Source organism: Lissotriton vulgaris, chromosome 2_1 (assembly GCF_964263255.1).
Source record: "Lissotriton vulgaris chromosome 2_1, aLisVul1.2, whole genome shotgun sequence".
Classification (NCBI taxonomy): domain Eukaryota; kingdom Metazoa; phylum Chordata; class Amphibia; order Caudata; family Salamandridae; genus Lissotriton; species Lissotriton vulgaris.
In genome coordinates this window covers 1866391325-1867410075 of record NC_141687.1, presented here as the reverse complement: position 1 = coordinate 1867410075, position 1018751 = coordinate 1866391325, and the positions used below count along the sequence as shown (strand labels likewise).

The 1018751-nt window shown below is 44.9% G+C and overlaps 1 protein-coding gene across 1 annotated transcript; it reads left to right on the top strand.

Annotated features, from left to right (window-relative positions):
• The first annotated feature begins 145470 nt into the window (after positions 1 to 145470).
• LRRK1 (leucine rich repeat kinase 1) lies at positions 145471 to 903884 on the top strand. The gene is made up of 34 exons (XM_086958057.1): positions 145471 to 145570; positions 364803 to 364994; positions 441166 to 441329; positions 478351 to 478522; positions 480321 to 480500; positions 493815 to 493963; positions 513007 to 513233; positions 529285 to 529412; positions 529517 to 529680; positions 542795 to 542932; positions 564050 to 564162; positions 628339 to 628415; positions 646496 to 646625; positions 648234 to 648346; positions 649628 to 649842; positions 666966 to 667130; positions 673285 to 673457; positions 685165 to 685285; positions 689568 to 689727; positions 691999 to 692275; positions 699622 to 699793; positions 724792 to 724955; positions 727974 to 728113; positions 756798 to 757047; positions 775322 to 775488; positions 781426 to 781623; positions 783010 to 783287; positions 787548 to 787742; positions 798430 to 798581; positions 803201 to 803318; positions 810790 to 810906; positions 828893 to 829740; positions 832638 to 832739; positions 903138 to 903884. Exons 2-34 carry the CDS (start codon positions 364928 to 364930, stop codon positions 903307 to 903309), a joined length of 6006 nt encoding a protein of 2001 aa, XP_086814183.1. The 5' UTR covers positions 145471 to 145570; positions 364803 to 364927; the 3' UTR covers positions 903310 to 903884.
• Positions 903885 to 1018751: the final 114867 nt, after the last annotated feature.

Sequence of the window (1018751 nt, the reverse complement as noted above, 5' to 3'; positions counted from 1 at the left end):
TGTTGAGTAAGACCCTCTGCCTGCAGCAAGAAAGAGGATGATTAAAATCTGGAATAGCCAGAAGGTGAAGAGCGGTATTGCTGTTAGGACATTCCACGCCCATGAGGTTAGAATGTTCTAAATAAAACAGTAAGTGAGAGTAAGACCAGCATTGAGCATCCGTAGAGAATCACTTATCATACTCTGTGACTGTGGGCAGTAGTGTAAAGGCACATTCTGTGCATTTTAGGGACAGAATGGAAACATATAGAGTAACACAGCTATAGCCATCAAACATCCTGTTTGACAGGGCTTTCTTTCCACTCAACACGGGATCACCCCCCACAATGAAATTAAAAAACGTATTGAGGGAATAGAAGATGGCATATCCTTTGTAGTGGAATTAGCTACCAGGGAATAAAGCCAATGTTGGCATCTCACTTTCAAATGCACAGATGGCACCAGCCCTCCTGCACATCCTGTTGTCAAGTTGCACCTAATGCTGCGGAGCTATGACACAATAAAAGACAAGTGTGCATGCAGTTTTTTGATAAAGGATACAGCCATGCACGCTTTTCCGATTTAAAATTAGTAACATCATGCTCTGGTGTGGGAAATTAGAAGAGCATTCTTTAGAAAACGATATGGCATTCCCAAACAACTGAGATGATTAGACCACCCGTCTGTGGGGACACTAAAATGAATTCCAAGTATCGAAAAGAATATTACAATGAAATATTAGTCCAGTGGCTGAATAAACATAGCATTGGGACATTAACATGTGAAAGCACCTATATAACACATTCAGTAAATGCCATGTCCACCCATAATGGATGAATGGCGAGTATTAGGGGCATGAGTGTCTCTGACTTTGAAAATGTTCAAAATGTTAAGAATGCCACCACTAATAATATACATATGTAGATTAACGTTATTTGATTCAGAACAGGAGTGCCCTCCCATGCCACCACTATCAGACACAGAACAGCGCATTTGGGTTGCAATTGGCTAGCAGCCCATATTCCACAAAGCCCAACGGATGTCTTTTAAATTATCTTACCAATAAAGTGTCCCCTCAAGATGTCTGAAGCACTACCTGTGACCAGGGGGCACTTTATTTCTGGATAATTCCTTGCTTTAAGTGTCAAGTAACCTGAAAGTCGATTATCCATATGAAAATGTCCATTACTGAGTTAAAGTAAATGTTATTGGACCATGTAACTTTCTGTAGAGCGGTCCTATGGCTGTATCTCAGTTAAGCTTCTTACTGGAAGAACCATATTGTCCTTTCAACAAATCACTGAAATGTGATATTTTAACTCAATTAGCTGAGCTGACATAAACCAAGCCTACGCCTTCCAGGTAACAGTAGTTAAAGGAGACCATCCAGGAGCAACATGTGTGACATGTAATCATGTGTGTGCACATAACTCACGAATACATGGTTCTTGAAAACACATGAATCCACTCTCCAGCTTTAATGGGGGAAACGAAGGGAACACTGGGAACCAAAAGTGCCGGAGGCCCTGAGGCAATCACTGTGCTGCAAGCTCAGCACTGGTCCTACGGACTCCTGCAGCCAGAGCCAAGTGACCTTTGGTGCATGGGTCTGCTGGCTTTTCCTGTGCATGTTTGTGCAATGTTGATGAAAGTTTAAAATGATCAATGTACCCGTGCAGGGCCACAAAGGAACAAACAGCGAAGTTGGATGCATTTCAACCACACTCAGACAGTATGCTTTCATATGAAAGTATTTGATTCTGCTGCGAAGGCAATCTTTATTAACGCATATTTATATTTACACTATTGTAAACAGATCTAGAAAGTAGACTGTAACATGTTTGGTAAAAACAAATGAACATTATTCTGAAAGTGACAGGATCCATTGTGATAGCTGAAAGGGGCATTTTCTTTGAACATCTTGATGTATATGTGTAAGAAAACAACACACTCCTTAACCTGTGAGAAGAGTTATTAAAACAAGCTCTGGAGAGCAAATAGTCCATTGCACACTATTTCCGTTTTATATGAAATACAATGTAATTTGTTAAACTATTTATTAATTAGAATACACTTAATCTAATGTATTTTTGTAACTGAAAGTATACGAAAATATTTGTTTTAACATGTATATAGTTAGATCGAGAATCTTTTGATAGCCTAGCTATTAATATTATGAATTTCCAATAAAACCTTTTAACATAACCAACATTATTTGTCCTTTGTTCCAACGTTAGTGTTTTGTCACTGAACCACCAAACCAGCGATAGAAAAAAGTCCCACAGCATCTACCCCGAAACTTTTATAGACCAATTATGAAAATCTGAAAATGTCGCCTGTATATGAGCCTAGTATCTAGGACTGGTTTCTTAAAAGCAGGTCTGAACTCTGTGGGAAGTCAAAACAAGAATATAATGTTGGAGTAATATGAGCCAAACTACCTCAGCCTGAAATGTGGCAACTCACAGCTATGTGGCTGGAATAAGTGTTGAAATCTCACAGCCTTTTTCCCCGCAGGGAATCACAACGCAGTCGTTACAACGACCGCGTTGTGATTCCACATACCATTACTCTGCAAGTTGGAACAACGACTTGCGGAGGGGGGGCGCTGGATGTTGGAATAGTATAATTTACTATTTCAACTCCAGTCTGTGCGGACACTAGGGAAGGTGTTGGATTTTAAAATCAACACCTCCCCCCCCCCCCCCCCCCCCCCCCCTCCGCAAGTCGTTGTTCCGACTTGCGGAGTAATGGTATGCGGAATCACAACGGGGTCGTTGTAACGACTGCGTTGTGAATCCCTGCGGGGAAAAATTTTCAGGGTAAACCATGTTTACCTCGTGGCTGCCCTCCATCTCTTCTGGCGAGGGTTCGTGAATTTTACAGTGTGACTGACATGGTGAGGAGATCACTTTGATTAAAGACATGATTGAGGAGCGCCAGAAAAGAGACAGCCAGGGACAAGAGTAAAGCTCTGTTAGAAAAGGCTTTTGGAAAGTGGAACATTCAGTATCATGCACATGACATTTGTTGGTGTGAGATAACGCGAGCCGTCTGTGAACAAAAGAAAGAAAAGTGGGATAACTAAAATACGTTTTGAAGCCCAAAGTGGAAATTCTAGCTTGGGATTATTTCAGACATTAGCAAATGCCTTTCGATCAGCCTTTAACTCAAGTCAAGATGAGAAAATATAATTTGACACTGACTCCAATGCAAGTTCAGGAAAGAGCTATGTGTTCTCAATGTATAGATGTAAACAATCTCACAGTGAAATGAAGAAAAAGCAACTGTCTACAAACACAAAGGTAAACATACACAAATTCAGGGAAATATGAAGCAATTCTCCAGTTGTACAGGTGACTCTGTGATGACCACTATACGTGGTATCTATGGCTTCACTAGGCCTCTTCAGTGTATCACGGTGTGTTTTCCAATTTGCGTAATCTACTTTAGATTATCCCATTCACCTCAGAGGCTGAGAAAAATGACCTGGTTGAAATGATTCTGATTTCAAATATCCCATTTTGGGCTCTATTATTAACTAACGTGTTTAGAGACAAAGGGCCAGATGTAGGTAGCCTAATACCGGTCGGTAACGGCCGAAATTACCGAATTTCTGCCGTTACCGACCGGTATTAGGCTTTTCAGATATAGGAGGCCAAATTGAAGGATTCGGTAATTTACCGAATCGGTAATTCAAGGAATCGGTAAATTACCGAATTCTTAAAATACTGATTCGGTAAATTACCGAATCCTTAATGTAGGGAGCACTCAAATGAGTGCTTTTCTCATTTCAGGATTCGTTATTTACCACCAACTACAAGTTGGTGGTAAATATCGAAAACCGTTAAAAAAGCAATTTTTTGCAATTTTTAACAGTGCCATGTGGCAGACATACATGCCCCAGGGCATGTATGCCCCTAGGGCATGTATGTCTGCCACATGTGCACCCATGCACTATTCAGGGGTGCAACAGGGTGTCAATGTGACATCCTGCCTCCCTTGTGAGTCTTCCCCCTATTACAGATTCAGTATTTACTGAATCGGTAATTCTCATTCATTCCTATGGGCCTCCAGGCATGAATGAATGGGAATTACTGAATCGGTAAATACTGAATCAGTAATTACCGAATTTTCCTGCATAGCATTTACCGATTCTAAAATACCGAATCGGTAAAATTCGGTATTTTAGAATCGGTAAATTTAGATTACCTACATATGGCCCTATATTGCATGTGACCCACAAAGGACATGGTCTAAAGCCCCACATTTCAACAAGCATTTGCAATGCAATAGGTCTTGCATTTACGTGCATTAGAGCTATTGGCGTTGTAAAGGACAATGCCTTTTATTTATGTTTTGGTTTTTAAAACATAAATGAAAGGCATTGTCAGTTACAATGCCAGTAGCTTAAACTCGCGTAAATACGAGACTTATTGCACTGCAAATGCTTGTTTACTATATGGAATCGCACTAACTTTCACAAATTTACACACATTAAGGCACAAAGAGATTAAGTGATATGCTTATAATCACATGATCTTTATATTTCACAGGCTCAGTGGGGAAAAACGTGTGTATACAACCAAACATTATGAAAACGTGCTGTCTCATGGAGAGGCAGCAATCAGTATTCAGTCGCCAAAAACTTTGCAAATTCAACCAGTCTGAATGAACAGTTTTTCTAAGTTTCAAGTGGATTACAGAAGAAAAGAATTTTTTGTAGGTTCCCTAACAGACAACCAGGTGCAATAGAAGGGCGGAGTGGCATATTTCTACATTTCAAGTATAGAACTCACCAGGATGGTTTTAAAAGTCGGAACGGGTTGCAGAAACTTGACCAAAGAAAATTATATTGAGTCCATCCGAAGTGAGAATGTAAGTACAGAACAGACATTAGCAACCTTTCTCTCTATTGCTAGATTTCCCAATAAAACTGAGCCAACCATAACCCCTGCAGAAACTCCTAATCCCAGAAGTGAACAAGCAGCATGAATCTATCTCAGTGTGGCATTAATGTCTGGATAGGTGGCAACTGTTACCTGATCCCTTAACTTCTAGTACCCTATTTTTCCTACTACAATGTTTTATGCTACTAGAAAAGATGGCAAAAATTACAAAAAACAATATGATGGACAGAATGTAGATCAATGTCTTACATTCACCCCAGTACAAGGATCTGGGCCTAAATCCATTGTTTTTTGCACTCCACACCACCCTGGGTCAGATAATGGCTTTATGCAAATCAGCTCTGACCCTGTACCCATTGGGAACAGTCCAGTCCGAACTACAACAGCCATATTTTTCCCAGACCGGAATCAAGCATCCGAGGACCTGACCGGTTTCGAGGTAACACCTCTCATCAGCCCGGCTAGCTTGACTCCAGTGGTGTGGAGGCTCTGGGACCCACGTCTGAGCTACCCCAGTACACTCAGGGAGAAAATTACAAAAAACAATATGATGGACAGAATGTAGATCAATGTCTTACATTCACCCCAGTACAAGGATCTGGGCCTAAATCCATCGTTTTTTGCACTCCACACCACCCTGGGTCAGATAATGGCTTTATGCAAATCAGCTCTGACCCTGTGCCCATTGGGAACAGTCCAGTCCGAACTACAACAGCCATATCTTTCCCAGACCGGAATCAAGCATCCGAGGACCGGACCGGTTTCGAGGTAACACCTCTCATCAGCCCGGCTAGCTTGACTCCAGTGGTGTGGAGGCTCTGGGACCCACGTCTGAGCTACCCCAGTACACTCAGGGAGAAAATTACAAAAAACAATATGATGGACAGAATGTAGATCAATGTCTTACTGGGGGAGTGTGTGACATTGATCCACATTCAGTCCATCACTTGTTGTTTTTGCAATTGCCGCCCTAAGTGCGCTGGGGATGCCCAGACGTGGGTCCCAGGCACTCCACACCACTTGGAGTCAAGCTAGCCGGGCTGATGAGAGGTGTTACCTCGAAACCGGTCCGGTCCTCGGATGCTTGATTCCGTTCTGGGAAGGACATGGCTTTTGTAGTTCGGACTGGACTGTTCCCATGGGGCAACAGGGTCAGATCTGATTTGCATATCGCCATTGTCTAACCCAGGGTGGTGTGGAGTGCAAAAAAACGATGGATTTGGGCCCAGATCTTTTGACTGGGGGAGTGTGTGACATTGATCCACATTCAGTCCATCACTTGTTGTTTTTGCAATTGCCGCCCTAAGTGCGCTGGGGACGCCCAGACGTGGGTCCCAGGCACTCCACACCACTTGGAGTCAAGCTAGCCGGGCTGATGAGAGGTGTTACCTCGAAACCGGTCCGGTCCTTGGATGCTTGATTCCGTTCTGGGAAGGACATGGCTTTTGTAGTTCGGACTGGACTGTTCCCATGGGGCAACAGGGTCAGATCTGATTTGCATATCGCCATTGTCTAACCCAGGGTGGTGTGGAGTGCAAAAAAACGATGGATTTGGGCCCAGATCTTTTGACTGGGGGAGTGTGTGACATTGATCCACATTCAGTCCATCACTTGTTGTTTTTGCAATTGCCGCCCTAAGTGCGCTGGGGATGCCCAGACGTGGGTCCCAGGCACTCCACACCACTTGGAGTCAAGCTAGCCGGGCTGATGAGAGGTGTTACCTCGAAACCGGTCCGGTCCTCGGATGCTTGATTCCGTTCTGGGAAGGACATGGCTTTTGTAGTTCGGACTGGACTGTTCCCATGGGGCAACAGGGTCAGATCTGATTTGCATATCGCCATTGTCTAACCCAGGGTGGTGTGGAGTGCAAAAAAACTATGGATTTGGGCCCAGATCTTTTGACTGGGGGAGTGTGTGACATTGATCCACATTCAGTCCATCACTTGTTGTTTTTGCAATTGCCGCCCTAAGTGCGCTGGGGATGCCCAGACGTGGGTCCCAGGCACTCCACACCACTTGGAGTCAAGCTAGCCGGGCGATGAGAGGTGTTACCTCGAAACCGGTCCGGTCCTCGGATGCTTGATTTCGTTCTGGGAAGGACATGGCTTTTGTAGTTCGGACTGGACTGTTCCCATGGGGCAACAGGGTCAGATCTGATTTGCATATCGCCATTGTCTAACCCAGGGTGGTGTGGAGTGCAAAAAAACGATGGATTTGGGCCCAGATCTTTTGACTGGGGGAGTGTGTGACATTGATCCACATTCAGTCCATCACTTGTTGTTTTTGCAATTGCCGCCCTAAGTGTGCTGGGGATGCCCAGACGTGGGTCCCAGGCACTCCACACCACTTGGAGTCAAGGTAGCCGGGCTGATGAGAGGTGTTACCTCGAAACCGGTCCGGTCCTCGGATGCTTGATTCCGTTCTGGGAAGGACATGGCTTTTGTAGTTCGGACTGGACTGTTCCCATGGGGCAACAGGGTCAGATCTGATTTGCATATTGCCATTGTCTAACCCAGGGTGGTGTGGAGTGCAAAAAAACGATGGATTTGGGCCCAGATCTTTTGACTGGGGGAGTGTGTGACATTGATCCACATTCAGTCCATCACTTGTTGTTTTTACTAGAAAAGATGGCGGCCGCTTGGCCCTTCCCCACATGTAAACTGCAAACAATCTGAACACAGTTACAATTGTCAAACCCCACATCAATAACACGTGCATAACGAGTGCATCTCGTGTTCATCCCCGGGTTTTGGTTTCCCAGGGCTTTTGCATAGCAACATTCTTAGTTATGCTTAGATCAATAACATCTGATCAACTTTAAGAGGGGCTTATTTGTTAGAAAAGCTCCATGATGTAATATGTTGCTCCAGTTCCAAGGGGTACCAGCAGCTGAAATAGTGTGAGCACATTAATAACAAAACCAGAGTGTTTAACTGGATTCCATAAAATGCTTTTAACTGGATTCCCTAAAAATGCATAGTAGTGCAACTCACCCCCTACCATGGCACCAGAGCTCTAAATCCCACTTGCCTAACGAATGCAGAAACATGGGCCAACATGCTGGCTGAGATGAAACTTCAAAGACAGGCCCGGCAACTACATAAACAGGAGGATAATCGTTATGTACGCGTCAATTGCAATTGGGAATATCTGCTCCCAGCGTTGCCATTGAACGGTCAGTGACGTGACATATTAGCAGGATGGTTTTGTTTCCTTTCAAACCTAGAAGCTGCCTCATAGATTAGTGGACTAATCTCCTGATGGTCGCATCTGTGAATATAACAGGGATGACCGAGCTTTTCAGCATACCAATACCAATCACCAGTGTTACCTGAGAATAATACACATTTAACAAGAGCATAGAAATGATGCAGTCTGATCATTTGTAGACCTAAAATAAAAGTATTTGTTATCGTTATTAATAGTAAATACATATAGCAGGCCCGTCTCTCAAAAGCTTTGCGTATACAGTTAGAACACTTTAGATTACTCTAAAATGTATGGCAGCAGAGTTTCACCCTTTAATATCCGTTTTGTACACTGTAAAATCCCCCAAAAACTTGGATATATTGCCTTTATTAGAGCACAGCGACTCTGATACATGTAGCTATTAACTCCTACTCTTAACTGACTATTATCCCTTGGAAACCTTCCACCCTTCTCTAATGGAACCTCTGCCCTTACTATTCCAAGTGACATCGCAATATCACCACATCATTACATTCTCCCCCTTCCCTCTAAAAAACTATTAAAAAAAACAATTCAACAATGTTCAATAAGTCGTTCTGGTTTTTTCAAAATTCTTTCAGCTTTTCGGTGCATCCACTCATTTTGCAGGCTATTTGATTGTACATCTTCTAGTTCAATGCTTAGTCTGATTACCGTAACTTTTTTTTAGATTTCTTATTATCATTCTGCTGTCATTTCCAGCAGCTACTGCCGTTCCTTGAATCTTTGTTACTTCCATAGGTATAGGGTAGAACTGACTTTGTGACTTTCTCACTTGCCGTTGCCGAACTAGCACAAGATCACCAATTTGGTATTCCTTATTTTGACATTTTATTCCATTTTCTGCATAATATTTCATGTTTTCTTTTGCTTCCTTATCCTTTTCCATTATTCTCTTATGATCTTTTGGTGGAATCGCTGGAAGATGTGGCAGACGAGTTTGTCTTGACTGACCAAACATTAAATCCGAAGAGCATTTTCCAGTTGATATATTTGAGTATTTCTGTGAATTTGCAAAACTTGACATAAAGCTTGTGAAAATGTTGCTCTTTGCACAGCTTTTTTAATAGTAGCATTAGTCTTTCCTCCATTCTATTAGCTTGAGGCCACATTGGAGTTATCCTTCTGTTCATAATACCTAGATTATTCATAAACTTTGGCAATTCATCTCCATTGAATGGTGGCCCATTATCTGTTTTTAAAATGTTAGATATTCCCCAAGTTGAGAATATTTAATCTAGTATTGGAAGTACTGCTGATGTAGATGTTGAGGATACCAATTTCACAATTGGAAAATGAGAATATTTGTCTATTATTGTTAGTAAATAGTGTCCATAGTCCAATGGTCCATAAAAGTCTGTTGCTACATTGCAGTATACAGCATCCGGCAATTCAGACATATGCAACTCTTCCATCCCTTTTTCCTTAGATGTACATTGGCATATGTAACAAGACTGAACAACCTCTTCCACTTGTTTGTCTATCTTTGGAAACCACAATCTCTCTCTCAAAATATTTTTTGTTGCAGAAATGCCCCGATGACTCTCATGTGCCAAATCAATCACACGACGTAGCAGACTTGTTGCAATCATTTTTTTCCTCTGAGCAATATTCCAGACGAAGTTACAGATAATTCAAAATGTATGTTCTTAAGTGCATATTATGTTTTTTTACATTTTACTGAAATCGACTTCCATTATTTATTAATCTCCATTTGTTTTCATGTATCATTCTTTTCACTTCCAGAAGAGTATCATCTTTTTGTGTTACTTTAATTAATTAAATCTCTTTGACAATTCCTGGAACTATTGATCTGACTATGAAGCATATTAACTCTTCGGATTCTAATTGTTGCTCAAATTCTGCTTTAGATGGATATCTAGATGAATAATCTGCTGGATTATATTTGTTTCCTGGTTTATGAATGATTCTAAAGTCATAATCCATCATCCTCATTCCCCATCTTTCAATTCTTAGGGCATCTTTGTTTTAAGGTTCCCAAAAATAGAAATCAGAGCTTGATGGTCAGTGATTATTACAAACTAGTTTCCACATATAAAGTCATGGAAATGTTCACAGGCCCAAACAACAGCCAAACTTTCTTTCTCAGGTTGAGAGTATCTTTGTTCTACTTCACATAGGTTTTTGCTAGCATGAGAGACCACATACCTAAGAGTTTCCCTCCCAGGTTTATGCTGCACCAAAATTGCACCCAGCCCTACAGTACTGGCATCTACTACTAGCTCTGTGCATTGGCGTGGATCAAAATATTTTAAGTTTGCTGCGTTTGATATTTTTGACTTTATTTTTTTAATTACTCCACTGAAATTTCTGTCCTTTCCTTGTTAATTCTCTAAGTGGTACGCTTACAGTTGCAAAATCTTTCGCATGTCGAGCACAATAACAAGCCATTCCCTGAAATGACCGTATTTCTGTTATATCTTTCGGCCTTCTTATTGCATTCAGAGTTGTTTATTTTAATAGGGTCGGGTCTCATTCCTTTGGCCGAAAATATATGTCCCAAAAACTTTAGCTCATTTTTATTTATTTCAAATGTTTTAAGATTTAGTGTCAGCCCAGCTTTTTGAAGTTGTTGACAAACTCCATCTAATGCCTGATCATGCTCTTCCTGTGTTTTTCCAAACACTAAAATATCATCACTGTAGTTCATACTGTTTTGCACTGGCCTTATAACCTTCTTTATGATCTCTTGAAAGATCTCAGCGGCTGAGCATATCCCAAAATGTAATCATTTATATCTAAATAATCCCAAATGCATGGAAAACATTGTGATATACCTGATTGGTTATCAATTTCCAATTGATGATATTCTTTGCATAGATTTAGTTTTGAGAAAACTGCAGCCCCATTTAGAGTACTAATCATATCATTTAAATGAGGGCCTATATACCGCTCTCTTTCAATGGCTGTGTTGGGAATTCTCATGTCCACACATATCCTGATGTCATCAGTATTCTTTTTCGTAACGATTACAATGGGTGATACCTAAGGAGTTGGCCCTGTTACTTCCTCAATTATATCTTGTTCAAGCAATGACTTAATCTCTTTCTCTACCTTTGCTTGCATGTGAACTGGGACTCTTCTATGTGTTTGCGCCACAGGTTTTAATGTTTCATTATATGCAAAGTAATCCTTTTGTCTTTAAATTTACCTAGTCCATCAAATAACTTAGGATACTTTCTCAGAACTGGGTGACCTGATAACATGTTACAATTCATTAATATTAGACCCATAAATTGAGCAGAAACATTGCTTAACAAACATGGTCCTGGAACCTCGCCTTTAAATACATGCATGTCTTCTCTACTTGTTACATCTCTATATTGCAGTGTCTCTTCAAATTTTCCTAAGCATAAAACTAGATGTTTTGCCCCCCTCTGAAAAACCCTCAATGTGGTTTGTTCTTTCATTTTAGTGTATTCAATTATGCACATTATATTGTACGTTGTTCCACTATCTAAAATAAATGGAACTTTTTGAAGACCAACCATCAAATCCCCAGATGTATTTTTTTTAATGTTTTCTCTCTTGATCATGTTAAGTTGTTGAACTTCACTAGCCTCTTGCATCATGTCAAGTTTTTCTGACTGCTCAACTTCTTCCTCAAAGTCTTCTTCCAAACCTTCCATTTGTCTTATATATCTTGTGTTTCCAATTTTTCTTGTGTCTGGGCTGATTTGATTCCAGTTTTCCTTTTTCATCCAAACCTCTTTTTTTTCTTTTTTAAACCAGCATACAGCCTGCAAAATGATTGCATCTTCCACATTCCTTACATTGTTGTCCCATTGCTGGACATGTGTGCTGATGTGGGAACTGGAACTAACCCTGTAGCACAATCTTTTCCCTCTGCTCTCTGTTTCTACTTTGCTCCTATATTAATTTTCTTTGATATTTGCCTACCTTGTTCAATTGCTTTGATTCTTCCTTCTTCAATATTTGTAGCATGTTTCTGAGCTTGCATTTCTGTTCTTGCCATGCATAAATTTTCTTGTAGGTCATACATTTTTTCTAAAAGTTTTTTCCTGAACTTTATTAAGTTACAACCTTGTATCATTCCTATTCTTATTCCCTCTTCATTACTAAATTTATTAAATACATCAACTTTTTTGGTCTAGTGACATAGTCATCCATTGTCTCATTTTCACGTTGACAGGCCATATTGAAATTGTATCTTTCAAAATCTGAATTTCTTTGAGGGTCAAATTTTCTATTTCATAAGTCCTTCATATGTGTTCCTTTCATTTTCTGGAAATATCATTATTGAATCTTCAACATCATCTCCTACAAGATTGAGTAGCCAATCTTTTGCCTGTTCAACAGTATATTTTTGGCATGTCGCTTTTAAAAAATGCTCAAAACTCCTCATCCACTTCTCCCATCACTGAGCGACATTTTCCCATTCAAATAAATAAAAGGGTTATGGCCTTCTACAAATTGTGTATGAAACATTTCCACTAACATCCTCTTCATTAAACATTTCTGAACTCATGTTTACAGTAACCTCACTACTTGTGCCTTCCACAGTCATGACTATTATTATATGTATGTTTATATTGTCCCTCTTTCTAGCCTTTTCTTCTTTAACTTGAATTTCTTCTTATTTACTATCTTTTTTTAAGCCTGACTCAAAAATGGCTGCCACCATTTGCTTATAACTGATCTTTCATCATTTTGTTATTTCTATTATTTATATAGATTTTTAAAAAAATCTGTTTTCTCCTTTCTTTTTTTAATGTAGATATTGTTTGTTTTTCCTTTATTTCTTTTTCTAGTTTCTTTAATGCATTACATGCTTAACACCTGATTCGAAGATGGCGTTTGTGTTTATCCTGTTCTCTTTCCTTGTTTCGCTATGTACTTTTTCTTTTTGCCTGACTTTAAGATGGTACATAACGTTTTGTTATCATGCACTTTGCCATTATGTTCATGCCCTGCCTGACTCTAAAATGGCACTCGTGTTTGCCTTTTGAGCGCATGCGCACTACACAGCTCTCTCACCACTTGGCTCTAAGATGATGCTCACGTTTGCCTTCCGAGCGCATGCGCACTACACAGCTCTCTCGCCATTTATCGATCACTGGTGTCTTTTTCTTGTTGCGTTCTGTCTCCCGAGAGCTACACCTCACCTCAGCTACGCGAGTGCTCACCACTTGAACAGCTACCTGCGGCTCCTCTCACTGCTCAAAGAGCTACCTGTGGGTGTTCTGCACAAACTGCTTGGTCCAGCTTTTCGTTGCTCCTTCGAGATCAGCAGCTAGTTAGTAAGTCTTCTTTGCATGGTTCTTCCACTCGTCGCAATTATGAGGAACTGACTTTCAAAAATACTTGGATATATTATTAGAGCACAGCGACTCTGATACATGTAGCTATTAACTCCTACTCTTAACTGACTATTATCCCTTGAAAACCTTCCACCCTTCTCTGATAGAACCTCTGCTCTTACTGTTCCAAGTGACATCACAGTGTCACCACATCATTACAATACAGTTAGAACTCTTTAGGTTACCCTAAAATGTATAGCAGTAGAGTTTCATCCTTTTATATCCATTTTGTACACTGTAAAATTTACTTCAATTTGAAATTACAAGCCACTGAATGTGTATGTCATAAAAGTAAGATGGCACCGGCGTGGTGCCTCAGAAAATCGTAAAACACGGAGGAGACCGATCTTCAAAATGGACTTGATGTGACTGTCATTCCAAACTAAGGGGCGTCCAAAACTGCTTCCCAAATACCGCACCCTTACCAGGTATTTACAGTAGCCATATACAGTGGATCTAAAGGAGAAATGTTTCCCCAGACAACTGTTAAAGTAATAAATTGTGAGATTTTGAGCTATTGGCATTGTAAATGGCAATGCCGTTTCTAATAGTAAAAAGCATTGTAATTTACAATACCAATAGGTCAAACCTTGGCAATAACAAGACCTATTGTATTATAGAGCGTGTCGTCCATGAAGCTGGTGCCATGCTCACCAATAAAGTAAAACAAGCATGGAGCTAGAACTGGATGCTGCTCTCAGAGGGAGAGGTTGTGGTTCAGTGGTCAGAGCTGCCGACCCGGGAGCTGGGGACCAGTGTTCAAGCCTTGGCATCAGCTTAACAAATGTAATTATTAGCAAATCTGGATCTAGAACTTTAAATTAAAAATAAATAAACAGCATTTCAAAAGGGCAGGGGTCGGAGAAAGCTAAAACGAGTTAGGTGACATGCACTAGTTAAAAAAACAAGTTGCAGGCTGCTTGGAAAGTAAAAGCATGCATGGCACGCTGAATGTTGCAGAAAAGTATGTGGTGCCTACAGTAGGAAAAACGAATTGAAGAAAGTAGCGCTTACAGACTAAATAGCATGTAACATGTAACAACAGAAGTAAAAGGGTCAGTAGCCATGAAAGGTTACAAACAATGTTCCCTCTAATTATTCTTCCTCATGTGCAGCAAACTAATGATTGTGTGCACACTTTTCTTGTTAGTGTGGCAACTGAGTGATGAGATGTGCAACTAGACAAATCGACCAGCTACCACTTAAATGTTGAAAACAAGCATTAAAGTTACTCCTTAGAAACTGATTGGTCATCATACATGCACTCGGTCACTCATCCTTGTACTTGTGCATCCATTTAATCACTTATTCATTCTTGCATTCACCCACTTACACAACCACAATACAACATATACACAGATTCTGCCACGTATACAAGATAAAAGTACAAAACATGTTTTTGGCTAAAAGTGGCAGATGTGTGCTTGCAATAACACAAACAACGCAGCTGATCGACATCTTGCAATGGTATTGTAAATGGTGGGGACATCTTGCAGTGGTATTGTACATAGTATAGTTACAATAGTTACAGCTGACTGCCACGTTAGAATTTTGTAGACCATCTTGCAATGGTAAAACAATGATGCAGTGTGGATAATAGCATTGCATGGTGGTCAGCAAGTTTAGAGGCAACAGTTGGGCAGGTTGCAGTGCACTGTGGATGAAGTAAGCGTCAAGAAAGTAGTCAATAAGCCACATATTTGGAGCTGTAGCATGCTTTAAAAATGAAAATAAAAATAAGTAAATGAAAGCACTTGTAAGCAGAAAAGGGAAAACTAAAAGACTGGCCTACTAGCTTTGACACTGAGGGCACTCATTTTCAGATGGATGTGCACATGTGATCAGACAAATGTCACTTACAGTGTAAGAACACCAAGAAATGAAGTGGACTGACCGATTTCCCTACGCTCTATGATGTCAATGACGGAAGGAAAGTGTAAATGACACCCATACAGCCCAGTGGCAGAACATGGCTGACCATAAGCCTCTCTCTATATCTATATGGATGTATATGTATATATATATATTTTTATATATGTATATATATATATACATATACATATATATATATATATATATATATATATATATATATATATATATATATATATATATATATATATATATATATATATATATATATATATGCCACCAATCCTCAAACCTCCACGCCGACGGCGTGGCGAAAGAAGAAGCAGGACCCCACGTTTTAGGCAAGATGGAAAGTTTTATTGCAACCTTTCAATGACGCGTTTCGAGTACGATGTTCTCTTGTTCACACACATCAGCTGCAGTCTCTCAACACGCCGAACGGACGACAGAGAAAACCACTCAAGTCCAGCGTTTCTTTTGGCACAGAGTTTTATTTAGGTATGAGTATCCAAATCAATATATATATATATATATATATATATATATATATATATATATATATATATATATATATATATATATATATATATATATATATATATATATCCTGTACATAAGATCTCCCTCCGTTTGGATTTAGAAAAGCATCCGGCACTCCGTGGTAGGGTAAAAAACAGTCCTTTTTATTTTCAAATAAAGTACATCTACGCGTTTCGGGAGTAGCGCTCCCTTGTTCACGATGCTGCACCATTACACATACCAAGTTAAAATACGTTTTTGCAGGGGTAGTAGCAACAGATGATGGACTTAGCGTTACAAACAACAACCATTTCTATTTGGAGTACGGCGGCCATCTTATCACATGTTTGTTTCAAACCAGGTAAACGCTCACAAATTCAATCTTGTAGCAGTGCTACACGTTTACATTTCAATAAAGGTGAATTTTCATTTTCTTTTTTTATGTACATTTTTTGGGAAATCCTCCACAATTATATACAAGAAATTAAGTTTTCTTTCCACCATTACTCATTAAAAACAAAACATAATTAAAGTGCAAGTGCTTTAAATGACCTATTCACTTAAGGTCTTTACCTTCCAAGGTGGATGGCCAGTGCCTATGCCAATGATTGCCTAATATAGAGAGAGTAATTCCTTTTCTTTTTCTTATCCATGCATAACATCAACCTCAACTCTATTCAATTCATTGTATGAAAGACAAATTATATGCACCATTTCAAGAAAAAGTGATTGTGCTTATGTTAACTTTGATACTTCTCAATGTAAACATTTCACTCTTTTTGCAATACAGCACCTATAGAATAGAAATATATATGTGGTTTTCTTAACGTTTTTTTTTTACAAGATCTTTTTTTTTTACAAGATCCTGGTATACAAATAAACCTATCAGGCCTTCCATACAGATTCTAGCAAGAATTATTACAGTGAGAATTTTGCACCCCTAAGGTTTGTTGAAGGGAGTATTCAACACCAAACTCCTTGCCTAAAAACTGTAATCTGTGAGATTCCATGTAAACAAATACATCTGTCAACTTTAAGAGGGTCCAGTAGGGATCTATCTATAAATGCCTATTGACTTTAACAGATGTTTCATAGTGAATAAATCATGTCTACTGCTTTTGTCAGAACTTTCCATATGAGACAGATCCAAACTATTGCATCAGACATAACCCTCCCAGTGAACCAATCAGGTGTATAGCTTTTGTCATTGGCTTGTCACTGTAATCAAGTCAGGCCAATCGTATTGAGAATACGCTTTCCTACAAGGCAACCATCATGTATCCTGCAATAAAATGACAAACGTACAAAATTATAGTTCTCTAAAGAACTACCGGATTGCATTTTGCATAAATAAGCATTAGCTTTGCATAATTTTCCCCAAATTTTTGGGAGCTCCATGAATTATCTACACCCCTAAATCTTATTCTTTTATTGAATTATGTTTTAGTATGCCATGTTTTGTATTTTGTTTTTGGGGTGGCTGGGGAATTTGCTACAGAATGTATTAGCCAAAAGTTCCCAATCCAACACATGGTGTCAAATAATGAGTAAAGGGATAGTGTTTCTAGACAAATATTTTGTATTCTTTTCCGAAGAATAGGCTAAGCCAGATTTTGTGTTAGGGGGAGAGGTAAAGGCAGCGTGGCTAATGGACTGTGTTACACCACTTAGGCTCCCTTCAGCAAAATGCTTTATTTTCACTCACTGATTGTATTAATCACTCAAAAACCTCTGCACTAACTCACTTAGCTTGCTGGCTGTCACGCTAATTTTTTCTGTCTAAATACAAGAGAAGCTTCAAATTCTTGGTCGCCATTTGTTCCTTCAGTCACTTCCTGGTTCACTCACTCACTTGCTCATTCGCTGACTTGCAAACTCAAACTCAGTAAGTCACTATTATGTGCTCAGTCACTCACTCATTTGCACTCTTCTTCACTCACCTCAATCACTTGCATATATCATTCAGTCACTTATTGACTTGCACACTCTTTTGTTTGCTTTCTCACACACTTACTTGCCGCTCACTGTTTCACTGATTTTTCACTTTCTTATTAATTCATTAATTTGCACACTTGCAATCCAAACACTTACTGATTCATTCACATATGCACTCATTCTCATATTAAACTGCTCACTCACTCAATTGTACAATACCTTGGACATTCACTCCACTCATTGACTCACTCACCCACTGTTTCACTTATCTACTCACTTGTTCATTCTCCTACTTGCTTGGACAGTCACATACTCATTCAAACCCCCATAAATTCACTTGCCCATTCACTTATTCTTTCATTCCATTTATCTTTCTTTCTCTCACTCACTGTTTACTTGCATAATCACCAATCCATTCATTAAAATCAAGTTACTGCATAAAGTTAGGATTATTTCAATTACTTTGATTTGCAAAGAAAGAATACAGTTTGTGTCTATCTTTAGCTCTTAATCTCCATTTTAGACTTGCCTGAGAAGGTTGTAAGAGGGTGGAGAATCTGCATCCGCCTGGCGGAACGCACTGTGGGGCATCTGCTTTCTAAAAGGACTATTTGATCCCACGGTGGCTCATCTGAAAGGCCCCAGGAGATGACAATGTCTCTTGTCAAGAGTGAACTGGGAGAAGGCACAGAAGTCTGGTGCATCTGGCATGTCCTTCAGGTTTCCAGGGTGGCTCTCTGGAGCTGACTGGAGGTGGGTGTGAGTCCTCAGGGACCTGGCTTGTATGTAAGGGCCTGTGATTGGGACGACCTCCGTGAACCCTTGCTTTCTGGATCCCTAACCTTACAAAGTATGTGCAGTCTTGTTTTTATAATGACATAAGCAGGGCTTTAAGTGGGATGAAAAAACTGGGGGGTCTGTCAAAGGGGCGTGGCCGATGCAATTAAGAGTGTGGCTTAAAGTCACGTAAACTAAAAATCTATGCTTAGCATAGTGCGCCGCCCAACTTGTATTCTGCAGTTTTTGTCATTGAATCCAGATATAGGATACAACAAGTAACATCATACCCACAACAAGTCAGAACTGTGGCTTTGTCAATGGTTGTTAGTTGCATAGGATAAATAGGCAGCAACTATGGCTTGTATATAGAATTGAAAAAGCTTCCACTTAAAGCCCTGGGGACCCCACAACAATATTGCTGCTCCTGAGTTTAAGAAGAGAAGGGAAATCCAGAGAGAAAATGACTCTCTTTAAAGGTTTTCCCTTTCCTACAATGCTCACCTTGCATGACGCCATGCCGTACCTTCTCCACTACAGAAAAGTGAGCAGTGTGAGCACGCGCACATCGATGTGCCTGCTGTCACTGCAGTCCAGAAAAAACGGACCGCCAGGACACAAAACAGAGCCCAATTGGGACCCATTTCGAGCCCCCCTATATCAAACTGACCCTGCCCACTTAAAGCCTTGGACATAAGTACTAATGTGCAATCACTCTCTGAATTCCCCTGAACGGTTGATGACCTTTCAAAGACTAAGATCCTGGACATGTATTTTCAGTCATCTAAAATGCACTCAGTCACCATCACTAGAAGTACCAGCTGTGGGAGAGGGTAATCAGCAACATGAAATTACCTGGATGCCTGAGCAGCATAGACACAACAGCTGTGCTCAACCTCGTCAAATTAGAAACTCAGAAATCTCCTGCCTCACTTTATTGTGGCACACAGGAGAATGTGGAAACTCATTTACAAGTAGCTTGTAAGGCTCTGCTGTATTGTCCCAAACTTGGACCTTAAACACCCAACACTCCTAGAAGAAAGCATCCAGCGGACCGGGCCAATTTCTCCTCGTGGTTGTCTGAGGGTGGGCAGAGGGACGTGCAGACTGGAATCAGGCTGCAGGGAAAGATTTAAAGTAGTCTCCTGCTGCTTCAGGGCGCCCTGCAGGTATTTATATGCCCGCTATTAGGATTTATAAAGACGTTTTTAAACAGCATTCAGAAGCGCAGCTTCATAACTATCAGCGCAATTCAAAGGCTCCAGTAAAGCATTTCATGAATGCCGTGGAATCCTTTGTAGAGTGCTTTGACTGTACATCTCTGCGCAGAGGGAAGCCAAGGTGTGCGCGCCCTACTAAGGAGGGACTAACAAAACAATTACTGAATCAGAAGCCAGCATTTACGAAGCACAAAGACACAAGGCAATGAAAAATATGGGGGGAGAGTGGGCAGTGGCTTCTCTTCCATACACCAGTACAGCAAGTCTTGCAGAGCAGTGCATGCGCTGACTCTTGTCTAGACCTAAAAGGGATCCAGGTTATAGCCCAATTTCACTTCTGGATTTTACAGTTGAAATCGTAGGGGAGGGTGTTGCTGGAAAGGTTGGGCACTTTGAAACAAGCAGTGAATCTGTATCTTCCCAAGTATACAGTTGTGAATAAGTCACCCATTTATCTAGCATTCATTAACCGACCACTGCTATTGTGACAATGTAGACAACAACAAGGGTTTGGCTTGAGCGCAGTAAGGCTACGCCAATTATATAGTCAACAAAATAGATGCCAGGACTGCCCAATAATTCAAAAACTTAATAGATGAATGAGTAACTAATCGCTCATTTCTAAAGACCACTCTTTCAGTCTAGGAATAAATCTCATGAAATCTTTTTTATTTTGATTACACCATTGGTTAGTTTTTTCTTATTTGTTGTATTACAAAAAGGATTAGAGATATTTGGCTTATTCACTCAGTCCAAAATATCTTACATTAATATATAGGAGAGGGAGAAGGGCTCCTAATGCTAAAATCTAGAAGTGAGTATTTAAGGGGTGAGAGAAGGAAGTTTTGCGAATAAAGGAAAGTAATGTGATATTATTCAAAAAATCAATCAGTTACTGCATACAAAAAACATTCAAACATACAAAAGTGAAGGAACTCAAAAGAAGAAAACAGAGACAAAGGGGTGTGTTGAAATGCAGTGGCCCTGCACTAGTCCTAGTTGTAAATAGCAGGTGAAACTGAGACAACTAAATTGAAGGGTGTCTTTTGATACAATCAGCAGTTAGGCCATCAGAAAATTTCTAATTTCAACAATAATACAAATGATTGGCCTAAACATTAAAGGTCAAAAAGGTCGACGCGTTTCGAATCCCCAAGAGTAGTGGGATTCTCCTCAGGACCGTGTGACAGTAAATCTGAAAAACATAAATTTAAAACCATTCTATCAGTCATAATCTCGGGCAACTCTCGACTTAAGCATTCAGTCCAGAACACACTCAGATCATACCTGAACTGCTACTGAAGTATTTGTCTGACAGGGAACTGTGGGGAAAGGGAAAACAAGCTATCAGCTTATAATGATCATAAATGATGACTTATAAGAAATGAAAGGGCTTGGTACTCACTAAATCGCTTCTTGACTGGCCTCAGCGGGCAGCTGTATTGTAATCTCGCAGTGCAATTTCCGGCGTTTGTTGCCACTTTTTTATCATTTCTGCAAAATTAACAAGGGGCATATATTGATTTAGAAAGTTAACGCGAAAAGCGTCACAAATGGTGCTTCCAACATCTGAGGTCTTCATTTTAAATGTTAAAAGAAAGCTGCAATTGCATTCGCATGACCTCACTAACTGAAAAATAGGCATATTATGATTTCGAAAAATAACACAGGGAGCGTTGCGAGTGGGGCTTCTGGGATGGCAGGTCTTTAGTTTTAAAGAAGCAGGTCCTCGTTTTAAAAGGACGCTGCAGTTGCATTCGCATAGCTTCACTGACTGCTACATTTTGATTTTGAAAGGTAACGCGGGGAGCGTCGCGAGTGGAGCTTGGCAGGTCCTCGTGTAGACAAAACAACAATTACCTTTTGTCATGGACATTGAATCTCCCTGTGGCATTGCTTCTTTCGAAAAGACGCCGTGAGGTTTTTCCGGGTCCGCAGGTTTAAAAAGGGGACTGTGTGACTATTTTGTTGGCTATTTCAAGCCTGCTAAATTTGGGGCATGGTCGTCGTAGCCACGGGGACATTTGAGAGCCGGGCCAGCCCATAAGAATCTTTAGCCTCCCCAAACGACTGAGGCACCTGGCACAGCATTTAGGTGAGGGAATTCACAAGGTGAATGAGTAATGCAAATGCATTAAAATTTGTTTTTTTCTTGTTATATTTGCTGTGTGTCCCATGGCAGGTTAAATAAAGGTCAGACTGTCTTCTGACAAATTGAGGCTTATTCTTCTGTTGTGGAGATGTTGTTTACTTTTTTTCCTTTGACTGCAAAGTGAGCGGATTTTGTAAAGTGAACTATGGTACAATCTCTCTGTGGTACAGACAGGGACACTAGCATTAGGCAGCAGTGAAGGCCTAAATTATGCTGCAATGTTGACAAAATTATATGCCAAGAAAAGACAAATGATTTTGATTAATGCAGCACATTTTTCAATAGTATAATTTCATATTATTGTCATTTGTGCCCGTTAACACTGTCTGGGTAAATGTTTCACTTTATTAGTACCAATTCCACATCCAAATACTACTTGCTGTAAGCAACTGAAAGGTGACCATCAACCTTAGTGAAGGGCCTTCCACTGCAGAGCAGCACGTTTTGGAGCAGTTAAATTAACATTTGATCTGTTTGAGCTAGAAACAAAATATGTTTTTTGTTAAAAATCTGCTGATTATGCAGCAGATGGTGGATTATGTGGCAAATGATGTAAATTCATAATTATGCGGTAAACGCTGCAGCTGCAGAATCGCATAATTCCAGTGGCCTTGTGTACAGGGAGTGTGAAAAGAAAAACTGTAGGATGTCAATTTATTTCCAATTCACAAAAATTGTACATACCTGTAAATTAATTGTACAAATATTTCAACATATACCAGCAGTTACAAAAGCACAAATGAAGGACATTTTATTTTATAATTCTGAAGTGTAATGGAAACAAAGATTTCAACAGGATCAAAAGAAATCTTGGTGATGCACAAGTGATACATATTGTATTGTATTGCACATTTGTATTGCACTTACTACTCATATGTGTGGCATTGAAGTGCTTACTTACGTGGGCAGCAAGCTACACAAGATAGTGTGGTTAGAAGGGCGTTGTCTTTGTTTTGTGATCCAATGTGGGAAGTGTTACCATGTTATACGTGATGACCTACAACTCGCAGTTATCATGTTATGAGACTCAGTGCGTAGCAGTGTGGTGGATAATGATGTGTGAGAAAGACAGACGCTCAAAGTATGTTTTTTCAGTATCCTGGCAGCTTTGAAAAGCTGTGTGTGTGTGTCTCATTATGGTAATTCCTATGAATATTCTCTACATAGCTGGTTACTGCACTCGGTTGTTCAATCAGAAATGTTGGGGCAGATTTACTTACATTTCACATAATGCAGCATGGCGAAACAACTTGCTGCTCTGTGCTGCGTGAAAGGCAGCCAGTTTTTACAAAGATATGCTGCATTTCTGTTGCCTCCTAGCATTGGTGCATTGTCTGCTGCCTAGTGCCAATGCAGGCACCCTGGCACCATGATGCAAGGGTGCCTGTATTGCAGGCAGGATCGTTTTTGTGCAGGAAGGGCCAACTTCCTTCACAAAAACTATCCATAGATGAATATTCCTCTTTCTATGTATGCTGCACAATGCAGCAAACATAGAATGAGGAAGTAACAATAATAATAATAATAATAATCTACATTTGTAGAGTGCACAATCACCCGTTAGAGTCTCAAGGCACTGGGGGCCATCAGGAAGATTAAGCAAGCTATTGCCCAGAGTCACATGGTGCTGGGCTAATCTGCCGCCGGTGCCAGGGATCGAACCGTGATCCCCAGATTCCAGGGTCAGACCCCCCTAGCCGCGGCACCACACCCCTTCTAAGAAAAAATAAAACTTTTCTCCTTGTTATGAGTCACTAGGAAGGAGTGCCATTTTAATGTATTTCCAAGTTTACTAGGTTTAGTAAATCTGGGAATGCACCAAATTTCCTAGATGGGTATATAAGAACAAAGGGATCAACCCTTATGGGAAAGTATAGAAGTGTTCCTCCAGACTACATGTGTCTCCTACAATGGTGGAAAGCACACAGCTTTGTTTAAATACCCTGAACGACGACATCCCCTGGGGACAATTTAGCTGATTTTGTCTCCCCGTGACTTTTATCACTATCTCTGGGAAGAGAAAACTACTGGAAATACGCAGCATAGAAACTCTTGAAATGACTGGGCAGAACCCTTATGTTAGCCAACCTTTTATTAAATAGTTGGGGCCAGCAGAAACCCCCCCCCTGAAATAAAGTGGCCTGCACATTACCCTGTGGAATTTAATGTCCTGCCACATGTTTTTCCACTCCTATTCACTTTTGCCATCTTGAGCTCACCCTTCTGTAGAGAGGTGTCATTAGCACTATATGTCCTCTACATAAAAATCTTTTGAAGCAACTTTTTGTCGTGCATATTATGAAACATGAAAAAAACACTTCAGAGTAACCCGCATGTCTCGCTGCACACTCCGTTGGTACAATGTCTACCAAAAACGTGATGAATTGTACCATTAGTAAATACTTGCCTAGACCTGGTTTACTTTATTTTGAATATTATTATTATTTTTTTCATTATCCGGCTGGTCCACATATTACACTCGGATAGTTTAAAGAGTTTGGAAGAGGTAGTGCCTTTTAGTTAGCTCACTAGTCTTTTTCGCTCCTAAGGCTATACAAAAGGTACCCTTGAGCAACAGGAAGTGAGGAACAAACACCCTCAAGCAACAGGAAGTGAGGAACAAACACCCTCGTGCAACAGGAAATGAGGAACAAACACATTCAGCCAGAGGTGCCATTCTAGGTCACCATCCTGGATTTTCTGACGGTCTAGTGTTTGTACCATTTAGTGCAGTGTTTCGGCTGCAAAACTACCAATTATGCTCAGTATTTAAGGACACTGCCCACACTGGCTTAATGTTCCACAGAGCCGCGGTGAGGCAGTGTCCTGGTGAGGAGGTAACCTTGATATTGTAAGCACGGCACAGCCAATTTGCAACAGTGAAACACTGCTCAATTAGGAAGGATCTTAAAGCCAACAGTTTTTCTTTTTCTTTTTCAATTTCTTTTAACAGTGTGTGACTATAGGTACCCCTTCCCTCCTGTTTTGAAGGCTCATGGTGGGGCATTATATGGGTGATATAAGAGTATGTGAAGAGCCTAAACTTTGGAGGCTTCTTTATCTGTCACTAAACTGATTTTTGAAGGGGGGGTATATTTAACAGATACTCTCAGTTATACTTATCGTATGGATATGCAAACTACGTGGTCCTTAGATATAGAGTGTGTGTTTTATGTTTTGTGTGTGTATGTTTTTGTATTGTGTTACTGGGGTAAATAAGAAGGCTAATTGTCCACCCATGGAACTCCATCCCAAAGCAAGGTAACTCAAGGAAGCAGTAAGTACTGCATTGCGTTACTCTGTATTTATTAAACTACACAAAGTCATGCGATTCGGCTTTGCATGGCTTAGTAAATACAACAAAAATATTTTGTGCCTGGCTGAATCACAAGTGACGCAAGCCAAATGTAAAATCTTAGTAAATCTGTCCACTAATGTATAGGTCTGGGCCAAAGCTGGCGTTGTTGCAGGGAGAGAGAAGTGGAGAGAGATGCTGGGATGTGTATTGTTACAATCATCACATATCTGAAAGCCATGTGAGATGTAAGAAAGCAGCCTTAGTGTATAGATATTTGGGATCTGCAGTCATGGACTAGGTTAAAATCCTTCAACTGACCCACAGTGTGTGACAGATCTCTTGAGTTATTCCATGCCTGTTCATTTATGTGATGCCTGCTTTATTGGCTGCACAGTACTGGTGATGGACAACCCTCGTAGCAGATATGTCTTATGTGAATGTAAGAGGTGTAAGTTACAGTTGGCTGCCGACTGCTAAGTGTTATGGAATAAGTTTTAGTGTGGGCCATAAATGGTATGTATGAACTTACATAACCATATAATACCCCAGTGAAGCATAAGTCAGCTCTCCATAACTTACTTACCTGAAACTAATTTGCTGGTTGGGTTGTTTCCTATCTGTGGATAGTAAGCTGAATATTGAGTTTGAGGGTGCGATTGTCTTTCCAGGTTCTGTTGCAGGGATGTGTGGTGGTGTAGTTGTCTTGGAAAATGCCATGTTTCCTACTGACTTCTGAAGTGTATAGGCTCCTCAATGCTTCAAATGCTGGCTGAGTGTTCCAGAGCTTTGTGGCTTGTACTGAGAAAGCAGTGCCTCCTACGAATTTCTTATGGTAAGGTGGTATGAAAAGTGGTACAAGCCTGGAGTGCAGTGTCCTGATTGGTTTATATTGCTTGAGTTTTGCTTGTTCAACCTGCGATTTACAAGAATGGGCCCCAACCACACACATAATGCTTCTTCTAGGCAATAGTTTTTTACCATTGTTTTTTAAACAAAATCACAATAATCAATGTCAATGTAATCAGTTGTTACGTTCAGTCAATAATGTGAGTTTTTAGATTAGTTTCAAAAACCTTTTTTCGCTTGAAGAGCTTAGTAATATTTTATTCAATTAGTAAGTCCGATAAAATCCATTTACGGAAATATATCAAGAAAAATATGGTTAGAGTCAATAATGAAAAATAACAAGCGTGCTTCATAAAGGAATTAATCCCTATTCTAAATAAAGATTCAGAATTAAAAGCTAATAGAAACCATAGAGAGTTTGGGAAAAGAGTGAGATAAAAGGAGCATAAAGTTCAAAATCAACTTAAGTAGTCGTACTCCCATAAAGAGTAATTCATGAAACTCACCCGAGTCTCAATATCCTAAGAGCATTAACATACAGTTGAAGTAGCAATCAGCACAAATAAAGCCCCAACAGGGGCAACAGATGTAGCAGGAGCTACAACTGTAAGGGATAAATGTGAATAAAAAGGATGAAAGGAAAGTCTCTGAGAGAGAGTCTAGGACAGTGATACTCAAAGTGTGTCCCTCTTGATCTTCACATGCTTCCCTCCTGACCTTCACAACCGGCCCCCAGCTGACCGACCACACTGCGCAGCTGAGAGCACTACCATTCATAAAGTTCTTAATTAAACAGGCAAGCGTTTATGTACATTAACTGAAATAAAATTAAAAAAGCCAATAAGGTGTCCTGCACCATTTAACTTTTGAAACACATTCATTTTTAAGACCTCTTTCAACAAACATTTAAAAATAAAGTATGTTCAAAATTTTAAAAAGTGTATTTCATTAACATGCGTTTCACCCTAGTATGTCAGATTATATCAGTGCTTTGAAATTTTTTAAAAGAGGCTGCTTTTAAAATGTATATAGGAACAGTTGTGCCTTTTAACAACCAGCCAACAATTCAATACTGAACTAAGAGGCAAGTCATTGATCCCTATGTACCTTCTGGGTGACCTGGGATGTTATTATAGATGGACAACGTTATAGTTTAATAAATCAAACACAAAAGACAGTTTTATACAGTGCATGACTTGACCACATGTTTTTCAAATTGCTCTTATATGTCAAAATGAAGGTAGACATTAGACATTTGCCTAGGATCATACAATTTGGTCAAGTGGGGAAGCCATGATTAATCCCAGGTTTTATGGTTTCACATTTTGCAATTCTATTTCATTCCAATTCAATAATTAAGTTACTTCCTTGTTACACTTGACTCACCCAAAGTAGTGATAGCAAGCAGAGAAGGCTTACCTCAAGGTGCAGTAGAGAGACTGCGACTCAGATACAGCATAACAAAAAAGCCCCATTGCCGCCAAGCTGGCATCAATGCATTCCTTGAAGCCACAGATCTTACTTTGTGGACCCTGGAAAAATGTATGTAAGTCCCCATGGTCTAGGAGCATCTCTTCAAAAAGTGTTTTTTTAATAACTAGAAACACACAAATATAAAAGACAAGAACACATGTAAACAACATTGTTGCAGGTTAGATCACTCCAGTCCAATGGACAGACATCCTTTGACGGTGAGCAAACTTCATTCTTCCCCCCCCCCCCCCCCCATGAAAAACACATGAAGTTGACAGTCTACTATAAAAAGGGTAACAAATATCACTAAACATTTGTGTTCCTTGAAACCATTGACCTTGGCTCCCAAGGAAGCTTAATGCAGATTCTATTCTATCATTTATTCAATGTTTCACTGATTGAAAATGAACTACACTAAAGACAGAAATATTTACTTGAAGATTTCTAGTTAGGAAACGGTTTTTGTATTTCAGGTAAGTGAAAGTTGTTTTTAAAATATGCAATTCTCTATTCCGTTTTATATGAACACAAGATAGACGGGAAGTTCAAGCTTTGTGCAAATGAGATAATGTAGCTTAAGGAAGATAATACATTTATAAACCAGAATATTTTGCAGTTATGACAAAAAATGAAACCAAGTCACATTCAGGTCAAGCTACCAAATACACTTATGCATAGTTCAGCAATTTCTAAAGCTTCTAACAATTAAAGAGCAATTTGACAACAGTCTACAAGTGAATATGACTGCCTAATGCATTTTGCCCATTTTTACTACATGTCATTTTACTGTGTGTTTTCACACTAATATCCAAGGTAAAATATAAGCTTTGTACGTTTGTTTTTATTTAAAATTTCAGCTTTTTCATAAGTATAGTGATCCTTTTCCTTGGAGGCTCTATGAACAATGAACTAAGGCATAGATGCATCAAGCTAAAAACCGGTCGCAAACGGGCAGATTCTCAGGATCTGCCCCTTTGCGACCGGTATTTTTGCATTTGGGATGCATCACTCCAAATGCAAAAATCGCAATTTAAGAAATCGCAAAATTGCGATTACTTAAATTGCAATTGCATTTAAGAAATCTCAAATTGAGATTCCTTAAATGAAATACATTAAAGTAAAAAAAAATGCGAATTCGATAATAGGGGGAGCAAATTACCATGAGGTTGAACTTCATGGTAATTTGCAAAAACTTTGAAAAATGCACTAAAAAGCATTTTTCAAAGTTCCATTTTACACACAAACATGCCCTTAGGGCATGTGCGTGTAAGTAATGTAATGTAAATGCCATTTGTAAAGCGCACAGCTACCTCCAAAGGAGGTGTCCCGGCGCTGTCCGTATTCCGCTTAGGAACCCTTCCTGGTTTTTCCCTGTGGAATGTCCACTCCTGGGCACCCCCAACATGAAGCCAGGCATCCCAGCGCTGTTGGCGCCGTTGATTAAGCAAGCTATTGCCCAGAGTTGCAGAATGGGACCCATGATTAGAATAAGCACTGAGGCGAGAATTATCAGGTCCGAGGAAATTGAGGCCAAGACCTGCCGAGGCGGGTATTGAACCCTGGTCCGGACCAGAACTCTGCATCAGGGTCTGCCGCTCTAACCATTTGAGCCACACTTCTCCACAAGTGTGCAAGATGTACCCATATGCAGATTTCAGGGGTGCTACAGGGTGTCCTTTTGACACCCTGATTCAGAAAAGGGGGTGGTGATGAACAGAGTGTCTGAATTAAGCAGACCACTCTTACCCAGTCCAAAGATCAGGGCTTGATCCATCACCGTTTTTTAGCTCACTGCACCATCCCAGCTCAGAACTTGGCTATATGCAAATTAGTCTGACCCTGGCCCAGTGCATCATGGGAACAGGGCAGACCAAACTACCAAGCCAATTCTTATACTGGGAAGGAAACAAGCTACCGGGGACCGGTTTCTGGCATTTCAGCCGTCTTCGGCCCGGCTTGCTTGAATCCTGATGGTGCAATCAGCTAGGGACTCACATCTGAGTATACCCTTCCACGCTTATGGTGGACAAAAATGATTCAGAAAAGGGGGTGGTGATGAACAGAGTGTCTGAATTAAGCAGACCACTCTTACCCAGTCCAAAGATCAGGGCTTGATCCATCACCGTTTTTTAGCTCACTGCACCATCCCAGCTCAGAACTTGGCTATATGCAAATTAGTCTGACCCTGGCCCAGTGCATCATGGGAACAGGGCAGACCAAACTACCAAGCCAATTCTTATACTGGGAAGGAAACAAGCTACCGGGGACCGGTTTCTGGCATTTCAGCCGTCTTCGGCCCGGCTTGCTTGAATCCTGATGGTGCAATGAGCTAGGGACTCACATCTGAGTATACCCTTCCCTGCTTATGGTGGACAAAAATGATTCAGAAAAGGGGGTGGTGATGAACAGAGTGTCTGAATTAAGCAGACCACTCTTACCCAGTCCAAAGAGCCAGGTTCTGAGCTGGGATGGTGCAGTGAGATAAATAACGGTGATGGATCAAGCCCTGATCTTTGGACTGGGTAAGAGTGGTCTGCTTAATTCAGACACTCTGTTCATCACCACCCCCTTTTCTGAATCGTTTTTGGCCACTATAGGTGTGGCAGGGTATACTCAGACATGAGTCCCTTTCTCACTGCACCATCAGGATTCAAGCAAGCCGGGCCGAAGACGGCTGAAATGCCAGAAACCGGTCCCCGGTAGCTTGTCTCCTTTCTGGTGAAGAATTGGCTTGGTAGTTTAGTCTGCCCTGTTCCCATGATGCACTGGGCCAGGGACAGACTGATTTGCATATAGCCAGGTTCTGAGCTGGGATGGTGCAGTGAGTTAAATAACGGTGATGGATCAAGCCCTGATCTTTGGACTGGGTAAGAGTGGTCTGCTTAATTCAGACACTCTGTTCATCACCACCCCCTTTTCTGAATCGCTTTTGACACCCTGGCACCTTTGAAATTACAATCTCAATTTGTTAATCTCTAATTGAGAATCGCACATTGAGAATGTCTTCCCATCATTTCTATGGGCCTCTTGGCCCATAGGAATGAATGGGGAGGTATTCCTTAATTGCGACTCGCAATTTGCGACTCGCAATTAAGGAATGTTAAGAAATCACTATTTTTTAAACGAGTTCTTCATGCATTGCCTTTTGCTATTCCTTATTAGCGAATCCTTATTTTTCGCTAATAAGGAACCGCAGAATGGATGCTTGATGAATCTATAGGTAAGTGCCTTGAACACTGCTCAGTTCAGTTCAATCACTTTATTCGGTTTTCGTGAATTTGAAAAACTATAAAAGTACATTTATAAAACGAAAATGTTGCCATAAAATATGCTTAAAAATGGTACCACACACAAGATAAAACCAATTGATGAATACATTTTTACATCTTATAAGATAAAAAAAGACAGTCATCAATTATAAAAGTCTGGGACTAAAGCATAAAATAGAGAGAGGGTAAACATATTCAAAATATATATTTCACTGGCGAATTTTGCGAATTCGCAATGCGCGAATTTGCGGATTTGCGTATTCACGATCCGCAAAATTCGCGAATTTGTGCAAATTTGCGGATTTTTTTTTTGGGTATTCGCGGGGTTTTTTGAGTGTTCGCAGGATTTTTTGCGTGTTCGCGGGGCTTTTAGCGAAGTTACCCATGCAGTCGTTTATGGGAGAGGGAGAGAGAGATAGATAGATAGATAGATAGAAAGAGAGAGAAAGAGAAGGAAAGAGAGAGGGAGAGAGAGAACGAGAGAAAGAAAGAGAGGCCGGATCGCTGAAGGGCCAGATTCCTGAGTTGCCCCTACAGAACATACAGCTTTTTATTTTTAGCAAAATGCATATGAAAATTGTGCTGTAAAGGTCTCTTTTAGTTTAAACCCTCCTGACAACTCAAAATGGGTGTATATGCCATCCTCTCCCTTCTTCCTGTTTTTAGGTCTCGCCTGTCGATGCGCATGCGCATCGAGCAAGCGGGACTATGGGGGCTTATCCACTCTTTATCCACTGCAAGGAATCGTGGCGATTCCTTGCAGTGCCCGTGACTTTTAAGCTCAATGCGCATGCGCATTGAGCTTAAAAGCGCGTGCACGTCCGTCTTGTTTTACCCGCTCCGCCCCCGCCACCTTCCCGCCGTTTCACATTTCTCCTCCCCCCTCCCCTCTCCTCCGTCCGTCTTGTTTGTTTAATTTAACCCGCTCCGCCCCCTCCCCTTCCCGCCGTGTCGCATTTCTCCTCCCCCCTCCCCTCTCTTCCCTCCGTCTCGTTTGTTTATTTTACCCGCTCCGCCCCCTCCCCTGCCCGCCGTGTCGCATTTTTTTTTATTCGAAGCCTAGTGTTTGAGCTGCTTCTCCTCCTCACCGGACTGGAGTCCAAGAGCACTTGCTGCTGGTCCGGGCTGGCCATCGGCCCTCTTTAAGGGGACGGAGAGGGCAAGGATGTGTTTTATAAAACCATGGCAGCCTCTACAATGACGTGTAAGGCAACCCCCTATTTACATACCCATATAATAAAAGGCAATCTATTAAACCAGCTGTGTTTGTTTAATTTAACCCGCTCCGCCCCCTCCCCTTCCCGCCGTGTCGCATTTCTCCTCCCCCCTCCCCTCTCTTCCCTCCGTCTCGTTTGTTTATTTTACCCGCTCTGCCCCCTCCCCTGCCCGCCGTGTCGCATTTTTTTTTATTCGAAGCCTAGTGTTTGAGCTGCTTCTCCTCCTCACCGGACTGGAGTCCAAGAGCACTTGCTGCTGGTCCGGGCTGGTCATCGGCCCTCTTTAAGGGGACGGAGAGGGCAAGGATGTGTTTTATAAAACCATGGCAGCCTCTACAATGACGTGTAAGGCAACCCCCTATTTACATACCCATATAATAAAAGGCAATCTATTAAACCAGCTGCTGTGTCTGCAACGTCATTTCAATGAGTAGTAATAACATGGCACTGCCGTGTCTATTGCTGTCTGGTTTGCTGTGAGAAACAATGCGCTGTGTTCTCGAATACAAGAACGTCCGTGGACGAACTAAATAAAATGTACGTATGTGAGAGGTAGCATACACTTCCAGAGCCCTGTATACCCTTTTATGTTTCACGCTGTGGGCGACTCTTCCTTACGGATGTCTGTTTTTAGCGCTGTGAGGGCTTTTATTCATTTAAATTCAGGCGCAGCCTTATTTTTCCATGCTCTATTGTACGAGCCCCACAGAAAAAAATATTTGTTTTTACCCTAGAAAAGTGAAGAATTTGTTTTTGTATCAATATTCATTGGCTGCAACTGCTAGAATCTGTCACACGCTTGTAAACGCAACCTAAACGTAAGTTCGATTTTAAAATATTAATTTGAAGTGCACTTTACCAAGTAGACTTATAACTCGCAAAGATATGGGTAGCAAAGAACTCGCACAGTGCAGTTCGTTCAGCTGTTTTGTAACTGAACAATTCTTGCCCCCTTTTGTTTGGAAAAAAAAAGTTTAGAATACAGTTATCTCGCACCGTCTTTAACTGAGTTCTTGCATTGCCTTACTTCTGGGGCACTTTAAAATAGAATTAATGGATGACTCCCAGGGTAGAAACTATATTCATTTTGCCTTCTGGTTTGATGAGCATTCTTTGCAGAGATGGCGTACTTACTCCTGCCTAGCGCCAATGCGACATGTCTGGGAGCACTATTTCGAATTACTGATTCGATTCCCTCTGTTCCAACCCAGCCTCACCTCCTTCGGAGGGCCCAACAAGTAGGGTTGAGTTTGACATAGTAAGGGGCCTTGTAAAGCTCCAGTACGCTTTATAGAAATATAATCTTCGCAGGGCCTGATACACTTTCTCTGACTGTCGCAACTATTCACCCATTTATCTACGCCCGCTGCATACTTCCTGTAAGACAACTGGAGTTCAGTTTTCGAGTGAATGCTGGGCTCACATTGGCAGGTGATCTTCCTCACTCTCACTCATCCTCACTCACCCTCAACCCCTCACCCTCACTCACCCTCACTCACCCTCACCCTCACCCTCACTCACCCTCAACCCCTCACCCTCACTCACTCACCCTCAACCCCTCACTCACCCTCACTCTCACTCATCCTCACTCAACCACCCTCAACCTCACTCACCCTCAACCCCTCACACTCACTCACCCTCAACCCCTCACCCTCACTCACTCACCCTCAACCCCTCACCCTCAAACCCTCACCCTCACTCACCCACCCTCAACCCCTCACCCTCACTCACCCTCAACCCCTCACCCTCACTCACTCACCCTCAACCCCTCCCCCTCGACCCCTCCCCCTCAACCCCTCACCCTCACCCTCACTCACCCTCCCTCACCCTCAACCCCTCACCCTCAAACCCTCACTCACCCTCAACCCCTCACCCTCAACCCCTCACTCACCCTCAACCCCTCACCCTCACCCTCACTCACCCTCAACCCCTCACCCTCACTCACTCACCCTCAACCCCTCACCCTCAACCCCTCACTCACCCTCACTCTCACTCACCCTCACTCAGCCTCAACTACTCCCCCTCACCCTCACTCACCCAAAACCCCTCACCCTCACTCACCCTCACTCACCCTCAACACCTCACTCACCCTCACCCTCACCCTCACTCACCTTCACTCACCCTCAACACCTCACCCTCAACCCCTCACCCTCACTCACCCTCACTCACCCTCACTCACCCTCACTCACCCTCACTCACCCTCAACCCCTCACCCTCACTCACCCTCACTCACCCTCACCCTCACTCACCCTCACTCACCCTCACCCTCACTCACCCCCTCACTCACCCTCACCCTCACACAGTGCAATAGTTCTCAGACCATTTCAGTTAGAGCTTTTAGAAATGTTTATGGCTTTTTTTATTTGTAATACTTTAGCATTGGCTACAGGAAACAAAAATGCTAAACATTTACAAAAAAAAACCATAAACAATTCTAAAAGCACTAACTCTAATGGTGCGAGACCTATTGCATTTCCAATGCTTGTTTATATCTGTAAGTGCTTCCTGATGAGGTTTAATTCCTTGGACAGGTGCCTCGTTGCCTACTTGTAACTATTCTCTGACCCTGCTTCAAGGGTCAGAGCAGGGTCAGAGAATAGTTGCAAGTAGGCAACGAGGCGCCAGGAAGCAATTAGCAGCAGGTGTCCAAGTTGAAGTTAATGTGTTTGTAACGCTTTTGTAAAAGGTTACAAAGAAATTAGGTTCAACTTTTGCACCTTGCTGCTGTAACACTTGCTTGGCTGAAAATTCGTCCCCGCTGATTCGAGGATTTTACAGCGATATCGCGAGATTCGCGGATTGCGAAATCGCGGAAAATCCGCAAATTCGCCCGCGAAACGGATTTTACGCCCACCCTTACTACTGATTTAACCTATGTCTTACTAGAAACTTCAGAAATCTGCCAACCTCTTTTGCAGTATGTTCTTCCTCTAAAAATTGGAGATGAAGATATGCGGGATGACATCTTCGGAGACTCATAGTTTTTAAGATGGGAATATTCCAGCGCTTTCTTGGTTCAGTAAAAAACTTACAAAACAAAACAGGGTGCATTGTGGATTGACTGGAAAGTTCATCAAAGGGGCAAAATGATAAAGATTTTGCCCAATCATTAGTTTGGGGGAAGGTGACAAAACGGTGAAAGGTATTCATCCTAAACTTTGTTAGTAGAAATCTTTCATAACTAGTTAGGTTAAAAGTTAGATATGGTTGAATGGTCAGGGTTGTTTGACCTGTTAACATGTGTTGCACAGTTATTTTGGTGACCTCCTCACTCAACCGCAACTGGTCTAGAAGTGTCATGCAAATTGTTTTAAACGCTTTTCTTCATAATTCTGCAATTGCTGTGGGTGTATAAAAATATTCTGCCATTCCCAGATCAAATAGGACATTTTTAATGTAGGCGATCCACCCTATCTTATGAGCGTTTTCGAACAGGAGACAGTCCTGGATAAGGTCTTGACACAGAATTATTTTGGGAGATGACCATATGCGGTGCCATAAAAGAAGTGGTTGGATTTTGACTATGTATGTCAAGTATGACAGACCCAGTTCTATATGGCACGAATAGGTCGAACAACCCTGCGGTTAGGCAAGAAGGTACCTTAAAAAAGAATTTTCCACGTTTTGGATGGAATCCACCTTTCCGTAACCCCACACCGCGGCCCCATAGATCGCAGTGCTTATACATTTAGCCTGGTAAATGTGAATAAGTTCAGTGGGGGGCCGTTTTCCTAGTTTACGTGAGAAACTGAATAATGCTGCTGTTGCCCTCATAAAAAGCAGTTTTCGGGACTCAATTGCTTGTTCCCACGTATACCTATGATCTATTACGACTCCTAAGTACGAATACGTTTTTGTGCTTTTAAGCTTCGTATTGTCTATGAAGATAGCCTTTGATCTATTTGTTTTAGGACCTCTCGTCATAACATAAGTTTTTAAATATTAATTTTCAGGTCTAGATTGGCCATAAAGGTGTGGTATCTTAAGAGAGCATGCTGCAATTCTAGGGGGGTACGAGCTACAAACACTGCATCATCAGTGTAGAGCAGGGCAGGTATAGGGCGGTTGGTAATTACTGGTAGGTCCTGACACCCTGTTAGCATACCCTGTTCAAGGCCATTGGTGTAAAGTGTGAAAAGGAAGGGTGCCAGGACGCAGCCCTGCCTTACTCCCCGCTGTACGCTGAATGGCGCCGTTAATTGCCCCCCAAGACCATACCTCACTCGTGCTTTTGCATCGGAATATAATTCCCGTAGGAAGTTTTCTAAAGGTAACTCTACCCCCATCGCTAGTAAAATGGACCATAACTTAGAATGACTGACGTTGTCAAAGGCTGGTCCGATAGGATCTTGTTATCATCCACCCAGAGCTGGAGATGCTCGAGGATGATTCGTCCCGCTACCTTGCCCAGGGAGTCCAGCAGCGATATTGGTTGGTAACACGAAGGAGATTGGCGATCCCCCTTTTTAAAGATTGGAAACCAAAATGGATTCGGACCATGAGTCTACCAACCCTACGGCACAGGACGCTTCCAGGACTCGGGTTAAAATAGTGGTCCACAGTTCCGGATTGTACTTATAAAAATCAACTGGGACCCCGTTGGGGCCTGGAGTCTTTCCACTCTTACTGGCTAGGAAAGTTAGCTCTACTTCCACAAGTGTGATATCGAGATCGATGGGAAGGTAGGTTGTCCTTGTTACCATGAGGAAATAGAAATTTTTAGGTAGCCAATGTGTCCCCCACTCGCACCCCATCCATGCACCCATGTTCCTTGTATGTCATGTAACTTCCTTCCCGTGCATGCTAGAGAGACGCATATGCATTTGCGTCCAACGTTAACATGTCAGTTATATCGTTCTCCAAGAAAATCACGTTAATTAGGCTTCTAGGCCTATGGTGCCAACGTCTTTACATGGTACACTTTTGGATCTCACACACGTTTTCTCCATGTTTCCTGGCTCCGTCGAGCTAGGCCCTTAATTGAGGCTCCGAGTCTCTTCTGTCTCCGAAAACTGTATGCATCCCTGACCTCTGCCTTACTTCCTGCCCAGCGAAGCGGTGCCCGGCTCAGCCTGGCCTGCCTGCCAAAACAGTATTTTGCCTACAAGTTATCTGCTCAGCCCCCTCGAAAACACATTCCAGTCTAGTGAAATAGGTAAACATATTCCCGGCTGCAGAGCAAAGGGCCCGGCCTTCCCGTCCTCCTTGCAAGTGATTTACAGAACCCGTTACCATGGTAGGCCCATGGCCCCGCGCATTGCACCAAGACACGTATGCACGCACTAGCATTCAGTATTGAGCGGCCTCTGTCCGAGAAACCTTTTACTTCAGACGCTACATCCTCCAAACATGAGATACCAGATACGCTATAGGTACAGATCGTTCTGACATCCCAGACACCAGTCTCCTCTACTAGTGCTAAAGTCAAAGCCCCCAGTTCTCCCCAGTTACACGTCATGCTCAGTTGCGCGCGCATCTAGGTCAAATGTTTCTGCTGATCCTGCAAACTTTCTCTATGCATCCACCCACTTGTGACGTTTCTTGTGACGTTTCTCTGACATGTCAAGTGCACGCCCACGTGTACGCCTTTTTACACGCCTCCTGTTACGCACATGTGTTCTTATCTCTCTCTTTTCACCTGTTACGCCTACTGCATTCATTTCAATTACACTGTTTTACTACATATAATGTGTGATGTTAATAAAATGTTGAATATCCCTTCCTGAACCTTAGTGGTGATGGAACATGATGTCCTGTTCCTCGAGGAGCATAATTAAAGCCCGTATGACTCAGATACCACAGACTCTGCCTCTCATTTGATTGAGCTGTCCTTATTGATATTTAATGTATGGAAAAATAGTTCGGTAATATTATTTACCACAACCACACGCTTGTCCCCTCCTTCTCACTGATCACTTGGGGATCGTCAGGTGGCAGACCAAATATCTGTGCAAAGTGACCGATCCATGTTTGCTCGTCAATGGCCACGTCAATTTTAGGTTTATCATTAGTGTCCACTAAAAAGGGGGATTTAATTATTGCCCAAAAAACGGTATTGTCTTTTGTAGCACAGCTTTTGTGAAGTTGGGCCCATAGTTCGTTTTTCAAATTACCATGAAGTTGAACTTCATGGTAATTTGCAAAAACTTTGAAAAATGCACTAAAGTGCATTTTTCAAAGTTCCATTTTACACACAAACATGCCTTTAGGGCATGTGTGTGTGCAAGATGTACCCATATGCAGATTTTAGGGGTGCAACAAGGTGTCCTTTTGACACCCTGGCACCCTTGAAATTGCAATCTCAATTTGTGAATCTCTAATTGAGAATCGCAAATTGAGAATGTCTTCCCATCATTCCTATGGGCCTCTTGGCCCATAGGAATGAATGGGGAGGTATTCCTTAATTGCGAGTCGCAATTAAGGAATGTTAAGAAATCACAATTTTTTAAGCGAGTTCTTCATGCATTGCCTTTTGCTATTCCTTATTAGTGAATCCTTATTTTTCGCTAATAAGGAATCGCAGAATGGATGCTTGATCAATCTATAGGTAAGTGCCTTGAACACTGACTTTTGAGCTATAGTCAGTGAAGTGATTGCATGACTACAATCATATGTTTTCTTGGGTAAAGGCAGGGAAGAAATATTGCAGCAGTATTTTGGATGACTTGTATATTGCGTATGATGAATGCGGATGCACAAAAGTATAGGATGTTGGCATAATTAAGCTTGGAGATTATGAGTGTGAGGATGGCTTGCAGTTTTCGTTGGCATCCAAGGTATGGGAGGATGCAATGTAGCATTGACATTGTGTAGAAGGCTCTCTGTTTTACGTTGTTAACATGTGGAATCAAATATGGGTTGAGGTGGATATTGGGGTGGCCGCACTTTTCGGTATCAGCTGCTAAACTGTGCAACACACTGCCGAACTACATTGCCACTTTTACCTCTTACATGGCCTTCTGTAAGAAATTGAAGGCATGGTTATTCTCTCTTCTGTTATTGTTCCTTCTGTGGATAGCTTCTTTTTCCGTTGATGGTGTTTTGATGCCTTAAGGCATAGTGTGCTTTATGAATCTAAAGTCTAAATCTATTGTTGGAGGGGCCTCATGTTCCTTAGGATATATGGCGGTAGGCTGGTAGTTTTTCACTGTCTGCAGGTAATATGATCTATCTTTGCGGTATTTAGCTTTTGATAGTTATTCATCATCCTTGTGTTTATGTCCTGAAGGTATCCATCGAGTGTTAAATTGTAGAGGTCTTTCAGACCATCCATTTTTGTAAATGATTTGGGTGTCACCCACATTGTTGAAACAGGTGAAGTTAAATTATTTAACCAGGTTGGGTAAGGATTTTAGGTAGTTCTTGAATAGTAGAGGGGATATGAGGGACCTTTGTGGGACACTACAGTACTGTATGTGAGGAGCTGATAGGAAACTCAAACCTACCAGTCATTCAGAAGCAATATCCAATCAATCAAGAAACTCCAGATTCCAATATGGATTGGTGCTTTGATTAGCCTATTGTGCTGAGGCAGAGTTATCACAAGTCAGGTACGACTTATATAGGACTGACATTGCTCCAGCTTACACTGGCCTGTTGTGAAATATAGCCTGATGAGGTTACGTATCTGCTCTACAGATTGGTATTTTGTTTGTTGGAGCCATATATTTTGTTGGGTTAATGTGCCTGCTGGAAAGGGGTGAAAATACCCTACCTAGTAGTAGTATGAATCTGAAATGACCTAACATAGCCTGCCATGTCACAAGGCTGCTAAAGCAGACTATCTTTCACAACTGGTTTAATATCTAGATATCAGTGGCAGACTTAACTCACTGAGGATTCATACCCTTGAACCAAATAATGTGGAAACCATAATCAGGGTATCTGAGGCTGTAAGCATTTGAATTATAGTTGACCTCTCTAGACATCTCTGCAGACCATAAGCTCACATGTCTGATTTTGAATAATGTATTTTAAAATCTTTGTAGTCAGTCAGAAAATGCATCACAATAAATAAGCACAACCATATGTCATAATACAAACAAATTAAAATGATTATATAAAAGCATCATAAAACAAGAATTAAAACAATCAGGGAATGCCATAAATTAGGATTAAAAAAATCTAGGGCCTAGTAATTTATAGTCCAATATTTAAAGCTTTTTTAAGTCTCTTTGTACTACTTCACAGGGGACCTATACTAATCATTTTCACAGGTCACACTTTATTGACTCCCATGAATTTCTGCTTTATCTTTATCTAATTTATGACGATAGCAGATAAATTGCTGTTATGAGGTCCAATGTATTAATCTACTAAATGCAAAATATTTGGTGAACATTTGGAGTAGTGTTTCTATTGGGGGAAATGTGGGAACTCGAGTGGTATAAATTTTATGAATTATCACAGATTCTGGAATTTTCCTTCACAGAAATATGAGGAAAGTCAGTGATTTAGCCAAAGTTGGAAGTTTGTAGGGCATTCTGGGTAGGAAAAAGTATTGGAACCCACGCAAGCGACACCACCCGAGACATCCCTAGGTCCCTTGTTTTCAAAACTGTTTGGGCCTGGAAGGTTTCTATGGGTTTGATTTTGGAAAATAAACAATTTCTGATGTTTTTACCTGAAGCATTTTCTTTTTCAGTACTGTGGATGACCCATTGAAGTGCTCTGCGCTGTGAAAGTAGTGTTGGGGACGTCAACGGGTTATCTGCCCTAAAACAGTAAAAACCCACCAAATTCATGCAGCCTGATGTCCTGTCCAACAAGAATTGACATCAAATGGCGGGGATATGATGGACACATTACATTAAATTATTTGTTCCATGATATTAGGGGGCTTCTCCAGTTCCAGGAGACTCACAGGATGGTAAGCTTCTGGGACTGGGGAACAGCTAAAATTACAGTGGTCAAAGAAAGGTGTTGGGTGTTGCTAAATGCCATGCACAGCCAAAAGAAAGTCTCAGTTGCCATACATGGTCTATAGACAAGAGGACTAGAGAGAGAATACAAAATATTGAGAAGTACAAAGAAGGCATTAAAGAAAATGAGAGGAGAAGTTCTAGAAAAGGAGAGAAGGTTAAGAGAAAGAAACGAGAATAAATAGAAAAAGGAAGAGAGAGCAGGAGAGATAGGGATGGGAAGATAGATGCAGCAGCAAGCAGAAAAGGATAGTGGGGAAAATGTTGAGAGAGGCAGTAGGGGCAGAGATTGGGACTGAATAGAGAAAGTAAGAGAGATCTACAGGATGATAGCTAGGTACATGTAGACAAATGAAGATTGACTATTTTAAGTGGAATTTATCGCTTATCATGTTTTGACCAAGCACAATTATGCACTTTATTTTCTAAAAGGGATCTTAGTGCAAGATCCACAAATCACCTTGAACAGTGGTCCTTATATTTCTAATAAGCTCTAGCCATTGCTACTTACTTAATCCACATTACTTTTTCAGCCTCGGTAGTCAGTAGGAGTTCCTGCAGGGCGGTGACGTGGGGAGGGGCAGGGTGGAGGTAGTAATGTATGGATTACGGAGTTTAACAGGTAAGTAAACATATAAATAAATAAAACAGCTTTTGTTGTGCGCACTGCATCGCATTTGGTGATGCAGTGCACGCAACGAAAATCGTTTGATTTATTTATATGTTTACTTACCTGTTAAACTCCGTAATCCATACATCACTACCCCCCCCTTTCCCCTCCCCCTGCCCACGTCACCGCCCTGCAGGAACTCCTACTGCCGACCGCGGCTGTACTTTTTGCAAAGTGCTTAACAGTGGCACCTCCTTTTTATTTGTTACTACATGCTCTTTGTGACACCTTCTCTTTTAATGCATATGAGCAATGCCTACATTTGCTGGTATAATTGCTGAAATGTACAAGGAGTTGGAGGTGATTTGGCTTTCTACTGTACATTTAAATATGGCAGTCTATTAATCAATCAATCAATCAGGGATTTTAGAGCGCACTACTCACCCGTGAGTGTCTCAAGGCACTGAGGGGGGCGTGGTGTGGGCAGCTCCACACTCATCCAAAGAACCAGGTTTTGAGGTCCTTTCTGAATAGGTGCAATGTCGGGCTTCATTTCATGGTGATGGGGAGTTTGTTTTAGGTATTTGCCACAATGTAGGGGAAGGACCTGCCACCTGTTCTGGCCCTGTGGATGCAGGGGACCGAGGCTAAGGCTAGGTCAGCGGAGCAGAGGTTTCTCTCGGGGGTGGAAAGAGATTCTTTCGTTGAGGTATTGTGGCCTGGTGTTATGTAGGGCTTTGTAGGCGTGTGTGAACAGTTTAAAGGTTATTCTTTTTTTCAACAGGGAGCCAGTGAAGGTTTGCTGAGGACGAGTCTGGCTGCGACGTTCTGGACAGCCTAGGGTTTGCAAAGGAGTGTTTTGTTGATACACGCTTGGAGCGCGTTTCCATAGTTCAGTCTGCTGCTGATGGTCTTCCTGGAGCCGGGGGATCCATTTGAAGGTCTTGCAGAGTATGCAGGGGTGTTGAAATGTGTGGAGGACACAGTGTTGATCTGGCGGTTCATGGTGAGTGAGGAGTCGAGTATGATGCCAAAGTTGCGGGCGTGGTCCACATGGGTGGGAGGGTTTCCGAGGGTGGGGGGCCAACTGGTGTTGTCCAATGCAGAGGGTGTGGATCCGAGCATGAGGACTTCCGGTTTCTCCAAGTTGAGCTTCAGGCAGCTGCTGCTCAACCAGGATGCGACGTCTTTCATTCCTTCTTGGAAACTGTGACTGGTGATGTCAGGTCCCTTGGTGAGGGAGAGGATGAGCTGGGTGTCTTTGGCATATGATACTATGTTGAGTCTGTGTTTTCTAACAATGGTTGTGAGGGGGGCCATGTAGACATTGAAGACCATTGGGCTGAGGAAGTAACTTTGGGGTACTCTGCATCTGATCTCTGTGGGTTCGGAGAGGAAGAGTAGGAGTCCTATTCTTTGTGTTCTGACTGAGAGAAAAGATCAGATCCAGTCTAAAGCAGTACCCTGGATACAGGCGTCGTGGATTCTGGTGGCTAGTGTGCGGTGGGAGACGGTGTTGAAGGCTGCTGAGAGGTCTAGCAGTATGAGGGCTGAAGTGTAGCCTTGGTCGAGGAGGGTGCGGATGTCGTCAGTGGTGGCTATGAGGGCGGACTTGGTGCTGTGGTTGCTGCGGAATCCGGATTGGGAGGAGTCAAGGATGTTGTTGGTTTCTATGCAGTGCATTAGCTGGTGCTGGCGACTTTATCGATGACGTTGGCGGTGAAGGGTAGAAGGGAGATGGGCCTGTACTGTGGGCCTTTACTGTTTCCTTTTGTAAGTAAATATTTTCCATTTCTAGTAGACTTGACATGCTTCCATTTTTTCTACATTTTCCACTCAGAAAAGTGCATTTGAGTCCATTTAATGATAGCCACATATTGGTTGTTGCTTTGAGGGTCTTATGCAAAGAGTCTACTGCATGTGAATGAGTAGAGAATGTCCATAGTTCTGGAATGGAAGTGGAGGACTCTGTAACATCCAAATGCAAGCACCATCAAGAATAGAAGTTAATATAGATAAGGAGCCTAGATGACAACTGTGTAAACCACCACTCAGAGCATTAGAGGCAGTGCTGATGCTCGTGACCTTAGCAAGGCCACAGGCTTCAAGTGGACCCATGACAGGCTCACACAATCATCTATACTTTATCCTGCCCACCTGTCTTGTTGGCCGATATCTAACAAAGGTCTACTTTTGTACAAAACATTACGCACAATCTGCCTGCAGCTATGAGGGGTGAATGCCATTGTCAGAGCCTGCTTCAAGTCCACGCAGTTTATATTGGTGCTTTTGATTAAATGTAATTGAACTATCCATCTTTTGCCGCACCTTTACAGTGAAATTAACTCAAGGGCCTGCCCAACTTATTCAATTTAGTTTTGACCATTGTTGCATCCCTAAACTATTTAAAACACAATCTGTTCTTGTACTCCAATATGTTTTTGATGGATATGTTGATCTTAATGGATATACTCCAAGGTCTCTGTAACATTATTTTAAATTAGTGGCAAGTTAAATAAAAACTTTACTTTAAAAGTTGGTCGGAATTAGGAGGCTTTATGAAGCAGATTAATTTCCTAACTTTACTTGATGTGAGGATTACCCTTTCGGGCCTTCCAGGTGTGATGATTTTCTGATGCAAATTGTCAAAGGTAAGATATCCTCCAGCAAAAAAAATGTACGTGTTTTGGTTGTACATCCAGCACCTCAGATATGAGGGCTCTGAGTTGAGGCCAACTTATTAAAAAAAAAAGTTGATAAGCATTACGCAAAACTTGAGCAGTTTAGAAAATACACAAAGCTGCTAGTCAGCCTACTTTAAAACTTTACATCCTTCTACTTTAACATCTAACTGATAGGATTTAATGTTGGATTGTGAAAAGCTAGTTGAGTGTGCTTTAATATGTACCTAAAAAAATCCACATATTCCTTCGTATAGAATCACACTGTGTACACCTTGAATATCAAAAACAGATATCAAAAACAGAACATTGATGGCAGAATATCGAATCGACAATATTGACAGGTAAGTAAGCATTGTTTTTCTAATCCTTACGCCAATATATATACATCTTCATGGTATGTAGATGTGGAGTTATGAATAGTTATTATATACTTTCCTTATATGTCCTTACTTTTCAATATTCTGTCCTCGATATACTTATGTCACAATATTCTGGGGGTAGTTCTTTAGTAGACAACCAGCTTTTGGGAAAGAATGCACCTGTAGAGCACAGCTTTAATGTTTAGTCATAGCTGTGGGCCATGTCCCTCTAAACAATCCGCCGAGGCATTTTCCGCTTTCTATGTGTGCTGCAGAAACACATAGAAGAGCAGTAACCGAGGAGGAATAAAGATATTGCTTAATGTTACGCCTTACCTGGGGAAGAGTAGCATTTTGACGCATTCCCAGATCTACCAGTAAAATCCATGAGTGGATGCATGGGAACACCCACATTCCATCGACGGTACACCTCCCTTGGGTAGAGTAAATCATTGCAGTGATGTGCACTGCATTGCGGTACTCTAGATTTATCAAGACACACAGGGCGACGCAAGGTGCCCTTCTGTGGCTTGATAAATCTTACTTAGTTTTGCCATCACCTTTGGGCCGTATTACATGGCGCTATGGCTATGCGCCTGCATAATAAATATGGCCCTAAACCTCTATAATTATGGGAAGTTGCCAGTTCAGAGTTGGACAGAGGTTGTGTTGTGGAATGTTTCATTAGCTTTGATCCAAGATTGGGCAGTCGATTTTCACTTGTGAAAAGTGTGTTTGAAATAAACATTCACATGTAGAAATGGGAATAAGAGATAGGCCCTGACTATTTTTCTTTTACTAAATAGAACAATTTGATTTTGAAAATATTTTTATGGGTGAGTTTTAGTATGCAAAGGCACAGAAAAGGTAGTTTGGTTTAGAAATTATTCCAAAGTATTCCAAACCCTCGTGAACATTGCTGGCTGCACTTATGAGAGAAATCATTTTTTTCCGAAACTCAAAGCTGACCACCCCCATTTCACTTTTAGTTAATTTAAAAAATAATTGTTGTAAATTAAAGTAAACATTCTTTAGAAATATAGACTTACAGAATGTTTAGTAAGATATGCATATATGTCTCTTACTAAACATTCTCTAATGCAGTATTTACATTAACGTTTATATTGATCTTAAGAATCTATTTAAAGTGTGTGTCTGTGTGTATGATTGTGTGTGCTTCTGCTTTGTTTTAAATTTCTGGATCCTTGGAGGATCAACAAATCCTAAACATCAAAAATATATAAATACATGTTAACCATTTAAAACCCACATGGTAACGTTTTAAAATGCTTATATCTCATATACTACTGAATGGATTTCCACCAAACAATGCGTGAACGCCAAACTTTACCCAGAAAGAGTCCTTTTGTTGGTTTGGTTTAAATCCATTCAGTGCAATTCGACAGCAGATGCAAGCAAAATTTCCTATGTCACCTAAGATGGCAAAACACATTTTTTCATCTCTTAACTTTTTCCCACTGTACAGAAATTGGCATCCGGATCTTAACTGTCTCCGCCAACTAATTGACAGTTTAGTAAAAATACATTTACGGGGTCAGAAGGTACATGCAGAATAAAAATTGCCTTTCAATTGAAACTGGAGCTAAATCTTAACTGTACAGTGAGACCACGACTGTGTTGTATAAACAGAATACAAGGCAGGGAGCTGCATAATTTGGTTGCAGAAAGTTGGCTCTCTATATAGTGTAATAAAAAGAAGTACACTGCAGAGAGTCCAGTGGGTCCCCAATTGGTTTACAGAGTAGATAATACTAACACTCTCTTTTGAAGTAGTTTGGAAGAGCAGTTAGGCTTATCAGAGGGTAGTGCTAAGCATTTGTTGTACTAACAGAGGCAATAAATGAGACACACACTCAAAAGAATAAATCTGAGACCAATTTAGGAAAATAGCAACTCCTTTTTTATATATTTTTGAACCAAGAACTATGTTCAGGGGTAAGTACTGTATTTTTTATGAATTTTCAAATATAAGCAAATAGTTTAAAGTCATGCACAATTACACACCATACAATTCTGTGGGAGGAAAAAGCAGGTAGGTAATAGACACAGCAAGAAAAGTTGTAGGGGTTCACCTTCCGGGTTTAGGGTAGTAGGAAGCGAAGGTCCAATGCTCTACTGACAGTTCATCAGGTGCGTCCTAAATTCCACTGAGAGCAGGGAGTTGATGAAGTTGGTAGTTGGCGCGCCACAGGGAAGGAGAGCTCTCTAAAGATAGGCTGCACAGGGGGACTTGCAGGCAAGTCCGATAGCTCCCAAGTAGGGGCTAGGGTCGCAAGGGCCTTAGGAACAAGGGAGCACAGCCGGTTCATCATTACCCAGGCCAGGCGGACTGGGTGCAGAGCAGGTAGGTTGGCCGATCCCAGTGCGTAATGGTGTTCCTAGCGTGCAGGGGCCAACAGCAGGCAGGGGGAAATTCAGGACGGCTGGGCCACTATCAAAGTGGATCTCAGGGGTCTTGATGTTCCTCGGTAGCTGCTGGGCTCTGGTACAGTTGGAGTCCCGACTGACCTCTTTAATGTCGGTCTTGGGTGCAGGGCGTTTTGTACCCCGGGGATTGGTACTGCACGGCTCTGGTTGGTTCCGGTACCTCCACATTTGATGTGGAGACAGATCTGACCTTCCACAGCATGAGTACTTTTTCCTGGTGGGCTGCTACATTGGTCTGACCGGTGAGCTGCAAATCAGTAGACTGGACTCTGCAGTTTCGGTGCCTGTGTACTCCTTTACTCCAAGGCAGCTCTTGGACAGTTTGTGAAGGCTGACAGCACTCTGGGGTTCTTAGAGGCCACAGAGCAGCTGTACAAAATAATTCCCCTTGAATGTTGAGTCTTTAAGCAACAGGCAGGGGTTTGTGCACTTAGTTCTCGGATTCAAATGCTCTTCTTTGTCCTCCTCGTCCTTAGGTCTGTTGAATCTGAAGTTCAGGTTCGAGAGGTGCCATACTTATTTTAGGGGTGTTAAGGGGAGTACCAGGTAGTAGCCAATGGGCTACATACCTTTAGGGTGACTACACCCTCTGTATGACCACTTCCTGTGAGAAGTGGGCATAACCCTGACCTTAATAATCTAATTCTCGGCAACACAAGATGAAGGATTCTGGAAAGTGGGGTCCACATCAGCTGCGCCACTTTGGAGGTGGTGCTGGCTAGGTGTGGGCACACCTCCTAATCTAGGTGTGGGCACACCTCCTAATCTAACTAATTTTCTCACCAGTCTTTCTACATAAAGCGGAGTCAGGACAGGAGAGTAGACATCTTCCACTAATGGGAATGGCTGGGTCTCATTTCAAAGGTGGCAGGGCCTTTGAAGCTACCCTCAATGGAAAGCCTGCCCTGCTTCGATGATGGGTGAACGCTTCAGCCCAGAGCAGGATTTGTTCCTTTCCTCCGAGAGCGAGGGTTCTCACCTCAGGGTCAGAAACTTGGCTAGGGTAGCTGGCTGGTTGAGACCGGTCAGTTAACACACTAGAAGTCGGTAGAAGTTTTCAGGGGCCACCTCTAAGGTGCTCTCTGGGTGGGTTTATTCAGACAAAGTGTTTGGTACCAAACCTCTTGGGGTACAGTGAAGCGATCATGTAGATGGTGTCATGTAGGAACTGCACGTTTGTGGACTGCGTAACCCTTGGGATGGCATCAGACTGATTCTATGCGTCCCCTCAGGATAGGTTGTCCTATAGGCCAGCTTGCTTACAGTGTCACCATGAGACCCCTAAATCTAGACATGTAGCAAATGGCTCTGGCATCCACTGAACATGACAACCCTGGTCCCCCAGGGATCATGGTAACAGATCTAAAACCCTTTTTCTCAGTCACTCGAGCTCTCTTATTCTCAGAGAAATATACAAGTAATACACAGTGGGGCGTTTTCAATGTTTATTAAACCAACGTTATTTTTGTATAGAGTATATGTGCTGCAATGATCAGTCAATAGAAGCAGATAAAAGTTATTAGAAGTACCAGGACAGTGAACAGAATAAAAAGTTCTGCCATCATGCTATGACAATGTATATATGCAGGCATATAAAACAATATAGAACATCTGACGTACTCCTACTATGCTGCCCCTAACCTAAGTGTCAAGGGTGTGTGTGTGTGTTCTGCCAAGAATCCCCATTCTGGATGATCCAACCCAGGTTACCTGAAGGGAAATAATGTAAGTCTCTGCCTTGGTCACCAGCTGGGCAACCTTTGCAAACATATCAGCAAGCTGCTGGGTCAAAGCTTCAGCGTGTAGAGACCTTGCCAATGACAGCAAAGCAAATGACAGCTTCTCAAACTAAACCCAGAGATGCTTGTTTATTTATAATGAAAAGCATCCTTCTGAGTCTTGGGTAAGCCAGGATTTATATGTCCAGGTCTTGTACATGGTATTAAAGGAGTCATGATAATGGTCTCACAAAGTGGAGCCTGTATGCCAGGCAGTTTCAGAGAAACTAATCCAGTATTGCCACGCATGCAAATGTGTGTAAAAGGTTATTGTGTGAAAGGGAAAAGCAATGTAAAAAATTTATATATGGAGGAAAATGGCAGCGTTCTTTCATTGTCCTCAATAAGACACGACACCCATTCCAAGAATGGCCAATCAGCTATCTAAAAATAGAAAACCTATATAAAAGCAGTGGCATATAAAAGGTTAAGATATAAAATTAATCTTAAACTAATGTGAAAAAGGTAATCATGCAATTTGAAAGTCAAAGCACACAGAAATCCATTTGCTCAAAAGTATAAAACGTATAACAGTTAATAAAATCAGGTTTAAAATCACTTTTTAAAAAAAAGGCCAAATTAAGAATGCTCACCAAACGGAATAGCCAATTGTTTATGTGTTCCCAATGATAGACAAAACATTTCTGGTTCCAGCAACAGTAGACGATGTTCCCAGAGGCGTATCTCGAAGCAGGTTTATGGAGAAAATGTGTTCCCATCCATCCCCCACAGCAGCCACTGAGTTAATGACCATAGCCTGTAGAAGGTTTTCTGAAGCATTCCAGGACGGCTTTAAAAATGTATTCAGCAGCAATGGAATACGCTGGGTACAACTATACAAATGAGCCTTTAACGGGTCCACCGGTACATCAATGTTCAACAGCTCAACCAATTGTGATCCAAGGCACATTAGAAAGTGCACAGCAGACAGTGGAATGCAATTTGCATGCAGTGCAGCCAGACAGGCCGACTTAACAAGCACCAATGCTCATTCAATTCCTGAAGCAGAGGTGTACTGAAGCAATGCACCATGCTCTCACAGCACATGTGGTAGTGTTCGTTCCATTTTGATTTGAACTGGGACATACATTGTGGAGCAAAAATTTAAAATAACAGTCCCAGCAAGCAATTGTAGGACAAGTGGAAGACCTCCAAAATATTTCAGAGTATGGAGTGTATAAAAGATGGAATTTCTCAGAAAACTGCGTGGAAGGTAGTGACCAACCCAGAGCCTATAGACTTAAAAAGTGTGCTATGGCCTTGGTATCAGACATGTTAAAGAAATGATGAACCAACGTCCTAAAATGCAGTGGGAAGTTAGTAAGAAGTAGCGCCTGCATCTCCAAAGAGGACAATACAACCTGGAGGCCAAATGTCTGTTTAGAGGATGTTAAGGCCAGATCACGTTATAACAGCATGGATGTTAGTTTGCTGAGAGCATCAAAGCGTATGTTTGAAAAAAGATTTTGAAGGCCACAACGTTGCTTCCCTAACTGTGCGCACAGGTGGAAGCAGAACTTGAGTACAACAAGTTACTATGGAATTTACCATCGCCTGATAGGCGATGCCTGGTTTCATTCCACAACAGGCTTGATTGCTAAGCATCAAAGAGCTCCCATTAGAGAGCAATCTGAAAGCTGGTTTAATCCCGCCACCAGGGAACCCTTCAAGTAGAAGGACAGATTCATCACAGATGAATTGCAAGCCCCGTGCAGCTAAATATCCTTGAAGACTAAGGACCCACTTTAACCACTTGGACTCTAAGGGAATTAGGCCCATATAATGAGATTTCCATTGAAATGAATGGGCAGTGCATGACAAGTTACCCTTGTCATTAGCATCCAAGTGGTTAAGTGTTCTAGCAGTCAAAATCACTGAGAAAGACTTCAATTTCCCTATTTCTACATCAAAACTTGAAAGGTAGCTCCCAATACTTGTGCACAAACCCTTACCCCAATGCTTCATATCTGCCTACTTGGTGTTGCTGTAGACAATTTTTGAAATGCAATGGCATAGCAATATACACATGGATTATCCAATCGCAAAATGGGTTTTACACCATGGTGAAAGGTCACTTCTCTAATGTTTCAATGTGTAACATGGTGTATTTTGTATTTTTACGAGCTATGAGTATCTGCTATTCTACCAAGTGATATTTGAAAAACAGACTAGTGGCATTCATGTGTCGCCATGTTATGTTGCCAGATCGTAGTGTTTCAAGTGTCCAATTTATTAGCATAATAGACCTAAGTTGTGACTGCCCATGTTGTAACGCGGACATGCCTCGTTATATAATGTTTATTGCAGATGACACTATGTTGCCCAAAGAATATATTCTAGAGTTTAAGGTGATCATACCGTTGTCAGCCACTGCCTTTTCTAAATGAACTCTGTAAATCTTGTGCAGTGTTTCAGCAGCATCCTGCTGAGAAACATTCCACAATTTGTTGTATATGGCATACAAGAAGTGATTTTGACATGGCTTCTGAGGAGCTAATAAAAAGTCCCTGAGTTCCAGGTCATCAGGCAAAGAGACAAGTGCTGCTTCACCTTAATTTTGAGGCCCTCAATGTTGCCCAGGAATTGTGTCTGACACCAGTTAGTGTCCTGTGACTAAACTAATCATCCCTTACAATTGGGGGTCAGATTAATTTTATGTGCCATTATGCAGGATGGTATCTAATGTATCTTCACTGTAAAGTGTAAATTGTTGCCAGTTCTCAAAATGTGTGAATATGGGAATTCATGGTGTGTTCAAATCTTTCATCTTGACTATTCCAAGACATGATGTTTAATGCACAGTTTTGTTCAGGGAAGTCTTTGTTGTGGTATCAGGCATGCTAGAAACAAAGCCTCAGTTACTTGAACCCCCCACTTTATAGCCTACCAAATAGACTTTACATCTATAGTGTCCTTCCAAGAATCGAAACACTGTACAGACACCTGTACAGACACCTGGGAATGAAAAGAAGCAGAATATATCAGCGTGGTGTCAGCTAGCATATTTACCTTTGCAGGTGATGGTGTAAGCCTATAATGATATGAGGCCGGGTCAGATATATCATAAGCAGAAAAATAAGCAATCAAAGGTCATTTGTAGAGCACACGACTACCTCAGCAAAGCTAGAGAGATTTAAAGCAGAAGCTGCTTTTCCGTCTGCTTGAAGAGCCAGGTTTTTAACGTCTTTCTAAACTCGTGCTCTGAATACAGCATGCATAAATGATAAGGCAAGGCATTCCAAAGCGAGGGACATTAAGGAAGCGTTGTTGATTAAATCTTAATGTCCGCTCCTGGCGGAATAGGCTAGGCTTCTGCCTGAGGTAGCCAGTGCCCTTTTGAAAATATCTTTCCCAAGTAACTCTACATAAGCATAAATCATAAATGAGACTGTCAAACAAGTAGAAGAGTTCAAGAAAGTTAAAAATGTATACAAAAAAATGTATTAATAAAAATTCATTATAATTCAAAAACACATTGCAATATTAAAAAACATTTCATTTACATTCAAAATGACATAAGTGGCAATAAGTAAATCGACGCGCGTTTCGACACACAACGGTGTCTTCTTCAGGAAAAGCCAACAGATTTCCTAAAAATTCAAATTTACAAAACATTAAAAACAATTGAACTCATTCTTGAAATCTTTTTACAGTCTCACTTGGGAAAGATATTTTCAACTGTGCTATTATCCCTGTCCCAAGAACTAATTCAGTTTTCAGGGGGTCCTTGCTGTTTACATGGTAGCCAGTGCCCTTGCCAGGGATGGCCCGAAAGGCAAAGGTAAGGGCCTTGAATCTGATTCTTCTGGCTAATGGGGAGCTGTTTAAGGTGGGGGAGAAGTGCTGGTGCATAGGGACCTTGCAGATGAGCCTTGCCACCGCATTCTGCACTGTCTGAAGCCTGCGGATCAGGTAACCAGGCAATCCCAGGTAGAGGCAGTTGGCATAGTCAGGTTGGGATGTCACTAAAGCGCGAACCGTGATTCTGCAGCAGAAATGTCTGTGCATATGTTTTTTGGAACTGCCTTGTGGTGGTGTAGGGCACTGTTCCCATTAAGTGAAATCATAAACAGCAGGTTGAACACTGGCTTTATGTAGAAAATTATGACTGTAAAGTTGAAAAAAGAACATGTTGTCATGATTATATATACCATCATGCAATTCATCAAAGGAAAATACAGTTGGCATGTTTTTGAGTGCCTTTTGGACCACATATAGGTGATGGACCCAACTGCGCCTGAGCCTTGTATCATCATTGTTAAAGACTGCTTTAAGTCACAGATTCTCTTCTCCACTACTGAATTTCCCTCAGGATGATAGGGGGAGGGGTAACGCAAAGTAACACCCAAAATTCCCATGGCCTCTTTGTGAGCCCAAGAGCTAAACACCAGACCCTGGTTGGAATGTAATGTGCCAAATGCTTATGTCCCGATAAAGACTCGAGATACTTTATAAGAGTTTGAGCGTAAGCTGACCGCTTTGGCCATACTCCCTGGAATCATGAGCAGGAATCTACTGCTACCAAGATGTACTTGTAAGCCCCATCTGATTGTAGAGGGCCGCAGTGATCAAAATAGATACAAGCCAGAGGCTAGTTTGAAATCAGTAGAGGCGTCTGTGGTGATAATGCTATAGTAGAACCCTTTATCTGCTGGCAGATGTCGCTTTTAAGGACGAAGTCCTTGGTCTGTTTGTAATGATCAGGCCACCAATAGCGCTGCTGTAATAAATATATTGTCACCCCCGCATGTGCCTAAGCCAGACCCTCATGTCCAGATAGTATCAACACCAGTCTACGTATTTGGTATTACTCTATCCCCTCACTCCAGGAATGTGAGCATATGGTATTTTGCTCATCTAACTTGTAGGAGTACTTGAGTGGAAAGCCTTTAGTTAGGTGGGTGCTGTTGTGTTCAGCGTTTACAGACCCCATGATGTCTTTGTTTATCCTCACGCTAGAACTAGTGATTGCAGCAACTGCAGCAGTGTGTTTTGCTGCTTTAGCAGCTCCATCAACTATGGAATGCCTACAACATGAACACCAATATGTTGATCAATCAATGTGTGTAATACATGAGTCCATGGCAAGGATTGCCAGCTTTTCCCAAAGCATCTTGTGCTTTATTGTGCAACTCTTTAAATCTCTGAACCAATTTTGGTTCCATTAGAGTAGGTATTCATTATAGGACTGGACACAATAATATGAATCAAACACTATAAGTGTGGGGAATCTGTGATCGGTATTCTTTAGTGCCAGAATTATAGCATTTTAGTTATACCAGCTGTGCTGTGCAGTCACCAAGTAGGTGTGCATAGTTTTTCTGAGGATGGAATTCTCCATTGTGTATGTACCCTTTACAATTATACACAAAGCTGAGTATTGGTGCTTAGTCCCTACCATAGGCTGGGCAGACCCATCACAATCTATCAATCAATCAATCAATCAATCAGGGGCTTATATAGTGCACTTCTCACAGTTGAGGGTCTCAAGGCGCTGGGGGGAACGCGGCTCCAGATCAGTCGAAGAGCCAGGTCATGAGGTCCTTCCTGAACGTAGAGTCGGCGAGCATATGATGTTGGCAGGGAGTAATTCCAGGTCTTGGTTGCGATGTAGGAGAAAGTTCTCCCCCCGGTTCTGCTTCTGCAGATGTGTGGGATCTCTGCCAGGACGAGGTCAGTGGAGCGGAGGTTCCTCTTGGCTGCGTAGAAGGATACTCTCTTGTTGAGGTCTTTGGGTTCAATGTTGTTGAGGGATTAGTAGGCATGGGTGAGGAGTTTGAATGCGACCCTCTTCTTGACGGGGAGCCAGTAGAGGCCGCATAGGTGTTGGGTCATGTGGTTGTGATGCGGTGTCCCGAGGATGAGTGTGGCTGCGGCGTTCTGTATTGTTTGGAGTTTGTGTAGAAGAGTTCTGTTGAATCCGTCATAGAGGGAGTTGCTGTAGTCCAGTCTGCTGGTTATGAGTGTGTGGGTGATGGTCCTTCGGCAGTCGGGGAGATCCATTTGAAGGAATTACGGAGGATGCAAAGGCAGTTGAAACTAGTGGAAGCAACGGCATTCATCTGGCGGTTCATGGAGAGGGAGGAGTCAAGGATGATGCCGAGGTTCCGGGCGTGGTCTGTAGGGGTGGGTGGGCTTCCGAGGGCAGAGGGCCACCAGGTGCTGTCCCAGGCAGAGTTGCAGGGTCCGCGGATGAGGACTTTGGTCTTGTCTGAGTTGAGCTTCAAACAGCTGTTTTTCATCCATGCTGCCATGTTCTTCATTCCTTCCTGGAAGCATAGTTGGGTATCTTTGGGATTCTTCATGAGTGAGAGGATGAGCTGGGTGTCATCGGCGAAAGAAACAATGCTGAGCCCATGCTATCTGACGATGGCAGTGAGGGGGCCATGTAGATGTTGAAGAGTGTCTGCCTGAGTGATGATCCCTGGGGTACTCCGCAGTTGATTTCTGTGGGTTCGGAGATGAAGGGAGGGAGTTGAATCCTCTGGGTTCTGCCGGAGAGGAAGGATTGAATCCTGTCAACGGCAGCTCCTTGTACTCCTGCGCCGTGAAGTCTGGCTCCGAGCGTGCGATGTGAAACGGCGTCGAAAGATGGGCGTTAACGAGTCTCTCTGTGACTTTGGCCGCAAAGGGGAGGAGAAAGATGGGGCGTTTTTTTTTTCAGGTCCGTTGGGTCGATTGTTGATTTCTTGAGGAGGGGTTTCACTTTTGCCCGTTTCCAGTCATCAGGGCAGATGCCGGATCTGAGGGAGGCGTTGATGGTACGTCCTAGTTAGGTGTGATGACAGCGGCGGCTCTGTGGAATATGTGCGGTGGCCAGGGATCCGTTGGGGCTCCTGAGTGTGTCTTCTTCATGGTCGGGGTGATGAGTTCGACTGTAGCGGGATCCCAGGACGTGATGGTCGGCTTATCGTCGAGGGTGGGTAGGGGGGTGATGTCTAACACTGGTTCGCTGAAGTTGTCGTAGAGGCCCTTGATCTTCAGATAGAAGTAGGAGCTGAGCGTGTCGCAGAGTTCCTGGGAAGGTGTGACATCTGTGGCTTCGCAGGTGGGTTTTGCAAACTGCTGTATGACATTGAACAGTTACTTGGAGTTGGTCGCATTGGTCTGAACTTTGTCTCCTATAAAGGTCCGTTTGGTGACTATTATGCGCTGGTGGTTGATTCGTGTTTTTTGGGCTTTCTGGTTTCGCCAGGTCTTCACTAGGCGTCTGCAGGAGCATCTGATTTCTTGAGGTTCTGTGTGAACCAGGCGGCCTTCAAAGGGCATTCTAAGGTGGTGTGGCGGAGGGGAGCAAGCTTGTCGGTGCAGCAGGAGACCCAGCGGTGAAATTCCCTGGCTGTGGAGTTGGTGTCGGTCGTGGCGCTGAGAGGGCTTTGACGGAGGGTGGTGTTGAGGTGGTCCTCAGTGACCTTGCTCCATTTCCGTCGAGATGGGTGGGGCGCGGGTTTGAGTGTGGTGGTGGTGTTGAATGTGAAGTGGGTGCAATGGTGGTATGTCCAGAGGGGCTGGGTGTTGTGGCAGAAGCAGATGTTTTTTCCTCTCGAGAAGAAGGGGTCGAAGGTGTGACCCAATCTGTGGGTGGCCGTGTTGACGAGCTGCTTCAGGCCTAGGTTGTCGAGGTTGTCGAGAAGAGTGGTGGAGTCGGGGTCGGTGCAGTTGTTGAGGTGGAAGTTGAGGTCGCCGAGTAGAATGTAGTTCGTGGAGGTGGTGGCTTGGGGGCGGCGAGCTCGGCGATGGTGGTTGCGGGCTGGGTGCGAGGTCCTGGTGGTCTGTAGATGAGGGTGCCACGGAGCGGGGTCCTGGGACTGGTCTGGATCTGGAAGTGGAGGTGTTCTGTGTTGGAGATGGGGACACTCGTGTGGGATTTGGAAAGTCAGAGGGTGGTCTTGTGAGCGATGGCAATTCCCCCTCCTGGGCGGTTCAGTCGGTCCTTTCTCTGGATCTTGTAGCCATCAGGGATGGCAGTGGCTATGTCGTGGCCAGAGGTAGCGTTGGTCCAGGTTTCCGTGAAGAAGGCAACGTTGGGCAAGAGGGTGTAAATCAGGTCCCAGATTTCTATGGAGTGTCGGTGCAGGGAGCGCATGTTGAGAAGGATGCAAGTCAGGGTTTCGGTGGTGCATGCATCAGGCGAGCTTACGGCGGTTGTTGGAGCTTTGCCTATGGTGAAGGATTTGCTGCAGGGTCTGCACGAGAACTGCCCATGGGTGGTGTTTGGCGAGGATCTTGCGAAGTCTGCATGTCTTCTGGCATTGAGTGCGTGGAGGACTGTTGAGTCATATCGGAGAGTCTGGGAGAGCCAGGGTTCCTGGTTCTGGTCGCGGTCGGGTCGCGGACGGGCGCAGACAGGGTTGCCTTAGGTGTGCCTTTGACCCACCTTTAGCGTGACCGTGCAGCAGACACCATTAAGTAAGGGAGGAAGGCAGGAGTGCAGGTATGGAGGTGGGAGCGGGGGCTGTGATGGTGGCAGGGGCCGCGTAGCAGCAGCGGCGGGCACAAAGGCAGAAACAAATGCTAAAGGATGCTAAGGAAAACAGAAAACACAATACAGGAATACATGTTGAAACAATAATTATGAGACAATAATTATGAGCCTTGGACCGCTGAGGAGGTCATGTGAAACACCAAGAGGAATACCGGAGCAGCAAGAGCAGAAGCTGCCGGCGCGAACCCTGGAGTCAGGAGGAGAGCTCGGAATGCAGCGCTTTCACGTGGAGCTGCTGGGGAGAGGGCTGGCCTGGACCAAGGTCTAGGTGGTCACCTAGATGTAATCATAGCGATCTAGAGGTATTATTTCATTTGGCAGAGGATATTCTGCTTCATACCATAGAAATGCTCTTTTGTAGTGTAGAATCAAATCTGTAGTCTATAACTGGGGCAGTGAGTTTGCCCATGTATCCATCATGGATGCGAACCCTCAGAGTTCGGAGCACTTGCTTTGGTGACTGCTCTAAGGTCGGCACCGGGGTCATGATAATTATGCGTTTACCAGAGCCAGGGCTCACTCTCAATACAGCAATCTGGATTCCTGTTAGGATTTTTTCAGTAGGTGCAAAACGCATTTCAGCATTGGTGTATAAATACGATTTATATGCAATTGGTACTTTTTCACCTTTGTGAAACGTGATGCAAAAGTGTACTCTGATGATGCATGTGTAAATATTTGGAAGTTACCATGTCAGCTTGTGCAGAACATATATAACATGTTTGTGTGTTCCTGTGTCCAATGTGTGCTTAAGAAGTCTGGACGTATTAAGTCATAGAATGGTTTAACTCGTTATGCGTAATCTGGAATGTATGTTCTGCCAACATTTTGGAAACTCAATATGGATGGTAGTCTTTTCAATGTTGTTGGTGGTTGAAGCAGTGCACGTTTGTCTAGGAAGTGTGTTGCAAGGCTTTTTCCCTCACTTGCCAGCTCATATCCCTAAAAAGGGCATTGAAGTGGGTAATTTTTGATTTCTTTTAAATTGAATTTGTAGCCCATATGAGCAAATCCCAAGATTATGCGATCCACTCTTGTCAAGTGTTCCATAAAGTCATCATTTGTCAGATATATGTCATCAAAAAATTTGAGTAGCTCTGTTACCCATGGCTAAAAACAGCACGGGCTATTCTTATACCCCTGGGGTAATCAACAGAATTGTTTTTGAGATATCTACTTTCAAGTGCCATATTCTGGTAGAAGAACCATTTGAGATATCAAGTGTTGCTTTGTATTTTTTCCACACAATATTGTTCATTAGTGTGCCACTGTGCGCATTGTGTACTGCAAATGAGTGAGTAGCTGTATGTAAGTGTCTGTAGTCTAATACTAGATGATTTGAATGGTCCGGTTTCATTACTGGAAACAAAGGATTATTCATGGATAAGGTGCCACTTTCTCTTACAACTTAGTACTCAAGTTGTTCTAGGATTTCTTTAACTTGTTTTTTAGCTTCATGTTTAATTGGATAGTGTCATTTAGGTTGTGAGGTCGTCCTTAATGGAATCTCACAATGAAGGAAACAGTCATCCCACCCCACATGGATGAGGTATAACGCCAGAGCTAGCGCCCACTCCTTGGGATATGAAAGTTTTACTGATGCTAGAATGAGCTCAGAGAAAACAGGTAAAATTACTGTTTACCCGTTTGGTCTCTCCATTACAAAAATCAGGTGGCGAATCCTTTTCAGCCAAAAGAATATCATAACCGTAAGTTAAGTCCTCCCAAAAGAGAACATTGATGTATCTAGATATGTCCCCCTCCAACTGGGGTTGTATTTCATATAAACAATGGGTAACACTTACCCTAGTATCAGGTGTTTCAACCAGGATATGCTCACTCAGTGCTACTCCCACCAGGCAATCCATCAGGTTCCGGCGAACGATAGTGACTTCACTTCTGCCGCACTGTCTAGCATTGTCACTGCCCATTCTTCACTAAAAAGCTGAGTCCTCAATATCCGAGGCATGCCTGACTTTTAGTCCGACTATCTTCTTTATGAATTGAGGCTTGGAAAGGTTTGGTTTGTCTTCCTGTTTTATTATGAAGTCAGTTGAGCGTTTTGAGTCGTTCTTCAGTTTCATGTGCTCCCCGGATCTGCGCTCTTATCGTCCACCTCTCTCTGAACGTGAAAGGAATGAGACAAACTTGTAACAGTATCCTGATACCCGTCAGGCCATCTAATATTATCACGGTTTCGAAGATTATATTGTTTTTCAGATACTTCCTGTTGAGGAGACCACACAGTGATTTTGGTCTTGTTTTTATGGGGGTTTTTTATTGTCCCACTTCTTTTTCGAAGAGTCTAGTGCTTGCTTACAGTTATCTGTTTCAGAATTGCTCTTCAATTGTGGTTTACCAGGTCTGGCTCCCAGATTATCTCTACCTAGCGTAGCATAGGTTTCTTCGATAATTTTAGGTAATTTGCACTGCTTTTGTGGAGGAGTCAGATCCCTTTGGCGCTGACATATGTCCAACGCTGCTGCTTCTCTCATTATGTTACTTAACATAATGGCGGATACTGTGGCAAAATTGCCCTTCACTTTCATCCCCAAGTCCAGGGCAGGTGCTGCCCCATATTCATTGTACAGCTGTTTCAACCCTTCCAGCAAAAAGCCAGGGAAGGGGTACCATGCGTTCTGGTGTGTATTGCAGCAAAGACTGTACCCCAGGTGGTGCTGTCTTCCACAGGGGGAACCATCCCCATCAGCAAGCAAATAGTTAGTATTCTATGTATTTCCTGCGGGTCCATATGGGGAAACACTGCTTAAAGCTGGCTTGTTTGTTGTGCAATCTGGAACGGAATTTCCTACCGTATGATGGGAACTTTTCTCATGACTGCATTTAGTGTGTGTGGGCTGATGTCCGGGTTAACCAACTGTGGTTGTGCAGCTTGAGCAATCCACACAGGGTTGAATGTCAATGTTTGCATAACGAACTGTATAAGACTTCTATATATTGGTACTAAATCATTGTATAGTCTTTGCACCATCGCTGCTGGTAAATTATCAACATTAAGATGTGGTGTGTAACCGAGTAAGACTGGTCATGTCGCTTCTTCATTACTGAGTGGCTGAGTCTAACAATTGCTGTTGTGTGTGGGTGTGCACCTTTAAGCCAATTTATGTATTCTTGGTAAGTGAGAGGAACTTCTATTTCTTCATATAGTATTTCATCCTCAGAGTAGGTGTGAAATAATTGTGTAAAGTTGTCTGGTGCCGCAAATGTAACCCAATAATAGAACACCTCTGAGGTAAATGCTTTGTGTTCTTCAACCATAAAGATAAAATACCCACCCTTGGACATGAGACCATGGTGTAATATTTCAGAGTAACTGCATGTCTGCCCGATCATTGCATTGTCAGACATAATTCTTAAAACATTTCAGAGTGGGTATACACAGTGGGAAGTAGATCCTGTAAGAGTTCAAGCTTAAACAGCCTACAGCCAATACAGGGGTTACCTACTCAGCTGAGGAGGAATTTCACTACCACTACAGACGTCTCCAGTTTGGAGGTAAGTAGTGGTCTCTGAGAAGGCACAATTGAACTACTCAGGTGATCAATTAAAATAAGTACCTAACCAACGTTTGCTGCTTGTACTTTACACCCTATGGTACAATCTGCATGTTTGTGGACAACATAATCATTTGGATGGTGCCAGACTGAATCTATGTACCTCCTCATGGATATGTTGTCCTACAGGTCAGCTAGCACATAGTGTCACAACGAGTACCCCTTAACCTAGACAGGTAGCAAATGTTTTTGGCATCCACTGAACATGACAACCCTGATCCCCCAGGGATTGTGATAACAGATCTAGAACCCTTTTGCACAGTCACTCGTGCTCTCTTAATATGCAAGGAATACACAGTAGGGCATTTTCAATGTTTATAGAACAAATGTGAGTTTTGTATAGAGTATATGTTCTGCAATGATCAATAGTCAGAAGCCGATAAAAGGTATTAGATATACCAGGACAGTGAACAGAATAAAAAAGTTCCACCATCGTGCTAAGACAACGTATATATGCAAGCATATAAAACAATATGGAAAATATGACATACTCCTACTAAGCAGTCCTTACCCTAAGTGTCAAGAGCATGTGTGGGCGTGTTCTGCCAAGAATACTCATACTGGATGATCCAACCCCAGTTACCTAAACGGAAAGAATGTATCTCTCCGTCTTCGTCACAATTTGGACACCCTTAGTATAGATATCAGCAAGCTGCTGGACTGAAGCTTCAACTTGTAGAGACATTGCCAATTACAGCAAAGCAGTCCTCTAACTAAACCCGGGAATGCATGTTTATTTATAATGAAAAGCATCCTTGCGAGTCTTGGGCAAGCCAGCATTGTCATGGTCCATAAATAGCCGTGTCTCTTTGTGAATGAAAAACAGAATGACATTTGCAGAATGTGAGTCAAGGCCTTGTACATGGTGTTCAAGGAGTCGTGATAATGGTCTTGTGAATTGAAATCTGTAAGCAAAGCAGTTTCAGATAAATTACTTCAGTATATTAAAGGCAATGTAAGAAACGTGCACATGGAGGAAAATGGTAGCGTTCCTTCATGGGCCTAACTAACACACATGGCACTGGGGAACGCATTATGACCGGTGTCCAGCCCAGGTACCAGTTATAACTTCCCTGAGCACTTGTAGTACTGAACCAGCGGAAAGGCCAAGGTGAATATTTCACAATCAACAAGTCTTCAAAATGGGCCAATATACACATTCACATTTTTCCGGGCCGACTTTCGCTGGGTGGTCAAGTTTTATATTCACTTTGATCTTAATTAGTCAATGCCTAACTAATCTTCACAGATCAACACTCTTTCCATTAGTTGAGTAGTTGATGGTGATATTAACAAATGTAACTAATTTATCTTCTAACTCTCAATAAAATTACCACAGATTCCGGGTAAGATTCAATGAATTTTATCTAATAACTCAATCAAAATGAACGCTAATTTTACAGTTACACTGTGCAAACTCCATCAACATTCAAGGGAGAGAAAAATTAATTTAGCAAATACAAATAATTCTCAGACTGATTCAACAATTCAATGGATTAGGAGTGGATAGATGAAGAGACAAAAGAGATAATAAATCATACATTTGCAAAAGATATGAAAATTTAAGACAGAATAATATTTACCAAATGGTGAAACGGGAACCCCAACCCTCTGGCCAAAGGACTGGTGAAGGTCACCTGATATAGAGTCAGGAGACCAAGACTATAGGCAGGATCAGGACAGGGAAATACTTACTACACTTCTCTAGAACCCCGACGCACTGGAACGCATCCCTCTCTTACACTCGCTCCCTTCTCAATATTCTTCTGTATTCTTCATTCTAATCAGGCTGTCTTTCAGGAACGAATCTTCCCAGTCTGTTCTCTTCTTTCCAGAAGAAGCTCTAGCCTTCAACTCACTCAGATTCGACGTCGTGTATCAGCTTGCATTGCCCGCTTAATCTTTCTTGTCACACCAGTTATACTTTAGAAACAAAAGGACCCACCTCTAAGAGGTCGAAAGGGAAGTATGTCCAGAGACTTGGTAGGGCATACGCTGTGTTTGTTAAAATACCCCATACACACCAAAAGGGCCCTTGGTGTCATGCTTCATCATATGGGTCTTCCCGCCTCGCTGCGGACGGGCGTGCTACGACTAGCGACTACGCTGGAGCACTGTTATTGTAGTGCTATGTGTGGTGTATATGTAGTGAGAGAAAGGGTCAGGGGTGGATGAGGTGTGTGGCTTTAAAAAGTACCTGGCCTTACAGACTAAAGAAATTTTATTTGGTCATAGGCTAGTACTGTTAAAAAGGTGGTGAGGAGATATCACTCCTTTAATGTGCTGATACTCCTAGGTATGTCAACATGTTTAGAAGCATCAAGGCTTCGTCATCAGGACTGAAGATGATCCCTTAGGTGCTCACTATGTTGCTATCAATTGGTGAAAAAATAAGTGTTTATATACAATGAGTGACGTTAAAATACAGTACCCAGTTGGTATTGTTAACATGTAAGCTCTGTCAGTATTTCTGAAAATAAGTCTGAAAAGGAGAACATAGTTACTTCACTTGCGCTTCCCAATGCGCAAACACAGATCACCTAGATGGAGAGAAAAAGGTGATGCATAGTGAAAATAGTGTATTTTAAATTTATAATTAACCATAAGTGCTGCGACCTGTTCAGGAAAGAAAGGGGGGGGAGAACAAACAGAAAACACACAAACACAAAGCAGAAAACACACGCTCTATACTGTGGATTTTGCAATGGTTGTAGATCTCAAGAAAATAGATTAGTACATACTAGAAATGGTAGGAGTCAATGCTCCATGAGCCTTCTTTTCGGGTGGGGAGGAATTGGCCACTGTATTCTACTTGTGGGAAAGAAAATTGGGATAAATGGCCTTCCTCTATTGTATTCACAAAGTAAAACAATTGTGGGAGAACACAAGGTTCCCTGGGCGTATTGCTGCCAGCGTGAAAAGCACAGTCAGTGCTAATATCTTACTCCCCCTGTGGGTATGCCGTACTCACTCAGTGTTTTTTTAAGTCCTCGCCTCCTCTCTCGCCATCCCGCGGCTCCGTGGTGTGACAGAGCGCGGTGGGGAGAGTATTTATGCAGTTGTTAATTGGTTAGGTGGTTACACCTGATAGTGTGGCCGTAAGTGTTGTTTTTTCCGAGGATGTTTAAACACTAGAATGATGGTGTACATATGCCGGGTTGAGCGGAAGTTGTGCCTTGAGCTCGCTTCCCGGTGCATATGCCAAGCGTTAAACACTAGAGTGCTAATGCACGTTTGCCGTAGTGAGCGGAAGTTATGCATTTTGCTCTCTTCCTAGTACGGCGAATGTCAATACAATAGAGTTCTGATGCATATGAACTGGGGTGGCAGAGTGGGCTAAAAAACGGTGATGGATTAAACCCAGATCTTTTGACTGGGTGTGAGTGTTTGATTGATTCAGATGCTCCGTCCATCACCACCCCCTTTTGTACCGCTTTTGGCCGCCATAAGTGTGGCAGGGTATGCTCAGACGTGAGTCCCTTGCTCACTTTGCCACTGGATTCAAGCAAGCCGGGCTGAAGACGGCTGGAATGCCAGAAACCGGTCCTCGGAAGCTTGTTTCCGGTCCAGGGAAGACATGGCTTGGTAGTTCGGGCTGGACTGTTCCCATGAGGCACAGGGTCAGACTGATTTGCATATAGCCATGTCTGAACTGGGGTGGCAGAGTGGGCTAAAGAACGGTGATGAATTAAACCCAGATCTTTTGACTGGGTGTGAGTGTTTGAGTGATTCAGATGCTCCGTCCATCACCACCCCCTTTTGTACCGCTATCTGCCAAGGAGGGCGGTAGTTGCGCTTTGTGCTTGCTTCCTGAGGCGTCTGCCGAATGTCAGTTTTACAGCTAACTCACGCGGATGTGTCCCGCACGTGAGACGCGTATCTTTCTAAAAGTGGGAGGCAGAGATCTGTTACTGTTAAGCCATAATGTCCCATAGTAAAAAACCTATTAAAAAACAACAGTAATACATACAGTCGAATCCGAACAAAAACGCCCCTAAAGTATCTTATCGATGTAGGTGCATCATTTTTACAGCACATTATAGGTCATGTGCCTCAGGCAAAAATCTATTGTTCAAAGTCGCCCGCTTTTGCAGGAGGTTTAGTTATTTTCAAGGAAGGGGGTGTATTATGAGAAAAGTCTTTAGTTGTGGTACATGAAGTGATGGGCTTTGTTACTGAAGTATAACCGGATCATAAAGTTACACTTCATTCAGCACTGTCCAAATCGGGTGGGCCAGTAGTGTGTAGAGATACATTTTAATGGTGAATATACCCTTTTGCACACTGGGTGAACCTTAATATGGTGGTGTTACATTTGGTAAAGTATAGTTGAAGGGTGCTGTTTAATGAGAGCTCAGCTGGGCCCACGTAATTTCATCGTTCAACCCTGTCAAATGTGTCCCTAAGCGGAACACCCAACGTTGTTTCTTTTCTAGTAGGCCCCTCTCGTTCTGGATTTGCTCAATCACAGTCCATTATAAATCACTAATGTTGTGTCCCATGGTTAGGTAGTGGCCTGCCATCTTAGTGGTTCTCTTTTTACATCGCACATTATTCTTGTGCTAACCGATCCGTATCTTTACTGGTCTAGATGTCATGCCAATGTATTCTTTCCGGCAGGGGCAGGTGATCATATAGATCACGTTTCTGCTGTTGCAGTTCGTGAAAGCCCTTTGTTCCATACTGAGCCATTACTGAAGGTGATCTTTTTGCTCCTCTTTGTTAGTTCACATGTACTACATGAGCCACACGGGTAGTGGCCCTGGATTCGTTGTAGGCTAGTGGTATGGGGATTAGCTTCTTGTATGTCCCTTGGTCTGGTGTGGACCAGAAAGTCCTTTAAGTTCCTTCCTCTTTTGTGGGAGAACATAGGTTTGGGGAAATCAAGACCACCACAATTTAAGATTCCCCAGTTCTTGTTCACTATTTTGGATACTCTGTTTGAATTGGTATTGTAGGTTGTGACACATATAGGGCGTGTTTCAGGTTCCCTTGATGTGCAGTTCTCCAATAGCGCATCCCTGTTATTATTCCTTGCCCTTTTCAAAACCTTTTGTACAATTGTTTCATTTCAGGAGTTTGACTTCTAAGTCGGATGTTTGTTTTTTTAACTCTGAGACGTCAGAACAGGTTCTCCGGAGATGGAGAAACTGTCCATAAGGGAGATTGTCCCGCAGGTGCCTCGGGTGGAAGCTATTGTACATAAGGAGGCAATTCTTTGCAGTACGTTTAAAATGAGTGGTGGTCTATAGTCCTCCGCCTTCCGGGTAGATGTTTAAATCAAGAAATACTGAGTTCTCATTCGAGAGTGTTTGGGTAAATTTCAAAAACACATCCTGTTGGTTGAGCCATGTCATAAAACTCTCAACTGATTCTGTGTCACCCTTCCATACTACAAGACATCATCAATGTACCGTTTCCAGACCACTATGTGGTTATGGAACAGGTTCTGATGGTGTAATATTTTGGTTGTCTCTAGATGGTGTACAGAACGACCAGCCAGGCTGGGAGCATAAGTGCTCCCCATGCTGGTCCCATGCTTCTGTAGGTAGTGCACCCCCTCATAGAGGAAAAAATGATTCTTTAGTGCCAAATTGATTCCTGGGTGTTTGATAGTCCCAAGGTGCTGAGAAAAGAACCTCCTCCATTATGTTGAGTGTCTCATTGTGGGGTAAACTCGTATAAAGGCTTTCGACATCGAGTCCCAATAGTAAGTTATGGTCGGGGTTGAAAGGGAGATCCTCAATTAGTTGTAGTACAGCCTTGGTATCTTTCAGGTAGGTGTTGGTTTTTTGGACAAGGGGTCTTAGAAAAGCATCCGCAAATTTTGGAAGGGGTTTCAATATTGAACCTATGCCAGATACAATCAGGCGGCCAGGAGGGTAGGCCACATTCTTGTGGATTTTGGGGATGGTGTAGAAATACAGCGTTTTCGGGTATTTTTGTATTAGGAAATCAGCTTATTTTTTAGAGACCCAATAATGAGCCGTTGCTTCTTCTACCATCACCATGATTCGTATCCGGATCTTCTCTGTTGGATCATCTTGAAGGATCTCATAGTTCCTGCAATCATCAAGGAGTTTCCTACATTCTGTGTCGTAGTTGTTCTTGGTTTGAATCACGATGGCACCTCCCTCCGGTTTGATAACCAAATTGATGTTGTTTGCCAGTTCTTGTAGGATACTTCCTTCTCAATCCTGGTGGTATTCTGGAAGGTCTCAGTGTCCCTATTAGGTAGGTCTGCTAATTCCTCCATGACCGCTTTTCCAAAAAACTAATAGCTCGACTGGTAGTGTTGAGTCTAAAGTGGTGAAAGTTGTAGTCCTGTGTTGGTTTTTTGTTCCTCTGTGGTTTCTGTTTCTTTTTGTTTTGCGAAGAAGGCAGGTAGTTTTAGTTTGTGCATAAATTCTTTCATATCTAGACACAATTTGAACGTATCCATTTTTTTGGTGGGGACGAAGCCCAAGCCTTTCTCCAAGATGTGCCTCTGTTGGTCTGTGAGGATAAGATCTGTCAGGTTAACCACTAATTGCCCCTCCTGCTGGTTGAGGGCTGGTTTGTTGTTGCTGTCATGCTCCGTATTGATACTCGAGCTGCTTCATCTAGGTTCTGGTTCCAATGCACCTGGTTGCCTTTCCGGTTCCTGCCTCTTGGTGGTCCTGGGGGTGAACCTAAAAAAGAAGGTGGACCATAGTAGTTGTACTCTTGTGGTGGTTGGTTCCATTGTTGAAAAGGGCCTCCCATTGGTGGCGAGCCTGGGGGATAGTATATGTAGCCCGGCGGACCTTGGTAATGGTCTCAGCCTCTTCCTCTTGGTCTGGTAGGGCGCTCCTCCTCTCTGGATCCTTGAGTTGCTACCTCTGCTGGAACTCGAATCGTTGGAGCTCGCATCAGAAAAGTCGTTATTTAATCCCTGTTCGTTGAGGTTCCTTTTAGTCACATAATCGTCTCTTGTGTATGGGTAGACACGATCATGGCTGAAGGCTGCAGTGTCTTTTTTCAGTTTCTTGTATTTGCTTTGCTTGAGTGATATCTCATACGCGGTCATTTCTTGGTTGAGTTCTTCCAATCTCTTTTTCAATACAGTAGTGGACTGGTAACTCTTGAGTTGTACCTCCAGCTTCTGTATGTCGATTTTGAGTTCTTGCGTTAGTCTGGTTGCTGTCTTAATGATAAGGACTAGCCAGTCCCTCGTACAATGCCAGGATATCAAAGACCAGTCTTTTTTGAAAGCCGCATCATGCATGAATATAAAGGGTTTATTTTGGACTCTCAAACCCCGAGGTTCTGCCTTAGCCCTGAGGTATTCTGTCATCAGTAGGCCATGCACAGCCGTCTTTATCTGTGTCCTTCTAAGACTGGCTAACTCATCCCAATCCGCATTGCTTGGACTTGGATCAGTATTGCTTAATCCCTCAAAAGGGTTGAGGGCGGCCAAAATTCTGTCAACTTCTTCCTCATCGAATGTTAGACCTGCCATTTCAGCCATTATGCTTCAGAGGTTGGGTTATTGGAGTGTGTGTTTCCTGAGAAGAGTGTGTAATGTGGATGTGGATTTAAGATAAACAAAAGGGTGACGTAACTGTGTACTAGTCACTGTCACCGTCTAACCAGAAATACTGGGTAATTTCTCCCACTGCTGTGCGCTGTCAAAGTAGTTTACAAGAGAACAGACTTCGAACAATAGATCTTTGCATGAGGCACATGACCTCTAATGTGCTGTAAAAATAATGCACCTACAAAGATACTTTAGGGGCATTTTTGTTTGGATGCGACTGTATGTATTGCTGTTGTTTTTTAATAGGTTTTTTACTATGGGTTATTATGGCTTAACAGTAACAGATCGCCGCCTCTCACTTTTAGAAAGATACGCGTCTCGCGTGTGGGACACATCCGCATTAGTTAGCTATAAAACTGACATTCCGCAGAAGCCTCAGGAAGCAAGCACAAAGCGCAACTACCGACCTCCTCGGCAGATATGCATCAGCACTCTATTGTATTGACATTCGTCATACTAGGAAGAGAGCAAAATGCATAACCTCTGCTCACTACGTCAAACATGCATTAGCACTCTAGTGTTTAATGGCTCGGCATATGCACCAGGAAGGGAGCTCAAGGCACAGGTTCAGCTCAACCCGGCATATGTACTCCATCATTCTAGTGTTTTAAACATCCTCAGAAAAAAACACACTTCCGGCTACACTATCATGTGTACCACCTAACCAAGCAGCCGTCTGCATAAATACTTCCCCCACCGCGCTCTCTGTCACACCAAGGAGCCGCGTGAAGGCGAGAGAGGAGGGGAGGACTTCAAAAAAACTGAGTGAGTACGGCATAGCCGCAGGGGGACTAAGATATTAGCACTGATTGTGCTTTTCACGCTGGCAGCAAGGACGCCCAGGGAACCTTGTGTTCTCACACGATTGTTTTACTTTGTGAATACAATAGAGGAAGGCCATTTATCCCATTTTTCTTTCCCACAAACAGAATACAGTGACCATTTCCTCCCCACCTGAAAAGAAGGCTCATGGAGCATGGACTCCTACCGTTTCTAGTATGTACTAACCTATTTTCTTGGGATCTACAACCATTGCAAAATCCACAATATAGAGAGTGAGTTTTCTGTTTTCTGTTTGTGTGTTTTGTGTTTGCTCTCCCCCTCTTTCTTTCCTGAACAGGTCACAGCACTTGTAGTTAATTATAAATTTAAAAGACACTATTTTCACTATGCATCACCTTTTTCTCTCCATCTAGGTGATCTGTGTTTGCGCATTGGGAAGCACACGTGAAGTAACTGTGTTCTCTTTTTCAGGCTTATTTTCAGAAATACTGACAGAGCTTACATGATAACAATACCAACTGGGTACTGTATTTTAACGTCACTCTTTGTGTATAAACACTTATTTTTTCACCAATTGATAGCACCATAGTGAGCACCTAAGGGATCATCTTCAGTCCTGATGAGGAAGTCTTGATGCTTCGGAACACGTTGACATACCTAGGAGTATCAGCACATTAAAGGAGTGATATCTCCTCACCACCTTTTTAACAGTACCAGCCTGTGACCAAATAACATTTCTTTAGTCTGTAAGGCCAGGTACTTTTTAAAGCCACACACCTCATCCACTCCTGACCCTTTCTCTCACTACATATACACCACACATAGTACTACAATAACAGTGCTCCAGCGTAGTCACTAGTAAATGTAAATGTAAATGTGTTGTATTTGTATAGCGCGAACAGTCACCCGTAAGTATCCCGGCGCTTGTACTCCTACCACAAGGGAACCCCTCCTGGCTTTTCCTTGTGGGATGTCCACTCCTGGGCATCCCATGGTGAAACCAGGCATCCCTTGTGCATCGGGGGCCGTTGTGGAGACTAAGCAAGCTATTGCCCAGAGTTGCAGCGTGGGGCCCATGCTTAGATTCGGCACTGAGGCGAGAATATCCGGTCAGAGGAATTTAAGCCCAATCCCGCCGATGCGGGAATCGAACCCTGGTCCCTGGCCAGCGTTCTGCATCAAGGTCTGCCGCTCTAACCATTGAGCCACACTTCTCCTAGTCGTAGCACGCCCCGTCCCGCAGCGAGGCGGGAAGACCCCCATGATGAAGCATGACACCAAAGGCCCTTTTGGTGTGTGAGGGGTATTTTAACAAACACAGCGTATGCCCTACCAAGTTTCTGAACATACTTCCCTTTCGACCTCTTAGAGGTGGATCCTTTTGTTTCTAAAATAATCGCACTGAGGAGGACGCATCCACCCTAGAGCCCTTGGGGTCGCGCAACCTCTTCACTCCCTAATTCAGTTCTTTTGCACCCTAGTTATACTCCTTAATTCTGCATGTCCCACCCACAAAAGTTGCAAATATCAATGGATCATGGACTGTGATTGGACAGGGACTGGGGAGTTGTCATCACCTCATGCTGTCATATTCAGTTTCCTAATTAACCCTTTTGTTTAACAAACATCTTCCCATTTATTTTTCTATTCCGTATCCTTTCACACACATTCAAAGTAACAGTTTAAGTACAAATTCATATGTAATTCCGCAGTTGAACACAATTTCTCATGGATTCTGTCCTTGGCACTTGGCAGTCTGTCAACAGTCCGGTCAGCGGGTCACACCATAACTTTAGTGCGTAGACTCAGTTTGTTTACATTTTCCACCGCCATCTTTTTCAGTGGCTTAGCACATTAGGCTCAAACATACACTATTAATAAAGGAAACATAAATAGATTTTAATTTCTGCAATATATGAATGTCACTGTTCACCACCCACTTCTACTCTATCACATCTTACATTCGCTTTCTTTAAGCAAGAGCATTAGGAGCAACAGCCTCTTTTAAAATTCGTGCAAACATATGCCAGGCACGCAATGCCTCAAGACCTAGGGTTAGTAATCCTGGTGCATGCGTGAGATTTTTCCCTCTCAAACGAGTTAGTCACATGGTTATTTACGTAGATTCTGGTTTGCACATGCGCAGAAGCATTTTTCCGTTTCAGGCGGGATTTGGCCTGCAAAGCTCTCTTCCCCATATGTAAGTGTTGTGCGCATGTTATTTTTCATTTCTTTTCTATTCTAGTACTTGTTAATGAGGAATTGCTCCGAGCAAGTTTAATTTTCTTGAATCCTTGCTCCATCAATCCTCCCCTCTGATGGCATTTTAGAGCCCTCATAAAATACCCATCATTACCAAGTGTCAACTTAATTTTTTTGTCTTGGTATCTACATTGTTCTCTACCCTTTCTTTATTACTCTCTTTTATGTTCATTTCTTTCATTGGGCCATACAGATTGTCTTTCATTTCCTCCAATTCAATTTCCTCCCATTTTCCCTTTCTTCCCATCCTTCTATTCTTGATTTCAATCACTGATTCAGTTCTCAATGTTCCCTTGCAAAATTTATACCTCATTATTATCATTAATATCACCCTTGCTATTGTAATTACGGGATTAATATTTTCCCTAATAAACTACTTCCAAATGTGGAAAACCAGTTATATATAGTGGAAAGACTTTTACTAAGTTTTTCCCAAACACCGTCAACCTCCAGTTGGGTCAAATCTGTGTGAATGTTTGTAATATTCTTAATATATCCCTCACTACTCTTACTTTTGTCTGGGATAATTGTACAGCAGTGTTGAACTTTCATCATGCCACAGACTCCACCCTCTTTAGCCAATACTATATCAAGGGTGAATCTATTTTGCAAAACCATAGATCTGACCGCAACCATTTCAGTATTGATCATTAAGAACCCTCCAGCAGAATCTGTTGATAAACTATCAACTACTGTGGACAATTGATGTATTTTATGTGAATTCAATACGACTCCAACTAATGGTATCAGTGCACCAAATATATCACCTACTATTTCTGAAAAACGTGCTCTTTTATTTCGTGTTAGTCCTTTACTTATGTCACTCATTTCATTATTCTTTGTAATGTGGTATACCTTCGGAAATACAATGGCAATGTAACAGCTGCCGTATCATCGTGCTGGTAACCTATAATAGGCATTTTTACCGCACATATAATATATTCCTAGGAATACAGGATCATTTCCTCCTTTTAGCCCCCATCCCTCCATAATTAGGAAGGTATGTTCACATTCACTAGTACCAATGAAGACACTATTATATTCAGTTTTTAACCTATATAGGTGGATTTCCCCAATTTTAACAAGTCTAGGAACATTGCAGTATGGGTCTCGCCTTTCTTATAGTCCCCTTCTAAAGAAGCCCATGGAGGTACATGTGACTTTTGCTCAATAGCTTTCTTTTGGAAATCCTGCCTTCTTTCTTCTACTAAGTTCAAGAAGTATTTTTCACGCAAAAGACATTTTAGGTTATTTTTATGAGCGCGTGTTATATCTATGAGATTTGTTGTTAGGAAAAATTCACCCATAAATTCTGCTTTCTTACTACTAAGATTAGGATTTAAATTTCTACAGATAGGGATTTCTGAAAAGACTAAATCCAAGTTACTATAATAGTCCTGCAACTTACCAGTAACATAAAACAAACTAGCCATAACACTATAAGTTAATGGAAGATGATGATAGGTTGCACCTTCTGAGACAGAAGTAGGTAGCTTCATGCAAACATAACAATCACTCACATCCATTGTATCTACGTAATGGTAGAGGAGTTTAGTAAATACATTTAATGACAAATCAGTACTTGATTTGTCATTAAAGCTCTTATTTAGCTCTTATCAATTTGTTCTAAATCTGTAGTGGTAGTTGTTCTTTTAGTAACCACACTCACTCTTCCACTAGTAATTGTGTTATTCTGAGTATTACTTACCATTAAGACAGGTATCACAACTGTTAACAATAACCACATCAAGATTAGTATTGTAAAACTACATAAGCTTAAAACTAGATTTTGGATGTTCAGTCACTCTTACTTCCGCCATTTTATTATCTAAAAATGTATTTCTACATTTATTTTCGAAAAAAAATTGTCTAAAAATAAAATCTTTGTGTGATCCCACACTTCAAAGGCTTTCAACTTTAATTAGTTCCTCCTCTTTTTCAATCTTTTCTTGATAATTTCTCAATAGATCCATCCTTGGTGCAAAAGTCTTTTTTCTTTAAAGTGGTCTCAATTCTCTTTCATAAGATCCTTCAGCAATGTTATTCTCTGGTTCCCCATTTAGATCAAGATTTTTAAAATCTTCCAAGATGGTTTAGGTCCACTCTGGAGCCTTATATTTTCTACTTCATACTCTCCCTCTTTCTGATAATCTCAATGATCTTCTTGTTTGTTCTTGTTCTACCTGACTTGACACCTCATTCACCTTCAGAATGTATCTCAGTCTTTTCACTCCACTGGGCCAGTGATCACCCTCTCTGACCCTCTTTGATTGTACTGCTTTTTCACCTTCTTCATCCATTTCAAGTGTCCTTTTATTTTCTCTTTCTTTTGGTTGGGTTTGTTCTAAATTCCCTACTTTTTCTTCTTCTGTTGTTTGTTTCTTTTCTGGACTTTTTGCTCTTTTTTTTCCTTCTTCTGACTTGCTTTGATTTAAATTTTCTGCAACTGATTCTTTCCCTTTTGCTAAATTAGCTGGATCTGAACTTTCTGCAATTAATTCCTTTTCCTTTTCTTCTTGCAATTGAATTTGATTTAAGTTTTCTGCAATGAGTTCTTCTATTTCTGACTGAACTGAATCTGGGTTTTCTTCAATGAGTTATTTTTCTTTTTGCTTGCTTCGTTCTGGCCTTTTAAGTTCAAGCTCTCCCTTGGTCTTTACAGCAGTCTCTTCAGTCCCAGTAGCTGATGCCCACTTGACTTGTACTTGGTTGTTCAAAGTCAATGGGCTCTTCAGAGTCTATTTCTCTGGTTTCTTTGACTTCACAACTCTCAGCTTCTGGCTCTTTTGTTTGTTCTACCAGTTGCTGCTTCTGTCGTTCAGGTGGACTTGGGACTCTTTGGGTATGACTGGCATGGATCCAATTTGGCAAGCCAGCACACTTTACTGCTGTTGTCGTAACCAATATGAATTGATGTGGTCCTTTCCGCCTGGGTTCTAAACACAATTTCCTTGTGTGCTTCTTCACCACGACCCAATCTCCAGGACACAAATCATGAGCTTGGTTTGGCTGTGCTGTGATTGCATCTTCTCCAACTCGGTGAGACACAGAATATACCAGATCAGCTTGTCCCTTACAATAGTCCAACACTAGATCATCATTTTGTTTCCAGGTACAAATGCGTGTCTAATTGCTCTTTCCATGAGGATTTGATGTGGACTTGATACTGTTTTTTGATCAGGAATGCTTCAAAGGCTCATCAATACAAGAAACAAAGCATCAGGCCATTTTAGTGTAGTGGATGTACACACTTTCCCTAACCTTATGGTGTCATTTAGCTGCTCAGCCACTCCCAAAGCTTCTGGTCGATAGGCACAATATAATTTTTGCTCAATTTTGAAAGCTTCACAAATTAACTTTATTATCTCATAATTAAAATTAGTTCCTCTATTTAATTCCAAAGTGACTGGAAATCTGAATCTTGGTATGAGCTCTCTCAACAGTAGTTTGGCAACTGTGAGACTGTCATTCCTCCTCGTGGGATAGGCTTCTACCCATCGAGAGAACAGACATACAATGACAAGGACATACTTCAAACCGTTGCACTGTGGCAACTGAACTCTAATAGCAATCTTGTGAATGGTCCTTCTACTTTTCCAATTGTTCCCTAACTGACCACTGTCTTTCTCCCTGGGTTTTGCAGTTGGCAGGTCAAACATCTTTGGCAGAGACTCTCGACAACTACCCTAAACCCTGGGATTAAACCAGGTCTGTCTGAAATGTCTAATAATGGTATCCGTCCCACTGTGTGTTGTTCCATGATGTACCCTAGTTGTTTGTGACACCAAGCTATCTGGCATTATTTTTCTACCATCTGGACACACTCATACTTCATTGTTAGCTCTTCTCGTGCAACCCACTTTGATCCAGCATTTTTTCTCTTTTGTGTCTGCCTCATCCTGTAACTGTCTAACTTCATCCCATGTTTCGAAAGCAGAGAAAAACATTAGTTGGCAATTGGTAACTTCTTTTCCCATCCCTCTGGTCAAAGACATTGTATTTCTTGCACAAAAGTGTGCCACTTGGTCTGCGTACCCATTTCCCCCAGTGTCACATAGTAATTTCTTGACTTATGTCCAGTACATTTGATCACTGAAATTTCTTTTGGCAACTGAAATGCTTCCAATAGTTCTTTAACATCTTTTCCATTCCTGATTGCAGATCCTGAAGAAGTCAGAAATCCCCTATGTAGCCACAATTGGCCAAAGTCATGCACAACCCCAAAACCATATTGACTGTCTGTAAATATGGTTACTCTCAATTTCTTCCCCACTTTACAGGCTTTTGTTAAACCGAACAATTCGGCTATTTGTGCAGCCTTGACTCCTTTTAGACAGGAAGCTTCTATGACACCTGATACAGTACATACAGCATAACCAGACATCAATTCTCCATTCTCCCTTCTCAAACATGAACCATCAACAAACAGTACAAAGAGTGACTGTTCCAGAGGAACGTCAAGGAGGTCAAGTCTAGGCTTTGTACACATTTCTGTCAGATCTAAACAATCATGATCAATTTCCTGTTTCACTTCTTCACAATAGTAGTCGGGCAACAAAGTTGCTGGATTCATCATTGTGCATCTGATCACACTTACATTTGTAGCACCCTAAATTACTCTTTCATACTTAGTCAGCCGACTAGGGGTCCAATGTTGAGTATGAGTCCTTGTTAAAAGGATTTCAACTGAATGTGGCACAAGCACCTTGATAGGGTTTCCCATCACAAATGATTCACTCTGTTCTAGACTCAGACAAGTAGCAGCTACTGCTTTTAAGCAGCCAGGTAATGCTGCAGCAACTGGATCCAGAATAGCAGAAAAGTATGCTACTGGACGTCGTGACAATCCATGTCTCTGGGTTAATATTGAATGTGCACAACCCTCCCTATCACAACAGAACAAGGCAAATCTTTTGTATTATCTGGCATTTCCCAATGCTGGTGTTTGACACAAACAACTTCTCAATTTTATGAATGCTTCTTCACTTTCATCATCCCATTCAATCTGAGCGTCATATCTTTTTGTGTCAACCTTAAAGGTTTTGCAAAACGACTTATTTATTGATGACAGTATCCAACCACTCCCAAAAATATTCTCACTTCCTTTTAAGTTTTAGGCATGCTCATTTGTCAAATCACTTTTTTTCTTTCCGGTGTCACCTTTCGTACTCCTCGTATGTCCGAGATATTGAACTTCTTGTTTGCAAAACTGTAATTTTCTGGGGACACCTTGCGTCCTCCCTCTGCCAAATGGTTTAGTAAAGCTATGGCGTCAGTGACACAAGCTTCTCGTGTTTTTATGCCACCAATAGGTCATCAATGTACTGAACCAAGACCAAATTTCCGGGCTTAACCACATTTTCTAAAAAAAAAAAAAACAGAATCTGGTTGAAAATTGAGGGACTCTCTGTATACCCTTGAGGAACTCGGCACCATGCCAAAACACGGTCTCCAAACTGGAAAGCAAAAAGATATTGACTATCCAGATGCAGTGGAATCGAAAAGAATGCTTGGCACAAATCAATCACAGTATACCAATGAGCATCCCACTGTATCTGATAAAGAACCACTGCAGGGTTTGGTACTACAGGACAACAGGGTACTACTATTTTATACATTTTCCTCAAATCTAGCACTATTCTATTTTTCCCACTAGGCGTTTTAAGTCCCATGACTGGCGAATTACAAGGACTGCCCAATATTTCTTTTGGAATACCCTGTTCAATCATTTGATCAATTACTGGGGCAACACCTGCTTTTACTTCAGGCCTCATTCTGTATTGTGGTGTGTTTGGATATATTGCACCTTCTTTTACCACAATTTTAACTGGGTCAACCTTTGCCATTAGACCAATCGCCTTTCCTGTAAAATCCCACACATCTGACCTCATTGTATTTCTCAATGCATCAGGTAATTCACTCTCGTTAAGAAGTGAAAACATCTCATCTACCTCTGTTCCCTGTTTCGCTAGCATTATTTTGAAAGTCAAGTCTTCATCCGGTGTTTGAAAGGCCACACCATCAGGAGTGCAAAAGATAGTGCAGTTCATCCTGCACAGTAGGTCCCTACCCAGTAGGTTTACTAGACTTGAGTCGCATACCATAAACCGATGCAAGTATATGAAATTCCCAATATTCACTTCTATTGGTTTCGTGACTGGGGTCCTAACCTGTTTATTTGGGACTCCTACAACTTGGATAGTTCCTCCCGAGAGGAGTAGGTTTGGGATTTCTGCTGTTCTCACAGAGAAACGGGTAGCGCCAGTATCCACTATGAAAGCGATTTTATTTATCTTCAACCTTTCCATCACCAAAAGGACCTGACTGATCTACCGCCAAGGATGCGCCAAACACGCACCGCTCATCCCCCTTCAGGCACCGTCATTGTGACATCTCTGAATCACTTGCATCACCTTGCATTCAATATTGTTGAACAGTCTGTGTATTCTTACCACTTTCTCCACAGAATCCGGTGTTCACACTGTATCTCTGCACCTGAGAGTTCACATTGATGGGCAACGGGGCTTGTGGCACCTGCAATTGAGGAGTAACTACCTGTTGCTGTTGTTGCTGGTTCACAACCACCTCATTCTGCATCTGTGGATTTAAATTTTGATTTTCCCATTACGCTGTTGTATATCATTTCCGCATCCATGACAAGGATATTTATTTTTCACTTCATCTCTATTCATTCAACCTCTTCCTTTATTTCCATTCATTACTTGACTACTCTGATTCTGCACATTCATCTAGTTGTCATTTTGAGAACCAGAAGCTGCCTCTTGATGTTCTGCCAATTTCACTTGTACCCACATCATTTTCTCTTTTAACTTTTTGTGTTTTGCATCAATGTCATCACTACAGTACTTTGCGTACTTTAGAATCTCATTGATTGGCTTGCTTTGCCATCAAAGCATATGCTGTTGAGTCATCTGACTAATTTCTGATCTTAGGCCATACACAAATCTATACACAAAATGTCCCATATCTTTAAAACCAATGTTCTCAAATCCACTATTCTGCTTAAATACCTGCAACAACCTTTCATAGTATGCATGCACTGACTCCTTAGGTTCTGTTGTTCTGTCTATTTTAACCCAATCGGTTTCTTTAGGGGGGACTTTCCCTTTCAAGAAAGTAATCACTTGATTATATTTCTTCATTACATCCTATGAAGGTGTACCTATCTTTGCATCTCTAGGATACTCTTCAGCTAGGTAACACTATATCAAACAAGCCATCCAAATTTTTCAACAAAACCTTTGAAACCTTAACAAATTTCTCTACCTGCTTGTACCATTCAATTGGTTTATCTCTCAATCTAGGGAAGACATTTGTAGAGGACAAAATATCCTGTCTACTCTATGGAACATGAACATATCCACCACCAGGGACTTCTCTCATCGGATACATCTTTTCAACCTTTTCTACCTCCCTCAACGGAAATATAGATACTTCCTTTGTAGCTGCTTCATCTTTCTTCCTTGTCCATCTACTTCTCTATTTATCTACGTCTCCCCATTTCTTCAAAATGTGTATTAATTCCTTTATTTGTAATCTTCTTCCGGATGCATTCAAACTGTCTAAGTCCTTCTCAGTAAATTCTGATCTAAAGGGTTTTTGTAGTATTTTTGACTTTTCTGTATCTATTCCAAATTCTAAAGCTGCTTCTGCTATCTTCTCATTAAGATTCTTTGTCCTCCAAGTTATACTTTTGCACAGAAACAATAATTCTTCATCTCCATATGAACTTAATCTGTCAAGACTTATCGTACCAATAATCCTTTCTTCCAAATACAGTCTCAATTTGCTTACATCTATAGTTTTGGGGGGTGTTTTCTGTTTTTCTAATCCTTTTACCCATTCCTCCAGATAGATCTTCAGATGGAAATCCAGTAGAACTTCCTGCTACTGGAGTGACAGTTGATACTTTCCTCCTTATATAAATGGGTGATATTCTTTTTGGAGTTTCGGTGACAGTCTCAATATTTGTGAGATCTAAGAATAAAACATTTGAATCACTCACACTAGTTTGATCTTCTAACCTGTCTATCTCCTTTCTAGTGCTATTCTGTGTGACTACTATATTTTGTGATTTTGGTGTACCTCGTTTATCACCATACAATGCAGGGGTGGCTCTAGGCTCATGGTGGCCCTGGGCAGGGACCATAGGTAGGGGGCCCCGGAAGAGGGGGTCCAGGCGGGGCGGAGCCCCCTAGAGCAAAGGAAGGTGTTTTAATAAAATGTTGAAGTGGAACAAAGCCGCCAAATCCCTGCCAGGGGCCACCACGCAAATATGTATCCATCCTCCATTATTATATTAAGGATATATATGGGCGTGGCGGCCCCTGGGGTTTGGCGGCCCTGTGCAGGTGCAGAGCTTGCACACGCCTAAGGCCGCCCCTGTACAATGAAATAACAGGACTAAAGTTACTGGGACTTTCAATGCTTCAGCATTTAAACCTAACTGATTTATTTTCTGAATTATCTCTTCTTTCGTTTTATTCAATGCATCCCTTTCTTTTTCTTGTGAGGCTCGAATGATTGTTGGTTCATAAAGAACTTGTGTAATCAATGGAGTTCCCATCATAGGGGCACTTGGAGTTGTATCTCTAGCCCTTTCTTGATAAGGCAGGGGTTGTTTTACTAGAATATCTTCTAAAAACTCATCATCAGATTCATCAGACCCTATTCCTGTCACACGCATGTGTTTCAGGTTTTCCTTACTTTTACTACCTTCTTTGTCTTCAACCACTAATACTGGATACAAACCCTCGATACTACAGACCTTCTCCATCTTTTCATCTGATCCACCCAGGTGTCAAGTGGATATCTGTGTATAAATCCACTATTGATTCTTCTACCTCCTCTGTACTTCTCCCGTTCGTATGCCTCAGTTTTCTATTCTTCCAAAGGCTCATACTTTGTTAACCTAGGTTTCAGTTCCAATGAATTCATCCTTACTCTCAAAAGAATCCTCCCATGTTCCAGAAAAGCTAGAATACCATCACCTTTTATACTCCACCCAATTCTCCAACCATACACAAGTATGATATCCACTTTCCATCATCATAAAGGAAGCAGGAGTATTAGGAGGTGGCATAAGAACTCCATCCCTAGCCACCACTATTTTGTCCTTCTTAAAGAAACTCTTAATTTTATTAATCAGTTTCATTCTTCTGATTCTTGCAATTTATTAATTCAGTCTGCAAAATCCAAAAAGCTCTTCCATATTTTCACAGACCCTGTTGGTTAACACTCGACCTATACCAGCGCGACTCACACCAACAGTCCAATCAGGATTCACTACGTATTCCTTTCTTCTACCAATACCAGCACACTATCTGTCTTCGAACTAATCAGAGTTTACAACACACCAACTCAGCTGACCAATGCCAGCGCGGCTCTAGTGACGTCAGTATTACTCCTACTACTGACCCTCCCTTTACAATCTGCAGTTTCTCACGCCTGCTGCTTCAACTAATACCAGCATGGCTCTCTGTGACATCCATATTGCTCCTGCTACTGACCTTCCCTTTACAAGGTAATACGAAAATGTCTTTTCTAAATTTTCTTTATAAAAATGTTGTTAGTAACAACATAAAAACAGCGCTACTCTGTCTGCTACACTTAACCAAAGATAGTTTCTTCACTCTCTTCAAAGAGAAATTCCTTCCAGTCACTACGAGTAAAACCACTGTTTACCCTTCACTTAAGCTTGGGGAGGACCTGTTACTTCTCTAGGGATACTCCTCTTCTGGGTAAGGCCTAAGTTTCACAGGCGAGCTCTCCGTTGTCACTCACCATCTACTCTTATACGATATAGTCCCTAATATAATACTGCCAGCCCTGCATAGCTTCTCAGTATTATGACAACAGACGAGTAACCTTCTGCAGTGTGGTTTCCTTACCAGACTCTTCCAAATTCCGTTCCCGGGATTCCCAGGCATCTCTGTACCTGTGCTTCCAGAGAACATAAAACGCGACACTAACTTTTAATGTTAAACATATACTTAATAATCAAAAACATAATCAATAATCCATAATCACCAAACTAATCGATAATAACCATTGCTCTGCTACCAGAAAAACTAATCCACCGGAAAGGCCAGGATGAATATTTCACAATCAGCAAATCTTCAAAATGGGCCCATATACACATTTACATTTTTCCTGGCCGACTTTCGCTGGGTGGTCAAGTTTTATATGCACTTTGATCTTAATTAGTCAATGCCTAACTAATCTTCACTGGTCAACACTCTTCTTATGCTCAGTGGACCAGTAGTCGAGTAGTTGATGGGGATATTAACAAATTTAACGAATTTATCTTATAACTCTCAATAAAATAACCACAGTGGAAGTCACCTGATTTAGAGTCAGGAGACAAAGACTATAGGACAGGATCAGGACAGGGAAATACTTACTACACTTCTCTAGAACCAAAACGCACCAGAACACATCCCTCTCTTACACACTCTCGTCCTCGATATGCTTCCGTATTCTTCAATATAATCAGGCTGTCTTTCAGGAATGAATCGTCCCAGTCTGTTTTCTTCTTTCCAGTAGCAGCTGTAGCCTACACCTCATTCAGCATCAATGTTGTGTATCAGCTTGCATTGCCCCTTAATTTTTCTAGTCCCAAAGTTATACTCTTTAATTCTGCATGTCCCACCCTCAAAAGTCGCAAATATCAGTGAATCATGGACTGTGATTGGGCAGGGGAGTTGTCATCACCTCATTCTGTCATATTCAATTTCTTAATAAACCCTTTTGTTTAACAAACCCTTTCCATTTACCTTTTATATGTGTCTATTCCGTATCCTTTCACACACATTAAAAGTAACAGATTAAGTACAAATTCATATGTAACGCCACAGTTGAAAAAAAGTTCACATGGTTTCTGTCCTTGGCTCTTGGCAGTCTTTCAACAGTCCGGTCAGTGGGTCACACCATAACTCTAGTGCGCAGACTCAGCTTGTTTACGTTTTCCACCACCATCTTTTCATTTGCTTAGCACATTAGGCCAAAACATACACTATTAATAAATGAAACATAAACAGATTTTAATTTCTATAATATGTGATTGTCCCTGTGCACCACCCACTTCTACTCTATCACATCTTAAATTCTCTTTCTTTAAGAAAGAGCATTAGCAGTAACAGCCTCTTTTAAAATTCAGGCAAACATATGCCAGGCATGCGATGCTCAAGACCTAGGGTTAGTAATCCTTGCGCATGTGTAAGATTTTTCCCTCTCAAACGAGTTAGTCACATGGTTATTTACGTGGATTCTGGTTTGCAAATGCGCAGGCGCGTTTTTCCATTTCAGGTGGGATTTGGTCGCGTTGCAAATTATTGTTTGTTATTCAAGCCTCCATAAAGCTCTCTTCCCCATATGTAAGTGTTGTGCGCATCAAGGAGACACAGCCCTGCGGATGGATATGACCACACATGGGTATAGTGCACCCTGCCTTAGGGTTGTTCAGCCATTAATAGGGGTACCTTACCTATGCCACTTGTAGTGTTGGCAGGCATGGCACACAGGGATGTGTGCCATATTTCAGTTTTTTCTGAAAGAAGACATGCAGCTGCAATGGCAGTTTGCCTGAGCTTGGTGAAGGGTCCCTTAGGATGGCACAAGTTGTGCTGCAGCCCTTAGGGATGATTCAGAAAAGGGGGTGGTGATGAACAGAGTGTCTGAATTAAGCAGACCACTCTTACCCAGTCCAAAGATCAGGGCTTGATCCATCACCGTTTTTTAGCTCACTGCACCATCCCAGCTCAGAACCTGGCTATATGCAAATTAGTCTGTCCCTGGCCCAGTGCATCATGGGAACAGGGCAGACCAAACTACCAAGCCAATTCTTATACTGGGAAGGAAACAAGCTACCGGGGACCGGTTTCTGGCATTTCAGCCGTCTTCGGCCCGGCTTGCTTGAATCCTGATGGTGCAATGAGCAAGGGACTCACATCTGAGTATACCCTTCCACGCTTATGGTGGACAAAAACGATTCAGAAAAGGGGGTGGTGATGAACAGAGTGTCTGAATTAAGCAGACCACTCTTACCCAGTCCAAAGATCAGGGCTTGATCCATCACCGTTTTTTAGCTCACTGCACCATCCCAGCTCAGAACCTGGCTATATGCAAATTAGTCTGTCCCTGGCCCAGTGCATCATGGGAACAGGGCAGACCAAACTACCAAGCCAATTCTTATACTGGGAAGGAAACAAGCTACCGGGGACCGGTTTCTGGCATTTCAGCCGTCTTCGGCCCGGCTTGCTTGAATCCTGATGGTGCAATGAGCAAGGGACTCACATCTGAGTATACCCTTCCACGCTTATGGTGGACAAAAACGATTCAGAAAAGGGGGTGGTGATGAACAGAGTGTCTGAATTAAGCAGACCACTCTTACCCAGTCCAAAGATCAGGGCTTGATACATCACCGTTTTTTAGCTCACTGCACCATCCCAGCTCAGAACCTGGCTATATGCAAATTAGTCTGTCCCTGGCCCAGTGCATCATGGGAACAGGGCAGACCAAACTACCAAGCCAATTCTTATACTGGGAAGGAAACAAGCTACCGGAGACCGGTTTCTGGCATTTCAGCCGTCTTCGGCCCGGCTTGCTTGAATCCTGATGGTGCAATGAGCAAGGGACTCCCATCTGAGTATACCCTTCCACGCTTATGGTGGACAAAAACGATTCAGAAAAGGGGGTGGTGATGAACAGAGTGTCTGAATTAAGCAGACCACTCTTACCCAGTCCAAAGATCAGGGCTTGATCCATCACCGTTTTTTAGCTCACTGCACCATCCCAGCTCAGAACCTGGCTATATGCAAATTAGTCTGTCCCTGGCCCAGTGCATCATGGGAACAGGGCAGACCAAACTACCAAGCCAATTCTTATACTGGGAAGGAAACAAGCTACCGGGGACCGGTTTCTGGCATTTCAGCCGTCTTCGGCCCGGCTTGCTTGAATCCTGATGGTGCAATGAGCAAGGGACTCACATCCGAGTATACCCTTCCACGCTTATGGTGGACAAAAACGATTCAGAAAAGGGGGTGGTGATGAACAGAGTGTCTGAATTAAGCAGACCACTCTTACCCAGTCCAAAGATCAGGGCTTGATCCATCACCGTTTTTTAGCTCACTGCACCATCCCAGCTCAGAACCTGGCTATATGCAAATTAGTCTGTCCCTGGCCCAGTGCATCATGGGAACAGGGCAGACCAAACTACCAAGCCAATTCTTATACTGGGAAGGAAACAAGCTACCGGGGACCGGTTTCTGGCATTTCAGCCGTCTTCGGCCCGGCTTGCTTGAATCCTGATGGTGCAATGAGCAAGGGACTCACATCTGAGTATACCCTTCCACGCTTATGGTGGACAAAAACGATTCAGAAAAGGGGGTAGTGATGAACAGAGTGTCTGAATTAAGCAGACCACTCTTACCCAGTCCAAAGATCAGGGCTTGATCCATCACCGTTTTTTAGCTCACTGCACCATCCCAGCTCAGAACCTGGCTATATGCAAATTAGTCTGTCCCTGGCCCAGTGCATCATGGGAACAGGGCAGACCAAACTACCAAGCCAATTCTTATACGGGGAAGGAAACAAGCTACCGGGGACCGGTTTCTGGCATTTCAGCCGTCTTCGGCCCGGCTTGCTTGAATCCTGATGGTGCAATGAGCAAGGGACTCACATCTGAGAATACCCTTCCACGCTTATGGTGGACAAAAACGATTCAGAAAAGGGGGTGGTGATGAACAGAGTGTATGAATTAAGCAGACCACTCTTACCCAGTCCAGAGATCAGGGCTTGATCCATCACCGTTTTTTAGCTCACTGCACCATCCCAGCTCAGAACCTGGCTATATGCAAATTAGTCTGTCCCTGGCCCAGTGCATCATGGGAACAGGGCAGACCAAACTACCAAGCCAATTCTTATACTGGGAAGGAAACAAGCTACCGGGGACCGGTTTCTGGCATTTCAGCCGTCTTCGGCCCGGCTTGCTTGAATCCTGATGGTGCAATGAGCAAGGGACTCACATCTGAGTATACCCTTCCACGCTTATGGTGGACAAAAACGATTCAGAAAAGGGGGTGGTGATGAACAGAGTGTCTGAATTAAGCAGACCACTCTTACCCAGTCCAAAGATCAGGGCTTGATCCATCACTGTTTTTTAGCTCACTGCACCATCCCAGCTCAGAACCTGGCTATATGCAAATTAGTCTGTCCCTGGCCCAGTGCATCATGGGAACAGGGCAGACCAAACTACCAAGCCAATTCTTATACTGGGAAGGAAACAAGCTACCGGGGACCGGTTTCTGGCATTTCAGCCGTCTTCGGCCCGGCTTGCTTGAATCCTGATGGTGCAATGAGCAAGGGACTCACATCCGAGTATACCCTTCCACGCTTATGGTGGACAAAAACGATTCAGAAAAGGGGGTGGTGATGAACAGAGTGTCTGAATTAAGCAGACCACTCTTACCCAGTCCAAAGATCAGGGCTTGATCCATCACCGTTTTTTAGCTCACTGCACCATCCCAGCTCAGAACCTGGCTATATGCAAATTAGTCTGTACCTGGCCCAGTGCATCATGGGAACAGGGCAGACCAAACTACCAAGCCAATTCTTATACTGGGAAGGAAACAAGCTACCGGGGACCGGTTTCTGGCATTTCAGCCGTCTTCGGCCCGGCTTGCTTGAATCCTGATGGTGCAATGAGCAAGGGACTCACATCTGAGTATACCCTTCCACGCTTATGGTGGACAAAAACGATTCAGAAAAGGGGGTAGTGATGAACAGAGTGTCTGAATTAAGCAGACCACTCTTACCCAGTCCAAAGATCAGGGCTTGATCCATCACCGTTTTTTAGCTCACTGCACCATCCCAGCTCAGAACCTGGCTATATGCAAATTAGTTTGTCCCTGGCCCAGTGCATCATGGGAACAGGGCAGACCAAACTACCAAGCCAATTCTTATACGGGGAAGGAAACAAGCTACCGGGGACCGGTTTCTGGCATTTCAGCCGTCTTCGGCCCGGCTTGCTTGAATCCTGATGGTGCAATGAGCAAGGGACTCACATCTGAGAATACCCTTCCACGCTTATGGTGGACAAAAACGATTCAGAAAAGGGGGTGGTGATGAACAGAGTGTCTGAATTAAGCAGACCACTCTTACCCAGTCCAGAGATCAGGGCTTGATCCATCACCGTTTTTTAGCTCACTGCACCATCCCAGCTCAGAACCTGGCTATATGCAAATTAGTCTGTCCCTGGCCCAGTGCATCATGGGAACAGGGCAGACCAAACTACCAAGCCAATTCTTATACTGGGAAGGAAACAAGCTACCGGGGACCGGTTTCTGGCATTTCAGCCGTCTTCGGCCCGGCTTGCTTGAATCCTGATGGTGCAATGAGCAAGGGACTCACATCTGAGTATACCCTTCCACGTCTATGGTGCACAAAAACGATTCAGAAAAGGAGGTGGTGATGAACAGAGTGTCTGAATTAAGCAGACCACTCTTTCCCAGTCCAAAGATCAGGGCTTGATCCATCACCGTTTTTTAGCTCACTGCACCATCCCAGCTCAGAACCTGGCTATATGCAAATTAGTCTGTCCCTGGCCCAGTGCATCATGGGAACAGGGCAGACCAAACTACCAAGCCAATTCTTATACTGGGAAGGAAACAAGCTACCGGGGACCGGTTTCTGGCATTTCAGCCGTCTTCGACCCGGCTTGCTTGAATCCTGATGGTGCAATGAGCAAGGGACTCACATCTGAGTATACCCTTCCACGCTTATGGTGGACAAAAACGATTCAGAAAAGGGGGTGGTGATGAACAGAGTGTCTGAATTAAGCAGACCACTCTTACCCAGTCCAAAGATCAGGGCTTGATCCATCACCGTTTTTTAGCTCACTGCACCATCCCAGCTCAGAACCTGGCTATATGCAAATTAGTCTGTCCCTGGCCCAGTGCATCATGGGAACAGGGCAGACCAAACTACCAAGCCAATTCTTATACTGGGAAGGAAACAAGCTACCGGGGACCGGTTTCTGGCATTTCAGCCGTCTTCGGCCCGGCTTGCTTGAATCCTGATGGTGCAATGAGCAAGGGACTCACATCTGAGTATACCCTTCCACGCTTATGGTGGACAAAAACGATTCAGAAAAGGGGGTGGTGATGAACAGCCCTTAGGGAACCTCTTCAGGTCAGAAGGCCCTAGGTAGCAGGAGTACCAACTACTAGGGACTCACAAGGGATCCCAAAGGGTTTGCCAATTGTGGAACAATCGTACAGTTTAGGGAAAGAACACTGATCCTGGGTACATGATTAGCAGAAACCTAGCATACTTTCAGGCAAAGTTGCAACAGATACCAGGAAAAACGTGAGGAGTATACTGCAACAAAAAACGAGTTTCCTACAGTCTGTCACACTGTTTTTCCTTGAAACACAGCTTCCTGCTGTCACAGCACATAAACAGTTTGATTGTTAATTGATGAGCAGGAGCACATGAAGGCACGCCTACTCTGTGCCTTACATTAACTCAAAGCAGACAATGAGTTCTTTCACTACTCTTGGAAGTATAACCAAACAAACTATATTCCATGCATAACTGTCGTGGCACTAAAACGGCACTGCACCATAACCCACTGTCTTGCAGAGGCAAATAACTTTTCAAAGGTCTTGGAAATATTTAGCAAGGTATTTACTTGGCTCTGGAACTTGGAGAAGACACTAAAAGAAATAGCACTGGAAAAAGTTAACATGTAATTTTATTGCCTATAATAAATATACAGGCCAGAGGGAGGCCTTTTGCTGTTGACAAATAAAAAGTGAACAAGGCTCACAGCCCAAGTGGTGCCCTTCTCTGAACTGTAAAATGTCATTTGTTCTCTCCTTTCACTCTCTCCACTGTCAGCTAATAGTCTGTTCTCCTCGTACATAAACTACTACAATATACCTGTCTCAGTATACCCAAAATACTTCACTCAACTTCATCTCTCTCCGCCTCTCTCCCATGACCTTACTCCACTCTATATCACCCACTGTGCCTACATTCATATCTATCAGTGTAGATACTTTCCATATACCTAAACACCCTCTAACCGATTTTTTGTTTTTTTTAAAACGTATTTTTATTCACACTTAGTAAATAAACATATTAGATGGCAGTAAACAGAGCAGTACATGACTGTCTGCATCTTTCACATGAGTTATAACAACTAGGTCACCTCCGTATCTCTTCCCCATGTAGTTGTGTGTATGCGTTACTGTTGTGTTGGGTCGATCTGGGGCTACCTGCCAGTTGTACATGGTTCTGTATAGGAAAAGACTATGCATGATTAATCTCATGGCGTCCTTTATAGGTCTCGACCTGCGTAGGCGGCGCTAGCGCAGTCTCGCTGGCGATATTTTATGTCTTCTAGTATGGGGCTTAAACAAGCCATCTCTTCTCCATTGGCTGGCTTCCTAAACGGCGGCCAGCCATTGGAGAAGAGCTTTGTCTGTCACTTTAAGCCCCGTCCGTTTCGGATTGAGGGGCGTGTTTTTTCCTGTCCTTTCTCTCTGTGACGTCATCAGGAAAAAACACGACCCCCAGTCTGAAAAGGACAGGGCTTAGTTCGTTCGTGTTTACGCTTGCCTTATCCGAGTCCTGTTGGAACATTTTCCTACTGGTGGCACTTTCCAGCTGTTTCTTAGGCGGTTCGAACAGTTCATGAAACCAGGGACAAAACACCTCGAAACTAGCTACCAGAAGCGACAGGAAGTGGTTGATGCAAAAACCATAGGTTTTTGCAGGAAGTGGTTGAGGCATTCTACATTGGGGACTGGACATGCGCACGATGCAAAACCACCAGTTGTCATCCCACACGCAGGAGCAAGATGCGGTTCACTCACACCTGCAGCACTCGAGATGCTCTCTGTCTTCGCAAGTGTAGCAAAGAGGACACAGCTCCCTCGAATACGCATGTTAAAGAGAATAGCTGTTTAGATGCCGATCAAATTAAATTCATAGCGTGGACAAGTCTGTATCTGTTCAGTATGGAATTTACGTGGGGAATGTTAATGAGTGGGTCATAAACGAGGGACGTGGAGTCAATGCCTGTTGTCGGAATGTGGTATTTTACCTCTGTTTGCTTTGGTCTGCATTACCCCTCTGAGCGTGCTTTGTTGAATAGTGTTCACACTCTGGGCACTGTTGATAACTCTTTACAGACACTTTGCGTGTGTTCCCGGAGAGAGCCCTGTCCGTCAGTTGTTTTTGAATGGATTATTTTGTGCTTTCTGCGCATGGTTTGCAGAGTAGTGTGTACTCTCTGAGCATGCTCTGTCGCCTGCTTACCCCCTTCGCATGCTTGCTTGTGGAAGCCTTTTGCTTCGAATCTGACGGTACTGCGAAAAGTTTGCCCATTTTCACCCAGGTGCAGATGTCCTTGGTTTGTTTATGTGGAACTGGTTCTGTTTGTGTTCGGACCCCTCTTTACTGTTTCCTGGAAAGCGACGTTGAGAAGTCCACATTCTCAATTGGAAAACACAGTTGGCAACTAACTGTTTCCCCCCAAAAAAAATTATATCAGGTGAGTAACTATTGGGCGATTGCTTAATCTGATGGCGCACTGTTCGCTCCTTTGTTGGGTGCTGTGTTTTTTTAAAGCTCTCAACAGAGACCACGCTGTTGAGAGATTTTAAGAGCCCATGATTTACTTACTCTTGTTATTTTATTAGAATAACTGATAGGTTCATTGTTTAATATTCTGTGGCTTCGTGTCCCATTTGCCGTATTCCTGGAAGAGTGGCAAAGGCTCCAAATGACATCTATGTTAATGTTAGCAGAAATGTGATAACTTCTTTCTTGTTTTAATAGGCTTTCGTGTTTTTCATTTTGCCATTAGCAAAATACTTTTACCCTATACTCTCAACGGTCTGCACACATGCCTTCCAGCACTTATCACTGCACCGACAGTGTTACAATAATCTTCTAACAGAGCATTACCCCACTGGGTATCGTACTATCCATTTGCTAATACCCTTCTGCAACTTTAATTTGCTCATGATAAATAATTTTGCCTTGTTTAAACTACCAAACCGGGGAACTGAGGAACAATTTTCTGGCTAGCATTGGGGCACATTGCGCTTTTGTCACAGCTCAGAGTTAAGTCAAGGGAGCCTCTCTGATGGCTTTTGCGCCGCGCTGTCCTGCTAATGTTGTTTTACTGGAGCCATGGTTTATTAATATGGGGAGGAGTTGTTTTAAGATAATTATAGTAAAAATGGGAGTGCTTAGTTGAAATGCTTGGAATGCATCACAATTAACGGCACTGTTTTATTGTAATCTCTTGTTAAAATAGTGATGTAATGATAAGCACAGCTGACCTGCTTAATCTGCTGAAACCTACCTTGCTATTATTAATCGCAGACTGCGGTTTTCTGGATCAGGGACATCATGTTAAAAGGAGTAAAAGGCTCTATGTAAGATAAACCACGTGATTGTTAATTTTGATCATGAAACACTGGGTCACCTCAGAATGTCAAGGCACTCACACTGACAAGGCCCAGTCCCCAGCCCCTGACATTTATTTCCTCAGTCCCACTGTGAGTCTCATGCTGCTCCACTTCCATCATTCTACACATTAGCTGATGTACGAACCTGACTAATTGTAGTATGTTGGAATTCAAAGTCAAGGCAGTGTTCCGTTGATATAAACAAAACAAAAAAAAACACAACCGAAAATCAGTATTGAATATTTAACAGTTTTCCAATATGACCTCGTTCAAGATGGTGGACGGACTTACAGTGAGCTGTGGAATAACCGTCCCAGTAGGAGTTACTTGTGAGTGGAGGTGGGATAGGCGTACATTATTCCGTCATTCTCTCCTAGAGCCCAGCGGGCCACCACCCATGTAGTCCTCCCCATTGTCACGCACTGTTCAGAGCTGTAGGGGACTTTGAATGAAAAAAGGGTTGAGAAAGACTCATACATTGACCATTAGTTACAGTCTTCGGGCCATGAGAGGAGCGAGGTTCTTCCAGGGGTTACAAGTACTGGAGTTATTTAGATCTTAGTGAAGGACACTTTGTGGGAGGGGATAGAAAATAAAACACCTGCACTTATTAGCTTGGCAGACAGTTGGAGCACCCTACTGTCAGCTGTTCAACATTTTTGCACTTTTTGTGTTGCACATTGTTGTACATCCTCTTCCAGTATTGACAGCAGGCCTGTGCTCCAGGCAGCAATATAAACATCAGGTCTCCTTTATTTACCAAGCATATTTCCCAACAGTTCTAGGAGGAGGGCGACTAACAGCTCGCAAACTTGTGGATGACAGAGTTTGCCCACATGAATTCCACGCACGCACCCTCCACAGAATTCACAATGTGGCACCTATTGCGGTGATGAAGTAGGAGATGGGGCTATGTCCCCCTCCTGTGCGCATGAGCTCCTTCTGCATATGAACCCTCATGCGCATAGGAGCACCTCCTGTGCAGATGAGGCCATTTTTGTGCGTGTGCTGCCCCTCCTGTGCGTGTGACGCCCCTCCGGTAAGTATGGGCCTGTCCTGTGCTTGTGAGCCCCTGTGTGTATCTCTACTACACTCTACTCCACTCTTCTCACTCTACTACTCTCTACTACTCACTCTCTACTATTCACTCTCTGCTAATCTCTCTACTACTCTCTACTACTCACTCTTTAATCACTACTACTCTCTACTACTCACTCTCTACTACTCACTCTACTACTCTCTTCTTTTCTCTACTACTCACTCTACTACTCTCTACTCATTCTCTACTACTCACTCTCACTACTCACTCTACTACTCCCTACTACTCACTCTCTACCACTCTCTATTACTCTACTCTCTACTACTCACTCTCTACTACTCCTATCTACTACTCACTCTCTACTACTCACTCTCTATTACTCACTGTCTACTACTCACTTTCTACTATTCTCAACTACTCACCCTCTACTACTCTCTACTACTCACTCTTCTACAACTCTCTACTACTCTCTACTGCTCACTCTCTACTACTCTCTACTAATCACTCTCTACTACTCTTTACTACTCACTCTCTGCTACTCTCTACTCATTCTCTACTACTCTCTACTCATTCTCTACTGCTCTCTACTCATTCTCTATTACTCACTACTACTCTCTCTATTACTTACTCTCTAATAATCTCTACTTCTCATTCTACTACTCTCTACTACTCACTGTACTACTCTCTCCTCACTCTCTATTTCTCTTGCACTACCCATCGCTCTACCTCTTGCTCTACCTCTCTCTCTGCCTCTCTCTCTACTACTCTTTACTCTCTACGTCTCTACCCACACACATATGCACACACACATATATATATATAAATATATATATGCATTTATATATATATATGTATGTGTATATATATATATATACACTTTACGGGTCCCTGCGGCAAACTACAATGTCCAGCATGCAGTGGGGCAGCAGGAACAGCACAAGGAGCTTCGCACCTGTGAGGCAGAGGAGGGGCGTGACCACGTGGCTGGCAGTGGTCACAGCTGATATAACACCACAGCAATGAACCGTAACAAGGATACAACTGGAACAGGCACTGATGAATCCATTTTAAGGAAGAAACGCGTCTGCCTAGCGTTTCAGGAAACCCTTTTTATGCTTGTGCAGCTACAACAAATAAAGCCGCTTTTGAAGTCCCCCGGAGCATGGGCACACTTTTTTCTGGTGGAGGGAAAAGATTGGAAGCTATGTTAAGCCAGACTGCAGGCTCTGGCTCTGTGACCGCCCTCTTGGTTTGGTGCTACGCGACTTCCCTGCAAAACTCTTTGGTACTTGTTGGCTACAGCAATTCGCGTCGCCCCCCCGGTGCTGACCTAGCACATGGGGAGAGAGGAGGCAGTGCACAGCTGCCTGATAAGGGGGACCCAGGAGGACTTTGTTACCTGTTTTCCGTGCTGCAGGGGCGGTGGAATGTCGACCAACTCAGTTGGCAGCATCACTTGGTGTGGAAAGGGGCCCTTCACTTTACAGGTACCTGCGGCAAACTACAATGTCCAGCATGCAGTGGGGCAGCAGGAACAGCACAAGGAGCTTCGCACCTGTGAGGCAGTGGAGGGGCGTGGCCACGTGACTGGGAGTGGTCACAGCTGATATACCACCACAGCAATGAACCCGTGACAAGGATACAACTGGAACAGGCACTGATGAATCCATTTTAAGGAAGAAACGCGTCTGCCTAGCGTTTCAGGAAACCTTTTTTATGTTTGTGCAGCTACAACAAATAAAGTCGCTTTTGAAGTCCCCCGGAGCATGGTCACACTTTTTCCTGGTGGAGGGAAAAGATTGGAAGAGCTCTATATATATATATATATATATATATGTTCACAGAAAAAACCATAGGTTATAGTGGATATATAGTTAGGAATTTGCATTTACAAAACCTTGAAAATTCAATGAAAAAACCATTAGTTTTAGGCCATATATAGTTAGGGATTTGCATTTACAAAACCTTATTTTGCTCGCATAAAACCATTGAAATTCCATATATAGTTATAAGCGCTAACTATATATCGCGCACCCGCAATCCACTGCTGATGATGTCACATATTACATCATTCATGACATGGTTAGTGACATCACTGATGACATCACTGATGACATCTCAAATGACATCACTGATGACATCTCAAATGACATCACTGATGACATCACTGATGACAACATCCAGTGACTGTATGTTTCTGTAAAGTTAAAATATCTCTTACATATTGAAGAATGAGTGGATATATAAGTGTCTGGATGAAGGATTTAGTAGGTGCATGACTGACTGTATGAGTGAGTGATTAAATGTGTCTCACTGAGTGCATGGGTTAGTGACTAAACTGTCTTAATTTGTGCATCATTATGTCTGTTGTTCTGTAAACTGTTGCATGTGTTGATAAGTAGCTATATGAAAACTATATGGGTTATTGATTGGTTGCCCAAGTATTTGTATGGGATACTGAGTGTGTGTGTGGGTGGCTGGGAGGTGTGTGACTCTGTGCATAGATGTGTGAGCAGTTGATTCACTAGATGTATGGTTTCAAAAGTGCATGTGGAAACAGCTGTATGGGCGGTTGACTGTGTGCATGAGTGTATTGGTGAGTGAATGGATATCTCAGTGCTACATGTCAAAGTAAGTACATATGTAAAACACAGTACATGTGAGAGTTGACATATATAAATAACTGTGCATAAGAGCCAGTGAATGTGTGAGTGGCTGTATGGATCATTGTGAACTTGTATCAGGGAGTGTATAATAGAGTAAATATGTGTTAGTATATGTTTGAATAAGTAAAGTTTGTATAACTGTATAGTTGAGGAAATGGAGGTGTGATTGATTCTTTGCATGACTGACTAGGTGTGTGAGTAACTCCATGGATGAGTGACAGTCTGTGAGTGTCTGTTTACACTGATTGTATCTAAGGTTATATTAGAGTCTGAAGAGGTTCATCGTATTATCACATGAATGATATCATCAGTGATGTTATCAGTCATGTCAAATGAGATGTTTTCAGTGATGTCATCAGTGATGTCATTTGAGATGTCATCAGTGATGTCATCAGTGATGTCACTAACCATGTCATGAATGATGTAATATGTGACATCATCAGCAGTGGATTGCGGGTGCGCGATATATAGTTAGCGCTTATAACTATATATGGAATTTCAATGGTTTTATGCGAGTAAAATAAGGTTTTGTAAATGCAAATCCCTAACTATATATGGCCTAAAACTAATGGTTTTTTCATTGAATTTTCAAGGTTTTGTAAATGCAAATTCCTAACTATATATCCACTATAACCTATGGTTTTTTCTGTGAATTTCATTGGTTTTTTAATAGCAAATATGAAAAGCTTTAAAATGTCAAGTACGTGATAGATAAAAACATTTTCGTATTTATGCATGCTGATGTGCTTTGAACGCTGCACCCCCCCCCTCCCCTCTTTTGTCTTAGTAGTACTCTCTCTTTGCAGATACTGAAGGGTAGTTAACGCAGGCCTTTACCCCCGTTGTAATCCGTCGTGCCTGCTTGTCTCTCCATTTGATTGATTGTTGTCCAAGCATTTACTGTTTTAGAATTGGTTCTCTTTCGATCATTCTCTATTTACAAACAAGCACAAAGTCGCAATACTCTGTTTAGTCTTTGCAGATAGTGAAAAATCGTGTAAAAAAATAAAAGTAATCGAGCAAAATCAGTAGGCCACTAATTGGATCTCTTTTTGACCTCGCTAAAATAGAAATATTAGGAACAACCCTTCATGAGAAATACGAAAATAGTGAGATGAACTGAGCTCCACACCATGAGGGCTGCAAGACAGCTCGGCTCCATCACCCATCCCGCACAAAATAACGACAAACCCTATGCAAATATTAAAAATATAGACAACACACCAGCAAAGAAACAGGGTAAAACATTTTATTAAAAAACTATTTACATAACGTTGGTTTATAAGATGATGTCAGTAGTGGACCGATGTGTGAATAGGTCGAAAGCAGCACAAGGCTCCAAGATCCGGATGGCAACCTCCTGGATGTTGGGTGCCATAGTTCAGAGTTCTGAGTTTGAGCCTTTTTCAATGCCTGTGCTTTGTTGAATCAAAATGGCGGCTTGACACAAAGCTGACTCAAGCGTTGCTACTGATGCTATGCAGACCAAAACTGGTTTTCAGTTTGTACATTTTTCTAGATTTTTCAATCCAAGTTTGGTTGACTTTGTAGAACGATGGCTTCAAATTTTCAACATACGGTGTGGTGGCGCTGACTGGGAGGGGGCGCTTCGCTCCTGCCCCCTCCCCAAGTAAGATTTTCATACGTGAAAGTACGTTAATGGTTTTGGTCCCTGAGTTGCTTCGATGTCACTGCCATTCTCAAATGGCATAAGTTCTGGATGTTGGGTGCCATAGTTAAGAGTTCTGAGCAGTGCTTGTAACACTGTCTGAAGCTTATTTCCACCTACTGCAGCTTCACTATTCTCAAAGTAAGTGAGTGTCGTTTGTGGACCTGACTGCATTAGAAAACAATGTGATATGTTACCTTCCTAAACAGCTTGACGGAGGCCCCTGAGGGGCGGTGTGATGGCCATGGACTCGGAGAAGACGCTTGGCTCCGACACCCTCCCCAAGTCTTATAGCACTGGTGTAGCCTGAGATCGCCCCCGACATAGGCGGCCGGCTCCCGGGGTCCGGCAGAACTTTTTGCCTTTTGATGACTCTTCAATTCTGAACCTTGTCCCACAATCCGTTTGACCTGAAGACACGCTGTAGTGGGGCGCCCCTTTACCGTTTCAGTTGCCATTCCGCCCGCTTTTGCTACACTGTGCCTCTTCCGCCATTCAGCTGTTTACCGCCCGCTCTTGCGACTACAGCGTCTCGCTCATCATGTAGTTGAGTTGCTCCCGCTCTTGCGGTGCAGCGATAGGCGGCTGCCACAGGACTCTCAAAATGGCGGCCGGCTCTTCGGTTTTGGGCCTGGTCCACTAAAATGGCCCTGGGTCACCTTTGAACTCGGACGCTTCCCTGATAGGGCTTGGGTCCCATTCTCGAAAAGCGTCCCCTCAGCCGTGAAGATTCTACAAAAGTCTTGGGGGCCTCCGACTCCCGCAGGCTTCTGGTGGGGAGCGGCTGCCATGATTGCTCGTGGAATGGCCACGACGGAGCTACGAGATGGTAGTGGTCTCATGCTGACGCCAGCTTTAGTCTGAAACATCCAGAAACACTGTAGACTACCAATTCGATCAGTTCCGGTAGCGCCCCAACATGACCCGGAAGAGAAGAACTTGCCCTCCCCTCTTTGACTGATGGTTCTTGTTGCCTGTCCCCTCTGTTGTCATTTAACAGAACTTTTTGGACTGCTGAAAGGGGTTGTGTTCCGAACGCTGGTTGGTGGAGACATTTTGACTATATTCTTGACCTACGTTGTCGCGTAATGCGTTATATGACACGCCGCGTTAGCGCACCCGGAAGTGATCCGAGGCGCGGCGCGCAGCGCGTAACGTAAGCATAACAGGTCATGTGACTTGTTAATAAAACTTTTCATTGGTTCATTTTACTTTTGTTAATTTAATGATGTAAAGCTTGATCATATGACCTAAAAATTACGCTTTTTATTGTTTTCGAACAATATTTTTTTTTCAAACATATGTTATAATATTCCAGGCTAATGTACTTTCCCGGAAAATTTACAACTGTCTTGCAAGTAAAATATATTCCTTTTTCGAGAAAAAGGGCGTTTCTTCCTTCCATGACGGAGCCGTTGAGTAAAAGAGATTTGGCCTGCTGTCTTAGTCGCCGATACGCCTGATTATCAGATTCTTATCGATCACTTTATGTTGCAGACATGAAAAACACAACTGCCCTTGACCATTTATCTTTACTGCGTTCCTACATATTATACCTTTTATCCGTCATGTAATTGGACAGCTTTATTTCACTTGCCTTTTACTGATTCGAAAACAGTGACTAAAAGTAAAAACTTTACCAATGTAAATACTACTACCGTGTTTTGTTTTAAAAACCTTTATTGTGAAAATGTCAATATACAAATACGGGCCTATAACCACGTGGGGCGGCCACGGAGCAAACTGAAATCGTATATGATGAGGAGACATTTACACTGTAGAAGAACGTAACGAGCGGGCCATTAGGTTGCAAGAACAAAGGTGTCTAACAGTTGCGGAATCGGTGGACGTACATTTTGTAATTAAAATACGACAGGGCCACTTACAATAACATTTTCTAGATATACATTTGCGGGCAAGGAGTTACGAGTCCCATTTATACCGGCGCCATTTTGGGCAAGGCCGGGCAGGTCCAAGATATAGTCAAAATGTCTCCACCAACCATCGGCCAGACCAGAACCCCTTTCGGCCCTTTATGCTACAGATGGTGTCTTCCATTCAGAAAATATTGTTGGCAGCATTTTGAAAGGAAACAGAAACAGCCGTTCTCCTAGTGAGTTTCACATTGTTACATTTAGGAAGAATGTTGAAGAGTAGTATGTGGAAAATCTGAAGCCATTTTTCTACAAACTCTCAATCAGACTTGGATGGAAAAAAAAAACCTGAAGAATGTACAAACTGAAAACCAATTTTTGTCTATATAGCATCAACAGTAACGCTTGAGTCAGCTTTGTGTCAAGCCGCCATTTTCATTCAATCAATAACGTCCCCCTGCACACATTCAGGGACCTGGTCGTGTCTTCAGATGAAACGGATTGTAGGAAAAGAAGCAGAAAGGAAAAGGAAAAAAGTTCCGCCGGACCTCGGGAGCCGGCCGCCTATGTCATGTGCGACCTTTGGCCACACCAGGGCAATAGTGAAGCTGCAGCAGGTGCAAATAAGCTTCAGACAGTCTTACAAGCACTGCTCAGAACTCTCAACTGAGGCACTCAACATCCAGGACTTGCCATTCGGATCTTGGCGCCTTGTGCTGGTTCCGACCTATTCACACATCGGTCCACTACTGACATCACCTCATAAGCCAACGGGGCACCCCACGCCGACTTTCGGTGCAGCATTGTAGGATGGCCACACCAGTGCGGCAACTTGCTGGACACAACATCGGGGCCATCCAGATCTCGGCGCGTTCGACTCACTGTACCGCAAGAGTGACCGCAACTCAGCTGGACACGCCATCTTTCGGCGCAGCATTGTAGGATGGCCACACCAGTGCGGCAATTTGCTGGACACCACCTCGGTGCCATCCGGATCTCGGCGCGTTCGAGTCACTGTACCGCAACAGTGACCGCAACTCAGCTGGACACGCCGTCTTTCGGCGCAGCTTGTAGGATGGCCACACCAGTGCGGCAATTTGCTGGACACCACCTCGGTGCCATCCGGATCTCGGCGCGTTCGAGTCACTGTACCGCAACAGTGACCGCAACTCAGCTGGACACGCCGTCTTTCGGCGCAGCATTGTAGGATGGCCACACCAGTGCGGCAATTTGCTGGACACCACCTCGGTGCCATCCGGATCTCGGCGCGTTGTGCTGCCTTCGGCCTATTCGCACATCGGTCCGCTACTGACGCCGCCTCACGTTCCAACGGATTTTCTACGCTTTTTGTAGCCCTATGCCGCATAACAGGTCATGTGACTTGTTTATAAAACTTTTCATTGGTTCATTTTACTTTTGGTTTCCTAAAGATGGAAGTCTTGTTCATATGACCTAAAAATAACACTTTTCATTGGTTTAGAACATTTTTTTTTCCCAAACGATGAAAGCCCCACCTTGTTTCTGGATCATTCAGACTGAAGCTGGCGTCAGCATGAGAGCACCACCATCTCGTGGCTCCGTCGTGGTCATTCCGCGAGCAATCATGGCAGCCGCTCCCCACCGGAAGCCTGCGGGAGTCGGGGGCCCCCAAGACTTTTGTAGAATCTTCACGGCTGAGGGGACGCTTTTCGAGAATGGAGCCCAAGCCCTAGCAGGCAAGCGTCCGAGTTCCAAGGTGTCCCAGGGCCATTTCAGTGGACCAGGCCCAAAACCGAGGAGCCGTCCGCCATTTTAAGAGCCATGTGGCAGCCGCCTATCGCTGCACTGCAAGAGTGGGAGCAACTCAACAACATGGTGAGCGAGACGCTGTAGCCGCAAGAGCGGGCGCAACTCAGCTAGATGGCCGCCACCTGGGGAGGCCCGTTCACGCCGCCTCCCCCACGCCCCCCCCCCGCCCCCGGGCCGCCGCACGCCAATTTTCGGAGCAGCATTGTAGGATACCAAAACCAGTGCGGCAGTTTACTGGACATCACCTGGGTGCCTGTCGTACATGTTGTGTCAGCCATGGGACACTGGACACAGTCCCATCAACATCTCAACGCGTTCTGCTGCCTTGGGACTATTCGCACAACAGACCGCTACTGACGAGGCCTCCCCCCGCACCACCCCGGACGCCCCACGCTGTTTTTCTGTGCTGCATTGTAGGATCCCAAAACCAGTGCGGCACCCAGGCGACATCACCTGGGTGCCGTCCAGAACTCTGCACGTTGTGCTGCCTTGGGACTATTCGCACAAAAGACAGCTTCTAACCATTGTTGCTTTTTGAGTTGAAAAATGTTTAAATGTTTTTAGTTTTTGTTCCGTTCATTATAGTTAAAAGTTAATAAAGTTTTATAATCTTACTTTGTTGGAGTGTTATCTATTTTTTTTAAAACGGGTGAATAGGGCCTTGAATCGGGTTATTGTCATGTGTGGGCTTTGGAAGTGTGCTGCTGCAGGATCGGACATTTCAAACTCAAATGCACGTTCTTTTTCTTACCTTTCCGAAGCATGGAGCGCAATAGCAGGCAGAGAAAGGGTGATGCACGTGTTGAACACTACCTGACCTGGCAAGTTGCTGGCAGTGCCCCCCCCGCCCGCTCCTGAAAGAGGGCACACACACACCGCCGCCCCGAGTACTTCACAAATCTTTAAAAGACCATGCGCTTGTTCATGAGGCTTAAATGGTTTATCACCTCTTCTAGAACCCCTGCATCGACCCTCTGACGTTTCCTGGAAAAATTACCATGTAACACAATACCAAGCCCTGTCAGCTGAAACCCCCAAGGAATCGTGGGGCATATTATCAAATGGGTTTATCTCCTCTTTTTTGGCTTTAAAAGCCATGAAAGCGGAGATAAAATTATCTCCCTATTACCAAGCTGTCGCTAACACCAGTTAGTGACAGCTAAAAGGAGATAGCGACCATCTTGGGCCCCGCTTTGCATGTCAGTGATACTTATCACTAATAACATGCAAAGTGGCGTGCCAAGATGTTAGCGACTGGAAACAGTCCCTAACATCGCTTTCTCCTATTACCAACTTTTGGAGATATTCGCGCTAAGCGCGAATATCTCCAAAATCTAACACCTGCCCTGAGCAGTTCTTAGCCATGTTATCCAATGGGAGGTGGATAATATGGCTAAGAGCATTTGCTCGATAATACATGAATATCGCTGACTTTTCTGCGATAATAGCAAGGTTTATCTGCGATAAAAATCGCCGATGTGCGGCGATAATTTTTGTCTCTAAACAAGTTAGAGACAAAAATTATCGCTAGTTGTTCGTAATATGCCCCCGGGTTTTTGCTTGCAGAAATCTGGAGGCGGGAGACTAGCACTGAAATCAGTAGTCACACGCCTGAATCGGGAGGGTTGGCATGTCTGAATTCTCTACAGCTGGGGCCATAAACTACATCCGCAGGGGTAGGTGATAGCCTGGGACCAGCCTGGCATCTAAAATGGCTGCCGTGCACGACAAAATTGTGGCATTGGAAAAAAGGCAAGATGGCGCAGCCGCTGGAAGAGATGTATCAACATATATCAGCCTCCTCAGCCACCCTCAGGAAACATAGGGGATTAGGATACGTCTCCCGCACCCCCTTATACCTAGTAATTTAATTAACGAAGCACAAAATGGCGAATTCCCGTTTCGCTACCAGTTTGCGGCCCAGTTCGCGGCCCGTGAAGCGCTTCTACCGTGAAAAATCATTTTTTTTTTCTTTTCCCCACGGGACCCTTTAATAACCCCAACAACATTCCTAGGGGGTCAAGCGGGGGATACCTTGCCCCCTTTCATTAAATTCCCCCTTCGTTTTTCACCTCTTCTTCTCTCTCGATCCTACCGAGAGACAAGATGGCGGCCGCTCCGGACTGTCACGCAGCAAAAAAAAAAAAAGCTCACGCACAGCCGCTGGAAGAGATGTATCAACATATATCAGCCTCCTCAGCCACCCTCAGGAAACATAGGGGATTAGGATACGTCTCCCGCACCCCCTTATACCTAGTAATTTAATTAACGAAGCACAAAATGGCGAATTCCCGTTTCGCTACCAGTTTGCGGCCCAGTTCGCGGCCCGTGAAGCGCTTCTACCGTGAAAAATCATTATTTTTTTCTTTTCCCCACGGGACCCTTTAATAACCCCAACAACATTCCTAGGGGGTCAAGAGGGGGATACCTTGCCCCCTTTCATTAAATTCCCCCTTCGTTTTTCACCTCTTCTTCTCTCTCGATCCTACCGAGAGACAAGATGGCGGCCGCTCCGGACTGTTTAGAATGTTGACAGACACCGGAGAGCCAATCAGCTTTCTGCGCGCAAAGTTCCGAAACGCGAAAAGTAAGCGGACCGGATCGCTGCCCGGAGAGCTGTTACAGATATATATCTTGATTTAAACGTTAATTTCTCAAAATCCACTGAAGCACATATATTGAGACCTAGCAAAGGCACATCGGGCTAACAGTCCCTACAATTTTGCCAAGTTTCGTGCAAATCCATTCAGCCGTTCGAGCTAAAAGTGAGTCCAACCGCCCTATGGAAAACTCAATGTAAAAAACGCGTTTTGGGACCCCCCTTTTTTCTCAGCCCCCCCTTGACGAAACCCCACCAAATTTTCAGGAGCTGCTCAGAAACAAAATGTGCCATTTTCCTGACAATTTCAGCCGATTTCGTCCACAAACGCCAAAGTTATTAGACATAGAATTTTCAAAAATCCCATAGGGAAAAAATCCTAACTATATATACCTACTGGCGATAGCCAGTAGGTAATATATATATATATATATATATATATATAAATACAAATATAAATGCATGCATGCATACATATACATATATGCATATGCAATAGGTCTCGCATTTGCGAGAGATTAAGCTATTGGCATTGTAAATGACAATGCCATTTATTTATCTGTTTTCAAAACCAACAAATAAATAAAGAATGTGTCATTTAGAATGCCAATAGCTCTAACTTTTGCAAAGGCGAGACCGTTGCATTGTAAATGCTTGTTGTGTCTGTGGCGGAGTTCCCTATGTGTGCAATGCTGCTGGTATGGGCGTCTATCTCCTCCATATGTACTACATAATAAGATTCGCTGATATTGCCCTCAATAATATCCCTAAACAAAGCCATAACCCTCTAATGTCATCTCGCAGGAATTCCTTCCTCTGCGGAGGCTACTGGGGTTAGTGCCTGAAGTCCTCCCACTCTCCACATGCAGGGGGAGTATGGGGAACACAGGAGGGGGAGAGGAAGAGGGGCTCCTCCAGTCCATCTCTCTCTCTCCGGGGCCCAGTGATCATCACCTCCTCTTCCTCCATCTGGCACATCAGGTGGGGAACAACCTCCCCAGGCCTTTCTTCATCTGCCATAGGTCAGTCCCCCACCCGCCCCCGAATTCCCCCTCATCCGTCAGGGGCGGCCTTAGGCATGTGCAAGCTGTGCACCTGCACAGGGCCACCAAACCCCAGGGGCCACCACGCCAATATATATCCTTAATATAATAATCCTCTGAGGATGGATACATATTTGTGTTGCGGCCCCTGGCAGGGATTTGGTGGCCTCTAGCTCTATTCCACTTCCAAATACCCTGACCCCCCCCCCTCTTCACTGGCCTCCACGCTCCGCACGGACCCCCTCTTCTGGGGCCCCCTACCTACGCTCCCTGCCCAGGGCCGCCATGAGCCTAGAGCCGCCCCTGCATCCGTGGCCTACTCAGTCAGTCACTGCCCCACCGTCACAAGCTGGAAGTCCGGATCTAGTATCGAGCAGCAGGGTCAAAGCCTAGGATAGCCACTGCAGATTGCCCTAATTCTACCTGGCTTCAAATTAGGGATGTGTGTCTAGTTGTACTACATATACTTAAGTTGGGTATTACAGGAAACTTTCCGTGGGTACGCCAGCAGTCTTCTCCATTCAGTAGTATCCGGTATGTGGCAGCCCAACTAGTTGGCCCAGCATCTCCACAAGGCCTCAATAGGTTTTTCAGCCATTTTATTTCGTGCCTCAGAGAAACATGTAATCAGGTACCTCCCAGTCCCAATTGTCTGTAACAGCTGTAGAACTAAGTGGGTCGCGGTTCTGTGTCCACCTGTCCCCAAAGATCATGGAAAGTGCACGAAAGTGCCCAATTGGTAACAGTCGTTCACTGTTACTATCCCTGCCTGTGTCAAAGCATTTATCTGTCCTGCCCTAAGTATGTGAGAGGGTTCCTGTGTGGCAGCCCCACCAGCGGTTGCTCAAGGACATAGAGCACTTCGCCGCCCATTCGTTTAAGACAGCAACATCAACAGTTCAGGCCTGTTGCCAGGAGGAGTCCCAGTCACAGGATCCTCAGCGTGGGCCGGAGCAGCTTCACTAGTAGTGTCCCCTGGCTTGGTACAGAGCCAATTGGGCCTGGTTTCTGTAGTTTTGCTCCATCTAGCCGCCATGCGATCCACTGGAGCTGTGCTGCCAAGTGGTAAATTCCAAGTTCCCCCTCCAAAGGTGGGTGGGGAAAGGTTGCTAGCGAGAGCCTTTGTCGGCCTCCATCCCAGATCAACTCCCGTGGGAGGGAATCCAGGAGGTAAAACTACGGGACTGGAACCCTTACTGGCAAGTTCACAAAATAATAAAGCAGCCATGGAAGCATGACCACTTTTCAGATCTCTATGCACACCATTACAGGCAGTTTGAGCGAGCACCAGAAGTGGACACAGGACTTAAGGGATCGCATCGCCCTTCCCAGATTACCTTCCCTCAGGTCATTGGCAGGGCCGGACTGGCCATAGTGGGCACCGGGCAAGCCCCCGGTGCGCCGCAAGGGTGGGGGCCGGTTTTGGGCCCCAGGGCCGTTTTTGAAGCATAGCTGCAAAATCGGCCGAAAACCGGCCCTGGCAAAGAGCTCGGAGGCACTTCCAACCCCCCGAGTGGGGAGGGGGGCAGGACAAGCACTCTGCCAGGGCCGGTTGTGGTTCCCAGTCCGGCCCTGGTCATTGGCATTGTGATAACTCTAAATACCTAGGCATCTAATAGTATGTGGCACCCAGAGAATATTTTGAATAGAGAATGTGGTCACACGATCACAAAGGGCGCGCTCTTTTGACTTGAAACCGGAATGGTTTCTCCTTACATTAAACCATTTAAATCTTATTCTCAAAAAAAGGCTTTTTCAGAGCGTTAGTTTCATGATGGTTGTTTTTATTCATTGAAAATTTCGTTTTCAGTTGAAATCAATTCCATTAAGTTATTCATTTTATTCATGAATACTTCACAACGTTACGTTATGCCCAATGCATTTCGGGTTACAAACAAAACCCTTTGTCAGGGGTCTGTTGAAAATGAAAATCATACAAGACCTTAGCATTCAAAAGCGATACTGTTCATAACGTCCTGACAAAAATAACAGAATACCATATTTTGCTAAGCCATAAACTGTTTCAAATGACTTCCGTTATTAAATGATGCAAAATTTGTGATGACTCGAAGTTAGTGTGAGAACAAATGAATGTGGTTTTACTAAAGAATGCAGTCAGATTAATAAACTTAAAAAACGAAAAAATGCAGCATGGAAACGTTTCTGTGTGAGACATATATAGCGTGCAGGACAGATAACTTACTGTAGGTAACGAGCGTGAGGTGTAGTGCAGGCGATCCGAATGCGTAAGTGATGGGATGGTTAGTAAGCCTATCGAGTGAGTTCATATAGGATAGTGACAATTGTAATACGCTCGAAATCGGTAACGTGTTCTAAGATGAAATTCAAATAGCATGCTTGAAAATACTATTTGAAGAAACAATAAGGTGAACCATATATATAGTGTTAACTGAAAAAGTCAACTACGAGTGAAGGGATTGATAGTTTAAAGTTCCGATCACGTGGTGAGGTGTAGCGGGATACTGATTGGTTAGTAGTTCCGATCACATGGTGCGGATAGAGAGAAGAGGATAGGTCCAGAGGTACAATCACATAGGTGGAAATGGAAGTTTTATATAAAGCGTGAAAACACGAAAAACAGACTATATGTGTTATGTACAACAACTGGGGGAACGAAACAATAAAGGGGAGAAGTAAATATTGAATTATGCCAAGTTTAATGGTAAAACTAATTACGAAGAGTCCTGGATCAGTGAAAAACATATAAAGGTGACATTTTTCATAGTTCAATCGAGGGTAGGATCAGCTACATAAACCTGGTGCTGTGTAATGTCCATTACAGTCTATAAAAAACATGACATTTCTATTCTGTCATTACTTCCAGTTGGTTGAAGAGTATTAAGTTTTTTAATCCCAAAAAATTCTGCTTGCAGGCGTTGTTTTATTGGATCCATGTCACAGCGTTGCGGTAGTATCTCCAGTATAGTGAATTTCAGTTGAGCGATTTGATAATTACAGTCCAGCCAATGGGTGGTTACTGCTGATTTCATGTTCTGAGTGCGTATGTTGCTTTTGTGTTCTGATATTCTTATTTTAATTTTGCGTTCAGTTTGCGCAACATATATTTTTCCACATGGGCATTTCATGGCGTAGATGAAATTTTTCGAATCACAAGTACCTGTGTATAGTAAGTTGATTTTGTACCCTTGAGTTGGACGCATAAAGGTTTTTCCAGTCATTACATTATTGCAATGTATGCAATTTCGGCATTTGACCATCCCTTTATGTTGTAAGTTAGTTGATTTTTTAGTGCTCAAAATTTCTTTTAGGTTTTGCGATCTTCTGTATGCAAAAGTTATGTGATCACTGTATAGATTTTGTAAATCCGGTTCTGATTTGATTAACGACCAGTGTCGATTAATGATTTTTTGATCTTCTTGGTGTCTGTAGAAAATTTCAGCACACATACTGTTTTCTGCTCAACAGTTTTTTGGGTTGTTGTCAGTAAGTTTTCCCTAGGTAGTTTGGCCACTTTTTTGATCGATTCATTGAGGATTTCTTTGGGATAGCTTCTTGTGAGGTATTGCTGTTGTTGTTCAATTAGTGAATTCTCAAGTATCTGAGCGTCAGAAGTAATTCGTTTTATTTATTTATTTATTTATTTAGAAGTTTTCTATAGCGCTAACAAGACCCGAAGGTAGCAGAGCGCTTTACAGTAAAGGCATGAAAAGGTGGACAAAAAGACAAGTAACAAATAAAGGTGATCATCAAATGACAGTTCGTACAGTAGGACTTCTTGGCAATAGGATACTGAGTTCTCACATAGTTCTGGGGGTGGATGTTGATCCTAGTTACCCAGGACCTAGGGAACGGATGAGGAACAAGGATTTGAGTTGGCTCTTGAATTCCGCATAGGACGGTATGGTTCTGATATGCGGGGGGATAGAGTTCCATATTTTGGGGGCATTTCCTGAGAAGGAGCAGTCCGCAGTTTTCTTCTTTCTGGTTTTTGGTAGGATGAGCAGCAGGGAGTTAGAGCTTCTCAGGATTCTACTTTGGCCAGCTTTTGTGAGTTTGTTAGCCAGGTATTCTGGCTTTCCGGTGTGAAGGGCCTTGTGGGTTAGACAGGCCGTTCTGAAGGTGCTACGCATATCCATCGGGAGCCATTCAAGTTCTTTGAGTGCAGGGGAGATGTGGTCGGATTTTTTGCATCCTGTGATCATTCTTGCTGCCGCATGCAATGTTGTTTTTAATGGGGCCAGGTGTGATTTGGGGATGCCTGTTAGGATTGAGTTCCCATAGTCCAGTCTAGATAAAACTAGTGATTGCGTGGCTAGTTTGAGGTCCTTGTTGGGAATGAAAGGTTTGATTTTGTTCAGCAGTCTGAGGTTAAAGAATGCGCTTTTTGCCGAGTTCTTAATGTGGTTTGTCAAGGTTAGTTTGGGGTCTAAGGTGAAGCCCAGAGATTTTACGGAATCAGCTAGCGTGAGAGAACCTTTAAGAGCATCGATCGACTTCAGCCACTCGATGATTTGAGGGTTGTCTTCTTTGTTTGAGATGAGAAGAGTTTCGGTCTTGTCGGGATTGAGTTTCAGGTGGTTCTTTGTCAGCCAATCTTGAACATCATTTAAGACGGCGTTTACTCGGTGGATGTCGTTAATAGAAGAGGTTTCCAGGTAGATCTGTGTGTCATCCGCGTAGAGGTGGAAGTGGATATTGGCATTCCTGAGTAGTTTGGCGAGCGGTTCCATATAGATGTTGAAGAGCTGAGGAGAAAGTACTGATCCTTGGGGGACACCCCTGTTGACTTGTGTTGCGGTCTGTGCTTTTTTGTACACTTGAGTTTGTATTTGGTGATTGGTGATCGTGATTTGTACATCCAAAAATGTTATGGCATTTTTGTCGATGGTATGAGTGAATTTGATTCTGGGATTCAGTTGGTTCAGAGTGTAAATGTTAGTTACAAGTTGTTCTTTGTCCCCCTTCCATATAAAGAATAGGTCATCGATGTATCTTTTGAATGTTATCAGATTTGCAGACCAATTAGTGTTGTTCAAGATGTGGTCATGTTCAAGTTTTGTCATGAACAGGTTTGCATATGAGGGGGCCCCCTCAAAGCCCTTTGAAGTACCATTGCATTGGTTATAGAAAGTATTTTGCCATTCGAAGTAGCTGTGGTACAGTGCAACATGCATTAGTTCAAGCAAAAAGATTTGCCCAGAGAATATTTGGCAGAAAGCCGGCAGGGGAGGGAGCATCTCATGTCACCGGAAAGACAAACATTTTGGCTCTATTAATCTGCAGGCCCAAGAAAATCCTGTATTGCTGGAGAAGGTGCGAAGCAAGGGCTATGTCCTCCTCCCCATTCTGCAAACAGATCCGCAGGTCATTAGCACAGAGGAAGATTCCTTAGGGAAGCACTCGCCAGTGGTTCGATAGCGATGGCAACAAGCATTGGCATAGCCAATAGGTCTCGCCTTTGGGAACTTATAAGTGTTTAGCCAGAGATATTCACTTAACCTATGTCTTTCAGATGTGCTGTACAGAGGTTTGCAGCATGCTGAAAAGTTATAATAAAGAAGTGTCAGATGCATTTTTGTTACCTTAGATATGACCAATTAAATAACCATAATAAAAAAGTATTAAAAATAATGTTGAGTTCTTTTTGTCTTTTCAATGCTGGTAACTTGTATCTGCCTGTCCCAATGGTTGCTTAATTTGTTTTTTTGTTATGGGGGAATAAATAACAGGAGGGTGAAGGTCAGTCAGTCAGTTAGTGAGAGTGAGTGAGCGTCAGTCAGTCAGTGAGAGTGAGAGAGTCAGCCAGTGAGAGAGAGAGTGAGAGTCAGTGAGAGAGTCAGTCAGTAAGAGAGAGAGAATCAGTCAGTGAGTGAATGAGAGTGAGAGAGTGAGTCAGTTAGTCAGTGAGTGAAAGAGAGTGAGTCAGTGAGATAGTAGTCAGTGAGAGTGAGTCAGTCATTAATGAGAGTCAGTTTTTTAGCGAGAGTCAGTTTTTTAGAGAGAGTCAGTCTTTTAGCGAGAGTCAGTCTTTTAGCGAGAGTCAGTCTTTTAGCGAGAGTCAGTCTTTTAGCGAGAGTCAGTCAGTCAGTGAGAGAGTCAGTCAGTGAGAGAGAGCTATATGAGGCTTCTGAAACCTAAGAACGAGCTCCACTGTCAATAATCTAACTCTTGTGAGATTTGTATAATCTGATGGATAGCGCTGCTGTTTAAAGCTCACACCAGTAAAGCTTGAATAAACTGAGCTTCATGTAGACTAAACCTTGTGGGTTCTGTGATTCCAGAGGACCATCTCTACTGGTGCTCTGATGGTCAGTATGCTATCCTGTTGAATGTGTTTGATAGTTCTTCTCCATGGGTCATGAACTGTTTAATTCTATTACTTTATTGAAGAAACTGCTGGAAGTTTCCTGGGGTTACCTGAGTCTTTCCTTAATGTTTGGTGCTAATCCTTTGCAATTAGATCCCTCAACTTTAAAAATCGGTGGTTTGCATCCAACTTCTTTCCCTTTCACCTCCCACAACACCATTGCCTGCCTTAAGACAGCTGGTGCGATACCTAACGAATAGGCAACAATCTCAAATACTTTGAGAAATATGACTAGTGTATCAAACAAAGCCCTCTAAAAATCCACCTTATTGGATCTGCCTGTAGTGGAAGGGGTGTTTTCCCCGACCGGCCTGTGCATCTGAAAGAGGGATAGGGTTGGGGGCAGAGTAAGACATACATTAGGATAGGTGATGTTGTAGTACAATAATTTTGCCTAATTTGTTTCAGGTACACTGTAACTGTTAGACATTCCCAGGCACTGCCCCCACCTATCTGTTTGGTAGCCTATAGAATAGCTCCTCCAAATTAAGATCCTGAAGGAATCCAAAGCGGTTGACAAACGTTGAGAGTCTTATCCTATATTTTAATTTTCGCTCATATTTCATGCTACACTTGTTCTTAGGATAGCGCGGTGTGGCCTACTGGAAACTCTTTGGCTTGTCTAGAAGGACGATGCTGCTGGAAGACTGGAAGAGGTGCGCCTGAGTGTGTTGCCATATCAGCCTCTCGGAGGCCCCACTCTGTTGAGTAGTATCCAGATTTTGCTGCATATCCCTCTCCGGCTGCTACGGTGACAGAAGCGCTTTGCACTACTAGCCCTCTGGAAAAGCTCGTTTTGACATACCCTTAGTCACCCTTGAAATCTTTCTCCCTCTGGAGGAGCCATCAGTGGACACTGACTTTCATGCTAAAATGGGCATCCGTGTTCACCTAAGAACATGAACATGCACAGAACATTCTATGATCATATGTATTGCCACAGGGCTGTCTGACAATGCTCACTGGAAGCTGATGGTTCTATGACCCTCCAGACACTTCCCACTTCTACTTCACGGTGCTTCAGCAGAGCATATGGCTGCCTCTCAAGGCCCTACATATGTTCTTACTAGTGATATAAAGCGCCAACGTGTCATCGAGGAGTAAATTCTCTTCTCTTGAGATTTGACTCTCAGCACATCTTTGATTTACAGAAGGCCTTTGTTATTACAATTTCCAAAGCAAGAAAGAACCCACATTGAGTGAATTACGGGGAAGAATGTGTACCCCTCAACATTGTATATTGATGGTACTTCCATCAATATCATGGTTTGGAGCACTTTACAAAAATGCCCAAATGTTAATAATGGAAGCTGACAGTACACTGCACGGCTTTCATGATGGGGCAATGTAAGCCTTGGCATCTTAGAGGTGCCTGTCACCCAATGGATAGCTTGAGAGTCAGAGTCCCAAGCCTGTCTAAAAGATATATTGCATCTTCCCTGGCACAAGGAGAACCAACCTGGCATTATCTGCTTCTGAGCTGACTCTGGTCTCAGTGAACACCACTGGCTTTGTTGAGGACCAGTATCACCATTGAATGCCTGGTATGTTTGTATTTACAGCAGTGTACTTTAACTGCTCCCTGGGCAGTGTGGCATTCTTAGAGGGGTAACAGCACAGAAAGTTTTGATGGACGTTTTGAGCGGCATGGGAACAGTTGTGGACAAGGCGATGGCGAGATAGGAATGTTATCTAACTGGGGCAGAAACTAAAAGTCTTTATCATCCCTCTGCATCCCATGCATGCTCCACAGGTACGGGTAGCGTGCAACCCATCCACTAAAAGTGCTTTGCTGCCTCGTTAAGGGCACGAAGCGCTATAGAAAAGCAAAATCAGATAGTTGCGAATCAACGCAATAAGCCCTAGCACCCTTTGAAACAGGGACCTTTTCTTTGCATACGCATTTATTTTGTATCACAGAAACACTGCTCCAGAAATGCCGTCCAGTTTTATGGACATGGGGTGCACTTGTGAGATCACCAACAGTATGAACTCTCACTGAGTCACAAAGTTTTGATGGAGATTTTCAGTGGCATGGGAACAGTTGTGGACAAGGCGATGGCAAGATAGGAATGTTATCTAACTGGGGGAGGGGGGGGATTGGGGGCGGCCTGCGCAATTCCCTTGCGGAAGCGTGCGACCATATGGCGCCACGCACTCCCGCAAGGAAATCGCCAGACGTGAATGCGTTGCCATTGACGGCAATGGAACGCGCGCACGTGTTTGGCTGAAAAGCCGAAGCAATAGGAATAGGTCATTTTGCCTATGCAGCGCATGTGTGCTGCGTAGGCGAGACCAGAAAAGGAGTTGATGCAGAGGGCATCCGGTCTCATGCCCCTGAAGATGAAATTCTGTCTCGTTTTTACCCTTGCTGTAGGCTCCACATACAAAAGCCGTACCCATAAAGTTTATCCTTCGCCAAGCCCCTTGCTGAACATAACTGATTTGAGAAAGTCCCAGTGCAAGGTGTCAAAGGCCCCTTCTAGGTCTACTCACGAGAATGGTATGCGGGTGTTTCAGCCAATCACGACCATGGACGATGTAATACATCCTTCAGAATTTGCGGGAGGTACTGCAGGGGAAAAGAACCCATTCAATCAGCATGGATCAATTCTGTCATTCTGACCACAACCTGGAGGACAGTGTCTTACTTAGGACTTTGAAATCAGTATTAAGCACAGAAAAGGGTCTGAAGTCCGAGGTCTCGGGGCAGTGGTCTGGGTAACGGTACCACCAGTGCCTCCCTAGTCTACTCCAGTAGTTTTGCCAGCGATTCCCTTAGAGGGCCTCTAGTCTCAGAGCCAGCACCCCCGCATAAGTTGCGCAGAAATCTCTGTTCTGTATTCAGTGTGCGTCACATATTGGCAGAGCCCCATCGAGTAAATAAAAGAGCCTTATCTAGTGTGTACTTTATACACGCTAGCATAATAAGAGTAGTCTCTTTCTAAGGCATGTTGATTACACTACTCATCTTCTAAGTCCCAGTGTTTCATCCACTCCCTCCTGCACCCTGCCGCCCTATGGGTCAGTGCCCTAGGCAGTGGGGTGGTCAAGCGGTCAAAAGTCTAGAACGAAATTGAAATCTCCCCCAAGCAGCAGGGCCTCCTCTGCCAGGTGGCCTGACTGTGTCCAAAGGGAGCTCAGGAAAGAGGCGTGATCCTGGTTCAGCACATACACGCTCCTCAACATCACCTGCCACACAGCCGACGTTCAACCAGGACATACCTACCCTCTTTGTCTATTTTGACCGCTGTTGCCTCAAATGATACACCCGTCCTCACTCATATCAATTCTCCCCAAGCAAATGCTGAGTATGTGGTGGCATGAACCTGCCCACACCAGTGGCATTGGAGTCTGTCCACCCCTACTCGATGCGTTTCTTGTAACATGGCAATGTGACCTCCATGCCTCTTAAGGTACACATGGATTTTGTGGTGCTTAGCCACTGCTCCCATCCCTTTAATATGCCATATCATATTTTTAAATGATTATAGTGCAGGTGTCATGGCAGCTGCCGTGGTGCGCCTCCAATCACCCTCCACCGCTCCCTCAATGCCCCTCTCTTCTGTGTCCACCCCCAAAGACTGAAACCCAAGAGCAAATGAATTTCCCAAATCCGTAGCCCTAGAGCAGCCCAGCTTCCCACCCAAACAATGGTTTTCAAAAGTGCAGTAATAACATGTCCTCCATTCCAACTCTGTGGAAGCGGAGGTGGGGATAGGCTCCAAGTCCAAACAAGCTCACTGTCTCTGGCTTAACGCACTGGTCTCTGTGTTGACAGCAGCATAGCCACTTGGGCCTCTGGGAAAACCATGAAAGAGGTCTCCCCCCCACCACCTCACGAAGCCCCAGCAGCCCTCCAGGCTCTGGGCTGATCCCACTACTCTACTACAGGATCTTGTCAGCCATCTGGGAAGTGACGTTTGAACGGAGTCAACAGCCGGCTCCAACCCCTCGGTGTCTGAGGCTCGAGTTCTGCGATCCAAGACACAGCCCTCGTAGGTGTCTGTTGCCTTGGCCTCGGAGATGTCCACTGCCACCTTTAGGGCCGCTGCCTTGTCCCTATCTGCCTACATTCTGGTGGGCTTCGTTGGTATGCCTTGGCGTTTGCCCCCCGTAAGCGGCACCTTTTCCTCTGCCTCTCTCCTTGTTCCGCAAGGGATCTGCGGCATCCTCTTCTCTCCTGCTTGATACACTTCAATTCAGACCATGCTTCCTCTGGGTCTTGGCAGAAGTAGGAGGTGCCATCTTTCATGATTTTCGGTTTCACTGGAAATAGGAATGGAAGGGCTTCCTCATGCACCGGGGTCCTGACCTCTAGGGAAGAGGTCCATTTGGCTGAACAGCTGCAGTATAATCTGTGAAGAGAGTCACCTGATGATTGTCCACTTAGAATGGGCAATTTCTTGTGCACCTTGCAAAAGAGTGTCCAAGTTTTATAGTGTAGCGATTTGGCAACCACTGGTCTGGGCAGGCATCCTGGGTGCTCTCTCAAGCACTAATAAGGGAGTTCAGGTGAGTTGGGGCCATGTCAGTCCGCAGCCATATCTCCAGATAGGTCACCAGGTCCAGACCCTCTGTGCCTTCAGGGAGACCCACTACTCACACATTATTCCACCAATTGCGTCCTTCTGCATCTTCTGCCCAATGCTCAAGCTTACGCACCCGGTCTCCCAACAGTTGTGTATTGATAGCTTTTTGTACTGGATGCAGCTTGGCTATTGGAACTCCGATTCCTTGACTCAACTGGCCAATTTACGATGGTCCACCCACAATAGGCCAAGTTCGGCTTAGACAACTCCAAACTCCCTCTGGAGCATGGTCTTTGCATCTACAGTGGTGGCAAGGACCGTGTCCAAAGTATACTGAAGACGTTGGGGAAGTGATTCCAGGGTCATCTCTGAATCCTCTGTGTCAGTCTGTCTTTCTCACAGCTGCTGGGGGGACCTTGGGTGTTGGCTCTCGCTTTGCCTATCTCCGCATCTCTTCGACAGATCCAGCACACATATCACAATCTTATTCAAAGAGGACCTTCTAGCTGTGTCATCCTGTACTACCCACCCCCCACTCAATTAGGGCCACAACCGATGATGGGCCCCTCCGTCTGTTCACCTAGTGGCCACCAATTCTCAGCAACACCTCCCCCAGGCAGCCCCTATGGCAGTTGTGGCTGTGGGCAACCCAAATTAGATTTGTATCCCCTGTAGGGCCAGGGGAGGTGGGGCCAACTGTCTGCCCTGTCCGATCCTCCTGGCCATCCCAGCTGTTTCCACCAGACTCACTCTGCAGGTACATTGGAGTCAGGATAGTAGGGGATGGTTCTATGAAGTTTTAGACCTGTGAGATTGGAACCCTCAGGCAAAAGCCCCTATGACCCTTGTTCGCCCAGCATTGCCAGGCCAAATGTCTCTCTGCTGGCCCCTAGCTGGTGTTGTGTGCCGATATGTGCAACACAAAGGAGGCCAAGAAGGCGTAGGAGTGAGGGGACAACGGAGTCACTGTGGCAGCCGTCACTACTCCCGGCCAGTCACAAGGCCGTTACAGGATTGACGTACCTCTGTTAGGTCTAGGTCCATACAATTCTGTGGGGTCCCATGTCCCCGCGCTGCAAGCGTGATCCCACCGTTCAACTACCCAATGCCCCGCTGACGTCCTGCTCACCCCCAGCAGTCAATCCAGTCTCACTGACTCCCTGCTCACCTCTAACGGTCAATTTAGCCTCTGCAGCCTAGGGCCCAATCCCCCCAGCACAGCATGTGCGTAGTTGCAAACCAAAAAGAAGGGGGATTGAGTGGAACCTCATCCACCACCACTCACATTGGCCATTGCAGATTGTCAGCAAGGGCGGTGGCCCCCTTGCAAATTCAGGTCTCTAGGCAGCCATTCTGGGCCCCCAGCATAGGTTCCACAGTGCCACCAATCACAAGCGGAGAGGCACAAAGAGAGACCCACGGTCACCCCGTCTGAGCTTTACTCAGTTCACCATGCCAGGGGGCCCCTTAGGGGCCGATTATCACCGCTCTCGCCCCGCCATCACTCCTCACATGACATCAGGTATTTGGGGTGGCAGTTCCCACCCCTCAAGGGTCTCGCCAAACGTAGCTGCTAAGGCCATGTTTCTGCTGCCGATGGGGCCATTGATGCTGGCCGTATGGCCAGAGCGTTGAATGCCCTGCTGCACCCCCCAACACCCTCCCCACAGGCAACTCCACTGCAGGGAAAATGGGTTCCCCTATCACTGCCGCTCCACGGGTCTGTGTACAGATTTCCAACTCTGTTGCCAGGGGGAGGTGTCCCACTGCGAGGCAGCCAGCCTGACAGGTCCTGCTTTAATGCTGCAGCTGCGGTTTGTCGTACCTCCACGGCAGTTTGCTGAAATCAGGGCACTGTTTCAGCCATGGGACCCTGCAAGGGGCAGCCCGGGCTCACATGATCATCCTAAGGGACCGCTGAGTCTCTGATGGCCCCAGCAGTACTTGAATAAATCAGGACAATGTAGGTCCGGTGCAGAGCAATGGTGTTAGGCGACTGTCATCTTGGCTTGTTTAGCCATGCCCCTCTAACACACTGTACCTCATTCATCTCGCTCTGTCCCTCATTGCTCTTTTTCCATCTGACTTCCCTGTATCTTCCCTCCATTTACTTCACCTCTATCTACTCCACATCTCACATAACCACATTTCTATCTTTACCTCACCTATCTCCATGCCTCGACTCACTTACCTCTTTCAGCCCTTTCTATACCGCATCCCTCCACCTCAACCATCTCTCTATTTCTCTCACTACTACATCACTCTCTCTACCCCACATCTGTCTCTCTCACGGCCTAATCTCTTAATTTATCTCAACATTAGTTCACTACCTCACCACCTCCCCTTAATCAAGTTCTACCTCTGTAACCTTTTCTTCACATCTCCAACTACCGTATTCCTTTCTACCTAGTGCAGCGATATATTTGTGATTTCAAATATTCAGCAACAAAAGCTACATTTTCAAATGCTATGTGCATATTTCTTTTTTTACATGAATCCACTACACATTTAACAAGTCAAGCTTAGCATGCTTTCCCTACATTTGGATTAATAATATGGTTAGACACTAAAGTCGAAATGAAATGTAGTTGTTGCAAGTAACAAATCTAGATCTAAACTAAAACAGCAATGGCTTTATCAATGGTTGCTGAAGGTTTCTCGTAGTATTGGTTAGATGTTGGACATTGGGCAGGTTGAGCTTTCGGCTAATTTTGCATGTCTCATTTCGGAAGGTTTAACGTATAATTTAATATTGTTTGGCTTCACAATGGTTTGAATGAGCCAAAAAGGGGTAATAAATTCAAAGTCTTACTCCTCTGCCTGTTTCCAAGAGCGGGACGGTGGGAGAAGAGGCAGAGGACCAGGTGTGTGTCTGCATTTAGAAAGGTTTTGCTTTTGTATGTGTAGTAGTGTATGTCGTCTATAGGTTTAACCCAATTTAAACATGGCTATATCAAGCACTGGCAAAGCCAATAGGTCTGGCTTTCTTTAGCAAAAGAACATTTAAACTTATGGCCATGTGTATATGTGCTTCTACACCAGGTTTTTTTGATGGGTCAATCGGGGAGTTAGATGAGCAAGTGTGACTAGATGTCAGTGAATGGATCATGTAAGTGAGTAGGTGAATGAATGATTTAAGTTGAGTGTGAGAGTGGTTGCTTAAATTCTGTGTGAGTCCCACACAAAATTATAACCTCCATTACAGGATTGGACTATAAACTTCATGGTCAATGGCATAAGGCAGAGAGCTGTGTACAGAAAGGGAGATATTGGATTTTGGTTCATACTTATACTATGACACACATGGGTGCCACCTTGTATGCTGCCACCTTTCCATCACAATTCTTTTGCTGTATGGCAATTCCTCTGTTAGGAAGAAAACAAAAACGGGGGTTGGAGGGTCTAAGGGAAGTTTATAGATAGACCCAGGTTGTTATCCCCTATTATACCATATATAAATACACAAGAACCTGGGTGTCTGATATGAAACAAAATGTTTCAAAAAAGCCATATATTCTAAGTCAACAGGATTGTCTGACTATATAACCAGAAAGAGTCTAAATAGAATTATGGCAATCCAACGCATGTGACCACCAGGAAAAAAGTAGGTGAGATCCAAGTTCCAGGGATGGATTACCATCAAAATCGTGTTGGTGATCTGATTTTTCTCATCTGGTCATCCACAGGGCTAGGCTGGTGTGTCTCCAGATCAGCGAGACTACTTCCAGACCCGCCTGGTAGGACTAGGGTCAAACCCACAATCGCCTGTTTGACCATGCGTGAAATCACAAAATGGAGCATAGAGCAGTGCAAAAAAGTGAAGGTGTAAAAAGAATAGAGTTAAAAAGAATAGAAATCTCACAGCAATGGAAACTTTAATAACAGTGGGTTTCTTTCTATTTAAAAACCAGAACAGCGCAAAATAGCAGTGTACACAAATAACTGCTTAGGGGCCAACATGTTTCTGCCGTACAGGGGAAAACTCCCTAGGCTTTCATCAGGGCCTCTGTTCTTAAAGGATTATTGCTACTGCTAGTGAAATTCACACTTTTGAGAAATAATAATAACAGTGACTACTTAAAAGGATATAACTCTTATTCCTCCTAGTCAACTAGTGTATGTATCACCTACAAACAAAAGAAGAAGAAAAGGTGGTGTAAATGCGTTGGATATTAACAGTGATAAACATGTGGAAGGGAACATAATAGTTCCTTACTCACCCATCTTGACAGGGGAGAAAACCTCACCTCACCTGGACCAAAACTCAGAGTAAGGGAGGCCACGCTCTAGGAGTAAGAACAGGAAAACCAGATTTAAGAAACATCTAGAATGCTAGACTTTGTTACCCATCTGGAAAACCTATCAATATCTTGTCCAGAGCTATATTAACTTTCAACCAAACAGTAGTTTGGCTCACTCAAAAAGGTCCCTAAGCTGCATCAGCTGGATGGACAACTCACAGACATGGTTTATAAAAGGGCTCTCAAAGTTCCCAAGATGTATTGTCTAGCAACCAAGAGATATACCCTAAACTTCAACAGCTAAATAAGCAAACCCCAAAGGTGATATAATTTAGGGCTCCCAGAATTTCATATTAAATAATCACAAGTGACTCTCACCTCTCCGTCATTGCCCCGAGTGAATTCCTCTGTTAGCACAGCGTAGAAGAAAGCAAAAAGGAAATGTGATGTCATGTTGAGTTTTCTGTTGAGGATGAGCCCCAGGATCTTGGTGGTGGGGTGGGTGTTGGCAATAGTCCTGCTGGCCATCCGGTGGAGTCCCACAGTGATGTACTGTTCCCAAACTTCACGATTTTGGTTTTGTGTGTGTTCAGCTTCAGACAGTTGGTCTGAATCCAGTGGTCAGTTTTAGTCATGCAGGTGTAGGAGCTGGGCCACAATATTCAACTTGTTTTACATTTTTTACATTTTTAGATCACCCACAAATTGCATTTACCTCAAGTGATTCAGCTCAGGCACACCCTTGCTCTTATGATAAGAGAAACCACCCTCCTCAACATCAGCCCAAACAAATTAGTGGATTAAACAGTAACTGGGCCCACTCAATAACTGAGTTTGAGGTCAGGTAAAAGTTAAAGGGCTTTATTATAAAATTTCAAAAACAAGCGGTACAGAAAAATAGTTAAGTGCCATGAAGATATAAATGCAGAATAAATCATTAGTATAATTCTAAAATCTAAGAATTCAGCAAAATCAATAGAGAAATGGAAAAAGTCTCCTAAAACCTAATAGTCAGAAAGTAACCCAACAACATCTACAGTGGAAATGGAAACTTTTCTAGTAAATCGGGCAGCATCCCTGGAGGAGCTCGGAAAGTCTCTAGCTCACCCCCAAACCAAGGGTTTTATACACATTTCTAACATAAGTAAAGAGAAAATTGCAAAGTCCCAGCGTCTGACCCGTGATGACACATTTTAAAACAATTGATAAGTCATTTATAATTCACATTAAAACGAACCCACCTCTACTGAAGTTTCCAGCAGCTTCTACGCTGTTACTGCACAACACATTATGATACATTAGTCAAACAGTACCCCATACACCGTATTTTTAACTAGGCCCACACCAAGAAGCAAAAGCAGAAAGCCTTCTAATTGTTATATACATCATAGATGAAAGTTTCATTCACAGTACATTGCACTCAAAAGAAAATAACTAGTTATGTCACAGTGTTCTGCGCTCTAAAATTGTGTTCAGAAACTAAAGGGAGAGAAGACATGCAGGGGGCACTGATTGGGAGAGGGAATGTGCAAGAGCAGTTTGAACAGATCATAAGAAACAACATCCATGTTGATAAAAACGGTGCTTCACGAAAATTTTGCCCAACTTATTCATGTTAATAAAAAATACTTCAAACTTTTTGGGCAAAAGAATTTCAAGCGCATTATTAATTCATCAGTTACGACTATAAGTCATCATGACAATCATTATTCATTTAAATAATTATTCATGCAAAATTGTACATAAAAAAAAACTGACACAGGTTTTGAACTTGATCTGTGTACTGTTCATCTTATCCACCAGGGAGAGGATGAGTTGTATGTTGTCGGTGTAGGGGACGATGTTAATTTTGTGAGGGCGAAAGATGGTGGCTAGAGGGATCATGTATGTGTTGAAGAAGGTCAGACTCAAGTAGGATACTTGCAGAACTCCCTAAATGGAGTTGTGGGAAACTGAGGTGTGCAGTGCAAGGCCGAGTGACTCGGTCCATCCAGTCAGGAATTAGCAGATCTATCAGAGTGCAAGTCCTTCGGTTCTGATATCATGTAAGCGCTGGGTGAGGATAGAGTGAAAGACTGTGTCAAACACTGTGGAAAAGTTTCGTGAAGATGAAGGCTGCTGTGTCTCCTCCATCCAGAGTCACACATATGTCATATATGGCAGCAATGAGGGTCGTTTCCCTGCTGTGGTTGGGTCTGAAACCAGACTGAGTAGTATTGAGAAGTTGATAGTCTTTGAGGTCTTCGGTGAGACATCAGGATGCAGTCCTCTGGCATAGGTATGTTGGGGACAGTGGTCTGATGTGTCCCCTGAGTGGATGGACTTCATGTTGTTGGCGACTTCTTCTGGGGTGATAATGGACCATGAGGTTAGCACTGGTTCTTTGGATAAGATTGGGAGGTGTTTGGTGAGGCTGTTCGGGTTCTGGTGCGGACCGAAGTTGCTGTAAATTGCACTCATCCTGTGGCTGAAGAACTGAGAGGGGTTGCTGCAGAGGTTTTGAGGGGTCATTTAGTTGGAGACAGCCTCTGGTTAGGTGAAATCTTTCACAGCGGTGAATATCCTTTGCTTCTGTTAGAGATAGCATCAATGCCGTCCACCAGAGCAGCACGTTTTGTAGTTTACACAGTGGCAGCGTCTCAGGGCAGATTTTAACATGTTTCTGTCTGCAGTGTCCTAGCTCATTCTGCATCTGTACTGCAGGTGTTTGCAGTGGCGTTTCATCAGTCTGATTGCTCCCGTGTACCAACAGGTCCGGGGTCTAGATCTTGTTGTATTGCTGTGTTTTGAGGAGGGGGGATTATTGTTATTGACATTTATAGAGCGCTAACTGTTAACCGAAGGTGTCCTGGCGCTATGTGAAGTCCTTCCGGGGACTAATATGGTGGGAGTATTATCGAAATTAATTAATAAAAAGCCATGTTTTTAATGTCTTGCAGAGGTGATACAACTGTTGAAATTCTTTATGGATCTGGGGAAGCTGTTGCTGTATTCGATTCGGTGGGTGTTGAGAGCAGTGTTCCAGTCCTTGTTACTGATGCTCTTCTAGTTTCAGCAGGCTGGTGTACCAGTGGTGTATGTGCGTTGGCCTCTGATGGGGATGCTGATCTTGAGACTGGTATGGGCTCCTTGACCTGGATGTTGTCAAAGGTGATAAAACTAGAGTCTAGAAGGTGTCCGGCAACATTACTTATTCGGTGCAGCTAGGCTTCTAAAGTCTTTGATGAGTGCTTTTGACTTGGGGTCAGCATGGTCTTCAGGTGGAAATGAAGGTCTAGTAAGATGCAATTAATAGCATCGAGAGCAAGTGGTGGGCACTGGCGGTGCGACAAAGTCCATGGTGGTGAAGGTGGTGTGGTTCTTGTGATCTGTAAATGAGAGAGCCACTTAGGAGGGAGGTGGTGCAGGTGTGCAGCTTAAATGACAGGTGCTCCATATTAGAGTAGAATGTGTCCCTAGAGGTGGTGCCCTTCTTTTAATTGATGGTAATTCTGCCTCCAGGCTTGTGAAGTCGGTCTTGCTTAAAGATAAATGCTACTTTCATTTTCATTCCATGTGCAAGGGAGAAATTGGTGTTCTGTGTATCATGCACTGCTTAAGATGCACACAGCACGTTTAAGAGACTGTTGTTTGCTGCAGCAATATAGTGGCAGCCAAGTACTATTTTACTATAAATTGAGAAATGTAACACCTGCAAAATACGAATTAATGGCTGAAGTGCTCTCTCCCAAACATTCTATTCTTGTGTGTATGTTTGTCTGTGTGTGTTTTGTGTTGTGCATCATTTAAAAAAACAAGGTCTTGCCAGACAGCTAAATCTGCATGTTGCAAGAAATTAAAACATCCAAGAATTGATTTCTGTAGCTAATTAAAGAATGTAAAAAAAGATTCCATTGAATCTTAACTGATGCAATACTTAAACAAACGGCGGAGCTGGTAATGAATTGGGAGACAGGGTGAGTGTGGGGAGCAGGCTGGAAAAGGAGGTGGTAGAGTGATTCCTGTAGACCAAAAAGGGCCATACATACAATGTGTTATTAATGGAAAGTCAACTTGTTGTGCCTTAAATATACTGGGGCTAGTCCATCAGTACTAAAAATCCTCTGAATTTCATACTCTTTCTCTCCCAGGTGATGCAAGTGATACAGTCAGTATTTCTAACAAGTGATCCTCCATCGCCTTAAGTTTGATCTCGACTCTGTACAGTATTATGTACAAATGATGGTGTCAATCTGAAGGTGGCAATCGAAAATTCTTTTTAACTGTGCTATGGAAAAATGGCAGTTCCACTCATGCTTGTGATACGGTAAATACCCCACTTCAAACCATGTCCGATATCTTGGATCAAGTTCTATTTTCCTCTTGGACTTAATAAGCCAATATTGCAGACTAACAACTCAACCAGTCAAAATCACGTTGAGCCCAAAGAAGAAACTACCTCGCATAACTCAGTGTCTAGTCCACCTTAAAGCAGAAGCAATAATCTGCCCATGTATTGCTGCTGTGCTGTAACAAAACGTTTTAGTACCCAATGTAAGAATCTATAACACCCCCATCCTATCTATCAAAAGCCTGATAAAAGGTGCTCACTGATTTCTAAAAGGTCTATGTGCCATAAATGCTATGGCCATTGAGCGACAAGTAGTTGCTGCAAAATTCTTATGGGATTTTCATGATCTGCTTTGCCTTAAACACAATCTGGGCAGATTTGAACATTATCTTGGATGTCTAAATTTAATGAGACCCACCGAAAAGATCTAAGAACCAAATCTAGAGTAAACAGAATTCCCTATTTTCCAGATACTGCTGAATCCCGATATATTTTAGCACATCTTGTAGATTGTTAGTTTGAATATATAAGGCTTGTTACTGAAAGGCCATGATATCTTTCTGTTCCATCTAAAGTGTCTTACTTGGTGGATCCGAGAAAGGCCGTTTCTTACTCTTTGTAAAAAACTTTGTGCAACATTAAGATTGGATCTTGGGTCTCATCTTCCATAAAATGGTGGCATGAGACGGCCTTAGCTAAATCATTTTGAGATACAGGAATATGTCAAAAGAACATTATAATGATGAAAGAAATATGCCAAAAGGTCTTGACAGATATTTTGTGGCTGCATATTTTGTAAGAATGTTAGATTCCTATGATCTGCAAATAGTTGACGAGAAACAGTCAAAGTAAATAAAATAATAAAAAAGATCCATTCTTCAAAAGCATATTTTATTGCCAGAAGCTCCTTCCTTAAGACTTAATATTTTCGCTCACCATAAGTCAGAGCATTTGACAGATCAAATAAATTGAGGCAGCATCCAAGATGTCTCAAATAAAAGGAAGTGGCCAATATTTAACGGTCACTTGGTTTGATCTACGAAAATCAACATAAGGTCTCAATTTTTGATTCATCCTGACAGCCAAAAACTCACTGACAGGTGAGTTTGAACATTCAACAGGCCATTTTGAAGGTTTTCCTGCAAATGCTTTAGCAAGACCTCTTTATCAGCTTCTGTTAGACAGTACGTTCTTCCATAAAGGATCACTGTGCCAGGAAAAGTAGGAACAGCACAATCAAACGCACTACTTGATGTAAAAAAATAAAGATGTTGGGCTTATCATTAGTATGTTAAAGAACTGCCTCTAATTAAAATTAAAGAAAAGACTTGGCAATTACTTAAAATAATTTCCACAGTAGATCAATAGCTTTGTTTAACAAAACAATTTTCTTGACAACATAATTATGGCAAAGTCAAGGTATGGGTAACCCAGTTTATATCTTGATTGATGTTTTGAAGCCATAGCATGTCCAAAAGGAAGTAATCCAGCTCGTAAAGCATGTTCATACTCAGCGAGGGACATCACAGAACGAAGGATCTTATGTTGTGGAGTAGCTTAAATTGGAGTCTGGCGGTCTTAGTAATGTACACGCCAAGACTGAGATATCTATCCAGCATCAAAGCAAGCGATTTAGCTAATTTGACAATCGTAGGCAATATGATTAGGATCTGCAATGTATTGATCAAGTCTTGTGGAAGGGACTTGGAGTTGTTATGTGCAGAAAGAGGAAATTCATTATTTCGTTCATTGTTTACACTTCATCTGGGCCTCACATGAGTTGATGTATGAGAGCCTCAAATGTATTTGTGTTATCAATTTTTAGATACATTATTGTTACTCTATAGGTGGAACTCAACACCCAACTTGTACATTAAACAGTAAGAGAGCAAAAATGGAAACCTGCAGAATATCAAAGCGGACAGCCAAAGGGGCTGATATTCCACTGTTTTAGTGCAGGAAGTGCTCACTGAGAGGTAAGACTTGACCAGTTCTGTGCTGTGCTGTCAATGCCCATTCTGCTTTGTAGAGAATAAAGCCACTAGTTATTGTAAACAGAACTGAAGGTAGTCAACAGGTCAAGTAATATGGCATTCACTGTTTTCCTTCATTAAAAAATCTAAGGGATCCATAATTTAAGCGCAGTGTGTCATATGAAAATTCTTGCAGGATAAGATAATAGGTTGTCTCACAAATCAAACAAGATTACACCATCTGTAATGAAGAAACAAGAAGTAGCATATCAGTATCTGTGAAGTTGGAGTTCTCATTGCAAAGACTTGGAAGTCTCATGCAGCACTTTTGGTGAAGTACTACAGGCCTTACCAGTTTCTGCTGGATGCAGGTAATTTCCATGCTTGCTATTTTGTCTATTTGCTTGACCTTACTGGATGGTAAGTTATTTGATAACCCTTCATGATTCTTCAAGATGTTAAATGGAGTCTGAACCGTCTGACACTATTTTCCTGAACACCCTGGGAACTCTGCAGATGATTTGTTTCTTAGCCATTTGGAGTTTTAATCAGGAAGAAAGATTTGCCTGGCAAAATATCCTTTTTACAGTTACTATTGGTATCATTTGGGATAACTACGTTTTCTTTTACAGGCAATTGTCAACTAAGAGAAAACTGAGTATACACTAAGAAAATTAAATAAGCCTAAAGAAAACTATGGTTTTTCCTTTATAAAGGATAGAGAGTCGAATAAGAGTGTGCTACATTATTGGTAAGCATAGGTTTGTTATGTTGAGTGTAAACCGAAGATCTGAAGAAACACTAATGATATCTTTATATGTATTTGCAGGCAGGAAGATTTCAGTTTCACTTGACTGACTTCTGTTCTCTTATCCCATTCCCCTTTTCCTCTTTGAGTTCAAGCAGAGAGAGATTAATTGAGAGTCTATCTGTGCAAGCTTTTTAAGGAGGAGTGGATCGATATGCCATGTCATTGTTGTAATAAAGAAATTCTCAGACGGATTGGGTAGTCCATTTTGGCGTACTGTCCGAGTGATATGGGGGTGTCTGAAAAAAGGAAGGAGTAGAAATAGTCATAGTTTATGATGTGGCTTTAGTATTCATTTGGTAAAGAACTGTCCAAAGAGACCTCAAAACTAGAAGAGAAGAATAGGGCAGATCAATATTGACAAGAATCCAGTTTTGGCAAAGAGACGAGAAGCCAAATGAAGAAAGTGGGAATAACATGAAAAAGAGACATGATAAGTATGTAATCAGGACCGTACCCTTACAAGACACAGGTCTAAGGTGTTAGTTTTTAAAACGGGAGCCACTGGATTATATGCAAGTTGGTGTGTTATAAGAACATTTCATTGGCCATTCATTGAAAAGAGAGCACCCTATGCATTTAGGGGGATTGATTGTACCTTATTAATATCAGGTACTATTGCACATCACACTCCAAGCTATTTAATTAATTGTTTTAGTTGACAACAAGAAAAGGTAAGTTCTAACGTTACTGACACACCACAATATCAACTAATATTATGGTTTCCTTGGTTACACTAACATAATTCCAATATCACTAGAAACCAAAGATCTATTTTTAATATTTGTACTGCCTGAACAACTGTTTCAAGGAAGAAGTTGTGTTGTCATTTATTTATTTATAAAGTGCCCGAATCACCCCATCAGGGTATCTCCGCGCTGAGACTGCCATAATCAACCAAGGAGGGCAAATCAAAACTGTGTATTCAACTATTTATTTATAAAGGGCCCGATGTAACAACCATCAATGCCTGCCAATAAAATCACTCAAGTGAAGACAGAGGAGGTTGATTAAAATTAATCTTATACTGAAATTACAGATGTATTTAGTAAAAAGGCAGCACTTACACTTCCATCTCATTGACCGTACACGTCAGGATTTTGAGTTGGGAACCAGCTAAAAGTTCCCTCAAATATCTTAGCTACTATACAGGTGAACAGAGTGCTAAGTATCTCCAGACACAGCGGCTGTGGAGGTAACAGGGAAACTGGAAATAGGGGTAAGAAAGAAATACAGGACTAGAATTCACTGTCTGAGACTTTTTATGTTTCAAGGGACAGCATCACTTTCACCCAATGGTAATGAGTCGTGGTTTGACCAGCTGAAAAACACAAGGCAAAGGTATGGATACCAGTTGGAATGTAACAAACAAGTTACGAGTGAAACAAAGATTACTGGTCACAGCAGTGGGCGATGCAATGATGAGCCAGGAGCCTCCCAGGATATTTGCAAAGGCCTGAGGATGCTGCTGGAAGCACACAAGATGACTTTTATGTAACTGTTTTTATTTTAAAGAAATCAACTGTACAGACAAATACACATGTATTATTGACATCGATGGCGAAGCAAGCATGTGTTACCGTATACAAGTATTGCAGAAATGGTCTTCATAGTAGCACCAAAGTGCGGCATTGTATTAAAATAAATCATGAAGCAAGAGTACAAAGATCAGTAATACAGAGCAATGGAAATGTTGATAATAGATACAGTGTAGTCCATGTATGCCACACAATTACCATAAATGAATGAACGTAAACGAAGAAGCATTCAATAAATCCTGCCAGGCACACAAGAGAGATTTTATGATAAATGTCAGATAAAAGACAACAACCAAGACAACAAAGTGTGGAATGCCAAAGAGGCTGCCAACTATATAGAGGGTTGGAAAAGCCAATGCAACCACATATCATGTTGCCATGCACAGAGCTGAGGTCTCAGGAAATATTAGTAAGTTGCGACCCCTTCTTACCAGGATGTGAATGAGCATGTATCACCAAGAGTTAAGGGTCCAGTAGTCCCATATATTTAAACTTCCACAGATTAATTCTCCATTATTGACAGTATGATTGTGGTATAGAGTTAATCTCAGAGGCATCTTTACCTTGCACTGGTATTTATACCATGACAGAAACAAACCATTCATGTAAGACAATATTTCTGGCTTATATACTCATCCATCCATCTCCTTCCCAAATAGCATCTCTTCTCTTTTCAATTCCAAAGAAGACTGGTGGCCTAAAAGCTTACATTGATTATAAAGCCCTGAATAATATAACCATCAAGAACAGATACCCTAAATTCCAATCCTGCTAGATTAGTTCCATCACTGGGAGGGCTTCATGAAAATAAAAGAGGGGGACAGTTGTAACATTAATTTCTTTAATCAATTTGGGTTATTAGAGTACACTGTAATGCCATTAGGTTATGCAATATCCCTGCTGCATTTTAATTTGTAAATTAACATGTATATCAATTTGCAATTGTTTTCTGGGTGATATTCTTATTTTTTCTACAATTCCAGAAGTGCATATAACTCATGTTAAGAAGGTATTGGAATCCTGAAGGAAACAATCAATTATTCTCTAAACTAGAAAATGTCTCTTTTCATAGGGTAACAATAAAATACTTGGGATTTATAATTTCTCCTTAAGGGATCTAAATGGATTCCAAGAAGATGAGAGCGATTTTGAACTGATCTCTCCTAAAAATGTAAAAGAGATTCATAAGACTATTCACAAAGGTAAACTTAAATGTTTGTAAATCCACACATGTACCCTTAACTTTTAAGTAACTTTACTACTTTTAGCAATTCACCATTAAGAAGTGTAAAGTTACTCAAACGTGTAGCCTTATTTGTCCCACCATCTGAATTTAGGGGATGGGGCATAATTTATGAGGGTAAAGTTACTACTTACAACTTTTCAAAATGAAGTAGAGGTCTCTGCCACTAGGACGGAGATCTCCCAATGCTAGGGGCAAAGTTTTAGGGAAAAGTGTAAAAGTTTATTACACTTACAAAAAAAATTGTAAAACTATGTTAATGTTAAATATTAATATAAATGTATCTAAATATTTAATCGAAGAACAAAATTTTAAAAAAAGCAACGCAGTATTACATTAATTTTTATTTAAATAATTAAATATTTTAGTATATAAATTAAATCTAAATGGTTTTTCTTAAGATTTGAAATGAATTGTTAAAACTCCCACCTAAGGTATTATATTTTTGGATGTAGTAACAATTATATAAAGGTATGTATGGGAATAATGTAAATCTAATTCATTTAAAAAAAGTTACATTATAAAATTAAATTAAAAGTATTCTAATGTTTAAAACACTTAAAATAAGTGAACTTAATTTAACAATATTACCTATGTACTTTTATTTTAAGTCCCTACCTCCATTTTTTCTATGGGCAATTGTTACAGTACTGGTAATTGGCCACGTGTAGTCATTTTTGTGGGGCCAAAATGTGCTTCATGTTATTAAAGTGTATTCACTGCTGTTTTAGCCTCTGTTGGAATTAAGGGTTGGATGTACATACCTTTGTGTTTGCAATTACCTAATAGCGAATGTTTGTGATGTGCTATTAGGTAGGTGTAAATAGCGATGTAGGAAAGTGTATGCTACACTGTTTGCAATTCCTAGTGGGACCACTGTCTGCTCTTAGAAAACATTTTTACAACCATTCACAAAGATGAAGGGGTCCCTTGAGGATCACTTCCCATTTAGGAATGGGTTACCACCTACTTGAAGTAAGAGGTAAAACGCGAATGTTTCTCAACCACATTTCGGTAACAAAACATTTACACATACCACTGCGAGTCACTATTAGGAAGGGACAGCCTTAACACACCCCTTCCTAATTCTGAATCACTAACCCATTTTGCAATTCAGTAACGGGTTACAGAATGACAAAATAGGGTTTTGTACATCCAAAAAGGAATCAGGCTGTTTGCGACCTCAAAAAGCTATGTACATCTGGCCCCTGAGGCACATCTGCTAGAGTGCAGCTTATAATTGAGTTTGCACCAGAGTGGCAGACAACCAGCTCTGAAAGCTTTGATGTAGGCAGCGCTCTACCCATTTATTTTACCCTATATATTTATAAGCTAATCCACCTTCTGTCCCAGGATGGAGCGCATTTATTAGCGGGTCTCAGGGGAAGGTACTGTGATTGCAATGATCCACACTTTACACATACAACTACCTGGGAGAGCAGTTCAGCTGTTCAGTCCTGCAAAGTACCACAAATCAGGCATTAGACTAACACATTTCAGTGTGGTACTCCGCATTACCGCACTGAAATGCATTGTCACGCATATGTATGCGTTTCGGAGGTCATTGAAAGCGCTGCCTAAAACTGATAAGTGTGGCAGTTGGCAGCGCAGGCATGCACGCGCTGCTCCAGCAGACTTGGGATTCGCAGCTGAGCTAAGGCTGCAGGCAGGATCCCTCAACTGCTACAATATATCACAATTAATTATTGTGATTTTGCGCGGCATGGCGTTCACTGACTGTCAGCCTGACGTCACTGAGGTAGCGTGTGTTGTTAGACTACTACAGAGACAGCCAGGCCCAGGCAGGCTGTGTGCTCCATGCCAGCGCCGCAGGAGGACTCACATCCTGCTGTCGAAGTGCGGGTAGTTTGTTGTGGGAGGAAGGCAGCTGGCTACTGGTTTGCAGGCAGCACAGCAAATTTAATCATGATGGTGCCACTCGCAGCGCTGCCTGCTGCAGCTCACACCAAAACATGCTGTTAGCTGTTATTAAACATATTCAATATATTGCCGCAGCTACCTCGAGGGAGACAGAGAGGAGTCTGTTTCCCGGGTTGCAGCGGGCACCAGGACAGTCTGTCACTGGATGGCCCTGCCCGGGATTCATAGGAGTCAGGAGAGCCTAGACGACTATCACTGGAGGCGGTCCAGGGCCGCTCAGTAAACGCTGGTTCGCGGCCTGGGCTTGCCTCCTGCAATCAGCCTTTTTAGACCAGAGACGCTGCCTGAAATTATGGAGCGACACCAGCCACAGCCATCCGGACTCACTTGCATCTGCAGCTGCGGCCCAAGTAAGTACCAGCCTGTGTTTGTTAATATAATAACACAAATGCCAGAGTCACATTCTGGCAGCAGTGAATTGCGACTTTCTCCGGAAAACTAGCATTGCCACATTTTCTGAATCAGCCTGCAATGACTGGGAGAGAAGAAAATATTCAATTTGACCCACTTCTCGCTTCTGAGGTCATTACTATTATCAATAGTAGATGTATGTCAATGTCGCCCATGATAACAATAAGGACCTAAAATCCCCTAGAAAGTGGCGGGGGTTGATGGTAACATTGACTTAAGGTTAGACACTGGAGAACCTTCTCTATGGCAGTGAAGAATGCCAAAAAGGGAAGGAGGAATCATACAGCTAGCAAGAGAGTAATTGCCAATAAGCTCCTCAAAACAATTCCAGGACTTTATCTACGGAAGACGTCTAATTTGGGAATGTTTTTATGTCCCTCCAAAACAAAATGGAGCCAACAACTCTCAGGGGCAGAGATAGACGGGTCATTACCTATCGCCAGCTGCTGCATTTCAGTATATTAGCAACTCCAGAAGGTTTCGGGATTCACGTCTCCAAAACCAAGAAGACCTAAAGAACTGCTTTCCTTCCCGAAAGGCATCACAACATATACACAGTTTTTTCCCATGAATGGGTCCTGTTATTTCCAGGGACACCACCTGAAATTAACCCTGATATTCTCGGTCTACAATGAAACTACAAATAGTTGCACTGAAAAGGTTACTAATGCTTATGGCTGAAATTATTGCTAGCTGATACAAATATTTCCAAAAACTATTCAGGTATAGAGGGGGAAACTATATATACCTAACAACGATCAACATGCATTAAAAATACAGACAATGGAAATAGGTATTTGGAGGACCCAAAGAGCAAACTTAATTTTCCCCTTTCGATTTCGACTCGTGTTTTACTGCTAAAGGAAGGAGAATTTGTAGTTCAGCTGTGTCTTTCCCCTAATGAAAAACACAGCGAAAAAGGAAAAATAAAAACTCACTTCAATTTAGCAACAAATCCAACAATATATTTTAAACAATGCACACTTGGCAAAGGGCCCACAGTTTGCGGGTGTCATGCTAGATTAGGTGTAAACAAAAGCAATATGTGCATCTCATCCGCGGATGCACTGTCAGGCCTGCCTGTCATTTTAAGTCCATGAGAAACCCTTCTTTCATGGTTGTGAGAGAAGAATTCTTCCTTTCACAGCAGTATGAGTTAATGAAGTGTCATTTTATTTGTAGCAGCACCATCAAGTGGCATGCTTACATAGTGCCCACGCCACAGCGCCCCAGTACAGTGAGTAGGTTTGTGTAGTAGTGTTGCACTTGCATGCTACAGCACAAGCCCTGATACATAGCTCACTCAGTTGGCTCACTTCGAGGCCCTACATGCTGCTTTGTAGACCAGAGTTTGAAACTGTGGTTGACATCCTAGTGTCTTTGCCAAGATAGCTCAAGGGAAGTATACAAGGAGGAAAACATGTTTTCAGGAGTACCAAAGACACTGACGTTTCTGCACAAATCTCACGCAGAGTATGACTTTCAACGTATTGCCTAATTTGAAGTATACAAACATCTTTCCCCTAGAGTGCACTGCTACCCCTTATATATCAGATGTTTTCTGGCATTTTGTTTAATCTTTTCTTTGCATAGTCTAAGAGTAGTGGCAGTTGGTGTTGCTTTTCAAGCCAGGTGGACACTCTCTATACCGTGGCTACCGGTGTTCTTTTTTAAGGAAGTATATATAGTCCTGTATTCGTTTAAGGAGTTCCGACCTACACTGTCTCTTGAAGTTTATCCTGCTAAGGAACAGGTAGCCGGGCTTCTGGCTGTGACGGGTCCTGCCTGTTGCATGGGCTCCAGCTCACAAAAATAGTAAGTGCCCGAGACTGAGTGATATATAGTCTCCTAGTTGCAGTTGCTATGCTATAGCATTTGATTTTTAGTCTAGCACGCGGTCATGAACGCGCTGATCAATTAGATTATCTTCTGAGCAGCTGCAATGCCTGCCTGCCTACCTACCTACCTACCTGCCCTCGGTTACTGAGAACTGCAGTCAACTACTGTCTCCAGTCAATGCCCTTCTATTTCTGGTGAAGTTTAAGATCTTCTTAGAGTTTCTCATAGCTCAAATTATGTAAATGTCTGATATTTATGGCTCGATCTATTCATTCCTTTTTTTGTTATTTGAAGAGAGCGGCGACAAAGATAACAAGCATTACGGTTTGATATATATTATACATCGATTTCATAAAAAATTCCATATAAATACATGGGCAAGCAAACAGATTATTAAGATAAAATATAATAAGACTAGCAGCCCGCCCCAGCGTTGCCTGGGACAGAAAGGGGTTGGGGGCAGTACACCCGCTCCCGCCCTGCCCCCCTCCCGCACCGACTATCTCCCGCCCCGACTCACTCCCACCGACTCACTCGCGCCCCCCTCCCGCCCCGACTCAGTCGCGCCCCCCTCCCACCCCGACTCACTCGCGCTCCGACATTTTCCTTTACTGCTGCCTCCTTCTTGCCTCCCCCTGCATCACACAGTCTCGCACTGAACTTTCCCTTTCCTTACCTGTGCCGCCGCTCCTCACTGCACAGCCGCTCGTTACTGCACCGCCGCTCCTCCTTTGTCGTCATCACGCACGTCGCGTCACGGTCATCACGCACGTCGCGTCGCGGCCAGCGCTAGGTCCCGGCCGGCGCTACTTTCAGGGGACTACTTTGTTTACAAACTTAATTTTTTTTATTTACTTTTTTTTTTAATTTATATAGCCTATGTCCATCTACACACCCTGACGTTTTCATAGATGTATCGGGTGTGTAGATTGGTGCTGTGGTTCCCGAGTTTACCTGGCCAAAAGGTGCAAGTTCTCTCTTTATAATAGTAGTATAGATAGTAGTATAGATAGGGAGTCAAAATAAATTAAGCTGGATTTAAGACCTGCCAAAGAAGAGGGCATTAGTGTGCTGGGTGATGAAAAAAGCTCTTGCAACATTATTCGCTGAGATGGTAAAGAGCTACAGACTCGTCCAGCCACTCCCCCGGGCATCCAGGGCTAGCCAACCACTACTCCCTCTCTATACTTAGTAAGCCACTTTATCATTGGGGGCCAGATCTTGCGGCCTTTATTGCTGGGGCGCCCATTCCTGCAGTTATACAAAGCTCTTTCAAGGTTGTATATGCCAAGTAGGCTGCCCAACCAGGCTTGATAGGGGGAGGGGCTCTGTATCCTTCCACCCCGTGATTATAAGGAGCCGAGCTACAGCAACCACAATAAAAGTGAAGTTACTCTGGGTTATATTGGATATCTCTTTATTGTCAAAGCCCAGAAGCATCAAGAGTGGAGTTATGCAGACCCTTCTCCCCAAAACGTCTTGCAGGAAGGCCTCCATATCTTCTTTTAAACATTGCAATTTCCCACAACTAAAAAACATATGCATCAGATCAGCTGGACTTTGGGCACACCTGGGCCATTTAATCATCTCCCCTTTTGCCCCAAATGAAAAGCTTTGCCGGAGTCTAATAGAGGTTAAAGATAGTTTTATAGTGCTGGGCTTTCTAATTAGCTGACAAGAAAATCTCGCTACCTAGTGCGTTTGACCTATATAAATCTGTGTTGCAATCCTCCAGCTTTCTTGCCCAATTGGCTTCTACATTCTCCAGGTCGTAAGAAAGTGTATCCACTAGAATTTTATAGGTTTGCTTTATCCTAGTCTGGGGGTGGGTAATTACTCCCAGGAGAGGAATATTGTCTAAAGAGAACAATTCGATCTTGAGTTGATTTAAGAACTTTTTTATCTGTATGTTCTTAAAATAAGATCCCCCAGTTACTCCATACCCATGCTGCAAGTCTATAAATGAGTGCATTTGGTTAGCCAGATATAAATCTCCTATCCTGATTATACCATGTTGCTCCCATTGCCTGCCTATCACATCTTAAGCATCGCAGGGAACAATGGAGATCGCCACAGAGGTGTATATCTATTATACATAGGTATCTTCAAAAGTTGGATCATTTTACCCCACACCTTCCAGGTCGCTATTACACAATTAGGGCCTGATTACGATGTAGGTCGTAAAGCTTTCCGACCATCTTCTTGTCAGAAACTGTTCCGACCGACTGGCGGTCACAGGTTGCGACCGAGCGATTATGATGCTTCTGAACGCCGTTCAGCAAGTCTACCTTTGACTTCAATGGGAGCCTGTGTTGCAACCGACAACATAGGCTCCCATTGATAAAAAAGTGGTTTCAGTAAACCTTGCACCCTATGGCGGGCACCCCATGGTGCCTGTCACACTGTGCAGGGTTCTACAAGGGGCCCCCAAATGGAGACCTCTGGATAAAGTGGTGCCTGCTAGGGGCCCCCAAAGTTGGTTTCCGACAGCCTTTTCGTGTAAGACAGAATGAGTCAGAAAGGCTGTCGGAATCCAACATCGTAATCGGTCGGTCGGAAACGCTGTCCATTCAGCTGTACGAATCGGCTCCAACCGACTCCGAGTTTTCTAATGCCAGTCAGAACCGAGTCGGAATGACCAAACGGTTACCTTTCCATCATAATTGGTCAGTCGGAAAGGTTTCTGACTTAGACGGAAACATAGGTTCTGATGCGGTTTAGGAAAATCCGAATACCGTTTGAAGCCTTTCTGACCTACATCGTAATCAGGCCCTTAAAGCGCAGCTTTTGTAGTAATTGGCCTCGAGCAGTCGGAGAAGCAAATAAAATAACAGAGAAAGATGGTTGGGTACTTAATGCGCTGAGTTGTGGATAGTGTACTTCACAATATCAGGATGCTCACAGGTATATAGGTAGGATATAGATCCAACTATCACCAGATGTGTATAATATCCCAAGCAATAATTGTCCATAGTATCATAATAAATGTATCCACAAGTATTCTTTTTCTTATTCTTTATTTCTCAAAAAACTTCCAACATTGACTACGGCATTACCGATGAAGCTGCGGCGATCCCGATTGCCATTACGTATGCCGATGCTTGAGGATCAATTTGATCTCCCTTACAATGTTTTGTGCCTGATATTCTTAATGTGTGTGCTATTGTAAAGTCGTTCACATCAACACTGCGATTCTCCTCAGTGCTGAGCCTAACCTTAAGATGGCGCCCGTGTTTTAGAACTTGGCGTACTTAATGAGTGATATGCTCGTCTGTAACTATTTCATGTCTGTCACTACTCTATTGCTAATGCTATATCTGTTGATAAGAAGGTGTGCTACATAGTAATAGCTGACTTCTTCACCAGGACAATCTTTTTTAAAGTAGTGCCTGTTCCTAAAATGGCACCCAACACTCAGTTTTTAGCACATTCAATCAGGGATATGGCTATGAATCGTTGACTGGAGTCTGTTTACCCTGCGCGCCGAGTGAGCTTCGACCAGCTGAGGAGAGATGGGGTTTGAGGTGGTCAGCGACTCCCAGTAACACCGGAACTGGTGCAGCAGATGGATCTTTGAGGATGCCCCCTGGGAGGAATCCTTATATTTTATACTGACTGCGGTGACCATGCAACATGGCCGAGGCCCGGTTTATGCAGCTATAGGGGAGATTGGCTTTGGTTTCACCCCCTTGACCGTCACCTACCCAGCCAGACACTGGACATTGTTTTTTCCTCGTCTCACCGCTGTATCTTCTTTCCCCCCCAAACTCCTCCTTCCATGATCCTGTAGCTGCCTCCCCTTTCAGCCCTGCCTGGCTTTATCTGTTTTTTTTCCTACACCCTTCTACCAAACCCTCTGACCCCACCCACCCCCATGCTCCAAGTGTCTCACATATTATGCTATGGTAACTGATGTAACTCTGTAGAACTGTTCTCATGTAAAGCGCGCTGACACCTCCGGGTCTAGACAGCACTATATAAAACGCATCAAATAAATAAACAAATAAATTGGATCCTAGCCAACACGTGTTTAGTCTTAACTCTTAAAGCGAAGTACGCCAAAGACTTCTTCAGGGCAAAGATCACATGATGTACTCCATAAACCATAACATAATTACCATACTGCACAACTCAGTATGTCATCCAGAGTGTCAGGTAAAGGTCAACAACAAAAAAAGCAAGAGAAAAAACGCAAGAATAGTAACAGCGAAAATCCACAAAGTCCTGTGAAACGCGTATTCACAGAGACCTCCTTATATTCGTGAACTGACTTCACACTCATGAGACCGATACTGCTTCTTTGACTGGAATAGAGAGTACTCTCAAACGCGGCGTCTAGCATACCACATGCTGGTCTTACTGTTGCCAGCTCATATATAATGGGAATAGCAGGCCCAGAGTCCTTGTCCCGAGCACTTATGCTAATATTTTCTGGTGTAAGCAAAACGCCACCTGTTATAAAAAGACAGCTAGAGATGTGGAATTCCTAAAGCAGACACCCAGGACATATTGTTTGGTGTAAAGGGCAATAGGTTTTCATGCGTATATTGTCCTTGGGATAAGTAGGCCCAACCCTTTGTAGCACAAACCCTTAGGCTGCCAGTTTGCAGTACCACATTGAGGATCAGGAAAGGGCACTGTCCGAAGTTAAGGTAATATTTCTGTCCATATGTTAATGGTGTTCAAACCTGTATTTATGGTTCATTAATTGGAAGCCTTTATTATTAGGACGAGCGCTCTAAGTAAATGTTTTAAGCTTCAACTGCACTGCTGACATTGGTTCCAATATAAATATTTGTATACACGTTTTCAAATTCAGTAATATGAGGCTATGTATAATGCTCCCAAGATGCTCTCTGATTTGATGCAAATATTTGCAGAAGTTTGAAAGCTGATGATTCTTTGCTTTCAAAATAAAATGTTCATTAAAAAAATGGTTTGCTTAACTACTGTCAAATTTCAGGTACCATTTCTTTGCAGCATCATTTAGTAACATGAGTTGATGCATACTAGTATGTCCCAAAAATATTCATAATGTAAAATCAGTGTAACCAGTTTCAATAAGATTATGGGAAACCCAAATAAAGAAGCATTGGCAAAGCCAGTAGGTCTGAAATTGGTGGTCAGCTTTTTAGTTTTGTCAATGTGTGCCTTGTTTTGGCATGTTTTTTGCAAAACCTTATTGGTGTGGGAGCTAACGGGTCCTCACCATTATAACACATATTGGCAAAAGCAAAAATAGTTTTTAGGTCTCAAAAAGCACACACTGCCACGGTAGTCACTGGCACTGAACAAAACTACTTTGTGTGCCGATATGCTCCTTGTGAGAGAACAGAATGGTGCCCCTCACAGTGAAGCCAGCCGATAGCGAGAGAGACAGGATTTTAATAAACACAAAACGTCACGGTCAACGCCAGACCAAATTAGGGGCCCAATTATTAAAGAAAGTCTCAAAAGTGCTTCCATGGTATATGTCTTTTCATTAAGTGCAGCTATGCTACTTTCATGAATTACAAGCATTTACAGAAGTAGGACAAGAAATAGTACTCCTAGAAAATATTTGTGAACTGCATTATAGCATGAGAAAATATGCGTAAATTTACTTATGCAAAAGCCTGCGTGTTTGCAAGTTCACTTTCCCTCCAACCACTTTTTTTTCCAACCCTCGAAGAAGATTTATGTCCGCCATTGTCAGGAGTACATTTCCAACATTTCTCAGAATGGGAAAAGATTAGAGAAGCGTTGTTGAAAATCCTCAAAACATGCAAGTTAGTAGGTTTGCACAGATCCAAAAGGGCATTCTAACCCTGGAACTATTGCTTACCACTACCTTCAGCCCCAGTATGTAGATTTGCGAAAACGTGGTAAAATAAGGGGATTGCAAGTATTCAAACACTATTATGGTCTGAGCCCCGGCATAATCAGAGAAGCTACACCAGAGCTCTTATATAATGTGATTGCTGCCATAATGTGTTGCTGTACTACATGGCACCAAAGGGGCAAGTGGATTTTGTCACAGGACAAGTAGATTTATGAAGCAACCTGCCCCATGGACAAGTAGATATTTTATTAAATTCCACACCTCTGGACAGCATATTAATATCCCAGATTGGGAGCCGCCCACCCTCTACGTTCTTGCAGTAGGATTAATAGTTTTAAAGATAGTCAGGTTTTCCTATATTGCCAGAAAAAATTAATAAATATAGAGTCTAAGGGCCAGATGTAGGTAAATTTTATTTTCCGACCTCTTAAATACCGAGTCATACCGACTCGGTATTTCAGAGGTCGGAAAATAAAAGTACCGAGATGTAGGTAAATGCAGATGTGCAATTACCGAATCGGAAACAGTCGGTATTTTCCGATGCGGGAAATACCGACCAGTTAATGCCCATTCATTCCTATGGGCTTTGAAGCCCATAGGATTGATTGGGCATTTACCGGTCGGTATTTACCACATCGGAAAATACCGACTGTCACAAGGGTGCAGGGGGTGTCACTTTGACACCCTCTGGCACCCCCAAAAGAGGCTCGGGTGCCATGTGGCAGGCATACCTGCCCTAAGGGCAGGTCTGCCTGTCATATGGCATAGGTGTGCATGCACACATGTGCATGCACACCAGAAACGGTATTTTACCATCAAGTAGTATTTGATGGTAAAATACCGATTTTGTACTGCTTGTGGGACTCAGAAGAGTCCCACCTACATACCAATTTACCGGAATCCGTAATGATACCGACTCGGTATTTTACATACTCGGTAAATTTACCTATCGGTAAATTTACCGAGTCTGTAAAATACAGGGACCTACATGTCAAATTGCTCTAACCGGTCGGTAACGGCCGAATTCGGCCGTTACCACCCGGTAAACGCCTACCTACATCTGGCCCTAAGTTCTTTAGAAAAAACCCTTCAATCTCAAGGGAGATGGATCAAAATAAATAGAGAATCTTGAGGAGAATAACAATTTTAATGATATTACATCTTCCGATTATTGATAGATAAAGCCTATCCATGCGTCTTAGAACTGTACTGATCTTATTTAACAATGGGTTCAGATTTATCAGCCATATAGTACTAACCCTGCTACTTATCATGGCCCCAAGATTGATCACTGCATCCTACCTGTGGGGATCTGAATAGGGAGTGTTGGAATTACAAACAATCTGTGTTTTCCCTTTATTTAGAAGATAGCCTGATTTCCGGCCATATTCCCCGGCCAAGCTTTCTATTTCTGCTGTTGCTGCTTTTGGGTCCGAAGTCAATATGGCGATGTCATCGGAGTGGCATTACTTTGGTGTCAAATCTATTAACATACACTGGCTTTATTATCTGATTTTGGAGGATTTACTGAATAAATGGATCAATATATAGGGCAAATAAAATTGGGGAGCAGGGACACACCTGCCTTGTCCCCCTGGCACCTTAATACTACCCGATTCCTTGCCCATTATTCTTAGCCTGGCATAAGGTTTGAAATACACTGCACATATGGCCATTATAAAGCTTGGGCCAAACCCCTTTTGAGCCAAATTTTCCCATAAGTACTGCCATGACGCCCAGTCAAAGGCCATTTCTGTGTCCACGAGGATCATAGCCATCTTTTCTCCTGTTTCATCTGCTATATCAAATAAAGCTATGGCACACCTGATATGGTCGGTCATGCCCCCTAAAAGGTATAAAGCCATGTTGCTACAGAGAGACTAGATGAGATACGATCCTACCTAAATGGGTTGCAAAGATTTTCGAATATAGCTTGGCATCTGAATTTATTAGGGATAGGGGCCAATAGGACGGGGGATTATCTGGGCGTTTATCTTTCTTTAAAATTATAACCATTTCTGTTTCTTGCCAGGATTCCAGGGGGACCCCACTTTGCTGTACATCTAAGAACAGATCCAGAAGTAAAGGGGCTATCTCAGCCTGTAATGCTTTATATATCTCGATGGGGAATTCTATCTGGCCCTGCCGCTATTCCTGAGACCATCCAATGTAGAGCATTTAGAACTACCTCAAGTGTAATACTTGCTTCCATCTCCTGTCTTATCGCATCATCAACCCCTTGTTGGACACTTGTAGCTTTTCATATCTCATTAATAAAGGTGGAGCTAAGGTTGTCCTGATGATATAAATCCTGATAAAAAATTCTAAGACATTGATGATATCCTTTAAATCTGTGACATACCGTCTATCATTCCCTTTAATGCCAGAGATGTTATTCATGACTAGCTTCTGCCTTGTGCGCAGCTCTAACAACTTTCCCACAGATTCTCTATATTCATAACTTACATTTTTATGCGCCTGAAATTATTCGGTGATCCTCTTGCTATAATAGGTACCAATTTCAGCTTTTGCCACCACTATTTCTTGTCACAGCATCAATTCAGTCTCTTCCTGTCTATGGCTTATTGCTAGAGTGTGATCTTTTTCTAGGGAAGCTAGCCTTCCGATCAGGCAATTAATTTCATCCTTTTGCCATTTCCTGCTCCTTCCCACACAGCTGATGACCTCCCCCCTTAAGCCAGCTTTAAAGCGGTCCCAAACCATTCCACAAGAGGTGCTATAGCGGTTTGTGTCAAAGTAGTGTACCGCCCTATGCCTAATGTGTTGGACAAATTAATTATTGGAGAACAGTTTTCTATCAAATGTCTACTTGGACTGGGTCTGAGCAGCCACTTTGATTACCATTTGGATGATTAAGGGGTTATGGTCAGACAGAGATGTAGGTAACTTCTTAATTCCCACTTTAGTGAGCATAGAGGAAGAGACCAGGAAATAGTCTAGTCTAGCAAACTTCTAATGCAGACATGAAAAATATGTGTACCCTGGATCAGTAGGATTCTTAGCTGCCCAAACATCAATCAAATCGTAACTGGCTTTTAAAGCAGCCAAGGCCTTGCCTTGTGTACTTGTGGTTTCATACCATAATATTTCCAGGTTTTGACCCACTCGCCTCCTGATTTATATTCAGATCCCCACATATTACTGGCAGATCTGGCCAGGATGCCAGTTCGACCTCCATATCATTAAAAACATTCGGGTCATCCTGGTTGACCCATAAATGGTGCAAACTGTCAGCACCATGGGTAACAGAACAACCGCCCACCTGCCCCACTTATCCTCCAGTACTGGTTTTACAGGTCCAATACTGTTTCTAATATGGAGAGCAACCCCCTTATAGTAGAGGTTTGAGTGGAGCAAGCCGCTGAGGTGTAGCCTTTAATCATCAGGATATCCTGCTTACCCCATGGGATATGTGTCTCCTGTTGACAAATTATGTTGGCACCTTGGGATCTTAGAACCTCAACCACTCTTACTCATTTGGTCTTTTCATTTAGGCCCCCCACAATAATTGAACATATATCTTACCCATTACCAAAATAAAAAAGGTATTGCCATTCTTTGTACTCCCAATTGCATGCCCGATTGAATCCTTTCACAAGACTTATTTTGCTCTCTCTCAAGATTCTCCATCCCTTTTGGTGCCCTACACCCTATGAACCCCTCTTTCGCAACCACCCCCAACCCAGCAGCTCCCTACTCTTGCCCTTCCCTCTAAACAGTGAACCTACCTAGCCACCCAATACAGATAAGCTTCCAGACCAACGATCAGTCTGTGGTTGATGAAAGCAGACTCCCTGACTAGCCCTCCAACCATTACTAATCTGTCTAAGACAGTGACCATGACAACCAAAAAAGAAAGGAGAAGAGAGGAGAAAACCCCAAAGGGGAATAAAGAAAAGAATATATCCCTCAGATATTAATACCAGATCCCGCACAGGCCCCTTTCCCCTGATATTTCTATTAACATTTGAACACCAGCCCCTCTAGAAATTCTGGTGCCTTAATCTCTGAGGTAAAGCACTGGGTTTGACCCCCTTGAATCACTTTGAGGAGCGCCGGATTTAACAAAAAGGCTTGGGCCCCCTTATCCTGAAATGGTTTAATCAACTGTCACAGATGACAGCGTCTCTCAACTGTAAAATGGCAATGGTCTGGCTTGACGAAGAAAGAGAAATCTCCCCCATTTCATTTAGCATCATGTCTGGCCTTCTCCTAGATGGGTTGTTGCAAAAGAAAGTTACCAACATAGATTAGGATAGCACGGGGCTTAATATCTGGTCTAACTGGTTGTTTCAGATTAAATGGCACCCAAAGGGCTCTCTGTACTTACAGAGACCAGTTACAGCCTTCAAAATCTGGAAATGCTTTAGCCAACATGTCCGCCACATATGTACGAGTGTCAGATCCTTCCTTGCCCTCCAGGACACCAAGGACCTGTAAATTATTGTGGCGTTGGCGGTTTTCTTGATCCTCCAGTTTCCACTGTATATCGACCAATTGTGCCTCATGAGCCGGCGTCTGCTCTCGGGTATCAGCCAGGTCGCTTTCAAGAACCTCTGCTCTGGTTTCGAGGTTAGACAACCACTCTCCAATGGCACTACATGTCGCTGCAATTTTTCTAACTGATCCATGAAGCTTTCGCATAGCTGCCTGTGATCGACGACTGTCCCGTTGGGTTCCTCATGGTAGGAGAATGGTTTCCAAGGTCGGAGGTATTAAGGTAGGTGTATCTTGGGGGGAGGGGGTTATTGAGGTACCAAGCAGTTGCTCCGTGGGTAGGTAGTCCCACTTAAGATCTTTCTTGTCTGGATCAGATTGCCCTGGATTCCTAGCTTCTTTACAGGCTGTAACCACCTGGTCAGCTTTACTTATATCAGATATACTTTCATTCTCACTAGATTCAGTTAGTGAGTCCATCTCAGACCTGTCTGCCGACCATGCCTCATCCAACAAAGAAAAAAACAGTCATTGGTCTCAATGTCTTGCTCATTTAGTTTGAGGGTTAGACCAGTAGGGTGTACCATCGACTGCTGCATTTTCTGGGGATTCTTCTGTACATTAGCCTCATTGTGAGAGTCGTCGTCCCCCACCTGCCCAAAAGGCTGAGCCCCTGCCAAGCTAGACAAGTCTGCGCCTTCACCTGCCAGCCCCATCTCCTGACTCTGCAAATCAGGCTGAGAATAACTCCCTCCATTATTCACTTTAGTAAAGTTAGGTATAGGTGCAATTACCTTTTTGCTTTCAGCCTCCTTGCTTTGCTCGTTCTGGGCTGGAGTCTCATTTGAATCACTGACACCTCTTGTGCACCGTGAATTCCACTCTTCCCGTAAAGCTGCCTGAGAAGCGTTGAGGGATTCCTCATGATGGTGGCGGTTTGAGGGAGTGACACTCTCCCCCTGTAGAAGCATGCAACAGCTCAAGAACTGATGAGCTGAGCAGGCGTTGCTGAGGCGCAGCACCGCCTTTGCGCTTCCTCTCTCCCGCAGTTTTCATCTGGGTCCCAGAGACATCAGAGGCAAACTTCCGACCATTCTTCTGTGTCTGGCCCAACATATTTGCTCTGGCCTTAGCACTGAGATGGGACTCCACTGGTGACCTACACTTCGGGGGGCAGCTGATGCTGCAGCATGAGCCTTCTCTCTTGCGTTGCCCCCATCGGTAATCCTAGGGCCCATTTCTTGGGGCAAGGGAAGCAGCAGGCACCCTTAGCAGTCTCGACAGTCTCTACAACCTCGAACAGCAGCTGCCGCAGTGCACGAAGCAATTCATCCCTGCATGAGGCGATCCTTCAGTGATTTGAACAAAGATGTGAGTGAGGTACTGTGAGAATTGGAGATATGGTGGCTTCCGATAACATCTCTGGGGTATGAAATATAAAAAGGGGTCCCTCAATCTCAGTTCATGTTGCTACCATTCTTCATTAGGTCAGGGAGTTGCCACACGGCTGACTCAAGCAGCCGCCATCTTACCTATCCCTCACAGACAGCCTATGCCCTCTCTTCATTCCTTGATTTTGCTTGCGAGAAAGTGTCACTCATAGTCGTTGAAATGTCACTCATAATTACACTGAAATTATGAAAATGCCACACAGTCTGAAATATTGGCAGCTATGGTTGTTATGTTTGCAATGTCCGTTTCCATTAGTTTAAATGGTGGAAATTCTCTGCCATCTAAGAAGACGCCCTAATAAACCGAAAGTAATCTGTGCTATTTAATTGGTGGCGGACACCGCGAAAAACCGTACACAGCCTACTCTATTTGTCAAGAAGCTCTAAGAGATATACGTTGGTTTCCTATGAAATAAAAATGTCAGTCGCTCTTATTTTTCAAGAGAGCAGCACTACGCATTGTGGGACCTGTAGTTTCACGTGTCGTACTAAAAGTCTACAAATTCCGACGTGACTAGTACTGTTGGTCAACAAACACTACGGACTGAGAACCAAGTGACAGCAGTGCCTAAACGCGACAAAACGTGCAATTTCATAACATGTCCATGTATGCGGCCGCTGCATTCCGATAGCTTTCATGTCGGAGGGGGTGTGTGCTGCGCGAGCAGCCCTGGCCTGGCAGACTGAGGGTTTCTGGATTGAGGAAGTGAAGGATCCGCCTTCATGTGCTGCTTCTAATTTCTTTTCCTCTTGCCTGTGAGGAGGGGAAACCTGCCGCTCCGAAGAAACAAGGGTCCGACGAGAAGGTCCTTAACCAAGAAAGAAGCAGACCACAGGCCGCTGCAGAGACCCGCTCCCCCGACAAGAGAGACACCGGCGACAGCTGAACGCGCAGCACCTCAACTCGGCACCAACCAGTCTCTGACGCCGGCCGCGAGCAGTCAGACATGAGGTAAGTTGTTTTCAGTTCTCCTCGCCGTCTCTTCGCGGCCTCTCGTGGGGGGTTTCCCGTCCCGTGTCTCCTGCAAGTGCTGCAGAACAAGAGCGTTTACTCGCTGCACTTCCGACCCACCGTCTTTATCTTTCTCCGCCTGCGGCGCAGTAATCTCAGCCAGTGGCGCCCCCTTCCTATTCCCGCTCGAAACTACGTTTCGGGGGTACCGTGTATCTTCCATATTCAATAACTTCAAGCGTACTTGCCACGCTGTGTGCAACCTGATTTCAGTGTAAAGCCCCGTCCGTTATCACCCTGTCTCTAACACGGTAGGATAAGAACACTCTCTTAACTAACACATTTGTTGATAGCGGCCTCTCTCTTTCATAATTGCCTGACTCGACACCGGTGCAAACAGCAGCTTTTCCTTACAGCTATTTCCTCTCCCCAAGTACGGCCAAAGGTTCCACAGTTGCTGAACTCGCAAATTTCCCTATGCCACCTTTCCATGACTGAGTAGCTCGCGCTGAGTCAAGCTCTTTTTCCACTTTGCATTCTGGTTGTTTTAGTTCAGTGTATCCTATTATACTACAGAGAAGCCAGGGATCCTTGTATTAAAGTCTGTCTCAAATGTCCTTATTACATGCGACTTGCTACATCTCTATACGCGTTTAATAGACAAATGCCGGAGCTGCTCAACAGAAATAGCTTCTTCAAGCGGTTTGTGGGAAGGATGATGGTGAGACATTGCAGTACTTTATATTGGATATTTGTTTAGGGATTGGTGCAACCTCTAGACCCCTCTTCGATTATGGGTACAATCTTGACACTTCAGGCCAGAGTTACTAATGTGCTGATTGCAAAAACCGCTTGCAAATTGCAAACGGCCTTTTTGAAGCCAGTAAACTATTTTGCAAACCGACCCACATACTAATAGCCGGTTCATAAAATAAAGATTCAGAGATAGTTGCATAACCACAGACGCACATTGCAATTCCCTCCAATTGGCCACCTTCACGTGAATGGTAGCCTGCAAAGAACAACAGACCACGATTTCTGTTAATGTATTTCAACATGTAAACATTTTTTTTTTTTTATGCAGCCAGTGTTTCTGATGGGAAACTGGTCTGCTTTATATATATAAAAAAGATTTTGCAGTTTGTAAAACTTGAGTGAGAGTAGTCAGTGGTTCTCTGAACCACTACCTACTTCCCAAACCTGGGAGTCAGTAACTTTTCAGTGTTTTGCAACGTAAACAGTTGACACACATAGGGTTACCTTTGTCCAAGAAAAAATACCAGCAATTTGTTTACGTTTCGGTGTTTGAAAACAGCTACCAGCTGATAAGTTAAAAAGAATTCATGAATAACCGTCAATATTATTTTGTAATATTGCAGTTGTCCCTTTGTTTCCTCTAATAATCATTTTGAAATTTAGACAGCTCTCAAATACTTTTTAACTGTTTTTTTAGGTCTGGCGTTAGACTAGACATTTAACGTTTACTAAAAATCATTTGTATAATACACTTAATCAAAGGGGCTTTCAACTTGCTCTCCTCATCCATTGGTCTGTTGTGTCGGGAAACCACCATCACAACGCAACTTTTACAACGCACTACCATCACAACGCAACTTTTACAACGCAAGATCCATTACAACGCATGCCATTACAATGCATGCCATTACAACGCAGATGCTATTACAACGCATGCCATTACAACGTAAGTATGGGTAAGTATTTAATTTAAATATTATTAGTTTATTTTTAAATTAATTTTCTTAAAATATTTATAATTTAATGTTTTATAATAAATTTGAATAAGTAAATTTAATTTTATTTAAATTAATTAATTAAAATTAAATGTATTTTAATTAAACCCCCTGGAGTTAGAATAGTAATTTTTACCCCTACACTATCCAGCATTTACCCTACTATTACACCCTCCTGGAGTTAGAATAGTAATTTTTACCCCTACACTATCCAACACTTACCCTACTATTACACCCCCCTGGAGTTAGAATAGTAATTTTAATCCCTACACTATCCACCACTTACCCTACTTTTACACCCCCTTGGATTTAGAAAAGTAAATTTAAATTTTATTAAATACAAATAAAAATTAATTTAAATAAATTATTTAAAAGATTGTAATTAAAATTAAATTAATGTTAATAAAATTATATACTTACCTATACTTGCGTTGTAATGGCATGGGTTGTAATATCTGCGTTGTAATGGCATGCGTTGTAATGGATCCTGCGTTGTAAAAGTTGCGTCGTGATGGTATGCATTGTGAATGTATGCGTTGTAACGTTATACATTCGTTGTCATTCACATATTGCTTCCGCCCACTACAGCATACAGTATGGGCAATGGGTAAACATACTTCAGCCATTGGCTAACTTCAGTTTGAGTGACTGCATTTTGCTCTTTCACAAGAAGCACAGCACACAAGGTTATTTCCTTCAGTGCCAGTGTTCATATTTTCACTTTAATATTACTTTAATCTTGCATTTGTGTTTGGAGCCATGCGATAGCAAAACACTTTCTACCAGCTCTTCACACAGAGGGCACTTTCAGCATTAGTGGGAGATAAGAACTGATAATGCTGTAGTAAATTCTTTTCAGAGTAGCCTATGTTTATCTAACTTTTTCTATTTCACAGCATGCCAGAAAGTGAACCATTTCAAACTGTACTTTATAAAAGTATCCTCTTCTTAGTTTGCATGCAATGCACTGCATTTCTAACTACACACCTGCATGTCATGCTTGTATGTATTTCATTGAGGACTTGTTATACTTGTAACACAATTGAGTCTGTATATCCTGCTTGTATGGCTTTGTAGTTTCCTTTCAGTGCACTTGTATGCCATGCTTAAATACATATTTAGCTACTAGATTACAAATCGAAGCTGTGCTGTTTATTCTATCTGTTATCTTCAACCCTCTCCATCTATTGATAATAAAGATTTACAAAGACATTACAAAAAAGGATTTGCAAAGGCAAAAGGCTGGTGTTAGCTACGACCTTTTTGTTTTTACTAAAATTATGCGTGTAAGTTAGATACATAAAGGGTTTTCGACCAGACTTCATCCATTAGTGTGTTGTCATTCATGTTTCTTTCATCCACTCCAGCATGTATCATGGGGCAATGGGTCAGCCCACTTCCGCCATTGCCTGACTTCACTGTGGGTTACAGCATGTTGCCCTTTCACAGGGAGCTTATCCACACACACAAAACAGCTCCTGTCAGTGCTTGTGAGTACTATGATAATGTGTGCTTTTTTGTGACAAAAAGATTATTTTGGCCTTTGGCAATGTTCTTTTAGATTGACGTGGACATGCATCTCCCCAACAATAAAGACTTGCAAAAACCATGACACAACAAAACAAGATCTGGTAAAGCCAAAAAGGGTGATGACCAATGGCAGAAATATTAGATTTGCCAATGCTTGTTTTATGTAGTTGCTGTTTTTATGTCTAATCATCAAAAGGGAAAAATCAGGTCTACATTTCTCAACCAAGACAGATTTTCATTCCCTTCAGGCCTGTAGTGGTCTGATTCATGGACTTTTGATATAATCTTACTGAATAACAAACATCGGGGATTTATTTGACTCCATAGTGTGAGATTGCGGAATCTTGTGTTGACTAGGGACAGGGCATATTCGATCCAGTACAAAAGTCGGTTTTTGTCCATGAGAAAAACAAGCGATCACTCACAAAAGAGAACACGCCTCCGAGTCCCGCCTTCCAACCCTGCTCCAGGCGGGAGAGGTGGGTGGGTAATTTGATCTAAGTTCCTTTCATTTCTTTTTACAGTCACGAACACACCCACTCTGCCTTCCTTTCCTGTGTCTAGCTCCTGCTTTCGGTTTCCTTTTGCTGGCCGCAGCTGCATCTACTGCCCAGGCCTGCCCGCCTCTGCATGCTACACTTCTGTCCCACTACAAGCTGACTTATCCAAGTGCTTTCACTGTATTTCTCCGCAAAGAAAGGCATTGCAGACTGAGCAGATTGAATATTTTTAGCAAAAGGCGAGTAATATTGGAGCGAAGGAGGCTCACCCTGCTTCCATCGGTCCGACCGGGAGAGCAGCACGCATGGCTCTGAACGGAAGGTAATTTTAAAGTCTAAATATGACTGTCCTCTAACAGATTTATTGATTTACGTAACTGTAGATCTGCAAACCCCAAACAATGCCCTCACTCGCGGCCGGACCGGCCAGACGGGCAAGCTGGCAATTCACCACGGTGGCTGGAGCCCGTGGAGGCCGGGTTTGACAGGCAGTTAAGCGATCCGGGCGGAGCAGTCGGGGAGCCTGCAGATAGGGCCTGTGTGGTCCTGCTACAGATGGAAAAATAGCACCTGTGAGTGCCGCACAAAGGGAGCGGGTTTTGCGCCCCCTAAACACACAAGTAAGATTGACTGAGCAACATTTGGGAAGAAATATCGGCACCTCGGGATGGGGGGTGGAGGGGCGGGAGAGGGTGATAGTGATCATTGCAGGCATGGTAATACTGGACGGAGAAATGGCCGTGGTATAACTTGGCGCTCCCCAAAAAAGGAAACCGAATTCTGTTAGTATGACAAAATAAAACCTGTTAAGAACACAAATAATAAGAGGAAATCCCTAGCCACATAATACTTCAAAAGAAGATAGAAATACTAGCAAGATGTAGGTGTTTTTGCCCGAGACACCCTGCGTGGAGTGCGGGGGAGGAAGTGAACCGTCTGCCACCACACCCGAGAAGCTAATAAAAGCCCAGTTGTTGAGAGAAGCGATATTGCGGTTAACAGACGCCGCTAGCAACAGAGGGATGGCACTTAAGCACTTGTGCAAATGATAAAGATGGCACTGTGTGGTGGACCAGAGGCCACAGTGCAAAGTTGCTGCTGAACAGAGTTGGGTACTCTGCAGGCGCATTGAAAATAAATTCATAGCTAGGCTATCAGTTATGCAAAGTTAGTATTTTTCCTGTTATATTTAGCCTCTCTGGAAACATGTGGCATAAGCAACGCTGATCAGTTGTAGAGTCCTTCAGAGGGAATAGGTTGGGCATGACTCCAACACCCAATGGGCAAAATTAAATTAGATTGAGGCAAGAGAAAGAGGATTGTGGTGCACCACTTCCTAAAGCTGGTGATGTATTCAATAAACGTCCAGCGTTTGGCCGGCCAAGTTAGAACACATTGTATTTTTTTGTTTCCCTTCATAGTGTGGCACTGCAAAAAGAAAACCGCCCTTTTAATAACCCCAAATGATCCAGCTTGCTATTGTTAATCACTAGGGTGCAGTGATATTGGCGAACTATTGTGATGGAGCACAGTCAAAAGCTAACAAAACTTTTGGAAAACTTATTTGGACGACTCCAGTGTTTTATTTTTATTACAGCTTTAAGAATAATGAACAATACAGATATATGGGCAAGATGTGCTTTCCAAAGAAAGGCGTATTTTAACCGTGGCAAAGCAAATATTGCCCATAAGGTTATAGATTGTATCTTTGCCCTGATAGCTTTCATTGTTTTCTTTAAAAGTTCAGCTGTTGAATTTGAAAGGGAAGATAGTGTTTTTCTCACCTGGATGAGAGGACTAAAGTTTAAACGTGTATTGACGTCAGTCTAATGCTTGGAGACCAGGCCAGGTCAGAGGAGCTCAGTCTTTCCTCTTCTTCCTCCCACGCAATTTGTAAACCTCATACTCGTGACCATGCCCCTTTACCCCCCCCCCCCCCCCCACACTAAAGTAAACTAGGATGAGGCTTTTCATTGGTCTAAGGTCACCAGATCATTAGGTGTATACTTCTCACTGAACCTAGGGAGTGGGCCTGTAATTGGATCAGGGTTAACTGTCCATAAAGCATATCCGCGTAAAACAAAGAATTACATTCTTCCAGCCCGGGGGCCCAGGTAAAGAGCATCAGGTTGTGGTTGTGTAATGTATGGGCCTTGCTCAATGAATACGCTGCGGCCTGGTGTGAGTTGCGTATATGTAATTATTTATTATCGGCCCTAAAGAGCGCCGAGCGCCACGTCTGTAGCCTAAGCTTTCGCGCCTCACAATGCGTGATGCGCGCGCAGCCTAAACATGGCCGCCGGCACGTCGCGTAACTACGCGACGTGCAAACACTAGAACGCGCCACCACATATCTCCCCTTTTTTCCCAACAATGAAACTGTTAAGTCACAGTCCGTCGTTCATAACAAAGTCTCTGAACATCGCTGACTTGACCACCTCTTTACCCCTCCGAGTCAATCTTACCGGGGTAGGTGGGGTATTCCTCTCCTGAGTCCTCTCGTTCATCTCTCCACCTCCAAGCGCAGCCGCGCTTCCTTCTGGACTCAGTGGCGTCACTAGGGTTGTTGTCACCCGGTGCGGGTAACTCATGGTGTCACCACCTCACAACTTACCGCATGGACCATCTCACTCTCTGCCTGCACCATATCCCCTCTGCCTGCACCATCTCTCCCTCTGCCTGCACCATCTCTCCCTCTGCCTGCACCATCTCTCCCTCTGTCCGCACCATATCCCCTCTGTCCGCACCATCTCCCCTCTGCCTGCACCATCTCTCCCTCTGCCTGCACCATCTCTCCCTCTGCTTGCACCATCTCTCCCTCCGCCTGCACCATCTCCCTTCTGCCATCTCCCCCTCCGCCTGCACCATCTCTCCCTCTGCCTGCATCATCTACTCCTATGCCTGCACCATCTCCCCTCCGCCAACTCCCCCTCTGTCTGCACCATCTCTCCCTCTGCCTGCACCATCTCTCCCTCTGCCTGCACCATCTCTCCCTCTGCCTGCACCATCTCTCCCTCTGCATGCACCATCTCCCTTCTGCCTGCATCATCTCCCCTCTGCCATCTCCCCATCCGCCTGCACTATCTCTCCCTCTGCCTGCACCATCTCTCCCTCTGCTTGCACCATCTCTCCCTCTGCCTGCACCATTTCCCCTCCGCCTGCACCATTTCCCCTCCGCCTGCACCATTTCCCCTCCGCCTGCACCATTTCCCCTCCGCCTGCACCATTTCCCCTCCGCCTGCACCATTTCCCCTCCGCCTGCACCATCTCTCCCTCTGTCCGCACCATCTCCCCTCCGCCTGCACCATCTCACCCCATGCATGCACCATCTCACCCCCTGCCTGCACCATCTCACCCCCTGCCTGCACCATCTCACCCCCTGTCTGCACATTGTAGGCAGGGGTTGAGAGGGGGCAGGCAGATTCCTAAAGATTGTCACTCAAATGGGTACGAAGAAAACTCCATGATCTATCGATGCGCACAGCAACTAGTCCCTAAGGTTTCAACACAATAATTATTCACTTAAACACGAATTCAACAAAGACTTTGGGAATCAGATTAGTAAATACATGTTTTGAATATATTCACAATTAAATCTTTGCGACAACAAAACAGTACATGATTGAAGAATCAAATCAGATTGTACAATATTATCAAAACATGATATAACGAATCATTGATTCGTTATATCATGTTTTGATAATATTGTACAATCTGATTGGATTTGTCAATGCCCATGGCCCTAACGTTCGTGGCTTAAAGTCGAGCAGCTCTTATAAGAGACGGAAAAGAGAGGGGTGAAGATTGCAAACATGATTCTGGTGGCGGCCAGTGAGTTCCTATGACGTTTGTCAGTTACAAGGATCAGTAAAAGAATGTTAACAGTTAACTAGCTTTGCCCAGAGGTTGTCTGCAGGGCTTTAAGTGGGTCAGGTTCTGCAAGTGCTCAGCACCGGCAGTTCTAAAAATCACATGCTGCAACAGGTCTCTATCGGGCTCTCCATTTTTGCCCTCAGCCCTGGTTAAAAAAAAAAAATCTTAACTCAACAGCAGTACCGCCCTTCACTGCCTCTGTTGTAACTTCAAAGAGGCTCGCTATAGTACTTCCAGTCTCATCATTTCAAAACTGAAGCATTTTCAATATTATATGCAACTGAGCCATAGTTGCTGCTTTTTTTTAATCTTATGCAACTACCAGCCATTGACAAAGTCAAAAGTCCTGGCTTGCTGTAGGTGGAATGTTACTTGGGTTTGATTGTGTGTACGTGCATGTGTGGTTTTGATTCAGTGCTGGCCTTCATAGCGAAGAAGAGCGGTCACATGCCTGAGCCCGTGTATGGGAGGGGTTTCCATGCTCTCTGTGAATTTTTGTCCCAAAGAACTCAACATCAGATATTGTTATATTAGTGCCTCCTCCTGGTTGTTCTTTATAGCTATAAAATAAAAGCTCCGATACACTTTACTATGTCCCATGAACAGATATTCATTATTAACAGGTCCATGGAATCAATCAATGTTTTCAGTTGCGTATTTTTCAGTGACCAAAATGCAAAGAGCTATATCAAACGAGGATATCCTCTGGAAAAACTAGATTCTGCCAAGGACTGCACAACTCAGAAAGCCCGGCCACAAATATTTTGTATCATCGACATAACGATCCAGAAGCAAAAGAGAGACGTTATCGTGTAGAAGTTCTCTCACCAGGCTGCCAAATTAGAAAAAAATAATTTCACGCAAATGGGAAGTCTTGGACCAAGAAGCCTATTTCAAAACTGTTTTCACACACAAACCCTTATTCGTGCACACACGGTATAAGAATATCGGAGAAATTCTGAAGATAAGTTTCTGTGGCACCACGTATTTATACCTGCATTAAAAAATGCTGGTATTGCAGCCAATGTGGGAACGTGATACTTGGCAACACATTTTTACATCCACACGCAGGCAGTCCGTGTGGACTCACTCACGATGCACATCACGTACAGAGAGAATCAGAATTACTGACCATAAGTGTCAACGTTTTATTAGGCCCAGGGTTCATTATAAAGCAAAGCAGAGCAGATGTGAGGTGAGGCTGCAGCGTAACCGTGTCACCCCATGAGATGGTGTCACCCGGTGCGGTCCGCACCCCCCGCACCCTCCTAGTGACGCCACTGTCTGGACTCGTCGTGTCTCTAGCACTCACAGTCCTTTGGTTGCTGTCCTCCGTTCTCTCTTCTCGCTGTTCTCCTCTCCTGACTTCTTGCTCTTCGTTTCCTTCTCCCATGTCTTCTAGGTCTGCTCCACCTTGGTCCCATCTTACAACTCTGTTGCACCTCGCCATGCGATCCTGTGACCACACGTTTCCATCGCTTAACAGGGCCGCTCTGCCTAGCACCTCCTTGACCTGCATGGGCTTGCTGTATTTACTGTCTCCTTTCCTTTGTAGGGTGGCCAACTTTACTCGCACCCATTCACCCTTTTTCCAGTTCTGCCTCTTTCACATTTTTCCGGTTATTATAATGTCTCGAGTAAATGGCTTGTGCTTTTTCCAAATTGGCTCGCACCACAGCAGGAGACCACTCACTCGTTATGATTTTTTCTTTCCATACCCGATTGTCTCGGGTGAATGGTTCGCGGCCCCTCAATATCTGGAAGGGGCTATATCCAGTCCCTGCGGGGGTGATCCTGTACGCCCACACCATGTGCCATATCTCCCTTTCCCAGTCCTTGTTGTTGGAGATAGCCGCTTGGACCGAGCTCATCACCACTCTGTTAAATCGCTCCACTAGTCCATTTCTCTGCATGAAGTCACTCCATTTTTCCGATCTGAACTGGGGGCCATTGTCACTCAAAATGGATTTTGGGATGCCTTCCCTCACAAAGGTGTCTGACAAGAACTTTATGATGGTGTCTGTGTCCATCGCTTTCCCTACCTTCAACTCCGGCCACTTTGAGTACCTATCCATTAGGACGCACACATACTTTTGGACTCCGTGTACATCTAGAATCGGACCCAGGATGTCCACTGACAAGTCCTCCCATGGATTCAGCGGAGGGTCAAACATGCCTATGGCCGGGTGTAGAGGCTTGAGTGTTTTATCTGCTCCTTGGCACTGTGAGCAGTCCCTAACATGTCTCTCGGCCCTCACGTCCATTCCAGGCCACCAGTAGTTCTGCTTGGTCCTTGATTTCTATTTTTGCTATCCCCAAATGTCCTTCATGGAGCATGCTTAATAACTTGGGGATGATGCCTGCTGGGGGAATGACCTTCTCCCCTCTGTACACAAACACTCTTTGGTCGTCCATCGATAACTCATCCCTGATTTCGTAGAATGGCTTGAGATCCTCACCGGTTTGTCTTTTGTCTGGCCATCCTTTTGTAATGTACGTTTTCACCTATTCTAAGGCTTGGTCTTCGTCGTACGCTTTCTTCCATTCTTGGGTTCCTATCACTCTTTCCAGATCTTCCGTGAGCGCTACCAGCTCTTCTGCCCCTGCTTGATCTTCCCCGCCTTGCTCCATGGCCGCTGCTCTACTCAGGTAGTCTGCCACTCTGTTCCTACTGCCTCGGACGTACTCCACATCGTATCGGAATTCCAACAGTTTTATGGTCATTTTGGAGATCCTGGGCGTTGCATTGGCATGGCCGCTGGACGTTAGCACATTCAGTAAGCGCTTATGATCCGTTCTCCATCTGAATCGCGTGCCCCATAAGAACTGCCTAAACCTGGTCGTTGCCCACACAACGCCAAGCATTTCTTTTTCTATCACACTGTACTTCTTTTCTGTCTCGCTCAGTGTGCGGGACGCGAAGCTGAGTGTCTCCATTCTTCCTTGTCCCCTATCTTATATCAATACCGCCCCAGACCTTTGTCACTGGCATCGGTGGTGAGTACCGTCTAGCCTTGGGGGTCATATCCTTGGAGGGGTACTGCTCCCGCCACTTCTTTCTTGACGACTTCGAATTCCCCTTGTGCTTCCTCTGACCAACGGAACTCCGTACTGTCTCTCGTCAACTGTCTCATGTGATGGGTCTTGGAAGCAAAGTGCTGCACAAACTTGCTATAATATTCCGCCATGCCCAAAAATGACCTGACTTCTTCTTTGTTGGTAGGCGGTGGTGCTTCACAAATTGCCTTTACGTTCTCTGCTTTTGGGGTCACCCCTCGTACCCCTATTTCGTGTCCCAAGTAGGTCACCGACTCCATTCCTATCCGATACTTGGACCATTCTGCTGTGAGGCCCTTCCCTTCTAGGATCTTCAGTACCTTGCTGAGTTTCCCATCGTGGTCAGGTTTGTCTCGCCCCATCACCAGGATGTCTTCCTGGAAGTATTGGACGCCGTCGGTGTCTTTAAACAATTGGTGCATCAGCTTCTGGAACACCGCAGCCGCCGAGGCCAGTCCGAACGGCATGCGGCAGAACTGATAGCACCCAAATGGGGTGATGAATGATGTTAGTTTACGACTCTCTGGGTGCAGTGCAATCTGGTGGTAGGCTGAGGTCAAGTCTATAGTGGAGTACCACTGGATTCCCCTCGTCCTGGCCAGCATTTCCTCGATTCTGGGCAAGGGGAACTTCTCCACCACAATGTTCTCGTTCAATTCGCGCAGGTCGACACACAACCTGACCTTTCCGTTTGGTTTCATAACTACCACCAAGGGCGCCAGCCATTCCGCGCATGTGATGGGTTCGATGAGGTGCGCAACGTTTACAACGCACGCGTTACCACGACCTACTATTACCACGCGGTTGTAACAACGAAAGTTGTTACAACGCATTGCGCTAGGGGGTGCTCGAGGATAGTAAATCATTTAATTTACTATCCCAACACCTTCCCTGCTATCCACGGGGACTGGTGTTGGAATAGTAATTTAAATGTTTTAAATTTGCGCCCCCCCAACGCAAGTCGTTGTAACGACTTGCGTTGTTACAACCGCGTTGTAATGGTAGGTCGTTGTAACGCGCGCGTTGTAACGACATATATCCGTTCGATGATCCCTTTCCTTTCTAAGTCCTGCAGTTCTTCCTGTACTGCTTCTCTCACCGCCAGAGGTACATTCCTCACCTTGTGGGCGACTGGTGTGGCATCCTCCTTCAGGATTATCTTGTGGGAGAACTTCTCCATCCTTCCCCCCGTGCCCCCGAATACTTTGGGGTACTCGCTTCTCCATTTCTCTAAGTTGGGCCATTCTTCTAGTTCAGTAAGCAGTATTTGTTCCTTTCCGCCTGGATCTAGCTTGATGCCTAGGTCGCCTTGGTCCAGCCAACCTAGGGCTGAGGGTCCTCTCTCTGATATGTAGAGCTTGCAGAACGCCGAACGCCTCTAAACTCAAATTTTAATAGTCTGAATCCTGCAATTGGAATGCGGTCCCCATTGTACGTGACTGGGTGGATGTCCAGCTTCTCCAGTTCCGGGCCGAGATGCGGGGCGAAACTCTCCTCCCACACCGCTCTCTGGACAATGGTGTAGGGCGACCCTGTGTCGGCCACCACTTTTATCAGTACACCCCCGATCGACATTTCTAAGATGGGTTTCATCGTTCTTCTGCCGTTCACACTCATCACTTGTCCATCTACACTCAGCACTTGGTCATAAATGCAGAGTACCGTTACAACGTCCTCTTCTGTGTCTTTGCCTTGTTCTTCATTTTCTTGTCCGACGTATTTCACCATGCCCTTCGAAGCCTTCCTCCGACATACTTTCTCATAGTGGCCCACAATGCCGAAGTACATACATTTGGCGCGGAATGCCGGGCACTTCCTGTTGTGCGCCTCGTAGGACCAACTCCCACATCTGTAGCATGATTTCTTGCTGCCCCCTGTTTGTTTTCCTGGGGGGCCTGGGTTGCCTTGCCATCTATTGGGTCCCTTCGCCGATGACCCTTTGTACTTGTAGTCTCTGCGGGGCTCCTCTTCATCTACTTTGTTCACCATGGTGCTGGGCGCCGTCTCCTTCTTCGTTGCTTCCGCGCACCTGCGCGCTAGTTCTGCTCTCTTGACGATCACCATCACCTCTTTTAGTGTTGTGTCCCCGCTGGCCCATAGCTTGTCCTGCACGCCCGTGCTTGTGGTGTGCATCACTACCTGATCCTTGATAAATTCCTCTTCCCAGTTGTCGTATCTGCACGTGGATGCTAGTCTCTTCAGGGCCGCCATGTATTCCTCTACCGTCTCACCTTGACGTTGTTTCCTTTGTTGAAAATTAAACCTGTCCACAGAAACGCACACCGCCGGCCTGTAGTGTTCGTTCAGGTCCTCAATGGCGTGGGCATATACATCAACGTCAGTGCTTCCTCTTTGTTTTGGTACCAGGCTCTTATAGATTCTCAGACCTTCTGGGCCTAGGTTGAGCAATAGGATGCGTTTTTTCCTCTTGGGGTTGAACTGTTCCTCGTTCTCGTCTTCCAAATACCCCTATGAAGTTATCAATATACTCTCGCCAGTCCTCCCACTTCATTAGTGGTTCACCTGGCCTGGGCAGAAATTGCACTGGCGCCATCGCGTATCCTGCCTGTGCACTCATCTTCTCACTCTTGACCGTGGATTGTGTGCTTTCTTGGCCTCTGGGGCTGCCGGGTGTCTGGTCTTGTTCCTCTTTCTCTGCGTGGGACCGGGGACTACCTGCGTCGGCCCCCTCGCTCTTTTGTGGGGTAGCCAGCGCGGTTATCCCTGTATGTAGTCCGTTGAGTGGCTTGGTGCGCTTTGTTCTGTTCCCTGGGGATTAGTTCACTCCCCCCTTAGCTTAATTATGCTACCCTCTGGGTGATAGTGGGCTCTGCCACGCTCTTTAGGGCAGGGTACCTGTTGGTGGCTTGTTGGTCCCCTCTTGACCGTGCGCCTCCTTTGGTCCCTCTGGCTTCGCGATCCTGCTTGCTGCTGGGGTTCTGCTGTGCACCGGTTTGGTGATGTCTCCCTCGGTGACCTTTGCTGCAGTGTTCTTCCTCTGTGGCATGCCAGGGATAGCATCCCACCCTCGTCGCCATTGTAATGTATGGGCCTTGCCCAATGAAGACGCTGCAGCCTGGTGTGATTTGCGTATATGTAATTATTTATTATCGCCTCTAAAGAGCGCCGAGCGCCACGTCTGTAGTCTAATCTTTCGCGCCACACAATGCGCGATGCGCGCGCAGCCTAAACATGGCCGCCGGCACGTCGCGTAACTACGCGACGTGCAAACACTAGAACGCGCCACCACAGGTTGCTGCCTGTTTGGATCTCTAAAGGGTCTTGGTCCAGAAACTCTACATCTCTTTTCCAATAATGAAGCCTTTATAGATGCAATATCAGACCTTCCATCTCCCACTCCAGCCTCTGCGATCTTGGTGACGTTAATGTCTGGTTGGACAAATTTAGAATGCCATATTATTGGAGTGTGCGGAATTAGGTGAATTTTCGACAAAATGATACGCAATTATGCACCGTGCAGATCTGTTATTTAGCACTATATTTTAGCACAGAATGTGTCCTTGCATAGCTTTGTGCTAAAAAATAGTGCAAAAAAAGCACAGTACACAGCTGCTCATGTTTTGTTCCCATGCATTTAGGGTGAATTTTTACAGGAAAGTGGTGCACTCTCAGTACATTTTGAAAACAAATGGTACATAAATATGCATAGTGGTGTAATTTCAGGAAGTTCATACAACAAACATAACAGAAAACCCAGAAATTTTGCAAATTACGCTGGCGTAATTTAAATTTCACCCAGGCCTAATCTTATCAAGCTTGCCACACAAACCTACGCCAGATTGCACCGGGTTAAGCCAGAGAGCAGGCCATACATTAGACTCAATATTCTGCAACACAGACCTTATAACAATCCAGGAAAATGGTCAATCAAGTTGGCCTGATCATCTCCTTCTCACTTGAGATCCCTACAAGACTCTCCGCTACCATATCCGATTTGACGTCAATCCTAGAGATGCTGGAATAAGCTGAATATGGATGACTTTGAAATGCATCTATCCACAAACACAATGCTTTTGATAATAAACTAGGTAAAGAAACTAATGACTATGTTACCAGCCTCTGATAAAACAATACCCACTAAAACATCTCAACATACCAAAAAAAAGCCTCTTGAATGAATGTAGACATAAAAAAGATAAAAGGACAAATGTCAATACTTCAATACACCTAGGAGAAATCGGAGATCCCGCTGGAAAAAAGATGTCTATGCAGGCACAAACTAATAGGTGAATCCTATCAAAAATGAAAAGAACATTCACTAAGAGGCAGGATCTATAAAGTAAAAAGCCTAGTGAAGGAACTCTTAAAAAAAAAAAAATAATAATAATAATAATAAATACAATCAGAATTCTAGTACCGTGAACACACACAATCAACTATCCCTCACTCTGGAGACTGCTGCAACAAACTAGTGTCTTATTACACAACCAATGCAGACACCTTACACTCGTGTAGGAAACAAGAGAAACAGCTGTCATCCAGAGCTACCTCCTAAAATATAAGGGCTCCAGAACACATATTCCATCTGTGTGGTCCTACCAAGAAATAACAGAATTTCTGGACCTTTTGATAGCCACGCCCGCTGTCTACCCTTCAGACCCATACCCTCCACAAACAATCAAGAAAATTCTATTAACGCCAGAAGCTAGACTAGCATTGAGCATAATCAATAATTATGGATCGGAATCTTTTCACAGGAATCAAAGCTAGCATAAATCTGACTACTAATCAAGAAGAACAACCTGGCCTCAAAAGACTTACAAATATAAATCCATTTCTATGGGACCATTCCTTGGCATACTCCATAAAAGAGTAGATTTTTACAAATCTCTCACATACTAGAAGGCAACCACGTACTATCAAACAGTATTCCACCTGGGAAGAGGCACCAAATATACTCTAATCATTATATAGGATGACATAAAAACATTATTGATAAAAACGACGGTAGAGAAGCATAGTTTTTCCTGGATCTCTATGTGGCTTTTGACACAGTTCATGATCAAACTTTAATTCTCAGACTCAAAGAAATCAGTATTGATGGTAGAAGTCTTGCTTGGATCGCATTTTTCCTTAATGATAGTTCCAACATGATATATATTTGACTCCCTTCTCCTCGACCCTTTAGAAAATAAAAACAGGAGTTCCCAAACTATCTATTCTCCCTCCTCTTTAATGTATAAATGAAAATATTACCAGAGCCAATCAATAATTTTGACTTTATCCTCTACAATTATATGAGCAGCACACAATTAATATACTCGAACCGGAAAATGCTAAAGACATACAAAAACCTCTGAACTCAAAAACTGCCTCAAAGATATAGACCAATGGATGACATGTAACGATCTAAAACTAAATACACCAAAAAACGAACTACTCACTTTTGGAGATTAGAAAAGTTACCAGTGCGCTGGCCAGCTGATATAGAACCACTGCCAGAAATATTGAAAGACATTCAAAACCATGGCCTTCTCATGAACTCTGCACTCTAAATAAATGCCCAAAGGGACAAACTAACCAAATCGGCTTTCTACTCTTTGAAGATAATCTGTTGCATTTGGCAATTATCTTGGATTTTCACAATAGTTTTAAGCCACAATATCCATTATCCTCACAAAAATTGATTATGCAAATGGACTGTATTACAGGATTCCCATCTCTACCATGAAATGTCCCCAGAGAATCCAGAACTCTGCCGGAAGATTACTTTTACATATAAAGACATGCAAACACGTTTCTTTCCTTGAAGGCTGTTCACTGGTTACCGGTCGAAAGAAGATTTGCATTCAGACAATTCTATATGACCAACATGGCACTACATGATAAAGATGTGGAATTCCTTCAGCTGAAAATTATCGAGTACTTGACTAGTCATGTGACTAATTATTTCACCTTACAAAAAGAAAATATTTGGCCACACTACTTTCTCAGTACAGGCTGGAAAAGTTTAGAATTCCTTCACAGCAAAATTATAAGCCACTGACAACCATCAGGAATTTAGAATAACGGTTAAGAACTTTCTAGTTCCAACCAGATCACCATAGATTCTCTGATGTATGATCTTCTACAAAACTGGACACACAAGAAGACTAAAGTCTGCTCTGGCCACAATCAGAAGCTCTTGCTAACTTGTCAAGATATTAGGCAAGAACTCAATCTAGCCTACTCACCGCTAGATCCTCTTCTCACCCAGTCGCTGTATAATGGCATCTAAAATATTGTACTAACAAACATGCAGATACTCAGGTTTTTGCTACGTTTGGCTGCTTACGATTGCATAAAGTCCATAAATCTCTCTCCTCTGTATTGCATAACCTCTGCACAAAACAAACTTTGATTTATGACCATTGAATATCTACAATCCTCTGTATGCCTGCTCCTCTTAGTCTTCTCCTATTGCAAACTGCATGTCCCTATTCACCTCCTACTGAAAGCCACACACCCTCTGGCTCACCTTTCTACTTCTACTTGTACATGTACATGTGTGAATTGCCCTGTAACAACCCATAACCCTTCCTTCCCACAAATCTATAATCACTTGCCTACAGTTTATCAATTTTGTTTTAGCTTCCTCTGCACTATCTATTTACTCCACCAATCATTAACACAAATTAACATACCCCCAAGCCCATCGCTAGAATTGACATCTAACTTGTGGGAATTTGTTCCTCTATATTATCTTCTCACCTCATCGATCATTCACATGAATTAACATCCCACACCTTCCCTAAATAGAAGATCTTATTTGACCACAACCTGTAAGTTATTTTTTGTTGAGAAAAGAAGACTAGACCCATTAACCCAAAAACACATACATATCCTCTAACCAGCTACCTGTAGTAAAGGGCTTCAATGTCTCATCTAGGGTAATAAGGCATATAGAAATGCAATTACTATACAATAACTATGAGAACAGTCCCCTTAGGAAGTCCAGAGCTGCAAGTGGACGGTTAAGTCCTGCGAAATAAGCAGGAAGTTTGATCTGAAAGGAGATGATATGAGAGCAACTAAAACAACAAAAAAGTAAAAAACAACAACTTGCCAACGAAAGCAAGCAAGATGGGTAAGGAGAGAAGCATTGGATCCTTCCAACATAAGAAAATAGATCAATGCAAAAAGATGCACTGAGCTGACAAGAAATAAAAGGAGCAGGACAAAGGGAACTGGCTGCATTCTCTGCATGAGCTCCCTTGACACAAATCCTAGAGGTGATTGAGAGCTCCATATGTGCTCTAGAAAATAAAATTGACACTTTTCACTGGAGGTTAATCGACTGGAAGCAGATCTGCGTAAGGTGTTAACTAGTGCACAAGAGATTAAATCCGCGGTGAGCGAGATGAGATCAGAGCTATCAGAACTACAAAAAAAGTGAGAAGACTTTCGGGGCTCCCTTAAGTGCTCGAAAACAGAACAGAGGATAAAGAGGGGCGATCACAGAGAAAAAACTCAGATTTCATGGGTTTACAGTACATGCGGAGGCTCCATTGAATTTGTTTTGAGAAGCGAATCTTGAAAGAACTTGAGCTGAAGCATAGTGAGGGCACTAAGAGCGCTGGTATGACCGTTGCCACCTGCGATGCCACTGTAGGCTATCCCAAGACTGCAGAGTGACTGTAATGTCTTAATACAATGTAAAAAAAACAGAGACCTAGTATGAAGAGTGAACAATTAGGAATTTTCCAGGCTTTACCAAGCCAAGCCTCGAGTCATCCATGATTGAAATCACACCTCTAAGAATGAGATAAGATCTGGAATTGGCATGGGATGTGGTATCAGACAGAATTTTCATTACACAGAGGAGAAACTTGGACTTGGAGGTGCACCCGAGGAGATGCAAAAATCCTGTGAAACAGCTACAAGTGCAGGACAACCAAATGTAGACTGTGCTGTCCAAAAATAGTAGTAAGAGGAGATGGAACATTCAACACAGAAGATGTGCTGATGATGGATATGCTACATACTAAAGCTTGCAGTGATCTCAAGGGAAAACAAAATGATACTCAATTTACCATGACCTAACGGATACGTTCTGTTGTTGTTGCCAACTTCATTCTGTTTCAGAGGCAATGAGCTGCAAACTGGTAATTGGAGATGGGGTAGTGAGGCATATCGTTATGAACACTGAAGGGACGAGAAAACAAAAAGATTTTATACATGATCAACACTAGCTCACAGATCGTCTTTTCAACATGGAATCTTGTGTGTAAGTGAAAGATAGGCAAGCACAGTATGCATTGGTGGGAAGTGAGCATACGCAACATGCTGAGGATACTGTACCCATGGGTTGTCATGGGCTGTTCGTCCATTCAGGGTGCTAGTCAGCACAGACTTGCAGAGAATACATGCCATAAATTGGTAATAATTATCTAAATACAATTTTTTTTTTACAAGTTTATTGAGGATAATCCCTCGGAAAAAATGGGAAGTGAGATTAAGAAACGTATCTCAAACATGTGAAGCCTAAACAGTTGTACCAAATGACACAGGATGTTGAGTTATTTTAGAAGGTCATAGACTGGCATTGCACTATTGCAGGAAACACACCTGAATGATAAAGAGGAAGAGAAGGTTTGTAAAAAATGGAGGGCCACATTTTTTGGGCCGTGTACTCAAAATATGCAAAAGGGGTCACAACCTAGAAGGGAGATCTATATTGACTTATGGACTACTGGATGGGAAAACATTATTCATAGCAAATATATATGCACTAAATGTTGATGACCAAGATTTATATTAGTAGATAGTGGTGCCTGTCACACTGTTTATTTATATCACCACATTCTGGGGGGGGGGGGGGACCTGAACTGTGTTTTGGATGGATAGAATGATGGACAGAATGACAGACATCCCACAAAACAAAGCTTAAACCAGGTACGTGGAATTGGAAGATTTCTGTAGGACTCTGAATCCCACTGCCTGGAAGTACACTTGTTACAATGTAGAAATCATGACACCTATAGTATACTTTACTGCATTTTAGTGATGCTGAGGGATATGGTTAAATGAAAGAGAGCTCATTTCCCATTTCAGACATCTTAAGTCAGAGGATACAACTGGACAAGAATACCAATTTGTGACTATATTGCCAGATGCGCTATGTGGCAATACCTTCCTGGTTAGCGTTAAAGAGGTGATCATGTTTTATTTTAAACATAACGGAGATATTGACTGATGGCTAAGTAGCGGAAAAGGTGGCATCAAAGGTGGTAATAGGGGAATGCATAATCAAAGCATACAAAAACCACCTTCAATTAGAGCAAACCTCAAACAGAAAACACATGTTACTGCACTTCAAAAAATATACTAATTGTAGACTCCAAAAAGAAAAATGAACTGATTGCAGTTAGAAGACAATTGACCGACACCTGTGTTTCACTACATACATTTACCCACGCAACATATAAGCGAACATTGCGCAGTCAAGCAGATAATAAAAAAGGGCTATTAATATCCTCGTTGCTCGAGAGAGCACCGACCACTTGATCCTTGGGATTAGAAAAAAGGAAAAGACGAGGGGGCGAGGCATTTAATAAAAGTGTACAGCCAGCTGCAATAAGTGCATGAAGAAGTGATAGTGGCCAAGCAAGATGTGATTGATTTATCAAGACTTCATGAATAAATGAATACATTTGGAAATCCCACTAACAAATTGAGAATGACTAAAAATCACAAAAGATTTACAGGCTGGAAAGGCACAGGAAGCAATGACTTCTCTGTAGATCTACATAAAATATTTCCTGGTATGATGTTGGAAAAGTTCTTGTAGAGTTTCACACAGCTGCAGATTATTAATAAAAAAAGGCCAAATACTATTAAGCAGGCCCTAATCATAATCATCCCAGAAGGAGACCGGGATTATGATTGTTCGGCATATTATCCATTCTCAACGCTTATCTTAATCAGACCACTATCTAAAGGGTTGATGTAGACAGCATAAACACCACAGGGAGAAAAAGGGTCATAGGGATATTTAAAGACCTGCCTAGGTTCACATCCCCTACCACTCAATTATATTAACAAGAAAAAACCGGGGGTCTCAAAAGCCACTAAAGTAGCTCGCTGGCTTTGACTCCTTGCTGAGTGAGTCAGGACACAAGTTACCTGCAAGCCTACAAAGACAAGAAAAAAGCAGAAGAAAAGAGCAAAAGACAAGTGATTACCAGTGAGATCCACATACAGCTAAATGGATTCCAATCAATGTATCGCAATGATCAATCTTCTCATTTGGTCATCTATCTGTCGGGATGGTATGTCTCTTGATCATAGAGACTTGTTGCCATACCTACAATATTAGGCTGAATTGGATCCACAATCACTTTAGACCATAAGTGATGGATCATATGAGAATTCAGTGCAGTGCAAGAACACAAAAAAGTGGTGAATAAAATAGGGTAAAGAGGTGAAAAAAAGCCCTTTTTATTAGAATATCGGCTCAACCCCTAGTTAAAAACAAGAACAGTGCAAAAAAGCAGTTTCAACAAATAACTGCAAACGGGCCAACATGTTTCAGCCAGTAGGGAAACAAATCCCACGGCTTTCTTCAGGGCCTCTGCTCTCTAACTTTGCTACTGCAAAAGAGGAGTGTATAAAAGTGAAAACTTATATAAACTGGATATTAGTGAACATACAGGGAAACGTTAAGAGGCTGGAACAGTTGCAACCTGCTTGTACTAATCCTCCGCGGCAAGGAATGTGAATAACATCTAAAAAGCAAGTAAGTTAAATAACAAATTACTGTAAATCCGCTCTCTTCTTTACTATATTCCTGTAAAAATATATGCAAATTCAAAAACAATTTATTTGTGGTCACACAGCTTGACCGGGGATTGGACTTCACCTCACCTGGACCAAGCTCAGGAAATCGAAGCCAGCGAGCTACTTTAGTGGTTTTTGAGACCCCTGTTTTTTCTTGTTATTATAAATGATGTAGACCGCAACCATACTAGTACCTATTTATTGATCAATGCAGTTTCAGACCATGTAGAAGCACCATGAGAGACACACATATCCTACTGTCAGTGAATGGCATAGACTAGTAACATAACATATAACATAACACTCTGTTGATGTTATATGTAGAAAAAACATTTAACGTGATAGGGTGCATTTATATGTTAAAAGTGATGAAATGATAGTGATTCGGACCAAATCGTTTGATCGGAATACAACTGTTATACACACATCTAACAGCACCACTGAAGATCTGATGGGTGGTGTTGGAGAGTTCGGTGAAACTCGGTAGGGATGCCCACTCTTAACATTGTTCTTTGGATATTGCCGCAGGAATGGGGAATCAATGCTTCTAAAAAATAACACTTCTCAGTTATTTAAGTAAAGACAATGTGAAAGGGTCTGAGGCGTTAGGATTTTTGGGATAATGGTATAAGGTATAAAAGTTAAGAGTACAGGGATTGGTTTAAGGGCATAGACCTTAGGGTGTACAGTTGAAAGGTTTAGGTTAAGAGTGATTTATAGAGGCTAGACATTATGGGGCTAGGTTAAGGTGTCATGAATTAGGATTTAATGGTTTGGGTATATAGTTAAAAGTATAGGGTTAGAGGTTAAAAACTGATATAGCCGTATGGTTTTGAAGTATAGGGGTAACTGTTTGGAGTCTAGTGGTAAGGGTGGCGTTTTGAGGTCAGGGGTATAAGATTAAGTTTAAAGGGAATAGGGCTCCAGAGCGTTGAGGTAGGGGTAAAGGTATAAGGTAAAGAGTTGTGGGTATAGGAATTATCAATTTGCTTTGAGATTAAGGTTTAGAGATTTAGCATTACGGGAATAGAGGTCATAAGCATGGGGCTTCGGGTTGTAAATAATGGTAGAGGGGTAAAGTATGGGGTATAGTTTAAATGTTCCGGGATATTCGGTAAAAGGGTTAACACTATGGGGTTAAAGGTGATGTGTATAAGAATTCTGTGACATTTTTGAATACTTTGCCAGTGTTTGGTGTGGGAAGAGTATCCATTGCTAGAATGATTTTCCTGCCAAGTTGTTTATATAGAATGGAGAACCCATTGTGTCCACTTCCAACTGAACTATTTTGGGAACTCTGCAAATTATTTGTCTTACTCTCATTGACTTGGAAGCACAGCAGATTACAGTTGGATACACTGAGCTAATAAAAAGCTAGGCTTGTTGAACCTTATGTTCTATTATAAGGCCATTCAGTACTCTCACAGTGAATTGGATGTGTGAGGAAGACAAATGGTAGAAAAGTTTGTGTGTGGACACATGAGAGGACCCCATTGCAGGAATTGCTTACAATGGGAGGCAGCATTCCACCTTGGTATCTGTACATAAGACATGTTGGAAACGTTGGTAAAGAGTGGCAAGTAGGGTTATAAGGAGACGTGAATCCTATGCGTCTGTAGCCATCCAAACATATTAGCTGTGGCATGACGAGGCCAGAGGCAGGAAGAAGTGTATGGGACAATAAGAATCTTGAGCCCCACAAACAGTTTTTTGACATTATGTTACCTGTGCACATCAGAATTACCACAGGCAGTGGCTTGTTCGCTGTGCCTTCTAAACATGAAGGAGTTAGCACATTTCTGGCCTCTGTACGGGCATGACTTCTTCTCCTGCACCACTCATCGGTGTTAGCCTTTCTGAGACCATAGCCAGTTGGAAGACTGTTTGCAGGCTGTGTAAAGAGATGGCCCAGGAGGGTGGTGGGCATAGTGTGCCTGTGTAACAAGGGTAAGAATGTCAAAGGTGCTATCATGAATGTGTTAAGGACTGGAAGCTGCCACGGTCTCTTAGGTTTCCTTCTTTGTTGCCCGATAAACAGATAAACAGGCAACTCCTCTCAGTAGCCACCTTGCATCAAATATACAAGTAAAAAGGTTTCACGTGCCTCCTTAAGAGAGTCAAGTTAGGATGAAAAGACCACAAGGACAACCCTTTGCACCCCAGTTATCTTGGAGCTTCTGGAGTGCACATGATGGACTATGCAAAGGTTGATAAATAAGGCCCAAACCTACCTTGAACTACATATGGGGGGTGCAAACCACATACATTGTACCTTCATACATTTTGTAAATGGTTTCCAGTAAAAGCCCCACATATGTGCTTTTACAAAAGTCGAGACCAAACCCAGTAAAACTCTCTGTGGGTGAAGTAAGAGTTGCAGGATTACATAGAAGGGAAAATAGCTGGTAGAATGAGCTCTTCTCCAAAGTGTTCCACTGATGAAGAAGGAAGATCTTCATTAGACATGCTTTACATGTTGGAACCCTTTGATATAAATGTGCATAGGAAGGCTAATGAAAGAAGGTCAGTGAAAATGGAGGAGGGTATTCTCTCTTCCTATGTCTTCCTGCTAGTTATTTTCTGGCAAGATTGTCAAAAGCAGTGGACAAAACTTATTTAGCTTTTTCCATTTGATGAAAGTAGACTATGAAGGTAGCTGGAAAATTGATTTACAGAGAGGATACTAGCAGAGAAGTGCTTTACTCTGCACTGCAAACAGCCTCACCTTTTGCAAAGTGACGTATTCACAGATCGCACATTGTAAAATGGCTTTGCACAATGAAGCAATTCTTCCTTCACTAACATCAACGAGGCAGAAATTGAAGCTCATTATGCACAGCTGTGAACTTTGCCTCTGCATATGCATTTTCTATAACCTGTCTTTGTGATTCCTTCTCCTTCAAGAGCCAAGGAATCGCAACGCGGCCCTTTATCTTGGAGACTTCAGGGTGAGCATGCACTGGCAATGGGGGCTGCTGTTGTCTGCTGCTGCCCATTGCGAGGAGCAGAGTGAACGTTGTCCGAAATTAACAGTTTGTGATTTGAAAGGAATGACGACTAAAGCGGTGATGGACTAGCCAATATTTTATGCAGACACTAACTTGTAAGCATCTATCACTAGAGCAAATGTTAGGAAATTACTGAAGGAATTTACAGGAAAAAGGAGACAATCTACAAATCCTGGATAGTAATGGAAACTCGTACTAAATAAATATGTTTTTGGAGTTTGGTGTCTTAAGGAAAAAACAAGAAGTTTTCTCTAACACAATTAAAGTAGAACTTGGTGTTGGTTTCCTTTGGTAGATTCCCAGATCACTGTGGAGGAGCCTTTCAGGTGCATGCTTAACCTGAAATTAATAATAGTAAAAACATAAATGTTACTAAGGGGTTAAAATCAAATCGAGCAGCTGGACCTAATGGTATATCAGTGGCTAGTTACAACAAAATCTAGTGGTTTGGACTGAGTTGTTGTGTCTGTATTTTAATGTGAGATATCCAAAAAGCGGCTTGTTGGAGACGCACACCAGTGCAAAATGTTACCTGAATGTCCATTCAGTTAGGTGGAGCCCGTGAAGTAGCACCCCCTGTACTTGGGGTGAGAAATACGTGTGATAGCACGGTTTCACTCGCGAACAGTGTCCCTTAAGGGCACTCAAAAAAATGTTTCCTTAATTTGTTCGAAGAAAAATTTTAGTCAGAGTCCTCTTCTTTTATGTTTGAACATATTCTTCTTTATTTTAAATTCATTATAGTTGCAAATTCATCACATTATTGATTCCATAATGTTCATGCCAGTGGCCCAGTGGCCCAATGCATTTCGGGCATTGCCCTTCCTCAGGGGCCGTATGATATCTGAAAGTGACCAAGTGCAGTGTTCATTTAATTTCTGATTCAAGGTACATATGGTACAGGAACATAGAAATTCTGTTAATCAGGTATAACTCTTTTGTCAACAAGCACAAAGGAGATGGGGAGATTACAGTGTAGGTCAAAGGTGACCGATTACGTGAACGGATTGTGCAAAAATAGTGTTTTAAATAGTATTTTAAAAGGTGACAGTTCTAATGTGCACGCGGTACGTGACGGGTCTAGTGAAGGAGTGTGCTCGCAATTTAAATGTGAAAAATCTAAAAAGTGCGTAGCATGCGGTACTTAAAGTTTTACGAATCTGACCTGATTACGAGGTAGGGTCTGTTTCTTTAGCGGGTTCACAAAATGTGAACTAAACCTGTGGTTAAAGAATGGGAAATGTCATATGAGCGTCCCAATACTATCACCTACTTGCTATCATGTAGGATAGGACACAATATGTCCAAGTAAAGTCGGGTGGCTTACCGCGAAGTGAATGTCGAGTGTCTTTCGGTGCTCCACGCTCCGATGATTGAATTTCCCGGTAATGTCCGAACGCTGTTTACTGAGCTCTAAATGGGTGTACGTGATCATGTGATTCGGCGATTGTAAACCGAACCCCGATTGGCTGGATTAAGGTCACATGCTTTCACGATGGTATGGGAAATTCGCGATTCCTGTATGTATAGCGAAACTAGAGATAATGTAATTTATAATAAATGACTAATAAGAATGCTGGATAATTACGGCGCTATTTTGACCTTTCAAATTGGTCTACACGACCGTGTGACTCGGCGAAATGTTACCTAAGCGGTGATAGGCTGGATGGTGATCACATGTTACCGCAATGGTGTAAAAGATAGGAAAACTTTATGTGTTCTGAACAGGTCAACAATGGGTGACAAGTGAATAATAAGGATAAAAAATAACAATTGGTATACACATAGTGTGTACAAACATGTGCATTACTGTGTTCATGTAAAGTCGCTGATTTAGAAGTAGAAAATGTATATAAAAATATACAAAATGTTCCATGATTAATTCCAGTTCAGTAGATAATAATGTTATAAATAACAGCTAAATTCAAGCCGTTCATTCAATCCTCTTGGCCTGGTTGATGATAGCCTGTGTATCCAATAAAGTTCTCTTCTCAGAAGATGTTGATCATTGTCTCTTTCTGGCAATACAGGTACCAACTCCAGTATGCAGTATCTTAGTTGACTTGGGTTGTGCTGATGTACTGCGACTGTTGATTTGACAGATTTTAATCTGATGTTGCTTTTATGTTCTGTCAGTCGAGTTTTAATTTTTCTTGAGGTTTTACCCACATACAGAAGTCCACATGGGCATTTCAACATGTAAATCAAATTTGTGCTGTCACAGGTGCCATTAACTTGTAATTTGATTTTAACTCCACTTGATGAATGGGCGATTTCATTCCCTTTAATAATTGAGTTGCAATTCCCACAATTGTGGCATGTTAGGGTACCTTTGTATATTTTTGTGGATGAGGTTGGTTTTTGTTTCAACAATTCTTTGAGATTTTTGGTTCTTTCATATGCAAACCGTGGATTGAGGGTGAAAATTCCATGGAAATCTTCTTCAAGAGCTAGTATATGGCCAATGTTTTAGAATAATCCTTTTAATATTTTGGCTCCTTGTGGAATATTTGGAGACAAAGGGAGAACAGGCATCCTTGCCTGGTACCTCTGCCCAGAGAGTACTCTTTGGAAAAGGTTCAGTTCACTTTGATCCTGGCCACTGGGTCTTTGCCCCACCCTCTTACCAGTTCCCATTCTATGGAGGATAGCCAACAGATATGGCCATTCCATGGAATCGAATGACTTCTCAGCATCTAAGGAGAGAAGGCGTGTTGGCTCTGCAATCTGGTTGCATCGCGCCAGGCAGCCCACCAGCCTATTGAGGTTGTGCCTAGTTTCCATATAGTAATGTCATGCTGTGGGGAGCGCAAATCTGCACTCCACTCCAAGTCGCACTGCTGATTGGATACAGAGATGACAATCGGTGAACAAACCTTTGGACTAAAAACGAGGACTAATTTTGAAATAAGGTTAAACGTGAAAAAGTTTAAAGATCTAGTATCCAATCAGCAGTGTGACTGGGAGTGGAGTGCAGATTTGCGCTCCCCACAGCATGACATTACTTATGGTGCAACTAAGGCAAAATACACGGCCCGGTTCAGCAAGCAATGTGTTAAGTTGATAAAAATATGGACCATATGCATACCACCTCTTGTGATGTTTAAAAGTTTTTTGCCCATGTTGGTTTTGCACCCGAAAGAAAAGTTGAACAAATAAGGAAGGAATTTTTCACGTCTAAAAATCCACATTTAGTTGAGCAGCAAATTCTTCAGTAACGTGAAAATGTCCTGGACATTGGCATCGATGGATAATGTTTTATACTTTTGCAATGTTTGACGTATGATGTATGTGTGAAACTGTAGATATATATGAATTTGTTCTGTTTGATTTCCTTAATGCAATGAAGTTTGTGACTCTATGAGCAGACAAAGTGCTTTTTGGGTAAGGTAGTTCACTGAAAATGAATTAGTCAGGTGATTAATTAACTCACGGAGGGGGAGGAGTACACAGGTTTAAATTGGAGGGTCCGTCATGAAAAACAGAAAGCGATGTTTTGCGCACGTCGTGCGGAAAGATTATGTGAAATGAGCAGGTATGGGGTAAAAGGAGTCTTGCAATTATCGGGGAACATGTAGAAGTACACGTTTGAAAATAACAGGAATGTTAAGAGACGCGGGAGGATAGCATTGTGATTGGGATCGGAGTTTTGCTACGGCGGAGTGACAAAAAAACCGCGTAATGATGCAGTAGACGGGCGGGGAAGGTAGGGAGATGGCACGCATTATTCAGTCTGATATTTGAGTAAAAGTGGGATTGCACATAATATATTTTGTCTAGTTGTAGGGAAGGGACTTAGTGACGGGACCTTTCATATGTGTTTTAGTAGAATTTAAAAAGATTAAGTTACTTAACACAAATTTACGTGTATAGTGGTAACTATGTGAACTAGAGGATTTAATGGTAATGATGTTTTTTGCAATTGTCATTTAACAGTTACCCCTGACGAAGGGCAGGAAATATGACCGAAATGCATTGGGTCTTAATAAAGAATGGCTGCTCAGAACTACTTTGGGTATTTTGTGATTGTTTTCTCGAAGAGGCTCGGATGGGCACACGTGATTATGTGAAGCAGAATAAAATGCACCTTACGATACTTGTGGATTGAAAACAAATGGTTTAAACAGAGATGACAATCCCTGAACAAACGTGTTGACTAAAAAATAGGACTAATTTTGAAATAAGGTTAAACGTGAAAAAGTTTAAGGATCTAGTATCCAATCAGCAGTGTGACTGGGAGTGGAGTGTAGATTTGCGCTCCCCACAGCATGACACTACTTATGGTGCAACTAGGGCAAAATGCACAGCCCGGTTCAGCACACAATTTGTTAAGTTGATAAAAATATGGACCATATTATGATGAACATGGTGTGCATACCACCTCTTGTGATGTTTAGTTGCCATATAGGGCATGAAGCCAGACTGGTCAGGGGCCACCAGTGTGTCAATCACCCATAAGCGGTGATTAGCGAGGACTCGCGATAGGATTTTCGGCTTGAAATTCAGAAGGGATACGGGTTGATATGAGTCACATTCCTCTCTGGGTTTCCCTCATTTATAGATTACCACAATGTTTGCTCTACGAAGCTCTCTGGGTAGAGTCCCCTCCCTCAGGGCTCTGGTGTACAGAGTGGGCCTGTTATGTGCGCTTTTGCACACTTAAACAATTCCAGGGGGAAACCGTTTGGCCCAGAGACTTTCTACTTTTCCTTTGATTGATTGCCTTGGCCAATTCCCTCTTGGACAGTTCTGCATCTAGAAATTAATTCAGGTCTCCCCCGTAACGTGGTCACCAGCACCTCAGCCACAATGTCTGTGGAGGTCTGATTTAAGTTCTGCAAATGTGGTGCAAAGGCTTGTGCAATGTCCCCTGGGGTCACTGCTCTTGTCCCAGATTCCCCCTGAATTTCTGCTCTCCATCTTTTGTCCTCTTCCTTTTGGCAAGCCCAGCCAGAAGCCTGCAAGCCGTATTCCTCACTTCATATAGCTTGCATTGCTTTGCCTTGTAGATTGCACTTGCTTCTTGATGAAGCAGGCACCGTAGCCCCTCCCTCCCTGTCACAATCTGGCCTGCTATGTCTCGGGTGGGGTTGTGCTCATAATCTACCTCCCAATGAGGCCACTCCGAATCAAGTGCCATCCCTCACTTTTCATTTACCAGTGATGTGTGTCATAAGGCATCCACTCAGGACTGTCTTGTATGCCTCCCATAATGTGACCCTGATTCTACAGTTCTTTAATTCTCCATATTAATATTGGGTTGTGGTCTCTGCCACCAGTTTTCTGGTGTCCCAGGCCGTTAAGTCTCAAGGGTTCAACTTCTGCTCCCCCCTTGACCTCTGAGTATCCATCTGCAAAAGTACAGTCAATGGTGAATGGTCAGATATGCCGCGAGCATGTATCTCCAAGTGTCGAAAGGAACCTAATTGGTGTCGTGGAATGAGAAAGTAGTCCAATTGAGACATGGACCTCATCAGGTTAGAATTGTAGGTGCAATGCTTGGTCTCCAGGTGTTCCTCTCGCCAAATGTCTAACAGACCCATGGCCTCCAGGAAGGTCTCTAGACATGGATCCCGTCTCGGTCTTTTCCCCGAATTCATTATTTTGTCCCTGTCGCAATGAGTCAAATGAAGGTCCCCCTCTCCCCCCAATGAATGCCGGAGGCACTGTGCCCCATGCCGGTGCGGCTCGATTGGCCTATTCCCCAGCGACCGTGAGTCACTCGTGCTGATCCTGTTTCAGGGTTCCTTTTGCCCATTGGCGGCCCAACTGCTTTACTGACCGCATCCCCGCTGCCCTGGGGTTATGTGGAGTGCGGGGGATGGTGAATGTAAGATGACGGGCCAGGTCATAAATGGAGCTCCTCAAGACATGTCCGTCCCGGCTGCCATCTTGGCCACGCCCCTCACTTAAGATTTCGTTTTGGTGTGCTGGGTTTAGATGATCAAGTTACCTCGTGGATTGAAAAGTGTGCTGTTGGCAGAGAGGTGGACAAAAGACTGAAGGTTGGTGTACACATTACTAATTCTGGCAAACCGTGGCAGTGTGTGTGCATGGATTTTATTGGCCCGATGTTTAAACTTCCTGTGTGAGCGAAAATATGCTTTGGTAATTGTGGATGTGTATTCCAAACGCATGTGTGTTAAATGTTTGAGAAAAATTACTCCAGGTGTCACTTTGTGGTATGAGCAAGATTTGTTTTTTGGAAGAGTGTACACCGTCAGTAATAATAACTGACAATGACACTAAACTTATCTTGCAAGAGATGCAATTTGTTTTGTCTGGTTTGGTATCGCGCACCATTGCACCTCACTTTATAATCCACAGGGCAATAGTATTGTGGCGAGAACAAAGCATTTGGTGAAAGGCATTATCCAGATGGTGAGTGTGAGTGGACAGGATGTGGAAAAGTGAATGGAGAACATGCGTTGGGCATATCACTCCATAGTACAAGAAGCTACTTACAAGTCTCCATGTGAAGTAATGAGGAGGAGAGTAAAAGATTTGTTGTTGCAAGGTGGTGAAAAGGGGGAACCCCTTGGCCGGTAATACTGAGTGGATGTGGTACAGTCAAGGTTGGTGATTGGGTCAAGGCTGGTAGAATTTAATAAAAGGCTTGTCTAAATTTAGAGGTCTGTTCAAAGTCAAACTTATACATCAATATTATCGTCAGTTGGAGAGAGATGGAATCCTCGTAAAGTTGCTGTGTATCAAAAAGGAGGTGAGTGTACTGTAGGAAAGTAAGATCTACTTCTTATGGTAACCCCCGCTTTTTTGCTTGATGTTACACTGTTTTGACTACTCTAACTGGGATCCTGCTAATCAGGACCACAGTCTATCTGCTGTCTCCTGATTGCATATTAGGGTACCCTTATAAGTCCCTAGTATATGGAACCCATGTACCTAGGGCATAGGTACCACAGAGGCCTCCCATGGGCTGAAGCATGCATTATGCCACCCATGAGAGGCCATGCAAAATGGAACTACAGGTCTGCTACTGCAGCCTGTGTAAACTGTTGCTTGCACCACTTTCTTCAGATATAAGTTCACTATATCTATAGGTCACTACACTTAAAACTTATAAGTCACTCTTATAGCAGGCCTTAACAAACCTGAAAGCAGGGTGCTGGGTTTTACTTGAGAGGGTGCCCCTGCATGAGCAGAGACCCTCTGCAGCCTTCAGAGACCATTCTCCCTGGTTGTCTGTGACTCAGCCAGACATATAGGTAGAGGTGCATTATTACCTCGCTGTAAATGCAGTCTCAAACGGCTGAAATAAAACATGTTGTGTTTGGAATCAAACACCTTAGAATCATACCTTCACACCGTGAACCGGTGTGTAGGTATGAAATCCTCCCTTCTGAAGCGAGCTTCGTGGGGACACTGGTCTGTCCAGTGCCACCCTTCTCGACCCGGTCAGCACAAAATGGATGCTGACGTCCAGAGATACATTTTTGCCGCCCTCCTGCTGAACCAAGCTCGAGCCGAGGAAGGCAGCACAATAGGCATCCTGTCACAGGGAGGTGTGACCGCCTCCCAGACAGGATTTAGTGTATTGGGGCTGGGTGGGTGCACTTCCAAAGTGCCTGAAAGTCTGTACCTGGGGCACATTTGGTGTCCCTGTGCATAATCCAGATAAAAGCAGTGCTGGGAGCCGTTGGCTTCTGCTCTGATTCGAAACTGGACAAAGGACATGGGAGTAACCTCCCCTCTGTCCTTACCCTCCCCTAGGAGGATCCCGTGAATCTGTCCAGCCCTCTCCCGTGGGTACCAAAGGGCTTACCTGGCTGTAAGACTTTAGATTTGACGTGGACAAGATTCTACAAGAAATAACCACTGACCTTCGACCGTCTGGACACTCAGTGCTTCAACTGGGCCCGACTTCGTCTCCCTCTCCGTCCAAAGCTTTGTCTTTGCCCTTGCTCCATACAGGACCTGTGGTGCACTAAAGACAACTGAAGAATCTCCCTTGGGGTGAAGGAGTCATTCCACTGCATTCGCAGGCACCATAATGCAATTGACCAGTCTGCTGATCCTGAGCTCCTGCAGACTCCGAAGATTCCAGCAACACAGGAGGTGGGTTCCGAAGTTCCTTGAGGTCGAGCTGCCCTCTCACCGAGTTTGAGGACAGTATCTCTTGTGGGGACTGCATAACCCGAACCCCTGTGCACTGTGTACTTTTGCATGTGCATATGCTTGTTAGCAATTCTCGAGCGTGTGCCCATATAGTCCTGACCCTGTGCAGTATTTCCACCAAAGAATTCTGGCCTCCTCGCACCGAGTGCTCTGTGGGCTGGCACTTTGTGATCTTGCTCGAGGTGCCTTCGCAACTCCTGGTCATTCGGCCTGTGGGTCCTCCTGAGGGTCATCTTGAATTCTGTTAGGCTTTCCTGGTTGCTCCAGGCATGCCCTTGCTCCTCATTGCTTGATGACTTCCCTGAAACTTACTGGTCCACAGCGTAACGTGCTTGACCTTCCTGCGTGGGTGGCTTTTGCCAAAGCTTGTTGGTGCTCCCGCCGGACACCAACCCCTCAGTACTCGACATCCTTTGTGGGACAGCTTGCATCTGGCTCCTGGTTGTCGTCGACGTCTCCTGGTCCTCGTGGCTGCAGAGTTAAGCATCCCTTCTTTGCACTTGAAGCACCCGACATCAGTGTGCATCTTTTCACTGAGCCCCTGATCACCCTGAAGTGACCCAGAATCTGTCCCCTCTGTTTTCAGGTAAGACTAGTGATCAATGCGAAAAATTAAGATGTAATGTCACACTCAGACCCGAAACATAAGTGATAATGTGCAGTCCCTACTTTATCCTTCACTACTGCCAAATTCAGCAATAATGATATGCTTTAAATCAGAGGTAAATAAACATATTGTATGCTCTTTCAAACTGGTCTTATATATAAATATATGAGCAGCAACAACTAATTGGTTCTGAAGGTATACCTCATATTTTGCACACGTCTTCCAACCTGTGCTTTGACTTCCCGATTGTAGGCTGCCTAATCATTCATAGGGCCTTGAAACTCAATGCTGCTACCGAGTTTACTTTAGGGTTGGTTAAAGATATAATAAAACGTAAGTAGTATATTATGGCTAGATGATTCATAAAGCAAATTATACACTCTGGGCTTACCCCAAAAGCACGGGGTAAGCCCATAGTCGTTGCAAATTTAGTATTCATGAAAAATCACACCTAAATATTTATATGAAAATACCTTCTCCAATCTTACAGCATACAGGAATCAACAGTAGGACTTCAACTTCTTCGCAAAGTGGATGAACTGCATCTTCCAGGTAGTTATTGTTCACCTATTTAGAATATTGATTAAGAACATTTAATGCCTCTTCAGCCCAGTTGTGGAACGATCTAATAACATCTGGATGTCTGCACAAATAAGTGCATTCATTTGGCAAACATTCTCTTAAAAGGTTTCTGTGGTAAAGGACAATATCAGGTACGAGTTAAACGTCAACTTTATTCGAGCTACAACCAAGAGTGGTCGCTACCTTGCTGGCCAGGATCAAAGGACCAGCTCGGAACATGGAACCTAAAAGGGATTCCAATCTAATCACACACAACAAAGCACAACCCAATCCGTTCCCTTCCATAAACACAAGCAGAATAATAATTAACACGCTATAGAACAAATCTAACAACTCACTATAAAAAGTTCACAACCACCCAGAAATGCAAAAACAAAATAAATAATACAAAACAAATATGTATGTCCCATAATAAACATAATCCTGCAAATACCCAGGAGGCCTCTGATCTCTTACACTTCTCTCTCCCCCATTTTTAGGTCGAGGACTATCGGTTCTGCCGTAAGGCAGAAACCGGAAGTCGGAGATTTAATGATTCTTAGAGTGCTGCATTTTCCCTCCCTCTTTTTGCTCTTTCTCCATTGGCTGGCTTCCTAAATGGAGGCCAGCCATTGGAGGAGAGAGCTGTCTCTCAGAATAGGCTCCGTCTTTTTCGGATTTGGGGGTGTGTTCCTTGCTGTTCTTTCCACTTTTTTCCACGCCTCCTTGAACAGCAAGAACACGCCCCCAAATCCGAAAAAAACTTGAAGCTTTTATCCGCCATTTTGCAGCTCGCTTCCCGACATCGGTCGTCTCATCCTGCCTCCCCGAGGTCAATGGCGGCAGATAGCGGCATTGTTACAGTGGTTGTGGCTCCCGAGCGAGTGGCCACCTCGCTTTACAGTTTAATTGAAGCCGGTGCCCACCCGGCATTTGCCCCGCAAAGTGCGCGAAATTGTCCCCGCTGCCGCCCGGCCGCGACCAGGAAGTCAGGCAGGCCGGGGGCGGGACTGCGGGACACCCCGTGAACTCATTTCCCGGGCCGCGCTCTCATTGGCTGCCGGCCCGGGATTCCCTAGTGACGTCACTCCCCGGGCCACGCTGGGATTGGCTGCCGGCCCGAGGAGATTGCGAGGCGCCGCCTGAGGAGAGGAGCCGGCAGAGAAGATGGCCGGATGCTGCCCGGGGCTCCCGTGAGCTGCTGGGAGCCCCGGTGGTCCAGCGGGGAGCAGGAGTCCCCGAGAGGAGGAGAGGACCCCGCCGCTGGAGCCGCCGCCTGGGAGAGAGCCGCCGCCGGAAGCTGGCAGACCACGTTTGTGGTATTCGGTGTAAGCTGCTTTGTTGAAAGATTAATGTTCTTGCATCAGCCTGCACACGTGTCCACAGCGTCGCACTTTTCAGTGCCATCCTTTCCGTTTTCTTAGAGCCATTGCTCATCTGCTAGAACCAAGGTAATTGGCATTGAAGCTAGCATACTCCGAGTTTATTTCCTGTGTAAATATTGAATACGATTTCTCAGTCGGCTATAAAGATTTTAATTCCTGATCAGGTGACTGTTAAATGTAGAGCTTCCACCCTAAAAATGTAGAGCCTCCACCCTGAAAATGTAGAGCCTCCACCCTGAATATTCGCTCCATTATGGTAATTTGCTTGCCCTTCTGAGCTGCTTCCTAGTTGCTTTCCTTTTTTGAACTTCAAGAATAGACGTCTAGATTCCTCACTCAGTGTGTAGGCTGCTCTACCTTAAGTAGGTAGTATCTGGATATTAATGGTGTATGATTCTATAGGGCAGCTCGCGTCCAATACATTCCTGACATGCGACCGACCCTGCCCAAGCCCAATCCGTCTTTCAGAAGCACGTTTTAAAGATGAACTCAGATTAGGCTGTTCTTCCTCAGTGTTGCCAGTCCAGATGTGCAAACACACGCCCACCAAAGCTCCAGCGCACAACCGCCTACATTATTACAAAAATAACTACCGCCTACATTATTTCAAAAATAACTAGCAAAATGAGAATTATTTTCATTAAAAATTACAATAATAATGAAGATCTTTCGAACAGCGGTGATGGAAACATGAAAATAATAGCATTATCTTCTAGCAGTGGTAGTGGTGTTAATAGTAACAGTCATTATAGTGGTGTGGTGGGTGAAGGGGAGTGTGCTTAAAGATCAGAGGTCAAATGTTTTAGCTTAATGGAGCGTGCCTGCAGCAGAAATGCCGCTGGGCGTACAAGGGGCATTAAAATACAAATACATACAAAATAATTATGAAACATACATATAGACAATCATTTTGCTGATAAATAGCGTGCTGACGTATAATGACAGTGAAATTAAATCACATATATTGTCTATGGAGAAGATATGTAAATTATATTTTTATTGCAACGAATATTTGAAGTTTCGTACATTTTGGGATACAGAGAAGCATCACTGGTTGCGTAAAATAAATTAAAAATAAAATAAAAAGATGAGGAAATACCGTGGATTTTGTGTGATACCTGTGGCAGAGAGTCCCCTATTCACTAACCCCATATGGACAGTTGTTGACTTTCCTGCCACGTGTTTAAAGGCAGCCTCACAAACAGCCCACAAAATGCATGCTTTCAGTGACGTGTACAGGCGCATTGAGGCCTTCATGTCTGTTGGCATATTGTTTCCTGGCACTTGGCGAGAGTGACAGTGAGTGCAGTGAGTGCAAGAGTGACAGTGAGTGCTGAGTGACAGTGAGTGCAGAGTGAGTGCGAGAGCGGCAGTGAGTGCGAGTGTAGAGTGAGAGTGACAGTGAGTGCAGAGTGAGTGCGAGAGTGACAGTGAGTGCGAGAGTGACAGTGAGTGCAGAGTGAGTGCAAAGTGAGTGTAGAGTGACAGTGAGTGCAGAGTGACAGTGACTTCAGAGTGACAGTGACTTCAGAGTGACAGTGACTGCAGAGTGACAGTGACTGCAGAGTGACAGTGACTGCAGAGTGACAGTGACTGCAGAGTGACTGCAGTGTGTGAGTGTGCAGGGTGAACAGTGTGAGTGTGCAGGGTGAGCAGTGTGTGAATGTGTAGGGGCAGTGTGTGAGTGTGCAGGAAACGAACACTCAAACTAAGTCCACCACACACATACATAACACCACACACATAAGACCACACACACACACACCACACACACATACACCACACACACATACACCACACACACACTGTAGAGTGCTGTGTGCTGTAGAGTGCTGTGTGCTGTGTGCTGTAGAGTGCTGTGTGCTGTAGAGTGCTGTAGAGTGCAGAGTGTTGTTGTGTGCTGTAGAGTGCTGTGTGCTGTAGAGTGCTGTGTGCTGCAGAGTGCTGTGTAATTTTGAGTGCAGAGTGCTGTGTAATTTTGAGTGCAGAGTGCTGTGTAATTTTGAGTGCAGAGTGCTGTGTGCTGTAGAGTGCTGTGTGCTGTAGAGTTCTTTGTGCTGTCGAGTGCTGTGTGCTGTAGAGTGCTGTGTGCTGTCGAGCGCAGTGTTGTGTGCTGTAGAGTGCTGTGTGCTGTCGAGCGCAGAGTGTTGTGTGCTGTAGAGTGCTGTGTGCTGTCGAGCGCAGAGTGTTGTGTGCTGTAGAGTGTTGTGTGCTGTAGAGTGTTGTGTGCTGTAGAGTGTTGTGTGCTGTAGAGTGCTGCGTGCTGTAGAGTGCTGCGTGCTGTAGAGTGCTGCGTGCTGTAGAGTGCTGCGTGCTGTAGAGTGCTGCGTGCTGTAGAGTGCTGCGTGCTGTAGAGTGCTGCGTGCTGTAGAGTGCTGCGTGCTGTAGAGTGCTGCGAGCTGTAGAGTGCTGCGAGCTGTAGAGTGCAGAGTGCTGTTGAGTGTGTCTGTGTGAGGGTGGCTCTGTGTAGGGTGTAGCTATTGGCATTGTAAATGACAATTCCATTTGTTTAACTATTAAGCTATTGGCAATGTAAATGACAATGCCATTGATGATTTAAAAAAAAAAAGAAATGTCATGAGCAATGCCAATAGCTCTACCGTTAATGATGCAGAGACCATTGCATTGTAAATGCTTGTTTAATAACATTTACAGAACGTGCGCAAAATATGAGGTATACCTTCAGAACCAATTAGTTGTTGCTGCTCATATATTTATATATAAGACTATTTTGAAAGAGCATATGATATGTTTATTTACCTCCGCTTTAAAGCATATCATTATTGCGGAATTTGGCAGTAGTGAAGGATAAAGTAGGGACTGCACATTATCACTTATGTTTCGGGTCTGAGTGTGACATTACATCTTAATTTTTCGCATTGATCACTAGTTTTACATCTATGGCCTTAAGAAAGCCCTTGGTTTTCACGAGTTTAACTGTACTAAAAAACACCAAATGAACTATTTCATCAATTTATTCTGTATCCAGTTACCCTGGTTCGAATAAAGTATTTAAAGCAATTGATTAGAGCTGTCAGTCCTCGTACAGGCTTTTAAAGTCTTGTTTAAGCTAATTTCTGATGACGTCCCCTATTAAGTCATTTTGTTTCTTAACCAAATCTGAAAGTAACTGATTATTCAGAGTACATTTTCTTAATAAAATAGTAAAACTACATTTTATTCTAGTTTAATTAGTTAATTTAATAATTTTATACCGAAACTATGTGCGAATATATGTATAAACAGAAATAAATTAAAAAGTAACAGAATCAAAACTTCGCAAATGGTTAACATTTGATCTTGGCAGTCTGGAGCTAGTCAATAGTTATGTGAACCAGTCCTTTTATAGTTTGATGATTAAAACTTTGAATATGAAAAAAAATATTCCATAAACTCTTTCCTTTTGACTAATCAGGTAGTATGGAAACGCAGTATTGTTGCATGTCATTAGGCCTCTCTAATGCCCAAATCTTAAAAATCGTATCTTTAACATTATACGAAGAATATGTGCCTTTACTTTTTTGGGCTATGTTGTTTTTTAATGCGATCGGTGTCATTATTATTCTGCACACTTGTGCAATGCTGTGTACTAGTAGAAGTAGACTTCAAATCTCTCTTTATAAAGCCTTCCATGTTGTGCATTTTATTGCACGGTCCGCTCCTCACCTCCAAAAATCCAAAGTTTTTGCCTGCCTATTCAATTCAGCTACTTTCTTTGGTTAATCTTCATGGGACATTTAAGAAAATATTGTGTTAATACAGAACGTCAACTCTTCATGGATTTATCCCATGTACCTCCAGGATAAGAGGCTACATTGACTCACCTAGTGTTTTAGGGCGGGTGACTCTGGAGTTTGTCCGGTAGCAAAAAGTACCTTGTGGAAAGTACCAGAGAGAAAATGATGCAAGCAAAAATATAAATGAAAATGTGACTACGTTTATTGCAATGTTGAATAACACTAGGGCTACCCTGCCTTTTTTAGGTCGAGGTTTTCTAAATACATCTTGGGGCACATTCAGAAAACTGACCTAGGAATGCATTCTGCTTGTTTCCTACTATTGGCGTTTGTAACTCACTTTTTCTGGATTTCTGTTTGCTGGCTTTATTTGCTTTAGACTGTCCAGCTTGAGTTTGTCCCTCTTGTTGTCCAAACCTTGTTTGTTATATTTTTCCACAAACTTGCTTTCTGTAAGCAGACCTTTGAATTTTTTTCTTATCTTGTCACATTTGCTGTGTGCTCAAATACAGAGTTCAAATGTCAAGCTCTTTCTGCCAAGGGAGCTTGGTTTTTACTTTTCTTTCCGTGTCTTCAAAGTGTGAGAATGTATGTGAAAATCCTACAGAGTATCCATGTAAGAGAAGAGGGTGTAGGGTGTTTATTTTGTAGCACACAACAAAAAAACAAAATGAACTGTGCAGATGTTCCCGAATGTATCACAATTAGTACAAATGGGGCACACTATTTGTAATTCTAAAGTGTGGTGGAAACAAATATTTTAATACAATCAAAATACATCAATCAATACAATAGGTGATGACATTTGCACGCCATCGTTTGTGTGCAGTAATACTGTATTTAGGTGCAAATATAATGATCATTTCAATTGAAAATGTGTTGCCTGTAATAGCAGTGCGCTACCTCACCATGCATACTTCACACTACGACACTCTACTCTATGCCCTTCTTCTCTATGCCACCACTCCTTTCTACAACACTCCGCTGCACTCTGCGACATGCCGCTCTACCCTATGCCCCTCCAGTCTCACACACACTACAACACGCCATGCCACTCAACACCACGCTACTCCAATCTTTGTGAACTCCCTCCACGACTCAACTCTCAACTCTCCACTCCACACATCGCACTCCCATCTACCCCACTCCATTCTGCTCCACCCCACTCAAATCTATCCCACCCCAATGCACCCCAATTTATACCGTCCCACTCTACTTTGCTGCAATCACCTCAATCCACTCTACTACAATCTACCCTAATCCACCTACTCCAGTTTACCCCCTCCAGTCTACACCACTCCTTTTTTTTTAAATAATTTTTTTATTGAGGTTTGTCAGCAGACAGACAAATCACAAATCATACAAAAGAGACCAAGAACTAGCGTACATCATCTTCAGCGCGCTGTACGATCTAAATACAGCAATCACTTTTACACTGATAAATAACACTGTAAACATACATTTATAAACAAAAAGAAAAAATACGTTCAATCATGACCACAAGCTAATACATCCTACAATCCTATCCAATTAGCAATAGGATACCAAAGTTTAATCCCTTGAATTTTCCTTCTAATACCCTTAGTTTTATACAACGCAGTCTCAAGATGATATATAGACAACAATCTAGATTGCCAATTGATGAAAGTTGGTGGTTCGGTATCTAACCATTGAGACGTAATACTTAAACGAAAAACAGACATACAAATAAATATAAATCCCTCCTCGGCCGCTGACCACCCATGGGACAGATTTTCTTGGCATCCAAAAATAACCAGCGGTGCCGACAGTTGCAATCGTATACCCAAACTGTCTGTCATAGAAAACTCAACGTCCTTGATAAATTGAGATAGCTTGGAACAAAAGAAAAACATATGAGAAGCATCGGCTGCATATTGACCGTGATCCAGCGCTCCTAATGAAAAACTGTCTCACCAACTCTACTTATCTCCACAATACTCACCATTAATCATAAATCACTTACCAAGGCCCATAAACTAACGAGACAATCTTTGAGCGACTGACTCATGTGACCTAATTAATCAGAACTATTCACAAACTGTTTACATAATTATATACAACTGCAGTTTATCATTTCTTACCATGAAATTAAACATATGACATTTAAATAAGTCACTAAGGCGAATGGATTAACTGATGGTAACTAGACCATGAATAAACAAGACCAGCTTGTCGTTTCAAAATCTAATTTTTATTAGCTTTATTATTCAAAGAAAGAGCATTTTAATTAAGAATCTTTATTTTATTAGCAAAATGAAAGCAACATTTTATTAAGGAAAATATTTATTAGACTGACACTTCAAAAGCAAATCAAAAGCAAATCAATCAGCATGAATTAAAGCAAAATAAAGTTTCCATTCCCTAAATTCTAACACCTGTCTAAAACTTGCTTCACCTAGAAAGAATAATCTTTAAAGACTGCTGTCCTTACCTGCGCCAAAGAGTCCAACAGCACGTCACACCCTTCAGGAATCAGGAAACAAGAAGATTTCCTCCTGCCCATGGGGCCAAGTTTTATACCTTTCTAACTAGCTAATCTTCTCAATATTGTACGTATTTCTTTGTCATCCAGAGTTCCCATTGGCTGTCTTATTTCAGACCATATTGTGTCATCACCATTTTCAAACCGAGAACGGGCTCTTCTTTAGCCCTATTGTCCTTTGCTTTCGTGTCATTTCGCTTCCTCGAAAATGTAACATTTCACTCGAGCTATAGTTCATGACTTCCTTGCCTTGGCAATCTTGCCGCTTCCTGTCCTTGAGTCCTTCTCTCCAAGAGCACGTTTAGCACAACCTATTAAACTGTATTTTTCTGACAAAATTGTCGACATGGTAAATGTATCCACTTCTGTGCAAGGCTCCTTTCTGGACAGGATTCGAAACACCATCTTTTTGCAGGCCTAAGGCCTCTCTCTGAAACTATTATTTAAACAAACACAAAACATTAATTAATTAGAGAATGGAGACCTATTCTGTTACCCACCCCCTTTGCTAATTATTAACCCATTAATTTATGTTACCTAGCTGAGCACACAAAGCAGCATTCATATCTACCTTCTTCTTTTAGGCCACAAGGATTCTCCACGAGCTTTTGCCACAGAAAAGACATAACATAACATAAGCACACAAATAAGCACGTCATTAATTAAACAGCCGCATTTAATACTGACAAAAACAATAGACAAGGTTAGTTTATTATTTTTCACACACTTGCAATTGCAACATAGAGCATATAAATCAGTCCCACATGTTTTCTGAATGAATGTATGCATTTTAAAACTAAGTTGATTAATAAATTCAACACAAGCTTATTAATACAGTTACATTTGTTATGGAAGTTTAATTTTGCGAGTTTGAACAAAATGTTATTCATCACCTCGCTCAATCAGTCGCAACGACTACAGTTAATCCCCCGCGCAGAATTCCATTTAGCAAATTTCCCAGGCGTATGATATAACCCAAAAGTCGACATAAAATGTTGACTCTTTAGGGGGCCATTAAGTCAAACATTTGTGGCCATCTCTATACTTTTCTCAAGACTGACTCGCTCACTCCCTAATTTATTTTGCCATTTTAACTCTCAAGCCGCTAAATCGTCCTTTTCCATAAACAACTAATAGAGGGGCCCCTTTTAATACTTTAATTTAAGTGCTTCCATAATCTCGATTTTTTTCAAATATAATCATATTTTTAGTTAATTTCTGCTCGCAGAAGCTATGCAACTGGAGATATTTAAAAAAATCAGTTCGGACTAGCTTATATTTCTTCTGCAAGAACTCAAAAGAAGCAAAATGATTCCCCTGAAGCAGATCGCCAAGTTTTCAAATTCCCAAACTATGCCACCTTAACATGAACTGCTCGTTAAAAATCTCTGGCAATAAAGGACAATTTTTAAAAGGGGTATATAGATTCAAGTTAGGGCCTATACCTAATTTCTTTTTTGTTTTCCTCCATATTACATATGCGGCGATGACAGCCTTGAATTTTGTTTTCTTATAATAGCTTGGCTCTATTATACGATTTAAACATTGTTTCGCTTCACCACCCAAAAGCATCTCATAAATAGAAGGGGCAGCAAAGTCCTCCCATTGGATTTTCCGGCAGTATTAACACACCCATTTGTTGTAAAATAGCTATCCAGTGGTATAATTGAAAATCAGGAACACCCCAGCCTCCTCCCACTCTAGGCAGCATACATCTTTTAAATGCTCTCCGGGCACGATGATAGCCCCAGAGAAATCTAGAGCACATTCTCTCAATTCGAGAACAATACGAGACGGGTATAAGAAAGGGGATAGCACGAAATAAATACAAAAATTTAGGGAAAATAAGCATTTTTAAGACATTACTCCGACCAAAAAGAGATAAGTGTAAATTATTAATCCTTCCTAAGGTTTTATTAGAGGAGGCAATAATAGGGTCCAGATTTAGAGAAATAATGTCCTCAACTTTAGGTGTGATCTTGATACCTAAATAGGTTGCCTCAGTCTTGAAATTAATATTCTCTGGGCGGCCAATCTCCGAATGAATCAATAGCGTCTTAGCAACATTTAATTTATAACCAGAGAACCTCCCGAAAACCTGAGCGGTCTCAATAATCCTTGGTAGGGCATTGAAAATATCCGACGTAGCCACAGCGATATCATCTGCATACGCAAATACTTTATATACCGCATTATTTATCTGCACGGGTTTAATTGCCCTATTATTATCCAATGTAGCTATAAAAGGATCAATATATAAAGCGAACAGCAAGGGGGAACAAGGGCAACCTTGTCTTGTCCCCCTTGCTATCGACCCGTTCCCTGACACCTCCTCGGATACCCGTATAACAGCCGATGGGTGAGAATACAATGTCTGTACAGCTGTAATGAATTCCACCGGAAATCCCTTTCATGCCAAGACTGACCACATAAACCTCCACAAGACCCTGTTGAATGCTTTTTTAGCATCCAACAGGGACACGCTGACGGGGGATTTGATACCCTGCGAAGGCAGCATTATCTCTGTCTACACCACTCCAATCTACCCCTCTCCAATGTACTCAACTCTAATCTACTCCTCTCTAATCTACCCCACTCCAGTCTCTTCCACTCCAATCTACCCCACTCCAAACTACCCCACTCCAATCATCCCTCTTCAGTCTACCCCACTCCACCCCAATAATAATCTGCCCCCTACACTCTTCCCCAATCCATCTCCCTCCACTCCAATTTCCTCTTCAATCTATCCAACTCCACTCAAACTACCACACTACAATCATCCATCTTCAATCTAACCCACTCCAATCTACTCCATTCCAATCTACCCTATCCTAATCCACTCAATCTACCCCACTCCACCCCACCATAATTTACCCCACTACACTATTCCTCAATCTATCTCCCTGCACTCCAGTCTCGACTCCACTCCAATCTATACAACTCCACTCCACCCTTCTCCAATCCATCACATGCCACCCAAATCTACCCCACTCCAATCTAGCCCAATCTGCATCACATCACCCCACTCCAATTTTCCAAACCCCACTCCACCCCAACCTTCCCTACTCCAATCTACCCCAGACAATCCGCCCCACTCTAATCTACCCCATACCAACCTAGTGCAGTAATCTACCCCAATATATCACATTCCACTCTACCCCAATCTACCCCACTCCACCCCAATCTACTCCACTTTACTGCCTCCACCCAAATTCAATCTACCCCACTCCAATCTACCCACCCCATCCCAATCTATCTCACATCACGCCAATCTATACCAAACTACCCCACTCCTAACTACCCCCACTCAATTCAATTTTACCCTACTCTAATCCATCTAATCTGCACACTACAATCTACCCCCAATCCACTCCAATCTACATGACTCAACTCCAGACTCAACTCCAGTCTACTCCACTCTGGCCCAATCCACCCCACATTTACCCAATCTACCCTCACTTCACCCAATCCACCCCAATATATCCCACTCCACTCTCCCACAATCTACCCTACTCCTATCCACCCACCCCAATCTACCCCAATCTAATCTACCCTAATACACCCTAGTCCAATTTTCCTCACTCAATTCTATTTTACCCCACTCCACTCCAAACTCCAATGCAATCTATTCATTCCCTCTCCACTCTAGTCTGCCTCACTCCACTCACATACCCTGCTCCACCGCAATCTACTGCACTCCATCACAATCTACCCTACACTAATCTACCCCACTCCACCCATTCTACCCCACTCCACTCCACCCAAATCTACCCTACTCCACTTCATCCAATCTACTCCACTCAAATCTAACTCTCTCCACCCCAATTCCCCCAACTCCAGTCTACTAAACTAAGCATGAGCGTGAAATCCGTTACGCTCGCGGATTTTGCGGATTTTCGGGAAATCCGCAATCCGCGAATTTTGCGGATTTCCCGCAAAATCCGCAAAAAAAATCCGCGAACGTAACGGGTTCAAAAGTTGAACCCACACTCATGTAACTACTTTACTATGGCGCCAGCAAGCTGCCAGCGCCGTTGTAAAATAGTTACAAAGTTAGCTTGCACAGGAACCACTAGATAAAACGAAGCAGGTGCTGCTTTATTTTATCTAAGTGCTTCCTGTGCAAGCTAACTTTGTAACTATTTTACAACGGCGCTGGCAGCTTGCTGGCGCCATTGTAAAATAGTTACAGCCAGCACAGCCAGGTCACTCAAGGGACCCCTGCGCCCTTCAGGGCGATTGCATAGTAAGTAACACACACATGGTCACTCGAACTAGTTGATGCTCAAATTCAGTGACTCATTCATTAGCCCAAAAACAATCATGAGCGTCTTCGAGGCTGGACAGGTGTGCCTCTTCCCAAATCTACCGTGGAAAATCAGCTGTGATGCTGGGTAGAGGGCGGCCTTTGCATGGTCGCTCGAACTAGTTGATGCTCAATATCAGTGACTCATTCATTAGCCCAAAAACAATCATGAGCGTCTTCGAGGCTGGACAGGTGTGCCTCTTCCCAAATCTACCGTGGAAAATCAGCTGTGATGCTGGGTAGAGGCCTTTGCATCCTTGACTTTCATGAGCGCAATCCCCGTGCTGTTCCTGTGACCAGGAGCTTCTTTCTCTTTGTGTTCGCACGGGTTGCTGCAAGTTCGCACGCGTTTTGTACAATTTCGCAATTTGCGAAATTGTACAAAACGCGTGCGAACTTGCAGAAACCCGTGCGAACATAAAAAAAAAAAAAATCCGCGCAGATTCGCGGATTTTGCGGATTTTGGCAATCCGCAAATCCGCAAATTCGCGGATTGCCAATCCGCAAAATCCGCTCATACCTATACTAAACCCCAATCTACCCCACTCCAATCTACTGCTATATACTCCACTGTAATGTACTATACTCCATTGTACTCCACTCCAGTCTAACCCAATCCACCCCACCCCACTCCATTCCAATCTCTCCCACTCCAATCTCTCCCCCTCCAATCACAACTCTTCAGTCTACCCCACTCCAATCTACCCCACTCCATTCCAATCTACCCTACTCTAATCCACCCAATCCTCCCACCATAATCTAACTAACCCATTACATTCTTCCCCAATCTATTTCACTCCACTCCAATCTTGACTCCACTCCAATCTATCCATCTCCACTCCACTCCACTTAACCCACTCCAGTCCACCCAATCTACCCCACTCCACTTCACTCCAGTCTACCACATTCCACCCAAATCTACCCCACTCCAGTCCAATCTAACCCAATCCGCCCCAGGCCATCCCACTTCAATTTACCTGACCCCAGTCTACCTCAAACGTCCTACTCCAATTTACCCCATACAATCCACCTCACTCCAATCTATCCCACCCCATCCAGTGCCCCAATCTATCCAAATTCAATCTACCCAACTCATTCTAATCTACCCCATTAACACAATCTGTACCAAACTACCCCCTATCCATTCCATTTTACCCTACTATAATCCACCTGATCTACCCACTCCAATATACCCCCAATCCACTCCTATCTACCTGACTCTACTCCACTCTACCCCAATCCACCACCTCTTCCCCAGTCTACCATCACGCCACTCGGTCCACCCTAATATATCCCACTCCACTCTACCACAATCTACACTATTCGTATCTACCCCACTCCAATCTACCATACTCTAATCTTCTCTTTTACAGCTCAGCCTACCCCAATTCAATCTACCACACGCCACACTAATCTCCCCTAGTCTCCCCCAGTCCACACTATTCTCCCCCACTCCAGTCTTCCCCACTCCCATCTACCCCACTGTAATATACTCCACCCCAGAACAATCTACCCCACTCCAACAAACCACTAACTTTTAGCCATGCTGAACAGCAGCCACACTGGTGTACATAATGGCTAGAACTCATTGCCAAAACCAGTAGCTCTTGTATAGGTGAGACCGTTTGGCTTTACCAATGGTTGCTACATATTCTTTCTGTTTTGCTTTTCTCTCAGAAATATCTAACACAGACAGATGTGCAAAACAAAGAGACACAAACACACAGGCTCTCTCTCTCTCACACACACTTGTTCTCACGCTTAACTAGACTAACTACATGTACTGGTGGAAGAAAGGATCCTGGTATGGGGGCTGGATGGACTAAACAGAGCATCTACCTAAACAAGCATTGGCATAGCCAATAGGTCTCGCCTTTGGGGCCTTATAAGTGTTTAGCCATGCAACAGTTGATGATGTTGCTCCAAGAATATTGGCCCTCTCCACTGACCATACATGGGGAATCAAGAAAGGTAAAGAAAATCCTGAAGCAAAAGCTATTGGAAGCTAGATAGTGAAAATAATATTCAAATTACTAAGCTGGGTTTATTTATACCTTGCAATAGTTCACCAGGAATGGTCTCAGAATTTACCGATGTATGCCCAGAATACAAAGGTGACAATTAAGACAAAAACATATATGAAAACCTACACAGTTGCTTTTGCCAGACTCCGGTAAATGTGTTATGTAAGAATTCCACGATTTAGGCTGGGCTGTCTTATAATCACAACAAAGTATTAGTGTATTGCACAATTTTAGTAAAACATGAAAATCACATCTACATATTTCCGATTATATTTGCTTTATTAAAACAGGACATATCCCAGACAAAAAACATGCATCAAAGGACAGGGCAACGGGGTAAAGAAGATAAACATTAATAGAATTAGTAAAATGCTGTCAGTTCTTCTGGCACAGAGTGGGTAGATAGGCTAGCAGTGACGGGATAAGATGTCACCCAATTAGTCATCTCTCATCGAAATGAGGCGTGGGGCATGCAGTCAATAAACGGGATCCCATGGGCAGCCAGCGTTCGTATACATTCAGACTCAATAACTGTTGCACTTGTAAGCTCATTTCATCCAACGTCCACATGGTGGCAATAACACGTCGCATAATTGATTAGGATGATTCCTGCGTAGCTTGTTGCATGAAAACGAGTTTTTACTGTCTGACTTCCATCACACCAGACGTGTACTAAGGGACTGCCTTCTTTATTATAATCCTGACATGCAATCAATGCTTAGGTACGTGACGTGAGACCGTAATAAAATACACAACGCAAAATATCAAATTAGAAACCTGACGTAACACAATAACAAAATAAACAACGCAAACATTTGAAAAAAGCATTGGCCGCACGTGAGGAGCCGTGAGAAGCGATCTGTGGTGGGGGAAGGGGAGAAGCGGGAGTTGTGTGTGTGCAAAAGTGAAACTGGTCGCGATCGCGATCAGACGCTGAAAGCTGGCGGTGCGCGCGTGCTCTCTCGCGTAACCGCAAGCTGGTGGCCGGCAAAAGCCTCTGGTGGCACTTTTAAAAGCCACTCACTAAATGTCTCGCCAGTTTAGCGCATGCGCTGGCTCTAGCGAGACCTAATAAGGAATAGCTAAAGAAAGGCATGCACCTCTAGTCCATAATAACCTGCTAGTTTCCCATTACCTGAAATCGGGTGGCAGTAGCAACCCTGGTTTATGTATGGGGGGTACACATTTGGCATGCTCCCTAGCCAGTATTACTTTGTGCTCTGCTGGTGAATATCAGCTAAAAACATATGTGGTGATATTTCTGAGGGAAATGTAGCACAGAAAGAGAATGGGACCCTACTGTGTAGTTTTGCATTGCACTAGAACCTGCCCTGACAGTACGGCAAGTCATTGAACACTCTTGACTCTTGGTGTGTAATATGTGCCTGAAATAAGTAAATATTACTGTTGGCTTTTTAGAATAAAAAAATGTCTTCATAAAAATTATGACATGGAGCAAGAGAGAAACATTTACGTGTTTTGATTTGAGTATATTTACATTGACTCCACTTTAATTTCTTTTTCTCAGTTAGTTTGTACTAAATGTGCTATTTTTCTGTATAGCTGTAATACATTTATTAGGGACAACTTTTGGTATAAAAGTAGAATGGGGATTGAAATTAGGGTAGTGAGACCCAAACCCAGTTCAGTCATTTACACCCTGGCGGTGGACCGTCCAACATATTTAGGGATCTCGGGATAGAGGTAGCAAAGTCGGGAACACCCATTTGCTAATTATGATTTTTTGAGTTTCATTAGCGATTGGTAGTGGGTCGCAAATAGACCTACCTCATTAATATTAGAACCACTACGATTTGCTGCCATCACAGGGATGGTGGCCTCTAGGGGTCAGCAGACCACCATGTCTGTGACTACTTTTAAATAAAGCAATCATTTATTTTATTAATGCAACCCGTTTTCCTTAAAGGAAAATGGGCTGCGTTTAATAAAAAAATGGAACTTTGAGGTTTCATTTTTTAAGAGTAGGGTGGGCCTACTCATGAGAAAGGTCACATATTAGATATGGTGTGTTCTTCCTGCCCACTGATTGGCCCCATAGTTATCTCTCCGTGCTCCTGGTCAGACCACTATCTAATTGCTGGCCAGTACCCTCGCTCTACAAAAAAGATCAAGGCCATACCTGAGTGGAAAACACTGTGTAGCTGGAAGCAGGTCAACTCGACCGACCTGACAGCTATCTTACTGCACGCAGATAATCATTCATCCGGGAAGGATAGTTTGGAGTTTGAGTGCGCCACCCTACTGTCCAAACTCGGGAAAGCCATTGAGGTTGTGGCACCGGCACGTAAGATTAGATTGGTAGACAAGGGCAAGGGGTCACCCTGGTTCAACCAAACACAAAGGGAATTAAAACAAGCACTACGTTAGTGTGAGAAGGCATGGCGCAACTCTCATGACCCCTGTGCCCACTCTGCATATGTATTGAAGTTTGCCGCTTATAGAAAAGCCATCAATTACGGAAGGCTGAATTTTATGAGGCTGCCATCACACAGGCGGCCAACCCCCAGAAAGAGGTCTTCAGGATCCTAAATGAGTTAAGGAAGGTTAAGATGCAAGAAGCCACCTTCAGTCAAAACGTTTTTCAATTCTTTTTTCTGGGTAAGATTAAAGATCTGATGACAGAAATCCAGCATATCCCGACCCTGCATTGTTCAATGGAGCCCCCTCACCCCTTCTCTAGGCCGACAAATGTATTGACTACCCTACCCTTGCTCACTAAGGACCTTCTGTCTATCTTAGTGGGACGTGTGAAATCTGGCTCCCCAGCTGACCCTTGGCCCCCTAAAATCTTCAAAATAGCTTGGCCGGGCATTGAGGACAAAGTGCTCTCCCTCCTGAATCGCTCCTTGGAAACAGGGCTTGTCCCCTCCAATTTCAAGGAAGCTCGGGGGATCTCACTTCTAAAGAAACCTGGTGCCGATCCTAAAAACTTTAAGTACTTCAGGCCAATCTCTCAGCTACGTTTCCTGGCAAAAATTATCGAACAACATATATTACAATCTTTTACTCACCACCTGGAGTCTAATCAGCTTCTTGAGCCTAATCAGGCGGGGTTCAGAGCCCATCACAGCACGGAATTGGTCATGCTTTCCGTACTGGACGATCTGAGACTTAGGGCAGACAAAAAAGTGCCTTGTGCTCTGGTACTACTAGACCTATCCGCGGCGTTTGATACTGTTGATCATCGCCAACTACTATTGCGGATTAGTGATCTAGGGATCTAGGGCATGGCTCTGGCCTGGTTGACCTAATTTCTTAGGGACTGATCCCAGCGAGTACAATTAGGAGATCTGGTGTCACATCCAGCTAGGCTGGTTTGTGGAGTACCCCAGGGTTCAGCCTTATCTCTGCTGCTTTTCAATGCCTATCTGCAGCCTTTAATTGCTGCACTGAATCAGATGGGTTGCAGGGTTTATAACTATGCCGACGACACCCACATTTTGATCCAGATCGACCACTCATCTAGGGCCTACCTGAGAATGCAAGATATTCTCAAGTTCACCACCAACTGGATGTCGGCAAACTCGCTAAAAATCAACCCCGATAAAACTGAGGTTTTAGCGGTCACTACAACTTCAAACCCTTGGAATGACCTGTTTTGGCCTGCAGAACTGGGGCCCTTCCCAAATCGGCCATGGCCGTAAAAAGCCTTGGTATCAAGATTGATGCCTTGCTATCTATGACACAGCAAGTGTCGGCGGTGGTTGGATCCGCTGTGGGCCTAATGCGTCAGCTTCGGAAACTGTCCCCTCTGTTGTCCTTCGGCACCCTTAGACTGTCAGTTTCTGCTTTGATCCTGTCGCATCTCGAATATGGTAACGCTCTATATCATGGTCTACCAAAAAATCTTTTGGCCAGGCTTCAGGTGGTAATAAACGACGCGGCGAGATTAATCTTTAAAAACCCCAGACATACACCAGCCATGCCCTTATTGCAGAACGTACATTGCCTCCCGATCTTACAGAGAACTAAATGTAAAAGTCTTTGTATCGTGCATAAGGCTGTTCATGGCTCAGCCCCTAGTTACATTAAGGATCGATTGACTAATTATTGCCCGAGTAGGGCCCTCCGGTCGGCTGATGCCTGTAGCTTGGCCTGCCCCTGGTACAACCGTTCGTCCTTGGGTGGGCGAGCCTTCTCGACCATAGCCCCTCAGGCATGGAACCGCCTCCCCATCGAACTTTGTAAGGAAACTAATCTCCTCAGCTTTAGGAAGAGTTTGAAAACTGTACTGTTCTTAGAGGCATGGGGATCACTCTAAACAGCTCACTTCGTTCTCAACTAGTACTGGACGTCCATTGATAGCGCTTAGAGACCTCTGGGTGATAGCGCGCTTTATAAATCCATATTAACATAACATAACATAACATAACACTACCTGCTATTAGAAATATTTTTTGCAACCATTCTCAAAGGGGAATGGGTCCCTTGGGGAACCCCTTCCTATTTACGAATGGCTTACTACCCACTTTCACTCAGTTCAATGACCAGTCAGTCCTTTGATACTCCCAGGGGAAAGCCCACTTAATTTAACTAAGGTCATACTGAAGAGGGTGTAAATTACACATGCATTCTTGCACAGCAGTCCGTACCTGGACTCCCGCTATGGGCGTGCTTTTATGGGTATTTCATGTGGATTCTGGGCAAATCACTTAATCTTCCCGTACCTAAAAATTAATGTGTCCATCTGTAACACAACTGGTGCTCATGTAAAAGCGCTCTGATACATTAGGGTCGAGTTTGCGCTATATAAAACTGCAACAACAAAAAAAGTAAAAAACGCCAGCGCAAGCGCAAGTTTTTTGACAAGAGTTTTATGTAGCGCAAACTTGTCCGGTACCGGATATCAGAGCGCTTTACATAGCACCTGTTGCGTTACATGAGGACACATTCATTTTTGTTAGGCACGGGGCGATTAAGTGATTTGCCCAGAATCACAGGATGTTCAGCGTCATTGCCGAGACTCGAACCCGGTTCCCCAGATTTGAGGTCGACAACCCTAGCCGTTATGCCAACTCCTTTAAGTTGAAACTTTTTCGAGGTACAAGCCTGACTTACACCGAAAATATTTAATCAGCACCATCAAGGAAGAATCCACGCCTGTTAACCAACGGGGAGACTTACTTTGCTGTGGTGAGCTTTCCTTTCCTATTGTAATTTGTACTCTCACTGAATACACTTGTAACATGCGGAGGCTAAAACAGTAACACAGTAAAAAGTGTACTCTAGCCAAACTTCAAAGTCTCTCCCAGAGTAGACCACCCTGACCCTCTTTCCAGTTAAAGCCTCATCTAAAACCATTGCAAATATGTATTCTTTGTAACTCGCCACATCCCGCCTGGTGTGTTCTGATCTGCAGTCACACAAGTCTATCACTATTGCAGCAAATTCAAAGGCACCCTTCCCAGGGGGTGCGGGGCCTTCTGCAGCTGCTCCGTTGCAGCTCTTTCAATAACCAACCAAAAGGTGGGGGACATTTTCCTTGCTGGTGTTGGGGCCACTAGTGTCCTTGCTAAGCCAGCAGGTGTGGGGCATGAATGGACATGGTCACGATAGAGGAAGCATGCAACCCTCCACAAAACTCTCAAGAGATGTTCCTAAGGGAAAATGTCTTCTTCATGAGCGGATCAAAAGGTATGCCTCAGTGTGCCCTCTGCCCTCGTTCCATGGTGAATATTCGGCCAACCCTAGATCTAGGGCTTAACCGGTCTTGATAAAGGCAGGTGCACAATGTAGGTAAGCAATCAATAGTTTTTGTTTTTCAATCTGAAAAATAATTATAAAATATATATTTCGGTGTAATTATTTTTGTCACCAAACACCGCGATTTTGGGCCACTCCACAGATACAATTATATTTGCCGTTGAGAACATACAGAACTCTGATTTGAAAGCCACTTATTTTCAAATGAATATAGGGACTTTAATGAACATTAATGTCTAGGGAGGGGTCCTCGGGCTCAGCAAAACAGTGGAGGCCTAGGTCTCCCCTCCCCTGGTTGAGGATCGCTCACCATAGTTGGAAAGTCATGTCAGGGCGGTGGGCATCTTTCTGCCTTCAGTTGAGCCGCTGCTATAGAGCTCCATGAAAGACATTGGCAATTTGCAGAATAAGTGCCATGTTTGATGAGCAGCTTAGGAAATATCTTTTACGGTAAAGATACTCCAAAAATCGGAGTTCCTTTGCATAAAACAAAAAATCAATGCCCATGATTCTCAGAGCAGTTTCTACCTAAGGGTGTGAGCAGTTGTGCATTTTCTGTACCTTGAGCTGTAATGCCCCTCTAGTGATGGTAACTTTGCCCGAGCACTGTAGCGCTCTAGTGTTTCGCGGGTCTCGGCTGAGACCCGGAAGCACCCACATACTTTGTAGCACCTTCTGGCCAGGCGTGGCCAGAAGGATATAAATAAACGGCCGGAGGTCGCTCGTGGCTTCCGGTCCAAGAGACTGTTCCCAGAGTGTGGTGTCATTATTTAGCTGCTCAGCATAGGCCATCCCTGTGTGTTACCCCTCACTCCCTTACAAGCACCACTGTAGCCTGGTGGCGCGAGACTGAGGGTTGTATGCGATTGCACTGAAAAGCAGGCATTGGCAAAGCCAGTAGGTCTCGCCTATGCGAGAGCTATTGCTTTGTCAGTGTCTTTCAGCGTGTTTTACTGCTGTGCGGCTGCTGTGCAGCATGGCTGAATGTAAAGAAAAACGTGCGCCATGATGTGGTCAACGCTACCCTCCTCTTAGATTCTTTTTTCCCTTTACTTTACTTTTAGCCATGCTGCACAACAGCCTACCTGCTATGCAACACTGCTAAATAAAACATTGGTAAAGCAAATAGCTTAGGCGAAACCTCTTGGCTATGCCAGTGTTTGTTACTGTATGGTAAGCTTGTCAAGAACTTGTATGCATTGGAGGTCAACAGCCGCAAATTAGAAAATATGAACGCATTTTGATAAAAAATGTTACTGTCCGCTGTGGTGGCTGTCCAAATCTTTCAGTGCAACTCCATACAAAAACTACTCATGAGAAACTAATTGTAACCTGCTTGGCTTCCCATCGCCCTGGTTGTGTTGCATGTTTCTGTATGACCAAATGTGTATGTACGGTTGGCTGCTAGATGGCACAGAGAGATGCCTTTACTTGGCTCTAAAAGAATTAACATGGCATTGTTATGAGGATAATTGGTGAGAGCATCCAACCAGTCAACACGGAAGCTGGAAGGTCTGGGCCTGTAATGGGTGCAGCCCTGCCCTCAGCAAGTGTTCGATCCCAGAAGCCTTTGCCTCCTGCCCAATTTCAACACCGGGCAGTCTGGGTTTTATTCCTTCCCTAATACATTGCTTCTTGCCGAGACTCACATCTTGGAGGCAACATTTACCGTATGTGGTACACATGACTGATGACCTCTGCTCGTTCCATTTATCAGAAAGAAGGCTTACCTTTCTCTAAATTTGGACTTCTATCCATGGTTCCTTGAAATGACGGATCCCTTTGTAATTTAAGCATACACCTGTGAATCTTACCCCAAACTGTGCTCAGTAAAGCTGTGGGGGTTCTTGGAAGCAGAAGATGCTCAAAGACTAACCGAGAGGGAGCGGAAACTCAATCAATGACTTATCAGGTGGGACAATCCACACTCAAAGAATGTTGACTCTTTTCCTGCATTTCCTGGAGCAGGACCATGTCTTCGAACAACAATTTGACCTGCAACTTTAGATGGTCTGCCCTTCAGCAGATGAAAATCCCACCTCGACCCAACCACCCCTCCACCCCTGACAAAGTGCTCCGCCACACAAGCTGTCAATCTGTATCTCACTGGGGGACCATTTGGTAGATCAACAATCATAGAAAAGAAGCATCATACTTTTTTTTTTCTTTAAATCTTTATTTTCAGTTTTTGCGTAGTAAAGAAGATTGATCATTATAGTGCAGTTTGCAGCATTATTGACAACAAATCATGTACATAGAGGTTGTCTTGTAGCATAGTTACATATAACATTGTGAATAGAAGATGCAATACGATTACATGTCAAGGGTATACAAGTCATGAAGTGCAATAAAAAGGTTCAGCAATATGGAGAGACAATAATCACAACGGCAATCGAACGTCATCGATGAGAACACATTTACATCAACAATATGCAAAGCAGCAGTACATTGACTCAACACCCCTCCTTTAACTGACGCCTAGCCAATACCCTAAGGAGTAATGCCACTCGAGGTTGGCGATTCTCGCTCTGACCGTTGTTTGGCTTTGTAGGCTCTGTATGGGCCCCAGATATCTACAGGGGGGGAGACACTGGGAATCGGGGTGGAATATTCTTCGCTATTAACATTGCAAAAAGCTAAACTACGGAGCCATGCCTGCAGAGAAGGTGTGCTTTTGCTTCCCCATAATAGAGCAATTTAACGCTTGGCCAGCAGAAAGCCCAGAGCTGCCTGCTTCCTGATCTTCTTGGGGAAGTTTGCAACATATCCCAACAGCGCGATCTCAGGGGTGGGCAGTAGCTGTGAAGGACTGGGTTCTTTAAGACCCAGCGGTGCCAGGGCACAACACCTGAAACCTTCGTGGGTAACCTGCTCCGGCGTACAAGTCACAGAGACACGGGACACTTCCTTCGGCGTCAAAGATTCAAGGTTTATTTGCTGCAGGGAACACAGAAATCACAGGAAGTACATCGAGTGTAGTTCGGGGAGACTGCTTCGAATTGGTTCTGTGGATCGCTCCTTTTATACAGTTTTTACCCATAGGATAACATTGAACACAAAAGTTTACAACCCGGTTCCCACAATTAGCCCCAGAGGGGTCGCTTTGGTCACTTTGAAACACACAAGGTCCGGAACATAAGTGCGGAAACATTTGGCGGTTCCCAACTGTAAAAACCATCTTCCCACCATTAGCAAATTCCAATCAGCAGTAAAAATAGGAACGAAGACAGGTGTAGAGGAAGACGGAGACAGTGGGGAGATCGGAAAGGGTGTAAAAGGGGAGGTAACGGGAAACACGAGATACAGGCATCAAAGGGACGTGCCTAATGAGATGCACGGCTGAGACAATGAGCCCGTGCGGCAAGATGAGCCTCGAGCGGCGCCATCTGCCTTACAGCAGCAACCCCCTCGTCATAAAGACACTTACAAAGAACATGTGTCTTCCGCAAATATCTTGGGAGTCCCAGGGTCGCGAAGCGGACAACGTCCGTTCGCTGGCTACTTGAGGGCAAGAGACAAAATGGATGCCGTATCTAAGATGGAACCCGTGGGTACAGATGAAAAACCCACGTAACAAACGAACGGTTTAAGTTAGCACAGCGAAACTGCGCACACTTACTAAACTCGTTATTTGCGGTTCATAGATACCAGACTCGACTATATTCGTACGAGTCAAAAACACCACTTACAATTGTCACGGAACCTCAGACGCTCCTTTTGCCCTCATGTAGGCAAGCACTAGTCAGAATCATACTCGATATTCATCAGACCATCGAGATGTTGCTGTAGCATAGCTCTGTCCAACCGAGTCCCCTTGGTAACAGATGGTTGTCTCATACACGTTGTAGCACAGAGGCCACATACGGCAGGACCACACTGCACACAAAGGCAACACGTGAACAGGAACACTACCACAACTCCGATGATCATCAGAATTTTCCAACCCCAAGTCGACATCAGGCCCCAAAACCATCCAAGTAGCGTCCAATCCCCTACATCCACGTGTATGGAGTCGGAGATCTTATGCAACCTCGAGATGGCTTGATAGACAGTAGGAGCATTATCTGGAATAAAAATGCAGCAGCTCGAATGGATCACCTTACATACCCCACCACGATCTGCTAAGATGACATCTAAAACCATACGGTTTTGTAACGTCATAAGTCTCTCCGCCTGAAGTTCTGTGGTGATATTACCAAGGGCACTGGCAGTAATATTAGCTGTCGATTCTACTACTCGAGTCAACTGTCTCAGGTTTCTACTGTTAACCATAGGTCCCCAAAACGGGAGGAGACCCTTAAAGTCTCCTGCCTCTTGACCGGCAGTGTCTTCTTCGCTAATTACGCCTCGTACAACTCTAGTCTTATGATAATCGGCATCTACAGTGAACGTCGGAGGCAACAGATTTGCAATGAAACATGTGCCCATGAAGTCTGCGGGCAACCATGTGTATGCACGATCATAACAGATAAAGTATGTACCCTTGGCAGCCAGAAACACAGGGGACGAGAACATCGGCAGAATGTAATTTTCAGTGCAAGCACTTGCTCCAAGTAGGGCTTGCGATCGTCGGCCACGACCCATAAGACAAAAATTACCAGTGTGGGGTACGACCCATATAGGAGGCGAGCTTTTAAGCTGCTTTTCACTAGTGAACGCACTATATTCACCTCTACTTAGGACCTTATAGGCTTGTACCTCTTCTTCAGGGATAAGAAAAGGGTCATGGATCTCACTATCCATGTCCTCTATTGCTATCGATAAAGGCTTCTGATACGAGGTAGGGCCAGAGTAGGGGGAACGTGGTTCTCGAATGGGGTGGAAACCCAGTGCGCTTCGAAACATTGTCTGAAATGCTCGAGCTGACCCTTGGGAACTGTACGGTAACACCAGATATGGAATTCCCTTATCCGTAGTGTGTGGCATCAACCCACACACCCAACAATTAGTAGTGTTAACCACTAACTGATGCTGATGGAGGAGCTGAATAAAGGAATTGTTGCGGAATTCTACACGTCTAGCCTGCTCGTGTTCCGGTAACATGTGAAAGGAATGGGGAGAAGCAGTGGAGGTAAGATTAGGGTAAGGAGTAGGAGTAGGGGTAGCAGGTAAGAAATAAGACATCGTGTAATACACCCCACCCGCCAATAATGCAGAAGCAGTCAAAAACAATACAAACAATTGGAATATAAAACATTTGGTACGACTGAGTTGCTGCAGCTTGAATCTATAGTCTTGAGCTCCCTCCAAATCATTCAGCTTCGAGAATGCCATTCCCTACGACCGTCCGCAACGTTTCTTGACGCACTTCGTTCTGTGCAGCAATAGTCAATCCCTAGGAGTTCCCAGGAACCGACGGCCTTTAACCTAGCGTCAGGACCTACTGTCCAGAAGGAAGTACGCGCGCGGCCCTACGGCCTTCAATACACAATATGTATGTACAAGCACAATGTCTCTCAGGCTGTGGAAGTAAAAAGATACAAGGAAGGAAACTCAATATATGTATATATATGTACACAAATCACAGTGATACGAATGTTCAAAACTGATCACGGGAAACGAGGATATTACAGTTGTCAACTTCAGCAAAGCAAGAAAATTTTATTTGTCCTTAGTGCGAGATCGCAGAGAATATCTGTGTTTCCCGGGACGTGTCTGGTCGTCGAACAAAGAATCCGTTGAAGAGACAGCGTCCTGCTGATCAGTTGATTGTTCTGGTCTTGAGTCTTTTGCTGACAATGTTTCAACAGTGGCTTTCTGCTGCGCTGAGGATTCTCCAACAAGCTGTGCGTCGCTGAAAGGTACAAACACCGGCAATGTTTCTGTTTCTGTTGACGCGATGCCTTTCCTTACCCACGGGTCTGCCGGCAAAGGAATAGGTACTCGTTTACAATGGGTAGCATGTACCCAATTTTTCCGCCCCTCAAGACGAACGGCAGTCCTCGTGGCCAGGAGCACCTGGTAAGGTCCGGTAAATCTAGGGTCCAGATTGTTCTTTCGTGAAAAGTTGCGTGTAACCACCCAGTCTCCGGGCTGGAGCTGGTGGCCTGGACCCTCCGTCTGCGTCGGCAATGCGTCGTAAACCTGTTGGTGAATTAACCTCAGTTTAGCAGTCAAGTCATGTAAATAGTCAATCAACATTGGATACTCAAGATCAGAGAATATTCCTGGCCTAGGAACCCCCCACACATTCGCAGGACGGCCGAACACTATTTCATAGGGACTAAGCCCTATTCGGGAGTGTACAGTCGCCCTTGTTGACAGTAATGCTAAGGGTAAAGCGTCAGGCCACGAAAGACCAGTCGTAGCCTGAATCTTTGCTAACTTTAGTTTAAGGGTACCATTGTACCCCTCAACTAATCCAGCTGACTGGGGATGATTGGCGCTGTGGAATTTTTGATTAATTCCAAGGCCCTTACACACACTCTTCATCACACTTCCAACAAACTCACTTCCGTTATCTGACCACACGACTCTAGGCATTCCATACCGAGGAAAGTATTCCTTCAGTAGGATTTTCGCAGTAGACAAAGCAGTATTGTCTTTGAGGGGATAGGCCTCGATCCATCGGGAGAATGCGCAAACCACGACTAAAACGTATTTCAGGTTATTGCATCTCTCCATATGGATGAAGTCCAATTGAATCACCTCAAAGGGATACGAAGGAGGAGCAAAACTGCCAGGGGGAGTTGGGGTTCCTTTGCCAGGATTGTACATTATACACACCATACAATTCTTCACCAGACGTTCAGCACATTTCGTAATTCCATCATTCTTCCACACAGGCGACAACAACTTACAGATACCTTTCGCGCTAATATGTGCTAACCCATGTGCCATTGTCACAACAGCCAGCACATACGCATCAGGCAACAACCATCTTTTCTGATCCGACAAATCAATCCAACAACCACTCGCATCCAACTTTCCCGTACTTTCTTTCCACTTCGTCTTTTCAGTGTCGGTGGCCTCATTCTGAATTGCTTTCACGCTCTCAACAGTATCTTCACACATACTTGATTCTGTAGGCCACCTAACCGAACTCGTCACATACATTCGAGTGCTAAGGTTCCGGGCAGTCTCCTTAGCAATCTCGTCCGCAAACGCATTACCACGACCAACATCATCCGTCACTTTACGATGCGCACTACACTTAACAATTGCAACTTGCTTAGGCAAAGTCAGTGCATCCAAGAGATCGTTCACAAGCTGACCATGCTGTATCTTCGTACCGTGCGACGTCAAGAAACCACGCTCTCGCCACAATCGTCCAAAACTATGCGCTACACCGAAAGCGTACTGGCTATCGGTGTACACATTCACACGTTTCCCTTTTGCTAACACACATGCTCTAGTGAGAGCGATCAGTTCTGCAGCTTGGGCAGAATTCTGATTCAATCTTGCAGTCTCAACAACAGTATTCAACGTTACAACAGCATAAGCAGTAGTCACATCGCCATTCGGCAACTTAAAACATGACCCATCCACATACAGAGTGCCATCCGGATCTTCCAGTGGAGTGTTTTTAAGGTCCACTCGACCTTTTGTTTCCTCTTCCGTCCTCAAGTAACAGTCATGTTCTGCTACTTCATCTGACTCTGCACTAATTGGTAACAAAGTTGCCGGATTTAGGACATTACAACGTTTTATCTGAATATGGCTTGCCAAGAGCGTCAATTCGTACCCAGACAGCCTCGCACTCGTCAAGTGCTGAGTTTTCGTACGATTCAGCAGAGTATCGACTGCATGCGGAACCATTACCGTAAGCATATTATCCATGACCAATCCTGCTGATTGTCGGATGGAGACCGCAGCTGCCGCTGTTGCTCGTAAACAACTCGGCAATGCTCTAGCTACTGGGTCCAAGGTCGAGGAAAAATATGCACATGGACGTTGCTTACCACCGAAAGGTTGCGTTAAGACACTCAAAGCACAACCTTCCCTCTCGTGAACATATAGCGTAAACGGCTTACTGTAATCAGGGGTACCTAACACAGGAGCCGAACACAATGAATCACGTAATTCAGAAAAACTTTTCTGACATTCTTCCGTCCATGGTAAAGGAGTTGAAACATCCTTGCACGTAAGAGCCACCAATGGTTTCGCTAGCAATGAAAAATTAGGAATCCACTGCCTGCAGTACGACGTGATACCTAGAAAGGCACGCACATCTCTTTGGGTGTTTGGCACAGCCATCCGCGCAATCGCTGCAATTCTCTCTGGGGTCAATCTCCTTCCCTCCTTTGACAATAAGTGACCTAGATAGGTTACTTCTTGACAACAATATTGGAGTTTAGAAGGTGACACCTTGTGATTTAACTCACAGAGATGTTGCAGCAACGACACTGTAGCAATTTTGCAAATGTCCTGAGTATCAGCAGCCACCAATAAGTCGTCGACGTATTGGATTAAAGCCGCACCAACCGGCAACCGAAATGCATCCAGTTGACCCTTCAAGGCTTGACTGTAAATCGATGGACTTTCACAGTAGCCCTGAGGAGCGCGTTTGAACCGGAAGCTACGTCCACCGAGAGAGAAACCGAAAAGGTCCCTGCTCTCTTCGGCAATCGGGATGCTGAAAAACGCATTTTTCAAGTCAATCACCGAAAACCATGATGCAGTAGCTGGAATCAGAGTCAGTAGCGCCGTGATGTCAGGCACAACAGGAAATTGAGGAACCACAATTTTATTTACCTCCCGTAAATCGATAACAAAACGATAAACAGGCGGTTTTGTAGGATCAGTACGTTTAAGAATGGGCAGTACAGGGCTGTTGCACACGTTTCCCCGAGTCTCCTCAATAACATCTTTCTCGATCAAGTCATAGATGATCGCTAACAGTGCTCATTCACCATCAAGGGAGATACGATATTGGGGAATACGTGGCAATCGCACATTAGCTTTCAACTGAACGACATAGGGAGAGATATCAAGTAGGCCCACGTCATTTGGACCCGTCGCCCACAAAGACGCAGGAAGAGAACTCAATTCCGGTGGAAGCTTATCGAGGGACAAATACATGGGAGAGACTACCCTCTCTCCTAACGTAAGCTTTACACCCGCAGGAGAACAGTACAAAGTTGCATACAAACGTTTAAGCAAATCCAGGCCCAAAAGATTTTCGCCACAACCTGTGGTTAAAATCAACGGAGCTTCTAGCTCACGTGGCCCAATTTGAAGGGGCAAAGGGCGTGAAACAGGATTGCTAACGGGGGCGCCAGAGAATCCAACGGAAACATTTGTTAAGCCAGACAAAGGTGCGCCAGGGAGTTTCGAATGCATAATAGAACTTTTCGCTGCACCAGTGTCCAACAGAAAAGGCTCAACGACGCCCGATGTAGCAACTGCGACGTAAGGCCCTCTCTGATCAACCGGAACTGATACCACTCCCTCTCCTTGTCTTCGGCTGTCCTAGTAATTACTGTCGTCAGTTCCCTGATCGACGTAATAATCATCTACATTGTACTGCGCAGATCGTCCTTGCGATGATCCACGTTGATCGAAACAGTTATTAGAATTAGATGAGTTATCTGAGCGATCGTTTTGAGCACCACGACCTCTACCACGCGATGCCTGCTGTGAACCACCACGGCCTCCTTTAGACGAATTACCACTATTACGTTCATTTAAAACAGGACAATCAAATTTAATGTGTCCTTCCTGTCTACAATAAGCACATTGATTGTATCCTAACGAGGATCTTTGAAAGGAGGAATCATTACGCGGCTGTGATCTATTCGATTGCGACTGCGATCTATTCTGTTGAGGCGCATTCTGATTAGAACGTGGCGGATACGCTTGTTGCAACAACACTTTAGTTTTTAGGTCTTTCGTCTTTTTGTCAGCACGGTCATTTTCTTCTTTCTCCCGATTTTCATAATATTGTGCCGTAGCCAATATCTGAGCTGAGGTAGAAACGGCCCATGCACTTTCCGAATTCTTCAATTTATTGCTCAAGTCGGGCAACAAGTTCGACACAAATTTATCCACAAACAACCTTTGTCCACCCTCAGTACTCATATCCTGCCCACTATGATCAATGAATGCTTCCTCAAACCTCGTAAAGAAGTCTGATACACTCTCATCTTTCTTCTGCTTACAGGCTGACAACTTGTCCCAATTGACTCTCATGGCTGGCATAAGCGTTTTCATTAACGTTATTATTCGCTGTGGAAGGGCAGTAATCAACTGCTCAGGCTTTGCACCACCAACTTGCAACCCATCTGCCGCTAGAATGGCAGCCCAATCACCACCTAATTCATTTGTGTGATCTTGTTGTCGAATCTTCGCCCATACCGGTTGCGGTACGACATTACCAAACAACATGTCGATATCGGCAAGATTCATTACCGTAGCATCTACGAGCTGCGATAATTCCTTGTAATACCCTGCAGGATTTTTGCAAGGGTCAGGCAAAGATTGCTTCACTTGTAACACTTCCGAACGTTTCCATGGGAGATGTATCCACACTCTCTGGAAATGCGGCAGAACCGGAGGGGCAGCATTAGGATCGCCTGGCATCCAAACCGGCGGGACTTCACGCATGGGGTATTGGCCAGATTCGTCTTGTTGTTTTTCAATATCCTCAACAAATAGTGCATGAGGGATGGGAGCGGGACGAAGAGATAGCAACCGCTCAATAGCACGTCGGACATTAGTATCTACTATCAGTCCAGTTGCGAACTGAAGTCGAAGCTCAGACAGGGCGGTTAGCACCTCGTCAGGCGCAACGGCCGCTATCTGATCATGAAGGAACTTGCACATTTCGTCAAACACGTATCTCTGGGTTGGTATATTAAATTGACAAAACGTTTCGAGAACAACACGAGGTGGATTTCTAAGGGGGTTTACCATCCAACCCATCGCCATATTATACAACGCAACACGTTCTCTGTTTCCAGGCAGCTGACTACGTCTCTGAGGACCATCGGAACCAGCAGACCCATGAGCAGGTCCGAGCGACTGAAAGAAGCTTGTCGCAAGGGGAGAATTACGATTACGAGTAGAGGGAGAAGAGTAGGACACAGGACTAACAAGAGAAGGAGTAGAAACAGTAGCAGCAACAGGGGTTAACAACACGGGAGCAGTAACAGGAACAGTAGCGGGAACAGGAGTATGTGGAAGCGGAGGAGCAGTAGGAATAGAAACAGACAAGGGAGCAGGAACAGTCGGAAAAACGGGTGCAGGTTGAGGAACAGGCGGAGGAACAATAGGTGGAAGAATAGGTACGGCAGGGACCACAGGAGCTGCGGTACCCTGTACGTACGGAGGTGGCGACTTCATAAGATAGGACATTAACGGATCCTCAACTGCCTCGTCCTTCTTATCCAACTCCGTAGGCAAAGCAGGATAACATTTATCTATGGTCATACGTTGTAATCTCTCAAACACTTCCTTATCCTTATCCTCCTTATCACGCTGGAACTGCTCAGCTTTCTTCACTATGGTAGCAACATTATCTCGCTGACTACGTTTATTTTGTCTGATTTCTTTCTGTCGGGCTTCTTTGCGCCACAACCGAAAGGCATCAAACATGGCCGGCCTTGATTTACGTTCGAACAACTTCATTTCTAGATTATCTAAGATCGACGCTTCGAAGCTACCGTGAGGTGGCCAACGAAGGTCGCCGTCTTTCTTTGTATATTTAATCCAATAATCGTTAAAGGTAATCGGGCCTAGCCCATGTTTGCTATATAAGTCATAAGTAGGAGTTCCAACCGGAGGTATCGGACACGAGTCCTCCAGCAGGGAATCCGCACCACAAGGTCTAAAACAGCTAAACAAAGTACTACGACCAGGCATCTTGCACGCTAGCCGAGTTTCACAAACTTCAAGGGTTACGGGATTTACCAAGTCCCAGCAAAGAACAAAACCCTCGGTTTTTGGCGGCTGCAGTCGTCAAACAACACAACAAAGTACCAAGAACCACAAATGCAATGGAACCATGCAACCACTAAGTAACCACAACCAAGAACTCTGGGAGCGACCCACAAATACTTAACTCAAAGATCGATGGCGTCACCAGGAAGGCCCGTCAATCGTCTCGCTATACCAAGGTCTACGCCAGGCGCCAAAACAGGTCTACAGTCAGGGCAGCAGTCCGTCGCAGCCGTCCGGAGGCGGGAATCTTCGCGGGAAAAGTCTTCGGGCCACTTATTTCGACAACAGGATCGATGAAGCGGGGTGCACCTTCCCTTGGAGATTTCACACGAAGTTCCTCACGATCGTCGGGCTTGGACCGGTACCACTGATGCAGCCCCACGTTGGGCGCCAACTGAAGGACTGGGTTCTTTAAGACCCAGCGGTGCCAGGGCACAACACCTGAAACCTTCGTGGGTAACCTGCTCCGGCGTACAAGTCACAGAGACACGGGACACTTCCTTCGGCGTCAAAGATTCAAGGTTTATTTGCTGCAGGGAACACAGAAATCACAGGAAGTACATCGAGTGTAGTTCGGGGAGACTGCTTCGAATTGGTTCTGTGGATCGCTCCTTTTATACAGGTTTTACCCATAGGATAACATTGAACACAAAAGTTTACAACCCGGTTCCCACAATTAGCCCCAGAGGGGTCGCTTTGGTCACTTTGAAACACACAAGGTCCGGAACATAAGTGCGGAAACATTTGGCGGTTCCCAACTGTAAAAACCATCTTCCCACCATTAGCAAATTCCAATCAGCAGTAAAAATAGGAACGAAGACAGGTGTAGAGGAAGACGGAGACAGTGGGGAGATCGGAAAGGGTGTAAAAGGGGAGGTAACGGGAAACACGAGATACAGGCATCAAAGGGACGTGCCTAATGAGATGCACGGCTGAGACAATGAGCCCGTGCGGCAAGATGAGCCTCGAGCGGCGCCATCTGCCTTACAGCAGCAACCCCCTCGTCATAAAGACACTTACAAAGAACATGTGTCTTCCGCAAATATCTTGGGAGTCCCAGGGTCGCGAAGCGGACAACGTCCGTTCGCTGGCTACTTGAGGGCAAGAGACAAAATGGATGCCGTATCTAAGATGGAACCCGTGGGTACAGATGAAAAACCCACGTAACAAACGAACGGTTTAAGTTAGCACAGCGAAACTGCGCACACTTACTAAACTCGTTATTTGCGGTTCATAGATACCAGACTCGACTATATTCGTACGAGTCAAAAACACCACTTACAATTGTCACGGAACCTCAGCTGCATGGACAGCATGTCCCTCAGTGTAGAATGTACTAGGGACCAGTACTGGTGTATCTTGGGGCAGGTCCAAGCAAGGTGGGTAAAATCAGCAAATGGGGCCAAGCATTTCGGGCAATGATGAGGTCTATTATGGTCAATTCTATGAGAGGGACGGGCGTGTGATACATCCTACGAAGGAATTTGAAATGAAGTAACTTGTGTCTACTGTGTAACAAAATCTCCTTGGTAGCGCTACAGCACCATTCCCATTGGTCATCAGTAATGGGCCCGCCCAAGTCCGCCTCCCAGGCCGCACGCACCTTAGCTTCAGACAGAGGTCTGGTCACCCCACATTGTTTATATAGTTTGGATACTAAGTGTGCGCCAGTAGGGCTCTGTATTACTAATGTCAGTGGAGGAGTAGGTTCAGGGGCCGCAGGAAATGAAGGGAAAGTGGCGTGGAGCATTGAGTGCATACGCTTCATTACAAAAGTGTCCCTAAAGGAACGATCCGCGAATCGGGCCTCCTCAGACACAGAGAAAATGTGTCCACTAGGAAACAGATCGCCCATTGTACGAATGTCCAACTTTTCCAGCGTACGCTGGACCAAAACTTCGCCAGTAATTGGAAGCAAGGAAGGGTTAGGCAGTGGTAGTGCAGGAGAATAGAGCATCCCTAGCCCAAGCAATCTGCGCATCTTGCCCCACACCCAGCATATGGTAGAGACTATTTGAATATCCCGGGGGTCCCGAGGGAATCCCGTAGGCAGGACAGTAGACAGGGTACGTGGGAGTACCACAGAGCTTTCCAAACGGTGTGTCCCAACACAGTACTGTGTCGCCTGCAAATGGTGGGTGTGTCGCGGGAAGCTGTGGTGAGGGGTGAGGTGAGAGAGAGAGAGAGAGGGAGGGAGGGAGGGAGGCAGCGAGGGAGGGAGGGAGGGATGTGTGTATACCAGGTTATGGTAGCTCAGAGGACGAAGGTATCCGCTGCAGGGGCCTGTGTTCAACCTCATCGTCACCGTTTTTTTCTCTACCCCTGCCCCCTCCCTCACTGAACCTGCCCCCGCCGGTGAAGCCCTTGGCCACAAACCACACTGTACGCTCGCTACACTGCCTTACTGTGTCCCAAAATTATGCATCTCCAAAAAGTGTGTCACCAACATGAAAAGTTTGGAAAGCTGTGAAGTACCATATTGGCCTCCAGTTTAGAATATGGGACGCGAGCGTCAGGGTGGAACCAGACGTGTGCATAACAACATTGTGCTAATAGGTAGTACAAATGCAAATCAGGAACCTCGAAGCCGCCCCTCTCATACAGCAAGATCAAGGTCTGCCACTGAACCTGAGGCGTCTTGTCTGCCAAGGCAAGGCACAGTAACAATGAACGCAATTGAGCAAAAAAAAAAGTTTTAGTAAGGGGAATGGGGATATTAAAATGGTACAAAAACCGAGGGAGAACGACCATCTTAATTATGGCAACTCTACCAGCCATTGATAGAGGCAGACTCAGCCATTTCGTGATTTGTGATTCCAGGGATCCAACAGCCCTGCCGTAGTTCAGTCTGATGATGGTGTCAGTATCAAGATGGACATAGACCCCAAGATACTTAACCGCGCCTTTACACCATTCAAGTGGAAACTCACAAGGCCAGGTGGTAGTGCCACCCGTGAGCGGAAAGATGACTGACTTATGCCAGTTAATGCTGAGCCCGGAAAATTTGCCAAACCGTACAATTTCTAATATCAAGGGTTCCAAATTCACTTGGGGCATTCTAACATATAAAATAGTATTGTCCGCATAAAGCAAAACCAGAAGTGGGCCTGTGCAAAACTGGAGACCGCGATGTAAATGCTTTTCCTGGAAATGGAGAACTAAAGGATCCATACCTAAAATAAATAGCACTGGAGACAAAGGGCACCCCTGTCTAGTACCGCGGGATAGGGGGAAGGGCTCGGAGAGGTTACCGTTGAGGCGTAATCTGGCGGTGGGTTTAGTGTATAAAAGTGCCACCGTAGAGACAAAGCATTCTGGCATACCCATGTGCTACATCACCGACAAAGAAAAAGGCCACTCAAGGGAGTCAAATGCTTTTTCAGCATCCAACAGGATAGCGGAAGCTGGATTGGCAGGGTGAATTCTATGTAATACCGTGAATAAGGTACGAAGATTTAGGGAGGTAGACCTATGAGGGACAAAGCCAGATTGTGCAGGAGCAAAAATGGATTCCATCAGTAATGACAGTCGTATAGCAATGACCTTAGCCAGTATTTTATAATCCGAGTTTAACAATGATAACGGCTTGTAGGAGCTGCACAGTGTGGGGTCTTTTCCGGGTTTGGGAAGGAGAATAATTACTGCTTCTCTAAACGTTGGGGGAAGTGTGCCTGCTTCAAGCGACTTCGCATATACTTCAACCAGTCTCAGGACTAAAATGTCCTTGTATGCCTTATGGAAATCGGCCGAAAAGCCATCTAGTCCAGGTGCAGAGGAGCCCCGAAGTGCATCAATGGCTTCAATGATGCTGTCCTGTGAAATGGGGACAGATAAAAAGTCCTCCATATATCTTTCTAGATATAACAGTGCTATTTCGGATAACTATTCCCCCTGTTCACGCAAATCTCCAGAGATCTTGGAAGAATATAACGTTTTGTAGTAGGAAAGGAAATGATCGCGGATTTCAGGGGTGGAGTGTAGTAGGTCATCCTGCGGTCCGGCAATCGCCGTGATGTAGGCAAAATCACGTTGGGGGCGCAAGGTGTGAGACAGTATCCGCCCAGGCCTCTTGCCATATCATCGCGCTGAGTACTGCTTGTTAAGGAATAGCAGCTCACGTTCAGCCGTTTCTCTAAATTCAAGCAGCAGGGCTACGCGTTTTGCCTCCCCCGAATCGGAGGCCGAGATAAGTAGTTGTCGGTCCAAGGCGGCTATGTCCCTCTCAATACGACTTAGCGTCGAGCGGAGATCCCGCAGAACCCCTGCATGTTTGGTAATACAAACTCCTCTGATTTAGGCCTTAAATCCCTCCCAGAGGACCGCCCAAGTGTCGTTCGTCCTGGTGTTAAGGTCAAAATAGTCTTCAATTGCAAGTCTAATCTCCTCACAGAAAACTTGATCCAATAATGCGCTTCCAGGGAATCGCCATTGTCGCTCGTAACCACCCGGTCTAGGGATGTTCAGTCGGAGTATGACAGGAGAATGATCCGAGAGTGTGCGGGGAAGGGTGTGCATGTTGTCCAACCAGCCCGCCACCACAGGGATACCAACCAATAGTGTATCCTGGTCCACGTGTCGTGAAACCCTGAGTAGTGTGTAAAATTTGGGAGGGGGGAGTGGAGTCGACTCTCGACATCTATTAAAGAAAAGTGGGTGCATATGTCTCTGAGGGCCTGCCGGGCACGGGTTTGGTGTCGGGAGAAAGGGAAGTACTGTCTCTGGATGGGTCTAATATTAAATTGAAATCCCCCCCAAGTATCAAGAGTCCGGGGTCCAGCGATAGGAGTCGGACCTGGAGGCCGTGAAAGAAGGATTGGGAATCCGTGTTAGGGCCGTAAACCCCTACAAACGTAATCTTGTGCCCCATCAGTGATCCAGTGACGATCAATATACGTCCATCGGTATCAACTATAGTTTTGTGCAGTGAAAATGGGATTCGCTTGTGTATTAAAATTGCCACCCCGTGGCGTAACGACTAAAATTAGAGAAGTATCTATGAGATCCCCAGCTCGACGTCACAGGAGTGCTATCTGCACCAGATAGGTGTGTTTCCTTAAGAAACACTATATTGACTCGGTGCCTGGCGACATAGTTGAGGACCTGTCTACATTTCCTAGTGTTATTCAATCTCCTGACATTCCATGACATCAAAGAAAGCCGGAAGGACCGGGCTGCTGTCCTAGCTTAACCATGGAGGAGTTAGTGCCTTACTTGCACTGTGATGCATGTCTATCACTCGCTGCCAACCAGCACCTTGATCAACAATACAGCAAAAACCATTAAAACTAAACACAAAATCCCCCTCCCCCCTTCACCCTCACCCAGCCTCCTAATAAACCGTAAGAGGCAATCCCCGTCCTCAAGAACAAAATGCTTGTGCGGCAAACAAAATACATTCATTTTCGGAACCAAAGCAGCACATAGCAGAAAGAGCATATCAGAAAAATACATTGTGATATACACCATAGGGCGTGACAACGCCACGCCGGCCAGGCAATATAAAGAACCATAATTGCATGTAAGAGAGCTAACCAGAAGGAGCAAATGAACATGAATAGAGTGCAGCAGAATGAAGCATGCCACATATAGGATCTATTAACGAGTCCCGGGTTGGGAGAATAGCTCAACACTGTCCTGTGAGCCACCCTGCGATGGAGAGGCTGGGTGCGGCACGACGGGGGATCAAGAGTGGTTTCTCTTGTAGTTCTGGCAAAACTCCTGAGCCTCCATCGGTGTGTCAAAGATGCGAGGCCTTCCATCCACGTCCACCCTCCGTCTCGCCGGATATAACATGCCGTACCTAAGTCCCAAATTCCTCAGGGTCGCTGTGACTCCCTGATATTTACGCCTCGCCTCCTGGATGACGCATCATACTTAGTATGGGTGATTTGTTCCCTTGGAATAGTGTTGCTGCCTACATTAAACCGCATCGCCTAGGAGTGCACAGGGCTTAGCTAACGTTTGGAAGGCCAATGCTTGACAAGTATGGAATACTGCTACATAGGTGCACCTTATTGCCAGAGCCTAGTGTCTGAAATGTTGATTTTAAACTGCTTAGACCTGCACTAAAGGAGGCACTTTTACAAGGTGGAGAAGCCCTTCATCCCGTGCACTGTATTGCAGCACCAAAAGATAAATCTTGATAGCCAACACTGTAGGAGCCCTTTCAGGACCCTACCACTGTAGCTCAACCTTTCAAATTAGACACGATCTAAAAGTTTTCAATAATAAGAACGCTATGATGCAGTCAAGGTTGGCCACCCAATGGTGTTTTTATTTTTTAAATTACTGGAGGGAGGCTAGTAAGTCAATATATCTTTATTCGGCCTATAGCCATAAAGGTACATAAAACAAATAAATGCATCACATTTTTAAGATAAAAGAGCAGAACATTTGCAAATGTCATACAGTTCGCTTAATAAACTGATTTTCTCAACAGATGCAAAATATATCATATCACCTCTAAACAATCCAGCATATACCACCGGAGACTAGTGACCTCCCCTCTAGAGCAATAGGGTGTAAAGCCACATGCTTCTAATCTAAACATTTAAAACTACATTTAAAAATTCATATTTTTTCCTATTTGCTACAGCTCCTCCTTCTAATTTATTAGTGCATGGCAAGTAGCTTTTGACTTAACCTCTGTAAAAATATCAGACCTGCCTTATAGTTTCTAATATTTACAGTTCGAAGAATCAGAAGCAGAAATAGAGTGCATAGAGTTCTGTATAGAGTTCAAAATAAAATAAAGTGCATAGTGCCCTGTGCAGATATATTCTCACAGGCATATTTTTGTAGGTTAGCAAACCATATTCCTTGTTGTGGGAAAATTAAAGGAAGTGCACTGTGCTTAGGTGGAGGCGGGTAGAATAAAATCTATCCTGTGGAGTACAAATCAAAGACCAATATGGCTCCATAGTTGCAGTAGCAACAGGGCCGCTGCTTAGGCAATGGACGTAACGCGCTGGGCGCGCGGACACAATAGCGAGACTTAAGATTTCCTTAAACTTCTCACATACCCAAACGCCTTAAGGCAGCCTTTCCACGATACGGTTTTTAATGTAATGATGGACTGATGGGATTATAGCCCTTACGTGACCTTAAAGCCTTCTCATGGTTGCCCACCTCACTAGGCAATTTTGATACCCCCCTGTCCCCGTCCTGATGAAGACCCGTAGCAGAGGATCTCATCATCCCTTTTGCGTTAGGGTCGAATCGTCGACAATCCCCCGAATAGGCCTACACCCTACCTCTGATTCCCCATCCTGGAATCACAGATGTGGCTACACTGTGAAAAATGAAAATTATTGCTGTATAAAGTATATTGTCCTGACATTTTAGGGGTAGGCCGGAAATTCTTGAAGGGAGACCATTTTGTGTAATACTAATTGCTGGATCCCTTGTGTATTATTTGATTTGAATTATACTCATATGAAATGCAGTTCCTTCTTTTTTCAATCTTCTCACACGAGCGCAACCTTCTCACACCCTCTTTCCCTTTCTTGATGATAACCGTCTAGTACGTGTAAAACTTAGTATCATGCACTATAACTTTTTTCGATGTGCTTTGGGTTTTTACTGTGACTAAATAAACTGCATACAATCTATTACGTTGAAGTGGCCTATAGCCTTTTCCTCCCTCATGTGTGCATTTCTCAAATGTCTGTATACGCATTAATTGATGGAGAGTAACACGTTTAAAATAAGAGTTGTCTAGGACCACTGTTGCTCTTTACTGATCGATACCCAGGTCCTCCGACATATACTGGGTCACCCCATTGACTATAATGGAAGTCATTAATATTAGGGCTGCCATCATCCTCTGTCGCAAAGGAGGCTTCAAGAACAGGACCGCCATCTGTCAATCATACCAATGTTGTATATTTGATTATGCTGGATTGACTTATATAAATTACTGAGGAAGGATATTATATTGTTGAGTGGAGCATCGACAATTGGAAATTAAAAATTACTTTTTAGAAATAAATTATCAAGACTGGTATTTCCTGTGAGTAGCCATATTGAGACTAAGATAAAGTGATATGTTTACTGTCTAAGAATAGAGAAAAGGATATTAAGAGTGCCGAGGTACTTCGTTTTTCTTTAATAGGACACAGGAGTTTGGATGAATTACCGTGTAGTGACATCCTTGGTGGTGGGATGTTTTCTTGTGACCTTGAGGGGCACCAATACTGTTAATTTTTCACTTTTTACTACCAATACAGGTGTTCTGTAGGATTGATGTGCTATTGTTACCACCACTACCCCGTTTGCTTGTTTGTGAAAAATTAGGGGTGTGTTAGTCTGAGATTTCCCAACAAGGGTTGATGTGTACCCAACTAAAAATGCATGTATGTAGTGGACTAGGACATGAATTGTTGACTTAAGGAATTTACTTCGATGTTTGGAAAATAAAGGAATATACTTGAAAGCATTAATTTATAAATGAAACCATCCCCAGACAAAACAACTTCACACACCCCTAAGCAACCACACGCCCCAAAGCCCAGTTAAAAAAATAAACAAATGCTAGACAGTACAATGAGCCAAGTATATGACATTGTGATGGGATTACAAAGAGGCACAATGTAATGTCATGTTCACATGGAATACAATAGTAGGAATGTACTCAAGGCATGGCATTCTGCCACTTATGCACTATGTGGTGTGCTTGGCTTAAGTTATTGTGCTGTGCATGTTTTTTCAACTGGGTTCTTGAAATCAGGTCTAGTTTAAACATTACAGGGCATTTATGGGATCCAGTAGTGTAGTGAATCAAACTTAAATACATTCTCCAAGTGCAAATAGCACTTATCTCCGATTCCTTCACCCTACCACCACCACCACCACCACCTCCTCTACAGTAGTTAGGGATAGAATTATGCATTCAGTGCTAACTGGTATTCACCATGCTTGTATTTGCAGACAAGACCGAGGACTGTTCTCTTGCCTGGACTGTTTATGGACAAGCAGCAATTCAAGATCACAGTTTGATGATGGACAGCCAGTCAGCAAAGGGAGACTGTGAAATAGTAGATGATATTGGTTAATGGTGGATGCTATTGTCCACACCAGTCTCATTCTTCAACAGAGAAATCTAGTGCGTGGAATACAAGGAAAGCATACTTAACCCTGGTCTACCAACAGTAGAGGGGGACTAAGGTGTGGGGGAAAGGTGGGGCAGCGACAGCAGGCTTATTTCCAACCCAAAGCCCAGCAGCAGACTAAGCCTGGGGAGGGGGGGGCAGGGGGTTCAGAGAGACCAGGCCGAGCAACAAGCTCAGACTACGCAGTGGGTATTCGGCAAAAGCTTTCTGAGGCTAACTAATGATTATGCATTATAAATTATGCGTGTTGAAAACCGTGAAATGACAGGTAAAGTTTCAAAATACCTAGCAGAATGTAATAAGATAAGACACTCAAAACTCCAGGGATAATATGGGAAAGTTTAACACTATTGCAATTTGCTAAAAAAAAAAGCCATAGGCTCTTAAAAGTTGCTTGTGATATTTTGCAATACTTTTAAGGCATACCAAGCGAGGGTGACCCTCCCTTGATTCACTAGTTTGGTGTTACATTGGTGCCATTTTCAGCACAATTTATTTAATAAAAGCCTTAAGTAATAGAGTGAGTGCATAAAATGCAATGTCAAGTGGGCTACCATTTACCTTGGCATCTAGCTACATGCATACAATTTGCTTTCTTTCCCGCCCCTTCCAGTTAGATTCGCAATCATGTGAAGGATCCGAGAATCTTCTTGGAAGGTGCGGCTTGCAAAAAAAAGATTCACAATCTGCCAGTCTCGGGCAATAAAGGAGGACCAGAAAGCTCTTGCAGGCTTATACAGCAGACTGGTTAAACTAATCTTACAATTATGGTTTCAAACCGCATTAATGCAATCATTTGGGTCTTGCATCAAACGAGGTTAATGGCTGGCGCATAAAAGGAGTGCAAACTGCAGGTAGCCTGTCCCCTTGTTTTAGAAGATAGTGTGCATGCTACATAGAACTCTGAATTTCACCCTGTGTTTTATATTGTTGGTTATTGAAGCCCAACCACAGTAGCGGTTGTTGAAAAACATTGTTAGAATAAATAGTCATAGCTGAACAATTATTTGACTATAGCTCTGTATGGACACAGAGCGACCTTCTGAAAACGTTCAGTATAATCCAATGCAAATGAACCTCGACCTACTAGCAGAGAATTTGGCATCTCTTGATCAGGGCTCACAGGTGACTGAAAGTGTCACACTTAACCCGTCTCTTTACATCTGTTGCTCTACAGTCCGAGAAACTTCTCGCCATTTGACTCATTAGACACTCAAATATCACTTGAATCTCTTTTATTAACAGTAGTTTGAGTGCAAAATCAGTGACGGTACCCGATATGGTGATGTAGCAAAGCATAAGCACTCAGCATGTATTATTACCCATTGAATTTGTCAATCTTTGTAAATATGGTTGTTTCATCGATGATGTGCACATTGACCCAACTGACCGGAACATGATGCCTAGAGAACATTTGGGACTCATGCCTTGTTTAATATTTCATCCAGCCTTCCTTTTTAGCAGAGGCAGCCCCCAACGGGGGCATAGGAGGGTGGCGCCATAACCAACGCCGGGCCCCTGCACCACCCAGGACTGGTTTTTCTCTTGGCGCCAAAAGCGCCTCCAGAGCGGGATAGCACCCGCCCTCCCCGCAGCAGCCAAGAACGGCGCCAACCCCCTAACCAATGGGGCCCCCCGCGCCTTACGAATGGCCCAATGGGGAACAACCTCCTACAAGGCCGGCGCCATAGCCAACGTGAAGAGCGTGAAAGGGGGATATAAGCAGGACTCCCCCCAGGTAGTCACCTATCTTTCAGGAGCGGGAGGAGCCCACAAGGCTGGACGGAGAATCTTGAGGAGAAGCTGAAGAGACTACCGAGGAGAGAGGATAATCCCTGCCAGAACATACACCGGATCGTCAGCAAAAGATTCCGGCGGGCTGGACAGAGAGTTGGGAAAGCCGGTCACCACAGCCGACGGGTCTGCCGCAACAACTAGGGCAAAGAAGCGGCAAACTGCACAACAAAGCCGGGGCCAGCAGCCAGCAACTTCCCCTCCCCCCCTCTGAGACCGGGAGAACCTGTATGGGGTATCGGATAGGCAGCATCGCTCACCGTGATCCCACCACGAATTCAGCGACGGCTGAGTAGGCATCACCCGGATAACAGGACTCCAGCAAACAACAGTCGGCTCCCCTGGTCGGCGAGGAACCTCGCAGGCAGACCGGAGCGAGCCAGCGCTGCAGGAACCAGGAAGCGCTTCCGCCCCACGGGGCGGGCAAGCCGGAAACAGCAGGCTCTGGCAGAGTCATCCCCCGGTGGAAAGTAAGTCGGGCTGTTGCCTGGCAACGAGAGCAGTGCGACCACAGTCGCGGAGCCGGTCGTAGCGCTAGCGGGCAGCGGTGGCAACGAGAGCAGTGCAACCACAGTCGGCCGAGCCGGTCGCAGCGCTAATTGGCAGTGGCGGCACCTGCACAACGCAGAGGACACCGCCAGCATACTGCCCCCCGTATTTCGAGCGGCAAAGGAGCCCAGCGAGAGGCTACGGGACAGCAGTCCACCATGAGCCTCCGTGCTACTGCGGGTAGGCAAACAAGCACGCCACTAAGGGACGCTCATTAGGGCGCAAGAACGGGCCCACATTTACAGCCTGGTGCATAGCCGCGGATGTGAGCCCTGGAGAGGGGGCGTTGTGAAAACCAGCACGAATCAAGACAGCAAGGCACTGTCTTGGCACGGAGCAATCGGCAAGTGTTTGAACCCTCTTGGTGCAATGGAACACGGTGGCAGCACCATACCCAGTGACAGGATAGTGAATGAGAGTACAATTGGGCCACAGTAAGCCCAGCAAACTCCCGGACGATTTGGTGTATAATAAAGCGCAGCTTGTGCAGAGGGGGGCCTGGGCTTTGAAGCAAACAGCACACAAGATGCAGAGGGGCAGGAAGCACCAGCAAGAAGACCTGGGGGAACTGCTGCGTAGAATCCGGGCGGCGGCGCGGGAACATGGGAGCAACTGGATGGATCGCTATCCACTGGACGATCTTAGCAGCGAAGGGACAAGTGGCCAGCTGCGAAATTGCGCCGACCCCCAGCCCCCCCTCCCCCCCCAGGCGGCCAAGCGGGCAAGGAGAGTGCCAGCCAAACTAACAGAGGAAGCTCCCACGAGGAAGATCGCACGGAAAAAGGTCCAACCACCTGGAGCCAGCACAGCGGCGGAGGGACCACGCGCAGGGACTGGAGACATATCAGCAACTGGTGAGCATATCAGCGCAATAGTGCAAGAATGCATTAAATCTATGACACCGTTATTGTTGCAAAGCCTAGGCGCTGGGGTAGCGGGTACGCAGGCGCAAGGAGAGCAAGGGGCCACAGCACCTAAGGCGGCAGCTGAGGAGGAAGAAGCAGCAGGGCAACCATGGCACCTTACAGACCCAGGGATGGCACGGACACAAGCGCTTGGGGCGCAGGACACTGCAGGGCCCAGTGGGGACAATGGTGCACCACGGGGGCGTGGAGGGACGTGGGCGGGCGAGGCAGCACCGCCGCGGCACCAACCACAACCGAGCACGCACCCGTCACCAGGCCCCGCTTCGATGATTACAAGGGCAACAGGGTTCGCAAGCCTCATACCAATAGCGGTGAAGGAGAAGATATGGAGAAAAGAGTTTATCGATATCTTTTCACTACTGGAAATACAGCTAGAGGGGCTTAACTTAACAACATGTGACAGGAAGGACGACGAGAGGCGGGAAAGGTGCAGAGAGCGGAAGGAAAGAAGTTTTGATAATTGGTTAGACGCTTTCCGCATTATGGCATGCATCATAGTGGAGAAATTCCTGCGATGCGCAGCAGATTTATGGCTATACGAAGCTAACCTACATAGAGCTCAGAGGCAGTTCCCAGGCGGCGCATGGCTAGAGTATGATAAAGGTTTTAGGCTAAAAATGCAGACACACCCTGAAATGGAGTGGAACGAGGAAGACGTGTCGGGCTTCATACACAAGATGATGATAGCCAAGGAGACCAACTCTTGGGCAGGAAGGAACGAGCAGCCCTTTCGGACTCCCTTCCAAAAGGGAAGGGGGAGGACTTTTCAGAGAGCCAGGCAGACAAAGCTGTGAAAGACCCCCCACAACAATGGTACCCCAGCCATATGCTGGAAGTTTGAGGCAAATGAGTGCACCTACGGGGCAGCATGCAAGTTTCAACACATATGCTCATCTTGCAAGGGGGGCACCCAGCATCAGCGTGCAGGCATAAGAAGGATCGCAAGGGAGACAGGAAGGACACAAAGAAACAATGAGGAGCAGACGGGGGCAGCAGGGGGTCGGGTTGAGTAGGTGTCCCTTGGGCTAGCATGGTCACCAGTCAACAACACCAGTTACGCAGATGGGCAAACCGAGAAGGATGCAGAAGTACTAATGCATGGGTTCGAGGAGGGCTTCCCCATCCCGTTCTATGGTCCCCGCCCACCAGGCAGCACCAGGAACTTAAAATCAGCATTACTACACCCGCGGGTGGTTGCTAAGAAACTGGAGATGGAAAAATGCCTGAGTAGGATTGAGGGCCCTCTCGCACCGGAGTGGTCCAAGGAAGTAGTGATTTCACCACTAGGGGTGTTGCCTAAAAAGGAGAAGGGACAGTATTGCTTGATTCACCACCTGTCTTTTCCCGACGGTAGGTCGGTAAATGAGGGGATTTGCACGGACGTGTGCTCGGTGAATTACTCGTCCATAGATGATGCCATTGACTTAGTGAGGGCAACAGGAAGAGGGACACTCATGGCGAAGGCGGACATCGAGGCCGCTATTCGCCTCCTCCCAGGGCACCCCAAAAGTTTCCCCTTGCTGGGTTTCCAATGGGAAGGGGAAGTGTATGTGGACAAAGCAATGCCAATGGGCTGCTCAGTTTCATGTGCATACTTCGAGAGATATTCAGCACCTTCATAGAATGGGCACTGCACGACAAGCACCCAGCAGGGGGGAAGCTCCATTATCTGGATGACTTCCTCTTCACAGGCCCGGCTGGGTCACCAGAATGCAGGGACACATTGGCAGCATTCACAGAACTGACAGAGGAGCTGGGAATTCCCTTGTCTGCGGCCAAAAGAGCAGGCCCAGCAACAACCATAACCTTCCTAGGGATAGAAATAGATTTAATCGCCGGGACTTCCAGGCTCCCCCCAGAGAAGGTAGAGGACTTCAGGGCTGAGGTTAAGGGACTATGCGGTTGGGAGAAACCCACACTGAAGGAAGTACAGAGGCTATTAGGCAAACTGAACTGTGCGGCCCGAGTCATCCCAGCAGGTACGGCATTTGCCAGGCGATTGACGAAGCTGACATTCGATTTGACACAGAAGCACCACCATGTGAGACTGGGGGCGTAACCAGAAATATCACCTTCTTAGAGCTCTTCCCAATAGTAGTCGCACTCACGGCATGGCAGCAGGAGTTAAAAGACATGAAACTGACGCTTTGGTCAGACAACAAGGGAGTGGTGCAAGCAATTAACAAGGGGACAGCTAGATGCCCAGATACTCTACGACTAATGCGCCGACTGATTAAATTACAGTTGGAAGGCAACATAGACCTGAAAGCACGCCACGTACCAGGAATAGAAAACGAGGTGGCAGACGCCCTGTCCAGACCAAGACCAAGAATGACGAAGTTCAGGGAATTGGCTCCCAGCGCAGAGCAGAACATGACACCCTTTCCGGATCGGCTATGGGACCTGAGGGGGTTGACCTATCAGAACTGATTGGCCAAGCACTCACACCCGAGGCAGCAAGGAGATATAGAAAGCACGCCTCCACAGGCAAATAGTAGGCATACAGACGGCCGGGGTTTTCATACAATGGGCCTTTAACACCAACAAATCCAGGTCTTGGGCACAGGCGCACCTTACCGCATTGTCACACAACAGCAAGATCGCAATAGGGCACCATCCGACAGCGTCGCACTACATCAGAGCAGCAATGAAGGGTTGGAGACGCGCGGAGGGTTCAAGGAAAGATACCAGGTGCCCCATAGACTATGTAAAACTCGGCGGGCTCCTGAGAGCTCTACAGGGTGCCATAAAGGACAGTTTTGAGCTCCTACTATTCAGGGCAGCATTCGCGACTGCTTTCTTTGGGGCTTTCTGGATAAGCAAGCTTGTAGCACCAGCAAAGGCAGGAACAGCCGAATACTGCTTACAGGCAGGGGATGTCACACCCAAAGCGGGAGAAGTAGATATATGGCTCAGAAAATCAGAAACAGATCAAGCCGGAAAGGGGGCATTAGTGACTCTGTGATGCATCAAGGACCGTGACTGCTGCACAGTGTGTTGCTTGATGGCGTTCATGGCCGTGCCCCCGGCCGGTGAGGGTACCTTGTTCAAACACAGAGATGGCACACACCTTCGCAAGTTCCAGTTCAGGGCTATCCTGTGCTGCGCGCTCAGTTTGGCAGGGTTGCCCCGGCGGGTTTCGGATCCCACTCATTCAGGATAGGTGCAGCCACAACCGCCGCACAGCAAGGGATGAGCGAGGCCGGAATACAGGTGATGGGGAGATGGCGATCAAGAGCATACCGCACCTATGTGAGGCCACAACTACTGTGAGAGTCGGGGGCGGCGGGGGAGATGGTGGGACACCCCCCCAACGGACTGGCCTTGTGACAATGTCATGTGCTGTCCTTCCATCAACAGGGCAGAGACCGTGACTGGTATGGGTGGTGGGCCACTCATACGTAAACCGAATGCAGACCTGGTGGCGACAGGGTGGCCACAAGCGGGAGGGGCGGCCAGTGAGCACCTGCGTGCGATGGCACGGCCGGCCGGGGATGAGATGGGACCAGCTGCCAGCAACCTTGGCAGGCAAAAAAGAAAACCCAACCAAACGAACTGTATAGACAACTTGCAGCGACCAGTATTATGACAATATGTGATGTATTAATGTACTCAGTAGATTTACGTGTATTCCTGAATAAAACTGCGGCCAAAAAATGACCACCACAAGAAGTGTGTACGTTGGCTTTATTACAAAGGGGATGCAGTGCAATACATGCAAAAAGGGGGCGAATGGGGCAGAGTTCGGTGGTTAAGTCATAGTGGTTTGCATTCTGGTACATGCAGTTTTAATTTTAACATGTATGCACTTTTCCAATAATCGTAGTCTGTACTGTGTTGCTAGCAATGTCGGGGCTTGCTAAAGGTGTGAGACCTGACATGGAGCAACTTGTAATGTTCAGAGGATTAAACCATACCATTTGTGCGCATTGCATTTTTTTCAAGTAAGCTTAGCAACTAGGATGGAGAAATAGCAGAGGCAAAGGTCAAGCAATGTTAGTTTTTCTAAATTGCATTTGTTAATCGTAAATACATATCTATAAATCACCTCTAATGACATCTGAGGTGCCGTCTTAGGCAACATTAGCTTTTTAGCCGAAACACTTCCCCCATGCCATTACTGATGCATCCTAAACAATTTTGGAGAACTACAAGGCACAGGATGCCATCTGTTTTATGCAGAATAACCAACAATATGATGACATTACACATGATCTGAGCCACCTAGTACCTTTTGAAGATGTGTAAAATTATTTCTGATTCCAATAAGTGGATACACATATACATGTTCAAATGTTATGAGAGTGGGTAGGTAAATAAAGGGAAATAATAATAGAGTCCCTTATCTGTACAGGTATTGGTGAATATATATTTTAATATAAATTAGGCTCTACTGGGTATTCGGAACACTCATTGTTCAAGCTTTAAGGCATGTTACTATAAAAACGACCGATTATGTGATATAATATGAGGATTCCTAAAACAGTATCTGTTTGTGGGGGTGATGGCAGCTTTCAAATGTTGTGAATAGCGCTGTTGCAGTTGCACTGGGGAAGAGGTGGCAGATGCACCACCCATGCAGGCCAGTGGTGAATACTTTGGGTGTAAAAATGGCAGTACTACAAGAACTGAGAAAGAAGGCCCCCGCTGTTTGAAAGTTGTAGACATGACTAGTCAGTAGTGGCCGAAACTGATCTGGAATGGCGGGCGGGAGGAGGTGGGGGGGAATATAAAAAATAAAATAAAAAAAAAGCCTACCATATCGCCCGGTCTCTCCTCCGCGTCAGACTCGGGCTGGAACAGCAAGCTGGAAGGACCCAGGCTCCCCAGAGCCAATAACAATGCTGCAATGCAGTGTTGTGATTGGTCTGAGCACTGTAGTTCGGCGCTCAGATGGGGACTGGGGGCCTGGGAATGTACATCACCCAAGCTGTAATGCAGCCTTGCTGGAGAACATGCAAAGTGTGCATGAATGTTTTGTCGGCCCAAGAGGGCCAGTCAAACATTCATGCACACAAGAAGTGGGCAAACCACTCCTCCTCTGAGAGTCGAGCAGCCCCACCCTCACCCTCACCGGCCGCAAAGCAGCAGGACCAAATAAAATTATAATAACATTGGGTTATTATCATTGTATTTTTCCTTTATTAGGTCGAGCGTAGCGACGGACCTCAAGTATACTTTAGTATACCTATATGCTTGAATATGTGGACACGAGTCTAGAGCGCGCATTTTCCATCTCGGATTTGGCCTCGTGAGCGCGCGTTTGCTGCTGGCATGAGCTGTGAGCGTGTACTGCGGCGTCAGCAGCGTCTGTTCTCGCGCTCCTGCTTTCACTTTTGCGACGCCACATGAGCCTCTCGCAGGCACCTTCACTGCCGCCGACCTCTCCCCCACAATGCTTGTTACACTTATTTTCCAATGTATTTTTCACTTTGCGATAAGACGTGCGGTTCTGCTGGGAAAAGTTTCTGAATGTGCGTGTAGCTTGCATTTTTTACAATTAAACAGCGCACATCATCAAACACATAAGATATTTACACAAACATTAAATTATTGCCGGAAATGCAGCGTGCGGGACGCTCGAGTTGCACTCTGCAGATGTTAACAGCAGCATCTGCTGAATAATAAATGACCATACAGGTTTCAGGATAAATTAGAGCACGAGCATAGCAGCAAGTATAAGAATGGAACAAACGGGCGAGTTTGAGAGCGCATTTTAAGAACAGTATTTTAAGTCTCTGAACTGAATAAGAGAAGCCTAGTGCTCGTAGTACTGAATTAAAGGTACACGGAGCAACAAAAAAAAATGCACATGTTGAGCTTGACCGTTATTATGTCTAAGCATACCGTGCCAATGACTCGTGGATACACGGGAACGGAAGATAATGTTTGTGTGTACACAAGCAGCATGTATACTGTTATTGTCTGGTATCTGGATCACGTGGTTTGTAATCAAACTGTGCTTGAGCCATCGCCATCACTACAATAATCTCAAAGGAACGCTTATGGGGCTGGAGCAAGCCCCCTGACTGGGTTCTCCGGATATTTGTCTGGGCGGAGAAGAAGAGAAGGGGCATGTTGTGTGTGTTTGCCTGGTTATTCCCCACTAGAAGAGGGAAGTGCGTTGCATGTGCTTGAACATTTTAACAGCAAAAGCTAAGACCGGCCCGAGTGGAAGACCCTTTCTGCAAAGAGGTGGATGATAAGTTGTGTGTACCCTCGCTGCAAACATACTTTCATATCGGTGATTAAACCGGGTGCTTTAGGCAGCCTCTGCAAAGCAGATGAATGGATGAGGTGTTGTGAGACATCTTCAAGGGCATGATGGTGCAAGTCCTGAAAACAATATCAACTAACTAGCAGATACATTCCAGGATGAAGGCGCATAAACTGACTGACAACTATAGCACCAACCCCGCCCCGACTTTAATAGGGTTGTTTTGCTCACCAGTCTATACAGCCTAATCTATGTATTTAATTGCGGAGCGCTCTGCATAGACACCTATACAGCAGTATGTTTACGCATCCCATGTCATATTTTTTCTTGTACCTCTTAATTTTTAGAACTTGGGCTGCACCCTGTGCAAAGATCTGTGATTTAAGCAGTCACTGCTGCTCAGAGCTTCATTTCTTAACAAGGGCAACTGCACTGTTAACATTTCAAAATGTTTGTTGCACCATAACATGTTAGCTTAAAGGCTCTGTTTTTTTGAGTGTTCTCTCCAACTAGATTTTCTACAGTTTTAAACTAACTCGCACGTTCTGAAATCTGTTCCAGAAAAAAATACATTGTGTAGATGAGTTTAGAATGTATACATATTGTGTAGCTCTCCACACACTCTGAAGGCTTTCCTGTAATTGCATATCTAGATATTGACTAGAAAGAAAACAAACCACCTCTGGGCATACTTCCGGGTGCTGGTTGCAATTTCAATGGAATGCTGGAGCGACATCAGCCAGTCACATTTCAGAGACTGTTCACGCTAACATTAGCTAAAGATAACTTTGTCTACCGTGACTGTTGAGCCTTACTTGGGCAGTTTAGCTTTCCTCTTGCCAGTAATGTGGTGATGTGGGGTGTCCGTGAAAGTTAGTGGTGTCTTTATCCAACCTCTGTTATTAAGAGCCACTGCATTTAGGGCATACGTCATAATCTATATATATCCTCTCTGAGCACTTGAATATTGGGTGGTGACAGTGAACTTTGAAGGATGTACGGCTAAAATGGAGTTGGAAGTCCATGAGCATCTTGTTAGGTATCTTTAATTTTAGGTATACGAGAAATGCAAACATTTTATTGGTACCTCAACTGCCAGAGGACACCGCCTCCTTCCACACTACCTCATCATGAAATTGGCACCAGAGCAATACAGCCCACTCATTCACATCTGGGGTACCACAGTGTCCGAACAGACACCTTCGCAGCTCTGCCAGTGCACCTGTTTTTAAAATGTTTTTCCTACGTCATTATGATAATCGCTGGCCCAGGTTTTGTGACATGTGGGTGGCTTGTTTATTGCAGTCCCAATAGTGTCCATTATGCATATTGTTACGATGCATCTCTTCTTACTAATCTAATCCCTTATATCTCAGCTCACCTCTTCTTAATTCTCTACTCCTTGCAGTGTTTGCTTCCACTCACACCTGAAGTCTTCGGTTTTTTCCTTTTCTATTCCCTTTCCTCTGTCACTAAACTTCAACTTAAGCAACCTTTGCTTTTCATCCAGGGTCTATTTTCCCACAGTTGGCGCTTGAAATTTCCGTTTATTAGATTCTTTGGGCATTGGACTATAGCATATGTCTTGAAGAAAAAAGAATAAGGGGTACAATAATGGGTAAAACAAGTACTTACTGAAGCCACAGGTAATATTCTACCCCAATTTCCACTTAAAAAAAGCAAATGCAGGTCAGTGCATATAAATAGTTTCAGCCTCCGCCCTCCTACAATGCAGCAGCTGGAGCTAGGAGAAACCATTTGTTGCTGGCCAACTGATATTTCCACCACATGCGAGTTAGATCTTACAAGAAATTCACAAATCACATTGTTGGACTGACAGTGTCTTTTTTGTAAAGTGAATACAAAACTCCTTATACTGATTTTTTTAAATAACACGAAGAATTGTTGTAGCACTTCATATCGGAAGGGTGGCCATGGCCTATCAAAAGCAAAAGTCACAATTTTACTAGATATCTATAGGCAAATGCTTGTTAGTCACTGTAGGTCACGGAAGCACCTCTTGTGATAAGTCCAGTGCTTTCACTGGGACGTTGTTCTAGGCACCTAGAAGACCTGGCACATGTTACTTGAGGCACACTGGTGTGGTGGTGTTAAAGACAGAGGCACTGCTTTCATCGTCTTTGGCTCCCAAGGGGGACCCCAATCACCTGCTAGCACACTTTCAACAGTCACACACAACACCAGCCATCCCTGCACGCTTTCACCAGTAACACACACACACCACCAGTCGTCAGTGCACGCTTTCACCAGGCACCCACACCACCAGCCGTCAGTGCACGCTTTCACCAGGTACGCACACCACCAGCCGTCTGTGCACGCTTTCACCAGGCAAACACCACCAGTTATCAGTGCACGCTTCCACCAGGCACACACACCTCCAGCCGGCAGTGCACGCTTACACCAGGCACACACACCACCAGCCATCAGTGCACAATTTCCACAGGCACACACACACCTCCAGCCGGCAGTGCACACATCCATTGTTAACGCATCCACAATTAATTATTGTAGCAATCGCAGTATGGCACACTTTACTTTTAAACATATTCATCTAAAGCGCAGCATGCCACCATTGCTACAATTCCAATCCAACCCACATAATTCCACTACACACCACATGCATACACTCCATAACACATGGCTAAAAGACATTGCCACTTACAATGCCATTAGCTCAAACTCAAATAAATCCGAGACCTATTGCATTTCCAATGCTTGGTTACACTGCTTAAAAGTAGTGGGGCGATGCTCCTCCGCCTTAGTGGAGGAGCCGCCACTGTGACTAGTGTCAGTCCAGAATACCAAAAAGTGTCTCAACTGCAAACCCGACTCTGAGTCTCTCCCAAGTAGCGCATCCCACTTAGTGCAAAGAAGAAGGCTGTGAGTGACACAGGTTGGCTCAATGTGACCGAGCGCACGCTGGTATCCAATTTTATATCAGACGTATCCTGCCTTCGGTCCTGCTTGCTCATCACAAGCACACTCTTTAGGGCAGGGGTCTTCAAACTGTGGGGCGCGGCCCCCAGGTGGGCCGTGGAGCGATGCAAAGGGGGTCGCGCCTTCACAGTGCCTCCAGGGCTTCAGCTCCCCTCCTCTCCCCATCCTGTGTCTCAGCCCGGGCTGCTGTAGTGCAGCTCGCGCTCCTGGGGCCTCGGCTGGGCAGTGTCTGGAGTCTTATCTCCGGCCAGTTTTTCACAGGTCTTTAAAGACCATTAGCATATTTACATGCCTTTGTTAACTGATTACCAAAGCTTAGTTTTTTTATGGTTCCAGTACCCCCTGGGCCCCCACTCTGCCTATTCTTTGCATTTGTATTTTTACACTTACTGCTGTAGTGTGAGAATGCATTTAATGAAAAGTTAAAGATCCTGCAGAGACCTGCTCTTGACACTAAATTGAGTTATAAAAAAGTATGTATTAATTAGTGATGTGACTTTTCTGTCTTTATTTTCTTTAATTATTAGTCATGGATCATTGAGCCATCCCTAGAACACAATTAAAAGTGCTTTCTATTTATATTTGCTGTTCTAAGTATTCACAGATAAGTGCAAAAAATACAGCTGTAGGTGACTGCTCATTTCTGGGCCATCAAAATAATGAGCTGGTAACCCTAGTCATTAGTCTGGACATTTGTTGCAGGATCAGCACATTATTTATTTCCTCCACCCTGGAACCCTGATTAATGCCATTATAGTAATAGTTTAACTTATATCTCAAACCCTACGCTTCAAGTTTCTGGGAATGCACCCTACTTTCAAACTACTCACTTCTCATTCTCGCCTTCACTTTCACGTTCACCCTGCACTCCCAGCGATCACAATGCACTCACACTGATCACAATGCACTCACACTGATCACAATGCACTCATAGCGATCACCCTGCACTCACAGCGATCACAATGCACTCACACTGATCACCATGCACTCACACTATTCACCCGCTCACCCTGCACTCACACTGATCACCATGCACTCACAACATTCACCCGCTCACCCTGCTCTCACAGTGATCACTCTGCACTAAAAATTTGCTTGCATTGTTCACTCTGTACCTCACCCTGCAGTCACACGAGCACACTTCTTACCCTGCACTCATGTGACACTCCACTCACCTGTCCCCCCTTAATGCTCAACCTGTAGCTCACTCAAACAAGGCCATCACAAAACCATGCACTAATTCGTCCCAATCTGCACTTACAGCCGAACACAAATTCATATGGTCATCTCACTTACCCTGCAGTCACTCCTTTTACCATACTCTCACACTGTTGCATTGCTCACCGTGCAGTCACATGGGCACTCTTGTCACCCACACAGTGCAGAAGGTTAAAGTGCCTGGTACAAAGAAGATGTACCATGCACATCACAGAACTGAGTGTGAGTAAACTATGAGTAGCGCTATAAAAAAATGAAATGTTTGTCCGACAGGTGCTATAGAGAGAAGAGGTGTATTGTTGGTGAGTGGTAGTAAGGGAATTCATGGAGAAGGTGGAAAGACTGTTGCACTGTGTGCGACCAGTGCTTGGACAAGCCCTGGCTGGGAGTGTTAACCCCCCACCCCCCGAAGTTCGGGTCTAGTGGATCCCCTGCTTCTGCCTATTATTTCATTTGTAGTGCGCTACTGTTACCAAAAGGTGTCCTGAGACTAATAACCATCTGCCTGCAGTGTGAGAGAGGGATCCATGGTTGGGAGAGGAGAGAAGAGAGGGACGGAAGGAAGCGGGTGAGAGGAAAGGGGCTTGGGTAAACTGCTTAACTCTGCACAAGACCACCACGGTTTGAATGCACCCTTGCTGCTCCCGGCCATGGCCAGGTGAGCTTCTTATGTGGCAGCGCGTATTCCTGCGGATTGGGAGGCCCTTCACAGAGGTTGACTAGACATCTTTCTGGTGTTAATTGCTGTATTTTGGTTATAAACTGGTACTGATGGGGTGAAATCTTTCCTCAGTGTTACTGTGTTTAAAAAATTCTAAATAATAAAGCAATGCTATCCCAAAATACGCAGCATCACAGCACATTATTTAATTTTTTTACTCACACAATTTAGTGAAGCCTGTCGCATAATTTGGTCCTCACCTTCCTCATAACCTAGAGGTTTAGAAATTTATGTCAGGAGGGGGTCCTTACGCTTGAAAATGTTGACAAGGGGGTCTCAGCATCCAAAAGTTTGAAGACCTCTGCTTTAGGGTGACCAGCCGTCCCGGTGTTCCGGGGACATTCCCGGGGTTAGTCCCGGGTTTTGTGCATCTGTCCTGGCAAATTTAACTGATTTCAACTCATGTCCCGGTTTTTAAGGAGTGTCAAGTGAACAAAGAGGGAGCCATGCTTTTATGTTTTCCAATGCACAATTGGTGTCAAGCCTTTTCAGGAATCAATTTAATTAACACATCTGTGTAAAGATTGCATTTCATGTATACTCTTTGTAGCTCTTTTTTTTTCTATGTCCATGAGCTTTATCTGAAGTCATTCTGTGGCCCTCGGTCAGTTCAAAAGTTGTAGTCCAACTTCTATATTTATTAAATGTCCCAGTTTTAGGCTTTATAAAATCTGCTCACCCGAACAGTCCGCCCAGTGTGAGCACCGTCTGTCACCCAGAACACCCAATGAGGTAATGATGGGACCCAACCAGCTGCTCCGAGATACGACTTGTAAAAATATTAAGAGGTGTTCCACGCCATACGGAAGCCACGCCATCGGGTAGTAATTGTTGAGGTATAGAGAGCATCGTCTGCATAGATTGCACATGTGATAGCCGTTCCTTACCTCTATTGTTAAAAAAAACAAATACAAAAAAAAAGTTTCAGATATAATCCCATGAATTTAGATCATTTACCAAATCAGTATGTTATTACGTCATTTTTCGTACAGAAGCGGTCCACCTTATACTTCAAGACTGCATGGTCTTCTTGCTTGTCATTTGCAAGAAGTGGGACAAGAGCGGCAACTTCCAGAACAATAACCCATGGTGTGCCACACTGTAGCAGCTGTAAATGTACTTCACATTTCGAACTTTCTTCTATGCAATGAAGTTAAATCAGGTTGGGTTCCCTAGCCTGGCACTACATGCTCGCCTCTGTTAGTGGAGGCTGTCGATGGCTCACCCAGGATATACAGTACATCCAGAGTATTAGGTATTCCTGAGGAATTGTCAATTGCTGGAGTGTGACTTGTAGGTTTCGTTGTGCAAGTGGAACAGGCTGGCATACATTGGACTCTAATTAACGTAACATGTTGTCATCAAACTTTTTGAGTTGCCTATGAACATCTTTATGAAACCCATTCAGCAAACCCTCCAATTTATTAAAAAAGTCTTGACTATAACGAATTAGTTTCGTTTGAATTACATTCGGGCCCATTGTATCAGCATCCCCTAATGTAGCTTCACATGAAGATTATTTACTGGTACTGGAATCCTGTGGTAATTTAATTACCTGCGTTTCTGTTAAGTTTGGCAAAACTTGTGGCTTCAGCTCTTCTCGCTTTCTGTTTAATGGTCGGGGGACTTGCTGAATTAGCAGTACCTTCTATAGTGTTTTATGGAAAGAGTATGAAATGAGGCATGGTTTGCATACCGCCACTTCTGACACGATTTTGTAAAACCTCGCTTGGAGACTTCGCTCTTTTATCCCCCAGTCTGTGCTGTCTTAGAAGTTGGTGCTACTGCTATGATAGCAGGGTAATTTATTATTTTTTGCACTGCATCGATTATCTCTTCATCAATACCAGTTTCTGTGTTTATTGCTATCTTGGCTGTTGTAAGATCATTTTTCATTACTGAGGAGGTAGACTCTGCCGAAACCCTCCTTTGTTTTGACGAGTTTGCTTTCCTCCTATCCATACTGTGTTTAAAAGTAAGGGATCCACAGCCTACCTCAAAATTGTTTACAGCAGGTACTGGGGGTTAAGATTCAAGTATGAGGGCCAAGAGAAGGGGGCCCAACCCAGCCTAGTCCAGGCGTGGATGTGTGCAGATGGACCACTCTTGGCCCAGTCTTCGCCCGGGCAAGCCCTGCATAGTGGGCTTCCCCACTGCTTTAGAAGCACTCAACACTGGAGCCCCTCCTCCCGGTCTCGTGAAGTGAACTTTGGTGGATGGAGTTTCTTTGTGCCAGCTGTGGTGCTGGTGGGAGGCATATTGGTGTGCGGTAGGTCAACACTGGTGTGGATGCCTCTTGTCCTCGCCCTCCCACCAGCATTTTGTTGTTGTTTTAAAAGCTCTAGATGTGGCCAGTTCTGAGCTCGTCATGCGTTTTTTTTCCCTTTACGTTCACGTCTCCCAACATATCTTACTATAACTTCACTTTAACCTTTCTTTTTTCAGTGAATTTCTAGGTTTAAAAACCAAAAGTAAATTAAGATTTTATTATCATACTTAACTATGCCAACCTCCTGCCCTTCACGTCCTTTGGCTTTGTGTGGTGGGGGGCTGGCCGCATACCATGAACCTACTGCGACTCGCCAACCACAATTGACACCACCCCCTCAGGTTTTTCAAAAACTGTTTTCCTGATCTAGCTCTGTGCCAAATTTGGTGTAATTTTGGTCAGCCATTAAGGTTGTAGCCCTGCTCAAACTTCCCTATGGAAATGGCATGGGGAAATTGCATTTTGCAGCCCCCTATTTTCTCGGCTCCCACTTGACCAATCACTCCAAAACTATCCAGGAAGGAGATAAGAAGGATAAGCAAGTTTTTTTTAGGTTTTTCTTTTTTTTGGAACGTTTCGTGAAGATGCTGCAAACCGCGCCATTGTTATTAGTAAAAAAAAAATAGGAATTTCCCATGGTAACTAGGTCCTATCTATAACTACACAGAAAAGCATTACTGAGAAATCATGCATTTTAATAATTGGAGTAAAAGCTGTTACTTTGAAATTCTGAAAACTTTATTCCTAGTTTCTATTTGTTACTATACAATTTCAGATTGAACGTACCTCCCTATTTCTATGTGCCATAAAGTAATATTGTTTCATTATTATAGTTTTTTAATGTTAATATAAGTTTTGATTTAGTTGTATTTTCTTAAAATTTACCTTCCTTACAATGGATTTTCCATGATTTGGTTTTGTCCAATGTGGTTTCGCAGTATTTAATTTACCTTTAATTTACATACATCGACGGCTCAGAGGCCAAACATTTTGCACCATAGGTTCCAGCAGAGGCTCCACTGTCAAAACCCAGTGTTTCTTCTTAATTTAAATAGAGTAGGATAATTGCTAGTTGGGGGGTTTGTGCAGTAGCACCGCCGATTCATGGTGATTCCTGTGCTCTGTCAAACTCTAACTGGCACCTGTATTTCTGACTCGCCGCCAAAATTGTGTCCATTCTGCACAGCATGTTGTTCCTTTGACAGACACTCTTTTTAATAATCTGTTGCCACTATGTCACCTAAATGTTGGCTCCAAATACCACTGGTGTGCTGTGATTTACCTTTAACATAACATTTAGCAAAACGGGGCTACTCAATGCAGCGTTAATGAAGTAGCAAAAAATTAAATGGCAGAGTCCCAAAACACAATTGCAAAACTAACGTGGAGTTTAAACGAAACAGAAAATAGACAAAAATAAAGGGGCAGACCAGAAAATAAGGATAAATCACAGTTTCCCTACTTAAATTGTGTGCTCTTGGGCTACATAGCTAAAATACATTAACATTGACAAAGCCAATAGATCTCCAGTCGCCGAGACAGTTTGGCTTTGCCAAAGCTCGTTTAATCCTGGGTCCACTGCAAATAAAAAAAACATGTTTCTCTAGTTTTCACTCCCTCCCCCTCCCAGCCCCAGCACTTTTGGTATGGTGTCGGGTTAAAAAAGGCCGAGTGCAGGCTGATGAGTTTAATTCAATGAACGTGTTTGGATAGTCCATGGCTGGTAGTAGCCATCAATCCTGTAGTGGCTGACGTCACTGGCTGCAGCACATATCCTAATAGCAGTTGAACTGGGCCTGCCCCCTAAATGTACCTGGTTAATGGTAAGGGTGTGTGCTTGTATGAGTGTTTTCGGTGTGTTTATCAGAATGAAAAGCACAATGCAGACAAAGGGCTCGAGCTCTGGAATGACCATGCAGTATGCTGGTAGAACCACATGTCTGCCCTCAGGCAAATGACAATAAAAAGCGAATCGAAAAGCCAGTAGGCGTGGCTTTCGATATCCGGCAAAGGGTTTTGTGTGTTGAGAAGGAAGGTGTGTCCCAGCAGCTGCAGGATGAGGCCTTTCCAAGCATGCAGCACATGGTGCTCGGTGCGACTATAAAACAAAACAAACACATCGATGTGAGATACGGCAAATGTATCCTGAAAGCGCCCAGCTCAAGGGCAGATTAAAACATTATTTTGTTATCTGCGTTTCTGCAGTGCTTTCTGTTATGTATGAGAATGCAGCGCCTTCTTGATCTGGTGGCCCTTTAATAAATATCGTAGCACATTTGCACAGTATGACGAAGTTTCCCGCCCAAAATATTTCAACTGTAATAAAAAGTGCTCAAGTTCATATCACCAACTTCATTGGACCGTGTTGGACAGCCAATAAGAAATCCTAAAATCTAACCTGTAAATGCAGGGTTCTTCTTTTTTTTTTAAAACATTTTACTGTAACCAAGAACCCTGCTCATTCCATGTTCTGGTATTAGGCAGAGGATTCCCTGCTATCGGAGACTGCTAATAAACTCCACACCATGTTATTAGTCAACAGCACTAGTTGTTGCCCCCTTACATTACATATTTCTATATTTGCAGCTCTAACTCAATAAGTGGTTCAGTAATCCCTAACGCTGAAATAATAGTATAGCAGCCACGTTTACGAAGTACTGGGGCAGTCCTGTTAAAAGTATTATTTGGGTACAGTATGATTAAATGTTCACTCTGGCCCAATGACAATACCACAACCCTCCTAAGAAGTAGAAAGCTAGTTCGGTTTAGCAGAGATGTGCACCGTAAGTGTAAATCCCAGCAAACAGCACAAGCGGTGCCACTGGAATTATGTGGCAGGGGAGGGCCAAATTATTACAACGTAATGCAGCACATTTTGTGATACGATGGAATGACATCAGGCAATGTAAAGTACAGATTACAGATCACCACATATTACTTGATTATTTTGTCATTTTTACACTGTCTGGATATTGGTTGCACCTCATTGGTATCTGTTTAACACACTGTTGCATGATCTGGAAATATGGATTAGTGAGTCCTTGCAGGCTTTGACAGCCATTGTCCCAGGCCCAGGTTGCATACCCTGCGATTTATGCACTGCGGAACCATTAATTTGGAGCCCATATCTAAATCTTTTAACTAACTATATTTTGAAAGGGAGGCCTTTATTCAAATCATGGAACCATGCAGAGACCGTACCCTTATATTAGAAGGGCAGTCGGGATGATTGTTAGAAATAAGGGTCTCTGTTTGGCAGTGGCTTGTGCCCTGTTCAAGTAGGGACTCTTTCTTATTCTAGTCCGGGTAAAGGGATTACTCAACTAAATTAACCCCTGCTCACCCCCTATGTAGCTTGGCACGTGCAGTCAGGCTTATCTCAGCGGCAATGTATAAAGCATTTGTACATAAACACACAGTAACACAGCGAAAACACTACAAATGGACCAGTTCAGATATAACTAATCTTTATCTGAATAAAACAAGACCAAAACGACAAAAAATCCTACATACACTAGCAAAGATAACTCTTTTGAATGGTTCAAAATAATTCAGTCCATAGGAAATTATGGATGTGTCACTTTTATCACCTAGTACCTGGATGCGTCAACATTAAAGACAAAAATGGACACAGGGGAGATGAGGGACCGGAAAAGCAAAGAAGTACATCGATTCCTTACTCCCAGGGGAGATGATGCGTTGATTTCCTTACTGTGAAGGAAGGTGATGTGTCAATTCTTTGCTGCAGTGAAGAGAAGGTGATGAGTCAGGATACACCGGCACTGAAGGTCGATGTGTGAATTTTCTCAGTCCTTTGCAGCAAAAGCCACTTCCAGGGTCCCAGAACTGGAATTGGCACCACTCTGCAGATCAGAACTCCCAGGAGAGGAGTTCAGGGGCTGCAGGTGAAGTCTTTGATGACCATGAGACTTCTTAACAGGAAGCAAGCACACACAAGCCTTTGGAGAACCTTGGCCAGGAGGATACAGAAAGAAAGTCCAGTCCTTTCCCTCTACAAGACAAAAGCAGCAGGCCAGTCCAACAGAGCAACAAGCAGAGTGGCAGTTGCTATCCTACAGCTTCTTGAGCTCTTCTTCAATGCAGAATCTCCTTTTAGTCCAGAAGTTGTCTGAAGTTATGGTGTCACAGCTCCAGTACTTATACCAGTTTCTGCCTTTGCAGTAAGCAAACTTCGAAGGAAAGTCTTTGTAGTGCACAAGACCTTGCCTTTCCCTGACCTAACTCCAGACATAATACAGGGGGTAGAGTCTGCTTTATGTGAGGACATGCACAGCCCTATTCAGGTGTGGGTGACAACTCCTCCCACCATTTTAGCTCAGGAAGATGCATGAGCCTGGTGATAGGCCATTAGGTTATACGGGGAACACCTGAGCTCCCTTTGTGTGACTGTCTAGAGTTAATGCACAAAAAGCCCAATTGTCAACCAAACCCAGATGTGGATTCCGCAGGCAGGCAGAGGCACTGATTGGCAAAGCAAGAAAAGGCCCACTTTCTAAAAGTGGCATTCTCTAACATGCAATTTAAAAAACAACTTCACTAAAAGATGCATTTTTAAATTGAGAGTTCAGGGACCCCAAACTCCAAATCACTATCTTTTCCCAGTTGGAAGTTACACTTGTAAGAGGTTACAAGGCAACTCCAATGATCACCTACGGGATAGCTAGTCCATGCAATGGTGAAAAACGAAATTAGCAGTATTTCACTATCAGGACGTGTAGAACACACCAGTACATGTGCTACCTTTTGAATACACGCACCCTGCCCATGGGGATACCTTGGGCCTACCTCAGGGGTGCCTTACATGCAATAAAAGGGAAGGTTTGGGCCTGGAAAGTGGGTGTACTGGCCATTTCGACATGGCAGTTTAAAACTGCACTCACAGATACTGCAGTGGCAGGACTGAAGCCTGATTTCAGGGTTACTCATGTGGGTGGCACAATCAGTGCTGCAGGTGAACTAGTAGCATTTGATTTACAATGCCTGAGCACATGCAGTGCACTTTACTAAGGACTTAACAGTAAATCAAATATGCCAATTGTGGATAAACTAGTCACCATAACAATTTAAACAGTGAGCATATGTATGTTGGCACTGGTTAGCAGTGATAAAGTGCCCAGAGTGCTAAAGCGAACAAAAACGGATCTGAAAAAATAGGAGGAAGAATGAAAAGGTTAGGTGAGAACCCTACTAAAAGGGCCAGATCCAAGATTGACCCACTTAATTATAGGCCAATTAGCTTGCTTGATGGGCTACAAGAACTTTTTTGCCACCAAATTCTGGAGTAGCTGGTGATGTGGGTCCAAGAGAATAATATACTTTCTGATTTCCAAGTGGGTTTTCGCCACAACATAAGCACTATGGGTCAAACTTTTCATCTGTGCACCATCTACTGGAAACCAGAGATAAAAGAGAACGCCCAATTACACGGGCTCTTTGTAGATCTGAAATCGGCTTTCGATTCAATCTCCAGACACAAGCTATGGGTGGTTTTGGAAAATATATTGGGACCTGATGGGATTTTATCAATCATTATAAGACTGCATGAGGTTTACAACTCCTGAGTTAGATGTGGCAGGAATGGTGAACGGACAAATTCTATTCGTATCCAGAAGGGAGTGCCGTGGTCTGTGAATTGGCACCCACTCTTATCTCTCTTTATATAAATGATCTTGTGAGTTTCTGGACGTTCCGGGTAACGATGCACCAAAATCGGGGAAGTAAAAGTCCTGACATTGTTATTCTCAGGCGATACCTTGCTCATTTCTAAAAACCCCTTCAGGTTTTCAAGTCTTGATGGACCGTTTTTTGCAATTTTGTGCTGTGAGGGTTAAGAACCAAATATTCTCAAGACAAAAGTAATGTCCTTTAATCTCTACCCCTCTAGGAGGTGTAGTGTCCAGGCCCAAAATGAGGTGCTAGAAAAATCAAAGACTTTTAATATCTGGCAAAAAGTTAGCCTGGCCTCTTCATATAGAGAAGAGAGTCCCCGTAAGTTATAGCAAGAGTCGAAGGTGATCCTTAAAATAATTAACAAGACCAAAACTAGATCACTCTACCCTGCATTTGAGATATATAAAGCCAAGGGTAAGGGATCAGCTCTGTATGGCACTGGGCTTTGGGGACATGAGTCAGCAAGAAGCCTTTCAGTAGCAGAAAACACATTTAAAAGAGTACTGCTGAATCTACAGCAAAGTACTCCTCGTCTTCTACAGTTGATAGCTGTGGGTATATTTCCAATTGCTTTAGTCTACAAACTTCGACCCCTGCTCCATTGACATAGACTGTGGTCCAAAGAAGAACTGGAACCATTCATGGTCCTCCTTGCAGATCTTATGTGCTCAAACACTTATCAGAAAATCCCTTGGCTAAGATTTTTATGGGAATGCTCTTCAAGCTGAATCTACCTGGCTGTTCTCTGGGATACTCCTGATGCCACGGCCTCTATCTTTAGATTTATGTGAAAAGGCAAATTAAAATCATTTCTTGGGGGAGGAGATAAGGAAGAATAATCGAGGTAGTAGCACAAACTTTTTTTTAGATATCAAAATTGTCCTATTTTATAAACCTTTTTAATATAAGATTTCTCCTTCTTTAGCCAAGCAGCTGTTTTTCTGATTTCGATATGGCACCCTCCCTATTAACCGCTTTTGCATATGTTGGGGTCCTTACTATTACAGCAGCACTTTATGACCTACTTGCAAACTTGAAGAGGAATCTATACATGATTTCTTCTGCCAAGCTTATACCTCCACTCGTAAAAAGGGGATCAAACTCATGTGCCTTCTGTTAGGCGTGCTGAGAATAGACCATGCATTGACATTAATGAGATCTGACACTGATGAAACGATCTATATCAGTGATGCAAAATTCTTATTCTCTGCATGGTCAATCTACAAAAAAGCCTTTGCACTTAGGTTGATTTAGCTTGCTTTATCAGAGTGTCCCTCTAAGCACTTTAAGGAATTGTTCCATTGCACTTGTCTAAGATATGGGTTTACAAATAAGGTATGTGTGATTTAATTGTTCAGCTGGTTGGGGGTTGTTGTCAAGTCCTCGCACTTTGAGAGTATAGAATGAGGAAAGTATGCTTCAGTTGTCGGCACGATTGTCGACCTTTCGCAAAGTACTTGCACTTTAGGAGATTACCAGATAGCACTTTCAATATCATGCAGTTATTCATGTATTTGCCCAGTCTGTTAAGAAGGCTTAGGCTTCTGTAACTGCTGATGCAATAATGAGCTGTTGCTTATCATCTGTATTTTAGAAGGTGTTTGTGCTATTTTTATTTCTTTAATGTGTTTTCATTGTGCACTGTTTAATGTTATTTTTTATACTGCTTTTGGATTTTAATGCCAATGTTTTTTGTGATCGTACCTGTATGTGGTTTTTAAGGATTTTTGAATCCGAAATAAACTTTAATGAAGTTGAAATTTACAAGTAAATTGAACAAGAATGTATGCAAATAAGAGGATTCATTTTCTACCATAGTAAACATACTGCAAACGGATGAATCAGTCATAATAAAGTACATTTCAGTGTAAGCACCACTCTTGTACTGTATGCAAAGAAAGCGGATATTAATAACACTTATATACTTGACGGAGAATGAGGGAACAATTGAGCAAGCAACTTTTCGATCTTTTGATCTGCTCTGCCTCACCATCCCCAGCTGGGAGTGAATCGGGCACTTTGGTTTTTCTGATCAATTTGCAAGAATCCTAAACACTGCTGTTTTTTTCACAAAACTGTTTTGTCTGAAAAGACTGGCCATTCGTTAAACCCTGGCATACAGACTGATGATCTGCAGGGGGTGTAGGCAAAGGTCTCCGCCACACTGTCGCCGGACAATTTGCCTACCTGGCAGGGATCTCTGTGTTTCTAATGGAGCCACCATGGCAACTTTGACAACACTTTGTTTGCAGAGCAGGCACTATGTTTAACGTGTTTGCGTGGCATAACATTTTTGTTCAGAGACAGCAAACAACGTGGATAAGTGTTGTGTTGATCACCGTGTCCTCAATAGAGCAGGACAACGGTCGTTATGACCTGGCAGCCCCTTGATAGATGGGCTGCCAGGTCAGAGATTTACACTGGTGGTGCAAGTGGAGGCTCTGCAGGTGTAAACCACCTCCTCCCCTATCTTGAAATAGTGCAGGATACAACGAGTATGGTGGAGCGGGAACACTATCGATTTTGAGCAGTGCACCCTCCCCACCAAACTCTAAATGAGGACCTCTGTTTTCCTTTGGCTTGTTTGCGTTCATTTGAAATCGGTAGACAACATCGTTGTTTTTTCAACTTTTTCCATGGTAGGAAAATTTCTTTGCTGGTGTTAGTGAATCTGCTAGTATCCTCAAATTTTACATCAGTCACCATGCCTACATGTTTTGACAGTTTCCTTCCTTTGCTGGGAGCATGCCAACAAGGATGATCTTGAATGTGTATGCAGTCTACTCTGCAGACTCACACCCTTAATGGTTGTGGAATCTATCAAGAGTTGTCTCTCAGGGTACAGTGAGGGAGGTTAGCTCCTCAAACATGGAGAATTTGAGAAATGCAAATATTTAGCACGTGCTGGGAACATTTAATCAGAAAGAGCCGTGGGGGGGGGGGGGGGGCAATTTCCTACCTCTTCGCAACTGAAAAGGCCAGGTCTGATGCTCTTGTGGTTACGACTAAAAAATCTCATATCACTGTCTAACTTTTGCAGATGTTGTTGCATTGCTTCATTGTCTTCATGTTGAGAGTCTTAGGTTACAAAGTCAAGATAGCCTCTCTCCCGACATCAACGTTCTCACCATCATGCATTGTTAACTAATAGTGCTTGAATTTGACATTGTCACACCCTTCCAAGAACTTGCCAATGAGCCTAGAAGAGGTCTATGGCAATTTCTCTGGACCATGAAGATCCAGAGATGAAGAGATCATTCCAGTTCTTGCATCCAAAGATAACGTCACAGCTCTTTTCCAGCCAGGTGCCTCTACTGGTACAATGTGTTATTGTACAACATGTGCAAAGTAAAAGAGACGTATTGTGTGTGTAGTTAGGCTAACATAAGGGAAAACTACATTGGGCCCTAGAGGGGAGTTCCAAAACTGACACTCCTCTTTTCACTGGATTTCTTGGGCTCAATATGGAAACTTTGCTGACTTTCTTTTTAGGTTGATCTGGGGAAAAGAGGCAAGAGACCTATTCAGTGTTGCGAAATGGATCCAAGAATTCTCAGCAAATCTAGCTCCATTTACTGGCTGCAGCATAAGAAAGTATTCCATTCTGGGATCCCTTTCTATAATTCCACCAAAAAAAGGAAAGCAGAAGAAGGGCACGGCTGATCTTTTGACCGTGAATTTATTTAGTATTTAGCTGTCGCCTACAACCTTAACACCATAAGCAAGGACCTGGTCGGTCATCTCTTTGGATCAAACAAGGATGATGAGTTTCAGATGATGAAAATGAAAACTGAAAGCAGAACCTGAAACTCTCAAGTTTATGGACCCCGAGAAGAGGTAGAATGTTCCCAAATCCAATATAAAGATTTTGGTAAGAGTCAGCTACAGAGACTTCCTGCACCCTACTGGAAAATACAGCTTACAGGAGCAGGAAAAAGAGTAACAATTCTACCAACATAAGCGGCTATAAAGAGGATGAACTTTCCAGCAAGCCTCAACCAGTGCTGGAAAGGCTGTCTACCTGGAAACATTGACTGTAATCCTAGTGCCACCACTAAGCGTCCCCGGTGAAAAGGATCCAATACAATCATCTCCCAATGGGTAGATGATAGTCCATGACAGGTAGATTTTAGTTATTGGCCTGAACAGGGGCTACTCCAGTGGACTCAAAACGCCGTGGCTAAGCTGTTTTTCTCTCTTCTGAAATTCTGTCCTGATTCCAGCCTTCTTCGCAAACTGTACTGCCTCCCTGTGGAGAAGCGGGTGCACTACAAGACCTTGTGTATCCACACACAGACACACACCCTCTACTTGTACAGCAAAATTAAATGCTTATTGGTGTGTGCACTAAATGTTTTTTACCATTATTGTAACTCATTATGCACTTTTTTATTGATGAGACCTGTCGAACTTTTTCTAAAAAGCTGTATGAATTAACAATCAGCAACCGGAAGAGAGAAAGTTAATGGTGTTGGAAAATGCTGGTACAGTGCTTTTTAAAGGGTAATCCAGGTTTTTTTAAAACCTGTTGAGAATTGTACATAGTTATATGCCCTCTCTTCTGAGACTGACAAGGGCCAGTACCCTTATAGCACGTTCATGCAAGATTATGCATATTACTGTTTTCATATTCGAAACATAAAATATTTGTTATGGAAGCTTGCTTGTCTTTGGGACAGTGATGGACAATGGGCATTGCCCCAGTCTCTTTTTCACTGGGCTTTGTCTCTGTCTCCATTTAGAGGTACCTTGAGGACTGTGTAGATGTTGCTTCTACAATTCTTTCCAGACTAAGGTGTGCCCTGAATACTGTCCAGACAAAGGTGTTCCCTGCTCGCATTATTTGAGGACTTTTTAAGTGTGTTGATGATTACAAGTAACTTAAAATATATAGCTGTTTCTTAGAAAAGGCCTTGGGACCCATCACCTCAGAACCCAAGAGCACTATCTGCGGCATACCTCAAGATTCATCCCTCAGTCCCACCCTCTTCAATACCTACATGACCCTCTAGCTGACTTTGTCAGAACCAACAATATCAACATCATATCCTATGCCGACAACGCTCAGCTCATCCTCTCACACGGAAGAATGTCGCAGCCTGGATGAAGGACAACTGTTTGAAGCGCGACACGGACAAGACCGAAATGCTGATCTTTGACTATTTATTTATTTATATGTTTGTATAGCGCCTGAATCACCCCCAAAGGGATATCCCTGCGCTTTGAACAGAGCTGCAAGAAGGTTGACAGGGCGGTCTTGAGAAACTTTCTAAATTGGAGATAGTTGGAACATTGTCTAAGATGGATGGGGAGCTGGTTCCAATAAAGCGGAGCGAGATATGAAAAAGCCTTCCCACCCAACCTTGTTTTCCTCACCCGGGGGACCGAGAAGGGATTTGGCCCCTGAGCGGAGAGTCCTGGAGGGGACATAGTGATTGAATCTCTCCACGAGATAGGAAGGGCCATTGTTGTACATGGCCTTGTGAACTGTACAGCAGGTTTTTAATTTAATCCGCTTACACAAAGGAAGCCAATGAAGCTGTTGAAGGAGAGGAAGGGAAGCAGTTTTTGGGAGGGCATTCAAGACCAGGCGTTCTGCTGTGTTCTGAACCACCTGCAGTCTGCTTAATGAGGACTTATTGGCTGAGACCAGGGGAGCTTTACAATAGTCGAAACGGCTTTAAGACCATTGACTGAATAAGGGTTGTACATGTGGAATCTGGTAGGAGAGGAAAGACTCGCCGCAGCAGACCCAAAACGTGGAAGCAGGAGCCAGAAGTATAAGCTGTATGCTCCTTCAAAGTTAGTGCCTGATCAAGGCGGATACCCAAGTTCTTAAAAAGGGTCTTGGGAGCAAGAGGGGCACCCAGGTCCACCAGTCCTCCACAGTAAATTATCCTCTCCGGAAAGCATTATCTCCGTCTCCCCTACGTTGAATTGGAGAAAATTACTTCTCATCAAATTGCAGATGGTTCTCCTTCCAGAAGAAAAAGTAGCCTGAACAGAGGAAGTGGATTTGTTAAATAAGAAAAGAAGCCGAGTGTCGTCAGCGTATGAAATAGGGGTAAAGCCACAGGTCCTAAGGAGATTAGCCAGGGGAGCCACATAAATATTGAACAAGGTAGGACTCAAACAAGAGCCCTGAGGTACTCCCTTGGTCAATTCCATTGTTTTTGACAGATAAGGACCTAAGTTAATGGTCTGAGAACGGGAGGAGAGAAATCTTGTCATCCACTTCAGAGCTGGTCCTCTAAGTCCAACTTCCTCCAATCTCCTGAGCAGGATCTGGTGAGAAACCGTGTTGAATGCGGCAGAGAGGTTCCATAGCACAAGAATGTTAGATTGACCGCTATCTAAGGTCATCCTGATGTTATCCGTGACCGCCACCAGGGCAGACTCTGTTCTATATTTGGGCCTATAACCGGATTGAGAGGGATCCAAACTGCTAGTAAATTCGACAGGGTTGGACAGATGTTTATTGATGTATTTTTCCAGTAGCTTGCTCAGGAGAGGAAGTCAAGAAATGAGACGGAGATTTGAAAGGTCGTTCATAGGGACCTTGGTGTTCTTACGAATAGGGATGACCTGTGCTGCCTTCCAATCTGGAGGAAGGCGGCCCTCTCTCATAGAGAGACTGAGAAGAGTACCTATGGATGAAGACGATTGATTAGCTAAGGAAGGAGAGATTTAAGCCGGTATAATGTCAAGAGACAATCACACCTCTCCCTAGAGTGACATCTGGTGGCCCGCTGACCTCTGTCCCACACCAAAAAAACACACCAACAACCTCTGCATCATCCTGCACAGCAAACTCACCATGAAGCAACAAATCAACAAAGTCTCCTCTGCCTGCTTTCACACCGTCTGCATCCTCAGAAGAATCTTCAAATGGCTACCCACAAGCACCAGAAAAACAGTCACACAAGCGCTAATCACCAGCTGTCTGGACTATGGCAAAGCACTGTACCCATTAACAGCCACCAACCTAATGAGAAGGCTTCAGATGTTACAGAATGCAACAAGACTGATTCTCAACCTGCCCAAACAGACCCACATCACCCACTACTTGAGGAACCTCCACTGGCTTCCCATCAGAAAAGATGCCACTTAAAGATGCCACAGCTCTGTTCCTTTTTTTAAATAAACTGAGGAACGAAGGGCTCATTTAGACAAAGGCCTGGCAGAAGTGAATCTTAAAGTGGGAAAGCTCTAGTCTTGTGGATACACACCCACATGATGGTTTGGAAGTTCCACTTCCTGAGGCTCACTCATGCAAAGATGCAGCTTCTCAGTGTCTGATGCAGCGCCTTGGGCTGGTCAGAATGTGCTAATGCCAAAAACTGGGGCAAATAGTGCTTTGTATTCCACCAGGAACAGTGTAGTACAGATTATGAACGTTACATGGCTAGGTACTGTCTTATTTAATGTATGTAGTGTTGGCCTTTAACCAAAAACAAAACCCCTAGTGTGGGATTACGTCGGGGAATGTGACTGCAGGTTAATATATGTATTGGGAAGTCCATCTTTGGGTAGTCTGCTATTGATTACAATAGAAAATTCAATGCGTCTTTCTCTTCCTCAATCTTCTGATTCCCTGACAGGCCTGTAGCCAGGAATATTTGTTCTGAGGGGATGGTCCCCCAGTAATGATGACATGAATGGCATTGGCTGTGTGTACAGGGTAGTGAAATTATAGTACCAGAATATCATGGCCTAAACATCATGTGTTCAACATAAATTGTCCTAAATGTTGTTTATGGAAATATCGCAGCATTAGAGTTAACAATATAAAACAAATATTTTTTATTTAATAGGGCCTATATGGAATGCATGGATTATTGTGAACTGATAGATAATCAATATGTGATCATGGATACACACCAACCCTTATCCTAAAGTTGATAGTTCAACAAACATGAATGCAGTGTCTAATGCTGGGATGATGCAGTTTTTCTGGTTACACAATGTGCAATTTAGATGCTGGATTGAGATCGTCTTCTGTATTTTGTTTAACACAAAAGAGCAGTGCTTATGGTTAATTCTACCAAAAGTTAAATAGTGCAGTGTTTAATTGAAACTCAGGTCAAATGATAAATTTATCAGACACAAGACATATTTTTTAAATCCAAAAGTACAATGTAAAAGGCAGTCAGGAGCCGATGCCCGTCTCACTGTGCAGGTGATGCTGACAGTCACAGCAGTGTTAAGGGGCCCTGGATGGAATGCCCATACACTTTCTGCTGCCAGAAGCTAGAGAGGAAGGAAGCGGCGCAGTTCGGTGCATTAGAAACATTAACACCGGCATGACCATCCTGTGTGGTGACATTTCCAAAGTAATTTGACTAAGATCACATGATTTGGTCAAGGCGACAGGCTGGGACCTGAATACCAGGTTTCCTGGTAATACATTACGCAAGTTAAGCATTAGATTGCAGGCGTCATCTTCCATAACACATTTAACACCAAATGACAGCAGTTCTTGTTGATGATTTCATCACAAACAAAGACGAGCAAGGACGTGCACATGCTTCTCCAGGACTTGGTTCAGCAACTTCAGCCCTTACTTTCATTTTCTATTTTTGAGGTGAAAGAGCTTAGAAATGTATTTCCAATCAGTTCCTTCTCATCTAAACTCATGACCAAAACATGGAATGCCCAGGATGGAGGCTTGACTGTGCACAGGCCTGCCTGAAGAGAGCAGTGGTGTAGTAAGGTTGACACAGGCCCTAATGCAACAACTAACAAGCATTTACAATGCAATAGGTCTCGCAGCATTAAAGTTTGAGTTATTCGCATTGTGTATGACAATGCGTTGCATAACATTTTTAGCAAACTTTGAATTGGTGAGCAGTGAGAGTGTGTGCTAGAGTATGCTGTTGCTCACAGCTGTTATTATTCACACAGCTCTGATGATGCACCTCACGCACGGGACTGACACAGTTATTATTCGCACAGCTCTGATGATGCACCTCAGGCATGGGCTCACAGCTGTTATTAGTCACACAGCAATGATGATGCACCTCACGCACAGGGCTGACGCAGTTATTATTCACACTGCTCTGATGATGCACCTCAGGCACGGGCTCACAGCTGTTTTTATTCACACAGCTCTGATGATGCACCTCAGGCACTGGCTCACAGCTGTTATACATTTGCTTTTGTAATTTGCACACTTGTAATTTTCTCCTCCTGTATCTGTACTGTTCCTATTGTGAAGCGCTCTGACGCCTTCGGGTAAAGTCCGCGCTATATAAAAACACTTGCATCAAAGTAAGCCTGTGGCGCCAAGCCTTAAGGTATCCACGAGCTCACTTATTCTGATTTGGAACCCGGATTCTTGATGTGCTCCAAGGAGTCCAAATGCCTGCAGTTTCAGACCAGCCACTATGGGGGCCAGTCCAGTTGTCAAGCTTAGGGCTGGTGGTGCTGCGTGGCATGTTCACAGTGATCTCAGGGCCCGGGATGACCCCAGCCCACTCAATTCAAAGCCTGGTCTGCCCGGCCCGCTCTTTCACCGCTACACAGATACCCCTCTCCTCCGCTTCGGCGCCGGTGCAGCCGCTACCGCGCAATGTACCAGGCTTGGCCCCCTCTATGCCTGTGATCGTACCAGTCTCCTCCATAGCACTGGTGCGGGGCCTATGTCTATGTTACCAGTATGTTACTGCCCGCCTCTCAGTCATGGTTTCTGGTGCCCTCACAGCATTGCGCGACACGCGTGTCAGCGCAGCGCAGGACAGGTCCCGGTTTCGACACCCTCGGGCAGCACTGCTTCACGCCACACTCCCACTCCAACCAGACACCCTTTGGGGATCGAAACTGCTGCGCTCCTCACCTCCGCTTAGGTGTGATGTGGGCTATAATCCCCGAGTTATTCACTACTGGCAGTGGCACCGTTTGAAGGCCTGTCACAACTACTAATTCTTACAGTAGCAGCACACAGTCGCACGCACTCCCCTGCGCTGCCGAGTCTCCTCCCACAGACGTGGTGCTGGCGCGCGACTGCCGTGTCGCGTCAGAGGAGCGCGGCGTGGGGGCTGTCCCAGGGCCGTCATTGATAGCGCTAATGATTGATGGCCCTGGGACCCACTGTGAGGCTGAGGCTGAGGCTGCACTGTGCGATGCAGAGCGAGCCTGCCAGCCAGCGTAACCAGATTGGTGTCACCCCCATAATGGGGTGACACCCGGTGCGGTGCGCACCCCCCATACGCCCCTAGTGACGCCACGGTGCCTGTATCGCCCCCGTGATGCCCCTCCCCTGGATAGGAAATGCCAGTGTGACCAGCAGTCTCCGCGGAAGAAGCCGGACTAACGCCGGTGGGGCGCCGGGAAGAGTGGTGCCGATGCGGTGAGTGGGGCTTAGTTGGAGGGGGGCAGCGGGGGGGGTCTCTGTGCACTTGTGTGTGTGTGTGGGGGTGTATTGGGGGGGTGGTGTGTGTGTGTCTCTGTATGCGTAGGCGCGTGTATGTGCACGTGTGTGTGTGTGTGTGTCTCTGTGTGCGCATGCATTTTTGAAAGCAGGGAGAGGTGTGGCTGTGTGTGTTGGAGCTTCCCAGGAGACAGGAGTTGGCCACAGCGAGCGCGTTCGCGCGGCCCGCTCCGATCCGATTCTTCAAAATGCGCGTGGCCATCTCTTGTCTCCAGGGAAGCTGAGCCGCTGACAATAGGTCTCTGGCGAGACCGTGCTTTTGCGCGGTAAACGCCACGAGACCTAAAAATGGGCCCCATCCTGCTTCTCCTTGGACAACAGCCCCAAAATCTCGAGCACTGCCATCTGTATCACTCCCCCATCTCCACTGCCTTAACTGCACCTGACACCCCACAACCCATCACCTCTCTGTCAAACATCCTTATGTATTGGTATAATTGATTTGTCTACACTAACATTTATGCATGAGTGACAATAGTTTAGGCTGAAAATGACCTGAACACATCAGAAAACAGCTATTTGCTTAATATGTGCTGCAGTGGGACCTGTATCATTATAGAAGTGATTTACTCAACACTGCGACTGGGCCTTCATCACTATAGCAGCACTCCGGTTGCTACGTATTTTGCATATGTGACAGGGCCAGTATATGCCTGGCTGGTGCCTTCACACAGTGAGAGCTCAATAGTGACTTTAACACTGTGACATGACCTGTTAAATGCAGTATTAATAGATAGTACAACTTAAAAGGGCTTTTCATTAACTGCGGTGTCAATCAGAGGAATGATGGGACCTGCTAGCACGCACCCAGTTACTGTTACTTCTGTCAGAAGTTGCAGCCGCCTTTAAAACTCTTCTTTGGAGGAGTAGGTAAGGCACTCAGTGACTTACCGAGTGAAGACATCAAGAGCATGGTCTTGTATTGGATGTTTACTGAGACCTTTTCTCTGCTCAGTCTGGATTTTGTAGTCTTGCATTTAAAGTATACAAAGGAAAAAGCAGGAGAGAAGGAGCCACTCACACATGACATAGGGCAACTATAGCTCTCCATGTGAATAAGCAACACGATACCTAAGGCATAGTTTACAGAGAATAGTCTTGAGGCAGGTGCTAAGGTCAGCGTGGGGAATATAGCTGATAGTTATTTGTGGGGTCTGTGGGTGCAGAAAAGAACATGATGGGGATTGTTGGACTTGGCCCTTTTGGCAGGTCATCCCTAAATTTTTAGCTTTTAAATATGACCTGATGTTAGTTATTTTGGGCTTCTGCGCACTTTAGCACTGAGGGTGGTGGATCTGAGGGGAGCCCTGAAGAGGAGGAAGAAAATGACAGGAAATGGACGCCAGTAGATAGTGAGGACCCCATAGATAGGGAGTCCCTTGCTGGGTCCAGTGTCGGGAGCAGCGCCCCATCCCTTTCCCTGTCTCCAGAGGAGTGGGTAGATAGGAGGGAAGAAAGGCTTTAGAGAAACTCCAGAAGGAGGGCTATGAGTATATGGAAGCTCAGAAATTGGAGTTGGAGAATAGGAAGTTAGCCTTAGAGGAGAAAAAAGCATTATAGGCTCAGGAGTTGAGTCTTAAGGCGTTGGGCCTTGAAGAGCAAAATCGAGAGACTGAGAGGGTCTTAGCCCAGGAGAGGATGGAGGAGGCTGCGAAGGACTTCACCAGTGAGAAATTAGCTCTGAAGGGTAGATTATACCCTGAGCGCAGTTGTAGTTTTCTGGATTCCCCAGTGAGGGTGGAGTCCAGTTATGGCAGCATTATGGAATCCAGTGCAGGAAATCCCATTCCCAGTTCCCAGCGTATGGTACCTTTTACCAAGAGGAGGAGTACAGGTTGAAGTTCAGGGACAGTAGAAAACTGTCTCACCAGTCTTGGGGGAATTTTGTGGATGACTGTTCGGATGCACTGGTTGATTGGCTGGCGGTTAACCCGGAGCAGGATGTGGAGGGAGTAGTGAATATGTTTCTCAAAGAGCAGATGCTCAGTCGTTGTTGGCCGGGGTTGTGCCAGCACCTGTTCAGGTGTGACTCCTTTTGTCCTTGGGAGCTTGCACAGGAAGCAGACTGCTGGGAAAGTGCCAGAGGTTCTGAAGAGGCATTGGTGAGTGATCCCAAAAGTAGTGGTTCAGGTATCTTCCAGCCCAGAGTGGTGGAAGAGGTTCAGAGTAGCCCAGCTAGGTCCCAGTGTAGCGAGAGGGGTGTAGGGGCTCACGTCTGGTCTCAGTGGAGTGGGAGTGAGTGTGGGACTGAGTGTTCCCAGGTGCTCGAAACCCAGTCTCGGAACCTGGATGTTTTTTTCAGGGAACACCAGGTTGGGGGCCTAGGCTGTCCCGTTTAATCCATTTGAGGAGGATCTCCTAGTGTCTAGATGACCTGGAGCATATGTAAATAGAGCTCCAGTGTTTCTAGTGACTGGGAGGGCATAGAAGTCCGAAGTGAGGGGTGAATGGGGATGTGTTCCCCAGTGGAAGAACCAGTGGGTCAAGGACCAGCCAGTTGGGCTGAGTCCCCTTGGAGTGACCATGGTGACACCACTTCAGTTCTGGGGATCTTTGCGCACTGTCAGGTGGACAGGGGACGGGAGATCTGCGCCAGGCAGACGGTCACACAACATATGAGTCATTTGTTACCCTTGGGGGGATAGTGTGTGAGTCCCCAGAAATCCTGGAGTGCCAGGCAAGTATTCCGCCAAAGGTTTTAGACCCAAGGGTAGGAGGCCAGGTTCAGGATCTGCCTGACCTGGAGGGAAGGACATCTGTAACTAGTGTCCTGACCAGTTCATCTTCCAGGGTTACCACTCCAGTTGGGAGGGTGCAGAACTCTGGAAGGGGGTGTAGAGGGAGGGAGTCCTCACCTCTGACCCCGGCGCAACCTGAGGGGTTAAACCCTAGGTTGGGAGACCAGTTATGGGCAAGAGGTCCTTCACTGGTGGGAGAATGGGTTCTGTTGGTACCTCTCAAAGGATGAGAGGGCGGATCCCTAGAAGGAGAGGTAGAGGGAGGAGAGCCTCACCCGTGACTTCTGGTCAGCCTGAGGGTGCAGATCCTAGGTAGGAGCATCAGTGGCAGTCTAGAACTGTCCTGAGGAGAGAGAGTGGAGAATAGCTACTATGTGCCAGGGGTTACTACTCCCCACTCTGTGAATGGGGAAGGACCAGTGGCATCTGGATGGCCTAGGGCCTGGTCTTTGTTCTATCGCCAAAAGCAGGGAAGCCCATCACAGCGGTGATTGGTCTACCCTGCTTTTTGGCTGGATAGGGGTTGTGTTGGACGTGGCTCTTTTGGCAGGTTCACCCCTAAACTTTTTGCTTTTAAATATGACCTGATGTTAGTTGTTTTGGGCTTCTGCGCACCTTAGCACTGTTTCCCAGTGTAAAGTGCGTGCGCCGTCTGAATGCCCGTGGTGAGATTGGCCTGCCCTCCCATAGGAGTGCATGGAGGAGATGAGTGTCCATGGTAGTTCCTTATGTGAGAGGAGTGCACGGGCGAGTTTGGAATGTGCGAACTTGTGAGATTAAATGCTGCGCAACGCTGTGCGATGAGCTCTATGATCTATTCCAGGATCTGCCTGACACTGGGGACAGTGGTGACTACGACAAAGCTATACAGGCCCTGAATCGGTACTTTGATCCGCAAGTTAACCCGGATTATGAACATTTCAAACGAAACAACAAAGGGAGGAGTCGATCGATATGTGCTATGCGAGAATACAGAAGCTGGCCAGTACCTCTACTGGGGTCGACCGAGCATTTGAGACCAGGGCCCAGCTGATTGTGGGGTGTAAATCCTTCAAACTCCGCAAGCTAATCCTGCGTCAGCCGGGAATCACGTTGGACGAAATACTGATTCTGGGGAGATCGCATGAGCTGGCAGATGCACGAGCTGGCGAGATGGAATGGCGCTGGCGAAGCATTCGGCGGGAGGCCAGTCGGTGTTTCCCGCTCCCATCAAAGAGGAAAGGGTCGAGGGGATCAAGAAGACGTATGGCCGAAGGGGCGGTGACGGTACCAGGCAGGAAGACTGGCGTCAGAGGCGAAAATGCCAGAACTGTGGCATGGGGGCACATGCCCAGAGAGTATGCCCAGCCCAGGGGAGGCTGTGCCTGAAATGTAACAAGTACGGACACTTCGCAAAGGTGTGCCAGAATGGGTGACAACCAGGCGGAAGCAGGCCCCCAGGACAGAGGCTCACGAAGGTGGCCAAGATGTTGCAGAAGGAAGAAGAGGTGAGCGACAGGGGGCAACAGTCGCCAGCCACCGAGGAGGAAGAGGATAATGTATTTCTAATCTCACACATCGGGGGGGGGGGGTGAAAACTACCAAAAGGCAGCTGCCTACTTCCTAGTGTGGATCGGGGAGTCGTGTACACGGGCACTGATTGACAACGGGCATCCTTCAACATATTGGATGCTGATCAGAACAGGAGACTCAGCCCAAGACCCCGTCTGATGCTGACGGTGGCGAAAATTCTCACGTATGGAGGGGCGACTCCGATTCCACTACAGCGGCTCATCGATGCTGAGGTGAAGTACAAGGACAGAGTCACTGCAGCCAGGTTCAATGTTACTTGTGATCAAACAGGCTCGTTGCTCAGTTGCTACACGGCCGAAGATCTAGGATTGGTGATCTTTGCAAAACATAACATCAGTCACAGGCGGACCGGATTCTTAAAGAATTACCTTAGCTGTTTCAGGAACTGGGATGCCTTTAAGGAGTGGAGGTCCAGGTGCATATTGATGAATCGGTCCAGCCTGTCGCGCTTCGCCAATGAAGGGTACCCTTTCATCTGAGACCATTGGTGGAAGCGGAACTGGACCGTCTGGAACGAAATGGGATTATTGAGAAGGTGTCGGGCCCCACGCCATGGGTCCCCCCCCTGGTCAAAGCCCCCAAGCCAAAGCAGCCAGGGGCACTCCTTCTGTGCGAGGACAAGAGGCTCCCGAACAAGGCAATCCGGCGGGAAAGACACATCACCCCGACCATGGATGAGATTGTGACAGACTTGAATGGGGCACAGTGGTTCTCGAAAGCTGACTTAAACTCTGGCTATCATCAACTTAGGTTGGCGGAAGAAAGTAGGTACATCACCACATTCTCCACCCTTGTAGGGTTACGCCGTTTCAAAAGACTGAGCTTTGGGGGGTCCTCTGCGGCCGAGGTGTTTCAAGAGGCTGTGTGGGAGGCATTACCTGGCCTGGTGGGAGTCATCAATGTCATCTATGATATTCTCATCTTCTCAAAGTCGCTAGAGGAACACCATGTGAGGTTGAGGGCGACTCTCCAGCGACTGGTGGAACAAGGCCTGACCCTTCATCAAACAAAATGTGATTTTTATGCCACGGATGTTGAGTTCTTCGGGTATCGTTTCTCCGCCGAGGGCTGCAGGTGGATCCAGCCAAGGTGGAGGCTATCAGGACAGCAGCAATTCCTCAAGCACCATCCAAAGTGAGGAGCTTTCTGGGAATGGCAAACTATTGTGGCCAATTCATTCCGCGGTTAGCCACCATCTCGGAGCCCTTACGACAGCTCACCAAAAATGACACCGGGTGGCAGTGGACGGACAAGGAGGCACAGGCATTTGCTGACATCAAGAAAGCCCTGCTAACAGGGGCAACTGTAGCGTACTTTCAGCCGGGAGCGGCCACGGAGCTGATAGTGGATGCTAGGAGCCGTGCTCCTATAGAGGTTTGACCAGGATGAGTGGGTGCCCATTGCCTATGCCAGCCGGGCGCTCACAGAGGACGAAACCCAATATGCACAGATTGAGATAGAAGCCCTGGCCATCCGTTGGGCATGTCAACATTTTCACATCTATTTGTGCGGACACACGTTCACTGTTGTGACAGACCACAAGCCACTGGTAGCCCTCTTTGCGGACACGGCCCGGAATGGGACCTGCGAATTGAGAGGTGGGCTTTCCAGATCCAGCAGTACCGGTTTGAGGTGGTGTACTGTTCAGGAGAAAGTAACCCGGCTGATTATCTGTCACAATACCCTCTGGCTCCGACGGGGGTCTAAGGGCCAGAAGAGGAGGAAGAGGCAAAATTTCACGAGTCAGCTGCTGGAAGAAGCCCGCCCCCAAGCCTTGCGGATGGAAGACATCAGGAAGGCGTTGCAAGAAGATTCATGTTTGCAGGCAGTTGCCCGCACGCTTCGTGATCACCAGTGGAAGTGGTTTGTCAGTGGGAATGACGGAAGGTCTGCCGAAGACCAGGAGTACTGGGAAAGCATTTGGAGGTGGCGAGGATAACTGAGCTCGGCGGGGGATGGCATAATTCTGCGGGGATCGAGGATAGTAATAACTGCCACACTCCGTGAGCGCACGATTGTCTTGGTGCACCAGGGCATACAGAAGACCAGAGCCCGCCTGCGAACGAAAGTATGGTTCCCAAGGGTGGACAGGCTTGTGGAAAACAAAATATGGAGGTGCCATGCATGCCTCATAACCGGAGCTGACCCACCAGAAGCAGCAATCACTGAAGGTCCCAGCATGTCACCATGGGAACGAGTGAGTTTGGATTTTGGGAGTTTCCCGGATGGCAGGCAAATGGCGGTGTTGGTGGACAGCCATTCGAAATTCCCCGTAGTGTAGTTAGTACCCTCGACTGCTTTTGAACACCTTCAGCCAGCACTGGGGAAGACCTTTGCCTAGCTGGGACTGCCGGTGGAACTCCGAACGGACAATGGGCCACCATTCCAAGGGCAAGAGTTTCATGACTTTCTCGAGCAGTATGGCATAAAGCATCGGAAAATAACGCTCCAGTGGGCGCAAGCTAATGGCGATGTCGAGCGCATTATGAAGACATTGATTAAGGCCTTGAGGATTTGGGTGGCTCAGAGCGTCAATTTGGAAACCTGCCTACACCAGTTTCTGAGGGCACACCGTCAGACGCCTCATTACACGACCAAATGTGCACCACGCGATCTGCTAAAACGAGCTGTGCGGGACAGCATACCAAGCAGCGAAACATGGGCCCCTGCTGTTCTGGATGTGTAGCAGTCTCTGGCCCGCCAACAAAGGAACAAATGACCGAGCTAGCAAGAAAAGAGGGGCACGGCTGACTGATATCCAGGTAGGAGACTATGTGGTTGGAAAAAACAGACACTCAGGGTCCAAGTTTTGCACACTGTTTGAGCCTGATCTGTGGAAGGTAGTGCGAATCCAGGGGACTCTCGTAGTGGCTGGGAAAGGGAATCCGCGCATTGCCAGCAACATGTCCTGGTTTAAGAAGTTTCCAAGACCTAGCGAGGCCACACCGTAGCCCGAGGTGGACATGTAGGAAGAAGTGGAAGCAGATGTGGCTGGGGAAGGAAGCCAGACAGCGGGGCTGACCCCGGAAGGAGAAAGGCCGAGTGGGGTGGCCGAGCACTGTGGGCCTGTCCCCAGTCCCCAGTCGCCATAGTAACCAACCGGGTGCCGAGAGTGGAGAAGACCGGGGCCGACCCAACACTATTAGCTACGCACCAACCCGGCACGCAGCACTCTGCTGAGGGTCTTTGTGCGCTAAGGTATCCCGGATGAAGCCTGACCAGAGAGGTGCCCAACAGCAGGTACCCGAGCTGTTCTAGGGAATTTGTGGGACTGATGACTTTATATTTGTTTTGAACATTATTGTTTAAAATCCCGAGGTTGGATGGGATGTGGTGAGCCACCCGGGCCACTGCAATACATTGTTTGCACGCAACTCCCTGGGCCGGGTGCGGGCCGGGGGAGTATGTAATAAAGGGTGACATTGGTGCACGTGACCGACGGCACGAACGGAGTACACGAGTAGTTATGTAGCATTGCTGCTCTTATGACAGCGGTTAGGCCCCCTCCCCTAGCCGTTGCACCCCAGCAGTAAGTTGTGGCCTTATCTGCATGCCTTCGGGTGTACTCTGCTACCCAGCTAACACGGAGTACCTCTCTGACAGTGGGGTACCACAGGAGGGACCATCTGGCCTCTGAGCCACAGTGCCACTGCAGTGTCTGCATCATTTATAACTACACCCCTGGCACTCAGCAGATTGAGATGGCTCTATAATTGTAGAGCAGAAGACTGAACATTTTAGGGGGGCCATGTTAAAATATAGACTGGATTGGCCCCGTGGCCCCCTGTGGCTACGGCCCTGTTCTCTGATACGTGAATGCCAGTCAGTGCTTTTATGGTGCCTGGGTCACAAACATAATGCAGGGCTCCACTGCCCTTTTCATAAAAGTAACATTGGGGAATGGCTTCGAAGAAAGTGTACTTTCACATTTTTGTGCTTGTATTAATGATGAAAGCAACACGTTATATCAAAACAGTGTCACATAGGACTTTAAAGTTGTTACACTAAATAAGTTGGATAATGTTAATCAGCGCATTTTAACAGACATCGACTGCGTGACATTACAACGTGCAAAGTAGAAGTGTCACTAACATATACAAAAGAGTTTCAGCAAGGCAACAGCAGTGTCGCAAACATAACGGGTACAGTCTCATAACAACAGTGTATCTGCCCCATCAAGAACAATCAGACCTGCCACCTATGCTGGAGCAGGTATTCTTGAATTTCAATCTCTTAGCAAAGTCATCAAAAAGGTTCCCCCACTGGTCATATGGACATTTGATTGTTGACTTGAAGCATAAGCAAGGCGCTATCATCAGCAATATATTTCAGTTACTGTGAAACCAATGTGGTTCCACAGAAACAATAGCGAGGCTGGTGTACAAACTAAGGGTTTTGTTAACAAGTTAGTCAAATCACATTTCAAATCAGTTAGTGAGATTTAGTAAATATATCATCAAAGCATATATGTCAAATTGATCAAGCAATTGGAATCTGTATATGATGAGGAAAAAAAGCAAAATGCGTCACTATTCTAAATAAAGCATCAAAACTGGCAAGAGGATTTCTATGAGGAAGAAGGTGTCCGCGTCAGATAAACTAAGTCCAAGGTTCAGGGGAGAAGCAAGAGTATTCCAGCATGGAACTCAAAAATCAGGGGAAATCCGCAGAGCAGAGAAGTCTTTTCTCAGTGAAGTCTGGACAGGAACTGCTAAATTAGACTGAGGACCACTTAATTAAAGTAAAGAAAAATATTCCAGAAGGTGCTTCACATTAGTTCCCACCAAGCGAACCAATCCAATATCATTGTTCCCTGGGAGCAGGTGAACTCCCTAGTTTCCCAACACTGGATCCTTTGGGCGACCTTGGATGTAATATCAGTCTGGTCTGCCTGGTACAAAAGGGTTTTTCCCAACATCACATTCTCCATGTCCTAAGCCAACTTCTCATTGGGCGGCAGTTAGCTATTAGTCCAACACAACAAACAATAGGCCTATTTTAACATGAATGAACTCGGTGATAAGACACATGCAGAGAAGAGTAAAACAAGACAATTCAAAGTATTTATGAAAATGCAACGTGTGCTACTTTGGTCTGGTTACCACTTAGGCTAACATTAGATTTAAAATGGGCTCCACACGAATGCAGTTAACTTGAGTAAAACATTGAGTACATTTAAAGAAGGTATACCATTTCTAATTAAGGTGAGTACATGGTTATAATTCAGCTCGATAGGTGTGTGGCTCTCATTAAAGTGAATATTAAAGCACTTACTACATTTGAATAATAAAATGCACACAGAATAATATGTTTAAACACTTGTTGAATATGTATGTTGCATATAAAGAGGTGGAGCTCTAAATTGTGGTGCTCCGCCTGTTACTGTGCAGCCAGTTGTGACGTGGATTTCAAGTGGCAGGGTCATAGAGCGTGGGCATAACTCTATGCTGAGCAAGGACTCCAAAAAACACAAAATGTCTGAAGCTGCCGTCCAATTCCTGGGGAGGCTGCAAAACCCCCAGTAGACATCCGCTGTGCAGAGCCTCCTTACATGAGCTGGAACCCACCTCTATGTAGGGGTTTCTAGCTAACATTGGGCAATATGTACTAATGCATTTTCGTGTCCCAAGCCATGCAATTCGGTAAATCACATGGGTTGCGACAAGGAAATGTGACTTTCAAATGTACTAAACCCATTAAGCAATTCGATAACTTGTTATTGAATTACTAAGTGGGTTTGGGAAATCATCCTAAGGAATTGCTATATGGATGGGGGGTGATTAGGGCGCCCCTTCCAAATAGTGAATCCTTATAGTATGTATTAACTTTTTGGGACCGAAATGCAGTTCAAAATATTAATATTTTACTGACTCCTCAAAGGAGGTGGTAAACTGTTTGCAAACAGGCGACCCCCTCCCACTTCCCCTCTGTTAATGGTCCAAAAACTAGTTTTACAAACGTATTTTTTTTTAAAAAAACACTTTATTTAAAAGCAATTGCATTGTGGTTTGCTGACCCCAGCAGGCCACCATCCCTATGATGGCAGCGAATCGTAGTGGATTGCACTTTGCAACCTACCTCATTGATATTCATGAGGTAGGTCCAAATGCGGCCCACTGTGATTTGGTAATTTGAAAACCAACCTACTAGTACATAAGCTGGTTTGCAAAATACCATTGAATTCACTAAATGTTAGTGCGACCACTTTTTGCTAACCCAGTGTACGTACAGCTGAAACTGTTGTACCATGTGATTTCGACTCTTCACCAGGAGATTGTGAAGAGAGACACACACTAGGACCATGTGTGTTGGCAGGTTTCAACTGTGCAAGATTATTTCATGCACGGCGCAATGGGGGTGCAATGTGTCAGCCCCATTGACAACTGCATTTGAAGCTTTTTTTCGCGCACAGAACACATACAGTATCATAACATCCTATCTGCCCCGTGGATAACAGCAGTAGAAGCTTCTGTTATGTGTAACGCATGTACAGCATCACAACATCCTATCTGCCACATGGACATCTTGAGTGCAACTTCTTCACATATAGAATGGTAGTAAATGGCTCGAAGTGAGCGGGGGAAGGTCTGGAGCTGAAGTGAGGGAGTAGGTGGGGACTGTAAATCAGAAATCCCTGGAAAAACCGCAGTTTACAGGCAGCAAATCTCTGACAACCAAATCAGGTAGGGAGAAAAGGGTCGCTCTGAGGCGCTAGCTCACAGACAACCAGCTAAAGAGGAGCACTGACTGGAAGGAACAGAGAAGCTCATGATGCTAATGCCTTACCCACGACAGCGCTCCTGATGGTGAAACCATAGCAGTAAATGTCGGTGCAAGGTGGCGAGGGTGATTAGAGAAGTACAGGCATTTCAGGACATTGTCGGATTGGCTGGGCAATTGCTGAGCAGAACGGCCCATAATTGCACAGAGACAGGCTCCATTCCATACCCCGCGGAGCCCCGAGCCGCCAATCCAATGCTGGAGTGTGGCCCAGGGATTGTGGCTTATTTGACGGGCCACTGACCAACATTACTGAAATCAGCACAGCACAGTTGGTTTGTGTGCTTCACACTACAGATCAGTGAGGGTAACAGTGAGATAAACCCCATCTGAATGCCTGACAGGCAGTGCTTAATTTGAGCTGGTGGTTTCTGGTGCTCAGCACCCGCACTTAATCATCAACACCTGCGCTTTTCATGAGCACCAGTTAAGGACACATTTGTTTATAGTAGGAATGAGGAGATTAAGTGATTTTCCCAAAATCAAAGGATGTCGAGCCGACCCTGAGACTGAAACCTGGTTCTCCAGCTACGAATTCGGAAGCTCTGGCAATTATGCCACCTCCTCTCCCCACTTTCATGGTTAGTAGTTGGTTCTGTTTTAGGCTGCGCCAATAGGCGCAATGGGCTGGTGCAAGCTGCCTCCTGATGAGAGCCCCAACACTTTTTTTTATTTTTACAAATTTACCACTGCTGACAGGCGACATACCACGTAGCAGATACTTATCGGGTTAGAAAGCAACAACTACAACCTACATGTGCCTTTAAAAACAACGGGGTGATTACGTGCCTGCCCCACCAATGCTGGGGTGAAACCACTGCGGGTATATTTAACTGCAATAGATCCTGAAATATTTGTAGACAAGCCCTTCACCCCACCTTCCCCCTCTGAATTGAAAAATGCACCTTCTAAAGTCGTCCTCATTTTTAAAACGCACAACTTTACCTTAATCAGAAGGGCTCATCACAGACACACCCTCCAATCATTAAAATAGAAAGGGGACTACCGGACAAACTCTCCCCATGGTAACAGAAAGAAAAGAGGACTACTGGATAATGACCCACCTCCACTGTGGAGAAGTGTGGCTCAATGGTTAGAGCGGCAGACCCTGATGCAGAGGTCTGGCCCGGTACCAGGGTTCAAATCCCGCCTCGGTGGGTCTTGGGCTTAATTTCTTCGGACCTGATAATTCTCGCCTCGGTGTCTATTCTAATCATGGGTCCCACTCTGGGCAATAGCTTGCTTAATCTCCACAACGGCCCCAACAGCGCTGGGATGACTGGCTTCACCTTGGGGGTGCCCAGGAGTGGACATTTCACAGGGAAAAGCCAGGAAGGGTTCCACAGCGGTATGAGTTACAGCACCAGGACACCCCAGTTGGGGTATAAGTGCGCTTTACAAGTAAAAATTTCATTTCATTTCTCGGTAACCAAAACTAAACAAGGACTATATGCTTAAGCCACCCTATTAAAACAGAAACAAACAAAGGACAGACTTTCATCAGGGCACTTTTTCTAAAATTAAGAGGACACCTTACCAAAAGAAGCCCAATTGCAAAGGGCTCCTGTTCTCAAATGTAATAATAAGTAGAGTACTCAGTCAAAAGTCGCCCAAAACAAACGGATACCCTTCCCAAAGAAGCCTAACCCAACACCAGCTTAATCCTTACTCCCCTGCCCCACACATCCACCGCCAAACACCCCAGCAGAAGCCAGAAGCCTACCCTACACCCAGGACCTTCAACACAAGTCCGCACACCCTCCTACCAGTCATGCAAAACACAACCTCTCCACACCTCCCTCAATTCACTCGCTGAGAACGCCCCAGGCCATTAACTTGTCCCCCCCCCCGCTCATTATCACACCCAACGGGCCAGTAGCAATCACCTTCTGAAACAGTCTCACCTTATCTCTCCAATTCTCCAATTCCAACCACTCCACTCCACCTCCACCTGACTTCTCTGGACCCCAGATCCATCCCAGTGCCTACCAGGTAAGTAAAACAAAGGCCTCAGCCCTCCCTTGTAAAGCACTGCCCCTCCTTTTCTGCACTCCTGTCTTCTATATCTTAGCACACAAATAAAATAGACATCCTTACCCAGGTCTTCTCTCATTTAACAAATGCTACTCACCACATCCAGTGCTGCTCAACAGCCCCTTTCCAAACATAAACTCTAGGGATAATAATATCCCTAGATCCAAATGGGCATACTCGGCATCAAAGAAACCGAAATACACAACCGTCTAAAAAGCTATGAAAACACCAATGACTCTGACTCTTAGATTCCCAGTCAAACACAAAACAGCCTTTATACCCCACCATTATCAAGAACCCTTCTCGAAATCCATTCCTCATGCCCACCCAACATTGTGATTCATTTTCCAACCTGATCCATATCACCACTCTTCCTCTTGGTCAAAATTAACTCAAAGTGCCAGTTTCTCCCTTACTTACTTGCTGCTCAACTGCCTCTCTGCAGTCAAACACTGCCTTGAGATCTCAGACATAATCATTAACCACAACATCATGGTCCTCACTCAAACCAGGTCGGATGATACTGCAGTATTCTTCTGCTTGTGTTTCTCCACTCTACCTCATTCTGAGAATGATAGGCAAACAAGACAAGGACCTAGCTGTCATAATCCCAATACTTCTTTCAGTCCTTTCAGTGTTTATCACTGGACCTCATCTCACAAGCTAACGCTAACATCAGATTGAACACGATTTACCAAAAGGCAAACTAACACTTTAATCGAAGAGGAATTTTTCACAGCACAGTTAATCAGCTATGACCGCATTATCTTACTTGTCACTTCAACCTCCTCTAGGGTTCCAAAGGAAATAAACCTCTGAACAACTTTACTGATTTTTGTAGAAGACAACGACCTCCGCCAACACAGCCAGAAAATCACACACTTCAAAGGCACTACTCTAGACCTGATCATCTCCAGAACACCTCACCTATAAACCTGTAACCCCAGTACGGTTGAGTGGTCTGATAACCTGCAGATTCCCTTCTCAGTCTCTTTTTCAAATAAGAAACCCTTTGACAACCGAAGAAATGGAAAATCTGGCCAGAGACAGCGGTAACATTAATACTGAAGACATGACCAACTTAGTCCTAACAAACCTCTTCTCGACACTTCTTCAACTCAACATCACCGAGGCCAAAGACAGCTTCCATTCCTGCATTAACTCTCTGATGCTGTAACTCACACCCATCAAAATCAAATACAGTACACCCAAACCTGCTTGCCCCTGGTACCCTAAACTCTCTACAAAGAAGGAAAAATATCAGAAATTTGGAGAAAGACTGGCAACGATCACCCTCTCCAATAAGTCTAACAAAGCTTTGTGCTGTGAGACAAAACTACAAAGGCCACATCTTTAAAGCCAAGGCAGCACATATCCAAAACGTCCTGCAAACAGCCAAGAAGAGACTGAAACAACAATGGGAAGTAACTCATCAAGCCAACAGCTCTCCTTCCAACCCCCATTTAAGGTATCTGAGGCCCTTTGTGTTGGACTTGGCTCTCTCTACAAGGTCACCCCCAAACATTTTGGCTTCACCCCTCCTGTTTTCTGAATCAGTTTTTGTCAGCTTTAACAACTCGCAGCACTTTACCACTATTAAATGGTGCTAATGCGCTTGCACTCTCCCACTAAAACATGGTACAATTGGCTAACACCTGATTAATACATTTAATTTACTTGTAAGTCTCTCGTATATGATACCATGGATTCCCAGGGCCTGCAAATGAAAAGCTACTGGTGGGCCTGCAGCACTTATTGTGCCACCCACTGCAAAAACATCCGACAAATGGTAAAAATTGGGAATTCTGTCTCAGATTCATCAGCCTGCAACAAGGAGCTCCCCAAGGTACGATTATCTCCCCAATCTTTTTCACCCTATACCAGTAACCCCTCTGCATGATCCTCAGGAACTCATGAGTCCTCTTTTACCTGCATGCCTACCTGTATGGCAAACAACTACCTTAAACTAAACCCACCGAAAATGAAATTCATTCCTGTTCCTCCAAAGAAAACAAACTCTTTGTTCCAAGAGAGGTTCAGTGTTTGCTGCAGTATATATCAGAATTCACAGTACACTCTCATTAGCTGTGTTACAAGAAGTGCTTAAACAGATCCAAAATGAGTACAGGGCTGACCCTGGCCTGGATTTGGGGTTGAAACTGATGGTCAATTTTGCCGCAGTATCTGCAATTCTGTTGCGTAACATTAAAGGGGAAGCATTAGACACCATGCTTCACACCGGCTCATTCAATTCTTCAGGGACCAATCAGAGGGATGGTTAGTGGGGCAGTTAAATGCTAAAGGATGTCGGGCATATTTCCTGGGTGAGTGCTGAAGGCTTTAGAATTAGCAGGCCCAAACCACATTACTCGCAGACACAGCACTCTGGGGTGGTAGCAACTTGCAGTGTTGGGAAGCTGTGCCTTGATTTTCTAAAAACCTCAACATTGTCTCATGTGAAACAACACTTGTCACTTCTCTCTGATGACATGGGATTATACGCCTTTTCATTAGGTCCCTGAAAACCACTTCTTGTACGCAATATACAACAGAGTGTGGAATGTTTCACAGAAGGACGCTGCTGAGAGACTGCACAAAATTGACAGGGCAGATTTGGAAAAGGCTTTAGCAGTAATTGATGATCGTATGACTACATTGTCCACTAAGATATACTCTCTGGGTAACATTATATCATCTGCAATAGACATCATACAGAATAGGTCAATTATGTTACTGAGCTGGAGTCTTCGGACACTTCATGCCGGTCGCGTACCATGGAGGCACCTTAATGTCACTAGCTTGTTTTTATCTTACAATTTAACTAAACAGCAAACCATCATGGCAGGAAAAGTCGCAATGTACACTATGTTCCTTATAGAGAAGTTGCCATTCACTGTGGCAGAAATACCTTCAGCGGATTGGATAATCCACTGGTTTATTTATCTTCCAATTTCGACATTTCACTTCCAAAGCTATTTACACTACCATCAAGTAGGCAGATCAGAAGTGCTAGAAGAAGGATATGTGCACGAGACATGGATCTTACCTTTTAGATATCACTGTAGGAATGGCAAGACTGAATTCTTTTTTAGCAGGACTGACTGCGAGAATACTTTAGGGCATTCCATGGTATGTTGGGAGGTTTCACTTCATGGTGCATGCAAGGCATTCATTTCAAATTTCGCCTGCTATGTGAAGGGTCCTCTAGCTGCTTAGATCCGTCCGGCCTTCAGATTGTTCAACATCAAATAACTCCCATTTCAGAGCAATCAGAGCTGCTGTGACATGAAACAGGGCATCACCTATCTGGTGACGGTTTCTGCAGTTGTGACCTGTTGTACACTACTACTGTTTCCACCTGCCCACATAGTTAGGGAGGTGATGCTTTGGCCTTCGATAAAGCTTTTGCATGTGCACTTTGATACTTTGAGCAAACTGAAATTCTTATTGTTCTGGAAGGATGTGGCCTTAACCTCTGCAAAGGAGACGTTTGATCTTCAAGTTACAATGTCTTCTTCGAAGGTACAGTCACCACTTTGCACTAGTTTCTCACTAAATTGTGGGTAATTTGTGCATCGATATTCTAACATCTCTAGTACCGCTGCAGTAGTGCACTTTTTTGAGAAATCAGGCTCTGGCTTGGTTAGTACCTTCTAGACAATCTTCAGAGTTATTCCATCATTCATACACTCGGTGCGGGGAAGCATTTTTGGAGGTCTTCCTCTGGCCCTGTTCCTGATTGTCTCGACTTTACTTTTACTTTTTCTGTTCCGCGATGGCTGTCCTAGCAAGAAGCCAGATGGAACTGGCACTTCCACATGTGCTCCTGTGTCATGTATGCGTGGTAGTGTTTTGGCTCACACTTGCTTCTGGAACTAAATGAACACTGGTTCTTGTCTTTTCGGCCTGTTGTGTGGCTACACTGCATGTAGCCCGTATTCCCCTGTCTTCTGTGGACTTTTGAGTGTGCCCTGGACATATGCCTAGGAACGCAACTGGTTCTGTCTCCGGACATTGACATACTGGTGAGCATTCAACAGCCCACTTTAACTGTTGTCCCTTGCACTTGCCGTTGCTTCTGAACGCATTCTACGAGCTTCTGCTCCTAGTGATCTGGATCTTGGCTCCACTTCTGCAGATCCCGCACTGGCTGCTCCTCCTTTGGTGGCTGCTGAGGGGTATGGATGGGAACATGTTTACTCTATGGATCTGATCCAATTGGTGTCTCTGGGAACATCATCTGCGGTTGCTGGGAACAGCAATGTTTTGTCTGCCTCTCGGAACACACAAATAATCTCGAGTCATAGGACGCTTTTTAATTCGACTTTCTTTTAATGCAAAATTGCTTGTAAATTTGTTTTACTACAGCGTTTATATTTATAATGATCATTAAGAGACATTCACTATGCTCTTTACAAATAAAGAAGCTTGATGCTTTTTTTAGATTTTAGTAAGTTTTCTATACTTATGGACCCTTATATATTAGCATTTGTCTAAGGATAACTTTTATCGACTCATGTCCAAGGAGTGTGTGTCATGCTGTTAGAGTAGGCCTGGTAAGGAACATATGCTCATGTTTCTTAAATTGCCTTCTCTTTTACACATGATGACTTTTAACATACATTTGCGTGCATGACAATACAGAACAATATTCTCCGAATCAGCATTGCTTACTCTTTTACTTTGTAGGCAAACTATAATGGCACCTACAAAATTCAGTACAAGGGATGAAATTCTCTGTGGAAATGTAATTATTGTTATTGTCTGGTAGGCTACAAAGCTATCAAACTAGAATAAGCAATTGTGGTCTGACATGGGTTGCGACATGGGTGCTGTTTATTATATATACAGAACCACTTCCTTGTTGATGGGAGAGGAGCACTCATGCCGGGGTCACTGTGATGTCACTGCATGTCAGAATTCCAGCTCAGCTGATTTTTGTTTACCAGCACAAGGGATTTCCAGCTCTAAACCAAGTGTAACTGCAACCATGATGAACGGAATGCTGAATTATTCAAACATTCTCCCCCAGTCAAGAGATCTGGGTTAAATCCATTGATCTTTTGCCCACTACGCCACCCCAGTTTGGAGCCAACCATATGCAAATCAGTCTTGACTTTGTGGCTCATGGAAACAGTCCAGACCGTACTGCCAAGCCAGGTCGTCCCTGGACCGGAAACCCGCTTCCTGGGACCGGTTTCGGGGTATGTCACCCTTCATCATCCAGGCTAGCTTGAATCCAATGGCACAGTGAGCAAGGGACCGACGTCTTGGTATACCCTTCCCACATTTATACAAGAATCACAGTTCTTCAATAAATATTGAAATGCATTGCTGAGCATTTCATGTGTATTTGTTTGGGTAGTTTAGAAAAAAAGGAGTCCCTGGCTACAAGATAACGTGCCCAAGGCAGGGATAATATCAATAAATTGCAAAGAAGGTCTTGGGCAATGAATTACTAACCATTGGATGCAATTTATTGGAATTTCTTTAGTTATGCATGAGAGTCCAAACTAAATGATTTGAAATGTTTTGAGTTGCACACACATTTGTTAGAGGTGCAGATGATGGGTGTGGGGCTAGCAGGGATGCTGGCCAACATATCCTGATGGTGTGCGCAGAATCAATCTGGCACAATTCTACTGTTTATGTTGTCCAACAAATGAACAGTTTTAAGGGCCTCTGTATTGCACACAAAACCCTCTATGGCCGAGCACCTAACTACATCAAGGACCGCCTCACCAAATATACACCCAGTAGGGCACTCCGGTCCTCGGATGCTAGCCTCCTGGTCTGCCCTAGATTTAACCTGTCCACGAAAGGTGGCAGAGCATTCTCTTCATCTATCCCCCCTATCTGGAACAACTTGCCGGAGAGCCTTCGGAAGGAACACGATCTCCTTCCATTTAGGAAACAATTAAAAACAGTCCTTTTTACAGAAGCCTGGATATAATACACTCCCTGACTAGGTTGAGACCTTTCTGACAGTGCTTAGAGACCTGTAGGTGATAATGCGCTTAATAAATACCAAATAACATAACATAACATAACAAGTCGTATGACTCTATGGCTAACAGTGCCCAGTTTCAGCTGAGGCTACTTTAGGAAGTCGGGAACCTCACTCCAGCAAAAGACCTTAAATATGTTGTCCAGGCACTGTGCTCTTTAGACTCGACTATGAAATTGCACTCATTTCTGGCGTTCCCAAAGTCCACCTCGGTCTACTCCGGGTAGTCCTACATGTGGCAGCACGCCCTGTGAAAGGACACAAGAAATTTGTTTACATTTACCCCATTTTTTGCTACCTTCAGTGGCCTCTCATAGAGGCGAGATCTCAATTTAAAAATGTCTGCACTACTCCTAAAGCTCTTCACTACCCTCGTAATTCTCAGAAAAACGAAAAGTCAAGTGCTAATCGAGATTCAAGAGACACTCAATTGCTCCTTCTAGAAACCCCTCCACCCTTCACCCCACCCACCTTTAGGCATGAGCGATTCATGAACCAGTCCTTCTCTGGAGGCACCACAAGAATTTTGACCTCCCTCCCTCCAAGCCTCCACCCCAGCAATGTCATGTCACCTTAAATAAATTTTAAAAAAGACCTCAAAGTTCTTCTCTTTAAATGACACATGGCCTAAATCGTTACCACCTTCTCACTCTCCCAATCGCCTACCACCGTCAGCCTACACAAACTTTTAATGATCCTCACATGGTCCTTACCACCTGCTTTTCATTGCTATGTTTTGCCATGAATAAGTGCGAAGTGCTTTCCCTGCAGGGAGAGGCTACCCCCCATCAATACACCTTTAATGTTTATTTGTTATTGATCTGTTCTGGCTTTATTGTGAAGTGCTCTGTTGCCTCTGGGCCATGTCCACGCGATATACAATCACAAAAACAAATATTACAGAAGGATTAGTGCATGGGCGGTAGTGGTGCAAATTTAGACTGTAACAATGAGGACATGCAGTTCGGGTAGCAACAGCACAAGTGACTCTGGTTCCCAAGAAACATTCCAAAGGCAGCATAAGCACAAACGTCGTCAGACACAGAAGAGCTAAGGAAAACATGGGAAGTAGCATTGCAAGATTCACTCTCACTGCAACACAAATATTTGAACACAATCTCTCTTTCTCAATGCACACCCATTACAGGCTCCCACTTTTCTTGATGTACGTGCACCAACTGGTGCTGGAGGTCAGCAGTTGTAGGGGTACAGAGTTCCAAGTAATATGTAGCTGACACAACAAGCAAGAATGGCCCAGGACAGGAGGGTTATGCCTGAGTGACTCATCGGTTATAGCTTGTGCCTGATTGACTATTGCATTGTATTGTATTGTAATTGCATTAATATATATAGAGCTTACTACCCCTGACGAGGCGTCGAAGTATGGTGCTTCTAGTCCTACAGACTAGTCACTAGGCCCACAGATCCCTAGGCATATTATGTTCATTCTTGGTCTTCCCTCTCACTGCACTCCATGTAAGGCACTCGCTTTATGTTGCTTTCCCTAATTGCAGTACCGCAAGCTCCTTGTTCATCGCAGAACAAAGTCCAATGAAAAAGAATACTTGGTGCAACTTTTGTCACATGTACTGCAAATAGTGTCAACAAGCGGTCAGTCTTCTCTCAGCAGCTCTACCATGAATGACCTTCCTTACCCCTAAAATGCATCAGTGTATTTTGCAGTAGCAACACGGAACCCTAAACAGCATGAGCCTTTTCTCCTCCTCCCCTAAGCACCCACTTGTCACCGCACTGGCTACCTCTGTCTGCAAATCACCGTGCCCGCGAGGTATGCTTGGAACCACATTTCCCTATCGGGTGAGGCAGCGCTCAGGTGGATAGAGTTGCAGCAGCGCGTGCTCGCACATGCTGTGATCTCATGTCTGTGCATTTTACGGACATCATCCTGCTGCACGAGGCTCCTGCCTTTTCCCAAGTCATTGTGGCTCCTGAAAACCATGTCGTAGTGGCCAGTGAGGTAGGCATGCTTATAATCTCACTTCAGCCTGCTGATGATTGCCCGGGCTCTTACTGGGGATCTTCAATCCTCTTAACCTAGGACTTCCTCGTCACAGTCTTTAACGCGCGTGCAAACGCTTCTGTGAGCCAATGTTCGGACTTTGGTTTGGAACATAATGGGGGTGTTTGTACAGCGCACAGCACAAATCGAATCCACTGACAATGCGTGTTAGCGTCCTTAAACAAGAAAAGAGGAAAAGAGGAGCACTCGAGCGTTAAATTTAATCTAAATTTATCTGTCTTAACAAGGGTGCTACACTACAGAAATGTGTTGGCTAACACAAAAGTTATAAAGGAATGACTAAGAAGGAAACAACCTGCTTGTAGTGTGCACTGTTCCTGTAGGAAAAGAATCCCTTTTCCAAAATGATCTAAATCATTAAACCAATAGTTCAAAACACTAGACAGTGTAAGATTTCACGTTGTATTATTTAATTCTCACTGAAAAAATTATAATCTAACATTTCATAGAGACACAAGCATCACTATTGTGAATCTATAACAAGCATTTAACATAAAAGTCAACAATAATTATGTTTTTCGAACTAAAGTTGTTTGTGACACTCTTGTTCTATTTACACATTTCTTATTGAATAGAAAACCGTAGTTGATGGTTGCTCAAAAATCAAACTGCTGAATTTTCTGAGAACATGGTGCCCAATGCATTTCGGGACCTGAAGGTACCCTTCGTCAGAGGCAAAATCCTCTGTTCTAATGCACGGTGTGTAAATGAAGACCTGTGTTCAGTTTGAAAGTAATTAAACCACGCGTATTCTGTATTACGATCCCGAAAACGTGAGCTATAAACAACTAAATAATTGAGCACCTATGGAATGAGGCGGCCTGCCTGGTATGCAACTTTTCAATTGTAAACCCTGCTTGCAGTGCCGAGTATTTCCGCCTGCGGAAAACTGAAACAATGCTGCTGATAAAGCAAACTGGATCTGCGGTAGTAACGCGATGGACAAAACCGTCAATATGAAATTAAACGCCAGTATAGGTGGTCCCAACGGATCTCTCCAAGATGTGAGGCAAAGACGTGGAAGTCTATAAGTTTTCGTGATCCCCGTACTGCTCGGAACGTTGAGAAATATAAAGGCGGTTGTTCTCTTCGTGGCTGATCGTACCGTTGCTACGATTCCAGTGGGTCGTATAGGTCCTATCGCCTATCCGATAGGACCTATACGACCCACTGGAATCGTAGCAACTGTACGATCAGCCACGAAGAGAACCATTTCATATTGACGGTTTTGTCCATCGCGTTAATACTGCAGATCCAGTTTGCTTTATCAGCAACATTGTTTCAGTTTTCCGCAGGCGGAAATACTCGGCACTGCAAGCAGGGTTTACGATTGAAAAGTTGCATACCAGGCAGCCCACCTCATTCCATAAGTGCTCAATTATTTAGTTGTTTATAGCTCACGTTTCCGGGATCGTAATACAGAATACGCATGGTTTAAATACTTTCAAACTGAACACAGGTCTTAATTTACACACCGTGCATTAGAACAGAGGATTTTTTTTTTCCCCTGACGAAGGGTACCTTTAGGTCCCGAAATGCATTGGGCACCATGTTCTCAGAAAATTCAGCAGTTTGATTTTTGAGCAACCATCAACTACGGTTTTCTATTCAATAAGAAATGTGTAAATAGAACAAGAGTGTCACAAACAACTTTAGTTCGAAAAACATAATGATTGTTGACTTTTTTGTTAAATGTTTGTTATAGATTCACAATAATGATGCTTGTGTCTCTATGAAATGTTAGATTATAATTTTTTCAGTGAGAATTAAATAATACAACGTGAAATCTTACACTGTCTAGTGTTTTGAACTATTGGTTTTATGACTTGTATCATTTTGGAAAAGGGATTATTTTCCTACAGGAACAGTGCACACTACAAGCAGGTTGTTTCCTTCTTAGTCATTCCGCCCTTAAACAAGGACACTTTCAGAACTTGAAAGAATGAAAGGCCGTGTCGTCCCCACAAGGGGTTAAGGCACTGAAACCCTCTTGAGTTCGTCCTTTTATCTGCGGCTGGGGCACTAATAGTGATAGTTGGAGTCACAGCCTTCACTATGACTAGTCAGTGAGTGACATCAGCACAGGCCTAGTGGTTGACCTCAGAAGGAGGAAACGGGAAGGGCCTCATATGTAATGTGAGTGAAGAAGACGAATGGTGAAATAAAGGAAGGGTTGATAGGAAGAAACAAGGCAGCTAGGAAGGGAGATAATTAAGAAATCTGAGATAATGAGGAAGGTGGAAAAGGGAGAGCGAAGGGAGAAGTGAGAGTAAGAAAGGAAAGGTATAAAATAAGGCAGCAATTGGATGGAGGTGAAGGGTGAAGGAAGGAGAAGGGTGCATATAGAGCACAAAGAAGGACTCCTAGGACGGAAGGGATTAGTTCAATGAAGACAATAATTGAGATGGTGGCGACAACTTATATCTGAGTTCGAATCCTGTCTTCTTGAGAGTTAGCTAACTGTGGTTAAACACTGACTCTGATTGCCAATGCCTCCATTCTGCTAATATAGGTGCTTAGAATAATGCTGAATACCAGCATTAAATATAATATTAAACCATTTTCCCTGGAGAAATAAGGAGAAACCTTTCGATACATAATTTACATTATATTCATGCTAGTTATGTGTTCCTGTGAACTTTTGTTCTGATCACTGCAAACGAACCATTGAAGGTTTTTTTTTCTCACACTAAGCACTGTCAGGAGAGCAGACAGTGCACACTAACCATCTTTAAACACTTCATTACCCCCTGGATGTCCTCCATAGTCGGAACCACATAGTCCACTATCAAAGCGATCTGATTAATCATCCTTATGACCTAAAAGAGAACCAGATGAGCTCTCAGAGTGTTCCATTGTAGTGGGCAATGACCATCTCATCCAGATGTATTTATTTATGCAGTTTTTATTAATGTACAGAGCCTCCTGCCACTGCTTTGCCACAATAGGAAGTAAAGTGTTACCAGACCGCCATTTGAGGCATGTGGCCAGGCGTTCAGGAGTTTGTGGTTTTTCTGGTGAGGAGTGTGTAGTAACGAGGTCCGCAGCCAGGATGAAGTTTCAGGTAGATTTATTGAGGCCAGTTACATGTAGATAAGTATTAGAGATACGGCCCCACCAGGAGCAGTCTGCCTGCTGCTCAGCCCATACTCCAACTGACACACTCAAGCATCCAGACACCCAAACATTCAATTAAAGACTCACACCAACATTCAATGCATCACATTCACACTGGCTGAGCAACTAGGGAGTAAGTAACCAGATATATACAACATAGTTTACTTAAGAGTGATTACCCACACTGGCTGAGGTAGGGAGTAACATAGTGTTGCACCCAGAACCTGCAAGGATCTTCCACCCCTGCAATGCAGTTTATATTTTGGAATTGTAAACGTGAGGTGGTAGTGGGAAGTAGGGTTTGGTATCTGCAATAGTTATGAGTGACATGTAGAAGAGTTCTAATTCACTGAAAGAGTAGTCTTTCCTTGAGACTAGTTTGGCCCATACTGCAAAGTCAGTTACTCATAAGGCATCCATCTTTGAAGTTAATGTTGTCCTTCCTCAGTAGTCAGTTGAAGAGTCTCATGCAGATGGAAATTAGTTTCCAGTGACTTTTCACTGGCTTCCAAATGGCCTGCTCCACTGTGTTGTCCTTTGTTACCATGTGATACATTTTTTAAGGAAGCGTAGGGATTAAAATATGGCAAGCCCCTTTTAAAGATGGGGTTCATCACTTTATCTTTGTGCTTAAGCGTGATAAATTGATCTGCCCATATTTTATATGTGCTTGTCCAGTGTGATGACTTCACATGAGGTGATTCTCAGGTTCTTTGTGTAACCCGCTGATGGGTAGTAAATCTTTACTATAAGAGTCTTCTGCACTCAATATTAAAGGCTCAGGTCTTCTTTACTTCAAGAAATATTCGTCTGTTGACTCGGTTATTTGCTGAATGCCCTCTGTGATTTATTGGAAGCTGTATTTTAAGACTTTGATGTATATGTGAATGTCAGTAACAAAACAAATATAGACGGCGCCTTTGCTTTTGAACAGTGTCGTAAAATGTCTTCTATTGAGTTACATGGGATAAGAGTGGGAGCTCCGGCTGACACCAGAGTAAAGAGAGGGCAGGTTTTATAAGATAACAGGTATGTTAATGGGGATGAGTGTAGCCAATAGATGTGTCCTTTCCTCTTCGGGAAGTTGTCTTCTTGTTATTGAGGTGATGGAGGGCGTGCCAATCACTGCAGACAAGAACACTGGAATTTTACGACGATGGGAGACCTATTTAAGAAGAAGTTTTGACTAAATTATATGTCGGGGGAGCAAATTAGTCAAATGTTACATTAATACCTAGCTACTTTGACATTTGTAACTTTTCTAGTTACTAATGCGATCCCAGTGCTGAAAGAAATAATTAACCTTCTTAATGGCGAACACTACGCGCATTCAGCAGACGTTCTCCCCATTCTTATTCAGCAATTAAAATGTGTTACACATGGGAGCACAGAACGCATTTTTACTTTCACTGCCCTATTTGTCCCATAGTTAAATTAAGCGCATAGAGCCTATGCAGTGTTGCACTCAGCAGAAAAGAGGCCTACATGGGCACACTTACAGTGAAAGGTGCGCCTCGTTTGATATTGCCCAGTTATTTCCAGTAAAGCTTGCCTTTAGTTTTTGGTTTACCCTGTGTTTAAACTATAGAGCTTCTGGAAGTAATCACTAGTTTCTCACTAGAAGGCACTGTATCCTAAAAAGAAGTGTACTGTTTTGAGAAGCCTGCATGTCCTCTTAAAATAATTGCTGCCTCGAGAACATTGACTGTTATATAAACGTCCCTTTATGTAAATTGAGAAGGAAAACCTTTTCGTGGCAAAAGATCCATTCTTTCCATCCTAATTGAATAACCATAAAGCTCATGCTGCGTGAGCAGAATTGTCACCCTTCAATTGCTTGAATAATTCAATCATCAGCTAAAAGGTAACCAGGAAAGTTTTCCAGCGTCGGTCACGGTGTTGCACTTAATGTGGAGCGATTTGAAGAACTTCTTACCCATTTGAGCTTGAAATGTGCAGATTATGTAGCAGATGGTGAATTACATAGAAAACCCCACAGCTGTGGAACCTCTTTCCTGTGGCTCTGCAAATTGGTTCTTAGTAGAAGAGCTGTCTGGCATGCAGTCTCCAGCCGCAGGTAGTTCACGCTAAAGATATTTGCCTACCTCTAAAGAGGGTCTTGCAGTGAATCAAGTCTCCTGGAGGTGATATGCTCAAACTGACTAGATTTTAGGTTGCAAAAGCGCCTATGTAGCAGGTGTAGAACTTGTCTTGCTTGTATGTGTTTGAGTGCCACGAAAGTCCAATTCACTGGAGGTCTATGGCCCTGTGAATCCTCAAGACTTTTCTCTATTAATTCCTTTTATTAGAGCATTCAGTGGGCCTCGTCCAGAACGTCTAAACTGGGTTGCCATCTTGGAATGGTATTTTCCATAATGTATGATTGTTTTAAAGTTCCAACATAGCTGCAACATTTAGAAGCAACACGCTAGCCATCTCTGAACAGTAAAACAATTTAGCACTATGCATAATACCATTTCACATGGCAGTCTGCCACTGCCTTGTTTAATTTTATTTCTTGTTGTAAGCATATGTGTGCCACTTTTAGGTCTTATTCTTTAATTTGTCTTGCATATTCTTGGCGAGTTAGATGTGTTTTTTTTATTGTGGATGGGTTAGTGGGTTAATGCAAGAATGACTCATTATGTAAGTGAATAGATCTATGAGTGGAAGGATGAGTGAAAAAGTGCATGTATGATGAGGTCTTGCACCCCCAAAGTCACCAGTGAGTTGAGGCACTTTCAGTTATAAGCCAGACCTATCGGCATTGTCAAAGCTTGTTTTTATGTATTGATGTCTAGTAGCACATCTACTAGGTGAGAATCTATGCAGTGATGATTCAAGAAGAGTGAGCAGGTGTAGGGAAGTGACAAACCAAAGCACTGTATCCACCGCTTCCCGCCCTACAAAAGAGCACTTTCATTGCTGTGCAGGAAGGAGCAGTGCCCCCCAAGGATGCTTCTTGCAAATCGATGCAACGCATGCTGCATTTTTATGCCAGGCAGTAGTTTACTCCAAACAATACCATGCGGATAGCACCATGTACAGCTGCCCTTTCCCTCGCTGCCCGGAAGCTCTCTTCTGTATTTCAAAATAGGGTCCCGTAGCGACACTAATTAAACCATTTCGAAGTAATCCAATAAATATGATTGCATTTTGTACCAACAATATTATGTTTTATGAGTCATTTGCCAAAAACTTCAAAAATAAAAAAGAAACCCGGGGTTGTGGGTTCCTCTGTGACGTACTGATACTGTTAGATGCTTAGCAGCCCATTAACGTGTTACAGCTCTGCTGGGGTTGTTGGCAGTGTCTACTACAAGAACAGTATCCCTGCAGAAAAATGCTGAGTGGCAAATGACTTCCGAGAGCGCCTGCTACTATTCATTTCTTTAAAGAGCAGCGCTGCAGAGAAAGACTGGTACAGTAAAATAAATATAGCGGCCCAAGTCAGAATTGTTGGTACCGTTTGATTAAGTAATGCAGCAGGTCCACTGAGAAGTGCAGGCAATTTCCAATACAAGATATAGCACGTTTTATTGCTGTCTCATTAAATGCATGGCTGCTGTGCTCAGAAGTGATGTGAGCTTCCCACACTTCTCTACAGGTTGCATTGCACCTTCGTAAACTAACATTGGAAAAGCTAATAGTTATGGGTTTAATGTGCTAATGCTTGCAGTGTGAGAACATGCGATCGTGCCCAAGTGGAGGGAGTGAACAGAGGAGGATTAAGAGAGCTACTACTGAAAAGAAGTCCTACATGCAGTTCAGTGCAAGCACTCAGTGATGGCAAAAGCATACACACAACCAGCCAATAGCATTGGGTGAGATATGAATACTACACTGGGCTGAGCCAAGACATAATTGAAAAGTATCAAGCTAATGCCTGAAAGAGGCTGGTCGAGGAAAAGCAGTGGTTGAAAGGGCCAACTAAAGACCACTCTATGAACTTTGTTGGCAGTAGGTCTTTTTGTCAGCTTTCCAATCCAGACCTAAACAGGAGGAGTTTACTCAATAGCTGGTCCATCTTTGCCACCTCCGCAGAGTCACCCAACAGTTGCAAGCCTCATTAACCTACACCGATTTGCAAAACTATACACAAAATACATATTTGAACTCAAGACATTCCCACTGAGAAACCTGAAATGATTTTGTTTACTTGGTGGAGTTGTTACAGGTGGATACTTTGTTGACAAGTTTCGCCAACTTTATTGTTTAAATGAGAAATTTGTGTCAAACAAATTTATAACCCACCACTTGATTATCCCCACATTCTAGCTATTTGATATGGTGAATGCATAAGTCTCCGTTTTTAGGTCACGCATGCGAATGCAGCGCAGCTGCTTCACTAGCGAGACTCTATAGTCGGTGCTTTCCTTAGCGAAGGGAGACAGGAGGTGGCACGCACGGACAGATGTGCACTCCGTACGCGTGCACATCTCCTGTCTCCGCAGGCTGGCAGCGTGCGCATGGCGCGCTTAGTTTCCCTCCTCCGGTCGGCTCCACGGAGCCAGCTTGTTTTCTTTCTTTAAGTAATGTGTGGTTTTACGTGTTTTTCTTTATGTAAACTTTACATTTGAAAACATTTTCACAATTCTAACTATTTTGCATTTGACATTGAGTTGAGTCACAGTGTTAAGCATAAGTTTAGATGACCTGCCACCCCCCCACCCAGCCCCCCTATCCCGAGATGCTCGCTTCCTGTTTAAATCAAGGGGAGTGAGAGTGTGTGTGCGTGCCTCAAATGAAATTCAACTCCGCTTGACAGCTTTGTTCTTATGTTAAGACCGTTGGCCAATAAAATTCACCAGGCATACAGTCACGTAATTTAATATCTGCATATGCACGCCCCATTTGGGACCAGCTGCAGACGTTTTCACGGTAGTTACAGTGGCCGCAACATCCATGACGAAACATCTGACACCGTTGAAATTCACATCTTCACCTACTAAAAGGGAAAACCCATTTTTCCTTTTGCTTGATTTATTGGTCGCATGTGTTCCCGAAACATTTAATTTTGATTTTTCAATTCGGAAATGTACATGCTGGTGTCAGCAAAAGATAAAAACATACATCAAAACGGGGGAGCGCTGATCTCTGGTCCTTCCTAGCCCCAGGAGGCAGCTGCCCACGTCATTTGGCAAAACTATGCAAGTCTACGTCCCTCTCCACAGCCTGCCAGGAGGACTTGTATAGACAATATACACTTGTGCTAATAAAGTGTGTTCTCATTAAGCCATTGAAATTGTGCTCATAGTTCTACACCTCGCCAGGGGGTACTACGAAGCGCTACATAAATAAAATTACTTGATTTTGGTAAAATATTAGCTCTAAAGGTATCACTCTGTCACGAAAACTAGGGCCTTTTGGGGAAATTACGTGTCATTGTGAGAAATGTCCCTGTCATGAGTCTTCTTTAGCTGGCTAGGTTGGAAGCCGCTTGCATTACCATGCAATATATGTTGCTTTGTGTTTACTATTTCCCATACTATCTGCTATTTAGATAGTGAGCACTATTCTAACACCGGCTTTGTAATACTAATTTGGTAATCAAGGCTGGTGGTAGAAATGTGGCACCATGCCACATAAATGTTTAACCACTTGCCAGCAGATGGCCCTGTTGATCACTGGTGTACTTCTGTAAAGAGTGGAGCTCACCACCCAGTTTAAATATCGCTCAGGTATGCACAAAGGGCTCTAGAGCTTGTTAGAGACATCAGTCACCCTACGTAGGTAACTGTGTAGCTGGAAAACGTAGGAGGGAAACGTCAGGCCCTTGTGAAAAAATGCTATCCTTGTAAATGAAGGGTAAACATGACTTTTAACAGATCAACTGTGTAACTATCAATCAGATCTGATGTGGAAGTATTCGTAACCAGCATTTGCAATGCAATAGGTTTCGCATTTACGCGATTTTGAGCTATTGACATTGTAAATGACAATGCCTTTTATTTATTTTTCTGTTTTTAAAACATAAATAAAAGGCATTGCCATTTACAATGCCAATAACTTAAATTCGCGTAAATGCGAGACCTGTTGCATTGCAAATGCTTGTTCCTGTGTGTGATCTGCCTGAAGTCAAAGGAAGTGACTAGCATGATTTGGCTGGGATTTGTTTGTCTCAGCAAAGGAAAGAGCATTTCTTGAAGGGATCTTTGGGGTGGTGAATAAAACTTCACGTTTGATTAATTTTTCTTTGTAATGGATCTGTAGAAAGCATATTCAAATATTAGCGAGCTGTCAGTGAAGTTATGTAAAAGCACTCCATGAACAGACAAGTCAACGCCGTTTCATCATCCTGCCTCAACATTCTTCGCATGCTCAAAAAAACATTTCGTTGGATCCCCACCGAAACCAGAAAAACGGTCACCCATGCACTGGTTACAAGCCGCCTGGACTATGGAAACACCCTATACGCTGGTATCACCGCAAAACTCCAGAAAAAACTCCAACGCATCCAGAACGCATCAGCCAGACTCATACTAGACATCCCACGTAAAGACCACATCTCTAGTCACCTGAAAAACCTCCACTGGCTCCCCGTCAACAAGAGGATTACTTTCCGCCTCCTAACCCACGCACACAAAGCACTGTACGAACTTGGACCCGAATGCCTCAACACACGACTTTCCTTCTACACCTCCTCTCGCCAGCTACGATCCTCCAACCAAGCCCTTGCTACCGTACCCCGCATTAACAAAACCACCATGGGAGGTAGATCCTTCTCCTACCTCGCAGCTAAAACCTGGAACTCACTCCCCACTCACCTTCGTCTCACTCAGAACCACCTAGCATTCAGAAAGCAACTCAAAACTTGGATCTTCGACAAGTAATTCCCCACCCTTCTACAAGCGCCTTGAGACCCTCCGGGTATGTAGCGCCCTATATAAATCCTTTGACTTGACTTGAATCCAGTGATATAACTCTTGTGGTGCCAAAAGTGGTTATTTTCTTTTATTTAACTATGTATGTGCTATCTAGCAGTAACCTTGCTAAGATATCACACTGACCATCCAAACCCAGGTAGTCCCAGATATGCTATGAATGTTCACTTAATCCAAGTGGCGGTTTGGATGGTGGAAAACACTTGGCAAATACTCATGCCATGAAAAAAAAGTGTAGACTTTGATCTGGTGAGCAAGAAACACTGGTGCATGTTTTACTGTACTTCCACTTATTCACTACTTAAGAGCATCCCCTTCTTTGAGGGTCAAGGTGTTATGAATGATGTGGACATAATAAGGCCCGTGATGAGGGATAATAATAATGTTATTGCATTTAAGGAAAAATAATTTTGCTGAATATTTTGAGGCTTAAACTAACGGTCTAATGCATCAATTCAATAGAAACTGCCATCTTCTATACGAGAATGCATTATATGTGTGGTTATGACTAAACCAAAAATAACCTTAAATAAAGAAACAAAACATTTGGATGGGAAAGTTTTCTTGTTTTGACCTGAATGGCAAACTGTACAATTGTCTGGATCCCTAATGCTACGGGTTGGTTGTCATTAGCAAATACAGTTCAAGACATGAGGAGGTAGAGGAATCCTTCCCCTCCCCCAGACAGATTTGTGTATTGCTGAATTCCTGTGAGCTGGGTGGGACACACTGGAGAAGGGAGAGGGGATCCCTCTGTACACTTCAAAGGGTGTTCTTGATTCAGTGAGAGAACACAAGGAAGGGGCCTGGACACATCTCAGGAAAGAGATGGGGATGATCAGGGAATCATAAATAGTAGGACTGGTAGCCCAATATTAACCTTTTGATGCACGTCTCACTGTGGCTGTCATCCAAGTGTGAACTCTAGTCACTCCCATGACATGCATTGTGGGATTATTAGCTTCTGAGTCTCTCCTGCTGTGGCCAATGGCCTTTCAAGAGATAGAAAAGAAGAATGGACTTCAAAGAAGTAGAATCCCAACATAACGCATCAAAGGCCCACACTAAATTGAATTTGTTGTCTGGAAATATATAAGAAGTGGAGATTGGGACCCCAAAAGTTGTCTTTTGCCAAGCAGCCGGATGGCCTGTGTGAGGAGGGGAAGCTCTGCAAGACTTCTGCCTGTCACCTGGACTGAGAGCCAAGGCCTGCAAGTCTCCCTACTGGGTGAGGGTACATCATCCAGGGAAGCCAAGACCACTTGCTCTGGAGCCTGAAGCATCAGTGCCTGCTTGCTTGCCAAGACCAGTGTGCCCTGTGAGTCAAGTCAAGTCAAGTCAGAGAATTTGTATAGCGCACTACATACCCAGAGGGTCTCAAGGCGCTAAGGAGGGGGAGGAGGATTACTTGTCAAATATCCACGTTTTAAGTTGCTTTCTGAAAGCTAGGTGGTTCTGGGTAAGGCGAAGGTGAGTAGGGAGTGAGTTCCATGTTTTAGCAGCCAGGTAAGAGAAGGATCTACCTCCCATTGTGGTCTTGTTGATGCGGGGTACAGTGGCGAGGGCTTGGCTGGAGGAGCGTAGCTGGCGGGAGGGGGTGTAGAAGGACAGTCTTGAGTTGAGGCATTCTGGTCCGATGTCGTAGAGTGATTTGTGTGCGTGGGTTAGTAGTCGGAAAGTGATTCTCTTCTTGACGGGTAGCCAGTGAAGGTCTTTCAGGTGACCAGAGATGTGTTCGTTGCGTGGGATGTCTAATATGATTCTGGCTGAGGCGTTTTGGATTCGTTGGAGTTTCTTTTGGAGTTTAGCGGTAGTGCCTGCGTAGAGGGTGTTTCCGTAGTCCAGTCGGCTCGTGACCAGAGCATGGGTGACTGTTTTCCTGGTTTCGGTGGGGATCCAGCGAAATGTTTTTTTGAGCATCCGAAGAATGTTGAAGCAGGATGAGGATACGGCGCTGACTTGTCTGTTCATTGAAAGTGAAGAATCCAGGATAACGCCTAGGTTCCGTGCGTGGTCTGTCGGGATGGGTGCTTTTCCAAGGGCTTCCGGCCACCAAGAGTCGTCCCATGCAGAGGGGGATGTACCTAGGATGAGGACTTCTGTTTTATCTGAGTTCAGTTTCAGACGGCTGAGTTTCATCCATTCAGCAACTTCTTTCATTCCTTCGTGTAGGTTAGTTTTGGCGGTGCTGGGGTCCTTGGTGAGAGAAAGGATCAGTTGAGTGTCATCCGCGTAAGAGATGATGTTGAGGTTGTGTTGGCGGGCGATGGTCGCGAGGGGGCTCATGTATACGTTGAAGAGGGTGGGGCTGAGAGAGGAACCTTGTGGTACGCCACAGATGACTTCGGTGGCTTCGGACTTGAATGGTGGAAGGCGGACTCTCTGGGTTCTTCCGGTGAGGAACGAGGTGATCCATTCAAGTGCTTTTCCATGTATTCCGATGTTGCTGAGGCGTTGTAAAAGGGTGCTGTGGCAGACTGTGTCGAATGCTGCAGAGAGGTCGAGGAGGATGAGGGCGACTGTGTCTCCATTGTCCAGTAGAGTTCGAATGTCGTCTGTTGCTGCGATGAGGGCGGTCTCAGTGCTGTGTTTTGCTCGGAAGCCAGATTGTGAGGAGTCGAGGGATTTGTTGGCTTCGAGGAAAGCAGCGAGCTGGTTGTTGACAGCTTTCTCGATTACTTTGGCCGGGAATGGAAGGAGCGAGATGGGGCGGTAATTTTTGAGTTCGGTGGGGTCCGCTGTGGGTTTTTTCAGAAGGGCGGTGAGTTCAGCGTGTTTCCAGTTTTCCGGAAAGGTGGCGGAGTTGAAGGAGCAATTGATGACGTCTCGGAGGTGCGGTGCTATGACGGAGTCTGCTTTGTTGAAGATGTGGTGAGGGCATGGGTCTGTGGGGGATCCTGAGTGGATGGAGTTCATCAGGCGGATGGTGTCCTCAGTGGAGATTGGGTTCCAGTCGTTAAGGGTGTTCGCGGGGCGAGAGTGTTCAGCATGTGGTTGGGTGGGTTGGGCTCCGGGTTGGTTGTCAAAGCTGTTGTGGATGTCTGTAATCTTGTTGTGGAAGAATGAGGCGAGGGAGTCGCAGAGGGCTTGAGAGGGGGTGATGTCGTTGGAGTTGGCCGAGGGGTTGGAAAACTCCTTGACGATGTTGAAAAGTTCCTTGCTGTTGTGGGCGTTGTTGTCAAGTCGATCCTTGAATGCTGTTTTCTTGGCTTTTCGGATTAGTTGGTGGTGAGTGCGGGTGGCGTTTTTGAAGGCGTCCTTGGTGCTGGTGGTTGGGTCTTTTTTCCACGCTTTTTCAAGGGTGCGGCAGAGTTTCTTGGACTTCTTAAGATCATCGTTGAACCATGAGGCCTTCTTGTTGCCAGGTTTGCTTTGACGTTTTTTCAGTGGTGCTAGGGTGTCGGCGGTGTTGGATAACCATCGGGTGAAGTTGGCGGCGGCTAGGTTTGGGTCCGAGGAGTGGGCTGGGGGGAAGGAGCGAAGAGGAGATCTGGTCGGTGGAGATTTTGTTCCAGTTTCTTTGCAGAGTTGGTTGGAGGTGGTTGGTGGGTTTGGGCTTGTTGTAGGTGAAGTGAACGCAGCTGTGGTCAGTCCAGAGGAGATCCGTAGTGTGGCTGAAGGAGATATGATTGCTGGAGGTGAAGATGGGGTCGAGTGTGTGACCTGCGATGTGGGTGGGGGAAGTGACCAGTTGTTTAAGTCCGAGGTTGGCGAGGTTGTCCAGGAGGGTGGTGGTGTTGCGGTCGTTGATCTTTTCAAAGGTGAAAGTTGAGGTCTCCCAGAAGGATGTATTCTTTAGAAGGGAGCGCGTGTGGAGTGATGAAGTCCGTGATGTCTTCACTGAATTTTGCGCGGGGTCCTGGTGGTCTGTAGAGGAGGGTGCCTCTGAGTGTGGTTTTGGGGTCGATGTGGATCTGGAAGTGAAGGTGTTCGGAGTTGGCGAGGTTGGCGTCAGAGCTGGTTGAGATGCGGATTGATTTCTTATGGACGATAGCGATTCCTCCTCCTGTGTGGCTGGTACGGTCTTTGCGAGTGATCTTATAGTCTTCCGGGATGGCAATGGTGATGTCTGGTGCGGAGGAAGCATTCATCCATGTTTCTGTTAGGAAGGCGATGTCTGGAGAAATGGTGTCTAGTAGATTCCATAGGTCAATGGCGTGTCTGTGGACCGAGCGGGTGTTGAGAAGGATGCATTGTAGGTGGTTGGGTTCGGGAGTCAGTGGTGTGGTCGAAGTGGAGATGTTGTCGGTGCCGCTGAATTTGCAGGAGTAGCAGGAGAAAGGTCCATGGGTGTGTCCAGGAGCGGCTTGGACGCAGTTGGGGGCGCGACCGGGGTTAAGGGCTAGGAGGGTGGCGGCATCGTAGGTAATGCAGGAGGGCGGGCAGCGCGAGGGGCAGGGGGTCTGGCGCTGGGCGCGGTCCAGGCGCGGACGGGCGTAGACAGGCTTACCTTTGGCGCACCTTCGGCGCGGGTTGGGCGCGGACGCTGCGCGTGAACTACTGTCATATATGGATAGTGGAGGGGGAGGGGCGAGGGCGTCTCAGCTGGGAGGCGGGGCGGGTACACGAGGACGGCAACAACAATTAAAATGGAGGCGGAGGGGGGAGCACAGCGGAGCGCTAGAGGCAGACGCGCGAGCACAATGAAAAACAGCACTATATAATTAATAACAGTGCAAAACACGCAAAGCGGCAGACAGGCAGGCAGCAGGAAATCACTATTGTCAATTTCAGATGCAAAGCAGCGCTACGATACCAGGTACAATGAAAGACAGCAGTATATAATTAATAACAGTGCAAAACACGCAAAGCGGCAGACAGGCAGCCAGCAGGAAATCGCTATTGTCAATTTCAGATGCAAGGCAGCGCTACGATACCAGGTACCAGCAGGGGACACTGGGAGCGACCACTCAGCTCGGAGAGAGGAGCGAGTTACGGCGCTCTCAAGCAGGGGATCGCTATTTCAGGACAGTGGGAGGGCGTCTCAGCTGGGAGGCGGGGCGGGTACACGAGGACGCCAACAACAATTAAAATGGAGGCGGAGGGGGGAGCACAGCGGAGCGCTAGAGGCAGACGCGCGAGCACAATGAAAAACAGCACTATATAATTAATAACAGTGCAAAACACGCAAAGCGGCAGACAGGCAGGCAGCAGGAAATCACTATTGTCAATTTCAGATGCAAAGCAGCGCTACGATACCAGGTACAATGAAAGACAGCAGTATATAATTAATAACAGTGCAAAACACGCAAAGCGGCAGACAGGCAGCCAGCAGGAAATCGCTATTGTCAATTTCAGATGCAAGGCAGCGCTACGATACCAGGTACCAGCAGGGGACACTGGGAGCGACCACTCAGCTCGGAGAGAGGAGCGAGTCACAGCGCTCTCAAGCAGGGGATCGCTATTTCAGGACAGTGGGAGGGCGTCTCAGCTGGGAGGCGGGGCGGGTACACGAGGACGGCAACAACAATTAAAATGGAGGCGGAGGGGGGAGCACAGCGGAGCGCTAGAGGCAGACGCGCGAGCACAATGAAAAACAGCACTATATAATTAATAACAGTGCAAAACACGCAAAGCGGCAGACAGGCAGGCAGCAGGAAATCACTATTGTCAATTTCAGATGCAAAGCAGCGCTACGATACCAGGTACAATAAAAGACAGCAGTATATAATTAATAACAGTGCAAAACACGCAAAGCGGCAGACAGGCAGCCAGCAGGAAATCGCTATTGTCAATTTCAGATGCAAGGCAGCGCTACGATACCAGGTACCAGCAGGGGACACTGGGAGCGACCACTCAGCTCGGAGAGAGGAGCGAGTCACGGCGCTCTCAAGCAGGGGATCGCTATTTCAGGACAGTGGGAGGGCGTCTCAGCTGGGAGGCGGGGCGGGTACACGAGGACGGCAACAACAATTAAAATGGAGGCGGAGGGGGGAGCACAGCGGAGCGCTAGAGGCAGACGCGCGAGCACAATGAAAAACAGCACTATATAATTAATAACAGTGCAAAACACGCAAAGCGGCAGACAGGCAGGCAGCAGGAAATCACTATTGTCAATTTCAGATGCAAAGCAGCGCTACGATACCAGGTACAATGAAAGACAGCAGTATATAATTAATAACAGTGCAAAACACGCAAAGCGGCAGACAGGCAGCCAGCAGGAAATCGCTATTGTCAATTTCAGATGCAAGGCAGCGCTACGATACCAGGTACCAGCAGGGGACACTGGGAGCGACCACTCAGCTCGGAGAGAGGAGCGAGTCACGGCGCTCTCAAGCAGGGGATCGCTATTTCAGGACAGTGGGAGGGCGTCTCAGCTGGGAGGCGGGGCGGGTACACGAGGACGGCAACAACAATTAAAATGGAGGCGGAGGGGGGAGCACAGCGGAGCGCTAGAGGCAGACGCGCGAGCACAATGAAAAACAGCACTATATAATTAATAACAGTGCAAAACACGCAAAGCGGCAGACAGGCAGGCAGCAGGAAATCACTATTGTCAATTTCAGATGCAAAGCAGCGCTACGATACCAGGTACAATGAAAGACAGCAGTATATAATTAATAACAGTGCAAAACACGCAAAGCGGCAGACAGGCAGCCAGTAGGAAATCGCTATTGTCAATTTCAGATGCAAGGCAGCGCTACGATACCAGGTACCAGCAGGGGACACTGGGAGCGACCACTCAGCTCGGAGAGAGGAGCAAGGTGCAGTGGGGAGCCCTGCTGAGTGGACTTGAGGTGTGAAGAGATGGCTGCTGCACCGATCTGGTCATTGCCCTTGTGCAGGTTAGTCAGTGACCCCTCTACCCCCCATGCCAGGAGAGGGCCTCAGAGAAGATAGCCATGACAGAGTGCTGTGTGGGGAGAGTAAAGGCCTGACGGCCTTGTTGCAGTGACCCCATATGCCCGGATAGGCCGCCATGACTGATACTGTCAGATAATGTGGATGAAGCCTGTGTGAAACCTTAGCAGTGACTCCTTGTGCCAGGAGGTACAGAATACAGTGTGGTGAGGGCCTGTATCTTTGTTGGTGGTATTGCAGCAATCGTGTATGCCAGGAGGGACTGTCTGTATCAAGAGTGTTGTGAACCTGTAGGTTACAAGGAATCATTGAGCATTGCACCCGAGTTGCTCCTGTGAACTGAGGAGGACGCCGTGGAAGCATTGCTACATTATTTAGATTCCAACCAAGAACATCAGAATCCTACCCTCTCCCCTGCCATAGGTGAGTACAGAACTTACCATGTAGGAGGAATACCGAAGCACCTCCAATCGCTGCTGTAGCTGACTGCGTAAGTTCAAGGGAGAGCTTGTGCCTATCGGATGCTGCCGCGCCTCCTACGTGCAGCCAACTCTTCGAACAGGCCCTGAGCATTGCGAGTGCCATTGATGTGGCACTGCTACACACTGCCTCGCTGCTGTAGTGGGTAAGACTGGTTACTCGCTGCAAAGAGTGCTGCAACACCAAGACACTTTTGACTATTTCCTAAGAGTCGGAGTGAACTCTTGAGTTAAGGCTTACAAGTGAGCATTTCCTGAATGCAGCCACCAGTGAATGGGAAATAACCCTATCCACATTACAAAGCGCGGATGGGACAGGGATTTGCCAGTAAAACACTAGAGCGCTGACCTTAAGGGGAAATGTGTTGTTGTTTATCTATGTCACAACATTTCTTTGAATGTGCAGTGTTACAAATCAAATACTTATATTTTATTATAAAAATAAGAATTTGACTAGACATGATTTATTGAGACGGCTGTGCTCTTTTTGAGTTATGAGTCTTCTTCATTAATCTGTATCCACACCTCCTCCCCAAGGGAGCCTTGGACTCCTCCTTCACGTCTACCACTGAGAGTCATGTGCAGCAGGGGCACTTGGCCCAGTTGTGCTGGACCCTTTGTAGGTCGGTCCCTGGGACATGAGGAGTAAACAGCCTTTACCATCACAGTTGGGGCCAGTAGCCCCTGCGTGCCATGTGGCCTTGTGAGAGGGCTTCTGATACAAAGCAATTATAGTAAGCATACCAATTCGTTTAATAATTGTTAATCTGACTGTACCTTTACTATCATTGTGAGTCCTTGGAGACAAACTAGCACTGTCAAAGCCAATAAGTCAGGCCTTGCAAGCAGACTGCTAAGCATTTCTAAATCAAGACCTAAAAAAATAGCATTAGAAAGCCAATAGGTCTGACTTGCATTTTGAGTCCTGACTAAAATATTTTAAAGGCCTGCTGCAGTGAAAAAGCAAAAGATAAAATGATTCTTTTTTGTATGTAATGAATCTAAGCGATAACTAATTGAGCGATGACTCTGTGTGCTTTTGATATGTTAAATAGTCTTTATGCAGTACAAAGCAAGCGCTCCAGAGGAGACAGAATAATACATTAAACAACCAATTGCATGATTAGAAGGAGCAGTAGTCTTCTGGGTAGAACCAAACGATTCTTTATGCATATTTTAAAGAATTGTTGGCAGTAGGTCTAGTAGACAGCTTCCCTGTATAGCCAGACATAAAAAAGGTAGTGATTTGGAATTCACCCAATCTACGTGGCCTAATAACTACAGTTGGACAAATCAATGTATATGGTTTCTTAATTTGTATGAAATATTAAGTGTGTTCAAAAAAAGTTTTTTACCTCATTTAAATTGCTATAAAATTTATCTTAGATTTACTGTTTAAGATATTCAGTTTTACACAGATTGGTTTAAATCTAAAGCAAAGTCTGCAGAATGGCCTCTTGTTCTGTGAACAGATGCCAGGGATGCATTTTAATGGAAACTGAAACAGGAACCTTCAGGCCAGAAATATGTGGAAGCATCTTTTTGGGTTCATATCATATGTAAGGTAGTGGATTTCACATTGGTCAGGAAAAAAAGTCCCTACGTTCAAGAGAAGGTTGCATTGTTGAATAGAAACCAGGGTTCTCTCGGTTCTTCGGCGGCCACTTCTGCCGCATTTTCTATCATTGCTTAAACGTCTAGATTACAAATAACTGTATTTTTATTGGCAGAAAGCGGGCCAAGACATTGTTTACCCCATTAATATAATGTACTCCGTGACCATGTGTGTTGTTTCAAGAAAATTAGACTAGTCCCACTTTATGTTTCATAGAAATTGTAAGTCAAAACGCATTCCTTAATGGGTTTTGGGTATGAAAAATTAATCAATAATCTAATTAAACACATTTGAAAGAAATACCGACACACATTGGTCCCCGTGAGGCACAGGGTCAGACTGATGTGCATATGGCCATGTCTGAACTGGGGTGGCTGAGTGAGCTAAAGAATGGTGATGGATTAAACCCAGATCAGTTGACTGGGGATGAGTGTTTGATTTGCTCAAGCGCTCCGTCCATCATCCCCTTTTTGTATCGCTTTGTTCGCCCTAAGTTGGCAGGGTATGCTCAGACTTGAGTTCCTTGCTCACTTGGCCACTGGATTCAAGATAGCCTGGCTGATGAGGATTATGAATCCGAAACCGGTCCCAGGATGCTTGTTTCCGGTCCAGGGAAGACATGGCTTGGCAGTTCGGGCTGGACTGTTCCCATGAGGCAAAGGGTCAGACTGATTTGCATATAGCCATGTCTGAACTGGGGTCGCTGAGTGAGCTAAAGAATGGTGATGGATTAAACCCAGATCAGTTGACTGGGGGTGAGTGTTTGATTTGCTCAAGCGCTCCGTACATCATCCCCTTTTGTATCGCACTTCAACTGAATACCTGAGAGACAGGCAGCGTTCAAGGAGAGCTCTGCCCTCCAGTCAAGAAGACTCAAAGTTTTGGGCACAGGAATGCCAGAAGAAGGACAGCTAAGTTAAACCTGCAGTTATTTAGCATTTCCGTGTAAATATATTCTTTGGTTGCTTATTTAATTTACTGGGACTGGCAGAAAAATATTACGCTGAATTGGATAATAGTTGCTGTGAGACTCCAGTCAGCTTATCTGACATTCCAGGACAGTTACCCTTGCAATAGATATAATAATAAAAGAGACAATAGTAGAACCAGTTGGTTAGAGGAGCAAGTTTAGTTTTTGCATCGAAGGACTTGATAAGGACATACATAGAAATAGAAATTTCCTTTTGAACTTGATACACTACAGAACCTGCAAGAAAGAATACGTAGATACAATTATATATAAATAGTTGTATTCACCAACTAGCGGCTTCTTCATCATCAGCTGTAAGACAAAAGAATAGAAAGACACATCAGAACCGTTCTTGCTATCATCAGCTTGACAAGACATTGCAAGTTACTAAAGGAAAAAGCAAACACAAGGTTCAGGTGTAAGAAAGGTAACTAAGGAACTATAGGGAGTTAGGGAATTATTCAGTGACAGAAACGGCATATTATTTTTATTACAGAATTATACAAGGATACAAATACACCTAACCGGTACAGAAAAGCGCTAGATCGAGAAGTATAGATCAGCACTATCATTAGAGAGCTGCTAACTAACCACTGTGGAAAGACAGGTAACTCAGAAGTAGTTGTAGTGAATTCAGCAGGTAGGAAGTGAATTACACGCAATTATCTATTACAGGATTCAATACGAAGAATCATTAGAGTCCAGTCTGAAGAAGGTGAAGCAGTGCAGTCTCTCTTTCTCATCCCAATCCCCTTTCTCCCTCACTTGTACTTGTGAGCATTTAAGCTCGTTGTAGGGGAGTCGGGGATTGAGGAAATTTGCATCTGCGCCTGCGGAAGCTACAGTTTTGGAGTTGGTACTTGACACCTTGCCCCAAGCCCAGGTAACTACCCCTTTTACTCATCCCAAGCCTCCTCCTACTGCTATGAGCTCCAAAACAAACAAAAAAAACCTGTAAACCCTTCCCTTCTATCCTTCCATTATCCTTTTCAATCCAAATAACAGACTAACTTGTCCAACACTCAAATTAATTTCATTTTTCACTGTACTAATTCACCACTAATCCTTTATGGGTTCCAGAGTAGCGTGCTACTTGCTGAAAAAGCACCTCAACACCCCATCAGGGGAAGTATGCGCTATATAAATGCAAACCTTTTCCCTTCTCTATCCAAATAATCGACTAACATATCCACCACTCAAATTACTTTCATATTTTCATTAGTCTGATTCACCACTAATCCTTTATGGGTTCCGGAGTAGCATACCACTCAATGAAAAAGCGCATTGACACCTCCTCAGGGGTAGTAAGCGCTATGTAAATGAAATTACAATACAATACCCGACCCTAGCCCCCTCACTCTGAGCCCTAAAATTCACCCCAGCCCTAAAAATTACCCCAACTCAAGCCCGCGCCCTGAGCCCTAAAACCGGTCCCCAGCCCTAAAAACGACTGATTTCCCTCCCACCAGCCCTACTTACCAAGACTTGTCCAAACCCTTCCTGTCCCGATACTTACTGTTCTTTTTTCAGCCCATCCGCTCTGCATCTAGAGCGCTGACTGCCTTAACCATACATATGCTCTTTAAGGCATATGCGTGGTTAAGGCAAGCGATGTTCCACTTGTGTTGAAACTGCACTCGTGGTTAAGCCCTCAGTTTAAATGCTTTTTCCTCAAATATACAGCTGTTCCATCTTTTCTAAGATTTGGAGGCCTAAACTATTAGCTTGATATTGGAAGTAGCCTCCTCTGTGCTTCCCATGCAAGATGAATTCCTCTCTTTTGAGCTGCCTCTGGCAGTGTTTCAGGCATTGTTTCAAAGCCTTCAGTCTTGTGGCTTGCCAGTAAGCCCACAAAATCAATGGTTATATAAATTGGAGCCTATCATAGCTCTTCACTTGTGTGCTCTTATACTCTCCATTTGCTTCCTCCTCTACATAGTCAAGTGCCCCCCACTGTCCTCTTGACCGAAAACTGCTGAACATAGTAGAACTGATTGTGGTAGAGCTGCTGCAACAGGCTTTGAGAAGACTGATTCTTGTCTAAGTTAATTGAATTTCTCCATGCGGGGGAGTTTTTCTCTAAACCAAGAACAAATGGCCCTGATTCGTATGTTCCCTGAATTGATGGTCACCTGCCCCTATGACCTGGTGATCCTGTGGCAGATGGACCGCCAGATCATGGATTATTATCAGCAGTGGCAGCTAATGCTTCGCTGATAGTAATGCAGCAGTTCCCCCACTGCTAAATGGGGCGAGGAAATGAGGGATGGGTGAACCACGTCTTTACGGTTCTTCCACACTGCCAAACGCTAAATGCAGCCCATAGTCACGCACTACAAAGAATAGGGGTTGGAGGCCTCCTGAAATCCCACTCTAAAATCCTTTAACTAATCTATGCTTTATTCTTCCACCCTACACCCCTCAGAGTTATCGCATGCTTGTAGAAAGATGTCCAATAGGGAGTGGTGTGTGCATTGAAGTATTATCCAAAAAATATGGCTTATGAGGCTACATGCACCAGAGTTGGCCCATGGAAGAGGTGATCCACAGTCTCAGTAAGCTGAAACCAGACTGCACGGGTTAAGGTATCTGGACATCTGTTTGCTGATTAAAGGCTTTTTGGAGATTAAGCTGCAGTTGGCAGTTTTCATTAAGAGGGCAGACAACATCTTGCATTAGTGTGGGGGGCATGTAAACCTTTGGGTGCAATTCAGTCATGAGGTTGAAACTGCAATAAAATGGCCTTGGGTTAGAGAAGCCCTGCTTCGCAAAAGGGCACACGTGAAGACATTTATGTAATACTCTCTGGAGCTACATTGTTCAGTGTGAGCTTTTGAAGGGGTAGGTATGGAGCCCTCTAGGTATCATGGGATGAATCTGCATTGAACTGGTGTATGAGACCTTTCTTTGTCGGGGTAAAGCATACAAGTAAAAGGTTGGTGGTTAGGAATCTGGTCACACTATTAGAGCTCATTTGAGTGAGTTTCCTTGGATTCATGCTGTTTAGGAACTGAAACGAGCCATAAGGGGAACTCATTTTTACCACCAAGCATGTTTTGTTTTCACACAAAATAGCTGCATTTATGTAATATTTTTTTTTTAAACCTTTATTATCGTATGCACAGTACACAGCGTCTGCCTACAACCCAACCGGGCCGGCCGCTATGACAATCGACAATATTCCAGACCACATTGCGCTGCGGAAAAAGCCAGAAATAACATCACTACGGTGCATTGGCATCAAACTTCAGAGGAAGGATCACTTAGGTTTCATTTTATAATTTTGTTGAAATTTGAAACAAACAACACAAACACTCACATGGTGGGAACAGTGTCTAGGGCATGGGAGGGGGCGAGGGGGGAAGATCAATCTAAAAAATTTAAAGGCAACCTTCTGGGGGGGCGGGGAGACGGTGAAGAGGATCATTGAAAAGGCATAGTAGTCAGTCTATAGGAACGTCAATTACGGGGACAAGGGGATGTTAGCAGTAAAATCAAGTGGTGGGGTACAAATGTCTCCACGGTATTCATTCCATTGTGACCAAATTCTACCCCATTTCCTGGGCCGGCCCGAGCCTCATATACCGTCTTCTCCTGAAACATGCACCAATCCATGTTTTCTTTCCAAGCACTTATCCCAGGTGGTCTGTGGGAGCCCCAGAGTTGCGCTATATCCCTCTTGGCAACCATGTTGCCCAGAGTGATCCAAAAGGTCTGAGCAGCCGTACAATCCGTAGGCTCCCACACATTAAGCAGGCAGCGCCTCGCCTCAGGGAGGAGGGAGATCCCGGTGACTCGCCCCATTACATCATGCACTCTGGACCAGAAAGCGGCGATCACCGGACATTCCCATAGAATGTGAAGAAAGGTGCCATCCACACCACAGCCACGCTTACATAGCCCATCAGTCGAGAACCCCATCCGAACCAGACGCGTACCAGTCATGTAAACTCGGTGGAGGATTTTTAACTGTACAAAGCGAATGCGGGCCGGAATAGCCATCTCCCCGGGGGAGGAAATCGCCATTTGCCAGTCCTCGTCATCCAGTTCGAGGCCATCTGCCGTCCAAGAGGTCCTAAGCCTCACTAGAAGATCAGCCCTGGTATTAATACGTTTTTTATAAATTAGAGAAATCGTGCTGTCCGGCACATGGCCGTCCAGAATCCGATCCTCGAGCGGGGATGATTGGGGGATTTCCGTCCCAGGGGAGAAAACAGAGAGCAAGGCGTGACGCACCTGAAGATAACGAAAATATTCCCTGTCATCCAGTTGATACTCCACCTTCAGGGCCTTGAAGGACTTAATTGTGCCTCTGGCCCAAAGATCCTCCACCTTGCTAATACCGATCATTTCCCATCTGTCAAACCCTTTCGTTCGCCACAGGCCACCCAACCGCTCTGAGTCATATAACTGAGTAATTCGCGTCAACCTATCACTCCAACCTGTGGCCACAGTCGCATCTTTCCATGCACGCACGGCGCATTTCGTAGGCCCAGTCAGAAGGCGGAATGGTGCCTTCGAATATAAGGCCCTATTAAAGTTGCCGCCCGGCAACAGGAGTTTATCCATAGCGAAGGCGGGAGTGGGCCCCGGGGAGTACGTCACGTGGTTAATCGCACTGAGCTGTGAGGCCCAGTAGTAACGTCTGATGTCCGGAAGGGCTATGCCACCATCGTACCACGGGAGCGTGAGTTTAGATAAGGAGATGCGAGCTCGTCCGTCCCAAATTAACTGTCTCTGAAGACCTTCAACCTCGCGAAAATAACGGGAGGTAACAGGATCAAAACAATTCTGCAAAGCATACAAAAATCTAGGAAGAGACATCATTTTAAAAAGTGCTGCGCGTCCCAATGGGGACAGAGGCAAGACACGCCACCTCCGCACATCCTGTTTGAGGCGACAAAGAGGAGCATAGAGATTACGGTCATACCGCACAGAGGAATCCATAGAAATGAAAATCCCCAAATATTGAACCCAGTCTCTGCCACCTGGATCGGGAATCTACGAGGTAGCGGAGGCAGCTCCCCCACTATAACATACACACATGATTTGGTCCAGTTAATAACGAGCCCCGAGTTCCTCCCAAAAGAGGTAAGAACATCAAAGAGCACGTTGAGGGATTTCTGAGGTGAGGTAAAATAGAGCAGAATATCGTCTGCGTACAGAGAGACGCGATCTTCCAGGTCCGGTGCCCACCGGATCCCCTTAATCAAGGGCTCCCATCGAAGCCACGCCGCCAGTGGTTCCAATGCCAAAGCAAAGAGAAGCGGAGAGAGCGGGCATCCCTGTCGGGTGCCACGCCCCAATGCGAACGGTCCAGAAACTCTGCCGTTAACTACGACTTGGGCCAACGGTTGTTCATACAGGAGCCGCACCCACGCGATAAAGTTAGGGCCAAAACCAAACTTCGAAAGGGCCGCCCACAAATATGGCCACTCAATGGTATCAAAAGCCATCGTGGCATCCAGGGAGGCCACGACAGCGGGTTCAGTGAGGGTCCCAGCTCTCGCGAGAACGCTGTGGAGTCTACGGAGATTGAGCCCCGTATTCCGATGAGGAATGAAACCAGACTGATCCGGATGGATCAAGTCACAGATAACTGTCAGTAAGCGATTAGCAAGGACCTTAGCCAGGATATTAGGCTCGGCGTTAAGCAACGAGATAGGGCGATATGAGGTGCACCGATCACGAGGCTTGCCGTCCTTGTAAATGACTACTATGGTGGCCAAACGCTGGTCTGAAGGGAGGCTACCCGCCTCAAAAGCATCAACAAACATAGTGCGCAGATGGGTCGCCATTTTGTCCGGGAGCAGTTTGTATAGCTCGATAGGTAAACCGTTGGGCCCCATAGCTTTACCTGATCGCAAGGACCGAATGGCAGTGGCAATCTCATTCGCCGTAATAGGCGCGTCTAGAGCGGAGCTATCCTCCTCCGACACGCAGGGAAGCGCAATGTCACGCAAAAGCAAGCGGGAGTCAGCCTCGTCTCGATCACTCACAGACCGGTATACTGTTTGAAAATGGTCCACAAAACATTAGACAATCTACCCCGGATCAGTCACACACACTCCAGTCTCACGGGCTATCACGGGCACCACACGATTCAGTCTCTCAGATTTATCCAACCACGCCAACAACTTACTAGCCTTATCGCCCACATAATAGAGCCGGCCCAGCTGATTCATACGCATTACTTTAGCAGCGTCAGTCGCCAGGGCCCTATAGTCTGCCTGTTTCAGCGCTAAGGAGTGCAAAATTGCAGGGGTATCGTCACCAACCAAGCCACTTTCAAGCGAAGTAATTTCTGCCTCAAGAGCTAACACATTTTCTCTCCTGGCCTTCTTATCAGCTGCAATAAAGGACAACGCGGAACCCCGTATGACGGACTTAAAAGCCTCCCACAAGATAGTAGGGGAAGAGACGGATCCCTCATTCTCGTCAAAGTAACAGTCAATGGCCTTAACCAGGTCTGAACGAAGCTGAGGATTCCTAAAATGCCAGGGATGAAGAGGGGGGACCCTACCTCCAGAACCGTCTCCCACCGAAGCTTCAAGTAACAGGGGGGAATGATCAGAGATACCTCTGGGAAGATGTCGGACCCCACGCACCAAGGAGGTATTAGCAGTTAAGATCAGAAAATAATCAATCCTCGAAAGGCTGCCGTGGGCACCTGAGTGGAAAGTGTACTGGGTTTGTGTAGGGTGCAACATCCGCCAGACATCCACTAACCCAAAAGTCTCAATCAACTCAGTGAGCCACAATTGGGACGAAGGCAAACCCTGGGGGGCAGCCGGTCACATTCACCCGAAACCACCGAATTAAAGTCCCCACCCATTATAAGGACACAGTCCGGAAGCCCTAGGAGGGTCCTACCAAGATCAGCATACGTAGTAGCCTGGAGTCCCGGAGGAACATAAACAGCAACTATTACAAGCAGCATTCCCTCCCACCTCCCTGAAACAGCAGCATATCGGCCCCGATCATCAAGTGTGACTTCGTCTATCTCAAGGTTCAGGGAGGATTTTACCATTATGCCAACCCCCCGGGAACCGGAAGTGAAACCCGCATGTGCCACCAGTCGGTAACCTCGGCGAACCAGGGCTTTACAAGCGTTCCCTATCAAGTGGGCCTCCTGCAGCAAAACCACATCAGGGGAATGGCGTCTGATAAATTGAAGCACAATACCACGCTTAATCCTGTCTCCCAGACCATTAATGTTCCAAGACAGCACTTTCATATCACCCCCCCCATCCCCGTAGAACCTCCAAACCACCCCCTCCCAGAACCCCAGAACTAAGGATAAAAGCAAATGAAAAAGTACCATGTGAGAAACCATATACAAAACACAAAGAACAACCAGAACCCCCCCCACCCCCAACCAAGAACCCGTTACAACATCCCCCACCCTGCACCCCTGCTGACTGAGAAGCCACCCCAAACTGCAGTGTGCCTGTCGCCCCTTCATCAAACTCTACACAAAGAACCCCTGAGGAGGAAAGGAGAGACAATCCCACCCCGCCCCACCCCCGGGCCTAACAGTGAAAGCATATAGACAATACTCTGTAAATAATACGACCCAGGATTGAACCTCAGGAACCAAAATGTCACTCCTGTGCCAATGCACCTCCGTCCGCGCCTCCGGGGCCTCCGCTCTCGGTGTCCTCCTTGGGCAATGAGTCCAACCAATCGCCAACACTGTCCGGTTGATCAAAAAAGAAAGTACGTTCTCTATACTCGATGCGAAGGCGAGCTGGAAACAGCATCGCGTACTTAAGTCCCGAGTCCCGCAATCGACGTTTCACACCCAGGAATCCGGATCGTTGCCGCTGCACCTGAGGAGTGAAGTCAGGGTAGATGGAAATGGAGCTGTTCTCAAATTTCAGCGGACCATGTCTACGAGAGGCCTGAAGGATGGCGTCCCTGTCCCGAAAGTGGAATAGCCTAGCAATGATCGGCCTCGGGGGAGCCCCCGGCTTGATCTGTCCACCCGGGAAGCGGTACGCACGCTCGACCGCAAAGAACTTACTAAGGCCTGCAGGAGCAAGTTTGGTCACAATTAATTCTTCGACCAAGAGATCGATAGAAGCAGCACCACTGTCCTCCGACACCCCGACGAGGCGAATGTTGTTCCGTCGGGCCCTGTTATCATACTCCTCCATGCGTCTGGCCAGTAGATCGTGCGATGACCGCAAATTACCGATCTCCGATTGTGCTTCCGCCATGTCGGTAACCAGACTGGTGGCTTTAAGGTCCAAGGCTTTGACCCTCTCATTGGTCTTAGCCAAGTCAGCTCAAATAAGGGTAACATCCACCGCCACCGTGTCAATCTTGGATACGATGGCCTCGTACTGTTGTCCCTTGTCTGTCTTGATCCCAGCAATGGCGGCCATGAGATCTTGAAGGGACACCTCCGATGTAGCTACCAGGTCCGTCCTCGGGTCCTCAAGACTACGGCCGGCAGCATTGGGGGAGCCTTTTGGTTGAGTGTAGTGGTCCATTACGTTGGATTGGACCGATCCCCCACGGGTAGTCACCTTCGTCCTGCGTTTCTCCGTCTCGGGTTTAGTCGCCATATTGGAATCAGCACCCCGAAGGGTCTTCCTGGACCTGGTGGAAATGGCAGCGATCCGCTGGTCTCCAAAGTGGGACTTAGACGAGGAATCGCATCCTGCCGGCCCAGGGCTATAGTCAGAGAGCACAGCTGGCTAGACTACCGGAGCCAGGAATGCGGATTGCTTCCTAGGTAGTCAGCTTGGAGACAGAGGGAAACCGAAAGTGAAAGTGACAACGTCACCGGTTGAGCAGATGCCAGGCGACCGTTGTTGTTGAATTACATCTCGGCCATCCAGAGCAGCAGAGACCCCGGTCCCGTCCGGGGCTAGGCCAGAAAACGTAGGACGACGTAGAGATGGTTCCCAGAGTCCGATCCCAGCCCTGAAAAGTGCAGCAGTATCAGCAAGAGTAGTAATTCAAAAGCCCATCAAAATAATCAGGATATTGAAAGGATAGATCGATGAGGGCGGTGCGGGTCCCGGGAGCTCTCTGCTCACGCGACCATCTTGGATGCCCGCGTAGCTCCTCCCCAATTTAATTATTTTATGACAGTCTGGCATGACGACCAGAGCGCTAAATAACCTAGAAATGAATTTTGGTTTTGACAGAGCAGACATATTTGAATTGTATATGTATGCTATTGACCCCTTCGACGCTCATGACGAGCTCAGCTCGTCATGAGTTACGGTTCTCGTACGCTCATGACGAGCTGAGCTCGTTATGTAACGCGTGTTTTTTCAAAAAGTCAACGCGCAGCGGGAAAAGCCGCCGCGCGCATGGTGTTAAGATGGACATTTATATAGTCTAGGCTTCTCTAACCAGTAGCTCTACCTGTAAGTAGCTCTCCTGTGTATAGCCCAGCCTACTAAATAATAAGCTGTCAGCACTCACCATGCAAATCAAAAGTGGTAGTCCCAATGATAACATCCCAGCCAGACTTATGCCCTCTTTCCTGGAGGTGTTATGCCCCACGATGGAAAAACTCATCAATCTGTCACTTAGAACAGGCTCTGTCCCAAGACAATGGAAACAGGCGCTAGTTAGGCCTATTAGAAAAAATACCGCCATTCCGTGGACTGAATTAACAAATCTCAGGCCCATCTCCCTGCTTCCTTTTTTGCGTAAGCTGACAGAAAAATATGTAAATCAACATCTTTCCAACTATGTTGAAATCACTGGCGGCCTAGACTATTCCCAATCTGGTTTTAGGCCGAAACACAGCACGGAGTCTGCCCTCTTGTCTGTCACCGATGATTTACATATGCTTCAAGACAAAGGCTACTCCGTGATTCTAGTGTTATTAGATCTGTCGGCAGCGTTCGACACCGTGTCACACAACATCCTTATTGACCGGTTGTTGAACGTAGGAGTTAAGAACAAAGCCCTTGACTGGATAAGGAGTTTTCTAACCGAGCGCACCCAGACTGTCACCATGGGTACACATCGGTCAGCAGTGGTGGAGATTTCTAAAGGGGTGCCACAGGGCTCATGCTTGAGCCCAACACTCTTCAACATCTATGTGGCACCCTTGGCAAGAGTGATGCGAAAATTTGGTTTCATCCCCGTATCTTACGCGGATGACACGCAGCTCCTCTTCCCTTTTGAAACTCTCACCGCTGAGATAAAAAACTCCTTCTCTGCTGGTATGAAGGCCGTTGCACAGTGGATGTCCACCAACTATCTACAGTGCAACGTTAGCAAAACAGAAGTTATGCTATTTGGCGAAGCCAAGCTTCTATGGACTCCGGATTGGTGGCCTTCCGATCTTGGTGTGGTCCCAGAACCCAAACAGGTCGTGAAAAACCTGGGGATCCGCCTCGATCAGGATCTGTCTTTAAAGCAACACAGCAACCTTGTCGCAGGTTCGTGTTTTCATGTCATCAGCATGTTGCGAAAAATTTTCCCTCTGTTGCCAGACACGTTTAGGAAGACCTTAGTGCAAACCCTTGTTCTGAGCCGTATTGACTACTGCAATGGCCTGCTCCTATCTGCCAACGAGGGAGTGCTGGCCAGACTTCAGGTAGTCCAGAACACAGCGGCGCGCCTAGTCCTGAATGCCCCACCAAGAACAGCATCCAAACCTCTTTTACATCAACTTCATTGGCTCTCCATACGACAAAGAGTAACATTTAAAATTTGTTGTATAATTCATAAAAACATAAATGGACAAGGCCCCACCTACCTGCAACAGAAATTCACCCCCTACATCCCCTCCAGGTCACTCAGATCTAGTACAAGCCATACATTGGTGGTTCCTCGTGTCAAAAAGACCAGACACGGAGGCAGAGCGCTGTCCGTAGCAGGACCCATTCTATGGAATCGACTTCCCCTGACTCTCAGACTCTGTACCTCTCATTTAAAATTTAGAAAACTCCTTAAAACTGTTCTATTTAAAAATGAGATCTAATCCACATCTGTACTTCTCATCTGTATTTGTTAACTGGCCCAAAAGCGCAGAGATACTCCAGCTGGAGTCGATTCCAGCGCTATATAAGCTCGTAAATAAATAAAATAAATAAAATATTTAGTTGAGTTAGTATATGAGTTCCAAAATTGAAAAGCGTGAATAAAAGACACTTTTTTTTTGTCCTCATACGCCATTAGATCATTCCAGCATGTTACTGATTTCCTCTGCTGTCCCCATTTGTGTTAGCACCAGCAGGAAAAATCTGATCTTAATGGTTTGCACTTTACACAGAACCTCTCGAAATGATCTGTTCTACTCTATCTATACGCCCCTGGAACTGACCCGAATGGTGAAACAAAAGACACTTGTGTGTGGCAAAAACATGCTGATGGTTGGACAAAAACGGTTGGATTATCAAAATATAATTAAAGCTGATATTCGAGCTACAAATGTTGCTGCATTGGTATACTGCTATAATTACCTTGGTGCCATATGGCTGAGATACCCGCCACCCCCTCTCAACACAATCCCCAAGGATGGGAAACCGGAAACGGTTCTGAACTTTTGGAAGGCGGGAGGGAGTGACCCTCCCGGCCGTATTTATTAAAATATGAAACAAAATCAAAACATTAAAATAACCGTTTCATATTATGTACAATTTCATTTCCACATTCCGATGTTTGGCTAACCTTAACAGATCTCTAATACAAAGGTTCTCCTAGCCGAACTAACATCCTACAAAACATTTGACTTGAAATTGTACATCCTAACGTTAAGGGCCAACGGCAAGGTCGTAACCGGTGTCAGATCCCTAAACCAGAAATACCCCCCCTCACTTGTGAGGGGATCGACCGCACAGAGGCGTACCTCAAGTGCATCTACCAATTTCCCTTGGACTTGACGGGGGCCCCAATGAACTCGACGCCATTTAACGGTCGTCCGAGGACTCGTGTGAGGTGTCTAAAAGGTAGCGTAAACCCCCTCCCGAACCCCACACAACTTACCCCATCTGCCGTCGCAGATGTCCTGGCCCCGGGAAATTCCCCAGGAGGGCCCGTAGCCCCTCCTATCCAGGAAGGGGCCTTGACCACCTTTCCTTTCCTTCCGGCGGCCTATCCTTAGAAGGGACCGCCTCCCCGTTGAGGGGCCAATGGCCACCTCCCCCGAGCGCTCCCATCCGTAATGGGTGACGCCCCCCCATAGGGATCTTCCAATTACTGCTCACCGATCATGACCTTACCGCCCGACCAAAATAAATACGACAATTTACCTAAATTACTAAATTACAAAACAATCATAACTATTACAAGCATGATTACTGATCAACACTAATGCAGAATTACTTTATTTGAAAAACATACTGAAAAAATGACCATTCTTTATTGCATACTCAAAATATCACGACAATCATCACAACCTGTAAGAAATAGAGTTACCACATCAAAACTTTATTCAAAACAACTCGCTGTCCTCAGGGGCTGGTGGGTGGGTCAAATTTGGCTCTTCGTTCCGTCTCGAGCTCACGTGCAGCGGGGAGGTGCAGCTTCAGAGCACAGGAACAAGAGGATGCTTTCTTGGCTTGTTGCTCCTTTTATCCGTCTTCAGGGCGGGCGTAAACCCACCCCCGCCTGCCTCCGAGGGCGTGACCAGCTGCGTCAGTGTCTAGGACAACCCACTCCAGGGCGGGAAAAGGCGCGCCCCGGCTACGCCGCTTCGGGCATACCAGCCGAGACTCGCCTCCCGCCCAAGATGGCTTCCCGGGGGGATCGTGGTACTCCACCATATGTTCGGGGGGACCGAATGGTCGCCCCTTTCCATATGGCTGAGATACCCGCCACCCCCTCTCAACACAATCCCCAAGGATGGGAAACCGGAAACGGTTCTGAACTTTTGGAAGGCGGGAGGGAGTGACCCTCCCGGCCGTATTTATTAAAATATGAAACAAAATCAAAACATTAAAATAACCGTTTCATATTATGTACAATTTCATTTCCACATTCCGATGTTTGGCTAACCTTAACAGATCTCTAATACAAAGGTTCTCCTAGCCGAACTAACATCCTACAAAACATTTGACTTGAAATTGTACATCCTAACGTTAAGGGCCAACGGCAAGGTCGTAACCGGTGTCAGATCCCTAAACCAGAAATACCCCCCCTCACTTGTGAGGGGATCGACCGCACAGAGGCGTACCTCAAGTGCATCTACCAATTTCCCTTGGACTTGACGGGGGCCCCAATGAACTCGACGCCATTTAACGGTCGTCCGAGGACTCGTGTGAGGTGTCTAAAAGGTAGCGTAAACCCCCTCCCGAACCCCACACAACTTACCCCATCTGCCGTCGCAGATGTCCTGGCCCCGGGAAATTCCCCAGGAGGGCCCGTAGCCCCTCCTATCCAGGAAGGGGCCTTGACCACCTTTCCTTTCCTTCCGGCGGCCTATCCTTAGAAGGGACCGCCTCCCCGTTGAGGGGCCAATGGCCACCTCCCCCGAGCGCTCCCATCCGTAATGGGTGACGCCCCCCCATAGGGATCTTCCAATTACTGCTCACCGATCATGACCTTACCGCCACAGGCCGGATAGCTGACCGGCTATCCGGACCCCCCACAACAACTCCTGCCTAAAGGTCATGTTTTAAACTCTTTAGCCAAGCTATGAGGTCCCCTATGAGTAACTCATTCCCCACCCGGGACAAATGAACCCCATCCCCCAAATACATACTGTCCCCTTTGATACAACCATGCGAAACAGAATGCAGTGTACTTGACCGAAACAATCTACTCAATTTGTTATTTATTTTCTTTACTGAATGATTCAGAGCAGAAACCGAAATAGCCCCCCGCCACACTTTCCGTGGGATCATATGGGACCATGCAATTGTGCACCCTGGAACTCTTCTTGCCAACCAACTTACAGTGGAAAGCATTGCCTCAAGAAGAAGTCGTCTACCAGTGGCAACCAAATCATTGCCCCCCAGATGGACTATGATTATAGACGGCGGTGACCTTGTCCGCCCTAACAAACCCTCGAAAAAGGATTGAAACTGATCAACACAGAGCCCGCCCTTTCCGTAGAAGGACACCCTGTACCCGTATTCCCCAGCCACGTGAATCATGTCACCTGCTTTGAATACGTCCGCGGCACGCCTCACGTATGAGTGGCCCACGACCCACACCTCCTTTTTCGCAGCCGGTGATGTCTGACCGCTGGTCCCCAGGTGTTGGGTCGACTGCACAGTCCGCCCCGCCTCGTAAGCTTGCGCAACTGAAAACCAAACAAAAACAAGAAGCGTGAGTACATCATTACAGCTTCACAACATGTGCAACCGCACATACCTTTTATAACAGTTCGAGGACCAACGCCCCACACGTTTTACTTCATCTACACTCAGACCCCTGGCTGTAGCCTCAGTAGCAGCCCCTATCCGAAAGGAATGGGTCCCGAACTCGCCGGGGTTCAAGCCCGCGGCCGAAATCGACATCGCAAGCACCCGCTGGAACTGAAACCTCGTCAGCGGGGTGGCGTCAGCGTGTCTCAACAAGGTCCCCCCCCATGATGCCACCCTCTGTGCTAAATATTCCTCAACGCACACCACAGGGCACATGGAAGACCCGGGGATCCTCTGAATGATTATGCAGTCCCCATTTGCACCCTGATCGGTTTTGGACCTAACAAACGAGACTGACATCGTCTCCCCCCTGACCTGAATGTGCTCCCGGCACAGTCCCCCCCATCGTATCCTGCTTGTTCTTCGCCACCAATTCGCTTACCCGCATAGCCCCATGGAATGCTAGCGCAAATGCAGCTCGGAATAACACTGCTTCGTACTGGGATGAACACGTTGCCGGGAGCACGGACAATAACAGGGTCAACCTATCCAGACCTATCGGGTGCCTCTCATCCACTCTGCGACCCTCAAGGCGTTGCCACCCACGTAGCGCTTTCTGCACCACAAAAGACGCTGCCGGGTCCTGGATCCCATGAGCCCTTGCCATAAAGGAAATGGCGGCCCGATGTCTCTGGGCCGTAGCTACTGATTTGCCTGCCTGATGTAAAGACAGCAGAAATCTTACGACAAGCTCTTCCTGTCCCCAAAGCTCCCCCCCAGCAGAACCCAAAAAGGACAAATAGGAACGGAACGCCCCTTCATATGCTTTCCTTGTCCTGGGTGCTAAACTCTCTCCCACGAGGTTTTGTAGTTCGGGGCACCGAGAGACCAGAGAGCTTCGGGAAAGGGTGCTGCCACCAGGTCCGCTGCGGGCAGAAAACCCCAGAAGGCCTGCATACGGAAACGAGAAAGCGCATCAGCCGCTTGGTTCAGTACCCCCGGGACATGTCTTGCCCTAAAGAGCACATTCAACTGCATACACAATAACACAATTTCTTTGAGTAGTCTCAGAATCCATTTGCAACGTGCTGCCTGACTATTGATACACTCAACCACAGTCATGTTATCAGACCAGAAAACCACAGAGTGATCACGAAAACCCTCCGGCCATGTTTTCAAGGCCACCAAAATAGGGAAGAGTTCAAGGAAAGCAATGTTACTCGTCAGGCCGCACTCGTGCCACCATGACGGCCATTTTCGAGCCGACCATTGTGTACCAAATATGGCGCCAAAACCTACACTCCCCGCGGAATCTGTCCAAAGCCCCAGCTCCTCGGAGGACACTGCCGGTTTGTTCCAGACAATTCGACCATTGAAATCCGCCAGAAATGCCAACCAAATGCGCATGTCCTGGCGAACCTCTGCCGAAAGCCTCGTGCGGTGATGTCCTTCCTTTAGGCCGACCATGGCTTGTGAAATCGAGCGGGAAAAGGGACGCGCCATTGGCATTACTCTCAGGGCAAAATTCAACTGACCCACCACCTGTTGCAATTGATGCAGTTTTACTTTTGTCACACGAATACATGCTTCAAGGGATGTCCTGAATTTTAACACTTTTTCCCTGGGTAATCTAAAACAACCTTCTTCCGAGTCGAGCTCGATCTCCAGAAACTCGAGCAAAGTTGAGGGACCCACAGTCTTACCTGGCGCCAATGGCACACCGAATTGTTTCATTAAGACACAAAATTCATGTAAAGCCTGTCCACACTCAGGATCCCCGGCTGCCCCTAAAAACAGAAAGTCATCGAGATAATGCATAACATGCTGAAAACCCGTCTTCTTTGTGAATACCCATTGCAGAAAACAACTGAACTTTTCAAAATAGGCACAGGATATCGAGCACCCCATTGGCATACATCTATCCATGTAATAGCGACCCTGAAACATAAAACCAAGGAGACGCTGATCGTCTGGGTGCACCGGGAGCAACCGGAACGCTGACTCGATGTCTGATTTTGCCATCAGCGCCCCGGGCCCCAGGCGATTCAACATGGCAACGGCCTCATCGAAAGATGCGTACCGCACCGAACACACTTCCGGGTCTATCGCTTCATTAACGGAAAGACCACGTGGGGCTGACAAGTTATGTATCAGCCGAAACTCACCCGGGTCCTTCTTGGGGACCACCCCTAGAGGGGAACAAACAAAGTTAGCAACCGGTGGCAAATCAAATGGACCGGCGACACGACCTCGAGTCACCTCCTTCCCAATCTTTACCTGTACCACCGCCGTATGCTGCAAGACCGACAGTTGATTTTTACAATTTGCTACACCCTGAAAATCCCCCACTGGGATGCGAAAACCATATGAAAACCCGTCTCGCAACACCCCAGCGGAAGCATGATCCGGATATTCGTTGAGCCAAGGAATCATTGCCATGGTATCAATCGGAGTAGGTAAAGGCGCCCCTCGGACTATTTCAGACCTGTTTGGCGCTTCCCCTACCACCGTTATCACCCGTTTTGGCTCTGCACATGGACTCAGGATGGGATGGCTGCCCACACCCCCCACATTCATGTCTGAACTTGCATGACCCCTGGGGCCTCGTACATTTTCCCCTGTTAAAATTCTAACAAATCCCCTTTTTACCTGCGTTGCCACTCGGCTTCGAGTGGTACTCGTTACCTGCACCCGTCCGAAAGGGTGTCCCAGAGGATTGGCGGGAAGATTCCCCCCCGTTACTCCCTGACAATGGCACTTTTAACATTCCTGAACTCTCCATTTTTTGCCATGAAACGGAGTCGAAACAATCCCAAGTTAGAACTGGGTCGTGCTCCTTAGCTTTTCTAAAAATATTGTCGTAACAGAACCACTGATTGCCCCCGTACGATACGGAATACTCCATGATACGTGACTGATAAATAGGCAACTCGGTCAGCAACTCGGGCCTGCGCTCGCCCATGATTGAGGTAAAAATGCCCCACGCTCTGCCCCAAGTACCTATGTTCTCATCAACCTTAAAGGTGGCCATTTTTGCGCGCCAAACACCCGGATGCATGAGCTCCTTTTAGCTCTTAACATGCTCCATCTCGTAATGGTCGGTAAGCAAAGAAAAAATGTTCACATACTTATTCGCCCAAATCTTTTCCTTAATTTCCAATGGAACGTGCTGAGCCACCTTCTCCCTTCGTGAAGGTACAGACCCCTCCCCCGCAATCGGCAATGGCCGCTTACCTGAACCAGATGCTGCATTTGCCGCCGAACTTGGGCCTGATGCATTTTCCGCTGCCGGAACTGGCGGGGTAACAGAAGATGGTGCCTTCGCAGCCTCTCTAGATTCCCGCAGTTGTCTCATTACTGCCCGGGCATCTTCAGCCGTGGTGCCCTCACTATCTTTTCCCAACCACGCTGCTAATTGTGCCGCTAACTCGGGAGGCATATCTTCCCCGGTCACGGGGGTCGGGTGCCCCTCCTTCGGAACCGGGGTTGGCTCCTCGAGTGGGGTATCGGGGACCGGGGTTTCCCCCCCAAGTGCCCCCCTTTTGGACCTCTTGCCTCTCCCACCAGGGACTACTCCAGGCAAAGCTGGTCCGATGACTCGCTTCGGTCCTCCCTCCCCGTTCTTAACCGCCATCTGCTTCTTCAAATCGGCTACCTCCTTTATGAGCATGCGGAGCATCTGATCGGTACCGACCCGCTTTCCGACCTTCTTGCCTGGCATTCTCAACGAAGATATCTGTAAGACAAAAAGAAAGATTACAACGCTCAAAATTGGCTCTTCGTTCCGTCTCGAGCTCACGTGCAGCGGGGAGGTGCAGCTTCAGAGCACAGGAACAAGAGGATGCTTTCTTGGCTTGTTGCTCCTTTTATCCGTCTTCAGGGCGGGCGTAAACCCACCCCCGCCTGCCTCCGAGGGCGTGACCAGCTGCGTCAGTGTCTAGGACAACCCACTCCAGGGCGGGAAAAGGCGCGCCCCGGCTACGCCGCTTCGGGCATACCAGCCGAGACTCGCCTCCCGCCCAAGATGGCTTCCCGGGGGGATCGTGGTACTCCACCATACGTTCGGGGGGACCGAATGGTCGCCCCTTTCCAGGAGCATTGTAGCTGTGGCTGTTCGGTACCTGCATAGATGCATTCCAAATTGGTCAACCTTTTTTTTACATTAAATGTGGTAACTCCTTGACGCACTGAAGTGATCACTGCTTACAAATTTGCATGAGGTGGCCACTAACGGAATCTTGTCCGATGCAACCACTATTACAACATAGATCATGTTAGTAGTTCGGGATGCTGTTCATTAAGCATAAATAGCTATTGTTAAAGAAAAAATTGGAAACCCCTGACATAGTCAAAACTAAGTTTGAAGCAAGAGGTCTACTGACGAGAGGAATAGGAGCAATTCATAATTTGTGCACAAGATAGGAAGGTGCATCGAGCAGTATTTAGAATTTCAGTGGAAGATACACCGAGGACCTGTTCTAGGTAAATAGAACCTGGGCAGAGCTCTGAAGTTGTTAGAAGTGGGCCTGGCGGTGTTTCGTGGTACAACACCATTTTAAATTGTGAGAAAGATGGAAACATTCTGTTTTAAAGTGGTTGTTATTAGATAACCACACAGCATAGAGTGAGAAGATGTGCTTTTAAGTGGTTTTCTTTCTTGTTTAAATTTTTTACACGCTTGATTTGGGAGACTTTTTGACTGCAGGTGAAGTGTTGTCCTCCAGAGATGGTCTATGACATCCTCAATTGCGCAAAAAGAATAAGACACCTACACATCCCTCTGCAAATTCTTCCTATTGGACAACAACCTACTACAATGTTACACCTTCACTACCTCCAATGAAGATTCACACTTGGATCTGATTTCCTAAAGAAACACCACATATAATAATCGTACTCTATCAAATTGGATTGCTCAAACCACGACTTTATTCCTTTCAAACTTCTGACTGGACACTAATTGTGTGTCTTGTCAACCTGTAACTTTCTTCACCACCCATGTCTGTCCCCTCTTTTTCATTCCCTAAGCATATGCTGCTGCAGATTTTGATTCCCTAATCTAGAGGCGCTGGTGCCATGCTGCACCTCAAACTTGGAGAACAAAATATGACACAAGGAAAAAAGATGCAGAAAGAAATGAATTGCAAAGAGACAAAGCACAAATAGTATGTGTGCATTAGCACATACCTGTGTTTGTATGAATTAGCACGCTATTGCATTAGCAATAAATCTCCTGTCTCTCTGTTGGCTTTCTCCAAATTCCAATTTTCTATGCTGCACAACTTTAGGGTTAAGGGAGCTGGAGCCATATGCTAAAGCCAGTTTTTTTTGACTGGTCACAAAATACTGGTCGCAATTTACAGCTAGTATTTTTGTGATCAGTGAACGTTTTTAATACCTGACCTATTAGTACATAGACTGATTTTTACATCTATGCTGGTTGCAAAAAAATGCAAATCATAGTTGGTTAGAATCCAAGCTACTGCATGCATATTAATGAGGTAGGTAACAAATTGCAATCCACCTCAATTGTTGCCATCACCGGGATTGTGGCCTGGAGGGCTCAGCAGGCCTTCTCTGTAATTGCTTTTAAATTAACTTTTTTTTATACGCAGCCTGTTTCCCTTAAAGGAAAGAAATTATAAAAGTTTTGAAAACTTTTTTAAGAATAAGCAGTGGTCACATGGACCACTGCTAACACCTACAAAATGTTTTTGACCATTCACAAAAGGAAAGGGATCATTGGGAACCATTCACAAAGGGAAAGGGATCGTTGGGGCACCCATCCCGTTTGCGGATGGGTTAGCACCACTTTTCAGTAGTCTGCCAAATATGTTGCTTTACAACCAGATTTGGGGTTGCAATACATTAGTTTCATACCCTGAGAAACCAGTATTTGCCAAGGATGCCCTTAACTTGCACCTTTCAAATACAGATTTGGTAATGTTTCTTAAATCCTTTTAATAATTCAGTACCCTGTTACCAAATCACTAAATAGATTTTGTACATTTGAAAAACAAATTTGCCCATTGCAATCCCTGTGATTTACCAAATCGGAGTTTGTGATCAGTAAATGTGTTCGTACATCTGCCCCGTGGTTTTCCCATGGAACACAGTCATCAAGATAACCATTACACTCTGCCTCACTTGCCTGTTATGTTAAGTTGTGTTAGGTCGATATGTATAGCGCGCTAATCTCCCCTGAAGGTATCCAGATGTTGAGTATGTATATAGGCTTGCAGTCTCCTTAAAGTTATTCGAAGAGCAAGGTCCTCCACTTCTTACAGAACTCTGTGAGGTGTAGGCTCTGATGTTTTGGGTGCAATTTTGAACGAGCTCTGCTTTAGTGAATGCAAGGGGTGTGTGCGAGTGAAAGTGAGGCTGAGCATAGGTGTTTGGTAGGCTGGTGAAACTGTATGTGGCTGTTCAGATATGTTGGCCCAGTTCTGAAAGGCTTTGTATGTGTGCGTAAGGAGTTTGAATTGACTGTGTTTGTGAACGGGGAGCCAGTGGCTCTCTGAGGTGGGGCGAGTATGAATCTTGCGGCGGCGTTCAGATGGTCTGAAGTCTGTGTGGAGGCTGCTTGTGGATTCCAGTGTCGAGTGCGTTGCCGTAGTCTAGTCTGCTTGTGACGGTGCATTTGGTGTTTTGTTGCAGCCACATGAAGATCTTTTGCAGCACACGTAGGAAGAGGAAGGAATTCAGTGCTCACTGCGTTGACTTGTGTCCTCATGTTGAGCTAGTTGTCCATGATGATCCTCAGATTTCTGGCGTGATTGGTGTGTGTGCTGGTCCTAGCTCTGACGGCCACTAGGTGGCGACCCACAAGGAGGTCTTGTTTCTGAAGACCAGTACTTCTGTACTGTCGGAGATGAGCTCAATCAGTTGGTTCTCATCCAGTCCGCTACCATGGTCATGTAATTGGTTAAGTTGGCTCTGTTAGTTGTTGTTGTCTTGTCTGTAAGGATTAGGATGAGTTTTGTGTTGGCGTAGGAGATGACGGTGATGCCTTGGGGTCAGTTGATTTTGGCGAGTGGAGACATGTCGACTTTGAGCAGGATAGGGCTGAGAGATAATCCCTAGGGGACTCCTTAGATCAGGCTCTTGGTCTCCAATGTGAAGGGTGGCAGTGTGACCATTTGGACTCTTCCGGTGAGAAAGGAGCAGATCCAGTTGAGTGCAGGTCCTTGGGTGCTGAGCGCAGAGAGCCTTCTGATGAGTGTGTTATGGGACACAGTGTAAAATGCTGTGGCGAGGTCGAGCAGGATGAGGGCCGCTGTATCTCCTTTGTCCAGGATGGTCTGGATGTCGTTGGTGATTGCTATGAGTGCTATTTCGGTGTAGTTTTTTTATGAATCCGGATTGTGTGGTCCAGTAGATGGTGGTGTTCTAGGTGGGTTGTGAGTTGCTTGTTGATGACCTTTGTCACTGGCTGTGTAGTGGAGCAGAGAGAGAGGACAGAAGTTGCTCAGTTAGCTCGTGTCGGCCGACGATCATATTTATGGGCCAAGGTACACAAACAAATGTATTTTTTCCTCTTTTTTCTGTTACAATTATCAGTTTCAGTGATAAGTTTTGGAAAAGTCTTTATCCAAGCAGAGAAGGGCCCTATGTACGGTGGCACTGACAACCATGATGGAAGATTGCCTGGGTATTTGGCCAATGTGCTCTCAAGGCTTAAAATTGTGTATGGTAGCTGGCTCCAGGTATCTGTTTCAAAACTAGGGCACAGTTTCCTATTCTGGCCGACACACTTAGCTAAGCACCCAGAGACCTGGGAGATAATGCTGCACGCTGCAAAAACATATTTTGTTACAGTGTGGAAGAGGAGTTTATTATTTAAACCTCCTGTGTGGCTGCATTAGAATAGGAATACCCGATTTACTCCTAACAACATGCGTTCAGGGCAGCTGAGCACCAAGCCCAAACTGGTTTCTGGCAAATTCCCAATCAATTACCCTGCAAGTGGATGTGCCTTATTAGAGTGTGACTGTGGGTTTTATACCACCTATAGGTAGGAGTCGAAGTACCATTCCAGGCTTCTGTGCATTCTGTCATGGCCTGTAATCAGTAACTCGTGATGGGGGATTTAAAGCAGCTATAATCCAAAATGATAATGTTACCTTTTATTTACCTGTGCCAGTATGTGGGCCAACGCTGACCATGCCTGTACCAGAAGGTAAGTCAAAACTTTGAAGTGTTCGGATATTCCATTCCCTCCATTCCATCCTCAAGGGTCAGAGGGGTTATGTATTTGTACTAATTATATATGAATAGACCCTGAATTTCCCCATTGAAAAGTTTTAGGGCCAATTCACAAAGCCATAAAAGAGTTCCACAGGAGTAGTAATTTACATACTCCTAAATGCGTTTGGGAGTGACTCCAGGGGCATTGCTCTGGGTGTCATCACTGGGAAACCATCCTAGTCCGCTGTTTGTGGGCAGAGTGTTTTTGCTGCAAGCACTGACGAGGTACTTACCAATTGAAATACTGCGGACGTCACGCTCTTTTCAGGGTTTCCTCAAATCAGCCCGCGAACCCTCTAGCTGTGTCATTGGGTTTAGCTGGACTTGAAAATTCCAAGGCATCCTCCTACCGTTTAGATACTCGGTCTGCAAAACCAGAGCAGCGCTGGAAGCCGCCCACTACCTTAATCATACACGCACCAGGGTAAGCACGGGCTACCCACAAACCGCTGACGTCACCCAGAATAGCTGCGGTGCACACTGCATTCCACAGGACAAGTGCTGCACTGCACACACTGCTTTCTTTGAACACTGTAGATATACACCACATGCTAGGCAGCCCACACACTGTCCTCGAGCAGGCCAAGCTTCACATGCACACAGCTCTCTTTATTCAGGGAATGCAGTGCGTAATTTGAGCCAGTGGGTTCCGCTGTTTGGCACCGGAACTTCGTTGTCAACACCCACACTTATGACAGTCTGGACTGTTTATCTAAATTGGAGATTAACACAACAACAGTTGTTTATTATTTCAATGAATGTTAGAAATTACTATCATCTGCTGCCTAAGCCATTATTGTAGCTTTAGGGCCTCGAATAGTCTGAAATGTCATACTAATAGGGTGTGTTGATTAGTAGTTGTGTTAATTGTGTCGTGTTTAGGGACAATGATTAGTGCAAACTGCAGTGGCATCTTGACGATGGACCAGTACTTTCTTTTTTATTTACAAACTAAGCACTGAGAGAACAGGTGCTGCAGAAACGTAAGATTCACACCCAGCCCCAGGGCTTTAAGTGCGAAGAAAAAACTGGGGAGGGAGGGGGGTGGTCTCTCAAAGGGACGTGGCTGATGTAAATAAGGGTGTGGCTTATAAACATGTTTGCTAAAAATCTGTGCCCCCCCCCTCCCTTCCACTGGTATTTTGCTGCTCCTGTCAGTGCACCCAGCTATATAATACAACAAGTAGCATAGTGCCCACACCGCCATCGCTCGCTCCACTTGTACCCACTACGTTCACAACCAAGAAGACTCATGAGACATAATTGTGGGAAAACGGTGGTGCAGGTTTATTTGCATACAACAGCAGATAGGTGGGTCATCTTACAGGCGATCCAAGACGGCAGCCCCTCGCTGACCCGCCTGCCTAATTAGCCAAATTGCACGGTAAGTCGATGCTCTTGACGGTGCAATACCTTTAATAGTTATCTCGTTTACTCCCGCCCCCCCTGTCGGGGCGGAGCGATGAGGCACACCCCCGGTCGGTTTAGGCCCCCCGACCGCCCGAAGGACTAACGGGGCGCCGATGTTGTTTCCTGGAACCCCCTCGGCTCCAGGTTCTTGGCTCGGGCACCCCTACTGTGCCAGGCAGAGGTATTGCTGTCCCCTTCTGCCGCAGAGGTACCCTTACTGTCCATCTGCTTCCAGATCGCCCTGTGACTCCGCCTGCAACACAAAACAGACCATTAATTGTTCACACCAACCTGCTGCTCTGCCGCTGGGTCTGGGCCAGGGCGGGAACAGCGCAGAGTAGTCCAGATGAAACGCGGCGGAAAAGAGGAAGTACTGAACCGGGCTGGCCTAGATAAAGGCCCTAGGACCGCCCACCACCTTACATCTCGCGCCTGCATTGGCCACCCCTAAAGGGGGCGGCGCCCTGACTGTCGCTCTGATGACGTTTTGCTCGCGAGGCATGTGTCACTAAGACGCTGTCTCGCGTTATCTCCCCTTCGCGTCGCGCGGCCAGCGGCATAGTGCCCACACCGCCATCGCTCGCTCCACTTGTACCCACTACATTCACAACCAAGAAGACTCATGAGACATAATTGTGGGAAAACGGTGGTGCAGGTTTATTTGCATACAACAGCAGATAGGTGGGTCATCTTACAGGCAATCCAAGACGGCAGCCCCTCGCTGACCCGCCTGCCTAATTAGCCAAATTGCACGGTAAGTCGATGCTCTTGACGGTGCAATACCTTTAATAGTTATCTCGTTTACTCCCGCCCCCCCTGTCGGGGCGGAGCGATGAGGCACACCCCCGGTCGGTTTAGGCCCCCCGACCGCCCGAAGGACTAACGGGGCGCCGACGTTGTTTCCTGGAACCCCCTCGGCTCCAGGTTCTTGGCTCGGGCACCCCTACTGTGCCAGGCAGAGGTATTGCTGTCCCCTTCTGCCGCAGAGGTACCCTTACTGTCCATCTGCTTCCAGATCGCCCCGTGACTCCGCCACAGCTCTGGAGGAGGCCCCCGTCGATGACAGAGCCCCCCACCCACCTAGCTACTTCAACTCGCTGTTTCGTACCACTTGCACCCAGGAGGGATATGTTCACCCCCAGACCAGACAGCGTACCCAACCTAAGAGCATTCTTACCAGGCAACGATTTTAAAGCCCGCAGATGGTGCGGCACGTGTAATTCGGAAGCCTCTCTTAAGCCCCTGTGGAAAATTACCAGTCTTCGCCTCCAATTGTACCTTATTTCTCTTGTAGCCTGCCCCTTCTCACTTTGCCACTCTGAATGCAGCTAGCTACCTCATGTGTATTTGTTTACCCGGGGCGTTACCTGTCCCTGCACATACATTCGGGATCTAATACAGAGGCACCCTTCACCTTGTACCCACCATTGCAGTTGTAACCCCTTAATTTAAGCCCCTTATTCCGATCCTTAAGCCTGCAGTGACTCTTAGTACCCTTCACCACACCACTATGGAGATTTCTTAGGACAGTTCTTAGGACACGCCTCTAGTTACATAAACCGCACCTCTGGTGGGGATTGCTTAGATACGGTTCTTAGTTTTTTGTCCGGTCATATCGTACGGGGGATCGGCAGGTGACTATTAGCATTATTGTATCTGCTGCTAATGGCAACCAGTGAATTTGTCCAAGCCAAGGGGAGGGCTTGTGCAAGACCTGACTAGTGCTGTAATAATCATGGCAGTGAATGTCCTGGCAACACACTGCAAGATTGTTAGCCCGTAATCAACACATGTCATTCCCAGTTCTCTGTTGTATTGCAGTATTTCACCTCTAATTACACGTAATTACCCACTTACGCAAGCATTGACCACGTATAATGCGCATACTACTTAAAACTCTCTACCCTCTCAATTGGGAAAAGTGGTGATGCAAAATTCGGCTGCACTTATATGTAGAGTAAGCCAAGTCAAAAGCCTGTCCATAATCCCTGTGGAGTGTGTGCCATTTAATGCCGTATTAGCCTTGTATCTGCGTTTCGTACTCCTTAGTACCATTAGCCCGCCACTTTTCTCTGGTACACACAGTTTGCAACCTCTCCCCTGCTGTTTGACTTTGATACCTGCCCAAGTTCACCATTGCCTACGTATCGTTTGTTCTTGTGCCTGAGCGTCTAGCATATTTTGCAGTGTGTCTCTTCCAATTGTATTTTGTTACTCCTGTGACCTGCACACTGGTAAATCATTTCCCCTTGTAATGCACTGTGCCACTTCATGAATTTGTTTGCTCACAATTGTCACTTTTACCTTATCTAACTACCACTTGCCTAAATGATTCTTATAGTGAGATCCAGATAAGGGGCTGTGCCGCCTGCTAGAATGCATAAAACAAATTCCTTCTCTGCCTGGGGCTGCTATACAGGAAGCCAGAAGGCATGTCGGGCATGTATTGCTTCCTTTCCTAAATTGACTGTACTTGACCCAGGCCCGCAGCCCCCACTGCTAGTTTCGCGGATGACATACACAGCTCCGCGGTGCACAGCGAACCACCAGCCCCGAGCCCTCTAACTGCTACTTTCGAGTCCTAGCTGAATCACCCTGCCCGCTGACATTTATTCATATACCATTGTTATCTAATCTGCATCGTTATAAGGCCGCGGTCAGCTTTGGCCAATCACAACTACAGCCAATATCTGCGTATTCCTTTATGTTTCCGGCGTATACCTAGTCGTTCAACTACCTTGCTGCCAAACAATGCCATGTCCGTTTACTTGACCCAGGCCCGCAGCCCCACTGCTAGTTTTGCGGATGACACACTGCTCCACGGGACACAGCGAAACCACCCGCCCCAAGCCCTCTCACTGCTACTTTCGAGTCCTGGCTGAATTGGGTGAAGATCCCTGCCACGTTGACATTTAATTATATACTATTGTTGTCCATTTCTGCGTCGTTATATGTTGCGGACTTTACCCGAAGGCATGACTGCGGGTTGCAGATAGTTGCCCTTTGTTTTCTTAGTTTTCTACAGCGCGCACTAGACGTGCAGGTATCAGGGCAATTAATGAGCACCATTACTGTCACAGATGGCTACCTTGATTTCGCTAAGCGCAGGCTCGAACCCGGATCCCCGACTCCGCGGACGACCGCCCTAGACGTTAAGCCACGTTCTCCCCCTGCAGCGCACCTGGAGTTAGCTGCACGCTCCGAGGGCACCAGTGTAGCCAAACCGAGCTATCAAACCTGATCCGATCACTCAAGGACCATAACATGCCTTTCAGAGAAACCACGCTAGCCCCACGGTAAGTTCCGCTATTCTCTTGACAATCGCGTTGCACGCTAAGGATCCATAACAAAGGGCACTGCCGGCATATTATCACAACAGAACAGAGTGGTATGTAGGTGAAACACAGCAAACGACGTGTGGCTGAGTAAAGTTGACTGGCTTGCACATGGCCTGTTCTGGCCTGTGATCTGACGCTGATGAGTGGGGTGGCCCACCAAATGGCGCGCAGCAGAGACTACCAAATGCAAACTAGGGCAAGGCGGGCACGCGCTCAGAGCGCCGCGCTGTACACGCTATCCCATAGAAGGACAATGAAAGCAACCACTGTTGTTCAAAATCACAACACCGACAATGAGCACAAGGGCACAGGGTAGAAGACGCCTCTATAATGTCCGAAAACAAGACATGCACAGCAAAAACGAGCAACTGTAGACCAGCAACTGGAGCAAGGACTGAAAAGACTCAGGTAAAATACTTAACGATTCCATGTAGGAATGCATGATTTGATTACCAACTTGCACAAAAGTGAATGTTCCTGCAGCAATCGCCTGCATGGGACGTCAGAAATAGCTAAAGCACCCAAACAGGAATTTCTAAAGAAGGAACTGCTGCACCAGAATATGAACTATGCTTCCAGGACTCATTACGCTCTGCCACAGCTAGGAACACGGAATTAATGTCTAATGAGAACGGCAAGCAAACTTGATAAGGTTTTAACCAAGTCTCGTCACCTCAGCAGTTTGCATGTGCATCAAATACCAAGCACCTCAAGAGACGAGCACAGATGCTAGCAGAGAGAAGACAGCTGCTGGGAATCATAGCGCCACGTTGTCTCGTAAATAGGAAGGCAAAAGGTACCCGAAGAGTACCAGGGAAACAAACTGCATTAATCTGCTCGCCTTTTCAGGCATTATCCATCGCTTTCATGTCCATCCTTCAGCACCGTTCTTCTAGCAGACAGTAGTAACTGCCTTTACCCAAGTATTGTTACTGCCAAGTTTACAAAAGAATCAAAAAAGAAATTGTGCGATTAAGGGAACCCTGACAATAAATTACGCCCGTTTTATTATAATTTACATCTGAAAAGTTGGCAAAGATAGCCAGCTGTACTCATCTCAAAGGATGGAATGTCGTTTTCGCTTGTAGACATCACTACTTTAGTTATGATTAGGGATGACAATGTTACTAATCAGTTTAGTTATCCTTTATTGTGATTTGCTACGTTTATTAGCGGCCTAGTGAACATGACAATTAACAGCCTTATAGTCGAATAGGATGTGGAAATTCACTCAAAGCCCCTGCACATACACAGTGAGCCACGTACTCTGCTAGAAATGAGCTTATTAGTGCCTCTCCTCAGTCTCACTTCCTTACATACAGACACGTACTCGAAGTGTTAATTTAATATTTTTATTACAAGGCAGAGCAGTGACTAAAACTGTGCAAAGGAAAGAAAGCTGGCACACTATAGGCGGTCTAGCGCCACGCGCAAAATATGTCTTGCACTGGAAGGTAAATACCCTTGCGGATCTGTGTTGTTTTGCACAATTTTTGTGACTGTGGTAGAACAACGCTTTTGTAAATCTAGGGCAATTTGTCCTTATTCTCAAATACTCAACACATTCTATGCACCTAGAAAGTAGGCAAACCTCAGAAAGCAGCTAATATCGCCATTCTAAGACTTCCAATTAGTCGAGATGATTAAACCATACCGCAGAAGGTGCCCCTTTTATATATATATATATTTTTTTATTTTTTATTTTTTTATTTTTAACGTTGACATTTACACAAGTTGCTTGTACATCTCTCTCTCTCTAAATTGAAAGACAAATCTGGAATCAGGTGCCTGCTCTACAGAACTATTACTTCCTGGCACATCAGGTGACAGCATGCATCTTCAAATACCTTCAGGAACATAGGGACCAAGTAAAAGTGAAGGTTGTGTAGCCGAGGCCCTGCACAGATGAGTACAATGCACTTTGTCTATGATACTGTACTCTGGTGCATGTTATATATCATGTACGTAATTGTTTTCCCTGCAAGTTATGATGGAGAAGGGAACGTGACAGCTGAGAGTACCTGAGTGAACATGAAGTGCATTTCATGCTCCGACTGTACCAGAGAGGCAGAAGGAAAATGGAACCAAGGAGGAGGGAGCAGGGCAATTGAGCATTTCTACCAGGGCTGCTTTTAGCTACCCGGCCCGGCCTTGATGAGCATCAGCAGCGGGGTAATGTTTACACATCCTGCCCATTCTATCCTTTGTACTAGCAGAATAGTCACATCAGTAGCTCCAGCTTTACAAACGTGCCACCCCCCTGAAAATACCCAGAACAGCAGAGGAGGGCGCTAGCTTTATTCATATTGCCTTGTTTGTGGACCCAATGGGCAAGGGACCTGGAAATATGGGTGAGGTGGCTGCTGCGATACCCACCCATTTTATGGGAGAATAGATCCGATGACTAAAAGATGCTGGTTATTTTTGTTTGTTCTGTTGCCATTTCGTGTTTTCAAAAGCACATCATGGAATGTAAAATGTGAGCTGTAATTAAAATGTAAACACTAAACTTTTTTGCATAAAATACTTCTGTTTTTATTTGCTGTGCATATCACTATTTACATCTATCTGAAAGTCAAAATGTGAGCATTTACAAAACATGGCTAGGGGGACAAATATAGGTCAGATATTTCTAAAGACACACAAATGTAAAAATGTCTACTTCCTTCACAAAGCACCCACATATTTTAAAAAGGCTACTCATCTGAAGTGTAATTGGGGCATACTACCATCAATATACACATGTAATAGAAACAGAGATATTGAGTAGGGTCGAAACTACTCTAGATACATTGTCGTAGGAGATGATCGTGATGCCTTGGGATATAGATACATTGGCATACTTTGAGTGATGGGCACTAAGCTAAAACCTCTCAGATTAACAAACAAGTGTATTTAGTGGGATAACATTGTGCAGTCATTGGAGATCAGGGCAAATTTACTGACGGTTTGCACTTGTTTTGAGCCAGAAGTAAGTGATGCAAACCATAGCAAAGTGCTAGTTTGGGATTTACTATCCAGGGCAATCCTGATTTGTGTTGGAAGGTAACCCTAAAGTAATAAAAATTAGTGCTTTGTTCTACTTTGAGCTACGTTGTGTTAAAGGGGTGTTCACATGCATCCACCCATGGTTTTGACGCAAAGCTCTATCTTCTTAAAGGGAAACAAGACTTTCAAACCAAATTTAATGCCTGCTTAAGTCGGGCATAAACTTTGAGAAATGTTTTTCCCCCCTCCAAACGCTTCCAACTGCATGTGTGCTGCATGATACATCACACATACAACATGGGGAAAGTGTATGAGAATCATATTTGGTGCTGCAATGTTACCTTCCAGTGCAGAATGAAATGTATGCTTGAAATCATGCACTCCCCCTTTGACTATGGTGCAACACAGCCAGAAGTGCGCCAGTGAAAGCGGAAGAGATACTGCCATATCATTCCTAATAGATGTGCAGCTGTTCCACTTTCTCACTTTCACACAATGCCTAAAAGCAACCTTGGTTGCTGCATTGCATTGCATGTACACTTGGCAAATCTCCCCTATGTGTATTAAGAATATGCATTATGGCTCTAATCCCGAGTTGCATGGAAATATTGGGAGGTAATATTGCCCGGAGAATACTGGTTATTTCACCTTGTGGGTTTTTCTGCCTGAGAAAGTTACGTTCTCATTCGGAATATTGCAAGTTGGAATGAGGGAAAACATACAATTTTAGTTCATGGCTGGACCGGATGTTTCTCCTTGACCAAAAAACTGCAAAACTCCAAATTGGTACCTGGTTTGTCAGCGTCCAGATGCTCATTGCTCAGCACTTGGAATGTGAAATTGGGCAGAAACTGTCCTGGTTCTGATCTGACATTTTCCACAGGACTCCGAATGAGGCCCACCACACTACCAGCCTGATTCATCATTGGGAAGTTTTGCGAGTCTGAAATAGCGATTCATAAGGAATCGCTATTCCAGACTCGCAAAACGGGATTCATGTAGGAATAGCAATATTTTTTGCGATTCCTACAGATTCCTTATTTGCAATAAGGAATACTCCCCATTCATTCCTATGGGCCAGAAGGCCCATAGGAATGAATGGGGAGTATTCCTTATTTGCGATTAGCAATTCGCTAATCGCAAATAAGATAGCGATTCAAAGGGTGCCAGGGGTGTCCAGAGGACACCCTGTAGCACCCCTTAAATGCTAATTTAAACAGGTGTTGCACACACACATGTCCAAAGGACATGTGTGTGTGCAACATGCAACTTAGAAAAATGCTTTTAAAAGCATTTTTCTGAGTTTTCGCTATTTACCACGAGGTTTGACCTCGCGGTAAATAGCAGCCCGAAATTGCGATTTCGCAATTTGAAAATGGATGATGAATTGCATTTAAGGAATCTCAAATAGAGATTCCTTAAATGTAATTCCTCGCAAATTTGCGAATTCGCTATTACCGAGTTTTGCATTTGGGATGATGAATCCCAAATGCAAAAATTGCGCTCGCAAAGGGCCAGATTCTCAGAATCTGGCCCTTTGCGAGCGCAATTAACTTTAATGAATCAGGCTGTACATCTTTTGTTGCATGTATTATGCAAATGGTAATTCACAAACACTTAGCCACCTTTGCTGCACTTGAAAGGCTGAAATGGCTATAGACTGCCAATAGCAGTTCCATACAGAGCATAAGCGGCCAATTTCTGCTAGCCTACACGCTACACCCCAAGACTATTTGCCTCACAAAGAGCAGGCAGGTGTGTCAACAATGCAACATGCTCCCCCATTCTCACTTTAAGTTTGCCACTTTATGTAAATGCTACTACCCCTGTATCTTATTGTTGAAGAATACCTGTGCCGGCACATTGCAAATTCAAATGCTGATATGGAAGTCTGCTGTAACATACACACCTGCATCCCGGCTCTGGGCTCTGTAATCACTGAGGCACACAGTCTATTGCTGCTAAATTAATTTTTATGAGATAGGCAAGGTGTGCCTCACTGTGCACTGCGGCTTTACGCATGGAAGGGATATCAAAGCATTCACATTGAAAAGTGTGAGGGCGCTGGCAACCCAGTTCAAAGCCTTGAGCTGCAAGTACTAGCTTCCAAATGTGAGCTGTTCTACTTCAGAAGGTCTTCACATGTGCTGTTGATTAAGTTACCCCAGTTTGAGGCGTGTGGTCTGATCAGAAGGCACATGAACCCACTGATATGAATTTGTGTTCACCAGCTGGTTAGAAGAGCTCGTCTGTTCTCACCACTGAATTTAGACAACCAGGTTTCTTAAATATACACAAGTTGTTGGAAACACAAATAAAAAACAAGCATTTGCAATGCAATAGGTCTCGCATTAGGAAAGTTTGAGCTATTGGTACTGTAAATGACAAATTTTTTATTTATGTGTTGGTTTTGAAAATAGCGAAATTAATAGCTTTGTCATTTACAATGCCAATAGTTTTAACTTTCGCAAATGTGACACCTATAGCATTTGTAATGCAATATGTGTTGTATTTACGTGACCTACATGTATTGATATTACAAATAAAAATGGCTTTAAATTTTTTTAAGAATTAATACTTAAATAAAAGTTATTGTAATTTATAATGGCAATAGCTTTTGTAAATATTTAACGATTATGTTCATTGTATTTTATTGTGACGGAAATCCAAGAACAGAAGTGAAATATTAACATCTTTTTGTGACATTTGTAATAAAGCTTGAAACATTGAGAGAACATATTTGAACCAGTTGTTGTTGAATGGTTGCACATATTGATGCTGTGGTGGCGCTCAGTGATGTTGTGGTGGTGACGAGTGATGCTGTGGCATTCAGTGATGCTGTGGTAGCGCATAGTGATGTTGTGGTGGCCCTGAGTGATGCTGTGGTGGCCCTGAGTGATGCTGTAGTGATGCGCTAGCTAGATAGAGTGAGTGCGATAGATAGAGTAAGTGCGATAGATTGATAGAGGGAGGGCGATAGATAGAGGGAGGGCGATAGATAGATAGACAGATAAAGTGAATTTATGTTGCATTGAGTAGAGTGTAAGTATGAGGTGTGCAATTATGTTGCATATAATTATGTGGCACTGAGTGGTATTTGGAGTGTATGTTCCATTGCAGAGTGTGTGAGGGTGCAGAGTGTGTGCAGAGTGTGTGAGGGTGCAGAGTGTGTGAGGATGCAGAGTGTGTGAGGGTGCAGAGTGTGTGAGGGTGCAGAGTGTGTGAGGGTGCAGAGTGTGTGAGGGTGCAGAGTGTGTGAGGGTGCAGAGTGTGTGAGGGTGCAGAGTGTGTGAGGGTGCAGAGTGTGTGAGGGTGCAGAGTGTGTGAGGGTGCAGAGTGTGTGCGGGTGCAGAGTGTGTGCGGGTGCAGAGTGTGTGCGGGTGCGGCGTGTGTGCGGGTGCGGCGTGTGTGCGGGTGCGGCGTGTGAGGGTGCGGCGTGTGAGGGTGCGGCGTGTGTGAGGGTGCGGTGTGTGTGAGGGTGCAGTGTGTGTGAGGGTGCAGTGTGTGTGAGGGTGCGGCGTGTGTGAGGGTGCAGTGTGTGTGAGGGTGCAGTGTGTGTGAGGGTGCAGTGTGTGTGAGGGTGCAGTGTGTGTGAGGGTGCAGTGTGTGTGAGGGTGCAGTGTGTGTGAGGGTGCAGTGTGTGTGAAGGTGTGGTGTGTCAGGGTGCAGTGTGTGTCAGGGTGCAGTGTGTGTCAGGGTGCAGTGTGTGTCAGGGTGCAGTGTGTGTCAGGGTGCAGTGTGTGTCAGGGTGCAGTGTGTGTCAGGGTGCAGTGTGTGTGCAGGTGCAGTGTGTGTGCAGGTGCAGTGTGTGTCAGGGTGCAGTGTGTGTGCAGGTGCAGTGTGTGTGTGGGTGCAGTGTGTGTGTGGGTGCAGTGTGTGTGTGGGTGCAGTGTGTGTGTGGGTGCAGTGTGTGTGTTCGGGTGCAGTGTGTGTCTCGGGTGCGGTGTGTCTCGGGTGCGGTGTGTTCGGGTGCGGTGTGTTCGGGTGCGGTGTGTTCGGGTGCGGTGTGTTCGGGTGCGGTGTGTTCGGGTGTGGGGTGTGAGGGTGCGGGGTGTGAGGGTGTGGGGTGTGAGGGTGCGGGGTGTGAGGGTGCGGGATGTGAGGGTGTGGCATGTGAGGGGGTACTGTGTGTGAGGGTGCAGTGTGTGTGAGGGTGCAGTGTGTGTGTATGGGTGCGTTGTGTGAGGGGGCGGTGTGTGTGAGGGTGCGGTGTGTGTGAGGGGGCGGTGTGTGTGGGGGGGGCGGTGTGTGAGGGTGCAGTGTGTGAGGGTGCAGTGTGTGAGGGTGCAGTGTGTGAGGGTGCAGTGTGTGTGAGGGTGTGGTGTGTGTGAGGGTGTGGTGTGAGGGTGCAGTGTGTGTGAGGGTGCAGTGTGTGTGAGGGTGCAATGTGGCTATAGACATGATCTATCAGCCATAAACAGGACCAGGCAGCTGTGCTCAGATCTTAAAGGGAGCAAACTTTCCAATGAATGAAGAAAATAACAAATAAGCTGTGTGTGAGGGTGCAGTGTGTGTGAGGGCGCAGAGTGTGTGAGGGCGCAGAGTGTGTGAGGGCGCAGAGTGTGTGAGGGCGCAGAGTGTGTGAGGGCGCAGAGTGTGTGAGGGCGCAGAGTGTGTGAGGGCGCAGAGTGTGTGAGGGCGCAGAGTGTGTGAGGGCGCAGAGTGTGTGAGGGCGCAGAGTGTGTGTGGGTGCGGTGCGTGTGTGGGGTGTGTGTGGGTGCGGTGTGTTGGTGCGGTGTGTGTGTGGGTGCGGTGTGTGTGTGTGTGGGTGTGGGTGCGGTGTGTGTGTGGTGTGTGAGTGTGCAGTGTGTGAGTGTTCAATGTGTGTGAGGGTGCGGTGTGTAAGGGTGCGGTATGTGAGGCTGCGGTGTGTGAAGGTGCAGTGTGTGTGTGAGGGTGCAGTTTGTGCGTGAGGGAATAGTGTGTGCGAGGGTGCGGTGTGTGAGGGTGCATGGTCTGTGAGGGTGCAGTGTGTGTGAGGGTGCAGTGTGTGTAAGGTTGCGGTGTGTAAGTGTGCGGTGTGTGAGGGTGCGGTGTGTGTGAGGGTGCAGTGTGGCTACAGACATGATCTATTAGCCATAAACAGGACCAGGCAGCTGTGTTCAGATCTTAAAGGGAGTAAACTTTCTAATAAATGAAGAAAATAACAGATAAGCTGTGTGTGAGGGTGCAGAGTGTGTGAGGGTGCAGAGTGTGTGTGTGTGAGGGTGCAGAGTATGTGTGTGGGTGCGGTGTGTGTGTGGTACAGTGTGTGTGTGTGGGTACAGTGTGTGCGGTGTGGGTGTGGGTGGGTGTGGGTGGGTGTGGGTGCGGTGTGTGAGGGTGCAGTGTGTGCAGTGTGTGAGGGTGCAGTGTGTGAGGTTGCGGTGTGTGAGGGTGCGGTGTGTGTGTGAGGGTGCGGTGTGTGTGTGAGGGTGCGGTGTGTGTGAGGGTGCGGTTTGTGTGAGGGTGCGGTTTGTGAGAGGGTGCGGTGAGGGTGCGGTGTGTGTGAGGGTGCGGTGTGTGTGAGGTTGTGGTGTGTGAGGGTGCGGTGTGTGAAGGTGCGGTGTGTGAAGGTGCGGCGTGTGTGACAGCCTGAATGAGAGGCGACCTACAAGGATTTGTATCTCCAAATCTTCTCACAGCTGCTCCACTGTACACATGCTCATTACTTCGATTTTACCATTCAAATTAAACAGTTTGCATAGTGCTCTATAAGGACATCCTGATGCATGGTTTCCCACAACCAATTGTTCACTTTGTACCTTTCATTAATCTCCTGGGCTGGTATGGTCAGTGTTTTCTCTCAGGTGGAGGGGGAAGCTGTTGTGCCGTTCAATATTCATAAAAACGTATTTATTTCACAATTCTGTGACCCCTTTAATATATTTTGCATCATTGATATTATTTGTTGTTGGTTTCAGGACCATAAGCCGTGATTACTGCGAGGCTCCAGAGGTTGATATCTTCCTGTAAAATCTCTAAAACATTTTAAACTAAGGCCTGTGCTTACAACCAAAATCCTAATTAATATGCTTGTTTAACTTCAGCCTGGCTTATAGCAAGTAGATCTTACGAGCTCGCCCCCCGAAAGCAAGTGGCTGGAGTGAATAATCATTTGAGTGCATTAAACCAATTTGCCACAAGATGTCGCTAGAGCAAGCGTTATGCACAAGGGTCTCAGTCGGTTGAAAATTCATGCTGCAATGGCGAGACAATAAAGTGAGCATGTGAAGGGCTAATTTAGGATATGTCTGCACCAGCGTTTTGGGCTGGTTGGTGTCTAGCTTTGCATCAGCGTGCAAACAGTGAGCTGTGATGCTGCGAGCAATGGGGGCGGGATCAGTGAGCTAGAGGTGGTGGGAGTCAAAGACGTGGCAAAAATACGTTTTTAAGTCTTTCAACTTCAATTAACTACTTATAACGCACACCTTAAATTAACAAGTCAAAACGAAACCTAAGAGCCGCGCGCGTGAGCTTCTACCATAGACAGCTCACGTCCCGCGGCTCTTAGGTTTCGGGTTCCAAGGCGCATGGCTGAGTCGCGCTCGCACACATTCACAGCAAACAGCCAGCAGCAAAAGCGCGCCCACGAGGCCAAATCCAAGTCGGAAAATGCGCGCCTCCGACTCGTGTCCCCATATATGTATACTAAAGTATACATGGAGGTCCATCGCTACGCTCGACCTAATGATTACCTCAAATTGTATATGTAGTTACAGAAAATTCATCAGCAAATTATTTTTTAAATGGTACTTTTGCGTAGGAAGATACGCTGCCACACAAGTATTAGATGTGTAAAAGTTTCCAGTCTTATTGCAAATGACTATTAAATGCCAAAAGCAAATTGTCGCACATTTCACAGCGAGTAGGCAGTGTGGCTACACAGTTTAGGCACTCGGTGCTGCCATTTGTGAGATATGCTAATCAGGAGTGTGAATGCTGACCAGGCCAACTTAGCCTTTGTCCTCTGACTGTTCTTTGTGTTATCAGTGCTAGTCGAGTCGTATGAAACTCCACTTGCAAAGCACCCCACTGACAGTATGTACTGTTTGTTCTGATTTGTCTACCACTAATGGCCTCCAGGCTATGTTCTAGTGTAGTACCTAAAAAAGCTCAGAAGCAACTTCTGGAGTGAAGCCCAGTGAACTGTTAGCTTAACTAATGGTTATGCGGTGTATATATAGATTACCATCCTTATTAATGGTTGCTTGCCGTACATCCTCTGAAATTCATCACTGCATTTTCATTGATTTTCAAATGCGTATTTAAACTCTGGTCTCTGCATTTTGGGGATCCTGGTCTCTTCATCAGAGGGCTGTGGTGGTCATTCAATCCACTACTGCGGCTGTGCCCCATTCCCCCCCACCCTCTACGCCCCCCCCACCCCTCCCAGCTCCCCTCTACCCCTCTACCCCTCCCAGCTCCCCTCTGCTGGTGGCTCTTCCTTTCTTCTCCTTGTCCACGGGCAAAAAACACATGTCTCAGGAAGTTGAATCTCACTAAGGGTAACTGTAACCCTTCAGTTTCCATCTAAGCATATGCCATCCCGATTACAATGTTAGTCATTTCATTTTACGTGATTATCCTCAGTATCTGGAGAGTAGTGGCTTAAGACCGATACACATTTTATCACTTTTTACTGACTATCAAGCTTTAATATCCAACCTGCACGGAAATCTATGAAGGTATTAGAAGATCACCACGTATGATCTTGTTTGATCACAATCATCCAGTCACCTAATTCATGTATGCATCCTGTACCTTCACCCAGGAAAATATTCTGATGCCGGTGTTAACAGAATGCAGGGCTTTACAAAAACCCTAAATAATAAATATACTCAACTTGATAGGGAATTTTCTAACCTACGGGGAAAAATCGCCGTAAGTTAGGAATTTCATTCTTATTTGAAGTGTGTCTATGTATTGTTAAAAATAGAGCTTATGGCCCTCGGTATTAGGACTTGTTCCTGAACGGTCGCTCCCTCCCTCACTCCCTGGTCTGACGCACTGTGGGTGCTGCTGGTCGCACTTGGGTATTGTTACTAGCGCTGTGTGTATCCTGAATTGCGCTGTGTTTGCCTGCATCGCAGCTTGTTTTTACTAGCGCTGTGTGTATCCTGAATTGCGCTGTGTCTGCCTGCATCGCAGCTCGTTTTTCGAGAGCTTTGAAAATGACCTGGAATTGCCTTTGGCGCCGCTCGCTCCGCTCTGCATTGTAGCGCGACATTTGCTGTGGCTCTCTGTGCTTGCTGGCGCTTTGACTGGACAGTAGGCGCTTTGGTCCATTTGCTGCCCCTGCCTCACTTTCCCTTTGACCCTCCATTTTGTTTGTGTTGCAGTTCCCTGGCCCGCCCCTCCTCCCCGCTACCGCCTCCCAGCTGCTGCCCCCCCACGCTCCGCCCCCTCCACTATCCATTTATGACAGATGATCCAACGCGCAGCGTCCACGCGCAGCGGTCGCGCCCCAGTTGCGCCAAAGGTAAGCCTGTCTACGCCCGTCCGCGCCTGGACCGCGCCCAGTGCCAGACCCCCTGGTCCACGCAATGCCCAGCCCTCCCGCATTACATACGACGCCTCCAACCCCGGCCGACTCTCCAACTGCGCCCAAGCCGCTCCTGGACACACCCATGGACCATTCACATGCTACTCCTGCAAGTTCGACGGCACCAAGAAAAACTCCTCATCCACGAACACACAACAGATATCTGACTCCAACCACCTAAAATGCATCCTGCTCAACACCCGCTCAGTCCACAGACACGCCATCGACCTCTGGAACCTACTAGACACCATTTCTCCCGACGTCGCCTTCCTAACAGAAACATGGATGAACGCCTCATCAGCCCCAGACATCACCATTGCCATCCCGGAAGGATACAAGATCTTCCGTAAGGACCGCACCGACCAAACTGGAGGAGGCATCGCTATCGTCCATACGAACTCCATCCGCATCTCAACCATCTCAGACGTCAACCTTGCCAGCGCCGAACACCTTCACTTCCAGATCCACACCGACCCCAAGACCACACTCAGAGGCACCCTCCTCTACCGACCTCCAGGTCCCCGTGCACAATTCAGCGACGTTATCACTGACTTTATCACCCCACACGCCCTCCCCTCCGAGGAATACATTCTACTGGGAGACCTCAACTTTCACCTGGAAAAGAGCAATGACAGCAACGCCACCTCCCTTCTGGACAATCTCGCCAACCTCGGACTCAAACAACTTGTCACTACGCCCACCCACATCGCAGGTCACACACTCGACCCTATCTTCACCTCCAGCAAACATGTCTCCTTCAGTCACACCACTACTCTCCATTGGACGGACCACAGCTGCGTACACTTTATCTACAATAAGACCACAACTCACAACCATCCTCAACCTACTCTGCGAAGAAACTGGAACAAAATCACCATCGACCAGATCTCCTCATCGCTTCTTCAAAACCCCCCTGCCCACTCCTCAAACCCCGACCAAGCAGCCATTAACCTTACCCAATGGCTATCCAACAGCGCCGACATCCTAGCACCGCTAAAAGAACGTCAAATCAAACTAGGCAGCAAAAACGCCTCCTGGTTCAACGATGATCTTAAGAAATCGAAGAAACTCTGTCGCTCTCTCGAAGTCCTGGAAAAAAGACCCAAACACCAGCACCAGGGACGCCTTCAAAAACGCCACCCGCATACACAACCAACTAATCCGGTCTGCCAAGAAAGCCGCATTCAAAGACCGACTAGATAACAACGCCCACAACAGCAAGGAATTATTCAACATCGTCAAAGAATTTACCAACCCCTCCGCCAACTCCAACGACATCACCCTCTCTCAAGCCCTCTGCGACTCCCTTGCTTCGTTCTTCCACAACAAAATCGCAGACATCCACAACAGCTTCGACAACCGACCCGGAGACCAACCCACCCAACCCTCTGCAGGACCTTCACCCCCCTTGAATATCCTTAATAACTGGAACCCAATCTCCACTGAGGACACCATCCACCTGATGAACTCCATCCACTCAGGATCCCCCACACACCCCTGACCTCACCACATCTTCAACAAAGCAGACTTCATCATAGCACCACACCTCCGAGACGTCATCAACTGCTCCCTCAACTCCGCCACCTTCCCGGAAAGCTGGAAACACGCAGAACTTAGCGCCCTTCTGAAAAAACCCACAGCGGACCCCACCGAACTCAAAAACTACCGCCCCATCTCGCTCCTTCCATTCCCGGCCAAAGTCATTGAGAAAGCCGTCAACAACCAGCTCGCCGCCTTCCTCGAAACCAACAAATCCCTCGACTCCTCACAGTCCGGATTCCGAGCCAAACACAGCACCGAGACCGCCCTCATCGCAGCAACAGACGACATTCGAACTCTACTGGACAATGGAGACACAGTCGCCCTCATCCTCCTCGACCTCTCTGCAGCCTTTGACACAGTCTGCCATAGCACCCTTCTACAGCGCCTCAGAAACATCGGAATCCAAGGAAAAGCACTGGAATGGATCACCTCGTTCCTCACCGGAAGAACCCAGAGAGTCCGCCTCCCACCATTCAACTCAGAGGCCACTGAAGTCATCTGCGGCGTACCACAAGGATCCTCACTCAGTCCCACCCTCTTCAACGTATACATGAGCCCCCTCGCGGCCATCGCACGCCAACACAACCTCAACATCATCTCCTACGCGGATGACACTCAACTGATCCTATCACTCACCAAAGACCCTAACACCGCCAAAACCAACCTACATGAAGGAATGAAAGAAGTAGCCGAGTGGATGAAGCACAACCGTCTGAAACTGAACTCAGACAAAACAGAAGTCCTTATCTTAGGTACCTCCCCCTCCGCCTGGGATGACTCTTGGTGGCCAGAGGCCCTTGGAAAAGCACCCATCCCGACGGACCACGCACGGAACCTGGGCGTCATCCTGGACTCCTCACTCTCTATGAACAGACAAGTCAACGCCGTTTCATCATCTTGCTTCAACATTCTTCGCATGCTCAAAAAAATTTTCGCTGGATCCCCACCGAAACCAGAAAAATGGTCACCCATGCACTGGTTACAAGCCGCCTGGACTACGGAAACACCCTATACGCCGGTATTACCGCAAAACTCCAGAAAAAACTCCAACGCATCCAGAACGCATCAGCCAGACTCATACTAGACATCCTGCGTAAAGACCACATCTCTAGTCACCTGAAAAACCTCCACTGGCTCCCCGTCAATAAGAGGATTACTTTCCGCCTCCTAACCCACGCACACAAAGCACTTTACGAACTTGGACCCGAATGCCTCAACACACGACTTTCCTTCTACACCCCCTCCCGCCAGCTACGATCCTCCAACCAAGCCCTTGCTACCGTACCTCGCATCAATAAAACCACCATGGGAGGTAGATCCTTCTCCTACCTCGCAGCTAAAACCTGGAACTCACTCCCCACCCACCTTCGTCTCACTCAGAACCACCTAGCATTCAGAAAGCAACTTAAAACTTGGATATTCGACAAGTAATTCCCCACCCTTCTCCAAGCGCCTTGAGACCCTCCGGGTATGTAGCGCGCTATATAAATCTTTTGACTTGACTTGACTTGACTAGTGAAGAAACCGGAGTAAGTCTCCTCAATGTCAGTCGTTCACTACTGATTAATTCTGGGCATCGGCAAGAACAGAGCTCTATGTGAATACATCTGTTAACATTTTCTGTAAATGAGTAATTATATCATAACTAGTCACTCTGAGCATCTCTGTATGTTCTCAAGAGAAGGAGTTTGAGTGAGCTGGGATATTATTAACTCGATCTGAGTTTCTTAGAGACTCACAAATTTTTGGATCACAGCTCTTAGTAACTCTAGGTTTTAGAAATATACCTCTGAGTGCAGCTGTGTATTTTCAGGGTTGCAACTTCAACTAACTCTGGAGATTATAAAGAGCAGTTCTGAGAGTGCGCATGCCATCATATGAAGTACAGAGCACTGAATTTACCCCTTTAGTTCCAAGAATAGAGGCCTGTGTGGCTGCTTTATCAAGATCAGAGTTCTGAGGAAATTACAGCATCCAGCAGCCATTCAGATTAAGAATCATGCATTCTTCCCAGGTTTTGGTGAAATGTTCTTTAAAAGGCACACTGCAAAATACATTTCTGAACTGGCAAGAGGAGGCACCCTCGCTCATATGGAGAGTGTCTGGCTGTTTCTACACTTGCTTTTTTTGTAACACAACGTTCACTAATTTTGCTGATACCACCTCACAAAAGTCATGGGGTTATCAACGACCAGTGTCCCCACACCGAAAAATGTACCAGCACCACTGCAGCAGGTACAAAACAATTCAAGGTTTTCAAGACAGCCTAGGCATTTTAAAGGCAGAATGGGTACTGTAGCAGTGCAGTGGTCTTTCCCACACATATTTAAGGACAAAACAAGTGCATCAGCTGAACCGCTCCACTGCCTTAAAAATTCAGACTTAACATACACAGTGCATTACACACTTCGTTATGTTACATGTTTTTACAGACCAACATTAGCTACTGACTCTAAGTGAGTGTATGTTAGCGTAATCTTACTGCAGGGTTTGATACTGGACTGTTCACTGTTAGGCTGTTGTCTGTTTGGGGTGTCTAACTTCAGTCTGAGGGGCAAAGGCCACTTTAACAACTTCTTCCTATATTCTTGTCCATGAGACCCACCTGTTCTCACCTGCCTATTTTTAATTAGTTTGCGGTCCATATCATACTATTTCCTAAACTGGTAGGATGCTGTCACTCTCAAAAGGAGTTCTCCATTTCTGCAACTAACCACATCCCCCCAGTAACCCCGTCTATCAGCTGGTCATCCTTCCAGCCGGTCAAGGAGGAAATGATAAGCAATCTTATCGCTTCCGCTAAACCCTCATCTCACTCCCTCGATCAACTTACCTCGGGACTGAGCAAGGAGTTGAAGCTCACTCTAACCCCATTCTGGGGCAAGATCATCAACCGCTCCTTGAGCGAGGGCTCCATTCCTGACTGCTTTAAACTAGGACACGTCACACCACTTCTGAAAAAACCTGGCCTTGACCCCATGGACATGAACAACTTCAGACCGGTCTCGAACCTTCCGTTCCTATCCAAAATTCTTGAAAGATGTGCGCTTTCACAACTAACCCAACATCTAGAGAACACTAATCTACTTGACCCACAATAGTCGGGGTTCAGAAAGGGCTGCAGCACTGAAACCGCAATCCTAAATGTCCTAGATGATATGCACATGTTACTCGACTCCAACCAATGTGTCCTTCTCATCCTCCTTGACCTCTTGGCTGCGTTCGACACAGTGGATTACATCCTCCTACTTAATGTCCTCCAGGAGAGAGCGGGCATTGAACAGACAGTCTTAAAATGGTTCTCGTCTTTTCTCAACAACCGCACTCAAAGAATAAAGATCAACAGCTTCGAATCAGACCCCCTCCCCATCAGCAGAGGAGTTCCGCAAGGTCAGTACTCTCCCCTCAACTCTTCAACATCTACATGGAACCCCTCACCTCACTTCTCCAACATCCCCTTCCACCTCTACGCGGACGACACACAACTCTATCTGGAAACCACATTGATGGCAAACATTCACAGACTAAATGTTACACTCATGGAGGTCCAACACTGGCTCTCAGCCACCCACCTCAAACTTAATGAAGAGAAAACGTAAGTACTCCTCATTTCGAACAAAGATGAAAACCCACAAATAGTGGAATGGCTCAAAGCCTTAAATGCCCTCAATGTCTCTCTAACGCCAACAGACTCCGCAAAATCACTAGGGATCACTCTCGACCCCAAACTGGCCATGAATAAACACATATCAAAAACCGCCAAAAGCGCGTTCCTGAACTTGAAACTTCTCTACAAAATCAAACCCTACCTCCCCCCCCCAAATACCTAAAACAGACCACTCAGGCACTTTTGCTCTCCAGAATTGACTATGGCATCGCAGTGCTGACTGGAACAGCCAAATCGCAACTGGGACCTCTCACCTCCACCCTCAACGCAGCAGCAAGAATGGTCACAGGAACAAAGAAATATGAGCATATCTCTCCGGCACTCAAAGAACTGAAGTGGCTCCCGATTGACCAACGAGCCAGATTCCGCACAGCTTGCCTCACACATAAAGCCCTGCATACAGGTAAACCAGAATACCTGGCCACCAAACTCAAAAGGGCCGGTCAATCCAGGAACCTCAGAAGCTCCAACACACTCCTACTCATCCCTCTGAAATCACAGAAACAGAAAACCTCAAATAAATCCTTTGTGGGGAATGCTGCCAAGATCTGGAAATCCCCTCCCCCCCCCCCCCATATCAGAATGACCGCCTCCTTCCTGCATTTCAAATGGCTACTCAAAGCACTCTTCCTTGAGCGCTCCAGTGCTTAACGAGAACCCCACACCTGACGGTGAAACTACTCTATCTCTTCGAACCCAGAGCTAGTTGATTTGCTCCTGATCTCCGTCCCATATTGCGCTCAAGTTGTTGTTGTACAGACTATATTTCCTGCTTGTGTTCATGATTCCTGTTTTTTGTCCTTATTTTCCTTGTTGCATATCTGTATTTGTTGTGAAGCGCTCTGATACCCCCGGGTCCAGCTAGCGCTATACAAAACTTCAATAAATAAATAAATAAAAATGGCTCTTTGGCCTTTAATAGGACATCTCCAGATCTGTTTTTAGGTCGAAATCTACCAGACAGGGCAGGTGTCTGGTTGAAAAGACTTGTTGGGGACATGCTGAAAGCTTATCTAGGAATTCATTCTGCTTATTGCTTACCATTGGCTTTGTGTTTGGTAACTCACATTTGCTTGCTTTCTATTTGCTAGCTTTATTTATGCTGAGCTTGCCAGTATGTCTTTGTTCCTTCCGTGGAGCAAAGCATCTTCACCACACATCTGACTGTTTCCTTGTTTTCTTCCATGAGTGCTCGGTTTCTGGGAACTCTGTTTTTTTCCCCTTTTTAGTGAGGCGCTCCCTTGACTGTGTTTGTGATTTTAGCTATCTCCCTTACATGATGGTTCATGTTGCAGTTGATGCAGCTCAGTGGGCTGTAATAAATGTACTGCATTGCTTTGCCAAGGTTTCATACATACTATGTTCATTACTATGCTTTTGGCGACAAGGATGATTTAATAGTCAATCCACTATTCATGGCAGGCCACTTCAAGTTTCTGTCCACTGAAAATATTCCTGTATCGAGCGCTTCTCTTTTCATCCAATTATTATCTTTCTGCATGACTGATTCTTCTTGTATCTGGCAGTATAATTTCATCAGTCGCATGCCTGGGACCATGCTGGAGTACAGAAGGCAAATGAGTAACAAAGAGTCTTTAAGTTTTGTTTTTATCTTGGCACATTTGCTACGTGGTCAAAGACAAAGATCAAATGTCAGGCTATGTCGTCTGACAAATTGCCCTTTATTCTTTTAAAAGGAAGGTTGCTGCTTACTTTTCTAGCTCTGACTGCAAGGTGAGAGGTTTTTATATAAACTGAACTACTAGACAATCTTGCTGAATACAAGTGGTTTGAAAGGAAAAGCTGCAGGATGCAATTTTTTTTCAGGAAACAACATTTGAATATCTGTAAATGAACTGTACATATATTTCAGAATATATCAGCAATTAGGAAAGCACAAATGAAATTTTTTTTGTAGTTCTGAAGTATGGTGGAAACAAAGATTTTAATAGGAACAAAATAACTCAATACACTTGGTGATTCACAAATTAAACTTTCACTGAAACATGATTTCTACAAATTATAGTTTGTGCCCTGCATAGTTTTATCAGTAAAACGGTATGTGTATGCAAATCTTGTGGTCATTTTATTGGGGAATCTGTTTGTAAAATAAAGTGTGCTAACACACCATGGTTTAGCAATATATAAACATTGGTTTGCTCCAAAATGTACCACCAGCCAGATATTGAACTTTAACTACTCTCCTGCTGAATACAGGCGCTACACTTGTTCTTTGTATGATGCAAGAATTTTTCACAAACCCTATGACTTCAATGATGTAACATTAATGGCAGAATTCCCACTCTGAGAATAGTTCCGGCACCGCTGGCGCATGCCATTGTGAAATGTCATTCACAAATGGGCCCTTTGTCTTACACTTCTTTTCAACAATTCTGTTTCTGTGCAGGTCTTGAAGGAAGCAGCACACTGTAATATAGATAGCATTTGCTTTAATATTTAGTGCACACATCTCAGCTTTTACTCCAGTATTAAGTGTTAGAACATAAGTGCTGAAAAAGACTAGTCTTCATCAATGAAGCATATATGCTGCTTACTGTATTATCTGTTGGCATTGGCCCTCTCTGCATCGTCCCCTTTCGAACTTTTTGCATTTACCCCTCCTATTTTCTGAATTAGTTTTTGTTGGGATTTGGACTCTCTGCACTTTACGGCTGCTAACCAGTGTAAAAGTGCTTTTGCTCTCTCCCTAAGACATTGTAAAAATGGCCCACACCTGATTGGCAAACTTAATGTACCTGTATGTCCCTAGTAAAGTTGTACTAAATGTACCTGGGGCCTCTAAATTAAGTGCTACCAGTGGGCATGCAGCACTCTTAGTGCCACCCACTTAAGTAGCACCTTAAAACATGTCTCACGCCTGCCACTGCAGACTAAGTGCAATTTTAAAACTTCTATTTCGTCCTGGAAACCAGGCCTAAACCTTCCTTTTTGAAACATATCTCACCCCTAAGGTAGGCCCATGGACCGATAGGGCAGGGTTCACTGTATTTAAAAAGTAGGGGCATGTAGATTTGTTTTACATGTCCTTGTAGAGAAAATCACCTAAATTCATTTTTCGCTAGACTATCATTTGGTTACTTTATTAAATTTATTAATTAGTAACTTTTGATTGGGCGTAGGCAGAAATGTCACGTCTAGATTTAAATAAGTTTTAATTTAAAAACTCCTTTTTTTGTAAAGTCAGATTTTAAGTCACAATTCTGAAAGGGTATCTTTTAGAAAGTTACAACTTTCCTGCCCTAACCATTGTTGTACCTTTGCCAGTGTCCTGGGTCACATGACTGTGAATGGCTCTGCTGTTGCAGTTTGAGTATTCCTACCAGACAGTGAGGCAAAGAGGACTGGGTTTAGGCAGGATGGACCATCCTTTCAGGATTGGTAGGGGTAGATGGAGGCAGAGCTGTTTCCTGCCCCACTTACATTTCAAAGCAGCTGAACACAAATGAAGCTGACACTGAATGTTTGTCACCGCAGACCTCTTGGAGCCTTAACAGTGGAAGAAAAGAACTTTCCAGCACCAGATGTTGGGGTAGTATAGGAATCCCAGGGCTTCAAAGGCTGGCACCAGGCATACATATTGGACCTCCAGAGTCGGTCTTCAGTTCACTCCCAGACCTGTGTACATTACAAGAGGAAAGACTGCCTCGTTCATCAGAGGACTGTCCTGCTGCTTGAGGCCTGTCCTTATCTTTGAGATGGAAGACTGGACATGCTCCCTTCATTCCATGGTACCTGAGTGACTCCAAGGGCCAGTTTGTTTACCTCCTGTTCTGAGCCACAACAAGCTCCATAGGTGTCTCCCTGCAACTGCCCAGCTGATCTACTGCAACTGGACCTGCCAGAGCCCTGCTTGACTCTGCTACAGTGAGTCATTAATCCCCAAGAGGTACCTCCCCAGGTCCTGGAATGTTAACGGACATCAGAGTGCACTCCTCTACAAGAAAAGATGAATGTAGTAAGGTGGATATCTGACTATATGGTTACCCCAACTTTTTGCCTAGTGTTTAGCTGGTTTTTGACTTAGTTGGCCTGGGATCATGCTATTCAGGGCCCCCGGCTATCTGCTCTCACTATAAAATGGACTCCATGTACTTTAGGGACATATCCAATTGGGTATTGGGTCACCGTGTGAGCCCCTGTATAGTGTACCATCGGTACCCAGGGTAATCAATCAATCAATCAAGACATTTGTAGAGCACACTACTTACCCGGAGGGTCTCAAGGCGCTTGGGGGGGGCAGGGGGGGGGGGGCTGCTGCTACTGCTCGAACAGCCAGGTCTTGAGCTTCTTCCTGAAGGAGAGGTGGTCTTGGGTCAGGCGCAGGTCGGTCGGGAGGGAGTTCCAGGTCTTGGCGGCCAGGTAGGAGACGGACCTTCCTCCTGTTGTCGTTCTTCGGATGCGGGGGACGGCGGCGAGGGCGTGACTGGCTGATCGACGATGGCGTTTGGGAGCGTAGAAGTTGATGCAGTTGTTGAGGTAGCTCGGGCCTTGATCGTGTAGGGCTTTGTGTGCGTGGGTGAGGAGACGGAAGGTGATTCTTTTGTTGACGGGGAGCCAATGCAGGTTTCTCAGATGTCCGGAGATGTGGCTGTGTCGTGGGATGTCGAGGATGAGTCTGGCTGAGGTGTTCTGAATCCGCTGGAGTCTCTTCTGGAGCTTGGCGGTGGTTCCGGCGTAGAGGGCGTTGCCGTAGTCCAGTCAGCTGGTGACGATGGCCTGGGTGACCGTCTTCCTGGTCTCTGTGGGGATCCACCGGAAGATCTTCCGTAGCATGCGCAGGATGTTGAAGCACGACGAGGAGACGGCGTTGACTTGTCTGGTCATGAAGAGGGAGGAGTCCAGGATGAAGCCCAGGTTGCGTGCGTGGTCTGTCGGTTTGGGTGCGGTGCCCAGGGCGGGGGGCCACCAGGAGTCGTCCCAGGCGGAGGGCGAGGAGCCCAGGATGAGGACTTCCGTCTTGTCTGAGTTCAGTTTCAGGCGGCTGGTCGTCATCCACTCGGCTACGTTTTTCATCCCTTCGTGAAGGTTGGCTCTGGCGGCGGCGGGGTCGTTGGTCAGGGAGAGGATCAGCTGGGTGTCGTCAGCGTAGGAGATGATGTTGAGGTTGTGTTGGCGTGCGATGGCCGCGAGGGGGCTCATGTAGACGTTGAAGAGGGTGGGGCTCAGCGAGGATCCTTGAGGGACGCCGCAGATGACTTCGGTGGCCTCTGACTTGTACGGTGGTAGACGGACTCTCTGTGTTCTTCCGTCGAGGAAGGAGATGATCCATTCCAGTGCCTTCTCCTGGATTCCGACATTGCTGAGGCGCTGCACTAGGGTGCGGTGGCAGACCGTGTCGAATGCCGCGGAGAGGTCTAGGAGGATGAGGGCCGCTGTTTCTCTGTTGTCCATCAGGGCTCGGATGTCATTGATGGCAGCGATGAGGGCGGTCTCGGTGCTGTGGTTGGCTCGGAAGCCAGACTGTGAGCGGTCGAGGGATCCATTCGTCTCGAGGAAGGCGGCCAGCTGTTTGTTGATGGTCTTCTCGATGACTTTGGCTGGAAACGGGAGGAGCGAGATGGGGCAGTAATTCTTGAGATCGGTGGGGTCTGCTGTAGGTTTCTTGAGTAGGGCGCTGAGTTCGGCGTGCTTCCAGCTCTCCGGGAAGGTGGCGTGTCGAAGGAGGTGTTGATGATGTCCCACAGGTGGGGTGCGATGACAGCGTTGGCCTTGTTGAAGACGTGGTGAGGGCAGGGGTCAGTTGGATATCCGGAGTGGAGGGAGTTCATCATGCGGACGGTGTCTTCCGTGCTGATCGGAGTCCAGGTGCGGAGGGTGGTGGTGGGGGGCGGTGGTTCGGTCGTGGCGTGCGTCGGTTGAATGCTGAAGCTGTTGTGTATGTCCGCGATCTTGTTGTGGAAGTAGGAGGCAAGGGAGTTGCAGAGGTCTTGCGATGGGGTGATATCGTTGTTTCCGGCGTTGGGGTTGGAGAGCTCTTTCACGATGTTGAAGAGTTCCTTGCAGTTGTGTGCGTTGTTGTTCAGCCGGTCCTTGAATGCAGTTTTCTTGGCGGCGCGGATCAGTTGGTGGTGCTTCCGGGTGGCAAGCTTGAGGGCGGTCATGTTGTCCGGTGTTGTTCCCTTCTCCAGGCTTTCTCAAGAGCTTGGCAGTTCTTCTTGGAGCTCTTGAGTTCGTCGGTGAACCATGGGGCCTTCTTGCTGCCGGGTCTGCTGGGCGGGGTCCTCAGTGGAGCGAGCTCGTCCGCGCAGTTGCTGATCCACTTCGTGAGGTTGTCGGCGGCCTGGCTGGGGTTCGCTGAGCTGGCGGGAGGGTGCTGGCTCAGGGAAGCGGCGAGCTGGTCGGCTGTGATCTTGTTCCAGCTTCTTCGAGCAACCTGTTGCTGGTGGTGGTGGATCGTCGTTCTGTTGAAGGTGAAGTGGACGCAGCTGTGGTCCGTCCAGTGGAGTCCGGTGGCGTGGCTGAAGGCGATGTCTTTGCTGGATGAGAAGACGGCGTCGAGTGTGTGTCCGGTGAGGTGGGTGGGGGTGGACACCAGCTGCTTGAGACCGAGGTTGGCGTGGTTGTCGAGCAGGGTGGTGGTGTTTCTGTCGTTGTTGTTCTCCAGGTGGAAGTTGATGTCCCCCAGGAGGATGTAGTCAGCGGAGGGGAGGGCGTGCGGGCTGATGAAGTCGGCGATGTCCTCGCTGAATTGTGTGCGTGGTCCCGGGGGTCGGTAGATCAGGGTGCCTCTGAGGGTGGTTTTGGGGTCCTTGTGGATCTGGAAGTGCAGGTGTTCGGCGGTTTTCAGGGTGTCGTCGGTGTTGGTCTTGATGCGGATGGTGTCCCTGTAGATGATGGCGATGCCTCCTCCAGTCTGGTTGTCGTGGTCTCTTCGGGTGATCTTGTAGCCCTCTGGGATGGCGATGGCGATGTCGGGCGCTGAGGAGTCGTTCATCCAGGTTTCCGTGAGGAAGGCGACGTCAGGAGATGTGGTGTCGAGGAGGTTCCAGAGTTCGATGGCGTGTCTGTGGACGGAGCGGGTGTTGAAGAGGATGCACTTCAGGTGGTTGCTGCTGGTGTTCGGCATGGCGGGTGCTGGTGCGGGGCAGGTCCGGATGCAGGTGAACTTGCAGGCGTGGCAGCTGAAGGGTCCGTGGGTTCGTCTCGGGGTGGCTCGGTAGCATCCCGGGATTCGGCCGGTGTTGAGTGCGTTGAGGGTGGCGGCGTCGTAGGTTCGGCGGGTGGGATGGTGTCTGCGGGGCCCAGGGGTCCTGGCACTGGGAGCGGTCCAGGCGCGGACAGCCCAGACGGGCTTACCTTCGGCACACCTTCGGCACGCTTAGGGCGCTCCCGCTGCGCGTGCACGCTGCGCGTTGGCCACTCTGCCATAAGAGGAGAGTGGAGGGGGCGGAGCAAGGGAGGGGCAGCTGGGAGGCGGGAGCGGGGCGGCGAATGGGAAGGCTCCAGGTGGAGTGGGGCGGGGCTGCAGGGGATCTGCGGCGGGGAGCGGGGAGGTGGCGGGAGCACAGTGGGGAAAAAAACGGCGGTAAAAAACAGCAGGAAAAACGGCGGACCGGGCAAGGGACAGGCAGGAAGAAAGGAATGCAGGGCAAAAGCGGGGGAAAGCAGCCCAGCACAGGGGGGGAGACAATAGTGCAGTGGCAGGGACAGAATGGTCACGCAGGCAGCAGACGCGGCGCTGCGCTCCAGAGGCAGAGACCACGCCTCGTGGTCAGGGGCACAGCTGCGAGCAGCGGCGGGAACGGGCCAGCAAGGGCACACCCACGGGGAGTGTGCGCAGTGCGTGAAGGAGTGACCGGCCCAGAGGCACAGAGGTCACAGATCACCACTGCGTGCACTCCTCCCTAAATGCTCCAGTGGGAGGGAGGGGCAGCTGGGAGGCGGGAGCGGGCAGCGAATGGGAAGGCTCCAGGTGGAGGGGGGCGGGGCCGCAGGGGATCAGCGGCGGGGAGGTGGCGGGGGCACAGCGGGAAAAAAACCGGCGGTAAAAAACAGCGGGAAAAACGGCGGACCGGGCAAGGGACAGGCAGGAAGAAAGAAATGCAGGGCAAAAGCAGGGGAAAGCAGCCCAACACAGGGGGGGAGACGAGGGGGTATAGGTGCATCCAAGACCTACTGGGGGCTTCAGCATGTATTATGCCACCCCTGGCTGGCCATCCAAACTGACACCACTGGCTGATCACTCAGCTGGGGCAAGGTTGTGTAATCACCCCTTGCTTAGGTATAGCATCCCTATACCTACCATTATATATAGACACATATATACCTATAAGTCAATCCTATGGCAGGCCTTGACAATCCTGGAGGCAGAGTTCTTGGTTTTATGTGAGATGGTGCTCTACCATGAGCTGAGCCTGTCTGCAGCTTTCGGAACCATGTCCTTATAGCTGTTCTATGATATAGCCATACCATATACTCAAGTGTATTATTATCCTCGCGGTTAATGCTAACTTTGGTTTGGCTTTATCAAAACATGTCGTGTAAGGTGTCCTACGCTTTGGAATACTACCCCCCGCCAGTTCTGACGGCGGGGGTAGCATTCCAACCTTCTAGAGGGAGAAGACATGTAGCTTTACCCGGTTAAAGTTAAACAGAGCCTCGGCATCACAAAATGGATGCTGCTGCCACAGACACGAGTCTGACCTCCTGCTGCTGGACGAAACAGCAGGGGAGGCCTGGACAATAGGTTTCCTGCCTTGGGAGGTGCGAGCACCTCCCCAGACAGGCTATAGTGTATTGGGGCAGGGTGGGTTGAAAGAAATGAGACACTGCCTGGGGCACACAAGGTGCTCCATGCATAGCTCTGTTTAAACCAGTTGCTGGAGCACTCCAGCCCCAGCTCTGGCGCGAAACTGGACAAAGGGAAAGGGGTGTAACTACCCCCTTCCCAGGTTCCACCCATAGGAGGGACCTAGCAGGTAATCCAGCCCCTTAGATTAGTATAAAGCTAGGAGCTGTGTCTAGAGACATTAGTTTATCCTGAACTGAAACTCTGAAACCAAAATCTGGACCTTTGACATTCTACTGCAACTAGAAGACTAAAGAATCTCCCTTGTGGTCAAGGAGTGACCACCCTGTGCAAACAGGCACCATCAGTGACTTGCCGGTTTGCTTTGTCGACGCTCCCGCTGGAGCCCGAAGACTTAACGATACAGCCTCTGGACTTCCAGACTTCTCTGATCCCGACTCACATCCACAGCAAAGCTGAGACCCGTGGCGGATACGAGAGACGCGGGACCGGACTACCTGCTGTACCTGCTTTTCGCTAAACTGTGCAGCTTCTGAGGCGTCCTCGAAATTGTGCACTGGGATTTGAGAAGCCCCAACCCCGAGCCGTAAGTGCACCGAAGCTCAGCCCTCCACACTCCACGAGTGCTGCGTGGGGCCTGCTCCTGCATTTCTCCTCAACGCGTCTTCACGGTTGCTAGCCCACTGGCTAGTGGCCCTCCTGAAGACATCTTTACAAAACAACTCCGCTTGCCTGGTTGCTCCGGGCTTGCTCCTGCTTTCCTGTAAAGGGGAAGCTCCCTAGACCTTGCTGGTCTGAACAGAAGCCGATCTTCCCTTCCTGCGTGGGTTGCCCTTGCCAAGGCTTGTTAACTCCAATCCGGAAGCCGACACCGCCAACAGGGAGATCCTTTGTGGGACAGTCCGTATCCAGCTCTTGGCCATCGTCAACACCTCCTGGTCCACATGGCTGCAGAGACAAGCTTCACTTCTTCACCTGTTTGGAGCTCGACATCGCCTGGTTCCTTCCTGGTTCCTTCCTGGTCACTGGCTAGTGACCCAGGCTCTGTCCCCTCTGCTTTCAGGTTCTTCACTGCTTCGATCCACCCTTGGATCCAACCGGACATCTTCCTCCTGGTCGCCTGCAGCATCTTTGTGCAGTTCTCCATAGGATTCGATGATGAAACCTGACACGAAAGAACACCTATGCACCCTGCTTCCCTGGCTGAGGTAACTTTGCACTACAGCAACAGTTTGCTGTGACTACCACTTGAAGCTCCAGCAATAACCGTCCACGATGCCTGGTCGGCTCTTTGTGCTACAGTGCTGATGGTCCCCGACACTACCTGCTCCTTGCTGCCTCCTCCACAATGAACTTGACTGTTCATGCCCGACATTGAGAAGGTACATTTTTCTGCTGGACTAACCTGTTCCATGTATCCAGCCGCTGCTATATTACGTTCGGCCTAAGCTTGTGACTTTCCTCCGTTCTAGCATGACCTGATGAACACGAGTGGCACTTTGTGCTTTTAGGCGCTATACTTACCTAAAACTTGGAAATTCAATATCGTTCATGTTTTCCTGAAACAGTTGGAAAGCAAACAGTGAAAATTAGTTCAGCCTTGGAAGAAAGTTTCAAGCATGTACTTATTAGGACCAAATTATTTCACATTATGTGGGAAGAAAACGCAAATTATGAGAGGCACATTCAATAGCAGTAATAATACTCAATTTTGAGATTTGAACTCCCGTCAATAATGTGGCAGCAACCCTTTCATCTCATTAATACCAGTTTCACCTGTGCATACAGCATTCTACAAATTGTCACAAATAGGGAGAGTGAATACTTTGCAGCTAAGAAGTGCTGCAGGCAGCAGTCACATAAACGCCCACTGTTGTAGAGAGAAAAACTAGATTGAAAGCACTCTTTGCGAGGTCTTTAAGGCTACCAGCGTTTGCAGCTTGCAGTTATAATGCATACTTAAACCTTTGACTGCACAGCACAGCTCACAGGCACGCAACAACAAACAGGGCCTAGTAGTAGAAACGGAAACCCAGGAATGTCAGCTGAAGATACAAGACCTTCTTATTCTTATTCCACAGGAGGCCAGTCAAGAAAAAAATCAAAATCCCTAGCTTGCAGGACCAACGTATATTGTTCTTCCTGGAGACTGTGGCCTGCAAAGCCATGCGACTAGGTGACATGTTGCTGATCATCAAGTTGAAACAGTTGCAGGTTTCACCGTCCCTAGCCAGCAACGGCGCGGGCTGCCAGTTTTTTTCAAAGAAACGAGAGAGAAATAATCCCAATGTTATTTATTTTCAATTATGAAAATGTCCTAGCTCCTTTTGTGAAGTGTGCTGCTTTTGCATACTCGAAGGGGTTTGCAAGAGCAGTGCCACTGGTAGCCTGGGACAAGCCAGGGGTCGTAGTTGTGGCCCCTGGTGATTCTCAAATGACATGTGGGGGCACTAAATGTAACCACATCTAGACCCTCCTCTTGCTTTCTTCAATATTGAACGCGAGCCTGTGAATACTGCTAGCCCTCCCCTCCCTCACCAACCCTCCGCCCCCTCCCCCTCCCCTTTCCATGTACTGCTACCACCAGGAGCGGAGTGGAACCTTAAAGAGGCCCGGGCACTAAAGTAAAACTGACCATAATTGCGAATCTGACAGCAAATAAATGTGACCCAACCCTGTATGCCCAGGGTGACTAGGGTAATCGTGTATAATCAAACAAATGTCCCGCCAAACTCATTCAAGTGACAACCAAATGTGTTCCTCACAGGTGATCTGAACGATCATATGTGTTATGTCGCCATAGCGGGTCAAAAATCATGCAATACACAAATGAATTAACCAAGCCCACTCTTCTCCACGTTTCTAGTCATTTAGTTGATTGGAACAAAGTGCAATGTTTACAGTGAAAAAATGTGAACATATATACGGAAATGTACATAGAGACATCAACACTGCCTTCAATTAAATAATAGAATCAATGCTGCACATTCTTCATTCTTCAGTCGTGTTCCCTTTTCCTATCTCCTGGCGCGATTTTCTCCTTACTTCTGTCCTCCCATTATTACTTTAGTGAACATTGTATTTTATTCTGGATTGGAAAATGTGGTAGGCAGGTTAAATACAGTCACCTTTACCCTCCAAATGTTTTAGGATTGTTTAAACGTGTGAGCTGCAGATTGAACACTGATTTCTGCAAGCAAGTGCTTCAACAACCTGAGCAATATATATTGAGAACGTTATATCAAAAAGTGCTCAATGCACACCAGTCACCTCTGCAACAAGTGCCTTAGCACTCATGTGCCAGCTTTTCCAGGATACACTTCCACAGAGGGTATAGCTGGTACGATACTTTGTTGATCAAGGTTCATCTTGTGGTTAACTGAGGGTAACCAGGAGGTGAAGGAGTTGAACCTTGTTGCTGCAAACTCAGCCTTTCTTCTTGTGTGAAGAAAATAAGCCCCGCCGAATTGGGTTTGGATATCTCCTACTGCCGTTAAATTGCATAACTGTAATAACCAGTGGTAAGTAAAAACACAAGTAAAGGTAGACTCTCCAAATGTCACCTCCAGTAAGAATGGCCATCCTATGCCTGGAAAATGTGGCAACACCCTAAAAAGTCTGAGAGGTTTGCCCAGTCCTTATAAGTGCTTTCATTCTATCTCTGATAATGGTGGATGTGGTTGACGGCTGCCATTTAGAAGATACAAATAAGAGGCATGGAATATGGATGGGAGGCACAGGCCATGCCTTTTTCTTCCGTCTTTTATTATTTGAGAGGAAAACCTCTCATCTAAGTTAATTAAAAAAGCACAACACTGTAAGAAGAGTGGTGGATTGCCAGCGGCATACTTAGCCAGTGTCATTTTGTAAATTGTTTCTTTGCACTGGCCGTATATGGACCAGGTGCTGGCCTCTTGACTTGAGACAAATCAGAGTGGGCACAATGGACCTTGAAAAATGGCAGGCGGATGCGACAGTCTCTGGTGGAGGAGCCAATGAGACAGCCTGGCCCAGAGACTGGATAGTGTAGTCTCATGGTCATTTGAGTCTCAGAAAATAATTTGCCGGCTGGAGACGCAAGTTTGAACAAGCGAAGTGACCTGGAACCACCTCATATCCTGAGACCTGCATCCATCAGAGAAGTTAGTTGCATAGTCTGTAGGCTCGGGGCCTCAGAAAATAGTATGTAGTAGCAGTGAGTGAGGGCGTCTTTCTAGACCATTCTGCATAGTTTTGACAGCATTGCAGGTGTAGCACTCCAGACAGTGATATGATTATGAAATATCTCACCCTCTCAGAGTGTTGCGAGCTACTAGAGACACTTGTGAGCACTTTCACTGTGACAAATTCAGTCTTCCTCCCTTGTTTTGAGTCTCCCCCACCAATGGCATAGACCCCCGAGTGAGGCGATTCTGGAATAGGGAGCTCGTAGTGCAGCATTTTTCTTCTTCTTGCCTTTCTTCCTCTCACTACTATGTAGACAAAACATACTTGTCACCCTAAATGTAAGTATGACAAAGAGGAAAGAAGAGACCGGAGCAGAGTAGAAAGAGAGGCAGAGGAAGAATCAGGAATATGGGGAAACATGGAATTGAAAAAAAGAGAGGCCTAAAAGAGAGGCAGAGAAGAAAGGCAAGGCATTAGACTGGAAGGTGGTCTAATGTGGTGTTGAGTAGCTGGCTTGTGGGAACGAATACTCTACTTTCTTTAAGGGTTTTAGCACCCTTGCTATTCCAGAGTGCATTTCACCCGAAGTGAAATGTGCCCTTGCAGCCACAGCTGGGCATTGTCCGCCCATTACTGAATATCTGAGCAGATGATCCTTATACCATGAAAACATCATTGAAGAAATAGACCCTTATGGCTTCTCCTAATGTCAGTGTCCTAGCTCAGTCACAAGGACATTGCCTCGAACTATTTTACGCAAATGCTGAACTCCTTTGTATCTGCTCACAGCAGTTATCCTGGTCAGTCCGTTGTTTGATGTTTCTAATAAAACCAAGTTCCGTAAAAAAACAATTCTTTCTTCTGCCCCAGAACACTGTATTATACAGAAACTTAAACTCTAACCTTAATCACATCTTCTTAAGGACTGACTGGATCCATTTTAAGGTGCCTTGGGAATTCCTAGTTCATTTTGGAATTATTATTTCTTGTGCATTACATAGTCTTCGGCCTTGTCCACCTGCAAGCCTGAATGCAGCAATAAATTACTCCTAGATGACCTTTGCCAAGTGAAACATCAAGACATAGCACTCAGGCAGGTAAATCAGCCAAAGAACACACTTCTTACCTCCCAAGAGGATGGTAACATGTAGTCCAAAGACGAGCCTCCTGGTACCCTCATGTGAGCAGTATGACCGCCTCTTTGCCTTCTCCACCAAAAAAGTATTGCTCTGAGAGGGCATGCTTTCCACCATTCCTTGGACTGATGGCCCTCACCCAATGGCACATGACTGCATTACCACTCTCTTTGTTCGTTTTTGTCAGTAACTGATAATATTGAGAAAAATCAAGGTGCCCTTCAAAATCGCTTCTCTGTTATGAGCCGTTTGAAATGCAAAAGTGGTTAACCTGGGTCTCAATTCAGTATTACAGTTCATCACCAGTCTAAGCAATACCACTCTCTTTATGGCGTCAAGACATCAAATATGGCAGTAACACCCCTACTTTAAAGAAATCCATAATAATGTAAACTTTTCTCGCACCTGGAATCAAATGGCCCTTTAGTTCTATTTAGTCAAGGTTCTGTACCATTATCATAGAGTTAACACAGAAATATCAGGGAAGAACTACCCAATGCCCAGACCAAGGCACACTCTGCACCTTGGTTTTATTGCACCTTTCTGCCGCATTTTGACTCCACCCACCACAGAATGTCTCATTTAGTTGTAATCAATTTTATAGTCCTATTTTAGTTTTATTCATCCTATTTATGTATCTTTTTGTAAAGCACTACAAAAATCATTGTGGTTGCCACAGATCAAATACATAGAAGATTGAAAACAGATTAACGGTTATGTCAATGTTACTTAGTAGGCTTTACTGCAAGGATTGTTACTTCACAGATAAGTACATTGAGAGGGTCATTACATTGCAGGTAAGTACATCGGACGTTTTACTTTGCATCCATTGTGTACAGGCTTTTACTTTGCAGGCAAATGTATTTTATACATATGTGTTTATATATACACATATATAATACAGTTAATATTTGGAGCTTTAGTGCTTGAGTAAGGGTCGTGTTTAGGGGTAGTAATGTGTCGCTGAAGTCTGGGCGACTGGACAGTTGCGCTGATGCTGCCAGTTGCCTGTGAGGAGCGCTTCTTTCTGAGGCCATTTTTCATCCCCTGTGACTGACTGTAGCTGAACTTACAATGTTGCATACCCCCTGCCTGAGTTCCAGATGTCGAACTCAGTGAGACCCTCTGTGATGTTTTCGTTCCTCCCCTGGTCTGTAATCATTGATCTCCTCAGGACCTTAACCAGCCTTCGCCCGTCCCTGTCCCCGCCCACCCACCTGGTCCTTTTCCCTGCTTACTTCCCTAGACAGCTGACACCTAGTTACTTTGTATGATGCCCGGTGGGGCTACCTCGCGAGCTATAGGAGAGATTGATTTTGGACTCCCTCCTTTGACTATCACCTACCCAGCCGGACATCGGGCAAACGCTGCCGCGTCTCTCCTGACCTTATCATCCCGCTCTCCCCTCCCCCAACCCTCACCCCCCTCCTCTCCTACTCTTTCCAGCTTCTGTCCTCTGTCCTCATCTGCCCTTGCCCTTTGTCCCCACCCTGTTTTTCTGTGAACCTCCTCCCTCGCCACTTGAGACCGAACTATTTTGTCTGATGCCCAATGGAGCTACCTGGTTTAGCTATAGGGGAGATGGGCCGTGGATTCCCTCCTTGGTCGTCACCTACCCAGTCGGTCTTTAGACAGACTTCCTTTCGTCTCTATGGTTGTCTCCTCTCTTATCCTCACTTTCTCACCTCCCCTACCCCCACTACTTTTCTCTCTCCTTTCTCTCCTCTCCAAATGTATTGCTGATTGTTTGATGTAATGCGTAATTGTTGATCTTTTTCTGTTATACTGTTGAACCACATTGTTCAACTTCTTTTCATTTCTCCTGTCGTCTCCTCCCTCACCCTCCCTCTATTTATTTCTCTCCTTCTCTCCTCTCTCAATGTACTGAGACTGAACTATTTTGTCTGATGCCCGATGGGGCTACCTGGTTTAGCTCTAGGGGAGATGGGCCGTGGATTCCCTCCTTGGTCATCACCTACCCAGTCGGTCTTTAGACAGACTTCCTTTCGTCTCTCCTTGTTGTCTCTGCCCTTATCCTCCCTTTCTCTTCCGCCCCCTCTACTACTTTTCTCTCTCCTTTCTCTCCTCTCCTAACTGTATTGCCTATTTTTTGATGTATTGTGTAATTGTTTAACTTTTTCTGTTACATTGTTGATTCTCATGTAAAGCGCTCTGATACCTTCGGGTCTATCCAGCACTATATAAAACTCTTTAAATAAATAAAAATAAATACATTCAGGGATTGGTAGTGCACAGCGATAGTACAGACATTCTAGGGTGCAGGGATGGGTAGTTTATAGGGTTAGGAGGCTGTTTTTAGGTTTCAGGGTTGGTGATAAATAGTGATAGTAAAGAGTTTGCCTCAGGGATGGGTAGTGAATAGAGGTAGTAAGAATCTTTTAGGGTGAATGGCTGTGTAGTATATAGTGGGAGTCCTAGCCGCCTGTTGTTCTTGGGGAAGTTTTAAAGAAATAAAAGAAGATTAAGAAGTCCTCTCAGTGTTGACTCATTAAGAACTTTGATTATTGTGGAATATGCTCAGGATATATCTTTCTTTTCTCATTTAAATAATTCTATGTATACATATATATTCAGTGTATACATATAAATTCTACTTAAACACCTATATAGATCAATATTAATGCATAGACATTGAATACAAAATGGTTAAATGTAATGTATACTTACCTGTGAAGTAAGGATATGCAGATATAAAGGCAGGCAATGTAAAGACATGCACTATAAAGGCACTCCCGATGTAAAAACCACAATGTAATAGCTTTCAATGTAAATGACTGCAACTAAACAACCTCCCATGTATGCTGATAGAAAGATCGTAAAGCCATGGTGAACAGTCTTCAGGAAGAAGAAAGGAAACGTATTTTAGGCATTTGACTGAAAGGGCCTTCTAAAGTAGTGAAAAAGAGGAAAGCAAAGGTGGTGCTAGCAAGAAGTCTGCCTGAAGAAATGGATTTTAGCAATCTCCTGAATATTAGAAAGATTCAAGCTTGAGAGCTCCATAGGGATTAAAGGCCATTGCTTCAAATTTCTTGAAATATGTTGGAGAGGTGAACAGTGTGTTAGAATTGGATAACATCTGGTGGAAACATAAGAGACCCCTCCCTCAACCAGTAATTTGGAGCGCAGCCGTGTACGTCCTTTTGGACCAGGCAGATACTTTTGAAATGTACTCTTTTCTTTACAGAGCAAATCCTCCTGCGTAATGCCGGGTGTCCACAATCCTATTAATTATATAGTTCACAGCACTGGCCTTAAACAGAGCCGCAAAATCAGCCCACTTCACCAAAAAAAACTCCTACAATAGCAAAATAGGCCCACCCACTGACTTTCAGGCATTGCTAGATTGCCCTGTAGGCCAGTTCAGCCCTGCTTGCCACACACTGAGAAGAGCACTCTGGTGGAGCAGGATGGGGGAGAGTGGCTGAGGTGCAAAACTATAGATATATTCTTTACTAATTTAGCCTGCTTCTTCCTTATTTTATTTTCTATTCCACATCTAGGTACAGCATTTTATTTGAGGTCTGAACCAAACTTTTTCAAATGTGCTCCTGTTCCGAATTAAGGCGCAATAATTTAGTGGGGTCTCTTCAAGATGTATGTACAGAACTTTAGTTGAATCTCTTCCGTACATTGTTACAATATTTAATATTAGCCATTACTCCACTGACACAGCTGGTTATTGTGAATCTGATGTAGAGTGTTGATACAGAAAATTATGCGCTATAGACACATTGCGGTATCGACTGTAGGTTATCTCATCTCCACCCACACACTATGCTTCATGACCCTCTTTATTAGTTTTGTATATTGACTTAATGACATCTTACCCCGTCACTAGAACATACTTTCCATTTTTCGTACCACCAACTACCCTCTGCCTCTATAGAAAGTCTGGGTATACCTTATGTTTGCTCTCCACCCTTGAGTTGCAACTCACTGGCGACGCCGCTCTGGGGTTGTCTTTTGCTGGTTGACTGACTGCTCCGTTTATGTCCACCTGCCAACTTAATAATACTTATGTCAATGATGACAGAAGATTAAAGGTTTAGTTAGCCTTGCAGGGAATCAAACCTATGTCCTGTGCAACGTCATGAACCGGCATTCGTTGGGGAGTATGTTACCTAGTACTGAGCTTTCTTACTGGGACTGGAAGCTATGCACTGAAGCATGTATCTGGTTATCTGTAACAAATGCATAACCACACTTAAGTCTCTCACTACAAATCAAACCTGTGGCCTCCATATTGTCCACAGTGCATTTTAACACATTTGTTAATCAATCGAACTATCTTAACAGTGCTGGAAGCTGAGATCTACTCAGTTCAGTTAGATCTCTAACCAGATGAACTATGACACTAGCGGATAGGCTTGGCCAGCAGACATAGCTGTTTACGCACCTTAGTGGGCTAATGTTCTTACTGTAAAAATCTGTGGTTAACCAGAAGGTCACAATTTCAGGTCTTGTGGAAGGCGGTTCAGCTTTACATTCTTGTGATATTGATAAAATGTGTACCACTAAGGTGTATTGTGATCAGTTTTATTATTTACAATGCTACTTATCTAGGACTTCGGTAAAAAAATAAAGTAGCCTGGATACTTAAAGCTACAGAATGCGAAATCGGTTGCAATCACTAAGACTTCCCACTTGCTAACAGTGTTACAGCATAATAATAGTGTGTGATCATTTGCATAGCATAATGTTGGCCATTTTACAAAAGTTTTAATCAAATCAATTAATACGTGAAAAATCTTCTTCTCTCCCTGACAGTCTTTTCTCATCAAATATATCCCTGTGAGAGCCCGACCACCATAGGTGAAAACTGAAGAATCTTTGTTTCTGTATCGAGCTCTATGGGGTCGGTTCTGTACGGCCTAATGTTCAGAAAGGATGTCTTCTCTTGTCTTGGATTTTACATCTGGGAAATAATTTAAAATCTTATCTGGGAAATAATTTAAAATCTTGAAACTGAAAGTGAAGTTGGGAACTTCCGTATGCCTTCGGCCGCCAATGCGAGGGCACGGCCTGGTTGGTGCATGGCGGCACCTGAGGATGCCGTGACTGCTACTGAGGTCTGAGTGTTCAGGTAACATAATATGCTGCTGGTGTTTTATCTGGGTGAGTCTGCAGGCGCTCAATGTTATTGATGTGTGCCTCTCTGTAAATATAAAAGAAGTGCACATATTTTGGCAGAAACTTGGGTGTGTGGAAATCAGCTTGAGTTTGGGCAGAGGGAGCGGTTCAGCAGTTCAGTGATTTGGAGAAAGTCGCGGTTCTCCAGTTTTGCTGTAGTTGTATGTACAGTCATCAGCATGGCCTCGGTGTAGTTGTATAAGCGTTTTGCAGAGCACTGCATACTCTACGATGTGTGCAATTTTATAACGGCGGGCCTGTAGCCAGAGGAATATATATGTATGTTTTTGGGTGGAGGTGTTTGAATGTAAAGATTTGAAAAATCGGATTCTGATGAACGTTGTGTTGTGCGCCTCCCTGAATTGTTTTTAAGAATAAAATTGCTATGTTTAAAAATAAAATTGTTATTGTTGGTAAAATATTAAGAAACACAATGCATTTTTGATGTTTACAGATTATCATTCTAACTCGAGGAAATGTTTGGAAATTCAATATAAAATGACAGTATTTAAGACATTGAATGGTAAAAATTGGACAGAATTTTATAGATGGGTATGGTTAAATAACATTGGATTTTAAGTTAATGTTGTAGTAAATTGTACACTAAAGGCACACTGATTGAGAAACTTTTGTCAAAACTTGAAAGAATTTGAATACACTTCAATAAAGATTTTAAGGGTCTCTCTCGAAACGTATTTTGGAAAATCAGCGGTTAGTGGTGTTTTAAAGAATAGTAGCTCTGTAGCATTGCTGAAATGGAAGTAATTGCATTACACTTTTACAAGATGCCTCGAGTATCCACTCTCATGCTGATCACTTTCAGCCCATTGTAGTTTGTTTTAAACAACACTGGATTTTAGGAGTTACCAGATTTGCTTTCCCATTATAAGTAGTTCCTACATGATACAGAATGCAAAGGTTGTAGGTTAAAATAATTGGACTGGATACATTTAAGCCTCATGGCTTCGAACTCTTTAGGCGCTCTGGGTCAAACAAGCAATGGCAAAGACAATTGGTCTGGCTTTGTCTGCTAAATTTTTGGATTTGTAAATGCTTGTTTTGTTTGCCATGGTTTTTAAAACATTGTTATGTGAGCCTCCAGGCCCTCACCAATATTAGAACAAACATTGAATGCGAAATAATTTTTTTTGGTTTCAAAATGCTCATGTGCCGAAGGGAACTACTTTGTGTGCAGATGTGCTCCTTGTGAAAGGGAAGAACACCTTCGCTCGTGGTGAAGCGAGAAAATTGCTGAAGTGGGCTACTGATTGCCCCATGCTGTATGCTTCACTTGGGAGATGTTTAATGAGAAAACAAGTTTTCTAAGAGAATTTAAGTGTGGGTTGTTGTTTTTTATCTCACAAACCTACATTTAGTTTTATTTTACTATATTTTTTTGTCGACTCTATGTAGTTCTCAAATTTTGAAAAGATTAAAAGATACAAAATGACGTTAGAGACAGAAAACCTTTGCACCTTCCCACAACCTCAGTAATTGCTGCACTTTCCACACATTCTGCAGCATTTGCACAAGGATATAACAAAGGTGTGCTGAAAATTACATAAACAAACAAGCCTGACAGTGGAACCCTTAAATCCACAGAACCTGAACTGCTATCCCTCTATTATTCTTGCCCCTCTATTCTTATTGGGGTCTGTGTGCACACTGAAACGCACCCACCGTCACAGTGCAAGTCCCCATGGGATCATAAATATTTAAAACATAAGCACAGCTGCACCACACATCAATTTCAAAAACAGAAAAAACAATTGTGTAATCTGTATGATTATGAGGAACTTTTTCTATACACTGTATACCGAATAACCGTCGATTTAGATGTGGAACGAGACATACGATGCAGATCCGGTTATTTACTGACTTTCTTTTTGCTGAGACTGACCTAGTTGAACTATTAGTGCCCTGAAGAAGTCCTTTATAAGGACGAAACGCGTTGGCTGTATCGTTGTGAAAATTGATGTTTATGACCACGTTTTAAAAGCAATAGAAATTGGAATAAAAGGAAAACTTTGAAGAATATTTGTATTGTATACAGATTACACAACAGTTTTTTCTGTTTTTGAAATTGACGTGTGGTGCATTCGTGCTTATGTTTTAAAGTGTGCTGAAAATTGCTGGAAATTGCTTAACAAAGACCCTCTTGATCTTGCCAACTTCAGGCCCACCACTCACCTACCATTGATTGGCAAAATTATTAAAAACTGGTCTGTCTTTAGATCACGCTGCATCATAGAAACTGTTACTTTACTCATCATAAACAATGCCCTCCTGCCCACAGATGAAGATGACTCCTGCCTTTCCACATTGCTGTTCCTTTCAGCTGCCTCTGACACAGTTGCCCATCTCACCCTCATATGCATCTTGGAGGTTCAAAAGGCAGCACCTACCTTAAGCTCAGTCCAACCAAGACAGAATTCCTGTTATTGCCAATACAAACCTGGCAACTTCGAACCTCACCTTTCACAAATGCCAAGGCACTTGGATACACCTAAAGCACCACCCCATCGCCCAATGAACATATTGCCAAAAGAACAAAGACAGCTTGGGACCAGCTCTCTCTTTAAGGAAAGTGAAACTGTTTCTTCCAGAAAGGGACTTTAGAACTGCTGTTCAAGCATCCATACTCTGTTATAGTAATGCAGCTTTAGTTCTGTATAATGCTCTGAAACCAACATATACTTTTTTTTACCATATCTGTGTGATTGAACTAATGCGGTCGTGGCACTTATTTCTACTTTATCCTTGTAATGAGCGTAGTTGATGGTAAAAGATTCAGCGTTTGAGCCTCAGTGGCAGAGGTTTGCTGGGCGATGACTCATTGACACTGGTTCAAACGACTTCTGAAATCGCAGTGGATAGATTTGATACTGAAGTTACTTGTATGGTGCTTGAACAGCGTGGCATAAATATTAATTAATAATTTATCGCCCCCATTGCAGTTAATAGAGGCAAATTTAGACTCAATAGAGCAATTTTTTTGTCAATAACATTTTGGCAAAATATTTATCAAATGGCAGTCCTCCAGTGTAGGCTTAAGCTCACATCGTGGACCTGCTAGTGTTTTATTGGGCTGTCACCCACAAGGTATTACATTCTCAACTTGCCCTCTTCATTGTATCACTTAAAACAGAATGTTATTGCTTACAGTTGTAAACAAACAGTCTTTTTAGGTGGAAGCCTACCAGACAGCAGATATTTCTGCTTGCTAAAGACTTCTTGGGGACATTCCAAAAACTGACCTAGGAATGCATTCCGTCAACTGCTAACCACTGGCTTTGTGGTTTGTAACTCACATTTGCTTGCTTTCTATTTGCTGGCTTTATTTTTTGTAGGCTGTCCAGCATGTTTTTGTTCATTCTGAGGAGCATAGCCTGTTCACCACTTCTCTGGCTCACTCACTGTATTCTTCCACGAATTCTCGCTTTTTGTAAACTGCCCATTACATTTGCTTTTTCTCTTGTCACATTTGCTGTGCATTCAAATACAGATGTCGAATGTCAGGGAGCTTGGTGTTTTGTTTTCTTGCTCTGACTTCAAAATGAGAGAATTTATGTGACAATTGGGGTGTGAAAAGAAAGGCGCTTATCTAGCACACAACATTTATATGTCTGTAAAGAACAGCGCAAATATTTCAGAATATATCACAATAAGCAAAGCACAAACGAAACACATGTTTTTTGTACTTCTGAAGCGTGGTGGAAACCAACATTTTAATACGATCAACTCCATACACTAGGTGATGCAATTTCCACACATTATCCTTTGTGTATTGTATAATTTTATCAGTAAAAGTGTATGTCTGTGCAAATGTATTGGTCATTAATTTGAAACTGTGTTGTTTGTAATGGCAGTGTGTTATTACCAGTAGCAGCTGCTACTGGGCCCAGGTGGCAAGGCGGGTGGGGGTGGGGGAGGAGGGAGAGATGACGAAAAAATTAAAATATAAAACCACTGTAACGGCCAGCCGCCGCCTCTCCTCTGTCCTCCATCATCTTCCTTCGCGTCTTGCAGTTCAGGCACCTGGGCTCCCAAGCTCCCCTCAGCCAAACACAATGCTGCAGTTCAGTATTCAGTAACGGCCTTACTGTAGGAATTGAACAGTTAATCTAAATTTAGGGTGCTCCGCTATTTAATAATTTTACACTGCATCCCACTTTATACTACCCTACGACATTCCACACTACACTACTTCACTCTCTGACATGGTACTCCACTGTACCTACGCCACTCCATGGCACTCAATGGCACTCCACTGTTCCTCACTTCACTCAACGCCACTCAACTCTACTCTGATATTCCATGCTGTGCCACTTCACTCTGACTCTTTACTGCACTCTACGCTATGCCACTCTGTCACTTCACTCTCTCATTCCATTATGACACTCTACTCTATGCCACTCCACTCTGCAACATTCTACTCCATTTTATCCCACTCCACTCTCAGACACTCTACTCCACTCAATGTCACTCCACTTTAATACAAAGACACTATCCTCCATTCTATGCAGCTACCTCTATGCCACTCTGCACCACTTTACTCTACTCCACTCTACTCCACTCCACTCTGTGCCGCTCCACTACACCACCCCTCCACCCGCCACTCGACTGCCCTTTCACCCTCCACTTTACCACTCCTCCACCCACCACTCTGTTGCCCCTGCACATCATTGCACTCCACTGCACTCCATGCCACTCCACTGGATAACACTACTGCATGACACGCCAATCTACTGCATGATACTCCACTCTACGATATGACACTCCACTCTACGACATGACACTCCACTCTACGGCATTCCACTGTCAACACTCCACGCTATGCCCCTCTACTCTACTCTGCCCCTCTCTGTCACTCAACTCTACCCTACGCCACTCCTCTGTACCCTATGCCACTCTGACACTCCACTCAGCGGCACTCCACTCTACTTAGCCACACTCCACTCTACTCTGCCCTACTCTGCTATATGACATTCTACTCTACGACACTCTACAACACTCTGACACTCCACTTAATTCTACGCTCCATTCCACTGTACGCCCCCCTCCACTCTACGCCTCCTTCCACTCTATGCCCCCTTCCACTCTACGCCCCCTTCCACTCTACGCCCCCTTCCACTCTACGCCCCCTTCCACTCTACGCCCCCTTCCACTCTATGCCCCCCTTCCACTCTATGCCCCCCTTCCACTCTATGCCCCCCTTCCACTCCAAGCCCCCTTCCACTCAACGCCACCTTCCACTCTACGCCCCCTTCCACTCTACGCCCCCTTCCACTCTACGCCCCCCTTCCACTCTACGCCCCCCTTCCACTCTACGCCCCCCTTCCACTCTACGCCCCTCTTCCACTCTACGCCCCTCTTCCACTCTACGCCCCTCTTCCACTCTACGCCCCTCTTCCACTCTACGCCCCTCTTCCACTCTACGCCCCTCTTCCACTCTACGCCCCTCTTCCACTCTACGCCCCTCTTCCACTCTACGCCCCTCTTCCACTCTACGCCCCTCTTCCACTCTACACCCCCTTCCACTCTACGCCCCCTTCCATTCTACGCCCCTTCCACTCTACGCCCCCTGCCCTCTATCGCCCCCCTCCGAGCCCCCCTCCACTTTATCGCCCCCCTCCACTGTATCGCCCCCTCCACTTTTTCGCCCCCCCTCCACTCCTCCACTCTATCGTCCCCTCTACTCTTTCGCCCTTCCACTTTTTTTGCCCCTTCTCTCTGTCCCTCTCCACTTCATGCCCCCTTCACTCTGTCCCTCTCCATATCATGTCCCCTCCACTGTACACCCCTTCACTCTACTCCACTCCTCCACTCTACTCTTCTCTACTCCACAACACACTACTCTACGACACTCTTCTCCACAAAACTCTACCCCACTGTTCTCTACAACTCCAGTCTACTTTATTCTACAACATTTTACCACTCTACTCTGACACTCTACTCTACTCTCCGACACTCTACTCTCCGACACTCTACTCTCCGACACTCTACTCTCCGACACTCTACTCTCCGACACTCTACTCTCCGACACTCTACTCCTCGACACTCTATAACGCTCTATAACACTCTACAACACTCTACTCTACTCCACGACACTCTACTCCACTCTGCTCTACAACTCCACTTTACTTTACTCTACTTTACTTTACTAAATGACACTCTACAACACTTTGCTGTACTCTACAACACTCTACTCTGCGACAATGTACTCTACTCCACAACACTACTCTACAACATTCTACGACATTCTACTCCGCGACACTCTACTCTGCAGAACTCTACTTCATTGAACTCTACTCCACAGAATTCTACGGCACAACATTACACTCCACTCCACGACTCTCCACTCCACTCTACGACACTCCACTCTACGACACACAGCTCCACTCCACGACACACAGCTCCAGTCTACATCACACAACTCCACTCTACTACACACAACTCCACTCTATGAGACACAACTCCACTCTACGAAACACAACTCCGCTCTAGGACACTTTACTGCATGACACTATATGACAAACTACTCTACAACGCTCTACTTCACAACACTCTATTCCACTCTACTCTACGACACTCCACTCCATTCTATTCTACGACACTCTACTTGACTCCACTTCACGACACACTACCCCTCTACTCCACTCTATGACACTCTACTCTGCGACAATGTACTCTACTCCACAACACTACTCTACAACATTCTACTCCGCGACACTCTACTCTGCAGAACTCTACTTCATGGAACTCTACTCCACAGAATTCTACGGCACAACATTACACTCCACGACTCTCCACTCCACTCCACTCTACGACACTCCACTCCACTCCACTCTACGACACTCCACTCTACGATACACAGCTCCACTCTACGACACACAGCTCCTCTCCACAACACACAGCTCCACTCCACGACACACAGCTCCAGTCTACATCACACAACTCCACTCTACTACACACAACTCCACTCTGAGACACAACTCCACTCTACGAAACACAACTCCGCTCTACGACACTTTACTGCATGACACTATATGACAAACTACTCTACAACGCTCTACTTCACAACACTCTATTCCACTCTACTCTACGACACTCCACTCCATTCTATTCTACGACACTCTACTTGACTCCACTTCACGACACACTACCCCTCTACTCCACTCTATGACCCTCTACTCCACAACACTCTACTCGACTCTGTGACTTTCTACTCCATGACACTCGACTCCACGACACACTGCTCCACTCCATTACACTCTCCTCCATGACACCCTACTGTACAACACTCAACAACACTATGACAGTACTCCACAACACTCATGACACTAATCTACGACACTTCTCTACGACATTCTACTCCACTACACTCTACTACACTCTACTCTATTACACTCCACTCCACGACACTCTACTCCACTCCACGACTCTCTAAACCACTCCCAACTCTCTAATCCACTCCCAACACTCTAATCCACACCACAACACTCCAATCCACGACATTCCACTCCACGCCCATCTCCTCTAAGCCACTAACTTTTAGCCTTTCTAAACAGCAACCCGCTGGTGTACAACATGGCTAAAGCAAATTGGCAAAGCCAGTAGCTCTTGTATAGGTTTTGACAATGCTTGTTTGAAACTAGTGATAGAGTGACATGTGCAATTGTACTTACTTTGATAATAGTTCTATATTTTCTCTCTCTTCCAGTGGAGACATCAAATGTAACTGGCCACACTCAACAGAAGACGACACCATTTGAATTTGCCATTCGCTTTTACATGTTCTGAAAATAAGGCTCTTCTTGAGTGGGCCACAACAAACAACGTCTCAGAATGTACTGGTGTGTGGGCGTCGAACAATCAGAGGACTCTCAAGGGAGCAATATGGATCAACATGATGGTAAACAAAACAAACTCCTTTTTAGATCTGTTTGTTTTAGAAACAATTATAAATTATTCTGTAAACTTAAGACTCACCAGAACATTGGGACGCTGAGTTCTCCATTGGAGGCAATAGAGTGACTTGGGCCTTCTGCTGCAACATTCCAATGTTTGCCTGCTGCTCTGGGCTATAACTCGAGTTCAGGGCCCTAGCAGCTGACTGCAGTGCTATATTATTGCATGACTTCAGGAACTGTGGCAAGGCTGTTACTTGATTTGTTAAGAATTCTGAGTCTGTCAACTATCTGTTTCTCATTGTGATGATAGACCGGTGTAGAAACTGACAACCTTGAGGCCATTTTCTGCTGACGCTTGGGTGTGATAAGGTAGAAGATGTCGAAGAGAAGCACTCTTGTGGTGAGGGACACATATTTAAGGTTTTGTTTAACATGCTATAATAGAAATGTTACTATAACCTTGTTCCACAAAAGGCTATGGGGACCATATCCTTTCCTGCTCGTCAAAGTGCGCTTTGCTTCTTTTCAAGTCACTCGCTTCAGCTTGCAGGGTTGGCCAGGAGTCTGCCGCAGCAGCGGCCAGGCGGCCTCCAAGATTTTGTGGGAGGATGCAGAAAAACATTGATATATCGAACTACAATAATATAGGAAGTGGTTTTCACTACGTTGTTTCGGCCTCTGTGCTGTTTGAATAGAATGGACTCTTTCTGGTTGCTTTGTTTTTAGATGGGGTGCTTGTTCTCATGTCCCACAGGGATCAGTCAGGCTTGTGTTTGTCGAGATCTTGGCTTTTATTGTTTTTTGTGTGTTATTCTTTTTCACTATTATTTTAACTATTATTTATGTTCCTTGTAGCCTTGCCTTGGAAAAGAGTTTCCAATGCAATGTAGACATTGCTGGGTGCCGATTAGTATATTTATCTTACCCCATTATTTTATTCATTTTTGGTCGCATCCTCTCATATTTAGGTCATATTTTAACAGGCCGATGGTGAGGACATGCTCTGGGTGAGCACAGCTTGTGCATAGCTGGCCCCCAAAACTCCTGTCTAAGTCAAGCATATCTGTGCTTCAGTGGCCTCAGGGCACAGGGTGCTGGCCGTTTTAAGTTGAGTCCAGCCGCCAAAGATGAATTGCTAACATTCATCTTCACCTCTGTGCCTCTATAAATTACCCAGAGAAATATGCTCCAGTAAAATCAGATAGAAAAGAATGCCCATTATTCGAGATACGACTGACCCATAATTCTTTGAGATAATTCAGGCTTCAATTTCCTCTTACAGAGGCATAGCTAACAAGCTTAAGACCATGCCGTTCCCCCCTCTGAAAATTCTCAGTCATTGAATTAAGCCTTTCCAAATCTAAATACACAGTGCGTCAACTGTGCTCTTACTGATGCCAGACAGATGGTGAAGCACAGTATGGTCGTGTTTTATTATTGATGAACAATTGGATTTTTTGTTTGTGACAGAAACGTGGCTTAAAAAGCACTCCCATATTGATGTGTTTATGACCCTCCCCTAAGACTATTCTATCATTAGGCCTGACCTCCTACTGAATACAGGTGGAGATATGAAGACCATCTTTTGTAAATCTTTTCAAATTCAACCTTTGGATACCCCTATCTTCATGAGTGCTGGAATCCTTTTATCTGATAGAGCCTTCTAGCCATAGATTCCTTACCTCAGAATTATCCCTAGCCATCAGACTGGATTTGGACATTTTTGTGAGCAGTACCCCTATGTGCCAGTAGGTGACATCTTTCAGGGCTGTGTGGTATTGTCCATGCCGGAATGGAAATTTGCATTGCCTATGTAAGCGGCACCATGGTGTGCTGACATCAGTTGTTTTCTTTCCGCGCCAGCCAGCGCAGATCCGGGAAGAGCTACCCCTTAGTAATTTTTTACTAGGTTTTTAAAAATGTTTTATTGATGTCTTTCTTGAGGTTTACCTCCAGGTGTGGCAGGGATGTCATCCAAGAAGGCTTGCTTCAAGCCCTGCAGCGCCGTCACCAACAGATGTCCGTGACGGACCTCCACCGTGTATACCTCTGATGCCTTGAGAGAGATCATGACCCAAATGCTTGCTCAGACTGCCACGTCATGCACCTGAAGGCCTTGAGGGAGCGATCTCTCAAACGTATGGCTGCACAGTGATCGAGCTCCCGGTCAAGAAGAAGGTCCCAAGAGTGGTCTTGGAGACAAAGGTTGTTGTTGCACTCAGTCGTCCCATAAAAAGAAGAAGTCAAAGCGTGCTGCTCCTTCACCTCATCCATAGGCCGATGATGGAGAGGCTCCACTCGAGGCCTGGCTCTGCGGTTAAACCAATGCCTGGGTCAACTCCGCGAGTTTCGGGGAGCTGGTGTGACCCTCGACCAATTAAGAGAGTGTTATGAGGCCCTGTACCTTATCTTTGGGCAGCACGTTCCCTCTGGTGCGTATTTGGGCCCCACGAGTTTGGGAATGGCCCCTATTGTTCCACTCTGGCTGCTCTGGCGCCAGTCGGGCCCCAAGGATGTACAGATGGATCCGGATCGGCACTGGTCATGCCACCTCAACCTTGCCTGACACCTATCCCGATGCCAATGCTCACTGCACCGCAGGAGTCACCTGCGGTGGCATCCCCATTCTCATCTCCGAGTCTGACAAGGAGCCAGAGGGGCAGCACCATTTGGAGCCATTCCTTCCAGGCCAGAGCCTGAGCCCTGTTCTTATGGGCTAATGGGAGGATTGAGAGGGATCACTGGACCCTGAGGAATACCAGCCTTATGAGGAGCAAATAGACTGGTGTGAGGATCTGTGTAAAGCCAGTGGACTGGACACTTCTCCAGACACTGACATGCTTTCTTCCCCTCAAACAATACAGGAGCTTAGAGGGAATACGGAAAGGGTCGCCCTCCACTCAAAGTCAATAATATACAATGAGACCCAATCCAAATGGCGAGTAAATCTATCAGTGACATAAGGGGGATCCAATACATCCCATTCCCCACTACTCTCTTATCCACTTTATAATGAGATAATGCACTGTGCTCTGCCTTGTTTAAAATATCTGTTCTCCAAGACAACCCAACAGAGCAAAGCTCTTAGAGTGACCCCAATCTTGGTTGTTCACATCAGTCCACACCACACATTGGACTTCACTCTAAATAGAGGAAAAATGTGCGAGAAGCAAGTGACCCCTCACGGAAACACCACCAAGCGGGGTAACTGGTATGCAATTTCCAGACAGGCCCCTGTCTCATCATCGGTGGTCACTTGCTCCTCGGGAAAATAAAGGTGATAGAAAGTAAGACGTGTCCAAAACAGACAACATATAAAGTGCTACGGTGAAGTGCAGAAAATTCTGCTAGTGACAAACACACACAAACATAATAATGGAGTGCCTAAAACCACACACAACACACCAATCCCTTATCCACTTTTATTCGTAGGGTGGTGATTGCGTGCTCTAGAGTGTTAAAAAGGCTGGTAGCTAGTCATGCATGCCATTACCTACAGTGCCGACATGTTTCACTGCTGTATAGCGTAGAGCAGTTTCATCAGGGCTGCACTCAAGTGCTGCCACTTCACTCTTATTGGACACTCAGTTCTGTAACGTGCTGTCAATGGAGAACAGGTACGTAGTTAAAAACATGTAGACTCAGGCTGGCCAGAGGTGTACTATGAAGGTATATGCCCAGAGGTAGTGTGAGGAATATTTACCCAGGAGCAGCAAAGCTTTGCATACCAGCCACTCCGGTGTCAAACTGGGACCCTAGATACTCACGCTTGGAGTATCTAGGTTTGCCTTCTTACCATCATGAGCACCCTGTGGGCAGAAGGATTTGCCATCACCTGCCCTGCTGGCAGTCCATAACATCGGACAAGTGGGTTTTGCAAATTGTCTGAAGGAGCTACTCCCTCCCCTTTGAGACTGCTCCTCCATTCATGCCACCTACTTATGACAGACTGACGGAGGACCACATGTCTATTCTCCACGTGAAGTGATGGCTCTTTTGGCCAAATGAGCCATAGAGAGTGCAGGTGCCAGAAGGTTGTGGTTGGTATACCCGCTGCTTTCTGGTTCCCAAGAAGGACGGAGGCCTTCATGCTATCCTCGACCTGCGTGCTTTCAATTTCTTCCTTAATAAGTGGAAATTCAGGATGCTTACTCTTGCTCAGGTCCTGTCTGCCCTGGACTGTGGAGACTGGATGGTGGTGTTGGACTTATAGGATGCATACTTCCATATTCCTGTCCTGCTTGCCCACAAGCGTTGCCTTCAGTTCACAGTAGCAAAACACACAAGATGATGGACGGAATGTTGCACAATGGCAAAACATTCACCCCCAGTCACAGATCTGGGTTTAATCCATCGTTATTTTGCACACCAAGCCAGTTCACAATAGGCCACAAGCATGCTCCCTTTTGGCCTCACCAGCACCCCTCTGGGTGTTCACCAAGGTGCTGGCAGTGGTTGCAGCTCATTTGCAGAGATCAGGTGTGCCAGTCTTTCCTTATCTCAATGACTGGCTGTTGAAGGCGGGTTTGCCCCAGCCCATCACACCTGACTCCCTCTCGGACACTCCCTTTTTATCTGAGCTTATCTGGACACAGTGCAGTTTAAGGCCTACCTTTCAGAACGGCGAGTCCAGGATATTCAGGCTATGATATCGATGTTTCAGGCTCTATCCTTGAATTCGATGAAATTGACTTTGAGGCTGCTGGGCCTCAGTTCCTTCTACATCCTGCTTGTGACACATGCCCATTGGCATTTGTGGACTCTGCAGTGGGACCTGAAGTTCCAGTGGGCGCAGCATCAGGGGAATCTCTCCAACATGGTCCAGATCTAGGAGGGAACTGCAAAGGACATGCAGTGGTGGCTTACGAATTACGATTGGGTCCGCAGCGCTCCACTCTCCCCGCTCCAACCAGATCTGACAGTGGTGAGAGATATCTCTCCTGGGATGGGGTCGCCATTTGGGAGAGGTGGAGATCAAAGGACTCTGGTCTTCAGTGAATTCCAGACTCCACATCAACCTGTTGGAGCTCCGAGCAATCCGATTTGGCATTGAAAGCCTTTGTGCCCTCCATCCAGGGATGGCTAGGGCAAGTGTTCACGGACAACAGCTCTGCCATGTGGTATTGCAATAAGCAGGGCGAGGTGGAGCCGTAGACCTTTTGTCAAGAGGCTCTGCACCTCTATACATAGCTGGAACTGCAGTGCATATCCCTGGTTCAACATCTGGTGGGTTCTTTGAACACCAGAGCGGACAAACTCAGTCGGAGATGCCTAGCGGATCACAAATTACATCTCCTTCCGGAGGTGGTGCAAGCTCTCTTTCAGCATAGGGGAGAGCCTTGGTTAGATCTGTTCACGACTGCAGAGAACTTGCAATGTCAGCCGTTCTGTGTGCTGGAATTTCCACGGTGGCTCTCGTTTCCTTTACTCTTTTCATCTCAAGTGGGGCTCGGGCCACCTGTATACCACTCCTGCCCAACGTTTTCAAGAAGGTCATAAACCAATAGGCCCAAGTCATTCTTGTGGCCAAGGACAGGGCACGGAAAGTCTGGTATCCCGAGATGTTGAACATACCACCGGTCCTCTGATCAGGCTGCCCCTTTGGGAGGATCTTCTGTTGCAGCACCAGAGGATGGTTCTGCACCCGAACCTGTTGATGCTTTTTCGTCTTCTGTGGAGATTGAGTGGCAACAGTTGATAGCTTTCGACCTTCCGCCCAAAGTCTGTAACGTTATCTTGGCAGCCAGGCATCCCTCTACCAAGATGGCTTACACCTGCTGTTGGGTAAAATGTGTGGCATGGTGTACAGAAAGAAGTATTTATCCCCTTTCTGCCCCCCTTTCTCAGGTTGTCGTGTTTGTTCTTTCCCTTGCCCAGTACGGCTCTGCTCACTGTTAAGGTATACCTTTCCGCAATCTCTATTTTTCTTTGATTGCCTGATCAATCTTCCCATTTCCAATCTCCTATTGTACATAGGTTTTTGAAAGGTTTGCAACATATGTTTCCTCCCACTCCTTTTGTTATGCCCCATTAGGACCTCAATCATGTCCTCACTTTCCGCATGTGTGCTCCCTTTGAGCCTCTCCACAATTGTCCATTCAGGCTCCTTACCATCATGACAGCCTTTCTTGTAGCTATAACATCTGCCCGGAGGGTCAAGTGAGCTTCAGGCCTTGTCATCCAAGCCTCCTTATCTTAACATCTAGTCAGACAAACTGGTGCTTCGTACGAGAGCTTCTTTTCTTCCAAAAGTGGTCACTCCATTTCACGTATGTCCATTTTTATGCTTTACCTCATCACTCTAAGGAAGGAGAGCGACTCCTCCATTTTAGACCCAAAAAGATTGTTGTCATTCTACCTGAACCACACACAAGTGTTCCGGGTGGATGACCAACTCTTTGTGGGGTATGTTGGAGCGAAGAAGGGCAAGCCTGTGCCGAAGGGGACTATTTCCAGATGGATTGTGCTATGCATTAAAATCTGCTATGGATTGGCTAAGAAGCAACAGACACACAATTGATGGACCGAATGCAGAACAAATCTAAACATTCACCCCCAGTCAAGAGAGCTGGGTTAAATCCATCATTCTTTTGCTTACCATGCCACCCCAGTTTAGACCTGGCATTATGCAAATCAGTCTTGACCCTGTGTCTTATGGAAACAGTCCAGCCCGAACTGCTAAACCTCCTGAGGGTTTGCGTTATCATTCCACCAGAGCTAATGCTGCAACCACAGCGTTAGCATGCAGAGTTCTGGTCCTGGACATCTGCCAGGAAGTAACGTTGGCTTCCCTGTACAGGCTTAACAGACACTGCTGTTTGGACAGTCAGGGTCGTGGGGATGGGCACTTTGCCCTTGCGCTCCTGCAGTTCTTCCTATTGTGAAATTGGTCTGCAGACCCACCTCCGGGAAGGGGGGGTGTATTGCTTGGGTACCTATTCTAAGGTAAGGAATCTGTGGCTAGAATTCTCTATCAAATGAATAAGTTACTTACCTTCGGTAAAACCTTCTTTGGTAGAGACTCTATCTTACAGCAGATTCCTTACCAACCCACCCATCCCCTCCGCTCTTCAAATGGATTTCTAGGGATAGGGCTTTTCCTTTCTACGACCCTAGTTTTCCACACCAGTCGTCAGTGTGGTTCCCCACTTCTGGTGTGTAAAGTTGCAAAAAGTAACTGCCATCAGCGTGCCAGGGTTGTGCCTATACAGGAATCTCAAACATCACTTGTAGCATTATTTTCATGCTGTGTTATCTTGTTTCAGATTACCTTACACAGAATGCTGTAAGCAAGCAAAAAAACGTGAGTACGCGGTATAGCACATAGGTGGGTCTGGGAAGGGTGCACCTTAGCACGTGCAGACCTCCCGTCTCACCGTACCTGGTCCTGAAGAAAACCTAGAATCATACAAGGTTGAATCATGTCGACCACATTTTTATTCACCTCCTGATTCTTTTTGGCCAATATTACCATTAGAAGTATCTCACTATTTTTTAACCGTGTCATACTGGCCCCAGAATAAAATTGTTCCTAAGGGGGCACAGGCTGTACACTTTTTAACTTCACTAATTCATTTGCACATTCACTCACAAAAGAACCAGCTCTGATACAGTTGCAGGCGTCGCAGCACACCCAAGTGGCATTCGGTGACTTGGGTGGACCCCGATGATGAAGCATGTCACCGACCAGGTCGGTGAGTGAGGGGTTTCTTAAAAAGAAATACATTTTCCTTTTTCTCACATCTCTCTGTTTTGAAGCACTAGGACCTCCTGTCCTGGGACTACTACTTTCTTTGTTTGTTCCTAAAAAGACAATGGGCAAATACTTAAGTTTAGAAGATAGAGCAATCTTTAAAAGAAAATATTCCAATATCAACTAATAAAATAGCTGCTAATACTACTGCTCATAATGCATAGAACAGGCTCGTGGCTCCTTCGTTTGTTTAAAAACGCACAAATCTAAACGTTCCAAACCCTCTTCTCCTTTATTCGCAGACACTAAAGGCCTGATTAACAAAGGGCCTCTGCATTTGTGATGCAGGCCCCGCAGTCATGGGGGAGTCTCTGCAGTCTAGGTGGAATCTCTGCAGTGAGGATCATTGCGGAGATGCAGCCCAGAGTGTGGAGACTCCCCCATGACTGTGGGCCTCCTCCATGAGTTTTATTTATTTATTTATTTATAAAAGCACTTATAAAGCGCGAACGAAGCCCCTTGGGCATCTCGGCGCTGAAGTTACTGCAGTGTTTAACCAACAAGGGGGGCTGAAGTTCATTGATTAAAAAGCCAGGTCTTAAGTTGCTTGCGGAAAGACAGAAGGGAGCGGCTGGTTTTGATTGAGTGTGGCAGTGTGTTCCACAGTTTAGGTGCAGCTACGAGGAATCTTCTGTCACCCCATGTGACAGATTTGGTTCGGGGTACCACCAGTTCATGTGAGCTGGATGAGCGTAACGTTCTTGAGGGACAGTAGGGAATGAGGTTTTGGGTGAAGAATGCAGGTCCGACATTATGTAGGGCCTTGTATACCAGGCAAAGAGACTTGAACTTGATTCTCTTTCTCACCGGTAGCCAGTGAAGCTGTCTTATGGTGGGAGACACCGGTTGATATTTGGGAATGCGCCCTAGGAGCCTGGCGGCTGCATTCTGAATAGCCTGCATTTTCAGTAGCACTCTCTCCTGGGCACCTAGAAACAAGGCATTGCAATAGTCTAGGGTAGACAAGACCAGGGAGCTCACCAACGTTTTGCCGGCACTCTCGGGTAGGAAAGGCAGAATTTTCTTAATGAGCCTTAATTTGTGGAAGGCTGAGGAGGAAATCTGGTTTGCGTGTGGTAGAAAGTTCAGGTGAATGTCGAACATGACTCCCAAGTTCCTCACCTTGTTAATCGGGTCCGGGGGCTGGCCCATAGATGATGGCCACCAAAGGGGGGACCACTCCGGGGATAAGTTGCCAAAAATTACAACTTCCGATTTATCGGAGGCCCTTTGTGAATCAGGCCCCAAAAGATGGAAAACGAAAGTACAAACACCCTCTATGTAAATGGAGACTCCTTTGCTTAGTGACAGACTTAAAAGAAAACTGTATCTGAACCCACTGCACGTTTGTAAGAAGATACTAGAACTGTTTTCTTCAGCAAGTAGACTGATGCAGCACTAAATACATCTAGGTAAGTTTTCAACATTGTTAAAGAGCTCAACAGTCCAATTTATAATCCACACATCTGCATCATTTCATAATCATTCTGTGATGACACCTCTTTTCTTTCATAATAAATTGAAGAAATTCTAAATTCTTGTGATTCTGCTAGCCCGCATAACTTGGAGAAATTATTAGAAACTGTGTAAGCCACATCTAGCGAACCATCTTCTGTTCTAAATGCTTATATACTGGCTGACTCTCTAATTAAAATAATTAGGAGGGCCAATGGGTAGGAGTAGGGCTAACGAAGTCTTCATAGGACTGAACCAAGCCAATCAAATAAACGTATGTGAGACAAAAGTCCAAATTAAACTTTATGGGTTTATTCAATATTAGAATCCCTGTAGAAAGCAAACAGTCAGTCAAACCACTTTTATTCGGTTAGTGAAAACCATAAAAAGTACCATACATAAACAAGTTACGTGGTTCACTATACATTACACAATACAATACACAATCAAATATTAAAAACCGGGGGCGTGGCTAGCAGCCGATCATGGCGGCAGCATAAGGGATGAGCTCCGCAGCTGAAGCGGCCTCTTCGACATAATCCGGCACAATTTTCAAGCCCTACAGGAGGGTATCAGAGCCCAGGACCGGGTGGTGTAAGCAGCGGCAAGCGGCGTTACAATCCGACGTCTGGAGACCGAGAAACGTCGTGGCTGCGGTTTGGCCTACTCCGACCTCCTGAGCCGGGGTCTCCCCTGGTCGAGTGGCCCAGCAGGAAGTGCAGGCGGACCTGGGAATCTGGACCGGAAGTGCCCGCAGACCGCGCAGGACGGCAAAACGAGGACCTGGGAATCTGGACCGGAAGTGCCCGCAGACCGCGCAGGACGGCAAAACGAGTGCCTCCCGGACAGCCAGACGCGGCGAAGCACGCAGGCCACAGGAGTGTGGCGGACAATAGCGTTATCGCCGGTGCCCCGACCATCCCTGATATCGAATAGGCGGCTCTAAGTGTGAAGGACCCCGTGACGGCGAGGGGCATCTGCCATTTTCTAGAACGAGGAAGGTGCTGCGCACTTGGTGAATACCGGCACTCTTCGCCCTACGGAACACCCCACCGAGGCTTGAACACAATATATTTGATTTGGGTGGTGCGACCACACCGCTCCGGACACCCTGGAGCGGAGAGGCACAAGGAGCACGAAATCCAACGGTATGGCGGGGAAAGGTCCCAAGGGCGGCGCCACACAGACCCGCATTGAAAGGTACACCTCCGGCAAGCCAACTACCTTCCCGGTAACGGGGAAAGATCCGGGAGGCAAGACGACTGGCACCCTGGGAGGTAAGAAGACGACACTGGACGATGTAATGCATGCTCTGGCTCAACTGCAGACGACAGTGGGTGCGATTTCCACGGATGTCACCTTGCTCAGAGCAGACCTTCACAAAATGTCGGAGAAGGTTAAGAACATGGAGGTGGTTACGAAATCCCTAGTGGAGGACGTCTCCGAACTTCAACGGGAAATGGGGAAGATGGCACAAGACAATAAAATGCTCCGGGAGAAACTTGATGAACAGGAAGGGCGTTCGAGGCGGAACAACATCCGTATTATTGGGGTACCGGAGTCGGAAGGAATTAAAGCCATGGACCTATTTGTGGAGAGCCTGATCACGGACGAACTTAAGCCGAAAGGCTTGTCAACCTTTTTCTCCATTGAAAGGGCCCATCGAGTACCGGGAGGCCAACCAAAGCCAGGGGCAACTCCGCGGCCCATAGTAGCCCGTTTATTTAACTTCCGCGACCGGGACGCCATCTTGCAGGCGGCCAGGACTTCTCCTCCTATTAAGATGCAGAACGCTACTATCGCCATCTTCCCCGACTACAGGACGGAGGTCGCACGTCGGCGACGAACCTTCTTTGATGTTAAAAAGGAACTGAGGTCACGAGAACTACCGTACTCCATGCTCTTTCCTGCAAGACTTAGAGTGGTAGCTGAGAACAGAACGTGGTTCTTCGACAACCCGGAGACGGTACAGGAATGGCTGGAAGGATGGAGGCCGGGACAAAAGCCACGACGGACAAATCGACCCAAGAAGGATCGAACTGCAGGTCAACGCCAGGGCTCCCAGGCTTCGGGAGGTGGACCAGAGAGTGGCGAATCCTTGGGGGCAGACGGCGGCCAAGAAGAGAATGAGGAACAGTGATCTTCAGACTTTAATACCTTTATAAACATTTAATGCTGCACAAGCGCTTCCCGCCATTGGACACTGGGTGAAGGGCCTCCGAGGGTGTGAATGAGAGACTGCCGGCAGCGGAGAGTCCCTCACCCCAACGGGCAAGTACACTGTTTTGGGGATGGGATATGCACTCTGCTCAGTTGGGGGGGCGGGCAGTTTTGAGTCCGTGCAGCAGGGGGGCAGGGAGGGGGGTGGGTAGGGGCTCGGGAAGGTTTGCACTACAGGGCCCTTTGGTCCTGCGAGTTTTTGTTCTATGCACACACATGCTTATTGGTATGTTTCATTTTTCTGGTAGCATCTTGTCTATTTGGGACAGTGAGGAATTGGAATGTTGGAAGGAGTCACATCTACCCTACACTTGTCTCCGTACGCCACCTCGCTCACGGCGGGGGGGCCTCATGGTTGTTCACCACTTTTCTCATGACCGGAATAGATAACCATACCACACCGACCCCATTGCACGTCATGTCATGGAACGTCAGAGGTCTAGGGGACAAGATCAAGAGGGGTCTGGTGCTACAGGGAATTAGAAGACAGGGGCCTGCCCTAGTTCTTTTGCAGGAGACACACCTGACGGGGGCGGCCACGAGGGCTCTGGATAGGCGAGGTTATCATATGATAGTGCATGCGGAATTTACTTCAGGGTCCCGTGGCACGGGTATTTTGCAGAAGAAATCCTCCCAATTTATAGTGAAATCAACAGCAGTCGATGATCAAGGCCGCTTTGCGGCAGTCCATGGCCAGTGGGAGGGGAAATTGTTAAATGTAGTTTCCGTGTATATACCGCCGGCACTACACTCGGTAGCCCTGCCGGACCATGGCAGATTCTTGCTGGATCTCCCTGACGGGGACTTGCTCGTAGGTGGGGACTTCAATATGACACTCGCAGACACCCTTGACCGATTCCCCTCCCAAACGCACACAGATGGTCCCAGCAGGTTACAAACTTTTCTAGACGCACAGGGTCTGGTGGACATATGGCGTACACTACACCCAGGTCAGCAACAATATTCCTATTACTCGGCCACCCACAATAGCCTTTCAAGGATCGACTACTTTTTCACATTGGGCAATGGGCATCTTACTGTGGCCGAGGCGAGCATACAGCCGAGGGGCATCTCGGACCACTCCCCGATCACTCTGACAGTCACCACCTCAGGCACTAAACGACAACGGATATTCCCGATCTTCCCGGGATATCTTAAAGTCCCACAGATAAGTAAGGACCTGAAGAAAGCTACCCGGCTTTACTTTGAGGAGAACCGGTCCTCGGTAGACTCCCCCTCTACATTATGGGAAGCGTACAAGACCGTGTTTAGGGGACAAGCCATCGCCATTATTGCGAACCACAAGAAAACACTTAGGAAGGAAGCATTAGATTTGGAGTTGGGCCTCGAAAGGGCCAACACCGCCCATATGGCAAGCCCATCGGAGGACACACTTCACGATTTACAGGTTCACCAGCGTCGCCTCACCGACCACTTGAGAAGGGTCACTTTGGCGGACATTGCCGCGACTCAACACAGGGTCTACGATATTGGGGACAAAGCTAGCAAACTCCTGGCGTGGCTGGATAGGAAGCAGGGGGGAGGGAGGAATATTCTACAGCTCACTGACTCATGTGGCGTCGTCCACACCCACCCAGGCGATATAGTGGAGGTCCTGGCTGATCATTTTAGTGAGGTGTACACTCCTGCGACAGTGGTAACGGAGGATGAGGCTCGGGATGCCCTCGAATGTGTGCCTCTGCCGAAATTGACGGACGAGGCGTTGAAGGATATCTGCGCACCCTTGACTGTCGACGAAATCCAACTGGCCATCGGCTCCCTTCATTCGGGTAAGGCTCTGGGCCCCAATGGAGTACCCATTGAGTGGTTTAAAACCATGTCTGAATCCCTGAGTACGCCCCTTCTTCAGATGTACGAAGAGTGTAGGTTGAAGGGAACATTACCGCCGGACCAACGGATGGCGACTATTGTAGCCATCCCGAAACCGGGTAAACCCCCCAGCAATTGCACGTCCTGTAGACCTATCTCCCTCCTGAACCCAGAGGCCAAAATAATAGCTAAAGTACTGGCGAACAGACTCCTGCCGTGCTTAACTCAATTGATTCACCCAGACCAATCCTGCTTCATGCCGCATCGAAGTACGGCCCTAAACCGTCGCAGGATACACGGGGTTGTGGCGAGGCTCTGGATGCTGCGGGAGCCGGCCGCAATCCTATCATTAGACGCCAAGATGGCGTTCGACATGGTAGAGTGGAATTACCTCTTCACAGTGCTCGCACGTATGGGCTTTGGTCCGGTGTTTATCTCCTGGATACGTATGCTTTATAAAGACCCCATAGCCAGAGTGGTAGCTAATGGCCATATTTCTCGAACCATACCTTTAGGACGTGGCACACGACAGGGATGTCCACTTTCGCCCCTCCTTTTTGCTCTGGTTCTGAAACCGCTGGCGGTTACTATTCGTACCACGCAGCTCCTGAAGGGGATCCAATGGGATCCGCAATGGGAAGATAGAGTGCCCCTCTACGCGCACGACATGTTGATATACCTCACTGACCTGGAAGACAGCCTTCCCAACCTCCTGGCTCTATGTAATTCACATGGGCGAGTTTCAGGGTACACCATCAATTGGGCAAAGTCGACAATCTTTGAGCTCAAGGGGCCACTTCCGCCACTCCCGGACTCCTGTCCGCTGGAGATAGCACCCTCTTCCTTTAAATATTTGGGTGTCCATATTACCCGCGACGAGGCGGAGTTTGCACGGCTTAATTTACAGCCTCCCTTGCTCCGACTCCGTAATGACGTGCAGCACTGGAAGGAACTCCCACTAACATTTCTGGGAAGGGCGGCGTTATTTAAAATGATGGCCCTGCCGCGCTTTTTGTATATTCTTGAGAACGCCCCACGCTTGATACCGGACAGCTTCCTCCAAAAGATAACGGCACAGATCACAGGCCTGCTCTGGGGAAACCGGCCAGCCCGGATCTCACACACAAAGTTGAATAGGAGTTGGTACGATGGGGGCATCGCATTGCCCAATATATGACTGTACTATTGGGCGGCCCAACTTAAGATCCTTAATCAATGGATACATGCCCCGCAAGAGGATCCAGCGTTCAAGGCAGACAGGGCACAACTGGGCACGAACAGCCTGTTGGCCCCACTGTATCACCGCGGTATTGCAGCGAAACTCGTGGGACCCACGAAACACACTGTTCACCTATGGTACAAGGCGCAAGCGAAACTGAAATGGGATGGGACCATCACAGAACTTACACCTTTATGGGACACAAAGGCACTGGGACATCTGCGACGCACTAAGGGCTTTACCCAATGGGATAACATCGGGATTTCAACTGTGGGGGACATGTGGACTAGAGAGGGGGTGGTTTCCTTTGCAACTCTTCAAGATCAGTATGAGCTGGGGGATAACGAACTATACAGATATGTACAGATTAGACACGCCCTACAGGCCGCAATCCCACCAGACACATCCCCACCTGAATCCTCTCCGCTAGAAGACCGTCTACGCACGGACTTCTTACAGGAGGGTGCAACCTCGCTGACATACCGCAAATTGATCAATAACCTACCTGACCCACTAGAGAAGCTGAAAGACAAATGGATGACTGATGTCGGAGACCTAGACGAGTCCGACTGGAATGCAGCCATGGCGTCTCCCCGTGAGGCAGGTATATCCTCCAAATTCCGTCTAGTGCAGCTAAAAATTCTACATAGGATTTACTACACCCGCACGACACTACACAAATTGCAAAGGGCGGAACATCCCTATTGTCTCAGAGGCTGCGGGGCAGAGAGCACATTTATACACACGCTGTGGGACTGCCCATGTATTGTTAGTTATTGGCAGCGGGTTCTACGTACCATCGCACAGACACTTCACACCTCACTCACACTGGACCCGCGGATGTGTCTACTGAATGTGTGGGGGCCTACTGACCTTACCTTTTACGCAAGGGCCTGGACCACGATAGGACTGGTCACGGCCAAACGAGACATAGCACAGAAATGGGGATCGGCTGACCTCCCCACATTGGCGCAGTGGATCCGGAATATGGACATGCTCATGCTGACAGAAAGAGCAGTATACAAACTACGGGAAAACCCTCGTAAATGGAAAGGGGTCTGGCAACCTTGGAATTCCTACAGGGGGGACATATGTGAGCCGCTGGATGAGGAGGATCTTGAGGGATCTGATGATGAAGAAGAACACTGAATGGGGATCGGGACAGGATGATGGGCAACACATATGGAGGAATGGGATGGTTATGTAATGGGGGTCTATAGCGGGGGGATAGGATAGGGCTTAGGGTACGGAAAATGTATGACTGGTCCCTCACATGACAACTATGATGCTAGATGCTATATCGAGCCTAACTTAACGACATGCTGATTCATGTTTGCAATTTCTTTTAGTTTATGTTCACTGTTACACAAAAAACACAAAACGCAAATTGTAATTTTTACGGTACATTTATACGCTCCGTTCATCTGATCACTTTGAAAAATGATGCTGCTACACAATCAGAAGAGGTCCGGAAACATACGTACTGTTTGATATTTACCTTGTGTCATGAGCTGGCCTCAGGGATGTAAGCATTTATGTGATTGATGATGAAGATACTATTTGATTTTTGCAACAAAAATAACAATTTTTTAAAAAAAATATTAAAAACCACATCATCGGAGGTATGGGCGACAAAAATTATGGAGGGTACAGATCAACTTAATTAGATTACTTGGACGTCTTGACTCTCATAAAAACACGTGAAACAGTACATCACAACAATAAAAATAATTCATAAAAAAGGCATGTTTCAGAAAATTAATAGCAGGTATTTCACAAGTCCTCAAGATAACATAGAATGCAGTTTTCCTAAGTCTCACAGCTGCAACTAAAAAACTTGCAATATTGAAAATTTCCCAAGGGTCATTAAGCAGCTGAAGGTACAGTAGGGCGGTTTTGACCTGTATAAAAACTTTACCCTTTAAAATTAGGACTAAAAACGTTCTGCAGATAGTACTATAGTGGTCACAGAACATTATAAAATGCATTGTGTCCTGTGACGAAAAATTATCACAATTACAGGGACCCATCTCACACAACCTAATCCAACCTTGCGAATTACCCATAGAAAAATTAATTAGGTTAAATCTAAATCTGGTTAAAAGCTGGCGATGAAACAGCTTTGTGACGATCCTCAAGTAAGGTTCGATCTCGGGGGAGGTTTTTAACATAAAGTACGCCTTTTAGCTCAATCTCCTCCCAATCTGCCATCATCAGATTCAAAGAATGTGTTTTAACCCAGATCGCCTTTTCTTATTCTATCAGGGAAATCAAATAGTTCTAGGCGTCCAAGCTTGGTTAAAGCATTCTTAACATAATATAGCCATAGTATATTATTTACTCGCTTCAGGGGGACACAATCACTGATGATCTCATGGTTCAGACTTAATTGAGGATTGAGCCATGTTTTGAGCCAACAGACATCCGGGGCCAGCCTCAGCCTATCTGTCACTTAACTCACCCCCGACTTCTGATGAATTACGTAGGTCGGGTGGATTAGGGGACGGACAGGAGGACGGGTAAAAACTTATTTTCGGCTATCTGTTTCCCCTCCATTGGCTTATAACCTCAAATGGCCGAACCATATAGAGCAAAGGCTATACATTTAGCCCTGTAGCTATTAAGCATAGCATCCATTGGTTTGGCCCCCAGACGCTGCGTGAATCCAATCACGGCGGCCGTTGACCTTGCCATTGCATCAACTTTAGCTTTTTGTTGTGGAACCCTTGAGCCACTCACATGAACAAGTACCCCTAAATATGTACAACCAAGATGGATCGCACACCACTAGCCTCTCCTCCGGGTCGCCCCTCAGCACTCTGGTACATGTAGTGCATGTAGATGGACGAGTAAAAAGTAGTTCACCACAGTTGGTGCGAGTAGTTACTCATTATCCCCAAGTTCTCTGGACCCGAGACATGGCCCGGGTTTCGGGACAGTTTCCCTCGTCAGCAGAGCAGTGTTTGGGGTGGATGAGAAGGCCGCCAAGTAACCGTCACAGGCCCTGATGCCTCTCTGGCGCGCAGGTGCGTCTCCAAGAGCTCGTCAGCTCAGGGCTCACGGGAGCCGTTTACATACAACCAAGATGTATCGCACACCACTAGCCTCTTCTCCGGGTCGCCCCTCAGCACTCTGGTACATGTAGTGCATGTAGATGGACGAGTAAAAAGTAGTTCACCACAGTTGGTGCGAGTAGTTACTCATTATCCCCAAGTTCTCTGGACCCGAGACATGGCCCGGGTTTCGGGACAGTTTCCCTCGTCAGCAGAGCAGTAATGGAGGTCACCCTGGTGAATTCTGCACCTTTGCAGTAAAATGTTTTAAGTTTTAAGTTTTTTATTATTCAGGCCCATTGACATGACATGGGATTTGGCTATATTGACCACTAGATCCAAAGATTTCATATTGGCTCCAAAAGCATCAAGAAGCCTCTGAAGCCCTACTGCTGTGGTAGCCAGTAAAACAGCGCTGTCCGCATATAGGAGCACAGGAATAGGCCTGTCCCCTACATGCGGTATATCTGGACTAGCTAAATCTAAAAAGTGCCTAAATTATTAATATATAAAGTAAAAAGAAATTACGCTAAAATACAGCCTTGACGAATGCCCCTGCCAGATATAAAGTGCCTTGTGCATTTTCCTTCTTGATTGACCCTCACCCTTGTGGTGAGATCCCTATGCAGGTCAGCCAGAAAGTGGACTAAGCTTGGATCAATGCTAATGTAAAGCAGGATTTGCCAAAGCTTGGATCTATTAACCTGGTCAAAAGCTGACAAAAGATCCATAAATGCTAGGTGTAATGTCCCCGTTTTGGCTATAGTGTATTTACCTGCTAGTAAATATAAGTTTAGACACTGATCCGTAGTGCCCCTGCCACTTCTAAAACCATACTGGGAATTGGTGAGGACCTCATTCTCAACCAGCCAATCAGTTAGCTTAGCTAAAATCACTCTCCCGAGAACCTTAACTGCAGTAAGATTGGCCTAAAGCAACGTGGGTCCCCCCCTTTGGCCCTTTTTAAAAACGGGGACAATAATAGAAGATGCCCATGAGGACGGAAAACCCTGTCTACTAGACATGTTAAAAACATTAGTCAGGATTTTCGCCCAAAAAGATGGGTTTGTTTGTATAAGTCCGCCGGGACACCATCAGGACCCGGAGCCTTATTACTGGTTATACCCATTATGGTCAATTCCACTTCCTCTTCATTAAAGATTATAGTGGGAGAGACCCTCCTAAATTCACGACTAGCACATTCAACCAGGGAATTCCATATACCAGTAAAAAAAGGTTTATTCACAATAGCCCAAAATCTAGAGCTATATTTTTTAACCTGTACTGATAATAGTGCATTCCAAGCTTCATCTTTGATTTCCGTTTTCCGTACAGAAAGAGCACGCTTGTACTCTTTCCTTAATCTGGCTATATGCTCACGATCCGGTGGGGTCCTTTTCAGTTCTACAATCAATTTGCTGTGTGCTTCCGAGCAGTTACTGTCAAACCATCTCTCTCCCAAGAGACGCCTGGGTCTTATTGGTGAAGTAGGATCTGACGCTATCTGCGCACATATGCCTTCGAATGCCAAGAGGACCCCGGTCCCTATTTAGAATTATCAAGACTGGTTATAAACTTGTCCTCAGCCTTTACACAGAGATCCAGAAAAAAAGATCCGGGAGTAGCTTGGCCCACTTTAGCCTCCGACCCTGATCAGAGGTTTTCACACAGATTTCACCCCCTGACTTTCCCGGATTTCCCCTTCATACCACAAGCTTTATCCAGCCCAAGAATAACCGGGTTATGTTAACTAAATGGGGACCATTTGGCATTGCAGTAGATGACTTGAGTTAAAAGGCTAGGGGAAATTATTATAAAATATATGATTGTATCCCTCCCACGTGCTTTAAAGGTAGGAATCCTCTCTTCCGAGTCAGTAAAACTTGGTTCAGAGAGATCTGCAACGGCCAGGAGCTCCTCCAAGCAATCCCCATACTGTGTGTGCTCAAAGTGTGGCATTGGTGTATTGACCTGACATAATATATCCACTTTTCCCTGGCAATTCAAATCACAGACATGAATATTAAAATCGCCCATAATTATTATTGGATAATAAGTGGGTTGCAACAGTTGATATCCCCCCCAAAAACATTTCAATTTAAGTAAATGTTCATTTGGAAAGCTACTTTCCCGTGAGTTATAAAAATTAACACAGTGGCGTCACTAGGGTTGGTGTCACCCGGTGCGGGTAACTCATGGTGTCACCCCCTCACAACTTTCCAGATGGACCAACTCACCCTCTGCCTGCAGCATGTCCCCTCTGCCTGCACCATCTCTCCCTCTGTCCGCACAATCTCCCCTCTGTCCGCACCATTTCACCCCCTGCCTGCACCGTCTTTCCCTCAGCCTACACCATCTCACCCTCTGCCTGCACCATCTCCCCTCTGCCTGCACCATCTCTCCCTCTACCTGCACCCTCTCCCCTCTGCCTGCACCATCTCTCCCTTTACCATCTCTCCCTTTGTCCACACTATCTCTCCCTCTGCCTGCACCATCTCTCCCTCTGCCTGCACCAGCTCCCTCAGCCTACACCATCTCACCCTCTGCCTGCACCATCTCCCCTCTGCCTGCACCATCTCCCCTCTGCCTGCACCATCTCCCCTCTGGTTGCACCATCCCTCCCTGTGTCCACACCATCTCCCCTTCGCCTGCACCATGTCTCCCTCTGCCTGCACCATCTCTCCCTCTACCTGCACCCTCTCCCCTCTGCCTGCACCATCTCTCCCTCTACCATCTCTCCCTTTGTCCACACTATCTCTCCCTCTGCCTGCACCATCTCTCCCTCTGCCTGCACCAGCTCCCTGCCTGCACCATCTCACCCTCTGCCTACACCATCTCACCCTCCACCTGCACCATCTCACCCTCTGCCTGCACCATCTCACCCTCTGCCTGCACCATCTCACCCTCTGCCTGCACCATCTCACCCTCTGCCTGCACCATCTCTCCCTCCGTCTGCGCCATCTCACCCCCTGCCTGCACCACCTCTCTCTCTGCCTGTACCATCTCCCCTCCGCCTGCACCATCGCCCCTCCGCCTGCACAATCTCCCCCTCTGCCTGCACCATCTCCATCTCTGCCTGCACCATCTCACCCTCTGCCTGCACCATCTCCCCCTCTGCCTGCACCATCTCCCCCTCTGCCTGCACCATCTCCCCTCCGCCTGCACCATCTCTCCCTCTGTCTGCACCATCTCCCGTCCGCCTGCACCATCTCATCCTCTGTCTGCACCATCTCCCCTCCGCTGCACCATCTCACCCCCTGCCTGCACCATCTCCCCCTCAGCCTGCACCATCTCCCCTCCGCTGCACCATCTCACCCCCTGCCTGCACCATCACCCCCTGCCTGCACCATCTCCCCCTCAGCCTGCACCATCTCCCCTCCGCCTGCACCATCTCTGTCTCTGTCTGCACCATCTCCCCTTCGCTGCACCATCTCACCCTCTGCCTGCACAATCTCATCCTCTGCCTGCACGTCCCACATTTGTATAATGCGGATGGTGGCTTTGTTTTTGAACCACTCATGAGACAAAAACTTGGAAAATACTATTGGAGGGTCTTTTTCTAAAAATTCAAAATAGAGGACAGGCTTTTAATTAAACATATTCACTGTCCCTATGAGCGCAATCTATAATGAAATCATTTAATACTCGATAAAAGCCCATGTATTTGTCCAGCACACTTCTCTATTTTTAGCTATTAAACGTGATCATGGTTTCTTAATAAAATTTACAAAACTATTAGATTCACTCGGGCGTAGTACTTCCTGAACAGCAAACAGTAACCTCATTCCTCCCTAAAGGCTCGTATTTTCAATTAACATTCTTCACCCGACACTGCTTTCTTCAAAGCTTCCAAACTCACTGCAAGTGTTTACTGAGAACCGGACGCCTGTTCCCGCTTCTAACTTGAGAGGGGTGAAACCGAGTCACGCTCTCAGGCTCCCTTTAAGCTCGTGCCACCAGCCGCAGACTGAGCTGTGTTACATACACAGGACACAGCGTAACCAGGTGGATGGTGTCACCCCATTACTGGTGTCACCCGGTGCGGTCCGCACCCCCCGCACCCCCCTAGTGACGCCACTGAATTAACAAACAACATTTTGGTAGAATTATAAGCAGTAAATTCTATTGCCAAACAGTTATGGGCGCCCACTTCCAATATCCTATGAGACCCTGACATGTTAAGTGAAAATAGCATTAAAAGACCCCCTCTTGCTCTGCCTGACTGGGATGGTTGTGCAGGGACACTATATGATTTATACCCGTCCACCCAAAAATTATTATCCAAGTCCCAGGTCTTCTGCTGCCCAACTACATCGTAAGCTTTTAACAAAGTAAGCCACCTGGAATCCTCTCTTTTGTTTCTCAAACCCGTGATATTCCAACTGATAATGTTACAATTAAGATTATTAGTCTCATCTAGACCCTGCCCTTTAGTGTGCTCACAGATATTGCTCTGAAAACCGCCATACGGTACCATGCAATCATTTTCATCTAAATGAGATAAAGGGAAAAATCAGTTTTGATCAGTTAAGCTATTTTCTTTTGCTTTCCTCTCAAGCGTCCTGTTGGGACCTTTAGACCAGATACTAAATTTAGCGGGTGAAATTCCTTCCTAGTATTTATACGGGGAGTGGGACATTATTGGTTAACCGAAAGAGGCAAAGACCCCTAAGAAGATCATCTCAAAGACTGTACCTCCTTAGGGGTGGATAAAAAAACAGTGGTACCGGCCTAATTCCCCCCCCCCCCCACTCCGGTCCCTCCTTTGCTCTATCAAAGTTAATGACAATATAGTCACCTTCTATTTGTTTAGGTTTGGGTCTGACCCATCCTACACGTCTAGCCATAATAATATGCGAGGTTACGTTAAACCTACCATTGGTGTGCTGATCACACCAATATTTGGTTTTCCTTAAAAGCTCCATAGTCGATTCCTGACTACTCTCTTAGTGGAGGGACCCCTGTAAGTATGGTGACTAAGGGAGAAGCTTCTGGAGGCAAATGTAAACTTCTATTTGTAGGAAGGTGGAATCTGACTATATGGTTACCCCCACTTTTTTTCCTGGTGTTTTGCTGCTTTTCTTCTTAGTTGGACTGGGACCCTGCTATTCAGGGCCCCAGTCTATCTGCTTTCTCTATAAAATGGACTCCATGTACTTTAGGTACATACCAGATTGGTTACTGGGTCACCCTTATGAGCCCCTGTATAGTGTACCCTAGGTACCCAGGGCATAGGTGCAACCTAGGCCTACCAGGGGCTGCAGCATGTATTGTGCCACCCCTGGTTTGCTTTCCAAACTGACACCACAGGTCTGTTCGAACAGCCTGGGTAAGGTGCCAGTCTGCATTTTCGAGGCTCCCGCTAAATCCCGAAAAATCTGACACAGGACACTGACTTCCAGACATCTCTGACGCTGCTCGACGTTCCCAGCAAAGCTGAGACCCGTGGCAGGCACGAGAGACGTGGGACCGGAACTCCTGGACATCCTGCATTTTGCTAACTGCATCGACTCACGAGGTATCTCGCACTTGTGCATTGGGGTACAAGAAGCCCCAGCTCCGAGCACCATTTGCACCGAAGCTCGGTCCCCCACACTTCACGAGTGTCCCGTGGGGCCCGCTCCTGTATTTCAGCCCTACGTGTCTTTACAGTTCTTAGTCTGTTGGCTAGTGAGCCCCTGGAGGACTCCATTTTGAATCTAACTCGCTTTCCTGGTTGCTCCAGGCTTGCTCCAGCTTCCCTACAAAGGAGAAGCGCCACAGACCTCGCTGGTCTGCCATGAAGCCAATCTTGGCATCCTGCATGGGTTGCGTTTGCCAAGGCTTGTTGGGTTCAATCTGGATACCGACACCGCAGTCAACTAGATCCTTCGTGGGACAGCTCGAATCCAGCTTCTGGTCGTCGTCGACGCCTCCTGGACCTTGTGGCTGAAGAGATAAGCTTCACCTTTTCACCTGAGATCACCAGACATAGCCTGGTTCTTTCCTGGTTCCATCCTGGTCACTGGAATGTGACCCAGACTCTGTCCCTTCTGCTTTCAGATTCTTCAGATCTTCGATCCACCCTTGGATCCACCCGGACACTTTTCCTCTGGTCACCTGCAGCACTTATTTGCCACTCTCCATTGAAATCGACGACGAAACCGACATCAAAAGACACCTATGCACTTGGCTTCCGTGGGTGAGGTAACACAAGTACTCTGGTAGTCTTGAGGGTATTGGCCTTCCTAGTGTCTAAGTCTAAAACGGTTTCATCGTAGTCCTTCCAAAAGTATCCTTAAACTATAAATTTGTAACTTGTCCGTTTCCCATAGAAAGTCAATGGTAACCCGCGTCTGTGTTAAGACACTGCACGCATCTCCCGTGGGCCTCCTACTTCCTAACCTTTGGTTGTTTAGAGTAGCCCCAGCGATTCCACAGTCTGCGGAGTTAAAAAGGCAAAGAAAGTCCTGCAAATATCTCAAAAACTTCACGTTTATAGGGTTTTAGACAGAAAACCCACATGTTCAGTGGTAAGATGTGACATAATAGGGTTGAACCAGCAATGCATCATTCTAGTAAGCTAATGAACATTCTAACATAGAAGAGACATTCAATAAGATACATCTAGAAACACTGACTTTTACTGCATATTAGAACACTGGAATGTGGAGCACTCCATTGAATACAATGGAGTGCTCTGGGCTTTTAGAGGCTGGTAAAAGCCTGCATAGCAAGATTCCAATGTTGTTTTTGATCACAGCGTCTGCTGTAAACAAAGGCCTCTCGGAGCACGAGGGGATTGAAATCTCCTCGGACTCCGAGAGGCCTTTGTTTTTAGTAATTAGAACATTCTGCCCTTTAGGGGCGGAATGTTCTAATAGCCTTAGAGCCCTCTTAGTGGGCTCTACTGGCCATTAAAGGCCAGCTCCCAGGTTAAAGGTCCCCACCTTCGGCATGGCCTTTAACGCTGGAGTGGGCCTTTAATGGCCGGTAGAGCCCGCTAGGTCGGGCCCTAAGGCTATATTAATAAATAAGGTGTACAAGGCAAATGAAGGAAATGGTATGGCGTTTATGTATACAGAAATATAAAAGACAGTTCAGTTTAACTAATGAATGGTTTCTAGGAAAAGCTCAAGCAAAGGACCTTAAAAGTTACAAAGACCGAACGTCCTGAACACTGCTTCCTCAAGAGAACAGTAAATTAATTCAGTTTATTGATACAGTGACCATGGATTGTGGCATTATTTTTCTAATCAATAAAAACACTCTAACAGATCTATAAAAGAACAACTTGTGTATCTAAGCTACAAACCTTAAGGTCGGGATCACTGATCCCTGTCCAGGCAGATTTTGGAGACTTTGGGCTCCTGTTTTGCCCCAATACTCTCTGAAGCATTCATAACTATTACTGGAGTTGGGGGTCCGTTCCTCAACTGTGAAAACAACTAATGGTTTTTCCATTGCAAAAAGGAACAGCTGTTGATCCTCAGTTCTTAACTCCCTATAGGCCTATATCGCTGTTACCTGTACTAGTCAAGTTCTTGAAGCATATGTTTACTCTTTGCTTATCTTGTATCGCAAAAATTCAAATTTTGGAAATTCCCAACAAGTAGGTTTCAGGCAGGGATATAGCACTGAGTTAGTCCTGTGGGAGTATTAGACCACCTCCACATGTCAGTGCACCTGTTGATATTTGTATATTTATCTGCAGCCTTCAAAACAGTCCCCCACAATATTCTACTGGCCTAGCTTAGTGGGTGTGGGAGTCCATATCTTGGTCAGGATCTCATCTTTTTTTCAGTGACCAAGAACAATCCGTGCTTATTGACTCTTTTAGATCGAGCTCAAGAAACATCTCCTGTGGTGTGCATCAGGGCTTGACACACAGCCCGACATTGTTTAACTTGTATGCTGTTCCTCAGGTTGAGATCATCCACTCTTCTGGTTGTAAATGTACTCTTATACAGAGGATACACAACTCCTGCTTAGATTCTAGGGAGATTTAATCTATATTCAGCTGAATTTTAAAATGTGTATAATTTCTATCACCAATTGGATGAACTTCAACTCGGTAAGTAAGACTAAATCTCGCCAAAACAGAAATTGTAACTTTTGACAATCCCACCATTTGGATTTATTTTTTGCAGTTTTATAAAGCACCAAATTGGCCCAAGAGCATTAAAGCGCCTTACCTGAGTATCAGATCACATTACATTTTTTTTTAGGCATAGGGAGATTTAAGGATTTCCCCAGAATTGCAGGGTATTGCACTGAGCCCAGGACTCAAACCTGGTTCCCCATTTCTAAAGTACGACACCTCTCCTCATCTTCTACCCAGTCTAGTTAGTGGCCTGATTATATGGAAGCACTGCATCCTCCAGTTAAATCTGTGAGGAATCTAAGTCCCCTTTGATTCCTAAATTTCCTTTCAAGAACATATTTCTAAAACAATTTCCCCTTGTTTTTTTCTTTTAGAGCTCTTGAAGTAGGTATTGCATTTTGTTCTATTGCACTAAAGGAAAACAGTCATGCAATCTACGTAGGCTCCCCAAAGAATCAAACTAGTCTTTGCAGCTAATCCAAACTGCGGCTGCTTGACTACTTCTTGGTCTGAAAAAATTTGACCAAATCTCACAGCACTTGCTGCCTTGAAGACCAGCGCACGATTGAAAAGAGATGTCTTTTAAAAGCACTTTGTTCCTGCCACTATGCAGTAAATGGTCCTGTCTCAGATTTTCAAAGACTCATCAAACAACATCAACCTTATCACTCTTTGCGATCACACACCTCTTCATTTGCTTGCCAGGCCCTGATGTCTGAGGCTTGGTGGTGGTTCCTTTGCTACCCTATATGTAAAGCATGGACCTGCTTGCTGGTCCATCTTCACCAGGTTACCTCACACTGGGAATTCAGAAAACACTTTTAGACTTTTCTCCTCACATAGTAATACTCTATGCATCTGCCCCTCTGTAAACCATGTTTTCCTTTAGTAGTCTAGCTCTAGGACACCATATTGTGGATATTTGTTGTACTTTTGCTCTTGGCTCCTTCTTTCATTCAAAAATTACAATTGCTTCTTCCACTCTGTGTTGGTTGTAATCCCGCCGAGACCTTGTTTTGAGATTTGGGGCGTAAAAATAAACCTCAAAATATGTATGCAATTGTCGTGCAGTAGCCACATTTACTGTTCAGTGGCCCTACCCCCATCCTGATTGATGTAATTCAGAAGGAAGGACATCCTGTAAAGACCTAGTAAAAGGAAAAGTGAGGAAAGACCTCATTCTCGTAGAACTCTGTCCTGTCAAGGACCTATCTCTCATAGTGCTATTACATGGTGTCCTCCCCCAGACCAATGTCAGGCAACATTGAGGAAGAGCCCCTACAAGTGTTCCTTCCAGGTGGAATGACATACTTGCAGGAAAACGTTGCCTGTCATTTGCAACGCTTGCCATTATCATACATGCCTTTACCACACATGTAATACCACACATTGACCTTTACAATGTGCGGTGTGGACCTTTACCACACATTTTTATATATTTAAAAATTACTCAGTGGCAGTCATCACTGGGTAGTTATAGTTAGGACCTCATTTTTAATAGGAAAAGCATGTTTTTGGTTTATAATAACTTTGGCACAGTTTGATGAATCTTCAGAAAACTTTCCCAAAGAAAAGGTAATCCACCCCGGATCCTTTCTGGAAGGTTTCTGGGTGACCAGTCAAGCACAGGCCTAGAAAAAGGAAGGGGTCTAAAGACATGTTTTCCTATTTATTTTTTCCATAATAAAGTCGGACACAACTTCAGCCAAAATGGTTCAATGCAATTACACCAAATTTAGCAGCAAGTTAAGTCTTAGTCCAGAAAGCGTACTTTTTGTGATTTGGTGTAATTCGGTTTAGTAGTTTTAGAGATATAAAGGTAAAACATTTAGATATTTCACACTGGATATGATCTGCGGAGCCGCCAGATCTTAAGACAAAATCCGACTTGCTGCCACACATCAATAAATATGTGGAGGCAGACATCGTAGGACTTTTGACTCAGCCCTGTCCTCGAAATAAGGCAAAAAAATGTAGGAGGCCAGGTAAGGATACCCTGTCCCTCTCGTGAAACCCTCCGCTGACCCCAGCGAACCCTAGAACTACCGCCAATCTTGCTGCTCCCATTCCCAGCCAAAGTTCTTGAAGGCCATCAACCATCAGCTCACCAAACACCTGGAGAGAAACAACCTGCTTGACACATTTCAATCCAATTTCCACACCAATCACAGCACTGTAACTGCCCTGATCATCACCATTGACTGCATCTGTGTCCCCCAGACAGGGGACAATCAGCAGCTGTGATCTTCCCTGACCTCTCAGCAGCTCTGAGCACTGTATCCCACCACACACTCATCAAGCGACTTCACCAAATCAGAATACAGGGTGACGCCCTTAAATGGATCGCATCCTTCTCAAAGGTCGAACCCAGAGAATTTGCCTTCCACCCTTTGACTCAGAAACAAAGAGCGCCATCTGCATTGTACCTCAAGGTTCATCCCTGAGCTCCACCCTCTTCACATAAACGATACCCCTGACTGACATTGTCCGAACCCACAAATCTCAACATCATATCCTACGCCGACAACACCCAGCTCATCCTCTCACTCTCAGTGAACCCCTCCCCAATTTTGACCAACTTCCACAACTGCATGACGAACATCGCTGACTGGATGAAAACCAGCTGTCTAAAGCTCACCCCTGACACGGCCGAAGTGCTGATCTTTAGGAACAACGTCTCCCGCAACCTTGGCATCATCCTGGACAGCAAACTCTCCACGAAACGACAGATCAACTCAGTCTCCACCCCCCTGCTTCCACACTCACTGCATACTCTGAAGGATTTTCAAATGGCTCCCCATCAGCAGAAGGAAAACTATCACTCAAGTCCTAGTCACTAGCCGACTAGACTACGGCAACACACTACAAAAGAATCACCTCCCAACTCATGAAGGGACTCCAGACAATACAGAACTCAGCGGCCAGACTTGTCCTAAACCTGCCCAAACTCACTCACCTCACCCCTAACCTCAGTAACCTCTACTGGCTCCCCATCCAGAAGAGATGACAATTTAAGACGCTGGCACATGCCTACAAAGCCCCCCGTGACCAAGGACCAGCATACATTAACCACCACCTGAACTTCCACCAACCCTCCAGAGACCTTCACTCCGCCTCCCTCACCCTCGCACAGATACCATGCTGCACCTGCTGAATCATCAGTTGAATGCAAAAAGAATAATTGATGGACAGAATGCAAAACAATGTCATATATTCACCCCAGTGCAGAGTTTTGGGCCGAAATTAATTGTTTTATTGCTCACCATGCCATTCCAGTTTGAACCCAGCCATATGCAAATCAGTGTTGACCCTGTTCCCAGTGGGAGTAGACCAGCCCGTAATTCCAGGCAAGCCACCCCCCCACCTCCCTCCCACCCGTCCCTAAATATGCTATGGGGTGCTCCGGGTGGGAACCAGGGCACCCCACTTAAAAATTACAAAAAAGATACCGGCTCCTGAGGTACGGAGGTTCCCCCTCCACGGCCCCCATTAAAATCATGACATGTTCTATGACATCATTGATCTAATGAACCGAAAAGAACTCCAACACGACTTGTATTTCTTCAATGTGGGCCTGCTAAAGCTCCTTTTCTCAGATAGAACCTATGACTTCATTGATAAAATCCCTGCAACATCTGAAATGACATCAGTTTTAACACTGGATGGTGGGGACTCGAGTTATAGTTACTTTAGCGCATGCATTATAGTGTATCACAGAAGCCGGAGTCTAATGACAGAGTTTGGTACCAAGCAGTCTCCGTCTGTGGCAGAGGAATGCAAGTATGACATACTAAGAGCTATATTTTGGTCGTCAAGGAACAATTTAACTATATATACTGAGAGGTGCTGTGGGGAAGCTGTGTACATAGTCGATGAGTATATAGTCATAAAGCTGACTTTTGAAATAGCTAATTCTTGTCGGCGTTTGTGAAAGCAGTGTGGGAGCTGGCCTGGTGTTCATCTGCTGCCTCGCAATGTTTGATAAGAGTGAGGTTCACGTGCCATCAGCTTATTTTCATCCTATCTAGGACTTTGATGTGGATCGGAGGTTATGGTGGCTTGTTTCTAATGCATTACAATATTTAAATGGAGAGGAAAGTTTATTACAATGAAGCGGACATTGTCCTGTGCGAATTTAAAAGAGTTCCTTTTTGTAGATTACAGATTTGTGCAGACGATGTGGGGGGAATGGAGGAGAGTCAGAAATGCCAGACAGAATTATAGAAGCAGGTTTCTAATACAGACGCCCTCGAATTATTGCCGCCGCCATGCGAGATGGTGGTTTCTGAGGGCAAAAGTGGTGTTATGATGGTGAGAACCGAGATTGTGGGGGGTTGAGATAAATATCGATGGCACGTTTTCATCGTGCCCCCCTCCCTGTTTCAGGTCTACCTGCTTTCAAGTTAATTTCTCATATTATTTTGTTTATTTAGGTATGTATGTTTACAGGGGGCGGTGCAGATTACGCCTGGGCAGGCATCAGAGAGCCGTAAAGTAATTTTGTCTCTGTCAGGAAATGGATCTATTTAACTATCATTCGGTGGGCCCGTGAAATGCGCTGTGCGGGTGCAGTAGACAGACTCCATTAGAGGACCGGGCCCGGTGCCCCTCACATGTACTATTTTTAAGTACAGCCTGCGGCCATGTTTAGCCACAAGTACCTGCTCCAGCCGGCGCTCTCTATCGATCCCCGGCCCCAGTGCCCAGCCTTTCAGCTGCCGAGGGAGAGATCTATGCATCGCCCACTGGTAACTCGAATCCGGGCAGACGAGTGCACATCAAATCAGGTGAACGCCATCCCTGCAGATAAACCCACCATTCGGGAGTTATATGTGCAGCATTTTGATCTGGAGTTTTATTTCCCACACTGCACGTGCATCGAGGGAATGGCTCACGGAGATGATGAAACCGACTAGTTCCAGCCATCTGTGGAGTTAAAGCGTGAGGTCAGCCGGTAGCCGGGTATCCATCCCTCCCGAGGCCCTGTCCCCCTCCCTCCATCCCGCCGCAAACGAGGCTTGGATTTCACTGTAATGGGCTAGAGAGAGATGAAAACTGCCTTCAAGGCTAAACCCCCCGTGTGCATGCAGACAAAGAGGCAGGCATCCTTCGACCTGGAGGAGAGATGCCAAATCTGGACGCCGCAGTGAGGCGGCCTGGAGAGGACTCGTAGCGCTTCAGAGGCCGACGACGCGCATCAGGAGTCACCGAGGACAGTCATGGTGCAAGAGAAGGACCCGCTCACTGTCCCGCCCGACACCCCAAGAGCGCTGCTGGCTGAGGCGGCTGTGGACATCTAGAGCGGACCCGAGGTATGACAAGGTGGGTCGGTCAGAGCAGGCAATGGCCTCTCTTCTCTTCTTTCACGTTTGCGAGAGAGTGAATACATGTCTATTGCTCTCCCGTACTACACACGCTGATTGATGGGCGTCCCACGGACAGGATTTCCATGTTCAGCAGTCTAGGATTAATTGGGATCTTTTAATTTTACTTGCTAGTGATTCTGCCGGTAGGTCTTGCAGAACCATTGGCAGATTATCAGTAAATGCAATAAACCTCTTGAAACCTACAAGCTTTGACCGAAGAAATGTACAGTTGCCACATTGGGTGACTTGGCTTGTTTTTTGTTTTCTAGTGGCATCAGGCAGAATATTGGGAAATGCGTTTTCCTCCACTTCACTTTGTTAATATTATGGCTGTATCGGTACTGTTATCTGTGCTAAGAAACCACACGTGGTACTGAATCTGTAATCTGGAGTGAGGACAAAAATATGCTGCAAGAGGGGGTTGTTGATATAGATGGCGGTGAGAAGTAGTAAATCTGATTACAGCCGCTTGTAATATTGCTAGTTCATGTGACACCTCAGTTTCTCTTGTAGTCCGTAACAAGGAAGAGGAAAAGGTGTTCTGTGTCTCCCTTTTGCTGCACCCCTTGTGAGAATTGCAGGCCTCCCTCCAGCATTGTGTAGTGAAAATGAATAAAGGAGACTTGCACTACATCCCAGACAGATGCCCTATTCAGCTTATACCAAAAGTTAATTCGGGGCAAATAGCATCGACGCAAAACGTAATATAAAACAGAACATTATTCCTTCTAATAGATGCACACACCTTCCTTACCATTAGCTTTGCACAATTGTGTATGCTACCACATTTAGTGCAACTCAAAACCAAATTTCTGTTCTGAAGCGGGTTCAACCCACTTCTCATTTCAAAGTGTGTATGTGTGTGCTGCAACATCACAAAATAAAATGATGAAGGAAGTGTTGAATCTTTTCAAACACTCACCAACAGTCACAGATCTGGGTTAAATCCATCGTTATTTTGCTCGCCACGTCACCCCAGTATGGATCAAGCCATATGCAAATCAGTCTTGACCTGCCCCCATGGGAACAGTCCAGCCCGAACTGCTTGGCAAAGTCCTCCCTGGACCAGGACCTGAAACCAGCATCCTGAGACCGGTTTCTGGGTAGCATCACTCATCAGCCAGGCTTGCTTGAATTAGGTGGCACTGCGAGCAAGGGCCCCATATCTGGCCATACCCTTTTTTGTATGTGTATATTCCACCAGTGATACTCGCGGCTTGATCAAACATACACAATAAAGTGAATAAGAGATGCTTAGGAAAAATACATGAAAGAAAAAAATGACTGCAGTCAAGTAGGTTTTAAAAAAAATGATAACAACTCCTCTCTATTCTTAGCAACACTTAATTCGATTTGATCTTTACTGGAACTGTCTGTTAGGGAGTGTTCCCTTAAAACCACTTACTTGCAGTAAGTGCATAATTAGTGTGTGATCTCCAAACACTGTGTCGAATAGGTGAGTTCTTTGAAACGATGATGAGGGAAACATTAATCCACTGGGACACAGAAATTAGATAGTCACTCATACGAATGCTCTAAAAGTCCCCACACTGTTTTTTCCAAATATAAGTAACTAATTCGAAGTACATTTTTTACACCAATTAAGTAAGGCGTACTATCAGTCTTTGAAGATCTGTTATGTATGGATTATTCTCTTTAACTTGGCATTATGGTATATACTAATTTGTCCGGCCTGTTTATTCCCAAAGGGTGTGTTTTTTCAACATTAATGTTACTTTGACATAATTCTTAGTGTTTTAACACTTGAACTCCGCTGCTCTCCACTTCCAGTCACCGTGGGCTGATCGCAGATGCAGCCTTCAGAAATTGCCAATTGGTAAATTAAAAAATACATTCTGAACTATCTTGGGGACACTGTTCTGTAGAGTGCTTAAGATCTACTTAACATTTGGACTGAATTCCTTCAAGGAATATTATTACAGCAAACAAAATGAAGACATTTGAGAGCAATCTAGTGGCTGTGTGATATTGGGACTCGAGAAATTATATTCACCCACATCTTCGTCCGTGGAGAATCTATGTCATGAAAACTAGTAATAATTCGGGTCTGAACAAATAACCTCTGTTGAATATACCTTCTAGATGCTCTTAATGCCACTACAAACCAATCTGCTTTTGGGGATTTGAAACAGTAGAGAAAAGTTAGTGTGTTGCAAGCTGTTTATGGTGCATTATATCGGACTTTCTAAAAAGAGGTGCTTTTTATTTGTGGAGCTGGAATTAGACTAGACCAAACATGGCTAAGGTTGGCACGGCTAGGTCCTCTGTGTCCCTACTCAGAATGTGCGTGCCGTAAGATACACCTTCAGAATAAGCAGTAGATAGAGCAACAGTGGTGGTTAAGGGCATCGTTTTCTTCCCCTAAGGGCAAAACAAAAACCCGAGAGAGATGAGACTAGGCACACATTGTCAACCAAAAATAGTTCGACCCCTTCAATTAAAATTAAGATGAGCATATTTCATGGTCACGACTGTCTTTCAAACATGAGAGCAATATCTAAATAGATTCTGTATACAATGGGACAAACACAAGCGTACATAAAAAAAACTTTAAAATGGGAAAAAAAGCAATGCACTGTGTGATGAATAATTTATAAAGAAAGAATATTTATTCAGTTACGAGACTGCGACCTTCTTGCCCCAGTATTTGAAAGAATAAATATCCGGTAATAATAATCTTAGAAGTACCCTGCTCACATTAAACTGTGTATGTGCGTTCCAAGATCTCTATTCTGCATAGAGAAGGGACACTTTGGGGCATCTTTCTTCCTGTGATAGTAAATACAAACAAGCACTGGCAAAGGCAGTGTTTCTGACTTGACTGTCGACATTTGGCTTTCTAATGTTTTGAGTGGTTTTAATATAAAATTGTATGAGAGGTCAACTTTTTGTGAGTAAATGCTCATTGTGCAAGAGTAGAATGCTGTCACTCACAGATAGGTTAGCCAATGGCTAAAGTGGACTGTATTCTGTGGCTGTATTCTGTGATGGGTAGAACAAAAATATGAATGACAGTAACAGACCAATGTTTAGGAAGAGCAGGCTGAAAGGCCATATAAGCACACTAAGTAATATGAAACTCATATATCTTGGCTAACACCAGACCTTAAAATGTCATTCCGATTCGGTTTACTTGCTGCGGATGTCGCCAACAAAGAGGACTACAAAGCATTGCACCAGTGCCGACGTGAACATTATTTCCACTTTCAGTAGATTGTGCAGCGAGATAACAAGGAGATATTCATCCGCATTGTAAGGGCTCTGGTCTGCTCTGAAGGTTAACGGAAGTTGCCATTGCAGGGTTTAAAATTCGCCTGCACATGTAATTTTTATAGAGACCATAAAAGTGAAGATCAAAGAAAATGTATTTCATGTTCCTCCTTGGGAGCTTTCAGTATGCTTCTTTTTTTGTCACGCCTAAAAAATACACAAAGGAGGGATGCATTAACAGTGATGAATGTCTTTTCTTTTCAATATGTTTGACAGTATTGTCCTTCTAAATTCATGTAACTTACCTCGTATGCTGCCAACTGAGAGTACTCTAAAAACGGGTTTCTGTCTGGAATGGGTAGTGCTCTGAGTGAACTCAGGGCTCTCTTTAAGGCTCACTGAAGTGCTGTCAGGCTCTGTCCAGAATGCTAGCTTTATCAAAACAGAACCCTATATTTTTAGCAAACCCTATGACGCGGCCAGGGGCCCATGGTTACCCCCAGGAATCCACTGATACCCTTAGCCATAGTACCGGTAATATGATCCCCATTTTCAGAAATTCTTGAGTTCATTCTTCAAGTCTTCTCAGACACTTTACTTGACCGCAACAATTTCTGCATCGTTGTCAGGTTTCAAACAATTGTGGCCATTCTGGACACTATAGTGGGCTGTGTGATCTTCCCTCTAGATGTTGTCACCACAACCAAGGGCCCATTAAGTAATGTGGGAAGAAATGTCTTGGCAGTACCAGGTGCTAGTCCACTGTATGCACCCCTTCTAAAAATCAAATTGACGATGGGAAAGTTGCATCCACAACATTATCTGGTTGAGAAATATCCATGTCCAAGTATAAATATACTGGAACTTCAGGCAGCATCGGGAATTGACTTGTTGGCTCTGGACGTGTGTGAGATTTCTCTTTTGAAGTCCAGCAGTGAGTCGTTGATTAAAAAAAGACCCCTCAAAACTTGTCTTGGGGTGCTCCACCAACTAGACCTATTCTGTCATAAGAGGAGTACTAGATGTACATTAAGTTTCCAGGGCTGAAGGCTGGCTAACTCTCTGCTCCTGAAGTCAGTCCTTCCCTTTCCCAGCGAAAGTTTTTTCTGGTGTACATTGCAGCACACGTAAAGACACAGTATTACCTGTTCCCGTAATTCATATCGTCTTCCTGTGGATATCTGTGAAAGAGACCCATCGCATCATAATATGGGTATGCCCAATACAAATGTACCCTTTTGGTCACCTTCGAGCTGAATAATGGATGTTTGTTACCCAGATCAATGGTACTTGTTTTAATCCTCGGGATTATGAACATCTGAGGAGACCCACATGGATTCAAGTCCATGACCATGAGGTCAGACGCAGATTTGGGAAGTAGGCGCGTTAGTCCAATGAGGTATCTGCTTTCTTTGACACTGTCCATCTCCCAAAATTGAAGAATGTGGACATTCACTGATGTAGGAAAACCTGCTTCCACTTGTCACGGTTTGCAAACTGCTTCAAAGAGACGTGGTGAGTTTCATTGTGCATACAGAGTCCAAACCAAACCAGAAATATACAGGAATCTGCATGCTGTGACTGTACTGCTCTTAGTTATGCAGGCCCCAAAGAAGATTCTGAACGTTATATCCCATTTTCCGAGGGTCAGTGCCTACCTTAATGTTGGCCATGTAAGGAAGACACAGACAGACGAAGTTGCTGTGGGGAGGTCAAAGGCAGAAGTAAGTTCTGGTAGTGCTGTGTATCTTACCGCCCCATACCATTACTCTGCCTTTCTTCAGCATCTAAATTTGAATCTATGTAAAATGATTTGGCCATTTTTACAATGCTCCCAAAAATCTTCTTTTGTCTTCTGTACATGCTTACTTGGAACATACATGTCACTCATGAACAGGCCTTTACACTGAAAATGTGATAAAGCATTTTCTCCTTTCCTCCATCAATACTTTTCTTACCGAGGCCTATTTCCAATCTGACTGAAGAAAAGTGTTCCACTTTCACATTGCAAGGAGCCCTGGGTATGTACTCCAACAGTAACAAAGATTCAAGCCCCACTCCGACTCTCTTCGTAAAGTGTGGCAAAAATTCTCAGAGGTGCTTCACTTCCATCAGTGTTGTTTTGTCACTTGCTAGTTCTCATCTTTCCATCAATCACTCATTAAAAAATCAAAGGGTTTCTCACCCAGAATGAATCTATGCTCCTGCCACCAAAACCAAAGCAGGAGCTGTGGGTTTGGAAATCATGTCTGTCTCATTAAAACATTAACACCTACACCACATAAATTCTATAAGTATTAATTTTATGAATTTAAATTCCACGTAAGATGCTTGATTTAGAAAAACTGTTTTTTGCAGGCTGTGAGCCTGAAGGTTGGTTTTGTATTGGTCAGCGCTGCTTATTCCTGTGACTGTCGACCCAATATGATGGTGCACTTAGTTCACAGGGTTGTCACCTTTTCACCCTCCTAAAACAGTACGCTAATATCAGGCAACTGTAACTGCGGTACAGAAGCTAGATCGGTTCACAAATCTGTCATAGAGACCATGTCGGCTGGTGACATTTGAAAATGGTGGGGCAGAAAGGACCAAAATGACATGCACAAGTAAGTGAAAGATGCAACCCCAAATCTTAAAAGAAAGGTTTGGCTGGTCAAGAGACGGGCTGTTTCTCCCACAAAAAGGACCATTCTTCTGTATGTTGTCTATCTCCAGCCCGCTATAGGAAATACGAAAACACTGCACAGGACTGTTTGTGTGCCCTCCTAAGCCTGTAAATACACTGGAAACCTACGCCTCTTCTCACGCTATAACAACAATTTCACAGACTGTTGATAACAAACATGTATTCATTTCATATTATTTTGATACCTCTAAGGATCAATTGCAGCCTTCCCGAAGGTGGCGCTACTTCATTACATTACTTCACAACAACTGCATTACCGATCTTTGTTAATCTATAAACAAGGTACCTGGTGTGGCGGCATCATGTAAAGATTCCTGAAGGAGCATCTGCGCCACAACACAGTCCACGCATACAGTCTGTCATGTATGAAAAACTGAAGAGACACTTCTGAAAAACGTGTTTCTCTTACCTAGCGAGTGACATACAACATGACTGCATGGTGCTGCCTTCACTCCTGCAAAGCCTTTTTCATGTCAGTTAAAGGTTGTAAATAGGTAAGACCTAATGGAGATATTTTCTTATATGTCCAATAGTAATATCGGTATTGCTTGGCTGTCCAGTGATGCTCGGAGGAAAGGTGAGGCAGCCAGGCCTTTATTCAGTGAAAGATTGAAAGAAATATTTTACAGGCAAGAAAATCTCAAGTTCAATCTTATGCCAAATGTCAATTGCAAAATATATATTTTCATTCAGGAATGACAAAGAATCACATTTTTTGAGAGATTTGAAACTCTCATCAATCACTGTAAGTTCAAATAATTCAATAATAAAGAAGCTATATTCTCCAAGTTATCAATGGACGTCTGACAGATTTATTGAGACGACAAATGCTGTGAGAAACCCTTAGTCTGAAGCAAGCTCTCAGGGCTGCTAGCGCTGAGGAACGTGCTGATCGACAAGCAGTTGACATGGAGGCCAATGGTGCCCAGAATGAATCACTCATGAACATGAAAAGTAAGTAGAAACACTAAGCTGAAGAACTCTAAGTGATGGCGCTGAAAAATAAGAAACTGTGCTTTGGATGTGAATTTTCGTTTCCACACGAAGGTAAATGTCCCACCATTGGGAAAGTATGCATAGACTGTGGGAAGAAGAACCATTTTGTAACTGTTTGCAAGGTGAAGGAAGAGCTAAGTGCATCTTGACGAGAAAATAAAATGGGCACCCGAACGTTCTTGAAGAGCATTTCTACACACACATACAAGGCCAGGCGGCAACATCTGCGGAGGCAAATCGACACTAAACGAAGTTGATCATCATCTAAATCTTTGTCCAAGAGTTCTAAAGCTTCACTGTCAATCGGCAGAGAGGAAGACAGATGTGTGATGTTGATGTTTACCTCCGAAAAAATTGCACATGTCGGACTCACAGCATGCAGAGGAGAATACAAGTCAAAAGTTGATTAGTAAAATCACAAGTCATTTAAACATTGTCCAAAAATTAAACTAAAAGTAAGCGGTTAGTCCATACGTTTTATTATTGACAGTGATACCTTGATAAACATTATGCCTGAGGAGAAATGCAATGAGCTGTCTCCATTGCCCCGTCTTTAAAGTGTATACATGAACTGTACCAGTGCCATTAAAGACTCGAGAACCATTCGTAGCAACTATGAAACACAAAAGGACAAAAGTACAAGCACCATTCATGTACTTCAAGGTACTGCGTCAAGTGCCTGTTTGCTCAGTTTCAATACTGCTGCTGATTTGAGACTGATACCTGTGTACTTCAACATGAATCAATCAATCAATCAGTACTTGTAAAGTGCAACACTGTCACCCCTGGGGTATCTGGGAACTGAAAATACCATGTCACAGTCAAAGAGGCAAGTCTTGAGTCTTTTTCTGAAATCAGCTAAGCAGGGTGCGGTTTGGAGGTGGTCATTCCAGGCCTTGGAGCCAATGTAGGAGAAGGAGTGGCCTCTGCTATGGCTGCGACAGATATTGGAGTGTGGGCGAGTGATCAGGAATGCACATGTCTGGAGGATTAATGAAAGTTCAGTTGGTGGGTGATGTAGTATGATCCTTAGCCATGGAGGGCTTTGTAGGTGTGCGTGAGGATCTTAAATTGAAATCTTCTGGATGGGGATCCAGTGGAGGTTTGTGAGGTGGGGGGGGGGGGGGGGTGATGTGAGACGTTTTGGGAAGGTCCAAGATGAGTCTGGCTGCAGAAGTCTGTATGGTCCTGAGTTTTCAAAGGAGCTGAGTGGAGATGCAGGCATAGAGAGCATTGCCTTAGTCTAGGGGACTGGTTATGAGGGCCTGGGTGACGGTCTTTCTGGTGCTGATTGGAATTCATCTGAAGATTCTGCGGAGCAAGCGAAGCATGTGGAATCAGGTGGAAGCAACTGTGCTGACTTGTTGTTTCATGGTCAGTTGGCTGTCGAGGAGGATCCCTAGGTTGTGCGCATGGTCTGTTGTAGAGATGATCTGAGATCAGCTGGCCACCAGTTGTGGTCCTAGGCCAAGGTGGTTTTCCTGAATATCAGTACTTCTGTCTTGTCGGAGTTGAGTCTGAGGCATTTGTCTTTCATCCACTTGGCTACGTTAGTCAAGGCATTGGAGAAGTTGTTTCTGGCTTTGGTGGGGTCCTCGGTGAGCGAGAGGATAAGTTGAGGGTTGTCTGCGTAGGAGATTATGTCAAGGCTACGGGATCTGATGACATCTGCGAGGGAAGTCATGTAGGTGTTGAATAAGGTGGGGCTGAGGGATGATCTGTGGGTACGCTGCATGTGATGTGCTTTGGGGCAGAGGTGAAGTGAGGCAGTCGGATACTGTTTTGTGTGTCCTGTGAGGAAGGAGGCAATCCACTTGAGGGCATTTTGCTGTATGCCAATGTTGCTGAGTCTGTTGATGAGGGTGCTGTGGGAGACGGTGATGAATGCCCATACCAAAATAGTAAGTCTGTTCTCGTCTTTGTTTCATGGATTGGGGAAACTTAAGACCATGAAAGTGCAACTGCATATCAATGAGGATGTCCACCCTGTAGTTCAAAGACATAGACAAATTGCATTTATCTACTTGAAGCTGTTGAGAAAGAGCTTGAAACATTACTAAAGCATGATATTGTTGAGCAATCTACTGGTCCAGTTCCGTGGGTTTCGCCCATAGTGGTAGTGGTCAAGGACTGTGAAGGAGCTGTACGCATCTGTGTTGATATGCGGCAAGCCAATAAGTCAATTGAAAGAGAACAACATCCAGTCCTCACATTTCCGCATGATCACAGAGCTAAATGGTGCTAAGGTGTTTTGCCTTAATCTGAACAAAGGGTAATATCAATTGAAACTTGAAGAAGAATGCAGGTACGTTACCACCTTTTCTACCCATATTGATTTGTTCATATATAAATAGTTTTTAAGTGTCATCAGCTGCAGAAGTTTTTCAAGATGTCATTTGATGTATCCTACAACCTGTCATGAATGCCTTCAGTTACAGTGATTACATAGTAGTCGGAGCTATGCAAAAGCCACATGATAAAGCTCTTACACAAGCATATCATTTACTTTCTAATGTAGGATTAACTTTAAATGCTGAGTTCAACAAACAAAACTCAAATTCTTTGTCCATATTTTTTTTGATGGGGGTATGATGCTGGATGTTGCTAAAGTACAAGCTTTATCAGAGTCCAGTCCCCCGCAAGATGTTACCATATTACGTTCATTCCTTGCCATGGCCAGTCCCGGTTTCAGATACAGATGTGTTCCTTGCAACAGCAAGTGCTAAATAAATGCTTAACTTTGCTGGTCACACGAATGTGAACAAAGTTCGAAGAAAATCAAACATGCAATTGAGAACGTCACTGAAATGGTCTACTTTGATCCAAAGCTCCATAAAGAGGTTGTTGTTGACGCAAGCCCGGTTAGGTTGGGCATGATCCTTACCCAACACAGTGAACACCCAAATGCTTGAAGGCATATTGTGGCATATTGTCATGTAGCAGCTTTCGCCGTTCCGAGCGCCACAAAGTACATGCAGGCTCGGAAATCCTCACTTCCGGGCGGAAGTTAAGTCCCGGTCTAGTACTCCGCCACCTAGAAGCACTTCCGGGGTTAAACGCTTAAATGCGTAAATCTCCGCCGGATCGGTGCTTCTGATTCTGAGTGTACCCTGTCCAGAGCCCAGCAGACTGCAGAGGACTGTTCCGCTTCTCGTTGTAACGCCCTTGAAGTCCTCGCCTGAGATTCCAGTCACAGTAATGCATTCAGTGCAGATGAGCTGTTCGTGACATTTTCCTTTGCCGCTTTTGGCGTTTCAATTGCTGTTTTCCCTGTGTGTGTTTGATATCGCGCAGGAGCGCTGTTGAGCATATCCCCTGAGTATTCCTCTTAACATGCAGCCGTGCAGGAGCGCTGCTGCAGTTACTGTTTAGTTGAGCGCAGGAGCGCTGTTGAGCATATACATGTTGCGCAGGAGCGCTGTTTGAACATGTACTGGGCCGCGCTATAGCGCTTACCCTGGAGCCTTGGTTTTGGGACACATCGCGCAGGAGCGCTGATTTCTTAGTGGTCAGACATTGCGCAGGAGCGCTATTTCCTTGGTTATTATTCACCGCGCATGAGCGCTTTATCCTGGGTTATTTCGTCCTTTAGTGGTTTTTCTTGCTTTTCTCATTTCTTGCGCAGGAGCGCTTTACTTTATGAAATTGCTGAAATGCATGGGCGCTAACTTTTCTTTCCTTGGTCCTACACGCATAGTGCACCTTGGTAAGTTCTGTGAACAGGGGCTCCTTCCTGCATGCGATTCGTGGTTTGCTCTGAAGCAGGAGTAGTACCTTATCCTAATTGGGTCTTTTCATGTTCCCTCAGCCGTGCCAAGACCCTACCCTACTCCACTACCACCAAAGACCTCTCCAATCCTTATTTGCCCCATCCCTGGATCCATCTCACCCTTGCCGGGTGCCACTCCCCACACGGGTCAATTCGGTACAGGGGCGGTGGTTCTTGTCGTCTCTTCGGAATTGTTATGTTATGTTATGTTATTAAATTTTGTATAGCGCGCAGATGCCGCAGCCAAGAGGCGTCCCGGCGCTTTTGGAGATAGAAGACACAACACAACAATGATGACCAAAACACATAGCTATACAGCGGAGAATAAATGGGTTTTTAATTGTTTCCTGAACTGAAACAAATCGTGGATGGAACGAAGTGAAGCAGGCAAAGAGTTCCATAGAGTAGCCGCCATCACCGAGAAAGAGCGTCCACCCATTCTGGACTTTTTAAAACGAGGAACAATGGCCAGATTAGACCCTGCAGACCGAAGAGCTCTTGCGGGGACATAGTGGAGGATGGTCTGGGTGAGAATGGGAGGGGAGGCCAAATTGAGAATTTTAAAAGTGAGGCACAAAGCCTTCAACTTAATTCTTTGGCCTACTGGGAGCCAGTGAAGGTCACGGATAGTGCTGCGAGCTGAAACAAATTTGGGGAGGCCGACCTGCATCCTAGCCGCCGAATTTTGTACCCGCTGAAGACGGGCAAGCTCAGCTTGATTAACACCCAGAAACAGGGAACTGGCGTAGTCCAATCTGGTCAGCACCAGAGCTTGGACTATGATCTGCCTGGTGTCCGCGTCAAAAAATTAAAAAATAGGCCGTAGGCTTTGTAGAGCGCCGAAGCAGGTTCCTGCAACACGTTTGATGTGGGGAATAAAAGACAATTGATTGTCAAGCCAAACGCCCAAATTTCTGACTTCGGTTACAGGAGTAGGAACAGGACCCAATTCAGAAGGCCACCATTGGTCTCCCCAGAGCTCGCTGTCTCTACCGAAGAGAATGACCTCCGTCTTGGTGACATTGAGTTGTAAGCGATTGTTCGCCATCCAGCCGGCGACAGCTTTGAGGGCTGCCTGAAAGGTGGGGGCGTTCATGTTGGAATCGCCATTGAGTGACACCGCCAATTGTGTGTCATCGGCGTATGACACTATTGTAAGCCCAAAACTGGCAGCTACCTGCGCCAGCGGTGCAACATACAAGTTAAAAAGGGTGGGGCTGAGGGCCGAGCCCTGTGGAACTCCCTGCAGAATGGGGCGTGGGGCAGAGATGTAGGGAGGAGTAGAAACTTTAAAGGTTCGACCCGTAAGAAATGATCGAAACCATTCAAGCGCCTGTTCTCCAACTCCTGCCTCCGCGAGGCGATGTAAAAGGATGTGGTGGGAGACCGTGTCAAACGCGGCACTTAGATCCAATAGGATCAGTGCCGCCGTCTGACCTTGGTCAAGTATATTCCTGATGTGTTCCACCACCGCCAAAAGAGCGGTCTCGGTACTATGACCGGCTCGAAACCCATTCTGGGAGTTGTCCAGTATGTTTGCTTCTTGCAGGTGCAGGGATAAGATCCTATTGGCGTGAGCTTCAGCTATTTTAGCCATCCAAGGAAGGAGGGAAATAGGTCGGTAATGCTCTGATTTGGAAGGGTCAAGAGACGTTTTTTTTAGGATTGGTATGATAGTGGCCTGCTTCCAAGCAGTGGGAACACTACCAGTTCTAAAGGAAAGATTTATTAAGCTCTGCATCGCCGGATAACAGCAATCTGCGAAATCACGAAATTGCATGGGTCTCATCGGGTCCTCCGGAGAACCTGATTTAACTTTAACCGTCAGATTTAGGAACTCCTCTTGGGTGGGACCTGGAATGGCTAATAGGGATTTGGAGACCGGAGGGGCACTATTAATTTCACTGACAAAAGGCGTGGCAAACGACCTGTATATTGCCTCCACTTTTTCGACGAAAAATGAGGCCAGATCTTCGCAATGCGTCATAGAGGCAGTGAACGTGGAGGCAGTTCTTTTGTTGGTGAGGTCCTTACACACCCTAAAAATGGTCTTAGTAGGGTTGGTGCTGTTTTTTATTTCTTGTGAGTAAAAAGCAGCCCTGGCTGAACATATGGCCTTATGATACATCCTGATGCAAGATCTATAGGTTGCTTTAAGATCAGTATCATAGTTTCTGCGCCAGGCGCGTTCTGCTTTTTTACAAGATGCTTTCAGTGCCCTAAGGGATTCATCATACCAGGGACTGGGGGAGCCAGATTTAGCTTTGCTCCACCTAGCTGGTATGAGGGTATCCAAAGATTGCTCTAGCCACTTGCAAAAGTCGTCATAGCCACGGGAAACTTCCTCAGGAGGTTGAGGATGGTGCTGCAGCAACAGATGGTGAAAGTGCTCTAAGTTCAGGTTTCTCCAAGGACGCTTAAGAGTCTTAGGCAAGTTGTTATTGGCTAAAGGGATGTCAATAGCAATATGCGTTTCGATCAGATGGTGATCAGTCCAGGCCATAGGCTTGGGCTGGAGCACTTCAATATTAGAGGAGATGTTTGTCAGAAAAGGATCCAACAGGTGTCCGCCAATGTGAGTCGGGGATTCAACCAGTTGGACTAAATGAAATGCCTCAAGATCAGAAAGCAAGCTTTGGACTGGGTTGGAAAGTGGTGCTTCCATATGGAGGTTCAGATCACCAACAACCGTAAAATTGTTGGTTTTCAAAACTAAAGAAGAGACCACATCCGGAAGGCTGACACGAAAAGATCCATCCGGACCTGGGGGCCTATAGATTAGAAGTCCCGCGAAGGTGAAATGGGGACTTACAGTGATGTTAAAGTGCGCACTCTCACAACCAGCTATAGTGGTGGGAGACCAGGCACACGAATAGCAAGTTTTTAATGCGACTGCAATGCCACCACCTCTACCATTACGATGGGATGAGTGCAAGGTATAGCCAACTGGGAGGGCTAAGTTAATCACAGCCATAGAGTTATCATGAAGCCACGTTTCGGTGAAAAAGAAAATGTCTGGATTTTCATCATTAATCAGTGAAAAAATTTCTTGCGAGTGGCAGGCCAGTGACCTTACATTCAAAAGAAATATTTTAAGAGGCGAAATGATATCAGGGCCCCGTGTGGGTCCGGTGATGTGAGCTCTAGGGGGTTTAGGTTGAAAACGCAGGATGGGTTGTGGTGCCGGGAGACAAAAGGGACAAATAGGGCACTGATAAGGACCGCTAAGAGGATCCAAAGTGCCGTGGCGGCATCCACTTACCCCTTGGCGCAATGCGCGAATATCTACAGAAGATAGCATCCTGAAGTAGTGATGGGCCCTGCCAGGCCCTGCCTAGCGCGGACGAGCGCAGACGGGCAGGACTCTGGCTGGACTCAGGCGCGATGAAAGGCGCACCGCTGCGCGTCACCGCTGCGCGACCCGAAGGGGGCTCAAGTAGGCTCACAAGGGCGAGATCTCGCGAGATTGCGCGAGAGTGCCCCAGCCCAATGCAAGATGGCGCTCAAACTCGTCCCCGGTACCCCGTGATCCCGGACCCGCCAAAGGCAGTGGAGATGGTCCCCAGGGGGGTTTTATGGTGCAAGAATAAGGCCAGGGGGTCGGTGCAGCTAAAAACAAGGTACAAGTAAAATAAATCAAATAAAATGAAAAAACAGGATTTTTAAAATCCGAAGAGCAGGCAAAAAGCGCAGCTAGCGCTAGCGAGGTCCAAGTGCATAGTCACCTTCTCCAGCTTCACAAGCCCAGGTGAGTCTTGTGGGGCACCCGACACATATGCAAGCAATAGTTTGTCACAAACTGAATGCACCTATTCACAACTGGAGAAAGACATTTTAGCAGCAGTGTGGGCTTGTGAACATTTTTATGTATTCCTATATGGAAAACCTTTTACTCTTGTAACGGTTCATCAAGCATTGCTTACCATTGATGGCACCCAAAAGCCAAGATGCCTCCTAGAATTGAATGTTGGGGTTTGTGACTACAAGAAAATGGCTACACTATCGTGGAACGATCAGGGAAAGATCAAAATCCTGCTGACTACTTTTTACGAGTACCAGTACAGTGCCCTGGTACCCCTTCCAAAGTGGCTGAAGCCTACATTAACCTCTTCGCCGCTAATGACAAGGGTAACTCGTCATGGACTTACCATTGATTTCAATGGAAATTATATGAGAAGAAGAATAATGCCTTAGCAGTAAAGGGGTTAACTTCATCATAAGGTCCAATAAGCCTGTCGCTATTTCATTAGAACAAATCATTGCTGCAATGAGTAAAGATAGTGACATGTTGATGCTAAAAGACATTATTGCACATCAATCCTGCAAAGCGCATATTCAACCTCTCAGACGTGCCAATGAATATCAAAAGTGTGAAAGATGAACTTTGTTACTCAAGAAAGTAAAGTCTTAGAAGGTTCAAGTATTATCATACCGGAGAGTCTGTAAAAGCTAGTAATTCAAGTGACCCATGAAGGACATTGTGGAATTGTTACCACTAAACAAACTCTTCAAGATCGTGTTTGGTTTCCTTATCTTGATGAGAGAGTTGAAGGCCTGTCATCTGTGCAATTGTTTATCCCCCAGAACCACTCAACATGCCTTGAATACATCTGATTTGCCAAAATATGTATGGGAGAGAATCTCAATTGATTTCTTTAGTTCTCTTGACAATGGACATCACCTGATGATGGTTATCGATGAATACTCCTGTTTTCCATTGGTAGAAAATCTTTCATCAACCACTCAAGAAAGAGTCATTGAGAGGTTAAATTGCATTTTTGCAACACGGAATGTTCTTTCAGTTCTCAAGTCTGACAATGGCACACCATTCAACAGGCGAGAATCCAGAGACCTTCTTAATCATCTCAATGTCAAGCATAAGAAAAGCGGACCTTTATGGCCACAAGCAAATGGCATTGTCGAACGCTTTATGAGCTCAGTTAAAAAGACCATTCAGCATGCTACATTAGAGAAGCTTGATCTGAATTCTGCTCTCCATGCTGCTGTTTGTAAAAGTCCTGCCACCCTGATGTTTGAGAGAGCCATGATGACCAATTTACCACAATGGACCAACAGAAGATCTACAACAGATGGTGAACTTCATGAAACAGACTTGTGCCGTAAGCAAAAGATGAAAATATATGCCGACATGTGTTGATCTGCCGATAACATTACTTTGACTAAAGGTAATCAAGGATTAGTGCGACAAAAGAGAAAATGCAAATCTGGTGCTCACTTTGATGCTGAACTTATTAAAGTTATGACTAGTAAAGGACCAATGGTGACTGCTCACCGTCCTGGAAAGTACATTACGTGAGATTCTTTGCACTTCAGGTATCTGCATCATCATTCGTCAATACCTAATGTCGGAGATGAGACTGGTTCGATTGAGACTGTAGAGAGCACCTTGACTGCCACTGTCCCTACACCACCAGTGGTAGTCATTCACGCTTCTCTTCTATCTTCCCAGCCTCAGAGGAAACAATCTAGGAGTTTGGTCAGAGATCCACAATGGCTTATCAAGGAGATGTAGTGTGTATATATGTGTATGTTGTCAATAGAGTTCATGTTTCAAATGTTGAGTTCACAGTTAGACATTGTTGAATAGGGATGTGTAATACTAAGCTCGATGTGTGCCATGTGTGGTCTATTCATTTACGAGCACCCAGGCTGGGAAGGATGCTATGCTTCTGATGCTCGCCACAAGTCTTTCTTGCTCATGATTAGAATGCTAGGAGATCCTGTGGAGTCTGTCTACTGGGCTGGCAAGTAAATACTTTTATTTTCAGATAAAGACTGCTAATTTGCTGCATTTTATTGCCATAGTGCTTTACAGAAGTACCCTACAAGAAAATGGGAAACCCAGTCTAGTCTGTACTTTTCCTTCAAGATCCTACACTAGCCTAACTCCAAGATGGCTCAATTAAGCACTCTCTTGTCACATCTGCATTCCCACCTCAGTCTTTTATTCAGTGCTTAATTTGTGCTGTGAAGGGCACCTGTACTTATTTTGTGGGCCAAGACATAGTTTTCATCAAAGTTTAGCCCAGAGCAAGAGCATGAAAGGTACACAGAGAGAACGAGATAGAAAAGGATAGGTGAAATGTAACAAAAAGTGGAAGCTGGGACTGAGATAAAGTAATAGGAAGTGTAGAGTGGTGGAATAAAGAGGCAAGAGGTGGAATCAAGGAAAACCCCTGAACATATTCTAATACAATTTAAACACGGCTATCACCCTTCTGAAGTTAATAAATTGAGTACAATGAAAAAATGGCACTAGTATTATTTGTTATTTTTAACGCTTTAAATGGGGAAACTGCTGCAACAAACCATGTATTACATAAATTGATATATTTATATATATATATATGTGTGTGTGTATGTGTGTGTGTGTGTGTGTATATATATATATATATATATATATATATATATATATATATATATATATATATATATATATATATATATATATATATACATATATATATATATACATATAGTATCACCTGTCGTATGAAATCAGCAAGTCTGACAATGGCACACCATTCAACAGTCGAGAATCCAGAGACTTTCTTAATCAATTATACAAATTAGCAAAGTGATTTGTATAAAGCATTTTCCGGATGAGTGGGAACTCGGCTTACAGTTTGACTGGACATGATGTACTCTTTATCTGTCATACACATCCTGTGTGGTGGGGAGCGATGGCCTTGACAGAGATTTTAACTCCTCAAACTGAAGCATATGATCCTCTGATAGGGGGAACATCCTTTACGACGCGGATTTTACTCCGCAGTGCTTTTACGACGCGTCCGTTACAACGCAAGTCGTAACCACGACTTGCGCTGGAGGGCGCTAGAGGATTAAGAATAGTATATTTACTATTCCAACACCTTCTCTAGTGTCCACGGGGACTGGTGTTAGAATAGTAAATTATACTATTCTCAATCCACACCCCCAACGCAAGTCGTACTAACGACTTGCGTTGTAAGGGACGCGTTGTAAAAGCATGCGTTGTGACGGTACGCGTCGTACCGTCATACATCCCTCTGATAGTAGTTACCTCCTGAGCCTATGAACCTACAAACACTTTGCCAGAGAGTTACTGGTGAAAACGTTATCCGAATTTCTGACGTGCAGAGCAGTTGCATCAATGCTGACTCCATCAAAAGGCGGAGTAATGACTTCCAAACTATTTTCAGAAACTGAATTTTATTGTGAAAAAATCTTCTGCTGAGAAGCCTAGAGCTCCGGTCACGCCCTACAACATGGTTCTATGAATTCCACAATAAAACACAAGTATGTCCAGGCATTGACTTATCTGCGTTGGGCTGTGCTGGCTTATGATCTGACATCTTCCCTCTTTTACGTGTTCACCGGACATCTAACCAGACTGCTTTGGTACCCACCAGTTCACAATTTCTTTATTAAATGAAGATCTTAGTATATTTTACTAAACGAGTGCCAGCCACAGGATATGGTGGGGGAAGTGAAGTTCTGCTTGTGGTCAGCGCAGACTACAGCTGTGTCAGGAATAAATGTTCTAATAATATAAAGAGATGCCTTTGTGTGCTCTACTGAAGATAGATAATTCATGTATGCCATTTTATTTTTTATCATTATACATAGAGTTAATACTTTTATGTCCCTCGGAGTGGTGCCTTCTTCGGAAGGTGAGGTTTCCAGTGATAGTGTGCATAATCTTCAGTATTTATCTAGGTCCTTTGGTATGTATAGTCTCAAGGCTCTAACCACATGTACATTTTGATCATCGGCCCACGTGAATTCAGTTTGGGTAGCTAGGAGTTGCAGTTTCTACCCTCATATTGATGCATTACATCTACTATGATTTAATAATTTCACTTCTTAATTTTTTTAACGTATAAGATGTCTTTGTGTTTTTTATGGTTTCAGTAGTTTGTTGTATGTTTCTGCTATAAATTCATGTTTATTAACATTCTTGAGGCATGGGTTTTTAATACAGTTTAAAATAAAAACACATCTGGATCGAAGGTTGTATGATTTCACTTCCTATAATGTTACCCGGTTTATAGAGCATGTGAATATTGCGTCAATCCACATGTACATCTGCTGGTCCTGGGAGGGATCCTGTTACTTCTCTGCTGGCTTAAATGAAGGTTCAGTTGTGGTAGGTCTGCAATTGCAGCAGCGTCTCCCATATGACATGAATTTTCATTAAAATATATATACAATTATAAATGCAAAACAGTGAATTAAGAGGACATCAAATTGACAAAGAGAGTAAAAATCGTGTTTTCGATGATGCCCCTCAGAACTAGGGTTGCCAACTTTCCTAGAGAAAAATCCTGGCCATTTGTTCACATTTTATGTTTCGACAAAGGCTCAAACTTGATACTTGAATGAAAACTTTATAAAAAATTATCTGATTTCGTTTTTAGCATGGATTTCAGTTTTTTATTTACCATATCTATCAGTCAAGTGTCATTATGTCGGCTCTAGGACACATTTTAATGTGCTTTCTACATAAATTGAATGTTTCCTGCTTTAGGTGATTTTTCTACATTTTGCCAGTAAAAAAAATCGCCAGGTGGCAACCCTACTCAGGACCCTAAGGTGGAAACATCACCTTAATTCACTTTTACCCATATGTAATTTTATATCATGCATGGCCTCCAAAATCATCTGTCCCTGCTTTCCTCGGCTGATTATTGGCTGAGGAGTAATGGAGGAAGCACATATAAAAAGGCCTCTCCTCCTTTTCCTAAATTGAAAAGAAAAAAATATGGCCTACTACAACCCACACCTATCACACGCTGTGCCTTTCTTTCCCTCTCAAAACCTGGGCTCCTTGCTTCCTAACGCTGCGCTAAAAAACTCCCAAGAGAGCCCAAGCTAAGCAGCCTGGAATTCCTTTATGATGTAAACCCACCTTTGCTAAGCCATAGCAAATAATTACTGGATTTAGAATCCAGTCGTTAACGCCAATGAGCCATGCATAACAATGTAGTTATGTTTGCTGTTTGTAGAATAGAATTCTGGGAGTTTGCAGTTTGGTGTTCAAGTCACCAATTTCTGTTTTCTGTGTGATTGTGAAATTTTCTGGCCTCTTAGCTTTGTCACATTTTTCTAGTGGGGATACTTTATTTTCAGGGTGTTATCACTTTATTAGTGTGCAACATATGAAAGGTTGCAGAACATCAATTGCCTTTTCTTTTTAACCTGATAATGTGTTTGATTATAAAATATGGCATAAATAATGTTTAAGAAATAACATGTGATTCCCCTTTAGGTAGAATGCACTAGAGGTCTTTCAAGTATACCAGCAAAGCTGCCATGACACCATGTACGTAGATCACCAATGATTAAGGCGTCTGTCTCCTCTAAGCAGTAACCCCATGTCATAGCTGATAAAACATTATTAAATGGCCAAGTCTCTTGCTCGGAACCCAGAAATAGTGACCATCAAAGGGAGTCCAAAGTACTCTTCAGGGGTCTGCTTTTCTCAGAAGACACACATTGCTGTATTTTTAAGATGCTTTGTAGGTTACGGGTTTAGGATACTTCTGTTACTTCTGCTGTAGTAGATAGTTGGTGCAGAGCTTTATGTATCTACAATTATCCTCTAGTATTTGTGGGATACTTGTTATGAGAATCCGCCTACAAAAAGTCTCACAGGCGTTCATGGGACAAGACATTTTCACCATTAAACTCAGTTTTTAATTTGAATGAAAATGAGCTGTTGATGTTCAGTATTGACCTTAAGCATAGCACAGAAAAGAGCTGAGCTTTGAAGGAGTTTCGTTGGCTTCTCCATGGGCCATTAAAGGATTTGCCCTGAGAATTGAAGTCCACGTTTTTAGGTCTCGCCTGTCGATGCGCATGCGCATCGAGCAAGCGAGACTATAGGGGCTCATCGACTCTTTATCTAACTTGCAAGGAATCGTGGCGATTCCTTGCAGTGCCCGTGACTTTTAAGGTCAATGCGCATGCGCATTAAGCTTATGCGCATGCGCATTGACCTTAAAAGTCACGGGCACGTGCACGTCCGCGTTTGTTTACCCGCTCCGCCCCCTCCCGCCGTGTCGCATTTCTCCTCCCCGCACCTCTCCCCTCTCCGCCCCCTCCCCGCTCCGCCCCCTCCCCTTCCCTCCGTGTCGCATTTCTCCTCCCCCCTCCCCTCTCTTCCGTCCGTCCGTCTTGTTATTCAACCCCCAGTATAACCCCCTGTTAGAACATTTGACGACAGATTAGGGACAGAATCAGAACGGCATGGCACAGTGGTAAACAGAATACCCAGTAACACGTATTCATGCTCGGGCGGCACTTCCTCCATGTTCACCACCCAAACACATCCTGATGGGGCCCTTAACCAGAAGGCATCAACAATCTTTCCTTTCTGCTTCCAACGCCAATTGCACCTACAACGAATCCGGATCTTGCATAAGGTCCCCCCGCCCCTCCCCCTCTGCTCTCAATACCTCAATCCAGAGCGCCATTTAAGTCCGCCATAATAAGCCGTGCTGCGCTTACTGGGTCAAGGGAAAAAGCACAAAGATGCCTTGTTTGTTTCGCTCCGAGGGACAGGGAGCCGCCACAGAGACCAGAACCAGCGTCAGAGAAGGAAAGCCTTCCAGATCTTCAACCATGGTAGTCGATTCACCGATGCTGTACACACGTCCCTAACAACGTCATTTCAGGCGGACCCCATCATACATGACAGCACCAAAACAAAAGAGAAGGCAGCATTCGTTGTCCCGCTAAGCACCACCTTTTGTCCGTCCAGGCAGCCGCTCAATGCAAACACCTCCCAGTGCCATGTAAAGCCACCCCCAACAACACAAAGGAAAACCCGGATATACAAGCAGAATCCACTGTGAGACACTGGCCTGCCCGCCCATGTGACACATCAGCAGCCCAACATCAAACAAACGCCAGAACACGTCAGACAGCCCACAGATGATTAAACACAACTGATTTATCTGCACGTCATGCAAGGCCATCGCAACATAACGCCCTTCGGCCCACACACACATCTATCTAACCCCAGTGCTTAATTCGATTATAAAAATTGAAAGTGTAACTCCAAAAGTTTTTCTTAAGAGATCGCTGCTTAATACCAAGGCTGCTTACTCTGGATTCTACCTCACGCCTCTTCCTTCCACTCCTGTGACGATCTCAATCGTGCAGGGTTTGCCATTTTTGCTTTCTTTGTTTTCTGCATTTCTGACTCCTGCTCTGGGTCAAAGTCTGATGACAGAACCTCAACCCCTCACCCTCAATCCCTCACCCATACTCACCCACACTCACCCTCACCCACCCTCACCCACCCTCACCCACCCTCACTCACCCTCACTCACCCTCACTCTCACCCTCACTCACCCTCACTCACCCTCACCCTCACTCACCCTCACCCTCAACCCCTCACTCACCCTCACTCACCCTCACTCACCCTCAACCCCTCACCCTCACCCACCCTCAACCCCTCACCCACCCTCAACCCCTCACCCTCACTCACCCTCAACCCCTCACTCACCCTCACTCACCCTCAACCCCTCACTCACCCTCACTCACCCTCAACCCCTCACTCACCCTCAACCCCTCACTCACCCTCACTCACCCTCACTCACCCTCACCCTCAACCCCTCACTCACCCTCACTCACCCTCACCCTCACTCACACTCAACCCCTCACCCTCACCCACCCTCAACCCCTCACCCACCCTCAACCCCTCACCCTCACTCACCCTCAACCCCTCACTCACCCTCACTCACCCTCAACCCCTCACTCACCCTCACTCACCCTCAACCCCTCACCCTCACTCACCCTCAACCCCTCACTCACCCTCACTCACCCTCAACCCCTCACTCACCCTCACTCACCCTCAACCCCTCACCCACCCTCAACCCCTCACCCTCACTCACCCTCAACCCCTCACTCACCCTCACTCACCCTCAACCCTCACTCACCCTCACCCTCAACCCCTCACTCACCCTCACTCACCCTCAACCCCTCACTCACCCTCACTCACCCTCACTCACTCACTCACACTCACTCACCCTCAACCCCTCACCCTCACCCACCCTCAACCCCTCACCCACCCTCAACCCCTCACCCTCACTCACCCTCAACCCCTCACTCACCCTCAACCCCTCACTCACCCTCACTCACCCTCAACCCCTCACTCACCCTCACTCACCCTCAACCCCTCACTCACCCTCACTCACCCTCACTCACCCTCACTCACCCTCACTCACCCTCACTCACCCTCACTCACCCTCACCCTCAACCCCTCACTCACCCTCACTCACCCTCACCCTCACTCACCCTCAACCCCTCACCCTCACCCACCCTCAACCCCTCACCCACCCTCAACCCCTCACCCTCACTCACCCTCAACCCCTCACTCACCCTCACTCACCCTCAACCCCTCACTCACCCTCACTCACCCTCAACTCCTCACCCACCCTCAACCCCTCACCCTCACTCACCCTCAACCCCTCACTCACCCTCACTCACCCTCAACCCCTCACTCACCCTCACTCACCCTCAACCCCTCACTCACCCTCACTCACCCTCAACCCCTCACTCACCCTCAACCCCTCACTCACCCTCACCCTCACTCACCCTCACCCTCAACCCCTCACTCACCCTCACTCACCCTCACCCTCACTCACCCTCAACCCCTCACCCACCCTCAACCCCTCACCCTCACTCACCCTCAACCCCTCACCCTCACTCACCCTCAACCCCTCACTCACCCTCACTCACCCTCAACCCCTCACTCACCCTCAACCCCTCACTCACCCTCACTCACCCTCACCCTCAACCCCTCACTCACCCTCACTCACCCTCAACCCCTCACCCTCACTCACCCTCCCTCAACCTCATGCTAAAGATTTACAAAAAAACCCATAAACAATTCTAAAAGCACTAACTCTAATGCTGCGAGACCTATTGCATTTCTAATGCTTGTTTAGATAGCTACACGATGGAGCGATGACTCTAGGTTGTAACCATTTCAGTTCCTCAACAAACTGTTCGGGTCAGTCAAACCCAAAAGATGATCTCATGTGCCTTGTCATCAGTAGTAACCCCCACTACCGTCCCTGCCTTCCTTCACCCTTCTGAAGCTGTGCTTTCTACTTTCAGCCAAAGCAGATGAGCAGTGCGCGCTGACAGGCTCTCAGACAGCCCAGTCAGCCTGGACTGGTAGAACTTTATAATGTAGCAGCAATGAGGAACCAGTTTTATTGTCAACTGTTGCGAAGTCAAATCCGTGTGTTACCAGATTTAGAATCTGGTGTACACAATAGAGGCTTCCTATAGAAGCCATACATAACATAGGAGAATACCCTGTCCATCTGCATATATAGTTTGACATACCATTCATTCATGTGAATTATTTATAAGAATAGGACAATATTCACTAATTAATTTTCTTCCTTTAGAAGCTGTACGCCGTTCCGGGCGTACCACGCACGCACAAGCTGTTCTACGTTTCCCTCTTTGAAAGAGTCATGTCTCCGCCTTGAAGAGACTAGTCAGTCTCCTATTCTGTCCCGATGCCATTCCTCAATGCATCCTTGTGTTATACTTGTGTGACTTTATAACCACTTAATGCTGTATTGGTCAACTATGACTCTTATGAATCAACTCGCGTCTCTTGGAAATGTTATCACATAACATGTCAAGTGCTCTGATACCTTCGGGTCTAGCTAATGCTATATAAAACTCAATAATAATAAATACAAGATTCTTGTGGAAAATACCTCCTTTACGCTTAGAAATCCACAAAAGGATTCCTGGTAGGACTAAATGCAATTACTGCAGCCAGTTTCTTCACCAGGAACGAGAAGAAATCTGCATGAATAAATCCCATGCAAGCAATGGGTTTGCCATGCAAGCTTGTAAACGGCCACTTGTGGCATTGCCAATCTCAGATTTGACCCCTTACCATGCTGGATATGGTTACAAAGTTACACCCTTCTTGGGCTGCTGTTATCCCCTTCTAGCATGGGAAGGAGAACTGATTAACCCCATATTTGCTGAGAGTGTTGCATAAGAGCTTTATCCAAGGGAAAAATTGCTTTCTCGCAGAGAAAGCAAAGAAAAAACATTGGGTTTACAGAGGTTGCTCCATTCCCACGGTGCGTAATAATAAACTATGAAAGAATTATGCGATTATTCAAACCCCGGTTGTCAGGCTGCAGTTCTATATATCGTGGCGACACAGACTCAACGTTTGTCTTCAACACCTATACATTGACTTGGGTAGTAGCATCATTTGTATTTAACAACTACACGTTTGTTGTAACATGTGCTAAAATATTATTAAAGTTCTCAGTCATGGATCTGTCAATAATTGCAGAGTTCCTACCTGAGGAGAATCTTTGTGATTTGAAGCATTTTTTGCTTTTATAGACATTATCTGCTAGACGGCATCCAGGAATCTGTGAGACAAAAAAAGTTCCATTGTAGGATGTAAAGAGAGATAATGAAATAAAAAAACATCCGGTGGACGGAAAGTTATATAATAGTTTTCAAACTTTGTCTTGGGTACTAACATTACATATCATGTAGGCAATGACTAGTCTGAAATATTTCGTTAGATCTACAAGCTTGAAACACATGCTTAGAAAAGTAAATTGATTTGACTATAAAACGTTGGAAAGGTAACTAGGATTTCTTAAAACCAGGCAGGAAAAATAAGGCAAAAAGAAGGAAGAGGTTTAGGGTATACTAGAGAAAGTACAAGGAGAGAACGAGAAGACTACAGGAAGGAGGAGGGGTACGTTAAAAAATTAAGATATGAAGCCACCGTGCCCTCCACAGCCCCCCCCCCCCCTCCCTCCCCCGTTAGGAATGAATATGGATGGAAATAGTCGTGAAAGGTGAAAGAGAGTAGGGTAATATGAGGGTATCTGACATTTATGCAGAACAAATATCGAACCAAATGTAGATTTGAAACTTCTGTCAATGGTATATTTAGTGCAGAAGGGCCTTACAAAAAGATGTGCATTAGATTAGAAGAAGAAGAAATTGAAATATTGAATCTGCTCACCCTGGCCATCACTGTTTGTTGCACTAAGGGATAGTTTTACTGTATGTTGGAATGCTTCCGGAATAACCCCGTGCTTTTCCCGCGCACTTTTTCAAGCAGAAAGTGTACACGGTAAAGGGATGGTACACATGTGCCCACTTGTGGGAGTGGAGCTGGTAATTCTGGCCCCCTCTTGTTTCTCCTGATTTTGTTCCTGGTGGCTCGTGATGGCTGGTATATAACTCCAGGCCAAGTACCACCTCCTCCAGGTACGAGCTGCCATTAATAAGGGCGGTGTTATTTACTCGTGCCCTTACTCGGTGTCGGCGAGTGTTTATCGGTGTTTCCCGGTCCATTGTCTTCTCGCTGGCACGTGCAGTCACCCTTCCGCCTCCTGGTTTGCCCTTCAGCATTTCTTCGAACTCGAGGGCTGCTGGGAAGCGGTGTTGATGCCTGGAGGGGGCCTTAATGACTCGACTCTCTGGAGCCATCTAGAATGTCTCAGCGACTTGAGCTCTGAGTAATAATTAATGAGATGCTTTAGTGCTACCAACTCTGCATTATTTAGGCATATTTATTGCCAGCTATGGATTTTGTTTTTCGTCTGTGAGGATATTTTGAAGCATCTATATTACATCCTGAACTTGAGCCCGGTTCCCGAGTCCTCAGTACACGACGGCTCTTTTATATTATTTTACAGAGTGCGCCGAGTGTATGATGCAGTCCAAAACAAGCACACAGCGCAGCAGCATTCTAGCATGATTTTTTAGAAGAATTGGCCCCAGCTCGAATAAATCCTTGTAACTGAAGAATCATTTTTGTGACCTTAAATCTGGCTAGCTCTTTAGTTTAATATACAAAATAGAGTGGTGTAATTCAGACAAAATCACAGGCAAATTGCAGAGGTGATATCACAAGCTTTCATCTGCCCATGTCATTACAGGAAGTGACATCCCACAACCTTTTAAACTGGTGACAGTCCGCTGCCTGTTGATTTCAAAGTCTTAGGCGCTCATGATTCACCAGGGGTTGAGGGGTGGTGCGGTGACCCTGTAAAGTGGGGTGCGGCAGGTGCAACAGCGCCCCAGATGTCAAGGAGAGATAGCTGCCAGAGAATCATTGTATTGTTGTTCCCTTTTCAGCATTGGTGGGTTTTCAAAGACAGTCACACTTAGATGAATTAAGCGGTGAGATGCTGCCTTTAGAAATTACTACTTTGTACTTCCTTCGTGCAAATCTATAGTTATGTTTGGCTGTAAGGGAAGTCGTTTTAGAACATGAACTTTAATAGCACTTTCTAGTGCTCCGAAGAGGATGGAAGCTGAAAGCATATCACAGAGACCGTTTAAACTCTACAGATGCAAAAACTATTTCTGGCTCCTATTGAAATGTTTCTATACATTGCAAAACATATTGCCAGCATTTGACTTGCTAAGAAGACACACTGCATATTAAAGCTGTAATGTGAGGGGAACAAATACTTTGACAAAGTGGGTAAAAACCAACACCTTCATTTTACTTTGTGTCGAATATAGGGGCCGACCTCATAAAACACTTTAAACATGTACCTAAAAATGATTCGTGTAAAATGTGGAATCCTTGTCTGTACATTCTACAGATGTGTATGAGTGGCATGTTGGTTACAACTGTGGCATTTCTGCCAGTTGTGCGGAAATTCCCTAGTCCTAAGCAAAATCAGTGTGCACAGGAGATTGTCAAGCCTCGGTCCTAAGCAACATCAGTGTACACAGGAGATTGCCAAGGGAGTGGTACTTGCAAATGTTGTGCATATCTTTAGTTTATTTATGTGTATGTTGAACGTCCAACAATGACTGGAAACGTGTCTTCAAATAATTTTATATAAATACAAAGGAAATTGCAAAGTCAGGGCAAGTGAAACTCACAATTTTGTCAGTGTTCCCAAACATTATCTGCACTTCTAAACGTACATCTAAATGATCCTGGAGGGAGTGCTGTAGCAAGTGAGGGAATATGAACCAAAATTCCAAATTTTCACAGGAAGTGAGGGGACGGAACATTTTTATAGAAATTAAACAAGGTAACTCAACATTTTTTCAATTCCTCTAATATTTTGACCATATGAACCACCATAGGGAAATACAAATTGAAAACAAATCTTTTGTTTCCGTTTCTTGGAAAATCACTTTCCATAAAAATAAAAAATAAACTTTACAAATCTATACTTGAAAATGATGAGTTTTGGTGAAATGTCCCAACCCACGTTTACTACACCACATAGATGTCAGGTAACAACCACAGGAATATATTTGAAAGTGAATTCACCAAACGTTTTTCATTAAGGAGTGGCAAAGGTAAAACCTCCACATGAAACCATTATCCCCATGACAATTATGTGACCTAACCGTACAATTGTTCATTGTCCAACTTTTGGAAATTTAGCATTTGTAGAGTAAGGGTGCAGTTCACAACAGAAACGAAAAATCTATAGGGAGAAAAAAAGAAGAAACATATTTGAGCATTTTAAAATAGATCTTTCCCATCAACTGCAAAAATTCCAAACGACAGACAGTTAGCAGCCCTAACGTTAGGTCAAACATGCATTCATAAGTAATGTTCATAACATCTTAATGATTGGAGTCTGTCGGAGACATTTGTCAATCAGGTTTGGGGCTGTAAATCTTAGCATGAGCATGGAAAACCTGCTCAGGTGTATGATTTATTTGCGAACGAAACACTTACTAGGTCATTACACATTTGGAGGTGATCAGGTTGGAAATCTCACACCTGGCAATTACTGATACTGCAATAATTATGAAGGGCAGGGTTGAAATTCTGAGAGGTGATGTCCTCCGGTTGGGGAATTACAGGTGAAAGCAGAGTTTAAGCATTGATTGCCACATTTCCCCCCCTCATTTTGGACAGTTTTCCCAGATGTATTCCACCAGGTATTCACTGGTGAAATGTATGTTTGGGGAAAAACCTGTAAGTGCAGGAAACTCAAATTTTCGATTCAAGTACAAACCCAAATTTCTGCCCCAATCAGGAATTCTTCAAAACATGCAACTTAATACTTTCCAACTCTGTCCCACTTTTAGGAGTTACGAAAAATAAATTAGGATTGCGGTCTAACTGACTGAGTAGTTAACTACACAACATCTCTCACCCTAACAAATAAGGCTTCCTTAAATTATTTAGTCTGCTTTAATTGATATCTGGTATATAATGTGTACCAAACCAAACCTACTTTTAGGTGCTCCACAAAAATAAAACAAATGATAACCTCTAATAAAAAATGTGGTTAGTAAAGTTTGAGACCCCTCTTTTAAAACCTATTGTTTGAAATTCCCGGCCACAAATCCGGTGCCCACACATTTCTGATTATCATGAATATCTTGCACAATTTCAGGCGTAAGCACCAAATACAAACTAGCTTAAAGCAATTTGTACACATTTATCACAGCTCACTCAGATTTGATTTTGTAATAGGTCTGGGAGAATGGGATGGCTTCACTGATTGGCACTGCACAGGTTTGGTTAATTTCATCTCGTCTCAGAACAGGTGGCTTGCCAATGGTAATTCAGTGTTGCATTCACAGGTGTCATGTCAGTCCTGCACACAGCGCAGACTGGTGCGGGCTTTGGTTCTTGAGGTCTATAGGTCTAAATAGGACTGTGCAGACAAATTCAATTCAATTCAATAACTTTTATTCGATTACCACATGTATAATCATAAAAAGTACATAGTTAAAAAAACAAAGCCAAACATTTCATCATATACATAGAATTAAGAAAAACAGAATTTGAAGAGTACATGAGAAGGAACATTTTGCTTAAATATTTAAATATTTCTGTTCAGTTTGTGAGTTTTTGTCGTATTGTAATAGAGGCCTTTAAAAAGGTTGCTACAAATTTAGCTACATGCGGCGAGTGCAGGCATTTCAAAAACAGGAGTGCAGAGTAACACTGCCTATGACCAGTAGATCGAAGAAGTGGAAGAATCCAAGATTTGCGGGGGGTTTTGTAATATTTGCAGAAAAAAATAATGTGAATTGTTGTTTGTGAAGATAATCCATCACATGAACAGTTCATAAGCGTACGGGACCAGTTGTGAATTTCAGGAAAAGAAACCAAACGAAAAAATGTGTTAAAACGAAATCTTGTCAATACATTTTTTTCCTGATTTGACAAAAAATAACACAGGTAGGGTTGCATACCTTTAAAGGGTTGCATTACGGAAATCTGGGTATTCCAAGTTTTTATAATCTCCGTCTGGTTTCGCAACTCTCTCAGGTGAGCCAGGCACATCGATTTTAGCTGTTTCCTGGAGATGTCTTCAATACTGGGAGGGTCGTCGAAATAGGACTTGTGTCCAAGGTCATTAAAAAAGTTCTGAACGTGGTCCAACCATGGGATCTTATGCCAGTTTGTTAGGGCTAAGCAGTCTGTAATCAAGGATCGTGTTAAGTGGCACTCGGGTTTGGACCATATACGTTGCCACAATAAAATAGGTTGACAACGGATAGTGTCTGCTATGTATTCCATGCCAAGCTCGCTATGGGAGGCAAAGTTCGGGGCGCTTTGCGGGAGGGCCAGCACATATTTGATAAAAGCATTCTCAGTTATTTGTAAATGGTCAATATGGCCATGCCCCCACACACCTGCTCCGTAGGTAGCCACACTGTGGCACTTGGCGTAATAAATTTTCAGGAGTTCTGGTGGAGCAGGTTTCCCCAGCTTTCTCGAGAAAGACATCAGGGCCGATGTTGCGCGCCGAAAGAGAAGATTTCTGGTGACCGTAGCTTGACGCCAGTTTAGAGCATCATCCACAAGGATTCCCAGATAGGGGTAGACAGAGGTTCTTTCCAACTTAGTGTTATCTACTGTTATTGGTTTTGGGGTTTTAACCCTAGGGCCAATGTACATAGTGAAAGTCTTTTTTATATTAATTTTCAGGCCAAGTGAGTCCATAAAGCTACTATACTTGTTAATTTGTTTTTGAAGTTGATTTAATGTGTTGGCCAGGATGACTGAATCATCTGCGTATAGCAGTGTCGGTATTGGTCGGTGATTTATCTGGGGTAGATCCTGGCTCCCTTCCAGCATAGCCTGCTCTAGTCCATTGGTGTAAAGGTTGAACAGGAAGGGAGCCAGTACACAACCCTGTCTTACTCCTTTTGTTATTGGAAATGAGCGGGACAGCTCACCGTTAATACCAAATCTGACTCGCCCAGAAGCATTAGAATATAGTTCACGGAGAAAAGCTAATAAAGGAGGATCTACTCCGAGATCGCTAAGTATTTTCCAGAGTTTTCCGTGTTGGACGCAGTCAAATGCCGCACTGAGGTCGACATAGACGAGGAAGATGTTACCTCCTTTGGCGCCAACATATTTCCCGGTCAGGAGGGCAAGGTTCAGGGCCTGTTCCACGGTCCCGAGCCCCTTCTGGAAACCGTATTGCAGGTCGGTCATGATATTATTTTCCTTGGCCCAAGATTGTAAGCGGTCCAGGAGCACTCGACCTGCAATTTTACCCATGGAATCCAGAAGGGAGATTGGCCTATAGCAGGCTGGATCATTGTGGTCGCCTTTTTTAAAAATGGGCTGCAGGATTGATGTAGACCAGGACCGAAAGAGTCCATCCGATGTTACTGCTGCCAAGACCTGGGTAATTATCGGTGACCAAAGTTCAATGTTGTGGAGAAAAAAGTCCATTGGAACTCCATCAGGGCCCGGAGCCTTGCCTGATTTTGATGCCTTAATTGCTTTAATAACTTCACTATGGTGAAAATGAATATTTATCGGATAGATGTTACTCTTCGATGTATGGGATTCACTAGGTTCTGTTCCTTTTTCTGTGGTGCTTTGTGGAGATGGACCGAAAATTTTAGAAAAATGCATAACCCAGTCATCCTCCGTAACTGCTACATCCAGATGTTGGCCTTTTGCATTATCGGCCAGGAAAGGGGATCTTATAACTTGCCAGAATAGGGCGCTATCCTTTCTTTGGGAGCTGTCATGGAGTTGAGTCCATAGGTCTTTCTTTATTTCTTTTTTGCGTTCCCGTCTGGCCAGGTTATAAAGTTTTCTTAAGTTGGAGATTTCCAATTGGTTTCTTGTGGGTCTATGTAGGGCTTCTTTTAAACTTGAAAGGGCTTTTCGGCAAGCTGAGTCGAACCATCTCGTAATAGAGGGCTTAGTGTTCTTTAGCTTTACAAAGAGTTCATTGCCAATTGCTTCCAAGATGTTTTTGAAGCTATTGGTGATTGACCGAGGAGTAGCGTCTGGAGATAAGCATTCAAGAATCCAAGGCTTAGATTTTTCGAGGATCTTTTTTGTTACTTCAACCGGGTCAATCTTGGCCCATTTGACTGAGTAGCCATTCAATTTATTCATGGTTAGTAAGTTTTGATTTAGGAGACTCATTTTTACAGAATGTACTTTGGTCTTTTTTGGAGTGATTCTTACACTAATTGGATAATGGTCACTCGTAACATTTGTCCCAGTTTCAAAGTTGGTTAGTTGTCCCTTAAGTGATTGGGAGGACAGTATATAGTCTATGGTAGTTAGAAAGCCTCTTCCATGAAAAGTGGGGGAAAAATCCTTCTGTGGCTCTACTAACTCGTTTGCATAGTCCAGATCTAAAGAAAATAGGATCTCATTTAACTTGTTCCCACAGGTCGAATGTGCGAAATGGGGCATGGGGGTACCATGCTCGTTTTGCAATCCACAGTTTCCATTCTTGTGGGTGGAACAGAGTGGGAGATTGAAATCACCGCCCCATAATAGGTGTACTATATTGGGGTTAGAATCGTTTAGCAGGGATATTAAAAAAGTGGCAATCTCCACTAGGATTGTCAAGCAATCCATTGTGGTTGAATTATTATAGTAGTTCGTAAAGATATAAGTGGAATCGTTAGTGAAATTTATTTGCATGATTTGATATGACGGGAAGTCTTTTAGCATTTTAATGGATATAGAAGGGAGAGTATTGGCGACATAAATCACAAGACCTCCCTTAGGCCTGCCCAAAGCTCCCTGCACTGCTGGGGTAAAAAAGGCTTTGTATCCCGTTAAATGTATTGCGGTAGTGGACCATGTTTTCTGGAAACATAGTACTTGGTGTTTCCTTACTGTTTCAAACCATGATTCTAGGGTTAATTTAGAGAACAGTCCTGCGACGTTCCAGTACATTATGGAAAGGTTCAATTTACTGAAATCAGGGGGAGTGTGTGGATCAGGGGGTTCACTAGAAAATCTCTCTATTGGGGTCAGAGGAGAGTTAGTTGTATCTCTCAAATCATTTAGCTGATGAGCGTTTAGATCTATGCTGTCCATATGGATAACCGAAACATTGGTCATCACTACATTAGGAATAGTAGGGAGGGTATCTGCAATAGTCTCAGGCTGGGAGTTAATATTAGTGGGCGAGAATTGTTGTAATTGACTTCCGAATTTAAATAAGCATGACTGAGGTCTAGGGGTCGATGGAGAAAGCGTAGTATGGGCTTGGGCATTCTTGGTCTTAAATTTTTGGGGCCTTAACGGTCAATCGACCATCTCTTGACAGTCCTAGCGGTTTCTTGTTGGAATACCCTGCCAACCCTCCAGTGGATGGTAGGGTCTGCCTTGCCAAGGCTGTTTGTGCCATTCTCTAGTTCTATTTCTATTTCCATGGCCATAGCTATATCCCACCTGTTTCCATTGGTCATCTTGAGGGTGGTGCCAATTCGGAATGGAAGTATATTGATAGGTATTCAATGGTGGATAGAAGAAAGAAAGGTGTTGGGCATCTATTCCGCCTTTTTTCTCCAAAGAGAGCCATGAACAGATGTGATTCACGGTAGATGGATCCCTGCAGGTTACTATAATGCAGTCTCCGGGGATCGACTTGGGTTCTTCCCCTATCCATATGACTCTGCGAACTGTGGAGATCCCTCCAGAGTGATGCGATTCTAGTGGTCTATTTATGCTTAGCCACTGCATGACCTTATTCTTAAGTGACCAAGCTGTTTCAGTTATGCCATCCGTTAATTCAGGTACGCCTGTGAGAATGGTTGTGTATGGGGTTGCCTCTAATGGGAGGTGCACTGGGCGCCTAAATCTTGATGTCTTTTTAGTTATCAACTGGGGTTGTGCAACTATTGGTTTAGGGGATGAGGGTGTCAATTTATTTGTAAGATGATTTATGGTTGCGTTAACTACTGGTTTCCCGGTTTTTCCTATTTTTACTGGACCTATAGTGGGCGTGTGTTGAAACGACTCCATAGTGGTTTTAGTCTTTTGCACACTAGGTATTGGAACTTGCTGTTTTTGTATTGGAAGACTGGGTTTTGGTTTTTGAGGGGGTGGAATAGTCGGGGCAGGTTGCTTGGTTGCTACAACTGATTGTTGCTGGTGAGGTACTTTTGAGTGATGGGTAGCGTTTTCTGTCCCTTGCTTGGGTAAGTGTCGATTATTTGTGCTGGGATATGTTCGTGATAAGATTGCTAGTTGGGCTTCCAAGTTTCTTAGGCTAATTTGTATAGGTTTGAACTGTTCTGAAAGAAGGTCTTTGATTGAGGTTAATATTTGTGATGTGGTCTTACATATTTTACAGGGGTTATCTATGTCCTCGATAAAAATAGGAGGTGGTAAAAAATTGTTTTCTTCTGAAGTAATTGTCATTGATTGTGCGGGTTGTGTTAACTGTTTGGATCGATCCCACCCAGGTTCCCTCTCAAGTCCCATGCAATGAGCAGGAGCTACTGTATTTTCAGATGGGTGGGGGTTACCTTGTTTAGGGATAGCTCCTTCCCTTATACCTCGAAGGTGTTTATCTATAGTTGTTTCTAGTCTTTGGCAGGCTTCTAAGTCCGGGGTGGCCTCTAGATCATCTGATAGTAGTGATTCGGACTCTAATTGTGTTACTGATAGATCAACTGAACATGGAACTGTATTAATATCAGCAATAGTCACTGGTAAGGCCAGGGAGCAGGTAGGTAAGGTTTGCTGGATGGGGGAAGCTGCAGATGCTAGAAGTCCCAGAGACGATCGCTTAGCTTTCGTGAGATCCAGAGACAAACGTTTAGCATTCATAAGGTCAAGTGACACTCTGCGCTCCAGAAGGGAAATGCTATGATCAATTACCTCGGTGGTCCTTGAGATAAATTGATCTATTGGACCGGTGATTTGGGCTACAGCCAGAGCATTTTTGGTTTTACTTCTGGTTCTTCCAGGCATGGTGGACATAGAAGGAATCCTATGTGCAGGGAGGTGTACAAACTGGTGTTAGGAGCCAAAGGGAGTAGCCCGGTCCGGTCTCTACCGGGCACTAACGGGCAACAACGGGCCCGCCCTTGGCCCGGGCTTCGCCCCGGGCTACGACCCGCTCTCGTCCCGCGTTGCGCGTTGCTAGGTTTGGTTAAATCCGGTTAGATGAGGAGAGGTGTGGCTCTGGGAGGGGGCGCGGCTCACGCGGGAAGAGGACCCAGCTGTTGGTGGTGAATGCTGGTCCTCGCAGTCCCGGGGGCCGCGCCTCTCACCTCCTCTGCGGCCACGGAGTTGGTCCTTTCCTGGCTCTGGATTCAGGGACAGTCGGCAGTCTTAGAAGCTACTCCTGTAGCGAAGGGCGGTGATTGCTTGGCAGAGAAACCTCTAAGCGAGCGGCTCCCGCGAAGCGGGGGCCGCGAGAGGTAAAATACGATCAGCTGGAGGTGTGGCTCTGGGAGGGGGCGCGGCTCACGCGGGAAGGGGACCCAGCTGTTGGTGGTGAATGCTGGTCCTCGCAGTCCCGGGGGCCGCGCCTCTCACCTCCTCTGCGGCCACGGAGTTGGTCCTTTCCTCGCTCTGGATTCAGGGACAGTCGGCAGTCTTAGAAGCTACTCCTGTAGCGAAGGGCGGTGATTGCTTGGCAGAGAAACCTCTAAGCGAGCGGCACAAATACAATTTTGTATGAAGATGTCTGCTTTGGGGCATGAAACTCTGCCTAGCTGACGCTGCAGACTCTCTGCAAGCAGGGTACTTCAAGCCGTTTTCTCTTAGTGATTTTGTGTATTATCAAGAACAGAACTTCAAGTCACTGTATTATCAAGTAAAGGTCTATGTGGTACGCCAGACATTGGCAGCGTTAGTCTGGATGGAGCCTGGAAGGATCTTGTCACCTCTCGGTGTTCCCAAGAATAGAGCTTCGAGTCATTCTACTATTACCATAAATACATCTTTAATCAACTCTGGATTTTATTAGGACCAGATATGGATTTCCGTAGTCTTAAGTGCAGAACACTGTGTATTTGTGGGTGTAGGGAGTGAGGGACTTTGATGGAATCCACATAATCCCAAGATCAGTGTTTTGAATCTCTGCAGAAGATAGTTTAGGTGGGTATCATATGCTGAGCCCTGGGTACCTTTTTACTATCTTCTTGGCAAACTTTGAGTTTTTGTTTTTTTAAAGAGCTCTGGGGGAGTATGTGTACTATCAAAAAATGACTTACTGATAACAGTGTTCTCTGTAACTTTAGGTACCAGGAGCATTACTTTGATGGCCTTGTAGGTCTAAGAGTGGGTCTAAGTATTTCCAAGTCGAGGGCCTTTAGAGGTTCTGTACTCTACGGCTGAAGCTGTAATATTGTAGAAAAAACAGAACACTTGGTCTTGGCAGAAGCAACCTTCTCGACCAGTCCAGTTACCTCAGCAAATGTACTGCTCCTTTCATGTAGGAGTAGATCTAAGTGTTGCCAGAAAACAGCAGCAGATCCAGTCTCCTCTGCCCTTTGCTGCCTCTGCTGCCTTAAAAGCTTTCTAACTCCCCATCCGTCTTCCAGTTGGGGGACTTCTACCACTTTTCTACCAGTTAGGAGATGATTACGACTGATTGAGCTTATCAGCAAGGACTACGCCCTACCATTCCTGTCCCTCCCTCCAAACCGCCCTCCTTCTGCTAGGGTGTGAACTATGGTACATGCCCCCATTCTGAAGGCAGAAGTTCAGTCAAGGTAATACCCACTTGGACAAGAGGGCTATAGAGAGTCACAACCTTCTTATATCTTTACTTCTTAGCCCTCAAGAATGGTGGAGGTCTCCTCCTTCTCAATTTGTCATTTAGCAGGACAAGTTCAAGTTGATATTTCTGAGCTAAGTCTTGTTGGCTTTGAATACTGGGGGTTGGCTGGTATCTCTGTATCTCCATGACTCCTACTTCCATCTTTCAACTTTCCCCATTCACAGGTGTTGACCATTTGTGTCCTAGCACAATTTATGGTCTTGATGTTTACAAGAGTGCCTTTTGTTTTCATGAAAGTGCTGGTAGTTTGACGGCTTAACTGAAATGGTAGTAATCTATGTATTTTCATACTTGGATGGCTGGCCTAGTGAAGGCAGCATCTTTGGTGTACAGTGACTCTTCTCCATCACTTGGGTCCTACCTCACTCCAGCACAGAGTTTGACCTTAAAAAATGCAGAGCTGAAAATGTCCTGCATTAAATATTTTCCTCCTCCATTGTGATCATAAACATTTGGGAGAGGCTTCTGACTCAAATACATCTCTTGATCATACAGGTCTTATGTCTAATTTCCCTCATGGCTGTTGGTTTCACATGCCAGATGGAGGATGATGTCCCTCCAGTGGTGATTGGGAAGTCATTGGCTCAAACACCAAAGAAGCCTCTCCGGTCTGATGCAGATATTCCAGTCAGTTCATTTTGTTCTACACTGGAGGATGAACGTTTTCATTCTCGAAGTAGGTCTCCCGTTCGGCGCTTTGCTAGCAAACACATCCTACAGAGGTCACCGACTCCTCCTCGCTGGGCTTGGGCACCCATTTGGGGTACATGCAGCACAGGCCCTTTGGTTCATGTCAGAAGGGCATCTGCAAATAAATGTGCTTAAGCTGCGGGTGGTACACTTTGCCATGAAGTAATTTCTGTCTTCTATCTCAGTAAGCACCTTTCAGATTCTGTCGGACAACTCCTCCACTGTCCATTACATTAATTAATAGGCAGGGTTGTGTTGGGTCCTGGACTCTGTGTTGGGAGATGATTTGCCTAACAGTGACTGCAGCATTGGAGGATTTTCCTGGTAGCGGCGATCTGGCATATATTCCCTCAATGTGACAGCTCTCAATTGCCCCTCTCTCAAGAAGCAAGAGTGGGAACTACAGCTCGAAGTAAAAGTGTTCTCCAGACTCTGGTGGCCATCCCTAGACTTCTTCGCCACATCCTAAAACATGAAGAGGCCTATTTACAAACTACATTTTATTGTAATTTAGTAGTTCTACAATAGTACTACTAAATTACTACAAAATTATATTCACAAACATACAAGTGTAAATATCCACCTCCACGTCTCCTGTCATTTCTGTGGGGAGATCCTCACACATTTAAGTTTACTAATTAGTAGTAAAATTAGGAGGGACCGGGGAAGTGGTTGTAAATTGGGGATACTTTCTACAAAACAGGTAGGGTTTAGCAAGGAGTAGGAATGGTTTAAGAAATTGTTATAGAGGGAGCTAAACTCACCCACAAACGAATAAGCCTTTTTTTGCTACTCACAAACTGTACTTCTAAAGGTACTACAGCGAAAAAGGACCACAAACAGTAGCAAATGTGCTGTATCCCAGAGTTGGTGTCTAGCACATCATATAGCCAACCACTGGTACTGCAACACCCTCCCATAGTAATGGTGGCAGAGGTCTTCTCATCCACGGAGATCTCAATTCGGTAAATTATGTGGAAATTTAAAAAGGTTTATTAAACTTGATTTTTTTTTATATTTGTTGTTGTTAAATATTGATGTAAATTCATTTTATATATTTATTTAAATGTAGAACAATATAAAAAAATGGTACAGCACTATAAAGTAAATTTTGAATTAAGCAGTTAATTCACATCTATATAATTAAATTAACAGTAGTTTTTAAAAAGATTTATTAAGAAAAAAATCCACGTAAATTAAAATGTTCATAGTTATTCATTTAGTTTTAAAAATGAAAAGGTATTTATAGAAATAATATAAATTTTTTTTTTGACAATTAAAGATACTTAAAAAAATATTTTTTAATTACATTTACGATTTTAACTTTAAATTAATTATATATATATGTGCTTGTGTGTGTGTGTGTATATTGTCTAACGTCTACTTTGATCAAGGAACCTAAGAAAGCTAATATGATCCAAGGGTTTTTTCCGTGTCGGAAATGTAAGGCCTGCAGGCATAGCCACAATTGCAAAACACTCAAATTGTCATTAGAGCATGAACCACATAAAATCATTAAACATCTTCATTGCAACACTGATTTTGCGATTTATGCACTACGTTGCCCATGCAATAAATTTTATATTGGGTGTACGACCAAACCAGCAAAAATGAGAATACTGGAACACCTTAGGGCAATAATAAACTTAAATCAGCAATATCCAATGGCAAGACATTTTTCCACAGAACACAATCAAAATCCTGACCTTCTTGAATTCACGGTAATTGACTGCATTGAGAAAAGAGAGAGGGGAGGAAACAGATGGCTGGAGCTCCGTAAACTGGAGTCAAAATACATCATCCAGTATGACACTTTACAGCCTAAGGGTCACAACTTGGGTGATGAGTTGGCAATTCATCTATACAGTTAGGATTGTTTATTGACATGTTAAACCATGACAGCCGCCATAGAAACTTCTCCATTCCGATGGATTTTAATACGTTTTAATAATTGTGATCAAACATAACCTAGAAAAGCATAAATAAGAATATCATTGTTGTTTTCTTTGCTTTGCAGGGTGTTGACACTGATCAGTGAAAACATGAAGATGTATGCCCACTTGGGCAAAATAACTCCTACAAACAGCATCATGCCCACTGGGGCAATATTTCGTGATTCTTAATTTTCCAAAAATTTTGGGGACAAACAACAGTAATGTTATTGAACAAAAAACGGACTATTTAATTTAAAATGATGCATAAACATGTGGTTTTAACATGTGACAACACTGTGTCAATAATTGTAACCCTGCATTAATTTAATAACCACTTGGTTAACACAGAGCAACATTGTAACATTGTTAGTATTTTGTTTATGTTGATTGGTCACATGCACGCAAAATATGTGTTTGTATCACTTTAAAAGGAATGGCAATGGAACAGACCTGGACCCGTGAGCAAGAAGTCAGCTGACTTCGAAACGCGAAGGGTAATATTCCTTGTGCCTGAATAAATCCTTCTGCACACTATTGGGGCTTCGACTCTGGTTCTTTCTTTGCGAGAAGGTTTTCCAGGAGGTGACTGAATATATATAGATATATATATATATCTATATATATTCAAAAAGTCTTAATAATTGAATGTAACCTTTTTTTCCTATGGGTTCTATTTTTAGTCCCATTATTTTCTACAGGCTGATGTTGCAGTATCAGTGGCTTGTCGTGTCTGGTGCTGGTGTACTACTGTTTCTTTATCAGGAGGTGGAAACACTTTTGAGTAACTTTGCGTTTTGATTTTGCAAATAGCCCAAAGTAGTAAAGTTACTCAAAATTGTAAGATAAAATTTGCCTGTAGTAAATCTAGGCATATAGATAAACCTTTGTGAATAGGCCCTGAATTGTCCTTAATTTTGTGCCAAGCTCTTCACTCTGAATGGATGCCGGCAGGTTCCGCTGATCTTGGATTCTGCTCTATGTGATTCCTCTTATTCTGCATTTGTTGAATGTCCTGCAGGATGTATGCCATAGTTGGACAGAGCTGATCCTTTTTGTCTCAGATTGGAAGTTAGCACTACATATTTGGCTGCTTCTTCATCTCTCATGCAGGATGGACCTTCTGTTCCAGCAGGATGAAAATACCCTCCACCCCAATTCCCAAATGAGTAGTGCAAGTCCTTTTGCCACCCTGCCTACATTGCAGATACAATCTTGGCTGCCAAAAACCCACCACAAAATCCATTTATGCAGATTGCTGAAACACGTTTATGTAATGGCCTGAGTTACAAGGCTTGGAATCCCTTTTAAACATGACTATCTGGTGATCTGATGTTAGCATTATGCACTGTCGTTTGCATACCTGGTGCCAGCATCGGCTACAGTGTACAGATACATGGCAGCCCTACTTGCCGCAGTTGGTTTTGGCCTTTTGTATGGCCCTTTCTATTACCCTACGAAAGAAAAGGAGTTAGGTCCTTGGGTGGGACTGAGGGAACGGGCTGGACCGTATATAACTGGCAAAAGCAAGGAGAAGTGCCCACGCCCTCGTGTATTATTATAGAATCAATCAAAAGGAATACCAAGTGCAAATTTATGAAACTTGGTAAGGTACTTTTATTTATACCTGTTACTCACATTATTTTTAAATTATTTTTATAAGAACTTTTATGTTTTGGCAGAAAACTTGCCGCAGTTGGTTTTGGCCTTTTGTATGGCCCTTTCTATTACCCTAGCATCCTTCTTCTCTCATCCTTATCCTACCAAGGAAGAGAAGAGGTTGCATTGACTGGTTCCCAAACATGCCATTTCCTACTACATTGACTGCACTTGACAGGACTGAGAGGATGGCTAGCTCTTAGTGGGCTTTTCCAGAGGCAAGAAAAGCAAGTTAATGACCTAATGCATGTCGTCTGTGTGCTGATTGCGACACTACAATGCACCATTTCGATTTGGGTCATGCTGTTAATTAAGATCTTCTATGCCTTGACCAAGAAAGACCCTCTGGAGGACACTAGGACCATGGCTGTTTCCACATCTGGTATCGGACATCCACTGGATTGCAAAATGATAATCTCTGCAGACATCTCTAAACATTATTGCCTCAGAATCCAATAACACAGTGACCGATACGTTGCCAAGGATGTGCTGCATAACTTCCTCGATTAAAATTGCACTACTCAATCTCACCTCCTCTTATTCATTCTTAAGGTGAGGAATCTGCTGGAAGGTGCATTTATCAGAAATAAATGTTACTTAACTTTGGTAAGAACATTTCTGGTGAACACGTAATCGTCCTGCAGATTCCCTCCCACTCTGCCACCACCCGGATGAATCAGTGCCATTGAATAATAAAATGCCAAGATATGGAAGTGAGTTTTGTTGCCTTTATTTTTGCTGCCTGGAATCCTCTCAGCACTCCTACCAGAGACGGCAAAAGCATCTGAAAGTGATGTCAGGGTTTAGGTTGACACCTACAATATGGTGTTAATATTTTGTCTAGTGGGAAGAGTCGTGACTGAAATCTCATGGTGCAACTTGACAGAGCTGTGGAACTACTGTAGGGAAAGAAAAGCATCCAAATTAGTTTTACTCCTGGCATTAACTGAATGAAGACTATATATTCACCAGAAATATAATTGTTGAAGGTAGCTTGTACTTTAAGCTAGATTTCATTGATATAATGAAAATTACAAACATCCCTAGTCATAACCTTTATACTCCTTGAAACTCTCAGGGATGTCTAAGGGAAAAGACGCTGAAATGCCACCAATATACCGCCCATCCCTCTATGATCAGTCTTGACCCTTCTATGGGAGAACATGAGCCATGCGGCTTTAGCATTTGTTATGGAAGTGTAATTCACCTTTGCTTCCACTGCTTTTCCCTTGAGTCCTACTCAAAACAAGCATTTCCAATGCAATCTGTCTCACCTTTGGAACTTTATATGTATTTAGCTATGCAGCACATTAGCCTGGGTGGCAGTTGAACAAGCAGAAAGTAATTCTGGAATTTTACTGACCTCTACTGGTTGTTTTCTATCGAGACAGTTAAATAGAGGCAGTTGAACAGAAAAAAAGTCCCTAAGCGGAAGCAGACAAGTCCTAGGGCTGATCTCCAGAACACACACAGTACATATACATATAAGTATATACAAGAGATCTTGAATGCTCGACCTAATAAAAATGGCTTTTGTTGAAGGTTTTATACTAAAGTATATACAAGAAGTCTCGAATGCTCGACCTAACAAAAATGACTTGTTTAAGGTAAAGTTTTTCTATTGTGTTTTTTGACAGAAGTCCGTTTTCTTGCCATTGGTATTGATTCCCCAAAGAAAGGGCTTTCTTATTAGAATGGTATGGCTACTTGCTCCTTGTGCAACTGATGCTTCCTCCCGGCTGTGTCTCATCTTCTTATTTTAGAATTCTGAGAATTATTTTCAGTGCTCCTAATTTAGCTATAATACAGACACTGTTTGCTCCTTTTAAAAAGTTACATTCGCATTGTATTACTAATTGAGTTTTTTCATTCTTTATCCTTTGTTTCAGTATTGTTTTGTTTATTTATTCTTAGTGTATTTCTAAATTGTGTATTATTATTTTTTTACATTTTGTTTCTTACGATTGTACAGAATAAAAAAATAATATTAATAATGCTCACGCCTGGGATGGGCAGCCTAAAATGTACAGCCCCTTGACACCGGTGCCACACTGGAAGTTTGGATCCCAGGTCACCAAAACTCGAAATAAATACCTTAGTACATAGAGATGCCCAAAACATAGAGACAAGCGTGATCTCGGAAGGATACTATAAAATGTTAGTACTTACAACGAGCACTTCAGATACCAAATTCATGTTTACAGAGAGGATACCATAATGACTTAATACATACATTGACCACACCTGAGAGATGAGACAGAGGCACAAATCATAGAAACGCATTGTTCAGAGAGGAGACTATATAATAGTAACACATATGACACTCTCTAAGAACACCGTATATTTTCCAGTGACTGGACGCATACTTTATGTTATGTTATGTTATCTGTGTCTTTTATAGCGCTCGGCTACTCCAAGGAGTGTCCTGGCGCTTTTATTTTAAACCTGTAACAGAGAACACAACAGGGCAAATAAAAAGAAACCAGAAATAAATAGAGAGCAAATCTAAAGAGCAAAAAGCCAGGTTTTAAGGCCCTTCCTAAAAGCTAACAAATTGGAAGTGCTACGCAGTGGCACGTGCAGAGTGTTCCATAGCTGAGGTGCCAACAGCCTGAAGGACCGGCCCCCAATGCGTGCCCTTTTTACCCGAGGAACCACGGCAAGGAACAAAGACTCAGATCTCAGGGATCGGGCAGGACGGTAAAAAACTAGCCTCTTTTGAAGGTATTTCGCTCCAGAAGCATAGAGAGCCTTATGAGCCAAGGTCAAGGCCTTAAAAACTATCCGCTTCCAGATAGGAAGCCAATGGAGTGACTGCAGGAGGCCAGAGGTACTGGCTCGCCCATGAAGGCCAAAAATGGCACGTGCTGCCGAGTTCTGGACCACCTGCAGCCGTTGCAAAAGATACTCCGGCAGGCCGAGATAAAGGACATTGGAATAGTCCAATCTCGAGCCGATTAAGGCCTGAACCGTAATTTTCCTGTGATCTTCCGGGAGCAAAGGAAGAAATTTGCGGAGCATCCTGAGGAGGCCGAAGCATGTACCCGTTAAGCCCAGAATCTGGGATCTCAACGTCAGGCCGTTATCAATCTTCACCCCCAGATTCTTGGCTAGCTGGGAAGAACCTGCTGGAGGGAACATGTTAACAGGCCACCATTTCTGCCAATCTGGGTCAGACCGACAACCGAAGAAGAGTACCTCAGATTTATCAGAGTTGCACTTGAGGCTGTTAAGCTGGAACCAATTAAAGACAGCCCCAAGGCACCCACGGATACTCTCGCCGTCAAAATCTGCTCCCTTCATTTATTTATTTATTTATTTATTTAACTTATATAGCGCGTTATAACCTCCGGGGTCTCTAAGCGCTGTTTGTCCAGATTTACATAGTGAGGTACGGCATTCACTTGATCCCACTCGTGCGCCTAGGGTCTGCTCCATGCTTGCTTAAAAAGTACAGTTTTTAATTTTCACATGAAGGATAATAAATTGCTTTCCTTCCTAAGTTCTGGAGCCAATTTGTTCCACAAGGCTGGGAGTGTGTTGGAAAAAGCACGTCCCCCCACCGTGGTCAGTTTGAAGCGGGATTGGGACAAAAGGGTAGCGTCCGACGAGCGCAAGGTCCTGCCCGGTATATAAGGGAATAGGCGGGATTTCAAATATCTTGGTGCTTTACCATACAGCGCCTTGTGTACGATGCACAGTCCTTTAAAGACAACCCTCTGACGAATCGGGAGCCAATGTAGCTCCTGCATCAGGGGGGAAGAATGGGCCGTCCTGGGTTTTTTATAAATCAACCTGGCTGCACCTTCCCACACGTAAAGAGGAGCTGGGTATGATCGGCATAGGATACGATCTGGGCCCCAGATCTCATAGTTTACACCAGAGAGATGTGATTCATAGAGACCAAAATAACAAAGAAGCATTGTACAGAGAAGAGACCATAGAGACTTCACACATACATGACTAAACCATACAGACTTGATACACAGAGAAATACACCGCAGAGATGTCATCAATTTGCAGTAGTTGTGTTCGATTTATCTTGTTTGTGTCTACCAATCCTGTGTAATGTTAGATTTTAAACTCAATGACTTTAATTCTTTATGTATCTAATAATCTTCTATCACCACTACAGCTTTCCAAGAGTATGTGTACATTTACTGAAATACAGACTTTTTGTTTTGTCACAGTCACTGTGGACATGGGAAACAAGCAACCCACGCTGAGCAATGGCTCCGCCGGCCAGTGCCCTGTAATAGGAAGCATTCAGGCTGCCTATAAGGAAGGAGACCCCTGCAAAGCCCTTGAGCTTGTCAAGTCAGCCTGTGAAGAAAACATACTGAAGCTTGAAAAGGTACTTGAAAATCTCTGGATAATGGAATGCTTCTGTTTATTGATCAAACTGACTTTTATAGAAAGAAAAGTTTATGAACATGTGTAACTTGAGCCTTTCTTTATCTAACAAAATACAACTTTACAGGATACATAATTTCTCTGTGTATTTGTCTATTTTTAGTTCTCAGTGCAAAACAGTCAGGCCTTTTCTCTGGGCTCTGGGGCAGTCAGTGAGTACTGGACAGTGTCTGATGGGTGATGTTGTTTACCAGTGATATTCCAGAGCCTGTGGCACCATTTGCACACTATGTAAAAAAAAAATACAGGTTACTTCTAGTCCTCTTGGATAGCCAGGTTACTTACAGTCTACTTAGATACCTACATTATTCCCTTTATGCACTAAGAGCAGTCAAGTCTTACACTTAAAGGTGGTAGAGAGTCTCGAACGGAGATACAGCTGACACAAAATATTTCACACAGTAACCTCAATATCCACCACAAGGATCTTCTTGTAAAGATTGCTGTTTTATTTACACACAGGAAAGTAATGCACTTAAATTGTAAACAGCCTAAAAATGAAAATGAAATTTGACTCCAAATGCAACTCTCATTATAAGACAAAAATACAAATAATATGTGGCTTTATGGCCAATAGTATTTTATGGCGGAGGGATCTGGCATTCTTAGGTAACTTCAGGAACTATTAGGTCTCAATTCCTTTACTATCGACTGCCCATGTTGAGTTGAGGATGGCCAGTAAGTGGGGCTAAGGCACCGGCTAGAATGTTGCACTGTATGAAGATGGCTATGAGGCCTTGTTGGAATGGTGGTGGTTGGAATGTACACCTTTATGAGCATATGTTCTGTGTGTTTGATTCTGACGTTTGCCAGTTGGACTTTTCCTGTTGTGAGTTCACGTGTTGATGGCATCCAAAATGAACAGTGCTCCCACCCAGGTTCGCCAACCAAATTAGTTGATGTAGTGCTGCAAATTAGGAATGAAAGTAGGTTGGAAGGGATTTTGCTTGAGAGAAACACAGAATTAACTAACTCCATGTCTGTTTGACAAAACTACCAGCCTCTGCTTAGTAGTGTAATCTTATTCATTAGAGTTTGCATTGTTTTGGTTGGTTCTAGATTGAAATAATTGCTTTTACAGTCACCATTCCTTAGCCTTCTTTTTATTAAATGTTCTTTGATTAGATGATACCCATGCTAAACAGTTGTGATGGTTAAACCATGTCAGGCGTGCAACGCACATTGGGCTGATAAGTCTTCAGCTCCACCCCCCACATGTCATAGCCGGGGCTGGCTGTGCTGCTTCTGCCGTCCGATAGATCACTCACAGCCAAAGCCTCATGCTTCCGAGCCCATTTATAGCCGGGCCTTTTTTAGGTCGAGGACCGAAGGCTGGCTTGCCAGCCGGAAGTCGGAAATTTAGTGATCCTCAGTAGGGCAGTTTAACCCGCCTCTCTCCTCTGTCTCTCCTCCATTGGCTGGCTTCCTAAACGGAGGCCACCCATTGGAGGAGAGAGGCATCCCTCGAAAGAAACTCCATCTCTTTCGGATTCAGGGCGTGTTGGTTCTGTTCTTTCCACTTTTAAGCCCCGGCCCTTTTGGGCCAAACACGCCCCCGAATCTGAAATTTGCGGAGCTTTGAGGCAGCCATTTCTGCCCGATCCACCGCCGTCGCCAGAAGAAGTCCCGGCGTGGTGATCCCCCCCATCGGGTGCTCACCCGCTGTATATTTCAATTAAAGAGGGAGCCTACCCCTCATCAGCCCTGCATTACCGCCGCAGCCCAGGACACCCGAAAATTGCCGCTGCCGGCCCAGGGATCCTCTGAGAGGTTCTGTGCCTGCCTCCAAACTCCAGGGCCGCGCTGCGATTGGTTACCGCAGCCGCGACCCGAAGTACAGTGGGCCAGGCAGGAAGCGGACGGGAGATCTCCCCGCGCTCCTGCCTGGCCAGGAGAAGAAGCCCGTCCCCAGCCGCCGCCGACCGGAGAAGCCCAGCAGCCTGCCCGCGGCAGAGAGGAGTGCCGCCTCCCCAGACAGCCGGCGAGTGCCGTTTTTCTTGTTCCTATTGTCCTGTGTAAAACCACCCCAGCAAAACCGGTGCCCCTGTCAAGCGTCCCGTGTGTGCAGAAATATCGAAGGAGAACTTTGTATGACTGACCCTGTTTAAAAAATCAGGAGGGGCGTATGTAGGAAAGGAAGTTGTGTGGAAGCAAGTCTCTAAACAACGTGGCATCGTTTAAGATCAGAAATACACCGGTGCAGTTTTCTTTTGCTTCCGCGGCTGGGATGCCTCCGTGCATTCCTGCCTGCTTGGGAAGCCTCTGTGTTGTGGTCTGTGATGTCCACGCGTTGCTGCTTGTTTACTGCCGGAGTCTGATGCCTGCATATGATTCCTGTGTGCTCTCTCCGCATGTTGTGTGCACTAATGCCTGTGGCTCTGTGCTAAGCTCTCAGGGCTGCCTGCACACCGTTGCTCCTGCTTTTGATGTCACTGTGTGGGGGCAGCCTAGTTGATGCTTCTTTACTATTGCATGCAATATCTTGGTTGTCTTGTTTCCCTACTAGTGATTGATGTGTGTTCGGGCCTGCCTGCACGGATCTACTTCTCGGCATTTTTCATGACGGGAGTCCATATCTAGGCAACAAGGTACCCTGTGTTGACGAGAGAAATGCACGGTGTGCACAGGGCGCATAGTTCTACCTTTCGGCTCACCTGCCACGGACCCCGCCCCACACACCCTTTACTGGCCCTCCGTTTTTGTGCGCATCCTACCCTCAGATTATCCTATGCTTCTTTGAACAGTGTTATATCCATTCCCAGCAGCAGGCGTCCACATGAATCTGTGGCTCAGTTAAGCATTGCTCTCGAATTTCCTTGTGGCTTTGCAAATGGAAACACAAACACTCCACAGTTTTTTTGTGATGTGCTTTTCATGCATAACAATCCTTATCACTGGTCACGTTCTACTGTACTACGTCTAGGACAAGTCTGCTCGACAAGCCCTGTTAACCTGACCATTTACACCCACGTTGTGTCCCGCAAGAGGACGTTGTTTTGCTACTTGGTGATTTCAAAAACTACAATTTGATAGTTATGTTAATCAGTAATTTTGTCAAATTCGATCATTTTTTGCACTATTTTAAAACGACATTGCAACACTGGAGCTGTTCAACCAATAGAGTGATGGCTGGAATTTCAGATTACAAATCTGTCCACGCCTGCTGTTCACCTAGGCCAAATTTTAGTAAAGAAACGTCATCTTTGGTGTGGGGTATCTAAGGGGAATGTCTTGTCTTGTCATCACAAGCCTCTTTTTGACTCATGTGCATCTCCTGAACAAGTGGGTTGTTATTACCCGTGTTTATATTACACTAATGTGACATCATTTAGACTTTACTTTAATCTGTTGCTTCTCAATTATTCCGTGCATTATCGTGTTAGTGATACACTTTTTACGAAAAGATGAAAGTTCATGTGGGAATACGTGTTCTCTGCTTTTCAAGACAGTGTCCTGCGATAGTTTAGGTATCTTTAAATCCCAAAAATCCACATGTAGGATAAGTATTCCAAATGTATTGTTTATTTGCATTCCATATTGTAGTTACTTCACAACGTGGAAAATTCTTTTCAACATAAGTTATTCCATATGCTCCCTTTAACCACTGTCTGCACCCTTTAACCATTATGTGCACCCTTTAACCACTGTCTGCACACTTTAACCACTGTCTGCACCCTTTAACCACTGTTTGATTCCCTTCACCAGTGTCTGCTTCCCTTCACCAGTGTCTGCTTCCCTTCACCAGTGTCGGTTGCCCTTTAACCAGTGTCGGTTGCCCTTTAACCAGTGTCGGTTGCCCTTTAACCAGTGTTGGTTGCCCTTTAACCAGTGTCTGTTGCCCTTTAACCAGTGTCTGTTGCCCTTTAACCAGTGTCTGTTGCCCTTCACCAGTGTCTGTTGCCCTTCACCAGTGTCTGTTCCCCTTCACCAGTGTCTGTCGCTTAGTGTCCACCCCTCCCCAATATCTGCCCTAACACCAGTTATCTTTCCCTCATACCAGTCTCTATCCCCATACATGTCCCTCCCTGTACATCTGTCGTCACCTACACAAGTGTCTGTTTGTGTCTGTTCCCCTTCACCAGTGTCTGCTGCTTAGTGTCTACCCCTCCCCCAATATCTGCCCTAACACCAGTATCTGTCCCTCATACCAGTACTATCCCCATACATGTCCCTCCCCATACATCCATCGCCACCTACACTTGTGTCTGGCTCCTGTCACCAGTGTCTGTTCCACTTCACCAGTGTCTGTCGCTAAGTGTCCACCCCTCCGCCAGTATCTGTCCCTCATACCAGTGTCTATCCCCATACATGTCCTTCCCATACATCCTTCGCCACCTACACTTGTGTATGTCTTGCACCACCAGTGCCCATCCTCACCACTGAGGTCTGCCCCAACACCATGTCCGTCCTTACACCAGTAAGAGTCTGCCTGTCTCCCTACGCTGGCACCAGTCCCTCAGCAACAGTGTCTGTCCCCAAATGTTGCAGTTTCTGTCTCAGCAAGGAGGGAGCACATATTTGCAGACTGTAGACATGTTAATAAGTCAGCAACTGTCTGGGAACCACTAGGAATCCATTTCAGAAAGGGGCCAATGCCACCAGGAAGGCAACATTTTCCCTCTACATCCGTCCACCAGGCATGCCCTCCACAAACCTTTAGGAGCAGTTAGAAGGGTGAGTGCATGGAAAGGAATGTGGGATCTGCCCCTTACGGACACCAACTGCTGGAGTCGGTATCAAAGGGTCGCCGCTTACCCGCTTTCCAAGAAGCAGACTCAGTTATAGGTGAGACTGGCTGTGTGTGTGTGGCTCTGTGTGTGTGTGTGTGTGTGTGTGTGTGTGTGTGTGTGTGTAGCTCTGTGTGGATAGCTTTTTTTTGTAGGTGGCTCTATGTGCAGATGTCTCTGTGTGTGTGTGTGTGTGTGTGGGTGGCTTTGTGTGTGTGGCTCTGTGTGGGTGTAAATGCAATAGGTCATGCATTTGCAAGCGATTAAGCTATTGGCATTGTAAATGACAATGCCATTTATTTAACGATTAAGCTATTGGCAATGTAAATGACAATGCCATTTATTTATGATAAAAAAAAACATGAGCAATGCCAGTAGCTCTACCTTTAATAATGCCGAGACCATTGATTGTAAATGCTTGTTTTATCTACATGTCCGCCTTCTTGAGCGAGACCCCAGCCTCCAAGCCTATTTGGTTCCCAAACTATCAGCAGTCATTTTATGGTCCTGGTATTAACACTGCTACTGTCCAAATAACTTGTATTAGCCTTGGACACCACCATCTTAACTGCGTTACCTTCCTTGTGCTGCATTTGGTTGTATACTCTTTTTAAAATAGTTTCACAAATCTAATGCAAGGACTACCAACATACTTGTGTTTGATATGATTAACATTTCATACTGCATAGTGCAGCAGCTCTCTCCAGCACTCTTCTCTCAAGATTACTCCCTTGTTTTCCTCCATACTGTTCTAAAGTGTTGTACTAACCCAGGGATACGTTTGTAGCCCGCCCGTGTAAAGTGTAATTTTGCATTATACTAGTTACGCAAAATTCCCAAAATGACGCCTTATCGTGTAATTACACATTTTTCCTGGGAAAATTTTCCACAAGTGCACGGACAACATGAATGCCCAGAATACGAGCATTGCATTTTGCCCTAAAATATAGCACTAAATGTTTGGTATGCATTTTGTGTAATTTTGCTTTACATTCTGAAATGTAATGAAATTACACAAAAGCAAATTCTATGAATTTCACTCCTTCCCCACTTTTTACACACCTTGGACTATATCTGTTAGATGAAATTATTTACCCAGCTGGTGCTCCAATTAGTGTGGATGAGGAATAAGAAATGTATTCATCATGTACTCCTACTGGAGGATTGCCATTGACTAAACTGTGAACATGAGCTCACAATTATCCTGCCAAAGGCCTTTTGGAATAGTCTCATGTTATACGCATTGGGGCAGATTCACAAAAATATTGCGTAACACAGTGCTGAATCAAAAATGCTAAACAACAGTTGATGGGCAGAATGCAGAACAATGCCATACATTCACCCCAGTACAGAGATCTGGGCCTAATCCACCGTTTTTTTGCACTTAACACCATTTCAGTTCAGACATGGCCATATGCAAATCAGCCTTGACTCAAAAATGCTGGCCTTTGCTGAGGAGGGGAGAAAGCATAGGAAAGCCCCATTTACCTACTATAGACTACTTCTGCAGTCTTTCCCTGAGCTGATGGTCTTTAAGGCTCCCTAGTGCCAGGCACAAACCTTTGCACCATCCCCCAACACGAAAGAAACACAACACCAACTTATAAAAATAGAGTATATTTTTATGAATCCTTGATGAGCAGAATCTACCAACGAGTTCCGGAGATACAGATTTTAAAAGGGTTTATCACTTTTTAATTCAAACCTCAAACCAGCATTGGCCATCAAAAGTTTGTAAAAGTTAGTTTGGCTACTCCGGCCATGCTTGGGTGAGCAAATCCAACAGGATGGTGCTTTGTTTGGGGGGCCAATTGGGTACATTTGGAATGCTGCGTGGCCACCAGAGCATTTCCAGTCCAGTTCTAAATTTTACAGCATGACTGCCATAGACATTAATGGAGTGGTCCTGATGCTTGGTATTCAGGATGAAAAGGTGTTCTGTGATGCTCTGGTTGCTGTACAGTCGATGGGGGTGAATTTGTGGTGATTTCTCGGTCAATGGGTTATGTGGGGCAACTTTGGCCATAGAGGTCGGGGTCCTCTTCAAAACAATAGAAGGCCAGCTTCTGCTGGGCTACCAGTCTACGGGCACAGCGGTTGGAGCTAAATCATTTAGTGGGGGCTAGTGTCCCTCTTGGGCAACCAATCCAAACTTTGACAACACTCTCTGGTCTGGCAAACTCTGTTGCAACTTTTGCCTGCCAAGGATCAGTCTCTTAGGGCACCAAGCGGTAACCAGCGGCAAGTTTGTGGAGGTGGCTGCCAACTTGCTGGTTTGAGCTTCTTCAGCTCTTTTGTCTCAGGAGCTGGTTCTAGGGTATCAGCCAACTGATCCTTGAAGTAACTGGTGTGGTGTGGGGCTGCAGCATGACTGTTCCTCATGCCTGAAGCCACAGGCACAGTCCCAACTTCGCTAGCCCAACAGTGCAGCATGTGTAATCCAGCAATTCTTGTGCAGTCCAGGGGAAGCAGGGTAGTCCTTCTTTGGTCCTTGTTCCAGTTCCGATGTGATCTAAGGTTCAGGGTGCCAGGGATGCCATATTAAATCCCAGGAAAGTGCACCAAGTGGTCCAGGCGTCACTAACCAATGGGCTACCAGGAACCCTCCCTTCTGGTGATCAATCAGAAGTTTGTTAAGCGTGGCTACTCACCCATAAGGGTCTCAAGCCGCTAGGGGTAGGGAGGGTGCAGGATCCATTCCATCAAGGAGGGGGTCTGTTGAAGAGCCAGGTTTTTTAGGTTTCTTGCAAAGATGGGAAGCGATGTTGTCTGTCCGCTGCGTTCTGCCGGATTGGAAGGAGTTGATCCAGTTGAGGGCCTTGTCCTAGATTCCTGCACTGTGAAGTCTGCGCTTTAGGGTGTGATGAGGTACTATGTTGAACGCCGCTGAGAGGTCTAGGAGTATGAGGGCTACTGTTTCACCTTTGTCCAGTACGGTGGGAATGTCGTCTGTTGCGGCGATGAGTGCGGTTTCCGAACTGTGTTTTTTTTCTGAAGCCGGATTGGTAGGAGTTGAGGATGTTGTGCTCTTCTATGAATGTGTCGAGTTGGCTGTTGATGGCTTTCTCGATGACTTTCACTGGGAAGGGGAGCAGGGAGATGGGTCTGTAGTTTTTGAGGTCTGTGGGGTCTGCCGAGGGTTTCTTCAGGAGGGGGCTGACCTCGGCGTGTTTCCAGTCGTTGGGGAACTAGGTGGTCGCCAGGGAGTGGTTGATGGTGTGGCGGAGCATGGGTGCGATGGTGTCGGCGGCCCTGTTGAAGATGTGGTGGGGGCAGGGATCCCTGGGGGCTCCTGAGTGGATTGACCTCATTGTCTTTAGTGTGTCTTCGGTGGTGAGGGCTGTCCAGTTGTCAATCGCTTGTTTCTGGGTGTCTGGGGCGATTGTTGAGGGTTCAGTGTGTTGGTTGCCTTCATCGAAGTTGTCGTAGATGCTCTTGATTTTGTGGTGGAAAAGGTGCTGAGTTTGTCGCAGTGGTCTTGTGAGAGAGGGATGTCAGTAGACTCGCTGGTGGGTTGGGGGCGAACTCCTTGATGATGTTGAAGAGTTCCTTGCTGTGTACACGTGGGTGGAGATTCTGTCTTCAATCGCTTTTTTCCTTGTTTCTCTGATGAGTTGGCGGTGGGCGTTGGTGGTAGCATTGAAGTTGTTGTGGGCTTCTGTGGATTTAGTGTTCCTCCAGGCCTTTTCTAGGTGGTGGCAAGTATGTCTGGACTCTCGAAGTTCAGTGGCAAACCATCTGGCTTCCTTGGTGCAGGTATTGTTTTTCTTGGGGGGGCGATGGAGTTGGCGATGTCTGAAATCCAGCTATGCAGGGTTCGGGCTGCGGTGTTGGGTCCGTCGTTTTCTGCGATGGTTGGGGTGGAGTTGTTAAATGAGGAGGTGAGTTGGTCGTTGGTGATTGTGGTCCAGTTTCTTCATGGGAGCAGGTACTGGTGTCTGTGGATGGTAGGTGTTCCTGAAGGTGAAGTGGATGCAACAATGGTCGGTTCGGGGAGTATGGTGGTGTGGCTGAAGGTGATGGAGTGGCTGAAGGTGATGGAGTTTCCTGTAGTGAAGAGGGGGTCGAGGGTGTGTCTTGCTGAGTGCATGGGCTCGGTCATGATCTGGCAAAGTCCAATGTTGTGGAGGTTGTCCAGGAGGGATGCGGTGTTGGGGTCCAGTTGGTTGTTGAGGTCTCCCAGCAGGGTGTAGTTGGAGGATGCCATGGGCTGTGGGGAGATGATATCAGTGATGGAGTTGGCGAAGTGTCCGCGGGGTCCAGGGGGTCGGTAGATGAGGGTTCCTCGGAAGGTGGGGATGGGCCTGGCTAGTATCTTGAAGTGAAGGTGTTCCATCAGGTCTGTGTGCTCGTCGGGGGTGTGCTCAGGCGGAGGGTGGATTTGTGGACGATGGCGATTCCTCCTCCCGGGCGGGAGGGGTGGTCCTTCCTATAGATCTTGTATCTTTGGTGGATGGCGATGACGATGTCTGGTCCCGAGGTGGTGTTGGTCCAGGTTTTGATGAAGAATGCTATGTCCCGGGTGGTGCTGTCAAGGAGGTCCCAGATTTCGGTGGCTTGTTTGTGGAGGGAGCAGGCATTGCAGGGTCTTTGGTTCGGGTGTGTTCTTGCGGTCGTGTTGTGCTGGGTCCATGTTCCTTGCGGTGCTGTAGGTTTGTTGGCAGCGGTGACAGCTGAAGGGCCCGTGGGTGTCCGCTGGTGAGGCTAGCTTGCAGTTGTTGCAGCCTGGGTTGAGTGCATGGAGTGCTGCTGTAGTGTAGTGTTAGCGGTGCGGAGGTCCAGGGTTCCTGGCGCTGGTCTCGGTCTGGTCGTGGACCGGTGCAGACGGGCTTGCCTTTGGCGTGCTCAGTGCACGCGGCCGCGCATCGGCTGCCATTAATTAGGGGTCAGGGAGGGGTTGAACCGCTGGGAGGCGGGAGCGGGGAGGGGAGCTGGATAGGTCACGCTGGTCATGCTAGGGGAGGGGCTGCGGCCGCAGCAGCGGCGGGGAGAGCGGGCGGGAAAAGAGGGAAAAAGGAGAAATAAAGGAAAAGCAAATAGAGTGCAAATACTCAGAAAAAGAGCAGAAATTCAGAAAAGGGCAGAAAGGAGAAAAAAATGAAGGTAGAAAAAGGAGTGTAAAACGGGGTGAGAGAAAGGAGATAGAGGTCCACTGGACCACCAGGGATGAGGCACAGGTGAACCTGTGGGTGGAGGAGGGCCTCGAACACCAATCACTTGAGAGTGCAGGGGCAGGCCTCACTTAATGGTGGAGCTGCGAGGGAGGGGAGAGGAATTTCACTGACAAGGAGTCCATGGCTTTCCAGCAATGTGTTGAACCTAACAATCCCAGAGTGCACTATCCTGCCCACTCCCAAGATCAGCACCCTTTCTCCACTATTAGGAGCTTAGTAGGCCAGCCTAGAAGTGTAGCTAACTATGGGCTACACGCTCATGGGAAAAGTGGTTTTGACACTGGTCTTCTCTCTCTGGCCCTGTCTCTGGCCTGTCTACCTAAACAAAGGGTAGCCTCTCGGGAGGTTTATAGATTTATTTGCTCACCAAATGTGGCTCTGCCTTTGAAGCTAGCCTTTTGGTCTAACACCTGAGTGGCTTTCCACAAGGGAGAGTTGACACAGGAATAGACAATAGAAACAATAGAAGCCTGATGCAGGCTTCCTTGGCGGACAGAAGGCTGTCTGTGGGACAGTGCCCCTGTGAGGCTACTGGACCAGCTGGGTCACAGAGTGGTCATTTTTTTAAAAGTTGCTTTACTTTAATATTTACATTAAATTCGACCTGGGTATCAGGTTGGGCTTGATGCCATGAATAATTTGATATCCTACAGTACCCAGTTAGGAAGTCCCATACAGAAGTTATCCAGGGTGGGTTGCCAGCCTGTAACCCTGTGTTAGCCAATGGGCGAACTAATTTTCCACAGCATAACTACAACTTTTGGAGGTTTTGCAACATGGCCTACTTTCTTATATACAGCCCCCTGCATTAGGGCTCTGTAGGCCTTCCTTTTGTACCTTGTCACACATAGGGTGGCACAAACATTGCAGCATCCCTGGGTGGACACTCTACTTTACATGCCCTTGGTACCCTATGTAGCATATACCAGGGACTTATAAGTAAGTCAGAACTTGGCAAATGGGGATAGCAAATTCAACATACACTTTGTTATGGGTAAGAAAACTGGCACTGAGGTCTGGTTAGCAGTCCTCAGTGCACTCTGAGTTGAAAAACCAGCAGCTAGTAAACCAAATGGGGGCAAAAAGTAGGACGGGAACGTGCAAAAGTCTCTTTCCTTATAGGAGCATAGTTGAAAATGTTGGGGAGCTTGCCTGGAGGGGGAATGGACAGCTGAGGAACTTCTTGTTCAAATGGCAGGTGGCTGTATGTAAAGTTAGGCAAGTTCACTTATCAGTGATTGAAAGTTTGGACTCAACTCAGCGTATCAATTCTTCAATGATTTTCAGGAGTGAGATATAGCTCACCACACTGAATACTGCAAACCGTTCAAGAAGAATGGGGAAGCAAGACTCCTCATTGTCAAATATGCACAAAGTATACTATGGCTAACATTGCTTTCTCACTACTAACCATATTATAAAACCTGACGGAAAATCATTGAAGAGCTGGGTTTCACCAATGTTGATTTTTAGTTATTTAGTTTTTCACTTTCAGGTTTTTTTGCACTAGGAAGGGGAAGTTTGATATTGGGAGAAATTGTTGTGGTTCTCTGTATCTGTTCCAGATGTTTTGAGCAGAGGAATGGTTTGACAAGATTTTAAGAAGCCTGTGATTAGTTGTAGAGACAGGGGAGTTAACTGTGTTGGCCAGAGAAGGGATTTTTTTTCCAGAACTAGGCTATGAGAATTGAGAGGACAATTTAAGTTGAGAGATTGTGTTCATCAGGTTAGCAAGCATTATGTTCATGATGAGCATTTCCTAGCATATGTGAAGGTTTGGGCCTCTTGAGGTGGTGACCGAATTTGAGATGGTGAAAGAAGACTTGATCTTTCTGTATTATTTTACCTTTGCAGAAGTGGAAGATTTTCTCTCAGTTATCTATGGTACTCCTTATACCAAGGACTGATTCTGAGTTCGTAGAATCATACATGATCGTGAAGAGTTTCCTGGCTCTAGTTTCTTTGCCATGTTTACCTCCATTCAGAAGAATGCCTCTTTAATTCAAAGTAATGTTTTTGTACTTAAAAGTAATTCCATGTTCTGTTTTGATGGATGTTGCCAAAGAATATAGAAGGACAATTAAGAGAAGGAAGAGCACAGGTGAGACAGTGAAGGAAGAAAGACCTGAGCGATATAGATTGGTAAATAGAAATAGGCTGTGTGCATCATGAGAATTCCTCTACAGACTTTCGACCACACTTGTATGTAGATTACACTCCCTTATTACATGTTAAAAGCTAAAAGTATTTATATCATACTAAGGGCCCGATGTAGGTAATCCCAGATTACCGTTTCTCAAATACCGAATCATACCGAATCGGTATTTAAAAACAGGCAAATGGGATGTAGGTAATTTTACCGAAAAAATTACCGAATCGGTAAGTTTCGGTAATTACCGAATTGGTATTTACCGATTCGGTAATTGCCATTCATTCCTATGGGCCTGGAGGCCCATAGGAATGAATGTCAATTACCAAATCGGTAAATACTGATTCGGTAATTGGGGGAAACATTGAAGGGTGGCAGGGTGTCACTTTGACACCCTGTTGCACCCCTCAATTTTGCATAGTTGCACATGTTGCAGACATACATGCCCTAAGGGCATGTATGTCTGCAACATGGCACTGTAGGAAAAGCAAAAAAAATGCTTTGTAAAGGGTTTTCATTATTTACCACCAACTTCTAGTTGGTGGTAAATAACGAATCCTTAACTGAGGAATGCACTAACTTGAGTGCTTCCTACATCCTGGGTTCGGTATGTTAAGAATTTGGTATTATACCGAATCCTTAAAAAATGTCACCTACATCTGGAAAGCCCAATACCGGTCGGAAACGGCTGAAATTCGGTAAATTCGGCCGTTACCGACCGGTATTGGGCGACCTACATCTGCCCCAGGTCTTTACCAGTGATGTAGAACCCCTAGGGTTCTATAAAACCAGCTATTTCAACCAGATTTCAGACAATTTGGGACGTTGACTATCCAAATTCCCTTTAGAAATGCTATTTTGCATTGGTTTTTGGTTAATGTTCTAAAGCTTCAGTGACTAAATCTCCTTTATATTCCAAGATTTGCCACTCCTGTTTGAAAACATATATTATGGCTCTCAGAACATATCCTCAAGAGATGCATTGTAAGATCAAGCGAGAGAGACACCCAGAGAGAGCAGGAGAAATCTTGTAGTATTTTAAAGTACACACAATGTTAATTTGGAGAGTGGGTTGCTTCTACATGTAGCACGTTAAACCAACATAAGCTTTCTTCAAAGCAGTGAGGGTGGATGAATGGTGAGGAAAGATTGAAAAGAGGCACCAGAAGAAAGGAAATTAAATAAGACAACAGGATTGAGAAAAGACCTTTGTAGAAGGAGAGGTCTTTCTCAAGACAGATATATCTAATCAGACTCACGGTGCTTTCTGGTAACAGCCTTTATGTACCAGAGCAACAGAAAGGGAGGAAGTGAAAAGAGAAATAATTGACGCAAGACACATGATGAGAAGGCAGGTGTGGGAAAGAAGGTTCAGTGAAAGAAATTCATGAATGACAGAGAGCTAAAAATCACTGTGCATTGTTTAGGTCATTCAAATGCAGACCATAGAGCCATTGAGAGGCAGTAGGCTACCCCAATAAGTATATTTATCTGATGGAAAATCACTTGGGTTCTGGGAGGACATTGACTACTGCAGTAGAGAAGTCAAGGCTTTAACCATGCTCTGAAGTGTGTAAGCCTTGATAGAGCCAATACTCTGCCTTTGTAAATGAAATGAGATTGGGATTAGGACTGCCCGCCCTATCTATGTTTACCTCTTTCCTGTGTACGTCAACACAATACGTCCTATTTGGTATGCAACAATGGACCTTAGCATTTAAGCTACACAGGCATTGCTCTAGTCTAAACAAAAGGTCTTTAGTTCTATTTGGCTTTCTGCAGCAACGTTATGTTTTTGTTTTGTTGTACTAAGACTAAACATTCCCCACAACATCTATTTCATGATCCTCCCACATTGCACAAGATTTCTAATGAAGTACATTCACCATCCACCATGGAAACTCAATTTTGTGTTTGGATTCTTTGCTTCATTTGTGTTTCTCCATCAATCATTTTTCCCCACGCGGGTTGCATTTTAGTCAAAGGGTAGGAAAATAATTTCATGGGAGAAATAACTCGTGGTTATGATTTAGTAGCATGGAATACAGCTAAAACAGCGTTCTGTGTATTATAGAGCCTGGGCATGCAATATCTGCAGCCTGGCATCATTCTTATGATAGCCTATGCTATCATTCTATCCTGCATATGGATCCTAAATGTATTGAGGTCTGGCAGATCCACATGTAAACTTAAATGAGGCTAATCCTCCTTTTATTGGCTCCGTGCTGCCACTGAGCCAATTAAAGGAGGGTGAGCAACAGTTCCGCTGGAAACAGAGGTGTTAAATTCCACTATAGCTTGCCTTTAACAGTAGGAACAAAAGACTAAATAAAAAAGTATGCTTAAGTTGCACCAGTTTTCAATACTTTTCCAAAACTTTGTTTGTGCGTATAGAGAGTGCACAATAGTCCTGTTGGGTGGAGACTAACACAGCTGTCCTCGTACGTTTTATAGTGCAATAGAATTGTGATCTGGCAAGTGCAGCCTGAATAGATCAAAAGTAAGAACTATGCCTTTTAATGTACAATTATCCAACATGTTTCTAAAACTTTTCTTTGGGAGGTGTTGGAGAAGGTGCTCACATAATCCTACTCTGTTTAGAACACTGTAACTTGCCGTCTGTGTTTGAGTACACCAGTTGCTGAGAATTACCTCAGAATATAGAAGCCACAGTTCTCCTCCCTGTCACGTCTACTGAGCCAATATGCATTAAAATGCAACATGTGTGATCTTGCTACAAATTGTCTAGGGAATGTCCTAAAACAATGTCAATTAAGTTATATCCTATTTTGCTTAAGGGCATGTTACTGGCCCAGGGTTCTTTAAAACACAGCATGGCACATAGTCCAAACAAGCATTGGAAATGCAATAGGTCTCGCATTAGAAAAGTTGGAGCTATTGATTTTGTAAATGAATTTTTTTTAATGTGTTGGTCTTGAAAATGGCTAAATTAATAGCTTTGTCATTCACAATGCCAATAGTTTTAACTTTTCGCAAAAGTGACACCTATAGCATTTGTAATGTAATAAGTGGTGTATTTACATGACTATAAAAAGAAACAGGCTTGTAAATACAAATAAAATAAAGGAGGGCACAACACCACTGGCTCTGCAGCACCGTGGTCTACGTTGCCCGGAAGCGTTGTACTAAAGTACTCCAGCCCCAAACCAATTATATATGCGGCGAGCGCTTTCACAGAAATGCTCTTTTTCATAAACGTCGGACAGAGTAGCGGATTGCCTCGTTGACAAAGGCCACATAAATTAGACAAACGGGAATCCAGGTAAGCACACACGGACACGGGAACTGAACTGAAAAAGACAAGCATGCACATGCATTAAAGGACATACACACAAGCCTATTAAAACACATACAATGCTAAACTAAAGCACTAGTTAGTCAGATGAGACATTATGCAAACCTTCTTTACACAGCAATCCCGCACCAAAATTAAATAGCACGGCTATATTTTCCTGGAGGTTAGAGAAGCTATGTGGCCTTTAATTGACATAGATGGCTGCGTATGACAACTCCATGTTTGTTCTGGAGTGGTTTATTGTCCCAGGAGAGCCGCAGAGTCTCATGTGAAGCAGAGGGCTGAGGAGTGTCCGCATTTTGGCAGCCCCTTTATTAAAAGTGGCCTGGGAAGGCATTCTACTGAGCTGCGAGGGGGTGCGAAATCAAGGCTTGCCAGGGGGCAAACTAGGCAGCGGGATGTTTTTTAGTTTAGTATGTATTGTGTTAGCTAAAATCCCAAATGCCGCTGTGCAACATGTTTTCAAAAAGAAAGTGTTCCTGTGCAATGTGAGTGATGCTCATGTAAAGGACTCCAATACCATCGGAATCGAGTTTGCGCTACATAATTGCAGCAATAAACTGTAAGAAAATAAAAAGTCAAAGTGCCTGTATGAAAATGAATAGGACTTGAGAGAGTAGGGGGACCATGAGGTTAGTCGCGGGAGCTTAGAGGAGGACGTGATGGGTTAAATGCAGGGGAAGTTAGGTGAAAGCACAACCAAACAACCGATTTGACATAGTAATATGCAACCACCCCGATTTCTGATCTGGGACAGCCTCAGTATGAGGAGGACGTGATGGGTTAAATGCAGGGGAAGTTAGGTGAAAACACGACCAAACAACCGATTTGATATAGTAATATACAACCACCCCGATTTCTGATCTGGGACAGCCTCAGTATGTGCTCTGTGAATTAGCTAAGATATAAGAAAAACCGGCTGTCCGTAAACACACCGATTCTTCAGACTCGTGAAGCAGATCACAAATGCATCAAGGGGCAGAAAAAGGGGGTTAGGATACACTCACCGCAGTAAATTAGGGGAGGAGAAATGCCTGAGGGCAGAGTGCACGCTGGGGGAAGCTGTGGGAGGGAAGCAGATGGCTTTGATGCGTGCAAGCGCTTTTCACGGGCATTGCATCAAATCGCCCGTTTTGTTAAACTCTGGATAAGCCCCTATATCTCTCGCCAGCTCGAATGCGCAAGCGCATCGGCAGGCGAGACCTAAAAACTACCTTTCAGGTTAGTCAGTGAAGAGAGCCCTTACAAGTACATTTATGAAAGCCTCCATTCGAATTCATAGCCCCCCTCCCAAAGATCGAGGCTAGTTGTGCCCCCGAAGCATGTTGCTATTGAACAGTGAGCTGGTCTGGTAGCTCTCAGGTGTGTTTATCTGATTCACAGCAGGATAGTTAGTCTGTTGTTGAAATATCACATTAACTCGCATACCACACTAATTCCTACTCCTTTTTTCCTTCAGAAATTATAAGCCAGTGTTTGATTTCCTTTTTTGAATACTCTCATTGGTAGTGGTGGCCGCCAAAAACAAAGGGTGGTGAGAGCACGTGGGGAGAGCTCGCGCAGGGGGGGATGTTTTAATAATAATTTAAAAAATGTACCTAGTTCTGCCGGTCTACTCCTGCGTGGCACCGCTCCTGCTGTCCTCTTCCTTGTCTCACAGCCCCTGGGACAGACTCCCATTCAATCCCTGTGCTGCAGAGCAGTGCAGGGATTAGTCTGAGATGCAGGAAAGATGCTCCGCTCTGGTCATGGAGTCTGTGGGGTTTCTCCAGTCTGGCTGCTGAATGCAGCCGGGCTGGAGAAACCAAAGTGTGCATGTGTGTTTTGGTCAGCCTGAGATGGCCAAACACTTATGTGTACTTAGGGACAAGCCCTCCCCCTCCCATGCCCCGCACCTCCATGCTCAAGCTGTATCAGAGCCGGCAAATGAAAACTTAAACTATGCTACAGCATTGTTTTATTTTTCGTTTGCTGGCTCTACACCGGGCAGTGGCTGACACTCCTCCAGGATTGCAGAGGAGCCGCCACTGCCTGTCGGGTGTGGGCTCTGTCATAGCAACAGCTGCCAGTGGTGGCTGATGCACTCACAGATACATCCCTCACCCTGCCCTCGTGCAGGCACATCACTCACCCTGCACTCAGACACATCACTCAGCATGCACTCACAGACCCATTACTCAGCCTGCACTCGCACAGGCACATCACTCACCCTGCACTCATGCAGACACATCACTCCCCTGCACTCATGCAGGCACATCACTCACCCTGCACTTATGCAGGCACATCACTCACCCTGCACTCATGCAGGCACATCACTCACCCTGCACTCATGCAGGCACATCACTCACCCTGCACTCATGCAGGCACATCACTCACCCTGCACTCATGCAGGCACATCACTCACCCTGCACTCATGCAGGCTCATCACTCACCCTGCACTCATGCAGGCATACCACTCACCCTGCACTCATGCAGGCACATCACTCACCCTGCACTCATGCAGGCACATCACTCACCCTGCACTCATGCAGGCACATCACTCACCCTGCACTCATGCAGGCACATCACTCACCCTGCACTCATGCAGGCACATCACTCAGATACATCACTCACCCTGCACTAACTTACATGCCCTCACGCAGGCACATCATTAACCCTACACTCACACAGGCACATCATTCACCCTGCCCTCATGCAGGCAGATTACTCACCCTGCTCTAACTTACACATCACTCACTCTGCACTCACACACGCATCACTCTCCCTGTACTCATGCAGGCACATCACTCTCCCTGCACTCATGCAGGCGCATCACTCTCCCTGCACTCATGCAGGCACATCACTCTCCCTGCACTCATGCAGGCACATCACTCTCCCTGCACTCATGCAGGCACATCACTCACCCAGCACTCATGCAGGCACATCACTCTCCCTGCACTCACGCAGGCACATCACTCTCGCTGCACTCACGCAGGCACATCACTCTCCCTGCACTCACGCAGGCACATCACTCACCCTGCACTCACGCAGGCACATCGCTCACCCTGCACTCACGCAGGCACAAAACTCACCCTGCACTCACGCAGTCACATCATTCACCATGCACTCATGCAGGCACATCATTCACCATGCACTCATGCAGGCACATTACTCACCATGCACTCATGCAGGCACATCAATTACCCTGCTCTAACTTACACATCACTCACTCTGCACTCACACACGCATCACTCTCCCTGCACTCATGCAGGCCCATCACTCTCCCTGCACTCATGCAGGCCCATCATTCTCCCTGCACTCATGCAGGCCCATCACTCTCCCTGCACTCATGCAGGCCCATCACTCTCCCTGCACTCATGCAGGTGCATCACTCTCCCTGCACTTATGCAGGTGCATCACTCTCCCTGCACTCATGCAGGCACATCACTCTCTCTGCACTCATGCAGACACATCACTCTCCCTGCACTCATGCAGACACATCACCCTCCCTGCACTCATGCAGGCACACCACTCTCTGTGCACTCATGCAGGCATATCACTCTCCCTGCACTCATGCAGGCACATCACTCTCCCTCCACTCAGGCACAACACTCATCCTGCACTCGCGCAGATACAACACTCATCCTGCACTCGCGCAGACACAACACTCATCCTGCACTTGCGCAGACACAACACTCATCCTGCACTCATGCAGACAACTCACTCACTCTGCACTCACACAGCCTACTGTTTTGCTCACCCTGCACTCACAAAAGCATACTGCTCACCCTGCACTCACAAGGGCACACCACTCATCCAGAGAACTCACACCACTCAACCCTCACTCATAAAAGCAAACTGCTCATCCAGTGTACTCAAGGCCGACTTTAAGGCGGTGCAACCTGTGCAGCCGCACCTGGAGCTGACCTGAGAGTGAGTGATCTGTTAAAACAGAACTTTTGGGTTTAAAAGCACTGCTGCAGAGTTTTTAATGTGTCCAGTAGTCTTCAGGCAACATCATAAATGTTAAGATAGACCTGCGTTTTGTCTAGTGGTGGTTTTGATTCATCCAACAGTAGTGTAGAGGGTTAATGTGCCTGCTGCAAAGATCGTGAACCATGCAGATCGCAGAACAGAGAGTGAATGAACTATGAGTAGTGCTATAAAAAATGAAATGTAAGTCCAGTAGGGGCAATGTCGATATAAGAGGCACTGTTGACTGGTAGTAGTGAAGGAATTAGTGGAGAAGGAGGTCAATCGAAGGGCTCCAAAATGATTGACGCAACAGGCGTCACCAGCGCTAAAGCCGGCCTTGAGTGTACGGTACACACTGCTCACTCTGCTCTCACACAGGCACCCCATTCACTGTTGGATGCAGCTGATACACGCCGATACACCTCCAATAACAAATACCGGTATCCCTGCTCTCGTGGCAGTCTTTCAAGTTCTTCTGCCTAGCTGGTCCCCGAGAGCCTCTAAAGACCATCCTAGGTCTCCACGATTCTGACGCCGTCTGGTGGTTACCGCACTAACATGGCTGTAGTATACAGGTTGGTCTCCCGGATCTCCCAAGTCAACCTGTCCGTTTACTCAGTACTTGAGAAAACCTAATAAAACCACCCAGTCTTCCTGACTTTAAAGTGGGTGCAGCCTCTACACAACCCACAACACAGCACTGGCCTCCTGGATCACAGGCAGTCTTGTATGAAAGTCTATATTCCTAGCATGCATCTGGCAAGCTGAGGAATGTGCACCACTATCATGGCACTCTATCCTAGACCTCTGCCAAGGCTAGTCTAGGACAAACTACAAATCAGCAGCTGGATCTCGCCATAAATCCGTTGAGAGATTCAGGGCCCACTGCCTTTTCCCTTGTCCCCTTATAACCTCTGTGAAACTCCCAGAGCCCTGAAGACAAGGCAAGAGAAGACAAGGGTTTCCTTTGAATACTCCCATATTAATTATTATTGTATATACATAGTACTTATATTTTTAGAGTTGAATCCGGACGAGCGTAGGTCCTCCAGAAACATGCTGCTGTTCCAGCCCTTGGCGAGATGCCAGCTACAGCATCTAACCTGCAGTGAGGCCAGGGAGTGAGAGTCCCAAAAGCGCGTGCATCCACCCGACATCAGCTGTGGACTGTGACGAGGAACGAGGCAGTGGACTGGGGTGGAGGCATAGTACCATTGTTGCCGCTTGGAGCCGCAAGCAGAAGCGGCCCTGGGGGAGACCCCATATGCCCGTCTGGTGCTTACGCTGGGGGAAGGAGCGGGCATACGGGGGTCTTCCCCGGGCCGCTTCTACTTGCGGCTTCAGGCGGCAACAATATCCCTCATCACGTGCTGCTGGTGGGTGTGCTGTCTCAACTTTATGTCCCCCGGTGTGTTATAATGGCTTCCGGGCATCCAGGCGTGGTTTCGCCCCATGCCCGGTTTGTGTTTCTCTGTTTCTCCCCTCCGCGAGGGCCCACCTCGGGCGGCTGGCTCCAGCCATGTGGGAGTCTGCCACCTGCAAGTACGGGGTGCTTACAATGCATGGGAAGCCAATTCCCCTGGCGCGGCCTACGAAAGGGCTGGAAGTTTGGTATACAGAGACAGCAGAGATCTCCAGCAGCAGCGGGGTTAGGTCTTGGTGAGTAGTGGCCAACTGTTAACACCAGAAGCCGTCTGGAAGACACAGACACCAGAATGGAGGTAGGAGCCAGATTGAAGTAAAAGAGAGATCATCAACGGACCACATAAATTGCATTTCGCCCCATAGGGAAGCACTGCACATGGCGATAGCCACCAGCAACACCAGATAGACCTTGCTATACGGCATGGGTGGCAGAGGTCTCGAGTGGTGCACGAGGCACTAGGGACAGACGTTGGTTGGTCTGGACAAGAAGTGGGCGGCATAGCTGACAGAGAGGGAATCCACTCCTGATGGTCGCAGACTTTTGGAGCAGCCTCCTTGCCCATACCCTCTAAAAAATGATAATTGCCAGCTCAGTGCTGAGAGCCTTACTCAATTTCCCGCTGTGCAGTGGCTGGCCCATGTTGGGCCTGCTGGGGGAGAGGACATTGAGTAAATCCCAACACGCCTTCACAGGAATAGCAACGGGTCGTAACAAGATAGAATGCTGTCCAGGCCTACCATGAGCCCCACTGGTGAGAGTCCTGAGCTGCCTCAGACCCAGCACAGAGCAGTGAAGATGGCACAGTGAAGGAGCCAATGACGCATGCATTTCTCAAATTACTGTTCACCTCACTGAGAGATGACCTGCAGGCTATTAAAAGAGATCTCTCCCAAGACATCAAGGAAATCAGGAAAAATGAGGACTCTCTGGGGAACCGCGTTGGAATGCTAGCGGATCAAGGAAATGGTCGGGAGGAGGAAATAGAATCCCTACAGCTGGACGTTATCCGTCTCTGCATGCAACATATAGACCGACAATCCCATGTGGAAGAGCTTGCGAACAGGTCCCGCCGAAACAACAATCGAATCAGTGGCATAGCTTCTAAAGTAGAGGGGGAGGACATATTTTGATTTGTCCGGGACGTCTTCTGTCACATCGTCGGGACCCCGGTAGACACCGACATCAAGATTGACTGAGCGCACTGCTTGGGTCGCCGTGCACCAGGGGGAGCCCACCGGCTGATATCTTAGTGTGCCTCAGAGCCTTTCCAGTGAATGAAGAGATATTACGCAAAGCTCAAGAGTCCCACCCATTTAATGGAGCAGACACCAACATTGTACCAAGACTTAGCAGCAATCACTCTGCAAAAGAGGAGGGAGTTCGGTCCAGTAAAAGTACATTTACGGATTTAGGGAGTGCCCTATTCCTGGTCACACCCCTTCCGTATTATTATTCGTTTAGATGTAAAACCTTTTCAATTGAGATCCCTAGCAGAGTTGTGCCCGATTCTGGGACTGTATTTGCTACTGAGGGAGCATACGCCAGGCACTTTCTCCCAACGCCCGGGGGTGGGGGAGGCGGTGGTGTTGAGCCCACCGGCAGGGGCAGACACTAGAGGAGGAGCAGGCCGTCTGGATCCAGCAGAAATGGCGGAAGGACAACTGGCAACACTAAAATCTATCCCTACGATGCTGGCCAAGAATGAGGATCCCTAGGATGGCAAGTCACAAAGCTACAATTCTCAACGTTGGTGATTCGGGGCCTGGAGGGGGGCACGGGGATTTCATGACAACATTAAGGACCCCTTATTTTGCCTTTCAATGCTGGAAGACATTTAGATTGACAGTACGTCGATTTTTCATTTTTCATATTGGTTACTTGTTATGTTCCGGAGGTGTTCTTTTTGGGAATCATACTTACTCACACAGCGACTACGACCCGAGGTTGTAGAGTTCAGTAATCAAAGTTTAATATGCACAGGATTTCTTGGCTCTCTAAGCCGTACACTACACCTCTTAAGATCCTTCCCCTTACTGTATAAAATGCAGGGTGCTTTGGTCCTACCTTGACAACTCTGGAGCTGATATGTCTGCTACAGGAGACTCACCTTTTCACAAAAGATTGTCGCCGCCATAGGTCACAACCCTTTACACACCAATTTTTCTCCTGTGCACCAAACAAAACAGAAAGAGTGGCCTTCCTGGTCGCACACTTTCCGGGGAATGGAGAGCACAGAGGGACTAAAATTAGGGGAAGGCTCTTCACCTACCACTTCACACTGGGTGACCAACCATTTGCAGTGGGATCTATCTACGCTCCCAGTGAGGGTCAAGAGGAGTTTCTCCATACTGCGTTGACTGAGTTAATGTCCACAATGAAAGTCCACAATGGGCGAAGAGTTCTCCTGGGGGTGATCTTAAACTTTTTTTGAGACAACAATCTGGATAGATCGGCGTAGCGACAAGGTCAAACAGGGGCACTTTCAGAGGGAAGACATGAGTGGTTGGGAGAGTTGGGGTTACAGGATCTCCATAGAACATCTCACCACAGTGCGCACAAATATTCATTCTTCTCTCATGTGCACAATACATATGCCGGGCTAGACTATCTCTTGGGCACACCCGACATTCACTCCCTTACTATGGAGGCAGTGATACCGCCGGCAGCCCTCTTGGATCATGCTGCAGTATCATTCTCCCCATTAAAGGGCCCCACATAGCTTTGGAAAGTGAGGGAAGCCATGCTGCAGCGCCCTGAGGTAGTCACACAAGTCACAAAGGCTATCACTGAATATTTAGCGCTCAATGACACCACAGATAACCCCATTGCTATGCTATGGGAGGCCCTCAAAGCGGTGATAAGATGGGAGCTTATCGCAATTTTGGTGGCAGACAATAAGGCACATAAAGAGAAAAAAGGGCACCTTATTAGCCAAGTAAGAGAGCTGGAATGCATACATCAGCGCCCCGGTGCTCCAAGAGTCTGCAACAGCTGATTGCCCTTCAGTCCCAATTGGCGAGCATCGACTTAGACTTGGCGGAATACGTCGCCCTACGATTGCGTCACTCTTATAACGCTGGGGGAGACTAGTGTGGCCAGCTTCTCGCCAACAGACTGCGTGCCCAGAGGCAGAAAACTGGGGTGTCCTCAATCAGAATGGGGAGCAAGTTACCAGGTTTAAGGACATGGCAGCCATTTTTGAAGAGTTGTATACACACCTTTACTCTAGTCAAAGCCTCGACCCCGTAGACGCTGCCCTTTAGCTCTAGGCTGCCCAAACGTCCTCTCATACACCAGACCAAGCAGGCTTCCTGGAAAGTGACATACGTATTGAAGAAGTCCTATCTGCTATTTCCTGCCTGAAACTTGCAAAATCCCTAGACCCAGATGGGTTATCATCAGAATTTTACAAACAATTCTGTCAATCTCTCGCCCATATACTCACAAGGCTTTAATTAATATGCTTGCCGTAGGGCGAGTCCAGCCTCGATGCTGACCACCTCCGTCATGGTCAATTCCAAACCTGGGAAAGATAGAACGCAATGGAGCTCATACCAGCCCATCTCCCTCCTAAATCTTGATCTCAAATTGTTCACAGGAATCCTGACTGGTAGGCTTTTTCCGCATATTCTCTCCATTGTAGACAAAGATTATTATGCAAGCTTTCTCCCTCAGAGACAGACGAGTGATGACACTAAATGTATCCTCCATATTAAAGAGAAAGCCTCTCGTGCCCATGAACTCATGCTTCTGGCTATAGACTTCGAATAAGCTTTGGACACAGTATGCTGGCCTTTTCTGGAGCAAGTATTCATTTACTTTGGACTGGGAGAGAAATTCAGGACAAAGGTGTTAAACTGCTACTGTCAGCCTACGCGACGGTCCGGGTTAATGGCCACACCTCCGCCCCTTTCTCGATTGACAGGGGCACACAACAGGGATGCCGGTTGTCGCCGCTGCTCTTCGCCCTCTACATGAATCCTCTAGCTCATAGAGTCAGGGATGATCCCCAGATCACGGGAGGGGTGTTCGGGGGGAGCAGCATACTATAAACCTCTATGCTGATGATGTTTTGGTGACGTTGGACAAGCCGGCTACACCCTTCCTGCATTCCTAACAGAGCTAGAGACCTTTGATCGTGCTTCCAGTTTACAGGTTAATGTGGAAAAGTCACAGGTGCTTAATCTCTCCTTCCCCCATCCATCATTGGTGAGTCAATTGGCGGCACAATATACCCTATTCAATGGGCAACTGAGGCGATCCCAATTCTGGGGATTAAGCTGCCACCTACAATCCAACTACCTCGCTGCTTAATTATTAGGCATCACACAAACCGATCAGAGATGATCTATCTCGATGGAAATATCACCAAATTTCCTGGCTGGGGAGAATTGCAGCTGTCAAACTGAGAGTACTGACAAAGATATTTAACTAAATCTGAATGGGGAGAAACCCCCAAATAAGGAAGTAACTGAGTTATCCCCTCTCCCTCCCCCAACCCCAACGTCTCCCCACCACCCACCTCCTCCCCCGGGGGACGGAGGCCTGGGTGTTCCAGACCTGCAGCTCTACTATTGGTGTTGGCTATCAAGGGTGATGGAGGAGAAGTAGCGCAAAACTTTAAAAACGGTCTGCTCGCAATCGGAGAATGGATGGCAATTAACTGCCTCAAACTTAATTCGGAGAAGACCGAGGTAGTTATTTTTGGTCCGCTTCTTCCAGCATGGTCCTCCTACTGGTGGCCAGCTGCCTTTGGTTCCCCTCCCACCCCCACATCAAAAGTCAGGAACTTAGGCGTCATTTTCGATGATGGACTCAGTTTCATGGACCACGCAAACAAAGTGGCTTCAACGGCACACTTTAGATTGAAAATGATCAGAAAGATTCGACCCTTTCTTCCGGAGACCTTAATCAAAACCTTGGTGAGTTCCTTAGTTCTAACAGCGTTGAATTATTGTAACGGTCTTTTCCTCAACGCTCAGGTTAGGGTCAAAAACAAATTACAATCAATTCAAAATGCGGCGGCACGTCTGCTCTCAGGAACTTCAAAGTTTGAATCCATATCAGCAATAATCAGGCAGTATCATTGGCTTACAATCGAAAATAGAATTAAGTTCAAGTCTTTGTGTATAGTTTACAAGGCTTTAAACAATCAAGGACCACATTCGCTTAAAAACCAACTGAAACTTTATGTACCTTCAAGGCAGCTCCGCTCTTCCTCTTTGCACCACCTAGTTATCCCACGATCAAAGAAAGTTTCCTGGGGTGACCGTCGCTTCACAGTGGCTGCCCCCAAACTTTGGAACACCCTCCCGCACAACATCAGGACGAGCTCGTCCCTTTATCAATTCTGGAAACTCTTAAAAACATGGTTATTCAACCAATGAGCCTCATGCAACGAGTGTGGACTGGTGGAATTTACTAGCGCCAAGACGCCCAAGGGTATTCGCTGCGCTCTATAAATCTCAACAAATAAATAAATACTACCAGGCAGCCTCAATGCGCTATCTAGTTGAATGAAATTGAGGTGTCTGAGAAACACTGGTTAATCCAGGACAGGGGGATGGCAGGTATGTCATTATGGAAGGTTCCCTTCCTACGGAAGAAACACCAGAACTGGAATATATACTTATCCCCTATCCCACAAGCCACAATGGAGAGCTGGGACAAGACCAGTGTCCAGTATGGCCTCACCTCCTTCCCCTCGCCCCTCACTCCCTTTCCCTCGCCCCTCACACCCTTTATTGATAGCCCTGTCATCTCACTGGGAATGGGAACATTTGGGAACTGGCGGCAGACTAGCTGCCACTCTATGGGGCACGTGAACGTCAAAGATGGAGTCATCCCCTTCACACAACTCAGTGCAGACTTTGCCCTCTCTGAAACTGAGCGCCTTCATTACATGCAGCTCCGACACTGGCTGTTGCACCCTCAGTACACACCAACCACGCAGCAACGTCTCACTCCCTATGAACGATGGCTGATCACTAAATCCTCAGATAGGCGACTCCTATTTGAACTATGTGTGCTCCTGCCTCAGCGCAATAGGCACACATACAAAGCTAGTCAACACCGGTTGGAACAAGACCTAGGGTGACAACTTCGTGATAGAGAATGGTGGGAGATTTATCAAAGAGCCAGACACACAGCCTGCAACACAGCACTAACTGAAACATTTACCAAGGTGATCACTTATATAGGCATTACACCCCGGTCCATTTGCACAAGGTAAACCCAGATCGAGACAAGAAGTGTTGGAGAGGTTGTGGCACTGCGGGGCACTCTGGTACACTGGCTTTGGGACTGTCTGTTTTGGCTCCCATACTGCACCCAGGTACTTGACAACATAGATCTTCACCTTAAGACAAAACTGCTTAGGTTTCCTGCATACGTGTTGCTGGATTTGCCCAACACCCTCACATATAAACTCAACAGACAGATGGGTTTAGGCTCAGGGCGGCGACACAGAACATACTTACCCACTGGGGGACACCAAGACTACCCACACGTCTGGGGTGGATTCACCAGTTGTGGTACATCTTGGCATAGAAAAGATCTCGCTAACACTTGCTAATCAAGGTGCCTCATTCAGAGCGGTTTGCTCTCCCAAGACTTCCTAGAACTGACATGCCCTAAATAGCTCCGCATCCTACACCTGCCGGAGATGGAAAAGAAAATCTTGCCCAAATAAGGAGTGAGTGAGATAGGGCGGGGGGATGGATGAGGGTTTATATTAGGTTTTTCTTCTCTCGTCTATTTTGTTACTTGTTGATATAAAATATTCATGGCCAGAAACACTTGGAACCATAAAAACTTCAACTGTATCACTGTCATTTCCGTTGGACAAGGCGTTGTTTACCTTTCTGAGTATAATAAAGATATAAACCATAAATGTGCAACGTTCACCTAACTACTTCGTTTCTTACTGCTCTTTACTACCAAAAACAAGCATTGGCATAGCCAGTAGGTTGCGCCTTTTGGATCCTATAAGTTTTTAGTAAAGCATCAGATTATCTTGTGTGCTACAACATTTACAGCTAGTTCTCGTGGCACTGTTTAAGGGTCAGACACGCCTAAGCTTGTGTTTCTGTTTAATTTTATTGTTCATTGGAAATGCTATTTATGCCTCTTTTGGTAAGTAGTTGCATAAGAAAAAAGTAGTCAATTTGAAGTTAAATGTGCTGCAAAGATTTATTAAATCTATTTGTAAAGCACTGTAGTGTGAGTGTAGCCTTTCAACAACTTTTAGCAAACGCTGACGCACACCTTTTGTCTGAAGCAGGTGCCAGGATGAGGTCAGAGATGGGTCAAGAAAGTAGAATACTAGCCATCTTTGTATTGCAATAGACCTGCTTGAATGTAAGAGGCAGTACATTAGTATGCCAGTAAAGACTTATCAACTTTACAACCTGCCTTTATATTTTTGTAAGGCACAAAGCCATAAAGTTAATTAGACAAAAGCACATAATGTTAAGCCACCATACCCCTGGTTCATAAGAATGTATGCCAGACTCAGCAGTGATAAAGGAACATTTGCAATTACTTTGCGTGAAAAAGCCTTTCAAAGAAATACAATTAAAGTTCACATCATTTAACAATGTAAAATGCGCATGAGTGTGCAACTGTGCCTAATGTAACCAAAAATCTTTTATTAGATAGATCGCCATGAAGTGTGGCGTTCGTCATGCGGGACCAGCGCTACTGAACCACAAATTTGAAGATGTCTCCATTTGAGAAGTGTTTGTTAAAATTAAAGTGAGTGGTCCATGAAGTGTGTGCCGTGCTTATCATTTTCAAATTTTGAGCGATAGTCCGTATGTCTCAGCTTTATGGAGTCAAATGAAGTCCGGTATCCGTGAAGTCTGTGCCGCAATAAGTGGGAAGTGTTTGGTCACTTTCTCATCTCCAAATTTTCATAATGTAAATTAAAAACGAGTAATTCAAAAGTAAGGTGCTCATTGGCACAAAGCAAATGTTCTGCAATAATTGATTTGAATGAAGAGCGCATCACAAAAGACCTACAAACACAGACATCCTTGATTAAAATGAAGGTAGTCTATAAAACCTACAAACACAGACTTAAATTAAGAAAAAGTAGCACGGTGTCACCTAACATATCCCTCACTTATTTGTAGCCTGTAATACCAACAAACCCAGCCAACTAAAAAAAACAAGAGTAGAATCAAAGTAATTCGTTCACCCTCCCAATGCATCTGCAGTGATGGAATAAAAGACAATGGGGCATCTGTAAAGAGTGTGCTGCAATAAATATGAAGTGTTGTTCACAATATTGGGCGAACGATACTGTCGACATAGCGTGTGTCTTGCAATTAGAGTATAAACCAAATTCAACAAACACTTGAGGGAAGTGCTCTTTTAAATAGAAGCGCAGCAGTGAACCCTAAAGAATCTTGCTGCCGCCATTCAAGTGTACAGTGTGTTTATGATACTGAGCTCAGAATAACCTCCTTACAAGCAGCGGTGGGCGGGGACGGGACAGCTATGCGCCGAACCTGAAAACACGCACTGATACCGAGCAGGAACAAGAGCGACTGCGGAGGGTTGGTGGGAGCAGGCAAGCACTATTGTGGGAGGGGTGAGGGGCCAAGGGGACGGCTTGGGGGGATTAAGTGACAGGTAAACCTGAAACACTGACGACAGGCAAACAGAACGGCAAATGAAGATGCTGCGAATCTTTCATGCACAAAGTAAGCAAAAGAGAATACTTAACACGAGCAGAGGCAGGGCAACAAAATAAAAGTGTCCTTAAAGTATCGTAACTAAACTGAAGAGCAAGAGCACATGTAACAGGGGCAGTCCTCATGGGAGAATACAAAAGTCCAAAAGGAGGGACTACTAAGCGTATTCACCAAACACTAATGAAAAAGATGAGCGTTTCTTGTAGCCAATATTGTTGATAGAGCATGTCTCAGAGAGACCGGGTACATGCGCTGCCTAAGTGAGACCTAAAAGACAAATAGAGGAAAGCTAACAGCAGGGAGTTTCAAAGACATGGCATCAGGAAGGAAACTATTGTGGCTCACCTCTGCATGTCAGGGAGGTAAACATCCACAGAAAATGCAAACTTGCTGCTTTTGGTCCAGTACACCAGTGGGGTTACCACTCCCCAACATGTTAAATCCAATGGTCCCCAGGACAGGCATAGGGCAGGCCCTCTATTTCCAACTTCTCATACTCTGCATAAAAGACCCATGTCAATAAGCTTCTACCCAACTAGAACCCAGAATTGAATTTGGTAACTAGGTACACCTTTTTTCACTATCTGACAAGAGGGCATCTGATAGACAAGTCATGAAGCTTCATTATCAGGCATACTGCACTGCTTGGTGCTGGTGCAGCATGCCATATATGTATTGTGCATGTGTGAGGCTGGGGCTGTAACAGCACCCGCCTGACACATGTGCAATACATCCAGTCCAGCCCTCTTCTGCTGGCATGGTAATATTTCAGCTTTTGCAAGCAAAAGAACGATCGATTAGGCCATTTGCTTTCATGTAAAAGCTGTGTCATGCCAATCTATAGAGGCATAATGTGGAAGTAGGTCGACGCCCTTGAGCCCCCTATGAGCCAGTCTTCCCCTTCACATGCAAACCCGACCCTTCCTATGCTTATGCTGAGTGGCAGCGGCAGCGCTCTCTGAATTGAGTTGAAAAGAATGTCTGAAAGTCTTTCTACTGCCCCCAGCAGAGTTCAAGCATCTTTTATGTCTCTTGACAAGCTCCCCTAGCGGAAATATTCCTGGGGCTCGTGGCATAGTGTACCTCTGAAGTTGGCGTCCCCTCCCATATTTAATGCGGTCGATTTCTAAGTTCAAGAACATTATCACATTTGGGTATAAGAAGTGAAGTGTGGACATACCAAAAAGCTCCACCCATTTTAGATGTACCAAATACCAGCCATGCTTATGATAATGTTCACATTAGAAATCTTGTGGAAGGGTTGTCTTAAGTAGTGCGATCCTAATTTCACACCCAGTAAACTTTTCCGATACCTTGTAGATACATGACAAACCAAGGACAACTATTTCCCTCATCACATCCTGAATTCTGGCTGCCAGCAATGTAATCTAGAGAAAAGGAGGCCGGGTGTTAATGACGTAGGCAGATCACACCTAGATCTAAGATAACGCTTTTAACAGAACATCCCACAACCTCTTGCAAACAATTTAGCACCAATCAATAGAGTTGTTTTTATCATTGTCACAAGGAACCCACCATGACATGGACGACTATTACCCTGTTGGAACAAGCATTGTCAAAGTCAATAGGTCTCACCTTCAGAACCTATTGGCTTTGCCAACATTTCTTAACCTTGCTGTGCAGCATTTTGGATGCTGCTCAGCATAACTAAATTGGGGCTCGGGGGAAATTCCGTAATTTTGTATGGAATTATGTGCCTGCTTTTTTTCCTTTTTAATTACCAAGCCAAGTCGGATCGTGAAAAAAATTAAGAGTACAAGTGTTATTTTTGGGAAAGCCGGTGAGGGTAAGCAACACAGCCATGAGGTGGGGGGTAGCAACATGGGCGCTGGGATACAGAAATAACATGGAGTTGGATGGGGGGTGGGCTGAAGCACCACAGGCCCAAAAACAACAGGTAGTGGGAAAGCAACACGGATGGCATGGGGAACAAACAAACAGGAGAGAGAGAACAACATGGAGCTGGGAGGGAGAGAAGTAGATGGGTGAGAAAGCAACACAAATATGGGGAACACACAAGAGCAAATGCATCATTGGGGTGGTGGGAAAGAACCACATGGGCAAGAGATACCAGTACCGAGAGATGAAGAGAAGCATAGTAGGAAGAAAGCTAAAATAAATTCCTACACTCTGCTTAAACAAAAACAAAGTATCTCCTGACTAAGGAACTGTGTAAGGATACAATGACGGATCTATACTCCAGTGGAGGAACAAACCTAAGAAGACAAAGTCCACACATGTAAATGAATGAGTGACAATGAAGCCAATTAATGGTAAGCAATGGAAATGCACTAAGCCCATCGTAAGCTAACAATACTTCTCAGAACAGATAGTTCATTTACTGGTAGGAGAAGCCTAAAAGAGGATAGAAAAAGAAATCAAACTGTGATGTTAGACAGCTCCGACACAAAGTCACATACACTGCAAAGATTGCAACTCTCTGGCCTACCTGAGACACATATCAAACCAACGGATCACAGTCAAATCAAAGCAAATCGTTGCCACCCAGTACACTCGACACACAGCAGGTACAGTACACTTTCTTTTTTTTTAACAACAAATTTTTATTGATTTTCCCAAGTGCCAAATGGGCAAAGCCCTGCAAGCATCAAACAGGTAAAGGCATATTGTAGGATTTCTAGGCACCTTATACATCCCCTATGAAGGTCTGCAGAACATCAGATCGGAAACCCCCTTCCCCTCTCCCCCCAACCACGCACCGCACACCTTACATAAATTGTAATACAAACATAATGCAAACTTGCTCTTTTACCCTTGCGCAACACCATTACACTAAATTGGTGAGTTGCTTACCACTAGCCTGTCAATTGGGTTCGGGATACCGGAGGCCCCAAGAGGGATAAGTCGATGCCTCTCTATTTGGCTCAGCCTGCCCATCTCTTCCTGTGCTTTTGCGGACAGCCTCGTGCCTGAAATACAGCAACTTCAGTCGACAGGCACCTATCCAAGGCTTTTTTCCAATCGCCTATACTGGGTGGTGTTGTAGCCTTCCAGTGCTGTGCAATGTTGCACTTAGCTAGTGTGAGACCTAAGAATAATGGGTGTCATTTATATCTGTTCCCCCCAATGTCTTCGGTGCTGTGTAGGAGAATCAGCCTAGGGTTTGCTGAAATGTTCCATGCTAATACACGCCCCAAACAGGACCAAATGCTCAACCAGAAGTGTTGCAGTGCCCCGCAACTCCACACCATAAGGAAAAACAACCCCTCATCCGAATCACAGCGGAGGCACGTGGGGGACTGGATAGCCCCCGTCCTACACAGGCGTAGGCGTGTGTAGTATATCCTATGAAGATACTTAAATTGGATCAGCCAGTATTGGGTGAAGACAGTGGATTATCTGGGGCTAGCTAATGCCTCATCCCAATCATCATCCACCAGAGTGGGCACATCTGCCTCCCACGCCGCCTGAGTCCAGTGTATAGTGGTCTTGGAATGTGTAGTGATTGTTTGGTAGATTTGTCCAATTTTGTGGGCACCAAGATCTCCCAAGAGCAACCGGCCTTTTAGGGGGTAGAACTCAGGAAGGGTTGTGAGGTCCCTTATGAGAGGGGACATGGCGTGTCGGAGCTGCAGATATCTGTGGAACTGTGTTTCAAGGATGTCGGAGACTTCCTGCAGCCTCTGAAAGGACTTGAGCATGGACCCCTGCATTATATCACCCAACATGGTGATCCCTATGTCGTCCCACCTATGGAACCCTACTAATGTCGAGACCGGCCAGAGGTGGGGGCCCTGCCAAAGAGGCGTTGCACAGGTCGGCTTGCCCCACCAGCCCATTTGGAAGACCACTCTCCTCCAAATCTAGATGACTGTCCTACATGCAGAGGGACGCTCCACCAGACACGAGGAACTATGCAGGAGGTGGAGCAGCGGGGTTTCCGCCATAACAAGTCTTTCCACTGCATAAGCCGGGTCTGTCTGTGAGCCATACCACCATTCGTTTATCACTAGAAGGTGGGAAGCCCAATAGTATGCCTGAACGTCAGCCGCCGCTACCCCGCCGCAGTATGTCGATTGAGCACATGTTACAAGCACTCCCCCCCCCCCCGCCCCAAAGAAACCTATTCAAGAGTGCGTTGATTTGACAAAATCACGACGTGGGGTTGGGTAATGGGTAATTTTGCAGCTAATAGAGCAGGCGTGGTAGAGACACCATTTTGAAAATGGTTGAACTGCCATATAACGAAAGGGGTAGTTGAGACAACACTGTCGTCTCATCCCGAACCGCGTAAAGCAGCTGAGCAACATTACGTGACCATGCTTCGGTTGGGCACCGCGTGATATAAACCCCAAGGTACCGGAAGTCCCCCTCCGCGACGATCAACTGCGAGGTCCAAGCTTGAGATCGCTGATCACCACAGATAGGGACCAAAATGGACTTGTATGGGTTAGCGTAGAGCCCGGAGGTCTCCCCGAAGATCCTCAGAATCTGTAGCACCCGGGGCCCGGAGGCCCAGTGATCCGATATAAAAAACAAGACGTCATCGGCATAAAGCACGATCTTATCCGAGCACTCCGGTGATCAGTCCAGACCCCGGAAGACTGAGTCCAGGTGGACCCATGTGGCCGATGACTCAATAGCCAATACGAACAGAAGCGGGGAGAGTGGGCATCCCTGCCTAGTGCCCCTATGGATGGGGAAGGGAGCCTAACAGTGACCAGGCACATGGACCGATGCAGTGAGATCTGTATATAATAATTTCACATATGCCCTGAAGCCAAGACCTAGAACAACTGCCTCCAGGAGCCTAAGGAAGACCGCGATCTCCGTGTGTCTCCAATCCGGAGGCAGAATGTGCCGTCCCAGGCGTTGTGCATCGCCTTGAGCAAATGAGGTCCCAGAGTCTCCATGTGGGGCCGCATGAAGTCGCACAGGAACTCGTTCGGGCCGGCGCGCGTCCTGGGTGTGTGTTGGATAGCACCGACCGTAGCTCATCTAAAGAAATGGGTTACTCTAGGACGGCCCGTTTCTCGTCCGAGATTCAGCGGGGAGGGATATCTGTGAAAAAGGCATCGATAAGGGGTTCTGCAATGACCTCTTGCTCCTCGTATAGTTTAGCATAAAAATCTTCACAGGCCTGTAACACCGCATCAGGGAAGGCGCACATGACCCCCTCAGGGGACCTCAAGAGGGGTACTTGGGTCTGGCTGCTCTAGCTTGACAGAGCCTAAGAAGCATCTGGCTAGACTTATCGCCCCATTGGTAGATCTTATGCTGAGTGGCCAACCAGGCCTCTTTGGCACAGTCAGTATGAGCCTGATGGAGCTGCTGTTGAACATGCAGGAGGTCTCGACGGGCAGCGGGGTCCGAGCCCCCACCATAAGGGATTGGAGCTTGGCTTGTCTGTCTTCCAGGTCTTGCACCTGAGTCAGGTGCGCTGCTTCTCCCCCGTACGATAGCTTATGTCGACCCCTTGAATAGTGGGCTTGAACGCCTCCCATAGAATGACTGGGGACTGGCAAGTGCCGGCATTAAAGCTGAGATAATCGGTGATTGCCCAATTTAGAATCCCCTGATATTCTGTGTCTCAGAGCAGCCAGGGGGACATGCACCACCTGTGGGGACCCCTGCTAGTCTGCAGGCGCAGCTTAAGTTGGGTCGGCGAATGATCAGAAAGTCCCCGGGGCAGAATAGATGCATGTGACACCCTGTGCATGTAGCTATGTGGAAGGAACAGATAATTGAGGCGTGAAAGAGTGGGGTGGACTGATGACACATATGAGAACCCGGCTTAGAAGGGTGAAGGGTCCGCCATGTGTCCACCCTGCCCAGTGTATGTGCTAGTACATTTAGTTTGGATTTAGCAAGGGGTGTATCTGGTTGTTGGGCTCGCCACCTATCCAATGGACCCATAATGTCGTTCCAATCGCCACCCAGTACCATCAGGCCACCCGAGAGATACAGCTGCTACCGATCGGGGAACCGGTTGCGGTGTTTCGGCCCTCCGCTGCCACCAAACTTCGCTTGTAGGGTCACAGCGGGTACCACAGCAAGGGTCCTCCGAGAATAATGACTGGGGTCAAGGATGTTGCAGGATTCTGGCCCGTAGAAGGAGCGAACTGCGGAGCTCTAGGGAGACGCGTCCACCATGTTCGGCCACAGTACACTTTCTTTAACTTACTGCCTATCACACACATTGACGTAACAGATTGAGGCACGGTTTCTTTCTCTATCACACACATTGCTCACAGTTCACAATGCTCCAAGCACAACAATGCACTGTGAGTTTGACTCCGGGGAGCAAGCATTGCCCTGGCAATGCAGAAATGCAATCTCTGGATAGCTCACAGCAATACAAGGCATGATTGCCGCGCAAATCTGCTGTACAAATGATAACATAGCATGATGCTGGAGGCTGTAATTTATCTAGCAGTTGAAGACTCATATGGAACTGTTAAAAGACTATGCTAGAGAGGACCAGGGTTGGACAGGCCTTGTATTCGACCCAGCATATCCCTGGTTGGCTGGGCCTATTGGATTTGAAAGCCCAAGTCCACTCCTAGAGCCTCTGTCAATTTCCACACCTCCCTGAGGTGGGTTACAGTAGGGCCTTGGAGGCTTCAAGAGAAAGCAAAACAGATTGGCGGTAGGGGAAAGGTCGTGAGACAGCGATCAGAGAGGGCGAAGAGAGGAGAGAAGGGGAGTGAAAAAACAGAATGGTAAAGGAGGGATAGATCATGAGCAGACAAATGGAGCTGGGCTGCTTGAGCAATTTTGCCACTGCTGTTTTTGACTCCCCAGTTCAGCCTTGGAGAAGGCAGCATTTCAGACCTAGTGTTGGTGATGGAGTGGACGAGGTAATTCGTGTATTGAAATTTTGATCAGGCTGCATTTTGTCCAGATTTGTTGTGGGCAGTTTTAGGATATGTACTTTTTACTTTGATCAAAGTAAATACCACGCCCATGAGCACACTGCAGCACCTTGAAACTCAGGAGATAGGCAGTTTGTGGTTATTAGATTCGGGCTCTGGAATTTGAACATTAACATCGATAGTAACCTCCCCCTTCAGACTCTGCATTAGCTAAATTCGATCCATATGCCCCCACTTCTGCGTGCATTGAGGCTCTTCCAACTTTGGGACTGTAATACACAATACATCCTTTCCATACCCTATTACTGCCTTCTGCATGCATCAAAGAATCAGAAATGGTGGGACTCTAGTGCCTGCCTCTGGCATCATGCACTACTTAAAACTTTGACCAGGAGCAGACTTTACATCCGGGGCCTTAGGCCAGCAGCCACCATCATGTGCCACGAACAGAGGGCTGCTCCTATAGTGGGCTTACAGAGGTTGGAAGCAGCCTATAGCGCTGCACTGCAGAACAATAACTTGGAAAACCCGATTGTGGTTAATTGGGAATGCGGCCATGGAACAACTCACGCACCTTCCTCTCTCTGTAAAAAAACAACAACAAAAAGTTTGCAATACACCGTTGTTCTTGTTTTCACGAAATGTTGATTCTCTCGACAGGGCCAGCTTTTAAGCATTGCCGCAGGATATGGTGATGGTCAGGCCGTGGTGTATTTGCTTCAGGATGCTCTCGTTGACTTTCCCCTGGAGCCCACCGACGACAACCCGGCAGTGGTGGCGGCCTATTTCGGTCACAAGGAGACTGTGAAGGTGTTGCTCGATTCCTTGGCTGGTATGTTGTCCTGCAGCTTACTAAAAATAGATCACAGGAAGAAGGTGTAAGTCAACATTAGCATCTGAGGGAAGGCAAAGGGGAGCAGCTTGTCCTCTGTGTGACATTAGCCAACACCGTGCATGTACGATTGCAGTGCTAATGTAAGGAAGTAATAAAGTTATGCAAAATGCTACCGACAGAATTTAGTACAAGCAAGTAGGTACATACAAACAATTTAAAAACAAACAATCACTTTCACAGACCTTGCAGGGAGGTACTGTGTAAAACGTTCACCTATTGGATGAGGAATTTACAGTTGTAGTTTCACACTAATAAGTTTAACCCCTTTGAAGTAATACATAGTATTTTGGGATCCAACTATCAAATCCTAAATCATCAAAAGTAGCACTAATTCCGAATAGCTCAGTGCTGTAGAGAGTCGATCTTTTTGGAGCTGTCCTATTCGAAGCATTCACAAGACAGGGATAGGTTTGTTTGGCTTGGATTCTCCTCTCTGCAGGATCTGAGCATGGGAGTGTATATGAGTGGACAGAGTAGTATGAGTGGTCCAGTTCGATATGTAGGAATTAAAAGAGGTGGGTGCGAGGTGCAGTAATGAGTTTTAAGATGTTGCCTTTATAGTGTGTCGGCGTTGTCCACGCTTGCGATTGAACTTGAGTTTTTGGTAGAATGGAGAAGAGATTTCTAGATGTGTTTGCTATGCCATTTATGAGGTGGAAGACATCTAAGAATATATTGCTAGTAGGTGACATTAGGCTGGAAGTAGGGAACAGTTCAAATCTATTGAGGAATTGTTATTTTGCCTCCTAGCATTTTTAGATGGAAGGGGCCAAAGGGAGTTCTGAATGTCTTGGTGGAAAATATTTCTATGTGACTGCAAGGACAGCATTATTGGTTGATTGTGGCTAATTTGTATCTGGCCTGAAGTTTGAAAGGGAGCTGCAATCTGGGTTCAGTTTGTTGAAAATATAAGGGAACAGCTGGGCATGAGACCTGTTTCTTGTAATCTGCAAGGCATGTAAACCGTGTTGTCAGCCATCTGAATTCGGGACTACAGTAAATCGTGTTGGTTATCATGAGGTTTAATTCTTCATCGGAGATCAGCATACACCCAACTGAGAGGGATGTTAATCATGTGACAGTTGATTGTCTTTTGGGGTGTTAAGGGTGAGGTCGTGTTTGTGTTTTAGTATGGGGTTAGCATAGGGTAATGGTGCCGGGATTTGCACTCACATTTGGGGAGTGATTGTCTGTTTGAGTATGTAGGACACCGGACCCGTTGAACATTCTAGCTTGAATGACCCAAACAGGTGATGCCATAAGTGAAGCCTTTGGTGGGCCTCTTAAAGAGTAGAACTGTGATTCTGAAGTGTGAGCCTTCTCCACCAATGGCCTCGTCCTGTTGTTCAGACTGGGCTCTTAGTTTTGGAGAAGAACCAAGTATGATTTGCAAATGGACTGGAATACCCCTCCCCCCAGAAATTATGAGTCGCTGAGTTTAACTCAAACATTCCACCCAATACATTTTTGTTTTTCTGTTTTACCAGCATCACACAGTGTATGATGTGGGCTTAGATAACTTAGTCACAACTACCAGTGGGAAACACTCTATTAAAATATTAGATATCGTCCCTCATCCCCATCTTTGCTGATTTCTGGAACAGGGCTATAGGTCAAGAAGAATTATGCAACATGAATGAATGCACAGAAAAAGAAGTGTTGCTGGATAAGGCATCCAAAATATGTCATGTTACATAGTGTACGTGAATAAATGTGAGTCCCTTTATTTCAATAGGTCGTGGTGACTACAAGGGGCTGGTGAACTGGATGCTTGCCGTGGCTTGCCAACAGTGTCAATTTGAAGTGGTTAAACTCCTGGTACTTGAATACAGTGCTGACCCAAACTGTTGTGCAGAAAAGAAGAACGAGTTTCCCAACCTCAAGAATGTACCTTTTTATGCAGCTGTAATGTCGGGTAATTTTTCCTAGTTTTTTTTCATTTTTCAAAATGTTTCTGATACGTGAAACTATATAACGATGGAGAAATTATTTTGTAAGTCTTCACTGATCTTTAATTGACATTTTGCTGCACCGGTGTCAGTGCCAAATTGTCTGCAAAGAGACTCCTTTCATAATTGCTGCATTTTTTTTTATCAAAAGCTTAAATACATTTTAAATATATATATTTATAAATCTATATAATTCAGCTGGTTTCTTGGTACGAATAGTGATTGGAAATCTAAACACAGACGCTGATGCGATTTTTAATTTGATAGCCAAAGAACTGTGTGCTAATATATATGTGCCTTTGTTCCACAACACCTTTTTTTTTTTAGACCTGCCCCTGAAATCTAATGTAACAAGTAAATACATCGAAATATTGGATACAAATCTATGCTACACCATCCTGTTCAGGAAACTATACTATAGTCTAATTTATTTCAGAATAATAAATGCATTGTTGAATGAAGAAGTCAGGATGTTCTCAAAAACTTCAGGATTTTTGGTTTTCCAGGCTGAAGCTCAATGGTCCATAGGAGGACACTGTCAGAAACTGGATTATTAATTTGGTAGGGGACTAACTTTACTAAGCTAGTAAACACAATATGGGTAAACCATAATACAGCAACAGGCAATCCTAAAATAATCGAGTATTCTGTCCAAGCAGAAGCAGCAACAACAAAGTTGTGGTCAAAGGAAAAAAACGAAAACATTCCTGAACTGGTTTTGAGGATAGAGCAGAATTTAATAAGCCAAACAACACTACAATGATTAAAATCAGATCAAGGGAATCAAAGATATGAATGTTTAGAAGTTTTAAGTCAAAACGTGCTTAGAAAAGATAAAGGTTCATAACAAAAACAACAGTTCATGGTTGAACTGGACGTAGGCATGATTTCAGGTGATTTCGATGCGTTAAATGCACCAAGAAGGTCGTCCTGGTTAAAGCTTTTATCTTGTAACTTAAGGCATGATTTATGATCTGGCTGAAAGGATACTTTGTCACTAATATGACTGAGCACCTTGTCTGCCAATCCCTCAGTCTGCCTGCTAACTGCTGAGTCTGACAGACTGCCGTTTTTCGGACAGTGGTGCCCCCAAAGGCTCTGCCATCTGATGGCTTCCTCTGACTGCCTAACAGACTAGGGTCCAACAGAATAAGGCCATCAGACGAATTGCCCTGCATGGGGCTGATATCTTTTTTTGTTATCTGTCACTGCCAGAAAAATCCTGTTGGTCAAAGACCAACAAAGAAAAAGATTGACTGCCCATGCCCAGGGTTAAAGCTCCCTGGGTGTGTGTTTCATTATTTCATTGTTTTTCAAAACAAACTCGTTTTAGGAGTTTGTTTTTGCAAAACCAAACATTTGGTGGATGGCTCTCAAAATTGGCTGCACCCATCCACCAAAGTTTCTGTACCTTCAGAAACAACTGAGATGATAGTTCCTCTGAAGGTACAGAAATCACCATTGGGTCAGCAGTGATCTCTAAATTTGGCAGACTGTAGCCTCTCAAGACGGCAAGATCTAATGTTCTCAGTGACAGATGGACTACCTCTTGCCAAACTTTAAATCTGGCCTTCAGTCTTTTGTATAGAAGTGAAAATCCTGCAGAAACTGCAGCTGGCCAATGATCTTCTGAGTTGTATGCATTATCATTGAGCAACCACTGAAGCCATTTGTTGTGTTCTCACAGGCTCTGAGCAGGACAAAGTGAATTTTGTAACCACTGAGGTTACTTTGCCACTGTGATATATTTGCTGCTTCGTCCCAGTCCTAGACATTTCCTTCAGACTTAATCGTTTTTTGGTTCTCCTAATCCTTCAGGGAGAAAAGGCTGCAAGCTGTAGCCAGGGAGGGGTCTACAAGGCTGGATACCTTCAATGCAAGGTCCCTTTGAGACCATTTTCCGCAAGGCACACATATCAGTGTCACAATCCTTATACAAGCAAGTGCAGCATCCTGAGTGCAGGCCAAAAAGGGTTTGGGGGAGAGAATGATATTGTGACACTTGTTCGAGCCGGTAGTTGGTAGGGAGATCTAGGCTGGAATAGCAGGATCAAAGTAATGGCACAGCATATTGAGCAGTAGTCGAGGGACTGCAGCTTCCCTGATGAAAGATAAAGCTCACTGCAAGCAAGGAGAATTCAATTCACATTCATGTTAAGTAGATCAAACAAATCAGAGTTTTGACTGCTGGTAGACTATAGCTAGCCACAGGCACATCAGGTTTCTTGTCCAAGAAACAAATGTGAGGATTAGGAGAAAATATAGAGAGCAAATTCATCACAGAATAGGAAGAGAATAGAAAATATTTGAGAATGGCAAGTTGGAAACTCGTCTGTAACAACTAGACCTCATACTCAGTAGAACCTCAATATGATCTCAAAATTGATCTGACCTTTCATAATCTTCATGTACGGTTCATCTATAACCAATGAGCCTATTTCACTGAGCCTTCTTGCTTAAGGGATAACCAGCAAGAAGGCAACTTTAAAAGTCAAGAAAGAGGGATGGAGGACCCGTGGGGTCAAGCAACAGTGGACAGAGGGAATGAGGGTGATGGCAAGCAACCACAAAGGAGGGATGGCTTTGGGGAAAGCAACAACAGAAGGAGGGAGGACGGGTGAGGTCAAGCGACAACAGAGAGAGGACTGATGGCATCAAGCAAGAATGGAAGGAGGGCGGGTGGGGCATAGAGCAATACAGAATATAATGGACGGCAGGTGGTGTTATGCACCGTGAACAAGGAAGGGCTGGTGGGGGCTCAAGTAACACAGATGATGGATGGGCGCAAGCAACATGGAAGCGAGAGAGAGGAACATGGGGGACAGGGCAGTACACAAAGGAGCCAGCTGAAAAAAGACACACTCTGGTAGAGTGAGTAAACACAAAGAAAAAAGTAGCACCTTATAAATGAGCAGTAGAAGGACACAAGTAATGCGCCCATGCTCCACGGGAGGGACAGACACAAAAAGCCTGCAGACCAATGCGAAGCAAGTAAGTGAGAGTGCTAATGATGCCAACCAATGGTAAACAATGCGCGACCTTTAAAACCACTGTAAGGAAATAAAAGGTCACACAGCGAGACCTAAAAAGGAATTGTCTTCGGAGGCTCATATGGAGCATCTTGACATTTTAAAGAAATAATGAAAGACCCGAAGCTGAAACCAGGGAATTATAATGAGTCTATAATCAAGAAAGCTAGTTACCAACCTTCCCACTAGGGTTTCATTTTTTTAAACTGGTATCCCCTACTTTCTTCTGGCCATTGATTGCAGCCCACTGGACCTTAATTGTGGCTACCTATAAGCCAAGAGAAAATCGGTCTCTAAGAAATTCTTAAATCTTAAATGGGTCACATATATCCGTATTCAAGGATTTTTTCAGGCATAATTTCGAAAACGTTCTCCAATATCTCTTTTTGTCTTTATAAACACATTTTATTGGTTTTTGAAAGATACATACAACAACAAAATGAACTACAGTCATCATTGCACCACACCCCTCCATACCCAAGTCTCCTGCGGTTCACGGAGAGCCAAAACCCTCAGGGGCCGGCCCTCCGGTAGATTTCCCACCATTTGCCCCAGATCGTACGAAACTTTTGTGGAGAGCCCCATGTGATGTAGATTGGTTCTTCTTGATTGGCACACCAGTCCATACCGGTTCTCCACTCAGAAAACGCCAAGGGATGTTGAGTTTTCCACTTTTGCGCCATGTCTCTTTTGGCAACTATTGTCGCTAGACGCATGAGTGTTCGGTCACCTGGAGCACCCCAGAACTTGTCCAGGAGACCCAAGAGTGCCATTTTTGTTGTCAGGTCACTAGATCCCTAGGCGAGGATCTGACAGTTTGCTTTCAATAGTGCATCATACATGGTTACTGCCAAATCTTATGAAGGAAATCGCCCTCTGGGAAGGAGCAGTGGGTGCAGTTTGATTTAGGGAGAATGCCTGCATGTCAAAGCTGTTGTGGCATCAACAAGGTCATGTGCAGATTGTGTATTTGTTTCATACGCAGGCTTGCAGATATAGCTATTTCAGGGGGGCAATGCATTCCTCCCGTCATCCATCATCCTCCAACCTACCCACCCACTACTTCCACTTCTGCCGGAGATTTCAGAGTGTCTCCTGAGCATTACAGGCTGGGAACAGTAGATCTTAGAGACGCCACCATTGCCTAGGCAGCTCATCAACAATTTCACCTTCAGTGAACTGAAGTTGGGTAAGTCAGTGAGGTGCATTTGATGTTGCATGAACACATGCCCAAGCTGTAAATATTTGTGAAACGGGGCGTGTGAAAGTTTAAAGGGGGTTTGCAGGTCTTGAAATTATTGTATATCTAAGACGTGCCCCCCGTCCACGAGCGTCACATTAGCAATCAGATCCTAGACCCGGAAGCCCTCCAACTGTGCCGTACGACTCAGCCAGTGGCCCTCTCCAAAGGGGAGTTTGTTGGGTTAGTTTATTATCCCAACTCATGAATCTATTAGCCACCTGCCACATGAGGAAGACTGTCCTTATGACCTCAGTAATGTGGCATGGGATTGGTCAGCCATAGAGGATGTGCAGAACGTGATCGATTCCAAGAAGCGTCAGTTCTTGTTGGTTGGCTGGATCACTCAATCCTCCATTTATCCATTTTTTAACAACATGGAGCTCGGAGGCTGAGTAATACAATCATTTCACCACCCCAACCCTGTGTCATAAACTGATCTACAACATTTGTGAAGGGCTATACGTAGACGACGGCCCTTCCAGAGAAAGGTACAGAGCAGTGCTGCCACCCCAGTGAACCAGGTGTTAGGGATGTGGAGTGGGAAATCTGAAGGACATTCAGGAGGCATAGAAGTATCATAATTTTTATGATTGAAATTCGTCCCATTGTGTTTAGGGGAAGAGTGTTCCAGGAGCATAGGCATGCTTTGATCACATTCAGAAGGGGAGTAAGATTGAGTTTGCCCGTGAGTTCCGGCACTACGGCTTACTGATCCCCCGGATATTTAGAGCAAGGCAGTGTATCGGAATGTCCGATTGACAGGTTACTACTGCATTACCGGGCACTGTGATTAATACAGACTTACTACGGTTTATCTATAGTCCCGAGGCCTCCTCAAACAGTTTCAGGATATCCAGGGAATGTGGGCCAAATGCCTGGGGATAAGCAAGGAAGAGTAGAACATCATCAGCATATACTGCGATCCTGTTCTTTAGCGCCCAGCTGCAGTTTCACCCCCGCATCTGGGCATCACACAAAAGGATTCTAGCTAGGGGCTTTATGGCCAGAGCAAAAAGGAGTGGGAAAAGAGGGCACCCCTGTCTAGTCCTGTGCTTAAACGGAAAAGTGTGACAGCACCCCATTAATAAGGACCTGCACCAAAGGCTCCTTGTAGAGGTGTTCAAAATAGTTTTGGAAGGTCGGGCCAAAGCTCATGCCACTTAAGACTAGGTACAGGTAGGCCCAGTTGACTGTGTTGAAAGCCTTTTCGAAGTCCACAAGCAGCGGTACTGTGGAATCACCAATTTCATGTACGTGGGCCAGTGTATTGTGAATACGCCTGATGCAATGTCTGGTGCTACGGTTGGGCATAAAGCCACATTGGACTGGATGTCCTAGGGTGCCTTGGACTCACTGCAGCCTATTTGCTAATGCCTGGTAAAGACGTTGATGTGGGAAAGGGTTTTGGTGGATGCGGGTATGTGTGTAACTCCTCTCCCTCATGTGTCACACTCACCAAACATCTCACACTCCCAGGAAATCAACCCAGGAAACAAGGACCCTGGACAGCTCCCTGCAGTGCCTAGTGAGGGGCGGGGCAACCCATCCAGATTTACCTTTTTACCAAACATTTCGGGAATCTGGCTTTCTTAAATCCTTATCCTCCCATTCTCTTTCTAGAGTAGAATAGCTCTTATTACTTTTTGTAGAGGGAATGATTCCGGATATGATGGACCCTTAGATATTAAGAAATCATCTTGTTCCCCTTGCTCCTGCATTTAAAATCCCATCAAATTTCTTCAGTTTTGCAAAACGTCTGCCGTCTGGGGGCCTTGAATTAACTTTTCTTCTGCAGTTCTTTTTCCTAGATGTTTTGATCACCCTTATATCCAGACCCCAATCTTGGTCTTTTATTTTAGCACTTTACTGTGCTGCTACGTCCACTAACTACTGCAGCTCCTTATTGAATAAAGATATATTCCCTGAGAACCAACCTGGAGACTGTGGACAAGTGTGCTTTGTATTTCAACACACTTCTTTGGCTCCGGATTGCCCAGCTGAGTTTTCGCCTCAGACCTGTTTCAGCATCTTCTACTGTCACTTCCTTGACACAGCAGCAGACTGAGCTCAGTTTGTTAATTTGAATACTGCCTGGTATCTTCCCCTCTCTTTGTGTCCTCTTGATAGTCATACTGGGCAACCTTAAATCCCCAGTGAGTGCTGTTGCCCCTTCCCCAAAAAGTGCATGAAAGATGGACTGGCCAAGGATGCCAGCCCAGGAAATGTATCTCCTATTTTCGCTAGAGTGGGGATGCACAACTACTATGACATTTAAATACTTAAGACATTTTTGTCTTACCCTAATGGCCGTGGTAAGTTAGCCCGTCTTCCGAATAGAGACAGACCGAAAACAGGAAACGTGGTGAGTGAGGGAATAGTAAAATATAGGAATATGGTTTGATAATGAAGTCAATAAAACTTACTAACAACTAGTGTTATGGCAATTGTATATTTTTTAAGCTGTCTTGAAAATGGGGTCAGTCCTCAAGGTGGAAGGACTGTGACCAGGATGACCAAGATGAGGAGGCAATGGTGGTAATCTGTGTATGGTAAACTTCTGAGTGTAGACTGTGGCATCGTCATGCCAACTCCTCCAAGGCTAAATGCTTCTTAACTAATTAGAAAGGCTTTAGAATGGTCCACAGCATATGTGTTAAAATGATAGCTGGTACTAATTGAGGGAACATATAAACAATTCTGATGGATACATCTGCCTGTCGATTCCTCACCTTTTGAATATCCCCTGCGCCAGCATTCCGCAGAGAAAGGGTTCCTTTGAGGAGGGATAGTCTAAAAAGGTGTCTGGTGGGCTCCTGTCTAGGGGTGTGCTTAAATTGTGTAATTTCCTTTTGCATATTTATGTGAAATTCCGGAAAAACAATGTGACATCAAGTGAAGTTATACAAAATGCAATTCTTGCATTCTGTGTTATATTGTAGCACAAAATGCATCCTTGCAGCAATTTGGACACAACGCATTTCACACTACAAAAAGTGCAAAAAACATAAGTACAATGAAAAGCAGCCACTCGCGATCTGTTTGCCTGTGTTGTTCCTGTGCTCCACAATAGGATTTTTACCTGAATGACTTGGTGCAATGGCATAATTTAATGCATTTCTCTTAAGCGTAATGTGTATTGCCGGCAATTCCATAAGATTACACCGCTGTAAAAAAATGTTCAAGGCCTAGTCCTGTCCCTTGTGGCAGAAGTGTGTTAATGGTTCCCATGGGACATTTAGAGGTGATGCAGTCCTTCCTGAGCAAAACGTTAGTGTTTGCCTTAGGACATACAGATTTGTCAAAACTCCAAGCTCGGAGCATCATGTAGAAATGAGCCGGGGATGCAAAAGGATTTCTTGGTGTAAAAAATAGCATAACCGCTACAAAAATTCTGGAAATAAAGTCCTTGTACTGTAGAACCCTTAGTTGCGATTCCTCTGCATTTAGAATCAAACATAGATGCCTTCTCCCACTCCACGGAGGTAGAGGTGGAGAATGGGTTTTCTCGATTTATTCCTCAGAGAGCAACCAGTAGAGGCCCTCTGCTTTTGGGTGGCCAGACTGTGAGCTCCTCATTAATCTACAGGCTTCTTAGGAGAAAACAGAGTTGTGTAGAAGCAAGAAAGAACAGCCACAGTCCACGAAGCATTTTTCTGAAATCATGGGGTGTTTGGGGTGGGAGAATAGGAGGTAGAGTTCCAAGCTGGACATTGGGACACAAATTATCTGTCCTCGTTTAATTTTGAATTTGGAGTGGCAAATATGTTCATCATTATGAATTCATACTTTCCAGTAACTTGATTTGTTTTGAATTTACTGTCCAGTGTTCTCATATTCATGTTTTTAATGCTATGTCTTGGACTTGCAAAGAGTACCCTACCTGGTGTATTTTTGTTCTTGTAAATAACATGGTAACCTTACCCTCAATCTGTCAAGTTAGCCCACCTACATGACATTGAGGATAAGGACGGAGTTACCATGCTGGTACATATGGATAGCAACTTTACAGATGGTGGCGAACATGTCTAGCTGGAATGTTTCTTATGGTCTCCTTTGAAAGAGTTGTATACCCAGTACAGGACCAAATGTCTGTCCTTTAGCTATTTTGGGAAATAATTTCAGAAGCAATCTTCACACACTTTTGTTGTCAGTGTCACAAAAATTGTGATAAGAATAAAATTGTTTGATTGCGATTAATAGGGGGGAAATAACACCCATGCATGGACACTTATTATGCATGTTGGTATCCATTGGCGTAGAAGCCTTCCACCCTGCTCTGGGTTCTTTTGAAAAATTGTTATGTTTTCTACACCCGCAAAGGGTCTTCAAATACCTCAGACCTCAGAATGTAATTTGTGACCGTGTCTGATGGACTCCGGAACTCGTCATCTATGCCCCATTTACCTTTATGTGTGTTTACTCTATGGATATTCTTGCTAACCTTTGAATATAATACCAATAAGTATATCTTAAAAAAACATGGTAGCCGTTCGTATTCTTTCTTTGGCTCTTCACCCTGATTCGTCATTCTGAGATGCGCAGATGTTTCCCCAGTTTCCGAATCCCGCACAAATGTAAATGTAAATGTACAGGAATTTATATAGCGCAAATCACTGAGCGGTTTCTAAGCGCTTGCTTAGGGAACCCGTCCTGGTATTCCCCTGTGAGATAACCCCAGCAGGGTATCCACAAGGTGAAAGCCAGGCATCCCACCGCGAGGGGCCGTTGTGGAGATTAAGCAAGCTATTGCCCAGAGTCGCAGAGTGTTAACCCGTGAATCGAGTAGGCACCGGAGCGAGAATTGTCGAGTCCATGGACATTTTTAGGACTCAAGACCCCACCGAGCCGGGATTTGAACCCTGGTCCCGGGCTGACCTCTGCTTCCAGGTCTGCCTCCTCTAACCAGTGAGCCACACTTCTCCACAAGAAGCGACCCCCTTTCTAATTGAGGGGAGGCGATCTATTCTAGTGCAGGGAGGCCAACAGGAAGATCTACCGACCACTTTCCCTCTCTGGCAGAGAGCTGCTTTGACTGACAACTCATTAACACATATGCTTTCGCCTTTCCTGTTTTCACGAAAGTTGTATTTCCCTTTCACACGCTGGAACATGTGATCATATTATTCTTGCCTAGCAAGGAGGCATCTGTTTCAAACGCAGTGTCGCCCCACCTCCCGTACAATCCTAGGAGAAACGCTCACCGTTTATGTTAACCGTAAAATGAAACAATAGTCCTCGACATCAGGCTCGGAATAAAATAGTCTCATGCAGTAACATCTGGAAGACTGCTGGTACAATTTGGCCATGAAGCCTTCTGTCCTGTCTCTTTTACATTTAAGAGAAATAAACTAGGTTGATTAATTAGAGTATATAAACTGCATCCTTGCAGTAGCAGGGGGTCCATCTGCGGTCTAGAAAGGCTGGCTCTGTGTCAGATTTTCAAGATAACCACTGTGCATTTAACTAACGAGATCATTCGGAATATCTGGCACGGATGTGGCCCTCTTGGTACTATATGGGACTCCTCCAAGCTATAGGAATCCTTAGCCATGGCTGAACTTACATGTGATGTGCTCCTGGCTTCTATAAAGTTACCGGAACCCGACAATCTCGGATACCCAGTTGGAGATAATGGGATTTCTGGACACTGCTGTGTGCTCCTCTAAACTAGTCTCAACCACTGGAAAAAAAAAATACAAATATGGCTAGGTGTCTTCTCTAACAGAATGATCTCAAGATCAGTGGTATGATACGCGCACTGCTAAATCTAAAAACACTCATTAAGTAAAAAAATGCAGTGCTATTGGACTCACTTCATCTGTACAAATAATCACTTCATGGTCTACCCACTGTACGGTTTTTGTCGAGCACATGCAGTCATTTTATTCCGGACAGGTCTTAATTTTGGGTGCCTCCTCTGGGATATGATGGAGAGAGTGGTGGCCAGAACTTCATGGTGGGTCCCCTAATCCCTTTTTGGAAGCCTAAATCCTTAGGGCCCCTCTTGATGCCTGTAAAAAAGGAGTCGAGGCTGTTGTCCTTTCCATGCTGGATTACTGTAGTGCCCGGTTCTTAAGGCAGCTTAAATATCAATTAATAAATCAATATGAGAATTTATAAAACGTGCAGATACCTCTATAATAAGTGTCCTGGCGCTGGTAGAAAAGGAAGGATTCTCAACTATAGTAAAAAATAAAAAAATGGTTTCACAGATTATATTCATGGCCACTGAAATTATGCGGCGGGGAGCACAAAGTTATGTGGCAGTTTTTACCAAATTATGCATCAAGAAAAGACAAATCAGGCTGTATAATGTGGCACATTATTTTATAGTAGTACTTTATAATTTTGTAATTTTGCCACAGGGTGATACTGTCTGGGCAAAGATTTCACCCCATTAGTACCACCTGAACTACCAAATACCGAAATATGCCACTGAAAGATGACCAGTTAACCTTTGTGAGGTGCCTTCCACTGCGCGTGAATACCCGTTGCCACTTTCTTTGTAATTTTTGATCCCATTGAGCTAGAAACATTGTTTTTTGTTAACATCTGCAGAGTATACAGCAAATGGTGGATAATATGGCAAATCCATAAATATGCAAATAAAAGATCGGCCTCAGAATCGCATAGTTCCAGTGGCCCCGATTATATTAACAGCATCTACAAAATATTTTTTAAATTGTTTTCTAAACTTGCCTTGGTTAGATTGGACCTGTAGAGAGAAAGGCAAGACGTCCCACTCCATGCTCTCCATGTAGTGACTGGCTGAGAATGACCACCAAACCTGACCATTTTAGTCTTTTCAGATGGGGTGGTAGATACCAAGAAAACAATGATGACATATAGATCCTTTGGCCTTTCACAAAGATAGCTTTGTGACACGACAGAGCCAAAAACGGGAATCTTTTTGCAATTGCCAGTGAAGTGAAGACTATTCATATATGGAGAAATAGGTATCCTTCTATTGAGGCCTACGATTGTATGTGCTGCTACATACTGTATAACTTGCAATCTGGGTAAAAAAAACAACTGTACGCCCAACTTGCAATGAATCTCAGTAATCCAGTCTGGTTTCAAGGGGTTCCTGGAAGAGGAGGAAAGGAAATGAAGACACTTCCTAATAATAAGATGGAAACAGATGGCAGTGAGCATCTTAATATGCTCTGCAGAAGAAATTTTGGAATTGGAAATGTTTCCTAAGTTCCTTGCATACTCAGATGGTGTGGGAAGAGTTCCCACAGTTTAAGGCCCCCAGCTTTTTGTCCAAGCAGCGGGAAGTCCGTTTAGTGTCAGCGAGTTTTGATTCATCCACACAAATACATCTTTGAGGCAGAAGGATATTTTTGAGCTATTCCTTAAGTATTCCTGACTAACCTCAAAATGAGTTTTCCCTTCTGCATAGTCCAGAAGTTAAAGCCGTAGGGGGCAATGGGTTTGATACGAACACTGCGAAATACCAAGGTCCTCGTGCTATTGCACAGGATTTGTCCCAACAGGAATGATTAAGAAACTGTCTGCATTTGCTGTTTTACAAGTGTAAAATAGACAATCAGTAATCTACAGTTTATTTATCAATGTGCACTTCGTGATAATTGTGCCTATATTATGTACGCAACAATAAAAATGAAAAATGTTCCAACATTTTTAGATGTGGTAATTACTAAAGAAATGTATGTCGGATACTCCTTGACCATGCACAAATATTTTTTGTTTTTGTTTGCTGTACATGCCTTCTTGGCAGTGCGGTCTACCTGTCTATTAAACCCTCATATATGCGAACAGGACTGATAATAATACAAATCTGAAGAATCTTTCCTGTTTCCAACATGACGGCTATGACTACCACTCCTCCTTAATGAAGGAAAGTTGATGCATAGGTCATAGTGAACCCCAAGCTCACAGAATGAAATAAAAAAACAAAAAGGGTTTTGGGACCCCTCATGAATTTCAGTTGAAGGGGCATAAATGGGTTGTTGTCTCTGAATTGCGATTTGGCATGGTATGTATCAGTGGTTGCGGTCCTAAATTGATGAGCACCGAGGAAGGACCTTCTTGGGACCTCTTCTCTTTTAAAAATTGTATTGAGCTAACTTGAGGGGGGAGTGGGCAGTGCTCAAACGGTCACTCTAACAATATTTAAAATATGTGTGAAGAAACGGGAAAGGGACTATACTGATTGTTTAGTGTAATTCCACATTGATTGCATATCACACTATTTAAACAAGACATTGGTAACCGTTACAGAGCGCTAGGGCGCCAAATAATTTTTGGCAGAGTTGGAAGCATTATTCAGACTTCATAACCTGTCTATGGCAAACCTATACAGTTTATGAAGGGTTAACTATGATTCCATATGTGCCAAAATATGCTTGACATAGACTTCAGTGGGGTTTCCCGCTTTTCGAAAATCCTCCTCACCCTACTTGAAGCTTGCTCACACTGATATAGTGCAGCACTTGGAGATGTCGTCTAATGACCAATGCTAAGGAAGGTTCAAACCCTGAAATCCCCACTGAATGAAACTGTCCTTGGCAAATCATACGCATCTTACCGTACATTGAATCGTGTTGTCTGTCAAAATAGAATCCTGTTGTCTGTCAAAATAGGAAGCCCCATGAGGAAATGCACGTCTCAGTATGAGTTATATGCAACAACAAAAAATATGGTGGCCTCTATATTGGTTTCAGCATTACAAATCTCCAGATAACATACCGTAATCATTCATTTTAAACTTTTTACTTTATGGGATATTAATATATTTGAAAAACAGTTTAAAAAATTTTTTTCGAGATAATTTTTCCCTCACAGCATCTAAACGGAAATGCTCAAGTGGGTGTTCGCTTTGCATGTGTACAATTGGCTCTCTGTGCAGCCTTGTTCTTTCTTTTGGCACAACCAAGGGTATTTCCTTTCCTTATGTGTAATAAACACGTCCTCCGCGGAGTTCTTGCATTAAAAAAATTGCAGTCAATCTGATGCCTTCCTTTTAATCTTTCTGTTCATAGGCAACGAGGAAATAGCCATATTCTTGCTACAGAATGGGGCCTTCTTCTGTTCTTACGTCTTGATGGATAACCCGCACTTAACAAAACGTCTCCTGAGGAAGTACTTCACTGAACCGACCACCCCTCTAGGAAACATGTCATCGGAAGCAGTAAGTTTTAACAATTTACAATCCTGCCTTTTGATGTGATGCGCCTTCCCCCTGCATGACCCTGCAGGGAGGGCGCATGCAAGGCTGCCAGTACCGGACTGGCTAGCCGAGCCCGCCGATTGCCTCAGGTAATATAGATCCTGGCTCCGAGGGTTTGCATTTTTTGGGAGTTAATAACGCAGTTGTTTCGATTCTTTCGTTGTTTTTTGTCTAAAGTTTTTCTTTCAGTCTTCAGCTACCAGTACAACATCCCATTTAGACGTCATTGTCTAAATGCATTAGCACATTCATCTTGTCACAGAGTAATTTAGAGAGTTTGTCAAAGCTGCACACGAGCCGAGTCTCCGCCCAAATATTTTTATTTTCTTCATATTCAGATTCCTTATGTTACAGTCCCACCTCTAGCTGTTTCAGTTTGGGATTTGCATGTGGTTCAATCTTTCGCGATCCCTACTCCCATCTCCTAGGTACATGTGCAGCCAGGGCCGGCTCTAGGCATGTGCAAGCTGTGCACCTGCACAGGGCCACCAAACCCCAGGGGCCACCACGCCAATAAATATCCTTAATATATTAATCCTCTGAGGATGGATACATATTTGCGTGGTGGCCCCTGGCAGGGATTTGGCGGCCTCTGGCTCTGTTCCACTTCTAAACTCCCTAACCCCCTCCCCTCTTTACTGGCCTGCGCGCTCCGCCCCGCCCGGACCCCCTCTTCCGGGCCCCCTACCTACGCTCCCTGCCCGGGGCCACCATGAGCCTAGAGCCGGCCCTGGTGCAGCGCACTACTCCACATGCAGATACACATGGCAGTGTCGTATCATATATCTCAACGTGTATCTTAAACTGTATTAAATCTTGTAGCCAGTCCTTGACCCTAAGGAGTCCATTCTTACCCCATGTCATGGCCGCTCTCCACTGCTCTAGTTGTTGTGCTATTGCAGTTCATTTCTTGCTGGCCTTGGGAATGTCTTTCACATTCCAGGGAAGTGCAACCAGGAGCATGGTGTCAAAGTATGTGTTATCGTTTTGTTTAATGCTTAAAAATACTATTCACTCAACCCGGGACACTCTCATTCCACGGGTGGGGAAAGGGGGGGATTTGAGGGCAAGGGCAGCCCATATTAATCTCCCCCACCCCTAATGACCCAGGCAGGCAGCTGGCGCCGCATTTAACGAAAAACATTTTTACCTAAACAACCTGCATTCACAATTGAATGCACAGAGTGTAATTGAAAATTAAACATATGCGCTGGAAGTAGAGGTGCAGCACCCCCAAAAGAACATGCCAGAGTTCAGAAGGTGAATGATCAATAAAAATTGCGTTACATTTTGTTCTCAACTTGTTAAATTCAAAGACAGAGGTCAAATGTCAGGCTACGTTTGCTGCCTATTCTTTTACCATGGAGATTGGTGTTTACGTTTCTTTCTCTGATTGCAAAGTCAGAGCATTTTGTAAAGTGAACTATCCGATAATCTCCCTGGAGTACAGGGAGTGCCAAAAGAAAGGCTGCAGGATGGCATTTTTTTCTAATACACAACAAAATGTAAACACTTGTAAAGCCCTCCGAAATCCAGTTTAGGAAAAAACTTAAAACTTACCTTTTTCAGTAGACAGCTGGGTTAGGAGGAGGGGGGACAGTCATTTCACTTACCATAGCGCGGGGACACGCCAGTGGCGTAACCAGGCGCTTAATAAATGTCCAATAATAATAATAATAATAATAATAATAATAACTACACTATTTCACAATATATTGGTAATTATTAAAGTACAAATGAAGCACATCTTGTATTGTAATTCAGGAGTGTGGTAGAAACACAAATTTAAATTGGATTAAAACAAACCTTGGTGATATACAAATTATAAATATTGTAGTGTAATGTATTTTATTACGGCATCTGTATAGCGCTTACTACCCCAAAGTGGACATTGAAGCAATTACATACTTGGGCAGCAAGCTAGGGTGTGTGTGGTTGAAAGGATGCCTTCTCTGTTTGGCGATCCTATGTGGGAAGTGTTTCCATGTTGTGAGTGACGACCACCGAGTTGCAGTTATCTTGTTGTGGGACACAGCGCATCCCAGTGTTGTGACACAGACTCAGTATATTATTTTTCAGTATACTGGCAGCTTTGAACAGCTGTGCAGGACCCATTATGATATTTCTTATGATTATAGTCTCTCTAGATGGTTACTGCAATGGGTTGTCTAATCAGAAATGTTGTGTATAGTTGTGGGTCTGAGCTGGCATGGTTGGATGTACAGAGAAGTTGAGAGATCTGCTGCACATTGTTACTATTATCCCATTGTCTTAGTGTCATTGTGAGATCTAAAGAGACCCTACTACTCCACAACATCATGGGACAAGTGCACTTCCAATCTAATGTATAAGTATGTTCATTATCTGAGGATTGTTTTCTACTCCCATTGCTCTTTTGCATTTATCCCCTACACTTCCTGTCATGGGAATTATTTGACTTCTATTTAACGTGTATTTTCACAACCACGTCTGCTTGTGTACATAGCCAATCAACTACACTCAGATGTTGGTCATTCTCCAAATGCAACCAGAGTTCTCATTCCAGCCCTTTTGTGAACGTTTGTTCAAAATGGTGGAAGCCAATTGCAGCTCTGAGACGATATGCGATTTGCTGCCACTTTCACTCTCTACCTCGCTGGTTACAGCATAGTATATTGTAGTGTGAGTGATTGCAGTTTTTTCTTCACTGGCTCTAACCTGCTTTGTGCTTCTTGCAACGAATGTGAAGCCCCGGTAGATCACCATCAATGATCCAGCATTCTTTTTGGTCCTTTTCTCTCTAACCATCTTTACAATCATGTGCTGCTACCTGTAGCTGAGGTTTGGAGATAATGGACTGAGGTAGAGCTCTGGGAATTGGTCTGGAAGCCTAAATCTGATGTGCACATTCCACACACGAACATCTGTGAGGGATTAGTTAAGCCAAATAGCTCTGTCATCATGTTCTCCATGTAGTCTTTCGTGTGGCTCATTGCTGTTAATTCTGGTATTCCTCCGGTGTGGGTGTTGCTTCTGTGTGAGTGAGCCACCAGCTCTTCATTCCTGAGCTTTAGCCTGCCCATTTTATTCAGCGGCGCTTTTTCGCTCATAGCTCCATCAGCAGCTTTATCCTCGATATTGGGTATCCTGCACCTAGCGGAGTCTGTGCTGGCAGGTTGAATATGTAGCCAATTCTTCAGACCATCAATACAGTATGTAAGGGTATCAATTTTGCCATCAATGAAAGACAAGCTCGCTCTCAGCAACTGTGATGAGGCCAGTCACAGCCCATCAGTCAATTAGCAGTATGTTACCATTAGCTGCTACACTACTGCAGCCCTACTGCACTCGCACTCGCTATGACATAAATATTAGGCTCCCTTAATGATGAATTGGTTAAAACTTTACAATAACTGATTGTAGCCAGTAGACTGGTTATTTGGGTTGTGCTTGATCCCATAATTGCAGCTTGTTTTTTATACTATGTTGAAAGTTATAGCTTTGGCTGCACCTGCCGTTTAAAATTCACATTGATCTTTAATAGGAGTCTCTTTCTGCCATGTTGCAATGTACTACTGGTCTTAGTTTGTTTTTGCAGTCTCACTGCTCCCATGCACTTTTTCCTCTGTGGGCAGTGACGGAGGTCTCCGCTTTTGGCAGAAGTTCCAGTGCTCTGCCGCCAGTATAGGATGGGACTTCTCTGGGCACCCACTCTGTCGACTGGTAAATCAAGACCCAGAATGTCTGGTGCATGTCAGTAGGTCTTTTGCATCTTTACTGTGACCGTGGGCCTTTCCTCCTCTCTCCTTTTCATGCCCCCCCACCCACCATGGATTGTTCCTATCAAACAAGGCTTTCTGCATTCCACGTTGCTTCTGGGTACCGAACGCCATGTTGATCACACTCGCTGCAGCATTTGAAGTTAGCTGTGACAAGGATTCTGTCTTTGGCCGCAGGATTCTGTCTTTGACCAGGACCTGACCTGGTCAGAGACGGTCGCTCCACCCGCCTTGTGCCTGACCCCCGAGTGCTGCCACCTCCGCTGCCCGCTGTGCCTCTGGTGTGCCCCTGAGCTGCTGTGCCCCTGAGCTCGCCAAGGATCTGGTCTTGTGCAGAATTGTATTATTCTTTATTGCCCTATATTGTAATTGTTGTGCCTGTGCCTGTTTCGTTCTTGCTCTGCATTCATATTGTAGCGCCCCCTGATTGCTGCCGCCACCGCTGCCCGCTGTGCCTCTCCGGTTTCGGTTTTTGTTTGTATCCTCCAGTTGTTGTGCCCTGTGCCCCTCCACCCCGCTCCCTGCCGCTGCTCAGCCCAACCCCCGTTCCCTCCTGCATCACCGCTCCTCCCCTCCCCACTCGCTCCCGCCTCCCAGCTGCTCCTTCCTCGCTCCGCCCCCCTCCATTCTCCACTTATGGCAGAGTGGCAAACGTGCAGCGTTCACGCGCAGCAGGCGCGCCCTATGCGCGCCGAAGGCGTGCCAAAGGCAAGCCAGTCTACGCCCGTCCTCGCCTGGACCGCGCCCAGCGCCAGAGCCCCTGGCCCCCGCAGTGACCATCCCCCCCGCAGAACATACGACACCGCAACCCTCACTGCCCTCAACACCGGCAGACTCCCCGACTGCCACCGAGCTGCCCCAGGACACACCCATGGACCCTTCACCTGCCAATCCTGCAAGTTCTGCTGCATCAGGACCCACACTACAACCACAAACGCCAAACAGAGCTCCAACAACAACCACCTGAAGTGCATCCTGCTCAACACCCGCTCGATCCACAGACACGCCATTGAACTATGGAACCTACTTGACACCACAACTCCAGACGTCGCCTTTCTCACGGAAACCTGGATGAACGCCTCATCAGCACCCGACATCGCCATAGCCATCCCGGACGGATACAAGATAATCCGAAGAGACCGCATCAACAAAACAGGAGGAGGCATCGGGATCGTCCACAAGAACACCATCCGTATTTCGACCAGCTCCGACGACACCCTCATAGCCACCTAACACCTCCACTTCCAGATAAACACCGACCCCAAGACAACACTCAGAGGCACCCTCATATACAGACCCCCCGGACCCCGTACACAATTCTGCGAAGACATCGCTGACCTTGTCAGCCCACATGCCCTCACTTCCGAGGAGTACATTCTCCTAGGAGACCTCAACTTTCACCTGGAGAATAACAACAACATCAACACCACCAACCTGCTCGATAACCTCGCCAATCTCGGACTCAAACAGCTGGTGAACACCCCCACCCACTACGCCGGACACACGCTCGACCCAATCTTCTCCTCCAGCAAACACATCTACTTTAATCACACCACAGGACTCCACTGGACGGACCATAGCTGCGTCCACTTCAGCTTCAGAAAGACAATGACCCACCACCACCCGCAACAGGTTCCCCGCAGAAACTGGAACAAAATTACCCTGACCAGCTCACCACATCACTGAACCAAAACCCTCCCGCCAGATCTACAAACCCAAATCAAGCAGCCTTTAATCTCACACAATGGATCACCCGCTGCGCTGACGAACTAGCACCCCTGAAAAACGGTCCCAACAAACCAGAAAGCAAAAGAGCCTCCTGGTTCAACGACGACCTCAAAAACTTCAAAAAGAACTGCCGCACCCTCGAAAAAACCTGGAGAAAAAACCCAACTGCAGACAACATGACCGCCTTCAAGAACGCCACCCACAAACACCACCAGCTGATCCGCACCACTAAGAAGTCCGCATTTAAAGACTGAATAGACAACAACACCCACAACAGCAAAGAACTCTTCAGCATCGTCAATGAGCTCAAAAATCCCAGCGCCGGCAACAACGACATCACTCCCTCTCAAGATATATGCGACTCACTCGCCTCGTTTTTCCACAGCAAGATCGCAGACATACATAACAGCTTCAGTGAACTGTCCTCTCCCCCCACCTTTGAACTGTAGCCCCCTACCACCACCCTCCACGCCTGGACCCCAATCAGCACCGAAGACACCATCTGCATGATGAACTCCATCAACTCCGGATCTCCAACCGATCCATGCCCCCACCACATCTTCAATAAGGCCGACTCCGTCATCGCACCCCAACTCCGAGATATCATCAACTGCTCCTTCAACACCGCTACCTTCCCGGAAAGCTGGAAGCATGCCGAACTCAGCGCCCTCCTAAAGAAACCTTCTGCAGACCCCACCGAACTTAAGAACTACCGCCCCATCTCTCTCCTCCCGATCCCCGCCAAAGTCATTGAGAAAACCGTCAACAGCCAGCTCGCCGCCTTCCTGGAGTCTAACGGCTCCCTTGACCCCTCACAGTCCGGCTTCCGAGCTAACCACAGCACCGAGACCGCCCTCATCGCAGCTACAGACGACATCCGGACACTGCTCGACAACGGGGAAACAGTGGCCCTCATCCTCCTGGATCTTTCCGCAGCGTTCGACACGGTATGCCACCGCACCCTAGTACATCGCCTCAGGAACGTCGGATTACAAGATAAGGGATTGGACTGGATCATCTCGTTCCTCGCCGGAAGAACTAATAGAGTCCGTCTCCCCCCTTTCAGATCAGAGGCCACCAAAGTCATCTGCGGCGTACCACAAGGATCTTCGCTCAGCCCCACCCTCTTCAACGTCTACATGAGCCCCCTCGCATCCATCGCACACCAACACAACCTAAACATCATCTCCTACGCTGACGACACTCAACTGATCCTCTCCATCACCAAAGACCCAACCACCGCCAAAACCAACCTACACGAAGGGATGAAAGACGTAGCTGAATGGATGAAGAACAGCCGCCTAAAACTGAACTCGGACAAGACGGAAGTCCTCATCCTAGGAACATCCCCCTCTGCCTGGGACGACTCATGGTGGACCCCAGCCCTAGGCAGCGCACCCAAACCAACGGACCATGCTCGCAACTTAGGATTCATCCTAGACTCCTCCCTCTCCATGACCAAACAAGTCAACGCCGTCTCATCATCATGTTTTAACATCCTACGCATGCTCCGAAAGATCTTCCGATGGATCCCCACCGAAACTAGGAAAATGGTCACCCAAGCACTTGTCACCAGCTGACTAGACTACGGAAACACCCTCTACACCGGAATCACAGCCAAATTGCAGAAAAGACTTCAACGCATTCAGAACGCCTCCGCCCGACTCATCCTGGACATACCTCGACACAACCACATATCAGAACACCTGAAAGACCTGCACTGGCTCCCCATCAGCAAGAGAATCACGTTCCATCTCCTCACTCACGCACACAAGGCCCTCCACAACCTAGGAGCCAGCTACCTCAACAATCGCCTATCCTTTTACACCCCCACCCGCCAACTGTGTTCGTCCAACCTAGCCCTCGCCGTGATCCCACGCATCCGAAAAGCCACCATGGGAGGAAGAGCCTTCTCTTACCTGGCGGCCCAGACCTGGAATTCCCTCCCTTCTTACCTCCGTCTTACCCAGAACCACCTCTCCTTCAGGAAGCAACTCAAGACCTGGTTATTCGATCAGTAACGATCTCCTTTCCCTTAAGCACCTTGAGACCATCTGGGTGAGTAGCGCGCTATACAAATTTCTGACTTGACTTGACTTGACTAACTTGTTAGGCACCATCTCAAAACCTTTGTTCAATATAGATATTTCTCAATTTAATGTAATTTGTTGTGTTGGATCGTCCTGTATATTTGTGAGATTTTCAGGCCTCCCCAATTTCAGAGTTTATTCTTACTAAGATACTTCCATTTTGTTGTCTTTAGAATCTATTCCATGACCGGAAATATGACAATAATCTTCTCCAGATCAAGATCTAAATCTTAGCAGAGAGAAAGCAATGTTCCATTTTAAGGACTTAGAATGCCAGTATTTGTCCTCCAGAGGCAATCTGGTCTGTTGTCATAATTTCTTTCTTTCCAAACTTTTCACCCAGATTAACTGACTGGAAGAATTATATATATATTTATTATTCTATATGACATCACCATCTAATACGTCTATTTCAAGCTTGTTTTTTTCTTAGTAGACTTCACAAAGTACCTTTTGAGCTAGAAGTAAGCTCTTTCTCCAGTTATTCATTTTTCCAATGGCAAAGGCTTTGAGGGCCTGTTAGAATCGGGTGTTTCAAGTGGTTTGTAGCTATCTGTTGTGGAAATGGTCGTGGGTACACATTTTCCTAGTTACTTTTTGCTTATAAATGTCTATATCCATGAAGAAGACCATCGGCAAATTAATCACTGGCTGGAATTATTTGAATCCCCTTTCCAGCATTTGGTGGCAAAATACCCGGAAGTAGTGATAATAATGGCTTGGGATGTAAATGCTTGTCTATTCCCTGCACACCTAGACCAGCACTTGGAGGAAGTGTTGGATTCCTACAACATTCCCTTAGCACAGTTTCCCGCTGGTACCATCAAAAAAGAGGCCAAAGTTTTGAGTCAAAGGCTGGCAAGTCACGGTCTGATTTACCTAAATAGACGTTTTAAAAAGGTTTCACCAGCAAAACCAACATTCTGTAAGGGCCATTCTTTGGGCCCTATTGATTATATATTTACGTCCCTTCGGCATTTTGGCCTCTTTAAGAGTTTTGAGGTGGCAAAACACGAGGTCAGTGACCACTGGGCAACTACAGCAGTTCTTGATTTGTGTGAGCCAGTATCCCCTGAGAGGGTTTAGCCTTTAGAGATTTCCTACCTGTGTAGGCTCACAAAACGTTTAGATACTATGCATCTGCAACAATTAGCATCCCTTCAGTTAAAGGAGATGATTCCTATCCACCCTATTTATGTTGATGATGTACCTGTGTGGTATAATAATATTGTGCAATGAGTTTTGGGCTTCATTTTAGTGAAAATAGGTGAAAAGGGTGGACAGACAAAACCCCGCCCAAAGGGCTTCCCGGCTGGTTCGATCAGGATTGCCAAAAGTTGAAACAACTGGTGAAACAGAAAGCAAGGAGTGCTAGGCGTCATTTCGTTCCCTTAGCTACCCAAGAGCTGGGCAAACTTAAACACCAATATAAATCCCTTGCGCTGACGAAAAATGCAGCTTTTTATTTTAGGAAGTGGGAGGAGATTATATCATTAAATGATCAGCAAAAATTCTGGACAAAGGTCAAAGAGTTTAATGGTCAAAGCAGGGGTAGTTTGGCCTGTATGATTCTGGAAGGCAAATGGGCTACTTATCTGAGTTATATAGGGGACCTTTAGGTTCAGATGGCCCTCTGCATATCTACGGGCAAACTCTCCCAGCCAATTGGTTTTCAGTAAAGGAAGTTAATGCAGTTATTGAGAGAATAAAACTCTCTTGTGCCGCCTGCCCTGAAAATGTTGCTGCAGTAATAATTAAAACAAATAGTGTCTTGTGGGCTACAGTTTACTCTACCTTGTTTTGCTGGGTCGCAGGGTCTGGCCTTTACCTGGAAAGGGTCCATGGGGAAACCGATTTTAAAAAAAGGGAGCGGTAAAGATCCATTGCATTATAGGCTTATAAGCCTCTTGGATATTTCATTAAAGATATTCTCCAAGATTATCCTAGCCAAACTTGAAGAATGGGCCACCGAAACTAAGAGAATCCCACTAGAACAAGGGGGCTTTCGGGAGTGTCATTCTACCATAGACGCGAGACCAGTGCGCGGGGACGCGCTGTTCTCTGTGCAACCAAGCGCTTAATAAATGTGATTAACCTAACCTAATCTGACCACTGTTTTGCACTGTGGGCATTACTCGAAAGGCACTCGAGGAAAATCATAGATTGTGCCGTTGTTTTGTAGATTTCCGGACAGCCTTCCATTCTGTTGACAGTGATATTTTGTGGGGAAAACTTGCTGCTTGGAACCCCCACCTTCTTGGGGCTCTTCAATCCTTGCAATTGGGCTCAGGTGGATTTAGACAAGTCGGGACGGTTGTTCCAAAGAATATCTATCCACAGCGGCCTGAGCCAGTGGTGCTTTTTAGCACCCTGACTCTTCAGACTATTTTTGGCCAACCTCCTTACGGTTATTTCCCAATCAAAGTTTTTTTCGCCTAAAATTGGGTACCAGCATATCGCTTGTCTGCTTTTTGCAGATGATTTGGTATTATTGGACTATACTCCAATTGGCCTGCAGAGGAAACTTAATGCACTGGCCTCTTATAGTAAGCAGAACAAGCTCTACGTTAATCTGGAAAAGTCTAAAATGATGATTTTCGGGCAAAAAGTACAGAGTTTTTCCTGGTATTTATATTCACAGGTGGTGGAACAAGTGGATCAATATAAATACCTGGGTTTAACCTTTAGGAGAAATCTGAATTGGGGCGCGCATTGGGATGCCATTAAACAGAAAGCCCTATTTCAGGCATGCTGTCTATCGGGATACAATGGTAGAATCAGGGGGCTATCAAATATCCCATTACTAAAGGCCTATGAAGGGAAGATTCCACCGTTAGGCCTGTATGGGGGAGAGGTATTTGCTCTTGATCCAACCTATGACTGGGACAGACTGGAAGGGGTAGTACTTAAAAGACTTCTGTCACTCTCCCAAGGTACCATGGTCCAGGCTATAAGGAGAGAGTGCAGTCTGGTCTCTTGGAACATGGCGGCCGCTACTCAGGCTTAAGGTACTTTAACACTCTGTTGGAGGATGATGAGGTGGTTAACGTCTCCAAATTGTGTTGGGAAGAGATACAAAGTAGTGAAAGGATGTGGGCAAAGGCCGTTGGAACCAGAATAACTGCAATTAAGAACCTCCATTTAAATAGTGGTAGCGTCACATCCTGGCTCACTTTTCCAAGAAAACGAGTACTGAGAGAATCTGCTGCTATGGCGTCAGAACAAATTGATTTATTATATTTAAAGAAGAAATCTTCTATTAGCTTCTCGTTTGCTTCATTAGGCCAGGATCGTGTCTTTTCTTATTTATCACCGTTACCAGATCCAGGTTTGACAAAATACATTTTAAAGGCTCGGCTGGGATGTAATCCAATCTATTCATCCCTCCTACATAGGACTGGGGTGCAGAATAATAGTGGTCTTTGTCCCTGCCCTTTGAAAGTTAAATGTACTCCTACCCATATTCTTATGGATTTCTTTTTAATCTTGCAAATCGGATCACGTTTTTAAGATCTTTGTTTTTTAAATATGACGCTCTTCATAGGAACAAAGCAGTGGAGTTATTGTCTGAGATGCAATATTTAGATGTGGCAGTTGAGATTGCTCGGTTTTTACGATCTATTAAACTGAATTTTAAAAATGAAATGTAATGGGGGTGGGGTGGGGCAGTGAGGAGGGGGGTTCATTTAAGGGTTTTAATTGTTAAGTGTGCTTTTAGAATGTTTTATGGACAATTGTCTAAATAAACTTGTTTTTGAACCTGAACCTGAATTGAGTTTTTGATTGAGGGGGTAAAAAACCTTTCTCAAGCAACAACCTTAATTTGTCGGGGTGAACCACAAGAAGTCACTCTATAAACCTGTGCTTAACCCCTTCCATGCTCATGACGAGCTCAGCTCGTCATGCAGTACAGTGCTCCTGTGCTTATGACGAGCTGAGCTCGTCATGACCACACCCGTTTTTATTGCTGTCCAGCACAGCAGAGGAGTCTCTCAAGCAGAGATGTGGTTAACCCTCTGGTTGCTGGGCACACAAGCAGTCAGACATAATGTAGAGACAATGTATAAAGTATTAAAGCAGCACTTCAACAGTAATAAAGTGGACACACAACAGAATAAAAATCCCACACCAAGTTAGAAAAATAAAGTACAATTGAATACTTTTTGACACCAAAATGACATAAATCTAATCAGTAGAACCGGGGTTAAATTAACATTTTTTTTTTTGTAAAAACGAATTCCTAAATGATCAAAGTGCCAATTGTGGACATCTAGTCGTGCAAGACTGGGCAAAATTGAAAGTTATAGGCGACCACGTTGGAGTGCATTTCGGATACAAGGAGTAGATTGGGCTCGATCTCTGCTTACCTTTGGATTAAGAAGAAATTTTGAAGCGAAATGTCTAAGAAGGTAAAGTTCAGCGGGGCAAGGCAGCCAACAATGTTTGAGGAGGAGGAGTCATCATCATGGAGCGACTGGACGAAGATTTCCACGTTTGGAGGGTTTCACTTTTTTGGAAGTCAAAAATCTTCAGCTGGACAAAACTGCAGGATGTAACCGACGAGGGATCCACGAGGCCTGGGACCCCTTCTGTGACAAGTCACTGAACAGAATTTGCTGCTGCAGAGAAGAGTGTAGTGGGAGCTACTCTGAAGTCGGGCCCACCAGCAATGCACCTTGGATGGATTTGCGAGCAGGTAGGCCTTGGCATCCTTTCAGTTCTTAGGATAGTTTTTGACGGAATTTTTTTAAGTCCCAAGTTTTAATTTGACATTATTTGAGCACCTTTAGCACAACTTCCAAGGGTTCAGAACTGGGTGGGCACCACTTGGAGGGCAGAACTTACTTCAGGCAGCGTCCAAGTGCAGAGTTCATGCTGTCATAGCTTTTTGTGTGTCTGTAACTTAGAACACTAGGCCAGCAAAGTAGCTTTTGAAGTAATTCTGGTACTCCTCTGTTCAGGGAGCAAGGCAGTTCTTCAGCATCAGGGCAGTCCTCTGAGAGTGCAAGGCAGGCTTCCTGCAGCTGGGAAGTTCTCTGAAGTACAAAGCCGGCCTCAAGCAGCATGGCAGTTCTCTGAAGTGCAGGGCTGGTCTCCTGAGTGTCCTCCGTGAGTCCAAGAGTGACTGAAGAGTGGGTTTGAGTGTCCTACTTTTATACCTGGTGCTAGCTTTGATGTGAAATAAAACTTCAAGAGTTTCCCACCACAGTTGGTTCTGGAATTTCCTTCCTCCCTTCCCAGGTTCAAAGGGACAAGGGTGGGAAAAAGCTAGTGTAAAGTTCTTTGTGAGTGTGCTTAGGAAATTCCTTTGAAATGTTATTGGGCAAAGAAGCGCTCCAACCCATATCCTGGTAAGAGGGCCCATTCTGCCAACACCTCATCCCTCTTTATCTCACTTTTTGGGAGGAAAACACAAAGACCAACTGGCCAGTCATGTGATACAGGACACAGGCACCAAATGGTTCGGACAAGATAATGCCAATTTCGGGAAAGTGGCATTTTCAGAATTGTGACTTAAAATCAAACTTTATAATTAAAAGAGGATATTGAATTACAATTCTTTAGAGACCAACCATGACATTTATACCGCTCCCCAAACAAAAGTGATCACGTATTAAATGTAATAAGGCACCCCAGTATTATCCTATGGGAGAGGTAGGCCTCACAGTAGTAAAAACTGAATTTAGGAGTTTTTCACCACTAAGACATATAAAACCTAAAATTACATGTCCACCTTTTTAAATACACTGCACCATGCTCTATGTGCTGTTTTTAGGGCTACCCTAGAAGTGACTTATATGTATTAAAAAGAGAGGTTTATTTGAGTTAAGGCCTACTTTGGAGAGCTTAGCTTGGGTCAAAAACATTCTATGTAGTAACCAGTATTTGTATTGGAGTATGATTGAAGATATCTTACTCTTGCTGGCATGTTTGCAAATCAGTGTCCACATGTTAAGTTATTTTGGAATGGCCTTCTCTAAGGCAAGAGTCTGACCACTTCTTTTTATATTTATGATTGGGGTTAGAGCTTGATTTCTGAAGAAACCTGTAGATTTGCGAGATTTGATGAGTTTGGGTGGATAGAGAGGCAAGTTTCATAAGTTTACTTGGGGGTTGACGGTTTTGGAAGTGTTGGTTGTGATTGATCATTACTTTGAGTTTTAGGAAGTTATAGAATTCCTTATTGGGAATGCCTGAAGAGGCTTGAAGTAGGAAGAACAGGATGGGGCTGTCTTTATTGATTTATTGATCACATCCTTGATGTATAGAATATTGTAGGATGACCATGAGTGCCAGTGGAGGTCTTTATTGTCACTTTTTATAAGTGGGTTATACTAGATAGATGTATATGAGGAATGTTTGATTCAGCTCGAGCAGAGCTTGTCTAGGTGTTCTAGAGCAAGCATTGTGTCTCTAAGAATATTAAAGGAATGTTGCGGTTTCAAGTAGTCCATTAAGATAGATGCAAATGGCATACATGGTTGAAAGATGTATTTTCCAATATCTGTACACAGGGGAGGCTGGAGTAAGGGGGTTGGACTAAACCAGTGTGTGGATTGTTTTAGGTAGGAAAGCCATTTGCATCTGATTGGAGTATGGTGGACCCACTCCTCCTTTCTCTTAACCAAGTAATAGAACTTCGGAGGTGATTCTGTTTTTGTTTTTTTAGCACCAGCTAAATAAAGTGGTATACTTGTTTAGAGTTTTGAAGAAAGAGTCCGTTAATTGGAGGCGAAACATACTGATGATAAAGCTCACTTGTGGGGCAATTAGCAATTTGGTGCATTCTAGTCTGCCGCACCATGTCATGAGTTTGGGGGTCCAAGTTTCATCAGATCCTGGATCTTTTTCAATAAGATGTTTTCAGTATGTTTGTGGGTCTCGGAGAGGGTTTTACCTAGATGTAGGCCTAAGTATTTCAAGTGAAGCATTTGCCTTTTGAGATCTGTGTTGTTAATTGTGGGAGTGCAAAGGGTATTGAGCGGGAAAAGTTCAGTTTTCTCTTAGTTGAGTGTGTAGCCAGAGACATGGGAATAGGCATTGATTAGCTTGAGGATTTCGGAGATAGCAGTTTCTGCTTCCTCAGAAAAGATGAGGACGTAGTCTGCATAGGCTGCTACATTGAGTTGTGAAGCCAAAGGGGATGCCTGTGCTGACTGGGTTGTAGCAAAAGTCCGGGAGGAGAGGTTCTCTGGTCAGGAGGAATAGCGATGGTGAAAGAGGCCACCCTTTCCTTAGTTCCCTGTGATAGACTACATTTTTCAGAGAGGGAGCCAATAGCCCTGACTTTGGCTGATGGGTTGTCATATAATGCAAACACTGTTTGTTCGAAAGAGGGTCTAAGGTTACATTTCTGAATACCTGATCTTAAGAAAGGCTAGGAGACCTTAGTGAATTCCTTTTCTGGCATCCAAGGCCATGGCCATTGCAGAGGAGTTGAGGAGGGAAGATTTTTCAAACACATGAATATTCTTTATGTTGGCACAGACCAATCTCCCTTTTACAAACCCCATTCGAAAGGGGTGGATTTGAGATGGGAGGAGTTTTTCCAATCTGTGGCAAGGATTTTTAACAAGAATTTTTGCATACATTTTACCATCTACGTTGAGTAGAGATATTGGCCTGTAGTTTTTGGTGTCTAATGGCTCTTTATTAATCTTTGTGGATAAATGAGATTACAGCTTCTGTGAAGTATGGGCCTGTTGTGCCGTTGCGGGTGTAGAAGTCAAAGAGGGGTTTTAGTGAGGTGGGAGAAGGGGTTTGAAGATTTTATAGACGTGACTTGTGAAGCCATCTGGCCCAAGCTTTTTTTTGTTTTATTGCTTTGATCGCGTTCTCAATTTCCTCTGTCTCTAAAGGTTTGTTAAGTGAGATTTGAGCTGTTTCCGTGAGTGTGAGGGGAGATTAATATTTCTGAGATAGTTTTCACAGTCCGCAAGGTTTGGATGTCTGTCCGGATTATAGATTTCTTTTTATAGTAATGAGCAAAATAACTTGCAATTTTGTTTTGGGTTCAGTTTCGATTCTGCCTCCTTTATTTTTGATTATGTTGACCACATGATTTTTTTATTGCCCCCTACTCAAGCCATACTAGTAAGATATCTTCCACTGCAGGGTATCGCTAGACCCAGTGTAAATCGCCTTATGTCCCTTGGGCTCTCCCAACCCCCTTCCACTCAACACAACTGAACTACTTCTATTTGACTTTTTACGGCCAGTGGGTGTTAAAACAATCCTTTGCAATTGGATATATTTCAAATCTATATCTTACCACACCTGGTGGGTCTGGGGTTGCTTCCTTGGGGGCACAGACAGCATTATTCATAACCAACATTTTGACCATGATAAATCAAGAATTTTATGGTCACCACTAGACGTTCACATCCAAGCAAAAAGGAAAAAATCTCACATAACTTACCACCTCATCTGAATTTGGAATATCCCCTACTCCCCCGTACCCCTTCCCCCTCTCCAGACCGACTACCCTCTTAAAGGAGAAATTATGTTCCCACTCCTGTTGTTACTGTGAATTTAATAGTAGTAATAAAAATAAAAATGCAAACCTGTCTGTACTCGCTCGAGGCTTCGACGTCGGAGCCTCGCGCGAGTACAGACAGGTTTGCCGAGAGGGAGTTGCCTTGACGGAGGCGTGACTTCAGGCGTCTCTTCCTACTTCTCGAAGAACTCATGGGGCCAAATGATGGTCACATATAATGATTTTTTATATTTAACACAGACTAATTAAGTACTGTATATTTGTTTTTGTATTTTTATTACTGATATTATGTTCACAGTAACAATAGGAGTGGGAGCATAATTTTTCCTTTTAAGGTCCTGACAAAAAGCCTTGGTGTAGGGCTTGAAACCAGTTAACCAACCAGGGAATCAATAGGTATTCCGCCTAGAGTTTTTCCCGCGTGTCCCCAGATTTTAGTATACAACTTTAGGGGTAAGAAACAAAGTTGTTTTGGTCCCAATACATAAAACCCACTCCATCTTCATTTTAGGACCACATAGGTTTATAGGACACCCTTATTTTTCAATCAAGTGCTCCAGCGTATTTGTTGGTAGCAGCACGCCCCTGTCCGGAGAGTGCAGGGATGGACCCTATGATGAAGCATGCCACCAGGGGGAAACCTAAGTGGGTGTGGGTTATTTAAAATAAATTTTATTTCTCTTTCTCTCCGGTTCCTTCAAGGGGTGCTTTCTTACTTTTCTGAACCCCTTGTAAACCCCTCTTGAGCGACTTGGGCCACCGCTCAATTAGGGATTTAATTGGCTTACGTCACCTTCTATACTGGGGTCGCCTTTGGCGTACCCCAGAGCTGACCAGCTATACTGATGGCCTAAAGGAAGTTATGAATCTGCAGGGATCGTATAAGATTGCCTGGCTAGTCAACATCAAAATACTTCTTTTGGCCTCTGGACTTAATCCCGTATGGGAGTCAGGGGCCCTGCTGTCCAAAACGGTAATTAAGAGATTATATTGGACATGGATTGATAATCAAACTCATAGAGACCCCAAACTGGGCAGACTGACTGATGAGTTTCGCCAGCACAAGACAGTGCCTCGTCTTGAGCCCTACCTGGATTTTATCCAGAAACCTAGAGATAGGGCTCTCTTCATTCAGTTTAGAATGGGTACTCTCCCTGTCCACGAACGTACAAACCTACTATAAGTAGAAACCTCCCAACCAAACGTCTGCTGATTGTCCACTTTGTGCAAGGGTAGTTGAAACCATTCCACATTTTTTCTTTGTATGTCCAGCTTACTCTAAACCGAGAATGAAGTGGTTAAGACCTGTCTGTCGGCAGTTAGATACAAGGAACCACTCAACTGCTCTCAGAATTCTTCAAGCTGATGCAAATACTAAGCCAGCATGTGGGGTGGCTAAATATTTAAGCTGGGCTTGGCTGTTAAGATCGAAAGCCTGAGGATGAATTTATATTGCTAGCCCTTAGGCAAGATGTCATTGGGTTCAGATTTTTAATATTCTTTTAACTAACGCATTGTAATGATGTGTATACTTTACTATCATCAAAGCTGACGTTTGCTTTAATAACCTTTTTAATATTGAATTTTAATAAATTCTGTTAGTTTTAATCCTCTTATCTGATTATTCCTTGAAAGAAATGTGTTTTTAAATGTGATGTGCTTTTTAAGATATTTTATATCGAAATAAAGCTTTGTTGAACTGAACTGATATGGAAGGGACCCTTTTTTTTGTTATTTGCATGGCCTCAAGCACAAGCCAAATCTCATTCACATCGATTTGATTGCACTTTCCCCTGACAAAAGGATAAGTTGAGTTCATGACCATTTGCCTTTTAATGCATAATGTCCTTCAAGGCCTTGAACTTCTACAACTGGATAATGCCACATCTGCCCACCGTTACTAGCCTGGCCGAAACAGAATTTCTCTCTACTGGTGACATACACATGAAGGGCTATTTACTATGTGTACCAGACACCTCCCCTTTTGAACCACTATCTCTTCACTTTTGCCTCGAAATGACTTTCAGAGATCAGGCTATCCCTGAAAGTGTATCTGTTCCATCAGGAGCTTGGACTACTTAGCTGTTGGTAAGTAAAATTAGTTGAGCATATTAAGTTCAAACTTTCATATTTTCTATCACAGTTACCACCTCAGTCAGACAAAAAGCTTTAACTTGGTCTCTGCACAATATTAGCTCTAAATACAAGCAATAGATGGGAATAAATATATAGTCTACCTTCCATTATTCAAAGTGTATTTCATAGGTTTCAATTTAGAGCATTATTTTTTCCACGTCTTTGAATTGGTTACCTCGATTTTAAAATGCTCCCTCCTGTGGTATATGTTGGAATATGGGGCTTTTACTTGGGTGATGGAATCTATGCGGAATGATGTATTGGATTAGAATTCTGGGATTTTAAGTTGGTCAGTTGGAGCCTCGCTGGTGTGAGGTTGTTTGCCTCCCCTATTTCTGCAAATTATTTTTGCTTCTTTATCTGTGAACGTGGAATAAAGACTACTGGATCCAACATTTGAGGATCTTTTATTTTCCTTAACAACTCCATCAACTGATGACTGTATGGGTTTAATACCTGTCATCATAACTGTAATTGCATTACTACTGTAAGCAGGATAATGGCATCCCCATGTACCCTCTACAGGGTATCTAACTATTTAAAACATCATCGATTCTTACAAAATTAGAATCAATGGTCACAAAGAGGTTTCAAAGGTGGATTTTCTGTATTAAAACAAGATTAATTCGTTTTTGAATGTAATACTTTTAAAATTCGTGTCCATTTTGATGTAGGTTTAACTTGAAATGAGGAAGATGTACAGTTTTGTTTTGAATTGGATGTGTTTTTTGCAGTACGTTGGTGTAAATCAGTGGAAGTAAATAATGCAAATGTTGATCTGTTTCTGATTCCTAGGCTACCTGCGTACGGTGGACAAACCTCAAGCTTCCATGGGTGGAATTGGATTGGTTTATTGATATTTCCCGCCACATTGTGGAACTGGATCTATCTGCTAATTGCCTGACCGCCCTTCCTTCTATAGTTCCATGGGGTCTCATTCACCTTCAGAAACTTAACCTAAGTGATAACCAGCTGACTGATGTACCCAATGTAAAGTCATCAGACGAAATTCTCTGTACACGGTGAGTTGTGGTGCTATCATTCACATTATGCTCACGATAACCACTCATTGATTGTCGAGTATTAACCAGGCATGGCAGCACCCCTGTATATGGAGTCCAATGCGACTTTCTGTTGAACAAGCCTAAAACTAACTTTGCTCAGTAACTGGCAAAATGTATATTACCTTAATATCATGGAAGAAATATCACCCGACAAAAATATTTTTCCTCCCAAGGTCATGGCGAGGAATAGGAGAAACAAAAGTAAATGCAATTTCATAAACTTAGTGTTGTGCCTGGCAAAACAAATTGATTGTGATAACTGAAAATCAAATAAAGCCCACAAGTTCAAGAACTGGATGAAAGTCGTGCTGAAGTGGCCAGCATTAGAAACCACCTAATCGAGCAACTTGAGGAAGAAAAATAGAAGAACACTGGAGTAACATATTTGACTGGGATGAATACATCCTCGATCTAGTGGGAAGATGCTCTTATGAGAAAGCCACTTATGAGGTATATGTATTTGTGTTTCCTTAAGGTAGGTAAGTTACTGCATAATGATCCCCACAGTACAGGAAACTGTTCATACAGATGTGTAGAGGAAGCAGAAAATTCCTCGAAAGAGCTTTTTAAGATCTTCAAAGAAATCTCAGTAATAACCACGGATAACACATCCCACAGTGATTCGGTGGATACTTGTAACAAAATCGCCAAGTACTTTGCCGGTAAGATTACTGACATTTATGCCAACTTCTCGGGTAATCTAACATCTGGCCATGACTTTGTTGAGAGGGAAGATGTCGCTCTCACAGAATCTTGCCTACGAAATTTTACTGTCCCTCCTCCTGAAATACTCATGAAAATCTGCCAAAGCATTAAATCTTTACAACAGGGGGTGGTGAGGGACAGAGTCTCTGAATTAAGCAGAAAGCTCTCACCCAGTCAAGAGATCAGGGCTAGATCCAACACCGTTTTTTAGCTCACTGCACCATCCCAGTTTCAGAACCTGGCTGTATGCAAATTAGTCTGTTCCTGTCCCAGTGCATGATGGGAACAGGGCAAACCAAACTACAAAAGCCAATTCTTACACTGGGAAGGAAACAAGCTCCCGGGGACCGGTTTCTGGCATTACAGCCGTCTTCGGCCCGGTTTGCTTGAATCCTGATGGTGCAATGAGCAAGGGTCTCACATCTGAGAATACCCTTCCACACTTAGGGTGGACAAAAATATTTACAACATGGGGTGGTGAGGGACAGAGTCTCTGAATTAAGCAGAAAGCTCTCACCCAGTCAAGAGATCAGGGCTAGATCCAACACCGTTTTTTAGCTCACTGCACCATCCCAGTTTCAGAACCTGGCTGTATGCAAATTAGTCTGTTCCTGTCCCAGTGCATGATGGGAACAGGGCAAACCAAACTACAAAAGCCAATTCTTACACTGGGAAGGAAACAAGCTCCCGGGGACCGGTTTCTGGCATTACAGCCGTCTTCGGCCCGGTTTGCTTGAATCCTGATGGTGCAATGAGCAAGGGTCTCACATCTGAGAATACCCTTCCACACTTAGGGTGGACAAAAATATTTACAACAGGGGGTGGTGAGGGACAGAGTCTCTGAATTAAGCAGAAAGCTCTCACCCAGTCAAGAGATCAGGGCTAGATCCAACACCGTTTTTTAGCTCACTGCACCATCCCAGTTTCAGAACCTGGCTGTATGCAAATTAGTCTGTTCCTGTCCCAGTGCATGATGGGAACAGGGCAAACCAAACTACAAAAGACAATTCTTACACTGGGAAGGAAACAAGCTCCCGGGGACCGGTTTCTGGCATTACAGCCGTCTTCGGCCCGGTTTGCTTGAATCCTGATGGTGCAATGAGCAAGGGTCTCACATCTGAGAATACCCTTCCACACTTAGGGTGGACAAAAATATTTACAACAGGGGGTGGTGAGGGACAGAGTCTCTGAATTAAGCAGAAAGCTCTCACCCAGTCAAGAGATCAGGGCTAGATCCAACACCGTTTTTTAGCTCACTGCACCATCCCAGTTTCAGAACCTGGCTGTATGCAAATTAGTCTGTTCCTGTCCCAGTGCATGATGGGAACAGGGCAAACCAAACTACAAAAGCCAATTCTTACACTGGGAAGGAAACAAGCTCCCGGGGACCGGTTTCTGGCATTACAGCCGTCTTCGGCCCGGTTTGCTTGAATCCTGATGGTGCAATGAGCAAGGGTCTCACATCTGAGAATACCCTTCCACACTTAGGGTGGACAAAAATATTTACAACAGGGGGTGGTGAGGGACAGAGTCTCTGAATTAAGCAGAAAGCTCTCACCCAGTCAAGAGATCAGGGCTAGATCCAACACCGTTTTTTAGCTCACTGCACCATCCCAGTTTCAGAACCTGGCTGTATGCAAATTAGTCTGTTCCTGTCCCAGTGCATGATGGGAACAGGGCAAACCAAACTACAAAAGCCAATTCTTACACTGGGAAGGAAACAAGCTCCCGGGGACCGGTTTCTGGCATTACAGCCGTCTTCGGCCCGGTTTGCTTGAATCCTGATGGTGCAATGAGCAAGGGTCTCACATCTGAGAATACCCTTCCACACTTAGGGTGGACAAAAATATTTACAACAGGGGGTGGTGAGGGACAGAGTCTCTGAATTAAGCAGAAAGCTCTCACCCAGTCAAGAGATCAGGGCTAGATCCAACACCGTTTTTTAGCTCACTGCACCATCCCAGTTTCAGAACCTGGCTGTATGCAAATTAGTCTGTTCCTGTCCCAGTGCATGATGGGAACAGGGCAAACCAAACTACAAAAGCCAATTCTTACACTGGGAAGGAAACAAGCTCCCGGGGACCGGTTTCTGGCATTACAGCCGTCTTCGGCCCGGTTTGCTTGAATCCTGATGGTGCAATGAGCAAGGGTCTCACATCTGAGAATACCCTTCCACACTTAGGGTGGACAAAAATATTTACAACAGGGGGTGGTGAGGGACAGAGTCTCTGAATTAAGCAGAAAGCTCTCACCCAGTCAAGAGATCAGGGCTAGATCCAACACCGTTTTTTAGCTCACTGCACCATCCCAGTTTCAGAACCTGGCTGTATGCAAATTAGTCTGTTCCTGTCCCAGTGCATGATGGGAACAGGGCAAACCAAACTACAAAAGCCAATTCTTACACTGGGAAGGAAACAAGCTCCCGGGGACCGGTTTCTGGCATTACAGCCGTCTTCGGCCCGGTTTGCTTGAATCCTGATGGTGCAATGAGCAAGGGTCTCACATCTGATAATACCCTTCCACACTTAGGGTGGACAAAAATATTTACAACAGGGGGTGGTGAGGGACAGAGTCTCTGAATTAAGCAGAAAGCTCTCACCCAGTCAAGAGATCAGGGCTAGATCCAACACCGTTTTTTAGCTCACTGCACCATCCCAGTTTCAGAACCTGGCTGTATGCAAATTAGTCTGTTCCTGTCCCAGTGCATGATGGGAACAGGGCAAACCAAACTACAAAAGCCAATTCTTACACTGGGAAGGAAACAAGCTCCCGGGGACCGGTTTCTGGCATTACAGCCGTCTTCGGCCCGGTTTGCTTGAATCCTGATGGTGCAATGAGCAAGGGTCTCACATCTGAGAATACCCTTCCACACTTAGGGTGGACAAAAATATTTACAACAGGGGGTGGTGAGGGACAGAGTCTCTGAATTAAGCAGAAAGCTCTCACCCAGTCAAGAGATCAGGGCTAGATCCAACACCGTTTTTTAGCTCACTGCACCATCCCAGTTTCAGAACCTGGCTGTATGCAAATTAGTCTGTTCCTGTCCCAGTGCATGATGGGAACAGGGCAAACCAAACTACAAAAGCCAATTCTTACACTGGGAAGGAAACAAGCTCCCGGGGACCGGTTTCTGGCATTACAGCCGTCTTCGGCCCGGTTTGCTTGAATCCTGATGGTGCAATGAGCAAGGGTCTCACATCTGATAATACCCTTCCACACTTAGGGTGGACAAAAATATTTACAACAGGGGGTGGTGAGGGACAGAGTCTCTGAATTAAGCAGAAAGCTCTCACCCAGTCAAGAGATCAGGGCTAGATCCAACACCGTTTTTTAGCTCACTGCACCATCCCAGTTTCAGAACCTGGCTGTATGCAAATTAGTCTGTTCCTGTCCCAGTGCATGATGGGAACAGGGCAAACCAAACTACAAAAGCCAATTCTTACACTGGGAAGGAAACAAGCTCCCGGGGACCGGTTTCTGGCATTACAGCCGTCTTCGGCCCGGTTTGCTTGAATCCTGATGGTGCAATGAGCAAGGGTCTCACATCTGAGAATACCCTTCCACACTTAGGGTGGACAAAAATATTTACAACAGGGGGTGGTGAGGGACAGAGTCTCTGAATTAAGCAGAAAGCTCTCACCCAGTCAAGAGATCAGGGCTAGATCCAACACCGTTTTTTAGCTCACTGCACCATCCCAGTTTCAGAACCTGGCTGTATGCAAATTAGTCTGTTCCTGTCCCAGTGCATGATGGGAACAGGGCAAACCAAACTACAAAAGCCAATTCTTACACTGGGAAGGAAACAAGCTCCCGGGGACCGGTTTCTGGCATTACAGCCGTCTTCGGCCCGGTTTGCTTGAATCCTGATGGTGCAATGAGCAAGGGTCCCCGGTAGCTTGTCTCCTTTCTGGTAAAGAATTGGCTTGGTAGTTTAGTCTGCCCTGTTCCCATGATGCACTGGGCCAGGGACAGACTGATTTGCATATAGCCATGTTCTGAGCTGGGATGGGGCAGTGAGATAAATAACGGTGATGGATCAAGCCCTGATCTTTGGACTGGGTAAGAGTGGTCTGCTCAATTCAGACACTCTGTTCATCACCACCCCCTTTTGTAAATCGATTTTGGCCACTATAGGTGTGGCAGGGTATACTCAGACATGAGTCCCTTTCTCACTGCTCCATCAGGATTCAAGCAAGCCGGGCCGAAGAGGCTGAAATGCCAGAAACCGGTCCCCGGTAGCTTGTCTCCTTTCTGGTAAAGAATTGGCTTGGTAGTTTAGTCTGCCCTGTTCCCATGATGCACTGGGCCAGGGACAGACTGATTTGCATATAGCCATGTTCTGAGCTGGGATGGGGCAGTGAGATAAATAACGGTGATGGATCAAGCCCTGATCTTTGGACTGGGTAAGAGTGGTCTGCTCAATTCAGACACTCTGTTCATCACCACCCCCTTTTGTAAATCGATTTTGGCCACTATAGGTGTGGCAGGGTATACTCAGACATGAGTCCCTTTCTCACTGCTCCATCAGGATTCAAGCAAGCCGGGCCGAAGAGGCTGAAATGCCAGAAACCGGTCCCCGGTAGCTTGTCTCCTTTCTGGTAAAGAATTGGCTTGGTAGTTTAGTCTGCCCTGTTCCCATGATGCACTGGGCCAGGGACAGACTGATTTGCATATAGCCATGTTCTGAGCTGGGATGGGGCAGTGAGATAAATAACGGTGATGGATCAAGCCCTGATCTTTGGACTGGGTAAGAGTGGTCTGCTCAATTCAGACACTCTGTTCATCACCACCCCCTTTTGTAAATCGATTTTGGCCACTATAGGTGTGGCAGGGTATACTCAGACATGAGTCCTTTTCTCACTGCTCCATCAGGATTCAAGCAAGCCGGGCCGAAGAGGCTGAAATGCCAGAAACCGGTCCCCGGTAGCTTGTCTCCTTTCTGGTAAAGAATTGGCTTGGTAGTTTAGTCTGCCCTGTTCCCATGATGCACTGGGCCAGGGACAGACTGATTTGCATATAGCCATGTTCTGAGCTGGGATGGGGCAGTGAGATAAATAACGGTGATGGATCAAGCCCTGATCTTTGGACTGGGTAAGAGTGGTCTGCTCAATTCAGACACTCTGTTCATCACCACCCCCTTTTGTAAATCGATTTTGGCCACTATAGGTGTGGCAGGGTATACTCAGACATGAGTCCCTTTCTCACTGCTCCATCAGGATTCAAGCAAGCCGGGCCGAAGAGGCTGAAATGCCAGAAACCGGTCCCCGGTAGCTTGTCTCCTTTCTGGTAAAGAATTGGCTTGGTAGTTTAGTCTGCCCTGTTCCCATGATGCACTGGGCCAGGGACAGACTGATTTGCCTATAGCCATGTTCTGAGCTGGGATGGGGCAGTGAGATAAATAACGGTGATGGATCAAGCCCTGATCTTTGGACTGGGTAAGAGTGGTCTGCTCAATTCAGACACTCTGTTCATCACCACCCCCTTTTGTAAATCGAAAGCATTAAATCTGGCTCCCCTCGGGATCCTGCTCCTCCCAAAGTATTAGGCGCAAGTCTAACTGCTCTGGAGCCGTACTTTAGACATGTGCTCCAAGTTTCCTTTGCCTCAGCCTGTCTTCCTGAAGAATGGAAGAAAGCAATTGTACTCCCTATAAAAAAAAAACAATGTTAGCCAGGACACCCTAGAAAACCCGTGACCCATCTCTTTGCTACCTTACCTAGCTAAAGTAGCGGAAAAAATAGCCAACAATCAACTCATGGTCCATCTCGAATCCCACAATGCTCTACACAGCTCGCAATCTGGTTTTAGGTCGGGCTACTCTACAGAGACAGCTCTCTTGAGAGCGACCGAAACTCTACGGGAAGTAGCAGATGAGGGTCAGACCATGGCACTCATTATGCTGGACCTCAGTGCCGCGTTTGACACTGTAGCACACTCCATCCTGCTACAGTGTCTAAACAAAGCAGGGGTCACCAAGGAGGCACTGGGTTGGCTGAAAGCCTTTCTCACCGACCGTTGCTTTCAGGTTCAAAGAGGCACTCACCTCTCCGATAGCAGAGCCTTGGAACAGGGGGTGCCTCAGGGCTCTGCCCTGAGTCCCACCCTGTTCAACCTTTATATGGCTCCGCTGGCAGAGGTGGTCCAATCGTACGGCGTAGAGCTAGTCTCCTACGCCGACGATACCCAACTGCTTATCTCCTTGTCCCAAGCACCCACCTTAGCTGCTGACAACTTTAAAACCTGTATGAAGGATCTTGCAGGTTGGATGACCCAACACTGCCTCAAACTTAACGGCTCTAAAACTGAGGTGTTAGTAATAGGAGGTAAGGACACTAGCTGGACCAAAGACTGGTGGCCATCTTGTCCTGGGCCCCTACCTACTCCTTGTAGGGAAGCGAAGAACCTGGGTATTTGGGTGGATCCCAAACTCTTGTTCGACAGCCACGTACATAAAGTTGTTGGGAAATGTTTTGGGGTCATGAAAACCCTCAACCGCACCCTGGACCTCCTCCCTCTGGAGGCCAGACGTACCATGACTCAAGCCCTAGTAACCTCACGCATGGACTATGGCAATGTGCTTCTTCTAGGAACTTCGGAAAAGAACATCAGGAGACTGCAGGTTCTCCAAAATTCGGCAGCGCGTCTTAGAGCTGCCTCTAAACCTGCCTCTAAACCTACCCTAGCCACTCTACACTGGTTGCCTATTAGAAAGAGAATTCTATTCAAAGCGCTCCTCATGTGCTATAGTATCATCTCGCACAAAGCACCGTCCTACCTGACTGATCTAGCCATCCCCTATGAGCCTAATAGAACCCTTCGCTCCAGGGGAACAGGCCTTCTCAAGATCCCTCGAACAAAAAAAGCTAGAATGGGAGGTCGCTCCTTTCGTGCGCTGGCAGCCAACAAATGGAACGCCCTTCCCACCAATATTAGGCTAGTGGACAATGAATCCACATTCAGAAAACTCTTGAAGACCTACCTATTCTCCCTTTAGCTCCTACCACCCTCCACCTGCACTCTGACCCTTCTCCACAGCGCGGGGACACGCCGGGAGGCGTCACCAGGCGCTTTATAAACCCCTTTATTATTATTATAAATGTATGAAAGAGCCCTCTTAAGGAATGAGGTGGGGGCTCTTCAACTAAAAAATAGTATGGCCTTCCCAACATGCAAAAGGTTTTAACATCTAGTATAGTGGAATATATTTGAAATAACGGAAAATTGCAGATTCTGGTAAGAGATTAACCCGAATGTTTCAATGGCAGCAGGGCACAAGTCGTAAAAAAAGAAGTGGGGGGACGCTGTCACTGGAAATGACGTCAGAACCGTAAGTGACGGCACGACAGGTGCCGAGCTCCTCGTCCCAGAGAGGCCAAAGAGTGAAGCCCAGCTGTTTGGCAGGGGGGATGGTGTCCCCGCAGTAAAATAAGTGGGGAGACGCCGTCCACCCGTGTGGTACCCCGACTCGAGCCCTGAATGGCAGGCAATCTTAACCAAGTTTTTTGGTTGGATTTGAGCTTAAATGGTTCAAGTTCACTGCTGGTTAGGGATTGGAATGCCGTTAGTGAATCATTCTAAAACGTTCATGATGTATGCTCAGTTTATTGACTAAATGATGTATTGTCCTATAAAAACCAATCAATAAGATTGAAAAATATCTTAATAAAAATATCAACTACCAAAATATTTTGACAGAAAGTCTATACATGTAAGTATCTGTATGGTGTACTGAACTCTACATATAGATAGATACATATATAGTGATTTATAAATATATCTTTATAAATAGATTTATATATAGAAAATATCTCTATATATAGATTTATATTATAGCAATATATTTATAAGTTACTGTGTATGTATCTATGTCTATGTATATTTACATGGATTTGGAGTTAAGCATAGTAAATACACACCACACACACCATAAATGACTTGTCGCAGCTTCACCGATGCATTTCGACTTCCGCGGTATGTGTATGTGTGTGTGTGTGTGTGTGTATGTGTGTATATATATATATATATATATATATATATATATATATATATACATATATATATATATATATATATATATATATATATATATATATATATATATATATATATATATATCCTGCTGGTCACCAGTAGGTAGTTATAGTGAGGACCATATTTCCATAGGAACAGCGTTTTTGACTTGCCCACATCTTTTGCGCTGTTAGATGAATCTCCATAAAAGTTTCCCAAAAAAGTTTCATGTTGGATCTTGCTGTGCATGGAAAGTTTTGGGGTGATCCATCAAGTGGAGGCCAGGGAAAAAGTGGATAAAAAAAGTGTGTTTATCATGTTAATTGCCATAGACTCTTTAGACACGCCTGCAGCCTGATTCGCTGAATGGAATTACACCAAATTTGGCAAAAAACTAGCTTTTGTTCCGCAGATTGTGGTTTTTGTTATTTGTTGTAAACCTATTCAGTAGTTTGCGAGATAATAAAAGAAATTCAAAATTTCAAATGTGTATATCTACGATTGCGTAGTTTCGCGAATAATGACAAGCTTGTGCATGGATCTGCAAAGCTCCGATTGGCTGCCAACACTTCAACCAGGAAGTGTTGGTAGCCATTGTGGGACTTTACTGTAGCCGAGTCCCACAGGAAACGCTGAAAAAAGTTAAGGGGCAGAGTAGGAATACCCTGACTACCAAGTCTTGGTCTTGGGGTCCGAGAGGGACCCCTGCCAGGCAAAAAAAGCATTTTATTTGTTAATTCACCACAATTTTCGCAAAATATTTGCTAATATCGCTGTGAGTGGAAAAAATCAAAAAACAAAGCATGGTCTCCCGCACTTGTTTTTCTAGTTGTCCTGGGGTGTGCTAGGTCCTTGGGGCATGCAGATATTCCAAAAATAAGGAGGGGCACACAGGGCCCCCTCCAAGGGCTTGTTAATGCCCCAGGGACCACCAACTTCCTGGGGCTCATGTCTAAAGTAAACAGAGGGGCTTGCAACCCCCCCTGGGCCCTGGCTAACCTCCAGCGCCCCTGGGCTATAAATGAAACACTTAGTGGGTTGCTGAGAGGTATTCGGCAGCCTCGCCCCCTTTTTCCACCATTCTGCAAACGCCCCTTCTGGCATACTACTTGGGCTATGAAGTCCCCTTGACCCTAGAGCAGGGGTCTCCAAACCGGTCCTGGAGGGCCGGATCCATGCCAGATTTTTAAAATTACTACATGTATCTCAATGGGGATATCCCAAAAATCTGGCATGGATCCGGCCCTCCAGGACCGGTTTGGGGACCCCTGCCCTAGAGTGTCCTTGAGGGTCAACACGCCCTCCTGCTACCTGTAGTAAGTCCCACACAGCGGAGTTGCTGAGAGGTGTTCAGAGGCCACATCCCCTTTCTCCACCACTTTGCAAATGTGCCTCCTCCTAGCACACTGCTGGTGGGGGGGATGAAGTCCTTTTGGATGCTCAGGTTTCTTGGGGGCTCAGAAGCCCTCCTGTTACCTCCAGTAAGATAGGCACTGTAGCATTCCTGAGAACTAGTCGGAGGCCCTGCCCCCTTCCTCCACCACACTGCAAACGTAACTATAAATTAAATACCATAGAAATTTACTGAAAAAAACAAAGGTTACAGGGATGTTATAGTTAGGAAATATAAGTTGAAAAACCTTAGAAATTCACTGAAAAAAACAAAAGTTACAGGGACTTAATAGTTTGGAAATAAAATTTTTAAAAACCTCGAAATTTACTGAAAAAAAATAAAAGATTACAGGGACGTTATAGTTAGGCTCATATTTTACTCGTACAAAAACAGTGAAATTAAGCGGTTATAGTTACCTGAGCTAACTATAACTTATGCATCCGTAATGTACTGCTTATGACCTCCCATATTACATCACTCATGACATGGTCCGTGACATCACTGACTGTTAGAGTTAACCGCACAAGAGTGATGGTATATTTGCCACCTGACCTAGAGGGCTTGACCCAGTCAATTTCTGCAAAGCTAACTCTTCGCAAGACAGTACTGGATATGTTAGTGGACTCTCCCCCAACAGGCTGGGAAATATCCCCAAACAATTCACGAACATTTCATTGTGTGACTCACATGAATACACTCCTTAAGCCACTATTTGTCCCACTGCTATTTCTCTGTCTTTTTCTTACCTGTATTGCTTCATTTTCACATTTCCTCTCATACCTTTTTTGTTGCTGCTCTTCTGTTTTCCCCTTGGAACGGAGGCTTTTTAAAATTATTTTGTTTTTACTGGACAGTAACCTGAATGTGAAGATGGGCTTCTGTGGTGCATCTATATTTTTTTAGTTTTTACAGCTGTACCTGAACAGGTATGCTATTCTGTGCCCCAGCTTTAAAAAATGCTCCTGCTTGTTATGGGCAGTGCCTCCCTATACTCTTGGTATTCACACCTCTGCCCACAACATTCTGCCGCCTGCTACTCCTGCAGTATGTTAGAAGTCGGTGCAGTGCAAACGGTGGAATGCCCAGTGAAGAAGCTGATGTAGCAAGAAGGCTGTTTACCTCCCCGAGCATGTTGACCAGGCTATATAAAGGCACATTGACAATGTACCCCTACTTTGCGTGTTTATTTCCTGTGTCCACACTGGGTGACAAGAGAGTCTGCAGTTTCAAACATTACAGGTTTTCTACAAGAGGTTTTCTTCTCACTGTGGCTCTTGCTGTGGCTTCTTTGATGGAAAGCACTCTGCAGTTCTGGTGGAGCAATCAAAATGTGGCAGATTTTTCACCACAACACTAGGGGTGGTGAAAATGACTCCACCTTAGTGCACTGAAAGTTTACCAGCCAAACTACAAATCAGAACTAATTGTTTCCTTAATACATATAGGGTCCTCTCGATGAAAAAATGTTTTGCAATAAATGTAGGTTTATACCCACAACTGTCTGCTTTACTCCTGCCAGAAATTCCCTAAATGTTTCCTGGCAGGTGTAAATGTATTTACTGCTGCAAATTGCTCTATGGCAAGTGTCAAAAAATCTGCAGAAGTAAATCCCACGCATTTTACACTTTAATTAGTTAACTCTTAAGAATTTCAATATTGGCGTGTGCAGCAAATGGGAAAAATAACATTTACTGTAACGTAGAACAGAAAAGAAACATAGGCCCACATGCATCAAGCACTTTTGCATTCGCAAACGGTGCGATTCCTTAAAATCGGCCGTTTGCGAATGCAAAAGTGCTTTTTCAGATGCATCATTATTTTTGAATGAAATTCGCTGATTTTGCGAATTTCCAGAATGCGATTGCATTTAAGGAATCGCAAATTTGCGATTCCTTAAATGCAATGCATCATTCTGAAATCAAATTGCGAGAACAAGGTTTGGAAGTGCAAATTACCACGAGGTTGAACCTCGTGGTAAATTGCGAAAAATGTTTAAAATGTACTAATTTACATTTTAAACAATGTCATGTTACAGACACACATGTCCTTAGGACATGTGTGTGTGAAACATCCATTTAAAAATACATTTCAGGGGTGCAGGGGGGGGTCCTTTGGACCCCCCCTGCACCCATGAAATTTTCTAAGTGCCACTCGCAATTTCCATTGATTCCTATGGGCCTTTTGGCCCATAGGAATCAATGGGAATAGCGAATTCGCAATTTTGAAGTCACATAATATTTGCGATTCGGTAAAAATTGCGATTTTTACCGAATCGGAAATATTTTGCACTTTCTATGATGCATCCCGTTTTGCGAATCCATATTTGCGATTCGGTAAAATTCGCAAATTTGGAAACGCAAAACGGGAGTTTGATGCATGAGCCCCCTAACTCCTTAACGGGAGCGATACCCCACTGATGAGAAATCAATATACACAAACGTTTCACTAAATAGATTCTAACATGCAACCACTTGGTTTATTTATAAAGGCAGAAGACCCATTGCCCCTACGGAACAACTTTGTTATAGTTGAAACAGGTTAGGCAGAAGGGCCTCAAGGTCCAAACACCCACTGCCAATCATCTTGGAGAGACAAACTGTCACAACCAAGGGTAGAGTGACTAAGCAAAGCTGACTGCCCCAGAGCATCCCTGGCATCAAAGTTTAGTAACAGTCTTAGTACTCTAGCCGAGACTTGGCGGGGAAATGGGTGAAACACTGTACCTGTGCACTTTGGGACTGACTGAGTTTCTGCTCTTCTGAACTGGTTCTATCCCATAACAAGAGCTGCAATATATACATCCATATTAACCAGTGGTAGCCACCACTGTATAATTTAAGATTTAGCTTCACTCTCAATAGAAAGGCTGTTTGTGATTTGTCCATATTTTTGGGCCACATGAATGAATTTGTATCAAATTTGGCACTCAGTTTGGGTATGTAGTTAAGTTCTGCATGCGGGGCTTCAGTCATTTAGATTTCATGCCATTCTATGTCCTGGTTTCACAACAGGTAACTAAATGTTCTATAAATACCTGACCCAAGCTATTGCTCTTTATCTTTCAAATATGAGATCTGAAGTTTTCAAAACCTCAAACACTGCAATGGCTTGGAGATCCCCATCTATTCTAAAGGTCTTCTGTCTGCTCAAAATGCCTTTTGAACCTTGTGGTTGAGTCTCCACAGAATGGCGCCACTTTATTAAACTTGATTCGTTATGTTGGAACTATTTAATTTGTCACTTCCTTTTCATGGTATGTTTTCATCAATTTGCTGTGATAGACATTATCATTTTTATAGAATGTGCTTATCAGTGAATATATATATATATATATATATATATATATATATATATATATATATATATATATATATATATATATATATATATTCCAAAAGTCGCTGTTTACCATCTGCTTCCCGCAGAACAACGAAAAGAGCGAGACCACCACATGAGTGCAGTTTCTTCAGTGATTTATTCGTGCCAAAATTCTAGCCTGCAATCCACCATGACGCGTTTCGCCTCCTACAACGAGGCTTGATCACATAGCGTGTCATGGACACAAACAAGGGTATTTAAAGTGCAAATGCTCAAATGGATTCAGCTGTGTCAGTAACCAACATAAACAGTGAGAAAATACTACACGGTTCCGACAAAAATAAAGGGCATAGTGCCCTTGAGGTTCAGTTGATAAATATACATCAAACAAATCATGGGTTGTACTATATATAAGATAGAGATTAGCTTGTGCATCAACAAACTATTATAAAATGTATGCACGTCATCATAGATGTAATACATATTATTTTATGCATCCATCAACTTTGTATACTCAGATGATTTGCAATTCCTACAGCTAGAAAATGTATGGATATTTTCAATAGTTCTTCATGCTGTCTCACAAAGTCCTGAAACGTATCTCTTACTTGATCCAGCAATCAATCACATTGTCAATCTTTACAAAAGTTACCAACTATGTTTTTATTAAGTGATTTGTTTAATATCCTTGTGTATGTGTGTTCATTCTTTATTTTCCTTCTTTAAATTTTAAGTTCTCCATTTACAATTTACAACTGATATTTCTAAATATATATATATATATATATATATATATATATATATATATATATATATATATACACACACACATATATATATATATATATATATATATATATATATATATATATATATATATATATATATATATATATATATATATATATTCAAGACATTTTAATCCACATCCTTGAATAAAGACCTATTTAAAAGATTCAGTAAGACTGATCCCAAAAAATCTTCATTGTTACAACCTTGAATCTTGTGCAGTCCGTATTGCAAAAAGGATGCCAATGCGAGTGCTTGATTCCTATCTTTTCAGTCTGCACTTTATCCACCAAATTCATTTCTTTTTTTGTACATGACTGTTACCAGCTGGTCATACTGTTGAAACATTGTGAATTATTTGAAAACATGTTTGATCAATAGAATGTCCAAATTCCCTAAAACCCCCCAAACTTTTATACTTAGTAAACCAAAAGATTATTTTAAAAAATCCGATCCATTGAAATAAGTATTTTATTTTATGATTTGTGTTTATGTAGTGGGCTGTAGATCCTCAAAAACTGATTTCATCTCTAGCGTTCAGTGTTCCTCACTAATGGCTCTTCTTAGAGGTTTGTTGCAAAACAGTGAATGGAGGTTCTTCATTGTGTGATTAATTGTAATATAGGTAGGTAGGTAATACATCTTTATTTGATTATGCATCATAATCATAAAAGATAAAATACATTACAAATTTCAAATATACGTGCCACCGTATTACGCTCAGATCACACATTATAGAAACAGTAAGAACAAGTTAGAGGAAAACAGGCTAACCTATCAATCACATCCTTGGCAATTAGGAAATTAGGCACTCATACTTTTAATCCAATATAGAGCTTCTTTTAAATAGGAAGTAACTGCCAGCATCAGGCAATAGCTGTAAATATAACAAGGCAGGCGAAATTGGACAAAGCCCCTGGATTTTAAAAGCGGTATTAAATACTTTTAATGCAAAAAAATCATAAAATATTCTTCTTTCCATACGTGAGGCTAGCTAAGGAGGGGTCTACTGGCCCAGCCATACATTAATAGTGAGTGTGACTCTTTCACACCACTGAAGGTTGCTCGTGATCATCTTTTACGTCCTGATGAAGATCTGCCCGTTAGGTCATTAATTGCCATATTTCCAATTGATTGTATGCATTTGATTTTTTTCTGTCTAAAAATATAAAAATTTAACTGTTTTTATAATGCTGTGTGTAATTGTATTTTCTTTCTCACTCTCTCTCGCATATAAATTATGTTTAATGTGTAAACAATATAGAGTATTTTTGTGTATCCCTGTCAAAAGGATCAATAGTTTTTTGTATCGTATTGCACCCTGGTCCCTTGGCCATTTTGGGTTACCCCATTAGTTTGTAATGGAATCAAGAATTACAAGCAAGGTGGGAATATCACTTTACTGGTAATACCACTCAGGATTACCTGGTAACAATGGGTTCTAAAATTAAGAATTACCACCAGCATTAGTTTCAGTATCCCCAAGGTAATTTCCCATTTCTCATGTGAAAAGTAAGAATTAAGCAGTATTCCTGAATCCCGAAAATACCAATACCTGTGATACCAGTAATTTTGGATGTGGGCATTTCAATAGGCCATTTCCACCAGACTCATTATGGAGCTCTAAGTAATAGTCTTATATTTTTCATTTGTCTTGAAATCCTTTCCTGAGGTTTTCTTGATTGTGATCAATTACAGATTGTGAGATACAAAGTCAAATATTCAGCCATAGAGCCCGTAATTGCAAAAAAATGATATCACTGTATGTGATTGACCATGTTGTTGCCATTACAGATTACTTGAAATTGATGTGTCCAACAACAGGCTATCTTGTCTTCCTGTTGGGTTTCTACATCTCACAAGTCTTCAGAAACTGACTGCTTCCAAAAACCTTTTGGAAAAATTATTTGATGAAGAAAATGGTAAGTTGTGCTATTGTACTTTGGTGGTGCAGTAATAAACTACCCTGAAATTCTAACCCAATACAGGCTTTTATTCTTTCACATCTTTTAAATATTTGTTTTAGCAACAAATTGGATTGGATTGAGAAAACTGCAAGAGCTGGATGTGTCTGACAATCAATTGACGGAGCTTCCTGTCCTGTTCATTCACTGTTTTAAGTCACTGAGCTGTCTGAATGCTTCCAAAAACAAGCTGAAGTTATTTCCGGATCCCTGGGCCTGTCCGCTGGTAGGTACTGTGCAATCACAAGCATGCCTGCTGTGATATATTCATTGTTTCCTGTGGCTTACTGAAAAATATGGAGTGCATCAGGTACCCTACAAAAGTACATTGTTATACCAATCCTGCTTTTCAGCAGTGATACAGGAGAGTGCAGACATATATTTCTGCCAGTCAGTCCACATGACCTTTTTAAAAACTTGTCTGACAAGAAATCTGGCAGAATTATTTTTAGTGAAATGTTATCCCCTAGAAAGAAACCACGTAATTTTACTAAAACTGTAACAAGGAATTGGAATGGCTCTAATTTTTAAAAACCTAATGTGAATGAAAAACAATTGACAAATGTTTTTCCAGTGCTGCAGGCATGGGTCCAATTCAGAAGGGATGTGCTATGTGTAGACGTGACTTACTCTTGTAGTACCCTTGGCATACTCCTAAATTAAAATACTTTGAGCCTTATTTAGAGTTTGTCAGACTGAATACTCAGTCAAAACTTGACGCATATCCCGTGCCGTGGACTGTAACACACTGGCAATATGTCGCACAGGACATTGGCCACTTTGTGATCTGTCATACCTCTGCTTTTCTAGTGTCTGCTAACCTTCAAATCCAGACAATACTATGACAGAAACTGAAATAAAACTACGAAGGCACTTTCACAAACCCTGGATATTGAGGTAGGACAACCAGCCGCACTGATTGAAAGCCCTCATGGCTTTCCATACCTTTGGGCACAGACTCTAACAATGATGGTCCACCTGTCCAGACCCTACCCAGTAATCACCTTGTCCAGACCTTCAGAGGATAATATTCTTAACTCCCCTGATATGAAGTGAACTTGGTTACTCCCAACACTTCACTAGCCCCCCTCATCCTTAAATCTTGACCTGTTTGAGATGACATATGGTTTAGTTTTTAATTTATTTAATCTATTCTCCACTGTTTTTAACAAAATTTGCAAACTAACTAAATTGATCACTCAGTTTGAAAGTTCACTTCTCAGCAATCATTCAACACTTCACCTGATGTGACTTTTTACACCTCTACCCTACTACTTTACCTGGAGAAATATTTAGATGAACATACACTCCTCTAGCCACACAGAACATGCACATCCTCCTCCAAAGAGAATAGTCATACACCTGTCAAAGATTATGACCTATACTCGTCATACCTGGGCGTTAACATAGCTGATCCTAAATGCATTGCAAGTGCAACCTATCCTCCTACTGGGCCTTCTTTTTCCAGTCAATTGCTGTTGTGAGTGAACACAGGCCTTCATCTCAAACTCGTTTCCCAAGCAAAGCTGATCACTGCAACGTTATTCAGATCCACCTTGAAAACTGGGCTATTCCTGTCATTAAAAGTGTGAAATAACGGTAGATCTTTATTAAAGCATGAAGTTGAAATCTCTGACTCCATTTAAACATTATGACTTTGATCTCTTTAATCTCACTGAAACATGGTTCTCACATGTCTTGATCATGAAAACTGAGTTGGTAGGGTGTGGTAATGTATAAACATGTAGGGTAGATAAATTGCCTCTGGCTCTTTCTCTTTATTCCAGTGCTTGACTGTTGAAATTAAGACCGAGCAGTCCCTACTCCTTCATAACGGTCATGTTGCCCCCTTAGGAACAACTCAACTTTTATTGAAAAAATGCATGAAGCACATGACCAAGCCTCTTGGGTACCAACATCATTCTTATTTAGAACACTTTGTATTATCATTTTCATTGTTTAACAGGAAACAAAAAGACATATCTTCTATTGTCCATAACTTCGCTCTGCCTGTTACACTGTTACATCTACACACCCTATGACCATCCAACGAATGATCACAAATAATACATATCAAGGTTTGGCTGAAAAGGAATCTTATCTCGATGCCTAGAACTGTCTAATCTAGTCGATCTGGAGTCTTCTGTAAAGATCCCAGCCTATCCATATCTTGGGAAGTTTGTGTGGGCACACACTCACCAGATAAATCGGCCCTTCCTTTACCATGCAGCGATCCACCCCCTTCTGCTAAAAAAAAAAGAGATTGCATATTTTGTGCAAAGTGATGCCCCACTACGCCGTACCAAGGGCAAGCCACCGCAATGCCATTTTGTACCTATTACACAATATGGGTGGATTTGTCGGGGAATACCAGCATCTTTCTAAGTGAGTACTATCGTAATTTCTTTCGTAAAATAACCTTTCTCAACACTTGTCTAACTCTAGACACATCAATGGAACAATCCTGTCTTCTTAATTGTAAAAGAAGTAAGTTAGCCAAATAAGGTACCCAACCCCTGTAGATTGGTCCGCTTTCTGCTTCATTCCTTTTAAGTATTCCTCAATCATAGGTGTACACAAATAAAAAAGGAGTTTATAAGCTTAAAGAGCACTAAGAATCTTGACTTCAGCCTCCTCAGATTCATTCCACTGATGATGTCAATATATCCACTTATAATATCCACAACTGCTTGGCAAATGCACTGAGCAGTCTAACCCCAGCCGTACATGCCCATCAATTTTGGAGGTCCTCCCTTTCCCTCACTAACAGTAAATTTTACAGCGCTTCCAGGGTGGATCGGTCTTAGGCACTGTGAGTTTGTGGGTATATACAAACCCATGCAGTAGTCCCCACCTATGGAAGTAGATTTAGTCACATGAAAATGTTTTTGGAGCTCTGAAAGACAATTGCTACTCTCAACAAATTTGAATAGCAGACAAAGGTGGTCACTTAGGGAGTGTAAATCAGTTTTTCCTGCATGGTCAAAAACTGCAGTTTCCTTGTCTCATTTACAGTTTGGGAAATTAGGAGTTTTCAGGTAAATAAACCTCTGCTGTTTCCTCCAGCCAAAACCTCTGACCTGGCTTCCTCTTCCACAGCGCTACTAGTCAGTGCACCAGAGGGCCTGCCTTACTTAGGTTAGGATGTCCTGAACATATTCTTCCTTCCCATTTCCTTCATTCTTGGTATGGTGGACTGGAGTAGAAAATAATTGATGGCTGTCATGATCAGTAAGAAAACATCTGACATCAACTGCTGAGCCATTATCAGCAGAATGGTATGAGACACAAACTTGCGTTGAACACAATGAGGATTATTTATATTTCATATGCTGTTCTAGAAATCAACGGTAAGACTATTTTATTTCTATGAGCAATGCAACCTTATTTAGTTTCCTCAAGAAAACATTGTATTACAAGCATTGGCAATGCCAATAAATTTGATTTAGGAATGAAAGTGGTTTTTGTGTCATTGATTGGTGTAGGCACTAAATAGATTATCAAATGTACTCATATTTGCACTCATTAGTCCATTTATCCATCAAATGAATAATTCTTGCATTCACCCATGACACAATTGTAATACAACACACAAACTCGATAATATATGCTCAATAAATTATTAGAATACAAACAACAATAAAACATGTTGCCTAAATACGGCAGGCTTATGCTTGCAATAAGTAAACTAAGCATAGCAGTGGCTCTCCGTCTTACAGAGGTATTGTAAATAGTCTATTGTTGTTTTAAAGTTCTAGCGCAGCCGCAATAGTTAGGCACAATGCTTTGGCCATCTTGGAATTGCAAAACGAACAAGCAACCCAGTAACACTTCCTTGAGAGCTGTAGTATCCCCTTAAGAAATATTCAAATAAAAGGAGGAAAAGCAAAGAAATGAAAGGGGAACCATTAAAAGAGAAAATTGAAGACTAAAGTACTGGCTAACCAGCCATTAACACTGAAGCACACTCATTTTCAGGTTTATGTACACATGTGATTAGAAAATGCCGTCATTCACAGGGTATGAGAGCCAGTGACTGATGTGGGCTGGACTATTAACCTAAGAAGAGATTGTGATGAGAATTATTACAGTACAAATCTCCCCTCCCCCACCTAAGGTTTTCAGAGTCGGTAGCTGACACCAGAACACTTCCCTACAAAGATAATCTGTGACATTTAATGTAACAAAATACCTATCTGTAGGCTTTAATTCCAAAGAACTAACAACCCACCTTTAAATGCCTATTGACTTTAACATATGCTTTTCACAATCAATATACAAGACCTACTGCGTTTATCTGACTATTCATATTAAACTGATCAGACCAAGGTATCAGAAATATATTTCTAATGAAGCAATGAAGCCTCTAGCTGTTATCACTGGCTTGTCACCATAACCAAATGAGAGCTCCTGCACTGAGCTACACAGTATACAAAATTACAGTTTGCAAAGCAAAATATTATCTCTCCTAAAAGGGCCTAACAAGGATTCTGATAATGCAAATCTTCTATAACCCCAGTTTTTCAGAGGGGGTAACCAGCATCAAAACCCGTTGCCTGCCACTGTAAGATTCCATGGAAGACCTGAAAAGCTGATCTGAGACAAGATTGGAACGAGTAGTGATCGAAGACATTTATAGACTGTTTAGACATTAAATCCTAGCTCTAAGTGTTGACTGTGGGGATTGCCTCTAGCCATCTGCACACGTGCAACAGCTGGGCTGTTGTATCTGCATGGGCAGGTATTCCAAGGTGTGCCTAGTGCCCTAAGCATCTCCGAATGCATGCAGCGCTTGCTTTGTTCGGGCTGTCTCAAGTGTGCCGTTCTCATCTTTGGACAATGGGACTCCGCAGTACCCATGCAGAGAAGTGCTCCTACACGTGCCCTTCAGTTTTCCCCATCTCATTTGCGAGTCTACCCTCAAATCTACAGCGCTTAAAAGCCACACTGATCAAAAGGAGGTATGAAAGGGGGTTCAAACAATGAAAGCATGCACGCCCCTCGACTCGATTACAAGCAAAGATTCTTTAAAAAGTCAGGGAAAAATGTCTCTTGCGGTGTAGAATAGTCACAGGAAATGTTATATACTTATATTTTTGTACACTCTAAAATATTGTTTCCCTACAAAATATTTGTGGTCATGTCTTAAGCATTTATTCAACAGAATTATAACATGAACAAATAAAGGATACGGTGAATTGACATGCTTGGCCTCCACTGGTAAGTGCTAGTTCATAAGCTCTGCGGTGAAGCCTTTGAACTAAGCATAGAGGAGGCGCGCGCGCATGTGAATCCCACTTCATTGGTAAGTACCTGCAACATTTGTAGAAGCTGTAAGACAGGCGGGCGCGTCCATTTTACGACCTGAGAGGAAAGTGAGAAAACATGTTCTCTGCTGCTTCACCAGGGCGGTGGCAGGTTTAGTGCACACAGTCTCCAGCCATCCCACTGCGTTGCTGTAGTTTAAGAAGCATACTACTGTATGTCGTAGGGATTTTAGATAACAGAAAACGTTTATCAGAAGCAACATTCATTTTTGTGTCTGCAATAATAGATCCGCCTACAAAGCAAGTGAAGGCAGCTCTGTTCCTGACTCGGATTTAGGGGTTTAAGTGTGCCGGGTTCTGCTGGTGCTCAGGACCTACAGTTCTAAAAAGCAGGTGCTGACGTGGGTCTCTATCGGGCTCTCCATTTTTGCCCTCACCCTTAGGGTGAAAAAGAATCTAATCTCTACATCAGTACCACTCTTCGCTGCCTATGATGAAACTTGAAAGAGACTCACTATAGTACTTTTACAGTCTAATGATTTCAGAACGGAAGCATTTCAATGTTATATACAACAAAGTCATTGTACAACAAAGTCATTGTTGTTGCTTATTTATCCTATGCAACTAACAACCATTGACAAAGCTAATAGTCCTGATTTGCAGTTGGTATACTGTTACTTGTATCATAATCTGGGTGCATTGACAGAAACCGCGCACTACCAGTCGGGCGGCACACTATGCTAAGAACAGATTTTTAGCTTATGTGTTTTTAACCCACACCCTAATTACATAGGTCACGCCCCTTTTAGAGACACTCCAGTGTTTCCACCCCACTTAAAGCCCTGCTCGGATTGGTTGCAGCAGGAGTGCAAGGAAGCCCTTGGGTTGATCTACTGCATACATGAGGTGTAGTAAGTGCTTTCTGTTAAATAGGCAGATGCCACAGCAGTGGGCAGCAGGCGCAGTGCCACCCAGTTGTAAAATGCTCTCTGGTATTTTACAGGTTCTGATTCCAAGTGGCAGCTTGGACGCCATCTTGGCGCCTGGGTAAGCAGACAAGGCAGGTCCTCTAAATTCCTGGCGTTGTTTAGTAATCTATTCCACTCTGCACCTCTCTTCAACGCTGAATTGCAGATTAATTTTATGTCATTGTGGTATACGAATGCTAGTCGCCAATGTAGCATCTGCGCGTTGAGTCATTTGTGATTTAAAGAAGCAGGAGTGGGAGGAGAAACAATGGAGGAAGAAGCTTGGCAGAAGGGTCAGGCTACCTCCTTCATTTAACTGTTGTAAGAGGGAGAAGCTTCATAGCAAACACTATTGAAGATATCAAAGTCATGAGCACCCATTACATTTCCATCTCATGTCAGTCTAGAGACCACAGCCTGACAAAAGGATTTGTCATGAATATGAATGCACAAGAGGGCCTTACTAAGAGGTGTGGCAGGCTGGCTCACAGCAAGACCCGGCCTTAATATTTACACTGTTGTGACTTCTGTCAAGAACAGAGAGGCAACGGCATGCGCAAATAGAGTGGCTTGTGTGGTTTTAGTATTTGGAACGCGGGAGGTGGCATTTGGGACTTCAGTAGCCAAGGAAGCTGTTTGGTCTCTGCCTCCTTCGTCTACTCTGGGGGTTGAAAGGTGAGGGTTTTAAAATGAATAGTAGAACAGACAGAGTGGAGTAAGCATACTTCCGCCAGGCTCAGCCACTCTCCACATACTCTTCAACCACACACCACAATCAATGGGATCAAACAATATGAACGAGTACTCTCAAATAGGTATTCGGGATGCGAGTAAAACCTTTTTCAAACCTAACTCAGAATATAAATTTCAATTACTGTTATGAAATATATTCGCTCCCTTCTGGGATTTGAGATGCACTGTACCAATTCTCGAGTATATCAACATTATTTCTCTTTGAGTAGCCAATAAGTTGCACCCGCAAGTCTTTAGGCCAACATGTTGCAATCACACTAATTTGCTGTTTGTTTTCATGAGCGAACCCATTTCAGTAAGCTGCTGGCGAAGGTGTGGCCCACAAACCCCCTTCCACTCACTCTTCCTTGAGAATTGCCATGGTGTAGGAATTTGGAGGCCCAAAAATAATATGGAAAGCATAATATTGTGCAATTTCAATGGCCATAAAGCGTGTGTTATTCCCCATGGCTTGGAAAAATTCTGTGAACAATCACTTAGAAGACCAGACTTTCTATGTACATGGAAATAGAGAACAGACTCAGAACTCGATAACCATACCACCTCATCACAAGCTGAATAAGACTCCATCTGTGATGTAAAGATGTGGAAAGTAACCAGACTTTTAAAAGAGCTATGATTTTTATACCATACCATGCCGTACCAAACCATAGCATATCAAGGGCAGAAGGAAGGTACTTAACGTCCAAGTAGAAATAGCGGTTGACCAATTTCTTGCCATTTTCCGGGTAAAACTATTCCAGCTGTTGTCAGTCTTTCAGAGCGCATTCAGGTCTAAACACCTGTCATTGTTCCAGGTAAACACGAATGGTTGTTTACCCAAAATCCCCTAGAGAGGAGTCTTGTGGGAATATACCTCCATGTTTGCCATTAATGCTGCAATCATTCAGCACTCTTCTTGAATCTGGAAATACTGTTTCTGTGTAAGACATGGCAAGGAGTGAAAAAGATAAAATAATGAATAAAACCTAATTGTATTGTGTCTTTTACTCTTGACGAGGCTAACCGGTCTGTTCAGCCTATTTCGGTTTTTTCCGGCTTGGATTTTAGCCCAGATATACAAGGCATGCTTTAACATTTGCTGCATTGTTCAGCTATTTTAACTGTTCTTGTGCCATTCAATTATGTGTGCTAGTTTCGTATCATTGCTGGTAACAGCTGTCCTTCCACTAATGAATGCTGTCTACTGCCTTATATGGGATCACTCCGTACTCCATTATCCTTCGTCATCGTTCCATTGTTATTATTGGTTTGTAGTGCGCCTACTTCAAAGGACAGGTGGAAACTCTGGATGTGACCCTACTCAAGCGAGGATAATAAAGCTGCACCTACCAAGGGGACGCCCTATTGTGTCTTATGGGTTGGTTGGGCACAGCTGATCCTGTGTGTCAGGACAGCCAGGGATTTTATGTATTTTACTTTTTTGCATTAGAATACCTGGGGCTTGGTGCGTGCTATTTTAGGTTAAATGGTCTGTTTCTCAGACCTCCTTAAAGCTTGAACCGAAGTTTAACAAAAAAGGGATGCGCTCAGAGGAGTTTAATGACTTTAATGTCAGCTGTGGGGCTTGGAATATTGCTTGGCATCTTATGAGAGACGTTGAAGATGGCTCAACAAACGACTGTCCTTCTACACACCCACCCGCCAACTACGTTCATCCAATCAAGCCCTCGCCGCAATTCCGCACATCAATAGAACCACCATGGGAGGAAGAATCTTCTCCTACTTAGCGGCCAAAACCTGGAATTCTCTCCCCACTCACCTCCGCCTTACACAGAACCACCTCTCCTTTAGAAAGCAGCTAAAAACCTGGCTATTCGACAAATAATGCACCCACCCTCCCCCAAGCGCCTTAAGACCCTCTGGGTGAGTAGTGCGCTATACAAATTACTGAACTTGAACTTGGTTGAGTACAAGTCTGTGGAGTCATGTCACATCTCTGGCGTCCTTCTTTCGGTAGTCCCAAGATCAAGCATCACTGATGGAGAAGCAGTAAGTAGACACACCAGCTCTCCCAGTCACAGAGAATTTTGCACATAAACTTTAGTTAAAGACTTTGGGAAATGAGAACATTCTTTTGAACTTTCGTGAAAGAACAGAATAATTCCTACATCAAGTACACCTTGATAGGACATGTATATGTAACATGCATTTATGGTACAATTAGTAGATAGTTAGTGATATATATGTGATTAACTATAGACATCACAGAACATCAATGAATATTTATTTTTTTCCGCCTGCACAAAAGACAGACCGGAGTGTAAGCTGACTGTTATCAGGAGCAACCAAAACCAAGTAAAAAGAGGGACTATCATACCTCTAAAACCTGATATGGTACCCAACTCTCCTAGCGCTATGGTTCATCAAACAATTAAAGGCAGATTCTTTCGAGGTCTACTAGGTGTGTTTCGTCAGACTTTCTTGAGCATCAAATCAGAGTAATGATAACTGTTAGATGGATTTATTACATTTTCTTCTTCTGTATACTAGAGGCTAACACTTGTTTTGCGATTCCTAAATTTATGAATGATGTTTCATCAGGGCCAAACAAATAGACCGTATTAGACAAGCCAAATATCACACAGAACAAACCAAAAATTGAGGAGTTACAAGCAGAATGGCAAAGATGAGAAGAGAAACCGAGAAAAATGAAAAGAAAATTACAATGAATAACATATTTATCAATCTAGAGGTCGTTTTACTGCCAATAGAGAAGTAGATTGATGAGCATTTCAGTAGTCCTTTGTTTTTGTATTTCAATTGAAGAAATGTCAACTTCATATGAAGGACCCCAGCAGTTAAATAGACATATATATATTTTTAAGGTATATTCTTTCAATATTTGTTAGATGCAGAACATTCATGGCTGATTATTAAAGATCATCTACTTGCCTTTACACTTCTATGCCAACCTGCAGATGACCATCCCCAGCAAAGCGACGAGGAAGAGTGTTGATCTTCAGTGTTCTGTTTCCTCTCTTATCCCCTTCCCATTGCCTGGCTTCTTCTTTCTGTCCACAATGTATACAGAAGGATGTCCGCAGTGGAAGTGGCGAGGAGTGGTAGAGTGTTTTGCTCCTGTTAGATCTGGAGTACAAGAATATTGCTTTCTGACACCTCCTCTGAGATGCTTGTTTCTACATGCATGATCAAATGGGAAATGTGGCCTTCCTAAAACTTGAGACAATTTGTGTTTTTTTTATACATGGGTCAGGAAAACAGAAAATAGGAGTACTATCCTCATGCAGCTTGTTTGATCTGCTGCACTCGCACTGCTACTACGCAACAAAATCAAGGCGTTCATTTAAAGGGAATAGAAAGACCTGAATAATATTTCAGTTCCCTGGAAGATTTTCGCAATCAAAAAATTTATATTGAAGTTTGTCCAGCATATAACAGTATATGTTGTCGTGGTTTAAATGGACAACTTCATGGCAAAAGCTCAAATAAGGTGCAAGAGGTGACACGTTGTTTGGCTCTCTCCAATCTGGCAATCTCCATCTTCCAGTGGTAAGAATGTCATGCGGCTCTCATGCAGGCTGCACAGTTAAAAGGTAATCACTGTAGGGGTGAATCAACTGGATGAAGTTTTACTCTTGACCCAGGATTATTCTGTCATTATATTTAGGAAGTTGTATGTGTCAAACATAGATCCCTGTGCACATCAATAGGTTGCTGTTTTGCACGTATTTAGTTTAGTGGGTTCAGGGGATCAGTTTTGGGTTCATCAAGATCTTTATCCTATATCCTTTAGCACAATTGCATGGCGTAGTGCTCTTACCCTCATTCTCAAGGCCTTAGTGAGGACTGGGAGGCAAGTGGTTTTCTTGTCTGCTCTGATCTGCAGAGGATTTTTCCCATGAAATCTCTGCTTTTCAGTATGTTCTTTCATTCACACTCATTCACTATTACTTGGGGGACTAAAGTTTGAGAGGATAAGATGGCAATAGAGCGTTTGACCCCCCACCCCCAGATCCCCGGATGGAATCGAGATTGGTTGTATACTCATCACTTGGCTTTCTTTCAGGTGTTGTATTCATCTCTGAATTTGTATCCAAGGAACTGGAAGGACAAAGACATTTAACAATATCTGCAAGATGACTTTACTTTGTGGTTAGCTTCTGCAATCATACGTCTTCAGTGGCTTTCTATAAGGAGTTTATTTGTTCTTTTGAGCAGTGTCTAGGCATTTGAGCATTAAGCTCTCCATCTGTTGTGGCGTTTTTTTTTTATTTCTCATCCAGTTTCCTAGGTTGTTAAAATCTTTCATTAATGCAGGTTCTGCAGGACCCATCCCCTGAAACGTTTCATATCTTAGTGTTCTTTTTGGTAATGGTTATTAATACTATCAAGAATTTGAGTGAGATGGAGGTATCTTTTATGCATGACTTCCATTCTTAGGATGTCCCCCTGCATATTGGTGCTGAGGTTCAGGTCTTCCTGTGTATCAAAGGTGACATCTTATTTTTCAGTAGGTCAGGAGATTTTGTCTGTGTATTTCTGCCCAGGACGAATGGTCGAATTCCCTAACCACCAGCATAGTAGCCCAATTCTTGTGCCGCTGTTAACAGTACCACTTTTCAAGCTTTCAGATTGCCTAGTTATCTACTTTGATCTGGTCCAAGAAAGTTACAAGTTTTCAACTCCTGACCTGCTTTGCAAGGTGATGGAATGGATGCTTCAATTAATCTCAGCCACTGCCAGTTGCTCTGGCTACAGACCCCAATTTTGCATCCACTATGCCACTCTAGACAGAGACCTGCCTCAGCAAAACAGTATTGTCCTAATCCAGTAGTTGTATTACTGACATGAGTCACTGGATCATGTCGCCAATCTGCACGGCTGGTAGTTTTCTTCTTCAGGCGATTATTGGCCAGCAGTGCAGCTTAGGGTGCCTTCTTAGGTATTCCTTAAGCAAGTAATCACTAGAACAAGGAAAGGGGATGAAAAGGTAATGTCTTGATTACTTACCAGCAATCTGCATTTCTACAAATCCACCGTTCCTTGTCTCTGTCATCAGAGCCAGGTTGGGTGGCTCCGTGAACCAGTGCACCAACTCCAGGAATCTGTGTTATACTTCATAGTCACAGGCTTGAATCCCAGCATGTCTGCTCAGCCTTTCATTCTTCCAAATCCGATAACAAGAGTACTTTTTTTCAGCGCCAAAATTCCCATCAGACTGAACGTGCTCTTTGCAAGTACACATGCTGTGTTCAATCTGATCTTACCTGAGGATAGTTCTTTGTAGAGGTGTATAATGTACTGCGTTGATGTAATTTTGTGTTTGTGGTCCTTTAAATCTTTTCCTCAGAAGGTAGAGGGGCATTCTCTGAGTTTAGGGTCCTCACCTAGGCAAGCAGACTTCCTCAAGTCGTTACTGTCTGTAACAAGAAGCATGGTCTTGGAGTCATGGAAATTACTGGTAAATATTTTATGCATTACAATATGTGTCATGCTTAATTGGAGCCAGTGGTTTCTAGTGCTCAGCACCGGCACTTAATTGGTTTCTGGTGCTAGGCACTTAATTTTCATCAACACACTTATAACACTCTTCCACATGGTGGCGCTGGTCTTCTAATTCACAGATGAGAAGAATAACGGTTGTTTATTAATACAATACACATTAAAAAATACTTATACCTGCCTTCCCGGCCATTTCTTCATCATTGGAGACCTGGAATATTCTGAACTGTCGCACTTTCACGCAAGAGAGATGTTTAGTAGTTGTTTTGGCTCCGTCATTGGCAGCTATGATTGGGCAATGGGTGATGCAAGATGCAGTGGCCTCCTGGTCAGGGTCTTGACACTTTTTATTATACAAATTATGCACTGGTTTCATGGTCCGGTAGAGGTGTCATAAGAGGTAACTGACCACCCGGATTGATGTAAGAAGTGGAAAAGACAACTAGAGTTTCTCACTCGATTAGCTCCAGCATTTGCTGTGTGAATAGCTCTGATACTGCAGCTTCTCCATGCCATTTTGGTCAAAGTAAGGCTTTGTCCATTAAAGACGTTGAACACAACATCCTGAAATGTACTGCATTGGCTTTCCACAAGCTTGTAAAAGTTCGCTCGCAGTAGGACACCCGACGAATGGTGCAAACTGATGTAACTTTTCATTGAACCCTTCAGATGCATAAAACAACAACCTAAAGTGAGCTGCGCCTTCCAGGTAACTTCATCCCTATTGAATTTAAACTGGACCGCTTTCCATTCTGTGTTAGGGATTTATATAATAATGAACCTTTCTTTGTTTCTAAAGTAACAGTGGCTGATTTTGAACAAAGCTATAATCTGTAGTTTTGCGAACCACTGATGGTGCTAACGTCTTATAATCTTTCCTTCCTAGAAATACTGCAGAGCATCTAGAAATGCAATTGAGATCCTCCCAGACACACTGACTGTTTTCTGGAAAAATCATCTCAAGGAAGTGGATTTTTCTGAAAATGTACTCAAAGAAGTGCCACAGGGACTGTTTCAGCTGGAAGTGAGTACCCAAGGACCCTAGAAGTCTGTCCTTTCTCTGCACGTGAAATGTGTAACTAATTGAGAAACGATTAATAACAGGGAATCTCGAAAGTGAGGAAGTGAGTCCTTGACACATTTTTATTAAGGTATAGTTAGAGGTTTGAGTATGCATTGGATGTGCCACAGAATTGCAGAAATCACACAATAAGATCAATATGTTACATTTGTAGACATAATATTCTATTTCTAAAACCGCTGTGCATAGAAATTTATAACTTTGTAGGACAAATGTAATGTTATGAACAGCCACGGCCCTTGCAGGTAAGAGCTGTGGGGCCGTGTTGGAGGGGGAGGGAGGGGTGGTGGTAATTCGACAGACGATAGCGAGGGAAAATGAAATAAATAATACATTTTTCCTCGTGGTCGTCTGTCAAAATCCCCCCTTGACCACCCTACCGCGGCTGGTTATGAATAGGATCTGCCTTTTCCTTATTCTGTCGAAACCAAACAAGAGGAGGTTACCCGTATACTCATTTGAGACCTTGGTGATGCTATGTCTCAACAGGTACTATTTAAAGAACCTGCACAATCGTTGCAAAAAAGGAAAGACAGGGAGGCTTGAATGGTTGTTCGAATAATGCAAGGAGCAGTCTGTATTTAGAACAAATTAGACAAAAAGGGCTAGTATCAGATCTATTTACATCAAATGTTAGCATGACCATAAAAAGCTTGTGCACGTATGTGCTTGTGAGAAACAAGGTGAACGGCGCAAGTGACAAGTGGAACAGCGGAGAACGGCACTGAACAAACAATAGTGTCAATATTTACAAGATAACTTTTTGATTCAAGATTAGTTTGTTACAAAGATTTGATGGAAGTTGACCATAGAGTTGCGTAAGGATTGCGCTTGGAGGTCAATGACATTTTGACCTGTAGTAGGTTTGGTCATCTTCAGGACCTGGTTACAATTTTATACGTGCTGTACACAAGGGAGTAAGAAAGGAAAGATTAAGGAAAATATGGCATGAGCAGCAAGGTCAAATTGGTAGAAGGAGTAGGTAGGTACCTGTGAGGAACTGTGTTTCAAGGTAGGATGACACTAATATATCCAATACTTAGTGTGTCGATGCCAGGCGGCGAGGGGGAGGAAAGGGCACCGCCAGCCAGAGTGCACAAAAACAAATCTGTGGGGAAAAAAGGGAGAAAAAGTGTAAACGGTACCAAGGTTCAGGCCAAAGGAGATTAATGGAATTGAAACACAATAGGGAATTAATTGGCAATAAAATAAGCATGGCCTGGTCGGCAGTGTATGTAAAGCGATAGCAATGAGTATTGTAGGACTCACCCAGGGGCTGGGAGTACGTGGAGCTGAGGTTTATTATAGGCATCCGGTGAGTCAATGGGTAACCTGCGTTGGGTGGAGGACGTCGGGTATTGGTAGGCCATAGAAGTACGGGAGTCGGCATCGTAAGGACATCTGGGGACTATGCAAACTATGCAAAAAACATAAAGTTCAATCATGTTCTTAGCTGGAGCCAGGGAGTGGGTAGAATAAAGGAAAAGACGGAGTGTGGAGTTGGGCACTCACCTTGAGTGTAGGTGTAGGCAGGGTGTAGAGGTCCAACAGGATCCTCTATGGGCGAGCACACCACGTCTGTGTGAGTCCGAATCGGTGAAGAGGGGTACAAGAGGCGAACAGGAAATAGCAAGCCGGTCAGTGGGGGACGCGTCATGACGGCGAGCAAGCATGTGGAAGGGGGCAGGGCGGATAATGACAACAAATTCAAAGGGCCGGTTCAAGAAGGAGGAAAAATAAGGAAAGGAAGGACCAAGGAGAAGGACAAATTGTATAAATAAAGTTGGTTGAAATTACATGGGAATAAGAAAAAAAAAATACAGTCTGAAAAGGTAAAGTCAAGGAGACCGAAAGGCAAAGTTGACAGGGGAGAGACACAATCATTTTGACAAATAATGATTGCACTTTTATATAAATGTATTGAGGAAAAAGGGGGTGAGAAGCAGTGGGGGGTTTGGAAAAGAGGAAGATCAACATGAGAAGGGACAAGGTAATAAATCGACAAGGGTTTGGAGGGGAGAAACGTAAGGGAGGAGGACAAGTCTCAAAAACACATTGCGTAGTCATACAATTAGTAAGTTTAAACATTTTAGGCATGAAGAAGATGTTAATACTTAGGATGAGATAACAATATGTTCGAGGCATATGGGCTGCAGATGGTACATTATGAATAGATCGCCATCTGGTGTTGGGCTCGGATGATTGCACTTTGTTTTTGTCTTGGAGAGTCTTTTGTATCTTGGTGACTCCTCCCTTGGTTGGTAGTGCGCATGGGCATCGGCTCCATCCTTAGATTGTTTTTTTCCGCCATCGGGTTCGGATGAGGATCGAGACGCTCCAGATCAACTTCAGGAAAAAGTGATTTATCGGCGCGTATTCCCTTTCCAATTCGACGGTATTGTTATCATCCATTCCGGCGCGTTGCGAATTCAACATCAAAGAAAAACTTTGATCTACGTCGACGAACAGGAGGCCTTTTTCGACGCAGTCAAGCCCGGAGTCCATGGAAAGGACTCCATTCAAAAAATGTCCAGCGTGTGGTGCTAAGTTCCCACACAAGGACCTACACGAGATGTGCAACCTCTGTCTATCACCTGAACACGAATCCAGGGACTGCGAAGCCTGCGCAGCATTCTCCTCCAAGCTAACGATTAGGAATCGTCTGGCTAGAAGACACGAGGTTTCCAGAATGCAGTCGGAGGCGATCCCGGAGCTGTTCGGAGACGAGCAACTTGAGGAAGAAGAGGATCATGAGGATCAGTCGGGGTCGGAAGGGGACCAGTCGGATGTCGAAGAACTCGACGTGCAACAAACCGTGAGTGACGACGTCCCCTCACCGAAAAACCGACCCCGTGTGGTAACGACCCCGCCTTCGAGCCCGGTCAAACCACAGAAAAAAGTTTCCGACGCCCCGCCCTCGGGCCCGGCAACGAAACCGAAACTGAAACCGAAACACTCGGCCTCCCACCATGTCGGATCCGAGAAAAGGTCGACATCGACTTCGACACCGAAGCTTCATACAAGGGAAAGCTCGGCATCGAAACATTCCATGTCGAAACAGAAACATGATTCGTCGTCCAAGACTCACTCGATACCCAGGAAGTCGGAATCGAGTAGACACTCGGTGCCGAAAACACCGAACACTGACGATCGAAAACATAAGCACCTTTCGGAACCAGGGCCTTCGGTTCCGATTCAGGAGCAACAGACAGATCCCAAACAAAAGATTTTGTTTATCGATCCGCAAACTGGCAAAGTAGTGACGAAGAAGAGAAAGAATGAACAGACAGAAGATAAATCTCTTCCTTCAAAAAAGAGAACACTGGGGACAAATACAACTCCTCCTGCTTCTCCTCGACCTAAAGTCACACCCTCTTCTCCTATTCCTCACACTATGCCAAATAGTCCTACACCTTCCACACCAAGACCATCTACACCTCAGTCTGATGTAGACAGTGATCCAGGGGAGGGAGAACCTCAAGGGGATGATGAAACCATCCCAGATGAGGATGACCCATGGGAAAATTATGACGTAGGGTCAGATGAGGACAACGACCCAGAGTTATATCCCTCAAAGCCTTCACCACCTGATGATAACACAGGGTTTGTACAGCTCATTAATAGGGCAGCAAAATATCATAAAGTAGATATACATACAGAACCTCAAATAGAGGACTTCCTGTTAGAGACGCTACCTAATGCACAAAGAACATCAGGTACTCTTCCTATGTTGAAGGGTCTTCTCAGTCACACAGAAGAAATATTCAAAGACCCAGTGAGGGCTAGGGTGTTAAACCCAAGAATTGATAAAAAATATAAGGCGGCTCCAAAGGATCCAATATTTATCAAAGGACATGTACCTCTGGACTCGCTTGTAGTTTCAAACGCTCGTAAAAGAGCAAACTCATTATCTACAGGAGAGGCTCCTCCACCTGATAAAGAGTCAAAATTAATAGATGCATCAGGCAAGAGAGTAGCATCACAAGCGGCAAATAGCTGGCGTATAGCCAATACACAGCCACTACTTGCACGTTATGACAGGGCACATTATGATGAATTAGAAAAACTCATCACACATCTCCCCAAAGAGCATCAGAAAAAGGCAGATCAGTTAATACAGGAAGGTAAAATAATAACTAATACTTCCATTAAGTGCGCCCTAGACGCAGCAGACACTGCGGCAAGATCCATCAACACCAGTGTCATGTTAAGGAGACATGCATGGCTTAGAATCTCAGGATTCAAACAGGAAGTACAAACGTCCTTATTGAACCAACCATTTGATCAAAAGACACTTTTTGGTTCAAACACAGATGAGACCTTAGAAAAAATGAAAAAAGATACAGAAACGGCGAAGTCAATGGGAGCATTGCAACAGCCAACACAAAGAGGTTCCTTTCGTAGATCCACCTATAGAGGGGGCTCAAAAAATACAGGAACAAATCAGCAATCCACCTCTTTCACACCTACATCACCCAAAGGCAGTTCAAGAGGAAATTACAGGGGTAACAACAACAAAGGTAGAGGCCGCGGAAATAATAACAACCGCAACGCCTCAACCCCAAAACAGTGACTTCATAGAACTCCCCCCAGACCACATAACACCGGTCGGGGGACGTTTATCACAGTTCCTACCTGTCTGGGAAAACATCACATCAGACAAGTGGGTGAGACAGATTATCCAACATGGTTATTGCCTGGAACTCACAGCTACCCCACCAAACATCCCCCCCAAACAGCGTCCAATGAGTCAAGATCATCTGACATTGTTAAAAGAAGAAGTACTAGCACTTCTACAAAAGCATGCAATAGAGAAGGTCCCAAAAAATCAACAAGGGACAGGAGTATACTCTCTATACGTCCTAATCCCCAAAAAAGACGGGTCCCTAAGACTAATATTGGACCTCAGACCTCTCAATGCTTACATAAATTCGGAACATTTCCACATGGTTACGCTCCAACAGGTATTATTATTATTATTATTATTCCGAGTTTTGTATAGCGCCTGGTTACCAATAGGCATCCCCGCGCTTATCAGAACATAACACAGCTACCAGAATGCAAGGATTAAACAGAGAACAAAAAAGTTTTTAAAAGTTTACGAAACCTGAAGAGACTGGCTTCGGAGCGCAGTTGTAGGGGCAGTGAGTTCCACAAGGAGGCCACATTTATTGAAAACCTTCTGCCCCCAGTTCTTGCCTTTTTCACCCTGCCAACCTGAAGGAGATGTTGGTGGTCAGAGCGGAGGGAACGAGAGGCCTTATACTCCCTTTACTGAAGAAAGGGGACTTTCTTTCTACACTGGATCTAAAAGACGCTTACTTTCATATCCCAATTCACAAAGCCCACAGAAAATACCTAAGGTTTGTAGTGGAAGGACAACACTATCAGTTCAAAGTCCTTCCGTTCGGGGTCACAACGGCACCAAGAGTGTTCACAAAATGCCTAGCTGTGGTGGCAGCACACCTAAGAAGACAACAAATACATGTCTTCCCCTACTTGGACGATTGGCTAATAAAGGCCAAGTCACAAGAAGAATGTCTTCACAACACACAGAAGACAATTCAATTGCTGCACCACCTAGGGTTTACGGTGAACTACAAAAAATCACACCTGCAACCAAACCAGATTCAGCAATACCTGGGGGCTACTATAGACACAGAAAAGGCAATAGCATACCCCAACCCAATCAGGATACAGACAATGGTCGGGTTAATACAAAGATTTCAACCACAACACTCACTACCAGCACGAGTGTTTATGCAACTGTTAGGCATGATGTCCTCCTGCATACTGCTAATACCACATGCCAGGCTACAAATGCGTCCACTACAGGAGTGTCTAGTGACACAGTGGAATCAGGCTCAAGGTCAGATTACAGATCTAGTGTTGGTAAACGACCGGACGTATCGCTCTCTGAAGTGGTGGAACACAGAAAACATTTCCAAGGGACGGTCGTTCCTAGAACCAATTCCACAAGTGATAATAACAGCGGACGCATCGCTCTCCGGATGGGGAGCGCATATGGACAAATACACAGTGCAGGGGAAGTGGAGTGTGCAGCAAAAGAAACTGCACATCAACTACCTGGAACTATTAGCAGTATTTCTAGCACTAAAGGCTTTCCAAATGCAAATAACAAGCAAGGCAGTCCTGATCAGAACAGACAACATGACTGCAATGTATTATATTCAAAAACAGGGGGGGGGGGGCACTCTCTCCAACTATCCAAACTAGCACAGGACATTTGGAGATGGGCCATTCCTCAAAAGATTTATCTGTTAGCAGAACACCTACCAGGAGTTCAAAATCAGATAGCAGACATCCTAAGCAGACAGTCAGAACAAGTACACGAATGGGAGCTGCACGACCAAATACTGCAGCCATTCTTCCAGAGATGGGGGCAACCAGAGATAGATCTGTTTGCCAATCATCAGAACGCAAAATGCAAAAACTTCGCATTCAGGTACCCACACCAACGGTCCCAGGGCAATGCACTATGGATAAATTGGTCCAACAAATTTGCTTACGCTTTCCCTCCTCTCCCACTAATTCCGTTACTGGTTCGGAAACTGCAGCAACACTCAATGACAATGATACTAGTGGCACCCACGTGGGCAAGACAGCCGTAGTTCACCACGCTACTACAACTCTCACAGGTGCCACATCAAAAACTAAGATTATTACCCATGCATCTTACACAGAACCATGGAGAAATAATGCACCCAGATCCCAAACGACTGAACCTAGCGATCTGGCTCCTGAGGTCATAGAGTTTGGATATTTAGATTTACCACCAGAATGTATGGAAATCATTAAACAAGCAAGACGTCCTACCACCAGAGCATGCTATGCAGCAAAATGGAAGAGGTTTGCTATACACTGTAACAGTAAGCACATCAACCCTCTGGACGCATCCACTAAACAAATCATTTGCTATTTACTACACTTGCAGCAATGTAACTTAGCATATACCTCTATCAGAGTTCATCTCGCAGCCATAGCGGCGTACCTACAAAACAGGCAACATCTTTCCCTGTTTAAAGTACCAACAATTAAAGCTTTCATGGAGGGACTCAGAAGAGTCATTCCACCAAGACGACCACCTTCCCCAGTCTGGAATCTCAACATAGTACTTACCAGACTAATGGGGCCACCCTTTGAACCTATGCATAGGTGTGAAATACAATTCCTCACATGGAAGGTGGCCTTCCTCATAGCTATCACGTCACTTGGAAGAGTAAGTGAGTTGCAGGCTTTTACGATTCAAGAACCATTCATGCAGTTACACCAAAATAAAGTGGTTCTTAGAACAAACCCAAAATTCTTACCAAAGGTAATTTCGGCATTCCACATCAATCAGTCAGTGGAATTACCGGTTTTCTTTCCAAAACCACAAACAGTAGCGGAAAGAGCCCTACATACATTGGATGTTAGAAGGGCAATATTGTACTATATAGAAAGAACACAAACTTTCAGAAAGACAAAACAGCTATTTTTTGCGTTTTCTCCAACACATAAAGGCAATCCCATCTCTAAAGCGGGCATTGCCAGATGGATTGTAAAATGCATTCAAATATGCTACTTAAAAGCAAAGAGAACATTAACTGTTCCTCCTAGAGCTCACTCTACACGTAAACTAGGAGCATCTATGCATTTTTGGGAAACATTCCACTAGATGACATATGCAAAGCAGCTACCTGGGTTACACCGCACACCTTCACAAAACACTATTGTGTAGATGTGCACACAACACAACAAGCTAGAGTGGGACAAGCGGTATTAAAAACTTTATTTCAGACAGTTGCAACAGACACAGGCAACCACCGCTAGGGAGAGAACTGCTGTATAGTCTATTCATAATGTACCATCTGCAGCCCATATGCCTCGAACGGAATATGCTACTTACCAGTATGCATCTGTTCTTGGCATAGAGGGCTGCAGAGTGGTACATGCCCTCCCAGCCTCCCCGGAAACCTGTGTCTGTTCCAACATTATCTTATTTAGATACACTTACATGGGCATTCTTATCTGTATTCTATCATACTACTCCATCTAACCCTACTATGGCAAAACAATCTAAGGATGGAGCCGATGCCCATGCGCACTACCAACCAAGGGAGGAGTCACCAAGATACAAAAGACTCTCCAAGACAAAAAAAAGTGCAATCATCCGAGCCCAACACCAGATGGCGATCTATTCATAATGTACCACTCTGCAGCCCTCTATGCCAAGAACAGATGCATACTGGTAAGTAGCATATTCCTTAGCAATACACAGAATCACATATTTTTAGATGAAACAACAACAAATTCATGCAGGGATGCGACAACGACAATCACATAATGCATCTAGTTATGTACACTGGGTGTAAGCTATACAAAAGAGAGGGCCCTTTAAATGTGAATGGTGTTATGCCACTCATCTACAGTGTTAAGTCTGTGGTTAACTGAATTACAGCATGTGATCCATCTGCATTCACACTTGTTCAGGAGTTGTTGTAGAGTGCCACCATGTAGGGGCAGTGTGGGTTGGTCAATTATTTGCCAGATCATGCCAGTTTCGTTGTGGTGTTTTTCCGGTTGACAGAATATTTGAAATCAAATATAATTCCTCTGGGTCTGCAGATTCGCAATACCTCTGCCATCTTCACACAAGACTCCAAGTTCATTATGTGATGGTCTGATTTTCTGTTGGTTGCTACAATGCCATCACCGCATGAATTAGTTGTTCTTTCATCTAAACATATGCTATTCCATGTATTGCTAAATATTGTTGTCTCATCCTAAATATTAACATCTTCTTCTTCATGACTTAAATGTTTAAACTTACGTCATTGTATGACTACGCAACAAGTGTTTTTCAGAATTGTCCTCCTTCCTTCCTTTTTTCCCCTCTGAACCCTAGTTGATGTGAGCACTGACGGCCCTTTCTCGGCAATGTATAGCTTACAATTTGCCTGGCGTCCTCTAAATTCGAACAACAAGGGGCAATACCCTAACATAGGGATTCTTTGTCCTGTATACGTTACAGGCCTCAAATCCATTGGACGCAAACTTTCTTCCCTTTTTGCCCCAAACTTCTCTTCCCAGACCTTCCTTTGTATTATGGAGATGGGTGCTCCACTATCTGCGATCATTTCCATCGACACTCCTCCAATGCTCATCGCGAGTTTGGGTTTGTCTGTTTCTTCGCCATCCATTTCTAGTACTTGCACATCGATGTAGAGGATTTCTTCCGAGTCCCCTTCTTCTTCCTGGCTCTCTACATCTTCCTGTTGTTCCTGGTCCACGTATTTTACTCTGGCTCCTCTGTGTTTTCGGCGGCACACCTTTTCGTAGTGCCCAAATACGCTACAGAATGAGCACCTGGCTCTGAATGCGGGGCATGCTTTATCATTGCCCAAGTGCGACATGCTGCCACATCTATAACAACTCGGTCTGCCACCCTTGCTAGTCCTCTGTTCTGCATGACCAGTTTGGGGTGTCCGTTTTCCATCTTGTCCCTTTTGTTGGTCCCTCGGTCTCGCTCTTTCGTTCCTTACTGGTGTAGTGATCTTACACACGGTTTGCGTTCCTCCTGCTTCTTTCCGGGCCGCTTGGGTGCACCTCTTAGACATTTCCGCCTTTTTCACCATAGCCCATACTTCTTTCAGGGGAGCATCACCGTTGACCCACAACTTTTCCTGTATGTGAGTGCTGGACGTGTGCATAATGATTTGGTCTCTAATTAGGTCATCGTGCAGCGTTCCAAATTTGCACGTCAACGCAAGCTTTTGTAGGGCCACCACATATTTGTCCACCGATTCTCCCCCTTTCTGCTTCCTCTGGAAGAAGTTGTGTCTGTCTATTGCCACACAAACTACTGGCCTGTAGTGTGCGTCTAGGTCTGCGATGGCATGACCGAACACGTCCGTGTCCGCCGCATTTCTTGTGCCCTTGACTATGGTGTCGTACACCCTGATCCCTTCTGGACCCAAGTTGTGCAACAATATCTTCTTCCTCCTTGGACTCGAGAACGGAGCCCCACCTTCTTCTTCCAGAGCTTCTAGATAGTTGAGGAAGTACCTTTTCCAGTCCTCCCACTGCATTTCCGGTTCCCCGCTCTTCGCCATGAAAGGTACCATTTGTGTGAGGGAGGTGGACTGAGCGGCCATCTTGTTGCCTCCTCTAGTATTTGCTTGCACTTGTGCGCTCTTACCCGGTGGGCTACCCGGTGGCTGATGCGGGGCAGTGTCCTCGTCACTGTGCTCACTGCTTGCAGCACCGTTCTCCGACTCGCTCCCGCCAGGTGTTGGCGTTTGCTGTACGTTCTTGTTGTCCGTATTTCCTTCTGTCGACCCTTCCCCGTGTGGTTGCCTTGCCGCCAGCGTGCTGGGCAGGGCCTCCGGCCAGGGGTGAGGTTATCTGCAATGCTATGGACCTTCACCGGACTGCGCCTTACTACCGGTGGTGTGCGGGTCTTTGGACCCTCCGCGTATTTTCTGCACTACGTCCCCGTGGCGTACCTCTGCCTCTGCGTGCGTCGGTTTGTGATAGCTGGCTGGGCTATAGATGAAGGGCGTTTGGTGTCCGCTGCCACGCTCCGGTGTTCATTCCGAGTGTTCTTTATAACTTTTTTTTTTCGTTTAGCTCCGGTGGCTGGGGGGGGCAGGGTCTAAATCCCAATCCTCGTCGCCATTGTAGAAGCCCCAAATAACCACAGCGAAGCCTTGTGATAGTTAACTCTCTTTATTCACCGTAGCGCCGGGAACAACTTCTGCTTCTTCCCACGGTCGGCGCCAACTAGCTAAAATGGCCGCCTACCGCTTCCGGTCCCGCCCTTCTGGTTCCTGCCTACGTGACTCTAGTCCGTCACCACAGTCACCACAGGTTGTAGCTGTGACCCCTGACTTTTTCCCTTGCTACCTCTCGCCTTAGAGGCGGCAAAATCACTGCCTATAACACAGTGGCTGTTATAAAACAGGGGTAGACCCAATGTAGTCAAAGGACCTGGGTATTCAGCAGTATAGACAACAATTGGTCCTCGACATAATTTCACTGGTGAAAATAATCATAACATTTGATCAATATTATTAACTCCACATCCAGACTGAATCTATAGTCTTACTGACATGGATGATGCTAGCCCACAGCCTCAAAAAACATTTACAGTAGGTGCCCTACTGTAAATGTTTTTTGAGGCTGTGGGCTAGCATCATCCATGTCAGTAAGACTATAGATTCAGTCTGGATGTGAAGTTAATAATATTGATCAAATGTTATGATTATTTTCACCAGTGAAATTATGTCGAGGACCAATTGTTGTCTATACTGTATAACACAGTGGCAGCTTGTCCTTATGGACGTCAGTTGTGGCTCTACGCTTTGTTTTTTTGTCAAAATTGTTTTTATCACACTAATAGTGCATGATAGTACATTATTTTCTATTAGTTTCATAAAACATGGAGTACAATTTGCTGGATGGAATATGACCTTCCCTGGCAGCTGTGATGAGTACAAATACAAAATAAATGTTTTTACTGTGTATTGTGTGCGTGCTTCCGGGCGAGTATGTGTTTAGGCGAGTGTGTGTATATGCACACAAACACACACACCCTGCATGTGCACGTGATAAAGTGAATGTCAGAGGTCGTGTGATGTAATTTCCGCTACCCCAGGCATTCGTGGTGCAGCACCCCTTCTTCCATCGCCTTTGCATTGCATTGTCAGTGACTGCTATTGGTACTTTTAGGGGCTAGATGAAGCGTTGAAATGGAAACTAACTTTTCAATCTAAAGGAAATACAACCGAATTTTCAAAAAAATACACGTCTATATAAACGTAAAATCAACTAAAAAATATAGAATTCAACAAGGATACAGGCCTGTAGTGCCTTCCTTTTCTCACTAGAGGGCAGGAGAATACTATTAATTATTTGCTCACCTTCCTCGCTTTGCTGCAGGCAAAAAACTGCACAAATACGTTTTACAAGATGTCCTTTAATAATACCTCCGACATTTCCTAAAATGTCAAGGCAATTTACAGCTAAATTGAACATTGTGATTACCCAATTACAATGTACTAAACTACCAGTGGCACCGCCGCAACGCTGCCAAGAGTGAAACTTGCCACGCACATGATATTTTATTTTTTCTGTCTGCCATGTGGCAGCGTCTTCCTACCAGAGGCACACAGGGGAGATACCGCAGCCTCGCATTCGCCACCCGATGCCCAGTGATCCACTCTTAGACTGTCTTTGACAGAAGAAAAGGCCCTCGGATTTATTACTTACCGTCTGTTTATTTCACAGGTTATCCAGTTTTTTTCATGGACGCTGGAGGTACTTGATTTAGTACTGAAGCCCTTACTTCAAGACTTTTATTTATTTTATTTTATTTGTGAGTGTGTGTGTTTGTGTGTCACTCACGCTACACAGCCGGATAATTTCCGACCTCTTGCAATGGGAGAGGGGTTGGGAAGTTACTGCAGTGGTGTGTGAATCCTCCGAGAAGAAAGTCGAAGTATCTAAGGAAGCTTGTCAAATGAGGGAAGGTCTCCAGCCCTCTCCCGAGTTCCCCCAAACCCAGAATCCAGTGGCGGGAGAGGGACTCTTTCAAAGGGTGGTGAGTGGTGACTTGTGAATGCACCAAACTGTGTATTAGCAGCTGGAGCACGACGCACTTCTGGGAGTCCGACTTTAAACCTCCAGGCAGGATGGCAGGGTCTGATAGGGAACAAGCATTGGAAATGCAATAGGTCTCGCATTAGGAAAGTTTGAGCTATTGGTCTTATAAATTACTTTTTTTATGTATGTGTTGTTTTTTAAAATAGCTAAGTTAATAGCTTTGTCATTTACAATGCTAATAGTTGCAACTTTCGCAAATGTGACACCTATAGCATTTGTAATGCAACATGTTTTGTATTTACGTGACTTAGATGTATTGATATTAAAAATAACAATGGCTTTTAATTTTTTAAATAATTAATACTTAAATAATGTATTTAATTTGTAATGTCAATAGCTTAAACTTTTGTAAATAACTTTAGTGAAGATTATGTTCAGTGTTTTTTATTGTGACGAAAATCCAAGAACAGAAGTGAAATATTAACATATTTTTGTGATTTGTAATAAAGCTTGAAAGCTTGAAAACAGCTTGAAACATTGAAATAACATATTTGAACCAGTGATGCTGTGGTTGCGCTGAGTGATGCTGTGGTTGCTCTGAGTGATGCTGTGGTTGCGCTGAGTGATGCTGTGGTTGCGCTGAGTGATGCTGTGGTTGCGCTGAGTGATGCTGTGGTTGCGCTGAGTGATGCTGTGGTTGCGCTGAGTGATGCTGTGGTTGCGCTGAGTGATGCTGTGGTTGCGCTGAGTGATGCTGTGGTGGTGCTGAGTGATGCTGGGGTGGCGCTGAGTGTTAATGTGGTGGTGCTGAGTGATGCTGGGGTAGCGCTGAGTGATGATGTGGTGATGGTGAGTGGTGCTGAGTGATGCTGGGGTGATGCTGAGTGATGATGTGGTGATGGTGAGTGGTGCTGAGTGATGCTGTCGTGGTGCTGAGTGATGCTGTGGTGGTGCTGAGTGATGCTGTGGTGGTGCTGAGTGATGCTGTGGTGGTGCTGAGTGATGCTGTGGTGGTGCTGAGAGATGCTGTGGTGGTGCTGAGTGGGAGATGGGGAGAGGGAGAAAAAGGAGAGCAAGGAGAGGGAGAGGGTAAAAAGAGGGAGAGAGGAGGGAGAGAGGACAGAGAGAGGGGGAGAGAGAGGAGAGAGAGACGGAGACGGGGAGAGAGGCGGAGACAGGGAGAGAGGAGAGGGAAAAGAGGGAAAGGGAGATAGAGAGAGAGGGAAGTGAGGGAAAGGGAGAGAGGGTAGAGGGAGAGAGGGAGGGTAAGAAGAGAGGGGGAGGGCGAGAGCGAAAAACGGAAGGGAGAGAGAGGGAAGAGAGGGAGAGAGGAGAGCAAGCAGAGGGGGAGATGGGGAGGGGAGAAAAAGGAGAGCAGGGGGAAGGTAAAGAGTTGGGAGAGAGGAGAGAGAGGGGGAGAGAGAAGAGAGAGAAGGAGAGGGTGAGAGAGGAGAGAGGAAAGTGAGGGAAAGGGAGAGAGGTAGACGGAGAGAGGGAGAGTGAGAGAGTGAGGGGAGGGAGGACGAGAGGGAAGGAGGGAGAAGAGAGGGAGTGGAGTGAGAGAGGGAGAGAGAGAGAGGAGAGCAGGGAGAGGGATAGAGGAGGAGAGAGTGAGAACCATGTTATCAACTCCAGCACCATGAAATACCAGGAAGGCACGTTTGGTTTAGGAGCTTGATGCATAATAAAAAAAAAATCACAGACGCATTACTCCACTTTAAGGAAGCAACACTTCCAACATTATGTAATTGCCCCTCTGTCAAACAGAGGACTGGAGTTAAGATGTCCCTGAAATAGGCCATACACCAAGTGAAAAAGTGGCCTAGATCGTGAAAAAGTGGGATCCCTGGTCACCGTAGCATGTAATCGACCTCAGCAGCATGGAATCTTGAAGTGCACGTTTGTGAATGTTCGGCCAAATGGTGGGGCCCATGAAGGACTGCTGTCCCTTGATAGAAGCCCTTTGAAATGCACGCATAGGTGATCTGCTGGTTGTGTCCCCGGGGCGCTTGGAAGGCAGAGTCGGGTCATCCAAAGCCAATAGCAGCGGGAGAGAAGGTGGTTGGGTGAGAACATGAAAGGGGGAGGGGTTGCGAGAAGGGCTAAGGAATGAGCAGATGGTCCTGTTTATGACCAGCGGAGCGCCGTGCTTCAAGAGCCTGGGGGTGGGAGGAGAGCGAGTGGGAGGGAAAGCTTATGGGGTGTGAGTGAGGCCAAGCGCGCGTCTGATTTTCAATACTATTTACTGTTCTGGCCGCCTTAACACACTTAACAGAAAAACAGCATGGATAGTGGTGAAATGACGTTTTTGGAACAGGGAGCAGACGGCACTCTTCAGATCAGTAACACCCTGACCATTTGGCAGTAGAGGGAGGGGTCCTGGTTAAAAGTTCAGTGTGTCCCTTTAATCCCAACACGTTGTTCCAAATAAGAAATTATTCCTGTGCACATCCACTTAGCAATGGAGATCTTGCCTCACAGGTGCACAGACAGCAGGAAGCTTCTGGAAGTGGACGGAATTTGACATAACAATACTTTATCAAGTCTGCTAAAGTGACAGCAGCATAAAAAAGAATACAATCAAATACATAAGAAGCAGTGTCGCTGTGTACATACGGCCAGTTCTCGATAGGTTGGGACATCTGTGATACATAGTGTACCATTCTAAGAAAGCATCTGTCGAGTAGCAAGACGTTTTGCGGTGAATTTACATTAAATGCTAAAAATCAGACTGTGCCCCACTGGATAACCAATCACATAGCAGATTCCAATCACTGTAATAACAGATCTACTAACGGAGTTACTGTTGTTAGTCTAAAGCGTCCATAGCTGAGCATAAGGGTATTTAATTACTATAAATACGTTCTAAAAACGGGAAATTGGTCAAAGACGAATAGTTATACTAAAATGCAGAGTCTTAAAGCGCCTTGCACGAATGTTAAAAATGCAGAATTCACAAGCAGCTGTACTAAAAAGATGTTTCTGACATTAGAATCTGGACAGTAAATTTATGGAAAGGCTAGATAGAGGAGATTAAAGAGTAAACAAAAGATGATGAGAGAGACAGGTCACTAGCGATGGTTGAGGTGCAGGAATTAATTTAAAAGGCTTCTGGAGCTAAGCATAATAGCAGTCGTGAAAGTACAAAAAAGGCCTGGAGACACGGCCTGGCGGCCGTGAAACTGAAAGGGGAGGAGAAATGGCTGAGTCAGAGTGCACTCTTTGATGCAGCAGGGGGCGGAGCGGAGCGGTAAGAGCACCAAGCTGGGGAACAGATAGCTGGCGATTTGATGCTGTGCACGCGCATTTTAACTCATTGTGCTTGCGCATTGACCTAAAAGCGCACGTGCACTGCATAAAATCTCCACTTTGGTTAAACTCTGGATAAGCCCCTATATCTCTCACCAGCTCGAAGGCGCAAGCGCATCGGCAGGCGAGACCTAATAAACCAGGTCCAGGCTAACCCAAAAAAAGAAGTTACTCGTGTTCGCACATCGCACCCGTTTGTAAAGTATTGAAAGGGAGCTACTTTTGGGGGAAAGTGTGTGGCACTTTCCCCCAAGCACTTAAAAGCTTTTAGGACCGGTAATATTAGTCAAGACTGGAAACATTGCAGCTCTGAAAACCGCACATTTACCTAGAGCCGCAGTTCCCTTTCCAACAACACCCTAGATTCTCTCTGATTTTGTTGTAGATCAAAATCCTAGCAAAATGCACTAGGTAAGTGTTAGTTTGGGATCTCTGGGAATAAGTCCTGTAATGAAGAAAAAACAAGCATTTACAATGCAATAGGTCTCGCCTTTGAAAAAGTTAGAGCTATTGGCATTGTAAATGACAAACGTTTTATTTATGGGTTGGTTTTGAAAACAGATAAATAAATGGCATTATCATTTACAATGCCATTAGATTAATCTCTCGCAAATGCGAGACCTAACCTATTGCATTTTCACACACACACACACACACACACACACACACACACACACACACACACACACACACACACACACACACACACACACACACACACACACACACACTCACACTCACACTCACACTCACACTCACACTCACACTCACTCACATGACACACACACACTCTCTCTCACTCCCCCCCCAGACTCCCCCGCTGGGGTTTCTTTCCGCCTGCGGAGAAGATCCGAAAGGGGCCTTGGAAGAGGAATCCTTCATGGACAGAGCCCCAGAGGTGCTGCAGCCTTGCGCGCCGGGCTCGAGAGGAAACACTTTGCGCAGCCGCACGCACGTCCCCCCGCCCTAGTCTCCTCTGCCGCGCGCACTAAGGGGCAGTTAGCAGCCTGTGCTAACTGCGTGTGGATAAACAGTGCCAATATGATCCCATGTGAATGTCACACGTGCACCTCAATAATTATATTGTGAAATAATTACTTATACACTTCTTCTTTAACCGAGGCGAGGAGCTGATGGCAGAAAAAGTGCATGGAAAAATGTGCAAAAGTGAGGGGTATAATACAATATTTATCGTCACTGCTGCGCAGGGGAGCGAAAACTGAGTAAAATAACTAATAAAAACACATTTTTACATATCAGCCGTATTATGGACGTGTGCACTCAGTGTATGCGTCAGTGGGCGGAACACTATTACATGCATTGCCACTGCTGTGCTGGGAGGGTGCCCACTCGGACCAACATATATTTCCACCCCGGCAGCCTAGGGAAGTGCATCTGATTTTACCGGGAGAAAGCCTCATCCATCATGCGTGTCTTGGGGTGACAGGCCCCTGCCAGCAGCAGCGCACATTTTAGGAATTCCGAGCCAACGTAATTGTCCTCACACCCAGCTGCAATGCAGTTTTTACGGCCCATAGCGTGAGCTTCATGCCTTACCGGCCCCTGGCACTGAACCGATGCTGGGGTGCAGCCAACCCTGCTGCCCCTCATCCGATGGAGGGAGGGAGAGATGGCGAAACTAGAGCACACGGGGGGTTGAGGGGGAAGATGGGGGGCGTAGCGGGAACCCTGACCTTTGATTTGGGCTTCATACTCGTGATGATCTTTGTCCTTCTTGAACAGGGACATCTTCTGGCCTGGGTCTGTCGGCCCTCAGATCCCAGGGGTCTTCCTTGTTCCTGCGCAGTGGTGGGTGGCTCCAGGAGGTACCACTGTTCCAGTAGCCCCAGGGGGGCCGTTTCGTGTTCCAAAGGAGGAATGGGTGGCTCCAGGGGTGAAAGGCTCGAGGGGTAGGTAACTCCAAGGGTGGCACCATCCAAGTGGGGTATTTCCAGGGGTCAGGGTGTATCTCCAAAGGGTGGATAGCTCCAGAGAAGTGTGTCTCCAAGGATGCGGAGGTCTAGGGAGGATAGCCTTTGGGGAGGAGGGTAACCCCAGGAGTGGTTGGCGCCACAGGTGGGCAGCTCCTTGGGACAGAGGCTCCAGTGAAGGGCAGGTCCAGTGCCTCTCCTTGCCCTGCCCTGATTAACTGCACTGCTGACTGGAGAGTGCTCACTCCTGGACTGCCCCTTCCCAGCTCATCTCGTTCGGTCCACTGCAGAGATTACCCAACCCCTGCCCCTCTACTCCTGATCCGGGGAGAGCCCCCTTCATTTGCAAAACAGGGGGAAGGGGAGAAACCACAGACCTGCAGCAGAATCCGGTAGTCCCTGCCCCCTCGTCAGGCACAACAAGCGCTCGCCAGGAAGCCGGCACCCGCGCTTTACTTTTAACATTAAAAGTAAAGAGCGGGTGCCGTGATTATATGAAAAGTAAAGAAATAGATGTTTTTTCTGTTTCTTTACTTTTGGTATAATCGCCTCACCCATGCTTTACTTAGAACATTAAAAGTAAAGCGCGGGTGCCGCGATTATACCAAAAGTAAGAAATAGAAAAAACATCTATTTCTTTACTGTTGGAATAATTTCGGCACCCGGTCTTTACTTTTAATGTTAAAAGTAAAGTGGGGGTGGCGGGATTATACCCAAAGTGAGCTCGCCACAACATCGAGTTTCAAGCTGGCCAGATGCCTCGGGATGTGACCTCACGCTGGCTGGGGGGTGGGGGCACTAAGGAAGGCATATCATAGGGCACCTTAGAGTGAGGGGGGCCAGGAGGGCGACAAAAGCCGGGCAGCAGGATGAGGGAGAACAGGAAAGAAAGAGGAGTCGAGAAAGTGTGAAATACAGAGACAATTGAGATAGAGAGGGAATGGCGGAGGAGGCAGAAATAGTCAGGAACGACGCAGTATGCTGCTATGTTCTTTGAAGTGACAGTTGTTTCCAAGCACGCACGACCTCAGAACACTCAATCAGCAGCAGTTGCGACCGCTGTCCACGCGGCGCGAGCTGCTGGGTGTGAATTGTGTAGAACTCCATGAGCCCGGACATCTCGTGCTTGTAAAATAGGAAAGTGGGAGACTGGGAGAGGGAGGGAAAGCAAAAGCACGCCGCCGTGACGCCGAGGTTTCTGTTTTAGAGCCGTCCCACTAGGACAGGCTTGGCCTGACTTACGTGTGTGGTAAAAGGTTTAATATTATTCTTTATGGGGCCATCTGTTTCGCCCCATAAAGAAGATAACAAACCTTTTACCACAGCAGTAAGTCAAGGAAGCCAGTCTGAAAAGGACGGGGCTAAAAGAGAGAAGAGTACGTCACTGGGACCTCTTTTCCAATGGCTGGCCACCGTTTAGCATGAACGGTGACGCCAGCCAATGAAAAAGAGGGGCGGGGCTTAACCCTCGCTAGTGAAACTACCTCTAAAACATTAAATCTCGCAAGCTCGACTGCGATGCCAGCTCGACCCAAAAGAGAAATATCGTAGCTCAGACATCCTTCTCCACTCTTGATCATTCACAACAGAGGAGTTTCGGAGAATAGAACTTATTACGACAAAGATTTGTTTTCCATCAGCATGCACGTTTGTCTACACATGCCACGAGTCTCACAACATCCGTTTCAATGACAATCAAACATGAGTAATAGTTCCCCAAGATGAGGGACAGCATATGTTTGCAATGCAGGGAGGTTTTTGTGCACACCCGAAGATGGATTTCCTAATGGATTTGGAATGGATTTAATCCAACAAACAAACAAGGAAATCTGCAAACGAATCAAGACACAATTGTGTGAAGAATAAATGCAGTTCTACTTCAACCTGCATAACACGTCGTTTATTGAGGTATTGAACATGACACAGAACTTTGCATTATCCAACAGGGCGAAATGGGCCTATGACGTTGTACAACACAAATAGCACACAATTTCTTTCAAGAATGTTCTACAAGAGGAATCCATTTAGTGTGTGCTATAAAATAAAATAAACCGTAATAATTGGGAAAATCCATGTTAATTTGCTAAACATTTCGGGGTGGTTTAATAGCTCTACACAAATGACCCCTTGTTCAGGATCAGAATGTTGTCTACTTTTCAAAAACGGATAGCTTTCAGGGATCATCCATCGGTTTCATACAGAAACTGTGTTTTTCTTTTTTTTTTTTTTTTACAACTCTGCTTATTCCTCAAAGCTGAGAAGATGGTGATTCCAGCACAGCAAGCCTTTCATTGATGTCCTTTTCAGGAGAAAAAAAATGTATGTCTTGTACAGCAATGTTTTCACATTTTCCCTCCCAAAAGCCAAAATGTAGCTATATTTCGGTTTCCTCCAGGGGACTCTACAGCCCTGTATACCGTTAGAATCCCCGGAACGTTGGAAAAAAATGCACAAATATGATGTGGAAAGACTCTTTGTCGATAAAAGTATGAAGGTTTAAGTGCAAGCTACCACAAACATCCAAAAAAGGACTTCGCATCCAAGAAAGCCCTAGCAGTCAAGTGGTTAATAGTATTAGCACCGTGAGCCAATCAAAATGCAAAGTATGCCACAAGTCTGATGCAAAATATATGGTAGTAACACAAGCCCGCTTCCTTTCTGTCTATGCTGTGCGACTATGAAAGTGTTGGAATGTTCCATTTGGTTGTTTTCCACGGGTGCGTCACAATCAGCCCTTTTCATTCAACTTTAAAATCACAGAAACTCATTGATACACTTTCTTCACTGATGTACTGAGTGTGATTTAAACATTAGTACACATGTTGCTTCTGGAATTTATTTCACTAATATTTGATGTGCACATGTGTTTCTACTGCCATGACTCCTCTAGTTTACTTTACCAACCCTTTCCTGATAACAACCGACTTTAGTAACCAAAATCAATTTCTTAACTGTTATTACATTTTGTTTACAGACTAACCACATAATACTGCGATTTGCCAATATGCTAGCATACATGAAACTTGTTAGTAGAATAAATAGCCAAAAGTTTTAATTTAAAGTCTGCTCTTTGCTAGTTAGGTTTTTAAACGGGTATATCGTAATTCCTTTTGCATTTAATTACTTATTTTTACCTTTCTGTGATTAATTACATATCGTAGTTCATTTTCCATTTAATTACTTTTTCATCTTTTTGTGAATAATTCCAAAACAGAATATCGTCTCCATGAAGCTGTCTGGAAATCAACTAACGGGCTGGCCTAATCCTGAAAAGTGGGCCTGTAAATATCTCAAATGTCTGGATGTCTCCAAGAACCAGCTTGGCAAGTGAGTGATGCTTTTAATGTGGCTTCTGAGTTGGATATCGTTTTTCCAATCAGTGCTTTATTTGAGCCGGTGGTGTTCGGTGCTCGGCACCGGGCCTAAATTGTCAATACCGGCGCTTGTGACAGTTTGCCACATGATGGTGCTGTCTGGTTAATTTAGAGATGACCACAACAACAGTTAGTTATTAATTCAATATAAATTAGAAATTACTATTACCTACCGTCAAAAGCCATTCATATAGCTTTGGGAGCCTGAAGTAGTCTGAACTGTCACACTTGTAAGAGTGTGATAGTTAGTAGTTGTGTTGTGATTAACATTGCAGTGCTGGCAGGGGCACGGTGTGGTATAAGCTGCAGTGGCATCCTAACTAGGGGTGGGCGTAGTTCGCGAAGTAGCGTTACACTAAGTGCACTTCGCACTACGCAAACTTCACATAGCACTACGCGAGCTGCGTAGTAGCATGTTCGCACTGTGCAAGATGAATTTTCAATGATTGCACAGTGCGGACAAGCATCCGGCACTGTGCAATCATTGAAAAAGGCATCTTGCACAGTGCGAGCTGTAGTTTTCTGCTGCTCGAGTAGATTTTTACTCGAGCGTCAGCTTTCTCAACGCGGACTGGTAGTTTCTCATCACGAGCGGTTGCGTGCATGCGCGACCACTCGCAATGAGAAACCTGACCTCCCCGCGTTGAGAATCTCGCCGGGATGTCATTTTGCTTGCTCGCGGTCGCGAACATGACGTTGAGGACCGCGAGCAAGCAAAAAATGACTGCTGCACTACGCTACGCTGCGCTACGCGTGTTCGCACTGTGCTACGTGCAGCTCGCGTAGTGTGAAGTTGCGCAAACTTTGCAAACTATGCGAGCGTAGCGTAGTGCTTCGCCCAGGGTTAATCCTAACAAGAACCCTTGCACTTATGTTTTTTTTTTTTTTTTTACAAATTAAGCACTGGTCAAGCATCGAAAAGTGATTTAAAGTTTTGAAAATACTAATCAATCAATAATGCCCGCAACAGAGACACGCAGAATGTAATTGCTAGGTCGTGTTCTTTGCATGCAGGTGACACCAGTCTGCATCGTTATGGCATTGCAGTGCATTGTGTATCTGGGTGCCCTTTCGTGCGGATCTGTCAATCAATCGAAGAGGAGAACCCATTGTTTGACAGAATATTTTGCTTTGTTTTTTGTGCGTACAGTCTTACCTTTCCAGAATGATTTGTGAGAGAGAGTTGGCGTGAAAGTAAAGTGGTGTAGGTCTTGGAAGCTATTTTGCAGTTTTGTTGTATGGGCTGGTGTGCTAAATGACCTTTCCGTTCTCGTGTTTGGGGTCAGTTGTCTGTTGCTTGCTTACACATGGTGTCTTCGTGTGTGCATCGGGGACCTCTATTTGGGCCTCGTTTTGGGGCAAAGCAGCCATGCGATTATCGAGCTTCAGCTGTGACAGACATTTAATGTCATTCGCTCGAGTGTCCTTGGCAGCGGATTGAAGTCCATGATTGTGCACTGGCGGAGAGCACATAACCGCACCATCTGCGCCCCCCCCCCCTCTCTGAATGGGGCATAGGAACAGCAGTTTTGATGGGCAAGAGCCGCCCCCCAACTTGTCATGCCTCCTGCTCCCCCAAGCCCTAATTGAGGCCCATTTTGTGGCCTGTGAGTACCAAGCCTGTGTCAGGTGAGCAGACTCAGGAGGTCTCTCTATTTTCTTAACTGCAGTGACGCAGTGCGTTAACCAAACGTGACCTCCTTCTTTTTCTACACACTACAGTTCCAGGAACATAGGGTGATAGGAGTTTGCACACAGGTTGTCATAACTCTATCCCTCTACAGATTCTTTGGGTTTGTTTAATAATTTCCTGAAAGCCATTTGTTTTAGACTTTTTTTATAAAGAATGTATTATCTTTAAATTGCAGTGAGTGTTGTCTTTTTCACCGTCCTGCGTCTATTTGGGGTTCATACTTCGATGCCTTTACCCTGCACTTGCACATTACTTTGGTGCTGGTGTTAACTTTTCGTTGTTTATGTTTGTATCAGTTGCTTTAGCCTTATGCCCATTGCACTTCAGTTTTTTTCGTTGCAGTGCCTTGTCTTTTCACTTGCGGGCATTTATGTTTACATTCAATTTGCTTTGTACTTGGCGATGGCAATTCTATTACCGATATTAGTTTTATCGTACGTATACATTATTATTGCAATTGTTTTATAATCTGCTGCAAAAAACAAAAAATATTATGTATATTAAACTTTAGAAAAAATTAAAGTTAAATAAACATAAACAGCAATACACCTCCTGTACTGAGTGGTTCGCAGTCAACAGTAGTTCGTGTCACTAGTTTGAGCATCAGGAAGGAAGAAGGGTATATACCCGAATTATCCATTTATAGTTTTTATCATTGAATTCTACTTCGAATTGAAACTTCGTAGTCCGTGCCTGCGATATAGTAAGCCCACCGAAGGCCTCTCCCTTGCATTTCCTCTACAAGAATGACCAGTATTGCAACAATTGGCTCACTTGTGGTCTTGTTTCTAAAGTGAGGGGGAGCAGTCCAATGGCAAACTTTTATTTTGCTTGGGCTTTGAAAATACTGCGACCAGAGATTAATATAATTGCTATTAACATTAGGTGTGTACGAAACCAAACACCTCCTCAATATGACCTAGCCTCAGATTTCTCACTCATGCAGATCTTACTCTTCTTGCATCATCTCACTTGTTGTTGGTTTCCATTTCTGTGGGCAGGTGGATAGCTCCCATTTTCCTACCTCTGCTCCGCCAGACAGAGAGGCTAAAACTGGAGACCAGGTGGGTACAATTATTTATCAAAATAGTGGCCCAGCATTTCATCGAGTAAACAGTTCCTTCGTCAAACAAGTCCCATCTTGCACCTGAGCTGCAGTGACCTAAGACTTTGCCCCTTATTTTGTTGTTTCTCATTGCTGACATAGTAATATGTTACCAGTTAATACTGATTCCATCATAAATCCGGGACCCAAATTCATGTATTTACGGGACCAGTCCGAATTTATATTACTGCGTGTGATTTGCAACAGGTAACGCCGCCTGTGGATTTGAACCCAGTAATACCCAGTGTGATAGTTTTGCACCTCTAATTTGATGGGTGTGCAGCACACGATGTTGGCATAATGAAAACAGGACGTGCATCTTTTCCTAACACCATATCAGGTAAAGAAAGCCTGAATTCATAACTCCCTTCATTCTCAGGAACCACCACTTTTTGACTTTGCTTCAGCCATTCCTGCTGCACCCCCGCTATCCAACGATACCAGGGGGGCATTTTGCCATTCTGAAACTTGCTTATCGTGTCCTCTTCTTTCCAGTGCCCAGAACATCCTTCCACCCCCTTAAACCAACTGAACTGGATGCTATGGTCTCTGACCCACAGAAGCAACAACACATTTCCAAAAGGGTGCTAAAAGTGCTGGTAGAAGAGGTCAACAGGAAGTTGGCCAATAATGGTGGGAAATCTAATGGGGAAGACAACACCAGGGGTAAGAACAAGGATATAGCAATCAGAAAATGGCAACTGCGTTGCTATTTCTTATTTGCCTAAGACAATGGAAGACAAGAAGAAGCTGTTCGGTGATTTAAAGAGAATGATGAAGGACATTCTCTCAAAACATCACAGGGAGTCTAAGAACTGAGGTGTGGGGCTTCCACCTGACCTCTCTTTGCAGCCAGAGAAGAACACCATGCATCCCTGTATCAACCTTGTAAGCCATGGAAGCATTCTCAGAGGTTTGGAAGCCAGAGGGGCAGGAAGACAAGTAAGCGTATACACCATCCATACATTGACTCATCTTATATCACTAGTCCAACAGCATTGGGTTCAAATCTAGAATATGACCGGGCATGCTGTTCTTCTACTGTATGGAAGTGTTCTGTAAATGTATGACAAATGACACTCACTGACACAGTCTAACACAGAAGAGGCACTAGTATCCACATGATGCATGCCTACTAGACGAGCTTGGACATGTGTCACTGTGACAGAGAAGAGATTATATCATGAGTCCAAAGGGTGCACAGAAGAGACTGCTCTCAAGAGCTAGGTGGTCCTAGAATGTTGCAGGCACACTGTAAAAGAGTGTGTGTGCCCCAGAGAAAATTAATTGTATAGCCAACATTTGTGTGACATTTGTTCCCAAGCTGTATACCAATGGTGTTTCAGAAATTATATCTGAACACATTAAGCCTAGTGAGAGTATAATGTCCATGTACAGTGTACTTCCTCTTGTGGTCCTTGGATGCAAGATAGCACTTGAATCATCAGCCACTTCCCTTGCAGATGAGACCATGGAAGAAGAGTATGAAAGAAGAACTCTTATCTGTAAGCCAAGCCCGCCATCCACTTATGGATTCAGGAGAGGAGCAGTTTGTGCTGCAATATCCGCTACCGCCAGATCTGCAGCCATACCAGATCATACCTCCACCATCTGAGCACCAAATGGTACCAGTACCACTCCTCTGATTCACTGGCTGGAACAGCATTAACTCGTGCAACAGATGAAGCAACCAGAGTTTATGCACCAGATGGAGCAACGACCACCATCACCCCTGCAGTGCCTGCAGCAACCCTCACCAACCCTATGGTGACTGGAATTGCCTCTGCCACAACTACTAGCCCCTTGTGGCCAGAAGGGGCACATCCATGAGTGTCCAGTGTTCTCCCATTGACATCCATTAGCCAATCAATCAGGATTTATAAAGGGCAGTTAATCACCTGATACGGTATCTAGGCACTGGTGGTTAATGTACGTGGGTTCTCAGTTGTGTAAAGCCTTGAATGCATGGGTCAGCAGCTTGAATTGGCACCCCTTCTGTATGGGGAGCCGGTGGAGTTTCCTACATTGGGGTGTGATGTGAGTTTATTGGTGAAGGCAGAGGATGAATCTGGCTGCGGCGTTCTGCATGGTCTAAAGTTTCTGTTGAAGGTGTGCGGCAATTCCAACATAGAGGGCCTTACCTTAGTCCCTTTGGCTGGTGATGGAGGCTTGTGTCATGGTGCATCTCGGGTGTAGGGGTAACCACTTGAAGATCTTATGTAGCATGCACAGAATGAGGAAGCAGGCAGAGTAGAAGGCGTTGATCTGTGATTTAATGGTGAGCTTGTTGTCAATGATGATTCTGAGGTTTATGGTGTGGTTGGAGGGAGTTGGTGCGGGCCCTAGGTCTGATAACTAGCAGGAGTCATTTCATGAATTGCTGCTGTTGCCAAAAATGTGTACTTCCATCTTGTCTGTGTTCAGCTGCAGGAGGTTGTTCTTCATCCAGTTGGCGACATTTGTCATACATCTGTGGAAGTTGGTTTTGGTGGTGGTGAAGTTGTCGGTGATGGAGAGGATGAGTTGGGTGTCGTCTGAGTAGGAAATTATGTTGAGACCGTGAGATCGGACGATGTTGACCAGCAGGGTCTGATGAGTTGAAGAGCGTGGGGCTGAGGGATAAGCCCTGGAAAACACCGCAGGGGATCCCCTTGGGTTCAGAGGTGATAGGTGGGAGGTGGATCCTCTGGGTTTTTCGGGTGAAGGAGGTGATCCATCTTAGCAATTTCCCTTGGATGCCTATGTGGTTCAGTATTTCAATCAGTGTGTGGTTGGATATGGTTGAAGGCTGCCGAGAGGTCGAGGAGGATCAAAGCTGCTGTTTCTCCTCGGTCGAGCAGGGTTTGAATGTAGTTAGCGGCTGCGATCAGGGCGGTTTCAGTGCTGTGATTGCTGCGGAAGCTGGACTGGGAGGCATCAAGTTGCTGGCTCTGCTCCAGATGTGTTGTTGATGATCTTTTCCAGTACTTTTGCCGGGAATGGGAGAAGGTTGATTGGGCGGTAGTTTATGAGTTCTCTGGGGTCGGCGGAGAGTTTTTTGAGCAGTGGTCTGACTTTGGTGTGTTTCCAGACATCTAGAAATGTTGTGGTGGTGATAGAGGCATTAGGGAGGGTGGTGAGATCCTGGCGATTCTTTGGTTTTGGAGATTGAAGATGTGGTTCATGCATGGGTGTGTGGGAGCTCCCAAGTGGATGGATTTCATGGTGGCAGTGGTGTCCTGGGTGGAGAGGATGTTGCAGGCGGCCAGTGTGTGGTTCGTGTCGGAGGGATCAGGAGGGATCATATGGAGGGAGTAAAGGGGCATTCCAGAAAACCTCTGCAGACTAGAAGTCATAAGACACTGCCAGCAATATGGTAGCCCACAAACTAGATAGCCATCTTCTTTAAGGCGCAGACAGATGGCTACCACATAACGGGAGGAGAGAGTACAATCCCATCCTCTCCGCTCTAGAGATGCGCTCACTGCATCTTCCAGCATCAGTACCTTAGGCTTTATATACATTACTGATACCTCTCCTGAATAGGAGTCATAAGGCACTGCCAGCACATGGAGGCCAATAAACTAGATGGCCATCTTCTCTTAGGTCTTTCTTTGTAAGTTGCTCACGATTTGCGTTCACACTGATGAACCCTAAGTCTTTGACTGTTCAAATACTTGGTCAACCATGGGTTGAATGATTTGGCTCTACTGCCCCACGCTTGCTTATGAGGTAAACATTAATGTAGAAGTGTAAAAAATATCTTTACAAAATAAATCCAGCTTCCTCTACCATAACGTTACGTTAAGGAGAAGGGTTCACCCAGAAAGGGTCACTGGGACCTGGGTATTCTAAGTACTAAGAAGAGGGGTCCCAGCAAACATATGTTTTGTCTGATCATTTTCAAGCTAAATCTAATGCTGACCCACCGTTTGTGGATGTGAAATTTTTCCCTATGGTCTGTAGGTTCTTCCACATTCATAGGCTAGATATCATTTGGAAAGATTATGCCGTAAAATACATGTGATTACTTTGTGTTCTTACCAGGATATCTATCTTTACAGCTCTTCAGAGAGGTTTAGCTTTGTCCAGATACAAGGGAGCACCTCGACATGGATGGCACTGTCCTAATCCTATGCTTAAAAACTTTGCTAGAAAAACAGACATTTGAGGTGAGAAAATTCAAAGTGTCGCTAGTGTTGTAGGGTGCTCATACAGGAGCTGCTTTACACCTAAACCTGGAAACTACCAAGAGTTCTCTGCTTCTTTTTTTGCATACTTTATGCAGCACTGTAAGCCTGAAAGGGTATTGTTTTGACTTAAAGTGAGTGCTCCCTTTGAGTCTGGACAAAGCTAAACCTCACTGAAGAGCTATAATGGTAACAAAGCATGTTTCAGGGATTGCTTTTATTAATTCTAGGGTGGCTTGGATGGTATTTTACCATTCCAAAGCTGTAATGCTGTGCCTGGAGTGATAAAAGATTTTTGTCATTTTACAGCGCAACATGGATGGCACTGTGCAAATCCTATCCTGAAAGAGTTAGCTGTAGAAATGGCACCACACGTTGTCCCATTCTAGCTTGGTGTGAATGGCACTGTCCTATTCCTATGCTTAAAAACCTTGCTAGAAAAACAGGTGAGCAGATTTGTGTCACTAGTGTTGTAGGGAGCTCTATATATGAGCTGCTCTCCACCTAAACCTGAGATCTAACTAGTGTTCTCTGTTCCTTTTTTGAATATATATATATATATATATATATATATATATATATATATATATATATATTCAATGAAAAAACCATAGGTTTTAGCCCATATATAGTTAGGGATTAGCATTTACAAAACCTTGAAAATTCACTGAAAAAACCATAGGTTATAGACCATATATAGTTAGGGATTAGCATTTACAAAACCTTATTTTACTCGCATAAAACCATTGAAATTCGCATATATAGTTAGTTGCGCTAACTATATATCGCGCACCCGCAATCCACTGCTGATGATGTCACATATTACATCATTCATGACATGGTCAGTGACATCACTGATGACATCACTGATGACATCTCAAATGACATCACTGATGACATCACTGATGACATTATCCAGTGACTGTATGTTTCTTTAAAGTTAAAATATGTATTACATATTGAAGAATGAGTGGATGTATAAGTGTCTGGATGAAGGATTTAGTAGGTGCATGACTGACTGTATGAGAGAGTGATTAAATGTGTCTCACTGAGTGCATGGGTTAGTGACTAAACTGTCTTAATTTGTGCATCATTATATCTGTTGTTCTATAAACTACTGCATGTGTTGATCAGTAGCTATATGAGTAACTGTATGGGTTATTGATTGGTTGTCCAAGTATTTGTATGGGAGAGTGAGTGTGTGTGTGGGGGTGGCTGGGAGGTGTGTGACTCTGTGCATGCATGTGTGAACAGTTGATTCACTAGATCTATGGGTTCAAAACTGCATGTGGAAACAGCTGTATGGGTGGTTGACTGTGTACGAGTGTATTGGTGAGTGAATGGATATCTCAGTGCTACATGTCAAAGTAAGTACATATGTAAAACACAGTACATGTGAGAGTTCACATATATAAATTACTGTGCATAAGAGCCAGTGAATGTGTGAGTGGCTGTATGGATCATTGTGAACTTGTATCAGGGATTGTATAAAAGAGTAAATATGTGTTAGTATATGTTCGAATAAGTAAGGTGTATATAACTGTATAGTTGAGGAAATGGAGGTGTGATTGATTCTTTGCATGACTGACTAGGTGTGTGAGTAACTCCATGGATGAGTGACAGTCTGTGAATGTCTGTTTACACTGAGTGTATCTAAGGTTATATCAGAGTCTGAAGAGGTTCATCGTATAATCACATGAATGATGTCATCAGTGATGTGATCAGTAATGTCAAATGAGATGTCATCAGTGATGTCATCAGTGATGTCATTGAAGATGTCATCATTGATGTCATCAGTGATGTCATTTGAGATGTCATCAGTGATGTCATCAGTGATGTCATTTGAGATGTCATCAGTGATGTCACTGACCATGTCATGAATGATGTAATATGTGACATCATCAGCAGTGGATTGCGGGTGCGCGATATATAGTTAGCGCAACTAACTATATATGCGAATTTCAATGGTTTTATGCGAGTAAAATAAGGTTTTGTAAATGCTAATCCCTAACTATATATGGTCTATAACCTATGGTTTTTTCAGTGAATATATATATATATATATATATATATATATATATATATATATATATATATATATATATATTCAATGAAAAAACCATTGGTTATAGAACATATATAGTTAGGAATTTGCATTTACAAAACCTTATTTTACTCGCATAAAACCATTGAAATTCCATATATAGTTAGATGCGCTAACTATATATCGCGCACCCGCAATCCACTGCTGATGATGTCACATATTACATCATTCATGACATGGTCAGTGACATCACTGATGACATCACTGATGACATCTCAAATGACATCACTAATGACATCACTGATGACAACACCCAGTGACTGTATGTTTCTGTAAAGTTAAAATATGTCTCACATATTGAAGAATGAGTGGATGTATAAATGTCTGGATGAAGGATTTAGTAGGTGCATGACTGATTGTATGAGGGAGTGATTAAATGTGTCTCACTGAGTGCATGGGTTAGTGATTAAACTGTATTAATTTGTGCATCATTATATCTGTTGTTCTGTAAACTGCTGCATGTGTTGATCAGTAGCTATATGAGTAACTATATGGGTTATTGATTGGTTGCCCAAATATTTGAATGGGAGAGTGAGTGTGTGTGTGAGTGGCTGAGAGGTGTGTGACTCTGTGCATAGATGTGTGAACAGCTGATTCACTAGATGTATGGGTTCAAAACTGCATGTGGAAACAACTGTATGGGTGGTTGACTGTGTGTATGAGTGTATTGGTGAGTGAATGGATATCTCAGTGCTACATGTCAAAGTAAGTACATATGTAAAAGACAGTACATGTGAGAGTTGACATATATAAATAAATGTGCATAAGAGCCAGTGAATGTGTGAGTGGCTGTATGGATCATTGTGAACTTGTATCAGGGATTGTATAAGAGAGAAAATATGTGTTAGTATATATTTGAATAAGTAAAGTTTGTATAACTGTATAGTTCAGGAAATGGAGGTGTCATTGATTGTTTGCATGACTGACTAGTTGTGTGAGTAACTCCATGGATGAGTGACAGTCTGTGAGTGTCTGTTTACACTGATTGTATCTAAGGTTATATTAGAGTCTGAAGAGGTTCATTGTATTATCACATGAATGATATCATGAGTGATGTCACCAGTGATGTCATTTGAGATGTCATCAGTGATGTCATCAGTGATGTCATTTGATATGTCATCAGTGATGTCATCAGTGATGTCACTTGAGATGTCATCAGTGATGTCATCAGTGATGTCACTGACCATGTCATGAATGATGTAATATGTGACATCATCAGCAGTGGATTGCGGGTGCGCGATATATAGTTAGCGCATCTAACTATATATGGAATTTCAATGGTTTTATGCGAGTAAAATAAGGTTTTGTAAATGCAAATTCCTAACTATATATGTTCTATAACCAATGGTTTTTTCATTGAATTTTCAAGGTTTTGTAAATGCAAATTCCTAACCATATATGGACTATAACCTATGGTTTTTTCTGTGAATTTCAATGGTTTTTTAATAGCAAATATCAAAAGCTGTCAAATGTGAAGTACGTGAAAGGTAAAAACGTTTTCGTGTTTATGCACGCTGATGTGCTTTGAACGCTGCCCCCCCCCTCCCTTCTTTTCTCTTAGTAGTACTCTCTCTTTGCAGATAGTGAACGGTAGTTAACGCAGACCTTTACCCCCGTTGTAATCCGTCGTACCTGCTTGTCTCTCCATTTGATTGATTGTTATCCAAGCATTTACTGTTTTAGAATTGGTTCTCTTTGGATCATTCTCTATTTACAAACAAGCACAAAGTCGCAATACTCTGTTTAGTCTTTGCAGATAGTGAAAAATCGTGTAAAAAAATAAAAGTAATCGAGCAAAATCAGTAGACCACTAATTCGATCTCTTTTTGACCTCGGTAAAATACAAACATTAGGAACAACCCTTCATGAGAAATACGAAAATAGTGAAATGAACTGAGCTCCACACCATGAGGGCTGCAAGACAGCTCGACTCCGCCACCCACCCCGCCCAAAATAACGACAAACCCTATGCAAATATTATAAATATAGACAACACACCAGCAAAGAAACAGGGTAAAACATTTTATTAAATAACTATTTACATAACTATTTTATACTTTTTATTGCCCGATCCGGCTAGCTCAATCGATCGAGCATGAAACTCATGCACTGATAGCAAGCATTGAGAGTTTGTAGAACGATGGCTTCAGATTTTCCACATACGGTGTAGTAGCGCGAACTGGGAGGGGGCTTTTGGATCCTGCCCCTTCCCCAAATAAGATTTTCATACGTGAATGTTCGTTCATGCTTTTTGTCCCTGAGTTGCTTCGATGTCACTGCCTTACACAAATGGCATAAGTCCTGGATGTTGAGTGCCATACTTCAGAGTTCTAAGCAGCGCTTGTAACACTGTTTAAACCTTATTTGCACCTGCTGCAGCTTCACTATTCAAAGTAAGTGGGGTCCGTTTGTGGACCTGACTGCATTGGAAAACAATGTGATACGGTGCCTCCCTAAACCGCTTGACGGAGGCCCCCGAGGGGCGGTGAGATGGCGCGGACTGAGAGGGGGCACTTGGCTCCTGCCCCCTCCCCAAGTCGTGTTGCACTGGTGTGGCCTGAGATCGCCCCCGACATAGGCGGCCGGCTCCCGGGGTCCGGCGTAATTTTTTCCCTTTTGATGACTCTTCCATTCTGGACCTTGTCCCACAATCCGTTTGACCTGAAGACACGCTGTAGTGGGGCGCCCCTTTACCGTTTTAGTTGCCATTCCGCCCGCTTTTGGTACTCTGTGCCTCTTCCGCCATTCAGCTGTTTACCACCCGCTCTTGCGACTACAGCGTCTCGCTCACCATGTAGTTGAGTTGCTCCCGCTCTTAAAATTTAACCGAACTTTTTGGACTGCTGAAAGCGGTTGTATTCCGACCGCTGGTTGGTGGAGACATTTTGACTATATTCTGGACCTGCGTTCTCGCGTAATGCGTCATATGACGCGCCGCGTTAGCGCACCCGGAAGTGCTCCGGTGCGCAAGGCACAGCTTCCCGGAAACGATCCAGAGCGCGCCGCGCAGCGCGTAACGTAAGCATAACAGGTCATGTGACTTGTTAATAAAACTTTTCATTGGTTCATTTTACTTTTGTTTTCTAATGATGTAAGACTAGGTCATGTGACCTAAAAATAACACTTTTCATTGGATTAAAACATTTTTTTTCCCAAACGATGAAAGCCCCACCTTGTTTCTGGATGTTTCAGACTGAGGCTGGCGTCACCATGAGAGCACCACCATCTCGTAGCTCCGTCGTGGCCATTCCGCAAGCAATCATGGCAGCCGCTCCCCACCGGAAGCCTGCGGGAGTCGAGGGCCCCCAAGACTTTTGTACAATCTTCAAGGCTGAGGGGACGCTTTCGAGAATGGAACCCAAGCCCTGGCAGACAAGCGTCCGAGTTCCAAGGTGTCCCAGGGCCATTTTACTGGACCAGGCCCAAATCCGAAGAGCCGGCCGCCATTTTAAGAGTCCTGTGGCAGCCGCCTATAGCTGCACCGCAAGAGTGGGAGCAACTCAACTACATGGTGAGCGAGACGCTGTAGCCGTAAAAGCGGGCGGTAAACAGCTGAATGGCGGAAAAGGCACAGTGTAGCAAAAGCGGGCGGAATGGCGACTGAAACGATAAAGGGGCGCCCCACTACAGCAGACGAGCCTCCGCCATGTGCTTCAAAACTGCATACGTATCTCGTGATATCAAGGTTGGGCAATCAGTACACAACAAGCAGTTACGAGTCCCATTTACACCGGCGCCATTGTGGGCGCAGCCGGGCAGGTCCAGGATCTAGTCAAACATAGCAAATGAGGCTGACGTCTCTGAAGCAGTTGACGCACAGCAGGACATAGCAAATAAACATGAAGTCTCTAAAGCTGTTAACTCACTGCAGGACAAAACAAGTGAACCTGAAACCTCTGGAATAATTGTCGCTCAAAAGAACAACACACAAAACTCTATAGAGCCTGAAGAAAGAAAAACAAAAGGGCACTGTAGTTTCAGACACACTTAACACTAATGACTAAACAAAGATATCGTCTGTTTATGAAGCAGTTATCATGTTCACAGAATTGACAAAGAAGTGTGCAGACACCAATGCTATTAAGAAACACAAGGAAATCCCTAACGCATCAGCATTCTCGGAAGAGGTTGACACAGATAACATCTTAAGGAACAAAGAAAGACAAAATAAGGATGAGGAAGTTATCACTTTAGTTTTTTCATCAGCTAGCGACAGCAAGAAACATATTGTAATGGAGATTAGAGAGGCTACGGATGGATAAATAAATTATCAAAAGAAATAGCGACTCCCCCCTTTAGCAAATTAGCTAAATCTTTGCGTAATTTGGACATTAAAGTTATATTATTGTTGTTGTTGTTGTTATGGTTATAGTTTCCTTTTTAAGTATAATTCACCAATAGTTTTGTTTGTAGATGTTTTCCCATTAACAATCCCAGTTCCATCACCCGCCCAGGATATCACCACTGTTCCCCATGTCATAAAACCTTAGGATGTTCAATAACTGAAACAGCTAATATGGGTTTACTTACAGGGGACATCTTTTGTTCTGTTTTGTAAAGTAAAACTATTGTGAACGCAAGTATTATACATAGTAAGTGTTTAATATAGCATTTGTCAGTCATTGGTTAAGCAGCTAGGACCTGTTCACTCTTGACACCCCAGGTGCTGTGTATGTTGCACTATAGTGCTGCATCGGGAATACGAACAACCCTATTGATGTTGATTTTTCATTATTGATTATTGTAAAGAAATGGCGACTCCCCCCTTTAGCAGATTAGCTAAATGTTTGCGTAATTTAGGCATAAAAGTTATATTATTGTTGTTGTTGTTATCGTTATAGTTCTAGTTAATTTCCATTCAGAGTGTCCTACACAGCACCACTCTAGGTAAACACTACTTTATGTAAAACCTGGGACATAGCACTCATTGAAACTATAGTTGGTCACCATGGGGTTTAAAGAAGGGATGGTTCTTCACCTGGGTGCCTTCCACAACTCAGCACGTTGTGCTGCCTTGGGACTATTCGCACAAAAGACAGCTTCTGACCATTGTTGTTTTTTTTATCAAAAAATGTTTAAATATATTTACAGTTTTTGTTGCGTTCGTTATATTTAAAAGTTAATAAAGTTTTATAATCCAACTGTCTTGGAGTACTATATTTTTTTTAAAAATCGGGTGAATGGGGCCTTGAATCGGGTTATTGTCATGTGTGGGCTTTGCAAGTGTACTGCTACAGGATCGGACATTTCAAACTCAAATGCACGTTCTTTTTCTTACCTTTCCGAAGCATGGAGCGCAATAGCAGGCAGAGAAAGGGTGATGCACGTGTTGAACACTGCCTGGCCTGGCAAGTTGCTGGCAGTGCCCCCCCCGCCCGCTCTTGAAAGAGGGCACACACACACCGCCGCCCCGAGTACTTCACAAATCTTTAAAAGACCATGCGCTTGTTCATGAGGCTTAAATGGTTTATCACCCCTTCTAGAACCCCTGCATCGACCCTCTGACGTTTCCTAGAAGAATTAGCACGTAACACAATACCAAACCCTGTCAGCTGAAACCCCCGAGGAATCGTGGGGCATATTATCAAGGGGGTTTATTTCCGCTTTTTTGGCTTTAAAAGCCAAAAAAAGGAGATAAAATGATGTCCCTATTACCAAGCTGTCGCTAACACCAGTTAGTGACAGCTAAAAGGAGATAGCGACCATCTTGGGCCCCGCTTTGCATGTCAGTGATATTTATCACTAATGACATGCAAAGTGGGCGTGCCAAGATGTTAGCGACTGGAAACAGTCCCTAACCATCGCTATCTCCTATTACCAACTTTTGGAGATATTCGCGCTAAGCGCGAATATCTCCAAAAGCTAACACCTGCCCTGAGCAGTTTTTAGCCATGTTATCCAATGGGAGGTGGATAACATGGCTAAGAGCATTTGCTGGATAATGCATGAATATCGCTGACTTTTCAGCGATATTCATGCATTGCGGCCGTTTTTTATCGCATTCGCGATAAACCTTGCTAATAGCAAGGTTTATCTGCGATACAAATCGCCGATGTGCGGCGATAATTTTTGTCTCTAAACAAGTTAGAGACAAAAATTATCGCTAGTTGTTGGTAATATGCCCCCGGGTTTTTCCTTGCAGGAATCGGGAGGCGGGAGACTAGCACTGAAATCAGTAGTCTCACGCCTGAATCGGGAGGGTTGGCATGTCTGGATTCTCTACAGCTGGGGCCATAAACTACATCCGCAGAGCTAGGTGATAGCCTGGGTCCGGCCTGGACAATCGGACACAGAGGAAGAGGAGTGTCAGAGGGTGCGGTAGTGAATAGGGTATAAGGGAGGTGTCGGGCGGGCACAGAGTGTGATTCTCAGGGAAGAGCAGCGCAGATGGGGGGAAGTATATGGCCGATGCATGAGAGAGAGAGCGGGGGTGACCAGTGCGTGGGGGAGATGCTTGCGAGGGTGGGGAGCCGTGCTGAGAATCGACGGCGTGCAGAGAGTGGGTCTGGTCAAGGCATCTAAAATGGCTGCCGTGCACGACAAAATTGTAGCATTGGACAAAAAGGGAAGATGGCGCAGACAATGTTTATCAATAAGGATTCATTTATAACAAAATATTTACTCGCAGTGACAAAATGGTGGTCAACACTTCCTGATTTCCATCGAATCGAACGTTAACAGACGTCACGCAGCAAAAAAAAAAAAAAAAAGCTTACGCACAGAGCAGTTTTTAGCCATGTTATCCAATGGAAGGTGGATAACATGGCTAAGAGCATTTGCTGGATAATGCATGAATATCGCTGACTTTTCAGCGATATTCATGCATTGCGGCCGTTTTTTATCGCATTTGCGATAAACCTTGCTAATAGCAAGGTTTATCTGCGATAAAATTCGCCGATGTGCGGCGATAATTTTTGTCTCTAAACAAGTTAGAGACAAAAATTATCGCTAGTTGTTGGTAATATTCCCCCGGGTTTTTCCTTGCAGGAATCGGGAGGCGGAAGACTAGCACTGAAATCAGTAGTCTCACGCCTGAATCGGGAGGATTGGTATGTCTGGATTCTCTACAGCTGGAGCCATAAACTACATCCGCAGGGCTAGGTGATAGCCTGGGTCCGGCCTGGACAATCGGACACAGAGGAAGAGGAGTGTCAGAGGGTGCGGTAGTGAATAGGGTGAAAGGGAGGTGTCGGGCGGGCACAGGGTGTGATTCTCAGGGAAGAGCAGCGCAGATGGGGGGGAAGTATATGGCCCATGCATGAGAGAGAGCGGGGGTGACCAGTGCGTGGGGGAGATGCTTGCGAGGGTGGGGAGCCGTGCTGAGAATCGACGGCGTGCAGAGAGTGGGTCTGGTCAAGGCATCTAAAATGGCTGCCGTGCACGACAAAATTGTAGCATTGGACAAAAAGGCAAGATGGCGCAGATAATGTTTATCAATAAGGATTCATTTATAACAAAATATTTACTCGCAGTGACAAAATGGTGGTCAACACTTCCTGATTTCCATCGAATCGAACGTTAACAGACGTCACGCAGCAAAAAAAAAAAAAAAGCTCACGCACAGCCGCTGGAAGACATGTATCAACATATTCAGAAAACATAAGGGGTCAGGATACGTCTCCCGCACCCCCTTATACCTAGTAATTTAATTAAAACGAAACACAAAATGGCGAATTCCCGTTTCGCTACCAGTTTGCGGCCCAGTTCGCGGCTCGGGAAGCGCTTCTACCGTGAAAAATATATATTTTTTTATTTTCCCCACGGGACCCTTTAATAACCCCAACAACATTCCTAGGGGGTCAAGAGAGGTATACCTTGCCCCCTTTCATTAAATTCCCCCTTCGTTTTTCACCTCTTCTTCTCTCTCGATCCTACCGAGAGATAAGATGGCGGCCGCTCCGGACTGTTTAGAATGTTGACAGACACCGGAGGGCCAATCAGCTTCGAATCGCAAAGTTCCGATACGCGAAAAGTTCGCTAACCGGATCGCTGCCCGGAGCGCTGTTACAGATATATATCTTGATTTAAACGTTAATTTCTCAAAATCCACTGAAGCACATATATTGAGACCTAGCAAAGGCACATCGGGCTAACAGTCCCTACAATTTTGCCAAGTTTCGTGGAAATCCATTCAGCCGTTCGAGCTAAAAGTGAGGCCAACCGCCCTATGGAAATTAACATGGGAAAACGCGTTTTGGGACCCCCCTTTTTTCTCGGCCCCCCCTTGATGAAACCCCCCCAAATTGTTCCATTTTCCTGAAAATTTCAGCCAATTCCATCCACAAACGCCAAAGTTATTAGACATAGAATTTTCAAAAATCCCATAGAGAAAAAATCCTAACTATATATACCTACTGGCGACCGCCAGTAGGTAATATATATATATATATATATATATATATATATATATATATATATATATATATATATATAATTCTCCTCCGTGTCTTGGAACAGCCGCCACGCTCCTGAACAACGGGTGCGTCGTGGTAAAAGCACTGCCCAAGTTCAGTCCGCAACATCAACCTTCTCCCCACTCACAAAGTAAGGGTCCACTGGCCAAAAAGTTTTTAATGGTGCAGCTGAAAAGGACGCATTTCGATCATTGGTGAACAAGCCGGATGCGCCAGCGAAACACGTCCTTTTCAGCTGCACCATTAAAAACTTTTTGGTCAGCACACAGCATCGTGGACCCTTACTTTGTGAGTGGGGACAAGGTTGATATATATCTATATATGGTATACAACCGTTTCAACGCAACTTTTACAACGCATACGGTTTCAACGCACACCATTACAACGCAGGATCCTTTACAACGAATGCCTTTACAACGCATGACATTACATAGCAGATGCTATTACAACGCATGCCATTACAATGTAAATATAGGTAAGTATATCATTTTATTTAAACATTTTTTAATTACAAAATGTTATTTAATTAATTAAAAAAATATTAAAAATACATTAAATTAATTTAAGTAATTTTATATATATATAGTTTGGGTTATGGGGTACAGGGGTATTTTTAGGGTTCAGGGCTGGGTTTGGGTTATGGGGTACAGGGGTATTTTTAGGGTTCAGGGCTGGGTTTGGGTTATGGGGTACAGGGGTATTAGGGTTCAGGGCTGGGTTTGGGTTTTGGGGTACAGGGGTATTTTTAGGGTTCAGGGCTGGGTTTGGGGGTACAGGGGTATTTTTAGGGTTCAGGGCTAGGTTTGGGTTTTGGGGTACAGGGGTATTTTTAGGGTTCAGGGCTAGGTTTGGGTTTTGGGGTACAGGGGTATTTTTAGGGTTCAGGCCTTGGTTTGGGTTATAGGGTCCAGGGGTATTTTTAGGGTTCAGGGCTGGGTTTGGGTTATGGGGTACAGGGGTATTAGGGTTCAGGGCTGGGTTTGGGTTTTGGGGTACAGGGGTATTTTTAGGGTTCAGGGCTAGGTTTGGGTTTTGGGGTACAGGGGTATTTTTAGGGTTCAGGGCTAGGTTTGGGTTTTGGGGTACAGGGGTATTTTTAGGGTTCAGGGCTTGGTTTGGGGTACAGAGGTATTTTTAGGGTTCAGGGCTAGGTTTGGGTTTTGGGGTACAGGGGTATTTTTAGGGTTTTGGGGAACTGGGGTATTTATTTTAGGGTTCAGTTTTTAAATAAATAATTTTAATAAATTAAAAAAAATAATTGTATTATTTATTAATAATAGTTCTTTATTAATAATAGTTATTTTAAAAATAAAATTAAAGTAATTTTTATTCCTACACTATCCAGCACTTACTCTACTATTACACTCCCCTGGAGTTAGAATATTATTTATAAACACCTAAACTATTTTTTTAAATATATATATATATATATATATATATATATATATATATATATATACAAATAAATTAATTAAAAAATAATTTAATTTATAAAATTAAATATTTATTAATTACATTATTTTATAAAATAATATACTTACCTATACTTACGTTGTAATGGCATGCGTTGTAATAGCATCTGCTATGTAATGTCATGCGTTGTAAAGGCATTCGTTGTAAAGGAATCTGCGTTGTAAAAATTGCGTTGTAATGGTGTGCGATGTAAATGTATGCGATGTTACGTCATACATCCACCTATATATATATCCCAGTGAAGGGCACCACTGGGTAGTTCTAGTTAGGTCTGCGTTTCCACAGGAAATGTCTTTTTTTTGTTTGGTAATAACTTTAGGGCCATTCAAATCTCAACAAAACTTTCCAAAAAGTGTTCTTTCCTCCTAGTTTATTTGTGGAAAGATTTGGAGTGATATATCAAATTGGGGGGAGTGGGGGGTCCCCAGAACACATCATCAAACAGAAACTCCATGCAATTACCATAAGGATTTTGAAAAGGGCGTCAGCCAAAACTGCTGAATGGGAACTACACCAAATTTGGCACAAAACTAGCTTTTGGTCCAGAACTTGTGCTCCTTGCGATTTAGTGTAAGTCTGTTCAGTAGTTTTTGAGGAATTAAGGTACATATATATTTGTGTATCTAGGCCGATTAGCTTAGAGGGAAACCTGCAAGAGTCCCACAAAAACAACTTAAAAAATGTTCGGATTGCCGAGTACCTATGAGTATTGGATGAGGGTCTTAGGGCTCCACCCGTGGCCTCTAAATACAACTTTATACTGTGGGTGTCCTAGGTGGACACCGGGGCACCCACAGTAATATATATATATATATATATATATATATATATATATATATATATATATATATATATATATATATATGCCGACTCCTGCAGTGTCCCGGGGTGCTCACGCCGGGAACACTGCAATTTGCTATGGCTCTGTCTTTGCAAACTGCTTTGGTTTTTGGAAGAGTGAGCAAGGAATCCTGCTCTCTCTTCCAGAAATTAGACTATTGCTTTTCCACACAGGGATCTGCATCTTAGCAGCTCCCCTTGTGGAAAAGCAATGCCGGCTCCCGCAGGACGCGGGAGCTGGCAGGACCGTGGGGGTATTGGGGGCCCCCTCACGGTCCCCAACAGATAGGGCTGGCCCAAGGGATGGGGTCCCCGGGGCCATAAGTGGCCCAGAAGGGAGGCCACGCGTTCCCCCTCCGAAATTATAATATTTTTTAAATGTTATTTTATAACGTAAAGGCTGGCCCCGGGGGATGGTGTCCCCGGGGCCATGAATAGCCTGAGGTGGGGGGGCCACACAGCCTCCCCCATCCAAAAATGTAAATGCATTTAAAAAACTGGCCATGCCCCGGGGGATCGGGTCCCCGGGCCGATTATGGCCTCAGGAGGGGGGCCACGCGGCCCCCTTCCAATTTTTTAATTTAAAAAAAAGGGGTCAGGCCCTAGGGGACGGGGGTCTCCATGGCAGATAAAAAAAGAAAAGAAGGGGAGCCACACAACCCACATGTCACCTCAGGCCCTGCCCCCTTTGTTCACCACTGTGCAAATGCACCCCCTGGCGAGTTGTAAGTTGGGGAGATTAAGTCCCCCTGAATCCTGAGGGTTCCTGGGGTCCAACTAGCCCACCAGGTACCTCCAGTGTGAGCCAGGGAGCTGCGTTGCAGAGATGTGGTCAGAGGCCACACCCCTTTTTACACCTCTCTGCAACGCATCTCTGTGGCGCTTACTGGAGGGGGACACAAGGGGACTTAGTCTCCCAACTTAAAATGGCTACAGGGCGTGTTTACACAGTGGTGAAGGGAGGAGACAGGGCCTGATGTGACCTGTGCAAACACGCCATGTGGTGGGTTTTAAGTTAGGGAAATAATTCCCCTTGAATCCTGAGGGCCCCTGGGGGCTAACTAGCCCACCAAGTCAGGGCCGGCTCTAGGCTCATGGTGGCCCTGTGCAGGGAGCGTAGGTGGGGGCCCCGGAAGAGGGGTGCGGTGACCAGTCCGCTCTCCAGCCTTGGGCCCTATAGCTTGTAAAATACACTTCCAATTACAATTTACCAGCTTGACTTTGATCCTTGGAATGCTACATATTTTGGCAATGAGGGACGGAGACATGAAAGATTTTTTGGGCCACCGAGGTTGTGCTGCATGACCTCGAAGGAAGTTTGTGGAGACTTTCTTGCCCCTCTTGTTTGTAAGGAAGGGCACAATGACGCACTTTCCCATGCGTCGCCTGCAGCAGCTGACACAGGCCGCCGTTGAGGACTGGAGCTGGCGCTGTTTACTTGTCAAGTGTGTGATCTCTGCTGAAGTGATACTCAAGGCCCCTAGGCCTAACAAGTTGCCTGCACGGGTATGTGGACTTTGGCATATATTAATTATGCAGGCGTCATTTCACAGCCTACTCTGCAGCGCTTCATTGAGCATACCTGCAGTTGCAGGTGGGGAGATGTCTGTGGGCACAGTGGGGAGCGCAGCGGGGGCACCGACCCCAACCCAAACAAAAACCAGCTAAGACCATGGGGACACATGGGCGTCCAGAGTGTGTTTTTTGCCATAATGTTAAATGTCCGCAAATCATCTGCGCATGGGCACTGAGCCTGTGTTGAACTGCACGCGCCTCCTGTCACATGTTCTCAACCAAACGCATCCCAGTCCCACAATTCCTTGCGATGTTGCACATCATGCTCTCAGCGCATCATTGGGCATATTTTGGGAAACTCATCTGGATTTTAAATATAAAGATTCGTAGCTCTGTTTGCTTCTAATAAAGTTCCCTAATGAGAACTATTACACACCAAAGCAGCATCCCTCAGCCCCGTAGCTGTAGCACCTAAGCGTGCGTGTGTGTGGGCACGTGCGTATGTCTGTGCGCGTCACGTGCACGGTGTGCGAGACTGTGTGAGGGCGAGCACACGGGCAGGTGTCTGTGGTGGTGCACCCTTAATAACGCAACTTGCGCGCAGTACGTCTGCGTGCACAGAGTGCGCTGGACTGTAGTGGGTTAGCACACACAACCATATTGGATCCCTGGGCACTTCTTAAACTGGTTTGATGCGTCTGAGGAAGGTTTAAACTATATCTGTGCACAGATTCAGCTCGTCTGTGGAAGGTTATTGGTTACGCTATATAATATCCTGTATGTGTGAACATACTGCATCAAAGCATGGAAGAAGTATGGCGCAGCGGCCAGAGCGGCTGACTACGGAATATGGGCTTCGAGGTTCGATCCCGGCGCCTGAGGCAGATCAGATCAGCATCATGGGACTCTGGGCAATAGTTTAAAAAAATCTCCCCGACGGCTCCCAGCGCCTTGAGACCCTTCGGGGTGATTAGTTCCCGCTTTACAAATACCGGGTTATTAGTACACACTGCCAGTGTGCACACATTCACCCCGCCTGAGGCCACTATATTGTAATGCGTCAGTGGACACTCCTCCGGCTGGTCTCTGGCCGGGTCAGCACAAACTGTAGCCTTGCTGAGAGGTCTCCGCTGGTCTGCGGGTCAAAGCGCACTGCACGCTGGATTTGCGCACAATACACTGATGGGTGGCACAGTATTAAAGACTGCACTGTAGGGTGGCCATTTCTGTACTTCTACACACGTTTCCTTGACTGCATGCATAATTGCATACCCTCGGCCGGTGGTGTAAATTATACACTGTTTTGTGCACAGCCCATCCGTGCAGTGCATGCGAGAGTGTGCCTAACTTTCTACCTGGACGGCGATAGGTTTCCTCTGTTAGTTTTAACACCTCCAGCTTTTAGCGATTGGCCGTCCAGTGTGCACCTCAAAGTCTGGGCCTAACTAAATGGCATAGACGGTATGATCATAGGGGTTGTGCTAGGGAGACATTTCCGAGTGCACACATCGAGAGCCGATCTCGGATTGGTTTGTTTCCTGTTTGCACGCACCCTGCAGGGTTGTGCTTGTGTTCACAACTCCATCGGGGCCCCACTGGGTCTCACTGGCAGTTTGTGCACCCCCGGCAGTGCTGAGCTCGGTTTACCTGCCTATGTGTGCAAATCAGATTGCACACCCTAGTTGTATAGCGCTTGGCTGCTCTGTCAGAAAGCACACCCTCAGCTAAGCCGTGCTGTGTTTGCTCACATTTTCCTGGCTACCCTACATCCGTTGACCACTCCTTTCTCAGTGTCGGTAAGCAGTGCACGCTCTCAGCTGCATCCTTGAAGGCGTGCCTCTCTCCGCGTGCACTTCACGCTTGCAGTTTGTCTGCTCTGGATTTACGCTACATCTGCCTTTCATTCCACACATCTCAGCTGGGCAGTGCCTTGCTTCCGTTGCGCACAGCACAGCTGAGATAGCTCCTCAGTGCGCGCACACTCACAGCTATACCAGATATCCTAGTCCGTGCAGTGCACACACCTCAGCTGGACTGCACTGGGTCTCCGGTGCAAACAATCTAAAGCTGCGCTAGGGTTCTCATTCACCACCAGCTCCAATGCTAGTACTAGTTCCGGGGTGCACTCCTTTCCTTCCCCTCGCTTCCCAGTGGTACAACCTCGCGCTAGGTTTCCAGGGCACGCTCTTTTCCATCTGATTTCAGTGCGCACGCCCCCCCCCCCCCCCCAGGTTTCCAGGCCGAGCGCTTCAGGATGAGCTAGGTTTCCAGGGTACGCTCTTTCCCCTCTGTTCCCAGGGCGCACTATCTCCGCGATAGAGTACACTCCCTCCTATCTGGTTCCAGTGCGCACAATCGGCCCGATAGGTTCCAGGCCGCGCGCCTCAGGTGGGCTGCGCCAGGCCTTCCAGTCAGTTGGCACACAAGAGCTGCCCTTCTGCTTGCTTTGTTGCGCGTAGCAAGGCGAAATGGGCCGTACACGCAAGTACTTAAAATTACTCCAGGTTCTGGACTGGGGAATAAAAGGAAGCCACAATCAAGGAGCAGTGTGCAGTCCCAGTGCCACTGCACCCGCTGCATCATTAAGACCCCCGCTGCTCTCCCTTGGCTAAAATGCAGCACACCTCATCAGGGTTACTCTACTTACTCTACTCCGGATTTTTCAGTCAATGCGCACATCCCAAGTCAGGACAATTCCACCGCCCACTTCTGCCTACCGATTCTGAGCTTGATAATGGGTAGTAAAAGGGAGCCGTAATCAAACAGCAGTGCGACCCCTATGCACTGGGGTCTTGTGCAAATGCACCATTGATAGATGTACTCCTGCTCCCGCCCCCCCCAACCCCAGGTTTAATGTCCACACACATCACCACAGTCAGTCAGAGGTGAGCCCCGGTGCCACTGCACCTGCTGCACCAATGATAGCCACGCCCAGTCCGCTTATGTGCTTGGCTTTCCTGTCGGTGCGCACATCTCAGCAGACCTGCGCCCACGGTGCGCTCCCCTCCAACTGGAATGCAGTAGGTTTCCAGCGCACACACCAGTCTCCAAGGCACAGGCGCGCTTCTCATGGGGGCTTAGCATGCTTCATGCCAACACAACTCCACTATGCTACTCCAGGCTTCGCTCGCTTCCAATGAGGGCGCTCTAGGTTGACACTGAACACACCTCAGCTGTGCAGCGCTAGGTTTTCACGTTATTGCACAGCGCTACACCTTGACTCAGTTTGCACCAGAATGGCGCAGTGTGCCACACTCACCCCACAGATGAGGCACCCGAAGTCCAGTGCGCCCGGGGCAGAGACGGGCAGTGGGCACCTCCATCAGGTCCAATCGCTGACGCCAGTCCCGACCAGGTGTCGCCCTCTCCCCCGCATCGACGCCCCCTCTACTGTGCCCTGTGGGCTGCGGTGAGGTCTCTGGCCTCAGCCTGCTGTCCACGCTCCCCCGAGGCTGGTTGCTGCGTCCCTTGATGTCTCAATAGACAGCCAGACAAAGTTTGGTCTCGGAGTCTACACTATTTTCAGCCATTACTGGGCAGGCTTTCACTGTAAGAGTGACTGTTCGAGGCCTGCACCCACATTGTACAACAGTGCCTGTAATATTCACAGTATTGTAATATTCTGGTATCTTTGTTGTGTCTATACCTGCAAGTCCGCTGAGAGTGACTCTCACCATTCCAAATAGAGTCGGGGAAGAGTGGAGATGCCGGAGTCGGACAGAGGTGTTCTCTGTGATCGTCGGTGGCGCGTGGTATAATGTTCTTTAATCTCACACGATGATGACTACGCACCACTCTCCCTGGCGCCAGGAGCGTGACCACCACCGTCGTGACGCATCACAGCGCGGTTTAGCAGCAGGTGCAGTTGCGCACTGCGCACAGCGCGCGGGGGCTGTCCCAGGGCCGTCACGTCATTGGTAGTGCTAAGATTGACGGCCCTGGGACCCAAACTGCTGGCTGACTCTGGGCAAGTGAAACTAAAACAACAACGGCGCCGCCGCCCGGGGTCGGAGCCGGAGGCCGCCAAATCCTGCCAGGGGGCCGCCAATGCCACGAAGGATCCTTCCGATCCTCGTTGTGGCGGCCCCTGTGGTTTGGCGGCCCTGTGCAGGTGCACACTTTGCACATGCCTAGGGCCGGCCCTGACCAAGTGCTTCCAGTAGGCGCCACTGCGCTGCGTTGCAAATAGGTGGTGCAGGCCACGCCCCTTTTTACACCTCTCTGCAACGCAGCTCTGTGGTGCTTACTGGATGTACCTAGGGGGCTAGTTGGACCCTAGGGACACTCCGGATTCAAGGGGACTTTATCCCACAAATTAAAACAGCTACAGGGCGTGTTTGCACATGTCCGCTCAGCCCCCCTCCCTTCACCAGTGTGCTACCTCGCCCTGTGGCGCGTTTTAAGATGTAGTTTTAATCCCCCTGCCCTATTATGCACTAGGGTCTTACAGAGGAGGCCTTTGTAATCATAGGGGTACCCCAACGCATAGTGTTCCCTAGTGTATGTAGGTGTTTTAACTGTATTCCAAGTGTCTTTTAGCATAGCACTGGCTCTAGGACTGGTTAGTCAGAGTCCGTTACCACCAGTACCCATCTGAAAAAGCTGAGGCTACAGGATGATTTTGTAACAAGGTCTCTTTCTGCTCCTCTGTTTGTTCTTTCTGCACGTCTTCCTTCTTCCTCCATTTTTCTTAGTCTTTGAGGACTTCTGTTGCTTCTTTCTGCATTTCTTTTTCTTCTTTCTGTGTATTTTTTCTTCTTTCTTCACATGTTCTACCTCTGTAGGCATAGTTAGAAACTAGCATTTAAAAAAACCTTTGAAATCAACTGAAAAAACCATAGGTTTCAGGCACGTTATAGTTACAAATTAGCATTTAAAAAACCTTTGAAATTCTCTGAAAAAACCATGGGTTTCAGGCACGTTATAATTAGAAATTAGCATTTACAAAACCTTAGAAATTCACTGAAAAAACCATAGGTTTCAGGGGCGTTATAGTTAGTTGGACATTTCACTCGTACAAACCCATTGAAATTCCCCTGTTATAGTTAGTTCAGCTAACTATAACTTGTGCGCCCGCAATGCACTGCTGATGGCGTCACATATTACATCACTCATGACATGGTCAGTGACATCACTCATGACATCTGTAAGGGATACTCCACTTAATGCATATGGGTGGACACTGTTCGCACGTAGAATGGAGTTGGTTGCTGTCGGCTTCCTGTGGATTCTTGTTAAAACATTCTCCTTGACCTCTAATACCACATCCAAAAAGGTACAATGTTGACGACTTCATGCGTATGTGAACTGCAGGTTACAATTATTGTTGTTTAGTTTGGTCAGGAAAAGCTCCAGATCACTTTCACTGCCTTCCCATAAAATAAATAAATCAATTATGAACCTGGTCTACAATGCCACACTTTCCATATGCATGTTGTTTTTCTCACCTCCTTCTCCCACCACCCCTGAAGAGATTCGCGTAGGTGAATGCCGTCCCTTGTTCTTGTTGATATAACTTTCCATTGAATGTGAAGATGTGTGCAAGACAGTACTTCAGCATGTCCATCAGCATTGGTGTGTGTTCTAGCCATTCCACTGGTCGATCTCTCATAAAGCTCATGCATGCCTGTATTCCTTTCTAGTGCTTGATTGAAGTGTACAACGACACAATGTCCATCGTCACCATGATGTACTCCTTTTTCCATGGGATGTTATCTGTACTGTCTTTTATGTAGGAAGGAAGGCTAGTTACATACTCCTGTAAGAACAGGTCAAGAAATCTAGAGCTATTTTCCACTAGTGACCAAATTGAGCTTACTATTGGCCTTCTAGGCGGGTTGACTGTGTATTTGTGAATTTTTGGCAAGAGGTAAAAAGTGACCAATTTTGTGTTCTCCGTACAAAGATACTTCAGTTCTTCCCAGTCCAATATGCCCACTTCAAACCATTCTTTCAATTTTAGATGATATTCCTTTTCTAGTTCATTCAGAGGGTTCATTCTCAAACGAGCATAATGCAGAGAGTTGTTCAATTGCCTTCGTGCTTCTGTCACATAAATCCCTTGCTCCATTACGACTATATTCCCTCACTCATCAGATGGTTTTATGATGAGGGAAGGATTATCCTTTAGTTCATAAATATCTTTCCAGTCCCATGATGTAAAATTGCCCTTATTGTAGTCAGTTCGCCAGTTTCTTTGGATGTTGTTCGTCATCCACACACACATATATATATATATATATATATATATATATATATATATATATATATATATATATTTTGAAGCTCCTGTGTTCACAAAACACGCCACACTCACGGGAGTAGAAAGGAGACAGGCGTTTATTTTGCAGCAGCCTGCTAAATAGCTTCAGGGTCCATGGGAAAGACTCCGAGGGTTCAGAGGCTGAGGGTTCGTCTCAAATTGTTGCAACGCGTTTCGAAGGTTCTCTTCCTTCTTCCTCAGGGAAATGACGAACAACACATATGGTGTCAGGTACGAGTCCAGCTTTAACTACATGACACGTCCTCAGCGGGCTGGGCTGATGCCGCGGTGCCTTCTGGAACAGGTATGCTGTCTTTATTATTGCACGTATTGCAGTCCTCGTCAGGGATCCTGTGCCGCTGCTGGTAAACACCCACTCCGCACCCCCTCACCTGCCACAGTGACATCTGAGCGTGGAGAAGGAGTGGTATATATCCGGTATCCTCAGAATCTGTATGATCCCCTGTCAAGGCTCCAAATCAGGCAAGTACTGTGGCGGTGCTAGGCATGTGCAGGGTCACTGCTACGCTCCAGTTTCCGCCTTGATGCCCATGCACTCTTGAAGGCGGGTGCGGTAAACGGTGGCGGAACCGTTGAAATATTGAAGCTCCTGTGTTCACAAAACACGCCACACTCACGGGGGTAGAAAGGAGACAGGCGTTTATTTTGCAGCAACCTGCTAAATAGCTTCAGGGTCCATGGGAACGCCTCCGAGGGTTCAGAGGCTGAGGGTTCGTCTCAAATTGTTCCGACGCGTTTCGAAGGTTCTCTTCCTTCTCCCTCAGGGAAATGACGAACAACACATATGGTGTCAGGTACGAGTCCAGCTTTAACTACATGACACGCCCTCAGCGGGCTGGGCTGATGCCGCGGTGCCTTCTGGAACAGGTATGCTGTCTTTATTATTGCATGTATTGCAGTCCTTGTCAGGGATCCTGTGCCGCTGCTGGTAAACACCCACTCCGCACCCCCTCGCCTGCCACAGTGACATCTGAGCGTGGAGAAGGAGTGGTATATATCCGGTATCCTCAGAATCTGTATGATCCCCTGTCAAGGCTCCAAATCAGGCAAGTACTGTGGCGGTGCTAGGCATGTGCAGGGTCACTGCTACGCTCCAGTTTCCGCCTTGATGCCCATGCACTCTTGAAGGCGGGTGCGGTAAACGGTGGCGGAACCGTTGAAATATTGAAGCTCCTGTGTTCACAAAACACGCTCTCACGGGGGTAGAAAGGAGACAGGCGTTTATTTTGCAGCAGCCTGCTAAATAGCTTCAGGGTCCATGGGAAAGCCTCCGAGGGTTCAGAGGCTGAGGGTTCGTCTCAAATTGTTCCGACGCGTTTCGAAGGTTCTCTTCCTTCTTCCTCAGGGAAATGACAAACAACACATATGGTGTCAGGTACGAGTCCAGCTTTAACTACATGACACGCCCTCAGCGGGCTGGGCTGATGCCGCGGTGCCTTCTGGAACAGGTATGCTGTCTTTATTATTGCACGTATTGCAGTCCTCGTCAGGGATCCTGTGCCGCTGCTGGTAAACACCCACTCCGCACCCCCTCGCCTGCCACAGTGACATCTGAGCATGGAGAAGGAGTGGTATATATCCGGTATCCTCAGAATCTGTATGATCCCCTGTCAAGGCTCCAAATCAGGCAAGTACTGTGGCGGTGCTAGGCATGTGCAGGGTCACTGCTACGCTCCAGTTTCCGCCTTGATGCCCATGCACTCTTGAAGGCGGGTGCGGTAAACGGTGGCGGAACCGTTGAAATATATATATATATATATATTTCAAACACAGTAGCATCCATTATGACGTTAAGAAAGAAAAGCAGGCAGGTCTCCGATTTCCAAAGAGTTTATTGCAGACCCCCTACCCCTCCCAACAGACGCGTTTTGCCTCACGGCTTTGTCAGTGTTGCCATGTGCAAAAGGAAACAACCATTTTATTTCGTGCAGTTACACGGACATCCAGTGAACAGTGAAAGTGGACTACTAACATGAATGCCACTATGGCGGCCATCTTACAACATGTTTTTACTGGGTCATTGTGTTACATAAACTGATCGAAAAAAAAGTGCAAGTGTTAAAAATCTCAAAAGACAATTTCATTGTGGGGAAAAAAAAGGAAAACATTTATAATTTTCTCCGGACAACTTTGAGATTTACGTCTTTATGCACTAGTAATACCAATCCTATGGATATAAAAAATTATATTATACCATGCACAAAATACTAAGCTTGCAAATGTATAGATACCATTGTTGATGTTAAATACATCTATATATATAAATGCTTGTCAACAGTCCGTTCCCCACGTAATATCTCGCGGTGTAAGGGCTTACTCAACTGTTTTCTCGCCCTGTATGGGCTTTCTCATATTTGCATATTGTGCAGAAGAGAGATATTAATTAATCACTTCTAAGAGCACAGCCACACTTGGAGTAGAGGGAAGTTGTTTCTTCTGATTCTGTTATATTATGGTCCCTTCTACTGTAGGTGTCCTCTCCTCCTTTCTGTATTAGCATCCTAATTTGCCTTGTTTATTGGAGCCCATTTACAGATAAATCCATTGATCTTCATCAATTTTAAGCCCTATGGGCCATTTACTCTGCAAATCAATGATGTATTTTGATTCTAACACCCATAAAGCTTTCACACGATCACCCCCTCTTTCTCTTTTGTCTACCTGGTCCAGACAGAAGAGTGTAAGAAGGTCCCTGTCGCTTTTGTGATGTGTCTCAAAGTGGCGTGCCACGGGATATGTTTTGTCCCGATTTGTTATGGCACGCATGTGCTCTAATATGCGTTTCTTCGTTGGGTGGATAGTACTCCTGATGTATCTCTTGGAGCATGGGCATTCCAAGCAGTACACCGTGAAGTCTAAATTGCAGTTGAGAAATTTACGGCAACATATTCCTCAGCTGAGGCCCGGTCACCACGCCAAACGACAAAGAGATCGTCAATGTACCTTGCCCAGATCATAATCTTGTCCAACTAGCCTTCATTGGCCTCGCCCCAGGCCACGTGCTTCTCCCACCAGCCAACTAAAAGGTTCGCGTAACTGGGGGGCGAAGCATGTGCCCATGGCTGTCCCACGTGTTTGCCTACACAGAGTCCCTGTGAATAGAAAAATATTATTTTCAAGGCAGAATTCTGTCATCGTTATGAGCATACGGTTGTGTTGATGATACTTTAAGGGTTTGCTGCTCAGAAACCAGGTGGTGGCTGAAATGCCATCCTTGTGGCCTTTGTATGTATATAAATTGGCTACATCCAAGATTATTAGAAGCATGTCTGACTCCCAAGTGAAGTCATTAATCAGCCTTTGGAAGTCCTGGGTGTCCCTAACGTAAGAGGATACATATTTTACAAATGGAGCTAAGTAAGTGTCTATGAATCTAGAAGTGTTCTAGAGAAGACTGCCGATTGAGGAACTATGGGTCTCCCTGAGTTTTTTTTGGTGTCTTTATGCACCTTCGTGAGGTGATGTATATGTATATGTGTGTGTGTGTGTGTGTGTGTACATATATATACATATGTACTATACACATATAAGACACTGACAAAGCTTTTATTGCGAAATGCGTCTGTCGAGGGTGAGGGGGGTTTGCAATAAAGGATTTACCAAATCGGACACCTGCGTGCTTGCCGTTTTATCGACCGTATTGAGTTGATAAGTGCTGCTATATAGATATATATATATATATATATATATATATATATATATATATATATATATATATATGTATATATATATATGTATATATATATATATATGTATATATTACCTACTGGCGACAGCCAGTAGGTATATATAGTTAGGATTATTTGTCTATGGAACTTTTGAAAATTCTATGTCTAATAACTTTGGCGTTTGTGGATGGAATCGGCTGAAATCTTCAGGAAAATGGCACATTTTGTTTCTGAGCAGCCCCTGAAAATTTGGGGGAGTTTCGTCAAGGGGGGGCCGAGAAAAAAGGGGGGTCCCAAAACACGTTTTTCCCATGTTAATTTCCATAGGGCCTTTGGCCTCACTTTTAGCTCGAACGGCTGAATGGATTTGCACGAAACTTGGCAAAATTATAGGGACTGTTAGCCCGATGTGCCTTTTGAAGGACTGGGTTCTTTAAGACCCAGCGATGCCAGGGCACAACACCTGAAACCTTCGTGGGTAACCTGCTCCGGCGTACGAATCACAGAGACACGGGACACTTCCTTCGGCGTCAACGATTCAAGGTTTATTTACTGCAGGGAACACAGATATCACGGCAAGTACAACTCGTGCAACTTGGGGAGACTGCTTCCAATTGGTTCTGTGGATCGCTTCTTTTATACAGTTTTCACCCATAGGACAACATGGTACACAAAGGTTTACAACCCGGTTCCCACCAATATCCCCCAGAGGGGTCGCTTTGGTCACTTTGATACACATAAGGTCCGGAACATAAGTGCGGAAACATTTGGCGGTTCCCAACTGTAAAAGCCCATCTTCCCAACATTAGTGCATTCCAATCGGCAGTAAAACAGATCGAAATAGGAACAAAGACAGGTGCAGAGGAAGACGGAGACAGTGGGGAGATCGGAAAGGGTGTAAAAGGGGAGGTGTCGAGAAACACGAGATACAGGCATCAAAGGGACGTGCCTAATGAGATGCACGGCTGAGACAATAAACCGGCACGGCGAGATGAGCCTCGAGCGGGGCCATCTGCCTTACAGTATCATCCCCCTCGTCATAAAGACACTTACAAAGAACATGTGTCTTCCGCAAATATCTTGGGAGTCCCAGGGTCGCGAAGCGGACAGCGTCCGTTCGCTGGCTACGTGAGGGCAAGAGACAAAATGGATGCCGTATCTAAGATGGAACCCGTGGGTACAGATGAAAAACCCACATAACAAACGAACGGTTTAAGTTAGCACAGCGAAACTGCGCACACTTACTAAACTCGTCATTTGCGGTTCATAGATACCAGACTCGACCATATTCGTGCGAGTCGAAAACACCACTTACAATTGTCACGGAACCTCAGACGCTCCTTTTGCCCTCATGTAGGCAAGCACTAGTCGGAATCATATTCGATATTCATCAGACCATCGAGATGTTGCTGTAGCATAGCTCTGTCCAACCGAGTCCCCTTGGTAACAGTTGGCTGTCTCATACACGTTGTAGCACAGAGGCCACATAAGGCAGGACCGCACTGCACACAAAGGCAACACGTGAACAGGAACGCCACATCGACTCCGATGATCATCAGAATCTTCCAACCCCAAGTCGACATCAGGCCCCAAAACCATCCAAGTAGCGTCCAATCCCCTACATCCACGTGTATGGATTCGGAGATCTTATGCAACTTCGAGATGGCTTGATAGACAGTCGGAGCGTTATCTGGAATGAAAATGCAGCAGCTCGAATGGATCACCTTACATACCCCACCTCGATCTGCTAAGATGACATCTAAAACCATACGGTTTTGTAACGTCATAAGTCTATCCGCCTGAAGTTCAGTGGTGATATTACCAAGGGCACTGGCAGTAATATTAGCAGTCGATTCTACCACTCGAGTCAACTGTCTCAGGTTCCTACTATTAACCATAGGTCCCCAGAACGGGAGGAAACCCTTGAAAAAGTCTCCTGCCTCTTGACCGGCAGTATCCTCTTCGCTAATTACGCCTCGCACAACTCTAGTCTTATGATAATCGGCATCTACAGTGAACGTCGGAGGCAACAGATTTGCAATGAAGCATGAGCCCATGAAGTCAGCGGGCAACCATGCGTATGCACGATCATGGCAGATAAAGTATGTACCCTTGGCAGCCAGAAACACAGGGGACGAGAACATCGGCAGAATGTAATTTTCAGTGCAAGCACTCGCTCCAAGTCGGGCTTGCGATCTTCGGCCACGACCCATGAGACAAAAATTACCAATGTGGGGTACGACCCATATCGGAGGCGAGCTTTTAAGCTGCTTTTCACTGGTGAACACACTATATTCGCCTCTACTTAGGACCCTATAGGCTTGTACCTCTTCTTCAGGAATAAGCGAGGGATCATAGATATCGCTATCTAGGTCCTCTATTGCTATCGACAAAGGTTTTTGATACGAGGTAGGACCAGAGTAGGGAGAACGTGGTTCTCGAATGGGGTGGAAACCCAGTGCGCTTCGAAACATTGTCTGAAATGCTCGAGCAGACCCTTGGGAACTATAAGGTAACACCAGATATGGGATTCCCTTATCCGTAGTATGTGGCATCAACCCACACACCCAACAATTAGTAGTGTTAACCACTAACTGATGTTGATGAAGAAGCTGAATAAAGGAATTATTGCGGAATTCTACACGTCTAGCCTGTTCGTGTTCAGGTAGGATATGAAAAGAATGAGGAGAAGCAGTGGAGGTAAGTTTAGGGTCAGGAGTAGGAGTAGGTGTAGCAGAAGGTAAGAAGTAAGACATCGTGTAATACACCCCACCCGCCAATAATGCAGAAGCAGTCAAAAACAATACAAATAATTGGAATATAAAACATTTGGTGCGACTGAGTTGCTGCAGCTTGAATCTATGAGCCTGAGCTCCTTCCAAATCCGTCAACTTCGAGAATGCCATTCCCTATGACCGTCCGCAACGTTTCTTGACGCACTTCGTTCTGTGTAGCAATAGTCAATCCCTAGGAGTTCCCAGGAACCGACGGCCTTTAACCTAGCGTCAAGACCTACTATCCAGAAGGAAGTACGCGCGCGGCCCTACGGCCTTTAACGCACAATATATATGCAAAACAATGTCTCTCAGCTGTGGAAGTAAAAAGTATAAGGAATAAAGCTCAATGTATATATACAAAAGAATTACAATGGTACAAATGTTCAAAACTGATCACGGAAAACGGGATAATGCAGTTGTCAATACAGCAAAGCAGGATCTTTTATTAGTCTTTAGTGCTAGATCGCAAAAAATATCGGGTTTTCCCAGGACGTGTCTGTTCGTCAAACAAAGGTTCCGTTGAAGGGACAGCGTCCTGTTGATCAGCTGAATGTTCTGGTCTTGAGTCTTTTGCTGACAAATGTTCAACAGTGTCTTTCTGCTGCACTGAGGATTCTCCGACAGGTTGTGCGTCGCTAAAAGGTACAAACGCCGGCAATCCTTCGGTTTCAGTTGATGCAATGCCTTTCCTCACCCACGAGTCTGCTGGCAACGGGATGGGGACTTTCTTGGTGTGGGTGGCGTGCACCCAATTCTTTCGGCCCTCAAGACGAACTGCAGTTCTCGTGGCAAGGAGGACCTGGTAGGGTCCGGTGAACCTCGGGTCCAAGTTGTTCTTGCGTGAAAAGTTCCGCGTCACCACCCAATCTCCGGGCTGGAGCTGGTGGCCTGGACCCTCCGTCCGCGTCGGCAATGCTTCGTGAACCTGTTGGTGAATTAACCTCAGTTTAGCAGTCAAGTCATGAAGATAATCGATCAACATTGGATACTCAAGATCACAGAAAATACCTGGCCTAGGAACCCCCCACACATTCGCAGGACGGCCGAACACTATTTCATAGGGACTAAGCCCTACTCGGGAGTGTACAGTCGCTCTAGTTGACAATAATGCTAAGGGTAAAGCGTCAGGCCACGAAAGACCAGTCGTAGCCTGAATCTTTGCTAACTTTAGTTTAAGGGTGCCGTTATACCCTTCAACCAAACCAGCTGACGGGATGATTGGCGCTGTGGAATTTCTGATTAATTCCAAGGCCCTTACACACACTCTTCATCACACTACCCACAAACTCACTTCCGTTATCTGACCACACGACTCTAGGCATTCCATACCGAGGAAAATATTCCTTCAGCAGGATTTTCGCAGTAGACAAAGCAGTATTGTCTTTGAGAGGATAGGCCTCGATCCATCGGGAGAATGCGCAAACCACGACTAAAACGTATTTCAGGTTATTGCATCGCTCCATATGGATGAAGTCCAATTGGATCACCTCAAAGGGACATGAAGGGGGAGCAAAACTGCCAGGAGGAGTTGGGGTTCCCTTGCCAGGATTGTACATCATGCACACCATACAATTCTTCACCAAACGTTCAGCACATTTCGTGATACCATCATTCTTCCACACAGGAGACAACAATTTACAAATACCTTTCGCGCTAATATGTGCTAACCCATGCGCCATTGTCACAACGGCCAGCACATACGCATCCGGTAACATCCATCTTTTCTGATCAGACAAATCAATCCAACAACCATTCGCATCCAACTTTCCCGTACTTTCTTTCCACTTCGTCTTTTCAGTGTCGGTGGCCTCATTCTGAATTGCTTTCACACTCTCAATAGTGTCCTCACACATGCTCGATTCTGTAGGCCACCTAACCAAACTCGTCACATACATTCGAGTGCTAAGGTTCCGGGCAGTCTCCTTAGCAGTCTCATCCGCAAACGCATTACCACGACCAACATCATCCGTCACCTTACGATGCGCACTACATTTAACAATCGCTACTTGTGTAGGCAACGTAAGTGCATCCAAAAGATCATTCACAAGCTGGCCATGTTGAATCTTCGTACCATGCGACGTCAAGAAACCTCTCTCTCTCCACAACCGTCCAAAACTATGCGCGACGCCAAATGCATATTGGCTGTCGGTAAACACATTCACACGTTTCCCTTTCGCTAACACACACGCTCTAGTGAGAGCGATCAGCTCTGCAGCTTGGGCAGAATTCTGATTTAATCTTGCAGTCTCAACAACAGTATTCAACGTTACAACAGCATAAGCAGTAGTCACATCGCCATTCGGCAACTTAAAACATGACCCATCCACATACAGCGTACCATCCGGATCTTCCAATGGGGTGTTTTTAAGGTCCACTCGACCTTTCGTTTCTTCTTCAGTCCTCAAGTAACAATCATGTTCTGCTACTTCATCTGACTCTGTGCTAATTGGTAACAAAGTTGCCGGGTTCAGAACATTACAACGTTTTATTTGAATGTGACTTGCCAACAGCGTCAACTCGTACCCAGACAACCTTGCACTCGTCAAGTGCTGAGTTTTCGTACGATTCAAAAGAGTATCGACCGCATGCGGAACCATCACCGTAAGCATATTATCCATGACCAATCCTGCTGATTGTCGGATGGAGACCGCGGCTGCCGCTGTTGCTCTCAAACAACTCGGCAATGCTCTAGCTACCGGGTCCAAGGTCAAGGAAAAATATGCACATGGACGTTGCTTCCCACCAAAAGGTTGTGTTAAAACACTCAACGCACAGCCTTCTCTCTCGTGAACATATAATGTAAACGGCTTGCTATAGTCAGGGGTACCTAACACAGGAGCCGAACATAATGAGTCACGCAGTTCAGAAAAACTTTTCTGACATTCTTCCGTCCATGGTAAAGGAGTCGAAACATCCTTGCACGTAAGAGCCACTAATGGTTTCGCTAGCAATGAAAAATTTGGAATCCATTGCCTGCAGTACGACGTGATACCTAGAAAGGCACGCACATCTCTTTGGGTTGTTGGCACAGCCATGCGCGCAATTGCTGCAATTCTCTCTGGGGTCAACCGCCTTCCCTCCCTTGACAATAAGTGACCTAGATAGGTTACTTCTTGACAACAATATTGGAGTTTAGAAGGGGACACCTTATGATTCAACTCACAGAGATGTTGCAGCAGCGACACCGTAGCAATTTTGCAAATGTCCTGAGTATCAGCAGCCACCAATAAGTCGTCGACGTATTGGATTCAGGCCGCACCGACCGGCAACCTAAACGCATCCAGTTGACCCTTCAAGGCTTGACTGTAAATCGATGGACTTTCACAGTAGCCCTGAGGAGCGCGTTTAAACCGGAAGCTGCGTCCACCAAGAGAGAAACCGAAAAGGTCTCTGCTCTCTTCTGCAATTGGGATGCTGAAAAACGCATTTTTCAAGTCAATCACCGAAAACCACGATGCAGAAGCTGGAATCAGAGTCAGTAATGCCGTGATGTCAGGCACAACAGGAAATTGAGGAACCACAATTTTATTCACCTCCCGTAAATCGATAACAAAGCGATAAACAGGTGGTTTCGAAGGATCAGTACGTTTAAGAATGGGCAGTACAGGACTGTTGCACACGTTTCCCCGTGTTTCTTCAATAACGTCTTTCTCGATCAAATCATAAATGATCGCTAACAGTGCTCGTTCACCATCAAGAGAGATACGATATTGGGGAATACGTGGCAACCGCACATTAGATTTCAACTGAACAACATAAGGCGAGATATCAAGTAGGCCCGCATCGTTGGGACCTGTTGCCCACAAAGACGCAGGAAGAGAACTCAGTTCCGGTGGGAGCTTATCGAGCGACAAGTACATGGGAGAGACAACCCTCTCTCCCAACGTAAGCTTCACACCCGCAGGAGAACAATACAAAGTCGCATACAAACGTTTGAGCAAATCCAGGCCCAAAAGATTTTCACCACAGCCAGTAGTCAAAATCAACGGAGCTTCTAGCTCACGAGGCCCAATTTTAAGGGGCAAAGGGCGCGAAACTGGATTGCTAACAGGGGCGCCAGAGAATCCAACGGAAACATTTGTTAAGCCAGACAAAGGTGCGCCAGGGAGTTTCGAATGCTTAATGGAACTTTTCGCTGCACCAGTGTCCAACAGAAAAGGCTCAACGACGCCCGATGTAGCAACTGCGACGTAAGGCCCTCTCTGATCAACCGGAACTGATACCACTCCCTCTCCTTGTCTTTGGCTGTCCTAGTAATTACTGTCGTCAGTTCCCTGATCGACGTAATAATCGTCTACATTGTACTGCGCAGATCGTCCTTGCGACGATCCACGTTGATCAAAACAATTATCGGAATTTGATGAGTTATCTGAACGATCATTCTGAGCACCACGACCTCTACCACGTGATGTCTGCTGCGAACCACCACGACCTCCTCTAGATGAGTTACCACTGTTACGTTCGTTTAGAGCAGGACAATTAAATTTAATGTGACCCTCTTGTCTACAATAAGCACATTGATTGTACCCTAGCGAGGATCTTTGGGAAGAGAAGTCATTACGAGTTTGGGATCGGTTCGATTGCGGCTGCGGTCTATTTTGTTGCGAATTATTCTGATTCGAACGTGGAGGATACGCTTGCTGAAGCAGCACTTTAGTTTTTAGCTCTTTCGTCTTTTTATCAGCACGGTCGCTTTCCTCTTTCTCTCTATTCTCATAATATTGTGCCGTAGCCAATATCTGAGCTGAAGTAGAAACGGCCCATGCACTTTCTGAATTCTTTAATTTATTGCTCAAATCGGGCAGCAAGTTCGAAACAAATTTATCCACGAACAACCTTTGACCACCCTCCGTGCTCATATCCTGACCACTATGGTCAATGAATGCTTCCTCGAACCTCGTAAAGAAGTCGGAAACACTCTCGTCCTTCTTTTGCTTACAAGCTGACAATTTGTCCCAATTGACTCTCATAGCTGGCATAAGAGTTTTCATTAATGTTATAATTCTTTGAGGAAGATCAACAATCAGCTGGTCGGGTTTAGCAGCAGCCGTTTGTCCGGCATCTGCCGCTACAATGGCCGCCCAAGCACCACCTAATTCATTTGGATGGTTTTCATGACGAATCTTAGCCCATACCGGCTGCGGTACGACATTGCCGAACAACATATCGATATCGGCAAGATTCATTACCGTAGCATCTACGAGCTGCGATAATTCTTTGTAATACCCTGTAGGATTCTTGCGTGGGTCAGGCAAAGATTGCTTCACCTGTAACACTTCTGAGCGTTTCCATGGGAGATGTATCCATACTCTCTGGAAAAACGGCAGGATCGGAGGGTTAGCTGCAGGATTACCTGGCATCCAAACTGGCGGAACTTCACGCATAGGAAACTGACCAGACTCATCTGGCTGTCTTTCAATATCCTCAACAAACAAGGCTTGAGGTATAGGAGTGGGACGAAAAGATAGCAACCGTTCAACGGCTCGTCGAACGTTGGTATCCACTATCAGTCCAGCCGAAAACTGAAGCTGCAAATCAGACAACGCGGTCAGCACCTCGTCAGGTGCGTCGGCCGATATCTGATCACGAAGGACCTTGCACATTTCCTCAAACACAAATCTCTGGGTTGGTATATTGAACTGACAAAACGTGTCGAGTACAATACGTGGTGGATTTCTAAGGGGGTGCGTCATCCAACCCATCGCCATATTATAGAGCGAAGCACGTTCCCTGTTACCAGGAAGCTGACTACGTCTCTGAGGACCATCTGAACCAGCGGACCCAAGAACAGGTCCGAGCGAATGAAAGAAACTAGCCGCAAGAGGAGAATTACGACTACGAGTAGAGGGAGAAGTATAGGACACAGGACTAACAAGTGAAGGAGTAGAAACAGAAGCAACAGCAGGAGTTAATAGAGCAGGAGCAGTAGCGTGAGCAGGAGTATGTGGAAGCGGAGGAGCAGTAGGAATAGCAACAGACGAAGGAGCAGGAACAGTCGGAAGAACGGGTGCAGGTTGAGGAACAGGCAGAGGAAGAATAGGTGCAGGAACAGGTACAGGGGGAATCACAGGGGCTGTGGTACCCTGTACGTAGGGAGGTGGCGATTTCATAAGATAGGACATTAAAGGATCCTCAACTGCCTCATCCTTCTTTTCCGACTCCGTAGGCAGAGTAGGATAGCACTTATCTATAGTCATACGCTGTAATCTGTCAAACACTTCCTTTTCCCTAACCTCCTTATCATGCTGAAACTGCTCTGCTTTCTTTACAATGGTACCAGCACTATCTCTCTGATTTCGCTTAGTCTGTCTGATTTCTTTCTGTCGGGCTTCTTTACGCCACAACCGAAAGGCATCAAACATGGCCGGCCTTGACTTTTTCACGAACAATTTAACCTCTAGATTATCTAAGATCGGGGCCTCGAAGCTACCATGTGGTGGCCAGCGAAGGTCACCGTCCTTCTTCGTGTATTTGATCCAGTATTCATTAAAGGTAATCGGGCCTAGCCCATGTTTGCTGTACAGTTCATAAGTGGGAGTTCCAACCGGAGGTATCGGACACGAGTCCTCCAGTCGGGAATCCGTACCACAAGGTCTGAAAAAAGGAAACAAAGTACTACGACCAGGCATCTTGCACACTAGCCGAGTTTCACAAACTTCAAGGGTTACGGGATTTACCAAGTCCCAGCAAAGAACAAAACCCTCGGTTTTTGGCGGCTGCAGTCGTCAAACAACACAACAAAGTACGCTAGCAAAGTGTCACCGACAAAAACACTCACACAGCGTCAACAACAAAAACACTCGCTAAAGTGTCAACAACCAAGAACTCTGGGAGCGACCCACAAATACTTAACTCAAAGATCGATGGCGTCTCCAGGAAGGCCCGTCAATCGTCTCGCTATACCAAGGTCTACGCCAGGCGCCAAAACAGGTCTACAGTCAGGGCAGCAGTCCGTCGCAGCCGTCAGGAGGCGGGAATCTTCGCGGGAAAAGTCTTCGGGCCACTTGTTTCGACAACAGGATCGATGAAGCGGAGTGCACCTTCCCTCGGAGATTTCACACGAAGTTCCTCACGATCGTCGGGCTTGGACCGGTACCACTGATGCAGCCCCACGTTGGGCGCCAACTGAAGGACTGGGTTCTTTAAGACCCAGCGGTGCCAGGGCACAACACCTGAAACCTTCGTGGGTAACCTGCTCCGGCATACGAATCACAGAGACACGGGACACTTCCTTCGGCGTCAACGATTCAAGGTTTATTTACTGCAGGGAACACAGATATCACGGCAAGTACAACTCGTGCAACTTGGGGAGACTGCTTCCAATTGGTTCTGTGGATCGCTTCTTTTATACAGTTTTCACCCATAGGACAACATGGTACACAAAGGTTTACAACCCGGTTCCCACCATTATCCCCCAGAGGGGTCGCTTTGGTCACTTTGATACACATAAGGTCCGGAACATAAGTGCGGAAACATTTGGCGGTTCCCAACTGTAAAAGCCCATCTTCCCAACATTAGTGCATTCCAATCGGCAGTAAAACAGATCGAAATAGGAACAAAGACAGGTGCAGAGGAAGACGGAGACAGTGGGGAGATCGGAAAGGGTGCAAAAGGGGAGGTGTCGAGAAACACGAGATACAGGCATCAAAGGGACGTGCCTAATGAGATGCACGGCTGAGACAATAAACCGGCACGGCGAGATGAGCCTCGAGCGGGGCCATCTGCCTTACAGCATCATCCCCCTCGTCATAAAGACACTTACAAAGAACATGTGTCTTCCGCAAATATCTTGGGAGTCCCAGGGTCGCGAAGCGGACAGCGTCCGTTCGCTGGCTACGTGAGGGCAAGAGACAAAATGGATGCCGTATCTAAGATGGAACCCGTGGGTACAGATGAAAAACCCACATAACAAACGAACGGTTTAAGTTAGCACAGCGAAACTGCGCACACTTACTAAACTCGTCATTTGCGGTTCATAGATACCAGACTCGACCATATTCGTGCGAGTCGAAAACACCACTTACAATTGTCACGGAACCTCACTTTGCTAGGTCTCAATATATGTGCTCCAGTGGATTTTGAGAAATTAACGTTCAAAACAAGATATATATCTGTAACAGCGCTCCGGGCTGCGCTCCGGTCCGCTTACTTTTCGCGAAACGGAACTTTGCGATGCGAAGCTGATTGGCTCCCCGGTGTCTGTCAACATTCTAAACAGTCCGGAGCGGCCGCCATCTTATCTCTCGGTAGGATCGAGAGAGAAGAAGAGGTGAAAAACGAAGGGGGAATTTAATGAAAGGGGGCAAGGTATACCCCTCTTGACCCCCTAGGAATGTTGTTGGGGTTATTAAAGGGTCCCGTGGGGAAAATAAAAAAAAATGATTTTTCACGGTAGAAGCGCTTCACGGGCCGCGAACTGGGCCGCAAACTGGTAGCGAAACGGGAATTCGCCATTTTGTGCTTCGTTTTAATTAAATTTCTAGGTATAAGGGGGTGCGGAGACGTATCCTAATCCCCTATGTTTTCTGAGGGTGGCTGAGGAGGCTCATATATGTTGATACATCTCTTCCAGCGGCTGTGCGTGAGCTTTTTTTTTTTTTTGCTGCGTGACGTCTGTTAACGTTCGATTCGATGGAAATCAGGAAGTGTTGACCGCCAATTTGTCAGTGCGATAAAATATTTTGTTATAAATGAATCCTTATTGATAAACATTGTCTGCGCCATCTTGCCTTTTTTCCAATGCCACAATTTTGTCGTGCACGGCAGCCATTTTAGATGCCAGGCTGGTCCCAGGCTATCACCTAGCCCTGCGGATGTAGTTTATGGCCCCAGCTGTAGAGAATCCAGACATGCCAACCCTCCCGATTCAGGCGTGAGACTACTGATTTCAGTGCTAGTCTCCCGCCTCCCGATTTCTGCAAGCAAAAACCCGGGGGCATATTACCAACAACTAGCGATAATTTTTGTCTCTAACTTGTTTAGAGACAAAAATTATCGCCGCACATCGGCGATTTTTATCGCAGATAAACCTTGCTATTAGTAAGGTTTATCGCAAATGCGATAAAAAACGGCCGCAATGCATGAATATCGCAGAAAAGTCAGCGATATTCATGCATTATCGAGCAAATGCTCTTAGCCATGTTATCCACCTCCCATTGGATAACATGGCTAAGAACTGCTCAGGTCAGGTGTTAGCTTTTGGAGATATTCGCGCTTAGCGCGAATATCTCCAAAAGTTGGTAATAGGAGATAGCGATGTTAGGGACTGTTTCCAGTCGCTAACATCTTGGCACGCCCACTTTGCATGTCATTAGTGATAAATATCACTGACATGCAAAGCGGGGCCCAAGATGGTCGCTATCTCCTTTTAGCTGTCACTAACTGGTGTTAGCGACAGCTTGGTAATAGGGAGATAATTTTATCTCCGCTTTCTTGGCTTTTAAAGCCAAAAAAGCGGAGATAAACCCCCTTGATAATATGCCCCACGATTCCTCGGGGGTTTCAGCTGACAAGGCTTGGTATTGTGTTACGTGGTAATTCTTCCAGGAAACGTCAGAGGGTCGATGCAGGGGTTCTAGAAGGGGTGATAAACCATTTAAGCCTCATGAACAAGCGCATGGTCTTTTAAAGATCTGTGAAGTACTCGGGGCGGCGGTGTGTGTGTGTCCTCTTTCAGGAGCGGGCGGGGGGGGGCACTGCCAGCAACTTCCAGGCCAGGCAGTGTTCAACAGTTGCATCACCCTTTCTCTGCCTGCTATTGCGCTCCATGCTTCGGAAAGGTAAGAAAAAGAATGTGCATTTGAGTTGGCCACCGAGAACAGCAAGCGCTCCCCAGCCGATCTGTTACACTGCCTAGAGGACATAAAGGGATGGATGACCAACTCCTCCCTTAAATTAAATGGAGACAAAACGGAGCTCATGCTCCTAGGCCCACCCTCGCCAGTACCATTCACCTCTCTGTGGCCCAATGCACTGGGTCCCCCTCCTACCCCAAAGGAGAGCGTGAAGAGCCTGGGAGTGTGGTTGGATAACAAACTCTCCTTTTCCATCCAGGCTACAAAACTATCTGCCACATGCTTCGGCCTGCTAAGAACCTTGAGGAAGGTTCTTCCGCTGCTGCCGCTAGAAGCCAAAAAAGTTGCGGTCCAAGGGCTAATTCAGTCTCGCCTTGATTCGAACAACGCCCTGTACATGGGGGCACCTGAGTTTACACTTCGAAAACTACAAGTTGTCCAAAACTGTGCAGCGCGTGCCCTGCTACAAATTCCGCGCACTCAGTCTGCTAAACCTGCCCTAAAAACTCTCCACTGGTTGCCAGTGAGGCAGAGGATAGCTTTCAAGGCACTATGCCTAGCGCACCGCTCCTTCTGGAACGCAAGCCCAGCGATCAACAGAAACCTTGTCACCCCCTACCATCCCAACAGGAACCTACGATCAAAGGAGGCCTTCCTTGCCGTCACTCCGAGAATAAAGCGAGCCAGAGCAGGGGGAAGAATGTTCTCGCTGAATACCGCCAGACTCTGGAACGACCTTCCCCTTTCTCTCCGGTCCAACTCAAATCTCCTTTCATTCCGTAAGGACTTAAAAACATGGTTGTTTGACAAACCCGCTGTACCATAAGCACCTCTTCCGTCACGTTCTGGTCAGCTCAGCGCTTGGACGCCCACGGGCAGCAATCGCGCTCTACAAATACTATTACAATACAATACAATACAGTTTGAAATGTCCGATCCTGTAGCAGTACACTTGCAAAGCCCACACATGACAATAACCCGATTCAAGGCCCCATTCACCCGTTTTTAAAAAAATATATAACACTCCAACAAAGTAGGATTATAAAACTTTATTAACTTTTAAATATAACGAACGGAACAAAAACTGTAAAAACATTTAAACATTTTTCACAAAAAAAAGCAACAATGGTCAGAAGCTGTCTTTTGTGCGAATAGTCCCAAGGCAGCACAACGTGCTGAGTTCTGGACGGCACCCAGGTGATGTCACCTGGGTGCCGCACTGCTTTTTGGGATCCTACAATGCAGCAAAGAAAAACAGCGTGGGGCGTCCAGGGTGTTGCGGAGGGAGGCCTCGTCAGTAGCGGTCTGTTGTGCGAATAGTCCCAAGGCAGCATAACGCGCTGAGATGTTGATGGCACCCAGGTGATGTCCAGTAAACTGCCGCACTGGTTTTGGTATCCTACAATGCTGCTCCGAAAATTGGCGTGGGGCGGCCCGGGGGGGGGGGGCGTGGGGGAGGCGGCGTGAACGGGCCTCCCCAGGTGGCGGCCATCCAGCTGAGTTGCGCCCGCTCTTGCGGCTACAGTTTTTCGCTCACCATGTTGTTGAGTTGCTCCCACTCTTGCAGTGCAGCGATAGGCGGCTGCCACATGACTCTTAAAATGGCGGACGGCTCTTCGGTTTTGGGCCTGGTCCACTAAAATGGCCCTGGGACACCTTGGAACTCGGACGCTTGCCTGCTAGGGCTTGGGCTCCATTCTCAAAAGCGTCCCCTCAGCCGTGAAGATTCTACAAAAGTCTTGGGGGCCCTCGACTCCTGCAGGCTTCCGGTGGGGAGCGGCTGCCATGATTGCTCGCGGAATGACCACGACGGAGCCACGAGATGGTGGTGCTCTCATGCTGACGCCAGCTTCAGTCTGAATCATCCAGAAACAAGGTGGGGCTTTCATCGTTTGGGAAAAAAAAATGTTCTAAACCAATGAAAAGTGTTATTTTTAGGTCATATGACCAAGCCTTCCATCTTTAGGAAACCAAAAGTAAAATGAACCAATGAAAAGTTTTATAAACAAGTCACATGACCTGTTATGCGGCATAGGGCTACAAAAAGCGTAGAAAATCCGTTGGCACGTGAGGCGGCGTCAGTAGCGGACCGATGTGTGAATAGGTCGGAACCAGCACAAGGCGCCAAGATCCGAATGGCAAGTCCTGGATGTTGAGTGCCATAGTTGAGAGTTCTGAGCAGTACTTGTAAGACTATCTGAAGCTTATTTGCACCTGCTGCAGCTTCACTATTGCCCGAGGTGGTGTCCAGCAAATTGCTGCACTGGTGTGGCCATCCTACAATGCTGCGCCGAAAGACGGCGTGTTCAGCTGAGTTCCGGTCACTCTTGCGGTACAGTGACTCGAACGCGCCGAGATCCGGATGGCACCGAGGTGGTGTCCAGCAAGTTGCCGCACTGGTGTGGCCATCCTACAATGCTGCGCCGAAAGACGGCTTGACCAGCTGAGTTCCGGTCACTCTTGCGGTACAGTGACTCGAACGCGCCGAGATCCGGATGGCACCGAGGTGGTGTCCAGCAAGTTGCCGCACTGGTGTGGCCATCCTACAATGCTGCGCCGAAAGTCGGCGTGGGGTGCCCCGTTGGCTTATGAGGTGATGTCAGTAGTGGACCGATGTGTGAATAGGTCGGAACCAGCACAAGGCGCCAAGATCCGAATGGCAAGTCCTGGATGTTGAGTGCCATAGTTGAGAGTTCTGAGCAGTGCTTGTAAGACTGTCTGAAGCTTATTTGCACCTGCTGCAGCTTCACTATTGCCCTGGTGTGGCCAAAGGTCGCACATGACATAGGCGGCCGGCTCCCGAGGTCCGGCGGATCTTTTTTCCTTTTCTTTTCTGCTTCTTGTCCTACAATCCGTATCATCTGAAGACACGACCAGGTCCCTGAATGTGTGCAGGGGGACGCTATTGATTGAATGAAAATGGCGGCTTGACACAAAGCTGACTCAAGCGTTGCTGTTGATGCTATACAGACAAAAATTGGTTTTCAGTTTGTACATTCTTCTGGATTTTTTTTCCATCCAAGGCTGATTGAGAGTTTGTAGAAAAATGGCTTCAGATTTTCCACATACTACTCTTCAACATTCTTCCTAAATGTAACAATGTGAGACTCACTAGGAGAACGGCTGTTTATGTTTCCTTTCAAAATGCTGCGAACAATATTTTCTGAATGGAAGACACCATCTTGTAGCATAAAGGGCCGAAAGGGGTTCTGGTCTGGCCGATGGTTGGTGGAGACATTTTGACTATATCTTGGACCTGCCCGGCCTCGCCCAAAATGGCGCCGGTATAAATGGGACTCGTAACTCATTGTTGTGTACTGGTTGAACAACCTTGATATCACGAGATATGAATGCAGTTTTGATGCTCATGGCGGGCGGGGACGAGAATTGATTGAATATTTCGACATCTCTATTGATATTAAGTTCTGATGTGTTATTGATTACTGTACTATTGAAAGTTCGAATTAACGTCACCCATGGTACTTGCACGCAAATGTATATCTAGATAACTTTTTTGTAAGTGGCCCTGTCGTATTTTAATTACAAAATGTACGTCCACCAATTCCGCAACTGTTAGACACCTTAGTTCTTGCAACCTAATGGCTCGTTCGTTACGTTCCTCTATAATGTAAATGTCTCCTCATCATATACGATTCCAGTTTGCTCCGTGGCCGGCCCTCGTGGTTATAGGCCCGTATTTGTATACTGACATTTTCACAATAAAGGTTTTTAAAACAAAACATGGTAGTAGTATTTACATTGGTAACGTTTTTACTTTTAGTCACTGTTTTCGAATCAGTTAAAGGCAAGTGAAATAAAGCAGTCCAATTACATGACGGATAAAAGGTATAATATGTAGGAACGCAGTAAAGATAAATGGTCAAGGGCAGTTGTGTTTTCCACTTCTGCAACATAAAGTGATCGATAAGAATCTGATAATCAGACGTATCGGCGACTAAGACAGCAGGCCGAGTCTCTTTTACTCAACGGCTCCGTCATGGAACGAAGAAACGCCCTTTTTCTCGAAAAAGGAATATATTTTACTTGCAGGACAGTTGTAAATTTTCCGGGAAAGTACATTAGCCTGGAATATTATAACATATATGTTTTTTAAAAAAAGTTCGAAATCAATAAAAAGCGTATTTTTTAGGTCATATGACCAAGCTTTTCATTATTAAAATAACAAAAGTAAAATGAACCAATAAAAAGTTTTATTAACAAGTCACATGACCTGTTATGCTTACGTTGCGCGCTGCGCCTCGGATTACTTCCGGGTGCGCTAACGCGGCGTGTCATATAACGCATTACGCGACAACGTAGGTCAAGAATATAGTCAAAATGTCTCCACCAACCAGCGTTCGGAACACAACCCCTTTCAGCAGTCCAAAAAGTTCTGTAAAATGACAACAGAGGGGACAGGCAACAAGAACCATCAGTCAAAGAGGGGAGGGCAAGTTCTTCTCTACCGGGTCATGTTGGGGCGCTACCGGAACTGATCGAATTGGTAGTCTACAGTGTTTCTGGATGTTTCAGACTAAAGCTGGCGTCAGCATGAGAGCACTACCATCTCGTAGGTCCGTCGTGGCCATTCCACGAGCAAACATGGCAGCCGCTCCCCACCAGAAGCCTGCGGGAGTCGGGGGCCCCCAAGACTTTTGTAGAATCTTCACGGCTGAGGGGACGCTTTCGAGAATGGGACCCAAGCCCTATCAGGGAAGCGTCCGAGTTCCAAGGTGTCCCAGGGCCATTTTAGTGGACCACGCCCAAATCTGAAGAGCCGGCCGCCATTTTGAGAGTCCTGTGGCAGTCGCCTATCGTTGCATCGCAAGAGCGGGAGCAACTCAACTACATGGTGAGCGAGACGTTGTAGTCGCAAGAGCGGGCGGTAAACAGCTGAATGGCGGAAGAGGCACAGTGTAGCAAAAGCGGGCGGAATGGCAACTAAAACGGTAAAGGGGCGCCCCACTACAGCGTGTCTTCAGGTCAAACGGATTGTGGGACAAGGTCCAGAATAGAAGAGTCATCAAAAGGCAAAAAGTTCCGCCGGACCCCGGGAGCCGGCCGCCTATGTCGGGGGCGATCTCAGGCTACACCGGTGCTATAAGACTTGGGGAGGGGGTCGGAGCCAAGCGTCTTCTCCGAGTCCATGGCCATTACACCGCCCCTCGGGGGCCTCCGTCAAGCGGTTTAGGAAGGTAACATATCACATTGTTTTCAAATGCAGTGAGGTCCACAAATGACACTCACTTACTTTGAGAATAGTGAAGCTGCAGTAGGTGGAAATAAGCTTCAGACAGTGTTACAAGCGCTGCTCAGAACTCTGAACTATGGCACCCAACATCCAGAACTTATGCCATTTGAGAATGGCAGTGACATTGAAGCAACTCAGGGACCAAAACCATTAACGTAATTTCACGTATGAAAATCTTACTTGGGGAGGGGGCAGGAGCGAAGCGCCCCCTCCCAGTCCGCGCCACCACACCGTATGTTGAAAATCTGAAGCCATCGTTCTACAAAGTCAACCAACCTTGGATGGAAAAATCTAGAAAAATGTACAAACTGAAAACCAGTTTTGGTCTGCATGGCATCAGTAGCAACGCTTGCTATCAGAGTGCATGAGTTTCATGCTCGATCGATTGAGCTAGCCGGATCGGGCAATAAAAAGTATAAAATAGTTATGTAAATAGTTATTTAATAAAATGTTTTACCCTGTTTCTTTGCTGGTCTGTTGTCTATATTTTTAATATTTGCATAGGGTTTGTCGTTATTTTGGGCGGGATGGGTGACGGAGCCGAGCTGTCTTGCAGCCCTCATGGTGTGGAGCTCAGTTCATCTCACTATTTTCGTATTTCTCATGAAGGGTTGTTCATAATATTTCTATTTTAGCGAGGTCAAAAAGAGATCCAATTAGTGGCCTACTGATTTTGCTCGATTACTTTTATTTTTTTACACGATTTTTCACGATTTTTCACTATCTGCAAAGACTAAACAGAGTATTGCGACTTTGTGCTTGTTTGTAAATAGAGAATGAACCAAAGAGAATCAATTGTAAAACAGTAAATGCTTGGATAATAATCAATCAAATGGAGAGACAAGCAGGCAGGACGGATTACAACGGGGGTAAAGGCCTGCGTTAACTACTCTTCACTATCTGCAAAGAGAGAGTACTACTAAGAGAAAAGAGGGGAGGGGGGCAGCGTTCAAAGCACATCAGCGTGCATAAACACGAAAAAGTTTTTACCTATCACGTACTTGACATTTTACAGCTTTTGATATTTGCTATTAAAAAACCAATGAAATTCACTGAAAAAACCATAGGTTATAGGCCATATATAGTTAGGAATTTGCATTTACAAAACCTTGAAAATTCACTGAAAAAACCATTGGTTATAGACCATATATAGTTAGGGATTAGCCTTTTCAAAACCTTATTTTACTCACACAAAACCATTGAAATTTCATATATAGTTAGTTCCACTAACTATATATCGCGCACCCGCAATCCACTGCTGATGATGTCACATATTACATCATTCATAACATGGTTAGTGACATCACTGATGACATCACTGATGACATCTCAAATGACATCACTGATGACATCTCAAATGACATCACTGATGACAACATCCAGTGACTGTATGTTTCTGTAAAGTCAAAATGTCTTACATATTGAAGAATGAGTGGATGTATAAGTGTCTGGATGAAGGATTTAGTAGGTGCATGACTGACTGTATGAGTGAGTGATTAAATGTGTCTCACTGAGTGCATGGGTTAGTGACTAAACTGTTTTAATTTGTGCATCATTATATCTGTTGTTCTACAAACTGCTACATATGTTGATCAGTAGCTATATGAGTAACTGTATGGATTATTCATTGGTTGTCCAAGTATTTGTATGGGTATGGGTATGTATATATATGTGTATATATATATATTATACACTCTTGTGGTTGTTTTATGATGTGGTTTTGTGGGCCGAAAAATGATAAAAGAAAGAAGCAGAAACATACTGGTTTTATTTTTATTAATTACAACTTTTTTGGGACCTTTTTTATAGTAATCAGTGTTCTTCAAAATGTAATTGTGTGACTTACTGAAATATATATTTCAATAAAAAAGTTAGAGATCTACTTTATGTATATTGATATGCTCGCCCCTTGATAAAGCCAATAGGCCCCATATTGTTTTATTTTGGTGTTGAGACTCTTTGACAAAGTCAGTATGTTTGCCTGAGTGCAGCCAGACCTTGTGACAAATCCCACGCTGCTCACAGCCAAAGACCACGTGCAGCGGGGGGTAGAGCACTCGCAGTGGGTTGGGTGTAGGTCCTGTCCTCGTTCCCTACATCCAGCTCCTTGCACCCTCATGTACAGTGTTGTCATCAATCGTGCTATTTCAGATTAGCAGCGATGCTGTCAATGATGTCACATACCATGCCATGACTGATGTAATGTGTACGGTGCATGGTGAGGGTGCAAGGTATAATCACTTTAGGGTACGAATTGTAGTGATTTGATGTAAATGGTGAATTTCAGTTGGTTTTGTTAGTTAAAAACATTACATTGTAACTGAAATGTTAATCTAACTACACCATTACTGTAACCTTTGCTTTTTAATTGTCAACTGTTCCATAGAAAAAGCATTTGTGTTTCTAATAACTGTGCCCCCATTTATTGAATCTTTGCAAAACTTTCCAAGAAGATGCTTCTTTTTGACTAGTTTGTGATGGAAAGTTTTGGGGTGATCCATCAAGTGGGGGATAGAGAAAAAAGGGAGTCCCAAAACACAAACTCCCCATGCATTTTCCATTGACTTCTTTAAGAAACACTACCACAAAAACTGCTGAATGGAATTACACCAAAATTGTCAGGAAGATGGATCTTGGTCCGCAGATTGTGCTTTTTGTGATTGGGTGTAAACCTGGTCGGTAGTTTTTGGGAAATGAGGGTTAAAAAATTATAGAATATCTAGATGATTGGGTCCTCGAGAGGCAGAGAGCAGCAATTAAAAATAGGGCATTCTAATTGGCCCAGAAAGCTTTTTTCCCTTGGGCCAATTTGCTCCCGCTGGAGTCAGTGCTCTGATTGACAGCCGGCATCATCAGAAAAATGTTGCTGACGGCCATTACAGAATTTGGGGACTTAGACCCCTGTCCTGAAGTTAAAAATAAATATATATATATAAGGAGGCATGGTTAGGATGCACTGGCCCCAGGGGACCCAGAGAATCATCCTCCTCCCCCCTCACACCCCCTGCCCTTGCCTGGCCAAAACATGTGGGACTCCCGAGGGATTAAGAAAAGAAAATGGTGGACAGGGACACATTATTAAATTATAGGCATTAGGGGCCACATCATTTAATTAAGGGGAGTGAGACATGAATCCCCCGTCTTCAGCCTATTATAGGCCCCTGGGGTCCCACCCCGAGGGCCTCATTACGTAAGGAGACTGTGTGCATGACCCTCCTCCCCAGGGACTCTATCCCCACAGGGCCTGCAGTATTTTTTAAGGGAAGGGGTGTGCGGCTTTCAGCCTTTGGGAACCCATCAACCAGGGCCCACTGTATGTTTTAAGGGGAGTGGGGCCACAGGCCCCTCGTCAGAGTCATTATTTGCCCCTGGGGACCCCACCTTTCAGGGTAAGGAAGATTGTATAGCTCAGTCAGTCACGTAATTGACAAAAAACAGTAACAGGTCAGGATCAAAATAGATATGTCATCCCATCTAGAACACAGACCAACTAAACTTTAGATGGCCAAATATTCTACAAGGCTTAGTGATCAATGAGGATTAAGTTCTTTTATTTATTAATTACACTTATTTTCACTATTGTCTTTTAGTTATACCATTCAATATTATATCCATTAAACAATAATTCATAAGAGGCAGTACAACAAAAACTTAGACAAGTTGATGGAGGCAAGGCGGTAGAAAAGACTTGTTAATAAATAAAAGAACTTAATCCTCATTGAACACTAAGCCTTGTCGAATATTTGGCCATCTAAAGCTTAGTTGGTCTGTGTTCTAGATGGGATGACATATCTATTTTGATCCTGACCTGTTACTGTTTTTTGTCAATTACGTGACTGACTGAGCTATACAATCTTCCTTACCTGTGTTCGTTCCCTATGTATAGCTAGTCTATTCATTAATATAGGGGTCCCTTTCTTCTAAATCAGAGCACACCTTTCTGGGCCAGCTTCCATGCTATGTTCCGGGGAGCCCACCCACGAGATATAAGAACGTTTCCATGCGTGCACCTGTGCGGGTAGGGAAACTAGTATTTGCTCCCACCTTGGGGGAGAATTTTTGAATCTCCTGCCATGGAGGAGCAAAGACAAAGTTTGCTTTCAGCCGGCCGACTCTTTGAAAATGCTCCGCTGGCTGGGAGCAGACATAACTCCCACACAGAGGGAGGTGCTTAAATAGCTGCTCCCTGCAGGCGGGAGCTATGCCGGATACCTCAGCATACGGAGAGCTGTGGGGGCCCTGGGGCTCCCCCTGTGTCCCCCGAGTGTATGGCGGTGGCCTGTGTGGGTACCAGGGGACCCACCCATTTTAAAGACTGGCCCTGGGAATGGGATCCTGTGGCCGTAGGCTTGGGAAGCTGGGCACTTGGCACCTCTTCTCTTTTTTTAAGTTTTTAGCTCTGAGGATGCGCTCACCGTGGCCTATAATGCCCGGGGAGGGGGGCCTGTTGCCCCTTCTCCTTTAAAAACATGCCCTTGGTACATGGGATACCCGAGGCCTCCTCATTAGGTAATTAGTGGCCCTCAGGGATGAGGTCCCCAGGATGACTTAAAGGCTTGAGGGGGGGTGGTTCCCCGCCCCGTTTAATAACAAAAACAGCCCAAGGATGGTATCCCCAGGGCCTTTTAAGGCTCGAGGTAAGGGGCTATGAGGCCCCTGGGGCCTAATGATGCTTGAGCTGGGAAGGTGGGCCCCACCCTTTAAAATAATTAAGGCCCTGGGAGATTGTGTCCCCAGGGCTTAGTAAGACTTGGGGGTGGGAGGGTGAGATGCTAGTGGCCCTCTCCCTTTTATTTGAAGAAAAAAAATGCCCGAGGGTGGGATCCCCAAAGCCTTTCAAACATTTGTGGGAGGCGGGCGTGCGGTCCCGATCCCCTTTAAAGCCCCCCAAAAAAAGAGGTCATGGAGGATGGCGTTCCCAGTGCCTTTTACAGTCTCTGCTATGGGGGCTCTGCAGTTCCCCCTCTCCTTTTAACAACAACAAAAAAGACCCTGGATTATGGGGTCCCAAGGGCCTAATAACCCTCGAGGAGGGGAGCTATTGCCCTTCTCCTGTTTATAAAGAAAAAGTCCCTTGGGGATGGTCTCCCTGGGGCGTAATGAGGCTCAGAGAGAGGGGACCATGTGCCCACCTCCACTTTATAATTTATTTTTTTAAACGCCCTGGAGGATGGGGTCCCTAATAAAGCTTGAGGAGGGGGGGGGGCACAAGACCCCCTCTGTTATTAGAAAAAAAACAAAAAAACAGCCTAGTGGGATGGGGTCCCAGGGGCATCAGGTCAGGCACCATTACCAACCCCCTGCTGTGTGCAGTGTGGGGTTGGCTACCTGTGGGGGGATCTGCCGGGCCTAGTCACAGGTCAGGCAATGAGCAACAGTGGGTTGGATTTATGTATGTTAATAAAATGTTACATTGCATAAAAAAGTAGAAATTCACTGATGACATCTTAAATGGCATCATTGATGACATCATCCTAGCTTCTTTTTTGCAGATTACTCTATAAACTAGTATGGCATTAGAGGCCCAAAAGTGAGTACAACATAGCTCTCAGATGAAGGGTCTCCAACCTTTTCTGTATTGAGAGTTACTTAAGTTCAATGAAACGCATTGAGAGCTACTGAATTTATTAGTGTTGCAGAATTTCAGAGTATCAAACCCCTCACAGTCACCAAACCTACATTTTCCAGTTAATTTCTAAATTTAAAAAAAAACTATTTTTATCACACCTAACCATAATGTTAATTTCACCTTTAGCTTTTTCAATGAATATATATCACAGATGCAACTCCTTAGTATTGGAGGATTCATGTTTCTTGCTTTCAACAAAGTTTTTCTTGTCAGCATGGACACCATATGAGGAGAGAATCTTATTCTCGGTGTTTGTGATTGTAGTTCCGCTTGGCCTTGGTGTTACCTGGGTCTGGGTCTTATGATTGTGTTTGGGCCACGTTCACTTTACCACTTCCTGCTGTCCCGGCCGAGCAGAACTCTTAAGAGTACCACTACAGCCACAACCGAGCTGCACTATCGCGGATTCGGTGAGGCAGCATTGACGTGGATGAGGTCTTGCAGTGGGAGCCAGAGGAAAGATGCATACGCAGGGGGCAGTCTTCACTCGCATTTCTATCTGCATGGCATGCACAGTTATTGGCTCAGTCGAGTAGAATAAGGCTTCCACAAGTCTGTAATATGAAGGAGCCCAAGCGGCAAGGGGGGCCACAGCTCTTAGACGCAGTCGTGCTAAGTGAATCCCTGGAATCACACCGCTTCTGAGACGCTTGTTCAGAGTGGCCTACCTCCTGGGTGCTGTCCAGCCGGTCCTGCCTCGTCTGGTCCACTGAGGTTGAACTGGCGTGCGTATCCATGCCTCAGACCAGCTGACATAACCGAGGGCTTCGACCTCAAGCGTTATGATTTCTGAAACTCCTAGGGAGCCTGCACTCTTGCCCCTATGTTTGTACTGAATGTTATAGCGCCTAGAATGTGCAAGTTACCTGCACATGCATTTTTGCCTGATATCTGGTTAAAGAGGAGAGCATTAACTGAGCGCGACGGTCTCACGGTCAGTCTGTTCTTCATGTTCGTCCTTCACCATGACTCATCCGCATCCTAAAGTGGGTCATTTGCGAGACAATAAAAGAGTCATCTCTGACGTCAGTAACTTTCTCCTGGCTTTGGACTAAGTCCCTATCCATTTCGCTCTCCAGCTGTGTTCTGCAGCGTGAAGAACAACATCCATTGACGGCGAGCTCCCATAAAGGGAGGCGGGAACCTCCGAGCAGGGCTCAGCCAAACCACAGCCTGCTCTGAAGCAGGCGGACGCTGACAGGCCTGCTTTCATGTGCAGTGCCTGGTGCCAGCCCGAGACAAGCTCCGCACGCCTGCATGGAAGCATGAAGGCACAGGGGACTGAGCAGTTTAAGCAAGACAGAACATGTGCCAAGCGGATAATGACGTTTCAACATGTGACCATGTTTGGGCTGCAGTGGAGGCTGGAGGAGGGGTTACCCCATGCTGTGCATTTGAGGGGGGCCATGCCCACCCGTGTCAGAACAGTCTGACTCGCCTTACTGCTATCTGTATGTTTAACAAGGAACGTCTCATGCAGTCCAGCACAACCCGGGGGACGTGGTTCTGAAATAGTCATTTCCAGCTCGTTCCGGATGAATAGATTGTCCCAGAGTGTTGTACAAATATGGGGCAGAGGCCAATGCAGGGTTTAGGGAATTGGCCACATTATGGCACTTACACAAGCATCACACTTTATGAAAAAAGGGCAGAACTAGATCCAAAATCCCCCCAAATAATTAGAGAGAGCCAAACCCTGTTAGAACTCTTGGCCTTTCTCTGGGCGCTTTGAAAGAGGTCTTGTTTCCTACTCCCGAATTGAATGTTAATCAAAAAAGATTTATAGAAAAAATAAAGACATCTATATTTTTAAAATGAGCAGTCGCATGTTTGTACACACGCACTTTGTCATTCATGTACTGTATGCATTCTAACCGTGCACACCCGATATAGCACCAATAAAAGCACACGAGGCATCTCATTTGTTTCATGCCAGCTTGAAAAAATATGCCTAGGAGTGCACATATAGCATGTTCTAATATGCATGCCTCATATGCACACTTTTAAAGCTGGTATAGAAAAAGCCCAAGACCTATATCTGATTAAATGGAGTATGTGTCCTGTGGTTACAATTAAATAAAATCTCCCTGAAAAAAGAGCCAATCGCTTTTTTAAGGATGACTGGGTCTCCTTTGTCGACTTCTTAAGTGTCTCTAAAAAAGCATAGTGCCTCAATCCGAGTGGTCCTGTATTTGGGGAGGTATAACAGCCCCCAGGAAATACCAATACGGTGGATGCATTATTCCCCAGGTGTCTTATTACCATCTCATTTACAAGGTCTGTGGGTCAGAAATGGGGAAATACAATTAAACACATCATTTTCCTGGTTCAAAGCAATAAAAATCAATATCCACCCGTTGTTATTCAATGCATTTTAAACAAGCTTTTGCCTGGGGAAATGTTTGTAGTGAAAAAAATGCTGGGTACCAGATTTTCACCCACCGTGTAATTCTGACTGGTCTGAGTGAGATTAAACAGGCCCATTGCGCCCGAGTGGGGAAACAACCTTTACAACGCAACTTTTACACCGCACTACCATTACAACAAAACTTTTACAACGCAACATCCATTACAACGCATGCATTTACAACACAACCATTACAACGCATGACACTACAACGCACACCACTACAACGCATGCCATTACAACGCATACCATTACAACTCATAGCATTACAACACATAGTACCCTTACACTATCCAACACTTACCCTACTGTTGCACCCCCTGGAGTTAGAATAGTAATTTTTACCCCTACACTATCCATGACTTACCCTACTGTTGCACCCCCTGGAGTTAGAATAGTAATTTTAACCCCTACACTATTCAACACTTCCCCTACTGTTGCACCCCCTGGAGTTAGAATAGTAATTTTTACCCCTACACTATCCAATACTTACCTTACATGCAATGTAATGTTATGCGTTGTAATGGTAGGAGTTGTAAATGTAGTATGCGTTGTAGTGGAATGCGTTGTGAAGGTAGTTTCAAAGAATTCGTTGTAATGCCATGCGTTGTAATGGATGTTGTGGTGTAAAAATTGTGTTGTAAAGGTAGGCGTTGTAAATGTATGCGTTGTAACGTCAAACATCCGCCCGAGTGTGGTGGAAAGGGTACTTTATTGCAACAGTGATGAAGTAACCTTTCTAACATACTGAAGGTCAGTCCACCTTGGTGGACCTTCAGTATGTCAATCGTGGATACATTCCTGTCTCTGCCACCAACATACACCTCCGAATGCCTGACAGACCAAAAGCTGTCGGCAGTTTCGCAATTTGTCTGACCTCCTTATTTAGAATGGGTGAACAAATGGGAAGTTTTTATTTTTGCTTACCGTCATCCAAAAAGTGGTGTTAAGTGAAAGTGAAAACATTTCCATGACCCCCACGCCATGGGACAAAACTCCCATGGTGGCTGGATTGTTGCTTTTTTTATTTTCTAAAAGAAAATCATTTTAGAAGGAAAAAAAAATCTCACGTTGATGACACATTTTGGTGGCATTGTCCGGAACCTCTGTGATGGGTGGTTCCTGCCAATGTAAGTCATGTCTGCTGGGGCAGCGTACATTTCCAAATCTGAAGTGCGCTTACTACATTAGAGCAAGTAACTACACTCTAAATCAGGATTTTAGTCTTTTGTCAATGGGCTTTAAGAAAATATGTACATAAAAGCAAAGCATTGTGTCAATGACTAATACTAAGATGTGGCATAATGGCCATAGCTGGCGACATAGGAGCTGTGCAACCAGGTTTGAGTCGAAAGTCGGCTCAACATACTGCGATTCTGGGTAAATCATTTAATTTAATTGAGCACATTTAAAAAAAAAATATCTGGCCTTTTGTACTGTAATTCTGGGGTTGTATGGTGGAGGCACGCATGGCTAGACCACACGTGCTTCTACCAGGCAGCCTAAACCACAAATGCGTCTTAACCATGCATTCCTTTACCCTGCAATTTCGTGGTAAAGGCATGAATGGTAAAGGGGTGAGCCAAGGTCGCATCCCCCACCCCTGCCCTAAGCTACAAACTCCCTGCCTGCCCCCTGCCCTGAGGTCCATATACCCTGACCACCCTCAACCTCCACACTGTCCCTAGCCCTTAACAAACACTACCCCAAACCCCTCCCACCCCCTGGTCTCTCCCTAAAATGACCCCAACCCCTTCCACTGCCCTTAGGCCTAAAACCCAAACCCCTCTTTTAAAAATGTCCTGCTCCTGTAATCTCTAAAAACGATCCTTCCCTCCCCTAAGCCCTAAAAACTACACTGAGTACCCATTCCACCCCCCCTGCCCTAAGTCCTACAACCTTGTTCCTTAACAAGCACTACCCCTAATCCCTCCCACCCCTGTGCTGACCCTAAAACTACCCAACCCATTCCACTGCCCTTAGGCCTAATACCCTAACCCCTAATTAAAAAAATAACCCAACCCTCCTCCAGCCCTGAAAACTACCCGGACCCTCCACCAGCCCAGAAAATTACCCCCAAAACTCCAGCTAGGAAAACTACCCCTGACCACTCCAGCCCAGAAAACTACCCCAACCCACGCAGCCCAGAAAACTACCCAGCCCAACCGCACTTACCTCACCGCGGCTCTCTTCCAGACCAGCTCTTCCTGGGTCCGTCCCTGCTGCGGGGAGGGGGGGGGGGGGCTACGGGGGGGGGGGGGGGGGGTGGGGGGCTCCCAGCAGCTAGACCGCGCTCCGCCTTTACCATGCATATGCGCGGTTAAAGCCAGCGTGGTTACACTTGAGATGTCGTGTCGGAACACGTGTGGCTGAGGCCGCGGTGTTCCGACTGTTTCCAGTAAATCTGGTGCTCGTCTAATGCGCTGTAATGGCCCGGGGCCAAGCTTGCGCTCTTTAAAAACTGCAAACATTGTTTCTTTGTACCTTTTGTGAGATCATGTAGCTTGATGTTGAACTCCATGGTTTTTAAAGATTTCTTACTGGCTCTCTCCTTCCCGTCAATCCTTGCAAGCTTCTCTGCAAGGATACACATTTTCTTTGAGGTGTCCCAGGGCCTGCACCCACTGAAGCAAAGAAGGTTCGATAAAGCATGTGCGCCGTAAGGGAGCTGTCATGGGAGGAATTTGCAGTTCTAGTGATGTTCACTGTTCTGCGCATGCGCAGTGATCAGATTCTAACGTGTGCTAGCCATGGAGTCCAATGTATGTTGGGCATGGAGATTCAATACACATCCCAATCTGGCCTATGCATGACCAGCCTGTGCATAGAGCACTTTATTTCACCTTCTGGCTGGCCCCCTCTGTGCTCAGCGGTCCAGAGTGTTAGTCAACCAACCCTTATAACAAAGGTACCTGTATATTTCATGTTATTATTTTTAACTTCCTGTATGGTTTACCGTTATACATTTTAAGACTCATCAGTCATCCTTACAGTTTACTGTTTAACTTCAGCTGTTTTCCCTTTATTTCCCCTTTTCTGTATGACTTCTACCCAAAATTATGTTTTTTTGCTGTTAATGACATTATTGCATTTTCTCTCTTTTTTTTCTATTGTATTAGTGCTTACTCTTATGTAACGCTTTTATGGATTTATTGTGCTTATTTTGTCCGAAATTACTTTAATAAAATGTTTCCTGAACTTAAAAAAAATAACAAAATAACAAAGGTACTCTTGAACGAAGCTCCTGGCCACCTGGGCATTCAAGATTTCCATAAATGTTAGTCATTAGGTACAGTCACATATAATGCATATGAATGGAGTAATCTCATTTTTAGGTCTCGTAGCGAAAACACAGCGCGTCAGCGCTGTGTCTCGCCAGAGATCTTTTGTTGCCGACTGTGCTTCCCAGGAGACAGTGCCGGCAGCGCGCATCGCCTTGGAGGCGATTTGAAACTGGAACGCGCGCTGTGGCCAGGCGCTGTCTCCTGGGAAGCTCAAGCACCACACACGCATGCGCATACACACAGACACACACACAAGCGCCCACGCACGCACGCACATACATACATACAGAGATACCCCCCTCACACATACACACACACGCGGGCACACACACATAAGTGCACCGAGGCCCCCCTCCAACGCCGTCACTGTCGCACACATACATACACACACGAGCATACACACACACACACAAGTGCACCAAGCCCCCCCAGCCTTTTGCAACTTACCTGGCCAATGTCGGGGACTCTGCTCTCAGCACGCGGCGCCCAACCTCCTGCTGGCGCGGCCCCGGGGCTCTACACCGCTCACATGAGCCCCGGGCCGCGAGACGCATTGACTCCGCCTGCCTCCTCTTCCGGTCTGGACGTGGCCCCGCCCCCGTCACAGGCGACCGTGCCTGACTTCCGGGGCCGCAGCGGCGGGATTCCGGGGGCATTCGCCACGAGAGACAGGCAGCAGCTATATTATTAATCTGAAAACGTGTTCTTCCTGGAACGACGGCCCACTTACGGCTGTACAGTCATTGTTGGCACGTTCTGTTCCGGGACAGCACGGTTTTTTGTCGCTGTGATGCATACAATTACTTTCTACCCTGCTGATGACCGCCCGAAAGTCGGATGACACTTGGGAGTAGTAGTTAGACGCGGATAGTGGCCAAATAGGGGCGATGGGTTAGAGGCGGGCTCCCCGTTGAAGGAGGGGCCTGGCTGGGGCCGGCCAGTTAGATGGTGGCGAGAGGAAGGGGGCCGGTCAGGGCGGGGCCGGTGGGGTACGGGATGGTCGGGGGCAGGGCCAGTCTGAAGCAGAGGGAGTGTGAGAGGGGCGTCCCGGGGCGGGAGGGCCGATCGTCGGTGAGATGAGTGGGAGGGCCGGATCGAAGGGGAGGGCCGGCGGCATGGAGGTGGTGTGGTTGCATGGGGGTGGAGCCATGCCAACACGTCTCTCCTCCCACCGGTGAGGCTGCAAAAAACTTTCCTGAGTTCGGACCGAGGACCCGGAGCGGCCATCCAGTACCACCCCTAAGGACCCTCCCCGCCCCCGGGACCAGCCGCGAGCCCCCACCGGAGACCCTCCAAGGACGGAGCCGCACTCAGCCCGCACAGCCGCCCCCGCGCAGACTGGGGGGAAAAGCGGGGGCCGGAGCAGGTAGGACCGAGAATGAAGGGGTGAGGTGGGTGGGAGGGAGCAGGGTGCGCTGACCCCTCAACGTGTCTGCGCCCAGCAAACATAGCGCCTCCTAGTATTAACGCACCGTACACCCCGGAGCGCTGAGTCCCCTTAATTTCCACCTACACTTCTACCAAAACAACAGTTCCACTTAGAACAAACACCTTCTCCCCAATCGCATCCCCCTTCAGCCCTGTAACCCTTCACGCAGTGACCCAACCTCTTCCTATACAACTGCCCCCCCCCCGACCTGCAGTAAGCCTGCAGAACCCAGCCAAGACACTCATATATAAACTATACACAGTACTTAACTGGCGTGCCTTGCCGGACAAAGTGAATACATGGGGTGCAAGAAGCACCCTCTTTGCTGCAGACAGCCGCCCTGTCCGCCTCTGGCAGCAGTCTCTTGCAGACAGCGACTGTCCATAGATAGACCGTCCCACAGCACAGACACCACCACCAGGACCCCAAACAAACAGCAGCCTCCGCTCTCAGACAACAAATCCCTTCCAAAGATAGCAGCACTCCGCAGCACCAATGTACCAGCACGGGTATTGTCCCAACTGACAGCTGCCGCACCACAGACATGTCCCCGAACACCTTCGCAGACTGCAAATCACTCCTGTCTCACCAAAGATACCCAGACGCATCACTCCTGCCACACCTGACCCCATCCCTCACTACAGGCCTCGCCTCACGTGTACCCTCACCGACATCCCTGCTCACAGGGAGATGGCACCTGCTCACAGACAGAGCCCCTTCCACAGCCGGCAACCACCCTCTGACAGACAGACTTCCACCCCACAGACCTGTCCTAGAGACCGACAGCACCAACCTTAATGAACCTTACCCATAGTTAATGGTTATCTCAAAGACATAACATTCCTACCTACGACCCCTAGCAGCTTCCAGCTGTACCCCGGTTAACTTGCGTTGTTGCTTCCACGTCTCAATTTAAAGTTTTGGTCTGCCCTTCCTTTGGAGAAGATTACATTCAAATGTTAGTCCTCATCCCCCACAGACTCGTACTGTGTCACCCAACTCTAGGAGTTAGGCATCATCTGCTGTGGTTGCACACTCGTCCTATCTTTTCTTTCAGTGTGTATGTTTTGAATGGCCTCCTGGCGCTTGGCAGTTTTAATTTCACATGTGGGGGGCTATTTGAAGTGCTGAAACAGTTCGCCAAGTGGCTTCCTCTGAGAGCTTGTCTCCAGCTCAAATTATAGAAGATGCAAACGTGTAAACACATCCCTAAGGATGGTATACTCCTTCAGAAGTAAACGGATGTTTGACTTGCTTCGACGTGCTGTATGTGTACTGTCTCCACAATGTATCTGTTTTCTGTAGGGTCCATAATGCAAACCTTATCAGATGTGGTCACTGTGCTGAAGTCAGTGCTGCAGTCCAAACATACAGAACTGACACGGACACCACCACTGCCATGCACACACGGACACCACCACTGCCATGCACCACATCACTCAGGGGCACCGCCACATCACTCAGGGGCACCGCCACATCACTCTGGGGGCACCGCCACATCACTCTGGGGGCACCACCACGTCACTCGTGGACACCACCACATCACTCGGGGACACCACTACATCACTCGGGGACACCACCACTTCACTCGGGGACACCACCACTTCACTCGGGGACACCACCACACCACTCTGGGTCACCACTACATCACTCAGGGGCACCACTCGTCACTCGGGGACACCACCACATCACTCGGGGGCATCACTCGGGGACACCACCACATCACTCGGGACTCCACCACATCACTCGGGGACACGACCCACTTCACTCTTCCACCAACTCAATTACAATAACTTTTATTTAAGTATTAAAAAAATGAAAAGCCATTGTTATTTGTAATATCAATACATCTAAGTCATGTAAATACAACTCATATTGCATTACAAATGCTATAGGTGTCACATTTGCAAATGTTATAGCTATTGGCATTGTCATACACAATGCCAATAACTCAAACTTTAATGCTGCGAGACCTATTGCATTGTAAATGCTTGTTTGATCTGTAATGAGTACATGTCTTGCTGTACAGTTTCAGTCACAAGTGGTAGAAATATGCCTTCTGTACACTCAGCATCCATACCATGGGGCCAGAGCGATCTGTAAGCGGGCGTTATCTTCTGTTATTGCCTGGGATCTTCCCAGTCACTGGTATTAAAATCACATGAAGCACAAATCCTCTCCACAGAAATCCCTCCGTTTTGCAAGTTTCTGTGATGCTCAGCCGTGTCTTTATCATTTAATCCTGTGAACAAAAGCATCTCTTGTCTAACGATATCCTTTTCTCTTATTTGCAGAAATGACGAGAGCACTAAAACTAAGCGAATTTCGTTTTTTTCTAGTAAAAGCAGGTCGCGAGCAGGGACCGAGGCAGGTACGTGAGCGCGGTGCCGTTTTATTTTCAATGTCTTTTTGGATGTAATTTAGGTGCTTCTGCATTCAGGAGGATTCCTCTACCGCCACGGCAGCGCCTTCAAACCTGCCAGAATCGGTGAAGTCCAATGAGGGAGGTTTCTCTGGCTGAGAAAGTACACCCACCCTGGGCCTAGTGTACGGAGATGCTAATGGTCTGTTAGATTTTACTGATGTGGCTCTACAAATAATGTTTTCGCACACTACATCGCAAAAGCAAGTTGCCCATTCATTACAAAAAAGCAATGCTTTCATTTATTTACATGATTCAAAGGATGGCCCAAAGGACTGGTATCTAACTAATCATAAACTTGTAAATGTACAAGAATGCCATTCTTTGATTGTGCCTTTCAGTTTAACCTTTCTTGGGAACACCATAAAAATGATATTGCATCAGCCACTATGAAGGGGATAGTATGATATTGTTTTTAAGACACATGGGCCAACAGAAGCTGGATGCTAAACCTTTTTTCACAAAATACCAAAGTTACACAAATAGGCGTAGCCAGTGTGACATGGACCCTAATTCAAGGAAGAAAATGAGCCTCCGGGCTGTTGTTTCATCAGAAATAATCAGTGTTCAAATAGCCCCTAAAGGCCATGGTGTCACTGCACCTGCTGCACCAATCCAAGGGCTACATCACAGTTTTACCCCATCAGTGGCAGGTTAGGAGTTCTCTCTGCGGTTGTTCTACATAAACTCAGGAGCTCTGGGGAAATGTTAGAGTATTGATTTAGAAATGACAGCGAAAAAATGCTGTAAGTCATCTTCAAAATGTATAGGACTGGTTCGCAAACATAGGTGCTATTACTTGTCCTTGATTATACGTGAGGCAGTGCTTGAGGAAACTCCACTGCCACCGTATTATTAAGCCAGATTTCTGGAGATGGTAATATATAACAAGAAGTCTTGTCCATATTTTTGTGATGGCATCTTCTTGTGGTGGTGATGTTTTGTGTTATTTTATATACTGTAGTTTTTTACTATGTAATTGCACTGTGATGTTGTTGTGTTCTGGTAATGTTTTGGTTGTTTTGTTGTGCCCCAGTATGCTTCAATTGTGTTGCTATGGTTCTTGTATATATCAATATATTATGTTCTTCTGGTTACTTTGGAAATGTCAGCAAATGCTGATACCTTTACAGCTAAATGCAGAACATACCTTCAGAGTTCCTGTGACAAGAAACCATTTACCAGTATCTACGGTGGTGAAATACAACAGCTCCATCTATTCTAATTTTTATGATACGGTACAGCCCAAAACTGTGAAGTACCGGTGGTAACTCACAGCAGGCGCCTCGACTCTCTTTAGTTTTTTCTATGCGATGTAATTGTGTCAGAGCAGATTTACCACCAGCACTTCGGTCAACATTGTGCCATATATTAGCAGTTCAAGAAGTGCTGTCCACTATATCAGCCTATGTGTGTAACACATTCTATTTATAAATCTTGAACCACTATGAGCGTAAGATAACTGTGGTGGTAATGACAAAACCGGAGTTTCCTGCATTATTTGTGATAGAGTAACCACCTGAGATGCTTATCTTATCCCACTGTAGGGCATGAGTCTTTGATTTAAGTGTAGCTCTAGTCTCCTACTTAGTTGCCCATTGGGTGCGTGCTGACACTTGAGCCCCTGTCTTAGGCATTATACTTCCATTAATACCTTTCAGGGTAATCTGATGGTTCTACAGTAATCCTGTAGACAGTCAGGTCCACCTCCAACCTCAACAGCCATCAATCCATTTGAAGTTGGTTCTGCCGAATAAAAGAGACCTGGGTCCCCTCTCGTAATTTGATGGGCGAGAGGACCTGTGTAGGTTTCTAACTCAAACTCCACTCCAGATCTACCTGCGTGAATGCTTCGCAAAGATTCTTTGACATCACTTCTCAACGCCCCAGTTCAGTTAGCACACCACGGCCAACTAGCTACCTAACACCTTGTTTGTCAGATCAGCCTCAACCTTCCTTGATGTCACCCCAAACTCCTGCAGATTCTTTAGAAATCATCTGGAGCGCTCACACATAGACGCCAGACCCCAGTCCAAACATACACACCCAAGGTATGGAAATCTGGAACTGGATTCATATGCACACTAAGCTCACACAGCTGCAGCCCTCTTGGTGTTCCTGCCAAGCAGGGCTATGTCACAGGTAACAAGATGTAGTTGTGTAGTGTGGGTTGCCAGTGCCCGGGGCAGGGCAAGTATCCTTCCACTGTTCTTTTAACAAGTTGCGCCCCTATGAATGAGACAGCACCCCTAAAAATGTCCCATAAATGTCGCGCCTGGGGTAACCGCCCCGGTGGCCCCACCCACTCTATTCCACTGACAGACAGGATGCATTCTGGCTGCTATGAGGGGTGTGTGCGCTGTGCTCAGAATACTGTCCTGTTTCGTTGCTGCAAAGAAAAGTAAAATATCCATCAAGCTCGAATTTAACTTTTAAAAAATCCACACAAAACCTAAATGGATTATATTCGAAAACTATATCCAGACCCGCAACTAAACAGGCGCCTCATTTATCCTAAACCCAATCCATAAAATCTGTGCTTATATCATCAGTTGTGTCCCATATTATCTGTGATAATTCTGAAAGCCTAGCTTCTATAGAATTTCAGAAATGATTCTCCCCTGTTTGCTGTTTACCCGGAGCCCAGAGGTTATTTACAGAAATGATAATTTTATGCAAAGCAAGTCAATAAAATTCCACTTAGCCTTCCTCACACACAAGACGCTTGTATCGAAGTGCTGTTTACACATCCAAAAATAATTCAGGGAGATTGAAGTGAATAAAAGAAGACCCTGAAGCTAGAAGAATCCTAAATAAAACATACACAAATACAGAATAAAGATGTTACCGTGTGGTTGGTTCTAAATAACAGAAATGTTCGGCATCCGTGGAGAGAAATAGATCGTGCTAAGTAATTACTTTGAACTTAACTCAGTTTTCTATTTAAAGACAGATATAGTAGGCCATTAGTACAGCACTGCAGCCATGTGCATGGTATGGCAATTTCACCTGTGGAGTAGTGATATTGGGCAAACCTCTTGCACAATGAATCACATCTGGGTTCCTATCATAGATCTGGTGCATTGTTCCCATTTGCAATCCAGACCACCTTAAAGTAAGTACCCCGGGAACGGACCAGGATACTGCACACTATTACAACTAATGCGCAACCCTGGGGGCAGCCACGAATGTATGCTGGCCGAGGGGTAGTAGATTCGGTGAAATACAAAGCAGCTGACTGAAGCAGCTTCTCCATCTTTCCTTGAGCTGGTGGCAGACGCATGCATTTGAAAGATGGGACAGAAATCCCCCTGCAGAGAGATGCAGTGAGTGACTGCACCTGCCAGCAGGGGGATGTCTGTGAGGTCCATGAGACCCCTTGTATCCCTTTGTGAGGGCTTCCCTCAGGGGGCGCACTGACAGTTCATCACCAATTTGTGGTACACGGTCAGCATGCCTCGTTGCGGCCTGCTTTCTTCTGTGCTTAAGGTTCTGAGCTGGGATGGTGCAGTGAGCTAAAAAACGGTGATGGATCAAGCCCTGATATTTGGACTGGGTAAGAGTGGTCTGCTTAATTCAGACACTCTGTTCATCACCACCCCCTTTTCTGAATTGTTTTTGGCCACTATAGATGTGGCAGTGTATACTCAGACATGAGTCCCTTGCTCACTGCACCATCAGGATTCAAGCAAGCCGGGCCGACGACGGCTGAAATGCCAGAAACCGGTCCCCGGAAGCTTGTTTCCTTCCCAGTATAAGAATTGGCTTGGTAGTTTGGTTTGCCCTGTTCCCATCATGCACGGGGACAGGAACAGACTAATTTGCATGTAGCCAGGTTCTGAGCTGGGATGGTGCAGTGAGCTAAAAAACAGTGATGGATCAAGCCCTGATCTTTGGACTGGGTAAGAGTGGTCTGCTTAATTTAGACACTCTGTTCATCACCACCCCCTTTTCTGAATCGTTTTTGGCCACTATAGGTGTGGCAGGGTATACTCAGACATGAGTCCCTTGCTCACTGCACCATCAGGATTCAAGCAAGCCGGGCCGACGACGGCTGAAATGCCAGAAACCGGTCCCCGGAAGCTTGTTTCCTTCCCAGTATAAGAATTGGCTTGGTAGTTTGGTTTGCCCTGTTCCCATCATGCACTGGGACAGGAACAGACTAATTTGCATGTAGCCAGGTTCTGAGCTGGGATGGTGCAGTGAGCTAAAAAACGGTGATGGATCAAGCCCTGATCTTTGGACTGGGTAAGAGTGGTCTGCTTAATTCAGACACTCTGTTCATCACCACCCCATGTTCTGAATCGTTTTTGGCCACTATAGGTGTGGCAGGGTATACTCAGACATGAGTCCCTTGCTCACTGCACCATCAGGATTCAAGCAAGCCGGGCCGACGACGGCTGAAATGCCAGAAACCGGTCCCCGGAAGCTTGTTTCCTTCCCAGTATAAGAATTGGCTTGGTTGTTTGGTTTGCCCTTTTCCCATCATGCACTGGGACAGGAACAGACTAATTTGCATGTAGCCAGGTTCTGAGCTGGGATGGTGCAGTGAGCTAAAAAACGGTGATGGATCAAGCCCTGATCTTTAAACTGGGTAAGAGTGGTCTGCTTAATTCAGACACTCTGTTCCTCACCACCCCCTTTTCTGAATCGTTTTTGGCCACTATAGGTGTGGCAGGGTATACTCAGATATGAGTCCCTTGCTCACTGCACCATCAGGATTCAAGCAAGCCGGGCCGACGACGGCTGAAATGCCAGAAACCGGTCCCCGGAAGCTTGTTTCCTTCCCAGTATAAGAATTGGCTTGGTAGTTTGGTTTGCCCTGTTCCCATCATGCACTGGGACAGGAACAGACTAATTTGCATGTAGCCAGGTTCTGAGCTGGGATGGTGCAGTGAGCTAAAAAACGGTGATGGATCAAGCCCTGATCTTTGGACTGGGTAAGAGTGGTCTGCTTAATTCAGACACTCTGTTCATCACCACCCCCTTTTCTGAATCCTTCTGTGCCCGGGTCCGTAATAGGGTGTGGGTGCAGATGCAAAGTGATATTGTCATTTGCATGAGGCCCCTTCTGTAATACCATAGTGCCTAAGCAGGTGCACATGCCTTTTGCGGCCTTGGGGCTCAGGTATGTTATTTTAATAAGTATTATAAAGCGCACGATTACCCCAAGGTGTCTTGACGCTAACTTGGAGGGAGATACAAGCGGATATGTCTAGGTTAGAAAGCAAAGGTTTCAGCTGTTTCCTAAAGTTCAGCAGATTGGGAGAATTTTTTTATATTTGATGGTAGAGCTTTCCAGGCTTTAGACATCAACAACAATTGTACAGAGTTCCCCAAATTAGGTCAACTAAAGTGACTGAATCTAACCTCTCTCTCTAGGTGAGTGTGACAAAAAGGGGAATGTGATAGACCCTTTGCGGAATTAAGGATACCTCACACAAGTCAACGGTTGGACAACTACTGTCATCCCACCCGATGATCGTCCAGTGTCATCATTGGCATTCCTGCTCCTACGGCAGGCTGGCGGTGCAATGCCCGTCGGGCAGCACAGGGTGCTGCACTTTAGAGGAGTTCTTTTATTCCTTTGCCAATGGGTGTGTGAGTGTGAGGGGCCTAGAAGAAAGTGCAATAGTGAGCGTGAGTGAAGTTTAAAAAAAGTCAGTAGAGTCCATTAGGCGAAGCTTTAATAGCATGGCTCACTGCTTTATTAAAAGTGAAAAATGAGGGGTATCGAGGCGTGACGGACAAGGTAATCGAGCCTCATTCAACCCTCAATTGAAGTGTGGTCGACATGTTTCATGCCTCTAAGGCAATTCATCAGGACCAAAGTGCTCATAAAATTGCTACCGATTCCCCAGTAATTGAAGGAATCGAGTATACGACCTGGATTATGTCGTAGGATCAACCCTTCATTGAGGCCCTCCCTGGGACTAGGAAAGGAGACAAAAGAAGGGTACAGTCAATAATATGTCTGTTTCTGAGACCATTGTTACACGTGAAAATAACATGCTAGTGATGTCTTCCGGTGGGGGGTTCACAGACCCTGTCAAGTGGTAACACTCGTATGAGAGAGGGTTAGAAAGTAAAGTAAGAACGAGGTAAGACCACGTCCTGCTAGCAACATATGTGCTCTGCAATTGGCATGCATAATTGTGTTTACATATATGGCGTATCATACCATGCTGTATGTCGTATGTGTATCATGCAGGCGTCGGTGCGTGTGCGCATTCACACACAGGAAACAATTACAATTAAAAGTTAGAAAAAAGAACCATTGTAAAACACTAGCTACTAGAATTAGGCAAGTCATGGCTAGCACCAGTGTGGTGAACATCCTTTATGTACGTGTTCAGACAAAACGGGAAGGTGTTAAACAGGGAGGTCTTACCCGCAGTCCCCGGTCGGAGATCCCACAGACTGACCTGGTAGGGCCAGAGCTAAATGTAATACACCTGAAACGAGTAAAATCCACCGCTTGTCAGGGGGCTAGTTAGCGGCGAAGCTTACCGTTTAGTGAGGTGCCGATCGATGTCTAACCACGGCGACCTTGAACAAACGCCTGTGGAGACTATCGCGTTGGACCAGTGCACCTTACCTTGCTCCCTTCTGGCATCGGGCATATAGTCACCTACCCCGCCCACGTCGGTGTACTCGCAGGACAGCCGGTCAAACCGTAAAGCGGACCCGCCGCCTAAGACTAGCGAGTTGCGCGGGCGCCGTGGTAGGCGTGTCCAGTGCGTGTTGCTCCGCAACACGACGCGGGCGTGGAATGCGAGGATTACCCAGCCTGAATGAGTAGGTGGAGGTGGGCGCCATCTTGGAACAGGAAAGGTTGTGTAGGTGTTGGCGATAATACTTGGGCAAGGATAATGAGGCCCGAGTTTGAATTATCTGGCTAGCATCGTCCAAGGCACCGCATCATTTAGGCCAAGTTCATCAGAATGTAGACGATGTACCCATCTTTGCTCCATTCTAAAGAGGGCTTGTTGGCTTATTGCGGAGTGACATTCTAAGACAGTCCATCGCATATTCTCTTCTGAGTGATTGTGTTCTCTGCAGTGGTCATATAGTTTTGTATGGGTCTTTAGACAGCGGATGTTACTATTATGCTCCATGATGCGTTGTTTCACAGGGCGCATCGTCATCCCAATATAGATCATCCTACATGGGCATATAAGAACATAAATACACCTTGAGCTATTGCAGTTGGTATGTTTATTGATGGTCCAGGTAAAATTCCTCGGCAGTTCAATGGTTTTACCCTGGATGGTCTGGGGGCACACTACACATGATCCACAGCTGTAGTGTCCAGTAACCGGTAGAAGGTCCCATAAGGTCTTGACTGGGTAGGTACTCGATTTTTTGGGGCGGGTGTGAATCAGAGTGTCTTTAAGGTTCGCTGTTCTCTTAAATGCAAAGCGGGGGCGCGGTAGTTCCATTCCCGCTGTATTGAGGATTCCCCAGTGTGAGTTCACAGTCTTTTTTTATGAACGTTGAATGCTTGGTGTAGGATGTTACACATGTGATTGTGTCATCTTTCTCTTTAGTGTGGACTTCAAGCAATGACTCTCTGTTATTATTTAGTGCTCTTTTACATGATGTCTTTAGGAGTCGTGTAGGGTATCCCCTATCCTGGAGCTTATGTTGCAGGATACTTGCTTCTTGTTTGTAGTTTTGGACAGAACTACAGTTTCTCCGAAGGCGGAGGAATTGCCCAAAGGGCAAGTTATCCCTCAGGTCTCTCGTGTGATGGCTGTTATACAGGAGTAAACTGTTTCTGTCAGTCTCCTTCTTATAAAGGGTGGTGCTGATTGTTGAAGGATCTAATTGAATGGTTAGATCTAAGAAGGGTATTGATGTCTCAGAGATGGTGCCCGTGAACTTTAAAAAGGGGTCCTGCTGGTTGATCCAAGTGCAAAAGGCCTCGCAACTGGGTCGATCGCCCTTCCAGAAAATCAAAATGTCATCGATGTATCGACGCCAGAGAGTCAGATTCTCTCGAAAGGGGTTATGCTCTGGAGGGTAGATATGGTTCTTTTCAAATTAGGCCATGTAAATACATGCCAGGCTCGGTGCGAATTAGACATGCCTAAAAAGAAGCTCCTCCTACCCCACGTGGACAGTTGGAATCCGGGTACAACAATGAGTTTTGCAGAGGCCGATCGTAGGGTTCTGGCTGAGTTGTACCACTGAAAGCTATGCTGCAGATAGGTCGGGCCTAAACCGTGAAGTTCTTTATAAGCAATACAGAGTGCCTTGAAAGTGAACCTTTGTCTTATAGGGAGCCAGTGCACATTTTTAATGCTTGAGGATACAGATTGGTATTTTGGTATCTTTAATGAAATCCTTGCTGCCGAGATTTGCAAAGGTTTTAGCCTATTAATAGTGTATTGTGGATCAGAAAGAAACAAACCATTGCAATAGTCTTGTTTAGACATAACCAGTGATGCAATGAGAGTTTTTTGCAAATGTGAAGGGATGAAAGGAAAGATCTCTTTTTAGCACCCTTAAAGTAAAAAAACGCATAGATGAGAGAGCATTGACAGGATTATTGTAGTCTAGTTTGTGGTCCATCTGAACTCCTAAATTCCGAGCTTTGGTAGTGGACAGGTTGCTCATTTCTGCTGGCCTACATGATGGCGTCCAGAAAGAAATTTGTGCTCCAAAGAATATGATTTCGGTTTTGCATCATCCAGCTCCTGGTCGGTGTAATGATTAAACAGGGGATATGTTCAGTAGTGTGCTACATTGTCGCTCGCTAGCCACAACGAGAAAGGAACAACCCAGCGTCTGTCTCCCCCAGCCTTGGGACGCCTGAGGAACATTTTGGCCGCACTTTTGGTTGTTTTGGACGGGCGCGGGACTGTGAGGTCCAGCACCCTCAGCGGCTTGCCACTCACCGCAGCTGGAGCCTCTTCCCGCCCGCATCCTCCTATTTAGCTCCACCCACATCCGCGCCCCACGGGACACGCACGGGTGCAGCGCGGGCGAAGCCCGGGCCAAGGGCGGGCCCGTTTGAGCACGGGTGAGACCGGACCGGGCCACCCCCCTTGGGTTTTCTGTTTGTACTCCTATCCAGCAATCCGACCTTGTTTAAGGACTATGGCGGCCAGAGAAACGAGGAGTAAAACCACGCTGGCCGGAGGACACTCAACAGGTACTTTGGACAATCACTTTGTTAGAGCAGGCTCCTTTCTAATTGATGAAATTACCTTAATGGAGAGACGCATCTCGCAGGAAATTACATGGGTAAAAAGGTCTTCCATGGGTAATATAGCGCATGCTAGAACTCCCGAAAAAGGACTGGACCCCACGGAGTCTGAAACACGGGACAATGGGGAGATGGGTTTGCCTAATGTGTCTAATGTAACTCTACAACATAGGGATAACGAAACCTTAGGTATTGAAGCAGCACGACAATTGCTTCCACCCCCGTCCAAGCACAACTCAGCTCCCCAACTTCAACAATTATTACCTTAAACAATGAGACCCCTAGTGGCTGAGATAGTCGTCAAAAGCGGGGAAATAGGGAAGGAGCAGTACCCAAAAGGAAAAGAGGGGCTCAAAACCCTGGGGGGCGTAAGGCAAACATTGCTAAGCACAACATCCCGGTTGAGGCTAACATCCCGGAAAACAGTAAAACTGTACCCACACCTATTGATGATTCTGTTTTAATATCTCCAGTTACTTCACCTGTGCGAGTCACAGACCAGGCGAATTCCAGTCCCACATCAACGGAAGGAGGTGCCATGACTATCGCCAATATTGGCGCCCTCCTGAGGTCACTGCTTAGCCCCCTACAAGCCCGATTAGCCACAATTGAAGCCAGATTGTCAAATATAGAAAAAACATCGGCGCTAATGGCTGATGGTTTTAGAGCAGATAACATGGGCAATAGGGGTGGGGCTCTACCCGAGAGCAAGAGGGGTGTAACAACATCGACCACTAATGACGCCGGAGTAGTTTTAAACATTCCATCACAGCAGGCGTCTATCTCCCACCCTGTAATCTCCCAATCCAATCAAGGTGCAATTTCAATTGATCAATCCGAGCCTAATGCTAATTGCAACCAGGGGGTGGGTGACAAGACAAACAAGACCCTGTCCATGCATCTACCCCCTGAGGCAAGTCCATTTGTAGTCATCTTAACGGGTGTACCAGAGCTAAATCCCACGACCAAAGAATCCGCTGCCTCATTAAAAAATAAGGTGGTCAATTGGCTTACGCTAAATAGACCCCTCCCCCAGGAATAGCGAGTGAGGTACTGATGGTAAGAAGAATTCCCTGGGTGGGTAATACAAGGAAATCTATTAGCGGTGACTGTGTCCTGATTAACTTTAGGGACCAAAGGACCGTTTCTTACAAATGTGGGTGGCCGTACCGCGACCGAGGGACATCTATCCAGTCCCTACCCTTATCCTTCTTCTATCCACCCTGGTGTAATAGGCCGGAAGAGGAGGGCTGGGAAAGAGTGGCCGCGAGAGGGGGAGGGTGGGGAAGTAGGGAGAGAAGGGATTTTCCCCGACCTATAGTCCAGCAGCCTGCCTATCTAACAACATATAATAGGTTTAGCTGTTTGGACATGAATGAGTGACATTACCCACTGAGGAGGGGGGCGGATCACTCTCGACCCAGGGGCGAGCAGGTGGAAAAACGTATCCTCCCTGGTCGTAGTACCGCTGGCATTCCAGGGGCAAAGTCCCCTGGAGAACAACAGCCTGATAAGGAATGTCAGCGGCCCATCGCCGGGTTATCACCTAGAAATACGCAACTCACAGGCAAACAAGGGGATCCAAACCAAAACTTAATATTGCCGGAAAGCCTAATAGGCCAGGGGGGGAACCTCTTGTACTACCCTCAATTCCAGACCAGGTTCATTAAAGATACTGTCTTGGAACTTGGCTGGTTTAGGTAACAAGCTTGACTGCCCTGATTGGGACACATTCATAGACACCAAAGACGTTTGTATGTTCCAAGAAACCTGGGCGACAGAGGAGCACACTCGCCCAGGCTTTGCCGCATTTTCTATTCCTGCCCGATGAGGGGGTAAGGGTCGTCCCTCTGGTGGCCTTGCTATCTGGGTGGCAACCCATTTGGGTTGCACAGCTAAGTCCCATTTTACAGCATCAGAGGACGTTCAATGTGTGTTCATGGAGTGGCCCAACTCCGCTAAATTGGCATTGGTAAATGTTTACTCCAGGCCGGTGAATATAACCCGGGAATCTAATACCATTGAGGAACTTTCCATTTTCCTCAATGACATTCCTAAGGGCACACCCTTCGTGGTTGGAGGGGATTTGAACTGCCACTTTGAGCCACTAATAGGTCTCTTAGATGGAACAACAATGGATGAGGACGCGCTGTGGCTAGTACCTCCCACGTTGGCCCCGCCCCCTAGAGCCTGGACACCTTTAGCAGTCCAGATTACTGCTCTAACCCTTAAACATGCAATTAGGGCCTGTAATGGGCGTACGAAATCAGACATTCCCCCCAAATATACATTTAACAAAGTGGGGCGGGAGTCATGATTGGACTATATATTGGTCCAATTGTCCTCTTGGTCCAAAATTAAGGACTTTAGGGTGATTACTAGGGACGATAGCGACCATAATGCGCTAGAATTAGAGTTCTCTTTGCTTGGCATAGATAACGAGAACAGGGCTGGTGTAGATGAGCCTGTTCCAGGGCTGACCTTAGTGAACAACAGACGTAGAGTGAGGTGGGACAAACTTGCCGCCAACCCGGAAAAGGTTTCAAAGCTGTACCGTTGTGTTATTCCCACACTTGAAAAGGTTAGTGCACTAGTGACGCAACCCATGCCCATGACACGCACAAAAAACTTTGGTCCGCTCATGAGGACCTTACTAAGATTATGGAAGAGGTTCTTTTCTCCCAAGGAAAAACTGGGGGCGCTAGGAGTCATCGTCCCACTTGGTATAACGCTGCCTGCCGAAAAGCTAAATCCGATTTATTACTTTCCCTCAAGCAAAGCAATAATAGATCTGTAATACAGGCGAGGAGAAGGGATTACAAGCAGCTGACCCGCCATGCTAGGGCGGAATGGGAGCAGGAGCAATGGGAGAATCTTCCCATCACACTGGCAAATAAGGACTCCCGTAAATTCTGGCTAATTGTAAATACGGGGTCTGAGGAGCCGCTTTCGGCTGCTGAACCTAACATCTCAGCGAAGGCCTGGGAGGAATATTTCCAAGCTCTTTATACGGGGGCCTATTTGGACCCAGATGGGGCCTCAGTTGGCTTAACGCCAACTAAGGGCATACAGCTTGAGGGGGAGCTTTTCACTGAGGAGGAGGTGCGGGTTGCAATCTCCAGGCTTGCATCTGGTAAAGCTCCAGGACTGGATGCTGGATGGGCTCCCGGGCGATCTTTTCAAACACGAGGCAGGTGTATGGGCTCCGTATTTGTTGGTGATCTTTAATGCCGTCCTGAGGGGCATGGAGGTGAACCTGTACTTGGCTGGGTGCAGAGATCGTCCCCATATTTAAGAAGGGTTCACCTCTGCTCCCAGCCAACTACAGGCCCATCAGCCTCATCGACGTGTCACAAAAGCTATTCGGGAGACTGATACTAGATCGCCTCCAGGATTGGATTGAAGAGTTTTCTATCCTGAGCCCTTACCAGGCAGGATTTAGAAAGAAAACTTCAACAACGGACCAGATTTTCCGTCTTAACTTGTTATTTTAGAAGACTGTAACAATCAAGGGCGGCAGCCTATATACGGTCTTTGTGGATTGCGTGCCGCCTTCGATTTGGTGCCAAGAACGAAACTGTGGTCCGTGCTAGTAGAGTTGGGTATTCCATCTGACCTTTTGAACATATTGATGAGACAACTTTGCACGGGTCAGGTGTGGCAAGAACGGATTGCTTTCAGCGAGATTCCCCGTTGACATGGGGGTGAGACAGGGGTGTGTGCTCGCGCCCACCCTGTTTTGCCTCTTTGTCAACGGGGTAATCGCCCACCTGACTAGGATCACTGATATAGACGCCCCAAGGCTTGACGGCAGCAGGGTGCCCGCAATTATGTTTGCAGATGACACCCTGCTACTGTCAAAATCCCCGATGGGGATACAACGTGTCTTGAATGGTTTTGTGGCAAAAGGGGGCTGGAGATTAATGACCTCAAGACTAAATTCATGATTTTCAACCCCCCGGCCACAACTCGCCCCAACCCAACTATAGGCACAACGAGGCTCGAGAGGGTGCACACATTCGAGTACCTGGGGGTGACCATTAACGAAAATATGACCTGGGATACGCATCAAACAAAAGCTAATCTTAAATTGGTGCAGCTAACGGGTGGCATCTCCAGGATGATAAATAGATAGACCCTTAAACCTCTCGGTCCACTGCTTGAAATTTACAAAATGTAGGCGAGGGGGGCAGTCACATATGGCGGGGAATTGTGGGGGCACACATCTACCCAGGACTTGACCATTACAGAAAACAAGTTCATCAGACAGCTTACAGCCCTACCTCCAAGCACTCCTCTCCTCCCTCTCAGATTTGATTTGGGCCTTAGATCTATTGACGAGGAATTGGGCCTAAAACCACTAACATTCTGGCGACGACTCTGGAGCACTCCGGAGCTCTTGATTTATAGGAAGGAACTGAGAGATTTTGAGCTTACCAAATCTGGCGAATATTTCTTGGCTAAAATACATAAAAAATGAATGTGAAAGTCTGGGAAGGCTAGACCCTGAAAACGTTTGTAGCAAGGTTTCACGCAAATGTTTAACAAAGGAATATTATGATGATTTAAAATTAAATACCTTATTAGCGAATTCGCAGCTGGGGATTTTAACTAACACATTCATCCAATTCAAAGATTCCTATCACTTGGAGCAGGCCCTTGATGGAATCTGCCCTGTATTGACCAGGAAGTTATTTTTGCAGTGGAGGTATGGTACTCTCCCGATTAGAGCATTCACTAGTACCTGGTGTCATTCCCCCTCTATTAAGCAATGTCCTGCATGTTTATATCAGTTGGAAAACGAATTACATATTCTATTCTTTTGCCCTGCCTATCAAAAATCCAGAAAGTATTGGCTTGTTCCCCTTCTTAAAAACCTAGGCTTTAGGCATTGCATTCCAGCTTATAGAACACTCAAGACGGATCTGTCACCCCCACTGTATTTGCGGTAGCTACATTTTTAACAGCGATTTGGCATAAGCGCACTCGCCATATCCAGAACTCGGATACGCACTTGGTACAGGCACTTTAAGAATCATAGTACAGACCAGCACAAATCAGAAGGGATTGTATTTGGTTTTATTTATTATGACAAATGTGATTTTTAAACAGAACTAGAAGTCTGATTTTTATCTTGCACAAGTACTTTGAATTTGTACCATAGAGCGGCACCAATCGGAGTGATCGCAATGGGCTCATTTAATATGATAACCGTAGTGATTTTTAGACTCTTTGTTTTATGAATATGTATTATTCTTGTCTGTTTTAACTTTTGGTGTACATCTTTTATGATCCAAGTGATCGAAATAAAGATAGAAAATGAAATAAAGGATATCCTCTGACGTGGAGTCATACCCAGGACTGGAGGTGTTGGTCACTCGCGACTAAGGCACATGTGAAAAGCCTTGTTATTGCTCCCCATTTATTTGCAATTTACCAGAATTTCTATGTTGCACTTCTGTAGTTTTTCTGGCCTTGTTGTTCTCGCTGTCAGAATATTGTGTTCACACAGGGTCTGGGCTCTAACATTCACTGGATTCATGGTTGTACAGTATTATTGTGTCTGGTTGAACTTTTAAAGTTAATTGTTTTTAATGGGCAACAGGCCAATGAACGTGATTGGTATCCTTTCTATGTAATGTTTATCATGAAGCTTCCCTCTAATCCAGTAGCCACTTAAGTACGACCCTGCTGTGTCTGAATTGCGTTACCTATTTAATGTATGATTGTGTGTTGGGTTACAGCTGCAGCCTTTTCCCGTTTGATTTATAATTCCCTATGGTTATTAATTATTAATTGCCTGGTAAGTTTTGATTTGCAATCATATTAGGAAACATCACGTTGTCAATAATTTGGCTTAGGTGCTATGTTGTGTGTATGAGGCCTGGTGCAATGTGTGTAATATAGTATTTGGTACCAGTGTAGCCTTTGTTGAGAACTTTGATGTTGGAGAATTGTGGACTGTGTGATGAATCTATGGTTCATTTAGGAGAAATCAGACTGCCAGCTGCATTTAGGTGTAGTACTGTGTGCGTAAGGGTACAGAATGTATTGCATAATGTATTCTGTTATCATTCCTTCAGCACCTCCTTTGTTTTGGGCGTCAAGAGACGCACAAAACAAAGGCAGCTGCTCCATCTCTTTTCTACTTGTGGTAGGAAGGTGGAAGGTATCCAATCCTAGGTCTCAAGAAAATTAACAAATACTCTTCAAAACAAATATCCAAAATGTGAAAAGTGCACGTGGTTATCACTTTCTTTTTAGGTGCAGAGAGGCTGCTTTTCTGTGCTGGGTCCAGAGACTCTTACTTTCATATACCCTTTCTTGAGTGTGGCAGAAAGTTCCTAAATGTTGTGGTTAGTGGGCACGAAACCAATCCAAGACATGCCTTGCAAATTCAGATTAGCAGCAAGGTTGCTTTTCTGGTGCCGTGCTCTAAAGAAGCTCAGCTAAGAAGAGGCTTGCAATTTACATCCCTTCCTAGATGCCAAACTGACAGCAGCAACATGTGAGCAATAGGTGGTAGAACACCTGCTCAGAACATAATGTGAACATTTAGTGTGCATACACAATTTTTGTCTTTAACCTTGAATGAAAAGGGTTTTCCTATTGTCGATTTTGGAAACATCAAATCGTCCATCACATCTGATTTATAATATTTTGTGGCTGTGCATCAATAATCAAATGGAACAAGGCCCTGCATGTCCTGATTTCAACCTGCATCTCAGACATTGTCTTTTTATTTCGCCACTTTAAATTCATCAACTTAAAAGTGTTATGTAACAGTAAGGGGACCAAGCATCTGGGAGCTCTGTGGACTGTGTCTATCGATATCCTTCTGACTAGATATGTGTGCACATATTACCAATCGCTTGAGAGGTACAATCTTCATGACCTACGTGCAGAAGTGGTGATGGTCCTTTCCATCCGCGGATGTGAAAGGTCTTTGATCATCAGAAGAACAACATCTGAGCATCAGTCTTCTCAGGACGAATGCGACTGGGCACACCATTGACTCATTTCTCTTGTCAGCCTACGAAAAGACAGTTCTGGTCGTCAATAGTGTTCTTAGTGACCATCATGTCTTCCAGAAGTGTCGGTGAGAGTCATGTGTCACTTGGGTCAAGCCATTAACAATCAGATTCAGAGACAAACTGGTGCAAAGAACTCACTAAACTACAACCCTGTAACGGTAACAGATGCTTATATAAAACAGATTGCGGCCGTATCTTGTTATTACAGGACCATTTTCTATTTGGATAAGTTGTTGATAGATTGGGGTTCTTTAGGCAAGGGACAAGCCTTAATGAAACAGGTGCCGGCCTATCAGAAGGAGAACTTATCTCTGTCTGGGAGACTCACAACTTATTGGATTGTTTAGTCCTTCATCTGAACTTTGACCTATTTTGAAGAGCTAGGTCAGTTTAAAAAAACATGACCGCTTTAAATCATAGAGAATGGTGGATACAGTACAGGTCCCTTGCTTGTACTATTTTAATCCACAAGATTGTGAACCAAAACACTATTTCATCATCCCATTTTATAAGGATTTTTGCTTTAGAATATGGTGATTGTGTGCTAATTGTAATTAAACAAAAGTTATATCATGCAAAGTATTTTTCCAACCCATGTTATCATTAAGGTTTGCTGCATTGTTGCCACTAGCTCGATTGATAAACAAGAGGGGCCTCCTGTTTGAAATGAATACCAAGTGTATGCACTGTATTTGCCATCTCAGCCTGATGGTGCCAACAAGATTTTAGAACGTGAGATATGGAGCTCAAATACCAATCACGAAATAATTCACTTTCTTGAAAAAATACCATCTAGCTGTTGCTCTTGTACCTGATCTACTAAGGTTTAGAATACTGGTTAAGGTGTGACACTGCTACTATCAACCTTTGATGTTCACGTTTCTGATTCATGTTCACCAAAGATTTTTCAAGAAGTCATTGAGCCTCAGAGTATCATATCTCATGCTTCATGAGGGGCTTGAGATAAGATGGTATCTAAATAAGGAAAGATGAAAGAAATTTCCACAATGGCAGGTAAAAAGATTCACTATAGAAGTGTAGCAAGATCTGTATTAGAACCCCACTTGCAAATGCCATGTGTATAATTCATTTAAACCATGCACCTATTTGCCAATAAACCAATTTAGAGCACAATGCCCCTTTGCAAGAAGCAAAGACATGTTTTAATTGGTCTTTGAGGCACAAAACAACAATTTTTTCTAGAGCCAAACCTCTGCACATCTGTTTTCATATCCCTCTGAGCCCTGCACATAGACCAGCAGATACGCCACCAAGTTAAAACAACCCTCATGGCTGATCGCATCTAAATTTAGCCCCTTCAGACTGGCCTTCAATGGATTATCGTTGTCCTCCCACTGGGTCTGAGACTTCTAGTTCAGTTGGAGACTCTAATTGTGGTAAGGGGGCAATTATCTCCCAGAGCCGCTCTTTCCCCTGACCACCAACACTCAGCTAACACCTAAATAAATGAGCTCTGTTTAGCAGTGGTTTTAGCAAAAGAAGCAAAAACACTGTGGGAGGAAGGCTGCATGGATAAATCAGGTCCTCTGCCATTAAAGTGAAGTTCAAATTATATAGCAGTACAGATTTGAATAGTTTACTGGGTGTTTTAGATGGAACTAAACTCTTGTGTTTTTGGAATTCTTCTAGCGTGAGGGGCAAATTATTATGGGACTCCTAAAAACTCTCTTATCTAAAGCTCTCAGATTAAGTTCCTAAATTGAATTTTTAAGCGGGCACACTGATTATCGATAGCTAATGCTTCTTTCTTGTGATTTCAGAGTGCGCGGTGGATTTGCCCCTTTTCCTGAGTGACTCCTTAGAGGTCCTTTGCTTGAATGACAACCAGCTGGAGTGCGTCCCACCCTCTGTTTGCCAGATGAAAAATCTAACAGAACTTTATCTCGGGAAGTAAGTAGGGGGACTGCTTCATTTAGAAGACAAGCAGCAGCAAAAAAATACATACATATTAGTATTAGCAAAGCTGCAAATTTGTTGGGCAGTTATACACTTAATTTGCCTGTATATGAAAAACGAAATTGATCCAATAATAAAATATTGCACCTTCGAGAATTTGAGATTAAGAATTTCAATCAAAGGGACAAATTAAACATATATAAATATAGATTACATAATGTCTTGGAATTTAGATTAGAAGGACTTATTGTATGCAATAATTGCAAGATTATAAGTTTGTTTAATAGACTTGCTAACTGCACTCCCACAAACATATTATTAATAGGCACCTGCATCAGTTTTTAAAAGGGAGACAATAATACTTTTTTCTTAAAATCGGTTTCAAAAGTGGTTTGAAACACAGGTGAAATGCAGTAAAATATTGAGCAGTACACATCACAACATTTAGAATAGAAAAGAAGCACGACTGCACTTCAAAGGTCTTAAATATATGCATGAAATATTAAGAGTGAAACTTAAAGCAGCACACCACATTTTAAAACCCTTGAAAAAAGTCTAAGAGCCTGATTACAATCTTGGCGGATGGGATACTCTGTCACAAACGTGAAGGATAACCTGCCTCCGTTTTACAAGTTTCATAGGATGTAATGGAACTTATAATATGGAAGAGTGGATACCCGTCACTTTTGTGACAGAGAATCCCATCCGCCAAGATGGTAACCAGACCCCAAGTCTCCTCATAGAAGCCCTTAAAGTAGTTTGCCTGCTATGGCTCCAATAATAAGTATTGCAGAATTTTGTGTGGGGATTTTTGGCTACCGGAATTACTGTTACTGACCAGAATCATCTCAAAAATTACTTAAGTTACATGTTAGATCTCATCGAATGGGGAATATCAGCACAGAACTCTTTTATTCTGGTCAGAGTTCACAATTGTGTGAGGTTTACTACCAACATTTACCAAGTGCTCTGAGCAGCTAGTACATGCCTGCAAGGACTCCTGTGCTAATAGGGAGGGTGCCTTAGCGGACACTGGGGTCTTTTGGGGGTGCAGGATGGAAAATGATATAGTGTGGTTGAGATTTCATTTGGTGGACTAATTACCCCATTTTCCAGTTTTCTCATCAAATGGGGCATAGCATACAAATTGTGCTTTTCAAACCAAGATCCGTATGTCCTAGCATTTACCACCCTTCATCCCAATTCACATTGCCAGGTTTGAGCTGCTTAAATGTACCTGGAGAAACTGCAAGGATGCAGTACCTGGTCATCACTGGGGGTCCAAAACTCTGCACAATCTGTTATTCCAAACCCCTTTGCAAAAGGTGCTTTTTCAGAGGTCAGAGTTACCCAGTCAACCTGCAATGGGGGGTTTAGATTTTATTTGCCAATAACAGCCATTGCCACGTCGCGTACAGTCCCCGAGTAACATTCTCCGTTGCAAGGCTTGCGCATGCATTTCCGGATGCTGCTGAGCGGAGACCATTTACAGCTGGCAGTGGTTTTCCCTTCCATTGAAAACACCCTGTTCAGAAAGTCAGAGCTGGCATGAGATTGCACAGCACAGATGCCTCTAATATGTATGCTTCTTTCTCTGCCTAGTAATCCCGGTATCCGAGAACTTCCTGCGGAGCTTGGGCAGCTGACTGGCCTCTGGCAACTGGACATCGAAGAGCTGAATATAAATAACCTGCCTGGAGAGATCAGGAAGGACGGTAAGTCTGCTGCATCTGTGGCTCTGACGTGGAGCGAACCTGCTTCATTGAATTTTGGAAATTGAAATTTTCGAAGACTGTATTTATTGCTGATGTTGTTGCTTCCTTAAGGAAATCACTGTATCTCGAGTGTCCTTTTCGTGCACTCTGTTGTCCCACTTTGTTGGCAAATAAGAAAAGTCTATGTTGGTTTGGCCTAATAATTACCTTCTTGGCAAATACCTACAGCGTGTTTGATCCCCTGGAGTAGGTAGGGTGAGAAGCCATGAACCTGCATCTACGCAACTGAAGCGCAGCTGTAGGGTGCATGTCTGGCGCTACCCCAAAGTGATTTCCTGCACTCCTGCTTATTCAGGCTCTCTTTGATAACATATAGGAGTTTTGTGGACTGAGTGTGATCAGTAACGTTTTCATCCTGGTACGTCCACACCTATTCCATTCCACCCATGCAGGAATTAATTACTGAAAAAAAGTGCGGGCAGGAGATGGTGCTATCAGAGGTGGAGTCCTGTGTATGTGAAGCAGATTGTGACGAGCAGCCTGGATGGACCAGGCTTCATTCACCTCTAACTGGGATCCTTGTGTGTACACAGCATGAGTGAAAGCACTGTTTATTACAGCAGTGCACCTATGTACTACACATAAAAGCCACATCGACAGGGCTGGAGGGGATATGGGGCCATTGCATCGTGCTGACCGTTACTATGCACAGCGCCATGTACATGCTTTTAGTGCTTCAAACATTGATTTGGAGCCTGACTCTTTTCACCCTTCCTGTTCTCTCCGCTTGATAAACTCATTTAAGTAGTTTCGAAGCTCGAGGATCTGTGAACAAGATTAAAGAAAACGTCCTTTCTATGCAACTTTTGTAGTGTGACCCAAATATTTCATCCCATTTTCAATCTTTCCTAAGGTCCCAGTTCAAAGATACATTCAGGGGGCTGGGAGAGACAATGACTTTTGGCTTTTCCATGATCATGGCAGTACTCACGCGTTCCCAGTTATTGTCCGACTTGCCATAATTGGTGATTTGAAGAATCAATTGAGTGAAGCTGCAGCAAGTATTAGGTAGATAATATATCTCCACTGGGTAACCAATCACTTCCTTTACGCAGTGCTCACCTTATTGTTAAACCATTAATTGATATTGTTTCAGTTAATGGGATACATTCTTGCATTCCTTTGGAAAGACCTTGCTGCCTAAACCTCCAAGATGTAAAAGTAAACCTGCTGCATAAAATGATAGCTTCTAATTTTCCCACGGTTTCATTGCATGCCTAGGGCCCGGAGCTGTGTTGTCTTATTTACGAGCTCAGCTCAGAAAAGCAGAAAAATGCAAACTGATGAAGATGATCATTGTAGGACCCCCGCGGCAGGGAAAGTCCACCATTTTGGAGGTTCTGCAAACCGGGAAGCCTGCACAGCTGACTTGTTCTGAATCCACCATCACAACAACCAGGTGGGAGCTCCAGAGGCCAGCGGGATCGACCTCCAAGGTGAATGAACACACACACCACAGAATTTACTTTAAAATATTGAGCTGTTGTAATCTTTAATCATTTTTGAATTGACGATTGATGCACCGTAATTTAAAACTTAGAAGAGATTTAGCACAGAAACACAGCAAGGAACATCATAACAAAATACATTTCATAGATTTAAAACTTCATTGTCCACTTAGCCATGCGTTCACAGTTTTTTTCTTTCAAAAGGGAAAACTCAGGATGCTTGGGAACATGTTGCCACAAATATAATTTATATGCTGCCTATAGCACAGGTGAACTGTAAAATGGAAAGACGAAATGGTTACCCTTGCATTCATCAAGATAAACAACAAACACATTTGAAGATATAGATATAAGTATTGGTGTTACAGCTCAATTTAAACTACCGCGATCTATTGGGTCTCGTACACAGAGCCATATTTTGCATTTATAAGTTCACTTTACATTGTTAAATTGTATGATTTAGGAATGCAGGCATGCTTTTTCCACTCACAAAACGTGACTTTACTCCCCTAAATCTGTTCACTTATACCTAATATTATCCTAGAGTGGCGTAACACTACGCAGAAGTAAATTTGCTCCCAAGGAATACGGAGTGCGCATTTGAGGGCATGGCTGCTCTGGAACGCTTATGCGCAATGAAAAACTCCCAGGTTTCTGGGTAGTCTCGAAAGATTTTAGCAGCCTAGTTCCATCTTGAAAATGCTTGGAGGTTTACTACTGACAAGGTTAGAAGTAAATCTCTATCAGAGGTAGCAGCAGGACGAGAACACGCTGAAAAATGGTGGGGGTGTGAGGGATATTTGTTCCTTCAAGGGGACAAATATTTTCCCCTAGAGAAAAGGAAAAAAATTAGAAAGTATAAATTGCCTCAAGTGAAACATTTTGGCATGCATAATTAAACTCGCCCCAAGAACATCGAGAACAAGTCGGGTCTGGGTTTGAGTCGAATCGGACATTTAATGTGCAATATTTAATGACAAATTGTGAATGTCTGTGTTTGTTTTGTTTCTCTCCCCCAAACATCTTTTCTTTTTTTTTTTAATGAACTTGAGTAGGTCTTCCTTTTGATTAATTGTTTGATTAATGCTGTACATACATGTTTCATTCATGTTTTTTAATACAATTATGTGGTGATGTTTTTATAATTTACGCATAGAGTCCTCTTCAACTCTATTTTTATAAAGTGTTTTGTCCATATGGTCTGGTATTGACAATTGTTTTAATAAAACATTTTATATATTTTCATACAAAGAATGCTGCCATGTTTATGATTTAACTTCTAGTTGCTTGTGTCCAAGACGAGTATTTGGGCTTCAATAGCTATTGAACTGAGCCAAGGGAAAACGTGTCTACACTATGCATAATTAAACGTCATATACAGTTACACAAGGAAAAACGTTCACCTTAGTGTAAATTGAGATTCTAAAAAAACAATTCCCGGGTCTGCCTTACCTAGCGTGCCCCGTGCAGACGATTGTGCATCCCTTCCATAATTGAGATAGCGCCTGTGCAATTTTAAGTGTTCCCACGTTTGCACGGTGACGTGTCCCCATGCACATGAGGGAAACACTTTGCCTCTGTACACGTGCCGTATTACGTATGTGGGGACAGAGACAAAGAGCCAGTTCGGAGGCGCACTGACTGCGCCATAGCCCTTTGAGAGGTGATTGGGGATCCTATGGACCTCCTCCCATATAACCCCCTCACTGCAGCCACCTATCTCCATCCCCTCTTTAAAGTGCAGGCAGGTGCTGCCTGCACTTTATAAGCCTGTGCTGCTGCTTCATGCAGACACTGTGCAGTTCTGTAACACACTACTCCCAGGGCAGCCGCAAGCTCCTGTCTGCCCTTGTGGAAAAGGACGCAGTACAAAAGGGGGTTGTGATGGACGGAGCATCTGAACCAATCAAACACTCACACCCAGTCAACAGATCTGGGTTTAATCCATCACCGTTCTTTAGCCCACTCTGCCACCCCAGTTCCGTCATGGCTATATGCAAATCAGTCTGACCCTGTGCCTCATGGGAACAGTCCAGCCCGCACTGCCAAGCCATGCCTTCCCTGGACAAGATTCAAGCTTCCTAGGACCGGTTTCTGGCATTCCAGCCGTCTTCAGACAGGCTTGCTTGAATCCAGTGGCAAAGTGAGCAAGGGACTCACGTCTGAGCATACCCTGCCAATTTCTGGCGGCCAAAGCGGTACAAAAGTGGCAATGCAGCCATCAGTAATAGAGTTCACTGTTCCTCCTTGCGCCCGGTGCCCCAGTGTGAATGTCCCTTGTGGGGTAAACAGCGACAGTGCACGTGATTGTAATACAGCACCAGGAGTAGTCCTGGGAAGATGAGACTTTCAAAGCCTTCTCTAAACCTTTGCGATTTCCAGAGTATAACAAATCTACAACCAAACCTAAATGGAAACTTATTAAGATACATTTGCAGATGTGTTTGTGACTCTGCCCACTTTTTGAAAGTTGTTTTATGAAAATTACCAAGAGTGCTGGAGAGGAGGTCTGTACACCCCTCTCAGATTTCAAAGATGTTGCTTTCCTGGAAGCTGCTCAGCTGTTCCTTGTAATAACACAGCTTGACTGTTAGTCAGCATAGTTCATGAAACTGACGTCTGCAATATGTGTTTTTCTTGTGATCTTTCTATTTTTCTTTTTACTACAGAAATTAGATTTAGCAAATGCTTCTGCTTGTGTCTGTCTTGCAAGAGAAAGTAAGACATCTGAATTTCAGCTTAGCAGCACAATATGACTGCTGCCAGGCTCTACTCTTAATTGCTACTCAAGTTCCGAAAAAGCAATAGACTAGAGCCAGACTCCTATTCCATTGTTTGTATCTAGGCACGTCATCTGGCCTGAATAGTCTACCTTTTTCACTATGATTGCTCTGGTCATCTGCACACACAGTCAAGAGCATCTAGGCAGAGTCAAGAGGCCTGGACTCATCTGGTTGTAGCTCTGATCGTCAACAGTTGCTAACTAAATCCTAAGCACTCATGAGATCCATCAATGAGTTACACAGTATAAATGCTAAATATTTAAAAATTATAAACTAAAGATCCAACTTGTTGTTTCCATAGCCAGGAAAAACGATTGTTAAATTTACCATTTCTTCTATAAAAGAGGGAGACAGAGGCAATTCTATGCAATAAGTGTACATACATGTTCTAACGCAAACATTTGTGCTAAAGAACAAGGTGGTTGCAGTCCAATCATGGAGCCCTCTTCCATGATTGTGACTTCTGTTATATCTCCACCTCTTGTACCTGAGTTCGATCAGATCAGACCTCATGTAATATCTGATCCTCCGACAATCGCACAAGTTCTTATGATCTAAGTGTTCTCATGTCCCTTTTAAAAAACGGTTTTAAGTCGGTCTATGTTTTTTTCAAATTGAGACAGTTTGTCTCTACTAACTGCAGTGAGTCATTCCATTGTTTGGATATTCCACTCCTTAATCCACCATAGCGTCATTGTCACCAGGTTAGGGACTCCCAGTCTATGTACCGCCTTCAGTCTAGCCGCCAACAACTACTGTGTCACTAATTTTGAGGTAGTGAAGTAAAGGGGGTATAATCCTTTTCTCGTCCAGTAAGCCCGATAACATGGTTGGGGGTGTCGTTGGGCAGTTCAGTGCTGGTGATATCCTTGATGGTCACCAAAATGTGTTTAAGAAAGTATTGTATCTGCGGGCATTCCTAACACATATGAATATAGGTCTCTCTGAACTATCCCAACAGGCATCAGGGCCGTAATTCATAGCCTTCATTCGGACTGGAGTTAGCTACCATTTTAGCATCTTCTTGCATGCATTGAGTTTATATTGAAGTCAGATTGAGGATTTTGCTGCTGTCTGCCGTATTAAAATCCAATCCGTCTCGGTCAGTTCTAGATCAAAATTCTGTATCCAATGTTTATTGTAGTTTAAAATTGATAGTAGAAAACTTTTGTCTAATGCTCTATAGAGTGGAGACAGTGCTCGGTTAGTAGCGCCGTCGACAAAGATGTCCTGAACCCTAATGGTATCTCTGGCTCCATTCACTTTAACCACTGGTTATCTAGTCCAGTGTAGTAACTGGGTAAGGTTGTAAATATCCTTAAGGTCCGGTTGAAAATCATTGACCTGCTGGTCTCTACTCTTTGGTACACTGTTCTAATGTAGCTGACCCTACTATAGTGATTTGCCCCCTACTCACATAGCAGGCAACCTCTATCAATTGAACCTGGTGGAAAATCCAGGTTTCCCACCACATGGGTTAGGGATGGGTAAGCCATTATCCCTTTCATCTGCACAGTCTTGTTCTAGTACACAAGAATTGTCTCGGTAGTTCACATCAGGGGTCACCAAGGTCTACAAACCTTGGTTGAGGGTCCACAACAAATAATGCGGGTAGCGTTTGCTCACCTCCTGCTTCATTCAGCACAGTTGCTTATCACTATCTGGGGAAGAACACAACAGCGCCGGTGTCAATTGAGCTGGCAGTGTGACTCTGTCAACATCGGGGACACCCATGTCTCTTTTTATAGGGCCTCATTTCAGAAGTGATTTAGCAATCCACAGTCGCTTGTTGTTCCATATAAAACCCTACATTGTTTTCTGTAGACTTCATGATATAAGGCTGGATCACCACAGACAATGACCAAAAGAGGTAGAGGAGTTGTGGTATGAAGTTCATCTTAATGCAATTTATTTGAAACTTTACACCTACCCCATTGACAAAGACCCTTAAACAATGTTTTAAGCAGCGGAGGTACATTACTCGGTAAATGGCACACCCAAATAGCCAATTCTCACTGGGACCAGTTCGAACTGATGATACAATTCTATTGCCTCACTCTGCTCTGTCTCAACTCCCACTCACGTCACCTTGACATTTTTTGTGGTTAACTTTGAATCAAGCCTCCTGCTGGAAGCTTTCTAGGTCCAAATGTAGTGCTGGTGGAGAGGTGGTGGGGTTCGTTAAGAAACAGAAAATATTATCTGAAAAAAATGCCTGTTTCACCTGCCCCATTCTTGATCCAAACCTGTTATTTCGGGATTTGCCATTATAAGTTGGTACAATTGCACCATCATCTGCGCAAAAACAGATTAAAAAAGTGGGCATCCCTGCCAAGTACCTCTAGTCAAAGTTATTGGGTCTGAGACATGGGATCTAGCTCGCAGACTGGTGGAAAAAATGGGCAAATGTTGGGGATCTGATTCGGGGTCCCAGGGTTTTTCTCTCCAGATGTTTTGTAAGAAATGACTAATCAAAATGAATCTGTCAAGGGCCTCCTTCTCATCCAGTGAAAGAGGGAGCACCTGGGTGTTGTTGACCATTGCTCTATTTATTATATCAGGGGCTAGCCTGATATTAGCCCTGGTATGCCCATCCCTAATAAAAATAGGCTGGATAGTGGAAACCAATATTGACAAACATTTTTCAGCTTTGGGATCAAAATCCTAGTTAAGGTCTATCTTGACGTCACTATTCAAAAGGGATCAGGAGGATTGTGGGTCTTTCCCTGGATTTACTATCAAAGTGAGGAGGGATTCCTTCATTGTTGATGTCACTGTCAATAAATAAATTATAGATCTTAGTCAATACAAGGTGAGCGGAGAGAAGCAAATGCCCGGTAAATGGAGTTCAAAAACCTATTTGGGCCTGGGGCAGGGCAAGTATCCTTCCACTTTTTTTTCGCCTCCTTGCTTTCCATATTGTCTTGCTCCCCTTCTAGTTGAAACAAAGAGATCACCTCTTCAGTTGAGGAGATAAATAATTGTTTATCTTTGAATCTGAAGAAAAGCCTGACCAGGAAACCCCAACAATAGGGATCTTCTGAGCCCCTATGTAATCTGCTTCGATTTTTAACCGTTTTCTTTTAGTGAGGGTGGGAAAAAATATCATGGAAAAGCAATAAAGTAAATCCACTCAATATTACAGGACCACACTGTATAGCCATCCTCCTTATTTCTACTTTTTGTTTGAAATATTGAATTCTAGTTCGGGCATCAGGAAATAGGTTAGTGTGAGTCTGATAAGGGCCAAATTCTCTGTGCGTATGGTCTAGCTCTATTGGGAGGTTATTAGGGCACTGTAAGAGTAATTTAAATAAATCTTGAACATATTGTTGTAAGTCCTGTTAAGTTACCATTTGCAGAATGCCTCTAATTTGTATATTGTTCTAGCAGAATTTATTCTTTCCTTCCTGTATATTGCCTGCCAGCCATTTACAACGTTACTATAGTTCCTCTACTCTAACGGCCAACTCATTTCTTTCGTGTGCTGCTTCTGCTGTCATCACTTCAGTTGATCCATTCTAGTTTACAATTTCTGGTCTGCATGGTCCAACTATGATAGCGACTTAAAAAGTCCGGTCGCAGCTTACCCTCGTCTTTGTTGAATTTGGCCTTCATAGAGGGAATATCACCCTTATTTGCCATTTCACTCTCATTTTGGGGAGGATGATTATCCTGATCTGTGACTTCTGTTTGGTCGATTGTGTTTATCATTTTAGGGATGGACTTCTGGGCACTGAGGAGATCTTCGATAGGTTTCCCTTTTTCAGGTAGTCATGCAGGCCTTCGCATTAAGGAGTGATACAATCCAGAGATCTGGGGACACTGCCCACAACTCAAAGGGGTGTGGGTCCCAATGCTGTAGGTCGTAAGTAATGATGGGTGTATTGTCAGCACTGAACTGGACACTTGATATCCTGAAGGACACCACATGAATGCTGCCTATGATGCGCCTTCAAATTCCATTGCACTCTTACCAGTGTGCACTTCTAATTATGTTTCTTACTCACGACCTCCAGTGATCGAACCACAACCGTCTGATTCCCAAAAGACCTCAACTATCACCTCTGTGTCACACCTGGAGAAAAACTAAATCCCAGCCTAGTATTACCATGTTATCTCTGGATCACTCAGGGTTTGTCAGTGGGCCCACAGTCCACTGCCGAACAAGTGAGAACAGGTATTGTTGCAGTTTAAAAGAAGGTGTCCGGTGCTCAGTGGACAAGATATCCTGTTAGCTGGTGGCACCCGTGAGGCCAATTCTCCTGTCTATAATCACAGGCCCATTGTGATTAAAGTCTCTGTTCTCACACTTTTGTTGATTTTCGGCATTCTCCGTACGAAGACAGTCATCTTGATTTTTGCATCACGGAGGAAAGGGAGGGGACTTGGCTATCTCAAAATCAACATTGCTAGTGCTATAGGATGTTGGTTTGGTTGACACCATCGGGTGATCCGAGTTTCCCATACTTGCACTTTAAATCTGGGAGTCTCCTATCACCATTCAATCCATCATCAGGCTGCAGAAGGATGTCCCTCGCGCTTTCCTTGCGTATATCGGGTGATTAGTTTCACATATGTCGAGCAGTAATCACGGATTTAGTCGGATTGGAGTGAAGAAGAGTAGACAGTCCCTTGAGGGAGCAAGGTGGTGCATTGTGACACCGAGGGCCTACGTGGTCGGGCCAACGGAGCTTTAAACCCAGGAGAGTAGAGTACCAGGAAGAGGCGGGAAACTGTGGTTCCTGTTGGAGTATAATGTGGATGACACATATTTGTTGTGAGATGTAAAGAGCAAGGATCAGATATACCATTGTCCTGATGATGCCATAAGAAACGAAAGGCTGAATCGCAACTGCAACAGCATCGACAAAATAAGGAGGAGTCCATATATAATAATACACTTTGTCAACTCACGGTTAAGGCGCCTTAGGTTAGGATAGGAGGTTGGAATCCTCAGGCGCCGAGTGCACTTCCTCTGAGTGTAGAACTCCGAAATTAGGAGTGTACATATGTTTATAGAATATTTAAGGGTTTTGATTATAATTGTATATAGTTGTCCTTTGTGATTTTGAAAGATATTTTGATTTTTTCTGATTTTTTTGCAATTTTTGTGTTGCATATATGTTTTTATGTACATTATGTTTCTAATATATATATATATACGCGTCGGACTTATTAAATTGTTTGGAGAAAGGTTGTGAAGTTCATCGGGAGCTGTAATCAAAAGCCGGAGGGCTGGAGTGCCGCGGTGAGCCCTTCTGAAAGCGCGAGGGCACATTGGTGGTTAATGGATTTGCACGGTCGGCTCGGGCCGTGGGAAGGAGCTCCGCTTCACCAGGCGGTGTGTGCTGCATCGCGTGTGAAGACTGAGGCGGGCGAACTGTCTCCTGCCTGCCAGCGCGACACTCCAACAAAAATCGTAACTTCACAGCCCGCCTCCACTTCCTACTAAAGGATTGCAAATTGACTTTAAATCGTACAGGGGCATGTAACCTACTGAAGGAAATTAATAGAAAACTCACCTGCTGGACTACAGTTACCAGAAACCCTGGTGACCTTACCTTGAAAGCCACACCCACTGAGGGTAGTTCGATTCAAATAAATGTGTCTTTGAATCACCATGGTGAGGAATATGTGCCTTTGTACCTGTGTCCATGAGGAAGGGGCGTTCTAGCCCCGAAACGCGTCGGACTTATTAAATTGTTTGGAGAAAGGTTGTGAAGTTCATTGGGAGCTGTAATCAAAAGCCGGAGGGCTGGAGAGTGCCGCGGTGAGCCCTTCTGAAAGCGCGAGGGCGCATTGGTGGTTAATGGATTTGCACGGTCGGCTCGGGCCGTGGGAAGGAGCTCCGCTTCACCAGGCGGTGTGTGCTGCATCGCGTGTGAAGACTGAGGCGGGCGAACTATCTCCTGCCTGCCAGTGCGACACTCCAACAAAAATCGTAACTTCACAGCCCGCCTCCACTTCCTACTAAAGGATTGTAAATTGACTTTAAATCGTACAGGGGCATGTAACCTACTGAAGGAAATTAATAGAAAACTCACCTGCTGGACTACAGTTACCAGAAACCATGGTGACCTTACCTTGAAAGCCACACCCACTGAGGGTAGTTCGATTCAAATAAATGTGTCTTGGAATCACCATGGTGAGGAATATGTGCCTTTGTACCTGTGTCCATGAGGAAGGGGCGTTCTAGCCCCGAAACGCGTTGGACTTATTAAATTGTTTGGAGAAAGGTTGTGAAGTTCATTGGGAGCTGTAATCAAAAGCCGGAGGGCTGGAGAGTGCCGCGGTGAGCCCTTCTGAAAGCGCGAGGGCGCATTGGTGGTTAATGGATTTGCACGGTCGGCTCGGGCCGTGGGAAGGAGCTCCGCTTCACCAGGCGGTGTGTGCTGCATCGCGTGTGAAGACTGAGGCGGGCGAACTATCTCCTGCCTGCCAGTGCGACACTCCAACAAAAATCGTAACTTCACAGCCCGCCTCCACTTCCTACTAAAGGATTGTAAATTGACTTTAAATCGTACAGGGGCATGTAACCTACTGAAGGAAATTAATAGAAAACTCACCTGCTGGACTACAGTTACCAGAAACCATGGTGACCTTACCTTGAAAGCCACACCCACTGAGGGTAGTTCGATTCAAATAAATGTGTCTTTGAATCACCATGGTGAGGAATATGTGCCTTTGTACCTGTGTCCATGAGGAAGGGGCGTTCTAGCCCCGAAACGCGTTGGACTTATTAAATTGTTTGGAGAAAGGTTGTGAAGTTCATTGGGAGCTGTAATCAAAAGCCGGAGGGCTGGAGAGTGCCGCGGTGAGCCCTTCTGAAAGCGCGAGGGCGCATTGGTGGTTAATGGATTTGCACGGTCGGCTCGGGCCGTGGGAAGGAGCTCCGCTTCACCAGGCGGTGTGTGCTGCATCGCGTGTGAAGACTGAGGCGGGCGAACTGTCTCCTGCCTGCCAGCGCGACACTCCAACAAAAATCGTAACTTTACAGCCCGCCTCCACTTCCTACTAAAGGATTGCAAATTGACTTTAAATCGTACAGGGGCATGTAACCTACTGAAGGAAATTAATAGAAAACTCACCTGCTGGACTACAGTTACCAGAAACCCTGGTGACCTTACCTTGAAAGCGACACCCACTGAGGGTAGTTCGATTCAAATAAATGTGTCTTTGAATCACCATGGTGAGGAATATGTGCCTTTGAACCTGTGTCCATGAGGAAGGGGCGTTCTAGCCCCGAAACGCGTCGGACTTATTAAATTGTTTGGAGAAAGGTTGTGAAGTTCATCGGGAGCTGTAATCAAAAGCCGGAGGGCTGGAGAGTGCCGCGGTGAGCCCTTCTGAAAGCGCGAGGGCGCATTGGTGGTTAATGGATTTGCACGGTCGGCTCGGGCCGTGGGAAGGAGCTCCGCTTCACCAGGCGGTGTGTGCTGCATCGCGTGTGAAGACTGAGGCGGGCGAACTGTCTCCTGCCTGCCAGCGCGACACTCCAACAAAAATCGTAACTTCACAGCCCGCCTCCACTTCCTACTAAAGGATTGCAAATTGACTTTAAATCGTACAGGGGCATGTAACCTACTGAAGGAAATTAATAGAAAACTCACCTGCTGGACTACAGTTACCAGAAACCCTGGTGACCTTACCTTGAAAGCCACACCCACTGAGGGTAGTTCGATTCAAATAAATGTGTCTTTGAATCACCATGGTGAGGAATATGTGCCTTTGTACCTGTGTCCATGAGGAAGGGGCGTTCTAGCCCCGAAACGCGTCGGACTTATTAAATTGTTTGGAGAAAGGTTGTGAAGTTCATCGGGAGCTGTAATCAAAAGCCGGAGGGCTGGAGAGTGCCGCGGTGAGCCCTTCTGAAAGCGCGAGGGTGCATTGGTGGTTAATATATATATATATATATATATATATATATATATATATATATATATATATATGTATGTATATATATATATATATATATATATGTATGTATATATGTATGTGTGTGTGTGTGTGTGTGTGTGTGTGTGTGTGTGTGTGTGTGTGTGTGTACATCCAGCACCTTCCCATGGTCCGTGTATCATAGGAAAAACGTTGTTGATTTACAAAGAAAATAATTGTTTGTTGTCATGGCAATTGACTGTGCCATGTACACAAATACAGTGGTGAATTGATCCCTCTCTGCTTTTTTCCTTATATTACATCTCCGCTGGAGATGCTTGATGAGGACTCATCTTCATGGGTCCTTGCCGTAGCCACTCCTCTAACTGATTTGTTTTTTAAATCTGGAGCAACTTTAATATAAATTAGAGGAGCTAGAATTATTGCTGTTGGTGGCACTAGGTATGTCATCCAAGTAATGTTTGTTAAAGTATTTAAAGTGTACTTTTCGAATTACAGGGCTTTGAAAGAGTTTTGCTTTGTTAGTTTTTGTTACTTCTTCCCTGATTTGGGGACAAAGGTACTTTGAGGCCCAACTCCATTCCTTGGATATTCTGGAGAATATCTCCTGCTTGTTCTTTGGAATTCAAACCTGGTGCCTATTTCCAAATTTCTCCATGATAGGCACATTTGAAAGATGAAAGTGCAGACATTCAAATGTACGGTCATCCTCACAGGCACATGCGATTAGTCATAGATTATCTTGAGTTACCAAAGGGGCAGCTCAATTATACAACTGAATCCCTTTCTAGAGCTTCAATTTATCTGTAAGGACTAACTAGAATTACACGTAATTATACAGATATTCATATAATTGCTAGACCATCAAATACATCATAGTGAATTTATTAACCCATTTGCAGTTTCACTGTACCATACATAAATGCAACCAGTAGGATACAGCAGGGCGCGGGATGTCAGTTGCCAACTTGAGAAACTTGAGAATCTGAGTTACATCTGCGCTATTTGTAGAATACAAAGAAGCCAGTCATGTTGAAGTGGCTGTTCGCTGCAAGTAACATCTTAAAAGCAAGGAAATACGAGATTGAACATCAAGTGCCATAAATTCGATGTTATTCAAAGGCCTTCAAAAATAATCCAGACTTCTAATGAAAGTCAAAGCAATGAAAAGCATAAAAAAGGGAGATTTGGTCACACAGCAAACTAACATTAGTGCATTCAGCTACAGTCCTTAAATTCCTCGACGTGGAAGTAATGAACGTTTACATAAACTCACAAAATCGCCTTTTCGGTTATTCAACCGTGAGGATGTACTTGACAGAAGCACCACTCTCAAGTCATATTTTCTTAAAGTATGTTTTCATTTCTGTAATAGTAAGAGTTCAAAAGATGAATGAACTGCTGAGTGAAAATATTCAGATGGACGTTTAATTGAATTCAAAATGAAAATTGTTTAGCACTGTACATCAAGGTGATCTTCATGTTTGTGTTGTTTAGATAACTGAACAGCACAGTTAGGCAGGAGATGTTTCATGCAGTCTTTGCTGATGTTTGTTTAGCTTTGAGGGTCGGTCAGTCATCCAGGTCTCGCTCGTCTGCAGGCAGGTTAGATATAGATGAAGCCTGAAAAAAGATTTTCAGTGTCGTGAACATGCTGTCCCCCCAGATTTCCCAGAGACTGCATATTTTATTTATTTGCGAAGTTCACAGTGCATGAATATGGCTGTGAAACTAGGAAGAGCAGTACAACATACAGCAGTAGAAATAATTCAGATACAAGTAACATGACATGAAATAATGTTTAATAAAATATAAAGGGAGTTATAAACCTTCAAGTTGAAGGTTTTCATTAGTAGCAGTGATTTCATATTTACTCTCTTCAGGGGACCTTGGTCAGACAGTACTCAGGCCTGATTGATTGAGATTATTTTTAGAGTTCCTTTAGTATTCTGATTGGTGTTATATGTTCTTTGATTGTGAAATATCATAATAGTCCTTAACATTTAGTTCATCATAGCTAAACAAAAATCACTTTTTGGTTGGGAGATGAAGCTTTGGGTCTCTATATTTTAATTGAGTGGTCAAATTTCATGTACCCGTTCCCCTTTTCCTGCTTCATTCCTCCATTTTTCTCTTTTCACTGACCTTCTTTTTAATTGATTCTTGTGTTGTTGATTTTTGCGTCTTCACTGCCATTTTTTTGAGCTCTCATTCTGTTGTAGATGAGCGGTAAATCTGCCACTTAGTGCCTTTACCAGTAAGCAGAATTTACATTTAAAATGTTTGTTCTTGGTGTTTTCCTTTTAAATATTTTTACAGCAATATAATGATTGTGCTCTGTCTTAAGCATACCTGTTTTAGGTAAAAATGTAATTCATTGTGCTGTAACAAATCTGCGTATACATGTCTGTAGTTTTCACCAATGAAGCAACTCAGGAGTACATATAGGATGTAAAAATATATTTCATTGATAACATGACACACTTTATCTCAGAGTACAAAAATGCCTCAGAACATATATTCTGGGATTTACAATGGATAAGATTAAACAGTAATAAATGAGGTTTCTGAGACTCCACAATGGAGCGATTTTGCCCTCACAGCTATTGTTAGATTGTGATTCTATTACCGCAGTTTAAATAGTTGTGAAAAGCCTGGACATCCCTTTAAAACAGCCACTATCCTAACTATACTTCATCCTAATAGCAGTGGTATGAAGATTTCTACAAGAAAATTCCAATCCTGGTAGTTATTTCTTTTAATACAGACTATTACAAGATTTTGAAGCACTTGTGTTTTTTCATATCCGATCATCCATCCATTCATCATATTGTACAAATGATCTAGTTCCACTAGTGTTGAATCATTGAGTCAGTGACACAACTCTAGCTTTACTTGAAGTTCACAGCTTTCATGTCCCATACATGGTACTTTATCAAGTCTTTGACATTCTCTTTGGCAAATATTGATTTTTGTGAGAGTTCCAAACAGGGTAAAAGTGGGCAAGGAAAATATTAATTTATTGTTGATTGTTTTACTACTTGTGACTAGTCATGCAATAAGAAATGATCCACATAAGCATGGTGCAGACTTGACAAAAATTAAATTTGAGCGTTTGTAGCAGAATATAATGATGGTTGACTGCGCTCTATATTGTACCCCAGGTTAAGGCTGTAATCAAGGGGTTTTGAATTGTAGCTCTCATTACCATGAAATCTCTCCATTTCTCAAAACAAACACTAGGAAATCCTGATGAGAGCCGTTTTCATAGCAAGTTCAATATCAACAACATATTTCTAGGACTGCTCAGGCAACTCATCAATCGGTGGCAAAGACTAGAAAAGCATGCAGTCTAAATGTGCTTCAACCGTTAAACTCATGACCACGAAAAACTATGCCTGTGCTAAATTTAAATTATGCTGGTGTAATTCACATAATTTCTGAAATTTCTTGTTACGTGAAATTCCTGAAACTATGACATTATATATAACAATGCGCTGCTCGTGGCAAAATTGTACTGCTGGCGCGCGATAAGAGCGCAGATGTCCAGAATGTGAGAAGCTGTTGCTTGTGCTACTTGTTGTTTTTGCCCTATTTTTTGCTCAGAATGGGTCCTTTTATCAAAAATTGACATGCGTACACATTTGTTTGATTAGCATTTTGTTCAGTCATGCTTAATTTTGTATAATGTTTCCAAAATTTCACTGAACTGCATGAAATCAAATTATGCACATTTCACAAGCACCTATATTAAACCTCCTCTGAATGCACACTACTTGCTTCAAGTGGAATAAGGATTGAGTCCAATGTCCTCTGCATTGTCCACAGAGCAAGAGTGGGACTCAGGCTCCCAATACCAGCAGAAGTATATTTTTTTGCTTCAACTATGAAACTACACTGAAGGACTTCACAGTTGATCAACCAACAAACCTTAAAGTACCATGCCCCAGGTTGCAGAGTGTCTTCTTTGAAGCTGTCCGGTGTCCGATGGGTTAGGCTGGGTGAGGTGATAGTGATCAGGTCAGGGAAGAGAGACATATTGGAACATTTTTGGAGTGGTCAGCTACTGTAGACATTGTATATATATATATATGAGATGTTGCTTGCAGAGTTGTCAAGTGCTTTCAGGAAATGTAGGGACAATGGTGCTTGCCAGACTACTTCTGAAGTGGTGTTCCACACCCTTAGGACGAAGCAGGAGATGGTCTGGCATCTTCATATATTTATTTCCCACCTTATAGCCTGGGGATGTTGATGTTGCAGTGGATCGGTGAGCCTCTGGAAGTCTTGATCTTGGATGCCATATTCGAAGGTGTGAAAAGCTATGTGGGGAGGTGAGTAGCTTGTTTGATTAGCAGGTTAACCCCACTGCCAAAAAGATTATATAAAATCAAATAGAGAGATGTCCAACTACTTGTTTTCTCCTAATCTCTGTATCAAACTGAAAGCAATTTTACAGGATTTTTAACTGTGATTCAATTTTCTATTGAGCGTTGGCATCCTTTGACCTTCTGCGTTTGACTATAGGGTGTCTCCTTCTCTAAACCTGCATGGGACTAAAATCATCCAGATACAAAGTAGGCCACAAAACGTTGAGTACACAAAGGAATAGACAATGTATGAGTTTGAATAGCATGCCCCAGCATTTTTTGTTTTTTTTGTGTGATATATGTTATCATCAAAATACTGAATTGTAGCTTTTATGAAGAATTAGATTGTTCGGACACCCCAGTTCAATAATCTTTTCACTGCACTTAAAACTGTTTGCTGTTTGCACAGGGCTGCATAAGAGGCCTCTGGTTCCACTGCTAACTGCAGGTCGCGCTTCTTTACAGAGCTACTGATGATTTAACCATTCTATCAAATGTGCCATAATGGCATTTGAAAAACTGTTCTTTTTGTAAAGCCAGGAGAGCAAATACATAGGCAAGTGCCAAACCTTTGTTTGTCCTGGAACGCCACTCGCATTAGCTGGAGAACTACCAGCATACACTGTACCCTTTGTATTCTTTGCTCCAAGTGATTAGTTTAAATTTCCTGTTTGGAAGTAGTCAGAAACGTGCTAATTGTGCTTTGATTTATTTCGACAAATGAAAAATTGGAACGTGTAGACCTTCAGAGAGCACTGTGCCCGCATGTTATAGAGTGCCAGGTACTCACATTTCCATGTTGAATTTTTCCATATGCTATATTGTTGTGATTTAGCACTTAAAACAGGACTCTTTTTATTATTAACTCATTTGTATGACAGCGTTGTGTGTTTTTCCGCTTTAGGTATGCATTCCATTCACGTCTCACATAGGACAACTACTACTCAAGTATGCTACATATGCCTTTTTTGTGTCCCACCCGGGATGTATTAAAGATACCTCGCTCAAGACTAGGGTGATCCCTGTAATAACAGAGGGTCTGATTTAGGTTCTGGTGGACAGGTTACTCCGTCAAAACAGTTATGGATATCCCATCCACCGAAATATAAATCCCATTGTATCCTATGGGATTTATATTTTGGTGGACGGGATATCCGTTACCGTTATGACGAAGTAACCCATCTACCAAGATCTAAATCAGACCCAGAGTTGTTGTGTGACTAGGTTCCTTGATGTACAATAAAACCCAAAAGTTGTTTGAGATAACACGCCTACCATCAACCTATATGATTCACGTGTGTCTTCCGGCCGAGGCAACAGCTCATTCCTTACTCAAAAGCCCTTTTTAAGAGCGAACTAGTTAATTGCAATTGGTGCATTAACATCTGCTACCACACATATCACAATTAGCAGCATTGTTTATTGGCGGTTGGGAGTGATATCCGATATTTACCAGAACATGCAGACTTTGGTGCAGTAAGCACCAAAATCCCCATCTTATTGCCCCAGACGTGTAATTGGATGGTATTTATCTATCCCGATAAATTTTGAATTGGTTGTGTCGGATTTTAACAGTTGCAATAAATATTGCATTAATTAGCGGGCCACTCTTAATGAGGGACTTGAGGAGATTGGGTTCCACAGTAGAGATACCCAAATCAGCCTTTCGTTGTGGAGGAAAGCCATGATATTTCTCAGCAGCTTCAAGCATAGGTTTCATGTTTCTAAACAGAGAAAATACCTAAATAATGTACATGAAACATCAAACGTAGGAATTTCCAACCCAAGGTCAACCTTTAATTTGTTGAATGAATATACAAAGATGGTCTTGTGTGAGCTTTTGCGGAATAATACACAAGTTAATCGGTACAGGAGGTATAAGGTCCCTTTTAAAATGGCACTTTGGCTCTGTCGTTGTTAAAACCCCATGTCAAAAGGGTTTTCTATCACTTCAGAGGGATTCCGAATAAGACATGGGCATCTTGAAAGGAAAAACCTGAATTCTTCGACTACGCAAGTGGTTTGACTTGTTTCTACTCTTTTTTTCTTGGATGTACAGATTGATTCAGTGATGTTCAACGTATGGGACATTGGGGGCCCAGCAAGCATGTCCACTGTCAACCAGTGCTTCTTCACAGACAAAGCCCTCTACGTGGTTGTGTGGAACTTGGCTCTCGGAGAAGAGGCTGTGGCAAAACTCCAGTTCTGGCTGCTGAACATTGAGGTAGGAAAGCACTGCCTTTACATTTCACACTTCATAACTCACTTGGGATGTCATGCTTCTGTGAGCCTGCAGGCGCAGTAACTGCCGAAAGTATGTGCTTTTCTTGGAAGCAAATGATCATTGTGCACCAGGCGTTTGAGCCATTCTCTTGCTTCAGCCTGTTGAATTTGCAGGGGTTTCTTGAAAAAATGGTCAAGGTTGACAAATTCAGCCCTGCAATTGTTCAAACATTTATCTGCTGATTCAGCTGAGCAGAAGAGATGTTATACAGCACTGCCAGCTGCACGAGTCTCTCGTTTTATGGAGGCAAGCTGAGAGCTCTGTTGCACAAAAGGGAGGTGCAATTCACTAGGGAAGTCGATGAGAACGTTTATGCCCCTTTTTGGTCTTTGTTCACCCACTTCTTGGATATCAGAATAAACACCATATTATTAATAAAACTAAACGGGAGACAGACAGCTCGTCATGATGCATGATGGATGTGAAACGCCTGGATTTAGAGAAGAGAACGAATTATGTTATCACAGTTCATCAAGTGCACTGTTTCTTAGAAGTGAGGTTTTTATTTTGTAATTAGTTATGAGCGTTTATGTGACATAGTGAGCCAAAGAAGAGAAAATCATACTTTCTTACAGCTCATACAACCTAGTAAATTACTGAAAAGGGTCATACAGCGACCTTGAACTATCTCATGAAATGTCCTGACACTGTAGGAAATTGACACCATATTGCAATATTTCTTCCTTAAGTAGTCGGAATTAACTTTTCCTTATGATTAGCTCTATACTTCTTCCACCGCCAGCATTAAAGTAACTTTAAGCACAGTGACATGTCCCCTCACATGCTAAGACTGTCTCTGTGTGACAACCAAAGTGTGTATCATACTCACTGGCGTTCTCATTCTCCCACCCTACTAGCCACGAAAATATTTCTATATGAGCCATATACCCTGAATTGTACCATAGGTATGCATGAATTGTGCTCACAAAAACAATACCATTCCTAAGGCAACCTGCATTAAAATACCCTCAAAATGTGTATTCATAGTATCAATAATTGGCATGAAATTGTCCACTCTGGTGTAATGCGTTAAATGGCCTTCATTGTACCATGATAGACATACAATGCCTCACATATTGTTAAAATTACCTCTGTATTTTACATCAAATAGACCTTGCAGTCTTCAACAAATTGCCCATGGAGTCTACTTAACGTTGCCCCCAACAATGAGCCCCTCTATGAGGAGTGTGTTCATATTGAATGGTTTCAGCAGCAAATGTTATCACTGGGGGCTGCAGGGTTGGGGTGGTGACTCAAATTCCCAGCCCTTCCTTAAAGGATAATAGTATTCTGCAGAACCGATCAGAAATAATCAGCTACAGAGACTTGTTTAACCCTCGTTCTCCATGAGAATGGCTTTGCAGCACTGTTGGAGACTGTACCTGTATGCCCTGTTCTTTAGGTTTCTGACACAGTCTGAAGTTTAATTTCTGATTGTTTGAATAGTCATGAATAGTGTACATCCATTTAACATGATCATTTCATATATGTTTGTTGTAGGTGTCGGCGGAGTCCTGATTATCTCTTTAACTGCACTCCTGCTAGCCCCCATTGCCATTGTCTGCTTTCCCTCAGATTACTTCCTTATTCATGTGACTATCTTTGTGCCCTCTCTTGCCCTACTATCCTCACACAGAACCTAATATTAACACAAAAATTGCATCTGACTCTGAGTACGCCTATCTTATGTGTGTCCACCAGATACTCTAGAGTGTCTCCAACGCCGCAAAGCTATTCTCCCGTCCATACGTCCTACACCCTTATCATCCCACCATCAACTCTGGGTCATGCATGCTACTTGTGCCCGACGGGTGCATATCTCCGCTTATATTGGAAACTGAAACTTTTAACATCAAGGGAAACACTGAGCTCTGTACATAGCCTGCCGAAGTACAGAAAGATTACCAAATCACAATATACACACACATGCAGGAAGCCAAAATGGAGTTCCATGAATCTTGAGTTCTGCTATCTGGTATTTTAGCTCCCCTCTGCAGTCATCAAGCAATACTTTCTCATGGCTAACTACTTTGCTCCCCTCCTTCAAAAGATCAAATGCTTTACGCTTTGCCGTTCTCCTCCTCATTCTCAATACCCTCTCTCATTCCTGTTTCACCCATTTACCAAGCCCTTTTTCTGTCTCTCATTTATCATATCTTGGGCCCACTTTGATCACTTCTCTGTATAAATCATTAAACCTATCTGCAATGTTGCAGAACGCTTCCTCCTTGCCTCATGATTGGCATTGCACAGTAAATCACAAGCCACTCTTCAATCCTCACCTAACGTTTCCCCCTCTCCCAGTGTACTGCCTCTTTTGTACTACAGAAGCTAGCCTTCAAAAGGGTTATGGAACTGTTAACATTTTTGAAGCTGCCTCCCGTCAGGCTTTCGCTACAGGCCCCTCGTGAAGTCAGTTCTTTTCCATGATCTTGACCTTCTTGGAGGACATAGTCACCATCTATCCCCCATGGTGAATCTCCAGACAGTTCTGTCAACAGTCAGTCTCTGCACAGTGCTTTCCACGTTCACCTTTTACCTACCACGATGTTCCTACTCACAGTGATGGTGCTTCACTAACTCTACATAACCCTATTGAGAGAACTCACCATGACCTATTTCTGGACCCTTCTGACTTTTTTCTCTCCACCACCCTCTCTGTGACATTTTCTATTGCTCTGACCTTTCTTGCAACTGACCAATGACACTAAAATCTTTTTCTGCCGCACCACACTCCTCTGCCCGTTAGTCGCAGGTTCCTCCCTGCTACTAAGCAATGGGACTCGAAGTGTGAGACAGAGGCAGGAAACGCTGCTGCTAAGGACAGGATTGGTCTCAAGGGGAGTGCTAATAAGAGTGGCCCAGTCACGACTAGACCTAGAGTGGAGGGTAATCTGTAATTTGCAGTCATGGTACGTGGCACTGCCAGACAGGTAGACTAGTCACTCCTAGCACAAATGCGCAATACAGACCCACACACTGCAGGAGACGGTGTGCACAATGGGTCTCTGGGTGTGGTTGGGTCAGGGCAGCACCTCCTTCTCTGAAATCAATCTCCCAGCCTGCAGCTCCCGGGGAAATGCCAGAAAGGTAGAATGCTCAATCTGACCTTGGTATCAGAGCACAAGGAGTTGGGAGGTGAACTGAAGAGATGTAAAAGGGCGAAGAGTGGCGAAGGCAGAATGGAAAGGTCAACATCACTACAATTAATGCAGGAAGGAACAAGAAAGGACAAAAGAAGGAGAATGGAAAGAAAGGGTGATTAAAACATTAGAGAAAGAAAATGGTGGCAAGACGAAATGAAATGCTCAATTATCTATCACTGTGGAACTTTTTTTTTTAATAAGCTGTTTTGAAAGAAACCAGGGCCATTGTGCAAATTACATATTTACGATTTCTAGCAAAATTCAACAGATCCCCTTGAATCCTCTACACAATCCTGTAAATCACATGAAATATGTATTCGTAAGACCTAGTCGGTATCTCCAGCACAGATTTGCTTTGTGCTGTGTTTTGGTGCAAAGGTTTTTGTCCTCTGTGCTGTTCCCGCCAGCAAACAGCTGTTAACACCTGCCTTCCATTTCCCAGCACGGCACGGCTCAGCCCTTTTCGTGATTCAGCTGCAGACTGCACGAAACCATAAAAGGAAACATGTCTGCCAAAACTGGTGGTGAGAAGGATCTCCTCTGCCCCTTAGTGCATGCACTACACCCATAACCTAGTATTTATTTCATATTTCAAACAAATGCATAGCATTTTCGAAATATTTAAAACAGAACTGGTTGTGTTTTGACTTGAATTGTTAAATGTCACTTGCCGGTTCGTAGTACCATGTCGCTCCGTTCAAGAATGTCCCTTAATTTAATACCTCTGCTCTGTGCCAATATGGCCCTTTATTTTGTACTACATAGTTTGAGCCGTTGTTTTGTAGATAGAGAGAATTCATCCATTTGTACTTGCTTCATCCTTTTGTTTTTCTGCGAGTCGATTTAGTTGTCAAGGTGTTAATCTGCAGGTCGCTCTGTCCTCCCGCTGCAGAACGAGGCAGTGAGAATATGCGTAAACCTCCCCAAAGGAGACCATGTCCAAGCTGCCCTCAAAGCAAGCCAGTGGCTTCAGGTAAATGCAAGATGCATATTCAAGGACTTCTGGGCCCTTCATAAATCCTGTTTGTTCATAATCCTGTGCAAACCAGGGCCCAGAATACTCTCCCTAACTGGCAAAACTGTGACCCAACCTTCCTTCACCATCTGCATCTTGGATTAACCAACAATTTTGCCAGTGGCTGAAGAAGTTATCAGATCCTCAGAAGTACATTACTAACCCCGGTGGAGCAGGTGGAGTTGCTGTACGCAGTGCTCCACGGAGTTGGGAAAAAACTCTGTGGAGCCCCGCTCAGTCCGCGCCTCCACCTCCGCTCAAATAAATATTTATAGAATAAAAATAAAAATGAAAGCAAAGAAAACTAATTTACCTTTATCGCGGCTTCTCCGGGCTGCCCTCCTCCTCATCGCCATGGTCCTGCAGAATCCCCTATGTCAGTCGTACGTCGTGTAGGTCTCCGCTCCGCTGCGGAGTCGGACGTTTCGCACAAACTTTGTGTTTTCCAGCGGAGCGGAGTTCCTGCCCAGGGTTATACATTACCAGATTGCAGAAACTCTCCAGATCCAGTATTGGGATCGGAGCCCGACCACAAGCAATCGAGAGACATCTAAGAAGAAGGCTCGAGCTAAATATTTGTTACTTTGGCATAATCATGCATAATTTATTGTAAGGGTGAGCGGGAAATCCGTTACTCTCGCGGATTTTGCGGATTTTTGGGAAATCCGCACTCCGCGAATTTTGCGGATTTCCCGCAAAATCCGCCAAAAAAAATCCGCGAACGTAACGGGTTCAAAAGTTGAACCCCCACTCATGTAACTATTTTACAATGGCGCCAGCAAGCTGCCAGCGCCGTTGTAAAATAGTTACAAAGTTAGCTTGCACAGGAACCACTAGATAAAACGAAGCAGGTGCTGCTTTATTTTATCTAAGTGCTTCCTGTGCAAGCTAACTTTGTAACTATTTTACAACGGCGCTGGCAGCTTGCTGGCGCCATTGTAAAATAGTTGCATGAGTAGGCTGGGCACAGGTCTGCAGCTCACTCAAGGGACCCCTGCGCCCTTCGGGGCGATTGCATAGTAACACACACATGGTCGCTCGAACTAGTTGATGCTCAAATTCAGTGACTCATTCATTAGCCCAAAAACAATTGTGAGCGTCGTCGAGGCTGGACAGGTGTGCCTTCTTCCCAAATCTACCGTGGAAAATCAGCTGTGATGCTGGATAGAGGCCTTTGCATCCTTGACTTTCACGAGCGCAATATCCGTGCTGTTCCTGTGACCAGGCGCTTCTTTCTCTTCATCTGCTGAACTGATCTTTCTCTGACCTTTTATACACACAAGAGGCACATGCATGAGTAGGCACATTGTGTTCGCACGGGTTTCTGCAAGTTCGCGAGCGTTTTGTACAATTTCGCAATTTGCGAGATTGTACAAAACCCTCGCGAACTTGCAGAAACCCGTGCGAACAAAAAAAAAAAAATCTGCGAGGATTCGCGGATTTTCGCAATCCGCAAATCCGCAAATTCGCGGATTGCCAATCCGCAAAATCCGCCCATGCCTAATTTATTGCATTTTATGTTATGCTTGTTACATGAAATTCCTTAAATTATGCCGTTACACCACAGTCACACAATTTTAAGACTGTTCAGATTCTGGGTTCATAGATAGAAAAGGCATGTCTTGTTTTTGGTAAGAGGCACTTTAGTTTTTTAACTCTCCATATGGTAGAGCTGCTTGTACATTTGCTTGAAGAAGTCTGAAGTGGAGGTGCGCAATAATTTGGCAGCTGGAACCAAAATGACTGGCTCAGATTTTTTGTTTCAAAAACAAGACCCGGGTCAGGTTTTTACCCTAAAGAATGTTCTGGCGTACAATAGGATTTCTTAGGTCTCTGATGTGTGTATGATGATGTAAGTGTTGCTTATACAGGGAAAAAGTAAATAACATCACTGGGGCGCATTGCAACAAATGAGTGTGTTTGTGTCTTTCAGGCAAAAGCTCCAAATGCTGCTGTTATTGTGGTAGGGACACATCTTGACTTCATAGATACCAAATTCCGACTGGAAAGAATTGCAACGCTCCGAGCCTACGTACTAGCACTCTGCCGATCCCCATCCGGGTCAAGGGCCACTGGCTATCCAGACATCAGTTTCAAACATTTACAGTAAGGCTGCCAAATAAACAGTTTTGTCTTCCTGTATGCACTGATTTCAAGGTTTCTATGTAGTAAACAACCAGACACCGACACAAGGTATCACCTTTTTACGGCATACCGTTGCGAAAGTAGCTTAGAGTATGATGCCACTGAAGTGTATCGACACAGTTATTTTGTGTTATGTGATTTGTGCTTTACTGCTTGGTGCCCCCTACCACTGTTCGCAACAAGGCACATGGGATAGATGCAGAGATGGTGTTAGAGGCAATTGCAATGTAATATGTGCATTTCAAGGCTCTATCAAATTGGTAGGGGTTCTGATGTTATCAAGGAGGCAAATTACAGGGGTTCTACCATAATACATCCAGAACTAAGATGAACTGGCACAACTGCTGTCCTTTGAATCAGGAGAGACTGCGAAACAGGGCAGGAATGGGAACCACACGCAGCACAGCCAAATTTTGTCAGACCAACCTCCATACCGCTTGTACCGAATGAGCGAGTCTCATCATTGCAAGGGGGATTTGCAGGGGATCTCCCCCAAAGACATTTTTGAAAAATTAGCAAAAATGTTGCGTTTTACAATATATTATAGCCCACTGTCAAAGGCTGTACCTGTTGTTAAAGGCCCTGAAACCTAGTTATAGGCCTGGGCTGCAGGAGAAGCCTTTAGAGCAGAGCCAAAAGAACAAGCACGATGCCATTGTCTATGTCATGATCTTCTCTCTAGCCACTAATACATTTAAGATTAGTAACTACAACTGACATATGCTGTCTTCTCTCACATCACCTATGTCCCATCCAATCTTTATGTTGAAAAGAAGAAGAAATCTTCGAGGACAACCACCTAGTTGGACCGTACACTGCACCTACACCTAAAAACCAAATAAAACAATTCGGAAATGTGAGACATCCCATTGATAGGACATAATCGCTGCGGAGATTGGTTCTGTTGCGAGCTAACTATTGAGGACTCAATTCTTCAGCATTCAGGTCAAAAAAACAGTGCAGAACCTAGAATATGCCCTTCCAATAAATTATACATTGGATAGACCAATCAGGAGGTACGAACAAGAGTCAACCAACACAAATAATACCTGTGGTGCAAAGTCATGACAGCTCCACTGGTGAAACATTTTTTGGAGCTCTCTTACAAAGAAAATAGCATTAAATGGTCTGCACTGGAGGCCATATGCCCTGTCCCCAGTGAACACGCACTTGTTCAAAAGGGAGGCCTTCCTCATTATGAAGCTCAACTCTACATTCCCGACTAAATGAAATGGCTGAATTTCAGAGCATCTGAAGTGTCTATTTTTTGCTGTGCCTTCTCTCTTCATTAGTGGACATGTGCAGTCGGGATTACACCCATGAATCCCAGATTCACTACTCCTTGACCCACCGCCTTTTTATTGTCTAACATAATTTTAAACTACACGATTTTTTGGAACTGTAGTGATATCCTTCCAATCTCCTTGCCCATTCCAAGTTGTTTTCCCCAGTAACTGTGAGTGCAGGTTCCCAGTTGCCATGCCTGTGAACAACCCTACCCAGTATTCCAATCATAGAGCACACAATGCGCATGTTATGTGTGCCCTGGTCCTCACTCCCTTTGCTTAACTGGAAGACCTGTTTAAACATCTCGAGCTATGAAGAAGAAGACAGTTCAGTCAGAGTTAAGGACACCACTCAAAAACTTCTTCTGGGCCGTGTTTCTCCGATTAGATCTCCGACTTATAATGCACTTTGTTCACTGTATATAGTGCATCTATACCTATAACAGAATAATTATATTTCTGATGAACAGAGAAAAGTGGCTTTTGTAAAAATGTATTTATTCATAATTGCACTAATTAATGTGGAATGTGCAATAATGGTTGTGGAGAAGTGTGGCTCATTGGTTAGAGCGGCAGACTCTGAAGCAGAGATCAGGCCCGGGACCAGGGTTCAAGTCCCGATGAAGCAGGGTCTTGGGCTCAATGTCCGCAGACTCGATAATTCTCGCCTCGGCGCCTACTCTAATCATGGGTCCCACGCTGCAACTCTGGGCAATAGCTTGCTTAATCTCCACAACGGCCCCTACAACACTGGGATGCCTGGCTTCACCTTGGGGGTGCCCAGGAGGGGCATCTCGCAGAGAGAGCCAGGAAGGGTTCCACAGCGTTATACAGCGCTGGGACGCCCCGTTGGGGCAGCTGTGCGCTTTACAAAATACACTACATTTACATTTACATTGTTGTCCAAATTTTGTAACATGAGTGTTCCTATTACCTTTAATTAACAGATGATGTATTGCTACAAATGAAGCCCATGGAACAATTGTTTAATTGTATCTGATTTTCCTTTTAGCTACTTTATTAAAACATCACCCTCTTCAAACATGACTGCCACCAAACATTAAGACATATGCACAGCCTGGATGTATTTAACACAGCGCACTGATTTAGTGCTTTAAACAAAACAAAAATCATTAAACATTGATCTAAAAAAAAGAGAGAATGAGTTAACCATATAGGGACTGAATTGCACAATGTGAAACAGGGAAACCTTGCATAAATCCTGTTTTCCACTTGACCACATTGTATAATGCTTTTTCACAGTGCCTCCTTTGCCTTCATCACATGAGAGAACCTTGAAATACAACAGTTTGGGGTATGTGCCACATAAAAACAAAATCCCATGCTACTACATCTATAGTAACTCCATAAGCCGCGTATAAGGAGCAAAATACAGCTGACTTTCCTCTTCGTTCACTAATAGCATTGTCGTCAGGTCAGTGGTGGGCTGGCATGAATGTTTCTAAGTTAATGATTAGAATCACTTCCAACTATTGCCTCTCAAAGCAGTAGTATCATTTAATATACTATGCTGAAATACGTTGCAAACATCATATAATAAAGAAATATACTCTCTTAAATTTAGATTTTAAAAGCTTTTATCTCGGAGCCAAGAAACAGTAGACCCTTAACTCCTACTGGCCCAACAAAGCCCTGACGTCAGTGCAGGAGACAGGAAGCACCCATTAAAATATTTTGTATTGAATGTTTATTTCTAAGAACCAAAGTACCTAAGGTTGTAAATGCAGCTGGCCCTTCCCAGCAACAAATCTGCCCCCTCCAACAGTGAAACCAACCCCCTTGAGCCAGCCCACAGGGAAAACCCCTGTTGCCCCGAAGTCCCACTCTGGTCCTGACTGCAGATGTGTAGGAATTAGTTAATCTGACTCAGCAGAAGTATTGATTGTAGGGACTTGTTACTTACAATAGAGCCCTTGTGTGAAGATGGCACTGAGAATAAAGTAGAATTTCACGTGATTCTATGCAGTGTGTAAGAGCAGGAAGATGTGAACTCAGTAGTCGGTGTGAGTGAGGCAGAATGTTACACATTTTACACTCGCTGTAGACAATAAATTGCAATCTTACAAGCAACATACATTCCTCAATCTAACCTTGTGCCTTAATGCACCTGCAGTAGCAAGGCATGGGCTTTTGTTGAATGGTAAGTGTCCAATCAGACTTGGTGTAGCCATATAAGTTCACTAAACACTTTGGTTACAGAATTTTAACAGCCATTGAAGTGCTGCAATGATGACTGCCTGTGAAGGAATGTATGCAGGGGACTCATCTTGTTGTGTAGATCCTGTAAAAACTTATACATGATCTGCACGTTCGGACAACACACACTGTAGGACTGGTGTCAGACTGATTCTAAACACCCCCACCAGTTATGTTTGCCTTTTTGTATCAGCTAGCTCACAGTGCCACTAGAATCTCCTCTTGCCAAGGAGAGAATAGTTTTTGGCAACCTTCGAGCATGACAATCCTGATCCTCAGGACCATGGAAACGGTGTACTACTTTTCGCTTAGTCACTCGTGCTCACTTAGTCTCAGAGTGATACACAGAATAAACGGTCTGGACGTTTTGAATAAGAATTTATTGAACAGTCATTATTCTAGTGTGAAATAGATGAGCCGCAACAACCACTAGACAGTAACAGAGATAAATGATGAGAAGCACTATAAAAGTAAAAGGAGGAAAGAGTTCTACCATCTTGCAATAATCATGAATAGATACAAGTATATAAAATACATGAAAATAAAAGTGCGTACTCCTACAATGCCTTCCTAACCAGATGTAACTACGTGTACCTAGCATGTTTGTAGGTGTTAAGCCAAGAATCCCTCTAGGAAAAAGTCATCCCCATTACCTGGATTGAGAGACTGTGGGTCCCTGTCCATGTCTCAGGTTGTACACCCCGCAAGGGATGTTAGTCCACTGCGAGCTGGAGTATCTGCATGCAGGAACCTCAGCGTCTTTGGTCAGTGTGTCGCCCGGGAAGTCCTGGTCTCCTCTGCAAAAGCCCATTCACAGCTACCAGGGATTGATCTGGAATGTGACTACATTGTATCTCATTTTCACAGTCATGGCAAACAAATACAAGTTGAATTAGGCTGCAGCCTTCTTATCGCAAGTGCTTGGACCTAGATAGAAGTGGTAGGAGAGAGTGAGGAAGGGTAGAGGAATGGTCCCTCCTCCGTTAATTAATTTTTTGAGCCGTAGCAGAGTCAGCACACCCTTTGCAATACTTAGACACTGTTTTGAGTCTGTGTTTTTCTGGTCTTGGTATGTTTTTTCTGTTTTGAAATGGTAATACAATCATTATTCTGCTGTTAAATTTGGTGTTTTGCTTCATCGTAGAGCAGTGTTAATGAACTTGTCAGTTACCTGTAATCTTCATTACCGTGAACCATAGTCCTCCTCGTCCTAGTCCTCACTGCTTGAGGTGTACCCCGCCCCAGACAGCTTTATCCACACTCAAACAAAACAGACTGTAAAGTAGTATTACTTTAATAGACACCACATGATGCATAAATACCTTCTCCCTCCCAAAACGGCCTGTTAGTAATAACCTATGAGGGAGGTGCCCGAGACGGGAGGGAGCAAATAGGACTGAGACCAGGAGGACTATGGTCAGGGTGATGAAGAATACTAGTAAATGACAAGTTCACTACTCCTTCACCTGTCTTCCACATCTCAGGCATCACTGCTTGAAAATATACCAAATCTTTCATATAAATAGGCACCGATTAACATAATGGTGCTCAAGAAATGTGTTACATGAGAAAAATGGCAATTATATCATTGAAGACTGGTAGAAGGATCTCCTCATTCAAATTAACTTTAGAGTTTATCTTAGGGGTGAATATAGGATCTGAACGCAGAAGTATCCAATCCGGTAAGACTCTGAGGTAAGGGTAAGATATGATTAATGCCTCCAGTATCCAGGCTGATGTTATAGCGGAAAGGAACGCTACCTTAGTCGAAAATCAAGAAATTGCAGCAGAATGCAAAGGTTCAAATTGCTTTTCTTAGAGACCTCTTAGAACTATTGTTAAATCCCAAGCTGAAACTTAGATGGAGTTTGGAGGTCTTTATAACTGGAAGCTCTTGAGAAGCCTAGATACTAAAGGAAATAGATGTCCTAAGTCAACTATTGATTCCCTAAATGCCCTGATGGCTGCCCACTGAGCATGTAGGGTAACTGGAGAAAGATTGTTTAGAAATCCATCCCTTACAAAATCTAGAATCTGGAAATGGTCTCAAGAGTCTGAAACAAAACAACTTAGTAAAACTACCCCAATGTTTCTCATAGGAGGATAATGTAGAGGGTTTCCTAGAAGCCTGAAAACCTACGGCTACTTCAGTTAAACACCCCAATATTTGAAGGTTTAACCTTTCAAAATCCATAGACACTGCACTGGAACTGAAATGGAGAGGATCCAGAGGAAGACCCCATGAATCGCTTGTTGCCAATTGAAGAAGGGCAAATAGAGTTCCCTTGGGCCAAGGTATGAACATTGCATCTACTGCCAGACCTGCGGACACCATGTTTCCGTAAAGAAGACAGAAAGAAGCGCATACAGAGGGAATGCATAAAGGTCTAGTCAGGGATTGCCCAACTGAGTAGTTGTCTAGTGGAACACAGACAGGTATAGATAAAACAACTTTGAAGAAAGCATGTTGAGACTTAGGCTGTCTGCAGGAACTTTCTCTGTGTTCTGGATAAATATTGCTTTGATGCTTAAGAGATGCTCTTCCGCTCTTCTGCCCAATTGCAAATCTCATAAACGACAACGTCCAGCAACTTGTTCTTCACTCCCTTTGGCGATTCAAGTAACTTTGTGCTACCTGTCTGTTCTGACTAACGCATTTTTCTCATCAAGCTGGGGTTGAAATTTTAGCAACGCTTTCCCCATCACTGAATTTTCCCTCCAGTTGGACAAAAAGCTTTCTCAAACCAAAACGAAGTCCATGTCCAGGCCTTGGAGTTGCTCCCTATACCCATAATCCGACATCCATTGTCTGCACTATGGGAATTAAATATTGGAGAGGAACACTGCTCCCCTGGTTGGAACAAATCACAAAACCATCATTGGATATAATGCCTTACTTGAGGAAACGATGGTACTAATGTCTCGAACTCTTGACTCTCCAGAGCCCAGTGTGATTCACCAGGGTTCTCAAATGTAGTAGGGCCCATGGAGCCACCGTTGTTGTTACTGCCATGAGACCTTGTACTCTCAAACCAGTCGAGGATAGCGCAGTCTCAAGAGAGGTAATTCTGCGATTTGGTTATATGATGGTACAACACATGCCACAACATCGCATTCCTGAACCCCACATTCTCAACCACGACTGCATCCTTACTATGCATGCCTTTACTACGCAATCGTACAGACAAGATTGGTACAGGGACATGTGATAAAGATCACACCCCATCCCTGAAAACTGTCCCTTTTCCTCCACCTCGCCCTGAGCCCTAAGAATGTATCCAATGTCTTAAAAACGACCCCAAACCCCCCACCTGAGCCCTAAAAACTGTCCCCTAAACCTGTAAACTTCCTTGACCCAGCCCTCCCCCCCCCTTGACCTAAAACAGCCCCAGCCCTGAAAACTGTCCCTTTTCCCCACTCCGCACTGAGCCCTAAAAACTGTCATCTCGTCCTAAAAACTAGCCCAAACCCAGGCCCCCCGCCCTGGGCCAAAAAACTGACCCCTATCCCTGTAATCTACCCCGACCCAGTCTCCACCCACCCTAAGGCCTAAAACTGCCCCAGCACTGAAAAATATTCCTTCTCTCGCCCCACCCTGAGCCCTAAAAATTGACCCCACGCACTAAAAACTACCCCGACCCCAGCTCCCCCCGCCCTCAGCCCTAAAACAGACCCCTATCTCTATAAACAACCCTGACTCCCCCACCCGAGTCCTAAAAACTACCCCCCAAAACCCAGCCGCACTTACTTGACCATGTTGTCTCCCTATCCTTTCTTTTCCTGCCCGCCCAGTCCAGTGTCTAGACTGCATGCCGCCTTACCCAAACATATGCATGGTTAAGGCAAGCGTGGTTCGGCTTATGGGGAAACGGCACACGTGGCTCAGCCTGCGTTGTTAAGGCCTTTTCCTCTGACATTAGTCTGGCAAATCCTCCCCTCCCTTCCTGATTGTCAAATTTCGCTCCTATGAACAGTTTCTTTTGAGCAGGCTTCATCTGGGACTTCTGAATTTTGACTACTGCACAATTTTACTTCACATTTTCTTCCGCCTTTAAAAGAAAAGAAGCAGAAATCAGTCACTCATCAAGGTGTGAAAAAATTGGTATCCCTTCCAATTCACGCACAATTCCTTCAGCCAATTGCATCATAAATAAGAATGGGTAGGGATCTGCATGTGCATCTGCATTTATTTTCACGCTTCTCTTCGACAACTCATGCTTCTGCATAATGCCTCTGCTACGTTTTCATGCTTCATCTAGCCAGGGCCGGACTGGGAACTCAAAGCAGCCCTGGCAATTTTTAATGACCAGCCCCTGAGAGGAGGGGGCTGGGGCTGGGGGGGTTGGGGAGGTGTAACTCTGAAGCACTTCTGCTTTTGTTACTGGGGAGCGATTTTGCAGCACTGCTCCAAAACCGGCCTCCAGTAACAAAAATACGGTCCCCACTGCTGGAAGACCAGCCCCACCCTTCATCCTCCCCGGAAGATGCCCGATGCTCACTACGGCCAGTCTGGCCCTGATTCTAGCCCCTCGGCCCACCAGGTTTAGAGCATGTCTCCAAACCTCGCTCATCACCCCCTACACTTTCCATATAGGCCTATTAGGTTGCCCTTTCAAGCAGGCACTCCCAACAGGGCTGCCTGGAATTTAATCCAATCTGGGTACTTTGCAACCTTCTCAGGGATGTAAAGAGCTAACTAAATTCTACAATACACCGTCCATTTGATCACCATCGACTAGTCCTCTATTCACCACCCACCATTGATTTCCAATCTGTTATCCATAGATCCAAGCATTAAACAATTCACCGTACAAGGCAGATGACACAATAGTACTCCGAATGGCTCCATCAGAACTGGACACAAAGCAATATAAGTGGCCTTGAAAACTGGCCGCAGGAAAGGAGATGAGGCTTATGGTACAAAAAAAGGGGCTCTGGATTGGCTCGCAGTTAGGCAGAGGTGGCCTGTAGAGGTTGGAGCATTACTCCAAATGAGACTCGAGCACTGGACACAACACATGCGCTGTTGTCTGTGCGAGTCCCTCCTAGCAGACATTTATGGAAACAAATTAGTTTGCACTTATCTAGATGATGCAAAAGCACAAGTGGTATGCTCGTTTTCCTTAACTATTAGAATTAATATTTCATTGGGTCTAATATTTACTACTTCCTATGTCAAGGAGAATCCAGCATTTGCCCGTATGGTTCACTTCTACAAGTCTCTGAAAAGTATCCATGTCCTCCTGATTCTGCCTGGGCCTCTACACGCCCCTCACCCCCCGTTTGCTGTACATTTGGCAACTTAAGTTATTGTTGTTCCACTGTAACCCAATCTATTGTCTTTGTTGGGAGGTTTATCCTATGTAAACCACTGTATAAAAGAAATATTAAAAACCTAAATGCAGTGAATTGAATCATGGTTAGAGCTAGCCTAAAGACAGGTTTTACAGTTTTGATTTCTGAAACAAATAACAAAAATACAACCATATATACATATAAACAGGGGCTTTCGGTCAACCTTCTTTACCCACTGGTCTGCTTAGGTGCGATAAGGGTTTTGCTTCTGACCAGCACATAGCAGTAAGTCAGCCCACTTCATCCATTGACTGTTTCCTCTGTGAATGACCGCTTTTAGCCTCATCACCTGCACAAACATGCCTTTTAGTGTTGGCAATGATTTTTTTAAGCATTCTGTGATGTAACAACTATGGATACATTTCATCTTCTGCATTCTCAGTGGGGACAGAATAATGTGGGTTACAATCCATATTTCATAAGCAAATAGAAACATGTTTTATGTAGTATCTGCTACCCTACTTACGCAGTGCAAATAGCATGTTACTGTTACCCACCTTAGACCTCAAAGGCTTAACTGAGTAACCCCGAGATCATAAATCTAAGAAAAATATATGATTTGTAAAACTGTCCCCAGTTTTTAACCATTCATTTAAAACATTTTAATAATACGTTCCTTTAGCTTCTATATTTTTAAGACCGTAAAAAGTGGAGAAACATAAATATAGCAGCTGCTGATGGGATGCCTTTGTAATTTTCTTTTTTTCTTTTTTTTTACTGTTGCTGTGGCTTGTAATTAAAGAGTGTATTTTTCCTTAAGCACTACTATTTGCAAATATGTGAAAGTGCAAAAAAGTTCCTGCGAGTGCATTTAAACTTTCCATATTCTTTCAAAAATATATGAATCGTGTTCCTCTGTGATGTGAACATATGTTTAAGCGTTTGAATGTGCACTTTTCTCAGTGTGAGGATTTGCACAACTCGCAGAAATGTTTGGAACAGGGAGCCCCCAACCCCATAAACCGTACATAACCTCGGTGAGTCAGTAGACATTACAGTGGGGATAAGTTCTAGACAGTTGGTTCTTAACCATATCTATAGTGCTTTGTGGTATTGTCGAGGTGATGCCAACCCTTTTATAAAACATCCAATTAAATAAGCAAATAAAGCATCATAAATAGGTGTCCTCCTGACAGAATCAGGAACATCCAACATGTGACATCATGTTTTTGGGGATCCACTCTTTGGAATTCTGATCCTTAAACCTCAAGATCACGATGATCCCACGTCACCCACAGAAAGTCCTAAAAGTACTGCCCTTTAGAAATACCCTTCAGTGTAGCCTGGGGTTCTGGTGCACAGCAGAGATCTTATGTACCAGAGCTGGAACTAGGGTTGTTGATGGACTTCAACCCTGTCTATTCAAAACCTTACCCTAGGCAAACACTGAATAGGCGTATGTGCTTGCAGGGTCGTTACACATACAGAGGCTCCTCTGCTGTAGGGGGTCCGCAAACCCTATAGAAAATCCCATTCTACACAAAACCAATCAATGGGGTCAATGAGGATGTCTGCCATCCTGTCGGGGGACTGGACCGTCCGCCACAGGGGGGGAGGTCCCATGCCTCGAATTAGGATGCACCCGCCACAGTGGTGGGTGCATCCCGCATTTTTAACATTGCGGCAGGCGGTACTGAAAGCACCGCCCACCGCAATGCTAAAAAAATGCATGTTGTGCGTTTCAAAGCACAACACGACAGGCACCGCGCGGTGCCTGCCATGTTGTATTTTGAAACGCAGGGGGGTACCATAGGTACCCCTATGTGCACCCCGCATGCCCCTTCACCCTGGGGGCCCGCAACGGGCCCCCAAAGCAGAGACCGTATGCCTTTTCCTGGCAGCATTGCCGCCACAGAACGGCATTGCTCACAGCACATCCTAATATGGCTTTGCTAATATTAGACCTTTTCCGCCGCGGTCGCAAAACGACCGCGGCGGAAAAGCGGCGGGCGGTCTTCCCGTCCGCCACGGTCCCCCCGCCATTGTAATATGGCGGGGGAAATAAGTGGCGGACGGGCACAGATGGCGGACGGATCGCCACCGCCTGCATGCAGTGGCGATCCATCCGCCATCCTAATCGGCCCCAATATCTGTGAAACATGGGAGACACGGGGGCCCCTCTTCAGATTCTGCTGGGTGACCCCATCATTTTAGGTTGTGCCACTGTGCATCATGAAGCACCCAGAAAAAAATACTAATTCTTGAAAGTGATTAAAAGCACAACAGCATCAAAATGGTTTGAAAAAGCACGCACATAGATGCATATATTAGAAAGGGCCATTGAAAATATACAACAACAACCTCAGATGGTGTCTACTTCAAATCCGTCCGTAGGACGGTTGTAAACAGCTCTGTTTAAACCAGTTTGGTAATGCACTTAAAAATGGACACAACAAAATTACCACCCCACCAATTTTTATATCAACGATAAATTACGGTTAGACATGGCCAATGCATGGTCATCCATGAATGCCGTGGTTTTACCAGGGTTTTCACGGCACCTTTGTCCAGGTCAGGGTAATCACCCTCCAAAGTAGCCGTTAAATTCAACCACCACTCCTACCTGTCCTCTGACTGAGACATTTCTGAGAAATGTATCCACAGATGAAACTTTGTACTGTGAATGGACTGCACCACTATCAAGCTTCGCACCCAGAAGTGTTTAGGGAAAGCTGGAGGGATTAAGGGATGAAGTTCGTAAAGCTGTGGTTTGTGAAATAATTCCCTTTCAATATGTAACAAATGGAGCGCGGATAACTCAAGTGCCTAATCCGTGTGTGTTGACATCTCTCCCGCTGCTTCCTTTGCAGTGAGCTGTCCTGCAAGAGCCTCGAGGGCCTGGAGGGCCTCCGCCAGATTATCTTCCACATGGCCTGCAGTGTGAAGGATGTTGGCAGCACCATCAGCTCACAGAGGCTGGTCCAGAGATTGGTAGGTAATCCCCTGAGGAGTCTGGATCAAGGTGCATGTCTTCAGTCATTGTGCAGTGTCTCTCCTCAAAATTGTTATTCCGTTGATTTGTATACAAAGCACTTTATTGTTCAGACCCACCACAGTACGGTTCATAGTACACTAGAGTTTAGATACGCGTACATAGTACATCGATTGAAAGGCATCGTATCTATAACGTGGGAAAGTTTTACTTGTACAGATCACTCTGTAGATCTAATCTTGGAGCTGAAACCTGGATGGACATCAACAGATCTGAGACTATGTCATGATCAGTACGCCCTTCAGCTCTAAGATTGCAAAAGGCGGGATTATTGAATATTGGCAGATGTGGCGTAGGAAAGGGATTGGATGAGGTAGTGCAGGGTGCGAATATTTGTGTGTGAAGGAGGTGTTTCACTCAGTGCTTAATTTGAGCAGATGCTTTCAGGTACTCAGCACCTGCACTTCTTTCACAGGACCGGGCTACAATTTCTGAACCTGCAGGTGGTGGTCTCAATATTAATTGTTCAATTCAAAATAAAAAGAATAACATACATTGCATGGTGACTGACTGGTAAATGTCCATAGGCAGGCCGGCATACGCCTGTCCAGGAAGGCATGATTGTGTATCACCACGTTAGTGATGATGTCATCACGCTGATCACAAATCCAAGACTTAATCCACAAACTATGACTTGCATTCTATTCCCCCTAGTCTGCTGCACCCTGCCACTGCCTGAGCCTAAACATCCCATTGAATAATTGTAGCGTGGAATTTCCACCTGTTGCGCAGCCAGAGTAGCATATCCGGTATTGCTGCTATCCTCAATTTGCTCTATGAGGCTGTGGCCCAACACAACTTTTGTGTGCCATGGCATCACTGTAGAATCTGTGCGCTGCACCCCAGCATGGTAATTGCTGAGCTTGAGTCCAGTAGGCACCACAGCCATACTTACCGGCATTGGCAGCATTACTGCTGTGCGGTGCCTGCCGCATTGCGTATGCAAATGCAGGGGGGTACCACAGGTACCCCCCATGTGCACCCCCCACCTCGCCTCACCATAGGGGCCTGCAGAGGGCCCCCGAAGTGAAGACTGCCTGCCTTGACGTGGCGGCATTGCGGGTGGCGGGCGGGTAAGGATGGCGATCCGCCAGACATCCTAATCCGCCCCTAAGTATCTATCCCTGGTCACATCTTGCCTTGACTATTGCAACAATCTCTACCTGGGTGCCAAAAGTTCATTCCTGAACCAACTTCGGGTTGTTCAGCCTCTCAGCTCATAATAAAGTGCCACTGGCCTCCTGTTGAAAGCGCACAAAGTTTAAACCGCCATACATCTTCCTTTAGATCCTCTATAAGCAAGGAGTGCCAAGTCTTGCTGCTCTGGTGCAATTTTCTTCCCCTATGAGGAACTTGCGCTCAGCAGACTTGAATCTGGCCTCCATACCCCACCATGGAAGAGCCAGAATGGGCGGACGGGCTTTTCATGTCCGGACGCCAACCCTATGGTACTCTTTTCCTTCTTTCCTAAGAAAGACTCAAAACCACTTACATTTTTTAATTAACCAAAAGACCGGGCTGTTCTCTTCCTTAACCTAGTGTACCTTCCTCTTCTGCTTATGTCTTAGCTGTGACTAGTGCCAGGAAGCCTCTTTCAGGAGAGAGCTGTGCACTTTAGAAATTTTTCAACATAACATAACTTTCTCATTAGTGAAGCACGGGCAGTGGGACCCAGATGTGGGAGTGGTACACTTCATCACAATTATGATTGCTTCACTTTACAAAAGAGGCATGGCGGCTCATTTTCCTTGCTTGTTTTAAGCCTGAGAGCACCCTTGCTACAAAGAGGCGGGCAACAAGTGGAAACTCCTTTTTTTTCCTGAATGGCATAGAGAGTCTGATTCGAAATTGGAGTCGCTGACATGAACCTCACTTTAGCAGCTACAGTGGGGGTGGAGCTGTTGAGGGGCCTCTTCTGTCTGCAACTCAGCAGACAAAGGCTCATAATTGACGTGAAAGGATGGATGGATGGATGATAATGAATGGATGTGTGAGTGAAAAGTGGATGGATGGGTGAATAAAGGTGTAGATAGATTAATAAGTGAAAGGATGGACGCAAAGATGGATGAGTGAAAGGGGGGGGATTGATGGGATGGGTGAATGGAAGGGTGGGTGGATGAGTGAAAATATGAATGGCTGAGTGAAAGGGAGGATGAAGAGATGAATGAAGATGGTTGAAGTGAACTGGGGAATGGACAGAGTTAAAAGGAATGTGGGTGGATGGATAGATGAGGGAAAGGGTGAATGGATGGATGAATGAAAGTGTTAATGGATGGATAAGTGGGATTGTGAATGGATGAGTGAAAGGATGGATGGCTGAGTGGCAGGGTGGATGTAGGGATGGTTGAGTGAAAAGATGATTGATTGGATGGATTGATGGATGGATGGATGGTTGAATAGGTTTGATGGAAACAATTTGAGCTGGATGGTTAGGTTAGGATATGGATGGGCAGATGGACGGAATGGTGAAAGTCTGAATGATGTATGAAATAATGAATGAGAGAATGAAAAGCTGAAAGGTGAATATCAGTGGATGAGTGGAAGGACGAATGGATACATGTTTAGATGGAAGCAACAAGAGAGTTCTTCTGGGGAAGATTGCAATGACTTGCTTTGCATACTTATTCCCATAGGAGCTTTGTTTCAAAGTGCTGGTTATTTACATTTTCTGGCTATGCTTTTGATTAGAGAGCTGGTCAGGCATGTCGGATAAGGGGTGAAAGAGGCAGAGGAGACAGCCACTCATGGCCATAGCTATTATTAATGCAGCAGGTGCAGTTGCATTGGAGCCTGGGAGTACGAGGGGCTCCATCTATGGCAAGTAGTGTTTTTTGGTCAATTTCTGCTTGGTGTATTTGTTCTTTTAGAAGTCTCACAATTATTGTGGATTATGACCTAAAGGAAAGGTACCCCAGAAAATGACCTTACAAACCCTCCCCCCTCACCCCCCCACAAGCCCATCCCCACCCGTTGCCTCAAATCTTGCATTAGGTTTTAAAAGGGGGCCCAACTTCAAATTATTTTGCTCTGGGGGGAGGGTCAGAGCAAGAAAGGTTTGAAGACCTCTGTTTTAAAGATTGGAACTATAAAACATATCGGGTATCTTTGACATTTTGTTACAAAATATGGCACATGTCTCAGCAACGTTCAGTTCAAGCTAGCACAACAGCTGTTTACTGTAGTAGTAGAAAGAAAACTATGCCACGCCTGCCCATCGGGGATCACAAACGGAAGTCTGTGGTTATGGGAGCAAATGCAAGACGTGGTGGGTCTGAGGAGAGGGAACCAGGGACCTATAGGGTGGAATCTCCTGCCGTGGAGGTAAAAATCCATATTTGTAAAGCACCAACTGCTCACCCTTACGGGTCTCAAGGTGCTGGGGGCCGTCGTGGAAATTAAGTGAGCTATTGCCTAGAGTCACAAGGTGCTGAGCTGCCGCCGGGGATCGAACTGTAAACCCTGTGCTCCGAAGTCAGCTGCCCTGGCCGCTGCACCACACCTCTGACTAGGGTGGGATGAAAAGGCGTGTGTTTCTTGAAACTGACTAGCAGTCGAATACAATTGAATTGGTGCCTCATTTAGAGATTGGTGAAGCAGGAGCACTGCATTTAATCAGTGGCTCTCCCTCCCCACCAAACTCATGGATTCCACGCTTTGTTTAGAGTCAGAAGAGCCCTATGTTTACACCAGTGGAGCCTATGCTGGCTCTGCTAGTGTAGACCTCCACCAAGAGGCTGGCAGGTCACAAGGATGTATCTCCAACCTTATTGAGGTTGGGGCGAAAGACGTCCAATTAGCAAACTCCCAGCTCTGTGAGTTGAGCTGAGGCCGCTCTCTTCTCAACACAGGGTTTTCTGCTAGCTAGGGAGGCATCAATAAATAGGGTAGGCTGCACTCCAGATAGTGGTCGAGGCAATGGCCTCTGCACCCTAATGCACAAGCGGGCCTCCCACCTGAGTCTAAAAAGCCTCTGTTAGTCTTTATAAAGCGGTAGAGTAAGAACACCATATCATGCATACCCAAATAGATATTAGTAATCTATATAACTGTTGACAATGCAAAGCACCAAATGTTATTTTTCCCTTGCTTTTTGCAAAATAAGTAAATCACCACGAGCAATTGTATATATGTTTTATTTAAAGGTAATGTAACATAATCTTACAGTGACTAATGGTGGTCCCCATTCTTCCATTTCCATCTTTTACTCGTTGGAATGTGCAGGTACCCAAAAGTTACCTCAACCTCCAGGAATCCATCCTGGCTGAACAAAAACGAAGAAGTAAGACTGATAATGTCCAGTACCTGACCGACCTCCAGATTGAGCAAATAATCGAGCAGAGCCCTGGGAATGACATCCGTGACTATGAGGACCTGCAGGCAGGTGCGTCTCCGTATGACGCGTAATTCTGTTTGTAGTAGATCAATGTTGAAAGAGGAACTGTTTTTGTAACATGGAACGGAGGCTTAGGAGTGATGTTTAGGTGTGTGTGTGTTTGGCAGGTCAGGTTCCACTGTAACGAGTTTAGGGTCACTTGTGTAATTATGGTTGTAGGGGAATGATTAAGATAAGCCTGCCCAAGTGGGTCCAGGGCTCTCTTAATCTGTCTGTCCATTTAGTGGTGTAATCTTTCATGGTCAGCCTGTCCAGGCGATGCTGTGGTATGCATTTCCACTGGATGTTGGGCTTCTTAGTTAGGAAGTAGTCTTCCTTAATTGTGCCACAACACAAAATAAAGATGCTACTAAGAATTATAGTACCGGTGGAAATAGTTGTCTGCAGATTCCAGGGAATGTTGAAAAGGACAATGGCCATGGCCTCCTGACATTGTGGGACCCCATTGGGATACTGAGCTCCTAGAAGCCTCATTGTGGAGTGTGAAGTGGAGCCTGGCAGTATTTAGGGAGTTAAAATATTGTTGTGATTACCCCTGCATAGAGGCAGAACACAGATGACGGGTTCGATATTGACTCCATTCTCCTATTCAAAACTGAGACCGCTCTGCATTGCTGGTGAGAGGTCTCACATTATTGTCTTGAAATGTAATGGAGACCATAGCTGTTATAGAGCCATTTGTTAAAAATCAATTCCCATTCTGAGTGGTTTGGAGACGTGGGCAGAGGCCACTGTAAAATAAGGCTTGTGAATGGATGGTATACACACAACCTAGTACTCAGTATGAGAGCTGCTTTACTACCGTAGCTATGTGCTCCTGCATTTGTGGAGTAACTCGGGTGCATCGTCTTAGGAGATCTAAGAGAATAAGCAGACAGAGGATCAAAGTTAGAGCATGGCAGACAATCTAATGTTCTACCAGGGCAGAGAAGGGTTGTAAATCCGCTGGCATGGTGGACCATTGATCACCGTACTTGTATCTCAGCGAGGCTGGCTCAGATCTCTTGGCCTTCAGCAGAGCCTCCATCATAGAGATTCCACGGAAGGCACTCAAACTTTAGGCACTATGTTTAATGCTCCCAGTCAGGAAAGTTCTTTATTTAGTTAAAAAAAATCTGGAGTTTTCCTGGTGGCCCTGAATAAGTAAAAAACACTTTTGAAGGTCTGCTTTAAAAAGACCAGACAGTCTGAGGTGCAGAGCCTGACTGACAGTCCAGTGTCCGATGGATCATTGGTCAAATATTTCCGCATTTGAAACCATGGCGCTCGTCCCACCACTCAATAGAGCAGGGAAACCATGGGTTTAGCAGACATGTGGCCTGCTACATTTATACTTAGTACCCTGTCCTCCAAACTCTCACTCAGGTCCAGATTTCTGGATGTTTAGACATCAGCCGGCTGGATTACTTCAATAGCGTGTGCATTGTCCACTTCTTAATCAAAGAGTCACGCTCCTTTTTGGAACCAAAAAATAGTGTTGAGTCTCTAAATAGGAACACAGTAGGAGGATAGAATGTATGGCGACCCAATCCTCACAGAACATCCTTTTTCTTGTCTAAAGCTTAATGGTCCCAATTGCCGGTGTGAAGTTGTTAGTCACAAAGAATGTGATGCAATGGCTAACTAAAATGAACAACGTGTACGGCTCAAGTTCATGCTGTCGCAGTCTGAGTTATCAAATGTGATAATATTGCTTATCCATGTGCTTTAACTTACTAACCCAAGATATGGGGTACTGGACTTGATTATAACTTTTATTGGAATACTATTGTTCAATTATCTTCTGTAAAAGGACATTTTTAGATCAAGATTATGAAACAGTACCTGTGAAAAATGTGCCCATTCCCTCCTGATGTGAAGTTCCTACTTCAGAATATGGGTTCCTTGCTTCAGTAAACTGTAATCCAAAAATACAAGATTCCAGGTAACCGAATATTGGGATAAAAAGAAGACGTATTTTACAGCTGGTAATCAGCAACAGGTTATCTTTTAATTTAGGATTATATAGATGCATAAATCGACATAAATTACCTCATGGCATGAGTGGTGCCATACATGAAAGTCCCAAATAGTAGTGCACGGTGCTCTTTGATTTTGTTTATAAATACTTTCAAGTGCACCTTATTTGCACTGAGAAGACCACAGAAGACCGCATAGAAGAGTTTTCATAACATCCCATAAAATGTAAGAAAAAAGTCGATTCTGTGAAATGTTCTGAAGTCGAGTTGCACTATTCTTAACTATTGATTTCTTTTTCAGCCATCAGTTTTTTGATTGAAACTGGAACATTGCTTCATTTCCCGGACACGAGCCATGGTTTGAGAAACCTGTACTTTCTTGATCCAGTTTGGCTGTCAGAATGCTTGGAGAGAATAATTAACATCAGAAGCTCAAAGTCTGTGGCTAAAAATGGAGTCATTAAATCAGAGGACCTTAGGATGCTGCTGGTTGGCACTGGGTTTACTGAACAAACCGAAGAACAGTATTTCCAGTTTCTTGCAAAGTTTGAAATTGCACTTCCTGTTGCTAATAACCGGTAAGCAATAGACATCATTGAGGGGCATCAAACATGGTCATTGATGTTGGGGGAGGGCGGGGTGCAATGACATAGATGAGTTGACTGCATGCAAATGAAATGAAATGAGAGGGTGTGGCCTAACAGCTAGAGTGGTCGACCTCAAAGCTGGGGAACCAGGTTCGAGTCTCGGCAGAGACGCTCAACATCCTGTGATTCTGGGCAAATCACTTAATCTCCCCGTGCCAACCAAAAATGAATGTGTCTGTCTGTAATGCAACTTGTGCTCATGTGAAGTGTTCCAGTACCTTTGGGTCGAGTTTGTGCTACATAAAGCTCTAAAAAAAAATATATATATATACACACACACACACACTTAACGGGCACTGAAGACCATTTAGCTTTCCATAACTGCCCAAATCACAATGTTAACAGTTTACACATTTCAGTAGTTAAAACATCAGAAATCGTGCCTACCTCTGTGGTTGGAAAAAAAGGTATTCATGAACATTTGTATAGGTATTTTATATTCTCATAGGGACCCTTGATAGCGATGAACCGTAATCCTTCTTTATTGATTCTAATGGAATATGTGATGACGGGGCAAGTTATTATTGAAGTTAATGTTCCGTGCAACCAACTAGGCAATCCTTATGTAGGTCTGTAGTTTGGTCCTCTTTTCTGCACCTTCAGGATCACATCAGACATCTGTTCTGCATACCATATAATCTAAACTTTGGTTACCAGATTGTCAAACAATCTATCATTCAGAGGGGTTTATTCTCCAGCTCAACACCTTCCAAAGATCCATGAACCACATGCTCCTGTGCAGTGATGAAAAACTGCTGGTTTGTTTTATTTTACCATGGAAGGCAAGGTGGACAAGTAAACCCCAGTGGTCCGTCTTGTAAACCTGAACAGCCGTTACTCTATATTCTTCCTTGGAACCTAGAAAAACAACTTGTCTTTGCAATCCTGTTATCAAAAGCTATCACTTGATCCTCGTTAGCCCTGTAAGGATTAATAACTGGTAGTAGTCATAATTTCTATATGTTTGCTACCAATCGTCAGATTATATCTCCTTTTGGCGAAACATCTGCAGTTGATTTCAGCCCTCACCCTACCCATACTGGCTGAAGGATCCAGGTGTTCTCCAGCACAGTTGCTTCACTTTGCATTAGACTCCCCTTTCAGATTAACATTCCAGTTCAGTAAGACATGCAAAAAGTCTTTTTTTCAGATTATCAAGGCTGGTGTGGACATTGATGCCATATGCAAACAGACTTATCCTAGCGCTCAAGCTTTCAATAGTGTCTCAGAAACAGACAAGTGTAAAGATGGACCCCACTGCTAGCTTCATTTGATAAATTGTCATTTGTAAAGCACCTTCCTCACCCGGGGATTCTGATCCTTGTTACTCCACTGATCAGCTCCCGCTCAGCAGCGTAAACTCCATTTACAGCGCACCCCCTTTTTTGGGTCTTGCCATGTTCCTAATTGAGGTCACCACATTTTGAGCAGATCGAGGGTACATGGCTTACCCGTATGTCTGCTGTATGGCTCACCCTTAACTTTTTCATGACTTAAGTCCACACGGTCAATGACATTCATAAGGTTTTCCAGTGTGCTCTGTCCGTGCTTCCTTTATTCTTGCAATCCTGAGACTTTGTGAATTTCACTACTCTTCGTTTTCTCATACGTCCCTGGCAGTCGATTGTTAGCAGTACTGTGCACACATATTGCGAATTGCTATCACCCAACTCAGTGCCACACATGAACTTACTGGGATCCAAGCCTCTGATGTACTGGTTGGAGTCCGAGCACAGGAGCGAGTGCTTAGCTGCATAGCTCATATGGTCCCTGTGTGGTGGTGTCTAGTTTGCAGTCTCCTTCCTTCTTTAACTCTTCTGAAGTGGGATTAAATCTACATACTGCTTAATTTTTACTCCAATAAAAACATACGTTCAGGGGACTGACCTGTTTTTTCGAAGCCTGACACTAGTGTTGCTAAATTACATTGTTGCTGGCGCAAATGTTGTCTACTCTTGACCCCACCTCACACCTCACAGAAAGGGGAAGATATAAAAAAGGTATAAAGAAAGCAGAGATGGAAAAAATCGTGAAAGAGCGCGATTGTGAGCAGGGAGAGTCTCATAGTGGATGAAAGACACAGGAGGCAGAATCAAGAGTATGCAGGATTTCTATCCCGCACCCCCAAGATTCCATAGTGCAGGCCGCAGGTTTGTGACTGTGGGGCATATGTATCAAATATTCTATTTCCAAGTCTCAAATAGCGATTTTTTGAGAATCGCTATTTGAGAATCGCAAACAAGATGTATTTCAAAATTCGCAAAGAGTTCGCGATTTCTTGGCATTCCTTAATTGCAAATTGCGAATCGCAATTAAGGAATAACTTCCTATTCAATCCTATGGGCCAGGAGGCCCGTAGGAATGAATGGGAAGATATTCTCAATTTGCGATTCGCAATTTGAGAATCGCAAATTGAGAATGCAATTTCAAGGGTGCCAGGGTGTCCAAAGGACATCCTGATGCACCCCTGAAATGAGCATTTGTGCCACATGGCACTTTGAAAAATGCCAAAAAGTGCATTTTTCAAAGAAATCGCAAATTACCACTAACTTGAAGTTTGTGGTAATTTGCGATTTCTTAAGGAGAAATCGCACAACTTAGGTGCTTCATACATTTCATTTAAGGAAACGCAATGTGCGATTTCTTAAATGGAATTGCAAAATAGAGAATCACAAGTTTTGTGATTCTCTCATTTGCGATACACCTTTGGGATGATGCATCCCAAAAGGCCTTTTTCCATTCGCAAACGGGCCGATTCTGAGAATCGGCCCGTTTACGAACGGGAAAAGGGCTTGATACATATGCCCCTGTATCTTTAGGCCCCAGCACTTATTATTTTACAAATTAGGCACTAAGAGGGGTGCTCCTATCTTGCCAACTCACAAGAGTGCCCTCCCTCTGATAGGAAAAAGAATATCTTAAGAAAACACTCTTTAATACACTGAAGATCTCACTGTGTACATATTGCTGGCCTCTTGCTCCCACCCTGGCTATAATGAACTTGGTGTGAGCCCTGTCCTTTGGATTTTTAAGCTGCCGTCCTGATGTAAGACCCAACCACACCTGCAGACATTGTATAGTATATTTTATTGTTGCATATGGCTTCATACCACTGAAGTGGGCCAGAAGCACTCTCTGGGTGACTGACCCAGAGGCTGCCCTGTTAGTTGTGTTCAATTGGTAGAATGCAGGTTTATAATGTTGCCTACAAAGCAAGCATTGAGTGCCATGCATGGGCTTTCGGAGAGGCATCCCAATCATGTGGTACGAAACTTGTATTGGTGCCTAATTAAGAGTGGAGTGATGGAGAAGGGTGTAAGGCAGACAGAATATTACTCGTAGAAGTATATTATCTTATTTTGTGGTATGTGCCTAAATGAGTCATTTGTTTTGGAACAGCAAGGACTTCACTGCTCCAAAAAACTGCTGATGTGAGACCGTCTTGAAGAAGAGATAGTCTGGTGGGGGCCATTCGGGGGCCACAGGTCTGTCTGCGACAATAGTGGAGAGCTTGGAGTTGTAGGAGGATTATTGCCCTGTGGGTGGCCTGGAGGTCAATGCAGGGAGCCTAGAAGAAGAGGCGCCTCCATGCAGTCAGCGATGCAGTCGCAAACGCAGCAGTGTAGAAGCTGCCTGTGTTGGCCTAAAGAAAACATTGTTGGAATAAATAAATAAGATCTCCCTTAAATCCATGTACATTAGAAATATTGTAAGTGTTTTCTAAGCTCCATGCCATATTCACAATATCTCGACCCCCCCAACCCACACCTCAGCGAGCTGTAGAGTGTTTCTTGACTCTTGTGTTTGTTTTGGGGTTGAGGGGGGAGATAGTGCCATTACATCAAACATGGCCCACATGGAATCGTTTTTCTAAAAATAAAAAGCAAAAATGGACTCAGTGGGCTCTGGAGTTAGCCCCAGACGCATTGTCTGGGTCTTTTTGGCCGTGTCACGGTGTTCACGGTTTCTTCTGGTCTTAGAGCCTGTAATTTTGTAATTAAAAACGGATTGTCGTTGCCTGGACACGGTCAGTCTTGTATGCTTATGTTACTTGTACTAAGCCAGTACATTGAATATCCGATTAAAGCTCTGCTTTGCATTTTTTTAATTTAATTTACAACCCATATCCAGATTTTAGGTTTGTTATTGAGCATCTCTTTTATATAGCTATCTCATCTTGATACAGAGATCTGTGCATGAATCTGCAGCTCAGATATCTTTTTTGCATTATCTTGAACCGCATCTGCACTCTCAGGCACGCATGCTCAGTCTGGCAGTGCAGGGGCGGCTCAGCCTCGTTTTGATCCTTTGTGGAAGCTCCTAAGCTCGCCGCATTATGATTCCTTTCTCTGATACACGAATTCCTGTTTACCTTTGAAAGTAGGGCAGCGGGGCCGCTCTTGTTAAGTTGCCTAAAAGCTTATGACAGCTAATCTTCCTAGTCAAACCATCTGTATTCCGGAGTTATTGGAATGTGTGTCTGCCTTTTCCAGTTAATCGGCCTTTTGGATTAGTTTACCTTTGAGAGTTTAGCTGGCTGAACTGCCAGCAAGGTAGAAAACGCGTCAGGGCTCGTTCGCATTTACCGTAGGTCGCTAGTAAGAATAAAATCACGGGGAGCCCCCCTTACATTATTTACGGGAATCCCGCGGTGTCAATAAACCCAAGTGCACACTGCGATGGACGAGTTGTTTTGTGTGCATCTCAACCCGGGAAAGTATAAAACATGACGAAATGTGCGCAGAAAAAGCACATGCTATGCTAGGCTCATTGTGCATGTAACAACTTACCTTTTGAACCCCATTCCTAAGTCAACAAGCATTTGCAATGCAACAGGTCTCGCATTTACCCTCGTTTGAGAAATTGGCATCGTAAATGACAATGCCTTGGTTTTTAAAACAATAATAAAAGGCATTGTCATTTGCAAAGCCAATAGCTTAAACTCAGACCTATTGCATTCTAAATGCTTGACGGTATCTCTGAGGTGCACCCTTATGCCTCCCATAGCCCCTGAAGAGTTACCCATTTGCTGCGCCTGCAGTAAGAGAAAATCGTTAAAGTAAATAGTGCTTCCAGACTAAAGAAGATGTACTGTGTAACAACCGAAGTGAAAGGGCCAGTCCTCATGGGAGGTTTCTAATGAAGACAAGGCGGTACTAGGGAGGGACTAAGACGCCTAACAATGAATCAGAAGCCAGCATTTACAGTGCACAATGACATAGCCAATGACAAATATGGGCGGAGAGTTGCTGGGCTTCAAGTACATACTCCACTACTGCATGGCTCTCAGAGCAGCACATGCACTGCCCAGTCTAGACTTAAAAATGTACAACACGCCACAGTTTTTCACTTAGGAATGGGCTACAAAAGCGGAAATCAATGTATGCACAATGATTCCTGCATGTGTTTGCTGCTCACATTTCGTCAGGTTTTACCGTACCCCAATATATTGATAATTTGGGTGCAGTATTATCCGATGTAGTCTCCCAGCACAATTCATACTGAGGGCTAGATGAATCTATTTGTCTAGGTGAGTTTATATAGCGTTATATTCATCTATCTTTCATTGTGTGTCCTAACAGTGATCGCAGAAGCAATAGGTAAGAGTAAGAGTTTAATGTCAAAACTAAACACTTGCCATTGATACAAATCACTTGCAATGCACACATTAGGGTTGCCTTCCCTAAACATGCCAGTGTTTTTAGTGACTGTTTTACATTTTTGCTCGCATGTAGGTTTCCAAGGCTTCTTAAGTGGTGATTTCTTTTCTTATTGCCAGTGTTTTACATGGCACTTACATGTCCTCTTTCTGTACCTTCAGAATGGTTTGAGACCTGGCAAAGAACAATTGAAGGAGGCTAAGTAGGGACAGGGGAAGTAAAGAAATGTGGTGTTTCTACTTTAACATGTTGAAATAAGCAATAAGTGATATACCATTTCCGTTTCCAATTAATTTTTCTACATTTGTTTTCGGCAAGACGTAAACTGACAAAACTTGAATTAGAAAAATAAATGGAAATGAAAGTACGGTAGGATTTTGTGTTTAGAGTGGATATCTTTTCTGAATTATTTTCATTTTCTGCTTGGAAGCCATCCTCTTTGCGTTTATTGAACAAAACATGGATTTCTCTACCTCTTTCACTACTAAACTTATAATCCTCAGATAAAATTTATATATTTTTATAGCTGTGATATATAGCACTAAAATGTTGCCAAAATGTTTGTACACAGTGAGGCACTTTAAATATATAAACATGACACAAGAAAATAAAAGTCAACTATGTCTGTCGCGGTTGTACGTAGGGCAGTACACTAAGTGTCCGCATCAATGTGAACTGATATGCTCTATGAGTTCAGTTTTATGACTTTCAAATAAACTATTGACAAGAGAAGGCTCCCAGTTTCATCTAGGCTACATCTGTTGCTGTACTAAAGCGCGTTTGAGCCAGATTTTGAGTAGGTTGGGAGTGGGACCTCTGTCATAGAGCTGTGGGCCTCCTGCCCACCCTTCTCTGTGTTTCACCCGTTTACTATGAGGGATGAGGCTCACAAACCCAATGGGAGAGGCTCTACGAGCACTGCCATCTAATGGTGTTCACCTGCTGAAAATGGTGATGCACCAGCTATCCATTGTTGATTGACCAGTTGACCCCCATTGTCAGCAGCCACACCGACATAGAAGACTACGATGTAAACCAATCACAGTCTTCTACTGAAAGCCATGAAAGGGTCCCTGAAGTACTGGGAGAAACTCTGCTCCTAACATGTGAGGGTCACTTGTATTTTAATGACCTACACATGTAAATATACTCCGTCTTTGAGATATGCTTCAAGTGCAAGTACCCACATTTGTTGAGGCCAGTTCTCCCATACAACATGCGAAAGAATGCTTCACCTCCATGGTTGGTTGTGTGGCATAGTAGGGCCTTCACCAGAGTCGTGGGTGACATTTGGCCAGTTTTAACTTTAAATGAGGCCTTCAATCTCAAGGTCTACCATGGTTTATTTGTAACTCTCATTGCCTTTTGTGAATAGACAGCCATGCACGCATGGGCCTTTTGAAAGTTGTTTGCAGTAGCATACTTTTCACCATTAACATTTGTATTTTAACAACTGCCACTAGCCATAGAAATTAAGGATGTATGAAGAGCTCTTTTCTTAAAAGGTGATTTATTTGCAGAAAAGTAATCTTGGGTTGTTCTTCATTGAATGAACTAATTAGATTCTGTGAATTTGAACTGGTAAAATAGTGAATCACTGTATCGCTTTTCTTCCAGGTACCTCCTCCCTCATCTCCTTCCAGCCAAGCCAGGGTTAGACATCCATGAATTACGACACCTGACTACAAATTGTGTCCAAAGGCTGTTTAAGATGAGTTTTGTCCCAGTTGGTTTCTGGCAGCGGTTTATAGCTCGAATGCTGATCAGCCTGTCTGAGATGGATCTGCATGTAAGTGAACACTACTTTTTTGTGGTTTCAAAAACAATGACGAAGACCTTGTTAAAGGATAAAGGATTGGCTGTAAGAAAAGAAGGCGCCCAGCATCAGAGTTAATGGCCTTTCAGTAAGTTGTGATTACTTGGTGCTCAGCATTTTTTTCTTATGTAGTTACAGGGGTCATTCTGCGGCAAGAAGGGTTCAAGCCTATGGCATACTATGATTTGTTTTTCGAATTTTCAACGAAATATGAAACTGTACAGGCTGCTCATCAGCTGAGCACACAGAAGAGCATTACATGCACTCTTCGTCGCATGCACCCAGTGTTCTCTTTTTCATGTAATTAGAGAAGTCATATGTAGTGGATGTAATTGTGTAAACCATTGTGCACGTGGAAGTGGACAGTAAAATAAAACATAATTGTCATTGTTCAAATAATGTCCAATACAATAATACACCACCAGAGGTCATCAGCTCCCAAATGAACAAATGGGCCATAGAGTCCCTACTTAGAGTCTCTGTCTCCTCGGGCCCGAAGTGTTATTTAGGTACCTTGCATCCTGTTCCCACTAGGCTGCAGCCAGACTTTTTACAGTGCAAAAGGTAAGCACTCTTGTTACCAGCCCTTTCCTTCCACTTGGTTGGAGAAAGGACAAGCCCGAAGGCACCAGTGAACATTTGCCACCATAGCAAAACCATCCTCAACAATATCCCACACACTGGCAATGTCGAAAACAAACAACCCAAACATACATTCGTAATCTTAAGCCATCTAAAGGGGTTATGTGACTCCCTCATACATCCCCACGCTCTGGCAGCTGTAGCTGAACACTTGAGTCCTTCTAAGCTTTGACAAAGAAAGAGGAATAGCAGCCCCTCTCTACCAAAAAAATGGCACAATAAGCCCTGCTGTTGTCTCCCCTCACCACCAAATCCATCTACTAAACGTCTTTACGATCTTACTTGGCAAGAGCTATGTGTTTAGTGACCACTGACTGTAAAATAAAATGGAGCAGCAGAGCATGAGGGCAACATGTTATGTGCATTGATGTCAGTCTACTTCCGCTGTGCCCGCTCATACCTGGCAGAAGTTGTGTGTATGTGCTTTTGTTACTTTCGTTGAAGAAAAATTATCTCATGAGCACTTATTATTATTATTATTATTATGTTTCTTATATAGCGCCTGAATCGACCCCCGAAGGGGTATCTCCGCGCTTGCCTTGGGAACCCGTCCTGGCTTTTCCCTGTGAGATAGCCCCTACAGGGCACCTTGTAATGGCGGGCTTCGCTCGCATTGACTTTCACGTGGGTTTAGCTCGTGGGGTTTGGCTCGTGAGTTCGACTCGCGTCTTATCACGAGCCAAAGCCCGAGGCTAACTTTGTTTCTTTTTGAAAGATGTATTCACGAGCCTCGGCCCGTGCATGCTGTATTATAACATGTTGTGATTCAAAGACTTTCCTCGTGCACGGTCGGCTGTGTCTTCCCGTTAGCGATTGTAACCGCAGGCTTAACGGAGACCAGACGTCCATGACGGGTGGAGTCATCTTCTAATGGAATAAACTTCTCTTACCGGAATACTCCGCCTCTATCTTATTTATAACATATTTTGGCGACAAGACGGAGACTCCACCCCACCCACGCTGATTTTTTCCGTGATTCAGCACCTCGTCAATCACAAGCATTTCCATTGGACGGTCGAATCTCTTGGTTTTCCAATCAATAGAGCTGCCTCTACAAATTTCTTCAACCGGCAACTCTTATTGGACGGTGGCAATCTTCTTCAAAACGATCGACCTCATTGGATATCCTTTCATACAACTTTATTGAGGTATCGTACGAAGACTGTTTACAAGACGCAACCACAAGGTACTGTGTTGATTTAAAATGTTTCTTTATTGTGCGCACCTCCAACGATACGCACGTTGTAATTGAAAACATTGCGTGTCACTTCAGCGACACGCACGCTTTCGACTTACAACGCACTTGTCATTTAAATAACTTCTTTTAAAGATTCAAGCATTGCGTGTCATTTTCAACGATACGCACGTTGTTGTTGGATCAACATGTAAACATTGCGTATCATTTCAGCGATACGCACGCTTTCAACAGATAATCACAGGATATTCACAAGGTTGTGCACAGCGTATCTTTGCAGCGATACGCACGCTTTTTCATTTGTTGAATTTGCATATTTACAACGTTATAGACGTTTTTGAAACATTTATCTCGTCATTTAAACAACTTTTCCACACCTGAAATCACAAATGCTCATACTAAAGATGACATCTTGTTAATGTTAAGGTTATTGTGATTTTAGATTTATAAACCTCACTCGTATTTCTGCATTGATATTTAACATGGCTAATAACCAGTGGCATCAGATTACTCAACCCCCACCTTTCTTGAGCAAACCAGGCACTCCAGACATAATTTGGTCTGAGTGGTTCGGGTTGTTCGAGAATCACTTAATTGCTATTGATGCCACTGAGTATTCTGACAAAAGAAAATTCGCTATTCTTTTTGGTTGCTTAGGACAAGCTGGTCAACGAATCTTTAAGAGTATTGTTCCCATAGCACCACCTATTTCACTAGATGAAAGCGGAGACAATCTTTGGAACGTTTACATTGAAGCCATTGCAAGATTAAAAAAGCAATTTTGTGATGAACCTAACATTATGTTAGAAAGGCACAACTTCTATGCCAGGAAACAAAATGAGGACGAGAAGGTGGAAGAGTACATCGCTGCACTCAGAGTTTTAGCAATCACTTGCAATTTCGAACCTTCTCCTGATAAATTTATAAGGGACCAGTTCGTATTTAATTGCGCATCAAGGAAGATTAAACAGAGAATTCTGGGGTGCAAGAACCCATCTTTAAGTGAAGTCATAGACCTTGCTCTTAGCATTGAACGTTCTACATTAACCAGCAAAGTTGTCATGGACCAACCTAAACAGGGTGTTAATGCTATAGACTGCTATGACTCTGATGAAGGAGAAACTCTCTGTGCCATTGCTAATAAAGGCAGAGTTCAACCCAATAAATTTAACCAAAAGAAAAAAACTTACTTTTGTTATAGGTGCGGTTCAAAGGATCATATTGGGAACGCACCAAATTGCCCTGCCCTCAAGAAGCGATGTTCTATTTGTAAAAAAATTGGACATTTTCAGGGGGTTTGCAGATTCGCGAAGAAACCCCCGAATGTTAATATGGTGGACTTTGATGCATGTACTGAATCTTTTAAGAACATTATCGTAACTCTTGATGCTAATGGTGACATTGATTCTATTAAGGGTCCACTATGTGCAGCTATTATTGATAATGTACACCTTCAAGTCATGGCGGATTCAGGCTCCCCATACACTATCCTTAGAGATTCAACCTTTTACGAAAAATGGGACAAAAGAGTCGAACTGATTGAATCTGATGTTAATCCACTAGCATTTGGGGAGAAGAATATTAACATGCTAGGGTATTTTGTAGGATTAGTCCAGTGCTTGGGGAGGGAGACCGTCACTAAAATTTATGTAGCAGAAAAAGGCAAAGACATCGTGGGCTGGAAAGACTTAGCCTTGATGGGTCTTTATTTAGTTCCAGGTGATGAGAACCCCATTAAAGTGGGGAAGTTACCTACCTTTAAATCTGATTTATCTGTTGCTGTAATTGATGATCATAACGCAAAGGTTCAAGAAATTTTGTCAGAATTCAAACCAGTATTCATGGAAATGGTTGGGAGTGTCAAAGGATTTGAGCATAAAATTAGACTGATACCCGGGGCACAACCAGTTAGTCATAAAGTTAGAGCTGTCCCATTGAGTGTCAGATCTGAATTAAAAATAATGTTGGATGATTTGTGTAAACAAGGTATCATTTCCCCCATCAATTCTTCACAATGGGTCGCACCAATTGTAGTCGCACGCAAAAAGACTGGGGAAATTAGATTATGTGCGGATTTACGCACATTAAATAAGAACATTATTGTTGACTGTCACCCGCTACCGAGAATCCACGAGCTTCTGGCTAACATAGGCGACGCTAAATGGTTCTCTTTGATTGATCTGAGGTCAGCTTACCATCAGGTGCCTTTGGCGAAGGAATCCCAAGAACTTACCTCTTTTATTACTCCTTTCGGAGCTTTCAAATTCCTTCGCCTCCCTTTTGGGTTAGCGTCTGCTGGAAGTGTTTTCCAGAAGCTGATGGATGTGATGTTTCAAGGCATAGCGGGTGTGCAAGCATACCTTGATGACATCCTGATTTTTGCCAAATCATTAAATGAACACGACATTATTCTTAGAAATGTGCTTTCAATTTTAATGTCTAGGAACATGACTGTTCGCGCAGACAAATGCAAGTTTGCAGTTAACAAGATTGATTATCTGGGGCATACAATATCGGACCAAGGTATCACTCCCAAGTTTTCAGTCATTAGAGCCATTGAAGACGCTAAACCTCCTCCTGATAAGGATGCCTTACGATCTTTCCTAGGACTTGCAGAATATTATGCAAGGTTTGTCCAATCGTATTCCCAAATAGTGGAACCTTTAAGAAAGCTTTTGAGGAAAGGGTCTAGTTTCGTTTGGACGCAGGAGTTAGACAAGGTTTTTTGTGAGATCAAGAAGATGATTGTTTCCGCAAAAGCCATACATGCCTTCAGAGAAGATGCCACCTCAGTTATCACTGTAGATGCGAGTATTTCTGGTCTAGGGGCAGTTCTTACACAAAAGGTGAATGGTCAGGAACAAACTGTGGCGTTTGCATCTAGAGCACTCAAAGAGTTTGAACAGAGGTACAGCACTATCGAAAGGGAAGCTCTAGCTTGTGCTTGGGCAGTCCACAAGTTTAAAATGTACATTTGGGGTAGGAGATTTGAGTTGGTCACTGATCACAAGCCACTAATTTACATCTTTGATAAATCCAGTTCAGCGTCCATGTCAGCTCGACTGATGAGACTAGTCTAAAAATTACAAGAGTTCAATTTTTCTGTTAAGCATATTGTTGGTGGCAAGAATTTTCGGGCTGATTGCCTATCTAGAATGGCTATGGAGAAGGACGATGAGGAGGATTTTCTTGTAGAGGACGTCGAATGTGTTACCTTTGTGGATGCAGTGGATGAAGTTAGTGACGTGATTTCTGAGGGCGATTGGAAGGAAGCCACTGCTTTAGACAATGTGTTGTTAAAAGTGATAGAGTTTACCACACGGTGTTGGCCTGAACCAAGATGCCTGAATGGCGATCTACGTAATTTTGCCCAAATTTCTGAGGAACTGTCTGTTGAGAACGGCATAGTACGAAGAGGCGAGAAATTTGTCCCTCCTTTTAAACTGAGGGAGTCTATTATTAATAAGGCACATCAAGGGCATCTGGGGACAACTAAAACCTCTATGCGCATTAAGCAGCGCTATTGGTGGCCCTCAATTGATGCCCAAGTTAAAAATTTGATTGACTCGTGCCCGGAGTGTTTATTATCCGATAAACATTGGCGCACACTGAAAGTTCCCCTACATCCCACGGATTTCCCTAGTTCGCCCTGGGAGAAAGTTGGGGTAGACTTTTCGGGGCCATATTCCATCCTTCAACAGGAGAATAAGTACATTATTCTTTTGGTGGACTATTTTTCAAAGTGGATGTACTTTGATTTTGTTAAGACTCCTGATTCAGATTCCACAATATCCTTTCTCAAGAGGGTGTTTGATTTAGAGGGATCTCCCAAGTTTATCGTCACTGATAACGGAACTCATTTTGTTTCGGATAAGATGTCTAAATTTTTGAAACAATTAGACATCAAACAACTCAAAGTCTCTCTTTATTCCCCAGCTTCGAATGGTCTCGTCGAGAGGGGGAATAAGGTGGTTAAAGAGGGTGTTCAGACGGCGATTTCTTGTGGTTACAATGTGGTTGATTTTGTAAAGCAAAAAGTATGGCACTACAATACCTCCCCTCACTGCGTAACTGGGGTCTCCCCGTTTTCCTTGCTGAGAGGTAGAGAGAACCGTTCTGTCCTATTCCCTTCATGGTTGCATCAGGACTCTGCTGGTAAAATTATCGATTTGGATTCTGTTAAGAAATCTGTTCTAGAAAAACAGAGTCAAATGAAGCTACAGTTTGATGGTACCTCAGATGGTAAATTAGTAGACCTGCAGGTTGGTGACTGGGTTTTAATCAAGAGTCCAGGTAGAGTAGTGAAAGGACGCTCAAAATTTTTTGCACCCATTCAGGTAATTAAAGTAAGTAAGGGAGCAGCCTTTCTGGGAAAAAAGGGTTGGTGGAACAAACGCCAACTAGTGAAAGTCTCTGATCACCAAGCAGAGATTATCAAAGGAAGGAAGCATAATGGTTACTCCAGTAATTTGGATTGGAGTTTTTGGATGGATGCTCCTTCTGTTCCCAGTGTTCCTAACCATTCCTTTTCACAAGCTCCTCAGTCTTCGGTGCAACTCTCAGGGGAGATTTCTCCGGATCCTGCAAACGTTGTTGTTAGCCAGGATGTCCCCTCTCACACAAAAGTTTCTTCTTTCGGCAGACACATCAGGGCTCCTGAGAGATATAACGAGTTCATTAGATTTTAGGCATTTGTGTTACTTCTGGTTAGATCCAATGTTATTTTTTTTTCTTTTCTTTTATTGACTGTTGTAAGGGGGAAGGTGGTGTAATGGCGGGCTTCGCTCGCATTGACTTTCACGTGGGTTTAGCTCGTGGGGTTTGGCTCGTGAGTTCGACTCGCGTCTTATCACGAGCCAAAGCCCGAGGCTAACTTTGTTTCTTTTTGAAAGATGTATTCACGAGCCTCGGCCCGTGCATGCTGTATTATAACATGTTGTGATTCAAAGACTTTCCTCGTGCACGGTCGGCTGTGTCTTCCCGTTAGCGATTGTAACCGCAGGCTTAACGGAGACCAGACGTCCATGACGGGTGGAGTCATCTTCTAATGGAATAAACTTCTCTTACCGGAATACTCCGCCTCTATCTTATTTATAACACACCTCCAAGGTGAAGCCAGGCATCCCGCCGCGGGGGGCCGTTGTGGAGATTAAGCAAGCTTAATGCCCAGAGTTGCAGAGTGTGAACCCACGATTAGGTCAGGCACCGAAGCGAGAATTATCGAGTCCATGGACATTTGAGCTCAAGACCCTGCCGCGTCGGGAATTGAACCCTGGTCCCGGGTCTGACCTCTGCTTCAGGGTCTGCCTGCTCTAACCAGTGAGCCACACTTCTCCACTTAGATCAATGAGTGTCCTGCTCACCAACCTCCCAAACTACCTGGTTAGAGAGTTATGCTCAGAGCACACAGCAAGTAAACATGTTCCTTAATTGGAAGCCCTTGTGCCCCAAAGCAGTGCTCCCAGGTGCAGAAGAACCCTTACATTGTCCCCGAAGTGAACAGTACATTCTAGCTTGCAATACGGGGAGAGAAGTGTATTTTGCACAGTAGATCAATACCTTTCTTATTCAACACTGACCACTTCTTCCCCACCAGCCATCTCAGCCATCCACCATTTTCCCAATTCCAAGGACTGAGACTAGGAAAAGGGAGGGATAGCAATTGTTGATCTTGACTATTTAATGATTGAAAATTGCATTGGTACTTAACGACACCCCAACATCTGCCAAAATCTGTCCACACACCCGTTGCTAAAAGTCCGACCGTTTTCACAGTTCAAACATGCATCCATGATTTCCCCAGCTCTTAAAACTGTAATACCAGCCAATTTACAAGTTAGGCTTAAAGAAGAGACCTCAATAAAGAAGAGGCAAGTCCATTACTCACTCACTTGAGAATTATTTATTGGCCACAGTATGCCCTGGATTACCTCAGCATTCTATCAGTTCCAGGACTGTGTAATGCTGTCCCAAAAACTGAGATTCAACAGCTTCGACTTGGAAGACTCTCAAACTCTTGGGATCAAACCCTCAGAGAGAGACTAGGAAAGTCCATGTGTCAGAAAGTTTGTCTGACACATGGGGATCATGGAATGGCTCACTTACTGCTCCCTCATCAGACCACCACTATGACAACGAGGGTAAAACCATGGAGTGTCCAATCTAGAAAAGCTGTGCTTTCCACGGACACCTAGTGAGTTAGACCAGAAGATGTTCCCCTACCATTTTCTACCTTTCCAACTGACACCAGTTTGTTCCAGGTCACAAAGATACCTATAACCTATGGAGTCCCCAGGGCTCAATACTCTCTCCTGTCATCTTGAACCTATACATGGAGCTGCTGGGTGCTCTCATGCTTTAGATCTCCAAAGCATCAAACAGTGCTTGCACATGATGCAGACATGGAAGCTCAACCCAGCCAAAAAGAACTATAAATCATAAACACAAACCTGGTTCAATAACACGAAAGTTGATGACTTTGAACCTTAACTTTTACCGAATGCCAAGTGTTGGACTTGGCCCTTCTGGCAGGTTCACCCCTAAACTTTTTGCTTTTAATGGTGACCTGGTGATGATGATTTTTGGTTTGTGCACACTTTCACTGTGTCCCAGTGGAAAGTGCGTGCGCACTCTGAGTGCGTGAAGTAAGGTTGGCCTGCCCTCCCGTAGGAATGCATAGGGAATGTCTGTGTCCCTGGTAGTTCCTGATGCGTGAGGTGTGCATTCTCGAGTTTGGTATGTGCGAACTCGTGAGAGTGAATGCTTCGCAATGATGTATGTGGCATGAGTGTGTCTTGTGTACAAATGCCACTTCTAGGAGTTGGCATATTAGTGTAAAATATGCCTGGCGTGTGATTGGCTGGAGCTGGCTGGTGAGCCTGGCTCCAGGAAGGCTGGATGGGTCTGCCCGGTGGTGAGTGGGAGATTAGCATGCTGATGGCTGGGGTGGAGTGTACCTGTGTCCTGAATGAGGCTTGGTTTTCCCCAGACAATGATGGCTCCGCCCCCTGTGGTGCGACTGATGACCCTAGCCCTGCCAGTGAATGAAATGGGTGGTTGAGCCATCAAGAGTGCTCCAAAACCAGCTGCGACTGGTTTCTCCCCCACCCTGCACCCTTAGACAAAGGAATGTGGTGTATAAAAATGGGGCTGTGTCCCCACAGATGTTGTTCTCTTCCAGGATTCTGCCAGAGGGGGCTGCTGCTGTTGCTGGGGCCAGGAGGACCGCCACTTGGACTGTCTCCCTGCCTGGAGACCCAGTGAGGTGGCTCTGGGCCCAGCCTTGACCCCCTGCCTGCCTCCAGTCCCTGCTGGAGCTTTTGCTGTGCCTATAGGTCTGAGAGTGCTGCGCTCTTGTCCTTCAGCGCTGGGGAGCGCTGAGATTCCTTGCCTAGCACTTGAGAGCGCTTTATTTGGCCCCTAGCGCTGTGAGCACTTGATATTGTCCTAGCGCTGTGAGCGCTTTTTCCTTGCTGCTAGCGCGTTCCGTTGCCAAGCCGGTGCCCACCCGGCGTCTGCTCAGGATTACCAAAGTCCTGCTTCGCCAATGTGAGGCCTGGAAATAGTAGATGCTGCTTGTAGTGTGTGGTGAGGACGCACAGATCCTGGATTCCGGTACACATGTGACGGGTGTGGAGCATTTTCCCACTCACCTTTCTCTCTGTCCCCTTCTTTATTTCCAGACTGTACCGTCTGAAAGAATATCAAAATACCTGAACGATCTACATTGGCTCAGGATTGAACACCGGATTAGCTTCAAAACCCTGAGCTACATGTTTAAGATCAAAACCATAAACGGCACCTGCCTATCTACAAGCGTTAGCCACCCCTTACCTACCAACAAGAAACCTACGCTCCCAAACTGCAGCAAATTTCGCTGTTCCCAGTTTTAGACTGCAAAGAACTGGCGGCAGATCGTTTTCTGTCAGAGGGCCAATTCTGTGGAACACACTCCCCCTACATATCCGGAAAGAGGAAAACTACGCTAGCTTCCGGAAATATGTAAAAACCTGGCTTTTCCAGAAACAACTGAGCTAAAATTTAACTCCGCTTATACCTTAGTCCAACCTAATGTCATAGGCGCCGGGAAACCCTTGTTGGGTAGCTGAGCGCCATACAAATGTAAAAAATAAATAAAAAATGAATAAATACCGTCAGTGGGACACTGTCTCTTTAGTCCCGTTCCGGAGGTCTGCCATGTGACCGAATCAGCTGGTCCCGGCCGGCTGAAAAAGGAAGACGCAGAAGAAGACGGCATCTTACACGAAGTTCGGATCACTGGGAACCGAAGACCCAGCGAGGACCGCTATCGCGTGCAGACCTTCTCCGAAAGCCCCCAGCTTAGAGACCGGAGGCACGCCTACAGCTACGAATAGCCTGTGTAAAAACCAGGAGAGAGGGAAACCGGAAGAAGAGCCACAGACGGGACACTGGACCCACTTCGGCAACACAAGCTAGCCGGCCACTGCCCAGGACGGTCGTGGCTTACCAAGGTACAGGGACGCCTTGGGGCCGTTTGGGGCTGTCCGCAAGAAAGTAGTAAGGGAGGGAGTGCCTGAGTACCAGTGCATTAAGGGACTTCGCGTCTCCGATAGTTTAAACTTGCCTCACTGGTGACGTAACCGTGTGCACATCCCTGACACTCCCCTGCTTCCCGCGCACACTAGCAGATACCAGCCAGTACTGTTTCTTTTGTTCTGTTTTTTTTTTCATATGCTTCGCTGGCTCTCGGGTGCCTGGAGTTATAAATACCCAAAGGAGAAGACGCTGGAATTCCTTCCACTATCTTTTTGATTGTTCCTGTTTACTTTGGGTGACCTGGGGAAGAGAAGTAGTAAAGTAGAACTACAACTCCCAGAAACCCTGTTTAACTCCTCTAATTAAGTTGCAAATAAAGACTGGTTTACAGAACTGAAAAGATTTAGTCCTATTCTGCTTCTCCACTACCTAACATACTGATTACCTCTAATCCCCTCTGGGATGTGCAGTAGGACCATACTTGGTGTAATAGAGATATTCAAACCCAGTACCTCCAAGAGGCATGTTACAACCCTCTTCAAGAATTTGGTGACTGCCGGACATTGCCAGGTCGTGTGTATAAAGGTACCATGGTTCCATATCGCAAGCATGTAGGGGAGGTCCCAAGTCCCGCCCTCCAGAGCCTGTGTCTAGTATAGTATACCCGGTGTAGGTATTTAAACTGAATCAGCCTCTGTCGTGAGGTGATGGCCACGCCCCAGAAGGATTCCAATTCTTCAGTACAGTCATCTTCGTCAAGTGGACCCACGTCTGAGCGCCATGTCTCTGAGTGTATCTAGTGTAGTGGGACTGGTTGTTATAAGGGATTGGTATATTTTAGTAATTTTGCGGTCCCCTAGGGCCCCATAAAAACCTTTGCTTCTATCGAGTTAAATTCCAGCAGGGCTTCTAGTTGTGAGATATGTGGAGTCAGGGCATGTCGTCATTGAAGATATTTATAACACTGGGTGCGGGGTATACCATGTCCCTTTTGAAGCTCTTGGAATGACTTTAGAACCGGTCCCTGCATAACCACCCAGAGTGTGGGGATGCCTATATTGTCCCATCCCGAAAGCCAAAGCAGCCAGCGGAGGCAGAAGGCCATTGTGCCACAAGGGAGTCTCCCCCGGCAGTTTACCCCACCATCCCGTCCTATGTAATGATTGTTTCCAGGCCCGGAAAACTACCTTTGTTGCCGGCGGCAGTGTCCGAAGCACCAGTGCTGCATATAAATATATGTGGAGGGTTCTGGCTCCCTTCAGCCAGCATTCTACTGCGTGTACCTGGTCTTTTCTATCCCCGTACCACCATTCATTTAATACCAGTAGGTGGGAGGCGGTGTAGTATGATTGAGCGTCCGGTGTGGCCATCCCCCCACACTATGTGGATTGAAAGCAGGTTCACACGACCACCCGAATCGATCTGGCCCCTCCCCCAGAGAAACTGCCCCAAAATTGTGTTTATCTGTCTGAACCACATAGATGGGATTGGGTATGGGTGGTTCTGTGTCTGTTATATGAGGCATGGGAGAGATATCATCTTGAAAATAGCAAAAATGGACAGGGGCAGGTGAGACCAAGACTGTGTCTCATCTTGAACTTGTGACCACACCGGGGCAAGATAGTTCTCTCAAGATTTATGTTGAGAAGCCAACAAAAAGACACCTGATATGATACACCCTCCATGGCGACCGTTACCTCTTTGGACCACTCACCCAATTAGTTTGCCCCCTTCAGTGGCCATAGAGTTGGGTTGTGGGCATTCATAAAGAGGTCAGAGGTGTTGCGGAAGATCTGCATTATGCGGAGCAGTCTCGGCCCATCCTATTGAGATCAGTGAGGAAAAATAGGATGTCGTCTGCATATAATTCTATACATTTGGAGACCTCTCTTGACCATTTGAAACCGCGCACTTGGGCATCTATTCTGACCCATGCCGCCAGCGACTCCATTGCCAGGGCAAAAAGGTATGGAGATAGAGGACATCCCTGTCAGGTGCCCCTGCCTATTGGGAAGGTGTGAGATGCCGACCCTGCACATGCACCAATTCTGTAAGGCCCTTGTTTAGGAGATGTATGTATGATAGGAGATGAGGGCCGATGTTAAGGCGTCCCAGGCGTGCAAAGAGATATCACCAACTTATCGTGTTAAACGCCAGTAGCAGAGCGGCAGGACCATCATAACGTTTTATCGCCGCTATGGCAGTATGGACACAGCATATATTATGGCACGTGGCCCGGTGAGGCGCGAATCCCGCTTTACCCGGGTGTACTGATTCTGTTATATATGGCATTATGCGGTTAGTATTTTAGCTTCTATATTTAACAGGGAAATGGGACAATATGAGGCGTGCTGCTCTGGAGCTCGACCAGGTTTGAGGAATACCACCACCTCGGCGTATCTCCAATCTGGTGGGAGTTGGCACACTTCCATGCCCTTGTTGATCACCTCTAGGTAGTGAGCGCCAAGTTTGGAGTGGTAGGTTTTACAGAATTCACATGGGAAGCCATTCGGGCCCGGTGCTTTGCCTGTATGTAGTTCCATTGGTGCAGCACCCAGTTCCTCCAGTGTGAGGGGTGTGTCTAACTCCATGCGTGCTGCATTCAGCTGGGTTTTCGGCAGCAAGTCCTCAATAAAGCGTTGTATAGTGGCTTCTGATAAAGTCTACAAAAAATGGGAGCAAAAGAGGGAATATAACCAGGTCGCCCTCCTCTCACAGAATCTATATACAAATGACCTGGTTACACAGAACTCTGTGGTTTGTCTCAAGCGGGTATTATGTGCACCTTGGTAGGACTATGTTTATTTGTCCGGTCATACCCACCTCAAAGTGTTATCTTAAAAGATTTTTGTTTGTCAACCATCCCCAATTAATCTCACATCCACCAAAGAAAAAGTGTGAGAAAATGCAGAAAGTGCCTCACGTAAGCACCATCCGTGGAGCTACTGGTTGGTACTCACCAGCTTGCTCATTCTGTCATCATTGGCAACCTTCATGACAGAAAAAGAAAGAAGAAGTGGAAGTTTTGCCTAAATCTCAAGTTCATGTGAAAAGGTGAAGGAAAAATAACGTGTATATTATACTGTCATCCAACAGCCGTCTAGACCCAGTAATGTGCAAAAGAAGAAATATAAAATACTAAATTAAAATGAGTTGTGGACCACTATTCCATACATTCTTTATTATTGATAGTGTCCACACTCAGATCAGAAGAAACAGCATGTTTAGACCATTTTATTTGAAACGGCCGACATGTTTCATTGCCTTACACAATTTATGGTAATTTCATCAGGGCACAGGGACGCATTTTCACCTCCCTGATGCTTTTTAAAATTGCCAGATGGACTCCTACTAGGAGCTCACTAGGGGGATTAAAGTTTTTCCCCCATAAGGTCAAAATGCAGCCAACAGCAGCATACCGTTATGCCAATGGTACAAGCTCGAGGACTCCACTCCAGGACTTTCTGATAAAGTCTCCCTAGGGGCGTATAACTCTGTATAGTAAGTTGAAAAGCTGATGACAATCTGAGACAGCTCGTTGAGCACTGCGCCATCTGAGCCGTGAATACCTGGAAGGTCTACGGGGTGGAGCGCTTCCTGGCACAGGTGGTGCAGTAATTTACTTGATTTGTCCCGCTATTGGTATATCCTACTCTGAGACGCCATCCACGCTAGTCTGGCCTCTTCCAGTAGTTCACTTGTATGTATCTGTTGCGTAAGAAGCATCTGACGGCGCACCGGACTACTATTCTCTTCCCGTCCTTGCTGCTCCAGATCTATGAGCTGAGCCTTGGACTGTAGTAGCAGTGGGCTCCCATCCCCCTGTTTGAAAAGGCTCCGTTGAGCCATTGAGCTGGCGAACTTTTAGAGATGCACCTGGTAGAGGTACTGAGACCTGAGAGGATTGTGGCAGCTTTCTCAGCAACCCCAGATGAATATTGGTTTTGTATCTCTACTGATGTAGGATAATCTCCAGAAACACATGTGTCAAGAAATTCACAGCACTAACCTGCACCAACCTTGGTGAAACACTACAGCAAAAAATGAAGTAAACATTTAAAGTGAACTGCATTTACCATAATGCAAAGGGGTGAACTGGCTGGGAGGTAAAGCAGTGTGCTCTCATCCCCCTGTACCTTGCACTGTAGTAGTTTCTCGCAGCGGCGTTACGTAGCACAATATGGTATATCTGTGACTCAAAGCATTGGCTTCATAGCCTTCAATAGAGTCTCCGCTGATGCCACTGAGACTGCATTTCTATCCAGATATTCATCTATCGCTTGATGCACATGTGTCCTAAAGTATTCATCGTGGAGGTACTATGTGGATAGACGCCAGCGAAAAGCAGGACGCTCAGGACCAATCCAAAGTGTCACCGGGTACTGATCGGAGCGATCCCTGGGCAGAATTTCGCCTTTTTAGCTCTATGAGTATACCTTGATGACATAAATATGTAATATCTTGGCAAGAAAATGTGTTGTGTACCCCTGAGTAATATGTGTATCCTTGGTTCGTCTGGTGTATCCTCCACCATGTGTCTGTCCACCCCAACCTATCTAGCAAGAATTTCAAACACAAGGCCTGTGTCATTGGTAGTTCACCTGTCGCTCATCACCTATCCCGGTTCGTGTTGATTACGTTGTTGCAATCCCCTCTGACTATTGTCAGTCAGTCAGGTATTTTAGTCCATAGCAATGTCAGGCTCTCCACCAAGTCCATGTGAGGGGCAGGGGTGCGAAAACTCTGCCTAGCATGAGTTGTTCCCCTTACATTGTGTCCGCAATGACTATGTATCTGTCCCGGGGATCTATCCAGGATCTATTGTGTATATATGGGATTCTGCAATGAACTAGGATGGCTACTCCCCGGGAGCCCCTAGTGAACCCAGAGTGAAAGACCTGGGTGTAACCAAAGAGGGAGAGGTATGGTGTTTTCATACCCATAAGGTGGGTCGCCTCCAGCAGTAAGACATCTGCTTGGTATTGTTTAGCCTGGTGGAAAATAGGGCCCCTTTTTATCTTATCCAAGATGCCTCTTTAATTCCAGCTAAACTATCCGGAGCCCACTTCCCGGGGCATTTGTCATACTTGTGGACATCGGGTCAGGCAGTGCATGTGTCCCAAAGTAGACCTGTGTGTTGCTTTTTCTGGGGGGGGCATTCTTTAGGAACTTTCCCAACAGCCCCCCCCCCCCCTTATACCTCAAAATGGTTGAAGTGTCTGTTGCGGTGTGAGTACGGTTCCGACCACAACTGGAGCCAGATACCTGCCCCCTCCAATGGATCTCCATTAAACTCCCCATGTGTCTATAGCAACGCCTAGAGTCTGAGAATGTCCTCTAGCGGGATGCAGCCCTTCCAATCTTTCGCCATCAGCAGCCGTATATTCAGCAGATTGCCTCAATAGATATATATTGTGTCACAGAGTTGTTGGTGCACTTTGAGCCCCAACTTTTCTTTGTGTTGAATCTGTGCGAGACTTGGAGCGTCTACATGATCTGGATCTGTGATTGCATTTTCCTTGATGTTTAGGCTGTTTGCTGGTGAGATCGCTGGAGGATGAGTTTGAGGCGAGGCGCGCCGCAGCGGGGTATGCGGCTTAACCTTTATCGTTTCATCTGTCCATGTAAAGACTTCTTCCTGAGATTCAAAGAAGAGCAAACTCAATCGATAGGTCACCCTCAGGCGGGCTGGAAATAACAGAGCATAGGGGATTTTTCATTCGCGCAGACAAGCTTTGGCCTTAGTGAAGGATTGAAAACTCTGTTGGACTAGTTTAGCATAGTCCCAAAAGATCAGTGTGCTTTGGGAGGCGAAGAATATTGAGTCTTTTAATCTGGCCTGTTTCAGGATAACATCCCCATCGTGGTAGTTTAGAATCCGGGCTATGACGGGTCTCTGCCTGGCACCAGGAGGGGGTTTCTGAAGTAGTGCTCTGTGCGCTTGCTCTACGATGCAGTATTGAGACAGAGGATCCAGGGGGAGCCAGTCCATAAGCCTCGTAGGAAGGAATTTAAGCATTTCATCTCCCTCGCAGCCCTCGGGCATCCCACAAAACTTAGGTTGTTCCTTCAGGCCCTATCTTCCGCATCCTTGACCTGCGTCACAAGGTCTTTTGTGATAGTCTCTAGGGTGTGCACCTTTTTCTGCAGGTAGGTGACAGTGTCTTCTACCCCCGACTGCTTTGCATCGGTCTCTGTGATTCTATCTATGGCATTGCACAGACCTTGACATATAAGCAGAACATCAGAGCCGACCTCACCTTTTTTTGTGTCCAACATGTCTCTCGATTGTGTGATTGCGGCTATCGGTGCTGCATTGTCTGGTATGGCACTAGTGGGTCCTACGGGGGTGGCACTGGGACCCCAGTGCCTGTGTATCTGTCCATTGTGCTCTGCTTAGCACCGGCACATTATCTTTCATCCTAGGACAGTTCCGTTGAGGTCCAAGGGCTTAGTGACAGGTTGTTGCAGGCATGTTGGGAGCTCAGGAGGTTAATCTGTTTCTTGTTCTGCAGTGGTGTCGCGTCTATGTATCAACTGGAGTTTTTTGTTTGTTCTCCCCCCCCCTTTATCTCGCTGGCACCGGCCTGGATATCCCCTCAGTGGATGGAGGCCAGGGGGGAGCCGACCTCTTCCAAAGGTGGACTTACCCCCACGCCCTCCAGGGGTGCCTCGATTGCAGAGTATGCATTGTCTTAGGGCACCCAGGGCTTTGGCATATTCAATATGAGGCCAACAGGGCAGGTTTCTTCATCCCAGCCCGGGGGTTCGGAGCTACCTCGGGGCGGCTTCTGCTGCAGCAATTCCACCGGCATGCAGGCTCCCAATTTCTGGTGCAGTATGTCCCGGAGGCAGCCGAGTGCCAGGCGCCGAGTGCGCACCGTCTTCTCCGGCTCCACGACACTAGGTGTGAGTTCTGTATGAACTCAGTGTGACATTGGGCAGCTGGGCCTCCACTGTGCAGGAACGCAGCATCATCTCCCCCTCCTGGCCCACAGCCCGGCCCGGACACACCTCGCAGGCAGGACTGAGCCGGGCAGGTGACAATATCTTCACCAGGCCGTCTCCTCCTCTGGCAAGTCTTGTTGTGCCTCTTCATGTCTCTGTGGCTCTCAAGCGCCGCAGCCTGCTCGGGCTGCCAGAACCGAGTGTGGCCTGATCGCCAACCGCAGGGTATTTTGGCGAGGCCTCTTCTGCAGCCTCCACTACGCCAGGCCGCTTCCAGAAGATCCCCTGCGCACCCATTAATGAATGGGCCAAGCAGCAGCAACGTTGCTTCACTCACCGGCCTCTAAAGGGGGCACGCAGCTCCACCGATGGTCTCCCGGAGCCCTTCACAGGCCCTCGATCTCCATGCTGATCTCGTGTCTAGGCCACCGCACCTTGTCTGCCGACCTCTCGGCATACAGCCCCAGTATGTTGTCGCTTGCCTACCTGTTTGTGCCAGTTGAGTTGGGGTTTCTCTGCGGGTGCACAGATTTGTTTTGAAGGGCCAATTTAGCAGGATATGTGTCTGATATAGGATAGGGCTATGGGAACTAGTCTAAAGTGTGTCTGCCATGTTTGACCACTTGGCTACGCCCCCGTGAAAGACTTTTTAAGGGCTTACCAAAAAGGTACATTGGGCTTTGATCCCACCTATTGCATACCATAGGTTGACTTTATTTTCAGTCTTATTTGCTTGCTTCTTATTCAATGGTTTTTCTGGTGTTTGTCCCTTCCCTGGAGCATACCCTCTTTACCATCCTTTCAACTGCCTGTCTTGTCTCCTTCCACTGCTTACGTTTAGGGAGAATATTTTTTTCAAGTTAAGTGCTCCATTAGAGTGCATGTGATTTCCAGGTCTCTCCTGTGTGTAATTCTTCCCACTGATTTCTGTGTTGTTGTCTCCCTTGTGTGCCTAGTGTGTTGCTCTCTCCCTTATGTACTTCTCCTCCCCACCCAAAATACCCTATGTGGTGTGTACTTCTCCTCCCCTGGAGTCGGAGTTGCTCATATGCATCTCATATCCTACATCAACGCCATCAAAGACCTCCTAACCGACCTAGCCCTGACTCAAGCCTCCTCTCTGCCAACTCACTCAAAAGGGGCCATCCTTGACTTGATCATTTCTAAGGATTCTGCAGTCAAGCTTATCTCCATAGACCCTTGTGAATGGTTTGACCATCACTCCATCTCTTTAATTTTACCCGGGACCCGCAAGACAAAGTCGTGTCAACCGGTGATTCCCAAACGCTGGACCAGAGATACTAAGAACCTCGACCTGATGAAACTAGAGGCTCGCTGCAAATCTGACCTTGCCCTCTCGCACATAACCACGGTCAGCGACCTCAATGAGCATTACTCGTCATACATTTCAAACATTCTGGATGACCTTGCCCCTCTTAAACTAAAAAGAACCCAAATCAAAGACAGAAACCCTTGGTTCACTGGCTCCCTCGATATGGAGAGGAGATCCCTACGGCAATCTGAAAGAATCTGGAGACAACACACGTCTGCAACGCATCTAAAACTTCTCTGTCAGGCGAGAAATGCCTACAATAAGCATATCCTCAATTGCAAAAAATAATATATCAGATCAGAACTGGGGAACGCCAAGAATAGACCCCAAAAGCTCTTTGAACTGTTCAAACTCCAATCTAATAAACTGGCTAAAACACCGAAAGAATACCCCAAATCGCTAATATCGTCAGATGAATTCTCCTCCTTCTTCGCTGATAAAATCTCGCCATTAGGAATTTAACTCAGTACCACCACCTACTCCCAACCACTTCCTGTCCTGTCCCATTCTTCCGCATCAACCATCCCGGCCTCTCCTAAAAACCAAGCCTGCTGGACTGACGTTGAATACTATAACGAAAACTCCATCTTAAAAATCCTCTCTACTTTAAAACCAAATAACCACTTCAATGACCCGCTACCTTCCAACTGCCTCGCTGCCGCCTCCCAATCCATCGTTCCTTGCTGGACTACAATTATCAATGCCTCTTTCCAGCAGGGCTTGATCCCGGACCCTTTGAAAGCCGGCCAAGTCCTCCCCATTTTGAAAATACCTTCACTGGACCCAGCCTCCCCTGACAATTTCAGACCTATCTCCAATATCCCGCTATTAGCCAAAGTTTTGGAGAAGTGTGTACAACAGAAACTAAGTCAGCACATCAACAATTTCCACCTACTTGATGCCTTTCAATCTGGATTCAGACCAGGGTACAGCACTGAAACTGCTATGCTCCACATCGTGGACACTGCCCTCCAAGCCCTAGACCAAGGCAAAATCTGCCTTCTAATCCTCCTTGATCAATCCTCCGCCGTCAATACGGTCAACCATGAAAAACTACTTGAACGCCTCAAATTCAGGATGGGTCTGGATGGCGTGGTACTAGAATGGTTCAGGTCCTTTCTCCACAACCGCTCTCAGAGATTCCTCATCAACGGCAACCTATCAGTTCCCACCCCGGTCACGGTCGGAGTCCCCCAAGGTTCAACCCTGTCCCCCACTGAAAGAAAGTGGCTCTATATGTACTGGACCAAAGTAAGGTACAGTGTGTATAGAGTCCACAATCCCCAGAGGTTAAAGCCAGGTTTGACCTTACTCTCTAAAGTGGTAGCTTGGTCGAACATTAAGGCAGTACAAGAGGACAGTGTAACTTATTTGTTGTACACACTCAGTCAGTAAAAGGTTTCACACACTCAAGAACTGAACTCTAGGCCAATTATTTTTATATCCAAAGATATAGTTGTTTTATTTTTAGAACCAACAGGTATCAAAATATACTTTTCTCAATATGAGTACTCTCATGTAATCACTTTGCAAAGAGGCAATAAACTTTGTAAACACAATAGGTACAATGGTTGCTGTAGACAACACAATTCTAAACACAATTCAACATTGAGCTCAATGGGTATTTCTACATAAATGCAGCTAGTTACTTTATAGATTACTTTTGTAACTTCAGGATTGGATCCTATATTCAGTCCTGGGGTCTAAGCTGAAAACTGTTTAGTAAAAAACGTTTTAGTTATTGCAATGATATTTAAAGGCGCTTAGAAACTTTTCAGTGAAAAACCAGCAATGTTATCCAATGGAAGGAAATTCAAAGCACAGGTTAAGTAGATTCTCGTTACTTTTGTAATCCAGTACTGGACTCCTAGGTTCAGCACTGGGGTCTCTACCTAAGACAGGTAAGTAATTACGTTTTAGTAGTTGGTACGAATTTTAAGGACTATTTGTAATTTTCAAAAGTAGACAAGAAATTTCACAGAAAAACAGTCAATGGTTTCCTACGGACAAAATTTAGATTACTACCACCACGGTTGTGATTACTTTTGCGGTTCAGTACTGGGCTACTAGATACAGCACTGGCTTCTCTCCTAATTACAGGTGAGTACTTCGGATTTCGATATTCGGCTGATTTTAGATGAATATTTTAACATTTCAAAACTTCACACTTAGAAGAAATTTCACAGAAAAACAGTCAATGGTTTCCTATGGCAGACATTTAGATAACTAGCAAACACGGTTGTGATTACTTTTGTGGTTCAGTACTGGGCTACAAGGTACAGTACTGGCTTCTCTCCTGATCACAGGTGAGTAATTTGAAATTTGTTATTCGGCTGATTTTAGATGAATATTTTAAAGTTTCAAAACTTCACACGTAGAAGATTTTTCGAGTCAAACGAGTCAATGTTATCCTATGGCAGGAAAGTGAATCATAGGTTTTCAGGTGAAGTTAAGGTTCTGGGCATAGACTCAGGGGACCCCCAGGGTCAGGTAGGTACATTTAGTACACCCTCAGTGGCACAGGGGCAGCCGGGTGCAGAGGTAGTTAGGCCCAATGTTATCCAATGAGAGGCAGGGGGCCTTCGGTTGGTGGCGGCTGGCTAGCAGGCCACGCGGCTCTGGGAGCTGGGCTCCTGGTCACTTGCTCAGTGCAAATGGGGAAGGAGGTTAGGGAACAGGTTGCACTGCCAGGGTCACTCGGCCGGCTGGGTCCAGAGTGCTTTTGAGCCGTCAGGCGCTCAATGTTATTCAATGGAGATCTTGAAAAGGGAACAAATGCTGCAGGCTCGGGGACGGAGGATCTTCTGGAGCGACCAACACTTCGCTGGGTAAGTTGGTATCTTGGAGGATAGGTAAGCACCCAGGAGTTAGGCACAGGGAGCCGTGGGGCGCCGGGTGCAGGGGTGTCTTTTAAGGTTGGGAAATCTTACACCCTGCTGGTCGCGGTCGGAGGGGTCCTTTGTCCTGAGGCTGCAGGCGTCATCGGGATCGTCGAAGAGGGTCCATGGGCACTGGGTTCCAGGTCAGAATTGCCGGGGGGACGTCCTCAGGGTCTTCATTCACTCCAGCACAGGCCAGGATTGGCGGGTGCAGAGTGTGCAGGGTTCGCGGTTCCGGGCTGATGCCAGGGCTTGTTACTTGCTTTGAGCAGTACCACTGCTCGTGGGAGACCCAGGTAGTCAGAGTCACAAGTCAGTCAGGTCCTCCGGGGTTTTTGAGGTTGCTGACCACTGGAGATGCCGGGGTTTAACAGGAGCAGGTTCGAGGTCGACAGGCCCGTAGGGCTTGGGCCAAATCAGTTGGTGTCTTCCTCTTTTTAGCAGCTGCAGGCCCAGGAGAGTGGGGGCACTCCACCCAGGGGTCCAGCAACATGTCTGCTGTGTGGCAGCCTAGGCAGCCTCTCAGTCCAGACGTTGATTGTGGTTAGGTTTCAGGGGGCATCTCTAAGATGCCCTCTGTGGTGCATTTTTCATTAAATCCCACACTGGCATTAGTGTGGATTTAATGTGCTGAGAAGTTTGATACCAAACTTGTCAGTCTTCAGTGTAGCCATTATGGTGTTATGGAGTTCGTAATGTTGACCTCCCAGCACCATATACTCTTAATGACCACTGCACTTACAGGGCCCAGGAATGGCCCTGGGTACTGTAGGGGTACAGGGCTCATGCACCTGTGCCCACACCACTGGTATAGGGCACCCAGCTAGAGGGGTGACAGAAGTATGCCAGGGCAATCGGGTTGTGGGCATGGCGCACAGGGATGTGTGCCATGTCGACTCTTTGTTTAGTTCTGTACTTAGGCACTCAGCCTGCAAAGGCAGTGTGTGGGTGCCAGGGTACAGGGCCCCTGAGGGTGGCACAATAAGTGATGGAGCCCTTAGGGGTCTTCTCTGGTCACCATGCCCTGGGTACCTAGGGTACCATTAACTAGGGGCTGACAGGTGGCCAGAGATGCCAATTGGGTTTTAGTTTTAACAGTTTTAGGAAAGGAACACAGTCCCTGGGTACCTGATTGGCAGGGACCCAGGGCACACCAAGGAAAAAGTGTATCAGATATCAGGCAAAAAGTGGGGGGTACTGCAACAGAAACTCACCTTCTTACACCCACCCTCTTTAATCTTTACCTAAAGCCACTCACCGAAGTTCTCCGTACCACCAACATCTCCTACCATATGTATGCGAACGATACCCAAATATACATCACTATCTCTTCGCTCAAGGAGATCCTCTCTCTGAATGAGACCCTGAAACTGACTGTCCAATGGCTAGCCAATAACCAACTCAAACTTAATGCAAAGAAAACTGAATTTCTCCTAATCTCCCCTTCAAAAACCAACCCGGAGACTCAAAGGTGGATCAAGGCCATCACAGCCCTGAACTGCCCACCAACCATTGTGGACTCTACCAAATCCCTGGGCATAATCCTCGACTGTAACCTGAACATGCAAGACCACATTAACTCGATGGCTAAAGCAGCCAGATTCACTTGAGCTACCTTTGGAAGCTGAAACCTTTCATCGATGCTCCTGACTTTAAAATGGCAGTTCAAGCACTAGTCATCTCTGGAATATGGCTGTTCCACCCTCACAGGTCTACCCAAGATCGCCTTAGCGCCTCTAAAAGCCTGCCTCAATGCGGCCGCCAGACTATTTACAGGCACCAGGAAGTTCGACCACATCTCGCCACACATGAAAGCGCTGAATTGGCTCCCTCTAGAGGCCAGAATTCAGCTGAAACTTGCATGCATTATACACAAGGCTCTATACACAAACTCCCCTGCTTATCTGGCACAGAAATGTGTGATATCCGGAGGAAGCAGGAACTCCCGGTCTGCTAGAAACCTCCTACACCAACCCGCCTACTTTCAGAAAAAAAGAACCTACAACAAGTCGTTCACCAGAGCAGCACCAAGAATTTGGAACTCTCTCCCAACTGCCATCAGAAGAATCCCTTCTCTAGCACGTTTCAAAAAGGAGGCCAAAACCTTCCTCATGGGTAAATTCCTCGTCTAAGGCCTGCCCTCAACCACCACATTGTGCCTGAGTAATCTAAGACTACTGCTTTCCCAGGTCACCAACTCCTCACGCCGAGATCATATGGGTCCTTTGTTGTTACAGACTCTGACGGTGATTGTAGCCTTACATGTTGATTTTGTATATTTCTGCACTTTAAACCTTTTGTTTGTTCATCACTGTATACCGTGTAAAGCGCTCTGATACCTTCACAGGTCTAGTTCGCACTCTATAAAAACACAAAAGAAATAAATAAATAAATAAAAATATCTACAATGTCCAACCCAGTGCTCCATGTTGCTTTCTCCCTCGTTTCCTTGTGTGTGTGCTTTCCAGCCTACCTCCCCTGGGTTTCCCTCATGTGATTTCTCCTTGCAATCCCTGCCCTGCACCCCTCTGTGCTCCATGTTGATCTTTTCCTTATGTGTTTACCCTCTGCAAAACACCCCTCGACTTCCAATGCTCTGTGTTGTCTGCTTCTGTCCAATTTAAAACCACACACTCTGTATTGCTCTCTCCCTTGTGTGCTCCCCAACCCCTCCCTCCCCCGCCCCACATTACGTTGACCAATCCTGTACAGTATAGGCAAAATATGCTTTTTGGCAAAGCCATTAGGTCTTAAAGGTTAGACCTATTGGCTTTGATAATGCTTGTTGTTTAAAGAGGACTATTTTGATGGCTAGGAATCATGGATGCCAGGCTGCCGCAAGAGTGGTAGGGGCCGCTTTTCTCACTTTGTCCCAGCTGGACTTATAGAGAGCTGCGTAAATGAAGGTAAAGCCCTTGTAACAGATGTTGGAAATCAAAACCATTGGAAACATCTAAATGGGTTGATTTTAATAAATCCATAAGCAGTGAAGGACATGGGTCTACAGCCTTGGTCCATGAGAGTTGGATTTGTTTCTCATTTTCAGGATAACTAAAGGCTGTGTTGATTTGTTCCATTCAGATTAATTGTATGTAAATATAATGTATGTGGCTATCCTGAAAATCCACCATGGATCTGCTACTCATAGGCCAACGTTGGACATCCCTGGAATAGACTTCTTAAGGTGGAGAAGGATTCCTCTCGAAGGAGCGGGCACCACCCTGGAATCCAAATTCAGCCTTTGGACTTGCGTTCTTTTTTGAGTACTACACTATTGATTAACACCTATGATTCCAGTTTAATTATTTTTTTTATTGTGCAGCTATATACATCTTTTTGCAAGAACAAATGAAGAACGGATACACCTCTTCTTTATTGTTTAGTGCTCCGAACACATGGTGCAGTGTAACATTTTAGGTTTTCCACATTTGTTTCATCCTAAGTATATGTCTTTCAGCTCTATGAAAATAAGAAGAACACCAGGTCCAGGAACAGAAAGGTTGCTATTTACAGTTTTACTGGAAACCAAAGGAATCGGTGTAGCACGTTCAGGGTGAAGAGAACTCAGACTGTCTACTGGCAAGAAGGCCTGCTCGTGACCTTCGATGGCGGCTACCTCAGGTAACTCACCAGAGCTGTTTGGAGGAGCTCTACCTCAGTTAATGTGTCTATGGCAGGTTAGGTACCACAGTTAATCTGCTAGTGGTCTTTAAACGTGCGTCCTGAAAATCAATCTGTGTGTTATTTTTGGTTCCGGTAGTGTATACATTTGGAGGAAGCAGCAATCTTAAGCAATCACATGTTGAGTTTTGGAGTTTTGTGCTAGTGGTCACCTATAAACTGGTGGTTGGGTATTCCAGGTAGTCCATGGTGATCTTCCAATGCAATTATGTCCGGTAATTTCTAGTTCACTGTAGAGAGCATTAGGCACAGGTAACATGTAGGTGACTTTAAAGTGCAGGCATCTCAGAGAATATGTCTGAGTTTTGCCAGGGCACTTGTCTGAGATACTGTTGACTTTACAACATGTAATCTATAGTTTTAATTGAAAGACTAGTTACTCTAGGTAGTATACAGGTTTTTTTATTCATGATCCGGGCCGGACTGGCCATAGCGGGCACCGGGCAATCCCCCGTTTTTGTTACAGGGCCGTTTTTGCAGCATAGCTGCAAAATCGAGCATGTACCAAAATCAGCCGAAAACCGGCCCGGCAAAGAGCTCGGCGGCACCTCCAATCACCCCAAGTGGGGAGGGGGGGCCGGTCGAGCACTTTGCCAGGGCCAGTTGTGGTTCCCAGTCCGGCCCTTTTCATGATTGCGTTACACAGCAAACCGTATCAGAGAATATTTAGCTTTAAAACCGATTTTTCAGCGAACAGTACAGTTACCACAAATAACCTGCAGTTTAATGTACAAATACCTTTCCTTAGTTTGTAGACTGCGTTATTGGACTTCTTTCTCATTTTGATTTGTTGGCGGTTATATCAATAGGTACCTTATAGAATTCTTAGGCTACATTAGCAGACTAGCTCATTGTGAGTGGCTCGAAATTTGCAAAATGTACAGTAACTCCTGGTACCACACAAATCAGAATTATTTGTTTTGCATATTTTATTGCACCGGCATAAATAAGTGTGATAAAAATGCAACCACCGTTCCTTCTCGATAGGTCCAAACTGTCAGATTTTTAAAAGGAGAAGGAAAAATACTGGAAAACGTGAAATGTGGTGGGGTAGACACTAAAACCTGCATGTTAGGCCCCATTTTATGGACAAAACTGGGACTACCCCATAAATTCCAAACACCGTACTAGAAAAATTCTGAGCACATCAAGACTGATTTTGTCGCTGCAATAATTATCGCATATATAACTAGGCCACTCATAATAAGGTGCAGAGTGTAGCAAAAAGCACATGTAGGTGATTTTACAGGACTATTACTTTGGGTTATCAGTGGATAATTTTATAGGGCAGCTATTGTAAATTTTGGGCCTGATTCACAAGGGGCCTCCACACTCAAGGTGGAGGCCCTCAGTTGTGGGCAAGTCTCCTCACTTGGGTGGCATCTCTGCCGTCTCATTGTGGAGATTGCACCCGAGTGCAGAGACTCCCCCACGACTTTGGGGCCTCCACCACGAGAGCGGATGCCCTTTGTGAATCATGCTCAATGTGTTGGTTAATTGACAGGGCTTTTAACTTCAATACTTCAATATTTATTTTTTCAACTGGGTAGTGTATATACCAAAAGCATTTTATTTTCGAGGCGGAGGGAAAAGGGAAAAAGAAGAAAAAAAGGAGGGAGAAAAGAAAGTAGGAAGAAATATAATATCTCAATTTTATGTATGTTAGCTCCTTCTTGACTTTGAGAACAGGTTTTTTGCTTTGTTGGTAAATTTTAGGTCTGGCACTTCTAGTGCTACTTTTGTAACTTTACAAGACAGTTACCTCCAGTAATCTGTAATTTACTTTACCGAGCTCTCACATCTAATGATAGTAAGTGCCTTAATAAGGCACTTATCACAATTATTATCTCGGGGATGGTAGCTCAGTTATCACAGCTAATATTGTGGTGATTTTGCACTCAGCTCCCTTATGGAAACTGTAAGTGACTTTGTGGGGCCACTTCCCTCATGCAACCTTTAAGTAGATTCCAGAGTAGTTAACTTGGTCAAACTCTCAGTGACCCTGGAGGTGGCAGTCTCAGGAGATCTGCTTGTGATCTTTGGCTAGCTCAGGCACTCTACCCATGATCTTTGGTGGCAGATCATTAATGTTTTACTGACCTGCAGAGTGATCATTCCAGTTTACCAGGTAGTGACTACACCATCAGTAGCACATCTATAAGCGTCCTTTAAGAGGAGCTACTTCTTGTAGCCTGATAGTATCATTCCCATAGCCTACCTTGTTAATTGAAGCCCTTGTTATGAGTTGCATGGTACAGGTGGGGTGCACCCACTGTTATAGGTACTTTGCAGTAGCACCCTACTATAACCATTCAGTCATGAGATCAACCCCTTGGATTAGGTAAATGACTGTGCAGACCTGGAATTATTGGGCCCATTATTTCCTATTCTGAGGGAATTGAAGCACACATTTTTACAGCCTGCCTGATCAGGTGGTAAATGTACACATTGGCTTCTATGCAGGTGAAGGATAAACTGAAGAATTTGCTGAGGATCAGGGAGGAAAGGATAACATGTTAGGTTGTGAGGGGATCATTATATGCTCCCCCATGTCTTTGCTGAAGGTTGAATGTGGGCCTGCGAATGAGGAACGCCACAGTTTACCAGGGCAAATTTACCCTCCTGGTTTTCCAGCAGCTAAACTCAGATTCTTTGCTCCTGTACATGGTGAATATCCAGATGGGGAAACAATGGCTCACACGTGATTGAGCGGCCAAGAATCCCAGAAGGGAATTCTGCTCTGCTGAATGTATAATCATGGCCCTAGTAGCCTTCCTTCATTACTGACACTAGAAACGACATTCCTCTAGTTCACATTGTCTGGGGCAGTAATGCAACATGTCTCATTTCTAACCAAGATTACGTCAAACCCCTAATACTGCTCATGACTCGGATCACTTCTGTGTAACCCAGCTTTTGTCGCTCAGTATCATTGATACGTTTCTCTTTGTTGTCTAGTGTTGAATCATCGGATTTTTATTGGAATAAGAAGAAGAGCGAAGGCATAAAATTGATTTGCCAGTCCGAAATGAGAGATTTTTCAGCAATGGCTTTTATCACAGACCATGTGAACTCGCTCATAGATCAGTGGTTTCCAGGTAAGGTGACTCTGAATTTCTGGGTATTTAGTTTGCAGTGAATTGTTTAGTTTCATTTGTGTGAGCTGCAAAGATTTCACCTCGCAGAACATCTTCTTTGTGGTTACATGCAGTGGGAAAACAATCTGTAAGTATATATTCTCTTCAGAGAGAGGGCTGAGGCAGCTGGCTTGGTCTGCAGTTCTGCTTTGTAAAAGAAAAACAATCTCTGCTCCACTGTCTTGCGTTTGCAGATTGAGTCTGAAGTTTATATTTCATCTAGGTCATCTTTCTCTTTGACAGTCTCATTGTAGTATGCCAGGACGAAAGAGATATTTGCAATTGTTTCTTCATGAAATCGGTGCATTTGAGAATGTGAACTACGTGGCACAGGGAAGTACAAGGAAGCAATCCCTGTTTAATGCCAGGCTTTAGCTACTGGTACTGACAATGTAGGTGCCTACACACACCCTTACAATGGTATCTTGGGGTTGGTTTGTGACGCTCAATTCCCCGTTTCAGAATCTTCAGCACTACAGGAGAGTTCCTTTCCTACTACCAAAAGGTCTCTGTAGCCAATATCCCCCATTTGTATTTCAGAATACTCTGCTTGAGATCACCTGTACTTTTGGATTTGCAGGGAATGGGCCCTTTAATCAGAGTCTGACCGCACTGATAAGTTACCTGTTCTTCAATTCTCACTTTAGTGTAGTGCCTTGTGTTGTTTGTAGTAAGGTTGATGGTAATTGATTATGGGGAGATATGAAAACTGCTTGTATGTTCTTACAGGTGACTGGAGAAATATTTCCTGATGATAAGTCTTTTTTAAATTGTAACGGGGACTGAAACAGTGACTAATTTAAACTTCGAAGAGGTTGGCTTTATTTGAGAGTATTCATCTTTGGGTATTTCTCCGTGAGTGTTCAGAGCAAACCACTGTACCCTCTATGTCCTCTGTGTTAAGCGCCTCACCTATTTTACTTTGTTCTTTTTTGTATATAATGCATATTTGATTGTTTTAGATTTGTTTTCTCATAAAGGGGTCAAGGGGGTGGGGTTATCAATAAGGTTGTATACTAGTATATAGATAGTTATGATTCTTTTTTGTAATAGATGAGTTCCTGTACATAAACCCTCTCTAAGATTTTGATGCACTAGATTCAGTTTTTTGGATAAAGTATTTTCTGAAGATTAAATATTTTTAAATTCGTTTCTCATTGTTTTGTCTCACTTAAGGTGCATTTTACTGTGTTGTTGCTATACTTTTTAGTGAAACCCCTTATGCTTATCAACGGGTACACTCTGTGGAGTTGGTCTGATTCAAGGCACAATTCAGCACCATTTAATCTTTGTATATCCTGCACTCTTTAACAAAGATACTTTCATATATACCTAAGCTCGCACACACAGAGGTATTCATAGGCTAGGTGTCTACTGCAATGGCCTATTCTTAGGTATCCCTGACAAACCTCTAAAAAGCTTTAGCACATCCAGAACTTTGTGTTTAGAGTAACAAGTCAGTAAAGAATGTCCAGTCACGTAAATTTGGCTGTAAAAAACCTAAACTGGCTAGTGGTGAAGCAAAGGATCAGCTTCCCAACTTTCTGCCTCTAATACTAAAGAGTAATTCAAGAAGTACCTGACAGTCATCCTTTAGGTATAGCAATCAGCTATTCCTCCGAATTTCCATAGTTAAAAAAAGCATGTTGGAATGCACACTTTATTACCTGGAACACAAACTGTGGAACTTTCCCCATCTGTGTCTACAGTATCAGAGAAGTCACCTTCTTTCATTAAGGCGCCTCAGTTACTACTATTCTGCTAACTCGTGGTTTTGATTTTTCTTGTGATTCTGGTTGCATCACAATCGGCATTAGGTCTACAGTCTACAGGTTCTCATTTAAGTCACCAAGCGCTCTACAAATAGAAAAAGTAGAACTACTTTCATCCCTCCTTCTTTTTTCGAGAACTTCCTAGCTTACCCCTGCTAGAATATTCCACCTGATTGAAATTACAGAGCCACAGGACTGTTCTTCCAGTGCTGATTGATTTTCTCACATTAGATAATGTTCTGAGGTTTCTGGTACTTAGGATTGTTATTTATTGAAGTATTTTGACATTTACGTAGCACTCCTGGACCTCCACCGTACTAGGGTACTTTCCAATAAAACCTTCAGAAGTAAGAGGGTTATATTGCGATGGAAATAGGGAACATTAGCAGGTGTAAAGAACGTTGATCCATGCTTGATAGACAAGTTATCAGTTTGTTGCCATAAATTCCAGTAAGTATTGTTTGAAGATATGGACCGTTGCATGTTTTTAGAAGGTAGTTTATGGTATCAAAGTTCTGAGGGACTGGAGGATGAGAGTTCCAGCTTGAAGGGTGCCCCTGAGGAAAGACTGTGAATAAGCACTACAAGTTATTAAAATTGGAGAATCGTAGGAGAGAATTCTGACCTTTTCGACTCCATTGACTGCCAAAATCATCAAATCATCAGTAAGTCTACAAGGCAGGGTGGATTGTTATCATTAACAGCCTTCGTGGACCAGGCAGTAGATTGTAATTTAATTCTGCTGAAATAGGGAGCCGATGTAGTTTGTAGAAGATAGGTGAAATGTGATCAAATGTTCCTGCTGAAGGAACGTCCCTGGCTGTGAAGTTGAGCACTGCTCCGAGCAGGGCCAATAGTGATTGAGGAACTCTACTGAGAAGAGTATTGCTGAAATCAAAACAAGAATTGACCACAGTTTGAAGGGGCATTTTTAGCAGATCAGGAGGGAGAAGGGAATAATGTTTTTAGTGTATGGCAATAAATGTTTGTTGATTTGCCTCATATGAGAGATAAAATTGCGGGTAGATAGGGTGAAGCCGAACAATTTGATGAGGTTGTTGTGGGCATAAAGCCACCCAGATTTGGAGAGCCAAGAAGCTTGAAGTCAAATATGCATTTGGTTGAGGTTGAGAGGAGGAGACAGTTTGTTTTATGTGGGTTAAGAAGAAGGAAGTTCTCATGTCTCAAAGTTTTACGGTGAGATAGACAGTTCCTAAGGAGTTAGACATCCACTAATGTGGAGGATTTTAGATACAGTTGCATGGTGTTTGTATATTGGTGAAGGACAATGCCTTCATTGATCAAACTCCTGTGGAGTAACTCTTCCTGTAACACCAAAACCTACCTAATCTGTCTACTCATCATGCTCACATAAATTATAATATCTCATTCTGCTTAACCTCTCCTTGATATCTCACAATATTTATTCTTCTTTACCCTATGTTATCAATATTATTTTCCACTTAGATTAAATCACTCTAATAAATTATCATCATCATCATAAAATCTTTATTTCGGCAATATTCCATAAAAGAGACAAAACAGTAAAATGCAAAATTCATGGGTGACATTTCAAATCACTATAGCAAGGAGGCAAAGATTCCCCATGAGTTTCCCAAAGGGAGCAGTATGGCAATAAAAAAGTTATCACAGTCAAAAGACAATACAAATTATCGAAGCTCTAAAGTCTGCGTGTCATAATCACATTCAGGTTTTGACAATTAAGAACCTTCGCTTGTGCCACATTGCTACCAAAAATTGCGAAACGGCAAAAACAATGGGTCTGGATGTATCTGTTTTTAGGACTCTAAAAGCATACATACAGTGTAAAAAACCCAGATTCTTACAAAGGGGTACAAGCCAGTACTTCCTGTACTTGTGGTAAGCTGGACAAAAGAAGAGAGCGTACAGATAATTTTCCCTGTCACAGTTACACCCAGGACAATTTTCCAAAGCTGGTGATGACCACCTACTAGTAAAGGCGCGTAAAGGTTTAACACCGTATCTCCACTGTATATACAGTTTTCTTGCCAAAATAGGATAAATTTCATCCATAAATTGTTCAAAATGATAAAAATCTTTAACAATTAAAAAGGAAGCAGTTAAAGTGCCGGCTAAAGAGTTAGACAAGGCAGCAGCATGTTTGTTTTCACAATAAATCTTCGTAAGGTTTTTTCGAGTAATCATTTTGGGACCTTTCTCTGGGTCAGACCATAAGGCGGATAATCCTAGCCTTGCACATTCGTTCTTTATAAATCTGAGCCAGGGAATTTTCCCTGCTCCAGGAAGGCTTAGTTCCTGCTTATAGTGTGCAAGTTCTGGTGTCACCCAGAGCCTACGCCAAAACCATAAGGGTTTAAGCGCTAGCTCCTCGTCAATAGGCCTAATCCCCAAATCAAGCCTTAACGGCAGGAGTGGAGTGCTGGATGGTAGCGCTAGCAACTGTCTTAGGAATTTGTTTTCTGTCTTAATTACTTCAGTCCTGCAGGAGTATCCCCAAAGTTCCCCGCCATACAGAATCACACCCCTAGCTTGCATTTTGTATACTTCCAGTGGTGGACCAACCGGTTTAACCCCTTCGCTGCTCATGACGAGCTCAGCTCGTCATGCAGTACACTGGTCGTGTGCTCATGACGAGCTGAGCTCGTCATGAACAATGGGAAATCAGAAAATGCAGCGCCGCGGGGAAAAACCTCTAGCAGCCAAGGTGTTAATAGAGGAAGTATTGGATAGCTTCAGGATGCAGCCAACAAGTTGGGTCAATTTTAGCTGAGACTTGATTTGCTAGGGGCCCCACGTCAGATTCTCGTTTATGGGAACCCCCAGATAATCAAAAGTCAAGACCCTTTCCAGCCTTGATGTACCTAGACTAGGATTTGGGCGAGTGGTTGCGGGGGGGATTGAAAATCATGAACTTGGTTTTGAGCGAGTTTATCTACAAAACCTCTCCCTCTGCAAAATTCCTCAAAGCCATCCAATATGCGCTGAATCCACATTGGGGACTTAGATAGCAAGAGGGTGGCGTCGGCAAACATAATCGCAGGAACCCTGCAGCCTGCCAACTTTGGGGCATCGTTATTCTGCACTCCATTCAGGTTGCAGATTACCCTGTTAACATAGAGGCAAAACAGGGTAGGTGCAAGCACACACCCCTGCCTAACCCCCATGCCAACGGGGAATCTTGCAGACAGTGCACCATTTTTCCCACATCTGACTTGGGCGAAATTCGCCTCGTGTAACCTCATCAGTATGGTCAAGAGTGGGACCGGTATGCCCAGTTCTAAATTATACTTAACTCTTATTAAAGTTGTTCATCAACTACTTGAAACTAGAGAAAAGTCTTCAGTTTCCTTGAAGAACAAGACTAAGCCAATAACCAACAAATGTTTAGCAATGATTAGTAACCACTAGATTAAACCCTAACTTTGGGTTAAGGAGTAGTGTGCTTCCTGTCCTAGTGCTTTAATGCCTCTCCCAAGGTAGTAAGCACTATACAAATGCAAATACAATATATCACAATTAACCGCAAACATTGCGCAGCCCATCACACATAGTCAGATCAGAGCACACAACTACGCAATAGGATGCAGAATGGTCAAACAGATACTGAGAGATCTGTGCCTTGTATTTAGAGGTAGGCCGAATATCCGCACCTGAACTAAAACGTAACTATAATGCCATTTGATAGGATAACCTATTCTAATTTAGATCAGAGTGGAACCTACTAACAATGGTGGCAGTAGTATCCTCAATCCAGTAACAAAAAAATTAAAATAGGAAACATATGAGGAGATGCAACCTTTACTCTCTTTATTTATCATCACAACTTTATAGAGCCCTGTATCCAAAACATCTTTATTCAGAAAAAGGCCTAGTTGGTTAACAACTTGGAACTACATTAGTGCTTAACTGGATAGGTGTCAATCAGAGGTTACCTCACATGAGATATCTGTTTTTTCCTAGAATGGCCTACAGTTCCATAGCTTTTGAGATGGTATTAAATATTGTACAATGGTAATAAAATTAAGACTAGCAGTAGCCTGTTAAACTACTAAAACACATCCTCAATTGGAATAGAGGCTAGTCTGTAAATAACAAGGGATCACATATGTGCCTCACTAAGAAGCTGCCAAATTGCATTTACTAGTTGAAAGATGGAAGGTTATGTATGATGCCACAATACACCGGAAGTTGCAGGAAGGGTGGAAGCAATTTGTCATGGCCTAGGGACCACGATTTCCAGAGTCTCTAAGTTCCAGCAACCTCCTGTGACATTACCCACCCTCACCTGGGACTCAAAAGAATCCTTTGACAACTGCAGTGCAGGTCCTGCCTGGGCCGCGGTCTGGTGAAGCCCAGGCTAAGGGCAGAACCCTTCTTGCCCGTCAAGGCCATGTAAAGGCAGTATACTAAGGTATTGGTCAACATATGTTTTATTTTGCCTTACAGCATACTTTCATGGTATCTAGTGGGGGTATCATATTGCTAGTTTGCTCTTAAACGATGACAATGCTATTTTTGATCAGGAGCGCTCAACTAAGATGTATTTCTGGACCATCCTGATTGTGTGCCTAAATCAATACTTTTAAGTAATATTGATGAATCAGTCAGGAGGATGGCCACTCAAAATAGGCGTGGCAGTCAAGCCAGTCAACCAGGCCCTCTGAAGTATGAAATTTAATATAATGGTGAACTGTGGAGAAAGCTGGCTATGCAACTTTTTTTAGACACATTGTTGGTAATGCTGTGATGGAAGTGGGCACTCGGACTATGTGTGACCCTGAAGCCAGTAATGGGTGACCTTTGAAGACTGCAAATTTGCTCTACCTATCGGCAAAGGGGAGATTGCTAATAACCACCTATCTTAAGTCGCCTTTATTTTAAATTATTTTTAAGCTATACTTTTTATATATTCCTAACCCCTGTTTTAAGTAAGAGTGTTTTTTGTGTTATTCCAGTCATATGGTAATTGAGTGATCTTTGAACTGGTGGTATGAAACAAGGGCTACTTTTTATTTATTTATTTTTTTACTGTATATTGATGTACTGCATCAGTGCTATATTACTCTGTTATTGCCATATCATAGGGTAATTATTTTAGGATATCTGATGTTATTGATTGGAAGTTGCATTATAGTCGGTCTCACTACCTTTGTTTTTAGTAATCCTTTATGCCTGTTCTAGCTAAGTCGAAAATGGGAAAGAAAACTCACGGAAAGCCAACCTGTAGAAATCAACTTTTAACATCCAAATAAGCATGCAGCAGAGAAATGCACCTTAACTGAGATAGTGTACTGAGAAAGTAGAAGCTTTGAACACACACAGGAAAAAAGAGTCCTCAAAGAAAGACCCTTCTATCAAATGATCGACTATAGTTGGCTAAAATATTAGGCAGGAAACATCATCCACTTTTCAAACAATCTCAAAGAAAGGATGCAGCCATCTCAAATCAAAAGCTCAAGGGGGAATGCATCATGCATTTGAAACATCTTCTCCGTATAGAAGTAAATGTAATTTGTCACAATAGGTTTACACTTTTGGCAATTGAAAACTGTAGTATAGCAGAGGGCGAGAACGGGGTAAGGATCTAAGAAAACAGCTTGTTCATATGGACAAAATCGAAATTATTCTAAGATTAGGAATAATTGTTGGTTAAAAGCCAACAGATCAATAACAGAAGAGATTGGTGCTATGATGAATTCTGTCCTGGAGGTAATGGATCTTACAGCCCTTTCTGAGATAACAAAGGAATAATCAAGTAAAAATGGCAGGTGTTAATCATAGAAAAATTAAATAAATGTCAGCTACGGACATCAACTGCTACTGAATACAGCGAATGATAACAATAATAAACAGATAACAATTGATGCAAGTAATCCCCCTAACTCAGAATTTTAAGCCAAAACTAGTCACAAAGGGTAGGTGAAATGTTAATGCACAATTGTAGAGAAGTTACAGTACCTGCAATTGGTAGTTATGGGGCAAAAACAGTAGGGAGAGTCACATCAGGTATTTCATTAAATGTAGTAAAGCTATGGTTGGATCGAAAAGTCAATAACTGTGTCCATTACCAAAACATTGATACTGGGAGTTCTTTAAGAACTAGTACTAATATATTCAAACTTCCACAGAGTTTCCACAAATATTAAAATTCATTCACCAATAAAATTGATCATATGACTACCTGCAGCTCCAGTTTACAAGTAAGGAAATTGATGATGGTCTTGACCAAGGGACATTACCATCCCATAGGATCCAACATCCAGTTTAAGTCCCCTGAACCCTTTCATGCACCCGTTGGTACTCTAGGGAATAAATGGGTGGTGAAGGCAGATATTAATGTAAAACCAAATGTTTCGTCAATCCATGATAGACGGATATCAAAGTGTCTACATTGCTTGAAGTGAATTGACTCCTTAAGACTGCATTGACCTGGCCCACTGCCATCATGGATACCATTGCTCCCTTGAAGGAGTATAATCCAGAACCATTAAGGTTTTATTTTAGTGTCATTGGATTAAATTCAAGGCTTACTGATGTGGTTTGAGTTAAGTTCATGGAAGCCGATCAAGTATGTATATTCCAAATTAGGCTACTTCTCTCTTATCTTGTTCGGGACACACAGTTTATAGCATTAAAGCATACCAAGAATGAGTGGGACACCTATCATGGGAAATTTACTGTATGGGTCAAAGTTTCTATCAATTGCCAATCCAATTTAATTGACATGGGCTCAAGTGATCTTGTGTTATTATACCTGAAATTTCCCAATTTCGAACTGTGTTATGAATGACTTTAGTCGATGTTCATAATAGAGGCAATATGAAAAATAAGAAATCTGTTAAGTTTTATCTCCTAGGTGAATTAATGTCAGAATATTTAAGTTAATTTTCCCATTGTAGCTGGGGATTTTAATATTGTGTTTGAGTGCATTCAGGGACTTTACAGAGCATGAGGATGAGATACTAGGTATTAAGTTACTAGCTCATGTGCTGCGAAGGTGGCCCACTACAGGGCCAAAGCTCACTAGCATTTCTTTATCACATGGCATGTGTGCCTGAACTGGCAAATCTACATTGGATAAAAATTCATTCCTCACATACAAGAAGGGAACTTGGCTAAGTAACATTGATTATAGCATTAGAACCCGCCATAGAGAGCTCTACCAGCTATTGAAAGACTGCTCCAGCGTTTAAGGCCCCAGCCAAAGGCAAGGGCCTTTAACAAGGGAGTGGGCCTTTAATGGCCGGTAGAGCCTGCCACGGTGGGCTGTGAGGTAACTAAAACAATCCACCCCTAGAGGGCAGAAAATTCTGATTTGTAAAAAACAAAGACCTCATGGAGCCCGACGGGTTTGAGATACCCTCTGGATCTGTGAGGTCTTTGTTAAACATTGGGATGTTGATGCTCTGAGCTTCTACTGGCCATGAAAAGCCCAGAGCACTCCATTGATTTAAATAGAGCATTCAAAATTCCAATATTCTAATATGTTTTACTTTGTGATCGGCAATGGAGTTTTATGCTCAACATAATAATAAGCCTTTGTCTTTGACCCTCAAATGTGATTATTTATACAAAACATCAAAGGTGTCATTACCTGACATCCCACAACAATTCCCTTAGCTAACAATTGTAGAAAAGTGAACTGGGAGATAAAAGGTACTGATAAACATACTATAACTGGTGATAGAAAGGCCCTGATTTCTACACACAATGATGTTCATTCTGTGGTTCCGAATCATTTAGGATTTTTTCAAAACTGGGCATTGTTATGGCAATTAGACATGCCAATAGTTTATTATCCAAGCAGAATGTATTGATTGATAGCGCTTGTTCGCATGCAATCGCAAGTCTTTTGCTGTCAAGGGCAAGGACAAAGCAGACATACAACTTTTGCAAAATAATCTTACAGTTTGTTTTTTAAGTTGAGCAAAGAGAATTGAGAATAGCAACATTGGTCGAACCTGTTTGCAGTGGCCAAGAATATAGACTCCCGGGATGTTGGCCACAATAATGTGCATAGCAATTTAGCAACAACAAGCAGACCTGGCATATGTATATAGCGTATAGTATCGGTAGAGCATTTTACTTTTTAGGAGCATTTTGGAGGATAATGTCCGTGTCTGATAATATATTTATTATTAGTCCTTACCTTTTACCCCCAATAGTTTTGTCTAGACAACATATACATTTTTCTTTTGAGATGTATTTTAGTTTATTTTAATGACAACCTTAGAAATGGAGTACTTTCATTCAGTAAATCTCTAATGCCATAGTACATGGTGCTTCCATTCCTCTTTCTTGGCGACGAGACAAATGAATTCTGAAATATAAAATATATCCTGGTAATTATCACCCTATTGGATTCATTTGTAATTCATCCAAGCATTTAACAAAATGTTGGTAGACAAATTGAAGACGTGGATGGCTAGGGCAAACATTTTTTCTCATGTAGAAGAGGGCTTCACGTCTGCAATATCGACCAGCTTTTTCGTTTTGTTCTCTCTTGTATGGCATATTATGCTGTTCAAAAGAAACCACTGTACGCATTGTTCATTTATTAGTGTCCTTTGACATGGTCCCTTGTTAACTCTTCTCGAAGACCCGAGGTGTCATGGGTGTAGCGGGGAACGTACTTTTATTGATTGTTCACCTTTAATGTAATAATTCTGCTAAGGTACTATGGGAGGGCCAATATGAGAATATACTGAACCCATTTGGTTAACAACGGGGTTCAGTAGAGATGTTTCTAACACCAACACCTTTTGCATTATTTATCATTGCTGCAACCTTTTATCTCCAAGACTTTGAAAATGATGCTACTACTTCTACTATGAGTCTAAAAACCAGAATAAATCAATGTATGTCCTTCTGTAAAAAATCATGATGTTGAAATGAACACCTCCAAGATCACATTAATGGCCATCCGCCAGAACAGATCTTTTTGAGGTACCTTATCCTAGGAGGACACTTCCCTTAAAAAGTATGCGAGTCTAACTCCTTTGGAACGAAGCTTGCAAACACTTTGCCCTGGTCTCCTTACATAGTTAAGAGCCAATTGACCTTACTTCTTAGAGTTACTGCTACAGCAATTTTGCCAAGAGTTTTGCATGCTATGCTATTTCTACTGTAATAGTGGAATGTCGTGCTAAAGCAGTGACAGCGCTTTCTATGGACAAATTAGTTGTGACACAGAAGACTTTCATAGATTCTTTTAAAACTGCAACGAAGTTCTACTATCCCAGTACGTTTGGATCGGGGTCTAAAACAACACTCAACAGATAGTGAATCTCCGACCACTTATGTTCTGGGAACAAACGTGGTTGAATGAAACATCAGAGTCCCTTTAAAACGGCTTGCACAAGATTGTACACGTGAAGAAAATAAGTACTGTACTTAGTTTTCGCCATGTCCTTCAATGGTTTGACACACTGGGGATGTCTTGAGTTTTGAAATATAACCCAGAATCCATAACATCAAATGATGCAAGGCATTTAAAACAGGACCTAGGCATTTTGAATAGAGAAGTGGCTTGCTCATACACCCAAAGAATTTTCTGGATTTTAAATCCACAAAGAACTTTGAGTTATTTAGATCACATTGATCTACCTTTAGCAAAAACATTACACATGAAGTTCGGGCAATTTTGCCGTTAAGTACTATCTGTTACAGATGGTTGAAAGCGAATAATGCTTCCAAACGTTGTTCTATTGTTCGACATGTAAGCAATCTGAAATTCATGCTTTATATTTCTGTCCTATCTACTGCAAGTATAGAATGAAATATATTATTCTGCATGCTGAAATATGTTTGTAGTATTTTAAAATCAAATACTAGAAGCCACTTAGTGTTCACAATATATAATTTTTTTATGACTGACCCATATGTGAGATCAAAGTATTTAGGGCTGCTGCAAGAAACTCAAGTAGGCGTTTAAGACACTCAGTTGTAATATCCTCCTTATTAGATAGTTTAGGGCTAAGATTGTACATACACTTACCCATGTGTTTAATGGGTTTGTATCTATTTTTTTAACTGATTACATCTATTTTATTTTGTGTTTTAATTGATGTATTCTAACAAGTGACATGTTTATTTGTGTAATTGATGGGTTTTCAACCTGAAATCAACATTAAAGAATTAAATATAATTCCCTTAATAAAGTCACCCTCATCAAGTATATTAATTGGGCATCCAGTACCGTAGTTATGAGTTCCATATTCTCTTGTGAGCATTGCAGGTTGTCATCTGGCTATTGGTTTTCGCCTCAGTCTCCAGAAGAAGATACATCTGCTTCTGGGCCAGTTGAAGGTACAACATTTGCATATGGGCACAGTTCTCCTAAAGCTGGTTAAAGCAAAACCCCAGTGGTGAAGCCTTCACAAGACTTTCCTAGCATTTTGTAGGTGAGTTGAAGGTAACTAGAGAGCAAGAGGGGTCTTACTAACCTGTAGAAAGGGAGCTTGTGTCTGAAACAACCAGATTGAAGCTCAGTACCCTATTCATAGTGCTCTTGCGAGGCCTGCACAATTGCCGTTTGAATATGTCACGGAGGCCTTGATTCCACGGTGGTGGATTTAGAAGCTGTGACCACATCCGAACCAGACACATGTCTATTTACGTCTAGAATTCTTACTGACCTAATCCAAAAGAAATGAACAGCCAACCCGGGGAATACCAAGAGCTAAATCTGTGTATTGCCCATTTATATGTTGTGCCTCTGAAAGACTGTCTCAGTGCCAGTATCGTGGTAGGAAAGAACTGATAAAGGTTGTCATTTGAACCAATCTACTTACCTATATTCCTTTATTCTCACTATTGCCCCCAGCCCTGCCTTCTATAGTCCTAGTCAAAATCTGCCAGCACCAGGCCTCCCAATTCCAGCACTGCTCCAGTCCTACTCTTATCTGGATCCAAACTCCTGCCTTGCAAGAACAGTCCCACGATTGGGACCATAACTATGGAGATGTTTTTGTGCCTTTGTACTCTATCCTTCTTCTGTTGTCAGGCACTACATTTTTATAGTCATCTTCTATTTAGGACAGTAGGACTGTCCTTTCACCTGAGCTTCTAAGAAAGAAGTGCATGAATGACCCATACATCTCGCATTTGTAGTTAGAGCCTCACCCAGTTATTGTATCATGGTTTTTCATTGGGTCTTCTAACTGGCACAGCAAGGTGTTTTCAAAGATTCTAAAGTTTCATGCACTTAAAATGTGCTGTATGGTGTGGGAGTTTGAAAAGATGATAAATGAAGGAAACCATACAGGGTTATAGCTGTTTCCGAGTAGGCCACTCAGCGGTGCAACCTTGCCTCTATCCACAAGGTTAAAAACAGGTGGTTCTGAATGTCGTACCCTTCACGTCACTCTCGAGGACTTGCACCCTATGCAGATATAACTTTTGATAATGACTAGTTTCCATCAGTGAAAGGATACATTTCTCAATTACTCATATAGTTTGGAACATCACAACTGTTCCTTAGAATTGGGTAAATACGTATTTGGGATATGTTTTTAGCATGGTAGATCAGTAGCTTATTCACACTCGAGTCCTTTTGTGATACTGCACCTAGAGGAGATTTGTTTATCTAAAGGTAATAGAGTATCTATATTCAAGGGGTCTCAAAGCTCACCAGAATGAACGTGTCCTATAAAGCTATGTCTGTGGTTGGCACACATTCATTCCTATTGTTAAATCCATGTGGGCATGTTAGTGGAATTGGAGCATGACTTTCTCTTTTTTCAAGGGCTAAAGTCCAACCCATATGGTTACTGTGTTGGAATTTGGGACAGGGGTCACTGACCTGGGAAGGTAGTCGCTACATTTGTACCATAAATTGATTGCATTCCCAAAATATGCTAACCATTCAACCCAAAGTCCCTGGTGATTTACAGCTGGAGCTGCAGTGGGTGTAAACAGTTAACCGGCATATAATATTACTTACTGCCTTTGTTTACCCTGAGACAAAAAGCCGGAACTATTCAGCCTCAAGGCCTCTTTCTTCATCATAGTGGGGAGCCATGCATTGCTGCAAATGCCATAAGTTAAAATCAAACCGCTCAAGCATATACATCTGAGACCTCCCATAGTCGTTTTTCACTGCAGCGATGCTAGCCCTCCCATAGACTAATGCTGGGTTGCCTTATTACATTTAATAATTGACACCTTCAGTTTGGAAACCGCTAGAGAAATAGTTCTTGCACTCATTTGAATTGTAATGTAAAATCCTCTTTAATAGTAAAGTTTGATTTCAAATTACTATTTTTAAAATGCCACTTTCAGAAAGTTTACCGTTTTCTGCCCAACAAAAGTGCCTTCCTGCCAGTGTCCAGGGTCATATGACTGTTAATGAATCGTCTGTGGTGTGATGAATAATGCTTCCAGACAGGGTACAACAGATCCTTGGACGTGGGGAATGGCGTTCCTCTCCGAAGCAAGATGGCCTGGGTAGTTGTACCCAGCCCTCCCATAGCAGCACTTTCTGCCATTCAAAATTACTACTTTTTAATCATCTTAAAAATACTTTACCCAGCCCACGCCCCATTGCGATCGGTTAAAACTTGTAACTTTGCCTCAGTCCAGCACAACCAGATACCCTTAGTTGGTGTATCTCGGCTCATGGCCCTATTCTTACCTTACAGTTTAAAAACTTGTAACTCCTGTTATATTGATTGAATTTTTGCAGTATTGGTGTCATTTTATTCAGTAAAGAATTCTCTTATTTTCTAAACTGGTTTATTTTTTGGGGTGATGTGAGGATCTTTCTTCAGACCTTGGGTATGATGTGCTGCAACGTACATGAGGCTCTTACGGGATGTGAATGTGGAGTCTGGGAGGCAATGGAGAAGGGCATTATCTCTATCAAGAGGCAAGAGAACAACAGCCTAAAGTCACTTTCTGGAAAAAATAATGTCACATCCTTTTGAAGTGAGAGCTGGTGCCAGGCTGTCTTTGTTTTTATGTTAATGTGTTGAGGGTGGTGTCCAGAGTGAATACCAGTGACTTGGCATTGGGTGAAACTTGGGCCTCAAAGCCATCAAGATTCATGTCATTGAGTATGTTTGCACTGCTTCCTCTTTGTTGTTTGTAACCTACTACTAAGATGTTTTATGTATGTATAGTGTAAGATGTAAAGCGTCATCGGCCACCAACGATAAAAATGCCATAAATAATTAAATAATCTCAAGTGTAATATATTCCTTTGTGGGACGAAGCTAGCATCTCGAAACTTCTGCCTTTCTTCAAGGTGCAAGATTTCTGCTATGAGAACAAACAGCACTGCATTCACCATGTCACCTTTTGGGCCCAGAATCAAGAGTCGGAATTTCGGCAGTTGTTTGTGTGCACTGGTTATTGTGCTTCTTTTACATAACAAGGGGACCCCTTTCATTGAACCTGGGCTTACAGATAGTTTTAGTGAAAAAACAATGGTTCATACAAGGCCGATTGGTCCAGGTAGAGAAAATATATTTTCACAGAAGGGGGTGAATCAATCAGGGCTCCTTAGGCACAAGTCAGTTTTGAAGAAACTATGTATAGGAAGGGACACATGTGAACATTGTAAAACAGTTCATTTATTTTAACAATATTCACTATATCCATACATGCGGATTATAGATTGTGTGCTCACAGTTTAGTGAAAAAGAACGTGATGTGGTGAAAGAAGAAAGACTCTAAAAACATACATCGCATTGACAACAAAAGCAAAAACTCCTTCTAAAATGAATTCAAGAAATTAAGGAGTTTAGTTGTAGAAGAATCGACGACGTTTCGATGACGTTTCGATCTCAACAATTTGAGATCTTCATCAGGACAGTTGCCTCATGTTTCCAGATGGATCCGCCGCCCATTCCCTTCCTCTATAGACTAAAGCGGTATGCCCAAATTCATCACATGGCCCATTGACTGATTGTCCAATTACTCGCTCCCGGTGTCCTTGGGGTTCCCTCCCACCCCCCTCCAATTTAAGTCTCCTGGGCTCAGGAGCTCCATGGGTAATTAAATTACTCTACAAGACAATTTCTGCGACAGAACAGCCCATGACGCCGTGCTCCCTTCAAGACCCAAGATTTGCCACCCCAGCATCCTACTAGACGCACCGGACATTTTGACAGAGCACATGATGCCGCGCTGGGTTCAAGACTCAAGAACCGCTTCCTGAGGGTCCTAGTAATACCATATTCTCACAATTCTGTCCTGATGAAGATCTCAAATTGATGAGATCAAAACGTCATTGACACTTCCACAGCCTAACTCCTTTATTTGTTGAATTAATTTTGGAAGGAGTTTTTGCATTTGTTGTCAATGCGATGTATGTTTTTAAAGTCTTTCTTCTTTCACTACATCACATTCCTTTTCACTAAACTGTGAGCACAGGATCTATAACCTGCATGTATTGATGGAGTGAATATTGTTAAAATAAATGAACTACTTTACAATGTTGACATGCGTCACGCATGGCATAGGCCGTTCTCTACTTTTAACCTCCACAATCGAAAATGACAAGCTGTCTTCAAAGATCCTCTGCCCCAATCTCTACCCCCTTGCCACCCACCCCCATCAAAACAAAAGGTTGTTTTAAGTTAATTCCTTACTCTGCTGCAAGGCCGGGGTCCAGTAAGGATGCCTCGCTTCTTATTCGAGGTGGCACATCCTGCCTTTCTGCTCTTCATTTTTCATATCTGATAAATTTACTCCGGCAGAATTAGAGTTGGAAAAAGCCCTGACCTTAGCTATCATTTACTTCCTCGACCAGTGGCTGATTAGAAATGTGTATGGCAGTGACTGGACTGATTGCTTGCATTCTTTGGACTAGTTGTCTGGCTGCTCGTTCTAGAGCAGATGCTTGGAGACCTGCATTAGCTAATGCTTTCATCTTTAAGTCGATTTGCGATATAGAGTTTGGTAATGGCACACACCATACGAACAGTAATACCCTGAGCCCACAGTCTCCTTCACATTGCCAAGCCTTTCCACACCTGATTGGCTCAGCTCCAAGGCTATGGTTCCCTCTATAGCTGTCCAGCTCTATCGTTTCATGGCCAGGCAGTGTAATAGAAGCAGGGAGAGAGGGGAGGTTGGGGGGAGGTTGTGGCCTTGAGGCCAGAGCTGCCGATTTAGGAGCTGGGGAGCCAGGTTCGAGCCACTGTGTCGGCTCAGCTTCCTGTGATTCTGGGTAAATCACTTAATCTCCCAGTGCCTACCAAGAAATGAATGTGTCCTTGTGTAATGTAACCAGTGCTCATGTAAAGCGCTCCAATACCTTCGGGTCGAGTTCGCCTTGTATAAATCTGCAACAAAAGCAATAGGAGTTGGAGCCAGGTGGTACGTCGCCCCTTAGCGCTTCCGTAATTGTAAGCTTTGTACATCTTGCTTGGTTGTCTCGCTTCCTCATGAAGGGCTCCTAAAGTCGATAACTTTACGGAGCCTTCGGCGGGTGGAGTGCACCAGAGTCACTAAGGAAAGTAACTTTTGCTTTTTGGCCTTCCTCCAGAGCCAACATCTATATGTCTCCTGTCCACGCCTTCTCTGCTAAATCGTCCTTGGAAGAAATCCGTATCTGGGTGTCATTGTGAAAATACTGGCAAAAAAAGAGCATTACATTCGGGTTTTGTTTCATCAGCTGAACAGGTGTAACCTGAAATGAAAGGAACAAACCCTTGGCTGCCGGCTTAGAATAAACACTGCTCTGGCCGCCACCTCTTCCGTCTGCTGGCCGCGCCGGGAGGTTATGCGCCTCACTGTCTAGAGGTCGTTTTTTATTCTAATATGAGAAGGAAATATGGAGGGAATTCATTTGACCTTTGAATCTGTGATCAGCTGCTAGTATGAGTCCTTTCGAACTAACGACGCCCTTCAGTCTTCTAGTTTATCTGCTAAACCTTTCACCCTTTTCTCATCTCCGTTTTCTTATGTGCGCCCATTTGTCATGTAAATTGCCCAGTGACTTGTCTCTCATTCCCCAGTTGTCTTACTTATTTTTGTCTACACACTTGCTTAGTTTTCCGTCTGTTTTCCTTATTTGTTGTGTGCTCAGCGGTAGTTGACATAAACTTTCACTAGGTGTTCGGTCTTGAATCTGCTTATTTTGGTGGAAATAGATATGTCTTTGTGAGCTATCCGTGGACCCCTCTATTTCCTGGCCACTGTAGGCCTCACACCGTTCTCCCAGCATCAATGTTTACTGGCTTAGACTGGATGAAACTGGGCTGTGGTCCTGCATTTCAAAGTACCACTACTTTTTAAGAGATTTTATTTTTTCTAGTTCTACAGACTTTAAAAAAAATAAATCATAAGTGTAACTCAAGTTGCCACGTTGAAAGGAACCAACTATCTTGCCTTTCTGTTCTTCATGGACGCTAGAGATGGTAAATCCATAAATCTGAAATTCAAACCCAAATAGAAATCCCTTTTAAAGTCTATGCCCGCCATGTGTACAGAGGCAAAGAAGTCAAAGTTGCCAACCTGGTTAATGCTATAGTGTCTAGTAAAAAACCAAGTGCATTTATGAGGGAGATTCCATAACTGTAGTGTGGAACATATGAATTCTGAAGATCATGAAGCAAAGACTGTGCTTTTGGATTCATGCTAATACTCCATATCTCCATCAAGAGACCATGCAACTCCTTTTAGAGGAAGAGAAGTTCTTAACCCCGTACACTGTGTGATGACGTCCACAGGTGTGCTTGTTTTGCTTTCAGTTTTTAAAATGAATATTGCACTTTTTTGGGTATTTTTCAGAATGTCAGCCCTGGCCAAAATTCAGACGAATTTACAAAAGGATCTTTGAAGCTATCATAAGCATTACCCCAGTCAGAACCTACCATTAAAGTGAATTTCGACCTTCTACATAGAGTGTCAGATAAATGTGTATGTATACCGTTATCATGATAGCTGATGAATGACCTACACAAGCTAGGAATATCAGTATATATGTCATGGTTGTTACTAATATACATATTCATTCTACAAATCTGTATGATATTATAGAAAATGCGCACTGCAAGGTGCCAATTTTAATGCGTTCAAAAACACCCAAAGTGCTTCGACCAGACTACCCTGCTTACGGATGAAGAGTGATCAACAGTGTGTTATAAATTAAAATTCAGTGACTGGCAGAAATCTCTCAAGACAGTGTTATATAGACACCACACTGAATTGTCTTCCTCATACAAAGGTGTATATCCATGTAACAGCAAAACACACAAGGTGATGGACGGAATGTTGCACATTGGCAAAACATTCACCCCCAGTCACAGATCTGGGCTTAAGCCATCGTTATTTTGCTCACCAAGCCACCCCAGTTCAGACATGGCCATATGCAAATCAGTCTTGACCCTGTGCCTCATGGGAACAGTCCAGACCGAACTGCCAAACCATGTCTTCCCTGGACCGGAATCAAGCATCCTAGGACCGGTTTCTGGCTGTCAGCCGTCTTCAGACAGAATAGCTTGACTCCGGTGAGCACAGGACCCACGTCTGGGCATACCCTTCCCACATAAGGTGAACAGTAAAACACACAAGTGCTCACTAAGCCACTGGAGTCAAGCTATCCTGGCTGAAGACGGCTGATAGCCAGAAACCACCTAATTTCTCAATTTAGTGGCTTTAAGGGGAGTGGAGGGTAGTAGCTAATGGGCTACTTGCTCTTGGGGTCATTACACCTCCTATATGACCACTTCCTGTGCAGAACAGGCATAAACCAATCCCAGAATTCCTTATTCTACCAAAATCAAAATGGTGGAACCCTTCTTTCGTGGAGCACACCAGGAAGGTCCTGGGGTTCGACTGGCCTGGTAGTGCACCACGCCTCCTAGCATTTCTATTTCTATTTAGGGAGTTTTGTAAAGCGCTTGGTGACGCACAACGGCGTGTCCCCGCGCTAAGGAGAGAAATTTACTGGGATCTACAGAAGTGGCCTACCTTACTGAGCGAATAGTGTAGTTTTAAGCTTGGCTCTAAAGATTAGTTCAGATGGTTCTAATCGCAGTGCCATCTGTAATGTGTTCCATCTAGAGGCTGCAAGGTACCTAAAGGACCTTCCACCCATCCGCGCTCTAGACACCTTTGGAACGACCAGGAGGCCTGCGCTGGAGGATCTCAAAGTACGGGACGGCTCATAAGACGTCAATAGTCCCTGCAAAGGGAGAGGAGACCGCCTGTTGATGATCCGATGGCACGTGCATAGTGCTTTGAATTCTACCCTACTTCTAACCGGGAGCCAATGCAGCGACCGGAGGGCAGCAGCAGAAGCGGCTCTTCTGGGTAGTTTGAGCACCAATCGGGCGGCGGCATTCTGCAGGACCTGTAGGCGGCTAAGATTCTTCTCCAAGGTCCCTAAATAGAGAAGATTGCCGTAGTCCATCTTTGATGTGACTAGTGCATGCACCAAGGTTTGTCGGGCTTTCATAGGTAAAAACTTCAGAGTCTTCCTGAGACTTTTGAGGGTCCCAAAACATGATCCGACCACCTGGTTGATCTGGGGGCCGAAAGTAAGGTCAGTATCGAACCAGATGCCCAGGTTCTTAGCTTTCTGGCACGGGATGGGTGTTGGACCAAGACAAGATGGCCACCATGCCGACGTCCACGCTGATTGGCATCCCCCCACGACCAGCACCTCGGTCTTGCCTCCGTTGAGCTTGAGACAGTTGGCGGACATCCAGGCTGCAAGATCTTGCATGCAAGCTCTGAAGATGTCCGCTGAAAGACCGGGTGCACGCGACAGGGAGATAACCAACTGCGTGTCGTCGGCATACGACACCAGTCGGAGGCCGTAACTCTCTACTAAGGTGGCGATCGGGGCAACATAAAGGTTGAAAAGTGTTGGACTCAGGGACGAACCCTGCGGCACTCCCCGGTCCAAAGAGATCCGTTCAGAGTAGTGGTCACCCTGCCTCACTTGAAAACCTCGGCCAGTAAGAAATGAGTATATCCATTTCAGCGCTGCCCCTCTCACCCCACCTTTGTTCAGACACTGTAGCAAGATGGAATGTGCTACAGTGTCGAACGCAGCGCTGAGGTCTGATAGGATTAGAGCCATGGTTTGTCCCTCATCTGCACCCTGCCTAAGGGACTCGGTGGCCCTAAGAAGGGCAGACTCTGTAGAATGACGGGGCCGAAACCCAAATTGGGTAGGGTGAAGCAGGTTGCCTTCCTCCATATATTTCATTAGCTGTTTATTTACCACCTTCTCTGCTACCTTAGAAAAATAAGGCAGCAGAGAAATGGGGCGTAGGCTGTCCAACTTCTCAAAGCTAATGTTCGGCTTTTTGCGGAGGGGAAGCACCACAGCCTGTTTCCAATCCTCAGGGCATAGCTAATTGCCTACCTGTCCTGATGCCCAATGGGCCTCAGGGCATGGAGTGACATCTTCCAGGTCTGGGGGAAGCCTTGGTTTCATATCAAAGGCAGCAGGGGCTTTGAAGTCTCTGGCCTTGGTATGCAGATTCACTAATCATACTGCTGGAGGAGGTGTGAACACCTTCTTCCAGAGCAAGCATTGTTTCTAGCCTCAAAGAGCACGTCTCTCGCCTGCAGGGGGTCATAAATCGGTCTGTGGTGGGAGGCTGGATGATACCAGCCAGCCAGCACAGTATGAGGTTGGTAGGGTTTCAGAGGGTACCCTAAAGTGCCCTCTGGGTGCATGTTTTAATAAATCCACTACTGGCATCAGTAGGGATTTTTAAGACCAGGTGTCTGATACCAAACACCATAGGTTTCAGTCAAGCCATCATGCAGCTGGGGAACTCATAATGACAAGTGCATAGAGTTAAGATGGCTTCCCTGTTCTTGTTCACTTTTACTATTTAGCAATTGAACTAGACAGCATAGGGGCACATCTGTTCATGCAGATCTGTCTTCACATGTAATATAATGCACCCTGCCTTAAGGCTGTACATCCTACTGTAGGGGTGACTTACATATATTGCATGCAGTGTTTGTGGGCATGGCACACAGGGTGTGTGCCATGTTGTGTTTTCACTTTTGTCTGCACTATTTCATGCATCCTGCAATGGTAGTCTGCATGAGTTTGGTGGTGTATCCATTAGCGTATCACAATACACGCATCAGCCCTTAGAGATCATTTGTAGTACCCTTGCCCTAGGTACAAGGCATGCCATTTACTAGAGAATTAGAGGTCTGCCCATTTGGGAACAATTTCACAGTTGCCTTGTTTTAGGTAAAGAACACTGGCACTGGGGACCTGGTTAGCAGGAACCCAGTGCACTTCTGTCAAAACTGGGTCAGATACTAGGCAAAACAAGCATTGAAAATGCAACAGGTCTCGCCTTTGATTACGTTGAAGCCATTTGCTTTGCTAATGGTATTGTATAGGAAATCAAATGGCTTTAACTTAATGAAATGCGAGACCCACTGTATTTTTAATGCTTGTTTTCATTTTCTCAGTTTTTTACAAAGTAGTTCAACTTCCCACTGTTTTCTTGCACTTTCAGATTTTTTACAACTGCGACCATTAGAGTCACAAAGCTTCCCCCTCCAACCTTCCTTCGTCCCACTAGTCTGTGCAGGCAGTGTCATTAGGTGATGTCTTTTTACTGTACGTTATATGATGTCATGCAATGCCAGGGATTTAACTCCAGCTATCATTGAGGACAGGGTAAGAGAGCTGTTACTCTTACATGGGAAAGAGAGTGAATTTAAGGTTTATTTTTCTTAATTATTTAAAGTTGCGGATATTAAACATCTTTAATTTAACCTGTTCTACGTTATGCTGAATTTGGCAGAGCTGCTCTACACCGCAGACACCGGAACAAAACGTACATTATGTAAATAAGAGCCGTTATTTGGGTTATTGTAGTCAGAGGTTGGTGCACCAGAAACTAAATCATTTGACTGAGGCAGATCTAAACGTGTTTTACAGTCTTGTGTCCACCCCTGAAGAGCTGCAGTATTTTAAGGATGTTGTTCAACTTTGCCCAGCGTGCACCTAAAACGTATAGCAAGTTATAGCATCATATACGAAGAGTCGCATATGGTTAATTGCAAAGAAAATGATTGAAGAGCAAAAGTGGGCCTTGCTGAGTGTTCTGCTTGCTACGGACCCTGCAGTGCCTTGCGTGCAGTTTTGTCTTTGGGCGGGTAGGTCTGCTTTTTGAAAAGCAAGGAGTACTCCTTCTTAAGATCACCATTAAGGGGACTTGTCTTAACGAATTATGTCTGCGGAGTATCACAAAAAGTTAGGTAGTAGTGTTCTCAAAGGAAACGTCTGCACTATTCAATAAAACATATGTAAATACTGCAAGAAATATTCAGATGCGTGATTCAATTGCATGCAATATCAATTTAAGTTGGGGTGCTAAAGAGCCTCAAAGCACCTACTACCTCGAGGTGCTCTAGGGTCACACTGCTGTGAAACCAAAATGAGAAAGGGGAATGAGGTTCTAATTACAGCACACCTTACAGTCGAAATGTTTGAGTCATGGCTAAAGTAATACACCCTCAGTAGACCAATATCTCTACTAAATAGAACATGAAAGAAGTATAGACAGGGATCAAAAGCAGTCCTCAATAAATATAGAGAGAATCCTCTTCAGATTTCATCAGATCATTCTTTATTAGTGTTCATTGTTTCTTAAAAAAGATCTCCCAGCATGTAAATCGCCAACACGTGTTTCGTCTCCCACATAGACTTCATCAAGGCAAAATTTGTGTAGTTCCTGTTGTTCTGCTAATCAATGAACTGGTAATTCGGACATCTAAGCATGGAGAATTCGGTCACATGGAAGTTGAGTACATGGACACCTCCAATATTGAGAATCTGATGTAAGGTAGAACCAGTAACCGAATGTAAAACGCAGCCCTAAATTTATTCGTAGTCCGAGTCGGATGGGTGAACCACAGAAAAAGTCTTAGAAGTAATAATATGCAAAAGTGACTAAAGTTATTCAAGATCAAGTCCCATGGCTTCCAATTTCAACAGAAAAGCTTTTCCTCAGTTTAGGAACTCTCGGTGGTTGCGACCTTGATACGTCGCATACTTAAGAAACATCGGACGAACTCACTTGTTCGAAACCGCGGAGTATGTTGAGGTTTTGCTGGTGTTGAGAGCTCATCAAGCACAGGGCCCCGTGGGTTCATGGGATAGGGGGCGAGTGGAGCACGTGACTATTGTGATATATAAAGGCACCTCTTAAGTTTGGGTCTTAGTAGGCACGCTTGTTGGACAGGGAATCGCGTGAGAGCACGGCCAGCTGCAGCGGAAACACGCAGAGGTGGCTGTGGTGCAGGATGAGGCTATTGTGTGTTTGACATTCAAGGCACCAGGGTAGGGCTGCCTTTCTTTTAAACCTAGTATAGTGAGGAGATAGGCTCATGTACCGCTACCTGTAAACTAAATTACAAACAGACTTCAAAGAGGAAGGCAAAATTGAATATGTTTAGCACCAATTCTTAGTGTCCTTAGGCTCAATCCTTGCTCATACAGTCAGAGTCAGAAGTCCATATTGTGTAGAAAAGTTGCTCTTTATTAATTTAGCTAAAAACATGAACAGCCGACACGTGTTTCGCCTCTGTGGCGATTTGCGCCAGGGCCTGCTGGATGTTCCTTCCGCTTCCGCTGCCGACGACGCATTTTAAGGATTCTACCCTCACAAATTCACATTTTGAAAAACCGGATTCTGTTTTGGAAACTAGCACAAATTATGAAGAACTGTAAAGAACAAACTATATTGTAAATAGCCTTGAAAAAGCCCTGACTCTGACTATATGAGCAAGGATTGAGCCTAAGGACACTAAGAATTGGTGCTAAACACACTCATTACCCCCTTTAAGACTTTATTGTTCAAAAACTCAAGAGGTCCAGAGTTTTTTTGAGTGTGTTTTCATTACAAAAACTATGTGAAAACTGATATGGACTTGGATTTTCCTGTGGACCACTCTCTCTCTCTAAAAAAAAAAATAGAATATGTGTCCTTGTGTGGCGCAACTGGTGTTCATGTAAAGCGCTCTGATACCCTATACCTTCGGGTGAAGTTCGCGCTATAAAACCAAGGCAGCGTGACAAAGCTTCTGATAAGAAGCTTAGTTGCCATGGCAATGGAAAGCTTGGCACAAGATGGCATCGGCTGTCCATTGTCCGTTCGTACTCGCGCATGTTCTTAGGTTTGGATGAATGGCGAGAGCAGCCATCTTTGTCCATCCCTACGCGTGCATGTAAAGCTTTCAGAGAATTGATCACAAAAGGCACTTGCCAAGGCGAAGGCAGCGCATGTGCTGCTATTGCCAGGCGAGACCTAAAAAGCGGGTTGACTATGTCAAAAAATTGGCACTTTCCTACATTTGTGAATTGCAAAAAATCATAACCTTACACACTTAAACAACAATGTAAGTTTACCTGTGTGAATCAGGCCCGCAGTGTTACGTACATTGGAATTCCTTTCAGTGAAGTAGTGTGGCTCACTGGTTAGAGGCGGCAGACCCGAGAGCAGAGGACGGCCCGGGACCAGGGTTCGATTCCCGGTGCGGCAGGTTTCTGGACCAGGGTCAGCGGACTCGATAATTCTCTCGCCTCGGTGCCCACTCTGATCAGCGATCACACTCGGCAACTCTGGGCATTAGCTTGCCTCATCTTCACTAACGGCCCCACCAGACCGCCGGGGATGCCTGGTCTCACCCTGGAGATACCCATTAAGGGACCATCTCTCAGGGAAGCCAGGAAGGGTTTCGCAGCGGTCGAAGCGCCTTGGGACCCTACGGGTAAGTAGTGCGCTATATAAATGCCTATACATTTACATACATTTACATTTACATGGCTGTGAGATAATTTTGTAACTTTGCTAAGAGGATCATGTCCTGTCACAGGACAGAGGTGCAGTCCTCAGCAGTTGTGTGCTCCTCTCATATGAAGTGTTTCTGACTAATTACAAATGGCTATGATTGTGTTGTTGAAGTCTAACTCACGAAAAAGGCACATTTAGTAATACACTGCAGTATGACTTTATGTGATTTATCTTGAGATATGTTTGCTTTTTGAAAAAAATAACTTCATCCTCTCTTTGATAGCAAGGTGCATCATTCCTTGTTTATTTAGTCTCTCACTCGGCCTTCTGCAATTATGTGAACTAAGCCATGTTTGTTACAATGCACCTTCTTAATTGCTATTACTCATGCAGGAAGAATTGAATAGTTTACACACTCCGCTTACTAAACGTCTGTTTTTCACAGAGACCAAGTATCCTTCATATATGACCCTCATTCTCTGCAAAGGTCATTTGAGATTTCCTCATTAATCGGAAACTATTCATAACAAGTTAGGAGGTAGATCAGACCCTGGCAGATGGGCGGGTGATGATCGCCAGTCGAGGGTCACAGACTGTCTGCCTTATTTAGAGATCCACACCGGCCTGATGAGAATCTCGGCTGGGAAGGGAGGGAACTGCCAGCACAGCACTGCAGGTGTGCCCAGTGGGCACCATGTTTTAAGCACCCTGTCAGGCAAATATTTTGTATAGAGGAAAAGTAGCTCCAAAAGTGGGAATTTGTTTTCTCTAAACAAAAAACAAATGGTGCTGATGTGCAGGGAGTTTTCTACATGCCCGTGTGGGATTTCCCCTGCCTATGTCTGCCCTGCATTGCATGGTAGACATTGGCAAGGGAAATGAGTGGTGGTCGCCCTGCCTTCCATAAGGCAGCGGCATCCGTCACTGTGAGCTAGCAGCCCTTTGTCAGATGGGCCTCCAGGTCACAGATTTACTCTGGCAGAGCCAGCATGGGCTCCACCAGTGTACACCTGGCATGTCCGCCAGCTTTACATAGAGCCGAAGAAACTGCCAGTTTGCAGGGTGGAGGCACACTGATTTACGATGGTGCTCCCATCTCACAAACCCAAAATAAAGCTCAGAGTCCTGAAAAAAGAACTAGATTTCTATGCAAACTGGTGACTTTTTTTCAATGTCACAAACTCTTTAAAAACTTCTACAGTTCAGTTCTTAGATAGATTATCAGGGTGAGTGCTGCTTCCAATCCCAGGTAATTCACAACCTCAAGAGAGTTAAAACATTGCACCAGAGTTCAGGTTGTGCCCTTAGGTTTTCAGATATATATGGACTATTCATCTAACAAGCACCTGGCCCAAGAACACATACAGTGTGATATCACTTTTCCGGAAACGTCAGTTCTATACTCCGGCCTGGGTTTTAATATGCTGCTCTTTGTAGTTCCAGTAAAAACTTGTGAAACTATGACAAGTCAGACAGAAGTATGAATTGCTGATTTGCCAAATAATCATAAACCAGCATTTTTGGCTAGTACTTAAGCTTCTGTTCAAAGCTTCTTCTTGGTGATAGCTCCTTGAAAATAATATTATTATTAAAGGCTGCTAGCAGTGTTTCTTCGTCCTGTATAAATTATTCACATGCAGCATTCTTAGGGTCTACATGGTAATCCTCTCCCCTAATCTGCCCCATAGGCGTCTTAACTTGGTAATGTTGATTAAGCTCACAAAACGTATGTGTTCTATCACCTTTAGTTAGAGAAAATAATTGACTGCACATGAGTTTCGTATGAAAGGCTTGACCCTTTCCCCAGACTGGAAAATTTGGGTCAATCACTTGCAGAGAAGCATGGGCAAAGTGGGAAATCCCAAGGGGGCCCATGGAAGATAGATTTTCCTCCCTATATCACCTCTATTTTTCTATTTAAACCGCTATCTCTCTGCCTACCTCTGACCCTCTACCGAGTGTTACCTTAAGAATGTTTGGGACTAGGTCACCACATATTTTAGTGGGACCCCGTTTCTGAATGCTTAATGTGTTAGTCAATAGTGTTTGGCATCATGGAGCATTGAAATAGCACAAAATGGGTAAATGAAATGCAAAGTTGTTCGAAACGGCTGGTCCAAAAATATGACTTGCTGGGGCCACAAAAATTCATAAGATGACATTGTTTGCCAAACTGAAATAGTCAAATATAACATTTTGATCACTCCTACTGTGCATCAGTACCATATTCTTTCTGTGTGCCACATTATTACTAACATACCATCAAAAGCTTAGGTAGGCTGTGTCATGGGAAACGGCCTTTACAACGTGGGCTGAGCCATGTGTGCCATTTCCCCACAAGTGGAACCACGCTTGCCTTACCATGCATATGCCTTAACCACTCATATGCGTGGTTAAGGCAGTGCGTGGTCTAGATGTGCAGTGGGGAGAGGAACAGGAAGGGCTCCAGGATGCAGTCTGGATTTGGACTTGGGCAGCGGCAGGGTTTTCGGGGGCTTTATTAATAGTTTTCAGGGCTTGGGGCTGGCTTTAGGGCTCAGGGGGGATCAGGAATTTAGGGCTCATGAGGGGGGGACGGGGCTGTTTTCAAGGGTGGGGTCCGGGTTTTAGGGCTCGGGTGGGGGGGAGGGGACGGAGTAGTTTTCAGTGGTTGGGGTAATTTTATAGGGCTCCGGATGGGGGGGGGGCTATGGTTGTGGTAGTGTATAGGGCTGGGGGAAAGATTTAGGGCTCAGGGCGGGGGTCAGGGTTAGTTTTAGGAGATATGGGCCGAGATATAGGGCTCCGGGAGGAGGGGATGAAGTTTTCAGGGCTGTGTGCAGTTTTACAGTGGATGCGCCTTTACCACGCATTCCTTTACCAATCATGCCTTTACAATGAAATTTGAATGGCAAAGGAATACGTGGAAAAGATGCATTTGTTGTTGGGACCGCATTGTGAGCCACGCGTGGTTGAGCAGAGGCGTGCTTCTGACATACAACCCTGTGTTATTGTTCAATTCCTAGCTTTGCACAGAGCTCACCTGCACTATTTCTCATAACTATCGATTGTTTATAAGGCACTCCTCTGCTGTGGTATATTGATTACAAATGATTATCTACTATGTACCTATATATCCATCTGTATTTACAGCACTTACTGCAACTGAAAGTGATGGTACATTGCTGCTGGAACAATATATCCCCTGCCACATCTGTTCATCGCCAAACACTGTGCACAAGGAGGCTGATGGGAAGGCAGAATGTGGGCACTACTTCAACGTGGAAGACTGTGTTCTTAATGCTGTAGAACTGGATTACGTGATATGCCCAAAGCATCCTACTATATCGGTCCCACTACGAGAATTGGTCCCAGAGCTGTTTATGACCGATTTCCCTGCAAGGTAACGTAAGAGGACTATATTTGAGGCATTGCTAGGAAGCTGCTTGTTTTCTGAATTGAACTGAATCAAGAGAAGGAAAATATTTTCAGCTGATATTATATGGTCTGTGGTTACAACTTTAAGAGAAACTATTGCCTGGAGTAAGAAAGTCTCTTAAAACTGAGAATGACACAGATTAATGTGCATTTAGGCTCCCAGTTTACCTATATTTCCTGTCCTGTAGGTCTTCCACGGTACGACCAGTTCCATATAAATTTTAATTCCACTGCATTTTTATTTATGTGCTCAACTGCATTATTGGCTTGTTGATGCAGTCTTTGCTATCTCATTTTCTTTATTTATTAGATAAGCATCAATAACTTCAATTTTTATTTTTCGAATTTCTAGTTCATTGGTGATCAGCTAAACTTCAGTCTTTTACAGTCGCGTCTCAAGGCAATTTGTTAAATTTTGTGGCACATTTGGGTGATGAGAAATCCTGCAGCCTTCTGGGATCAGCTGACAGATTGTTCGAGAGCTTTCTTGGAGCATGCTGAAGCAGGGCCTTGTTCCAGAACTAGCTGATTGGTCCACCTTTTGGGGATATGACTTAAAAGACTTAATCTCCACCGAAATCATTATAATCCAGGCCATCCTATCCCAGGATGAAAGTAACCTACCACGTACTAGAGCATTAAAGGTTTAATGGTGGTAATATTGCAATTGTGAGTATCTGGGGTAAGTATTACCAGTTCAAGTCCCTTCAATGTGAATGCTTCCCAATGGTACTGACACACAAATCCTGGCTCTGGTGGTTGTTTATCTTTACCACCACACTATTTATGGTTAATGAGAGACCATCCTCTTCACAAAGTATTTTTTTTCCTTTTGCTAGTCCTGGACTCAGTCTTCAATCTGGATTCCTTGGTAAACAAACTGATAACAGGTGCTGCAACCTTGTCTGAAGATGTAGATCTTTAAAGGTGAACTCCCTAAAAACATCCATCTGCCATAGTCATCTGACCTCCACAGAGCCTTTTGTTTTAATTTTCTAATGCCCCTTAATGAGATATTAACCTGGGCCTTCTAGCAGCCATAGTGACTGCTTCCGGCGCCCTTCGGCTTTCCAGATTTGTCAGTTGTTGCTGATGTAAACAAAAATTGACATTAGCCTCGACAGAGAATTCCTCCTTTTGATGCCATAATCCAACTAGTGTTAGTCCACCTTAGCGTTGAGTTCTCAACTTTTATTACATTGTCCATTAATAAAAATAGAGGCAGTCTGTCTCACCTGTGCAGCACGTCTGCCTATGCCTTCATCCTTGGGCATCCTCCCATAAGACCGATTTCAAACATTGAATTCACTCTACAATTCAACTATTTCTTTCCTTTTTGTGGCATTCTAAAATAACGAGGGTTCCTCTGCTACAGCTTATTCATTCTTGTTCAACTAGAGCAAAGGCTGTGTATCTTAGGAAGCATGTTTGCAAGATATGCAGGGTCAGTACACATACTTACTCTTACAGATTCTCTCAGTACTACTCCTTGGAATCCTCACCCAGGATGGCGCTAAATCTGGATAAGCTGTTGGACGTATTCTGTCGACCTGATGTCTGGCTTTAGCCTATGTGTCCTCCATCTTCCAAAATATGCTGTTCATCGTAGTCTGTGTTTACCCATATTGGGAATATATGTGGGCAAAACATGCTCATTTCTAAGCTATGACAATGAAGCAAAAAAAGGGTTTAATTGGCTCCAACATTTGTTGATTTCTTATGGCGTAGTAGGCCTTTCTGCAATTTGTGATCCACTTCCAGGTCTGTAAACCTAATCCAGAGGGCAGAAGTCTGGCTGTGGCAGAACTCCTCTACATCCTGCTGATCCATTGCTCACGATAGTGCATTTGGTGGATGTCCAGCATGAGCGCATTATTTATAAGGACCACCACAAAGCGGAAACTTCCTCCATGAGCACATTTTAAATAGGCAATTGTAGAAGAAAAGTATTCTCAGGGATCACACCTTTATGTCGAGGGATTCCCATAGAGCAAGGGGCATGCTGAAGCAGTGACTCTGCTCAAGCTCTGTGAAGTCCAACTTTTTAGCTTCAAATTGTTCCCTGTCAAAATTGTGAATCTTTCCATAATCTAGAAGGGATTTCACTTTAAAAGAGACATTATCAAACATGTCTGACATATCCCACAGATTTTCAAAGAATCGCAGGTTTGTTTTGCCATCTGGCAAATCATAGGGCATAAGGCAGTAATCAGTGTGAAGTAGTCGGCACACTGTCATGGTGTTTGAGCGTAATGAGTAGTCAGCAACAAAGAAGTTTAATCGTCTATCCAGGCAAAAGAAAATCAGGTGTGTCTACCTTTGAAAAATAGGCTTCACATACAGCATCAAAAAAGCTGACATACTTGCTAAAGAGCCTCTGTTCTACCTTCCTGTAGCACCTAGCCCCTCTGTGCTAGTGTGTACACCTTAGCAAAGTAAGATGCACCGTTTCTCGATGTTATGGTGAATGCAGCGGGCTTTGAGGTACCCAAATGGATTACCGCACAGGCTTCCTGCTTATGTGTTTACACTCAGGCAAAACAGCAATTAGTTTTGTTTTGCTTATAACTTGGCTTCCCCACTATTTTACACCTGTCAGCCTTTGCAGCACTGTTTAGGAAGCACCTTTAAAAGAGGGTGGATATGAGACAACAATAGTGCATATTCTGAGTGCTGGTTGTTAGATTAGCTGCTCCTTCACATCACAAATGATCACATTTTGATTGCTAGTTTCTATCTTAAGGTATCATTATCACCTGCTGACGACATCTATTTGAAACTGATGTAGCAGTCTGAATATGTACAGTGCCTGCAAGCAATGTTTTAAGTAGTTGCTGACCACTTTGTTTTTAGCTGTGAATTGAGTCTCAAGATATGCAACCTTTTACTAAGACTACTCAACATGCAGTAGCATGTAATGCAGGGGAATATTGGAGAGAACGATTGCAGGCAAGCACATGAGCTTCTGCACCCTTCAATCCTGTGCCCCACTAATTGCCGTCACTGGTGCTGAACGCTCCACATGGGCCTAAATTGCACCCTTGGAGAATTCACAGAACTCCTTGCCAACCAAGATTTGAAGCAGCTAGGGACCATTTACAATTCAGAAGAGAGTTGGAAGCATAGTTGTTACCTAGATAATTACATCAACACTGACCCTGGGATAGAAATCAGAAAGGTAATCCTTCGACCAGTATAAGCACTATCCAGAGTTAGGGTACAGTCCCAGCCAGCAAACCATGCCAAGAGGACAGACACAGGCACCTGACAGAAACTGGTGACCGACACCCAATATTGCTTTTCAATCACCTTGACATACAAATGTAATACAACAACTGTACCATCCCAACCATAAGATATGCCTCTACAATCAATATTTTAAGTACTCACTGCCACTCTGCTCCTGAAGGACTGCAACATACCTAATGATATATGGGATTCTAATCTTAGCCACCCCACACGCCCTTAGCAGGCAAAGTAAACAATGTCTATGCTACCGTCTATCTGTAAACACTAGATCGAGGGTCAGTTTCTGTAGACTTGATGCTTCCCCCAGTATTTGTTTAATGTAATCAATTTCACCATATGTCACGTACAAATTCTTTACCTGACCCTTCATCCACTGGACTGGCTTATAGTCTATGATAAGACCTATGGAACCTTGCTGGCAACTGGATGGCATAGATCCAGATAGCAGTAACTTATGAATTTTTTTTGATTTTCAGTTTTTTTCACAGCGTACAGAAATATGAGTGCATATCCTTATAACGTTTATCATATAATATTGCAAGCAGTGCACTATCCCAATGTTCTTATTCTACATGTCAAGAGCATACCGTCACATATTTCAGGCAGCAACATCCTCTTCCAATTGCTCTACCATTCAATCCCGGTTGAGCCAGGTAAAGGATAACAGGGTGCTATGCCAACCTACCCTATCACCGCACATCTTTGCAATCTTCTCTAATGCTGATTTGGCGGAACATAAAATACTTAAAACCCCCCACAACTGTATATTACCCACCACCCACCCTCTGATCCTGCATAGGTACATAGGGTTACCCTCCAAGTTCAGTCAATATTCAGTTGCCGGCACTGGCTGAGTCGTTATCCACACATTTGTCTCCCTTCTGCTTATGTCCGGGGCCATGCCACTCTAACCCATAGATTTATTCATCACCTTAGGTATGACTGACGTTAGTGTCTAGGGGTACGTCCAGAGATCTACAGGTCTCTAACATGATGTCCCAGTCCATTGCAATTGGGGTCTTACGCAGTCCTCTGGCCTCTTCTCGTCTCAATGCAGCGCTCTCTGCTACACCCCACCGAATCAGTTCGCCGTGCCATGCATGGATAGCGGGTGGCGTCTTGGACTTCCACCGCATGGTGATCGCTCGCACTGGCTGGAGTAGCCCCAGATTCTCAAATCTATATTGCACTTTGCACTTCGAGGCCCCCTTTCGTAGTCCTAGGATACAACCCCCTATTGTTCCATCTATCTCCCTGTTGGTCATTTCCGTGTGTGTCCCCTGATCAAGGGCCCAATGACCACTGAGTCGTGGGCAAGACCAGATCATATGTGCTAGATCCGCTCCCTCTAGCTGGCATCTGGGGCAGTGGTGTCTCGTTGTGGGGTACATCCTGTCGAGTTTACGTACTTCCGTACATATTGTTACAACGCGGCATGTAAGAGGTACCAATGATCTGGTGCTCTCGTTCCCCAAACAAAATTGTCATGATCTAACAATGTCCCCTCCCCAAAGAGGTCTGCAACTGTAGTGACCGCCACATCCGCCCAGGGCGTAAGCCTGCGAGTCGTTAGGCATCCGCCCTATAGGGGAATGCCAAGCAAAGGTATATTCCCGGCATAGGCTGGGGATGCCCCTGCGTACTGCAGCGCCTTCCTCCAGCATCACAGCGCCGTATATAGAAGAGGGGGAAGATCCTGCCATATCTTGCTATGTGGCAATAAAAGGGTGTGTTGTGCCCCCGCATCGATATCTTGCTCGGACATTCCAATCTCCTGCAAGTTACGCCCTGCAGTCCAATAGGACAACCATTGCATTTGACAGGCATAAAAATACGCCCTAAGGTCCGGTACTCCCAGTCCCCCTCTAGCCGTACCACGCTGTAACTTCTTCAGGCTAATCCTCCGCCTACCCAGGCCCCATATGAGTTCAACTAGCAAGGTATTCGTCTGTTTAAAGGTAGTGCTCGGGAGCAGCAGTGGTAAGTTTGTAAAATAGAGTAAACGTGGAAGGACCACCGTTTTGGGGATCGCTGCCCTGCCTGCCACCGACAACGGCAGGGATATTCAGAAGTTGACACTGGACCGTATAGCTCTTAGCGCTCTGTTCAGGTTGCCCTCTAGCATATCCGCATGAGCTCTATATACGTGGATGCCTAAGTACTTGAACGTATGGGGGACAATCTTAAAGCTTAGCGTTCCAAATTGAAAATCCTGCAGAGGCACCTGTTCTTTAAAGAAAAAAACTGTTGTTTTCATCATGTTAATAGCGAGACCGGACAGTCGTTCAAAGGAGGCAAATAACATGACCATAGCGTCCACCGGGTCGCGGAGATATAAAATGATATCATCGGCATACGCCGACAGCAAATGCGTAGTAGCACCCACTGTGATCTCCATGTCAAGCAGTTCCGCCCTAACTTTAATGCCAAGGGCTCAAGAGCTAATATAAAAATAAGCGTCGAGAGCGGGCACCCCTGTCTTGTGCCCCTACATGTCTTATATTCTGCCGAGATATGCCCTCCCGTCCTTGCTCTAGCTGTGGGAACTTGATATAAAAGTCGGATCCAGGCAATGTACTCCTCCGGCAGTCAAACTCGCTAGGGCCCTACATAAATAGTCCCACCTAATCGAGTCGAACGCTTGTCGCATATCTAACGAGATACAGCCAGCGAAGTCCGCTCCATTCGGGGCCTCTGCAAGAAGGCGGTGTAGCCTTCTGGTGTTCAGGGACGTACTGCGTGCTTGTAAAAAGCCCGTCTGGTCGATATGAATCAATTTGTGTAGTATGGGCTGGACTCTGTTGGCCAGAACTTTGCTAAGTATCTTGTACTTTGTCGCCAACAATGATAGGGGCCGGTAGCTAGCCATATCTGTGGGGTCCCTGCCCGGCTTCGGGAGTGACACCACCAGCGCCTGCACTGTAGTGAGGGGCAATGATCCCTCCTTCATTGCTTCTTTATATAGGATCTCCAACTGCGGTACAAGGAGATCCGCGTAGAAGGTATAAAACTCAGCTGGTAAGCTGTCTAACCCAGGGGTTTTGTCACGGGGAAGGCCCTTAATGTCAACCCTAATTTCGGTTTGCGTGATTGGGCCCGACAGGTCTTTCCGAGCATGCATCGTAAGTTGGGGGCATTGAACTATGGATAAAAACTCATCTATGTCCGTACCTACCGCCTCCTTTGGCGCACCATAGAGGCTAGCATAATATTGCCCGAAGGCCTGATTAATTTCTCCCTGAGTGGTCGCTACGCCTCCCATGATATCAACAACCTCATTAATCACCATATTGGGGGTGTTGTCCCTCAGTAATTTTGCCAGTAACGTCCCGCCTTGCCGCCTCTGTGGAGGACATCTGAGTGTATCTTTGGCAGTCTACAACTCGGAGGGACTCCAAAAGTTTGGCATGTCTAATTCTAGCTTCCTGCAAGAGGGCTCGCTTGTCCACGTTCATCACAACTTCCTGCTCCAACTTACTCAGCTTCTCCTCTTGTCTATCAGTGACCTATGGAGTTCTTGTCTAGCCCCTACCGTCGCCCCAATGGCTTTCCCACGTATTACTGTTTTAAAAGCGTCCCATTCTATCAGCCTGGTAGACGCTGTGTTACTGTTGTCTGCAAAATGCTGCTGAATGGTGTCTGACATGGCAGTGCGGAACACTGAGCATCTGACGCCATAACCGCCTGTTGGCAACGGGGTGGGCACCCTGCCCCACCCCATCACCACTTCTAAGGGACTATGGTCCGAGAAAGTCTTCGCTAGATATGTGGTGGTCAGCGCCTGCATTGCAATGGTGTTGGAGCAGTACATCCTGTCAATTGGTGTTAGCAACATGTGTACTGGCGAGTAGAAAGAGTATTCCCCGTGGGTCGGGTGCCTCATCCTCCACACGTCACATAGCCGCCATCCCTTCGCCCATTCACACAATGCCTTCGCCTGTTTACATACGCCCGTCCCATGCAGGGGAGGGTGCGATCTATCCAGCAGTACATCCATCACACCATTACAATTACATCGAAACTCCGTCGACTCCCCAGTGAGATTTTAGGCGCCCTGTACTCAGTGGTTCTCAGAAACTGGTAAATTGAAAACTAAATTGTTTGAATACCACTCTGTTTTTACGCACTGTATATATTTATTCACATTGCACCTTGCGCCGTCCACGCTGCTCTCACTGTCACTTGCGTCGCCGTAGTGCCACTCACCTTTGCACTCGTGCACCTTGTACAATTTGGGCTGTCACTTGTTATTGATTAATTGCAGTGCTGATATCAACTGTAATTTCATTTGCCCTATACAATTTTGATACGCTGAGATAAATGATGCCTTGAGCACGTACGAAAATCAAACTGAGTCTCCTTGTTCCTTTATGGATAATGCTGTATAGATATCCTGTATAATTGTCTACAAATAATACCAGTTGGGTAATTGTCTATTGAATATATCTCTCTACCGCAATCCCAACCAGGTTGATGGGTTTTCACTCCTGTTTTCATTGCACGTGATTGAGAGGGAGGCGTTGGCGGCAGTTTGGTCCACAAATTATTTTAGAGTATATTTGTGGGGAAGTCCATTTAAATTGCGAACGGATCATAAACCGTTATTAAAGGTTCTGGGTCCAGGGGGAATTAAGAACTGCTCTGGTAGACTAGCTAGGCTTGCTGTAAGATTGCAAGAGTTTGATTGCAAGGTTGAATATGTACCGGGTGGAGAAACAAGGTTGCAGATTGTTTGTCACGTTTGCCAGACAAACAAGGATTAGTGATGGACTTACAAACTGAAGAAGTGGTGGCGAATGTGGATGATGCCATGGAAGGGTTTGCAAATGCCGGAGAAAGGAGTACTTGGTACAAGCATATGCAAGAGGATGTTGTTTTGAATGGGGTTGTGCGTATGATGAATGGGAGTATCCGGAGAGAGAGTAACTTTCCTGAAGGGGTGAGACCATTTCTGAAGGTTGTGGATGAATGTCTGCAACTGTGGATGGAATCATCATGCGTAACGACAAATTTGTTCCGCCTTGTGCTTTGCACAGAGATTGATTAGTTTAGCACACGAGGGACATTTAGGGCAAACTATGACATTAAAGAGATTGAGGTAGAATTATTGGTGGCCAAATATGGACCGAGAGGTAAAAGATTGGGTGGAGAAGTGTCAAGCTTGTAAAGAATCTGAAAAAATATTGAGGGTAGGATTAGGAACTTCGTAAGAGCAGCAACATGTTTCTCGGGCAGAGAGAGTTTGGGAGAAGGTGTGTTTAGATTTTGTAGGTCCGTTTACATTTTTACCTGAAAATGAGAAATATGTGTTGGTTGATGCAAAATCAAAGTGGGTTGAAGTGGCATTTATGAGTTGCTTTACCACAAGTGCAACTATTGGTGTATTGCATGAGGTGTTCAAGAGGGAAGGTTTTCCATCAGTACTCCTTACTGATAATGGCACACAGTTGACGTCTTGTGAAATGAAGAATTTCTTGGATTCTGTAGGTGTTAAACACACTTGTTGTTCATGGTACAATCCACAAGGAAATGGATTGGTTGAGCAAATAAATAGAATGGTAAAGGGAACGATGCGGTTAGCACATAGTGCAGGGTTGTCGGTAGTTAGATCTGTAAGTGAAATGTTGTATGCATATAGGACAACTTCTAACACTATTTTGGGAGAGAGTCCTTGTAATGATGCGTGAAAGGGAAGCTGGTACAAAGTTGCTGCCATCATGGATGTGTGAGAAGTCGGTTTCGGATGAATGTGAGAATAAGGGAAAAAATGCGAAGCATTTTATAAATGTGGGTGATTGGGTCAAGGTCAACCCGGTATTCACACAAATATTTTGAATAAATTCAGATGCCCGTTTAAAGTGAAGGCTGTTGGTGAAAATTGGGTTAAGTTGATGAATGGACAAGCATGGAATTTGAGACGTGTTGCATTGTATCAGAAGCAAAATGGAAATTTGGAGGGCAATTCAGAACAATTAACTGACTATGCAGTATCATCACCATGGATGTTGATGAATGATGCAGAATTTTCAAACAGACAAACTGAGCGAAATTTGAATTTGGATGGTATTTCGGGGTCTGATGGGGAAGTTATTGATGGAAGGGAGGGAGATGGGTTGAGGGACTCATCTCGTGTTTTGAGGGAGGCGGGGGAAAGTAATTTATGTTTCAATTTTGTTTTGTTACATCACTGTGTGTTGTTGTTTTGATGTAAGATGGGGAGATGTGTTATATTGTTATAGGGCTATGCCAACCAGCTTGTGTTGACGCTTCTCTGTGATGTACTGAGGGTTCTACTTTGATGTCATCGGGTGGGGATTTGTGACAGTTTCTGAAGTACAACATGGAGATATTCACCCCTTCACTAATCTTAATAAGCATAGAGAGACTTGATGTATGTAAGACACATACTTAATGCAAAAGCCTCAAATAACATATCACCAACCATCACTTCAAACACAGCTTTTCTTTGTATTTGTAAAGTCAGCTACAAATCACTACCTTCCATTACCTTTAAAGATCAATAGGCAAAGTGTGTAGAATTTCTTAAATTCTGAGAATGTTATATCCATTTATTTTAAAGAGTTTTATATAGCGTAACCTAGACCCAAAGGTATCAGAGCGCTTTACATGATCACCAGTTTTGTTACAGATGGACAAATTTATTTTTGTTAGGCATGGGGAGATTAAGTGATTTGCCCAGAATCACAGGATGTTGAGTATCGTTGTTGAGACTCGAACCGCGTTCCCCAGCTTATAGGTTGACCGCTCTAGACGTAAGGCTACAACTTCTCCCCTGAACTTCCTTTCCCTGTATTGCCTGATTCACTTTAAAATTGCACTACCAACAACAAATCTTGGAACATATGGTGGAACTTCAAAGAAATCTTCCAGATAAACTTTAAAAAAGCATAAGTCAAGAAACCCCTCAAACAATTCCACAGACCCCGTTTCAGCACTAAAGACCTCTGCTACCAACTTCTTTCATATTGAGACAATCTAGTTAATTTATCTCTTACATAAAGTATCTTGCTAGACTCCCTAAAAATTGGCCTAAACGTCCAAATGAATACTATAGAGCTCAAAACCTTTTGACTGGTCGGTCTGTGGTCTACTCTTCTCTAAGGTCACTGAATGAATGAATTCATGAGTAGATGAATGAAATGAATGCATATGGATTTGTAAATTGCTGTTTCCCCTAGGGGGTTCCTAAGAAGGGAGCCGATGTCAAGAAGAGTGAGGAAAGACTAAGCAAGTGGAGACAGCCAAAATAAAACCCTTTCCTAAAAGATGAGATGTTATCTACTTTACAGACCTTCTGATGAAGGGAGTTCAAATGTTTGCCAGATCCAAAAAGGTCCAGAAGACTGGAAGATATTTAAGCGCTCTACAGTGGATTGCATGTAGGTTTGGAACCTGTATCTGACGTTCATGGGGGACAAGTTGTGGATAGCTTGATGGCAAATACAAAGAGCTTTAAAGATGGAGCATCTGGTTATTGTTAGCCAGTGGAAAGAGTGAAGATGATTTACAATAGGAGCTCAAAAAGGACAATTCGGTATGAGTCTGGCAGCAAACTTCTGCACAGTTTGAAGACAATGAGATATATAACTGGGTTACAGAGAGTTGTTTTACACAAACCAAGATAGTATAGTGGCCACCACAACAGATTTCCTGTAAGGGACAGGAAGCAGAGGGATGATTTTGGAAAGCATATGCAGGTAGAAGAAGCAGGCTGCAGTAATCTGTGTGATTTGGCTAGGAAAGAGAGTTGAGTCAAATACAAAGTCCAAATGTTTGACGGATGTAGCAGAATTAGGTGTAAGGCCAAGCTCAGGGGGCACCAGTCCAGTCCATCAACCAGATAGAGGTTTGGGTGCCCAGGGTATGAAGTTGTATTTTGTTTCCATTTAGCTTGAGGCAGTTGGGTTGCATCTGACTGGCATCAACAATCATGCAAGAAAGGAATAGTTCTTGTTTTTAGGTGATGTACTAACTGACTGAGACAATTAATTGTATTCAAGTCTCTTAGGACTGGAGATTGAAGCGAAAGAGCTGAATGAGAAAAGCCAGATGGGCGATGTAGATTTTGAGTAGAGTAGGGTTCAATCAAAAATCAGCACAGCTTGGCCCAATCCTTTCTGGCTTTGGCATCATAATTTGCAACACTCATCCACTGCTTTCCTCATCACTCTTAATCAATCAGATGTCGTGTAGAGCGCTGCTACTCACACGTTTGTGTCTCAAGGTGCTAGGGGAGAGTAATGGTGGTGGTGGGGGACTGCTGATCCGTCGAAGGCACTGTGGTTCAGTCAAAGAGACAGGTCTTGAGGCCCTACCTGCATTGAAGCAGTGATGGTGACTGCCTGAGGTGGTGAGGCAGGGTGTTCCAGCTCTTTGCTGCGTGGTAGGAGAGGATCTTCCTCTAGCCCTGGTCCTGTGGATATGAGGGCCAGTTGGGTGAAGCTGAGGTCACTGGTGGGTGCGTGGAATGAGAGGTGGTGGTTGAGGTTTGCAGGTCCCACATCATGAAGGGCTTTTTATGGCATGTGTGAGGAGCTTGAAGGTAATTTTTTGTTGACTTGAGCCATTGGAGGTTTTCCAGGTGGCCGGTGATGTGGCTTTGGCGGGGGATGTTGAGGATGGGTCTGGCAGAGATGTTCTGAATGTCTGGATGTTCTGCATGTTCTTCAGGAGTTTCTGGGTTGTGCCGACGCCGAGTGCCACTTAAAGATCTTTTGGAGCAGGCGTAGCATGTTGAAGCAAGATGATGAGATGGCGTTGATCTGGTGGTTCATAATGAGCGAGGAGTCCAGGATGATGCAGAGGTTTTGTGCGTGGTCTGTGGGTGTGTGTGTGGCTGGGGCAAAGTGCTAGAGGCTACCAGGAGTCCTCTCAGGTGGAGGGGATAGAACCCAGGATGAGTACTTCGGTATTCTCTTGAGTTGAGCTTGAAGCAGCTGTCATTCATCCAGGTGACGACAGCCTTCATCCCTCCATGGAGGTTGTTCTTGGCGACTGTGGGTGCGTTGGTGTGGAAGAGAATCAGCTGGGTGTCATCAGCGTAGGAGATGATGTTGAGTCCGTGGTTCCTGACGATGGCTGTGAGCAGGGCCATGTAGATGTTGAAGAGAGTGGTGCTCAGGGAGGAGCCCTAAGGCACTCCACAGCTGGTTTCTGTGGGTTCAGTGCAATGGTGGAAGTCTGGACTCTGTGTTCAGCTTGTGAGAAAGGAGTGTATACATTTGAGGGCTCTGTCACAGACGCTGGCGTCATGGAGTCTTGTGCTTAGGGTGCAATGGGAGATGGTATTGAAGGCAGCGGAGAGATACAGGAGGATGAGGGCTGCAGTTTTGCCTCGGTCAAGGAGCGTGTGGACGCCGTCTGTGGGGAGAGCCAGATTGATAGAGGTCCAGAATGTGGTTTCCTTCAATGAACTCAGCAAGCTGGGCGTTTATGGCATTCTTGATTACACTTGCTGGGAAGGGGAGCAGAGAATATGGTCTGAAGTTCTTGAGTTCCGTCGTGTCTGCAGAGGGTTTCATCAGCAAGGGGTTGATCACTGCGTGTTTCCAGTCTTCCAGGAAGGTGGCAAAGAAGATGGAGCTGTTGATGGTGTGGAAAAGTTTGGGGATGATGGAGGTGCTGGCTCTGTTGAAGATGTGGTGCGGTCAGCGTTCTGAGGATGCTCCCGGAGTGGATGTTCTTCATGATCTTGAGGGTGTTGTCGGCAGTGAGGGGGTCCAGTTAAGAAGGGACTACTGGGGTGTGGTGTTGGCTGCAGTGGTTGCGAGTCTCTGAACCATTCCTGTAGACATTATGTTAAAAACAGATTTTATTTCTGAAAAGCGTTTCCAAACTGGTTATGACTAATGATCTTTTTCTAACACGGACTACCCCACTTTGTTACTTATCGGGATTGCTTAGTCTTTTATTCCACCCATTTCTATTTTGCCACTTCTGCCTTCCTGCTCTCAACAATTCCATTATACTTGTTTTCCCTTCATTCCTCTTTCTGTGCTATTTTACCCTAAACTTCTAAACCCGCCCCCCTTCCCTGCCCCCTTCTTCACCATTTTCTCCAATCTCGGCTTTCTAAAGCATGAGCCTATTGCTCTCACTTGCAACACGCCTTGACATCCACCTTACCTCTCATTTCCTTTAAAAACCTGCCTTTACAATTCCCTTATCTTATTTCCTATCTTTAAATAGTAAACCTTCATATGTTCGGCTTTGTTTTTGTCTTATTACACATATGTAATTATTAATGTTTTTACTAGGATTGCTAATTTAACTGTGCATTTGAAAGTCTGATTTTCAGGCTATAAAGTGCTCTAACAACTTTAGGCCTTGTTTGTGCTCTAGAAAAACAATAAATAAATAACAATTCAACATTCTAACCATGAACACGGAGTAGACCCTTTACAGAACAACTTCTTCTGCCATAAGAAATAATCTGTTATTTCACCCAGCCAATGTGCCATCCAGCAACTGTGTAAGATCAAAATCACATAGTGAATTGTATTCTGATATGGATGTTGTGCCTCCCCGCCCATTCCTAACTATTGCATGTACAGGCTATCATCATAAAGTAAAGCCATGCTTCAAGTCTACACAATGCGAATTGCATCCACAGTTAGCACCATCTTGAAGGAGCCATCAGAGGTTTGTTATCTACAGAATTAAAGTTGGACATTCTATGTGACAATCTTGCAAATCTATTTCGCAAGTTTCTGGAAATACGCCAATATATTCCATTGGGCCACCAGATCATAGTGAATGTTGTCCCACCCTGTTTAGGGCATGACGACCATCAATAGATCTCACTGCCCAGTGTGGCAGTCCCAGGCAGAGAAATCAAACAATGAACCCTGTTGCACAGGAACATAACTCTGTGTGTGAGGGACATTTGTTTTTTGTTTTTCAAAAACATACTTTTGATTTGCTAGTTTGTTTTTGAAAATCAAAATTCTTTGCAGAGTGAGGCCAAAGCAACATGACACCCACTTGGCAAAATGCTCCATCTTCAGAGCCATCGCTGCACCGGTGGTTGGTGTGAAGGCAGTGAGTTCCTGTCAGTATATTGCAGAGGGTCTTCCACCAGGAAAATGAAAGCCAGAACCTCTGTTTACCTGGTGTGCTGACCCCCAGGGTCTAAATGACCTCGATAGTCTCTTTTAAAGATGATTACCTCAAGAATGGAGCCTTTAGTTTGAGTAGGTTTACAGCATTGTTGGATAAGCGTGTTGTCCAGTAATAAAGACGTAAATAATAGGACAGTTGTGGCATTTGAATCACTAATGGAACATTAAAGTCACCTTGGAAGAGGTTATAACTTTAGAAATTAGCTGATTCCTGCAGTGTGCCTTGCATTGCTCAGTACACATTGTCATATCAGCAAGAAGGAGGTAGATCACTTTTAATCTGATGTAGGAAGCATTTGGAGATTTATTTCCCATTACTAAGATTATAATATTAGGTTACAATCAGCTGGAAACATCAACAGATTTGCATTTACATTGTCTCCCTGCAGTAGATTTGCAGTGATGCAGTCGCAGCTCTGGAGGGAGCAGTTTCCAGGTACTTTAGAAGGTAGCTGTACGACCCAATATTGGTTGGAGGTGATAGTCTGTGAACTTAAACCTTACCGAGCGACTAATTCTATACATGTTTAATGTTAAACAAGTGAAAGGAAAGATCGGCCTGGAAACCATACACCTTCAAACTTTAAATGAGGTTGAGCAGCAAAGCATCAGCCAGTTCCCTGGCAGGAAATATTTGTTCTAGCTTCCTGTAATGCTTGTCCCCAGGGTACTCCCGCCTGCCGTTCAGCAGAGGAAGCTGTGGTGTTTCTCGATTGCTTGTCTGTGGAGGAGAGCTTTGAGGTGTACACCTGAAACATCGCGCAGGCCTCTACTGGTCTTTCTGATGTGGTTGAAGCGTCGTCATCTTTGTACTTTGATCAAACGAGGATTAGAGTTGTTGTGTCTGCAGCGCGGTTACTCCCGGCCTTATACACTTTCAGGCCTTTCTTGGGCAGTTCATGAAGCTTGTGTCGAATGTTAGCGAATGTGAGAGGAGAGGTGTATGGACAATAAAGCAAGTCCCAGTGGAAGGATAATCTCTTTGTATTGTATACATTTATTAACCTCTTGTTTTTGTGTTAATTTTATCGTTTGGTTGCTAGATATTTTGTGGTTTGGGAAGGAAAATTAGGGCTCTTGTTTTACGATATGATGCTAAGATTAACCAACAAATTGATGTTTGTAAAATATAATAATGAGACAATGGTAAAACATTTTGACTTTGTTTTACTTTGGGGCATCTACAATTGCCCTGGAGAAATTGCTTATTGTTGCATATCAATCTTCTAAACATTGAGGTATAGGGTGGGGGCTTGTGGTAAAGTTACTTACTATATATATTATCCCTAGGCTGTCTCCTTTTCTGGCATGATTCCGTTGAGTAGATGCACTTCAAAAGACTATTTTGCATTAATTATAGTAGTTCTTTTAAGACACTATCTTTTAGCAGGGCATATGCTGAAAGAGTCCTTATTTATTTAGAGTTGGAGCGTGACTAGCCTCTGTTTTAGCCAAGTGTGACTGTCTCGGATTTGCACTACCCCAAATCCAAGGCATTTTTAGAAGTGTATTCAGTGTGGATAATCACACTACTGGCAGTGAGTTTAATATTCAGGGTATGAATCCCATGAGAGGCATTTTAGTGGTTGATCTGCCGGCTAGCTAGTGTATGTATTTAGTCACTAAATAAACTCCTCAAGCACCTGTATTTTAGTAGTGTTTCTGTTGGTGGATGTACAGTACACACTAGAGTGACCACCTCGCTTCATGTCATCACAGACTATATTTCTATTCGTGGCCTTTTATGTGACAAACTATATTTCACCCAGGTCTGATGACTTAGTGGACTAATGCAGCCACTGTAGGGGCCTGTATTCTACCTTACGGTCACCAGTTCAAATCCCGGCAGGTTCACTCAGCCTTTCATCCTTCTGAGGTCGATAAAATGAGTACCATTAGGCTGGGTAACAATAAACATCTGTTATTCAGCTACAAGATACCCTTGGGTGAACGTGTGCTTTACAAATACACATTAAGTTATGTTGTTGTGGTCTTGACTTGCCTACAATTAACTAATTAGACTAACACACCTGTAAGCACTGGTTTGTAGGTTACATTTCAGGACTGGAAACTGTGTCCATGATCACGTGGGATGGAGTCATCGTAGTGCACACCATCATCAGTGTTGTTCAGCATATTTTTAGGTGGCGTCTGTGGTCCAGTTGAAAGTTATAGCATAGATTTATTTTCATAAAATGGTCTTCACATGAGGCCCTTATAGAAATATTTCCACCTCAATTCGAAAACAGTGTCCTGAAATGGGGTGTCCCTCAAGGCTCGGCTTTGAGCCCACTATTGTTCAATGTCTATTTTACTCCTCTGGCTGAACTCATTGCTAGGTCGGGCATCATAGCTACTTCCTATGCAGATGATATTCAGCTGCTTTTCTCCTATGAGAGTGCCCCGCAGACTACTTTTGATCCTCTGAAGGATTGTCTGCGGGACATTTCAAAATGGATGGACCATAACTGCCATGAATGCGCGAAAACGGAGGTTCTCTTTTTCCATCAACCCTCCCCTCTTGATGCAACTCTCTGGTGGCCACAGGAACTCAGCCTTCCCCCTGTCCCTAAGGACTCTGTAAAAAATCTCGGGGTCAAGTGGGACTCAAATCTTTCTTTTAGCAACCAAATACAGACCGTTTCAGCCGCTTGTTTTTCCAAGATCAGGATGATTAGGAAATTCATCACCTATCTCCCTAGTGACACCAGGAAAACAATAGTCCAGGCATTGATTACATCTCACCTGGACTATGCGAACGGCCTGTATTTAGGGTTGCCCGCGGGCCTCCTACATCGGCTCCAGACAGTCCTGAATGCGGCTGTTCGGCTGGTCTGCGGGGTTTCCCTACGCACCCATATTTCGCCACATCGCAGAGCATTACATTGGCTACCAATCCATCAAAGAGCTGCATTCAAAGCCATGACCTTAGCCATCGAGCAACTAGGGATAGGGGATCGGCCTACCTCTCTGTTAGTATTCGTCCTTACTGTAACTCTCGGAACCTCCGTTCCAACTCCCAACATCTGCTTTCCATACCAAGATTCAGGAAAGCACGTTCTGGAGGTAAAACCTTCCAGATCTGTGCCACAACTCTCTAGAACAAACTCCCGATCGCAATTAGGATGATCCAGGAAGAATTACCCTTCCGTAAGGCACTAAAAACTTTTCTCTTTTGTTAACCCCCCCCCAGGACTATCACTCTGCTTTCACTCAGAAGCGCAGCGACACCCCGTTGGGGTAGCTGCGCGCTATATAAAATACACAAAATAAAAATAGTGATTCCTTTAGCAGGTTTCAGAGCTCAGCCACGAAAGATGTTCCTCGATAGACTTCTGCAACCCTTCTGCAAGTAAATCTGCCCGTGTCAGGGCGGATGGGAAAGGAGTTAGTAACCTTTGTTTTTAAATTGCTTTTTTGGTGGATCCTGTTCAAATATTGTACTTGTGTATAAATGGTACAAAGCACTGCAATATAATAAATATGACCGGGCACACCTGGTCTCTCCCATTAGTGATCTTAAAAGGTTCAGCTATTAGTTGCAGGTGTCCGGCAATGCTACGTCATTAATCGATAGCTGAGTTGAAAAATGTTGTGCCTTTATTGCTCAGACGTAAGGAGTAACAGTAGTACAAGCTGACAAAACTTCACAACCTATTGTAATTCAACCTATGTAGACATTCCAAATTAACATTTTACCCATGTCCTGTGGTGATGGAAAGCTTCACAGGATGTTCCTAAAAATAATTCAGAACAACAGAGCCCACCCTTGGGACTTGTACAGGGGTCAGAAAAAATGTCCTGAGTTATATGTGGAGATTTGCTGAGCCTTGGTTTGTTTCGTTGCAGGCTGTTTTTGGAAATCAAAGACCTGGAATACCATGAAAGTGAGAACAATATACTTGGCCAGGGCGGGAGCGGCACAGTTATCTATCGAGCACGTTACCAAGGGAAGCCAGTGGCAGTGAAGAGATTCCTGATCAAAAAGTGCCGGAGCTCTGTTGACACCTCCATAGGTATGCTATCTTCCTGCTCAGTCAAACACACTATACCTCTTTAGGTATGCCATCTTCCTGCTCAGTAAAACACTCTATACCTCCATAGGTATGGCATCTTCCTGCTCAGTTAAACACTCTGTACCTCCATAGGTATGCCATCTATCTCCTCAGTAAAATACTCTATACCTCTTTATGTATGGCATTTTCCTGCTCAGTAAAACACTCTATACCTCAATAGGTATGTCATCTTCCTGCTCAGTAAAACACTATGTACCTCCCTAGTCATGGCATCTTCCTGCTCAGTAAAACACTCTATACCTCTTTAGATATGGCATCTTCCTGCTCAGTAAAACATGCAATACCTCCCTAGTCATGGCATCTTCCTGCTCAGTAAAACACTCTATACCTCTTTAGGTATGGCATCTTCCTGCTCAGTAAAACACTCTATACCTCCATAGGTATGGCATCTTCCTGCTCAGTTAAACACGCAACACCTCCCTAGTCATGGCATCTTTCTTCTCAGTAAAACACTCTATACCTCTTTAGGTATGGCATCTTCCTGCTCAGTAAAACACTCTATACCTCCATAGGTATGCCATCTTCCTGCTCAGTAAAACACGCAATACCTCCCTAGTCATGGCATCTTTCTTCTCAGTAAAACACTCTATACCTCTTTAGGTATGGCATCTCCTGCTCAGTAAAACTCTCTATACCTCTTTAGGTATGGCATCTTCCTGCTCAGTAAAACACTCTGTACCTCTTTAGGTTTGGCGTCTTCCTGCTCAGTAAAACACTCTATACCTCTAGGTATGGCATCTTCCTGCTCAATAATACCTTCAATACCTCTCTGGGTATGGCATCTTCCTGCTCAGTAAGGCACCACATACCTGTTTAGGTTTGGCATCTTCCTACTCATTAAAATACTCTATACCTTGATAGGTAAGGTATCTTCTTGAGCAGTTACACACTCTATACCTCTTTAGGTATGGCATATTCCCCCTCAGTAATACACTCTATACCCTCCAAAGGCTTAGCATCGTTCTGCTCAGTAGCACACTCTGTACCTCTATAGGCGTAGCAATTTTCTGCTCAGTTGCACACTCTATACCTCTATACGCATTGCATCGTGCACAGTAACGCACTGTGTACCCTATAGGCATGGCAATGTCCTGCTGAGCCACACATATACCTCTGTAGATATGTCATCATCATGCTCAGTAACACACTGTTTCTAGCCTGTCTTTATTACTCGTTTTAGTTTTCAAATTATCTGTAAAGGGGTTCAAATATATATTTTTTTAACTAAAAGTAAAATAGTCAAAAAGATGCACTGTGTCCAGTATTTTGCACATAATTGTAAAACGACATTTTGGAAACTCGTAGATAATTCTTCAGAAAGTGAACCATTGTGAATATTTACTGCTGAGAATGCTTACCCTTTGCATATGAATTCGTTGAACACCTAAAGCAGGTGTTTCTCTGCTTAGAACAGTTGATCTGCACACGTGTTAGCTCAGTAATAACATACTGTGGAACAGCTGCGTAACACAGGTCCCTGCAGCCCCTGCGACGTGGATGAGTTGGAGCGTTGGAGGAGAAACCCCTGGAAGGAGGGGTGTTGGGGGGGGGGGGGGGTTCATATTCAGCTCAATCTAAGCCAATGAATGTATGTGTGATCTAGCTGGGAGATCGCCATTTTGTATTATGCCACTTCTGTGGAGAATTGTTTTTTCTGTACAGTGCATTAGCCCCCAAGTGGCTTCTTCCCGCTCTACGGACTCTAAATTGTGTTACCTGGTATCGAGACCATAAACTGTGAGAAAAAAAACTCGAGTTCTCTTCAGCTAGCCAACAGAGGTGCAATGGGTGCCTGTCATTTTGTAGCTGTGGCAGCTCTCTTCCTGTTTACTTGAGTATATGGTTTAGTCGGGTGTACTTGTGACGTGGCACGGATAGCTTTCTGCAGAAAAGCAAACTCTTGTTGGTCGGAGAGCTGCTTCTATGCTGTACCGATATTAGGCTCTCAGATAACTAATTGCATATTCAACCCAACACCTAATTGCAAGAAAAAGGTCGTGGGTCCTATGCAAAAACGGATTGCTCCACTATCATCCAAACAAAGTCTGAACTCTTTTCAAACTCCATGGTGTCTGCCCACAGAAGAGGTTCTGTAAGACAACCAGGCTGCCTGTCTTGTTTCTCCATGAAGCATAAGCATTTATCATATAGTTGAATGAAAGGCTAAAGCAAATCTAGACTAATTATAAGACGTGGATGAATATCAACATTATAATCATGAAATGCATATCTTTCCTTAACTAAAGAGTATTTTTCCACACCTGCACTTAGTTTTTATCAGTTTAATATACCCTTAAGATATTGTGTATAGTTTGAGGCAGAAAAACTGGCTGAATATAAACCGTGATACCAAACTGCCTACATCCTGGGCAGGCAAACACCTCAGTCTTTGTATATAACCAGCTGTTATTCGCAAAAGAGAACTTGCTCCTCTGGATGCCAAAGGCTCATTCACCTCAAACACTACCACACGTCCTGTACTCCAGCACCAGATACAATACAATTTCTTTAACCGGTACCAAACAACCTCTAATTCTGCATACCAAGTACCCCTCTTACTCTTTATACTAAACAGCTTCTCTCTTAAAACAGTCTTCTCTACCTAGAGATAATAGTCAGTCACGTGAGGTAAGCTTCTACTTAGTCAATACAAAAGACTAACAAAAATGATTGGCCTACTTTTCATACATCATGGTGATCCAGCGCCAATACCAATAATTGATCAGGGATCAATACTCATCAACATAATAGAATGGCCCATACACATTCATCTAGAATCCCTGAGGCGCCGGTGTCAATTTGTTTCCTTTACATCAAATGTTCTCTTATTGATCCTTTCGGGACATCTGTCTTATAGCTAATCTTGAAATCAACTCTTCCTCTATTTGGTCGATCGACCAATTAGTTGAGTAGTTGATGGTAATGATAATACTAATTTACCAATCATTTAGTCGAAATTATTAACAGACTCTCGGTAAGGTTATGTAATGAATTTATCTCAATTAAAGGGTAAATGCTCAGTTGCAATTTGGTCACAATCAAAACATCGAAATCTCATGAAAGGTATTAATTTACAATGTATATAGACTAACCTTGGGCATAGTGTGCGTAGCGGGGCTACTCGGAGTGCCATGGAGCCGGAAACAAACTCTGAAAATCAGGGTAGCTCTGCTACGCCACCCGCCTCCCACCCCCTATTAACAGTTGAAAAATAATTACATTAAAAAACTGTAAATTACATAAAAAACACTTATCTCGGCTGCGGTGTTCCCGGGCTGCCCTCCTCATCTTCATGGCCGTTTCTGGAAAAACTGTGCATGCGCACACGCATGCGCAGTTCTTACAAAGAATGTGCATGCGCGGTTGCGTGCGCATTAGCAGTTTTTCCAGAAACGGCCATGAAGAGGAGGAAGGCAGCCCAGGGACGCCGCAGCCCAGGTAAGTGGTTTTTATGTACTTTAAACGTATTTAATTTAATTGTTTTTCCATTTTTAATGGAGGGTGGTAGGCGGGGGCTGGCCAAATCCGTTCCGCCACGGAGTGTGCTGAGATTTGCTTACTCCACGCTCTCCATGGAACGCGGAGTAGGCAAATCTCCGTACACTCCGCGGACGGAGCGGAGTTCTCCGCCCACGGTTAATATAGACTCACTTTGCAATGACATTATGAAGTGAAGGAGTGGGTAGAGTAATAGACAAATGTTCAGCAAAATAATTATGCCATACAATATTATACCTAACGGAGGGATAGATGAAGAGACAATAGGTTCATCTAAAATAATACAGATCATTAGTTTTTTGATGGAGTAGATAGGTGGGGAGACAAAAGATTCAGAGACAGAACATTAAAACTGATAATCTGGTACCGACATTAGCTAAATACAAACCAACCTAATGGTCTATAGTAAGAACCACACCTGGACCCAGGTGATGACAGGGGTTTCCTCAAGGTATACAGGAATGCAAGATCTCTAACAGTAACAGGATAAGATAGGAAACAGCTAGGCCTCTCTGAAAACCGACGGACAGCGTCACATCTCCCCTCTTCTCTCCTGTCAGCCTAAGCCTAAAACCACACCCCTAAAGGCACCCTAATTATAGTCTAAAAACCTACATGTCCATCCCACATTAGTTGCTAACTTCATGAAGCTTGACAGGAGATTGGTTGGTTTTCAGGGGGTGGCATGTCACCCCACTGTGATTTCAATTATATTTGACTATTCAATTGTTCATCTTCCTTTCCTATAGTCTGACTCTCAGTTCTTTCACATGAATTTTACAAAATGTTACAATTAAACATTCTTTAGTCAAATTATACATCCGCGGAAGTTGTCACCTTTCACGCGGTTGATCACGGTCCTTGGCTGGCATTCAGTATCACGGCCTTCAACCTTTAGGCATCTTCTGCTGTGCTCAGCGCTTCTGGCTGCTTTGTCATGACCGTCTCGCTCCCATTCAGGGCCCTCCCTTTACAATGACCAATTTAAGGAAATGGTTCTTCATCCACTCCACTAAAACTAATGAAATATAGACATTCATTAATTATATGACACTGCATCCCTCACTGTTTATCACCCACTTGTGCCTGAGTTCTTATTATTGTTACCTAGCATAAGCATTGAGCAAAAGCAGCATTATTTATTATTTCAAAACAAGATGCAACATGCAACTGCTGGTGCACATGCGGCCTTTTCGTGCAGTATCTCTCCTTTCTTTTGAAGCACACTGCAAATGCAGGTTTAGTTCTTTCGTCATGTTAGAGCAGACATGTGCAAAGCAGATTGCCTCGTGTTTTTGTGGTGCATATTAGTGTACTACTACTTATAGTTAGTACGTATTATAGGGGTGTTCGATTTTAGCAGGTTTCATTTTATGTGAAACCCTGCTCCATCAATGGTCTACAGCTTACTTTCTTATGGTTTGCTGCCACTACTAACTATCCTGCAACACATATAACCTCTGATGCATACAGTGTCAGAATATAAGTCCCTCAACCCGGTGTCCTGTGACAGGCAAGCCTCCAAACCTTTACTAAGCAGCCAAAACCTTTTTACATCCTCAAACAACTATTGTGCATCCAACACACCAAACTTAACAATCTCTAGGTACCAAGTAACTCAAGCAGCCATCCACACCTACCTTACATTACACAGAGGCCCCTATATTCACATTAAACCCCACACACCTCCTACTAGGAATCATTTTAAGCCAACATACCTACCCAAGACCACATGAAGCATCTCATTCCTCCTGCAGGTCATCAGTGCTACTCCAGGACCACAAAGAGTGACAAATTGTTAGTTACATCTAGCCATGAACACAAATTCTCTACATTTTTGGTCCACAAATATCTACCTATACTGTTTAATTTTTAGAAAAATCAAAGTTAAGGTGATTTGAAACTAGAGTAGCAGAGCCTAAATAGAAACAAAATATGTTCTCTAAGCCCGAGTGATTTGTGTTTCCTAACTTACCATAGTGTCCTAAATCGTAACCTTTTGGGAACAGCAGTTTTAAGCTCCCATGTTCCTAGAGAGCACACAGTCACCAATCCAGCCTTTCCGTTAGCATTGATTGCGGTGATAGTGCCCTTTTTTAAATTAATCTTTTAATCCACAAATCAAGCGTTTACAATTAAAGAGAAGGACATAGAAATATTCGTCCATAGTAAAAGATTCAAGACTTCTTTGTATCGTTCATGGCTATCATCATAACACAAATTTTTTTCATTCATACAGATGTGTCTGTTTAGATTGTCCCCAAAATAGAGGACTTTTCAGTAACTGAACAGTACAAGTGAATTCTATGTAAGTAGGTTTTTACTCCTGCTAAAAACGGCTAAAATGACCATGTGTGACTTTTATATCGTTGATGCCAGATACCATGTTCAGGCACTTGCAAGCCATGGAAGCTATGAGGAATTTTTCTGAGTTCCGCTTAGAGGCCAGCATGCTGCACTCATTGACGCACCCTTGCATCGTGGCCCTCATCGGGATCTGCATCCACCCTCTGTGTTTCGCCCTGGAGCTGGCTCCACTGGGGAGTCTGAGTAGCGTCATACTGGAGCGCTCCAAAGGTAACCTTTCTACTGTTGTGTTTTGTTTCTTCTTCATTAGACATAAGTATCAGTTGCCTGTCGTATTTGTGCATTGGTCTTTCTCCCTCAGTTTTATAGGGGTCACTACTGGAATTGTGACAACTATTGGTTTAATCTCGCTGGCTGTACTTAAAATTGAGTAAAATACTGCAGGGGACCAGCGTAGCAGATGAAAAGACACTGGTAATCCATGATGTTAACATTAAAATAATAGTAAAAGGCTGATAAGCATGTGCTAGCCAGGGAGGGTCTACTCTAATAGTGCCTGGCAGAAGTGAGTTGTGTTAATCTCCCTAGACTATGTGCTTCAGTGATGTTTAATATCCAGGTGCTTTAGTTGTAGGAGTCTGCCTCCTTTGTTTCTCTGCTGAATTTGCCGAGGGTCACTGAAGAAATCTGCATGTTATGTAGACGACTTATGTTCCTTAGGCAGTGTTCCCTACCAGTGTTCACCAGGCCTCTGTTGTCTACACGTACTTCCTAAATATACTTGCGCACCACCTGGTCTACCTGCAATAATTCAGCTTTCACTGACAACTTCAACTCTTGAGATACTGCAACACAGACAGGCCAACACACCGACCAAGGCACCTACACAGAGGTGTACGCACAGACACTGCCGACAAGTACATGCACACTAACACACCTCAGATCACTCGCACAGGTAGTTAAAGCATTCTGCTATCCTTCTAGACAGACCACTCATCACCTCACTCTCTCCTTCGAAGGATGTTGTTGGTACCATTATCCTACCATTCAGACTCATATTGTCATCATCCATCAATGGCCAGGAGCCATTGGATCTTTTTGTTGTCAACCACAACATAATCGACTCCCTAGCACTTCACTCCCCTGAATTTTGTAGGAGACCTAGACCTAAAGATTAAGACGCAAGAGCATTACTGGGGAAGTCCCTCTCAAGCAAACACTCCTACTGTGCAAACTGTTCACCTTACCCTCATTCGCCTGCTACCATGCAGAGGTCAAGGATTCTTATGTCCAGACACGAGTTCATGCCCAATAGTCACTCCCACTATCTTGTCAGATATGAAGTAAGAGTCTGTGTTTGGGGGTAAATCAGTTTATTCACTTTGTGTCAGTTAAGTAACAAAAGTAGTGAAAGTCCATTTGTTTTATGTGTAGCGATTATACAATAGTATTTTGCACTCTTTCGCACAAGGGCAACAAAATTATAATGTGGACTCGAGCAAAATAATTTTGTACCATTCTATACTAATCCAACTGCAGACATTGTGTACACGAGTTCAGCATTTTTTTTTTACCCCTGTAAAGTCTTTGCTGCATGATTGCAAGATAGGGAAAAAAATCGGTTGTAATTTGTTTCTTAATTGTACTTTTGCACAGGCTCTCTATTTATGCCACTTGGGCATATGCTGACCCAGCGAGCAGCATACCAGATCGCAGCTGGCCTCGCTTACCTGCATAAGAAGAACATCATATTCTGCGACCTGAAATCGGACAACATTCTGGTGTGGTCTCTGGACGTCAGGGAGTATGTGAATGTCAAGCTCTCCGACTATGGCATATCCCGCCAGTCTTTTCACGAGGGAGCCCTTGGAGTGGAGGGGACTCCTGGATATCAGGCTCCTGAGATCAAGCCCCGAGTAGTTTATGATGAAAAGGTAACAATGCAAATGGTCTTTTTACGTGCATTTGTTCTGCAAAGTTTGTGCTTAGAAGGGTATTATATGCTTTTTATACTTCACGCAAATGTTTATTCCCTGTGTATTATATTTCATTTTTTTTACAGTAGTAAACCTTAGATTTTTGGATATGACTAACTTTTCCACTGCTTCAGAGGTGGGGATTTATTATATTGCATGTGGTAATCTCCTGAATACAGTATGGCTTTCAGTAAATGGACCTACCACTTATGGTATATTTACTTTTCTTAACTTCGGTAAGTATAATTTGAGTTACGAATGATAAATATATATTTACCTTGTAATGTAGTGGTGGGCGATGTAGGGCATCCAGTGTTATCGTAGGTCAGTACTGGTGAACGTTATACAGTGACCTGCAACCAGAAACAGATATCCATCCGCTACGTTTCCTGATCTAAGGTCCTCATATGAATTAAAACAAGCCCTGCCACATCATCCCAGGCGCAAGTGCAGGAGCGCAGACTTCCTCTGGCTTATAGTGTATCCTCTTGAAAACAAAAGATGCAGTGCTTGCTTTCCCCTGGGTGATATCGGCCCCTCCTCTGCACATTAGGCCTAGAGTGCTGTCTCCTCGGGCACATTTGGATACCCCTACAGTTTAAAAGCAATTTTGGGTCCTTTTATTGGGATCATTTGGAGTGGGTTTCCTCCTACACTGAGACATTCCCCATTTTTTCCTTCTCCACCGAGTCATTGCCCCTTGCTACCACCTGCAGCATTTGAACTTTCAGTACCTGTACCCCCAACACTTGGAAAAGTCCAGCTGTAAAAGCCTCCAAATTCCATCCAGTTCCTATCCTCCAGTGGAATGGCCCAAGTTGTTTATGAGGATATCTAAGCTAAATTTGTCATCAGTACAAGAAGACTCAAATGACCAGCATCAGTAACCTAACAGTAAGTCTGTCTTGAAATATGATGGACTTCAACCACATGCTGTATTTACTTTCATAAAGAAAAACACAGACACCCTAAAGGGAAACAAAACACTAAAAACGCCTAGCTGACTCCCACCTATCCATAAATGTAGTTAATTTATTATAAGGTAATTTGAAAATACAAATTAAATGTGAGGTCAAAGTGTATTTTGGGAGAGGTGTTGGGGTTCCTTCTATGGCTTGTAATTGCAACTCTATGATAGATTTGTTTCCCAAAACCTAAATACATTGTTTAACAGCATTCTGTAAATCAATTACCTAGATTTCTTTCACATATGGATGTGTTTTAAATTGTCCCATGAATCGTGAAACCCCTTGCTTTCTATTTTTTACTGTATCATACTCCACTTTGAAAACCGTGTCAAATACCATCTATCAGACAGAAGTACTTGTTTAATGTTGGATGTTTAAATACTTGCATTCGATTTTCTAACCTTTCACAAATATTGCATTGCTTGTTTTGAGTGAGCGGCTCGTGCGGGTATGGCACTGTGAGGTAGAGATGCTGCGAGTGCTTTTACAGGAGCCCCTGTGACATTGCGCCTCTTCAAAATTTATCTTGGGTCTGGTGTAATGCTTCTAGCCCCTATTCCTGTCTTCTCGCACCCTATGCATCCTTAAATGTCCCATGTACTGCCGGGGTTGACACTCCTATTACCTCTGCCCTCCAGTGACACTTTACCTGTCACAGGTGGTGGTGGTGGATGTAGTGGTGGTGGTGGACATGGTGGTGGACGTGGTGGTGGTGGTGGACATGGTGGTGGTGGTGGTGGACCATTGTGGTGGACATGGTGGTGGTTGACGTGGTGGACATGGTGGTGGTGGACGTGGTGATGGTGGTGGAAGTGGTGGTGGTGGACATGGTTGTGGTGGTGGAAGTGGTGGTGGTGGTGGATGTGGTGGTGATGGATGTGGTGGTGATGGATGTGGTGGTGGTGGATGTGGTGGTGGACGTGGTGGTGATGGATGTGGTGGTGGTGGATGTGGTGGTGGACGTGGTGGTGGTGGTGGACGTGGTGGTGGTGGTGGACGTGGTGGTGGTGATGGTGGACGTGGTGGTTGTTGACATGGTGGTGGACGTGGTGGTGGAAGTGGTGGTGGTGGACGTAGTGGTGGTGGACATGGTTGTGGTGTTGGACGTGGTGGATGTTGGGGTGGACATGGTGGTGGATGTGGTGGTGGGGGACGTGGTGGTGGTGTTGGTGGTGGACATGGTGGTGGATGTGGTGGTGGAGGATGTGGTGGTGGTGGAGGACATGGTGGTGGTGGATGTGGATGTGGTGGTGGACGTGATGGTGGATGTGGTGGTGGAGGACGTGGTGGTGGTGGAGGACATGGTGGTGGTGGATGTGGATGTGGTGGTGGTGGTGGACATGGTGGTGGATGTGGCGGTGGAGGACATGGTGGTGGTGGATGTGGACGTGGTGGTGGATGTGGACGTGGTGGTGGACGTGGTGGTGGTGGTGGATGTGGTGGTCATGTTGGTCGTGGTAGTGGTGGACGTGGTGGTGGTGGTGGTAGAACGTGGTGGTGGTGGATGTGGTGGTGGCGGACGTGGTGGTGGCGGACGTGGTGGTGGATGTGGTTGTGGTGGTGGACTTGGTGGTGGTGGTGGACGTAATAGTGGTGTTGGTGGACGTGGAGTGGTGGACGTGGGGTGGTGGACGTGGTGGTGGACGTGGTTGTGGTGGTGGATGTGTTGGACGTGGTGGTGGACGTGGTGGTGGCGGATGTGATGGTGGACGTGGTTGTGGTGGTGGACTTGGTGGTAGTGAACTTGGTTTTGGTAGACGTGGTGGTGGTGGATGTGGTGGGTGTGGTGGACGTAATAGTGGTGTTGGTGGACGTGGGGTGGTGGACGTGGTAGTGGTGGTGGAGGACGTGGCGGTGGTGGATGTGGTGGTGGACGTGGTGGTGGACATGGTGGTGGTGGTGGATGTGGTGGTGGTGGACGTGGTGGTGGTGGACGTGGTGGTGGACCTGGTGGTGATGGACGTGGTGGTGGGGGATGGGATGGTGCTGGTGGCCGTGGTGGTGGACATGGTGAACATTGTGGTGGATGTGGTTGTGGTGGTGCTGGACATAGTGCTGGTGGCGGTGAATGTGGTGGTGGTGGATGTGGCGGTGGACGTGGTGGTGGTGAACATGGTGGTGGTGGACGTGTTGGTGGTGGTGGTGGACATGGTGGTGGACTTGTTGGACATGGTGGTGGTGGACGTGGTGGACATGGTGGTGGTGGACATGGTGGACTTGGTGGTGGTGGACGTGGTGGTGGAGGTGGTGGATGTGATGGTGGTGGTGGACATGGTGGTGGATGACTATTGGGTAGGAGTGTGCTGGCAGAATGCGGAAGGAGAGGAGGATCTCGAAGGGAGCACATGGGAGAGCAGAAAGAGGCCGAATATTAGAAACTAGCCACGGCATCGCTCTGGTTGATGTTTGGGAGGCAGGAGGGGTGTTTGTGCAGAAAGGCATTACGGCGCTCTAGTAAATAAATAAAACAAGCACGGTACGTAAAAGTGAAAGCGACCGCGTTTGAAGGTGAAAGTGTACGCTGTGCTTAATGAGCCATGACAAGGGAGGAAAGCAGCGCTCGCTCCCATTGACCCTAGCCAGGGCAGAGAGAAGGCGGACATGCACCCGCCTTTGGCCAATTGCATGCGGTCTTTCTTAGAAAGACGCATGCAAGGGCCAATAGCGGGTGAAGAAAACAAAAGCACAGGCACAAGCGTGTGCTGGCTCAGGCAAGACCTAAAAAGGACTTTCAGGTGGCAGGAAGGCATCACAGAGGCTGGACTATGCTTGAGTGTTTGTCTACCATCCCTCTGAGTTAACCCTTGGGGCCACCTCAGTCTGATCTTTTTGGCTTACTAAATCTTCCAGGGCGCATGAGTACCCCCTAAATGGAGACAAAGCGGACAATTACAACTACGTTGGTACCCTCCTCAAGGCTTCTGCTTCCAGATACTCACTGGTTACTTCTAATTGTCTTTGTACAATTTGTTGAATATTCTTGTTATGAAAGTGTAGAGTAAAATCAGGTACTTGATTTGGCCAGGTCCTTCTTAGGAGATGTGCATGGCATTTTATAAAAGCATATGGGGGTCCTTCTTTGTGAGTACCGGCTCATAAGTCAGAATTTTGAAAGACTCCATCCAATCTTCTTGAATATTTTGGTTGGATAAATCAAAATGTTGAAGAAATATATGGCCTAGCGTTTATTCTAAAATGCATGTGTGACCAATCAAGGCTATTACTGTATGTCATGCATTTTATCGTATAGGTGGACATGTTCTCCTACGGTATGGTCTTGTATGAACTGCTGTCTGGGCAGCGGCCAGCACTGGGTCATCATCAGCTTCAGATTGCCAAGAAATTGTCCAAAGGTATCCGTCCAATACTGGGACGACCAGAGGAAGTACAGTTCCTCCGACTGCAAACTTTGATGATGGAGTGTTGGGATACCAAACCTGAAAAGGTAACTCACTATTTTGCAAGACTGTGTACTGTTATCAGTAAATTAGGTTGCCTACAGCAAAAAAAAAGTGGCCTAAAATGCATGCTTACATCATATAATTCATGCCACCAGCTGTCTATTTGAGGATCAATGCTCATGAGCACCCAGGGCCCAATGTTGTTCTATGTCTAAAGCACTAATTGAAGATTAGTTAAATTATGTTTTTTCATTATGTTTTTTTTTGTTGACTAGTTTGCAGTTTACCAGATATTGGCTCCAACAGCGTAGATAAGTGTAGATAAGTGCTCCACTGGAGTCTTTGATAATTTTTATGAAGACCTCTTATTTACATTGTATAGAAATGGAAGGACTTGGATCTGGAGATATTAATGGAAACAAGCTACTAATAGGTTATGATTATGCTGTATAGTTTATTTTTGTTGATCCTATTTCTCAACTATTTCCCTCTCAGCTGCTTTCTCAGGCACCATACTTGCTCTTTTTTGGCAGATGTATCTTTCTCTAGCATAAAAAGGACCAAAGGTCAAAGAAAGTAGACCATGTCTTGTTCATAGTTTATCTTTATGCCAGTCACTGCATAGCTGACTACCCAGTTTATAATAAAATGCCATATAGAAAGCTAAGAGATAGAGAACAGAATTACAGATCACACTGATAGTTCTGATGAAAAACGTCAAGAATTTTGTGGTCAATATCAATATGTTCGAGGCATATGGGCTACTGACCACACACTAGTGCATAGATCACCACTCGGTGGTTGGCCCCGATGATTACACTTTGTTGTTGTCTTGGAAGAGTCTATGTTTGCTAGGTGACTCCTCCTGTAGATCATAGTGCGCATGGGCATCGACTCCATCTTCAGATTTTTTTTTCCCACCATCGGGCTCGGATGTGTTTATCGTTCAGTCCCATTATCGATCTCCTTTCGACTTCCAGTCCTACATCATACCATCGGTATTGTTTTCGATAGTAATTCCAGTTACCCGCGTAGAAGAAAGGCTTGCGCTTCTCGATTCCTTAGTTCGTCGGGGCCGTCGGGCCCAACTGCGCCATTGGGCCTTTGACTCATGGAAAGAGTCAACCGTCACCTAACCACACACATTGAATCAGCGAACACCCTTCATCCTTCCCAGTCAGGTTTTCGGGCGGGATTCTCTACGGAGTCCACCCTTCTGGGAGTCACGGAGACAGTCAGACGCCAGGTAGATAGAGGGGAGACGGTGGCACTCATCCTTTTGGATTTGAGTGTCGCTTTTGACACCGTCTCCCACACCATCCTTCTTTCTGCCTTGAAGTCTGTTGGGATCTGTGGCTCCGCACTTGCTTGGATCTCCAATTTTCTTTCTGATCGCACTTTCCAGGTCTTCTCCCCCTCTTCGGTGTCCACTGTTCATAATTCCCCCTATGGTGTCCCCCAAGGTTCTATTCTCAGTCCTTTGTTCTTCAACCTTTATGTTAGACCCCTTGCTTTTCTTGCCGAACAGTCTGGACTATCTATTTTTTCGTATGCTGATGACACTCAAATCATTTTCTCTCTTTCTTCTAATCAGCACTCCCCCTCTTCTTCTCTTCGTTCTGGGCTTACTGACATCGCCAATTGTATGCTGACTAACAAACTGAAGCTGAATGGCGACAAAACGGAGCTGCTCCTGTTCGGGCCGGACTCCGCTCTCTGGGGCCCGCAACATTGGCCTCAGCAAATGGGACCATTGCCGGTCCCAGCAACAACAGCGCGCAATCTCGGGGTCCTCTTTGACAATCAGCTATCCATGAGGCAACATGTGGTTAAAGTCTCAGCCACCTGTACTACCATCATCAGGTGGCTGAGGAAGATCACATGGATGCTTCCCCCAGACACCCAGAAGTCAGTGGTCCAGGCCTTAGTGACATCGCGGCTGGACTACGGTAATGTACTTCTTCTGGGTGCCTGCAAGGAGGTCACCCGTAAGCTTCAAGTGGTCCAGAACATGGCTGCCCGTTTACTCTGCAATCTGCCTAGAACCACTTCAGTCTCCTCTTCCCTGCGCAGCCTGCATTGGCTGCGCATAGAATCTAGGTCCAAATTCAAAGCTCTATGCTTTATGCACCGTATCAAAGTTGGAAAATCCCTTCACTATCTATCCACTTTAGTCCATCAATATTGTCCCTCCCGCACTCTTAGATCCTCCACTCAATGCAGATTCTCTGTCCCCCGTTTCAAGCGTACTAGAGTTGGTGGGCGCTCTTTTTCCTACTTGGCGCCCTCGCTCTGGAACTCGCTTCCCATCCCTCTGCGGTCTGAAACATGTTATCTTAAGTTCCGCAAAGGAGTGAAAACCTGGCTGTTTTCTTTGTAACCTGTTCCTTGCACTTCTGTTTGCCCTCTTTTACTTCTGTCCTCCTAGCGCCGGGAAACCCACGGGTAGCTGCGCGCTTAATAAACTCATATATAATAATAATAATAATAAAGAACACCCTTCAAGAAGTGCCCTCAGTGTGGACACAAATTTCCCCACACTGATCTTCATGAGGTTTGCAATCTGTGCTTGAACCCGGAGCACGAGAGTCGAGATTGCCTGGCCTGCGCTTCGTTCTGGTCCAAGAAAACCATCAGGGACCGCCGAGCTCAAAGAGTCATGGCGCAGTCCTCTTCATCAACACCATACCTCATCATAGACGAGGCTCCAATCGATCTAGAGTCCGATGAACAGCAGGACGACATCTTTTCCAAAGCAGAGGATTCAGCTTCCGGAGCCGAGGGACAATCGGAAGACAACGATCTTCTTCCAGCTGGTCAACAGGTCGTGAGTGCAAGCGCCAACCCTGCTCACACCCCCATACTGGGACAGGCTTCGGTTGCACCTCCAGGTCCAGGTGCACACCGACCAAAGCCTTCCGACGCCCTGCCTTCTGGCTCGACAACGAAGAATCCAAAAAAGCCTCCAGTTGACTCGGGCTCGACTCAGTCTGTCGGTCCCGACAAGCAGAAGGTCCTCAAATCAAAACGAACTCCGGGACCGAAGCAGCCCTTGGTACTGAAACCGGTCGAGCCAAAAACAAGCTCGGCACTGAAGCGATTCCCAGGTCTATCGAACCGAAGACAACTCCGGTTCCGAAGAAAGTCGACCCAAAGCCCACCTCGGCACCGAAACACACTTCGGCTCCAAAGGTCGATGATCCCAAACGCGCTTCGGGACCTTTAATTCTGGATCCAAAAAGCTCTGATCCAAAAAAGAAACATGGCAACAAGTCTATGGAACCGAAACCAAGATCTGCTCCAAAGACCGCAATAGACACTGTAAAACCTTCTAAGCAATTCGGTTCCAAGCAAGACAAATCGGCATTGAAAAAGGATATTTCCGCAGAAGAGCTTTTTCGCCCAGATGCAAAACAAAAGACTCTTTGTATTCATCCAAAGACTGGACATATAATTACAGTGCCTGTAAAGAGGAAAATGGACTCTCCCAAGCCATCTCCAGTTCCTCTTAAAAAACATGCTCAAACTTCCCCATTAGAATTCCTTCACCATTGCTAGAGATACCAATAGACATTTCTCCTGCACACTCACCATCCATCTCACATAGCCCTACACCAGAGGACGATGACGATGAAGACAATTATTCACATGGGGTAGAAAGTGAGCAACACAAAGATTACATAAATGACGCAAACAATATTCCTAGGCCATCAGATGGTCCCTGGGAAGATTATAATGCGCCAGATGCACCAGATCTGCCACAAGATGAAGCATACCCTTCTAGACCATTTCTTCCAGATGACACTATTGGGTTTACACAGCTCATTCATAGAGCAGCCACTTTTCATGGAGTGGACTTACATACAGATCCAGTGAAAGAAGACTTCCTCATGGATACCTTACTATCATCACATAAAACCACAACCACATTACCTATACTTAATGGAGTCGTAAAACATGCACCAGAGGTATTCAAAGACCCCGTCAGAGCCAGGGTAATTAACTCCAGACTAGAAAAGAAGTATAAAGCGGCTCCAACTGACCCAGCATACATCAAAGGTCAGCTGCAATTAGACTCATAGGTAGTCTCAAATGCGAGGAAAAGAGCTAACTCGCAGACAACAGGGGATGCTCCACCCTCTGATAAGGAGTACAAACTTTTAGATGCTTCAGGAAAACGCACCATCCCCCAAGCAGCCAATGTCTAGAGAATTGCTAACACTCAAACTTTGTTAGCAAGATATGATGAAGCTCATTATGGTGAGCTAGAAACTCTTATGCAACATTTACCAGAACAATATAAAGCCAGGGCTTCTGATTTAATACAAGAAGGCAAGGTCATTACCAATACCTCAATACGCTGTGCGTTGGATGCTGCTGACACAGCCTCTAGAGCAATAAATACAGGAGTACTATTACGAAGAAATGCCTTGTGACGCATCTCTGGGTTCAAGCCAGAAGTACAGGCCAGTATCCTAAATCAACCTTTTGACCAGCAACATCTTTTTGGTCCAACAGTTGATAATGCACTAGAGAAAATGAAAAAAGATACTGATTCGGCAAAATCCATGGGAGCGTTCTTTCGTCGCTCTTCTTACAGGGGCGCCTCTAAAGTTTTTCAAACTGACAACACTTCTTCTTCTTATAAAGCGCCCACCCAAACCTCACCCAGTAGATGTTATTACAGAGGAGTATATAGAGGTAACAACAGTAAAGGTAGAGGCAGAGTCAACAACAACTGCAATGCCTCTACTCCCAAACAGTGACTTTCCTCCCATCCCCCCAGACCATTCCACTCCTGTAGGGGGGAGATTACAACAGTTACTACCTGTCTGGAACTCCATCACCACAGACAGGTGAGTAAGACAAATAGTTCAGTCAGGTTATTACCTGGAGCTCACTTCCACTCCTCCAACAATACCACCCAGACAACATCCCATGTCACAGGAGCATCTCACACTCCTAAAACAAAAGGTTGCATCTCTACTACAAAAGAATGCAATAGAACCGTCCCAAAACACCATCAAAACACAGGAGTTTACTCCCTATACTTTCTCATACCCAAAAAGGACAGTTCCCTCAGACCTATACTAGATCTAAAGCCCCTAAACCTTTACATATAGTCCGACCACTTCCATATGGTCACATCAAGCAGGTTCTGCCTCTGTTAAAACAAGGAGACTTCCTTGCCACATTAGATCTCAAGGACGCCTACTTCCACATTCCTACCCATCAAGCTCACAGAAAGTACCTTGGGTTCATACTAGACGGTCAACATTACCAGTTCAAAGTACTCCCTTTCGGAGTAACTACAGAACCTTGAGTTTTCACAAAGTGTCTAGCAGTAGTAGCAACACACTTAAGGAAGGACAACATTCATGTCTTTCCATACCTAGACTGGTTAATAAAATCCAAGTCATACCACCAATGTGTACAGCACACGCATCAGACTATCTGCCTGTTACACAAGCTAGGATTCACAGTAAAACAAAAAAGTCACGTCTCCAACCATCCCTGTCTCAACAGTATCTGGGTGTCACAATAGATACCTCCAAAGCAATTGCATCCCCTAATCCAACAAGGGTATAAAGTATGCAAACTCTTATACAAAAATTCCAGCTGAAACACTCACTGCCAGCTCGAGTGTTCATGCAATTAATCCGAATGATGGGATCTTGCATTTTCATAGTGCCACACGCAAGACTCCAAATGCGCCCCATACAAGAGCGCTTAGCAAGTCCGTGGAATCAGGCTCAACAACAAATAACAGATCTGGTGGTGGTGGACGACTGGGCACATTGCTCTCTGCAGTGGTGGAACACCAAAAACCTTTCCGAGGGCCGACCCTTCATAGAGCCTGTTCCACAAGTGGTGCTAACCACAGACACATCTCTCACAGGATGGGGAGCACATTCGGAACACCACTCAGTACAGGGCACATGGACACTGCAACAAAAACTACTTCACATAAATCATCTGGAGTTGATAGCAATTTTTCTAGCTCGAAAATAGTTTCAACATTACCTATCACGCAAGGCTGTACTAGTCCGTACCGACAATCTGACCGCCATGTATTACATCCAAAAACATGGAGGAACGCACTCCTTACAGCTCCCCCGGCTTGCGCAGAGCATATGGAGGTGGGCCATTCCTCCAAAAATCTTTCTGTTAGCAGAACATCTACCAGGAGTTCATAATCAAGTTGCAGATCTGTTAAGTCGTCAAAGACAACAGATACATGAATGGGAACTTCATCCTCAAATTCTTTAACCTTTCTTTCACAAGTGGGGCCAACCAGAGATAGATCTGTTCGCCACACACCGCAACTCCAAATGCCCAAGCTTCGCCGCCAGATATCAACACCCATTGTCCAAAAGCAATGCGATATGGATGAGTTGGTCATACAAATTTGCGTACTTTTCCACCTCGCCCACTAATTCCGTTAGTGGTACGCAAGTTACAGCAACATTCCCTCACATTGATTCTCATAGCACCAACATGGGACAGACAACTGTGGTACACCACACTACTAGAACTCTCAGTAGTACCACATCAAAAATTAAAACTCTCTCCACATCTACTGACACAGAACCATGGAGAGATCATGCATCCAGAACCAATGCAGCTCAACCTAGCGATTTAGCTCCTGAGGTCTTAAAATTTGGATACCTCAATCTTCCGCCTAATTGCATGAATGTCATGAAAGAAGCAAGACGCCCCACCATTAGCGCATGCTATGCAGCCAAGTGGAAAAGGTTGGTTGTGTATTGTACAAATAACAACATTAACCCATTATTATATGTTAACTGCTCCATCTACAAAGATGTAGTTTAGCGTACTCTTCAATCAAGTTACATCTTGCTGCTATAGCAGCCTACCTTCAAAACAGACAACATTTGTCATTATTTAGAGTGCCTGCCATCGAAGCGTTTATGGAAGGACTCAAAAGAATAATTCCTCCCAGGATACCACCCTCCTCCCCGGTATGGAATTTAAATATTGTTCTCACTAGACCTATGGGTCCTCCATTTGAACCCTTGCTTAAGTGTGAATTGCAGTTCCTTACATGGAAAGTCGCTTTTTTAGTTGCTATTACCTCACTCAGAAGAGTAAGTGAGATCCAGGCATTAACAATTCAAGAACCATTTATACCACACCATCATAACAAAGTGGTTCTTAAAACAAACCCAACATTCCTTCCAAAAGTAATTTCACCGTTCCACCTCAACTAATCTATTGAGTTGCCAGTATTCTTTTCTCAACCACAAACAGTTGTGCAAAGAGCTCTACATCATTAGATGTAAAAAGAGCGCTCATTTACTACATTGATAGGACAAAACCATTTTGTAAAACAAAACAATTGTTTGTGTCCTTTTCTCTTCCACATAAAGGTAATCCCATTTCAATAACTGGGAGTGCAAGGTGGTTTGTGTAACGCATTCAAATTTGTTACCAAAAAGCGAAACACACTCTATCCATTCCCCCTAGGGCTCATTCCACCCTTAAATTAGGGACATCTTTGGCATTCCTAGGAAATATACGTCGAGATGATATCTGTAAAGTAGCTACATGGTCTACACCGCACACATTTACAAATCACTACTGTGTAGATGTGCAAGCAAAACAACAAGCTAGTGTGGGCCAGGCTGTACTCAAGACATTATTTCAAACTACTGCATCAGATACTGGTATGCAATCAATGCACTAGTCTGTGGTCTGCAGCCCATAAGCCTCGAACGGAAAATGCTGCTTACCAGTATGCCTTTGTTCTTGGCATTTAGGGCTGCAGAGCCACACACGCCCACCCGCCTCCCCGGCTACCTATATCTGTTCCAGTAATATCTTAGATAGAGGCACAAGACATGGACATCTTTTTCTGTACTCATACAACTCCATCATTTTCCCAATGGCGAAAAACAATCTGAAGATGGAGTCGATGCCCATGCGCACTACGATCTACAGGAGGAGTCACCTACCAAACAAAGACTCTTCCAAGACAACAACAAATTGTAATCATCTGGGCCCACCACCAGATGGCGATCTATGCACTAGTGTTTGGCTCTGCCGCCCTACATGCCAAGAACAGATGCATACTGGTAAGTAGCATTTTCCTTTCATTCTGTCATCTATGTATTTATTGTTGTGTACACCAATGGCTCCAGCATACACAAACTTTTTTCATCAACTTTTGGTAAATGTGCCTTCCTTTTGAAAAACACCTTCCTATCCTCTTTGAGCCTAAGGGGCATTAACCTTGACCAAGGTCTTGAGAAGGGTCCCATTCCAGAAGGATATTTTGCTAACCGCACAAGGGTCATAGTCCACCAAGACCAAGTGGCTCTTATAGTCCAATCAGTTGTCAGAATCATAACTTCTCCAAGGACCACCTCTGCATTACTGGTGTCAGCCGGGCTACTAACATTTGATATCTACCAGTGCATCAAGTATTTTCCCATGAATCTGCTTCCCCCTCCGGGCAGAAGCTACTTCTGTAAAATAATATTAATGGCCACAGATCAACCAAGCTATGACTGTATGGCAGATTTGCAGTAAAAATATAATTCACTTAATATTTCCCCAGAATGAAAGTAGATTTCCCAAAATGGCATTAATGTGTTTTCTCCTTGTGTGTGGGGAAGTGAAAAACAAAACTTCTGTGAAGGACCACCATGGTTTTTATTGCTGCCAAGTCCAGAAATTACATTTTTGTAAATGAAGTCCAGTGGGCCACCGTATACGGGATGATCCATCTAATAGTATTTTGGATGATGTCAGCAAGTGATGCTTGATAGTGGGAACACGGAGCACCGCCTGCAGATAAAAGACCAAGTGAAAATGGATACAACACAAAATATTATCCGACATCTGCCAAACTATCACAACGAGAGCCCCACCTTCTTTTTAGAAATCTCACCACCTTCAATGGTCCTCAGGGCACCATCAGACTGGAGATGAAGATGTGCAAAGAAAGAAACAGAGCTTCAGCATCTATGCACCCAGGATCTGGAGTGACCTCCCCCTATCCAATAAGACTGCCCGATCCTAATCCTGTTTAAAAAGAGCTGAAGACACACCTCTTTAAAGAACACTACAAAATCTCACATAACAGTTCTCTTCTGCCCTCAGAACCTAGCTACTGCTCGTTGACTGTATTGTTGCTTTTGACTCTGTACACAGTCTACTTCCTTTTGGCTCACTTCACACAATACAAATACGACATGTGTACAGAATGAGGTAATGTTTACAAAATGTAGCCAAGTAATTTGTTTCATGATTCAAAAACCAAAGTGCAATGCTTTATATTACTTCCTCATTGTGTTTCATGCCATGTGATTAGATGAGTTGAAAACTGGCTGAGAATGGACTAGGTGGGAAATTTATGATTACATTTGTAGTTCAGAAAATAATTCTCTCTGCAAAAACCGTCCCACCTCAACAAACGTCCAGCAGGATTACCATGTTATGGCCATAGAGGCAGGCCGTTACTGATCATTTCTTGGATGTTCTGGTGTGTTGTTGAAGACCACATTCGGTAGTAGCTTCAGAGAGCTCTTTAATTCTTTATCTCTCGATCCAGCATCCAGTGACTTGTCTGCTTCACAAGAAACCATTTGTCAACTATTGATGTTATGGCTTTCAGTGGAAGGGCTTTCCATTTAGACCTGAATGCACCATAAGTACCACTGAAAAGAAATTGTTCTGAAATGAAATGAAAAGAGATTTTGTAAAGCACGAACTGCCACTCCTAACGGAGTCTCCTGGCGCTGTAGGCAACACCAGATCAAGTGGATGAGATAAGCCTAAATTAGCTTTTGGCAGCAAGCATCTAATAGACCAAATATCCACGTCTTTAACAGTTTTCTGAACTGCCCCTCATGTTCCATGGCTCTAAGCTCTTTGGGCATGCGGTTCCATGCTTTGGCTCCCAAGACAGTCGCTGATCTTCCGCCTCTAGTGACTAACCTAAATGTTGGGACACTGTGCAGGTTAGCAGTGGTTGACCTTATTGTCCTTACAGTGGTGTAAGGCCTAAATCTTGCTGAGAGATATCCTGGGCCTAGGTGACGATGGGCTCTAAAGGTTGTCAATAGGAGTTTGAACAAGACCCTCTTACAGACCAGGAGCCAGTGAAGGGTCATCAATGCTGCTGAAGCAGACGCCCTGCGTGATCGTCCTAAAACCATCCTGGCCACTGCGTTCTGGACTACCTGTAGTCTCCTCAGGATGGTTTTGTTGGTTCCTGCAAGGAGACTATTGCAGTAGTCCAGTCTCGATGATATGAGGGCCACTGCTACAGTCTTTTTAGCCGCCAGGGGAATCAAATTAAAAAACTTTCTCAGAGTTTTTATGAACCCAAAACAGGTCAATTTCAAAACATGGGGCTTGAAAGAAAGGGCAGTGTCAAACCACACACCTAAGTTTTTGGCCACTTCCAACGTTGTAGTAGTAAGAATGGTATGAAAACTAATTTTACCCAAAAAAATGTCTGGTCTTTGTACTTTGCATCGTATTCTTTTATGGTAAAAAACATTCTGTAGATTGGTTCTATGGTGCTCAGCTAGTGAAAGCCACATTTTGCTTTCATGATACAACTGTATTGGGAAATGCTCAATCTTGCAATGCATGTGTAGGATTGCTTTATTGTGATCACGTCAATGATGTACAAATATGCATTTATATTAACTTAATATAGTTGTAATGGAGTGCTTAACTGTGCTATTCTTCCCACAGCGTCCATTAGCAACATCTGTTGTGTGGCAGATGCAAGATCCCAGCTTTGCTGTCTTCATGTACCTGCTGGAGTGTGGGAAGCAGGATTCCTTCTTCAGCTCACAAGGACCAGAGCACACTGTAGTATTCTGGGATGGCAAAGATCATGAAAGGTGTACTCTATTATTCCTACATCTAATAACTTGGCCCTTAGTAATTCCGTTGTGTACATAGCTGTAGACATCCACTGTGTATCACTATCACTTTAAAGCAGTTTATTAGGTTGCTTGGTCAGTCGGTAACCTGTGTCTCTACTTCATTCAATCTGTGCAGCAATCATTTGTATGCAGCCGCGGTCGGTGCCGGTAACTGCGGTGGGGCCGAGTAAGGGGGGATTTCGAGGGACGTTGCAGAGGGAAAATTAACGAAATAATTATTTTTCCCTCCGCATCGTCCCTCGAAATCCCCCTTTACTCCGCCCCACCGCAGTTACCTGCAAGGACCGCAGCTGTTGGTATGACTTCACAAAAAGTCGCAACTCCTTGCAAAATGCATTGTTTTTTTATTTATTATGACATTGAAGAAGTCAATTTGCTTTCGATTCTGGTAGATGCTGAACCCATGTGAATTTTTTATTTTATTCATTTACTTAAAAGGTTTTATATAGGATGAACTAGACCCTGAAAGGGTATCCGAGCGATTTACAAAAGTTACCGCAAATAGATAGTTCAATACACTAGGAACAAAAATATGAGTAGATGTCAGGGAAAGCATAAGTGATATCAATATTAGTAGTGGATCCAGAGGTCACTCAAGAGTGTGTTAGCCATTTGTCCTTAGAATCCGGTGCAAATCCTGGTTGGTGAGCTAAATCAAGTGTTGGGATCGAAGTAGGGATTTGTTCATTAAAAGCAGTTTGACTTCTTTTTTGAAGGAAGCGCTTGAAGTGTTCATTCTGATTTCTAAGGTAGGGCTTTCCAGATTCTAGGTACTCCGGAGAAAGTACGGTTGTATGTTTTCTTTTTCTGAAATGTTTGAGGTTTTAATAGCAAGGTGCTGGTGCTTCTCGACGTTCTGCCACCACCTGATAATTCCAGTTTATCAGCTAGATATCTTGGTGTGTTCAAGTTCAAGGCTTTGTGTGTCATGCAGGCCATTTTTAGCAGTGTTCTGCCCCTCATAAGGGAGCCAGTTCAGTGCCTTTAGATCAGGGGTGATGTGGTTGTTCTTTTTGGAGCCGGTGATAAGTCTTGCGGTCGCGTAGAGGAAGGCTCTTAGTGGAGTTAGTCTAGATCTTGGCAGACCACATAAGGTTGTATTCCCATAGTCTTTTCTGGATATCACTAGAGCTTGCACAGCTGATTTGAGGTCGTCAGCAGGGACGGAGGGTTCTAGTTTTCTAATAATGTTCATATGAAAGTTTGCTCCTCTGGTGGCTATGCTGATGTGTTCCTGCATGGTGAGATTTCTGTCGAGTGTCATACCCAGTGATCTTGTGGAATCTATAGTATGTGGTTTGCAGTTGAAGGCTGTTAATCGTTTCATCCAGTATTCAATGTCGCTGTGGCCTCATGGTGGGGTAATTAGGAGGAATTTGGTTTTGAGCGCATTAAGTTGGAGGTGGTTTCTGGTCAGCCAGTTGTGGTTTTTTTGCAGAGTTATATTTAGTAACTGGATATCATCTGGGGATGATATTTTTAGGTATAGTTGGGTATCATCTGCATATATGCTGTGATGAACATTAGAGAGTTTCAGAATTTCGGTTAAGTGCTCAATGAGCCGATTAAAGAGGGTAGGTGATAAGGAGGAACCCTGAGGGACTCCCAGGGTGACCGTCGTGGTAGTGGACAATAAATGTTTAATCGTGATTCTTTGTGTTCGGCTGTCTAAGAAAGAGGCAAACCATTTTAGGACAGCCCCTGATAAACCCTGTCTGTGTTAAAGTAAGTTCAGGAGACTGTTATGTTTGACCGTATCGAAGGCTGAGGGTAGGTTTAGGAGGATTAGGAGGCAGATTTCATTTTGATCTAGTATTCTGAGCACATTATCGACAATGTGTGTCATGGCTGTTTCTGTGCTATGGTGCTAACGGAAGTCTGATTGGAACTTGTCAATAAGGTGAAATTGAGCTATATGGCTGCATTGTTGGGAATAGGTGCATTTCTCCAGTAGTTTTGCTAGGATAGGAAAGGTGGATATTAGACGGTAGTTATCTGGGATTGAGTGGTCAGCTGTGTTTTTTTTTTTAGAATGGGGGTACCTGCTTTTAGGCAGTTCGGAAGGATTCAGTGCAGTAGTGAGGCATTCACTATCTTTGTTCAGAGGGGTATTAGAGTTGTTTTGATCTCGCTGAAGATGTTTGCTGGAAGAGGGTCACAGAAGTGATTTGATGGTTTGAGTGTTGTTAAGATCTTGAGAATGCTTGAACAACATTCTCGTAAAATGGTAGATTCCTCCTGTCAGTATAGGAGTTTACCTTTAGTACATAATCTGTTAAATGGTATTGTACATGTTTTTGTAAGGCTAGCAATCATTTCTTCCAGGAGTCCTCTTCGTGGAGCAACTGCTTTGCTTCTCTTTACAGCTTAAGTTATTTCATAAATTTGGATGTCTACCGAGATGCACGTTTTTCTCATTCCACCAACAGCTCTAATTATCCCACCACTATTTGCTTGGTTGTGAATTTCTGTTTTCAATAAGGTTTTTGTGTTTGATGGGGGGGGGTGAGGTATAATTGTTCTTTTAAAAAAAAAACAGAAAACAATCAAATTGCTGACATCTTTAAAATGTCAACATTCTTTTTTACAAATTTTCAAATATACATTTTGAATAGTTTTTTTAAAGGTTTTTGTTTATATTTAAAAAAAAATAATTTTAATTGGTTCTTCTAATACTGTGGTGTCTTTAGTTTGTGCCCCAGTCCAAACCAGCCCCCATTGTTTTTCCGTTTGGTGGGGAGGAGGGGAGGAATTGCATTTACCATTTTAACTCCAGTCCAACCAATTGTGCAGTTTCCCCCGTGCTTGTTGAACTAGTTAGAATAGTAAATCTGACTCCCCAGTGTATGCCTTTTTCCCAGTGTTGGTTGGACTGGAGTTTGAATAGTAAATGTGACCCCTACCCTCCAATGTATGCACTTTTAGACTTGTTAGACTTGAGTTGACCCTGCCCAATGTATGTATGTTCTTTGAAGTTTGTTAGACTGGAGTATGAATAGATGATACCCCCCTACCTAGATCCATCTTATTCTTTGCATTGCCTGTCTCAAATGTTAGTATAGTGACTCTGACCCTTTTAGTGTATGTACTTTCTCCAATATATAAAGAGCTGGAAATAGAATAATAAAATCACCCACCCCCAATGTATGCACTTCCTTTAATGATTGTTGGACTGGAGCTAAAATAGTACATCTGACACTACCCCAATTAGTATAGTGACTCTGACCCTTTTAGTGTATGTACTTTCTCCAATATATAAAGAGCTGGAAATAGAATAATAAAATCACCCACCCCCAATGTATGCACTTTCTTTAATGATTGTTGGACTGGAGTTAAAATAGTACATCTGACCCTACCCCAATCCTTTCCCCAATATATATGTTGTATTTGAGTTGCAATAGAAAATCTTGTGGCTTCAAATTACGAACTTTCCTTAATGTTTATTAGACTGGACGAAGATCAATAAATATGCAGCTCCAACCAACATTTTTTCCCATTATCTTTAAAATTGAGTTATTATAGTAAATCTGATCCCGCACAATGTATGCATTGACCACAATGTTCGTAAGACTGGAAATAGATTAGTAAATCTGACCCTCCTCATTTATACCCGGTCCTCTATGTTTGTTAGATTGGAGTTATAATAGTAATGACCCCCTCTCCCAAAATGTATGCATTTTCTCCAATGTTTGTAGGATTGTACTTACAATAGTGCTTTAAACTCTTTTTTAAATTCTTATTTGGTATTATTTTAATAGAAGTTAGGCTGCAGATGTTACTTCGTCCTGAAAAGGTTTTTAAAGTATTTAAGCATATTTAATGCAAGACTATATATTTTGATGAATATTTTATTTCTTTTAATTACTATATATATATTTCTTTAATTTTGTTCCATTTTTCCATATACTTTTAGAAAATTCAGATTTTTCGTATGTATTTTTAAAAAAAATCTATTTTTTAAGCATTAATAACTACACATGTTCCGTTGTGTTTTATATTTTATATATATATTAATAATGTATGTTATTTAAGTATTAATTTGTATGTAAGTGAATACATTTATTGTAGTTCCTAATTTATTAAATGTTGCATCAAAATGTGTTACGTTTTATGTATTTTTACAGAAAAATATTTTTATATAATGTGTTATACATATTTAAATATATTAAAGTTTTAAAGAATAGTTTGTTTTTATTTGATTAGAATAATATTAATTGCTATTAAAAACATACACTGTCCAAAATATCTATATTTTGGACCAGAATACATTTGTAGTCGGTATTTTTAATGTTACATTATGTGTATATTAAGCTGATATTTTTATTGCCTATTTTAACAGCATTTGTGTGCCACAATTGTTTTGAGGCCGATATTTTGTTATACAACCAATACTGTGCAGTGCTCAAGTATCACCTAACTATAAGAATGATAGGGACACACTTTTGAAACTAGATGCTTATGTCAAATTATGTTTTGTACACTAGGAGAGGACTGGGTCTTTAAGGTCTGCTTGTAGATCTCAGTGAAATTATCAGAACAGATAATATTCTAACAATTATTATTGCTGCCCACAGAAACTACACTGTTGTGAACACTGACAAAGGTCTGGTAGAAGTACAGAAAATGAGCAGCCCGGGAATGAGTATATGCCATCAGTTGAAAGTACAGAATGCACTTTGGACAGCCACATCGGTATGCACTTTTTGAATAACCTTAATGAATTGTTTGACTTAATAGCTGCTATCATCCCTAGTAATGACAATGCAGAACATGGGTCTTGATATAATACTTTATTTATTTTAGAGTGTTTGGTATTGGTATAGCACTACTAGACCCCTGTGGAAATGAACTTACACAACATCTGAAAATGGAAGACAAATGATGTAATAATTACATTAATGATGCAAGTGAGAGTTATATACATTTGTAGGGTGACAAGAGTATAGCCATAAATATATATATTTGTAGGAGGCAGTAACTATATATAGGGAGGACAGCAGTACAATGGTAAGGTACTTAAAATATATGGATTTCCAAGAGGACAGGGTTAGTACAAAAAGGAGACTTGAAGTTCACATGAACCTCTGTGTGGGTATAAGAATTTAACATAATGGACAAAGGTAACTTACACTTGTGAATAATTTACAAGTATAATTTACACTTACATTTTTGAGTAACTTTACTACTTTTGACTTTTCACAAAATCTGAGAGAAAAGTTACTCCAAAGTGTAGCCTTACGTGTCTCTACTGCCTGAAATAGGGTTTGGAGCCAAACTTACTAGTGTGGTTTACTACCACGAATAAAGAATCAGCATTGAGCCCAGCACCCCACATGGCCGAGGAATGATACTGCAACATCCTCCAATAGAAATCAGTGGAGATAGGAACGTAAAACAAAAATCCATAGGAAATACTGTTAAATAAAATTATTTAAAATAGTCACAAATATAAATAAGTATAATTCTATGGTAAAAACAGTAGCTACATTTTAAAGAATAAAAGAATATATAGTTTACTTTGTCATAGGGAGATTTTCACCCAGACTGCAGAACCACCCTGTGGTATAGTATGGGGAAAGGTAAAAAGAAATGTTTATTAGACTGGAAAAACATTTTTGAAAAACATTTATGCTAATTATTTTAAATTAATTGTATATATTTATTATAATTTTGTAGTGCAAAAGAAAAAAATGCTACAGCAATATTACCTTAATTTTAATTATATATTCGAGTAATTTTAATATATTAAATTAAAGAAATATTATTTTGCTGAAGCTTACATTACAATGAACTCCCATCTGAAGTAAAAGTAAAAAAATATATAATACATTAATAATGTGTATATTTTACATATTATGTATTTATTTATTTATATCTTTAACTATTTCAAATAATGTAATGAATCATTATTTCCTAATAGGTTTTATTTTAAGCCACCACCTCCATTATTTTCTGTGGGAGAGCATTGAAGCACCAGTAGTTGGCGGTGGTGTTCGTGGACTTACTTCAGCTCTGAGCTGAAGTAATTTACTACTGTTTTGGCTCCATTTTTGGCTGAAGTAACTTTAGAAGTACAGGTTTTGAATATCAATGTGCTTACTCTTTTGTGGATGGGTAGACCACCCTTTCTAAACACCTCCATAGCACTACCTAATCCCTTCCTTTTTCCTCTCATTTACGTTGCCCTTTAGTAGTAAGTTTTCTCCAGTTTCCAGCCACTCTCCCCTCTCACATTTACTACTAAAGTAAGCGTGTGCGTGTGTGTGTGCGTGTGTGTGTGTGTCTGTGTGTGTGTGTGTGTGTGTGTGTGTGTGTGTTTAGGGGCATAGAACTCTGTGCAGAAAAAGTTAGGAGAGGTGGAAGCGGAACGTCCGCACAAAGGTTTGTGAATAGCATTTTGTCCGTTTTTTTGTATAAAATATACTACAAAATGCTGTTTATGAATAGGCCCCAGTATGGTTATTAGTGGTGCAACTGAGCGGCTTTACATATTTCAGATTAGCAGCAGTACAATGGCAGTGCAACAGTGATCAATCTGTATCATCTGAGGCATGAAAAAAGTGTGCAATGTTAGGTGGTGTTGACAAGGTTATCCTTTAATTTGGCTATGAAGATTTGCAATGAGAGGGTTTGGGAAAACATTTCAGATTATATCTGTATTCACTGAGAAGGTGTACTTGAGGGTGGACATTCTTTTTCTCTCAACATAGTGTTTTGATAAGTTTAGATTTGCCTTATAGGTTGCGTTTTTGCATATGTCGCACTAAGTGGGAAGGGTATGCCCAGACGTGGGTCCCGTGCTCACTACACCCCTGGATTTAAGCTAGCCTGGCTGATGAAGGGTGATGCCCTGAAACCGGTCCTAGGATGCTGGTTTCCGGTCCAGGGAGACCTGGCTTGGCGGTTCAGGCAGGACTGTTCCCACAAGGAACAGGGTCAAGCCACATTTGCATATGGCTGGGTCCAAACTGGGGTGGTGTGGTGAGCAAAAGAATGATGGATTAAACCTAGATCTTTGTGACTGGGGGTGAATGTTTTAATTGTCCAGCATTCCATCCATCAATTGTTTCTTTTACATATGTTGCCATAAGTGGGAAGGGTATGTCCAGACGTGGATCCCATGCTCACTACACCACTGGATTTAAGCTAGCCTGGCTGATGAAGGGTGATGCCCTGAAACCGGTCCTAGGATGCTTGTTTACGGTCCAGGGAGGACCTGGCTTTGCAGTTCGGGCTGGACTGTTCCCACAAGGAACAGGGTCAAGCCTTATTTGCATATGGCTGGGTCCAAACTGGGGTGATGTGGTGAGCAAAAGAATGATGGACTAAAACTAGATCCTTGTGACTGGGGGTGAATGCTTGCATTGTCCAGCATTCCTTCCATTAATTGTTTCTTTTACATTTTTTTTACCGGTCAGATCCTGTTTTGGCATAAGGTTGAGGAGATTAAAATGTATCTCTTTGTATGAGACACAAGCTGTTTGAGAAGTGTAGCGAGATAAAAGTGTCAACCACATTCAATCAATCAGGATTTATAAAGCGTGGCTTGTCACCTACAGGGTCTCCAGGTGCTTGCTGTTGGTATCAGTCGAAGAACTAGTCTTGAGCCCCTTCCTGAAGTCGGTCAGTGAGGGCGAGGTGCAGAGGGGGAGGGTGTTCCAAGCTTTAGTGGCGAGATTGGAGAAAGAGTGCCGTCCTGCGATGCAGCGGGATACACATATGGTCTGTGCGAGGGCAAGGTGAGCGGAGGTTTCTGTGGGTCAGTGGAAGTGCAGATAGTGGTTCATGTAGGTGGGTCCTTGGTCTTGGAGGGCTTCGTAGGCACGTCTCAGGAGCTTGAACTGGCACCTCTTCTAGACCAGTAGTTAGTGGAGGTCCTTCAGGTGCTGGGTGATGTGAGTTCTTTTGGGCAGGTTGAGAATTCGTCTGCCTGCTGTGTTCTTGATCATCTGGAGTCTTTGCACACGCTCAGTGGCATTGCCTGCATAGGGTGTGTTGCAGTAGTCCAGTCTGCTAGTGAGGAGAGCCTATTTACGCTCTTCCTTGTGTTAATGGGGAGCCACATGAAGATTCTGCGGAGCGTGCGTGGCGAGTAGAAGCAGGCTGAGGAGACGGTGTGGATCTGACATTTCATGAAGAGTTCGCTGTCGAAGATGATGCAGAGATTGCAGGCATGGTCTATCGGCGTGAGGGTGGGTCCGAGTTCCGTTGGCCACCAGGAGTCGTTTTAGAGGGTGGTATGTTTGTTGAAGATGAGGACTTCTGTCTTGTCGGTGTTGAGCCTTCATCCAGGCTGAGACCTTCTTCAACACAAGCTGAAGGTTTCTCAATGCGAGCGGTAGTGACCTGCTGTGACTGCCCGCGTTGAGAAATCTCGCCGGCAGGTGGTCTAGCGTGCGATATTCCGCGCTCGCTAACTTAATGTTGGCGAGTTGCAAGAAAGAAAAAACACCACTTGCGCCTCTACGCGGAGTTTTTCGGAATGCTACGCAAAGCATGGAGTGGGAAAACTTAGTGAGCGGAGCAGAAGTTTCTGCCCAGGCCTAGTGCTGACAGCCTGCGATCTGTGTATGTGTTTGAAACTGTTCAGCTTTTGGGTGTCCCTGACATACCCTATGCCCAGCTGGTGGGAGTCACATGGTGAGGTTGATAGTTTGTGTGGTCAGAGATTATGTTGTCCCTGTGCTGAGCAGATTGATTGGAGGATGGTACTCAAAATGTATGCTTTTTGAGTGTGTCCTTCTGACAGTTTGATAGGGTATTGTGTGGTTGCAGTATTCTCAGTGAACTTTGTGGTGTACTTTTGCAAATGTGTTTTGAAGTTGTTGCTCCTGTGCCAGAGGTCAAGGTGTCATGATTTGCACAGTACAGTTTGTGTTTTCTAATATTGTTTGTATGATACATGGGAAGAGTGCCTTCACTATGAACTGTGTGTTTTTTCAGCATTGCCTCCCTGCCAGGGAAAAAAGTTGGTGCTGCATGCAGTACTTTAAATAACTCAATTGTGTTAGAAATCATTCTGTTGCTTGACAGACCAATATCTTTTTGTTAGTTGGCCATGCACCAGTTGCAAAGGGGGGTTACATTGATTTCAGTATGTATTTCCTTAATTATGTTTATACCACACTCATTGGTGGGAATTTTGACCACTGATTGTTTATGCAAGTGGGGCTTACCCTTGTGTGAGGATCTGTGCACGCTGGTATTTCTTAGGGGTACTGTCGGGACCACTGATGCCTCTACGGTATGGTGGCTCACTGTTTTTCTAGTTACCTTGTCCTCAATGCCCCTTTTTCTCCAATAGTTTTCTGACGGTGGTGTGCTTTGTCTTTTTGTTTCATTTGTATGAAAGGAAGGTGGTTTATTCTCCCCTGATTAATACATCAGTGAAGTGTGTGGCGTACTGTACTCTTGTGTATGAGTGTCTCACTGTTACTTATTCCTATGTCGCTAGTTCATGCTATATTATAGTTGGCATTCCACAGAAAAATAGATCCAGAATTTGATCCAAAACTTGGGAACACACTGAGTACTAATTAATTGTTTCTGGTGGGGCTTCCTATGACTGTCACATGGCCACCCACTTTTCTGTAACAGAATCACAAAAGAAAAGAACTTGGGTCAGATGTATCATTATACTTGTCTCAAAAACTGGTAGAATATCACAACAATCATTACGTTTTGCCAACTAACCTATGTAGTATTCGATCGGTTTGTAAAGTTCTGAAATTGAGTGTCACAATCCTACTTACCTCATTAATATTTATTAGATAAGCTGCATATTGCTGCTCACTCCTCTTGGATACAATCGTAGGGATGGTGGCCTGCAAGGGTCAGCAAGCCACCATATCTGCGATTGCATGTAAAGAAATTTTTGTTTTTAAAGCAGCTCAATTTTCTTAAAGGAAAATGGACTCTGTTTTTTAAAAAAATTGTTGTTTTTTTTCCAGAATTTTTTATAGTGCAAACTTGACCCGAAGGTGTTAGAGTGCTTTACATAAGCACCAGTTGAATCACAGGTGGATACAGTCATTTGGTTAGGCACGGGGAGATTACGTGATTTTCCCAGAATCATAGGATGTTGAGCGTCCCTTGCTAAGACTTGAACCAGGTTCCCCAGCTTCGAGGTTGACCATTCTAGCCTTTCAGACAGGTCAGTGGTCTCCTTGATCAAAATACTTCCCTACCAAATCGTTATGCAGTCACAAACCCATTTCAGAAGTCAGTATGGGATTTATACATAGGAGAAAGCTTTTTTGCAGTCCCAAACTCAATTTGGAGTTTTTGCAACCATAAAAAAGCCCAGAGCCCCTTGTTTTGCATGCGACCAGAGACATTTTAAGGCATGGGCAAAGACCTTGAATAATTCTTAACCAGATTTTTTTAATACGGTTTCTCTTTCATTTATCTTTAATGTAGGTAATGTGTGAAAGTCTATTACAGACATTTTGCAGAGAAATGCGGTTTGTTTCCTGCAACATCCATAAATACCGTTTTTTTAGCTCAAAACAGGGCCTCATATATAGGATTGGTGAACTTCTGTTGTGGTAGAATATTGAAAACACACGTCGCTATCCATGAATATTAGATGTAAGAACTTTAGAATTTGGACGACTGTGCCTGTGCACTGTCAGTGACCTGGCCAAAAAGGTCACGAAAGAGCTGAAACTGGAGCACAAGTTCAAAACTGTTCCGAATAAGGACCCCCAAAATACAATCGGCCCGGGTCCCCAAAATCCTTAAGATGTCCCTGTACGTGACAGGTACTGCCGCAGACATGCAAGACATCAGGGTGTTAAGATCTGAGTACTTTTGATTACTTGTACAATTATTTCTAACAATTATTTCCACGCATTTTCCCAATACAATTTTTAAGAGTTTCAAATGTCAACATTTCAATTCTAGACCCCTTTTTTAATGTGTAGTAACTTACCTTTAGTAAGAGAAGGTCAGTGTAGCGATTAAAAAAAATAATTTTGGTGCATATATGATCAGTTGTTATTTCATCTCAAGTTCCTCAAAGTCCTACAATTTTGATTGCACATATTTGAAAATGTTGTTTTTGTTCTGCTTGCCTTTTAAAGACAATCAAATTGCACTTTTGTGTGTAAAAACATAACTGCCAACCCACAAGTAACTACTAAGGCACTGATTATGCCTGTTTTGAGCAGTGCAAATAACTGTTTGTACCCAAAAATGGGATTACAAGTTTGGTGCAAATAGCGGCTCTTTGGGTATTGCTCATTATTTATTTATTTATTTATTTGCGGGTTTATAGAGCGCTAGAATAAACTCCCAAGGGAGTATCTCCGCGCTATCTGACTGCTGAGCCTGCAGGAGAACGAATTCCATGGCTCCACTCTGGTTCTTAAACTGTGTGGTTAGATCTGGAACAAGAACGTCTTCAGCTTTTTTCTGAAAGCCAGATGATTTTCTAGCTGCCTAAGCTGGAGAGGGAGACCATTCCATATCCTCGGTCCCCTCACAGACAGAGCCTTACCCCCTTGCCTTACCCGCTTGATCCTAGGAATAGTGAGAAGCATTTGGTCACTGGACCGTAAAGCACGAGAAGGAACATACGGCACAAACTTGTCTGCCAGATAGGAGGGACCCAGACCATGAAGTCCTTTGTGGACCGTACAACAGATCTTAAAAATAACTCTCTGGCGGATGGAAAGCCAATGAAGCCTGGCAAGAAGAGGTTTTGAAGATGTTCTCGGAGGGGCATTTAAAACCAGCCTGGCTGCGGTGTTCTGCACAACCTGTAACCTATCCAGATCCTCCTCATTAGCTGACAGCAAGAGACCATTACAATAGTCGAGACGACTGATAACTAACGCCTGGACCAGGGTCTTTCTGATGGTGTCTGGAAGCAATGGAAAAACTCTGCGCAGCAAAAATTATTATTTGCAATTCCAGGACTACATTAGGCATAACATTTATACGATCAGTGATGGGGGAATAATACACACATTTTATGTGATTCCCCATTACCGGATGTGCAAATCACTGAAAATGACACACCTGCTGATCTGTACATCCTGTGCTCACATATATTAGCTCAGTTTGCACCTGCATTACACGGACTCATGGTAATTGTGTTATCCAACTGGAAAAAATACACCAGTTAAACATGTTAATATAATTTCCCTTTCTTTGATAGGATCAGAAGATCTCCGTATACCGGCTACAAGGGATGTGTCCATTAAACGCCCCAGAGAAAATTCTCGACACGCCAGGCATTGTCACCTGCTTCCTAACTGTACCAATTGAGAAAAAGGTGAGGAGACAAAATGCTGTTGATCATCTGCATTTTACATGACTAAATATTTGCTGTTTACAAAAACTAGGAAGGGATCCGTATTTGCACCTCTTCTAACCGCCCTCCTCCCCCACCACCCCCAGCGCCTTGAGACCCTCACGGGTGAGTAGTGCGCATCACAAATCTCTGATTGATTGAGGCAGACAAGATTTGGTGAGCATTTTTAAAATGAACTTGAGACCATCAATTCAAGTGCTTACTTAGATAAACATGTTTTCATAGCATTTACTAAAAGTTAGAGTGTACAGGTCTAGCTGCAAGGCTGATCGTATAATATGTTTAACTATCTGTGTATACTAAAGGGGATTTGTGCATTGACGTGTGTTGAGAACATTATTTTTTTAGGTTTCTGGAATTTATCAAACTAACTAAATTGTGTTACAACATTGTATAGGGAAACGTCTACCTTTGTTAGATTAATACATGTGCCTCTCGCAAGCATTTCGTGTACAGTGAAAGCTGCAGTGCTTCTGAGAAGTGCAGCTGAGTAAATCATGTAAAAAAGATTTGACACAGACATAAATTAAGTTGGAGGGGCATCGTACTAATAATGTGCATGGTATTGTGCACAGGTCATTTCACGCCAGAAGCATTGTTTCAACTTGTGTGATCGACTGTGAATTCATATGTTAGAATATTCCACTATGTCAGGGAAGACATCACAGAAAAGCTTCGAAAAAGTTCTTGACTCAACTATTTCATTAGTTGCAGCCTTCTATATTAGAGTATTCATTACAGAACGTCCATAAATGGCCCTCGTCATCACATCCATCTTCAACCCCCCTCCCCCTTTCTGCTAGTTTAAGGAATCTCTGGAGCTGGCATAATTTTGATGCTCAAATTATATGTTATAACATAATTTTTGTGAGTTTCCAGCGTTTTTTACCTTTAATTGTCTTGCTTTGCAATTTTCCTGCTGAAACTTATGTTTTTGTATGTAAGTGGCATTTACAACATATGAATGTAGCCAAAAAGCACATAAGCGGTGTACAGGGTCAAACGCAAACACACAGTCTGTTTGATTGGAGAGGTAGCTGGTTTTCTAGGAGTGAAAGTGAACTGTTTTTGCATCATCATGTCGCTTTCTGTAAAGAAGTACCTCTTCAACTTTTTCCTAAATTAGAGAAGGGTTGTCGCATCCTTAATTGATGGTGTATCAAACAAGGACCCCCTGAGCAAAAAATATATTTCAACTCCTAGGTCAGGGAAAAATACATATATGTAAACATCAACCTAGGCAATCGTAACTGCTTGTCTTAGACAGTAATTTAAGGGCAAAAGACCATTCCCGAAGATGAAATTACAGTTTTTATTGTCAACACATCAGTGAATTATCGACAGACAAATAAAATCAATGATTTAATAAACCAAGCGTTAAAAATAGTTAAAAGAACTATACATCAAATATCAACATAAAAAACAATAAATATACAAACTTACTTCAATAATTGGGAATTACTGCTACTTTACCATAGTGAGAGTTTTGTTTCTTCCATTTTAAATTCTCCCGTAGGTGTTGCATCCTCTGTACGAATATTGCACAATTATCAGAAGGCGAACCTGTTGGAGAGAAAAAATTAGGTAACCATGTACGTAATTAGCAAGTTATCTGCTTCACTAAAAAGCAAACTTAGCCCAGCAGAATCATTGGTGCCCCATACATTTCTTAGCAGATGTCAAGAATACTCAAGTAATTTTATCTTTCCTAGATCTCTCCCCCCCCCCCATTCCATCAAAGTCATTCTGCCTAGATCTTACTTATTTATTCTTGAATAAACTTGCCTTCGTATAAATAGCATTTTCTATTCCCCACATTTATGCTTACCTACTGCCTTTTCCCGTTTCCCTTATGCCAGTACCTCCTTTTCTGTACTCAGTGTGACACTCGGTGTCTTGTCCTAGACCTTATGGTCCTGACTTTGAACCATACCCTCTGCCCTGATCAAGAAACATTCTCTCCTATTCTCAACCTCTTCCTCTTCCTAATATTTCATCTGCGTCTGGTAGTCTTGGTAACCACAGACTGGCCTCAAACATTCCTTTTTATTTTAAACATCTTGAGCTTATAGTACTCCTACCAACTGTTATCTTTGAATTGCATTTAATACTTGAGAGAATAAAGCAGAACTCCACTCTGCCAGAGGCACTGAACATCAGCTTAGCTCTATCCTTTACTATCACCCCATGCTTTCAGACACCGACAGCATTGTTGTTCTTATCCTTCCTAACCTCGCCAGGGTTTAACAAGGGCCAGTGTCTTTCTAATCAACGCTAAAATATCCCTCTTTCCCCAAATAAGCTCAGCAAGGAGCAGTTGTTTTTTCTACCTAAGCAAATGCCGTTTCTTTTGGGTAACAAAGCAGCAGCTGAGGCTTCACTGTGGGATACTGGAAATAGGCCTTATTTATGCTCGACTCCCCATGAATTTATCAGCAAGCGCCAGCGTGCACAAATCATTCCTCGCCAATTGATCTTCAGGCTAAGAAAGCATGCCCACACATCTCAACCTAGTAAATCTCTCCACTGCCTTGCTTTCCTTTTTAGGGCTCGGGCCTACGTCACACGAAGTGGGGCGGGGCTTCCGAGCTCTAATGTTATAAAAAAAAAAAAAAGTTCAGAAAGGGCTGTGGGCTGCCGCATTCCAGAAAGCGCGCGGTTTTTGCGTGTGGTATTCTGCCATGTGAATGGTAATTGGTCCAGGCAAGGCTGTGTTTAAGTAAGGCAGCACGCCATAGGGCTTTGGAATTTTTGCAATGTCCACTTCCTGCATAAAGTGTTCGGACACGCGCAGAAGAATACATAAATCCTCAATTACCAGCTGTCCGAGGTGCCGGTAATTGAAGGCAGATGGTGCTGGGAGCGTGTGCACTGATGTGTTTTTTTTCCCTTGAGCTCTGTGTGCGCGCCGGCAAACCCGCGCCTGCTCTTTGACTGAGGTAGGCTAAACAAGCATTGGCAAAGCAAATAGGACTCTCCTATACAAAATCTGTTGGTTTTGTCAGGGATATGTTTAGCCATGTTGTACAGCAGCCTGGCTGCTATGCAGCACAGCTGAAAGTAAAAAAACAAACAAAGTGCTTTGATAAGCACTCGTGCCCACTCACCCGAACTCAAACTTTTAATGTCAAAATAGAAGATCACTTTAATTTACTGCCCTCATAACAGACCCCTTATAGTAGCTCTCGTTGTCCTCTTACCAGATCCCTTGCATCTTTCCAGCTATTGCCAGATTCCTCACTCGCTCCCTGTCTCGTCACCATGACTCACTCTCTCCACCCTTTCATAAAAAAACACTCCACCTCGCTTTCCTCTCACTGGGAGCCTCACATTTACTCTCACAGTCCGGTTACCAGATTCCTACTGCCGTTGTACCAGATCACTCATTGTACTATCATTCAGTGTCCTATCATTAGAGACTTGCTTCACCCTAATGTTCATACCAGTTTTTCAAACTCATTCCCAGATCACTCACTCGCTGCCCAAGCAGACACTGGTACATCCTCCTGTGACCAATGTCAACAGTTCCCTTTCACACAAAGCCTTCGCAGATCCCAGGCATTCACTTCCCCCTCACACCTTTTCCCACACCTCCTGCTTCTCATACAAGCCTAGCCACTGATTTCTTGCACTAACAGCCTTCTCCTTTTCACGCACACTTCACTCCTGCTTCATTTCCCTTTTATTTTTCTGCCCCAATGCATTTCGTTCACTCATTTAACAGAATTATATTGTTTTTCCCTACAAAGGGAAGGCCTCCTTTACTTTGTAAAGAAGATATGGTTTATCTTGTAAGCAGGTATCTAAAAAAAATGGGTGCTGCTCTCAGAAATACATTACTTTCAAAATCGCATGTACAAATTGCATGACCTTTATATACAGAGCTCAGTGTGAACGATGTGGCTTGTACACACCCAACCATACACACCCAACCATACACACCCAACCGCACACACCCACACACCCGCACACAACCGCACACAACCGCACAACCGCACACACACACCCACACAACCGCACACCCACACACACAACCGCACACACACACACACAACCGCACACACACACCCACACAACCGCACACACACACACACAACCGCACACACACACACAACCGCACACACACACAACCGCACACACACAACCGCACACACGCACGCACACACACAACCGCACACACAACCGCATGCCCACGCACACCACCACCACACACCCGCAGAGTAGTGAGTGCAGAGTAGTGAGTGCAGAGTAGTGAGTGCAGAGTAGTGAGTGCAGAGTAGTGAGTGCAGAGTAGTGAGGGCAGAGTAGTGAGTGCAGAGTAGTGAGGGCAGAGTAGTGAGGGCAGAGTAGTGAGGGCAGAGTAGTGAGGGCAGAGTAGTGAGGGCAGAGTAGTGAGGGCAGAGTAGTGAGGGCAGAGTAGTGAGGGCAGAGTAGGGAGTGCAGAGTAGTGAGTGCAGAGTAGTGAGGGCAGAGTGCAGAGTAGGGAGGGCAGAGTAGGGAGGGCAGAGTAGGGAGGGCAGAGTAGTGAGGGCAGAGTAGTGAGGGCAGAGTAGTGAGGGCAGAGTAGTGAGGGCAGAGTAGTGAGGGCAGAGTAGTGAGGGCAGAGTAGTGAGTGCAGAGTAGTGAGTGCAGAGTAGTGAGTGCAGAGTAGTGAGTGCAGAGTGCAGAGTGCAGAGTAGTGAGTAGTGAGTAGTGAGTAGTGAGTAGAGTAGTGAGGTGAGTAGTGAGTGCAGAGTAGTGAGTAGAGTAGTGAGTAGAGTAGTGAGTAGTGAGTAGAGTAGAGTAGTGAGTAGTGAGTAGAGTAGTGAGTAGAGTAGTGAGTAGAGTAGTGAGTAGTGAGTGCAGAGTAGTGAGTAGAGTAGTGAGTAGAGTAGTGAGTAGAGTAGTGAGTAGTGAGTAGTGAGTAGAGTAGTGAGTGGAGTAGTGAGTAGAGTAGTGAGTAGAGTAGTGAGTAGAGTAGTGAGTAGTGAGTAGAGTAGTGAGTAGAGTAGTGAGTAGAGTAGTGAGTAGTGAGTAGAGTAGTGAGTAGAGTAGTGAGTAGTGAGTAGAGTAGTGAGTAGTGAGTAGAGTAGTGAGTAGAGTAGTGAGTAGTGAGTGCAGAGTAGTGAGTAGTGAGTAGAGTAGTGAGTAGAGTAGTGAGTTGAGTAGTGAGTAGAGTAGTGAGTAGTGAGTAGTGAGTAGTGAGTAGAGTAGTGAGTAGTGAATAGTGAGTAGTGAGTAGAGTAGTGAGTAGTGAGTAGTGAGTAGTGAGTGCAGAGTAGTGAGTAGTGAGTGCAGAGTAGTGAGTAGTGAGTAGAGTAGTGAGTAGAGTAGTGAGTAGAGTAGAGTAGTGAGTAGTGAGTAGAGTAGTGAGTAGTGAGTAGAGTAGTGAGTAGTGAGTAGAGTAGTGAGTAGAGTAGTGAGTAGAGTAGTGAGTAGAGTAGAGTAGTGAGTAGAGTAGTGAGTAGTGAGTAGAGTAGTGAGTAGTGAGTAGAGTAGTGAGTAGAGTAGTGAGTAGTGAGTAGAGTAGTGAGTAGAGTAGTGAGTAGAGTAGAGTAGTGAGTAGTGAGTAGAGTAGTGAGTAGTGAGTAGTGAGTAGAGTAGTGAGTAGTGAGTAGTGAGTGCAGAGTAGTGAGTAGAGTAGTGAGTAGTGAGTAGTGAGTGCAGAGTAGTGAGTAGTGACTAGAGTAGTGAGTAGAGTAGTGAGTAGTGAGTGCAGAGTAGTGAGTAGAGTAGTGAGTAGTGAGTAGTGAGTAGAGTAGTGAGTAGTGAGTAGTGAGTAGTGAGTAGTGAGTAGAGTAGTGAGTAGTGAGTAGTGAGTAGTGAGTAGTGAGTAGTGAGTAGAGTAGTGAGTAGTGAGTAGTGAGTAGAGTAGTGAGTAGAGTAGTGAGTAGTGAGTAGAGTAGTGAGTAGTGAGTAGTGAGTAGAGTAGTGAGTAGAGTAGTGAGTAGTGAGTAGAGTAGTGAGTAGAGAGTGCAGAGTAGTGAGTAGTGAGTAGAGTAGTGAGTAGAGAGTGCAGAGTAGTGAGTAGTGAGTGCAGAGTAGTGAGTAGAGTAGAGTAGTGAGTAGGACATCACAGGCAGCAGCTGTGCAAGCTTCTTACACTCACAAGGAGACCACAGGCAGCTGAGTTGCAAGCTTCTCCCACTCACAAGAAGGACATCACTAACAGTAGCGGTGCAAGCTTCTCACACTCACAAGAAGGACATCACAAACAGCAGCGGTGCAAGCTTCTCACACCCACAAGGAGACCACAGGCAGCTGAGGTGCAAGCTTCTCCCACTCACAAGAAGGACATCACAAGCAGCAGCAGTGCAAGCTTCTCACACTCACAAGAACGACATCACAGGCAGCAGCAGTGCAAGCTACTTACACTCACAAGGAGACGACAGGCAGCAGAGGTGCAAGCTTCTCACACTCGCAAGAACGACATCACAAGCAGCAGTGGTGCAAGCTTCCCTTACACACTCACAGCAGGTACTGTGCCAAGGCAGCAGCAGCAACAGAGCAAGAGTCCCTTACAAAGAACAGGCACAGCACAGAGATGCACAATGCAATCTTCTCATACTCACAGGCAGCAGCGATGCAAGCTTCTCACACTCACGCGAAGGACATCACAGGCAGCAGCTGTGCAAGCTTCTCACACTCACAAGGAGACCACAGGCAGCTGAGGTGCAAGCTTCTCCCACTCACAAGAAGGACATCACAAGCAGCAGCGGTGCAAGCTTCTCACACTCACAAGAACGACATCACAGGCAGCAGCAGTGCAAGCTTCTTACACTCACAAGGAGACCACAGGCAGCTGAGGTGCAAGCTTCTCCCACTCACAAGAAGGACATCACAAGCAGCAGCGGTGCAAGCTTCCCTCACACACTCACAGCAGGTACTGTGCCAAGGCAGCAGCAGCAACAGAGCAAGAGTCCCTTATAAAGAACAGGCACAGCACAGAGATGCACAATGCAATCTTCTCATACTCACAGGCAGCAGCTGTGCAAGCTTCTCACACTCACAAGAACGACATCACAGGCAGCAGCAGTGCAAGCTTCTTACACTCACAAGAAGGACATCACAGGCAGCAGAGGTGCAAGCTTCTTACACTCACAAGGAGACCACAGGCAGCAGAGGTGCAAGCTTCTTACACTCACAAGGAGACCACAGGCAGCAGAGGTGCAAGCTTCTCACACTCACAAGAAGGACAACACAGGCAGTAACGGTGCAATATTCTCACACTCACAAGGAGATCACTGGCAGTACACACCACATGAACACACTCCATAACACATAGCAACAATACATTGGCATTTACAATGCCATTAGCTCAAACTCAAATAAATCCGAGCCCGATTGCATTTCTAATGCTTGTTTAAGTTATCCCTTCATACCCAGACTTACATCAGGAGCAAGTGGCCTAAGGATTCTTAGTGCGACGCAGTGCAAAAATGCACTCAATCAGTAAGACAGTCAGTGTCGTGATTTCCGAGAGATGTAATCCCAAAAATAAATTCTGAATACACATTTTGCTGGAGTTTTCTGGACAATTTGCAGACTGAAGAGCAGGTATTTTGACTATCTCTAGGTGAGTCAGTGGGTGTGATTGATAGAGTATTGGAGTTGGTGGTGGTATGCACTACCCATGCGCAATGTTTCTCTAAGATGCATGCCTATGTGTCTGCCTTTCTTCCCACTTCGCAGTGCGGAAGACCAACAGGAAGCATGCACACCAAAAAGAAAGGAATATGTTTTAATTTAAAAATGTGCAAGTCTTTAGTTAAATGAAGGAAATTGCGGTTGGGTTTTCACAATATTTTTGTTTGCAGAGCTTTAGCTCTGACCTGTTTTTTTTAGATGTCTCCAGAATATTGGGAGTCAATAAATGAAGGGTAATTGTTTTTGCCACTCTGTCTCCTTCCTATCTTCCCCCCAGAGATACTGTCCCTTGCTGATGCCACCCAGACCCCTCTCAAAAAGTATATTCTAGCAATACCATGTGTGAATCTTTAAAAAAAAAAAGAAAACCCTCAAAGTTCGGTATTTTCCTCCTTTGAAATCAAACTTTAAGCCAGAAACGTAACATAAAAAGACGTCAGAAGTATTTGAACTATCTACACTGTTCATAAATGATTTTAAAGCAAGTAGAGACAGAATGGTTGTTTTATAGAGAATTCACTGAATATTACACAAACCATTATTCAAGAACCATTATCAGGCCCTTCCAAATCTTCAAAGCAAGCACAAATGAACAGATTGTTTCCTCTGAGAAAGTGGGCAACCTTAATTGACACGTCAATAAAAAGACAACACAGAATAATATCAGGGGGACTCGAAAGTAAATTGCCCATAAATGTTTTGGGACATGTTTAGTTGAATCGGGCTGTAGGACAACAGAGTATCTTTATGACCTTTCTGGACACGAAGGGTGTTTACTATTAACAATGACAGCAGTACATTCCAGTCGAGGGTGCAAAGAAAACAGAACACTCCCAAAATGGGTGGGGTGGAGAGAAAGGTTTTTCTCCATGACGAAAAAATAAAATAGTACCAAGTGCTTTTGGACGTTCTTTCCAGATATGCACGTGATTAAGTACATAAAAATATATTTGTTCATGTGAAAATGTACAAACCTGTGCCTTTCGTAGACAAATCTTTGTTACTTCCAAATCTTGAGTACACCTCCAAGTGTGGAGCTACTTCTTCATTTCAGAATCGGTCCCAATTATTCTAGCCAATGTACCTGGAGAAGAAAGTATTAAAATGTTTAATATGCCCATTTTCAAATTATTTCTGGGTAAGACACTCAAGGAGTCAGGAGTCCTACGTCTTTTATTCTCATGCACTTTTCAGTCTCCTTTCACATTCACATCATTTCACGTTTCTGAGCACTTTATCATATATACTTAATGTGGATTTTATTTGTGAGATGTGTAAGTAAATTGCATTAACTATCATTTGATGTGAGTGGGTCATGAACTCTAGCCAGGTCATCAAATATTCATATTGCATACAACTTTTGATTTATGTATCCTCTATAGATAGCGGTTGCATCCTCCAAGTTATTGAGTTGTCATGTTTTGAATGAGTTGACAGTGATCCATTGTTTGTTATATATTACGCTTGCATACCAGCCACCATCCCCATGCCACAGCCTCATTCTTGTCACCTTCCATATCCCTGTCACCTTGCCTATGCATGTCATACCGTCTATCCCTGTCACACTCCTTTTGCCTAGCAATCTTCAGCTTTGTCATCCTCTCCTTGAGCCTTCGTATCCCTCATGCACTCCTGTTCATTGTCACCCACCCAGACCATTGTCACCCTCCAGTTCCTCGTCGCCCTTCCCTTCTCTGTCCCACTCCCCTTCTCTGTCACACTCCAGTCCCTGCCATCTTCCCCAGCCCTGTCATCACACTCCCCATACCTGCACAGCCAGACTGGAAGCGTAAATCGGCCTTGGCAATTAAGTCTGATCGCCAAGGAGGAGGGGGAGGGGGCACTAGTGGGAAACACTTCTGCTGCTTTTGGTACAGGGGGCTGATATAAACCCTTACGGCCCACCAGGAAAACGCCCAGTGCCCGCTACGGCCAGTCCGGCCCTGTATACCGGTAACATTCTCAAGCCCTGTCCCATTCCTATCCCTGTCACACTATCAGTCCCTGAGACTCTTCCCATCTCTGTCACACTCCAAGTTCTGTTTTCCCAGTCCCTGTTGCCTGCCCAATCCCCTTTTATCATCCACACCTGTCTCACAAACCCAGCCTCTCTCACACTCCACACTTCCAGTACCTGTCACATGCCCAGTTCCGGTCACCCTCCTTATCCCTACTACTGTCTCCAACTCTGTAACATTCTCCATTCCCGTCACTCCTCATCCTTCCCACCCATGCACAAAATTTGCACCCTGACATGACAGTGCTAATATTTTGAATATTCTGGGCATTCTTGGAACAGTAGTGGCCATCCTTGACATAGTGCTTGCACTGGGGTAATTGTGTTAATTCTTGGTCTATTGTGGAGATTCATGACACGTCGGTGCCCACCCTTAATGTTGGCCATGTCAAAATTATAAGAATTTTTCTAATATTGTGGACATTTATGGCATCAATCAATCAGGATTTATAAAGCAAGGCAAATCACCCACGTGGGTCTCGAAGTGCTGGAATTGCTAGCTGCTTTGCGGAAAAAACGGTGAAAAACGAGGCAAAAGCAGGAGCAAACACTCAGAAAAAAAAGTCGGGGGGAAGGTGAAATAATTTAAAAATGAGGCAAAAGCAGTAGAAAGTACTCGGGAAAGGGGGAGAGAAAGAAGAAAGCAGTAAAACACGAGGCAAAAGCAAGAAATGGGCTAAAAAAACAATTGGGAAGGAAGGAGAAAGCAATAAAAAAAGATGCAAAAGCAGGAAAGGCATTCAGGACAACATAGGGAAAGGAAGGAGAAAGCAGTAAAAAAACAAGCCCAAAGCAGGAACAGCACTCATAAAAACATGGTGAAAGGAATGAGAAAGCAGTAATAAAAAGAGGCAAAAACAGGAAAGGCACTCAGAAAAACAGGGGAAAGGAAGGAGAAATAATTAAAAAATAGGAAAAGTACACAGAAAAAGGGAGAAAAAGGAGAAAATAGTAAAAAAAACTCGGCAAAAGCAGAAAAAACACTCAGAAAAATGGAGAAAGCGTTAAAAAACGAGGCAAAGCACTAAGAAAAACAAGTGGGAAAGGAAAGAGAAAACAGTAAAAACAAGCATTTACAATGCAACAGGCCTCGCATTTACATGAGTTTGAGCTATTGGCAGTGTAAATGACAATGCCTTTTCTTTATGTTTTGGTTATTGAAACATAAATGAAACGTAAAATGCTACTGAAATTTGGAATTACCCAATCAAACAATTGTTTATTCTCAGCCCATGTTTTGCGCAACAACTCAATGCTAAACTGCTGAACTGTTTGTTTGGCATAACAGGCTTCTTTTAATAACTGATACATCACATATTCAACGTATTCTTTATTTCAATAGTAGCTTCAAATCCCTGATGACTATTTTAGTCAAACCTTCTACCTAATCAGGATACTACGTAGCATCCTAATTTTAATGCAGTGTTCAAAAATATTAGCTTACAAGGATGGTGCAGACATGGTCCTGTGCGCAAGCCTCTCCATTTGTGTTTTGATTAAAACATCAACTACATTGGGGGCCTCAACTTGGCATTTCAGAGACTGTCTTTTAGTGTATCTATCAAGTTAACAAGCATTGGTATAGCCAATAGGTCTCGCCTTTGGGACCTTAGTATTTAGTTATGCAGCACAATATCCTTACTGCAACAACATTAACTGTTGCATGGCTAAACACTTATAAGATCCCAAAGGCGAGACCTATTGGCTATGCCAATGCTTGTTCATAATATGTTTTTTTTTGTTCGCTGTTATCTGCAAAATAATAGCAGATTTACGAAGCTGCTTAGAAACACATTTTTGCTCCATTAATTAATTTTTGTTTAAATTATATTGGGTGGTTAGACAGTCTCTCTGGCTGAGCATGTATCTCAGTACAAACAAATGTGAACATTCAAGAACAAGAGGCTAAGCGATGCTGTCTCTTGTCCACCATTACATGATCCAGACAGCAAATGGACTATTTGCTATCTGAAGAAGAGAAATACGTGAGATGGCTCCGTACTCGTGCACGCTGTACAGAACCCGCCTCCTGTCGCATAAATTTTCAGCTAAGAGGGATGCTGTGGTGCCCAATATTTTAATCTAGCAACAACATACAGCGTGCCAGACTGCGTCAAGGAAATTGTAAATGCCACAGGAATTTAGATAAAGAAACAATTACCACTGGTGATATACTCCAAAAAGAAGGGTACTTCTCAGCAAAAATAAGTAAAACAAAGAAAATAAGAATCCCCATCACACAGGTCACGTAAAACTCTGAACAGCCATGCTCTCCTCCTTCACGTATCTAGCTTTTTTGGAGATCAAATGAACTCTGGCAGACCGTAAAGGTGTAAAGCCAGACTTCAAAAACGGTCTATAAGTTTGTTTTTCTAATGATTTATATGGGATTTAAGACAGGGATGCTTTAGCTCTTCTAATGCGACTTTTGTATTGCATTCTTGCAATCTGAAGATTTCAAAATGGGGCTTGCGATTGGCATCCTCTCCTTCCAAGGGGCCTCTCTTTCTTCATCAGTATCAGCTGGGTTTGCTTTATGAATACTTGGAACACTTCAGTGGCTTTACCATTTAGACCATGTTACTGACCAGGCTCCTAGAAACAAGAGTTTTCTAGTGTGTAGCTGTCACTGCAAAGCTCACCCAGCTGCAGGTTCGACCAATTATAGTGGCGCCAATTAGGCGTCCCTGTCATTTTTGTTTGTTTAAGGTGTGAGGTCTACAAAAAAAGCAAATATGAATTGAACAAAACGGAAGGCTGCCAATATTGTGAATTTGCTTCTGATTAAACACAATTTGAGAAGGTTTAAGATCGGGCTGTTTTCAGCGCCAAGCATAACTTTTTACAAAGAGTGGAGTCCCTAAATCTAAACCCTACTGGAAGAGAAGATTGGGACTGACGCAGCTTCTGTCACTTCCTGTCAAAGCAGTCAACAGGAAGATTAAGGCGCAGAGCCAACCCGCAGCCATGCTGTTTCATATGCACTCTTTTCACAGCTGCAGTGACCCACTGGGGCTTAAGACATACAGACCTGTGAGCATCCCTCCTGCACAAAAGGAAAATGCTACAACTTGATATACTGCTGTGCTTGTGCCACATAATTATAGTTTCCTTCATTACAAAATTAAGTAACGAAAACAGGCCAATATTTATTCTTTAGATGATTTTAATTAGAAGTCGCTTGCATTGGCAAATGAAAGAGCCAGCGTAAAATGCAATACTTATCGCACCAAAGAACAAGCAATGACCGCGCGGTTGTGAAACTGACACGGCCGCACGAAAGTCAGATGGCAGCTGTGCATGTCCCACGCGCTTGTGCGCATGACTGCAAGCTGGTGGCCGGCAAAAGTAGCACCAAATGTCAACTACTAAATGTCTCGCCAGATTAGCGCATGTGCTGTCTCTAGCGAGACCTAAAAATGTGGAGCCTTGTCCTTCTGCACACTTGCTATTCTAATGTTGGTGTCACATGCTTGTGCGATGCCACAATGCTGAAATATACAACTAAAGTAAAGTACGAACCCCGAATAAAGAGGGGAGTGCACCTTATTTGAATGCTAGAAAAGTCATCATGACAAATCAGCTTCTAGTCCACGAGGAAACTTAAAACCCATGACAGCACATATATCCTGGACACTCAAATGCTAGGAGGTACCGATATAAGAATTCTGCTATTCAAATGCTAATAACATTGATATTAAAATTGTATTCGTTTATTTGGATATATTACAATAAGTTGATAATATACCAGTTAGGCGTGTACCTTTCTCAAACCAAACTTACATACCGGGTAAGTTGTTTGTAAACCATCTTAACTGTAAGTACAGGCACGGTTTGAATCAGAATAAAAGAAAATAAAGTTGACGATACAACGTATGTTCACGTGAATTTCACTTTCTAAATTATTTTTTCCATTTTGCATTTGAGTTGACAAACAGTGATAACATGAAGAGAACTGGTAGGTAACCCATGGGAGGACAGCAGGCGCAGCATCACAATATTGCAATGCATACTCATTTATTTATTTATAAAGTTTTATATAGCGCGAACTTGATCCCGAAGGATATCAGAGCGCTTTACAATTTGAGGCAATTAAATAACTTCCCACCCTATTCTCCTATAAACCCACATCCCACTAACCATCTTAAGTGTTGTCATATACTCCATGGATAGACCATACCTCCTACTCAGTCTAAACCATGATCTCCTATTATACATCATTGGATTTTAATGGCTTTGAATTTTCCCTTTTGCTCCCTTTTATTGTACTGTGCAAGGTTTATAAATCTCGCATCCTAGTGTGGATTTTCAGTGAAACAAAACAAATATTAAAGGCACGTTAAAGTTAGGTTTACGTTTTACACACAAAAAGCCATAGACATTCAGCAGTTATAGTTATACTTCTACTTATGTTAAGAAACTATAACTCATGGCCTACAGTTACTTATCGGCACAAGCTATAGTTTCTTCGGATAAGTCTTGTGGAATGTTTCCAGAAGAAAGCACGAATATAACTGCACTTACGTCTTTTGCCATGTTACTGGGTTCTTGAAATCCGTGCTATTGAATGTCAATCACTGACAGGGCAACTTCGGTGTTTTATGAGATAGAAATCAGACAATTGACAGTAATTAATGAATTAAAACACCTATTTATTCGATAACTTCAAAACACAATCGTGACATACGTTTTAATGTTGCGAGCATGCGGTGTGCTCATAACGTTTAAGGATCACGGTCGACCCGCCAGCACCACTAGGCCTGGTATGCAGAATTCAGAGTGAGCCTCTTGTTTATCCTTGTGCTGAAGGCGAACGTGGAACAAGTTGCTGTGAACGGGGCGATTCAGCAGCCAAACTGGTTGAGGGGTAATGAAACTTTCACCGCTTGGTGAGTGTCGGGCCTCCAGTAACATTACCCACTTCACACAAGATCAGCAGGTTGCCAAACTCAAAGAAGAAGCACGTGGCCTACACGGACAGTCGGTGCCCTGAATCAACAGGGTCACCCAGTCGGGGGAGCAGGAGCACCGGGGCTCCTGCAGCCCCACCTGTCACTATGTGAGGACAGGCTCAGCAACGCCGCCTCCAAGAGGAAGCAGAGGGCACTGGAGGATAAGCCGTCAGGCTGCGAGGAGGGGACTGCAGCAAGAGCACAGGGTGGGAGGTAGTGCACCAGGCTCAAGGGAACAGAACCAGGGGGTGCCGGTGCTCAATGACCGCAACGCAAAGACCGAGTCAAGGAGGTAGAATTGACGATCAGGAGTTTGGACTGTGCAGAGTTAACACAGTTGACTTTAGAGAAAACCTTGTCGCCATCGATGAGTGATCACAGCCCAGACCCTAGAGAGACCCCGGCAGCAAAGACACAAATCTTCTCTACATGTAATCCGCTGTGCAGGGGGGCCCCGGTCACCGAAACACTGGGAAGTTTGCTTTTGGGTGGGGGTAAGGGAAGGGATGAGCGGGTACAATTGCCAATAAGGAGCCAGCCAGTTAAATAAACAAGCAGATGAGAAAAGTCTTCACGACAGCCGTGAAGCAGGCGAGCCAGTCCGGATGGGCCGGACAAAAAAGCAAAAAGGAGGCACCCTAGAAACCTTATTATCAATGGCAGCCCACCTTTTAACATAAACGATGACGCAAGCCAATGGGAATAAGGGGCGGGGCTTCAAGCCCTTTTCCCAAAGTACTCATCTGCAATAAACCTCGCTGAGCGAGCTGCGCATGTGCGCAGCAACGCTAGGCGAGACCTAAAAAAATAGGTAAAAGCAGGAGAGCACTCAGAATTATGGGGTAAGCAGTAAAAAAAAATAGGCAAAAGCAGGAAAAGCACTCAAGAAAACAGGCGTTAACGGAGGAGAAAGCAGGAAAAGCACTCGGAAAAGTGGAGAAAGCAGCAGAAATTAGAAAGGAATGAGGGAAAAGCACCCAGAAAAACAAGTCGGAAAGAAATGAGAAAGCAGTACAAACGGATGCAAACGCAGGAAGAGCACTCGGAAAAACAGGGGGAAAGGAAGGAGCAAGCATTACAAAACGAGGCAAAAGCAGGAAAAGCACTCAGAAAAACAAGGAAGGAAAGCAAAAACAGTAAAAAAAAAATAGGCAAAAGTTGGATAAAACTGAGGGGGGAGGAAGGAGAAAGAAGTTTTAAAAAACAGTGCAAAGGCATGAGAAAGCTCTCCAAAAAATGGGTAAGAAGCAGAGTGGTGCAGCAGCATGGGAGAGCTAGCCTTGGGAATGTGCCAAGATCGCGTCCAACATTGGTAGGATAATTCTCCTGACATAATTATGGTAATTCTGTGTGTATTGTGGTTATCCATGATGCTTTGGTGCCAATCCCTGATAGAAGACTGACCATGACATACTAGTGGTGATTCTTAGAATAGGTAGGGATCCCTGGCAGTATTGAGCACACTTCTGTTATAATGCTAGCTCTTGCGTAACTGTGGTGATTTGTAGCATTATTGTTTATTATAGACATTATTTCATGTAATGGTGTTACATATTCATGTAAGGCAAAATCTTTACATGTGTCAAACAATGTTGTCTGGTGTTCAAATGACATTTACTGAAAAATAAAAAGCTAGTATTTTATGATAAAATAGTGGTCTTACTTCAGAATTGCATGCTTTTTGGCAATTTGATTTTATTTGTCCCAGATAAAAAAATGTGTATTTGGTAAATAAGTAAATATGTTTTCAGAAACTGACGCCTATGTTGGAGGACAAAATATTTGCCATTAATGCTGGGTTCAGAAAAACTTTTGCTGAATTTTTTCTTCATGCTATCCAATTTATTACATGACCGATGGAGGCATTTCATTATCTATATTGATTAAGATGTTTATGATATTATGAATACTACTGATTGAGTCTCAAGCCCGTATGGTTTGTAGTATATGCCTGAAAAATAGTTCTTTACGATCTTCGTACTTCTGCTGTCTACAGCGTTGATTGAGAGTTTTGTGTAACATTAAACTTTTTTCACACTTCCTCTCTCAAATAGATTATCAGTGAGAAAGTGTGACTTACTATCAATGTAGAAGGTGGATAATGGAACATTTAAGGATGTGGATTGTAGTAGTGGAAGACAATGCTATACATGTTTTAAAAACAGACTATGTAAAATGACATTATCACCCATATTTTTTAGGGACGTTTTATAGAAATTGTGTTGAAAATAAACACTTTTGCCACACTTTTTGCAAAGAATTTTGAGGGAAGGAACCCCAAACACCCCTGGTCAGGCTTGCTTGCCACACACTGAACGTACTGGTCTAGTTCATGAGCGCCTATTCAGAGCCTATAGATTTTTAGCAAATTTCAGTACAAGTTAGAATCTAAAATGCACTATTTGGTCCTATTACAACAAATGCATTCAGAGCGAACGCCCTCTCCCGAAAACCTCTTGAGGAATTAAAGCTTGCTCTCCATGTGCAGTTTGTACTGATAATGTATGCCCTACCACTCTTCATGCCGCCCTTTCTGTCACACTTCCTCCCTAATGTTGCCCTTTCTGTCACACTCCCTCCCTCTTTTTGCAAATTCAGCAGTCGTATTTGACTATGAAGCCCTTCGAAGAGTAGTTACCCCGACCTAAAAACTTGTCTCTGTCACTGAATTTCATCTTCAAACGTATGCTTGGAAGCTCAAAATTCTCTAGTGCGTAAGCATGCTGTAGCCAACAAGGGTTCCATGAGGTCAGATAATTGAAGTCAAGTGTCACCTGATAGCCTTGCAATTCCTACCAAAAAGCCAAACTAGAAGATTTTGGCCTCCGAGGTTGCATCTTTTTTGGGGAGCGTTGGGATCATTTTCCAATCCTCCAGAGGACCTAATAAATGACTAAGACCCAACCTTAGAAGATGCAGAGGAACATTCTTACTGGTCGCTCATTACCACATAATTGGAAGGAGACCTCAAGTTAAAATCATTTTCAATCGAGGAACGGTGCAGTAATTAGTTGATTTGTGGGATCTTTGTAACTGTGTCGCTTTTAAAATTACTCTAAGAATCACTGTTGTGACAGTGGTAGGATCTGTTATTTCACTACTGTATTCGGCTGGATATGGAATTCATTTTATAGGTACATATTATTAACTCTTAGACCCGTGCTGTGCTCTTAAAGGTGAGAATTACGATGAGAATAATATACTAGCTGACTAATTTTGACTGGAGGTGACCAATTCTGTGTTGGATTAGTTAAAGTGCGGGTGTGGTTCTTTGGAGTGTTGCACTAAGGAGGTAAGCCTTTAATTTGTGCCAATGAACTGGTTGTTGACTTGATGTATTGTCTTCCTACAGAACAGTCTCTTGGTGTTTGCCGGCCTGGCTGATGGACTTGTTGCAGTGTTCACAGTAGCACAGGGAATTCCAGTTGACAGTGGCTCCTACATTTGTTCTCACACGGCCAACAAGTCTACATTCAAGATTGCGGATGATGATCCCAGACAGAACCCTTACCCTGTACATGCCATGCAAGTCACTACAAGCACTTCTGAAGTTTGGTACAGCAACGGGCCAGGCATCCTCATCATAGATTGCCTAATGATGGAGATCACGAAACGAATAGAGCCTTATCGTGCACCATCTTCCATTAAGTCGATCGTCTGCAGTTTGGGTTGCGATGGTGATGAGTTCATTTGGTGCCTGGATGATCGAACAAACTCGTTGGTTATGTTTCATGTGGCAACGTACCAGCTCTGTGCGCGATACTGCTGTGGAGATGGTAGTCCCTTGAGAGGCGTGTTTACGATACAGTTGTCCCCTGAAGTAATTCCTGAACGCCTCTCTTTAGGTTCACCCCACAAGAAAGTGTTGGACACAAATGGTTCGGCAGACATGACCATTATCTTTAGCGAAGAAGGTGGCACTCAGCTATTGAACCATCAAGACTCACTCACGGACTACGTTTCATTATCTTCATACTCCTCCACTACACCCAACAGAATTACACCCTCATCTTCCAGTCCGTTAAGTTCGCCAGTTAGCTCGTCTAGTTTACCCTTTTCCACAGACTGTGAGGAACCTGCCCTGGAACTGAATCTTGCTCCTCTCACGCCAGAAAGCAGCGAAATGCCAACTGCTGAGAATATGCCGTATTTACAAGCCACAAAGATCCTAGCTGTAAAAGACCTACTCTGGATTCCCAGGTAAGCCACCCTTTAGAATAAGTATTTTTCTGAGTCTGTAAGCGGGTAAAAAAATGAGTGATGATGCCATGTTGCGTGTAGTGAGACCATATGATTGTGTACTGTGAAATCAGATCTGAGCACCAATCCAGGTTCTCCAGTGGCAAAATTAGTGTTCCACAAAAATCCCTTTTTTCCATTTATGTTGGTACCCTTATCTGCCAATAGTGAGCATGAAGGCCAGTTCACCAAAAGACCAGGTGTTGCGGAATTGACATCACAGACCCTTTGACCTTTATGTTCACTTACACTCATGCTTAAACATACTCAGTCACACACACTCTCACTCTCTCTATCATAAACACACTCTCACCTGCAAGCATGCACACACATACATTTTAAAAAACATGTTTTGCTTACCTCAGCTGCCTGGGAGGGTCAAATTCCAGCTAACTTTACTTCATTTTTTATTACACTATTAGTGAATAATATAGTATTATTCACTATTTGCGTAATAAAACAAATATACAAAAACAAGGAAAGTGGTATCCCAATCCACATCCATAAGGGCGAGCTGTCCTTTTGTTTCTAGCACTGATGTTGCCACTTCTGAGGCCTGACATCTCAAACGTAGTACCAATAGTCTCAAGACACAAGCAAGGGGTTGTAGCTGAGACTCCTGGTGATCCCTAAATGACGTCCATAATAGTGAGACTGCCTCGTAGTGATTCCGTTTGAAGTCTGCCACTATTAACAAATACTCAGTAAAAATCAAGTGTTAATGAGGCACTATAAGAAACATTCAAATAGCGTTCAGAATACACACATTGTTAAAGGATAAAGTGCCTGTAATGCTAAGTTGAGCTCAATAAAAAAAATAATTATGGAGTGATTGATTTCATTATTATTTCAGAGCTCTCACGTTTTGAGAATGCTTAGGGGTGAGAACTAATTAGCCCACTTCAAGATATCATAGTAAGTGATGTCTGAAAATCTTTCACATCAGTGGCAATGCAGGAAATTACTTCAGTAAACTGGCAATGATATCAAAATAAATATATAGTAAGTAAAATAACTTCAAAATATCAACTCATGGCTTACAAGCGTAGTGGAGTAGCATTCTGATGTGTCCAAAGGGGCTCTTCTTTTCTGTGTAAGATGCCTGTAAGAGGGGTCCTTTGTAATAGGATTGCTTTCTGAATCCTTCAGAGATTGAGCTGTTCTGCCCAAAGTAGAGTTCTGGATGGAATCACACTTTAGGCTTACGTTTTAGCTATTTAGCCATGCTTGTTAGGTGTGACATTTATACTGTTAGGTGTATGAGCTCAGCCCAAGTTCGAAATGGGTGAGCCTCACTCGCAATGAGTGAGACCTGAGACTTCTCTTGAGAGTGCTCCATCCAGCTGTGATCCTTCCACCACAGTCACGTTTTTACCAAATGGATACATTCTTAGATGTGCATCACTTTAGCAAGCAATGGGATTAACAGATTTGTATTCTTCTTTGAATTTAAGTATTTGAAAGTTCCACAGAGTATCATTTTGTGTCTTTGTTTCCAGAAATTGAAGTGGATAGACCTTGCATCTTCTCTTAACGCACATACTGCGAAAGGTATAATACCACAAGCAGCCTTTCGCAAGGAAGGCATTTGTTCAGCAAGGTCGCTAAACTATTTGTCCTCTTTTGGTACATACATGGACTCAGAAGGACATGATGATACTGCACCTGTCAATACCAAATCAGAGTGAATGGTACCTGGTTAGCATGATACTAATAATGCTGCCTGCCTATGGTGGCGATGGCCTTGCAGTTGCGATACCAGTATTGCAATAAAGGTGATCATGGATTCTACCATCCCTGTTGATGCCACTGCTGTGGCAGAGTTGTTGCTTCTGATATGATGGAATGTGCCTTCTACCATCCTCCTACTGCCTAATTGTAAGCTTGGGAGTATGTGTACAGCTTTCTGATGTTATCGAATCAATGAACTGAGGGGGGCTTAATCGAGGCATCTGCGATGGGCTGAAGCCACTGCGGCCTTCACCACAAAGCCTCAGGGCTCTGAATGTTGTTTCAAGCATCTTTGCTTATAGGCACCACATAAAAAGAGAATTGAGGCTTGTCCTTTGCCACAACAATACTGATCATCGTTATCAACGAATCTTCTGCTAGGGTACCAGTGCATGGTACAGAGGCAAGGGAAGAATACGTTCAAAGACAAGGGGGGAGGTAGCACACAGACGAGCAAGCCTTCGCACCACTGTAGGCCACCAGCAGGTGGTAGCATGAAGTGTGATCAATGTATAAAACCAAATGGCAACGAAACACTAATTCCTGGACTGGCTCCCAGGCCAGGGCTGCATCAGGGAGTGCGTGGTGCTTGAACTCTGCAGTTTGCAGAAGAAATGTTTCACGTCATCTGTTGGTGAGGGAGGCAGTTCGAGGCGGTGTACCTCAACTGCAAGTGCTTGATCAGGGAATGGCACAGAATTATAAAATATGTTCTTGTGCACCTCCGAGCAGAACATAATGCTTAGTCTGGTAAATAGTGGGAGTTAAACAAAGCTCCACTTCTTTTGTGATATAATATCCTTTCCTTTCCCATCCTTGCATTACACTTTGGGCTGTTTTTCTTTTTCTGGACTTTTTTGTTGGGTTGGAAAATGCTTTAAAGAGCTCTGCTCCGCTTGCGTTGCTGGTGTGGCATATGGGGACTGCCTCCTTTCCTTTCTCGCAAGGCCCAGCGCCCCACGCGTCAGGGTAGGTGGAGCAGCAGGTGATGCGGTGATGTGGTTCCAAAGGCCTGTATTTAAGAGGCGTTTTACGTTCTTTTCGTGACGCAGCGGCAGCTGTGGTCTCGTCCATCTGCCTCTAGTAGTTGGACACAGGCCCTTAACCGTAACATTTTCTTTTTCCAGGCAAGGCGGTGACATCATAGTCATTGGACTGGAGAAGGAGGCGGGGGGCCAGCGGGGCAGAGTCATTGCTGTATTGAAGGCTCAAGAGCTGGAATCATACGGGTAAGTTAAAGGCCTCACGCTGTATTTCTGCCTATTTGCATTATAGCATGGTGTGCATTGCTCCAGGTACACGGACTATCCGTGTTCGAATGCGCAGCCTCGAGAATTAGTCCCACGAAGAGGGATTAGTAGGATGTGGCTTAAAGGCCAGGGCTGCCGTCTTTGAAACTGGGGATTCTAAGCAAGTCACCTTGCCTTTAAAAAAACATGAATGCGTCCTTGTGTAATGTAACTGGTGCTCATGTAAACAGACCCCCCAGGATATAGCGGCATGGATTGGCAAATTTAGCGGCACAAAAATGGAAATTTAGCGGCATTTAGCGGCATTTAGCGGCATTTTATTTTGGGTATTTTGCAACACCAAACACATATATCTTACTGTTTGAGTTATTTGACAACAAGGAGCTATGTACATTTTGTTTATTTACAATTCAGCCCATTTGTTTTAGTTAAAAGTCATGTTAATCTTGGCCATGTACGTTCAGTTCTTCTGAGCCTCCACAGGTTTCAGACTAGGCATGCTGGAGGCAGAGACAGGTCTCGGAGCGAGTGGGACGGGTATGCTCAGACGTGAGTCCCGTGCTCTCCATGCCACTGGAATCAAGCTATCCAGGCTGATGAGGGCTGAAAGCCCGAAACCTGTCCTTGGATGCTTGTTTCCAGTCCAGGGAGGACTTGGCTTGGCAGTTCGGGCTGGACTGTACCCATGGGGCACAGGGTCAAGACTGATTTGCATATGGCTGGGTTCAAACTGGAATGGCATGGTGAACAAAAAAACGATGGATTTTGGCCCAGATCTCTGTACTGGGGTGAATGATTAAACGGGTAAATAACGCAAACATCAAAAAGTAGATTCTGCAAATGTCTTCTGATGGTCACCCTGAAAGTTTGTCGCACACTATTATCTACAAAAGCAAGTGCTCACAGGTAAACCAAATTCCGTCTTGCTAAAGTAAGGGGTGTTCAGTCGGGACTTCACTTGATACAACCATCAAGATCAACACTGCTCAGCCTGAGGTGTAAGCAAGTCTGTTTGAGTATTTTTGGGGTGGACGACGAGTGTGACTATCGTGTAATAAAAGTATTGTTCTGCCTTTCTTTTAAACAAACCCATGAATGGTTATTCTCCCATTGACCTTAGTGCAGCTAAATGTCTTTCTCACACGAGGTTCTGTAAAATTTTCCAGTAAAACGTGCGTTAAGCTGGTCCGGGTTTTGGGGGGACTGGACGCTTTCCCTCACGCCTCGCCCATTTTTCCACATGCAGTCCTGCCAAGGGTCACGCAATAGGTGTGACACTCACGCATTTCAGTGCAGTGATCCGCATCACCGCACTGAATGCATTTGTCACGCATTTCTTTTATGCAGTGTGTGCCACGCACGTTAACTTCTGGAGTTTTGTTTTTTGTTGTAGCTGCAGCCTCAGTAGGCCCTACTTGTGACTGGACCAAAAGTAGAATGAAGGTAGGAGTGTGTTCTCTTTGAAGTTAAAGACAAACCACACTAGACATGACAGACACATGCTGCTGTCTGCTCTGACCGCACTCGTGTGTGTATCATCGATCATCCTAGGGAGTCATAGGTCTCTGGGGACATCCCACCTTATTCCAGTATTTTGGGATTCAGACCAGTGTTTCATGCAAACTGAGAATTTCCTGCCACAGAGCACGACAGAATGGGTGAGAGAAGAATTTCCCCTACATCATTTTTTCAGAGGTGTGACACGACACTAAGACAAAGAGAGAAGGGGAGGGAGAGACTAGTCAGGAAAGCAATAGGAACATTGTATAATAAGGCAGTGGTGTACGATGAAGATGCAGAGGTATCGGAGAGAGAAAGGGTGAAGCTGAGAGGGAAAAGGGTGAGGCTAGGAAGAGAAGATAGAGCAAGGGAAAGCAGGTGCTGAGCAGGAATGAGGAAGAGACATGGGGCAGGGGAGAAACAGGCACTGAAATATATGGGACAAACATGGAGAAGTAGGCACATGGTAAGCAAAACGCTGACAACTGGAAAGAGACAAACTGTGCAAGATGAAAAGGGCCAGGAAAGAGCCAGAGAGCAGAGCAACACAGATGAGAATAGCACTGATTTACTTAGCAGGAATCAGTTTATAATTGGAAACATTTTCATGTATACTTTTTCATAATATAATGGACATCGTCACCTTTAGCGAACTATATCAGCCAAGCATTCTCCAATAATATTGGATGTGCATTATATTATGAAGTGATATGCAATTGTGGGTATAATTCTTATGACTGAATAACTTTATTTACATTGCTTTTTATGTTTTGTTTTGGAAGAGCGCAGTGTGTCATCAATCAGCCTGTACCATAAGTAAAGTTACATCTCGTCTGCATTAATTGTAGTCACTGACTGCCAGTCTGTATCATGATTTTATTTGTTTCACAGTAAAATCAGTTTACAAGAGCCCTAAGTTAGTGCCCTTCATTTTCTGGTGCTTTTCAGCAGTTGTAAGGTTTTCGAATTTCTTGTTGCTCAAAAGGTTGTAATTTCTAATATTTTAATGTTTCTCTCGTCTTTATAGCTTGATTTTGCTCGCGAAAAGTGTCACTCTTAGTCGCTGAAATGTTACTCATAATTACTTTGAAATTATGGAAATGTCACACACAGCAATCTGAAACCTTGGCAGCTATGCACATGCCGTGCCGATTTTTATTTTGCCCTTGATAGAGGAAAGGGTGTCACTGCTCTCGGCGCAGGAGGGTTGAGAGGTATGGTAAACAGCTGTTCTGAAGTCATTTCCGACCCACAGAAATACTAAAAATAAAAGATTAATGTCCCCCGAAGGGCCGCCGCACACGGGGGACGCGGCGGGCCTCGGGGGACATTAATCTTTTATTTTAGTATTTCTGTGGGCCGGAAATGACTTCAGAACAGCTTCTTGTTCCCTGCTAACGGGATCCTGGCAGGGACGGACGTACCTCCTGTCTTTGTTCGCCGGCCGGCTGTTCTCCTGCTCCGAGTCCGCTTCCCTTGTCTCTGGAGAAGAGGAAGAGTCTTTGTGTGTGTGTCGCTGCCGCTTCTTGCTGGTCTTCTCCCTCTCTCGGCCGCCGTGGTCTTCTCCCTCTCTCGGCCGCCGTCCTCGACCTCCTCTCGCTCCTTTTCTCGCCGCGAAATCCTGGGGAATGGAAAATGGGTGCGCATGGGGCTGGATTACAGGCGGAAAACGGCGGAGACGGCGGAAACGGCAAATTTCGCGGGCTTTTGCCCAAATATCGCGGCATTTCAGCAGATCGGCCGATTTCGCGATTTTTTTGCAAATCGCGAAATCGCGATAAGCTGGAGGGTCTGTGTAAAGCGCCTCAATACCGTTGGGTCGAGTTCGCGCTACATAAAACTGCACAAATAAATAACAATGAATAGGGTTAGTGTACCTTTGTGCGAGTATGAGCATGCGCTTAGGGGAGTAGTCATGCAGCAGCACGTGCATGAGCAAGTTAGGGTGTTGTAGCATAAGGGCAGGGGATGGAAAGAGTGGGTGGTAAGTGAATAGGTGTGGAACGGTCTTTTCCTTTAGGCACAAGAGGTTTGGGTGGGGGCATAAGAGACAGGGTGGGAAAATCGGTCATGGGGACAGTGAGGATACTCATTTGGGAGCGACATGTTGCCAGTAGGATGACCTTTGCACTCACTATGGTGAGTGCGAAGGAAACCTCTGGCATGCTGAAGAGACGTGATGAACCCACAGGTTCGTGCAGCAGCTTCACAGCAGCCTAAGCTATGTCAGAACTCTGTGACTAATAATGGAAGCCAGGGCTGCTTCACTGTGTCATTTCAATTACTTTCAATTTCTTTGGAGACAGAGTTTACGTAAAAGAGTGCATGACTGATAGGGCATGGGGTGTCAGTGACTGTGCACCTCATGACTACACCATCCTATCAAATATATACTTTCTATTTCCAGCAGGACGGGACTAACTCAGTCTTCCTTATGCTCTGTAGTGACCAATCTTTGGCAGCCCCCTGATCTAAGCCCCCTGGGTGACTCCCACTCGCCCCAGCCATCATGTAGGCGCACTGGCCTCTTAGTGGCCTACCTCAGTAAGACTTCTGTGGCAATCCATGGTGGTACTACATGAACGCAGGTTCTTTCAGCCTGCACACACACTGTGAAGTAGTGTGGCTCACTGGTTAGAGGCGGCAGACCCGAGAGCAGAGGACGGCCTGGGACCAGGGTTCGATTCCCGGCGCGGCAGGTTTCTGGACCAGGGTCAGCGGACTCGATAATTCTCTCGCCTCGGTGCCCACTCTAATCAGCGATCACACTCGGCAACTCTGGGCATTAGCTTGCCTCATCTTCACTAACGGCCCCACCAGACCGCCGGGGATGCCTGGTCTCACCCTGGAGATACCCATTAAGGGACCATCTCTCAGGGAAGCCAGGAAGGGTTTCGCAGCAGTCGAAGCGCCTTGGGACCCTATGGGTAAGTAGTGCGCTATATAAATGCCTATACATTTACATTTACTGTCTGAGGGCATCAGCCTGCCAGCATCTGCAGAAGGATGATAGACCGCCCCCTGTCCTGGGGCAGAGATCAAAGAATGCCCCCTAACCCTTCTGCACTTCTCTGCTCGAGGCATTAATGGCGCTTTTGCCCGAGCATGTTTTGTGATATTCACATAATAAACCAACAGCATTTCTAAAATGAGCAGAGGTTTCTGTGAATGCATTTTCTACAGGCCAGGACACAGTGCTCGCAGTGCAGAACAGGCGTATTAGTTTCCAATGAGTGTCCCGGGAGCCAGCTTAATTCCTGGCAGAGACTCCTGGGGCACTGTTTCTCCTAAACGTCACATTCCAGAGGAGCACTCAAACAGAAGTCCGAGGGAATATTTAAATAAAACGAGCCTCCAAAAATTACCATCGATTCTGTAAAACCCTGGGATATGCTTTTGGATGAAAGCAGTAGTGGATGAGCGCAGAGGGGACCTCAGCCCTGGAGGTTAAACCAGGCTTCAAGAACCGGGGAGGTATTACTGTGCGAGACCTAAATAATTCTCGAGGCACAAGGCCTAGAGCGATACTTACTGCCAGGTGTAAGGCATACTCGCGGAATCCAAGAAGTGGTGTGATGGGAAGTGTGACATGTGATGGCCGGTGTGACGTGTGGTGGGCGGTGTGACGTGTGATGGCCGGTGTGACGTGTGGTGGGCGGTGTGACGTGTGATGGCCGGAGCGACGTGTGATGGCCGGTGTGACGTGTGGTGGGCGGTATGACGTGTGGTGGGCGGTATGACGTGTGGTTGTGAATGGCTCGCTGCGGGCAGGAGCCCTGCGGATTAAGGTGAAAGGCGCTTCACGCGTCCGTTAGCATGCCACGACATTCTTGCAAGAGTAGTTCATCTTGCGGAGAGCAAGCTGAGCACAATATTTCTTGAACCATTTGGATTTTAACCAATTTATTAAATTTTCCCATTAAAGCCGTAACTAGATCAATCTGAAATGAGCCTATCAGATAACCCGTATGTGCACATGCAATTTAAGGAATATAATATCTGAAATCTGCATACTTTATTCTCTGTAAATTGCACTGAAAGATTTATATGTCCCGACTCTGGCATTCTTTTGTTCATAGAAAGCTCCAGACCTACAATTTTCCAAACACTCATACAGCTAAAGGATCTGGGATGTTCACTGTAGAACAGGGGTATCCAAAGTAGGCACGTGAGGGCCAGATCCAGTCCTGCTTCCCAGGATGGTCACATCAGATATATGTACTGAAAATGTGTTTAAATGGCAAACATTTATGTAGTCAGTGCTTGTTTTAAAACCTGTCACGAACCCAGTCCTCCTTGATGTGCGTTGTGTACCCATCATATATAGACTACTCCTACAGAGAGCCGCGTAGAGGGGCATTAACGAGAAGACGGCAGGCAGCTTGACACCCCTTCTCTAAAGGAAATCACTTCAGGGTTTAAACATTTTGCACCTCTTTTTCAGGGTTGACATTTTGGTTCTTAAAAAGTCTCTTAGTGAAACACTTAAATCATAAATGTGTAATGTATAAACTGATGTAAAGTGTGAAAGAGGAGATCTTAGAATGAAAAATCCCACCCCGTTTAAATGGAGCCTTTTGCATTGTCCTCTATCCATACCACGCCAGATCTCAAAATTAGGGAGTCCGGGTCACTGCACTGAGATACACGCAAATCACTGTAACAGGCATGGATTATGTCCTTCTCTAGTAAGAAAGTTGTTTATCTGAGTGGGTTGAATTGTTGGTATTGCTGTTAAAAGGCCTACAGCTCCTTCTAACATTACACCCGTTGCCCAACTTAGACCCCTTCGAGTGTCAAATTTATAAGGCAGCGATGTGGAGGTAACAGTGAAGATGGGGAAATGTAAAATTTGGCGAATAGTCTAAGTGGAAAGGTCAGATGTCAGACTATCGAAGGCGGAAATATCGTCCTACAAAATAACATGATCTACATGTACACCATCAAAATATCTTGAAGGGAAGTATATAGATATAGATAGACACATCTATACCCTCGGTCTGGGATATGCTCTCTCCCCAGCAGCTCTGCTCTGGTGTACTCCACCTCTGATCTGCTCTAACCTCCAGGCAGAGTTCGAGACCGCCCGGACTGCGCCTGTCCCCCTGTTGGGTATTCCTCAAACAGCCTGCTTTTTTTGTAGCTTTTGTGCGCCCCACTACTGTTGTTGTATTCTTTATTGTGCCCCATTGTTGTTGTATTTTTATTGTGCCCCTCTGCTTTTATTCTTTCACTTAGCCCCCTCTGTTGTGCTTTTTTTTCATTAGCCCGTTCCCGCCACCACTGCTGCCATCCCTCTTGACCACTCCAGGGTCCCAGCTGCTCCCCCCTCACCTACTTAATGGCAGCCGCTGCATGATCATGCCGCTGGCACACCGAAGGCAAGCCCGTCTACGACCCGACCATGAACAGCGCCAGAAACCCTGGATCTACGGTCTTCCAATGCTACAACTCGGCAGCCCTCCTCGCACTCAACCCAGGAAGACTGAGACTGCCAACATTGCGCCCCAAACACGACCCATGGCCATTTCTCCTGCCTCCACTGCCGTCAGAGCCTCACCAACACCCAGACCTTCAGCACCTCCTACACCAATGACACCCTAAGATGCATCCTCCTCAACGTGCGCTCCGTACACAAACACGCCATGAAAATCTGGAACCTACTCGACTCTCTCTCGCCCGACATCGCCTTCTTCGCGGAGACCAGGACCTACGCCTCCTCCGCCCCGTCATCAACACCGCCATCCCGGACGGATACAATATCCAGAGGAACGACCTCCCCAACCACCCAGGAAAGGGCCTCGCCATCACCCACAAGAGCACCCTCTGCCTCACCACCTCCAGCGACACCTTCCCCTCAGCGGAACACCTGCACTTCCGGATCCAGAATAGCCCCAAAACCACACCCCAGAGGTATCCTCGTCTACAGACCTCCTGGCCCTAGGACACCCTTCGCCACCACCATCACCAACTTCATCGCACCCCAAGTTCTCACCTCAATGAACGACATACTGAACCTGAACTTCCACCTCGACAACCCTAGTGACCCCAACTCCACCATCCTCCGCGACAACCTCACCAACATCGGACTCAAACAACTCGTCACCACACCGACCCACCGAGCAGGGCACATCCTTGACCCCATCTTCGCATCAGGAAACAGCGTCCACGTAAGCCAGACAACACAACCACCATGGACCGACCACCACTGCGTACACTTCACAGTCAAAAAACCCAAGGCACCCAAGCCAGCCCCACGCCCGCTACGAAGAAACTGGAGCAGGGTCATCGACTATCAACTTAACTCCACCCTCATTCCGAGATACCCTCACCTGGTCACCCGACGCAAACATCACAGCCAGAGGACTCCACACCTGGATCTCCAAATGCGCAGACGAGCTTGCTCCGCTTCGCAACCCGACTAACAATGCACCAGGAAAGCTGCCTGGTTCACCACCGAACTCCAAGATGCTAGGCGCACTTGCAGACGTCTGGAGAAGGACTGGAGAAACACCAAGAACACCGAAAACTACTCCACCTATAAAGACGCCAGGACAAACTACCACAACCAAATCAAAGCCACCAAGAGGAATTTCATCCGCAACATAATCCTTGCCAACTCCACCAACTGCAAGGAACTCTTCAATCTCATCCGGGAATTGGATGTATGACGGTACCACGCGTACTTTTACAACGCGTACCGTTACCACGCTACTTTTACCACGCAAGTCGTTACAACGACTTGCGTGGAGGGGCGCTGGATAGTAAATTATTTAATTTACTATTCCAACTCCAGTCCCCGTGGACTCTAGGGAAAGGAGTTGGATAGTAAATTAAAGTATTTACTATCCTGGAGCGCCCCCCAGCGCATTTCGTTGTAACGACCTGCGTGGTAAAAGTAGCGTGCTAACGGTACCGCGTTGTAAAAAATGCGTGGTAACCGTTGCATACCCCGGGAATTCACCAACCCACGCAGCGATGCCACGATATCACCTCATCCCAAGACCTCTGCGACAAGCTTGGAACCTACTTCCACCACAAAATCAAAAACCTCTACGACAACTTCATCAACCATCCACCAGATGCCACAGCTGGCCCCGGCCCCCAGAGACACCACCCAGCCCCAACTGGACACCGATCACGACTGAAGACACCGCCTCGACCGTGAAAGGCATCCACTCATTGGCCCCCACCGACCCCTCCCCACATCTACTACAGAGCCGCGGCGCCATCGCACGAACTTCAACGCACCATCAACACCACCTTCACAACAGGCACCTTCCCAGACGACTGGAAGAGTGCAGAAGTCAGGCCCCTGCTCAAGAAGCCCACAGCTGACCCCACCGACCTCAAGAACTACTGGCCTATCTCGCTCCTCTCCTTTGAAGCCAAAGGATCAGAATGCCACCCTTCATCTCCGATCCCTCGAAAATCAACTGTGTAGTCCCACAGGGGTCATCTCTGAGCCCGACCCTCTTCCACATCTACATGGCCCCCTTTGCAACCATCGTCCGACAAAACGACCTCAACATCGTATCCTACGTGGACGACACCTAGCTCATCCTCTCGCTCACCAAAGACCCCACCACCACCAAACTCAACTTCCAGAAAGGAATGCAAGACATTGCAGTCTGGATGACCAACAGCTGCCTGAAGCTCAGCGCCGAGAAGACAGAAGTCCTTGTCCTTGGAACAGCCCCGTCAGCATGGGGCAACACCTGGTTGCCGACCGCCCTAGGAAACCCACCAACCCCCTCGGGCCACGCCAAAAACCTCGACATCGTATTCGACTCATCACTCACCATGAACCGACAGGTCAACGCCGTCACATCCAGCTGCTTCAACACCCTCTGCATCCTCCGCAAGACCTTCAAATGGATCCCCTCCCCAGAGTCAAGGAAGACAGTCACCCACGCATTCATCACCAGCAGACCTGACTACGGAAACACACTCTATACCGCCATCAACAAGCCCCTACTCTGCAAACTACAAATAATACAGAACACAGCCGCCAGACTCATCCTCGGCATCCCCCGGCACACACACATCAGCCAACACCTATTAAGACTCCACTGGCTCCCCGTGGAAAAAAAAAATCACCTTTAAAAACTCACCTGCTCCTACAAATGCCTACACGACAATGGACCCAAGTACCTCAATGACAGAATCAACTTACACGTACCCAAAAGAAACCGCCGATCCTCCAACCTCGCACTGGCCGAAACCCTGTGCATCTGCAGAGCAAGAGCAGGTGGAAGATCCTTCTCTCACATTGCAGCTAAAACATGGAACGAGCTACTGGCAGACATCAGACGCACCCCCTCCCTGAACATCTTCAGGAAGACCCTCAAGACCTGACTCTTCAGCTAAACAGACCTGCGGATCCCCACCACCTCCCTCCCCCCCCCCCCCCCCCCCCTCAGTCCCTTGAGACTCTCACAGGTGAGTAGAGTGCTTACAATTCTCTGATTGATTGATCTAGGTACCGTGAAGATAAATACATGTGGAGTTAGAGACAGAAAACATATACTTACTTATATATACTTAATACATAAGTAATGTAAATTAAATATAAACAAGATCCACAGACCCGGAATGAGGAGAACCACTTACTCAAAAGTATTTAGCAAGAGGCAGACATCCAAGTCTAGATGTTCAGCAGGAAGTCTGCAGCCAGTTGGCCACCACCACTCCACTCCCTTAAAGGCCAGGGACTGCTGGGTGTGTTAGCCTACTTATGGGAATCAATCTTTTAATTACGGAGGACTGGTATTTGCGCAACCATGTAAGCATTGAAGAGGGGCTGAATAAATCATGTCTTTGAGACTCTGCAGCCATTGAGTTTAGTTATTGATGACCTAAAAGTACCAGTTCACCTCATGGACAGGTCGAAGAGTAAGAAACAAAATCATTATTCAGAATAATTCTGTAAATGAAGTAATGTTCTGTGATTAACTTTATCAAATCCATAGATATGTGAGCATGATCAAGATGCGTGTATATCCATGATCCTTGGCCATTAGCAGCTTCTCTTAGATGTCTCTGAGGATTGTGTTGGTGTCGTGCCATGAGGACTTGTCGAATTAGTAGTTGCTCCATAAGCCATTCAAATCAAAGTGGAAGCAATGTTGTTCGGTGAGCACCATTTCTAGGGCTAGTCCTTCAGCCAAGTTTGGGCAACAGTAAAAAGTCTCAGACCCATTGATAGGCTTTTTAAGTATGGGGTGATTGTGTGTTTGAGCTTGTGATAAGCTTATTCCTGGCTGAGAAATATGTTGTTACTCTGCTTAGGACAGAGACAATAACCAGGATAACAACTTGTCCACTATGAGTTGCACATTTCATATCTGTGTGTCAGCAACTTTAAGGACTTCTGGGTCATGGTGACTGGCATGAGGCTTTACACCTGGAGCTAACTCGAAGTGCGACGCGCGGTTTCAGCTCGTTGATCATTACCCTGGAGAAAAGGGCAACTGGCAGTGCATTGCTGAAGCTTTAGATGAAAGTACTGCCTCAGACATTCACAGAAGTGTTCTGGCGGCGGGGAGGTGTAGTGGGGTGCTGGCCACTGTGTTTCTGTTCTGTAGAAATGGGAGCCTCATCGAATTCTGGCTGTGAAGCTTAGATTTTGGTGTCTTACTCTAAACCATTTATTGTCCCGTATTTCAGAGGTATCTTGAGTTCTATGAGAACAGATTTGAATATACTTTGCCTCGTACCCTCTTACTCCACCCTGGCTACTAACGACATGTGAATGCTCTACCCTTCAATAATACTGTTTAACTGATCTTACCAGGTATGTTTCCTGTGGTAGGTTCCAAGAGGGACAGCACTCCATTCAAGACATTGTGCTTTACTGGCAACGCTCTGTATAGCCGTACCCAGGAATATCTCTAAAGGGCATTTTAGCATTTACAGTAATCCAGATACCAGAGATCTTGATGTCTTTTCATGTCCTTAATATTAAGTTCTCTTTCTCCCTAACTCGCTTCTTTCCGTCATATTCTCTGTGCTCTGATGGTGAGACACAGACACACACTCGTGCAAATATACACAACACATACATATATATATATATATATATATATATATATATATATATATATATATGCACACACACATATATACACATACCACCTCTACCCTTTACGTGTTTGTGCTTTAAGAGCACACATAAGCTTGCCACATTTAGTTTTACGCTTTTGAGAGTGACATTCTCTGGATAACTGAGTGACTCCGGCTGAGCAGCATCTTTGTAAAGATTCACTGTGACGGAGCCAGGGGCTTGGTGTAGTCTGCCAAGTAGCTGCCCTGACAGTACAGTGGATGAATCAGTGCCAATGGCATTGCTGTCAGATGCTGATAGGAGTCGCTGGAGCTGGTCTACGTGGCCCAGTCATTTCTCCTTTCTTCACTCTGCTTCTGCATGTTTGTTCTGCCTAGAAACGCACACAGAACAAAACAAACAATACCCAACGTGTACAGAATCAGCAGAGATTAAGACACTTGTAATTACTGAAGACAAAGCTGTGCCTGAATATGGGCTATCATTTGGAACTCCCTCATTGTACAGTAATTGAGACTTCAAGAGTTGCTTGGGTTTTCCCAGGGACTGGAGCCAAGCTCTTCTGATTGGCTTATGAGTCTCTTGCTCTCTGGCCAGTCTGAACCCTTCATTCCCTGCCAGACAGGTCTAGTACCGTTGTCTATACAACAGGTCAGAAGTCTAAGCCAGTCCCGTGCCACCTATCAGCGGATTAGTAGCTGCATCATGTTGAATTCCGCATCGTACTCAAGGTGGTCCAGGCATTCCCAGGTGGTGCACTGAACTGGAATGAATAGCCAAGTGCTTTAAAGCTGATTTGATACATGGAAGTGTTATCAAAATTGAATACACATAAGTACAATAAAAATGGACACCACCTAACCCTACCGAGACCTATCCAATCACCTGGGTAACATATGTAATTAGTGACTTCTTGGAATGAACAACAATGCAACAAACGTCTGACAACCACGATCAAGAACAACACTCTTAACTTTCCGATGCCGACAGAAAAATCATAATATTTCCACTTCTTCCCCTTGCATGCAGCACTTTATAAACGCTGAAAATAAAGAGTATTACATTTGCAAAGTGCTTGATTCCTAGGCACTGTACATAGTTTACACAAAAAGTAAGATAAGAATTATAAGAAAGCATTGTCTCAGGCGATAGGTTTTATCATTGGGACATTATTGCCTGTGCCAATAGCTTTTATCCTTGCTGCACAGCAACCCCGAGGCAGCATGGCTAAAGTATGTGTATATATATACATATATATATATATATATATATATATATATATATATATATATATATATATATATATATATATATATGTGTGTATATAATATATATATATATATATATATATATATATATATAAGCAAGCAGACTCCTCACAGAGTTGAAAGGAGAAAAGGCCACAGCAGGGAACTTTTCAGGAGACGTTTAATCATGGATAGCATAGCAAAATGCATTTCGGCGAGTAGCCTTCTTCGGTTGCTGTTGCTGTATATATATATATTCTCCTTGGATTCCTCTCGCCTCCTCTCCCTTTCGGCGGAAGTCATGGCACCACAGCAGGTCAGTTATAAATGATGTTTTATTGATACACCATTGCGTAAAAAAGGACGGCCTACGCGTTTTGGCTACGATTAGCCTTCAACTGGATCATAGAGTCCTAAATGTCTAGACATTTATATAAGTGCTCAGTGCTATTACCCTTGTTTGTGTTCACAGTTCTTACAAACACTAGACTGCGAACCTCAATCACATAATATGGCTTAAAATAGTCGCCATTTTTTTCTTTTTTTTATCACTGTAAAGTACCTTTAAAGTGCAGAGTGCAGAGTGCAACATGACAATGGGTCTATAGAACATTAAAGTCCTGTTATAGCAAATTGTGTTGGTCTGTGATGTTATCTAAGTTTGTTCATAGAGTGAAATGAATTCTAATGACCATACTCAAATTTAAAAATATAAATGAGTTGCTAAAAGTCAATTTGAAATATTGTCCCTTTCAACTTATTATACTCAGTTATAAATATCACTGTTAATACATTGTTGTGAAGTACATTCAAGATTTAAACACAGTGAAACTAACTGATCTGTTTCTATAACAACTCTATATACATAAATTTGCTATTTACATTATTTGCAGTTCAATTTATCCCATCTTAAATAATTCTCATAATGGACATCAAATTTACAATTTACTTTCAGATTAATATTATATCATTGATCCTCCCACTAATCTTTCAACTTCATACAAGATATTATATTATCATATGGAATATTATTATTATTTCACTCCTACGTAAAGTACCCAACATTGATCGTTTATCTATGATCAGTTAATGATTCTTCCATACGATCATTGTAGTTGTTCGGAGGCATATGTTTGTGAAAACATTCGTAAAATTCATCAATTTTAGGTCTTGCCTGGCGTTGCAGCGCACATGCGCTGTCGTCAGCGAGACCTATTGTTGTTATTAAGCCTCCCAAGTGGTACACACCGGTGCATGAGCCGATTGGGGTCTGTGGACGCTCAACGGATGCAATGGGGGGGGGGGGGGGGGGGGGTTTAATGCATTTCCAGACAGAGCTCCTGAATCTAGAATGGACTCCCCACCCCCTTCTTTCCACCCACCTCTCTTAATGTCATAGTGGTAAGGAAGTACACCAGGTAGATTGAAAAATCATTAGCAGGTCCGGAAATGGGGGGAGCGGAGGCCCGGGAGCAAGGCCAGAGGATTGCAAAGACAGACGGCGAGGAGGCATGCGCCCTCCCTGGAGGCGGAGAGAAAGAGTCTATGTTCTGTTTAGGTGAGCCTGGCCTCTGCGTCTACGTGTCGGCTGTGGAGATCTGAGTGCAGCGCAGCCTGCGGGTCAGAGCCTAAGAGGGCCAAATCAGCATGTCCTTCTTCTGAGGTCGATAACATTGGTACTGTAGATATTGGAAACAGTTGATTCCTTTGACTGAAGAGTTAATGCCTGTGAATATGCGTTATATAATTCAACATTGATAATATGTACAGGTCATAGGAATACTTGCTATTGAAGTGGTCGTGGCCACCTCAGTTTCATGAGTGCACAACACAATCATTATTGCTGTCATTATATTTGTTGATAAAGTGGGGTAATGTAATGGTAGCACCGGTTACATCACCAAGAGGCAGGTCGCATTGCCCTGTGCGCTGTTTTAACAATCGGTGTATGCACTCTGCGTGGTGCCAATCTCCCGTCTGCAAGACTTGGCGCACGGCTGGGCCCACTGCCTGGTAAGACTCCCAGCCAGGCGTGGCGAGAGTCCCTGTTGGGCGAGAAGCCTGGGCCTGGTGAGTATTCCTTCTAGGCTGGAAGATGGGTTTGGTGACATTCTCTGCTGGGCTGGGTGCCTGGGTTTGGTAAGTCTCTCCACTGGGATGTGTGTATTGGCCTGGTGAGACCCCCCGCTCCCCTCCCCCAGTAATGAACCCCCGGAGCACGTAGGCAAATGCGCTGTCAGCGCCTCCACGGTGCCCCGGATGCTTCTTCACAAGAAATTTTTAAACTACATTGGCTCTTGGAATTATGCTCTGGGGCCCTGTGTATGTGTGTGTGGCTTTGTGTGTGTGTGTGTGTGTGGCTCTGTGTGGGTGTGGCTCTGTGTGTGTGTGTGGCTCTGTGTGTATGTGTGTGGCTCTGTGTGTATGTGTGTGGCTCTGTGTGTGTGGCTCTGTGCGTGTGTGGCTCTGTGTGTATGTGGCTCTGTGTGTATGTGGCTCTGTGTGTGTGGCTCTGTGTGTGTGTGTGGCTCTGTGTGTGTGGCTCTGTGTGTGTGTGGCGGTGTGTGTGTGTGGCTCTGTGTGTGTGTGGCTCTGTGTGTGTGTGGCTCTGTGTGTGTGTGGCTCTGTGTGTGTGGCTCTGTGTGTGTGTGGCTCTGTGTGTGTGACTGTGTGTGTGTGTGGCTCTGTGTGTGTGTGTGTGGCTCTGTGTGTGTGGCTCTGTGTGTGTGTATGTGGCTCTGTGTGTGGCTCTGTGTGTGTGACTCTGTGTGTGTGGCTCTGTGTGTGTGTGTGGCTCTGTGTGTGTGTGTGGCTGTGTGTGTGTGGCTCTGTGTGTGTGTGGCGGTGTGTGTGTGTGGCTCTGTGTGTGTGGCTCTGTGTGTGTGGCTCTGTGTGCGTGGCTCCGTGTGTGTGTGTGTGGCTCTGTGTGTGTGACTCTGTGTGTGTGTGTGTGTGGCTCTGTGTGTGTGTGGCTCTGTGTGTGTGTGGCTCTCTGTTTGTGGCTCTGTGTGTGTGGCTCTGTGTGTGTGACTCTGTGTGTGTGGCTCTGCGTGTGTGTGTGGCTCTCTGTGTGTGTAGCTCTATGTGTGTGTGTGTGTGTGTGTGGCTCTGTGTGTGTGTGTGGTTGAAATGAAATATTTAAAGCCTGCATTGTTTGACAAATACAGCTTAAAGCTAACAACATATATGCCAGGGTACCCTATTACTGTTGCACCTCGTTGTCATGGCTCTGAAGAGACCTGCAAAAAGTGGTACAGCCCACTTCCACCCCCTCGCAGTTATGGCAAAGCCTAAAGTGAAATAAAATAACTTAGTCCGACAGTTAGGTAAAAAGGGGATGTCACGATCAGAATGTTGGATTTTAGGCTCCCGAATACGAGGCCTGAGGACTTTCCATGCATACGATTCAAATACATGCTTCAGCACACAGCACATTATGTATTTTTAATCGTACAGATAGCCATCATCCAAATTGATCCGTCAATCGATGGCCGGGTCACTGTTCGCTCAACGGATGCAATGGGGGGGGGGGGGGGGGTTAATTCATTTCCAGACAGAGCTCCTGAATCTAGAATGGACTCCCCGCCCCCTTCTTTCCACCCACCTCTCTTAATGTCATAGTGGTAAGGAAGTACACCAGGTAGATTGAAAAATCATTAGCAGGCCCGGAAATGGGGGGAGCGGAGGCCCGGGAGCAAGGCCAGAGGATTGCAAAGACAGACGGCGAGGAGGCATGCTCCCTCCCTGGAGGCGGAGAGAAAGAGTATGTTCTGTTTAGGTGAACCTGGCCTCTGCGTCTAAGTGTCGGCTGTGGAGATCTGAGTGCAGCGCAGCCTGCGGGTCAGAGCCTAAGAGGGCCAAATCAGCATGTCCTTCTTCTGAGGTCGATAACATTGGTACTGTAGATATTGGAAACAGTTGATTCCTTTGACTGAAGAGTTAATGCCTGTGAATATGCGTTATATAATTCAACATTGATAATATGTACAGGTCATAGGAATACTTGCTATTGAAGTGGTCGTGGCCACCTCAGTTTCATGAGTGCACAACACAATCATTATTGCTGTAATTATATTTGTTGATAAAGTGGGGTAATGTAATGGTAGCACCGGTTACATCACCAAGAGGCAGGTCGCATTGCCCTGTGCGCTGTTTTAACAATCGGTGTTTGCACTCTGCGTGGTGCCAATCTCCCGTCCGCAAGACTTGGCGCACGGCTGGGCCCACTGCCTGGTAAGACTCCCAGCCAGGCGTGGCGAGACTCCCTGTTGGGCGAGAAGCCTGGGCCTGGTGAGTATGCCTTCTAGGCTGGAAGATGGGTTTGGTGACATTCTCTGCTGGGCTGGGTGCCTAGGTTTGGTAAGTCTCTCCACTGGGCTGTGTGTATTGGCCTGGTGAGACCCCCCCGCTCCCCTCCCCCAGTAATGGACCCCCGGAGCACGTAGGCAAATGAGCTGTCAGCGCCTCCACGGTGCCCCGGATGCTTTTTCACAAGAAATTTTTAAACTACATTGGCTCTTGGAATTATGCTCTGGGGCCCTGTGTATGTGTGTGTGGCTTTGTGTGTGTATGTGTGGCTCTGTGTGGGTGTGGCTCTGTGTGTGTGTGTGGCTCTGTGTGTATGTGTGTGGCTCTGTGTGTATGTGTGAGGCTCTGTGTGTGTGTGGCTCTGTGTGTGTGTGGCTCTGTGTGTGTGTGGCTCTGTGTGTATGTGGCTCTGTGTGTGTGTGTGGCTCTGTGTGTGTGTGTGGCTCTGTGTGTGTGGCTCTGTGTGGCTCTGTGTGTGTGTGGCTCTGTGTGTGTGTGGCTCTGTGTGTGTGTGGCTCTGTGTGCGTGGCTCCGTCTGTGTGTGTGTGGCTCTGTGTGTGTGACTCTCTGTGTGTGGCTCTGTGTGTGTGGCTCTGTGTGTGTGTATGTGGCTCTGTGTGTGTGTGTGTGTGGCTGTGTGTGTGTGACTCTGTGTGTGTGGCTCTGTGTGTGTGTGTGGCTGTGTGTGTGTGGCTCTGTGTGTGTGTGGCGGTGTGTGTGCGTGGCTCCGTGTGTGTGTGGCTCTGTGTGTGTGACTCTGTGTGTGTGTGTGTGTGTGGCTCTGTGTGTGGCTCTATGTTTGTGGCTCTGTGTGTGTGTGTGGCTCTGTGTGTGTGGCTCTGTGTGTGTGACTCTGTGTGTGTGACTCTGTGTGTGTGGCTCTGCGTGTGTGTGTGGCTCTGTGTGTGTGGCTCTCTGTGTGTGTGTGTGTGTGTGTTTGTGTGGCTCTGTGTGTGTGTGTGGGTGCAAATGCAATAGGTCTCGCATTTGCAAGAGATTAAGCTTTTGGCATTCTAAATCACAATGCCATTTATTTATCTGTTTTCAAAACCAACACATAAATAAAATTGTTGTCATTTAAAATGCCAATAGCTCTAATTTTGCAAAGGCGAGACAGTTGCATTGTAAATGCTTGTTCCAATTGTGTTCATGGTGTGCCCTGCACTGAGCGGAACTGCTCTATGATTGAGTGTTCTTATTTACAAAGTCTTGGAGAGAAGAGTGTATTTACAAAATATATACATCTATGGACAAAGAAAACTATGTAGCAAAAAGGAACTCGTTTCTGAGTTAAGTGACATTCAGTTCTTTTGTTGAAATTAGTCTTATTTACAAATGTATAAATAATTATGCGTCCAAATTATGTCCGTTTGGGTATTCTGTGCCCATCCCCAATATTATCCTGGATTCCATTTTGTGCAGCTTCAGTGTACGATCACCTTCTCTCTCTGCTGGTTTTATGATCTTAATCCCAGAGTATATTAGCTGGCTACAATCACTTTGATGGAATTCATTGAAATGTTTCGCCATTGGATAATTCGGGTCTTTGTTTTTTATTGCACGTAGATGTTGTAAAATCCGTAATTTCAGCTTGTTAATCGTGCTTCCTAAGTAATATTTTCCACATGGACACACTATAGACCACGTATTTGGACTCACAAGTGATGTGATCTCGAATTTTTTCCGATCTTCCGTTTTGTAATTGATATTCTGTTAGATTTAGACCATGTTCACAAGCTTTACACTTTGCACATTTCCAGAACCCTGGTGTGGTTAGCCATGAGATCTTTTTCGGCTGTTTTATTTCCAGATGGCTTTCGGTCAGAATATCTCTTAGAGATGCTGTTTTCCTGCAAGTTATACTGGGATATGGTGTCAAGTTCTCTTTCAAGGTTTCATCCAATAGTAAAATTTCCCAGTTTTTATTTATCACTTTTTTGAGATCTCTACTTTGGTTATTGAAATCCATGATTAGACGTGTTGTACTTTCCGCTGCTCCCTCATTTTCATCTTGTATCTTTGCAGTATCTGATTTCTTTTTGGTTGGGACTAAGAGATCAGGTCGTTGTTTCAATTTCATTCTAGATTTTGCTGTCAAGAGTACTTCCAACGGATATCCTCTCTCTATGAACCGGCAACTCATCCTTTCAATCTCAAGTTCCAGATCTTCATTCTCCAAGCAGTTTCTCTTTGCCCTAAGCATTTCGCCATATGGTATACTCCATTTTAAATTTGATGGGTGTCCACTATTGGCATGGAGAATGCTGTTACAGGATGTCGGTTTTCGGTGCATTCTGGTACAAAGCCTGTTGTTTTTAATAACTACTTCCACATTCAAAAAGATGATACTGGTGTCACTTATGGCTGATGTGAAGTTGAGGTTGTAGTTATTTTCTCCCAGAGAAACGAAAGCCTGAAGATCTATATGACTTCTGTCCCATATGACGAAAAGATCGTCGATAAATCGACACCAGGTTTTTAATTTGGAATGTTTCTTGTGTTCTTTCTCCAAGTTCTGTGTTTCCCAAATGGCCATCAATAGGTTTGCATACGTTGGGGCAAAAGGTGTCTTGTTTCTCCAAGTACAGATTTCCCAGGAACAGGAAAACATTATGTTGTAAGCATATATGTTTTAAAGCCATCAATACGGACAACTGCGTCATTTGGTAGGCGCATACACACCCGCACATACAAAGTAGTGTTGAATTTGTATTCAATTTAGCTACGAACAATTTGGATCAATACCTACCTAAAGGGAAACATTTTGAAAATGTTCTTTTTTATGGAAGGTAGGGGAAAGCAACATGTGGGGCAAAAGCAACATGGGTGTGCGAATTGGGGAGGCAAAGCAGCTGGCGAGAGAGTGGGTGGAGATGCAACATGGTAACATGGTGGGTACAGTGGGGAAGAGAAGGAACAAGCTAAAGAGCAACATGGAGAAGGTGAGGAGACGTACGCGAGCGATAAAGCAACATGGGAGGGTGCAAATGCAACATGAACGCTTGTGGGAGAAGCACACGGGTGACAGCAACAAGGAGTGCAGAGGGAGAGAATTATATGAGGAAAAGCTGCAAAAATACATGTACTCTCAGAGTGCTTAATGGAAAATTAAAAAGTAGTCCTTAAAGAGCAACCAGTGGAAGCACAGAAGCTAGCCAATCAAAAATGATGGGATAGAGGCAATTCTTCATGGGAGGGATAAATACAAAATTTACAATCTGGGACATGAATAAGAAGCAGGCAAAGGATAGTGATAAGAAATCCAACCAATGATAAATAATGTGCATGCTCAAAGCCCCTGTATTTTCTTTATAAGCCCACAATATGTCTCACAACAGGCAGTGCATGATATGCACTGTCAAGTAGGTGAGACCTAAAAATAAGATAAAGTTATTCAAATATTGTAGGAGCATGACTTGAAAAAATCAAAGTTGGATAAGGCAAGATGATTTTAAGGGAAGTCCGAAATAAGGCAAGATGAGGTACTGACATTGTTCTTCCTAATGAGAACCCTAAAAAGGTTGGGGAGGAGGAATCAATCTGGGTAAATGGTAAAAGTGATCAACATTAGACAACTCAAGTCGAATGTGTTAGGCTAGGCTAAGCGCTGATACATAAAGATTTACACAAGAATAAGAATGTGGGTAAAAGATCAAATACCTATAAAGTTAATACATGAATAATAAATAATGAATGTGAAACTAGACCTGAAAAGGAAGTAAGTACCAATAATGGAGGAAAGGGTGCTTGAAAGAGGGCAAGGAAACCAGAAATTGCATCATACCTGCCTGTTCAGGACATCCCGCAGATGGTAAATGGAGTACAAATGGGAAGTCAAGGAAAAAATGTAAATGTGTTGTATTTGCAAAGCGCACGGCTGCCCCAGCGATTAAGCATCCCGGCGCTGCACTCATACCTCTGGGGAACCCTTCCTGGCTTTTCACTGTGAAATGTCCACTCCTGGGCACCCCCAAGGTGAAGCCAGGCATCCAAGCGCTGCTGGGGCCGTTGTGGAGATTAAGCAAGCTATTGCCCAGAGTCACAGAGTGGGACGCATGATTAGACTAGGCACCGAGGCGAGAATTATCAGGTCCGGGGAGATTGAGTCCAAGAGCCGCCGAGGCAGGAATTGAACCCTGGTCCCGGGCCAGACCTCTGCATCAGGCTTTGCCGCTCTAACCATTGAGCCACACTTCTCCACAAGAGCAGTGAGAGACACCACAACACCACAGTTGCTGTCACAGCAATATTTGGTTTTGGAAAATATTCACTTTGTCTCTGAAACTCAGCGAATTGGTGTCCATTTAAAGAATTGACCAGCCTAGAGAGCTTTTGCTTAAATCCATGCTAGTCAATTTGCTCAATGTAAAATGCAGATGAGTTTTCAGAACTGTCATCAAAAGAACTAATTATTTCCAATTAAATTCATGATAAGGTAAACATTGGCCTGATCTAGAGTTTGGCGGAGCGGGTACTCAGTCACAAACTTGACCCAGTAACCTATCAGCCAAAAGCCCTGTCTGCCAAGCCCTTGGTCTGCCTGAGCTTTTTGGAGGCAGGTGAACATCAACTTTCCATCGAAGGAGCCCCTGTTGGCTTTCTTGACGGAAGGCCTATTCTGACTGAGGCATCAGACTTTACTGTTTATTTAGAGCTAATAGCCCTTTACTGAGACAACACATGCCCTGTCGCTTGAGATATTTTCTTTACATACACGGGCCTTAGAGCCTGCCCCTTACTTACTATTCGCTGGCTTCACTGTCAGTCTTACTTGCTGCCTCCTGTTTGGTCAAAGTGCTGGCTTCCCTTTCTGTTCATGTGTGTCCTCTGTCCCTGAAGCATGGACCAAGTACTGTTTTCTTTTTCTGGGGGTCCTGCCGCTGCTTCCACTTTCAGCTTATTTTTTTCTTCTACTTGAAGCATAAGAGTAGGTAATCTTGCTCCTGGCTTTGCTCCATGCTGGTACTTTCACTGCTCGTTTCCCATGTTTGTGTTTGATCCGTTTTACTTTTTGTCCTCTCTCCTTCTACTTTTTGGTGCTGCAAGACAACACCAGCAGGCCACAGGTTGTAAGCGTCACTTTTAACAAATTCAAAGTCCATTAATGGCTTTGGGCTACCACTAATAAGTAATTACTCAATTTGTTACACACCCACCCATACAGTCACTGACACCCTCACTCACTCACCAGTAGAGCCACTAAGTCACCTACACAGCTACTCAGACACCCACTATCTGATAGAGACATCTAGCCCCAGATTCCTTACCTCAGAATATCCCACACATCAAACTGTAGCTGGAAGACTTTTTCTCTAGCAATACCCTTGTGTGCCGGTAGGTGACATCGGTCTGCTCCACGTGGCAGCGTCGGCCACACTGGAAGTGACATCTGCATCACCTATATGGGTGCCCCCACCGCGCTGACGTCAGTTATTTTCTTTTTGTGCCAGCTAGTGCAGATTCATGAAGACAGCTACCCTCTGACACTTTTGGACAGGCTTTTCTCCACATTTTTGTCAAACAAATTTGGTGTGTAGGTTTTTCCCTCATTGTCAAAGAAGACTTCTGGATTCAAACCATGCAGCGCCTGCCATTGCGCCATCTTGATGACTGAACCACACTTAGATTGTCTCTGGTGCCTGGAGAGTGACTATGACTGAGTCATGCTCCAACTGCAAGGCCATGGTTTCAAGGACTTTGAGGGAGTGGTCCCTAAATCTGCTTATGGCACGGCAATTGACTCCATGCTGTTCGCCCCAGAGGTCTCGTTCCCAGTCTTCAGGCAGGTCCAAGCACCGTTTTGGGAGTCCTAAATACTTGTCTTCCCACTTGAAGTTGACAACTCAGTCAGGTGAGAAGCATAAGGATCACAAGAAGGCGAAGCACGCTTCAACCCCTCCCCGTCTGTCGGCCGACATGATGGAGGAGTCTCAACGCTGTAAGCCTTGTTCTGAAAAACCTGCACTTGGGTAGGCTCAGCATTTACCTGCCCTTCCAGGAGCCAAAGCAACCCCCGCCCAGTTTAAAGAATTTTATGATGCCATGTGCCTCATATTTAGGCGACCTGACCCTCCCGGTGCACCTTCGCCCCCAGAGGCTCAGAAGGGTCTCCATTGGATTTCGCGCTGGCGGTTCCAGCTGCAGTGCCCTCCAAAGGATCTGGTTCCAAATCTGGACCGGCACCAATCGTTTCCCTGCAGCCTTCCCCAGCACCGGTCCCGTCTACACTGGCATCAGCCCCCTTATCATCTGCGACGAGCCGGATGGGCATCTATCAACGCCAATTCTGGCGACGATGGCACGTCATATTCTATGGTGACTAGAAGGCCAGCCGAGGCCATGGACCTTCAGCTCCCTTCAGTGGAAGTCACGACGCACATCTGCACTGGATGTCAGCTCCTCGGAACACCTCCTGCCTTTAAACAAAATCTTGACTGAGTCCTTTTGGGAACCTGAGCTAAGCCTAGCACGGGGGCCCCTGTGAATAGTACAATTGCCCGCCATCATCACCCTGCACCAGGTGACCCAAAATTCCTCACCAAACACTCTGCCCCAGAGAGTTTGGTGGTCCAGGTCTTTACCTCATAGGGTGCGTTTTCCTACGCACCCCAGAACAGGGAATCCAAGAGGCAGTATAGTTGGGGCAAAAAGATTTTATTCTTCTGCTAGCCTTGCATTGCAGTCAGTGAACACTGCATGCCTCTTGGGCCGTTACACGCACTCCTTGTGGGAAACTGTTGCACAAGTGCTGCATCAGGTCCCAGAGAAGACCCGGCCATCCTTTCCCAGGTGGTATCAGACAGAATAGATGTGTCAAAGTTCCCCACTCATTGTGAGCTTGACACCACTGACTCTCTGGGCAGAATAATGTCATTGATGGTGTCTGTCCAACCCTACGCTGGCTCAGAACCTCTGGCTTTTCTGGGGTTGTCCAGGCTTACCTTATGGACATGCCCTTTGATGGAATCCAGCTCTTCGGAGACCAGGCAGACATGGCCCTGGAGCGCTATAATGACTTGCGGGCTATAGCCAAGTCCTTGGGCCTTTCAGTGCTCACCTGTCCCCGTCTACTTTTCGCCTCTTTCAGGCACAAGTTCTCTTTCAGAAGTTTGGAGAACCTTGGTTCGATCTGTTCACCTCTGCCGAGAATGCACAATGTCAGCAGTTTTCCACAATGTAGTTTCCAAGGCAGCGCTCGCTCAGCTACACTTTTCATCTAGAGTGGAGCTCAGGCCACCTGCATGCCTTTCCCCCAATACTTCTCCTTTTTAAAGTGTTCAAGAAGATCAGGAGCGATTGGGCCCAAGTCATTCCTGTGGGTCCAGACTGGGCATGGAGAGTCTGGTATCCTGATCTTCTCTTACTGAGCATCGATCCTCTGATCAGGCTGCCCTTTCGGGAGCATCTACTGTAACAGCAGCAGGAGAGGGTCCTCCACCTGAACCTTTCAACTCTACGTCTTCATGTGTGTAGATTGAGTGCCGGCAGTTGACCGCATTCGTCCTTCCTCCTAAAGTCTGTGCTGTGATTTTGGTAGCCAGGTGTCCCTCTACCAAGACCATGTAGAACACATATGTAAAATATTGTACAGGAAGGTCTAGTGACCCTCTTTATGCTTCCCTCTTGCAAGGTCTCTAATTTGACCCTTGCACAGTAGAATTCTGCTCTGGGCACCCTTAAGGGGTACCTTACGGCCTTGTCTGCCTTCTTGAGGCTGCCAGAAGACCCCTCTTTATTTAAATCCCTATTTTAAACAGATTTATTAGGGGCTTGTACATATGTTCCCACCTGCCCCATTCATCATGTCTCAGTGGGAACCTTAATTTGGTTCTCACCTTCTGATGGGCTCTCCTTTCGAACCTCTGCACAACTGCCCCCTCCGTCTGCTTTCCAACAACACAACCTTTTTTTTTTTTTTTTTTTTTTTTTTTTGATTTAAAAGATTTTTATTGAAAAATAAAAGTTGCATATACATAGGCAGTTGTTTACAGTACGTTTGTTGTCTCTTTCCCTTAGCCTCCTTACCTGACCATCCTATCTGATCATTTGGTGCTTCACACTAGGGCCTCTTTCTTACTAAAAGTGGTAACACTATTCCATGTGGAGCAATCAGTCACCTTGTCCACTTTCTATGTTCCTCCGCACCCCTCTGAAGAGGAGGAGCTGCTCCACTGTCTCTACCCAAAAAAAACATTGTCGTTCTACCTTGACCGCACTAGAGAGTTCTGGGTAGACGAGTAACTATTTGTGGGATTTGTTGGATCAAACAAAGGTTGTGCGGTACAGAAGAGGACTATCTTGCAATGGGTCATCCTCTTCATCATAGTTTACACACTCTGGCCAAGAAACAGCCTCCTGAAGGCTAAAGAGTTCATTCCACCAGAGCTTTGGCTGCGATCACAGCGTTAGAATGTGGTGTTCTAGTCCTTGAAATTTGTCAGGCAGCAATGTGGGTGTCACTGCATACTTTCACTAAGCACTACTGCCTGGACAGTCAAGTCCGCAGGCACTGCCTTTATGACCGCTCTGTCCTGCAGGACTTCTGGTCTAAACTTGCCCACAGTCCCTCCTCTGGGGTTGGTATTGCTTAGGTATCTATTCTATTTATTTTTATTTATTTATTTGTAGAGTTGTATCCGCTTAACCGCAGCGTTTTAAAGGAGTGGGCTTGGCCGCGTCAGCCAACGGTCGTGCGCAGCACTACGAAGGTAGTGCTTGCGATGGTCGTTGGCCGACGCATGCATGGAAGGGGTTATATAGCCCAAACTTGACCCGAAGGACATCATAGCACTAAACAATATTTACAAAACAGTAGTTATAGGTTTACAGATTGAGGTAGACAGAGAGGCCATAAATTGGCAGTACATGAGCGCAAACATAAGACAGCATTATTATCCGTAGCTGGCACAGTTCTTGAAGTAGAAACAGTACATGTAACAAAATGTATGAAGGCATTGGGATCAGCAGCTGATACATTTTTGAGGTAGATACAGCCCACATATATAAATACTGTATAGCAGTGCGTAGTTATATTGGCACTGGGTTACACGGGGAATAAGTAGACTTATATAGAGCAAAATAACAATGGGTTGCAGTTTGTAGTCAAATGGATGGATACATTCTAGAGGTTGACCCACCCCATAGATATGCATATTGTTTTAACAATGCATATTAACAGAGCGTATTGGGGTGGGCACACAGACTCAATGACAGAGTGCTCGCGAAGTATAAGAAGGCATTGGGATCAATAGCTGATACATTTTTTAGGTCGATACAGCACATATATATATATAATGTTTTAGCAGTGCATAGATAAATTTACATGGTGTTACATGGGGAATAATTAAGCGTACATAGGGCCAAATAAGAATAATGAGCTACAGTGTGCAGTCGAGTAGATGGGCGAGATAGCTCAGGGGAAGCTAGGGGTGAGCCCCATTGGCGGCACGGGGAGAGTGGGACAGAAGAGTTTTCCCCGGGTAGTGGAGCTGGCTTAGATCTTGGCTTAGTGGGTGATAGTGCGGGCCAGCTTTAGGGGTGTGGGTTTAGATTTGTTGATGAGAAGGAGCTTCTATTTAGTCTTAAAGTTGGCAAAGGATTGATTGTTGCGTAAGTCTTGAGGCCAAGCGTTCCAGATTCATGGGGCATTTCCAGAGAAACAGCAGGCTCAGGATTTTTCTTTCTTGAATTTTGGTGGGATCAGGAGAAGGCCGTTTGAACTTCGAAGCAGCCTTTTGTCCTGCTTTAGTTTATTTGAGAGGTAGAATGGTTTATCCATGTGTAAGGCCTTGAGAGTTATGCAGACAGTTTTGAATATAGCTCTTGCCTCTATTGGAAGCCAGCTAAGCTGTTTGAGAAAAGGAGTATGAGAAAGTGCCATCTTTCTTGCCTTGGTATGCCCCCACTTTTTTCTGAAATGCTGATGTGCTTTGACTGAGTGTGCCCTGGGCTCTTGCCAACCAGGCACCCAGGGCCTGTGTTCCTTCCCTAAAAACTGTGTTGAAACAAAACCTAATTGGCCTCTCTGGCCACCTATCAGCCCCTAGTAAATGGTACCCTAGGTACCCAGGGCATGGTGACCAGAGAAGACCCCTAAGGGCTGCAGCACTTATTGTGCCACCCTTAGGGGCCCTGTACCTTAGGCAGGGTGAGTGCCTAGGTACAGAACTAAACAAAGAGTCGACATGGCACACATCCCTGTATGCCATGCCCACAAACCCACTGCCCTGGCATACATCAGTCACCCCTCTAGCTGGTTGCCCTGTGCCAGTGGTGTGGGCCCAGGTGCATGAGCCCTGTGCCCCTACAGTGCCCAGGGCTATTCCTGGGCACTGTAAGTGCAGTGATGCCATTAAGAGTATATGGTGCTGGGAGGTTGTCATTACGAACTCCACAGTACCATAATGGCTACACTGAAGACTGACAGGTTTGGTACCAAACTTCTCAGCACATTAAACCTGCACTGATGCGAGATTTAATGTAAAACGCACCAGAGGGCATCTTAGAGATGCCCCCTGAAAACCTAACTTACAATCCACGTCTGGCTGAGTGGCTGCAGAGGCTGCCACACAACAGACATGTTGCTGGACCCCTGGGTAGGAGAGCGCCTGCTCTCCTGGGCCTGCAACAATGCACATCCTGGGCGAGGTGCTAGGTCTCCTCCCCCGGGATGGGCAGAGGGAAGCTTCAAAGGCATGCCGCCTGTGTGAGCTTCTCCAGACCATTTGCTGTACCCAGCAACCAGCCCCCACCAGTCCTGCCCCCCACTCTGGCGGGAAGACTGGCGGGAAAAACTACGTCAGGAAGGGGGGTGTCCCAGTCTGTGCCAACCCCACCCCTCAGCTGGGGGAGACGAGGTGAAGCACGACCCTGGGCTCCGGCCATCTTGAAGATGGGGAGCCCTGCCCAATCACAGCTAGGCTCCTGCCCCCCACCCACAGGGGAAGAGCAGGTTAAGGGGTGTACTCACCCCAGGGCAGGGATCCATTGGTCCCTGTCCTTGCCCTACCTGTAATGCCCCTAAATTCCGTTTTTAGGGGCTCCCTGAACCTTCCTTCCTCAGATCCCAATACGAAAAGAAGAAAGAAAATCAAGAAGAAGACCCCCCGTGCAGCTGCTAACAACAGGACGACAACAACTGACTTGGCCCCAGCCCTACTGGCCTGTCGATCCTGGAACCTGCTCCTGCTTAATCCCAGCGACTCCTGCGGACAGCAACCTTGGGTCACCCGGAGGACCTGCCTGCCTTGACCCTCTTGAAGACTGGGACTCCCATCAGCAGAGGCTCAGCTGCAACAACCCACCTGGTGCCAACGAGGAAGCTCCGGACCAGCCCACTCTGTACCCGCTGAGCCCGGGCCGGGCCAAACCGAACCAAGACGGCGAGGACGTCCCCCCGGTAACTGGGACCCGAAGTCCAGTGCCCAAAGACCCTCCTCGACGAACAAGCCAACGCCTGCAGACTCAGAACCCGGGGCCATCCCAACCGCGACCAGCCGAGGGTAAGCTTTTCCGACACCCAAAGACACCCCTGCACCCGGCACCCTACAGCTCCCTGTGCCTCCCTTTGGGGTACCTACCTGCGCTCCAAGATCCCAACTTACCTCTCGAAGTGCTGGTCGCCCCTGGAGAGTCTCTTTCCCTGAGCCTGCAGCCTTTGTTCCTTTTTGACCTTTCCCATTGGATAACATTGAGCGCCCGAAGGCTCAAAAGCACCCTGCACCGAGCCGCGAGTGCCGCGGGCTGTGACCCCTGTGTCCTACTTCCCCCCTTGCCCTGATCAAGTGACCAGGAACACAGCTCCCACAGCCGCGTGGCCTGCTAGCCAGCAGCCACCAACCGAAGGCCCCCCTTCCCTCATTGGATATCATTGGGCCTACCTACCTCTGCTCCCGGCTGCCCCTGTGCCGCTGGGAGTGAACTAACTGTATGTACCTGACCCTGGGGGGGCCCCTGAGTCTATGCCCAGAACCTTAACTTCACCAATCAAGTACTCACCTGGAAACCGGTAATTTTCTTCCCTGCCATTGGATAACATTGACTCATTTTGACTCGAACATTTTTTAACCTCATGCGCGCTAGCGGAATTCCGCTCGCACGCTGAGATTTTTTAAATCGCATGTTACGTGACGAGCTGGGCTCGTCATCGGCGTGCGAGGAGGCTACGCCATGACGAGCCCAGCTCGTCATCAGCGTGGAAGGGGTTTAGTGTGAAGTTTTGAAATCTAAAAATATTCACATAAAATCAGCCAAAGTCCGAATTCTGAAGTACTCACCTGTGATCAGGGGAGAAGCCAGTACTGTACCTTTCAGCCCAGAACCATAAAAGTAATCCCTAGCGCGTTTACTAGTAATCTGTATTTTCTCCATAGGAACCCATTGTCTGCTTTTCTACGAAATTTCTTCTGTCTACTATTGAAAACTTTAAATATTCTTTAAAAATCACACGAAATACTGAAACGTAATTACCTACCTGTTTTGAGTTAAGACCCCAGTGCTGGCCCTAGGAGACCAGTACTGGATTACAAAAGTAACGCGATTGTACTTCACCTGCAATCAGAATTTTCTCCCATGGAATAACATTGTCAGATTTCCATTGAAAAGTTTCTAAGTGTGAACTTTTAAACCAGCTTTATATTCCTGAAAATTCCCTACAGTAACTAAAACATTTTTGCTAATCTGGTTTCAGCTTAGACCCCAAGACCAAATCTAAGATCTACTCCTGGGACTACTAAAGTAATCTATATAGTAATCAACTGTATTTACATGTGGAAAACCCATTGAGCTCAATGCTATAGTGTATTTTAGGATTGTGTTGCTTACTGTCAATACTGTATTAATTGTGTACACACACTTTATTGCTCCTTTGCAAAGTAATTACATAAGAGAACTCCTAACAAGAAAAGTATATTTCTATAACTGTTGGTTCTAAAACTAAAACACCTATATTGGTGGCTATAAAAACAATTGGCCTGGAGTTCAGTCCTTGAGTGTGTGAAACCTTTTGCTGACTGAGTATGTATAACAAAAGCTTTACACTGTCCTCTAGTACTGCCTTACTGCTCGACCAAGCTCCCACTTTAGAGAGTAAGGTCAGTTCTGACTTTAACCTCTGTTATACCTCTGGGGTTGGTGGACTCTATACACACTGTACTTCATTCTAGTCCAGTATATATAGAGCCTTTTTCTCACAGGGAGTGATGCCTCTCCCCTTATAGTAACCTGGCCGCCGTGTGGAGGGTTACTTTCAGAAGGGCTAGGTATGCTTTTGGGGTGCCCTTGAGCATAGCGTTGCCATAGTCCAACTTGAGGAAGAAGAGGACTTGCACCACAGTCCTCACTGGGTATGAAGAGTTTGACTAGTTTTTTAGGTGTTTCAGTTCGTAGCGGGCACTTTTAGCAGAGGTTTTAATATGTTTCTTCATGCTTAGGTGTCTGTGAATTGTGATTCCCATGGACTTAACAGAGTCAAATATGGACATTTTGCAGTTCAGTGCAGTAAGGTTGTTGAGCCAGTTTGCTATGTGAAAGGGTTTTTTCTTTGGGTTGGATGAGGAGGAGTTCTGTTTTGTTGGGGTTGTGTTTGAGGTGGTGTCTGTCTAGCCAGGATTGAACTGTGTGTAGATTGTTGTTTAGGTGTTAGATGTCACTGACTAATGATATTTTCATGTAAAGTTTTGTGTCATCCGCATAGAGGTTATAGTCAATTCTAGCTTGGTTTAAGATCACTGCAAAAGGTTTCATATAGAGGTTAAATAGTGCAAGAGAGAAGGTTGACCCTTGTGGGACACCGAGTGAGACTGGTGATGCCTCAGAGGTTTCATTGTTGAATTTGAATAGCTGTGTGATCTTCCTTAGGAAAGAGCTGAACCATTGCATGACAGTTCCTTTGTTGCCTAATCTCTTCGAGACAGTGTTTAGGAGGGAGTTGTGGTTGACAGTGTCGAAGGCGGCTGATAGGTTCAGGAGGACTAGGAGGCATGCCTGTCCATCGTCCAGTGCTCTGTTGAGATCTACGGATTCAAGTGTGGCAGTTTCTGTCCTGCAGCTTTTCCTGAAGACTGACTGGAAAGTTTTGTATAAGTTGTATTTTTCAATGTGAGTGTTGAGTTGAATGAGTACACATTTTTTTATGATTTTGGCGAGGAGAGGGAGGTTAGTTATAGGCCTATAGTTATACAGGTGTTTCAACGAATTCCAGAGTGCATTCAAAAATGAACTAGTAGCATATATTTTGGAAATACCAGGGACCTCATAACAAAACAATATATACCCAAGGGTAATAATTTGGTCTAAAGTTCTGCAAAGCCCTTGCAGGAAAGGGGTAACATAATGTAATCCCCAGCCATGGGAGTGGGTGCGAATTTGTCGAAATTGACATTTTTCCTGTCTGCCTCCCTATTTCCTCTTGCCGCTCCACCGAAGAGTGGAATGAACACTTAGTTGAAAGAGTGGAGGGGTGTCATTCTGATGACACCCCACACAAACAAGCATTCTTGATAAGTGTATGGGGACCACATACAAATGCAACAATCACATCAAACCCAGCAAAAATCCGGTCTAGAATTTGGTTGTGCATGCCCTTGCTATACTGGCTCATTAGTACCCATTTGGTATATGGCCCTGTGGTTTTTAGTAGGCGGCAATACTAAATTTGTAAACCTCTAAGTGCCAGGTTTCAAGGTATTCCACACAGACGCACTGCAGTTGAAGCTACTGTGTCTTTAACTGTAGTTCTACATGTTAATTGTACCCTGTTTTTAACATAAGTGATGAAAATCCACCACATGGTGGCGCTGTGTGTAAATATTTTTTTTTTACAGAGTTGGTTAGTGGAGCATTTAACTATTTAACTAAAAAATAGTTAAATGCTCCACTAACCAACTCTGTAAAAAAAAAATATTTACACACAGCGCCACCATGTGGTGGATTTTCATAAATATGTGCTATTGTTTGTTGATGCTAGGCACCACTGCTTATTTGCAAATACAGGCACAAATTAAGCACTGGTAGCCCGGGGATAATGTCCTGCAAATGCGTTTCCCCTGCCTTCCTTTCCAAGACGGTAACATGCACCCTCACACCAGCAGGGATTGTACTGCCATTGCCATACGTTCAGTAGTGGTTTGGAAGCTTCTACAGGGAGGCCCTAGATTTGCCTGGCCTTTTTCATGTATTTGGTACCTGCAACACAATTGGTTTCAAGTGATATATGTATTTATATATGTATATCTATATATATGTATATATTAGTACCACAAACATAATCACTCGCGCTCTCAGAGACAGTAGACCGGATCAGGAAAAATAATGAATTTTTCCATCATAAATCCATGTGACGCGCCAAGTGTGGCAGACACTTTGGCAGCATAGACAGTGGACACTACTGCTGCTTACTAATTTTTTAAATCATTGTTCTTACCTGATTTCATCACATTTTCATAATTCTTCTGGGAGAATCCATTTTGAGCCTGGCAACTCTCCGGTCCAACGCGGTCGCCTTGTGAAGGGCCGTTTGAGTGGAGAGAGGCTGCCGCCGCGATTCTGGGCTTTCTGACACTGCAGGCCATGTTGAGTGGTTAGCCCTCTAGTCGTTGCTGCAGGGGCATAAATTCACCATGTGCGCGGAGCGGTGTGGTAGATACTTTGGCAGCATAGACAGCGGACACTACCGCTGCTCACTCATTTTTAAAATCATTGTTGTTTTTACCTGAGTTTATCGCATTTTCATAATTTTTCTGGGGGAATCCATTTTGAGCCTGGCAACTCTCCGGTCATCCGTGGTCGCCTTGTGAAGGATCGGTTGAGTGGAGAGAGGTTGCCAGCGCGATTCCGGGCATTCGGACACTGGTGCACATGTTGAGCGGTTAGCGCTCTAGTTGTTGCTGCAGAGGGCATAAATTCACCGCGTGTGCGAAGGCGTGCCTAAGGCAAGCCCATCTGCGCCCATCCACGCCTGGACTCTGCTGGCTGCCAGGAAACTCTATACATTCTCTAAGGTACAGGATGCCTTTTATTAATTATCCAAACAATTTGCTGCTGGGTCTCAGGGTGAACACTTTAGGTCTGGGGTGTGAGGAGTATATGTCAGCAGAGAGGGTGACGCTTGGCTGTAACTGTCTTCAATGCGGGTGGCACAGAATTTTCCGCAACAAATCTCAGCCCCTCTGCTCTCTCAATCCACAAGCACCCAGGGACCAAAGGAGTGATATGGCAGGAAATACCATCAAGGGAAGGCAACACAATGTAACTCCCTTCCAGGGTCTGTGTATTAATGCGCGATCGATCCCCAAACACTCTGCTGAAGTGTGGGATCTGTTGGAAGATCTGAAGCTAGATATGTGTCTCCTTACCGAGACCTGGCTCCAACACCACTCGACTCAGGCACAGGCTATTGCTTTTCCGGAAGACTATACAGTCACAAGACTAGACAGGACAGGCAAACGGGGGAAGGGGTTCTGGCAATAGCTACATGGGCACCACACTGTATTAAAATAGTGGACACAGTGTTGACCACCTACATTGAATTACTGGTGTTTCGGCCGGTGTCCCTCAAGGGGGCCAGGTGGATAGGGGCAGTAGTTTATCATCCCCTGGGAGAAAGTAAAAATTGTTCTGTTTCGCATTACTGGAAACCCTCACCCCACATGTCTTACAATTTGATTACTTCCTACTGACGCAGATTTTCCAATGCAGACTTGAGGTCTCTATTGTTGTCCATGGAATGGCTAGGTCTTTTTTCAAGAGTCCATGAACCTACACATGTTGCAGGTCACACTCTTGATACTATCTTTACGAATTTCCTTGACCTCTCTGTAGAATCTCTGCTGGGGCTGACGTGGACTGACCACCTGGCACTAAGATTTTCTTTTAGTAAGCCAGAGGTCGAAAGTCAGCTCCAACGTAGAGACAACCTTCACAGGGCTTGGAGGAAAGGCACTCTGGAAGCATTTGGTCTGGCTTTTAGAACCCCGTTATTTGAAGAGGGGGAGGCTAGTGACAAGGCCCTTGAAATATGGAAGGACTCCATTGGAAACGCCTTGGACAACATCACCCCTCTCAAAGTAGTGAGGGCTCAGGAGAGGAGGGCGCCAGCCCCTTGGTACTCGGAAGATCTTAAAAGAGAAAAGGCATGTTGTAGAGGAAGTGAGAGAAAATGGAGGAAGACTAAACAGCCGGAGGATAAACTGGTTTATAATCTGGAACACAGAGTATATTTAAAAAGCTGTAATACAGCAAGAAGAGATCACCTGGGTACACAAATACGGGAGGCTGAAAATTCCTCAAAGGAACTCTTTAAGATACTAAAGGAGTTCACCAATCCTAAAGTAAGCAGCTCTTCTGTTCCCCCACCGCAACAGCTTTTTGATAATTTGGCCAGCCATTTCAAGGAGAAGATTGATAGAATCTACGGCTCTCTGGGGGCTGGACGTGCATCAAATGGGTTAATTTCTGTGGGTAGGTATATTTCATCAACTAGGCTCGACTCGTTTGCAACCATTACCATTGAGCAAGCAGAGTCTGTACTTGCGGCAACGAAATCTGGGTCGCTGACTGACCCGGCCCTTCCATTTACTATGTCCGAGCTGGATCCGGTTCTGTCCGCCTTGCTTTCAGAAGTCTGTAACATCTCTCAGCCCACGGCTACATTTCCTAGGAATTGGAAGATGGTGCACATTAAATCTCTGTTGAAGAAGGTGTCAGCAGACCCGGCGGACATGAAAAACTATAGGCCGATATCCCTTCGTCCATGCTGCTCTAAGGTCATGGAGACGCTAATTAACCAACAACTCACGGCTTATTTGGAACAGCATGATCTGTTGGATACCTCCAAATCGGGCTTCCGAGCCGGGCATTGCACTGAAGCTGCCCTGGGGGAAGTCACAGATACAATTAGGATGTCTCTGGACAGGGGGATTCCAACAATGCTGGTGCTCCTGAATCTTTCGGCGGCCTTCGGCACCATCTTGAACAGCATCCTGCTGGACAGGCTGCAAGAGATTGGTGTAGGAGGGACGGCCTTAGCCTGGCTACAAAGCTTTTTGACCAATAGAACACAATGTGTCCATTTGCACATATTTGTGTCACAGACCACACCACTGGATAAAGGGGTCACCCCTTGTTCAACATATATGTGGCTCCTCTGGCTTCCATTATTAGATCTTGCGGTTTTGAGACAATCTTGTATGACACGCAGCTGATAATCCCTTTCGAGTCATATCCCGCGGCAACCAGAGCCAAGTTTAAGACCTGTATGTTGAACATAGCCTCTTGGATGGGCAACAATTTCTGTCAACTAAACTCCAACAAAACGGAGATCCTTCTGTTTGGGAAGGCTGAGGAATTGTGGACGGCGGACTGGTGGTTCTCTGAACTTGGGGAGGCACCCACACCTACAAAGCAGGCAAGGAACCTGGGAATCTTGCTCAAAACTAAACTTTCGCTGGAAGATCAGGTGAAGACACTCTCGGGCAGATGTTTCGGGATGATGTGAATGTTAAGAAAGATTTTTCCATGGATCCCCCTTGAGTCCAGAAAGATCTTAATTCAGGCTCTACTAGTTAGTAGATTAGACTATGGCAATGCCCTACTAGTAGGTGTAAGGGAGGACCTAACTTTCAGGCTGCAGGTGGTGCAGAACACTGCAGCGAGGCTAGCCCTCAACAAGCCAGGCCGTACCCCATCTCTACCCTTACTGCAATCATTGCATTGGCTACCTATCAGAAAGAGAACAGTGTTTAAACTCCTGACGTTAGTGTTTAAGGCAATGCAAGGGTTGGGACCTGTATACTTGAGGAAGAAGGTAATTCCCTATATCCTGGGTCACCAGCTCAGATCGAGCAATCAGAAATTGCTATGCCTGTGCAAGATCAGAAAATCTAAAATGGGTGGGCGTGCTTTTTCTCATCTCGCCCCCTTACATTGGAATAGATTACCTGAGGAGATCCGAGCGTGCACTACTTTGGGGCTGTTTGAGAAATGGTTGAAAACATGGATGTTTTAATGGCTTTAGTGGTTTGAGTGTCCGGGCATGTGCCGCCAAGGCCTCGAGAGATCCCCCTGGGGATGAGTCGTTGCGCTATTTAAGTTTTAATAATAATAAATAATATATATATATATATATATATATATATATATATATATATATATATATATATATATATATATATATATATATATATATATATATATATATATTTGGCATAAACACGTCTCAGCAATCCTGTTAACCCCTTCGATGCTCATGAAGAGCTCAGCTCGTCATGCAGTACACTGGTTGTGTGCTTATGACGAGCTAATGCGAAAAAAGGTTCATTGCATGTAATAAACATAAACAAAATACTGTTAAAGTTCATAACAGCTTAAATGCAAACAAGCGCAAGCCTGTCATTAACAGAATTAATTCTCATGAGAAGAAAAGCATTACTGTATGAATACAGTGGTAAACAATGGCAGTCATATAAATACATAAATATATAAATAATTCATTATAAATATAAATAGAATAAATATAAATATGAGCTTAAATGTAAGTATAAATACAGTTATAAAAATAGCAGCAATGATGAGAATAAAAAAAGATTCCTATATTGTTTCATGTTAAAATCAATGTTGCTCCACCGTTATAAACTTGTTTAAATCACAGTTTACCTGCTTATGGTTGACTTCAAATAGGGAAGTGACCAATAATCTATCTCTTCGTTTGACAGGCCTATGCGCAAAATTACGCAATGAATTGACATAAAAGAATGAAAGTGCTACCAGGTGTAAAATTATAAAAATGTGAATTTAAAAAAAACAATACTTGTTCATGGAAAGATGTTGTAAGAGTAGAAACAGGCTATATGTACATTTACAGTTCTTAATAAATATGGAAAGTTCAGCTTTACAAGTAAGTATGACATTCTTTGCCCACGTTGAGACCATTAGGAGTCTTAGTGTCAAGTAAAATAATGTGTCTAGTCTCCAACCTACGCAACATTGTTTCACGGTCTCCATCCCTCCTTTGAGGGGGTACCGTGTCAATAACAAAGTACTTTAATTCAGAGGGATTCTTGCCATGTGCCTCTTCGAAGTGACGTGCCATGGGGTAAGTAATATCACCATTCGTTATTGCCCTAAGGTGCTGTAGAATACGTTTGTAAACGTGCAGTCTGGTGCTGCCCACATAGCGCAGACCACACGGGCATTCAAGAACATATACAGCATATTCAGTACGGCATGTAAGTTGACGTTTGATGGTGGTAGGCTTGTCACTAAATGGAGTTGTATATTCCTTTTTGTTAATTCCATTTTTACAGGCTTTACAGGAGGCACATTTTCGGAACCCCCTACTCGAATCTAGCCATGTTCCTGATTTTTTAATCTCAGGGCTACTCGAGACTAAACAATCACCCATAGTTCTGGCACGTTTATAGGTGATGTTAGGACTATCCCTGACTTGACCACCTAACACAGGATCACTGGAAATCAGTGTCCAGTTACGTTTGATTATATTTCTTATAACAGCGTGTTGGTTGTTAAAAGTTAGGATAAGTCTTGTCTCGGTGTTGGCATTAGGAGGAGATATAGTTCTTTTTTCAGACATACTAGACAATAGCGATGCTCTGTCTTTGGAATTGGCTCTAGTGATGGCGTTTTCTATGCATTCCTCTGTGTACCCTCTTTTCAAGAATCTGGATTTGCAAGCTAATTGTGCTGACCTGCAATCACTTTCTGCACTACATATCCTTCTTATTCGGAGCATTTCCCCATAGGGGATGCTCCTGATGAGATGTGCAGGGTGGTGGCTACCTGCATGCAGGATACTATTTCCGGCAAGGGGTTTTCTGTATAGTTTAGTCATAAGTTTATCACCACTTGGGTAAATCTCTACATCTAGAAAACACACACTGGTATCACTTATCTGTGCAGTGAATTGTAGATTCAAGTTGTTAACATTCAGCGGTGAAATGAAAGCATTGGCATCATTTAGTGACCCGTCCCAAATTATGAAAAGGTCATCTAGTATCTTAACCACCTTACAACTTTAGTTTTCATGATGGCAGTGAAATATGGCATGAGGACCTGCTCCTCCCAGTAACCCATATGCAGACAGGCATAACTGGGAGAAAAGCAGGCCCCCATTGCCTCACCCCTCATCTGTTGGAACAATTGTTTACCAAACAAGAAAAAGTTATTCTCTAGACACATAGTAATCATGGAAATGACCATCCGAGTATGTTCAGTTAAACAACTTGGTCTCAAGTCTAGGAAATGTTTGATAGCTCTTAACCCATCCCTATGAAAAATACTTGTATACAGAGAGGTTACATCAAGTGAGATTAAGAGATAACTTTTTTTCCATTCAACATCCTTTATCTTGTTTAGAAAGTCCCCTGTATCGAGTACAAAAGAGGGAAGGGCTCTAACAAATTCCTGCAAAAAGAAGTCAACGTATTTGCTCACGTTTTCTAGGATACTGTTACATGCAGAAATGATGGGCCGCCCAGGTGGAAGTACACTGTTTTTATGAATTTTTGGAATAAAATACACAACAGGTGTTACTGGATTTTCTTTCTTCATAAATTTGTATTCATCCATGGTGATAATTCCTGTATTACGCCATGCCATTAATTTGGAATAAATGTCACTTTTGGCCTGATTGGCATCTGTGTGCCTATAGCATGCTCGATCGTTGAACTGTTCAAGTGCAACTTCCGTGTACATTTTAAGGGGCCAAAGAACAACGTTCCCTCCTTTATCGGATTGTTGAATTACTATATTGGGATTGTTTTGCAATTTTTTCATAAGTTGGTGGTATTCCAGATCCCGAACATGATATTTCTTAGAAAAAGTACCCCGTTTCAGAAACAGTGATTTCAAATCCTGGGATACTTTATCATGAAAGAGGTCAACGTTGTCTTTCAACATCAGGGGGCAACATTTTGACTTTGGTTTGAAGGTGGTTGTAGCTGATGTGATATTAGTGCTTGCAACCTGGCTCAATAGCGGTAAATCAGAGTCATTGCCAATTTCAATCATTTCCTGCAATAGGACAGACTCATCAGAGGTAGAAGTTTCCAGTTGGATAGACAGCATATTTCCATTAATCGGTTGTGTCCTTTTACGCAAGCTGTGAAACTTGCGTAATTTCAGCTTGCGGACATACTTGTACAAATCAATTTTAGTACCTGCATAGTCAAAATTTGTTTTCGCACTGTAGGATAACCCCAAGGAGAGGATGGACATTTCTTTGGGTGACAGTTGAATGTCAGTGAGATTCACCACTGCTTGCGATTCTTCAGATCCCCGAATTATCGCCGATTCCACTGTTTGCGTTGTTTCTTTGGCTTGCTTGTTCCTCCTGTGGCGCCTGTTGCACCTCCTCTTGGCTGCCCGCTTTGTGTTGGCGTTCTGTTTGCGTTGGCACCCTGAGCACCTGACCGGAGGGTCTCTCTGCGATCCCGCTGGACTACCTCCATTTCTTGTGCTGGGGTAAACTTGCGAAACCCCACTCTGTGGGTTCTTGTTTGCTCATTATCAGTATCACTATCTACATTGGAGCTACCATCAGATATTGATGCTATTTCGTTGGCCGCTACTTGTGGTACTGTTGTTGTCTGGGGGGCATTAGTATGCAGTGTGGTTTGCGAGGATTTCTTAATGCGATCATACTTTCTGGCGAATGTAAAAATCTGCCCATGCTCATAGTCAAGGCGATCTTTCTGAAATTTAGACGCCTTACGTCGCTTAATTATATCTTCCTCTCTCTTTAGCCGGGCAATCACGTCATCACGATATTTGGATATTGCTGGTGTTTTAGGCAATTTATCAATCTCATCGTTTAATCTGCTGATTTCCACCAATAGCTTAGCCCTATCAGTCTCGGCATATTGTATCAAAATGCCCATTAGCATTTTTGAAGACTCCAGGTTACATTCAGCCCAATCTGCGAGCATGTGAGGGTCAGGGTTTTCATATGAAGGAGCAAGCATAATTCTTAACCCACGTGGAACCCTGCCAACTTCCAAATATCCTGTTAGTGAGCAATGTTCCGACCATTTCGATTGTTCTGCCTTGCTGGCTTTTTCCAGCGCCTTAAATAAATCCCTAATATTGCCATGCTCATCAGGTTGCTGTTGTACTGGCAACCTGCTCCCCAGCCGGGGAGTCCGTAAACATACTTTTAGCCGCTTCCGCTCGCCCCTGCATCGTGTCGGCGGACATGGTGTCTAGATGTGAGTGTAATATTTAAACAGTCTGTGTAACGCCGTTTCTCCATTTAAAAAAGCAATGTCTTGTATCGGATGAAAAACAGGCGATACACTGCACTCTCCACACGGGACTTACTAAGGAGCTCCGTTCAGCAAACAGATACTCGCCGAAGCCTTCTGTGTCCTCAATCAGCTGAATGCCGACCTCCGACCCGGAACAGCTCCCGCCCACTTCCCTGCAGCTACGTCCGAAGCTTCCTCTCTCCCGTGGCAATCAGGTCACTACTTCCAGAGTCTATGGAAACGATCCCAGCCGGAATCAAAAGCTTCTTGCCTGAGAGCCCAAGCGTGGAGGGGTTCACCAAATCCGGGGAAGCAATCGCGAAGGTATTTTTGGCATAAACACGTCTCCGCAATCCTGCTTAAATGACGAGGCGAACCCAAATTTGGTCTGTGTTATTTTATTTTGCTCAACACCACCACACCACCATTACGCGTTTCGGCCGACCACGGCCTTGATCACATGACATCGAATAGGGGCGTTTGTGCTCTATTTAAAGTGTTAATGCGAAAAAAAGGTTCATTGCATGTAATAAACATAAACAAAATACTGTTAAAGTTCATAACAGCTTAAATGCAAACAAGCGCAAGCCTGTCATTAACAGAATTAATTCTCATGAGAAGAAAAGCATATATATATATTCTTCAGCAAAGGACGGACCTAACCAGCTACAGTACGCAGCCTGGAGGTCCAGAAACACCACAGCACAAACAGGGTCCAACACTCGATTTTTAGGTAAGGTGAATTTTTATTTTCCCAACACCATCGTGCAGACAAAGAGGACGGTCAACGCGTTTCGGCGATTGCCTTCAACTGGACCATAGAGTACCGCAGTCCAAACAGTCCATTTAAAGTGAAAAGTGCATAAAGTCCCTTCTTCATTTCCTTTAAAAACAGACTAGACTGTTAACCCTGCTAATCTATTATTTTTCAGTGGCCATTTTAAGCATTCATTTATGTTCACAGTTTTACAATCAGAAAAACATATTGGTAAAGTACCCTGTGACAAGAAAGGCAAATACAATTTCACTTGAGCAACGTCACTCTCATCTTAAGTTCATGATTAAAATACAAGTTCTTTAGAATTACACAAATAGGGGAAATGTGGGTATAATATACAATGTATTCACAATAACTATCCCAAACAATTTCAATAATTCATAGCAGGACCAGGGAGAGTGAGGGGGACAGGTAGACGAAGTAAAGGGAAAGGTAACAATTATCCATCGGGTCGGTCAGTCTGCGATCTTACTAATAAAGTGCCAAGTGCATTGTGCAAAATATCATATGTAAACATTTTATGTGCAAATAACATTTATGTGCAAAAACGCATTCCTATCCTTGACCTGTCCCATGTCCTTTCCCAACAAAGTCTATCCTTTCTATCTGCATATGTAGAAGAACCGAGGAAATACAAAGTTACCCACTCTCTGTGTTTTGATCAAGCTAAAGTAGACTTTCATAAACCAAGCATAGTGAGCAACATATTTAAAAGATTTTTTCTTCTTTCTCCCAAAAAGATTTTTTCAGAAATAAAGTAAAAGAATAAATAAATCAACCGCGTTCAATCATTCAATATGCTTTACCCTAACATTATGTTTTTGAATATGTCCACATGTATTATACTCCTGTAGTCATTTTCTTATTTGCTTTCTGAATTTTTTGGATAGTTATTTAAAACTTTTTTCATGAAACATAGATTTTTCTCTTCCCATTAGATCAACATTCTCTACATGTGTTATCCAGAAATGTTATTCTTCTACAAATGCACATATAGTTCTGCATCCAAATTATGTCCAAAAGGATTCTCTCTACCCAGCGCCAGGATGAACCTTGATTCTGCTCTTCTTAAGTCTAGGGTTCTATCTCCTCCTCTTTCATTTGGCTTTACCAATTTTGCACCAAAGAATTTGAGTTCTTGGTTATTACTGGAGTGTTTTTCCTGAAAGTGTTTGGCCATAGGATAAGCGAGATCCTGATTCTTGATTGCCTTTAGGTGTTGTAGTGTACGTGGTTTCAATTTATTTATTGTGCTTCCTACGTATAGTTTGTGGCATGGACATTGCAGGACATAAACTACAAATTTGGATTCACACGTTGTGTGATCAGTGATTTTTTCTATATTTCCGTTTTGTAATTCATTTGAGAGAGTGTTTTTGCCGTGCTCACAGGCTTTGCATTTTGAGCATTTCAAGAAGCCAGGTGTTGTTAGCCATGATTTTTTGCCTTTCTCATTGTGTGGATTGATGGTGGATAGATGACTTTGTGTTAGGATATCACCCAGAGAAGCTGTCTTTCTGTATGTTATTTGGGGAGTTGGTGGGAGTGTTTTTTTCAATGATTCGTCTAACATCAGGATTTTCCAATTTTTCTTTATGATTTTTTTAAGACTTCGATTTTCTGCATTAAAATCTATGATGATACAAGTTGTTTCTTCATTTTCCACCTTCTCCAATGTTTCCAGTAATGCGGATCGAGGTCTTTCCTTAATTTTTGTTTTTGCCTCTTCAACAATCTCCATAGGGTATCCTCTTGCCAAAAATCTTAAACAGTTATCTTCAATGGTTTGTTCTATGTCCTCATCTTCTGAGCAGTTTCTTTTTACGCGGAGCATCTCTCCATACGGGATGCTCCACTTTAAATGGTCCGGGTATATATATATAACCTACTGCCAGTCGCCAGTAGGTAGTTATAGTTAGGACCTAGTTTCGATAAGAAATCCGCAACATTCTATTTGGAATAACTTTGGCGCCAGTTGACGAATCTTTGCGAAATTCTTAAAGAAGATGGGGCGCTCCGGTCCGCTCCTTCCCTGAAAGATTCCGGTTGATTCGTGAAGTGGGAACCGAGAAAAAAGGGGGGGGTCCCAAAATGTGTTTTCCCCATGCAATTTTCTATAGGGACCTTTAGAAAAGGCTACAGCCTGAACTGCTGAACAGAATTACACCAAATTTGGCATAATGGTAGAGTTTGGTTTGTAGATTGTGCTTTTTGTTAAACGGTGTACATCTGTTCTGTAGTTCCTGAGAAAATCAAAAGTAAAATCATGAATATATTTGCGAAGTTGTACCGTACGCGTACCGTCCGAAGATTATACGCGTACCATTACGAGCAAGAGCTGCATGCTAATTGGCTGTAAACTGTCTGTCAACACTCCAAACCAGGAAGTGTTGGCAGCCATCTTGTGCCTCAGTAGAACCGAGGCACAAGAAAACAGAAAATTGCTGGATACGCGTACCCCTCTGATAAAAAACAAATTGCATATTTTTTATTTTTTAGCCCTATCCTGGGGGGGCAATTTACTATATGTAAAGGGGGGCCAAGAGAGGCCCCCCAGCCCCGGGGACCGCCACCCCCTGGGGCTTATTTTAATAGGGTGGGGGGGCTCTGAGGCCCCCCAGCCCCGAGGACCGCCACCTCCATGGCTTTTTTTATTTTCTAATAATGGGGGGCCTAGAGGGACCCCTACCCCCGGGGCTTCCATGAAATGTATGCGGGGGCTCACGGCCCCCCCGCAGCCCCGGGGAAGGCCACTCCCCCTCCCCCCGGGCTTCTTTTTAAAAAATATATATATAAACCTCTGTGGGGGGCTCAAGCCCCCCCACACGCCCCGGGGACCGTCACCTCACCGGGGCACTACTATTCAAAATAGGGGGTCCGTGATGGACCCCCTAGCCGAGGGGACCACCACCCCCCGGGGCTTTTAACTGTTGGGAGGGGGGCCGCGCGGCCCCCCTCCTGGAGCCCTTGATGGCCCTGGGGACAGCCACCCCCCAGGGCCATCTCCTGCAGTGTCCCGAGTTTTCCGATTTACTCACCTGGTATCAGGAGAGACCTCAGTGCTGCATCTTTCAGCTCACTACTGTTCCTGAAAAGTAATTCTAACCATACTTACAGTAACTTGAATTTCCTTCCAGAGGCTAACATTGACTGGTTTCACTTGGAAATTCTCCCAAGTGTGGAGTTTTGGAACTTTAAAAAATTCCTCTAAAATCAGTCGAACTATGAATTCCGATTTACTCACCTGTTATCAGGAGAGACCTCAGTGCCGCATCTTTCAGCTCACTACTGTTCCTGAAAAGTAATTTTAGCCGTACTTACCAGTAACTTGAATTTCCTTCCATAGGATATCATTTCCTGCCATATAAAATATATATATAAATTTAAAAAAATTAAAATACAAATAAAAAATATACAATTTCAATATTTTTAAAAACATTTTTTTTCAATTCATATTAAATCTATATAATGTAATTAAAAAAATAAAATATCTAGAAATAAATACTTTAAAACAATGTAGTAAATCAGTATAAAAAAATAACAATTAATACATTTAAAAATGATCATTTACATAACCTTTGAAATTCACTGAAAAAACCATAGGTTTCAACCACGTTATAGTTAGGAATTAGCATTTAAAAAACCTTAGAAATTCACTGAAAAAACCATAGGTTTCAGCCACGTTATAGTTGGGAATTAACATTTAAAAAACCTTAGAAATTCACTTAAAAAACCATAGGTTTCACACATGTTATAGTTAGCTGGAGATTTCACTCATACAAAACCATTGGAATTCTCCCGTTATAGTTAGTTCAGCTAACTATAACTTGGGCGCCCGCAATGCACTGCTGATGACATCACATATTTCATCACTCATGACATGGCCAGTGACATCACTCATGAAATCACTGATTACATCTCAAATGACATCATTGATGACATCACTGATGACATCATCCTTGTGAAAGAATGGCAGACCTCCTCTCAGCGTAATATAACCTTTGATACACACATTCAAAAATAGAAACTAACATTTTCAAAACAATGGAGATACCAATACCAGTTATGACAACCTATTCAGTAATTCAAAATCTAGATACACAACCACTTATTCACCAACAGTTCTATATAGTCACTCATACATATACTCACTCATCATATGTACTCATACACCTATACATCCTGTTACACACCGATACTCATCCATAGAGTTACTCACACACATACTCACACATGCAAATAAACTATGAAACATCCATTTACTTGCATATACAGCTATACACACACCACTACACTTACTTCTACAGAAACGTACACATACTTACTCTCTTAAACAATCACTTATAGAAACACATACTTATTTATACAGGAACACTTCCAATCTCTCACTCTCACATATACTCACTTATATACATCAATACTCACATATACTAATTTACAACATATGTACTTACTCATAAAGACACTATTGAGACAGTCATTCAGTGGAGTGGTGTGGCTCACTGGTTAGAGGCGGCAGACCCGGAAGCAGAGGTCGGCCCGGGACCAGGGTTCGATTCCCGACGCTGCAGGGTCTTGGCCCATGGTCAGCGGACTCGATAGTTCTCGCCTCGGTGCCTACTCCAACCATGGGTCCCACTCAGCAACTATGGGCAATAGCTTGCTTAATCTCTACTAACGGCCCCATCAGCGCCGGGGATGCTTGTCTTCACCTTGGAGTTGTCCAGGAGAGACCATCTCACAGGGAAAGCCAGGATGGTTTCCCCAGCGGTATACAGCGCCGGGACGCCCCTTTGCTGGGGCAGCTGTGCGCTTCACAAGTATACAACATTTAACATTTAACATTCACTCACTAACACACCCATACACACATTCATTCACCCATACAGTCCTGCACACATGCTGTCTTCAAAACACATACAAACAGTGTCTTATCTTGCTGGACGAATTTACTTCCTTTTGTGCAGCGCCCTTCTCATACCCTCCTCTATCCATGAATTTACTTCAAATTCTTTATATATCGCCCTGAAGAAGTCCTGCATTGGGACGAAACGCGTTGGCTGTAATGTGTCTTTGTTTACGTAATGGAACAAAGAGATCAAACTGAGGAACCTTCCCTTCGTTATTTACTGGAATTGGACCTGATAATCGTTGCTATTGAACTGTGTGTTGTGGTTTGGTGCACCTGTGCTTTTGGGTTTAAATTGTTGAGTTCCTGAGGGAACAAGCACTGTGACGGAGGGTGCTGTTCGGGGTGCACACGGACCCCTATAAAGACGGAAGGGGCATTATTGTTGGAGTAATAGTAGGTTAGGTGCTGGTATTGAGAAGGTTCCATTGTTAATCCAAGATTTGTATATATATATATATATATATATATATATATATATATATATATATATATATATATATATATATATATATATATAGTCCAGTAGAAGACTAGGGATAAAAAAACTACATGACAAAATGATTTTTTTTTAAAACTACATGAAAAATACATTGAAAAATTAATTTTAGAAGAAAAAAAATAATTAATAGTTATAAAAAACAGCTACTAAAAAAAATTCACTTTAAAAATCCTAGGTTACAAACTCGATATAGTAAGGAATTAGCTTTTAAAAAACCTTTGAAATTCACTGAAAAAACCATAGGTTTCACAATCGTTACAGTTAGGAATTAGCATTTAAAACACATTTGAAATTCACTAAAAAAACATAGGTTTCACAATTGTTATAGTTAGGAATTAGCATTTAAAAAACCTTTGAAATTCACTGAAAAAACCATAGGTTTCACACCAGTTATAGTTAGCTGAACATTTTACTCATACAAAACCATTGAAATTCCCATGTTATAGTTAGTTGGACTCACTATAACTTGCGCGACCGCAATACACTGCTGATGATGTCACATATTACATCATTCATGACATGGTCAGTGACATCACTGATGGCATCACTGATGACATCTCAAATGATTTCACTGATGAGATCACTGATGACATCTCAAATGACATCACTGATGACATCATTCATGTGATAATACGATGCACCTCCTCACACTCTAATCTAACTTTTGATATATCCAGTGTTAAATACAGACTACCATTCCAGAAACCATTGACACACCAATACCAGTTACTACATATGCACTCACTGATTCCTAAGTCTACACACACATCCACTTATTCACCCATACAATCACTCATACATACAGTCACTCATCCATACAACACTATCATATGCACTCATGCACCTATAGAGATACTCACACACTGCCACTCATCGATGGAGTTACTCACACACCTAGTCAGTCATTCAAAGAATCAATCACACTCCCATTTCCTCATCTATACAGTTATACACACATAACCTTAATTATACAAACATATACTAACACAAACTTACTCTCTTTTACAATCACTGATACAAGTACACATTGATCTATACAGTCACTTACGCAATCACAGGCTCTCATGTATAGTCATTAATATATGCCAACTCTCACATGCACTGTGTTTTATATATGTACTTACTTGGACATGTAGCACTGAGATATCCATTCACTCACCAACACACCCATGCACACAGTCAACCGCCCATACAGCTGTTTCCACAGGCACTCTTGAACCCATACACCAAGTGAATCAACTGCTCGCACATCTATGCACAGAGTCACACACCTTCCAGCCACCCCCACACATTCTCACCCTCATATACAAATACTTGGACAACCAATCAATAACCCATATAGCCACTCATATAGCTACTAATCAACACATGCAGCAGCTTACACAACAACAGACATAATGATGCACACATTCAGACAGTTTAGTCACTAACCTATGCATTCAGTAAGACACATTTAATCACTCACTCATAGTCAGTAACGCACCTACTAAATCCTTCATCCACACACTCATACATACACTCATTGTTCAATATGTAAAACATATTTTAACTTTACAGAAACAAACATTCACTGGATGTTGTCATCAGTGATGTCATCACTGATGTCATTTGAGATGTCATCAGTGATGTCACTGACCATGTCATGAATGATGTAATATGTGACATCATCAGCAGTGGATTGCGGACGCGAGAGTTATAGTGAGTCCAACTAACTATAACGTGGGAATTTCAATGGTTTTGTATGAGTAAAATGTTCAGCTAACTATAACTGGTGTGAAACCTATGTTTTTTCAGTGAATACGTATTTGTTAACAGTGAGCACATTTGAGGCATTCCGCCTAGAGGAAGTATTTTACTTGCATAGCGCTGTATCCACGTTAATTTGCTCAGAGTGCATTATGGGCATTGAAGGACTTTGTGTTACAAGACTCAGAGACATGTTCCTTTAAATTAACCACATGGTTTGAAAACGGACCCTCCCAATGATTAAGGCTGATGCTGGAACGCGTCTGGAAGTGGTTGCATTTTGCCGCCCTGTGTCTATTAAAAAGCGCACTACCCCTGATGTTTGTCTTGGCGTGTTACTGTGCTAGTGTACATCAAGCAGGCTGCTCTGCCCTGCCTGCCGAGACTGCCCTGCCAGGGTCGGAGGCCCCCCCTACAAGGAGCAACTTGTGAATATATATATATATATATATATATATATATATATATATATATATATATATATATATATCCAACACACAGAGTCGCCTGCTGTGGAAGACACCACTCAAACCGGTAGGTTTTTGCCAACATTTCTTTATTGCAGGTAGCAACACGGGACCAGGAACCAGCTCACTGGATGTTCGAATCCCACCCAACGCGTTTCATGTAAGCACACTTCTTCAGGGGCTTGGGATCAAAAGAAATGCTGATGCACTTTTGGCGGCAACCTAAATGTTCAACTCTCCCCGCCTTGGTGGGCGTGGCCAAAACAACGGCCTGCTGGTAGTTGTGGTGCACGTCGTTATCCTTTAGTGAGCGGCATCACATTGCTTTGAGAAATAAAATTGAAAGTTTTTATCCAAGTGGATTAGTGGCACAGTTCACAAGTTGTTCGCGTTGCTAACTTATCCCCGCAAAAAATGGCACCAGTTTCCATATGCAAATCCGCCGATAGACGAACTCGCTGGGATGCTGGAACAGCATCGGGGAGTCCTCCACGCCCACCAAGGCGGGGAGAGTTGAACATTTAGGTTGCCGCCAAAAGTGCATCAGCATTTCTTTTGATCCCAAGCCCCTGAAGAAGTGTGCTTACATGAAACGCGTTGGGTGGGATTCGAACATCCAGTGAGCTGGTTCCTGGTCCCGTGTTGCTACCTGCAATAAAGAAATGTTGGCAAAAACCTACCGGTTTGAGTGGTGTCTTCCACAGCAGGCGACTCTGTGTGTTGGATGTTAGCGGCTTTGCCTGAGCCGCGGAGGACTCCCCGATGCTGTTCCAGCATCCCAGCGAGTTCGTCTATCAGCGGATTTGCATATGGAAACTGGTGCCATTTTTTGCGGGGATAAGTTAGCAACGCGAACAACTTGTGAACTGTGCCACTAATCCACTTGGATAAAAACTTTCAATTTTATTTCTCAAAGCAATGTGATGCCGCTCACTAAAGGATAGCGACGTGCACCACAACTACCAGCAGGCCGTTGTTTTGGCCACGCCCACCAAGGCGGGGAGAGTTGAACATTTAGGTTGCCGCCAAAAGTGCATCAGCATTTCTTTTGATCCCAAGCCCCTGAAGAAGTGTGCTTACATGAAACGCGTTGGGTGGGATTCGAACATCCAGTGAGCTGGTTCCTGGTCCCGTGTTGCTACCTGCAATAAAGAAATGTTGGCAAAAACCTACCGGTTTGAGTGGTGTCTTCCACAGCAGGCGACTCTGTGTGTTGGATGTTAGCGGCTTTGCCTGAGCCGCGGAGGACTCCCCGATGCTGTTCCAGCATCCCAGCAAGTTCGTCTATCGGCGGATTTGCATATGGAAACTGGTGCCATTTTTTGCGGGGATAAGTTAGAAACGCGAACAACTTGTGAACTGTGCCACTAATCCACTTGGATAAAAACTTTCAATTTTATTTCTCAAAGCAATGTGATGCCGCTCACTAAAGGATAACGACGTGCACCACAACTACCAGCAGGCCGTTGTTTTGGCCACGCCCACCAAGGCGGGGAGAGTTGAACATTTAGGTTGCCGCCAAAAGTGCATCAGCATTTCTTTTGATCCCAAGCCCCTGAAGAAGTGTGCTTACATGAAACGCGTTGGGTGGGATTCGAACATCCAGTGAGCTGGTTCCTGGTCCCGTGTTGCTACCTGCAATAAAGAAATGTTGGCAAAAACCTACCGGTTTGAGTGGTGTCTTCCACAGCAGGCGACTCTGTGTGTTGGACATATATATATATATATATATATATATATATTGCGACCAAACCAAACTTTTCATCAAAAGAAGGCGCTGACTCCGTGAATCATAATCCAAACGATATTTAATTGCTCAGTTTGCTGCTTAGACGCGTTTCGGCTGCTTGCTCCCGCCTTGTTCACTACATCTGCATGAACATTGTGTTGAACTATATATACATACATGTTACATGATCACATGGGTATTCAAATGTTTCACACGTTTCAATTGGCTAAAGGTTGTTATGGTTACAGGTTCATGACCCTCATGGAAAGGACATAGAAGAGTTCATGACTTGCACATTATAACATCATGGCAGTCTTTTTACACTCTTGTCTGAAACTTTGAAAACACATAAAAATCACAGTTTGTAAAAACGTCTCTAGTATACTTGATGTTTATAAATTCACACCCGTATATTTTAGACACAGAGATCACTCTAAACTATCTAAAAAGTGCATCATCACTAATACAAGTTTGAACTTCATACGTGATACACTGTCCGTGGCATGCTCCATTGCGCCTAAAGTTTGTGTGGCTGATATTAACATTGCAGTCACAATCCCGGCCCAGTGGATGTTGGACGTTGGCGCGTGCGACTGAAAATCGATCGCATATTGAGATAGCACGCCAGGGTATAAGCCCATTAGCAAAAATATGCTCACTACTGTATTGAGTAAATACTACTATGATACGAGCAAAAAATAGCATTGAGTTAGATATCTAACTTATTTATCATTTATTTGCGGCATATACAATAGGAGTGAAAAGATTCCTACTAACATTCTTACGCACAATGTTATTTAATTACTGTTAACATCCTATGGTGATGTGCATATGTAAATGTCTCACAGCCAGTACTTGTGCCATGAAACTGCGCAATGGACACAAATCGTCTCCAAGTGGAGTAGATGTCTAAAAACATTGTATAGTGTACCTTAAAAAGTGAGTGGTGAAAAATGGTGAACATAAGTGAAGTGAAGTGGTGAATTGAAGGAGATGTGATTGTGGTGTCCTTATGTGCATGTGATATAAAAACTAATTAAGTAGTAGTTGAACTGCAGATGTTAAGAATGGGTATTCAGGAAAGAGACAGTACAGACTGGTTACCGAACGGGATTTTAGAGTTCAGAAGGATTATGTATCTGGACTCTAGGCGACGTAAAGTCAGTTTACGGTTGCCTCCTCTTGTATTTCTGGGTACGCTGTCGATGACATAGTATGATAAGCTTTGGGCATTCCCTTCATGTAGCTGATTAATGTGCCTAGCTACTGGGTATGTTGGATCTTTGTTTGCTATTGCCCTAAGATGTTGTAGGATTCTGACATGTGCAGGGTGAATGGTAGAACCCACATATCTTTTGCCACACACACATGTCAACACGTACACCGCGTATTCTGTTTTGCATGAGTATTGTGCTCTGATGGTGTGCGGTCTTTGTCTGAAGGGCACAATGACATCAGTTGTATTGATGCCATGATTACACGCTTTGCATTTGCTGCATTTCTTAAAACCTTTCTGGTTTTGTAACCAATTGTAGGGCTTTTTGATGGCTGGGGCATTGCAAACCAATTGACTGCGCATCAATTTTGCTTTCCTATAGGTCACAAGTGGTGTTTTATTTATTTATTTATTTAAGGTTTTTATAGAGCGCGTAGTCACCCGTGAGTATCCCAGCGCTATCCACCGCCTGGCCGATGGTTGGGTCATTACGTACCAACGGCCAGTGTCTCCTAAGGATCTTGCGGAGATTAGTGTGGTACCTGTTGTACCCAGTGATCAGTCTAGGTGGCTGTCGTTCGCAACTCACAGAACTCTTGCTGTCTTTGGGAGGGAAAATGAGTTCCTGCCTAGTTTTAGTGCTGCATTTGAGTTCTGCTCTCCTACATGTTTTATCAGAGTATCCCCTGTTCTTGAGCCTAGTAAATAGGTTCTTTTTGGCTTTTGTCAAATCTTCTAGGGTACTACAGTTGTGGGTCATCCTTAGGCATTCAGCATATGGGATGGACTGTTTCAAAGGTGTGGGGTGAAACCTTAGCGCGTGCAGGAGTGCATTGCCTGCTGTAGGTTTGCGGTATGCGCGTGTCTGTATTCTGTTGTTTAGGACAAACGGCTCTAAGTCAAGGAACTGTATGGTAGTGTGACTAATGTTACAAGTGAATTTTAAATTTAAAGCATTTTCATTTAATTCACAAGCAAACTGTTCTGCACTCTCAGGGCTGCCCTGCCACAGGATAAAAATGTCATCAATGAATCGTTTGTACACCATAATGTTGTTGGTCATGGTTTCTGAGTGAATTACTTGCAGCACCTGCTCCTCCCACCAGCCCATATGCAGATTCGCATAGCTGAGGGAGAAGCAAGTACCAATTGCAGATCCCTGCATTTGCTTGTAATGTAGTCTGTTGAATATGAAGGTGTTGTTGGTTAAGCACCATTCTGTCATTTCAAGTAGCATGCAGGTATGTTTGTACAAGTTTATTGGCCTTTTTCCAAGATAGTGTTTGAGGGCGTTGAGGCCATCATTGTGCCTGATGCTTGTGTACAATGATTGTACATCCAGAGTCATGAATAAGTAGTTCTCTTCCCATTCCACATCGTAGATTTTAGCTAGGAAGTCCCCAGTATCTTTGATGTATGCAGGTAATTCCCTTACTTCTGGCTGTAGGAAATGGTCTATGAATACACTGGTTCTTTCGAAAAGGCTCCCTATTGCTGATATGATTGGTCTGCCAGGGGGTACTTTGTCATTTTTATGAATTTTGGGGATTAAATAGAGTTGGGGAGTTACTGGGTAGTCATTCTTCAGGAACTCAAACTCATGTTTGCTCAACAATCCCATGCCTTTCCACTTGTATAGCTCGTTGTGGTATTTTTCTTGTATACCAATGATGTGTGTTGGACTTATTCTCATGTAGCATTCACGGTCTTGGAGCTGTGTGAGTGCTTCCTGGTTGTACATCTCAAGTGGCCATAGGACTATGTTGCCACCCTTGTCTGACCATCTCACCACAATGTCAGATCTCGCCTTGATTTTCTCCATTAAGATGTTATACTTTCTCATTTGGTCGCCATTGTGTGCTATACCCTCTTTAGTACTCTTGATAGACAGTTCTTTGAGATCTTTTATCACACACTCCGAGAAGAGGTCTAGTCCATCTTTTGGCATTATTGGCATGAATACCGATTTGGATTTGAAATCGGTTTTGACCGTTTGGTAGATATTTATCTCCGAATTAGCGGCCGCTCCACTAGGTGTGATAAGGACAGTTTAATTCTGTTGTTCAAGGTCTAACAGATCCTGTAGTGCTTCCATGTTTGCCACGCTTAGGATCTGTTCCTGTTCATACGGTGCTGGTGTCTCCAATGCGTGCTGGCCTTGATTGAAAAAATATTTTTGTAATTTTAGTTTGCGGACATAAAGGAACAGGTCTATGCGAGTTTGGGCGCAATCAAAGTTAGTGTTGCTACAGTACGTGAGGCCCAGTGATAGAATTTCAAGTTCCTGTGGTGATAACTCTAGGTTAGTTAGGTTGATTACTGTGTTGTCACCTTCCATCATCGTCGTTTGTTGCGCCTGTATTGCTGTTTTGTTTGCTTTTGTGTTTGTTTTTCCCCACCGTCTGTTTTTTCTCCGCCGGCTTTTTGTCGTTGTTTTTGAGTTGGTTGGCCTCCTCCTCCATGTTGTCTCGAAGGGAGTCGTGGTCGCAGCGTTCTGAGGCGCTGCATCCGTAAAAAAGCCAGTTCTTGTACCGGCGTGGGTGCGGGACCAGTGGCTCCTGCGCTTTGATTGCTTTCTGCATCGGTGTCATATTTGGAGTTTACTTCGTTTCGCTCTGCTCTGTTCCAGCCCTCTGGTCATCGGTAGCTGTTGCTGGTATTTGACGTCTTATTTGGTCATACTTTCTAGCAAACGTGTATATTCTCCCGTTCATGTAATCATTACGATCCCTCTGAAACTTTATAGCCTTTCTTTAATGTCATTTTCATGTTTTAGAATTCTCGCCTTTATTTCTTTCATGCAATTTGCAATTTCATCTTTATTCTCTTTTGTATCCAATTCTTTCAATATTTCCTCAATTCGTGTTATCATTTTGGCTCTGTCACTTGCCGCGAATTTTACCAGGATTTTAAGCATTTTTTGGGACGATTGTGCACTGTTGTCTGCCCACATCTGGAGCATTTCAGGGTCGGGGTCTTCGTATGTAGGGGCCACCAGAATTCTAAGTCCCCTGGGTACTTGCCCAACATCGAGATATCTGATGAGCGATTTCACTTCCCACCATTTTGCTACCTCCTTCTTTCGGAGTTTTTCCAATTCGGCAAGTAATTTCTTGGTGTCGTCTTTCTCAGTTACTTGTGGTTGGGCTGTTACTTTGTTTCTGCCCCCTTTGCCCGTGTCTGTGTCTGTGAACACATCCAGTGCTGCCTCTTCTCTTTCCCTTTCCACAGCCATACTGAGCCTGATTAATTATTAATTATTTGCAAAGATTCACTGCCCGTGTGTTTTTCACTTCTCACTATCGGGCTACCTCTCCCATGAAACAACGTTACTAGCCCGCTCCCTGCTAATCCCAGCGAGCGCCGTCCTACCTGACAGTCTCCGATTACTCTTCAGCGATCGTAGACCCTCAGACAGTCAGTTTTGCGCTGGTTTCACATATATATATCCATAACCATGTGCATGCACTCACTAGCTCAGCATGGATGCCAGCATTTACATTCACTTCGGTTTGCCTATAAAATTAAATTCAGCCAAATGACATCCTACAAAGCTAGTCAGAAGTTAATGGAAAGGCTCAGTGAACCTTGCTGTAGTTTATCTTATGACGTTTAAGCGACCATATATTTGCCTTTCGTTAAATTCTGCTGGTGGCACGTTCCTCTGCTGCCAACAAAAACAGCAACTGGACCCCAGGCAGCTGACTCTGCGAACAGCCTGTACCTGTGGCAGGAGCATGCCTTTGCATCTGAAGGTTGCCGTTTTACTTTACACAGTGCAGTCTCACATCTCTGAGTGGTGAAAATGCAGCACGCTGAAAGTAACTGGAGCCCATTGAGGGAACACACTTGCGGTTGTGTAGACGGCAGTGGCTGGACACAGCCCTTTCCACACTCTCCCTTGGCGCAGTATATTACAACTGCTTGTTTCTTGAGGCTGTATTCACTGTATCTGTTCGTTGTGCTATATGGATGGGCAAGACAAGGCGCTTCAAAGCACTAGAGGTCTGATTTCTTCCCTGATAGCAGCTCGCTCTCTCTGAAAGGACCCTGGCACTCCATTCGGCACAAATATGAACTTCTCCCCAGGTTTATCCACCAGTGCATCCCGCTGAACCCACTCTTCACATCTGTTTTCTACTATAATCCATGGAGCCCTCGGCGGATCAGTAACTAGGTCATAAAGATTGTTGATATGGGGTTGGGGCTTGCTGAAGGTTTGGTGGGCCTGAATGCAGTCTCGCATCCGGCTTTCACCTTGGGTGGAAGGAGAGTGGCAGGGCTTGGCCTCTGGTTCCCTCAATTACACTGATGGGGCATCTATTCATGTAATGTCATGTCTCTGCAACAGATTGATTCCAGTGGGGAATGTGGACCACTTGTATACATTTTTACAGGGGCGGCTCCTCCACTAGGGCGTAGGAGTGTCGCCCCACTGCTTTCTTGCAGTGCCAGAAGCAGAAACATAAAATGGTAATAACTACCAGAAACATAAAATGGTAATAACTACCATTTTATATTTCTGCTTCTCGCACTGCGAGAAAGCACATGGATTTGGTTGTGGGTGGGCACGGCTGCTCTGTGAGCAGGGCTGGGCATGGGCGGAGTGGTGTGCCCACTCCTGCGCCGCATGACTGGCCAACCAAACCAGTCATGCGCACTCTGCTCTTCGCCATGCAGGCTGCAATGCAGCCTACATGGAGAACATGGTTGGGCCATCAGCCCCTGGCTGGGCGGTGTCCCGACCAGTTACAATGCTGCTTCAAGCATTGTAATTGACTTAGGGGTGGGAGAATGGCTGCCGAATGGCAGCAGAGACGATGCGGGACCCGGCCGGCGGGAAGGTAAGTTTAATATTTTTTTATTATTAAATTAAACCCTTCCCCCGCCTTCCGCGCAGCCCCCCGCCCACTCCACCCGCGAGTCATGCTGGCCGCAACTGTATTTGTATATCTGAATGCTTTCTCTTTTGACTTATGGCAAAGCTGTTCAAAGAACGACTGTCCTGCTCTGTTTGTTATACTAGATTGATGCACGTGATTTGATTACTTTGATTTTTAAAACATTAAATGATGCCAAATTTTCTTTTCTTTGTGGTGTGTGAGTAAAAAACAGCTACAGCCATCATTAGACCCAACATGAGTTGTATTTTTTTTTTGTCTGGGACGTTTGGGTTGGTACCCAAATACGCTTATTATACCATATTCTGACTTTTGCTGTCTCATATCTTCTTGGTCAAAATTGTAAAGAATTTTAGGGCACGCCGGGGCTGCATCTGGAACTTCACTTTTAGTACTTACCTGTTTGAAAAATTGCTCATAGTTTCCCCCAAAATAATTGTGAGATCACCAACGTGATGAGCGACTTGTTACCCGGAGTGTCCTCGCTTCCAAAGGTTGTGCGAGCCCACGTGAACCTTATTGTTATAAGAAATATGATTGTGCTACCGTTAGTAAAACTTACATTGTCCAGCATTCTCTTTCTTGAGATGTTTCCCCCGCATAAAAACTGCATAGACTTTTATTTCGAAGGGGGTTTACAATAAAGGTCCCAGGACCATCCGATAAATTATTTATTTTCAGGATTACAATACACTGTGAATTAGTTCTGTTCGATTTAACTTATGTAAATGTATCTCGTGAATATCTTGAGAATGTGGCATAGGGAAAACTCTCTTGGGACCATGCTGGACACCTCTGTGCTGCATCTAGCTATTGTGCCATTTTTTGCCTCGTTTCCCAATCTAAAACCCCGAAGGCTCCGTTTTTTTCCCTCACATGTCTTATTCGCTCGTTGTAGTGTGGGGTCCACTCTTCCCATTCCGTCATGCTTGCAGAGTCTCTACTCAGCACAAACACCACCTGAAATGATTAATTTCCCGTATCCTGTTGACCCCCCCTTTCCCTGTATGCCTTTATCAGTCTTCTTCCCTCACTCTACTGTAGTCTTTTTCTCTGCTCACATTTCCATCCTCACCTTTTTCTGCAGATTCAAACTTCTGAACTCTGTACTTTTCTTTCCATTGACCCCACATTTTTATCACACTAACTTTAATGCCCTCATTACCCACTGCCTTGTCCTCCATGTTATACTCGCTTCAACCTTTCGGCTAGGTTTGTTATGTAAATACCACAGACATAGATCCTCAAATATATGTGCAGCTCCTTTCAAATATGCTGATTTAAAAGATGCCAGCTTTGAATCACCCCCCCCCCCCCCCCACTATCCAACCTGCCCCTCTCGCCCTATTGCCTCTGCGTCTCAGCCTGTACTCTGTCCTCCTGTGCCTCTTCTTTGCCCTGCTTCTTCTATGTACTTGCTTCTCTCCGCTGGAATCCTTGCCCTCTGGACAGTTCTCTTTCGTCCATCTCGGTATGCCTCGGTCAGCATATCTCTTTATCAGTGCCTAATTAAAAAAAAAATGCCAGGGGCATGGTCAAGAGGCCACCATGGCATGCACCACCCATTGCCCCTGTCAGCGCAGCCATCACAGTACCTACACAACTACTAATCATCACTCTGCTACAAGTGTTACAATTCACACTGTTCCAGGCCCCCAAAGCTATAAGAATGGTTTGAGCGGTAGGTTTTAGCTATTTTTATTTTTAATGTATATTGAATTAATAAATTAAGTGTTGTACTTCTTAACTCTGAATCACACTAACAGCGCCACCATGTGGCAGCTGTCATAAGTGCTTGTGCTGACAATTAAGTGCTGGTGCGGAGCACCGGAAACCACCAGCTCAAATTAAGCACTGCTCTTTATGCTTCCTCCTGTTGTATTCCTTGACTCTGCTGGGGCAATGTCTGTGGTGTTCTGCTCTCTTTTTCCTGCTAAGTATTAAAGTACCTTAAAAATGAAAAGAGCAAGTAAATATCCCTGCTTATGGAGTCACAGGGTCCGTCGTAGGTTAGGGAGTGGAATGAGGCGAGGGGCATATAATGACCACAGCAATGCCGAATTGCACAGATTTTTGAGACATTAAAAAACAAGGATAAGAACTGCACAAAAAAGGTCAAGAGAACAGGAGTTATGGAGAGGACAGACCCCAGTGTAAAGGTAGAAAATAAATATTAGTGTATAGAAGGGGTCGATCTATTAGACTATAGGTAGGGATAGAAGTCTTCGGATATAGGGAGGGCATGCAGGAAAAAACATAGTTCCTGGAGAACGGGAGGGGGAACGGGACTGAGTATAGAAAGACAGTTTATGAGAGTAAAAATTAAAATAAGGGTGGCATAGACAGGACCACTGGAAGTATGCGGCGGAGAGAACCAAATTTGTCAGTTTACGAAATTATGCAGCAAGAAAAGAAATTATATCGTATAATGCGGCACATTGTGTGATAGTATTATCTCATAATCAGTGCTTTAAAAGGGCCGGTACTCACAGGTACTGAGTACCGGCATTTCTAATTTTTACCGCTCTGTGTACCAGCACTTCTCTGCTGCCAAGGAGAGTACCGGTACTCATCACAGGTATGCTCATTGTTGCTTTGACTCCCGCGCACGCACAAGGCTGTCTGACAGCCAAAGCGTCTCTGCCCAAGCAGAGCCACCTCTAAACAATTCAGCAGGGCTCATCTGCATAATGTCCGGTGTTCACCATCATGCTGTGTTTGACGGAGCAGGGTCCATTCAGGCCTTGTGCTGTCAATCACATTCACACCATGATGAGCATTTGTGCACACACTCGAATCCAGGCATCCCGCTGACAGCAGCATAAAGCAAGCCCCAGAAGATAAGGGGTGTAAAATGGCCTTTATCCCACCTGAGTCTTTAATTTGAGTGTCTGTCTGCTTGTGTCTGGGTGTTTGCCTGCTTGTGTGTGCATGTTTATGTGTGTGTGTGTGAGAGAAAAGCGAGTGAAAGAGGGAAAGAAATCAGATACTAGGAAGGTATTTAAAAGGACATTCTTGGAATGTTTTGTGTGAGCTTTGCTGCTTGTTTCTGTGAGTGCGCACTCAAGAATATATAAGTATTCGGCCACATAGTAATAGTGTCTTATATGTCTTGTCTTTAGCCCCGCCCACTTGCAACACTCCTAGCTTATTTTAAGAGTACCTGCACTTATTTTTTCCCATTTAAAGCACTGCTCATAATGTTGTCATTTTAACACGTTAACACTATGTAGTCAAAGGTTTAACCTTGTCTGTACCAGTCTGACACTGAAATACAGCACAAGCAAAAGAAAGGTGTGACTAGTAAACATTTGCCAAGGGTTTTCCACTGCATATCAACGCGTGTCGATGTGTTTTTCGTAGCTTACATCCATTTGAGCTAGAAACAAAAATGGACATACAAGTGGGGGAAGCAGGATGTGACGTAACGCTCAGAGCTGCCGACTTTGGACATGGAGAACCAAGTTCTAATATCGGCGTCTGCTTAACATCCTGTGATTTTGGGCAAATATCTTAATCTCCCTGTGCCTACTCAAAAAAATCATGTATCCTTGTTTAACGTAATTGGTGCTCATTTAAAGTGCTCCAATACCTTTGGGATATAAAACTGCAACAACAAAAAATAGCATGCTAAGGGTGTTCGAGTCCCTCCACCCCATTGATGGCTGATTAGTACTAATCCAACAGGTAGAAATGCAGGAGAAAGCGTCACTGTTTGGAGTTGGGACTTTAAGTGAGCTGGGTCTCACCAGTGCTGAGCACCGGCAATTTTTAAAGGAGCCCTCGAAACGGGTCTCTATCGGGCTCTGTTTTGTGCCCTAGCACAGGCGGTCCGTTTTTTTCCGGACTGCAGAGACAGCAGGCACATCGATGTGCATTACCTCCTCGTCCCTCCCTCGCTTCCATTCCTTACGCATTGAGGCATCCCTGCCTCACCAGACACCCATACCACGTCATTTATCACGGGGGACTATAAGTAGCCCCCAAACCCCTCAAACCTCCTGTTTTTCTCTTGTCTCACCTGTTGAGACGAGCGTACCACGCGCTGGCCGTTTGCGGTGCTGCGGTCTTCTTCTGGATTGCTTCATTTGGATTCTTTGTGGCGGTCCTCTTCCTCCTTGTTCTCTGCCTGCGGGGCCTGGCGGTGCTGGCCTGGGCAGCGTGATGCCTTCCCTCGCTGTGTCTGGAGTAGGGGAGCACTCTTGGTGGCAGAGCGGGTGGGGTCAGACTGACGGAGTCGCCGGTCCTGTGTGGCTGGAGCTGTCTTTCCCGGTTGGAGGCCGGAAGGGGAAGCGGCTGCGGTGGGGACGGCAGAGTTCCTCGGCTGGCTGTTTCTGTCCCTGATCACAGTAAGGGCCTCTTGTGAGGCCGTTTGTTATCCTTTATTGTGGGTTTGCTGCTTTGGTTGTGTTTTTTTATTAGCCACTTTGTCTCATTTCTATGCCTCCTGGTTGTTCGAAGCTCCCTGTTTGTTGGGGACTCATTTGCTCGGCACCTGGGATTGGCTACTGGACTCTGCTTAGTCTGCCCCCACAGTCGCCCTTGGGTTCAACCCCCCCCCCCCCCACGCCTCCCGATTCATGGACTCAAGACACGGGGAGGGGGGGGCACCTTCCGAAATGACATCACCCGGTGCCTGCTCGCATTTCGGGGAGGATGTTGCCTAACGGCCAGAGCTGCCGGCTTTGGAACTGGGGATTCTGGTTCGGGTCTCGGCATCGGCTCAACATCCGGGCATATGACTCGATCTCCCCCTGCCCAGGAACAGTGCTGGGATGCTCTCACAGTTGATTGACCTTGCTGTACATTTCCGAGTATTATTTAACGTCATGTGGTCATGACGCGTGGCCGCTGTCGGACAGCTGTATTAATGAGGTTCTCTTTGCTGTGCTTCTAGTGTTTGTTTCGTTCTGGCGATGTGTCCTGCCGGACTCAGTCTTCTGAGGTACTACATGGAAATATTTGAGGCTGCTGTGACACGCGCTCTGGGTGCCGGGGTTCCTGCTGAGCGCTGGCTTTCTCATTCTGCGGTGGGTCCGGTGGACTCGCCTAGGGAAGGGGGGGTCTCTCTTCCTCACTCTGTCATGGCTTGCTTTATTTGTCTTCTGCGGCGCAGTCATTGGTGTCTGTCGTTGGGTGGCTCGCCATGGCTATTCATGGGGTGGCGAACTGCTCAGGCTTGCTTGTCCACTTGGTGCAGCAGGTCATTCTCCTGGCTGCCGTCTCTTCGGTTGTGCCTGGGTCCCTGTGGATGCGTGACTGGAGGGCGGGTTCTTCAGGGGGGTCTTCTCTCCTTGAGTTCCCCTTTGTTGGCTTGATGCTTTTTGATGTGCATTTCTGGATTCTGTCTCTTTTCTCAGCTTCTTCTTCCGGTCTTCCCGGTGGTCCTCTGTCCTTTTCAGGACTGTTAGCGTACGTTCCTGACCATGGCGGCATCTGCCATGGCGTGTGCCAGGATCCATCGGTTGCCTTCAGGTGGATGTCCTGGCAGCTGCAGCGAGGCGGCCTCTTGGCCTATGAGCGTGAGGCTGTTGTCTTTCCTGGATGCTTGGTGGCTGGATGTGCGGGTTCGCTCAGCATTGGTTATTGTCGGGAGTGGTTGTCTATTCGACATTGTTGCTGTTCCTCCCAGTTGGGTCTCCATCCGTGCACCTGTCCCTTGGTCCCCGGTGCCGTGGTCGGCTCCTCTGGTGGGGGTTTGGGTTCTTTAGGTGCAGGAGGCGATCGTTCCGGTCCCCCTGACTCAACGGGGTCTAGGTTGTTGTTCCATTTTGTTTCTGGTCCGGAAGATGTCAGGGGGGTTCTGGCCAGTTCTGGGCCTCGAAAGGGTGAATGGTTGAGTTCGGACCGTTCACTTCGAGATGGTGTGCTTGCAGTCCGTCATTCCTTTGGTTGGGGGTCCGGGACTTCTTGTCTTCTTTCGATCTGCAGGATGCCTATCTTCATGTTCCAGTGGCTCGGGGGCTTCAGAAGTTTTTAAGTTTTGCGATCGGCGACTCTCACTGCCTGTTTTGCCGTTCGGGCTGAAGTCCTCTCCACGGGTCTTCGCCTAGCTTCTGGCTCCTTTGGTCGCTTTGGTCCGTACCCGAGGGATATTTCTCCATCCTTACCTGGATGATTGGCCGGTCCGTGCTCCCTCGTTTCGGTTGGCACTCAGTCACACGGAGGTGGTCCTGGCCGTTTTGAGGAGACACTGCTTTGTTATCAATGTGGGAGATTCCTTCCATGTTCCATCCCAGGATCGTCTCTTCGTTGGGGCTTGGTTTCGGTCGGATTTGGGGGTGGTCACTCTACTCGAGGCTCAAGTGGACGCGATTCATTTGCACGTCCGGTCTCTTCTGTCCGGTCCGGTCCAGGTGGCGGGTCATTAACTCCTGGTGCAGGGGGACGTGGTGGCCACGGTCTTTCTGGTTCCTTGGGCATAGTTTCATTTGCACGCTCTGATGGCTCCTCCGGCTCCCGTAGTGGTCCCCACGGATGCCAGCCTCTCGGGGTGGGGGGGCCTGGCTGGGGGTTCGTCGGACCGGGGGATTCTGGTCCCCCTATCTGGGGGACCAGCCTTCGACTTGGAGGCAGTCCGTCTGGCTCTGTTGGCCTTCTCTCGGTTTCTGCGTGGTTCAGTTGTTCTAGTCCGGGCGGACTACGTCACTGCCATCGCTTCCGTGTGCTGACAGAGGGGGGGGGGCGGATCCTCATCTCTGGCTCTGGTGGTGTCGCAGTTGTTCGGTGGGGCAGAGTATCATCTTGTGGCTCTCTCAGCTACTCTCGTTCGGGGGTGTCCGATTCCCTTGCAGCTACACTCAGCAGTGCTGTCCCGTCCTCTGTAGTTTTCTGCCTCCATCAGGAGTTGTTTGTGGATCTGACGGTGCGTTGGGGGGTTCCGGTGGTGGACATCTTTGCTTGTCTGGGCAGTGCCTAGGTGGCCCGGTTTGTATCCCGCAGTCGGGAGAGTTCGGCCTGGGCCCCTGGCCTCGGGGGTTCCTGTATGCCTTTCCTCCTTTCCCCCTTCTTCTCCGCTTCCTTGTTCGGGTCCGTTCCTTGGGGGCTCTGGTGATTCTGGTGGCTTCGGCTTGGCCTTGTGCCTCCTTGTTTCCTCTCCTGGTGGAGTTGTGGTCGGAGGTGGAATGGTTGCTGAATTTGTTTCCGTCCCCTTTGGTGTTCCTGGTGTTGCAGCGGGAGGTTCTGGTCTGGATGCACTTGGCGGCATGGAGGTTGGACGCTTCGGTCTGCTGTGTGTAGGTGTTCCGGCTGGCTTGTCCTCTACTCTGCAGGCTGCTAGGCTCCCGTCGGCCGGCGGGTCTTACCTGAGACACTGGCGTTCTTTCAGTCGGTGGTCTTGTGGCGGGGGTTTGGACCCTGCTTCCTCGTCTTTATTTGAGGTGATGCTGTTTCTCCGGGTGGTGCTGCTTTGTGCTTGGTGGTTTCTTCCCTTTGTTTACAGTGAGCTGAGTTTAAGGCGTTTCGGTGCTCTTGGGACTATCTCAATGTTCCTGATGGGTTGGTTGGTCACCTTCTTAAGGGTTTGGGTTCTGTTCTTCCTACCCCTCTGCGTCATTTTCCCACCTGGGATCTGTCTCTGGTCTTGGACGCTTTGTTGTCCCCTCCCTTTGAGCCCTTGCTTTCTGTGGGTTTGCACCGTTTGTCTTTCTAGTCCTTTTTGGTGGCCATTTCCTCTGCTCGCCGCCTGGGTGAGCTAGGCGCTCTCTCTTTCAGAAATCCTTTTTGTCGTACTTTTGGGTACAGGATTGTTTTGGGACCTATCCTTTCCGTTCGTCCTAAGGTTGATTCTCAATTCCACAGGGATCAGGAGTTGGTTCTGCCTCCCTTTTTTGTTTTACCGGTGTCGGTGTCTGAGGTGCGGCTTCGCTCTTTGGATGTTCGGCTGGCTCTCCTGGGCTATTTGGAACAGGTCGCTGGTTTGTGTCCTTCTGCTCCTTCCTTGTGTCGTTGCCTTCGGTCTCTGATTTCTTTGGCGTACATGGCGGCAGGGTACCTTTCTCCTTTGGGGGTTCAGGGTTGTTCCTCTCGGTCCTTGGCAGCCTCCTGTGCGGATGTCCCGGAGGCTTCCATTTCGGAGTTTTGTCGGGCTGCCACATGGGCTTCGCCGATGTCCTTTGCCTCTCGTTCCTGGATTGGCCAGGAGCTTGACCATGCTGAGGATTTTGGGTACAAGGTTCTTTCCGCTATGGTTCCTGTGTAGTGGTTTTCCTTGTTGTCTGTGTTTTTTGTTTAGCTTGTTTTTGCATACCTTCTTTGGTTGTCCTGTTGGGCTTTGTACATCTCAATGCTTGAGGAATGGAAGCGAGGGAGGGGCGAGGAGGTAATGTATCAATTAGTTACCGGTAATTGCATTACTCTGAGTCCTACTCTCTCGCTTCCATTACTTACATCCCTCCCTCCCTCCCTGGTAAACCAGGCCAACCTTTTAGTATGGTTTCGATCTCTGTGGTATTACAGGAGGTTTGAGGGGGGTGGGGGCTACTTATAGTCCCCGCGTGATAAATCACGTGGTATGGGTGTCTGGTGAGTCAGGGATGCCTCAATGCGTAAAGAATGGAAGCGAGGGAGTAGGCCTCAGAGTAATGCAATTACCGGTAAGTATTTGAGACATGTGCTCACACTGCTCACTTCTCACTAGTGGAGACGTTACGGCATGACCTCAAGCCAGGTGAGCGTTGTAGGTGAAGGGAAATCCTTTAAAGTCATTTTCTCTCTGGATTTCCCTTCTCTTTTTGAAACTCAGGAGCAGCAACATTGTCGTGGTGTCAACAGGGCTTTAAGTGGAAGCTTTTTCAATATTCTATACAAGCTTATTTATCTTATGTAACTTACAACCATTGACAAAGCCAATAGTCCTGACTTGTTGTAGATATGTTACTTGCTGTATCATATATCTGGCTGCAATGACAGAAACATTAAAAGTCAAGTCGGTCGGCACACTATGCTAAGCAGCACAGATTTTTTGCTTACTTGTTTTTAAGCCATGCCCTTAATTACGCCCCTTTGAGAGACCCCCCAGTTTTTTCATCCCACTTAAAGCCCTACCAGCCTTCATCATCTCCTTTCTGCTCCCCGTTTGCAGTGGAGGACCCATCGTCCAATCTTCCACTGCTTCAACACTTCCGTCCTGAAGTCTTCAGCCAGATGAAAGTGCACCGTGGCTTTAAGTGTTTTGTGTGCTAGACCTCGGGCCTGGCTCTCTCCCCGCAGGGGTGGAAGCCTGTCTCCTCCCACTGTTGACACGGCTCTATTTAAAACACAGCTGTTGGAGGGCGCAGTGCCCCAGCGCCTGTGGAGAGTAAAGCAGGCAAGAGGTCGTGGCTTTGAAGCCAGTTCCATAGAAGTGCAAACAGTTGTTTAATTGGCTAACAGAACAGAGGAAGCAGCACAGAGCTCTCAGGTGAATGGTGTCAGGCAGCTGTGGGTGCCGGCAGCGAGTGACGTCTGTGACCGGAAGCTGCTGAGCATCTTGTGATAAAAATAGTAGGTAGTAATACCGAGGCCGTGGTCATAATTGGCAGAGTGAGGAAGAGGCTGCGAGCGGCTCCAGATAATGAAGAGGATTTAAGAGGAAGCGGAAGAGACTAAATGTGTTACTGCAGTCGGCAAACACGCTATATAAATTCAAAAGTAAAAATAGTTCGTTTTTTAGATAGAAGTGTCGCTGCATTGCTACGGGGTGTTGCCACTGTAAATTATAAGTGTTTTTGTTGCCATGTCGGAACTCTGCTTTTTAACTTTCTCTGAAGGGTTAAAGGCTGCCGCACCCAGATCTTTGCTGCAGGTGCATTCACCCCTCCGCTATCCTTGCCATGCAATACGTCAAGGATTCTAGATAGGAGGCAGCCTAAAGTAAAGAAATAAGTACCCGTATTGCCTCCTCGTACCGTTTTCACCCATAATTCAGGACGCTGGGTGTAAAAATTCAGGACAAAGGGCCAAAATTCAGGACAAAAATTCAGGATAGGAGGTCAAAATTCAGGACAAAACTTCTGGACAAAAGGTAGATTTTACAGACACATCAGAGGAGGTTGCGCAATAGTATGTAAGTAAATAGACAACCATTTAAGCACTAGTCAAAATAGGTTTATATTAGGTTGAAACAATCGTGTACTTCATGGTTTTTCAGTATGCACGCAGCTTTGATCAACTGTGCAGGTCTTTTTGTGGTATTTCATATGATAATAATCTATATATATGGTTACAGCACTGGGTTGTCCAGTCTAATATTTTGTATACAATTTATGTTCCTGAGCAGGCATGTTTGGTGTGAGAAATGGTCGGGAAGATCTGCTCGGATAGACATTGTGAGATGTAAAGTAGCAAGCACAAGATGCAGCTAATCCAGATCCAAACACATTCAACCATTTGCAAACCTATCTAGCATGTATCCTTCCATCCATCATTTCACTCAATCATCCATCCATCCACCCTTTTACTCATTGAATCATTATCCATCCATCCACCCTTTCTATCCGCACACGCATCCATCCACTCTTCTACCCATCCATCCATCCATCCATTCACTCACCCATCCAGTCATTTACCCTTTCACCCATCCAGCCACCCTTTCACATACTCATCCATCCACACAGTAACTCACCCTTCCACACATTCACCCTTTCAGTCATCCACACATCCATCCTCCCTTTCTCTATCGACCATTTCACTTAGCCATCCATCCTTCCTTTCATCCACCCAACCGTCCATCTACTCATCCACTCAAGAATCCATCCATTGACCCTATCACTCATCCATCCTTTAAATCATCCATCCATCTTTTCTCTGATCCATCCACCCTTTCACTCCTTCACTTATGTATCCAACCTTTTGCCCATGCACCCTCCCCTTCACTCACTCATCCATCCCTACATCCACCCTTTCACACATCTGTCCATCCATTCACCCTTTCACTTATTAATTCATCAATCCACCCATCCATCATTTCACTCATCCATCCACCCATTCTTTTTCTCATCATCCGTCCATTCACTATTTCATTCATCCATTCACCCTTTCACCAATCCATCCAGACATCCACCCATCCCTTCACTTACTCTCTCACCCACCTTTTCACATTAATTGTGAGCCGAGCTTTCGTCTGCAGAACAGAAACTCACCCCTCGCTGTGGTTCACAAAGCAAAGGGAGGGGTTCAAGATGCCCCTGCAAATAGTCAATCTGAAACCTTGGAAGTCATGCTTGATGCACAGTGCTAGCAGGTGAGGTGACTGTGGCATAATGTTGTTGTCAGAGCTTTAAGTGGGATCACAAAACTGTGGGGTCTCTCCAAAGGGGGTGTTTGATGTAATTAAGGGCGTAGCTTAAAACACCTAAGCTAAAAATCTGTGCTTAGCATAGTGTGCCGGCGGACTGGTTTTCTGCTACGTCTGCGGCGGGATGCCTGGCTTTCACCTTGTGGATACCCTGCCGGGGTTATCTCACAGGGGAATACCAGGACGGGTTCCCTAAGCAAGCGCCGGGAAACCCACTGCGGGTAGCTGTGCGCTATATAAGCTCAAATACATTTACATACATTTATATAATAAATAACACCTACAACAAGCCAGGACTACTGGCTTTGTCAATTGTTGTTAGTTTCATAAAATAAAAAAGCAGAAACAATGGCTTCCTTGAATATAATATTGAAAATGCAGCAGTTCTAACATGATGGGACTGTGAAAGAGCTATAACACTTTTTTAAAGTTCTTTCACCACCTTATTTTAAGGAACTGGATTCTCTCGTAGCAGTGTGGGCATTTTCCTACATTGCTTCCATGATGCCCGAGGCTGGAGGAGGCCCACCACATGCTTTTCAAGCCAGACTGTCCGATTGTCATTCTGTATGTGGCAATCAGCCTCACTCAGAATGACAATGGGCGGGATGGGGCTGCTCTTGCGCTCAGAGGAGTGTGAAGTGGCCCATCAGGGAGTAGAGGATTCTCACACAGGAACAGTGCTGTTCCCCAAAGGCCCAAATTACGGACAAAAGGAGTTCGTAAAAGGGATCCTCACGGACAACGGACGTGAGGTCCCAATTACGGACGGTCCGTGAAATTTACGGACGGTTGGTCACCCTAATACAAGGACACATTCATTTTTTTGGGTGGCACGGGGAGAGTAAGTGATTTGTCACAAGTGTTGAGCAGACACCAGGCTCGAACCTGGTACCCCAGCTCCAAGGTGGGCAGCTCTGGCCATTAGGCATAACATACAGTTGGCCTGGCTCTAGCAGGGCGGGTTGGAGGGGTTTAATAAATTATGTTGAAAATGTGCTAGGACTCTGGGAGTCATGCAATTACCGTAAATAATTGAAGCATTGGTAGATGCATCCGAATACTGAATGGATACAGGTGAAATGTAAGGTGAAGCTGCAGAGATTTACCTGTGCAAAAAATGCAGCATCACTGAATTGCAGAGTACCAGTATCCGATTGGTTGTTATTGTCTGCGTTAAGCCAGGTGAACTGATCAGAATACAGAACAATGTCATACATTCACCCCAGTACAGAGATCTGGGCCTAAATCCTTCATTTTGTTGCTCCCTATGCCATTCCAGTTTGAACCCAGCCATTTGGAATTCAGTCTTGATTTACAAATGATCAAGTCTAAATTGGGGGGCATGGTGAGCGAACAAATGATTGATTTAACCCAGATCTCATGACTAGGGGTGAATGTTTTGATTTGTTCTGCATTCAGTCCATCAATTGTATGTCTTTGTACTGCTGGTTTATTCAACTGTGTATAGAAAAACGAAAGGGGATGATGGACGGAGTGTTGAACATTGCAAGCCCACACCCCCAGTCAACTGATCTGATATTGGTCCCAGGATGCTTGTTTCCGGTCCAGGGAAGACATGGTTTGGCAGTTCGGGCTGGACTGTTCCCATGAGGCACAGGGTCAGACTGATTTGCATATGGCCGTGTCTGAACTGGGGTGGCAGAGTGGGCTAAAGAACGGTGATGGATTAAACCCGGATCAGTTGACTGGGAGTGAGTGCTTGCAATGTTCAACACTCTGTCCATCATCCCCTTTGGTTTTGCTGTATTCTACTGTGTAGCCTTGACGCTATACCATGTGTCTCTTGGACCTCTCAAGTGCTCGCAGTTCTTTTTACCAGCATCCCTCCCTCCCCCCCCACCTGCCATGGCGGCAATCTGAGGGATAGCCCCGTGAGGCAGAAGCTTTAGCTACTCCACTGGTTTCCTATACTAGAATCCCGAAACTCACAGAATGTAACTAATTGAGGGGTTAGAAAAATGGAATGCATTTCTAATAGAGAATAAAAAATACCCCGTAAATTTGAGGAAGGCAAAGAAACTCGTTAAAGAATATGTGCGCAGAGCTCTTACTTCACAAAGCAAATTTGCCATAACGTGGATGAAAGCAAAGAAAGACTTGAAAGGTGAAGGGGCGGGCAGGCCGACTGGCGGCCTGCGTGCGGCCTTTCACGCGCGCACCACACACGGATTTGCATGTAATTACATCCCAAACCCCAAATGACCCTCTTACAAAGCCCGTCACAGAAGCATGCGACCCGAGGCATGAAAAAGCCTCACACGGGGCTTGCGCAAATCTCGCTTCTGTTGCATGAAATAAATACCCCCTCGCAACGTTTTTTAAAAATTATTATTTTAATAGAGAGCCTTGTGTAGAGCGTTTATATTGTCAGATGTTTCCAGGATCTGCCAGCTGTTTTCTTAGAAAAGCTACTGTAACCCAATTCTATAACGCTGTGTCTTCCTCCCCCAGAAGGCTGGTGGACGCAGCGGTGGTGGGCAAAGACAAGGTTGTGTGCTGCTTCGTGAAAGAAAACATGGACTGGTGCCTGGCTGTCTGGAGGGGCTGGAGCGCCGGGGAGTTTGACGTCTTCTACCAGGGCTACGAGGAACTCGGCAGGCTGGAAATCCGGAAGAGACGGTAGCCGAGCCCCTAAATCGGACCTCTATGAGCGAGGCACTGCTGGGAGCTCCCTTCAGTAGCCTCCTCCCAGGAACTTTTTTTTTGAGAAAGGGAAAAAACGTTGCTGCTAAAAGATCGTCCCGGGGTCTTGCTGAAAATATATCTACTGTGTAGTGTTTTTTGTTGTTGTTGTTTTTTTTTTTTAAATGTGTTGCCTTCCATATCCAATCCCCACCCTATTCCCTCCACATTTTATTCCAATCCTTTGACTCCCAAGGAGCGTTTCTCGTATTTCTGAAGCATTAAGGACATTTATTGAGGTGAACAATAACTTTGCACCATTAGTGCGCAGGAGTCTTTCCTTGGCATCGCCTATGACAGGATTCCATTTTGAATGGATGAACTGCTGAATTGTGCTGCCAGAAAAACAAAATGCACACCTTGCCCCATGTGAAGGAAAAGACTGCAACGGCTCGGGTTTGTCACCTGGTGTCGCTCGTCAGAGGACAGCATTTCTTTAATCAGTGCAATATGGGACGACGTTGGAGAGGATGTGTTTATTAGTATGTTTTTTGTAATAAAATTAAATGGACACAGCTTCGATCTGAGCACTCTTTTACAACAGGTTGTTTATTCCTTTTTTTCTAGCAAATACCCCCGTTTGCAATTCAGACACCAATTGCAAATGCGAGACGTGCATGCTTGCACGTCTGTTGTGCACCGCAGGACTGGCTTTTCAATGAAGTGGAACATTAACTGAAACACAAGGATTAGTTGTTTTCTGCACAGTGCCAACATGAATGCCTGGGGCCTGTGAATACTGTGTTGCAGCCTAGTAGTCTTTCTGTGTGGTGTCCATGTCTACTGAGAAGAGGGAGCGTTTCATCATCACACACGCCAGCAGCAAAGATTCAAGCAGAAGACTCACGTTTTTTAAAACCTCAAATGTTTTCTTTCTTCTTTCCCTCCACTTCAATGCAAGGCAATGTGGAAAATACATTCCCAGACTATTTTAATAATTTCCTTCTTTACTGGCATATTTGTAATAATGGGAGCCTACTTTACCTGATTAGTGGTGGGATCAGGGCTTTAGGTGGGCTGGGTCCCTGTGGGTCTCAGTCCCGGAAGTAATTAAAAGCTAACGTTGAAACAGGCCTATTAGGCTATATCCTAACTTTGATAGACAAAACACATTGCCCGATTTCTGAACAGCGAATGTACAGCATGTTAAGATAAGCCAAGTCCATGATTTAAGTTCTATTTATATTTCATATGTTTAACCTAATCTTCTCTTATTTATTTATTTTAAAAGTTTTATATAGTGCTAGCTTGACCCGTAGGTATCAGAGCGCTTCACATACACACTGTAAAAACAGAAGGAAATTGCATTACATAATAGGAAGGCAGTATGGAAGCAAAACAGAGATAAAAAATTGCTTGTTCTTTCCTGGATGTTATATATCTATAGTTTGTTTTGTGACGCACATCACTCTTGTATAGTGAATACTATGAACTGAGTGGCCTGGAGGTGTTAATAAAGGGCCACAATAGAGAGTTCTGGTGTTGAGCCGGATAAAAAAGTGAGAGTTTCTCACTTGGCTGTCACTGTGTCCAAAAAGAGTTCACAATACATGGACACCCGATCCTCGGCCTCTCTGCAGAGGCCACGTATGCCAGTTGCAGCTGTGATTCTATGCAGATGTGTGTGAACGAGATAAGCAATGGTCAAAATATTGACACAGCGTGAGTAAAAGAAAATGCATTTCTTAGAAGCCAGTGAATGTGTTGTGTGTGCAAGAGGTGGTGAAGTGAATGAGATGCTAGGGAGTTCATAAAGGGGAGAGGGCCTGTTTGCTGGCCAGACCTGTGTGATGCTCGTGTTTTGCCAGAAAAGCTGTTTTAGAAAAGCAAGGTGTGAAATGAAATAGTCTTATCTGAAAGGGGTGGTGAAGAGAAGGACATGAGAGGAAGTACATACAGTGGTGAGTGACAAGTCTGTGCTCAAGGGGGAAAGAGTTGAAGTGTGAGAAGCGCAAAATAAAGATGTGAAGAAAACAAGGACACAAAAGTCAAACGTAGACTGCAGATAAATATGGTATGAAGGGAAGAATGAGTGTTTGAGACACTCTGAAGACCACTATATCTTCCAAAGGCCTCAGTAATGTTTAATTTAGTCACATAATTTCAGAATTGAAACCTTTTCAATATCATTCACAACAAAAAAATTGTTGTTGCTCTTTAATCTTATGCAGTTAAGAACTATTGACAAAGCCAATTGTCCTGGCTTGTGTTAGTTGTATGTTGACTGTTAAGTTATATAGCTGGATGCAATAACAGAAAGCACAGATAAACAGCAAAATACTATGTGACACACACGATGGGAAGTGGAGATTTTTAGTTTATATATTTAATCTATTTATTTAATCCACACTCTTGAAAAAAATTGTCCATGCCCCTTTTAGTGCCTGCCCATCCCCAGTTTTTTCATCCCACTTAAAAGTCCTTGGTGCGGTTGAAGTCATATGAGCAGTTTCAATGAGGCAAGATGCCGTGCGTTGCCCCACAGGATGATTTCAGTCACTTGCTTTAAGCTCCATGGACACAGAAATGAACAATAACCACCCACCTCCCCTTTGCTGGCACAAGAACCAAGAATTAACACTATTCATTGTGTGTAGCACAAACAGGTGCTGGTTCCCAAGCTGCCTTTCTTTGAACCAGTAGCTGCATCTACCCATTTCAGGTGGTGGGGCGGGGAGAAGGGGGAGGGGAATGAAGATAAAAAAAAAACACTTACCACAAAGGGCCGCCCGCCGCCTCGCCTCCATTCTTGGGGAGAGGATGTCTTTTTTTTTTGTTTTAATCCTTTTTATTAATGGATATCACAGGCAGAATTAAACAGAACAATCAAAATTTTGTTGTACATAATTTCCAATGTCTTTAAAGATTATTACAAAAAGCAGTTTACCATTGCTAGTAAGTAATAGTCAATTCTCAGACAGACAAATGAAAAATAATTGTAAAAAAAAGGGTTTACAAAAATAAATACAATCTTATCTGAATTTGAGTTAAGCACGACTTCAAATCAAGTTAGTTAGTGTCGGGTATATAAAACACGCCTCCCCATATTCTCTTTACTTTAATCATTGCTTTCACTCCTCTTTTCCTAGCTAAAGATAGCTCCATATGATGTATCTCTTTAACCAAGCACCATCATTCATTCACATTAGGTGCTTGATCAGCTATCCAAGCTCTGGCCAAAAATAACCTTGCACATGCCAGCACAATAAAAATTAAATCTTGAAAAGGTGTAGGGTTAGTCTGTATACTTAGCAGTATCATTTCGGATGTTAAAGGTGCATCAATTAGCAATTTCAATCTCAATATCTTCCCTATACTATTCCAAAATGAAGCTAGCGCAGGGCATAGAGCAAACATGTGTTCTAGATCTGCCGCTTGTAAATGACATTTGGGGCATTTGGTTCGATTGTTAGAACCATTATTCAAGGACCATTTGCTTATTTGCAGAGGAGTGTAGTAAAGTTGGCAGATTGTTTTGTATGCTTGCAGTTTTAAGCTTGAAGAGTGAACCAGCGTATCAATTTTCTTTAAGGAGTAAGATATTTCATTCGAAGTGATACCTGTTGGAAAGCAAAGGGCCCATTTCTCTGCTATTTTTGGACACTCGTCTGGTTTATTTTCAGTAAGGCATTTGTATCCCTCACTAATGGTTACTATTTGATTTTCCTCTCCCTTGTACAAACATTGCCAAAAATTCGAATCCAGAATCTTTCATTTTTAATTTTCTTACAAAAAAATCACAAATTTGTGTATATTTAAAGTAAGTATGCTCTGGTAGTTTGTACAATAACCTTAATGTTTCAAACTCCAAAAAGCCTGAGGAACCGTAAAGATCCCCAAGTTTTGATATACCTTGACTCTCCCATATTTTACACCCAGAATCAGAAAAAATACTAGGTAAGCCTGGGTTGTTCCAAAGACTTAAGAGTGTGTGATAAAATGATAGCTTATTCTGATTCATAAGTATCCTCCAGATGTTAATTATGTCCTTTGCAGTCTTAAACCTCACTCTTTTGAAGTAATTTGGATCATTACTTCTAGCCAAAAACTGCAAGCATTCTGGCCCAGCATAAATTGATGAAAGAAGTATGGATTATTGGAATTAAATAAGCTCTGTATCCGCCCCAAAAATGATGCGATATAATACGATCGGAAATCTGGGAAATTAAGCCCTCCTTTTATAAACGGGAGTTTCAGAGAGGAAAGTGCTCTTCGGTTCTTTTTATAGCCCCAAATGAAGCTGCCCAATATACCATCTAGTTTTCTGAAAAAGACTGTGTTTATTTTCAACGGTATACATCTGAATAAGTATAAACATTTTGGCAAGATATTCATTTTAATAAGGTTGATTCTCCCGATAAGATTTAAAGGTACCTTATGCCATTTTTTAAGGAGGGCCTCAGTTTCTTTTAATAAAGCATCATAGTTCAGTATTTAATTTCCCTTATATTGGATGTTAGCTTAATGCCTAGGTAAGTAGCAGAATAACTTACTCCTACCACAGGTATTGTCGGTTTGTAATTAGCTATTATTTGTGTTTTATCTAGGTTTAGCTCATAACCTGAAACTTTTCCAAAGGCTTCTGCCTCTTTAACTATACCTAACATGGATTCAGTCACGTCGTTTGTATAAATTGCCAAATCATCGGCGTATGCTGTTATTTTAAGAGAGTTTGCCCCGAATGTAAATGGTTTTATCATAATTTGAAGCTGTATGGCATTGATAAAGGGTTCCATAGAGAGGGCAAATAAAAGGGGTGATAAAGGGCAACCCTGCCGAGTTCCTCTTCTAATGGGGAATTTAGTAGAAAGTAGGCAGTCGTATCCAATTAATGCATTAGGTAAATAATAAAGTGCTTTTATCTTGGTAATAAACTTACTTTTAAACCCCATTGCTTTCAAAACTGACCACAGGTAGTCCCACCCCACTCGGTCAAATGCTTTTTCAGCATCAAGTAGTATAATACCGAGTGGGGTGGAGTTAGTTGCGGCCATGTCAAGCACTGTGATGGCCGTATTTGCATGCTGCGTCGTATCTCTGCCTGATACGAAACCATGCTGATGTTTGCTAACCATTCTCGGCATAATGGGGGACAGTCTCAAAGCTAAAAATTTGGCAAAGAGCTTGGCATCCGCATTGATCAAAGAAATTGGGCGATAAGATCCACATTCCGTGGGATTTTTATTCTTTTTAAAAAAAAATATAATTTTGGCGGTGTTCCAAGATGACGGGGCCCCTTCTTCTGTAGCAATCTGATTAATAACTAAACAAAGTATAGGCACGAGCTCTTCCCAGCATAATTTATAAATTTCAATAGGAAGGGTGTCTTCTCCGGCAGCCTTTCCAGATGGAAGGGAAAAAATAGCTAATTTTAATTCTTCTTCAGTAAAATCTTTTTCTAACTCTTCCATACAATTCGGATCATTCTCCGATTGCCAGTTATTTCTTATATAGTTCTCCACCAAGTCAGTTGAAGGCACATTCTCGGGGGTATACAGCTTAGTATAGTAATCAGCAAATTGTTGCAGTATCTTATCGGGTTGAGTATAAATAGTACCATCTATTCCTTTTATACTCTTAATTAGAGAAGTGGCTCGTTCATCGGCTATTTTATAAGCAAGTATTTTTCCTATTCTGTCGCCACTTTCATACTGTGTAATTTTATATTTGTGTAGTTTAGCAGTGACTTTATCTCTTAAGAATTTTTTAGTCTCGCAGCGCAGCGTATTTATTTTAAGTTCAAGTCTGTCTTTATTTAAATTGTTAGGGGCTACTGCGCTTTCCTTTCTAGCAATCTCGGCCAGGTGTTCTTCTAACCCTCTAATTCCTGAGATTAAGCACTGAGTCTCTGCTTTCTGATTAAAATTCTGCTGGATAATATATTGCTGTGCAAATCCTCTAATACTGGCCTTACAACAATCCCAAACTGTAGTTATCTTAGTTGAATCAGTGTTAAACTCTAAAAATTCCTTAATGTGAGCTTTCAGTAAAGAAATGAACTTGTTATCAGATAAGAGGTGTCTGGGTAAAGAAAAAAGCCTGGGTACTTTCTTGGGAGAGAGTACCTTAAAAATTACCATTATAGGGTTATGGTCCGACGTTCCCTTTGGGCAGATCTCCATTTTACAGCCATTAGTAATTTGACTCGTTGCCCAGGCCATATCTATACGGGAATACATTTTATGAGGTATAGAATGGTAAGTGTATCCCGACAGTGTAGGGTGTAGCTGTCTCCAGATATCTTTTAATTTATGTATATGGGCCAGCTCTAAAATGGATGCTCTAGTCTTACACATTCGCTGCGAAGGGGTACTCTTAGTTGTATCTATTGCATAGTTTATAACACAGTTGAAATCCCCCATGATTAGTATCTCTCCCTCCCACCCTAGTAGTTCTATATTTAAACGATCAAAGACTGCAGCATCATCATGATTGGACCCATATACTGCACATATGGTGTACTTAACAGCTGATAACGTGATTTGAGCGATGACCCATCTACCCGCTTTATCAGATGCCACCCTATTAACCTCAACCTTGAATGTTTTTTCTTTAGTATAGCTACCCCACGTATCGAGGTATTTAAAGATGTACTAGCTATCAACTCATACCCCCCTTGCACCAGCATTTTCCTATCTCGATATCTTATATGTGTTTCGTTTAGCAGTGCCAAGTGAGGGTTATACATCCTTAACTCTTCGAATACAAGCTGTCTTTTACTCCTATTATTTAACCCTGATACGTTCCATGCAAGGCAATTAACTTGACACATTTCTTAAGTCAAAAATGTTCGGAATAACCGCTTCTAGTAACATATATACCCCCTCTGAAATTATAAATTTGTAGCATGAATCGTTCCTGCCTGTGATATTCTTTTTAATTGACTCCCCTCCCCTCCCACCACCACCCCTAGGTCTAAGCCTGTGTCCCTCCTCCCACGCTGTACCTACCCGGAAGTCTAACCCTATCTTCTGTTGCCGCTGAATGGGCAGCGAGACAGTGTGGACCCTCCCAGGATCCTCCCCCTCCGCATTCATTCATACATACTTAAGTATCGTATTATCGGAGTAGAGAGCAAAAAAATGAAAACAAATTATTTCATATAGTAGTATCAAATTAACATAGATAGAGGAGAAAAGGAAGCAAAACAACTAATCGAATCTCCTAAGTAATAAAGTACAATACTTCTGGTATTATTAGCGATCGTTTGTTAATGATGCGAGAAATTGTTCGGCCTCTTTGAAATCATTAAAAATGCGGGTGTGGCCTGACTTTATGATTTTAAGCCTAGCAGGTTCTTGTAGATAGACCACCACCCCCTTCGATTTCAAAGGATCTATCAATTTTCTCAGTTCCCATCGCTTGTCCATTGTGGCCTTGCTCAAGTCGGACTTCGTGAAAAACGTGGTATTATCTACTGTCACTGGAGTATTCGGTCTAGCCTTGATGGATATTGCTTGTCTCAGTAAAAAATTCCCCAGGTAGATCAAGATGGGCCTTGGATATCTACTATCCTTGTTTTTAGTGAACATGGGCAATCTGTGAGCTCTCTGTACTTGGGAGTCCCAATCCCAATCAGAGAGATCTGGGAAAGCTTTATGCAGTAGTTTGACAATATATGCCCGAGCGTCGGCCCCTTCAGATCCCTCGGGAATTCCAAAAATGCACAGATTTTGGCGCCGTTGGGGAGAGGATGTCGCCTTACGACTAGAGCGGTCAACTTCGAAGCTGGGGAACCGGGTTTGAGTCTCGACAACGATGCTCAACATCTTGTGATTCTAGGCAAATCACTTGATCTACTTGTGCCTAACAAAAATGAATGTGTTCTGTAACAAAAGCGTTCTGATATCAGATTTGGTTTTTTTTCGTGCTATGGAAAACTCTAAAAAAAAAAAAAAAAAAAAAATCTTCTCCCTCTTCATCTTCCTGCAGTCATGCCCACTTAAGGAGTTCAAAGCCCTCCTCGCCCATGCTGTGCCCAGCCCCACACGCGCCGCCCGAGAGTCACTGACTGCAAGGAAAACTAAAATGATAAGAACAATAGTTATTATCATTTTAGTTTTCCTTTTGTTCAGTGGGGCGATGCTGCTTTGAACTCTGAAAGATGTGGGCAAGTCCAAGAGGTGTAGATTGCAGATTAATTAACACAGACCATATGCACTGATGTCCCTTCATTGTAGGAACAGCTGTCACAACACAATAATACCATGCTTTGCAGACACGGCAGAGGCAAAAGGGTCGTATTGTGCATAATATATGCATGTAAATATGGATCTCAAAGAAACACGTAGTGATGGATTGCTTACCTTTCAATTACCCCCCGGCATCAGACTGGATCCGGAACGTTTTTCGTCAGCAGTACCCCTGTGCGTCGGTAAGCATCGTCGTGCAGCTTCGCGTGCGTCATTGGCGCCGTGATGACGTCGTCGGTGCTTCTTGGACGCGCCCACGCGTGCTGACGTCAGTGCTGTCTTTTTCCGCACCAGCAAGCGCAGATCCTGGAAGAGCAATTACCCCAGTCAATTTTTGACTGACTTTTTCGAGGCCTTTTTACATCATCTTTTCGAGTCGATCGACTCCTGGTGTCGTAGGGATGCCCGATTTCAAGAACTGTGGGGACTGTCATAGTCGGTGACGGACCCCCGCTGCGTGTATCCCTACTTCCTGGGGCCACGACCCCAAGTCGTGCCCCGACTGCCGGGCCATGGGACAGAAAGTTGCTTGAAGCCCGGCAGTCAGCTCCGCGCCTCTCAAGGTCCCGGTCCTGTGGAAGGGCCAGGGACCGGTCACGGAGTCGTCATCACCACTCCTCTGGACCTAAGTCTTCTGACTCTGGATCAGATAAGTCAAAGCAGTCCAAGAAGAAGTTGAAGAAGCATCGTCGCTCTTCGACTTCCCCTCGCCCGTCACGGCTGAGGGTGCGGGTGGTGCGACCCCGCAGCTCCGACGGAACCTGCGACGTCGCCTCCAGTCTACCCCCCTTCCCGGGTGTTGGGACGACGCCTGCCAAGGTGAAAGTGCTTCTTGCGGCTATGGCCCGACTCTTTGGGCCGTCTGGCCCCGCAGGTGCGACTATGGGCCCTGCGGGCCTAACGGGGGGTCCTGCCTCACCATCTCCGGCAGCTCCAGCCCCGGTGTCGCTGTCCGCTCGGCATTGCAGGCCCCCCAGGGATCCGGGATCGCACCCCGATCTACGTCAGTTGATCTTGTGACACCTCCAACGGCACCGCTTCCAACATCATCCCCTCCTCCAGACGACGTTGTCCCCAGCTTCAGCCCTAACCCGGACACGGCACCAGATAAGCGTCGCTCGATGCCGGTACCGACGCCGATGGGGACTTTCATGCCCTATGTCCGTCCTCCTTATTTTGAGCCTGTTCCACAGACTTCGGAGGAAGGGAAGGACTGGGAGGGGTCTGAGGACCCCCTAGCACAGGACTGTGCTTATGATCAGGACTGGGCAGAGGTTTTTGGGGGAGGCCAGTGGTCTTGACACCTCGCCTGACCCTGGCATGCTGTCTCCTCCTACCGTGGCTACGGAGGAGGGAACCAGTTACACAGTGGTGTTGCGTAGGGCAGCCGAGGCTCTCCACCTCAAATTCCCTACAGTGGCCGTCAGGACAAACCTCCTGACAGAAGTGCTCCAACTGGCGGCTACCTCTTCGGAGCCCTTGCTGCCGTTTAATGAAGCACTGACAGGCGTTCTTTTGTTCACTTGGTCTAGGCCCAACACAGGGGCTCTTGTGGATAGAAACATGGCCCAACGTCATCGCCAAGCTCCGGTCGACCCCCTCTTCCTCATCCAACATCCAACCCCGAGAGCTTGGTGGTCCAAGCCTCAACATCCCAAAGCGCGTTCTCTACTGCACCTCCGGATAGGGAATCCAAGAAGCTCGTTCAGTTTGGCAAGAAACTGTTTTCATCTACCAGCTGAGGGCTGCGGTCAGTGAACACTGCATGCCTCTTGGGCCGTCATACCCACTCTCTGTGGGACACGGTTGCGCAGGTGCTGCCCAAATGCCCGGAGGAAGCCCAGGCAGTTCTCTCCCAAGCGATCATGTCCGGGAGAGATGCAGCAAATTCACCATATGTTGTGGGCTGGATACCGCTGACTCACTGGGCAGGTCGATTTCCACGACGGCGGCGCTTCTGCGCCATGCCTCGTTGAGGACAACTGGCTTCTCGGGGGATGTCCAGAACACCTTGATGGACATGCCCTTTGTTTGCATCCGCCTTTTTGAAAACAAGACACACAGTGCGTTGGAGCGCTTCAAGGATTCCCAGGCTCCGGCCAAGTCCTTGGGCCTGTCGGCGCTCGGCCTCCTCCGCCTTCTGCTTTTTGCTCCTTTCGTGGCCCAGGAAGGGGCGCCCACAGCGTTCGCAAAGCCACAGATCACAGAAGCAACATCCTCTGCGTGGCCACGGACGTGGGAACCGTCGAGGCGGTTCAAGGGGCCAGCGGGCGGTCCAGTGGACCTCCACCCCGGCAGCATCGACTTCAAAGCCTTCCTAGTCCGACTTTTCAGGCCCATCAGATGCCAGTGGGTGGACGAATATGCCATCATCTCCACCACTCAATACCAAAGGGGATGATGGACGGAGCGTTTGAGCAAATCAAACACTCACCCCCAGTTCACTGATCTGGGTTTGATCCATCACAATTCTTTAGCTCACTCCGCCACCCCAGTTCAGACATGGCCATATGCAAATCAGTCTGACCCTGTGCCTCATGGGAACAGTCCAGCCCGAACTGCCAAGTCATGTCATCCCTGGACCGGAAACAAGCATCCTGGGACTGGTTTCGGGTTCATAATCCTCATCAGCCAGGCTATCTTGAATCCAGTGGCAAAGTGAGCAAGGGAGTCACTTCTGAGCATACCCTGCCAACTTAGGGCGAACAAAGCGATACCAAAGGAGATGATGGACGGAGCATTTGAGCAAATCAAACACTCACCCCCAGTCTACTGATCTGGGTTTGATCCATCACAATTCTTTAGCTCACTCCGCCACCCCAGTTCAGACATGGCCATATGCAAATCAGTCGGGTTCATCTCCACCACTGGCGCAACATCACTTCGGACAAGTGGGTGCTGCAAACTCTCTGAAGGGGCTACTCCCTCCCCTACGAGGTAACCCCTCCAGCTATGCCACCTCAGTACCACCGCATGTTGGGGAACACTTGGCTCTTCTCCAGCAGGAAGTTGTGGCCCTCTTGGCCAAGGGGGCAATCAAGCGCTTTCCGACGCCATAAGTAGGTCATGGTTGTTATTCCCACTACTTTCTGGTTCAAAGAAGGACAAAGAGGGCCTGCGTCCTATCTTAGACTTTCGGAATGTCAATTGCGTCCTCCGGAAGAAGTTGAAGATGCTCACGCTGGCTCAGGTCTTGTCTGCCCTAGACCCACAAGACTGGATGGTGGCGTTGGACTTGCAGGACACCTATTTTCATGTCCCCATTCTGCCTGCCCACAGACGCTACCGCGGTAGGCCACAAGCATTTTCAGTTCACCATGCTCCCCTTTGGCCTTACCAGCGCCCCACGGGTGTTCACCAAAGTGATGGGGGTGATCGCAGCTCATCTGCGCAGATCAGGGGTTTCAGTCCTCCCCTATCTCGACGATTGGCTGTTGAAGGCACGCTTGCCCCAGTCAGTTGTCTCTCACCTCCAGACGACGGCCGACCTCCTGCATTTGCTGGGGTTCTCCATCAACGTGCCGAAATCGCATCTGATTCCCTAGCAGAAGCTCCTTTTCATTGGAGCGGTTCTGGGCACGGCGCGGGTTCGGGTTTATCCTCCCGAACAGCGAGTCCCGGACATTCAGGCTATGATTCCGATCTTTCAGCCTCTGCCCCGGGTTTCAGTCAGGATGACCCTCCGGCTGCTGGGCTTGATGGCCTCCTGCATCCTGCTTGTGGATCATGCCAGATGGCATATGCGGGCTCTTTAGTGGGACCTGAAGTTTCAGTGGGCACAACATCAGGGCAACCTGTCCGATCGCATCCAGGTCTCGGAGGGCAATGCATGGCAATTGCAGTGGTGGCTCATGAATCCCGATTGGGTCAATGGCAGATCCCTCTCCCTTCCCTAACCGGAGCATGCAGTTGTGACAGACACGTCCCTTCTGAGATGGGGCGGCAACATGGGAGAGGCGGAGATCAGAGGCCTCTGGTCTCCGGCGGAGTCTCAGATCCACATCAACCTGTTGGAGCTTCGGGCGATCCGACTGGCACTGAAGGCATTCTTTCGCTCTGTCCAGGGAAGTGTAGTGCAGGTGTTCACGGACAATACCACTGGCATGCGGTACTGCAGCAAACAGGGCGGGTGGGGTTGTGGACCCTATGCCAAGAGGCTCTGCGTCTCTGTGCTTGGTTGGAACATCAGTGCATGTCCTTGGTGGTTCAACACCTGGCAGGTTCTCAGAACGCCAGGGCGGACCGTCAGTGCATGTTGGATCACGAATGGGTCTGAACTCGGACTTGGCGCAAGGTTTTTTTCAGCAATGGGGAGAGCCTTGGTTAGATCTGTTCGCCCCCGAAGAGAACGCGCAATGTCATCAGTTCTGAGCATTGGAATTTCCAAAGCAGCACTCGCTCAGCGACGCTTTTCGTCGTGAGTGGAGTTGCGGTCTGTTGTACCCCTTTCCACCTATACCACTTCTGCCCAGATTGCTGAAGAAGATCAGGCACGACCGGGCCCAAGTCATCCTTGTGGCTCCGGAGAGTATGGTATCCCAAGATAGTCCGTATGAGCATCGATCCCCCTATCCATCTGCCTCTTCTGGAGGATCTTCTATCGCAGCAGCAGGGAACGGTCCTCCACCCGAACCTGTCCAGTCTCCACCTCCTTTCCTGAAGATTGAGCGGCGGCAGTTGACGTCTTTCGACCTGCCTCCCGAAGTCTTTAATATTATTCTGGCAGCCAGACGTCCCTCCACAAAAACGACGGTATACGCCTGTAGGTGGAATACGTTTGTGGCATGGTGCACAGCAAAGGCCGTGGATCCCCTTTCTGCCCCTCTTTCAGAGGTCCTTCTTTTTCTTCTCTCTTTGGCCCAGCAGGGCTCTGCTCTGGGCACTTTCAAGGGTTATCTCTCGGCCATGTCCGCCTTTCTAAGGCTTCCAGATCAGCCTCCCCTTTTCAAGCCCTCTGTTGTAAATAGAGTCTTGAAAGCCATCACGCACATATTTCCTCTTGTTCCTTTCGTGATGCCTCAGTGGGACTTGAATCTAGTTCTTACCTTTCTGATGTGCGCACCCTTTGAGCCACTTCATAATTGCCTTCTTCGTCTCCTGACTCTAAAGACTGCTTTCCTAGTTGCCATCACCTCTTCCAGAAGAGTGAGTGAGCTCCAGGCTCTTTCTTCTAAACCGCCTTTTCTCTCTGTCCATCTGGACAAAGTTGTTCTGAGGACTCGTCCTTCCTTTCTGCAGCAGACCATTACTTTGCCCACCTTCTTTCCGCCTCCGCATCCCTCAAAAGAGGGAGAGATGCTCCAACACCTGGACCCAAAACGTGCGCTCTCTTTCTATCTGAGTCGCACATAATAGCTCCGGAATGATGACCAGCTCTTTGTTGGCTACGTGGGCGCCAAGAAAGGTTGGGCTGTGCACAAACGGACCATCTCTCGGTGGGTTGTTCTGTGCATAAAGGCTTGCTACTCCTTGGCTAAAAAGGAGCCTCCAGTGGGGTTGCGCGCCCATTCTATCAGGGCGATGGCGGCCACTACTGCTCCGGGATGCGGCGTTCCCTTGCAGGACATTTGTCAGGCAGCTACATGGGCATCTCTGCACATGTTTACCAAGCATTAGTGCCTGGACAAGCAAGTCCGGAGAGACGGCTTCTTTGGCCGTTCTGTTCTCCGGGACTTTCTGGTGTGATCTTGGTTCGCAGACCCACCACCCGGGTTGGTATTGCTGGGGTATCTATTCTAAGGTAAGGAATCTATCTCTACGTGTTTCTTTCAGATGCACGAGTTACTTACCTTCTGTAACAATATATCTGTAAGAAACATTAGTAGTGATAGATTCCTTACCGCCCCACCCATCCTCCCCGTTCTCCGAACTGATTTCTAGGGTTAAGGTAATCCTTTTCAGGGCCCTAGTATCATGGCACCAGTGGTCAGTATCTTGCAAGGCTCTGCGTTCCTGGTGCGAAAACTAATGTACAGAACTGACGTCACGCCTACTGACGCGCAAGGGTACTGCTGACGAAAAACTTTCTGGATCCAGTCTAACACCTGGGGGTAGTTTTAAGGTAAGGATTCTATCACTACTAATGTTTCTAGATATATTGTTACCAAAGGTAAGTAACTTTTGCTTTACAGTGCATATTTCCACATATAAGCCACATACTGAGACCTCAAAGGTTTTTGATCATGTTATGTTTTTTTTTCCAGTTCCCTGAAAAGCTCACCTGAATGTGTTAGGACTGTAGAAAACAATACTGAACTACATATTATCCCAAATGGAAATGTGAAAAGATCACTAAAAAGTTATTTACCTTTTGCGGGTCACGTACATGTTTTCCACATATTGAGATGTAGTTGACCATATGCCCTACTGAAAATTGCACCAATTAAATATGCAAGGTAAGCTTGCTGTATTTAATAAGGGCAGTTTTCAAAAAGTAAAAACAAATGTAAAGTTTCTGTGCTATAGGGTCTTGAAATTGACAGCTGACCTAGAATTGCTGGCTTATATGAATCTCCGACCTGTTCCTTTTAGATAAGCTCATCGCTTCATTTATTGCCTTGTTTTTCTGGAACTAAACACATGCAGGTCTTGCCAGTAAACAACCTGAACAACCCCAGCTTAACTTAATCGTGGGCTCATAAGATACATTATTGGTGGGCCCTAACCCCACAAGCTCTTATAACCCGGTACCTATAACCCGCATAATGGTTGTCCTGGTAATTTGTCATCATTTATTTATGCACCTGTGGTATTCTTTACAATGCACTCACATCAGAGGCCATATGTGGCCACTGTTTCTCTTGAAAGGGTGCCAAAGAAGGACTTGCTAACCAACGCCCTTGGTTTTTTCGAAGCTTCCAGTGCAAACTCACTCTTTTTGTTGTTAGAGTTGTACCAGGTGTACCTCTAATTTCCTTCCATGTGTTTTCCAAATACAAACCTATATATACACAAAGCATGTGCTCTGTTATTACTCTCTTGGCTTCAAACTGAACTGAGCAGTAATCTCATAAAGCATCTTCTTTTAGTGCCACACTGACAACCAGCATTAAGACTTGAAAGGCTGCTGAACCCGGAGCAGTTCATCTTCGAACTAGATGTAAGAATAGGGTAATCCCTGCTCCAGGTGTGATACATGTGTGGCACAATGTCCTTGTCTTTGCAATGTGCTACAGCATTCGATGTAGTGGACCAATGAATACTAACAGCCCACCTTTTGGTGTTTGTATTTATATCGAAATACACAGAAAAGTCATCCAATCTTTCCTGACCAATCATCTGCACAGAATGAAAGTGGGCTATCCGTTCTCTAGCGCCCTGTATTACCCGTGTAGTATCAGAGTGTTTGATGGTCTCCACAGTTCATCTACAATTACTCACTCGTTATTTGTTCCAAAATTACTAGGAGTACAGACAGGATCTAGGGAGTAGCCAGAAAATAAAAATTCCTCCACTTTGAACCAAACCTTTAATGGCACTGACTGCTTGAAGCAAGTAACCCTGACACTCTCCAGAGTAGATCTCCTCACCTGTACACCCTCCTCTCTGTCCATTAATCGTCCGACCCTTGTATTTATCCTTTTTTGATCCTTCACCCCATCCTTTATTATTACAGCAATTCATTGACATTCCATTTATTCATCAATCTTTTCACTCCTCAACCCACCCTTTCACCTTTGGGCTAATTACCCACAAGGGTATCCAAGTGCATTGCAGGTACGTAGGCAGCTGTCATATGGTGAGGATAATTGAAGAGTTAGGTCTTCAACTTCTTGCATAACTCCAGAAGCTATGGGATGACTGATTTGGTGAGGGTGGTTGTTCTATGCTTTGGGGGAGAGATATGTGAGGTTGGCGCCTCTGGCTGTAGCTTTGCGGATGTGGGGTATGTGTGCCTGCAGGGCCAGCTTTAGGGCACTGGGCGCTGACCTCCGAGATGCGTTGTGTTTAGCAATAACGTATGATTGGAGAGATGACAGACACTTTTGCCCGGTTGCAGTGAGAGCATCTGAGGAGGCGGTTATGGGGTGTGGGTGTGCCAAAAAGTATTGCCACCAGTACTAAAGCCGGCCCTGTGTGCCAGTGGGTGTTCGGTTAAGCGGAGGTCCAGGGGAGGTGTCTAGAAGTTTATATGGTGTTAGTTTGCAGAGCAGGTGTTTTGGAGTTCTTTGTATGTATGTGTGAACAGTTTGAATTGTGTGCATTTGTGAATTGGGAGTCAGTGCAGTTCTCTGAGGTGTGGGGTGAAGTGGGTGCAACAAGGGAGGTTGAGTTTGAGTTTTGTTTTGGTGTTTTGAATGATCTGCAGCCTGTTCAGGAGCCTCTTTCCAACCTTTCCATCCATCCTTTCATCATTCCATCCATCCAATGACCATTTCCTACGTACATCTATCCAGCCTTTCACACTTCCATTTATTTGTCCTTACACTCTTTCATCCAACCTTCCATCTACCCTTCCTTCCACCCTTTAATTAATTGGTTCATTCACTTTTTTATCTAACCTTTCATACTTCCAACCCTCCATCCTTGTACCCTTCCTTTGTTTTTTTTCTTCCATTTTCTCTTTCTATTTTTTCATGTATTATCTTTCTTTGCCCTCTCACTCTGCTGTACTGTCTGTTCTTTTTAGGGTCGAGCCTACATAAGCAGCATGCTCTCTCGCCTGCGAGATACTATTGTGTACAGTAAGGGGCTTGCAGCACGCCCATTGCCTACCGGTTTTTTGATTATCACTCTTCTTTGCTGCCTCCTAATTGGCCAGCATGTGCCTTGGCGTCACTACCTGTTCTTCTGTGTAGGATGGACCAAGCTCAGTTATATTTATCTTAGTATCCCTCCATCCTGCAGTGATTCAGGTACTGTTTCCATTGTTCGTGTTTCACCTGCTAGTGTTTCTTTTTGTTTTTCCTGTATACATGCTGTCGTTGTCACATAGGGAAAAGGTATTCTGCCAACATGTTTATCTCCTGGTGTACATAGGCTATGAGTTTGTAGAGTCTACATTATGTAGCTCGATTTGTTTACACAGTGCCGCTCACACATACTGGCCTTCACGCATGCTCTTTTCAAACACAAAACCTGGGGAATATTTTGACAGATACGATGCATATTCTTCTAATAACCACATTTGCTTTGACACTAGACAACACTTACTTGCCATAGCTGCAGTAACATAGCTGCTGCGACTTGGACCGCACCATTAGTGCTGCAGCTAAAGGCATGTGAAAAAGTGTTCTTGTCTGTAACGCACGGTGGGAATTGAAGTCCTGCAAAAATGTTGGTTGTTTTAATCATCCTAAATAAGCAACCATATTGACAACATTTATATAACTTGCCAAAAACAGGGTCAGCAGTAGCAGTCCCACTCTCTTTTTCTTTACTGCAGCACTTTTCTTTAAAGCAGCACCTAACGCAAATGCACATCCTTATGCTTTTAACACTCGAATCCTCTCTAATCTACTCCACCTTAATCCACACCAACCCACTCTAATCCACTCCAACCCACACTACTCCAATCCACTCCAATAAACTCTAACCAACTCCACCCTAATCCACTCCACTCCAATTCAATCCACTCAATAACTCTATGATCCAATATAGTACACTACAATCCACCCTAAACCTCTCCACTCCACTCCATTCCACTCTACTCTAATCCATTCAACTCTAATACACTCCACTCAAACCCATTACACTATAATCCGCTCCTATCCACTCTAATACATGCCTATCCACCCATCCCCCTCCACGCCAATCTCCTTCAATCGTTTCCACTCTAATCCAGTCCACTCCAATCCACTCTACTCCAATCCACTATACTCCACTCAACTCCAATACACTCCACTCTAAATCACTCCACCCTAATCCACTACAAAACACTCAACTCCACTCTAATGTACTCCAGTCCACCCAGTTCTCTTCACTCGAATGCACTCCAGTCCACCCAATTCTCTCCTCTTTAATACACTCCACTCTAATCCACACTAACCCACTCTAATCCATCTCAATCATTCCATTCTGACCCAGTCCACTCCAAACCAGTCCACTCTAATCCACTCCCCTCTATTCCGCTTCATTCCAATCCACTCAATTGCACTCAAATTCACTCCACTTTAATCCTCTCCACTCCACTCGAATCCACTTCAATCCAATACACTGTAATCCATACCACTATAACACACTCAAATTCATTCACTGTAACCCACTCTCCTCTAATTCACTCCAATGCAATTAAACCCCCTCCACTCAAATCTAGTCCCCTCCATTCCAATCCACTCTAAACCACTGTAATCTACTTCACTGAACAACACTCCAACCCACTCCACTTTAGTCATCTCCACTCGGCGAAACTCTGCACCACTCCACTTTACGATACTCTACTGTCGGACTCTCCACTCTACTCCACGCCACTCTACAACACCCCACCCCATTTTACTCTACGCCGCTCGCCTCCATTTAATTCTACTCTATGCAACTCCATTCTAAGACACTCCAAGCCATTCTGAATAGAAGCCACACTGGGTACACCATAGCTAAAACACGTTGCCAAAGCCAATAGCTCTCCCATATGCGAGACTGATAGGCTTTGCCAATGCTTATAAGCTTTTATAATCATTTCTTGTTCTTTTTCTATTCTTGAAATGGGCTCACATAACAACCCTTGACTCCACTTCTTTGCCCTGCACTTCTCTTACTTCAGAACGTTTCATGAGACTGAGGCCTGCACACAGAATAGACCAAATATAAAACAAATCAATTTTCACAGAGGCGCAGATTGCTATACCATCAGATCTAATAGGTACCCCCACCTGAAGCTGATACATTGAGTGGGATTCCCCATGCCACTGGGACAGATTATCGTTTTGGACAGAGGAGCAGTATTATGTAGCCATCGACTCCAGAGCCATTCTTCATGCCACCTGGCAAGCGACATACCACAGTCAGTCAACATAACCTGAAATTACTGTTGAGTAGTCAGGCACAATCCTGTGACTAGGGGACGGGCAGTCTTAGCATTATAGGGCATACAACAGACTATTTTCAATTGTTTTGAAGTTACAACCCAATTTCTGTACAAAGATCCCTGCTCAATTGCACTTTCCCGCCTTCATTATCTGTCTACTTTCCCTGCTCCTACCCCACTCTCCCCCTGAATCTCTCCCCTTGCCTGCTCTTCCCCTTACGTATTTGTGATTGTTTATCTCGACCTTACAAGTAACTATGTTGCCATGCTCTAATAACTGTGTAACCTCTGTAACGATGTAACCTGTAACTATGATCTGATACTCATGTAAAACGCTCTGATACCTCCGGGTCTAGCCAGCGCTATATAAAACCTTAAAAATAAAAATAAAAATATTTTGATTGAGCATCACACCTATGGAGTAAGGGGTCCTGGGCCCGAGATGAAGTCTGTAATGAAGATCTAACCATGGTAACCTCACTTAACAATTTAGTGACATTTTGCAAGTAATAACGGTCAGCAAGGAATAATTAGTACTATCAACTTCCTGTCCATAAAAGATGCTGTGGGAGGATCACTACCAAACAGTTGACTAGACAACATGAGACGTCAGTCTAACACAGACTCTTATCGAGAGGGAGTAAAGACTTGAAAATCCGACCACTCGAGTGCTAGCCAAAAATGAGTCAGAGTACCTCTTCCATGTTACGGAGGTGTACAATTTTGGTGGAAAATGTTGTTGTAAGGATGAAGCTATATATAAGGAATGTGTGTGTAATGCAATTGACTGTTTATGCAGGACACACTATGACTTTAGGGTGGTAATGATATTTGGTGATCATTTAATTATCAGAATAATGATGCAAGGGGCTTTCCCCTCTGATATTGAAACATGTGACCTGCTAGCTACATACTGAAGAGAGTTTTTTCCACTGAGTTCTCCTCTAGTTGAAAACTCATTTTAATAGAGTAATTTATGTAGGAGGCTGTCTCTGTATATACTATACCAAAGTAAGGTATGGTGTGCAGTGGATCCCCAAAGGTAGGTAGAGGTACAAGTAGATAATCCCTTACTCTCTATTTGTGATAGTGTGGACAAGCAGTAAGGCTTTATCAGAGAGTAGTGTTAAGCATTTATTGTACACACCCAGGCAAGATATTATGTCACACTCTCAAAGCCTGAACTCAGACCAATTTGTTTATATAAAAAAAATATTTAGTGGTATTTTATTTTCTAGAACCAAGCCAGGGACACAGGTAAGTGTAATCATACTCTACAAGAATATTGCAGTGAAATACAGTTTGAATGCAGTTGTATGCAATTGGATTGGTTACAGATAAGTCACTTGTTCATAAAACAGTTTGAATTAGTTTTCAATTACTTTTGAGATTACTTTGTATGTTACTTTTCAGATTACTTTTTAAGCTACTTTTTGTACTCCGTGTGATATGCCTAGATATCAAACTGGGACATTTCCTAGATAAAAGGTAAATAAATCAGTTTTTGTACATATGCATTTTCTTAAGGTTTCACACAAACCAACTCCACACTTGGAATAATTTTCACAAGAAAGCAGTTTTTGGGGTTTCCCCCAGGGTCAAGCATGCACTCTCAAAGCACCCTCAGCGGTACCAGGGTGCCCTAGGCTTGTTTGTTGGGTAGGCTTTCTATTTCTTGCCCATGCTCAAATGATGAGAGAGGGGCCATGGTTATGGTGACCCCAAAATGCAGTGTTGTATCTATTATACAGAATCCCAGCAGTTTCAATGGTAGGAGAGTAGAATGAAGAACTGTAAAGATTTTTGTAGCTGCACAGACAACAAGTGACTGGGCCATCTCCAGTGCGCAAGCTTCAGCAGCCGCTGAAAGGGGAGTCTCTCTGGCGGCAGGGACGGGTGATGGTAAGTCACATTGCTTAGTTATTGACAATTACTAGTATACCCACTGTATTTATAGTGAGGCTGATCCACCCATCATTCTTCCATTCATCTGTGACCTCCTTGCCCATGACACCTTGCGAGTCACAACCCATGGGCCATGACCCCATCCAACTGGAGCACGGTTCAATCCCGCAGTGCAGTGTTGGATTTTGTATGCGCATCTGCTTCTGTTGGATTAAAAAGCTTTTACTGGATTGCAAACCAAAATGAAAACAAGGTTACTTTCTGTTCCCTCCCAGAGCCCACTCAGTCACTCACCTCCTAGTAACGCACTCCTTTATTTAGTTCCTGAGTTCTTCTGTCCCAACCTACCAGGTACATTGGAAAAAAACATTTATGGCATGCGCCACATGTTAAGGGACAAGTGGTTCATAAGGCTTCCATAATGGGTTTACACCTGTTCAAATTTGACATGCATCAACTTTTAGTTTCAACTGCAGTTACTGACTAAGCCTATGCTACATTAGTGAACCCCTCCCCTCACTATTCTATAGCAAAACCTGTACTGTACCTACCAGGACTTTTTCCTGTACCATACCCTGCTGCATCACACTAAGGGCCTAAATATTAGAGTATGGCGGAGGAGTTACTCACATACTTAACGTATTTTCCATCCGCCGTAGTACGAATCCTAATATGGTAGATGGGATATTTGTACTGTTTGTGACAGAGTAATCCCTCTATCAAACTCTAGTCTAAATCAGTCCCTGAGTCAGTTTCCTTCCCTTACTGCAGAGCAAATTTATTTGATTTAAATAATTTGTGTTAGAGGGTGAGTCCTGGAAGTTACGTGGGATTAAGTGTCTGTGATTTTGTGTTTTGCGGATGGGATACTCTGTGACGAACATGTCACGCACCCAATGAAATTAACTCCTGCTACTAAGAGGTAAGGTCCGACCGAATTGTATCTGGTTAGATACCTATAAGGATCATGAGTCCTGTTCGGGCTGTCATTATCACCTCACCCCAGATATAATGGCCCCTGAGCAACATCCTTTCTCACTTGCTTTGCTTGACTGTCGTTCCCTACCTAAACATGCCCTAGAGATTTCCCTGTTACTGGAGGAATCAGACATTGAGGTGCTTTTCCTTACAGAAACTTGGACTAACGACGGTTCCGACCCTGATATTGTCCGGGCCCTCCCCGTGAATTATGTTATTGTAAGGCAAGATCGGACGGATGGACGAGGAGGAGGGATTGCCATAGTGCACAAAAAATCTACTAGCTGTAGAATAGAGAAAGTCCTTTTCCCTGGGGCGGAGTGTATGATGTTCTCAGCCACTCTTTCCCCTACATGCTCGCTTTTGGGGCTTTTGGTATATAGGCCTCCCGGGGCGACCGGACAGTTTTGTGAAGATCTGTTAAGTTCAGTTATTAATGTATCTGTAACGCCCCCAATTTTACGGTATTGGGAGACTTCAATATTCAGTTAGATAAATCCGACACCCCGATTTGTCAGAATCTGTTGACAGCGTTAAACACGGTTCAATTTAGACAAATTATCAAAGGCCGTACACACAGAGCAGGACATACACTGGATCATTGCTACACTACTCTAAGCACGCTCGAGTTTACAAATTCTATTTTAATTCCCTGGTCTGATCATTCTCTTCTGTCTTTTTCCCTCACTCGCCAGGAACAGACAGGCCAGGCGTGTTTTTAAAAAAAAACTAGGCGACCTTGGTCTAAATTAGCAACTGAGAAGTGGACACTCAATCTTTTAGAAACCCTACCTGAAATTAGTAATGACCCCTCAGAAGCAAACAATCGTTATAACCATTGGCTAGAGGAATCACTGGATCTGATTCTACCTAAGGTTGAGCTTTCCCATCGTATTGGGGCAAACAAAAAAGCCTGGTATACCCCAGAGCTTAGAACCCTTAAACAACTTTGTAAACAGAAAGAGAGGCTCTGGAGAAAAGACTACCTTAAAGCCAGTAAAGATATCTATAGGACTGCTCTACGTAATTACAAAAAAGCTATAAAAACACTCAGTCCAATTATTATCAAGAAAAAATTACTTCTGCCTCTAGCTCTTCCAGGGAAATTTTTAAAATATTTAAATCCTTAGTCACTCCTCCTATCCCTATCGCTGACCCTAGTCTTGCTTACACACACTGTAGGGAATTAGCTAATTTTTTTGTATAAAAAATAACCGATATTTACTCCACTTTCCTGGGTACTCCGTTGAGACCATCTTCGCCCCCTAGTTCAGAACTGATTCTCCTTGAGTTATTTCCCCCTCTTGACTGCCTTAAGGTTCAATCACTTCTGAGTAACCTTAAATCGGGTTCACCGGCTGATGTAGCACCTCCCACCATTCTCAATCTGGTCTCAGATATTGTGGCCCCGGTGATTAAGGAGGTGATTAATACCTCTCTCTCAGCTGGGGCAGTCCCTCTCCATTGGAAACACGCAAGAGTAAAGGCGCTATTGAAGAAGCCCAACCTCAACCCTGATGATTGGGCTAACTATCGCCCTATCTCTTTGCTGCCTACAATTAGTAAACTTACTGAAAAATATGTCAATTCTCTGATTTCCAGCCATCTAGAAACCCAGAACTTATTACATCCAACCCAGACCAGATTCAGGTGCAAACAAGGCACTGAAACGGCCCTGGTGGCAGTTATTGAGGAAGCAAGAAAGATTGTAGATGGAGGTAGTTGTGCAGCCATACTGTTATTAGATCTCAGTGCGGCCTTTGACACCATTAATCATTCTATTCTGATTCAAAGGATGAGTGATATGGGTGTCACTGGGACCGCACTGAAATGGCTGCAATCCTTCCTCTCCGATCGGACTTTCTCAGTATTTGAGGACGACATCTCCTCCCCACCTTCACGTCTTCACTGTGGCGTTCCCCAGGGGTCGTCCCTCAGCCCGACCTTATTTAATATTTATATGAGGCCTCTGGCAGAGGTGGTGTTACCTTGGGGGGTGCAACTAGTGACGTATGCTGATGATACGCAGCTTATCATCACCCTCTCTGGCCAGATGTCAACTTATGAATAACTTTCTTCCTGCCTTAGTAAGGTTCGTGAGTGGATGGATGATTCCTTCCTGAAACTTAATGGAACAAAGACGGAGATCATGATGCTTGGGCATGACGCTCCCTCCGCGGTGGACGGATGGTGGCCTACTATTTTGGGTCATCCTCCTTCCCCCAAAGAGAAAATTAAAAGTCTAGGGGTTTGGTTGGACCCAGCACTTAATTTTTTGGTGCAAGCGCAGAAGGTAGCAGCGACCTGTTATGCCCTGATGAGATCTCTTAGAAAAATCATTGGACTGCTTCAGTTCGAAGCAAGGTGGATACTAATCCAGGCCCTGATTTTAACGCGCCTGGACTATTCAAATGCAGTATATTTAGGGGCACCACTTGGGACACTCAGGGTTCTACAGACTGTACAGAATTGTGCAGCCCGGATGCTTTTACAGACATCACAGAGAACTTCTGCCAAACCAGCCCTTCGGCAACTTCATTGGTTGCCGATACAACAAAGGGTCGAATTTAAGGCTATGACTATCGTCCATAAAGCCTTAACTAAGACAGGACCTGGTATAATCCAACCTTTGTTCTGCCCTTACCAAACCAATAGGACCCTTAGATCTAGCAGTAAGAACTTTCTGGCAGTCCCACGAATAAGGAGAAGCCGCATGGGTGGCAGACGTGTTTATGTTCAGTCAGCCAAACTTTGGAACAACCTGCCGAACCCCATTCGGATGGAGGAGAACCATCCTAGGTTTAGAAATATGCTAAAAACCTTCTTATTTCCATAAATCTCTCTGGGGATGAATGGGACCACTGCAGCGCTGGGATGCCTCCGGGTAACCATGCGCTATACAAATGAGTAGTCATTAATTCATTCATTCATTCATATATCCAGTGCATTTTTTTACAACGTCTACTTACCGCAGATAGAATATTTATTATTCGCATGTTATACTTGACATGTGCGACATATTATTAATCATATGCCTCTTTTTTTCCCCTCATTTATAAACAAGTGGATAGCCTTTAAACAGACTAAGGGATCCTTCTGGGTTCCCCGGGAGGAAAATAACGGTACCGTCTGCTTACTTGAACGCCTCAGGAGACCAGCCGGGAACAGCTGCCAAGATCCTAGGGAAGGTATTTAGTGGAGAGGAATAACCATCTCCCCAAGGTTGTACCCCTTCCTCTAATCTCACTTTTTTCATAATCATTAGACTTTAGAGTATTGTGATTTTTAAGATATTGTATTATCAAAATTATTAGCCCACCCAACCCAAGCCCCCACATTCTGATTCTTTTTCTCAAGGAACCAGCAAGATCCAATCTATGAATTTGTTTGACCAAAGCAACCCAATCAAGCATTACTGGAGGTTGCGACGAAATCCATTTTAAGAAAATGTCACTCCTTGCAAGAAAGATTAACAGGAATAATAGCAATGCTTGTAAATTAGAAAGCTTGTAGGTAGAACTCTCCTCTGGGAGGACCCCAAAAATTACCAGAATCCGGCTTAGCTTAATCTCTCACCCCAAGAACACTGAGACAGTCTTACCAACATTGTTCCAGAAGTCCTGAATATGCGAACACTGACAAAACATATGCAAGTCGACCACATCACCTGAGGCGCACTTCCGGCAGACCTTCAACGCTTCATCTCCCAATTTTGAAAGTTTCTTCGGGGTCCAGTATGCTCTGTGGAGTGTAAACACATGATTTCTCCTGAGAGGGGCAGCTTTACCCACATTCCATAAAGTGTGCATCGATACTTCCCATAAGTGTGTTACGTTGCACAAAGGCAGGTCTCTTCTCTAGTACTCCTCCATAGGTGCTAATGTTGGCTCTCCCTTGACCAATAACCAATACCATTTGGAGACCTCTTTACATTGATGGAGGGGGCCTAGTAGAGTATTCTCATGTTCTTCATTTACCTCTCCCTTCTTACCCAACTTAACAGCCCAACTGGTTAGCTGATAAAACTTAAATCTTGACAGTCTTATTTGTGATGTCATAGAGTACCTCCTATGGAAGGAGTTTGTTATTATATATCAGTTGACCCCCATCTCACAATACCTTCTTCAAGTAAAGGAGTCGATAAACTATGTTTAAGGCACACAAGAGTACCTGGAGAGTTCCAGATAGGGTGACCCACACTATAGTATGGAATCTTGAGTCCTGCTAACATGATACCAAAGTTCACAAGCAGTTAGGGTGCCCAAACGTAAACAGCCATAGCCACCCTGAAGGGTATTTTTAGACATTGCTTGAAGCAGCGGGGGAAAGCAAGTAAAGTTAAACAAGATGGACCTTACATTCTTTAATTGGAAGGCATAACAATAAAAGCGAAAGTCAGGGCTAGCTAAGCCCCCTCTAACTTTGCACATTGTAACTTCCTCCATGCGAACCTCACCCCCTTGTTCGACCAGGGACCAGTTCTAGCCCCTTTGCAGATCTTTCAGGGAAGCTGAGATAAGGTGAATCGTATCGAAGATAAATGTACATTTCTGCATGATAGACATTTTGATCAGATTAGAGCGGCCCAGAATGGAAAGTGGGAGACTGCTCCATGACTTTATAGTGCAGCAGCCTCTTTCCTTTTCAAATTGAAATTTGCTTGGGATAATTTAGTGATGTTGTGTGTAATTTGTATGCCTAGATATCTGATTTGCTGTTTAACTGTTACGTTGCATAATTTCGCATTGCTCAAGCCCTGCTCTCATTCCTCTTTGCTTAGGCATGTTAACTTCAAGATTCTCTCCTCGTCTTCAGCTACTACATCACCACTGTTAGTATCATTAGGTGAGCGGGACAAGAAGTCTGTCACCACATTTTGTAGGCGTGGCATGTATTTCACAGAGAAATTGTACCCCTCCAAACCCAAAATCCATCTTGATATGCGTGGTGTGGTTTTTTCAGACCCTTTGGTTGTAAAGGCATACATGAGGGGTTTGTGGTCGGTCCTCAAAGTGAAGGTAATGCCCCAGAGGAAGAATCGGAAATATTTTATGGTTTTTCGTCGCCAGTGTTACAAACATGAGGCGCACAGGTAGAGTTTAAGGAGCCTTCTTTATTCATTCTTAACACAATCACAGGTTCCAGTCAGCTGGAGTCAGCTGTTGAATGTTCACACATTCATGCCAGGGCTGTACCAAGGGAGAGGAGGGCAGGGGCCCGGGGGGACAAAGCAAGGGAGATTACAACAGCTAGCTTGCTGGCTTCACATTTTTTCCTAGTGATGTCATCTAAGTGATCTATTAACACTTGTCTCTTAGCTATTACCTCCCTGCTTACTTCCCCATGCATGTGCTTGTCTTGGTGAGATTTATTTTCACTCCTTGCCATAGAAATATAGTCTTCCAATTTCTTAATCATCGCTCTAGCCTCCTTATGTTTCTTAGCTGCCATACTTATTACTCTACCTCCAAATTACCTATAAGGGAGCCATATCTTTGTTAATTAAAAAAAAAAGATGTTTCTTTAATTACGAGATTACTAGGGGGTCTAGAAGTAGAGTTATAACAAAAGTCCACCTTCTAGTAGACAGACCTCCTACTATTTGTAAGACTACAGCAGAGTGGTCAGAGAGATGCTCCGGGACATGTATTACTAAATTGATATTATTACTGAATTGAAATTATTAGTAAGTCTGCCATCTACAAGGAAATAAATAATTCTGGACAGATGCCCATGTTATTTATTGTGGAATGTGAAGGTAGCAGGGCCACCCAAACCCCTGTATTTTGTTCTCCAGATATCTATCAGGCCTAGGTCTTTCATTAACATTCTAATGGAAGAATCCATCTTAGTGGACACTACCCTTCCCCCCCTTAGACCTGTCAAGAACGGGATTCAGGAGTATATTAAAGTCACACCCCATGATAATAGGAAAGTTGGATTGTATCAGATGACTGTAAATTAAATGTATTGGCCCATCATCTTCTATATTCGGATCGTAATAACCTACAAGGGTGAGACACTTATTTTGGGTTTTAACATCAGCAATAATCCATCGCCCCTTGGTGTCTGCCTTAATATCCCCAAGTGTTACTTTAGCTGAGTGTTTGAAAATCAGGGCTACTCCTTTGGTATAAAACGTTAGGAGTGTATGAATTGAGGTTTCGTTCAATCTCTGCTTGGATTGCACACTCTCCCATTCATCAAAAGTTAGGTGCGTTTCCTGGAGGATGATATTGTGGTTTGATTGGCTTAGATATTGGAGAATTCTCCTTTGTCTGCCCAAGACTTTAAGACCAGTCACGTTCCATGTTCCAATTTTAATTGGGGTTGGAAGAAGCATTGGGATTTTTTCCAGCCCACCATTGCAAAAATTACAGGCATCCCGCAGATTCCTTGATCAGGATCTACTCTATTTGTTTTTACAATATCCTTTAAGTTAGACAAATTAGGACTTTTTTTTCTTTTTTCCCTAATATGCTCCCCACCCAGTGAAAAACAAAAATAACTTACTCCACCTGTGACTGCCCCCCCCCCCTCCAAGGGAACCCTCCCTCAAAATACCCTGGGCCTGATGCTAAACCACCCAGTGGAGCTCACAGCCTCCTCCGGAAGAATGTAAACTGAAATGCGAAATTCATGATAGAAGTTTATACCTCAGCCTTTATTTGATCAATAAAGAACCCTAACTCTTTAGGGTCTTTAAACTTAGCCATTTTATTTTTTCACATTATTTTAAGAAGGACTGGGTACCTCAGCTGAGCTGTTGCACCTAGGGATCTTAGTGTTGGGATAAACCTCCCATTGTCTATCCTGTATAAGTCTAGAAAGGTCTGACCTAATCCGGAACAACCAGTCTCCTTTAGTAAAACAACCTGCTTTTAAAGCCTCGGATAGTATTCGCATCTTGAAAATGAATGTTTTAAAGTTCACTAAGATTCTCCTTGGGGTTTTCCTGTTTGGATTTTTTGAGAACAGATCTCTGGATTCTCAGAATATCGGCCTCCAGTACTAGAGGATCAACAGTCGGGATAAACTCTTTTCGGAGGCCCCTGAAAAAGCTTTTAATGTTGTCACCCTCCAAGCCTTCTGGGACATTAAGGACTTTGATGTTGTTTCGTCTACAGTTAGTCTCTAACAATTCGATTTTGACAAGGATAGCTTATTTGCCAGTTTTTAGTGATTGAATCTCAGCTCGATTCACCTCTACTTCCTTATTCAGAGCCTCAACAGAGGCCTCCATCACACAAATTCTCTCTGTGGTTGCAGATATTTTAAGCTCTAGAGCTTCACAGGTGTCTTGTATTTGTGGCTGATTTTTTTCTGAAATGGCAAACTTACTCCTGATCTCTGAGGATAACCCCTCTAACATCTTCATCAATTCCTATTGATTAGAATTATTCAGGTTAGAAGGGACCAAATGAGTTCATCGTATGGGGCCTGGCTGATCACCTCGGGGAGGTTGGCAAGATTACTATCGTAGTCCCCTAACACCTGGAATCTATTTGAAGTCGAAACGTTCAGATGAGCTACATGTCTGTATACAAACAATGAGATTCTATCTTGTTTTTCTTATTTTTTAAATTTTATTGTGATGTGTGAGAAAGCTGCTCTCTAGAAATGTAAGGGAGAAGCACTATGTGTTTTTAAAATACCCCTCACACACTATGAATCCCATAGTTTCATGCTTCATCATAGGGGCCTTCCCGTCCCTCTACAGGGCTGGGCGTGCTACGACCTATGACTACGTGGGAGCACTTGATTTTATGTGAGTAGACTATATGAGTGGTTGATTTGGGAGAGCGGTAGGGAATGTGCTAGTTACAAAAAGGCTAAACATTTCCTGGCTAGTAGAAAAAATACACTTTATTCAGTTCCCTAGCTGGAAACGTTAAAACGGGGAAGGAAAGTAAGTAGAGGGTAAATCCTACTCCCTACTTGGTCGACATGTTTCGAAAGCAGTCCCCTCTGCTTTACTCATCAGGACCAAATATGATCCCAACTACACTCTGGGATACTTATGTGAATATATAGTATGCCTATTATCTCACGTAGGCTGACCGCAAAAATAGGCTGGTCAGCTTCAAAAAAGGGGATGATTGACCTCTAAAAAATAGAGAATTGGTACCTGTAAAAAAAGGAAGACAAAAATCACATAAATGTACAACAAAGTGGTTGTTGTTGCATAACACATCATCATAGTGTAGGCAGCCGTTGCAATTAATCATGGCATAAATACCGGATCCCCAGTCTGCCGTTCACGAACCACGGAGCAGCACGGAGGTATTGTGCGGGCGAGCTACTACCGGTTTGCAGGTTTTGCGCAAGCAGGTCCACTTGGGTTGTCAAATGGCACACCTCAAGGCCCACATCCAAAATGTAGAGACCCTCTCGAAGATTGTCCTTCCTAGCTCTTTTTTTAATTTTTTGTTCTAGTGCGAGGGAGTTGTGGATGGAGAGGGTGGGAATTGGGGCATGGCTTTTTTGGACAATTTGGAAATGATTTTATTTATTTCGGACATTCGTTTGGGATGGAGAAAGAATGTGGGAAAGGGGTGGGCCTGTTGTGGAAGGAGAGGGTGGGTTTTATTATAAATATGTTAGTAAAGGGGAACGTTTTTATAATGCCCTTTGTCTGACTTTTTTTGTGTGTTTAACTTCGGTTTTGTACTGATGCCTTTTCGTGCAGCCTGTCTTACTACTTAATGTGTATGCTAGTGTTAGGAGGGTATGCTGCCATTTCCTATATTGCATACTGAAACATAGATCAACAATTAAGCGATTTCATCTGCAGTACAAGTTAGTTACATACTGAGTGAAGTAGTTCTCTTACCTAAATAGATAAAATGATGGCTGGCAGCTGCTCCCTCTGTCAATCATCCAGCACCTGAAGGCTTTCCAAAGAGTCCTTCTTTACGGTAGTGGTAGTGCGCAAACAGTGAAGGCATCACAGGGAGGTCCCACTCCCACCTAGGTGATCTCCTACTGCAGGGTTAATTAAAAGGATCACAGGCATTTTCCTCTGCGACAGATGCTCCTTGTTTGGTGGATGTATTGGGGTGAGGGGGGAAATGTTCCGACCTACCAGGTCAAAATGTTTGCAGTTCCTTTACTGGCACAGGGACCTATTCACTTACTTTGCGAATACACCAGAGGTGGCAACCCCCTTAGACAACCAATGTCTACACATGCATATATTCCCCAGCTTGGGGATCAGAACATTATATCCTGGAACGTTAGATGGATGCTAACAAAATCAAGGGGGAAACTGTCCTTATACAGGCTAAGTGCTATGAAGCTGATATCCCTTGCCTACAGGAGACCCATTTACTGGGAAATAAAGCCTCATGTCTTACTTGATTCGTATACAATACAGTATAACATTTCGAGGTTCACACAAGGCTCCCGTGGCATGGCTATCATAGTACATTGCCATGGTTACTTTCATTTTGTCCAAACTTTGATCAGGTCCGGGGGGCAGATACACCATTGTGTCAGGTACACTATGCGGCGAATGCATAACCATAGGAAGCATCTATGCTCACCCTCCTTTGTGACATACATACATTGATAGATTTGCACAACTGTGGGGAGAGTTCCCAGACGGACTGACACTATTGGGTGGGGACTGGAATGTAATCATGTCACCCTTAGATCGTTGACAGGAGTCCGGGGGGGGGGAGGCACATGGGGGGGGTTCCAAGCTTCAGCTTCTGGCCACCACACTAGGGTGGTCTGATGCGTGTGGGGCTTATCACCGCTTTGAGATGGGATTTACGTTCTTCGCAGCCCGTACATGGCTGTTTATCCAGATTAGACTAATTCTTCTTACCATTTCGCTACATACATAGGGTCTTCCACATCTCCATCCTGCCAAGGGAGACTGTCTGACCCCTCCACGATCTCGCTTAAGTTGCACCTAGGGCCACAAAGGCCTCCTTTCTGTTGGCATACATGGCCCTGGCATCTCTGCGACTCGGACTACCGGGATGTTATCCGTTCGGCCTTCTCTTCATACCTTTCATCCAACGAAGCCTCGGCCCCATTGGGCGTCATCCTTTGGGAAGCTCTCAAACCCACGATCCGCGGTGTTGATATAAGCTACTGCACTGGTGAAAAGTGTAAACGCCTCGCCTAAATGGTGGAATTAGAAAACCGTCAGAGGTCCCTTGAAGCAGACACAGCTCTGTCTGATTGGCCAATACCGCAACGTAATCTCCTTCAAGTACAACAACAAATACACCAACAAGTTATCAATGAGGTGTAAGAGATATAGCTAGCGCCACCACACAGGATCTACTAGTGGGGTGACAAGTCTAGCAAAATGCTTCATCAGCTATGTCAGGCTGCAATGTCCCCCACACCAATACCGTCACTCCGCAACGTGGACGGAGCCCGTTGCACCTTCCCCAGTATGGTAACTCAAGCGTTTGCAGACTATTATACCTCCTTATATAAGGCGAGAGAAAACATATTGAGTGCGTTGATAGAAGATTTTCTGACAGATATTCATCCACAAAAGCTCTTGGACCTTGCACATGACCAACCAACTTGATCCTTCCGTAACCGTAGAAGAACTCAGCACTGTGGTCACAAATGGCACTGCTTAGCAGAGCCTGGTGGAAGCGCTCCACGAAGCCCTTGAGCAGCACATTCTACCCCCTAAATGGCACTACACTGAAACTGTAGTGTTCCTCAAGCCCGGCTGCCCACCAAAAGATCCCTCCTCCTACCACGCCAAATCCCTTCTCAATTTCAAACCCAAACTAATAGGGAAAGTCCTTGCAGATCGCCTCCGCACATGTATCTTGGACTTAAGACACCCAGACCAGGCCGGCTTTATGCCGCATCATTCTACTAGGCACAATATCCTGTGAGTTCACGCCATTGCGAAGGCCCCTGATCTGGGCCTTCCCCTGGCTATCCTCTTGGCCGACATTGATAAGGCATTTGAATCCTTATGTTGGACGTACTTATTTCTACTTCTTCAATCCCTTAACTTTGGTTGGTAAATAGCAAATTTGAATAGCCAAGACCCTTTTGCAACTACCGAAGGCACCAAAGCATCATAACAATACTCAGACCCATTGTGAGGAAATAGCTGAGTTTTTTTTACCAGAAAATAGAAACCATCAACTCTTCTTTCCCCCACCCGGTCACTTGGCCCACAGATTCTGTCAACTCAGGCTGCACGACAGTTCCTCCTCACGCTCTCAATAACTTTCCTCCCTTAGAACTTACTAAACTGGAAAAACTTATGGGACAGGTTAAATCTGGATCACCCACCGACCCAGCTCCTCCCAGTACTCTCACCCAGATCACCCATCAGATCTCGCCCACTGTTCTAGACCTGCTCAACTCCTCACTCCATACTGGTACTGTCCCTCCTCTATGGAAAAGAGCAATGGTCAAAGCTCTATTAAAAAAACCTAGTCTCGACCAATCTAACCCCGCCAACTACCGACCCATCTCCCTTCTACCATGGCTCAGTAAGCTTCTCGAGAAGCATGTCAACTCCATTCTCACTGACTTCCTGGAAGCCAATAACATACTAGATCTCTCCCAGACCGGCTTCAGGCCCCGTCACGGAACAGAGACGGCATTGATTGCAGTGACGGAGGAGGCAAGAAGGATCTTGGACGATGGCGGGTCCACGGCCATCGTCCTACTCGACCTAAGTGCCGCCTTCGACAATGTTAATCATAATATCCTTCTCCATCGGTTAGAAGGAATAGGATTGTCAGGGACTGCACTCAGATGGATGAGATCTTTTCTGACAGATAGATCCTTCAGGGTTTTTGAGAGGGATTTCACTTCTGCCAGTAGACCTCTTAATTGTGGAGTGCCTCAGGGCTCCTCCCTGAGCCCTACCTTTTTTAATGTCTATCTACGCCCCCTAGCTGATGTCGTCCGCCCATTTGGGGTGAAGATCGTTACTTACGCAGACGACACGCAGCTAGTGGTAGCGCTGGACCCCCCTTAACTCTTATCACAGTTTACACAAATGCTTGGAAGTAGTTGCTACCTGAATGTCTGGCTCTTGTCTTAAACTTAACGGGGACAAAACAGAGATAATGCTCCTTGGAAATAACATCGCAAAAACCATTGACCCTATCTGGCCTCTCTGTTTAGGGAGTCCCCCGCAACCCAAGGAGCAAATCAAGAGCCTAGGCATCTGGCTTGACCACACTCTTTCCTTTAACCATCAGGCCACCAAGCTCGCTGCCACCTGTTTCGGGCTGATGAGACTGCTTCGTAAAATCCTTCCTCTCCTTCCATTCCACTCGAGACAAATTATGGTTCAAGGATTGATCCTCTCCCGCCTCGACTGTGGAAACGCCTTATATCTTGGAGCACCTCAATCCACACTCAACAAACTCCAGGTCATTCAGAACTGTGCGGCAAGAATTCTCCTGGATATTCCCAGCCGAACCTCAGTAAGAGCCAGACTGAGAGATCTTCACTGGCTCCCGGTGAGATCCAGAATTGAATTTAAGAGCATGTGCATCGCACACCGCTCTTACTGAGGAACAGGTCCCTCCATCAACTCCCCGCTTGTGAAAGCCTACCAGCCCACCCGTTCCCTCAGATCTGCGACCTCCCACCTCGCCACAGTACCACGCATCAGGAAGGCCAAATGCGGAGGCCGCTCGCTCTCCTACAACCTAGCCAGGATCTGGAACTCCCTCCCCTTCCATATCAGGTCTGAACCCTACCTTCTCACCTTCCGGAAGATTCTTAAAACCTGGCTATTCAGCAAAACTTCGGTTTAAAACTTCACCAAGCCCCCCCTATTCCAGCCTCTCCAGCTCAGCTCAAGCTCTTTACAGCGCTGGGACGCCCCTGGGTAGCCAACGTGCTTTACAAATCCTCATTCCATTCCATTCCATTGGCGCTTTTTGGTATATGTTCAGTTAATTTATACAGATCTATAGGCTTCCATGCTGGAGGCTGGGTATGAGTCAGCTTCCTTTCCTATATTCAGTGGTACAAGGCAGGATTGCCCCCTGTTTCCACTGTTATTCACACTTGCCATAGAGTCCCTAACCACAGGGGTGCTGTGGGACCCATTGATCCAGGGGTTTGAATGGTTGCAGGAGCGGTCAGACAGAGTAGTGTTATAGGCAGATGATGTTTTCTTCTTTGACCGATCCATGGTTTTCTGGGCCCGAGTACTCCAGATACTCTGGGTGTTTGGGAAAACCTCGCGCCTCGGAGCAAACCTGTCCAATTCGGTGTTATTTCCCTTGTGTGGTGAACAGGGGCGGGGTATTTGGGCCGAACAATTATCTCACACTATGGGCGTCTTAAAATATTTGGGTGTTTTTATCTCGCCATGCCCCACGACATTGTGATCACATAATTTCAATTTGCTTCTTTCAAGTATATGTGAGGTGACAAAGATATGTTCCCACCTACTGTTGTCCCTGTATGGACGGTTGTCAATTTTTAAGATGGTCTCCCTGCCTAGTACTTCTCACCCTAAGTGGGATGGGCATGCCCAGACGTGGGTCCCTTGCACACTGTGCCACTGGATTCAAGCTAGTCTGGCTGATGAAGGGTAATTCCCAGAAACCGGTCCCAGGATGCTTGTTACCGGTCCAGTGAGGATTTGTTTGCGTAGAACGGTCTCCCTGCCTCGGCTGCTCTATCGGTTGCAAAACTTCCCATATAGTATTCCATGCACATGGTTCGCCCAAGTAAATACAATCCTGAACAAGTTCATGTGGGGTGGAGGGGCCATCCGTGTGGCGTTGCATACCTGCATGCAATCAACATATTGTGTTGGGATTGCAGTGGCTGATGTGTACACTCATTATGCAGCACCACCCCTGCTGACCATCAATAAGTGGTGGTGCAGCCCCCAAACAGACCCAGCATATGCAGTTAAGCATTTGGCAATGGAGGGCATACCCCTCTAGAAACTTCGCTACTGCCGCATTAACCCTAACTTTTTGCCCCCGCCAGTAGAATGGTCATTCAGCTGTGGCGATGCATTGTTAAGAAAATGGGCTGGGAGGGGCGCCTGACACAGACGACCCCGCTGTGGCAGGGGACTTACCTGTGCCCCGTGGCTGAACTTTCAGACTTTAATACATGGGACCTCCTCGGAATCTCTACCCTTCGAGACATTGTGCAGGCTCCCACTCGCAAACCGTTTCAGCATCTACAAAATGAATTTCAACTGCACTGTTCGCAGTTTTATAAATATTTGCAGTTGAGACATGCTCTGACTCCCTTGATCCGCTCACTGAGTGGCTTGCCCAAATTCCACCTTCTTGATGGTCTCTTACTAATGAGGAACCTAGGGGCTCATAAGATCCAACAGATCTATAAGACGTTAACCGAACATACTCATACCTCAGTACATAAAACCCGGGGGATTGGAAAGCTGATATGCCTTACATGATGGATGATGACGGGATAGAGGCTCTCTCTAGTCCTTGTGGAGCCTCTATATCCACACATTATTGTCTCATTCAGTTTAATTCTCTCCACTGTGCATACTACACCCGCTCCTGTCTCTGGAAGATGGGCGTTATCCAGTCCCCTGCGTGTCTTAGATGCGAGGAAGCGGAGGGAACATTTTCCACACTGTTTGGGGCTGTAGGACGCTTCAGCCGTTTTGGTGAAACATTTTGTCATGTCCGGTCCGGGTCCTGTCCTGGACCTTCCTGCTTGACCCCAAGCAGTTTCTGCATATGACAGAGGGGATCGGCAGGAACCGCTAAAAATGGCACCTCTTGTTCTTGGGCCTCACGCTGCCAAGCCGTACAACGCCTAACGGTGGTAATCGGTCTCTCCAACAACTCTGGGTTGGTGGGAGGTGGCCATGGATAGATGCATTGGAGCAGAAGTCGCAGTCTATCAGGCATGTGGCTGCCCAAAGAAACGTAAGAAAATATGGTCCTGTTGGGCTACATACCGGGGCTTAGACTTAACCCCCTGCCACCATCAAACTCCCTCGAAACCTGGTTCTTACATCTCCCCAACCCTTAGATACCCTAGATGAGCAGCTCTGGTGTCACTATATGCCCACACTTCGGTCAGTGAATTCTGGGGTAACCAGCGCAAAGTTTCAGTTTTTGTTTTTGGACCGGCGGGTTCACAGGTTAAGTTGTTGTGGAAAAGTACTTGGTACCATCTCAATCGAAATGTATCCATTATGTATACTTTGGACTTTGCCCGCTATGTACCACTAAACTCAGTAAAATCTGTCTTAAAAAAATAAGGATCACAGTCAACTAAATTGAAAGAAAAACAGAGTTAGTAGGTTATACATATATATACATTTATATTACAGCTTTAGAAAGACTGAGGACAAACTAGTAACCACCATGACAAAGAAAAGAATCCGAAATATAATAACAAAAACTAGCAATAGTAAGTTATTCTGGGCAATGGTGAGCATTGGATTTGAAGACCAAAGTTATAAAATTCTCAAGTCTGGGAAAATGTATTCAAAGTCTGTAGTTTGTAGTCTACAAGGTTCAATGTTTTAATTATGCATAACAAAGGCCTGAAATGTTGACTTAGAGGAATGACATTGTTCTTGGTTGGATAAATTGGGCTGATGTGGTCTATTGCTCAGGTAATAGAAGATCCCACAGTGAGTTGGTTGGTTAACCACATTTGCCTCACCAAGTGTGTGATCTATTTGGTGTATAGTAAGACATACCTCCAAAAACAATCTCACAGCATGGGGGAAGATGGTTAGGGGTTTGATGAATGAATGGGAAAGGGGATTTAGGGAAAGGTGTGACAAAGACAAACACAACACAAGGACTGTGAGCAGCAAGTCGTCATCAATCTATTGTGGAAAGAAATAAAGGAATCAGTATTGCACAGTGCAGTTAAATGTACTTGCAAACAGCCCTTCTGTGACAGAGACCTAAGTTATCAAATCTCCAAATTTTCTTTCTTCTAGGTTTGAGAAAATCAAATAATGGAGAAGTGAATCAAACCCACCTAGTACTATAAATATGATTGTTAAAAGAAAAATGATACTTTATTGCCAAATTGGGTGATGCATCTGCATTCTCCTCGGGAATGGCCATCACTCTTGTGTGCCTCTCTGGACTGGTTTGGTAGGTAAGTTGGAGTGTTGAGGCCAGCTTTCATCTTTCGTTCATGCAGGAGACAAGAATGCCTGCAGATTGTAAAACAGAAACTGTACTGTAACGTCAAGTAGAATTACAAAAGAAAGGTAAGCTTCATGAGGAGTGTACCAAGAAGACTCAGATGCAGAATTAAAAAACAAGATGACTCAGAGTTTCACTTTTGCCACCAGTGCAACACACACTCTGCAGCAATTCCCAAATCAGCGCACCTCTTTCCATTCCACATTGCTGAGTACTTGGCCTCAGAGTCATGGTTTCGCTTTGAAGTTGATAACGTCCATCTTCTAGCTGTAGACAAGGTAGTCCCACTTTGAGTTCTTCCATCCTCCTCCTTACTCCAAGTAACTCAGTTCCAGTCTGGACCCCAGCAAGATAGACATGTAGTGCACTGCTTTTGAACAAGTTGAGACCAGATTTGCAGTTTTTTGTATAGGTTTGTGTTTAACTAAAGTGACTGGTATGGTCTCTAGAGAACCAGAAAAATGGGTGTGAAAAGGGCCAATCACCTTCAGGAAAAATTATCACCCATGAGGCTCCAAACATTGCAAATCATCAAATTCATGTTTACAAATTAGTTGAACACCCTCCCTCACTATCTGCCACCACATGAATCATCACTCCCAATCACCCAATAATAGATCACTCATTGGTGCAATACTTACCTGTTCTAATCCAAGCACAGTGGTAGTCACACAATTGTGTTTCTTCTTTGCAAACAACACATTAGAATTTGGAAATCTTTTAAGTCAATGATCTTCTGGGGCAGCCCTTCTAGGCGAGGAAAGAAAGGATGAGAGTGAACCTTAGAGGTTAAATTTTGCTAAGTAAGTTTGGCCAGTCACCTTCAAGAAAAATGATCACCCATGAGGCGACAAACATTGCAATTCATCAAAATCAAGTTGACTTTACTATTAATTGAACACCCTCTCTCACTGTCTGCCACCACATAAATCATCAATCATCACTTACATTCACTAAATCTTTGTTTCAATAGTTGTAGTTACCTGTTCCAATCAAAGCACGGGTAGGTTAGGTAGTAGCTGCACAATTGTATGTTTGATGCAGGCAACACATTGGAATTTGGTATTGGCACTCTTGTAAATCAACGATCTTCTTTGGGCAGTCCTGTTAAGAGATGCAAAAAAGGATAGGCATGCGACAGAGGCATGTCTCCAATGCCATTAAGAAGTTGTCAAAGATTCTTCACTCCCGCATCCTACACAAGGTCCCCTGAGCCATCAAACAAGGTAGCAAAAAGGCCCCCTGGTTCAACGATGACCTTAAGAAATCCAAGAAGTTATGTCGCACCCTCGGGAAAACATGGAGAAAAAACCCAACCACTGACAACATGACCACCTTCAAGGACGCCACCCGCAAACACCACCAATTGATCCGATTCACCAAGAAATCAGCATTCAAGGATCGACTCGACAACAACGCCCACAACAGCAAAGAACTATTCAACATCGTCAAAGAGTTTACCAACCCCACCGCCGGCACCAACGACATAACCCCCTCCCAAGACCTCTGCGACTCTTTATCCTCTTTCTTCCACAACAAAATCGCCGACATACATAACAGCTTTAAAAACCAGTCCGAAGAACAGTCCACTCCACCCACATCCGAACCAAAACAGCTCTCTCACAACCTTTGCACCTGGAACCCAATCACTACTGAAGACACCATCCACCTGATGAACTCCATCCACTCAGGTTCTCCGACCGACCCATATCCCCACCACATCTTCAACAAAGCAGACTCCATCATCGCACCCCATCTCCGCTATGTCATCAACTGCTGCTCCAACTCCGCTACCTTCCCGGAAAGCTGGAAACATGCCGAACTCAGCGCCCTCTTGAAGAAACCCACAGCAGACCCCTCTGAACTTAAGCACTACCGCCCCATCTCACTCCTCCCATTCCCCGCCAAAGTCATTGAGAAAGCCGTCAACAATCAGCTCGCCGCCTTTCTCGAATCCAACAACTCCCTCGACCCTTCACAGTCCGGCTTCAGAACCAAACACAGCACGAAACCGCCCTCATCGCAGCTACAGACGACATCCGAACGCTACTGGATCACAGAGAAACAGTTGCCCTCATCCTACTTGACCTCTCCGCCGCCTTCGACACAGTCTGTCATAGCACCCTCATACAACGCCTCAGCAACATCGGAATACAAGGAAAAGCTTTGGACTGGATCATCTCGTTCCTCGCCGGAAGAACCCAGAGAGTCCGCCTCCCCCCATTCAAATCAGAGGCCACCGAAGTCATCTGCGGCGTACCACAAGGATCATCTCTCAGTCCCACCCTCTTCAACATTTACATGAGTCCCCTCGCATCCATCGCGCGACAACACAACCTCAACATCATCTCCTACGCAGACAACACCCAGCTGATCCTCTCCCTCACCAAAGACCCAAACACCGCCAAAACCAACCTACACGAAGGAATGAAAGAAGTAGCCGAATGGATGAAGAACAGCTGTTTAAAACTAAACTCTGACAAAACGGAAGTCCTCATCTTAGGATCATCCCCCTCTGCCTGGGACGACTCATGGTGGCCACCGGCCCCGGGTACAGCACCCATACCTACAGATCACGCACGTAACCTGGGCTTCATCCTAGACTCCTCACTCTCGATGACCAGACAAGTCAATGCTGTCTCATCTTCTTGCTTCAACATCCTACGCATGCTCAAAAAAATCTTCCGTTGGATCCCCACTGAATCAAGAAAGACAGTCACCCACGCACTGGTCACCAGCCGACTGGATTATGGAAATACCCTTTACGCCGGAACCACAGCCAAACTAAAGAAAAAACTCCAACGCATCCAAAACGCCTCAGCCTGACTCATACTGGACATCCCCCGTCAAGCTCACATTTCCGGTCACCTGAAGGAACTCCACTGGCTCCCCTTCAACAAGAGAATAACGTTCCGTCTCCTCACCCACGCACACAAGGCCCTCTACGACCTAGGACCCGACTGTCCTTCTACAAACCCACCCGCCAACTACGATCATCCAATCAAGCCCTCGCCGCAATTCCGCGCATCTACAGATCCAACATGGGAGGAAGATCCTTCTCCTACTTAGCAGCCAAAACCTGGAATTCTCTCCCCACTCACCTCCGCCTTACACAGAACCACCCCTCCTTCAGAAAGCAGCTTAAAACCTGGCTATTCGATAAATAATGCCCCACCATCCCTCAAGCGCCTTGAGACCCTCCGGGTGAGTGGTGCGCTATACAAATTCCTGAACTTGAACTTGCTAAATGGCGGTCTCATAGTCTGTCGTGGCTCGGACGGATAGCTGCTATCAAGATGACATTACTTTCTAAACTTCTCTATGTTATGCGGACCTTGGCCCTCCAATCACCCCCAAGGATTCTGGACAAATTGCAAACCCTTATCTGAGACTTTGGCTGGGAGGGTGAATGAGCTAGGATGGCCAGATGCGGTGCCTATCAGCCACTAAACGATTTAGAAAAGGGGGTGGTGATGAACAGAGTGTCTGAGTTAAACAGACCACTCTTACCCAGTCCAAAGATCAGGGCTTGATCCATCACCGTTATTTATCTCACTGCCCCATCCCAGCTCAGAACCTGGCTATATGCAAATCAGTCTGTCCCTGGCCCAGTGCATCATGGGAACAGGGCAGACTAAACTACCAAGCCAATTCTTCACCAGAAAGGAGACAAGCTACCGGGGACCGGTTTCTGGCATTTCAGCCTTCTTCGGCCCGGCTTGCTTGAATCCTGATAGAGCAGTGAGAAAGGGACTCATGTCTGAGTATACCCTGCCACACCTATAGTGGCCAAAAACGATTTAGAAAAGGGGGTGGTGATGAACAGAGTGTCTGAGTTAAACAGACCACTCTTACCCAGTCCAAAGATCAGGGCTTGATCCATCACCGTTATTTATCTCACTGCCCCATCCCAGCTCAGAACCTGGCTATATGCAAATCAGTCTGTCCCTGGCCCAGTGCATCATGGGAACAGGGCAGACTAAACTACCAAGCCAATTCTTCACCAGAAAGGAGACAAGCTACCGGGGACCGGTTTCTGGCATTTCAGCCTTCTTCGGCCCGGCTTGCTTGAATCCTGATGGAGCAGTGAGAAAGGGACTCATGTCTGAGTATACCCTGCCACACCTATAGTGGCCAAAAACGATTTAGAAAAGGGGGTGGTGATGAACAGAGTGTCTGAGTTAAACAGACCACTCTTACCCAGTCCAAAGATCAGGGCTTGATCCATCACCGTTATTTATCTCACTGCCCCATCCCAGCTCAGAACCTGGCTATATGCAAATCAGTCTGTCCCTGGCCCAGTGCATCATGGGAACAGGGCAGACTAAACTACCAAGCCAATTCTTCACCAGAAAGGAGACAAGCTACCGGGGACCGGTTTCTGGCATTTCAGCCTTCTTCGGCCCGGCTTGCTTGAATCCTGATGGAGCAGTGAGAAAGGAACTCATGTCTGAGTATACCCTGCCACACCTATAGTGGCCAAAATGATTTAGAAAAGGGGGTGGTGATGAACAGAGTGTCTGAGTTAAACAGACCACTCTTACCCAATCCAAAGATCAGGGCTTGATCCATCACCGTTATTTATCTCACTGCCCCATCCCAGCTCAGAACCTGGCTATATGCAAATCAGTCTGTCCCTGGCCCAGTGCATCATGGGAGCAGGGCAGACTAAACTACCAAGCCAATTCTTCACCAGAAAGGAGACAAGCTACCGGGGACCGGTTTCTGGCATTTCAGCCTTCTTCGGCCCGGCTTGCTTGAATCCTGATGGAGCAGTGAGAAAGGGACTCATGTCTGAGTATACCCTGCCACACCTATAGTGGCCAAAACCGATTTAGAAAAGGGGGTGGTGATGAACAGAGTGTCTGAGTTAAACAGACCACTCTTACCCAGTCCAAAGATCAGGGCTTGATCCATCACCGTTATTTATCTCACTGCCCCATCCCAGCTCAGAACCTGGCTATATGCAAATCAGTCTGTCCCTGGCCCAGTGCATCATGGGAACAGGGCAGACTAAACTACCAAGCCAATTCTTCACCAGAAAGGAGACAAGCTACCGGGGACCGGTTTTTGGCATTTCAGCCTTCTTCGGCCCGGCTTGCTTGAATCCTGATGGAGCAGTGAGAAAGGGACTCATGTCTGAGTATACCCTGCCACACCTATAGTGGCCAAAAACGATTTAGAAAAGGGGGTGGTGATGAACAGAGTGTCTGAGTTAAACAGACCACTCTTACCCAGTCCAAAGATCAGGGCTTGATCCATCACCGTTATTTATCTCACTGCCCCATCCCAGCTCAGAACCTGGCTATATGCAAATCAGTCTGTCCCTGGCCCAGTGCATCATGGGAACAGGGCAGACTAAACTACCAAGCCAATTCTTCACCAGAAAGGAGACAAGCTACCGGGGACCGGTTTCTGGCATTTCAGCCTTCTTCGGCCCGGCTTGCTTGAATCCTGATGGAGCAGTGAGAAAGGGACTCATGTCTGAGTATACCCTGCCACACCTATAGTGGCCAAAACGATTTAGAAAAGGGGGTGGTGATGAACAGAGTGTCTGAGTTAAACAGACCACTCTTACCCAGTCCAAAGATCAGGGCTTGATCCATCACCGTTATTTATCTCACTGCCCCATCCCAGCTCAGAACCTGGCTATATGCAAATCAGTCTGTCCCTGGCCCAGTGCATCATGGGAACATGCCAGAAACCGGTCCCCGGGAGCTTGTTTCCTTCCCAGTGTAAGAATTGGCTTTTGTAGTTTGGTTTGCCCTGTTCCCATCATGCACTGGGACAGGAACAGACTAATTTGCATACAGCCAGGTTCTGAAACTGGGATGGTGCAGTGAGCTAAAAAACGGTGTTGGATCTAGCCCTGATCTCTTGACTGGGTGAGAGCTTTCTGCTTAATTCAGAGACTCTGTCCCTCACCACCCCTTGTTGTAAATATTTTTGTCCACCCTAAGCGTGGAAGGGTATTCTCAGATGTGAGACCCTTGCTCATTGCACCATCAGGATTCAAGCAAACCGGGCCGAAGACGGCTGTAATGCCAGAAACCGGTCCCCGGGAGCTTGTTTCCTTCCCAGTGTAAGAATTGGCTTTTGTAGTTTGGTTTGCCCTGTTCCCATCATGCACTGGGACAGGAACAGACTAATTTGCATACAGCCAGGTTCTGAAACTGGGATGGTGCAGTGAGCTAAAAAACGGTGTTGGATCTAGCCCTGATCTCTTGACTGGGTGAGAGCTTTCTGCTTAATTCAGAGACTCTGTCCCTCACCACCCCTTGTTGTAAATATTTTTGTCCACCCTAAGCGTGGAAGGGTATTCTCAGATGTGAGACCCTTGCTCATTGCACCATCAGGATTCAAGCAAACCGGGCCGAAGACGGCTGTAATGCCAGAAACCGGTCCCCGGGAGCTTGTTTCCTTCCCAGTGTAAGAATTGGCTTTTGTAGTTTGGTTTGCCCTGTTCCCATCATGCACTGGGACAGGAACAGACTAATTTGCATAAGCCAGGTTCTGAAACTGGGATGGTGCAGTGAGCTAAAAAACGGTGTTGGATCTAGCCCTGATCTCTTGACTGGGTGAGAGCTTTCTGCTTAATTCAGAGACTCTGTCCCTCACCACCCCTTGTTGTAAATATTTTTGTCCACCCTAAGCGTGGAAGGGTATTCTCAGATGTGAGACCCTTGCTCATTGCACCATCAGGATTCAAGCAAACCGGGCCGAAGACGGCTGTAATGCCAGAAACCGGTCCCCGGGAGCTTGTTTCCTTCCCAGTGTAAGAATTGGCTTTTGTAGTTTGGTTTGCCCTGTTCCCATCATGCACTGGGACAGGAACAGACTAATTTGCATACAGCCAGGTTCTGAAACTGGGATGGTGCAGTGAGCTAAAAAACGGTGTTGGATCTAGCCCTGATCTCTTGACTGGGTGAGAGCTTTCTGCTTAATTCAGAGACTCTGTCCCTCACCACACCTTGTTGTAAATATTTTTGTCCACCCTAAGCGTGGAAGGGTATTCTCAGATGTGAGACCCTTGCTCATTGCACCATCAGGATTCAAGCAAACCGGGCCGAAGACGGCTGTAATGCCAGAAACCGGTCCCCGGGAGCTTGTTTCCTTCCCAGTGTAAGAATTGGCTTTTGTAGTTTGGTTTGCCCTGTTCCCATCATGCACTGGGACAGGAACAGACTAATTTGCATACAGCCAGGTTCTGAAACTGGGATGGTGCAGTGAGCTAAAAAACGGTGTTGGATCTAGCCCTGATCTCTTGACTGGGTGAGAGCTTTCTGCTTAATTCAGAGACTCTGTCCCTCACCACCCCTTGTTGTAAATATTTTTGTCCACCCTAAGCGTGGAAGGGTATTCTCAGATGTGAGACCCTTGCTCATTGCACCATCAGGATTCAAGCAAACCGGGCCGAAGACGGCTGTAATGCCAGAAACCGGTCCCCGGGAGCTTGTTTCCTTCCCAGTGTAAGAATTGGCTTTTGTAGTTTGGTTTGCCCTGTTCCCATCATGCACTGGGACAGGAACAGACTAATTTGCATACAGCCAGGTTCTGAAACTGGGATGGTGCAGTGAGCTAAAAAACGGTGTTGGATCTAGCCCTGATCTCTTGACTGGGTGAGAGCTTTCTGCTTAATTCAGAGACTCTGTCCCTCACCACCCCTTGTTGTAAATATTTTTGTCCACCCTAAGCGTGGAAGGGTATTCTCAGATGTGAGACCCTTGCTCATTGCACCATCAGGATTCAAGCAAACCGGGCCGAAGACGGCTGTAATGCCAGAAACCGGTCCCCGGGAGCTTGTTTCCTTCCCAGTGTAAGAATTGGCTTTTGTAGTTTGGTTTGCCCTGTTCCCATCATGCACTGGGACAGGAACAGACTAATTTGCATACAGCCAGGTTCTGAAACTGGGATGGTGCAGTGAGCTAAAAAACGGTGTTGGATCTAGCCCTGATCTCTTGACTGGGTGAGAGCTTTCTGCTTAATTCAGTGACTCTGTCCCTCACCACCCCTTGTTGTAAATATTTTTGTCCACCCTAAGCGTGGAAGGGTATTCTCAGATGTGAGACCCTTGCTCATTGCACCATCAGGATTCAAGCAAACCGGGCCGAAGACGGCTGTAATGCCAGAAACCGGTCCCCGGGAGCTTGTTTCCTTCCCAGTGTAAGAATTGGCTTTTGTAGTTTGGTTTGCCCTGTTCCCATCATGCACCGGGACAGGAACAGACTAATTTGCATACAGCCAGGTTCTGAAACTGGGATGGTGCAGTGAGCTAAAAAACGGTGTTGGATCTAGCCCTGATCTCTTGACTGGGTGAGAGCTTTCTGCTTAATTCAGAGACTCTGTCCCTCACCACCCCTTGTTGTAAATATTTTTGTCCACCCTAAGCGTGGAAGGGTATTCTCAGATGTGAGACCCTTGCTCATTGCACCATCAGGATTCAAGCAAACCGGGCCGAAGACGGCTGTAATGCCAGAAACCGGTCCCCGGGAGCTTGTTTCCTTCCCAGTGTAAGAATTGGCTTTTGTAGTTTGGTTTGCCCTGTTCCCATCATGCACTGGGACAGGAACAGACTAATTTGCATACAGCCAGGTTCTGAAACTGGGATGGTGCAGTGAGCTAAAAAACGGTGTTGGATCTAGCCCTGATCTCTTGACTGGGTGAGAGCTTTCTGCTTAATTCAGAGACTCTGTCCCTCACCACCCCTTGTTGTAAATATTTTTGTCCACCCTAAGCGTGGAAGGGTATTCTCAGATGTGAGACCCTTGCTCATTGCACCATCAGGATTCAAGCAAACCGGGCCGAAGACGGCTGTAATGCCAGAAACCGGTCCCCGGGAGCTTGTTTCCTTCCCAGTGTAAGAATTGGCTTTTGTAGTTTGGTTTGCCCTGTTCCCATCATGCACTGGGACAGGAACAGACTAATTTGCATACAGCCAGGTTCTGAAACTGGGATGGTGCAGTGAGCTAAAAAACGGTGTTGGATCTAGCCCTGATCTCTTGACTGGGTGAGAGCTTTCTGCTTAATTCAGAGACTCTGTCCCTCACCACCCCTTGTTGTAAATATTTTTGTCCACCCTAAGCGTGGAAGGGTATTCTCAGATGTGAGACCCTTGCTCATTGCACCATCAGGATTCAAGCAAACCGGGCCGAAGACGGCTGTAATGCCAGAAACCGGTCCCCGGGAGCTTGTTTCCTTCCCAGTGTAAGAATTGGCTTTTGTAGTTTGGTTTGCCCTGTTCCCATCATGCACTGGGACAGGAACAGACTAATTTGCATACAGCCAGGTTCTGAAACTGGGATGGTGCAGTGAGCTAAAAAACGGTGTTGGATCTAGCCCTGATCTCTTGACTGGGTGAGAGCTTTCTGCTTAATTCAGAGACTCTGTCCCTCACCACCCCTTGTTGTAAATATCAGCCACTAAAGGCATGAGGACTGAGGATTCCGAATATGCTCTGCCACTACCAAGCGGCGCAATTGCGCTACATGGTGGAGTGGTCCTGCACTCAAACTGAGAAACATTGGTGTTTCATAGACCAGGTGATTGCGGGCACCCACATTTGGAAAATATTGTGGCTGCCAAAACCCTGCAGGCTGGTTAGTGGCTATTTTTCACCAGTAGTCCACTATGGGGGTTTGGGACAGGGTCCAGCAGCGACACCACCTCTCCACACCAATATCTTCACAGACGCCAGTGATGAGCAACCTAGACTTCTATCTGGCTGCCTCAGGCTCAGTTTTTGTGTCCTAGCAGGAAGCCAATTGCACACAGGTGGCGACTTGTTGGATACGGAAGGGCTTATGGACTTCCCTACCATGCAGTCCTCTTATGGTCTCCTTGGCAACGCAAGCTGGCAATACCTCACAGTGGCACACTGGGTGACTCATCCTTGAATTTGACCGCACACAAGTAGGGTACTAACACCTTTTGAAAAGTGGCTTCTCACGCGTTCCACTGATAAGAAACTACTTTCCTTCCTTAATGCTTTTTCAGGTACACCGCACACACCAGATTGGAGGGTGAATGTGGGTGACCCTATACAGATAGGGAGTGGAATGACATTCTGCACTGATCACTCACATCTACCCTCAACACCACTAGTAAAGAAATGCTCCTGAAAATTGCACATTATTGGTACCTCACACCGCCTAGAATTACTGCCTGGGCTCCCACAGGAGATGGCCGTTGCTGGCACCACTGTGGTCAATAGGTTTCGCTTACACATTTCATTTGGAAATGCCTCAAATTGTAGTCTTTCTGGGAAGGGGTCTTGGGGGAGACCTCATTCACCACGCATCAATTTCAACGTGGTACTATTACATCGTGGTTTTCACTACGCAAGACATTACACCGACTTGCACTGGAGGGCACTGTTGACTAAGGAACAGTGTAAATTACTGTTTCCAACACCTTCCCTACTGTATGTAGACTGGAGTTGGAATAGTAATTCAATGTCCAGCGCCCCTCCAGCGCAGGTCTATGTAACAACTTGCGTTGAGAAAACCACGTTGAAATGGCCTTCGATGTATCATCATACATCCGGTCTTGGAAGCGGTAAATACTATGTTCACGACTGATATCCCTAGGTTCCCGAGCTATATTCTTATTGAGTCTTCCCAACCCACTCACATATCCTCTACGGTCCACTAGAGGCAGAGCCATTACCCTGGTTTTGGGAGCAGTTAAACAACTCCTCTTTGTCAAATGGGGTACAGATGCTGTACTGACAAAAGTGAACTGCTGCATAAATTATGGGACATAATAGGGTTGGAAAAACTGATGGCGGTGGCTATGCACCGCCTTCCTCTTTTCCACAAGAACTGGCAACCCTGACTTAAATATTTAACGCATGAATTCCATGAATCATCCTGCCCCGATACCTACGAGTACTGCCCTTAACCTCTGCGATTGCACCTGACGACCAGCAATCTGCCGGAGTATACCCTCTAGGGTCTTCATAGCTGTGCATGCCCGAACCTAACCTCCTTCCTATTCTGAACGTCTTCTATCTCTCCCTTTCCTACTTTATTAGTCTCCTAGTTTTCTCCGCGATACATGCCCATGGTGCTTAATACACGATTCAACACTGGCCGATGGATGTAGGTGGACAATTTTATTTATTTATAAAATCTTTATTTCGGCAAAATAGCCATAAAAGACACATATATATACATACATAATTCAGAACGAATTAGATTCCAGTTTTCAATTCATAAAATGAAACGTACATAAGCGTTTTTACTAAGAAGGGTCACCAATCAACAATCTCCTTAAAAACGTTTTAACAGTAAAAAAATTCATTTTAGCGTGATTCAATTTAGCAACAGAAGTGCACAACAGGTTTTCCTCCTTGGAGAATCTGACACATTTACTCAAAGCATTTGACCCAATTTTTTCCGACTAAAGAAAACTGATGTTAAAAATCTGCTAATACTGAACACAATGAACTGGGCAGTATTCGTTTTAACAATCCTATATGCAGTATGACAACTTCTAGTTCCTAGGAGAGCACACATCGGTTTTAGCCATTTTTTCCGTGCTTTTATGTAAGCTTTGCATACAAAAAGCATGTGAATTTCATTCTCCAAACAGGAGGCAGAGCACATAGGACATTTTCTGTTATTATCAATTGTACATGCCATATTTTTCTTTGACCATCGTTCTAGATTGGAAGATAACATAAGATTCCCGTATCTGAATTTCAGATAGAGGGTCTTGGCCAAAGGAGGCTCAACCTCATCCAGAAATGTTTCAAAACAAGGTTAATCTTTAAACAATAGGAATTCTTTAGTTAAGGTCCCAGTACTGCTTTCGTGTACAACCTTGTTATTCATATAGGACCAGAAAACTCTCTTCACCATGGTTTTTGCAAATGGTGGCAGGTTCTCGGGGTGTTCCCAAAAAGAGTACAACCCCAGCAGTTTAAACCATTTTTGTATATGCCCAAACCATAGAATGGAGTTAAAAGTGTCGAGGTTTAGTACCTCTTGGAGACTATTCCTATAGTCCAACAATTCTGGGGTGGACCAAACTCTAATCCAGAACATCAAGGGTCTTAAAATTGTAAAGTGATCAGTGCGTTTAAAATTTAGGTCTAGTTGGAGAGGGATTAGGGGGGTGCTAGTAGGAACCCTTACAACAGATCTCATAAATTTGTTATCCAATCCTTGAAAGCACTCTTTGGCCCACGGACCCCAAATTTCAGCCCCGTATAAAGAGGCAGATTGGATTTTAAATTTAAAGAGTTCAAGAGCAGGTGTTGCACTCTTACTCATACTAGCATTCAATTTGCTCATTATAGGTTTGGCATTTTGAGCATATACCACCCTACTCTTCTCAATTTGGGCCTTCCATGTTAACTTTGAGTCGATTGCCACCCCCAAGTAAGAAAAGTTGTCAACGACTCCCAGAGTTTGTCCATTTAGAGTCAAGATCCCTCTATCTGGTCTGCTAGGATTTAATGCCATGCATTTAGTTTTGCTAGTGTTTATTTCCAGGCCTTTTTTTTCACAATAGCCACTAAATGAGTTTAAGAGTATCTGGAGGCCCCTCTTGGTCTGAGATATAAGGATGGTATCATCTGCGAAGAGCAACGCAGGTACTCTCTCTCCATTTAGCTGGGGTGAATCGTTGGTACAGGCATTTAGATGTTCAGGAATATCATTAACAAAAATAGAAAATAGAGTGGGGGCCAGGACACAACCCTGACGAACGCCGCGCTCGATTGGAATGTCGCGAGACAATTCGCCATTTGGTCCCCATCTAATGTTGGCATGGTTCCTAGCATGTAATTCAATTATTTGGCTTAACAGACACCCTGGCATCCCGGCTTTTTTCAAGGAACCCCAGAGCAGATTTCTAGGAACAAGATCAAATGCAGCTCTAAGGTCGACAAATGCTACATACAAATGACCTTTCCTAATTTGTACATACTTCCAGTATATACAACAGAATCTGAAGACCTGGTCTAATGTACTGGTCTTAGACCTAAAGCCTGCCTGAAATTTAGTAAAAATCTGTGACTCCTCCAGCCAATCATTCATTCTAAATAACAGATGCTTGGCATAGAGTTTCTGCAGGGTGTCCATTAAACTAATGGGCCTATAATTAGAGGGATCAGACTTGCTACCCTTTTTAAAAATTAGTACCACTTCTGCTGCACGCCAGCTTTCAGGGAACGAACAATCAACAGATAAAACATTAAATAAACAATTAATATAAGGAGCCCAGACTTCAATTGCATGTTTATAAAGGTCACCAGGTATTTTATCCGGACCAGGGGCTTTACTGCTTTTTAGTTCGTTAATTGCCTTCATTGTTTCCTCCAGTGTGAAATCAAGGCATTCGGGAGGTGGGGGTGACCATGAGTCCTCAACAGCAGCACTGTCATATTGTTTATACAAGGATGTGAAGTGGTTTACCCATGTTAATTCATCCAAGAAAGTATCCATAACTGCTCTTCCTGCATGCCCCCCATTGGCAACCAACCTCCAAAAGGCAACATTATCGTTTGTTTTGGCAGCAGCCAACATATCTGCCCACAGAAGCTCTTCCCAGGCTTTTTTGGAATCCTTTAAGACGTGCTTGTATTCTTCCCTTGCAAGTTTGACATCCAGTTTAGAGCCCTCTTTGATTGCAGTCAAAAGTTTCCTTTTGGCCATCTTACACGAACGATCAAACCAAAGCTTCCCATGGCAACCCATCCTTATATTTTGCTGATGCTTCTTTGGCATTTTGGACATGTGAATCTTGAGTTTGTCAAAGAAGATTTTGTGCAATTCAGCAAAATGCGCATAGTTCTCAATTAGGAGAGGATAGCCAGCTATGGGGCCAAAGATCGAGTCAAAGAGAGAATAAACAGCTGCAAGGGTTTTGCCATCTGATAGCAGGTGCGGCCATTTTAAAGCACGTCTGTTGTTATTGATGTGTACATTTTCACATAGTGCAACTGCAGCTTCATTGGGCATAGAATCACTGAACATGTGTGCTTCAATATGGAGTTCCAGGGGAAAATGATCACTCTCAACCCTGTTAGATACTCTAAAGTCCACCATAAAGTGCCAGATGCTCAATGATACAACAATAAAATCAAGCCTACTTTCAGACTTTACAAAGGTTGGCTGTTTGGATAGGTCAGAAGGAAAGCGACCATTGCAGGCTCGCATACCGTGGTCGACTGTTATCCTTAGAAGTTGGACTGCTAGGGTAGTGCACTTAACGTGTTTGACAGTCTCGAGCTGGGGGATATTATAGGCATAGTCTTCATCCTCGAGGGCTTCAGTAATGCCAAGTATCGGCTCGAAATTACAATTTAGGTCACCCCCCAAAATTACTGGGACATCGCCAACTACTGTTTTTAGAAAGGAATCCAAAATTTCCAGCGTGGGTGAAACTCTGGAACGACCTATAGGCCTATTGTAGATATTAATAATGTAATATTGATGCCCCATTGCAGTAGTGATCTTTAAAGCTAAGATATCAGGAGTTCCTATATCTATACTTTCGGCCTTTACAGATAATGTAATTTTAATCCAAATAATTAAACCCCCGGCTGGTCTTTCCCTCACTGATTGCGTTGCCACTTTGTCAAATGTTTTAAAACCCATCCTATGTGGGGTGTCCATAGCCCATGTTTCCTGCAGGAGGCAGATTTCACCAGAATCAATATAATCTGCCCAATCAGGGTCCTTCAAATTTTTTTCAACCCCAGCAATATTCCAAGATAAAAACTTCAGTTTAGGAATTAGTGCTTTATCGGAGTAATTACAGTTAGCAGTAGGCACTACTGGGGCCGACAAAGAAGAATGTACGCTATCTGTTTGGTTCTCAGTATTGTATACCACTGCCCCTATTGTACTATTAAGAATTTCACCATGACGTTCTTTCAGCATGCTGGTACATACTGAATTGCCTTCAGAGCTGTTTAGGTTATGTGAATTAGTTATTCCTGATCGTTGGGGATCTAGCCCCACTCCCAAGGTGCAGAACAGGTCATATAGCATAGGAATACAATTAGGCATGGTTTTGAGTCAGTCCACTGCGTCCAAACAGCTAAACCTGTTGAAGGTTGGGACCCCAGACCATGCGTTGAGCTCAGCTTGTCTGGCTGTATTTGGTGCGTAGCCATGAAACAAGTTAGGAGTGTTCCAGGCTGGGCCATACTTTGGAATTATAGGAGGAGGGTAAAAAAAGGAAAGGGGTCTAGCTGTAATAGGGAATGTGTCTCCATACGATTTCCAGGTACAGATTTGTTCCGCACTATGTGGTTCTTCAAAGGAGACAACTATGCAATCACCCGGTACTGACTTTGTCATTTGGCCAACCCATGGCACCCTACGTACCATCAGAATTTTGCTTCTCATGTGATTTGGAATCGGTTTATTTGTGTTTAACCAATAAATCACCTTGTTTTTTAGTGAAGCAAAGTTCTCTTCATTATGATTTTGTAATTCTGGGACACCAGTAAGGACAATAACAAATGGGCTAGCATCTGGGGGCAAATCAATATATCCTCCCCTGAAGTTATTTCTTGGATGAGCTGTCTGGTGGTTATGTGGGTCAGTTCTACGCACTTGGGACCTGTCTTGCATGGATCTATTGGGGCCCTGATGGAGTCTAGTTGTCTCCACAGGCTTCTGGGAGACAGAGGAATTAGTGGGCATAGAATTAGTGGTCATAGAATTAGTGGTGGAAGTATTTACTGGCTGCGATTTGTTACTTTGAGCAGCCCCAGGATGCTGTAATATGGTTGCATTTGCCGGCGGCCCCTTCAAAAGTATAGAAGTTGGTGCAGTTTGGGTGGTAACTTTCAAGTTTGAATTTTTATTTTTTGCTACCCCTTCTTTTTGTTTTAGAACACTAAATGGGTTGGTATTTGGGGTAGCAGCCGATGGCAAAGTTTGAACTTGTATGGGCGCCTCATTGCAATTAAGGCTTATACTTGCTAATGTTATAACCCTCTTCTCTACTTCAAGTAATTGATTTTCTATACCAGCTAGCCTAACTTCTAACGGCCTCAGCAACACTTTAAGCGTTTCCCACACTATTTTCAAAAATTCTTCCCTGTCCCCTTGTGTAGAATATCTAGATGTAGAGATATTCTCGCCCTCTTCTATTGGTGTATCCATGCTTGGTGCCAAATTAGGAAACTCTGTATTGTCCGTACTACATTGGTTATTAGATGGAATAGGATCAGTCCCAGTAGTTGTGTTAATGGTTGGCTGTTCCAGACCCCCCGAAAATGTTTGGTTTGATGCTACCTTGGCCTTCTTTCTAGCATAGACAGAAAGGTTTTTACGTTTGCGTTTGGGGGCTGGCTTAACATTGTCTTGAGTATCACTTGAGCAAATTCCCCCCGGTATTTTAGCCTCCTGATTTGTCTCAATTGGAAGTTCAGAGGGTAAGAAGTTTTCTAGAACTATGCTATCAGGTAGGTGTTTGCTACTTACTTCTGTAGTAACAATGGAAGCTGACCCCTCATTAGTAGAGTGTATTTCAGCCAAAGCGATAATGGGGACAGGGCCATTAACGCGCTCCGGTGTTTTGGAGGTAGCAATATGGCCCAAGGAAGATTTATTTTTTAGTGCCAGTTCTATAGACAATTTCCTAGCAGACTCCAGCTCTAAGGAAACTCTGTGCTGGAGCTTAGTAATCTCGTTGTCGATGGACAGGCTAGTCCTCGTGATGAAATCATCAAGTGTCCCAGTGACCTTTTTGCCACTTTTTGTGGTTTTGCTTCGTGTGGCTCGAACCGACATATTTTAGGTTGGGAATATAGTCCTAACGTAAAGAAAATTGTACTGTGATTTAAATGGACCACAACCAAGGGGGATGGCCCGGTCCGGTCTTATTCGGTCTGTAACGGCCTGAAACGGCCCAGTCTTTGCCCCGTCTTCGCCCACGCTGCGTCCCGCGCTGCGGGAGTTAAAGGAACTTAAGTAGGGGCGTGGAGGGCGGGGGGCGGGCCGGCAGGGAGAGCGGACCGGAACGGTCTTGCAGGGACTTCTGGGTATTGAAGTCCCCGCACGCTCGCAGCCCCGCTGGTTGCACACGCCCAGTACCGCCTGTCAGCCTCTCTGAACCCGGACTCCTCTCCACGCTGTTTCTGCCCCGCCTCACACAGCGAAGCGGCACCCGCGGAGCGGGTGCGGCAAGATGTTGAAAGAAGCGCTGCTGTGACGCGCTGGTGATTCTGCAGACCTCCTTCAGTGCAACTCTGTAGCAAAAGGTAAAGATGACCCACTCGCTTGGCCGCTAGGACGCCCTTTTCAGGTCTCAGGGGGGCGGGGGGCGGGCCGGCAGGGAGAGCGGACCGGAACGGTCTTGCAGGGACTTCTGGGTATTGAAGTCCCCGCAAGCTCGCAGCCCCGCTGGTTGCACACGCCCAGTACCGCCTGTCAGCCTCTCTGAACCCGGACTCCTCTCCACGCTGTTTCTGCCCCGCCTCACACAGCGAAGCGGCACCCGCGGAGCGGGTGCGGCAAGATGTTGAAAGAAGCGCTGCTGTGACGCGCTGGTGATTCTGCAGACCTCCTTCAGTGCAACTCTGTAGCAAAAGGTAAAGATGACCCACTCGCTTGGCCGCTAGGACGCCCTTTTCAGGTCTGCGGGGGGCGGGCCGGCAGGGAGAGCGGACCGGAACGGTCTTGCAGGGACTTCTGGGTATTGAAGTCCCCGCACGCTCGCAGCCCCACTGGTTGCACACGCCCAGTACCGCCTGTCAGCCTCTCTGAACCCGGACTCCTCTCCACGCTGTTTCTGCCCCGCCTCACACAGCGAAGCGGCACCCGCGGAGCGGGTGCAGCAAGATGTTGAAAGAAGCGCTGCTGTGACGCGCTGGTGATTCTGCAGACCTCCTTCAGTGCAACTCTGTAGCAAAAGGTAAAGATGACCCACTCGCTTGGCCGCTAGGACGCCCTTTTCAGGTCTCAGGGGGGTGGGGGGCGGGCCGGCAGGGAGAGCGGACCGGAACGGTCTTGCAGGGACTTCTGGGTATTGAAGTCCCCGCACGCTCGCAGCCCCGCTGGTTGCACACGCCCAGTACCGCCTGTCAGCCTCTCTGAACCCGGACTCCTCTCCACGCTGTTTCTGCCCCGCCTCACACAGCGAAGCGGCACCCGCGTAGCGGGTGCGGCAAGATGTTGAAAGAAGCGCTGCTGTGACGCGCTGGTGATTCTGCAGACCTCCTTCAGTGCAACTCTGTAGCAAAAGGTAAAGATGACCCACTCGCTTGGCCGCTAGGACGCCCTTTTCAGGTCTCAGGGGGGCGGGGGGGCGGGCCGGCAGGGAGAGCGGACTGGAACGGTCTTGCAGGGACTTCTGGGTATTGAAGTCCCCGCACGCTCGCAGCCCCGCTGGTTGCACACGCCCAGTACCGCCTGTCAGCCTCTCTGAACCCGGACTCCTCTCCACGCTGTTTCTGCCCCGCCTCACACAGCGAAGCGGCACCCGCGGAGCGGGTGCGGCAAGATGTTGAAAGAAGCGCTGCTGTGACGTGCTGGTGATTCTGCAGACCTCCTTCAGTGCAACTTTCTCGCGGGCCTGGCTGTCGGACAATTTTATATTGCTCCTTTAAAAAAATTATAAAACCGCTCTAAATCCTAAAAAAAAGGTTGCAGCACGAATCTGACACAAACCTAATGTTCCATGAGCCACTTGTGTTGCAAAGAAAGAAGTTCAACGAGAAATAATCAAAAAGTTCTATGGAAGCACTGGAATACTCAGACAAGCAAGAAGATTTCATCCTCAAATTTGGGTTGGTCAACTAATACACATGATTCTGACCACTCCCCCTCCTCCTGTGCTGTTTCAGAAATGGTGTAATTGTGGTATAAATTGTTGGTTAATTTCTCCACATTTGGAGGAGAAAGACTGGTCCTTCTCACTGTAAGAATGTGTTAGCTGCACTGAAAATGCCCTGAGCAGACACACTGGCTACAGGACAAGCCAAATACTTTATTGCAGCCTGTTGAGCTCTGGCCATTGGTTGATCTTCCCATATGAATACATCAATGGGGTTTGATCAACATAGACCCTGTTTTGGATCACCCAGATACTCCTGGTACATCGTCTGGATGGTCATTTGTGCTGCCACTTGCTCATTCTCTTTTGCCATCACCTCTGCACTGGACTTAAGCACTGCCATTTGATACCATCCAATGCAGAGGTTGGGTCTGATCCTTCGGTTGCTGTTGTTGTTCCTGGTGTTGGCTGCTATGAAACAAGACTGCCCTCTCTGAAAGTTGAAGGTGACACCCCAGAACTGCGGAGTGGGACTCAAGGTTCCAGCCGTTATTCTTCCAGGTTTCCCTTCAGAAAAAGACGTGAAAGTGAGCACACAGTTTTTGTACCGTGGATCAAGTTGTGTGGCACAGATGTACTTTTTTTTTACTGGGCCACTTCCAAAGCCTGAAGGAGAACTGGAGGTAGATGGGTGTGTCATTCATTGCTTCTCTGCATTGCATACTTCTACTGAGGTTGGTGTAGGTCTCAGCGGGGACTTTGCAAATATGGGTGCTGGCAATGCTTCCTGTGCAACATCCCTTGGGGCAGGTTGAACAGTAATGCTGGACTCCTCTGTGCCACCTTCCACAATGACTAGCTCCTCATCATCATCATCCTCCTCATCACCCCCTTCCATAATTCTAACATTTTCATGAACCTTTTTTATTCCCTTGCTTCTTCTGGCATCCCACGGACTCTGTAAGGCTCCACTCCATGTCCCTATCATCATCATCATCATCATGTTCAGAAGTAGAGCTTAAAGAAGATGGTGGAGTAGTACCATTTGCTTTGCTGGAGATCTCGAAGCCAATGATTCTAAAAGAGGAGGTTCTTGCTTGTCAGGAAGCTCATCCTCCTGTTCCGCTTCAACATCAGGAAGATGTACTAGTGCTGGCAGCTGTCCACTTTGCTCTTTTCCAGAATTTATCGGGTGTTACTTTGCAAAAGGGACAAATGCAATTCAGCGTCACTGTTCGTGGGTGTTGCCATTATTGCAGTGGCTGCCTCATTGACAGACATGGTTTTGGGGTGGTGCTGTTGATGCGGGAGTGCTGCTCCTGGTTTCCTCCCCAAAGTCTGCTGCAGGCACAGGTCTCCTGAAAACGTTTGAGGTCGGGACGCCACTGGTGGAAAGCTGCTTCTTCTCACTGAGCACATTCCTGAGGGCAACTTTCTTTAAGGCCATCTTAAAGCTCTCAGTTGGCAGTGGCTCTAAGCTGCACAAGCAGAAATGATTGGAGACTGTCGTCCCTGTATAGGGCTTCTGTTTGGCAGTACTGCAGGTGATGTCTCTTCTTATCTTGTGCAACTAAAAGCAAATAAGCAGGAAAAACATTTAGTGAAACGTGGCATTCTTGCAGTTAGAATTGGTCCGAGCAAAGGGAATATGGTGTGGCTATTTAATTAAGTAATAATAAATCAACCTCTTTAAAGTAACACTACACCATAATTCTATCAAATGTAATTTCCCTTCAGGATAACACAACAAACAGATAGAGCCCTTTCCTTTATGTCCATACATTCCATAGAAGACACCGTGGCACTCAAAGAACTGCATTGGTAAATGGAATAATAATCTTTAAAAAATGGCAGGCCGCGTTGTCCAAGAGCAAATGGAGTGATCCGTTATAAAATGAATGATGCTGATGTGTCTGGAGGCAATGGAATTTTACCTAAAGAAACTGAATGCTGTTGTGCGGTAGCCAGGGTGTCTGCAAGGAAATTTAATTTTACCTAAAAAACTGAATGCCCTAGTGTGGCTGAGCGCCTATGGTGGATAGATGGATGGATCAATGGAAGTACACTGAAAAAAATTAAAATAAATAAATATTTTAAAAATTATAACAAAATGTAAAATTTTAAAATCAAAAGAATTACAATACAAAAATTAAAATAAATACAAATTACAATAAAGAATGATCAATAATTGCAAATGTGTGTATGGGAGGATGAAAAGTAACTTATTGTGAGGCAACAAGGTGCAAAATAAAAACAAAATAAAAAAAATGCATGTAATATTGAGAACTGTTCATCGAAATCACTTTCTTAATATACATACTACAGCTATGCTCAAGCATTTAATTGAACTGATGTTGCATCCATTCATGAAGCTTACGGCAAAGGCACACTGACTAGATTCACAAAATGGTTTCCAGCCAGTACCCCGTGGTCAAGCAACATCAACAGCAATCAAGGAGGCATGGGGAACAAAGAACACATGCAAGCCTATGGCAAAGGCACACTAGCTGGATGCAAACATTGCCAGCTAGTGCCACATGGTCAATCCACAACAGTGAGTAAGGAGGTATGGGGGCATGGGGAACAAAGACAACACATTTAGGCCTATGAACACAGACTCCACAAAATGCCCCCCAGCCACATAGCATGGAGAACAAAGACAAATCAATAGTGGCTTACGGCAAATACACACACACACAGACACTCCACACACAAAGAAGGCATGGCAACACTGAAGAAAACAATACCATTTATTCAGCAATTCCAAAAGCAAAAATAAACTGAGCTATAAACATTTTACAACACTACACATCCTCTCATTGCATCAAATATCACCCCACATATACACTTTTTGTACACAAAAAGTGAAATACAAAAAAATGCACCACAACGTTAATTAATCCAATGTCATACCAGCCCTAAATGATGTTTAAAACAACATATACCACATAAACAGTTGTTTCATGCACCAATGACTAGCACTGGCATTGGTCTACTGATTGGATGGCTCTTTGGCAGATTAGGCCATATAGTAAAATAAATACATATTGCAAATTTAACAAACATGGAGAAAATGTACTGAACTGTGCAACAATGTTCCTTTAAAAAAAGAAGAAAAATTAAATGCAAACATATAACTAGGCCCCTACTGAAAATGCAAACCACCTACCACAATAACTTTGAAAATTCGAAAAAAGTACACATTTATACTGGTGCATGCCCTCAATCAAATAAACAACACCCTTATACAATAGTTTTTGAACTTACCTGTGAAATTTCAAATACAAAGTCCTTATGTCCAATGGTAAATATGCAGCAGACAAAGAGAGTAATCCTTCCAGTTACAAATCGAAATGAAAAGTGACCAGGAGATGGTCAAATCACTTAGGAAGAACCTGCTGGACAGGAACAGAAAGGTGTAGTCCCTGGGGCACGTTGGAAATGAAAATCTAACCAACAACATCCTATTGTAGACTTAGCTGCTTCTCGAGGACAAAAGCTACTCGAGTGGTGCGTTTGGGAGCGGCAGTACATTGGCGCCATTGTCACCAGATGCTGTGCGAGTGGGCATGAAGTCTTGCACACGCTTGCTAGTGGCCTGAGAATATCATGGCACTCGATTGTGAGCACCAAAAAAAATCTCCAGCACGCAAACTGGAAATAAATTCCGATTTTCGCCCAATGCATAATCCAGGAACTCAGGCTCGAAGAGCAGAATGCCCAAATTCTGCAAGCACCGCAAGTGGAGCAGAGTTTAACGCCCGGGCCTATTCTCTATTCATATTAGCATACAGTTTTGACTATAGTTGTGTGACTTGTATATATTTGTTTGCAACACAATGCTAAATGGACATTGATGTATTTAAGTTTGCATTAAATATCCCACATTATTTTCTGCATATTTTTTTGAGTCTGTTTTATTTTATGTTTGCAGAAAAAAACATAGGTTGAGTTCACAATATAAAACTTATAGTGAGAGCTTTATTGATGCTTCATCCCTACCTTCTTGTCTTTGGGGACTCTGGGGGTGGTGGACCCTGTAGTTCCCTCCCACCATCTGCCTCTCCACGGGGGGGCACACCACGCTACATAGAGCTGGACACGTCTTATCAATCAAATCACTGCCCAGCTCCCATTCTTAAACCTGTGCGTAGTGGGACTTTTCTTGACACACACACACACTCCACTATCGGCTGTCGGACAGGGGTTGGGGCACTGCTCTTCTCTGCTCTCCACAAGAACAAATATGACCCATATTAGATTCCTCTCACTTAATGTGAAAGGCCTCAATGCCCTTAACATGCTACACCAGGTCTGGAGATATCTTTTATTACAAGACCTAGATAACATTTTCCTACAAGAAATGAACCTCCTATGCTCCGACATACATCGCATGGCACATCCCAAATACCATATTCAATACTGGGCTTCCTCTTCATTCAAGACGGCAGGGGTCGTCATTTTTTTCAAAGCGGGCTCTTGCCTACAAGAGGCTCAGGTGAGACGCGATAGGGATGGATGCTACCTTAAACTCAAATCCCAACTAAATGCAAGACCTCTCACCTTGATTAATGTCTACTCCCCCAACCAGTCCCAGGACACGTTTCTAAGAAACCTCTTCAAGAACCTAGATTGCAAGAAGACGGACATCTGCTTATTAGGGCGACTTCAACCAGGTATGGAACCCTGAGTTAGATCGCTGTGCGGCTACCTTCCAGGGCATAGGGCAATGCCTGCGGCATTGAAGAGAGATATCACAGCCTTGGGTTTGGGAGACGCTTGGTGATATAAATCAGGGGACACACAGACTATACCTTCTCCAACGTCTGCTGCTCATGCTCATCGACAATTTTTTTCTATCACACTCACTTATCCGGTCCCTCGAGTCGGCGGGTGTATCTGATATCTGTATCTCAGACCATGCACACCTCAAGATGACTCTAAAGGTCGACAATGTCGAGACCCGCCCCCCACCCCACGGGCGGCTTCCTTCATACAACTTATGCGACCCAGTCAACGTTGAAGAGATCCGGTGAGAGGTTCAAGCCTACTTTGATGTGAGTGCTCTACCTTACACTGCTGGACGTATCCTGTGGGACGCCTATAAGGTAACCATCCGTGGGACCATCACAATTGTAATCGCCGCACCTGGGAAGCCGGCTGGTAGAAACTGGACTGAACAAGGACATCAAGACCTTGGAATGCCTGGACCATACTACACCCTCACCACAACATAAAAAGCAGCTGGCCCTGCTTCACGGCCAGCTGCAGGCGCTACGGGTGAACAAGGTGGAGCGCTCACTCCTTATGCTGAAACAAAAATATTATGAAGGAAGGGACAAGGTTGTGTGGTAGTGGTTCTTAAGGAAATATAAATACAGCAAATCCAAGTAGTGGTGAAGAAGTATTTATTAGAGCATCCACCTTCTTGAAGATCAGCAGTGTAACTGACAACTGACTGATCTCCAAGATATAAGAAAACAAACATTATTCAAAGAGATACAAGAAATACATGGAACACTGTACAAGGAAGGTTCAACTAAGATTCTACATAGAATGGACCTAGAAAATTCCAAAGAGTTCTCAAGTAGTAAACATTCTAATATTAATGCAATACTACACATCCCCTCCCTTTAAAAAATGAAAGAGAAAAAGATACAGAAAAACAACTTATTTATACAATACAAAATCATCAAACTTTCTTGGAATAAATCTTTGCCTTTTAGATAAACGGTGAACATTATTTCCCTAATCAATATCATTAAATAAATAATCAGTTATCTCACAATTTGAACTTTCTTCTTCAACAATTGAGTCACTTGAAAAATCAGGATCCATTCAATGTTTAAAAATAGAAGGATCAACCTTTGCTATTTTTGAAATATTCCACCAGGATACATTATCCAAAAGAACAGAAGTTTTTCCAATTTTACAAATCTCAAAAATGTCTGAAAATTTAGACTGACCTTTTATTTTTACAAAAATAGGTAATTTAACTTTAACTTTGTCACCTACACACAATTTAGATTTAATTGTAGAATTAGTTATATTATTTGAAACAGCAACATTGTGTTTAGCCTTTTTATAAATAATACTCATGTCATTTTTTGATTTGTCCTTTTCAATCCAATAAGGAGAAATCTCTTGTTGTGGACTCCTGCCTTTAAACAAAAGAAAAGGCGAAAATTTTGTAGAACAATGTGGAGTACAAACATAAAACCAAACCAAATTTGCCACATGACTCTTAACATCAATATGAAATTTAATAGCTAGCTGTATACCCTCAACTAAAACTCTATTAAATCTTTCAACAAGACCATTCATATTAGGAGAATAAAATCAAATTTTCATTGCAACTCAAATCATCTCTAACTTTCCAAAACACTGCAAGTTCCTTAGAAAGATTTTTCTCAATTGACCAACCATCCACAATGTATTTGCTGACTAATTTCAGCTGTTCATCCAATTCCATAGCTTTAGACCACTCATCTTTTGTAACCAAATCAGACATAGAAAGAACAACATCCTCCACAGATGCTACAACACACTCATCAAAACTTTCAGTTTGATTAACAAAATTGATACTTGGCAACAATCTTGAAAAACAATCAGCTCTGGTATTTTGTGAACCAGGGATATAAACAATATCAAAATTGTAATCATACAATTTTGCCAAAATACGTACCAACCTTGCAGATGCTTTTCCAACACCATTGTTAGATAATAACGAAATTAAAGGTTTATGATCTGTCTTTATTTTAAAAGATTTTCCCCATAAATAAGTTTTTTAATGTTCAACAGCCCATAAACAACCTAACGCCTCTCTTTCAATCATAGAGTATTTTACCTCAGCAGCAGAAAGTGGTCTTGACGCAAAAGCAATAGTTACTTCTTTATCATTTTTTACTTGACTGAATACAGCACCAAGTCCAGTGGCGCTCGCATCCACAGGAATCACAATTGAAGCATTGGAAGAAAAAGGAGAAAGAGGTTTGCAATCAATTATTGCAGATTTGATGGCGGAGAAAGATCTAAAATGTTCATCAGTCCACTCAAATTTACATCCTTTTTTTAGAAGCAATCTTAAAGGTAGAACAATATCTGAAAAATTCTGAACAAACCTCGAGTAATATTCACACAGACCTAAAAATGATTTTAGTTGATCTTTATCTTTAGGTTCACTTATGTGTTTAATAGAAGCAAGAAGATCATTTTTTGGAAAAATGCCTTGTGAATTAATCATATGTCCCAGATATTCAACCTCAGATGCAAAAAATTTGCATTTATCCAACCGAATAGTCATGCCTCTTTCATCCAAAATAGATAACACCTTGTCAAGAGTATCTCTGTGTTGTTCTTCTGAATCTGAAAATACTAAAATATCATCCTGAAAAGCCATAACATTATCGATGTCTTTAAAAAGTGAATACATCAATTTTTGAAAAACTGAGGCTGCAGATGAAAGTCCAAATGGCATCCTAGTATATCTAAATGTACCATCTGGAGTAATAAATGTTGTGATATCTCGTGAATCTTCTGTAAGTTCTACCTGATGGTACGCAGATTTTAAATCTATACACAAAATGGCCGCCACGCCACCTCGTTGATGACAGCACCACGTAGAGGAAAATGTCAAATGGTAGGTGTGCGCATCACCGTGACGCGCCAGGAACGTAGCGTGAAGCTTGGAAGATCCACAACAGAGGAGTGACGAAGACGATTCTGAATCAGAAGATGCAGACTTTTGGGTACGTTCTTTTTCCTTTTAAAATGCGCAATAAACTGTAAACAACAGAAATTACAGTGTAGCTGCGATGAGACGCCCGCTGATTCAAGGACCTTCCAAAAAGCCCAAACACAAACTGTTGTCTTCTCAAACAAACAATGCGCAAGGAATAAGTGCAGCACTTCCGTTCTTGCTCGCCGTAATCTCCTTAATCTCCTTCAAATTTCCAGGATAAGTCAAATACTTGTAGGGTAGGCTTCAAGCAATAACGAAAATAATTCCAAAGTTCATAAATAGACCATCCAATTAAATACAAGTATCGTAATTCTTGCACAATTTAAATTAAGGAAGAAAATCTTGTGCAGATGAGAGCATTTGTGGTCTTCTCCGAAAATTCTTTTAAAAATTGAATTTTATTTAAGAAAAAGTTTACCTTATAGATAATCCATCGTAAAATCCGTAATATGAGTGCACTGCAGGGAAATTTTGAATCCAAAACTTACATCAAATTAACCATAACTTTGAAAAATGGAAAAAATGATGAAAAATCTCCCTTTTTGTTGATCAGTAGATGCTCCAAACAGTTAAAAAATCATCCCAAACGTTGCCAATATGTGGTAGTGGTTCTTAAGGAAATATAAATCCAACAAATCCAAGTAGTGGTGAAGAAGAATTTATTAGAGCATCCACCTTCTTGAAGATCAGCAGTGTAACTGACAACTGACTGATCTCCAAGATATAAGAAAACATTATTGTTGGAACTGGGGTAGCCTGGCCTAGGGCAAGACTAACAATTCAGAGGCACAGTGTTAAGGTTGCAGACCACCCAAAAGTAAAACCACGCAATATCACTCAAAAAGAAAACACTACACCAAAAATGTGAGAAAATACGTACTGCTTTATAAAAATAATATTCTCTTTGTTCTCAAAATATATGTATAGCTTAGAATATTGCAGGTCACATTAGTATCAGCACTTATATCACTTAAACTGCTAAGCAATTAATCAATTAACTTGTCAGTACTCTTACACTTTTTACTCTAGGATTCACAGTTCATTACTTTATAATCAATCAGGTGAAATATTATTCCGCTAGAACCTTGGGAGAGAAAACTACAGCTCAATTTAAGTACTTGCAGATTTCATGGAATTAATAAGGAACTTTTCAGCAATGTTAACTGTCATTAAAAATCCACATCAATAGTATTTCTCATTACATCTAGATGACATAAGCAGTAGCTCCCCTTTCAGGGATATTAACTTATTTTACTTGTTATCAATAACAGTACAGTTAATCAGTTCACCACATTGGCCAGATCTGGCTTCGTTATGCTATTCCCCAACCTGTGTTTAGCAGGGATTGACTGACCAGTATCCAATTCACTCCACTGAAGGCACTAGCGCCACTCCCCCTGCATTTCTACTCCTTACTTGTTTCCACCTCGTGGTTGAGTTATTTTCTGTGTTCAGCAGCAAGGTAGGGGGGGGGGGGGGCTGAGTACACCACCGAGGTGGCCAATCAATTAACTGGGGCGAAGGCTCCCTGGAAGCTCCCCTGCTCTCTCCTCACTCGGGCCAGCTCCTCTGCTGGGCGCTCGAGCGGAGAGCAGGGCCGATTTCTCAATGCCCCCAAAAGCAGCCGAGTCTCTCAATTCCCTCTCCCTACTCGGCCAGCTCCTCAGCGTGGCGCGCGAGCAGGGGGAACAGGGAGACACTCACTCGGGCTGCAGCCGGCTCCTCACGTTGCTCGGCGGGGTCTCTGCTCCCGCGGGCATGCGCTGAAGCACTCACTCCGATGCTCCTCCTCACGATGATCGGCGGGGCCACTGATCTCCTCGTCATGCGCGGAAGCGCTCGCGCATGCTCTCAGGAAGGAAAACTCTACTCACGGACCTGCCCGACCCTAGGCCCTTCCTGAAGAGACGATGAACCCGCTTTGGGCATGCGCGAAGGCGCCTTTTCGCAGCGTCTCGCTCTGGCTCTTCCCTAGCAACCGGGTCACTTCCCAACAGTGCAATTACAGCACGGAAGGCGCCCCCGGGGTCCCGATCACGGCAGAAGCGCTCAGGACTCCTCAGATGGGATGGGACTTTCCTTCACACTTCACCACCTTAGCGTTCAGAGGGGGATCGACTCACTAGCAGTCCTGCCACAGGTAAGGGGTGTACAGCGCTACCCAGGCCACCAGCTTTCTTCCTATCCTCAGAAGGGAGGAGGGAATCAAAGGGGGGCTTCCTCAGTAGAAAGTCACTGTGCACTTTTAAGGCACTGGAACCCCAGCCCACCTTACAGGACAGATGACAGGCTCAGGAGTCTTCTTTAGTTCAGATCCTCTCACTGGGCAGAGGACTGCGCACCACAGCACTGCAGTCTCCTTCTCCTTTGGCTTCCCCTGTATGGTTTGGACAAAGGGCAAGCTAGGCGCCCAGGGTCTACAGTAACCCTCCGCAGCGGGGCCAGGACAAGTAACCAAAAGGGGAGTAGTGGGGTAGATCAATAAGGCAGCTTCCCAGCCCAGTAAGTCAACCCTATGTCTAACCTTTTCCCACCCTTAGCTACAGCCTGTCCTCCAGCTGACTTCCACAGGTAGACAAAATGGCTGCCTCGCATTCCGCCTTAAATAGGCTGCCCTTCAGTGGTCCAGAATGGACCAGAAGGTTCTAGAATGCCCTATGCTAGGCTATGGCCAAGTTCTGTGTGTGACAGTTAGGGCAGTTGGTGGCCACCATTTTAGGTGGTGCCAACTTTGCTGTCAGAACAGGCCTCTGGGCCTGAGGTAAAAGATTAGGAGGGGGAGAAAGAACACCTATCCCCCTGGCCAACACCTACAAAAAGTCAGAAGACAAAAGTTATTAAGGGTATGAGGGGCAAAAAGGGGACAAAATAAATAATAATGAGGAGGGACTACGTCAAAAAGCCAGACAGGTCTAACACGCGTCCCCCCCAGCTGAAAGTGGGGAGAACTACCCAACCCTTTGGGAGTCCTCATCACTAAGGCGGAAATACCTGGAGAGACCGTCTGCATTGGCGTGGTCCACTCCAGGCCGATGTTCCACCCGGAAGTCCATTCCCTGTAGGGAGATGGACCACCTCAACAACTTGGGATTTTCCCCCTTCATTTGCATCAGCCAACGAAGGGGTCGGTGGTCAGTCTGAACCAGGAAGTGCGAGCCAAAGAGGTATGGCCGCAGCTTTTCAGAGCCCACACCACCGCAAAAGCTTCCCTCTCAATGGCACTCCACTTCTGTTCCCGGGGAAGCAGTCTCCTGGATAAGAAGACTACGGGTTGATCCAGGCCCTCTTCATTCAGTTGCGATAACACTGCCCCAATGCCATGTTCTGATGCATCTGTTTGGACAATGAACTCCTTGGAGAAGTCTGGGGCCTTCAGGACCGGTGCCGCACACATTGCCTGTTTCAACTTTTCAAAGGCTTGCTGACAAGCCTTTGTCCAAACTACCCGTCGAGGTTGTTTCTTGGAGGTGAGCTCTGTGAGGGGCGCTACAATAGTGCCATACCCCTTCACAAAGCGACGGTAGTAACCTGTGAGGCCCAGGAAAGCTCGGACCTCAGTCTGTGTCTTGGGGGGTTCCCAGGCCATGATTGCCTCAATCTTCACCTGCAGGGGCTGCACAGTCCCCCTACCCACCAAGTGTCCAAGGTACACAACCGGCCCCTGTCCAATCTGGCATTTTCTGGCTTTGATGGTCAATCCAGCTTGTCTCAGGGCCTGGAGAACTGCCTGCAAGTGCTGCAGATGGTCCTCCCAACTGCTACTGAAGACAGCAATGTCATCCAAGTAAGCAGCAGAGAAGCTCTCCAATCCAGAGAGGACCTGGTTCACCAGCCGCTGAAATGTGGCAGGGGCGTTCTTGAGCCCAAAGGGCATCACACAGAACTGGTAGTGTCCCTCAGGCGTGGAGAAGGCTGACCTTTCCCTTGCTCCATCTGTCAAGGAGATCTGCCAGTACCCTGAAGTGAGGTCAAAGGTACTCAGATATTGGGCAGCTCCTAGCCGGTCAATCAATTCATCCGCCCTAGGGATCGGATGAGCATCAGTCTTGGTTACTGAATTCAGTCCTCGGTAATCCACACAGAACCTCAGTTCGGGTGTGGTGCCTGGTGGTGCGGCTTTTGGCACGAGCACCACCGGACTGGACCAAGGGCTGTTGGAAGGTTCAATTACACCCAGCTCTAGCATCTTGGCAACTTCTCCATGGATGCTAGCCTTCACCTTGTCAGACAGCCGGTAGGTCTTCGACTTCACTGGTGGGCTGTCTCCTGTGTCCACGTCATGGGTACACAGGTGGGTCCTTCCCGGGACAAGGGAGAACAATGAAGAGTACTGCTCCAGGATCTGGCGGCAGTCCTCCCGTTGCTCAGGAGTTAGAGTAGGAGAGAGAATCACTCCCTCCACTGACCCATCCTTCTCTTGGGACGAAAAGAGATCTGGGAGAGGTTCGCTTTCCGCTTCCTCTTCCCCGTCAGTCACCATCATCAACATGACTTCGGGCCTCTCATGGTGGGGCTTGAGTCGGTTGGCATGCAGCACCCGTAGGGGCTGTCGAGGGGTCTTAAGGTCCACCAGGTATGTGGCCTTACCCTTCTTCTCCAACACCTCAAAGGGGCCTGTCCAGCGATCCTGGAGGGCGCTAAGCTCTCCAGGCTCCATCACCCACACTTTCTGTCCAGGCTCCAATTCCACCTGGTGAGCATTGTGGTCATACCACTCCTTCATGACTGCCTGGCTGGCCTCCAAGTTGTCAGAAGCTTGCTTCCACAACTTCGCCATTTGGCTCCTGAAGGCCAGCATGTAGCTCACCACATCCTGGGGGGTTTCCTGGGAGACTTCTCCCAACCATCCTTCACCAGGCTGAGAGGACCGCGTACCGGGTGCCCATACAGAAGCTCAAAGGGGCTGAAGCCCACTCCCTTCTGGAGCACTTCCCTGTAGGAAAAGAGTAAACAGGGTAGGAGGACGTCCCATTTCCTCCGCAGGCTCTCGGGCAGACTTCTGATCATGCCCTTCAAGGTCTTATTAAACCTCTCAACCAGTCCATTCGACTGGGGGTGATAAGGAGTGGTGAACCGGTAGGTCACTCCACACTCCTTCCACATTGCCCGCATGTACGCTGACATGAAGTTGGTCCCCCTGTCAGACACAACTTCCTTGGGAAATCCCACTCAGGTAAAGATTCCCATTAGGGCTCTTGCCACTACAGGTGCAGTGACTGTCCTGAGAGGTATGGCCTCTGGGTACCGTGTGGCATGATCCACCAGAACCAGGATAAACCTGTGACCAGCTGTTGTTGGTGGATCCAAAGGCCCTACAATGTCGATGCCTACCCTCTCAAAGGGGGTGCTAACGACTGGAAGTGGTTCCAGGGGAGCCTTTAGCTTCACCCCTGTTTTCCCACTGGCCTGGCAGGTTACACATGTCCTACAGTAAGTGTTGGACGCCACTTTCATCTGAGGCCAGTAAAAATGGAGGACAAGCCGTGCAAAGGTCTTGTCCTGGCCTAAGTGTCCTCCCTGTAGAGGAGTCCATCCTCCCAGTAAATATGGTAATGTCCCGTAACATCACCTGCTGCTTGGGCTTCAGCCTGTCGCCTCAGTCCCTCAAGGGTGGGGCACTCCCTCTGCCCCTTACAGAATTCCTCTCTGGTAGGACCTCCCTCCACATGCCACTCCGCAGGGATGGGCAAATCCTCTAGAGAGTCTACTTCCCCCTCCATGGACTCCTGGTCCACCACCGCAGGTGGCCGATCTGTCTCATGGGGTGTGGAAGCCGGAGCAGGCTTTCTCTGTCTCCGGGTCTGTCCCTTCTTAGCAGCGGGTTGGGCCATTGTTCCAGGCTCCAACCCAGGCGAACTCCCTCTCCGGGCAGTCGCAGACCGTGTGCTGACACAGGCCCAGTCAGGTGTACCCAGCATCGCAGAATGCGTCCGGTATTCCACCTCTCTCCAAGTGTTGTGTTCCATGTCATTCCCCAACAGACAATCGACTGGCACGGCAGGGCTTACGGCAACTCGAAGTGAACCTGCAACCCCCTCCCACTCAAAGGGAACCTCAGCCACTGGATAGTGGCCCATTCTGCCGTCAGCCATCGCGGCGGGGTGGAGTACATTAGGAACAACCTGCTGTGGAGACACCAGCTGACTTCTCACCATAGTCATACTGGCTCCTGTATCTCTCAGAGCCTCCCCTCTCTGGCCATTGATGGTAACCCATTGCCCATACTTTGTAGTATTTGGGGGCACCTGGATCTTTGGCACCATCTCCCGCTCTCCCAGGGACACTAAGGTGACACCCGCCCACTCACCCCCCTTATCTAAGGGCAACTCCTCCCCGAGCGCTACACTAGCTACTCCCGGTGACTTTCCTCCGGTGGGAGGGGGTGGTCTCTTTGGGCATCTGACATCCCCCTTATAATGTCCAACACCACCACATTCAAAACAGTGGAGAACCCTGGGCTGCTGGCTTTGGCCAGGATTAGGGTTTCTGGGCGCGTTTGCCCTAGGGGTGAAACCTGCTCCCTTCCCTTGGAAGTTATTTTGGGGACCTTTAGAGAACTCTTTCTTTTTCTCTCCCCCCTCCTTCTTCTGGGGGGCGCCCTGTCCGGCTTTTTGAGATTCCCCTCCAGTCCCCTTGGAGGACACCCGGGTACTTGTCCAGATGTCCGCCTCCTCTGCAAGCTTCCGGGGATTGGTCAGCTTGCTGTCCACCAGGTGTTGGCGCAGCTCGGGAAAACATTTCTCGAGGAGGTGTTCTCTCAAAAATAGATCGTACAGCCCCTCATAATCTTTCACCTCACTGCCCTGGACCCAACCCTCTAAGGCCTTTCTGGCGTAGTCCAGGAAGTCCACCCAGTTCTGAGTGCTCAATTTGTGGCTCCCCCTGAACTTCTGTCGGTACCTTTCTGGGGTAAGCCCGAACTTCCTTAACAACGCCAGCTTCATGGTGGGGTAGTTAGTTTGTTGCTCTGGTTCCAGGGCCAGCAAGGTGTCCCGACCAGCAGGAGGCATGTACCTGTACAAACCACCCCCCCAGTGCTTCTCCTGCACCCCATGAACCCTCAGAGAAACCTCATAAGCAGCCAGCCACTTAGCTATATCGTCCCCCTGACTGAAGCTCGCTATCAGGTCTTTTGGTAAATGGGGTTTGGTCTCCCTGGTTGACTCCTTTGGTTCGCTGCCACCATTCCTACTAGGAGAAGACCCCCGTCGCAGACTTTGGAGCTCCAGTTCCTTCAGTCTGAACTCGTGGGCCATCCTCCTCTCCTCTTTCTCCTGCTCCAACTTAGCCAACTCCCACCTTAACTGTCTTTTCTCCCTCCTATCGGTGAGCTCGGCTTCCGTCAGGCTTCCCCCAGAGATGCTACTGCCCCTTCTGGAGTAGGACACTGGTCCTGGGAGTAAGTTTTCCCCTTCAATGTGGAATAACTCTTCTACCTCCCCCACCGTGTCCTGGTCGGCCTCTTCATCCTCCTCCTTCTTTCCTTGGTGTGCCTCCACCCAAGCCCTAAGACTGGTCTGGAGCTCCCCCTTCCTGGCACCATGTTTGAAAAATACCCCCATTTGCTGGCAGAACATTTTCAATTGTGACACGGAATAGACCTCTAGGTTTTCCACAGCGAACTCCATTGTGAGTCAGGCAAACCTAGATGCACACCAGAAATTTCAGAGTTGCAAGGGCAACCTAAAGCCAACTCCACCCACCACCAGGAATAAATTTGGAAAAATCAAAAGGACAAATTGGGAGGGCCGCAAGGAGAAAACTCCTGGTGTAGGTTTAGTGTATTACGTCAAATTACTAGTGAGTAGCTGCAACCAAGTCAGAATCCCACCGCTAGGTACCAATATGTTGGAACTGGGGTAGCCTGGCCTAGGGCAAGACTAACAATTCAGAGGCACAGTGTTAAGGTTGCAGACCACCCAAAAGTAAAACCACGCAATATCACTCAAAAAGAAAACACTACACCAAAAATGTGAGAAAATACGTACTGCTTTATAAAAATAATATTCTCTTTGTTCTCAAAATATATGTATAGCTTAGAACATTGCAGGTCACATTAGTATCAGCACTTATATCACTTAAACTGCTAAGCAATTAATCAATTAACTTGTCAGTACTCTTACACTTTTTACTCTAGGATTCACAGTTCATTACTTTATAATCAATCAGGTGAAATATTAATCCGCTAGAACCTTGGGAGAGAAAACTACAGCTCAATTTAAGTACTTGCAGATTTCATGGAATTAATAAGGAACTTTTCAGCAATGTTAACTGTCATTAAAAATCCACATCAATAGTATTTCTCATTACATCTAGATGACATAAGCAGTAGCTCCCCTTTCAGGGATATTAACTTATTTTACTTGTTATCAATAACAGTACAGTTAATCAGTTCACCACATTGGCCAGATCTGGCTTCGTTATGCTATTCCCCAACCTGTGTTTAGCAGGGATTGACTGACCAGTATCCAATTCACTCCACTGTAGGCACTAGCGCCACTCCCCCTGCATTTCTACTCCTTACTTGTTTCCACCGCGTGGTTGAGTTCTTTTCTGTGTTCAGCAGCAAGGTAGGGGGGGGGGGCTGAGTACACCACCGAGGTGGCCAATCAATTAACTGGGGCGAAGGCTCCCTGGAAGCTCCCCTGCTCTCTCCTCACTCGGGCCAGCTCCTCTGCTGGGCGCTCGAGCGGAGAGCAGGGCCGATTTCTCAATGCCCCCAAAAGCAGCCGAGTCTCTCAATTCCCTCTCCCTACTCGGCCAGCTCCTCGGCGTGGCGCGCGAGCAGGGGGAACAGGGAGGCACTCACTCGGGCTGCAGCCGGCTCCTCACGTTGCTCGGTGGGGTCTCTGCTCCCGCGGGCATGCGCTGAAGCACTCACTCCAATGCTCCTCCTCACGATGATCGGCGGGGCCACTGATCTCCTCGTCATGCGCGGAAGCGCTCGCGCCCGCTCTCAGGAAGGAAAACGCTACTCACGGACCTGCCCGACCCTAGGCCCTTCCTGAAGAGACGATGAACCCGCTTTGGGCATGCGCGAAGGCGCCTTTTCGCAGCGTCTCGCTCTGGCTCTTCCCTAGCAACCGGGTCACTTCCCAACAATGCAATTACAGCGCGGAAGGCGCCCCCGGGGTCCCGATCACGGCAGAAGCGCTCAGGACTCCTCAGATGGGATGGGACTTTCCTTCACACTTCACCACCTTAGCGTTCAGAGGGGGATCGACTCACTAGCAGTCCTGCCACAGGTAAGGGGTGTACAGCGCTACCCAGGCCACCAGCTTTCTTCCTATCCTCAGAAGGGAGGAGGGAATCAAAGGGGGGCTTCCTCAGTAGAAAGTCACTGTGCACTTTTAAGGCACTGGAACCCCAGCCCACCTTACTGGACAGATGACAGGCTCAGGAGTCTTCTTTAGTTCAGATCCTCTCACTGGGCAGAGGACTGCGCACCACAGCACTGCAGTCTCCTTCTCCTTTGGCTTCCCCTGTATGGTTTGGACAAAGGGCAAGCTAGGCGCCCAGGGTCTACAGTAACCCTCCGCAGCGGGGCCAGGACAAGTAACCAAAAGGGGAGTAGTGGGGTAGATCAATAAGGCAGCTTCCCAGCCCAGTAAGTCAACCCTATGTCTAACCTTTTCCCACCCTTAGCTACAGCCTGTCCTCCAGCTGACTTCCACAGGTAGACAAAATGGCTGCCTCGCATTCCGCCTTATATAGGCTGCCCTTCAGTGGTCCAGAATGGACCAGAAGGTTCTAGAATGCCCTATGCTAGGCTATGGCCAAGTTCTGTGTGTGACAGTTAGGGCAGTTGGTGGCCACCATTTTAGGTGGTGCCAACTTTCCTGTCAGAACAGGCCTCTGGGCCTGAGGTAAAAGATTAGGAGGGGGAGAAAGAACACCTATCCCCCTGGCCAACACCTACAAAAAGTCAGAAGACAAAAGTTATTAAGGGTATGAGGGGCAAAAAGGGGACAAAATAAATAATAATGAGGAGGGACTACGTCAAAAAGCCAGACAGGTCTAACAATTATTCAAAGAGATACAAGAAATACATGGAACACTGTACAAGGAAGGTTCAACTAAGATTCTACATAGAATGGACCTAGAGAATTCCAAAGAGTTCTAGAGTAGTAAACATTCTAATATTAATGCAATACTACAGGTTGGCTCCATCCTGGCCTGCCAGATCTGCACCTGAATCACCCGTGCCCATATCTCCAAGGTTAAAAATGAGGATGGCGCATGGGCCACCTCCGAAGCCGACAATTGATGGGCATTGAACACATTCTACTCCACCTTATATAGTAAAGGCGATACGTCCCAGAGAGAAGTTGACCCCTTCCTGAACTCTTGCCCATTGGAGCCTCACAACCCTACCCATATACAAAGCTTGGAGGCCCCAATCACACTGGCCGCAGTACATCGGGGATTGAAAGACCTACTGATGGGCAAATCCCTGGGGCAGATGGGCTTATGGTCTTCGTCTACCGCTTGTTTCTACCCCAAATAGAGGACCACCTCCTTAATCTTTGTAACTCCTTCTCCAACAACACTAGCTTCACACACACAATAACCACAACATTGGATGTTTGCCGAAAAACAGCTACAGTTCACAATATAAAACATATGGTGAGAGTGTATCAGGTGGTGACAGATGGGCTACAGTGGAATTGACCGGATACTCCCGGGTCCCGATGCCATGAGATAAATATGGTCCGGCTGCGGGAGAGTGGATACACTGCGAATTGCATCCTACTCCATTGGCACCCCAGCCACGATCCCTTGTGCATATTTTTAACCATGCTCATATGAAGAGGTAAAGTGACCAAAGACTTAAGCGTTTTTGAGGAAGGGAAATTGCGTGAGCATGTACTGTAAGACATTTAATACCCTCTGCCGTACATTAAAATAATTTTGCAAGAAATTCAAGACTTTTGGCCGTGAACATCCATGTGGACACAGAGCTCTAGGGAGTCTTCCCCAGCATGTGTACCCACTGATGACTAATCCACACATGGAGCTTAGTTTTACACAGCTTTATTCATCTGCGTGTAATTACGAACTCAGCATTCTAAACCAGTCTTCATTGTGTTCCGCTTCAACACATATGTCACAGTTCTATGGAGTCTATCAGAAGCCAAAAAGATTCCATCATTTCTAATTCACAACGTCTTTCCCTCTGTTAATAAAAAAAAGTTAATTTCTTTACAAAATAGATGCATATAAACATGCAGATTTAAATATCTTCAATCTTTTTGGCGCTTTAATTGTTCAACTTGATCTTGTTCTCTGAAACTGGGAACTGTCACCACCACTGTCCAGGATGTGCGTCAATGGTGTGGACAGCAACAGCAGTTACTGATGTTTCAGACCCAGTCTCTCCTTCAACAGCTAGATCTGAAGAGCAATTAGATAACTGTATGAAATGAAATTAGGCTCTGGTAATAGACTTCCGAGGGCGCTGGGCAGTCACCATGTGTCCTTTAGCAGACACCCCATGAAAACATTCTGAATCAAATGGACCACCATATTTTCTTCTACACATTTGTTGTGTGAGCATGGGATCTCCTGTCTTGAAGACAATGTTTTGAGAGCAAGCTTTTTAAGGATAGCACACTACACTGCTTTTTTTTAGCATACTCCTAAAACTCTCTACAAGTCCGTTTGTCTGAGGCCACAAAGGATTGCTTTCTAATGCTTTATTTTCAAATGCTCCAAGAAATCTTTAAACTCTCGACTGTATAAAGGCCGCGCATTGTCAGGCTCACTCTTCAATAGTAGATGAAAAATCTTCATTTAAGGAAAATCGTGAATATTCATCCATAATCACCAGCAGGTGATGTCTATTGTTGAGTGAATCAAACAAAGTCAGTGACTATTCTGTCCCATGTATACTTTGGGAATGCTGACATGTTCAAGGTGTGGTGAATAGTTTTTGTACAAAGGCAGTTTCATAGATGATAGGCCTTTAATTTCCTTTCAACCCTATTATCAAGTTAAAGAAACCAGACTCTGTCTTGGAGATCTCGTTTTGTGGCATCAATTCCGCAATGCCCCTCAAGTGCCACTTCAATTATTTTTTGTTGCAGTCTCTCCGGATTCTAAATTCTCAACCCTCATAGTATAACTCCTTCATGAGTTATGGATAGTTCATCCTTAACATTTTTGTATTTTTGACATTCACCATTACTGGTAAGCGGTCAAGTGTGTTGGTTCTATGACTGATGTAATAATACCCTTCAGCTTTTAAATGTCCCTACCATGGCTCGTGGCAGTGATAATCTGGGTTAACGAAATGGCAGCTCGTGCGTTTGACTTTACGATGAAGTTAAAATAGGCCATCTTAGATGGAGTACCGTGACCTTGTATAGGCATTCTGGAAAAGTAATCAGCAGGGTTCTGATCCTTCCCTGGGCAATGCACAACGGTATAATTATATACTGGTAACCACAGTCCCCATCATTCAATGCTAGGAGGCATTTTGGCCTTAGGATTGCCAATATAGTCAGTAAAGATTGATGATCAGTTACTAGCGTAACAGGTTTTCCATATAGGAATACATGGAAAGGTTCACAAGCCTATACTATGGCTAAACTTTATTTCTCTGTTTGTGAGTAAACCTATTTTGCTTGGGGAAAACTTCCACTTACATAATATGCCTTTGAGCATTAGAGTGTCTGCTGTCTTGTGCAAGGATAGCACCTAACCTAACTAGGCTAGTGTCCACAACAACCTCTGTATGAAGCTTCGGATTGAAGTATGCCATTTCAGTAGCGTTCTCAATGGCTTGTTTATTTTCTTATAATCTTTCCACATTCATTTGACCTATAAAATGAAACGTTCTTTTTCGTCAAGTCTCTCAACGGAGCACATAAAGTGGCAAAGTCTTGTATGTATCTGGAACAGTAACTGGCCATGCCAAGAAATGAACGCACCACAGAAGCATCTTGTGGGGACCAGCATTTGACATTGCTTGCACTTTAGCAGTATCTAGTGTCATACCTCCATCGGAAAAGATACAGCCTAAGAAATGTAGCTTTGTTTTATGGAACTTACGCTTGTCTGCATTCAAAGTCAAACCTGCATAGGCCAGTAAATGACATACTAGTGTAAGAGATTTATCATGTTCTTTTTGCGTAGCTCTGAAAATCAATATGTCATCATTGTAACTGAGCGCATTCATTACAGGCTTTATGATACAGCGAATGACGTCTTGAAACAATTCTGCCACGGGTGACATACCAAAACGTAGTCTTTAGTATCGAAACAGACCAACATGTGTAGAAAAGGTTGTAATGTACCTGCAATCATCTTTGATTTCCAAATGATGATAACTTTTACTTAAATCAAGGCGAGAAGAGACCTTTGCACCATTTGGCTGTGTTACATCAGCAATGTGTAGACCTGGATATCATTGAATTGCCTTCTTTGGCTGGAACATATCAACGCATATGTGTTCAGCTGCTTCACTGTCTTGCAAATGACAAAGAACTCATGTATGACTGTGAGCAACAGGACGGAGATCCTCAGTAACATGCAGCTTTACTTTCATAGTCATAAGCTTTCCCAAACCATGAAATAAAGAAGGGAACTAACTTACGATTTCATGGTGAGTATTCATTTTGTAATTCACAGAAATCAGTTTCATATCAGCAGCTATGTTGAACCCGAGTAGACAGACACTAGACACTGCCTTGAAGCAGGTGGATGGGTGGTTCTACCATTGTTTTCTTTTTTTTCGTTGTCCCTATGAATGAACCTTGACTTTTCAAGGGCATCAATGCAGGCATGTATAGACTTTGGTTTTCGATGGAGTAAGTTGCGGCAAAGGAGATAATTCATTGTATTTCTTCTCAGGCCTAATCTTTATCGATACACTACTGTCTTAATGAAAGATATCAAATAACCATTTACTTCCAGTGTAACTTTGTACAATGTTTGAATAGCTTTGGTGTTTTGGCATGTCAATTTTTCTTTAACTGACTTTTTTCTTTGCAAGTGGCTAAACCAACATGTGCACTCTTTTCTGAGGTAAACATTGACATAGCACAATCATTGTCTTCACTTTCACTTGATACTAATACAGAAGAACTGCTTGACGATGATTTAGATGACGAGCAACTTCATTTGTTATCGATTTGTCTCAACCAATTCCGTCGCTTGACCTTGTGGGTGTGTCGAACATTGTTTCTCGAACATACTGGCAGCCATTTTGTCTTTACAACATGACACCCCTTTTCTTTCATTTTGCAACCCAGCATAAAATGGTTCTACATCCAACAGCCTTTAAGTATATGTTCTAGACTGGGACATTTACCATTGTGTGAAAACAAAATCCACATCTAAAACGCAACTACTTTTTACATGTAGACATCATTGTGGTCTTCAGTCTTTTGTTTTGGCATACTTTTCACACTCATGACTGATTCATTCTGTCCAACTCTGGCCTCTATGTCAGCAGCTTGTCTATCAGCACACTCTTCAGCTCTGGCAGCCACTAACACTTGTGCCTGACTAAGAGTTTCTCTCATTGTTCGTCTTCTGATTGAAACTGACAAGCATCTGTCAATAACTCTCAGGCGCATAGCTTCTTCATCATTAAATTAATTGAACTTACAGTGTCTGATGAGCATGTTGAGTCTCTCCACAAATGAGTTGATGGTTTCAACCAACGTTCTGATGTTCTTGGTTTAAGATGTATTGTTTGTAATCAACATTGAGCATTGGATTAAATTTGAGATTCAAAATTTGCGATATGACGATATGTGACTTCTTCATCAGTTTGTGACATTTTCTTTATGACTCCTTTCACACCATCACCATCAAGATTTTTGAGATACTTGATAATCGTTTTGTTATCAGTCTCTTCAAGTGCATCAACAAAATCATCACATTTCTCTACCCAAGCATCTATCGCCAATGTTCATGTGAGCCATCTTCATGGCCTTGAAATGTGCTGGCCACTGAATCACCCATAATGACTTTTGGGAAAACAACCCCTGTCTTGGCCTCCATTGGAAAAGCTGCGTTTCACTATCCCAAAATATCTGCGACCATTCCTTATTGCGCCTACTGATATGTTCCTTTTCTGACTGCCTTCTCAGCCTTTCAGTTGGCTTGACAAGACTCACCAGTATCGTCAGCACAACCCCTGTGTTCTGCCTGGGTTGCTGCGCCTGGTGCTGATGTCATACAGGGTCAATTACCTCCGGTTCTGGTAAGTAAATCTGTTTTATTCTTTGGCGTCTCTGTATACTGTCTGACACCTGGTTGATCTCTGCCTTGCAGTATTTCTGATTGCAGCCTTATTGTGCAATTTGCTGTCTTTTTGCTGCTCTTTCAAAATCTGGTTGCATCTACCTTTAGCGTTATCACTCAGTATTACAAATGACTTTATCTTGCGCAGCAGTGCGAAACCTTTATGTACAATTTGACCAGCAGGTTCACGATCACCGATATTAAAATTTCTTTACAATCCTTTTGTTTTTTCAACTTCTTTACAGCATCTGGAGCTGCACTTTGACTCCACAAACTTTAAGCATTGGTTCCATACTTTGACTGTAACACACATGGCATGCACAAGCAGTTTGCTTGGACCATGGCAAACTCTCTGGTAGTGCACCGTCGATCTTCAGATTACTTATCCCCAACTCATCACCGATTGTAGCGTCTTCTCCAGCCTAGGCACTCGCCAATGACTACGCCACACATTAAGCTTAGTATTGCACATCTTTATTCATCTGCGTGTAACTGCGACCACAACATACTAAACCAGTCTTCATTGCATTCAGCTCTAACAGTTATGTCACAGTTCTACTGAGTCTATCAGGAGCCAAAAGGGCTCCAGTTTTTCTAATTTGCAAGACATTACAAACTCCTGAGTGACTTTCAAGTTATTAAAATGCACATCTTAGTGTACATTATACCATATGGTAATATCACTTCTTTAGCATTCTCTAAGAACGTAATCACTCAAGCAGGTCATTAGGAGATACAACAATATTCTCTAGGATCAAAGATAGTCTACTTCTAGTTGAGTAGGTACTGCCCTTTTAACACACGCTAGAAGAAGTCCTTATTTTAGCTAGAGGATTATGTGATTTATCAAAACTACTTATATATGCAAATATGCATTGTGTGTTAAATAGACCAAACAATAATTATAACATTCAGAAGAATTCCCTTACTATTATGAACTATCAAACTGCATGAAATGTTTAATTCAAGAAGCAACTGTATTCGTACAGAACATGTGCATCCAAGGAGCTGTGTTGGTCACTGAGCTATAAACCTAGTTTACAAAAATGGTGCACTGGATCCGCTTTCAATACTGATACATGAATAGGTGAAGCCACGGTGACAATAAGAGACTATGGGCCATATGTATCAAGCCTTTTCCCGTTTGCAAACGGGCAGATTATCATAATCGGCAGGTTTGCGAATTGGAAAAAGCCTTTTGGGATGTATCATCCCAAAAGGCCATTGCAAAATAGAGAATTGAAAAATTTGCGATTCTCTATTTTGCTAAAGCAATTAAGGAATTGCAAATTGCGATTCCTTAAATGCAATTCTGGAAGCACCAGGAATTTGCTATTTGGCCTTAAGGAATTGCAAATTATCACCAACTTCAAGTTGGTGGTAATTTGCGATTTTCTTTAAAAAAGCACTTTTTTTGATTTTTTAAAAGTGCCTTAGGGCATGTATGTGCGCAAAATGTGCACACATGCATATTTCAGAGGTGCAACAGGGTGTCCTTTTGGCACCTTTGCAACCTTGAAATTGCATTCTCAATTTGCGATCCTATATTTGGTAATCGCAAATTGACAATGTCTTCCCATTCATTCCTATTGCCTGCCTAGCCCATAGGAATGAATGGGAAGGTATTGTAGATCACTTTTTTTTATGACTGTACTGCAAATATGGTTGATTTATTTAACCAAATAAAAGCTTTCAAATTGAATGGGAAGGTATTCCTTAATTGCGAATCTCAATTTGCGATTCGCAAATAAAGAATATGCAAGATTCTAAAAAATGTTAGCAAATCCTACATTTTGCAATTCTCTAATTGTGATTCGCTAAAAATCGCAATTTGAGAATCGCAAAACTCTTTTTTGATGCATATGGCCCTCTGTGATTACAGAAAACAAAAACTGTCCACCTATTTGTCTCACTTTTAAAACTTTATTGTTGAAAGTGCTGCAAAATAAGCTGCAGGTGGTTCACCAGATACAGGCCCATGAGACAGATGTGCATGCATGTCGTGCATTTAGCATTCATGAGCTGTGTGATATGTTGGCAGTGGCTTTATTGGCATTTTAGTGGACTGCAAGGAAAAGGTATTCACCAGAGCTATGATTGTGCAGCTGAACTCTGTCTAATTAATGTTCAACAAACACGTCTTCCTTTGTGTAGGAGAAATTCCTTACCAAATATTTTTATGAACAGGATTTTGTTCTTGATGCTGTTATTTAAGCAGTTTAATTTTAAAAGCTAATACGTTCATTCCTATTTTGTGCAGTATTGTATACTTTGCCCCAGTGGTGGCTGGTAGATTTGAAAAGGGGTGAGACGTGAATTTAAGATCTGAGGTGAAGCATGCAAGCTAGCATAGCTAAAACTGGAAAGGGGGGCTGAGCTAGAATTTCAAGAAAATATACAAAATACAAGCCAAAAGCTATCTCAATGATAATTCCTTTCACATACAGACAAACTCACACACAATTTATTTCTTCAATGCACTGCATCTCTAACGCTTTACCACATTATTCATTCAACAAAGAGACAAGCTGGGTCTGTTTAAAAACAAAACTAACACTGATAGCTAAAGATAAATCCCTTCATAGCTCCCCTCTCTCATTTCCGATGAACCTTGGAAGGATGGAATCCTGAATGATCGCCGTATCTTTGCAAATGTCAGAGCCATGAGTTAATTCACTGAGCCATCTTGCTTTTTTAGCTTAAAAGGACTCTGCACCTAGAATCCCATTTTGCTATTGTGTATTTCCACAAATATGTATTTACACTTACAATATATGCCTCTCAACCTCTTGCGACAAAACACTCTTCTGGGAGTATTTCCTTTTGAATGCCATATGTGTGTAGTTATCTACCTTTAGGGGCATACTTTTCTACAATAATATTGTATATTGCACCTCTTCTAGAACATCTGATTTGGTCCCCAACGGCCACTGTTAATATGATACTTAGAATAAAACTCTGCATGAAGTAATAAATAAAAACAATTGTTATGTAGCCTACCTGGTTTGCCGGACTATCGTGGCACAATTATAAACTGCATAGAGCTGACATCTCTGTTTGAAAACAGATTTTATTTGTCTGTAAGTAATTATTATGCTGAGCTCCGAGACCCGGGGTCGTCAGCAACAATGGGAAACAATAATAATTGCAGCAGATTTATACTCAAACACTAACAACCCCCCACCCCCTCAAGTGCGCCGCTGCCAATGCACATATACAGGAAGAATCTATGCAAAGCATGCCAAGTTCGGTAGGACACTTCTCAAGTTGACCATTGTTCCAGTTATCAAAGCTTCGGGAGGGCATCCCTCCCGGGCGGAGGATCCAAGTCCAGCCCTCGTTAATCTGCCCACCTCTTCCAAATTTTAAAGTGTTTGCGAGGGCACCCTCTGGCCAAAAACACAGGCTGCTCCAATCCCATGTAGAAGTCCATGTCGTTCCTCCAGGCAGCTAGCGGCGGGGCGCTGGGCACCTTCCAAGCCCTGGCGATGTCTCGCTTGGCCAGGGTAAGTCCCAAGAGTAAAACGTGACGTTTGTACAGGTTGCCCCCAATCCCTGCCATGACATGCAGCAAAGCCAATTTGGGGTCACGGGGAAGCTCCCACACTAGCACCTCAGATAAGCAGCTAAACACTCCGGCCCAGAATCTGGATAGTGCAGTGCACCCCCATTCAGTGTGTAACAACGTGCCCACCTCCGATCCACAATGGAGACAGTCAGGGGAACTAATCATTCCCGCCCTCCACAAACGCTGCCGGGGGAAGTAGGTACGATGTAGGTACTTAAACTGAATAAGTCACAGGCGCGTAGAAATTGCAGCCCCCCTTGGGCTTGCAAGGGCCTCTGCTCAATCCTCTCCCTCCAAGTCCCCTACGTTCCCCTCCCATGCGGCCTTAAGTCTGTGTAAGTCAGAAGAGCAGTGGTGTACTAGCGTCTGGTAAATACGGGAGAGCTTCTTATCTGGCAGTTCCCCCATAAACTGCTTGGCCTCCAGGGGACTGAACTCGGGAAGGCTCCCCTGGTCAGCCAAGTGAGGTGTCAAAGCATGCCGGAACTGAAGGTATTTAAAGAACTGTGAGCGGGACATCCCAAATTCATCCTGGAGATACTGGAATGACTTCAGGGAAAGGCCTGACATCGCGTCCCTTAACGTAGAGATACCTATCGCATCCCACCCTCCGAAGCCCAACAGAGCGTCCAAGTGGGGCAGGCGACCATTGCGCCAGAGGGGGGTCTCCTAAGTAAGCACATTCCACCATCCTATTCTGCATAGCGCAGCTCTCCAAACATGAAACACCCCCTGAGTGGCCCCAGGAAGGCACCCTCTCAGCGGTGCCGAGTACAGCAGAGTATGCACGTACGCAGAGCCCATGAGAAACTGCTCAACCGCATAGGCCGGGTCGTTCCTATCGCCATACCACCAATCATTGAGGACCATCAGGTGTGCCGCTTGGTAGTAAGAGAGCACGTCTGATGTAGCCAGCCCCCCAGTAAAGGAGGACAGAAAGCACGTTCGCAGCGCCACGTGCACCGGACCCCCGGGCCACAGAAACCCCCCCCAGTGCCGAATTGACCTGCTGAAACCAGCAGGGCGGAATCCGATACGGATGATTTTGGAGTTGATAGACCAGACGAGGGAGCGCCACCATTTTAAAATTTGCGGACCTGCCATAGATGGACAGTGGCATATGGGTCCACACCTTTATATCTTCACGCGTGCGATCCCATACTGGGGCAAGATTGTGCTCCCGGGAAGCCGTTGCGGCTTCCGACAGGTAGACCCCCAGATATTTCACTCCATCCGTTGCGAGTCTCAAACCCGACGCCCACCCTCCCACTTGCCGCTGGCCCCCGAGTATCCAAAGCATGGACTTACCCGGATTCATATAGAGGCCAGACGTTTCACCGAATATCTGCAGTATGCGCAGCAGCCTCGGCCCGAGCGCTCCAGGTCCGTCAGAAAGAACGTCCACGTACAACGCAATTTTGTCAGTCAAGTCCGCCGACCATCGAAAGCCTTTAAGTTGAGCATCAATGAGCACCCACGCCGCCAAGGGCTCCATAGCGAGCGCGAACAAGTAGGTTGAGAGGGGACAGCCCTGATGCGTTCCCCGCCGCACCGAGAAGGATCGGGACGCTGCACCCCCACCCGCACCGAAGCCGTGACATCAGTGTACAGCAGCTGTATATACGCCAAGAATCGTGGGCCCAGGTTAAGCCGTCGTAGCAGGACGAACAAGTAGGTCCAGCTCAGGGAGTCGAACGTGCGGTCCATGTCTGCCAAAAATAGGGTGGCCTGCTCCCCCAGCCTCCTCCAGGCCGATACCGATACTGCCACATGGGCGCGCCGAATATTATGGTGAGTGGCTCGTCGAGGCATAAAGCCCGCCTGATCCAGGTGGACCAGATCTGCGATATGGGGTTTGAGTCGATTGGCCAAAGCCTTAGCCAAGACCTTGGCCTCCGTATTGAGCAGCGAGATCGGGCGGTATGACACGTGGGCCTCAGGAGGTCTACCCGGCTTAAAGAAAACCACCACCTCCGCGTGTTGCCAATCCAGAGGGAGAGCTCTTCTCTCACACGCCTCCTCAATGACCGGACGAATGCGAGGACCCAGCTGCACGTGGAATCTCCGGAAGAATTCACACAGGAACTCATTTGGTCCCGGCGCCTTTCCAGGGTTCAATTCACCCAGAGCTGCACCCAATTCATTTTCAGTTAGAGGAACATCCAAACTATTGCGCACCTCGTCCGAGACCTTCCCCGGGGGGAGATCATCGATAAAGCGCTGGACTACGTCCGCCGCCAGGCATTCCCGGGAGGCATAGAGCCCCTCATAATATACAGCAAAGCTCTCCACGATCGCCGGGGGTTCAAGTATGGGTGCTCCCCCAGGATCCAAAATCCGAGGCAGCGGCTGAGAATGGAGAGCACCCTGACACAGGTGGTGTAGCATCTTACATGATTTGTCCCCCCCACTGATACACTGGGCTGCGCGTGGCCAGCCAAGCCTGCCTAGCCTCCTCCATCAACACTGCTGTGTATTGCTGCTGGGCCAATACCAACTGTCTTCTAGCGGGCCCCCACCCTCCTCGCGGCTCCTACGTTCTAGCTCTTCTAGGGCCGCCGCGGGCTGCACTAAGGCCTGACGCCGCTCTCTGCGGCACACCCGGAGATGTCCACCCCCCGCAGGGTGGGCTTCATAGCCCCCCAAAGGGTAGTCGGGGAATACAGTGAGCCTGTATTGAGGGACAAGTAGTTATCTATTTCTTTGGCCATATTATCCCTGTAGCCCTCCTGCAGTAGGTGCCACCCAGACAGCCGCCACCGAAATGGCTGTCGGGTCGGGCCGACGCTAAAGGTAAGAGCAACTGGGGAGTGGTCGAAAAGGGCTCACGGCAGAATATCAGCAGACATCACTCTATAGGCCAACCCCCGCGGAACAAAGATGTAGTCCAGCCTAGAAAAGGAGTCATGGACAGATGAGAGATACGTGTATTCCCTATGTGAGCCATGTTTAAGTGCTAAGCGTCCGTCAAGTCAAGGCCCGTCACCAGGGCATGCAGTTTGGTGGAGGGACCCCCCCCTCCCCCACTCCCCTTCCCTCCCGCCGCCCCACTCCACCATCTGTCGCTATCCAGATCCATGACGTCATTCCAGTCCCCTCCTACTATCGAAAGGGCATCAGGTATGGCACACCAGAGGGACAGGAATTTCTCCACTAACGGCCACTGTAGTGGCGGCGGGGCGTACACACATCCCTGGGTAATTCTGTCCTCCCCCACCCTACCCTGCACAAAGACATACCTGCCCTGCGGGTCCGCCCAAAGCCTGTCATGAATATAGGACACCCTCCGGCGGATAAGCATAGCAACCATCCTAGATCCCCTCGTGAATCCAGAGTGGTACACTTGAGCAAACCCAAACCGTTGGAGACATAAGGCCTTGATACCTAGCGAATGGGTCTCTTGAAGCAGTAAGACATCAGCCCCGCCCTCTTGGCATATTGGAGAACCCCCCCCGCTTCACCTTGTCCAACACCCCCGCACATTCCAACTGAAGATACGCAGGGTACCCCGGCCTCCCGTCGCAGCAGCAGACATATCACAACATTACAATGCAGACCACAAAAGCCCCCACGACGCGGCATGCGGAAACAGTAGTAGATACACAGCAGCATACATAGCGCAAACAAACCCCCCAGCCCCAACCCCAACCCCAACCATCCCCCCCACCCTCCACCCCGTACCTCCCAAACATGGAAGCACCTGTCGCGGTCGGATCGCGGCCCAGTCCCCAACAGAGGAGCAAGCACCACACCCTCCAAAGGATCCCCCAGCGATTGCCCATGGAACAGGGCTCTCACTCCCTCCCACCCACACCTGTGGGGACAGGCTCCCAGCCCATAGAACTAACCACCTGAGCATCGATCAACATCATACATACAGTTTTGTGGGACAGTCCCAAACTTTATGATTCATCCAATTGCTGTGTGGACGCTGGGTCCTACCGGCGCGGCACCGAGCCAGGACGCGAACTGCGCCCGGACCTCGACCGCCTGCGAATATTCTGCTGACTCCTGAGCCCCTCACGGGCCTTCCCGCTCGAAGAGGAGTCCAATTCTCCCTCCCCACCCCCCCCCGAGCCTCGTTGACTCGGATTTTCACTGTTTCGTCTGTCCAGTGAAACACCTCCTCTGGCGTATTGAAGAACAGGGTACGGGATTTGTAGATGACACGTAGCCGCGCCTGAGAGAGCAAGGCATATTTTAATTTGAGGCCACAAAGGCGAGTCTTGGTATCCAGGAAGGATTGACGCTGCTGCTGCACCATCCGCGTGTAGTCCGGGAAAATGAGGATAGTGGCATTGTTGCACGTGAGAGAGGCCTTCACACGCGCCTGCCGCAGGATGACATCCTGAACAGAGTAATTCAGAAATTTGGCAATTATCGGTCGCAGGCGAGCACCAACTGGGGGTTTCGGCACGAGCGCCCGATGGGCCCTTTCCACAACAAAGCAGCGTGGCAGCGAGTCCGGGGGCAGCCAGCCCTCCAACCATTGGGCCAGGAAGCGCTCCACATTGTCCCGCTCACAGCCTTCCGGAAATCCCACAAAATGGAGGTTATTCAATTGGGCGCGCCCTTCCGTGTCCTCCACCCTCATTGCCAGGCCCTTTTGTACCTACTCCATGGCCGCCACTTTCTGCTTCAAGGCGGAAATGTCATCCTCCACCTCGGATATTCGGGTCTCCGCGCCAGTGATCCACTCCACCGCGTTCCGCAGATCCTGACGGAGCAGGGTGACATCCGCCCCAACAGCCCCGATCTTGGCATCTAACATGTCCAGGGACTGCGTTATAGCTGCCAGCAAGGCCGCATTGTCCGGGCGGCCGCCTGCGAACTACCCTGGCTGCCAGAAGCCCCTTGGCCCGCCTCCGTAAACTTGTCCAGGGTCCCCTGTTTAGTGTGGCCACCTCCAGCATGACCCGCGTCATTGTACCAATATGGGTTGCTCCGGGCTGTGTGTACCCCTCTCGGACACCCGCCGTCGCAAGTGTGAGCAAGTATAGCACCCCAGTAGAGAAGTCAAACCATACAGGACAGCAGGTGACTCAGCCCCTACGTCCACGGACAGCAGACTCCCCGCCGGTCCACAGGGTTCAGTGCGCCAGGGTCCGCGTATCAGGGTACCAGGTCCCCCCTCCGATGGGCCCGCACGACCATCCCGGGCAACAGCTCAGACGAGCCACCGGCACACACCCACTCCACGGGCGCCAGAGCTCAGCCAATGTCCCACCCGGGCCCGATCTAGCCCCCGAGCGCAGCAATCACGGGGAAGGCCCACTGACCAGGAGACCCAATGCAGAAGGGAAGGGAAGGATGAGGGGGGCCTTTTCCCTGCGCCCTGCCGCTCCCTGTCACCTCCTCCACTCAACGCAGCACCAGGGACCCCTCAGGTCTCATCAGACCACCAACGCCGTCCCCCGTCGAGGATCACCAAGCTGCAATGTCCAGGCCTCCTCCTCACGCCAGGACCACTGATGGACGTGCCAACGGTGCGAAATGGCAACCGCTCCCGCAACTTTCTTTGTAGAGAGGCTGCCCCCGCTGTCTATGGGCGCCTTCCCGCCTGCGCCAGCTCTCTGGCTGCCAGGATATCTTGACCGCTACTCGGCCTACATGCATGCCCGGCCCCGGGCAGCCGGAAAGTTCACAGCCGGTCCGGGTCCGTCGCGCTGTCTCGAGGGGTCTGCCAATATTGCGCCCAAGACCGGCGTCATGAAAATGGAGGTCCCGGCTTCAGGCCTCACTGGGTAATACAGGCCGACACTACGCGCCGGGGCCTTCCCTGCTGCCCCCGGCCCGGCCACGCACCGCTGCCGCCAGCAGACGATACCCCCAGGTCTAGGGCACCTCAGGAGTCGTTTACGGCCACTGCTGATGCTCAGGGCCAGGATAGTGAAGCAGGATCAAAGACGGCTGGTCGGACCTCTCGCTCTACACGACCGCCATCCCCGCTAGTCAAGCCACGCCCCCCTGACCTCTCTGTTAATGTCACAATGTTTGAGCTGGCCTCCAAAAACGACAATGGTAATTAATGTGAAAACATTGAATTATGGCAGATTAGGTACATCCAGAAACTATTAAAAGTTTAGACAGTGGCACAGTTAAAATGAAAGTTATGTGATGTTATTCACTTTTGATACTAAGATTGTAACTTCCATGTACTTGCATATCTCCTTTTCAAAGAATTGAACTGCCTAGTACCCTGATGTACTGCATTGATTTTAGGAACTTGAAGACTTCAAGCCCCTCCAGAGTTTGATATAATCTCACAAATTGTACTTTTGTGTTTGTAATATGTTATTAGTTTTATTTTATTGTGAAGATTTGCCCTGTGTAAGGGGCACAGTGACACCAAGGAGATGTGCATGGGGAACAAGATAAAAGCATTAAAGGGTGACTGTGCAAATAGAATGTGAGAACTATGAATAAAATGGCAGATAAGGGACACAAGCCTTTATAATATCAAAATGAACATCATACTGCTATCTATTAAATCTACTACTACTGCTAATTATGTCCAGGGCCCTGCAGACATTGCAGTGCTTCATAGATGTTAGAATTAGAATGCTTGTTCAAATTAATAATTATAGCATTTCCTAAAAAACAGAACGAGTGTTAAGTTATTTTAAAAAGTGGACGATTTTAATGAAGGAGACCAGCACAGAGAACATATTGTGTTCAAGGCAGAAGATATATATACGTCATGCATGCACTCAGATCCATGCTAAATGCATATAAACATACAAATACACACAAACAATCATGCACACATACAGACATGCAAACAAACGACCACAGTCATGCTCACACACAAAAGCTATAAACTATTAAAAAAGTGGACGATTTAAAAAAAAAAGTGGACGATTTTAATGAAGGAGACCAGCACAGAGAACATATTGTGTTCAAGGCAGAATATATATATACGTCATGCATACACTCAGATACATGCTAAATGCATATATACATACACATACACACAATCAATCATGCACACATACAGACATGCAAACAAACGATCACAGTCATGCTCACACACAAAAGCTATAATCTATTAAAAAAGTGGACGATTTTAATGAAGGAGACCAGCACAGAGAACATATTGTGTTCAAGGCAGAAGATATATATACGTCATGCATACACTCAGATACATGCTAAATGCATATATACATACACATACACACAATCAATCATGCACACATACAGACATGCAAACAAACGATCACAGTCATGCTCACACACAAAAGCTATTAACTATTTTTTACCATGTGACTCCTAATTTGACCTTGTCATGATTCTTGCGACCGGATCTGACTCCCACGAATTGCTCGCAGTGTAAACAAGCGGAAGCTGTTATGAATGAAAGTCTTTGCTTGTCCTGGCCTGAAACACAAGTTACTGGCCTATCAGATGCCAGGATAGGGCTGGAGACTCTCCTTCTCCTCTAACCTGGTATCTGATAGGGTATAGGGATGAAGAGTGACAATCCCCACTGAAGCCTCAATAGCAGACATGCTGCACTGCCCAAGGCAAGTGCTTCATGTCTGCGATTGACTGTGACTGTGTGAGGTGGGCTGAAGATGCCACCGCCTGACACATGTGCAGTTTAAAAGTTGATACTCCTCTGTTGCTGGCATGATGTTGCACTTTAATTTAAAAACAGGCACTCGGGGGCGTGGCTAGCAGCCGAGCGCAATGGCTGCCTAGTTAAGGAGCTCCGTGGGTAACACAGCCCTTTCATTAATCCGACTACATATCCGTACATATATCGACCTCCAGAGGCTGGGGTCGAGGTCCGCTACCGAGCGACAGCAGCTGCTGAAATTTTGGCGTGGATCCGCTGCGGGAAGTGCCCGACTTTGAGGGAGAGGAGGAGCGGCCTATCCCCTTGGAAGAGACCGGGGACTAAAGTTTCAGGAGGCGCTGGCTGGTGACACGGGGGTGCCGAAAATCGAGCGGCGGAGACACACCGGCGGCCTGCTTGACCAGAGAGACCCTGAAGCAGACTAAGATGAGCGGGGGCGATGGTGTGAGGGCACCACCCCCCGAACATTCACTGCGGCGGAGCTGGCCTCGGACAGCTGGCAACTCCGCAAGGGCTGTAGCTGTGGAGCGATCACGCTGCCCGTCCTGCCCGCGCCTGTGGCGATTGGCCGCTCTTGCATCCTGCTGGGACCTGTCCGCGACGCTGCAGCTGCTTGTCCATGCCTGCTGAAGGGCCCCGGGGCATAGACAAAACCAGAGGCAGGTGCAACCCGCTCAGGATCCCCGACTTGCCGCCATACGGCTGAGGGCGCTACCTGCTCCCCTGCCGCGCCCTACCACCACCGCAAGTGAGGCCCTGCAGCACTCTTCGCACTGCCACTTGGGACCACTGGGGACATCTTCCTGCTGGTGGGTTCCCACTAAAGACTGAGGGTGGCTGCCCCTCTGCAGTGCTGCACCAATAAACGGTGGAGTGATGTGAGGCAGGATCCGTGCCGCAGCGTATCCAAGGGCTGGGGGCCTTTTTCTTGTGCACCTACCGGAATACCGGACGAGGGAGGTGTTCACAACGTGGGACGCCCGGTGCCCACGCATCGCGTTCTACCTGCAGACGGCCTAAATTTCACCCTTGATATTGCGCAGCTGGAACACAGACCCGCTCTCTACCCCAAGCGCAGGACGCCATGGCTGGCAGAGGCCCCAGGAACACCTCCGCGCAAGCCAAGCTGGACAAATTTGCCTATGAAAAGAGCATGGTATCGCAGCCGGAAGGTCGCACGTCTACTGGCAAACATCAAGATGGAGGGGAGGCGAAGAAAATTACTCTGGAAGATATCATGAAGGCGCTATCCAGCGTCCAAACCACGGTGGGCTATATTTCCACCGACGTCTCGCTGCTGCGAGCGGACCTACATAAAATGGCTGACCGGGTGACGGAGGTGGAGGTAGTGACGAAATCGCTGGTAACAGACACTTCAGACCTACAGATAGCCGTCTCCCAGCTCCAGAAAGAAAATAGGCAGCTTGCTGAGAAGCTGGACGATCAAGAAGGGCGTGCGAGGCAGAGTAACGTGCGTATAATTGGCATACCGGAGTCCGAGGGCAAACAAGCAGTGGACTTGTATGTGGAAGAGCTGATACAATCGAGGCTACAACCCAAGGGCCTCTCCAACTTCTTTTCAGTTGAGTGGGTGCACAGGGTTCCCGGCGGCAGGCCGATACCAGGGGCTCCCCCGAGGCCAGTGCTCGCTAAACTGTTCAATTACAGGGACGCAATTTTGCAGGCCGCACGGATCTCTCCGCCCATACGAATACAGAATTCTGCGATATCTTTTTTTCCAGACTACACGGCGGAGGTTTCCAGACGCAGGAGAAGTTTCCTAGAGGTCAAAAAGCTTCTGAGGGCACAAGAAATACCCTTCTCCATGCTCTTCCAGGCTAAACTTCGTGTCGTGGATGGTAGTTGGACCTGGTTGAACCGGCGGCATTGCAATTGACCCCCATCTTGCCACCTTAGTACATCCAGATCAGTCTGGCTTTATGCCGCATCGCAGTACGGCACTCAACCTACGCCGCCTGCAAGCGGTTATGGCCCGCCGGAAGTATATACAGGAACCTGTTGTCCTCCTCTCCCAGGACTCCACTATGGCGTTCGATACAGTAGAATGGCCATACTTGTTCGCAGTGCTCCAACACCTGGGCTTCGGCCCTAAGTTCTGCACCTGGGTTCGTCTGCTTTATGCCAAACCCCTGGCCCACATGGCAGCCAATGGCCACATCTCAAGGGATTTCCCGCTCGGCCGCGGAACAAGGCAGGGGTGTCCGTTATCCCCCTTACTATTTGCGCTGATTCTAGAGCCGTTAGCGATTTGGATCTGATGGGAACCCTCTATCAAAGGACTTCGGTAGTCTGATGTATGGGAAGATTGCATATCTCTATATGCAGATGATATACTACCTCACTTCCCCCAAAAAATCCCATTCTAGAACTGCTGAATGTTTGTGAAAAGTTTGGTAGAGTGTCGGGTTACAGGATTAATTGCTCCAAATCTATCCTCTTTGTTCTTGCCGGCCTCCCGCCTATGCTTCCCATGAGCTGCCCTTTAAGACCTACTGTGTCAGCGTTCAAATACTTGGGTATATATATTACGTCGAACCCAGATGAATTCTATATATTGAACCCCCCCATTGGACCGTTTCAAACGAGATGTGAAGGTTTGACGGGCCCCCCCCCTCACACTTCTAGGTAAAGCGGCCCTATACAAAATGATGTCACTCCCACGCTTCCTGTATCTTTTGGAAAATACGCCGTTTACGGTCCAGGCCTCTTATTTTACAGCGATCGCTGCGTAGGTCTCTAGATTATTATGGGATGGCAAACCAGCTCGCATTGCGTAAAATAAGTTGGTAAAGGACTGGTATGACGGAGGCATTGCACTCCCAAATATCGAATTGTACTACTGGGCAGCCCACCTTAAACAAATTAATTACTGGTTACATGCCCCGCAGACTGAACCTGCGTACTTAGCAGATAAACAGTGCTTGGAGGCTTGGGGACTAATGGGTAACCTCTACAGAAGTCGTATGCCGTCGGACTTACTAGGCCCTAAACGCCACTCGGTGCAACTCTGGTACAAAGCACACAGACGCCTTTGATGTTCTAATCTCATCACGCAAATGACACCATTGTGGGACTCATGCAGGTTGGGTTCAGTTCGCAACACTAAAGGGTTCCAGGCGTGGGACAACATAGGTATTTCAGTGGTGGGAGACCTTTGGAAGAAGGGCAGGGTGGTGGACTTCTCCTTCCTACAAACAAATTATGATATGGCGCAAGTGGAACGGTTTAGATACACCCAAATTTGGCATGCGCTGCACGACAGCCATCCCGGTGGGTACGGACTTGCAGGAATCCACCCCTCTTGAAGATAGGTTATTGACAGAACATATGACACATAAAGCAGCATCCTTTACATATCAGAAGTTGGTTAACAACCTTCCTGACATGACCTCCAAGCTGCAGTTGAACCGGTCGCGAGACATTGGCGAATTTGATGACTCCGAATGGCAGGCGGCACTGTCCTCCCCTCGGGAAACAGCTATCTCCTCCAGGCTCAAATTAGTCCAACTTAAAATACTACACCGCACGTAGTACACCAGATCGATTGTATACAAGATAGGGAAGGCGTCACACATGTACTGTCTGCGTGGATGCGGAGAAGAGGGGACATTCCTTCATACTATATAGGATTGTGGTCGGGTGGCAATGTACTGGACTGCTGTGATGCGTACCATTTCTCAGGCTCTAGCTATTTCCCTTCTGCCTGATCCCTGGCGCTGTTTGCTGAATGCTTGGGAAGCTAACGACTTAACACATCGCCAACAGGATTGGGCCATGCTAGGTATGATGATGGCGAAACTTAATATTGCCAGGCTGTGGGGCTCTTATGCGCTACCTACGCTAAGGGACTGGTGCAGGGACATGGATGACGCAATGGTGGCGGAGAAAGCGTTTTTTGTCCATCGTGGATGCCCGGGGAAGTGGGGGCAAATATGTGGTGCATGTAATGAGTTCAGGGGTAATATATGCGAGCCCCCGCAAATAGACGAGGATGAGGTCACCTCGGACTGAGGGTTGTCGTATTGTTGTGCCCACTCTAACTGATTTTCTACTGCCCTATAACTGATATACTAGTTGAGCTTGCCTGTATATGCACTGTATACGTTTTATGATGCTGAAACTGTATGCTTTCGTCCCTTCCATGTTTAATTCAATAAAAAACATTAAAAAAAAAAACTAGGCATTCGTTTTCCTGTAAAAGTGCAGCATCATGTCAGCAGGTAACTGGAGACAAGACAGGCCTGGGCTAATTGTTGCTGGTTCGCCACCCCTGCGCCCCCTATCAGTGAACCGCCACTGCATTGTCCCAGATGAAGACATTCTGATATTTAGAGTAACTGTGCACCATTGTTCCATCTGTTATATATATGCACGTCTTACAAGGGCGAAACAATATCAAACTGAGCAATTGTTTCTACATCAACAAATTATCCATCACCTCCCCTCTCGTCCCGAATTGATAGTTACCAAAAATCAGGGGAAGCTCGAGACCACCCGGAATCAGGAGCGTAAGAAAAAACAACACCAACAGTGGTTCCGGGTGAACCATTGAGTTAGTAATAACCCACTAAGGTTACAAAATACTAGTTACAACAAAAGGTATCCAGGAGTCACAACCATGTTTCTCTCTTAGACAAACCACTACACGACAGAGAGTAAATTGTGAGTTGAACACAGTTGTATAAAAACACCATTTAAACACACATACATGCAACATGCAATCAGGGTAGGAATTTTTCCCATCAGTTGTCTCTCTGTTCCACCACTGTTACATCATTTGGGTTCTCCTTACCCAGGAGTTAGTGTACAGACAGTCACACTATTTGGAAGATAGAGACTGGTTGAGTAAGGAGACTGACGTTAGTTTTTTTCTGAGTGGTGTCAGTATGGTGTCGGTGTGATATTTACAACTGAAAAAAAGCAGTGCAAGTGAAAGTAAGTGAAGTGAGTAAAATTAGGTGGAACTGAGTAGAATAGGTATTTTTAATGTTTTCTCTCAGACCCCTAAGCTTAAAAACAAGTGAAAGGTGAAAACAAGTAGATTTAACATAATATCTACTCAGCAAGTGGTCGACATGTTTCTGCATATATATGGAATTGATCCTATGCATTCATCAGGACCTAGTTGTTGCTACTGCTGTACAATAACATGAGAAAAAAGGGAATAAAAGGAATTATATCACCTGTTTGTCAGGTGTAGATTCTCCACCACAATCCAATTTATCCAATTTAGGCCTCCCCAGTATAGCCCAGAGGGACTTTGGGAGACACCGACGGAGAGAGCGGTGCTCCTTATTTACCTGTGCTGCAGCCAGGTGAGGTGAGGCGCCATCCCCACAGAAATTGGATTGTGGTGGAGAATCTACACCTGACAAACAGGTGATATAATTCCTTTTATTCCCTTTTTTCTCACGTTAATGTACAGCAGTAGCAACAACTAGGTCCTGATGAATGCATAGGATCAATTCCATATTTATGCAGAAACATGTCGACCACTTGCTGAGTAGATATTATGTTAAATCTACTTGTTTTCACCTTTCACTTGTTTTTAAGCTTAGGGGTCTGAGAGAAAACATTAAAAATACCTATTCTACTCAGTTCCACCTAATTTTACTCACTTCACTTTCACTTGCACTGCTTTTTTTCAGTTGTAAATATCACACCGACACCATACTGACACCACTCAGAAAAAAACTAACGTCAGTCTCCTTACTCAACCAGTCTCTATCTTCCAAATAGTGTGACTGTCTGTACACTAACTCCTGGGTAAGGAGAACCCAAATGATGTAACAGTGGTGGTACAGAGAGACAACTGATGGGAAAAATTCCTACCCTGATTGCATGTTGCATGTATGTGTGTTTAAATGGTGTTTTTATACAACTGTGTTCAACTCACAATTTACTCTCTGTCGTGTAGTGGTTTGTCTAAGAGAGAAACATGGTTGTGACTCCTGGATACCTTTTGTTGTAATTAGTTCTGTATTTAGGGGCATGTATCCAGTACAGAGTCATTAAAGTAGCCCTTAGACCCTCATTTAAATAGTGTGTGTGTTACAAAATACTAGTGACACAAAGAAAAAATGTCCTCAATATGTGATCTACTTACAAAAACACTTGTATTGAACTCATACAATATCACAGTTTCCATAAATAAGTGTTCAGTGCACTGTGCTTAGGTGATCACACAGTGAGTGGCCATAAGATGGTGTTTAGTGGGTAAAAATGTAAAAAATATAAATTGATACTTGTATAGTACACTACTCACCAGCAAGGGTCTCAAGGCGCTTGTACGAATACCGCTGTGGAACCCATCCTGGCTTTCCCTGTGAGGTCCACTCCTGGGCACCTCCAAGGTGGAGGCCAGGCATCCTTAGCGTTGTGAGGGCCGTTGTGGAGGCCGTTGTGGAGATTAAGCAAGCTATTGCCCAGAGTTGCAGAGTGGGACTCAATGATTGGAATAGGCACCGAGGCGAGAATTATCAGGTCCGTGGAATTTTGAGCCCAAGACCCGCCGAGGCAGGAATTGAACCCTGGTCCCGGGCTAGACCTATGCAAAGATAAGATCTTACACCTGAGTTAAATCCAAGTATTTTTTCTAAACTGACCAGGTTTTATTGTCATTTTTTTCTTTGTGCCCTTATTATTTTGATACATTTGTAACCTTAATGGGTTATTCCTAACTTCATCGTCCATCTGGAACCATTGTTTTGGTTAAATGGTCCCCATCTGCTCCATAACTCAGAACTTGAGGTCTGCAGACATGACGCTAAGATAGAAAGCTTAAAATCATCAGTGAATGTGGGTCTAATATTACAGTCTCTGGTAAATCCTGTGGTTACCACTCCATAATTTCAAATTACGATTTCCTGACAACTTTATTTAACTGTTCCCTTTTCCAGGCAGCTCGACAGAGGTCTCAACTAATATAATTGCTGTTGGGATGGAAAAGACCCTAGCATGGTGAGGGACATGGGCCCCTACCTTGAGTGCTCCAGCTGCATTGGTATCTGGATCCCTGGTTGTTGGACCAGACCCTCTTTGAAGGGTTATCCCCAAACTTTCTGCCTTTGATTTTCTGACCATCCTTTAATTGGCTTTAGGACTCTGGGCACTTTACCACTACTAACCAGTTCTAAAGTGCCTATGCTCTCTCCCTAGAATGTAATGGTAATTGGTTTCCCTATGATTGTTATATTTGATTTACTAGTAAGTTCCTAGTACAGTGCACTATTTATGCCCAAGGCCTGTAAATCAAATCCTAAGTGTAGGACTGCAGCACTGATTGTGCCACCCACATGAGTAGCCTTGCAAACATGTCTCAGACCTGCCACTGCAGTGTCTGTGTGTGCAGTTTTATACTGCCATATCGACCTTGCAAGTGCACCCACTTGCCAGGCCCACACTTTCCCTTTTATTAGATGTCAGGCACCCCTACGGTAGGCCCAATGTAGCCCCATAGGCAGGATGCAATGCTTTTAAAAGGTAGGCCATGTATTATTGTGTTTACATGTACTAGTGGTAGAAAACTGCTAGATCCATTTTTCACCACAGAAAGACCTATTTATCTATTTTATTTTATTTATTTTGAAAGTTTTAAAGAGCGCGAACAAGACTCTTGCGGATATCAGAGTGCTTTACAATAAGAGAGGTCAATTATACAACAAATAAAAGCAGGTAAGTCAAGTATACATAACATCTTGGGCAACATAAAGCAAAGCAATAGGTGTAAAACAGGGGAGTCCCGTTGAGTCATGACAATGGCAAATAAAATGACTGGGTTGACTAGTTGGATCCTTGTCATAATAAGGACTACTGGCGAGGGTACGAAAGTTCTCAGAATTTCCTTAGTCTAGGTTCAGGTGAATTTTGCCATAAGAATCGATTTTACTTCCTTTTTGAAGGATGCAGTGGAGGAGTTCAGTCTGGTTTCTCAGGGTAGTGCATTCCATATCCTGGGCGCCATTCCTGAGAAGGATCGTTTATATGTTTTCTTCTTGTTGAATCTTTGTGGCGTCAGAAGTAGATTTTTTGCACTTCTTGTGGACCTTATACCACCATAGATTGTCACTTTCTGTGTGAGATAGCTGGGTGCATTGTGATGTATGGCCTTATGTGTCATGCACACTATTTTCAGGTGAATTCTTGCTTCAAATGGTAGCCAGTTCAAGGACTTTAAGTCTGGGGAGATGTGGGACCTTCTTTTCGAGCCAGTGATGAGTCTAGCTGCAGCATTAGTAGAAGCTCTTAGGGGTGCTGTTGTAGCTTTAGGGAGGCCTCAGAGAGAGACACTTTCATAATCCACACGAGGGATAACTAGAGCTTGAACTGCCATCTTGAAGTCATTGGTGTGCAGGAAGGGTTTCAACTTCCTCAGGGTATTTATCTGGAAGTTTGCTCCCTTTGTTGCGTTGCTAATGTGTTTCTGCATATTGTGGTTGCAGTCAAGGGTTATACCCAATGATTTTGCTGAGTCTACAATGGTTGGTTGAACGTTGAGGGCATAGGATGTTTGACCCAGTCATGCATTATGGGGACTTTGGTGGTTGGAGCTATTAGGAGGAATACAGTTTTTAGAGCATTTAATTTGAAATGGTATTCTGCCAGCCAGGTCTGGGTGTTCTTAAGTGTTCTGTTAGCAATTTAATGTCTTCTAGGGTGTGTATCTTAAGGTATAATTGGGTATTGTCTGCGTACATGTGAAATTGCACGTTAGATGCTTGTAACAGTTTGGTGAGTGGTTCCATGAATAAGTTAAATAATGTTGGGGATAGTGAGGACCCTTGCGGGACTCCCAACGTTACTGGAACGGGTTTGGACAGAGTGTTGTTGACCTTTAATGTTTGTGTCCGGTTTTGAAGAAAAGAGGTAAACCAGTTAAGCACTGACCCTGATAGACCCATTCTGTAATTCAGCAGATCTATCAAGTTCTCGTGTTTGACCGTATCAAAGGCTGAGGAAAGGTCTAGTAGGATGAGTAGGCATGTACCATTCTGATCAAGTATTTGTAGCACATCGTCAATTATGTGTGTCATTGCCGATTTCGTGCTGTGACCTGCTCGGAAGCCTGATTGGTGTTTGTTAAGAAGGTTGAAGTGATCAATATGTTTTGTCAATTGGTGGTGTACACATTTTTCCAGTAGTTTGGCCAAGGTAGGAATACTGGAAATAGGGCGGTAATTGTTTAGGTCTGTAGGGTCAGCTGTGGGTTTCTTTAGGATGGGTGATACCTGACCCACTTTGAGGGTGTCTGGGATGCAGCCTTGTTGAAGTGAACTGTTAATGATTTTGGTCCAGAGAGGTAGAAACAATGGGGTTAAGTCTTTAACAGCGTTTGCGGGGAGAGGATCGATGAGGTGATTGGCAAGCTTCAGGGCACTGAGAATCTTGCCTATAGCTTCTTCGGTGTAGGTATCAAAGGATGACCAAGCTGCATCATTTTTTAGATCAATCTTTGAGGGGATTTGTTGTGACACAGTTGGGAATAGTGGAGAGGTTTTGGTAGGAGGACTTGAGTGTAAGATTAGGTCATTGAGGAGATCTTTCTTAATATTGTCGGTCTTTAGATTAAAGAAGGAAGAAAATTCTTCACAAGTGGCTTGTGGATGGGCTATGTCTTGTAGTCGTTGAGGTGCAACCTTAGACTGGGTTTTGATTAGTTCAAAACATTTTTTGGGACATTTTCTTGCTTGGTCTTGTTGGTGGCTGAAGAAGTCTGCTTTAGTGCCCTTGATCTTTATATAGTATGCATTTCTCTTTTTTCTTAGAATCTTGAGGTGCTGAGCGGATGGGACCGATCTCCAGTTGCGCTGCCTTGTAACATTTTACAATGATATGTTCCAGTTGGGAGCTGATAGGAAATTGGATATTGGTGTCTCTTGAGTGGCAATTTAAAAATGCCTCCTTTAGTGAAGTTGGTTTTTAAATTGCAGGTCTGAAAATACCACTTTTTGAAAGTTGGCATTTTCTTACTTGAACCATTCTGTGCCTCTGCCTGTCTCTGCATGACAGTTGAAATACATCAAGGCATTGACGCCGATTGACTTTGGTATCGGCCTCTGTCCGCGACTCTGACGCTGTGCCGCTTCCAGCACCCGAGCTGTTGTCCCTCTCAATGCGCTGACCGTGACTGCACCGCAGGTACCGATGATGCCCCAGTGACTCCAAAGCTCTGCCACTACATGAGTCTAAAGCTCTGCACCACTGAAGTCCTTGGCGCCTTACTCCGTCTCCGACACCTGTAGCTTGGTCCAATATCAACACTGCGGAAACTGAAGCCTTGCGGCTTGACTCTCAACACCTCATTGACTCCGTTCCACAGTAAGGAACTGAGGTACTGCACTGGCAACCACAGTCTCACCTCCCCTACAGCAGTAAGGAACCGATGAATCACCTCCCCTGCCTGACAGTAAGGAATAATGCATCACCTCCCCTGCAACATTAAGGAGCCCACACTGCACCTGCCTCCGCAATGCCTCACCTCCTCTGTGTGGTGCATCGTCTTTGTTTTTCATAATTCCTTCAGGACACTGTAGTGGGTTGTGCCTGACTCCTGAACCAGCCCTTGCTCCATTGAGGTCAGACTGACTTGGTGTTATCCTCGACTGTGACCAAACAGCCGCATTTGGAGATATCTTGATTTCTAAGAGCTATACTTGATTTAATCTTTGAAAAGTGATATCTTGATTTTTGTATGTTGTATGTTTGGTGTTTTGGTCTTGTTTTATTCAGATACGTATTGGCTATTGTTCTAAACTATTGTGGAGTACTTTGTAGTGTTTTCATTGTGTTTGTATGTGTGTGTATCTGGATATATACACATACTTTACACATTGCCTCTGGGATAAGCCTGACTGCTCTGTGCCCAGCTACCAAGGGGGTGAACAGGGTTTATCTTGGGTATGTAACTTACTTGCCCAGGCTAAAGTGGTGGGTTCTTCTTGGCTTAGGTGCATACCCTAGCCAATCAGAAGCCCAATTTCTAACACTGGTTATGTATCAACACAGATCATGTTTGTGTACCAAAACATATCCCTATCTCATGGATTGCATACTTCTTGGACCAGGAGGGGCTTCCAAAGAGCTATTCTCACAGTGGCAAAATCATAATGCCTTTATCAGGAGTTTAGTAGCACAAGCACAGTTGTGGCAGCATACCACGTAGTGATCAGTAGGAGCGAACAGGCCTTTTTACCTGTGTCACTTGAGTGAGGCCTACAGGCCTACTCATGTAAAGTTCTGCTGTTGTGTGCTTAACTCACCTTTGCCCTACATCAAATTAATATGTAGTGCTGTGCAGTGTGCATGTGGTTGCTGGGCGTTTGTGTGCCTGTGAGTGGTACAAGGCATGGAATACTCTGGGTTCCATTTTTGGATGCCCAGGACTCAAGGATCATTACCTAGTTTTGTTGGTGCCAAGAGGGGATGCCATCATGGTGTCCTGACTGAAGCATTGGAACTTGTATGATTGCCCCTTACCTGCGAGAAGAATTAGAGGAACTTACAGTGACACCATCGGGAGTGCCACAGCCCCTACAAAGCTGAGAGTGCTGCTCCCTTTTGGCAATTGCTGCAGACCTGTGTGACGAGTATAGAACATTCCTGGGGACACCGGTAGAGAACAGGTAAGACTAGTCAAAGAGCCATGGGGAACTTGTTCTGCCACGTACCGCTATAAACACTGGAAACCTTTGACTTTAGAAGAGTCAGACTAATAAGAATTGAAGTGCTAGTGGTGCCCAACCTGAATGTCACCTGCACACTCCACTCTACTCCATTCTACTTTACACCACTCCATGCCACTCTACCCTACACCACTCCACTGGACTCTACACTACTACTCGCCACTCTATACCACTCCCCTCTCCTCTACACCACACCACTATCTTTTAGCCATGTCGAATAGCGGCCACACTGCTGCACAACATGGCTAAAAGACTCTGGAAAAGCCGGTAGCTTTCACATACATATGGGACCGATTGATATTGGCTCGTTGCCAGCATTAAAAATATTTTGAGTTGTGAACCTGTGTTCATTCGCTTAATCTTAACACAAGAAGCCTTGGACTGCTCGGACACTGCTACCACTGAGAGTCCAGAGCACAGAACCCATAGTTTTTCGGGCCCCAGGACATCAGCAGTAAAAGGCCTCAACCCCCGCAAGTTGGCCCCAGTCCTGCTTACCTGAGACGGGTAGAGACAGTTGCAAAATTTCAAAAGGAATCTGTATTGTCCTGTTAAGGAAGTTGCAGCCCAAACCCCAGCTAGTGCAGATACTGGTAAGATGTGAACAAGTGGAAAGGTGTGAAAGGCAGCAAGAAAGACCCCTAGGATTCATGAGTTACCTCTCCGGGAGTGCCGCATTTTTAATGATGTCACGTCCCTCCTGATAGGCTTGCAGAGTTCCAGGCTAGACATTGTACCATTCCACCTCTCGAGTCAGCTAACCTATTCCATACAGCTCGTTTATTGGTCAAACTCACGTCGAAATAAAAGTCACTTCAGGGTCAAGAAAACTCACAATATGCTTAACTTTCACCAGGCTAGCCTTCACCCGCCTTTCATCAGTCTCCGACTCAAAATGCATGATGGAACGTCAATCAGCCAGTACTGGTTATTGCAGTTTGCTACTAGAGGGGCGAAGGCTCTTGAGCTGCCATGAGTAAGCGTTGAAACCAGCTTGTTTTTCTTGTTTGCCCGCACTCCTTCTCGCTGCTGCAGGAATCCCATGGACAAGTGACCTTTCACCAGGCACATTTTTTGCTCTCTGGGGAGCCGAGATTGATTGAAATAGCTTACACTAGGGCTTCAATTGTTCCTCTGCGCTCTACTGACGCTTTTGTTTGCTGTGCCCCATTCACTTGCACTTCTGCTCCCGAGTGTTTGGTGGTGATGTTTTTTTCTCGTTTTTGTGTTTTTCCATGTGGTCATCTCTTTAGCTCATTACTGATTTACCCTGCCTTGGGCCATATCCAATCTTTGCCAATCTTTGCCACTGACTGCCTTCTTGCCTCCCTTCTTGAACTTGTCTCCTGGCCTGCACTCAGAACCTGTCTCTCCTTGTTTCCTGGCTAGCATCCCGAGAATGTGATGTAGGCTTTTGGTTGCTTTCTTAAGCACCCCATGTCCCAGTCAATGCGGATCAAGAAGGTACACATTCAATGAAGATATTCAGAGCCAGGCGGAAATGGTCAGACATTATGCCCATTGACCACTGTCAAGGAGAAGCAGTGGTTGGAGTGTGAGGGATCTGAGAGGCAAAACGTGCCCATACTTTTTATTTTTAGAAAAACAGTTCCCTTACTTTCTGTAAAAAAACGACAGTCGCCCCAGGACGGTTCCGACACTAGAAATGCTTCAGCTGAAGTGTAAAGCAGGGAGTTCCCATGTGCAATGAAACCAAGGGAGGGGCAGACAGCTAAACAATACCTCTTGCCAGGGTGCCTGCTTCCCTGAAAAAAAGGATGGGCACAACAGGTAAATATGCAAATGTAAAGGTGAATGGAAACCGGTTTGGGCTTTAATTGATGGAATCACTTGAAGCTTCCTGATGACAAACATTTATTTGTTTTGAGAGGTATTGTAAGGGATGAACCAACTAAGCTGTGAAGTGGGTGCCCTTTAAGAGACCGTTTTAAAAACAAATTTGCACTACATACAGTCTGGGTATTACTAAAAGCTAGATTTTGAAGCACTTTTTATCTTATAACTTTTTGTGCATTTTGTAGCAGCCTATCTTATACTGTGTGTAATGCATATTTAAAATAATGACTTACATGTTCGCAGTGCTTTCTGTCACAGACTGGGACCTTGTAGCGCTAAACATACACAAGTGCTTGCTCCCACCTGCACCAACCAGGATTCAATTCTGTGGCTCTCTCGTGCAGTGAATTAACTCATAGAGCTTTCATAATGTACAATAGTGCATTTCCCACTTATTAAAAAAACCTGTGTTTAATTTTCATATAAGAGGTGCAGTCTGAAAAAAGTTGCAGAATATTTTGGGTTTTTTGCCACGCTTTTGACCACGCCTCTGTGCTCACTCATCTTGTCCCCATTGCGCACAGCATCACAGTTCTAATACTTTTTTTTCCTGAGTCATTTTTATGTATTCCATATGATTTGCAGTTCCCATACTTTTGAATGCACTTCGACCACTGAGGGAAAGTCTTCTGGTTGCTTCTGAAATACTATTTGTATCGTTTGTGGAGCTTACCAGATATGTTTTAATGAGCTACTAGACATTTTGTCGAAATGTTCCTTCATCCTCCAATATTTGTTATCATGCATTGTTGGGGGCGGAAGTCTCTCTAGTAAGGCACTCAGTGTCATTTGCCAAACTCTTTAGGGCCTCCCACCCCCACATGAATGTCAGACACACAGATCTGTATCTCATGGGTATGCAGTAATTGTTTTGACAATGTGTTTTAGCCATGTTGTACATAAGTGTGGGTGCTGTTCAGCAAGGCTAAAAGTGGATGGAGTCGGTGGAGTGGGGTATATTGGGGTCGGTTAAATTGGAGTTTGGTAGATTAGGGTAGGTAGATTGAGGTGGGTAGATAGGGACATACTTCAATGGTAGGTTGGGGTGGGGTAAATTGACGTGGGTTATGTTGGGGTAGATTGTTTTGGGAAGATTGTGGTTGGGTAGATTGGGATCGGGTAGACTGTGGCGGGCAGATTGAGGTGGTGGATTGGGGTAGATTGGAGTGGGTAGATTGAGGTGGGGGATTGGGGTAGATTTGTTTGGGGTACAGTGGGGTAGATTGGGGTGGGGTACATTTGGGCACGGGGTACATTGGAGCGGGATACATTGGGTTGGGAGAATTAGGTAAATTGGAGTGGGGTAGATTGAAGTAGGGTAGATTGGGGCAGATTGTGGTGTGGTAGGTTGTGGTAGATTGTTGGTGGGAAGATTGTGGTGGGCTAGATTGGGTTGAGGTAGACTGGGTGGGCAGATTGAGGTGGGGTATTGGGGTAGATTGGGTGGGGTACATTGGGGTGTGTACATTTGGGTAGCTTGGAGAGGGGTACGTTGAGGTAGACTAGAGTGGGGTAGATTGAATTGGGGTAGATAAGAGTAGATTATAGTGAGGTAGATTGGGGTAAATTGGAGTAGAGTAGAGTGTTGTGAAGCACATTGGAGTGGGGTATAGTGGGGTAGACTGGAGTGTGGTGAATTGGAGAGGGGTAGGCTGGGCTAATTTGGAGTGGGGGTAGATTTGAGTGGGGTGAATAGATTGGAGTGGATCGATTGGGTTAAATTAGAGCTGGATATTGGAATTGGGGTAGATTACGGTAGATTTGAGTGAGTTAGATGGGGTAGAATGGAGTGTGGTAGATGGGAGCATATTGAAATAGGGTGGATGGAGGTAGATTAGGACAGATTAAAAGTAGGGTAGAGTGTGATGCGATGAAGAAGGGGAGCTATAGCACATGGAGTAAAGGAAGAAGCAGTGCCATGAAGATGTAGGAGCAGTAGTGTTATGAAATGGGAGGGGCAGCAGTGCTATGATGTAGTGGAAGCATTGTTGAGATGAAGTGCACGTACCTCTATATTATAAATAGCTGTGTAGCCAATTTAATTCAAAAAGTGAAAAAACGACTTTTCCAGCAATTATCCCATTGCAGGTAAACGTTAAAAAAAACTACCCAGTTGAAAATATTTGGGAGCCGTTTTTAGGTCGAGCTGGTGTAGCAATGCGAAGCATTGCATCCAGCGAAGTATCTATTGTTGGCCACTTCCTGGGAATCTGAGACAGGGGATGTGCATGCGCAAGCCACACGCATGCACACACACACACACACACAGGCACACGCACACACACATACACACACACACTGCATACACACACGCACCCCCCCTTAAACAGACACCCGCGCAGACAGACACACTCGAACACACACAGACACATGCGTGCACACACCCCCACCACTCACCGGGCTCTTTCCGCGTGTCCCTGGGCAGCCAGCATTCAGCGTGCAGGGTTCCAGGACGTTCTCCCGGCAGTTCCTTCCTGTTTCTTTGCAGGCCCCGCCCACGTCCCAACGAAGGCTGCCTGACTTCCGCCATGCATAATGGGTAGCATTAGCACTCCGTGGCATCTCAGACGCATAGCGGGTAGCATTAGCACCTCTTGTTTTTTTGAGTGTTTGGCCGCTGCACAGTTAACGCATTCGGTTTGGACCGCCCTATCGTTACAACGGGCGCTATGTTGATTGTAGACCTTTAGACCTTGCTGGTACTTAAACAATATTTGTTTATGCAATTATTCTGTTCTGATGTACTGCAGCCAGAGCAGAGGGGGCAGTAGTGCCTTGTTGAGACGGGGAGGGAACAGTAATTTGCACAATTTAATTAATCTCTGGTTAATAACCACACATCAGGTTCGTGTCTAGCAGGGAGGAGAGGACTGTTAAAGGAGAAAGCGCGGGGATTCTTTTTAACAAGCCTGTCAGTAATTCCTGCACAGGCCTGGTCTCCACGTGAGGTCCGCTTCCTTATGCAGATCCAGGCTTGGCTCGATTTCATCGGACCATGCTGTTAATACTACACACCACATCCAGAACAGACGCAGCAAGCGGCCCCTTCTAAAGAGGCGGAAAATAACTCCGTCTGTAAACTGCTGACATTGAGCGCGCGCGCTCTGCAGTGGCGCCACAACTGTACTCGGGGCGAAGTGTCGACGGCGGCCTATTTTATCGGCCTAAGTATCAATTCCCCTTAAAGAGACACCGGTGAGCCGGATGGAACTGACTCCGCGTGATGTCATCAATGGTGGACAGCGCTGAGGCCACAGCTGTGGTCTGTCCGGATGTGTTATTGCTCTGGGCTTGGCGCCCGGAGATGTGGAGATGCTGGGAACTGATGCACAGGGGAGGTAATTAAGGCAATGCATTCTGAAAATGGTCTGCATTGCTGATTTCTCCATGCAGAGGTTGTGAACCAGGATTGAGTGGATGCGTGTGGTGTAACAACTCAAGCAAGCTGAAAAGGCTTATTAAGACATGAAAGCGCTGGGCCTCGCGCCTGGATGGCTGTGCTCTAGTTGTAAGGTCAGTTCTCTGTGCGTACCTGAACGACACATGGGATCACCTATGGGACTGACATTGGATGTCTGATATCTGGTGCAAGGGCTTCCATCTGATTCATACAATTCAGTCCCGGGATTGCAGTATGACACATAGAATCTGATCCCAAGGATTTCAGCCCCTTCACCCTCACACCCCCTCACTCACCCTCACACACCCCCTCACTGACCCTCAAACACCCCCTCACTCACCCTCACCCACCCCCTCACCCTCACAAACCCCCTCACCCTCAGACCCCCTCACCCCCTCACCCCCTCAACCCCGCAAACCCTCACACCCCATAACCCTCACACACCCTCACACCCATCACCTTCCCACCCCCTCACCCTCACACACCCCTCACCCACCCCCTCACCCTCGCACACCCTTGCCCTCACACCCCCTCACCCTCACTCACCCTCACACACCCTCACACACCCTCACACAACCTCACTCTCACACCCCCTCACTCTCCCTCACCCTCACTCACCCCCCCCTCACACTCCCACCCCCTCACCCTCACACCCCCACACCCTCACCCTCACACCCCCTTACCCTCACACCCCTCACCCTCATCCCCCTCACCCTAACACACCCTCACTCACCCTCACACCCCCTCTCACACCCCCTCACCCTCACACACTTTCACACACTCTTACACCCCCTCATGACAAAGCATAGCATAGCATAAAAAACATAGCATAGCAAAACAAAGCATAGCATAATAAAACATAGCATAACAAAACATAGCATAGCAAAACACAACAAAACATAGCATAGCATAACAAAACATAGCATAGCATACCAAAAAATAGCATAACAAAGCATATCATAACAAAACATAGCATAGCATAACAAAACACAGCATAGCATAACAAATCAAAGCATAGGATAGCAAAACATAGCATAACAAAACATAGGATAGCAAAACAAAACCTAGCATAGCATACAGCATCACTCGGCACCACCACAACATAACTCAGGGGCACCACAACATCACTATGCGCTACCACAGCATCACTAAACGCCACAGCATCACTTGTTCGCCACCACATCACTCAGCGCCACCACAGCATCAGTCTGTGCAACCATTCAACAACAACTGGTTCAAATATGTTCTCTCAATGTTTCAAGCTTTATTTCAAATGTAACAAAAAGATGTTAATATTTCACTTCTGTTCTTGGATTTTCGTCACAATAAAATACACTGAACATAATCTTCACAAAAATTATTTACAAAAGTTTAAGCTATTGCCATTATAAATTACAATAACTTTTATTTAAGTATTATTAAAAAAAATAAAAGCCATTGTTATTTGTAATATCAATACATGTAAGTCACATAAATACAACAGATATTGCATTACAAATGCTATAGGTGTCACATTTGCAAAAGTTATAACTATTGGCATTGTAAATGACAAAGCTATTAATTTCGCAATTTTTTAAAACAAAACATAAATAAAAAATGTGTCATTTACAATACCAATAGCTCAAACTTTCCTAATGCGAGACCTATTGCATTGCAAATGCTTGTTAAATATACGTATCTTGTAAATAAAAACATATTTAATTTGTGTAATTCTTGTGTTGCTCCAGTCCAGGTGAACAACTGCAATGGTGAAAAAATATGTTTCCCTGCATATCAGCTTCATTTCTTTCTAGTTCTAACTGCAATGTTGAGAAAGCCATTCCAGGATTCATTTGTATACCCATAATGCCATGGGCTCTAATTGCCGGTTTAAGCTGTTTCCTCCTTTTAATTGCCTTTAAGCCACACCAATGATAGGTTAAAAGTTGCCAGTTGACAGCGCATAGTGCATGGGGAGTGGGCCTTCGTTTTCGAAATCATTTTCACTTTGAAATCTATTCAGATCAGGGCTTTATAGTGGGTTCTGTTTAGTTTTGCTGTATTTCTCGTACTCCCGGGAAAATATTTCAGCCTCTCAGTGGCGGTTTTACCATTACGGCGTTTGGGCGTTGCCCCACCTATAATTATCAGGCAATTTATTCGAGCGGCGCGTTAGTAAAAGTTTTATAAATTAACGCGCCACTCGAATAAATTGCCCGATAATTATTGCCCTGCGGCCGTGGTGTGTGTCATGGACTTGGACAGTATGCACTGTCTGACACTGGGTGGCGCTGGACTGACTCTGTGCCGGCACAGTGCGCACTCACTGCGCATGTGGTGTTTGCCCGGCAGGGCTTCTTTAACTAGATAACTATGTGGTTTTAAAAAAACCCACCGATTAGGGGTTTGCCTGCCTAATGCAACGTACCCCAATGCTGAAAAAACGAACGACGTTTTTTTAATGCTCAGCCCAATCCTGATGCTACTTTCTTTAGAGAGCAGCTCTCCTCTAAAGAGAGCAGCATCAGGATTGGCTACTACTGTCTCTCGTCATCGGCAAGTTGGCAGCCATCAGTCTAGGCGCCAACGGGACCCCAGAGCAGAGATGGTGCGGACCCGGTCAAGTGAAGACAAGGTAAGTTTTTTATTTTATTTATCCCCACCCCCCTGTGAGCGAGCCGTGACTGTCTAGAAATAAACCGAGGCTAGCTGTACACTGTTTCAGTTCTGCCCGCACGAAAACATCGACACACACACGCCAGAATCAAAAGGGCCCCAAATTAACCAGTGAGGAATCGAGATTGTTCCACAGAGTAAGGCAACACAGGATGCTTGCTGAATAGGACACTGCTTTGTTTCGTTTGTTCAATTGTATAAAATGATGAGGTCAGGTAACAAATGGGACAAACAGACTGAAACACGTCGAGGTGAAGTCTTTTACGTGTTAGGATGGAAGAAATGGTGAACTGTCAATCATTGTGTATGTTTGCTGACATTAGTTTAATGAATTCTGCGGAAATAAACTTTTAATATTCGGTGTACTTTAGTACTGTCGGAGCAACATATACTGGGTATAGGATGGGTGACTTATTATGTTTTTATGATGAAGGGCGTTCTGAGGTGGCACAACAGTACCAGAATGCGAGAGTACAGTTATATAATACGGGCTAGCAGGGTTTGCGACTGCGAGCTCTAGAGCTGAGTGCGGGAGGCAAGGAGGGGGGTGTGTCAGACCACATTTACAACACTCCCCTCTCCCCGCTGGAAACAACTACCTGCACGCACGGCCGGGACTGCAGTGTGCTGAGCACGAGAGCTCTCGGTGTGCACGCCGTGGGGTGGGGACAGGGGTGAATGAATGGCACTTCAGCGGTGAGGGGTAGAAACAGAGCTCTGGGAAGTCATCCGAATAGTGAAGGAGGGCAGGGCCGTCCTGAATAGAAGCAAAACTCTTGCAGATTAGGTTCAGATCACCCTGGGGAACAGGCAGCGCCCATGGAAGTAGGACAAAACTGTCCGGAGGTCGGGGGCAGGGAGAGCTCTCTGGGATTAGAGTAGAGCACAAAGGTGACTGGCGCGGAGCCCCCTAAAGGGTATGGTGACCTCATGGGTAGGAGCAGAGCAAAACACCTCTGGGGCCGAGAGAGAGCCAGTAGAAGTCTCTGGGGGGCAGGCAGTGTACGTCTCATGGGGCACGCACAGTATTATTCTATGGGGCAGGTACACATCTCCGGAAGCAGAGCAGTACTCTCGAGTGATAGGAGCATGTCACCACTTTGAAAATCTACCAGCCGCCACTGAATAGTACAGAACTTTTCGCCCCACCACTTTGAAAATCCACCAGCCGCCACTGCAGCCTCTCCCGCTTCCAAGTGGGAAGGGGAAACAACAGTGATTGAGAAGGAGGGTGTGTGAGGTTTGAGAGAAGCAACAGGGAATATCAAGTCTGTGGCATGTGCTTGTTATTGTAAAAGAAATAGGAAGGGAACCTAAGTGCAGTGCTTAAGCACAATTAAAGGGCTGCGGTGAAGGAAGTGAAGAAAAAGCCGACGGGGCAGGGGGTTGAGGCAGAAAAGAAGCACTACGAATGGGAGGTGGGTGGCAATGTAAACGGCGGGTGTTAAGGAAAATGGAGTAAGTGAAAGCTCAAGCACCTGAGTGCAGGGCTTAAACACAAGTATGCAGTGCTTAAACACAATAAAAGGGCGCAACATAAAAATCCAGGTCAGTGGCAATTTAGGAGTGGTAACGGAACCTAAGAAGCAAGCAGTAATGCACTGCTTAAGCACACACAAGTGAAGGGCTTGCAGAGACAGAAAAGAAGCAACGGGAAGGGGGAAAGGAGTGAGTGTAAACTCGTATGGAGTAGCTTCAAAAACGAGGGGCAGTGGATGAACAGGAGTCCTTGATTCATGCTCTAGATGAGGGCCAAGCACGAGATGAGGCATGACGCATGCCTGCCATGACAAATGGGAATGAAGGATTTGAGAGCAATGTTGCAGCTAACAAATGGTAGGCGGGTACGCGAGCTGTAGTCCATTAACTGTGAACCACATATCCTGACAAGGCAACGCATGCGCTGGCTACAAGAGAGGTAATAAAAATGGGGCTCCTCAGTAAAAAATGACAAATGCATTTCAGACCCACCCGGCGCCTGAAGTCAGCCGTAGAAGGTAACATTATGCAATTCACTGTAACCTAAATATTTTCTTGGGCAGCAGTGGCGTCACTATGGGGGTGCGGGGGGTGCGGACCGCACCGGGTGTCACCCTATCTGGGGTGACACCAATCTAGCTGCCTCCTCCCTCCTGGCTGGCCGCGCTACTACTGCTAGTGCAGTGCATGCAGTGCTAATCATCAGACAGACTCAGCGCACCACGGCACCGCCAGCAGCACAACGCACCGCGGCGCGCCACCAGAGAGATACTCTGATTGATGATCCCATTCGGGATCGATCGTCATTGCCTGGGCTGGTGGTGCGATGCGAACGCGGGATGCGTGCGGCGCGGCCGCGGCGTTCACTGGTTCGCCGCGTACCCAGGCCAGCAGAGCAGTTAAGTTAAGTTTACTTTGGGTCCCAGGGCCGTCAATCTAATTTGTGCACCAATGACGGCCCTGGGACAGCCCCCGCGCGCTGTGCGCACCTGCTGCCTGCTCCCTCTCGGACGCGTCACTGCGGCGGTCACGCGCCCGTCATGCGCTGTGGTGCTGCAGCCTGGTCACGACTCGTGACTCACGAGAATAAGCAATTAATTACCGACCGACGCGTCCGACGACATCAGAGAGACCACCTGGCACCATCATCTTTTTGTTGTTGATCGATTCGCGATCGCCGTCGTCGTGGTCTCGTAGTCGTCTCTCCAGTCTCCCCTGGGCCTTCAAAATTTGGAACGGTGAGAGAGAGATTGAGAGAAATAATATTTATTTATAGTACTACTCTGACAATGCATGAACTTATTACTAAGTTAAAAATGTGGCAGTGCAGTGGCACACAAATGATTATAATTTATTTATAATTTATTACAGTAGTACTACTCCGGCTGTTACCAGTCTACAGCACCCTTGGCTATAGTGGCATGAACTGGTACCACCATTAACTGCCTATGTGTTACCTAAACTCTTAAACTGTTTTGCGACCAAATTCTAGAAAATCTACACAAGTTACAGAGCAAAATAATTGTACAATGTGAGCTGGAACTTGACTTCCCTTGGACTCGCCAGGAGTGCTGGTCGTTAAGCAATTGGGATCCATTAGGCATACGTAGGTCAGGCTCGAGGTTGGACCCGGCCGGGTCACATTGCATGTCTATTGCGGTATTTCAGGGTGTTACACAAATTCAGGTGCTTCATGCTCCGCTAACAGCTCCCCATGGAAAAACAGGTGGTGCTTGGAGATTCTGCCGGCCTCTCTGATGGTAGTGATTGAACTGGAAACCCAAGGCATATTCTTCCTTAGTCCAAGACTGGCATTTCTTCACCGAAGCCTGCCAAAGACCTTTGAGACCATCTACTTTGATGGACCCTCTACTTTCTTTGCCAGTGAGCCCAAAGCTCTTGGCTTGTTTTACGTAAATTTGAGTCTTGTTTTCAGTTTTTAACTTTTTTTATGTGTCTTCTTCTTAATATCGACAGGCTCTGCAACACTCACTCGACAGACAGTGCATGAACTTACTAAGTTAAAAATGTGGCAGTGCAGTGGCACACAAATGATCATGCTTTTTTTCTTTTTACTGTAAATTACTGGCACAATGACAAACGAACGTGCAGCCCGTGCACCAGGCTAAAACTTTCAATTCTAACCTTCCTTAGTTGGGCTGCGGGGCGGGCAGACAGTCACGAAAGAAAGGCCCTGGCCCCCCACCACACCTCATAATCAATCATTGATGTGCCCCCTAAGTGCGACTTGTGAATGCTGGTGATAATTGAAAACACGGTCAAGTCACAAAACAAGGTCTCATCACCTAGTAATCAGCGCAGGGCTCTGAAAGAGATTATCCTTTTTAATCAACGCCCTCGATGTGGTGGACATGAAAATGTCTTAGGCGCCCGCGCCAAGATGCAGCCAGGCCGGCAGTGGCATGGGGAAGAACTGACACAAAAGATGAACTTTCTTCTTAGCATTAGGCTAGGGCCTTCTGTGCTGCCCACTTCCTCCCAAGTCCAACAATTGCAGCCATGTCGAGACTGTTGTTCTGGAAGGGTGCAACTCATGATGTATAGGAAGTGCTTTCTTGCTGTAGTGTACCCTGCCAGCCGGTCAGAGTTACTACCAAACACCAGGAGCAGGGCCTGCCGCCTGCATGCTAATTGTCAAGATCTCCAGTCCCAGTCCCAGTCCCTCCCCACAATTTCTTAAGTCGTTATAGGGGTGGGGGGTTCACTTCAGACAGTATCACAGGCACCACCCTACTATGACACACGCTAGAGTGGGGTACCTTACCTTCCCAGCCCCACAAGGTCTCGAGTCGGGCCACTCGAAAAGCTGTAACCATTGAAGCCCACCTTTCAGCCACCATCAAGCGCCACTGGCACTGCATGCTGCCCTGTACAGGGCGGCCGACCCTGAAGCTGGAGAGCCGGGTTGCTTTCTAGGCAGGGAGGCCCAACACACGGAGCTGCATTCTGGCCAAATCGGTCATCCCTGTGCCTAAACATGAAGGAGCCCCCCTGTAATATCTAGGCAAAGAAACAACTCTCTCCCCCATCTGTACTTGATCGATCCCTTCAATCGCTGTGAATACAATGTTGTGCAGAATCCAGAATTATTCCATACAACCGGTATTCGCACATTCTATGGGTTTATAATGGTAAACGGAGGGTGTTCTTTCCGCAGTGTTCATTGTGTTTCTTTTGTAAAGCAGTACAGATGTCTAAGGTGGTT

Coding starts and splice junctions, on each gene's coding strand:
- LRRK1 (XM_086958057.1), top strand. CDS start 364,928: ATGTACTGGTGTGTGGGCGTCGAACAATCAGAGGACTCTCAAGGGAGC. Junction 529,681..542,794: donor ATCCCTGGGCCTGTCCGCTG/GTAGGTACTGTG, acceptor TTTCCTTCCTAG/AAATACTGCAGAGCATCTAG. Junction 810,907..828,892: donor CTGTACCAATTGAGAAAAAG/GTGAGGAGACAA, acceptor GTCTTCCTACAG/AACAGTCTCTTGGTGTTTGC.